The sequence below is a fragment of the Peromyscus californicus genome, unplaced genomic scaffold, assembly GCF_007827085.1.
Source record: "Peromyscus californicus insignis strain IS unplaced genomic scaffold, ASM782708v3 Scaffold_15__1_contigs__length_86483966, whole genome shotgun sequence".
Classification (NCBI taxonomy): Eukaryota; Metazoa; Chordata; class Mammalia; order Rodentia; family Cricetidae; genus Peromyscus; species Peromyscus californicus.
The window spans coordinates 10,856,460-12,009,892 of NW_026294447.1; the positions used below are offsets into that span (position 1 = coordinate 10,856,460).

General features: G+C 39.4%; 3 protein-coding genes and 1 pseudogene across 11 annotated transcripts; 1 reads left to right on the forward strand and 3 right to left on the reverse strand.

The window, feature by feature from the left end:
• The first annotated feature begins 75,705 nt into the window (after positions 1-75,705).
• Immp2l (inner mitochondrial membrane peptidase subunit 2) lies at positions 75,706-944,383 on the forward strand. Of its 8 annotated transcripts, none has more exons than XM_052738392.1 (7): positions 75,706-75,742; positions 76,159-76,231; positions 125,112-125,248; positions 156,280-156,383; positions 647,916-647,981; positions 722,980-723,082; positions 943,123-944,383. In XM_052738392.1, the coding sequence occupies exons 3-7, from the start codon at positions 125,114-125,116 to the stop codon at positions 943,240-943,242; spliced, it is 528 nt and encodes a 175-aa protein (XP_052594352.1). In that variant the 5' UTR covers positions 75,706-75,742; positions 76,159-76,231; positions 125,112-125,113; the 3' UTR covers positions 943,243-944,383. The 8 variants fall into 8 exon arrangements, with proteins under 8 accessions (XP_052594352.1, XP_052594351.1, XP_052594355.1 ...); XM_052738390.1 differs by lacking the exon at positions 75,706-75,742 and adding an exon at positions 75,932-76,061 and having other exon boundaries at positions 76,159-76,235; XM_052738394.1 differs by lacking the exon at positions 75,706-75,742 and adding an exon at positions 105,066-105,190 and having other exon boundaries at positions 75,947-76,231.
• On the reverse strand, positions 477,490-509,723 carry Lrrn3 (leucine rich repeat neuronal 3). 2 transcript variants are annotated; one of them, XM_052738389.1, is made up of 3 exons: positions 509,260-509,723; positions 506,834-506,939; positions 477,490-480,523 (listed from the first exon to the last, which is right to left on the reverse strand). In XM_052738389.1, the coding sequence occupies exon 3, from the start codon at positions 480,166-480,168 to the stop codon at positions 478,042-478,044; it is 2,127 nt and encodes a 708-aa protein (XP_052594349.1). In that variant the 5' UTR covers positions 480,169-480,523; positions 506,834-506,939; positions 509,260-509,723; the 3' UTR covers positions 477,490-478,041. The 2 variants fall into 2 exon arrangements, with proteins under 2 accessions (XP_052594349.1, XP_052594348.1); XM_052738388.1 differs by lacking the exon at positions 506,834-506,939.
• LOC128110702 (MORF4 family-associated protein 1) lies at positions 517,410-518,985 on the reverse strand. The gene has a single exon (XM_052738399.1). It carries the CDS (start codon positions 518,837-518,839, stop codon positions 518,462-518,464), a length of 378 nt encoding a protein of 125 aa, XP_052594359.1. The 5' UTR covers positions 518,840-518,985; the 3' UTR covers positions 517,410-518,461.
• LOC128110701 (ferritin light chain 1-like) lies at positions 841,784-842,340 on the reverse strand (annotated as a pseudogene).
• Positions 944,384-1,153,433: the final 209,050 nt, after the last annotated feature.

The following is a 1,153,433-nucleotide window of genomic DNA, read 5'->3' on the forward strand; positions in this document are numbered from 1 at the left end:
GAATGTCAGCAGAGGTGGCATTTAACTATTTAGATGTGATCAACCAAGAAGATGGGAAAATATTTTCTCAGGAATGATTCGTTTACAAAGTACCGTCTATTAGTTCCCTGGCCTCAAGGATGTCCTCATCAATGATTCACTCCAGGCAGATAAATATTTGTTGACAAAGTCCTGGGAGGCAGAATCTCTAGTAGCCTTTAGTGACCCATTCCAGTGTCCCCAGTCTCTGGCTTACATTCACAGGTTGAGTATATGTGCCGGGCCTAACCCTAAGCAATTCACAGGACAAAGCTGAGCACCACTGCTGCGGGAAGTGAGAACAACCTCCTGTGTGCTTTTGTTTCTGTTTTTTGTTGATGTTGTTGTTTGATCTGCAGTATACCTACTTCCACTTGCATTAGCTTTAGGCTAAATGGAAAGCTGCTGGAAATGAAGTGTATTAAACAGCAAATGAATTTGAAACTCAATAACTGCTATGTTTCTAGTCTATGTACACAATCTCAATGAGAGATTTTGTTAGGAACCAAATATTTGCATTTGCCCCAAAATTTAGATGCTGAAATCCCAACCCCATTTTATGTGAGGGTGTGAGGAGGTGGGACTTTGAGGAGGTCATGAGGGTGGGGTCCTTAGGAAAGAGACTGGTGTCCTCACAAAACAGACGTCCAGGCTGGAGAGATGGCTCAGCTTGTCCTGTTCCTTAAACCCATGTTATGGGACTCACAACAGTATATAACTCCAGCTCCAGGGGGATCTGAAGTCTCTGACCTCCGCATGTACCCACGCACATGCACATACCTCCCACACTCACACACGTACAAATAATTTTAAAAATCTTAAATTTAAGAAGACCAGAGGGAATTCGCCACAGAAGAAGGTACTACCTGACAACCAGGAGTCAGAAAAATAGGTGGGAATATTTTCCTGCTTCAGTCACAGCATATGGGATTTCAGCTGAACAGGTTAAGGTGAATGTGTAGATGGATTTACACATTTTGTTTCTGTAGGATTATTTTGAATTTATAAAAGTCTCCAAAGTATTGATTTTAAATCCTGAAAGTTTTGTGAAAATGTTCTCTAAGATACCAGTCTGCACACTGGCTGACCCCCTGGGTAAGCTGCAGTCAGCCACTCTCTCAGTGCTATAGACTACCCCTTCCTTAGACCCGGGCTGTCATTACCTACCTACCTCACTGGCTTGCTCTGGAAGCATGACTGACAGAATCAATTTTAGTGCACTAAGCCAGGGGTAGTGTAGATTGAGATCAAAGTTCTAAAAATACTCTGTGGTACATCTACCAAAACCTCTGCTGCAAATTATTCTGTTTTTAAAATGAAAGTCTATGTTGTTTGAAATCAGTTAACTCCATAATAATATATTAATTGATAAACTACACAAATTCCATTTGAATTGTTCATTCTACTTGAGTTATATGCACTTACAAGTTGGGGTAGTTTGAATAAGAGTGGCCCCCGTAGCCTCATATACTTGAATGCTTAGTCACTGGGGAGTGGAACTGTTTGGCAGGATTAGAAGGATTAGGAGATGTGGCTTTGTTGGAGGAAATATGCCACTGGAGGTAGGCTTTGAGGTTTCAAAAGCCCGTACCAGGCGCAGTCTCCCTCTGCCTACAGAGGTAGGAGGTAGCTCTCAACTACTTCTCCAGCACCATCCTGCCATCCCTGATGCTGTGCTTCCCTCCCATGATGATAGTGGACTAAGCCTCTTAAACTGTAAGCCAGTCCCAGTTAAATGCTTTCTTTTATAAGCGTTGCCTGGGTCATGGTGTCTCTTCACAGGAATAAATCAGTGACTAAGACATAAGTGACAATTTATGTACTATGCATTAATGTGTTTGGCATTAGTTCACCATCTAGTAGCTGCTCAGTGGCTACTTAATCAAAAGATATCTAGTCACTTCTAGAGAAATATGTGTTAGTAGTGACATACACCTGTAATCTCAGCTACTTGGAAGGCTGAGACAGGAATATGACCTCAGCCCAGAAGCTTGAGGCCAGCTCCGCAGCATAGCAAGACCCAAGATTCCACCTCAGAAAATAGGTTTATATCTTCTTAATGTCTTTCATTAAGGTTTTAGAATTTTGATTGCAGGGATCTTTCACCTCTTTATATTTATTTATAACTACTGTATTTTTATAACCATTGTTAGAGATTGGTTGTGTAAATAAGATTGGTTTCTTGATTTCTCTTTTAGATACCATGCTATTAACATATAGCAACGCTACTGAGCAAAGGGTAAAGCAGAAAACAAAACAATATACAAATGCACACCTGCACACCCACTGTCTCGCTGTTGTTTACCCAAAGATTTCCATTAGCTAGCTAGTTAGACAAATGGGCATAACTGACATTCTGTGTGTGTGTGTGTGTGTGTGTGTGTGTGTGTGTGTGTTATTAAATCCTTGTCTGGATATTGTCCATCCATAGAGAGTCTTTTTAAAAAATTATATACATATATAAAATCTTATATATATATATATTATATAAGTGTATTATTTAATTTTTAATACATATTTAATTTTATATGATACTACATAGGATATAATATATATTATCTTAGGTATATGGGTGTTTTACCTTGCATGTATGTCTGTGCCACATACATGTAATACCCACAGAGGCCAGAAGATGACATTGGATCCTCTGAAACTGTAGTTACAGACAGCTGTGAACCAGTATGTGTGTGCCTGCAGTCAAGCCCTGGTCCTCTGTAAGTACAGCCAGTGTTCTTAACCCCTGAACCATCTCTCTAGAAGAAACTCATAGAAAATCTTTTTAGTGATTAAGAAATAAAGAAAACTCTCCATCTTGCATAGGTCAAATTGAGATGCTGTTCCACATTTCCCACCTCCGTTGACCAGCTGCCTTTGTGCATTGAAAGCAAGAGTTCATCCACACAATTGTGGTCTAGTATAATATCTGGAAAGATACTGTGTCAAGTTAGGAATACTGGATTCTCTTATGGATATAATTAATTCTATTAATATATTTTGTATGTTACAGAATTAGCACAACAATGAAAGATAAAAATCTGGAGAAGAAGACTTCCATATTCTCACCTCTCTACCTATATACATTCATACCCACATATGTGTGTGATTGTGTGTGTGTAGGTATGTATGAATATATAGTGATTATATAGGTATGTGTGCATGTATAAGTATGTATACAAAGACTTTTTTTTAAAATGAATCATTTATATATACATACTATTTGTGGAAAAGCTCTGTACTGTTGGTAACGTTAGGCTGCCCTCAAGATTTCTGCTATAGAAATTCTGAAAATAAACATCCTGAAGCCTGCGTCTTCCAAATGTACAATTCACTCAATGAATGTCTAGAAGAAACACTGCGCAGTTAAAGGGTACCTGTATTTAAATCAAGCAGGGGTGTGCCTGCCTTCTGGCTTGTGCTGGACAGATAAGAAAAAAAAATCACCCTTGTTTGTTTGTTTTTTAAATTTAGTAGTCTGAAGCTATCAAAGATTAAACCTTTATTTGCTTGCTGGGGGGCATGTAAGTTCTGACTGTTGTCTTTTACATCACTTTATTTCAGTCCTGTCTCCTGCGCCTGTCACTTTGGACCAGTCAACCTCTGAGACTGTTCTGTAGTCTTTAGATAGTCAAAGGAAGCACATCTAAAACCCGTGCACTTTCAAGTCTCTCTCATCTGATGTGGTCTCCATTGTTTAGGATAATGTTTAGGGTGGGAGTAAAACATGACTTTCCTCTACATGGGAAAAAGGTTCAGTTTTCAGCATATTTTACATTCCAAATGTAAAATTTGTGCAAAGGAATGGACTTCTTTCTTACTCTTTTCTTTTCTTTTGTTATTTTGTTGGTTTTTGAGACAGGGTTTCTCTGTGTAGTCCTGGCTATCCTGGAATTTGCTCTGTAGACCAGGCTGGCCTTGAACTCACAGAGATCTGCCTACCTGTGCCTCCTGAGTGCTGGGATTAAAGGCACAGGCTACCACTGTCCAGCTAGGAATAGATTTCTTTATAAAAGATTTGTTTTCATTGTGGGGGGAGAGGGGGCCACGTGCCCATGTAGATCCAAAGAGGGGATCAGATGCTTTGGAACTGAACCGACAGCTGTGAGTTGCTCCACATAAGTGCTGAAAACTGAACTCAAGTCCTCTGCAGGAACAGCAAACACTAGTAACCTCTGAGTCATTTTCTAGCCTCAGGGATGGAATTTTTAACAGGATACAAAAATATTTTGTTTCTATAAGTGAGAAAGTAACTAAATTGAAATCAACCAGACAAGACAGAATGTGCTTGTCTAACTGTCCCTGTAGCTGTGAAATCCTGTAATACAGAGGTTCTGTGTGCACTGTGTAACTGTCCATTGAAGCATATTTTCTCTGTAATTTTTAGGTGTCTCCCCTTTTTATAATCAAGGTTATTCATGATCACCAAATAAAATTAGTATGAACAGATTTAGCATGATTATTTACAAAGGATATTGTAAATGGAGAATATTAATTTTCCATATAATGTTTCTGAAATCTGCATTGCTGGAGGGCTTTATGAAGTATACTAAAATGGATCTTTGAAGTCTGATTTGTTATCTCAAGGCTAGGCAACCAAAGAAGAAACTTATTACCATATTCACCTCCAATTCCTGTAAATGTGGGTAGCATTTTTCCTTTCTAGGTCCCCTAAATATTCTAAGATTTTGAGTCTGCCAGGAAATGACCTTCCATACTAATTTGAAAGTCTAGAAATCCCATAAGCCAGGTACCAGGCCAGTTTACCCAACAGGATTTTGTGAGCATTAGATGTGTGAAGCTTAAAACTTCACAAAGACGTGGTCATACTTGATAAAATGAACATTATTCTCAAATATAGCAACTATAGAACCACATGTAAGAGGATTAAAATCAGACGCCTTCCTCAGACCATATTAAAATAGCCAGTCAAAAAATAGATGAAAGAAGTCTTGAATATAGAAGTTGACAGTTACCAAGTCTCATGACAAAAAGTGAGCAGTGAATCTTTGTGAGCTTGGGTGAGGCCAAGCTTGCTTGGGTATGAAGCTCAAAATACAAGTAACAAAAGAAAACTTAAAGAGAATCTACTCCTTAAAGAGAATCTACTCCTCGTGGTGGTGCACGCCTTTAATCTCAGAGTTAGCGTTCAGACCCTCCCCTTGGGGACCGCCCAGCACCCTGACAATGTCATCTTACCTAAAGTCCTCTTTGAGAGAAAACTCCTCCCCCTTCTCTCTCTCTTTCTTCCTCTCTCTTGCCACTAGGGCATGCACACCTCCTCTCTCCCCCTCTCCCTCCTCCTTCCCCTCCCCTCCACTCCCCTCCCCCCTCGCTTCCCTTCATCCTTCCTCCCTTTAATAATAAAACTTTCTACATGGGTGCCGTCTTCATGGTGTGAGTGACTTTCCACTGTGCCTCTTGGCTCCACCCGCCAAGGCCACCATGGGCCCTTTCTAAAATACAATACCCAGCACTTGGGAGGCAGAGGTAGGCAGATCTGTGAGTTCCAGGCCAGCCTGATCTACAGCGTGTGTTCCAGGACAGCCAAGGCAATACAGGGAAACCCTGTCTTGAAAAACCAATAAATAAACAAATAAAAGTAAAAAGATACTCTTTCTCACAATGTGCTTCACAAGACACTATCAAGAAAAAGAGAACAAGGGTCTGTAGTGATGGCTCAGAAAAAGCACATATTGTTCTCATAGGGGACCCAGCCATTCGAACCCAATTCAATTCCCAGCACCACCCCCATCAGGCAGCTCCTAACTGCCCGTAAATCCGGCTCCAGGTGATCTGATACCCCTCTGACCTCCTCCTCCTCCTCCTCCTCCACACACACACACACACACACACACACACACACACACACACACACACACACACGATAATAATAACTTTTTAAAAATTTAAAGAAAATAGGGCTGGAAATGGTGGTGCATACCTTTAGTCCCAGCACTGTGGTGGTATTGTGTCCCCCAAAATATTGTGCACCCTAATAAATTTATCTGGGGTCACAGAACAACCACTAGATACAAAGGCTAGAAAATGGTGACACTCACGCCTTTAATCCTAGCATTCCAGAGACAGAAATCCCTCTGGATCTCTGTGAGTTCAAGGCCACATTGGAAACAGCCAGGCATGGTGACACATGCCTTTAATCCCAGAAAGCAAGCCTTTAATCCCAGGGAGTGGTGGTAGAAAGCAGAAAGGTATATAAGGCGTGAGGACCAGAAACTAGAAGTATTTGGCTGGTTAAGCTTTCAGGCTTCTAGCAGCAGTTCAGCTGAGAGCCATTCGGATATGAGGACACAGAGGCTTCCAGTCTGAGGAAACAAGACCAGCTGAGAAGTGGGCCGGGTGAGGTTAGCTGTGGCTTGTTCTGTCTCTCTGATCTTCCAGATTTTATTAATAAGAATTTTTTTTTTTTTGGTTTTTCGAGACAGGGTTTCTCTGTGTAGTTTTGCGCCTTTCCTGAGATTCATGCTACACAGCACTCAGGAGACAGAGAGAGGCAGATCTCTGAGTTCAAGGCCAGCCTGGTCTACTGGCTGAGTTCCAGGACAGCCAGGGCTAAAGAGAGAGACCCTGCCTTGAAAAAAAAAAAAAGAAAAGAAACAAAACAAAACAAATAAGCATGTGGTGCAGGCCTGGGAAGTGGAACAAAGACGGTTAGGGATTCCAAAGCAGCTGTGGCTCCTTCTCCAGTGTGAGGCCAGCCTGAGCCAGGAGGTCCGATCTCAGAATAGAGACTGATAGATAGATAGATAGATAGATAGATAGATAGATAGATGGATGGATGGATGGATGGATGGATGGATGGATGGATGGATGGATGGATGGGCAGGCGGATGGACGGATGGACAGACAGACAGACAGACAAACAGGCGAGAAAGATATCAGGCTTTGCCATTACTGTAAATACTCCACATTGTATAAACAGTTGTTTTTCAGTCTATGCCTTGCCCTGAGAGATTTCATTTTGAGGATGGAGGATGGCTGACTTTGGGTGGATGCATGAAGGGCATCCTGAAAAAATAAAGGGCAGGTTGATAAACAACTTAATCTCTAAAAGTAGAAAGTCGGCCACTCTATAAACTTGTCAAAGTAGATCTGGACTACATAGGAGGACATGGATGTATTAAAATAAACTTAGGAAAACCTGGCCCCAGAACTTACTGGACACATCAGACTGAGGAAAGAGTGCATCTCTCTCTCATCTGGACACATAAGGAGGAGGACACTTAACACTGTGACAGTGACAGTGCCACCAATTTGTCACCTGACCTCTTGGTTTGTTTATCAAGGAACTGACATGCTGAGATTTTCTAACTAGCCCAGGGACTTCAGCTCGGTTTGGTCCCTGATGTTGACACAGCCTCTTTGATTTGCCAAGCGTACATCTGCCTGTCTGCTCATCCAGACCTACCATGAATCCACCTGCTGTTCATTTGCCCCTGTAGCCCCCACCACACCTTGCTTCTCCGGCTCAGCTCTGACCCTCCACCCCACCTTGCTTCTCCAGCTCAGCTCTGACCCTCCACCACACCTTGCTTCTCCAGCTCAGCTCTGACCCTGCAGCCTAACTCCACAGCAGTAACAGCCATCTCCATCAAACCTCCAGCTTGAGCTCATTGTCTTCTTTCCAGACAATTTTCATCCCTAGCAGCTCCTGTCTTTCAGGTCTCTGAAACATCTTGGTCACTGCTGACCCTTCTGAACCCTTGGCAACCATTCTATAACCTACATCTGTACATGTTTAGACAGATGTACTTCTGATGTGTAATGTGTCATTTGAGTATTAATATTAGTAACTCTGATTAGAAAAAAAGAACCTGTGTTTTCACTGGCTAAGACTATCAAAGAAAGCGGAATTGCTTGATAAGGAAATGCTGCTAGTAAAATCATAACCCCTTGTGAATTTATTTTCAATAAGTTCTGACATTATGGAAAACCACAAAGTGCTCATCTGTGTTTCTGACACAGTATGCTCACAACACAGAGAAAAATATACACAATAAAGCAGAATGGGAAAAATATTTGTAATTCCTACATCTGATTAGAAACTTGTATCTAGAATATAGAAAATCTTACAATCCAATTATAAAGATAGCATATAGCTTTGAAAGTTATTCAAAAAAGATACAGAAACAGTCAATAGACACCCTGAAAAATATTTGACATCATTAGTTAGGATGATTTATAATAAAAAAACATGGAGCAATCGAAAACATCACACTCTGATGATGAGAATACAAAAACAGTGCAGCCCCTTCGGTAAGTAGTCTGCACAGAAATGTAGAATTGCTGTGAAAATATTAAGCAGAAATTTACCATATAACCTAGATTTTGTTTCTTAGGATGTACCTAAGAGAAATGAAAAAATACTCATGAAAACTTGTTAAACAGGCTTGGCAGTGGCAGCACATCTCTATAATCCCAGCACTCGGGAGGCAGAGGCAGGCAGATCTCTGTGAGTTCAAGGCCAGCCTGGGCTACAAAGTGAGATCCAAGACAGCCAGTGCTGTTACACAGAGAAACCCTGTCTCAAAAAACCAAAACAGATAGATAGATAGATAGATAGATAGATAGATAGATAGATAGATAGATAGGAAATTTGTAAATAAATTTATATCACAGCAGTATCCATAGTAGCTAAAAGGTGAAAACAAAATAAATATATATAACTGATAAAGAAATAAAATATGTTCTTTGCACACAACTGAGTAATAATTGACAATAACAAAGAATGAAGTACTGATATGTAGTACAACATGGAAGCCCCAAATGTTATGTGCTTAGGAAGAGAAGTCAATAACTAAAGATCACAAATGAAAACATTCCATTTATAGGAGATGGAATGTTGACAAATCTGACTTGAATGATTGCTAATGGATACAGTATTTCATTATCAGATGATAAGTATGTCCCCAAATCGAAGGCAGTGATAGCTATCCGTGTGAGTGTCCTATGACCCATACTTGGGGGCCAGCAAGATGGCTCAGTGGTTAAGAACACTTGTTATTGCCGAGGTTTGTTCCCATCACCCACTCCAGTCCCAGGGGATCCCACTTCCTCTTCTCACCTCCATATGCACTAGGCATACAATCAGTACACAGACATATGCAGGCAGAACACTCACACATATAAAATAAATGAAGCTAATTTTTTAAATTAAGAAACAAGAACCACTGACTGTATACCTTAAATGGCTAAGTTTCCCAGCGTGGTGTGTTAATTATATCTCAATAAATGACATAAAATGACTGAACTCATAACTGAGGACAGGATACTACTGTCTGATATCAGCCAGAGGAGAGCTACGCTGGATCACTAGGAATGAGTCATGAGCAAAGGAGAACTTCCTGCAGAGACTTCAGGCTCTCAAACACACCCCACACAGAGAAGACTCGGCACCTTTTCTGACTTGGCAACTCCTTCTCTCCAGCTCATCAACAATTGCATATCCAACAAACCCCTTTCTAGCAGCTTTCTTTTTACAAGAGGCAAGACCAGCTCTAACTTTGTAGGTGCCTCTGGGAAATCTCAATGGCAGTTCTAGTTTTTCAGGTCTCAGTAACCTTGAAGAGCACAAAGGGATTTGGAGACCGAAATTATTTCCAATTTTCCTCAAAAAACAGAAATACACAGCTGTATTTCTCTAAAACTATGGCTCCTAAATATAGTACAAGCACCGTATTCATTAGAACTTTTAAGCTAACTTGAATTTCACAGAGAAAACTGCAGTGAGCGTAACTGTGCCCTGGCACTCATTGCATTTTGCAGTGTGCTAGGAGAACTGGTAATTGTACGTACACAGCTTTCCTCAGCTGCCACATCACTCATCCACCCTTCTCAGAGAGGCAGAAAAGAGCATATTCATTGCAGACCCACAGTGCCTCGTAAAAATGAGGGCGTAAGAATCTGATGTAGTATGAAGATGAGTAATCGGGAAGGCTGGAAGGATGACTCAGCGGTTAAGAGTGCAGGCTGCTCGTACGGAGGACCTGGGTTTAGTTCCAAGCACCCACGTGGCAGCTCACAACCATCCGGAACTCCAGCTCCAGAGACAACAAATCAGACGGTGCACATACATTCACACAGGCAAAACACTCATATACATAAGGTTTTTTATTAAAAAGATTAGTAATCAGTATTTCTGCACTGTTTAGCTAATAAATGCCCATTAATTAAATCAATTTAGTACCAGTTCAAGGTTTTATTTTATTTTCTAAAATGATTGCTTGATTCAGAACCTTGTTTTATTTAAATGTGTTTTTCATTATACAATACAACCCTTTAGAGACAATTATGCACAGGATATCAATAAGCTTCCTCAAAACTTTTCAACTTAAAAACCAACAGCCAAAGATTCTAAATTCCAATACTATTAAAGGTTTCTTATTTGCTAAAATTTTAACTGAATTCTATGATTTTGATCATTTTAGTTTGAGACAGGTCTCACTAAGCAGCCCAGGCGAGTCTTGATTTCAAAGTCCTCTTTGCTTCCTGAGTTCTGAGATCACAGACATGTACCACCAGGACCAGCCTTGGTTCTTGCCAAGTTTTTCATTTATTTATTTTCCTATGTGGTGTGAGTACATGCATGTATATGGATACATATGTGTACACATGTATGTGGAGGCAGAAGATGATGTGTGGCATCTTCCTCAATCATTCTCCACTCCATTTGCTGAAGAAGGGTCTCTCACTAGACCTAGGGCTTGCTGAGTCAGCTAGTCTGGCAAGCTGGCTTCTCTGGGCGGAATCTGTGTGTCTGCTTCTCAGAGCATGGGATCACAGAAAGGCCACCATGCTTGCCTGGCTTTTGTGTTGGCACCAGGGATGTGAATTGCAGTCCTCATGCTCATGTGTGAGGACTTTATCCACTGAGCCATCTCCTGAACCTGATTCTTAAACACTTCTAAACTGGTTTTCGCAAAAGCTCAAAATGGAAAATAAGACAAATTTAAAGACTGGTGTACAAGATTCTCCACCATTTCTCACCTGGCTCTGTAAACAATTAATTCATTGACAGTGGGCATCAAATAATCAGGTTCTAAAACCAAATTACAAACCACTGTTTTCCAACAAGGAAAAATGGTTTAGCTGTAAATAAACCAGAATCCAAAACAAAACAAAACATGAAATTAGAATGGTGTGTGTGTGTGTGTGTGTGTGTGTGTGTGTGTGTGTGTGTGTGTGTAGTCAGAATGAAGAAAATAAAGAAGGAGCCAAGTTTAGTGGACACTTTGGCTTTGATTCTGTAAACTAAGAAAAAATTCCCTTGTGTTCAAATTGCCAATGCAATGCACTATCCGTCACTGAAGATTGCCTGGCTCTGCTGGGTGAATCTGTTGGGTATTTTCATGGGACCTTTGGTACATCAAGTGGATAAAACACAACTCTCATAAAAAAATAAAAGTGGTCTTGTGTCAAAATGTTTATTTTATGCATTCATATAATTGTATTAACAGAAAAGTCAAAAAGGCACAAATTTATCCATAAAAAAGGAACTGAACTACAAAGTTATGTTTTCCACAGCGGGTGAGAAGTCAGTTCAATCTGTTAGAGAAGAGACTTTACATGTTTATTGTCAACAAATACCAGAGCAGACAGTAGCTAAAGCACAAACAGCAATTTTTATTCAGGAGCTATTACCATAGAGGGGAAAAAAGACCTCAATATGGAACTTAATTCTATCCCAAATACAAGGAAAGATGGGGAGTTATACCCAATGGTCAGAGTGGGGTTCAGAGAAGGGAAAATTAGTTAGAGAAAACAGGAAGACCAGGGCATGCTCTTAAGACCCACTCGAAGAGTTCTCCGAGGGCAGACCAGGGTGACTGGCTCTGTGGGGCCAGAGGGAAGGAATTTGAAGAGCTATTGAAGATGATCAGATATACAGTGTTGGATTGTTGCTAAACTGACTTAGCAGAATTCTTACTAAAATGGCCTTATGGGGGCCAAGTATAGCAACTGAGAGTAGGGCCCTTTCAAAGAGCAGAATTAGGAGCCTGATTCATATCAATGTACACAAGGTGTAAAGGTTATGAAAGACTAGAACCTAACAGCCCATTGCACTCAAGAAAGTGCATGCAGGCATGGTGGAACACAGCTTTAATCCCATGGGAGGAAGAAGCAGGCGGACCTCTGTGAGTCCAAACTAGCCTAGTCTATCTACATAGTGAGTTCTAGGACAGCCAGGCCTGTGAAGGGAGACCCTGTATAAAAAAAGCAAGACAAAAGACTCAGTGCTACTGTGGATAAATGCACAAGATCGGCTCAAGACTGGCCCATCAACATTTCACCACAGATTCAGGGAAGCCCGTGAGGCCCATCCCACTTCCTGGGGCACCATTGGCAATGAACAATCGTTGGGGGATGGATGCCATTTTCTTCAGTGCTGTAGTCACTGATAAGTTGCCCTTGCTCTAGTAAATAACTTCCCACCCCTGCTAAGGCAAGAAACTCTAATTAAACTCAGTGGATCACACCAAAAGGAAGAGGAAAGCTTGACAAGAAGTAGAGTTCTGTCTGGAGAGAAAGGGAATAAGAGAAGGGAATGGAGACGGAAACAGCTAAAATTCATTATATAAATGCATGCAATGGTCAAACAATAAAGTACAGTATATGTGTGTGTGTGCGTGTGTATTTGGTTTTTAAAATATTTGTTTTTTTATGTATATGAGTGTTTTGTCTACATGTATATACATGTACAATGTGTATGTCTGGTTGCCCATAGAGGATAAAAGATGATGTCAGAACCCCTGGAACTGGAACAAGACTTGGCTATAAGCTGCCATGTGGGCCCTGGGAACTGAACCTCTGCAAGAGCAGCAAGTGCTCTTAGCTACTGAGCCATCTTTCTGGACCTTAGAGTATATCTTTGAGAGAGAGAGAGAGAGAGAGAGAGAGAGAGAGAGAGAGAGAGAGAGAGAGAGAGAGAGGAAGGGGCTATAGCTAAGGGGCAACTAAAGTTACAGGAAATAGTGGAAGGGACCAAAGGCCATTTTAATTCATTCTTTCAGTAACTAACTGGTTCACTTAACAATCACACATGGAATATTTTCACCATTCAGGAATTATGCTTTAAGTAAATGCAGTTTCAACTTTTAAGAATTTTCTACTTATCTTGAGCAGTAATCACTCATAGATATCAGGGAGAATGCTGGTATGTAGAAAGTGCCTTAAAGCCTTGATGTGGGAGAAGTCACATAAAACACCCAACTTCAGCCCTTGATTGTAGACAAATTGCTAAATGGTCTTATTAAATAAAAAACCCTGGAGCCAGATATCTGGGTTAAAACCTGAGAGATCAGAGGAATAGGAAAAGCCACAGGCCAACCTTACCTTACTGACCCTCAGCTTCTAAAGAGACCTACTTCCTGTATACCCACGCCTTATATGCCTCTCTGTTCTGCTATCTCATTTGCTCTCTCTGTCCAGCTACATCACTTCCTTTTCCTGCCCAGCTCTGTCACTTCCTGTCTGTCTGTACAGACCTCCAGATCTCTATGGTTAACTAGTGTTGGAATTTAAGGCATGTGCCACCATGCCTGGCTCTGTTCCCAGTGTGGCTTTGAACTCACAGAAATTCAGACGGATCCCTGCCTCCAGAATGCTAGGATTAAAGGCGTGTGCTACCGTTTCCTGACTTTCTGACGTCTATGTTTACTATAGTGGCTGGCTTTTTCCTCTGATCATCAGATAAACTTTATTAGGGGACACAGATAAAATATCACCACACTTTATTGCTAGCAAGGACAGGGATGCTTCTAGAAAGTATTTCAGGCACTGAGCAGTAAACAGATGGGTTGAAAGGTACGGGAATGAGTATTATTTTGGAAATGTCAAGTCTTCTCTGTGGTTGGGTCGTACAACATGAGAAGTGATGGCAAGAGATAAGGAGGGCTGTAGCACTGATGGGAATGCTGATTAGTCTTCCACTGTGGAAACCAGTATGGAAGTTCCCTGAAAACGGACCTATCTTATGATCTAACAATGCCAGTACTACACACATACTGGGAAGGAATCAAAGTCCTTGTAGAATAGAGACACTTGCAAACCCATGTTTATCACACTCCTAGTCATCATCACCAATACACAGAATTAATTTAAGTGCCAATCAGCAGATGAATGGATAAATAAAATATGGCGTGTGTGTGTGTGTGTGTGTGTGTGTGTGTGTGTATCAGAGTACTATTCAGCCATGGTGAACATGGATGTTAGCTGTAAAGGATAATCATGCTACAATCCACAGACTCAGAGAGGCTAAGTAAGAAGGAAAGCTCAAGGGGAACACATGAATCTCCCTGGCCTTCAGGGGAAATAGAATAGATATCACAAGTGGACTGGGGTCAGATGGGGATGGAAGCAGGAGGGATCAGGTGGGGGGAGGATGGAAGGAGAGAGTACTGAGAGAGATGATTGGAATTGGGGGTCATTTCAACTAACGTGAGCTCATAGAGACTCCCAAAGACTGAATCAACAACCAGGGAGTCTGAATGGGTCTGACCTAAGCCCGCTGCATATATGTTATGGTTGTGTAGCTTGGTCTTCTTGTGGGACTCCTAACAGTGGGAGCAGGGGCTGTCTCTGACTATGTTGCCTGCTTTGGGGACTGTTTTCCTCCTATTGGGTCACCTTGTCCAGCCTTAATATGATGGGAGGTGCCCATTGTCTTATTGCAGACTGATGTGCCATGTTTGGTTGATACCCCTGCGAGGCTTGCTCTTCTCTGAAGGGAAATGGAGGAAAAGTGAATCTGGGGAAGAGGGGAGGTCAGGGGGGAGGAACTGGGAAGAAATGGGGGGGAAGAGAAACTGAGGTTGGGATGTAATATATGAGAGAAGAATAACATAAAAAGAAAAAAATGAAATCATGTCTTTGCAGGAAAAGGCTGGAAGTGGAAATCATTGTTTTTGTTTTTTATTTAAATGTGTGTGTGTGTGTTCTTTTTTCCATTTTACAAACCAACCACAGTTCTCCCTCCCTCCCCTCCTCCTCCTACTCATCCTCCACCTTCTCCCCTCCCCATCCCCACCCCCCCACCCCATCCACTCCTCAGAGAGGGTAAGGCCTCCCATCGGAAGTCAACAAAGTCTGGCATATCAAGTTGAGGCAGGACCAAGCCCTGTATCAAGGCTGAGCAAGGTATCCCTCCACAGGGAATGGGCTCCAAAAAGCCAGTTCATGCACTAGGGATAAATCCTTGTCCCACTACTAGTGGCCCCACATACTGCCCAAGCCACACAACTGTCACCCACATTCAGATGGAAATCATTGTTAACTGAAATAAGCCAGATGCAAAAAAACCAAACCAAACCAAACAAACAAAAGTGGTGGGTAGCTGTTTGAGCCGTTCCCTGAAGCAACGTCCCTAGTGAGGCTGCTGTAGCTGTTTCATCTGCCTATGACCTCGAGGTACCTGGCCCTGGGGCGTGGCCACCAGGAACCCTTAAGACTTGGGATGTACTTACGCCCCCTCTCTTGGCTACCTCATGGTTTTGGATGCTGAGATCTTGGACCAAGCCATTCAGCATGGGACATAGCTCAGCTTTCCCGGATCCTACAATAAATCTCCTGTGGTTGTGAGTTTACCCCAAAATAAATTCCTTTTATCATTAAATAGACTCCGTGGATTAATCCCATTAAACAAACAAACAAAAAAACCCAAATGTCATATATTTTCTCTCACATCTAAAATCTTTTTTTAAAAATGTAAGAGGGGGATCCTAGGGAAGATGGGGTGTTAGAATTCTGCCCTCACTCCTGCTACATGACTGCACATGTGCAGTTCAGGAGTTAAGCAAAAGGTGTTGCGTCTTACGTCATCAGTGTGCACTGGCAACTATGTGCATGCATGCGGCTGCATGGTGTAGCTCCATAATGGGAGCCCTAAAAAGCCGGACACAGACCCCCCCTCTCTCTCTGCTCCCCCCATCTTTCTCTCTGCCCTCCGCACGGTGCTCCTTCCCAGGCCTGGTTCTCTTGTACCCCACCCCCCTCTTCCTCCTAATAACGCTGTCTGTAATGAGGTAGTCATGGCCATGGCTGGTAACTTTTCCACGTGGTAACCAGTGCCACCACCAGCACCATTTATCTTTCATGGGGACCAGGGGAAATGGTGATGGCAACTGGACAAATATGATCAAAATCTGCCACATGTGTATGTGAATTGTCACAACGAAACCCATTGTTTTATACTAACAAAAATAAAGAAGGTGAAGAAAGTGGGGTCAACCACAGATGAGCCCATGATGTCTGCCACCACTTCTGTGCTTAGCAGCAGAGTTCAGAAACTTGTGAGAAGAGTTTGTGGAACATGAAGTTCAACTTACCATCTGGCTCTCATCTTCTTTAAAATGTTAAAAACTTGCGTATTAGTCTGTTTTGTCTCTTTTTCTCTAATTATTTATTCTGCAAACTGTATTCATAAGAATTCATGCATATGTTTCTGGGCAGCCCAGTGCAAATTTTCAACATTTGACTAATTGTGAAGATGACTCAAGAACGCCACCCAAACAACTGATTAGATGGCAATTCTTAGCATCTCTCCAGGGCAGAGAGACCTCACAAGGGAATGGGACTGTTTGATTTACACAGGGAAAGCTGCTGCTAACCCCACTGTTTGAGAATAAGACTACTACCACATTTTTTTGAGCCAAATTTGAAGCAAACTTTAATTAAATACTGGCCAAGGTGATGAACTCTGGCCAGGGCCATTCTGGGATTCCCAGAAAATGGCGAGTTATATTTTGCAGAGGGTTTTAAAGATAAATCCATAAGAATATGTATTTCCCATTAGGTCCAATCAGGAGCAAGCCTATATCCTGACATAATTCCTGCCTGTATACCTCCTGCCTACATCCAATCAGGGGCAAGCATACATCCTGATGCATTTCCTGCCTGCATACCTCCCACTACATGTGATCAAGCATCTCTATTGCAATTTGGTCAAACAAACTTGTTTACAGGAGCAAAAACATGTGGCTTGTTACCTTACATGAAAAACAGCCTTCAGCATTTTGGGAACTATCTGTCTTTGGGCAAGGAGTTTACAGTATAGAGGTATTTTTGTTTTATGGCTCTCTTAGGCACAGTAGTTAAACTTAAAACATAACTTTAGCTCTCACAATGCCAGACCTGCATAACACAAAGACCTGAATAATCTGCATAACTTTTTAGGACCTTGAATTTGAAAAGCTCAGAGTAAGCAGAAGTTTGGGTGTTGAATTTAATGATAAGACTTAAGTTGGATTCCTGGTTTCCTATCTTTGAACACAGTGCAGTCCTTGCGGGGAAATGCACTGGGTATTTTTTATTTTTTTTCTAACTAATATTAGCAAATTTGTTGTTGTTGTTTGTTTGGGGTTTTTGAGACAGAGTCTCACAATACAGCCTCAGCTGGCCTGTAATTCATAGAGATCTGCCTTTTAGCAGGTTCTTAAGAGTCCCTATTCTTAAATGAGCTTGTTTTGAATTGTAGACTACAGGATTCAGTGGAGGTCAAATACCAACCCTGTAGTAGGTATTTCCTGCACTCCTCTTCAGTCTCACAAGCTGCCAATCAGTCCCCCTTACTGTAAACACTTCCAGACACTTGAAGACTATAGCAAAGAAGCAAATCGTGTTTCTGGCCATATTTTGGGTAGCATGTCCAGACTTCCTCAGCAGACACTGACCGGAATATAAACGTGGATAGCATTTCCATAAGAAGAATCTTCTCTGGCTCTTATTGCCAAACCTGGGTGGGGGACGGGGGGCGGGGCTGGTGGTGGCGGTGGAGGTGGCACGGCCTGAGAACATCATGTGAAAAAAAGTCAAAGCGCATCTCAGTTCTTGATGAAATTATCCAGCATTCTGGGAAAAGTCGGTTTGCATAACAGTTGGCGGCTCACCTCCCAGTGTTAAACCTGTCTTCCCTACCCTGGCTTTGTGGATCCGTTAATCAGGTTTTCTGTCTTTTCTAGGAGGCAGCCTAATTGCTGATGTCCTGCAGAAACCCCTCACCGAGAAAGGGATTTAATTTGTTACTTAATCCCATGTTTTTATGGAGTCTGGTCAAACATCATCACTCGCCTCAGCATTTTGTCAGCCTCATCACTGTTCCTTTTTAGAATTCCTCCTTTGATTTGATTTGACTTCTGTTTCTCTAATGCTGCTTTTATAACTTTGGTTTTATTTGTTTACTTTTCTGACCCAGAATGCCCTTTTCTGCCAGAGGAAAAAAAATCTCATCATCACTATAAGAAGTATTGATTACTAGCCCGCAGGGTACATGTCACTGTTCCTGGTGCTTTGGGAGTTGGCCAGGTTCCATTAACTTTCCTCCCTGATACAGTCAGAGTGCAGCCCAGTGACAGCGAAAAGCCCACTCTGTCATTCCTTGCATCTGGAGACCATGGAAACGGGTGTTCCGAAGGATAGACCACTAGAATGATTCTCCAAAACCAGGTGATTTAATCATGAGGGTATTCAAGCCTCCGTACAGCATCCTGACCTTCCACCTTGTTTCTCGCCAGCGTCGCTTTCTCTGCCATCTCTCCTTCCCCCCTTTTGCCCCCATCAGCCCTTTCCACAGTAGCAGAATGAGTGTAAGCAATGGACTATTATTTGACATCCTTCTTTTTATGAAATCGAATTTCTTTTGATAAATGTCAGAAGGGGACACACATTCTTCAGTCAAATGAGCTGAGCCTGGAGCAGATCTGTCACTGCTCCCGCACCAGCCAGCCTTTCTGGTTCTGACAAATACAGGATGTCCTGAGCTTGTCTGTCCTTGGCAACCTTAAGGAAACAGAAAGGTGATCCCATCCTCTCTGACTGCAGCACCGTGAACTGTCGCAGATGGCACGTTAGAAATGATTAAAATGGATGCATACTTTCCCTGGGATCCTGCCCTTTTGGGGCAAATATACAGAAGGATGGTAGGACAAAAGCAGGGTTGTATGTTGTGTTTATGCTACACACAGAGGTTTTCATTTTAGTTTTGAAACTTTTCTCACAAGATTTAATTTTCATTGTGTGTGTAAGTGTGGGTGCATGTGCCCAAGGAGTCCAGAAGGTATTGGACCTCTTGGAACCAGAGCTACAGGCAGTTTTGAACTGCCTGATGAGGTTCAATGAGTCAAACTCAGATCCTCGGTAACAGCAGTGCATACTTTTAAGCACTGAGCCATGTCTCCAGCCCTAGTTTGAAACATAATGCTATGAAACTCCATAAAGCTTTGTGGTATCCCAATACAGAGATTGATTTCAAATTAGTCAAGTCTTCAACATTGACTCTTCAGTGATACGAATTGTACACAAGAAAAATTCATCTGAAATAACCTTGTTCCATGATAAGTGGACCCATCTCTCCCTAAGGACATATTACTATTAGATATTCCCATGTCACAGTTGCCCTAAAAAGCAGGAAATACAGGAAATCAAAGTCAGAACAGAAGGTGAGCAGTTAGAATTGCTCCCTCGATACCATAGAAACAGAAGGCCCCAGGAGCAGAGGTGTTAGCTTATGCTCGAGTATTTAGCCCCAGGAATGACAGGGAGCCATTCTTTCCTGGGTTTGCCTGAAAATCTATTGTTACTACATCTTGGCTTTCTTTAACTTTGAACCTGAAATTTCAATGGTAGGTACATGAGAAAAACTTCAGCTGAACTTTAGCAAGTAAAATAGATCACTCATCAACTTATTCCTTTAACAGATTGTTACTAGTCTCTAGTGTATACTGTAGCTGAAGTTTTCCTGTGTCCTATGCAGTCCACAGCCACTTAAACCCAAGTAAATACACAGAGGCTTCTATTGATTAAAACTGCTCAGCCATTAGCTCAGGCTTACTACTGACTAGCTCTTACACTTAAACTCAGCCCATTTTTGTTAATCTGTATGTCACCACATTTTCTGTGGCTTTACCTGTGTGCCATCACATGCTGCTCCCTGGACAGTGGGCTGGCATCTCCTGACTCAGCCTTCCTCTTCCCAGAACTCTCCTTGTCTGCTTATCCCGCCTATACTTCCTGCCTGGCTACTGGCCAATCAGCGTTTTATTAAACCAACGTACAAAAGCATTATTCCAAAACAGTATACAGGTCTGTGTAAAGCACGGGGTGGAGGAGAACTCAATGGACACGACTCTTGCTCTAATATGATTCATTTGCCACAAACAAGTAATTTTTTTTTTTTTTTGAGACAGAGTCTTTCTATAGTCCTGGCTGTTTAGGAACTCATTATGAAGACCAGGAAGATCTCAAAATCACAGAGATCTACCTGCTTCTGACTTATGAGTGCTGGGATTAAAGGTGTGTGTTTTGAGGGTAGAACCCACATGAGTGAGAATAGTACCATTATAACAGGAGGCACCAAAGAGACAAAAATCCCTGCATGCAAAGATATAGCAAGAAGGAGGCTCCCTCAAATAAGCTGGATAACACTGCCTCTGCTGCCATTGTGACCTTGGATACTTTACAGTCTTCAGAGCTATGAGAAATAGATGTTTGTTGTCTTAGCCACCCATATAATATTATTCTGACTTGACTAAGATAAGAGGATTATTATATTCTACATTATGATAAGGGAACAGAGTCACGGTCACAGACAGGTTCACCAATTTGCCTATGGTCACAAAGCTCATAAAAAGTATAGCTGGGATTTCTCCAGGGCATCCTAGCACTAGAGTCTGTGCTCTTAACCACTATTGTTACTGCAATGCATCAGACAGCTGTCATATAAATTAATTAACTTCTGACTGTCATGCTAGATGGTTGATATGAAAATAACATTAAGGACCTCACAATTTGGAGGGGGAGACCAAAGGATAATGACAATGCAGTGGGATAAATGTGAGACCAAGATGAACAAATTACATTAGGAGCACCAAGAAAACAGCAACACTGTACTTTGGGCTTATTGTTTTCTTATTAAAAACAAACACTAATAGAGACAGTAATCCACAGTGCAGTTTAGAAAGTGTTACTAAATTTGCTACTGAGGCAAATGGGAAATCAAAGTGCTGCTAATGACTCTTTCCAAACTTAGTCTCTGGACATTCATTGGCCCTTGTAGACTAACTTCATTAGCCCTCAATGATGTTAACTTTTCTTCTATTATTTCCAAATGGGCATAGAACCTCGGTTTTGTAAAGGAAATGAATGTGTTGAATTCGTTGACTAAACCTATAATTAAACTCTGTTATTAGTTATTGATGAAATCTGCTTCCCCCTCCCTTTGATGTCTTTATTCTTCCTTCCATTTCTCAATTCTAAATTCTTTATCCACATTCCTGCTTAGCACCCCCAACCTCATGTCTCACGGTCAACACATTCAACCCATTGTGTCAATATCAAGGGAAGGTGTAATACCAACCAGAGAATGGCAGCTGACATCCCCATAATAAATGACAGGTTAACAAGAAAAAAGCGTAACAGGTGTATGGAACAGCACAGAAGCCTTATGAAGATATAAAGGCCCAGGGAAAGCTGGTTCAATGTTTAGGTTTATTGAAGAATGGTCAGCTGTGTAGAAATGTGTTTGGACAAATGTATGGTCAAATGGAAAGAGCCATTGGAGAATCCAGAATGCCTATCTTTTCAAAGTCTGTCTGTCTGGCCTCTCTGTGTAGCTCTAACACTTCCTCCTGGATATGGGAAGAACCATAAATTAGACCAGGCACACAGGGATTGTGATAGAAATAGAGGTAGTTATTAAATAATAGACAGGCATTCCCGCCAGGCAGTGGTGGCACATGCCTTTAATCCCAGCACTTGAGAGGCAGGTGGATCTCTGTGAGTTCGAGGCCAGCCTGATCTACAGAGACAGTTCCAGGACAGACTCCAAAGCTACACAGAAAAACCTTGTCTTGAAAAAAACAAAAAAACAAACAAAAAAAAGAAAAAAGAAAGAAAGGAAGGAAGGAAGAAAGAAAGAAAGAAAGAAAGAAAGAAAGAAAGAAAGAAAGAAAGAAAGAAAGAAAGAAAGAAAGAAAGAAGGAAGGAAGGAAGAAAGGAAGAAAGAAAAGAAAAGAAAAGGCATTCCCCAGAATGGTAACAGACCAGAGAACTGGGACAGGATTGCCTCTAAAGAGCCATTGTGTGTTGGGGGCAGAGGTAGGGGGGCAGCATCTTGACCTTTTAAGGTCATTTATGTAGCATTGACCTTCTCAGATGAAGCATCTACCTCTGGTGGTAGGGGTTGCCAGCCTTTCTCTGGCAAGCAGCTTCTTTCGTATGTTAATTGCTCTCTCCTGCCACACCAGCATGGAAAAAGGAAAAGTAAAGGAAGTCATGGGCCAGTGAGATGGCTCAGAGGGTAAAGGTGCCTATGCCAAGCCTGGTGAGCTGACTTCAATCCTCCAAACCCAACTGGTAGAAGGAGAGAACTGACTCCTACAAATTGTCCTTTGACTTCCATCTGCATGACACTTGAGAGCTTGTGTGCACACATACAAACACACAGTGAATAAAAATGTAGTGAAAAAAGAAAAAGAGAAATCTGCCTTAGAAGAGCCATGTTCATTCCCGTTCCCACGGGAGGCTCCTTCCTTGGGTTTTTAGCTAATTCCTTGGTTTGTGGTAAAATGTCCTCAATCTCTACCTCCATGTGGACATGGCCTTTTATCTCTATGTCTGTCTCTTACAGCAAAGACACTTTCCTTACCCAAACTCCAACTGGGCTTCTCTGAGCTTTCTTCAGAGCTAGGCTTCACACTTGGTCTATAAAGACACCAGGGGACTTTCAGTACAGATGACTTTATGCCCTCTTCCCTCTCCTCCACCCTTTTTAAAAGTCTGAATGAACACCAGCTGAGTCTCAGCAACTCCAGGTGTCATGACTACTTCAGTCTTGAGAGTAAACAACTGTTAAAAGAATACTGTTTGTTTCAGCTGACACCTGAGAACAGGGCCCTATAATCCCAGTCTGTGTTGGAGGGTAGGAGGCTACCTTTGACTAGGGCCAGTTAGAAAGCTCAGATGAACCAATCCCACCAACTCATTCTCTACTGTAGCTGGAAGTTTCTTGGTCCCATCTGACCCCACGGTCCCACAGCTGCTTATAAAATAATCACTCAGAGGCTTATATTAATTACAAACTATATGGTCTATGGTTCAAGCTTTTTGTTAGCTAGCTCTTTCATTTTAAATTAACCCATTCCTATCAATCTATATGTTGCCACATGGCCGTGGCATTACTGGTCTGCTGGCGTCTTGCTCCTTTGGCAGCGGGCTTTCATCTCTCCCGACTCCTCCCTTCTTCTCTCTGTATCTCTGCTTGGATTTCCCGTCTGGCTGTAAGCTTTCTTGCTATAGCCCCAAACAGCTTTTATTATTATTATCCAATGGGAGCTACACATATTCACAGCATACAGAAAAACATCCCACAGAAAACTAGTTCTGGGTTTGTTCATGTTTGACACTTGTAAGGACACCCCTTGGGTTAGGATTCATCCTAATTCAGTATGACTTCATCCTGTAGCCTGCATGTCTGGAAAGAATGAGGCTATCAAAAGAGACACTTGCATCCCTCACTCTGACAACCTGGACTATCAAAACGAGACACCTCAAGAATTAGAATTTCCCTTAAGAATTTCATGGTGGGATAAGAAAAAAAGCAGAAGCTTGGTACTAGCCAAAGGGGGAACTTGCCTCCCAGTAAGAAAGAGTAAATAATTTTCACACAGCACTGACAACTTGTCAGACCATCTTGCAGGAGACATTGGAGGTAGGCAATAGGAGTGGGGCCACAGCATGAACGGGGTTGCTGAACTCTGCATCTCTCACCTTCTCTTCCACATTACGCTCAGGTTAGGGCACTGAACATGGAGTTGGAGGGATTGCTAGATCTCTTTGTTCCTCTTTCTAATCTACTGTGGTCACAGTGAATCAATCTGCTTTTCAGTATAACTGGTTTATTTAATTGGCTTATTAAGGATGGGTGGCCAAACGTAGCTTATTGAAGATGTCACAGCCCAGGCTCTGATACTTAGTAACTGATAACAATCATAATCCTAATTTATCTAGATACAGTTTTCCTTTTCTAATAGATGAACTCAATCCATTTGTTCCATTTCAAAAGGGACACTACTTGCCAACGAAACAAGCTGAAACTTAATTGTGCCCCCGTCAAATCTTTCTTGTCAAAAACAGGCAGTAGGGCTAGAGAGTGTACCTCTGAGATAGAGCCTGCGTTTAGAATGCACAAGGTCCTGGATTTAACCACCAGCACTCAAAACAAAACACAAACAGGAGACACCTATTTAGGTGGAAATGTGTTTGTTTTTAGGATGTCAGTAGATATGTTTTTACCACAGCACTGTTGTCCACAACAATGCAATTGACTATCTGCATGTCAGAATATTTCCATTTTGCTGTTGACCTCAGTTCTTCCACCAAGGTACTGATGGACACTGTTATAGTGAGGGTGGGGGGCATGTACAAGTGTGTAGGAGCACTTGCCTGTGTGTGCACATGTGAGGCCAGAGGTCAATGATGAGTGCCTACTTTTTATCATTTTTCACCATGTGCTTTTTTTTTTCTTTTAGACAAGGTCTCTCATTGAACCTGGAGCTCACAGTTTTATCTAAACTTGCTAACCTGTAAGTCCCTAGGATCAGCCTGGATCAGCCTTCCCTCCCCACAATGCTTTGGTTACAGATGTGCCACTGTGCCCAGCTCTTACCTGTGTGTTGGGGATCCAAACCCAAGTCTCCATTCTTATTGGATGAGCACTTTACTCATGGAGCCATTGCCCCAGCCTGGACCCTATTTTAATATTCTGGACATCCAGTTTTAGATCACAGAGGCTGACCCACTAGAAGGGATCAACCACATCTTATATCTTATATCGCCAAATGTAGATGTCTTATTAAATAAGAAACACAGAGCCAATACAGAGATGAAAGCCAAGAGGTCAGAGCAATAGCTAAGAGCTAAAAACCTTACCCTTCACTGTTGTCCTACCTCTCTGAAAGAGAACTACTTCCTGTGTGTTTGTGCTTTTTATTGACTTTCTGTTCTGCCTTCTCATTGGTTGTAAACCCAACCACATGACCTCCTCGTCACTGCCGGTCTGTGCAAACCTCCAGGTCTTCTATGGTTGGTATTGAGATTAAAGGTGTGTGTCTCCATGCTGGCTGTATCCTTGAACACACAGAGATCCGCCTATCTCTGCCTCCCAAGAGCTGAGATTAAAGGCATGCGCCACAAACGCCAGGTTCTGCTATGGCTTGATATTAGCTCTGACCCCCAGGCAACTTTATTTATTAACATACAAATAAAATCACATTTCAGTACAAATAAAATATCACCATATTTCCCCTTTTCTATTTTAATAAAAAGAAAAAAGGAAAAAGGTTATAACTAACATGAGAAAAACTATATACAAAAGTACAATAACTATATATAATATATACAAGTAATAAATACCTAAACAATGTCTAGTCCATTTGTATTTGACAAATTCAGAAAAAATAATTCCATTATCTATCCTATTTTGGTAAGTCCAAAATGTACCTAATTCACTTTCTATCCTAATTAATCTTCAACTATAACTAATCTTCAACTATAACTAACTAACCTTCAACTATAATTAACTAATCTCCAACTCCCTCAGAGACCCAAGAAGGAAATAATATTACCTAATAAAAAATAAAAACAGGAAGTGCATGCAAGCAACTTCCAAAAAATTTGTGAGTTGACAGAAATAGCCAGCTGCCTGGACAGTCACCTGAGGTTTCTCCGCAGTGTTGGGGCATCATCTTCAGCCTATAGGCTTAGCGTATCTGACAGACTCATTTGTGAAGTAGGATGTACACAAGGTCAATAGTTCGACCTCACATTGGGTGAGAGCAGTCCATGTACCAGAAACACCTGAATTCCACTAGTGTCATGTCATGATTCAGGATTTTAAATTCTGGAAATTGTTGATGGTTTTTGAATTCAACTGTCCATTCTTTGTAGCTAGAGTTTTCCTGCCTGGCCCACAGTCAGGACAAATCTCTATCTTCTGCCAGTCCCACAGCCACTCAGACCCGACCAAGTAAACACAGAGACTTATACTGCTTACAAACTGTATGGCCGTGGCAGGCTTCTTGCTAACTGTTCTTACAGCTTAAATTAATCCATTTCCATTAATCTATACTTTGCCACATGGCTCGTGGCTTACCGGCATCTTCACATGCTGTTTCTCATCATGGTGACTGGCAGTGTCTCTCTGACTCAGCCTTCCACTTCCCAGCTTTATTCTCTTCCTTGTCCCGCCTACACTTCCTGCCTAGCCAATGGCCAATCAGTGTTTTATTTATTGACCAATCAGCAACACATTTGCCATACAGACCATCCCACAGCAATTCTTCTTGGCTATGTGTGTGTGTGGCTTCATCTCAACATCTCGTTCTTCTCCACATCCCTCTATTAAATGCCAGTCTACTATTGAGAGGTGTGAGTTTAGTTACTCTTCAAGAATAACTGTTTCAGCTGTCATTCCACTGCACATCAGAAGCCATCAGCCCATTGCCTGTTCAGCTGCCTTTGAAGAAAAGGGCACTGTACCTTTTCTGGATTGCGAGGGCCACTTTAGGGATGGTGCCATATTGTCCTGGCCTTAGAAGATGCCTTTTGATAAAGCCATAACCACACTTGTTTTGGCAAGAATCAGTAGTCCTTTGTTTTGTGTCCTGTCTGTCCATTTTGTCCTGTTGTCAGCAGTTGACTCGAGGATACTTTGTTGTCCAGTGGCTACCTTCTGCCACAATGAAAGTTAGCTCCATATGCAGTTTCTTCAATGCCCATATTTTCTCTGAAGTAGATTGATACTGCCAGTAGCCAACATGTCTCATAGTCATAACAAAAAGAAAAATTTTCTAAGTTATTAAAACATTTTAAATGCCATATTCTGTAGATCTCTGAAGGGTTTGAAGATGACCTATCTATCTAAAATATATCTGCTCAATCTTGAAAACATACCTAATATGACTACAAGTTCTATCATAATGTCTAACCACTAACTTTCATTTCTTGATATCCTAATAGTTGGTAATAATAACATTCAAGGATCAGAAAATCGCATTACATTGTTAAATGAACGGTATAAGTACAATTAGAATATACATACATCATTTTTTAACAATATCAATTTCAATATATATAATTTGTATATAATATAAAACAATCCAATCCAATGTAAAGTATTTAAAACTAATAATTGTCTTTTTCTTTTTCTTTCTTTCTTTTTTTTAAACAAGAATCTTAAATCTAATCTCATTTGCTTAGCCCTTTTCCTAACCCTTGACAACAACTTGTAACCAACCCCCCTAAACAATGAAAATTATCCCAGACCCAAAACCCATTAAAAGACCAAAAAAACCACCTGCCCCACACCACCTCTTTGGGAATGTGGGCGTCGTATTCTTAAAATTGCTTCCTGCTGGGTACGGGCAAAGGTATCTTTATCCTGAAAAGAAAAATTTTAGGTTAATTGTCAAATTCTAGGAAAGGTAACTATATCCTTCGTTTTCCAGTCTGTGTATAATACCAAAGTTCAGGGTTTATCTCAAGTCCTTATTCAAATAGTATTTGAGACTGGATCATCTCAGCTAGCCCTCTCAAAATTTCTCTGAGCACCTTGTAGTCCAAAGCTGATCTGTAGATGATGTTTGTCAGCTTAGTGATATTATTATTGTCCACGTCAGTTGATGTTAGGCCTGGCCATGATTTCCTGCAGAAAACTGATAAAAGACTCGAACACAAAGACATATATATGCAGCTAATTAAAGCCTTTTTTTTCTAGAATTAGTTAGTACTCTATATAACCATTCATATCTTAACAAATTTTAAAATGTATATATATCTGTATATATATATATTAATCTTGTAATTTTGATATAAAATTCATACTTTAAGAAAAGTTTAAAGAATCAGAATAGAATCAAAAAGTTGAGATTAGTAATAGAATAGTCCCTTAATTAATTTGGTTTTTCTCCTGTCCCATAGCAGAAGATGGCTCTTTTCTTCTGGCATGATACAGGGAGTTTGCGTTTTCCTTTTAACAACATGCTTGAGTTTAAAGAAGGAGAGAGCCATTCTCCAACTCCAAAGTCAGCTTTAAATTTTAATTGAACTGGGACTACAAGAAGACCAATAGTGTTAAATTTCTTTTGAGAAGAGCAGAAACAAACATTTAGGAAGACTGATGAAATTTTTTAGATGATATACTCATAGGCCATTTCACTCTGTTTCCTGGGATAGATGATTTGTCCCTTTTCTTCAGTTGTCCAGTGTTCTTCAGATTCCTTAGCCTTCATTCTCCTAAAGGACAAAAACAAAAACCTTTCCCCAAGACTAATTTTGGGGAGGTTCCTTTTTGGCAAGTTATTATCTGATTAAATGAAAAGGCATGTGTTACTGGTATAAGTTAGTTTAAATTGGATGTTCATGCTGGTTGATGAACTATCACCTCCTCTAATAAGAGGTCTCTCTTGTTCAAATTGAACCTTTGTCAATTTTGATGGTACCCACAGCTTATCTTCTCCTGTAGAAACAAAAGCAAAACCTCGCCCCCAACGTAACACATACCCTGGTTTCCATTCTGAGGTCAGCACATCCTTAAAGTATATAGGCTGATTTAATTCTGTAGTTTTTTCTGTTATCCAGTGTCTCTCTGCAGCTGTTGTTCCTTTCTCATTGGCATTGAGAAAATTCAAAGTTAATAGAGCATTATGCAGTCTATTTCTGGGGTTTTTTGTTACCCCTTTCTGTTTATTTAGCATATCCTTTAGAGTTCTGTTTGATCTTTCTATAATTGCTTGACCTGTAGGATTATGTGATATACCTGTAATATGCTTTATATTGTAATAAGCAAAAAACTGTTTCATTTTAACAGAGACATATGCTGGAGCATTGTCAGTTTTAATTTGTGCAGGTATACCCATGATGGCCATAACTTCTAGCAAATGAGTGATTACAGAATCAGCTTTTTCAGAACTCAAAGCAGTTGCCCATTGAAATCCTGAATAAGTATTGATGGTATGGTGTACATATTTCAATTTTCCAAATTCTGCAAAGTGAAACATGTCTATCTGCCAGATTTCATTCCTCTGAGTACCTTTTGGGTTACATCCTGCTGGTAATGGCATTTGATTGTAGAACAAGTAGGACATTTCTTTACTATTTCTTTGGCTTGTTGCCAGGTTATGGAAAAATCCCTTTTTAAACCTTTACTATTGACATGATAATTTTTATGAAATTCTGAGGCCTTCAGCACATTTCCTATCAATAATTTATCAATCTCATCATTGCCTTGTGCTAGAGGGCCTGGCAGACCAGTATGGGATCGAATGTGAGTTATATATAAAGGATGACTCCTTTTCCTGACTATATCTTATAATTGAATAAATAGTGAAGTTAATTCTGAAGCATCAGGGATAAATTCTGCAGTCTCAATATGTAATACCACTCTTTCAGCATACTGAGAGTCAGTTACAATGTTGAGAGGTTCTGAAAAATCCATTAATACCAACAGAATAGCATACAATTCTGATTTTTGAACTGAATTATAAGGACTTTGAACTACTTTACTTAAATTTTCTGATTTGTAACCTGCCTTTCCTTGTTTGTTGGCATCTGCATAAAATGTATGAACTCCAGATATGGGTTTTTCGAGGCAAGATCCAATCAGCTCTCTTTATAAGATCAATTCTATCGCTTTTGGGATATTTGCTGTTAATTTCTCCCAAAAAATTACTGCAAGCTCTTTGCCAAGGTTCACTTTCTGTCCATAATTTTTCAATGTCCTCTTTAGTTAAAGGTACTACAATTTCTGCTGGGTCTATTCCTGCTAATTGACAAAGTCTCAATTTTCCTTTCCAAATCAAGTCAGAGATTTTTTTCCACATAAGCTTTTAATTTTTTATTTGGTTTATTTGGTAAAAATATCCATTCCAATATAATATCTTCCCTCTGCATTATTATTCCTGTAGGAGAATGCCTAGAAGGTAAAATAACCAAAATGCAATCCAGCTTTGGATCAATACAATCCACATGCCCTTCATGTACTTTCTTTTCTACCAAGGCCAATTCTTTCTCAGCTTCAGGTGATAATTCTCTTGGACTATTTAAGTCCTTGTCACCTTCAAAGGTTTTGAACAAATTATGCAGTTCATCATTTTTTACCCCAACAATAGCTCGTAGATGAGAAATGTCTCCAAATAATCTTTGAAAGTCATTAAGAGTCTGTAGTCTATCTCTCCTAATTTGCACCTTTTGGGGTCTAATTTTTTGTAGCTCTATTTTATATCCTGAATAATTAATAGAGTCTCCTCTTTGTATCTTTTCAGGAGCAATTTGTAATCCCCAGCAAGGCAAAATTTTCTTTACTTCTTCAAACATTCTTTCTAAAGTATCTGCATTTGAGTCAGCTAGTAAAATATCATCCATATAATGATAAATTATAGATTTAGGGAATTTTTTATGTATCACTTCCAATGGCTGTTGTACAAAATATTGGCACAGAGTTGGGCTATTCAACATTCCCTGTGGGAGGACCCTCCATTGAAATCTTTTAACCGGTTGAGAATTATTATAAGTAGGCACTGTGAAAGCAAATCTTTCTCTGTCTTTTTCTTGTAAGGGTATTGAAAAGAAACAGTCTTTTAAATCAATAACTATGAGAGGCCATCCTTTTGGTAACAGAGTAGGCAAAGGAATTCCAGATTGTAGAGAGCCCATTGGCTGAATTACTTTGTTAATTGCTCTAAGGTCTGTTACCATTCTCCATTTACCAGATTTCTTTTTAATAACAAATACAGGAGAATTCCAAGGGCTGGTTGATTCTTCAATATGATGAGCATTTACCTGTTCTTCTACCAGCTCTTCTAAAGCCTGGAGTTTCTCTGTTGTTAAAGGCCATTGCTGAACCCATACAGGCTTGTCTGTTAACCATTTTAAAGGTAGAACTGTTGGTGTCTTTGGGAGATCATCAATTGTTGTGTCCTGTTCTTGTGTAATATGGATGGCTGGTGATCACTCATTAGAATAATATCTTCTAATATTTCTCTCAGAAACATGTGCTAGTTTATGATTTGTTTCTGAGATTGGAGGGATGTTAATCTGAGTATTCCATTATTGCAACATATAGTACCTTCTCTAAGTTGCTTAACTTCTAGCATGTACCAGCACCATGGTAGGACAGGATAATAGAATTAGCTTCCTACATTAAGGCCTTATATCTTATCTATTCCTTCCCCTAATACTGTAAACTCAGCGCTCCACTCTAAACTCAGAGACCTCTCCTGTTTAAGCTCAAAGATACTTCACCTCTAACATCTATAAAAGTAAGAAACTTCCTTTCTTCTTTGAGTTGCTGTTGGATCTCCAATTCCAGCTTCCCCAGCTCTGAGTGGCCAGAATTAATAAAGAAGTGGATTACCTGAAATATATCTCAGCTCCTCTCAATAGTGAACAAACACTTCCCTTCCTCATTTAACAGACAGGAGGTTTGGAAGAATGATTTTCAATCCATTGCAATCATTATCCAATTAGTTACTGCAGCAAGCTCTATTGATTACCCACTGAATGGCCAGTGTCTATGTATTACTTGATAATAATTGTTTTCCCAGGACAATGTGAATCACCTCCGGAGCTGTGGGGTCATGGTGAGTCTAAGATAACGGAAATGTTACTGGTCGTCAGAGCCGGGGCTGGGTGTCTCTAGGTTCAGTTCCAAAGAACTGAAGGTAAGGGCTCACACAGGTTTGCAAAGGTAACCAGGTAGCTTTAGTTGGGGACAGTGGTAGTACAAATCAGAGAGGGACACCCTGTTAAGGCTGTCAGAGGGTCACATGACTGTGAATACTCAAGGGCTTCAGTAATGGTTTGGGGCTCCTTTTATGGTGTTTGAAAGAAAGAGAAATTTGTAGTGTAGGAAATTGAGAAAAATAGGAAAATTCTCAATTTTAATGACTAGATTATACTATGTAGTTTTTTATACTGTGCATATCCTTTCCCATAATGCACTTGATTTTGTTCATATGCATGTCCAATTATACATTATCATAGAGGCAAATCTCTCTAAAAGTTTACTTGAGGATATGGTTTTGTCCTACTGCAACCCAAACCAGTTTAGGCCTGACCAACACTTCTATTCTTCACACCCAGGTACCCTTGGGTAGAAACTGTCTGCCTTTCATTGTTACTAAGGATGGAGAAATAATCTACACTATTTCTCAGAATTGGGAGTACAGTACATGTAGCAGCAGGTGGATGTGTGAGGGGGTTCTGAGGTTGCTAGGTGCATTATTTGATAAAGAGTTCATAGAACCTGCAGGTAAAGGTGTTAAGCTGCCAAATGCATATTATAAAAGGGAGGTGTGCATAACCCAATCCAAATGGATTCTCAACATTCCCCAAGCTTGCACATCTTAGAGACACTTCTTGTGCCCTCTTTATCAGCCTCTACTGCTGTAAAGGACTGCCATGTGACCCAGTTCTGGCCAATTATATCTAAAACAGGCTCTGGAGGAGGTCATTCATCTGTAAGAGAGAAAAGCCCAGAGAACTGAGAAATATTGCGGCTGATAAAGGTAAACTTTTGAGCAAACAGGCGCCCCGAGCATCTGTATGTTAAGGTCCTTTCAGCAGAAATTCTCCTTCATACATCCAAATGCTTCTCTGATCGATCCCCTCACCACGTTCCGTTACCTTTTCCTTCTTTGAAAAGCGTTTCCTATTTATGGCTTCTGTTCTGTTCGATCAAGTATCCATCATTTCTCACTAGACAATTAAAACATTCTAATTAGCCTCCCTGCTTCATTCTGGCCCCATCTATTCCCCGCGGGCCCACCGGAGTAATTGTTCTGAAACACAGTTCATGCCCTCTGCTCAACAGCTTTCCTCAGCTCCCAATTACTTCGAGAAGAAAGTCTAAACTTGTTAGTACTAATGAGCTGGCCTCAATCTATTTTTTCTGGTCTCATTTACTTTTATGTCCCTCATGTATTCTATACTTTGCACCGCAAAATTATGAAATGGGAGAAAAGAGAGTTCTTGGGTATGGTGGAGGCTTCCTAGACGCAGGTGCGCATGCTTTGCACAGCTAAGGTGCCGGGTAAATCAAGAGCCACAGCTACCCCAAGCTAGTACTGTAGTGTCCTTTGGCTCAAAACTTGAAGAATGAATTTCATAAACAGAAGAAGGGTAAATTTAGACTAGAGTTGGGCAAAGATAGCCATCATTGGAAGGATAAGTTTACAAAGCATTTTAATTATAGGATTATATATGAGCATGCAAAAGAAAGACAAAAGACAAGGCAGATCCCAGAAAATGGGATTTTCAGTTTGCTAGACTAGGGTCATTTTTATAGGATTTATGGAAAGACTGCAGTGAGATATGGTGCAATAAGCTGGTCATCCCATTAAGCCCATCCATGAAGTGCCCAGGGGCGTCTCAGTTTTGGTCAAATCCTCAGCTGTAGCTTCCAGGCAGTGGGGCTCATTTGGGTTGAGTAAGAGGAGAAGACAGATAATAAGAAATCAGAGCAGGAACCAAACTAACTTCTGACATTTCTGGCCTCCAGTCAGGACAGAACCAAGGCCACATCTCGCTTCTGGACAAGAACCAAGATGCACCCTTGACCTGCGGATGCAGATCCCATGCCCTCCCCTGTTTTCATCAACTACATCTCTGTTGACTGTTCCTCTGTACTTTCCCATCGCAGCATCTCTGATCAGTCTGAAATTTTGTGGTAACCCTGTTTATCTCCAGGAAGCTTGACCCTGTGTGACCTCTTGCATGAAGGCTTTTGCAAGTACCCAGGAGGCATTAATGGAATGGAAAAAAAGAAACAAAAAAGAAAGGAAAGGACATGACTGCCCCCAGGTATGGCAGAGGAGAAGGTTTTTTGTGGATATGTGGGGGATCATAGCCAGAGGCAGAGGCTTCTGGGATAGTCCAGGGTGGACCTGACCAGACTGAGCTGGGCCGTGTGGGGAAAAGGGGATCAGGTTCAGCAGCCAAGAGGGCAAAGGTGCAAAAAGGGCAGGTAACCAAAATGTCTGGATTATATGGGTGGAAGGGCAGCCCAGCCTCGGGGTGGAGAGTTCGGGGTAGAGGGCGGGGTATGCCAGCCAGCTGTAACTGGTAGAGACTGTGAGATGCTGGGAGAACCTGGAGGTCAGGTCCGCTTTGATATGTTAAATAGGCTCCTAAGCCGTTTGTCCTGGGTTTAAAACTTAACATTAACCTTGAACTTTCATATAAAGAAAAAAAGCTGACTAAAATATATGCATATATGTATATAGGACATTGAAATATTCGAATGCATTTTATTCTTGATATTTTACACATATGAATATTGTTTTCCTAATTAAAAAAAAACTTATACCAATATTAAAATTGTGCTCTGGATTGTTCTTGTACTTAATTGTGAAGAAGTTGTGCAAAAGGAGAGTGTGTAGAAAATACAGGAACATATTGTTGAAGGTCTAATACTGGTGGAAATGAGAGCTATTTAAAATTACATAATAGTTTCCGGCAGTGGTGCACAGGCCTTTAATCCCAGCACTCGGGAGGCAGAGGCAGGCGGATCTCTGTGAGCTCGAGGCCAGCCTGGGCTACAGAGTGAGTTCCAGGAAAGGCGCAAAGCTACACAGAGAAACCAAAACAACAACAACAACAACCAAAACAAAAATTACATAATAGGATTGGGAAAGCGGCTCAGCGGTTAAGAGCACTGGCTTCTCATCCAGGAGGCCTTCGTTGCATTCCCAGCACTCACGTGGTGGTTTAAGCCGTCTGTAACTTCATTCCAGGGGATCTGACACCCTCTTCTAGCTTCCACAGTCACCGGGCACACGTGTGGCACAGATACACATTTAGCCAAAACACTCATATGCATTAAAAAAAAAAAAAGAGAGAACAATAACAATCAGCTTCAAGGTGCTCGTGGTAGGATGTACCTGTGGCCTCAGCCTGAAGGCGGGCTTAAGGGAGGCGGGTAACGTGGGTCTGGGAGCGTCTCTGTTCCTTAACAGTGTCAGGGAAATGAAAAGGGGGAAAGAAAGAAAGCCAGCGGGGAGGGGGGGGATGGGGAGGGGGGGACGGGGAAAGCACAATTACCTGAATGAAAATGGGCACAGTAAAGAAACCAAAATTGCCACTCTGTGGGTGAAAAGGAAAAAGGTTATTCCAAACTGCCACGGCTGTCACTGGGAAAGCAAGGAGAAATGACAGAAAAGATGCGGGAGAAGGGGGCTTGGGAGTTGGGGTGGGGATCCTCTTGCCAGAGATAGGGAGAATGACCCCCCTCCTTTTTTTTAAGCAAATAGGAACTTCCTTCAAGCCCCCAAGGGAGTGATAGCTTTTGTCTAAAAGTCCGACCTTGGGAAAAGGAATTTCTTGAGGAACCAGACATTAACCAAAGACAAAAAAATATCATGGTCTTTAAAAGTACTGATTGGATACAATTTGATAAGAACTCTTTTATCAAGAAAACAAGAGAGCCTGGCAGAGGAGAGGCCAGCCAAGTCTCCTGAAGGAGTTCCAGGAATGCCAGGACCACACAAAGAAACCCTATCTCAAAAAACAACAACAAAAAAAGCAGAAAAAAAGAAAGAAAAAAAAAAAGAGTGCTAGGCAGTGGTGGCGCACGCCTTTAATCCCAGCACTTGGGAGGCAGAGCCAGGCGGATCTCTGTGAGTTCCAGGCCAGCCTGGGCTACAGAGTGAGTTCCAGGAAAGGAGCAAAACTACACAGAGAAACCCTGTCTTAAAATAATAAATAAATAAATAAATAAATAAATAAATAAATAAATAAATAAATAAATAAATAAATAAATAAATAAATAAATAAATAAATAAATAAATAAATAAAATTAGAAAAGAGTGTTTAGACATTGTGTATCACAAGGTCAACATCTCCATTAACAAGTGTTTTGTTACAGAATATTAAATGCTATCTAAGAAGACAAAGAACTGAAAATTGGGGCTGCAGAGATGGCTCAGAAGTTAAGAGCACTGCTTGTTCTTCCAGAGGTCCTGAGTTCAATTCCCAGCAACCCATGATGGCTCACAACCATCTGTAATGAGATCTGATGCCTTCTTCTGGAGTGCAGGCATGCAGAAAGAATACTGTATATGGAGCAAATGACTAAATATTTAAAAAAATGCCCTCACTGACTCTTCCTTATGATTCAAAAAAACAAAACTGTAAATTGAGGGGGAAAAACAAACTACTTTCAAAATTGCTTCTTTTGTCCTTATTTGCTTAATCTACATTACTTTAAATTTTAAAAATGTTTAAGAAGTCATGTACGTATTCTAGAACAGTCTGTGATAAAATAAACCATAATTACAGCTTACATAGTATGCTTAGCCTGTATAAAGAGAATCCCCCACATAGCTTGTAGGTCTGAGCACAACTTCTGTGGGCATAGTACAAAGGCAGATGTTAATTAACTGGGCTCCAGGAGAACAAAGAATTCTTGATCAAATAAGCTTAGGAATGTCACTTACTAAATCCTGTTGTGGAGATCCAAAATGTACATTAGCATATTACAAACCATGAAAAGTCCCACAGTTTAAAAAAAAATCCATTTATCTTTGTTCAAAGATAAAACATGCATTTCCTTGTAATGAGGAAGAATTTCTTTCCCCTGGCACACCTATTAACAACTTCTTCCCAACAAAAGAAAATAAAATCATATAAAAATTAAATGATTTTCCTTTTATCTCGCATTAGAAAGGACTAAATGAAGGATTTGGGGAAAGTTGCCTTATTATTTTGAATTTTCTGCCTTACTTGCTTTTGAGTTCAGTAGGAAATTTTTCAAAAATGCAATTAACTAATTGATCTAATGAGAGAATTTTATTTCATTATTCATTTATTTTGGATTTTTAGACAGGGTTTCTTTGTGTAGCCCTGGCTGTCCTGGAACTAGCTCTGTAGGCCAGGCTGGCCCCAAACTCACAGAGATCCACCTGCCTCTGCCTCCCAAGTGCTGGCAGGTAAGGAGATCATTTTAAGATGAGAGCCAACTTGAAGTCTCTATATCTGAGAAGGAACTTCACCTTCTATTGAACTCCCAACCAGTTTTAAAATTGTAGTAAAATACATGTGGCATTTTAAATTGTGTAAGTGTGGAAGGTAGAGACACCCATACATTCATATGGTTGTACAATATTCTTTTCCCACTTTTAAAGCTTTTCATTACCAAAACAAAACCACTAGGTCCACTCAGTATGTTGTACCCATTTTGAGAAACCCCCAGGGACCACCAAGGAGCCGGTTTCTGATGCAAACACACAAGGGTCCTTTTATTATCAGGTTCAACCTGGGCCACCTCACGGCAGATAGAGGGAAATGTGGTGGTGGCCAGGAGCCCAGGTGCAGAATTTTTATAGGGAAAAAACGGTAAGCCAGAAATTGCATACTTTTGCAATATGGGATTGGGTAGAAGGGATATGGGGCAAGGTGATTTTGTGAAACTATTGGTCTAGACTTTGGACGGGAAACTGCATTTGAAACCATAGGGTTATTTTTTTGGCGGGGAACCACAACTTGCTGAACAGGATTATCTGGACTGCTCAGCAGGATTATCTGGATATCTTCAAGGGCCATAAACCACAGACAGAATGTCTGTAGGAGCATACTGCCCTGTATCTGTTCGAGTTGTCACGGCACATTCCTGAGGTCCTTCCAGGAACTGAGGACAGCAGGTGGTCTAAGATGGTGGCCCTACCCTAAGGTGGGGTCTCTATTGCCTTCACAGTAACTCCCCTTGAAGCCTTTTCTTTTTGGCCTCTATGAACTTGGGGGTTTGATGTATCTTATATAAGTAGAAACATATGATGGTTATCATTTTTTCTGCCTTATTCCATTTTGCATACTGTTTTTAAAAGTTCTTTTCTTTGGTTAGCATATGTCAGAACTGTATGATTCTATTTTTCAAATTTATTTTTAGATGTATTCATTTTACCTTTACAAATATAAATGTCTAACTTGCCTGCATGTATGTACACAGTGTGCATGCCTGTTGGAGCCCCTGGAGCTAGAGCTATGGACGTCTGTGAGCCACCATATGTGTGCTGGTAATTGAACCTGGGTCCTCTGCAAGAGCAAGCGCTCCTAAGTGCTGAGACATCTCCCCAGCCCAGACTAAGACCTGTTTTTTATTTCTTTTCTTTCTTTCTTTCTTTCTTTCTTTCTTTCTTTCTTTCTTTCTTTCTTTCTTTCTTTATTTATTTATTTATTTATTTATTTTTTGAGACAGGGTCTCACAATGTAGCCTCTGCTGGCCTGGAACTCACAGAAACTCACTTGCCTCTGCTTCCCCAGTTCTGAGAATAAAGGCGTGTGCCACCACACTCAGAAGAATTACATTATTTTCAAAGGACTAAGAATGAAGCAAGCCAATAGCAGGAGGTCCTTGAGAATCATGGAAGTTTTCTCTTCCCAGTAGCTGGGCAGTTAGGGTGCAAGATGCTCTTGGTCACACAAACCTTCTACTGAATTAGTGGTTCCAGGTTCTTGTTTCTTGTGAATCTGAAGGACAAATTTCATGAACCACGGGCTGTGTGAGTTTTTATACAAGAAATTATTCTAGGTTCATAGGTGGGACCTTAAGTGATGCTACTGAACAGCCAGAGTAGGTCCCAAAGATGTGCTATCACCAAGGATTCCCATGAGTGGGTTAATAAGGTGTTTTTAAGTTGAAGTATGAAGGGGTGGACCAGTCAGGCTAGTTGGTCCATCCATGAGGTGTTCAGTTTCCATCACATCCTCCTGTAGGATGCAATGGTGCTCTTTTGAGCTATGTAAAAAGGAGAAGAAAGATAATCAGGAACCAGGGCAGGAGCCAGATCCTCTTTTCTAGCCTCCAGCCAGGGCAGGAGGTTTCTAGCCAGAGGAAAGAAACAAAGTACACGTCTCCAAACTGCCTGACTAGTCTCCATTCTCATCAATAATAGTGTTCTCACTGTGTACACACACACACACACATACACACACACACACACACACACACGTCACATTTTGTTTATTCCATTTTGTTTAGTTTGTTGCTATACATATAAGTTGTTTCTACTTTTTGGCTGTTATGAGAAGTAATTTTTCCTTACACATACCAGTGATAAAACAGCCTGACTCCATTTTAGGATTGAAAGCTGTTTTATAGTAAAGACAAACTAGATTAATTCCTGTCTATGATTAAATCTGTTTCTCAAGAATTGGGCTATCCCCCACCTGTAACCGAAACTACAAATGATTCTGTTCTGCCTGTTGCAGGAAACGGCCACCATGCCTTTGTTTCAAAAGGTCACTATGAACCTTTGTTGCTCTGACCATCTTGTTATACTGCCTTGCTATGTTTTGACCACCTCGCAGCCATGTCTTCATTTCAGGAGGTTGTTATGACCAGCTTGTCATGCTTCTCTAACCCTGCCTTTGCCTGCCAAATCCACCATTTTGAAACCCTCTACTCTGAGCTATAAAAACCCTTATCTTACCACGTCCCATTGAACATGAGTTTTCGAACCTCATCTTTAGGGAGAGACAGCCCTTGTATATGAATAAAAAATGCTTGCTCTAATTAATTGCTTGCTTTAATTAATTTGGCCCTGATGATTTGGGTCGGGGATCTTTCTCCTAGAAACTATGAGATTAATACCAGGTTCATGGCTGAGGCTATTATAACAAATGACAGATTAACAAGATTAACACGGTCAGTGGTATGTGCCTGTAGTTCCTGATATCCAAGTGAAACTCTCATGAATTCTGAGGTCAATTGAACTGCATAGTGAGGATCAGTCCAACCAGGGTTACATGATGAAGGAAAACAGATAAACAACAGAGTAAAGAAAGCACACACATAATACTGACAGAGCAGATAGTTCCCCTTAGGCAGTAAGGACAGCCCATGGTGGATCATGAGCTAGTCATGTAGCATGTGGCCCTCACAGCTTGGGTCCCTGAACCCTGGCTGGAAGTAGAAAGGATTGAGAAAGGACAGACACAGACAATGAAGCTGAGTTCGGGTGGGGTTCTATTAGCACTACTACCAACCTGGCCCCTCAGGGTGTTCATTAAGGACAGCACAGGAGGGGTTAGCTGGTCTCAGTAGGAGGTCTCTGCAGGCAGCAGTCTCAGGCTGTGACCATCTGGCAAGAGGAAGCATGTTTGCTGGTTTCCATCAATTGTTCACAAACACTCCATTTGGACTCCAGAGGAGAGTTTTACCATTTCTCTTGAGTCTGGCTCAACTAGGTAATGGCTTTGCCAATTTCCCATGTGTCCTCAAGATGGCCATTCCCATGTCAAAATACACATTTACTCAAGACTTCACTCACTCAAGGCTGCCTCCACTTCTTAACCACTCCTAAATGGGTTAGTAACTCTCTATTAGGACAAGGGAATGTGGTTAACATATGTGGAGTCTTGACTGGCTTGTGTTCAAAGATTATTGAGAAAATAATTAGACTAAGACCATAAAAAAGGGGGGCAGGGAGAGAGGAAAAATTGAACATCAGTTTCTATAGTAATGTGAATGAGTGCAATTATTATTTCTCTATTTCTTCATGTTGATGAGACTATCACAGTAAATAAAGTAGAAGAGGTAACAAGAAAGTTGATTAATTCCAAGAAAGACTGCCTCTACTTCTATCCAGTTCCTGCCATGAGATCCACAAAAGCCAACCGGGTCAAGACATCATGGTGGTATTCCTCCGCTGGAGCCTCTCTTACTCTAGGGAGTTCTTTTCTGACTTTTCCTCAACAAATCAGTGTTTTCTCTGCTTATTCATTTATCATGTTGTCTTTTTCTTCTTGGGCAAAAGTCAAAGAACTTGGAAACCATTAGCTTAGGGTGGTGTGGCTGGCTGTTGATTGTCCAGGAGGATCTTAGCACCCTGAGTTAAGCTAACCACAAATACAGAAAGACTCAGTTGCTCTCAGAAAACCCATATCAATGTCTATTTTGGGTGCAATCACAAGTAAATGAAGACTCCAAAGAAGGAGGTTAGCCGGGCGGTGGTGGCGCACGCCTTTAATCCCAGCACTCGGGAGGCAGAGCCAGGCGGATCTCTGTGAGTTCAAGGCCAGCCTGGGCTATCAAGTGAGTTCCAGGAGAGGCGCAAAGCTACACAGAGAAACCCTGTCTCGAAAAACCAAAAAAAAAAAAAAAAAAAAAACCAAAGAAGGAGGTTAAATTTGTGGGGTTTGATGTCAGATTTGGTCAAGAAGTGGATAGTAGCAGAGCAATGGGGTGAGATAAATGGGTCTAAGGATAGTTCTGTATACGCACCTCCCCCAACATTTATAATGAAATGGAAAAAAGACTTATTTGAAGTCATGTTTTCAGTTATTTCAGCTGATGGCACTTGCTTGACTCCATTGACTCTGGGCCTGTGGTAAGGCAAAACACATGACAACAGGAGTGTGTGGCAGAGCAATGGTGGAAGTATTAAGGCCAATCCACGTAGTTAAAAGGGAGGTTTACTTTGCAGGGTAACTTACAAGTAAAGGGATAGTTTACAGGGTCCAGGAAAGGTACAGCGCAGTCCAGGTGTGTTCTCTGGAGAACTGTGCTCAATCTACCTCCAGCATCCAGGATCCAGGAACCAAGAGAGCCAGCACATCTGGATCTTGGGTCTTAAGGGCTCCTGTCTCGGCCCCACCTTGTAGGCATGACAGTTACCGGAAGCCTGAATGGGGGTAGTACTTCCAGGTCAAAGCTGGAACAGCTACCCACTACAGCAGAGGCCATCTCATGACGGTTACATGGACTGGAATGAGGAGGAAGAAGATGAGGAGGAGGAACAAGAAGAAAGGGGGCCACTACAACTGTGAACCAAGCATAACCTTCAAAGACATAACCCCAGTGGCCCATTTCTTCCAGTTAGACCCCACCTTCATCATTACCAAAACAGCACCACCATCTGGGGAACCAAAGAGTGAATGCATGCACTTGTGAGTAGTACTCCATAGTAAAATCATAACATGTCCTGAATTTGGTTCACAGTAGCTGTGGTTATATATGCAAAACCTGCACAAGTTCAAACAGTCAAAATTCCAGTTTGGATGAAGGACAGGCTCCCAATGTTCCACCCCTACCAGAGGAACTATTTCCTGACACTTGATGTCTGCTAAAGGAAGAAGAGTCACTCTTCTTTAGGGATATTGCTGTTGATAGGACGTCCGTGGCCCTGTGGTTGGTCATACACCCATATGAATATGGGTAGCACTAATTAGACTTAGGGCTTATTGATAATAATTTTAAAACGACATAAAGAAGGGTGGAGGCACTCGAGAGACTATGAGGGATGGAGGTAGTAGTAGATGGATATGATAAATATACATTGTATAAATGAATGAAACTTTCAAAGAATAAAAATACTTAAAAATAGAAGGTTAAAAAAAGAGTTCATGGCTCTTTCTAATTTTCACATTGTGTTTTCTCAAAGAGGTACACAGGGCATTTATGAAAGACAAAATAATGAAATCTAAAGCACAGACAAGGATTCTTTGTCAATTATAAAGCAATCAGGACTAACCTATGCAAAAACAAGGTACATGTAAAGATTGACAGGTGTCCATTACAGACAGCAACCTAATCCTAACTGGATCTTTCTGCAGTCTGAATTTGGCTGTCCTAGATATGACTTCTCCTGATTATTGCTAATGTTTTCATCCAAATCAGTTCTTTAACATTTCTCATTCATTATCTAAGCAGTCTTGAATTTTTCCAATAGTTGTTTTTCTTAACTACACCAGAGTCCTTTAAGTTTCCAATTAGGGACTTGCATTCCCGTCAGCTACAGTTGGTCAGACCCATGTAGAACTCTGGTTTTCACCCGTCCACCCCAACAAACAGGGAGCGCAAGATGTCAGGCATCTCAATTACTGTGTTGGCACTGGTATACAGCATCTTTCCTGAGGCAGTATAGGTGATTTATTTCAGAATTATTTGTATCTAACAATAATTAGCATAATTAATGTACTGATGTGTTGTATAATAAGTATCAGAAATAGCTGTGTATTTTACCAATCATTGTTGGCTTATTATTTTGTTTCTAGAATTAATTTTAATTTGTGGATTAATAATTTATTTATTCATTTTGGTTTTTTTGAGACAAGGTCTCACTGTGTAGTTCTGGCTGTTCTGGAACTCACAATGTAGACCAGGTTGGGCTTGAACTCACAGACATCCTCCTCCCTCTGAATTCCAAGTGATGAGATGAATGGTATGCACCACCATGCCAGAATGTGGATTAATAATTCATGAAGTTAGCTTTGGTGACTCACACCTTTAATCCCAGCACTCAGGAGGCAGAGGCAGGTGGATCTCTATGAGTTCAAGGCCAAGCTGTTCTACAGAGTTAGTTCCAGTCCAGCTGTGGCTATGCAGAGAAACCCCACCTCAAAACAAATAATCAAACAAACAAAAAACCTGAAACATCCAATAATTTATGAGGAAGCCTAAAATTATGAATAATAAGACCCATATAAGTACATTATAACCTCAATAATTTGCTGTTCTATTAAATTTAAAAATCAATTTAGAAAAAGAGAAAGCAGAATTCAGTTAAGTATCCTGGTTCTTAGAAAATAATCAGCTACTCAACTCAATTTTACTACTTATTTAAAGTTTCTAAATATGTCCTAAACATATGCTACTATGATAACATCAGACCAAGGAATGAACTACTAATAAAATTCATAGTTAATTTAAAATTTGGGATATATTGATTAAGGGTTTTCATAACATAAAAAGAAATTGAGTGATTTGAGGTTTGTCTTTTTTGTTGCTCTGTTCTATTTCTGTAGAGGAGATAATCTTTGAGATTTAAAAAAAACATAAAGCTAAAACAAAATAATAATTTAGATCATCAACCCTAGATAAATAGGAATTATTCAGATTTTACTTGTATATAACACAGATTAAAAAATTCAAAGTAGAGGATGCAGAGATGGTCAGGTAACAGCACTCACAGGTCTAGGGACCCATGTTTGGTTGTCAGCACCATATCAGGCAGCTCACAATTATCTATAGCTCCAGCTCCAGGGAACCCAACACCTACTTTCCTCCATGGGCACCCCCACATATATAGCATCATCATACTGAGAAACACACACACACACACACACACACACACACACACACACACACACACACACACACACAGAAGTTGATTGGGCATGTACCTCATCATAAAGCACTAGCTCAGCATATGATTGGCTCTCGGTTCCATCCCTAGCCGTTATCCTCCCAAAAGAAATCACAAAATAAATAGCATGTGGTATGTCAATATAATCCCAAAGCATGAGCAACCAAAATGAAGTAAGATTTTAAATAGACCAGAAACTCCTTGACTCTTGAAGACAACTATAGTTCCACAAAGATTTTACCCAACTTCCATTATGATGGCATGGAACAAAGCATTAGGAGTTAATGTTTAAATTCTTAAGAATATTTGTTTCAGTGACATATAAAAACATCAAGCAGTTCTTTTTTTTTTTTTTTTTCCGAAGCTGAGGACCGAACCCAGGGCCTTGTGCTTGCTGGGCAAGCGCTCTACCACTGAGCTAAATCCCCAACCCCTAAGCAGTTCTTTTTAAGTTAATTGAAAACTCATTGCAGTGTAGTCTGTATTGTTTTGTTTTGTTTTTTCTTTTTCTTCCTGGTGATAAGCAAGACAATATCTATCCTTCTGAAACAGCCTGTGAACTGTAAAAGAACTACAAAATAATGAGAAAGATGATCGATAATCATGCTTGACTTCTTAAGACAGCATGTGTATGGTAAATGAACACTCAGCCAAGCAGCAGTGATGAGAATGGATATGTTTTGCTTTCTATTTCACGGTCGAGAAGAACCTGTGATTCCAAACAAGAGAAGAAACAGGTTCAGTATACATCATGGAATTAAAGTGTTAAGCTTCAAACCCAGGAGCCTATTTAACATCTCAAAGCAGACCTGGCCTCCAGGTTCTCCCAGAATCTCTCAGTCTCTACCTATGACTGGGTATGGCTGACACACCTGCCCTCTGTCCTAAACTCTCCACCCCCGGGACTAGACTGCCCTCCCCACAGAGGCTCTTCCCTGTATAATCAGGACATTTTGGTTGCCTGCCCTTTTTGTAGCTTTGCCCTCTTGGCTGGTGCACCTGGTCCTTTTCTCTCCTTTCTCCCCACCCCCTTCTACCCACATGACCTAGCCCAGTCTGGTCAGGTCCACTCTGGACTCTCAGATGTCTCTACCTCTGGCTATACTCCTCCACATGCCTGTAATGATCGTTCTCCTCCACCATACCTGGGAACAGTTATGGTCCTTTCTTTTTTATTTCTTTTTTCATTCATCTGGTGCCTAGTGGTGTAAATAAGTTCCACCCCAAAGAACTCCATCGCTCAGGAACAAGCTGTGCATCTGATTCTCCTAAGACTGTATGGATCATTCGATTCTGCTGGCTTTTGTCACCCACCGAATTTCATCCTAGAGTCCACTTCTTCAGCCACTTCTTCCCCCCACCTGATCGAACCATCCATCTCTTCTCACCTATTCAGTAAGTGTCCTCTCTCTATGCTATGTTCTTTGGGGGCACCCACCACATGGGCATCTCCCTGCTACAACCATGTGGGCAACTCTATTACTAAGACACTTGCACCCCTCTAGCTGTTTCTTGCCTCTCCCGTTCTGAGTAAGTATCACCAGGGAGCTCTCTGATTTGTTTACTTTTTCTGTTCCAAATGAGATCCTTGAATCAACAATCCAGGTAGAATCATCATTGTGGGAGCTCACCATCTTTTAGGAGACTTCAGAGATCACTGTTAGGAAAGCTTATCATTCATTGTAGAAAATTTAAACACATTAAATAACATACGTTGTAAATTTTAGGGAGGTTAAAGGATCATGATCTATTGAATACAAACAGGATATCCAGGCTTAATTCCTAAATATCTATTTAAACTCAATCCTGAAATCACATAGGAAGCTACATGGAACCTAAGGTTAGAATTGGTTAGTACTTATAATATGAATAGCAAAACAGAAAGTATAAATTTTGAGATAATACTTATACCTAATTTTTTTCAAAGAGTCACAGTAAATTCAAGGGGAATTGTGGTAATATATTGTGTACCCTAATAAACTTATCTGGGGATCAGAGGACAGAGCCAGTCACCAAATTAGACATAGAGGTCAGGCAGTGGTAGCACACGCTTTTAATCTTAGCGTTCAGGAGGCAGAGATCCATCAAGGCCACACTGGGAACAGAGCCAGGTGTGGTGGCACATGCTTTTAATTCCAGCACTTGAGATCTCATGTCTATGCTTGGGAAGGACACACACTTTTGATCCCAGGAAGTAACATGGCAGGGCACAGAAAGGTATATAAGGCATGAGGAAACAGGAAGTTGCTCTCTTGAGGCTGAGGATTTCATAGGGCTAAGAACTAGTGGCTGCTGCTCTGCCTCTCTGATCTTTTAGGTTTTACCCCAATATCTGGCTCTGCGTTTTTGTTTTTTGTTTTGTTTTTTATTAATAAGACCGTTTAGCAATTTGTGTTACAGGGAAGGAGATTAGTGACAATATAATATAATTTGGTTTTCTTCTGTCCCATACCAGGAGGCTCTTCTGATATGAGACAGAAACTTTGAATTTTCTTTTAAAAACATACTTGGGTTTAGAGAAGGAGAGAGCCACCCTCCAACTCCAAAGCTAACTTTCATTTTTAATTGAGTCAGGACTACATAAAAACCACTTGTTTAACATGACAAACATGATCAACAAAAACAAACATTTTGAAAGGTTTATGAAATTTTATCCTGTTGAAAGTATATTATACCATTAGGCCAGATTACTCCTTTTCTTGGTAAACTTTTTTCTGGATAGTTCTCCCTTCTTCTTTAGATGCTTATTTGCCCAAAGGTCTTTAAATTCCTCAAGATGGATGTTTTTATTTTCCTGGAAAGACAAAAACAGACCTTAATTTAGTGAGTTCTTCCTTTTGACAGGTTGAATCACCATATCAGTTAATGAACTATCACCTCTTCTCATCAAGAGGGCTCTCCTGTTGAAATTGAAGCTTTATTAATTTTGATGATATCCATAGCTTTTCTTCTGTAGAAACAAAAGCAAAACCCCTTCTCCAACATAACATATATTCCGGTTTCCATTCTAAGGTCAACACATCTTTAAAATGTACTGGCTGATTTAATTCAATGGATTTTTCTATTATCCAATGTCTCTCTGTAGCTGTTGTTGCCTTTTCATTAGCATTTAGAAAATTTAAAGTCAATAAAGCATTGTGTAATCTATCCCTAGGGGGTCATTATTACTCCTTTCGGTTTATTAAGCATTTCTCTTAAAGTGCAATTGGATCTTTCTATAACTGCTTGACCTGTTGGATTGTGTGCTATACCTGCAATAAGGTTTATGTCATAATATGCAAAAAACTGGGAAATTGCTTCATTTTACTAGAGACATATGCTGGAACATTGTCTGTCTTAATTTGTACAGGTATTCCCATGATGATCATAGCTTCTAATAGATGTATAATTACAGAATCAGTCTTTTCAGAATTCAAAGCAGTTGCCCATTCAAATCCTGAATAGGTATCTATGGTATGATGTACGTATTTTAATTTTCCAAACTATGCAAAATGAAACACATTCATTTGCCAAATTTCATTTCTTTAAATACCCTTTGGGTTAATCCCTGCAGGTAGTGGAGTTTGGTTAAACAAAGAACAAGTAGGACATTTCCTTATAATTTCCTCGGTTTGTTGCCAAGGGATAGAAAATTCCTTTTTCAAACCTTTGCTATTAATATGGTGTTTCTTATGATTTATTTGCATCAGTATAGAATGTAGGGGCTTCAGATATCAGTGTTCCCTGTACAATGTGAGTAAGGATACATGTGCATCCTGTAATTTTTTTTCTACTAGAGCCAATTCTTCTTTGGCTTCAGTTATTCTTCTTGGAATATTTAAGTCTTTGTTACCTTGTAAGGTTTGAAATAAATCACTTAGTTCTTGAGTTGTTAATCTAATTGTGGGCCATAGCCAGTTAATGTCTCCCAGTAATTTTTGAAAGACATTAAGAGTCTGCAATTGATCTCTGCTGATTTGTACCTTTTGTGATTGAATTTTTTGTAAACCAATTTTATATCCTAGATAGTTAATGGAATCTCCTCTTCATATTTATTCAGGAGCAATTAGTAATCTCTAGTAAGGCAATATTTTCTTTACTTCCTCAAACATTTCTTCTAAATTATCTATGTTTAGATGAGGTAGTAAGATATCATTCATATAATGATAAATTATGGATCGAGAAAATTGTTTATGAATTATTTCTAATGGCTGTTGTACAAAATGTTGGTGCAGAGTGGGGCTGTCTAACATCCCTTGTGGAAGACCTTTCCACTGATACCTCTTAATGGGCTGAGAATTATAAGTAGGCACCATGAAGGCAAAATTTTTTCTATCCTGTTCTTGTAAAGGTATAGTAACGAAATAGTTCTTTAAGTCAATCATTACAATAGACCATCCTTTAGGTAATAGACAGGGCAGGGGAATTCCAGGTTATAGAAGGCTCATCAGCTGAATTTATTTATTGCTCTTAAACCTGTTAACATTCTCCATTTTCCAGATTTCCTTTTAATGAAAAATACAGGAGAATTCCAAGGACTTGTCAATTCTTCAATATGTTGAGCATTTAGCTGCTCCTGTGCCAGCTGTTCTAATAACTGTAATTTTTCTGATGTCAAAGGCAGGATTATCAGTTATCCATTTTATAAAGGCATGGCTGTTGACACCTTTGAGAGATCACCAGCTGCTGGATCCTGTTTATGCATAACTTGAATAGTCTGTGATCACTCTAGATAATACTTTTTTTTTTTTTTTTTTTTGGTTTTTTCGAGACAGGGTTTCTCTGTGTAGCTTTGCGCCTTTCCTGGAACTAGCTTTGTAGACCAGGCTGGCCTTGAACTCACAGAGATCTGCCTTCCTTTGCCTCCCAAGTGCTGGGATTAAAGGCGTGCACCACCACCTCCCAGCCAATAATACCTTTTGATATTTCTCCCTGAAGCATTCTCTATTTTATGGTTTGTTTCTGAGATTGGAGGAATATTGATCCGTGTTTTCCACTGTTGTAATAAATCACATTTCCATAAGATAATTGCTATATTGGATACATATGGTTTTAAATTTCCTTTCTCTCTTTCAAGCTCTATACATTTGATCCATCTTGCACTTTGTTTTGTTTGAGATAAATTCTCAATCCCTAGAAGCTGAACATTTACCTTCTGAAGAGGCCAATTTAGATGCCAAGATTTTGGCACAATTATAGTTACATCTGCCCTTGTGTCTAGGAGACCCTCAACTTTGATGCCATTTATCTGTGTTGTTAACATTGGTCTTTGATCACTTGTTGAAGTTTGCCAAAATATTTGTTGTACAGCTTTTCCTGAAAATTTTGTTTTGTCTTCTAAAGTTGTCCTATCATCCAAAGTACTATTGGTTTTTACAATAGGTATTATGTTCTTTAATTGCTCTGTGGAGGAGTTCCCCCCATGGTGACAGGGAATGATTGAATCAAATTTGACATGGGGGCCTGTGAGAGGCCACCCAAGGTGTTTCTCAACGGTAAGGGTTACCTTGTCTATCCCTTGTTGATCTGTATTCATTGGTCCAATGGCAGCCTTTGCTACATCTTCCGCATAATCCAGAAGATTGGGGCCTTCTGTTCAGATTATCTTTAGAAAAAACATTGTTTCTAGGAACACTCTGCCTACACTAGTTGACCTTGTTTACCACAATTAAAACATTTGACATTTTTATTTTTCCTCAAGTCTTTGGAATTCATCTCTCCTATCCAAGCATTACCATGGTTATGAGATTCAATATTGATTATGTGTTAGATCCATTCTTCTATGGGTGCTGATCTTATCTTTAAAGGCTTGATTATCATTTTGAATTATGAATTAGTATTTTCAAAAGCCAAAGACTCAATTAATATTCATCTAACTTCTGGATCTGATATTGTTCTATTTACAGCTGAAGTCAATCTTTGCAAAATTCAGTCAAGGCTTCTTTTGGGCCTTATATAACTTTAGTAAATGGCACAGTCCTCTTTCTGATTTTTGAATCTTGTCCTAAGTGCTGCAAGCCTCAAGAAAATGTAATCGAGATTCAGCTGTATATAATAAAGTTATACCAAGGAAGATCAAGGAATCATTCTAAAGGGAAGCCACATATCAGGGAATATTTGGTGTTATTGGGCTTTTACTATTCAGCTGTTTCTTACTATGAATTTCTTGTGTTCATAATTTCCCCAAGAACAGTATATATGGACCATTCTTTGGGCATATATGCTCAAAGTACTTGGATAAGGTCACATAGTCAAGGCTTTCTGTCTCCAGGCTCCCTGCTCCCTTTTTAGAATTTGAATTGGATATCTGCATTCTGCAAATATCCCCTTTAGCTACATCCAAGGATAGGGCTAGCTCCAAAAAAAGCATCCAAGGACAAGCAACCTGACCGGACTGCCTGGTAAGCACCTAAGGCCTCTGATTTAAAGTAAAACAGCCTTTTAGAGACACAGCCTGTCTCCTAGGCCAAGCGCCTGTCTCCTAGATGCATAGCTTTGCTTCTTGTGCAAATCAAGCTCAGACCCTCTTTCTTCTGACAGGTGAAATGAGATCCCAGAGTGAAAAAAGGTTTTTTTGCATAACCAGGTACAGTAAAGTGTGAGACAGAATTCCTGACTCTGGGTTAGTGGCAAAGTCACGTGGCCAGAGAAGAAGGAACAAGGCAGAGCTTTTGTAGATAGTAGGGATTGGGTCAGGTCAGGAGAGGAGGAAAGAAAGAAATGAGCATGGATGGTGAAATGGAGGATGAAGAAGAGATTGATAGCAGAAGAGCTTAGTTAGGGCTATAAGAGGACAGGAAAAGGAGAGACAGAGAGGAACTGAGTGTCATAACAAAACTGAAGCTGGATACATAGAATTTTGTCTTAGAGAAAATGGATGAATGAAAGAGGATGGTGTACATAGATTCTTTTCCCTCAGATACCCCCCCCCACACACACATGGGCTGTAGCATCTTCCCCAGGACGCTGGGAGGAATCTTCTCAAGGCAGGCCCCTGGGAAATTTCTGATACCCAAGCATTCAAGGCTGCTGTATGGCATAGGACAAAGTGTAATAATCAAATGTAGCCTGACTTTCAACTAACTGTGCCACTGTAACTGAGGACCATATTCCAATAGTGCTGTAACTAAATCTTTCCAGTCTTTTGGAGTAATTTTTTTCCAAGGGGACAATGAATTCAACATCTGCCTCACAAAAGGTGAAAGCATACCATATAAAACTATTGCTTCCTCAAATCTTAAATCTAACATTTCTATAGACTCCCATTTAACTTCTGTATAGCCTTGGAGATACCTGTCATCTAGTGGTCTTTCTTGAATGGTAATTGGATAAATTAAGATTTTTTTTTAAATAACCTTGGGCCACTCCTCTATAATTTCATAAAGTAATGGTGAGGTTGGCTCTCCTCTGAATTCTTCTGCCTATGTCTGAATGCTTTTATTATCTGTTTTAATAAAATTTTCTAAGGCTTGTAATTTATCAGTAGTGATGTTTTCTAAGGCTTGTATATTTTGAATAGTAAGACTTTCTAAGGTTTGCATATTACCAATCACCTTTTTGCTTTCTTCATCAGTAAAATATTTCTAAAACCTTTATCTTGTCAGTTAAAATTATATTATTCTTCTTAGTAATTATTTGTAAGGCTTGCATATTATCAGTAATAGCCTTTTCTAAGGCTTGAATCTTTTGGATAGTAAGTTTTTCTAAATTTTATATATCATCAGTAGTAGACTTTCCTAAGGCTAGCATCTTATCAATCAATTTCTCACATTTGGCATAGTTATGAAACCATTTTTAAGATAAAATATGAATTATCAAACTGAAAATAATTTTGACTGACATTGTATTGATCCCAGCTAAGTTGTCTATCCCCTCAGTTGTTTTTTCTGGCATCCTGTCCATTGTAGCAATGAGCAGGGTCTGAATTCCCTGCATTGTGATGTTCCCAATCATTGACCTGGGAATATTGTGGAAAGTCCACAGATAACTGATAGAGGAATTATTTATTAAGGAATTATATTGTGGAGAACAACTCACTAACACAGAATAAGGCAAATCCATTGCAGAGTCCTGGAAGGCTAAGAGCCGGTCCCACGCTGCTTCTCACAACCTGAGTCAGTCTCTACCATCCAAGAACATGAGATAGAGAAAGGGGGCCCATGTACATGCTTCTCAGGTCTTAAGATAGCCAAAACACCATGCCCTAGAGGGTGGTACCCCAAGGCTTTTGTCTAAATAAGAAAGTTCTAAACCTAATACAAAACTATATATAATAAGAATGATTATCAAGTATTGTCCAGGAGAAGGAAAAGTTAATAACATAAACAAAAATGGAAATGCAACCAACAAGAATAACATCAAGTAAGAAACACATGCTAAATGTCCAGAAATGTCCAGACTATAGGTAAATGGCAAATTACAGAGATTATTCCAGTACCTGTCCTATCATGAGGAATCTAATTCTAGTAACTAATATGTTCTTAGCTAGGATATGAGAGGATTGTAACTATAACTATCTAGTCTTCAACCCCATCAAAGACCTGAGAAGGAAAATAAGATTGCCTGAGTAAACTAGAAGTGTAAGAGAGCAACTTCCAAAAATTGCAAGAAATGACAGAGACAGCCGGCAGCCTGGACAGTCACCCAAAGTTTTTCTGCAATGTTAGGGCATCTATTTTTTTGTCTATAGGCCTAGAATATCTGACAGACTATTTCCAGAAGCAGGAATTTTGAAAGACCGTCTTACCCTGTCTTGGCAAGTTTCAGCAGTCACTTATCCTTAGTCCTGCTCATCCAGATTGGACAGTGTGCTTACTGTCAGCAGTTCTTTGCCCAATAGGCCTTTTTTTTTCTTTTCTTTTCTTTTTTTTCTTTTTTTTTTGCCAAGAAGAAGACGAACTCCATACAGAGTGTCCTCAATGCCCAACATCCTCTTGGGAGTTGGTGCTAGCAGGGGCAATCATGTCTCTCATCAACAGAATTCTAAGTTATTAGAAGATTTAAATGTCATATTCTCTAGGTCTATGAAGTGTTTGAAGATTACTTATCCATCCAACATATATTTCTGTATATCTAGAAAACCTAACTAACATGACTATAGATACAACAAGCATGGAAAACTATTTACTTGAAAATCTTATCAACCTAAATACTTTAAAGATTAAGGCTTTACATTATAAGAATAAACAATCTGTGAACAGATGTACAGTATAAGGACAATGACCTCAAATTGGTGACAATATACAAAATATCTTAATCAGAGGTAGAAATGTATAGTGCAATATGATAACAATATCCTTAATATGTATCAATATAAAAATATCCTAAACAGAGGAAGAACATGCATACAGTATGACAAATATAATTTTATATTTTATCAATATACAAAATATTTCAAACAGGAGTAGGAACATATGTACAATATGACAAATACAGTTTTGTATTTGTATCAGTATACAAATTATCTTAAGCAGAAACAGAAAAATAATTTTACATTTGTCTCAATATACAAGAATTCATACCAATACAAATTATCTGAAGCTGATAGTTACTGATTTAGTTCACAAGTAGATACAATAATCTACCTTATTATCCTATCCTATCTATTTATCCTATTCCCTTTTTTCTTTTCCAAACGAGAATCCTGAGTCTAAACTTTATTGTTCTACCCCCAACCCTATTACAATTTGAAACTAACCCCTAACAGATGACAATTATCCAAAGCCCTGAGAAAACAAAACCTTTTGGAAGAGGGGACATTGTTTTCTTAAAATTGTTTCCTGCTGTCTAGGGGGTGATGGTATCTCTGTGGGATACTGTAAGAAAGCTAAAACAGTGGTTAGGTCTCATAAGGACTTGATGTAACATTAGTAGCCAGTCTCAGAGTAATGTTTATCTGAAGTTCTGTCTAGTAGTGTAATATGAGGAACTATTTCATCTTGGAACTATCCTGAAGAGTTAGCAGTCTAAAGGTGATCATTCAGTGGTGTTTATCAGCTCAATGGCATCATTATGGACTGGGTAGAGTTGTTGTGGGGCCCTACCTTCCTTCTGGAGACTTCAGCGATTGTTATTGGAAAGATTTATTTTTTCACTGTGGAAAACTTGAACATTATTAATACCAAAATGGAAAGTTTGTATTTTAAGATGATATGATACATAAAGAAGGGTTCTAAGAAATCAAGAATAAGCATGCAGAATATAGAATCTTGACAAAAATAGTCCCCAGATTATTGGCTTTCTTCTGTTCCACACCAGTTGACTCTTCATATATGAGACAGAGTCTCTAAATTTTTTCTTTTAGCAACATGCTTTGGTTTAGAGAACTAGAGCACTAAATCCCAACTCTAAAGCCAGCTTGATTTATGTTTGAGTTGAACCATAACTTTTCTGGAAGTAAAGAGATATTGATGTTAGGCAGTGAGATATTAACCTGTAGAGTATATTGATACCAATAGGTTCAATAGTCTTTGCTTGTAAATTTTTTCTATATAGCCTTTCTTTCTGCTTTAAACATCTAGGTATCCAAGGCCTTTTGACTTCTTGATGATGGGCATTTCTATTTTCCTATAAAGACAAAAACAGAACCCTGCTGCAACCCTTGTTTGTTGAGTTTTTCTTACACCTTGTAGAATTGTCACATCAGTTAATGAGCTATCACTTCTCCTCATCAAGGGGTTTCTCCTGTTCAAATTGAATTTTTATTAATTTTGTTGGTATCCATAGCTTTTTTCTCCTGCAGAAACAAAAGCAAAATCCCTTCACCAACATAGCACATATCCTGGTTTCCATTCTGAGGTCAACACATCTTTGAAGTGGACAGGTTGGTTTAGCTCAGGAGTTTTTTCTGTTATCCCATGTTTCTCTGTAGCTGTTGTTCCTTTCTCATCAGCATTAAGAAAGTTCAAGGTCAATAAAGCACTATGTAATCTATATCTAGGCATCATTATTACCCCTTTCTGTTTATTTAGCATATCCTTTAAAGTTTGATTAGATCTTTCTATAACCGCCTGTCCTGTAGGATTGTGTGGTATACCTGTAATATGCTTTATATTGTAATAAGCAAAAAACTGTTTCATTTTATTTGAGACATATGCTGGAGCATTTTCAGTCTTAATTTGTATAGGTAACCCCATGATGGCCGTAACTTCTAATAGATGTGTAATTACAGAATCAACCTTTTCAGAACTCAAAGCAGTTGCCCCTTGAAATCCTGAGTAGGTATCAATGGTATGATGTTCATATTTTAATTTTCCAAATTCTTCAAAATGAAACACATCCATTCTCAAATTTTATTTCTTTGTATGTCCATAGGATTACTTCCTGTAGGTAATGGAGTTTGGTTATGTAAGGAACAAATAGGACATCCTTTTACGATTTCCTTGGCTTGTTGCCAAGTGATGGGAAAGTCCTTTCTCAAATCTTTGCTGTTTACATGGTGCTTCCTATGAAATTCTGAGACCTCCAGCACATTTCCTATTAATAACTGATCAATCTCATCATTACCTGGTGCTAGAGGACCTGGCAGACCCGTATGGGATCTGATGTGCGTTATATATATAGGATGTTCCCTATTTCTGATGATTTCCTGTAATTGTATGAAGAGCAAAGTTAATTCTGTATTTTCAGGAATAAATTCAGCAGTTTCAATATGAAAAACAACTCTTTCTGCATATTGAGAGTCAGTAAATATATTGAAAGGTAACGTGAAGTCCATTAGTGCCATAAGAATGGCATACAATTCTGATTTTTGTACAGAATTGTAAGAGCTTTGAACCACTTTATATAAATCTCCTGATTAATATCCTGCCTTTCCTGATTTATTTGCATCAGTATAGAATGTGGGGACTCCAGAGATTTTTTTGTTTCGTACAATGTGAGGAAGTACTCATTCAGTTCTCTTTATGAATTCTATTCTCATGCTTTTGGGATAACAGTTGTTAATCTCTCCCAAAAAATTACTGCAAGCACTTTGTCAATATTCATTATCTTTCCATCAAGAGCAAATTTTCTCATTAGTTAAAGTTACTACAATTTCTGTTGGGTCCATTCCTGTCAATTGACAAGGTCTTAATTTTCCTTTTAAAATTTAATCAGAAATCATTTCCACATATGTCTTTAATTTCTTATTCAGTTTATATGGTGGAAATATTGATTCCAATATAATATCTTCCCTCTGCATCAAAATCCGTGTAGGAGATAGCCTAGAGGGTAATATGACCAGAATGCAATTAAGTTCCAGAGTCGCATGATCCACATGTGCCTCTCATATTTTCTTTTCTACTAAAAACTATTACTTCTAAGCTTCAGCTGATAATTTTCTTGGACTATTTAAGTCCTTGCCCCTTCTAGGGTACTGGTCAAATGTACTAGTTCATCTTTAGGATTCCTAATAGTGGTCTGTAAGTTGAAAATGTTTCAATGTAACTTTGAAATGTAACTTTGAAAATCATTAAGCAACCATTTCTCAATCATTTGCAACCAATCTCTCCTGATTTGAATCTTTTGGGGTCTCATTTTTTTGTAGAACTATCTTATATCCTAAGTAATTAATGGAATCTCCTCTTTGTATTTTTCAGGAGTAATTTGTAATCTCCAGCAAGGCCAAACATTTTTTACTTCTTTGAACATGCTTTCTAAAGTATCTATCTTTGAATCAGCTAATAAGATATCACCCATATAATGGTAAATTATAGATTTTAGAAATTATATACAAATTATTTCCAATTGTTTTTGCTTGAAATATTGGCACAGGGTGGGGCTACTTAATATTCCATGGGAAAACCTTCTATTGATATCTCTTGACCAGCTGAGAATTACTATAAGTAGGTTTTGTGAAGGCAAATTTTTCTCTAACATTTTCTTATAGAGGTATAGTAAAGTAACAGTCTTTTAAGACAATAACTATAATAGGTCATTCTTTAGGTAACAGAGAGGGCAAGGGCATCCCATTCTGTAGAGAGCCCATAGACTAAATTACCTTTTAACCAAAATAATTTTTGGGTCCCTGAGATTTAATTTTGACTCAAAGTCTATTGCCTTTTCTGCAATGTGGATTTTAGTACAGATTAAAAACAGCGGTAATGCTAAGAAATCTAAAACATTTTTGTGAACTTAAAGAAAAACAACAACAACAAAAAACCCCAACAACTTTAGATCCATCTCTCACAGGTCAAACAGACTCCAGGTAAGTACTGACAATCAACAGTCTGTTCTCCCACCTCCCTATTTCTGAGAATGGAATATCTCTCCCCCTTTTCCTGGTCTTGGGACTCCCCTCCTCCAACTATCAGGACCATGGGCATAAAAGTTTTAAATCTATCCCTAAGAAAAAATTTTGCCTAAATGCTTAACTTTACCTTCTGTCCCTAATATATATCTGTTCCAGCAGATATCCAATCAATGAGAGACTGCAACTGCTGCCTGCACGTCCCCAGCCCAGATGGTCTTGCAGAGCCTGGACAACAAGTGAAACAGCTTGATCTTCCCACACTTGGCCAACATTCTAGGTTTTTGACTCCCCAACAACAATGTCCCAATGTCAGAAGTAGTCACAGAAGATTATGTCGTCCCTTATCATTTATTTAATATCAACAAAAGGCCTGGGATGTTGATTTTAAAACCTGGGACAAATGGCTGATGTGCCTATTTAACATATTAAGGCAGACTTGGCTGCCAGGTTCTCCCAGCACCATCTCCCAGTCCCTACTTGTTACAGGGTATGGCTGGCATGCTCTGACCTCTATCCTGAACTCTCCAGTCTGGGGCTGCCCTTCCCCCAGGGGCTCTTCCTTATATACTCCAGATGTCTTTGCCTCTGGCTATGCTCCCCCACATATCTATAATAAACTTTCTCTTTTACCATACCTGGCACCAGTCATGTTTCATTCCTTTTTATTTCTCTTTTTACTCATAAAGAGTGTTAGAACTGAGAGGAACCTTGATGTATTGGTCAGCTATTGCTATATAACAAACCACTCCAAAACTCAGTGGCTTAAAACAAGTATTTATTTTCCCTCAAGTGTGTATATTAGCTGGGGATGGATTGGCAGATATCATTTGGACTGTGTTCGGGTGATTCTGATATGTGTGATCCTCATTGCTCCTGAGCAATAAGTAAAATAATAATGGTATTTTTAAGTTGCTGAAGACTTACTATATGCCAGACTATTCTGACTACAAGGCAGATACTATCACTATCTCTGATCTACAAAGGAAGAAACCAAGCTTTTCCCAGTTTATTAACTCACTGCATTATGAGCCTGCACACATAAACACAGGTCTGCACCGCACTGTTGCCTGAGAAGTCAGGGTTTCCTGTTGTGAATGTTTTGTTTAAGGTTTAGTTTCTATGGCTGTGAAGAAACACCATGACCATGGCAACTCTTATAAAGGAAAACATTTAATTGTGGCTGGCTTATACTTCCGAGGTTTAGTCCATTGTCATCATGGCATGGTATGGCATAGAGGCACACAGGCAGACACTGAGCTGGTGAAGGAGCGGAGAGTTCTATATCTTGACCTTGGGCAACAGGAAGTGGTCTGTCTCACTGGGCGTGGCTTGAACAAAGGAGACCTCAAAGCCCACCTCCACAGTGACACACTTCCTCCAACAAGGCCACAACTCATAATAGTTCCATTTCCTTTGTGGGCCATTTTCTTTCAAACTGCCACACTCCTCAAAAGATTGAAAGACTTAGATTCACAATTCAGAAACGGAAGTGCTGTAGAATGATTTTGGATAACAATCTCAAGCCACTTTCCTACTGTCTCCACTTTAAAATAATTGACAGAATCTCAAAAACCAGATCAAAGCTGGACATGGTGGTTCAGGTGTATGAGCTCAGCCCTTGTGGGCCAGAGGACTAGGGAAGGAAGATCACAAGTTCTAGGCCAGCTTGGGATACATGGCAAGATTCTACCCATTCTCCCAAAATAAATCAGGTCAGGATTCAAGGTTCAAATGTGGGTGAGAAAGAAGAGGGTAGGAGACTGTGGGGTTATGGGGATACGCTCAGTATACAAAATATGCTTCTATGAAAATTTCTTTGTGTAACACAATGCTATGTACAGTGACTATATACACTGAAAATTAATAATAAAAAACAAAAGCATTCGGAACTCCTAAAAGAGAAAGACCAACCATAGGATTTTTGGGGGGAGTTGGGGGATTGGAGGGAGAAATTCCCAAAACTAGACACATGCCAAATGCTCTACACCAGGCTACCATAGTCCCAGCACAAGAAATTTAATCAGAGGCCCTTTGTTTGTGCTCATGATTAGACATTATTCACACTGACTATCAAACATTAGGAAACCCCTAAAGTAAGACTCATCAAAGGGCAAGCATGTTGCTCTACTTCACTGTCATACACATGAGTGACCACTATCTTTGATACCTGGCATGATTTAAAATACTGTAGATTGATTACAATTTTGCCTTTTGTAGTTGGTATACCGAGTCAGGAATTCTGTTATTTCATAAGGGTATAATAAAGTGGCAGAGAGCCAACAGTGAATGGAAGCACCCTTGTTTCACAGCAACACTTCCAGAATTGAAGTAATGCCAAAGAGAGAGGGAGACAGTTGCTTCACAGCAATTGGTTGCAGCAATATTGGAATGGAGTTCAGCTCTCAGCTCTCTGCTGAGCCTCCTTGATATCAGGAGAGGGAGGTAACAGTGACTCTGGGTGCCAATTGACCTGGTTCATATCACCTCATTCTGTCTCACTGATGCTCAGTAGACATAGAGACCCAACTACCTAGTGAGTCCTGCCAATTCAGGGATGCGGGTAAGTAGAAGCTGACGAGACTTGATTGGCGTGCCTGCAATGGTTAATCTTGATTGTCATTTTGACATACCCGGGAAGATGGAACCTCTCCATCAGATTGGCCAGTCGGCACGTCTATGGGACACGTCTGGATCAGTGAATCACATGGAAGGCCCTGGCTCACCGTAGGAGATACCACCTGCGAAGGTGGGCCTGAGTTATGTAAGAAAGCAAGTTGAACAAATCGTAGAGAGTGAGCCAATAAGCAGCATCCTCCGTGTGTGCTTTAGTTCCTGCCTCCAGTGACTGCCTGGATCGCTTGCCCTGACTTTCCTCAGTGATAGATTACAACCTGGAGATGGAAGATGAACTTTTTCCTCCCTGAGCTGCTTTTAGCCATGCTGTTTATCACAGCACCAGAGAAGTGAGCTATGACAGTATCCTTGTAAGCTTGTTGATGGTTGGTGGGAGTGGAGACTAAGCTCCTACTGGGTTCCCCTGACCCTGGCTCAGATAAGAAGGTAAGAGAGTGAATAAGAATGGCCCCCATAGGCTCCTATATTCGAGTGCAATTACTTGAAAGAATTAAATGGATTAAAAGGATTGGCCTTGTGGAGGAAGTATGTCACTAAGGGTGGGCTTTGAGGTTTTAATAACCCATGCCAAGTGCAGAGTCTCTTTCTCCTGGCCTATGGATCAGGAGGAAGCTCTCAGCTACTGCTCCTGTGTCTGCCTGCCTGTCTCCATGAATCCTGCCAAGATGATAATAGACTAACTCTCTGAAAGTGTAAGCAACCCTCTAATTAAATGTTTTCTTTTATAAGAATTGCTTTGGTCGTGGTGTCTCTTCACAGCAATAGAGCTGTGGCCAAGATAGAGAGGAATTAAACCACACAAGGAATGAGTACTGCAATCCACCTACTTTTCTGTCTCTGCAGGGACAGCAGTGGGGGGTGATCAGAGCAAGAACTAAATCAGCTACTCCCTGGTGAGCCAATACACCTTTGCGGGAAATCAGAATGCCTTCTTTATGTGAGGCAGTAGAACGTTGGCCTCCTGCCCATCCTTGTTGAAACTTGGACAGTTACATGTCATTGTATTTAGCATTGTATAAATGTCTTTACAGAAAGACTTCTGAAATACTTAGTGTAACCTTAATCATCAAAAAAGTGCTCACCACTTATTATTACAGTCTCTCATCATTGCTGAAAAACAAGTAACTCCCACAAAAATACCAAACTCCCAAATCAAACAAATAAGCATATGATTTGGTAATTCCTATATTTTTTACCTGAAGGTATCTTATCTTGTTTTTATCTTATTCTGAAGATATCTTTCAGACATTTAAATACAGTATAAAATGTGAATACTGGAACTAATTTGTCTAGTAATGCTTTATCAATAGGGCCTTAAAAACTATTAGTAATAACTAACATTGCTAACTTGACATGACCCAGAATTACTTAGGAAACAAACATTTGGGCATTAGCTAACTGAAGTGGGAACACTGCCCTGACTATAGGGCAGGGGGGTCTTAGACTGAATAAAAATAAGAAAATGAGTTGAACACCCAAATTCATCTGTCTCAGTTTTCTAACTCTGGACAGATTGTGACCAGCTGTCCCCATGCCTCCTCCACCATAATTCACTATAACCTCAAACTGTGAGCCAGAGCAAACCCTTCCATAAGTTGTTGTTATCAGGTGTTTTTCAGAGCAAGAACAATGCAATTAATACAATGATTAATCCTTAGTCAAGTCCTTTCTAGCTTGTATGTCCAACTTTACTTGGTCATTCTAGATTCAGTAACACAAAGGAATCATGGGTTATGCTTAAACAGAGTGCTAATGTTCCATTTAGAGGAGAGAGGGCTTGGATGAGAATTGGATAGCTGTCTTGATAAACTTAAGAACTGCCTTGAGTAAGAGACTGTATTTTATTCTGTGTTACTCAAAAATCATCCAAGAAGGAATAAAAATATTCAAACTATTTAAGTCAGATGGAGCATACCTTTAGTCCAGTATTCAGGAGGCAATGGTGGGTGGTTCTCTGTAAGTTTGAAGCCATCCTGGTTTAAAAAGGATGGAGTTTCAGGGTGAAAATTTTGATTATGAAGTATATGTACACACACACACACACACACACACACACACACACACACACACACACTGAATGCAAGGCTGTAGGTGAGTCATCTATATCAACTATATCAACTGCCCTCCATCCGTGGTTCACTTCACAGAAGAGAGAGACAGAAAGAATGTAAGAAGAAGCAGATGGGGAGGAGAGCTGTGAAATGTTGATGTGCAGGTTTTGTGTTACAGTCTTTTTGGTATGTACCTAAAAATGGCATTGCTGGATCATGTAGTTAATCCTATCTTTAATAATTTGAATGACCATTATATTGCTTTACATCATTTCACAATGGTTCCAATTCCTCTACATCCTCATCAACAGTTATTATTTTTCTTTTGAAAACATTAATAGTCCTCCTGGTGTATATGAAGTGTTAGCTGTTGTGGTTTAGGTTTACCTTTTATGTGCTTATTATTCTTGGTTATATTTTCTTTGTTGATTTTAAAATATCACCATATTAGTCAGAGTTTTCTAGAGTCACAGAACTTATGGAATATATGTATATATTCCATAATACATATAATATATTATATAGTCCCTGTAGATAGAATTTATTGGAACAACTTACAGGCTGCAATCCAACCAATCCAACAATGGCTAGCTGTTGGAAGGTCCAAGAATCTAGCAGCTGCTCAGTCCACAAGGTTGAGTGACACCACTGGTCTTCAGTATGTGCTGGAATCCTAAGAAGTTAGCTCCAATGACAGGGAAGGAATGGACGTGCTAGCAAGGTGAGGGCAAGCAGGCAAAGAGCAAAAGTTTCCTTCTTCCATTGTCCTTATACAGGCTTCCAGCAGAAGGTGTAGCCCAGATTAAAGGTGAGCCTTCCCACCTCAAGATCTGGATTAAAGGTATGTGTCTTCTTACCTCAAAGGTCAGGACTAGAAGTGGATTCACCCACTTCAAACCAAGCAGAAAACCTCTCACAGGTGTGCCCTCCAGTTCTGGATTGTAGTTCATTACAGATATAGTGTAGTTGACAACCAAGAATAGGCAGTACACTTGCTAACACTGATCATGTGTGTATAAGCTTAGGAAAGTATTTTCTTTAGACTGTTAGCAAACATCTGAACATACAGAATGTCATTAGTTACACAATTCACTTTTTTTTTTTTTTTTTTTTTTTTTTGGTTTTTTGAGACAGGGTTTCTCTGTGTAGTTTTGGTGCCTGTCTTGGATCTCGCTCTGTAGACCAGGCTGGCCTTGAACTTGCAGAGATCTGCCTGGCTCCGCCTCCCGAGTGCTGGGATTAAAGTGTGTGCCTCTGCCGCCCGGCACACAATTCACTCTTACATACAATTTTTGGCAGATGAATGAAAAAAATGTGGAAAGAATTTGTGTATTCACACCTCCCTCCCTAGTTTCCGTTTGGTCTTGTGTAGATTGATTAATAGCCTTTGTTGAAGAATTTGACAATGAAGAATCTAAGAAAATAATTTGATGATTTTTTTCTGGATTTTTCTTTTTGGTAAAGCTTCTTATATAATGGAATCTGAGTTCTACTTTAGGACCTGGATGGACACACTCTGATCTGTCCCCCAAATTAGAACATTACATGCTATTGTCTCCTTCCTTAAGCATTAATCCAGCTGGGCCTATGGGGCTCCTGGCTGACAAAGCACCCCTTGGGAAAACTGACTTGTCTGAAGGCATGGTAAGGAGATGGGAGGAACAATTATTCCCTTAATATTAAATGACATTATGTGCTTCCACATCCTGGAAGCCCCTCCCTCTGAAGTGTTTTACAGATCTTTTTATTTTATTTTATTATTTATTGATCGGTTACATATACAGTATTCTGCCTGCATGTGTCCTTGCAGGCCAGAAGAGGGCAGCAGATCTCATTACAGATGGTTGTGAGCCACTATGTGGTTGCTGGGAACTGAACTCAGAACCTTTGGAAGAGCAGTCAGTGCTCTTAACCTCTGAGCCATCTCTCCAGTCCGGTTTTACAGATCTTTTCTGCTGAGCTTGTCACTTTTCTGAGTTTTAACACAAAAGGTTAACATTTCCTTTTCCTTCTCTTTACTCCTTTTCACATGATTTTATGTCTTCCGTGACAAACATTTATATTCAATTTATTAGACATATTTATTCGTGTTGGATGTTAGGACATAGCTATAGAACCTGTCTTAGTTAGGGTTTCCATTGCTGTGAAAAGACACCATGACCACAGCAACTCTTATAAAGACAACATTTAATTGAGGTGGCTCGATTACAGTTCGGAGGTTCAGTCCATCATCATCACGATGGGGAGCAGGTCGGCATGCAGGCAGACATGGTGCTGGTACATCTTGATCAGAAGGCAACAGGAAATGGTCTGAGACAGTGGGCAGTATCCTGCGCATAGGAAACCTCAAAGCCTGCCCTCACAGTGACACACTTCCTCTAACAAGGCCACACTCACTTCAGCAAAGCCGCACCTCCTAATAGTGCCACTTCCTTTGGGGGGCATTTTCTTTCAAGCCATCACAGAACCCAATCTGGTCAGTGTACCTGAATCTGGATATGGCCTTCTGCTTTGCTCTCATGCTTTCTCAGATATGGTCTATAGTTTGTGGCAGGCAATTATGTCTAAACTGGTCTATCCTGAGAAAGCTCTGGGAAAGGGCTGCTATGTCAATATTTAGTACGTGATTACTGACATTTATTTACATGTTTCTCTCTCTCTCTCTTTGTTTATTTTATTTTGTTGTTGTTGTTTCTCTGTCTAACAGTCCTGGCTGTCCTGGAACTAGCTTTGTTGACCAGGCTGGCCTCAAACTCACAGAGATCTGCCTGCCTCTGCCTCCCAAGTGCTGGGATTAAGGGTATGTGCCATCATCACCTGGATTTTTGCTTTGTTTTTTGTTAGTTATTGTTGTTGTTTGTTTGTTTGTTTTTTGTTATTTATGTGCTTTTCTGAACTCAAACAACCTTCCTTGGATCATTGCTTCCTTTGTTTCATTCGTGTATAAAAGCACACTGAAACAAAAGTAAGGTTGTCCACAGCATTAGACTATGGTCGGCCCCATTCTTTCAGGTCCTCAGATCCCAGGTCCAGCAGACAAGATCTGCACAGGTCGGTGAAAGTCAACAATTACCTGAGCTACATCCAATGCCTATTGTTTGTAATTTTTAATTAACATATTAATTGTGCATATTTATGGTATGTGGTATATTTTAATACCTACACAGATATAGTGTAATGACTGTGCATAAATTATTCTAGAGGAAATCATGATCAAGCATAGTGATTACTCCAGTCAAAGGAGATTAAATGAATAAATTAATAGATGTCTTCACTAAATCTGGAAGTCACTGACTGATTAAAATGTGATATATAACTAAGAAGTGCTGAGAGTGGGAAAAATAGTCTACTCCAGGGAAGAGCACACCAACTACTTACCTAATAACAAATGGTCAGCCCTGAAAACATACACATACAAGAAAGAGTATAGGGTCTGAGCAGGTTGCACACACATACACACATACATACACACACACACACACACACACACACACACGCACGCACGCACGCACGCACACACGCATGCACACACGCATGTGCACAATTAAAGAAAAATAAGGCCATGAACTTGAAAGAAAGCGAGGATCAAGAGGGATATGTGGGAGGGCTTGGAGGGTGGACAGGGAAGAGGGAAATGGTGACTTTATATATAATCTGAAAAATAAAAAGTATATTAAAATATGACATGGTAAGAATTAATAATTCCCTTTAGCAGGGCAGTGGTTGCCCACACTTTTAATCCCATCACTCAGGAGGCAGAGGCAAGCAGATCTCTGTAAATTCAAGGTCAGCCTTGTCTACAGAGTGAGCTCCAGGACAGCCAGAGCTACACTGAGAAACCTTGTCTCGAAAAACCAAAACAAATAAATCAATACATCTCAGTCGTTTTGTGAGACTCTCTTCCTCCCTGGCTGCTCCTGTGTTTTCTCCATGTTGTTTTTCATTATGGGGCGAATACTGACAAGTGTGACTCCAGAAGAAGGCAGGTCCACTCTGGCAGCATACATCGTGTTTCTCTTTTACTGATTGGTTCTTCTCTCCCTTTCCTCCACATTATTGTTTCCTGAGACTAGATGACTCTCCCTGAAATAAACATGTAGCCTGCACACCTGTCTCAGGCTCTGTTTTCTAGGAAATGGGGGCTAAAACAGACATATGTTTGGTAATGTTCATTAAACATTTCTAACATACAAATTCAGGGGAAGGACAAAGAATTCCTGTATCATAATTATCCACTGTCACAGTCTCGACACATTGTCCCTTTTCTTCTCTTTCCTTTTTTTCTTCCCCTTGAAGAATTTTCAAGAAATGCTAGAGAATATGTCCTTTAACCTCAACATATTTCAGAATTTCTCTCCAAAAATTTTATATATATATATATATATATATATATATATATATATATATATATATAAATGAAAAGTCATTTTTATAGCTAATGAAATTTCCCTAACTCTTGGGCACACTCTAACACTGTCCGTAGTCAAATATCCACGATTGTCACCTAAGTCTTTCTAAGTTGTGGTGTTTGAGCTCAGGTTTGAATGAGAAGCCTCTACTGACTCCTTCCTCCTTCTTGTCCTGGTGCTAACACTGAGCATTGAGGAGCTCAGGCCTCTGGTCATGCCTGTGTTCTAACTGGACTCATTTTCTCTTTGAAAGGTTATGCTACTTGGTCCTCTAGCCTCCTTGTTTCCCATAAGCCTGGGATGGGAAGTCAGTTTTAAGTCTTAATTAGATTCTGCTTTCATTCTCCTTTTTGTTTTGGCAAGAATACTCTATTGGTGTTTGGGATACTTCATATGGCATTAGATCAGGAAAGACAATCCTGGAATCCCACTTGTCCCAGTGCTTAGACTGTGACTGATGACTGCATATAAAGTCCCTCATCGACCATTCACCTGATACTTTTACACTTTCATGACAATTTCCTAAGCCGTTATTATGTTACATGAAGATTGCTAGATGGTGGCTTCCCAGTTGTATTATTCCTTTTATATTCACTGTAGTTGGGGCCCAGCATTGGGGTCCAGCCCTAACCTATCAAAGGGTCCCTTGAAGGGGGGAGTGAGGAATTGAGAAATGATAGATAGAAATATAGGCGTAGAAAAAGAGACACAGGATAGCTTCAGGAGGGCCCTGGGTCAATGCCCAGCAGCCCCAAATTTATTCATGAGGGAAATTTTATATATCAGCAAGGGGAGGAGCAAAATACCTCCCCCTTTCAAGGTTGTGTTATAAAGTACCAACAAGTGTAGACCCTTCAAAACACCTGGTAACCACACCTTTGGCCAAATCATCCTATTACACAGCCCTATTGGGCAAAGCAAGCTCAGACTTTCAGGTCTCTCTGGGGAGTCTCTCTGGCCCTCCACACTCTATAAGAACAACTTTCCCTGAACAACTAATGGTCTCCAGAAATTCAAGTCTGTTGTAAGTCCCAGCTCTTAGGCTCCAACCAAAGCTTGTAGGAGTTTGTACCCAGTAATCAATCCTTCCCCTCTCCTTCTTCCACACCCTATTCCTCTCCCTCCATCCAGTTCTGCCTTTCCTCTTTGGAGCATCATTTTAAAACCAATTTTACTATATTTGGTTTCAAATAACTGCATTCATTTCCCTTTTTTATGTTTAAATTTTTGTATCTTTGGCTGAAGGAACTAAGTTTCTGTGTTCTTTACACTTGCTCTTGTGAACAGAGCCTGTGTTTGTGATATGATGTCCCCTGCTTATACTGTATACATCTTGTGTTAGACTTGAAATGAGATGTTCCTTTTCCCAGCCATGGCTTCTATTATTTGAAACTAGCATTAAAAGATAAGTCTGAATGGATGTTTTATAAGATGTTATTCATAGTATAACAAAAGTTTATAAATCTATTTTTTCCAGAGTAATGTTAGAAACATTAGTAACATTAGAAAAAAGTTAATTTGGGTAATAAACAAAACTCTCATTTCTGATTTTAATTTTTTAATTAATTATTTTTTTCACTTTTTTTTACATCCTGCAGTTTCTTCTCCTTCCTCTTTCCTGTTCCCTCCCCCTTATGTATTTATTTTACATAAGTATTCTAGCTGCATGTATGCCTTTATGCCAGAAGAGGGCACCAGATCTCATTACAGATGGCTATGAGCCACCATGTGGTTGCTGGGAATTGAACTCAGGACCTCTGGAAGAGCAGCCAGTGTTCTTAAACGCTGAGCCATCTCTCCAGCCCCTGATTTTAATTTTAAGCTCATTTTTATATATTTATGGAAATGCACACCATTGATCTTATCTAAAGTTTGGTTAATAACTATATACCACTGTTTTGTTTTTTTAGATGATATAATTAAAATTAGAAAATTTCAAATTTTGAAATAAAGAATACAAATTAAAATCTTGAGTATTTTAATATTAGTTCACACAAGCATATCAATTTCATCAGAGCTGCTACAGTAAAAGCTCTGAGAAACTTATAGAAATGTGATTGGATATGAGCCTAGAAGTTTCTGCTGTATCTTGGAGTTGGTGAAGGACTATAATCTCAGATGTTAGCAAACTATTGTGTGTTTTCACAAGACATTCAAAAAATGGAATGCAATATGGTATTTGGAAAAATTCTCAATGGAGGTCTGAGGAACTAAGAGTAACTAATAAGACCACTGATGCCTTCACCTTCTCTCCCAACAAATATGTAGGGGTGTGTGTGTGTGTGTGTGTGTGTGTGTGTGTGTGTGTGTGTGTATGTCTGTGTGTGTGTGTATGTGTGAGAGAGAGACAGAGACAGAGAGAGGCACACGCATACACAGTTGGGGTTTGGCAGGAAAGGTATAGGCAACAGTGGTCTTATGGTGGCTGGCTCAGTGGCTAAGAGTATGCACTGCTTTTGGAGAAGAGCACCCATGTCTGGCAGTCCTTAACCACTTGTAACTGGGCCCACTGGTTCAATAATGATATGGCTGTTACATTTTGCCTGTCAGATTGGCATTGTTGGACACTGTGTGTGTGAGGGTGTTTCAGTGTTCATGAGAGCGGTGCCCATGGAGGTCAGTACAGAGAGTCAGATAACCCAGAACTAGAATTGCCCAAAGACAAAGGCTACTGCCAGCCTTAAACCAGGAAGGATCTCCTTGGAGCGAATGAAGGTGAATACAGAGACTCATGGCTGTACAAGAAGCAAATTAAGGGCAGTTAAGGGATGAGCCCTAAACAAACACACACTACACACTTAAGGCTGAGAGATCATCGCAGAAGAGGAGGCAGAAAGACTCTAAGATAGAGTGAAGGGCTGCAAAATGCCGTCTTCAAAGCCCAGCCTGGACATAACAACTGTGAACTCACAGCAGCTGTGCCTGCTGTGGCCCATGGAAGTTGGACACTCCTAATAGTCTGTCTGCTATGAAAGGGGAAGGGACTCGGAGGACCCTACCACTTCTCACTGAGCTATTGGCCCCATATTCCATATAACATATTCCAGGAGACAGAGATGCACAGTATTCAATTTCATAGTGGCTGGTGAGCCTACCAGTCTCTGAAAGTCTGTTCCAAAATGACCCCAGTTAAACTCGGTGAGACACTACACAAAACAAACACTAGCAAGTATAAGAAGATGTAAATAAGGGGGAGGGGAGTAACCAGAGTGCATTATATACATATATGAGTGTCAAGGAATAAAATTCATTAATTGAAAAAAAGATTTTGAGAACAAAACCTTTGAGAACAGTTATTCTATATTATTTTACAGTATTTGCTTACCAATGGCCAATGTGTATAGATAAGAATGTGCATTGTGTGTGTACATACATGTGGTGATATTTTATCTGTGTCCCCCAGTAAAGTTTGAGGATCAGAGGAAAAAGCCAGACACTATAGTAAACATAGAAGTCAGGCAATGGTAGCACATGCCTTTAATCCTGTCACTTGGGAGGCAAGGATCCATCTGGATCTCTGTGAGTTCAAGGCCACACTACGAACAGAGTCAGGCATGGTGGTACATAACTTTAATTCCAACACTAGTTAACCATAAAGGTCTAGAAGTCTGTACAGACAGACAGGAAGTGACAGAGCTGGACAGGAAGAGGAAATGGTATAGCTGGGCAGAGAGAGGAAATAAGATGGCAGAACAGAAAGGCATATAGGCATGGTATATAGGAAGTAGGTCTCTTTGGTGGAGGATCTCCAAGTGGTAAGAACATGGCCGGCTTCTTTCTGCTTTTCTGATCTCTCAGCTTTTCACTCCAATATCTGGCTTCAGTTTTTTATTAATAAGACCATTTAGCAATTCATCATCATCAATATATATATATATGTATATTTAGATATACATATAAGTTTATTATATTTGGGGTTTTTTAATATCTACAGAACTCAAAAGATTTTATACTAAGAATGATTAAATAGTACAAGTTTGCATATCCGGAGAATACTAAAAAGAATTTCTACTAAAAACTTAACTTGTCTTCTGAATGGCAAGTCCAACATTAGACAATTCAGGGTGAAGGAGGCTGGAGTGGTAAAAATCCAAAACAAGTTTCTCACAAAAGAAATGACTTAAAAATTTCACACTTCCTCTCCACACAGGACCCAAGTTCAGAGTGTGATTCCCAATTAATCTTTTTCAGCTGTGGTTTTCTTTGTTCTTTTGGTCTACATGTTCATTATCTTTTCATGGTGATTCATGTTCATCATTTCTTCCTTTTTTTTTTTTTTTGTTTTGTTTTTTTGAGACAGGATTTCTCTGTGTCACAGCCCTGGCTGTCCTGGAACTCACTCTGTAGACCAGGCTGGCCTCGAACTCACAGATGTCTGTTTGCCTCTGCCTCCCGCTGGGATTAAAGGCGTGCGCCACCACTGCCTAACCCATCATTTCTTTATGGTGACCGAAGTCTTCTGCTGTGTGCTGTTTCTTCAGCATCTTCTGGTTCCTCTTGCAGTTCTTCAGGCTCAGTGTTTAAATCATTCCTTCTGTTCTATCCCCATTTGCTTTGGTGTGTGAGAGAAGAGAGCCTGGCTGAATGATTGACATTTCAAACAAAACTCCACTACGATCCAAGGCTGTTACTCCATTTTCATTTTCCTTAATTTGTAGAAGCATGTCTCTGATCAGTGTGGAATTAATTTCAAATGCTTTCTCTGGCCGGCAAAATAATTGTACAGATGTCCTGGACTGTTTGGTGTATTTTGCTTTCATGTTCTGTCCATGTTGCTAGACCATCCCCCATGTTGGCCACAATAGCACAGGGACACCTCACAGCCTTTCAGTCTTGTCCTCAATTTAAGGGCCTTATCTCTCATCTACCTGAGCAGTGGCTCAAATTACTTCTCAGTGTCTTCATGACTTCCCTTGGTTTTCTCACTTTCCGCACACTTCACTCCTTCTTCTGCAATACTCTAGAACCTTTCATATCAAACCCAGAAAAAGCAATGTGAAACCATGTATCTATGTGAGGCAAATAATTTCATAGCCCGTTCCAGAAGCCACTCAACAAGCAGAGATTTGGCCTCTTTTCTTCTGAGCTAGGTCATGAAGTAGATATCATTTTCCTGTCATTCTTTCTCCATTTTGGTCTATATTTCTAATGCTAGCTGAATGATTTTTTAATTGAAACAAGAAGTTTACAAGCTGTAAGCTCTTTATTCATGCTAAACTGGATGTTGATGGCAAATTCTTTCCAAAAATGAACATGGTATGTCTTATTGGCAATCTCCTTGATCGTGTCCAGAATTTGATGGGCAAACTTCTTCCTAGCAACCTTAAACAGTTTATGTTGCTGAAGAGTCTTACAGAAAACATTCAAGAGGACATCATCCAAGTCCTCAGGCACATCATGGAAGCGGTCTGTGATGAATACTCGGTGATTATATAGCTTAATGCCATTGCTTTTCTTGGTTTTTTATTCCTCAAATAATCTATATGGTACAGGCATGGATACAAGTAAAATTGATTTAAAGGTTAACTGCTCCTTGGCAGTAAAGTAGATACAAGCCATGGGGTCATCACTTTCCTTTGAAAATGATTTGCAGCAAGCTTTGTGTTCATTTTCTTCTACTTCTTTCCATGGTCTCTGTCATATTGCTTGATACCATTCATAAATTCCAAATCTATAATTCATTGTCAACTTGATAGATTTTAGAATCACTAGGGAAATGCACCTTGGGGTGTGTGTATGTGGTTGTTTCCCAAAGGACTTAACTGGAAAGAACTACTTGGAATGTGGCTGGTGTCATTCCATGGGCTGGCGACACAATGTGACCATCCACTTCCTGTCCTGCTTCCATGCCATCCCCTCCATGGTGGATGATTCTCTCTAACCGTGGGTGAGAACAAACTCTCCCTTCTTCAGTAGCCTTTGAAGGTGTGTTTGATCACGGAAGGAAGGAGAGTAACTAATACACAACCCTACACAATGGTTTTCAGTTTTCTTAGTTCATTTCTTTTCTTCTGCCTCTAGTGCACTGGTTCTCAACCTGTGGGTCAAGACCCCTTGGGGGATTGAATGACCGTTTCTCAGGGGTCATCTAAGACCATTGGAAAACACAGATATTTACATTATGATTCATAACAGTAGCAAAATTAGAGTCATGAAGTTGCAATGGAAATAATTTTGTGCTCCGGGGTCACCACAACATGAGGTATTAAAGGGTCGCAGCATTAGGAAGGTTGAGAACCACTGTTCTAGTGCAGCTTCATCTTTATTTGAGACTTCTTTCACGGGCTTGTCAACAGTTTGAGTTTTGCTGTTGTATACATAAACACAAAGCTGATCTGCAGAGAATTCGGTCTAAAGTGATTTTTAACTGCATCCAGTTCAGGGTAACACAATGCTCCTCTTTTTTAAACCATGGCCAATTGTTTCCTGTCCTAGGGCATTTCATCTTGGGTCGGCAATTACAGAAAACTCTCCGAGTCCAGTTCTGGAAATGTGCTGGCTATTCTGTTTTATTTGTCATTTACTTTGGGTACTATTTGCCTTCTTGAGGTAGACAGACACAAAGTTGGCCAATCAATTTAGAAGATGACCCGTCATCTTCCTGAGTCACTGTCAATTTGTTTAAAAACTTGTGGATCTCAAATTTGAGACTGGATTTCTCTGTGTGATGTGTGTAGTTCTATCCTGGTCATACTAATGTTTTTAAACAATTCTTCTTTGGTCATTCTTATACCAGTGTCTGTAGGTTTTTCTTCTACTTTCACTTAATTTTGACTATTAGTGCTTCATTTCCAGAAAGTGAATTTTCATTATTTAATGATATTAGCCTTATCTTTGGTAAAGCGTCTTCTCTAAGCATTGGAAATCAGTCTTTGGGAAAAAAATCTATTTCATACCATGATTTGATGGTAACTTTCATCGTTGACTTCAGGCACACTTTAAATTTCTTTACTTTTTTTTTTTTTTTGACAGGGTTTCTTTGTGTATTTCTGGATGTCCCAGAACTTGCTTGGTAGCATGCTGGTCTTGAATTCAGAGATCTGCCTGCCTCCGCCTCTCTGGTGCTAGGATTAAAGGCATGCACCACCATGGCTCTACTTTCCAGATTTCTAAATTCTATTACTGTGATATATTTAATCCATACAAGTAGATGTCTTCTCTCTCTACTAGTTTTTAAAAATCTGTCCTTGAGCCTTTTTTGGATTTACTCAGGTCTCCTCTGTTGTACCATCAGGACATTAACTTCATGGTCTGTTCTGACCTACAAAGATCAGCATGGTTCAGCACAAGGTGAACCCTAATCCTAACCCTAACCCTTCATGGAACATGGACAATAAGTCCAGATCTTCTGGTCTCAGGAACCATCCCTGAGTCTCCATTTCCTGTCCTCATTCCTCATATGACTACCCACCATACCCTAAGCAGGTGAAACCTCTTTACCCCTGCTTCCACCCACAGAATATATAAGCCTAATTACTTCTGGCTCACTTTGATTCAATAGCCTGTTGAATATTAAATATGATGTGTAACCATAATGTAAATTTGTATCTTAGTTAGGAATGTATGATTTAGTTTTCTTGATGGCATTGATGTCAAATATTTGAGTTTCAAATGTAATTACTTTGAAGAATAAAAGATGTTCAGAGACTTTATCTTAGCTTCTTTTTAAAAATATAATTTTATTTTTAAAAAGCAGTTTTAGATAGAGAGCAAAACTGAACAGAATGGACAGAATCCCCACATATTGCAGGACACCCACATATTCCCTCATGCACGTTGCAGAGTACTGGTTAAAATTGATGAATGTATATTGCATATCATTATCACCCAAAGTCAGAGATTAGGGCTCACTATTTTTGTTGTACATCTGTGGATCTAACAAATGTATAATGACATATATTATAATATAGTATCATACAGAATAGTATCAATGTCCTAAAAGTATTCTTGGCTCTGACTTCAGATTTTTGTCATTTCCAGAATGACTTACAGTTGTGAAAAATAGGGGGTATAAGCTTTTTTCAGTTACTTTGACTTCTTAAATACCTTTGATGAATCTTAGTGACAACGTCACTTAGCAACTCTTTTTGTAGACGTATTTACCTTCCAGTACATCAAGCCCTCACCACTTGTCTTTGTTTATCTATGTTAATTCCATCCCATCCCATAGGGTCCTCACTGGACTAACCTTTTGTTTAATTTGGAGTTTCTCTACTATTAGGGCCTAATCCAATTTGTAAATAGGCTCTGTCATCAGAAGTGGCCCCCAAGATATGCTCTTGAAATTAAGTCATGACTGGCTGGATCAAACTTACCTTGCAGTAATTATTTCAGCTACTGTTAAGAATAACTGCACCTACATCCTATCCAGGACAGTAACCTTGTTCTCTTTGGTAGACTTCTGTAATTCTCAGTCAGCCCATTGAAGTCTCTCTCTCTCTCTCTTTTTGGTTTTTCCAGAACAGCTTTCTCGGTTTAGCCCTGGCTGTCCTGGAACTCGCCCTGTAAACCAGGCTGGCCTCGAACTCAGAGATCTGCCTACCTCTGCCTCCTGAGTGCTGGAATTAGAGACATGTGCCACCACCGCCTGGCTCTATTTAAGTCTCTTACATTCTCCCATCTTTAGAATTAATTTTGAATGCTGAGTGTCAGGGCACTATGCACTACATAAACCTAAGAATGATAGTTCAGCATTATCTAGAAGGATAAAGCTAGAAGATAAAGGTACAATTGGGGAGGAGTAAAAAAAGGGAACCAATTTTGTTGTCTGTTTAGTTTTCTGTTACACTGTTTTTGTAGGTTGTAATAACACAGTAAAGATTTTGTACAATTAGCGAGCAAAAGCTTAAGTATAAACAAACCCCGTAGTTTCTCAAAAAAAAAAAAAAGAAAAAATTGTTCTGGATTTCTCTTTTGGCTTGCTAGAGGAAGCAAAAATGGAAGTTTCCGGTGGTTTGCTGCTTTTTCTTGCCCTTTTAGCCATGAACACGACGCCGGGCTTAGACTTAAAGCTCCTAATGCTGTAACTGCCGGCCGGCTGGCTCAACACCGCCGCTGACCTGTTGTAAACCAACTCCTGGCTCCGGGTCAACAGCGAGCCGCGTTCCGGGGGCGGGATTTCCGTAGGGGGCGGAGCCTCCCGCTGCCGCCTAGCTGGGGGTGGGGGTCTGGGCGAGCCGCGGGGGTGGGCGGAGCGAGCCGCGCGGGCTGGGCGGGGCGTGCCGCGGCGGAGGGCGGGGCGTGCCGCAGGGACTTCCCCTGGGCTGAGCTGCGCAGCGGGTGCGCGGGGAATGGGGTGGCGGGTCGGGGCGGCGAGGCGTGCGGGTGGGCTTGGGTGGACCCCTCGGTGTTCCGGGCGGGGTTCTCTTATCCCGGGGTCGGCCTCGGACAGGGGGCGTTGCTGGGAGGCGGGGAGCCGCTCGGCCGCTACTCGTGCGACGGTGGCGAGCATGCGTGCGTGCGCGTGTTCCAGCGAGGCCGCGCGGCTGTCCTCCCCGTCTTCTGCCCTTCTTTCTCTCTCAGTTAGGGAACCCGAGCCCCGATCGGGGCAAGTAGGCGACCTCCTCCTGGTCAGGGGTGCCCGCAGAGCGGCCGGGAGGTAGCGCTGCTCCTGGAGTAGTGGGCAGCTGGTGGGAGCCGCTCAGGCTCGAGCCACAGGATTTTAAAGGACCTGTCTCTGTCGTTTTTACTTTTAGGATTTTGGCCAAATTGGGCGAGGGTACAATATTACCACTTACCCCTTCTCACCGAGGAAGAGCGGGAGAAAGGGTAAGTAAGTATCGCTTAGGGGCGGAAGGAGCCAAGACTATTCTTCGAGAGGGGGAACTCTGCCCCTGGGAACCTGGGTCCAAAATTCACTTGTTATCAGAAACTGGAGACCCACCTTCAAAGGTCACTGGCCCCAAGCCCAAGCCTTCCTTTAGGCTTCTGAAGTCTGTATAGTCTGCTGGAAGTTTAAACAGCTTTTTAAGTCACCTGACAGAAAACTCATTTCCTTTCAGAACCTCTTTAACCTGGCACAGTGATGCTCCAGTCCCTCTCTGGCCCCTTGTCTTGAGGTAGCATTCACCAGTAGGGTGTTAGTTAATCGAGTCTTTGCTTGGTAATTACCCCTCCAGGAATCTTTACATTTTAAAATCTGCCAACCGGGGGAAGAAGCACACAGGACCCCATAAAGGCAATAGCAATTTCATATACTTGAAATTCTTCTGTGATCTTTCAGAATTATGGAAGAAAGAATTCGTTCTCAAGCAGTCTGTGCTTTTCTGAAAAGTTATGGTGAAGTCCTAGGAAGTTTACTGAGATTTTCAGTGTCATCTCTTTCCATTGGTTCTTCCCTGAGACCTCTATTCTTTCTCCAATGCACTGCTTCCCTAGTCTCTATGTGGTGATATAGCTTCTCTCAGGTTGGGAACCTCCCAGCATTAAATATGTCACTGTTAACATTTACCTAAAATTCAGGTTAGCTATAAGCAAGGATAGTAAACCACATGTGTGTATACTTACGAAAGCTAGACTTACCCTTAGTGGCCATCCTGGCACAGGCCACATATGAACCTGGCTTCCTTGTGAAGTAGTGGAGGTTCACACAATTCATGAAAAACTAGGACATGGTTGTTTATTAATGAAGGGCTCTACTTATGATGTCCTTTCACCCTGTGTTGAATGAACGCTGATTAAAATGGGGTCTGGAGGGCTGGTGGTGATGGCTCTCATCTTTGGTCCCAACAGAGTCAGCCTGGTTTATGTAGGGAGTTCTAGGCCAGCCAGGGACACACAGTGAGACTTGGTCTCAAAGATAAAATAAACGAAATCCCATAAACAAACAAAACAGGATGTGGAGAATGAGACTGTGGGAGATGGCCTTTTCGGGGGGCTGGGCCTCAGGTTTCTGTGGAAGTTTTGAATAATTATGTGTAAATGTGCAAGAACTTCCCTCTGCTGCCGTCTCAGTGGCTTACGGCTCTTCAGTGTTGTATGAGAACAGTGCTATATCATTCCACTTCTCCGGTAGAGTCAGAAGTAAACTCTCAGGGGTGACTAGCCACGGAGATTTGTTTTCCATAATGCATAGTGTTCTAGTCATTTTCCGGTGCAGTGGATGCAGTGTTCGGGCACAATGACTGGATGAGAGTAACGCTTTGAGTTCTCCAAGAAGGCTTAATTTTAGGAACAGGGCGACAGCTAAGGGTGATGTACTTAGGAGAGTAGTACTGAAACACACCTGCCATGGGGTTCTGTACATTTAACCCATTTCTTTATTGGCCTGAGAATAGGTTAAGGTCAAAATTAAGTTACTTAAGGTTAACTCCTATAGGAGTATGAAAGAAAAACTGGAGTCTAATATAAATCTACCTCAGAATTTTTTTTTTAATATTTTGGTATTTACCTTTCCAAGGTTTTGTACCATGTATTAAGTTCACAGCTACATGTTAATTAGGCATACAGCTGAGGCATTTATCTGTATTAAACATATACAATGTCGTGTACATATTATATGTTACCATTACTTGGTGCACCTGTAAATTTTTTCCTTTTCTCCTATTCTTTTGGCTGTTTGCCACTAGTCCAGGCGCTCCCTAAAATCCTCGTGTAGAAGAGTCATCCATTATATAGTCTTTTGTTTTTCTGAGGTGATGGAGGTCAAACCCAGGCCCCTGCCCCTTCTCAGCCAGTTACTCTACCACACAGCCTCCGCCCAGCCTCCACACTTTCTCACTGTGTATCTCAGGCTGGTCTTGAACTGGTAATCTTCCTGTTTCAGGCTCCTGAGTGCTGGGATTCCAGGAGCGTGCCACCATGTCCGGCATTGTTTCTGTGATCTTCGATGCAGCCTTGACTCCGAGTCTTTGTTTTCTTTGCTCTGTCCTTGGGAGTGGTTACAGCTTCCCTGCTGCTGGATTTGATGCTCTCTAAATAGAACAGTGCAGACCTAGAAATGAAGACTGGACGAAGCAGAGTCTGGCACGCATGTGCTCACTGTCCCGTGTTGCCATCTGATCGACCAACATTTTCTTTCTTTTTTTTTAAAATTTATTTTTATTTTGTGTGCGTTGGTGTTTTGCCTGCATGTGTGGCTTATGCAGGTTTTGGATCCCCTGGAACTGGAATTACAGACAGATGTGAGCTGCAACCTGGGTGCTGGGAACTGAACCCAGGTCCTCTGGAAGAGCAGCCATTACTCTTAACTGCTGAGCCAACTTTACAGCCCTACCTATCATTTGCTTATGATCTTCCCTTGCACAGTGCCAGGCAGCCTAGAACCCGTTTTCCCACAAGTGCTAAGTCTGATTTATGCATTTTCATCATGCAGATGACATATATCTCCTGCACCCGATCCCAGAGTTTCTGAAACAGAGACCCTCATGTGGCTTGATTTTCCTTTATCGGATCATTCTACAGTCCTGCCTAAGGAGTGTCAGCTTGAGAACAAGAGAAAGGGTTTCTATCATGTGTGTAAAAGAGCTCTGACACCATTCCCAAAGTGAGACAGGCAGGCTACCACATTTATCTGAGTGCTCAAAGTTAGGATTTCTATTTCAGAAATATCTTTGGTTTATAAGCATTATAATAAAAATGCTGATGCTTCGTGTCCAAACTGTCATGATTTTGCCAAGTTGTGGGTCTGATATACAGCTAAGCTGTGCATTTAGTGTATCTAATACTGTGTCTGTAGCTGAGAAAGACAAGTCCACAGACATCTGACTTCACACCAGACATCTGGTTTCGCTTTGCTGAGGAGTACACTCTGTCAGTAGATTATAGGCATATCTGCTGTACTGCCGCAGTCTGTGGTATTTCTATTATGAGCACTGGTCTCCAGGGCCCAGTGTGATGTTTTATTTAAATGACAGCACCTGGTCACAGAAGCACATTTCCCACGGATGTTCTTACCAGTTAACAAGAGGAAGTAGTTCCTATTCTTGGCGAGTTTTTACACTAAGTTTTTGTAGAAGGAAATTGTCTTAAAAGCAAAACCTCAGTCTAGAACCTGCTGAGCTGAGAGTCCTGGTTCATGTCTGTTCAAGAACCTAAGCACTAAGGAGGCACAGACAGGCTAATTTTGAGTTCTAGGCTAGCCTTGTCTAAATAAGATCTTTTTTTTTAATTTAAAAAAAGGAACCTGATATGTTTTTAAAAGTGATTTTCCTCTCTCTCTCTCTCTCTCTCTCTCTCTCTCTCTCTCTCTCTCTCTCTCTGTTTCTTTCTTTTTTGAGATAGGGTTTCTTAGGTTTCCCTGGCTGTTCTGGAACTTGCTCTGTAGATCAGGCTGGCCTGGAACTCAGGAATCCACCAGCTTCTAGTTTCTGAATTAAAAAGTCCATTTTCAGGTCTGTTTTCTTTCATGTTAACAAACGAACTTACATAAAAAGAAGAACCAGTAGCATTTGGTTTTCCAGGTTACAATACTTTTAAAGCCTTTTAAACCATCACATGCTGTTAGAGATGTTGTGTGCTCCCACAGGTTTTAAACTTTTCCACTTACATTCCCTTTTCTCTAACAAATTTTTAAACAACTCTTGGCATATAGGGTATGTAAAGTAGGTATATAAATCAAACATCTACTTACAATAAGTCATGAAGCAATTCATTTAAAAATAGTTGTTTGATATATGAATGCCTTCACCATTTATTACAGAAGAGAAATTTGCATGGTAATGAAATAGATGTTCTCATTTATTTGCATACAGAATTAAATCTTGCCTGGAGACTAGATACTTCAGGACTTAGAACATCTTCAGCATTTTTCACAGAGGGTATATATTCTGATGTTATAATCATCAGTTCCAAGAATGTTGCTTCATATAAATATGTAGTAAAAAAATGACAGAAATGTGCTTAGGACCACCTCAGAAACTGTTGGACACCCTATTCCAACCCCAAGCCAACATTTTCTTTAAGTTTAATTACTTTGAATGGAATTCAAGTCAGCAACTCAAACAGTAATTTTTGAAATCAACTGTTCTAGAGCTGGGCATGGAGGATATCCTGGTCTCATGGAGCTCTAAGATAGTCAGGGCTAGGGATACACAGAGATACCCTGTCTTGAAAAACAACAACAACAACAACAACAACCACAAAACCCAACAACAAAAAAAGCTGTTATGTTTCTGTAAGAGCAGACCCCCTTGCATGTAAAGGAAAACCACTGGCGTTTCTAATGTACAGTTGTTTCAGATGGAAGCTGAGGTGTTTGAGCAGCATTCTGTGTCACATGGTGTGGCAGCATGTATGGTGTGAAGTGAAGTCTCATGGCACCGCATTCACTAGCTCTTCAAGAGACTCCCCCTTTGGTCATTCGGCACTCAGAAACCTTTTACTGCTGCCAAGGTTTTGTATTTGTTTTTATTTTTTTCTGTGAGCTGTCCTGTCCCAAGGTGTTTTATCCCTCAACTCTCTCTCTCTCTCTCTCTCTCTCTCTCTCTCTCTCTCTATATATATATATATATATATATATATATATATATATATATATATATATAAAACTCTGGGGTTGTAATTCCCATTTAAAAGGCTGGTCTAACTGAAATGCATAGTAGTATTTTGCAGAAGATTGTATTCTGATAATTCAGTGTGGCTGAAACACATCCTCTTTCACATGGATGTTGAGGGTCATTGATAAATGCTGGAGGCCTGTCCTTTTGGATTTGAGAGTGGGCTGTGTGATCTTGGGGACAGTTCCTCATCTGAAAGATGGGGTGTTACTCACGGTTGCTGTGAGATTCAGTGATTGTAAAGTAGAGTGACCGCTAGAAAATAGGTTGTTGGTCAATAGTAGCTTCATTTTTCTTCCGGGTCTTGATTCCTCTCCCTGCTTACATCCAGATTAACCTGAGAGCTGGGACTTGCAGCTCTAGTAAGAGGAGCTTCCCATAGGATCTGGATTTGGTAGTGGGAGCTGAGACAGGGTATGCAGAATATTGACAGAGGGGAGCAATGGAGAGCTGATAGAGGAAGGAACCAGTCTTTTGCTCAGTCCAAGAGCACAGCTTAATGAGATGGTTTGTTTTTTAGGGGGTGGGTGGGAGTCACATAAAGAGCCATGTTTTTGTGAGCCTCTTTTGTGATTGGTTTTATTGGGACCTTTTTTGGTGGGGGGGAGGGGTGTCTCACTATGTAGTTCTAGCTATCATAGAACTCACTCTGTAGACCAGACTGGCCTTGAACTCACAGAGATCTACCTGCCTCTTCCTCTTAAGTGCTGGGATAAAAGGCATGCGCCACCATGCCCAGCTATATTGGGAATTCTTAGATCCTTATTTCCTGTTTATTTAAATAATAAGTTTTTTTTGTTACATTGGTAATATTTGAATAACCATATTTTTATATTTCTTTATAATTAAATGGAATTAGAAATAGCTGCATATACTTAGGCTTTTAAGTTCAATTGATTTTCTTACAGCTTTGTTGACGTATTATCATTTATACCTTTCCCTACTTCTTTCCTTTAGCTCCATGCTATACATGTCAGATTAGTGCCTGCTAATGGAAAGATGAGAAATAGACACTTTATCCAAGGAGCTTATAGGATAGTAAGACCCTGGGTATCTATGTACAGTTCAGATAGTATGCTGTTTGTTATAATAGAGCTTGGGCATGTACAGAGGAACCCAACAGCTCTGTGTCCCTGACTAGAATGACAAGGAATGGTTTCAGTAGTGGCTGTCTTAGGGCTCAGACTTGAAAACTGAAACAAGTCTGGTGTGGTGGTGCATGCCTTTAATCCCAGCACTCTGGAGGCAGAGGCGGGTAGATCTCCGAGTCTGAGGCCAGCCTGGTCTATAGAATGAGTTCCAGGACAGTTAGGACTATATAGAGAGGCCTTGTCTCAAATAGATAGCTCCCCCTTTCCCCTCCCGCCTCAAAGGAAAGAAACCTGAGGCAGCGTGATAGGAACAAAGAGCATTCATTACCAGAAGCAACAGCTTGAGTGGTTATGTGGTCATAGAATGGCCTGAGAGCTCTGTGTTGGTCAGCTATCGTAGTAAATGAAGGGCAAGGGCAGATGTGAAGACAGATGAGACTAGTTAATTTCAGGTTTTGTGTCCACATCTACTGTTGAGTCACTGAAGAATTGTGAATTCCACACAAAGTCACCATGAAAGCAGCATGCTAAGAGTTGGAGGCTGGGGATTGGGAAGATGGGGCCAGTGGGAAATAGTAGTCTGGATAGAGAATCGAGAATGTTTACAACAATACTTGGGAAGCAGGAGAATTGCCTGGCATTTGTGGTTGAATGTAGAAGGAATGGGAAGGGGCATGAGATATAGAATCCTCCCTAGGTTTGTGGTTAGAGAGGGGAAGAGAAGAGGGGCAGGAATAAATGAAGAGTTAGACTTTTAGAGTGTGGTAGTTAAAGGGCTTGTGGGCATATCACCGGGGAGCTGATGATGCTTGGAAGGTAATATAGATAGAGGACCCTGGAGTATCACAGGAGACCAAGGAGGCCAGGGAAAGCTTTTTGAGTTCTTACCATGTGGAGAGTAGTTGGAGGCACAAGGAAAGGATAAAAGTGTTCAGAGGAAATATATAACTATAGAAGAAAAAAGTAGTTGAATATAATAAGCCTTAGAGAGTGCTGAAACTAAAGATAAGCCAATCAAGATGCAAAGATGCTAATAAGTGGCCAGAGAGGTCAGAAGACCTCTTACATTTTACTCATTGAGTAAAAGCCCCCAGTACAATACAATACAATACAGTTACTGACTGCAGCTCTTAGACTCAACATTGGATGTCTAGACTTGTTTATGTTAGTTATTTGCTGCATTTTACTCTTTGACATCCCCTCCCCATTTGTGTCCTGCTCCTCTGTTAACATTGCTTTGTTTCTCTCTGGATTTTGATGATTCCACATACAAATGAGATCATGCATTAAGGAATAATTCTTTCCTGTTTCTGGCTTATTTCACTTAACCCAGATTCAACCATATTATGACAAATGACAGGAGTTTCATTTTCTGTTTTTGAGACAGGGTCTTGCCATGTAGCCTAAGCTTTAAAGTCGTGACCTTTTGCCTCAGCCTCACAAGTGCTGGGGTTATAGGTGTATTCTATTTAGTATCCCTCTCTCTCCTTCTCTTCTAAAAAACACAGAATAGTATAATATTTCATTGTGTATTTATACCACACTTTCTTTATCCCTTTCCATGTTAGCAAATGTTTCTGTATGTTCGCACCTGTTAGATAAGGGACAGTGTTGGCCAACGTGTGGAAAAAGGGGAGCATTGGACAGCCATTTTTGAAACAACATGAGGTTCTAAAAAGTTAAAATAGAAGGGTGTGCAGCCAAAGAAAGGAAATCACCATCATGTAAGGATGCTGGCCGCACCACCCGAGAGTTCTCCAGGGCTTCTCAGGAATGAGACCCGATGCTTTGTTTTTAGAGAGAGAGTCAGTGTTATGCCAAGAGGAGGGAGCCCGTGGAGAGCAAGGGCTGAAGCACAGTAGCCCGCATGCATTCTGGGCATCATGCTTTCTTGTGAATGCAGACCAGCTTGTTGTGTCTTTGTTTGCCTTCTTCCCTGGCTTATAGAGAACACGTGATTCTTCATCTTTCTCCTCCTCCTCTTCTGTCTCTTTCTCTTTCTCCTCCTCCCTTCTTCCTTCTCTTCCCTCTTCCCTCTTCCTCCTCCTCTCTTCACCTTCTTTTTCCTCTTCCCTTCCTTCTCATCCTCTGCTTGTACCTCCATGATAGGAAGTTGGGCTTCCTGAGCTATGGCATATGTAAAAGTGGGATGCGCCGGTCGGTGGTGGCACACGCCTTTAATCCCAGCACTTAGGAGGCAGAGCCAGGCGTATCTCTGTGAGTTCGAGGCCAGCCTGGTCTACAAAACTATTTCCAGGAAAGGCACAAAGCTACACAGAGAAACCCTGTCTTGAAAAACCAAAGAAAAAAAAAAGAAAAAAGAAAAAAGAAAAAAAAAGTGGGATGCTTTAGTTTTCTTTTTTTGATTGAATATTATTCATTCATTATAACAAGTTAAAAGTAGTAATCAAAATTTTATGTCTTGTGTTATTTGAACTCCATAATTTGCTCATTAAGAACATTTTAAGAAATCTACCTTAAATACTGTTTTAGTTAGGGTTGCTATTGTTGTGATGAAACACCATCACAAAAGAAACCTGGGGATTAAAGGATTTATTCAGCTTACATAGCACTGTTCATCATTGAAGGAAGTCAGGACAGGAACTCAAATGGCAGGATCATGGAGGTAGGAGCCGGTGCAGAGGCCATGGAGGGGTGCTGCTCACTGGCTTGTTCCACATGGCTTGCTTAGTCTGCTTTCTTATAGAACCCAGGACTACTTGCCAGCAATGGTACTACCCACAATGAGCTGGACCCTCTCCCATCAATCACTAAGAAAATGCTTTATAGGCTGGTCCACAGCCTGATCTTATGAAGGCATTTTCTCAATCAGGGTTTCTTCCTCTCTGATGTCTGTATTTTGTATGGAGTTGTCATAAATTAGCCAGCACAAATACCAAACATTGTTTATCTTTCATGTAGACATTGTTGGTGAATTTATCCTTTTCATTTATGACTATTCCATACTAAGCATTCAGTACATTAAACTATTAGTTTATATTATATAAAAATATATAATATAGTTTATCAAATAACTTGATCCCCTCCATCTGACTCCCACTCCTGTTGTCCCCTCCTCTTCCCTACATGTCCCTTTCTCACATTCATATCTTTACTGATTTTAACACAGTCTACTGCATAGAGATGCTTCTCTGATTATGGATGAGAGTAGCAGCTAGGTGTTGGGTATCCAAGCAGCACTTGGGAATCAAAGTCATGTAGGCGGAAGTTTCTCTCCTGCCTGTCTGTTCCCAACTACCTGGCAGCTGCTACTTAAATAATTGACTCCAAGGCTTAATATTACTTATAAATGCTCAGCCAGTAGCTCAGGTTTATTACTGACTAGCTCTTACACTTAAATTAACCCATTATTCTTATCTATGTTTAATCACATGGCTTGGTACCTTTTCTTAATATGGCATTCTCATCTTGCTTCCTCTGCATCTGGCTGGTGACTCCTGACTCCACCCTTCTCCTTTCTAGCATTCTTAGTTTGGTCACCCCAACTACACTTCCAGCCTGGCTACTGGCCAATCAGTGTTTTATTAAACCAATTCGAGTGACAAATCTTTGCAGTGTACAAGAGAATTATTCCACAGCAGAGGTAGATGCATCTCTGAGTTTGATGCCAATCTGTTTTACAGAGTGAGTTCTAGGACAGTCAGGGCTACACAGAGAAACCATGTCTTGAAAAAGCAAACAAACAAACAAAGTGAGAATAGAATTTGTATATGGGTATAAATATAAGTATTTAGGAAGTAGTTTGGTTCCATCTCAATTTAACTAACAACAATAGTGAGTTTCCCTCTAGGCCTGTGACCTCCCCAGTCTTGGGTTTTGGACCAGGTTTATAGTATCAGGCATGTAGTACCCCCTGTGGATTGGGCTTCAGTGCTAGTCCAAGAATGGTTGGTTACCCTCATTGCAAATTGTGCCACTACTGCACCGATGTTACCTGTTGGTTGATATTGTACTTCATAGGCTCATAGCTGGGAAAGGCCATTGATGCGCTGTCTTTCCTAGCTGTCCGCACAGCACCTTCTGGTCCCGTGAAAGCTTGCTAGTAGGGAAGAAGGTTCTAGCTTAGTTCCAGTTTGTGTTCTCTGTAGATGATGCATTTGATTTCTATTGCTTTATAACATGTAAGAAACTAGCTGGAAACAGTAGTCATGTTTTTGTCATAGTTGTTGTAAGGCACTAATTTAGGGGGTTCTCTCTCAGTGTCTCATAGAATTTCTGTGTCTCATGGAATTGCTGTCAGATACCAGCTGGAGCTAAAATTATTGGAGTGTGGCTGAGCCTAAAACAGTCAATTCCATGGTGACCTGCTCATATGGGCTCATATGGCTGTCCAGTTAGTTTTGGCAAGTTCCATGGGGTTGTCCTCATATCATGGGAGCCAGCTTCCTCCAGAGCAAGAGCCAAGATACCACTATGGAAAGGGTAGCTCTTTTTTATTGCTGAGTCATCATTTTTAGATACTCTGTTGGTCTCATAGACTAGCTGTGCTTCAGCATGAAAGGGAAACTACACATGGGAATGAGACAGGCTTGTTGGAGATCATCTTGTGGGGTTCAGCTGTATGAGAGGTTATCAGCCTTAACCTGGCATAGGATTGCATTGAGGCTCAGGTAAGAATTTATGTGAGAGTCCTTTGTAAATCATTAAAATAGCATGTGAATGCGACAGAGTGATACTGATCCCTTGGACCACTAAAGTGTAGGCTGAATGGAAGTTACAGTATTTTGCTTTGTGTCATGTTCATTTTACAACTCCTTTGCCTGGTGGGACTTTTTCTTCCTTCCTCTTCTTCTGCCTCCTCTTGCTCCTCTTCCGACCCATTTCTCCTCCTCCAATTATTTTATATCCTATCATCTTCTATATTATTATCTTCTATATTATTTTATGGTCAAGAGATCCCTCCCTTTAATGATAAATTAAGAACAAAAAGTTTTTAAGCAATTTTTTCTTGTCTGTTGGGTGTGAAAATGACATATTGAATTGGAGAAAACCAGAAGTGACAGTGGTGGTAGCAGGGACCTATTGGTCACTGAGTTTTAACCTAAAGTTTATCCTATATAATATGTCTCCTTGAAGACTCTTGGTGTCTTACATTTTGTGCCTCCCATTTAGCACTTTTTCTCCCTCTCTCTCTTTTTTTAGATTATATTTGTTTTTAGATCAACAACATTTCTCAAAAACTAAATTTACAGACAAGGTTTCTTGTAGCTCTGGTGGCCTTGAATCTTCTTTTGATCCTGATGCCTCTACCTCTCTGTTGCTGGACTTCTATGGTGCTGGGGATTCAGGCTTTGAGGCAAACATTCTTCCATCTGAGCCACATCTCCAGTTCCATACACTGGAGACTCCTTAAGGTGGGGAGACCTTACTCTCTTTCAATGTTTAACCCAGTGCTTTGGACTTCCTTTATGTCTAAGCAATATTCACTGAACAACTGTAGAATTCTGCTCTATACAACTTCACTGAAATTTCAGATAAAGAGGGGTGTGTTTTGCTCACTGGAAGTGATGGTGGTTGTCTTAATTACGGTTTCTGTTGCCGTGAAGACACACCATGACCAAGGCAATTCTTACAAAGGAAACTATTTAATTGAGGTGGCAGATCACAGTTCTGAAGTTTAGTCCATTATGATCATGGTGGGAAGCATGGTGTCTGGGAGTATGGTAGCTTGCAGACAGACATGATGCCAGCTACATCTTGATAAGAAGGCAACAGGAAGTGAACTCAGACACTGGGTGGTATCTTGAGCATAGGAAACCTCAAAGTCTGCCCCTATTGTGACATACTTCCTTCAACAAGGCTATACCTATGCCAACAGAGCCACACCTCCTAATAGTTCCCTCCCTATGAGCTTATGGGGGCTGATTACATTCATATTACCACAGTGGTGGTGACTTCAGCCAGATTCACCATCAAGCTTGTCTTTCATAGGTCCCTGAATTTCCAATGGAGTCTTTACCTCTCTTGAGTAACTCAGAGGTTTAGACTGCATAGCCTAACCTCCTCACTGATCAAATCAAGTAAACAAACAAGCAAACCCACGTACAACAACAGTCAACAAGCAAATCCATGTACCCCAATAGTCATTCCTATGTGACTTTAAGAATCTCTGCTCCTGTGCTCATATTGAAATCATGGCATAGCTTGATGTTTTCAACATAGAATACCCAGATGATAAAAATATACAACTTTCTTCCATGGAATAAATCATAAAAAATTTAATTTTTGCAATTTTCTCCCAATTTTTTTTCTGAAATAGGTCTTTGCAGTGGCATTTTGACACCAATATCTTTCTTTTGAAAAATGTAACAGTTATGGTCACCTTCGGAAAAATAGTTTTATTTTGTAGCTTGAGGACACATTGTAAAGACAGTCACCCTTGAGATGCAGTTTGTCACTGTGTACAGCAAAGATGTCTTTCCAAAGATGGAAGTGTTTGTAATGCTATCACATTTATATTTTAGGATAATTTTACTCTGTGTTTTTTCTACCTTGTACAGCAACAAACAAATTCAAAGCCATTTGGGATTCTTTCTCTGTTCTACTCTGGCAGATTTTCTTGATTTCCTGCCCTAGGAATCCTTTTCTTCCTTGGCCATATCCAACCTGTCTTCAGCATCGCTATGCTCAGCCTCTTCCCTGTCTTTGGAGGGTGAGCAGGCTAGAGGCGCCACTTAGACATGAAGGAACACTGTGGGTATGCAGAGGGGTTCCTCTGAAGGGTAGAATAGGTGGCCAGGGTTGTCCATCCTTTACCAAATGGTAGTAGAGGGCCAGAGAAGGGAAAATAAGTTAAAAGAAAAAGAGTGCCACCGTTGCTTTTTTTTTTTAAAAAAAAATATGTTATTTTCCGTGTATGGGTATTTTGCCTACATGTATGTCTTTGGACCATGTGCATGCCTGGTACCCTTGGAACTGGAGTTATGGATGGTTGTGAGCCACCATGAGGTACTGGGAACTGAACGTTGGTCTTTTATGAGAGTGAGAAATATCCTTAACTGCTGAGCCATCTTTCCAGTTCATGCTTTAGTTTTTTAAGAAACATTTTATTTTTTTCAGAGTTGTCTCAGGTTCACAGACAAATTGATAGAAGGCGCAGAATTTCCCCTCTCTTCCATATACCCAGCCTACTCTACTATTAACAAGGCCCTCTGGAGTAGTGCGGGGGACAGCTGATGAACCCAATTACACTTTAGTATCACCCAGACTACATTGTTTAAGATGCATTCTGTAGGCTTAGACCAATATGACACTTATCTGTCGCCATAACACCCTGTGCTCTAAAACCTCTGGTCATTTGAGCGTCTTCATAGTTTTTCACTTTCAAGAACATCAGAGTTGGAATCCTACAATGGACAGCCTGTTCACTTTACTTTTGAGCTTGTTTGGTGTGGCAGATTGTTTATGGAACATCTTGATGTTTTCTAAGGAGCATATTTGTTTAATAGATGCTTTAATAGGAGTTTGATTACTGTCAAATTCAAATAGTGAATGATTATTTAGTTTTTTCTTTTAAATAATTTAGCATTGTTGTTCCATTAGGGCAATTTGAAGCACCTGACAATTTAAAACTTTTTTTTTTTTTTTTTTTTGGTTTTTCGAGACAGGGTTTCTCTGTGTAGCTTTGCGCCTTTCCTGGATCTCGCGCTGTAGACCAGGCTGGCCTCGAACTCACAGAGATCCGCCTGCCTCTGCCTCCCAAGTGCTGGGATTAAAGGCGTGCGCCACCACCGCCCGGCCAATTTAAAAGTTTTAAAACATTCATTTTGTGTGTGTTTGTGAGCGCCTGTGTGCACCCATGTACACATGCATTACCCATCTTACCCACTCTAAGTTTTAACTGACTGAAATTTAAATACAAGCTTTTGTGATCTCACTGAAGGAGGGGACCTCATCATATATTAACTTCTTTTCTGATTTCTAGGACACCCAGAGGTTTACATCTTTATTTTATCTAGTTTTGGTATTATTTTACACATTATATGTGTATCTCACATTGATATGTGGAAGATAAAGGATAATTTGTAGTAATCATTTTTTTCCTTCTACTGTGTGTGGGTCCTGGGGCTCAAACTGAAGTCATCAGGTGGCAGAAAGTACCTTTACTCAATAAACCATCTTGCTGGCCCAAATGTTTTCTTCTTAATAAGTCCATTCCTCTTGTGTACGAGAAGTCCTGTATCTCAACAGTACCGTGGGTTATTTGAGGTCTTTGATACACACACACACACATATGTGTGTGTATATATATATATATATATAAAAGTCTGATGTTAATACTGTAAACATTCTTTAAATAAAATTTTAAAATAAAACTTAAAAACAGGCATTAAATGTATTTTTGTTATTATTTTTATTGTAGTGCTCGGGACCCAGAATGTGGATTGGGTAACGAAATTTCCTCAGGCTCTGCCACCCGCAGTGCATACACGAACAAGACACTGTTTCTCTCTGAACTTCCCTTTCCTTCTGGGAACATGGAGACAGCACACACAGGGATTATGATAAAGAGCCACTGGAACTCTCGGGCTTTTAATTCTTTATAAGGAAATCTGAGGAGTTGGGGCTGGAGAGATGGCTCAGTGGTTAAGAGCAGAGCAGAGGACCTGTATCCAGCATCTGCATGGTGGCTTACAACTGTCACTCCATTTCCGGGGTACTGACACCCTCGTCTGGCCTCTGTGGGCCACAGGAATGCACATGGTGCTCATATGCACATCTAGGCAGAACACTCATATATATAAAATGAAAATAGATCTTTAAAGAAAAATGTGATGAGTTATTTGGTTAACGAGTCATAGTTGGTTATTTTAAGTTAACTTTAGAAATATTTTCTTGGGGCTGGAGAGATGGGTTAGTGTTTAAGAGCACTGGCTACTCTTCCAGAGGTCCTGGGTTAAATTCCCAGCATCCTCATGGTGGCTCAAAACCATCTATAACTGTAGTCCCATGGGATACGATGCCTTTTTCTGGTGTGTAGACATATATGTAGACAAAAGACCCATACACATAGAATAAATACATCCTTTTTTTTTTTTAAAGAAAATTTTTCTTTAGTTTTATAGATAACTGATAAAAAAAAATACCCCAAAAGATTTGGTTGGATGTGAGAAGAAAAAATGAATGTATTTATTCTTGGGTATGTCTCACTGATTAAACCTGCTTGTGTCTCCTTGTGAAAGGCTTTGGGATGTTTGCCTGTGTGCTTGACTCCTCATCAGATTTATTACTCACTTGTCAGCTTGAGATGTTAGCTTTCCTTTCACGAACATGAAATATATTGCTGCATTCTGTATGGACTCAGAGACACATCATTTTTCTGTTTATGGAAGGAAAAGGCTGCCTCCCAGAGTCCCTATGACCAGTCTCCATGTGGTTGAAGTCAGCAGGGCAGAGTCAAGCGAGAGAGGGTCTAGGGAAGGGAGGAAAAACAACCCTGTGAAGTTGAAATCCGCAGGCAGGAAACAGTAAGCACAGTTGTAGTTTCAATCCAAATGGTCCTCTGCTTTAAGATGTTTAGGTTGGTCAGTGACAGCATGTATTAAGTTAGATAAAACTTTATTCTTTCCGTCTGAGAAGGCGCCGCAGTTCCAGCTAAGTGCAAATACCGTCTCTTCTCAGTCTCGTTAGATTGACTCTCAGCTTGTGTATGTCTAGTAATTTGAAGTTATTTTTTTTTCTACTACTTTGAAAATACAGCATAGGTTCAAAGACAGTATGACGGAACTTCCTATGGTGAAAGGTGTCATAATGCTTCATTGATAACCCTTAGGCTAGGTATTGGCAATCCAGAAGGAAGCGTCACCAGCACGTAAGAAAGAATGCAAACAACTTCTAAAGGTGTTAACCTGGCATCATGCTGAGGATGGGGAGAAGTCAATTTGATGAGTGTCTAGAGAAGCGGATGGTTGAACAACTTTTCACTTTTTGGACACATTTATTTGATACATTTTCCTTTGTAGCAGCCAAAGAAAGTCACTGTAGAGAAAGGAAGTAGGAGCTGAAAGAAATAATATTCCATCCCTGCAGTTGGGCTCTCTGGCTAAGTTTGAAGAAAACTAGTGATGCTAATATTTTATGAAATCTTCATGGATGTTTAATACCAGAACTTAAGATAGTATAAAAAGGGATCTGATTCTTTTACATGAAATGGGGATGTCAGAGTAAAATTGTTAGGTGAATGATACCAGTTGAAGGCTTATATATCATCTTGGATTTTGTTTGTTCATTTGTTTGTTTTTACAATCTCACTGTGTAGCTCTGGCTGGCCAAGAACGTGATGTGCAAACCAGGCTGACCTCAGACTCATAGAGATCCATCTGCCTCTGTCTTTGTCTCATCTTGGATTTTACAAGAATAAAAAATGAGAATCAGCTATGATTTTATATTGTTAGTAGTCTTTAAGTCGATCTGTTTGTTTAAAGTTGAACAGAGGTCTTGAGAGGTGACTTGGCAGTTAAGAGCACTGGCTGCTTTCCCAGAGGATCGGGGTTCAAATCTCTGCACCCACATGGTGGTCATAACCATCTCTAACTCCAGTTCCAGGGGATCTATCCAGTGCCTTTTCCTGGCCTCTGTGGCCACCAGACATGCATGTGGTACACAGACATATATGCAGACAAAACACTCGTACACATAACATGAATAAAAAAATAAAAATATTAAGTTGAATGGAAACTTATTATTTCATGCCCTGAGCTAAAGAAGTAGAAAAAAACATTGCCCTCTTCTACTGGTGTGCAGCACCTTGTTCTGTAGTGGTCTAAAATGATTCATTAGATAGGCAAGAACAGATCTGATCCATGATTGGGTTTGAAGTCTGGACATTTGTATGCTGCTTAAGCTCAGGATTGTGGTCAGTGACTTTCCTGAGTCCTTCCAACCAGCTCACCCCCTGCTGGCCGTGGTTCTGCTGCTTCCATTGGGCTGACTGACCTCTTCCTCCTCCCTGTCTTGACCTCTGACCTTTTCTCTCACTTTAGTGTCCACATTCTGTACTTCAGCCAAACTAACTTAAAGGCAACATAATCTTGTTTACTCTGGTCTTTGTTTTATTTTTTAAACCAGAATCAAAAGGTCTCAATTTTCATATACAGTCTACGAGTTTAGAGATGTCTATCCATTCTCCTTGCCATGTGCTCCTGTAGCATAGAATATGTTGTATGTACTTAATTTTATAACTGGAATGTTGTATGGCCTCACTAGGTAGTGTTGAATCAGGGGTGATCTTGAGTGATGGGGAAGATGGCAGAGATACCAACTTAGCTTAACTTTTGGAAAAAAGAAGAAACATTCAAAATTGTTTGAACAAAGACACAGGGGAGTGCCTGATCAGGGAGTAAGCTTTCTGTTTGTGTTGAGAAGTTTTGAGAAATGGAGATAATGTAAATGTCAGCCAGTTGCTGGTAAATAATGCAGCCTTAGGAGACTATAAGCACTAGGGAAGGAGTAATTGAAGGACTTTTGGAGAATTTTTGACTAGAGACCCATGTGGCCAATAGTATTTTAGGATGATTAATCTGAAAAGTGTAAAGCATCAGGTGGAACATGGAGGGGCTGATGAAAGTGTACTATTTTAAGAAACTACTAGCAAAATAGGGATTATTTTCACTGTGGTGATTGGGTTAGAAAGTGATAGGTGTTCAGAAACCAGTTAAGGAAATTAAAACTTAACGGTATAAAGATGCTGCATTGAGAAAGTAAGAAAGCCCAATTTCATAACCATATGAAAGTAACAAGTTACTAGGAGAAATCTCAGTGATTATGTAATTATATAATTGTTCGAAGGTGGGACAAATATAACAGCTTAAAATAAGGGAGCTTCAAACCACAATGTCAGTTAGACTACTTTTGGAAAGCTAATTTGCAAAGAAACAGATGTTGAGAATATATAGTATTTTTTCAAGGGTGTAGGGATATAGGCTATGCCATCACTGCTAATGACGCACGTGAATTTGTGTTATTTTCTTAGTTGAAAAGTTAAGGAAACAAAACACATGTACTGTTTGGTTCCTGTACTAGAATATATCCTAACTATCTTCTACTTATGTGAAATAATATGTATTTGAGGATGTTCTTATTTAATTTTATTTGATGTGTGTGGGTGTTTGGCTAGCATGTTTGCCTTGCACCACATGCATGCAGTGCTGGTGTGGGCCAGAAGAGGGCAGCAAGTCCTTTGGAACTAGAGTTGCACATGGTTGTGAGCCACCATGAGGGTGCTGGGAACCAAACCTGGGTTCTCTGTAAGAGCACCCAGTGCACTTAACTGCTGAGTCATCTTTTCTGTCCTATTAGTCTTAATATCAATTGGAAACATCTCCATGTTTAGGAAAGTTGGTCAATAAGCTATAGTAGATACAGTGGCATACACAGTAATTGTTAAATGAAGGATTAGATGTTTTTTTTTTTTTTTTTTTTTTTTTTTTTTTTTTGGTTTTTCGAGACAGGGTTTCTCTGTGTAGCTTTGCGCCTTTCCTGGAACTCACTTGGTAGTCCAGGCTGGCCTCGAACTCACAGAGATCCGCCTGCCTCTGCCTCCCGAGTGCTGGGATTAAAGGCGTGCGCCACCACCGCCCGGCTAGATGTTTTTTTAAGTAAAAAAGATAATGTACATAATGGATACCAGGTTACTATTTTGGAGAAGACTAAATTAAGAGTATTTTCTTGTATATGTCTAAGATATTTCTTTTTCTTTCTTTCCTTGTTTCTTCCTTTTCTTCTTTTGGTTTTTTGAGACAGGATTTCTCTGTGTAGCCCTAGCTGTCCTGGAAGTTGCTCTGTAGACTAGCCTTGTCCTCAGAGACCCTCCTGCCTCAGCCTCCTGAGTACTAGGATTAAAGGCATGTGCTACCACACCTGTCATTCTAAAGGGAATTGTAAGAACATGGAAAACATCCGTGGGACCAAAAACTTGGTAACCAGAGAAGAGGGATGGGATGAAGAGTTTCTTTTCCGTCGTGCATCTCGATATTCTGAAGTTATCTCTGTGTTTGTGTAGCTAGAGTTTTCCTGCCTGACCCACAGTCAGGACAAATCTCTATCACCCGCCAGTCACACAGCCGTCAGACCCGACCAAGTAAACACAGAGACTTATATTGCTTACAAACTGTATGGCCGTGGCAGGCTTCTTGCTAACTGTTCTTGCAGCTTAAATTAATCCATTTTTATAAATCTATACCTTGCCACATGGCTCGTGGCTTACCGGCATCTTTACATGTTGTTTCTCATCATGGCGGCTGGCAGTGTCTCTCCCACTCAGCCTTCCACTTCCCAGTTTTTTCTCCTCCTTGTCCTGCCTATACTTCCTGCCTGGCCACTGACCAATCAGTGATTTATTTATTGACCAATCAGCAACACATTTGACATACAGACCATCCCACAGCATGTTTGTCTTTCTTCAGTGTAGCAGAATAACCAGAGAAAACTTTAAAATGATGAAAGGTCTGGGCTCACATTTTTAGAGGTTTTGGTTCGGATTCAATTGCTTTTAGGACTGAGGTGAGGCAGAATGTTGTGTAAGTGGGAGCCACATGGTAGAGGAAGATGCTTATGTGATACTTGGTAGGAGATAAAGCAGAGCCCAAAGTAGTGGTGCACACCTTTGATCTCAGCACTTGGGAGGCAGAGGCAGAGGCAGGTGAATCTTTGAGTTTAAGGGTAGCCTGGTCTACACAGAGAGTTCTAGGACAACCAGGGTTACATAATGAGACCTGTTTCCAACCAACCAACCAACCAACCAACCAGCCAGCCAGCAAGCCAACCAACCTACCAACCCACCCACCCCACAGAGAACAATGGTCTAGGGATACATATTCCCATAAAAGCATACCTACAGTGACCTACTTCCTCCAGTTGGGCCCCATCCTTTAAAGGTTGCAGTTTTCCTGAATAGCACCACATTTTGTGATCATTTGTTTAAAACGTGTGGGTGTGCATTGTGTGCTTTCTGGTGTCTGTACCTCTGGAGGACAGGGTTAACTCAGGTGTCTTCCTCTGTTACTTCACCTGGTTTTTTTTTTTTGAGCAGGATGTGGCTCTCGTCGTTGGTAGGCCTGGATCACAGCTGAGGATCCTCCTGGCTCTGACCCCCGGTACTGATTACTCATTTGCATCAACTTCCTTTTCTGTGGGTTCTGATCTTATGCTCTCATGCTTGCACAGCCACTGAACCATCTCACCAGCTTGGTGACCATGCTTTTGGCATCATGGTCCTTTGGAGGCAATTTTCAGACCCAAAGCATAACATTATTTAAAAAAAAAAAGAAAGAGACATTCAACTCTAAATGTCTATCTGTGCTACATATAGCCAACTCTGAGAAAATTGGGGTGTAGGAAAATAAATTATAAAAGAACCCAGGCTTACATATCTGATAAGATTAGTAGCCATAACGTATAAAAATTCAGTCAGCCTGGTTTATACATTGAGTTCCAGGCCAACTTTGAGACCCTGTCTCAAAGCAAAACAAACAAACAAAACAACCCAAAATATTTCTACAGTTCAACAACAAGAAAGCAACTAAAAAATAGGCAAGGGACTTGCATAGATGTTTTTACAAAGAACATATGCAATTGCTCAGGAACCTCATGAGATGATAATAGTATTATTGTCCTGGTTGGTTGTTTTGGTCAACTTGATACATGCTGCAGTCATCTGAGGAGGGAGAACCTCAGCTGAGAAAACGCCCCCATTAGATTGGTGTGTAGGCGAGCCTGTGGGGGCGTTTCATGATTGAAGATTGATGTGGAAGGGTCCAGTCCATTGTGAGCTGTGTCGTCCCCAGGCAGGAGGTCCTGGGCTGTATGACAGCCAGCTATTGAGAGCATGCTAGTAAGCACTGTCCCACCATGGCTTCTTCGGTTCCTGCCTCCAGGGTCCTGCTTTGGTTACCCTCTGTGGAATGTGACCTGGCATGCAGCAATCAAATTAACATTTTACTTTCCGAGTTGCTTTTTGGCTTGTAGTCTTAATCACATTAACAGAAACCAAACTAGGGCAGTTACTAATTGTTAGTGATTGAGATTATCTCTCATTCATGAGGATGACGACCCTGAGAGTTTGTTAGTGTTTGTTGACAGAGTTCCCAGTACTCATAGCTGTTTGTTTAGTTTTCTCTTAATATGGTAAAATATGCTGCCTACTTAGAGAGAGAGGGAGGGAGGGAGGAGAGAGAGGGAGGAAGCACTCTGAGGTCATTTGTGTTGTTCAGTTTTTGTCTCCTGCTCGGAAAGGTTGTCTTAGTTAGGGTTTCTGTTGCTGTGAAGAGACACCTTGACCACAGCAACTCTTATAAAGGAGAACGACAAATTGGGGTGTCTTACAGTTCAGTTTCAGTCCATTTTCATCATGGTGGGACATTACAGCATGTAGGCAGACATGGTGCTGGAGAAGTAGCTGAGAGTTTTACATCTTGCAGGCAACAGGAAGTAGTCTGAGACACTGGGTATGGCTAGTGCGTATATGAGACCTCAAAGCCATCCTCTACAGTGACATGCTTCCTCCAACAAAGCCACACTTCCTAATAGTGCCACTTTCTCTGGGGGCATTTTTTTTCAAACTACCACAAAGGGATAGTCTGATAAATCTTGCTTTGTTCATGGCTAATCAGCAGCTATTAGAAATACCTAATGCAGTCAAATGGGAAAGAAAGATACATTCTCAAGTATTGCTATCTGCTTATGCAACAGAAAACTTAGAAGTGTTGGTTTATTTGAAGTGGATTCAGTTTGACATCTATTAGCACTTTCTGCATTTATGAAATGTACGATTTAGATATGAAAATAAACTACACACACACACACACACACACACACACACACTTGTGCAAACTAAAGTCACCTGAGACAAGGGAATCTCAATAGAGGAATTGGGTCTGTGGGCATGTCTATGGAACATTTTCTTGATTAATGATTGATATTGTTGGGCCCAGCCCACTGTGTAGAATGTCACCCAAGTGGTCTGGGGCAGGTTGAGCAAGCCATTGAGAGCAAGCAAGGAGCAGCGTCCATCCTTGGTTTCTGCCTCTTCTGCTTGAATTCCTGCACTGCATTCCCTCAGTGTTGGAGTGATCAAGACATGTAAGCCAAATAAATTCTTCCCTCTCCAAGATGGTTTTCATCAATGTTTCATCACGGCAGTAGGAAGCAAACTAGGACACACGTTTATAAAAATTTAACTTCATGGCAACATCATTGACAACTTTTTATTATCGTTTGGAGTATTTTTAAAAACTTACATTTATTTCTGTGTGCACCCTATGTGTCATGGCATGCATGGCATGCTTACAGAGCTCAGAGGACAACTCAGTGGTTTATCCTCCCGCCATGTCAGTTTTGGGGATCCAACTTAGGTCATCAGGGTTGGTGAGAAGTGCACTTACCTGCTAAGCCTTCTCGTTAGCACATGTTTGGAGTGTTTTTGACTGAAGGTCTGACTGGTTAGAAAATTTGCTGTTTAGGGCTAGTGCCTTGAGATTAGGAGTGGTCTTAATTCCAGAGAGGGCAAGTTAGCACTTGGCTCAACATACCCCTAAATGGTTACTTTGTTTATTTGGTGTGTGTGTGTGTGTGTGTGTGTGTGTGTGTGTGTGTGTGTGTGTGTGTGGTGTTGTTGTTGTTATGTTTTTTGTTTCCTGCAGCCTAGGCAAGCAAGTACTCTATCACGCCTAGGCTAACAATACAGATTTTTGTTCTCAAATTAATGTGATCAAGTTGAACATCAGTTTAAGCAGGACCCGCCAGTTGCAGTAGATGCCAGGGTATTTGACATTGTACTTGAAAAGTAGAGCATATTAATGTAGTTTTGAATGCTTAGTAGGTAAAGTACTGCAGAAACAGAAGTAGTTTAAACTTAATTGCAGTTTGAATTTAAAAGGAGGGTTGATTTTCAAGTGCTTTGCTCTGTATTTGCTTTTATATTTGCTGAAAATATTGTACATGAAGATTATGCTTTGAACACTGTAAAATGTTTTTCCAGTATTAACGAAATGATTGCAGGAAATGTGGTACTTGAAAGGTCACGTTGATTTTCTGGCACTTATAATTTTATGTTTTGTACATATTGTTGAGTCTTTCAGGCTCTTACTTGAGTGCTTAAAGATCCAGGTAATAAATGGAAAGGGGAACTTGCAAAAGGGCACAGTGCTTTGGAGTGCACATGTCTTTTGGCCTTCTTTTGTTTCAGACTGAAATTTCAAATTCTAGAAGGTCATTGGGAAGATGGAAAGGAAGGACAGCATGGTTAGGGCCTTCTGCACGTCCCAAGTCCACAGACAACCCCAAGTCCATTCTTCTGTTAATTGATGTTACCTTTAGATTTCTGTGTTAATGCTCTCTCCCACCTGAGCACACTAGAACATTTATGTTTACAGAGTTGACTGTCTTTTCAGTTTCATCGATGACATGGAGGCATGTGGTGGCGAGAGTGGAGACTGACTGACAGACTGACTGACAGGGAGTGCAGACTGACTGACAGGGAGTGGAGGTGACCAATGGAGGTATCTAGCTTCGCAGTGCTTAAACAGGCCACAGGCTGTTCATGGGTCCTGCCTTGGGTCGGTGCAGCGTTTACATGAGACACTTAGAATGACATGTATTTTGTTTTACTATAATACAATGGTAGAATATTTTAGATATCACTAAATATTCTTTACTAATCTGAAATTTTTGTTACGATAAAGTAACAATAAAGTCGTTATTTACAACTTTCTCTTTTCTCAATTAATTCTTAGTTAACTTTCTTTAGAGTCTGGGGATTTAGCCATAACTTGTGGGAAACTGATGTTGACTGATTTTGTTCACAACGAATCACTATCTTTATTAAAAATGAAAACAACCCTCACTGTATCAATTGTCACAATTCATGTGACTATTTACTATTTGTACTGATAATTTTTGGCCAATGAAAGATAATATTTTAAGTATTTCCTGGAGGATTCTGTTAGCTTCATCTAACTCTTTTTGTTTGTTTGTTTGATTTTTGTTTTTTGGAGTCAGGGTTTCTCTGTGTAGCCCTGGCTATTCTGGAACTCGCCCTGTAGACCAGGTTAGCCTTGAACTCAGAGATCTCCCAGCCTCTGCCTCCCAAGTACTGGGATTAAAGGTGTGTGTCACCACCACAGGATACATTTATTTCTAGACTTATTTATTTATTCACATGTATGAGTGTTTTGTTTGCATATTGTGTGTGCATCCTTTGCATGCCTGGTACCTGCATCAGACCCTCTGGGACTGGAATTAACAGAAGATTATAGACCATCAGGTGAGTGCTGGGAGTTGAACCAGGGTTCAACTGCTCTTTACCACTGAGCCATCTCTCCAGCCCCTGGCTTCATCTACCTGTTATAACTGACTATCATCTGTGATTTTATTATGACTGTTTTTGCTTGCTATGGAGAAGCAAAATAACTATTTTGAAATTAATAACTTACTCAGCTAGGAGAGGTCATTGGATGATTTTTTTTCCCCTCAGAACAAAGCTACATTATGTTCTGAACAACTTCCTTATTCAAAGCTGATAGATATTAATTTAAAATTATTCAGATTTATATATGGCTCCCATATTTATTTAGCTCATATATTCACTAAAACCCATCAAATTATTACTGGATTTTCTTTTCTTTTCTTTTTTTTTTTTTGAGACAGCGTTTCTCTGTGTAGCTTTGCACCTTTCCTGGAACTCACTCTGTAGAACAGGCTGGCCTCGAACTCACAGAGATCCTCCTGCCTCTGCCTCTCGAGTGCTGGGATTAAAGGTGTGCGCCACCACCGACCGGCCATGGGTTTTCTTTCTAAGCCATTTATTGTAAGAGCCATTGTAAGAATAGTATCATTTGATGTGGATGAGACAATAAAAATAAGGTTCTTACAAAATGGGGGAAGTCAGAGAATTATTCTTAGGGGCTATCAGACTGTTAAGAGGAAAATAACCTTTTTGGTGACTAGTATGAAGTAAGTTAACAAATAAGTTTTATTTATTATTGGTGCTACTTTTTTGATAAATGGGATTGTATTTGTCTTTGTTACTGAAAGCAGGAATGTAGTAGAAGCTTTGCCAAATGTGTACCTGGCTCCCACGGTATCCAGTCAGACACTTGATGTGTGTTTTTACTAAATCATTATGGGTAATAAGTAAAGATCAGACCAAAAAATGTAGCAGTATCATCATTAGAAGTGTATGGAAATTTTGGGTATGTTGACCTTGCAGGAGACATCAGAAGTGATGATTCTGGGACATAGAAAGAGGCGACTTAGCCCTGGGGGAGGCCTCTTCTTAGCTGGGGGGTTACATCTGAGCAAAATAACGTTAATTGCCTACTCCTTGGCATAGCTGAGACTTATCTAAGTCTTGTTAGTTCTAATTCTGTGCTGATTGTGTGAAGAAGGAAAAGGCCCAACCTAGGAGTCCTTCTTTAGACGTGACACATGCAAGCCTTACCATTATCAGACAGGTTGTTGGCTTGCAACGTGACATAATCTGTTCATTCACTTTCTTCCATATTCTCCGGGCTGTCATTGAAAGGAATGTCTGCCATTTACGGCACAATCATACCAAGCTGGCTTTTTATCGATACTGTAAATGGGTAGTAATAAAAACCTTATCTACAATTAAATAAGCAGTCAAGATACATTTATAATTTTATTATAGAGCTTGAAAGTGCTTAGGAAAATTCTAAGAATGTTAGGATGTAGACAATGGAGTGAGTTGCGGGGGTATGAGGGAGTGGATATCCCTATAAAATGATAATTGACCACGCTGTTTGTCAGACATGGGTGTAGTTAGAGAGTGCCAGAGGAGCCGGAGAAGGAAGAGGGCAGTGCCAGTGAGAAGCCTCGTGAGATTTCTCAGAAGTGATGAAAATTAGGTTGGTGGCTCCTCGGCTCAGCAGATCTCATAATTATGTGTGTTCAGCTCCAGAGGTTTCAGATCCACCTAGCTTTCCCTTGCAGAGCTCCGGCTTGCTTGCAGGTGTTTGCATTCCCCAGCACTGCTGTGCACAGGGTGGCAAAGGCCGCTGTGGGAGGGAATTCCCTCTCTGTCATTACTCTTCAGTGTGTCCCCAGCACACTGATCCCCCCATGGTTTTCCGAAGGTTGAAAAATGAAGCACTCCTGGTTTCACTTGCCTGTTCCCTTGGTGTTCTTGATTGCCAAGTAGCTGAAACTTCCCATTGGATGTGAGTTTGGTGGACCTTTTTCCATGTAAGGTGATCTTTTTACTAAGTGAGATGGGCTGTTTGTCTGCAATATATAAAACATTTTGCAGCTGGCATTTACAGTGGGCTGTTCGGTTGCTCAATTAGATTATTTTGGCATTATATATTATGACTCATTAACTTGAAGATTTGTATATAAACAATGCCATTAAGTATAGTGAGATAAGTACATTTAGAAATAGCTGCATCAGAGCATAAATATATTCCTCAGAACCTAAGTTCTTTTCCCTTTGCTGGGATATTTCTACGTCCTAATGGTATTTCTCATTTTATCACAAATACAGACCCATAAACCTGACAGAGATGAATTTAGTGTAATGAAGAAATATGGAAGACATTAGGACCTGAATTACACTTACAAACCTCCATCCACCCCGATCCTTTGAAGGCAGAGGCTTTAACTTCCCTTTTTCCTTTTCCTAGTCTTATATATTGAATTTCTCACAAAGAAAATCCTTCTTAGGATTCCATTCTTTAAAAATAAAGAAGCTGACAGATAAAAGCAGAGTAGCTGTGTTGCAGGCAGGCAGTGGGCTCCTGTATCTGGCTGTATCTACCTTGTTGTGCCCGTTAGCTTCAGCCCTTGCATGTCAGGGACTCCTTGGATACCTCAGAGTTCGGGTTGCAAATCATTACCTTTTCTTCCCAGGTGTGGTGGTGTGTTCCCTTTATCCCAGCTTGCAGAAGGCCATGGCAGGAGAATCTTTGTGAATCCGAGACCAGCTTGGGTTTCATAGCGAGTTTAAGGCTAGCCTGTGCCACATAGTGGAAGCCCTTCTAAAAACAAAATCAACCAAGGAAGAAAAGCTCAAACCAGGGCTTGGAGAGCTGCCTCAGACGTTAAGTAAGAGAGCTTCCGGTTCTAGTAAGAGAGCTTCCGGTTCTAGTAAGAGAGCTTCCGGTTCTAGTAAGAGAGCTTCCGGTTCTAGTAAGAGAGCTTCCGGTTCTAGTAAGAGAGCTTCTGGCTCTAATGGAGGACCTGAGTCCTGTTCCCAGACCTTGTGTCGGGGTGGAGGGAGAGGACTCAACTGCCTGTAACTCCTGCCCCTCTTCTGGCCTCGGTGGGCACCCCCATAGTTGCACATATTCACAAAGGCAGACAGACAGAAACCATGAACACACAAACATAAAAATAAACATTTAAAAAATCAAACCAAAGTAAAAGGAAACATTAAGAAAAAACTTATGGAAAACTCAAGTAAGCTACATAACATGACCTCATCTCAAAAGGATACCCAAGCCAAAGCCCAAACAAAATGAAACCCCAAATACAAAAACAAAAACCTCCATCACTAAAGAAAATTAAACTAAGTACCTACTTGGGCAACGCTTTTTTCCACGATGTATATATAAGTCTATCGCATTCAAAATATGATTTTTGATAGTTTATATCGACAAGAAATTATGAAGTCAGCATAATAAAGTAATTAAAAAAGTAGTAGTAAATTAATTATAGGAAGTGTTTCTTTTCTTTTTTTTTTTTTTCTGAGACAGAGTTTCTCTGTGTAGCCCTGACTGTCTAGCAACTCATTCTGTAAACCAGACTGACCTTGAACTACTCAGAGAACCACCTGCCTCTGCCTTCCGAGTGCTGGGATTAAAGGCGTGCACCACACTGCCTGGCCATATAGGAAGTATTTCATTCCTTCAACAGAGTGCAGTAAACATCAGACATTTAAGGACAAAGAGTTGAAGTATCACAGTGAATGGAGTCTTTGCTCTCACAGAGTGTGTGATGGAAGATGAAGATGAGAAAATAAGATGTGACAAATACCATGCTGGAGGACTTACAGGCATTTGCAGGAGCACAGAGGAGGACATCTAACTCAGACTTACAGAATCAGACTGGAGTGAGTGCTGGGTCCACTGTCATCTGTGCTGACTTGCAGGATGCAGAAGAGCCAAGATGGAGAAAACAAAGTGTTGAGTCTACAATGTGGTACTGAAAGAGCAGATGAGATGAGACCAGATCTGATCACTGGTAGCTTGAGCAGTTGGTCTTCATTCTATAGGAATAGGGAGTTGAAGGACAGCAGTCAGGAGGTAGTCTGCAAGATCTGTGTCTTTTCAGGAGGCCACTGTGGCTCACTAGCATGTTGACAGCTGTTCGGATGATGTCACCATTCTGTGAGTGACAAAGGACATAGAAGAGCCCAGAATAGGTGGAGTTTGTTTTCTGAGGGCATTTGATTGACAGATTCCTTTATAAATTTGTTCTTCATTTTATTTTTATGGCCCTCTTACCTTATCACGAGGCTAGAATGTTTCAGAGGCACCGTGCCTAACATTGAGTATCTGTATGGCTAGCCAGACATGCCTTCTTCCAGCATGGTGTGATGGCTGGTGTCTGTCAGGCACCCATAGATGTTTATTGATGTGAAAGGAGGGGGTGCTGAGGAATGAGAGGCAGGTTGACTCATCTTCTACCAGTTTCCCCAACTTTTACAGTATGATAGTGTACATTTTCATACAGTTTTCAAATTTATGGGCTTTCTGTTTTATTACTGGCCTTCAGTTCATTCCAGTTGGTTATGGAGAGGTACAGAGCAATTAAAGACTAACTCAGCTCTACTGTTACTCTTTAGAAATTAGTGTAGAAGCAGGTGTTTCCGTCTTTTTCTCGGGACACTCATTTTGTTGGCTGCAGACTATGATATTCAAGACTTATATTATTCCTTCATGTCCCTGTGTTACATTCAATGGCTATTGAGACACACTCATTACCCCCCACCCACCCACCCATCATGCTTCTTTGACTTTCCCATGTCCTTTTTATTCACAGTGAGCACTCTGGCTCCCAACTAATACTGTACTCATTACTTCTACACTGCAATGTGTGTGAAAGATTTTCAGAAGGATTTTCTTCATTGTGTGCATTTCTCTGCTCTGGAATCCTGTCTGGAGAAGGTACTGTATTCCAAATTCAATTGGATCAGTCTTTCACTTCCACAGTTGCTAGCTGTTTATTCTCTTACTTGTTTAGGTTTGAAGTGTGTAAAGTGGCATTTCTTATATATGCATTGTGGATACTGAACGGTGTGATGGGAACTAATGTTAGTGAGAATGTTTTGCCCTGCATTTGGTAGCTTTTACTATAATTGCTCAATGAAGCTAAATGATGTGAAAGTCTCTTTTGTCTCTGGTCTCTCTCCCTTTCCATTATCCTTACTCAGAATAGTAGAAGAATATCTACTACTAATTCCTTAGGTGAATTCCTGAAAATCCCCAGTCCTTGAAAATCATGTTGTTCAAATTATAGGTCTCATAAGGAAAGTAGAGCTTGGACAGATAATTAGAAATTGGTAGAATTTTTATAAACAGACCTAACAAAGCAGCAATAGGTTAAAAAGGAAAAACTAAGCAAAAGACAGCCCTGTTCCATAGATATCTGTCCTTAACATCACCTAAGTCTTGGCTTTAAACCCTGGTTGTATTGAGTTGTAGGTTGTAAAGTCATCCACTTTTACTACAGACCAATTTCATCCAACTCAGAAATCAGCTCCAGATTGAGGTTGGAGAGGTGGCTCAGTGGTTAAGGGCACTCACTGCCTTGGTAGGCTCTTGCAAAGGGCCTGAATTGGGTTCCCCCAGTGGACCACTCACAACCACCTATAACTGTAGCTCCAGGGGGATTTGACTGATGCTTGTGTGAATTTACACACACACACACACACACACACACACACGCGCATACACACATGTGTGAGACGTCATACATCTAAAAAAAAAAATCTATCCCAGGCTGTCGCTGTATCAGTTTTACTTTATTTTGAGGACAGGGCTGCGTCTTTGCGTTTCTTTATTTGCATTGTCAGCTGTCTCAGTAAATGAATAGTAGAAAATTCTGGAGTCACTAAGAGACATTCCCTGTAATGAGAGGAAGCCTGTCCTGGATACTATTCAGACCTTCATGTGCTGGGAGATTGTATTGAAGCCAACTTGATTTCCATGTTGCTCCAACATTGTTTTCTTGAATATGAGTGAGTTTGCATGAAAGTAATATCTGTTGTAACAAAAAATGTAATGTCATTTGCTTTAGTATGTAAAATATTTATATACCCATTATTAGAAATCCAAGTAACATAGAAAAATCGAAGGTAAAATTCTTTGCCTGAAAATTAATACTGTTAATGTGAGTCATTGTCTTCATTGATTATCTTTTAAAAAGACTCTCTTGATGTGTGTGTGTGTGTGTGTATGTGTGTGTGTGTGTGTGTGTGTGTGTGTGTGTGTGTGTGCATGTTTGTCACATGTGCGGAAACTCGTAGGCCAGAAGAGGATGTCTGATCTCCTAGAGCTGGAGTTGTAGGTGGTTGTGAGCTGCCCTCTGGGAACTAAACCTGATCCTCTGAATGTGTAGCAAATGTTCTTAACTCCTGAGCCATCTCTCTAACCCCTCAGGAACTCTTTTGATGATGAATGTGTCTAAAATTTCTCATAGATGGGTTCATGGATGTCTTAGGTAAGATTTTATTGCTGTGAAGAGACACCATGACCACGGCAATTCTTATAAAGGAAACCATTTAATTGGGGCCAGCTTACAGTTCATAGGTTTAGTTAATTATCACCCATGTCAGGAAGCCTGGTGGCACACAGCCTGGAGAAGTAGCTGAGAGCTCTACATCCATATCTGCAGGCAGCAGGAAGAGAGAGATTCTGGGCTTGGAGTGTGCTTTTTGAAACCTCAAAGCCCAGTGACACACTTCCTCCAAAAAGACCACACCTACTTCAACAAGGCCACACCTTCTAATAGTGCCACTATCTAGGAGCCTTTGGGGACCATTTTCATTCAAACCACCACAGTAGACATGCATAGTTCCAACTCATTTTCAAAACAGCATGTTGAACATTTTAATACAACATCTTTTGGCATTATTTACTGCATACACACCATGACTTCTTTGTCATATTGTTGGATATCTAAACTTTAAGGTTTTTAGTGTTGTAAATAATAATCTTTGATCTTATTTTTGCACCTCTAAAATTTCTCAATGTGAATTCTGAGCAGAAGTTTTGTTCTTGTAAGATTTTGGTACAAATTGCCGTGTTTTGTTCAGTAACAGTTGTACCCTGTTACAGTACTAGGTAGGCCTGGGAGTCTAGTCCCCTTTACTGAGTAGTGACATTCTTTTATTTTTTATTTTTTGTTAGTATGATAGGCTATAAAAGGTGAGATTTTGTTTTTATTTGTCCTTATTTTATTATTAACACGGTTCAAAATCTTTTTATTTTTGCCAACTTCATATTTTGTCTCAGTGGAATGTTTTTTATATATGCTTCTCTTTAGTTGTGGGGGTTCCCACAAATGCCAGAGCTGGCAAAGTAATAATTCACATGAGTCATGTATTTATCACAGAAGGTCAATATCTACATTGAGTCTTTTTTCTTATTGTTTAGAAGAATTGTGTGATTTAAAAATCCTGATCTTCTGTTATTAATGTATGCTGTAGTTTCAGGCTGGAGAGACGACTCAGTGGATAAGAGCACACACATACTGTCCTTGAAGACCCCAGTTCAATTCCCAGAACCCGTGTGGGTGGCCCACAACTGTTTGTAACTGAAGCTGGTGGTGGTGGGGGGAATCTGACTCTTCTAGCCTTTACAGGTATCTGCACATGTGTGCAAATATTCACACACATACCCACCCCTACACATACTTACAATTACGAGCTGTCCATATTTTGAGACAGGGTCACTCATTGACCTGAAACTCACCCATTAGGCCAGGCTGGCTGGTCAGTAAGCCCCAGGAATCTGCCTGTCTCAGGTTACACAGTGGTGGATTTCAAGTGGGCCATGAGACCTTGTTTCTTCTACACCGGTGTTGGGAATGGAACTCAGGTCCTCATGCTTGCCTGATAAAACACTTTACTCGCTGAACCATCTTTTTATGACTGTGTGTTACAATATCTTTTCATCTTCTTGTTGTATTTAAAAAGTATTTTTTATGGTGCTGAGAACTGAACCCTGTGCCTTGCCCATGTTAAACAAGAACAATACCACAGAACCCTAGCCCCAGCTCATATTTTAAAGTTTTTCTTTTTCTTTTTATGTTTTCCAGTTTTTGTAAAATGTTCAGAAAGGACTCTTTTTACCCTTAAAGGGATTGTTTAATATTTTATTTATTAATGTTTCAGTTATCTGGAATTCATGTTCATATGTAGACTTAAATACCTACTTTTGATTCCTGCCCCTCCAAACTGTCATTAATCTGTAGATGAATTTCTAAATGGTCTTATTAAATAAAAAACATGGAGCCAAATATAGGGGTGAAACCCTTGATCAGGGGAATAGGGGAAGCCACCAGCCAACCTTACCTCACCAACTCTGCAGCTTCCAAATGTGAGTTACTTCCTGTCTACCCACGCCTTTATTGCCTTGCTGTTCTGCCCTCTCATTGGCTGTCTTAGCCCAGCTACCTCACTTCCTCTTCCTACACAGCTCTGTCACTTTCTGTCTGTCTGTACAGACCTCCAAGTCTCTGTGGTTGGTACTGGGATTAAAGGTGTGTGTCACCACACTTGGCTCTGTTCCCTAGTGTGGCCTTGAACACACAGAGATCCTGCCTGCTAGGAGATTAAGAGTATGTGCTGCCTGACTTCTTGTTTACTTAAAATGGCTGGCCTTTTCCTCTTGATCTCCAGGCAAGCTTTATTTATTAACATACAAATAAAATATCACCACATCAATCATTTGCTAACTTATTTTCTTAATTCTGGATTTGTTCTATATTAGTTAAATCTGCCAACACAAATTGCCCCGAGTTTACTGGGTGAGAGTGTTTATTACCTCCTATAGTTTCTGTGGATCAGAAAGTTAAGAGCAGCTGGGCTCCGCAGGTCTGGGTCAGGATCTCTTTTCAGCGTGAAGCTGTGGCCAAGGTATCATAGTCATCATGCCCACCTGGGGCATGGCTGCTCCCACAACCTCTTGCTTAGTAGGTGCTGGCTGTTGGTGGGATGGAGGGAGGTCTCCGTTCCTCTTCGAAGGAAGATGGCCTGTAATAGGGCTTGCATATGAGGAATGAGCCGAAAGCAGGAGTGCCTGGAAGAAGCTGTCCTTTTCATGACTGGTGTCAGAATGCAGATCGAATTTGCATTTTTTTTTTTTTTTTTTAGAAGAAAGCAGCGAAGTCTAATTCACTGTTAAGGGGAGGGGTATTAGGTTTCACCTTTTGAATAAGTTACCTGTTAAAGAACTCACAGACATTTAAAAACAACCACAGCTTCTCTCTGTTTGTTTCTCTGTCTCTCTCTCCCTCTCTCTGTCTGTCTCTCTCACATACACACACTGTATTAATCACAAGTTTTATAATAGTGACTTTAAAAAAATTATTTTATGTGTATGAGTGTTTTGCCTGCATGTGCTTGCCTGGTATCCATGGAGACAAGAAGTAGACATCAGATCCCCTGGAACTGGAGTTATGATGTTTATGAGCCACCATGTGGGTGCTGGGAATCAAACCTCGGTCCTCTGAAAGAACAGCCAGTGCTCTTAGAAGCTGAGCCATCCCTCCAGCCCCCGTACTCCAGCCCCTTGTGTTAAAAGTCTCATGTGACACTGGTAGACTGCCTCATGCTGTTATACTCTACTGTTTTGAAAGCCATTGTATCTCAGTGGTCAAGTATCTAAAAAATGTATGGAAAATAATATTGATAATCTGGTGATATGCTGTCTCCATCTGAGACTTTTTGGTATTACATAGTTGGGATGATTATGTTTCATCGTGGATGCTCTTTAAAGCATTCTTAAAAATTGTTTTACACTGTTTGATGCTTCAACAAGTAATTCTGAGTATTTTGATGGACAGATATATAGACATAATAGCTTAAGGGCATTTTGTGTTTAAAATTTTACAGGTTTTGAAAATAGTTTCTCAGGTATCTTGAACAGCATCTTCTACTGTATGAGCAAGTATGCAACAAATCAGAAAGCATTCATGTGAGGAGCATCCCAGCCTCATATGCCCGGTACCCGTCAGAGGTTCGGCATTCATGTGGGGAACAGTCTCACTAGCGTCCCAGTCCCGTATGCCCGGTATCCGTCAGAGGTTCAGCAATCATGTGGGGAGCAGTCTCACTAGCGTCCCAGCCCCATATGCCCCGGTATCCATCAGAGGCTCATAATCCTTGGCTTCTCTGTGCAGCAGACACTGGAGTCTGGGTAGTGCTGTGTTCCATCTGCCTGGATTTCCAGGCTTGACCGTGTGAGCGTCTTTGTACTGTGGTCTCTTGGCTGTATTTGTTTACCTGTTTATTTGACTTATTTTTCCACCTTGGCCTTTGTCTTTTCCTCACAGGTGCGAGCATCCAGCACTCACGCTTTTAAGTTCACAGCACCTCAGCCATCCCGCTCATATAACAGAGGAGGGTTTTTGTTTTCATCATCATTATTATTATTATTTTGCTTTTGCCTTAAATTGCATACATCTTTTCCTCTGGCTTGCATCCTTATCCAGTACTGAGCCTGGCCGCTGCTGGCTGAGCTCCCCGCAGACCTGCAGCTGCCGTAGATGGGCTGTGGGCACCTTTCCAATCTCCCCACTATGCTTTGGACAGGTTTTGTTTTTGACAGACTAATCAGAACCCTAATGGCCTTCCCTGCTGCAGGAGTTTGTGTTTCTAACTTTCTTATTTCTCATTTTATGAAAAGTCCTGTCAGGCCCTGGGCTGGCATAACTTTGCTGACTTCATGACAGTTTTTCAGTCCCTCTTTTTTTGGGAAGCACTTCTTCTCATGTGTGTCTGTGGTCTGGGATTTGAGAAACTTTCCTACTCCACTCAAAAACCCCGACCAAACCCCCATCTCATCTCTTCTAAGAACTCGGATGATACATTATATTCACTTGGGGCCGTTTTAGTCAATAAAACAAACAGCATTTTAGAAGCATCAAGAGTAGAGGTCAGTACAGGACTATGACGAGAACCTGGAGCCATGTTTTGTGTGTGTGGTGGCCATGTGCTCACTTGTGTATGCACAGGTGGGTGTGCAGTTGGACATGTGTGTACCTGGGTGTGTAGGCCCATGGTTGACAATGGATGTCTTACTCATTTTCTCTTTACCTCGTGTGGGGTCTTTTGATGACCCTGGGCTCATTGTCCCTGCCAATTTGGGGAAACAATTTGCTCCAGAGAGCCCTGCTCTGCTTCCTGCCCTTTGAGATCACGTAAAGGCTGCCATGCCCACTGGGCTTTTACATGGGGTCTTCGGATCTCAACTCTGATCTTGCTATTTGCATGGCAGGACTTGACTTGCCATCTCCCCAGCCCAAGAGACACGATCTTAAAAAACAAAACAAAACACAAACAAGAAAGAAAGGCTGTCCTCACTGTTGAGCCCTAATGAGCCCCTTGGACTATTGAGAAGTAGTATCCTAAGTGGACATTGACACATGTCCAAGAGGCCTGAATGAGAAGGAGTGTCAGAGTGTGGCCCTCCTGTGGCAAGCCCGGCAGGACAGGAGGAAAGGCTCCCTTCAGAGATGTCTTTCCTCGCCGCCGTGAGTCTCCTGTTTCTGCTGCTGTGTTCCCATTGGGCCCCTTCTGCCTGATCTTGTTATTCTGTGTCTAACCTCTAGGTTCGCACTATTTTAGGTTTGTCTTATTTCCCCCCTCACTTCTTTCATTTTCAAAATTACATTTCTCTACCCATTGATTTGTGTGTGTGGAGGGCCATGTACCATATAGCACAGGAGATGAGGTCAGAGTGCAATTTGTAGGGAGTGTAGTCTCTCCTTCCGTGTGTGGGCTCCTGGGGATTGAGCTCAGGTCATCAGGATTGGCAGCTAGCTCTTCTGTCCGTGGAGCCATCTTGCTGGCCTTCTTTCTTAGTGGTTTTTTTTTTTTTTTTTTTTAAAGTGGGATGAGGGAGTTTTTCCATTATAAACTTTATTTTCATAAAGCCCATTTTACATATGACCCAAATGATAAATAATGCAATCTTTTCTTAGGTTTTTTTATAAGTATTCCTAAACATCTAAAGTGATATTCTCTACTGATTAAAAAATATAGCTTTGTGACTAAATCTGTTTATAATGAAGTTAGTTCAAAATCCTCCAGTTGCTTTGTTCGGGCTGTGGGTAAATACCTGACTGGTCCCACTTACTGTATTTAGGTTGCCACATTGTTGGGTTAAAATCCACATTGCCTTTCGCTTCTGTTAGCGACAGTGGTTATACTTTCCGTACGAAATTAGAAAAAGATAGCACATTGTTGAAATTCAAGTTTGTGGGTTATTGAAATTTAAAGTTTACCAAGCTTCTCTTTGCTAATGGTTATCATTTAATTGGATTCTTTCATTCTCTGAAAAGCTACCCATAGCCCTGTTAATTTTTAAGATAAATTATTTTTTTTTCAGAATCTATAGCATTTTAGTTGCTGAAATTGGAGATGGAGCTTTTGTTATAAACATGTCAAATGATGTTTATAGGGAATCACAGGATAAGACTGGTTTGAGCCAGTTCTCAGAAGACCTAGTGAAGTCTTATAGATTTTGTTTTATATGGTTTCTAAAAGACCTGCCATCCCCTGTTCTCACTACCTCAATTTTTCTTTGATAAATATGTTTTCTTGTCCAAAAGATTTACCAAATGTAATTTATTTTTATGTTATTTCTAACATTTTAATGAAAGAGTTAAAGATATAGAAGAGTTATAAAAATTTTATAATGATCACTCTGACTTCTGTGTTTATGTGTGTGGTTTATGTGTGTGTTGGTGCGTGTGCATGTGTGTGGAGGCCAGAGATTGACCTTGGGTATCTTCCTTGACTGTGCTCCACCTTATTTCCTGAGACAAGGTTTTCACTGACCCTGCATTTCATTGTTTCAGCGATGCTGGCTGGCCAGGGACTCCAGGCATCTGCCAGTCCCTGCTGCCCCAGTCCTCGGGTTAGAGATACTCGCTGCTCTGGCCGGCTATGATAGGCATTCGTAAGCCAAGCACCTGTAGTCTAACTCCCTTATTCTTGTCAGCCTGCGCGTTATGTTTTTTACTTGGCACAGTTCTGGCCCTTATTTTCCCTTTCTTGCCTTTCTTTATGACAGTGATCTGATTTATTCTTATCTTATCTGGCACAGGCATGCATTTCCATCTATCTATCTATCTATCTATCTATCTATCTATCTATCTATCTATCTATCTATCTGTTGTTTTTGAGACAAGATCTTCCTTTTTAAGCCCACACTCTTGAACTTGTCATGTAGCTTAATTAGCTTTGAACTCATGGTAATCCTTCTGCTTCAGCCTCCCAGGTGCTAGGTTTGGAGGTATGTGCATCATTCTCAGTATCTGTTTTTTAAAAGATTTTCAAAACACAGCAGTACTAAACACGTATCTGGCACTTGCTAGTTCTTATCAGCTGACCAGTAATAATTGTTCTTAACCTGTCCTATTTTGGAATGGGGAAGGTTCCAAAGAGAAAGAAACTATCGCTATATTTGTCTCAGGTGGCTTTGACTGTCAATTTGATACAACCTAGGTCACTTGAAAAGGAAGTCTTAATAGAAGGCCTGGTCAGATCAGATTGGCCTGTGTACATGCCTGTGGTTCATTGCTTTGCTTCGTCACTGATGTAAGAAGGCCCGGACCAGTGTGTGAAGGGTTCCATTTCCTGGGCAGGTGCTCATAGCCCGTATAAGAAGCTAGCTAAGCATGAGTCTGGGAGTGAGTTAGCAAACGGTGTTCCTCCACTGTTTGGCTTCTGTTTCAAGTTCCCGCTTGAGTTCCTGCCCTGACTTCACTCAGTGATGGGACTGTAAATCGTAAGCTCGGAAGGTTTTATTGCAGCAACAGAATGAAGCTAGAATGGTCTTTATTAGGTCTTATAGCAACTAGAAGGTTTACTTCATGGTTTTTTTTTTTTTTGTGTGTGTGTGTGTTTTTACTTTTTACTTAAAAATGGATACGAATAGTTATTCCCCCTCTACCCTTCTTTGAGACAGAGTCTCTCTGTTGTAGCCCTGGCTGTCCCAGAACTTGCTACCTAGACCAGGCTGGCTTCAAACAGAGATCCTCTGCCTCTGGAGTACTGGGATTAAAGGCGTGTACCACCACACCTGGCATGAATGCTTTTAATCTCCCCAAATCCCATGGATTTTCATCAGTAAAGGTAGTTGGATCAGTGAGATGATTCGTCTGAAGTCATGATCTGTCTTCATTTTTGTTTCTTGTGTTGTTGAGGGAGAGATGCTGGGCCTCCTGCTTGCTAGGCAAGTGTTCTCACCATAAGACATGTTTCCTGTTACAAATGAGCCATGGTCTGAACACCAGCACTTCCCTGCCCTCTGCTGATGCTGCTTTCACAGACACAGGCCGGGCAGGGCCTGCACGCCCCTAGACCCACAGAGGCAGGGTGGGACTTGCATGGTCACTGGCACTGGGGGCGGTGTGGCCAAGTTGAGGCTGCCCTTAGCCCAGACTTGGGAAGCCTTTATGCATTTCTACAGTCTGGTTGCTTCCTGGCAGTATTTTCCTTCTTTGCCCGTTATTTTAAAGTATGACTTTGAAAATAGTTTGCTTTAAACACCCCTGACTCAAACTGAGTATATCACATGTCTTAGATACATGTCAGTTTAACAGTAAAGACTTACAATTTTCTGTATTAAAGATGCAATGTTAAGTCAAGATAAAGGACTCTTTACTCAGCCTCCCAAGGTTTTCTGTCATTGAGTCTCTTTGCTAGAATGCAGCATGTTTTATAGCTAACCTTTATCATACTTCTTTTTAATTTTTGACTGTTTTTCTTAACTGCTCATTTTTCTTGACACTTTTATGCATTTTGAGAATTTTCAAGTGAAAAATGCTATGCCAGAAAAGGAAGGTATGGAATTGATACTGGGTTTTAAGTTCTAAAGATTACCAAGTATCTGTTTTATTGACTTATGTATGTTAATAAGAACATTTTGCATGTAGTGCTGTGTAGTTAAGCCGGGGCCTTGTGTGTGCTAACACACTGTATCAGTGAGCTCTTTCCTAGGTCACTGTACCACAGGTTACCGCATGTTATTGTTTGAATATGGTGTAGGCATCCAAGCACATGCAGACAGACAGTGCCTGTTGTGAGTGTAAGTGGGTGCACTGTTGGTGTTTGGTGGTGAGGATAAGTTTCAGTAGTGTCATCTGTCACCTGTCACCCAGGATTGAATCCTGGTGGCTTTATGAGGAGAGGAAGACAGCTTTACACTCCCTGGTAGTTCTCAGTTGATGAGGTCTGCCCCTGGCTTCTGAGGATAGGACCTTTCTCTGTGAACTTCTGTGACTGATCTGAGCCTTGTGCAGCCAGCATCACTTGGTACGTCAGTGTCCAGCCTTCTTGCTCTCCACAGTTACCTTTCTGGACCTTCCCTCAGCCCTGGCCGGATTAAACTGAGGCCCCTTGACCCGAAATACTCCCTTATACGAGGTCCCTGGAGTAGCCCAGTTTTTAACCATGGAGTCTCTATTGCTGCTCTCCCAGCCATCTGGAGTGACAGAATGGGATTTCTTTCCACCACTGTCCCCTCTATTAGAGGACTGTTTTACCAGAACCCTCGCTGGGTTTAAGGCTTGGGGTGGGTGTAGGTTTACTCTGAGGGGGGGACTGCCTGGCTTGCACCTGGTTTACTTTCTGCTTCACTTCCCTGCTCCTGGGAACCAAGCAGCCGAGCCTGGCTTCCTTTCTGGTGTAGCCTGTCCTTTCCCTGTATCTTTTACTTCTTTTATGTGTTCCTGAAGCTCTCTAGCTCTTTGGGATATAGACTATTTTTTTCTTACTCTGTCTCTTTCATTGGCTTACACAAAGTGAGCCTTTAGTCATCTTTCTTATGCAAATGTGGTAACCAGTATATATGGTGTGTGTGTGTGTGTGTGTGTGTGTGTGTGTGTGTGTGTGTGTGTGTGTGTAGTGATTTGGGAATTGAATGACAGATATTTCTGTATCCCTCCTATTATATGTCTGATATTGATAGTTGGATATTTCTTCCCTCCTCTTGACTTATAACTACAATCAGATTGTCAGTTAGGTTGTGTATAAGGTGCTTATTGCTTTCAGACTTTCCACACAACTTTTATAGTGTTTATTATGGGGATGACTTCATAGCAATTTATTACCCTTGTTGCTATGGACAAGTGAATGGTGACTTTGTACAGGCCAAAATGTAAGTAGACTCAAGAATTGTTTTAGATGAATTTATGCATGATCAAACCATAACAAATTGGTATGGAGGAGGAACTGATAGAGTGGGTGCTTATGTGGCTGAGGTCAGCATCACCAAGAAGCCTTTACTTACAGGTGTTCTATACCAGCTGTAAATACAATTTCACCTCAATCTGAAAGCTTGTTTAAAATTATTCTCAGTTTAAGTACTTCAGCAATGAACCAGGTGTGCTTACTTCTTAAGCAATAATTTTCTCAGGAGCAAAGCTTTGAATTTCCGTCACTTGCATCCATTGCTAGTGGAATGAGATAGCTGAAAAACAATTTTCCTTTTTACGTGGCGTTATTTTAGTGCCATATTGTTATTGTTTAAAGGATGTATTTTGAGAGGAAGCTGGTACTAGGTACTCATTAATTTTGTAGTTTTCAGCATTTAAAATATGAACAAAAATCTAGAGATGTTATTGGAATGATTCTCTGGCAATGCATACAGATAAGGTAATGAAGGATAAATTTTGCCTAACTGTCAATGCTGTAGAACTTTAACTTTTGATTTGGAATGTATGGGAATGGATGGAGTTTGGAGTGAATGTGTTGTTGACAGGAGCATGGCCATGCCAGTGACCCCGGTGCCTGAGTTTCCGGTTGCTGCTGATGGTGTGTCTCTATCACAGTGTATTTCCTGCTGGACCCCAGCTTTTCTAAACAGGTGTCTGTCATTTCTTCATTCTCTGTGCCCCCGGTGAGGTCAGTCCCTGAGCAGTGCAGGTCATGACAAGTGGCACCAGCATAGGGAACTTGACTATTCACATCGGTCATGTGAAGGAATGCCCCTATGAGAAGTGATGAGATAAAGGTAAGGGAGCGTATTCTATGCCTCAGTTGTGAACCGTGGGGCAGGCAGAATCTAGAGCTAGGAGTGTGTGTTGGTGCTTTGGGACAGATTTTGAGGAGTCTTGGAGGTGGAGTGAGAACATTGCAGCTTCACTGGGTTTTAGACTCTGTTTTGGGGACATGCCCTTGGTTTCCAGAGGAAGGGGCAGTGAATTTGGCTGCTTAGGAAGAAATGGGAGAAGGATTGCAGATAGTTGAATTGGCCAAGTGACCCAAATGTCTTCCTGTTTTAGTTTGCAGGATCTTACTTGTGACTCCACAGATCCAAGGCTTTTCTTCACAAAAGGGCAGGCTCTGTCAGATCAGATCCAGGGGGAGTCCAGCCTCCAAGATCTTGTCTCTTAGGTTATGGAGGGACTGGCAGTCAATTCCACTATCCTTTGCAAACTTACCAGCACACTGACGTCATTTCTTATGGGAATGGAGAGAACTGCCCTCTAAAGTGGTGCGGGGAACCATTGCTGCTAATATATGCCAGGGCTCTGAAGAGTTATACCCAGACATCAGGGCCCAGCTCTTCCAAGCAGTCCTGAGAGAGGCACGTGCAGACGGAGGACCTTACTACTTTCCAGTTTTCCTTGTTTTTGAGTATGATGACCTGAGCAATGCTGTCCAGAAGTCCCGTGTTTCATTTCTTCTCTTTCTGCTGGTTTCTGTAGATTACGCAGAGCTTCCAGTGGACTAGAAGTCAAGCTGCATGGGAGCATTTAAGAAAAAAAAAGGGGGGGGGGGTTATGGAGAGCAGATGACGTGCACACTGCCATGTACAGGACCCCAGAGCTTCAGACTCTTGGGAACGACAAAGGCTTCCTGGGTCAGTCTCAGGGAGCAGTCAAGGCCTTCCTGTCCTTGGTCCTTGGGCAGATGGTGACAGTGTGTGCAGGAAGTGTCAGCCAGAGCTTTCTCTCCCCCGATGTTGACTGCCTGAGACTGCTCCCCCATAGAGAACTCCTAACAGCAAAGGTTAACTAAACCCGCCTCCCCTTTTGGCTGTAGACAATAAACCAGCCTCTTTCAGATTCAGTTGTATAAAATTACTGCTGAGTTCTGGGCGGCTGCTCATGTGTCTGCATCAGTATGCATGACCCGTCCAGACCCAGCTTTTCCGGATATCTGTGTCTGTGGGTCTGTCCTTTCTCATTCCTTTGTTGCTCCAATCTGGTCAATCCCAAAGCCGTGCAGGTAGCACCAGGCACGCCCTACCATGGAAACGCAGTGTTCTTTTCTTCATTTGTGTGTGGTTCCTTCGTAAGAGCTGTAGTCTTTTATCAGTCTTTTATCATCGTGAGGTATATGTAAATCAGAGACGGTAGGGCTGTACTGGGTCTTCCTTCTGAGCCTCTGAAAACACTGACCTCTCACTTTGTTCACAAGGTGGCATTTATTTTTTTTCCTTCCTCTTTGGCTTGGAGCGGCATTTGAAGGCCCTCAGGTTGTCTTGCCTGCCACATGCTCTGGATAACCCTTAGATGAACAATTCTTGCTCTGACTTTATTGTGCAGAGGATCGTGGCAGTCCTGTGAGCAGCACCGTGAGCCAAAGACAGCCCTTCTTCCTTAAAACTTCTTCGGGAGTATTCTTTCACAGCAATAGGAGACCAGCTAACACACGGTGCAAATCATGTAAACGAGCCTTTAAAACGAGTAAAGATCTGAAAGCAGCTCCAGCTAGAAGTGTTTTCAGAGAGATGGAGGTAATGGAATCTAAAATTCATCTCTTACATCTGAAGTTACCAATTCAATAAATATGCTAAGGCTGTCTGCCCAGCATTTGGGAGGCAGAGGCAGGTGGATCTCTGACTAGACTAGCCTGGTCTACATAGTGAATTCCAGGCTAGCTATGTGCTACATGGTGAAGCCCTGTCTTAAAACAAAAAGAGAAAAACCAAAAAAAAAAAAAAAAAAAAAAACCACAACAAAAATTGAAGGGGCTGGAGAGATGGCCCAGCAGTTTAGAACACTGACTGCTCTTTGAGAGGACCAGGGTTTGGTTCCCAGCACCCCCATGGTGGCTTACAACCATCTATAGCTCCAGTTCCTGGGGATTCAATGCTTTCTTCTGACCTCATTAGGTAGCAGGCATACAAGTGGTACATATGCATGTGGGGTCTCCCTTTTCCTCCTGGTCCATTGGCCGCTGGTCCAAGAGGGAGGAGGAGGCAGAAGCTGCAAGCAGGGTCCAGACAGCTGTGAATACAGCGGGAATAGCCTTCTGGGAGTGAGATTCAGTGAGACACTCAGCTTTATTTCAGGGTGAAGGGAATCTATAGGATGGGGACAGCGGCTGGGGCATCACCTAATTTGCATTAGGCAGCATGGTCCTACCATACAGCAGGAGCACGACACTTATCATATGGACAGCAGTGGAGCATTTGTAGGGAACTGTGTCAAAGCCCTGCTTAAGCTAAGTCAGGCATCTAGACTTAGGGACAGCTTCCAAATAAGGTCAGACAGAGAACAGGAAGCCCTGCTGGGGGAAGGGAGTCCTCCATTTGGTACCAAGCTCAAAGAGCTGTCCGGACATGGTGACTGCAACCTTAGACAGCAGAGCTCTCCAGCATATACATACATGCAGGCAAAAATATTTTTAACGTAAAATTGAATCTTAAAATGAAAATGCTAAAACTTATTCTCTTGTTAAATCATGTGTGCCATTGGTGAAAAAGTATGTTGAAAGTATATTACCTATGTTGTGGATGTGTATAAGGGAAGTTAGTAAATGTATTTGGATTATAGATGAAATATATCACAGAAAAGAAATTAATTTAATTAAGGGCTCACACTAAATGAATGAAATGTGCCAAATGGGCTTCCGATTTCATTGATGCAGCTGTCGAAGCTGCTCATGGAAACATTCAGCATCCTGGGCCAGACACCTGCTTTGGGTACCAGATGTAGGGACTCATACATAATTTTACTTAATATTACAGTTGGTGGATAAGTTAGAATGAAAATATGTTTTTTAAATTGCTTATTTTCTAAAGTTAGTCTGCAGTTACATTTATTTCCGTTTGATATAACGGATTACAGGTTGGGGTGAGTGTTAGGATTATGCAATATATATTGAAAGTCATAAAAACTTTACTGGTCTTCATTTTTTACCATGCACACATCCATATCTACCACTGTCAGTTCCAGTTATTACACAGGAACCAGTCCATGTAAGGTAGTTTCCCCTGAGTGGTATAGTGACGGTTCTCACAGGGAGTTCATTACTAAGAAGATATCCATCTATCAGTTAGATCCTTGAGTAGATGATAGAAAACACTTTCTTTATTTATACCTAACAGTTCATTTTTGTTCTGGAGCAGGCTTGCACTCTGTGACCCTGCCTAGGCTGGAACTCACCATGTAGACCAAATTGGCCTTGAACTCACAGAAATCCTGCCTCTGCCTCCCAAGTGCTGTGATTAGAGGTGTGCATTACCATGGCCAGCTAGTGTTCTTTTTCTTTTCTTTTTTTTTTTTAATTAAATATAACAGACTCTGGATAACGGCTGTTTTGTGTTTTTTTAGCTGCTGCTTTCTTTGGTGTGTGCATTTGTATAAATGTGCATGTGTGTGAGGAATGCTGGATTGGAAGCAGTGTTTCTTCATGTTGTATGTGGCCAGTGTTTGAAAGCTGTTTAGGTAGATAACTGGAGAATGTTTTGTTCTGTTACATTCTGAAAAACAATGGGCTGTCAATCCACACGTCTCTCTAGTAATCTCACAAAGGAGTAATTCCTTCAAGATGAAATGAGGCCGTCTCCTAGACTTAACAGGTAGATCCATGAGTACATCAGTTTTTGTCATTCTTTATTCACAAGCTCCTCTTTCTTGCCTCAAGGTCGTGGATAGATTACATGGTTCAGGGACTGGAGAGAGATGGCTCCCTGGAAGAGCACCCACTGCTCCTGCAGAGGACCTGAGTTCAGTTCCCAGCACTCATAGCAGGGGGCTCACACCCACTGTAACTCCAGCTTCAGTGGTTTGGAGGCCTCTGGTCTCACAGGCACTTGCGTGTGTGTGCACACCCTCTTCTCTCAATATACAATTAATTTAAAAGTTAAATTAAATCTTCAAGTTTTCCATTATATAGTTTACCAAAGAAAGTCCTGAGAAATAAGTATCCAGAAAGAGTTTGACTGTCACTTTTCTGGTTTTTAAATGTTCTTTATTAGTATATACTAATTAATATGTGATATTGGGCTTCATCGAGACATTTTCATGCGTGTGTATAATGCATTCACCCATTATCCTTTCTTGTCCCCATTTACTTTTTTGGTAATGCTAATTTCACCTTTTCCCTCTTTCCCTTCTTTTTTTGTCATCAAGAGTTCCTCAGGTTCTTTTTTCTTGTCATGTTAGTGTCATGGCCGATACCTGACATTAAACAGCTCAGGGGTGAAAGGTTTGCTCTGATTCCAGCTTCAGTGTGGGTCGACAGGTGGAGCTCTCGTCATGGGGCAGAGGAAGCAGAGTGGAGAGAGAGGACAGGCGTGAGACTGAACCTCAGCAGCTGACAGAGTGACTTCTTTCCTCTACAGCCTCCTCCAGACAGCTCCAGTCATCTAAAACACGGTCCTGTGGGGTACGGTTTACACATACACCAGGACACTCCCAGGGTCCTCACTGTGGGGTACGGTTTACACATACACCAGGACACTCCCAGGGTCCTCACTGTGGGGTACAGTTTACACATACACCAGGACATTCCCAAGGTTCTCACTGTGGGGTACAGTTTACACATACACCAGGACACTCCCAGGGTCCTCACTGTGGGGTACGGTTTACACATACACCAGGACACTCCCAGGGTCCTCACTGTGGGGTACAGTTTACACATACACCAGGACATTCCCAGGGTCCTCACTGTGGGGTACGGTTTTTATATATACACCAGGACATTCCCAGGGTCCTCACTGTGGGGTACGGTTTATATATACACCAGGACATTCCCAGGGTCCTCACTGTGGGGTACAGTTTACACATAAAGTTTATACATACACCAGGACATTCCCAGGGTCCTCACTGTGGGGTACGGTTTACACATACACCAGGACACTCCCAGGGTCCTCACTGTGGGGTACGGTTTATATATACACCAGGACATTCCCAGGGTCCTCACTGTGGGGTACAGTTTACACATACACCAGGACATTCCCAGGGTCCTCACTGTGGGGTACGGTTTATATATACACCAGGACATTCCCAGGGTCCTCACTGTGGGGTACAGTTTACAGATACACCAGGACATTCCCAGGGTTCTCACTGTGAGGTACAGTTTATACATACACCAGGACATTCTCAGAATTCTCACTGTGGGGTACAGTTTACACATCCACCAGGACACTCCCAGGGTTCTCACTGTGGGGTACAGTTTACACATACACCAGGACACTCCCAGGGTCCTCACTGTGGGGTACAGTTTACACATACACCAGGACACTCCCAAGGTCCTCACTGTGGGGTACAGTTTACACATACACCAGGACATTCCCAGGATTCTCACTGTGGGGTACGGTTTACACATACACCAGGACACTCCCAGGGTCCTCACTGTGGGGTACAGTTTACACATACACCAGGACACTCCCAGGGTCCTCACTGTGGGGTACAGTTTACACATACACCAGGACACTCCCAGGGTCCTCACTGTGGGGTACAGTTTATACATACACCAGGACACTCCCAGGGTCCTCACTGTGGGGTACGGTTTATACATACACCAGGACATTCCCAGGGTTCTCACTGTGGGGTACAGTTTATAAATACACCAGGACATTCCCAAGGTTCTCACTGTGGGGTACGGTTTATACATACACCAGGACACTCCCAGGGTCCTCACTGTGGGGTACAGCATACACCAGGACACTTCTAGGTCTCACTAGTGTTTGCTTCTTGCCACATCTATGACATGAATATTGTCATAGCATTGGTGTGTGTGTGGCTTTTGGCAGCTTAAAAAAAAGAAGAAGAAAAGAAGAAAAGTCCAAATTAAGTCTTGGCCTGGGCCTTTCTTGCAGACACTTGGTCTGACTGCATTTCTCACCCCTTCTGGACCCAGTCTCAGGAGAACCAGAAACCTTAACTTTCCTGGGAAGCAAGCTGATTTGTAGGTTTAGGGCTGAAGGGGCCTCACGATTTTATTAAAAAGAAAAACAATTCAAGAGTTCTCTGTGACGCTCCCATCTTCTTCCTTTGCCCGTGCCTTCTGGTGGTGAGTTGTATCTGGATCTTGTGTAAATGCAACAGTGAGCCGATGTGATACTCTTTCTTATGCAGGGGCGTTCTTTATTTGCACGGCTGGTTCCATTGGCCCAGCAGGATGGCATCTCTAGATCGTTCACTATTCCTTTTCATTGTATGAGACAGTGAGGGGGAATCTCCTGAACCCCAGGAAATCTGTTAATCACATGATTATAGGCCAGGGGAGGTATGTCTGTGTATTGAGTTCTCATGCAGCAATTTCCACCCTGATCTGTCATAGACTTCCTTGTGTTAGGACTGTTTTCCGGTTTTAAAATGATAGGCAGTGGTATATTTCCTGGGTGAAGATGGTGCAGGACAGGTAAGCCGCCGTCACGGGGTTGGGCGTAGGCCTTTTGAGTTTGGTACGTGGCAGACTGACAGTTTTCATTTGGAGCTGGAGATGGCTATTTTTGTCTCTACTACTAATCAACTTTTGCAGAGCCAAATCTTGCTTCTCCAGGCCTTAAGCTGAGCCAGGAACCACACAGGTTAAGTGAAGAGATAGGATTTTTTTTTTTTTTTTTCAGTGCCCAGTGAATAGCAGGATCTGGGGGACAGGTTCTGGGGTCCATTCCCCCACCTCTAAGTCCTAGCAGTGAAGGAAGTGAGGGGTTAGGTGTTCATGAAGGGGACAGAATGTTTATACCTTCTCCAGGAGGGTTCCACTCCGGGAGTTCTGTTCCCCTTCCACCTGACCTTTGTTTGGCGGTTCCCAGGATGTTGTGAAAATTGTAAACTGTCATGTGCTCTGGAAATGTATCATAATTAGAGCATGCCCGTATGAAGGTGAAGGGACAGCTAGCTAGAAAGATAGTAGGTAGCAGAGTCAGTTTGAACCGGCCTGGCTTTGCGGGGCCTGCCATCTTGTTTTTCACAGACAATCCCCACTGCCACGTGATGTGAACCAGTTATCCTTAGTACATGGACTATCACAGGGGTGTGCATGGGTAAAGGTGTAGGAAAGGGTGTAATAAATATATCAGGGAAGCATTGCCTGGTAGGGAGGGGTATACCACCATTACAATGTTGCCTTTGTGTTCAGAATGTGGGGAGAGAGGAAGGTGTACTGCTTTTGAGGGTACACTCTGGGAATTTGAAATACCCGCTGATGGCATTGACCACACCTAGTCACATGGTCACATCAGTAAGAGAGGCTCAGAAATTCCTTTTAGCTGGGTAACCACGTCTCTCTGAACTTCTGTTAGGGAAATAAGACTGTGTTTCTTTACTGTTAGAGCAGTAGAAAAGGATTTACTTTTGGAATGGTTATTTTTCTAACGTTTTCACTGACATTTCCAAGTAGACAAGCTGAAAAGATATAACCTGAGTTCATGCATTTCCCTTTGGGACCCAAGGCAGACTTCCCTAATAGTTCTAGGTATGGATCTGAAATATGCTAGGAAACAGGTTGCTTTGACATTGAGGATCCAGCCCAGGGCCTTGTGGCTGCTAAGCACACACTCTGCCGCCTAGTCCCAGTAAGGCCAGTTCTTATTGTTTTCCTGTGGGTTTGATGACTTTATCTGTTTTCTTCGGCTAATTTTCTGCCTGTTGTCCTTGTGTCCCTAGGCATGGCACAGTCACAAGGCTGGCTGAGAAGGTACTTGAAGGCCCTGTGTAAAGGCTTTTTTGTGGCCGTGCCCGTGGCAGTCACTTTCTTGGACCGGGTTGCCTGCGTGGCTCGAGTGGAAGGATCGTCGATGCAGGTGAACATGAACTCGGCTTTAGTCTGTGAAGCCCGCGCTCCACGGTTTCTCCCGCACTGGAAATGGGGCTCTCCCTGTGTGTCTGTGCTGGAGCCTGAGAGGGTTGCAAAGCTGTTGAAACTAAACGTTCCCCTTGCCAACTTTCCTTAAGAGGCTTCTAGTATACTAACTATTATAATCAGAGTCGAGGTGAATAGAGTTAACAACCAAGGAGGTCTCTGGGTCTGTGTACTTTGGTTTTTCTGTGATTTATAAATAAAGACTTAAAGAAAATTTACTAAATGACATCATTTTCTGTGACCGTGGCTATGTTTAAACATCTCTTTAAGACTAAGTTAGCCAGGCAGTAGTGGCTCACACCTTTAATCCCAGGCAGAGGCAGGTAGATCTCTGCGAGTTTGATGGTCTAGAATGAGAGTTTCAGGACAGCCAGTGCTACACAGAAAAATTCTGTCTTGCAAAACAAACCAAAACAAAACCCCCAAAAGCAAATTAAATTATAGTACAGTTGCAGGACTTGTTTAGGTTAGATTCAGTGACTCAGTTAACGTATAGTTTCAGTTTGTAGGAAAGTCTATCTATGTAACTGATTCCAGGCATTCTAGTATGCTACTTAAGAGAGTTGTTGATTAAAATGACATTTAAAAAATTTATATTAATTAGCCGGGCGATGGTGGCGCACGCCTTTAATCCCAGCACTCGGGAGGCAGAGGCAGGCGGATCTCTGTGAGTTCGAGGCCAGCCTGGGCTACCAAGTGAGTTCCAGGAAAGGCGCAAAACTACACAGAGAAACCCTGTCTCGTAAAACCAAAAAAAAAAAAAAAAATTTATATTAATTATTACTAGTGTGTGTGTGTGTGTGTGTGTGTGTGTGTGTGTGTGTGTGTGTGTTCAGGTGTGTGCATGCTATGGCTATAAAGCTGTAGTGCATATGTAGAGGTCAGAAGATAATTTTATGGAGTATGAGTTCATTTGTGTTCCAGGGATTGAATTCTTGGAGCCAGGCTAGCTCAGCAAGCTTTTTTATCTGCTGAGTCATCTTGTTAGCCCACATTGATTAAGAATATTAAATGCAGCCGGGCGGTGGTGGCGCACGCCTTTAATCCCAGCACTCGGGAGGGAGAGCCAGGTGGATCTCTGTGAGTTCGAGGCCAGCCTGGGCTACCACGTGAGTTCCAGAAAAGGCGCAAAGCTACACAGGGAAACCCTGTCTCGAAAAACAAAAACAAAAACAAAAAACAGCACCAACAAAAAAAATATTAAATGCAGTTTATAGTGGAAGAACTTTGGAGTGGAGACTTCCAAAAATCATGTACAGATAATTTTGTGGAATAACTCAGAAGGTTTTATCGAGGAACTGGTGTTTAGAAGCTCACTTCATGGCAAGTTTTATGTAGCTGAGCATTTTGTACCAGGATTTTCTTGGTTGTCATCAACATGTGTTAAGGTCATGCATTGTGCCAAATAGCTCTGTTTAATAAATATATAAAGTGAATATATAGACTTTCAAGAGATTATAACCATGCAGAGTAATCCAGTTAGTTTTTTCCTTTTGTTTTACTTAGAGCTAGTTAAAACTCTAGTTTTAAGGAATAAGGATGAATGTTCTTTATCATAATTATGGTGTTAAAAATCAGACCCCTTCATAAGTGTGGAAGTCAGTGAGATAAGGAAAACCAGCGGGCTGGTAGGTTGTGGCCTCTGTGGGAAGCTAATGTTCAAGCTAGGTTGTATTTACATTTGCCTCTGCTTCTATTGTTTGAGGGATCCTTAGACCCTCCTCTTGGTCAGATGATCTTGACCTCAAACCATCCATTTCTGGTTCCTTCCACAGCAGGACACCAGTCCAGTGTAAACTTGGTTATTAATTTGATGAAAGAAATATTTTAATGCATACAGCAACATACAAAGAATATGATTTATAGGTGTATATCTTTGTTTATAAATACAGTTTAAAACATTTAAGAAGGCTTGGTCTTTGTTTTTTTATCTCTTCAGTTTTCAATTCCTAGCAGCCATGTATTAGAGTTAATCCTCAGGGGGAAAGGTAGATTTGCTCTGTAGAGCTTTTGAGTCAGATTTATCATTTCAGATTAAAACTGGCTTCTCCACAGCCAACCAAATCCTTTTTGGAGCCCTAGGATCTTTTAGTAACAATCAGATTAATAATGATTTTCTCCAATATCTTAGTAGTACACAATTACCACTGTCTACAGAAGGATTTTTTTTTTTTTTTTTTTTTTGTAGAATACAAGACCTCTTTACTTTGGATCTAATGATATTTCAGGGAATTATGTGGCAATCACAGTATCCTAATCTTTACTCTTTTTGCTCAATATGTTCCTACTGAAAACATGTAGTCATGGCTATGGTGGGGGGCGCCAAAGGCATGCATTACAATATATGAAGTATGATTCTTGCTCACAAGACATTTTTTGGTGGAGAACAAAGTTTATACCTAGAGACAAGGGAGAAAATGTTAAGTCATGTCATTCCAGATGCAGTTCAGCCGACTGGTATTAGCCTTACATAGATACACTTGAGTCTGCAGGTGCATTAGTAATTCCTGCATTATTCCCAGCTCTACTCATAACAAGTCAAGTTTATCCCCTTGGATACAGGTTCTAGGAAAATAGCTTGAATTTTCCTAGGTCTACAAATACATTGGAAGGTTTAGTATGCAGCCACACTAGGAGCAGCAGCTTGGCAGCTGTCGTAGAGAACCAGGACCAGTGGCAAGCAGAGCTGTGTGCTCAGCCTTCTCTCTGATGCTGTGTTCTGCTTCTGGCTACATCTTTGCTTAGCTCTTTCACACTGACTTTTTCTACCATCCATAGCAAGTCACATGGGGTGCTGGTCACTCTCAGGCTTTAAAATGCTCCATCTGTCACCACCTGAGAAACATTACTCTTTGAAATTTCAGCTAGAAAAAGCTGGGGGGAAGGGGAGATTGTGATTGACTCAGGTTCCAACAAATGCTCTTACATATACGTAGACCAACTTTGGCCATCAGGGTGAGCGTTATGGTTGATCTAGCTTTGGATAAGTGTACAGTCTCACCTGTGGCTAGACTGAGTGATCTGTGAGAGATTAAGGATGTGTGTGTGTGTGTGTGTGTGTGTGTGTGTGTGTGTGTGTGTGTGTGTTTGACAGAATCTCTGTAGCCCTGGCTGGCCTGGAACTCACTATATAGCTCATGTCTGCCTTTGTGCCCCAGATGCTGATATTAAAGACATGTACCACCACAGCTGGTCAGAGCCCCTATTTAAGTCACATTATTTGTGAGGATTGAGAGTGAAGTACAGGTGACATTTCCTAGTGGACAGGATGCTGTTTTCAGGTAAAGTTAGAATGGATGTCTGTCTTGATAGCTTCTGAATTCCGGACTAACTCCAGTTAACAGATAATTTAATTTACAGGTGCATTAGATATCACTGAGTCAAACCTAAAATTGTTTAAGAGCAGAAATTTACATTGAATAAATTTGTTGACTGTATAGAAACTCTTTACTGTGTTTGAAGACATTATTGTTAGACACAGCTGTGATGGACTGAGCAGGTCTAGACCCTGGGGTTCAGCAGATTTGTCAAGATGGGAATAAACTTTACTTTTTTTTGCCTTTACTTTTCTCTAGTGGTGGGGATCTCTGGTTTCTCAGCACATCCTACAGGAAAGACTCTGGATTGTTTTGGTTGAGGTCTGAAGCTCTTATGTGGTATACGGCTTTGGTTGGATCCCTGAAGAAGGGCACTCTGGATTGGTGGGGAGGTGTTCTTGTGCTAAGACTGGAAACTATGAAAGGGGGACAGAGAAATAAGAGGCAGGAAAGAAAAACACAGCAAAGGAAGAGAAAGCAAATGACAAAGATGTGGAGGTCAGCTGGGTGAGAGGGAATGATGAGGAAATTAGAGCTGTAGGGCCGTGAGCATGGGTCAGGGCAGAGGATCTGTGACAGAGACTCAGGACAGAAATGTGCTACCTTTGAGTCGGGTGAGTCTAAATGTGACCTCCCTTGGGATTATTCCTTTGGGGCTTAGTGCATGACACATCTCTGCTGCATGTTTGTGTGCACTGGTTCTGGGGAGGCTCACCTAACCACTGATTCTGCGTTGAAATGTTCATTGACAAATCCATGCCATTTGGAATTCATATGGAGGATATCACTGGTTTTAGAAATCAGGTATAAGGTGCTGTGGTGGTATGAATGAAAATGACTCCCATAGGCCCATAGTCAGGGGTACTATTGGGAAGTAGGTGTGGCCTTGTTGGAGTAGGTGTGGCTTTGTTGGAGAAAGTGTGTCACTGGGGGGTGGGCTTTGAGGTCTCAGATGCTCAAGCCAGGCCCAGTGTCTCACTCTCTCCCTGCTGCCTGGGGATCTGGATGAAGAACTCTCAGCTGTCTCTCCAGGACCATGTCTGCTGGCATGCCTCCATTCTTCCTGCCATGATGAGAATGGACTAAATTTCTGAAGTGTAAGCCAGCCCCAGTTAAATGCTTTCTTTTATAAGAGTTACCACGGTCATGTTGCCTCTTCACAGCAATAGAAACCCTAAATAAGACAGGTACTTTGTTGTTTTGTTTTGAAGAGGGCTTATTAATTAATCTCCAAATTTCATTATTTTAATTTATGCTCTGAAATACTTTAAGTATGATTTAGTGATATCTAATGATATTATATATAAAAGTGAGAGAGTTATAATATTTAATCATTTCTATTTTTTCAAATATATGATTAATTTTGTCTCAGGAAGTAGTTTTGGATAGAGACAATATTGAAAAGCACTGGTAATGGTATTGGAATGCAGTCATTTGTCAAATAGCTGTTAAGTACAGAGCACTGCAATAGATACTATGTGTGATAATGAATCAGACACAGACTGCAATGGATACTATGTGTGATAATGAATCAGACACAGACTGCCATTGAGTTGCTTTTACCTTAATAGCGATAGTTCAAGACTTACTACTGCAGCATGATAGATACATCTACTGAAGAAGGTGTCCATCTGACAGACAGATATTTTGTTATTATTTAGTATATTCCGAAATTAAAAGTTGTTGGATTTAGCACATCAGTTTGGAAATTTTAATTTGGAACCGAGAGGTATCTGAAAATCATGCCTTCAGCCCTTTTATTTACTTACTTTTATTTATTTAAAATTAATTTATTTTCTGTATTTGTGTGTGTGTCTGTGTGTGCATATATGTGTGTGTAGGGGCACATGTGCTACAGTGTACTTGTAGAGGCCCAAGGACAACTTAGTAGAGTTGGCTCTCTCCTTTCACCATGTGTGTCCTTGGGCTCAGAGTTAGGCTGTGAGCCTTAGAAGCGAGTGCTTTACCCAGTGAGCCATCTTGCCGCCATGCTGGTTAGCTTTTAGTCAGCTTGATGTGTGCTACAGTCATCGGGGAAGAGGCAACCACAGATTGGCCTGTAGGCAAGTCTGTGGGGGCATTTTCTTGATTAATGATTGATGCGGAAGGCCCCAGCCTACTGTGGGTAGCACCACCCTGGACATGTGGTCCTGTGTTGTATAAGAAAGCAGGTTGAGTAAGCTAGTAAGCAGTCTCCCTCTATGTTCTCTGCTTTAGTTCCTGTCCCGATTTCCCTCCATGATGGAGTATGATTAGAAAGTATAAGGTAAAATAAGGCCTTTACCACTCAAGTTGCTTTTGGTCATAGGTTTTTATCACACAAACAAAGAAGTATAATAGGACACTGGCCTAAGCCATTTTATTTTTGGCTACTATATTTTAGTGTCAAGATGTCATTGACTTACCTAACATCCTTGACTCTCACTCATGGGTCTCTGAGTTAATGGTAGTCACTATAGGGTGTGGGTTTGGTTCTGTCTGCTCCATGGTGTAGTTGCTGTCTAGGTGATCTGCTCTTGTTATGGTTGTTAGCAAGACATGAAGGGATGGAGAAGAAATAATTTAGAAACCTTAAAAGCCATAGTACTTTGGTTTGTTTATCTATATTCTACTTCATATATATATATATATATATATATATATATATATATATATACTGTGTGCATGCCTTTGCTCACAGGAGCCAGAAGAGGGCAAGGGATGCCCTGGAACCGGAGTTACAGACAGCTGTGAGCCACCATGTGGGTGTTTGGAAATAAAGCTGGATCCTCTGGAAGATCAGCCAGTGCTCTTAACTGTTGATCCATCTCTCTACCCACCAGATCCTATTGTTTAAAGCCAGTCACACTGCCAAGCCCAAAGTCAACTAGTAGAAGCAAATTTCTACCTTTCAGGGAAGCTAAGGAAGAAGGGGAGATTGTGATTGTGATTTATGAAGTATCTGCTGTAGGCACTGGGACTCCACATGTGTACATGATGGGTCTTAGAAGTCACTTAAAAAGTTATTTTCCTTTGTGCTTACCAAGAAATGGTCCTCATGTTTTTTTGTTTTTGTTTTTGTTTGTTTTTATAGACCAAGATTGACAAATTTTTAAAAGAATGGAAGCTGAAATATCTGATCTTTTTTGGATATCTTTAGTTTTCAGATACCTCAAGACCAATTGTATTGCCACTTTAGTGTGGCATGTCTTTAAGTCACTTTGTAACTTGTAGATGTTATTTAAGAAAACCCAAAGGCTGGAACATGAAATCTAACTAAAGAGACTTGTATTCTTACTCTTTTGGCTTTCTGGGATTGTGTTCTGGCAATACCAGATATTCACCCTGAGAAGTAAATTTTGATATAAGAACTCTTTATATCTTTCACAAACATTTATTGGCTGCAGTATAGTAGGGAAACTTGTTTTTAGGATTTCATCTTTGGGAAATAATTATTTACTTTTAAAACATCCCTCAGGAGTTCTTTTCTTAACATAGGTTTTCTAGTATTAATTTGCAACTCATCAATCATCTGAATAGAAGGATAAGGATTATCAAATGGAGAGAGTCTGGTTAGATGAAAGTAAGTCATATATGAAACTAAAAAATTTTAATGAAACAATGATTAGTTCAATTGAAAACAGTGTTCAGCTTATGACTTTTTTTTTTTAAATATAGCTCTGTAGATACAGTCATTTGGATGAGACGTCCCCTTTGCAATGCTCAGCACATAATGATTGTGGGCACAAATGACTGGTTAATGATTATTCATGCTGACCTGTTATTCCCTGTAGTGCACATGAATCACTTCTGCGGCTTGTCGAAAGGTTACCTATGAAAGTAGATGCATTTTTTTTTTCCGTACAGAAGCACCATATTACACAACATTAATTTAATTCAGGAAATGAAGACTGATATTGCATACAGTTGAAACTACAGAGGGAATTTATGTAGGTGGAATGCAATTATTCAAATTAGAACTTCAATGACTTACCAAGGCTTTTAGAGCCAAAGGGTGCCCTAGGAATAGTTTAATGACCTCACACCAAAGTTTGAGATTTTATTTGAGTAAGAATGCCTGCAGCAGGGTCACTGGCTCTGGTAGAAGGTGCGCGCTTTCCACATTCAAAATGAAGATGTAAGGCTTGGTAAAGCAAGGGAGGGGAGTCATTTTGAGTAGTGTCATCTTATTTTTGGTGCAATTGCCACATAATTGTTAAGTAGCAACCATTCCCTTTTCCTGTTTTGCATTGCCAGAGGCAAAAACACTTGGAATTATCGTTGCATTCTGCCATTTTTTCCAACTCAGACTTCAGAGAGATATATCTGCAAACCAGATTTCAAAATTAGGCGGTGTGAGGGAAAATAGAGTTTACTCAGCACCTAGGTCTTTAATCATCAATAATACCTGTTCATTGGTTTGAAATTGTCTTGACTTTTAGCTACCTGTGTACAAGCCTGAAGAAACCGGCTTGTAGTAAACCCTTCGGCTCCCACCTAGCTCTGTAGTCATTATCTTCTTTCCTGCTGAGTTGAAAATTGAAAGTTCTGTCAGAAAAGCAAGCAAGGAGGACCTTCCTTTCTCTCAAATCCCTACTTAAAAAATTTTAAACATACAGAGGACTTGCTAAGACTCAGTAATCATTGTGGTTGTATTAATAACCGTGAATCTGATATTCGGAGAGGCTGGATACAGACTCTGAAGGAATGAGATACACTGTGATTTACACGCCAGCCTTTCTGGTGGAATTTGGGCTTTAGACTTCCTGCTGAATTCGCACTTCTGAGCTGCTGGGAAACACCTGGCACAGTTCCTTCTGTGCAAACTCCACTCCTCTGTGCTCTGACATCCCCTCCTCCCATGACTCCTCTGTGCTCTGACATCCCCTTTCCCATGACTCCTCTGTGCTCTGACATCCCCTCCCCCATGACTCCTCTGTGCTCTGACATCCCCTCCCCCATGACTCCTCTGTGCTCTGACATCCCCTCCCCCATGACTCCTCTGTGCTCTGACATCCCTTCCCCATGGCTCCTCTGTGCTCTGACATCCCCACCCCCAGGTCAGCTGAAGCTGATAGTCTAGGAAGCCAGGATTTAATGTTTGAATATTTTATGGAGTTGGCTTGTGTGCTTTCTTCCCAAATTACCTTTAGCACAGAAATCTCACCTGAAGGTTTTCTCTTAGGATGTTACAGGGTTCTTTTTTTGTAGTTCTGTAACCTGTCATTAACAGAGAATTCAAATAGTTTGTATTTATAGCAACAGATGTGTGATCCTAGAGAAGTTGGCTAATGATAACTCTGTAATGTTGCTTTGTGGATTTTCCCCCTCACTTTTTCCTACGAGAGAATAACAATGCTTCTGTGTTGTGCAGCTGGGGTTATGGCTTCTTAACACAAAGGTTATTACGCCTTTAGAAAACTTAACTAAACTGAGTATGATGGTACAAGGTTATAGTCCCAATACTAGGGAGGATAAGGCAGGAGGATTGAAACCCCTCCTATCTTGAAAAATGTATTGGAGTAATTAAAGATGCCACACAATTGTAGTGGAGAAACTGCCATGCGCTCTACTCAGACACACAGCCTTTACTCTTTTGTTATTTGTATGTGTATATGTGTTTGTGTGCATATGTATACATATATATATATATGCACAACCATTGCTATTGCTCACGTTATTGAACCTTTTGATAGGTTGCATAAGTAATGTCCCTTTCACACTTAGTTCTTCTGTGCCAGTAATAGAATGGCATGTTAATGCTCACTCTAAGAAACTGACAAGTACCAAGTGTGCCCTGGTGGACAGTCTCTCCCCCTTAGAAAGTGATCTGCTGACTAGTTGTCTTGCCTCCTTATCCTGCCTCCCTGCTGCATCAGGCTTCTTGAAGGACCAGCTTGGCCTACCTCATTGCTGAACTCCGTGGATCCTGTAGAGCTGGAATGGGCTTAGTTTCACTTGATTAGGTGATGACTATCCAAATGACATCAGTTCTGCTTGTCATTCTTTTTCTGGGCCTTTAATAGAGCATAGACTCTGGACACAGGCTTCTCCACTGCCTCATCTTACATATGTGTAAACAACAACAACAACAACACCCAGGGATGTCACTGTGGTTTTATTTCCCAGATCCCCAGACTCCAAGTCTCGAAGTCAGTCTGCTTCCCACCTGCATTCTTCCTGTATTTCTTTATTATATGATGCCTGGGCATTGTTTATTCTAGAGAGAGCACTGGTTGAGTATCAATACTCTGTTTTGGCCTAAGGCTATAAATACGTCTACCTTCCCTAGCAGTCCTATGTGACTGTCTCATATCAGACATAATAAAAATGGATATGCCTTGGTAGAGAACCCGTAGCTGTCATCTGACTGAACTCTGGTCAATGAAAATTGACCGGGAATCAGGCTATGGCCTGTGACAAATTTTGTGACCTTGTGCTCTCCGGTGCTCTTTCAGTTTTCTGGCTGGCTACAGATGTTTGTGTTCTATTAGGAACTAAATGGTTAGTTGTGACCAAAAAAGGTTGTGCTTACATATCTGGACAAGAGGCAAGGCCCACACCCAGGGCCTCAGTGGAAGGACACCAGAGTGGTCAGAAGGCTGAAGACAGGAGCAAGGGGAAGGCATCCAAGCATGTGCTCCTGTGGAAAGACCAGCAAGAGCAGGTGAACAGGTTTGCACCAGCTAATCTGCAGTTTCGGAGAAGTGGTCTCTAGTTGCCTGCAAGGCCTAGTAGCGGGCCTCAGAGTGATTACGGCACAGGGAACTGTCTTAAGCTCTACTGGCTTGGCAGAAGAGGAAATAGCTTTGGCTGAGCCTGCAGATCAAAGGCATGCTTTGGGCTTAGCTTTTGCTGTCTGTAGTGCAGTAGTCCTGATGGGGCAGTCTTTCTTGCATGGGAAAACCTGCAGATACCTTCTCCCTGCCCTTCTGATCCATTTGGTGACTGGAGCTGCAGCTCCCAGCGACCTTCCAGTTTGTAGAAAGTTTCATACCATGGATCACACCAGTTCAGGAACGGATAACACCAGTTCAGGAAAAGATCAACATTCGGGATCCAAAACAGAGTTTCTATGGAATGCTTTTAGTGTTTGTACTGTCACGGATAGAGAAATTTCGAATGGGGTGGTTTTAGTCTAAATATCTGTTTGAATATACACTGCAGCGGGCAAGCACATGCAGACTGTGGCCATAGGTGCTCCTGGATACATATGTTTCTGCAGGACTAGGGAATAAACTCACTGAGATTTGGGGGTTCTCTCCAAAAGCAGTTAGCCGAATTTGGCTATATAACAGGACTCAATACCTTCTTTGCTTTTTGTCACGGTCCTTTTAAAACTAACCTCAACTTACAGTTAGTTATCTGTCTTTCCCCCATGATTAGAAATTCTTTTCTGTTATCCTCTAGTTATTTTGTAGATTATTACTAACCGTACTTTGTAAGCTTCTCAAAGAAAGAGACTATTTTCTTCTCATCTACCCATTCACAGGGATACTGAATACATGCATATTAAATGTGTTCTTTGAAGCATTAAAGCGCTTGAATAATTAAACTACAGAAATATGCTAAATATTCATTAATCATTTTTTCTTAGACTTTGAGGATGTTTCTTCACTATTCTGAAAACTTTTTTGCTCCACGATGAACTTGTCATGTTTTTTATGGCAGAAGTGTTCAGCCCTTTTTGCCCATGACTCATACTGAGTTCCATCTGTACACACCTATGCATAAGTGAAACAAAAGCTTCGTGTAACAATACTTAGAAGATAATTATCGTCATTATGTGCGGTGCCCTCTGATATTTTCAGTTACGTTTGCAACCCACTGAATTGATTCTGTGACTCACTCATTGGGCATGACCTGTAGTTGAAAAATGCTGCTTTATGGCTGGAGGGAGGCCTGACAGGAGGAAGCAGCTCAAATTGAGCTGTAACTACAGGAGCGGATTATGTTTGCCTTTGATTATAACATTTTAAGTGTGGACTTGTCACAGGGATTTAGGCAATGTGAAGGATCTGGAGGCCCATCATCTGTTCTTGGTTTAAACAATTCCTTTTGTAGTCAATGTTATCCTTGGGCCTTTTTCTGTTAACGTTACCTGACATATTTATTAACTATGACTCATGAGCCCCATCCCAGACCTGTGAAATTAGAATCATTTTCTGAGTGCTTTGGGATATGTATTGTGACTATTTTTGTAAATCTTAACATTTGAGAATTGGTTCCTTATGGAGAGTTCCAAGTTTGGACGAATGCAGATTGTTAGAATTTTGCTGGACTCACCAGCTGCCTTTATATGACAGGTTCTAAGTATCATTGTTACATTTGACTTCTTACGCTTGGACCTTCAAGGAGATGTCTATTTTGACTTTCTTTCTCTTTAAAACAGTATTTTTAGATTTGTTTATTTTATTTTCTGTGTATGTATTTGCAGCAGAAGAGGGCACTGAATCACCTGGAACTGGACTGATGGTTACGAGCCACTGTGTGGATGCTGGGAACCGAACTTGAGTCCTCTGCATGAGCAACATTTGCTCTGAATCAATGAGCTCTTTCTCCAGCCCCGACACTATTCTCGTGTTTATTACATATCTGTGCCAATTTTTAGTGTGTTTTAATCTTTCATATGCTTATGTCAGTTTATAAATATGTCCTCTGAAATTTTTCTCACTAGTTTAAGAACTTCATTTTTTTCTTCTGTTTTGTTTTTCACTTTATTTCTGTTTTTTATTTCACTGTTATTTATTTCACTGTTCTGTTTGTTCTTTCACTTTGTTTCTTCAGTCCTGCTTTTCATTTTTCTATTCACTTTCTTTCAAAAGCGAACATTTTATACTTTATATCATAGTTTTTTAACAGATATCTTTTTTTTTTTTTTTTTTTTTTTTTTTTTTTGGTTTTTCGAGACAGGGTTTCTCTGTGTAGCTTTGCGCCTTTCCTGGTACTCGCTTTGGAGACCAGGCTGGCCTCGAACTCACAGAGATCCGCCTGGCTCTGCCTCCCGAGTGCTGGGATTAAAGGCGTGCGCCACCACCGCCCGGCTAACAGATATCTTTTATTTTTGACAGCAAATATTCTTTTCTTTGTTTAGAAAATAGACCATCTTTTCTGTAATGCCCTTCCTTTTTTGATGGTGCTAGATGGTCACAGAGCTTCCCATATGCTAGGCAAACGCTCCACCACTGAGCTGTATCTATAATAGTTGATGATGAGCAAGAAGCATGACCACAAGTGTCATTGAGCGCTTGGCCCGTTCCCTTAGCATGGGAGACATGTTGATTTTTATAGCAGTGGCTGATCCCATTGATTAGTATAGTGCTTCTCTCTTCAACCCCAGTATTTTTTACTGATGAGTGACTTGCTTTGACCAATGAGACATCAGCAGAGATTACTAAATGGAAGCCTGGTTACTGAGTATTCTGAACTGGAAACATGTAAGAACTCAAGCTGCCTTGCTGAAGGAGAAGTGGAGCATTGTTGAGATGCTGGCCAGCAAGCCTCAGTTGGAGCCTGATGTTTCCATGAGGCCAGTTTGGGCTGTCCACCTGTATTTGCCCTCAGATGGTCACATCCAAATGGGTGAGCTCAAGAGATTCCTGTAGAGGATCTCCCCACTAAGTGGGGCCCCAAATGCAGAATTGCCGACAGTGACTTTAACTATCCTTTTAGGACAGTTTTGCAGTGATCTGCTATAAAGCAATAGATCACTGAGCAAAATCCAGCTCTTTCTAGTGAGGTGCTGTTATAAGTAAATCCTCAGACAAGCAGCATTAGTTCTGGGACTCTGTGGCTTTTGGGGGTTGGAAAATGAAAGAATTTTGGGAAGAGTTTATCAAATGGCAGGCAACTGTTAATGGAACCCAGGAAAGTGTGGAAGGAGCTCTTATTAGAGACTGGAAGGCAGGTTCACCTTGTTAGTGTTACGGAAACAACTTACATTGTCATCTTCAGGGACTTTGAAAAAGAAGACGTGTACACCTAACAAACTTACATATCGGGCCAAGAGGGCTTCTGGGAGGAGAGCTGAAACTGTCAGCTGTTTTTCTGCATTTCTACCTAAGGTATGCAAAGGGAGAAATGGAATTAAAGGAAACGCAGGTGCCCAAGACTTTGTGGGTTAGGAGATTAAACTCGGGTTCATTTCTAGTTTCTAAGCAGGCAAAAGTGTCTCAGAGTAAGAAAAGTTTTGGGGTAGATAGAACATCCAGACTAGAAAATGCTTCAAGATCTCCAAAGGAGTGGAGTGTTGCTTCGTAAACTCTTTTTATTTGATGTGAGAGAGTCTAAGACTCCTAAGACATTTGGGCCACTGATTCCTAGCCCTTCCAAAAGAGAGGTAAGTCTATTTTGAAAAATTATTGATATCGTTTTGGGGTGATTGATACAAAACTCAGTTAATAGAAAATCTATGAAAGTTTTAAGGGATTTAAATTAACTTGTATTAAAAGGAATAATCAGTTTAAAAAGGGGCCTATGGATGTCCAACATAGTGTGACAGAAGCATTTCTTTTTAAAAAGGATCTGGTCTCCTAGCCAAAAGCCCAGGCATAGGCCAGGAGCGGTATACCATGGAGAGTCATCCAGGCAAGAGGAAAAGGCCCTCATGGAACATTCTTTGGATAGAAGGCCTATGTTTGTATAGTGCTGGATTTTTGTGAACAAATGACTTCTCTGGTTCTTGCATTGCCTTTGAAACCATTTGTGTTTTTATGTCTCAGTCTCAGTTTCTAGATTAATGGACCCCAGGCCATACCCTAGAATCCTCACCTTTACTTTACTTTGCCCTGGTGCCTATTGCAGATGAACAGACTTTGCTCTTCTGTCAAAGACTGAGACTTGGGGATTCCTTGGGACTGTTGCATGTGAGGGCAAGGATTCATCAGGGACAGAGAGCAGAGTGCTGTAGATTGTTAGGTTTCCATCCATCCCTTTTCCTTGGTTCCCAAGCTCTGTGTAGTCTCTGCCACACTTTTTCTTGGTTTGGCCCGTTGCTGTCCTTTATCAGGTAGATTAGCCAACGGGGCTTGTTGGCTGCCTGCACAGAGAAGCAGGTCCACCTGCAGCCATCTGAGTCACCCAGCCAGGCCAGCACAGATGAGATCGCGCAGTCGTGGGCCAATGATTTTCCTTTTGTGTTTTGGAGTGCTTTGTTTTGTAGCCATTAGATGAGTAATGCCAGGCCTGCAGTTCTTTTGTCCTTTTTCATCTGACGCAGTGCTTAACAATTTATTTTAATAAGCAGTTTGTTCCAGCACAGTTGAACCCCTTAGTTCTGATAGGTTGGCTCCATGTTGTTAGGGAACCACAACCCAAAATTTCTGTTGAAGGCTGGATTTAAAAAGGTTACTTTTATATAATGCAGCCTCAAATTCAACAAAAGGAAGTAAAGGGTTTAAAATCTGTTGTCTTCTCTTACATATTTCTTTCTTTTGACCCACACTTTCATTTTCTTTATTTTTCCATTGGTGCCTAGAGACACAAAGTTTCTAGAACGCTGTGAAATGTCTACCACTTTACAGGTAGCCTTATGAATAGATTGTCACACCATTGCACACATTGGGGACCTGGCCATTTTGGAGTGGTCGACTTCTGGCAGAGTCATCCAGAGAGCCTTCCCAGGGCTGGCGAGATAGATGGTTCAGTGGGTAAGAGCACCAGTTGCTCTTCCAGAAGGCCGGGGTTTGATTCCCAGTATCCACATGTCACCTCTCAACATCTATAACTCTACTTCCAGGCAGTTCGACTCATGGCTTCCACAATAAGTACCAGGCATGCACATGGTGCACAGATAACACATGCAGGCAAAACACCCATGCACATTTGAAAAAAAAAAAAAAAAGCCTTTCCAAAACTTTGTTATTTGAAATCATCCTTTTTTTGGTTACTACACACCTTACTGTGGACACTTATATTTTGTGTCAAGGAGTATGAATGATAGAGAAAGTAGTTTCTTCTTGGCAAGAAGAATTGTCCATGGAAGAAAAAGCCTTTGGTTGTGTTTGGATTTTATTACACACAAAATATATCTTGTATGTGTAAAATACTTATTTATATAAATTTTACATTTCACTTATTTCACATAATCTTTTACTTGTCACAAGTTGAACTATAAACCAGAATATTTACCGTGAATTCTGTGATATTAGCTATGAAATAACACACACATATTTTAAAAACTAATGGATTTTTTTTATTATTTTTAAATTATATATACTTGTATGCTGGGGTTATGTGCATGTGTGTGCAATTGCTCGAGGAGACTAAAGGCATTAGCTGTCCTTGGAACTGGAGTTACAGGCAGTTTTAAGTTGCCTGACCTGGGTGGGTGCTGGGTAACTTTCATCCCAACAAGAACACTGACTTCTCTTAACCACTGAGCCATTTCTCCAGCCCCATTCATAGAGTTTTATAGTTGTTAAATCATGTACCAAGCCATAGTTGAATGCTTGCAGTCAAGTTGCAGGGATGAGTATCAAGGAGATATCTAAACAGTAAAAGATTTTTAAAAAGGAAAACCACTCCCAAATAACCACTCAGAGACTTATTAATTATAAATACTTGTCCGATAGATTAGGCTTGTCTCCAGCCAGCTCTTACAACTTAAATTAACTCATTTCTATTCATCTATGTGCTGTTCTGAGTCTTGTATACCTTATCTATGAACTTCCCGTGTCTGGCTTGCAACTCCCCAGACTCTGCCCTGTTGTTTAAATTTTCCTGCCTGGCCCACAGTCAGGACAAATCTTTGTCACCTGTCAGTTCCACAGCCGCTCAAACCCGACCAAGTAAACACAGCGACTTATATTGGTTACAAACTGTATGGCCGTGGCAGGCTTCTTGCTAACTGTTCTTACAGCTTAAATTAATCCATTTCCATTAATCTATACCTCGCCACATGGCTCGTGGCTTACTGGCATCTTCACATGCGGCTTGTCATCATGGCGGCTGGCAGTGTCTCTCCCACCCAGCTTCCTGTTCTCACAATTTTCCTCTCTCTTAGTCTCGCCTATACTTCCTGCCTGGCCACTGACCAATCAGTGATTTATTCATTGACCAATCAGCAACACATTTGACATACAGACCATCCCACAGCACTGTCCTTCTTCCCAGCTTTCTGTCTGTCTTGAAAAGCCTGGTTAGCTATCAGCCAATCAGCTTTTTAGTAACAATGAGAGCAACACATTTTCACAGTGTACAGAAGGATTATTCCACAGTACATAAACTTTAGAAGTATATAACAAAAGAATATAAAATCCATTGGTTCACCCCTTAAAAACAATTCATTGTTGTTCTTCATAAAACATTGTGTATTGATTTGTGAAAACTCAGAAATGTAGGAAAACCACACACACCAAAAGTCTACCCTCCAGAAGTAGTTCTTTTGATTTGTTATTCTACCTAGTAACAGTTAAAAGCACTGATTGGTAACAGTATTTTGGCCATTTCAATATGGTGATAACTTATATATGTTAGCTTACTATCTTCAGCTCTATGATGAGGGTGTATCATTTTACAGATGGAGACACAGGAACAGGTTGAGGCTGATGCTTCAGATTTCAAAACTTGCCTTTCTGAACTGTTGTCAAGTTTCCACTTGTCCGCACAGTCCTCTCTCCACCCCTTTGCTCTCTTCCACTGCCATCTCTACCTTTCCTTCCTCTTCTCTTCTACCCTCCCCTCTGCTCCCCATCCTTCTTTTTTCTAAGTTGGATCATACCAATTTGTTTTTTCAATCACAGTTTTACTTTTTATCTGCTGAATACTCTACTTTTCTGCAATGTGATTGCTAATTAGTTTTTTTGTATCCATATGCCACATAATTTAATCACTGTTAAATTATAGTTTAATCAGCTGGCAGGCAGCAGCATGTCTGTCTCCATGCTCCTTCTTCTGATCTATTGCTACAATATTAACAGAGGCCTAATGCTACGGTGTAATGCTTCCTCTTGCTACTTACCTCATTCCTTGTCACATAGGCTTGTTCCATTTCATATCATCATGGCAAAAAGAGGAAGTGTAGTCATTGACACGTTTTGAGATACAGCCTTCATATAACTTTTATTACATTCTGCTATTATAATTGTTCTGTTTTATTATGGTTAACCTTCATCGTGCCTGGTTTATAAATCAGGCTGTCATAAAGATGCATGTGTAGAGAAGATCTTATTGTGTGTGTAGAGAGAGGTAGTTTGGTATTATCCAGAGTTCCAGTGTCTCTGAGAGTCTTGGGATGAATTCCTTGTGGATAATGTGTACTATAATACTGAAGTTGGTGTAGACTTTTACTCTAGTAAATAATGTATGATGAACACCTTTGATGCTTTTCTGGGGACAACTTGTTAAATATGACATTCCTAGGTCTAAGTATAAGATTAGGCTTTACACACATTTTCATATACTTTGCAAAAATTTTTATTCTTCTCTCTGTAATAGAATATACAATTAAGATCAGGAGAAGGAAAAATTAGCAACTCAGTATTTTTTTAAAGTAAAATAATGCAAAGTAGGTCTACCTTTACTATGCATATTTACTAGATTCTAATATTTTCTTTTAAAATAAATTTTTTACATTTATTTATTGGTGTGTGTGCATGTGCGTGCGTGTTTGTGTGTGTGTGTGTGTGTGTGTGTGTGTGTGTGTGTGTGTGTATGTACTTATGCCATGTAGGCTTGTGGAGGTCAGAGGAGAACTTGCCAGCATAGGTTCCCTCCTTCCACCGTGTGGACACCAGTGATCACACTCAGCTTGTCAGGCTTGGCGACAGGCGCCCTTATGCACTGAGCCATCCTGATGTTCCTCCAATCCTATTAAAAGAAAAATTAAGAAATAATGATTAAAAATTAGTTATTTTAATGTGAATGAGAATTCATGCACTGTTGAAAGGAGGAAAATCATCTGTCTTAGTGTTCTCTTGCTGTTAAGAGACACCATGACCACGCCAACTCTTACAAAGGACTCTTACCATTGGGGCTTGCTTATAGTTTCTGAGGTTTAGTCCATCATCATCATCATGTGACAGCACACAGAGAGGTCTATAGCTATATCCACAGGCAGCAGGAAGAGAGAGAGAGACTCTGGACTTGGAATGGCTTTTTGAAACCTCAAAGCCCACCCCCAGTGGCACACTTCCTCCAACAAGCCCACACCTCCTAATCCTTTCAAATGGTGCCATTCCATGGTGGCTAAGTATTCAAATCTGTGAGAGCCTAATAAGGGCCAATCTTACTGATACCACCATATCAACACTCTGGTTTTTAGTGGAGAATGTTGAAGAGCCACAGGTGAATAAGTTAATAAGTGAAAGTGATGATAACAAAGTTCTCCCACCCTCCACCTGGGATGGACTATCATTATGTAGCCCTAACTGGCCTAGAACTCACCATGTAGACCAGACTGGACTTGAAACTACAGAGATCTGCTTGCCTCCTCCTTCTGTTGTTGGGCTTAAAGACAAGTATCATTAAACCTAGCAGACAACAAATGTATTTTTATAAAAGACTCCTAGGCCTCTTTCTGATCAAAATGATATTAGATATATATTTGAATCATTTCCTGAGCACAGTACCTGGAAATGCCCGCAATGGCTCCGTCACTTCTCAGGTGACGGAGTGAGTGAAAGACCGCCTGAATTGATTCCTGTTGTTTCCCAGACTCCACAAAGGCAGCAGTTTTTCTGTAGCCCATTCACCTTGTGTGGGAGCAGGGAGAGGTCGGGAGGCCTGTCTGCTCAGTGGGGAGTGACGAGTCAGGCATGAAGGACTTGGGCGGGAGCTTGTCTTCCCACCAGATGCTTTATTGGTGGTGGCTTTCAGAAGCTGGAGGATGTGTGAAGAGCCAGGACTTAATAAGTATACATTCCTTGTGATTGTTATTTGGATTTCTTCCTTTTTGTATTTCAGTGGAATGTATGTGTGACTTGAAGTTTATTTTTATTTTTTTATCATTTTGCTGGGCTAAGAGCCATAACATAAAATGTTTGAATGTATTTGAAAAATATTTCTTTTAAGCATATGAATGTTTTACTTGCTGTCTGTGTGGATGTACCACCTGAGTGCAAGGCCCACAGAGGCTGGAAAGGGTGCCAGGTCTTCGGGAACTGGAGTTACAGGTAGTTGTGAGCTACCTCATGTGGATGCTGGGAACCGAACCCACATCCTTTGCAAGAGCAGTAAGTTCTCCTGACTACTGAGTCTTCTCTCCGACCCTGAATCTGCTTTTGAATTAGATGGCTAGTCACAGTAGGTGGTCAAGTGTTTAGGGGTATTAGTCATAAGTGTGTTTTATGTGAGAAGAATGCTTCATTTCTTTAAGTTTTGTTAAGATCTGGGTAAATTTATAGCTCATTTTCTTATATATACCCAGTCAGATGGATCTGAGAACTCTAAGAGCCATGTGAATGATAGAGACCTCTGAGGAACAAGGGAAGTTTTTCCAAAGGCTGCATCCAAACAAAATGATCCTATAAACAGAACATACATGTAACGTTTTTATTACCACACATTACTTTTAAAGACAGTAGATTGTTTTGTGACATTCTATGTATATACCATGTACTTTGACCATACTAACCCCCTTCTTACCTGTATTTGTTACTGTTCTGTTGCTGTGATAGGACACCCTGACTAAGGAAACTTACAGAAGGAAGAGTTTATTTGGGCCTAGGGTTCCAGAGGGGAGAGTCCATCATGGTGGGGAGGCATGGCAGCAAGTGGCGGGCATGATGTCAGGAACAGGAAGCTAAACACGCACATCTGTAAATGTCAACATGAAGAGAGAGCGAATGAGCTGCAAGTTGTGTGAGGCATTTCATCTGAAAGACCTACCCAGTGATAACTTCTGCTAGTAAGTCTGCACTGCCTAAACCTCCCAAAACATCGCCTACAGCTGGCAGCCGAGTGTTCAAATGTGTGAGCCTGTGATACATTCTCATTCAAACCACTATATTACCTTCCTTGCAGTGTCCTGCCTCCACCAGCTTCCTCTTTCTAAATACCAAATAGTATCTCTTCTAGAAGTTGGTCTTTTTAAAATTGTAGACCACCTAAGAGAGAAAGCTTGTGATATTTTCCTGAATTCTTTTACTAAACATGATACTCTCCATTCTCATCCATTTCCCTGCAAACAATTTCAGTCTTCCTTATTGTTATATAATGCTCAATTTTCTTCATCTGCTCATCTATTAACGGTTATTAGAAGATTACATATTTTGACTGTCTTGATTAGTGCTATGACTAATGAGAATGTGTAGGCATCTCTGTATGATGACTATGATTCTCTCAGGTATATAGCCAGGATTGATAGGGCTGGGTCATATAGGTGTGTGTGTGTGTGTGTGTGTGTGTGTGTGTGTGTGTGTGTGTGTTACTTCCTTGCTACTTTTCATAGTAGCTGGACCAATTTACATTCCAACTAAGTATATAAAGTTTCCTTTTTCCTTTCATCCTCACCATTGGTATTTGAAAATAACGGTTTGACTGGAATAAGATAAATCCAATTACAGTTTTGATAAGCATTTCTGTGATGGAGGAAGATGTCATTATTTACTTATTTATATGTTTGTTTATTTATTGGCCATTGTTCTTCATTTGAAGAACATTCAGTTCGTTTGCCCATTTATTGAATAGATTATTTATTACTTTTGTGTTTACTTTTTAGAATCATTTTTGTGTTCTGAATATTAATCTGCTGTTGTAAAAGAGCTGGCAAAATTTTTTTGTAAGCCATTTCTTTATACTGGTAATTATTTCACTTGCTGTACAGAGCTTTTTAATTTTTTGCAGTCCCCTTTGTCAATTCTTGCTATTATTTCCTGAGCTTCAAGAGTCCCATTTGGAACGTCAATTGTCTATCACTGAATCTTGAAGTGTATGTTACATGTAGCAACTAACGTTACAGGTTTTACACTAAGATGTTGATCAGTTTGCACTCATTTTTGCCCAGAGTGAGAGCTAGGGTTCTAGTTTCTGTCTTCCACTTGTGGCTGTCACTTCCCTCAACATTACTCATTAAAAAATCCCTTTATTTTAAAAACAGTTATTTTGTTTAAATTCTATGTGTGTCTCTCTGTATGTGGGTGTATGTGCATGTGGGTGCACAGTGGGAGGCTTCAGATCCCCTGGAGCTGTAGGTAGACAGTGGGATCTGAGGACGGACCTCTCGTTCTCTACAAGAAAGGCTGAGCCATCCTTTCAGTCTCTCAAAGTTCCGTTTCCCTAACCTGTGTTCACAGAACCTTTGCCCAAAGTGAGGTATTTATAGTCCTGTGAGTTTGTTTCTGTGTCTTCTGTGCTGTTTTATTGATGTGTGTGTGTGTGTGTGTGTGTGTGTGTGTGTGTGTGTGTGTGTGTGTGTGTGTATGTGTGTGTGTGTGTGTGTGTCAGGGCCATACTGCTTGTTACTGCGGATGGATAGTACACATTGAAGTGAGGCATGATTCCGAGATCACTGCTCTTTCTGACGAGGATTACTTTGGCTGTTTGAGGTTTTTTGTTTGTTTGCTAGGTTGCTTGCTTCTTTCCATTTTGGGGGAGAATATCATTGGACTTTTGGTGGGAATTGTGTTCAATTTGTGGGTTACTTTTGGTAATGGGGACATTTTCACAGTGTTAATCCTGCCAGTCTGTGAGCACAGGAGACATTTCTATCTAGTGTCATTTTAAATTTCTCTCTTTTGTGTTTTACAGTTTTCATTCTTGAAGTTTTTTAGTTCTTTGCTTATGTTATTCTTTTGCTTTTTTTGTTTTGTTTTGTTTTTGTTTATTTGTTTTGGTTTATTAAGGGTTTCTCTGTGTAGCCCTGGAAGTCCTGAAACCTCTTCTGTAGACCAGGCTGGCCTGGAACTCACAGAGATCTGTCTGCCTCTGCCTCCCAAATGCTGGGATTAAAGGTGTGTTCCATCACCACCTGGCATGGCTGTATTATTTTTTTGGTATTTATTTTAAATTTTACTTATATGATTGTGTGTACATATGTGTGTGTGCATGTACATATTGGTGTGTGTATGCCATAGCTTTCATGTAGAGGTCAGAGGACAACTCTGGGAGTTAATCGCTTCTTTCACTGTGGCTTTCTGGGTCAGACTTAGGTCACTAGGCCTCAAAGTAAGTGGCTTCACCTACAGAGCTCTTTCACCAGTCATACATGTACATGTGTGCTCACTTACCCTGAAGCTGCCTATACATTAACTTTAGCTGCACTTCTTACTTCCTGGTTAATATTGCAGCCTTAAAAGTTTTAAGCAAATAGTAGTGTTTTAGTTCCTTCATTGCTATATTTTTTACCTGATAGTTTTCCCTAATAATCTCCTTAAAATCATGATTCTCCAAGAATGTCTGAGGACTGCTGTTGGTTCCATACATGCTATTAGAAACTGTCTCCTTTAAATGTACAAAACCTTATATTTAAGCCTTGTGGACTGTAGACAGTTGGTGTTGGGGTAAGTTAATAGCTTCAGTGTCAAAGAAGTTGCAGCCAGACTTTGTTGGTAGACAGTAGGCAGTGGATTATAGCCTGGAATTTTTTTTTAAATATCAAAATATTATTAAAAAAAGTAGACTAGAATCAGTTACTGATGAATAGCTATTACAAGGCAGGAAATCTATCATGACTTAAATTCCATAGGGGAATTTTCATAAAATAAAACATATTTATACAAAGTAGTTATGACTTAAGCCTAGACACAAGCTGAGGATTTAAGTTACTCTACCAATAATATTCATTTGTTGGAGGAATAAATATCCTTCAACATAGTTTTTTTAATCAGAGATAAGCATGAAATTCTAATTATTGTATTGTACTTCCTTAAAAAAAAATAGGTTCTGTGTATGTTAGCCTCAGCCTTCCTGATGACAAGTGTGTACCACCATAACCACTGCCAACCAAACGTTAGATTTTTGGTGTATATACTTTTATGTGTGTAAAATTAAAAAATGAAAACTTAAAAACTTAATGATTAGAGTACTTTTTGACTAAGGAGTTTTGAGCTATTCATATTTCTTAATTTTCGTGTGTGTGTGTGTGTGTGTGTGTAAGTGTACTTGTATGTGTGTGCCTGTGTTTGTGTAGGACCAACCTTGATGTTGGGAATCTTCTTTAGTTGCTCTTCTGACTGATTTCTTGAGGCAGGATCTCTCAGGTGAACCCAGAGTTCTGGGGTAAGGCTGGTCTTCCTAGCTATCTTGCCCCAGTTCTTCCCTGCCCCTCCCTCCAGGGGTTGGAATTACAGGGGCTCAGCACCATTCAACCTGTGCTTGGGTTCCGAGCATCACTCTGCTCCTCTCGTTCGTGCTGCCAACCCTTTAGCTGCTGGTCCTTCTTCCTGAGCCTGTGGACATTTTCATACATATTTATCACTTCGTGCATCCTAAACATGTTTGGATTAATTCCAAATTGAACAAATAAGGTCCCAAATAAAAGGATGCTGATATTTTTCTGCTTAAACATAGTGAAGAGACATCCACCAACAGTTTAGAAATGAATTTTAAAATTATCTGCCATGAGACTTTGAATTTAGTCTTTAACATAAAAATGTGCAAAGCGATATGTAAGGCTTAGTTTTGTCTTGACTCTTGTGGAATGTGGTACTCGATTTTGCTTTATTCTGTTGTCAGCCCCGTTATCACGTGATCTGTTGGTTACTACACTGTATCATGTGCTGTGTTAAGAAGGTTTTGTGGATTGCCTCTTTGTCATGCATCCCTCATTTTATATATGAAGAAATGAGGCTGAAAACAGTTGAATGATTTACTGGATATGGCTAGTATGGAAATGGAGCCAACAGTTCAAAAACAGCTTTCTCTGTTTAGTGCAAGGCCTACTCAGAAGACTACTGCTGGTTATTCATTTCCTGGTGATATTAGATACTGACCTCAGGGTCTGAACGTGTCAGGCACGTGCTCTTTGACTGGGCTATATGGTCCTTGCCACACCAAGTGTGGTCTTTAACCTTAGTGTTCAGGGTAGGACAGTGGGATAAAGTGAAAGTGAGGATGCAGGTTTATGAAGAGAAGATAGACAGAGCAGGTCCTGGGGTCCTTCTGTAGTAATCCTAGTGATTACGTTACCTTTGCCCTGATTCCCGGGACTCTCCAGTGCTGGCAGGAATGTCGTAGACATACATATGAGATATGGATAGACACACCCATAATCTTGGAAGTTTTTTGCTGTTTTGTTTTGCTTTAAAAACTTTATTTGAAATTGTTAATAATTTTGAGATAGTTTCTAGAAATGTAGGATTTAAAATGTTATCAATATGACAAGAAAATGTAGATTGCCTTGTCAAATCAAATAATCAAAGTTTATGACTTCATTTAGATTTTCTTTTTATAACTTTTTTGATTAGGAATGATTGCTTGTTCTGTCTGAAGCACACAGCGCCATTCCCATGAGGAAAGCAAATGTAAAATTTCTAAGTAATAGCATGGTTTACTAATTTTTGTAAAATAGTGTCAACCAATTTAGATATTCTTAACTTCCCATGTAAAATCATCATTTTGAAGTTAGTGAATTATTATTTTTAAAAGTAGTTATTGAGAAGTCAGAAAGACTTTCCTGTGTAATTTTTTTTTTTCATTTGAGTATAAAGAACTTTATGTTGTTTTTTTTTTAACACAATAGGAACAACTTTTCAATTCAGGAAAGGTATTCTTTTTTTTTTTTTTTTGGTTTTTTTGAGACAGGGTTTCTCTGTGTAGCTTTGAGCCTTTCTTAATGGTATCCTCTTCATCTGTGTTTATAAGTGTTACTTCAGTTCCTAAGTGAACAGTATGGCTACTTTATTCTGTTATGGTTGCCATTATTCTACTGTGGGTAATAGCAAAGTGTGTTGAACTTTATTCCCAACGATGATATTGTCCAGCTTGATAAGACACAGAAATTTCTTACTCAGGCATCTAAAATGCTTTCGGTGAAAGAGATCTAGACATTGTTGTGTACATAATGGGCATTGTTTGGGAACCATTTTGCTTAACTATGTTTGAAGTTTTTTAATCTTTTAAACTTTCTATTACAGTTATAACATTTCTTCATTACTCTTTTAAGATTAAGTATATGAGGTTGCTAAGATATGAGAAACTTGTACCTGAGTCACACAATCATATCTGCATGAAGATAACTATTAAATGCTATCATTGAAGTTTACCTAAATTGCTATGGGAGTACAGATGGGAGAATAATTAATTTAACCTTGAGGAGGAGAGGAATAGTGGGAAAGAGTTCCGTTGCTTCCTTTATAAGCTCAGGCAACATTGTCCTGGTGGTAGCCACAGAGTCCACTGTTACACTGTGAGAGATTGAATCGTCACTGTCTTCTGGGATTTTCTTTGTCCTCTACATGTATTTGTTGTTTACACTGCCCTACTTTTTGTTTCTAACAATTAAGTTCAGAGAAATTGGGAAGGTGAGTGATTATGTAAAGGAAAGGAGGATTTAAATGTCCCCAAGCCTTAGAACATCAGGTTGTAATTTCTTAGGTTTTACAGGGAATTGTAGATATTTACTTTGTTGTTATCTTTTTTCCCCCCATTATACAGGAATGACTGACCCCAAGTTAGCCTTTCAAAGACATGTAGAATTTTACAAACGAGAAAAGGGATTCTGTGCAGAATGAAAGTCCAATGATGGGTTCTCAAAGAGAGAGTTAGAAGGATCTTGCAATGTGTGGAAATAACATGAATGGATTACTGTTAACCAGAGAGAGGAAAGAGAAGTATATTTGGGGGCTGGAGCTGGTGGCATAAGATCTTGCTTTGGGCATATTAATTTAGGGAGACTATGGGAATTTCACTAATTATTAGTTCTTTTTACTAAAATTATTAATCATGCTCAAACTCCCCAAGAATAGAGAAGGAAAAAAAATCTGTTCCAGGATGTTTGTAGGCTCTTTGGAAAAAAGATAAGGGAACACTTGTGCTATATGTTTAAGTATCCTGTGATAGAGATCCTCAAAGGGTGTCCAGGACAGCTTGGGATATTTGGTTACTCGTTAGTGAGGATGGGAATAAGGGCAGTGTTTGGAAAGAAGGCCTGGGAAATGGTTTTGTGGAATCCAAGTTCTTTACCATTAGCCATATGTGAATCATCTAGAGTGGCAGGATAGTTGGAGAGGGCAAAACATTTCAAGCAGCAATAGATGTTTATACAACCCCTTCTAGTTTTGAAAAATGGCCTCTTGTATGGTATTGTGTGAGAACTTTTAAGGGTATGAGAGACTATAGAAATCAGTAGACCTTGAATTTTATGCTGGAGTAAAGGAAGAGGGAGGCTGATAAAGATTTTCAGAAGGAAGAGGACATGGTGGGGGAGATGTTCAGCTACTAGTTGGAAAATAACATTTTTTTTTCTTGGTGTTCTATTGCTGTGAGGAGACCCATGACCACCACAACTGGTTTAAAGGCAATCATTTATTTGAGGCTGACTTACAGTTTAGAGGTTTAGTCCATTGTCATCATGGTGGGAAGCATGGTGGCACACAGCAGACATGGTGCTAGAGAAGGAGCAGGAGGAGAGAGAGGGCCATTGAGCCTGGCTTGGGCATCTGAAACATCAAAGCCCACCCCCAGTGACATGCTTCCTCCAACAAGGCCACACCTCCTAATCCTTTCATAATCCTTTCAAATAGTGCCGTTGCCTGGTGACCAAGCATTCAAATCTATGAACATATGGAGGTCATCCTTATTCAAACCACCACATGCTTAGAGCTCAAAAAAATGGTGCTGGTTTCGGGGTTTAAATTTAATTAGGGGCTTACAATAAAAGACAATGCTGTTTATTTGCAAAGACCAGCAAGGAAAACAAAAATTATGTTATAGTTAGTGTGCTGAGTGCTGTAGTATGATGCTCTTTGGATTCAGCACGGAGGAGGAGAAAGTGACTTCAGTCTGCATTCAGCTCTCACAGAGCATAGGTGGTATCTGTTGCTGAACATATCAGAGATGTTCCTGGCAAAGTCTCTCCCTGAACCCGGAGCTCACTGATTCTTGCTCTTCTAGCTAGGCTGTTTGCCTCAGAGCTCCCCTTCCTCTGGTTTTGAAATGCAGAGTTGTGGGTGGGTGCCACACCCACCCTGCTTTACCATCCCTTGTGGAGATCTGAATTCTTGTTTACAGAGCCAGTGCTTTATTCCCTGAGGCTTCTCCCTGGCTCTGAACTCTTAACCTATTGTAAGGACAAATGCTCTTTTCCTTATCTCAGTGGCTCAGTGGAGCTCTTGAGATTTTTCCTACTGTGTAGAGTCTGTTCTTGTTTAGGGGCTAGAGCAAAGAGGGAACTGGGAAAAGCATACATACAAACCCATAATTAAGATTGTCATGTAGAATATCAATAATAGAGGTTATTGAAATGATAACTATGGGCCAGGATCTGATACAAACACTTTATAGAATCACCTCAGCATGGTGATGCACACTTTTAATTCCTACACACCCAGGAGGCAGAGGCAGGCAGAGTTCCAGGCCAGCCAGGGCTGCATAGTGAGAATGAAGGAAAGAAGAGAGTGATCTCACTAGATAAGAGTCTTTTAAAGCTCATCACAATGACTGGCTGTCTTAGAGAACAATGCATGGTGAATGCTTAGCAGGTACTGATCACCATTGCTTATTAATTAGGGACTAGTTATTCATCACCATCATTTTACTAGCTTAGGAAGTCATGATGAAGTTTAGTAACTTGCTCACTATCTCATGGCTCAAAAGCAATGGCATCCTTTGGGGTTGGAGGTGAGATACTGGTTGGTGTAGTTTTTGTGAGTTAAATGGTGACTGTGCTTAAAATGTGAAGATGTATTATATGTGAAAACTGTATGAGGAGATGAAAGAGAAGCACCATATAGCTTGGTGATTAGAAATAAAGAAATCACCAAACTCACAAGCTGATTGACTGCAGAAGCAGTAAATAGTTCAGAATAACATAAGAAGAACATTGTGTTTGGTAGAGATGACAAGCTCTGTTTTAGTCACCTTGTGATTTGATGTCATATAGTCAAGTGAGGTGACTAGCAAAAAATTCAAACCTAAGGAGGGTGGTTAGGAGTTACTCAAATGCAAATGATTGGTAGAGTCTCTGCTTGGAAGTGTTTAAAGTTTCCAGTGGTACTAAAGTGTGGTTTCTTCCCTCTACACAAACCTGGAGAGTTAAAAATAAAGTCATGCTAAAATCTCTGCATAAAATTACTACATCTTTGCCCACACATGCTTTAAAGGAAACCTAGTAGCAATTTTAGGAATCTGTTTTATATCTTTTTTGCATCTGTGTGGTATTTGTATATGCATACACATATGCTTATGGCATACGTGTGTGTTTGTGTGTGTGTATGGAGACCAGAGATGGACACTGGTATCTTCTTCAATTATTCTCCACCACTTTTTTTTTGAAACCAGGTCTCACTGTATAGACCTGGCTGGCCTGAACTCATTATTTAGATTAGCTTTCAATACAGAGATCCATCCGCGGTTGCCTTTCAAATGCTGGGATTGAAGTTCTAAGGCACTGCACCTGGCCATTTATTTAAAGTGCCATTTTATTTTATTTCTAAACTTTCCCTCTGACTTCTAAAATTAGGTTTTTGAAAATGTTGTGTCATGGGGCCCTGCGAGCCTCAAGGCTGACAGGGAACCATTTGGCATAAGGTGAAGGATGAAACTTGGGTCAGCACCACTGTAGCAGGTGCTGGGTCGAAAGCTTTCGGAGTCTGACCTTGCGGTTTATTTTTCTTACAGAGTAAACACAGTAAAACTTTGTAAAAACTGTCTCCGTGCGACTGTTATCACAACAAAGCTTTAGGGATGGCTACATCTTAAACTCCCTTGCAAAACCCACTTCTAGAGCAAAGCACCGGTGACCTTCAGCCTTAAGAATGAGTTCTGTTGACTGCTAAACAGTCCTCAGGGCAAAAGCCTCAGGAGGAAGGATTTGTAATCAGTGTAAGAATAGATTCTATTGATGGAGGATGCAAGCTACCTGGGCCTTCTTTCATAAGGATGAGTCCTATTCACTGAGAGACAAAGCTCAGGATTAGGGCCTAAACAACACTCAGGGTTTAGGGGGATTCAGATGAGTGGTGACTCCATAGAGTAGCAAACAGATTACCAGGTTGTTAGACAACGTGCACTCCAGTCTTCCAGGTGAAAAGGCATCCTTTCCTTCCCTTGAAGGAGATAGGTATGCATGTTTAACAGTTCTGGTTCCTCTCATGCTTTCTTGAAGCTGTACCTCCTACAGTTTTAGACAATGCATTTTTATTATAGTAACCCCTACCACGACGTCTTCTAGATCCTTCCCTTCCTCTCCACCCTCTCAACTTTGTGTCCTTTAAAAAAATTATCTATCTATCAAGTCTAGTTTGGGCTGTTCACATACCTGCTCAAAGTAAAGCCAGACAACATTCCCTGGAGAGGGCAAATGGGCATTCAGTCTCATCCCTAGCTGAGGAACCCTTGGCAATTGATAGCTGTTAAAGAGGGAGAGTTTTCTTTCAGAATGTGGCCCCTGGTAGGACAACCACACTCCCATGGATGGCTCTATATCTTCCTCAGCTTTCTGAGGCTGGATCTCTCAGTAAACCTGGAGCTCACTGAATTGGCGGAGGTGGCTGGCCAGTGAGTCCCAGGGGTCTACTCCTTTACCTCCCAGGAGTTGGGGTTACAGCAGATGTAGCTGTGTCTTTTATGTGCGTGTTGGGGTTCTGAGTTCTGGTCCTTTGGCATATGCAGCAAGCACTTTACCCAGGAGCCGTCTCCACGGCCCTCGATTCCAAGGAGCCTTAAAGAATTTGTCACTGTTGTTTCTGGGCACGGCCGCCTGGCCCTTCCTCTGTTTCCTTGCCCATGTCTCAGGTGTGTTTCCTCTGGCTGGCATCATCAGTCTTGCAGAGAAACCAACAGCCTCAGCTCCTGGGAAGCTGTTCTGTCATCACAGCAGTGCCGCATCTCCTGTCAGTTCCCATCTTCAGTCAGAAACACTCTCTTTATCACCCTCATTCTTTGTTCCCCCATTCCATCTTGGACTTGTTATCCTTTGACTGTGTTGTTGCCCCATCCAAATAGCATAGCTCATGGATGAGACTTTTGTGGCTAGGTGAACTCAGTGCTTCTCAGTTATTGCTTCATCCATCCTCTGGCACAGCCAGTATTGTCTGAATTCTAGGAGGAAGACCATTTACTCACCTCAGAGTCAGACCAGGACCTTTGGTACATGCTCTTGGATAAAGAGGGATGGGAAGGGTGGAAATGTGTCTTTTAGTGATTTTTCCATCTTTGTCCCTTCTACTCTTGGTGGTTCTTCATATGGGTGTCTCGCTGGTTGATATTAGATTATTTCCTCCTTTTCCACAGGGAATGGTGATGTGGGAGTAGGTACCACCAGAATATTATCCTGGGAAACTTGAGTCCCTCTTTGCATGTGTTTTTATTCTTCATAAAACCTTTTTGTACCTCTTAGAGGTAGAAATAAGTATTGATAATTTATTATTTATGTATTTATTCTGTTTCTTTTCAGAAAAAAATCCTAGTTAGCCTGTCTGAAAACTCATTTGTTCTTACTTCAGGATTGCAATTGGTTTGAAAGGTACAATAGTAGGATTTTTTTTTAATTGAATTCTGCTCAAGTTATGAAGTACACTGCAGCATAAAGATTGCAAAAAAATTACAGGTGATAGATGTATCTCTTTTTATTTTGTAGCCTTCCTTGAATCCCGGGGGAAGCCAGTCTTCAGATGTGGTGCTTTTGAACCACTGGAAAGTGAGGAACTTTGAAGTGCAGCGTGGTGACATCGTGTCGTTGGTGTAAGTGATTCAGAAACTCACTGCATTTGTGTTTGTGTTTATCTGGATTCAACTGATAAGTCACTGCTGATGACATTCGGGCAACTATGAAATTAATGTGTGTGTTTTAAATATAATCCATATTGGCATATAGCAATGCTAGAAAGGTTTTTTTATTTGATATATATCAGTTGAATGACATAACTAGTAAATTTTGTGTAATGAAATATTACAATTTTGTATCTTGGTAAGCAAAGTTCTGCGCTTTGTTTTACTAGTTTTGGAAAGAAAACATTCTTAGGAAATGATAGTTATGTTGTGAAATTCAATGGCATTTGTGTATGTTGTGAAATTACCTGGAAAAAAAAGTTTGAAAAACTAGTATTATTGGCTTTTGTCTGCATCAAAAGATGGCGCTGTTTCTCTGTAAAATATTGTGACTGGGTGGGAATGAAAATTGTATCCCAAGTGTTGGTTGTAAAGAAGGAATGTTGAAGTCTACATAACCGACTCAGTGACATAGTGAACACCCTGCACGTGCTTGAGTGCTTCAGATTCTACATTTTTGTTTGTTTTACAAAATAAATCCACACCTAACAGACTGCAGCAGACCTTGCTTAATTTATTCTGGCTGCAGCTGTTTATAAAAACTGTTCTAGTTGATGCCCTGTTATGGAAGTCAGTGCATGGAGCAGCAGTTGGTGTAGGAAAATTATTCTTGCTTATTTTCGTGACAGTAAAACCTACTATTGAGTGAGAAGCTTTCTGTTTCCCAGTTACTCCTTTTCCATGAGCTAGAATGTGATTTTTCATGTTGCATGATAACGTTAATAGGTAGAATAATCTAGTATCAACTTGCTCATCTTTACCTGTAGATGATTTTGTTGCTGGACATAGATATTCTGTAAATGTGTCTCCTTCAAGGCTGCTCTTCCCAGGGTTCATTTGAAAACACGTTCCCTACGTCTGGTAAATGGCTAATGAAATACATTTGAGTGGAAGTTGATGGCAGGCAGCCAGGGGTGGGATTGAAATGCATCTGAGGTTTCGAGTATTTTCTTTACTGTTAGTCTACACTTTGGAGTGTACTTTTGCTCTGTCGTTCAGTACACTGTTTTTGCTACCTCCTGATAAGCCTCTCCATGTGGAATAAGCCTATCATGTACACATTGTTCTTTTGCCTTTGGTCTGACAAGTTTACATCCTCACTTAGTTCTTGATGAAGAAGATACCCACCCCAAGAGAAAGAAGTCATGTAACAAGTGGACAGCTGTGTGTTTTTCTCCCCCTAGGAAAACATACTGACTATCTCTAAGCAGGCAAATTTGAATTGGTAATTGAAAACCGTGAGATGGCTCCTTGGAATTCAGGGTTGTGAGTCCATAAAAATACTCTGACATATCATGATTTATTTCTAAAGGAAAACACAGCTCTTTTAGGTAATTGCTATAGTGATTGATAATTATTATACAAATTAATTTAAATGAACATTTATATTCAAATTGGGATTGTTAAATTAGCTACTGCAAGTGAAGTACTTTTTTTTTTTGAGACAAGCCCTGGCTGCACTGGAACTCGCTTGTGAACCAGGCTGGCCTTGAACTCACAGAGATCCACCTGCCTCCGCCTCCCAAGCGCAGGGATTAAAGGTGTGCGCCACCACGCCCAGCTGGTGAAGTGCATTTTTAATGAGTCAGTTATGTGCTGTATCTTTGTCATGTAGAAATGACATAACTTCATTTCATACGCTTCGTCACTAGCAGGCCTCATTTACATAAAAGAATGCTTAGTGTTGGAATTATGTTATTGAACAACAAATAATTATTAAGCAATGCTGTTGTCTGTGTTTGAGAAAGAAACTGAGTTTGATAGTCAGTTCTTCAGCTTGAGGTTGTACTGTGAAAGCTATATTATATTATGGCATTTTCTGTCCGGTTTTATGAGCAAAGTGCTTTCTAGACATATGTCCTTATATTTTCGTGCAATTTATAGACTGCTTCATTTGAAAAGGTTAGTGTTGGTGTGATAAACTTTCACCTATATGTTTAATCCATGCCAAGCACATTGAATATTTGCTTCCTTACAAAAAGCACCACTATGGTTTTTAACATAGGCAGTAATTTTCACTGCTACTTCAGAACTTGCTCTCTTTTCAAGAAATGTGTAATAAATATGGTAATGAATATTTACCTGTTTATTTTAAAAGGAACATAAAATGTACTTTGTCATTTTACTTATAAATTGTTGTTAACAGATTTCACTGATACAGAAATAATCTCTGGAGATAAAGAAGTATATTTTATTTTAAAAAATCCTGAGACAGTCTTTCATGTATTCAGAATGTGTGGTGTATAACATTGGAACGCTACTACATTTGCATTTCTGGAGATTTGTTTTGTCTGTATGGATATGTGTGTGCATGTTCATTTGTGTGTGGATGTGATTGTATGCATGTGTGTGCCCATGTATGTGGAGGCCAGAGGTCAATGTTGGGTGTCTTCCTTAATTTTTCTCTATTTCATTACCAAATATTTTAAAAATTATTATTGTTTTATATGTATAAGTGTTCTACTTGTATGTATGTGTGTTTACGGTGTGCAGTTTGTCAGAACTGCTGGAACTGGAATTACAGATAGTTATAAACCAGCATGTGAGTGCTGGCAACAACACTCAGGGCCTTTGCAAGAGCAATAAATTTTCTTAATCCAGAGCCATCTTTCTTCATTCGCCTTAGTTTTGAGACACTGACTTTCACTGAATCTCGGGATCTGTGATTCAGTGGCTAGGGGCTGCCTAGCAAGCCTCGGTGATCCTTGCGCCTCCATGTCTGCAGTCCTGGGATCATGTGCATTCATCCCCATGCTCAGCTTTTATGTCTGCACTGGCGATTGAACTCAGACCTTCATGCTTGTGTGATGGGCACTCTACCAACTGCACCCTCTCTCAGGCCCCGGAAAATAGTTAGCTGCCAACTCATGCTTAAACTGGCAGCGTTTATATAGCTTGAAAACTAGTGAGAACAATAACAATTCCTATACTATAACTTAAAAGATGTAGAATTTCTAATAAATATAGTACGGTGAATGTGGGTTTATGTTTAAAGGCCAAAAAGTAAAGGTATAGACTGCTGGTAGATAATAAAGGAAGGGACACAGTATGGAAGATGTTAACTATTAGACGTTGCAAGTAGAGAAAGTTTGTCAATTTTGTGCAAAATGTACCAATAGTATTCTTGTGTGTGTGTGTGTGTGTGTGTGCGTGTGTGTGTGTGTGTGTGTGTGAACAAAGAACAAGGTTAACTCTGTGATAACTGCTTCTCAGAGAAGGGTTGACTGTATGAACTTGACTCCTGAGCTTGCTTGTACTTGGCCTTCTGTTGCTGTTATTAATGAGGAAAACGTTAATGATGTGGGAACACAAATCACATGTGAATAAATGTACCGTCTGCATCAGAATGAAATACTTTCTCCATTTTCCATGTCTGAGAGCCAATTCACATCACAGAGATAAATGATTTAGTAGAACAGACTGCCTTCTATTGCGTGAGGTTTTATTGAGAACTTGTTGACCAATGCTGTTTCTTAAAGCTTCAAAGGCAGGTCTAAGGAGGGAGCAGGTATGCACTGGAGTATGTCTCCTTACATCTCTTTGTCTTTTGCTGTCTTTTTCTTTTTGAATAGTTGGTCCTAGTGGAGTTATTGTTTAAGCATATTATTCAGTTATGCTAATTCAAGAGAAATATTTACTCAGTCACATGAAAGGCTAGGCACAGTATCATTTGCTGTCATTAAGTCCTTAGTATTACTGAATGTGTGTAGGTGGCACTGTACTCTCTTAATGGATTTGCAGACTAATAGTAGTGCTTAAGGTGGATTTTCTATACCTTGGAATTGACTTTTTATTAACCTGTGTGATGGCCTTACTGCAATAGGCTTAACATAAGAATCACAGTTTCTCAGAAAGAATATAGTACCTAGCAAGTCCAATGAGATAGAGATGCTTTACAATAAATCTTGAATAATCACATTTATACTTAAATGTTTTATTCTGAAACAACATTAGACCTAAAGAAAGCTTGTAAAGTAGTATAGAGAGTTCTCTTCCACCTCTTCCACTTCATATAAAATCTTACAGTAGGGAATAACATTGATATTAATATTTTTATCTATATACCTTAGTCATTCACCAGCCTTTTAACTAATAATCTTTTAGATTTCCCTGGGCCAAAGTATCTTATATTTCATTTTATTTTTCATTTCTCTTTGGTCTTCTTCTCTAGTCTGTGACAGTTCTTTGGTGACTTTTGTCTTTTATGAACTTAACACCTTTGACTAGTTATTTTTTTGGAATACTACTCTACCATTAGAATTTTCAAGGCCGTTCTGCTTTTGAAAAGGGATGGGAGTTGCTGAGGAAGCCACAGCAGTGGTGACAGCTGAATGACATGGAGACTCAGGCAGAGGAGGCAGCATGGCCAGTGGGAAGAGGGTAAGAGGAGGGGAACTGATTACAGGATCAGTTTTCTTAACAAGTCCTTTTGATATTTTTGGTCCTACAAGCTTGGATAGTGACTAAAAAGGGTCCATGGCTTCTAGAAATAAGCTCGATCTACAGCTGCTAGGGAACAAGGTGGGGGAGCTATGCAGTTTGCGAAAACGGCTGAAGGGTGTAGCAGAGGTGGACAGGAAGGAAGAAGGGCTGCGTTTCAGATTATCTTAGTTGGGGTTTCTACTACTGTGAAGAGACATCATGACCATGGCAACTCTTATAAAGGAAAAAAAAATAGGGGATTGGCTTATATTTTCAGAGGTTTAGTTCATTATCATTATGGAGCAACATGATGGCATGCAGGCAGATATGGTGTTGCAGAAGGAGCTGAGAGTCCTACATCTTGACCTGCAGTCAATAGGAAGTGGTCTGAGACACTGGGTGTAGCTTGAGCATAGGAAACCTCAAAGTCTACCTCCACAGTGACACACTTCCTCCAACAATGCCACACCTTCTAATAGTGCCACTCCCTATGAGCTTATGGGGGCCAATTACCACACAGATGTTGTAAAATACTGTAGAAGGTTGGTGCGAGGGACTTCTCACATGCTACCGTCTGTCTTCTCATCACTTTAGACATTGTGCTAAGTGCTTTGACTTTCATTTTGTTCTCATACCACTATCTATAGGTAGTTGCTTTTAGCATTATGGAATTCAGAGCAAGCACATGGAAAATGAAGAACAAAGTGAGATTTGACTCTGGTTTCACATGATATGGACATGTACTGTTTGATGTCTAGGTCCTTGTAGCATGGAATGTTCAGTGGGACTGCTGTCATTTGTGTAAATGATAACAGTTTGGATACTTCTTGCCAAGTCAATGCATTTTTCATCCCATTTGTTTATTTTTCTTTTTAAATGTCGAGAATTTTAAATTTCCTCTGATATTTATTCTATTTCTATTTGGACAAAGCCAGGTTTAAACCTTTATCATACAAGGTGTTTTCCCTGGAGTGTATCTCAGGTGACTTCATATGGCACCTCGAAGTCTGAGGTGGAAGCCAGGAAGGTTAATGCTGTATAGCAAAGGCTGGCTCCACAATAGGTAAACCTCAGGCATTGGGGAGAATGTGGGGGTGATCAGGCCCAAAGGTAAGCCATACAGTTTTAGTATTGTCTGCTTATTATTTTCAGTCACTGAATTAAGCATTCTGTATTCATTCTATTGCATTAGTTTTGTTTCTCATTGCTGTGATAAAGGCCTGAAGAGGCAGGCTCCGGGAGGAAGGATTTAATGTGGCTCCGGATTTGTGAAGATCCCTTATGGAAGGGAAAATTGGCAGCTAGAAATTGGGATCAGACAGTATAAGCATTCTCATCTCTGATTTGAGTGGATCAGGAAGCAGAAAACAGACTAGAAATCAGGCTGGTCTGTACACCTCAAGGTCTGTCCCCTCCTTCTCAGGTCTTTGATGAGATCAAAGACTCAACAGTTAGTTACAATCTTCTATCTTATCTAGAACATATTAAGTATTAGATTCAGGTTCTTCAGGATAGGGCACCTTTTGGAATGATCTCTGTAACATGCCATCTACCCATGCTCCAAACTCCTCTGGATTTTAGCATGTGTCTCTTGTTTGATATTGTTCGTGTTGGTAGTAGTTCCATCTTATCTCGATCATTATCCCTTATTACTCCTGGACAATATTTGATAATCATTCCTATTGTATATAGTTTTGTATTAGGTTGGAACTTTCTTATTTAGGCAAAAGGGGGTGATGTAGTGGGTAGCTGTGCCAGCTTTGACCTGGAAGCACTACCCCCATTGAGGCTTCCGGTAACTGTCACGCCTATGAGACAGGGCCAAGACAGGAGCCCTTAAGACCTGAGACCCAGATGTGCTGGCTCTCTTGGTTCCTGGATCCTAGACACTGGATGTAGACAGAGCAAAGTTCTCCAGAGAACACAACTGGACTGCGCCACACCTTTCCCAGACCCTGTAACCTATCCCTTTACTTGTAAGTTACCCCACAAAATAAACCTCCCTTTTAACTACATAGAGTTGCCTTAATACTTCCACCAATACACACTTTCCTGCTAGGTGTCACTTTCTGAAGTTTCCCCCAACAGCAGCCGCAGCCGAGGACCAGGTGTTCCAAAACAAGCTTGAGAGGAGCTGTTTCACATTCAAACTATAACAGTCCTTGTTTGAAAAAAACACAAGAGGGTAATATTATTGTATTCAGTTTATAGACAAGAACACCGAGGTCTACAGGGCATAAGTTGTTTGCTTAAGGACAGAGTAAGTAAGTAGCAGGCCAACGGCTGGTGGTATGCTACACCAAATCCATCCACTTAAGTATCATATTTAAGCATCATGAGGCCCCTGTGTGTGTGTTGTAATGGTGTAGCTGAGCAACTTACCAATTCTTGGCAAGGTCAGTAACACTGTTGTGTATACATATCTTTCTTCATTCCTATTTCTGAAGCAAAATTCCTATATGATGATTCTTAAAATGTAGTCTCTTTATTAATAGTCCTGGGACTTTATTATGAGCTTAGAGTGTGGAAATAACCGCAGCAGCTGACTTGTGACGTGTTAAACATTGCCACTTTCTGACAGATGGCCAAGGTGGTGACGGCATCTCCTGTAGTACCTATCAGCAATGTTACAGAGATTTGAGCTGGAGAAACAAATGAAATAGAGTAGAGCCTGTGGGGGAAGGAAAAAAAAAGAGATAGGTTCTCATTTTCTTATATCTTAAGTTCTTGTAAATCTTTAAAGGTCCCTTGACCTACCAAGGGAAATTAATTGGAGCTTGCTAAAAAAGGAAAGTCGTACTTTTAAACAAATGCCCAGAGCAATGATAGGCCTGACTAATGACCTATAATTGTATTAAAAGCCAGTTGTTGGTTGAGCTTGGAAAATATAACTGCATACACTTATTAGTCTACCTGTTGGTGCTTGTTCTGAATTTATTTTTGTCTAAAACAAATATTTTTTTCTGAGTTTGAAGGTAATTCTGTACACGCTGAAAGGCTACAGCTTGTAGAGCAGGACAATTAGGGTGAAGAGCCCAAGTTTCTAGCTTTTTATTGGTAATTGACAGTAAAATGCTGTGGAATGGAATCCAGTATCTCACTTGATTTTGAAGAGATTCAGTTCATGGCACTTTACATTACCCATAGTCATTTATTTTCATTATTAAGTGTATTTGCAAATGATAATTTTCTGGAAAAATAAAGTGAGGTGCAGCATTGTTGCTGTTATTTGGCATAGATTTAACTGATTTTTAAAAAACTGTTCATGTGCATACAGAATTACTGTCTGTAAAGCAAGCCTTAATAGCAATTTGTTTCCTTGAGCAGGATAAACTGCCTACACAATGCTTGTACAGTTAATTATGCAATAAAACACTTTCATAGTTCAGAGACAAATTATAGCTTCAAAATGTTTCAATGATCATAAATTTCAATTTTGAATTATAGAGATTTTATGGTAATATAACTATAGGAGCTATCCATAGCCTTTGTTCATCCCATTCTTTTAAATACTACGTCTTAGGAGAGATGAATAGAAGTTGTCACAAAAGAAAGTTGTATAGGCAGCGTTCTAGGAGATACTGCATACTTAAAACTGTTTCTGTTTGCTTGACAGAGTAGTACAGTTTGCAAGAATACTGTTACTTGATTTAAAAAGGAAAACAAGGGCTATGTGCAAGACAGTATTATGGAGGGTCTCCAAGTACACATGCAATGTTACATGTAAGGGGATGTTGAGGAACAGCATATTCTAAGAGAGAGAGAGAGAGAGAGAGAGAGAGAGAGAGAGAGAGAGAGAGAGAGAGAGAGAGAGTGTGTGTGTGTGTGTTGAGGCCAGAAGAGGGTGTTGGGTTTTTTGGAACTAGAGTTACAGGAGATTGTGAGCTGCCTGGTTTTGGTGCTGGGGACTGAATTCAGGCCTTCTTTAGAGTAGCAAGTGTTCTTAACGGCTCAGCCATCTTTCCTGAATCTGGGGAGTAGTATTTTGAATTAATTTAAGTAATAATGGGAGCAGAATTAATTATGGTTTTCAAACAGTAAGTAGTGTAGGTATCAAGCAGAAAATATAGCAGAATCGGAATAAACTGTGGTATAGGTATGCGAACTTATCCTGTGTACTTTGGAAGGCACTAGCAGGATATGTAGCCATAGCTAAAGGTAGGCCACTAAGATCAGGAAAGAACTGATTCCCACTTCTGGCTGTATGATACTAGTATATTTCAAACTAAGTCCAGTTTTAGAAAAATGAGAAACCGCCTTGTAGGGTTGTTTAAAGGCATTTGAATATTCACAAAGCCCGGGTAAAGATCCAAGAGTGAAGGAGACACACGTCAAGGTGAGCCCCATATTTGGTATCATTTCCCTTTCGTTCCCTCAGTTGGTAAGTATCATAGGCTATCACGCTAGGAAGCTAAGAGTGATAGTCAAGTAGTTAGATGCTGGCAACACTTTTTAAAAAGTTTATTTATTCATTTTACATCCTGTACGCAGTTTCTCCTCCCTCCCCTCCTCCCAGTTCCTCCTCCCTGTCCCCCTCTGTTCTCACTTCCCAATCCACTCCTCCTCCGTTTCTGTTCAGGAAAGGGCAGGTCTCCCGTGAATATCAACAAAACATGGGATATCAAGTTACAGGAAGACTAAGCACCTCCCCATGTATTAAGACTGGGCAAGAGGACCCATTATGAGGAGTTGGGTCACAAAAGCCAGTAAAAGAGTCCGAGACAACCCTTTCCCACTGTTAGGATTCCCACAAGAGGACCAAGCCACACAACTGTAACATATATGCAGAGGGCCAAGATCAGTCCCATGCAGGCTCCCTGGTTGTTGGTTCAGTCTCCATGAGCCCCTGTGAACTCAGGTTAGTTGATTCTTATGGTGATATTTTATTTTTACTGAAAAGTGATTTTATTTGTATGTTAATAAATAAAGTTGCCTGGGGTCAGAGCTAATAGCAAGCCATAGCAGAAGCTGGGCGGTGGTGGTGCACGCCTTTAATCCCAGCTCTTGGGAGGCAGAGCTAGGCGCTAGGCGGATCTCTGTGTGTTCAAGGATATAGCCAGCATGGAGACACACGCCTTTAATCTCAATAATCCCAACCCTAGAAGACCTGGAGGTCTGTTCAGACAGGTAGTGACGAGGAGATCATGTGGTTGGGTTTACAGCCAATGAGAAGGCAGAACAGAAAGTCTATAAAAAAGACAAACAGACAGGAAGTAGCTCTCTTGCTGAAGAGGACAGCAGCAGCAGTGAAGGGTAAGGTTTTTAGCTCTTAGCTCTGATCTCTTGGGCTTTCGTCTCTGCATTGGCTCTGTGTTTCTTATTTAACAAGACCGTTCATCAAAAGATTCTGTGGGTTTTCTTGTGGTGTCCTTGACCCCTCTGGCTCCTACAATACTTTCTCTCCCTCTTCTGCTGGATTCCCCAAGTTCCACCTGATGTTTGGCTGTGGGTTTGCATCTGTTTCCATCAGTTGCTGGGTGAAGCCTCTCTGAAGACAACTGGGCTAGGCACCAATCTATGAGTATAGCAGAATATCATTAGGGATCATTACATTGACATTTTTTCCCCTCTGGCCTTTTTTGGTTCTCTCCTAGGTCTCTAGGTCATCCAGCCTCTGGGTTCTGACATTCCAGGCAGTGTCAGGGGTGGACTTACCCTCCTGGCATGGGGTTTAGGCTAGACCAATCATTGGTTGGCCATTCCCTTAATCTCTAGGCCACCCTTACCCAAGTACATCCCATAGGCAGGACAGATTGTAGGTTGAAGGTTATGTGACTGGGTTGGTTTCTGGGAACAAGTTTTTGACAGTTTTATTATGCCGAAAAATCATAAATTAGAGTTCAGAAAGAAGTTGGAGGGGGCAGACAAAATAAGTGAAATTTTTGGTTGAATTTTAACAGTTAGGGAAAACTAAAGAGACTTTTAAGTTATAAAAATTAAAATATAATCTCTGATGAATTTTAAGGTGATATGCCTTTATTTTAATTGTCATTGCCAGAAAAAGCAAATATTATGCAGCGTTTTTATATAGTTTTTTTTTCAGTGCAATACCTGGCATTTAATATATTGTATATCAGAGCAGGACCCAGAACAAAAAACAAAAACAAACCTGAACCAAAGATTAAGTGATGTAGATAACTGTGTAGCAGTCCATATAATTGTGATCAATACATTTAAAATGATGAAAGAATGAATTATTTTATAAGAAAATGCAAGGATTCTACAAATGGAAACGATTGCAAAGGCTTTTAGAATAATGGTTTGGTAGAAAGTTAGAGCCACGCGAGGTGAGACCTGGTGGAATGTGTACTAGGAAGTGTGTGTATCGTGTGTGGAGTGGTGAAGGAAAGGACGCACGGTGAGTGCGTTAGCTCCCGTGATAGTCAAGAAGCTGGCCTCTTCCTGGCTGGAGTCCCAGAGGAAGAAGAGAGGAGGGTGGAAACAGCAATGCGTGAATAGAGTAAAAAACTGAAGACAGACCCGACGCACAGATTACAGAAATTTTCATCAGGATACAGTAATTAACACCACATTTTTATGGTATATGTGAGTCACATGACTGAATAAAAAATATCTCAAAAGGTAAAAGTGGCATATATTACTGAAACAAGCAAACAAAATAGCAGATGCTTTACCTCATAGAAGGCAGGAAAGAATTTATGGCTGCTTGAAAGTAATAAAATAAAAAAGTCTTTCAAACAAAGTTTGAATATATTAGAAATATCCTTCACAGTGACAGAGAAGCCCTCAGTGCTGGCCGGGTTGTCCCTTTGGACTTCATTTACAAAGCAAGTCCAAGTGTTAGGAATTTCAAGATGATAGCCTCAGAGCATTAAGACTCAAGGATGGTGGGGAGGATTTTTCTAGCCCCCAGCCCTTTCCAACTCTGTCCCTTTTTAAAAAACCAAACCAAACCATTGAATCCATTTTGTGCTGCCTTGTATACACTCCTGGGTATGGGGCCATCCATTAGCGTGGGGTTGGCCCATTAGGGACCACACCATCAGAGTTTTTACAGTTTTTCTGTCTTGTGGTTATTATTATCTTTCTTGTCAACTTGAGATGCATTTCCCACCAGCAAATGCACTGTCCACTTGTTCTTACAAAAGAGTGGTGGCCCCCTACGTACTCTGTTCCAGGGGTCACACCTTGCGAATGTGGAGGGAATCTTAAATCTACATTTACACGTAGACTCATGTGATCCAAGGTCGGTAGTTACCCTCCTGTTTTCTTGTTCTAGGAAAAGGCTTTGTGTTTGCTGTGTGGAAGTGGCAGTTGCTAGAAAATGTGCTTGTGGCTGATAAGAAGCAGGGAGGGTTTAGAGCAAGAGACACCAAAGTTACAGGAGCTTTGGAGCTCAGGAGAAAATATCTCTTTCCAAAAGTGGAGGACTATACCTTTAAGAAATGTTTATTTCCATTAATGAGAGGCTTCAGTGACCTGCATTATGGACTGTTCTCTTTTGCATAATGTAGTGACAGATTTACTCAAATTCAGAGGCTGCATTAGTATTTACGGATGGCACAGCTGTAGATTTCACTTTATTAAAACACATATGGATGTTAAAATTGCTGATGGAGAAGCTGGCTCAGTTTGGTTTGGCTATGGATATGCTAATTATAATTCAGCTTTCTGTGCTTTTAGAGGTCGTAAGTTGCATGGCAAAGATTTGTGTACTTGGCAGGCTGAAAAGTCACAACCATTCAGTAGGAAACAATTTAGTGTGACTAGTCTGTCTCCCATACATCTCACCATATAGTTAAATAAGAATCATTGAAACATTCCAGGTTTATTAAAAATTCATTATTCTATGAGAGGATCTTTAAAGAGCAGTCAGAACGTGAAGTGATAGGGAAGCTGTGGTCACAGAGGCAGCATGCTAACTGAGTTAAGGAAGGAAAGGACTCTTATTCACAGAATGGATCCAAATTCGGCCAAAAGATTTGTAATAAATCAAGGAGAGAAATCAGTTAATGAAGAAAGAGGCCAATTATCAGCAGAGGAGGAGGGTGTTTTTAGTGCTTCTAAATGGAAGGTTAAACTGCTTGGGTGAGCTTCAGTTTAACAAAAAGGAGAAAAGCAATGTGGATAATTAGGAAATAATAAGATCGTACTGGAACAAAGTCAGAAAACTTGCCTTAGGTGTTAGTGGAACATTGGCTAATGAACTCACCCTCCTGAAATTCTCTCTGAATATTCACTTTTGCTCTAGAAATGTGAAAGGTGATATTTCTTGCTTTTGAGGTCTCATTCTCTGGCATAATTTATCATATTGTAGTTTAAACTGGCAACTAATACTGAAATGGAGGAAAAGAATTGCCTGTGCCTAGGATTTCTTTGCTGCCAATCAGCTCTTAAATGGGAGTTCATTTTCCTGTCCTGTTTGGGTGTAGCATCACTGCTCAGGGCTGTCAGCTTGATGAGTCCTTAAGGATTCGGCCCAGGAGACTGGAGCTCATCTACATGTATCAGTCATAATTAAAAACACTTAAGTTAAAAAAGTATGGCCAAAGAAAGATTTCATTCTTCCTTGTAGTTATTTGAATAATCCACATGTATATGGTTATTCCAATACTAAAATCATGCCAATAGATTTTTGGCCATTTTTGCAGTTTGAACCTTATGTTCCTGTGAACTTTGAATTATGAGAGGGTTTTGGAAATTGTTTCCAGAATCAATATCAGATACTATTTTATATGACCTGTCCTAATGATGAGTTAGAAAGAAAAGTATCACAATAATTGAATCCAGAGATGATTCCAGATTTAAAGATGGTGTGAGTAAGAATTTAGGCTTAGCTTATGCTATGTTAAGGAAAAGGTCATCTGATATATAAAGAAATATTTCCTCTAATTGTAACCTTTCCTCTGTCACTGATATTCTTATAATTAGCTTTACTTGTCTTTTGTTAGACATTATATCAAACGCAGCTCAGTGTTATACATTAACATCTAAGGAAACACGAAAGTCTTTTTCAGAATGTTATCAGCTTTGCCACAGATTGACAAATAGGTAATAACTCAAGGGGTGGTCATCATTGTGCAGTCAGAAAGATTGGTCCAGGTACCAAGAGATTAGGTTCTAGGCTCACTTGATTATGTGCTAATTAACTTGTCAATTAACATCGGCAGATCAATTTTCTTTTTATGGTACTGGGAGTTGAACCCAGGGCCTTGCTCATACTACATAAGCACTGTAGGGCTGAACTATATCCCCAGCCCCAATTTTCACTGTTAGTGAAATAAAAGGATTGTGTCTGCTCACTTCCATAGTATCTTTTAACTCGAAAATATTTTTTCTCTACATTGATTATTTTAAGTTGTCACAGACACAAGTTAAATTTATTTTATGTTCTATCCCAGTTTATATATTATACTATATATAATGGTTTATTGTGTTTAAAAATACTGACAGTTCTAGCAAGTATTTTCCATGTGCTTGTTTTATGCACAGAGTTGGCCACTGTAGAAACAACAGTAAAGAAAATGGACATAGTGTATCTGTTCCTGGAACTTACTATTCTGCTAGAGTATGTTGAATAAGATAAAATTTAAAATAGACATTTTTTTTGAACCTTGTCACAGATGTGGCCTGTAGGTATGTGAGTAGGGAAGTCTGATGTTCACTAGGTGAGATGTAGCACGAATTGTTAGAAGGGCTTATTAAATAAAAACAAACCCGGAGCCAGGTACTGGGGTGAACACTGAAAGATCAGAGAAACAGAACAAGCCACAGCCAACCTCACCTCGCCAAGCCTCTGAGTCCTCACCCGAATGGATCTCAGCTGAACTGCTGCTAAAAGATAAAAGCTTAAAAAGTCTCTATCTAGTTCCTGGTCCTCGTGCCTTATATACCTTTCTACTTCCTACTGTCACTTCCTGGGATTAAAGGAGTGTGTCAAGACATGAGATCTCAAGTGCTGGGATTAAAGGCCTGTGCCACCACACCTGGCTCTGTTCTCAGTGTGGCTTTGACTTAACAGAGATCCAGATGGATCTCTGCCTCCTGAATGCTAGGATTAAAGGTGTGTGCTACCACTGCCTAAACCTATGTTTAATATAGTGGCTGTTCTGTTCTCTGACCCCCAGATAAGTTTATTGGGGTGCACAATATATCAACCACATGCTGCAGTGTCTAGGGCTGGCTCCCAAGAGTGTGTCGTGCACCATTTCCCAATTCCACAGACAGTTGGATCACGGTTAATTTAAAATCAGCTGTGAAGGTAAAAGTTATATGATGCAGATTAATAATGTGCAATCACTACAGACAACTTTCCCCCAATGCTAGTCAAGCCCTCTGTCTCAGAACTATGCTCCAGCTTCCCACCTCTTCAAGCTAACCTGGTTAATGGTGTAAAGTGCCTAATGTCAGGTGTCAGCTGAGTACCTGGCCTTGTCTCTAATCATGTGTGTTATGTAGTCAAGGTGCAGCAGAGCCTCACATATGAACTTAACTGAAAAATTATTGATGTAATACTGCAGTAAGTGAGTTACTGGAAGTAGAGGAGCTGAAAGGAAAGCAGGTGTGAATTGAAACTGGATTTGAATGAGGGGTAGTCTATACTTCACCAGAGAAGAAGCAAGACAGACAGAGAAATGGCAAGTGTTCAAACTTGTGGCAAGAGTGAATAGTCGCATAGATAAAGTGGTGAATAGTTTTGTAGGTCTTGGACAGATATCGAAGCTTCTTGTCCTAAGCTTGTACCAGAGAAATCCAAACACAGTCAGAATTTTCACTGGTAGTAAAAATGAAATACTGTGATTGAATTCCTCAATTTCATCCCTTTGTGATGCAGAATTAATAATAACCCTTTCTAACAAATTATAGGCTTTATACCAAGTTAAAGGCCCATCAAATGTTACTTTTGGTAACTATGTCCTAGAACATTGGTATTGAATCTGCCATTCATGTGTGTGTATTTAATCACCGTTAACTGTCAGTTACCCTTAGCATGAAATAGACTGATGTGTCAACACCATGTCTCCCTCAGCCAGCACAGCAGGAACAGTGGTTGTCTTTAGCTTCCTGCCACATTATTCTGTATGGACACAGTGCTGAGCATCTGCTCTGTGGTAAGCTGTGAAGGACAAATCTAAGTAGGGAAAGAGAAAACCCATCCCAAGCCCCAAGTGAAACTCAGCTCTAAGACTTACCTGACTCTGTGTTTCAGGAAAGTACCAACGGGTAGGGGATAGGCTGCCCAGAGTCGCAGAGTGCAATGATTTTGGAATAGGTAAACACATTCCCTCAAATGATGTGAAGGACCACAGAGAGCAAGGCAAAGGAAAACGTACATCAAACCCTTTGAAAAGTGGTCACCCTGCACGTATGTGACCCCATTCCCTTCTTGCTCAACCTCTTATCCATGTGAAGATGTAGGTGTGGTGATAGATAGCTCAGAAGTGGAAAGCAGCATTACTATTTTTGCTATCAATACTGCCGTTTTGGAATACCAATAATAGTTTTATTTATTAGAGAAAATAAAAGATATATATGCAGAGCGAAACGAAGATATCTGATCAGAAAACCTTTATTCATATTATCAGCACTGTACTTGGGAACAGTAGCTCTAGAAAAGAAATAACTCTCATGATTAGCTTATTAATCCACCTCACAGACTTTGGTTTGTACAAGCTAAGACGGTGTTTGTTGTTCAACTTAATGTGGGAAATTAGCAAGAAAAGAATTTAGTTCCTCATTTATTATTAATGGATTGATTAATTGACTTTTGAGACAGTGTCTCTCTCTAGCCCAGAATGGCCATGAACTGAAATCCTGGATACTCTTGTCACAGCCTCCGGAAAGTTACACCACCACGCCTGACTTCCTTATTTGCTTACTTGTGTTTTAGATAGCTATGCTTTTTTTCTTGTTGTTTTTTGTTTTTGAGATAGGGTTTCTCTGTGTAGCCTTGACTCTCCTGGAATTTAATCTGTAGATCAGGCTGGCCTTGAACTCATAAAGATCTGCCTGCCTCTGCCTCTGCCTTCCAAGTGCTGGAATTAAAGGCATACATCACCACCACCCAACTAGTTGTACTCTTTTAAGTGGAGGGAATAAGTAGATTTTTAGTAAGTTACAGCAAGTAGAAATTTTGGTTGCTTGTTGTTATGGGTGGTCCTGATCTGTGGTTGATGTACATCATAATATTCCAGTGAGACTTTCAAAGCTTCTTTGGGTAGGGTAGGACTTTAAATCTTGCCAGAATTAGAAATACAGTATTTTATATATTGTAGCTTTACTTTCAACTTTGTAAATTTTATCTTTTCATGAATATCAATCTAATGAGCATTATTAGGTATTAGTTGTTACTGTCACATGGCAGATGGTAACAGAAGATGAGTAAATCATTTGAAGTTTTCCAGATAAAGTAGTCACAATTTTTTTTTTTCTGCAATGGTTTAATGTATAGACTAATCCAAAATGGGCATTGTTTGACCTTGCCATGTAGGAGATGAATATATGGGATTTCATTGGCCCATTCCCTTAAGTTTCTAAAATAAAATAAAATAAAATAAAATAAAATAAAATAAAATAAAATAAAATAAAATAAAAAAGATAGTAGGTTTCCTTAGCCACTTGCGTACATGTATACTATGTACTTCGATCACTATATTCATCAGTACTACTTGAGTTTTGTTGCTATCTGCATCCCAGTTGTCTTGGAGGGTTTGGCTACAGCATGTCTTTTCACTTTATTGTGGCATTGTAGTTTAGGTACCACAGTGATAGTTCTTTCATTTGGCCTCATTCCTTATCCAAATCCTGCTTGGGGTTTCCGTTGGCTTCTTTCATCTTCTTGCATTTAATTGAAATCCTAGAATAGTGTCACATTTTTAACTCTAAACACCCCTTTAGTATTTCTCTCTTCTGTAAAGACCCACAAGACCTAAAATATTTGCAATGGTGTGATTTTAGGCTCCTTGATGGATACCGGAGGGAGCTAGGTATCAAGTGTAGTTAGTACGGCCTGCAGAGTTCCTTCTACATAGTAGTAAATGGAGTGTTCACATGACACCTGTAACTAGGTTAGCAAGCATGTGTCTTGTTTTTCTGCAAGTATTCCTTGTGTGGATGTTTTAGTTCCTGGAAAGTCAGAGTTGATAACCTCCTACTAACAATGAATGGTGTACGTGGTACTTTCTGTACTTTGCTTTCTATACTTGGAAGCTAAGATAGAGAACCATCTCGGTTAAACTGTGCAGCGCAACTGACTTTAATAGGAGAACAGTAGATCCCTGATGGAGGCAAAGAGAGTCACCCCCGTAGCAGCTCTAGTTGAGCTGAGAAAGACTTACTCTGTTACCTGTGTCTTAATATTTTAATTTTCTCCTCTCTTAGTTTCTCTGGACCCGTATCATATTTCAACTGGATAGGATGTCCTTTCTCAAAAATACTTTATTTAATATATGGAGAAATGGGGTTTACCATGTCATTTTCATCCATATGCATCACTGTACATTGTTCTTATTCTTCCCCAAACAAGCCCCCATTTTTTCCTCCCCCATGCTTACTGTTTCCCCTTCTGCTCATGACCCATGTATACCATCAACCTGTCTCGTTTCCCCATTTCTGTCCTTTATGTTGCCTTTTCTTCCCTTTCATCCTTCCCTCTTTATTTTCATTATATATTTATAATTTATTATATATTATTGCACTTATGTATTTAAATCTAAATTTTACATAGAAGAGAAAACATGCACTTTCGTCTTTCTGAATCTGGTTAGCTCTCTCTCTGTTTCTCTGTTTCATGTAGTCCCAGCTGGCCTCAAACCCAGAATTTATGTAGGTGAGGTAGGGATGACCTTGAACTCCTGGTTTTCCTGCCTCCTCCAAGGAGATGATGCTGGGCATGTAGCACCACTTTGCCTGGTGCAAGCCTACCTAGTTCTTTACAATGCAGTGCTTTTCTCCAGCCATATCCTGCTGGTCATTTCACATACTTTACCTGGAAGCAGGCTTCCAATTGACACCATCAAAGCGGAGGAGGATAAGTATTATTTGGAGTTTGTTACTTCTTGGAGACTTCTAAAAAGTACTAACTATGCTGAGAAGATGATTCTTGATTATACTTCTTGAGTGTTTAAAATATAATTGCTTAGTTTGAATGAGAACTGTAGGTCATAGCAATGAGTAAACTATTCACAGAAATAATTTTGCATAAGTAATGTTTGACCTGATCTCCGAAAGAAAACAAGGTAGCAACCGATCATCATTGTTAGACTTACTACTGTCTCTGTGATTCCATTGTGAACTCTCATATACTTTTCTATGTAGGCATCAGATATCATGGAACATTTATTGTGCTTAAATATGAGCAACAAATCAGTAAAGTCGCAGAAAAAGTAAAAAAACAAAACAAAACAAAAAAAAGCCAAACCATTCAACCACAGCAAAATATCCCTTTTAAAATGAATGTCCTCTATTGTAGAGTTGTATATGTTTCTGAGACATGTATACATCTTAGAATGGAAAGTTTGGAGGCTTAGTGTGTGTGTCTGGGATTGTTCCAACCACTTTACATATATTACCTAGGTTAATCTTCCCAATTACCCTGTGAGGTAAGGCTTATTATACAGGGAGGAAATGGAAGGACCTAGAGATTTTCCCAGCGGTAACTCCAAAGAGCGAGGGTGGGAAGGGCACAAACACCTCCTCCTCTGGGCTCCTGTACTCCACAGTTTAATCTGCCTGTCAGTCTGTCTTGTCCGGTTTCATGCTAATACAATCCAAAGGCTTCTACTGCTTTTGTTGTTGTTTTGTCTCACTGTGTAACCCAGTCTGGGCTTGAACTTGCCACCCTCCTGACTCCAATACCAAAGTTCCACGTTTACAACCACCTTGTTTAGCGAGAACCTTCTATTGTTGTTCTACCCCTCTCCCTTTTTTAAACATTTGTTTGTTTATTGTGCGTGCGCGCACGTGTGTGTGTGTGTGTGTGTGTGTGTGTGTGTGTGTGTGTGTGTGTGCGCGTGTGTGTGTGTGTGTGTGTGTGTGTGTGTGTGTGTGTGCATGAGAGAGAGAGCTTGTGTCATATCATACATGTAGAGTTCTGAAGACAATGTATGGAAGCCTGTTCTCTTCTCCCAGGTGAGTTCTGGGGCTTGAATTCATGTCATTAGGCTTGGTAGCAAGTGCCCTTACCTGGTGAGCTGTCTTGCTGTTCTTTACACAGAGATACAAAGTCTCATCTCTAAGTTCTGCACTTTGTGGGATCCAGCATTTCTGATTTGTTAATTAATATTTGCTTATAGAATTATGTACATATAGTAAATACAGCTGTATCAGCAGTCTGAACATTTAGTAAATACAGCTCCCCTCAGCTCTTTGTCTTCTGCTATAAATCTTCTAAAGCTGAGGAGAGGTGAAGTAACTCTGTTGGGTTTGTGCAGTCTAAGAAGGTGGCGTTGGAAGCAGGGTCAGCACTGTCCCAAGGCCACACACTGTCCTTCCGGGACTTTTCTAAATGGGTTTACAAATGTGCAGGAGCGTGAGACAGCCAGGGAGAGGGGAGGACGAGGCCTTGACCAGCGCCATTGGCAGCCTCAGTCTGAAGTATCAGGCCTGAGAGTAAACTGCTTAATGTCATGATCAGCAAATCAAATAACATGCATTTTATTTTGAGATTTATCTTTGCATAAAAATTATGCATTTTGATGTTTATTTGAAAACTAGATTGTGTAAAATACATGTGTTTTAAAACATACATAAATGTGAAGATACCGTTAAGACTCACTTCCGACAGTATCAGACCTTACTCTGTGGTATGCATGCTCCCCAGCCTCAGCTTGCTTTCCGGCTCCTCCTCCCCACCTCACTCCCTCTTCTCTCCCTTTTCTGTGTATGTATTTATATGTGTGGTTTACATGAGTTATGGTGTGGTTTTCTTCCTCCTTTATCATTTTTATATATTTTGTATTTTCTATGTTAGTTAGCCATTAATTAGTTTTATAATGGAAAAAAGCACAATAAGATTGAATTTTGATAAATAATATAATATTTAGTATAATATCATGCTACCTGACTCTGACATTTATGATAAAGCATGGGGATTATGGACAAGGAGAAATGATATCAAAGAAAGGTTTTGAAAGGTATTTCCTCATTGAAAATTTTCAAATGGTCACACTTAATTTTTCTTCTCTTGCCACTTAAAGAGAGGGAAAAATACTTATTTTTAAATATCCCACAATTACTTTTATTTTTTAATAGAAACATAACAGTAATTAAAAAATACTGCTTTTCCCCCTTAGTTTTTAAAGTATTACTTAATTGGCTTTAAACTTGCTTCATGTTTCTTTATTGAATTAAAAAATTACTTTAAAATTGGTTTGTGTGTGTGTGTGTATATGTGTGTGTTTTCTTTTAAAAAATCTTTTGTTCAAATCTTTTTAAAGTAATTTTTTTATTGTTTGAAATTAAATTATATCATCCCCCTTCCTTTTCCTCCCTTATCCCCCTCCTTGCTCTCAAATTAATGACCATATCTATTTTATTTTCCTAAATATATAAACATGACCTGCTCAGTTCATATAATGTTACTTTGTTTTTCTTTTTCCAGACAGGGTTTCTCTGTGCAGCCCTGGTTGTCCTGGAAATAATGTTACTTGTGTATTTGAAGGTATATGACTTCAGGGCTGACCGCTTGGTATACCCAATTGGAAGGGCTCTTCTCTAGAGAAGTAAGAAGTAGCCTTCTTTAGTTGCCTGTAATTCTTTATATTTGTTTATTCTTAGAGCCTCAGATAAGTGAGGCTTTTACCCCTCAGCAAAGAAACTTGTGTTTGCAAGAGATGGAGATCATATAGAAAACCACAAGCCATCAAACTCCAGCGAACAGGAGACTGTGGTGCTGTCCCAACTGATGATACATCTGAACACGACTCCTCACGTAAAGCTCAGGAGACATCACTGAAGAGGAGGCCGGAATGAGAGCCAGGGGACAAGGAAGTCTGTGTAGACTGTGCTTCCTAGAAATGACAGGGACGCTATAACTGTGAAATCTCAGCACGTGGTTGCCCAAACAAGACCTGAACATGTCCTGTGTTCTGTAGCTAGAGTTTTCCTGCCTGGCCCACAGTCAGGACAAATCTCTCTCACCTACCAGTCCCCACAGCCACTCAGACCTGACCAAGTAAACACAGAGACTTATATTGGTTACAAACTGTATGGCCGTGGCAGGCTTCTTGCTAACAGTTCTTACAGCTTAAATTAATCCATTTCCATTAATCTATACCTTGCCACATGGCTCGTGGCTTACCAGCATCTTCACATGCTGTTTGTCATCATGGTGGCTGGCAGTGTCTCTCTGACTCAGCCTTCCACTTCCCAGCTTTATTCTCCTCCTTGTCCCGCCTATACTTCCTGCCTAGCCAATGGCCAATCAGTGTTTTATTTATTGACTAATCAGCAACACATTTGCCATACAGAACATCCCACAGCAGTGTTCCTTTTACAGGATATCCTGGTGATCTTTTTTTACTCAGTTGAAAAGGACATATTAAACAAAAGAGACATTTTAGTATAAGAAGTTGAACATACATAACAACATTAGCCATACTTGTTGCTCATTTTGGATGCTGTAACAGGGAAAGGGACATGATACAAGAATTTCGATGTTGGCTGAGCCGAGCCTCCTGTTCACATTGCAGCAGCGCGTTCCTGTGGAAGGAGAGTCACGTCAAGCAATAACAAGCTGGGTAAAGGAACATTTCACAGCTTCAGCGGGTTGATTGGGTCAGCTTCTTGATGAAGTAAGCACTCAGTGGCTCACCAGCGTCTACAACAGGCATGAAACAAGATCCTGTGCCACGGAGCCAGCGTTGTGACGGCGCTCTTTGGGGAACTACCTTGTCAGCTGTAATCGGGACCCTTAGCAATGCAGACCTCTAGTTCATAATTCCACTTATGGACTGATAGCCTCAGGACACATTAGTTAACTATGAAAAAAGTGTGTGTAATGAGTGCTGTTTTCATATGGTAAAAATCAGAAACCACTGTCCAGTAGAGAAGTAGTATTTACTGTAGTTACTTGTAAAATAACACAAACTCATCCGTTAAATGGTGTAAAATAGGAAGCATAATTCTGGCCTAATGGCTGTAAAATCATAAAGATTCCAGATAAGTTAGAATAATGTGGGGGAATTAGATGTTCCCAAAATATACATTTATGTACAAGGAGATTAGGAAGAAATTGAAGAGTTTAAGTTCTGAAAGGCTGTGTCATGAAAGTAGACATCTGCAGGCAGCTAGAAATGTAGGAGTGAACAGAGAGGAACGAGATAGAGGAAGCGTGTCCCAGAGGTGGCCGTGAGGGGAAGGAGGAGTGGATCTTGAAGACACTGGTGTGAACATTAGAGGTGGAAGAGCCAGGAAAATTGCTGTTTGGGAAAATTGCTGAGCAAATTGTTTCTTTGAGGGGAAATAGAGCAGAGAAGCAAAGAATAAGAGAGTGGAGGATAGTTTTATTGCTAATTTAGGATATTTTCCTTTATGATTTAGGATACCGTAGTATCAAGTGGAAAATAGAAAGTTTGGCATGGATATTACTGAAGGAATAATAATAATCTTAAAAACTGGTTCTGTGCGATGACTCTTTAGGTACTTGCCACCAAGTCTGATATCCTGAGTTTGATCCCTGGAACCCTGGAACACGGTGGAAGGAGAGAATGGGCTTCTGCAAGCTGTTCTCCGGCCTCCACATGTGCGCCATGGCACATGCATGTGCTCAAATACACACACAATACTTACATGTGAAGGTGGGCAGATTTTGATGATGGAAAAGTACTTTTAGTTAAAGATTTAAATTAAGTGGAAATAATTTGTGTATTTAATAGAAATGTATACAAATATTTGTTTTTATAAAGAAAGGATATATACTATGGAGTCAAAAGACCAATTTTATTTATTTACTTATTGACTAATTCATTTCTTGGAGATTGAAAAATGATAAGCAATCTAAATGCTTTACAGGGTAAAGTGGCAAATTCATGTTTAAATCTTTTAGAAAAAAGTATGTAGGCTGTATCATTCCTTTTAGAAACTCAGTGATGTATATTCTATATCTCGAAGCAAGTAAAGGACCTGGTGACCATTTCTTATGTGTCACACAGTAGTTTGTATGTTTGCTTTAAGGGACAGATTAGTGCCATTGGGAGATTTCACGGTAACTCTGTGGAGAGAAGTAGGGCATCTGTAATGAGAACAGTGTGGTTCGGTGGTATACAAAAGAAGTATGTCACAGGCCAGCGCAACATTCCAGTGCCTGCCTGCGTTCCCTCCAGGGCCTGTGGAGGAAGTGTGTCTGCACAGATCCTGTTATCCTCACAGCCTTGTAGCTTGAGATTGGTAGGGCCAGCGTCCTTCCTGAGACTGCCACTGGGGTGCACTTGTATTTCTCTAATGTACTGATGCTCCTGGTTGACTCTGTAATGTGAAGGCTTAGGTTTCTATCCACAGTTCCTTCTTTTTATTTCAATACGTTATGAAAATAATTAAGCCACAAAATTTAGTGGGCGATCTGACTGATGACCCTGCTAATTATTGAGAACAATAATGCGGAACAACAACAACGAAACCCCCAAACCTTAGAGATAAGGTATGCTTACGTTGCTTTTTACCTTTGTGAGAGAGGAAGATTAAGTTTCTTGCTCCCACTAGAAGCTGGCTCACCCGCTTTTTCAGTCATTTCTGCTGTGCTGAATCTTACAGAACTACTTGCTCAAATGTGAATGTTACCTTCCTTTCAACAACTCACTCACTGTTGCTATGATTTCAGCAACTCAGCAAGAAGTGTCCAGGAAAAATACCACTTGGTAGGTTAGGAAGAGACGGGGATAGAGGAGCGTGGTCATGGGTGTCCCCTGTAAGGATTGTTATGACTCAGACTCATAGGTGTGGGATTCAGTTTTGACAATGTAACGTATTAATGATGTGACTTTTGACAAAGCTCTAAATACTGCAGGTTCAGTTTCTTCATGTATATTATAAAAATAATGATTGTTGCTTTACTTACACCTCTTAGGCCACTTGTGAGAGTCCAGGCCAGTATGAGAGTCAAGTTCTAGTTCACCAGCATTTGCTGACAACATTGTATGCTTGATAGTATTGAAGAGATCAGTGCTAAACAATGAAAACTTATGCAGCATATTATGAAAGGCCCCCGAATTAAGAATTACTACTTAGCATTAAGTGTAATTTCTGTACTGATAAGATTTTTAGAATATTAGTTGTTTAATTTGAAAGGTCTCTAGTCCCCAAAGAGAGACTTCTGTGTCCTTTGAATTCTGAAGGCAAAAGGCCCTGTGGGAGCCTGGCTGAGATTGTTGTTCTAAAGAATCTAGGGTTGAGAAGAGGAAAGGAGTGCCAGCACCCCAGGAGCTGTGACCCCGCATGACCTTCGAGGTGCTGGATTCTCAGGTTCATTATTGTCCTTTAAGCCAGCACTATTATACTGGGTAGTCTTTCTTGTCCTAGAGACTAAGTTACCATTACTACTCTGTAGAGTACAGATCAGATAGCCTGGGTTCAGTTGTTGTTTGCTGTCTTGAAAGATTATTTAGCTTCACTAAAATTTCAGTGTTCTGTTTTAAGATTGATCACTTCCTATCAGTCTCCAGTGTTAATCCTAGCTCCAGTGTGTACGGAAATGATGATGGCCAGTGATCAGTTTCCGATTATAAGCAAATTGACATTGTAGTCATGTATATTTTTGTCATTTATAACAGTGTCGCCTTGTTAAGATTACAGATTGTTATTTTTCAACAAGTCTCTAGAAATAGAATACCTCTTCAATTTCTAAATTATTTGGCTCTGAGGATTGTATCCTGGGCTTTACATGGCCTAAAGTACTTACTGAGCTGCTGAAATGGACCTCCAGGCCTCATGCGCTGGGTGTGCTGTAGTTTGTTACTGTTTTGCATGAATACATATAATTATATGTTGTAGAATATTATTTTAAGGTGTGTTACTTTTGTTTACATTGCATTTGTTTGACTTTGTGAAGCTGTGTTACTGTGCCTGTCTAAAACACCTGATGGTCTAATAAAGAGCTGAATGGCCAATAGCAAGGCAGGAGAAAGGAGAGGCGTGGCTGGCAGGCAGAGAGAATAAATAGAGGGAGAAATCTGGGAGGAGGAAAAGGAAAGAGCGAGAGGAGGAGGAGGACTCCAGGGGCTAGCCACCCAGCCACCCAGCCACCCAGCCACCCAGCCACCCAGCCACCCAGCCACCCAACCACCCAGCCACCCAACCACCCAGCCACCCAGCCACCCAGCCACCCAGCCACCCAACCACCCAGCCACCCAGCCACCCAGCCACCCAGCCACCCAGCCACCCAGCCACCCAGCCACCTAGCCACCCAGCAGGCCATGGAGTGAGAGTAAGAGTAAGATTTACAGAAGTAAGAAAACCGGAAAAGCCCAGAGGTGAAAGGTAGATGAGATAAGTTAAGGAAAGCTGATGAGCAACAAGCCAAAATAAGGCTGGGCATTCATAATTAAGAATAAGCCTCCATGTGTGATTTATTTGGGAGCTGGGTAGCGGCCCCCCAAAGAAGAGCCAAAAAACAAAAACAAAAAACAAACAAAAAAAACAACCAACAGCAGTTATAAAGTCAACATTTTGAGTTATGTGCATTTTAGGAACAACAGTAATTGCTAAGTCCTGTGGTTTAACAACTGGTATAAGTTGCATATAAGCCGGGCAGTGGTGGTGCACACCTTTAATCCCAGCACTCGGGAGGCAGAGGCAGGCAGATCTTTGTGAGTTCGAGGCCAGCCTGGGCTACAGCCTGGGCTACAGAGTGAGTTTCAGGAAAGGCACAAAGCTATACAGAGAAACCCTGTCTCGAAAAAACCAAAAAAAAAGAAAGAAAGAAAAAAAAAAGAAGTTGCATATACCTAAAAGATATGTTTATACCAGTGTATATACTGGTATAAGAGACCAGTGGGATATGTGATGATGATATACAAAAGGCTCAAGAAATATAAGTGATAAGGAAACATGGTGTTACTGTTTGATTGGCTGTTTTTTTTTTGTTGTTTGTTTGTTTTCTTTTTGGTTTTCTGGTGGAATATGAACACCAGAAGTCTAGCACAGTGACAACCCTTTGGATTTGTTGAAGCATGCAGCATATTTTACTTTGAGTAATTGAAATGGAATGACATAACATAGTGGGAGTTTTAGAAAATGTGTTCATGAAAGATGGCCATTATCTCAGAAGTCATTTTAAATTAGTTTTTGTGAAGGAGAAGTTACAAAGAGAAGTTAATCTTGGCCTTTATTCAAATGTAAAATGAACTAGTTTCAAAGACTGTAGTTAGTTCATTAGTTAGCAAGGATGGCTAAGGCGGCATGATCTCTTCAGACTGGAATTGTGAGCACACGGAGATGAATACAGTCGTGCATGTTGTAATGCACTTGCAACAGATGCAGGGCCAATTAATAACACAATATCTACTCCATTCCACTCGGTAGACTTCTTTTGTATTTCTATAGGGATGCCTATTTGGTGTTTTTATATGTCTTAGAAATGAAGAATTGTAAAATAGCTGAAAGATGGTGAGAGGTTCAGGCCCCGGTGGAGTCCCATAATCTGCCAGGTAGAAGCAGTTAGGGCAAGATGTTCAAATCCTCTTTAAGTAACTATATGCAAGTGTTCTTACAGATTTTATTTTATCACATTTTTCCTGACAAATCTTAGAGTTTAGATTTGTCAACAAACTTTGAACAAACTTTATTTTCATTTTACCGGAAGAATTGCATTCGGAGAGCCCCTCTGCCTCCTTCCTTATCATTCCAATTAGCTGTGTGTGTGTGTGTGTGTGTGTGTGTGTGTGTGTGTGTGTGTGTGTGTGTGTGTGTCTGGACTGTGTGCCATGTACCCTTGTGGATGTCAGAGGACAACTTTGCAGAGTGGCTTCTCTGCTTGCACTTTTATGTGGGTTCAGGGAGCAAGCTCAGCTTGCCAGACTTTCACAGCAAGCACCCTGCATCCCTCAGCCGTCTCACCTGCCCCCTCTTAGCTGTTCTAGAGGGTTATTTGTTATGAGCCACACATGGCTAGTAAATTACATTAAACCCAGATTATGGTTTTTGTAGGAAATGAAAAATCAAGAGCCCAGAAACATTTATTGATCACATACTTTAGAAAATTGAAACTAACTAAAAGATTTATCTCAAGAGTTGCCCTTAAAGCCAAGCCCGGTGGCACGTTCCTTTAACCCCAGCACTGAGGAGGCAGAGGCAGGCAGGTGTATGAGTCCAGCCTGATCTACAGAGTGAGTTTTAGGATGGCCAGGGAAGAACTAATTCTTAGCCTAATAGTACAAATTGAAAAAATATCCTTCCTTCCCTTCCTTCCTTCCTTCTTTCCTTCCTTCCTTCTTTCCTTCCTTCCTTCCTTCCTTCCTTCCTTCCTTCCTTCCTTCCTTCCTTCCTTCCTTCCTTCCTTCCTTCCTTCCTTCCTGTCTATCAATCATCTTATCTACCTACCTACCTACCTACCCATCATCTATGTGATCTATTTGTGCATGGCATGGCATGTGTGTCGAGGTCAGAGAGCAATCTGTGTTAGTCAGTTCTCACCTTCTGTGATGGAGGTCCCAGGATTGAATTCAGGTCTTGAGGCTTGGAGTCAAGTGTCTTTACCTACTGAGCCTTCTCAGCTGGTCCCTGAAGTATAAAGCAGCATAAGTAACAGACCTCCTTGTGGTGTTAAGTATATTTGAATACAGGTCCTTGAATTTAGCACCTTTTATGCTTCCTTTAATTAGCTGGGAATGAAACATGTCCCTTTTAATATGGTTATGGGAGAGTGGAAAATAAACTGAATTTGAAGCATTTTCCCTAGGCTTTTTTTTTTTTTTTTTTTTTTTAAACTAGGACTTTAGTGCTTTGAGGCCTTTCATTGAAATCTTTGGTTTGTTTTGATTTTGGACAGTGAGAGGAAAGGATGTGTTTCCTTCTTTTTTTCTGCATGTAGACATAGTTTTCCCAGGGTCATTTATTAGAGACTTGTCATTTTTGCAGTGTGGGCTTGGCACCTTTGTGGAAATCAATTGTATAAATTATATTTGGGCTCCATATTCTTCCATTAGTCAGTTTGTACCAGCACCATACAGTTTTGGTTATGGTAGCTTTGTGATTCACTTGAGGTAGTTTGATGTTTCCAATTTTGTTCACTTTGCTCTAAATTGCTTTGAGTATTTGATAATACTTGCAATTCCATATGAATTTAGGTCAGTGGGAATGGGAATTTAGAATGCCATTATTGAAGAGAGTGTGGAGCCTATTTAAATGCTATAAATAGAACTGCCATATGATTGTTAGGTCTATATAAAAACATAAAGTCAGTAGTTTGAAGAGACGTCTGTACCATTCCCAGTAGTCATGGTGGAATCGGGTGAAGTGTTATTTCACAGATGAGTAGATGAAGTGTGGTGTTTATGATTCAATGTAGAGAGGACTATTCATTCTTAAAACAGTCCTGTCATTTGAACCAACGTGGGTGATTCTGGAGAGCATAAATGAAACAAATGGGGCACAGAGGTAAATGTCCTGCATCTCTTTCATATGAGTACTGAATAAATTCATCTCAAGGTGTACAAGGTAGGATGCAGGTCACCAGAGGGAAGAGGGGTGAATGGGGAGATGGCGGTCAAGGAACCTGTCATTATTGTTAGGGAATAAATATTAAAAAGGCAGAGGGACAGAGAGGAGGGAAGTGACTGTCACAGGTAAGAAATGGGGGAGGCAGGAGAGGAGTGAGGAAAGACTAGTAATGACTCTGGAGCTTGTGTTTCATGTGATGATATCTAAAATCGGCTGTGGTCACAGCCTTGTGATCATAGTAGTAGCGAATTACTGGAAGAGCTATTGGATTACACATGTCCAGTGTGTGCTTTGTATATGAGGATTGTTCTTCCATAAAGGGGTACAGAAAAGTAGAAAGCATACAGCCCTTGTCTTAGTCAGGGTTATTGTTGCTGTGATGAAACACCATGACTAAAGCGACTTGGTGGGAAAGGGTTTATTTGGCTCACACTTCCACATCACTGTTCATCACTGAAGGAAGTCAGGACAGGAACGCAAACACAGCAGGAACCTGGAGGCAGGAGCTGATGCAGAGGTCAGAAAGGGGTGCTGCATACTGGTTTGCTCCTCATGGCTATCTCAACTTGCTTTCTTATAGAACCCAGGACTGCTCAGAGATGACACCACCCACAATGGGCTGGGCCCTCTCAAATCAGTCACTGATTAAGAAAGTGTCCTCCAGGGTTGCCTACAGCTCTATCTTATGGAGGCATTTTCTTAATAGAGGTTTCCTCCTCTCAGATGACTTAGCTTGTGTCAAGTTGACATAAAGCTAAGTCATCATGACTCTAGAAATGGTACTATAATAAGATATCTACCAGTTAAAATATATTCCATAATTAACTGTAAAATTTAGTGTCAGGCTGCACAGCTTCTGATCCAAATGTCTATTAAACTATGTAGAAGTACATTTAGTTGTATAGGTTTTGGGTCTGATTAATTTTGGTGTGGATTGGTTTCATTTGTTTATAAGTTTTTAGTAATGAAATTATAAAATTATTAAAAACAAAACATTAAAATTGAGATTAAATGAATATTAATTTTCTTATTTCTGTGCTTTACTTATTTGAAAACAGAAACTTAGTTTTTCTTTAGATAGCTGAGAATAAAATGTCACTTGAGAATTTTATGATTCAAATCACCAGTGTTTATGCAGTTTCAATTCACTGTTATGAAACTGTCTCACAAGGTTTGGTGATGTGTGAAATACACAAATGTATGAAGTTCTTGCTATGCACTTAAATACATGGCTAGTACACTTCAGTAGATTCATAAATGTTTATGTGTTCTGTTTCTAGCATGCATTGTTGGAGGTGGCAGGGGAATCTTGTTGATCAGGAAAATCAGACATGATAATCTGTAGAAAACGAGAGACAGCCTCAGATGAACTCATGCACTAAACTGATAGGACTGGTGTTCATGTCAGGGGACTGTGTAGATGTGGTACAGTGGGAGAAGAAACACACTATACAAAGGGTTGTGTTGAGATTTTTGTGGCCAGAAAAGAAGATTAAAATATAGATGCATAAAGCCATGCATGTATATATGACATACAGACAAAGTGAAACTGTTTAAGGAATAAGGGGGACTAATGGGAGGAGGAGGGATGAAAAGAGGGGGAGCATGGTAGAGGAGGAGGGATGAGAGTGAGATGGGGAGCATGGTGGAGGAGGAGGGATAAGAGTGAGGTGGGGAGCATGGTAGAGGAGGAGGGATGAGAGTGAGGTGGGGAGCATGGTGGAGGAGGAGGGATGAGAGTGAGGTGGGGGACATGGAGGAGGAGGAGGGATGAGAGTGAAGTGGGGAGCATGGTGGAGGAGGAGGGATGAGAGTGAGGTGGGGGACATGGAGGAGGAGGAGGGATGAGAGTGAAGTGGGGAGCATGGTAGAGGAGGAGGGATGAGAGTGAGGTGGGGGACATGGAGGAGGAGGAGGGATGAGAGTGAGGTGGGGAGCATGGTAGAGGAGGAGGGATGAGAGTGAAGTGGGGAGCATGGTAGAGGAGGAGGGATGAGAGTGAAGTGGGGAGCATGGTAGAGGAGGAGGGATGAGTTGAGATGGGGGCATGGTAGACATAGTTGATGTAAATATAAATCTTTTATGAAAACTTTAAAAATTTCAATTCAATTAAAAGAAATCTAGCTAAGAGTAATACACCATTAATACTTTAGTAAATGCTAGATGGATGGTGCATATGGTGGGCCCCACTATCCATGAGGATATGTTTGAAGACACCCAGTAGTGTTGAAACCCAGGATAGAACAGAACTTTGAGTGGATGCTTTTCCCATTGTAGCTAAGTGTTTGCCACGTGCTGCACCTGGACGGTTTATATGCTGAGGCACATCAACAAAGCTAGTGTGCACCCTTCCTTTCATTACTCCACAAAGAGAAGCTTCATTAAAAAGAGTGCTATATGGCTTCCTTTTGGCAAATATGAAATGCCAGTGTCAGCATCTTGTGTAGTTTGGGCCCACACATAACAGTGTGGTACTGTGACACTTGACCTGATAGACCAGGTGGCTTCCAAGTGTGTGACAGGTATACAGCACGGGTGCCCTGGACAGGAAGGTAGCATATGCAGTGTGGCTACACCAGCCACTGCAGCTACCAAGGACAAGATGATTCCCAAGAATGGTACATGGTTTCAGTTTTTGTGGAATTTGAATGAGTAGTTTTCTGTGTGCTCCTCAGTTGACTGTAGGTAAGTGAAACTTTGGAAATGAAACTCAGATGGGGGAGGGGAACTGTAGCAGGGTCCTGTGCTGTTGTTCCCTTTGGGGGAAGGGGCCAAGTAGGCACAGAATCAATGACATAGACTCTGGGAGAATGTTGAAACAACAAGCTCAGTTTATTCAGGAAGAGACAAGCCTTATATACCCTCCACCCCACCCTGGGGGAAGGTCTGATGAATATACATCTGCTGGTATGACATGGCTGCCTCTCATTGGTCCAGGTCATCTCCAGATCATGTTTCAGCTACTGTTGCTATGGCCCCTAGACAGACCCAGGTTGGCTCTCAGAAAGTATCCTTTTACTGGTTTGGGCGGCTGGCCCTCAAGCCTGTTAGGGATGAGTCATCCCACAGGGAACTGCTTTATGTCATCTCTGATGTTATAGCAATGGACTCTTATTCATATTGATAACACAGAGCAGAGAAGAGTCTCATGCAAATGAAGTAAGAGACAGGAGAAGTTATTTGGATAGTGCTGCCTTGGTAGGGGAAATTGGGACAGGAAAGTGGGAACTGATCATCCAGTGGGCTACTGAGCATCTACCGTGTGTTCTAGTTCTTGTGATAGCCCATGAAGCTTACTTCTAGCAAGAAGAAACAGATATTAGTTAGATATGCAAGTTCCATAATATGAGGAGAAGGTAAGTGCTGGTACATGCATGTGAGGGGTCAGGATAGTGCTCAGGACCTGGTGAGGGATTGCTGTGTAAAATGGGGCAAAGATGGGGTGTTGAGTTGGAGCATCACAGCAACTTCCTGTTTAGGTTTCTTTCCTTTCTCTTAAAGTTTTGGAGAGCCTGAAGTTGGTTTTGTTGAGAGAGATCCTGGCAGAGGATTAGGAAGTGTGCAGACATGCTTTTTCAAGATTGAAATAAAATTCAGACATTTTCCTGTGATGTTCCTTTCTTGTCCTTTTCTGTTCAGCAATGGAAAACAATAAAGCATGTTGTCGGAAACTAGGCAGCAAGTTATCAGTGTTCCAAGCCAGAGAAGATAGATTAGAAATAAATTCTACTTACCAACGATTTGGGCTGCATTTGAGTCATATTCTCCTTAGGAATTTTATGGCAATTTTCCATAACCCTGTCTTGCTTTGGGAATTCCATGTTTTATCTATTTTTCAAAAGACTATATAAACAAAGCTACTTTGGCAAAAGTGTGCACATCTTGACAGCTTGTAAAATAATAGCTCCTGACTTTCAATTTCAAATATTCAGACTGTAATATAGATTACCTCACTAAACCTGACCTGTCTTATAGTTAGGTACATTTTACGGGTGGGTGCTGATAGGAACTTTAAAGACCTAAATCTTGATTTATGTATAAAGGTTGCCATCAACAGGTAAGATGAAAATGTTCCAGGTGTTGCTGAGTGCTAACAGGGTCCTCTGGAAGTAGTTCTCCCAGTAACCCTGCCCATTCGCAACTAGAGCTACTTAAATCTGTGTGAAGACACCATTAGCTTCTGTTATCTAGACTTGTGTATCTTGTCTTGCAGTCTGCTTATGCCTGCTTTATAATCATTCATTGTATTCATTTCTCTGCTTATGCTACTAGTGCCATGTGCATACAAAATGTTTCTGTATTGACTAATACATATTGGACATTTATTTTTATAGCATCTCAGTGATGGATTATGTAATGTCAGTTTGTGGTCCTTATTGGACAATGATTGAAAGGATTTCTTTTATTTTTAAGATTTATTTTTATTTATGTGTACATGTGTGTCAATGTGAGTGTAAGCTGTGTGTGTGAGTACCAATGGAGACCCAAAGAGAGCATCAGATCCCTTGGAGCTGGAGTTATAGGCAATTTAACAAAGAAGGGCAAATTGAAACTGATTTAAAGCTGGGTATGGTGTTGCATGCCTTTAATCCCAGGACTCCTGGAGGCAGAGGCAGGTGGATCTCTGTGAGTTCCAGGCAAGTGTGGTCTACATACTACATAGCAAGTTTCAGGATAGCCAGAGCTACATAAAAGAGAGACCCTGTCTCAAAACAAAACAAAACAGAAAAAACAAAAAACAAAAAACAAAACCTTAAAAAAAGATTTTAAAAATTAGCACTACTCAGAACAGCAATGCCAGACACTATCCTAATGACTTCCTAAGTGTTCAGTGTTCGTTTTGTCATAGTTAGACTCTTAGAGGTGGAAACTGTTGTCATCTCATTGAAAAGAACAGACAGATTAAGTAATATCCCATCTTCCTAATAGTATGCAATAGGATATTTTATAGGACTAGCAAGGTAACTTGATACTTTTAAGATAATCCAGGTAGATGATCTGCTGTCCCATCTTTCTGATTATGTGCATTTATTTATGTGTGTACAAACACATAACCAGGGACTGGGCGGTGGTGGCGCACACCTTTAATCCCAGCACTTGGGAGGGCCTTTAATCCCAGCACTTGGGAGGCAGAGGCAGGTGGATCTCTGTGAGTTCGAGGCCAACCTGGTCTCCAAATCGAGTTCCAGGAAAGGCGCAAAGCTACACAGAGAAACCCTGTTTTGAAAAACCAAAAAAAAAAAAACAAAACAAAAAAACCCCCACATAACCACACACATGTACATACTTACAGTGCATTAGCTGAGCTTCTACATAATGTATATCAACAGACTATTTTAAAACATAAGAGAATGTGTGCTATAATTAGTAAGCAAAAGCATAAATTTAAAATATTAGCCGGGCGGTGGTGGTGCACACCTTTAATCCCAGAACTCGGGAGGCAGAGCCAGGCGGATCTCTGTGAGTTCGAGGCCAGCCTGGGCTACAAGTGAGTCCCAGGAAAGGCGCAAAGCTACACAGAGAAACCCTGTCTCGAAAAACCAGAAAAAAAAATTAATGACAGTAGTAGCAATTATATTTCTCTGAAGCGATGAAGAGTATCAATTAGACATCCATTGGAACTTCTTTGTCTTTTAAAAAACGATACTACAAAATGTGCACACACTGCATTCTTACAGTTCAGCTTTCCTATCTACAATGCAGTGGAGTTTTCTTCTCTTTACACTACAGAGAAACCAGATACCAGCCCCCCCCCCCCCCCACCTCTTTCCATTGTGGCTGAATAGAGACAATTGAACACACTCTCAGAATATTTACATTGATACTCACATTTAAAAATAGAAGGCAGAGCAGGCTGTGGTGGTGCACACCTTTAATTCCAGCACTTGCGAGGCAGAGGCAGGTGAATCTCGGTGAGTTCGAGGCCAGCCTGGTCTGCAAAGCAAGTTCCAGGACAGCCAGTACTGTTTCACGGAGAAACCCTGTCTTGAAAAACAAAAAACCAAAAAAAAAAACCCCCAAAACAACAACAACAAAAGGCATAAGAATGGGAGTAGCCATATGCAGTTTAGTGGAGCATAATAACTTGACATTTTAGTAATTTTAACCTTTTCTAGGTTGTGTCAGAACATGTGTAAACCTGCCTGTATTTCCCTGGGATATTTTGAGCGGCATTCTGTTCCATGCAGCTTGGACTGGGAGAGAATATAAAACAGAACACTAATGTGTTCTCTGTCAAGATCTGTTCAAGAAGACTTGAGACATGTTTGTGCTCTGTGTGCCTGGCCATACTCGGCACTGCATGCTTGCCAGGTGTCTTGGGAACTCAGTTCCTTCTGAATCAGAGCGAGGTCATGGTTTGACCTCGCCTACTGAGGGTCTTCCCCTCCCTGGATTGTCCTAAAAGTATGCTCCAAGCCATGGTAGTCTGAAAGCATTTTAATCTAGCTGAAAAGGTGGGGCATCCAATGCTGGACAGTTTCCAGGCATCCTGTTTCCAGTCCATTGCTAGGGCCCACAAGAATCTCCTCTATGGGCTTCACTTTTCTTTTCTTTAAAATTAAGCGAGTGGATAAGAACACTTAAACCTTGTCTTTAAAGAAATAAAGCCAAACTGTCTCTTATGTATAGTTCACTAACTGATTTAAGAGGTTTGTACTATATGTGAAAAGTGTATGTATGTACATATGTATGACTCCTCAGTATAGCTAAAGCATACACGAAACCCAGGGTTTCTGGAAGGTTCTGAGGCCTACAATCCCCACCCCCCATCCCTTTCAACACAGGGGATTTTGTTCTGTTCTGTTTATGTGATAATTATGCTGATGTCTGAGCCAGATTGCTCTGCTTTTTAGTTCACAGGATTTAACTTGTACAGCATCAACTGACTGTATGGGAAATTTAAAGTTACAATCCTATCTACCTGTGATCTCAAGGACCTGATATAGGATCTTAGGAACTTATGTTAGTATTTATGTTTGTTACAGAAAGCACATGCTTTTTAAGCTGCCACCAGCCTTAGTTTCTACCAGATTGAATTTGTGTTGGTAGCTGGTGAGCATTTGAGATAGCACCACACAGATTTTTCAGGGAACATGTCCTCTCATTAGCAGGGACCATTACTGAGGTTAGAGATATACCTTGTAGCCACTCTTGATCTGATGGGTGGTTTCAGGGTTATTTTCTGCAATATCCCAGCACTGATGAAAGTTTATATTGGGAGCAGAGGGTCACAGAAGAAGTAAATCCAATAGTAGAAAGTCCAGAGAATCAGTCAACTGCAAATGATGAAGTGGCTGGAATCCTATCTCTAAGCTACCCTCAGTGACTGAAACCGGTTTTGAAAAGGCGGACATCTGATAATAATGTTGGCTATGATTGTCTGTAGAGAAATACACCAAGATTGTGGTTGCAGATGTGTGGAACATGGTCAGGGGGCTCCTAGGAAGGAATCCCCTTGCTGGGCCTGGTACACTTAATAGGCATTGATTCTGATGGTTCTGTGAAAAATAGTTGAGAGCCCATTACCTGCAGGGCACCAGGATTTCACACAGCATTATCACCGTCGGTTTCCAGTATTCCTGAGCTTTCTTCCATGAGCCATCAGGAGTGGGTGGGCATTTTTGAGATGTGAGAACCCTCATGGGGAAGAGAGTGCCTGAAACAAGTCATTTGTGAGCTGCAGTAGAACAAGAGGAAGGGAAAGCAGAAGGGAGGGATTAGTGATCCAGTACAGGGCAGACAATTAGCAAGGCATTAGGATTGGGGGGGGGGGGGGATACATTGCTAGTAGATGCAGCGATACTGAGGTACTGTGTGGGAACTTTGAACTTCTCTGTTCCTGGTCTAGGAACAGGAGGGCTGATTGCACTGCCTGGTGCTACTTTGTATCCCTTCTCTTCCTTTGGCAAGTGATAGACTCCTGAGCCAGCAGTTCCTCTGGGAGCAGGGAGTACTTCTGACTTCTGTTTGTTGTCTTAGTGTCTGGCACAGAGTAGAGAATTAATGTTTGTTGAATTCAGTACATATCTCTGGAGGCCGGTATGTTTAAATTGCGGATACCTAGGGAGATAGAGGGACTGCCATTTCTATTCTAAGGGTGTAGGGTTGGAAGGGAAAGGGGGACTGCTGTTCAGCAGCTGACAGGTTTTTTTTTTTTTTTTTACCAGACTTCCTAGAAGGAGAATGATTCATCTGAAGTTCCGTGCTTTGACCTCAGTACCCCTGCCTGACTTTCAGCTTTGTTGGATAGGAAATGACAGTCCAAGAGAGAGGCTTTGCCTTCCATTAGCATGTCTTGTAACAGTACAGCTTTCTGTGAATAGAACAGTCGCATGCAGAGGAGATTATTTATGTGAAATTAGATTTCCAAGGGAACACTTGCAGCTTTAACTGCTGTTGAAGCTGGACCTTTTGTTCTCTGGAGGACTGTCAGACCTGCTAGAGACAGGTCACGTTTGCAAACGAGGGAAGAGACTGCTCACTGCTGTGGCTGTTTCACCTCAGACCCCTTGTGTCTCCTCAGTCAGGGTTTCTGTTGCTGTGAAGAGACACCATGACCACAGAAACCCTTATACAGCGAAACATTTAACTGGGGCTAGCTTACAATTTCAGAGGTTTTTAGTCCATTGTCATCATGGTGGGAACATGGCAGCATGCAGGCAGACATGGTGCTGGAGAAGGAGCTGAGGGTTCTCCATCTTGATCTGCAGGCAACAGGAAGTGAACTGCCAACAGGAAGTGTAGCTTGAGCATATATGAGACGACAAAGCCTGCCTCCACAGTGACACACTTCCTCCAACAGGGCCACACCTACTCTAACAAGGCCACACCTCCTGATAGTGCCACTGCCTATGGGCCAAGCAGGAGACTATGGAGGCCATACCTGTTCAAACCACCATACCTTGTTTGTGCAAAAAGAAAATAGCAAGTTATTTAAAAAGTAACTATAATTTTTAATGTGTGGGAAACCCTTTTTCTATGGTGTCAGCTTGGCTGAAGAGTGAAGTGTGTGGCAAAGTGAGGAAGTTTTGTGAAGAGAATAATTTTACAAGCAATTAGTTTACTTCTTTTTAAGTTAGTAACAAAACGTAGCCTGAGAATTACAGATTTGTATAAACCCAGACTTTGAAAAGAGAGGTGGGGGTGGGGGGAGAGGGCATGTTGGATGATATAGTTTATTTTCATAAAAGTTTATAAATTAGGACTGTAGAGATAGCTCAGTGGTGAAGAGCATTTGGCTGTTCTTCCAGAGGGTCCGGGTTTGATGTCCAGTACCCACATGGAGGCTCACAGTCTAATTCCTTCTTCTGGCCCCCCTTGGCACCAGGCACACATGTGGTATACTGATGTACATGCAAATGAGACACCCATACATATGAATAAACAAATATTAAGGAAAGTTTATAAATTGCACTTTTATTTGTCCTAATACAGAGGAAAGAAAGAATAATGCTGTAGTCTTTTGTTATTTTAAATTTCATCCCCGTGAATTGTGGATGTAAACCATTTAGCTTGTCCATGGAACATATTGCAGCAGTAGAAGAAATATTAAGTGCTTTTCCTTACCTTATTGTTAGTTCCCAATATTCTTATTTTTCCTATTACTCAATGTTTTTGCTCCCCCCAAATTAAAAATTAGGGCTTCAAATAAGACTTTATAATTTATAATAAGGTGAAATTAGATGGGCAAGAAATGCAGTGTCTTCCCCAGACAGTTTGTGGAGGTGGCCCCTGAGCAGCAAGGACACTGTCACCACTGTCGCCCAGGTGTGCCCAGCTTTGTGCTTTGTTTCAGCTTCGACCTAAGCCTTTTTGATTCTGGTCTAACATATTCCTTCTGGTCCTGTGTTCACTCTTCTGCTCTGTATTGGTTTTTTTTTGAATCTGCATTCCTCAAAGCGCAAGCTGATGTGTACAATAAAGAAGCTCATGAAGTTATTTTGCCACCATGATAAATGCTTGTGAAGAGCTCTGAGGGATCCCCAGGAAGGTATCATCTCTGAAATTCCATCACCTTTTGAAAGCAACATTTAGCTGTTGGAGTCTCAATTTAAGAAACACCGACAGTTACAGCTGGGTTGGAGTTCAATTAGGTGTGAATCTTTAAATCCTTCACTTAATTCTTCTCGTATTGTGGAGGGATGCCCTTTCATTCTTTCATAAATATGAAATCAGGGATGACGCTTTTTTTTTTTTTCATTGCTTTTATTTCGTGGTGGGCAGGTATGATCCCGCTGCTCACATCAGGTGCCTTGACTGGCAAGTGCTGGGCTGTTCCCAGCCTCTAAGTGGGAAGTTTGCAGGGTCAGGTTGCTGCCAATCAACAGCCAGCCTCCTGCACTTCTCCCCGGCCTTGCTTTTCTGATGACAAGTGACAGACTGGTGATGGAGTTCATCAGAAGGAGTCAGTTCATCGTCTCAGGCGCCCAGAGGAGAGGATCGCGTTGTGTGTGCTCTTTAGTAGAGAGGTCACTCTAGGTTTCTGCATCTTATTTTAAGATTTCTTGTGTTAATTAAGTCGGGCTATGCTATGAAGAAATACATGCAGATAAAAACGCCCGTAAATAAATACATAAGTAAAGGCCGGGCAGTGGTGGCGCACGCCTTTAATCCCAGCACTTGGGAGGCAGAGCCAGGCGGATCTTTGTGAGTTCGAGGCCAGCCTGGTCTACAGAGCGAGATCCAGGAAAGGCGCAAAGCTACACAGAGAAACCCTGTCTCGAAAAACCAAAAAAAAAAAAAAAAAAAAAAAAATACATAAGTAAATAAATATTAAGAAAAGTTTATAAATTGTACTTTTATGTCCCCTAATCAGAAAGAAAGGAAGGATAACATTGTAGTCTTCGTTATTTTAAATTAAATCCCTGTGATTTGTAGACGTCAATCCAGGGGACATATTGCAGAAGTGGTGGAAATAGTAAGTGCTTTTCCTTACCATATTATAATTCCCAATATTCTTATTTTCCGTATTACTCAATTTTTGTCCCCCCCCCCCAGCTAATTAAAATCAGGGTCTCTAACAAGATTTTATGATTTTTAAGGTAAAATCAGAAGGTAAAACCACAGTTACTTGAGAACTTTTTTTGTGTCCCTAATTATAGTGTTATTAAAAGTAAACTTTGAGGCCTGGCAGTGCCCACTTAGGTTATCAATTTCATCTCAAGTTTGCATGAGTCTAGTTACACAGTGGGATTGTGAACCTATTTAGGGCAGAGCTAAAAGCTTTGTGGTGAATCCAGTATCCTGAGTTCAGGTTGATTGTCTACCTTCTTGATATTATTAGCGTGGCTCTCTTGCTTTGAGAAGGCTATTATTCCTCCACCATGGGAATTAAGCATGGAAAACACTTCATAAACACTTTATAGTCATTGCCTCCCTCATCCCTAGTTAGATGATAGCTAGAAGGTGTTTATCACCTCTTCGGAAATGAGTACATGAATAAACGTCTGCCTGCTCACACATACAGCCTCTCCTCAGCCCATACAACATGTTTCTACTTATGTTAACATGCATTCATTTCCCCGGAGTCCTTTGGGAGTTATGTATTCTCCCCATAAAGCTCAAGGAGGAAATAAAAAGGATTGTATACTTCCTGAAAATATTGTATTCATCCATTAATTTTTAAACATGTATTCATCACCTGCTATGTATACATGAAGACATGCATTTATCCATCTATTCATCTATGCTTAAAATTGTGTGTGTTTGTGTGTGCATGTATAATAATATATTTTAAAGCATTTACAGATTTGACAGAGTGGATAGTCATGTTGCTTGGTTTACAGCTTGCAATGTCTTTCTTTGTACTTTTTACACTATTTTACTTCTAAACCAATACTGATTCTCACAGGAAGGCAGAATGAGATTTTCTGGGGTGAAAATAAAATTGTTAGGCAAATGGCCATCTCTTTAGAAAGGTACTCTATCAAAATACTTTAAAAAAATTAAATGCAAATTGTATTCCTTTTACCAAAAGTTTTTCATTTCTTTTCATAGTGACAGATTTAGTTTACATAATAAACATCTTATAAAGGTGTTTTAGGACTGTAGATATTCACCCAGGTATTTTCAGGCATTCATATTTTTTATATCAAATTGTTTTTTCTTTGTCTTTCAGTATTTTTAAAAATTACGCTAGAAACCTCTATTTCTTTTGACATTTTCAGTATTCATTTTCTATGGCCTCTGTCTTTATCAGATATGAAACAGAAAACCTACTTTGTTTCTGACAAGTAAGGCAGAATGACTCACTTGTGAAATAAGGTTCTATTTGCCCTATCATTTTCTCCATGATTGAAATACGAGATAAGGGAACAATAAAGAAAATTACTCTTTTAGAATATTGCCAACAAATAAACAAAGGTGTCATGAAGGGTCAGATATGCACAGTATGCTGCAGGACTGAGCCTGTGGGGTATGTAGGTGTGCCTTGCTGCTGTACAGACTACCTTTGAAGGAAGAGCATGTCATGAAGACCAAAAGGCTAACGTCAGTATTAACAGCACTCAGATTTTTAAAAAGATGCCATTAGTATCTCTTTAAAACAAGGTATGTGTCTATATCTAACATGTAACATGTTTCCTGGCAAGAAATGCCAGTGCTCTGCTAGGTAATTATGAAACTGAGCCCTGTGCTTCGTGTTTGCTCTTAGTGCACACGAGAAGAGTTCCTTGTTTTTACTTCTTTTGAGATGTGGGGCTCCATTTATACTTAACAACAATGGTTAAGGTTTTGTGTGACGCCAGCACAGCATGGGGATTCATAAGGTGGTAACAGTGAATAACATGTATCAGATATCCTGAATTTACAGACCTTGCTAGCACTCAGCAGCAGTGTTCCCTCCTGCTTGTGATTTATTCAGTTGAATGACTTAACTACATGTCAAAGTCAACTTCGAATTCTCACTTCTTTGTATCTTGATACAGCAATAAAGCTTTCTGCGAAGCAGTATCAGTCATGTGCGCCGAGAAATGAAATCAGGCGGTCTCTATCTTTTAAACAAATTTTTATTTATGTGTATGTATGAGTGTCTGTGTGCCTGTATGCTGTGTGTGTGCATGCCTGTGGAGGCCAGTCCAGTAAAAGGTGTCAGGAATTGGAGTTACAGGAGAGTGTCAGCTGCTGGGTGTGGGAGCTGGGGCCAGATCTGGGGTCCCCAGAGATTACTCTTCTGTTGGGCCCTCTCTCCAACCCCAGTGTTGTGCTGTTTTCCACTCTCGGTGGTGGTGTGAACCTGGGAGAACGGGGCCTAAGAATGAGGTGGACTGAAGGAAAGTCTCATGGCGTAGCCAACTTTATTCGGAGTGTCAGACAGTTTATACCCTGACGGTTAAGGAAGGTCACCTGAGTAAAATTCTCGTGAGTTCAAGCTGTCTACAGTCAATCGCAAGGACAAACTGCATGTGGAAAAAGCCTGGTTTCCATAGAGGCATATGAGTAACGACAGTTGAAGTAAACTCACTCCTATCCACACACCTGGGAGAAGCACAAAAACACATTCCAAGAACAATTGTCTTTTCTGAAGAAACTGAGGTCACAAGAGTTGTGCTTTGTTTTCTTGGGGTTTTCTCATAAGCACTTAGAAATCTTCTTGCATGACTCCATTCTTGGACTGTGTTCTGACATCGTGTCTTAGTGAGGGTGTCTATTGCTGTGAAGAGACACCATGACCACGGCATCTTATAAAGAAAACATTTAATTGGATAGCTCGCTTATAGTTCAGAGGTTCAATCCATTATCATCTTGGTGGGACATGATGGCATGAAGGCAGATGTTGTGATGGAGAAGGAGCTGAGAGTCCTACATCTTGCAGGCAATAGGAAGTGGTCTCAGTGCCACATGGAGGGAAGCTTGAGCAAAAGAGACCTCAAAGCTTACCCTCACAGTGACACACTTCCTCCAACAAGGCCACACCTACTTCAACAAGGCCACACCTCCTAATAGTGCCACTCGCTTTGGGGGCCATTTTCTTTCAAACCATCACACAGTTGTATGGCTTTTTCCCCCCTGCTGGAAATCTTCAGTTACTTTTTGGTCAGATATTTGAGTACTATTTATGTTTTTAATATATTGCCAGTCTTGAGAAGTATCTTAATATTACCTTTCCTACCTCTCTGCCATCCCCGTGTCTCTAAGAACAAAATATCTCATTCAATTTAGGGATTATGTGAAATTACCAGCGGAAATGGTTTGAAACAAATTTAAAACCTTTTTGAGTCTGAACCTCTGACCCAACACAATCACTGGGTATTTTTTTTAAAGGATTATTTGAGGTGAAGGTCCAGTGATATTCCTATTCTTAGCTCCTAATAGAGAAGGATTCTGAGGTCTTTGCTAGTGAACTTGGTGAAGAGTGGCATTCTAGATGAACAGTGAAGTAGGATACTTGGATTTGAAAAGAAGGTCATGGAAAACTATCTGGTCACCCAAGTGATCCGTAATACAATGGGGCTGAGAAATAGGACTTCACGAATACTTTCAAAAGCTGAGATGAGTTCTCTCACCTCTGCTCCCAGTCCAGACCAAAAGCACCTCTATGTGATTACATGGATACGTAATCCATGGGCACCTATTCATATCATCATTACAGTTTTTGTTAAATGACAAACACTGAGCGCTGTTTGTCTTTGTTTAATCTCATTTAGTCTATACAGTAAGAGGAAGGAATATGTAGCAATACCCACTGTACCCTTACTGTTCTATAGTTGTGTAGAAAACAGCACAGCCAAGGCAGCTTAGAGAAGGAGGGCTATGCTTCCAGAACATTAGGAGGATCGTAGTGGAGAAGTGTGGCATTGAGCAGCAGGTTGGAGGCTGGAACAGGAAGCTGAGGGCTCACATTTTGAACTGTGGATACTGTTAGCAGAGAGAGCTAACACAAAATGGCACAAGTCTTTACACTCTCCAAGTCTGCCTCCAGTAACATACCTGTAACAAGACCACACCTCCTATACCTCACTAACAATACTGTCAATTGGGAACCAAGTATTCATATGCCTGATAATTACATTCCATTTAAACCAACACACCATGTTTTGCACATAATAAGAAAGTTATATTTCCATGAACTCACACACACTAGAAGTTTAAGTTGTTTAGAAAGAAAAACTATTCCAAGGCAAAGGACCACCCACACTCTGAAAAGAGATATAAAACATTTGAAAGGTCTAAGAACTCAGTCAAGTAATTTTGACAATTCTTTGATGTATTTTCTATTGAGCTAAGGTGCCATGTGAACCCCTCCATTTTAGTTTACTGACTAGCCTAGGTGACCTTCTAGTGCCTGAGGATTTACTCTTAGGTTGTTAAGACTTTGCAGTAAAGTTTCTCAAAGTACATTGGTCAAAACATATTACAAAATGAAAACAAACCCCAAGAAGTAATAAAATCAAAGACAGATATATTTTTATTTATTTACATGTACCCATGGTTCTGCGGCCAGTAAGAGATATTTCTATTATAGTAATGATAAAATTATGGCTGAATCTTCTAGCAGTATGTAATGTAACAAAAAGAGAGCTCTGATGAGCCAGACTTTCTATCCATAAAGTAACCACCATAGAAACATGATACTTTCTTAGCCATGAATTCAGTTTTACACACAACAGGCTTACTTACAGGATACCCACAACTTACCATTCACTTTCTATTCCCTTTATCTCAAGTCTTACCCACTCTTTATCATCCATAAAGCACTTTGTGCTGTGGGATGTCTTTCTATATGCTGTTCCCATTCATTGGTAAATAAAGCTATTTTGGCCTATGGCAAGAAAGCTTACAGCCAGGCAGGAAATCCAAGTAGAGAGACAGAGAGAAGAAGGGCGGAATGAGGGAGACGCACAGCCGCTGCCCAGGGAGCAGCAAGATGCCAGCTGACTGGTAACACCATGGCTACGTGGCAAAACATAGATTAATAGAAATGGGTTGTGGCAAAACATAGATTAATAGAAATGGGTTGTGGCAAAACATAGATTAATAGAAATGGGTTAATTTAAGATGGAAGAGCTAGCTAGCCAGCAAGAAGCCTGCCATAGGCCATACAGTTTGTAAATAATATTTAGCCTCTGAGTGATTATTTCATAAGCAGTTGTGGGACCGTGGGGCTTGGTGGGACCAGAGAAACTTATCACTGCAGCTTTGCTTGGCAGTTTTCTCTGGCACTTAATGTATAGAGCACAGTGCTACAGTTATTTTTTTTATAGCAGTTACATAGAAAGGTTTTGACAAGTTTTCCTGGAATGAAAGGGTAGATAAGTAAATTATATACATAATTAATTTTATAAGATTTTAACCAGTTTTAACTACTTGGATCAATATTTCTAAATATTTGCAATATTCAAGTAAGGAGTAGCCACAGTTATGATAAAAAGTCTTAGGGTTACTTCCGTGGGTGACTTCAAAGTTAAAGGAGTTTCTTATAACTCCTTTTGGGAAATGTCTTTTAAAATTTGAAAATATAATTTATTATCAAAGATAGTAAGTACAGAATTGAAGGAATTTCACAGTAAATATCAGTTATACTTGACCAAACATTTTTCAATTTTATGTGTGATCATTCCATCTGAGCCTGTTATTTCCTTATATTATATGATAAAGTAGGCATCGGGCATTTCATCCTGGATGCCTGAATTGTGTATGTTATTAATGAGAGTCCAGTAACGGCTCACAGATGTTTTCTAGACAACAGTTTTATACCGTGGTATGCAGAAACCATAATGTAGCATTCTCCAGACTTGGTAGATGTTCCTGCACACTATGAACTCTGTCTTCTCATGGAACAGTCCTGTTACTTCAGGAGTATTGTCCCATCCCCTCCTGATTGGCCTCTGCCTCCCACCGCCCGTGTGAAATCACTGTTTTGATTTTTTTCTTCTCTAGCTGTACTTTGCCATGCCATTTTAAAGGAATCAGTGTGGGAATGTTTAAGTGAAAAACCAAAAGGCAGAGGATTAGTGTAGTTGTTTGTTTTCGTGGTGGTAGGGTTTGAACCAAGGGCATCATGCATGGGAGGCAGTTCTCTGCCACCGTGTTATCGCCTGCCCAGGATTAGTGCTTCAGATAAACAGCTGAAGTGACAGTCGGGAGACCCGAGAGTGCAACTGCTAAACGAAAGTCAAAGGGACTTCATGAAATAACCCCTGACATGGGTTTGGAGGGATGTCACATGTTGATGATGTTCCATTAAGCCCAGTAATTGCCTATAATGGCATTAGGATATATAAACCTGGAAGACACTTGAAAAAAAATTTGCCTAGTTGTTAGCAAAAGTCACTAAATTCTGTCATCCAAATAAATACAAGATTTTCAGAGGTCATAAACTCAAAATAGGGTGACTGTTTCTGATGTTTTGCTTTATTGCTAGAATTGTCAAATATTTATTTTAAATGACTTATTATGAAATACTGAAAGTATGTAAGTAATTCTAACCATTGCAAATGAAGAAAAATGTTTTGGGATGTATGAAGTTATCATATATTCAGAGATTTTTAATGCTGTGGGTAAATGTCATGAGTACATGGTTATTGGACACAGGTATGCAGATACAGTGAATCCTACATGGTACTCATACCTTGTGATGCATCATGTAAGATTTACGTTTTATATTTTGCATGATAGAGAAAGAGATCCTCCTCATCTGAAATCTTGCCTGGGCTATAGTAGACACTGTCCCTTGCAACTTACTATATTAGCTCCTCTAGTCTCTGGCCTGTTCTCTCTGTACACTGCAGTGGGGTGCTAGGAGATGGGTGTAATAGTCCCCAGCACCCACCGGCCATTGTCCTCCAAGTGCTATTGTCTCCTTGTTCCTCTCTTCCCTGCCACGTAGAACAGGCGTATCTTCTTTGTAACGTGTGCTAAAGCCTAGGAATCCTGTGATGCATGGTAATTCAGCTTCTACTGATGCTGTGTGGTGTCTGAACATTAGCTTCTACTGAGTCAGTACTTGCTTTTACATATGAGCATCTTAGAGCTGGCAAGATGGCTCAGCAGGCAGAGGTGCTTGGTGCCCAGTATGATGACCTGAGTTCCATCCCTGCAACCCACATTGTGCAAGGCAAAGATCCCACACGTTGTCTCTGACCTCTACAGCATGCTGTGGCATGGACATCATGTGTTTGAACACACACACACACACACACACACACACACACACACACACACACACACACAAAAGTGAATCTATGTAGTAGAAAAAATTTAAAGATGCACCATAGAATATGAAAAGGAGTTGTATAAGTCAGGACACACTGGTATATCTCATATAACAGATTATTCAATGTTAACTAAGTATTAATCTATTGATTAATAACTAAACTGAAGTGCCTGAACTCATTGTTGTTTACTGCCCTAACCTATTAGAGGTCATTCCCTGTGTAGTTATGAGTACAGTTAACTATCCTTTAGTCTGAAGAATCTTTCACTTGTTCTGGATGTAGTAGCTCATGCCTACATTCCCAAAACTCAGGAAGGTGAGGTAGGAGGATTGCTATAATTTCAAGACTAGCCCATATTACATGGTGAGTTCATGGCCAGCCAGGCCTACTGAGTGAGACCTTGTATGGTAGTTTGAACATAATTGGCCCTCATAAGGTCATAGGGAGTGGATTTGTTGGAGTAGGTATGGCCTTGGTGGAGGAAGTGTGTCATTGTGTGGAGGTGGGCTTTGAGGTCTTATATATGCTCAGACCATGCCCAGTGCCGCAGACTATTTCCTGTTTCCTGCTGGTGAAAACGTACAACTCTCAGCTCTGTCTCCAACATGATTTCTGCCCATGTCACACCAAAATGATAATGGACTAAACCTCTGAAAATGTAAGCTACCCCAATTAAGTGTTTTTCCCTTGTAAGAATTTCTATGGTCATGATGTCTCTTCACAGCACGTGAAACCCTAACTAAGATACCCTCTCCTGGCCACCCCCCCAAAAAAAAAAATTCACTTGTCATTCAAATCCTGTAGGCCGTTTTAAATTTGTTCCATAAGAGCTGTTCCTGGCCCATGAGTTTTGGGAAATTTTATGTTTTCTCTCAATTTGCAAAGTAGTAGAGAAAAGTATACATGAGCCATGGATCTGGAAAGATTGTTTCTTCTCTGCATTTCATTAGCTGTGATTTTTGAAGGGCTATAAGTATTAGGTTTCCATTATTTATGAAGGCAGCCAAATTCCAGAAAGAATAAATGTAAATATACAAATGTGGTTATTCTAGGACAGCTTGCCTGGTGTGAATGGCACCTGAGTTCAGTCATCAGTACCACCACCACCACCACCAAAACAATCCACCCCAGCCGCAAACCATGGTACCATTCAGACCATCTCTAACTGTGCAGTTAGTTACATTATGTACATTCTTGTTGTGCAGCCATAATCGCTATTTACAAAACCTTTCATTTTCCTAAATGGAAATTTAGTGCCTGTTGAACAGTGACCATCAGCTGCCACTATTGCATTTTCTTTCCCCGTGAATTCTACAATGGTTTTTGAATGAAGGTGGTAAGATAGCTTAGCTCCCATAGAACACAGGACTATTTTTCCTTTTGTCTTTGTCTTTAGTAACTGTATTAGGACATAATCAAAGAAATGGAATATGCATATCCTAGGTCTAAAATTTGGTTCTTTAATTCATTTAGCATAATTTAATTTTGCATTAGTTGACTTTTTCCTTGACTGCCAGTGTATTGCTCATATATTGGGATAACATTCTTCTACGTTTGCAAGAGGCAGCAAGGGAAAGCATTTCAGAAGTGTGCCTAGGCAATTAAATAAATGTAATCCATTTGAAGTTTCAGCCATTTATGTGAAATTAGGCACTTCATTTGATTTCTACCTATGGCTTTCATAAATTTGATTTACAATTTATTTGACGTAATTTCAGGCTGAGACTATTCTTGCAATACAATAATGAGAAATTACGTTATTGAAGTGTGGTTTAATGAAGTGTAAAGGGTATGAAATGAAATATAAATAACAGGTAACTCAGAGAATATTTATATAAGTGACATTTAGCTACTGTATTTTTTTACATTTATGTTGTCTGTGAATTTTTATAACCCAGAAAGGTGGTTTTACAAAGGTTGATATCATTTAGAACATTCTCTACAATGTAACTAGATGACAGAATTTTTGGTTTATTTTCTCAAATAAATTAGTAGTGTCAAGCCAGCCCTTTGCTCAATATTTTTATTGAAGGGAAAGCCTTCACAGTCTGAATAACCATCACTGTAACTCTATTAAGAGCTTCACTGATGTCAGTAGTACAAAGCGGAAAAGGCTCTTGGTGTAATCCAGTTACCAGAGCGACGTTTGTGTTGCTGTTGGTGAGACAGGGCTGCCGGGTGCTGGAAGCTGCAGAGATCCCACATTTGCCCGGAGGAAGCAGAAGGCTTGTGTCTCACATCAGTCCTTTTGATGCTCCAACATTCAGTGCACATATAGTGCGAAGAAATGAAAATGCCAAGGTGACTAATTAAGACATGTATATTTTAACCAAGGCACAAGTTGCCAACCTGAGAAAAAAGATCACAGACTTGGAGCCTTGAAACTTAGACCATTTTAGGAGGAGTCTTGTGTAAGAAAACATTGCAAGGTCAAATTTAAGCATTAATGTGTATTTAGAGTGAAGAGTGGGCTCACAACTGCTTTTAAACTTGAGTGTGTGATTACAAGATCATCACAATATTTAGAACTTGTATATTAAAGCTGCTGATGACAGTTTTAAGCTACTGTCTCCATCTATGGGATGTCTAGAGCTTGATTACTTCTACATGGATCAGTGCTTTTGTAAGAAAATTTCTACACAGAGGCTTACTTGAATGGTAGTCTTTCTTGTAGGTAAGCTGATAAAATTTTGTTTTAATTGTTGATGACTCAAGGATGTGAAAGACACATCTTCACACAGGCATCCTCAGCACTGGTGAAACTGATTCAGATTTACGATCTATAAACACTGGGTTCTGAGAAGTTCTACATAAAAAAAAAGAAAAGGAAAAACTGAAACAATATTATGGTGCACCTGTAATTGAATATACATTTTCAACTATGGTCCTAACAAGTAAGGACTTGTGACTTGGCCAGGCGTTGATTCAAAAGGCATCATCTGCTTGTACTAGTTCACGTTCCTCGGCTGGATTCCAAGATTAGCTTTCAGCAGCGTATAGTTCAAACTTTGTTTCTCAGAACTCACTAGATACTTAGCTCTAGCTGTCCTTGGGAGGTATACATATGTCTGCAGGTGAGTTAGCACAACGGAAAGACAGTGATTCCAGAGGGCATTCCAGTGCTGGGGCTGACTGCACTTATTAACTATGCCTACAATGACCACCAACCTGTACTTGCATCTAGGAAACTCAGATTCAGCATACCATCATTACCTGTCCTCTTCGATCGCTGGCTCTCGCCACCTCACGTGGCTTCGCTCTGTCGTCCAGAAGGGTCTGGACCTTCACCAGCTGGGTGAGGGAATGTAGGTGTGCTCAACCATACTTGGCTCCGGATTAACTTTTAAAAATCAAGTTATTGGCACTCTCCACTTTTTTCAGCTGTCTCCATTTTCACGTTATCTCTTGTGCAGAGATGACTCACTCTCTAGAGTGTCCACCCTCAGGTTCTTGCTTAGATATCACCAAGTTCTCCATTCAGGACACTTAGGAAAAAATCTCTTTCCTGTAAGGAGGAAAAATAACTTAATTAGCCAAGAGTAATTTCAGTTATAACAAACTCAAAGTCTGGAACCTTAGAACCCTAATTAGGCCTGTAAAATCCTTTCACCCTTGTCAAATGCTGTAACTTGATTCTGTGAGTGAAGTCTACTTTATCACCCTATGTCCTTTGAACTCTCCCAGAATACGTGCAATAGCTAATATCATGTAAGGACTTGCTATGCTCTGTTATTTATGTGATAATCACAAGGGAAATAGTCCAAATGTATTCAGCTGAAATATTTAAAAACATTTTCAGTTTATGGGGTTTGAATTTATGGATTTAGAACCTATAGGTATGAGGAACCAACTGTAATTGAATATATTTAATATCTGTTACTGGGTATACTTCCTTTTTTTGGTATGTTGTTCCAGGGTTTACAATATATAACAATAACCCATCATAATGTGCTTCTAAATGATACTGGGACATTTCACATATCATAATTTTCTTGTAATAATGTATTTCCATTGTGTCACAACCATCCTTTGTACTCTACGGTCATACATTTTTTGTTTCTTAGCTTATTTGGTCCATGAACTACCTTCCTTCCTTCCTTCCTTCCTTCCTCCCTCCCTCCCTCCCTCCCTCCCTCCCTTCCTTCCTTCATTTCTTTTCATATCCTTTTCCTTATAAAAACTCAGGATGTAATACAGGCAGTCATGAGGATTGATAGATTTGTTACCTTCTCCTAACCACCAGGCTTCCCTGCCTTTTGTCTTGGATTTGAAAAGCCTGTGTATATTTTGCCCGCTTTTCTAGTATGGTATAGGATGGAAATGGCAATCCTTCAGAAGTTCAACATATTTATTTTTTTCTGATTAAATTCATTGTAATGAATGTAATCACTCTAATACTCTAATTCTGAATGTTGAATTTTCATAAATGCCTTGAAGCAGGTATATTGTATGTTTTTATTTTCAGAGATTTCAAGAATTCTTTATATAGAGGCAGTGAGAGTATTTATTGTTATACAAACTCTTAAAAAATACCAATAAAAGCAGCTGAAGTTTTTTGAAGAGTTAAGATACCATTTAGATAATTTAATCTTTTTGTCTGTATGTTGGTACAACACGCATAGTGTTGGAGAACGCAAACACACCATACATGCTGAAGTATGAGGATTATTTATAATTATATGCTACCTAGGGGGACCTATTTAGTGTGCTTAGTGTATAGATCAGCAGTTTTAGCTATGGGCTGACGTTCCTATTGAGCCATAAGTTTCAATACATTGCTCTCTAGGTGGGTCTGCCATACTCTAAGAGAGCTGAGAGCAGGGATCCAGTGTGTAACAAGGAATGGTTCTTCTACTCTGCATGAATGTCTTAAATATACACATTATTAACTCATTTAACCAACACACAAAGATGTTGTTTAATTATAATGTGGGACAAAAATGAATTACAGACTTTCCTGAGTGCTAGAGGAAATACTTAGGGAAAATGTTCCATACAAAAGCAATTTAACTGGCAGAAGCTCGTCAGCACTTAGAAACATTTATTCTCAGTTATAAATGGCATATTCTCTGCACCATTTTTATTCTAGCTTTGCATCGATATATCATTTAGACAGAAGGTGCTGATGCAGGCTTTTCAGTCCTGGGCTGCAAAGGTATTGAAGGTGAATGTGATTTCAGTTACACATCCTCTTTCTGTACTGTCTGTGCCTTGTGTTTTATTAGATGTGTTAAAATACACTGTTGTGAAAGAGCACAGACTTGCCAATCACTTATACCTTTCAAAAATATCAGCTACATTGTAGCTGGTTCATTTATCGGTTCCATTCTCTTGTCTAGACTTACCTCTAATTTGAGTGTTTTACTGGGAGATCCACAGAAGTTAGTGTCACCAAATTCCCTATTCATATCGGTTTATTGCCACGTGAAATTTATTACTGAAACATCACATGAAAAAGATGAAATATACTGTCACCTCACCCCGATCCATTTTGCTCTTCAGTTACTGGAAGATGCAGGAACAATGATGTGCCTGCAGTTTGGTGACATGATGCTCTGGAAAAGCCTTCCTTATAGACAGCATGTGGCTCAGTGTTTGTGTGTTATATGTTGATGTCTGCCTCTTGCAGAACACATAAAGTTGCAGATGCTGGAGTGATTTTCTCGTGTCTCCATGAACATCATCATTGGGTAGATCAGATCATGACCATTCTTTGCCTTTTTAAAGTAATCAACACAGGGTAGTTCCTGAATAGGACTTTTATAGCAAACATTGTATTTATTGCTATTTCAGTGGCCGATAGGTAAGCTCAGTGGTGTTGCAGGTTGGTGACTCATTGGCCAATGTTTATGTGCAACTTAGGGTGAACTTACTGTACTTGTATATATTTAACATAACCTCCTAATTTCTGGTAATGAAGGACAGATGGTGTCTCTACCCATCTCGCAGTAGGATGATTTACTTTGAGTAGAAGGTAAAGGTACATGGTATGTTTAGCTATGTGACTTGTGGGCATGCTATCTAACTTCCTGTGCTTCAATTCTTCCGGATCTGGCACAGGCGTAAAATAGCTTTTGTTCCATCAGATTAGGGTGAAGATTAAATATGAATGCATATAAACACAATAATTCTTGACCCTCATTGAACCCTTCATGGCTGCTGGCTATCATCATATCACATCACATCATATCACATCACATCACATCACAATGATTATTATGTGATAGCAAAGAGACACTTAGCTGATTACTTTTTCTTATTGGTGTGTTTTGTTTGTTTTTGTTTTTTGAGACAGGGTCTCTGTGTAGCTCAAGCTGTCTTGGAATTTGCTCTGTAGACCAGGATGGCCTAGAACTCAGAGATATGCCTGCCTGTGCCTCACAAATGCCAGGATTAAAGGCATGTGCCCCCCACCCCCATGCTCTCCATTTTTATTAATGTATAATTTACATTATAAAATACTCCAGCTGCCCCCCTAATCCAGTCTTAGAGTACTTCCATCATCTCCATGGCTACCTAGACTTTCCTCTTGGTTGACCTCAGTCCCAGGCAACTACTAACCTACTGCTTCAATACATTTGTCCTTTCTAGATATTTTATTTAGAGCATTGTTCTCAACCTGTGGGATGTGACCCTTTGAGGGGTGTCACATATCGGGGTCCCACATATCAGATAATTATACTAAGATTTATGTTTTTTTTTTTTTTTTTTGGTTTTTTGAGACAGGGTTTCTCTGTGTAGCTTTGCACCTTTCCTGGAACTCACTTGGTAGTCCAGGCTGGCCTCGAACTCACAGAGATCCGCCTGGCTCTGCCTCCCGAGTGCTGGGATTAAAGGCGTGCGCCACCACCGCCTGGCAAGATTTATAACAGTAGCAAATTACAGTTATTAAGTAGCAGTTCAAATAATTTTATTTTTGGGGGTCACTCCAACACTAGGAACTGTATTAAAGGGTACAGCATTAAGAAGGTTGAGAACCAGTGGTTTAGAGAAATAGTAAATAAATCTATAAGCATATAGTAAATAGTTTTTTGTGTTAGAATCATTTATTGAGACTGTTTTTTGAGGTTTAGCCAGTTTGTGTCTATGATTTGTTCCTTTTTATGGCTAGATAGTATTCCATCTTATAAAAGTACCTGCTTTTATTAATGCACATATTATTTGATACTTTTGTGTTTCAATGTATACATAATACATAATTTCTATGTATTATGAACAGTAGTGATACCAATACTCTTTTTACAAATTTTCCCTGAAGCATATATTTTTACTTCTCTTGGGTATATGTGCAAATGCTGAGTTTTGTGATAAATTTATGTTTAACTTATGAGAAAACTGCCAAACTGTTTTCCAAGGCATTTTACATTCCTCCCTCAGTGTCTGATGGTTCTATTTTCCTGCATAAGGCATTTTTCCTTTCATTCTAACTATTCTCCTGTGTGTATGAGGTGGGCTGGTATGTGTGCTCCGTCCCCCCTCCAATTTTCCCCCAAGCACACATTCTTTTTTTTTTTGGTTTTTTCGAGACAGGGTTTCTCTGTGTAGCTTTGCGCCTTTTCCTGGAACTCACTTGGTAGCCCAGGCTGGCCTCGACAAGCACACATTCTTACCCAAAGACTTACTGTTCTCTGGTGATACGCTGAGTCTAATATTTATTCAGACTTGGGTTCAGAGTCTTGGCCCCCTTTGCTCAGTCTAACATTTTTGAATGTTATTCCCCTCTGCAGTTTCTTATGTCTAATTCTCTTTCGTGTGCACTTGCTCCGGCTTCTCCTTCTCTTGGTCTCCTTCCCTCCTCCCCTTGGAGGTATTCTGAGAGCTCACCTCACGATGAATGCAACTCCAAATCTCAGAGTCTGTTTCCCTGGATCATACAGTAGCAGGATGTAGATTGGACATGAGTCGTCATGTGGAAAGAGTGAGTGAGGAAGACTTCTAATTTGAACTGATGCTTGGATAACATGAGCAAATGGACCAACTAGATAACTGAGGGAAGAGTCTTTCAGGCACGAAGGTGAATGAAGAGGTGGGTTTGTGAAGGACTGTTTTAGAGGACAGGGAGGCACATGTGGAGACAGCAGAGTTGGTAATCTGGAGACAGGAGCAGGGTGATATGGCAGAGAGCCAGCCCTGCCAATCTCCGTCCTCATGCTAGTCAGCCTGCAGCAAAGACAGCATGGACACAGCAGACAGAGGGGTCCATAGGAAGCTTCCACAGTGGTGTGAGTGAGAAGTGGTGGAGCCTGAGTTTGGGAGCAGCAACCAGGCAGTGGCCGGGCCTCAATATAGATTTTGAAGATTTTTTTTAATTGGTATAGAAACTGTGAATAAGGGATAAGTTGAGGAAGATTCTCAAGTTTTTGGCCAATGCAAATGAACAAAGGGAACTGTGTGTATTGAAACTCCAGAGGCATTATGGTGGGAGGGTGGGAGAAAATTAGATTTTTGTCCCTATTAGATCTTGAAGATTGGCTGTGGCTTGACAGGCTGGAACACAGTTAAGGGAGGGACTCAAGGAAAAAATTGGGGCATTGTTAGGCTGTGACTTGTCCTTGAAACCTTTGTTCTGAGAGAGCTCACCTAGGAGGTGGCATGCCCTTTCTGTGAAGGATCTGAAACACAATAGCCTTAAAATTGAGACTATGGTTTTGACCACCTGTTATGAATGGAGCTCTAGACAGTAATTAAGGGAACTGCGTTCCAGTAGAAGATTGTTTACAAAAGTGTCTAGATCCTGGGCTGGCTTCGACCTGCACGAATAGTCTAGTGACCCGTGACTTTGGCAGTGCCTACAGAGAGAGGAGACTCCAATCCTAGCTAGGTCATAAGGTACATTCATACCTGGAGGTCAGGAATAGTGGGAGAATCCAGCCAGGACTCTGAGAAGAAGCTGTCAAGGTTTAATGTTTCTTTTCTGATATTACTGTGACTAACAGATGCACAGCTGGGAGCTCAGGAGTGTGGACTGCTCCTCATTTGTGTTCTTCCTCACGTCGCCTGTGGTTTTTAGGGGCCTAATACTTAGTGTAAGGCTTCAGATGGGTAATATTCTAATCTTTTCCACACACAGAAATTCTCTGAAAATGTGGTAACCACTCTCTATACGGAGTGACACTGTGTAAAATGCTCCCAACTCATTGGACATTTAAATGTGAAGTTCTGGTCACAATCTTTAGGCGGTGTTTCGAATGTGCTTTGCTGAGGAGTAGCCTGATTTGTGTCCTTCTGTGTCTGAATAGTTATATCTTCTTTCTGTTGCTGGTGTCTACATTCTTGGCACAACGTAAAGGAAAGAGTTCAGAGAAAGCTTGATAGTGTCCATCTGTTGAGGCCTTTGAAATCCCTGTGAAGGAATAGCATTGCACATTTTCTCAGTCATCGGTGCAGGCGCCACACATGAAACCAACTCAGCCACTGTTGGTGAGAGGAATTGTACAGATTTCTACTGTCTTAGTGCAAACAGATGTCTGGGTAGGTATTCCCACGGATCTTGATTATGTGTATTTCATTTGTGGAGTTGTTCTGGCAACCTATGGCTGGTTTAATGTTTATTTCTTATATCATCATACCTAACAGATGTGAGGTGAAGTAGGAATTAAGAAACTCATACACACATATATGTATGTATGTATGTATATGTGTGTATATGTATATGTGTATGTGGTTGCTCTTTGGAGTTCAGACATCAGATTTGGTTCTGAAATTTTTGCATTGCCTACTGACAGACATTATGTATCAAGAACTCACATTATCATAGGTCACTGAATTAATTTAAGAAATACCAATTGACATCATTCCTTTAGGGAATTGTGGGCTGCTGTTTGAAATACCATCTTTGTCAAATGTGAAAATTTAGAATACATTTTATTTTTAGAGTATGGGGCTCTTCTGAATGAAGTGTTGTTCTTTTCCCAATTCCAGAGTTTTCAAATGGACCAAGGGTGGACTCTTTCCATCTCCTCAAAACAGCTAAGTGCTGTGTCTCCATTTACTATTGAGTGTGATTTCTAAATGGGAAGAGAGAGTTGAAAAAAGCATTTCAAACTTTGAAGAGGTGTGTTCAAAAGTCATTTGTTATTTGTGAAAGAAGGTAGCCATAATTAGTATTCCTTCTGTGCTATTGTATTTGAATGCATTTATAGTCTGTCAAATCTAATGTGTTTTAAATGAGATCATTAGGCAATAAAATTTTTCATTGTCACTACGGTAGTGGCTGTGCAAATCCTTTCTGCTACCAGGCTCTCAGTAATTCACCTGAACAGCCTTGGCATCCCACTTCTCAATGGTGGCCAGTCAATGTACTGCACTGAACTTGGCTCCTTGGTATCTTAGTTATCTTCGCAGAACATTATATCCTCTGTTCTCTAAAGTACTACAGCAAACACACTGAATCTAGAAGGCCGTTGATTTTCTAAGCAAGCAGATAAAGTGCTGTGAGCTAGGGCCGTGTAAGCATGTGGGTATAGGTCTTTGAGATCAACTCCTTATGTTAGGCTCTTAGGAAACTAATTAGCAGATGTATTTGGTGTTCTTTCAAGTTTGCATTATAATAGCATGTAGGGTGAAAGCTGTAAGCCCTTCAAAAAATTTCAAACTGCCCTAGCTGATTTTACACAAATACTTTACATTTAAATCTAATGGCAATTCTCAATGCAAAATTCAAGCTAAGTCTTTTCCTAAATAGTCTAATTATTATAGGATGTCCAAAATAAACAGGCAAACCATCTGGCTTTAAAATTTGTAATCTGGTATGAAAACAGTTTATATGCCCTAAATCGTGGTGGATATGTTAGAAGTATATTATTATATACATGTACGGATTTGACAAAGGAGAGAAGGAGGTTGACAGTCAGATGATGACTCAGTAAGGAAGGTAGGAGCGTGGACTTGGATGACCTGGAAGGACTTCTCAGAGGTCATGGTGCTTGGGTTAAGATGGAGAGGTTTGGATAGGAGCAGGAGGATTTGCTATTGGAGAACGGACATAAAAAGCACAGGTATGCTTGTGGAGCTGTGTGGTCATTGAGACTGAACTGGCTGTTCCTTCTGGAAAGGTAACAGGAAGTACGTTGGGTGTGTAGATGCAGAATGTTGTAACGGAAGCCATCTTGTGCACTTTTAATTTGACTCTAAGTGGGAACTTAAGGTTTCTAAGGGAAGGGGTGCTTCCATGTAGTCATGTGGATAAGCCTCAAGAGAGGAATAAGGGAACTTGGCCTCAGGGGCCACGTTGGTGTCTGAAGAGTTTCAGCACACTTTTCTTAGTCTCATTTTGAACATGGGTGGCATGGAAAGGTGAATGAATGCATTGCTTTCTGAACTTGCTATTCTTGTTAAACCCTGAATGTGTGATGTGGAAAAGCTCCCAGAGAACCTTTTTTCACTAAGGTATTTTTTGACATAATGGAATGATAGGGCCTCTATGTTGCTTCAGCTGTGACCTGTGATTTTCCTAATTCTACTGCTTGACATTGATTTGACCTTGTGATGAGCATCTAGTCCATGGTGTACCATGTGAGCAGCTTAACATGATGACTTTTTCTCAGTTGTCTTGACCAGTACTTGCTGAGTTTGGTGAAGAGCAAGCATTGACTCACCAACATGCACATACAGCCTGTGTTTCCGGGAGCATGATGTGAGTCATGTCTAATATATCACTGGGACAGGATTCGGTCATTTTTCACTAATTAGTATAAGAAGTATAGTGAAATTTAGAAGATTATTTGTTATAGCTTTAACCATTCTACTTATTTATATTTGAGTACAATAGTTTAATTCCTTTGTATAACAATAGAATTTGTTTTTTAAAAAAACATTTTATTCAGCTTTGTATTTTTAGTTGAGCACAGATCTCTCTCTTACTAAGGTGTATGCTCATTAGAGGTAGAAAAGAAAATTAGTTTTAATTGCTTTTGCTTCCCTCAGAACACTTATTATAGGTTGACAGTCAGAAAATATTTGTTGAATAAAAATACCACCCTTAGCATTCATGCATAAACATTCACCAGCAAATAATTGTATTTTATTTTACAGACTTAATTTTCACTCATAACAAGAGATTATATTTAGAATAGGCTAAGTCTTTTAAGATTTCTCAACAAGATAATCTTTCTATGACATTAAATCCTGAGAAAATAAAGGAAATGTTCATTCCAAAATGTTTTTTAAAATCATGTAAATATTTTGGGCTCAGGATATAGCTCAGTTTGTGATGTATGCATGAAGCCCTATGTTCAAAATAATCCTGCACCCCATAAATCCAGTGTGGTGTGAATTCATGAACTCCTAGCACTGAGGAGCTAGAGGCAGGAAGATCAGAAGTTCAAGGTCACTGGATGCATATAGTGATAGACCAATCTCAGGAAAAAAGAGAAAGAAAGAAAAAAAATTTATGCAAGCATTAAAAAAATAAGCTAAAGAAAACAGGTAAAATAAATAAAAATGAACCATTCTCTCCAGAATGTATGTGAGGAGGGTTTATCTATATAACCTCACCTCCCTTCTCTCTTTCAAATGTGATGGAGAAACTATATTATCTTTGTTGTTAATTATGGAAACTATATAAGTAAAATTTAAAAGTGACGCTAAGAAACGTTATTAAAGAGACCTTGCATTGTAGAGAAGAACTGCCGTCGTATCTAATGGTGTGTGTTGGGGAGCAGGGCAGGCTGGCAGCTCCTCCTCAGCCTTGTCTCCACACCCTACTCTACCCACGTCACTGCCGTCTTCCGGCTGACCCTGCAGGCCGTCTCAATGCAGGTTTGCCAATGTCTTAAGGATATTGTCGTTCAGACCAAAAAGACAGATGATTGGACACCCAGAAAGGCCCTAAGGAGAACAGCCAAGGACATTTTTAAGGGACAGTGGGTTGTGTTAGAAGTTCCAAGGATCTGAGAGAGCCACCACAGTGGTAGGAAAAGGATTATTATCAGGTAGAGGTACGGTGTCAAGGCTTGCTAGCTTGGGTTAGGGACAAAGGTTCTATCATATTAGAAGTCTGAGATTAAATGCTTTTAATAACTCATCCCCCTAAGAAACTACTCATTCTTAATTGGACACTGGACCTAAAAAGATAAATTGTTCACTATTGAAATCATTACTGATTGGCAGACTTGAAAGAGATTAGAAGTCTTTAGTTATAGGTTTTGGTGCATGCATGCAGGTAGAAGTTATATACAAATTCTCTGTCAGCCAAGTGATGGGGACAAAATGGTATTTCCCATAGAGAGTTCACTCTTGAGACTTGTGATTCAGCAGGGAGGTGTAGCCTGATTTTTTTTGTTGGCAACTGGAAACATGTTGGAGCAGTGGTTCTCAGCCTTCCTAGTGCTGCGACTCTTAATGCAGTTCCTCATGCTGTGGTGACCCCCAACCATAAAATTATTTTTGTTGCTACTTCATAACTGTAATTTTGCTATCATTATGAATTATAATGTAAATATCTGTGTTTTCCAATGGTCTCAGGCAAGCCCTGTGGAAGGGTAATTTGACCCCCAAAGGGGTCGTGACCAACAGGTTGAGAACCACTGAACTAGAGTCATCTGGGAAGAGGAATATCAATTGAGAAAATGCTTAAATTAGATTGCCTGTAGACAAATCTCAGGGGCATTTTCTTGATTATTATAAATGATGTGGTAGGGGTAGAGGGGACTTAGCCCACTGTGGCTGTGCCACCCCGGGCAGTTGGTCCTGGATGTTACAAGAAAGCAGGATGGACAAGCCATAGGGAGCAAGTCAGCAAACAACACTCCTACATGGTCTCAGCTTCAGTTTCTGCCTCAAGGTTCCTGCCTTGGCACCCTTCGTGATGGACTGTAACCTTTACACCAAATAAACCCCTTCTCTCATGTTGCTTTTGGTCATGGTGTTTATCACAGCCATAGAAATAAAACCCAGATAAGGGGTCTTACTGTCAAGTCAGAAAGTGAATATAAGATGATAAGGTTAGTGACCACATATGTGAAGATGGCTTGGAAAGTACATGGGTGTCTGTTCAGCTAACTGGGAGCCAGAGCCTTTGAGAGACTCCTGGGGTGAACTGACTTTAATGCTCAGCCTATGCTGTATTGGCAAACAGGACACAGCACAGATATTTTAATGATAGTTTAACATAGAACTTAGGCAACTTCACCTTATGCGTTTAATTTGGAATGCCTTTCAAAAGGTAGAGGAATTGAGTCTATTCTTAGGCCAAACTTTATGATGTAGGATATTCTATTGTTCTGTTTTCTTTAACATTTTAAAATTTTTATGTGTATTAGAGTTTGCCCCTATGCATGTATGTATATAACATGTGTGACCAGTACCCACAGAGGCCAAAAAAAAAAGTGTTGGATGCCTTGGAACTGGAGTTGCTGATGGCTGTGAGCCACCATGTGGGTGTTGGGCCTTGAATCTAGGTCCTTTCCAAGAGTACATAGTGCTCTTAACTGTTGGGCCATGTCTCTAATTCCTACTATTTTATAGTGCAAGAATGGAGGAGAATACTGATTCTGTATTCTGAAAGGCAGGTTAAAGGAACTGATGTTAGATGCTCATGTGCTAATACTTGATAATACTCTAGACTTAAAAATATAAACATGCTAAAATCATTAACAATATATTTAATCTGAATGTTTTTATTGTTTGAATTCGATGGATTAGAATCTTCTACTTGAAAAACATGAGTTTTCTATGTTTGCTCCCATATATTTATGATATCCATCTTGGATTTATATGCTATCCACCTTGGATTTAGTAAACATTAAATACAAAACATGGAATCCATAAATATGTAGAAGAAAATATAGATTTAAGTTGGTAGAAAAAGTACTTAGTGTCCATCTCTGCTGAGCTAACCAGATAAATGATGGTATAGGAAAATTATGAAATACTAGAGACAGGTGTGGTGGTGCATGCCTTTAATCTCAGCACTCCAGAGGCAGGGTTGGGCAGATCTCTGAGTTCAAGACCAGCCTGGTCTACAGAGTGAGTTCCAAGACTGCCAGGGATACACAGACAAACACTGTCTCAAAACAAAGCAAAACAAACAAACCAAAAAAAGGGAATACTTATATAGTCTTTCAAAAACCATTTCTTTGATGCCAACTTAAGGATATTAACAATTCTGTTATTAAATAAGCAATAATATCAGTAACTGAGATAGAAAAAAACAGTTAGAGGCATTCAGAGCAAAAGCAGAATAAGACCCTACCTTGAGTTACATTTATTTTTGAAAATTTGTTAGAGACATAATGATGGCATTATTGACAAGGGCACTAATGAAAAAACATTGCGTAGTCTCTGTGTGACACATTGGGTGCTAAATGTCAGCAGGGACAGCATTTTATCTGGGCACAGACTAACTTCCGATGGCCTTCTATAGGAAGTTACACAGTTACACTCTTGGCAGTGGGAATGGTGAAACTGAGGACGTTAAAACTACAAGTAAGGCAAATATGAGTAAATCTCAGCGGTGCCCAGAGGAGAGGAACTGGAGAGAGGCGAATCTGTGTTCCTCAGGGAGGTGCTTCCCTGAGTTGTTGAAGCTAAGTTTCTCTTCCTAGCCTCATTTTGCAGATGAAGCAGAGCAGAAGGAGGAAATACAACTGAGAATTCATAATGATTTAAATCCTGCCTGTTGCCCTGGGTAAAGTAGAGGAGGGAGGAGTAAAGGGAAGAAGGAATGGGAGACGTCGTTCACAAGAAGCAGCAGGAGGAGAGCCATCTCAGAGGCTGGGTCTCCAGTAACCAGTGATTACAGACAGATAAAGAAGCCATCGTAGAAAATAGGACAGAGATGGTAAAGCATTGGGTGTCACAGAAAGCCATTTAAGTCTTTGTGTTCAGAAAGTTCTTTGTATTCCTGGTGCAGAACTCCTAAGGCTCTTGGAATTTTCAGATAATGGACCTAGTTTCTTTGGTCCTGAGGCCACTCCCAGTGGGTGTTTAGAAAAGCTTCTGGATAGGGCTGATTGCCAGGACACTTCCTCTTGATTGACAGTTTGGAACTTTGAGCTCCATCCTTCAACCCTGGGGAAGGGTGCGGCGTAGGAGACTTGCCAATGATTTAATTAATTGTGTCTGTGTAAATGAAACCGCCACAAAACAGCCATAGGGTTTGTGGAGTGTCACAGTTGGGAGGACACACATGTGCTATTGTTACTGGAATCTGGGGGAGATCCTCTCCTGGGTTCTTAATCTCATTAATAAAATAATTTAAGAATGGACTCAAATGAATGATCAAGGACAATTTTATAACAGTTTAAAGAAAAAAAAACCTCTAGGGCAGGCAATCCCCAAATCTCACAGGTGCCCAGAGGAGGAGAATGGAAGGGAGAAGGGAAAAAGCCATACTATTTGAGTTTCCCACATGGCCTTTAGATGGGACCCTTTGACAAAGAGTATGAAAGACCAGAGTACCTGAAAAGCAGATTTAGGTTTTGGCCATCCTAGGGATGGTCTCATTTTCTTTAGGGTTGATCCCTTAGCCTTGTCATTGACCCTGTCCAACTGGAATGTTAGGACTCCACTCAGGCTAGAGATTCTATTTTCTTTACTGGAAAGAGTTTCCCTTAATGGCCATTTACTGAAAGCATCAGTTTCAGGATGGTGTGGTTAAAGCATACAGTTACAGTAACAGGGACATGGTGTGCTCTCTGTGGGCACAAAACACTGTAGGTGACCATAGAGCTTAGGGAGGTAGGGAAAAGAGCATATGTAGTAGAGATGGCCTATACAGGGTGATGCCCAGGGCCATCACCCTGAATCCGTCATTGTGTGGGAGACATTGTCAGAGTGGTACCCAGTGAGAGATCTTCCAGTATCTACAAAACCTTCAGTTCTTCCATTAATTTGCTTTCTAGAGATTCTTTATACCATTAAAATCTTTAATTTTTTGATGATTATATTGCTAACAAGAAAACAATGGGGTAAATTGATAATTAAAAAAGATTCTATAATAGATAATAGGTTCCAAATAAAAAGTGCAGGATTGGCAAGTTTATGAGGTCAGCTTGTTATGTTGGTTGAATATATTTTGGTAGCAAGAGTATGACAAGCTGGGTATTATTCTCTTTCTTTTAATTTGAGGCCAAAGTTAGTTTTACTCTTTATAGTTTTCGTCTGTGTGTCTGCATTTGTTTTTTTCCCTCATTTTAAAATGTTGTGCCAAAAACTATATACATAGAAATGGAAATCTAGCCCTGCTGTAGCCCTACAATCTCCTCTTGTTCTGTTGCTGAAGTCAGAAATGCACATTTACCAGATTATTATCTATTGCCATGGAGATTGTTTTGTTATATTTCAATTTCACTACAGGGACAAGCAGCAGGAACTAATGGACCATAAGAGGGAAATTTGTTGTTTAAATAATGATTATTCTTTATATTTGGCTACCATGCAAAGGGAAGAGTACAATCCCTCTGTCACACAGCATGAGAAGGTAAATGGATCAGAGTTAGAGGTAGACTTCACCTGAAAAAAACATGTGAGCATCCTGTGAGTCAGAAATAAAGTTACCTACTCAGGAGGGAAAACTGTGAACTGTGTTTGTATTGGGCTCCAGTTGCTGTGTGCCAGGTTGAGTTTCCAAGAAGCAGATGCTGAGTTGTAAATGTGGGTCACATATCACATGATCATGGGGAAAGGAAGGTCAGTGATAAGAGGCTGAGCAGAGGAGACACCTAAACTCCAATGTGTGTCTGACAGAAGCCTAGCCAAGCGTGAGGGGTGGCTCTGGGGACAATATGGCCTCCAGTGTTGTCTCAGATCAGCCTACTCTGTCACGGGAGGCAGGATGTACCATGCCTGGCAAGTGTGGCAGACATTGGGGACTCCTGATTTCATGAGACTGGGCACCATCACACTCTGCATGTGGGCAGTGAGATGCCATTCCTTTCACAGGGATCTGGGCGCCATGTTGCTTCGTTTATATCATGTCCTGGTTTGCTTTCCATTGATATGATAAAACGCTGACCAAAAACAATTTGGGGAAGAAAAGGTTTCTTTCCTCTTAAAGTCACTATCTATCATCAGGGGACGCCAGCACAGGAGTTTACGGCAGGAACCAGGGTGAGGAATTGAAGCAGAGACCGTGGAGGGATGCTGCTCAGTGCCTTTCTGCCATGGCCTGCTCAGCCATCTTTCTTATCCATCCCAGCCTGGGATGGGTTGGGCCCTCCTGCATCCATCAGCAATCAAGAAAATGCTCAATAGGTATGTCCACAGGCTAATCTGATGATGTAATTCCTTAATTGATTTTTCCTCTTCCCAGATGTGTCAAGGTGACTACCAGATGTTTTCTGCAGCATCATCCTTATGTATTTTTTGTTCCCACTATATCTCACCATTAATTAGCCAACTATTTTAAGTATAAATAGTTTAAATTTTAAGACATACTGATACCCTTCAATATCCTGATTTTATTGGAATGTTTTTGGAATTAAATAGGCTGTATTTTGCTTTGAGCCACAAATGTGTTTCAGGTTTTTTCCCCCCAAATCATATCAGACTATGGTTTTTCACAGGAAGTTAAGGATTTGCCAGCTGTGGTGGATCATGCCTATAATCTTAGCACATGTGAGGCTGAGGCAGGATTTCTGTGAGCTTACATACTGCATGGACTGACTGTACAGTGAATCCCAGCCTGGGCTGTAAAGTGAGAGACTTTTTCTTGAAGTCCAAAAAGAGAAATGAGAAGAAGAAATTAAGGTTCTACTTAACAGTATGTGGCCACTTATGGCCAAACCTTTCCTTCCTTGTAGAACTTTACTTTGCAATTATTTTAATTTGTTAAACACATTGCGTGAATAAGAAAAAACGGTCACTTCTTCAACTCAGCTTTCTATTATTATTTTATTATAGTTGCCTTATCATAGTCTCTCTTGATCCCCCCTTCCTTGTTCTCTTTCCACAGTTTGCTTACTCCCTAAAGGATTACTTTAAAGACTTTTTTCTCCAGAGTAAGTAGCAGACACAATGCCCTTAGATTTTCACTGACTGTTTCCTAAAAACAAGGACCTTGTCTCATATCACTTCAATATAACGACAGAACAGGAAGCCCATATGGATGCAGTACCCTCAGCTCCTCCTTAGATCCGATTCTTCACCCCACCGCTTTCACAGTGCTGTTCTTGGAAGGTCTAGAATCCAGGCATTGGATTCAGTTGCCCAGGCGCTTCAGTCTGCTTCAGTCCAGAGCAGTCTGGTCTCACCTTTAATGACTTAACAGTTATGAAGAGTACACCCCAGTTACTTCTCTAGTTTAGTTGATATGCTTTCCTCAAAAAACACTTTTCTGTCATATGTTTTTGGCAGGATGGTCAAGGCAGTGGTGTCATGTTGTCAGTTTGCCAGGGAAGAGGGTATCTGGACGTATCTTTTTCTTGCCCTGGTTTTGGAACCACCAACCTACATGGTCCTTTCTATGGAGAATGAATGATGCTTGGAAACTGTATCTGGACCCTAGGGATGCTCTGCTTTTCTCCTTGTCTTTACTTATAGATGTTTTTGGTCAACAAACCTGGGCAATACAAAAATCCACATTTTCATTTACCTATTGAAAATATGTTTCCACTGATATATCTAATTCTATTCAGAAACAACAGGGCTACACACACACACACACACACACACACACACACACACACACACACACACACACACACACACCCCGCCACTTTCTGACACAGTGTCTCACTATGTATCCCTGGCTGGCATGGAACTCTCTACATTATGTAGTGTGGACCGGATTGGCCTTGAACTCACGGAGATCAGCTTGCCTCTGCTAGGATTAAAGATGTGTGCCACCCTGTCCTGGCTCTTGTCCTTTTACTTCTCCAGCATGGAAATCTCTGGCTCCGTCACCCTCGGTTCATGTTTGTTGTTTTGTTGCTGTTGCTGTGTAGCTATGGGAGACCTGGAACTTCTGATCCTCCTGCTTCTACCTCCTGACTGGGAATATGGAGGCAGTTATGCAGTGCTGGGAAGTGAATCCAAGGCTTTGTATACCCTGCAAGTACTCTACCAACTGAGTTACAGTCCTAATCTTTTCCTTAAAAAAAAAAAGAATTGAAAGTATATTTTTTTCTCATACCATACATTCTGATTATGGTTTCCCCTACCCCAACTACTCCTAGATTCTCTCTACTTCCCCACCCACACAAATCTATACCATTTCTTTCTTTCTCTCTCTCATTAGAAAACACACAGGCAGCCGGGCGGTGGTGGCGCACGCCTTTAATCCCAGCACTCGGGAGGCAGAGCCAGGCGGTTCTCTGTGAGTTCGAGGCCAGCCTGGGCTACCGAGTGAGTCCCAGGAAAGGCGCAAAGCTACACAGAGAAACCCTGTCTCGAAAAACCAAAAAAAAAAAAAAAAAAAAAAGAAGAAGAAAACACACAGGCATCTAAAACTACTACTACTACTACTACTAATAAAATAAAATAAAACAAATCAGGATAGGTCAAAGCAAACAAATGGGGAAAAAAAACAAACAAGAAAGAAAGAAAGAGAAGAGACAGAGAAAGCACAAGAAACACATTCAGACGCCGAGACATGCACACTTGCACACACAGAAGTCCTATAAAAACAAAATCAGAAAGCGTAACGTACAAGCAAAATATCTGTAAGGAAAAAAATCCCAGACAAAGCATTTTGAGAAAAAAACAAACAAACAGAAAAGCAAACAAACCAAAAACTAAAACACAAAAACCTAAAACAAAACACAAAACCCTCCAAAAATACCATCACCTCCTTGGCAAGAAACATCATGCACAATATGGGCTGACTTAAGAAAAAAATCTTGTTGGGCAGTGGTGGCACACACCTTTAATCCTAGCACTCAGGAGGCAGAGGCAGGCAGATCTCTGAGTTCGAGGCCAACCTGGTCTACAGAGCAAGTTACAGGACAGCCAGAGCTACACAGAGGAACCCTGTCATAAAAAATCAGAAAACAAACAAAAAGAAAAAAAAATGAAAAAAAACCCTTCCTGTGTGTATATGTGTATACTTATGCTGCTGTGTATGTGTGTGCTTGGGTGCACACTTGCCACAGTGAACTTGTGATGGTCGGTGACAACCTTGCTGTTGGTCTTTGCTTCTTGCCTTGAGACAGGGTCTCTTGTTTATTGGTGAGCTGGCCCATGCCCTTCTGTGGATTCTCCTGTCTTTACTTCCCATCCTTCCATAGTAGCACCTTGGTGGCAGAAGTGAGCTGCCGAGCCCAACTTTTATGCGGGGGTGGGGGTGGAGATTGTCTAGGAATACAGGTCTTCACATAAGCATTTTATCCTCGGTGCCATCATCTCCCACCATCTGCTTTGCTAACCCCAGTCAACAGGCTGAATATTTGTCTTGCTCTTCCTGGAAACTCCAAATAACCCGTTAGTGCCAACCAATGAGAAGGACTGCAGGTATGCAATTAGTAAGTTTCACCTCCTTCATTATTGTCCTTCCAATGTTAAGTATGTATGAACCACTGAAGTGACTTGGCTTATCAGCTAATGTCTGGTATGGGATTTTTCAATAAAGAAAATCTCAAGTTAAAATTGGGATTGTTTGATTGTTATTTTTTTTAAAAATATTCCATATGCAAAAGGCAGAATTTTATTGTTTAGCATAAGATTCCTTTTGAAATATGATTACAACATCACAGTATGTCCTAGCAATTTCTGCCCTTAGCGATAGTGTCTGAATAATCATGTATATCATTAAAGCAATTTTTTTCCTTGCTTTCTTTTGTGTTTATTTCTTTGCAGCTTGCTAAGCAAGAGCTATTAGGATAAAACAATTTCTTTGCGGAGCCTTCTTTATTGGTTTGCAATAATGAGAACAGTTATTGTGTCCAATGGTTCTGTGCTTTGATTTTTGAGTAACAAAGTGTTCCTATTTTGTGATGATACCATGGGAAGCAGGTTTAAAAGCTGGCTTTAAAGGATCTGTGGCTCTGAGAGGTTATAATTTAGAATGGAGGCATGGTGGTCAGAGGAAATGAGCCGGAGTTAAAAGCCTTTCGATGCCGTTGCATCTGTAACCACCCTCAAAGCACTCTGCACTTTATGTCACAGGGAAGCCTCAAATCTCATGAGTAAATGCTGTCTGCAGGAGCCTCGTCATTTCTGAAAACAGTTCTTTTATTCTCTGAGTGTTTGAACAAGAAATATAAATACTAGTATTTTCTCTCTTTGCAGGACAACCTGTAGGTGTAGGGATTCATTGGCTATATTAGAATAAATTCTGTAACACTAAAGCCAAATCAAATTTACAGTTAATGGGGTTGAGACAGAAACTTCTTGTGTTGTTACGGTTAAACATTTCTCTTTTTGTCTTCTTTTTTTGTGAAAATGGTTGGTTGTCAATACTTCTCTTTCTTTGTGAGGGACACGTTGTTTTATACCTAAATTTCTTCTCCAGGATAAAATATACTTGTCAGCTACAAGTCTGTGGTATTCAGTGTTTGTCAATGGCTTTAAAGTAGAGGTTGGTTACACACAACCTCCAAAGGACTCAAGGAGCACACAGCATGTGGACAGAGTGATGCTGGCCTGGGCTGTGGTTAGTCAAGGGCAGGAAGTACCATTCATGGTGTTCTTTTTATTCAAGTTTTTACATTTCTCCTGAATCTTTTTGATTCTTTTTCATCTAATGCAATTTCATTTCCCCTTCTGCCATCTCTTTACCTTCCTGTTTGCCCTTTTCTTTCTTTTTTTAATTAATTAAAATTTTCACTTATTTTATATCCCAACCGCTGATCCCCCTCCCTCCTCTCCTCCTGCCCCCCCCCCCCCCCCAACCATCTGCTCCTCTTTTTCTGTTCAGAAAGAGGCAGGCCTCCTATGGATGTCAACAAAGGGTAGCATATCAAGTTGAGGTAGGACTAAGCTCCTCCCTTTGTATTAAGGCTGAGCCCAAGGCAACCCAGTATGGGGAACAGGTTCCCAAAAGCCAGCTCAAGTGTTAGGGACAGGCCCTGATCCCACTGCTAGGAGTCCCACACAGACGAAGCTACAGCTTTTTCTTATATACACATTCACTTGGAACACAAATACAAGAAATAAAATATTTAACAAGCTTAGACCTAGTACCTAAAGAGGATTAGAATGTATATAATTGATATATTTACATGTGTATATATGTACGTATACATTGATGCATACTTGCTCTATTTCAAATGGAAAATAACCAAAAGGAGGTGTTTGTCTTCAGTTAATGCTCAGATGAATGAATGAATAAATACTGACTACAGAAGAGGAATGACATCAAGGCTTGTGGTGCAGTGTGTACAGGATTACTCAGAGAAGTCATTTATCCAGCCAAAATATACCTGTTGTCTACATGTCTTACATCTAATGATGATATAGTCGTGTGGAGTGATTGGTCAGTCATCTGTTTGTTTGTTTGTTTTTTTTTCATGTGACCATTCTGAACCTAGTCTTGCCTCTCACTGGTTTTGTAATTAATTGAAACGTGTAGATATTTCACTAGAAAAGTCAAGTTTTAGATGAAAGTGATTTTGTTATGGAACCAGGAATTTCAGTTTTCCCTCCTCTTAATAAGCTCTCACTACAGATCATTTTCTTTCTCGTGATAGTGTAGGCTCAGTGGAGTGAAATACAATTGATATGATAGAAACCATAATGAGTCACTAGGACATTTTCCTTTAAAAACAAGAATAAAGACTCTGGGGAATTTGCTTAGTTCATAGTGTATTTGATTGCAAAGGGAGGAGGCACTGGGCTCCATCCTCAGCACCAGGGATGTGACCACAGGAGGGTCCTGGGGGATTGCTGGTCTGCCAGCCTGGCTTAATCAGCATGCCGTAGGTTCCAGTGACCTTGTCTAAAAAGACAAGGCAGGTGTTTGTCTAAAGCTACAATGCCTGAGTTTGACCTCTGGGCTTAATAACTCCTTTTGACATTTGACATTTTACTTACTATATTATTTATCTTACCTGAAAAAAAAAGAATAAAAGCTCCAGGAGTGATAGAAAGCCCTCTGCACTGCTGGTGAGTTTCACACAGTAGGTATTTGTTGAGTACTTGTTGATAAATGGAGGCTTTCAAAATTCACCTGACTTTCTGTGACTGTATTTCTTCCAGTGTGCAGTGGCAATATCCAGAAGTGCATTTTATCCTGTAAAGTACTTTATAATGTACTTTGTCATCATTAATGTAGTTATGCATTTGTTAGCTATAATTCATATATTTTATTTTTAAAGATTTATTTTTATTTTTTATTTTAAAAACTATAGGTAAATGTATGTGTCTGTGTGGTTATGTCCACCTACATGCCAGTACCTACAGAGGTTAGAGGTGACTAATCCCCCTGGGACTGGATTTCTAGGCACTTGTGATCCATCTGATATGGGTGTTGGGAATCAAACTTGGTTTATCTATAGGAACAGTGTGTGCTCTTAGCTGCTGAACCATCCTTCTAGCCCCACTGTCTGTATTTTTAAAGTTTATCCAGTTTTAAAGTACATGTGAAGTCATCTCTTTAGTATGAAGGGTACCCTCACCTGTTCAGCTTTGTCTCTAGCCTCAGTACCATATGTGCTTGATGGCTGCTTCTTACCTGCCCAGGATCTTCTCTGTTGTGTGCTTAGAAGAGATTCCCAGTTTCTGGCCACTTGCTACATTCAGGAAGTTGTTTCCTGGCTTCTGGTCTGGATAGTCAAGTCAGTTCCAATTGTTTATCCATTACACAAAGGCCACTTGACTTGTCTTCCTTTATTCTGAAAAAGGAGCAGTTCTGGTGAGTGCCACTTGGCTCCCTTGCTGTCCCAGAGAATATCATGGGAGTTTTGGAGAAGTAAAATTGTGACAAGGAGCAGGGAGCAACCTTGGCAGGACACTGAAGCCTGGAAGTGCAACCTTATCTGATTTGCTAGAGGAGTCACAATTAAACAAATACTTATAATGGAGTAGTTAATAGAGATATAAATACTTCATGAAAGCATAGATGAGGCAGTGGCATGGAAATGTAATTGTCAGGAAGACTTCTGTGAGAAGGTGACATAGAAACGCAGTCTTCACAGACTGGAGCATGTGAAAGTGGATGGAGGAGGACTTAGGAGCGTTAGATGGAGAAAAGTAAAATGAAGAAAGGCCGAAAACAGGGCATGTTGGTGTATGCTTGTAATCTTAGCACTCAGGAGACAGAAGGAGGAGCGTAGGTTCTAGGATAGCCTAGACTATACAGCATGACCCTGCGTCACCACACACACACACACACACACACACACACACACACACACACACACACACACACACACACACACAGAGGGAGAAGGCTGATCTCCAAAACCTGTTAATTTCAGATTGTTGTTATAGTTCTTTTTTTCTTTTTTGGTTTTTCGAGACAGGGTTTCTCTGTGTAGTTTTGTTGCCTGTCCTGGATCTTGCTCTGTAGACCATGCTGGCCTCGAACTCACAGAGATCCACCTGCCTCTGCATTGAAGGTGCATCCTACCTCTACTTCCCAAGTGCCAGGATTACAGGTGTGCAGCACCACACACAGCTGGGATATCTTAAAATAGGGTTTTGTGTTTGAGTTTCCCACTTATTCTTCCTGCCTCATAGGTATATGGTTCTGGACTGCAGCTACTTATGAAAAGGTGGGAACGCCAGCACAGCAGTGCGTTGGCCCTTCATGGCTGGGCAAGTGCTCCATGGCGCTCAGCATCTGGCGTTTACTGTGGGGGACATTGCTGGGGGACGTTGCACTAGCTGGTTGAGTTTAGTGACTTCACTGGGCTTCGAAGTTCAACAAGGCTCAGTGCCGCTCACTCCTGTAGGTTGTAGGGAGACAGTAGGATGACAGGGAACAGAGGAGGTGCTGATGGCCATTCTTCTGTGTGGTTGTTTTACCTTTAGTGGTGCTATTGGATCTTCCTCACACATGCTGGCGAGAGCCTTGGTGTGACTATAAATCTAGCCTCTCATTGACTCAAGTCTTTATAAGGATCTTCCCCTCATCCCCCCATCACACCCCCAGAGGTCCAGGTCTTGCCTAGGTGTGCTAAACTCTTTAGTAGCAGAAGTAGGAACTTCTTGGCTCCATGACAGCAGGGGCTCTTGCCAAGGCATGGGGCAATGTAGTGGTTGTGGAGCATGCAAGTGACTCTCATGTGCCCTCTACTCCACCGTGCATAGGCCGACACTGTAGAGGATACAGGTGATCCCTTTACCTCACTGAATCTATGATCTTAGCTTTTAGAAACTTTGGTATAAGAATCAATGAGATCATTGGAACTGTGTATCCATAGTGATCTGGGTCTTCACCCACTTCAGATCGTAGATGATCAGCCCCAGTCTTGACACTGTAGTTACAAATGTGAACCTAAGCTAATTCCTAGAATTAGGGAGAACACCATCCCTGTGCACACTGATCCTGAGTTGGGAGATGTCTGTCCTTTACTGGGCAAATCTCTTATAGCCCCAGCCTGAATGCCATCCCCAGAGACTTCCCTGACTTACTCAGCACATTTTCTCTGCTCCTGACTGTAAGTGACGGCACAGTTGAGACCACTGGACTGGACCTCTCCCCGAGACTCAGCTGCTCCACTGGACTGGACCACTCCCTTGGACTATACAGCTTCATGGTTGTTTAACAAACAGTTCTGTATTTCTTTAGTAAATTTTAGTGTTCTATCTTCTATACTAAATTTACATTAAAATGCTGACATGAGCTGTGCTGATTCTATGGATTACACAATTAGCCAACCACAGTTTGAGAAACACAGGTGTGGACGGGCAGCAGTCTGACACATAAGTCTGTTACTGCCCTGGTAAGGAGCTCTAATTCTTTTTCTGTACATACACGTTTAGTGCACAGCCCATCGTGGATGATCGGCATAACGTCTGTTGAATGACTGTGTCCAGAATAGCTAAGAGTTGAGCTCAGTGTTTTAATCCTCCCAGTTAACCAACTACGACAGTTTGTGCAGTGTTACTTCAGTGTTTACTGCCTAAATACGAGCCCCTCGATAAAAACATGGCTTTCTCTCATCTCAGATCCATTTACATCCGAACAAGGAGTTCAGATTTATTCTTTCATTCTGACAACATGGCAGACAAACAGCCATGTGAAATAATATCTGTTATTTTCCACATAAAATCTAGTAGTTGGAGAAATAGATTCTGCTACTTTTGTGAAGGGAGCTGAAATTAAGTTTATGCTATGAGGTTAGCAGTTTATGGTGATATGTTTGTTATTTTTTTCATAACATGGTGGATTCGCAGTGTATGTCAGAGATTAGCCAGATGGCTCATTTCTAGTCTACTTTATTGCTAATTAAAGAACTGATTTTTTTCTCTCTCAAACTCGAGTGTTTATATATTTATTGTCAAAATATTCAATAGCTGGACAAGCTAAGTTGGTTCAGGAAAGCCTAATTGGGCATTTTCCATCTTGCATAACTCTGATGCTTCTATTTAATCGAGCCTGGGGAATAGCCATTAGTAAAGGTATTGATTAGCAGTCTGCTGATTTTTAATAGCTATGTATTAACTCAAGAAGTTAAATTTTCAAGACAGTACAAATGTAAAAGACTAACTCCGAGCTGTGGCTCTAGCCTGTCCTTGGCACAGGGGTGTAGAGTTTTGCTTTGCTCTCCTCCGATTCTGCCGTCAGCCTGGCTGAGGACGACTTCAAAACTACATTGCTCCTATGTTGACAATTTGTTGTTATTTGGCTGGCTGGAGCATGCTGAAGGAGTCAACAGACACATATCTATTGTTGCAGCTTAAAGATTTTTAATATAATTTGATTCTCAGTATAGAAAGTGCTGCATACTGAATGTTTAAAACTCTTTTGGCAGGGCATTAATACAACAAATAATAAATATACTTTTGGGTCAGTGTTAACAAAAGACAGTACTTTAAAGTACCTTCAAATTAGTTAGATGCTATAGTAAGTTAGTAGTTTAATAACTATTAATTTATACTGAAAAATACATTTTTTCTTATTTTTATAACATATTAAGTTTAATCTTTAAGAATTTCATTTGAGTATGCAATACATTTATTCTACTCTCAGTCCCCACCACCTCTTGTCACCCTCCCTCACACTGATGACTTTGGAGACCCACTTAGTTTAGCCATGGCCATCCTTGTGACCTTGGGTTTGAAACTATCCTGTGGAGCCTGGTGGGCTCACCAATAGGTAGACGCCTGAAGAATGTGATTGTCTCTCCCCCAGAATCTAGCAGCAGCCAGTAGTTCAGTGGGAGAGGTAGGGTCCTGTAAACCTTTCCCTGATTCATAACTGGCTTTTGACAGGCCCAGTGCAGGTAGCAGCAGCTCTTAAAAGATCACAGTCACAAGGGCTGTGTCATACTCTATAGACAGCATTTTGCAGCCGTACAAAGAAGAACATTTGACGGTTCTGTTTTTATCTTCTTGATTTTATTTAGATAATTTATAATGCTAAATGGCTGTAGAGGAGTGTTGCCTTTTGCATTACATGCATTTTATCATCCTTAAAATATTTTAATACATGATTATGACTAGTGTGTGAGGTGTGTGTGTGGAATCTGTATGTGTGGGTGTGCACGCAACACACAGCGTGAATGGAGTTCAGAGAACAGCTTTGTGGGGTCAGTTTTCTCCTTCCATCTTTACGTCTAGCCCTTTACCTTTAAGTGGGTTGCAGTAATGGAACTAAGTTGCTTGGGTTTGAGGCAAGCACTTTATGTTATTAGTCATCTTGTCAGCGTGTGTGTGTGTGTGTGTGTGTGTGTGTGTGTGTGTGTGTGTGTGTGTGTATGTGCGCGCGCAGGCATGCACGTGTGTATGCCTACAAATTGTCACTGAGTATCCTAGTGGATTGCTCTCTTTCTGTATTAAGGTAGGGTTCTTACTGAAGCCCAGGCTCTCCAGTTCAGGCTGGTCTGGCCATCCAGCTTGAGTTGGGAATCCCTTATCTCCGGTTCTGAGTGCTGGGATCACCGGCATGCCACCTGGCTTTCAAGTCTTTACACTTGGGCATCAAGAGCTTTCCACATTGAGCCATCATCTCCCCTGCTTCACGGCGTGTTCATTTCCTAAATTTTCATTTGTACCTAAATTTATGCTGATGTCATTCATAATCGGAAACATCTAAATGAAGTCTCTGATTGAGAAAGTTGCTTACAAAAGCTATTTCATTTAAAAACTCTGTACTTGAACTGACTGGCTAGTTTTGTTAACCTAAAAACAAGTTCCTGTGTATTTGCTAAGCAAATGATTGGCATATATATTGAACTTTTTTAAAAATATAGAATTTGGAATTGTGTACCATTTGATATATCTGTAATTTTCTGATCTTGAGGTTGGCAATGTTGCAATTTTTAATATTGTCATCATGAGTTGTGAAAATGACTGACATTTCCTCTTTCCTTTCCACATGAGTCCTTTCTCTTTTATTCATGTGATAAGGGATTTTTTGTTTTGTCTCAGTGAAATACCACAAATGGTTTTCTGAGGTGTAGCAATCAAATATAAGATATAATGTTACAAAATGTTATTTTATGATGTAAACAGCCTGAACCTGGTTTGCAATTTAAAACTGGCTTGCATTTAAATACATCCCACATAACTATAATGTTTCGTAATGGATATATAATCTGTGCACTCAAGGAAGTTTCTTGAGTAGAGTGTACATTCTCACTGTCATTTGAAGCTCATACTCTCCATAGAAGTGGAGAACGGTGCTGGGTGTGGCTGCTGGTCTTTCTCGTCTGCAACAGGAACTTTTACTGTAGGAGGATTTGGAGGAGCTTGTGGTGATATTTTCTAGGCACTGATGGTCTTCTCTTACTGTGTACAGATGTTGCTTATCTTGTTCAGCTAATAAACAGACTGCATTCTACTGTCTCATTAGCATTTCAGTAAATGGATTTCAAAATGGTCTCATTAGCTTTCTGATAAATATCATTTTAATTAAATATCCATAAGTCTGGAAAGATCTATTGTAACAATGTAGTAATTATGACATAATTTATATTATTGTGGAATTGTGTACCTGTGTCTCACGCTGAATAACTACAAATGAGAGTGTTCACTAACTTGCATTTGTAGAGATCACAGTCAATTGCTGCCTTGAATAAATTTGCATTCACTTTTATCACAGGGCTGAAACTGTTGATATTATACCATTTCATGTGGCAAAAACTTAATAAACACTGGCTTGATAGTTTTTTGTGCTAATGAACAAAAATTTGATTTGTTACTTACAGGACTTTTGTAGATATCAATTTGTTAATGTGCTTGAATATTACTCAGTTTAGCTCTTCAATAAGGCATTAAAATAGGTATGAAATATAGAAACATTATTTAGGAGAGATACTTTAGAAACAGAAAGGGCTGACTTAAGAGGTCAGATTTACTGGTTATACCCATAACAGTGTGTTAGGTGACCATAATAAAAATACCTCATAGAATGGTTTTGAAGGTAAGTGTACTAATTAAGACTAAGTATTATTACTAATAAAATTCATTTTCTAAATAATACACACTTTTGGTTGAAGTCTTATTATTAACTTAATATTGTGACCATCATAAAATGTTTACTGAGTAGACTGAAAATCTACCAAGTTGTAAAATTTTTCATTGGCATGCCTTGAATGACAGTATGTAATTAGCAAACTGAAAAACATTAGAATTGATATTTAATAAATTAAATCTGCATGGATTCAAATGGTATACTTGTCATATATTTCTGCTTAGCTCTTGACATAAAATTATTTTATAATTGTTATCTGCTTTCTGATAAACTATATTATAAAGAAAAATTGATCACAGATATTTTCAGTTTCTTTACATCTGAAGCCGTGTAAAAAAAAATTCAGCTACCAATTCTCTTCATTAATTGCCCACTTTCTTTTAATGTTTTATTGCTGTTTTTGAGGCAGTGTCTTGATTTGTGGCCTAGACTGGTCTTACAGCACCGTTTCTCTTGTTTTAGTCTGTGGAGTGCTAGAATTACAGGTTTCTGCCAACATGCCCATATTTAACCTGATACATTTTTAGTGTATACTCCCTACTCCTCTCCTTTAAATTTCAAAGAAAAATGGGTAAATGAAGCTTGGTTAAGTATTGGCGTTATTAAGGGAAGATGGTAAGGTAAGTTATGGTATATTAGTATTGTGGATAGACTTATAAAACACATGTGTAAGAGCATGACTTCATGTGTTGGAACCAACTGCTGGCTTTGCAGCTTCTGGAGAAAGGGTCAGAACACCTTTCTAGAACGAATAGCAAATAGAGACTAAACAGACATAGGGGAGTGCAGATTATTTGATTATGTCACAGAGGCAGAGACAGAGCTGAGAAAGTGGAATTCAGAATATGAAAATACAAACATTCATCAGAACAACTTTACAAGTTTTTAATTACCCCAAAAGGAACAACAGGTTCTTTAGCAGTGGCAACCAAACTATTATCACTCCTTGTTCCTAGCAACCTTTAATCTGCCTTCTAGACTTTTCCTTTTAGGGCATTTCACACGAATGGAGTTATATCACATACACTCCTGTGCCTGGCTTATTTGGTCTAGCATAATGTTTTCAAGAGTCATTATGTTGTGCTGTGTATCAGTGCTTTGTTCATTTTTATGCCTTAATAATCCATTGTATAAATATTCCATATTTTATAGACATTTAGTGTGTTTCTGTCTTTTGAATAAAATGGGTAAATGTTGCTAAACAATCATATACAAGTTTTGTTTGAGTGCCTGTTTCTGAGATGGGGAGGTGGCTCACTGGGCAGGAGCACTTGCGTACTCATGAGCACCTGAGTTCACACCTCCACACATGGAAACTGTTGGGCATAGCTGCATGTGCCCATGGCATTGTGAGGTAGAAATGGGTGGATCCTAAGAGCTCACTGGCCATCCAGCCAACTGTAAACAGTGAACTTCCAGCTCAGGGAGCAACCTTGTCTTAAAGGCCTAAGTCAGAGAGCAACACAGGAAGGCACCCAACCTTGCACCTTTGGCCTCTACATGCATGTGTCTGTGTGTGTGTACTACACATACATGCACGCACCAATACATTTATGCACACACTCATTTAGAGAGCTGCCAATTTGATTTTCAAAGTGGCTGACCACTCCCCATGCTTGACAATAGTGGGTGGAGTTTCCGCTTCTCCACATTCTCATCAACACTATATTATCTAATTGTAGGCATCCTGATAGATGTGAAGTGGTGTCTCATATGTCATATAAGATTGGGAGGCTGTTTTACCTGCATAATCAGTCATAAAAAGTCATGCCAAGTTTGTCCACATATTCTTGCTGTTACTCTTCTTTTTTGAGTGTGTGTTCTCTAATACCAAGTTAGTTATTACTCATAGTTTCTCTGGGAGCTTATTATACTTACTGGAAAATTGAGACTTAGAGATGAGTGATTTGCTGATGGTCATTGAGTTTGTAAATGGTATGGGATTTGCATCCCAGTCGATTGGAATCTACCCCTGGGGCTGTGTGCATGTCAGGCAAGTGCTCTATTACTGAGCTCTGTCCCCAGTTCTCTTTGAAGTTTTTGAGTCAGGGTCTCAATAAGCTGCTTAGGCTGGTCTTGAACCCACTCTGTGGCTTTGAATGTCTGATTCTCTGCTTCAGGCTCCTGAGCAGGCAGGATACTGATGAGCCACACTGTAATGCATCCCAAGTCATACATGTGTTTTCCAGTGTGCTTATTAGCCTTATTGCCTCTGTGGCTCTTTTCTTTTTACCTGGTAATATAAGCTCATAGAAACAGGATGTTCACATTTCAAAGGGCCCTCATAATTCATTTACATATCAGTGTGAATTCATTTATATATTACCAAGTGTAGGAAATCTGTTTGCAAAGCTGTGGTTATGTTGTTGGGATTGTGTGTCATTTTCTACCTATAGGAGAACTGACTGGACTGTTTGAGTGAATGTATACTTTTAGGTTCATTCTAGATTTTCTGAAGAAACTTGCCAAGTACCTACCAGGCCTGGGAATCACAAGTTCCTGGGTGCAGACATCTCCCTGTCTCAAAGGACTGCTATTACTATTTTTGGGTGTATTTCTTTAATCTGTTCTTCACATTGATGTCAAAAATCACAGCTCTCATTCTAAATGGAATAAGAAATATTTTATTCTTGGAACCATTTTGAGTTACATGGCCCAGGAACACAGATTTAGGTTGCCCCAAATTCTATGTTCCAGTGTGCTTCAGAAAATTCTAATAGTTTTTCAGAACAAAGAAAGTCATAAATCAAGGCAAGTTTAAAAGACTTTGATGAGTCATCAGAGAGATACAGCAAGATAGGGGGAGCTTTTCTAGAGGCCTGAGATGCTATCTGATGACGTTCTTAGCTTTGGATTGGTGGAAGCAGGTAGTTGCTAAATTAATAGATTCCAAACGTTTTAATCTATACTTATAAGATGTTGGCACCATGAAACTGGGAGAATGGGGCCTAAAAATAAGGCCGACTAAAGTCTCATTAAATAGCCAACTTTATTTAAAGTATCAGGCAGCTTATACTCAGAGGGTTAAGAAGAGTCACCTGAGTAAAGTATACAATCACAAGGACAAGCCACATGTGGCAAAAACATGTTTTTCTATAGAGGCCTATAAATAACAACAGCTGAAGTAAACTCTCTCCTATCCACTTAAAACTGGGAGGAGCATGAAAACACATTCCAATAACAATCTGTATTTTGAAGACACTGAGGTCACAAGATTCATGTCTTATTTTCTTAGAGATTTCTCATAAGTACTCAGAATTCTCAACACAGCTCCGTTTTGGACTCTGTTCCAACACTGACACAAAGGTGGGCAAAGAATGGCTGTTCCAGAGCACTAGAATTAACCCAAGCTCAGGTAATTAGCTTCTAGGCCTGCAACATTAGTCTCTCCACAGCACTGAAATTCTAATAAGTTTCTGCAGACACAGCTTCTTTTCAGGAGTTTTTGTTCACACTCAGTACCCTGTGTTATTTGATGTGACTCGTTGATCTGTACAACGCTCAACAAGTCTATTTATTATGCTTGGCAAATATGGAACCAGTGTACAAATGGAGAGACCTCAGTCACCGTTTCTGTCTTGGGGGTTCTTTTGAGTTAGTTATCCAGTATGGTTCTCTTTCTGAGAAGCTCCTAAATAGACGGGAACCAGCGGTCTCAAAGTGCGTGATCTCTGCTTAGCAGTAGCCTGCATGCTGCTAGAAATTTTAAACATTCATTAGAAAGTGCTCAAGTCTTCTGGTTAGGTCAATATATCTGATGTGAAAGTGTCACCTAGTCTTAGTGGTAGTAGTTTTATCTGATTTCACTTAGGAAGCTTGTTGAGGTTTGTGATGACTGTGACTCATACTGGGTGAACAGTGGGTGTCTCTATGCAAGCAGTCACCCCAACACTTACGTTTCTCACTTGGGTACCAAGCTGGCAAGGAAGAGTACTGTTCTGGTGAGCTTCATGCATTCAGGGCCTATTACCTTTGATACATGACCAAAGCTACTGTCCTTATGTCTCTACTTGTTTAACTTCCAAGAGCTGACTGTCTTTTGGCCCTAACTTGATAAGATTCGTATAGATGGTTTTCTTGCTTGAAAATTTGTGAACTATGCAAAAAGCATGGTGGTAATGCTTCGCCAATGTGCTTGTCATAGGTAAGGGTCATAGCAGACAAGACTGGAAAAACTCCCTGGAGAACCCTTGAGTCCTGCCATTTCTTCTGATTTTGGATGTTTATGGCCCATAGTTTTTGGTCTTTCTAGAGTTATTTTTTTTCTCCTGTTTTTGTCGGTCTCCAGGGATATCACTTTCTCCTTTCAAAGTGTTTTCTGTCATCGGCTTAGCCCCTGACCTTAACAGCTACAGTATGATCAATACTAGGAAAGGTAAATGGGTCAGATGTGAATTTATTACTGGACTATTCACTTCATTTATGTAAATGCATTGTCAACAGGTTGCCTATTTGCATTGCTCAGTATTCATTCCTAGACACTTCGGACACTAAGTTGAGCATGTGAGCATTTTTAAAGCTCTGCCTTGTGCTTCCATAGGTCAGAGCAGCTTCTCATAAATAATTTGAAGTCTCTATGATGAAGATATGGCCTTTTTCATGACCCAATGGAGTCCTTACTGAAAACGAACATTGGAAGGGCCAGAGTAAGTCTAGTAATGACAGAATTCAGCATTTCCTTATCTGGCCCCAACCCATTTTTACCATTTTTTTTCCCATAAAGCAGAATTTGCTTATATTGATCAACTCCTAGAAGAGATTGACAATGTTAGTAACCACTGCAAAGCTCACAGCTAGTCTATGTCTTAATTTCTAATGAATAGTCCCCATTTTTTAGAGCAGTTTTAGAGAAATTGGTGTCGAAAACACTGTACATTCCCATAAATGTCTCTCCTAGTTTTTATTGGAAATCAAGGGGAAAAGTGCTTTGTAACTTTGATTGGATTCAAAAGACTCTCTTCTAAAGCACAGCTATTCTTGTCGTAAGTGAACTTCTTAACTTAAAAATGCATTTATTTAAATCCCTGCTCCACTTCCGAGTATTTGCCATTCATGCTCAGGGGGGCAGAGCAACTGGAATTTATGAGCTGCTCCACTCAACAGAGGAAGAATTAATTTGGCATAAACTCTGGAAGCAAATCTTCATGCTTGCCTGTGTAATATTAGAATTCCTCTACCTCTAGCACTCTGCCCTTAAAGGCATTTTTCTATAGGTTTTGATCCCCCAAAACAAGCATGTGTATGTCTCCAATCAGAATTTATAACCATCAGCAAAGCTTATAGCCACAACTGCTAAGATGAAGAGGCAAATTAAAATCTCACCTCTGGCAGCCTTATGAGCAGTAGCTCCAAGGGCTTGGAGTCACCAAGATGCAGGTGCCCTTTGCGTGGCCTCTACCCCACTTGCCTTAGTGGCAGTGATGGTTTGCTCTCTCTTACTAGTTGGACTCCCCATCTTACTGCTTGACATTTGCTGAGTGTGTTTAGGAACATTGCACCCAGTTCTCAAGACGACCAGAAAAGACACCTGCTCTCCTTCCAATGTGCCAGTCCAGCTGTCCACTGCCTTAACCTTCCCAACAGTCTCCAAGTCCTTTTTGTTCAGTGGTTTTCTAAGAACTCTGCTGTGATCAGCACGTGATCTTTCTCTTGCTCTACTGTTCTCTGCACTTTTGACACTTTGAAGTGTTTGGGGAAATTGCTTAACAGAAAGAAACCACAACAGAATCAATCAGTGCTTCTCACCTTCGTCTGGGTGTACTATTCATCTTAGGTATGTAGATTTATGGATACTTGAAAAGCTATGATCCATGATCTATAGCATCTGAAACAGGAAAATGAAGTTGATTAGGGATTTATTGCTCACATTTTTTCCATCTTGTTTTGGTTGTGATAAATCTAATGTTTGTAACCATCCTTCCGATCTTCACACCATGAGCAGATCAGGAGGGGATCAGATAGGTTTTACAGCTTAAATTTCCTTCTGTGCCCTCAGCCTGACTCTTAACCACTTCATTTTCTACATAGTAGAATTTGGTTAGTCTTTCCTTCTTTGCTCATTTGGTAAGTTCTGACAAATGCATGCTGACATGTCCCACTGTAGTATCATGCAGCACAGAGCCTTCTGTTAGTGATTGCTCATTTTCGCTATCTCTGTAGCCTTGCCCTTTCAAGAATATCACGTCACTGAGATTATGCAGAATATAGTCTTTTACTTAACATTTAAGATTCTTCCATGTCGTCTATGGTTTGGTTGATATTTATTTTTATTACTGGACAATATTCCATTATATAGATGTACCACAGTTTATTTACTTACTGAAGAATATCTTAATTTCCAAGTTTTGGCAGTTATCAATAAATTGTTATAAACTTTACTATGCATTATTATCATTTTTTTGGATACAGGTTCTCATGTAGCCCAGGCTGGCTTCAAGCTTGCTTATGTAGCCAAGGATGACCGGTCCTCCTGTCCCTGTCTCCTGAAAGCCAGGACTGCTGGGAAACATCATCATGCCTGACTTTGTGTTCATGCTGCTGTATGGAAACAGTCTTTCAACTCCTGTTATTAGAAGGGGAATTCACAAGTTTTTAACACTTCAGGAAATTAGAATGCATGAATGTTTTGGAGCTTAAAGATAGTCTATATTATAGAGAGAAAACATATGCTCATTAAGATGAGTGTGGGGTGTGTGTGATTCTAAAAAATGCATTGTGAACCATTAAAAGCATTTTGCTAGTAATTAGTAGGCAATTATATTTAGAGATTTATTGACTTGAGAATACATGTTTATATTTTATATGAAAAGTTTTTGTCATGTGTACAGAGGCCAAAATTGCTGTATTTAGAGCATGGTTCCAGAATTGATACACATATTTTTTGGTGATATCTGTATTTTTGAATAATTAATTTCACATGAGTCCAATGTGGGGTTACTGCCTCATCACAAAAGATGAGCACAAATCAGCCAATCAAGTACAGGAAAATTGTTTGCTCCCCTTCCCGCCCACCCCACCAACCAGATCTTGGATAAGTTTCCATTGAAGAAATACATCCTGGGTTCCCTTCCTGTACAGGAGCACTTAAACAAGTTCAATCACATTTAAACAAGACAAGAGTCTCTGCCCTTCGGAAGCATACATTTTAATGGAGGAAACAAATAAGTAGAATTACAGTATATTAGATATTTTAAAAAGTCATGGACAGAATTCAGTTTTCAAGGTTCGGGATTCCTGGTACGTATGCCACTCGATCTGGGTTCCTAGGTCTCTCTGAGGCTGATGAAAAGGGCATAGTGTTATATGATAATATCATTGTGTCAGTCTGATGGTCTCACAGAAGGTAGACACAGTAAGAGTGTGAGTGTTGCTGTGTGTGTTGGGGTAGGCTCTGTGTGTGTGTGTGTGTGTGTGTGTGTGTGTGTGTGTGTGTGTGTGTGTTGCGGAGGTAAGCTTTCAGTGATGTGTGTGTTGGGGAGGTTAGACTCTCAGTGGTGTGTATGGAGGCGTAGACTCTCAGTGGTTTGTGTGTGTATGGGGTAGACTCTCAGTGCTGTGTATTTGGGGGTAGGTTCTCAGTGATTGTGTGTGTGTGTGTGTGTGTGTGTGTGTGTGTGTGTGTGTGTGTGTGTATGTGGGGGTAGGCTCTTGGTGTGTGTGTGTGTGTGTGTGTGTGTGTGTAGGCTCTCAATGATGTATATGTGGGGGTAGGCTCTCAGTGATGTGTGGGTGTGGGTGTGTGTAATTAAGCTCTCAGTGCTGTGTATGTGGGGTAGTTTCTCAGTGATGTGTGTGTGTGTGTGTGGGGGGGGGGGCTCTCAGTGCTGTGTATGTAGGGGATGGGTAGGTTCTCAGTGGTGTGTATGTGGGGGTGGGTGGGTAGACTCTCAGTGATGTGTGTGGGGGTGTGTGGGGGTAAGCTCTCAGTGATGGGGGTGTGTGGGTGTGTGTGTGGGTGTGTGTGTGTGTGTAGGCTCCCAGTGGTGTGTATGTGGGGGTGGGTGGGTAGACTCTCAGTGATGTGTGTGTGGGGGTGTGTGGGGGTAAGCTTTCAGTGATGTGGGTGTGTGGATGTGTGTGGGTAGGCTCCCAGTGGGGTGTGTGTGTGTGTGTGTGTGTGTGTGTGTGTGTGTGTGTGGTGGGATTAAGCTCTCAGTGGTCGCTCTTGTCACTGGTTATATAGATCCTGGAAAGATTTGGTCCTCTCTGGAGCTCACTCCTTGATTTGTTCTGATAAAGGCCTTGAAGTTACAGGATGTAGTGTCTCACTGAAAATTAGAAAGGAACAAGATCTTTGCTAGCAGATGTATGGAAAAGACCAGAATCAGGCCAGGGGAGGGGAGCTTGCAGTACCTCCACCATGTCACTAGGGCACCACTTTCCTATCTCTCCTTATGCCTTCCCTGATGCATCTTCCTCCTACGGGCACTTGCTTTGTGGTTATGCAAGGACAGTGAGCAGCATCTGCAGGGTGGAGAGTAGAGGAACGTGTGCTCAGTACCCACAGGATGACAGGAAAAGAGAAGCCCTTTCAGGGGATTCCAGTGTTTCTGCTTTAAAGATAGACCTACTTAACACAAAACAGTTTTATTTCAAGGGTGTTGTTGTTGTTGTTGTGTCTTCTTTCTTGCTTAGTAGGTTGCCTGTACTTTTCACTGTGTAGCTTGGACAGAAAACTGCAGCACTGACTATGTTTCCGTGGCCAAACTGGAATGCGGGAACTTTGGGAACCATTGACCAGGGTGATTACTCTCTTGCCCTAAATTGTGGCCCTTTGTGCCTATATCATGTGTTTCACAGCTTGTAGAGTACCAGTTATGGCCGACTAGGGGAATTTAAGGATGCTGCTTGCTGTTCATACATGCCAGTTTAAAAACAACGTTTGTGGCACAGGTGAAATGGCCCAGCATGCAAAGGCATTTACCCCACAGGCCTGATGGTTGAGTTTGGTCCTTGGAACCCAAGTAAAAATACAAGGAGAGTACCGATTCCACAGAGTTGACTTCTGGCCTCCACGCATGTCATGGAACTCACATGTCCTCAAACACTGATGCACATGCACAGTAAATACATTTAAAAGGAAAGGTGTTTGTGCAGTGTGGTTTGTACCATTTCTAAGCTGAAGTTACATATTCTACAACAGGAAACACCTTCTTCACACCCTTCAGAATGATAAATTTCTGGTATATACCATATGAATTCACCAGTTATCACTTGGCTTCTCTGTCTTTGAAGACATGACTTAACTTTTGAATTCAGTCTTTGCTTGTGTTATTTCTATGGTGGTGCATGTTATAACATTCTTTTCACTTCACTGAATGTGCCTGCAGTTACTCGTGGCTTTTTTTTTTCATACCTTAATGATACATATCATGTTTAGTACTCTTTTGAATGATGCATTATGCAGATGTTTGCAAGGTTTTGTTTTTGTTTTGAACATTGCACTTAAAAAGTAGCCGCCAATAGCTTGAAAGAGACAATGTTTCATAATGCCAACTGAATAAAAAACCCACAGAGATCATAATTCTTAAATAGAGACTACTGTAAAATAGTCTAGCAAGGTTGAAAATGACCAGATATGGAAGTAGGCTATCTGAAAAAATATAAGAGATTATAGGTTTTTATGTTAATATTTTATGATCAGGGGTTTTATTCATCATTAAATAAAACTTACCTGGTTATGTCTAAGTTCTCAAGAAAGTTTGGGATTTTAAATTAGGAAGCAAAGATGACTATCTTCTAATTGGTTTTGAGGGAACCTCATTAATGTGCTGCCTTTTTATTAAGCTGCCAAGGCTCACTGATGAGTGTGGAGTTAGGGATTGGGATATTGAAAGCAACATTACCAATTCTGCGTCATCGTCTAGATTTCTCCCCATATGTCAGTAATCGTTTGGAAATTTACTAGTGTTACCCTAAAAGGAAAATGGTGTTTAAGCAAGCAGGCAATAGAATATTGGAAAGTTTTTAACATAATATTTCTTTTGTACTCTCCACACCGACAAGCCCCTTTTTTCTTTTTAAAATCTATTTTGTTCACTGATGTACGCCACATGCTTAGAGCAGCTCCTGAGCCTTGGCCTTTGCTTTATAAATACTGGCTAATCTAAATGTAAACAGCCAACAAATGCATGGACATTTATAATTGAGTGTCAAATAGAGACACACATGAGAACCAGAGTGGGAATTAAGGAGCATACAGCATAACTCCATAACTCCCTTCAAAGACTGGGAAGCTAAGAGCCAGAAAGTCCGACTGTTGCTTAAGGTTATGACTAGTAGTGCCAGAAGTAAGACTAGATTCCAGGCTTCCCAGCAACTTACCCAATTCCATGTGACCACCAGGGCATTTGCCTGGAACTCGCATCTGGCTAACTATGAAGTCTATTACCTATATGAACATTAGTCTCCATATTTAGCTGCCATTATAAAGGTTTAATGTATCATCTTTTCTCTGTAGCATCTCCTCTGCTTCTAAACAAAACCAATTGCTTCCTTACCAGCCAGAATTTTACACATTTTTTTGAAGCATGATTCACATTATATTGAGTCAGTTTTCATGGCTGTGAGTGCTTAAGACCAGGGACCAATTCATATTATTCTTTGCTGTCTAAGAATTTAGCATAATGACTTTTATGATAGATGGAGTTGACTGTGAATTTGAATTGGTTTGAGGGGGTAGTAACAAATAGTATATTCAAGCTTGGGTTTAGGAGATACAACTTTCATAAAAGGAGCAAAATCCCAGAGCCTTTCAAATATGGTTAGTGCTTGATAAATGCTAATATTAAATAATCACCATTCTTGGAGATGTATTTAATGATGTTAGTCTTCCTGCTTTAAGTCACTTTTTGAGAATGGCTCTACTTTTTAATTTTTGAGGAGGTAATAGTAACACTTTTCTCTAGCTGTCTTAGTTTCCATACTGAAATTCCTTTTGACCTATGCTGTGACCTCCTACTGCTTTTCCACTCTTACCAGTCCATGGATAATGCTAATTTAATATCCTCTGGCAGACACCGATACTAGTAATTTTAGATCTTGTAGGAAAGCTGAAACTCCAGTACTGTTATGAATGTATTTCTTAGTAAGTATACTAATCAATTTTATGCACATATAGCAAAACATGTCTATCAAATCACCAATAAATTTTTAGAAGGGATATTTTTACTCTTTTTAACTTGAAACTTTTACATAAAGCTAGCATTTTATGCATTTGAAAATGAGGGAAAATACATTTTGAAAGAATTTTGGGGTATTATAAAACATTAAAGCCTTTAGCAGGTGCATTGCTTTGCCTGTGGATCTTATAAATGAAATGATACTTACTGAGCAATAATATTTCAAACCAGTTTATCTCTTATGGCTAAATCTTGTGAGATGTACAGTGTCTGCTTTAGGGAAACAGAGGCTTTATTTCTGTTCACTTGTTCATATTAGAATCTGTATTTGTATGTAAACCAGTGTGCTTAAAAAATAAAGAACAGTGCTATTCCAACAGTCGGACATGTAATGAAGACTTGGGAAAGGTCTATATTATTGGTATTGTTCATTAAGGATCAATAGTGTCTCCTATAAAGCATAACCTTGAATAAATTAAAAAAACACTTTGCCGTTAAAATCATTTCATCTTTTATTATGGAGAGAGATGGGGAGGGAGAGGGGAGAAGGAAAGGAAAGAGGGAGGGAAGGAGAGAGAGAGAAAGAGAGAGAGAGAGAGAGAGAGAGAGAGAGAGAGAGAGAGAGAGTGAGAGACCAGAGTAAATCCATGCTTTAGATTTTGAAACCAGATGATGGGAAGGTTGGATAGGGCAAGATTCTAGGTCTTCACAATATTTCAGTTAGTATTTTTTCTAATATACCAAACCAAGTTAAAGAGTAGAAGGCACCACAATTGTGTAATCTTACTATCTTGCATCATTTTGTTTCTTTAAAAGACAGGTTTCTCTGTTCAGCCCTGACTGATCTGGAACTTGCTATGTAGAGCAGGCTGGCTTTGAATCCACAGAGATCCACTGGCCTCTGCCTTCTTGAGTGCCAGGGTTAAAGGTGCACACAACCTCATCCAGCCCATATCTTTATCTTTCACTCCACACACTTATTGTTGTTGCTGCTGTTTTCAGCAGAACAAAGACCAATTTAGAAGCAGGAAAGGGGTTTCTTGCACATACGTGGCATGAGAAATGTTCATAGGTTTGGAGAGAAACTACAGAGCTGTGCATAGTACAGGTGAGAACCAGCTAGCAGGAAGGTCTGGGTAGGCTGAACATGGGTGCGTGCACACACGCACAGGCACACACAGTCCCAGGCTGATCATGTCTCTGCCATGTGAAGACCCTCCCAGATACCGTGTCCTAAGGAAATGTGTCTGCTATGCCCAGCTTAGGTCACATGTTCACTTTTCACAACTATCAGAGTCAGCTCAGGGCTTTCTGGAGTTCTGGAGGCAGCCTTCAAACATCCTTGGTTCCCATAGTTGGAAACACGCGGTAGGTTCATATTTCCACCTAGAGAATGTAGTGAGAAAAACAATGAGAGTGGAACACTTGTGCAGGATGAGCTAGACAGTAAGGTGCTATGGTTATCGGTCCACTTAGTCAGGATCTTATCCTGGAGAAGTCCATTTTTATATGAAAATGATCTTGTTTTCTACAGAGTTGTCCTGGTTAGTTTTTATTGTCAGATGACACAACTCAGGATCACCTGGGAAGAGGAAAGCTCAGCTGAGGAATTGCCTAGATCAGATTGGCCAGTGAGCATGTCTGTGGGGCATTGTCTTGATTATTAATTGACACAGCAAGGATGAGTCCACTGTGGACAGTATCATTCCTCAGCCAGTGGTCCTGGGCTGTGTAAAAAAATGAAACAAAACAAAAGCTATGTATGAGCTGTGCAGCAAGCCAGAGTGCTGCGGGCCGCAGGAATGTATCATAAGAACTCAGCTGGTTATGACAAAGTCACTACCTGGAGGGATCAGGGAATTCCTCCAGAGGAAGCCAAATCCCAAGGAGTTTTTGGTGTTACTTGGCTTGTTATATATCAGCTGTATTCTGTTATGAAAATCATGTGTGCCTTCATAGTTTTTTCCAATTGACTTTTCCCTAAGAAGGACTAACAGTGTGGACTGATCACCCTCTGGACATACACATTCCAGGTATTTGGAGAACAGCCTCAGGAAAGGCTTTCTCTGGAATCAGATATCTCCCTCAGCCACTTTCTTCAAGGACTACAGGAAACACCACCCAGGTGGGCACCCAAGTTCCAAGGATAACAATGATAACAGCCCACTTGCAAATCTCCTGACTTAAATTCCACAAGGAGACACCGCCCAGGGGGGCGTCCAACTTCCAAGGACTAACAATGATAGCAGCCCACAGGCAAGTCCCCTGACCTAAGGTAAATTCCACAAGGAGACACCACCTAGGAGAGGTGGATGTTAAGTAATAGCTTTACACAATTTAGCTCGGACCCTCCCTTTATATACCGGGACTTCCAGGGCTCAGGGCAGAGAAGAGAAAAGAGAATGGAAGAACTAGATGGGTAAGAACTTGAGAGAACAAACTGAGATGGGGAAGAACTAGATTGAAGGGCTAGAAGAGAGTACTAGAGGAACGAGATGGAAGATGAGGAAGAGCCAGATGGGGAAGAACAAGCTAGGTAAGAACAAGGTGAAAAGGACCTAGATGAGGCAGAATTAAGATAGAACTTAAGAGGGAACAGTAGATAAACAGAGAGAAATCAGGCAAGAAAGGAGCTAGGCAAGAGAACAGAACTGAAGCTGTGTATATGTGGATGTTATGCCAGAGGAATTAAAGCAAGTGGACTACAGAGCTCGGTGTGCTGAGATTCTATTTCCTGAAAATTGTCCTCGCCGTTAGTAGTTCTCTCTCCTGAGCCCCTGGGATGTATAATATTAAGGCTGGTCCCTCTAATATTATACAAGACCAGAGAGTGATCCAGTGAACGATGTTCATCCATGGTTGATGGACTGTGACCTGGAAGAATTACCTGAAATAAACCCTTTCCTTCCTGAGGCTGCCTTTGTTCAGAATAGTTCATCACAGCAACAGGCTGGAACTAGGCAACAGTAAACCTGAGTTTTTAAAGTATGCATTATTTTGTATGTCTATCAGCTAGAAGACATTTTAACCTTTTCTCTCTATTCCCTTGTCTCTGGTAGCATTTTAATAACTCGACAATACTCCATTCTTCATGAATGGTCCAAGGAAAAAGGAACAAAGGAGCAGGTGACTTCCCTTTTTGGATGGCTCTTTCCCCTTGCGTTTTTACAGTGAATGGGAACCGTGCCTGTACTTGTTCCTCATCTAGTGCTCTAGAGGACTGGATTTCAAGCAGTGCCCGGGTTTCAAACTCCTTTTGACTGAAAGAAGCATTTTTGGTCAGATCTTCAGTTTAGAGGGCTATGGAAGCACAACAAAATATGGTGTTGACAAGCACAGAGTTGAGTAAGGTCTGGTGGTGTGAGCCCAGGGGCAAGTTCTTTAACCTGTGGGTAGTTTTTTCCCCATCTGAGAAGAGGGGTAATAGTGGGATTAATGTCGTAAGAGTGACTCTGAAGATTAAGACTGTTCGAATGATGCCTGAACTCCCACTGCATGCTTTTGTATTTCAAATAGAAGACTCTTCTGTTGAGAAAAATTAATATCCAATGGAGGAAAAAAGATGACAGATAAATGCTGAACAACCTGCTCGGAAAACAATATTGTGCATTTAGCTAGCAGAATTGAAGTACATTGACAATTATCATTCCAAAAATTCTTCCTGGGCTATGTTCTGTTGTGCTTGCATTGTGAGAGCTTTTGAAATTGTTATAGTTTTGACACAGTTATGATAGCAATTTACAGAGCATTGCTTTGTTATTCTCTTTCCTAATGTAGTGTTTTTATACACTTTCCATAATATACTCAACATATATGTCGTCACAGTGAAAACTGAAAGAGGAATGGCCATGAGGCAGAGAACCCTGTCAACAACTCATATCGTCTGGGTGTGCTTCCCTGTCTGGTCCTCTGCTTCCCTCACAGGAAAGAGATTCTGTGCTTATCATCCTATTTTTTTTTCTCTTAAATTTTCTACTTGGAAATAGTTTCAAATTGAGAGTTGTAAGGAACAATACCCTGAAAACCACGATTTATTTGGTGCTAACAATTTGTTCCATTTATCATGTGAGCTTTCTCTCGCCTTTCTTCCCCCCTCCATACCTATATATGTATGTATGTATGTATATATATATATATATATGTATGTATATGTATATGTAAACTGAGAGAATGGATATCTGATGAATAGACAGAATGGAGATACGTAGGGAAACTATGCATGCACACTTATGCTTTTCTCAGAATCTTTTGAGAGTAAGTTATAGATAATATTGCTTTCATGTCACTCTAAATATTCCAATGTAACTTCCTAAAACTGAGGAATATTTTTACATAACCAAAGTACAGTTTCCAACATCCGTAAATTCAGTGGTAATAAAATGCTGTTATCTAACTTAGCATTCTTGCTTGAATATTTTCAGCGCACTACTCAATATGTACTTTAGAAAGTTTGTTTTCTTTGTAGTGTGAGATCCTGTATAGCATTACGTGTTGTGTTTGGTCATGCTATATACCTCAGTCTCTCGTAGTCTTTAACCTTTAACAATTCTTAATCCTTCTTTTTCATCTTCTGCAATGTCAGTATATCTGAAAAATACAGTTTTTGCACGCGCTTTCTCTCCCTCCCTTTAAGTTAGTCCCCTGCAGTTACTGATCAATCTTGAGGAGACATTTGGAGATCACATGTTGCTCTAAGGAGAAGTTTCTCTGTTTTGTATTTATTAGTGATGCTGACCTGATGAGGCCTTTTTGTGAAGATGGTTGCACAAAGATGAAGAGCTGCCAATGCCTCCTCCACACTCACCAGTTTGCCCTCAGTGTTCCACGCCCTTGGATATTTTTTTTTCTTATTTCTGTCTTTGGTTTTTTTTTTTTTTTTTTTTTTTTTTTTTTGGTTTTTCGAGACAGGGTTTCTCTGTGTAGCTTTGCGCCTTTCCTGGAACTCACTTGGTAGCCCAGGCTGGCCTCGAACTCACAGAGATCCGCCTGCCTCTGCCTCCTGAGTGCTGGGATTAAAGGCATGCGCCACCACCGCCCGGCTTATTTCTGTCTTTGAAATTGTTTGTTGACCCCCCCCTTCCCAGTGGTTTATAATTTTGAATGCTTTGGACAAGTATTAGTCTTTGAAAATTTCCTTATTTTGTGGAATAATAAACTATGTTGGTGCAGGATGCTTGTGCACTTTATCTGCATAGGGATAGAATCAACCACTTTTCCAGAAGTCATGGTTCTTTTTCAGAAAGGAATGGCTTTGAGAGCTGTATTGTGGGCTCTAAGTACTCTGTCCCTCAAAGTTGGTGATATTTTTCTTCTTTAAGCAAGTTTTTTAAGCTTACATTACACACAACGATGGTTTCATATAACACATATAAATGTGTTTCAGTCATATTCACTTTCCCACTTCATCTCCTGTCCCCTCTTCCTGTTACCCTCCTTCTTCATAAGTAGTCCATACTCCACTTTCATCTCTTCTTTTGTTTGTGACCCTCTGAGTTTCCTTAGGGTTGTTTACAGGAACACATGGAGTTTGTTTACTGGACCATGCGTCTGTTACCAATGGCTATACCACTGAGGAAAATATCTCCTCCCCCCCCCCCCCCATACCAACCTTTATCTGCTTACATATCCTCAGGGAGGGATGGGGCCACATGAGCCCCTCCTACTGCTATGACAGGCCCAATCTTGTGGACATCTGAGGCAAGTAAATCACAGCTGCTGTGAGTTCAAGATTAAGTAGCCATATCATGACTAAGAGTCAGCAATCTATATCATTAATGGTCAACCCCCACCCTCATCTCTCCTATTCCCTAGCCCTTCAATTCTTTCTGCCTCTTCTTCCATATTGTTCCTGAGCCCTGGAGTAGGTGATATAGATAACTATCCCTTCTTTTCTTAGTGAGGATGCTGCCTTCATAACCTGTGGTGCCACAGTTCTCTTTGCTTGGCTTAGAGCCTTTTGTACAATGATCACAGTACTCCTTGTATGAATGGCAGGCTGGGGACTGTGTGGTAGAAAGGGCCACAACTGCTCTAGTGCAGCATGAAATGAGCAGTTGCAAAGGATGGGTAGCAATGTCTGTCACAGGAAGATGAAGTCACATTACAACATGGCATTGTTGAGACATGCAAGAGTAAAAATATTTTTCTAAAGATGAAATATTCAAGTTGGCAGATTGTGTGGCCGACCCGGAGCAGGTTCAGGTCATCACTTATGTATTCTGCATCCTTCCTGCAGTCCTTGGAAGTAAGAAAACAAAGGGCTGTGCAAAGGCCACTCTGACATCAATTTTATACTGTATTAAGTTTCAAAAGCTTAGCAGTGGAAAGGCCAAGACAGTCTCACTTAAAATTTGTCTTACGTCTTAAGATTGCTTACTGATGTTTTAGAGTTCTAATACAAGAAATTTTGTTATAGCAGATATGATTTTGATAAAAAAAAGTAATTACAACAAAAAGCAGTGCTGCTATTCTTGTATGTCACTACATGCCTAATTCAGTACCACTTACTGGCACAATCCAGTAATTATTATTATTCTATTAATAAAGAAAATACGACTGAGGCAAATTATGTAGCCTCACCAAAACTACAAAAACATGCACTACATATACATACATACATATACTGTCTAGTTGAAAAATAAATTGAAGGAACTCTTACAAAGGAAAAAATTTAATTGTGACTGGCTTCCAGTTTCAGAGGTTTAGTCCATTATTGTCATGGAGGAAAGCATGGCGGCGTGCAGGTAGATATGGTGTTTGGAGAAGCAGCTGAGAGTTCCGCATCTTGATCCACAGGAAGAGACTGTGAGCTGCTTGGCAGACTTGATCTTCTGAGACCTCAAAGCCTGCCCCCAGCCTGCCTCCTCAAACAAGGCCACACCTCCCAATAGTGCCAGTGCCTATGAGCCTAGGTGGCCATTTTTATTCAACTACCACAGCATTTAATAACTTTTTTAGGAGTTTGTGAGCAAGAAAAGGGCCATTGCTCCATGACACTTTTCCTCAAGCCTAATTGTCATGTACTGCTTTGGAAAGTTGAGAAATGAAATGGAGCTGAGATTGTGCTTGTTGAGAGCTTGTTAGTGATGAACGTGGACCTCTAGGCTTCGGATGCCTGATCAGCTATACCTAAGTGACTCTGCTTTTATCAACGATGAGTGGTCTAGACTATTGTCCCAGATGGACATGTCTCATTGATGGCAACTCTAGCATTCCATGACAAAGAAAGGCATTTTTGGATCCACACAGGCATTTGAATAAGGAATGTTTTCTTTTTTAGGAGGTGGTAATTTCTACATAGCTGGACAGCTATGATCTGAGTTACGAAATTTTCTTAAGGAATTCTGTGCTTGATTCAGCAATGCGCAGTTACATGGCAAGCGCAGTGAGAGAATGTGGTGTTCAGACTTCGCTGTACAATATCCTTCCCGATGATTGAATTAGCAAGTGTATATAATTACATAGAAATTACCCCACATAGTCCCAAGTAATTAAGTGGTGGGGAATGCTTGCAAAATACAACAGTTTCAGTTTGGATATGCTTGCTGTTGAGCTTGTCCCATTGGTAGTAGGGAGGATAATAGGGACCAGATGCCCACACAGTTAATAAGTTGTGAAAGTAGTATTTAAATCCATTTATTCAATACATTGTTCTTTCTACTACGGCAATTAGAAAGGCTGCCTAGTATTTTATGTGTATAGCAAACTGGTTCTGTTTAACTATAATTTATTATTTATTAAAGGAATTCTGACACTGTTATAAGACTTTGCTATTATATATGTTTTAAAATTTTTAGTGTATGTGTGTGTATATGTGTGTCACACACACACATCTGTGCCCATCTGTGAGTATGCATACAATAGTATGGAAATGGAGGTCAGAGGACAATGTGCTGAATTCATACAAATCAAAGACCTGGAAGAGCTTTTAGTGACTTTGCTTACCAATATTTACCAGGAGAAACATAAATTTAGTACATTTAAAATACTTCTATCATTTCAAATAACACTAATAGGTCATCTTATGTTAAGATTTTTTTAATGGAAAATGTTTCCCAAATAACTGTGTTAGTAATAAGGGAGGCACAGTTTTACATCTTTCTCAACTCTTTAAAGTCTGACGTAATAGCAACACCTGGATTCCCATGTCTGCCTTTGCCCTGTCAGTTGTTGTGTGGTGTTCTGCTTGGAGGATATGAAGACAATCTGTTCCTAAGGAGATGTGTGCCTGGGCCCTGGAGACACCCCTGGAGCTCACCGTGGCCTTACCACTACACTGTGAAGCCGATGCTCTGAAAGACTCATTGTCATTTTACCCATTTTTAGTCAGCTGAGGACACAAGAAGATGGGAGTGGAGCTTGTGGATGTGTTTTGTTTGACTATTTTGTACAGTTGATATTAGAATCATGTACTCTACAAGATACTTTATGGCTTTGGGGTATGTCATTACATTTCTTGAGAAGTTATAATTTGATTCCGAAAACATTAAAAGATGTTAATGGAGTATGTCAAAAGTTTCAACAGGAATGTGAGCAAATACATTATTTATATTTAAAATCAGTAGAACAGAAATTAAAATATTTTATTAATCTAGTAGGTTTAACAGCACCAAATAGTGCTAAGCCTCAAGGAAAGAACAGTTATTTTGTAAGTCCTTAAAACCGTCAACATCTCTATCTTTGTTTCTTTCCCTCTCTACTTCCTTCCATTTATGTTTTATTTGCTTGCTTTTCTTTAACAGTTACCCCAAAAGTATCTGTTGGGCTCTTTAAAGACGTATTTCTTTTAAATTTTTGTTGAAGTGTATAGATGTCTGCCAGTGCTCATGGAGATCAAAAGAGGGTTTCGGATCTCCAGGAGCTTGGCTTACAAGTGGCTACATGCTACCCAATGTGGGTGCTGAGTCCAGTAATCCTTCATAAGGACAGAAAGTGCTCTTTACCTCTGAGCCATGGCTGTAGCCCCTGGACCCGTATCAACTAAGGCAAGTACTAGCTTATGAAATGTAGCACAAATCTTAACAGGTCTTATTAATAAAAACAAACCCAGAGCCAGGTATTGGGGTGAATCCTGGAAGAGCAGAGAAGCAGAACAAGCCACAGCCACCTCACCTTGCCAATTCCTCATCTGATCCTGTTTCCTCAGACTGTCTGCCTCTCAGCTGAACTGTGCTGCTCAAAAGCCGAAAAGCTTAACCAGTCTCTAGTTCCTAGTCCTCACACCTTAAATACCTTTCTGCCTCCTGCCATCACTTCCTGGGATTAAAGGATCACTTCCTGGGATTAAAGGCATAGTCACCATGCCTGGCTGTTTCCAGTGTGGTTTTAAACTCACAGAGATCGGATTTCTGCCTCCCAAGTGATAGGATGAAAGGCATGAGTGCCAACATTTTCTGGCCTCTGTATCTAGTGGCTGTTCTGTTCTCTGACCCCAGATAAGTTTATTAGGGTGCACAATATTTTGGGGAACACAATATCACCACAATGAAACAAAGATTCCAAAATGAACAAGCATTCAAGTGTAATATTTATTTTTTACTGTATCTAATGGACACATTTCTGTTGGGGGAGGAGGCCAGCTTATTGCAGAGGAAGCCAGCCAAGAAATCTGCAACATTTAAGGAAGGCAGAGACTTCTTTCCTAGCTACCAGTCTACCACGGGTTACAATGATCTTATGGATCCTGTGGTCCTAGCTGTTGACACCCATGAGTGTTGGAATTGGCTGTTGGGACATGTGCAACAGAAAATCAAAATCCTCTTTGTTTGAAAGTTAGAACAGTCAGGGAAACTGCAGCTGACCTCTGCCCCATTGTGTTAACTCTGTTTCCAAAGTTCTGTTGGTGTATCTGCCTGGTAAGAGCAAGTTCTTGTGCTAAGCCTTGCTGTCAAGGAGGCCAGGAAATGAACTTCCTGGTGTAGATGTTTCTAGCTATCTATGTGAGTATTCATTGAAAATGCAGCTGACATGGACTTGAGGAAGCCAGTCTGCACACAGGATAAAAGGACCAAAATGAAATCTAATAAATTGCTGGCAGCCATTATCTTTTGGTAATTATATCATAGCACTGTCTTCTTTTACTCTCTTGAATTTTGATTTTGCCCTTATCAGTCTTTCTCATTATAGAAATCACTTTATCTTTTCATCAGTTCTGTACACCTCTGTTGGTTTTTGTAAGAACATAAACTTGATAGAACTGGTCATATTTCTGCAGCCACTAGAAGACTCTATTTTTAGTGTACACTCTATAGAAGTTTAATCTCTGTAGAGTTTTCTTGGGGATAAAGGTATCTAGTGACTTAGGTTAACTTTTCAGTATTAATACTATGGGTATGTTGAAGTATGTTCTCATTTTTGCTTTGCTGACAAGTGTGAGTGGTTTTGAGTTTCCAGCTTGTGATGAAGCTTGGTAGTTATAGAAACTGAAAGGTGCTTGTGTTATGAAGGAGACCAAAATAATTGGATGCTTCATGAGTGTTTCCCCGGGCAGATCAGAACTGGTTTCTTCTGTTCTATATATTGCTGCCTTTTGAAGACTGTGTGTAGTATGGGATGCAAAAAGATCTTTTCATTAGCTCTTGGGGGTTGACTTAGTAACTAGTGAAGTAAATAATTTATCTGCATCTGGTGGTTTCTGGGTTTTCAGGAGCAGGGATACAGGGCAGTAGTACACACAGCTGAAGCTGGTGTAGGTCATGAAACATGAGAGTTCAGGAAGGAAGCTGTATGCAAACATACTGGAAGCCCACAAGTGACAGTCTGCAGAGAGTGAGGACCCCAGAAGTATGGCAGCAGCAAGCTGTGTTTATGCACTCTGAAGCTAGAAGTGGAATAGTTGACAGCTAGTAAACACTGTATTCCACATCTGATGTAGCATGTTCAGAAATTTTAGGAGAGCCTGTTGTGAAAAGTGTGGGGTATTGTGGATTGCAGAAATCAATATATATGGAGTTGTTGAAGTGAGCATAGGGTAACAAGTGGTTACAGCAGTAATTCCAGAAGCTAGCTATTGCCTTTTGTTTTCTGTCGATGCCCTGTTTTGGGGAAGACAAGTGTGCTCCACAGGGCAAAATGTACCAGGAAGGGATAGACAATAGCATTTATATGTATGTATATTCATATGTATTAAGTATATGTATTTACATTCATCTTGATGACTTATGTTGCTTAAGGCTAAATATTTAGTCATTGCTTCTTATCTCATGAAATTGGTTTGATGGATTTAATTACGTTGTTTAATAAAAATATTTAGGCATAATTCCTAGAGCTTGTGAATGCTCCAGGAAGTGAATGAAGGAAATCCAAGAGCAACATTTGGGAAGGACAAGTTAATTCAGTTGACACTATTCTGCTTGTAAAAGGACAGACCAGCCATGAAAAGGAATGCATTTAGGACTTTTAATGTGACAATTAAACATGGTTAGGGGACTGTGTAAATTAGCATGTTTTTAACTGCATTTATGGTCATCTTAATCTGATATGGCTGACTTAATTTCATAGTCATTTGAGGATAGTTAATTCTGCTTTATAGTTGCTTACCAGGAAATTATGCCTCATGCTGTGTGGTGAGGTTTTGTAAATGAATTTAAAGAAAATTGTTATTGTTGGAAAAAAAATATCATTGTTTAAGCACCATCTAAAGTTGTTGCCTCTAAGGGATCATTGCTGTGTAGTATTTAAAAAAAGGTTTTAAAATGTCTTTTTTATCTTGACAGTGTGGCTAAGGAGACACAGTTGTGTATATTTAACCAACCAACCAACAAACAAAATTCCAAACCATTTCTTGAAGTGTTTAGTGATTAATCCCTTGTCTAGAAGGCTTCATAGTTATGAAGTTAAGTTCTGTACCAGCTGATAATATTCTTCTTGTATCTAAATAAATACTTTTAAAATCTTATCCATAAAATACCTACAGAAATGTCTATTTTCCTCCTTTTCATGTTTTTACCATATTTTATTCCAGCAAATCTAGAAAGTTTAATTTTTCTAATAAACAGCAGTGCTTTTTATTAGATATATGAAATAGATTTTTATTAGTTATATCTGATAACTTTTGAAAAATTCAACTCTATTCTAAAGAGGAGACATTCAGGTTTGATATCAAATAAGGTATTATTTGAATAGGTTGCTTGAATCAAGTTTACTGCACTGAAAAGAATCTGAATATTAGATACACTTTTTTTCTTCATTAAGATATTTTTGATCATTTTACATACCAACCACAGATCCCCCTCCCTTCCTTCCTCCTGCTCCCCCCAACCTTCCCCCCCAACCCACCCCCTGTTCCCTCCCTCCTCCAAAATGTAAGGCCTCCCATGGGGAGTCAGCAAAGCCTGGTATATTCAGTTGAGGCAGGTCCAAGCCCCTCCCCCTGCATCAAGGCTGTGCAAGGCGTCCAACCATAGGTAATGGGCTCCAAAAAGCCAGCTCATGCACCAGGGATACATCCTGATCTTACTGCCAGGGGGCCCCTTAAACAGACCAAGCTCCACAACTGTAGAGACACATTTTTTGTTTTATAGTTCTCTAAGTGTTCTGTACATGTTTAATTTCTTTAGCATATCTGATGAAGAACCTCATGAACCTAACGGTTTTCTTTTGGAATTTGATTTCTGGTGATCGTTATATACTCATGAAACCAAATATTTTCATACTATTTTCTAACAGAATTGACTTTTCATTCTCGTATGTATAATATATCATATATAGTTATATACATAATTTACATGTATATAATTTAAAAAATACCTGGGGAGAAAGTAAATTAAAGGCATCTAGTAGTAAAACTTAAGTATTAATCTTTGAAATATGAAGCAAAATTAAAACAGACAATTTTTGTATATTCTTTTAAATTAAAAATGCCTTTGCGTAGGCTCAGCTTATTCCTCAGGAGGAAAATGAAAATGGATTGTATTTAATATGTAGTTACAAGTTCAAACAAACCTATTGTGTGACTCTTCCTCATTCAGAACTGTCAGCTGCCAACAATAACTACCTCCCTCCCCTCCTTTCTGGAATTGATTTTGTTCAGATTTCATGTAGGCAACCACAGCTACTGTGAGTTCGTGAATACAGTGGCCCTGAAACATCCAGAAGACACTGATTCATGACAGCCTTCCAAACCTCTGTCTTTTCAAATCGTTCTGACCCTTTTACAGGTGTTGGGTGGAGGGTGGAGGAGCATGATACAGACATCATGGTAGCACATTTAGGGCCAGGTGGTCCACCAGCACTTACTCTCTGCATTCTGACCAGTTGTGACTCTCTGCATTTGCCACCGTCCACAGCAGAAAGAAACTTCTTTCTTGGGAAGAAGGGAGATGGGGTTGAGGGTGTGGGAGGAGATGGAGGAAGGGGAAATGGCAGTTTGGATGTACTATATGAGGGAAGAATAAATGAAAAAGAGAAAAAGTTTTTTTGTTTGTTTAAAGAAGCTTCTTTGATAAAGGCTTGGTGTTGCCCTGAAGATAAGTATTTAGAAACTAGTTTGATACAATGCCCATTTAGCAAAATTAGATTCTCCACTGGGGCCTATCACCTCTCCAGCTGCAGGTTCTTAGCCAGGTTGACAGTATAAGATGTGAGTTCCATCCTATGATGCAGGCCATAGGTCTCCCCAGAAAGCAGTTTTTACCCCCATAACACTTGTACCACTATTACACCTATGGGTGTATCTTCCCAGAGCCATCATTTTGTAGACTACAATATTCCCTGGTGGTGATGATGGACTATAAAGTGTAAGATGAGATGAGCCCTTTCCCCCAAGCTTGTTTTGGCCAAGACTGTATCACAGCAACTGTGGGAAAACAGTTGTTGCTGATCGTGACTGTGAACACATTTCCAAGTGTTCTTTATCCTTTCCAGGTCACTGTCTTCCTTCAGCAACATTTCTTTCCTTTGTAACCTTCCTCTTCTATTCTTTGTCCCTCAGCGAGTCAACCTGTATTCTGGTCTATTGAATTACATGGGAATATTATTTATCATTAAATACTCAAATAGAATTAAAGTTTTCTGATTTCAGAGTTAAGAGGTGTGTTGCTATTTGTTGTTGCTATTTATCTTAGGTGGAAATTATTTTTTAACTATTTTGGCCTTGGATAATAAATATTATTCAAGATAGTAATAGTTTTGTTATATTTTATCAAATAAGGCAACTCTGTTTTTTTGATATGTGTTTTCATATTTACCCTTTCATTCTGGAATACATTATTTTATCAGTAGGGACTATTTTAATTATTTGGCTTAGTGTATGTAGATTTTATTTGAGATTCTCATGTACATCTTTATAAATGATACATTAATTTTGGATATGAGGTAGTCTGCATTCTGTCCACACTAGCAGCTCTCAACACTGCAAGTCAGTGACTTCACCTGCACCGTCTTAACGTCTGTTACATTGCCCCAGGAACCATGTCAGGAGCAGTATCGGCTATTCAGATGTTTGCAGAAGGAGTAGAAATGAGGGAGAAATGTTCATATTTATAGGTGAAATCATTCTTCAAGGATAAATTCTGTAATTATATATGTTATGTATCATGTATAAATTATGTAATACATTTAACTTTATAGATGTGTATAGAATTGCAGGTGTTAAAATATAGCATTTTTATATGTTAAATTGTATCTTTTAAGGCCTCTTTTGATTTTGCTTATTTTTTTTTTTTATTTGTGTGTGACTTTAATGCCCAAGCCCCCTTTTCCAGGACACAAGGTTGAAGATTATAGGCGTTATAATATCCCTGAGGAGAACGATAACACAATAAGGAAGAGTCATAGTCTTGTGTGGTGAGTTTCACACAGGCTGCTGCAGTCCTTTACTGAAGCAAGAGTTTGAGTCAAGGCTGTGTGAGATAAAAAAGGATTCCAGATGTTAATGTGAAGTTTGGAGGATAACAGTGTATGAATTTATTTATTTATTTTAAACAATAGATTGGAAAGAAATTAGATACCAAATGAGTTGATATCTTCCTAACTGTAAGTATTACTTTGACTGAAGGCAATTAGAAGCAAGATTCAGTAGACATGATGGCCCCTTATCTGGTCTCCTTTTCCTCTGCAGACTGAGACCTGGTGGGTATGATGGTAATCATTGTTTTCAGGTATAGATTTGAGCAGAGACATGAGCTTCACCAGTGAAAGCCCAACAGTCTTAGAACCACTGATTTCATTTGCGGCCTGCATCTGCATCAGAGGATGGAGGGTGACTGGTAGAGACTGGAACGTAGTTGGCAGCTGAAGGATATTGTGTGTAGTTTTCAAATTTTATGAGTGGCGTTTTCTTCACTGATAAAATTAGGGTATTGTTGAATTTGTCAGAGTAGACATAATGTGCACATGTCTGTTGTGACTGACTTTCCATATGAAGTGCTTGGTAGAGGTGGAGGACTGCATAGAAGAACAAGGAAGTTTTCGTTTTGTTACAGATGACACAAGGACATCTGTGGGAAATGGCATGCAGCTTGTTTATTTTTCCCCCCTGTCTGAGGAAGCTCATGCAAAAATTATAAAACTGTTAAAAAAAATCATTAGTTTTCTTTGTAGAGATAAAAAAAATGGAATTTCTGTGTGTACTAGTTACCTTTTGTACTGTGACAAGAGACTGGAAGAAGGCAATGTAAGGAAGGAAGTGTTCATTTGGCTCACAGTGTAACAGTACAGTCGGTCGTGGGCAGTGTGGGACCTGCGGTCCCTCACCTGCACTGGCGTGAGTGGGAGGTAGCTGTGATACTGACCTTCAGGCAGGGCCAGAGATGGAAGCTGCTGGTCCACTAGCTTACTTCTTTTGGTCCAGGACTCTTGCTCTTGGGATGGTGCAGCTCACATTCAGGTTGGGTCTTCCATACCAGATAAGCATCTCTGGAAACACAGATTTTTCCATGGGTTTGTTTCTTAGGCGATTTTAAATGTAACACTTTGACAAGATTAACCATCACAGATAGAAAACATAATAAGCCTGCCTTTCCCCACCAGCTTTGAGCTAATCAAGTATTGTGTGTTTCCTGTGTGTCATGGCTTCTGAATTCTCTGTTTTACATACTTCTTTGTTAGTATGCCTGCCTACATCATTGCCATCTTTGTACTTTCTGCATAAGATTTTTAAAATAACAATTTACATCCCTATCCTGGCAAGCATTACTGTTCTTGTTGATTTTCTGCTTCTGGTGTTTGTACCATGAGTCTGAAGTGTGACTGATGGCCTGAATTCATGCTTTCACTGATGTATCTCAGCATTAAGGATATTCTTGTGGCCTTAATGGAACATAGGTTGATATCAAATGCTATTTTTAAAAAATGGTGCAGAAAAAGGAAATATAATATTCCCTGCCAAGTGCCATTGCGTTGAAGTAAAACTGATGTTTAAGTCAACAAATATTATTTCAATGAGAAGTTGTAATCCAATCAGATCCCATTTTATATTAATAAATCAACAAAGAAGTATTGAGGTTCTGTCTAGCAGCTGTCCTGACACATATAGGCAAAATATCTAAAGTGATAGACATTCAATACATAGTACAGCACATATGAAATTGAGATGGATGACGTGTCCGCTGTACTCATTTGGAATGCACAGCTTGAAGTTTAATGCAATAATGAGATAATTAGATCCAGTAGAAGAGGGGGTGGCTTTTCTCTTTGCAGTCTGTGCTACTCTATCCACAGCGTGCAGTTTTTCTCCTAACGCTCATTTGAATTATGCATGGATCAAAACGGCAAAGGTTTTTACCAAGATAAAAGTGGAACTTGGTGATTAATGGTTCCAGTTTCCACTTCTCTTCTTTAATCTGGAGTTGTCTACAGTGCAGTAAAGCCAGGGTGAGTGGCCACCTGTACTTGGCTTGGAACAGACCACAGATACCATTCCCCTGGTGTATCACAGCAGCCGCGGTGAATTGAGGAAACATGAATTAATTTCTTGTTTTACATCAGAATCAATGGCAGCTTGTGGCTAAAAGTTCTAGGATTGTGATTTCCTCATCAATTCTGGTTATACCTTCCTCCCTTACAATGTCAGAGTTGGCAGTCTAACCTAATATTAAATGTAATGATACACAATGAACAGTCCATTTTTCACATTACCCCAACAATTACAGTGTTCATTGTCCTCATCGAAGTAAATGGAAACTGTGTGAGGATACTAGGGTAGAGTGGACTCGGGCACACTTAAAAATAGATCAAAAGGATGACAACCCAAAGTCCTTGTGGTGACTGTGATCTCAGTATTTTGAATTATTTTGAGAAAAAAAATGTACTAGAGCCTGTTTTTGTGTTATGAAAATACTCCATTGAAAGGAAATAAAACTGTAAAATTTCAAACTGAGATTCAGCGAAAGCCTCTTTTTAATCAAGAAGACTCTTCTGATAAAATCTACTATTGTTACTGTGATTAGTTTGTGGAGGGTAATTGTGCAAGATTCACACAATTAGGAAACTCCTTTCACTCACTCTGTTACCCTATTGTTATACACTGAATGCCTCCGTGTGCCACTCACCTCTTAGTGCAGGAGGATGACCCTCGCCTTGAAGACATTCATAGCCTTGAAATTGTTAACATGATAAATGAATAATTACAAAAGACGAGTTAGATTAATATGGATATACATGCACATTTAATGATCTGTAGTTTATTATAACACTATAGTAATTGTATTGGCTTGCCTATTAAGTAGATTATGACATGGGATAAATGCTGTCTTGAGCTCATGTGGTGGAGATGGGACTTGTGGTTTTGATGGGTAAAACACAGGGATTCTGACTTTTCTGTGTTAGAAAAGAGATATTCTTTTTGGTTTACATATCAAGGAGGCTGTGGGAAAAGAGGAGAGAGGAGGTTGAGGCAGAAGGCTGCCTTCAGGATAGTAGAGAGCCAGTAGGCCTGTGTTTTCCTCCATTGGTTCCAGTAGCTATATGGAGTGGGCTCTCTTTCCTCAAGCCTATCACTCCATCCTGCTTTCCTTACAGACCACCCTCCTTCTGCAGTTAAATCCTGCTGCAGATGATAATATCTGATGTTTCAGCATCTACATAATTAGGGCTCTTAGGGTTCCATGAAAATCAAGAAATACTTGTGTACATGACTCAAGTTTAGAGGAACTCCTCCCTCAACATTAACAGCTGAACTTTAAAGAGAAAGTCATCTGAGTGTATTAATTAATAGCATTTGCAGATGTCTAGCTTGACACTCTAAACTACTGGGACATTCATGAAAAATCTATGAAGGGTGGAAATTACATTTCATTCATTTTGATTACCCTCTCAATACCTAAAAGCAGCTGCCTAACACCAGTGCTCATTTATGTCAGGTGATTTATTGTTTTTCATATTAGTGATCCATTTTATTTAATTTGTTGTTTCACCATCAATTGGGAGGAAAGTGGAATTGGAATCGTAATCCCGTGTTCTGATGCAGTGAATGCTCTGGAGGCACTTCTGCCCCCGTCATAGGCTGTCAGCTCACACATCCTTGTTTCCTCATGGAAAATGACTAAAATCTTCAGGAAACTGTGTGTGGAAGCAAACAGTCTCTGATATGTTGGACATGTATGCCTTAGTTTATAAAATATTAAGCAGTACACATGGACTCAGTCTACTAAGGAAAAAAAATACTTGAAAGAAGTTTTGATGAAGAAAATATTTTTTTGAAGTTCATTCTAGAAACTTCCTTAGGAGTTTGTGATATGCACACAGAAAGACAATAGAATACATTCTTTGCTTTTAGTTAACAAGATCCTTCAATGTCAATGTCAAGGAGGATGTAAATAGCAAAGATTCATTTTCTGTAAGTAGAACAGGGTAAGGCCTATAAGAAGTAGTTAGGTGTGTTACCTTGCCAGTTTCAGAAGACCGTCATACATGTCTAGATATATAAGCAATACCACTATTGTTACTGAGGATTATTTATCTTTCAAAACTCATGAAAGAAAAAGATCTTAACTCATGGATAGAGTCATATTATCATTTTGCTATTAGACATTTTTGTCATTTTCCTCTATTTAATATTGAAATGGAGATAGAAGAGCATTAGAGTACAGTTTAGCTGGATTAATAACTGGTTCATTCCTTTTAAGGAAGAAAAAAAAGAATCCTAACTCTGTTTAGCGAAAGGCTGAGAATTTAACATCGAGCAAAATGTGATCTAGTGGGAGAGATTAATATATACATAATTTATGAGAAATAGTTCGATGAAATCATTTAACTAAGTGTTGCCTGAAAGGTTAAAATTTTACATAACAGAGGAAAGCGGGAAGGGGTAATATGGGTGGTGACGTGCCGTGGGGCCTTGGATTGATTAGAACCTCATCGTAGAAACAGCTTTGCTCTTTCTCCCCCCACAATGGTACCCAATCGTTTGCCCTCATCTTAAGCCCTACATCCTACTCACCTCTCTCTGCTGGCTTCTTGACTTCGGATTAACAGGAGGAGAGACTTGGCAGAGGATTCACAGGAGGAGAGACTTGGCAGAGCATTAACAGGAGGAGAGACTTGGGAGAGCATCTGCTTGGTTTCCTAATGTACCTACCTCTGCGTCCATCCTCTCTTCTTTCCTGCCTCTGTAGGCCTGAGTAGCTTACTTCCTTGAGTCTGCTTGCGGAATTTTCTTCCTTCTGCTATTTGCTGTGGCCTCGGTCGTTCCCGCAGGGCCCCCCCCCCCCCCCCCCCCCCCCCCCCCACGCCCCCCCCCCTGTTTCTCATCTGCACTAGCTAGCTGTCCCTACATTTATCCTGGGCAGAGGTTAGGGCAGAAACTTTGAAATCAAACATGGGTTCAGTTTCTGATCCTGCAATGTGGAGATTGATTTTACCCAGGTAACACTTTAATCATTTGGACCCTTAACCCCCCCTCACTGTTACCACATTTTCTTCTTCTCCCAGCCTGTCAAATAAGTCCATTTGGCCCCCATTCTGCCTAATTTCCCTCATCGCCATTCTTTTCAAAGGCTAGACTGGCTGGGTGGTGGTGGCGCACGCCTTTAATCTCAGCACTTGGGAGGCAGAAGCAGTGGATCTCTGAGTTCAAGGCCAGTCGGGTCTACAAGCAAGTTCCAAGATGGCCAGGGAAGAGAAGATGAGAGAGAGGGAGGGAGAGAAGATGAGTATCTTAAAGCAAACCAGCCAGCACTGGAGAGTCAGCACCAGGAAGTCCTGTCAGAAACCCACTCTAAGATAACCTGCTCCCACGATCACAGTGTGAGTGCATACGGACGACAGAGCCCATGTGACCTAGACATTTCTTAAGGTTCCATTTCCCAACAGCTATGCCTTAGGGCTCCATTTTCCAACACAGGGACTTCCAGCTCATCACATTGAAAACCACTCATATCTCTTCCTTTGGAGTGTGGATTATTTTCATTGCTAATATTAGTATTTTGTATTTAGACCTTCTCTAACCCTGCATCTACACTTGACTTTGTCTACAGCTCCATGGACTAGGTACTTTTGTGCCAATGTGATGGTTGGAGGAACTAAATTACGGTTTCACATGCACATATTAAACTGGTAAAGCTGGAACACAAATCCTGGAATATGACCACAGCCACACTATGTTGTGGAGCCTGTTTTCCAGTGTCCTGTGACTGACACTGTTTCAAATTCCGAGTGTGTGATTATGAACACTCAGCAGATCCCCATGTGAAAGTCCAGCTTTTGGCTTCCTCCTGTCAGACCTCACCTCCTCCCAGCTGCATGTAGTTCTTGGAGATACTAGCGTATCCCTGAAGTTGAAGGTTTGAAGGCAGGTTCTTAAGAAGTGGTCATTTATGCCAAGGTGGAATGTTGGTGATGCAGTTGTTGGAGGTCATTCAGTAAGTAAACCCTTACAGATGCAGGCTCCCATGAATGAGCCAGTAAACTCACTGACCCGCCCGGCCAAGCTTGGATGGAATCCTTAACTTTGGTCTGTTGTTTGTGCCATATCTAGGATGAGCAGACATTTGTTCATGTCTCCTTAGGAAAAGTAACAAGCCTGCTACTGTCCTGCTGCTTGCACACCTGGACTGCACCACACCTCACAGCTCTGGATTTTAAACATTCCCTGTGTCTGTACCCTCTTCTGTCCCTCACCCTTAACCTGAGAAGACCCATTGCTCATTTTGCTGTGGTGAGCTATATCATGCTATCAGGCTTCAGCATGGCTTTCTGAATATTCACATCTATTTTTTTTCCATTTTCTTTCTTTTTTTTTTTTGGTTTTTCTTTTATTTATTTATTTATTTTTCTATTATCAGTTTGATACAGTATAAATTCTTATCCTAATAGTGAAATGTTTCATTGAGGCTTGCCCAGTAATTGAGTAAAACCAAAACTTATTATAAGCCACAGTCATCCTAGGGTCCCTCTTGCTATGTAGCCTCCCTGGTTCTGTGGGTTGCAGTCTGATTGTTCTTTGCTTTATATCTGGTATCCACTTATGAGTGAGTACATACCATGTTTGTCCTTCTGGATTTGGGTCACCTCACTCAGGATGATATTTTCTAGTTCCATCCATTTGCCTGCAAATTTCATGCTGTCATTGTTTTTCTCAGCTGAGTAGTACTCCATTGTGTATATGTACCACATTTTCTTAATCCATTCTTCGGTTGAAGGGCATCTAGGTTGTTTCCAGATTCTGGCTATTACAAATAGTGCTGCTATGAACATAGTTGAGCATGTATCTTTGTGGTATGATTGGGCATTCCTTGGGTATATGCCCAAGAGTGGTATGGCTGGGTCTTGAGGTAGATCGATTCCCAATTTTCTGAGAATATTCACATCTATTTATAGAGAGATCTTTAAAAAACTTGCCTTGGCTTAAGTATAATTCTACTATTTGATAAAGCATTGTCCTCAAAAATCTAAGTTATACTTTCTATAGCTTTGGAAGGAAGGCTTTATTCTCAATCTTGTCTTCCTTAGTCTGCTTTTTCAGTTAAAAATTGTAGTTTATATGTTGATCATATAGATAGAATATACAGGTTCAGTTTATGTATTAAATACAGAGGTATGTAACAGCTGTTCAGTATCAATGCTGGGATTCTATCTCACTGCAGGCAGGTTGCCCCTGAAATCCTCCAGGACAGAGGTTAGACCACAGGCTTCTGAGTCAACATGACTTTAGTTCTTCACCTTATTAGTACCAGTACAGCCTTCTGGTGATGATGTCTGCTCTGTCATCCTCAGGTCTGATTTAGCAGGTGGTGCTAGGCATTGTTCCTCCATAGGAAGACATGCAGCTGTCTTTTGCATACTTCCTTGTGTTTGGCTTTGTCCGAGTTAGTGAAGTGCAGCTATGTCTTTAGCAAAAGAAGAGCCGTAATTGAAATGACAGAAAATGCCTTACGGTACATAGTACAGGCAAATATGTTACAGGTATTTAATCTGGACAAGAAAACTGAGGCAGATATCTGTGAAGATCCAGAAGATGAATTTGATGTTTTCTGCTAGTTTGGGAGAATGCCGTCTAATTTGGTCTAATGAAAAGAGGTAAAATTGCCCTCAATTTGGAGAATCCTTCAAATGTGCTGTTTGCTGTAGGAGGCATTCTAGTGGAGACCTGCTGTGTACAGTCATGGTTTTCTGTTGGCATGTTAGTGCTTTTAATAGTTAGACCTGTGAACCACTAGCCCGAGCTACATCAGCTCATTTCCGCGGTGCCACCTCTGATGTTCTACAAGTCAACTTAATTTTTGCACGTTATTTTCTGTCACATTCCACCTGGGCCATTTACAGATCACAGTTTCTGTGGTAACTGATTCTGTGAATATGTTGCCATCCTGAAATAATCAGATACCATGCATTATTTCTCCCTCTGTAGTGCTTGCTGTCTTTTATTTTTCCCCGAAGTGTTAAATCTGGCCTTTAGGAATCAACGTCCTGTAAACCCCAGGGGACGCTGTCATGTGCCTGCAACACGGGGCTTGTTGCAAACAGCTGCTGTTGCGGAGTGCCGCCCCGGACCAGGTTGTGCCTCAGGTGACCAACATGAAAGGAGCCCAAGTGCACTGTGCTTCCTGAGGGAGCACATCTGGAACGCCTTGCCCCCAGAGCCCATCCACCGGGCCGTTTCCCTGACGTTAAATTAGTAACACTGTGCACCTCGAAATCTGAACCTTTGTTAACAGGACCTGATTGGATCCTTAAACTGTAAGAACTTCCTGTGTGATTAATTGTGAATGTTCTAATTTTTATGCTTGATGTTTTCCTTCAGGAAAATACTAGGGAAAAACCTATATGAAATATGAAATAATCAGGATTAGAATTTACAGCTGTCTCCTGTACTTGCCAGTTTTACTTCCGTTCCACCCCTGAGGTCATTTCCAAAGTCCCCCCCCCCCTTTTTTTTCTGGTGCTTTTGGATGGTACTTTATTTTCACAGCTTTGCAGATGTGTTCTCAGTTTTCAACATATTCAAGGACTTCCTTTTCTCTTCCTCTATGCTCTTTTTTCTTTCCCAAGATAATTGGCTGTTTATGAACAGTTGTATCCATTTCTGACTTAGCCTTTGATGTCTTTACCCATGAACAACTCTGTTGATGTTTCAGTTTGGTGAAGATAAACTGTAAGGAAATAAAGACCCTGCTAATGTCCAATTAGTGTACACCTGTCACACCTCGGTGCCCCTTCCCTGCTCTGCCTCTTTCCAGCGCTGGTGACTTTAGTCTGTTCACTGTATTGCAGCTTTGGAAAACACTGAAGAGCAAGAAGTAATGATCAGTGTGATACAGAGTTACAGGGATGCAGACTGAGGGGTCATTTTAGGGATGGCATTCAGGGGATGCCACTTGGAAACTGAAGGAAGCTGCCCTACCAAAAGCCCAGGCAGGAACTGGCTGGGCAGCGATGAGCCAGAGGGGAAGTTTTTGGACAGGCTGGGGGACCTGGGAGCTTCACTCTGGCAAAGCGGAAGCGGGGAGCTGGCAGAGGTTAGCAAGTCAGTGCTCATTAACAGGGTGGCTCTAAATAGAAGGACAGCCGAGTGGAACCTGTTGTCTGAGTCCTTGATGGAAAAAGGAATCGGATGAAGGCAGACATAGAAATTACACACTCCAGAAGCAGAGAGGAAGTGAGTTACTGTGCACGGAGAAAAGGAAAATCTGGAGAAGTAGTGGATTGAAATGTCTCTTTGGAGGGACCTGTGCAGACTTTTTAGCTGTGTTGGAGGTGGCAGTTGCGGGTGGGGATAAAGGCCATGCCTGGTGGTTTGATTTGATCACCAAGGGTATATAGTTGTCCCACCTGATGAGGTGGTAAGGATTCACTCCTATATAGAGTTGGAAGATGCACCTTAGAAAAGTTAAGTAACTTCTAGGCCTGATTCTCCTTTACTCTGCCCATTCAAGTAGCATGTATTGCATCAGACTCTAGTTGGATGTAGTTTGTTCCCAAGGATTCATGCCTTGGAAGCTTGGTCCTCGCTGTGTCAGTGCACTGGATGGTGAGACCTTCAAAGGGTAAAGCCTTGCAGGAGGTGCCGTGGGTTGTTGGGACTACAGATTAGTTCTTGTGAGAGGAAGTTGTTCTAAGATTGACTCCAAGCTGGGCGGTGGTGGTGCACGCCTTTAATCCCAGCACGCAGGAGGCAAAGGCAGGTGGATCTCTGTGAGTTCGAGGCCAGCCCGGGCTACAGAATGAGTTCCAGGAAAGACTCTAAAGCTACACAGAGAAACCCTGTCTCAAACAACAACAACAACAACAACAACAACAACAAAACAAACAAACAAACAAACAAACAAGAGTGACTCCAGCCACTGCATTATTGCTGCCATGCTTCCAGGCTTGTGTTGTGATGTACTTCTTCCATGCTCTCCCACCATTGCGATGACGTCACCGTAATGTGCTGCAGTCATGTGGTGCTGGTCCCATGCTGCTCAGACCGTGAGCTAAATAAGCCCCATTAGATATAGTTACTTTGGATGCTAGAGATAGAAGTATTTCTTTATGGTGGTGAATAACTTCCACGGCAACTGACTATTGAAATACCCATGTTGCAAATGCACCTTTATTCATTGTTATGTCTTAGGGGATTTAGCAGTAATCTGGCTTGGATATCATTCACTCATTTATCTGACCGTATTGGGTTCACTAGATGTCACTTATTACAGAACACTGAGAATGAGCTCCATTGCTGATGTGAAGCAGACAGGCCATTGCACAGTCCAGCCCAGCATGTGGTTGTAGTAGGGAAGGTACTGAGTGTTAGGGAGGTAGTGAGTGTTCTGAGCCAAGGTCCTGTGTTACCTGGATATGTAGGCCAAGAGGACTGAGAAGGGGCACGAATGGTGCTTCAGGAAGAGCTGTTTGTTTTTCAGTGGGTTTCTGGGGTTCAGGCAGTTTTTATTCTGGAAGAGTGATAAAATACACTATTAATAAATCATGTCATTCTGGAGGTTTTGCCATATTTTTCTATTTGAGAAAGTGAATATTTACTTACATAAAAATTCCAACATGCTTAAAAACACTGCAAAAATTGAAATAATTAAAGTGCAGACAGAATGCTTACTGGGGAGAAATCTAAAATTTTATCTGCTATAAACTTTATGTGTTTTGTCCTAGCACTGCAAAGCACTAGAAGATGGCATCGGAATTCAAAATTCAAATTTTTACTAGAGTAAGATGTCTATGACCTTTATCATCTTTCTGTATGTGTGAAACAACAAATACTTTAAAATACATCATTTTTAAATATATTTCAAAATCCTCAGTTTCTAATCCCAATTCATAAAATAAATTTCTAGAAGGATCTTGTAAATCAAAGTTAGCCTGTTTCCACGATTATTTTCCACTTTACAGTCCAACCTCAAATCTCTCTTCTAAGACTTCAAAAATGGTTCTGGTTACCTAAAGCTCTTTCTTAAATACCAGGCTAATCCTTTTCTTCAAGGAGTCTGCCTTTTTGGTTCCAGTTCTATCCTTTGTGGTTTCAGAATATGCTTAAATATTTTATATGTTATCAAGATTTACTTATGAAGATTTATGTAGAAGTGTTAATCTTGGAAATAGTTCTACTTCTGAGCATAATGAAATAGCTATTTCAAATTATTTCCCCTTCTGTATTTATGTGTGTTCAGGTAGGCATGTTCAGACTGGTTGAACGTCTCATTTGTGGTGTGTGTGTGTGTGTGTGTGTGTGTGTGTGTGTGTGTGTGTGTTTGTCTGTATGCACTACACACTAAAGTTACATTTTCCATTCATCCTTCCCTCCAGGATGTTTACTGTATATTATTTATCCTCCTCCATAACTTCAACAGTGTTCCTTACTTAGTAGACTCACAATAAATACTTGTTATTTGAGTAAAAATGAATTAATATCTTATTCTGGTGCTGGTCTTCAGGTGATAGCCTCCACTAGTAGGGTCTTTTAAAAAATGTCCTTAGAACATCTGAGATTTGTTGGCCACTACAGCTATCACTGGGACATTAGGTTATATAAGAGATCACATAACTAGTTGGAAGAGTCATCATCAGAAAGCAAGATGCTCGGAACTGTAATGTAGAATTCACTGTTCCAGGAAGCAATGTTAAAAATTTTCTTAGCAGCACTTCATGTTTTAGGTGAAATTTTAAAATTTAAATTAACTTTGCAAGTAGAAGCATATACAATCCCTGAGCTTACATACAGCTTGATAAACTTTTCCAGAACTGTGCACCTATAGCCATCTCATTGATCAGGATGAAGGACATGGCTCCTGTATGTTCTCTTCCTGTTACTACATCATCCAGACGCTCCATCTCTCCATAGATTAGTTTTGCCTGCTTTTAGAATGTGTATAAATTGAATTATATAGTAAGTACTCTGTTGTGTCTGGTTTCTTTCATTCTCTATTATGTACTTGAGATTTATTCCTGCTGTGGATAGCTAATGTTACTTTAATTGCTATGTATTGCTCTTTTCTATAGCTATTGCAGAATTTTTATTTCTCATTGTTGATAGACATTTGGATTGTTGCTAGTTTTCACCACTACAAACAACACCCAAAGTTCCCGATGCTTGTACGAACGTTTTCAGAGTTTTTCCTGTACAGGGCATTATAGGATCCAGGGCCTCTGTGTGTTTCTCTGTGGGAGATTCAGCTCAAGAGGTTTTTATGGGGTTGTGTCACACTGTATACTTTGGAATGTGCTTATTGTTGGGGATGTGATTTGGAGCAATTCATATGGGCCAAAATACACATTTAAAAACTAGAACCTAAGCAACATACTTTTAAAACAAACTAGAACATCTTTTATGTCTTTCTTTTCTTCCAGTTTTTTTCTTTTTGATATAAAAAGTTTGATGGAAATTATATGATCTTGCAGCTGTTATACCATGGAGGAAAAGCTCTGAAACAGAGGGAAAACATTTCAAATGTTCATGCAAATTTAAATTACTCTAGTCCACTCTCTGTCTTGTGTATTTTACAAAACAGTTCCTCTTTTTCTTTTTCTTTTATTTATTTTTAGTTTTTGAGACATGTTTTTATGTAACCAAGGATGACTTTAGAGTTCTGATCCTCCTGCCTCCCCGCCTGAGTTTTGGGACTGCAGTCCTTTTATGTGCTGTTGGGGATTGAAGCTAAACTTCTTTAGTGCATGCCAGGTAAGCATGTGACTATTTCAGCTACACTCCAGTCTAAAACATGTTACTCTTGAGTTCGGACAAAGAAAACTTTCAAATTTAAATTTGTTTGACATCCAGTATCTTTCTTTCTCTTGTTTTCCATTTCAAGAGTCTTTTGATTATGTCTAATATGTTACAGACAGTAGACTGTATCTATGGGATTCTGTGTACAGAATGGTAATTATTAATAATCTGGTAATATATCCGTATTCTGTATAGGATTGATACATCTTTGACAATCATAGTTGCCTGATAATCTCAACTGATCTTTTGAGGGTATATTCTGTCCTCCTCATGATGTTGTGGTTTTTTTTAAAAAACCAGTTTTTTAGACAGGGTCTCACTCCGTAGCTCTGGTTGGTCTTAAACTCTCTATGTAGACAGGTTGGCCTCTGAGCCATAGAGAGGCACCTGCCACTATCTCCCCAGTGCTTGGTTTAAGGGTGAATGCTACCATGATTTTTTTTTTATTTAAACATTTTTTCTTTCATTTTACATACTAATCCCTATTCCACCTCCCTCCCCTTCTCCTGCTCTCCCCTACCTCCCCCCATCCCACCCCCATCCTCTCCTCATATGGGGTAAGGCCTCCCTTGGGTAGTCAACACAGGCTGGCATACCAAGTTGGGGCAGGACCAAGCCCCTCCCGCTGCATCAAGGCTGAGTAAGGCATCACCCCATAGGCAATGGGCTCTAAAAAGCCAGTTTGTGTACCCAGGATAAGTCCTGGTCCCATTGCCAGGGGACCCACAAACACATCAAGCCACGCAACTGTCACCCACATTCAGAGAACCTAGTATGGTCCCATGCAGACTCCCCAGCTGTCAGTCCAGAGTCCATGAGCTCCCACTAGCTTGGGTCAGCTGTCTCTGTGGTTTTTCCCATCATGATTCTGACCTCCCTTGCTCTTATTATCCTTCTTCTTCTCTTCAACTGAACTCCAGGATCTTGGCCAAGTACTTGGCTGTGGGTCTCTGCATCTGCTTCCATCAGTCACTGGATGTAAGTTCTATGATGACAATTAGGGTAGTCATCAGTCTGAGTGCAGGGGAAGGCTAGTTCAAGTACCCTCTCCACCTTTGCTATGAGTCTTAGCTGGGGACATCCTTGTGAGTTCCTGGGGTTTTCCCTAGCTGCAGACTTTTCCCCATCCCCTTAATGGTACACTCTGACTACCATGACTTTTTAAAAACAACAAGTATGCTGATTTGATATATTTTGAATGTTTTGTATAGTTTGGAAAGTATTTTAGTGTATTGCAGAAGACCAATAATTCAGGTATTTCCCACAAACTTCTTGACCCTGCTTGTAAAGCAAGAGATTAGCTAAAGTGTGTGTTTAAGTGAGACCGAAGAATGACAGCCATTGGTTTCCATCCCTTGTTCTAGGCACAGTTCCACTGAAGAGCTTCTGTCTGACTGAGAACAGGTCAGAGTTGGTTCTCATCACTGTTTCTGCAGTGGTGATCGGGAAAGGCCTTCACTTGGGTTGTTTCTTAGTTTCTATGTCTCTCAGATGAGGTTGTGAGTCTAAGCTGCCCCCCTGCAGCTAACATCTGGGTGTATTTCTCTATATTAATGGAGGTGAGTGAATGAAGGCAGAGGCTTCATTTGCTAATAAGGGGAGACTCAGGTGGTCCTCTTTGTTTTTGTTTTTTTTCTTATTCTGTGCAAGAGGAAGGAGGTACCTCAGAAAGAGAATGCACCCCCATCTCCCCCCCCCCCCCCCCCCCCCCCCCGTTATGGACTGTATTATTGGAGCCGAATGAACCAAGGGAGACTTGCTGAGTCATGGTGTTGACTTGGTGTTCTAAGCACTGTAGTTCTGATGAATAGTGTCTCAGACACTTTTGTAAAATGATGCATTCTGACATCCAGTGACCCTTTAAACTAATATTTCTATTATATAATTCAGTTGCTTCTGTTTCCTGAAAGTAATCACATTAGTTTGTACTGAGGTAGATAATGATTTTGTTAGCAATTTCCTTTGTGGTAAGTGTTTTACAGTAATTTAGTTTGAAGGAAGAATCGTTTATACAAATAAAGCCCAGAGGAACTCACCTGTACTATGCTGGGATCAAAAATAAAAATGTAGCCATGACCTCTGGGATAATATTCTTGAGACTGATAGCAAATAGCCACATTGGCTGAATTTATTTTGGGGAAAGCTTGTTGCCAACTAAAAATCTTTAAAGCACGCACCCACCGACCCTCACACCCCAATGCTGGTCCTTTGTTTTCCATTAATAGATGCACAACAACATATCAAGCCTGAATTTCTTTGTTCATAAAATAAGAACAGTAATCCTTCATAGAATATATAGTATTGATGAAATTATAACAAAAAAAAATAGCTGTCGTGTTTAAGAGAATGATGCTAAATGCAGGTGAGTAGTTTTCCTCTTTTCCCATGTGGGCTGTGAGACCCTAAGATGATTTTTTAATTATTAAAGTAAATATAATTGATGAACTTTTACTGTTAAGTGCTTGTATCACAGATGATTGTTTGATTCATGATATATCCATTAATTCTTTTTACCCAGGTAATTGATGACTCATAATACCCAGCTCCAATTTATCTGTGGAACCAATTTACTGGACCCAGGAGGATGATGGTGTAGATGGATGGTTAAACTGTAGTCTTCTGTGAATTTTTATCTAAAAGTGCTGACAGTATGAAAAAAGGAGGGAGTAGATTTGACAAAAACTGTAGCATTTCTTCGTGCACCTTGCTTCTGGTCTTCTAGCAGACAGAATGTGCGGCCATCACCACTTTTGCCCTAGCCCCAGCCGCTTAGCTCATCCTGACCCCGAGGCACTCATCTTTGCCTCTGTCACCTGGTCACAGGACTTTCTCTTCTGTGTCACAGCTTGGGACTTGCCTGCTCTGTGAAGGTCTTCTGATGGCTTCTTCCTGTTGTTCACCTTTTGTGTTTCACCTACTTCACACAGCACACGCTGCCCTCTAGACTAATGCATCTTCCATAGGTCTTGAATCTCCAACTAGATTATGTAGCCATTGTGATCTTTGCTAGCCCTGCATGTCTCTTGTGACTCCCATAGTGTCCTTTCCATGGCAGGATTGTAGTGAGGGAGCGCTGCACAATTTCTGAAGAGACCCTTTACAGAAGGCCCGACTGTTACTATTTAATGAGTGGGATGACCAGCCTTGAGTGCAGATGGTGCTGGCGATCTGCATTTGTCAACACCTTCACTTATTTGCTTGCTTTTGCGCAGTCAAGACTTGCTTTGTTAGTCTACTGAAACTTAACACACTGTGAGAGGATGTTTATCCAGAATTCTGAGAAAAAAAATTGAAGAACTCACTTTCTGAGAAATTCACTAACTTGAATGATCAATAATGTGAACATAAATTCATTTTTGGTAACATTAATTGAATGGAATGGTATAATGATTAAAACAGGTGTGTTTGGTTTCATGGTGATGAAATAACTTTCCTTACACAAAATAAGAGGACATACATAAGAGGACAAACAAGGTCTGTCATGTATGTGCTGGTATGAAAAAGGCATATTAGGAGTGCAGAAATTTGAAAATGTTGTTGAAATTGAATTGCCACTATAGATAACTTCAGAAGATTCACTGTAAAAAGAATATTTGAATTGGGAGGTAGTATTGAAGGATTCTCCTCAAAATCAAGGGTATTTCAAAACTGAAAAATACAGAGAAGACTGATAAATGGATCTTATGTCCTTCTAAAAGTACCTAAAAGATTTCAATAACGTTTTATTGTCACTTACTTTAGAAATAAGTGGAAATTATACAAATATGTATGAATCCACTTATGATTGTGCAAATATATGAGTGTATTTATGATGTTAAAATTAAAACAAGAATTGTACATTTATTTTAAAACTGTATTGATCTTGGTTTTCTTTAAAACATTTACAGATCTTACTTTATAGTCATTTGGCATGTATCATTTTAATTATTAATTTGTATCTAGCATTTTTCATTTACCTATTTATTATGTTTCTGTCATCTGTCTACTACCTATCAATCATCTATGTCTATATTCCATTACTGATATATGTATATATGGATATACCCAACTATTTCTGACAGCTATGTGTTAATAGTAATATATAATTTCTGATTTATTAGGAGGGATCAAATTGTTCTTCCTTTTACACATACCTTTAATAAATGAACAATCCAGGTCACTATATCACAGGATATATTGGAGGACTCCTCATGTTGTTGATGTAGCTCTCCATTCTTTTCAGTCTCATTTAATCTCTTAAACCATTTTCTTTGTGATGCAAATTTATATTCTTTCCAGTTATTACTGATATAAGCAACATTTTAGTAAATATTCTTGAATGTATTTCTTTATAATCATGTATGAATAATCTTTAGATGTATGATATATGGGAAATCTTAATAGATAATGGTAATGTTCCTCTTTAATAAAGTATTAATTTATACTGATCAATATTATATGAGAATAGCACTGAGTATTATGAAGCTACTTAAATTTTGTGGGCTGGGGATATACAGCTCAGTAGTAGAGCACTTGCCTAGCATGTAAATCCATAGGCTTGGTCATCAATAACATATACACCGACACACACACACACACACACACACACACACAAACAAAGGGGCGGGGAGAGAAGAAGTGAATAGATTTTGAAAATTACTAGTAACAATATATTGATTTTTTTTATCTGTATTTAAAGGGTTTTTTTGTGATGTTGGACATCCCCTTCTGATTTTGTTTTTTGTTTCATCTATGACTTGCATATTGATCATTGTACTTTGTGTGTGTGTGTGTGTGTGTGTGTGTGTGTGCGCGCTCTGTTTTCATCTTTTGAGATAGGGTCTGGTTGTGCATCTATGGCCAAACTTGACCTTGCTTTGTGGACCAGGCTGGCCTTACACGTGTAGTGATGTGTCTGCTCATACCTCCAGAGTGCTCGGATTGTAGGCTCGTGCCACCTGCTCAGCTCATCTTTTCCTACTCCTACTGTGAAATGTCTGTGGATTATTAGCCTTTCATCTGTTATTTGTATTGTAAATATTTCTCTTGAGTTAACTATTGTAGGTTATTTTCCATAGTTCTTAGTGGACTCTTTTATTTTGTACTCTGGTTCCTCTCTCTTTTTGAATAGATTATTAGGTCAGGGTTACTAGTCTTGATGTCACTCCTTTTAATGTGTTTCCTGTGGGAAGCCTTTTTGTTTACTTTTAAAAACATCAGTTGTGCATCTTTGCCTCTCTCTCATTTGAACCATTCTTTTGCTGGCCCTTTTTCTCTATTTCATTTTATTCACTTGGCTTTTGGCTGTTGTTTTTTCTAGTATCCTTTTCTATATTTCCTTTAATGTCTATTTTTTTTCTTAGAAATCATGTCCTCCAGTTTCTGTTTTTAATGTGATTTTGTACTTCTGTTACTTTTTAAAATCAAGTCTTGTTTTATTTATTCCTTTTCAATTTTTTTTGTCATTTGGTTTATGGATATTTAGTTTAGTTTGGAATATTACTGTTTTGTTATAACTTCTATTTTTGGTGATTTAAAAATATTTATCAGCTCAATTTCTGGGCTTTCATTCTCATTTTACTGTTTACATTACTTTTTAATTTTAGTCTTTTTTTTTTCCCTAGCCAGAGTGGTTGTGACATTCCTAGTTCAAGGTGACCATATTCTTCTCGTTGTATAAGCACAGGATGATGTTGGCCTCCTTACTAGATGACACAGCTTTTGAATAGTCATGTTCTTATCACTTTTAAAGTTCTTTTTCTCCTACATGTTCTTAATGTCTTTCTTTCTTTACGTTTCTAATGTGTGGTTTCTAAAGAAATTTCTCCTCCCATCCAAGTACTAACCAGGCATAATACAGCCCAGCTTTGGAGGTGGGGGTGGGTAAAAAGGAGGGGTTGGAGGGAGGAAAAGAAAGAGGGAAAATGAGGAAATTATATTTTAATTAAAAAAAATAAAAAAATTAGAAAGAATTTCTCCTCTTATTCTAAATTGTTTCCTTCCAAAGTGATGCTTTCTGTCTAGGCCTTTCCAGGTTCCTTCTCCGCTGCCAGTCTTAAGATTTGACCTCCTAATGTGTAGGGTCATGTATAGGGTCAAGCTACTCTTTACTCTTTCCGGACTCTGTTGTGGCATGCTGGTACCTTCTTTCTTCAGAACTGCTTCTCTTCGGCTGCTCTTGGTCTCCTTGAAGGTGCTGATCGGTGTTTGTAAGGCGAGCGCTGGTTTGGATGGATACGGTTGGGGTTTGGAAGCTCCTGTCTTGTAGTCATGCTGAGTCGTTCTCTTCTGCTTTTATCTCCCAGATGTTGGAAAGGCTTTGGATCTATATATCAGCCATCGATTTGGAAGCCACAAGTCCACTCTATCAGTGTGTACTTGTCAAATAACATGCTGCAGGAACGGAAATGCCTCCTATTTTGCTTATTAATGAAATTCAAATTCTGATAAGTGTGACTGTACATGACAGCATCACGAAGAAGTTAGATGAGAAGATACCTCTCCACAGACTCGATAAGACACATTCTGAGCAGCTTGGAGAAGAAGGGCTTCTGAAATCTTACCAAGGCCTTAGTAATAGAAAATTCAAATAACTTTTGTTTCTCTGTTATTAACGGTTAGTGCCCTTGTGTGTGTTTTGGAGCTAAACAATAAAACAGTGTCTTCCTTTTAAGAATGGCGCATCCTTGGCCACTCTTATGCCTGGGACAGCTATGGGTGGCTAGGAAGTCAAAGGGCATGGTGAAGTTTCTTGGGGAGCTGTTGCATTCGGGTGTGCTGTGGCAGTTACTCTGCTGTTTAATGTCAAGTAATTATCTACATCACTTCCCAAGATACACAGATGCAAGCTAACCTCTCTCTCTTGCCCTTCTGCATTATGAACTTCCCAGTCCTGGGCATGCACATTTACTGTGCACGGTATCCAGTGGTTACCTTAAGATGCCCCACACCTGTCCTTTACAAAACTCAATCTGAATCCTGCTTCCTAGGGGATTATTAATACAAAGCATCTACAATTCTTTTAGAAACTGTGGTCCCTATAATAATTTCTGTACCAGTAAGGAGCCAAGAGGGACAGGTACTACTAGGGAAAACTGCATAATCACATACTTGCATTTCTAATTATTATTCTGAGAGTCCCACTCTAGCTGTTGTGGATTTCACAATAGCATGTCATAATTGCACTAATACTGTTTAAATTATGTTTCCTGAATTATATCCATTTTGAAGCATCTTTAATATTACTTTGTAACCTGCAGCTGAGTTGAAAAGAACTCCAGTTGCATTTACAGTTTTCAAAATATCTTGTAAGAGCTTGTGGAGGACTCCCTGAGAGATGGGTTTCAATGGCACTCTTACGTGAGCTACACAGATCCTGAGGGAAATTAGATTGTGGCACTTTCGTTTGTCTTTGTGACCTAGTGGCCGAGAGTGGCCTCTGGAGTTACCTTTTCTCTTTTGCAGCCCAATGATCAAAAGTCTGGAGAAATGTGGTTTATTAACCTGTGCCATATATTTGTTATTTTATCACCCTCCCAAACCAAGTGATGAGCTGTGTAGATAAACCTCTTTTTGACAATGAAACCAAAAATTCTTTGAAAAATTATGAACAACTTTTTCAAAGTCCAAAATTTCTAATGTTCTCCGTGTTTGGAATTCTCATTTGTTACCTCAAGCAAATAGTGGCTCTCTCTCCTCCTCTGCTCTCATTTGGCTGAACCATGCTGTGAGGATCCCATAAACATTCAAATTAATATGACACAGTGAGTTTGCTGTCTTGATTCTTACTTACCTCTGAAATCTGTTTAAAATATTTTTTCATCTTCATTCAGAAGCCGCATGTGTAGCTTGAGTTTTCCTGCCTGGCCCAGGGTCAGGGCAAATCTCTCTCACCTGCCAGTCCCACAGCCGCTCAGACCCGACCAAATAAACACAGAGACTTATATTGGTTACAAACTGTATGGCCATGGCAGGCTTCTTGCTAACTGTTCTTACATCTTAAATTAATCCATTTCTATAAGTCTGTACCTTGCCACATGCCTCGTGGCTTACCAGCATCTTCACATGCTGTTTGTCATCGTGGCGGCTGGCAGTGTCTCTCTGACTCAGCCTTCCACTTCCCAGCTTTATTCTCCTCCTTGTCCCGCCTACACTTCTTGCCTAGCCAATGGCCAATCAGTGTTTTATTTATTGACTAATTAGCAACACATTTGCCATACAGAACATCTCACAGCACGCATGTGTGGGGGTTAGATTTTCCTGTGTTTATCTTGTTTGTTTACTCTTACATTATATATATGTGAAGTGCCAAATGCTGCAGAGATGTCCTAGTTTTCTAGAGTGTAATGAAGTAGAGGGATGGATAGCCCAGTCAGCCACAGTACCATTCAGGTGCAGCTGTACTGGAGATGTGCAGCAAGTGTGTGAGGTATCCTAGTGAAGGCATGGAAGTGATTTCCTCACAATGACACATTCTCATGCATCTTGAACATCTGTGTTGAGTGAACACCCTTCCAAAGCCCTCAATTGGAGTAATATTGTATTTTTCATAAATTTTAAGAATTAATATTAGTCAGATTTCTTCTTTATATTAGTTGTGCTTGGATGATGACTCCTTAAAAACCATTCTCTATAAAATATTGAATGTACCAGCTCAGAATATGTTACACTGTATTTCATTGCACTGATGTCCATTTGTGCTGCATGCAGCAGATTGACCATATCTGTGACCAGTACTACAACTGAAGTGCCTGTGTGACAGCTCTAATTTTGCTAAATTATGAAGTGATACTTGGTGTATTACTGTGTAACTGTGGAGTGTTGAAAAAGAGCAAGTTTGCTGCTGATTTTCTCTTAAGACCCAGTTTTGGTATTTCTTAATTCCTATGCATCACAATGTAACTTCATATTGTTAAATACTACTTTATGATGTTTTTCATGAGTTATATAGTATTAATGTCTTCTGAATATTCATATTATTCCCTTTTATTTTCCAATAAGGAATTAAAGGAACTTTGGTAGCTGATGCAGCACTGCTTCTCTACCTCTGTTTCACTGTATTTGATGAATCATTGTTAGATGTTAGTTTACAGACATGGACCATTATTTTAAAATGTTGTGCAGCTGGTCATTGAATTCAGAGCCTATTGCTTGTTAGCTAGACACTTTCACACTGAGCCACTTCCTCAGCCCCATATGTGTCTGTCAACCTGCAACTCACCACAAGCCCACATGTACCTGTGAACAGATACGAATGTAGCCCAACACAGAATTGTCAATGTACACAAAACATTTTTGTGTTTTGGATTTTTTTTTTTGTATCTCTGTGTAGCCGTTAAGCATGAACTTTGTAGATGACCGCATTAAATCACAATGTCAAAAGGTTGGTCATGCCTGCCAGCAGGGAGGTACAGCATCTCCAATATTTTCAAAATGAATAAATTATTAAGAATAATGTTTTGAATGCTTGAAGCAAATTAAACTAGTATGTAATAGTTCAATACTATAGGCATTATTTGTCTTTCTCATGTAAATATGAGTTGCATTTATGGGAAAAGAATACTTTAAAACAAAGCAGAGGAATGTGTTCTAAAGAACAAAATAAAAATAGAAAATGGTGCTTTCAGCATTCACGGATCCCTTGACCCTTTCTGAAGTCTTCCTCAGGGCAAGTCAATGGTCTGTGAACCTGTGATTCCTCTTGTGCATTGCTACACTTACTCAGAAATGGCAACTATCCAAAAACCCAGAATGCCACGGGAGACAGTAGGTTTGGGAGACGTCATTTTCACAACATCTATAATAAGAACCCCAAAATTCCTTGTGTGGGGGGACACATCAGTATAAAAAGGTTGTTTCAAGTAACTAAAATCATTGTGAATTCGCCATCAGTGATGACCGTTTCGCCCATGAGAAAAGATGAAAGGAAAAGTGATGTTTTATCAGTTTTAGTGTGCAGGATAGCCTTTGTAAATCTTCCTAAATCATTTCATTTAGACAATGATATGCAGTTGTCTGTGTATAATTTAGTATTATCAGACATTGTATCACTGTTAATCTGTTACTTTAAATATTTATGCTACCCCTCCACAGTCTAGTCATTTTTCTTATTTTAAGTCTTACAAGTATTGTCATTTTGGTGTTATGTTTTAATGGTTAAGAAAACAGCATGAGACTAAACATTTAAAGATAAAGTAAACGTTCATAGTTACAGTAAAGTGCAGGAACATTCTCCCATATGCGTGTGACTGTGTTTTCACCATTAAGAAGATTAACAACAATTCTGTCTTATCATCTAACTATGTAGTCTTTAGTTTCCCCCCAAAATGTCATATCATTTTGGTTTCCCCCTCATTTGCCAGTATCAGGACCAAGGTTCACAAGGCACTAACAATATCTTAGAGGTCTTTAAATTAAAATCCAGTGCTGTCTGTCTGTGATGGAGAAGACGAGTCTCTTCTAGAGGATGGTCTATCTCAGGAAAGACAAAACAGTTGATTGTGGATGTTCTCACACGCACAGGTGCCACACCCTTGCTCTACCTTCTTTGTCGTCCTGCTGCTCTGTCCAGCCTCTCTCCTGTGGACTTTACCCCTTGGTTTATGCTACTTGTCTTAGTTAGGGTTCTATTGCTGTGAAGAGACACTATGGCCACGGCAACCCTTATATAGAAAACATCTAATAGGGCCTGGCTTACAGTTTCAGCACACTATACTCATACTTACACACTGTACACACACACCATACCACACACACACACACACACACACACACACACACACATACAGCTATCCTAACAAGTATGAGGTGGTACTTCATTTGATCACATTTCCTGATGACTTAGTAATTTGAGTACCTCCTCATATGCTGCTGGTCCACCTCTATGTCTTTTCCATGTATATAAAGTTAGAATCTTGGGCTGTGAAATGGCTCAGTGGGTGAAGACAGTTGCCATCAATTCTGGTGACCTGAGTTCAGTCTCTGGGACCCACATGGTGGATGGACAGAACCAACTCCTATAGGCTGTCTTCTGGCATCCTCATGCATGCGCTACATGCACACACATAGTAAATAAACACACATGTAAAGCATTACAAAAAAGTACAAGTCTCAATGGAGAATATATTGTCAGCCATTGATGAGGATTTCTAAGTTAGTTCTTTATGAGACAATGAGGATATAGCCACTTAGGACTTGCAATTACAGAGAGGTGGCATGTACAAATATTGTGACATTGATATTTGATATAGATCTACCTGAAATTTAATCTTTGTCTTCATAATTTTTCTGAGGTTTTAAGAAAAACATGTGTTTTATTAAATTTATTAAGTATTTTAGTTTTTTCCAGTTTCACTATTGCATATGGATGACATATTTTTATTGAAATAATGAGCTAATTGCTTTCAAGATGGTTAAAGTATATTAAAAACTATTAAGTTTAATTTTGTTATTCTTTATGGACTTTTAAATAATGACAAGTGAGGAGAGAAGAAATTGACTCTGATTTGGTTTATGTGATTTTAGGAAATGTAACTTAAAAAAACAGTACTGTGAATCATGTAAGTGATTTTTTTTTTGTTTTATTGTATATGACTTAAGTGATGAAAAATTATAAATTAAAAATTATAAAATATAAATTATATCACTCACAATTCAGTTACAGGCTAAACAAATTATAATTTAAATTAAAATTCCAGTAGATTATTGCTGTAGTAAAGTTTCATGAGGGTTGAACCTGTCCAGTATAGAAATGCAGATGAATCAACTGTGAGATGCCATTTTGATCTACTGCATGGACAGTGCTAGGAAATAATATGTAATATGATCCCAGGCTCAATGAGTAGCAGTCAGACTCATGCAGGCATATCAAATGCTTCATCGTTTGATGGAGGTACGTAGTTAATATTAAGGTATATATCCTTTGATTTAGTATTTCTCCTGTAAGAAAATTTTAAAGGAGATATCAGACATCTATTTACATGAAATCTTTTATTAGAGAATGGCTTAAAATGATAATCATTCAGTAAAACTCTGAACTGTAAGACACAATAGAATCTCTAATGTATGTTGGCAGGTACATCTGGTTATCCAGTGTACACCCAAATTTTCATGTGAAAAGCACATTCTGACATGGTAAAAAAAATTTGTGGTATAACACATACAGTAAATAGATTGGGTAATTATGTTTGGTCTTTCATTTTTTCAGATCTTTATGTAAGGAAATTGAATTAAAATATACTAAAATGTTAACAATTAATGCTCATAACTGTCAGATACCAGATTTTCCAGAAGTTTCCGCAATATATGGGGTTTTTTTTTGCATATTTTGAGATCTTCACTGTTAACCAACATAATTTGGAAAGTAAAAATTGAAAATTGTTTAAACACGCTATCATACTTAGCTAACAAATACAAGTCTATGGAAACTATTATAACCTTAGGTAAGTTCCTTTTTGTTGACTCGCCTCTTATAGGTTTTGTGCTAGTAAAACAATATACAGTAACCACTGTATTTGCTATCGTATGGCATGTGCAAAATCCATAAGCATAGCACAGTCATTTCAATGAACTAAAATTAATGAAGTAACTCCCACACAGGCACGATTTGTATATTAATCTTAGCTAATGTTTTTATGGATGTGACAGACTTATTCTAGTCATGTAGGATTTAAACAAATAACAGACCAAAACCAACCTAATGCCAAGCAGTTGCTGCAGCCCATTCTGGGTGTGGAAAACCACACAATGAGAAGTGACTAGTCTTTGGAGTTTTATTTCATCTTTTGTTGATAACACACACACACACGCACACACACACACACACACACACACACACGCATAAATTGAAGATAGTTGTAAAGTTTATTTTTTGGCTTCTGAAAATGATTGTTTCTTCTTTTTAAACAAATACATAATTACTGTTACATTTAAGGAAATCACATATAAATAAGAATACACCTAACATCAGATGAGTTCCATTATCCTGCTCTGCAAATGGTTTTACAAGTGCTTAGAGGCTTTTTCAGATGTGTCTGCAGGTTTTACCTTTCTGTCTTTTTAGGGGACTTGTTTTATTTTAAGGGAACACTTAGGAAGAATTGCCTGTCATTGTTGAATTGGTTGTTTGTTTTTAAAGGCATTTCCTCACTAGCTTTCTGGTTCACGCTGCTCAGTTTTGTTACATGAACTTGTATTTCATCTATATGTTGAATTTGTTTATAAACAGTTTAAGTTCTCCTTCTTCCTATGTTTTGTTTTCTCTTTTCCTCTTTTTCTCACTGTTTGGTTCCTTACTATTTTCCCTTGGAACTTCTCATCTGCTTTTGAGATTCACTCCCTTACATTGACATCGGTTAGTACTTTGTTTTGCTGAATGTTTTGCAGAACTGGGTTATTCATTTACTCTATTTTTTTCCATTGATTTCTTTCTGTTTTTGTAGCCCCACTCCCTTTTTTTTTTAAAAAAAAAATTGGATGTTTAAGGCCTTTTATTTCTTTTTTTATTTTTATTTTATTTCATTTTTGCAGTGTGTTTTTTTTTTTTTTTTGATACCTGTGTCTGTCCTGGAACATGAAGAGGTTTGTGGGACTACCTTTTATTTATTAATATTTGCAAAGATGTCAAGTGTGTGCACTCCTGGTGGCTAATCATGCAGGACTAAACATATAGGAAACTATTATCTTACATTAATTTCTATATGCTGTGGAAATTATGAAAATACAAAATTGAAGGAATGTGCTTTAATTACTGTGATAACAAAGATCACATTATAGTTCAGATTAAGATGCACTGGTAATTTAGGTTATAAGATTTATAACTTGGGTTATTTTAATGTACATGTCTTAGTCACAAAAGCAAGGATGGAAGTAAGCCAGCATTCCACACCGTTAAAAGGACATGTTGAATGTTTCTGTACTAATCACTCTATAGTTCTGCACCTTTTAATTAAATTAAGAAGTAATTACATAGTTTATCCTCATTTTAAGTTCTGGAAAGTGAGCCTGTTAAGGAAATACTTAAATTGAATCCCCATTTCAATGTCTACATTCAAGGATCTAGGGATACTGAGACTATGGACAGGTTACAGTGTAACTCCAAAGCTTTGTATTACTGAATACAATTTAAATTTTCCATTTTAAGGGCTCCTTTTAAAAAAAAAAATCACTCCTTGATGTATTATAGACATCCAAGAATCTCAGCTTCAATGATCACTAATGTAGAAAGAAGGGTTTTTGTAAATTTTTTTTGAGAATATCTGCATTTTACTTAGGAAAACAAATGCAGTATCTCACACGAAATTTCCCTTAGTATGCGTACACTTCTTAGAAAACCAAATGGATTGAAAATATTCCTTAAATTATTGTCCTTTATTTAATGAGCACAGCAGTGGCAACTGTTGTGTTTGAGAGCAGGCTTTGCATAAATCTTTTTCTGTTTCATGGAGGTGGTAATCTGCTGACACCTCACAATTGGGGGTTAGTGTAAACTCTCCTATGGTGATATTTTATTTGTGCTGAAATGTGATTTTATTTGTATGTTAATAAGGTTGCCTGGAGATCAGAGGTCATAGCCATTAAGTAGAAGTCTGGCAGTGGTAGCACACGCCCTTAATCCGATCACATGGCAGGCAGAGTCTCTGTGTGGTCAAAGACATATCCAAGCAAGGTGACCCGAACCTTTAATCCCAGTACCAACCATAGAGACCTGGAGGTCTGTATAGACAGGCAGTGATGAGGAAATCATGTGGTTGGGTTTAGAGCCAATGAGAAGGCAGAACAGAAAGGCAATAAAAAGACAGGTCACACAGGACTCTCTCAGGGAAGGACGGCAGTGAGTGGTAAGCTGAAGGCTATTCGCTAGTGCTCTGACCTCTTGGGCTTTTAACTCTGTATTTGGCTCTGTGTTTCTTATTTACTAAGACCATTTAGAATTCTGTCTACACTCTCCCAGCTCAATCTGTGACTCTTTTGCATCAAGTCAGGTAGAAAGGCCAGTGTGATTCTGCAGTAGATGTTGCTGCCGTCCAGCAGGTCCACAGACTTTCTGTACAAGTTCGTCGTAGTTACTGCTTCCTTGGGCTGACTTGGAAGGTACTTAGTTCATAGCTCATACACATTCTGTTGGCTTTTGTTGTCATCACGGAGCGTGGGTTTCTATACCCTTACACCTCCCTCTCTGTTCATCATTTGTTTATTCAGCAGACATTTGCTGGAGGTTGTATTTATTCAAACATCTGTGTTAAAAGATAAAAATATGAAAGGGATTGTTTCTAGATGTAAAGATTTTGTGGTCAGGGAGAGAGACAAAACCCCTCAACAACATGATGTGGTATAGTATCCATTAGCACAGAATGCCTTAGAGGTCAGAGATGGGCCACTGGCCACACTGGACGTCTGACAGTGTTCCTTTGAGATGACACCTGAATTCACCTCTGTAGGAGAAACAGTGATGGACCTGCCGCTGAGACTGTGGAAGGGAATAATTTCAAGTAAAAAAGGAAGGATACATTTTAGGACAATTGCTGTGTTCCAGAGCCTGACTGTATGACTCCTGGGATCATAGGATGATGGAAATAACTTAGGGCTTAGCAAATGCTCAGGTCATTAGTTGGAGAAAAATGAAGAATCTGCTGATGTGGCAAGAGTTTGGACTGACTGTGACTGTGAGGAAGCATGGCTGACTCCTTAGGTTCTGAGCCAGGAGACAAGGGCGTGCTGATGATACTTTGAAGGGAGAAGGCGCCATCACTCAGATTCACTTTACAGAACCAGTTTTTGTCCTGAAGGACAGCTTGGCCCGTTGTTCTTTGTCACTCATCAGGGAGAGTCCTGATGTGATTTCCTCATGTGATCTGTGGCTGGTGATCTGTGATTTGTCTTCTTCCTTTAAATAATTGGCTTTCTAGGGTGGATGGTCTGAAGATAAAGTCATGTGTTAGAATCCACTTTGCATTGAAAAGTACAATGGATAGTTAACAGTGAGGGAAGGAGTTCCAGTGAATTGTAGTGAAGTTAAAAATACAAGAGAAAAATAGAAATAACTTTGCATTATCAGCTCCTATAGAATATAGCACCTGAAATCTTAGCCATTAACTACCTTCTAATAAGCTTCAGGTATTGCATTAAAATATACTCTGGAGTCTATTTTAGAGAGCATCCTGGTCTTCCTTTGATCTATTTATTTTTTTCCTTATATGCTGTCTTAGCAGTCTAAGGAAATAAAATTTTTAAATTGCCAAATTGGAAATGAAACTTTCTCTTTCCTAGAATAGCACACATCCTTGTAGAATATATTCTTTCTTACTGAAATAGATTTTTCTGCCTTATTTTTTTGTGGGATGAACATTTAAGTCTATGGGTGGATGAGTGAAGAGAATTTGGGGGCTCCACATTTAATACCATTCTCTTCTGACTCAGCTTCTTTCACCTCCTACTCCACCCTGAGCCTTCGCGCCAGAAGGTGTGTTGCTTGGGTCTGCTCTGCTCTGAATTTCCCACAGCTCTGGAGTGAGCATTGCATCACATTTGGAGTAAATCACAGAAGTCTGCAGTGTGCAGCGCGTTAGTACCTGTCAGGGGTGAGAGTGCTTTTGAAGACTTTAGAGTCTTTAAGCTATAAAACATCAGTACTGCCCGATAGTCCTTTGGATGCTATGAGAGTGAGAAAAGAATGCATTCAGTGCTTTTTTGAGTATGACATGAATACGAAGGAGTCTTCAGAAAGTCTCCAAGTGTAAACAACCCTTTATTTTGTCTCACCACAGACACTGTTAACCCTTGCTTTGGTTATCATAGTCTAAACAGTCTTCTATTAAGCCGAATTGTGAATTTCTGATTATCATGATGATGGGAGATTCTTTCTTCTTTGGTTATCTGTGGAAACAGACTTTAAGGTAATTGCAGTGAAAAGCCAGTCTGGGAATGGATGCCTTCTGGCTACTTACTGGGCTGATCTTCAGGTTCCTGAAGACTGCTTTCTGTATGAATATGCAGTCCAAATGCTACCAGAGTAGACAACTTACCCCAGAGTCAAGTTGAACTGTCAGTGTGCTCAAGCCTTGTGGTAACCTTTGCAAATGGTCTGGGTGTCCTTTTAGTCCCCACCGCAAGAAGTCACTAGGCATTTTGGGGAACGGATGGCCTTTGTCTTGTAGATGGAATCAGGTATTTCAGGTACTTTGACATTTTAGCCTCCTTAAGAGGCTCTCTCCTGGCGTTTATGCTCTCTCTATACTCTAGCTCTTTGGATTTTGCCTGTTATGGAAAATATAATTGATATATGGTTTCTACTTTTCTAATCCCCATGACTTGGATGAGTATAAGATTGCATTATGAGTGAATGCTTTGTTCTCTTAATACTTACTTAACATAATTTGTGTTTATTAAAAAAAAGTGAAGATTTCAAAAATATAACTGCCCACTTAACTATTTTCCTTGAAAGTAAGAGCAAATTTTGGGAATATGTAGAATTTATAATGATTCATTCAACTTTTTCTGGCATTTTTCCATGCTTGATTAGATTTACATTGATTTGAGGGAGGTAATAAAATATTAAATTTGCAAACTTCAAAAATATGACTACTCATGTGTAGAGTTTATTTAAGCATTTAAAGTTTTTCTTATGCAATTGAAGAACAAAACAAACACTCTAACCTAGCGAAATCAGTGACTGATAGGCTCTCGGCTGTCCCCAGCATCTTTTTATCTATCTCCATACATTTTGATCATAATACAGAATTTTATTTTTTGAGTGTGGATCCGGTGAAATATATTCCTGACTTTAGAACATCTCTCTCAGAACTTTTTCATCCTATCATCCCTTTGTTGAGGAGTCTTTGATCAACCATCTAGGGATGACAGTGTGTGTTGGAACACATCCAACACTTTCTCTGTGTGTGTCCTGTGACTGTTAGTGTCACCTACCCACTTAAAATTCTGTTCCAACTTTCAGATGCTTTCCCATTCTTAAAGGATAGTGTGCGCCTCCACCCTTCCACTGTTTCCTGGGTACTGCTGATCATTGTACATTCCTGTGTTGTTATTACCTGTGATCCTCTTCCTTTTACTGGTTGAGAAAGAGGTCTTTGTTCTAGAGCCTTGCAGGCTAACGGAGAATTCAGGTAACTTTTCAGTAGTAACACCCTGCAAGTGATGGCATGAAAGTGTCAGTGAGAAGCTAAGGAATACCACCGACACCACTGCCTGTTGAGATCGTTATTTTATTTCTTGCCCTGTTCTTTCGACCTCTCTCTAGTTGCCCTATATTCTCTATCTCAATGCAAGAGTTTTTCTTTTTCAAACAGAATACTGATTATAGTTGAGGAGGGCCTCTTTCCTGTTTGACTGTGCACTGTGGTAGTGTCACAAGTGATTGACTTTATCATAACAAGGTCAGTGAGGTTCTAGGGAAGTCCACCTTAAAAGCAGTCCATTGATTCTTCATTTTGTACAGGTGGTATTTGCCTTACACAGTTAAGATATTTCTCTTAGTACATTTTAAGCAACTTCTAGCTTTTCTAGTCAGTATGTGTTAATTTGATGTATTATGTGCAGAATTGAAATGATGAAATCAATAGAATGTTAATAAGAAGGTAGACTTTTGTGAAAAACATATTTTGACAGAATAGGCAAATAGACACAAAAGATATTCCAGATCATAATTAAAAGTTGGTTTTTTTTTTTTTTTTTTTTTTTTTTGGTTTTTCGAGACAGGGTTTCTCTGTGTAGCTTTGCGCCTTTTTCCTGGATCTCGCTCTGTAGACCAGGCTGGCCTCGAACTTACAGAGATCCTCCTGCCTCTGCCTCCCGAGTGCTGGGATTAAAGGCGTGCGCCACCACCGCCCGGCTAAAAGTATTTTTATTAGCTACCTTTTTCATTTATGGTTCATAGATCTCTATATTTTCTTTAGAGTCTGTAGAATAATTTTATTTCTTTAATCTTCGTAGATGTATGGCTGTTAAAGTGGACACTAGGAATATTAGTCCCAAACTGGGCTTACCCAGCACACTTGTCAGAGTCTGAGTGCCTCACATGGGGAAGGAGAAAAGAAGCCTTTCCTTAGACTGTGACTTTGGGACATGTGGAGATTGCTTAACTGACTTTGCCTGGGGGTTGGGAGAGAAGACTTGGAGGTGGAAAGCACATAAAATCTTTTTTTGTTTGTTTGGGTTTTTTTTGTTTTTGTTTTTTTTGCTTTAAAATAATTTTTAAAGTTAACTAACAAAGTAGTGGACTTCACTGTTGTATTTTAGTACATATTTGTCACTTTTTTTTTTGTTTATTTGTTGTTACCAATCACCTTGTGATGGTTCCCTTCCTCCCCCAAATTAGTTTTTTCTGCTTTCAGGTCACATATATTCCATAACTCTCCCCAACATCTATTTTTTTTTTTCTTTCAAGCACATAAAATCTTGCAGAGGACCTTAGTTTGGTTCCCAGAATCCATATCAGGTGGCTCACACCCACCGTAACTCTAGCTGTGGGGAATCCAACCCCTTCTTTAGACCTCTGTGGACCACTGCACTCATGTACACACACGCGCGTGTGTGCGCGCGCGCGCACACACACACACACACACACACACACACACACACACACACACACACACACACACACACACAATTGAAAATAAAAAGAAAAAAAAATCCCTTAAGAAGTTGCTGCATTCACACTGACCTTCCTCTCCTCAGGAAGATCTGCTCTTTGTAAGCCTTCCTGTCAGTTATCTTCCTAAAAGACAGAGGCATTCCCATATGCAGCGTTTTATAGAAGCATTGCAGAATTGTGGTTATTACCTCCTACCTGATTATTAACCCACTGACTGTAGTCCAGGTGTATAAACTGTATATATTGTCACTGTCAAGCACCTCGCACGCTTTGTCATGTCTGATCCCTCTCTACATGCTCTTTTCTCACTGGCAGTACCTTTTCTTCCTGTACTCTGGACAGTCCTTAATATCCCTGTAAGAGCCACCTTTTCCTGGCATCGTCCCTGGCTCTTCAGTCACTGTATTGTCTGTGCATGGAATGATTGTTCTTATATTGTAGTTTGTTTTTTCCCCCTGGAATTTATTTTCAACTAGAGTAAATTGATTTTGTGTATGTGACTCCAGCATATGACTCAATACCTTCTACATGGGCACAATATTCAAAGAATATTAACAATGCTGTGATTAGGCAGACAGTAGCATTTTTAGAGTTTCTGTGGTACTTGGTTTCCTTTACAACTCTTATTACACAATAGAATAAGAGTTGTACTGCTTTAATAAGTGGTTAAGGGTAAGTTACTATTCATCTTAGTATAAGCACTCCATTCTGTGCCCACCTGTGCCATCACTCAGTACACTGCCTGTTCTTCTGTGTCCCCCATGGAGCTATAAACCATGATTCACTTATGTCAGATGCCAGGGCTAGTCAGTTCTGTAAGTAATGAGGAAAACATGACAGAATGAAGGGTTAAAGGTAAAGAAGCATTAATTTCCCATTATTGGATGGCATGCATGCCCAAGTAGAAGATAGATAAAGGTGACCATATGCAACCACATTCCAAGAGTATTGGTGATAGTTTCATGAAAGTCAGAAGCATTACTTCAGAGATTGGGCAGTGTTGGCTCTGTGACCAACAGTGATTGGTTGTGTGCCAGAGTAACATGGTAGTGCTCGGTCTTTGGTTGATTATCCAGTTTTTGTTCTCCTCCTAGCTTCCTTCATAAATGTATAACCAGTTTCCTATATTTAATTGTCTGTTAGAAATATCTAGAGTCATTTTTAGTTTCCTGAGTAGCAGTGCCCAAGTTCTGTGGAACAGAACGTCAAACTTGAGAACTTTGGATTGTTCATCTGATTTGATTGGAATTGAATACTGTAGGATCCCACTGCCAGTGGGAAATGTCAAGGTGTGAGGGTGCAGCAGAGTGACTTTAATATATCTGACTGAAAAACCAGACTATGGTGTCTTAGTTAAGGTTTCTATTGCTGTGAAGAGACACCATGACCAAATGGCAACTCTAATAAAGAAAACATTTAATTGGGGTGACTCGCTTACAGTTCAGAGATTTAGTCCATTGTCATCATGATGGGGAGCAGCAGTGTGCAGGCAGACATGGTACTGAAGTAGTAGCTTATAGCCACAAGTTTCTCCAGTCCTGCCCAGCCTGCAGTCGGGATGAATCTCCCCCACCTGCGTCCTGCAGCCGCTTGGTCCCAAGTAAACACACAGAGGCTTATATTACTTATAAACTGTATGGCCTATGGGTCAAGGTTCTTGCTAACTAGCTCTTGTAACTTAACTCAACCCATTTCTATTAATCTATATATTGCCACCTGGCCATGTTGTTACTGGTCTGCAGCCATTTTGTTGCAGTGGGCTGGTGTCTCTTAACTCTTCCTTTCTCTTTCCTGTATCTCTCCTTGGACTTCCTGCCTGTCTCTAAGCTGCCTTGCCATAGGCCAAAACAACTTATTTATCAACCAATGGGAACAACATACAGAAAGATATCCCACAGCAGTAGCTGAGAGTCCTACATCTTGCAGGCAACAGGAAGTCAACTGAGTGTCACACTGAGCGAAGCTTAAGCAAAAGGGACCCCAAAGCCCGCCCCCACAGGAACACACTTCCTCCAACAAGGCCATACCCACTCCAAAAAAGCCACACTTCCTAATAGTGCCATTCCCTATTGGGGATCAATTACATTCAAACTACTACATATGGAAATCAAATGGAAGTTGTAATTGACTGCTGTGGTGAATGGTGTAGGAGTCTGGGATGTTTCGATTGCTTTGGAGTTTATAAAGAAGAACAAGGAAGTAAGGGCTTTACTCTTGGTTCAAGGATGATCTGAGAAACACAAAGCTTCCTGATGTCTGTGAAAGCTTGGTGTGTTAGTGTTGTAGCATTGGCAGTGATGAACACAAGACCCAAAAGGAAAGTCTGAAAGTTACAGACTCAGAGTACAAGTTGAATTGACAGTCCTATAATGGTCTTATATGAAAGTCAATAATTGAAGACTTATGACCACAAGAAAGGAAATGATTATGATAACATTCTGTGAGGTTCCAGCCCTGCTTTTCTCATTTGCAATTCACCAAGTTCTTTATTACACAACTAGCCCTCCCCCTCTCTTTTTACCATCTTGAAGACTCTGTTATGGCTTACAATTTTTTAAACTTACAAAGAAAATATCTTAGGTCTTTGTGAGCTAGGAGTTATATAGTGGCCTCTCCTGTGTTGCCTCAAAATATTTCCCTCTGCATTGGTGAAGGAGCACCTATATTCTTAAAAAATTCTGGGCTAGCTTATTCTGATTACCCTGGGTCTGGTGTTAGGTGTCAGTGCTGCATGATACTCGGATTCCACAGGAATGATGTAATCCTGGCAGTTGAATTGGCTTCATGTCCTCATATAACTATTGCAGGCTTGGTGAGGAGTTACTGTGGAGGAGAGAAGAGCTGAGGGACAATTGGAGTGCTGTGATGTAGTATTGTAATCAGCCTAGTAGCTAGACAATCAATGAAGTGCAGCCCATGTAAGATTCAAAAACATTCTGTGAACAGAAGCTCAGCCCCTACCCACCCCCTGACTCTAACAGAATGCTCTAGCCTTGCACTCAATTTCAAGATCTCAGACCGTTTACAAACCTAGAACTCTTAGAAAAAGTGGGCGGGCTAAGAGCAGTTGGATCTGTTTGAGGATAAACCACCACTGTTTCTCCAAATACATATCAAATACTGTCCTTCAGGTTGTCTCCCTGGGAACTCTGCTTACTATGTACATTGGAGAAAGAAGTTCTCTGTGTCCGAGAGGATGATGAGGCATGGTCCTCAGTTGATACTAATGCCTGTAAGGATCCGAAACATTATTCTTGGTCAGAGGAAAACTTATGGTAAACAAATCTCTCCCCCCTCTCCTGCCTTCCTCTTAGGCTCTCTTCTCTGCCTTCTCTTCAGCCTTGCCTTTTAACTTGTTAGTCTGAATGTAGTTGTAGGGAGTCTGTGCATCCGATTTATTGCCGTTGCTTCAGCTCTTGAATGCTTTTTTTTTTTTTAATTGTGACTAGACATCTGTAGTTGGCAGGATTATGTAGGCTTTTTGAGCCACGTAATGAGAAGTATTATGATAGCAAATATCCAGTGGAAAGTTTTGGAAATGTTACAGGAGTTTAGAGATCCTTCTCTGAATCTTTGAGAAATTTGCCAGCAGATTTCTATCATTCATCTACTTGGATTATTGCAATAGATAAACAAACAAACAAACAAATAAATAAAGGACCTTGAAGGCAATTAAAAAACCAATCAGATTGTGATTGTAGGTGCAGCTCTTCATGCAAATGCAGTCTTTATTGTAGCCTGTTATCCTGCCTCTGCTGTTAACTACTCAGCTACTGATCTCATAAATCCCTTTCACCTCTGTAGCAGTGAGCCAAGATTGGAGGAGATGATTGCATTCATTGTCCAAGAAAGCAGGATTCTCTTAGTGCTGTGAAATCTACTCCCTATCATATCCACTCTGCACCACTAGAATTTAATTAAAATAGTGAAGGATAAGACAGTTCTTGTTTTTCCCACTGTCCCTAATAGGCTCTAGACCAAAGAAAGTTCCTAGAACTCTAATACCAGGTGGGCAAGGGAGGTCTTTAAAGCAATGCTTATTTGATAGGTTCATTGTATCAGTTACTTTCCAGGTTGTTATGGAAAATGACCTGGCAGAGGCATACTGAGGGAGAAAAGACTCAATTTGGCCCACAGTTCAAGGTATAATCTATCAAGGCAGGAAAGTCCTGGTGATGGGCAGGCTACATTGTGTCTGCAGTGAAGAAGAGAAAATGAGGGACGCTTAGGCTCAACCTGCTTCCTCCTTTTTATGGGATCCGGGACCCAAGCCTAGAAAATTGGGCTGCCATATTCAGGGGAGCCCACCCATGTAAGTTATCTCATCAAAATAATCACTCACAGGTATGACCAGAGGCTAACCTATCAAATAATCTCTCATTGGGATCCCTGGAGTCTTGTTTCCCAGGTGATTCCTGATCCTGTCAAGTTGACAGTCAACAAGAACCATCCCTTTCATAATTTTCTTCCAAAGTTAAAAACAAAAGTCAAACAAACCCAAAACAGACACAAAAATTGCTTTATGTGCCAGTTTCTTATTTCCCAACTCTTTCCTTTACCTTATTTACTAGTTTAAAACTAGAGCTTTTCATTTTTTTCTGTGCACTGCACCCCTTTTTCAACCCAGTAAAAGCCTTTGATATAGTCTCATATTGTTTTTATCCTTTTTTTTCTTATAGGTTTTTTTAATTTAAATTTTTTTCATTTTGCATACTATCCCAAGTTCCCCCTCTCTCCCCTTCTTGTGCCCCTCCACCTCCTCCCATTCCACCCCATCTACTCCTCAGAAGGGGTAAGGCCTTCCTTGGTTAGTCAACAAAGACGGGCATGCCAAGTTGAGGTAGGGCCTAGTTCTTCCCCTCTGCATAAAGGATGAGCAAGGTCTCATATTGTTTTTAGATGCACATAATAAATACACAAGGTTATAAAGGTGTTTAAATAGAAATGGAGCTGAATATAGCATATACATGCAATAAGATATAGCATTTTGTGTAACAGGTACTGTAATATGGAGATAGTGATAAATGTGTTAGTATTCATAACATTCACCATATCATTTGGTTATAGATCCTAATATTACTGTAATTTGCTACCTACCTTCTTATTAGAGGGAAATATAAAATTTTATTTAATGTTAGTGAAAATATACACATGGTCTTTTCCAGATCCAAATATGCAGTCCAAGTCTCTAAAAATCTTTTTGTTGAACTTTATGATATAGAAAGAATTCATAAACTCCATTATAGAACCTGTACTCTCCATGAATTTCTATAATAAAATGACTTAATAAATGAGTATTTGTCTTCTTTTGAATATATTTGCTTAGCTATATTTTAACCATAAGCTTTTACTTACTGTGTGAAAAAAATGGAAACCTCTTACATAGTGAAAAAAGAGCCTGAGTCTATACAAAGAAGCATTAACTCTCTGGTCAGTGAGATACTATATTGTAAATGAACTCTTCTACTCAGTAGGTGCCATGTGGATCTTTTTGAGCAAAAAATATTTTGCACATAAAATTTTCTTCCATTTTATCAATTGGCCCAACCTCATTTACTCAGAATGCTTAACTAGACAGGACAAATAATTTGAAATTTTGATTACTTCTGGAAGACTGAGTTTTTGTAGTAATCCTCATTAGCTGGTGGGTGTAAATTCTTACCGTGGTATTTACAAATGTATTATTTGTTGTACATTTTCCAGCTGACTCAGAACTACAAACAATGCAAATAACTGTTATTTGACCATGACAGCTGTGTAATAATTTCTGTAGGTTTTTCCTTTTTATCTACAATTTCAAACACAAATTATGGCAGTATTCTGAGCATTTGAACAATTACTGTGTTTATTGGATCATTTGCAGGTGGAGCTCTGTCCTTTAATCTACTAATCAGTAGTTAATTTAATGATGTTCTAGTTTATATTTAGCAGAATGAAACATAAGAAGTTCAGCTGAAAAATGATTCTTGTTCTAACCGGTATCTTCACACAGCTGTTTAAATACCATATTGTACTTGTTTTTCCCCCTTTCCCTATTTAGGATGACACATGGTACTTGTGTAATCTCTGCTTATTTTAAGCTGGCATAGAAGAATGCTTCTCAGCAAATGGGAGACAGTTTGCAGAGCTGAAGGATATTCTCATGAGTTAGGCCAAGTGAAATCATCATTAAAGAAGACATCTTTGCTCTGCAATCTTCTTCTGAGAATTTTCCCATCATAATGATGCATTTCAAAGTTTCTGAAGTGGTGTTTACTCCATGTGATTTATTCTGTACGGTGACATCATTAAAGTAAGATTGGTTGCGAAAGGTCTAGTATTTTATAGCCACTATCAAGGGGCTCACTCTCTGTATGTCTTAGTATTTGTCTTCCTAGAGCTTTGTTTTTTTACTTCTATTTCTCCTACTGATGCAGAGGCAGCTTCAAAACATGCTACCGAAAGACGAAGATTAAGTCATTTCTGGTAGCTCCTTTGCTTCTCTCCTGCCTACCACACTGACTGCTTTCGATGACTCTCAGCTTCTTCTAGCCAATATGGCTCTCTTCTTCTCTTTTTTTTGTATGAAATAGCATGCTGTCTTTATTTTAAGATTTTTTATTTGCCTTTATACATTGATTTAACTTTTATATGTTCATGAAATGTGGTTATCAGAGAGTAACATTGGTCACGGTTGATCCGTGATGTAGGGCACTATCATGTCTAGATAGTCACAGCTGCTTTTCAGTGTGAGTCTCCTTTTCTATTGGCTGATTCAACAAAACCACCCATGGAGAATGAATAAAAAGGAGTCTGGGAAGGTGAGTGTGGACACTCAGGAAGCGCAAGAGACTGGAGGCTCCAGGGTTCTACTCTTCTGAAACAACAGCTTGGGTGGTTTCTTCCAATGTCCAATTATACTCTGTGTTTATTCTGGGTGTCTTAGTCTCAGACCTGATTTGTACTGTGCAGGCAGGAATATTGAAGGACCATCTTACGCTGCCTTGGCAGAGTTCAATAGTCCAGAAAGGACAACATTCGTACTTTCAGCAGTCGAGGCAAGGGCAGTTCTTTGCCCAGTAGTACTCTTTATATTTGATAGTAACTTAAGGTTAACAACATGAAATAATGTCTCACAAACCAGTAAAAGTTATACTGATGGGTCTGTTTCCAAGGAAGTTACAGATGCAAATATCCATTTGTAAGAAGCAGTGACAAGTAAGGAAAGAAGGAAGACAGGTTGTATGAGGTTAGCAATCTAGTCATCTCAAGGAACTAGTGACCACAAAGTAATTGTCGTGAATTAATAAATAATATTGTATATGGGATTACTTTCCAATGATTGATTTAATTTTCATAGAAAGTTGAACTTGTTTATTGTTTCAAAACAAATGTTAAAAGTTAACATTCTTGAGTTGTGAAATATATTGATAATGTACTGCATCTATTTTCTGTATATATGTATTCTGTGCAATCCCAAAAAAATCGCTATTTCATTTTTCACAGAAATAGAAAAAAAACCTATCCTAAAATTCATATGGAATCACAAAAGACCCCAGATACTCAAAACAATCTGAACAAGAAAGACAGTGCTGGAGGGATTTCCATTCCATACCCCAAGATATATTACAGAGCCATAGTAATAAAAACAATAAGGTGCTGGCAGAAAAACAGGCATGTGGACCAAGGGAATAAAATAGAAGGCTCAAGCATGAGTACTCATAACTTGAGCCATTTAATATTTGACAAAGATAGGCCTTAGTCCTGAACAAAGAGTTCTCAAAAGGGAAAAAAATAGCTAAGAGATATAAAAAAAAATTGTTAATCTTCCCCGGGAAATAGGGAAATGTAAAGAAAAACAACTTCGAGATTTCATCTTACCCCAGTGAGAATGGCAAAGATCAAAAGAACAACCAAAAGCAAATGCTGTAGGGGATGCAGGGAAAAGAGAACCCTCATTCATTGTAAACTGGTACAGCCACTATGGGAACCAATTAGAGAATCTTCAAAAAGATAAAAATAAATCTACCACGTGACCCAGCTATACTATCCCTTGGTTGAACAATCCTACTTCACAGATGCTTGTTCAGCCAATAGCTACGAAGTGGAAACAACCTAATTGTCCTGATGAATGGATAATGAACATATGGTACACATACACTGTGGAATTATATATGGCTATAAAGAAAAATGAAATCATTACATTTACAGGTAAATGAATGAACCTAGAAAAGATCATACTGAGTGAGGTAACCCAGACCCAAAGACAGATGTCATGTGTTCTTTCTCATCTGGGGCGCCTGGCTCCACATCCTCAGATGTGAATAGATAACCTGGAGTGACTGCAGCAACCAGGAAGTTGAAAATGAACTGTTGTGGGTGGAGAGTGGGGAAACAGTGGAGGGCATAGCAGGTTACAGTTGATCTGAAGGGGAAATGGGAAAAAAGGGGACGGGACTCTAATTAGGGAGGATAAAAGGAAATAAATGTAGAAATTTTTGACTTAGTAAACACACACACACACACACACACACACACACACACACACACACACACACACAGAGTCAAATATGTCCTAGATTAAAAAAAAACAAACTACTTTGTTTTGAGTAATTTTAGGTTTACCAAAAAATATAGTAGAGGATGCAGAGATTTTGTACATTACCCCTATCCCTTAGAATCATACGTGGTGTCCCCTCAAAAGCATCATCTTCCACGGTGAAATACCAGAAATGATGAATCATACTGACATATCTTATTACACTGTGTTCATTGTTCATATCAGGGCTGACTCCTGGCCTTGTACATTCTGTATGTTTGGACAAGTTAAGAATGACAAGAATCAATGCTATCACAGATTATCTACCATACAAACAATTTCTTTGTTCTTAAAACCTTTGACTTTGAAACAAAATTTTGGTTAAAAATTGTGTGCATTTGGAAAATTTAGAAATATAGATGAGAATGAAAAAAGATGAAAGGATAATCCTTACATGTTTTCCATTTAAGTTTTTTAAAATTAAAAAAAATGATATCAAATTATCCCTACAAATTTGGGGTATCTTACTTGGTATGTAAAGATGTATCATATGTTTGAAATTTATAATGACTCTGGTAGGTGTCTGCTAGTATTTATCTTGTCACTTTTCTTCTGCCTCTTTTCTTGTAATGTTGTTTCACCTCGTTCTCTGTCAATTTTTGGATAAAACACATGAATGGAGAGGACATCACTAATCCTTTGTCCAGGACAGTGACTGGCTATTTTTTTTTTTTTTTTTTTTTTTAATGAAGGACCCATTGACTGGAGAACCAACCACGGACACCTGCCTCTTGACTTTGTTCTTGACTTTGGTTCTGAAAGCTGATGCTGGGACATTGTAACTTTTGTTGAGTCTTTCTTGCGTGGACTAGCTAAAGAAACCATAACAGTAGACCATGTCCCTGATGCATACGTCTGACTTCTAATTTCCTGATTTGACACTGCAGCACACCAATCAGCCCACTGTGTCCCCTGTTCCACGCATGCTCTTCTATGCTTCCTTTCTCCGTCTCCTTTCTCATTTTCTAATCTTTGTAACCCCCGAGACTCTTTCAGAGCAAACCCAGTGTCTTCCATTTACATGGGGAATAATCTCTTCATGTTTGTCCGTGTGTTCTTTGAACTGAAATAGACATCAGGATGTACTTTTCCCATGAAGTAGCTTTCAGACAGTCATGCTTTTAGAGTCTTAGTTTTTGAGTTTCCTTTGGAGGATATCAAGCAGACCATTCTTAAAGTCTATTTTTGCAAAAAACAAAAAGACATATTTAAACATTTTTGGTTCACACTTCTCCTCTAATTTACTTATAAAATTAATATAGAAGTTTTCTTGATTTTGGACATTTATAGACAGATAATTCCTTTTCTCAAGATTTTATCATTGTCCAGGTGTTACTTGCTTGTCATTTGAGACACAATATTTACATTTATTCTCTTGCTCCACTCCACCACCTTTAGCATAATTGTGCTTTGGAAGGAATCACTGCAAATACCATGGAGTTTACTCTCAGGAAAAGCCCTAGCTGCGTACTGTATTTGGACACTGATTTTTCCCCGCGTGGCATGAGAGGCAAGGCTAGTATTTTGGGAGAGCTTCTCCTTCTTCCTAATATCTTCATCCTCTCATTAGTTTAAGTCATGATAAGAATCTGCACACGCTTTGACTATTAAATCCTTTTAAGCAACCATGTTTCCCAAAGACCATTCTCTGTTTTTGAATAATTAGTTTCTTCAATTCATTTTAGTGTATGAAGTTAATGGTATGTGGGAATTCATGTTCTTCCCAGTGCAATAACCTTTCCCTTAATGTATGAGATAAGCTTTCATGTTTTTTCTTTGCCTATAGAACTGGCTGTGAGAGTATCTAGTATATTCTCCTCTGTTCAGACTCCAGCTCATTTGGGACTCGTGGTTTTAAATAATTATTCCCTCAACTCTGGTCCTTTCATCGTGCTTTTTCTTTACTTCACAGAACATGGTAAAGTCTCCCCAGAAAGCGTGATGAAATCCCTAGTGTTCCCAGGAAAGGTGCTGAAGGAGGTCTTCGTGTGTCCTTTTAAGAAGGTGCACAAAGAAGTTTACGAAGTTTGGTATTCATACACTTTCAAAACTAGGTTTGAAAAGTTACCTTTCTGTATTACCATTATTCCTGACCAATTGATCAGAATTATGCTCAGAGATCATTGGACTCTGCTTTATGAGACAGCCTCACAAATATGAAGGGTGTCTCGGGGAATACAGCACAGGATATCTTCATTCTGCATCAACATGGTCTTAGAAATCAAACCGAAATCACTTTATAAAGATAGTAGAATAAATTTGAAATTAAATACTTGTGATCAGAGGCTTCCAGACTATTGATTGTATGTGAGTCATGAATTGATTTCTGAGGTTGAGCTTCTTCATTGAAAACAGTGCACTCAAGAATGGGTTCTATGCTATCTATCAAGATATGAAGAGGCATTGCTCACGTTATTTGGTTTCCTCCCTAAAGGGAGGTTGAGAAGACAACCTACTTTGTGTTTTGTAATAGTTATTAGTTTATATGGATGAAACTACTTTTAGATGGCAAGTACTGTTCTTTGAGGATTTACAGATCAAAACAAAATGTTGGAGAGGGGAAATGTACACCTAGAACTGGCCTTTGAGTTTGAAACATTTATGATCTGGATATCTGTGAATCTTCAAAGCCCCAGATAAGTTTTATGTAAAGTTACTGCTTGCTTTTTAGTTTCAGTGATGGTGTAAATTAGACAGTGTAATGGTCTAGCTTGAGGCTAGTAAGGTATGCTTATGTTTGACCATATCATTTCTTGAATATTCTATTATGGAACTCAGGCCTTTGGAGACGAGTCTGAAGCTAGGGATGTTATAACCCCAGTAATTATCTTAGAAATGATTTGTATAAGAACACATCTTACGAGCTGTGTTGTGCCCTTCTGTCCTAGTAATATTTCCTTTTGAACAAGAACTTGAAGTATCCACATTGCATGCCATAAGAAATAAGATTTTTGCATAACTTCCATAACTAGAGATACAAAAACAGAATGAGAGAGGAAAGGGAAGAGGAAGGGAGGGAGGAGGGAGGGAAGGAGAAGGGAAGAGGGAGAGAGGAAGTGGGAGGAGAGAGAGAATAAATATTTAATCTAGATTAGTAGTTTTATGTTATTTAATGTTTATGTGCCTTAATTTCTTCACTTTAAAATGGGAATATAATAGCTCATTTTAGAGTTGTTGCAAAGACTGACTTTCTCTCTCTCTCTCTCTCTCTCTCTCTCTCTCTCTCTCTCTCTCACACACACACACACACACACACACACACGCACACACACGCACAGAGTCACATTTGGTGGGTGTATCTTAGAGGAGTTGTGTATTTATGTTGTAGATATTGATTATTTTTATTGTTGGCACAGTAGTTGCTACTCACAATAGACTTTATAAATAGGCCTTTAAAATTTATTTTGTGAATGTTGGTTCCACTTTGTGATGGGTACAGTTCTTGGTACTGAGTCTCTAGCAATTAACAAAATGGACAAGGAGCTTCTTCATATGGAACTTACATTTTTTTATTCTAGTGTTCCAGGATACAACCCAAGAACAAGTAAATAGATGAGAACATGCATCTGTGACATATCCATGTGCCCTCTGCCATCCAGAACGCTGATACGGGCTGATATGATAAATTGGGTAGTCAAGGCCTTTTTTAAGGAGGTAAATTTGAGTTGAGAGCTAATGACTAGGGTTGAAGCTTGTCAGAATCTTGAACAACAAATTCCAGTGACGTTTCTGACGTGCTGAGAGAGTAAAAGGACTGATGGTGCTGTAAGGAGCAGACAGGCAAGAACCGGTTGAGGTGCAGCCCAAGAGCCTGGCACAGGTCAGGTTCTTTGCACTTTATGGGTCTCCACAAGGATTTGTGAAATATAATTAAAATAAAGTTATACTTATTTTATTTTATTTCATCCAACACAATATTTTCCTTTTTGGGGGAATTTCATACAATGAAGCCTGACCACACTTGTTGCTCATTCCTCCCGTCCATCCACCTACTCTGTGCCCTCCCCGCCACCAACAAAAACAAAAGAGAAAGGAAAAAAACAAGCCACCAAGTCTAATTTGTGTTGCCCATATACTCAATGGAGCATGGTCAAACGCCCAGTGGCCAGCCCCTTAAAGAAAACAAAGCCCCCAAATTACCTCCCCACCCCCACCGCCCAGAAGCCATTAACTGTGAAGAGCTATACTTCAACATCTTTATCACAGTTTTTAAGGACTCTATTCAGTAACTTCATGTCTAGACTCTGTCTTTTTTGGTCGTGGTGGTAGGAGTTGGGAAAGGTTATCACAGAAGCCTTCAGTGTCTCTCATTCTAAGTTATGAGTCTGCAGTCATCAATACCACTGCAAAAGAAGCTTCCCTGTCCATGGCAGCTGTTGGTAGAATGAATCATGAAGATCGACATGGTTTTTGGTGGTAGCACAGATCACAGACATCAACATGGTTTCCTGTGGCAGCACAGTTTGTGGACATGAACTCAGTTTATGGTGACAGCAGGGATCCCGGAAGTCTTTCTAGGAGACTTAACCCAGAAAACAAACCATTGTTCACCTCGGTTGTCTTGGTGTTGTCTCCCAGCAGCCTGAGAGACTTGCTCCTTTGTCTGCCGAGGCCATGCTCCTATCTATACCTGTCACCACCTCAGCATCTAGTTCTGCTTCTCTCTTCTGCTTGTGCTGCCTTCTGCAGCTCTTTTGCCCTATGATATCATTTCCATGTGCCAGGGAGATCCTGGAGTGGTTTTAAACGGACTGGTGTGAGCTACACAAACAAACAAAACAAAACAAAAAACCCTTGTAAATTAAGGTATGTATTATAACTGCAACAATCTTAAAAAATGGTAGACAGAGCCGGGCGGTGGTGGCGCACGCCTTTAATCCCAGCACTCGGGAGGCAGAGCCAGGCGGATCTCTGTGAGTTCGAGGCCAGCCTGGGCTACCAAGTGAGTCCCAGGAAAGGCGCAAAGCTACACAGAGAAACCCTGTCTCGAAAAACCAAAAAAAAAAAAAAAAAAAAAAAAAAAAAAAGGTAGACAGAAAGATATATTGATCAGTGACAGACACCCAGAACTAGTCCTCATATTTATAGTCAACTTAATTTCTAACAAAGGTAGTAAAACAGTTCAGCACAGGATGCATAGCCATTTCAACAGATGGAGCTATTAGACTTTATGGGCTAAATAATAACTTTGACCAAAACCCCATAGCTTCTACAAATATCAGTTCAAATATACCATTGATTTAATTGCAACACACACACACACACACACACACACACACACACACACACACACACACACACACACATATTCCAGAAAACAACAGGATAAAGTCCGCAGGATGTAAACCTAGCAATGAGTTCTCAGGTTGGGACTAGTACTGGATCCACAGAAGGAATTCCTAACAATCTGGCTTAACTTGTGTGAGATAATCTTGTTTGGAGTTTGGAAAGAAAGCCTATGGATTGTGAGAGTGTCTTCAAAACACATGCAACAGCAAACTGACATCTAGAATATACAAACAACCTTCAAAACTGGAAAAATTGAAAAACCCAAACAACCCAGTTAAAGATGGGAAAAACTAAACTTTTCATGTAACGAGGATGCACAGCTGGCATCATCACATGAAAACATGTTCAGCCTCATGAGTCCTCACAAGAAACCCAACATGCAGCAAGTCGTTACTGGAGACCAGCAGAATGACTAAGAAAGTGACAATAAGTGCTGGTGATTTGTGAAGGAACTGGATTGTTCAGACTACGCTGATGGGGTTGTACAGCTTCTTCTTACAAGTGTGAACATGCACCATATAACCCAGCAGCTGGGCTCTTCAATAGTTATGCAGAGATGTGAAAACTTAATCTCACAGGTGAACTTGTTCATGAGTTACTTTTCTCATTCTTGTGCTAAATGCCCTCCAGGAGAAACTGAAAAGGAATGGTTTATTTTGGTTCCCAGTTCAGAGGTCAATTCATCATGGCAGGGGAGACATGATGGCAGCAAGGTCACAACCCTGCCTGGAAGATCAGGAAGCAGAACCTTTGGGTCTTGAAGATACATTGTATGTCTTCAAGGATCACTTCTAGCAACCCGTTTATGTTTATACTAGTGTGGCCTTATATCTTAAAGATTTCACAACTCCAAAATTGTGTCATCCTCTAGGGACCAAGTGTTCCAATCCCTGAGCCATGGGGGACAGTTCCCATCGAAACCATGGCAAAGGCAAATTAGCGGTATTTGTGATGTTATTCAGTGGTGGAAAGACAAACTAACAGGTGGGCACTTTGTGATTATCTAAGCAATGGAAGGAATAACACAAAATAAGTTGGCTGAGTCTCCAGGGAATGATCAAAATTGAAGAAAACCCCTCTTTAAGGTCACATACTGAATGATTGCATCCACATACCATTTTTGAAATGACTGAATTCTGAAATGCGCAATGGTGATTGACAGGCAAGTTGATCAGGAAGAATGCATTGGGATGGGACAAGAAGGAGATGGTTGTCTACAAAAGGACACCAGTAGAAGCCTTTAACTATGTCTGCTTGTTTAAGTTGTGAGTTCACATTATAGTTTTATAAGATATCGCCACAGTGAGAATTTGGATAGATGGAAGGCTCATAGAAGTCTATTATTTTCTACACTTCCATAGGAGAACTGCAGTTATGTCAAATTTTAAAACCTGAAAGGAAAACCCCTTTATGTTTTAGCTGATCCATGGAGACTGTGTGACCTTCAGCCCTAGCAATTGAATTTAACTGGTGGGCTCTCCGACTTGTTTTTAGAAATATAACACAATTGAGGATCTCTGCGAAGCTGCAAGTACATGCCTGTTGGTGTTCAGCTCAGGCTTTACTTACTCGTTTTCAGGTTGTGATACTTGTCACTGGCATTCTAGTTTGCACACTTCTGTAACCTGATCCTCAACTGAGAACCACTCAAGTGAGGGTGCCCTGAATCACTAGATGTCCTTAGGTTGGTTAGATTTTCTCCTTTAAAAGTCAACTTAATTCTTAACCTGAGTGGATCCATTCAGCTTTCATATCAGACACCAGTTGAATGTTTTTACTGTCCTTATTTGTAGTGCCTACAGTTTTATCAGCAAGCCTCCAGTTTGCCTGAGTTCACACACTGTTGTTAGTCCTTCTGTTCCCTTTTATTTGGTGTGAGCTGTAGCACAGCAATAAAAGACTGTGTGTAATCAGAACATATGGCTTTAGAAAAAAATTGGGGGTCCTGGCAGCTGTTGGATTCTCTTAAACACACACACCCCAATATCTGATTTATTTGTGAAATTCCTCTTTTAATGCATGTTGCTTATCATCAGAAGTCACAGTGAACTGTGATTTCGTAAGTGAGTTTAATACTTTCATTTCTACAAGACGTAATTTCTTTAGGTACAGAAGGTTACATGTCTTTTGCCTCTTTTTCAACTCTTTTGAGAAAACATTTTATGTCTATGTGATGTGTGCATGTGTGTATGTAGATGTACTCACCCCTGGATGTGTGTGTGTGTGAAGGTCCAAGGTCACTGTCAGGTGCCTCCACCTTTTTTTTTTTTTTTTGAGACAGGGTCATTTACTGAACCTGGGGCTCCTCATTTGGGTTAGAATGGCCAGCCCACTTGTCTTTTGAGCCAGCACAGGGCTTACAGATGTATGCTGCCGAGTTTGGCTTTGTACATGGGTGCTTTGGTCTGGACTTGCACAGAAACACTGTATCCACTGATCTATCCCCTCAGCACCCAGAGTTTTGGCTCTACTCTTAAAAGATTTCTTGTCCTTTTTATTTTATTTTTAATCATATGTATGTGTCTGTCTGTGAAAATGTTTGTATATGTGTGTCCACGTATGGTAATATGCATGTGAGTGTCAAGGCCCATGGAGGCCAGAAGAAGCCATTAGATCAGATCCCTAGGGACTGGAGTTATGGATGGCTACAAGCTACCTGATGTGGGGACTAGAAATCAAACTTAGGTCCTCTTCCAGAGCAGTGGTGTTCTTAACCATGTAGCAATCTCTCTAGTCCCCAGGCATGCTGATTTATTTATTTTTTAAAGAATTAAGTGGGTGTGCGTGTGAGTGAGTGTGTGTGTACATGTGTGTGTCTGAGTGTATGTATATCACTATGTGTGTGCAGGCATGTGTATGTGTGTATGAGTGTGAGTACATGTTTATTGCTATGTGTGTGTGCAGGTGCCTTCGGATGTCAGAATACAGGAGTTGTGAGTGGTTGTGAGCTGCCTTTGGGTGCTGGAAGCTGAACCCAAACCATCTGCAAGAGCAACACTTTTTCTTAACTGCTGAGCCACCTCTCCAGCCCTCCTCCCACCCTCACCATACTCTAAAAGGTAATCATTTTTTGGCATATTTTTACTAATAAGTTTGTATTTGACTACGAAAATTTGGAATTCTTACTTGACTTCCTACTGGCCATTTTAACTGGGTGTTTTCATTTTGAAGAATGTTTATTTTGTTTGCAGCCCACTAGCACCTCAGCATTCTGTGACAGTACAATTAGTAGCTTTTGAATGATCACTGCTTTGTAGCAGCCGTTTGCCTGGCATATATTCTTGTAGCCTTTACTTTTGTGATGAGATATCAACAAAATAACATCTTATTAATGAACATAATGGAAACTCTAATATGTATTTGGTGTGCTTACATGTAGGTAGGTATGCATTCGATAAGCAGTGGCCTGATAGCTTCCATCCCTGGTTCTCATTATTTCTTACAGCCAGTGCTCTGCACCTATGCTTAAGACTTTCGTAATTCAAGACGAACAGTATGTGTGTGTGTGCGCGCTGCTTCTTAAAGAGTGTGACCCAGATGGTTTTGCTTTGTGACTAATGTACCTAGAAGTCTTTTGCTTATGGGAGATGCTCATCATTGTTCATGATCATCCTCGTGCGTTCACTCCTCATCCTCATCCTGCCATGATTCTCTCCTCTGTTCTATACAAAGTGCTTCATTCGTGTTTCCACAGTATGGATCTTAGAAAAGGCATTCTCTTTGCTTGTTTTATTATATTTGCTTTCAAAACTTACAGGTATAATACTTTCCATTCTAGACACTATAAACAGCTTTTACCTTTTTGTGTGTGCTGGGAACTGATCTCATGGCCTTACCCACGTTCAATGTATGACTACTGAGTTATGGTCTCTACTCTAATTATGTCTTTTTGATAATGTTACACCAGTGGGAGCTTATAGAATATAGCCATGTGATATCCATGAATGGCATTGTTTGTTAACAGTTGTAGTTATTTTCTTTCTCATTGCTGAGTAGTATAGATGGAGGACACTTTAATAATAATAGTTTAATAATTCACCCATCGGAACACGTTTTACTTATCGTTGATTATTAAACAAAGAGCCCAGTTGATGGATATATATGTGAAGGATTTTGTCTGGAAGTAGGTTTCTGTTTTTTTATTAGAATAAATAACCACCCGTGAGTGCTGAGTCACAATTATGCATTACATTTTCTATTAAGAAATTTTAAACTATTTTTTACAGTACTGCTGTGTTTTATATTACATACTGAAGATGTATAAGTTATATTATTATTGCTATGTGTGTGTGCAGGTGCCTTTGGATGTCAGAATACAGGAGTTGTGTTATTTTTCCATGGTTACCACATTTGATATTGACATTAGTTCTTATATCAGCCATTCTAATAATTGTTTTAAATTATCGAGGTTTGGCTTTAATTTACATTTTCTTAATGATGTTGAGCATCTTTTAATGTGTTTATTTGACATATGTTTTCACTTTGGGTAAATGTATTTTGATGCCCAGTATTCCGCATTCTCAGTCTTAGCCATGCTAGTGATACATACTCATATCTTACTGTGGCTTTACTGTGTGTTTCCCTGGTGAATTAGGATGTTGACCATCTTTTCAAGTGTTTATTGATTTTCTTTTGTGAAGTGTCTGTTCAGATGTTTTTAAATATCCATTATTAAGTTGATTTATTGGTGTTCTTATAGAGTTCTGTGGCTTATTATTTTGCATGCTGTTCTTTTGTGAGATATATATATATATATTGCAGATATTTTCTCCCATCTTATGGTTGATCCTTTTCTTTTTAAATAGGTATTTTAAAAGAGTAAAATTTTGCATCTGAAATTTCAATTTGAATAGTTTTTCCTAGTATTGATAGTGTTTTTTGTTGTTTTTTTTTTTTAATTTAAATCTTTTCTAATAGATTCTTGCTTATTCATTGGTCCTGAGATCATCTTTCATTGGGTTTCAATGATGGAGGGTTTACACGTTTCTAAGATTGTTGGAGTTACTTTTTGCTCATATGGTCATATTTGACCATATGAGGTGATCACATGGACCTGGTGATTAGGAGGTCATTGCCCTGACAACGCTGATGAGATACTGCCTGAGCAAGAGTCTCAGGACGGCATGTGTGCATTAATCTCACAGCTTGCTCTCCATAATGATCATACACATTACATTCTTAGTCCTGCTGGCAGAAAAATTCTATTTCATTTAGTCTGTCTTCATATCTTAAGACTAACGATATGTTTTTTTCTTCTATCTAAGTGGCTGTTTCCTCTTATGTTGTTTTTAGCATTCATACCCATGGAAGTGTTATGGCACTTTTTGAATCATTTTAATCTTTCATAGGACAGGAAGCTCTTATTTTTAGTCTGTTTAAATTGTGTTCATTATGTGAGTACATGGGCTGAGCATGAAGGGTTTAGGGCTACACCATTATGTGATATGTGTTTCTATCTTGTTTAACTTTTTATTCCCTTCTTGATTCTTTTAGGCTTATTTTTCATGATCCTGAATTGATGATCTCTGAAAAGTGAGATATTAATACATGTGATTAAGTGCCTAATTGTGTGAAAATTATTATCTAATTTGGTTACAAATCTTGTGTAATACTCGCTGAAAATAAATTGGAAGAGATGATAGAGTTAAGTGGTAACTTCAGTATCTCATTACAGGTCACACCTTAAATGTTTCCTGTAAAGGACAAAGCTATCACATTATATATGTCCTATAAAATGCTGTAATATGCAGTTTGTAACTTCACATATTATTAAAAAAAGTGCATTGGACAGATGTTTCAAGTCATAAGGGCTTTGGAATATGCCTGTGAAATTTACATAAAGGATTCATAAGCAAAAATATTAGTCATTTACTCACTGGTTGAAAAGTCCATTGTGGGGTGTAATACTCATTTGGACTTACAAATACTAATCTAATCAGTGAAATACTGATCTGTAAAACAAAAGTTTTCTGGTTTTAGTTCCTTGCTAAAGTCTTTGACTATTGATATTAGTTATTCTTTTCATAGAAACCATGCAGTATATCTCACTGCCACCTGAAGAGCACTGTTTTGTGGTATCAGCAGTTTAGTTTGTATCTGTCCTTAACTAGTTTGGGTACAGGAAATACTGGGTAATCTTTGTGAACCATTAACAGGATCCTGCTGGTTTCTTTGCTGTGTTGCCTCCTGTTTCTCTGGTAGTTTAGCATTTAGAAGACATTATTATTTGTAAAGAAACAAATAGAGCATAGATATAAATGCTTATTTTAGCTTTATATTTAAGGGTAGATTGTTCTGCCTTACCTAAAAAATGTTCTGTATAACAAAGTAAATTCCCACAGTGTTTATTTGATAGACAGTACTTTGTCATTAAAAAAAAAAAAAAAAAAAAAGACTGCTCATCTTGGCTTGCCCAGCACAGTTCACATATATGTCTACAGTTCTGCTAATAGCTAATGATACAATCCCTTCATACCCAGAATGAACTAAACAGATAGTCCTGAGCTTTTGATCTGGCCCCGCCGTGAGTTCAGCTGTATGGCCATGGGGAAGGGAAGCCACTGGCCTTGCTTAGAGTTACTTCATGCAGAAAGGGAAATACACAGGTAAGGGAAAGCTATGCCATCTCTGACTATTCTTGAAGGCGTTAATGTCTTGTTCCTCAGTACTTAGTTACTTTAGTGTAGCAGTGGCTTAGAACAACGGCTTTAGAAGAGTTTATTCTCTTACACTGTTTATGGTCTTATTCTGTTCTGTCAGGTCCTAGATAAGGAGTCACTGGTTGGGACCTATTGACTGCAGGACCACAGTTGGGTTAGTTGGAGATTTCTCTCACAGTCTAAACATTCCAGGATATCCATTTTAGTTTGTCACTCAGAGCAGAACGTCCCTTCTCCCCTAAGTTTCAGTCTCTCCATCTTCTTCTAGCGAGCCTGTGTGAGGGTTTCAGGAACTCTTCCTGTGGCAAATGATGTGGGACAACTCAGCACTGCTCAGGGTTATGTACTCACACTGTAAACACAACTCCTCTCCGTGGTGTTACCTAGACTATACCGAACGGAAAGTTGCTGTGGTTTGTAAATCAAATCCTTTAAAATCGGGGATAGAATTATGCTATTGTCAATCAGCAATTTTGAAGCATATTTATTGGTTTCTGTTGAATAGAGATGTTTTTATAGTTCTTTGAATGGTTAGTTTTTTCTTTTTGTAGGAGAATTGATTTGCTCAACAAGAAGTCAAATGTTAAAGATGTCATTAGAGAAAATACACTTTTAATTTACTGCCTTGTTCAGCTTAGAATTCATTTAAATGCCTAAAATAGAAAAAAACCATTTTACTATCACTGAAGTGTGTGGTCTCTTTTGAGTCTTTTATACTTTTCTTTGAAATACTCGAATAAAATTATTTTCACAGGAAATGAAAAGCGTTTCTATTTTGATTGTATTTGAGTAAACATGCTATTCTTTGTGAACTGAAATGTTAACTCTGTGCTCAATAATAGTCTCTGTTGGTACAGTACTCAATCCATATCCATGGGGAAGCACTGGCCTCTAGCTTCCTTGGCTTCTGGCATGCTTGTCCTGCTGTGGCTTCACAGATGTCACTGCTCCCCTCTCAAGTGCAGCATCACGAGTCTTCTGTATGTTGCCGTGGTCCTGTCAGGAAAGCTGCAGCTCTGAAGGTGTATGCTACACGTCCAGTCTTGTGTTATATTGTTATTCCGGGAAGTCTCGTCCCCAGTCTTGAATTTATTCTATAGAGAATGTGCCTTCTCGGCCTTGTACCATACTGTCAAAGGCATTAAAAAATGACCAGAATGATTCTTTCATGAACACCCATCAAATTACGACAGAACATGCATGTGTCACTTTGCCTCAGTCTTTCTAATGTTAGCTGATTGAGAGTCCCATGACCACCCTGAGAAATAGGTATTATTTTCTCTGAATGTTCAGTATTTGCTAGAGTCCTGAAACTAGTCCATGGATGAATGAAAGTTAAATCCTCCAGTGTCTGACATGGTAATTTTGACTCATCCTGAGAAGTTTGTGGAAGTGAGTTCTGAGCACTGCTCTCGGGTTACAGTCCTTAGCTTGGTGTTTTACTTTTAAGTGTAATGCCAACTGTCCGTGTCTTCAAGCTAAGATATGGAGCTTTAACTCTGCTAATCATAAAAAGGTTACAGTTCAAAAGTGACCATGGACGAACCCTTTGATGTAAACTGAACATAATTCAGTGGTGACATGCACAGGGTAATACACAGAAGGAAAAACAAATGGCAAAAATGTAAGAGCATAATATTAAGAAACTGCTGGGCAATGCCTTTTTTCCCCTCAAGCCCAAGTCACAGCTTTATTGTATAGAGTTTGGAGAGGATCCAGAGGAATCCAGTAGAAATTATTAAAAGGTTTGAGAACTCTGTTCTGTGCTGGAAGTCTAAAGGACTGGGTTTATGTAGCCCAGAAAAGTGAAGTCTGAATAGGGACTTAATTACAGTTTTCAAATTCACTGAACTCAGGGAGACAGGCCTATGTGTAGTGCCCAAGAGAACATCTTTTGACAGCATTGAGGAATATGGCTGTTTTCCTGGTGGTTGGCGAAATCTTTGTGAGTGATGGACAGCTGTTCTTTCTTCATGGCATAGCAGCAAGCAGGAAAGGCTTGCCCAGCCACAGGGGTGATGGTGGGAGAGCTTTTCAGATAACATCGGAAGCTAGCAGGAGATTCCTTCGGTGGAGCTTTCTGTCAGCATTTCACTTTTCATTGACAGGTCATAAATGCATGTGTTTGTGGCATTCAGTCTGATGTTTTCATTGACAGGTCATAAATGCATGTGTTTGTGGCATTCAGTCTGATGTTTTGATATACGTTTGCAGTGTGGATTGATTAAACTTGGGCAACTAACAAATCCATTATGCTTGCATACATTTGTGTGTGTGTGTGTGTGTGTGTGTGTGTGTGTGTGTGTGTGTGTGTGTGTGTGTGTGTATGATAAGATTTTAAAAATCCAGTCTTTTAGTTGTTTTGACATACACAGTGCATTGTTTTCATGGTAACCATTGTGTACAATAGCTCACTCAGGCTTCTTCCTCTAATCTGTGTTTCTTCACCCTTTGATTAGCTCTTCTTTTTCCCTCCCCTACCTTCTTCTAGTCTCTGGTATCTATTATTCTGTTTCGTGTATGGACTTTCAAGCTTCGGACTGCATGCAGAATAGATATTAGACTGAACACAAGAAAACCATTAGTTTATTTTTCAGATTAAAGATAAACACCTTGTAGATACCTTCATTCTAAACTGAAAACACCCGTTAAAAGTGAGGCTGGAAGGCTGGGCGGTGGTGGCGCACGCCTTTAATCCCAGCACTCGGGAGGCAGATCCAAGCGGATCTCTGTGAGTTCGAGGCCAGCCTGGTCTACAGAGCGAGATCCAGGAAAGGCGCAAAGCTACACAGAGAAACCCTGTCTCCAAAAAAAAAAAAAAAAAAAGGTGAGGCTGGATTGTAAGAGGCAGAGGATCTGGGGGTCTGCTGTGAGGCTGTATCTCTGGTAACATCAAATCTCTACCCATGAAGTATCACCGACTGCCTGAACATAAACTGAACAAGGACAACACCAACAGATGAGTCAAAGTAGATGGGGAAGACCATGAGGCCTCACCCCTACACAAAGAACTAAAGCAACAATGGAATTCTGAGAGTGAGAAAAATAATCTCCCCCTGGAGGAGCATAGCACACTTTTTCCTGTATCAAATAGCCAGCCCTGAAAGCATACCTACAATTATCTTATGCAGACTGAGCAGAACCTTCTATTTTTAGGAATATATATATGTATATATATATATATATATATATATATATATCCATATGTTTATAGATATGTATCCATATGTTAATATATATGTGCATGTAATATCAGTTAATTAAAAAAGAGTCCACAAATTTGAAAGAGAGCAAAGGGTATATGGGAGGGTTTGGAGGGGAGAAAGGGATATAATTATATTGATCAAATTTTCCCAAAAGTGAGATGTAATTACCTCTCCCTTTGCCTCTTTTGAATCTACAGATAATATCCCTTTCTGCACTTGCAGGTCCTCTCTGTGTTTTGAGGGAGGGGTGCCTTCAAATTAAAGTGGCATTGGTATGAATGCAGATAAGCCACTCCTGGAGATGCTGATGGGGGCTGAGTTTCATCTTTCTTCCCACCAATGTTTGATGAAATTCTGAGAGATGCCAGGAAAGATTTCTTTCCCTTTAAAGCTTATATTCTCATTGGTGAGATGGTTAAGAAATTACTTAATAGTCATAAGTACAGTTGGGAAAAAGAAGCATAAAAAGCCGATTACATGGGGTTGCCAGTTCAACCAAAATAGATTTGCCAGAAAAGCCCCACATATCTGTGCCTCCTAGATATTTCTGAGTTGACCATTTGGGGATTCTACCTCCTTGCTCCTTTGCTTGTCAGAATCTGGGGTGAGCAGCTTGGCACACACCATTTCCATAAGGTTGCTGAACTTTTATGTCAACAGAGCATGGGAGATTCAATTATTCTATTCAGTCATGTTCTCATAATCAGGAATTGTGGCTAGCATCACCACTGAAGACATTTAAGACATGCCTATACCATAGAAGTTTGACTAGAATTTAGCAAGTACATAAGGTGGTCTACTAACTGCCCTCTGTATATTAAGAGGAATCTTTGTCATTATTTTTCATCAGGCTATATATTGAGTGTTGCATAATGAGTGAGTTTTGCAAAGGGCACTAGGCAATGGGGTGTAAATGATCAGCAGCCTCGTTCTCAGAAAGACCACTTAATACACTTGATCCCTGATGGCAGGTCAATAGCATGACCTTTGTAAAGAAAAGCTCATTTTAATTTTAAACAAAATTAAGAATGATGGGGAACTACTTGTCGGAGCATGAGTAGTGGTTGAACTGAGCCTTTGTTTCATTGTAGTGGCAGAGGAAAGGAAGACAGACATTTGAGTGTATAATATAGCTGAGCAGTTTATGTGACTTGAGTGGAGTGGGACTTTGGGGCATTATTCCTGAGTACAGGGGTATTTAGAGAGATTTAACTGCACTGACAGGTATTATGTTCATTAATTAAATTCTAATACAAAGACCCTTTACATTTGTATAAATCCTGTAGCTTTACTAATATCAAAATTCTCTTAAGAATTTAGAACAATTAAATGCTAGGCTGATGACAACCAAGGATAAGAGAAAGGTTTACTTTGAGTTTTACATGAAACCACTGGAAATTCCTTAGGTTCTTCCTGGGCCAACACAATATCTTGTAATTATTTCCTGAAATTTCCAGAATCAGTCTTAGAATTCCTATGTGCTTGAAACTATTGAAAGAATTTCTTGCACCTATCACTCTTGCCTTAAAGATTAATCTCTACAGCAGGGCAGATGGCTCATCAGTAAAGAAAGCTACATGTTATGCAAGCATGAGTAATCGAATTTGAATTCCAGCATCTACGTAAAAGCTAGACATGTCGCTTGAACCTGTAATCCCAGCATGGGAGGGCAAAGACTGGCAGATCCTGGACACTTGCTGACTAGCCAGCCTAGCTAGAATGACAAATGTCTGGTTCAGTGAGATGCCCCATCTCAAGGCATCTTGATGGCAGAAGATACCTGATATCTTCATGTGGCCTCTGTATGTGCAGGTACAGGTGCAGTGTACTGCCACTCATGCACATGCATCGTGCATGCATGCTTGCACACACACACACACACACACACACACACACACACATACACACAAGCTCCATCATCATCACCATCAACGTCTCATCATAATGTCAACAGTAATAAGCTTTGTACTTTACTCCATCATTGGAGACCTTTTAAGATTTGCTATCTACTTGCAATTCCTGACTTATCCTTAGTGTTAACAAATATTCATTCTCCCTTTTCCTCTTTGTTAATTTTTTTTCCTGCTTAAAGTAGTATGTCTTTATTTCTACTTCCTGGGAAGAGCTATTGTGGTTGTTTGAATGAAAACGACTTATGTAGGCTCAGATGTTTGAATCATTGATCCCCAGTTGGTAGAACTGTTCAGGAAGGATTAGGAGCTGTGGTCTTGTTGGAGGAGGGATGTCACTGGGGGTGGGCTTTGAGGTTTCTGAAGCCTAAGGCATTCCTAGTTAGCACTCCCTGCCTCCTGTTTGTGGATGATATATGAGGGTCATGCTTGTTTGCCTGCTGCCATGCTTCCTGCCATGATGATCTGGACTTACTCTCTGTAAACAATTCCCCAATAAACTTTCCTCTTTAAGTTGCCATAGTAACTAAGTAACTAAGACAGCTGTAGTTGCATGGCTTCCTACCTGTAGCCCTTTATTATTCACACCTCAGTGTCTTAGAAACAACAGGAACAGTCACCACAAAATCTATGGTAAATCATTACAAGAGAATTTTCATACATAGAAATGTGAGGTAAGTGCTTTGTAACATTTGCTCTGAAATTTAATTTATTCTTAATGTTATTAAAATGAAGATTCTATTTGATCAGAATTTGGATACATTTCACTGTCCATCTTTGAGGAGCAAGATAAATGCTCTGGACAGTGTAGGCCCCAAGTTTTGTTTTGTTTTGTTCACGAGCTTCTAGTAAGTGCTATCCTTCATGCAGACACCAGCTTCCTGAGGTTGTACTGTCTACAGAGCTAGCTACATGGTGGCCTTTTGAAGGGAGGTTCTGCATCCTTCTTTTGGGCTATTTATTGCTCGTTCTTTGTGATTAAGCTTACAGTCTGTACACTTGTAATAGTATGATCATCTAGTCCTATACCTGTACCTGCAAAGAAAAATATGTAGTTACTTTTTAAGTATGCACAAACAAAGTATATATAACACGTGAAAGCATACTTTTTTTTTTTTTTTTTTGGTTTTTTGAGACAGAGTTTCTCTGTGTAGCTTTGTGCCTTTCCTGGATCTTGCTCTGTAGACCAGGCTGGCCTCAAACTCACAGAGATCCACCTGTCTCTGCCTCCCAAGTGCTGGGATTAAAGGCGTGCGCCTAGAAAGCATTCTTTTGCAGTTTCCATGTAACAACACGAACAGCGTTCTTGTGCAGTTAGCTTTCAAAGTATGGCGTCCTCAATTAACAACAGAACATCTGCACTAGTGTTTTATCTGAAGACTACAATATCAAACTTTTAACCCTTTGTCCATAAAACATTTGGCTATGATAATTGATGTTTGCTCGTTCTTATTGCTAAAAGATACACAATCTAGTTATCCTTCCTTTTCGAAGTCAGGCATCTCATATAGCATGAATTGTTAGAAGGTCTTATTAATAATAAAAACAAACCCGGGGCCTTTTTCTTTGATTTTATTTTATGGTGACTTGTTTCCTTACTCTATAAGTGCAAAGTCTTTCAGGGGAGATTGTGTCTTTTGTTTCTTTAAATTTTTTTTAATTCGTTTTCATTTATGTGTTTGTGTGTATGCCTGCTTGTTTGTATGCATGTCATGTGTATACATGCCTATTGAGGCCAGTAGAGGGACTGGGTCTCCTGGAATTGCGGTTACAGGTGGTTGTGCATGCTAAGAACCAGTATATGCTTTTATCTGCTTAGTCACTTCTGTAGCCTCATGTCCCCTGGTTTTCATTGTGCTGAACTATTAGAGCATTTAATCCTCCTCATGAATATTTTGTGCTAAGTAAATTTGCATTTATAGAACCTTGATGTTCTGGATATGAAATGTGAGGAAAGTTAGTTCCCATTTTAGGAAACTGGTTTTCAGTTTGGAGGGATGCAGCCCTGATGTGCTTAGTTTATCAGTTAGTGTGAAAATCTTGGGCCGGAAAAGATGAACACTGGTTGGTGAGGTCTAGAGGTGACACAGGAGAATCTTCTCCAGAGGATGAATGGAGAAGGACCCTGCTTTGCTGAGATTGAGTCTTCAAATGGAAAGTTGAACTGCATAAACAATTAGATAATTCTTGGCTGACCCCAAGGAATTCTTCTCATTAATATTCAAGACTTCCTCTTTAAGTTAAAAAATTTAAGTTTTTTAAATTTTTTAGATTATAAAATAGTAATAATAGCTACATTTCTTCTTTCTTCCCTCCAAGCCCTCCTTTATATGCCTCCTTGCTCTGATTGCTACTGTAAGGGAAGTTTTAGTCCCCACTCCAAATTTTAGGTAAGTCTTCGTAGTTCATGTTGATGTATTAACCTCTTCTCTTTATCTTCTGATCATTTAAAAACTTTCCTCTGGACTGTCTCAAGTGTAGTTCCTGTTCTACCAAGGAAATTCCCCTAATAGTTTTGTAAATAATCATTTCCCATTGTTTGGTTTTTATTTTTATTTTCTTCACAGTTGCTCTATTTGGATGACCATGTGACCTGAGATCAATCATTGTGTGTCATTGTACTCCATCCTATGTCGTGATGACTTTCCCACCCTGTCTCTTTAGTTCTCCTTACAATCCACATTTCCTGTCATAGGCTAAGTTTTCTTTCCCTGAAAGTACCTTATTGCCTGACACTGATTATGCAAATTCCTTCTCAGCGGCTCCCCAACTCCCCCACTGTGACAGCTCAGCAGAATCCCTGTAGTTTGTGACTAGAAACTCAAGGCCTCATTTCGTGATGATTGCATGCATCAGTTTACATTTCTCTCTTTCCATTAAAACGGACTTCTAGAAGTCAAGGGACTGTAATTTATTAGACCCTTTCAGAGCCTGGTAGCCTTTATGTCTATATTTGTTTGTCCCACCGTAAAGATGTGTAGTTTTGCAATATATGAAAAGCCCCTTGGACTTTGAAAGTTCACGAGCACGTTGTCATGATGGAGCTAGAGATGTCCCCGGTATTCTTTACAAACACCTTAAATAAGCACTGTGCTTGAAAGGGTCTCTGAGGAACGTTCATTTAAACGCTTTTTATCACAGAATTTTCTATTTGTAATTGCCTTTATTCTTCCTAAATTAATTAGCCATCCGTGACCAATATAAAATTATGCAACAGTTGTTAGCAAGTATTTGTGGGTTTTTTTTTTTTTGGTGGATTATTTTTTCCTTTAACTTATTTTGTCTTACTGATTTTGGGTGACACAGTCTATATACTGGTCACCTTAAATAATGTTAAGCAGAGCCCTAATGGCTGTTTTTAAACACTTCCAGTCTTATATTGTTCTAATGAATCCTGTGTGAAACTTGAGCGGATTTTTCTCCACCCGTTCAAATGGGTTAGTCACATGATTTGTTCCTACAGAACCTATAGGTCTTTTTCTCTACTGCTTATGTCTATTTGACTTCAGTGGTTATAGAGTAAAAATAGATTTTTGATTACTTTTGCATTTTGTTATTTAGAACTTTGTCACATAAAATTGGGTATAAAATCACTTAATATCGTATCCCTTTTTTTTGTTACCCTATTATTTTGCAGGTCAGAAGAAATCCTCAGTACACCTGTGAGAATTTCCAGCAATCAAAAAAAAAAAAAAAAACCCAAAAACAAAAAAAACAAAAAACAAAAACCAGGGAGTCTTTGCAATTTCTTGCATTGCTTTGATTCATTTTTAAAAATGGTTCCTTGATTCATTGCTATTAGACTTTTAGTATTCTACTGATTTTCACAAAAATAGGCAATGCCTAGGAATCCCATCTTGAGATTATTTTATGGAAATGGTTTCCCAATGTACTTTATAATTAGGCAAAAAATTTACTTTTGTTATTATGTTCTTTGGAAAGTATTTTTTGCATTTTGAAAAAATGTAAGGAGAACCTCTTGAATCTGTATTTCTTTATCGTGTTGATTTTTGACTGTGGGAAACATGTTCAGGCAGCATGAACTGTGATAGCCTAGCCATGACTTAACTGCATGCTCTAGGATGTCTTATTCCAGTGAGCCTGCAGCCCTCACAGAGCTCGACTATTGACAAAAATGGAACATTAGGCACTACTTTCGACTTAATGAGCCTTAATCTAAATTTTTAAAAAATTCCATAGAGATTGATTTGCAGATTATAGTTTGGAAAACCTTCTTCTTAGGAGGACATGTGTGGTGCATTTTTGAAGGTCCTGGCACTCAGGTTCCAGTAGCTGGTCAGTGATTTGTGTACTGTCAGTGTCAGTGATCCTCAGAACTTCTTAAATATCCAGAAATATATGTCTAATCTCTGGCCTATTAAATATGAAGCTGCATTTTTCTTTTTTCTTTTTTGTTTTTCTTTTTTTGGTTTTTCAAGACAGGGTTTCTCTGTGTAGCTTTGTGCCTTTCCTGGAACTCACTTGGTAGCCCAGGCTGGCCTTGAACTCACAGAGATCCGCCTGCCTCTGCCTCCCGAGTGCTGGGATTAAAGGCATGCGCCACCACCGCCCGACTGAATCTGCATTTTAATAAGAACTCTAGGAAATTTTTATGAACTTCCAGTTTAAACAATCATCAGTGCAGAATACATATTATTCCTGAAGCTAGATCAATTTTTCTTTATTTTAGAGTAATATTTGGTATTGGTCTTCCATAATCCCTCTTTCATAATTGCAGCTAAGACATGACCAGTTCAGCAAATATATAGCTTGATCTCTAAATACATGCATGATCCATCTAGAGTACTGCCTCAGTGATTGTGCTCTACCTATCCACACTGGTCTTGACTACTGCTTAACGGTCACATTGGCAGAGACAGCTCTGTTCTTACTCATTCTCATGCAACAGGGCAAGGTTTTTTCCTCTTTGTGTCTCCTCACCCCCAGCTCTGCGATTTCTAGAGGATTTTGTTTTGCATATTGTTTAACCTTTTCTCCATTAGTACTTCTCCATCCATGCATGGCCATCCTTCCCTGCTTCATGATTGCCGTTTGCGGTCCTTGTGGCCACTCAATGGCTCTGTATCTGCTGCCCTTGCTGTTGCCCTCAGTGCTCAACACCTTTCTTGTCTCTGGACATTTTCATCTCCCAGGGTGTTAGCCTGAACTCTATGGACCTTTCATCTCTCATCATGCTTGCTGTTCTTAAAGTCATCCTTCTTGCTCCGAGTTTCTTCAAATTGTTACATTTCCAAGAATCTTGAATTTTTGTTTCTGTAGCAGGAGTCTTAAAAAGTTCTTATTAATAAAATCAAACCTGAGCCAGGTATTGGGGTAAACTGGAAGATCAGAGAACCAGAACAAGCCACAGCTACCTCACCTGGCCGGATCCTCAGCTGGTCTTGTTTCCTCAGACTGGAGGCCTCTGAGTCCTCATCCAGAATGGGTCTTAGCTGAACTGCTGCTCCAAAGCCTGAAAGCTTAACCAGCCAAATGCTTAACTAGCTAAAAGCTTCTAGTTTCTGGTCCTCACACCTTATATACCTTTCTGCCTTCTGCAATCACTCCCTGGGATTAAAGGCGTGAGTCACCATGCTTGGCTGTATCCTTGAACAGATGGATTTCTGCCTCTGGAGTGCTAGGATTAAAGGCGTGTGCTACCATTGCCTATCCTCTGTTTAATATTGTGGCTGTTCTCTTCTCTGACCCCAGATAAGTTTATTAGCATGCACAGTATTTTGGGGAACACAATATAACCACACGTTTCCTTTGCAGTCATCTTTTCATAGTACAGAGGGAGAACTTCACACTCCTATTCTCCCCCTCTCTTTATGCCTTTGATTCCTCAGCCTGTCCAGCACAGCACAGCTCCTGTAATAGCACCTTCCTAGGAATCCCAGGCTTCTTCCTGTTGGATTGCCCTGGACTTGACTTCCCTGACTATATCCTTGATCTCTTTTTGTTTGTACCCTATCCAACCTTGCTTCAGAAAATTATGAAGGCAGGATATTTTCATATAGGAATTCTATTTTAAAGACTTAATTGTGTGATCCTCTGCTCTACTGTGGTTTTATGGGTTTTTGGTTTTGTTTTTACTACTCTGTCTCACAATAGTTGTTATAGCTATTATGGACTGTTTATTATTGCAGAATAGACTTGATACCATCCTACTTTAGGAGGCTTTCTGTTTTTCATATAAGCAGGAAACACACAAAAGGACATGTGCCATTTAGTGTTTTAGAATACATGGTCTATGGTTTTCCCATAAGCAGTAGTAAGGTTTTCTGTTTCAGGTTAAATTTTCTTGTAGATGTCTACATAACTGGGTTTTTGAGTTATTGCAATGTTTCCTAGTACAGCTAAGATAAACTTTAATGTTCAGCACATTGTTTGTAGATTTGTAATGGTCTTAACATGAGGATGTGTTTTATTTTCCTATACACAACAAAGATTCTGGTGTCTTCTTTGGGCTTCTGTGCTTTTGGGCTTCATTGCCCAAAACAACTACTACAGTTGTAGAAAATGCTTGATGGAGGCAGAGAAGATGTTATTGTCTCCCTTGGTAGCATTTAAGGGCAAGGGAACAAGACTCCATTATACTTTGTTCAATTATGTTGACCATCTAGCAAGACTAACTGAATTTAAAGAATAAAAGAATAATTCTTTAGTTTATGGGCAAAATCTGTCTAGAGGTTCTGCATTGCTTGTGTAAAATAGGAGTCAATTTCTGAGATTGTGCACTATTCCCAGTGTTTGTGCCAATAACTGAGGCCGGACTGTGAGAATTATAGGGTAGTTTAGCTGATTGCAAGGCTCTAGTTAAGTACTTCAAGAAAAAATGATAAAATACTTGGCTGTTGCTAAGATAGAATGTGATATAACAGTGTAAGGCTTACTTCTTGTCTTTTCATAACTTTAATAGTGCATGTGTCCTAGATAATATTCTTCCCATCATAACTTATATCCTAGCCCCAACATCTCTTTCTGGTGTCACATTCCTCTGCCACCATCCTACTACTGCGTGACGTTTGCTGTATCCATGAGAACTTGCTTGTTGTTCCAGAATGTGACATTCAGCTTAACAGTATCCAGGATCAGTGGGCTTCATCTTTATGTATTTCAATCTCCTTTCCCCTGACCATGATGTATAAATGCATATTCGTATTTTTGTGTGTATGCATGTCTGTATGTTTGTATGCCCTGTGTTTGTGTGCACAAAGATGCCATAGGTCGATCTTTTGTCTTTCTCTATCACTTTCCACTTTTTTGTTGTTTTTTGAGACAGGGTTTCTCTGGCTGTCCTGGAACTAGCTCTGTAGACCAGGCTGGCCTTGAACTCACAGAGGTCATCCTGTCTCTGCCTTCCAAGTGCTGGGATTAAAAGCGTGCGCCATCACCGCTGGGCTTCCACCTTATTTTTTTGAGCTAGAGTCTCAAACTGAATTTGGAGCTAACTAATTCAGCATGACTAAGCTGGTCAATGAGTCTGGGTACAGACATGTACCACTACACTTTGGTTTTATAGAGGTTCAAGGAATATAAACTTAGGTTCTCATGGCAAGTGCTTTATTAACTGAGCCATCTTACCAACATATATTTATAGAGTAGAGTCATTAAGTCTCACTGTATGTGGCGCTTTCACTGCTCTAGAGAGTATTCTTGTGTTTCTAGATTTGGTGATTGTCTCTGTGCTCATTCAACTGCTGGATGCTTATGTTCTCACACTAATCACAATGTTTTAATCACAGTATTCTATAATGTCTTTCTAACCCATTGGTTATTTGGAAATGTGTTCATTTCTGCTATTTGTGAATTTCCCAAATCTTTCCTGTTATTGATGTTTAATTTCATTCCATTGTGGCAAGAGAACACGTGTTATATTACCTTTGTCTTGAATTTATTGAGGTTTGTTTTATAGCTCTACATATGGTCTTTCCTGGAGGATGTTCATCATGTGCTGGGAAAATACTGTGTTTAGTTATTGCTGGATCAGTATTTTCCAGGCATCTTTAGGTTAGTTGTTGGGTAGACTTGATCAAACCTGTTTCCCTGCTGGTCCCCTGTCTGGTTGTTTCCTCTTTCGTGGGAAATGAAGGATTGAAATCACCGGTTTTTATTGTTGAATTTTAGCGATTTCTCCCTTTTACAGTGTTTGTTTAATATTTTCAGTGCTTCATTATTGACTTCACCTGTGCTTCTGATTGTTACATTTTCTTGATGCTTTGGTCCTTGTATTTTTAAAGAAGTCTCTGTTTACCTTTGGGAGGTGGAAGTGGAGAGGAAAGGAAAGACTTTGTTAAAATACTGCAGACTGTTGCCTTTTATACAGGTTTTCATTGATTCTTTTGAATAGGTATATCTACATTTTACTTTTGCCCACAGGGGTGTTTCTTTTATATATTCTTCTTAATAACATTTTCCATGGAGACCATAGCAGTCGGGGGAGTGGGGGTCCCTCATGACGTCATGCAGAAGTTAACCTGCCATGCTCTTTCTGTGTAGTCTTTGTGAGTAAGTTCCTTTTCCCTGCTAGCCAATGACTCATAAATGTTCTGCGGCTGTGCTTTATTCATGGTGGTCTGCCCAATGTGTAACACGATGCTTGAATTACTGAAGGTCAGCAACTGTCACAGTTTCTATTTCAGACACAACTCTGAATACAATAATTCTTGGTGGTACACTTGAGGGACTGGAAGTTCAAAACAACATTAAATACTGTATTACAGCTCATGGGCCTGGGAGATGTCTCAGGGGGTAAAGTGCTTGTTGTGTAAGCATGGGGACCTGATTTGCGATCCTCTCGTACTCCCATATGAAAGTCAGATGTGGTGGTGGATGTTTGTGACCCCAGCACTGGGTTGGAAGAGATGACAGCTTGTGGAGGTTTTCTGCCCCCACCCCCAGCCTAGCCACTTGGCCAGCTCTAAGTTCAGTGAGACATCTGTGTAAGGTGTTTACATCTGGCCTCCATATGTGCAGACAAAGCTGAGTATACCTGTACACACAGGCATAATACACACACACACACACACACACACACACACACACACACACACACACACACAAACGAGAGAGAGAGAGAGAGAGAGAGAGAGAGAGAGAGAGAGAGAGAGAGAGAAAGAGAAGCAGACAGACATAGACACACACACACACACACACACACACACACACTGAGAAACATAGTACTATAAAACATATATTGTTCGAGTTTAATTCATTACATGGCCACCTGTAACACAACCAGTTGTCCTCTTGTCCCTACGGTCTCTTTGCAAGTCCTTGTTATTTTTAGAGGAGAGCTATTGACTGCTATTTAGAAAACCACATGTGATTGAGTTTTGTTTGTTCCCCAATCAATGGGATTTTCTTTCGGTGCCTTGAAGCACAGTGCCACCATTTATGTAATTAATTTTGATATACAGTCTGCCTGTGCACCTACTGAGTCCAGATTTCTTTTGGATGAACATGGCCACAATAATATATTTGCTTAGTTTTGGAAGAGCGAGCATTGGCTGTCATTTGGGTTCCATCGAGTATCACTTCTGTGAGGTTTACCAGCCTCCTGAGTGTCTGTGCTGGTTACCTAAGGAGTGTTTCTTGATGAATGGTTGCAACAAGAACTGTGTTATGAGAAGTATGATGTCTGAGCACCAAATGCCATGGCAGTTCTTCATGTAGCCAGAGCTGTAAGGCTCTTTTGTCTTTATATATTTAAAAATAGTCTTGTGACGTGGTTGTTTTGTCTTCTTCAGGTTTTGAAACTTCCTTCCCTCCCTGCTGTTCTTCCTCTGTCCGTTCTCCTCCAGCCACAGACACTCATGGCTAGTTTGTATTCAAGCCTCCTCATTTGCCTTTTGCCTTTTTTAAATAAAACTGTTTCTCAAATTTCTCAAAACACAATTCATCTTGCTGTTTCCTTCATGGCTAGACCTGAGACTTCCTGAGTGTCTGCTGTGGGCCGATCCCTGTGTTGAGTGCCATGGTTCAGTGGAGGTTAGATTAGACAACGCCTTTGTCCTCTTGGACTGTCCGTTCTGTGTTGGACAGGTAGGCGAGAGGTCCATAAAGGGGAGCGCCGTGAAGATCGTGAGCAGAAATGAGAGAGCATCGTGGAAAGTGCTATGGCAGGAATAAATGGTTGACCCTGAGGTAGGTGATGAGTGGAATCCTGTCTCCGCAGATGTCCTTTAGCAGAGATCTCAAAGATCGCTATAAGCTAAACCTGGAGGCTGTGGAACATGAGGAACACATGCAGAGGTAACACCAATGAAAAGGCCCAGAGGCACAAGGCAGAGCTCAGAATGAGAAACAGAAGATAGGCCAGCAGATCGAGGGGGCAGTGAAGGATGAGTCTATAATAAGAGAGGACGTTGGAAAGGAAGCCAGATAGAAAAAGTTTTGGTAACTATAACAACAAAGTTTCATTCTATCCCAAGATCATGGGATGTCATTAAACATGTGAAGGAGTGTGAAAGGTAACTTGACAAGTCTGTGTAGAGAGATGTCAGTTTGAATAAGCGAGAGTAGATGTAGCAGGCTGCTAGGAATGGGGAATATATTGTCTGGCAGCTTTTTATAAGGATAGGGACACTAAAAGTGGACAAAAGTGGGTGGATTTGAGACATAATGTAGGTAGAGTCAACCAATTTGGTAAAATACTAAAATTGGAAATATTTGTTGATTTGATGCTTTATTATGGACACTGTCCTTCTTTTTATTATATATATTGCCTGTCCCCTTTATGTACATAATTATTTCCCCATGCAGTCCATAGGATACTTTGCTCTTAGGCGAGAGACAGTGTAATGTAAGAGATCCTTTTCTTGAGATCAGATCCTGGGTCGGTTTTTACTATGTGATCTTAGCTCAGGTCCTTCTTGTGCCAGTTCCTTCAACTGCAAATGGAGATGATATTTCTAACTCCGAGGGTTGTTAGTTATGACCTAGGATTAAGTGAACAAGTCAGGTAAAATGACAGGAGAATGAGCATCCCATCCCGACTGTTCAGTAGCTGATGGGCTTCTTCGTTTCTGCTGGTTACTAATGCAGAGGACCCCAGACAAGGTGTCCTCAAGTGATAGAAACTGAGTTCTTCCAAGTGTTGGATGCTGGACGCACAGCATCAGAGGATGCAATGACGGTTGGCAGCTGGTGCCATTTGGCTTCCTGCTGTAGCTTTTCATGTCAACTCCATCTTTGTAGGTCCGTGTTCTTTGTCTTTGTGATAATTTCTCTTCCTCCTGTAAGGGTTTGTCTTTGGATTTAGGGGCTATCTTGATTCAGAGGCTCTGATTTCAATATCTTAACTTAATAACAAATGAAGTCATGCATAAATTTCCAGGAGTTGGGAGCTGGATCAATCTTTGTATGTGGTTCTGGGACCAGAACTGGGCACTTAACTATAGTGCCTACTACGTTTTCATGTGCCTAAGATGATGTTAACTAGTTCTAACTTTGTTTCTAACCTCCATTCTGAGGTTTTTAAATTCTATCCAGTTTCAAAGTCTGGTTTACACATTAACATCTCTGGCCTCTGCTGTAATACAATTTATCGTCTATAAGTAAAATCAGAGTCAACCCTCGTTTTGAGTGGCTGTGATTCTAAAAGCAGCACAGGGCTTTGCCCCCGACAGACTGCTTCTTGGCTTCAACTTCCATTGATTACTCAGGTAGTTCAAGTGCTTTTTCCTGTGTTTGATTTCTTAAGGATTAGGAAAAATATTTCATCCTCATAGAAATTTGTTTCAATGACTTGGAAACTGTTAGCAATGACTTTCTAAATCTCATAAGAACAGAAGTTATCTTGAAAGTTGGATGGGAGATAGACTTTTAGATCTGACTTCTGGGTTCAATTTAAACTTAGGTTTCGAGGAAATAGTTGTGACCACAAAAATAGCTTATTGGTATACCAAATCAGGAACAATGCATATGTATTGGAAAATGATAAGATGTTATGAATAAAAGATGACTTTATTAAGTTTTCTTTTTTCATCTTCAGATTTCCACCTTAAAGATTACAGAGGCTTCTGTTGGAGATTTAATGCAAACATATAAATCATGTGTTATTAGCAAACACCTACCTGAGGTGCATATATGTGAGCCTAGGGAGGTAGCTGTAACAATGTTTCCTGAAGCATTTACAAGTGGCATTCTCTGAATGGTGGCATTTCAAGTAGGTTTTTATTTGTAAAATAAGTTTCGGTTGAAACTTTTGTGATACAAATGTGTTAATTATAAAAACCAATGTCTGGGGCTGAGGAGAAATGACTTGTTAAGTGTGGCTAGAGCCTCCAGACTCATGGCAGCTGGCTGCACAGGCAATCTTATCTGTTTATCTATAGTTTCTCTGTGCCAAAAAGTATGAATGGAGAGAAGCACTGTAAAATGTGTGTGCAATTATGTGTTTGCATGTTTACTCATGTTCCATATTTGGTACACAGTGTGAGTAGGCAGGTGCAATGTGTACTATATATGTTAACCATGTTACTTTGTATATAATTCATGATATCATATAAACATAATCCACGCACATACTCTTGATGAAGGAAGATCTCTCTGTTTTATTAAAATCAGAAGTTTATTCCATTTTTAAATATAGTTACTTGTTTCCATTTATCAATCTCTCACAGCTGTTTTTGGAATATAAAGTAATTAAAGAAAGTAACGTCATGATAAAAATGCCAGTAGGGAACAATAATTGTAGCCCAAGCCCACCAGGAATCCTGTATAGGACAGAAACATCCTTGTAAAAAAATTTACTCCTGTTGGAAATGTTTGTGTTTGTTGGTAGAACTGTTTGCATGAGTGCTTTTAGTGCTGCCATTGGTAGAGAAAGAAGCAGTTGGGCCAAGTCCTGTGTCAGCGTCCCCTCCCGCTCCATTAGTGCCTAGCATTGTTACTCCTGGGCCCTGTGTCTCGGAGCCTCCATGGGACTCCCATGAGCATGCGAAGTGCAACTGTATATTTTATAAACACGAACAGCTTTAGATAGGTTTGAAACTTACCAGCTTCATTTTGACGCATCTCAAGATTAGAGGGTTAGTGGAAGTGGAGAGGCAGTTGGTCCTCCTCTTTGGGAATGCCAAGCAGAGCTGTAAATGATCAAGTGTGAATGCTTTATATCCTGATGGAATGCTGGTATCTTTTCATGTGGCACTCTGTTAATTCTCAGAACGCTTAGAGCAGTGGTCTCAACCTTCCTAATGCTGCGACCCTTTAATATAGTTCCTCATAGTATGGTGGCCCCCAACATAAAATTATTTTCATTTTGCTACTTCACAACTGTAAGTTTGCTACTGTTATGAATTGTATTGTAAATATCTGTGTTTTCTGATGGTCTTAGGTGACCCTGTGAAAGGATTGTTCAAATCCCCAAAGGGGTCGTGACCCCCAGGTTGAGAGCTGCTGACTTAGCATATTACTCTTTCTGTTGGGAGTAACAAGGAAAGCCTTTCTGTGTTCCCTACTCTTGGGACATGCACCTGTTTGCTTAAAGACTTGGTGTTGACTTCAGGGTTGCGACAGTTGTGCAGAAAACAACCATAGCAGAATACTTGAGAAACCTTCTCTATTTTGAGAAATAACTGGTTTGGTGATTCCTGTCTGTTAATTGCAATAAAGTTGCTGTTGTAATTTAGAATGCTTGTTAAGAACAATCCACCAGTCCTCTGAGGGACAATAGATAACCTGCTATGTGTCTTGCTTAGGGAGCTGGTAATTATTTTACTGTAAATGAATCTAACAATAGCCTATTGGAAAAACCACAAGAGGGACAAGGCATTGAGGGAGGAGTGTTAAAGTCGAGGCTGTTCTTTATTGACTACATTCATCAGCCTAAATTACTGGCAATAAGGTTTTTAGAGAGGTTCAAGCAAAGTAAGATAATTAAAATTCTCTTCAGTTACTGTAAAAAATTCTTAGTATGAGTGCATCTTATTTAAGACTCATTTTAACCTTCCTTCTAATGAAAGTTTTAATGTTTTCTATTATGCAATGATGACTTTTTATTTTAAAAAAGCATCCTTATTAGAACAGAGGCTTGTATATTTCTCCTGTAGGAATTGCTGAATATTGTCACCGATTTTACATTTAAAGATAGCTACTATATTGCATTTTGACTTGCACTGAGTTTTTTTTTATTTCTGAGGAAAATAGATGTAAGTATGTCCCGGGTGTGAATAATAATTTGGGAGTGGTATTGGCAGAGTAAATAAAGGAAAAGGTAAAGAAATACATTTTCTTGCTGGGAAGAAACTTTCAAGATTATGTGTTGGTTGGGCAAACTAACTCTAAGCATGTTGCTACTTTTCCAAAAAAATTCAGCACACTAGATAGCTCACTGGAAAATATACTTTGTTATAAACCAACCTACAACTCGCCCCTTGTCATCTTCCTGGCATACTGTCCCTTTAGGCCACTTCACCTTAAGCCACATATGTTCACTAGTGCTGAGAGCGTGCCACACAGCTTTGCGGTTTTGCTAATGTCTTCCCATCAGTACCAAATGCTCTTAACCCCAGCCTCTGCTGTCTGAAGCTCACCACCCTTTCACATCCGCTTCCTCACAAAGTACCCCGTCTTCAGCCTCAGAGCCCCCACAGCAGTGGACCTGCCCCTCCCAGTAGCTTCCAGACAAAACTTATAATGCTCTGTTAATGATGATCTGGCCCACATAGCATAATGGGATTTTTCTGACCCTCTATCACTTCCTTTAGGCTTGTCTATCTGTATTACATGTAATTTTCTATATCTTCTCCCTGAAGCTGTGAGCTCATATTTAGACCCTTAGTATATAAAATAATGTTTCTCTTGTTTTGACGTGTGTCTCTCTCCCCTAGCCCAAATTTCTACTACATGGATCGTCATAGCTTGTGTTCTAACATTGCTGAGATATTTTGTCTTCACTGCAAAGCCTCTGCTTTTCTGTGGTTGTAGATTTTATTCAAGGTGTTCCTTTTGCTTGTTCTTTCTATTCCAATTTAAGATATAATCTCTCAAGATTCCATTAGTGCCTCATCTAGCATCTCTATCAGTTAAATTATCTCCTATAGCATCTCAGGATCTACTTCTGTATTAACTTTTGAGGTGCTCCTTTAAAAGGACAACAGCAATTCTTACTTATTGGTGCATTCTCAAAATCTAGCATTTTGTTGTCACACAGTAGATTTTCTTGAATGAATGGATAGAAGAACAGAAACTAAGAATATTGATAAGCTCTATGAAGAACAATAAGAAGACTCTTGAAGCACAATCAACACATACATTTTAGAGATTAGACTTTTCCCCTTCTTACCAGAGGAGTCTTTATGAGTGAGGGATGGCACAACAAGTCCTGTTGGAGGATATAATATATAATATGACATATCACAATACATTATATGAGCTATATCCTGTGTAAGTAACATTTCGGGATAGGACAGATGGTTGAGTAGAGTACGGCTGAGATTCAGATAGGAAGTTATTATTAGGAATGATATTAAAGGGCTTTTATCTTTGTTCAACTTTCATTCTTATTTAGTTGGAACTCAGAAATCTTGGGTTTTGTGGTAGGGAATAAGTCTTCCTCTCCATCTCCTCCTCCGCTCCCCTCTTCTCGCCTTTCCTTGTCTCTTCTTTCTTTCTTCCTCTCTCTTCCCCCCTCCCTCATGTAAAAATTGATTACCACAGAAATTCTGGCTTTAAGAGATTTTTAAAACTAAAATGGCATACAGACACTTCAGCTGAGGTGCCTGGCGGATGTCATGGGGGGTTTATAAGGCTGAAATATAAGTGAAATTATCACAAGGCAACTGCATAGGAACATGACTACTACAAACAGTTAGTTCCTGACTGCTGTGGGATGGTCTGTATGTCAAGTGTGTTGCTGATTGGTCAGTAAATAAATCACTGATTGGCCCGTGGCCAGGCAGGAAGTATAGGCGGGACAAGGAGGAGAATAGAGAGGGGAAGTGGAAGGCTGAGAGAGAGAGATACTGCCAGCTGCCACGATGAGAAACAGCATGTGAAGATGCCGGTAAGCCACGAGCCACGTGGCAAGGTATAGATTAATAGAAATGGATTAATTTAAGCTGTAAGAACAGTTAGCAAGAAGCCTGCCACGGCCATACAGTTTGTAACCAATATAAGTCTCTGTGTTTACTTGGTCGGGTCTGAGCGTCTGTGGGACTGGCAGGTGAGAGAGTTTGTCCTGACTGTGGGCCAGGCAGGAAAACTCCAGCTACAAATGGCGCCCAACGTGGTGGCAAGAGTTTCCACCTAAAAACCTGAGAAAAGATTCTAAAACGGAGCTAAAAACAGTTCCTAATTGTCTCTCTCAAATGAGCGGCAGCTGCTGGTTTGAGCTACTGGTGGGTTCCTAGAGTGCGTGCTCAACCTGCAGTATGGCGGGAATGAGGCCTCTGCAAGTGGCACATTAAGCTACATGGTGGATTTAGCCTTTGCTAGTACAAAACAAAAAAGGGTTTCTGGGCTACTTGCTGCTTGGATAAAAGCATAGACCCACGATAGCTCCCAGAGCTGGCGGTAAACCACAGCCATGTTGGGAAGCTGAGGTGGGCGGAGCCAGCAGCCACAGCTGCTGCAGCTTAAAGCAATAGATTCACAATAAGACAGATTCAGATGTAATAGTTTACAATGTGTGTAAAATATACGTAGGCTTGAAAGAGACAAAAAAAGGTGATATATACAGTATAGAAACAAATACATGGTTTTAAAAAATAAAGTCTTTAAAGAGACAGTAAAATTAATATAAAAAATAAGCCACGTAGGATGACTATTACACAGAGAGTCTGGATTGTGTTGTCTTTGGGATTCTTAACTACAGAGAGATATTTGATTGTAAAGGAAGCTGAGTTAAACCAGTATGTATATTTTAAAGATACTTTGACTTCAAAATTTGGATGTAAGGATATGTTGCTTTGGAAAAGAGTCTCTTTTGTTTCCACAGAAAGCAAGAGGCTATGGATTTGTTCCAGAGTAAGATACATCAGGTTTGACCAGCCAAGACCCCCTGAAAGGTCTCCGATGACACCATGGCCCAGATGATCCAACATCCAGAACCGTTTCAAGACAACTAGCTCAGATGATACAGCCTCACGGACTACTCCATGATCCTAAAATTTTCTTTGTTTCCCCAGAAGATACAGCGCCCCCCTCCAGCAGGAAGTAGTAAGAGAAGCTACGCCCAAATTCCCAAATATACCAAGCTGACTTTAGAGATGTGTAAAGGTTAAAACCTTCCTTTTTAAGAAAAGAAAAGGGGAGGTGCTGTGGGATGGTCTGTATGTCAAGTGTGTTGCTGATTGGTCAGTAAATAAATCACTGATTGGCCCGTGGCCAGGCAGGAAGTATAGGCGGGACAAGGAGGAGAATAGAGCGGGGAAGTGGAAGGCTGAGAGAGAGAGATACTGCCAGCTGCCACGATGAGAAACAGCATGTGAAGATGCCGGTAAGCCACGAGCCACGTGGCAAGGTATAGATTAATAGAAATGGATTAATTTAAGCTGTAAGAACAGTTAGCAAGAAGCCTGCCACGGCCATACAGTTTGTAACCAATATAAGTCTCTGTGTTTACTTGGTCGGGTCTGAGCGTCTGTGGGACTGGCAGGTGAGAGAGTTTGTCCTGACTGTGGGCCAGGCAGGAAAACTCCAGCTACACCTGACAATTGCCGAGTGAATTACAAGCTTACCTATTTAATTTTTTCTGCCAGGGGGCAGTATTGGTTGTGGTATGGGTGGTGTGGGTCCAAAGAGAAGGGCCATGTGACCTTATCAGAAGAGGTTCTTGTTGTCCTGTAGGACAAACCCAAGATGGACAATATGCTGATCTTGGCCAGTCTGTTTTCACTTTTATTCATTTCCAATCTCCAGTAATGCCCTGCATTTAAAAATAATTATTACTCAGTAGTATATATGTCAGCCAATCAGTGTTAGCTTGGTCTAACTGTATGTTCAGCACTGTGTAAGACCTTGTTGTTGAAATATGGTGAGCAAAACACATTGATCCTGTGAAACTGAGCTGATAAGGTAGATTCGTAATAATCAGATAATTCTAAATGCTTTTCACTTTATTCATGGGGGCCATGGAGATCATCTTATGAAAATATAGAATCAGAGATTGAATTTATTCTGGGAAATTGCCACAACTTGCATGGGGTTAGGATTGATCTGACTCCCCTTAGGGGAATTAAGAAAGGACACACAGCAGAGCTGAGATCAGGTGAGCCATGTTCTCTGACTGTGACTTGGCAGCAGCAAACCCAGAAGTCACCCCAACAAGGAGTTAGCTAATCTGAGTAGCAGATGTCAGGAGGAGGGTCTCAGGTTGCAGTCATTTGGGAGGAGGAAGAGGCAGCTGATAGTTTTCCCCTACAATGGCCAGTCCTTCTTAACTCCCATACATAGTCAGAAGAACCCTCTGCCATTTCCATGGATCTGAGCCACTGTGGTCATGGCAATAACACATATTCCCTCAGGACTTCATCTGCTTCCCAGAGAGAATACAGAAAATTTTGCTTTACTCATAATATCAAAGCCATGAACCAAGGAATGGAGTTTATAGTGTAGGCAGAGAGTATATCAATATACCAACAGGAAAAATACTTGAATTGAGATTCCGTGAGATGTTGTAGAAGGCTAATATGGCCAGGTAGCAGAGAATACATACCCAAGATGACCCTACAGAGATTTTGTAGTAGCTTTACCTTGGAAGGAGTGAGAAGCAATGTTTAGGATTTTAGATCTTGTTCTCAAAGATACAGGAAGCAATTAGAAAGTTTAACATCACCATTTAAAAAAAAACAGTTGATTGGTTTGCATTGTGGAAAACAAAGTCAGCAGTGTCAGAATTAGAAATGGGATATTAATCTGGAAGGAGGCTGTTGCTCTGGGCTCATCTTGAAATAACTGCCTGCAACAATATGTGTTGGGGAGGAAGTGATTTTGATAGATTGGGAACATTTATAGGATAAAATAGACAAGTTTCGGCCAATTAGCTAGATATAGCCATAGAGAAGAGTCTTTCATTGAAACCCCCATTTTTTCCCAGTCTGTGCCGTGACATAATGAAATCATGATTGGGCACGTGATCTCAAAGTTTTGAACGTAGGAGTGGCATAGTCGGAGCCTGAGGTCCTCGCTTATTGTATGGTCCCTCTCTTTGTCCCCCTTGAAGTCACTGGGCCTTGCTCTATCTGCTTTAGAAGCAATAAGAAGATGAGCAGGTGAGCGGAATGCCTCCAAGGCACCAGGTCTAGAAAAAGGTAATAGTGTGTGGAAATGGGAAGTTTCCTCTTATCTTTTCCCTGGAGGTACAGTTTTCATTTCTGTTTTTTGTTGAAGTTGAAAATTTGAAAGCAGTAAGTTTTCCATTTTTCTTTTGTGCCTTCCCATTACTCCCGTCCTAACACGAAAACTTGGTACTGGAGACCTGCCCCTGGCAAAGCTGCAGAACGGGTTTTTCTTAGACATCTGCTCCCTTGGTTTCGCAATTCCTCAGCGCCCAAACACCCGATGCTCTTGAGTTCTCCTGGTTATTGACTCACTGTATCCTAACACCTTGCTTCTTTCAGAGATAATAGCTTTGTAAAAGTGAATGTCTGTGGGGGTGGGGGTGAAAGATTGGGTAGAATTTGACACATCATGGTGACAGGGAGTTGTTGATTCTGAAAAAAACCCAGAGTTCTTGTCTAAATCAAAATTCAATACCAGAAAGCCCTGAAAACATGTACATACAAGTAATATTATACAGATTGAGCAGATTGTACTTATGTGTTTAAAAATACGCGCGCGCGTGCACACACACACACACACACACACACACACACACACACACACACACACACCAATTAAGGAAAAAGAGGCCATGAATTTGAGAAAGAGTGGGAGATACATGGAGGATTTGGAGTGAGGAAAAGGAAAGAGGAAATGATGGAATATTATAATTTCAAAAAAGTTAAAAAGAGCAAATGTTTAAATGACCATTTCCTGCTCTTTTTATAATGATGGGTTATTGCTAATTTATGCCAATCCATATTCTTACATAAAGGCCCTTAAATACATAGGAATGAATGGGCCAATATTTACTTAACTCTTCTTTGAGAAAGATTCTTAATGTTTTAAAGAATGCACTGACACTTTTTATAGAATGGCTCATGAACTCATAGACATGTGGGAATGATCGTGTTTTAGTGTTTTCAATTTGTGGTCTATCTTGGAATCATATTTTAATTAACCTAGTTACCAACGTTGTGGATGATAAGGAATATTATCCCTGGAGAGCAGACTAAAGAAAAAATGTAATCTAAAAGCTTAAGAGAGAAAAAAATGCAGCTGATATGAAATCTGTTAAAGATTGGGTTAAAAAGGCAGACAAGGTTCAGAGTCTCCTGCTAAGAAGACGCCTAGTAAATCAGTGAGGGAATTGGGGCTTCTGGCCTCACAGGGCACAGAGTCACTGTTTCCTTTGAGGCCATGTTTATAATCACAGTAAGTGACCTCTGGAGACCAGTGCTTCTAGCGATGTAGCAGATGGCCAGATTCCTCCATGGCCCCGCAGTTCAGAAGCCATAATGCTGCCCAACTGGAGTGTTCATGTTAAATAATAACAAAGTACTCTTTGTTCAAATAATGACATTGAATATATCTCAGTAATTTTGTGTTTTATTTTATACCTGATAATTGTTTTTCTGTTGCCCTTTCAAAGTATCTAAATTTTTGCAGTTCAAAATCACTGTTTTTTTTTTTCTTTCTTGCTTGCTTTCTTTTGTTCAGTACTTACAGAGCATTTAGTGGAACCTTCCATATTATGATGGAGAATTTTTACTTAGAAGGATGATATGTTATCAGCTGAATATAGGCCCAATTTATATAGGCCCAACTGGAGTAAAGGCCTATCTATATAAATATAGCATATTAACACTAAAATGAGTCTTGGAGATGGGCAGAAAATGAATCTGTAATTGAGACCCTTAGACCAAACTCATTATCAAAAGCATCCAGATAACATGGTATTAAATCAGTTAAGGGTGGCTGGTGGGGGAACCGGCTCCTTGGATCATCGCCAAGCTAGGGCAGAGAGATTGATCAAGGACGTCTGAGCCTTGCTTCATCCTTTTCTTGATGAGGCTGTAACCTTGCTCATGCTGTTTGATTCCACAAATAAGAGAGCTGATGTTTGCAAATATTGCAACAAATGGTAGTTGTTCTTTCTAGGTACATGTTTCTGCTGCGTGGATATGAAGGGCAGAGTGTCATGATAGAAACTTGCTCAGTTTATAGACCTGAAAGAAAAACTCTATATTCTTGGCTAATTAAATTGGGGATTTAGTCTAATCCTGCAGTGATCATATGTAAGTTCAATTAAATGATGGCTTTCCAGATGAGCAGAATGCAGTCTATAGAAGAAAAATGGCTTGCCTCCACCAATAAAAGTCATTAAGGACAGACCTGGAGAGAGAGCTTTGACCCGCTAACCCTGCCTGTTGCTCATTTATAATAAATCTCCCTCTTCATGACTCAGAAAATGGATCCTTAACGTTGTGATTTCTGATACCTCGCTAAGATTTTGATCATTTTGCTCACATTGGTGTATTGATGTACTTAAGAGATATTTAATGGCCAGCAATTAAAGAGGAAAACAAAACAGACTCAATTCTCTATCCTCAAGAACCTTGTTACAGTGAAGGAAGACTTTAAACAAGTCCAATTTTATGTATGTACGCATGTGTTTAAGAGGGTGTGATGGTAGCCAGGAAACGAAAAAAAAAAAAAAAAAAAAGCACCGTGAAAAGAGGCATAGCTATGCGTTTGAGAGAGAGCTGTTACAATTGTAAAGGAAAGGTCTCCCCATTGGCTAATGAGCCGCTTGCCTACTGAGAAAGGTTTTACCCTGTAATGCCACAAAACCTGTATCTCCATTTCTGTTTCTTAGGCTGCACTGTCTCTCATTCTGACCGCAGATACTCATGTCACACCAGTGTCCCCATGTTTTCATAGTTGGAGGTCATCTACAGGTTTAACATCTGCCTGCCTCATCCCACACCACTATGGACTCTTCAGTGCGTGCAGAGGTAGCCATCTCTGGGCCATTAAAATTGCTCCTTTCTTTTTCCTCTTGGCCTTCACTCACTGTTTCCTGCTTTGGGGACTTTCTCTTAGGTCACATTCCTTCCATGAAGTTTCTTTGGTTTCGTCTTTTCCCACCACTCCAACTAATCCTGTTAGCTCTTTCAAGATAGGAAGTAGCCTTTTAATTCAACTTTCTTTACAAAAGATTTCTTTTAGATTAAAAAAAAATGTGTATAAACATTTTTCTTCTGTGTATATATATGTGTACCAGATGCCTTTCTGGTCCCTCTGGAAGTTAGAAGAGGGCATTGGACAAACTGGAACTGGAGTTTCAGATAGTTGTGAGCTGCCATGTGGGTGCTGGGAATTGAACACAGGACCTCTGCAAGAGCAACCACCATCAAGGCATCTCAGCAAGCCCCTTATTCCTCTTTTCACTGGACAGCTTTCAGGCACAGTGCAGCTGTTCCAGAAGGGTTTTCGGAATCAAACTGAAGGATATTTATCAGATTCCACTGAGAATCAAAGGTCTGAACCAAGAGTTGGGGTTTCAATTTGGGTTCAATAAACTACTCAGTGAAATGCAGCCAAGACATAGGGAGAAAAGTACTTAATAGAGCGTATTTCAAGCAGGAAGAGGCTTTCAGTAATACAGCCTATTCTGTGTTCAGAGACAGGTGGAGAGGGAATACACTTGTTTAAATTTATATGTGGAGCCGGCTTCAGCTGAGCCATGTGGAAATGAATCTGCTTTAGAGCTTTCCTGCTTAATATAAGCAGCATTTACGAGCCTTGTCTGTCTCTTTAGGTTAGTTCAAAATTAGCCCAGCTCTCTGAACCTCACCCGCTTGATAATTGTTTCTAGTGATCTGTAAACAAGCTCGCCTCTAAACACTTAACCCTTCTGACTACACAGAAGGGTTGGGTAAAAGGGATTTGAGAGTAGCATCATCACTCTTTGGCTAATGCCTAACCATCCCACAGTGCTGCCAATACCAAATCTCTGGGAGCCGTGGCCTTTTCTTGACCACATAGCCACATTTACCAACCTCATGAGCTGCTTCATTAAGAGTGCCCATGGTCTAGAGTCCAGCTGCTTCCACACCAGAGACCCCGATAGTAGGGTGGTGAGTACCCTCCTCGCTTACCAGTTGAATTTGCCTGTGGTAAGTTCATCATCTGCTCATCTCTGCAGCCAGCACCCTGCTCCGGGGCTGTCTGATTAAGAATTCCATAATCAATTCAGAGCTACTGTTGGAACCAGCCCTGACTTCCTGGACTTCAGGTTGGGCTCCTAGTGGCCAGAAAGCTTCCTGACCAGAAGGTGGTTTCTCCTGGGCAAGGTTTCTAAGGCCTGTGTCCGTTCATCCCTGGTACAGCTGCAGGGTGTGGAGGAGCTCTGGCTGTGAGTACCCTTTTCACACCAAAGCCGATAACGCTCCTTGCACGAGTCCTCCTCCGTTTTCTCCTGCTCCCTTCCTTTGATGCTCTGTGGCTCCCTGTTGTTTCGGCCCCTGACTTGCCTGCAGCATCCCTGGCCTAGCAGGCTGTCCAGACACTGACACCCTAAACGACTGGACCTGGAAGGAAAACTTGCCCTGCCGTTCTTTTCCCTTGAGTATGCTACAGCCCTTGGCTTCATACGCTGTTACCCCTACCTCACCCGTCAGAGTTCTTCCACATTTAACTTTTCAAATTGAAATATCTGTTATTATAATCTGTAATTCCCCTTCTCCCCTTACCATCATCCTTCTGTGGACTCCACTCCTCCCCCTCGCCCTTGGCCTTCTGGGAAAATCTCTCAGTTTCACGGTGTAGCCACATCATCCCTTTTTCAGTCTTCTAACAATTGTTTTCCAAAAGTTTCTCCAGGAGTGCGTGACAGCGAACACAATCTACAGCAGCCATCAAGTTAAAACCTCCTGCTGTATGAAGTCACCTAAGCAGGCCCCCTCAGATCCTGAGGACAGCACTTAGCACCCCTCCACCATCCCTCTAGCTAGAGAACATCACCAGAGAGACACTCTGCACCTCCTCTTTTGTTGTCTTCAGGGTTTGGAATAAAGAGTGAAAATATCAAATCCTTGCCTGAAAACTAACCCCGTGCTCAAGAAAAACTTCCAATACAGACAGTCCGTATATGAAACCGCAGAGGCAGGACTGAGGCCAGGAAATTGTCCTCTGAACCCCCAATGCCCTTTCCCCTTCAAGCCCCACAAAACCTCAAACCCACTTCCTCAAAGAGACCATGGCCCTTCAGTTCTAATTAAAGGAACAATTCTGCTTCTGGATATACCTGTCTTTATCTTCTATATCCATGTTGACTCCACTAGTCTGGATCTAACCACTGACTCCTCCTTTTTCCATACCCAATATGAGTGTTCATTTTTATCAGCAATTACTACCAGTTTGGTATTAAATGTATCTGTAGACTATAGTTATTTATCATTGCCTCCAGTCTTCAAACCTCTCATTATCATATGTCACTTATTGTTTTTATTAATACCCTGTTAACTAGTTTTTCTGCTTCAGTTCTTGGTACCCTGCAGTATTTACTCAAGTTTGCAGTGACAGTTACCAAGGTCCTAAGTACCAAACCCTTCAGTAGTTAACATTTCTTTCAGACTGGAAATCAGTCCCATGATGATGGCTTGATAGGTAGTGCCTTATCTGACCCACACTTGCTTCTCTGAACTCATTTTACAGTGCTCCACCCACAGTGGGCTCTCCCTCTCTGAGCAAACACAGAGAACCAGACTGTCAAGTGGGAACCATAGGAAATCGAGATCTTGTTCAGTATCAAGTTTTATTCAATAATGTCAAGGACACAATCAAAAGGCTTAAAGAAACGAGAGATTCAGGATTTCAAGGGTATCTCTCAAGTATTTTCCACACTGGACAGGATCCTTTTGTCTCCGAATAAATGAAGTCTCTGAGAATCTTGTGATTATGTCACATCCCAGGAAGATTTCAGTTATTGGGAGTCCTCCATTTTACCTGTGTGTGATATTCTCTAGGAAGGTACACCACATGAATCTAGTGTTCAGTTTATTATGGGTAGTCTTGAGTTAAGGGCGTCTGTCTCGGATATTTGAGAGATGATTTCTTCTTCTTGGGTGAATAGCATTAGTGTTCTTATTGAGAAGCTCTGATGATAAGGGCTGTAGTTAGAGTTCACTGCTGTCTTTCCTGACCTCCCGCCTGCAGCTGCTTCTCGGTCATGCAGACGGCCTTGCTAGAGCACATTTGTATTCATTCTTGCCTATTCCAGAAATGCTGAGGACTCAGGTCTTCTCCTCCCACTCCCTTCAGTGTTTTCTTTCTTTCTTTCTTTCTTTTTCTTTCTTTCTTTCTTTCTTTCTTTCTTTCTTTCTTTCTTTCTTTCTTTCTTTCTTTCCTTCTTTCTTTCTTTCTTTAATGGATGAGTACTCTATCTGCATGTATACCTTTATTTCAGAAGAGGGCATCAGATCCCACTCTAGATGGCTGTGAGCCACCATGTGGTTGCTGGGAGTTGAACTCAGGACCTCTGGAAGAGCAGCCAGTGCTCTTAACCTCTGAGCCATCTCTCCAGTCCCACCTTCAGTCTTTATTAGCCTCGGCCTCCTGCCTTTCTTTGTAAACTTTCTTCTGTATGTAGCTTTTAGCGTACTTATTTATCTTGTGAATAGTTTATGCTATTACATCGTCAATTCCATATTGGTGGAGATCTTTTGTGCAGTGCTTAAAGCCTATTGCCTACAGTGGAAATTGGCTAGACTAGGTTCTACTTTGAATTTGTTGAATGAATTCCTTTTTCTTCCTCCATACACAGCCGCAATGATTGAGAGTCACAACAGTTAGTAGATACTGTCGTTATTTTCTAGCAGTCCTAGCAGTCTGTCTCTAATGCTCTTCCTAAAGGTCCCATCTAGTCATGTTTCTCTCTGCTTGAACATGTTCAGAGACTTTCCAGAGCCTTCAGAATCAAGTCCATATTTCTTTGTCAGGCACTCAGAGCCCTCCCTTCCTGTCTGTCCTCTTTGTATTCTCTCTCACTTGGAGTTTATTTTTTTCCTTCCCTTTCAAAGTCTTAATGGATTTTCTTCTTGAATATTTGTGACTGAATTGACCTGTCTGAATCATCTAGGTAAGTAGTTTCTTAGTGATTTAGCCTAAAGTTAACAGATGATGTCTTACTCCTCCCCACCCTCTTAGTCTAGATTAATGTTTGCCCATAGCAACCAGAAAATACCTCTGCTACATCATTTACATGTTATAAATAATTATACCTGAGTAAGGATGCTTTATTCGGTACACTCAAAGGTTCTGTTTTTTAAATTTTTCCCATTATTTTTTATTTTAAGTGTGTGGGTGTTTTGCTTGAATGTCTGTGCCGTATCTGGGGAGATTACAGGTCCCAGGTTTTGGATCACCTGGGAATGGAGCTACAGGTAGTATTGAGCCACCATTTAGATTCGGGGAATCAAGCCTAGGTTTTCTTCAAGAGCAGCTAGTGCTCTTAACCACTGAGCCATCTATCTAGCCCTGGCCCTTTTTGGAGTTTTGGGGACAGGGTCTCACTAAGTAGCCTTGTCTGGCTTGGAGCTTACTATGTAGAACTGGCAGGTGTCAAACTTCTAGAGATCTCCTTGCTCTGCCTCTTCAGTTCTGGGATTAAATGTGTGTACTTCACTTCTGGCATACAGTCTAAGCTTCCTGAGACTTATTCATTTTGCTTTTCTAATACAGTTGGTAATTAGGTTCATTGTTACTCTCAAAATCTCTGAATGACTCCCTAAACTGAAGAATACATATAGATGGGTGGTAGCTTTAAGACAATTAGCTTGAATTCAGTTTTACAGGGCAAGGGTATCTCCTTAATCAGGTCTTATATTGCTATAGAAAAAGTGGAACAATTAGGTCAGTGTTCCCGTGGGATCCAGCCTGGGAGGAGGCTGTGTGAAGGATGTGGGTAAATACTAAGGGATGTTCTGAAGTACATGACCCTTGAAGGGCTAGACTTGGAGGAGGGGAAGCTTGTTAGTCTCTGGCCCATTCTTAAAGGCTCTGGAGAAACTGGCCATAATTACATCCTTGCTATGGCATTAACTAGGTCAACTTTAAGAAATGAATGGAAATTTTCTGGACCACGAATTTGTTACATTATACCAAGAGTTGCATGTTAACTGGGGGAGAAAGCATTTGCCACTGAGATTCACTACTTTTACCTTCCTGGAATTTTTATTATTGAGTCCAAATATCATGGTTTATAACTTTAAATGCCATAGTTCTTACTCTCTTGTATGGTTAATTGATGATCAGGATTAGATTAACATGAGTAACATTTAGAAAGATCTACTGATATATTAATTTAAGTGATATGTTCCTTTGTTAAACCTGAGACCCTTGACATGGCAAAATAAAAAAAACCACTGTGTTCTCATACAATTTTCCCTTTGTGACTACAACATTATATTCAGTTACATGTTCCTTACATGTTTCATTTCTGTAATTTATTGCATCTGTTTCAGTTGCATATTCTTTTAGAGAGAATAATCCTTTCCTTGTGTATTTATTTTATAGGGAAATAGCTAATTCTTTTACATTTTTAAAGTCACATTGTCTTTTATGTTTAAATATTTTGGGATGTACTTTTCAAAAATATTTCTTCACAATGCCTTATAGGTGCTACACAAGAATTTCAATTGTTTGTGTTATTCAGTTAATGTGATATCTGTAGAACAGATTCATAAATAAATGATTTACATTCTACCTGATTTTTCATTGGTCTAGCAAAGGGCCAGGATAGCTTTTTTTCCAGTATTATAGAATTCAGATTACAGTTCAGCTAATTATTTTTCTAATTTAATTACCTGTTAATGACCACAAACTAAACATTGAAAAATTGAATTTTAACATACTAAATTTTAAAATACAGACTTTGGCTAATTATTATTTTAATTTGATTATCTGTGAGTGACCATAAACGTAGACATTGAAAAAATGAATTTTATGTATTGAATTTTAAAATAGAGATTTTGAAACATGCTTTTCTTGCTGAAGTCCATTTGGAGTGAAAACTAACAAACACAAACCATTGTATATGCCTGTGTGAACATAACTGAACAGAATGGGAGGTAACTAATGACTAGAGGCCTTCCTCCTGCCCTCTTAACATGTTACACTACACCACGGATCTACTCCTTTGCGCTATATCATCTTTGTCTTCTTAATATGTCTGTTGGACTGTGTGGCCAGCCACCTTTGAAGGATGGCATGTTGGTTGATTTGTAATGTACTTCTATTATCTCTTCATTCAGAGTTGTGATGGAAACATAAAGTGCAACTCTTATTTATTATTATTTTATTTATGTTTGAAGGATTTTTTTACTACCTTGCATAGTTGTGGGCTTCAGTAATTACATGCCATCGTGCTAGGAAAACATGCGCTGCTTAATTATCAAACCACTCATTCTTGGGAAAAATGATTTTAAAGATGTATAGGCCACATATTCTGTGCCAATGTAATCATTCACTGCATTGTTTAAGCAAATAAGCTAGTTTAAATAAGCTCCTAATGAGTTTTTAATTTATTGTGAAATGAATCAGTAGGGCAAAGAGAGGTTCAAAATATTAGAAGAATTTTCCTTGTATAATAATTGAAGAATCACTCGAGTAAAATCCCCACAGACTGGCTGTTGTTGGACGAAAGAATGCAATTATATTAAAAATTAATACTTCGTTGTAATATGAAACTAATGCTGCCCGCATTATCATGTGCCAAATTAGGTTGCTGTAAACAACAACAAAATGGGTGAGTGTGCAAGGGAAAGCAGTGAGTTATTCAAACTTGCAGCAGCGTGTTTAATGAGATGCAGCGACAGCAGAAATGTTTAATTTAGTAACGGGCGACCTGAATCAATCTGTCCTGTGGAGTGATGGCTTTGGGCTGAGTTTCAGTTAATATGAAGTAACTGAGGAATCACACATGTTCACATGTGATATGGGCTGTTCATCATTTTCTCTTTTAGTAAGACAGCTTCTCTCTCTCTCTCTCTCTCTCTCTCTCTCTCTCTCTCTCTCTCTCTCTCTCTCTCTCTCTCTCTGGTGTGACTGCTTTCAGTGAGAGTCTTTGTGAGTACTCTATGGAACGCTGCCAACCAAATTAAATCTTGGTGGGCCTTTTCCCTTACAGAAACAAGGATGTGAGCTCTGTTTGCTTCTAGGTGGGTTGTGCTGAGATCTTACTGTAACAAACAAACATTTTAATTGATCGCGCGTTGGTAGGTATCTGGGATACAGTTGCGGGTTGTGTTTACTGTAGTAGCAGCTGATGATTCTCACCTGCGAGCTGCTGGGTTCCCCTCATCTGCAGACTGAATCCTGCACTGAAGATGTACTAGGACAATTTTACCCATGATACAGGAACTGCTGTTTGCTGTCGTGTGTGCGCCTTCTAGAGAAGGCACACAGACTGTCTTGAGAGTTCATAGATTTTGAAAATCTCTTTCTCAGGCTGTGAATTTATGTACATGATATTGTGATGTGACAATTCCAGATAAAGAGTTGAATTATTGAAGAGACACCTGGAATTCCTTTAGGGACACTCTGTTTTATGTTTACTGGATGTTTAAAAGCAAAGCAAAACAACACAACACAAAACTCCTGAACTCTATTTTAAATAAGTTTTTACTCTAAGGAGTATGGCGCTATGGGAACAGTGGACACGTTGCAAATGTCTCTGGTGAAAATGAGAAGTTACAGATATCTTTTTCAAAATGATATTGGTTATCTATAATGGTGGAATACAGTTCACTGCTTAATACTCCTTCAATGGGATGTTTCCTTGATATAATCATTTGAAATTGATTTCCAGGCTAAAATAGGGAAAGATAACATGGGATATACTACAGTGAAGTGAAAATGTGTCTCTAGAGTCCCACTGAATGTTAGGATGTTCTTTTTTCACATAAAAATTTTACATATTATGAAAAATATGTGGTTTTTGAATATTAGACTCAGACATTTTCACATTGAGACTGGGGAGTTCACATATGCATCACTTACCAATATGGATGCTTACTCTGCTTGGATTAAAAGCAAATTGGGGTTTTCATCTACATATGTCATTTTATAACTGTGTATAGCCTGTTAAGTAAATATTTCTATATGAATAAACTTAATTAACATAGTACTTTAAAAGAAGGAGAAAGAGTAGATGGTTTTTGATGGGCTTGTTAGAGTAGTGTCTAAATAAAGCCATTAATTCTTCTGTTTCAGAAGAATTAAAAATAACCTCACATACCAGAGAGACCACATGTAGTGCTTGGTAGAAATCTCTCTGCTCCATTCTCATTCTGGACAGGCAAATCTTTCATAATAATTGTTTGAAGTGGGAGGCTGTAGAATGTGCTGTTTGTTGGAGATTTCTAAAATGTTGAAGAAAGCATCGACAGTGTTTCCAGAGGTACCCCTGGGTAACTGTGGCTTCAAGCGGTAGGGTACAGATCAAGCCACTTTACAGGAGTTGTCACATGGTGAGGAGCACCCTGCTTTGAAGGGTGTTCCCATGCTTCCTTAAGGCCTTTGGTTTGAGTAGTAATTCTGAAGGACACCCTGTACTCCAGCCACTCCAGAAGTGGCCGTGTTCCCCACAGCTCACGGAAGGGTTTGCAGCATCTGGTTCCAGTTCTTCCACACCTGTATCTGCATTCTTTATCTTCTAGGTCTTGGGTAGATCACTATTTTCCTGGCCTTTATTTCCCTCACTTGAAAATTTTTACATAAAACTATTCACATGATTTTATTAGGGCAAAATGGCATGTATTTATCAATTCTGTGGATTATATGCAATAATAAATTTGAATATGTAATATAATAGTGATTATATAATCAACAGAACTTTCATGTATTATTATTATCATTGATGTTGTTGTTGGATGTTTCTCTGGAAAGAACCCCTTTGTGAATCATTTGAGGTTGTGAAGTGTGGAGTCACAGCCCCTGTTTATCTCCTGGGCTCTCTCTGCCTCCATCTTCTTTGTATTATGATGTTTTCAAGTACCCTGTGTCAAGTTGAGCCTCAGTGGTGCCTGTGGCACATTTCAGAATGCACTGTGGCTTCATGTAAATGGTGGCATTTAATTTGTGGTTGAGTTTTATTATTTTGGTTTAGTTGTGGTATTTTCAGAGCTTTTTACAGAAGAGACATTAGTCCTCAGGCTTGGTGCCTCCTTTGAATGCTATGGAAAGGGACCCTGTAAAGCATGTGTTGCCAAAGGCAGTTCTTTGGGTTGTCAAAGTGCTGGAATTGCTGGAAGAGCTGATGCTTCACTAGTCTAGAAGAACTTGATATGTTAAACATAGACTGCTGATTTAGAATGGAGATTGGCGATCTGATGATCTGATGAAAAATGTATAAATTTCTGTATTCTAGTATTTTGTCTCAGTTTTCATGTATATTTGCTTTGCAAACTTTAGCTTTGATAATTTTTTTTGTTCAGAAGAAATACGTATATACACACATATACATGTATTTATATATTCTGCTTATAAATATATAGATAATTATACGTATTTGATAGGCAGTTTTTTATTTATTTGTTTGTTTTGGTTTTTCGAGACAGGGTTTCTTTTTGTAGTGTTGGTGCCTGTCCTGGATCTCACTCTGTAGACCAGGCTGGCCTCGAACTCATAGAGATCCACTTGCCTCTGCCTCCCACATGCTAGGATTAAAGGCGTGCGCCACCACCACCCGGCGATAGGCAGTTTTGTGTAGCTTGTTTTTTTATATTTTGCCTTTAGAATTTTAACATATAGAGAATGAACTGGGTCTTAGAGATTGTAACAGTCTGCTGTAATTTTGAAAATAATTATTTTACACATTATTAATTAGTGAAATGTCCTATTTCAGAGGCATATCTCACCTATGTAACAACTTTTTATTGTCCTTTCCTATGTACCACAGGGGAAGTTGATCGCTGAAAGTGAACATTATTTTGTTAGCATACAGATTTGCAAAGTTTTTCCTGTGCAGAATTGCATACATTAAGAGTGTTAGGGTTGTTTTAGAACCCTTAGCACCATCCACTTAAAAGAAACAAAAACAGAAACAGAAACAGAGTAATGCATAACAGAACTAGTTTAACATACTGCCGAGGTAAGATTTTTGAGGCTTTGTCATTTCTGAACCCCTTAGATGATAAGATTCGGTGGCATTGGGGTGGTGAGGATGTGGGAGAAGATGGGTGTGTGGGTGTTGAGTAGCTCAAATCCGAGGCAACGTGTTACAATTTAAATGTCTCAATTAACTGCTCCTGCTGTGTGGGGTTAGATACTGTCAGCAGTTATTTGGTGAAACACTGAAGTGATTGCTTTCACTATAAAACATCCATGGATTTCACCCAAGACATGTGAATTGTGCTGTTTTACAATGTTAGCTCAGGCTTGCTGCACAGATACCTTTGCTGTGGCGCCATGCTAACGGGCTGAGCGATCATCCATGGCCTGCTCAGCTCATGACCACCCCATTGGGTCTTCACTTAATTACACAGACAGCCTGGCTTTTGTAAGCATTTCTCTTCATGAAATTCTCTCATTACAAAGTTGTTTGTAACAGGTTTTTAGAACCTTGGCACACACTTAGAAGTATTTTGTAATCCTTTGAGAACAAACTTTGACCCCAATTTGTTTCTAAAGTCTTTCTGAAACATAATTTAGAATCCCGTGCCTAAAGCTCTTCTAAGGGATTCCTTACTCAGATGTTGGCTGTCTTCATGACCTTGGCCTGTCTGTCTCTCCTCATGGCAGTCTTTGTAGCCAACCGGAATCACACCCAGCTTCTATTTTAGCCCATTTTCCCATGTTCTCTTGCCTGGAGAACCCACCCTGTTCATTTGAGTTATAGGAATAATAGTTCTTTTTATTTTCATAAAAACTCTGAAACCTTTGTTAATATTCTTTATTACAACATGCCTCTTCTTTTCCCTGAAAATTTTGTACCTGTGATAAATTTGGGAACATTTATAGAAACAATTTTAGTAAAATCCATGAAAATTTAAAGAAAAATCTCATTACACCCTTTTGACTTTCAGATCAGTCATTGCATACACACAGTAACTGAGTATTACTGTTATGAATATTGACGTTGTCAGTCTTGGAGCCTAGTAATCTCTAAAATGTAGTTTCCAACAAAACTTGTACATTTGTGGTAGGGTAAGAACACCATTTTCTAATGCTTGGATCCTAAAGGAAAAAAAAAATAAGTGCAAGCATCTAAAACGACAGCAAAAGATATCTCTGAATAATTATCTGCATATTGTGCCAGTTTTACTAATCATAAATAGACTTTTCTTTTCACAGGTTCTCAAAAATAGAATTGAAATTTAAATCCTTGAAGCCCCACTTTAGTGCTGGCTTTGAGCCTAATAGAAGATGGGAGTTGCATGTTCACAGGAGACTTCTGGTCCTTTCCTCCCTTGTCTTCATTCCTACTTATTCCTAGTTCCTTTTCCTTCTCTGTAGCCAGGTCCAGTAAAATTTCCCTTCTGAAATCATGAGTTACTTCAAATACGTACCTGATGCTGCTGAGGGTGTTGATTATCTTCCATTATCATTTATGTTTGTGAAAATTATACTGCCCAGTTTCATTTCTTTTCATTGGTACATTTCTAATAACTAACCTTAACCTACACAGAGTCATTTGCTTGGGTGTGCACAGTATACGCTCATACCCACTGACGTACATATGGCCTGGTTTCCACTTGGAGGTTGCTGATGCCTTCCTTTCAAACATAACACTGGTCTGCACTTGTATAATTCATATTGACAGTTTTTTTAAAGTATTTATTTATTTGTTTGTTAGTTTGTTTATGAGTGCTCTGTCTGCATGTATGCCTGCATTACAGAAGATCCCTTTAGAGATGGCTGTGAGACACCATGTGGTTTCTGAGAATTGAACTCAGGACCTCAGGAAGAACAGCTAGTGCTCTTAACCACTGAGCCATCTGATTGGTTTTAAGAAGTAATGATTTGGAAGGTTCTGGGAAACCTTTTCTTCCCCCTGGGTTTTCACAGATAGACGAGTATTTTAAGAGAGAGTTTACTAGGTAGCCCTTCAGACAGGTTCTCTCTATTTGGGAATAAAATTCGCGGAGGAAGAGCTGATATAACAGTGTTGTATTTTTAGATGTAAGAAAGGAATATAGTAGAAATATGTCTTCTCTCCATTGGGTAGCTTCACATTCATACAAGCATTTTGTAAATACTCCATGAAAGCAATAAGAAATCGGAACATGGAATCAAATCTTTCATTTCTTGAATGTGTGTTAGCTTTCCTGTCATGTAGATATGTAGCCCAGTACATAATGACTGTAAGGGTGTTGTGGAGATACCTAATCCAGGCAAAACTACAACTCCAGCAGCCTATGCATTTACAGGACAGTGCATTCCTTATAGAATGGGCAATTATACTCATGGCTTTTTATTCCACAGGTGTTGTAGAGAAGTAATTGCTAGTGATATAGAACATTTTTAGCCCAATAAATAATTCATAATTTGAAATATAATAAGTGCATGCTTAACGTTCAGATCAGTAACTGGTCATGGATGATCAAATGACCAATATACAGAACACAGTTCTACATTTTAAAAAGTTTTGTGGTATCTTCAAACGACAATCACTGTTTTCTGGTTGAAAAGAATAAAGCATGTATTTGGGCCCCAAGAAAGTGTAGAAGAGGGATCTTTTTGTGACAAACAAATGTGTTAAGGTCTACTTTTTGTTGCTAGAGACTACTTAGGAAATGTAACAAGTCAAGACATACTATTAACAGAGCACCAGGCAGTAACAATACTGTCAAAAGTTCTTGAAGTAGTAGAGGAATATTTATCAATTTATTCTAGTACTTTCTGGCTGTTAGAACATGTTCCCAGTTTTGGCTTCCCAAATTTTGTTCCATTTAGTAACGACATGGTGTGCAATTCATGTGGGCTTTGGTTGAGTTGGAGGACGACTTAGAGTAGCCATACAGGTTCCCAGAACTCTGTGGTGCAGGAGAAAAGCTCCTGGCGGGCTCATTTGTGTGGTGTGAATGACTCACTGGGAGAAATACAGCTGGTGACAGAAGTCCAGGGGTGTCTCAGGTTAATGAATTGTGCTTTGTTATCCTGGGGGGGATTTCCCCCCGCAGGGAAAGCCGCCTCCCCACTGTTCCCCTAACTGCAGCCCTGGGTGCTTGAAATATTGTTCCTTTTGTTTTCTCTCGTGCTCTGGAGTTGGAGTGAGGAAAAGCAGATTCATTTATTGTTTAGTTGAATCAGAACGACTGCAATTCCACAAACAAATTGGACTTCAGTTAGGAGTGCTTTGTCATAAATAAACTTGGAAGGGATCGCTTCCTGCTCCTAGCTGATGTGCTCCACTGTGTTCAAATCAGCATCTAAAGGGGCTGATTTATTGCTGCGCTCACTGATGACTGAGCACACACACACACCTGGCCTTGCTCTGCTCTCTTGTTTCTGTCTCTGTTCCCCTAAAGCACGTTCAGCAAAAGTTTATGGCACAGGAAACCAATATTCTATTTTCTGAATTATTCTTTTCATTTTCTCCTCCATTAAAAAAAATCAGCTCTATGATAGAAGCCTTTCAGTGAATAATTCTTCATGATCTGGAAAGAAAACCTATTTCATAGATTGGTTAAGGGCATTTTCCATGGTGGGGTCAGGTGAATCATCTTTTTCACATATAATGTTTGGGACGTTTTAAAATTTAACAACATGTTTTTGCTAGCGGCTGCAACTGTCTTAGCAATACCTGCAAATACTGCTTTTCAGTGACTGTAAAATGCATTTTTCCTTTAAAGTGTATTTACTTCATTTTGTTTCATATGATTCAGTTTCATAAATCATCTAAAGACGTAGAAAATCTGGTATTTCCCTCTGTTGTAGGAAAGTATGTGCTTTTTACTTTATGAGTATTAACTGCATAGTTGACACTCATGGTGCAGAAATAAAAATTAAACCACAAAGTACCTCTGGGTTGACCCTTGCCGCTTAACTGCAGGTTTCATAAGGAAGAACACTTTGTGTGGTCGGTTATTTAGTATCAATAAAAATATTTTGAGGCTTAAGTTATTTCTTGCCAAGTAGGTTAGATTGGTTTTATTTTTATTTTTATTTAAACAAGACAAAACAAAACAACAACAACAGTCATTCTCTCTCCGTAGCCCTGGCTGTCCTGGAACTTGCTCCACAGAACAGGCTCTCTGCAAACTCACAGAGATCCGCCTGCTTCTGCTCCCGAGTGCTGGGAGCAAAGGCGTGTGCCACCACACCCAGTCTTGGTTTTCTTTTTTAAAGATTTTAATTTCTTTTTGGCAGAAATTTTGACCATGATCTGTATGTTTAAATTGAGGTAAGTTTGTACCCCATTTTAGCTGTGAGATCTTAAAACTTTGAACTGTTAAAGGTACCTCCGACACACACAGCTTTACACGTGTAGCTATGTGTAGTGGCGAAGCAAAGTATGAAAAAAAAAAATTAGTGCAACCCAGATGTAAAAACATGATTCCTGAGAGTGTGTCAAGGAACAACAGTCCTGGCACTCTATCTGTGTCCAACATGATCATTTATTTTTACTGCGTCACATTTTGAAGGCTTGTGGTGTTTGTAATACCTCTGTCTTTTTAAGAAATGTAGCCTGATTAGGTCTGTTGTCAAAGGTGATGTTAATAAACAGGACATCGTGGCAGAGACTCAAGTGTTGGGGATGAGAATGATATTGTTTAATTTTTCTAACGTTAGACTGTTATGCTTCAGGGAGAAATTTAGCAAAGGTAATTGGACAGATTACCAGTAAAAATTAGGTCAATAGCCCAGACCCATGAATACTTGCCTTTATAATAGACTTGACAGTAATACAAATCTGTTCAGAGAAAATGGAACTATCCCTGACATGAAATAATGGGTTGTCATATATAAAACACATGCTCCACGCTTTCCTTTTAATTACCATATGAGGACAAAATCAGTTCTTGCAGCTGGTCCGCTTTCAGTTTATTTGCCTTGACTAAATCTCACACCTAGGGGCTTTGAAGCATTACAGACAGCAGGTGTGAATATGTCACTAATAATTGACGGGTGTGTTTGTCCCTTAAAACCTAACTGTGCTGTGTACATCCGTAACCTAGTAGCTACCTTCTTTTTCTTATGTGCAAATGCTTTCCGATCCATACTTAGAGTACACATTCGCACCCATTCACAAGCTTAGCAAGTCCAGTTATTTAATTACTTTTCTAGAGTAGGTTTGGAAGGAATGATGAGGTTCAGTCACTTTAAGTGTAGTTGGCAAGCAGCCATTCATTAAGGCCCAGTGTGACATTGATTTTTGACAGGAAGAAATGGAAACATGGCAGTAACTCTGTATCCTGAAGGAAACATTCTATAGTATGGATGAGCTGTGTTTCCCTAAAGCCTCTACCAAAACTTTATTTGAATTGTATTTTATTGTATTAATCTCTGTATACTATATACTCCTTGCTAAAACATGGATTATTGTTAAAAACAAAAGGTGGTAATTGCAAATTATTACTTAGTAACTCTCTCTCCCACTCATCCTTAAGACAAAGGTGTAATTTATTTCAGACATGGCCCTTCCTTTAAAAAAAAAAAAAGCAGAAATGACAAACCATTACTTAATTACATTTTGTAAGAACACTTATGCTTACTCACTATGCAGATTAAATCGACTATCAAGACGAAATCAGTGGACTTGGCTCATTTCCCCCCCCCCCCCCCCATTTTCTCTAGTGATTAAAGCTCTCATCTAACTTGCCAGATTGATAGGACTTGGCAGTAAACACGAGCTGTTAAGAAAATCTGGGGGAAGACTACATTTTCTGGACTTTAAAGATTGCCATCAGAGATAGAGAAATGACAGAAAGAGCTGGCCTTGGTGACACTGTGCACTCTTCTTTTCTCTGTTCTACCATCAGCAAGTGGACCACACCCCAAGCCTGCTCTAACAAAGAGGATTAGCTTTGCATTCTGTATTTTTGTAAATATGACGAATTTGATTGAGGAAGTGTTTATAAATTTAGCATGCTTTATCTTGTCATCAAGAGTGAAAGGATCAGATTAAAAGGTATTGACTGTGGAAATCACCCTGAAAAGTGGTCTGGTTTTTAGTTAACTCATCATACTTTGTTGAAATGAGTGTCTAGCTGGTTGAATTCCAGCTTTTAGAGTTGATCATTTTTACTCTTGCATGTAACATTTATGTAATGAAAATGAGCGAGAGATGTGAGTTCAGGCAGAATGTGTAGAATTTACTGACAGCTGTAGCTTGGAGAACAAATTGACCTGTCGATAATGTTGACCACAGTTGTAATTTGAACCAGTCATTAAGCAGTCTCATGGTACTAACTGGAAATTAGTCCACATTTATGCGCAAGAAAGGTGATGTTACAATAGAAATAGCAGCGCCATCAGACCGGGACAGAAACATTGGCAGGGCTGGTACTTCGAGTATAGCAACAGCAGTGTGATTCATCATCTTCAGGTAGCTTGATCTCCTTTGCAATTTGACACCCCAGGAATGACGTCTACAATCATGGCAATCATGGGTAGCAAAAATGTTGTATTCTCTTTAATTTTCAGAATAACATTGAAATATAATTTGTCATGTTATTTTGTTATTGTTGTTGTTTTGTTTTGTTTTTGTTTTTGTTTTTTCCCTAGCTGTGGAAATTACTATTCAGGACCTTTTTAAGGCCATGGGTGATTTCAACACTTGGCTTTCCCTTACCCTATTAAAATTATTTAAAATATTAAAAGTGTTTTACCTTTCTAAATTGGGTCGGCCTTGAGTTTGGTTCATGCTTTAGAAGCCATTTCCACACATGGATATTTGACCTTCTCAGAGATCTTTGTCACTCTAATGTCATTTGGGCAGGAGGAATAATAAAATAGATTCTTATAATTCCTTCTCTTGACTCACCTGAAACCTGTCCCTCTTGTTTTATTTCTCTAGCCTCTCCTTCATGCTTTCTCTGTTTTCAGTCTGTTCCCTGCACTGTCTTGGCAGTTACTGAGTGCACGCCACAGGGAAGGCTTTGATATTTAACATTAAATCAGTGAGTCTTAACAACATATGTAGTGAGTATTGCCTTCATTTACAGGCGGAATTAAACAATTGGCCTGATGCCAACAGAAGGAAGCTAGTGGGGCTAGACATGGTAACACTCACCTGAGGTCCCATCTAGCACTTGGGAGACTAGACATGGTAACACTCACCTGAGGTCCCATCTAGCACTTGGGAGACTAGACATGGTAACACTCACCTGAGGTCCCATCTAGCACTTGGGAGACTAGACATGGTAACACTCACCTGAGGTCCCATCTAGCACTTGGGATGCTAGACAAGAGAATGGTGCTTTCGCTGCTGTCTTGAGCTACACAGTGAGTTACCATCTCAAAATGAAGAGAGAGAGAGAGAGAGAGAGAGAGAGAGAGAGAGAGAGAGAGAGAGAGAGAGAGAGAGAGAGAGGTGGAGTGAGAAAGCAAAAAGGAATAACATAACGGGATAAGAAGAGCAACGGAGATAAAGCTGGTGGAGTAGGGGGTCCAGCCCTATTGGTTTTGTAGCCTGAAGCCTCCTGGGCCCCGCCAGCTGGGATTGGTTCTGCTTCTACGGTATCTCTATGGAAAAAGGCTATTTTCTGACTCCTCGGAAAGTCAGCCACCCTCTCCCTCAGCCATATCACCCCGTCAGTGATGTTAGGGCAGCCTGGAGGTTGTGGCCTGGCAGTGTTGAAGACAGGCCTTCATGTTAGATAATAGAGACTAGTCCGGCTTGGGAGTCTGTCATCTCCACAAGAGTTCTTTCTCTAGATGAATAACATCAACCTTAATCGGGTGAAAACCTCAGCGCCAGGTACTATGCTAGCTGCCTTGCATGTATTCTCTCATTAATCTTTACTACACCTCCTTTGATAGGTATGGTTATCACTATGTGAGGATTAGGAAGCAGAAGTTTGGGAAGATGAATAATGGCTAGAGCTGTGATATAATTTCAAGGTTATTTTAGTTCAGAATTCATGAGGCAAGATGACTGCTTATATTTTATTATTGTCAGAGTAAGGCCTGTGAATCTTAACTAGAAAATTGGAGTAAGTGAACCTGCTGAATCATGAGGGAAATAATTCTGAATAGAAAAAAAATGTTAGTTCAAGCATGTTAGTATATACCTACATTCTTAGCACTTTCCAAGTTAGGCAAGAGGGAGCAACCTGGGCTATGGATTAAAACCTCATCTCAAAACAATTAAAGACATAAAAGCCTTATGACTTTATAATTTATAATTTCTGACCAAAATTTTAAAATAAGACACAATTCATGAAATATAAGATCTTGTTAATGGTTTATATATCTTACATTTTGAAAAATTATCTAATTTTGTAACTCTTTCAGCTTCCCTAAGTAGCTATTCAACCTGTGAAAACAAAGGTGGTCACAAAAAGGAGCTTTTTAAAGGAAACCAGTTATGTATTCCCATGTCTCATTTAGTGGAAGTTAGGATCCGGAGTAAAGGTGCTGTGTCAGTGAGTCACGGCATGCAGCAGGGGCAAAGTCTTCTTGGGAGCTGGAATGAGAAATGAGAAACATATGTGCTGTTATGAAATAGTTCTATAGTATACCAAATGGAATTAATTATTCAGCTTAGAAGGTTCATGGTTGCAGTATTTCCTAGTTCTGTTGATAAAGTATCCTTTCCAATTTCATTACCAACAAGATAAGAAATTGTGAGCTACCTGTAAGGTTTATTTACTCATCATTTAACGTTTATTATGTGGGTACTATGTGGCTGACATTTATTCTTACAGGCAAAAATATTCATTCCGTAAGTTGGATATTTAGTTTCATTTGGTGAATTATCTCCTCTTCCCCTTGGTCTGTTTTAAATTATTATTCGTTCTCAGTTGCAGTTACTCAGTTCTTGTTTCTGTGCCTTAAAAGGGGCGTTTAATAGTATTAGAATAATTCTTCTCTTCCTGGTTGAGTCAACTGGAAATTAAGTAATGTGATACATTGATGAAGGGTGAGTGTCAGACCCTGGGTGCCAGGTGGTACACAAAAGTGACCCGTTAAGAGTAGAAACACATCATCAGCTTGACCATCATGCTATCTCATTTCCCTGAAAGATTTTACAGATTTCAGACAGGTAGGAGAATGCAGGTAAATCTGCCGGTCCCCCAGGATCAACAGGAATGATTTGGGAATCTCAGGATTCTGGATAGTTAGGGGTGTAGGGCAGAATGCTGGAGGGCCAGATGTAAAGCTCTACAGAGATCTGAAGATGGTCCCGAAAAGCCTTCAACTGAGTACTAATTTACGTGTAAGAAAAAGGCAGGAGACTGGGGACAAATCATGCAAAACTACCTCAGAGAAAACCCCTCAGTTTTCACAGACTCAGCAGTGCTCCACGTGAAGCCCGAGTGTGCTCAGAGCAGCACAAGAATATCCAGGTCCCAAGGAGGTGAGCAATGTAAGGTTGAGAATCCAATGAAAATGACTTGGTATAAAAAGACACAGCTAGCCGGGCGGCGGCGGCGGCGGCGGCGGCGGCGGCGGCGGCGGCGGCGGCGCACGCCTTTAATCCCAGCACTCTGGAGGCAGAGCCAGGCAGATCTCTGTGAGTTCGAGGCCAGCCTGGGCTACAGAGTGAGTTCCAGGAGAGGCACAAAGCTACACAGAGAAACTCTGTCTCGAAAAACAAAACAAAACAACAACAACAGCAACAACAAAAAGACATAGCAAAGCACTTCTCAAAACAAGGAGAAAATAATCAACAAAATACTTAAAAATGAAATATTAAATGATATCTCATCTGTGAATCCATTTCAAGTGCCTCAAAAGATGTGTCATTAGAGTCTCTGAAGAGAGGAGGCGAAAGGGAGGAGTGAAGATAAAAATATTTTGATTAGGAGCGGGCAGGGGTTGGTTTGTTTGTTTTGTTTTTTGTCATGGTACTACTGTATAATGCTCCTATAATGCCATCAATTCCACATTATTTCTTATTACTTGTGGTGTGGACAGTTAAATAATATGATGGCTAATCTTGATTGCCAGCTTTATGGGCTGGAGAAGTACCCAGCAGAGTAGTGTAGTAAACCTCTGGGTATGTCTGCAAGAATGTTCTCAGAGAGAATTCAACTGAAGGGTAACAAATGCTCTGAATGTGGGTATACCAGCCTGTGGGATAGGAGCCCGGATGGGATAAAGAGGGGGAAAATTTTTAATTTATACTCAATAAATACAAAGTGGCCAAAGCCCAGGAAGGTTGTATTATTTGTTAAAGTTAAAGCATATTCAGAATTTTAGTAGCTATTATTTGAGCAATTTCATCTAATACTGATTTCAGGAGAATTGTCTCCTGTTACCAAGCTCATGATATAAATGCTGATACTCAGAAAGATTAAAATGCTATTCTGACATTAATCAAAGAAATATAACCTGTAAATCTCAAGTTTTCAATCTCATGTTTCATAATGCAGTGCTTTCTAATCTCCAAATAAATTTTTTTGGTGAATTTTTTCTCTTTTTTTAATCTGGATAAGCTGTTTAGGTTATGATTATCTTTTAAATTTTTTTTTTTTTTTTTTTTTTTTTTTGGTTTTTCGAGACAGGGTTTCTCTGTGTAGCTTTGCGCCTTTCCTGGAACTCACTTGGTAGTCCAGGCTGGCCTCGAACTCACAGAGATCCGCCTGGCTCTGCCTCCCGAGTGCTGGGATTAAAGGCGTGCGCCACCACCGCCCGGCCTATCTTTTAAATTTTATATAACTCTCAAGATTGCCTCTGTAAAGGGATTTCTATAGAACTGGTCAAATACCATTGACTGAACAGAGCTACTTCCTCAAGTTAAGATTTTAAGTATCAGACACTGTTTTGAATCTAATGTTGCCTGAAAGGATTTTGTAGGTTATCTGATTCATAAAACAAAACAAAACAAAAAAATGATGTTTTAAGAAGAAAAATATCAGACTAACAAACTAACTTTGTAAAGGTTATATTGTCATTATATGTCATGTTATTCTGTCGAGGAATTACTTATCTTTAAAAGTGTAGTCTACATTTGTTGGATAAATGTCTGTTCATTTGGGGTCAATGTTTTCAAAGGAAACAGAGAAATGAAAGGAGAAATATTGTTGTCAGGCAGTCTGCTGTGTGATGCAGCCATCGGGCAGTCTAAAAAGGCGGGATTGCCGTGTGTCCTGTGATGGTATCTGAGCACCAAGACGTTAGCCTGAGAAGCCGTGGTTGTCAGGAATTCCAGGCCCAGCCCACACTGAGTACTCAACTGTGAGCCCACTTACAGAGTATATGAATTAGAACCAGCAGGCAGGTGGGTACATCCTAGCAGACCTATTGTATGGAGTTTTTAATTTTTTTTCTGTAAGAAATGTACTTTTTCATTTTTGAGTGTCATTCTGAAATCTTGTTCAGAACGGAAGAGGCTTTGAAGACAATGAGTAGGAGAAATAGCTAATAGAGTCTCTTACTATTTACTATTTTTTTTCTTTGTGTTCCAAAATTTGAAACTTATAGCTCGAAAAGGGATCACAAAATGAAAGAACTGTGTTGTTTTGGGCTGGTGTATATTTCAGAGTCAGAACTGCTGGGTTCAGGACCAGCCTTTCTAGTCCTTCTCTGTGTCACACTACTTCCACATGTGGGCTGTAGTGAGTAGCTGTTCCGGCTTTGACCTGGAAGTACTACCCCCAGTGAGGCTTCCATTAACTTTTTTTTTTCCTCTCCTCCTTCAGCAAATCCCAGGCGACCCCCCCCCCCCCCCCCGCAAAAAAAAAGAAAAAAGAAAAAAAAAAGAGAGAGATCCACCTGGCTCTGTCTACCGAGTGCTGGGATTAAAGGCGTGTGCCACCTCTGATCCCGAGACTCCGGTAGAATTTACTGAAGGGGGCAGAGGCAGTTAGTTGCTGGAAGCCTCACTGGGGTTAGTACTTCCAGGTCAAAGTTGGAGCAACTACCCACTACAGTGAGCTCATTGTGGACTTTAACTCCTGAGGTCACAAATAACTAGTTTTCTTTTTATAATTCCTCTCCTAAATAATCAACGCAGTGAACTATTCCTTAGCAACATGTAAGTTTCTGTGGAATTCAGTGGCTGCTTTGTTGGTTCTTGCTGAGAATTACTTATAATGATAAATTTTGATTACACACACATTTTTCATTTCTCCTAGGTATGTGCTGGTAAAAATTTTATATGCTGACTTTTCTCTAAAGTTCCTGAGAACATAATTTATGTCAAATTGTCATTTGTTATTGGTGTTGCCTGTACTTAAAATAGTGAACAAAATACTTGAAGTATTGAATGTCTTCATCCATTCTGTATTTATTGATATTCTTTCCATTATGTGTGATATTGAGTCTTTGTATCTATGAAAGTAATTTTGTTTAGTATGGTTTTTATTTTTGAGGCTCTTGCTTTGCGTTTTTTGTTTGAAATTGTCCTGAGATTTCGATTGACTTTCCTGGGTAGATTTAGACTGACTTCTCAGCACACCGAAATTTGGCCATATTCCTTATTGAAAAAAGCATCGTGCTTGGCAGTTGTATGGTATCCCTTTAGAAACCTTAAAAAGGGTCTTTGGTTATTTTTGAAGGACCGACACTTACAGACCATTTTTATGATGAACACAATGCATGTTTATTCCTGCTCTCCATCCCACCTTATTTTGCAATAGCTACTGTGCAACCATTCATTCATTCACTCATTCACTCATTTATTCATTCATTCATTCTTTCATTCAGTAGTCAATGAACATTTACTAAGTTTGGCATCTGTGTGTTGCTCTGGGCAGTTAAATGGGCATGGAAGTTTCCTCATGGGACTTTCACTATGTTGAGAAAGACGGATTAGACACATAAACACAGTGAATTGACTAGTGGAATGAGAGAAAGGAGAAATGTGTGACCAGGGAGGCTGTTGCCTACTTTCAAATGAATAAGCAGAGCCCTTGCTGGGGAAGAAACATTCAGCCAGCTCAGGAGGATAATTAGGTTGCATTTTTCTTCATAGATGTTTGCTAGACAACCTGTATAAATACTCACATGAGGGAAAGATCTGAGATTTTTACAGGAATCAAAAAAGACCAATAATTAAGAGTAAAGGCTACCTTTGAGCACATGCCCCACCTGGTAACTTCTGTGCCACAGAAAGAATGAGTTGGTGTTCAGTGATGACTCTGAATTAATGATAGTAGTAGGAAAAAACTTATGTAGAGTGTTAAAATAGTGTACCTTAGCCATTTGGGAAGTGGAGACAGACAGACAGACCAAGAAATCTTACTGGCAATGGGACATTCGAACAGTTCTTGATTTCAGTATTAGGAATATCCTCCTTTATACATACATACATATGCACACATAATTAGCTGTTGTTCTTTAAATAAAGCTCATCCTGTTGATTAAAGTGTTTGAGAAAATCACTATCAAAGCCAATATTTCTTTACCAAAGTCTCTGAAGCAGAACAGGGTAGAGGGTCATTGTCCACTGTTCCTTTATTGACCCATCTTGGGCAATAGGAAACCCAGTCAATTTGATATTAGACTTGCTAAAGTGAAAGTAAATTTTTGCATATTGATTGTTATTTGTGCACAAATATTATTGCCTCAGGTGGTGGGATTATGGTGATCCTTGAACTAATAATATGACCTAAACATTTAATCTAATTTATCTTCTGGGAACACACATGCATTAACACACTTGTGATTTGAACTAATAATGTGACCTAAACATTTAATCTAGTTTATCTTCTGGGAACACACATGCATTGACACACTTGTGATTTGCTCAAGTCCTATTGTATGTCAACATCTCAAACTTTAGCCAATGTTACTATAACAAATTCTAACCATAGTTCTTTCTTAATCTAACTTCTGTGAAATTCTGCATTGTGGCCTGACCATTGTCTTGAGAATGTTTTAGCTCCCAAGTGTCTTTCTTTCCTCATTTCTGTGATAACATACTCCAACAAAAGTAACTTAAGGAAGAAAGCACCTGTTTGAGAAGACATGGCACACAAGAAAGGCATCATGCCAGGAACCAGAAGCTGGGTGGTCCCACTTTGTATACACTCCAAGTCCACGATGTACAAAGGTGTGGTCACAAGAAAGGCATCATGCCAGGAACCAGAAGCTGGGTGGTCCCACTTTGTATATACTCCAAGTCCACGATGGACAGAGGTATGGTCATGTTATAAAACTTCAAAGTCGCCCCCTGGTTTCTCACGTCTGCCAGTCTCCCCCTCCCCCCACTAAGGTTGTATAAACCCTCCAAACAGTGCTGCCAGAAGCATATCAAGTGTTCTGGTACAGGGGCCGGTGGGAGACATTTCATATTCAAATTACGGCATCAAGACATCTTGAAGTTTGCACCAGCATGCTATCTTTCCGCCAGTTTTATCCACTTGTTTGTTAAATAACGTGGCCAGGGAGCCTCCTTCTGTCATATTTATTTTGTGTGTCCCAGGGCCCAGTGACAGCAAGTGGACCCTCGGGAGTGTAACTGTTACTCTTGGTTCTCAGTGTGTGATTTGACTATAGCTGAAGGCCTAATTGTGCCCTCCTCTCTCTAGTCACCTTCCTCAAATAGATATCTGATTTATTTACACAGAAGTTTCTCTTCAACAGTAAGGCTGTGTTAATGCTGCATCTATCAGAGGACCTCATATTCTTCCCTGTGCAGAGTCCTCTGGAACTATTGCCCACTTACTGTTGACAGTTTGGTTTATTATCCTTTTCCTGTATGTTGATCATTTCTTCTCTCTCCTCCTGTCCTTCTGCTGCCTTACCTTTGTGTTAGCTTCTTGTCACCCTGGCAGACTATCTGAATAATTAGCATACATGGAAGCAATGTTTACTTTGGCTCATGGTTGTTTCTTATTTCTGTTGGGCCTGGGACAACATGGTACATAATGATGGGAACATGTGGTAAAGGAAGCTGCTAATCTCATGATGAACAGGCATCAAGAGAGGAGAATGCTGGGGTGTCAATAATCCCTTCATGGACAAACCCCAACATCCTAACATCCTTTCTCTAGACCTCACTTTATAATGCATCGTAATTCCAATGGTGGCATAGGCTGAGGACTAATCCTTGAGCATGTGAGCCTTCCAGGGACTTGAAAGATCTAAACTACAGTACTAATCTCCCTCTGTCCTGGGGCTTAGCTATTTCATTATCTTCAATAAAGCAGATCTTATGCCCTCTGCTTACTTTACATGTACTCCATAGTTCTTAGCCCAAGTATTTAATTTTCACAGATTTTTTTTTCTTGATCTTCCTTTTTTAGTTACCTTAGACAGTTTCCTTTGCTAGTGCTGCCTTTATTTAGATGGTATCTCAGTTTGTCACGGCACATTTGTTAGTTTTAGTGTTTAATTATGGTTTCTTAGTCTTGTGCCAATTCGGTGACACCGGAAGTTCTAAGATACCAGCTATCAGAGCATCGCAGTGTCTACAGAGCAGGGTGCAAGGCCTGGCCCCTGCATGGCAGGCAGTCAACACGTGCCGAAACACCCTGTTGAGTGGGTGTGATGCCACTTCAGCCTAAACTTCCTGCAAGACACAGCTTGCCTTTTCCTCTATTTGTTTTCAAGATACAATCTACTCTCTGTACAATATATACTATGTATAGTCTGTAAATATTTAAAGCATGCTGGGTTTATGCAACTCCTTCATGATTTTATTAGCACAGTTATCAGAAGTTCGATAAAATAAAGGTAAAAAGGTATTTAATGTTACTGCTTGTCCTTCTTTGTTTCTTCCTACTTAGCTCTCCTTAGTCCTCACATTCCTGTGTGGTGTAGCTATGGAAGACCCGACAGCAGTAGATCTGATACCAGATTTCAACAGGTACTTGAGAAGTGAAGACGTGAATTATTCAAAGGACAGAGTGTTGTCCTTCACTTTAATGAAGTAGACTGAGGAGATGGTCCAGTGATAAAGGATGCTGAGCACCAGTGGCCCCTTTTCATGATGATCACAAAGTCCCTAGGCAGACATTTTCTGTTCTATGTTATCATAACAAATAAAGACTCTGTCACCTCAGCAGCTCATTATTGTTTGTTTCCTATTTGGTGAGTTCCAAAGAGATCTTGTGGGTATACCTGGAAATTTATTAAAGCTTACAAATCCCCATTGTTCCATAAATCTGAAAACAAACCATATATAAGCCTATACTGCACTATGCAGGGCCTATTTGGGGTTATATCAAAAGCTGAGAGAATGTAGCACGGAGAGTTTTACCAAAGCTTATACAACCTTCAGTTCTTTACACTGGAGCTTTTACCAAGTAGGACTCCAAGGTAATTTTTCCCACCTATGTAGGAAAAGTTTAAACTATTTTTCATGAGTAAAAAAATACTTTGAATTGAATTTCATCACAATTTACATTTCTCATAACTTCTATTTTACTCAGAAAGCAAAAAATCTTTACTATATTCAGTTTTGGGGGTCAACTCCCAATAAAATGGGCAGATGAACCACCCATTGACTGGAAGGTGGGAGATGATGATGATGATGTATGTAGGGGGTGGGGAGAGGCACAGAGTGAGTTATTGGAATTGATGAAGCAATCCAGTATTTATTTCTCTGTCTGAAGCCATGGCAGATGTTGACCAAAAGAAAAACGGCTACCTTGACAATTAGATTGTGATTTTTATCCACAGATCTAATAAAATTATAACTCCTTTGTATTATTACTTATTATTGTATATGTCTGTCTTGTGGTGTAGAAGATTTTTCTTTTCACTAATCACAATAGGAGCTGGAGAGATGGCTGAACAACTAAGAGTACTTATTGTTCCTGCAGGGGACCTAGGCTGCATTCCAATAGGAGTCAACTAGGTCACAATTGCCTCTAACCTCAGTTCCAGGGAAGCATCCTCTTCTGACTTCTGTTGGCACTGTACACACGTGGTGATAGACAAGCAGGCAGGCACCTACACACACGCACATATAATAAATATAAATCATAATAGTTCCTTTCAAAAGGAAATTTAGTGTTTTTTCACTTATTGCATTTTCCCCTTAATTATTTTAACTTGATTATTAAAATACTTGAAAATAAATAAAACATAACACACCAAACTTAATCAAATCCAGTCTATATAACTCAGTGAACATCTATACTGTTAGAATGGGAATTCAGAACAAAAGCTTTGAAGATTCACATTGAATATTGCATTTTTGGGATCAAATGTTTCATCTACTTATCCACCACCCAACAAACAAAATTCCATGAAGAATTAGAACTAGAAAAGCAGGTAGCCTTATATTCTGTCATAACTCATATTCATTACCACGTCTGACCTTCCTCATCCCATTGCATTAGACTTCCTTGTTCTCTTTATTGATGTTGTACTGTACCCACATGTGCATTTGTTTACATGTATGCATGTGCTGTTGTCTAGATTCTATGCGTGAGAGAGAACTTGCCATTATTTCTTTCTGCTTGCCCAGATTTCCTTTTGTATTATACATCCTAGGTTCATCCTGCTAATTTTAATCTTAGTTTTCTTTACCCATTGTGGAAATTAGTTTGTAGCTTTCTCAAAAACTTGAAGGTAGAACTACCACAAGACCCAACTGTTTCATTCCTGCTCATGGACTCAGAGGACTCCATACCCCGTCATAGATAGATACATCTGCAGCCACATATTCATTTCTGCTTTATTCACTCTAGCAAGGAATTGGAATCAATGTAGTTGTCCATGAGCAGATGAACCAATAATAGCAATTTGATATACGTATAAAATGTAATACTACTCGCTCTAAGGGAAATTTAGTATTTTTCATCAATAGATATAGGAAAATATGATAGGAAGTGCTTAAGAATTACTATTACAATTAAAGTATGTTTGCTATCAATATTAAGAAAAATTGCCTTGTAATAAAGGTTACTGAATAGAACTAAAATTTTTTAGTGTTTGTGTGTTTCCAGTAAGTCAAATATATTTTATAAAACTGAATACTGTTAGCATTTGGTGATTTCTGTTTATGTGTGGTTTTGTGTATATGAGTTCATGGGTGTAAAAATGTGAACGTGTGTGTGTGTGTGTGTGTGTGTGTGCACGCACATGCATGTGCTCAGGCACTGAGGCCATGGGTCAACCTCAGTTCTTTTTTTTTTTTTTTTTTTTGGGGTTTTCGAGACAGGGTTTCTCTGTGTAGCTTTGCGCCTTTCCTGGAACTCACTTGGTAGCCCAAGCCGGCCTCGAACTCACAGAGATCCGCCTGGCTCTGCCTCTCGAGTGCTGGGATTAAAGGCGTGCGCCACCACCGCCCGGCCAACCTCAGTTCTTGCTCCTTAGGATCATCAATCATGTTTTTTGAGATCTCTCACTGGGATCTTGAACTTGCCATTTGAACTGTTGCACCTGGGCCCGGGCACTGGTTGCTGCCTTTCTCTGCTCCACACCATTAATGGGATCATAGATAATGAGCACTTGCCACAGTGCCTGCTTTCTTTACCGGGATGCTGGGGATCACATTCAGGTCCTCATTACTGCATGGAAACATGCAATTGACTGGCAATCTACCCATCCCTGGCTTGCTTTTTCTGCAGTATGATTTTTTAGTTCATTTTGAAAGACATAAATTATCTTATTATTTACTTTTACATATACTCTTTTTTTTATAACATTGTCATTTGCTGAGCTGGCTGATGTTTGTTTTCTCAGAAGAACAGATACTATATTTAATTGCTACACTTCTTTTGTAAGTAATTATAAAACACTTAAGAATTTTAGGTAACTTCGGGAGTATAAATGTCTTTTTTAACAGAGGAAAAACCCCAAATGCAGCCAATTCCTCCAATATGGGCTCAGATGTTAGGGGTAGATAACTAAGAACTTCAGATTGCTCCACATCCTCTTACCGTATGCATGTGAAGGATCTGACATGAGGGACTCTGGGTTTTGGCCACCTGAGCCCAAGGACTACCATGTCCTTATCTGGGTTCTTGCTGAGATCCGAGTATTTTCTACCTTGCAAGAGTAATTTCAAATTTGAATAACTTCTGAATTTTAGCCCTTTTGGGAGTAAACCATTTTTTTTGTGTGTGTTTGGCTTGTTTTCATAACCTACCTTTTTCCCAGAATAAATGGCTATAAGTGGCCTTGTCACATTAGCCACTCCTGCTACGTGTGTGTATCCAAGTACACATGCTAAGTACATTCAACTTCACATAAACAGTCTTTCATGTCTGTGGCTTTTATTTTTAGGTTGGTGTTGTGGAAGATAGGAATTTCTCATGAATTTAAAGGAGGAGAATTATTGTGTGTTCCAGAAAGGTTTTTCCCCAACGTAAAGATAAAAATATTTCAACAGCAGACACTCTTAATGAGGGGATTCCTGCCTTGTCTTATTGAAGGTTGTTCTGACATCATTTTTGATAGATTTCTTTGGCCTTGGGGTAAGTTTGAGTGGAAATAGTTCAGAAATCTCTGTATCTTGTTGAAATCAAAGCATGTCATGTTGGCTCTCCAAAAAAATACAACTAATGAGGCAACATATTAATAATAGAAAATGTTCAGCTACCATCCCAAAGTGTTGATTTATTTGAGATGTTATAAATACCACTTTTGATTAAAGTTAAATGTGTAACATTTTTGGTAGATGGTAGAATTCTCTTTTCAAAAATATTTTATTGACACATCTTTAAATACAAAAAGAATGTTGTATTTGGTAAGCATGCCTTTGACACGTGTGATGCACATTAACTTCTTATTGCTTGCCTAAGCTGTTGGAAGTGGTGTGCCGCTGATCTTATAGAGAATACAAGAGCAGTTTTATTAAGTGTTTCTACTTCAGTTTTCTTTATAGGCAAGGACTTTTTGTAGGCACATCTATGCCTTGAGATTTTGTTTTAGCCTCACCCTCTGGGACTGGCAAAGGCAGTTTGAGGGGGACATGGTTTCCTATAGAACTGGTTTCTGTGGCTCCTGTTTTCCTCTTGAGTTCTATAAAAGTAACTGGCACTTACAATCTCAGCCTAATGGGAAACAGGAACACTGTAATGTACTCTTGCTTCTTTGCTTAGTGAGGTTTTCTTTGTGGGGGAGGATCATCTGTTGAGTGGAGACAGAAGTTTGTTGTCTCTTAAAGTAGTGATTTGGGGGAGCCAAAGAAACTTAGCGTGAAAGGAGATGAAGTGTGTGGTGGGTGACTGGGATGGCTGCTGCTGAAACAAGCGGAAGTATGTGGCCTTACCTATGCTTGGGATGGGGTCTGCGGCCACTGAGTGACAGTTGTTCATCTCTTTCCATTCCTTCCTCTCACACAAATCTTTTCCTCTATCTAATTCCCTTGTGTTTCCACCAGGCATAGCAATCCCTCCAACACCACCATTCTCTGCCAACATTCTAGTCTTTTCTTCTCTGCTGATTCTTTTCTTGAACCGTGCATTCCCTACATTGCTCTCTTTATTCTGTCCCATCGTGCTGTTCCCCTATTATTTCCATTTCCTTCTAGCTTGTTTTCCAGAAGAATGTTACAGTTGTTGAGAACTGAACTATGTACTCCTGGATAATGACTTCCTTGAAAAATGAACCAAAGTTCAAAATTCACAACCCAAATTTTGCTGTTTATGTTGATACTGACACAGTTTCTGGCCTAATAACTTCCTAACTAGTTCTAACTATGTTATTAGAAGATAAAATTGTGTATCATGCTCCCCTTATGATGGTCAAATAGATCCTCCTTTACCAGTCAAAGAGCACAGTGGGGACACAGTTGAGTGATCTTTTGTGAGCTGTTGTGCTTAGACGAGGATCTCTTTACAAATTAACTTCTTAAGCAGGGGAGATTGCTGTCAGGTTCCCTTAGAGCAAGAAAGCACTGGGAAAGAGGACAGTGTATGTTTATGCAAAATCCTTTCATGGATAGCCCTTGTCGAAATGGGAACTGTGGAGTGTGAAGAATATATAGTTACCAGAATTAACTGAGTTATTAATTGATGTGAAGTTTATATTGTCCTTTCTCTGCCTCCACTCTGTTCTCTGTTTTGATTGTCAAACTACATTGGTCAAAAAGTAAAAAAAAATTGAATAATGAATATATTAATTTTGTTATCATAAGTCAAAATAGTGCTTGTTAAAGATCACATGCCATGTAGGTCTGACATCACACTGATGGCCTTTTTAAAAAAAAAATCAATTTTGTTGCTTTAAAATTCTTTGGTGTGTCATGGACTTTGAATTTTTCCTGATATATAATATAATATAATATAATATAATATAATATAATATAATATAATATAATATAATATCAGCTACAGGTCATTTAGAAAATATTGATCTATTGAGTTATATGGATTGTGAAAACCTTAACACCATTACCATTTGTGTATGTATGCATATGATGGGTCCAGTTAAAAGTACATATGCTGAAGGCTTAGTTCTCATCTGTTGGCACTAAGGAGAGGTGACTATATCATGAGCACAGTACTGTCATGAGTGGATTAGTAACTAAATGTACTGTTACGGGGGTCATTAGCTATGTGACGTTGAAGGTTATATTGTTCCGTATCATCCCTCCCCCTTCCTGCATGACCATCATGAGCTATGTAATATTGCTTCGCCACATGCTTTCTGCCATGATATTTTGCAGATATGGGGCCCTAAAACTATAGAGTTAATCCAGCCACACATAGGCTGAAACCTCAGAAACCGTGTGTCAAATCATGCCTTGTTTATCACAGATGGTTTGTGATAGTGATGCAAAGCTCAGTTTCCCCCTTGATCTCTTCATCAGCAAGCATTAGCAAGTCCCGTTTTCAACATGCTCATTGACCTGGTGAGGAATCATTGCGTTAGGAAGCTTTTATAGTGTTATACGTAAGTTTTCCTTACGGTTGTCCTGGTGACAGATGCCTGTCAAATTTCTAATTTTTGTGACAAACATTAGTGCCATTGTGATGAGGAATGGCTTCCTTTAAGCAAAAGTCTCATTTTGTTCATCTTTGCAGAAGTATCTGCCTCAAACCCAGCTGGAACCAATCATTTGCTGGTGTCCCTTCAACTGAACAATGTTTTCTGAGAAATGTATCTGCTTATCATGAAAGTAGGCACACAGTTGCCTTTCCCTAAAACAAGGAGGCTTCCTGAGCATCTGATGCTCTAGGTAAGAGCTCCACTTGTCCTGTAGCGAGACCCTGAGGAGGTGAAAGCAGTATTTTTGTTTGTGTGTATTCCCCTGCTTTAATGAAGTCCATAGCATGAAGAGCACGGTGACTTCCATTCGGTGCTGAGGTCTTAGGTGCTGAGACCCTAACGGCTCTTCGTTACAGCAGGTCTTCAGCACCTGTGCAAATACTAACAGAAAAAAAGCAGACAGTGGATGTCTCGGTGTCACTGTAAAGGTAACCTGCCCTCACGGGTTCCTCCAAGTCCTCAGGTGCCCTAGGGTCCACTGAGCATGCTGTTAGCCCCAAAGGAAAGCAGTAACCCCCTACTTGGCCCCACCTTGCCGCCCTTTCAGCTAGTGCCATGGTAATTTTTCTGCATAAAACTGCAGTCACCCTTCTCTTTAGTTCATGAGCAGTTTTGGAAGAGAATACTCCAAATACCTTGCTTCAACTTTCTCAGCTCCCGTGTTTAGTAGAATTCTCTTCTGAAGTGTCCTTATCTGTTGTTTAGTTTTCCATGGAAAGCCTTCCGTGATAGATACACTAAGTTGTACACACAGTCTTCCAAGCCTACTAAATTAATTTTCCCTAATCAAACTTTTTTTTTTTTTTAGAGAATTTTGAGTTCCTTATTTTACTAGTATGTTTTTCAGTTTACAAGATCAGAATCTTGCCTGCTAGTTATCTGTGCATGCCCACGTGTGCCCTCTGAGGCCACACCAGTCCTCTCAGGTGGCAGGCCAGTGCCATTATCTCTACATGAGTAAATGCAGGTTGAGAGGGGAAGCTGGTTACAGGCCATAGCGGGTGAGTGAGTGACAGACGATGGAGCTGACGTGCTCTGTTACCCCTTCCAGGATCCTCCACCGGCGGCACTCTTCCTTTCTACCAACTTAAAAGGAAGTCCATACTTTCCTCCACCTTCTATGGAGCAGGTTTCTGTTATGATTACCCTACACAGCTGTACTGAGCAGCGATGAAGGAGCAGCCACTCAGTAGAGGTGGGACCTCGGCAAAGGCCTGACATTGCCTGGGATCCTGTTATGACCATGAAGGTTAATACATTTTTTTTTTAACCTAAGTTAATATCAGCCAACCCAGGTATGAAATTTTAGCTGCAAGGAGAATTTCAGGAAACAATTTAAATAAGCCTTACAGCCAATATAAGGCAAAACAGTGCAGGGAAGGCAGATTTGCTGGGTAATTAAGCATGTGAGGATGGAGAGTTGACTGACTAATCTATAATCATATGCTGGGATTAATAACACAAGAGGCCAAAACACATGGAGTCAATTAATGAAAAGGGGTTTTAGAGGGTTGACAATAACAAGGAATGTTTGCATATTGTGAAAATTAATTAAACATTGATATTTTCTGTCATCATAGTCCTTTATGCTCAAGAGGGTTAAGCTGAGTTTCCCAGTGTTCATTTAATTAGACTTTAAAAAATATTTTCTTCAAATTTTAGAAATATTTTAAACTCTGAAAGCTGTATTGAAAAATCACAAATATGCATGCAGCCATTTAGCTTCGTCATATTTGAACATCTTGCTGCCTGCTTCTTTTTGTAAAGTAATGAAATAAGACAAAGATAATTAAAGTTCCCTGCAAACCCTTTCCTAAGGCTGTGCCTGTCATGTGAGGAGTTAATTATTACTCTTAATTTACTGTCCAGTAGTGCACAATGCGTGCTTTTATATTTTGAACATCAACTTGTATTGATATATAGCACACTTACATTTTATTACATTATAAAATTCAGTATTATTTTATGAGTGATTTCAGCATTGCATTTTCAGTTTTCCATGTTAACACAACTCTGATCTTGATGTACTGTGTATATTGTGCATTGATAAGTGCGCTATGATTCATGTATGCATCCTATTACTGATGGCTGTGAGGTTTCTTCCAGTTATTGCTGTAAGGAATGATGTCTCCCCGGTCCATGTGCCTGTACTTTCTAGTCCACATGAGCAGCAGTTTCTCTAGGATGTGCACAACAGGTGGCTTCCTTTACTAAGTAGCACCAACACGTTTTTGAAAGTGCTTTCATTGTTTGATGCACATTACAAACTATGTGTCAACTTCACACCACCTCAGCAAACTTGGTGGTGTTGGGTTGTCAGTTTTCATCCACCCAAGTATCTTCTCCAGGATCTGTCTTGGTTTTCTTAGCTCTCTGAATCTATAGAGGCAGAAGAGCTTTTTATGTACTTAGTACTGTTTTTACTCTGTGAAATTTCTGTCTTCCATTTTTCTGTTTGGTTGTTAAGCTTAAAAATTTTTTGACTTGTATGTGACATTTGGATAATGATCATCTGATAGCTGTTGTTTGGAATCTAACTTATCTGTGACTTATCTTACTTTTGCTCATGTGATTTATCCTAAGAAAGTCATTTCAGTATAGCAGTGTCTTGCTTGTTTAGGCTCATTAGATATGCAATAGTTTTTATTGATACAGAGATTTTTCAATTGGAAAAAGCTATATTTTTCTACTTTTAGCTTTGATATTTAAGTCTAATGAATCTGATTTGCATGGCATAAAGGGAAAAGTTGGAGGTGCTAAGCTGTGGAGCAGTGTGAAGAGCACGCTTTCCACTAATGTTAAATAGGAATTTAGTTCCACTCCCGTTTACCCACCTCTGTTTCATTTGTGTCCATGTTAATGCAGATCATTTTCTCTTGGGTCTGACTCGTTAGTCTAGCTGTCAGCCTCTGCTCTAATGCCATATTGCTTTAATAATGATAGTTTCAGTGATGAATAGGACAAGATTTCATGTGCTGCACATAGTGCTGTAAAAACTAGCTGGGCCATTCTACGATTCTTGCCCTTCATATCAGTTTCAGAGTTAGATTTTCAACTTATGTAAAAACCTCCTTTTTTTTTTCACAGTTTTTTTATGTTGCGGGAATTTTGATTGCACTGTGACACTCCGAGACTGTGAAGTAAAGTTTACCTGGAATCAGGGGGTGGAGCTAGTGACTAGCTGACTGGAATTGGCCATAGAGAAGCCAGCAATTTGGATCAAGAAGACCCACAGGAAGGAAAGGGTGGGGACTTAAGTTTGAAGCTTTTGCTTTTGGGATGAGTTAAGAGACATGTCTCTTGCTGGGTCCTGCACCAAAAAGCAAGGTCAGCTGGTTGTTTCTTGGCTTCTCTGATCTAGCAGGTTTCTACTCCACATCTGACTTCTGAGTCTTTCTTGGTAAGTAGAATATTAGAGACTTAGTTTAAACTGACATATTGTTGCCACTGGGACCACAGTGGCCAGAAGGGGCACTGACCTCAGGCCATTAATAATCAGATGTTAATTAAAATATCAGTAGATTCATGTCCAACCACTAAGCTGACAGGAAAACAACAATTTTATATTAATATAGTCCCTCAAATTTGCTATCTTTATAATCTGTTTTTCTATTTGTGAACATAGCATAACTGTATAGCTGATGTTTTATAATTTTTCTCATAAAGTTATTACATACATATTCTTCAGCACCATATTTTTTGTTGCATCTGTTGTATAGAGATTCTTTAAAAAAATTGAATTGTTTCTTGCAAAAATTATTTGTGATTGTCATTGACTGATCTTTTTTTTTTTTTTTTTTGGTTTTTCGAGACAGGGTTTCTCTGTGTAGCTTTGCGCCTTTTCCTGGAACTCACTTGGTAGTCCAGGCTGGCCTCGAACTCACAGAGATCCGCCTGGCTCTGCCTCCCAAGTGCTGGGATTAAAAGCGTGTGCCACCACCGCCCGGTGACATTGACTGATCTTGAAACCTGTTACCTTTCGAAGTCTTTCCCCTAACATTTTGCTATAGATTAGAATTTTCCTGTTGGTCTGTCGTAACATCTGCAGATAAGAGTAATCCTTTCAAAGTCATACCTTTGATGTTATTTAATAGCCTTATGGTATTTGACCATAATCTTCAGTGTAATGTGGCTTGAAGCAGTGGAATAGATTTATTTCTTTATCTCCAGGGGCACCATGACTAAAGTTTTAGTCTCTTTTGTTATTTGCTTCGGTTCTGGACAAATATTCTATGATGTATTGGTGTTGGTTAAACTTTGGGTCCACTTGATTGGCCCAGATACCTGATCAAACATTCTTTTTATGTGTGTCAATGAGGCTGTTCCTGGATGAGGTGCACATTCAGGATGATGAGTTTAGTAATGAAATAGCCCATCCCAATGTGAGTAGACACGAACCAGTCTGTGAAGGCCTGAAAACAGGCAAAAGTAGAGGAAGACTCATGTCCTATGCCATGGAACTGGAGTAGAACCATCAGCCTTCTCCTCTCAGGACCCTCCTAGACCTCAGGCTTCAGAGTCAGACTGGCATCCCCACCACAGCCTCATTCCCTCTTCTTCAGCTGGCTTATAGACATTGTAGAATTTACCCTCAAATTTGTTCTAAATCCCTACTCCAGTGTTTTTAATCGAAACAATAACCAAAGCAAGGTTTTATTTTCATTTTGTATAAGTTGTAATACATATAAAATAAATTATAAATAGAAGCTTACTTACTTAAAACATTAAAAGGAATTTCCTTTGTAGGTCTGTTTTGTTTTAGCATGATAGATAGACATGTGGTGGTAGGACTAATTGGGAGGCCATAATAGATAAGTACAAAGATTCTTTAGTAGAAGCCAAAGACCCATCATATTCTGGAAACCATAGTCTAATAGTTGGATTTCAGATTTACTTTATGGAACAACTTCTTTTAGGCATTTATTGGCTTGTGAGAAGATACTTGAAAGTGGTATTTCCACCAGTTATCAGCCTCTCATTCCTGTAGGATAACTTAGTTACTTAATATTTACACTTTGTTTAGCTCCATGAAAGATTTGATAGAGCTTTTCAAATTACATGCACATCATATAAATAAGTTAAAATTTTAAAATATAATTAAGTTTTTGTTATAAGCAGCAAAATTATTGGTGATACTTAATTATTACAGTTGAGCATAATTCAAGTGAACACTGGCTGGTTTTTAATCATAGAATATTGATAGCTAAGCTAAAATATAAACATGTTATATTACAACTGATTTCATTATTTTATAAGACAAGACAGCTTATTAAATCTTAATAGAATATATAAGACTAAAGTGACTCCCATAATTTACAGTCTATAATAATTAATGATAACACCTTGGTTAATTTTAGTGTTGACTCTATCTAAAATCCATGGAGTGGCAAAAATAATAGCTCAAACAACTTATGGTATGTAGGGCATTTATATAAAATTTAGAGAGGGTCCTGGGCCCTGCTTCCAGGCATTCTAGTTTATTAGCAATTAGATACTGTAGGTGGTCTTGGGAATGGACCCTTAAGAAAGAACTTGTGATTTTACTGTGTTTAGGACAGTATTTCAGGTTAAAGTTGTTCATTTGTCTGACATTTCAATGTAGAGGAAATTAGAAAATTCCATATAAAATAGTTTGTGATGATTCATAGCTGAGCAACTTAGTTCCGTCATACTATACATCAGTAGTTGATTTAGGAAGTCAGCAACGTGACCTTTTCCTCTCTTGCCGAATACCCCTTATTTCCTGAAGTATCCTCATGCCCTCCCCCCACCCCCACCACTAGTTTTAGTAGCTCAAAATCAATGATGTTAATTTGTATAGATAGTTTAGGTTGTAGAAGCATTCTTGTTTAATTTTTTAAGCAGAACTCTGGGATTTAAAACATTATTATTATTTTTTATTAGAAGAGACAGAGTTTCAGTTTCCAAGATATATTATACTTTAACAATAATTGATTTTAGCTGGTGCCCAGATTTCAGAATCATTCACAGCAAAGCAATTTTCACTGTGGTCGTTGCTACCTCAGTGAGCAACTTTGACATACATAACATTGGCTTAGCAACTAGTCAGTCTGAAATAGTTCATCAGAAACAACTGTTATTCAGATCTCCTAAGTCTTACACGAGGTTAATAGAAGATCTTCAGGAAGTAGAGATCATGTTGGGTTAATGAAAATATCATGGCTCTAGATTGAGTTGATCACTTAGTACATTACTATGATTTCTTTTATGATCATACAGTGAACATAAAAAAATTCTCTGTAGTCTGTTGGTTTAGTTCTTTTTAACATTGTAGTGAAAAGAACTGATGAAACTTATAAAAATATGTTGCAAGTTTGTACCTCCATCTTAATTAAGTACAGTAAATCAATAATCTGGTCACACAGGTGCAGGCATTTTTGATTTGCACCCCATTCTGGAGGGAGATGTTTATTTTCATAGGAAACATGGCATTCATAAGGACTGAAAAGCTTGTAAACATGTGCCCCGAAGCTGGCTGGACCTGTAAAGCACTGTGTTCCCAGCCTGGCTGCTCTCTCTTGCAGGAAAACTAGAGGGAACAATGTCGAGTGCTCAGCTTGGAACAGGTGTTGCTATTGCGGCACTGTTTATGAGGATCAGAGTTGCTGGATTCAGCATTACACATGGAGAGCAAGGCATAAAGAGAAAATTTCTTACAATTACACTTAGGATTCAAATTCAATGCCCCATAAAGTTCTTTGAGGTATGTTATGTGTTAAAGCACACAGATAACATTCTGTAGCTCATTATTTCAAACAGAAAGTGAAGAACCACTAACTCCTGCTGCTGTTAAACATTCTAAGGCCCTCTGCCAGAAAGATACTGACGACCTCCATTCAGTTCAAAGCAGACCTAACTTTGCAAAACCATTGTATTCAATTTTCCATTAAAACTAGAATTTCAAAGACATATAGGGAAGGCCATCGCTAATAGCTTTTCTTCCCGATGTTAGACTTTCATTTGTAGAGATTATTCTTTAGCTTTGCAGTGTGAGTATACTGAGATCCATTTTTTGTTGCTGTTGTTAATAACAGGAGAAACCACTAACGGGATAGGCTGATGTGGTGGTGACTGATGGCAGGGTCCTGAAGATGGCTAGTTGTAGGCCCCACTGCTACCTCTCCACCCCTCTCCTCACTCTGCACTCGCCCTCAAGAGTTGTGTGGCTGGTGCCTCTTGGATGGAAGGTCTTGCTGTGTTCTACCTGGAGAGCTTCCTGAATTCTAACATCAAAGATTTAGAATAAAGGCTTACTGTAGGCTACAGAAAATAACATTCCTGACTGTGATGGGTATGACTCCCCCGCTACGCCCCCTGGGCCCGACCATCTGGGTACCCACACAGGAGTGTGTGTGTGTGTGTGTGTGTGTGTGTGTGTGTGTGTGTGTGTGCCTATGTGGGGGGGGAGGAGAAAGAAAGAAAGGAAAGAAAGAGGGGGAGGGAGGGAGAAAGGAATAGAGAAAGAGAAGAGAGAGGGAGGAGAGAGAGAAGAGAAGAAAAGAAGAGAGATAGAGAGCACTAGAACATGAGAGAATATTCTGGATAATGTATATTATGTTTTTCAGAAATTTACAAGGAAAAATTATTATTGAAACAGGGTCTCATTCTATAGTGCTCGCTGACCTGAGCCCACGGAGATCCACCTGCCTCTGCCTCCCAATTGCTGGGATTAAAAGTGTAAGCCACCGTGCCCGGCCTACAAAGAGGAAACCAGACTGCCACTTGAGGTTTTATTTTAAATAGTTTTACAAAATGTATCATCTGCATATATGGGACAAAATGGCTTTTCATCTGTTCTGCACTGGTCAGACATGCTTGCTTTTCCTGTGAAAAGTTTTCAGAATGGTGATGTGAAGTCAGAAAAGCAAGCCTTCTAAGTTGAAGGGTTTATTGCTTGAAAGGGTCCTCCTTTGATTACATAGTTTCTAAAATTTGCATTTTTATTGCCTTAGATGTTAGAATTGAACATCTCATCGTTTGCCCAAAGTTGTTAGATTCTGAGAAACCATTTTCTTACAAATTTCAGTTTATTAGAAATTATGTCCCAAAGATTAAAATTCAAAGCAAGTATGGACCGTAGGCTGGTCAGGGAGAAGAGAGGATGTATGCATACAGGGTCCCTGTTATTCCACCTCTACAGGAAGAATCTGAAACGGCATCCTCAGTGAGAGAGCATCTCCAGGGATACGCCCGGGACTCCTGGGAGGAAGGTGAGGCGACAGAATTGGTGGTATGTGTCTCTGTAGTGTCACTACAGAGAACATAATTACAACACAGCACCCACAGTGCTATGACGGTGACTGGGAATTTTTTCAGACTGACTCCAAATGTGTTTGTGAGAGAGTGAGGGACATTTGGAAGGACATGTGATTTTAGCTACATACTCTGTCCACTCCTGACTTAACTGGTATGAATTCCAAGAGGACAATAAAAGAGAAATTACAGTAATCAAGATAGGAAATGATTAAGGCATGAGAGAAAATTTGAGCTGAGAGGGAATGTGAAGATGAAGTAGAGACTGTAACAAGCTGCCTGACAAGCTGATGAGCGAGCGCATTTACAGAAGAGAAATGCAGAGGAACAAAAGCCCTGTGCAATGGTTCTGTGTCAGAGCCGGCATTAGGCTTCTATCAGGAAGGGTGAAAGCAGAATTGGAGCAGAGAAGTTCCAAAGGAAGGTGAAAGGTAGTGTTTTGCCACTGTTTCCCTCTGAGGCATCACTGAGTACTGACAGATGTTTCTCCTTTGGGTATCTATTGGGAAGGGCCCGATGCTTTGTGTGTGTAATCCTTCAGTATTGTTGAAGGAAATTAGAAGGAAATGCATGGAGGGGAGAATGCATGTTATTTGGAAGTTACACTACATTAGTGGTTTCAGTGTTTGGTCTACTGTGTGCAATAAATGTGCCCTATAAGGAAAGAAATGGGCTATGTTTGAATAGGCTAGACTGCTTCATAATTTATATGTGAGAGAAGTAAGAATTACCTCTTTGGTAGGCATGCTGACTGTTTGCCAAAGCAGCAGAAACATTAGAGTTTGGGTTTGAAGACTGAGACCCGAGTCTAGCTCAGTGATGTAGCATCTTGCTGATATTGAATAAGACACTGAGCTTTGGGTAGAGGGATGTAGCTATAAGAACACACATGAGTCACTCCAGGAAGTGTGACAGTGTTGTAGAATAGTAAGATGTGTTACATTTGTTTATGCTGTGCAGCATTTGTTTAATGATGCAAAGATGTGTTGCATTCTTTTATGTTGCATTTGTTTAACTCTGTGAAGCTGTGTTACTGTGCCTGTTTAAAACACCTGATTGGTCTAACGCAGAACTGAATGGCCAATAGCAAGGCAGGAGAAAGGATAAGTAGGGCTGGCAAGCAGAAAGAATATATAGAAGGAGAAACCTGGGACGAAAAGAAGAAAGATCAAGGAGCCAGAGAATGAGGAGGACTCCAGGGGCCAGCCACCCAGCTACATAGCAAGCCATGGAGTAGGAGTGAAAATAAGATTACAGAAGTAAGAAAAGGAAAAAATCCAGAGGCAAAAGATAGATGGACTAATTTAAGTTAAGAAAAGCTGTTTAGAAATAAGCCAAGCTAAGGCTGGGCATTTATACGTAAGAATAAGCCTCTCTCTGTGTATTTATTTGGTAGTGGGTAGTGGGTCCCCCAAAGAATCAGAGTTAAAAAAAAAAAACAACTAACAATAACACAGGAAATGTACTTTTTTTTTTCCCTGATAGATACACATGTTCTGAGTGGAGATAACTACAGCTATTTTCTACTAGACCACAAAGGTTGTCCAGGACTGCAGCGAAGTGGTCCCCAAATGTCCAAGCAAGTAGTTAATACTCAGCTCACAGGTGCTTGGCATGAGGGGATGCAAGAAGAAAACTGGTTTTTAACAAAACTTCTATTTGTTTTTCCTTTTGTTTCTGCTTCTAAGGAGAAGAATGAAATCTATATTTTTCAGTGATGTCTCCCATGTACATATATTCAACAAACAATTCATCATCCCCTCACCCCCATGCTGGTGTGACCCCAAAGTGTGTTTCTGAGCCTGTGGACATGAGTGGGAAGCGTTGCTGCAGTCACCCCCCTTAGATGTGTCCCGAGCAAATGACGGTATTTATTTTAGTGAGATTCAAAACCTTACTATAGATTTGGGGAAATTGCCCTCATTGACTAAGTCAACATTCTAACCCTGTAAGTAAAGCACAGGAAGCGTGAAAAGGGAAGTACTACTGATTTCATTTTAGTTTTAGTGAGTTCTTACACAATGCGCCGATTTCCATGTTTCCTACAGAGTTTTCTCAATAAGCAACCAAAGCAAACACCTTGGGAATAGATTGTGGATATTCAATAGAGAAAGGTGATGGCATTGTACAAAATCATTTCTTCAAAATAAAATTATTCCCCGCCACATGAGGCATAAGATGTGCTTAATAAGCAGTATTTCCATGGGCCGTGAAGCTGATCAGCACTGTCCTGTAATCAGAGCTTCTGTATAAAGAGGGAGGAAGATGTGGGCAGAAAGGACTCCAGCAGCCATGGCATATTTAACCAAGTAAAGCCTCAGAGACTTAGTAAAGCAAGGAGTTCCACCTTGTTCGTCCTAGATATTAAGTCAATCCAGACAGAATGACTTCCAGTTCATGCTCACTAGTTTTCACTAGGGTTTTAGTGGATCCTTGAAAAAATATCTGTAAGAGCAGAACTGTTTTGCCTGAGCACTGAATTTTTCAGGCTGCTGCAAGTAAAGGTAAGGTCTGTATTTATTTTTATTTGTCTTTGGGTTAGAGCACTGACCTATGGGATAGTTGCCCTTCTTGCAGAGGACTCATGGATTCCCCGCACCCACGTCCTGCAGCTCACAAAGTTGCCTGTATCTCCAGCTGCAGGGGATATGATGGCCTTTTCTCACACATACTTACACATGATAAAAACCTTAAAATTTATGTATAAAAACCTTTTGATGTCTTTTCTCCTATCATGACAATGGTCCCTGTCCCCCTTCGATGCTAGGACTTGTCCCCCAGAACCCTACACCTGCTAAACACACCCCCCACCACTGACTGCCACCCCAATCCCTTGACAATGCCTTTCACATTTGGACTTAGTCTGTGTGTTTGCGTTTCTTAGTATGTTCTATTTCAATCGTGCTTGCCTGAAAGCCCAGGTGAAAAATCTAAAGATGAGAACAAGTTGAAAATGTGGTTTCTAGTTTCCCTTCAGAAATGTGTGTCCGTCCATAAGGTGTTTGGCGCCAAACATTTGAGGGATTTGGGGGACTTGGGGAGGGGTCCAGGTGCCTCAGTTGCAGCACCAATGTCGCTTTGCCCTGAAACCCTCTTTGTCTCTCAGCCCTGCTTCCCTAGGTATTTTTCCCCCTCCTACATGTGGCAAGCGCATTTCTGAATAAAGACAATGACCTTTTTCCAGTGAATATTTATAAAATCTCCAAGGAGATAAATTTCATTGACTTTCACCCTCTGGCCCACATTTGGAGCAGCCACTGTGGACAGAGGCTCACGGATCTTTATTTGACTCTGTCCTTGGCAGATTTGAGTGTAGAGGCAGAAAATCCTTCAGTACACATGGAGGTGGAGGGTAGTGCCCCCAAGAATACTGCAGGAGGGATGAAGGACATTGGGCAGTGACTGAGGCCCAAGGGATGAAGGATGACCGTGACTGTGGGACCATCCTGCTCAGCCTCACCTGGGGTCACCCTTCGCCTTTAGCCTGGCTCTTGTCTTTTAAACTAGTCTCCACAGGGAGTACTAGTTCTGCTTCCTTACAGCTGAGCCATTAGCATGGTTTTGTTCACCAGTGTGTCTATTGAAGCCTTTGTACTTTGGAGATGGTAGAAACAACACATGATACAGACTGAGTGAGAACAACGTTCACCAGGATTGCAGTTTTCTTAATCTAGTGTTTGGAACATTCCTCTTCCTTTTTTGTTTGCTTGTTTGTTTTTTGTTGTTTGAACATTCCACATCTATTTGTACAAATTTTTATAACATTTTTATGCCTTCTACTAATGAAACATGGCTTTAAGGCCCTCTCTTTATAGGACTGATCATTCATATGAAGTTCTGGGGTTTTCTGTTTGTGTTAAAAGTTACCATTTTTAGTCATTTTTTTTCCCTTGGCTGCCTGAGATCTGCCACCATCATGGATGATGTAATAACCGTGTGGACCAGAAAATCATGGCTAACTACTTCAGAGGCAACAAATGTTCAATGATGGTCTTCACTTTTCCAGGTGACAACAGTACCTGAAACAGAAATTTGGTAAACAAACAAACAAACAAACAAAAACAAAAACAAAAACAAAAAACTAGCTAAGGTATACTAGATCACTCTGAACGCCACCTTTGAATCTGGACACAGCATTGGTTTTTTTTTTTTGTTTTTTTTTTGTTTTTTTTTTTTTGTAAAGGGCCCATTGGCTGAATATTTTATTTATGGCTCTTAAATCTGTTAACAGTCTCCATTTTCCAGATTTCTTTTTTTTTTCCTCTCTGTCTTTTTTTTTTTAATTTATTTTAATTTATTTTGCAATACAATTCAGTTCTACATATCAGCCACGGATTCCCTTGTTCTCCCCCCTCCCGTCCCCCTCACCTTCCCCCCAACCCCCCCCCCCATTCCCATCTCCTCCAGGGCAAAGCCTTCCCCACAGACTGAGGTCAACCTGGTAGACTCAGTCCAGGTAGGTCTAGTCCCCTCCTCCCAGGCCGAGCCAAACAATCCTGCATAGGCCCCAGGTTTCAAACAGCCAACTCATGCAATGAGCACAAGATCTGGTCCCACTGCCTGGATGCCTCCCAAACAGATCAAACCAATCAACTGTCTCACCCATTCGGAGGGCCTGATCCAGTGGGGACCCCTCAGCCATTGGTTCATAGTTCATGTGTTTCCATTCATTTGGCTATTTGTCCCTGTGCTTTATCCAACCTTGGTCTCAACAATTCTCGCTCATATAAACCCTCCTCATTCTCGCTAATTGGACTCCCAGAGATCCACCCGGGGCCTAGTCATGGATCTCTGCATCCAGATCCCTCAGTAGTTGGATGAGGTTTCTAGCACAACAATTAGGGTGTTTGGCCATCCCATCACCAGAGTAGGTCAGTTCGGGCTGTCTCTCGACCATTGCCAGCAGTCTGTTGTGTGGGTATCTTTGTGGATTTCTGTGGGCCTCTCTAGCACTTTGCTTCTTCCTATTCTCATGTGGTCTTCATTTACCATGGTCTCCTATTCCTTATTCTCCCTCTCTGTTGTTGATCCAGCTGGGATCTCCCGCTCCCCCAAGCTCTCTTTCCCTCAACCCTCGCCTTTCATTACCCCCACTCATGACCAGGCTGTTCATGTAGATCTCATTCCATTTCTCTGTCATTGGGCGATCCCTGTGTCTTTCTTGGGGTCCTGTTTTCCAGGTAGCCTCCCTGGTGATGTGAGTAGCAGACAAGTCATCCTTGTTTCATGTCTAGTATCCTGCTATGAGTGAGTACATACCATGTTTGTCTTTCTGAGTCTGGGTTACCTCACTCAGGATGATTTTTTCTAGCACAGCATTGGTTTTATTATTGGAATGACAACTGTTCTTTTGAAGGATCGTTAATCTTGTGTTTGGTAAAGGTGAATGCCCTCCTCTCCCATACAAACTTGTAAGACATGGCCTGCATCAGAAGGAAAGACCTCGAGCAGACAGAGAAAGGAGAGCAAAGGACAGGGTTAAGGGACTACAGAGACTGGTGTGGTGGACTCTGGCAAAAGGAAAGGGAGCAGCCTCCAGCAAGCTGCAGAGTGTGTGCCCACGGGAGAAAAGATCTGCAGTGAGTTGATAGTGGGCATTTTGCAAGGTTCTCAGAAGACTATTGAACTATAAACAAACAAACACACAAAAATAACCCAGCTCTCTGGTACTCCTCTGAATAACTTGAAGAAAATCTATGAAATAGTCTGAAGACAAGCAACTTCCAAAACCACAAGTTTGTTTCTGCCTTTCTTAATTACAAATTATGTGTCTTTCTGTGCTATACAGCAAAATTTCTTGACATCTGTACAGACTGTGAAGTGATTAGTAAGTCAAGCTTGTGAATGTATCAAATCATGTATTTTTGTTTTAATTGAATTTTGTGCTATAAACTTTTTAGACCCACTGTGTTGGCAAATATCGAATGTTCTAACTGTAGTCACTATGGTGGATGTTAGAACTCTAGAAGTAGGTTATCTCCATAACAGTAAGCTTATATACTTTGGCCATTATCTCCCAATTTCCTCCTCTCTGTAGCCCTCTATGGCACCATTCACAATGCTCCCTAGACTTTTTACCTTTTTTATTTCACACCCTCCCTTTTAATTATCTTAAGAAGTGATTTAAGCTTTTTCCTATATCTTCCATTATTTTATATTCCAGACTAAACCACATGCAGAGTTCCTCCTCCTCTTTGTGATATGTCCTCCTCAAGCTCCCATAGCCTAACCTTGACATTTACCATCAGCATTTTTGCAAAGTCAGGGAGGGACCTATTAGTGTTGGGGATTATTATTTTAAAGTGTTGCATTTTTTTCCTACTGCTTTTGTTAACAATACAAAGATGTGTTTGAGTAAATAAAATTAACCTGCGAGCAGGAGGCTGAGTCAGCAAGTAGTTGACAGGAAGTGGTAAGGATGAACCACATGTAGCAAGGGTTTTTAAGTGGTGACTAAGAGAAGGACTCTTTTTTTTTTTTTGGAAGATGCCAGCAAAGGGAGAAGGTTGGCTACTTGCTATTCAGCCTCTCTGAGGGAGCAAAATTCCACCCTCAACCTTGAATCATGAGTTCTTTCGATTTAGATGGCCTTTCCTGGTCGATTTGAAAGAGTCGGTGCCTGAGGGAACAGAATCCCCTGAGGCTGCAGCCCTCTGGGCTGACCCACTGCTGGTTGCCACAGAGATGCAGTCTCTGAAGGGGCAGCCACTGGAGATAATAGAAAACAGGTAACAACCTATTAGAGCCCTGGATTTCTACACTCAACTTATGTGTTGCTTGGCCTCTGTGCTGACCAGTCTACTGAAGCGGCTGCTTCTGCAGGTCATCAGTATTGTGTTCATTTGCTTTACCTCCTCCTCGCCCGTCAGTCTTATGTAATATTTACACTATTGACTAGCACTGTCTTCGTAAGCCCTCTGACTTGGGCGCGCGTGCGTGCCTCTTTCTCTCTACCACTCTGTTTTTACTTCTGTTCTCGTGTGCTCTATTTCTGTTTTCTCTTTCAAGCTTCTTTTTCTCTGTTTTTCATCTCATTTTCTCCATTCACTGCACCATCGATTGTACTACTAACAATCCTCGCTAAAAAATTTTAAATCTGTATTTGCATCCTTACTCCTTGTTCTGATCTCATCATCTTCAATTTCAGCTGTCTATTTCTAGTGTCTTCTGTGGTTTTGTTTTGGTTTTGCTGTGAATGCTTTAGACTGCACTTACTCTGTTTCACGGATGCCTCATGTAACTTCTGTCTGGTCTCACTTGATGTGATTTGATCTCATAGACCCAAGAGTAAAGCTTCTCAGTCATCATCCTTCCATTTCTGTTCCTCTTTTATAATCTTGTGTACACCTGGATGGCAGGATGGGGCCTAGAGATTCAGAGCCTTGAGCCCTTGGATTTTCCTGATCCAAACCCTCAGGTTCATCTGCACATACCCTTCTCACTTGCTAATTGGTCAGCTTTTGATGTTGAACCAGGTCACACCATAAAATGTACTGAAGAGATTATTTTATAGTTAAAATACTGCTGCCTGTTGTTCATCAGGTAGATATACTCTTTAGAGAGTCATTTAACCAACCATGTGTTTGAAGAAGACATTTACTCTTGCAGGCTGATTTAACCGTGTTCTAACAGGGGAGGGGAGTATCTTCTCTTGAGAAAAATGGTAATTATTTACCTAGCTAAGCAATCTTGTTGATGGAATATATCTAAATGATTGGCATTAAGACTAAGAAATAGTTTAGGCTTTGTTTGTAGGTGAATAAATTGAAAATTATTATGAGTTTTGGCACTTTTATTAGCTGAAAGCACCCATTCAATTTTGAATATAAATTTAATTAATGAAAATTACTTTCAGATTTCTGAAGAGATAAATAAATTGTACTTTTTTGGTTTCATTGCTATATTGTCATAAATGGTCTTAAACTATAAACCTGGAGCCAGCCCCCACGGAAGTAATGTAGTGAATGTTTCAAGCATTTGTGCATGAGCTGCCTCCAAGGATAATTAGATGATTATAATGGTGCTTGCTTTGAGATAGCTAATTAAAAAAATCTATTGCTTCTAATTATTTGAGTAATGATAACATATTAGCAACTGTGAAGCTTCAGTTATAGCCAGCCCCATTGAAGAAAAAGGAGTAAATATGTTAATGACATTTTCTGCAAAGACCCAAAGGATAGCATTAGACCATCTTTCTGTTTTTTCTGTGTTCTGTGCTCACTCCCCTTTTGTGTGAACTGTGAACCCCTCACTTATGTATCATTCATCCAATTCCACTCTTTCTTGTTTTCAGACCTTTCCCTTTGGTAGGAGGGAGCTAATTTTCTAGCTCTTCTCCACCCTTTGTGAGCCTCTGAAAGAAGGCTGATGTAATTAGACTTCATAGCTTTAACAAACATTTCATAACCTGCCAGTAAAATGTCAGTTCTCTGGGCCAAGGCACAATCAACTGAGTCAGTATCATTGTGCTTATTAATTAAGGGCTAGCTTTGATTTTGGAATTCTCACCAATAACAAGCTCTACTTGCTAGAGACAAAAATCTTTCTTACTTTCATCATTTCCATTACTTATCCTATTAAAATATCAACTAAGATGTTATCAGTGAAATTTTTACTTTATCTCTCCTTTTCTGAGAGATTCTTGTTGTGGTCCCAGCACATTCGATGAGGCTACAGTAGTTGTTTGCAGTGAGTCTTTGGGTAATACAAATGATGTGAAACCTTACAATGGGTTCTAAAGCCATTGCTTCCTCATAAAGAAGGGGAAATGCAAGGATTGAGTCTTAGAGGCTGGTACTGGTAGTTTGTTAAGGAGCCTTCTGACTTGGGAGCAATAGGTAGAAGATAAATGGTTGTTTTTATATCTTACAAGACATATTTGAATTATGGGAGTGACATTGGCCGACTTAGAAGTCAGTATAACAATGTCAAGCATTAACTGAGCTCTTACTTTGTTATGGGAACAGCACTGAGTGCCTTGTATCTGTTGCTTCAATTCTTAGGAGCCCATGAAATTCGTTGTAAACTGAGTCCCATAGACTACCTTGTTATAGGCTGCGCTGAGCTGTTTAACTGTGGCAGGCCAGCACCACAGGCCATGTTGCTTTGCTTACAGTCAACATCCCCTCTAAGTATTGGTAATGATTCTTAAAGTTCACTTCAACCCAGGGCAGGGATGCATCCTAATGGTGATTTTCAGTGGGCTCATCCTAAGTAAGGAGACTGAATGGGAGGGGCGAGAGGGTGCTCTGTAGAGATAGTCACATTATGTAACATCTCCCAAAGAAGACAGAGGTAGCCCCAATGTTAAATCATTGGATCTTAAAAACAATTACAGTTTTTTTTTTTAAAAAAAAAAACGACTTTTTATTCAGCCACAACTAAGTGGTTGAGTGGTAATTGCTGGTATTCTTTTATGTACTCATTTACAGCGTTTGCTTGGTGCGCTCATCAGGAGCCTGAGGGTAACAACACCTAAGGAAAAATCATCTCTCTTAGTCAGTCTCATTGTTTGTCATGCTTTTATTCTGTTCAGTGTTATTGTTCTCTTGCTTAGGAGATGAGAGTGAGCTCTATTCTCACTCTCAAAACATCAGATCAGAGTCAACTTACTGGGTCAGAATACCCCAAAAGGGGCATAAATGCACTTTGGATGTGGATTTTGTGGAACTAATAGCAAGGCTATAAAATTGCCTAGCAAGCCTGGACTTCGGTGGCTTTGATCTGGAAAGCTAAGGGAGATATTAAAAGAAGCATTCTTTGTTTTCCCTGGGTGGATGGGGATGAGACAGGCTTAATTTAAAGCAAGCAGCGTCTGGTGTTCTGAGATGGATACACCAAGAAAACTAAGATGGAAGAATGTGTGGACTTATGTTTCCCCAACCCCACCATTGTCTAAGAATAAGATGGTGTTTGATGTAGATTTTCAGCAAGTGGATGTATCTTTGGGAAGGTGTATTTAGTGTGGCTGGGCTGTCTTTGGAGCTTGAAATACTGTATACTGTAGCAAATTGGGCTGTACATGCAGCCCTGACACAGAGTGATTAGACTAACGGGGGAGCTGAGGCCCCCTGCCACTTTGACTGTGTTGCTTAAGTAATAGCACTTAATGCAAGTAAGGAACAAATGACCTTGTTCCCAGCCAGTCTCCTTCCCAGTGTGAATCAAATAAGGCCCCCTCAATTCACAACTTCAGCTAGTTTCTGAGGCTCCTCTCCTACACTCAGCCCCAGAGCAACTGTAGCAGAGACCAGAAATGAAATTGCCTACCGTCTCTGATTTGATTTTCTGTTGTGTGTAAAGCTTCTGTGCTTTTTGTTACTTACTATTTAATGGTGTGTGCATGTTTGTGTGTGTGTGGGGTGTGTGTGTGTGTGTTTGTGTGTGTGTGTGTGTATACTGAAATGGCTATCTTGTGAGTTTTGTTGTAAGTTAAATGAAAAATGGTAAAAATGAAAGAGACGAAAGTAATAGACTGCCAGGTTAGGTCTTTGCCTGTAATATCCCATAGTATTCAGTGGGACTCGTTTCCCCAGGAGTTGTGACAGCCTTGTAGAGAAATTGTGACTATGGCTACGGCAAACGCAGCATTCTTGCAAGAAGTAGTAGCCACACAAGTGAACACTTTTGGAAGGGCTGCACTCATGTGACGCGTGCCATGGTCTGCATGCTGAAACCTGAGTGCTGGTGAATACTGTCAAGAGGAGACTAACATGTCAGGCTGGTCTACATGAATGGAATTAGTGACCTTCAAAGCAGAGCTGCCTGGGCGTTGTTGAGACTTTATGCTTTTTGCCATGTGAGGATACAGGTTTTTCCTTTTCTTATTTTTCCTTTTCTCCTATCTCTTCTCCTAAGTCAGGACTGAGCAGGATGGTTCTTGCCAGGTGTCAAGTGATGGCGCCTCAGTGTTAGACCTACAGCCTCTACAACTGTGAGGTACTTTTGTAGTTAATTTCCCAGCTACTGGTATTTTTAATTGTAGAAGTAGGAATAAGATAAGACAATGTATAAGATTTGATTTACTTATAAAAATATTCCATTCTTCCTACAATAGTCAGGAAGGTCTCCAAATCTGCCTGCAACAAGGTGAAAATTATAACCAAGACAATGAAAGGATTTTTTTTAGCAAGGGTGGAGACACTTGGTTATTTTAGTTTGGAACGTTTGAATTTGTCATTATCTCTCTCTCTTTTTTTTTCTCTCTGTGTGTATTGTATGTTGAGGGTGTATATATGTATGTCTGTATATGTGTGCATGTGTGTACATGTAGTAGGAGGCCAGAGCACAGGCGGAGGTGTCTGCCATTCTTCAGGTACTGTCCTTACACATTTTTCTCTTTTATTTTATGCATATGGGTGCGAAGTGTCTACTGAGGCAAGAAGAAGGCATAGTATAACCTGAGTTACAGATATTTTGCAGGGTAAGTGGGTGCTGGGAATTGGACATGTACCCTCTGGAGGAACAGCCACATGGGCTCTTTTCCATGTAGGTTTTGAGGTCAAACTCAGGTCCTCATGTTTCAAGGCAAGTACTTTACTGACTGAGTGATGTCCCTAGCCTCAGACATTACCATTTTTTAATTTTTTCTCTCTCTCTCCTTCCTTCCTTCCTTCCTTCCTTCCTTCCTTCCTTCCTTCCTTCCTTCCTCCCTCCCTCCCTCCCTCCCTCCCTCCCTCCCTCCCTCCCTTCCATCCTTCCTTCCTTCCTTCCTTCCTTCCTTCCTTCCTTCCTTCCTTCCTTCCTTCCTTCCTTCCTTCCTTCCTTCTTTCCTTCCTCCCTCCCTCCCTCCCTCCCTTTCTCTCTTCCTTCCTTCCGTGGTAAGGATGTGAAGATATTGTATAATGAGTGAACACCATGCACCGAAAATGTGATGCTATAGTTCATGCTTACAGTTTTGCATGTCAGCAAACTGCCAGTACAAATGTGGGCAATGCTCACACAGCCATGCTAAGATTTGGAGGACCCTCGGTATTCATCCACAGAGACTCAGAGAAAACTAGAGTGGTCTAACAGGCTTTTTAAAAATTAAAACTGTTTTCTCAACAAGCCATTAGGGCTTTTACTCAGAAGCTCCACTGAAGACTTCTGTCCTTATGTACTCATATTTTATAGGTACCACTTAATAGCTTGCTGTAGCTATTTGTTTTTATGGCCCCTCTCCCGTGTCTCTAGGACTTCCTCAAAGATAAGAACTTTGCTTTAATCTTTTTGCTTTTCCTCCTTGCCTGTTCCTGGCTTACAGAGGTGCTCAGAATTTTTCTGTTTAATAAATATCTGACTCAAAAATCTCCTTTCATATACCCTTCCCTTTCTTCTTAGGGGCTTTTTTTTTGCTTGGTTTCTTTTTTATTTTTTCTTTATGTTTTATTCTTTCTCTTTTCAGAACTAAGTCAGTTGTCTTTTTGGAAGGCGGTGGTAGTCACATAGTTATTTAGAATGAAAAAAGAATAGAAGGCTTTTCACATCCATTTTTAGTTTTTACTTTTTAATTACATTTTTATTGTACCAAAATATGCAACATGTAGATTTTTATTATTTGTTCAATTAAATTACAAATGTCACTGAATTTTTGGATACATACTCCATAAAACAGTTAAACATGGTGTGCTATTTTTCCAGATTATTTTAGCTATCAGGTCTATGGAAGGAATTAAAATCATACAATGTAATTTTATTTTTATGGAAAAGGACATGACTTTCTGTGATTCTGACCAGTTTTTCCCCTGAAGTAGTCCTCAGTGATCCTGGGGTTATGGAGATCTAAATGTGGCCTCTTCTGCTGTGATCTTGTTAGTTAAATTTTCCCCATGCTGTAGTCTTATCCTTAAGACAAGGAAAGTGAAACATGCAGTCCATGCTGAGGACTAAATGACTTCTGTGAAAGGATCAATGTTAGGTTAACTGGGAGAATCTCTCAGCTGTGGAGCTGTTTGCTAAAATTCACTACTTATAATCTAAACAGGAAAAATGGTGCAGTTGTTTGCAATAATATAGATGCATAGAATGTTCATCATTCAAATATTATTTTGTAATATATCATATAAAGTATTTTAGGTATTAATAGACACTACATCAGTAAGTAAGGATAATTGAATATATGGCACGCATAAAACTTGTACAGAATTCCTATCTCACTCAGAGATGGTTTTTCGGGTATGTGGTAGTGCAGAGGTGACTATATGCTCTGGGGTTTATTATAAACTAAAAAAATGGGATAATTGTTTTATGCCTTACAGTTCATATTGTAATTTATTTTTATCAGAAGAGAATTGCAAATTGCATTTTAAAGGTAGATGCCTCTCATGAGACATCTGCATCAGTGAGCACTGTGGGCTTTGAAATTATTTTCAAAGCTACTCACAGCAGGATTTGTCTCAAGTCATTGAAAAATTCTTGGACAGGACATGATAATTTCTCATCCACTAGAGAAATGGTATTATTTTAGAACAGTATTTTAAAGTGCAGATCCTGTAAAAGGTGACAGATGATCTTTCTCAAGTGAGAGTTATTCTCTTTCTGAATGTAGTTTGTGCTGCTGTGAGAAAAGAGCATGGCTGCTCTGAGTTGGGTCTGCTCAGAGTTCCACAGTGAGTTCTTTTGTACTGTGAAAGCCGCTATTTTAATTTCCTCCTGACAAAGGTCTTCTGAGGGTACCCATCATGATGGTCTCAAGACATGGAGACCATTCCCAGGAGTGTACTTGGTTTCAGTGTTTTTTCTTAAATATTTTGAGCTATCTTTTCTTATGTTTCTCTACAGTTTATACTGCATACTAATTTTAAAATTGTTTCTCATATCACACTTATATCCCTCATTCCAGAGAATGTAAGAGAGGGAACTGGAGTAAAATGATTTACCAAATATCTGGGTGAGACAGGCAGGATAAAATGGCATTATGAGTTTAATTCCGTGAGTTTATTTGTTCCACTAGATTTCATTAAAATGATTTTTAAAAATATAATCCAATGTACTCTTTCCCAAACACTTAAAAAAAATAAAAGCAAAGCATTTACCTTGTATTTTGTAGCTCTTATTTAAATAACCATTTCTCCACTAATTGTATCCTTCTTGCCGTTTTTATTTTCTTCAAAGCACCTCTGGCCTTTCTAATGCATTGTGTACTTTTCTTGTTTATTTCTTCTCATCTTTTCTATTATAATGAAGCCCCCACCAGAGCAGTGTTCACATCTGTTTTGTTTATGGTTGGTTCCCAGTGCCCCAAACAGCGGCTGGGACATAGTTTGTGTTTTGTAAATATTCATTGGATGAATATGGTGAAGTAAAACAAAATGCCTTGTTTAGTAATATGATTCTTTCTGTGCAATCATTTCTTTCAAGAACCGAATTAATCTCAGATGAAATACCATGCTCTTTTGCACACCAGTTCTTTCCTATTTTCTGATATTAGCATTTGGATGGCTAGTCCTAACTCAGAAGGTTTTAACTTTCACTTTTGCTTTCCCAGGTGGCAAATGGCCTGCTTGTAGAGGCTGGATTCCATCTGTATTTAGAGTTGAGCTGAGAGAACAGTGCTCTGCACTGCCCTTGCCTTTCCAATATGGCGGACACCTGTGGATTTCTTTCTTTTCTTGCTTGGTTTTATCCTCCATGTTCCAAAATGGATTTCAGGAAGCTGTCTTTCTACAGATTCACAACATCCCATGCGTACTTACTTATCTCAGTGTCTACTCTACTAACCAATCAGTATTGGGTCAACCCGAGTTCATAGAGTAAAATCGCTTATTATCCCTTTATCCCATTCCTAATGAGAAGTAGTCCATTTCCCCAAACTCCCTTCTTGCTCAGGTAATGTTTCCTTTTGATGTTATATTTTAGCACTGTTTCAGCTGGCCTCTGTGAAGAGTCAATTCTACATATCCTCTTTACTGTAGATCATTAGAGGACAGCAACCTAGAACAAAGTGGAGGCACTTGAATCACTGGCTGGGTACCCGAGTGAAGCTGACAGTGAGGACACTCATCTTTGCCCCGTTGAGCTTGTATGGAGTAGATCAGCTTAAATGATAGGCCTCCATGGGAGAAAGGAAGACACTTCTGTAGTGGGGAGTTCTACCGAATGGAAAGCTGTGAGCGCAGGGCAAGGGCAGTTATTTTCGATTCTTGAAACTTGCCGTAGACTTTGTTAAGGTGGACTCTGGGTTCAGCACTTCAGTTAAAGTCCCCTTCAGTACACGTTGGATATCTATCGATGGGCTTTACATACACCTACTTTTTCTGCCAAGAGTGGTGATCACAGGAATTAATAACTGAATATCAAAGAAAATGTGAGTACTTCCTTTGGCTCATAATTGCTTCTTGATTGTGAATCTTATTTTAGACTAGAAACTGTGTGTTTACCACAACTCTAGTAACATGTAATTGAAATGAAAATTTTACTTCTTGAGATTTGAATCTGCTTGTCTTTGTGCTACCATAACGAAATTCCTTAGGGTGGGCTTCTTCAAAAACAACAGAAATGTTTTTTCACAGTGAGAAAGCAGTGAAATCCAAGACCAAGACACTAGCAGAGTGGATGCCTGGTGAAGGCCCTTTCCTGACTCTTGACTTCTCACTGTGTCTCTACTTAGGGGAAGGGGCACCACGCTCCCTGAGGTACACTTTGAAATACAGCAATCCCATTTCAGAAAGGGAAGCTCTCAGTGTCCCGACATATCCTGAAAGTCCCACTTCCGAATAATATTGGATTGAGGGGTTTCAACATAGAAAGTTTAGAGGGACATATTTGAGCTATGCCAAATATATAATAATTCTCCCAAAATGAAATAAGTTGTTTTCTTTAAATTGAAGCAATTGCATAAGGTTCTGATATGGAATATCAGTTGGTGATAATACAATGATTTTTATTATAGTTACAGGATATATGAAAGCTTTGAATATCTATGTGAAGCATTGTGTGTAGTTTGCCTTCTTAGCGTATGATTATAATACTAGAGTTTCTTTCTGTGTTTTTAGAAGAGTAGATAAGATGTGTTCCTCAAATCCTGTGTTGTGTGAATGTGTTTGTCTCTGTGTGTTTGTGTTTCCTGTGCTTTTTCTTTGGCTCTTCTTTTTCTTTTTGTCTTATTCTGCTTGTTTGCTTTTGTTTTATCTTATTGTTATTTATTAGGTGTTTGTTTTCTGCTGGGGATGTCTTTCTGTATGCGGTGAATGTGTGTTGTTCTGATTTGGTTGATAAATAAAACACTGATTTGCAGTAGCCAGGCAGGAAGTAGGTATAGGCGGGATAAGCAGAGAGGAGAATTCTGGGAACAGGAAAGCTGAGTCAGGAGTCACCAGCCAGACACAGAGGAAGCAAGATGTGAAGGCAGAACTGAGAAAAGGTACCAAGCCATGTGGCTAAACATAAATAAGAATTATGGGTTAATTTAAGTGTAAGAGCTAGTCAATAGTTAGCCTGAGCTAATGGTCGAACAATTTTAATTAATATAAGCTTCTGAGTGATTATTTTATAAGTGGGCTGTGGGACTGTAGGGGCTTGGAGGGACCTGGAGAACCATTCCAGCTACAGTTTTCTAAGGAGACAGAAAGGATGTGGATTGAGATGGGAGGGGAGGTGGAGGGGATCTTAGAGCAGCTGGGGGAGGGGAAGCCGTAATCAGAATATATTATTATTTTTTAAATCTACTTTTAATAAAAGAAAAAAGGGCCAGGTTGTGGTGGTCCAGCACTCAGGAGGCAGGGACAGGCAGACCTCTGTGAGTTTGAGGCCAGCCAAAGCTACACAAAGAAACCCTGTCTTGAAGAACAAAACAAAACAAACAAATAATGAAAATAAAATAAAAAAGAGGTAATAAAAAATCTTAAAGAAAAGAAAAAGAGTTGTTCTGAAACCTGGGAAGAACAGGATCTGATTTGTCTTATTGGAAGATGATACACAGACACCAGACACATACGCTTTCTCTGTAACACATTTATCAGTTTGGAGAACCCTGGTTCGCTTTGACTTCTCGATGAAATGTCTTCTTTCTTCTAATAAGAACAATTTGTTGTTCTTCTTCCTTGGCTCCTAGATAAAGACAGAGACTGGCTAAACATCCAGTTAAATAACAATATCACTTCTTTATCATGCCAGTAAGACATTTAAAATATTTTATTCCACAAAAACACAATATTATGGATCCCACTTTATAAATACCTAAACATGTATATATCTTGATATCACCATTGTTAGCTTTGTATGATGGAAAGATATAGAAATGACCACCCTAGGAAGAGATTTTAATCATCTTTACTTTCCCCTATAATTTGTAAATTCATATCCCACACATGTCAGTAAAAATAACTCTATACCTTTATTAAAACTTCAGTATCTCCATTTATATTTAGAGTGGTAGCAATGTAAAATTGAAACCTGAGAGTTGTGGAGGATATAAAGTCATGTTTTAATAGAGAAACTAAATTGCTCCTTCAAAGAGCCTATAAAACTGAAAAGCATTCATTATAAATGTAATAAAAACTTATGAGTCCCATTTTATTAAAACTACACCCAGTTTCCTGAAGGGACTGGCTCACTTAGAGGTAAACCAGTGCTACTTTATGTCAGATAAGACACCTACCAAAATGAAGTTGATGGTTTGAATGTGATCCCTAAAGGACATCTATTCATGTTATAAGATAAGAGTTTTTACTTTAGCAGACTTTGCAACTTCTGAAAATGATACAGCCCAGTCAGGTTAATGACAGTAGTAAATTATTCACTAGTCTCAGTTCCTTTATAACGGTGAAAGATACAGCCTGTGCTGCTTGTAATTGCTGGGGTGCGTCCTGGATCCCTCTGTAAACTTACCCCATCAGTTTTACAGCTTAGCAGTGTTACGGGTGGTCGCCACAGGCTTTCTCCTTCAGCTATAGTTTTGAGTTTTCCATAACAGCACCTTCGGCCTGACATCTGTGTGAGGTGGCATGAGTACTGAATGAGAATCCTGCCACTGTCATAAGTATTAGGTACTTTGAGTTCATTTTCTCAGTTAGTGTTCACATTTGCTACTATGAGGTTAAAATATCAAGACAGGGAGAGGAAGGAAGGGAGGGAGGGAGGGAGAGAGAGAGAGAGAGAGAGAGAGAGAGAGAGAGAGAGAGAGAGAACACACTACTAAAATTGTTCATTAATGAGTGCTTGCATCCAGGAACGTGAAACAAGGTGGCTGACCAGCCGTCAGACTTACATGTTACCTTTGTGTGTAGTACTTTGATGGTGAGTCTGTAACAAGATTTAGGGGAAACCTGCCAAGTCTGACCTCCAGCTATGTTATGTACACTAGAAGGGATGTTTTCTTCTTAAATTGGAAAGAAGAAAAACCTTCTTCATTTTCCCATAGTAATTACCTTCTCATGTCAACATGTCATGGAAACATCATCCTTGGAATGCTTGGGGAAAGGTGATAATTAAAATCTAAGTATCCTCACTTTTAGTTTGTTCACGTAGTCTGCATTCCTTCAGGCAATGTCGTCTGTCTGCTAGACCCTTGCTGTAAGGTAGAACTTTGCTTTTGAATCCTTATTAATATTTAATAATTTCAAAGTATGAAAAACTTATTTATTTGAAAACATTGCTTGGCATCAAGATGAACTTTTAGAGAAATGAAATTATTTGAAATATTTTAAATTGATATTTAGCCTTTAGAAATCAACTAATTTGACATTTGAAAGAGTAACAGCACAGAATAAACATTGCGTTTTGCTGGATTTCAAAAGCATGATTATTTTTCAAATTCTTGTAGTTAATCCCACTTTTATGGTTTCCTGGAATTGGTGTTCACATTTAATAATTTTTGTTTTCATTTTAAACTAGTGGCAGGTTTTGTTCTTGTTTGTTAAAGTTGATTTATGTTATTTTCTCTTTGATTACCCCTTAAAATATATAGAAACATTTTTATAGCATAATTAGCTCTCTATTTCTTGGAAAATTTTTACCTATGAATACCTGATTCTTTTCTAAGCAAGTGGTTGGTTTATGTGAGAGTTGTCTCACAGTCTCAGCATTTTCAGTAACTTCTGGGAAACCAGTCATGTCAAATAATACGTCACTACTTCAAGATGTCATCATGAATTCCAGAGAACTTAAGAACATTTATGGAAATTATTACTGTTGTATTTATTTATAGTTGACATAATAATTGAATATAGTTATGGGGTATAGTGATATTATTAGATATAGGTTGAAAAATATATAATGGTCTCAAATAGATCAGTAGCCTCTTATATACAAATGACAAATGGACTGAGAAGGAAATCATAGAAACAACTCCCTTCACAATAACTTCAAATAACATAAAATATCTTGGGGTAACTCTAACCCAGCAAGTGAAAGACCTGAATGATAAAAACTTTATGTATTTGAAGTAAGAAATTGAAGAAGATATCAGAATATGGAATGATCTCCCTTGCTCAGTGATCAGTAGGATTAACAGTAAAAATTCCCATCCTACCAAAAGCAATCTAGAGACTCAGCACGATCCCCATCAAAATTTCAACACAATTCTTTACAGGCCTTGAAAGGGCAATTCTCAACTTCAAATGGAAACACAAAAAACCTGTGAAAGCTAAAACAATCTTGAACAATAAAAGAACTGCTGCAAGTATCACTGTCCCCGATTTCAAGTTGTACTACAAAGTTATAATAATAAAACTCATATGTTTTGGCATAAAAATAGACATGTTTATCAATGAAATAAAATTGAAGACATAGTCATAAATCCATGCACATATGGACAACTGATTTTTAATAAAGAAGTCAAATAAACATACTGGAAAAAAGAAAACATCTTCAAAAAATGGTGCTGGTCAAACATCATGTCGACATGTAGGAGAATGGAATGCAAGTAGATCCCTATTTATCACTCTGCCCAAAACTCAAGTCCAAATCAATCAAAGACCTCAACATAAATCCAGAACACTGTACCTGGTAGGAGAAAATGTAAGGAATAGCCTTGAACACATTGTCACAGGCGATAACTTTCTGAACAGAACATCCAAACAGACACTAAAATCAACAATGAATAAATGGGACATCATGAAACTGAAAAGCTTCTGTAAGCAAAGGACACCATCAATAGGACAAAATGGCAGCCTACAGAATGAGAAAAAAATCTTCACCAAACCCACATCCAGTAGAGGTGTAATATCTATACTATATAACAAACTCAAGAAACTAGATATTAACCAAATAATTCAGTTGAAAAATGGCGTACAGATCTAAACAGAGAAATCTCAACAGAACACTGTCAAATGGCTGAGAAATACTTAAGGAGATGTTCAACATCCTTAGCCCTGAGGGAAATGCAAATCAAAACAACTCTGAGATTCCATCTTACACCTGTCAGAATGACAAAGATCAAAACTACAAGTGACAGCTCATGCTGGAGAGGTTGTGGAGCAAGGGGAACACTCCTCCATTCCTGGTGGGAGTGCAAACTTGTTCAGCCTTTGGAAATCAGTGAGGCAGTTTCACAGAAAACTGGTAATCAATCTACCACAAGACCCAGCTATACTGCTCTTGGACATATACCCAAGGGATGATCAATCATGCTACAAGGACACTTAGTCAACTGTATTCATAGCAGCTTTATTTGTAATACCCAGAATCTGGAAACAACCAAGATGTTCCTCAAAGAAAATATAGTATATTTACATAATGGAGTATTACTTAATCTGTTAAAAAACAAGGATACCAGGAAATTTGAAGGTAAATGGAACTAGAAAAAAATCATCCTAAGAGAAGTAACCCAGACTGAGAAAGACAAACATGGTATGTACTTACTTATAGCTGGATATTAGCTGTGAAATAAAAGATAACAATGCTATAATCCACAGACCAGAGAGACTAGGTAACAAGGAGACTTTATGGCAGGACACCCTCATATCCTTGGGAAGGGGAAATAGAAGAGATTTTGTGAGCGGACTGAGGGGTAGGTGAAGATGGGAACATGAGCCATCAAGTTGGGAGTAGGGGACAGAGGTAGAGAGTACTGAAAGAGACTAGTGGAAAAGGGAGGGGGCCTTTCATGGTCAGGTAAAAACCTGGGGCAAGGGAATCTCTCAAGAATCTATAAGGAAGACTCCAGGTTAGATTCCTAGCAATAGCATATATGTAGCCTGAACTGGCCATCTCCTGTGACCAGACTGGTGCCTGGCCCGATTGTCATCAGAGAGGCTTCACCCAGCAATTGATTGAAACAGATGCAGACTCCACAGCCAAACATTAGGCAGAACTCAGGGAATCCTGTAGAAGAAGGGAAGAAAGGATTTTAGGAGGCAGAGGGGTCAAGGACACCACAAGAAAACTGTGGTGACAGAATCAACTAACCTGGGCTCACAGAGACTGGACTGACAACTAGGGAGCCTGCATGGGACTGACCGAGGCACAATGCATATATGTTACAGTTATGTGGCTTGGTCCTCTTATGGGACTCCTGATGGTGGGAACAGGGGCTGTCTCCAACTCTTTTACGGGCTTTTGGGACCCTACTTTTCATGCTGGTTTGTCTTGCTCAGCCTTGGTGCGTGAGGAAGTGACTGATCTCCATGCAACATGGTATGCCATGTTTTGTGGATGCTCATAGGAGACCTGCCCTTTCCTGGGCAGAGGAAGATGTGGAGTTGATTGGGGGTGGGAACAGAAGGGGACATGGGGGAGGGAGGACTGGGAGGTGGGGAGTCTGTCGTTTGAATGTAAAGTAAATACGTTTACTTTATAACATAATAAAAACGTCAAAAAAGACAACAGTAAACCACTCTGAGCTATGTTATGCAGTTGTGCTGTTGACGACTAGAACTCTTTCACCCCATTCTCCACCCCTGTCTGTGTAGCCTCCTCTCCTTTACCCTCTAGTGGCCCCCATTCTATGCAAATCTTTGTTGGGAAAATAAAGTACTTTAAACCAAGTAAGTCACAAAATACCACTGAATGATGAAAACTAATGGGCGAATTTTGTTTTTACTGTGAGATATGTCCAAAATATATTTTAAGTCAGAAAATTATTGTGTAAAGCAGCTATTTACATATAAAACAACATAGTACAGAAAAATTTAAAAATATTCCCGGGGAATTAACAATGGTTCTTCCCCAGAGGAACAAAGTATGGAAAATGAGGAAGGTTTCCATTTCATGTTTTCTTTTTCTCTTTCTCTGGACCACCTAATTTTTGTTCTTTTTCCTTTATTTCATTTCTTTTGCAAAAGCATATATTACTTTTGTAGCTAAAAAAGCTTTGTAAATATATCCCTTGTACTTAGGAAGCAAAGGGGAGGAGACCTGTTGGGATATCACTATAGCCTCTTTGGAATGAAAATCCGCAATCTCATTTACAATGATTGTGAGAGATCTCGAGAGAAAACATCACTTAGTTTTAGCTTAAACCTCGTGGTTCTTCATGGACCACCTTCTTGACTCTCTTCTCCCCAGCTGACTTTACAGTTTTACTGTGGTCTGATGGCTGTGCCTGTGCGTGCTTCTGTGGGGCAAAAGCCATCCCAATGCAGCTTGTTCCTCTGTGGGAACTATGCAGCCTTGGACTTCTTTTAAATGATTATCTTCACCTTTTAGTTGTTGGGAGTCTAGTAATCAACTTGGTTTAAACAATCAGATTATACATTATATAACTTTATCCAGAGTAATTTACAGGTTTGGGGAGACCCAGGAAACCATTTTATGTTTGTTTTAATGAATTTCTAATTTCCATGATAATTTCTTTATGTTATTTGTACAATATTATGGAAATAATGTAGATTTTGGAGTAATTATCCATACTTGTGAAAACATTCTCATAGAATAGTTACAAAGAAAACCAGAATGAGAACATACATAGACTTCCCTGAAGAAGAATTTAGCCCACAATAACTTCATAAAAATGTTTATTTTTAAAAATAAAAATCATATGGCAAAAAGATGTGATAAAAATCTTACTGAATTTTGACTGTGTTTTGCATGTGCTGACTCCGCCTGAAAGAGTCTCTACATTTTTTCAACCTGTCTCGTTTTCATTCCTTGTAACATTATGCTTTTATAAAATTAGTCTTCAGAAGAAATGGATAATGTCAGTCCAGTGTGTACTGAGATCATAGAAGCTGACATCAGTTGAAACAGAACTGATAAGCTTTGGGAGATTAATTATTTCTTGCCTCTCATCTATCTTCCAAAGATGGAATTGAGCATCCCACTATCTTTATTATTTTAAATTTAGATTACTCTAAATTTAAATAGCATTAATCCAACAGATGCAGTAAAATGTCATAATTCTTTGTAAGTATAAATGCAAGTAAAAAAAAAATCCATGGCCTTATACCTCTATAATATGTTTGTCATGTAAGATTTATGGAATATTACTGCTTTAAGAACTTGTATGTTAAGTAATATACCAAGCATGACAGTTTTAGTTGTTATTTTGAAATAATTAAGCTTTTTCCAATAATTTACTAGGACATATCATTTTAAGTTTGTTATACCTAAACAGATAATTGATATATTTCTGCACATGAAAAATAATCCATGAAAATGATAATAAGTAAAATTTGTTTTGCTTCAAGGTATTTCCATATTTAAGTATATGGAAAAGCAAGCTGGCAATTTAGTGTCTCATATTAAATATAATTAAGACTGTGATTCTGGGTAGAGGTAGGTAGATATGTTCTTTGTAATTGATTTTTTAAAGGTCTGTAAGCTTGAATATTGTAGTAAATCTGCTCTTTTCACAGTTGGTATTTATTAAAAATTTATTAAAGAAACATAGCATTTTGAATGCTGTACTTTCATTTAGAAACAAATACTGATTAACATTTCTATCAGCTGAATGTGTACTTGTGTGATTGTGGCAAGGTAAATACTATGCATTGACTAGCATGCATTGAGTACTTGTATAGTAGACCTTGTGCCAGGCAGGGGCTACATTGGTAAGTAACATGAGATTCTTACCTTGATGGCGATTATAGTTACTGAAAGGAAGGAAAACGTTAAAACAAATAAGTATGGCACATGTTGTCAGAAACAGATGTAGTGGTATAAAGCAAGGGCTGACTCTACTACGGCTCTGTGGAGTCCTTCCCAGAGGCTGCCCTTGAAGCAGAATTAAAAAGTGTCCTGATACTGATGGCTACAATTGGCGAACAGAGTGTTAGATAAACATTTATTATAACATTAAAAATTACAAAATGTGCAAAGAGAATAAAACTTTATAGTGTTCATTAAAGAGTCAGTGGGTACAATTGTGCCAACCCCTCTACTGAGCACTTGGTGTTTGAACAGTGTAGCAACTGATACCCAATCTTAATAAAAACTAGTTCTATTTGGTGGTAGGTACAAGTTAACAGCAGTTTGGAACCTACCAGCTTGATCACCCCCATGGTAGTAGTGCCTCTACAGCACTATTGGTGGTATCTGGTCATTGTTGGGGCTCACAGGCTTCCCAGTTGGGGAGGACTACAGATTGCTTTCTCCCGTGGCAGCTTGTGCAACAGCTCCTGATTCTATAGAATTCCAGGTCAGTTACAGCTTGACTGTACTAAGTCCTGTGTCCGACCCGAAGTGTGTGGTGTCTTCAGCAATCCAGTCTTACTTTCAAGTTCTGGGAGGCAGCCAAGGGCAACAGTAAAATGGCCTGTGTTATTCTTGAGAGTCTCCTGGACTGCATGAGCAACAGCTTGAGTGGAGGGGAGAATCCTATGACCTTGTCTGCTCTTCATGGGCCTCTGCATGCGTGTGCACACATGCAGAGAGAGACACATGTGCATGCACATTAATTAAAAAGTCAAAACTGTGGTCATTCTCCTGAATTCTACCCCTGGTCTTAGCTGTGTACACTCTGCATGCTCTTGATATTTGTATGTTCTCCTTGATTAAATGCCCAACCTGGAGCTCCTGTCACAGTTTCCCAGGACCTCTGGACTAACAGCTCTGGATGGTGGACAGGCACTCTGAACTTAGAACTTGGTAGATTCCAAATCTCCTGCTAATTTATACCTACTACCGAATAGAATTAGCTTTATTAAGATTAGATGTCGTATATTAGGTTTTGTTGGGAAAAGTAAAAATAAAAGGACTGGTGGTACCTAATCACTTAGGGATTTTAAAATTACGTTTATTATTTTTATGTGTGTTTATTGTGTGCACACACATATGTGGCAGTCAGAAGACAACTTATGGGAGTAGCTTCTCTCCTACCATGCGGGACTCAGACTGAACTCAGGTTGTCATTCTTGGCAGTCTATACCTTCCCCCACTGAACTCTCTCGCCAGCTCTGAGATTCTTAGGTGGCAGACTAAAATATACTCAGGGAACTAGTAACCTGAAATAATACTAAAAAATTGAAAGACATTGACATATGTTTTTAAAAGTGAGCAGAGGAAACAACTTTATTGAAGTGCCTGGTGCATAATATTTTTATTTTAGAATAATATTTTAAAATAATTTGGCTTTGTTGTTGAACAGTATAAGGATGCATGGAACTTCATCGTCTTAATAAGTCAGAGTTGATTGTAGTTGATGAAAGTTAGAAAAATTCTTTATTTTATCCTGTCTTGGTTGACATCTGTGGAAGTCTAAGGAAAGTTACTTTGTCACTTGTACACATAGTTGATCAGCCAAACTGAGGTGGTATCAACCACAAGGTTACTATAAATCCTATTTGCTCCAGTGACCTGTGGCCAGTTCCCTCTTCTGCTTCTGTGAACGGCCTCGCTCACCTGCCTGTGCTGCCTGGTTACTGATTGTAGAGACAGAAGCAAATAGCCTTCCATTGCAGAAATGGATTATGATTAAGGTGGGGTGGTTTCTATATAGAATATGAAATCCCTTTCAAGAGCATTTTCTGACTTTGCTTCACAGATGGACTTTTTTTTGTCACTGCCTAATTTTTATAGGCACTAACTATTCCTGAGATACACTCAAGTGTAAGAAATATTAGAATCACCTTATCTCTCAAGTGGATCATATTACTGACCTAACTTCTTCCAAGTCAGCAGGAAGGAATATACAAGTGCTTGCCTTTGGGGTTTTGCTTTTAAGAGTGCATTAAATGTCAGTCCCAGACACAGCAGTTTGTTCAGAGGTAGAAGCACGCTGGCAGTGACTGTGTGTGTGTGTGTGTGTGTGTGTGTGTGTGTGTGTGTGTGTGTGTGTGCGTACATCTGGAAAGCAGCACTTCACCTTCCCACAGACGTTCCTTATGCTCAGGAAGCCCTCTGTTAGCAAATGTGACTGGTGTAACGAATGCATTTTGCCTGCTATAATGGAATTGAAATTATGCTGTGAGGCAAGCAAAACAATTCATCTATATTTGCCTTAGCTTTCTTATCTGTCATCTGAAGGAGAAATACTGTACAGAGTAGCTTTTTAAAAAGAGCGTCATTCAAAATATAAAATAATGTACTGTAAGTTGTGTGAGCCTTACAACCATGTTGGACATAACACTGTTAGTTTGTCCCTCAGTCACATTGAGAGCTGGGCAGCATGCTTCTAGGCCTCTCACTGTTTGCTGCCTTTGTGATGCTTCCATATCTGTCATTTTAAATATGCAGCGACAGGTTCATTTCTCCTTTTAGACTTTGTTCAAAGGGACAGGAAATGGCATGTAGCAGTAGGTCTCTACCATATGTTCTCATTTAAGTGAAAAAACATGTGAGGCCAGCTCTCCTTCCCTAGGTCCAAGCATTGTTAAGTCAAACTGTTGATCATGGTGGTTATGGAACTTTTGGACATGACATGATAATATGTAGTTACCCTTTAATGCCTGCCTTTTCATGCACTCTTGTTGATCTTGTTTAATATAGAAAAGCAGGAAGCTCATTCTGATGAAGACTGTGGATTTTGAAGTCAGGCTTCTTGAGAAAACTAAGGCTCTAGAAACCGTTAGTTGTACAAGGTTACTCAGTATCAGTAACGTGCAGAAGATATTATTAGGAAGTAGAATGAGGATGTTTAGCAAGTAGGAAGAAACTGGCCACTGGAGGGCAGGGTACACGGGAGGGGACAATTGAAAACAAAACAGAATGACACACATGTATGAAAATGCTGTAACAAAACTCATTATTTCGTGTGGTACCCTAAAAATTAATGAAACTCAAACAAGCTTAATAGGAACTATTTGAACCTAAGTGTGACAGAGATAGCCCCCCACTTAAGCCCTTTTAATCATTTTCTACTGTATTTTTCTATTTGTTCTACCATCACAGAGAGGGAGAGATTTAACCAAATCATCATAAATTTGCTGTATTTTAGGCAAAATAAAATTTTCACCGTTGAAAACCATTAGAAGCATATTTGTGATAGGTGAAGAAGCTATATAATACAATTTTTGTGTTTTGGTTACACTAGGTTTAATTTTAAATTGAAGCCTAGAGGACTTGTAGAATCAGAAAGACAAAAAGAAAGCTTGCTTTTGCTAAGATGTCATTGTTTATCATCGAGTATAAGAACTAGAAGAAGCAGCTAGAAAGCTTAGAGGAATAAAAATAATAACTGTTCCGCTGCCCTGGAAATAGAAGGGAATGATGAAGTGCACACCTGCCAGCTCAGCCATCAGGGGTTTCAGTAACTGACCAGACGTTTAATTCAATGAAAAAAAAAGGAGGGGGGGAATGAGACAATGCTTTGCGTGTATCTGTGGACAGCTTCCACCATTGACTTGATGCAATGACAACTGGCCATGCTAATTTCCACTGATAATTGATCTGAAATTATTTCATTAGCATACACATCATCACTCCACCTGAATACACTTAAGACTGTTCTCCAAATGCAAGCCTACCGTACCCACACAGAATTTCATTTATTGGTTTAGGAAAACAGTTTGTATGTACACACATTTAAACCAGTAGAGGTAAAGGTTATTGATATATAAATCCATGGGATACTGTTTGCCCTGCATCTGTGAGGCCTTGGGTTTAAATGCTCAAAATATTAAAAAACACATAAATTATTAGAGACAAGCTTTTCACTCAAAAGAACAAAGTCAGTATTCTTTCCACCTCGAAGCCTTCCGATTCCTCATCCCGGGGTAGACTGGAGATAGAAATACTGGTAAGTGAAGTCAGCACAAGCTCCTAAGCTATGAAGAACGGCAGTTCCCAGAGACTCTTCTGTATTGTAAATACACCTTGTTCTTTTAGCTTTATCTTGTCCTTGTTCTTTGCAGAAGGATGCCATAATTCCTCAATATCTGTCACATTTTGGACCAATTGTCAGGACTGTAGACCAATATGTCTTTATTCCTTTGATGACTTTCTGTGATGGGTTCTCCTGACAGGGAAGTCAGATTCAAGTCTACGAGTAGAGTCTAAAAGTATTGGAGGAAAACTTGAGGAAACAGCTCCGTCGTATTTCTTCAGTATTAGTGCTGTTTTTCTGCTCATTAGTGTCGAGCTGATTTCATTTCCGGTCAACCCCACAGGTACTGTTCCTCACTCCCTTTCTTTCTTTTTTTAAGATGGCTTACACAGAAGCACTGGTGGTTTCCCCATGGTTGTAACTGCCAGCAAGGCCTCTCAGGCCTCAAAGAGTGCAGAAGCAAATGTTCTTGTTATTTTACCTGAAACCTCTGGCTGTAAGAACCAGGGTTCTTCAGAGCCTTGATGAAGAATGGCCACAATAACAAGAGCACACAAGCCTTCCCATTGCTTCTGAGTAGCACACTTCAGTGGTTGGGGCATCTAGACCGTTCTCTTTTGCTTGCTTCTATTTGCTACTTGAGAGAAGTTTGGTCTCAGCAGGGCTCCTGGTCAGCATGATTAATGGAGCTGGCTGATGCCCTGGGAATGGAGCTTTACTATAAAGCTGTTTTTATAGGTCTGGCTGGCTCTTTTCATGAAGACAGCTAGTTGGAACAAGGTCCCTTGCCTCAAAGTATCTTGCTAAGTAGGTAATCTTACTGTAGATAAAGGAGAGATTATTTCGCAGGGTTTATAGTGAAATAACAAGTTAATGTGTTTTAATGATGTCAGTTTCTCCCTTTGGGGGAGTATCAATCACCAGGTGTGTCAAGTGGCTACTCTTCCAGTCCCTTTCCATGGTACATTGGTACCAGAAAATCAGTTTCACACAGACACACTCAGCTTCTTCAAGGAAAAATAGTTCCCTCTATGAATTGCAGGATTTAGCTAGTAGAGGCAGAGTCCTCTTGCAAACTATTATTGTCTAGACATTTGTGTTTTTTCTAAATTCATGTACTGACATACTTACCATGTGTATGAAGGTTCAGAGTTTGCATCTTTGAGGGGAAATTAAGTCATGAGTGTTGGGTCTTCAGAGATGGAATTAATGCCCTTATGAAAGGTCTCTAGAGAAACATCTCACTGTCTCTGAGCATACAAGGAGAGGAGAGTCCTCACCAGAGTGCCACCACACTAGCACTATCTCAGACTTCCAGTCCCAGGACCATGAAAAATAAATTACCCTTGTATATAAGCTTCCCAGTGTGTGGTGGTTTTTAAATAGTAACCTGAGCTAAGATCATAACATTAGGAATTGCCCTGAAATATATGGAATGCAACCTTATTTCAAGTCCTTATTAAAACAGTGAAAGAGAAGTACGGATACTTTGGTGAGTTACCAGAAGCCATGGAGAGCCCTGAAGGCTGGCAACGGGAAGGAGATAAACCCTGAGGCACCTTTAATCCTTTGGAGTGAGAGCGAGTGTCTGCTGGCAGACCCTCTCTGCTGTAGCTTCTTTTTTGACAGGTGTTTAATTAACTTGGCCTCTGCTTTCATCCTCCTCCTTAAAAAAATACGTTCACTTTCCCATTTAGAGGCTGTAACATCAATATAATGGCAAACCTTTGTCCTGGTGTACAGGAAGTGGTTACAGCTCCAGCCAGATTGCCTGGATCTGATTCCGAGATTGCCAGTTGTTGCCTAAGTAATTTGGGGGCCGTTGTTTCAAGATTTGTGTGCTCCAGGAGCTAACTCTGATGATAGCCCATGTGGGTCTTGTGGAGAGAACAATTTGATGCGTGTAAAACACTTAAAATAACACCTGGTATACAATAAACTCTTCTAAAAGTGCTTGCTATGGTGATGATTAGAAAATACAAAACTGTATAATCTTGTCTGAAGCATTCATCTATTCATCCAACAGATTTTTAGTGAGAGCACGCAGGGTTCTAAGCAGAGAGTATGTCTCACTCCCAACAGGCTACTTATGTGGAGTGAGCCTATAACTTTGCAATGAGAAGGAGGTTAAATTCCTGCTCTAATACTATTTAAAATACAGAATTTGAATGTATGTTTAAACTTGCACTTGGGTGATACTGTCTTGAATATGTGGACACTTTTGCTAAGAGGCAGGATTAGATTTCACTATTCCAAATAGGGCTAGCCTGGTGGACATGTTCCCAGGTCTTAGGACTTACCAGTTGTCTGAGTCCCCTTGCTTCCTGAGATGGGATGTTAAGTTCCTTGGCCATTAAAGGAAGGAAGCGACTTCCTAGGGACTCGGGTTGCTAGAAGACCACCACCTGTGTATTTCCTTTCATCTTCTTTGTGTCACACTGGGTGTGGATTGCAGTTACATCAATGCTAATGTCTGTGTTTGTTAAACTCGAGTCTCTTTTTCTCTATGCTAAGATGTATTCACTTAAGCAGCAAAAACTGAGTCCAGTGCTAATTCTCTCCAAGCCAAATAGAGTACTTTGTATGGTACTGGGAAGATAAGGAGGTATAAAACTGGAAAAAGGGAAATTTTTATATTTGGCGAGGCCAAAATTTTAAAAATATGAGTTGGGTCTCGTTTCAGTGCTTCTTGTGTCTGAGCCTTGGCCCGACACATGGATGCCACATGTTCTTGAAGAGCTGAGTCATGAATCATCCTGAATGATCAGAGTTGAACTATGGTCCTAGGCACTTCCAGAGACTGCCAGGAATGAGGGAGTCTGCTTTATTGGGCAACAGAGAGAAGTCAAGACCAAAGTAGGTGGGAGGACATGGCCAATCCCGCGGCGGCAGCTGTGCTGGCTGAGAAGACGTCCTCTGGGAAGCATGTGCGTGCTCCCTTTTCTGCTTTATTTACAAAAGCCAAGTGCATTCTTTCTTTGCCACATGGACTCACCTGGAAGAATCAGCTACAGACTCTAGACCTGTCCTCAGAATATTTTTTAATACACCACATAAAAATGTATAAGGTTAAAAATTATGCCAGTTAAAGAGAATGTTTAGCAAAATATTTAAGCTTGTACATGTATATATTTCCTAATAATGCATTTAAATACATTAATTAACCTAAAAAACCATTCTTTTGATGCAGTTTTGAAAGTAAACATATCTCATAGAAAATAATGGGACTGTATATGGAAGTTAGGCTGGTATTGGTTCCTAATCATAGGATTTAGAATGAAGTCTGTTCCTATATCTCAAAAAACACAAGTTGCTCATTCATTTCTGTTAGTATTTCACATGTTATTTAATTTTGGAATGATTAGATACATTGTAATGAAGATTGGAACACATAATGGATGTGGCCAGTGGCCTGCTTTACCTGGCTAGTCTATTCTGTGTTTTAGGGAATTTTCTGTTATTGCTCTAATTTCTTAAGAATATCCTTAAAGTAAGTTTTAAGTTTTGGTAATTTCTGTTTACATATCTATGCTGATATTAAATGTATCTTTTCACTCAATTCTCGGCTCATTTATAAGTAACCTGTTGGAGGTAATAGGCCTCAAACCTGTAGTGGTTTGTTTGTCCTTCTTCCTCATGGCTCTTGATATCCAGCCTCATTTCTCTTGGTTTATTTTATTTCCAGTTGCTAAATGCCATGATCCCTGTCAGACACAGAAGGAGAAGGCCTGTGGGTTAAGGGTGATTGCTTTTATGTATTAAGGTGCTTATGGAGGGTCTCATTAGCACACACAGCATGGGGAACTTTTGCAGTTATCACACAAAGTTCAAAAAGACCCACTGCAAAACTGACTTACTATATATGTCTCAGTATTTTTATTTGGAGCTTTAAAGGATGTTAACAAAAATTCTTGGGACAGGTTAAGTGCCTTATAGCACATGGACTGGGTCACCACCACAGCCTTTGAGATTTACTCAAGCTTCTTCTTCTACTGGGAATGATACCAGTGTCTTGGACTATTTCCATTCTGTGGCATTCATACACTGACCAGCAATAATGCTATTTAAAAAGCAAAGCAATGCTCTAGCCATTTGGAAGAGACTTATTGCTTTAATATATATTTGTTGTAGGGCGTTTTTATTAACACTGTCTTTATTGGGTTCAAACCTTATTATATTTACTGGCTACAAATTTCATACAAATACTCTTGTGGGTAAACTAAGGGTGTGTGGGGATTTGAAATTAGGAGTTTCTTTACACTGAATAATACTCCTCAGTTCAGGTTTCCTGTACTCCACATGAACATGCATTTTTCTTACCTGCATGAATAGTTCTGAGTAGCCTTTAAGTGGCGGTGTCTCGGGTGTGGCTCAGGTTAAGACCAGATGCCAGGCCTTGTTAGCACAGCAACCTCCTTGTTGATGTGTTGGTGCCTCAGGAGGCATGGGAGGAACTGCCTCCATGATCCTGCCTGTGAGGATCTCCAGCAGGCATGAGACCAGGAGCTCCAGACAGGAAGAGGCAACTGTAGTTTTCAGGGACTGAGAGAGTAAATGGATCAGGTCCTTGTTTAATAGAATATGGAGAAATAGAGCATTTGTAATCATGCTATTAATTTCACATTGTCAATATATGTGGAATTTGGAAGCCTGGACACATTCCACCGTGTTCAATATAACTATTATAAACAATGGCATCTATTAGGGTTCATCTTATATAAAAACAGACACTGCAAGTATATTTGGGGCATTCTAAAGAACAGAGATTATCATTAACTCTCTGATTCACTTCCATTACCTTCTTCTCTATTTTCCTTTGATTCTTAGCACAAATTATAATCTGCCTCTGGAAGACCCTAGTGTGAGCTTTCATTTTTCATGGCTATCTCTAAAGCCAGAATATGAAAAAGATTATCTTTCACTGAATGTAAGGCATATTTTTGGGTACTTTCTATTTCCACCAATAAGTAGACATCTGCATTTTTCCTGTTATTGTGGCAACATGCAAACTAGGTGCTGTTTCTACTTTATAAATGCTAAAAATGAGATCAAGAGAACTGGAGTAACTTCCAAGTTCTTTCAGCAGACTCACATAGTGAGCGGCAGGTCTATCTCCTAAGAATCCACTATGAGTTAAACTCTGAAGTCCATGTTCCTTTTTTCGATGATTGAACTTTTGTCTTTTATTTTATGGCAAATATTTCACAGGCACTTACAGTTTCTTAAGTGAGGATTTTGTGCCCTTGAGTTAAAGGCCCAGGAAAAGCTGTAAATAGACCTTGTGAAAGGAATTGCTCTTTTAGCAACAACAACAAAAATCTTAGGAGAGAAGTCATGCTAATGAGAAACAGCGTACAGTGTAGCTGCCTAGGAAAGTGCCAACCCAACTTCTGGCAGCGAGTCTGAGAATATGGCTTCTGCTTGTCCCCCTTAAGCTCTGGATGCATATGTCGTCATTTCTCTCTGTAACTCTCCATGGACAAAGCTCGCAGTATCAGTTCTGAAACGAGACAAGTGACTCCCAGTGGAATGGAGCTGAGGAAGCTACTGCCTAAAATACAAACTCTTCTTAAAAAGCCTGTTTCCTTGCTGAGCCTGCCAATTTCCATAATTAGTCAGAGGCAATTAAGTATCTTAATTAGTTTGATCTTTATGGAATTTCCAGCATATTTCTATTTTGTAATCAGCACTGAATTTGAGTATATGACTAATATCTCTTATAAGAGCCTACATTAGCATATATCAAAATAGTTTCCTGGAGCTGTTTTAGGGACATAATCTCCACATACATTTCAAGGAATCTCAGTGTTATGCATTATTACTTACTTGCAATAAATGTCTTTTGTCTGCATACAGCATGGAATTAAGCAAAATATAATGGTTTTTCTGTACTTTTTGGTTCATACTCAGTCACATGCATCTAGGATAGATACATTTAGAAACACTTCATGCCATGAGCATTTATGTGATACTTTATATTTTTATATAGAATAATTGCTAACATAAATGTATGTGTAATATAGCAAGACACCAATTTAAATGAACATTGCCAATCTATGTATGATTCAGTAGTCAAGCCACAGTTCAGATTAAGGTTGATTTGATTAGTGAATTGCTGGCTTACAGATTTCCATTTATATAAGTACTTGAAGGAATCCAAACTGTTTGAACAGCCCAAGATTTCCTGTTTTCTTTTGCATTTCTCTCTCTGCTTCTAAATTCATTGGCTATGTCTGTAATACCAGCTTTTTTATTTTCTTATTTGTAAGTCATTTCTTGAAATCTTACCTGTACTAGATTCAAATGAGACCACCATCTGTACCTCCCACTCCCAGAGATGCCTTCTCTGAGGAACACCTACCCCAGTGATGCCTTCTCTGAGGAACATGCTTGATTTTATTTATTTTCTTAATCCAATTTTGTTTGTCTCATGTTCTCCTTTCTAATACTCTCTCACTTCCCCCACAAAACTGTTGCCTCCCACACCTCTTTTCAATTGATAAGCAAATGGGTGTGTTCTTAACTCCAAACTGTCTGCATCAGACGTGTTTCCCAACTTCCTTGAGTTTGAGACATGTCAGAGGGTTGGGGATCTGGCTTAGCGGCAGCCTGGCTTCTCAAATTGAATCCTGTTCCAGACTTTGGAGCAGAATCTGACTTCCTTTATTCTAACAGGACAAAGAAAATAGTGATGGGGGATGTGTACATGGGAGAATTTGGAGGGAGCAGGTGATGTAAGTATATTATAACCTCAAAAAACAAACAAACAAACAAACAAAAAACAGTGATAAATGCCTGCCTGGTAGTGGCAGAAACCAAAGCCAAGCACTGGTTTCAGTTCCTTGGTGATGGTACTGTTTTTATTATGTCAGGGTTTGTTCCGGGGGTCCACTGCACACACAGAATTGGTATGACTGAGGATGGGGGAGGAAGGAAGATTTTTAAGTTTTATGTATGAATTCCATACTCATCCCATTTTCTGGAAAGGGAGAGAAATTTTAAGATTTTCTTTTTTTATGCTCTTTTAAAAATATTCTATGCCTATTTCTGTTTATTGAAGTAAGATATGACTGTATGCCGAAATGTTTATTCTTAAGGTTTTTTTCAAGCCCAAATTTTTGTTCAATACTTGTTTTATATGTAAGCAACATTTGAGCATATCTAAAGTGACAGATTAACTAGCTACAAAATGTATAGCTATTGGTTTTAGCTATGAGAGGTCATCAGAAGTGTGAAAGCAATGATAAGAAGCCCTTAGGGCACTTTTTCTTCTGTTAGCTTTTATCGTGCTGTTGAAAAGAGTTAGGTGCAGATACTTGTTATCGTTTGTGGCATAAGACTAGTTTAAGTAATGAGGGTATTGGTTTAGGATTATATAAAACTCCTGCGTTTGTTTCAGTGTCTCCTTCCAAAACTGGAAAGTTCAGTTGGATGTTTCCGGGCATGTTTCCGGGCAGCCCAGTGTTCTGTTCTGTCTATAGATCGTCTGACTTTGGATTCGATGCTATGCTTGCGGAGCCTGTGCATCAAGCCATGACCAAATGTAACAGTGGAGCGTTAGCGTCTCCACATCTTCTTTGTAAGCCATCCCATAGTTGGATATTTACCCATTTATAAAATGTTTACTGAGAAGTTATGATGTGTCAGCCATTAGAGCCATGAGAAACGTAATAATGAGTAAGACGGATGAAATGTCCATTCACAGATCTTGTATCCTATGAAACAAACATAAATAAAAAAGGAGAGTAGTGAAAAATGTAGCATACACATGAAATCTGGTTCAGAGAATGCATATAAAAAAGATGCCTTTACACTCTGGAAATCCTCATCAAGATGATGTTTTATCTATGTTCGGTTGTGAACCTAGCCTTTAACGGCTGAGCCATCTCTCCAGCCTGGTGGTGCTCTATCTAAATCTAACTGTTAAGGGGAAATTGGGCTTAGTGATCTTAAGACATCATATTATGAGGATTTAAATGTATATGCAAATTGTCTACTAGCTGCAAGTATAGTATGATAATAAGGACATCAGGTAATGTATACTTCCAATTATGCATAAATAGGTCTATATATAGTGATAATACACAAGATAATATGGCAAAATGGAATAACAGCATCACAACACAGAAATAATGGTATAATATGTGGTGTTTATAGAAACTACCCCTTTTCCTTTTTACTGTAGCATCAATTAAGCATCATAGTATTCCCTATTTTAACATAATCAATTTATTTTGTAGAATCCCATTTTTGCAATGATGGAAAATTATACAAACTTTAATATACATTAGCCTAAAACCTTAATGTTGTAGAATATTATTTTAAAGTGTTTTGTTTATGCTCTGGAACGTTTGTTTAATGATGCAAAGATGCGTTTGATTAAATAAAATTCACCTGTAGTCGGGAGACTATGTTGGCAACTAGCTGACAGGAAGTGGTAGGGAGGAGCCAGGTGGAGAAGGGTTTTTAAGTAGGGTTAAGGAGAAGCATGAGGGCTTTTTGGAGGACTCAAGCAAGGAGAGGAGGTCAGCTACTTGCTAGTCAGCCTCTCTGAGGAGTAGAATTCCACCTTAACCTTTGGATCTTGAGTTCTTTAGAGGGACAGAGATTTTGTTAAGTTCCCTTTGTAGCTTTAAAAGAATTGCCTCAGGCGTTGGCTCTTGCAGCCTAGTGGTAGTTGCAGTTGCTGATTCGGATAGCCATGGCTTAAAAGGAGGTAACAATTAAAAAAAAAGGACAACACTCTAATAAATAAATGAAACATGTATTCCACATCTAGCTCTGGGGTGTTCTTCCTGGTGAGCCTTTTCACTTCCGGGTTTGTAAAAGTTATTGTGGTTATATTATAAGTTAAAGGTTGCATGACGTTAGCAGTTTATGCACTTTTTATTGGTTTCCCACACTTTGGGGATGTAAGTTTTCACAGTCTCCTCAGGGATCCTCTGGATTTCATTGGAATCTGTTGGAAGAACTTAACTATCAGCTCTCATTTTATTAACTGGGTTTTCATTGTCGTTTATTTTGGGTCTTTCTCAAGTCCCAAGCCTCTGACTTGAATCTGCGCAGGCAGTTTTCTCTTAATGAGCTAATTCCACCCCTGTCTTGATTAGTTCTCATCGTGTATGGCTTTGAGAAGCTGTTGCTTCTCTGAAGCCCTGTGGTGCATCCATGCCACTTCGCAGGCATCTCACCCATGTTTTAACGTGAGCTTTGGATCCAGCCTCTCCTCTCAGGACTGCCTTGCCTGGGTCCCTGAAGTTCTGGGAAGTTATGCTCTCATTGGCAGTTGACTGAAGAAGTTTTAGTTTTCTCCTCTGCCCCTTGTTAGTGCACTCTTCCCTCTTCATCTCTCCTGACCAGGAGAGCTGTCGTGCCAAGGTTTGAAAAGCTGCCCTTTGCAGGACAGTTTGATTTTCAACCTTGGCCTTTCAGTTTTTAGATGGCGTTACTACCTTAGTGTGTTTCTTGAAAACAACCGATAATTGGATCTTGTTTTCTCCTTTTTCTTCAATCATCTAGTCATTTCATCCATGACTTTTAATTGATGAGTTAATGGCATTTCATCTAGAGTTATTAGTGAGAAGGCTTTGGTGTTTCTTAGGGTTTTATTTGTTGTTGCTCTAGTTGATTACAATTTGGATACATTTTTTCCTCCTCTCCTCTTAGTACTGGGGGTTGCTGGCTTGCTGCGACATGTGACTGAGAACTTCCTAGTTCTCCTCTGTTTAGTCCCCTTATGAAATCACCTTTGGTCATGATGTACGTTTACATGTACATTTAAAACACACTTTGCTTCTTATTACATGACACTGTTTGGGGAGTTTTGCTTGTACATTTCTTGATCTGTTTTCTATGTTTATGGCACAATACCTCAAATTTGGTAGTTATAATGAAAAGACGCTCATACGGATTACAACTCTGATGTCTGGAAAGTCTAAGGGCCTGATACTAGTGTCTGACTGAGGCTTCTTGCCATGTCATTTAATGGTGGAAGGTTCGAGTACAGGAGAGTGCAGGTGTGGGCAGTGAGCAAGTGGGGGCTACCATGCTCTAAGTTCACTCTTACTGTACCTAATCCATGCTTCTGACAAGACTTTGTCTACTCAGGTGGACCAGTGTCACGATCTACTCTTACTGTCTTAGTTACCAGTCCTCCATTTTCCTGTGTACTTTAATACTATATGCAAACTTCGGACTGACCGGCCTAAGATGGCTTCCTTCCTCTTCTACTTTGCAAGATTTTGGAAAGACTTAGTGCTTATTCTTACTGTGTTTGGGTAAAATTCCAGGGGAAAGCCATTTGGATCTAGACTTTCCTTTGTGGGGAGGTTTAATTGCTGTTCCAGTCTCTTTATTTATTATAGCTTTTATTCAGATTGTTGGGTTTTTTTCTTTTGATGGTCTCAATAATCCATGTATTTTTTATGGGTTTTCTATTTTATCCAAGTAATGTATTATAGTTTAACTTTTTGTTCGCTTGTTTGTTTGTTTCCATGGCCAGATTTTCCTGGACCATGTGCCTTCTACAATAGTTACTTTACTAGAGTTAACAGGGTTTGGTTAGTAGCTGTGCATATGTTAATCTCATGTAATCTTAAAACCTCAAAGTCTCACTGTGTATTCCAGGCTGAACTAAAACTCAATGTGTAGGCCAGGTTGACACTGAATTAGTGCAATCTTCCTGTCTTGACTTCTCAAGTGCTGGGATTATAAACATGATATACCAGAGCTGGTTTAGTATATTTTTTTTAAATTCTAAATTAAGGAAGTTTTCTTTCTACTGCTTAATAAAATAAGATGTTAAATATAGTAGCATTTTCAAACAAGTTCTATGTTGGTTCTCAGTCATGTCTGTGTTATTCAGTTTACCCTGAACTGACACAAAGCTGTTCAGGACAGGTGGAGTAGGTAACTACTTCATAAGGGGATAGAGGGGTCTTTTCTTCCTTTGTTTACAACAGTCCTAGGAGATAGAACCTAAGCCATCATCATGCCCATTAAGTGCCCCGGCCAGCGGGGTCTTCAACGGGGACCTAAAGGGGGGGCCGGTGAATGAGAGGGACAAGAGACACAAAGAATGAGAGCAAGACAGGACGTCTGATCAAGCTCCAAAATTTTATTTTACTCTCAAGGCATATATAGGTAGGCAAACGGGGTTGAGAGCAGGAAGGGACTTAATTATGGGGGTTGCAAGCAGGAAGGGACTTAGTAATGGGGGTTGCAAGCAGGAAGGGGACTTTAATCATGGGTTGTTCAGCCAGCAGGGAATGTCTACTCTTGCCTAAATGGCCTAATTGCCTAACTGCAGCGTGGTCACCTGATTTTTGAGAAGAGGTTCTGGTATATGTGAGAAGAGGTTCTGGTGCTATGGAGACTTAAGCAAGGCCTAGATCTAAGAAAAGAGGAGAAACGCCCAAATATGGCAGCATGTGTGTCAAGGGTCGCTTAGGCTTATGGCTCCCGCAATTAAGTACTCAGCCTACCGTGGAAGTAGATCACAGGACAAGATCTTTGGTTGAATGTAGCCCAGGCAGGTTGAGGAGTGCTGGCTTCGGCTAGAGTTAATCCTTTTTCTTGACTGTGTTGATCCACATGCTGGAGGAGTCAGAAGGTAAAGTATGACAGCAGCGGTGTACTCTGTAGTCAATCCTAAACCCGCTGACCATGGCTTGAACTGCATGTCCTGAGGACTCTCAGATCAGTGTTGTTTTCTTCTGATTTTCCACTTCATGTCTCATACATATGAAAGTACTTTTAATTTAGTAGCATTCTGTATTTACTTTACTATAATGTAAAGGTTCTTTATGATAAAAAAAAATTATTAAGTACCTAGTATATGCTTCATATTCCAGCAAGAACTCATTTATGGCTGGTTTGTTGGCTTTTTCTTCTTTATTACAATGTCTACGGCTCTGAAAGAAACTCCTTTAATGGATGCGTACCTCCCCAGCCTTTAATATTTCTCTGTGACCATTTATTGCACAAGTATCGATTTCAAAATATCTTTCTGATTCTCCCTTGGCAATTTGAGTTTGTGTACCTGTGCCAAGAAAGGATTTTATTTGTTTCCATGCACATACTTTATGGGGCTGTGTGCTTTTTCCAATAATTGTTTTACTAGAGTCAATAGGAGGCTGGTTAATAGTTTTTCATACAGTAATAGAATTTTTTGAAGCAGGAAGAATGTAATCATGAAATTTAAAAATAAGCAAACAAGGGCCAAAAGACTTAAGCTGTGTATTTCCTGTAAGTACTCTGAATTTTGAAATTCAGAGGACATTTCTGCATCTGGTGAAGGAGTAGTTGCAAAGATAAAACAAACAATAATGACTGTAGGCTTTGGTTCTAAGTGATAGACCAGTATATGTGTGTGTGTGTCTGGGTGTGTGTGTGTGTGTGTGCGCGCGCGCGCCTGTCTGTCTGTCTGTGTGTAGTGGGAGTGACATACATTGAAATGGGAGCCAGAAGATTAGCTTGACCACACCAGCTAAAGGAAGTAATTAACCATTTGTCTGCCTTGGCTGTTTGATTTGTAATGCCTTCATTACTTCTCTTGTTTTGAAGCATGCAGTGAGATTAACTGGAATGATTCAATCTTTCTTCAGTTGTGAATATTATCCATCTGTATGGTTTTAACCAGTCAACCTTGATTATAGTATCACTTTCATGAAGCTGAGGACAAAGCTCATGCTTTGTTTAAACATCTCTGTTATTACACACACACACACACACACACACACACACACACACACACACACACACACACAAACACATACTGAAGGATGTGCTTCCATATACATTTGTGCCTTTGGGGAGTTCATATTTATCAGAAGTTTACATTTAAAGATCAATTTTCAGAGGGCTTACATGGTTTCAAGAGAGTTTTAATATATTTAACCCACTTTAAGGTTAAATTGTACTTGGAAATCCTTCATTTCTTTCTTTGGTGGCAGTAAGATTATGAAATGATAGAGGGTGAGATTCTTGTTATAAATGTAGTAGCAATACTACCTCTTTATTCAAATATTTTATGGACATTTTCTATATACCCCCCATTAGTGATTATTCTTGAAGTAATTTTCTTCCCATTTAATCCCACAGATGGCTTACATTTCACTCATGCCTTGATCAGATAATGTGCTAAACATTTTAGGAAGAAGATCGGTTTGAGAGGTCAAACCATAGCTCAGCCCTTAGCAAACATGAGGAAGAGGATTTTCTCATGAGCTCTCAAAGCACCACCATCATCACCACTAACCCCAGCCATATGTACATAGCACATATGTTCTCAACAGTGACCTTTGCCCTCCGAGTTCACATTCTCACTGCTGTTGCTCATATGTGGTTTGTAACACAATGGAAGGAGGAAGCAACGAGATTAATTCATTTGTAGGTATGTGTAATCTGTTTTTCAATTCATTGTTCTATGAAATTATTCTGAGTATTCATATGTAAATGGTTAAAATAGTGAGGCTAAGTTGTCACAGATGTGCATGTCATAGAATTCGATTAACAAGTACATTTAATGTTTGTGTCATGCAAACATTAATCCACTTAGTCTCATAATAGCCATGTGATTCATATACCACCAATTTATAGATGAGAAAACTAAGGTAAGGAGTTTAGACAACTCGTTTATAGGTAGCACATTATAAACCTGTGAATTGAACCCTGAGGTCACACACTTTTTGCTGTGACATTTAATCAAGCTTCTGGTTAAGTTAAATGATGCTTCCCCTGGAAAATCATGTGTGTAACTAATGGGAACTTATACATGAGTTAATAAGTTCATTTTCTGAACCACTATAGTTGTTTTAGAAAATAGTGTGTTAAGTAATTTGGGAGTGGGGACAAGCACACCTTACAGATTTTTGTTTAAATTTCAGTTTACAGTAAAAAAAAAAAAAAGTCTGGACTATAGTCAGATTATTTTGTATGAGCTGACAGAAAAGATCATGCTGTCAATATTTTTATGGTTAAAATGACTTTCAGAATGGCATATTTTGGTCAGATTATTCACTGATTTTATTAGTTACTAGGCACTATTTGGAATGCTGGATATTTGGAGAAGAGGAAGCTAATGCCAGTGTCTCTGGGCACTTTCAACCCTGCTGAATGTCTCTCTGGGCCTTTGGCAAGTTAATTACTTGTGTAGGTATGAAAATCTCCTATTGAGAAACGGAGGGATTATTTGTCTGTGGCATTTTGTAATGTCTGATGTGTCTTAATTTTACTGAAGTATAAGCATGAATAAATACAATTGGGAAAAAGCAAACTAAAAAACTAAGCAGTCATCCTCTAGCCTCATGTAATCCTGATGCTTCTCAGTTAAATAACAGTCTTTTTCCTGTTTTGCATCAGTGATTAATTTGGGATAGCTGAATAAGCATGTTTTTAATTCCCGTTATAATGTTGTTTTAGGTCTGTGTGTTTTAAAGATCACTTTCTAAAAATTGATCAGTAAAATGCAACATCTGGCAAATGGTCTCATGTTGTCTGGAGACTCCGTTCTGATCATGTGACGGCAGGAGATAGAGAATTGAAGTTTTTTAAGACCTTTATAGGACTGTAGCTCGGTGGTAGTGATGTTAATACTTTGAGGGAAAGTCCTATTTCTAGGCAGCTGGAAGCTGCTAGCACATTTATAGCGGAAACTCTATTTGCTAGGATTCTTGACTTCACTTCATTTGTCTGGAACAGCTGTGACAATAAAGGTCCCCAGCCAGGGTCCAGCACCTCTTTGCTGCATAGATTATTAACACAGTGGATTTTCTAATGCTTTTTTATGTTCTCTACCAGTTTGTCAATTTCCAGTTGATTTTCATTAATTTAATAGTACGTCCTTCCCTCAGGAACTCACAGCAAATAGAGTTGCCTACACAGGGCCGGCTCAAAATCAAGGTCGTCAGTTTTCCAGCGTGAATGGGGGAGAGGAGCTCACCAGCAGCTACTGACCGTTGGTGGCTTCTGTGTGAGGGAGAGTAAGTTTTCCCCAGGGGTATTGCTCCTCACAGGTTACCATGCTTTGTTCCTAACCCATGAACAAAGGGACAGTGACGGTTGCACTCTGTGGATTATTTAAACAGAAGTAGTTGAAGATGTAAAATGAGAGCAGGATCCGGAGGAGGAACTGGAGAGAGCGGAGTAGGGGTGGATATTATAATAGTGTACTTTGAATGCATATGAAATTCTCAAAGAATAAATAAAAACATATAAAATTGTATGCCTCTTTCAATGCTTTTATAGCATGATGTATACAATTCAACACTGAAGAACCAGCAACAGATAAATTCTATCACAGCAGTTCAACTACCAGAGCAAATTCACTGTTAGTGCAATATGTAATTTGACAATGTAATAAGTTGATAGATTTCCTTCTATCTACAAAGAACTTGAAAGTGAGTGGCATCTGCTTAGGAGGCAGCACCATACCACATAATTTTATTATGAAACACTCCTTCTATTTCAGAGTATTTTCCAAACCGGATTGAGATTAATAACATTTTCTGCTAAAGCAGAGAAGAAATGGCCAGTGTCTGTGCCTTAGTTTGCACCAAGTCTGCAACATCCCCCTCTTTTTCATCTGCTATTTTTTTAAATTGTGGTGGTGTTTCTTTTTCCAGCCCTGTCTTCCTAATTACTTAAGCATTGTATTTGAATTGTTCTTTTACATCTGTGTTAGCATCTGTCATTGTAACAAAGTACTCGAGAAAAATCTACTTAAAGGAATCAAGATTTATTTTTATTTAGGGTTTCAGTGCTTTTAATCCATTCTCAGCTGATTCCCCTGCTCCTGAGCCTGTAGTGGCAGAGAGCATTCTGGGGCAGGGAGGTGTGGAAGGGCAAAGCTGCTTACCTCAGGGAAGCTGGAGGGAGAAAGAGGAAGGAGAGGGCTGGCTTCCCAAGAAGGTGCAGCAGTGACTTAACTTCCCCTGGGCCCTGACCCCTCGCTTCCCTGTAACGCTCTCAGCTGGGGTCCAAGTTTTCACACTGTGTCTTTGGGATATAGTCTCCTTCCAGGTTTTACTAATGTTCAGTTACACGTTTGCTTGCCTTCGGTGTTTCAATAGTTTTCACACTGTGTCTTTGGGATTTAGTCTCCTTCCAGGTCTTACTGATGTTCAGTTACACGTTTGCTTGCCTTCGGTGTTTGAGATCTGAAAGTTCTTTCCCCATCGGCATCAGAAGGGTTATACTTTAAAGGAAATAATCACGTTTCCTCTGGAGCATTCTGAAGACTGTCCTGAGCACGTCCCAGTCTGACTAGGAAGTTAGTAAATTTCTGTCAGGACTTTAGGTTCCCTTTCTCTTCAGATACTTTTGCTTTCAACAATGTAAGTCTTTAAATATCCAACTTTATAAAATATAGTTTCATCAATATTTAACTGACCATGTTCTCTTTTGAGTTTGTGTCTTCCTGCTTCTGCCTATCTCTCCACCCTGTCGAAGCAAATCTTTAGAATGGTTGTTGTAGTATTTATAAAATTAGGAGGCTCAAATATAATTTCCCTCAAGAAAAGTGGTTAAAAACATTGGTTTTCTGCCACCCTTGTGAGTTCCTAATAGTCTAAGGTAGTAGAATATTTAGAAGTCCACATGAGACAGTTTAATTCATGGTAATTTTAAGAATAAATGTACACCATATGGTGTGTCTGCATGTGTTTGTATGCCTGTGTGCCCTGCATGCATACTTTTCTCCTTAGGATAGTAGTGTAGAGGTGCCTGTGAATAAAATCAAATTGGATTAATTGTTTTATACTTAGAAAAATTTTGTACTTTTTTACACTGATTCCTCAGAGATGACAAAAATGGATCCATTAAATATAGTTGAGAACATTTAACTTGTTTTCTGAGCAATCAGAAGTGTCTACTATCACCTGAGTATAAAGTCAAAATCACTGGCCTGATGTGTCGGTGCACATCTATAACTCCTGTGCTAGGGAAGCTGAGGCAGAAAGATTTATAAATTTGAGGTTAGCCCTGCTAGGTTGCATGTTGAGATGTATCACACCGTGGTGGTTTGAATAGGAATGGCTCCCATAGACGCATATATTTGAATGCTTGGTCATTAGGAAGTGGTGCTACTTGATAGGGATTAGGAGGTGTGGCTTTGTTTGGAATAGGTGTTGCCTTGTTGATGGAGGAAGTATGTCACAGCAGGGGGGAGGGGGTTTAGGTTTCAAAGGCCCAAGCTAGCCCCATTGTCTTTCTCTTTGTGTTGCATGTGGATCTGGATGTAGAATTCCTAGCTCCTTCTCCAGCACCATGTCTGCCTGTGTGCTGCCATGCTTCTCTGCCTTTTGGATAATGGACTAAATCTCTGCCATGTAAGCAAGCCCTAATTAAATGCTTTCCTTTATAAGAATTGCCATGGTCATGGTGTCTCTTCACTGCAATAGAACATTGACTAAAACAGAAGTTGGTACCAGGAGTGGGGTATTGCTGTGATAGGCCTAACCCATGTTGCTTGTGGGCAGAATGTGAACTTTGGGAGTTTGGATTAGGCAAGGGAAATGCTTTAAGCAGGGCTTAATGAGCCATACTAGTAGCAGCATGGAAGACAGTTGTGCAGAGAGCAACCTAGATTATGATGGCTCACCTCAAGAGGTTTTAGAGGAGAAGAATGTTAATCAATGGCCTAGAGACTGTTTTTGTGATATTTTGGTGAAGAATGTGACTGCTTTTTGCCTGAGGCTAAATTAAAGAATTTGGATTAATGGCCTTGGCAGAGGAAATTTTAAACCAGTATAGTATTGACTGTGTCTTGTAAGTATTAGTGAATACTCTTGAGTCGATCTATAATGACAAGGGGAAAGCTGATGAAGAGGTGTGCAAAAGGTACAGTCTGAGGAGAAAAGGAATACCAGGAAGTGTCATGGAGCTAAGTCCAGTGCTCAAATAAAAGACTTAAAAATCCTGATGCTATAAGAAATAAAGAGAGTAGTGACTTTAGGGAAAGACTCCACTCAGCTAAGCTTCCAACATGTGAAAAGAAATTAAAGAAAAGCTTAAGCAGTGAAGGCAACCATCGAAAACAGAAAGGTGACACAGATGTAATTGAATGAGGAGATCAAGTTCCAGCCCCAGAAAGCAGAAGAACTTGGCAGCTGTGGCCATAGGCTTTTGGCGTTAGAATCCCTCTGTGGCTGAGGAAAACCACCAAGGCCAGGCCTGTGTCAGGTGTGTCTCTACATGAAGGCCTAGAAGCCTTTGTTTGAAGCTGTGAAGGTGAAGTGTGGATTGTGTTGGAGACCCGAAGATGTTGGAGATGCCAGAGTCATGGGATAAAACATCTCAAGCTTTTTTGTTTCTCTATTAAGACTTCTTAGTACAGGAAAACAGGACAAACTTCAGGGGAAGAACACAGGGAACTTTAGACCTTCTTTATATACACCAGTGTATGTTGGGTTGATTGCCTCATAGAGATGGCATATCCATTCATCACTGTTCTACCTCTCTGTGTGTCCATGTTTTGTGCTAGTCATTCCTTCTGGAAATAAGTACCATGTACCTTACTTCTTAAGGGTCTTGACCTGAACTGTTTCCACTGTGGCCTTGAGTTTTGATCCAAGCCTTTTTTCAGCTTCTTGTTTGGGCCCTCCATGTTCCTACTCATTGTCCAGTCATTCTGTTCTTGCCACGATGCTCTGGAGTAACTGGAGAAGCAGAGTTCTCTTTCTAGATTATCCTTAGCTTCTTGCCAATCTGTCTGCTGCACATCCATGTTTTCTGATTCAAAGTATTCCTTGATTTCTTGGATTAGTTATTGGGTCTTCTGATGGAGTAAAACTTACATAGACTAACAAGCAAAGAAGCCTATTTTCTTTTTTTAAAGACTTTTTTTTTTGCTTCCAACTACTAATCTGTAATATGTTACAGAATACAAAATAGCTTATAAATATGTTTTATCAACAATATTTGAGCCACTATAAGTCATTCCAAAACATATGTATTTACATTTCTTTTATGAACCCAGACAAGCTCAGTTGTTTTTCAAGGCTAATATATAGAATAACAGCAGGAAAAACTATCACAAATATAATGAGGTCACAGAAGAGTAGAGCCACTAGACCTGATGATCATAGGGAAGTGTCACTGTGCCCATGTAACCTTGGCAGTGCTCTGAGAGAGTGTTTTCTTATAGTTGAATTATATTGTTGAAAAGCACGCTGGTATATGAACCCTTAGTACCTTGAATGAGCCTTTGTTTGCGAAGTTTTCAAGGTGGGACCTAATCTAGTATGACTATATCCTTATAAAAATGGAAATCTAAACACTGGGATACGGACACAGGGAGAATGTCAACTTGAAGATTAGGGTTATGCTACTTCAATCAAAAGAATATCAAAAATTGCCAAAAAGCTGCAAAATGAAGAAAAGTGAGTGCCAAATTCCCTTTTACCATCCTCAGAAGAAAGCAGCCTCAGAGGCACTTTGGTTTCAGATTCCTAGCTGCCAGAGAGGGACAACGATCTGTTTATCTGCTTTTAAGCCCCCTTGTTTGTAATTGAATGTTGGGTTAGTCCTAATAAATCAGTGCAGATTTAATTCAGTAGCTGATGATTTAGTACTCAGTTAAAAAGCCATAGTAACTTTGCTTTGACTGCCAGTTTTAGAGACCATGCTATTCAGTCATGACAAATTCCTTCCCGTAGTAAGAAGGCACGGAAAGGCTAGAAAACACTTGGCGGCCATGCTTGAGCAGTCTGCACATAGATCTTAAGATCATCTTTAGGGTTGGCTTTCAAGTTAAGGAAGTGCTTAAATAGAATCTGTGTAGCAACGTGGAAGATGCATCAGAGGCAAGGGAAAACAAGCAAAATAAATTTGGCATAGGTCAATACACGAACGAGTATGTTTGCCCAAAAAGAAATGTGAACTGGCATGGCAACAGACACCTTTCCTCTTAATGACTTGCTGGTTTAGCATGCACTGACCTCCTCTCAGTTTAGAAGACTGGCCCACAGCCAAAGCTCCTATTTATAGATACTACTAGACGGTTTGCTTAGCAACATACTTAATAGGACCACGGGGAGTTTGGTTTTCCAGCTAAATGAGTTGAGAATGCTCAAATAAAACTAAGGTACAGGCTTTTCAAGAACTTAATGTCCACAAGTATAAACCAATCATATATCATTAAATCATTTTTGTAAATCATCCTTTCTGCATTCAAATAGTTTCACCAAAATCAAGTCCATTTTTACCAAAATAATACTCAACATAAAATTGGGTTTTAAATTTCTCTAGAAACATCTATACTTCCAAGGTTATTTAAATATACCTATGGGAACTTTCAAGAATGAAAAATTTCGATGCAGAAGCAAGTAGAAATTTATCATCTTTCCACTGCAAAGAGAACATCAAACATTAAGTAACCTTGACTGTAAGCACAGGTCGTCAAAATACTAAGAAAACAGCTGACTGTGGTGACTCATGCCTGTGTTCCAAGCACTTGGGAGGCTGAGTCAGGAGGATTACCATGAGTTCCTGACCAGCATGCACTAAAAAATGAGACCCCATACCACAAAAAAAGGATGTAGGTTAGTTGGTGAAGAAATCATTCCAATTTATAAAAGAATTTTTTTTGGCATGTACCCTGTGGCTCAGGAGGCAGATCTTGGATATTAACTCAAATATTCATGGCCAGTTCCAGTGGGTACTTGATGGGTACTGTGAGTAAGAGATAAATACCTTTGTGTGCATATGTTGTTACATTATTTGAGGAACATTACAGAATGAAGCCTAAGACAGGCATTGGAGATATACATTCCTTGATAAGATAAGGTGAGGTGCAAGATCCTTCTTGGTGATGGTTTTGGAGTTATATGATTCTAGTTACTGGTCTTCTGATACTGTATGTTGATCCAAGGTTCACCAGTGTTCATATGTTCATGTAATTTTCAGCATGAAGACTTAGCAATATTAGGTTGAAACATCAGCAAGCCACCAAGGTCTTGGGAACAGTGTGATGTTTGATCATCATTATTAGCACAGACCAATAATTTGTCCTGAAAACAGTTACATTTGGATATGTGGTTCATGAGCCAATAAGATATGTCTGAGGCACAGAAGGCTGGCAATAATGAAGAGAGCTTGAGTTGCTGACTTAGTCTATGTAAAAAAAGACAGGAAGACATGCTGTGCGGAGTATAGATATAGTTTATGATGTGACTGGATTGAGCCCCGGCGATGGGAAACAGTAAAGTAGTAAGTTAGAGGTAAGACTGAATGGTAAGATATTATCTACTGACATTTAGCTTTGAATGGGCCTGCTGCAATCATCTATCTATCTGTCTGTCTATCTATCTATCTATCTATCTATCTATCTATCTATCTATCTATCTATCTATCTATCTATCTACCTACCTACCTACCTACCTACCTACCTACCTACCTATCTACCTACCTATCTGGTTTTTCCCATAGTAGAATGAGTTGAATGGTGGTCCATCACAAAACATGCCTTCCTCTCAACCAGCAACTGTAGTCTTATTTGAAAAAAGACAGCATGCAGAAATATTTAAAAGGTCTCATGAGAAAAATAGTTACCTGCTAGTAAATGCCTGGGGCCACCCTAAACTGGAAGAGAGAAGGAATGATTTTTCGTAAGGGTCTTTGGAAGAAGTACAGCCATGTTTCTACACTGGGTTTTTGTCTCTAGCCTGAGGCTGAGAATGAATTTCTTTGGACATTGACCCTGGTTGTTACAGCAACCTTAAGGAATTAACATACATGGAACATGACAGAAACAGCTCGAATGTTGCAGCACCTCAGGGTTGTGGAATCACTTCTGGGCAGTTTAAACCCCTAGCTGTTTAAAGAGAATTGCCTCATGAGGTTGGACAGATGGTTCAGGAGTTAAGAGCATGCATTGCTCTTGGAGAGGAATGGAGTTTGATTCCTAGCACCTGGGACAGGAGGTTGCGAGTCCCTCAGGAACCTGTGCTCATATGCCCTTATGTACATATACATAATAATCATAAACAAATAAAAAATTCCAAGATAATTGTCTTTTTTCCTCTGTAATTTAGTAGTGTGTAATTTACTGTATTTGCAGGTAGTAAAAAATAAAGTTTATTTTCAAGCAGACCAGGGTGGAAAGAATTCTAGTCCCTTAGAAAAATTTCATAAGAAATTCGATGATTGTTTAAGGACTGGATTTTATTCTAAAGAAATCAGTATGTCCCCCCTTTTTTCTCTTAAGTGTACCCTGGCCGTCTTGTGCCCTCTCACCATGTATCAGTCCAAAAGCCTCACCAGATATGGCCCTCTGAATTTAAATTTCCACTGTTCTAGAACCTAAGAACTAAATAAACCTAAATTAAAATTTATCCACTTTGTGGTGCTCTGTTATGATAGCATGAAATGGGCTAAGACACTGTGTAGCTTTCAGTTTCTTAATCTATAAAATGGAGACAATTATTCTTCCATTTTTAATCACCTTACTCATAGGGCTTAAGTGAGATAATAAAAGATATTAATTGCTATTTTTCTTGTCATTTTGAAATTATAACCAAGAGACCAAGTACTCTTAGATATGATTAATAATTGTCACCGCTAAGATTGTGTGATCTCTTTAGGGATGAATATATTACCAGCTTATGAGCAAAGATTTTCCTTCATATCATATATTGACTGATTGGATGAGAGCAATTATTTTTATAATGACAACGTGCTGGGACTTTAGTCCTGAACCTTTCTATGGGCTTTCCTTTTAATGGTAGAAAATTAAAAAAATAAAGCAGCCATTTGACCTGAGGATGCTGCTGTTGTTCTTTTAGACAGTGAAGAAGATGGCGTTAGTCTGGAGAGAAATGGATGGTCAGTTTGGTTGCTAAAAAAAAACTATTTATAGAATTAGTCAGGAGAAAAACACACCTTCCTCAGCAGAGTCCAAGAGTTTGTCCTCACTTTGTTGATGATTCTTCCTTGCTAAGAGTTGAAACCATTACATCTATATTAATTAGTCAAAAGCACTAATACAATTTCTAGAATAACTTGAGTGCATTGATAGATAAACAGGGTCTGTGAACAACGGATGTCAGTTTCTCAAGAACGCCCAAATAAACTTATAGGACGAAGCTATTGAGAATGTGCCAGAAAGGACTGCAAGCAGGCTCTGCTGTATTTATAGCATCACTAATTACCATGTTCAAACTGTGAATTATGCGAGTGTCCGCTGACAGATGAGAGGACAAAGTGTGGCATGTATACATGTCAAGTAGCCTTCGGTTTTTGAGAAGGAAAGAAATTCAGACACACGATACAATGAAGTTGAGCTGTGAAGATATAAGTCCTAAATTGACAGTTGATTTATTAACAATACAGAGCAGGATTATACAGTTCTGCTGGATGAGGTACACAGAGCCAAGATAGTAAACACAAGAAGTGGAATGTTGGTGGTTGCTGGGCTTGGCGGGAATGGAGAATGTGGAGTTAATGTATTAAGGATACAATTTCTTGGTTTTCTAAGTAAAACGTGTTCAAGAGATGGATGGTGGTGTCATGTTGCACAGGAATATGAATGTCATTGGTTAGGAGCACTGGCTCCTCTTCCAGAGGGCCAAGGTTCGATTCCCAGCACCCACATGGAGGCTCAGAGCCATCTGTAACCCCCGTCCTAGGGGGTCTGTCTGTCTCTCTTTTGGCCTCTGGGGCACTGCATGTACATGATGCACATTCAATCACTCATACACACAAAATGAAAAATTCAAAGAAAAGAATATGAATACCCTTGATATGAGTTAACTGTATATATAAAATGCCTTATGATAGTAATTATTATGTGATACATATTTTATCTCAATAAAAGTAGAAAAAATGAAGACTATAAAACCACACAAATATAAATTGCCTTTGTAAAAGATATTTTGAGCACATGCTAAATGAACAAAAGTGATTTTCTTTCTCAAATCTATTTGAATTATATCTGCTTTAAAACTGAACAGGTGCTGTTCCTGTGAGCTCCTAGATTGTGCCTTTTCTTCACCCCCCGTCCTGTCTGACAGTGAAGTTTATCAATTTGAACTGGCCCTCAGCATAGATGGCTGGTCCTGGTACAGCAGAACCATAGTAACTGGCTTTGTGATGGCTTCTGAAGAGGCCCACAGCTTTCATCCCAATTCTTAGAACTCCATCTGACTTCCGTCTTTGATCCATCGCTTCACTAGGTGAAGTAGTGCCCAGCACTGAGCACCTCTCTGTGTTGTGGACTTGGCTTTCTGAGTATTTATATCACCTTCAGAGTTCTTGGAGCTCAGCCATTCCTGGCTTCTATGACGGAAGTCTCCCTTCTTCCCACCCCTGCCTTATCTACTGTCAAGGCGGTGTCTGTTTCTAAGCCTTCCCATGTTGGGCTCTGTTTGCAACACAGTTCCTCACTCTCACAGCCTTCTCAGATTCTCTGTTCTGCAGTTTCCCAGTCTGGTAGGTAGTTACTTCCTGCTCTCCTCCCTGCCATTCCCCGTTCCTCTGTGTTTAAGGCCATTATATTTTAATCTCTTCTGTGGAATGGCAGATCTGTCTTCCTCTGAGCTAAGAACATGTGTAGGAGGAAGGATCAGATTATTGGATTAGAGAGTGGTTCTCTTATAGGATGATCCTTAGGTGAGAGCCTGCATCTGATGTTAACTTAGAGCTGAGTCCCAGGCCTGCCTGGTTGTCCATCACACAAAGCCTAGAGAAAACGTTATTCCTCTCTCATGGCCGACAACACGACTCAAACAAAGAAACAAGCAGATCTCATCAATACTAGCTGTCTTTCCCACTGATATCGATTTATACAGGCCACTTAGGTATTCTTGTTCTAGGATCAGGCATTGCCATAGAGATGACAAGATCAAAACTAGATTTTGAAATATTGAAAGTTAGAAAGTTGGGAGTCTTTTCTAGAGTGCCAAAGTATAAGCCAGATACTTGCTGAAGTATTTGAGATTTTATTCAGTAATGAACTGTTGCAATAAGTATAAGCTACACACTTGCTGAAGTATTAGAGATTTTATTCAGTAATGAACTGTTGCAATAGGAAAATGAGCCCAGGTCCAGTCCCACGTGAATCAAACTCAATTTTCCTGTCACGAAAGTCAATTCTTTTTAGAGGCTGAGGTATACTAAGGAAAAGGCCTCTGCTTCTGTTGATGGCCCATGTGGCCAGGATGATCTGGCTTGTTAAGTGGTATTTATCATGGGAAACACGCCTCTCTTGTCCTCTTAACAGAGGCATTGGTACACCTTAGAGCAAGGTGCCCACTGGAAGTTAGGCCCGCCCTTCTCACAGGGCCTGGGAGAGAGAAGGAGCAGTGATTTCACTGAAGGTCAGTGCTCATGAATAACTAGCTCTCAGAAGCTTGAGCAAATGGTTTGTAGTGGTGGATTTGCATCTCAAAAAGGCAAAGTGGGGTTTTATAAAGGCAAACTGTGTAAAGTAGCTCTAAGGTTTAGCATCTAGCTGCCTGTCTTAAGTTCTGAGCTAGAGCAAAGAATTGGGTGATTTCAGACTGGCACATTAAGTGAGAGGAGGTGGCATGTAGTAGAGGGTGTGTCATGTTGGGAATGTGTCTTTAGGATAACAGAAAGAATGTTGGTATTTGCTCTAGTCTCCGTGCATTCGCAGGGTGAGGGTGTGAGAGAGAAATAGTGTGTGCTGAGGGCTTTTCCGTTTTTTAAAGGCCAAAATGAAGATTAGTCATGAGGAGAGCTCAGAGGAGCCTGAATAGGCATGGGAATACCAGCCTAGCTGGGGTTTTTTATAACCCTGAGCTCAGAGAGTATGTAGTCAGTGAGAAACACTGAGCTCAAGAGCTGGCATTATCTGTGATCTTCAAAAGTGGTAAAATCAACTTAACAAGACAGATAGTAGGCAAGCCCCCATTATGTGATGCTCTCTCTCAGCTAAACAAGTGACATTTGGTGACTCCAGTGCACACATGTATCCACATGCACACACACAAGTATCAGCTTATTTATTTGTACTGACTGCATTTTAAGAGGCCAATTTCCCCTCCTTTAATTACACCAAACCTCTTTATGGCATGGGTCTGAGAGACTGTTCATTTGAACTCACTGTTTCCTGAGATGATCTTATAAACAGAGTTGAATGCAGTTCTAGGAAAATCCTGGAAAGATGTGCATGTATTCATTTAGGAAAAAACAAACTTGTGTACTGATAAACATAATAGCTCCTGAGGTTCCTTTACTTTGAATTTAAAGTCAACTGATTTTATTGGTTTGATACAAGTAATTTTGCTATCCTAACCAGGGCACTAGACCAATCGTTAAATTTGTTTGGAATTTAGAATTGTTGAACATTTATATTATCTGCTCACCCTCACTCTTTCATGGCTTTACACATGCCAGGGAGGTGTTCTACCACTGAACTACACCACCAGGCTCACTCTCTGTATGTATTTGTTTATACATTGTTCTCCCCCATGGAACCCCACTTTTCTTTTAATTTGTCCACACACTCTGGACATTTATCTGAATCATTAATTTTATTACATTGTTAACTTCATTCTTTGCAATCCTCCTTTAATCTTTGCTATTTAATTTTGTTGTTTTTATTTTGTTTCTTTTTCTTTATCTGTCCTTATTGTCTTATCAGTAGTGTATTAAACTCTTAAAGTCCTGGGCACTCAGGATATCAGAGATAGTAAAGACCTAGTTGGGGTGTATATGTTAAAGAGTTCATTCATCTCTCTTCAGAACAGTTCAGTCATCGTGACAGGCCAAAACACACGAGTCAAACCTAAGTGTCAGCACAAAATGCTTAGAAACTATAACCCAGGACTACAGACACTGCAGTAGAAAAAAATCCACAGAAAATACCACTTTTAGATTTTTTTAGTGTGATTTGTCATTTTCCTATATGTGGCAATACTACTGAACACTTTGATTGATAATACTTTTTTAAAAAATTTATCCAATGTGTAATGTAAAAATAATTATGGCATGACTTCAAAATTGTAAATGAGATTTTCCCTTAGTGTGCTGTTCTATTCAATTGGAGATACTTAGCCCTGATTTATTCTAGTCACTCGTATTTGTGAGATGAGGAAGTATTTAGCATCATAGCATCACTGATTAGTTTTAATCACAATTAAAATTTTGCTAACAGAGCCCTAAAATGCCCTTTACAAATCCTGTTATTTATCAGCGAAGAGACAGAGGTCCAAGCTGCACTCTGTGTTACACTCAAAATAAAGCTAGTGTAAATTGAGATGTGCTGAGTATGAAAAAATTATAAAACATAAAATACATCATTAATTGTTTATATATTGATTACTTCCTAAAGTCATAGTATTTAACTTGTTGTCATACTTACATTTTACAAAACATTAATGTTGCTACTAAACAACTTGAAATTACGTGTATGACTCTCCTTTTATTTCTGTTTGAAAGCACTAGCTTAAAAGTCTGTTTTTTCATATGCATTCATAACAGAGCAGTGAAAATGTAGCCATGTAACAGAGCTTCTGATTGTCTACCTCTGGTGTGCTGCCTCTTTCAGAAGTGATCTTTTTCTTTTGTTTAACATGTTTATTTTTGCTGGCTGTGCCTTTTCTTAATTTGGAGAAGTTAAAAAAGGAAGCCTAGAAAGGGCTTTTGCTTCTTCTGGGGGAGCATATGAGCAGATAAAGTTTTAACTTGCTCCCTTTCTTTCCACAGTGCGGCCCATGCCATTAGAACCTTGAAACCCTGCTCATTTTCTGCCACCGTGCAGTTACTTTTTATTGCTGTGATAAAATACCCTGGCAGAAGCAGTTTAAGAGAGGAAGGGTTTATTTAGGTTCATGGTTCCAGAAAGATAACAGTCTGTCATAGCAGGGTGGACATGGTGGCGGGAGGCAGAGGCCAGCTGGTCACTTTATACACTGAGGAAGCATAGAAAGAACCAGAAGTGGACTAGTCTACACAGCCTCAAGGCTTGCCTCTTGTGACTCACTTCCTGAAGATTTGTCAACCTTTCCAGACAGCCAACTAGGGGCTACGTGTTCAAGTATGTGAGCCAAGTGTGTACATTTCACATTCAAAACTCAACCATCTGCTTTAGAAGTTCTAGGGAGGAGATGGCATCCCATATAATAAGTATTTAAATACTAAAAATCTGCTTACAAAAGGTGACTTTCCATTTCATTTTGACAATGCTTATTTCAGTGATGGTCTAACTTTAGATGAACCCACCAATTCACTGTTAGAAAAAAGTTGGGCCTGCCCCTCACTTTCCAATTTGACTTTGTCTTGTGAATGAACTGCATAGTCTGGAATAGGGCCTAGAATGTTACGGGAAAGAACGATTTCTTTGTTCTTCTCTTTGCTAATTCAAGAAAGTTGGAATGAGTAACTCTGCTCTCCATCCAGATGGTCATCAGGGAGCTTGTGGATTTGGGGGAAATGTGAGCACAGTGCAACTTCTCACCTGGTTAGAAACTGTCTGTCACAGAATTGTGTGGCACCCATGGATATGGCAATGTCCTGAAATAACTGAGAAGATGTGTGATTTGAAAAACTAGAATTTCGAGTGGTGGTTAAATTTGCATTTCATAGCAGTTTTGCATTCTAAAATTACTCAGTAATTGTAAAAGCACATAATTAGCTGGAGACTTAATTGCTGTTACTTTCCATGCACAGTGTTAAGCTTCAAGTGTTACGATGGATTATGTTATACAGTTTTAAAGCCACCTTTATGTGTTTTGGTTGATTGTCTTTGGGGTTAGATTTGTCGTATATGCAGTGTCATTTGGAAATTATTTATATGTATATCTCTGTTTACTTTGGGCTATAAACAGAAATCTTTGAAAAGTTAGAAACGCTGGAATAAATTTACTTGTTAATAATATTCTGATTCTATACAGCATAATTTTACCTCACATGTAGTAAAGAGATGTTACAGGATATTCATCTTATAAATACACTATAAGAACAGAGTTCAGTTTTATGTTAGAAAACGGAAATAAAAATTTGACAAGTAGTGATGACAGTAATGATATCATCATTAAGGCTGTATTTGTCCCTGCCTGTGTTTCCACAAGCAGAATAAGTTTATACTACTATATGTAATATACTACTATATGTAATATATATATATATATATATATATATATATATATATATATGTTACAATTTCATAATATAGCACTATTTTGAAACTGGAATGTTATGAGCATGCCCACCTCATCTTTGAAACTGGAATGTTATAAGCATACCCATCCTATCTACAGGATGTTCTGCCATGTGACAAACTATCTCTTAATAAGTTCTTAAAGTGTCTGATAATACACTTGAAGTTTTCAACAGGATAGTTGTAGAAAATTTTAGATTCACACAGCAGAATTTAGTGACACGGTGCTTTGAATTAATTGTTTTCTAGGCACAGTCTGCTCTTCCCTCCAGGGCAGATATTTCACATTGAAGACAGACAGTGATCTCTCCATTACTAATATGTGTAGAAATGGCATTGGTGTAGTTCTTACCAGGAAGTTTGAGTGTTCAAAACCCCTAGGAATTTTCTGCAGGATCATTTTGAATGGAAGGTAGATTTGGCCAAGGAAGAAATTCTGATCTTAAGAATGGTGTTTAGTGATGCATGAAGAGAAGAGAGTGTTTGTTTCATTGCTTATAATGAAAAACAAATGGTGTTTATATTTTTATGATAGACTGTTATATAAGTACTTATGAAATATTAATTTTATGTGGGAGTTTCTTATGTTTTTAGAACTTTTGGGCTATTTCAGTTTTGATAGTTTGTTTGTAATATACTTAGGATCCATGAAGTCAGACTCTTCCAAGGGGAAGACTGTATTTTGTGATTAGATTATCCTGCATGTGAAATAATATGTGATATTTTTATATTATCTTCTGTATTTAAAACAAATCTGTTTGATTTTACATATAGTTCTCTTTGTATATGGGATGTATCTAGCTTGGAGTAATGAAGTGGTTTAGTTGTTCTGAATCGGACTTCAGTGATATATATGGAGAATAGGCATCACTTTTAGAAACTTGTTGTATGCAATAATCAAAGATATATGCTAATATTACTGTGTAAATAATAGTTGCTAGTGGTAAAATTTGGGAAATGGTGTAACTTCCAAAAATGTGGTGATTAATATTTTTTAAAAATTACAAAACACCTAATATAATTATATGTAACTGTTAAATATTTGCTTTAGTTTAATGACTTTTTTTAAAGATAAAATATAATGTTAAATATATAAGCTATAACCATAACCATAAATAGATTTATAGTGTCATTTTGTTTTTTTTGTAACAAGGTTTTATTTTTATTTTATTTATTTATTTATTTATTTTTACTAAGAGAATTTCTATTTGTTTTACATATTAACCATGGATTCCCCTGTCCTCCCTCCTCCCACCCCCCAGCCTTCTCCCCCAACACACCCCCCATTCCCACTTCTACCAGCCTGGTAGATTCAGTTGAGGCAGGTCTAGTCCCCTCCTCCCTACACCAAGGCTGAGCAAGATGTCTCAGCATAGGCCCTAGGTTCCAAAAAGCCAGCTCATGCACCAAAGACAGGTCCCAGTCCCACTGCCTGGGGGCCTCCTAAACAGTTCAAGCTAATCAACTGTCTCACTTATCCAGAGGGCCTGGTCCAGTTCCATGGGGGCCTCTCAGCTACTGGTTCACAGTTCATGCATTGCCACTAGTTTGGCTAGTTGTCTCTGTACTTTTTCCAATCATGGTCTCGATATCTCTTGGTCATATAATCCCTCCCCTCTCTCATTGATTGGACTCCTGGAGCTCTGCCTGGGACTTAGTCATGGATCTCTGCATCTGCTTCCATCAGTCACTGGATGAGGGTTCTATCATGACAGGGTGTTCGGCCATCCGATCACCAGAGTAGGTCAGCTCAGGCACCCTTTCGACCACTGCCAGTAGTCTATAGTGGAGTCATCTTTGTGGATTCTTGGGGACCTCTCTAGCACTCTGCTTCTTCCTATTCCTATGGTGTCTTCATTTATCATGGTATCTCTTTCCTTGTTCTCTCACTCTGTTCCTGATCCAGCTAGGACTTTCTGCTCCCCTAAGCTCTCTTTCCCCCAACCCTTGCCCTCTATTACCCCCTCCCCCACCCCCAGTTTGCTCATGTAGATCTCATCCATTTCTCCGTCCATAACCATAAATAGATTTATAGTGTCATTTTGTATGGGAAAGATTGCATCAAAACACTAATCTTAATATTAGATGAATTATCTTTAGATGAAAGGAATATGTTTAATAGCTTTCTTGTTTGGACACAAGTATTTTCCAAATTTTGCTTGAAATGATTATGAATTAATCCCATGGTTAGAATAAATCACAGTCAATCTGTCTGAAAAGCCTACGCCTGGATTAGAGTGCATTTCTTCTGCAGTTGAGCATTCGTCAGGAGACAGCGGAAAGGCCTTACTGTTGGTGCTATGGGTGTGGGTCCTGTCCATGCTGATGTGTTATGAATTTCTTCGAGGTCAGAGTCGTGAATTGTAAATTTCTGTTTCCTTTTCATTTTTCATATAACATATTCTGTCTTTTGTGACTTTAGGAGTTATTATTTTCTTACTACCTGTCATGCCCTGGGAAGGCACAAAGATGGGTAAAGTAGATCCCTTAGGCCACAGATTTTCTTTTGATCCTGAGGGAGAAATTAACCTTCAAAAAAGTCCAGTGAAGAACATGCAATTTCATATGACCAATATTAATTATAACTGTACCACAGCATTACTATTGCAACATTTTATTTTTGTATTTATTTTTGCTTGGAGACAATGAAGAAGAAAACCCATCATGTGTATATTGTATGTTTTGATATGCAGTGAATAGATATAGTTAAGTTTAATCATTAATGGGGGGGTTGTAAAGGAGAGGATCCTGGCTAATCATTTTCTTGCCTAAGTTTACAAAACACATGAAGAAATATGCAACTAACCTACTTTATGGGCAAGTAGCCTCCCCTCCAAAGGTAGAAAGCATCTTGAGTAAAATCACACAGTAAATCCTGGTTGTGCTAGACATTGAGACACAGACCACCTAATATTCTCCTGAGCTTACATCACCAAACATTTCTGGGTACAAAAGAAAGAGAAGCTGTGGAGGAATTGATTGCTTATGCTCACAGGTTGAGGAGTTTTAGGCTCTCGTGGCAGGAAGGGCCACAATCAGAGATATGCTTAAATAATCTCTCCAGGTGCTTCTCAATCAAAGTGACAGTCAGCATTACTCATTCCAGAAGATCATGTGACTCAAATAGGCACCAGTTTCTTTGTGTCTAAGATACACTGGAAGCCTTCTGTTCATGCTCAGAAATGCCCAAATAATTGTAAAGCAAAAGCAAAAGACTTTCTAGATATTGACAATGCCAGACACATACTTTCAAGTAATGATGATTTATACCCTCAAGAAAAGAGATTAAAATATTGGCTTATCAATACAAATTAAACATCTAGAAAGAGTCTTTACTGGAAATCCCCATGCCAAAATGATACGATGGTGATGGTGACCAAGTACACCAAACTGCATGCAAGAAAATTCGATGGGAGGAAATAATGAAGGGTTCAAAAGAATCAGATAAGGGCTGAATAGAGGCCTCAGGGCTTAAAAGTGTATATTGCTTTCCCAGAAGACCTGAGTTCAATTCCCAGCACCTACTTCATGTGGCTTACAATCACTTCTCTCCAACTCACAGGACCTCTCACTACTGGCCTCTGCAAGCATCCCCATGACATGTGACATATACTCATATAAACATACCCACATGTAATTAAAAATAAAATAAATATTAAAAAACCAAATTTACACATTAATAAATACTGAGAAAGCAAAGTAAAAGGATTTTAAGACAAAATGGATGAACTCTTAGCATGATAGATTAGGAAGGTCAGAGGTACATAGTACCAGCACAAGATGTTTTCTGAAAGGATAATACTCAGGATCATATGAAGGAAAATACAATTTTTAAATTTCAGATTTATTGAAAAACTCTATCTCTGACACTTGACACAAGGAGAAGCAGTAAATCTGAATATTCACATATGTTGAATAAAATTCATTAGTAAAATCTTCTTACCGAGATAAATCTCAAAATGCAGAAGACTTCACTGTGTTCTTCCAGATACATAAGAAATATTATTAATAGACGCAAGGGTAGCATCCAAAGCTACAAAAATAAATTTTGATCGCATTATAATAGCTCGAGGAATTAGAAAAGTTAGGAAGACAGCAACAGTACCATCAAAACCATCACAAAGCCAGGAAAAAATAGCGACCAAAAGGGTTGGCCAAAGTGTGAAACTAAAGGAAACAAATGGTGTAACATACCCTGTAATACTGGTTGTCTTTGTGTTAAAGGTGTAAACTATAGATTGAGTATAGGCTCAAAATTAATTGAAGAGGTATTTGTGGGGTCATTTGACCTGGTGAATCTAGCCTCCATAGGGAGATGCAATGGCTGGAGACTGACCAGGTTAATCTATAAAGAGTAAAACTGGACCACTGACACTATCATATATAACTGTCTACAGTGCAGCATTAATAGTACGTGGTGGTTTATGCAAATGTGTCCATGGACCAGAATACAATCTATAGAAATAGACTCTTCAATTGATTGACATTTGGAAACGCGTGCTGCAGTAAGCAGAGCCTGAGAAGAGTTCAAGTTTTGAATGAGGAACTACTAATCCAGGGCTGCTGATGTAATTAACTTGGAGGGTGCTGTCTCACATACACTGGTTCCTGGATTTGACCTTAGCACTTCATAAACTGTGCATGATGGCCCATACTTGTAATCCCAGCACCTTGCAGAGGGAGGCAGAAGTATATCCAAAGTTGAAAGACATCTTTGGCTCCAACAGGGTACATGAGATTCTTTGTCAGAAAACAACTAAAAGAATTGCTAACCCTTAAGGACAAGATAATGTGTTAGACAATTAGCATGGAATAGACACAAGCAGTTGACTCATCTGGGAAGGATAAATGGCAGCTTTGCTACTCATGGCAAAGTTGAATACAAGCTCAGAAGGTTCCATACTCCCTACCACACCATGTGGTTAAAGTAATACTACTAATAAAGTCATTTAAACTACTTTGAGAAGAACACATGGAGTAGAGTAGCTGGACTTTGTAGATGCTGGTGTATCCACTTTGGAAAACTTGTCTAAAGTTTTAAAACAGTTCTAAAGTCAACCTTAAGTATCTCTTCTGATCCAGGATCCCAGTTGAAGGTATGTGCACAGCAAAACAGTGTGTGTAGGTGTATCACCAAGAACATGGTTTTCAATAATGTCAAATGAGGAACTCTTATAATGTTGGTCAAGTGCAGAATAAACTAGTGCTATAAATTAAAATCTGCAGAGCAAGACAAAATTAAATAAACATAAACTCATTACTCAAACAGTTGAATAAATCTCAGAAGCATATTTTGGAACACAGGAGTCAGATACAAGAGTATGGCTTGTATATATTTCCACTGCCATAAGTTAGTTCAGAGACAGGCAAAGTTCATCTGGAGTGTGCTTTTGGTTAAACATGTTAACCCAGAAGAGGAGCAATGACTTGGGATGGTGCTTGAGGGAGCAGTATCCTGTATTGACGTTTGTGTGTTCTCTGTGGTTAAACTTTTCATATACTTCAGGTTATGCCAAATAATATTGGAAAGTCTAAAACCGTATAGACTGTCTTAGTTCAACATCCAGCATGTATGGATAGTGATATGTGCAAATTTTTCAGAGGAGGAAGAGGTAAATATATGGGTTGGAGACAGGATAGCTTTTCAGGCTATCTATTATTTCTAGTGAAAGAATCCTTCCTGACCAGGATGGTGTTTCAGGTGGGTTAGCAGAAGGCTGGAAGACACCGCAGTTTTTACCTACTGTGAGGTTCCATTTTCCTTGGCCAAACTTATGGAACCATATAGAAGAAAAAGATCAACCAATAACAGAGTAAATTAACTTCTTTTTACAGTGTATATGCCTTAGCTCCTTGGTCTCCTAGTGATCTACCAGTGATGCCTTCCCCATGATGGCATCCAAGCAGACTAATGCTTGAGCTGATATTGAACTGCACTGTCATGCTCAGGGCTTGTATCCCCATCTCACTGAAAGGCCACACAGTAATGATACCTGCATTCTGCTCAGGGAAGTACTACAAACTTAGAAACAGAAAAAAGCACATTCACCCAGATTCTGGCGAAGAAGACAGATTACCGCCTCCATTTCTCCAAGTCTTTCTCTTTCAAGGTAGAATGTTAGTAATAACAAATCCCTGGCGACTCTCATGTTACTGTAGTCTCCAGTGTGTAACGATAAATCTCCAGCGATTTCCTTTAGTCTCCAGTGTGTAAAATAATCTGAAAGTGCTGCTAAGGATATCTTTGCCTCTCCCTAGTACAAAGCGACTAAGATTCTAGCACAAAAGTTCTATATTCTGGTTAAAATTCTTCCTTGGAGGTAACAAAACTGATGCCTGTATTGATCTATCATCACCATTTTATTTGCTTTCTGAAATTAATATTCAGATATAACAATCTTAATGATAAATGATTTTTCATGCAGAAATTTGTGCTTTCTGCTATTACCTTTGTTGTTATTTTTTAAAAATAAAGTTCTGTCTTTCAAGTGATGCTTGCATTTCTCATTGGTGAAAGTGCAAAATGTGTGTAGAACATAATAAATTTAATTCTTCGGTGTTTGCCCCCATTTGTGTTTCTAGTGGATCCTTAAAAGAAATGAGCTGCCAATCAGCCAACCGGTGCAAGATGAGTCAAAAGATAAGGGAGCAGGGCTTGAGAAATACCTATTACAGGTATTTTGGAATAGTTTTATTTTCATTTTAAACATTTTTGAGCCAACAATTAAATATAACAGCATGGTACAACAGGGCATATGCATCTTTGATTTTAATAGACTGGGAAACAAGATTGAGTCATGAATGAATCATCGCACTGTGAAATTAGTGGGGATTCTTTTCTTTCTTCATAAGAAGAAAAAGCAGTGATACATGAGGCCCTTGTTAGCATGAACCTGACTGCGAGGATAATTTGATGAAATGGGAAGATGATCTGCAGTGTAGTTTCTAGTCCAAAGCGCTCGAATAAGTGTTAGGAAATATGAATTTGTTTCTGCTTCATCTAACCTGGTTTGGTACAGTGGAGTGTACAGTTAGGGAGACAACTCTCCAGAACCTAATGAGGTAATCATTCATGCTGAATGCCTGTGAGCAGTCACTCAATGAAAAATTGATTTTTATAGTGTCCTAGACTTGGTAACTTTCACAGATTTGTGTGGTTATTGTGTAAGTACCATAAAGAAAATATATAGTTCTCATGAAAAGGTAAGCAGTCTTTCATTTACTTGACAAATACTTTTTAGGAGTTCAGTCCTTTTTCATTTGCAATTTTAAATGTTCTAGGTTTCACAGATAAGCATTAGTAAAGTGAAATCTCATGGCTCCAGAGAACACTGATGTTTGCTAGTCCGGAGTGAGTTTGTATATAAATGGACTTAATTCCATTCTTAGGAAGAACACTTAGGCATAGTTAATATATGTTGTAGATCAAAACGTCATTTAGCAGTTCGGAAGGTTAGTGAGTCAAGATTGCTTTGAAAATACTGGGCTGTTCACTGGCTGTCGTAAATCAGACCACAGTGCTGTATTAATTCTGTCTGTAGCAGTGTCGATTATTAGAGTGTGTACCACACGTGTAAAATAAAACACCACCTGGAGAAGAGGCTAGCCTTCCAGTATTTTTATGGCAGAGAAGATGGAGAACCTGTAAATTCATCTGCTTCAAAACTCCCAAAGTCATGATGACTTTTTTACATTGCTTTGTTAAGAACATTCCTTACAAGTCGGACAATGAGCTAAATGCTACGAGTCATAATTTCCAAACATACATTGTGCTGTTTTAAAGAGAGGTACTTTCTTTGTGCACATGGTATTATTTTCTTTTGCTACCCAAAGACCTCAGGAAGAACTGTCACTTTGGAGCTTCCTATCCAGCGTCCTCCCGTCTGTCTGCCCAGCTACCCATGCAAACTAATTTTTCTGCTCTGATTTTGCTCTCCACTATCTTCCTGGCGATGTGATAAGTCCTAGAATACTAAGACTAAAATTCTTTCCTCACTTGTTGATTCACTATCCAGAATTGATAGCTAATAATTTAAGGAAAGGGTTTGCAGAGAGGGATTATAGGAAGGTAAATTAGGGATAGGCATCTTTCCTAGCTCTGGAGTTGGAGATGAACTAATAGCTTCTGTATATTAATAAGAATGCGCCAACTTGTGCGCACAGCGAGCAGAATGTCTGTTGGGATCTGTGCTTTTCATGAGGAGTTTTATGGGCTGAGATGAAGTAATTTTATTTATTAATCTTGTTTATTAGGGAGCATGACAAAGAAATTATCCGGGATCTTTGTAGCTATTGTTTTTGTTGTATTGTACTGGCAAAGTAAATAAGGATTTACTGCTCCCACATACTTTCTCTGAAGAAGTTGCCATTATAAGAAACAAACACAGCACTAAATTATAATGTGTGCAGTAATGGAGATGCCCAGAGGAGCGGGAGGAGAGAGCATCAGGCTCTGCTGAGCTGGGAGGAACCCGAGGAGAGGTTAGTCCTAAAAGACAAGGTGGTAAAAATGGAGACAACAGGTTGGTAAGGGTCAGAGCTCAATCAGAAGGGAACGGATAGACTTCAACATTCTGAAAATGTTTTTAATTTCCTAACATATCTCCCACATATCATGGAGGACTTCTGTAATTCATACCAGATACTATTACATATTACATATTTGTTTCTGTTATCCCAATAGATTTAAAATCTATAGGCCAGTTCCTGTTTCTGTCTCTCTTTTTTCCTAGGTCTCTTTACAGTTTCTTATTAAGGGAATCTGGTTAGTTAGGCAGAAGAGTTTCTCAGGTGTTGTATTTTTGCTGATTAAGCCCCTGTATTGTCGCTGAGCCTATTTCTCTGTCTTGTATTTCAGATAAGCTGGTTGATGGATTTTTCGAGCCATTGTAAAGACTTGGAATGAAAAACAAAATGGATTACCCCAAATGGGTGTCAGTAAAACTGAGGCCCTCCTTCAGTAAATGTTCATTTAAGCTCAGAAAATGTTCACTGGCCGTTTTGTGCATATAGATACTCTGGCAGGAGGCCTAGGTGTTATACAGACTGATAAAATTCAGTTTTATTTTCAGCAGTTTATAATTGTTCTGTGTTTCTGAGGAACCACACTGCAGCTTTCTCAAGAATCTGGGCAACGTTTTTTTCTCTAGCATCCGGGCCCTAACATAGACAGGCACAGAAGCACTCTGGTGGGTAACAGCTTTTCCTGAAGAGTAGAAGTCATTAGTACTGACAGTCTCTCCAGGAGTCTGGAATGGACTGCATCTAATGAAATGGCACAGTTGGTCATATTTTCATGCCATGCAGAAGAGCAGGTAGCCAGAAGTAATCTGCCCCGAGATCAGAGGGAAGAAGATTAGCATGGTGACATAAAAAAGTATGCTCCCTTTTCTGAGGAAAATACAGCGAGCTTATATTTTCTTCTGTAAAATAGATCTATACACATGCATGTCTGTAGATAACTATACATATTTAGGTAGGTATTGTTTTTACTTTAAGAATGCAAAATGATGTAGCAGTGAGGACTGTGAATGTTTGGTGGTCAAACAAAACACAGAGAATACCCAAATCTGGCCTTTTCTCAACTGGCTTTGCTGCATGTTTAAAATGCAAACAAACATGCATTTTAAACATGCAGCACAGTTACTGCATGAATCAGATGGAGGCATGCCAGACATAGTCCCAGGACTAACTTGGAGACTTGATTCAGATTTCTACTAATAAGGTGAGTGGTTTGTTACATGATTGCTGACATACTATCAGGCAGCACCCATTCTAGCACTGAGCAGATACTGTCCTGTGACAGAGCAGGAGCCTTTCCAGGGAGGCCAAAGGAGGGCCCTGAACTGACTGACTACAGTGAGAAAATACATATATATATATATATCATGGGTCTTGGAGACGGTTGGGAAAATACCCAATTATTTGGATGTGTACTAAGAGGGGTGATTTGGGATCACAAAACAGTTTGTATCTCCAGTGGATTTCTTTCAACTTTGTATCAAGATGATTGTAAGGAAATCTCCAACATTTCATTTTATTAGCTTTAATATACAAATATATGTATTATAAATCTCATGCGTTTATATTTAAATATATTAACTTTTTCTGTCCTTATATTTCAAGAAAAAGTTTAATTTATGGATTTTTCAGTGTTGAGGATCAAACAAATCAAGACCTTCTGCATGTTAGACACACACTCTTCCATTGAGCTCTAAGGCCAAACTCTGGCCTTCTGCATGTTAGACACACACTCTTCCCCTGAGCTCTGAGGCCTAACTCTGACACTTTCAAGTTTTTCTGTGTGTCTCCAACAGTGACTCTTTGCATCCCCTGGCAGCATTTCAAAGCACATCTTTTCTGTGTATGCTGACATCTGGCAAAAGGTAGTGACTAGAAACTGTATTCTAAGCTGGAAGATGTCTTTAGAATGTGAAGGACTTGGTGTTGGTGATATATTTGTGATATCTTCAACATAGCCACTTCTTGGATTTCTCATAATATGCTCTTTTAAAATTTTCATTATTGTAATTGTGTAGTAGGTAGTTAAAAGCATGGGCCCTGGAGATAGCCTGTCTAGATCCAAATTGCATTTCCATGGCTTTTCACCGTCAGTGACCTTGGCCTAGATAAGTTACCTTTAGTTTTCCTCTGGGGTTAGCAAAGTCCTAATCTGATAGGGCTAGTTTGGGGAATTCAGTGAGTTATCCATACTAAGCATCTAGAACACCTATGCCTTTGCTAAGTAAAATATTTGATTATAAATTAACATAAGCATTTGGCAATAAACACATTGCATGCCCTCCTTAGAAGTAATTTCTAGAATTAGCAAATATGAAAGGAAATAAATATGCAAAGTGGCTTCTGTAAAGCTTAAAACACATTATTACAATTGTTTCAGGTTAATATGTCTTCAGCATTTTGTCTCAGATAAAAAACGTCATCAGGTATTTTAAAATCAACTTTATTGAGATATAATTCATAAATTATGTCTTTAATAAAGTCTACAATTCATTCATAAAGAAACCCCATACCTTTAGCCTTCAACACATTTTAATGTCCTTTATTGAGTTTCTATGTCCTGCCTGTTTTCACTATTTAACTATAAATAAGGAATTATGCAGTATTTATTTAACCACTGGTGAGTTGCCTCTTCCATTTAGCATGATGTTTTCAGAGTCTTGAATATTAAAGTATGTCAGAACTTCATTTATTATGTTCAGAAAAATGGTGAGACTAGGAGAAAGAAACCGGGTACACAGGGCAGGAACCCCCGGGCAGTAGTTTGAGTGGGGACACTCAGGAGGCAGGGACACCAGAGCTCTAGTCAGTTCTGGCTCCTGGTTCCAAGGACACCAGAGGTCAGTTCTGGTCACACTCCTTGTCATCTCTTCCTCCTACCTGGAAAGTGTACATGAGGATGTGACTGAGGCTGATGGGGGCCCTGAGCACCTCAACCTTCTCTTCTGTCTCTCTCCAGTTTCTGCCCGAAGTCCTTTAAAAAGCCCCGAGGTGAGCAGCTTGATGGTATTCCAGTTCCCCTTGTCTGTCTGACTGTCTTTCACCTATAAAGCTATAATAACCTTCTCTCTGAAATTTCCCCTTTGTGGTCCTTCAATTTCATTCTGTAAATTCGGGAGACAAACCCCAAAGTTAATGATTGGGCCCAGCTTTGGTGCCTTTGAGTTTTCTAGAACCCTAGCCTCCCCCTGGCTAAGCCTGTGTGATGCAAAAAAGGCTCCAGGGAACCCGAGGACAGCCGAGAATTTTCCATGTCAAAAATAAAATTTCATATCCAACTTTTCTTGTTCTCATTCACACAAAAAGTTTTAACAATGCAGAACTACCTGTTTGAACTGCTAATACCTAGTTACTTAAAAATGCTTTTGTTATTATACTTACCTATGGGTATAACATATAACTTTCCCACTGATTTTCAGTATTTCTCTGAATTTTTTCTTCATAAAAATATTAGTTTTGCTGGCATTCATTTGCAATCTCCTAAATCGTGCTATTTGGAGCTTACATGTTTAAATTATCTACTCAAAATGGACTTTGAATGGTGAATGAGGCCATATGTCCCCTGAACACCTTTCATTTGCCTTGAAACCACACTTTTCCAAGTGATCCTTTAGAATAGTATCTTTTACTTATTAATATTAATGTATCTTTGATTGCCCTTGTGTTTTATAGATCGGTTTTCCACCTACTCCAGATTTTGCTTTGCAGTATTGTGCTCTTTAATGAGAAGTGGCTCATGATTCTAACACCCTCTTTAATATTGCTTAAGTGTTTGTTATTACCAGACTCAGCCTCCAGACCATGCTCACTTTATATCCCGAGAGCAAGCATGACAATTCACCTAATGATTCATGTACAGGACACACCATTCCTATAGTACCTTATTTGGTAATCACTAGTTTTAATGGTTCAAACGATCCATAGATGCATCCAGTGGGACTTCTTTATTGTTCAGACAATGGGTATTTGCCATCTGTGACATGTTTATAATTAGAATCAGTCATACAGGGCTTGTATCAAGCTAACACAGTTCAGCGTTCCGTTTTATGTTCCTCAGGAACTATGCCAGACCTGTTTTTCTTTTCCCTGTTGCTTTTGATGAGACTTTTCCAATGTGAATGTTATTAGAATTAAATTATTTGAGCAAAGAAATGATCATTTCAATGTAATGCTAGTACATAAAAACAAACTGTAGTAAAGGTTGCTTTCGATGATCCCATCTATACCCATGGCTTAATTGTACTTTCATGTTGTTGCATCTCACAGATACTCATTTTGTCCCTGTCCCTCCTCTGAGCTAATGGCATCATACTAGACATCTTTCAGATGCCTCGAAGGCATCACAAATGCAACCACGTGAAAGGTGATTTTCAGACTATTCTCCTCTTTCAGTATTTCTTCCCAGTAAATGAAATAACTAGTTATAAGTCAAAGATCTAGGATCCATTTCTGGCACATTCTCTTTCTGTTATGAGGTACAAAAAGAAAGAAAAGTATTGATTTTACTGTTTAGCAGTCATCATTCTAAATGCCTTTCTCTCTCACTTGCTACTTGGGGCTACCTAGACTTCAACAGTTGCCTTCTACACTTAGCATCCTCTCCCTGGCAACAAGGTCTTCCTGCTGGAGTCAGTGATCACAATACTGCTTTCTCTCATAGGCATAATCCTCCAGTGTACACTGCCAAAGGCACACCAGCTTTAGTGTGGGAAGTGTGCTACCTCTTTTCATCAGTTCCTCAGTTGCTTGCCTCAAGGTCACTGTGTGGTCAAGTAGATAAAGTGTACCTGTCTTCCACAGTCTCTTCTCACTGAGTGAAGAAACAAGTCCTTAGGTTGGCCCGAGTGTGTCGTCTGTCCTGTTTTTCAGTATTTTCTCATCTTCCAGCACACTGTGCCTTAATTCCTTCTTTCTGTTTTTGACTTTTTTTGCACCTTTCTGCCCCGAAGCCTCTCTTATTCTTTTCTGTTAGAGACAGCTTCTTTCTGTTTTTTTTTTTCAGGGAAATCCTCACTGAACTCACAGTTCAAATCAGGTCCACTGTGATTGGTTGTCATCATGGCTGCATTGGTGCTAATGCAGACATACTGTAGGAAGAAGAATGAGTACTTATTTGGGGAGATTGTGGGACATCCTGGTACTGCTGGCAAAAGTACAAAAGCACACAGAGTGTGACCGGTGCTCAGAGTCTTGGTTCTTCGTCACTCCAGCAAATGTAGATGTCATCGTATGTGTGAGGGTGTGCATCTTACTTGACAGCATTGCGGTATATTACTTGTGCCACTAGAGTCAAAAAAAGCTTTACTGGGACAACAGTTTGTGCTCCCAAGCAGCTTTGATACACTGTGTCTGGGGAGGTTGCATTTGGGGGCAGACATATTGCTTCGGTCACTGTGTGAAATGAGAGTGTGCTTCTTCACCATGGACTGCACTGTTTGGTGGCTGGCCACATAGTGGTCCAGACGAAAGCCTCGGTCGCTGGCAGAGGATTAACTTCACTTCCTGTGCCCTTCCAGTGTGAGAGCCATTTTCATACTTTCATTTGAAATCAGCATAACAGAAAATTATACTGGAAGCAAAGGAAAAATAAATTGCTAAAAAAAAAATAGCAATTTGTCTTTTTTCTTTTTCATGTGAAGTAGGTAGGGTATTATTTCAATTTTTTAAAATTAAAATGATCTAGGGACTTTTACCATTTGAGAGGGAACATCTCCATAGTACATAGATCTCTCACAAAATACATAATGTAACACTTTGGCTGCTTTGTAAAAGTAAATATTAGGTATCTGAAACTTAAAAAAAACCACAATTTTTCAGTGTAGGTGATAGTGCATGATAAGTTATGTTCATAAGCTCCCTGTGCAGCGAAACACAGATATCAGAATGTAAAAATACAATCTCAGTGATGAATTTCAGAGGCAACAATAAAAGTTCGGGGCCAGGAGTGTTGTTCATCTAATTGAGGGCACTGCCACCTTCTTCTGTCCTCAGGTAGAGAACATTGTCCCATTTTAAACCACTGAGAGAGAAGGGCTTTAGATTTTAAATTGAAAGCTAATAAATACTCTTTTTCTCATTAACACACATGACCTCTATGGTTTATGTCCTCATGTACACTGGCCCAGTTTCTCAGTCTCTGTTAATGATGTTGAGAACCTCTGTGTACCATGAATTATTTTCTAGCAGAATCCTTGTAAATTCACAATAGATGCTAATTGCTGTGGTCTGCTCGGGAAAGAAAAATATGAAAATTAACTCAGCTTCTTGCACTTTTTCTATTTTTTTCCCAGACATGTATATCAGTTGATTGAATTTGTGGCGTTTATGCAGGCATTTGCTAGGACTCTGCTGGTATGAAATGGCCAGAAACTTTTTTCTTTCCCCCCCTTTTTTTTTCCTTTTAAATAAGCTGTTTGCTGTTAAGCAACAATCGCTAGATCTGTAAGGAGAAAGACAGGCAAAGGGTAACTGAAAATTAGGTTTATAGGACTCTCTTGTAGTTTATATTCTTTGGAACTCGTGGTAGATTTGATTTCTTTTTCATATTTTGCTTTCTCTGAGACAGTTTAATAGGAAAGTCTGAATTCTAATTTGGGTTTAACATGAAACTCATAGCCAAGTCCTAGGAGATAGTAACAAATGTGCTCAGAGGTCTGTATTTTCAGTGGCTGAGCTGGTACTTCCTTGTTAAAATTTATGAAGAAAAGAATTTAGGCAAAAAAAGTAACAAAGTATAAATTTTAGAACCAAGTGATGGTAGAGATATAAAAAACATCACTTGACATAAGTAATGAGTATTAGATTTTAACATAAATGTGGTAAACACAAGAACCTTTGTCCCTGCCTTTATTTTAACTTATGAAGTGGCAAAAACTTAAATTTGTATTAAATGTAATAAGTTTATTACATTTTATACACATATGCATATATATCTCTATATACAGAGTATATGTATATATGTATATAATATGTATATATAATATAAATTTATTACATTTTACACACATAAACATTATATCTATATATGCTCTCTCTATATGTATGTGTATGGAGTGCCTATGTCATGGTGCACAAAGGTGTCAGAGAACAACTTTGGGCAGTTGATTATCTTATTTTACATTGTTGGTCCCAGGAGTTGAACTTTGGATTTCAAGCTTGGCAGCAATTACCTATGGATCCATCTTCCTGAAGTAATAATAATTTTAGCAACTAACCAGATGACTTTGATAAATGAAGAAGGTAAACTCATATAATTCTATATATTAGAATCAATCAATAGATCACCTCCTTCAATCCTTTACTAATAGAGTAAACTAGCCCAGGCTAGACACTGGGGTTTACTGTATGTCCTTGCCAGTTTTCTTAAGAACAAGACCACATTTCATGGTCTTTGATGGCCTCATTTTTCTTTCTAGATTGTTCCTAATAAGACCTTTTCCTCCATCTTGGGTACAAGGCAAAGCTTTGAATTCACCAAACAGTAAATTCAAACTTTTGGATAATAATTTGTTTGGTCTTTGTCTTGTCCTTTTTTTTTTCCTGGAGCTGAGGACCGAACCCAGGACTAAATCCCCAACCTCTGGTCTTTGTCTTATCTTCCAGGCAGAAATGGGAGTGCTGATAATGAGTGCTCAGTCCCTCCTGAGGTTTTACTGACTAGGTTCCTCGATACGGTGGAATGAGGACTGATCGTGTTGGAAAATGCCAGCCAAGTGTCTAGAGACTTTTCATTTTAGTTATTATGATATCTGTCCAACTTTCAGACCTCCAGTCTTTATTTTTTACAATAAAAGCCCAGTCCCAAGTAAAGGACATTTCTGTGTTTAGTGTCACTCTAGTGAAATATCTAAACAGAGATTGGTCATTAGAAGGTGGTCAGAAGTGAGAGTTGCCTGAGATGCCACTTGAGGCCATCTTTCAAATAGAGGGCAGTTTGTGGAAGACTGGATACTTGGCTTGTGCAGATTACATGGTGAAGAGCTGGTTTGGGCATGGAAATGTGCCATAGATGAGGAGCACTGAAACAGACATGAAGGCACTCAGTGCGAGCTTATCTGACGGATAAAACCGGTCAAGTGTGTGTCCGGGCAGCAGTGAGTTGTTTCTTGAGATTTATCTTGAAATGCCTGTTTCCCTTGTGAGTGACATTTTACTTTTCTATTAAGGAACATTTGTTCCAAAACATGTGCTAGATGAACACTTTCCATGTTTGAGGAGGTCCCCTCTACATTCTGCACTTTTAATAGCAAGGGTGAGTGATACAGTCTAAAGTGATCAAACTGTGTTTTTTTTTTTTTTCTAGACCAAATCACTCATGTCACCTGGGGGCTTGTTAAAATACAGACCTACTTAAAACTTGTAGTTTCACAGCAGATCCCACGTGCTTCTGAAACTGAAAAACTTTCCCCTAAATTTTGGAGATAATAAAAGTTGTTTATATTAAACTAAGTCCATATCCTTCACTTGGAAAACTGAAAAGAAAATCCCGGCTTATTTCTGTTCTGTCATTTTCCATGACAGTCAGGACTTATCTGATATTCATAAATATTTACATTTACTCCCTGTGACGGTCTTCTGTGTGCTGTGGCTTTTGATATTTGCTTCTATCTGATATTTCAGTAGTGTACACAGGTGTTGAAAATTATATGTGGGTCCTGGTCCACTTTCCTCAATTGAGTACATGTATAAGTTGATCTTCTGGAAGTGTCATTAAAGTGTTTTAGAGCCTCATGGGCCTGTAATAATAAAGAGAGGGGGTTGGAGATTGTAGTAGACTTAGAGAGATGTTTTGTAACTTGTTCTGTAGAGTTGGGGCATGAATTATAAGGAAGTGAATCAGAGAAACAGCAGTGACCTATTGGGAATAAAAAATGACATAAAAAATAAATGTACTTATAAAATGTGAATCAATTCTAATAATTTTGTACAAATACTTATTTAACAAAAATATGATAGCATTATCTATTGAATGACTAGAAGAAAAACTTATATATGCAGTTATGTAATGAACAAAATTCTTTATTTCTGAGAAGTACGAATTCCTAGTATATAGTATTTCTGAGTAGATAAATTACATCTTTAAAGTCAATTATTTGAAATTCAGGTATCAAATATGATGATGATATTAGGGGAGAGGAAGCGTTAATTCGTCTCTCTTTTACTCTCCCATATCCCATATATGCCATGACTGTGGATAGTGATGTGTAGGTAAAGATCATTGCACTTACAAGTGACAGTTCTGATACAGCCACTAACTAGCAATGATGTTCCCAGCTAGCAAAGGTATTTGAGTGTTTGGTATACTAGCAGTACCTAAGTTCTGTAGTATGACTCATAGGTACTTTTAAGCAGAGTATGCGTGGGGAGACTGTTTCCAGCATCTCTCTCAGAGGTAAACATTTTTTATTTGATTTGCACCCAAGTGGTTATATAATTGCCATTTTAGGAGATAAGATTTTCCTTCTTAAGAGACCAAACAATCATAGTTATCTTATCTGAGAGAACAGTATGGACTTATTGTCAGCACGAATGCAGAACAATCGCTTTGTTGTTAGCCAGATGGAAATGTTCTGAGTTCTTACACCCTGTGACATTTATGAGTTTTGATATTTCCAAAATTGCAAAAAGCCATCTGGCCAAAATGGCTTGGCCTTGCAAATTTATTTAATTCTAACCAGTTATCTTTCTTAGGTTTCTTATAGTTTGCATTCCACATTTTTATTGTTTGTGGAATAGCAGCTATAATAGTAAGTGAAACCTAGTGTTTTGAAAGATATGTATCTAATTTGAATTTCATTTAGATTTCAGAACCTGGAGGTGGATACCTAGCATTCTCTCACCTGGGCACTGAACTCTATGATTCTCGCCAAAAGGTTCCTATTAGCCAGGAGGCCATTGCTATTTCATGCCTCAGCTGTCTGCCAGCCTCTCTTCCTGCCTTCCTCCCGTTGTCCATCCCTGTCTTTCTCTCTCTTCCCTCCCCTCTTTTTCTCTTGTGTTCTTTCACCTTGAGGAGTAGTCTGTCCCCTCAAATGACAGAAAGCCGTCTCCTCCTGTATCCACCTGAGTTTTCTGTTTCTTCCCCTGTTGCGACAGCAGCATCTTTTCTCTGGCTCCTCTTTCTTATCCGTCATTTTCAGGCCCTTTCTCACTGTTCGGGGTTGGGCTTCTCTTCTCTTTTCTCCTCTCCCCTCTGCTTCTTTCCGCTCCCTTTACCTCTTCTTCCCTTTCCTCCACTTCCTCTTCTGTGGTCAGAAGGTTTCTCAGGGCCCACCTAGCCCCCCACCCATGGTCCCGCAGCCCGATTATATAATAATCACTCAGAAGCTTATATTAATTATAACTGCTCGGCCATTAGCTCAGGCTTATTACTGACTAGCTCTTACACTTAAATTAACCCATAATTCTTATCTATGTTTAGCCAGGTGGCTTGGTACCTTTTCTCAGTTCTGCCTTGTCGTCTTGCTTCCTCTGTGTCTGGCTGGCGACTCCTGACTCTGCCCTTCCTCTCCCCAGAATTCTCCTCATCTGCTCACCTCCCTATATTTCCTGCCTGGCTAATGGCCAATCAGCATTTTATTAAACCAGTGTACAAGAGCATTATCCCACAGCACACTTCCCATCCTCTCCCCTCCACTTCTTCTTCTTCAATACTTTTTCTTTTTTTTTTTTTTTTTTAATTTTCTTTAATTCCTATTTATTAGTGCAAAGAAGCAGCACAAGCAGGATACTGAACTGTAATTGTACCTGGCTTGGTAGAGGAGACAATAAAAAGCTCTTGGAAAACTGTAGGCATAAATTTTGAGTTTCCATTTTTGTTGATGCTCATAGCTTAGACCATATTATCAAAGAAAGAATAATCTTTATTTTACCTTTTGTTAGGGAATTACAAGGTGAACCAAATTTCCAATAGGCAAAATACTTCTTCATAAATTATTTTGTTTTCTCAGGTCAAAATAGGATCTTTAATTCACAATATGATATATTGTTCTACTTGAGAACATGAAGATTTATTGATTTTTTTTTTATAAAGTTGATAGGTACTGTGTGTGTTACCTTTTAGAAAAACAAACAAACAAATGCAACTTTCTGAAGGAAGTAAGCATTGCACTTGCAAATCAAGCTTAGGTTAGTTACCACTAGCTGGACTTTTCTCAAAAACAATCTGGACACTGACTCATTGCTATTCTTATGTCTTCTTGACAGTCCCTACAACACACCCATAGAGAATTCTCTGAATTCATTCAGGCAAAGTACATACTCTGTCTTTTTTGCATCTTCCCAAATGTCCAGCATTTCATTCCTTAATAAATTCCTATAGAACAAAGAAATACCAACCTTCTCCACTCTTTGGCCATTGTTGTAGCTTACTCTCCATTCATAGAAAGACTGATTTTTCATCTCTGAGGGACAAAATCATTGCCATTTGGGTTCTCAAGACTGTCAAATTGTACTTTAATTCAGTTTTGTTTTTAAAAATTTTATTAGCTCTGTTCAGACTTTTTTCTTAGTTGTAAAATATGAATAAGACAAAGATAAAAGTTTTATTCTTATCCTTTGTATTGATGACATATTGGTTATCAAGTGTACAGCATTATTAATTCTCAAAGTAGCCAGAAGGGTTTTAAGTATAGAGGTAAATTGAGAATATTTGAAAAGTCTTATGAACTAGATAACATTCAGTAGTGTAGTACCTTTTCTGTAACTGTGGTCTTTTTTTGTTGTTATTTTTCCTTTCAGGAATAAAAATGCAGGCAGTTTCCATTGCCTTAAACATTTTTTTTTTGCAAATAAGTTGCATTTCACAAGGCTTACAAATCCCACACTATTTATTTCAGGCTAACAACCAAATAATTTGAGGTATTTTTCTCTGCCAAAACAACCAGCTATACTTTTAGGTTCACAAAAAACAAATATTATTTAGGCAGAATGGAAATGTAAAAAGTGAGAGCATGTGTTTATAAAAACGTTATCTCTAATCTTCTATGTGCTTGCTTTTCCTGCAAACCAGCTTTAATTCAGTTGCCATTTTATAGGATTTTGCATGTAAGTTACACGTCCTTTACAACAAGTGATATGTTGCTTCTTGGTAGACGGCTATTAAAATTTAGATTGGATTGAGAAACAAAGACTTATACTACTGTGTAATAAAACGCAGCAGCGCCATCTACACAGACCACTGTCCCCTCCCTTCTCACTCTGATCCTGTGGCCCTAAGTTCATACCCTGCAGAGACTGTCAGCACTGGAGGGTTGCCAAACCCCGGGGAGGGAGCACTTGCTTATTTCTTTATGAGACTGTCACCCTGGTGGTGCTAGCGCTGAACAGACAGAAGCAGCAGAAAACCTTTAGCTGAAAGGGCTCTGGTTTCTTCCAGTAGAACAAAAGCATCCGGATTACCCTAGGCAATGTGACAGTATCCACGTTCTCTAAATACATGGACAGGAATGAAAAGAATGATAGTGTTTTGTATTTTAAAGGAGGATTACACAAAAGTGTAGTAAGTCCATCTGTATTCCAGCAGAGTTCTGGGGATTCCTTTTCAGAAGTGAAATTCCTCAACTCTTTCATGCTGTGGGATGTTCTGTATGGCAAATGTGTTGCTAATTAGTCAATAAATAAAACACTGATTGGCCATTGGCTAGGCAGGAAGTGTAGGCGGGACAAGGAGGAGAATAAAGCTGGGAAGTAGAAGGCTGAGTCAGAGAGACACTGCCAGCCGCCATGATGACAAACAGAATGTGAAGATACCGGTAAGCCACGAGCCATGTGGCAAGGTATAGATTAATGGAAATGGATTAATTTAAGCTGTAAGAACAGTTAGCAAGAAGCCTGCCACGGCCATACAGTTTGTAACCAGTATAAGTCTCTGTGTTTACTTGGTCGGGTCTGAGTGGCTGTGGGACTGGCGGGTGACAGAGATTTGTCCTGACTGTGGGCCAGGCAGGAAAACTCCAACTACAAATGGCGCCCAACGTGGTGGCAAGAGTTTCCACCTAAAACCTGAGAAAAGATTCTAAAACGGAGCTAAAAACAGTTCCTAATTGTCTCTCTCAAATGAGCGGCAGCTGCTGGTTTGAGCTACTGGTGGGTTCCTAGTGTGCGTGCTCGACCTGCCTATGGCGGGAATGAGGCCTTTGCAAGTGGCACTTTGAGCTGCATGGTGGATTTAGCCTTTGCTGGTGCAGAGCAAAAGGGGAGGTTTCTGGGCTACACGCTGCTTGGCTAAAAGCATAGACCCCCGATAGCTCCCAGAGCTGGCGGTAAACCATGGCCATGTTGGGAAGCTGAGGTGGGTGGATCCAGCAGCCACAGCTGCTGCAGTTTAAGGCAATAGATTCACAATAAGACAGATTCAGATGTAATAGTTTACAATGTGTGTAAAAGATATGTAGGCTTGAAAGAGACAAAAAAGATGATATATAGAGTTATAGAAATAAATACATAGTTTTAAAAAATAAAGTCTTTAAAGAGACAGTAAAATTAATATAAAAAATAAGCCACGTAAAAATGGATATTACACAGAGAATCTGCATTGTGTTGTCTTTGGGACTTTTAACTGCAGAAAAATATTTGATTGTAAAAGCTGTTGAGTTATGCCAAAATGTATTTTAAAGGTACCTTGACTTCAAAATTTGGATATAAGGATATGTTACTTTGGAAAGGAGACTCTGCTTTTGTTTCCACAGAAAGCCAGAGGCTATGAATTTGTTCCAGATTAAGACACATCAGGTTTGACCAGCCAAGACCCCCTGAAAGGTCTCTGATGACACCATGGCCCAGATGATCCAACATCCAGAATGGTTTGAAGGCAACTGGCTCAGACGATACACCCTCATGGACTATTCCATAATCCTAAAATTTTCTTTGTTTCCCCATAAGATACAGTGCCCCCCTCCAGCAGGAAGTAGTAAGAGAAGCTACGCCCAAATTCCCAAATTGTATGTAATTTTACTTTGTTAAGGTTAAAACCTTCCTTTTGGAAAAAAAAAAAAAAAGGGAAGTGCTGTGGGATGTTCTGTATGGCAAATGTGTTGCTAATTAGTCAATAAATAAAACACTGATTGGCCATTGGCTAGGCAGGAAGTGTAGGCGGGACAAGGAGGAGAATAAAGCTGGGAAGTGGAAGGCTGAGTCAGAGAGATGCTGCCAGCCGCCACGATGAGAAACAGAATGTGAAGATACCGGTAAGCCACGAGCCATGTGGCAAGGTATAGATTAATGGAAATGGATTAATTTAAGCTGTAAGAACAGTTAGCAAGAAGCCTGCCACGGCCATACAGTTTGTAACCAGTATAAGTCTCTGTGTTTACTTGGTCGGGTCTGAGTGGCTGTGGGACTGGCGGGTAGATTTGTCCTGACTGTGGGCCAGGCAGGAAAACTCCAACTACACTTTCATATTCAAGCCTCACAAAAATAAAACCTGTTTCTGTTGCTCCTTGGTAAAGCCACTGGAACCTGCCCCCCGCCCCATGGTTTTCAGAAACCAAATTGCTTTCAAGTGTGTGACCTCATCGTTCAGAGGCCTGAAGTTATGATTGACTTTCTTTACCTCTCAAGCCAAATTATTTTTTCGTATTATTTGTGCCACTTCTTGGCTTATCAGGCTTGATTACATTTGCCTTTTCTTACTTTGAGCAATGTAGTCTGAAAGTGTGAAATAGAAAAATTATTGATCTAAGTACATGAAACTTAGTTGTGTGTAAGCTTTGTTCTGTGTGATGGAGAATCACGATGCTGGTTGACTGTGATTGGGCAGTTGGTGGCGAATAGTCAACTAGTAAAGAACTTCTTCGGTTCATGTTGTGCCCAGATCATGACCCCCAGAGAGACCACCAAAGACGAGCATGCCGGAATGCAAAAGCAAGGTTTAATTCTGGGTATCCAAAAGCAACACAAGCCTAGGCAGGGACTTCGTCCAATATATCCAGCACAGTGGAGGCTGGAGGAAGTGCCCACCTGTCTGCAAGCTCAGTTTTTAAAGGAAAAAATCGCAAGGTTACATCATTTAGGGGTGCTAGTACGGGTACAATTCTGATTGACTCACTTCTAGGGGCTTTCTAGAAATCATGGCTTAATCTTACTTCTAAGGGAGTGGTTGCCCACCACCATTTCTCATTGACTGCCCTCAGGTGGGGGCATTTCTGTGGTCAGTTACCCTGAAAACCAGGGAGAGGACATTCCATAGTCTGGCAGGCATTACCTCATGACTACCTTGTGACTCTGTACTTTTACACTTCCTGGCTTCTGGAATATGGACTGACTGGTTTCAGTAACTATTGGCCTATTCCTAGAAGGAGAAATCTTAGGCCTTAATTTTTGGGTAAAAGCATTCTGGTCTTATTTCTAAGATGGCTCATTTTTTTGGATACCCAGAATTAAACCTTGCTTTTGCATTCCGGCATGCTCATCTTTGGTGGTCTCTCTGGGGGTCACGATCTGGGCACAACAAATGTTTTTATTATTATTGATTATTATTGTTAATGTTTTACTGTTCCTAATGTATAAGCTAAACTTCGGTATAGGTGTGTATGTACATGAATCCCTTCTCATCCATGGGTTTACTTAACAAGTCTTCTTCATTCATGGTCAGCTGTTTTCTAAAAGTATTCAAGTCCAGAAAAATCATTATTTCTAAGTTTCAGATTATGTGCTGTTCCCAGGAGTACAGTGAAACCTAGTCATACTGCTTCCTGTCAGCAGGGATGTGAATCAGCCCTTTGTCTAGTGTAGCTATGCTATGTACTATACTGACTGTGTAAGCACTGGACTTACATCCAGTTAATTCACTTGGAATGGCCCAACATTAAGTCACAGAGCCTATGTCATTCATCTTGTTTTTTTCTCAGACATTGTATCTTTTTGTGAATTTCAAGAACAGAACTAGTGTATAATATCTGTGACAGACTGAGAGAGAACATTTACATGTAGTTAATACTGTACATTTAAAAATCATTTTGTTGTGTATTATTGTTAATCTCATAGTGTATCTGTGTATCAACTAACTTTGTCATCAGTATGAAGTAAACATAGAATGTACAAATAGGGATTGGTATGTCTGAGATGCAGGTATCATTGGTGAATCATCCTTGATTTTCATTTACTGCAAGAAGAAACTTCTTTGATGAGTGTTGAGCAATACAATGGTCTATGGAATAGCAATATGTCATCAGGGGTCATTTTGTTGCCATATTCTTTTAGTGAAATGAGAATAGTAAGTTTTCCCCTACAGCCCATGACCTATCTAATCTCGGGTTCTTGACTTCATTAACAGTTTCAGGTATGGATTCCATTTCATGGAGTCGGCCTTCCCAAAAGGTGGTTGTTTACTCCTATGACATCTGTGCCACTAATGTACCAGTATATCTTACATGCAGGCTGCTATCATAGTTTACAGTGTTCATATTGGGGCAAGAATGACGATTACTTTTCTCCTCCAGTACATGTATAGTACCTTTCAGCACTATGAACATTTATCAGTAGGGTGAAACTTCTAGTTGGGCACCATCTTAATTTGTCCATATTCTGTGATGTAAGTATGTGGTGTCTTCAGCAATAGAGTCTTATTATCAGGTTGTAGAGGGTAGCCAGTAACATTGGTTACAGCTTGTAATGTTTCAGAGGACCTATGGGAACTATTTGGCCAATGACTTAAAAAGATGTAACTCATTCCTAGTACTGGAGGTTTTCCTTGGTGACATAAGATGTCTGATTAGAACATTGTCTCCCCCATTATAAGGTAACTCCATTTATATTCCTTTTATATATGTCTGTATTTTAGAAAGCTTCTGTAGTAGTTGATTACCATATGACTTTTTAAAAGGCCTTTAGTGTTATTATTTAGTGAGGTTAGGATAACCAAGCTCCAGGGATAACTTTGTTTCTGCTTCCCAGACATTCCTTTTTCACTTTTTACATGTGCAACAGGCCCAAAGACCTTAGCACAATTGACACCATGATGGAAATACCATACTGGCCTTGGAACCTAGTACATAGGCAGCAAAACCTTCAAAAACAAGAACAAAGACCTAATCCATCAAAGTCCATAGTTCTAGGAAAGTCTTTGAATGTACTAACCTTGCTTTTTGACTTCTATAGTTCCCCTTCTCATTAATTGTTGTTACTAACTGAGGTGTGTCAACTCAGGATGTGATTTTTCTACTTAGATGCTCACCCTAAGAAAGGCTTGCAACTGTACTTGGGTCCTGAAGTCACTGACTGGCTAATAATGACATTCTATTGGCTTAAACCTGTGCCCGATTGTATTCTCTAGTGGACACCTCACGAAAATGAATGCTAGATTAAACTCAAGTCATGCTGGTGCATCAAGTGTATTATTGACTGAGCCATTTCCCTAACTCATGAGGGCTTTATGTAACGAGCTCACTTTTCCCTTTCCTTTCCTACAACACCTCTTCGCATTGCTGTACCATGGTTTCTTTTATTTTCCCTGCAGTTAATAGAAACAGTATTAAGCTTTGAATTAACTGCCATAAAAATAGCTAAATGACAGTTCCACCATTGATTTCTGGCTTTGGGTCTATTTCTTACCATAATTGTAACAGTAGATGCTGTGTTCTATTTGCTGTTATGACTTCTTAAGGGTTAATGAAACCTATTGTTCTGACATGATGGTTGGGGAGAGAGAGACAGAGACAGAGACAGAGTGACAGATAAATAGATAGAGAGACACACACACACAGAGACAGAGAGAACCATATTTGGGGAGAATAAGAGTATGAATCATTAGCATTCCTTGTGTAGAATAAGGATAAATTATTTTCATGAAATGTATGTGGGTTGCAATGTGCTATGTTTATTTAATGTGAGACATAGATTAAAACATTTGCAAGTCAAATGTCAAAACAAATTCAAGCTTTAATTATTCTAATTTATATTCTCCTTCCCAGAAGTCCTCATATGTCATTGTGGATTTGGCTGGTCAGCAGGTTGAATAATGAAATGCCCAGGATGTGTGGTGACCAGGCCTGCTTTTGACTAGTTTGCTTCTCTAGTGGCAATGGCATGCACGAGGCGGAATTGTCCACTTCTGTTTGCAGGTGTTAGATGGTGCCAGGCTTCACTTGGGGAAGTATGCCATCAATCAAAGAGGTTTCTAGCTGGAATTGTGCACTTTCTACTAATAAGTTCAGTATTAGAGTATAATATTCTCAGTGCCATGTCTTAATCCTCAGCAAAGCCCCAAACCAAACAGAGTACTAGTTGATTGGTGGTGCTGGTTGAGTCACCACACTGCCATTCCCTGTTCTCTCCTGAGTGGCTTTGTCTGGGCAAATCTGTATTAATTTGTCATTACTACACATGAGAAAACTTCTCACATTTATTTTATTTTTAATTAAAATATAATGACCTCATTTTCTCCTCTTTTTCTTCCCTCCATCCTCTCCTGTGCCTCACCCCTGCCTCCATACAGGTTTTATGAAGGGAAAAATGGGAAAGGGGGAGCCTTTAATTAGGTGAAGGGAGCTGTAAGTGACAGATTTTAAGGATTGCAGTAGGTGTTAACAAGTCAACACCTGTTAATTTGCTTTTGTGTGAAGAACAAATTTGTTGTCAATAAGAACTTGTTTCTACTGTTCTGATAAGCTACTTTAACTTCCTTCACGGAGTTACTCACCTATAATATAAGACTTGGTCCTTGAGAACATCTTCCTCATAGCGTTTAAGTGCATTTTCCTCGTACCAAAGTCTATCCTGATGCTTAGCATTTACTGGATTCTAGTGCTAGTGAAGCTGATATTAGTCTTGTGGCAAGCCACAAGAATATATTATAGAGATTCAGCTGTATATTAAAGCTATACTTTGACCTGCCAAGGGTCTGTCAAAAGGCAAGCCATTTATTATTAATATTTGGTGTTAGCCAGCTTTTAATATTTCAGCTGTCTTCTGCTATGAAATTCTTGCATGCCCAAATATTCCCAGACCATTTGGCTAACAGTTCAGCACCTCAGACCTGCCTAACTTTTAGGTAATTAACTCCCCTGCTGAGCCTAGGAGACAAGCTGACTGGAGACACATAACTTTGTTTCTTGTGCTAATGAAGCTCCAACTCTCCTCTTGCCTTGAGGCCTAGTGACTCTCTGAAGCAATTGACTGAGAACTAAACAGGTTTTACATATCAAGGTGGAGCAACTTTCCTGAGGAGGCAGAGAACCACATGGCCAGGGGAAGAAAAAACGGGATTTCTGTAGAGATCAGACAGAAAGGCATGGCCAGGGAGAAGAGAAGAACACAGAGGTCTAGTAGATGGTAAGGAATTACATACTCTTGTAGGGTTCATCAGAGCCCGGAGTAGAGAGCAAGTAGAGATGGAGGGTAAAGAAACAGAAGACAAAGATGAGGCTTGAAGCATAAGAGCTTAGTTGTTAGCAGGACTATGAGAGGGCAGTAAAAGAGGGGACAAAGAGGACGGAACTGAAGCTATGTAGACACGATTTCATCCCAGAGAAATAAAGTAGACGGACAAAGAGCTTGGTGTTTCTAGATTTATTCCTGCCCTGAATGCCTGACGGTGCTAATTTTGTCTTAGAGAAATAAAGGTAACAGACATAAGAGCATAGTGTACAGATGTCCTATGCTGGACGTAGCATCTTCCCTGGACTCTGGGCAATCCTTAAGTCTCCTTATGTGGCATCAGGTAGAATTAAATATCCTTGACTGTCCAGAGTTGTCTTGCTTCCCTTTCACAATAGTGCAGGACTGTAGCTCAGGGGAGTTCCTTCAGTTTCTGACTCATTTTAAGATAGGGTTGTATCTTGGATCACATCCACAAATCATGAGTTGTTTTAAGGCTGTGGAGTAAAGAGAAGTTAGGGACAGGACAGCATAGTCAGCGCTTTGTAGGGCAGCCCGTGGGTAGAGGTTAGATTTGTTCTCTGTTTGCTCTAGAAAGAACAAATTCAGATTAGAGAAAACAAATAGCTCGGAATGAGAGGGCAAAACCCGTTTATTCATAGAATTCCGTACTAGACTGATGTCGGCGGCCTGACCAGCTAGGGAGGGTGACAGCTGCTGCTCACAAGACCAGGGCATTGGGGGCTAGACTGGAGCACTCCGGTCTCCATTCATTTGGAAGTTGGATGCTTTTATGCCTCTTGGAAAGTGTGGGCAGCTTTAATTTGTATTGAATGAAAATAGTGGAGAGAGAGTAGTATAAATTCTGACAGAGGCAGAGTAGCAGACTTTTAAAAACTGAAATTGCTGCATTTTGATTGCACCTGCCAGTGGGCTTCTCGTGGATATTTCCACACATACATATATCATACTTGGATCCTTTCCACCATCCCAACTACCTCTTCTTACCCTCGCGTTGTACCCCTCCTCTGGCCACCTGAACCTTTCTTAGTAGTCCCTCTGCTACTATTTTTATAACACCTCTAAAAAAAAAAATCCTACTTTCCACATCTGAAAGAAAACACATGAAACTGGTGTGTCTCCCTCATTTCACATAACTTTGTAACTTCTAGTTCTGTCCATTTTCCTGCAAAGGACACAATCCCATTTTTCTTTGTAGGAGAACAATTCTCTTCGTGTGTGTGTGTGTGTGTGTGTGTGTGTGTGTGTGTGTGTGTGTGTGTGTGTGATGTTTTCCTGACGTGTGTGTGTGTGTGTGTGTGTGTGTGTGTGATGTTTTCCTGACGTGTGTGTGTGTGTGTGTGTGTGTGTGATGTTTTCCTGATCCATCTGTGGTAGTGATAAGCACCTCAGTTGACCGGCTTGTCTCTGGTGGATGGTGCTGCAGTTAAGCAGAGGTATGTCTGCATCTTCTTAAAGATTTTCTTGGTTTCCTTTCAGTAGGAACCAGGCACAGCTGGATCCTATGGTGGTTGTAGAAGTGACTATTTCTGGACACTCCATACTATTTTCCATAAATGTACTGATTTATATTTCCACCAGCGATCTTCCTCTGACAAATTATTGCCAGTTTAAAAAAAAACAGAATAGCTAGAATGACAAGCTTTTATAAGCTGACATTGGGCTTCAGTTTTCCTTTTTGTGGTTAGTTTGTGTATTAATCACCTGTTTCTTTTGCAGTAACATATTAAGGTACAGTAATGCCAAACTTGTTTTGTATTTTAAAATTTTTTTTGAGACAGAGTCTTATTGTATATCTATGGCTTAACTGGAATTTGCTATATAGTTCAGCTGGCCTAGAACTCAAAGAGATCTTCTTGCCTCTGCCTCCTAAGTACTGGGCTTAAAGAACTATTTTATCATGCCTGGTCCTTAAGTAATATATTTGAAAAGAATAATGTGACATTATGTTAATAGACTTGGGACTCCTAGTTCAAGAGAGCCCACTGCAGCCCAGGTGTTTAAGTGGCATATATCTGTAGTTCCAAAACATTAGTGGCGGAGGCAGGAGGTTGACACATTCTAGTACAGCCTGGATCTCAGAAGATCCTCCCCACCCCACTCATAGACTACTGGTATCACAAGTATTTTATATGGTCTGATTTCAGTGTAGCTAAAACTAGACTTTTTTAAAAAAAATTTTTTTATAATGAGATGACATTTTCTGACAAGTGACTTGCACATGTTTTGGTTGGTGTCCTGAGTAGTGTGATGAGAAACTGTCGGCTTGAACAATATGGCCTCATGTTGGGTAGGTTTTCTCTTATAAATAAAACAGCCTGGTCTGTTGTTGCATTGAGATGTTGTTGATGCTGTGTGACTCTTTTCTGTCACCTCTGCCTTAGTGAGTGGAACAGCTCCTCGAGCCGTGACAACTTAACGTATTCTCAATAAACTCGGGATCTGGCTCCAGGTACCAGATACTAAGCTGCCAGGATTCAAATATGGAGGAAAATGTATCGGATTTACCAAATTTATTTTTCTGTTGGGAATTTTGTCCTTCAGGTGAAAATTCTCAGGAATGTTTCCAAAAGAAATATTATTAAAGAACTGAAATTACTATGTTAATATATTAATATCACAGTTTCCTAAAACACTTTTGAGAAAAATGAACAGCAAAATGATCTTCAGTATTTTGCTTTCCAGAATATAAGAAATAACCCAATAGTTTAAATTGTGTCTTTAGCACTAAGAATTAAATTGCTGTGATGTAATAAACTTCTTTAACAATCTCCTTATATTTTAGACCCCAGATTCTTTTTTTAAATTTTTCTTTTTTATATTTATTTGCTTTTGTTTCATGTATATAGATGTTTTGACTGCATATATGTCCTGTACACAATGTCCATGTAGAGTACCTCTGGAAGCCAGAGTGGAGGTTGGATCTTCTGAAATGAGTTAGAGATGGTGCTGGGGCATTGAACCCAGGTCCTCTGGAAGAAAAGCCAGTGCTCTTAACTTCTAAGCCATCTTTCCAGCCCTGACCTGCAGCTTCTTGAACTTTTGGTCAGAACCTCATGTGGAAATTGGATAAATGAATGTGGGGGTCACAAAACTTTGTGAGGAGTACAACTTTTATGAATGAGCAATGATCACAAATGAATTCAAGTGAGTTCAGGGTGTTCTGGCAGTCATCACCTTTGGTGCTTCTTTTAGCTTTATTTCCAGTACACAGAATGCTCTGTGGAATCCAGTTCACATTGCCTGAAGCACCTTAGCTCAGATTAAAATTATTATATGCTATACACTGTATAAAAGCATAATGGTTTCATTATAAAAACAAATAATTTCAGTATCACTCTACCATCATCCTTCAGTATATAAATATTAAATTGATATATCTTTGGACTATATTGCATTGGAATGCTTGATTATAAAAATTCCCATCTGAATTGTTGACTTAAGTTACATAAAATGTAATTAAATGAGTTTTATTTTAGGATTAGGGCTGAATTTGCACAATCTCTAACTTGGCCATAGGCATACTTCTGCCTTTTTGTGCTATGTGTTTATGTGAAGTAGAATTCTCAATATTGACAATTACAAAATCAAAATATTGATGACTGTTGAAAAATATTGAAGATGCTGTGTCTTACAGTTTTAGTCATTTTAAAGTATGTGTTGTGTAAGTTATATAAAAGTGAACAATCATACCCATCTCATTAGTATGCAAATATTTTATCTTTCCTAAATGGAAAAGATGTATACATACCAAGGAATTGTTTAAGATAAATTCCTTATGCTTATCAGTAAATATTTTATTTGTATGCTTGTTTGGTTTTTTTTATAGACCCATGTTCTCTGGGTTAGGCAAAAATATCTCAGGTGGAAGGGGCTGCAAGATGAGAGTTTAGGAAACTCTGCATTCAGTAACTGAATATTAGATGAGATGCTTCTTAACCAAGAACAGTGTCCAACAAGCCTAGAAGATGTGGGTGTCCAATTACATGTCTAGCTACATACATTCTGTGCATGTTAAGATAGTGTGAGTTAAGTGCACTAACTAGACACAATAGAATCTGAAGAGAATGATACCTATTTTTACTCAGGTAGTTATAACTGATACATCACAAAATATAGTGCAAAGAATTGAAATGCTGCATGAATCTTTGCCTGTGTCTGTTTTTAGATTCACATACTTACTAAGCCCCATGTAACATATTTGTGAAAATTTAAAAGAGAAATCCAATTGGTAGTGGAAATAGAATTATGTCAGGCTTACATTCAAAGCCATATGCCACAAATTTACATTATATTTGAGTTTTTATGTACAAAATTACCCAGAATTTCTGGGTCCTATTTCACCTATTTGCCTTTGCAGAGGCAATGGAGAGCCACAGGGACATTTGGCCCTTGTATAATTTTAAGGAGGATGTACTTTGAAAACAAATTGAAATCAGTTTATACTGAAATTCTGGTCTGTCCTAACACAGAAGATTGCAGCTAGCACCTGAGGATGTGCATGTGGGCATGTGTTTATGTGGTATCAGATTAGGAAAAACCTAAGAAGGTTGTGTGTCTTTATAAAGTAGTCATGATGTTTTGAACTTGGCATCCTTTTCCTCTGGGATGGCAGTTTCACTCTGGCTCCTTGTGCCTCTGTTACTTGTCTCCATTGGTTCTTGCTATTTCCTCCTTTAGAACTTTGTCCCAATCACTCAATATTCTGATGCTTTTTAAATATTTTGGTTTGTTTCTACTTCCAAGCCATGTCTAATCTACTTGTTCCTCTAGGTGAGTTTTTATATAAAGCAATATGTATTTGAAGCCTTTGAGACTCCTTTAGAATGCTTTGTGCTCCTAAATATGTATTAGCTGTTCCTATGACTTTAGTAATTATTATGATACTATTTTTTATGTATGGAACCTTACAGATTAATTTGTTAGTATCTATTTTTTTATTAGAAGTTTTTCTATGCCAAAGGATTTGCCATGGCATTACTCTGAATGCCTAGTAGTTGATATCATTTCTAGTACATATATCCCAGTAAATAGTGAACGGATATGCAGGTGACATCGACCGTGATTTGTGTTTCAGCCTAAAATATTTGCTTAATAGGTGTGGGGGAGATCAAGCAAAACTAAGCATGTATGAAAATCCCATCATGAAACGCATGTTTCTATATGATACTTTACAAATGAAGTTTTACATCACACTGCCGCTACCAGTTTCCAAATCAGCTTACTTAGGAGGAGCTCCACAATATCCACAGGTCACGGGAAAGGCAAGGACAGTGACATAAACCCAGGGGGAAAGAAGTCATTGAGAGTGAGCAAAGTTCTGAGCATAGTCACTTTCAAGCATTTGTAGTGAATAATTACTGAATGCTGAGAACCTTTGTAGAAGTAAAATTATCCTCTAATTCCAGCTTAATGTAATGGGATGTCTTTATTTAGGAAAACATTTGTTTGACTGGCAAATTTGGATGACTAACTTTCTATTAAATGGTTACCTGCAGGTTGTAATCACATGGATATGTTTGTTTTTATTTAAGTTTGTGCTGTTCCATTTATCACTAAATAATCTGTGTCATCTGAAGTGCATTAAATAATAGTGTCTCTCGAACTAAAGCATGGAGTTCATAAATGTGCTCTCCTGAGAGCCGGGAGGTTACTGTGGACTACAAGTCGCTAGCAATACCAGAGGCCTGAGCAGTGATTTCCAGCCCTAAGCTGTAGGTGTTACTGTGTTCCTTGACTGGTAGTCAAAGATCTGCCTGCAGGTAAAAAACTGGAAGGACTTTCTTTTTCTTTTCTCAGCATTTTTTGATTGATGGTTTGTTTTTTCAAGATAGGATTTCTTTGTGTAACCTTGGCTGACCTAGACCTAGCTCTGTAGCCTAGGCCGATCTCAAGCTCCCAGAGATCCCCCTGCTTCTGCCTCAGAAGTGCTGGGATTAAAGGCATGCGCACCACCACCACATTTTTTTTTATTTAAAAACTTTTTTTTAGTTATTTTACATACCAACCACAGATCCCCTCTCTTCCCTCCTCCCACCCCCCCCAACCACCTCCATTCCCTAGCCCATTCCACATCCCCTCCTCCAAAATAGTAAGGCCTCCCATGAGGAGTCAGCAAAGCCTGGTACATTCAGTTGGGGCAGGACCATCAGGATCCATCCCTGGTGCATGAGCTGGCTTTCTGGAGCCCACTACCTATGTTTAGATGTGTTGCTCACCCTTGATGCAGGGGGAAGGGGCTTGGTCCTCACACCACATTTTTTTTTTAACCGAGAAGCTGCCTTCCAAGAGAGATTGTTTTGGAGGTGATTGTAATCTGAGAATTGGAAAGCACATTTAGCTGGTGACTTATCATCCTGCACTCACAGCTAGTAGAATTGTATTTGAGAGATGAGTACTATTAGGTGGACATGGGACTAATTACAGAAAGAAAAGTATTCTAATAGGCCCTGACTGTGTACCTACTGAGTACTTGGCAAATAATCCTATTTAAATTTAACAATATGCATAGAATTTTTTTTCACAAAGAATTTTGTCTTTGGGAAGTAGTAAAGAAATCCAGTGAACTTTGTCCCTAAATTCTGATGCAAAATTGAGATTGGAATATTTTAAAGAACCTATTGATGGAGTTAGTTAGATGTTAATAATAATTAAGAGTTCTAATTATTCCAGTTTTTATGGTACGGATTGGGACCTACTTCATGCTAGGCAAGTGCTGTACCATTGAGCTACATCCCCATGGCTCTTGATGTTATGTCTCCTTCCACCAGATCACCCATTTTCTGGACAATAGCATGCTTAGGTGGACCTTTTTGTTTTTATGTTTCCCATTCTATTGAGGAGGACAAAAAACTACATAACTTCTTTGACACTATATTCATAGTTATATGGTAACCTGGAATACAAAGTGGGAATATTAATGCTGCTTTTCTGGGCATTCCATGAGTGTATTAGTAATCTGTACAAGTATACAAAAGATTGATTTTATATAAATGAATTCAAATGGTCTCTCTCTCGAGAGAGAGAGAACAAGTCAGAGAGGAAGGGAGAAGTAGAAAGAAGTGTCTATCATATTCTTGGCTCCTACTTATGTTCATTTTTCTCATGTTCTTTTTTTTTAAGCCTGGAGAAACTTCCTAAAAGCCATTGTCCATTTTGAGCCTGACATTCAGTGTTGATAAATGTTTCCTTGTTTTTTTCCTTCTTCCCACATTGATATAAATGTGTATTGTTGCAAGTGCTAGTAACATTTTTGAAATGATATTTTATTACTTACAGGAAAATATCTGAACTATTAACTAGTTACTCAGGAACAATTCTGGATTGAGGCTTATATGATCCATTGGAAGGAAATCTAATCTCGTCTGCCCCACATAGTTTTTTAATATAGCTCTTTTTACACTCTAATTACTTAATTTTTATTGATTATATGGATAAATGTTACTATCAGAAAGAAGTGAGGCTTTTGTTTCTTACGGTTTATGCTTTTTGAGAGACTGGGAGGCTGTGCTGTACTGTACACACTAACCTCAATTGTTTTGCTGATACTATAGAATTAAAACAGGTTTTGGAATCCTCATAAAATAAGTGTTCTTCTTTCAAACATTAGGTACTAAAATGCTAGTTTATTGATCAACTGAGCAGCAAACAGGCATGCGAAGGCTAATGCCTCTGTGCTTTATAGATAGCAACTTTTGCTTATTGCCTGTATTTTGTTCTTTATAGCTATTAAGGATACATTTATTATAAGTTTCTGACCTTAATTCGGTCCTGATAATAAATGTTAATATCGTTTCATATACTTTTGAAGAATTGTTTTGGTATTTTTAGTTGCATTATTTTAACAATGTCACTTCTGATAGTTTAAGAACCAGTTTTGTATCTCCCAGCTTGGAGACTGATAACCCAAATACCATTGAGGTATTTATACTACACTCTGATTCTCTCAATGTGAGGATTACGAAGGTCAAGTTATGTCCCTCGCTTACTCCATTATTTGTATCAGAGATTATTAAATGCTATACATGAGCAGTTTGACTGGATTTTTGAATTGATAATCTCAGAACTATACTGTATGTTTTAATGAGAAATTGATTGTTCTTTACCATGGTCACATAATGCTATGATACAGCAGTGAGAAAAGATATCTAACTAACTCAATCAATAGGTTCTTTAAAATATTCCAATCTCAGTTTTGCATCAGAACAGTGAGAAAAGATATTGTGACATCTACAAATACCATTATCTTAGGAAATGAAAAATATGTTGTTATGTCATGGAAATTCTAGTACAGAAATTAGTTCCTATTAATTATTCTATATTTTCTAGAAAATCCAGCATTGGAATGAAGAGCAAGATGTCTCTAACGGTGATAAATACAATTAGAGGTTTTTGCTGCTTTTTATAACAGTTGCAGGGAAGTTTTATTGAAATCTCTCCCTTTTATAGCAAACTTATACCTTTAAACTTTGGTGTTTTATTGTTCATTTTGTAATTTCCAGATATTAAAGTTCTGAATATTTTATCTGACATGTTAATAGAAGGAATTTGATTTTTTTCTCTGGATCATTCATTGAAAGATCTTTTAAGAACCAGATGTCTCTCCTTGTAAGAGATATAAGCATTTGGTCAGTGCTAAATTACTTTCTTGAATTTAATTTCTCATTTGCCAGGATGACCAAACTCCTCCAGTTTATCAAAAAAAAAAAAAATCCATGTTTCTGTAGTTAGAAAGAATCTATGGTAAATAGATAGGATTTTCTATTTAATCACTCTAAAGATAGTATTAGGATAGTTTTAATAATAAAGGGAATAAAATCAGTAATATAATTTTAAAAGTTTCTATGTTAACATATTTCTATAAGTAAGATGTTTTGAGCTTAAAAGTTTGATGATTTCTGAGTAGTGTGGGTATGAAAAGTTACAAACCAATGCTGTGGTGCCGCTAAGTATCACAGTTGATAAATATTTGTGGAAACTTGATAGACAAAATGTAGAATATAAATCTCTCTCTTCAGGGGAATTATTCCTGTTCAGTGTTTTTCCTGAGATTAATAGCCATGCAGTAAGTATTTCCTGAGAATACACAAAATGTAGATAAATGAACATTCTGAACAATTATCATTTTAAGTTTATTCTGATTCATTGTTTGAATAAAATTTTGCTGTGTGAATAGAATAAAATCTCCATTTATATAGTTATAATACATATATATCTCTATATATCCATCCATCTATCTGTCTGTCTGTCTGACTACCTCAAAACTCCATTTCATTCTTTCTGGGAACTAGTAACATATCAAAACTTCAATATGCATTATAGGTTCTTGACTTTGTTAGTAGTGTTTATCTTTATATTGCTTTTCCATACAGTCATGCGTTTCTTGATGATAGTTTACATTGTGAAACTGCATGCTGAGTTGATGTCATCACGGTGTGGGCATCATAGAGTGCCCTTCCATAAACTAACAGTGCACATCAATTGCTTATAGTTAGGAGACACAATAAATGGGGTGTAAGTGACTGTCACCATCATAACATGCCATACCATTTATAGTTAACTTTTTAATAGATAGAGGATTGCACTCTGAGATAATGATAAAAAGCATAGTGTAATAGTCCACTAGTAATATTTATTATCCCTTCAAAATCATAGACTATCTGGAGTTGTATGTGTCACACATAGATTCAACTGAAAGCACATGGAGTTCATTTGCATCAGCATCTTGGCATATATGAGGCATGGTACTCTGATATCAGGACAGCTAGAATATCATTAGTTCCTGGGAAATCTTCATCTTTATGTCATAGTGCCAGTTTTGTATATGCAGTGTAATCAAAAATTCATTACACAATCATAACTGTAGTTTTTATTGTTCTAGCATGCTTCTTTTTAAAAAAATCTTGAGTTTGGTTTGTAGTAAAAACTGGGAGATTATGTCATTCTTTTCAAATAATGTTTGTGAGAGATTGCTTTTCTCCATATAGGTAGGTACATCAAGTGGTATTTGTAGAGGTATGAGCTTCAGAATTTCCTTTTTTTTAGGTAAACTTCATTACAACAGGTGATTGTATATGGTTCAGTTCACCTGTAAATTATATGTGAGTCATTTGACTAATACTCATATAATTTTGTGATTGTTTGGGAAGTTGTATAGGGAATATTAAATACTGTTCTCATTACTGAAGGAAAATTATTTTCTTCCTTGCTGATACATTGGATTAAGACTTAAATAAAATCATAGCATGCTTTAAGTACCTTCCTTGATTTGTTGGTGACAAAAAGTTCATTTTTTTTGCCTGTACTATTTATTAATTGGGTTTATTTCATAACAAATTTCAAAGAAATCTGTAGATTGAAATGCATTGTAAGCTTTAGATACAGCTGTGATGGTTCCTCATGAAGGTAAATATAAAAGAAACAGAAAATACATGCTTAATTTCTTGCTGACCTATATAGTAACTGCATCCTAATAGGTCATATCTCAGCTCCTAAGTTTTTGATAAATAGCTGAGCCTCACGGAGCTCTATCCGTGGTGCTGAAGCCTCTCATGATCTATGAGCATGTCTTACTGATGAATTCTAATGTCAGCTTCTGTGTGATAGCGATTCATCAGGTTGTAAATTTGTGCTTGGGAAACACATTGAATTAACAAGTTCCATATTTTCGTTTTGTTGAAATTAACACAGCTTGTCCTTTCATTTCAAAGAGTTCATAGCAATTACCTTCCACATTGTCAAAACCAGCTAGGATTTAATTAGAAACTGTCAATGCTAACACAAAGGAAATGTCTAATATCAACAAATAAATTGATATGGCTGCCATGCTGGGAATGCTTACAGGCTGGTGACGTGCTGATAATATGCACTCAGTTACTGCAAAATGCTAAATATTTGATTAAGAACAGCACAACAGTTATTAATATAGGAACTCCTAATTGGAGAGAAAAGCAATTTGCCTTTTAAAACTATGACTTATTATTTAAGATCAGTGTTTATATTTTAGAATATTTTCTTTGCCCAAAAATTCACTTGTTTTTGCAGGAACTGTTTTTATTTGTAAAATGACTAAAACTCTCAATCTCACTAATTTTCTGTTAATTTTTCAAGTAAAATTCTTTTACTTCATATAAAGGATATTAAAATAGTATTTTCATTTTGTAATCTGAAATCATTTTAACCTGTGTTTTTAGACACGTTATATATATAACTGGATTATACTTTATTGCTGTATTTTACCCTAAGTCACTTTCAGAAACTGTTCTCTGACTTTTTTTATTGCTATTTTACACCTGTAATCTCTGCCTTTGGGGTTTCTGGCAGGGGAATCATGAGTTCAGTGGCACCCTGTGCTACACAGCGAGTCTGAAGTTAGTTTGGTTTGCATAGTTAGATACTGTTTCTAAACGTAAACTGCATTTTATGTTAGTGAATACCGGAATCATTTGGATTATATTGTTTTGAAACTGGAATAGAGTTTCCAAAAGTTGAGCCCTGCAAAGTTTTGTTACCTACTTATATTGTATAGTGAAATCCTACAACCCTGCTCTTAAAATGGAACGTGTGATTTTCTTACTGTGTCTGGGGTGTAGGAGGTTATTAAATTATCTGTTACATCACTGAAGCTCGGTATTTAAAATCTCAAAGAGATATGAAAATACACGTAGATAAATAAGTCCTACTGAAATGGGGCAAACGTTTTTGCAAAGCAGCAGATTCCAGCTGATCCATTCATTATTGAAGTTAGGCCTTGACTTACTCCAGTATTGGATTTACATCATTTGAACCTAATAATTAAATGCTTTTCCAAAAGCTCCTTGTTTGAAAAAAAAAATCTTTAAATGAATTCATCATTTCCTGGAGGATTTATTTTAATTAATAATTCAAGTGTTAAGTATAATGTTATAACCTTTTAATATTGATAAAATGCTGTCTACACTCCATTTTGCATATCAGAAAAATGTAGATACGAAACCCAAGAAAAGTCTCATTCCTAACATTGCAAATGTGACTGTAGAAGACAGCATCAACAACACTGGCATTTAAATGACTTGTAATCAAATGATAGTTCCCAGAAATTATTCTTTATTTAGAAACAAAAACAAGACAAAAGCAATTGATTTGAATCCAAAATGTATTTTTCCTTATAAAAGAGGTCCACATACTCACTGTGTCTACTCTATAGAATTTGTCCTTTTCCTTACACCACGTGTCAATTCAAGTTTATCTGGTCACTGCAAAAACTCGTGGCTAACATGTGTAATACAACACAGGAGGAGGTATTGCTCAGTTCAACTACTCTTCTACACTTAAAAAAAATACAGAAATGTTTTTGTTCACATTAACTGTAGTCCTGACATAAAAGTTACATGAAAGTTCTAGAAAATGGAATTGTTTTATTTGGTTGCCACAGTACCCTTTGAAGCCAGTCAATTAAAATGCTGAACTTTCACGTTTCCATTGGCCGGGAGCAGCATTGGTGAAGCTGATTCTTCCTTCCAGAAAGTAACATTCCTCTGCCTGTTTTTGTTGTTGTTTGTTTTTCTGTGCCTTTTTTTCCCTTCAGCACTACTGCAGTCTTGAGCTTTTCTTTGAAGTAGGTTTGGTTGGTTGGTTTTAGGACACGTTTGTTGGCACCCCTATAATGGTCGTTTTTACTTCCAAGGGTGCACTTTTTTCTTTGCCTGATTCCCAGAGGTTGATCAGAGGGGGGTAAAGCTCACTCAGTGCCAAAGTCGGTTTGTGAAAGTAATTCCTCGGATAACTGTGTTGTTCACCCTCACAGTTCATTTCTTGTGAGATGCAGCTGAGAAGACACATGACGCCAATAATCCCCAAAAGCCCTCCAAGGCAGGCCATAAACGCTGTGTGACTCTTTCCATATTCTTTTCCATCACGGTCCAAACTTTTTGTGGTGACATTCACACATTGTTTTCTGCTTTTCTGGTAGATGGTGGGAATATCAATACAAATTCTATACTCAGTAGATGGTTTCAGATGAGTAAGATTGTATACCTTGACATCAGATGGTATTCGAGCACTTTGGGCAGCATGAGAATCTTCAGTCTTGACAAAGACTGTCCACTTAACACTGGATTTGAGAATTTTAGAGCTTGCTTTCCAAGATAACAGAATGGAATTGGCCTGAATATCTCTTATTTTAATATTCAGTGAACCATTATTATCCTGAGGAACAGAACCTCCCACTTTGATCATAATAGACTTCAAGTCAGCACCAACTAGGTTAGTTGCTATACAAGTGTATAACCCCCCTTCCTTTGGGGTTATGCCCCTTATGTCTAGTGTGCCTTCAGAATGAACATAGAACTTCTCTCTCAGAGTATTTGGCAATAGTTTTTTACCAGAAGGTGTGATCCAGTAGATTTCAGGCTGGGGTTCTGCAGTAGCTCTGCAGTGAAGGGACACATAGCTGTCAGCCTCTACATCCAAGCTAGAAGGAAAGCTCTCGGGAGCTATAAGAGGGAGACAAATTTCCATCATATCCCGGAAATGCACTTGCCGAACATTCTGGCCTTGGAATTCAGGTGGGTCCACACAGAACAGAGAATCCGGTTCCATAAATCGAATGTTGGTTTTGTTCATGTTAATCCAGCGGATGACACAGTCACACCGGATGGGATTGCTGTGTATGCTGATTTCCTTGAGGTTTGGCAAAGATTCCACGGTACCATGGTAGAGGGCACTGAGGGCGTTGCTGTTCAGCATGAGGGATTCTAGCTTGGGGAGTCTGAAAAATGCATTGGGGTGAATGTAAGACAATCTGGGGTTGTTAGTAGCTTCTATTTTTCTTAAATCTGGCAAGTTATCCACAGCTAGACTGTCAATGGAGACAAGTTCAGGCATGTTGTTTATCCCCAACTCCTTCAAATGTAGCATATTGCTAAAATCACCCCTTCGTATTCTGTTAATAGGATTTTTATTTAGATCCAAAAATTTGAGGTTTACAGCTTTTTGAAGAGCAACTTGGGGTACCTTAATAAGTCTGTTATCGTAAAAAGAGATGCTTTCCAAGTTTTCCAGCCCAACCAAGGCATTATCCGGTATGTCCGTGAGGTTTATGCCAGCTATAACCAGGCTGCGAAGATTGAGAAGTGGCTGGAAGTTCATGTCTTTGATTCTGATGATGGGGTTGTCCCCGATCATCAGAATCTCTAGATTGGGAAGAGCATCAAACCACTTACTGTTGATCATCTGCAGTCTGTTTGAATTGAGATGAAGTCGAAGAAGGTTATGTAAGCCAATAAAGGCTCCGGGTGAAATGGTCGAAAGCAAATTGTGGTTAATGTAGAGTTCTTGTAAATTGCCCAGCCCATAGAGACATTTTTCAGGCAGCTCAGTTAGTTTGTTTTCCTCTAAGTACACAGAAAGAAGCTGAGGCATCTTTTGTATGTTAATATTTGTGACTGAAGATAGATTGTTTTGAGATAAGTCCAGGCCAGTAAGGTTCACTGGAAAGTCTATGGAATGTTCGATTCTTGCAATGTTGTTAGTCTGTAGAAGCAGAATCTGTGTGTCCGCAGGCAATCTGGCTGGGAAGTTTAAAAGCCCTAAATCATTGCAGTCTACTGTAGATGCTTCCATATAGATAGATCTGGGTGTAAACCAAGGCCTGATTTCACATGTACATAATTGTGGGCAATCCACTTTTTTATCTACAGCTTGTACTAGAGTAGTGATAGCTAGGCCAAGCAGCACATGAATTTGGAGTGGCATGTCCTTCATCTTAGCTTTTGTCTCCAGAAATTTAATAGGCCCTTAAGGATTCCAGTCACCGCCAATAAGTTCAGCACAGGCTGACTGATGAGGGAGGTCCTTGCATTTGTCAAATGATGAATGCTGTAGAACTATAGGTGTTTTCTTCGTAGAAATAATTATGAGTGCCACAGATGTAGTTTCCAAAAATGGCATGCATAGTGGAGAAAAGATGGTTGCTGTCTCCTCAGTGATAGAGTACTGATGGACGCTTTGAAGATGATGTATGTATAGATGGTCATAGGATATGGAGCAATTCATTTATTTTGAAATCTGGAATTCAAATCCCATGCTGTCCAGTACTTGCAGTTGTAGAGGCATTATTCTAAATGCAATCAAAGGGAGAGAAAAAATTAGTTCAAGAGGGAATTCCATAATTAATGTTTGACTAACTATAATTATTTCACATATATAATATTATTAGAGTTTACAATTATTTCAGTACATTTTGAAGACTTTGTCCTTATTATTGGCCCCAACATGAGGTGAATTAAGAAATTTGATCTTCAGAAGACTAAAGTTTCATTAAGTATAATAGATATGCTTCCAGAATTTTTCACTTGTTTCAATTCTATGTTTATACCTCCAATTTTAGTAATATTTTGCTTTGTCTTTAAGAATTAACTAGAGGGAAAAAATAAAATAGCTTTCCAGGGCTGATGGGTTGTGTTGTGTGATGTATAGAGACAATACTGTTCTATTGTAATCAAATAGTGAGCCTGTGGTTCCTCCACCCCTCAGAGTTAGCACTTGGGAGCAACATTGTTCCTGATTGTCAATGAGCTCAGCAGTGATATTTAGCACTTTCTTTCCTACCTCTCTATAGAGTCTGCTTTGCATAAAGTGACTTGAGAGTTGCAGGATTTGGAAGCAATCTGATCTACCTCACTGTAGATATATTTGTATAAAATTAACTTCAGATTAAAATTTGATTGTTTATCATTGAGAATAATTTACACCCCATCAGCCACTAACATTAAAAAGCAACTGTTTTACATCAGTAAAGTGGGTATTCCTCCTTTAAATGAACACTGGTATTATTGTCACAGAAAAATAAGGAGTTCCAAAAGCAGGTTACAGTTTGACGTACAGTTTACTTAACAGGACACGATAGTTAGGTCTACAGTCCATCCTGGTGGATTGCTGGTGAGCCCGCTCCGCTCTCTTCATATATTTTAGATAGTCAGGCATGTCTAGACGCTTCATTCTGGGTTTGCTGCCTCCCAGTGTTGATGGTTACCGTGGAATAACTGGGTGAGGATAAGGTCGATGCTTCATTGACACACATAAACGTCCAAAGACGTGTTCTCTATGGAGACCTAGAAATACTCCTATTTTACATAAAGAAGTCCTTGTTTCAAAAACTATAAATCACTTACAGTTCAAATTCACAGATAATTTGTCTTTTCCCCTTAACACTCAGAGATGTGACTTTATCAAAATTGAATTGTGATTTTTCTACAGTTAACTACTAGCTTGCCGTGAGTCAAAGGCAGCGGACTTGTTTTCTTCACACTTGAAGCCCGTGTCCTCTGGGAAGCCTGTCTTTCTTTTTTTTTTTTTTTTTTTTTTTTGGTTTTTTTTTCGAGACAGGGTTTCTCTGTGTAGCTTTGCGCCTTTCCTGGAACTTGCTTTGGAGACCAGGCTGGCCTCGAACTCACAGAGATCCGCCTGCCTCTGCCTCCCAAGTGCTGGGATTAAAAGCGTGTGCCACCACCGCCCGGCTGAAGCCTGTCTTTCTTATAACTTGTCTGACTTGCCTCTCAGCATTTCATGGTTCCAGTCACACCTTCTCAAGAACATGCAATTTGCTTGGCTTTTTGTCTTCAGTTCCTGACCATAGTAATTGGAATGTAGCACATGCTCAAGAAAAATTTTGGATTCCAGTGAATGGATTCTATGAACAAATGTACATTTCCATCATTTTACATATCATTTAAGCAATCCAATTTGTTTATTTTTAAACTTCAATAAATTTAACTGCTCTTATCTGTATTCATTTTAATACTTGCACAAACTGTATATTAACTATATTTTTTATGTAAGATTGAAGTATTAATTTTGAGGATAACACAAAGGAATGTTAGACTTTAAAAGTCAATCTACTGCAGTGGTTCTCGACTTTCCCCAGTGTTGTGATCCTTTAATACAGTTCCTCATGTTGTGGGGACCCTCAACCATAAAATTGTTTCATTGCTACTCCATAACTGTAATATTGCTACTGTTATGGATCGTAATGTAGTATCTGATATATGACCCCAAGGGGTCATCACCCACAGGTTTATATACTGCATCTGTGTTCTATTCATTGATAATTTCGTGGCATTTATTGGTTAATAGCCAGTAGAGAAAAACATCACTTGACTCTTATAACTTCCTACAGTGAACTTTCAGTCAGGAGGCCAAAGCACGGGTAAACTATAGAGTACATGCAGGGGTGAGGCCAGGGATTTGGGAGTCTACAGGAACGGCAGCTGAACAGTATAGAAGTATAGAACTGAACAGTATAGAAGCCCAGAACCTTCTGTGTCCAAGACAAAGGAAAAGCCTAAATGGAGACTACAAAATACATTTCTGTGTCTTTTCATGAATCACTCAACTGAGAACGAAGGAGCCGTGACTTCTGACAGTTAATTGTTTGGATCTGATTCCTCCTGTGTGAAGGGGAGCCTGTATCCTGCAAGTTAACCGGAAGGTGAATTATTAAATGACGTAAGAATGTAACTTTTTGTTTTGAAATGATTTTAGTAGGTATTTTTGGACTTTTTTAAATTTATGTTTAATTGGAATTTTTTTTATTCTGTTCTGTCAGTTGCTTAGCTGTAATGTAGAGACAGCAGAGTTGAACTAGGTTTTTCCAGAAGACTTTTAAAAATAAGTGTTCCTATAGTGGTGCACAAACTCAAAATTTGTTTGAGCTGGTCTTTGGGAAGAGTCTGTCTGGTGGGAAGCACTATAGACTATAGATGTTTAACCTTTATTAGAATATTGACTTTTTCTTATGTCTGCAGAAATTACTGTGATGCTTATACTAGCAGCTTTTAGCATGGGTTATCCGCAGAGTCCTGAGGCAGAAGCAGTATCATCTTACTTCTTAGCGCTTCATGGCTTTCAGGTCTCTTTGCCATCGTCGATGTTAACAGTGGCTTTGAGAGATACATTAGTGCGATGCTTGTAGAACCGGGCGCTTTGGATGGACAGACACCGAAACCTTACATATTATCATCTCTCCTGCTTGGGGTCTCACATGCCGCAGACCATTTGGCTAATAAACAATAGGGTATGATTAAACACAGTTTTCTCCCTTACGTGCTCAGCTCTTTCTAGAAGGTCACACTGCCCACATGAGTAGAAATGAGATAATTTTAACAAACATTTACTACAGTGGGTTTTTTTTTCTTAGATTTGTTAAAACCCTCTTATTCAGATTTTCAAGTTTAGAAAATTCTCTTTGCCAAAACTGATCATGATGAAGGTGTGACTCATGCAAATTAAACTCACAAGGAACTAATACACAAAACAGAAGTGTCATTTTATTATGAGAAATGTGACTGAAGGATGGCAATTCCTGGGTCTTCTGGACAGCACCGTTTCTCCATTAGAAAAATAGATGTGGAAGTTTGCAGTGCTCCAGGGAATGGATTCCATGAGTAAATGTACACTTGTACATGTCCATCATTATACATACTATTTAAACAATCTAATTTGTTCATTTTTAAAAATTTCAATCAGTTTAACTGTTCTTACTTGTATATATTTCACAGCTTACGAAAGCTGCAAATTAGCTAAATTTTACATAAGATTGAAGTTATACCTAGGATATCCATCTTATAAATAGGTAAGTCATACATGTGCAGCTTCATTGGGAATACAGGCTCAGAGGCAGCAAAGTCAGACGAAAGCTCTTGATTGTCATGAGAATCACAGCTTCCTGCTCTGCTACAGAAAACAGTACTCATACAGAGACGGGACCCAAGTAACCTGGTTCTTGATTGGTCCTGAACCCAGGCCCCCTGGCTGGAACCTTTTTCTTTGTTACTTCTCATCTATTTTCTTAATATTTGTTTACATTTTTAAAGAATGTAAAAAATGTAAAAAAATCTACTCAAAATGAGATTATTAGTAGTAGATAGCATATAGTTAGGTTATTAGATTATGACTAGCTGTGTACTGACTGATTATTCTTTTGCTAGACATTGAATGATTTGATTATTATTCTTCCCAGAGCATAAGATTATTATGATTAGTGTTATTGTTCAACTCAATTTATTTGATTATATTAATATATTTAATTGGCTGATCAAAACTTAGTTAATACTTTGCTGATTAATAACTTACAAGTGTGTCTTTCCACAGTTTGTATTGAATAATAGCAAATCAACCAATAATTATCATAATTTAAAAATGATTCAAGTATCTAACAATAACCAGGATTCAGGAAGGAACAGAGAAAAGAAGTTATCATCAGACTTCTACAGCAATTTTCCTCTCTTGTATTGATATTTTAAAAGTAGAAATTTCACCTTTGTTTATGAAGAGTCTTTAGAGAATGAGAAAATGATGACTGTTACAGCCATTTGAAAATGTAGCTTCCATTTCACTACTGAGAAAATGTTTCCAGTATCGGTCATTTGAGGATTTAAGCTATATAGTTGATTTTAAAAGAATTTTCTTCCTTTTCCTGTACATTGCTGTAAACAGTTTAAAAATAACCAGTTAAGCAATTAGAAATAAGTTGAGCAGCTTAACTGCACTGTACATACATTTCTCAGAATTTCTAAGAACATTTTAATTCTTCTCTTCCAGGCTCTCCTTCCTAGCTGCTGGTCATTGGTTTTGATTACATAAAGACCTTTTGAAAGGCATTTCAAATTTTGGAAAATGTGAACTAGATCACAACTGATATAGTTAAATAGTTTCCTACATGCCATCATTTATCAAGGATTTTATGCTTCAGAGTAAAATCTATATTCTGACTTGAGTCTTAAAGATTTTAGGAGTAGTTATTATGAATGACTGATTAATGTATAAAAAATACTTAATGTGCAGACAAAATTTCTTGCTCTTTTCCCTAAAATGTGGTAATTAAGCACTCTGCAAATACATGTTACAAAGAGCAGAGTACATTTTTCAAAGTGATTGAGTTTTTTGTATGATTGGACATTAGGAGCGCAAATGAGTTCTCTTTGTTCTTTCCAGCTGCTTCTGTTTGCTTGTTTGCTTGCATAGAGAAGTGTTTTAAAACACCATTGTTATCTTTTAGTCTTAAGGACAGTATACTCATATGTTAAAGCAAAGTAAATTAAAATGGAATGTTTTAAAAGTTTAAATGATACTGAAGTGTCATTAGAAATGGAAAAGTTGATCTTAACACATTGTGCTTTTACATGATTAGAATGACTCCTACAAGTTCAAAGTCAGCCTTTTAGTGGAGCTTATCATGTATTCTCCCTTTCATTTATTTATCTACCCAGTCCTTCGGTAAATGTTTTTGGGTGCATATTGTGCCAGTTAATGTGTTTGCATTTCCCTCTATAATTACTTTATTTTTAAAACTGCAATTAAAAAAAAGATGTTTATTCGAGTTTTCTAGCTACACTAAGTCTTTTCTGTGGCCTGATTCAAATCCCCCCCCCTTTTTGTTTAATTTGAGAAGCACTTGGAAATGTGGGTATTTTTCCCCTAATGAGTGCTTCCTGAACTTTTCTCACAGCTTATTTAGTTCCTCCTGTTGCCTTCTCATGAAGATTTGGCCTGTAGAAGAGCAACAGGCTTAAACTATTTTATAGGAACACTGATAGCATGAAGCCTCCCAATTTAATTCACTAAAATAAATTAATTTTAAGAATTCTCATATCTTATTTTTTTAATGCCTGTGGACACGCACCATAGCTGAGATTTCCTATTAGTGTAGTTTTAGATCTGAATCTAAAAAAATTAAAATTATTTCTAGATAGGATTCCGTAAGGAATCTTTTTGTGGAGAACAGGCTTGTGATCTCCTTACTGAAGAGAATCTTGTCCTGTTCCTTGTTTGTCTGTGTCTCGTCAATGGCCAGTTACTGAGTGATCACACATTTGGGGCAGACCGTCCCGTAGACATGAAGAGTTGGCCATAAGTAAAATAAAGCATCTGCTTGCAAGGTTCTCAGTGGATTAACTCAATAAGGAGGATGCTGCACAGGAAATGTTATTTAAAATAAATGGCATGCGTGGTGGTCTGTGGGTGTACCTAAGAAAGAATACCTAATTCTCTCTGTCCAACAGGAGTAACTGAAATGTTATCTGGTCTTTTGTGAGGTTTATAATAAAATGCTCCCTTAGTATAGTGGAGAAACAGGTGGACAAGAAAAAATTCTAACCTACTGTCTTTCCAGGGAAGTTTTGTAATTCAAAAGCTTAGGAAGAAAGTGGGCCTTTGCTTGTACCTCATTACGTGTGCGTGCGTTGTAAAGGCTGCACCATGTGGAAGAGAAACATTTCGATACTTGATTCAAGGGGAAAAATTGGTGAAGATAGAAAGTTGCCATGGAGACATTAAAACCCAGCTTCTCTCTTTCTTCTATAGCAAATTGCTAGCTGAAGTTCATTTGTATAAAGATCTTTAAATCTGCCCTCTTATCTGACTTTAGAGTCCCTTTCTCTAGTTCTAATTGAAGGTTTCATAACCCCCAAAGGACTATTGAGTTTTACTAAACACACCCCTACAAAAACAACTGTTCTTTTTTACTTGGAAAACATTTATTTTCTAGTCTCTCAAACCCAGTTGTCTGAACTTGTCACCTTTTCAAGAAGTGGATATTTAAAATATTAAACTGTTCATTAAATCAGGTAAATAACTTCTGTAGATAAAGAAGCATTTCACTGGTTTACAAGACACTTTTGTAACTATGGACAGAATGGTCACCCTTTCTCCTATAGAACTGGGATTGCATAAATATTTGAGATCTCTTCACATTCTAAGTTTATATGACACATGATACTATTCTGTGAATAAAAATGTTTTTAAGGTGTTTGATAATTGTCTAGGTGCTAACTCATTTATTTAAGTTTAACCTTTGAATTCTCTATTTGGTGATATTTGTATTCAGTACTCTTCTCCTGCACCATTAACAAATTAGGATCAGTGAATTTTACTCATAATGGGCTTTAGAGGCTATTAGATTAGTTGTCTGTCATTATTCCAAATTAATTGTCTACCATTATTAGTACTTCATCTCATGCTTTTATCTAAACAGTAGCAAATGAAAGTGAGCGTCATTTAAGTCATCAAATGAAGGCTGACTAGCCTCAGAGGAGTCAAGCAGCCAGAGTTCAGGGGCCTTGATCTGAACACAGTCATGGATTCAAGTCTCGTCATTTTGCTTCCACATGTTTCTGAACCACTGAGATCCACTCCATTGCAAACTGTTACTGAAAATAGCACCATTCACCTGCCTGTTTTCTCAGAAGGATGTGTGGTCCAACTCAACAGGCCCATTGACTGGGTGGTGGTTGCGGATTTTGGCTGTTTTTCCTCTGCTTATAACACTATTCCAGTGAAAGCAGGTGGGCTTTCTGGCTAGAGGGACAGCAGTAAGAAATCTGGTTGCTCCCTAGGGCTAGTTTTACTGTGCATTTCTGACCAATCAGATTGCCCTCTGAGCTTTAGCTTTATAAAAAAAGAAAAGTGTATTTCCGGCTATACTTCCATCTTTCCGCAGCCATTGCTAATGTTGTGTAGGCTCGAGTACCTTCTTGAATGAAGAGTTGCCACTCTGAAGAAGACTGCTTGTTCAAGCTAGCTCTGGAGAGTGAGGGATGCAGTCCAAACCCCAGGAGTATTTTTACTGGTCACAAATGATAAGTGTTCTCATTCTGAAAAGAATTCAGTGTATATTTATTTTTAATTATAGTATTTGCTCAACCAAGCACTTAATGTATATTATATGTGAAAATGATTTTTCAACATAATTAGCAGAACACACGACATTCTTTTTCCACTTGGCTTTCTTCTCTGGGCATCTCTCCATGCACTGGGAAAATGATTTACATTAGAAGTATACTTTGTTAGGTGCTATTTGAGAATCTGTGAATATTGGTTTTTTCATATCCCTTTTTAACTTCTCCTTTATCCTCCCTGTGTTTAGCATTTTTATAGTCCCAAGTGTGCTCCTCTTTAGGGGAAAATGCTCACTTATGGGTTCACCTTGACACTGACTAATCATAGACTGAAGTGCTGTGATCCTACCTTAAACTGGGAGACAGAGAAAATCCTGCTTGAGGTTTTAATTAAATTATAGATACCTGTGTGGAAGGTGTTCTTTAGTACAAGATACTAGTCACAGAATATTATGAAAATATACAAATTTAGGAAGGAAGAGACCTTGTGACCTTTAGTGATTTCATTTGCATAATGAATTTACCTTCAGGCTCTATAATTATGTGGTTTTTCTAATAACCTTAAATCCATTCAAAGCCATTTCAGAACCATTCAAAATCATTGTGAAGGCAGGATATAAGGTGTTTGAAAAGATTCTGAAGGGGTGCATGCTGAAATTTCACGACCCTTATAGATTCTCATCACATTTACTTACATGTTTAATATGGTTATCAAGCTGTACCATAGAAATAGTTTCACTGGACTCACAAGTAATCTTTAAAATGATTCTTAGGAACTAACCAAATACAGATTTGTACAAATTTTGAGATTTGTGTGTGTGTGTGGGGGGGCATATGAGGATTGAACTTCTGCCCCTGTGTGTACTAGGCAAGTGCTCCCTTAATTGCATTCTCAACCCTGGAGATTATTTTTAACGATGACAAGAATAAATTACATAATACATATACATGTGTACACACACACACACACACACACACACACACACACACACGCACACACACACACATATCAAATGTTTTCTTGTGAAAATGTGTGCATATGCATATGTGCTGGGATACTTTGTTTCTGCTCAGAAAATCCTAAAAGTTGTTTATTAAAGTTATGCACTAGTTTCTAACTTTTTCCAGTTTTTATTCTTATCTAAAGATGTTTTGGTTAGATAGATACCAATTTATATTTTAATACTCAAACGAGTCACAAAAAGATCTCCCCAAATATGCTTCCTTGACATTTAACTTTTAGACCTCCTCTTTCATTCACTCCACGTTTATTTGAGAAATCATAGTATAGGTTGATCTGTGAAGGATGCCACATGTCTTTCCTATCTCATCTGACGTTCGAGGATTGGATGTGACTTTTTTGGCACACTCTGTTGATTAACAGGAAGAATGCTCATATCCTACCTTGTAGCATCATGATTTGGAAATGCATGGCTGATGTAAATCTACTTTCAATCACCTTTCATTTATGGTTTTGAAAGAATTGGGGGTAATTATCTCAATCATACAAGCCATTTTAAAATCTTTTTTTTTTTCTTCATTGGAAGACAGTCAAAATGTCCCATCTTTGTAGTTACTAGCCTTGGAATTATTTGAAGATGGGGCATTTGTCAGGTAAGTTTAAAATAATAATAATAAAATAGAAAAATTCTAGCTTTATTTTATTCTATAGCCACATGCACAGGCATTGCCTTATACAAGGATGGGTGTAACAGGTATGTGTACATTTCCCCCAAAGTTCTAGTTTATGTTGATTTCCATGTGAAAGGCCTCTGTTTTATCAGCTATACCATACTAGGGGACAGCTAAAAGATGTCCTCAGATTTTTTTTCTCTTTGATAAATTCAGTTGGAAAAAATAGAAAGGCACTAGCCTGTGAAGATGGATAGGAAGGCTCTGGATAAGAGGCCAATCACATACCATGGTCAGAGGTGGTGGCATGGTTTAGTTCTGATGCTATCACAGAGGTCACAAGATCAGTTTTTAGAGGAACCATAACAGTGGCTCAGAGTTTATGGGCCCTGGGGCATTTCAGATTTTGTCCCAAATATAATAAAATTTTGATGTTTTTAATTGGTCCTTCTATAAAGCATGGCCTCTCTGTCTTTAGTAGTTATTGTTCACACAAGCATGCAGAAAATGTACGTGTGTGCATGCACACATAGACACACACAGCCTGCTTAGGTCATTTAGTGTTGCTTATGAACACGATGACATGAAAGGGGAAGTTTCATGGGAGCCCCATCCATGCACAAGGAATTACAGGCAACTAAAGAATGTGAGAGCAGGAGAAATGTCTTCTTTCTTTAGGGATGAGCCCTCTAATGGTTAGCCAAAGCCAAGTGATCATCCCTGAAATCAATACTCATTGCTTTAAAAAAAAAAAAAGAAAGAAAAACAGTGTTATTGCTGAAACTTGAGTCAATAAAATATGTTTTAAAAGGAAGTTAAATAATAATCATATCCCATGGTCAAATCCTTTCCTCAAATGCTGTAAGAAAATTGCAGGACGACATTTTCAGTTGGGATCAGGGTTAGCCCTTGGCTGATGTGAGATCAGTGATGGATGGTGCTTTTCTATTTCTCTCGTTAAGGGAGTAGGCCACACAGATGTGGTCTGTGTTCTTTATAATGAGCACGGAACAGTTTGTATTTTAATTTCAAAATTGTGCCAGATTTCCCTCCTCATGCTCTGTGCTTTTCCCATTATACTCTTGACAATTTGCTTAAAGCAGCTTTGCTATATTTTTGTCCAGGGACTACAAGAAGGATTTAAAATAGAATAACAAAAATGGAATTGAAGGCCTGAGAAAAGCTTCCTGAATTACAGCTTTGAGTTTCAAAAGTAATCTTTTCAGCAAGGTATGGATGAAATGCTCATGTCTGTCGCATGTTAGCACATCTTACGGTGACTAGACATTCCTTTCTGCACCCAAATATAAATACATAAAAAATTAAAATTTTTTTATCATTTCTGATGCTTGGATTTTCTTGGGGGGTATAATATTGTTTTGGTCTGAACTGCCTCATCTTCTGTGATGGAGAGATTATAAATGGAATGCCGTTTTCTGCAGTGTAGATTAATTCCAGTGTCCATGGACAGATAGGATTTTGAGAGTCTACTCATCCTTTTAGCTTTTACTGTAGCTTTAGTTTTAAGGTTCTTTTAAAGGCCTTATCATTCCCATTTACAACAACAAACAACAAAAATAACAGCAGTGGTCAAACTAATAACGAGCTACTTCATAGGCCTTCAGTTCGGCTTCCATCCAGGGCTTTGTCCTGTCATAATCCCAACAGCAGGTATGGTTATGCCCATTTCTCAGGTGACAGAGGAGGTTTAGACGGATTTAATGAGTTGGTCCAAGTAGAAGGGACTGTTAAATAATGCTATCTTAGCTTTATTCCAGATCCTGTCTCCATTATTAGCCATCTTTAGCTTAGCTCATGTTCCACAAAGCTGTGTTAGCCACATAGAGGTTCTTAGTTGACCAACCTAGTGAGTTGAGTCTGTTACCTCACCTGCCACTAAAATACTTTCATGCTAGCCCAGTGTCTTTCTCTGTTCATGAGCATGAACGATGCTTTTCTGGTTTACACAATGACATTAAACATTACTCCTTTTTAAACTTACATGTGAAAGAAAAAAAATAATGGTTTATCACACTGCAGTGGACACATTAAATGTTGTTGAATATCATTTATAAAATTTTGATTTAATTCTTCTATTCATTAATGTTTTGTTTATGTTTTCCTTCATTGAGATCTCCATTTATGACTGTTGCCATTGTTTCCATAGAAGTCAAACTTTGAGAAACAACGTGCTTGCTCTTGTTTTCTTGCTTTCTTCCCAATATTACCTCTGCAGTAGCTTCCTTGTTTATCTATGTTTCATTTTATAAATACCATTAAATATTCATTTATTTACTGTGGGGTTCGTGCGTGTGTGTGTGTGTGTGTGTGTGTGTGTGTGTGTGTGTGTGTGCGCGCGCGTGCGCGTGCACATGTGGAAGTAAGAGGAAAATTTCTGAGAATTAGCTCTCCTTTTCCATTATGTAGGTCCCAGGGATTGAACTCAGTCTTGGCAAAAATTGCCTTTACCAACAGAGTCATTTTGCTTCTTGCTGCCCTTTGTTCTGTGTGCCTAATGCTTAACTAAAATAGCAGCTGGCATTGTGGCTCAATAAATACCTGCTAAGTGAGTAAATGAAAAGATGAATGAGTGAATGGATACCATTTTTCTCTTAGTTATAAATTATGATGATACCCATTTTTTAAAACTGCTTTGCAAGGCAGTCGTTTTACCTTGCTGATCTCACTCACATAGCGTGGATGAGTGGGCTGCCAAGTGCGGATACAAAGTTAGCAGATGAGATATCAGTATGCATGCATTTTATTTCCGGACACTACAAAACTAGAAAAAAGCCCACATGAAAATACTATCACACAAGGATATACAGTCAAATCAAACTGTTGAAAAACCCTGTCTGTCCTGTGTAAGATCTTTGGTGAGATACACTGTGTGGAAACCAAAGGAAATATTTATATTTATATCTTTTCCAATGAAGGTGTGACTTTCAGTTGACTTTAAGCTTTATGTATGGTAATAGCATAGTGATGGAGACATAAGGCATACGGTTTCATAATTTTTGGCCTTTCTACAACACAGGGAACCATGTAAATTGGGGCATAATATGCTCCTAATGTCTGGAAGTGCTAAAAGATTTTAAAAGAATAATGGAAAGTGTTGTAGTAGCAACAAAAGTATTAACAGATAGAGAGCTAATGGAGTGTAAGTGGTAAGAAAGGCACTGTAGAAGACTGGCGTGGTGTGGCTGGAGGCCAGACCCTGCTTGTTCCAGCTGATAGTGATCAAATGGGAAATAATGGCTACACTGACAACCTGTGAAGTTGCATCTTTAGTGAAGCATGGCTTAGAGTAGAGAATAATTGCCAGAAAGTGACACTTAAGACAGTGAACTTCAGAGAAGAAAAACACCCTGGTAATGAAATGTATGTATATATACTCTGAAAGAAAAGCTTCGATGCAAATTCAAATGCTATCTCCTGTGAGTAGAATTGGGCAAATGTTGGTGTTAAATTTCAGCAGACACTGCACATAGGAAATGAATAAAGCATGCTTCGAAGTGTAAGCATTGTATCCTAGATGCTGTAATACTACCAGCAGAGTTGAAATGATTGTAATGAATCAGAGCTTTGTAACGGGCAGCTGAGTGTTTCAAATAAATCTTTAGGAGTTCATTATTATTCAATGAAATTATTGCTCACCAGATCTGAAATAACAAATCTGTGGCCTTGACATTTAATCAAAGCATGAAAACACATTTATTGAATCTCATATTTGAGATTATTACTGTAGCAGTGCCCCAATTAATGCATGTGGATTTAAAAAATTCCATTCAGACAGTAAAATTCAAAACGCTTGTTATCCACACACAGATTCTTTTATTCATAGTTTTGTTTAGTTGCCTTTATTGAAAATGCTTATTTTGAGTTTTTAATGAAGAGAAAAGGGTTTAATGTAAATTTATATAATATATAAAACAACTGCCCAATTTCTCTTCAAGAGCTAAAGGAACAAAAATGTTGAAGGGATGCTGGGCAGTAGTGGTGCACCCCTTTAATCCCAGCACTTGGAAGGCAGAGACAGGCGGATCTCTGTGAGTTCAAGGCCAGCCTGGGCTACAGAGCAAGATCCAGGACAGGCTCCAAAGCTATACGGAGAAACCCTGTCTCGAAAAACCAAAAAAAAAAAAAAAAAAAAAAAAAAAAGCTGAAAGGCTAATATTCCCCTCACTGACCAGTTGAACCTAAATTCTTTGTACTTGTTACAGGACTGATATATAGCTTTAAGACGTTTTACATAGTTGCATAATTTGATTATTAGACATCAGATAAAAACACCCCTCCAAACTCTGGCCTATAGATAGATAGAACAAGGAGAGGAAGGAGAAAAGGAAGAGAGGAGGAAGGAAGGAAAGGCATTTGTGTTTCTAGTTACCCTCTTTTCACATCCTAGAGAGAATTCCAAGGATTGTCTATTCATGAGCATCTGCAAATCACATTGCAGCTTAACTGTCTCTTCTCTGATTTAATAGAAACTTGATTGTTTTCTAGGATTTACATCCAGAGTAATTGTTTTTTCATTTTAATATTGAAGGAAGTAGATTGGATAAATGCATAACATATTAGAAATGCTATTAAGCAAACGATTCTGTGTGGTACTGTTGAATGAATGTTTCCTTTTACTCATCTGAGCAAAACACAAATTTCTCCAATTATTTTTAAATTGATTGTTCTTTATTGTTGCCGAAGGAAAAGTGGGAGAATTCTATTTATGTGTTGAGTCCATTTCTTTTGTCTTACATAATGACCTAGCCCACAACAGTTATCACACAGTCCAGGTATCCATCTCTGCAGGTCTATAAGGGCTATTTACAACGGCACCCAGCATGCCAATTATTTTCTCACACCCACTTTAATTCCTGTTATTATAGTGTTATTTATAATACTCTAGTCTCGTCTAGCAGATGTATTTTCTAATCTTTGCCCTGTTGCATCTGTAACTGAGAATGTGATCTCTAACCGCTAGGGAGTCACTGACAAACTCCCATGAAGCTGTGCTGGAGGAGGGAGACGACACAGCTGTGCCTGTCAGAGCAGCATCTAAAGACGTCAAAAAAGTTGTCATACTTGTCACTGAGTTGGAAGAACAGGGCCACATGTGGTGGTGGAGGCCTGCAAACCCAGCATTTGGAGGCCAAGTCAAGAGGATCTTCCTGGGGCATTATAACAAGTTCTTGCATCAGACAGACAGACAGACAGACAGGATAATGGAAAACAAAACAAACAGAAACAAGCAGGAAAACTAATACTGATGTCTGAATTGATTCTCGATACTTTGCCTCCTAGTTCGTGGGGGGGGCGAGGAGGGAGTTCTGTGTGAGAAGTCAGGAATGAGTATTCTGTTTTACTTAGCATGAAGATAGTAAGCTGCTTGCTTTGGGGGGTGCTGACACTGATGTGACATGTCCGAAGGTCCCTTGTAGTGTGCTTGTGAACAAAAGTGTGTTATTGTGGGATTAAAGATGTTTCCCGGAATGTTGATGGTGTCTGTTCTGACCTAGGATAATACACTTGCCTTTGCTGGTATGTTAAGAACTGGGACATAGTCTCTTGTTGGGAGTGTTGTACAGGGATTCAATACATGTATTAGTGTAATTAATGCAGCTAACAGAGCTGTGTTGGTAAAAGTAGGGAAACTGTAGGCAGCATCTCTACCATGTTCTAGACACACAGACAAGTAGTATTTTCATAGACTTTTCTTTTTCTCTTTTTCCATAAATATGTGTTACAGATAATATAAATGGCAAAGACAGGAAGCAGCCCCATTCTTAAAGCTATGAAAAAAAATAGGCCTCCTGCTGGGAGGTTTGTTTCCCTAGGGTGGGAGGAACAGTAAAAAGCACGCTGTATTTGTTTCTTAAAAGGTACTCCAAGAGACGTTTCCCAACAGCAAGCTAAATAGCATGTGGCAGTTGCCACAGCAACCCATTTCTGTGATTTGCAGAAGAAGCAAGCAAACTTGATGCAAATTGTCAGTCAATGAATTTTGTTCTCCTGGAAGCTGGTAGCATATGTAGCCTTGTTTGGTCAATGTATGTACATTTGTGATGCTTCATTCTCATCCGCTTTCAATGTGCTGTCAGGTATTAATATTTCATTCTCCGGCTGTATAATTTCTGAGTTGTATATATGATGTTAACCAGAATAACTAGATGTCAGATTTGAAGGAAGGTTGTTATTGCAAAATGAAGGTTATTTAGCATCTGTTTGGCAATTCTTCAGCATATTGATATATCAATTCTTAAGTCTATGAAGAAGATTCAAGTTAATTTTCAGGGGCATTTTAAGTGAATGTTTCTTTTATAATCTACATGGATAGAAACCTACTTTTCTCTCAGTAAGACCTATGCTGCAGAAATGGGCTTAGCTCTGGACTGGAAATTCCTAAAATGTCATAGGTTCTCCTTGGCACTATGCATTTTAGCAAGTGGGCGTCCATATTGGACACAACTCTGTATTCAGATTCTCCTTCTGTCCTCCTCCCTTCATTTCACATGTACAGGCCACTCCTCTCTCTTCCTTGTTTTCCTAGTCACTGGAATATTTAAGAAGTTATGATCTTCACAGTTTGAATCAAGTTTGTTCATGCTCCATGGAGTAAGAACCTGGTTGTTTCTATACATACTGAAAGTTGGGATAAATGAGCACAGCTTACCAGGAATCCCCAAACGTCTCATCTCTCATGGTCCCTAAGCAGGTCTCCCCATTTGCCATCCCTTCCTACAACCCTGCCCGTCCCTTCAAGTCTGCCTTTAGCACTTTCTCCTCAAGCCAACAGCAGAATAGACTAAGTAAAGGAGTAATGGTGAGTCTTGTGTTGTTGATCATGATTTCTCATGACTGTTGACAACTGTACTTGGTAATTTCATTTGAACTCTCCCATCCTTTCTTATAATTCATAGGATGATAGCATAAGCATATAAATAGAAAACGTGTAGACTGGAATCAAGCAACAGAAGTGAGGACATTGTTTAACAAAAAAAAAATCAAAATATAATTGGTCAGTCTCTAAGATAATATTAATTTATGGATTACTTAGCTATAGTAATAGAAACAGGACATAAAGGGAACTGGAGAAATAAAATTATATAACTTTTGTCTCTTCTCGGCTTGAGGTTTCATAATTGCCAATTCTGGGAAAAAAATAAAGGCTCAAAATGTGACTCTTCGGGACATATATATCCATGCACGTAGGAAGGAGGTAATCGTTCAAGAGAGGGTTGTTTCTCTAGCACACTGGGCCTTGAGAAAGATCTCATGGATAGAAATCTGACCCAAGATAGAAATGGTGTACACTGGGGGGGTGGGTTGAGAATGAAATGTAGCTTTTGTCTCAAACTTGTCTGCCGTGGGTATTGCTTTTCTGTGCCCCACTTTGCTCTATACTCACTCCTGAAATTTCTAAAGTAGTAAATGCAGATCTTTTCTTTTTCGCTTTTGCTCTCCTGTGCTCTCAGAACAATATTCGATAGAAGTAGCCTAGTAGTTCAGGAGTCAAACCCAGACTCTGGTTCTCCTGCCATCACATGTCCCTGTCTCCTTAACTGATACAGGATGAGTAACAGTGATACTCTTCTCACAGGAATATTGCAGAAATTAAATATCTAAAGTTTTCAGTACAAATTCATTCCAAAGCATGAAGTCATCATGAATGCCAATCATTATCCAATTAACAAACATCATTTCGCTACTTTATTGGAATTAGTTGTACCTTACATTTAGTTTTGTGGTAGAGACATAGTAACAGAGTTGACAGAGCAAAGAGAGTGCTTGGATGGCATTTGCCTCTGATTTCCAGAAAAGGTTGCATAATTTACTTGCCTAGTGGACTTTTTTCCTCATTATTTCTATGTAAGTAACTCTTACAGTCTGGTGCAGTCTGATGACACATGTTAAAAGAAGATACTGATTGGATACCAGTTACAATTCAGCATGGCAAGATTTTATAACCCTTAATGGCCAACAGATTTTTTTTAAAAATCTAGTGTTTAGATACATTGGAAAGTATACATGTGTGCATGCATGCTCACTTGTAGAGCGGTAGGCCTATAAAATTCAGTTGTTGACTATAAATATCCAAAAATTTATTTCAGGGCTTTTTGAGATGTTGGATATGGGCAGATATTGTTTTTTGAGCTGGAGAAAACCAGCTCTTATAGAAGTTGTTAATATTGATGTGAATGGTGTTCTTTAGTATTTGCAAGAATTGCCAATGAGAGGACATATGGGAGAGAAGTGAAACCCATCTCTGTGAAGTTCCGGTGATGAATGGACTCTGTGTGGTCTTACAGACCATGTTAGCATCAGCAATTTAGAAAACGTTTTAGCCACCTAGGGTCTTAAATGCTCAATATTCCGAAGTGTGCTTTCTTTTGAGAGGAAACTTAACAAGAATGTTTTTACAAAAGTTTGACAATTGCTATGATAGTTATCATCCCAAACACTGTCATTACAGGACATGTGCTTCAAAGCCTTCTATCACACAAAGAGGTACTTTTATTCTAGTTTTTCTTTATATAAATAGGAGATCTGTTTTGTTTCTATGGTTGCGGTCTTTACTTGTGAACTTTCATTTTGTAATTTCTCACTCATATTTTTTCTTTTCCTGGTTTAAAAAAATGAAACTTCTGGAAGTCAAAGACACTCACATAGCTCTTTCCCCACCACTTCTGTTACCACATCTCCACCCCTGAAATCATGTTGAGAACACCCAACTCAGTACTTTGACATCCTTGATGGAGAGTAATATGTCACTGTCAAGAAAATGCCAATCTAAAGAGGCGTTGGAGAAAGTGCCTGTGTGCCAGCGAATAAGCTTCTGCCAGACCACAGCTCAGAGTGTGTGTATGGGATCTTCCTGGAGAATGTCCTGCTGAGTTTTTCTGTAGGGTTGAGTAAAGAAAGAATATAGTCTATATTTTGTGAAATTTTTATCTGCACGTCGGGTGAAATATGTGCTAGGCAAAGGTTGAATCACCTTGTTTTGGTTCCAGTTGTTTTTTTAAATACTGGGGTTACTTTCAGCAAGTAGTATAATGCCTATCTAGCCCTCCCAGTTTGAGGAATCTGCTATACTAATTCTGACTCTGTATTCAAATGACATTGAAAATCAAATCTCCAGACAGTGTAGAAGTCACTCGTTGGTTTGGTGGCCCTTCCTTGGTAGCCCTCAGTAGAATCTCAGCTGGAATGTGATAGGATGTATGAAATGAGGGATGCATAAACACACAGGCAAACTTGATTTTTTCCCCATTTTCACGTTCCTTTTAAGGACATGAAATCCTGCAGACCTCATCTGAAAGGCCAAGAGAGATAAGTGGCATCTTCCCTAGACTGGGGAGAGTAGAACTGGACCGTGGCTACCACAGTCTTGTCTTGTTCCCAGTTGATTCAGTTCACCCGCTGGAATGGCTAGGCCAGGTCTCTGAGAATCAAACCTGTAATTATTTAGTCACACTCTCTTCTCAGTCAGTATTTGGGAGAGAAATACAGTATGGTATGCCTATTATATGCATAATTTGTATAAATTCAAGCAGTTCTCACAGATTAAATCTTTACTTGACAGACAATATACCAGAAAAGGCCTTCAATCTCAATCTTCTACCATTTACTACTTATGCCTTTTTTTTATATTTTTTTATTTTTATTTTTGCAGAGATTCCCTAGAGCGTCTGAGGTGTTTCTCTCAGAGTTTCTGAAATTCTGCATTTAAATAAAACTATCAAGGGAGTTTGATACAGATCAGCATGGATAAAAATATTTGAGTCTATTTGCTGTGATACATGTACTACTTATTATCAACCTTCACCAACTGTGAATGTATCCCTGCTTGTTAACTGAAATGAAATGTCACTTTGGAATGAATGGCCAAGTAGTGTATTGTCTTAGAATATTTCTGCATATTGCTATATAATTAGGTGTGGCTGTGTGAAATGGAGAGCCCCATGCTTCATTGAAGTTTATAGCTGAGTGCCTTACTACCTCTAGTGTAGTGTGGGAACAGATGGAGGAAATTTGTGCTGACCCAGGAGAGGGGTCACTATTCTTGATGAGGAAAATTATTTAAGGGACATATTTAAACTTAGAAATGCTCCTCATCTCTTCCAGATATTCAAAGTATAGAAAATAATAGGAAATTGGCAGTGTTTTCCAAACCGATTCATTTTTTTTAGGAGCAAAATGATAAATTCAGAACATTGTTCTCTTAGATTGTAAGATAACTTTAAGAAAACTTTAGTTATTTTAAACTCAGCTCCTGTCCTCAAAAATGTGATAGAAATCTTGTAAGTTTATTAAGTCCCTCTGCATTTCAACCATGGTCATTTTAGTATATATTACACTGTCTGATTATACAGATTAATAAATGTATTTAATGGATATTATTAGTTGAATCATACTGTGTTCATCATTTATGAAATAAGATTGTGCCGATCAAGTTATACCATGTGGAAAAACGATAAAGGGTGTCTGACTGGTATATCAGATCTTTGCTGAGGAGGTGAAAACTGTGAGCCTGTTGTTGGAAATGTTGGTGAGAAGGTGCTTCCCAAAGGATAAACATTAGCCTTTTCTAAAATTATGTCACTGGCATGGGACAATAGCATTCTTCTGGATAGTGTGGGTTTTGCAGTCAGATAGAAAACATGGAAATCAGGCCCTTGCCACTGAATAAATTTGGAAAATTGTTTATCCATGTGGAGCCTCAGCTCCCTCATGGAGAGGTGAGGTCTATATAGCGCTTAACCAGGCTTCAGAATATGCTGTGTGTTGAATTAGTGCTGGCCAGCATCGCTCTTTCTTAGCCCCGCTTCATCCATTGTTATAAATAAAGAAGTAGCAGGGAATATGCTATTAAAAGTTTTTAATTAAACTGCTCATGTTGAGTAAGCAAGATGGCTTGGGGTGGGGGTAAGGAAGCTTGCTGCCAGACCTGGACCCATATGATGGAAGGAGAGAACTGACTCCAACAAGTTTCTCTTTGACGTCCATGTGTGTACATTTACGCTGCCCCCCCACAACATGTACACACAGACAGAAAGAAAAGAATAAGGATAATAATTTTAATATATACATGTCCTTTATGTATTCTTAGTTAGGTGATAATGGTATGTTAGACTGGTTGTTATTGCTTCACAATTGAACGTTTTTGATTTTTGAATTTCTTTTTTCATTTGTCTAACTCATTATGATTTAAAATACATTTCTGTCTTCATAAGACATCGTGTGTGGATATACATTCTCTTCCTAGTCACTGGAGGAAACCTCAGTTTTAAAAAGAAAACAAAACAAAATTTTGAGACTCAGTTTTCTTCTACCAAGTGGTTTCTAGGGATTGAATTCCGGTTGTTGGGCTTGGTGGCAGGTGCCTTCGCTTACCGGACAAACTCCTGAGAAACATTTTTACATTAGTTTCTTATTTAGTTTTTTTCTGTGTAGGATGGAGAAGTTGAAGGATTCCCCAGCTAGCCTCCTTTGGGTGGTGGGGAGTCACCGTGAGAAACTCAGAAGTTTCACCAAGAGCCCGTGGAGATGATTGCTGATGAAGTTTTAGGTTTGGCTTGGAGTTCACTTTGAACACCGAATGACCGCTTCCATCAATTAACTCCACAGAGCTAGGCGGTTATTGATACTGGGGAGGATCAATGAGTTTCATTGAAAATTGGTGCTCGGTGCCAGCACTGATGTAGTATTCCGACTTTTCTCACCTTGCTTTGTTTAAAAAAGAACACACCAGGACAAGTGTCAACAGACTGAGATGAGTTCTGTGGTGGGATTATTATCAATCTATATTGAAATCTGAGACACATGAGCTAAGATTTGCATTTTTCCTTTGTGCCATTGTTATACTGTGTGACCTGAGTTTATGAAGCATTTTGAATTCTACTTAAAAATATGAAAGCAGATAGTGTGTAAGCTGAAGTTCACCTGTCCCTGTGAACTAAATTATAAAACCCAGGCCAGTCTATCTAATGTATATCAACAGTTAACTATAAGTAAGTAAAACAACCCTCTTCTCTGGAAAACAGAAAGAGAGCATCTGAATGAGCGCAGCCAAGAGCTTTCTCGCCTGAGTGTGGTATGAACTGATAATAATGGTGGTGTCGTTGGGTGAGGAACCTGAATCCAGGGGGGCAGTTTAGACAAGTGGAATCATTGGGAGGCAGGGTTGACCTGGATGACACAGATGAATGTTTTGTAGAGGCAAGTTGACTTAGGCTTTTTTTCCTGTTCTGTCTTTAAGTGGTTGTTAGATTACTTTTCTTTCCTCAGCCTGTTTTACTCCTCTATAAATGGAATTAATAATAATTCTCCATGTGGCTCTCGTGAGCATTGAGTAAGGACTTGGCTGCGAAGTTGTTCACACGGAGGCTGGTGTCACCACCATTGCCTGAGTCAATGGAGTGTTGTCTAAGAGAACTAATGTGGTTTTGAACTTACAGGTTTTCTGCTGATGTAATTTATGCCACAATGTTTAATTCTTCATTTCTTCGACCATTTTGTTCAATAACATCAGAGTGTAAATGAAAAATGGGACTCTGAAAGGAAAGTGGAATTTGCTTGCTCCTTAAAAACAAAGCAACCCATTATGGAATGTTATTTTGGCAACAGGCTGATTTTAAAGAGGTGGCTGAACATTACCTGTGAAAGTCTTTGAGCAACTGTAGTGTGTATAAAAAAAATGTATGGATGATAAAGTACAGTCAGAGGAACAGATACAAATGATATATTTGGAAAGAGAATACATGCAGCTATTCACAGCAAATTGACTTGTTGCATGAAGAAAGTCTAAGCTCCTATCTTATAAAGATATTTTATATATTTTTCATGCGCGGTTTGCGTGTGCTTTGAATGTATCTCTGTTCCATGTGTGTGGTGCTCACATGGCTTTGCTCTTCCATCCCACCCCTTTCTCTTTGGTGATGGAGTGCTGCCAGCTGGACCCTTCCCTTACTCTGGGCCTTAAGCACCTGCAGTGTGATGTCGTCAACCCCTTACCCTTTGTGAGAATTAGAATGCCATCTTCCTAGCTACATATTGAAGTGATTCCCTGCGACTACTGAAATTTTAGCAAAGGTCACTGTGCTCCCCTGTGTCCTGCAGGTGTTGAATACTCTGCAGAACATTTTTAGTACTCAGTGTTTCTGAGACTGACTTTTGGTAAAAATAGAATGAAGCTGAGCCCATAAACACTGCAAGCAAGCTCTGGTAAACTGGGATTTCTTAGGCATATAAATGTGATGATAAGGAGAATATTCTAAATGTATAAAGATAAAGATGAGTCATATGGTGACAAGATATGTCTGGTTTTATTATCTTTTTTTGATATTTTCCCTTTTGTTTCTTTTTTTCCTTTTTTTTTTTTTTTTTTTTTTAAACAGGGCTTCTCAGTGTAGCTTTGGAGCTCAAACTCACTCAGTAGACCAGGCTTTCCTTGAACTCTCAGCGATCCACCTGCCTCTGCCTCCTGAGTGCTGGGATTAAGGGTGTGTGCCACCGCTACCTGGTCCTTTTTTATTTTCTTAACCAAAGTGAACTTACAATTTTGTTGACAGGGTGATTTAAATGCCCCATTTTTTGTCATGAGACTGTAGTGTATTATAAAAAAATTATTCCAGAAAATGAATCTACTAAGACAATTTATTTGGCTTTCTTTATAATCTTTGTATTAATTTAGTAGTTTTAGAAAAAAAACATATAAGCCTAAATTCATCTTACTACCATAGTGAAAAATGAAGCTTCTACATTTTCTGTGGTCAAAACAGCCTGCAGCTTCACGCTGTTCACAGCTGCCGTAAAGCTGAGCCTTTCTGACGGATCTCGCCCAGCTCTGGCACACTTCTGAGCATGCTTTGAGGAGCATTTCTGTGCCTGGTCCTGAGGCCCCTGCTTTGTACAAGCAGAAAGCTCTGTTTCCTTTCCTGGTTCTGCAGGGATATAGGTCCCAATGGTTTCTGCCTCTGGAAAAAGAGAACTGTTACTGACTTAAAACTCATTGCCTGGGTCTGCCTGTGAGGGCAGGAAGGCAGAAGCCCATGAAGACTGACCCTCCCTGAGTGCGCTGCTGGGAGCCAAGGGTGCTCTGCTTCTTAGAAGTCCATCCTGACAGCACACACATCAGGTCTTTGCTGATTTGTTTTTGTTGTTTTGGTTTGGTTTTTGCTTTTGAAAATTTAGGATATTTTCATTCATTTCAAAGACTATATTAATTTTAAAAGTAAAATGTATTTTTCACTTAGGTTCTCAGACTAAGAAATATTTTGTCAGTGAAGTTTGTTGGCGTTTTTACATTATTATTTTGCAAATTTAGCAGTTAACATCTTTAAGTTAGTGACTTCCGTGGATGGTTGAATAACCAGGAAGGAGATGCCCAAGGAGGGCTTCTCAGTTTACCTTCACTGGTGTGCTCATGGGCGGGCGGATCCTCTAGTCACCCAAGAACTTGCATCATAATTTTTGATAACCTAGAAAAGCTCCTGAGGGACTTACTATTTCCCATTACAGTCAGTTTCTGAGACCTGTGCCCCTCATCTGACTATCAGAATGCTGATGTTGTCAGACGGACATGTGGAAGAGTAGGCAGAGCACCTTAGATCTAAAGATTGATGATTTTTTTTTAATTATGTAAGACATGTAATGTGTTTTGATCAAGTCCTCCTCACTACCTCCCTCCTGATCCACTTCCTACCATATGGGGAAAGTGGCAGTTTTCTTGAAGCGATGTGACCCTTAATAGGCTGTCAGAGCCCCACTGGGTTGTCCTCCATCCATGCATACATTGTCAGTCCTCAGTGGTTATTTTTCTCATTTAGCATAGGCATGGCATTTTTAAACTGTAATTTAAATTAAGAAATGTAGGTCTTTAGTTTGCGGAAATCCGTGGAGATCTATTTTGATGTCATGTAGAAAACAAAAGACTGGGAAGGTCAGTCTTGAAAGCGAGTTAGTGGAGGACAAAGGTGGCTTCTGTTGCTTCAGATGTGGCAAAAAGTACTGCTCTGCTACCTGCTACTCATGCAAGACCATGGCTCCTCTCCTGTCAGCATGTCCCTAATGTAACAGGACCTCACTGTCCTGTGTTAGAAGAATGACCATTGTCGTTCCCATCCTGGCCTTCTAGGTTGGGCAGAGGGACATGGGAAAAAGTGCTCTGTGAACAATAGAGCTTTAAACAAATATCCATGTTCTTATCCATTTTTAATATCCTTCTTTATTTCCCTAAAGTTCTGGGTTATTAATTATTATTGTATTCATCAAATTGGGAGAATATTTTAGAAACAGAGAGAAATTTTACAAAAAGAAAAGAAATTGAGCTGTAAAAGTAGTAGTATAAGCATTGCTTATAAAGGCTGCCAGTCTGAAAATGAAAAGCAGCGAGGGATTAGAAAGGAGGGTTAGATTGTTTTCTTTTGTCTCATACAGGCAAGGCATGGGTATGAAAAAGGAATAGAGAGAGGAAAATATTAAGTACCTTGAGATATTTGAAACAAACATAATGTGGATTCGCGGGGAAATGTACAACTTATAATTAACAACTGCATCTCTAGGCAAAGGATAGCGGTATTCTTACTAAGATTTTGAACAGCAGGGGAACACTAAACTGTATGACTCATCTTAGAGTATAATGGACTGTGTATAAATGGGAACCGGGGGTTTGAAATGTCTATGTGTTATGCACTTGAAATATAACTGTTAATGGATGGTAACTTCTGTTTCTACAATACTTTATATGGATAAACATTTTTTTTAAATGGTGTATACTTTGCATCTTTCTATGAGGCAGAGAAGGCCAACTTTGAATAATGGAATGAACATTAAAAGGGTTTCTGCTCTAGAACTCTCCAGGAAATAGCTGAGCAAATTCAAAATCTAATGATGTTTTTATTTCATTATAATTATAACAATGTTAAACTCTCTGGGTCTTTTCACCTGTCAAATGAACATATTGAATGAATTGCTTTCCATTCAAATATGCTATTAGTGTATGAAGATACCATGTTTCATTCTCCCGAGTTGAAGCTGTGTGATTCTGTAAAATACTTAGTGGTGTTTTAGAAAAATTAGGCCTTCCTTATGGTCTAAAGATGGATGAATGTGATAGCAAACAGGTGTGTATAAACTTCACAGTTATGCAAATATAGTAAGTGACCAGGTAGTTACTGTACTTGACAAAGGTTTGAGATGAATGTTAAGTTTTCCTCACTAATCTTGGACTGGTTGACTTCCAAACAGTAGTTTTGGTGATCTGCTTCTCCCATCAGGTAAAGGGAAACATTTCTCTTCTCCACGTCACTTTGTCTCATCCGTTGGTAACATCTACTTTTGCATGCTGGAATCTGATTTCCTTTGACATTGTGACCAAAGGATGAAATGCCGTTAGGGTCCCCTTCCTGGACATCGCTGTGTGACAAGGGATGGGCTGCTGTGCTCTCCTATGCACAGATGTCACCCAGGGAAGTTTTCCTAAGTGTTCCTTGTAGAGCCAGGGTGAGAGCTCTGTGTTGACAATGTGGACATGTTACACTGATGTGTTCCGTGGCCAATGGTGTATCTACTTTCATATATCAAAGAAGCAGTTCATAAATGGCTCAGCACTCAAAACCAGAGCTATGTAGACTATTTCAGTGGTCTGCAGCCATTGTTTCTTAAGATTGATTAGAGCCATGTACTTTTACATAAATTACTCTTTTGGGGCACCCTTACTTAGCCTAGAAGGAAGAGCACATTTTTGACAAAGCTTCCTTTTAAAGACCTTCAGATCCACCAGCTTAGCAATAATATTTACCTTAAAAAATTCCTTAGGTTGCAAACCCTTCTGATCAACTGCATCAGCTTGCACTGAGCACCAATGTCATGTTAAACAGTAATTTTACACCAGAGCCAGGGACCCAAAAGAGTTAGGGAAAATTGCAACTTCCACCTGCTCTGGGGGCAGAAGCAGGAAGTGTAATAAATAGGAACAAAGACTGAGTGAGTGCACCAGTGATCCGTACACCGGTCACCTCTCCTCAGTCCGAAACTGCCGCCTTAGAAAGCAGCTAGTACACTTTATTAAACCATTAACAGCAGCAACAACTACAGCCACCAAAGAAAAAATTCCACCTACTCACCAGCATCCTAGCTTAGCACTTTGTCAGTGACAAGCAGCACCCTGAAAAGGTGGCCCTCTTCGGCTTGCCTGGTCACAAAGCCGTCATTTCCAATACTGCTACATGGCTGGGAAGAATATGAGTGGTTAAGTCTTCCAGATATGCCTGTGTGCCCATCGCCTCACATGGGTTACCATATCACCAAACTCACATACATAGTGACACCACCCAGGGCCTGGAGTGCCAGTATTTCTCAGATCCAAGTGGGGACATTGCTGACATACAAAATAAATGTAAGAGCTTTGCTAAGGTTAAAGGGTGAATCTGCTGTTCTTAGCTGTTACTGGTTGTGATCTAAAATTAGACCGGATAGGATTTAAGGATGGATATGTTTGCTATGAAAGTTTCCCTGGAAAGGGTCTGGGCGAAAGCTGAAATCCATACTGCAGTGCTACATTCTCAAGGCTTTTGAGATGGGAGGTTGTGCGTCTGCTCCCAGCCTTCGCTCTTGCTCAGGAAGTTAGGTGCTACCTCACAATAACAGGGTCAGTCTGTCTCAACAGCAGCACTTCTAATGAACAGAAGTGAAGCAAAGGCAACAGCTTTCCTCCCAGTAATACATCATTGTGTTTTTTGTATAGATTGCATGTGGCGTCGGAGGCAGTGCAAGCCAGGCTGCCAATATTGCTAGCTAATGCTTCAGCTCCTTTCATTTTTCACTTGGAGCAAGAACCCTTTCCTGAAACTTGTTCATTTCACAGAGGGGAAATCGAAGGCACCGGCAGACTGTCAAGCCGCTTTATTGTCATCGTTCACAAAGGTCGCCGGAATTAATTGACTTCTTACGTTACATATTGTAAACCGACTCATTTTTTGACACATTTATGGGAAGGTGGCAGGATCTAAGTGGCTGCTTATTGTCTTTCAGCTCTGGCATCTGTTTGTTATAAACTGGGAAGCCAATGGGTCTGAAATCCCAGTTTGGGAAAAGACGAGCACCCAGTTTCACAGCAGCAGACTCCATTAACTGTGAGTTGAACTAAGAAGAAACGAAAGCGCTCCAGCAGAAGAGATAGAAATGCTGGGTTTGTTTTACTGTCTCCCCAGCACCCTTTAGAGGGGCAGTGAAGCTTTCCATAGCCATCCTCACTGCTGGTGTCTCTTTGAAAGCATATTCTAAGTAGCTGGCTGCTGCTTACAAGATTGGAAGTGAAAATCAGTCCACAGAGTATTCCATGAATCATCACTACATGGATGCTAGAGAGTTGACTGACAGCGATTCTGGCTCAAAGGCGTCGCTTTTGGAGCTGGAGATGAGGAGCTCAGGGCACAAGTAATATTTGCTGTACCAGGGCACACTGTTTTCCTGATAGGCATTTGCAGTTTTTACTTCTCTCTTTATTTCTCACACTGTCTCCTTTTCCCTAAACTAGGAAGATTCTCACTCGTGTTCATAGCCTGCTTTCACTAAAATTAGTGGCGCTGAAACAAGGACATATTGTTAAAAATGAATAAATTAGAGCTGAAGTAAGCCATCCAGCTCAGTGCAAGCAAAGGGAATATTACAGTTAGTCTGAACAAACCATCTTCGTAAATAGGAGATGGACTTTGAAGCCATCCTTCCGTGGTCCTGTTAATTACCAAGGAAGATTAGAACTCTTCTGGCTCCTAGGATCCCTTTACCTAGCATGGTCGTTCCTTCTGCTGCATTAGCAGTCAGACATTTGCACTGTCCCTTCAGACCGGCGACGAGATGGGATGTTATTAAAGGGAAGTCATTTACCACAATCGGTAAGATGTAGCCTGGCAGAAATTCAATAACTGTTTGTGATATGCTCAGTCTGCTACTCTACCTGGTGCCTTTCACTCCTGACACACAACAGCATTCACCTTAATCTCCATCCACTGGGGCAGGGGGTAAAACTGCCGCCTCATTGGCTTCCCAACAGAGAACATGAGTGATCCGCTTTTCATTACAAGAACTGTGAAGAAAAGGACCCGATCTTACCATCTCCCTCTCACACATCTGTTTCTCTCTCCTTCTCCCCTCTCTTTCCTGGCCTCTTCTCCCCCAGCCTCTCTGTCTCCCTCTCTCCCGCTCGCTCGCTCGCTCACTCGCTCTCTTTCTCCCTGTTCCCCCTGGGTCCCCTTCTCTTCTCTCTCCCTCCTCTTTCTCCTCCCCCGACACTGCTTTTTCTCTCCCACTCACATCCTCTGATGGGCATTCAAGCTAGTAAAATGCCTGGTTGAGAATCCCACGAACACAGCTAGGCACACACAGAGCCGGAGGGGTTTGCATGTTCACTCAAAAGTGAAATGCAAAGGAAAATGCCCTTAGAATTCAGGCAGGGAGGAAACATCAAAGGAGAATTGAGGTGTAAAAACACAAGCATCAACAGAAGACGAAATAGAGAACACTGAAATAGATAGGTATATTTTAAACTTACCTTGCATTAGCAGATGCAGGGATAGCCCTCCTCCGGTGTCCCTGCTTGCTCGGTCCCTTGACTGAGATAATCACATGGCTGTCTTCTTACCCAGTATAAATAGGTGCATATGAATGTGTAATAAAGTATACACAATTATATACTATAGATATGCACACATGCAAGCAATGGTATCTCTTTTTTTCTAAAATCTAAAGGAAGGCAGGAGCCGGCAGCTGGGATCCCTTCCTCCTTTTGACTGGAACTCTCTCCGGCAGCAGGCTGAGGCTCTGGATCCGGTGAGGCGCGATCCTGCTAGCTGGCTTTATTTCTCCTCGTTTCCATGGTGGTTAGTGGTGCATCGTTCACCAGATCAGTTGTCACACTGACATGGTGCTGCCCGCTCAGCGGTCATTAATAACTGAACACCCTCCGCTCCCCAGAGAGGAGCCAATCGCTTCAGACTGCCAAGATGTAGCACTGGCAGCTGCTCCAGCCTGGTTGGCTGAAGCCGCCTGTCTGTCCTATGACAGCGTTTGCTGCTGCTTAGGGTACAAATAAATGAAGCAGGCTTGCATATTTTTCCTTGGGACCGCTGTCTTTCCTCCTTTTTTCTTTTTTTCCTTTTGGAGGAATGCGCAGGGATTTTCAACAAGTTTTCCCATTTGGGCTGTTATCAGTCATTTGGAGAAACTGTGGGTCTTTTTTTTTTTTCCGTCCTCTCTCTTTCTCTCTGAGAACAGAGAGGAAACACTATGAATAAGGATTTCCTGAATATTAACACTCGGTAGCGACTCCACTCCCGGTCTGTGAAGTTTAGCTGTGGCTTTACGTTGAAGGAGGGCAGCCTGCAGCTCTTCTGACTGCCTTGGCTCCCCTGCAGCCCTGCTTTAGCCTGTGTGCAGGCAGTGAATAGCCTTCTTTCTCTGTCTCTTTCTTGCCTCCTTCCTCCCTTCCTTTTTTGTTGTTGTTGTTTGTTCAGGTTTTACAATGAAATTTCTTATCTTCACTGACTGGATTTTTAAATTACAGCAAATATTTGCTTCTCCCAACCTCATAACATTGGTACATAAGGGGGAACATTTAAAAAATAAACTTTTTCAATTATAACTACTTCTGTATATGTGATACAGTAAATCTGATACCACACAATGAATATGGATGTTGCATTGTTTGTGTGTGTACTCATATGTGTTTCCCATGTATGATTTTTCTACTCAAGGATGTTTTCCAGTACCATAAATTGAGCACTTAAAATGATTCTTTTCATTCTTAAGGTTATCAACTCCATTGACTATTTAACCAGGACCATATTCTAGAGAAGCATTCTATGTGAAAACATTTTGAATATTTAGGCTGGAAACTACAGCAGCATAGGAAAGTGTTCAGCTCAAGAACACCTATGACGAGGAGAAGAATGTAAAAGGTATGTTTTCCAAACAGTGTGCTGGAGAAACCTCTTGAGAGAAGTGCAACGTGGGGATCAGTTTTCAACAGGTTAAAGCTGCTTTAGCTGAGACTCTAGCCCTTGCTTTGAAAGGCTGCCCTCTAGTGGAAGAAAAGGAAATGGCATTTTATTAGATTTACTGGGCGGCGGAGGGGGGAGGGGGGGCAACAAAAAGCGTTAGCATCAAGTTGTTCCTTAAGTGATATAGACCAGTGTTTTACATCATAGCCACATGCCAGAAGCTTAACATCACCAGCATTGTCTTTGACTACCAAATGTTTTCAACTTGTGTTCTCTTTACCAAAAACTAAAACTAAAAAATAAAATAAATGCTTTGGTTATTTGTTTTATTGATTAATTGGTCAATGGAGACAGGGCCTTGAACTTCTGCCTAGGCACTTTGAATGCTGGTATTGCAGGTGTTCCTCAGAATTATTTTTATTTTAGTAAATAATTCATAGCCCTAACCTTTTTGATAAGAATGAGTTCAAAACAAAAGTAACTTCTTCATTGGCCAAATGACACCTACTTCTGAATGTTATCCTCTTACCAGACACTCACCAGGGACTTGAGTGTCCACTCTGGAGGCACATATGGATGTGGCGGGTGAGGGAGGACAGTGGATGTTAGTGGAGTGCATCTCATAGAACTTAATAGCCCCTAATTTTACTTTCCCATTGGAAACATAGCACATTTTTGTAGTCATTTCAATATTTGCAGGGTTTACTTACACACATAGAAGACTTGTCCTATAATTGTAGCAACTATTTGAAACAAAATCCTTTCATATTTTCCTGATTCTTTAACCATTTTATATTGATTGATTGGTACTGATTATATAATTGATAAAACCAGTAATCTGTTGCTTGTTATAATCCATTGATTGTAATATGCTCCTCATAATGAAGGTAAGTTGTGAGGCCTAAGCAGATATGTGATAAAATAACTTTTTTAAATGAAACGAATAATCACATGTAAACTTAAATTCAAACTTATAAGTTAATGAAAATGTTTTTATAATTTAGTTAGAATTGAATACTATTTTAAAACCTGTCTAATATGTAATAATTTCCTCGAAAATTGTTTTTACTAAATGACTACTGTATTTTCAAATATAAGGAATGAGATTACTCTTTTAATGTAGGTACATGACAAATCGAAAGTATATTGTACTTGTCTTTAAGTGTAATATCATAGGGCATTGCCAATGAGATTTCACTGGGTGGGGGAGAACTCTGGCCATGAATGAAGAAAACTAGAGCTCCTTGTCTGGGGTTTTCCTCCTGCTAGAAATATCAGCAGTTTGGAATTGAAGTGTGTTTGGGGATGCCATGGAAGTCATTCATTCAATGAAATATCATTAGGTATCCCCTCTATGATGAAGCGCCGTATGAGGATATCCAGGTGTGGATGGTTAAGGGTTTTAGGCATTAATTATCCTAAAATGGCTTGTGGTCATCAGAAAAGAACTATAGTATCATGGAACCCCAATATGATTCTTAACCTATAGGTCATGACCCTCTTAAGGGTCAAAAAACCCTTTCACAGCGGTCTCATATCAGATATCCTGCATATCAGATATTTGCATTATGATTTACAACAGTAGCAAAACTACAGTTATGAAGTAGCAGCAAAAATAATTTTATTGTCGGGACTCTCCCCAACATGGGGAACTGTATTAAAGTGTCGCAGCATTAGGAAGGTTGAGAACCACTGTTCTAGAAGCTTTAAATATTACACATAGCTGCTATAAGAGAGCCAGAGATAGAATGCCCCAACTCCCGAACGTTTCTCAGCTCCACCACCCTGTCATCTAGAGGATGACTGACAGATCTGCTGTTTCCGTTCACTGCTTCTTCCTTTCTCTCTCTGCTTTCTTCTTTTTCTCCCCTTCTTTCTTCCTGCATTTCTTCATTTACAGGTTGTTCCTAGGAATTAATAGAAATTGTACACTACAAACTCCCTATATAATGAGTATACATTTTATCTGTATTGTATGTCTGTATTAGAGCAGTTATCAAATGAATATTCAATATAATTAAAATGACCTGCCAGAAACTTAAATGTGTGAATGAATAATTAATCCGTAAATTGTGCTGAAAGGTTTCTGCTTTCATCATCAAATAAAAATATCTTGGGATGTACTTTTGATGGACTCAGTAGCTGGAATTATTCATGTGAGACGTGGTGGCAGCCCTTCCACCCTAGGATTCATTCTCTGTGTGTCTTCCTTTGAGAAGCAGTCAGGGCAGTGAGCAGCCTGTAGGGGCAGGGTCGAGGGGTTGGCTGTGAGTCCTTACCCGCTTCCTGATCTGTGACCAGAGCTTTGGGTTAAGTGTTGTCTCTGTGAAGTGTCATCCATGGAGCGAAGCTTAAGTAGCATCTTGGCATATCATTTTCCTCCTAGGACTCTTCTGAGGATTAAAGTAGCTGATACCTACACAGAGCCTAGAAAAAGTCATAAACTGGGGATTGGGGATTAGCTCAGTGGTAGAGCGCTTGCCTAGCAAGCACAAGGCCCTGGGTTCGGTCCTCTGCTCCAGGAAAAAAAAAAAAAAAAAAAAAAAGAAAAGAAAAAAGAAAAAAAGAAGAAGTCATAAACTGTAGTAAAACTGAAGGCTAAGCTTCCTATTGGCGTTCGTCTAACATTGTGGCCATGGCCAGGCATCTTAGATGCTCTTTCATTCTTCTCATCATCCTCATTCCTCATCAGCACCATTGTTAATTTTGTTGCAGATTCTCCCCTGTTCAGAATGCCCTTTCTGCTGTCTGCTCCATTCCTTGCCTTTTTTTTGCCCGCCTGTCCTTCAGCAAGTTACTCTAGCCGTGATTTACTAGTAGACAAGACCTCTTCTTGGTCCACAGAAGCATACTTATTTCTTAACAACTTAGCATGCATAATTATTTCTATAATTTTGCCTTCCTCCCATTTTAGTTTCTAAAGGAGGGGTGGCATATGCCTTATTATGTCTATAAGTCCCCCTCCATAAGACAGTAAAGCAGAGAAAACCTTTGTTGAATGCTAGTATATACCTGGGTTTGTTTTACAAGTTGTTAAACCTTATGACATCTTCATAACAGACAGCTATTTTCATTCCTATCAGACAATATGGAAACATGGCTTATTTGCCCAACGTCCCCAAACTATTAAGTAAGGGGGCCAAAATGTAAACTAAGTTCTGTCTGCTTATACAGCCAGTGCTCTGGCCACTGCACAGGGCACTCAATATTCATTTGTAAAATAAATGAATATTTGATTGATAGCTTTGCCAACCAATTCAACGTAGTCAGCAACAAGGGATACCAAAAATAAATGACTATTTTAAAAAAGGAATGAATTTTATACATAAGATAGTAGATGCTTTTGTATTTATGTTGTTCAGTGTTGGTGACAGAATTTTATTGCTGTCATGATTTGAGAAATAAAGCTAAAAGAAATACTGGTGCTCGTCAGAAATATGTACTGATATATCCAGAGGGCTAAATACTCATGAATAAGCCGCCGATGATAGCGGACAGCCACTATGAAGGTCTCCAGTGATTATAGCAAGTAAGTTCTCAACTCAGAAACATGACTCAAGGTGAGCAACATGGGTTGATTGTTTCTGTGTTGAACTAAATCACGTTGGATCACAGTTTCCATTTTCCTTCTCAAAGGAGATTTAGCTTGTAGAACTGCACGTAAAACCTGAGGTCTTTTTTCCCTTCCCCATGTGACCATTTCTGGTTTGTTCAAAAAAACAGCAAAACCTTTTGTTAGGGACACAGTCACAGGGAGAGACAACACGCGAGAGCATTCAGCAGCAAAGATTCAGATTCATCCAACAGACAGATAGGAGACAGACAAAAACATGAGGTCTTTACTTGGCTATTATTTTCAGTGAAGGTTTTGAGTTCATTTGAAGAAAAGAAGCAAATTTATAACTCAGATTTATAACCAAGACCAGGAAAGTTGTGAGACGTCAGGGGGATAAATCCTGGATTCTTGTTTTGTTCTCAAATTCTTCTAGTGTCTTTCTTCTTCTATCTCTGCCTGTCTTAGTTATTTTCTTTCAGAAGATTGACTTTTTCACTATCTATGCTTAAAATAAACAACAAAACACCGAGCCACTGTCGTTTAGAGGGCAGGAAGCATGTACCTTCTGCATGTAGGCTTTAATCCAGAGTTGTATAAAAGCATTTAAGGACAACAGGTAGCTGTGCATCACGACATACAGCTAAAATGTCAGCTTTCTGGAGATTGACACAGGAGATTTGCTGAAACCCAGGAGTTGTCCCAGCCTGTGCAATATGCTAGGACCTTTGTCTTCAAATTAAATAAAATAATAAAATAGAATAAAAATATGACAGGTAGATAATGTGAATAATATAGACCCATAGTTTATAAGTTGTACAGAAATAACTCAAAATGTGCATACTAAAAAACTCAAATGGGATAAATGAGTGGTATTTTTTTTATCTTTTTAAAAATATCTTCAGCTTTTATGTAGTAAATAAATATTGTTCTTCTATGTATAAATAATAGCTATTACTTAGAAAACAATATGTGACTTCTCTGGAGCTGTCTTGTTTCATACAACATCTAACTTTCGTAACAGAATTCAATTGTATCCACATGTAATTAAATCACATTAACAGCAAAAAAACAATAATAAAGGCAACTTTTGAACATATGTACCTTGGTAAAGGTAACCTGTTTTTCATGAACCTGTACCATTCATTCTTCCCTGTTAGAACATGAGATAGCCGGGAGATGGCTGGCTTGATTAAGTGCTGTGGTACATGAATGAGGATCTGTGTTATTCCCCCAAGTCCACATTAAACAATAACAATATCAACAAAAACCTGACATGCTTTTATAATTCTAGTACCGGGGAGGCAGAAAGAGACCGATTTCTGCAGTTTCTGAGTTTTAAGCCAATAAAAGGCCCTATCACACATTTTAAAAAAAATATATAAATAGTACCTAATGACTAAATATGACACTGAAGGTTGTCTTTTGATCTCCACATATATGTGCATTATACATACACATACCTACTCACCTCATACACACATATGTACACATGATCATACATGTGCTTGTATACACACAGTAGAATACTAGATAGTTAACCTCATTTACAGATCAAGCAACTGCAAACTTGGTTGAATATGTGTAATGTCTCATTGCTGCTCACGGGTGCAATCAGCAATCCAGCAGTAGTAGATGTGATCCGAGGCAGACACTCAGCCTCTGTGTCACCTCAGCTGAGTTCTTCTCTTTACTGCTGCTGCTCTCTGATCCTGGTCTTTGTTCCTAACACATCCATCTCTCAGAGAACTCAAACATCTTATTCTTCATCACTTCTTGAACTTTGCATTCTTTAGTTTTTAATTATTTAATTAGATTTATCCATTTTATTTTATGTGTGATTGTTTTACCTGCATGTATATTATTCACATGCATGCTTGGTTATGGATGGATATGAACCACCATGTGAGTGCTGGGAATAGCACCCAGATCCTCGGTAAGAGTAACAAGTGTTTTTAAACCTATGAGCCATCTCTTCAGCACCACTTTGGCATTCTTAGGGGTTTATTTCTGTAATGAAACAAATAAAATTTTTGTTCTTCAAAATTTCTGCTAAAAATGTTCATACTGGAACATGCTGGGTGGTGGTCACAGTCATGCATGCCTTTAATTCTAGCCTCTGGGAGGCAGTCAGGCAGATCTCTGTGTTCGAGGCCAGCCTGGTCTACAGAACAAGTTCCAGGACAGCCAGGACTACACAGAGAAACCCTGTATTGAGAAAAAAAAGGTTTTATTTTATCACACTCAAGAATTTTAATTGCTGTTTGTCTTGCTTCAGCATATATTTCAATTCATATAAGATCTGTGCTCAGACAGCGAGCAACTTGAGGGGAAAAGTAGATTCCATGCACTGTTTATGTTCAGTAGCACAGTTTATATATTAAAGATTGTTGGCTACAATAGTAGCAGCCATTGTGTAATCATTGTCTTCCATTCATGTGAATGAACATCTAAATCAAGAGTCCCTGGGGGACACATCTTGTCACCTTGGTGGCGTAAGCACATGAGATTATTCACAGCAGAGCATCCTATGATGAAAGAGCAGTGTGTAGTTCCTGGACCTGGCCTTTTTCTTTGCTGACCACTTTTCTTTTCTATCCTTTTATTTATAACTCTGTAAATACAATTGGGTTCATTTAACTCTATTGATTCATGTAATTTCTAGACAAAAATTAAAAACCTAATCATCAAGATGACATGTAAGTTCATATAAGTTCTAGGCAAAAACCAAGGTAACCTAAGATAACTTTTTTCATAATTTGATTTTCTTATGCAGTTTTGTTGGGATTTTCTTTGCTTCCATATGGATTATTTTGTAAAGGTAGAGTATTAAAAATTATTATTATCCAAGTAAGAGATCAGTGCAGTGATTTCTAGAAAATGTAAGCAAACATTTTTGTGCATAAGATACTTAGGCATGTAGTCATACTTCACCACCTAGAAATTAAAAGTTTCTTTGAATTTTCGTTAATATTTTATGCCGTCCTTATTTGAGTTCCACTAGGCAAGAGATAGAAGGTGACTGTAGCTTGAGTTTTCTCCAGTCCCGCCCAGGCTCGCAGCCACTCAGACCCAAATAAACACACAGATGCTTATTTTTTTTTTTTTTTTTTTTTTTACTGTTTCTTAATAATTTTCTGGATTTATATCTTTTCAAGCAAACGAATACTTTTATTAACATGTAAGATTTTGTTTTTCAAACATGGTAGGGGTTTTGACCTCAAATGCTTCTCAGGTCTGCTTCTCAATACACTTATAGCTTGACTACATATGAACCTTGAAGACGCCTCTTCTCCAAGTTTAGGGTCCACTGCAGACAGTTCCAAGTTTTCCTTCCCAGCCCACAAAGGGCTTTGCAGGGATCTTCATTTTATTCCCAGGATCTCCTCAAATATATGGGGATAAAATACCAACTTGTACAGACTAACAAGACCTCATCTCCCATTCTGGGTTCCATTTCATTTAGAAATGAGTTAGGCTGTCCAAACTCACCAGACAGGTTACAATAGATAGTGGAGCACATAAAATTTAAATTTTGCACAAAATACATCTCTCCTCCTTTGGTCTCACACAGAAATTAAAGCCCCCCAATAGAAACAATACTATCCTCCGACCCTTCTCCCAGGTCATCAGTCCTAGCCATGGAAGGCCCATCCGCAGTCCCAGATGAAGTCTGGTCCCTTCTTCTGCCATTGCTGCATGGAGTGGTCTTCTAGAATTAATGCAGCTCCTTCAGAACTTCCAGAGCCGGTGAGCTCCAACTCGAGTCTCAAAGTGTCACAGGGACCCAAAGTTCCAGGGAGCTATCAGGCCACCCAAGAAAGAGCAAACCACCTCAAAATGCATGAACAACAACCAAAGCCCAGGAACGATCGTCATTCGACTGCCACAAGGGCTTACAATCTAGGCCCTAATTCCCGTATGTGAGCGCATTTTCCAAATTAAAGTTATTTCCCCCAAACAAACATTAAAAAAAGAACCACTGAATAATCAAAAACTCATATCGAGGTCGTCAACCGCAGACCGTAGCAGAAACGTAGTGTCAGTGAGAACAGAGTGAAGACAGAGGGTGGGGGGAAAGAAAAAAGAAAAGAAAAAAGGGAAAACAAAAGGCTCTCTGGTTTCAGCTTCTCCAGGGTGTCATGTCAGCCAATCGCCATCACTCGACCAGAATCCATTGGCTGGAAACCGCCGCGGCCCGCTCACGACGACTCGCTCTTCTCTATCCGCCGCACCAGCTGCACCAGCATCTCGGCCATCTTCGCCATCTCCTGCGCCTTCTCCTCGGCCTTCTCGGCCCTGGGGCCGCGGGGCTCGGCGCCTCCCGCGCCCTGCAGGTGGTTGAGCGCGCTCTCCTCGGAGGCCTCCACCTGCGTCTTGATCTGGATCAGCATATTGTCCATCTCCCACAGCTTGCCCCGGTTGCGCACGGGCGCGCGCCCGCGCTCGCGCGTCAGCGACGCGATGTCCTCGCGCATCTCGTGGATGACGGGCAGCAGAAACTGCTCGAAGTCCTCCTCGGGCTCCAGCACCTCCACCTCCTCGGGCTCCGCCAGCTCCACCGCGTCCAGGGGCCGCATCTCCGCCGCTCTGCTCGTCTGCGGGACACTCAGGAACCGAGCTCCGGCCGAGTCCTCAAAACTTCCGCCGCTGCCCAACTTTCCGCCCAGGAGACGCCACGGAGACTGGCGACTGCCGAGCAGACGAGCGGCGAACAAAATCACAGATGCTTATTTTAATTAAAACTGTTTGGCCTAGTGGCTCAGGCTTCTTGCTAGCTAGATCTTATACTTAAATTAACCCATAATTCTTATTTATATCTAGCCATGTGGCTTGGTACCTTTTCTCAGTTCTGCCTTCACATCTTGCTTCCTCTGTGTCTGGCTAGCAACTCCTCACTCAGCCTTCCTCTTCCCAGAATTCTCTTCTCTGCTTGTCCCGCCTATACTTCCTGCCTGGCTACTGGCCAATCAGTATTTTGTTTATTAACCAATCAGAGCAACACATTCACAGCATACAGAGTGATATCCACAGCAGGTGACTCTTGTCCTTGTTACCTGCTTCTCTCTCTTCTAAAATGGAGAGCAGGAACTCTAGAGTTAAAGCTCTATGTGTACTTTGTTGTCCTTATGCAAAGCAAGTCCTTTTATGGAGGGCATGTGTTTTCCAAGGAGACGGCCACCCACTCAAGGTAGATAACGAGACATCCCTGCTATACTGATGCCATTGTTGAACTTAGCCTTCATTTATAAAATTATATACATCTTAAATTCATAATATATTCTGCTAAAACTGCGGGGAGACTCCTCATTATTTGCATCTTTTCCATTACTCAATTACAGATTTCACCTATTTTCTATACACACCCTTGTTTCTATGCCTTAACCCGAATGTAGTCTTCTAAGAGTGGTTGGTTTTGGAGACTCCTCATTCTGTCATCTCTTAAGGCTGGCATGCCTTGTGTTTGCTAGTACACACATGTGGTAGTGACTGCCATGTTCTGGCATTTCCTCTGGCTTTCCTGTCCTAGTAGTTTTTCCTTAAATATTTCACTGCTCTGTATGGCACAATCACTTTCCACCTTGCCACTTTGTTCCTGGTTCCCAGTTGACTTCACACGAGTTCTGATAAACAAGATTATTTTGCACCTAAGTTATTACTGAAAGTTTGAGAGATGGCAATATTTAAGTTTGAAGCCCAGTAATTACTAATCTCCTTAAATGAAAGGAAGCCCCCTTCATTTTTTTCCTTTCCCCTTGTCTTCTGTGAACACCTGACTTCCTGGACATGGCTTTTGTCCTACAGGTAAATGGGATATTTGAGCTCAGAAGTGTTCTTTTAACCATAACTCCCATCCAGCTGGCTGATTTAGAACTCTTCCTCTGTGCCTACTTTTTGGACAGTACAAATACTCACATCTTCTAAAGCCAGTTCTTCAGCTGCACCTGGATGTCCTCTGCTCCATCTTTCCTGCCCACCGGAGTTGATCTTCTAAGCTCACTAGTCACTTTGATTCTCCTGGCCGAGTTCTCTGCTGTGTGTGTCCACAGAGAACTTCTGAGTAGCAGCACTGTGATCTTCGGTCTCTGTTCCTGGGGCTGTGAGGTGGTGCTCGTGGAGAAAAAGCACACGGTGGTGCCTGCGCTGTCTGCTGCAGAGTGGACCTGAATCAGCGCTGTTGTGGTCTTGTGTTTTCCTCAGTCATCATTGTCCTCTTTTCCTTGATGATTCTTGACTTTAGCATCCCTTCTCAGTCACTGACGGTCATAACTAACGCTGTTAGAGTTAGACCACTGTAGATGAAGTCACTTTATTTCACCATCCCAACTCACTAATTCACGGTTACGCAGACTCACCACTAACTCTTCTTTTTAGTATCAAAGCATGAGTTTCTCACTTTAAGTCTCTGGATTCTTCAAGACCATCCACTTTGGTGTTGTTAGAAATTTGTAACTGTCAGTTTTGTTTTCCACACCACCCTACGATTTATATATTTTCATAAAATCCACACACATGCTTAATTTTCACTCACAGTAAAATGATAATAGCTCTCACTTAAGTCTTTAATCCTGCCCTGTCTTTCCAGCTCCATCTTCCTTAAATAAGTTTCTTAAAAGAGCTGTCATTTGCTGCCATCCCATCGTCATTTGTTATTTATGTTTTCAGGTTTTTGTTTGTTTGTTTTAAATCTGGTTTCCGCACTACTTATTGATCCTGAACTTCTACTCTGGAATATCACAGTGCCCTAGGATTTGGTCCTTGTACTCCATGTCCTCATTATTACACTCACCTATGTAGTTTTACTCCTCTGTTTGCCTTTTACAAACACATCCTAAATTGTTCCTTTGCTACCGCTCTTTACTTGTTGACTGAGACACTATGATCTTTCCTTCTTATGTCCTTGTCACTTTCACATCACTGACACTGCAGACAGAATTCTGCCTGTCTGACTACCCATACTTCTATCTGTCCTGTATCATTTTTCTAACTCTCTGATAAATATCTCTGTTTACATGACCTCCAGGTACCGTGCATTCAGTGAGTATAAGGCTGACCTTTTAGCTTTCTTTTGAATTGTCTTTTCTTCCTTTGTTTAGTGATTCTCTTGTCATATCTTGGCCCAGTTACCTAAAGAAGTCCAGATTGCTTGGCCCTCCTCCTAAGTCCTGCATTCAGTCTGTTGGTGAATCGTGTTCATTTTGCTCCCAAGTGCTCCTGATTCATGCAGGTCCTCTGCTGGACCGTTACCTGCTGCTGCACTCATCCTTCTCACTGTCCTTCTGGTGGAGCATGCTCAGGCATGCATCATCACTGTAGCATGGCTGTCTGTCACTGGTTTTAGTCTCCAGTTGATTTCTTCTTCTGGGAATTTCATGAGAGACTGAGTTTGGTGTTTTGCCTCTGGCCTTGTATCAGAGAGTAATTATCTCAATGTACTGCTTAATAAACAGGTGCAAAAATGTTAAGTAGAAGTTTGATGGAGAAGAGAGGAATTATTCTTAAGCATAGCAGAATTAGTCCTTAAACCCTTAATTGCAAAGTGTTGATGAACATACATGTGAGTAGGGGTGTATTTCCATACATGTGCGAGACAGCCATAATCCATGGGCTACTGGGTTCGGAGATTAATTACAGAAAGAACTGATGTGGTGAACCTGAGCCATGAGGAAAATCATTATAGGTTTTGTTTTTGTTTTTGTTTTTGTTTTTAGAAGAAAACTTTATAGCTTCAAAAATGGTAATGTACAATTGTGTGTGATGGCAAATATGGTATTGTTATTCTTTTTATTACATTTATTATTTCTATTGTTCAGGGAAATATAAATGAGTTTTCTTCAGCTATCCACAAAACACAGTGGGATAGATCATAATTTGAAACATGTATTGGTATGCAAATGCAGAAATTATGCGTGCTGAAATAATAAAAATACCTAGAATAATAATACATAGTGATTGCTGAGTTCAATTGTGTGCAAGACACTGACACATGGCCAGCGATGCGCATGTTCAGTTTTGTTCAGTGATGCTGCAGGCATTCAGGAACCTGCTTTTTCACAAAGAGGAAACTGAGGTGTTTGCCTTTTGCCATCAGGGAGCTAGTGTGGTGCAGAGGCTGGACTATCAGCCAAACTCCAAATCAGTGCCCTGACCAGTGGCATCTCAGCCCCTGGTCTACTCCTCTTCACGTGCTCTTTGGCTTTCTTTTCTCTTGTTCTTATTTGTAACCAGGTGAAGCCACAAATTCATAGTACAATGCTAACATAATTTGTCTGTACCACACATTTCTTACCTCAAAATATCATCCATATTCCTAGTCTCCAAATTAGAAGATTGACATCATGATATCTATAAACTATTATCCTCAAAGGCAAGCATTATTTTAAATCAGATATTTTTAAAGTTATTTTCATAATTTTTTAAATTCAAGACAGTTGTCTGTGTTTGACCACCTTTGATGACCTGTATTTATTTCATTTTTCATTATTTGTTGTGTGTGGTGTGTGCATATATACTTGTTCATGTGTATGTACCTGTGTGGGTGGGTGCATACGTACTTGTGGAAGCTGGAAGGGACATCAAATGTCTTTATCACTTTCCACATGGTGTGTGTGTGTGTGTGTGTGTGTGTGTGTGTGTGTGTGGCAGGAGGTCCCCCACTTGGCTAGATTGGCTAGCCAATGAGCTCTGGGCATCTTCCTGTGTCTACGCCACCCCTACTTCGTCATTACGATTACTGACACACCACCATCATGTCCAGCTTTTCCATGGCTTCTAAAGACCCAAATTCAGGTCGTCATGCTTACCAGGCCAGCGCTTTACCCAATGAGCCACCTCTCCAGCCTCATTATTTAAGACAAAGGTTAGTTATTTTATTTATGAGAGAAAACGGCTCTTTTTGTAAGTCTTACATTGTCCTGAAACACATGTATAAATACAAATGTATACATACATAAATAAAACTTTAGTATTGGTGTACACTTGCTGTACATAAATCTACTTCACATATATATTTGCATGAATGAGACTATACACAGGCAAAACGCATACCCTGTTTAACAACAGAATTCAAGGCTTTCTTCCATAAGACAGTTGTTATGCAGAAAACTACAAAATCAGAAGCAGCCTTTAAGCATAGACAGAAAAAGAATAAAACAAGCTTTATTTCTTGAGGTAAGGAAATGTTTTAAATATAATCAAACAAAAGAACAACATATGTCTCTTGAGAAATCACTTAGCTTTCTTTCCATTCCATAGACATGATGTGGAAAATGAGCAGATTAACCCTCACAGATAAGAGTACTTCTTACATCCTTAACCTTTCATAAAGGTTATTTTTATCCATGTTTCAGTAAAGATGTCTTGGATGTTCAGTGCTTTGGATGAGTGAGACTTTGGGGTGCTGTCCAGCTAGCTGTATTGTGACCACCAAGAGCTTCTGTATGATTCCTAAGCTCAGGCAGAAGCCTGGCTGGCTGAGGTTTTCACATAGTTCCCATTACTAAGGAAACCAGTCGTTTTGTCTGAACATGCTCTGAATGGGTGTCTCATTTGAAGTCTGGTGCTCAAACCATGAGGATTGCATTATGGAGCCAAGAAAGAAATGAGGGGAACAAAAACTATTTGGAAATGCCAGCAAGCATTTACAAAACGTCGCACTGTAATAACGTTCCACGAGACAGAAGGTGCATTTATTTTTTGCCGCATTCCAGGTTATTTGAGTGTTATAAAAGCACATTCCTTTGCCTGCCCACGTAATCAAAACAAGCAAAGCAGATTCTCTCCTGACTTGTTCTTAATTCCCACCCTTGTTAGGGTCTCACTGAGAACTGTGCCATATAGCATGGGATGGTCAGAATATGGATTCTCATATTAGTGGAGACTTGTTCTGTTGTCTTCGTAAGTAAATGGTGTGGTACTATCTCTGCCAGTAAACAAACACATGTTCAAAGTCAGACTGCAGCGTGCAGTCTCCAAATTGTCACTGTTAAATTCAGAATGGCTTCTGCAAACCAATGCCTGGTGCTTGATAATGCGCAGTGATTGGATGTGGAGTGAGAGAACAATGCTCCCGGGAGGGTCCTCTGTCTTGGAGCTCCCACCAACACACAGATGCTAACTGTGTGTGCGTGTGTGTGTGTGTGTGTGTGTGTGTGTGTGTGTGTGTGTGTGTGTATTCGGCCTCAAAGGAGGGATTTATGGAACTCTGCATTCAGCTTTCTCCTTATATCTTTTCCCTACCGGTATTTTGACCTGGCCACTTAACATCCCATTAAAGATGTTTCAAGTGCTATAGTGAAACCCATTCCAAGGAGAAATAGGACTACAGACTCGGAGAAGAGGCCTCAGTACGTTGAGCTACTTCCTTGCTTTCAGATTCATCCAGATGGAGAAATTAATAAGCTTTGTACATGATTTGCTGTTTTGCTACTTAATCAACAGCCATCGCAGTTGGGTGACCTCTTGGCACTGGAGTTTATGATTGAATGAGATCTTTGAACCCTGAGCGTTAGCCCTGTGCTGCAGACAGTCGCCATGTGCCTATGCCGTTCTGGTCTCTGGAGCATCCGTGTCATACAAAGGTGCTAAGGGAGTGAAAACCTGGAAACATCGGAGTGCAAGCAGTTTCTTCCTTTCATGGATCCTTACAGATCAATAGAAGAAGCTTAATAAATGTGAAAAGCCAACGGCTGTGTTGGAGAGCCTTATTTTTTAATCCCCATGTGTGGCACTTATCTGTAATCCCAGAGCTCTGAAGCAGAAGAAAGAGAAACGTGAGTTCGAAGCAGCCTGAGGTGAAAATGAAAGTTGGGGGATTTTCTTGTTGGTTTTCAGATTCTTTTTTCTTTTAGTCATTTAAAATACATTGCCATTTACACACTTTTACTAAATATGTATTTTAAATATATACCTTTTTAAAATCTGGATTTTTTTTATTACACTCAATTTATGTATTTGTGTGTGTGTGTGTGTGTGTGTGTGTGTGTATGCACCATTTCTCAAAGCATGTTTGACAGTCAAAGGAGACCTTGAATGAATGAGTTTTCTCCTTCTACCATGCAGGCCCTGGGAATTGAACTCACGACTGTCAGGGTTAGCCATAGACTCCTTTACCTGCTGAGCCCTATACTTTTTTCATATTTCTATCAGATCAATTTAAAAATCCCAAACAGTAGGATTGACTAAGTATGCCAGTTAGTGTTTGTTGACTTAAACTAGAGTCACCTAGGAGGAGGGGCCTTCAACTGAGAGATCGCCTCCATCAGATTGGCCTGTAGGCATTTCTGTGGGAGTATTTTCTTGATTAGTGATGAATGTAGGGGTGCCAGTCCAAATGCTGGTGGTGACGCCCTGGGCAGCTGGTCTTAGGTTAGATAAAAAAACAAACAAACAAAAAAAACCAAGTGGAGCAAGCCATGAAGAGTAAGCCAGTAAGCAGTGTCCTTCTGTGGTTTTTCCTTCAGTTCCTTCTTCCATTTTCCTGCCTTGAGTTCCTGCTTTGGCTTCATTTGATGGGAGACTATAACCTGTAAAATAAATCCTGTTCTCCCCAAGTTGCTTTTGTCAGTGTTTTATCACAATCACAAGTAAACTAAGGCAGTAAGGGTAAATTAAGTTCTTTTCTAGGCAGTAAATGAGGAATGCCTAGCATCACTCAAAGCCGCTCGATTTGAATCCATGAACAAAAGGAAGTTTATTCGCAGGAAAGTACACAAATACTTATCCTATCACTAATACCCTCAGTAGTTCTGATTACGAGTCTTCAATTCATTTAGCAGTGAGCAGCCTGGGGCTGCCAGCTGTTTCTCATCTGCTCTGCCTACAGAGTGTTTACTCAGACTGTGTGTTTAGCAGTTTACATACTATGGTTGCTGACAAAATTTTTCTAATGCTGAGACTTCTTGTGAAGTTTCTGTTCTCAAAATGAATATGCATTGGATTCCTTGTGGGTAATACTGTCAAGCTTTGACAGGGACCAGGATGTCTTCATTTTTTTTTTTTTTTTTTTTTTTATATTTGGTACTTAATACCCTATACCTGGGACATCTATTTTCATTGAGAAAGACGAAATTAAACTGAATTAATTTGAAAAATATATAGACAACTCACAGTTCATAGATGATCGACCATCATGATGGTTATGATAAACGGCGCTGGTGGCGGCAGAAAACTCGTGGGCCACGGCCATGACTATCAGAGTTACAAAAAGCTTTATTAGAAACAAAAAAGGGATAGAAGGGAGGAGAGCCAGGCCTGGAGAGAAAGAAATACGGTGGGAGCAGAGCAGAGAGCAGAGAGGAAACAGAGAGAGAACACAGAGAGCAGAGAGAGAGAGAGAGAGGGTGGGGGTCCGCGTCCAGCTTTTTAAGGTAGGTATGTAGTCACCCGTGCCCGCTGATGATGTAAGATGCAAGACACAAGACCCCCCAAGCTGCACATATGCCAGAGTGAGAACAGGATCCTAACACTTTAACCTGTCTTAATTGAATGTTAAATAATGGAAACAGCAAATGCTTTATGTCTTTTTGTTTTTGTTTTTGTTTTTCGAGACAGGGTTTCTCTGTGTAGCTTTGCGCCTTTCCTGGTACTCACTTGGTAGTCCAGGCTGGCCTTGAACTCACAGAGATCCGCCTGGCTCTGCCTCCCAAGTGCTGGGATTAAAGGCGTGCGCCACCAGCTTTATGTTTTTTAAAACATTCAATTAGCAAATTCTAAGTTTCCGTTGTCATTTAAATCATCTGCAACTCCTTTGGAAATTGTGTGTGTGTGTGTGTGTGTGTGTGTGTGTGTGTGTGTGTGTGTGTGTGTGTGTTGTGCATATGTGGAAAATTGTTTTTAAAGTACTGAGTCAGATCTGTTTCTCCATCTTGGCTTTGTTTGAAACTTACCACAGTTAAATTTGTGTTTCACTGTCATAATGGGAGAGCTCTCAAAATGTGTCTGAATGCCAGAAAGCATCAGATAGTCTCTATTTAATTCTATTTCTGCTAGAAGCAATAAGGTCTCTAGTCCACTGCAATAATCACACATTCTGGGTAATATTAGGCTTGCTATTATTTGCAGGAATAAATATGAAGAACTTAAATGTGTTAGTAAACCAAAATGATAATTAAAATAAGAACAGAAATTAGGTATTACAAAATTGGTTTTACATATCTATATTTGTGAAGTTAGATGCTTAGTTAGAATTGTTGGAAATAGTTATATTAGTTAGTAAGCATGTGCTTTTGATATACTGTCACATGGGATTTGCAGCATCACATTAAGGCCCCAAGTCAAAATTTACTTTCCCAGGGTAGATAAAATTATGAGAACAATTAAAACATGCTCAATTTAAGTAAGAATAAATGTCCATTTTGAAGTGTTAGATTTATAAAGAAGTCTTATTTAACTAAATGAAAATTGGTTTTGCTTCTATTTATTTTAAGTAAATAAAGGTAACTTCTAAGGCATCATAGGGATGGAACTCAGGACATCAGGCAGGGTGGCAGGTGCTTTTACAGGCCAGGCCATCTCATGAGCCCCAGTGTTAACATTCTTGGTTCACATTCAAGATTGCTTTCTTGAAAGTTATTCCAAGTTTACATGTGTCTGTTTTCTTTCATGTTCTTTCCAGCATTCATTCATTCACACATCCATTCTTGGATTAATTCAGTCATATAAGAAATGCATTTAAGCTGGGCATGGTGGCACACACCTTTAATCCAAGCACTTGGGATGCAGTGGCAGGTGGATCTCTGAGTTGAAACCAGGCAGGTCTATAATCTAGTTCTAGGACAGCCAGGGCTACACAGGGAAACCCTGCCCTGAAAAACAAATATAAATAAACAAATAAATAAATAAATAAATAAATAAATAAATAAATAAATAAATAATTCGAATACCTGTCCAATTGTTGCTCTAGGTGTTTTAAATATACAGGCTGACAGAAAACATGTTGACTGATCTGCAATTTGCTGGGAGAGATGTGGACAAATTAGTCAATTATAAACTTGCAGATAAATGAGTCCAACACCAGTATGCATTGTTTTAGAAATTATAATAGTGTAATATCAAGTGAATCATAAAGAGACAAATAGTGATCAGAACAGTGTTAAAGAGTTAACTCTTAGCAAATGAAGTTTTAATTCAGATCTGTATACTGAAAGAGGATAAGTCATGTCAAGACACCACTGAGAACATTCCAGGGAGAGGAAAAGTGTGTGCAAAAGTCAGAGGCAAAAGTGAGCTTGGCATATGCTGAGGATAGCAAAGGCTGCTGTGGATGACAGTCAACACACAGGAAGTGAGAAAACCTGAGAGATGACTAATACAGAGCTCTCCTTTGGTCCTGCAGATCATGGGAAAGAAACAGTTTTTAACTATAAATGGGCAGCCAGTAAATATTCTTAAGTAGGGCACAGATACTTTTCTTTGTCGTGTTTTTTTTTTTTTTAATTATGTGTGTGACTATGTGTCTCTCTGTGTGTTTTTTTTCCATGTGAATGAAGGTTCCTGAGGAAACCTTAAGAGGGTATCACATGAGGCCCTTGGGATCGGGAGTTATAGGAGGTTGTGACCATGGGTCACAACATGGGTGCTGGGCACTGAACTTGGGTCCTTAAGAAGGACAGACCTACTTTTAACCTATGAGCCAAGTCCCCAGCCCAATATTTATCATTTTGTTGTTATTTTTGATTCATGATTTCGATCACTGGTAGTGTACCATGAGGAGAACTGGTAGACGATGGGTAGGAGTTGGGGAGAGGTACACGATGAGGATGAGTGACCATTGTAGCTGAAGAAATGGTAAGAATCACTAGGATTTCAAAGGCATGTTTATTTGTTTATTTGTCTATCTATCATCTATCTGTCTGTCTATCTGCCTGTCTATCTATCTATCTATCTATCTATCTATCTATCTATCTATCTGTACTGGGGGTGGTGCTTACATACCACAGAGGATGTGTTGAAGTCAGTAGAAAACTTCATTGAATCAGTTTTCTGTCCACTTTTATCTGAGTTCTGGAGATCAAATTCAGGTTATCAGGTCTGAGCAGCAAGTACCTTTATCCACTGAGCCATCTTGTCAACCTTCTAAAGTTACTTCACATTCAGACCTGAAAGGACTACTGATGAATTTTAAGGAATATACAAAATAGATGGTTTGGACAAGAAGCCCGCCTTGTGGTGCATGGTGTGGGTACCTAGGTGGTGAGGCTGTGCAGGTGGGTGGGTAGTGGTATTGTTCAGAGAGAGAGAGAGAGAGAGAAATGTTTAAATACTTTGATGTTTTCCTCAACTGTGATATGTGTGATATGAGCATATCTTTGTCCCCATTAGATCTGTTCATCTATTTCCCTAAAGGCACACTCAAATTTGCAACAAAAGGGATTTCAAGAAGTAGATAGTATAATTTTGAGCTTTTTAAAAAAAATTCAGCTGTTTTTCAGACATAAAATTATACAGCATGCAGAGGAAACACATAGTAAAAAAGCCCTGTGTTGTAAGTTCCTGGACCAAATACAGTAAGCTAGGCATTTGTCTTGAGATAAGATTTTCTAGATTCTGTCTGAGCCACAGTGACTCAGCTCATGCAGTTTTCCCTAGCTGGAGGAGGGACCCATTCAAGTGTTAAGGCCTAGCTGGATCAGAAAGAAAAACAGGACATGGTGGAAAGCAAAGAAAAGCCTTTGCCTTTTGTATTTTGTGGGAGAGGAAAGAGAGGAGCTGAGCCTGAAGCATCTGGAGAGGCTTCCTGTAAAGTCACCTTCCAGGACTTTGTAGCAGCTGAGCAGACGCGATGAACAGTACTGTTCTTTAGGTCTCTCATGAAGCATCTCTTTGCTCTTCTGTTGGTTTTATGCCACAGTGGAGCAATCTGAGCACACCACAGAGTCAGCCCAACTACTGCAAAGGTAATGTCAGGATTTAGCTTTCCTGAGCCATGAAAGGCGAGTGGCAGTGACAGGGAGAAGAGTCCCCGACCAAGAGGTTGGACTGGTTTCTGAACTCCAGGCTGAGAAGACATGTTCTTCTTTCCGGAGGGTGTTGTCGGTGGAAGCCGAGCTGAGGCTAGCAGTGCTGAAAAAGAATGAGCAGGCTCTGAGCAAACCAACGGAGGTCCAAATTCCAAGCGCAATCCGACAAAACAAACCCTACAAAAGTGGTTTCACTACAGACTATAGCTGCTGCGAATGTCAGCAGGGCAAGCAGTACCCAAGTACCCACTCAGGAGATGGCAGCTCTCCAGTGCTCTTCAGAGGTGTGAAGAGCATGCAGGTTATAGTTCAGGAGATGGCAGCTGTCCCGTGCCCTTCAGAGGTGTGAAGAGCATGTAGGTTATAGTTCAGCAGAGCTGGAGGTCAACTGGATACTCTGGATCTCTAACAGCATCCAGGAGATGTTGACACTATTCACCCACACTTTGAATTTTGAGGAGCTGGCCCATACAAAAAAATTCTTCACATCAGTGGACCCCTTTTCTCCAGTACTGAAGCAGGTGGTATTTGAAGAATTAACCTCTTTTATCTAAGAGACAATTAAATATTATTGGAATGATCCCTTAAACTATCAGATTAGATCAAAGTGCAATTGCGTAAGACTGTTCCTTTTACTAATTTTCCTGACAGTTACCCTGTAAGATGAGAAGAACAATGAACTTGTAAACAAAAGTGAGACTTTCTTTTTCACCTTTATCTATTTTTAAATAGCATGTTAAGTTCTAGGTTACCTTCAGCTCAAATCCATACATTCCACATTTTAGATCTAGAACCATGGAGCCCAGAGTTGGCATAAGTTTAGAAGTCATTTATACATCTTTAGATGAATAATCTGAAGAAAGAATATACATATTAACATGACCACAGTGGAAAGATAGCCCAGGAGAGGAGAATAAAACCACCACCAGCCAAAAACAGCAAAAAAAAAAAAAAAACCCCGGAGGTGCTTAGTGTTAGGGAAGTCTAGTCAAATATCGTTTTCAAAAGGAGAGGAGCAACTGAATATTTTAAATATTCCTACAATTTTGAGCATTAAATCAGTGTGTTGGCCATCAAATTCAGCAAGTACTAATGTAGTTTATGGCACACATGAATAGAACTTTGAAGAGTCTGGAAACAAACTATATCTTAGGTGACCCTGGAATTTCTCTGCTCTGTGATCCTGACAGTGAGCTCCATGGCTGTGTTTCAAGATGGTCAGTCTGCTCCCACTCCTCTTTGCTCTCTGTATTTCTGTGGTTCTCATTAGTCACCTCTATATGGCCAAATTGCCCCAGATTTCTTTATTCTTAAATATTCTATAGAAACAGATTTTGTCTGGTGATTTTTGGCATTTCTGTTTTTGATCATAGCCCAAATCTCTGCAAATCTACCCTTATTGCTAAAATCTGATATATGATTACAGTCTTGGCTAGAACCAGGAGTGAAGGAAAAAAAAATAGTGTTCAAATGTTTCCAGAAGTTAAAAACACACTTTAAGAAAAATCGGGATTCTGTCACCCTCTTTGCTGAATCTAGCCCCATTAACAAGAACATTAGAACAGCGCCCAGCAGGTCTGTGCTGATGAGAGAGCTCTGGGAGCCAACTTCCGTTTCCCAAAGAAATCTAAATATTGTTCAGAGAATTCTTAGTTGGCAGAGGAACAAACATCTAAGCAGAAATATGTCCAAAAATGAGAAGGCTAAAGTTAGTCCTCGTGTGCCCATCTATTTTATACTTTACATGGGCCAAGATTAACTGGAGTTTCTTCTGAATCTCAAGAATTAAAGTCATCCCAGCATGTCTGGAAATATATCTTGCTTTGAAATATATTGTGAATATAATGCTTATGAGAAGCAAATTAGTGGTCTGTATGTTCTTTCAAGTATTTAAAAGTGATACTCAGCCAAGGAGAAACTCAGGTATTTGATGCAGTGTTCTGCTGGGTGGAAAGTCTATAGTTCATGAGATAAATAGCTGAGTGATTCTATTTCTACTCTCAAGTCATGCATTTGTGTGGGTGGACCATTAACCTTTCTGGGCCTTCCTTATTTACAAAATAAGGGAATGAACGCTGGGTATCTCTCAAATTCTTTCTAGCTCTTGTTTTATGAGTCTGTGGTCCAACAATTAAGATCACTGAATAAAGATAGGGCATCCAGAAAGTGTTTCTTACAGAAATGTAATTACCATTTGAATAGTTGACTATACAAGCTTTAACAATTAACAGAGGGCTTGCCATTAAATATACAACACACACACACACACACACACACACACACACACACGCATGCACGCGTGCGCGCACACATACACACACACACACACAAACACAAACACCGACACACACTTATCCCAAATAGACCATTTCTCACATTTCACTTAGAGAAACCAGAGGTTAATTGCTCCAGGAGGTTAGTGTACAGACCATTAGAAATAAGCATTATCTTGCTGAGTGGCAGAGTTCTGCTGCTTAATTGGTAACACAGCTAAGAAAACATGGAAAAGTCACCTCTATTTTAACAAATGACAAATAATGGAAGATAGCTCTCAAGTGGCATGGTAGACTCCCACACAACATAGATTCCTAAAAGAAATGGTCTCAGAATAGCACTAATGATGCTGCTGTACGGAACACTCTTGTATGGAAGGCAGAGCAACTTCCAAAGAGGACAGGATGGTTCCTTTCATTTGTTAGGAGAAGTACAATCATTGATGGATGAAAGCACATCACAGATGTGTATAATAATGGAGGCTGAATGGGAAAAAAAAAACTCATCTCAGATAATCTTTTAATTAGTGTTTAGTTTTGAAAAAATCCAACCATGTAGAAAAGTCCAAAGACAGGAAAAAGAATTTCAGTTAGAGTACTCTCAGCAGGTGGTGTAACACTGTGATACATCTGAGTCCCCCCATCCTCTATATTTGTGTATTTGCTTAAAAATGTATTTGCCCATGTGTTTACCCTATTGCTATTTCAATGCCTGTCATTGCTGATTTATCTAAAAGTCAGTTACAGATATGATGCCTCCTAATGCTAATTCATTTCTAAGACATTCTTTTAAACAGTCTAGGTACAATGATCAAACTCAGTGTTTAACATTGGTATAATACTCTCATCTAAAATGTATTTTATATTCAAATTTTACCAGCTGTTTTCATATTGTTCCTCATAGCCATCCCTTTGTCCCAGTGGAGCACAGGCTATGTTCTCAAGGCTCTTGAAAATCCTTTAAACTAAAAATATTTATCCTTTAGCCATGAAGATGGCATTGACTTTAAAAATTTTTTAGAATGTCTCATTGTAGGTTTCTTTAGTGAATGATTTTTCTCTTTTCATTTTTTTCTTCATTTATTTGTATATTTAGTGGAGAGTGGGGGGCACATGCCACGTGGGCATGAAGAGATCCGAAGACAACTTGGGACAGTGAGTTCTGTCTTCCACCAGGAAATTTCTGGAATCAAACTCAGTTTGTTGAGTTTGGCAGTCAGCACCTTTACCTGCAATCTGTTCCCGTGTCCAACTGAATGGGTTTTTGTTTTGTTTTGTTTTTTTCTGATGAATGTGTTTCCTCTGAATTGAACATGTATATCTTAATATCAACACAAATGTATTGTATCAGTGAGACACCATTACTGCTCCAAAGACAATTATGTAAGTAATAGTGTTGTCTTCCAGGTTTCTCCAGGGTACAGCTAATGATTTTTTAAATGTTATCTTTGTATAAATATTCTACTAATCAACTTTTGTTATTCAATTTTGATCAGCATACAGTAATGTTAACCCATGTGGTAATTTTATATCTGCTCACGATTCTTCCCTGAATCATCTCTATTATGGTTGTAAAAATAGTTGTGTAATTCCTTTTGTTACTGACATCTTACACTCAGGAATAGCTTTTTCTGTCTCTTTTTGTTTATTATAAGTAAAGACTCATGGATTATTTACCTCCCACAATGAGTGGAAGTTATTGACATTGTTCATTGTTGTTCTTACATTGGCCCAGATTTGGCCAGTGCAAAGGATTTCCTTTTAAGATTCTCTTCCACTTACACTTGACCTTACATGGTTTTTGTTATGAATAGTTATCTGCCATAACAGAGTTTTCAGAAGTCTGTTATAAATTTTAAATCTTACTATAATTTTTTTTTTTTTTTTTTTTTTTTTTTTTTGGTTTTTCGAGACAGGGTTTCTCTGTGTAGCTTTGTGCCTTTCCTGGAACTCACTTGGTAGTCCAGGCTGGCCTCGAACTCACAGAGATCCGCCTGGCTCTGCCTCCCGAGTGCTGGGATTAAAGGCGTGCGCCACCACCGCCCGGCTAGTCTTACTATAATTTTTTTTAACAAACAGTTGTTTTAAAGTGTACTTTGTTCAAATTCAATAGCATTTAGTACTGTCATGGTTTTGTGTACTCACCACATACAATAAGTCTCAAAATAATTTTTGCCACACCAAAATGAAAACCTGGACTTATTAGCTGCCCTTCCCCAGTGTCCTTTCCTTCTGGCTGTTGGCTCCCACTGATTGTCCTCTACTCCTATGAATTTACCTGTTCTGGAAATTACATATAGATAAAATCATACGATAAGTACTCCTTTGTATCTGGGTCTTTTTGCTAAGGATAGTGTTAGCCTCATTCAGATGGCTGCATAGATCAGTATTTCACGCCTTTGGTACCTGAATTGATTTCTCTTGTTTCATATTTTATTTATCATTCATCGCTGATAGAATCTGGGCTTGCTTTCATCTTCTGGCTTCTGTGAACAGTGCTACTTATCATATTATACAAGCCGCTTACGTGACTAGTTTTTGTTTTGATAGGGGTATGCTTAGGGATGGAATTAATGGTGAAAAGGTGTTTAACTTCATTTATTATCTCCTGTGACAGATAGCTGAGAAAAACTTCTGGAGGAAAGAGTTACTTTTGCTCAGCTTACAGACATTTCCTTTCCTGGTTAGCTGACTCTGTGTTTCTGTACTGTGTTGAGAAAAAAGCTTGTGGCAGGAGCTGGCTGTAGAGGAGAAGCTCCTTAACTCAGGGCAGCAGGAAACAGAGACAAGAGAAGCTGAGGAACAAGTGTGTTCTGGAAAGACGTTCTCCAATGACCTAATTCTTCCAATGACACCATATCTCCTAAGTTTCTGCCACCACCCAGCAATGTTGTCACATTACTACTATATCAGTGGATTATACACTGATGAAATAGAGCCCTCATGATCCAGTTCTTTCCTAAAAGTCATTTGCTATTAGCTGGCAATCTAACCTTTTACACTCTAGCCTTTGGGGGACATGTTAGACTTAAGCCATAGCATATGGTAATTCTATAGTTAACTTGTTGATAAACTACCAAACTGTTCTCCACGCTGCCTCCAACACTCTGCATCAACACCCCTCCCCAACTATATATGAGTGTGGCATCCTTTTATTGTTGTTGTTTTTAAAATTCTAATTATTCTAGTGGATGTGAAGTGGCATCTCATCATTTTCATTTGCATTTCTCTAATGACTAATTATGTTGAGAATCTTTTCATGTGCTTATTGGCTATTTATCTTTGGAGAAATGTTTGTTCAATTCCATTGCCCATTTTTCAAAGTGTCTTGTTTTCTGTTCAGTTGGAAGAGGCTTTATATACTAAAAACTCTGAGTAATATGAAGCTTAATTTTCTTTAAAAGTAAATATATATATATATATATATATATATATATATATATAAACTTATATTTTGCTTTTGTAATTTAAAGAAGAAATTTGATTTAACAATAGTGTCAAAATATCAAAAAGGTAGCCGGGCGGTGGTGGCGCATGCCTTTAATCCCAGCACTCGGGAGGCAGAGCCAGGCGGATCTCTGTGAGTTCGAGGCCAGCCTGGGCTACCACGTGAGTTCCAGGAGAGGCGCAAAGCTACACAGAGAAACCCTGTCTCGAAAAACCAAAAAAAAAAAAAAAAAAAAAATCAAAAAGGTAATACTTTCAAATTATCTAACTGCAATGTGAATATATATCTGCTTTTACATACAACAAATAGCAATAGGGCTAGATGTCCACATGCCTACAAGGCAATGCAAATATCATACTGCATACTTGGTATCAAAGACACTGCTAACACAGCCCGCATGCTGTAGTACAACATTTTGGGGTTTCCCAGTGTTTAGCAATCAACGCTCACCAGGAAAAATCATTTTAAGGCATTAGCATTTACTTGTGAAGGCACATTTGCAGTTTTTCTTGTATAGTCTAGTTTGCAAAAACAACTTCTTTAGTTCTTATTAATCATTCTTGGTTTCTGAATCGAACATTTACAACTACGCATCCCTTTCTTGATAGACTGAACTGAATGGATAGCTTTCTTTCATTAATGAAAGCTTCTTTGGACTTTGCACAGTAATAGACATTTCCCACTATTATTTTATACTTAGCCCTATATTTCTGACAAAAATGTGAACTACACTAAGAGCTGTGTTATGACCAATGTCTAGATCTGAGTTGTGAGGTTCTGGGTGATATGCATGACACATCTTATCTGTGGACTGTCTTTGAAGAAGGGCATCCTGGATGAGCAGCTTGGGGGTGATTGTCGCCAAGTCTGAAATTTCGTTTGTTTTGTGAGGTACTGGCAGAGAGAAGAGGAGCTTTTTAGTGAGATGTTGTTCTGCCTTTGTTTCTAACAAATGATTCCATAGTACAGTCTGGAACAAGCTGACAAGAACCCATCCTCTGTAATTCGAAAACTGGTCCTTCCATTTTACAAGTCTTTCTTGGTAGGAGACCAGTTTCTCATCTCTCCTCTGCAACTATCCCCTAAATAATAGTTGGCTGGGATCATTGCTGGAGAGTCCCAGGGCATCGTGGCTTTGTGGATATACATGAGTACATATGTTTTGGCCTCCAAATGCTGTTTAATGTTTGTCTACATACTCATATGTTTTCTCCACTGTAGCTGGAGTTTTCTCCAGTCCTCCCCAGCACCATGGACCCTGCAACCACTTATAAAATAATCACTCAGAAACTTATTAATTAAACTGCTGGGGCATTAGCTCAGGCCTACCACTGACTAGCTCTTACACTTAACTCAGCCCATTTCTGTTAGTCTATATGTTGCCACGTGTTCCGTGGCTTTACCTGTTGCCTTTACATGTTGCTCCCTGGATGGCAGGCTGGCGTCTCTCCCTAGACTTCCACTTCCCAGCCTCTCTTCTCTGTTTGTCCCGCCTATCCCATACTTCCTGCCTGGCTACTGGCCAATTAGCGCTTTATTTATTCACAACATACAGGACAACCCACAGCACACCACAATCATCAATCTCTAAGTAGCAATGGTCAACATATGAAACCAGATTCTGCTTTTAACCATAGAATATTGTAGTTCTAAGACACACTAGATATTATATACTGTAACTTTTAAATTTTGTATATACAGAAATCTCATTGCTCTGTGTTGCATACTGTTTTGTATTAGTTCATTATTCCCCATTTTGCCAATTTTTTTTTTTTCCCGAAACAGGGTTTCTCTGTGTAGCTTTGCGCCTTTCCTGGAACTCACTCTGTAGCCCAGGCTGGCCTCAAACTCACAGAGATCCACCTGGCTCTGCCTCCCAAGTGCTGGGATTAAAGGCGTGCGCCACCACCGCCCAGCTCATTTTGCCAAACTTTAAAGGACACCCAGCAATCATCTGATGACAATTCACTGAAAAAGCAGCACTTCTAGGGCAGATTGTCCAGAGCAGACATTGCTAATTGATCAAAGCCCTTCATCCAACTGTACACAAAACAAGCACACTTCTACATGCCCAGCAGCTATCTCCAATAACAAGGAGTTGGTGCAAAGGAAGGAATCTTTTTGATTAATCAGAGCTACCTGAGTTAGCTCGACTTAAGGATGACAAAATTTAAAAACAAAATGATGAACTCCTTTAGATTGCAAAAGGAATAAAAATAAAGGAGAACACTTAACTGGTGCTGAAGCCCCTCCACCTTTACCACGGCATGTTCATGTACCCAGCCTTCCCTCATGGCTGAGAACCAGACCCAGGCTTGAATAAAAGGTTGTTCTCTCAAGGAATTGCTCTTTTGTTATTACTGGCATCGACTTCAATGACTTTACCTCCTCATTGGACCATTAGTTTGATGGACAAGATGACTAAGGGGACTTGAATTGGAGACCAGAAATACCTTTTCCAAAACTAGAATGACCTCATGGCTTCTCCTGGGAAGTTTAAAGTTCAGATAACGGACAGGATCTTTCACCATTATTATTTCAAGTATTTAAATTGTACTTAGAAGTGAGAGGGAGCTTTCCAAGTACGGAGTGGTGGCTCACACCTGCCATCCCTGCTCTGGGGAACTGAGACAGGAGGATTGCCATGAGTTTGATCACAGCCTGGGCTCTGTAGTAAGTTCTAGACAAGCCAGAATTATAGAATAAATCCATATCTCAAAAATCAAAACAAAACAAAAAAATCCAAAAAAGGGGAGCCTTCAGATTTGTGTGTACTGATCCTAAGAGGTTTGCTTAATTTGCCTAACTTTACATATGTGATCTTACAGTTATTTTTAAAAGTGAATTGAGATTATCATAATTTATTGGTTGATGTCTTTTGCTGAAAGACATATTTTCACTTGATTAAAGAATCTTTGCCAACTTTTAAACCATTGTTGTGCATTTTGTTATTTTAGCCATATAACTGGGAAGTAGTGCTCTCTTGAAAAATACACAGAAATTTGACAAACTTAAGTGACATACAGATTTCATGGAAATACTAAAATCAATATTTTTTCCTTGGTAGTTTTTACATATTAATTTACATCATCTTGAAAATGTGAGAAATTATTTCATACAGAATCCATTTTCTTTTTCTGCCAGGGTTTATTGTGAAATGTTTGTTTTCAACAATGAAAAATGCTGCCCACCAGTCACAAGGTTTTTTTGTGTGTGTGAAATTATTTGTGATACATGAAATAAGTTTAGCCATATTTCCTCATACATCTTTTCCTCTCTCATTCTTTATTGTCTGTGGTCTCTGTATATAATGATGCTTACATTTAGGTTAGCATATATGCAAGAGATGATGATACACACATACTTTCCCTCAGCGGTGTTAATTAACTTTTAGTGCATAGTTTGTATTTTTATGTATTAATTCTTTTATGTGTTTGATGCTTTGTATTTCAAATATCCTGATATCACATGGATATAATTCAAGGATTTCCATGTATCAGACCAGCATTTTCATTATCTTTGATATTCCCACATTTTTCTTTAAAAAATGATTTTATGTTTATTTTATGTGAATTAGTGTTTTGACTGTATATATGTCTGCATGAGGGTGTCAGATCCCCTGGAACTAGAGTTACAGAAAGTTGTGAGCTTCCATGTTGGTTCTTGGAATTGAACCCAAATCTGGAAGGGCAGCGAGTGCTCTTAACTGCTGAGCTATCTCTTCAACCAGGGCCCGTTTTTTAAAATTTAATTCTCTTATCTATTAGAACATAGCCATGCTTTTTTATGTGTTTGTTTGTTTTGATTTTTCAAGACAGGGTTTCTCTATGTAGCCCTGGCTGTCCTGGAACTCACTCTATAGAGCAGGTTGGCCTTGAATTCAGAGATCTGTCTACCTCTGCCACCCAAGTACTGGAGTTAAAGGTATGTGCCACTGCATCTGGCACCATGCATTTTTAAATATTCTTTACCTATTTCTTTGTTTTTCTTTATTCCTTTCACTGACTTTTTCCTACCTATTATAACAGAAAGAAAATATGCTCTATTATTTGACAGATTCAAATATCACTTTAATTATTTAATATATAATGTTAGACAACTTTTATCCTTTTAGGTTTTTTATGTCTTTTCACTGTTCTGGAACTCTCTCTGTAGACCAGGCTGTCCTCAGACTTGGAGATTCCCCCTACTCTTTTCTCCTGGCTACAGGGATTAAAGGTATGGGCCACCACTGCCTGGCCTTCTAGTTTTTTAAATGATGAAATATTATTCTCCTCTATCAGAAAGACTTCCAACATAAAGAAAATAGGCCATTCAAAGTAGGAGTAATTAAAACATTTATTTATGCAGGTACTGATCTAATTACAAAGTTAACTACCTGAGGGCAGAAGGCAATGGGCAGTGGCCTGCCTGTAGAGAAGGATACTGCCTCTGAGTGGACATCCTGCTGGGGAGAGCCATGTTCTCTCTAGCTTTCATGTGGGCTTCTCATTGTCTGCATTGAATCTTAAGCCAAAAGTTGGCCTCTTTATGCAATCCATATGGGTCTGCTTCCCATGTCGGAAAAGATTATTGTAGGTGCTGAGAATTTAAGCCCATGGCAAGTTTAGAGAGAACAGGGAAGGGCCCCTTAACCTGTTTTTGCCTATCATACCAATAACTTTTGTGTGGAGGTTTCCAAAACCATTCTAGTCCAATAATTTTTTTAAGGGAATACTAATCATATCACATTGAAAACTATTATATTCAGAGATAGGGGAACTATGAAAATAAAATTTGACCACTAGAAGAAGCACTCAGAACAGGTCTGGAGTGAGCCTTGTGTGAAGCTTGCATTGGCCTTTTCTGCTGAGGACAGGACAGCTTGGTCCCCTAGCCTAAATACTGAACATGTAAACATGAAGTTTGTCAGCCAGAGGAGCTCCCTCAGCCTTTGTGTCTGTAGCTTGTTTTGTGCTTTCATACACAAGCACAGATGCGATTGGTTGATTGTCCATGTACTTGATCTTGGTCACTAGATTGACTGATACTATATGGCTCAAGGCCCCAATCTAAGTCAAACTGAGTCTGATGTGGTATACACTAACCCTACATAGTATTGTTAGACTCTCTAGTAAGACTTTAGGACTCCAGATGATCAGCAGCATTTCAGGAGCCCAGGCATCTCTCAGAAGCCAAAGGCAAAGGGTCATACTTAATGGTGATGAGCTTAAATTCTTTAATGCATCATAGAGAATAATCAGGCTGGAGAGATTCAAAGTGCTTGCTATATAATCATGAGAACTTGAGTTTGGATTCCTGTATGTGAGTAAAAAATCCAGGCCGTGTGCTACCTACCTGTAATATCTGCACGAGGAAGCAGAAAGAGGAGACTCCATCCGATGAACTCACTGGCTGGCCGCTCTGTCTACTCAATGATCTCCATGTTCAGTAGAGACTCTGTTTCTAAAAATAAGATGTTAAGCAATAGATGATGACATTTGACACCAACTTCAGGCCTCCATGTATACACAAACACAATTACACATGTGTATGTGTCCTACATAAACATATTTATTAAGAGAGAAAAGAAAAAGGAGAGTGGATATGAAGGGATATAAATTTGCTACCCGATCCATTACTTTTAAGAATCACTCCTGGGTCAGCAAGATGTCTTAATGGTTAAGGGTACTTGTCACCAAGAATGATGACATGAACTACATCCCCAGGACCCACATGATAGAAGAAGAGAACTGACTACTGCAATTTGTCTTTTGATTTTCATATGTATGCTGTGACACATGTGTACCCATACATGCATACACGCACATGTTGTCGGGGGTTTTTGGTCTTTTGCTCTTTTTGGGGGCCTGCCACCCAGCTCCTAAATAAACTCACACGTGGAGGCTTATTGTTACTTATGAATGCCCAGCCTTAGCTTGTCTTAGTTTCTTGCCAGCTTTTCTTAACTTTAAATTATCCCATCTGTCTGTTGTCTCTGGGCTTTTCCTTTTCTATTCCTGTATACCTTTCTTTGTTTCTTATTCAATGGCTTGCTGTGTAGCTGGGTGCCTGGCCCCCGGAGTCCTCCTCCTTCTTCTGGCTCCTTCTTTGGCTACTTCTTTTTTCCCCAGATTTCTCCTCCTATATAGTCTTTCCGCCTGCCAGCGCTGCCTATTCTTTTTCCTGTCTTGCTATTGGCCCTTCAGTTCTTTATTAGACCATCAGTTTTAAACAGGCAAAGTAACTCAACTTCACAGAGTTAAACAAATGCAACATAAACAAAAGTAACACCCCTTAAAATATAGCATTTTACAACACACACACACACACACACACACACACACACACACACACACACACACACCCATACACAATACTCCACATATACATCCACACTAGAATGGTTCCAGGCTGTAGAAAATAGTTCCCGAGAAAGAAAGGAGGTTGAGTCGGAGAGTAACATAGGGATCTATTGAATCCGAAAGCGATAACTTTAAAACTGAGATGTTGAGTGGAGAAGGACACAGCTGGACATGATTCTGTATCAGCAGGAGAGCATTCCATAAAGAAGGACTAGTGTTTCCTGAGTCAGGAAGGAGCTTGGTGTGAAGACTCAGCCCAAGAATATTCCTGTAGCTAGAGCATTGCAAGTGAAAGGAACTTTAGAAGAAAATAGATTTTAATGGGAGTGTCAGTAAAGTAGTAAAATGAGTTCGTGCAACTAAGTGAAAATTTCAGTTTATACTTTTAAATAGTACTTTGTGGTGGAAACATGGAGTACTTTGGGAACTAGGTAGGAACCAGTTAGCGTGGCACCCAGAACACCTCTGAGAAGTCTGTCAGAGCATGCTGGCCTAGATAATGCAATGACTTTGCATACACAGAAGAGCCTGAGGATGTGCGGTACCTCTGGAGGCAGATTTGATAGGAGATGCTTATGAGGAAATTGAGGGACCGAGAGGAATGGAGCATCACCCTTAGGTCTCCCTACAACCCTCTGCTCTGAGAAGTTGCTGGCATCTCTGATCTCGTGACTCTGTAGCCTTCTAGCTTTACCATTTCTGGCCCTCCCTCCTATCCTGGTTTTCTGCATACTATCTGCTTAGATAGTGAAGACTCCATTATTCACTCTGTGGTTTGTTCAAAGGTTGTACCTTTGCTGACTCATTGACCATCTTTTCAGTAGCCCACATGGCTCACTAGATAGTCACCTTAGTTTTTATGCTCTGAATCGGATCTCTCCTCTTCAGACTCTGAAGAGGATTTAACTTGATTTAACCCAGGGTGTATGCCATGTTCCCCACTGAAATCATATTTGGTTTTAGAAGCTATCCAACAGGCCAGTTATTGCATCAAACTCCCCCCACCTGGGAGATTACAGGGCTAGGCTTAACACCTATCGTGCGTTTTAGGAATACAGCCAGAACCATGAGAGCAGATTCCAGGTCTCCTTTTTCTTCTAGCATTTATTAAATATTACTAAGTGCTGGCATGTTTTGATTATGAAGTGGGCCCTTGCTTGGTCAATATCAAGTGGAGAGAATAAGTCTGTAGCTAGAGTTTTCCTGCCTGGCCCACAGTCAGTACAAATCTCTTGTCACCCGCCAGTCCCACAGCCGCTCAGACCCAACCAAGTAAACACAGAGACTTATGTTGCTTACAAACTGTATGGCCGTGGCAGGCTTCTTGCTAACTGTTCTTATAGCTTAAATTAATCCATTTCCATAAATCTATACCTTGCCACGTGGCTCATGGCTTATCGGCATCTTCACATGCTTCTTGTCATGGCGGCGGCTGGCAGTGTCTCTCTCCACCTTCCTGTTTTCTCTATTCTCCTCTGTTAGTCCCACCTATACTTCCTGCCTGGCCACTGGCCAATCAGTGTTTTATTTATTGACCAATCAGAGCAATTTGACATACAGACCATCCCACAATATAAGTCTGCCTCAGTGGGGTACCTAAACTTTTAAGACAGTATCTGCAAAATGATACAAACAAGGAGAGAAACTTGAAAAAATAGAACCACTTTCCCAAACAACACTGTTTAAATAAGTATCCATACACATGCATAATAATAGCTTTTATTAATTTCTATTGAGTTCTCAGTTTCTCTAGTGCTGTATGTGAATTTATTTAGTTGTCTTTAAAGAATCATGAGTAAGTACTGTTACTTCCCCATACAGGTTTGACACAGAGGTTTGGAAAGTCAAGACAACTTAGCCAGATTCCTACAAGTACTAAGTGTTGGAGTCAGGGCTCAAAGAAACGCCCAGTGAGGATCCCCACAAGGCTGCTTCAGCATTCAACACTATAAAAAAGAGTGAACTTCAAACTGAAGGTTATGTTCATGCACGCTGAGGAAGAAAAGTGGAATTCTTGAGTATTACTTTTGTCTCATAGATTTATATTATCAGATTTCCCTAAAAGGTCAGAGAATAATAAGGTACATGGGTAAGATGATGTGACTTGTGTGAAAGCCACATAATCAACACTGAGGGGGTTTTAAAGCTTGAATCGCGGTACTGACTGTAAATGCAGTCACAGTAAATGAATGACTAGTTCACATCGTCTTTCTGAATTGTCAGTAAGAGGCTTGGGTAAGGAGGTCGTATCCATCTTGATAGCAAATGAATATTTATTTTTTTTTAATTTTCTTTCTTGGCTTTCTTGGGTTTATTACACTGCTGTTTACAGAAATAAATCAGTGAAGTCTTGGCACATTGCAGGCTCTGTTTTCTAGACACTGAAAGAAGCACTGGCAGCATTTCCATTAGCTCACTGACTAATGAGACGACGTTGGCCACTTTCACAGGATTTGGATGAAATTTGCCCCCTCTCCCTATTTCCCTCTCTCCTCCTCTTCCTCCTGCCCTTCATCTCATCTTAAAGAACTAATACTTGAGCCATGTGGAATAGCATCATGGAGGAACACTTAATTGTGGTGACATTGTGTACCCTAATAAGCTTTGCCTGAAGATCTAAGAAGCAGAGCAAGCCACAGCCACCACCTCTTACCTCACCAACGCTCCAGATGAAAGGGACGCTTCTGTCAAAAAGCCTTTAGTTCCTGTCTCCTCATGCCTTATAGACCTTTCTCCGCCCTGCCATATTACTTCCTGGGATTAAAGGCATGCGTGCTTCCCAAGCAAAGACATGAGATCTCAAGTGCTGGAATTAAAGGTATGTGCCACCACTGTCTGGTTCTGTTTCTCTCCTAGACTGAGTCAATCTCATGTAGTCCAGGGTGGCTTTGAACTCGCACAGATCCAGATGGATCTCTGCCTCATGAGTGCTAAGATTAAAGGTGTGTGCCACCACTGCCTGACCTCTAGGTTTAATCTAGTGGCTTGTTCTGTTCTCTGATCTTCAGGCAAGTTTTATTAGGGTACACAACATATCACCACACATTTCACCATGGGTAATCCTCTGAGACTGCAGAGAAAGTTACAACACCCTAGATAACTGTTCTTAGGTTTCTATGTGCTAAAATGATTGTGGCTTCTTAAGGCTTCATAGTTGAGAAAGGTGGGCTAGAACGTTGTGTGACAAACTGAATCATACACATTTAATTTTTTTCTTACTTTTCCCGTTTTCATAACGTTAGAGTCTATTTTTTAAAAGCTTATACTATGAAGATCTCTCATCTTTTTAAATTGTAATTTCATCTCCTATTTACATTTAAGAACACCTTGTGCTGGTCCATCTTCTTTTGCCGTAGCCTAATTTTGCTGTAGCCTAATAGCCCGAGGTTTATTTTAGCGGCTTTGTTTGGAGATCATCAAGTTCAAGAGTGTGTTATTCATGTCCTTGTGTCTTCTGGTGAGGGCTCCATGTTGCCTCAGAGCAGGGTGGAAAGCAGGCAACAAGGGCAGGAGCACCGGAACTAAATGCGTGTGCTAGGTAAATCATTTCTTCAGGAATAACAATGCATTCCTGAGGTGCTGCTCTCGGGGCTCACACACCTTCCACTGTGCCCCACAGCATCACACCACCACATGAGAAATTGAGATTCCACTCCACACACATTTGGGGGCATACTCAACTATAGCCTCCTGTGTCCTCTAAATACCAAGGGCTCTTCTTATTTGACTCTGCTTTATTCCCCCATAAATATTATTGGATGTTTTAAATGTGAACTTTGAATTATTTCAGAAAGACTGCCCATGACATTTCAGAAATAAGCTTAAACATATCTTATAATTTTATTGTAAAAATATATCATCATCATCATCTTATAATGGCTTTAGTATAGTCCTGGTGTGAAGTTTTGGAGGATGTAGTTTACTGTCCTTCATTTGAACTCATGATAGCGAGGTGGTCTGACTGGAGTGGCAGTCTGAGTTAGGAGGGACTTAGCTTCATCCTTTCATTGAGCCTGTGTCTTTATTAACTCTGCATTGGAACAGAAAAGAAGACTAAGTCAAGTGTTTTGAAAATTGAGGGCAGACCATGTTTTACTTGAGAATTAGACTCTGCCTCTTGTCAAACAGAAATGCTAGTTACCTTGGATTTTGTAATTTTGAGAAATCTGCTGAGGAGCCTATACAGCAAAATTGGAGTTATCTTTCATTTTGAATTCGTACTATAGTGACTTATACATGTGGAAATAGCTATATATATGTATATGTATACATACCTACACATAAAATTGAAAACATTCTTCATGGATAAGAACACTTTATAATATCTATGTGTCCATGTGATGGCAGGAAATTTTCAGCAGTTGATTAGTTTCTGTCTCTTGGTGGGTAGAGGTGACATTTCATCAGATCCAAAAGAGCAAATGGGCATTTCATTGGGTAGTCTTTGACCTGAAGTTTCAGCCTGATATCCAGGATTACAAAGGTTACATTCACTAAATGTAGTAACGCTGGCAGTGGCTATTTTATGGAAAATTGTGATCAAAGTCCTTGTTTATTCAGTTTCATTCATATGTATACTAGCTTCCTATGAATATTAAATGCTAAAACTTTTTACAAGACATCTCCATGTTACACTAACCAAGAAACAGCTTTCATCCGATTATTTCCTCTTGTTTGTTTACATTTTGAGACACAGTCTCATGTAGCCCCAGCTGACACCAAGCTTAGTAGCATAGTTGATGCTGGCATTGGACTCCGGATCCTCCCAAGTGCTGGACTTACAGACACACACCACCACACCTGGCTTTGTGTATTAGCTATTTCATATTTCTGTTCTGGGTGTCAAGTAAGAGAGTTTTGCTCCGGTGTTAGATTCCAATGAATTAGAATTGTAATTCAGAAAACTGTTATTGTGCTCAGTGTCAACTTCCAGAGAATGAGGAGCTTAAAGACACTCCTGTCTTCTGCAGAAACAGAAAGGTTAGATGGCTGTGTCCACGTCAGGGAAGGTGTGACCTTCAGTGAGGGGGAAAGTACTACGTTACTGGGTCACATGTCAGGAAAAGGAGGAAACATGGGGAGAAGGTAACAGAGATTCAGGAGAGTATTTTAATTAGTCACAACTGAGAGCCAAAGTGCTGTGGCCTTTACAAACACAAAAACCAATGTTACTAAAATGCAGGAACTTATCTCTTAAAGCACAGACTAAAGAATTCCAGGTAATTAATCTGGAGTTGATGTCTAGCTTACCATCTATTGAGTAGATTTAGGGGTTCAGTATATTTGGGGCTTCAGAGACTATGAAATGGCTCCCATCAGAAGTTTTAAGTATCTGAAATTTATATCTACTGGGAACTATGGCAATGACGCTGATACGTTACTATTTTAGAAGGATGTAACCCTATACATTTCCTTTCAGTAAACACAGAAAACAACTACGGAGGCTTCAGTTTCCTCTGCTTAGATGTCTCTGGCTTCATCTCAGCCCCAGGCCTCAGGCCAGAAGGAGAGATCACTGAGCAAACTTACTGATGCCAGTGCCCAGCTTTACGTGAATGTCACGTGTGCAGCACTTCATCTAATTTTGTATGGGTAACATATTTGCTTTGTTTTTATTGGAGCATTTTTATTAATAATATTCTGTCAAATGATATGCCATGCTAAACAGGTATAACTGGAATATATGTTAGTTGTTTAAATAAAGTGGCTTACTGTAGCTGGAGATTTCTCCAGTCCTGCCTGGCCCATGGTCAGGACAGATCTCTCTCACCTGCCAGTCCCACAGCCGCTTAGACCCAACTGAGTAAACACACACAGACTTATATTGGTTACAAACTGTATGGCCACAGCAGGCTTCTTGTTATCTAGTTCTTATATCTTAAATTAACCCATTTCTATTAGTCTATAAGTTGCCATGTGGCTTGTGGCTTACTGGTACCTTACATCTCACTTGTCATGGTGGCGGCTGGCAGTGTCTCTCTCAGCCTTCCACTTCCCAGAATTCTCTTCTCTGCTTGTCCCACCTATACTTCCTGCCTGGCTACTGGCCAATCAGCATTTTATTTATACAGAGCGATATCCACAGCAGCTTACTTTAAAATAGAGTGCTTCTTTCTTTTTTGAGATAGGAATTCACTAAGAAGCTCCAGCTGGCCTGTAACTCATTATGTAGTCCAGGCTCCTTTTGACTCACAGAGATGCACCTGACTCTGCCCCACCCCCACCCCTGGTAAACAGATTAAAGGTGTACAACATTATGCTATGCTCCTTTAAAAATATATTTTAAGTATAAACTATGCATTTGCAATGACATATATTATTGATGATTCTCTTCAATAAAATGGTATAGAAGTAGTCAAACAATTCAGTTTCTGAAGTTTTTATTAAATATGCTCATTTCAAGTATGCTTATTCTAAAATTAGTAGCCTAAATTCATTATTGCTACATAGTCATCAGTATAATGAATTTCTGGTATTAGCATATGCTAGCCACTAGAATTTACTCTATCATTGTCACAGTTACAGAAGATGTGTTTCAATACACTGATTTTTAGGCTCCTGTTTATATTCTTCTCCATTCCCTTGATTCCCTCATCCCTCTGCCCACTCTGTCTTTTGAAGACTAAAACAGCCATCCTTTGTATTTTTTTAGTCATCCCTTATGCACATTTTAAACCATGAGCTGCATTAATTTCATATAGTGTGACAAAGAAATACAGTGGAAGGGGCCAGTCTAAGAAAGCAGGTGATGGGGCTCAGCAGTTAAAGGTACTGACTGCTCTTCCGGAGGACCTGGGTTCAATTCCCAGCACCCACATTGCAGCTAACAACCGTCTGTAACTCTAAGATCTGACACCTCACACAGACATACATGGATATAAAACACCGATGCACATAAAATAAACATAAACAAATTATTTTTTAAAAAAAGAAGAAAGAAAACAGACAAGACATTTGTAAAATCAGGCAATGGTCAAAACCCACTTGAAATTACTAGCCAACACAGAGGGACCCCAAAACAACCCAGGCAAGGGAAGGTCTGGTGAACAAGTCAGGGAAGGGATCCTTGACAAGTATCTTAGCAACAGGGACAACTTCCAAAGATAAGGGCATCCACAGCTGGGGAGATCATGCCTTCTCGCCTTAGGAGGTACAGTCATCTTGCACATAAGTAATCAAGCCCTAACACCCCTTTCCAGGACATCCTGAGTCCATGACTAAAGAGACAGAGCTGGGATGGGACCTTTGCTGATTGTCTCATTTTTGAGCTACCATAAGTTGGCTGCCCATTGATTTTTTGCCCAATTTATTCTTGTGGGGAAGCTATAGCTTGCTGAATCTGTTACATTACTAACAATTCTATCTCAAACCATGTTGTTCTTCAGATTTCTCACAGTGAGAAGGCTTCCTATGAACTGTGCTTTGGCGGGAGGAAAAGCTTGGAGGTTTCCTCCTGTGGTTCATTTTAGAGGCTGGTGTGGGGAATCACATTTCACACGTGGGACTGGGGGTAGAGGGTCAGAGTCACTTACATTTTCCCGGAGATTCCGCTGGTGTGAGTTCAGCTAGCCAAGGCCCTCCACTTCTGAGGTTGAGTATAAGCCTCCAGTGTGTGTCTGACACAAATGGGATTTCTACAGGGATTTATGTGCTCAGTTCCTAAGGCATAGCTCATTGGGAAAGATAATTTTGCATGAGAAGCCAGTTGACATTTCTCGGGTACATTTAAATTGTGTCTTGCAAAGACTGCAAATGGTTTAATTGGGCCATTTGGTGTGCCCTGATGCCAAGCATATGTGCCAGTTGATGTCCCTTTGATAGTTTCTTCAAAATGAAGTATTTTTAAATGTCTTCAAGACAAGAAAGCTCTTATCCTGGTTAAAAAATAGCTGAAAGAGAGAAAAGGACATTCAAAAAGTCAAAACAACAGAAATGATTCAAAAATCTTCATCTCTAAGGCATGCTCTTTGAAGAGTGATGTATAGATGAATTTTGAAATTCCTCCATAGTAAACTCTATCCAATAGGATTTGTTTTAAATTCAGTCTTTAAAGATGTGCGTTCACAAGATGATGGTGGTTTAAAAGAATTTAGTACACCGAGTGGCTGTGCTCCCTGGTGACCATTCCCCCTACTTTATTGCAAATTACCACATCACTGATTCTTCTCTTACAGATGATTCATGTAAATCTAATTTCTCCCTGAAAATGGGTTGCTTTTTCTAGGTTGCTATACCTTACTAGCATAAGGACCTTGATTAATATTCATTAAAATATAAAATGATTAATTTGTTTGGCAATTTAAGAGTCTTATTATTCTGTAATCTGATATTGTTCCCTCTTATTGAGACTTACAGAATTAACACTGTACAGCTAAACTTATTTATTAAAATGCTATTGGTACTGAATTGAGTTTCTGCCTGTGATTTGGTTCTTACCATGCTTTCTGATTGTGTTTGATGGTCTATGCTGCGATAGAGGTGGATCTGAGGTTCTGTGATGTTCATGTTGGTAGAAGAGAACAGAGCCTGTTAGGAGATGAAAAGTGTGGAATGAGCCAACACAGAAGCTGATTGACTTTAGGTTCTAGAACTGGAGACACACCTGAATGGTACAGAGGGAAGGGGAGAGACTAGACAATCCCTGGGGCCCTCCTCTGAAGGCCATGATGATGATGCTGATACTCACTGCTGCTCTTAGTGGCTCTCCTAAAACATAGGCAAATATGATGCAATCAATCATGATTTTCCTCTAAATAGTATAGCCTAATACTTTAAATAAGATACTGCAGTACCTAAACGCTTGGGAAGGTTTTTATTGTGTCTACCTACTGCTAAAGTGAATCCACTCGTCTCGTTTCAGCCAACTTACATCCTACAAGACAGACATGGCCAAATATTTTTCCCCAGGAGATTTTCAAGTTTGAAAGTTATAGCTACACTGATTCTCTGAGGATTTTTATTCTGATATAAACAGCCTGGTATTTATAAAGCATTTTTATTAGAGAACTTCAGAACCCTTTGGAAGCATTTTCTGATGGTAAAAAGAATAGATGTGGTCAGCTCGGCGTCTTTGTCCTGTGTTCTATTCACTAGCCGCATTGACTGGATTCCCTGGAGACTTTCCCAGGCTCTCAAGGGTAAATACCCAGTGGCTTCAGAAATAAAACAAGTTTTTTGTTTTTTGTTTTTTTACATAAAAGGAAAACAAAGTGTAGTTTTAGGGGAAATGCTGACAATGTAGAACTAAACAGTCCCATGTGAGCTTGTTTTGTAAGCAGGGGGATGTATAAAAGACAGTTTTAAAGGCCTATTCCATGCCCTCCCATGGTAGGATGTGGTGGGGTGGATGTTTCTTTCCTCTTCCGTTGCTCTGAGGTCAGCTTTTCATTTATTAATCTCTTCGGGTCATCAGCTCACTCAGTTTTCACCGAAGTTGTTCTCTGACAAGAGCCTGGTGATCAAAATGACTGCCGTGTTTCTTGTGTTCTCCAAATGGCCCAGTTATAACTTCTTTTAGACTTAGCCCCTGGAAAGCATAGATATATCTTGTGGACATAAAAAAAATACTTTTGAAAAGATAGCATACATCTCCAACACAAAATGGGACTGAACCCGAAAGGGACTGTTTTCTAGGCTGGCATCAGTAGTTAGTAATTAGGACCAGCACTGAGTCACCCACAAAACTTAAACTTAAGTTACTAAAATAGTCTGAAGGTCTGTACAAAATAGATAATTCACATCTCTTTTAAAATTTCTTTAAAAAGACTGGCAATCTGCCAGGTAAGGCTGAAAAAGGTTCCTGCTCTAAACTAGACTATATAAAATCACTGTGCCGGGGCAAGCTGTATGGATCTGTGCATCTATGTGGCTCTCTCTCTCTCTCTCTCTCTCTCTCTCTCTCTCTCTCTCTCTCTCTCTCTCTCTGTGTGTGTGAGTGTGTGTGTGTGTGTGTGTGTGTGTGTGTGTGGTGTGTTTTTCTCCTTCAGTGTTACTCAGACTCTTCATCTTGTTGGTTTTCTTCACTCTTCAAAGCCCTAGGAATATGTTTATTCACCCCATTTTAGAGTTAGACTTGAGCTCAGAGGTTTAACACTGGTCCCCTAAAGTTTCAAGCAGAGTAGAGTTACAACTTGAGGACTGGTGAATTAGCTATCAAGTTCTTTCTCTGAGCGCGTCGTAGTGCTATTGAGTGACAACATGGGGTGGAGACAGGAGAGGTTTTGTAGGGCAGGTGAGGAGGCTCAGGCATTAAAGTGCTGGCTGAGTAGGCGTGAGGGCCTGAGTTCAGTCCCCCAGAACCCTCAGGAAGAAACAGTTGTATAGCCAAGAGCTCCTGTAATCCCAGTGTCGGGACAGGAGGATCCCAGGGACATGCTGGCCAGCTAATCCAGCTGAATCAGTGAGCAGCATGTGAGTTCCAGGCTTGGTGAGACAGAACCTGTCTCGAAAAATAAAACAGAGATGCCAGGCAGTGGTGGCGCACACCTTTAGTCCAGACACTCTGGAGGCAGAGGCAGCTGGATCTCTGAGTCTGAGGATAGACTTGTCTACAGAGTGAGTTCCAGGATAGCCAGGGCTGCATAGAGAAACCCTATCTCAAAAAATCCAAAATAATAAAAACAATTAATAATAATAATTAATAAAATATAGATGCAGATGTCACATTTAGGCCTGAGCATCCTGCAGTCACTTAGTCTCTGCACTTTGGCCAGTTGTGGGTATCTGTATTTACCGGTATCCATTACAAAATGAAACCTCGCGAGGGCTGAGATCTGCAATACTTATGAGTACATAGAGAAGAATTTTTAAGACGTAGGAAGACTGTAAGAGTCCTAGAGGTTGGAGGGAATTGCTGCTCACTAGTGTCTTCCGTACTTGTCAGAGCTGTCACACTCACGAGCTCACAGCACCCACACAGTCAGCATTTTTGTGGATGGGAAGAGGAGTTCACCAAGCCCCAGTCCTGTCTGAGGAGCTGTGGTGGTGGAGGAAGGCAGCTGGGGCAGGAAGAATCAGTTTTCTTCAGGGATGTCAGCAAGCCGTATGTCAGTGGATGGCCTTATACTCCCATGCATATGGGCAGCATTGTTTAGACTCGGTGGGCTATTCATTTTTAAAAAGTAAGGACATAAAATTTAGAAGTATATAGGAGGTACTGGAGGAGTTGGAGTGTGGAGCTACAGGTGGATATGATCAAAATACATTGTACTCACGTATGGAATTTTCAAAGAATAAATTTGAAATATATTTTTAAAAACTAAAAAATAGAAAACAAATTAGAGAATGGTTGAAGATGATGCACAGTGTCACTTTTTGGCCTACACACGCATGTATCCACACATGCACGCGTGCATTGTGTGTATGTATGTGTGGGTGTTCTGAGGAAGCCATCTAGAGTTATCCAATATGCTCTATTCGAATTCTTATTATATGCTTCATTCCAAGAAAGGAAACTGTTGAAGAACAGTGGCCTTACTTCAGTAGTTCTACTGGAATTACATGAAGATTAGAAGTTTTTATTTTGTGTTCTCTTCTTTCTGCCATCCCTACCCACATGTGTGTGCAGTTAAGTGATCTTCTTCACACTAGTCCAGAGAGAAGAAAGTTCCTTGGAAATCATCTTCAGGTCCCCTCACTTGTATTTCTTGAACAAACTGCTTGCTTGCTGAGCTCTCCCCAACCGTGTTTCTTGGTCCCATCCTTCCCATGGAAGGGGCACTTCCACCAGGACAGCGTCCCTAAGTGCCCAGCTCTCCAGCCTCTGTTTCAGTCCCTTTATGTGCTCCGACTATGCACCAAACTGCAGCACTGCTTCTTGACTACTTCCTTTAAGATCCTACAACAGTGCTCCAACCTTGAGCTTTTTCCTTCCGTTTTTCTTTTAGTTCTTGACAAACGGTTTGTTGTTGTTGTTCACAGACTTGGGGACTTTAGATGACCCAGACAAATGAGACCTTAATGATCTGTTGTCACATTCTTTTTCATAAAGAGAGAAAAATCACTAAGTAATAACTGGTTTATCTAAGAGAATAAATGTTTCAAAGGGATGAACACCCTCCTTAAAAAGAGTGATTTGTTATCAAGACTTTTAAAGGGATCAAAATGTCACTTAACTATGGGCTGAAGTCTTAATATCCATTCAAACTTTAAAATAATCATATAATTCAGTATCCTAAGTTTAAACGGAGTTGACTCTTTAGTTTGATAGTTGTGAAACATGCCTTGGAGGATTTGGCTGCCAGGCACAACAGTGTGTATTTAAAGTCAGAACATGATAGTTTAACACCTCTGGAGCCACATAAAAGACTTATTTCTTGAATTTCATCCTGGAAGTAGTATTTTTATATGTCAGCCTTTCTTCTGGGGACACTACTTTGTAGAGGAGAGATGTTTGGGAAATATGGATTGTTTTACTTTATCTGTTGGTACATAACCTCTTCCTGCTGTCTCTATTACTGTCTTCATGGAGCAGACTTTTCTGTTCCTTAGATGTTTTTCGTTAGTGATCACACACACATCTAGACCATGTGTAGCATTATAGCATAGGCTTTAAATTGTTACTTTGTTGTCAACACTAATTCACCGTTGTAATTGAAATCAGCAGACACCCTGTAAAGTCAATTAAGCTTGTGTTTCGGTCTCTTTCCTTCTTTTAACCTCTCTGCTATTGGCTAGCTTATCCTTGGTTCCTTTATCTTTCCTTGCGTGAACACTGACTTTGAAAAATCAGAAACAAAACAAAACAAAACAACAACAAAATAATACCACATAGAAACAATGTTACTTATATGTAAGATATCTTATAATAAAATGCTAAATGTATCTATCTTACCCAAACTATGACTTCTCATAATAACTCTTCATACAAAGGCTATTTTCCGTCTCTTTTTTTGAAAGTTCATAAAGATACTTCTCAGTTCCATTGTGCTCCAATTGTTAACATTATCATTTCTCAGGTTGGAGGGATCTTTCTCAGGTTGGAGGGATCTTTGATAAGTGAACACTTTGGTAGTTAGATATGTGGAAAGTTCACTGGGACTTAAGTTCTTAATGGAGAAGCTTCCAAATTTGTCTGCACACAGGAATCTCTCATGAGGGTTCAAGAAATGTTGATTCCTGAGCTTCAGTCCCAGAGAAGTGGTTTGGTTGTCTGGAGGCTAAAGCCTGGAATTTTTCACAGGATTCATGGTAATTCAGTATATAGAGTTGGAAGAATCAATACTTTAAAATCAACTGGGAATCTCTTGAAAATACCTGTGTCCCAGCACATACCAGTCAAATTCAAGCTGTTAGGATGGTCTCAGGTACCATTCCTAGATAATGTTACTATACATCTAAGATTGCTAAACAGTGACTCAGAGAGATTCAAATGCTGGGACCATTCTTTTAAAATAAATGCTTTAATAAAACTGGCCATACCCTTAGTTTGCCATTGGTCAATTACCGAGTAGTTTCAAAACATGTGGGTTTCTGACTCAGTTTACTTAGCAACTGCTTAAACATGCCATTAAACAAGTATTATATCTTATCTCAGTAGATTGAAGAAAATGAGTGTGTGTTGGCTTGTCAGTATTTCTTCTTATGGCCAGTTAGCAGGAGACAGTTGATTGGAGTCATCTTCACAGTCTCTCTTATGTCTATACCATTTCTTTAAGTACCACCGTTTTGTGTCTATAGACATTTCAAGCATTTATAGGTCCTCCATAGAATTAGCCTAGGAAACATCTGCTTGATATAGATGCAGTCATCAGTTGGATATACTGTAATCAGCAATCATCCCCTTTTCCGTCCTATGCGAAGATTCCTAACCTTTATTATTTCCACATGTCGCTAACACTGTGCTGTGGTGTGTTTGGGGAATATAATTTATGAGTAAGACATCATCTCTGGCCTCAAGGAACTCACAGGCTGTTCCAGTTTATTATGACAAATGCTAAGGTGGTAGTAGGGGCATGGTGCCTGATATCTATTTTATTTTCATTTGATGACGCTACTTGGAAAAGTAACTCACTCAGCAGTGAACGCTTGCTCTCTTGCTATCCAATTTGAAATTGCATTCAGTGGGTTTCTTTCTTGTCCTGGGGCTGAGCTGTGTACTACCCTCATAACCCTACCCCAATCTCAGCAGCACTCATATGAGGAGAGATAATTAGAGTCACAACACTTGTAACATATAGCTATTTTTTCTTGGTTCGTATATGTGTTCTGGGTATTCTTTAAGTGGCAAATAAAATAAGTTTCCTGAAGAATTAGGCTGACTTCAGTGTGGCTTCCATTCGCAGAGTGGGCTCCTGTGCAGTAATGTCATACTCTATAGTTCCTGTTGTCTAGCTAGTCCAAGCACTGAAGCATCATGCCTTGCTTTGTGCAGAGCACTCCCAGCATCGGATGCTGAGCCTGGCTCCAAAGCTCTCTGTCACTAAGTCTAAGAGGGAGTGTGCAGAGCCAAGAATCTTAGTATAAAAGGAACGGTTCTCTGTTACTGTTGAATTACAAAAGATTCAATTAATAGCCACCCATCTAAGTATGGATCAGGATTTTGCCAGAACTATTAACAGGTTTTTCAGTGATTTTTCTACATCCGATATCTTCTTACTGATGAAACTGTTAGTGTTCCTTAAGACTTTGTGTTAATATCAACACACATTCATACAATACTTAGTTATTTTTATACACTTTATACTAAGATAAGCTTCACCTAACATTTGCCAGTTTCTATAGTTAATATTATATCTTCCCACTCCCTTTACTGGATTCACTTGTCCTTTTACTAAAGTGAAAACTATCCAAACTCCAAAGCCTGCAGCTTAAACAATTTTAATAACTTCTTTTAGGAAAGGGTTAGAGTTGTATATTACTCTAGAATTGGAGAAAAGATCTGATCCTTATGGGAGCCTTAGAGATGTGGGTTCTTTCATTTTGAAATCTCTGTAGGCAGATGACTAGAAATGTCTGTTGGCTGTGCCTGGACTACGGTGGCCTTTAGCTACTCCTAGCATTGTGAGAATGAAAGGCCCTGCTGACTAAGCTTCATTAGGTTACAGTGATTGTATTTATCCTTTATCCGTCTCACTCTTCTGTCATAGAATTTTGTACTTTACAGTTTGAAGAAAATATTTAACAACATTCTTCCATAGTCTGTTTCTGGTGAGAAATCTACATCCAGTCCACTTGTCCTTCTACTAGACTTTCTGGTCGTTCACACTGAACTAACTTTCTTTCTCTCCCTCCCTCCCTCCTTCCCTCCCTCCCTCCCTCCCTCCCTCCCTCCCTCCCTTCCTCCCTCCCTCCCTTCCTGCGTCCTTCCCTCCTTTCCTTCCTTTCTTCCCTTTCCTTAATATATTTCTATTGCCTTGTGGTGACTCTACAGAGGCATTTGCTGTTTTACTGCCTGGTCCTCAAGTGTATACTTTCCCACAGATCTTTCTTCGGTTCAGGAATTATGTTGGTGCCTCTTAGTTTCTCTTTTGTGTTCCTTGGCCACGCCTCCATACTTTTTCTTGACTTTATCTTTCTGGTGTCATACTACTTGCAATTTTCTAGAGAGATAGAATCAGTAGGTATAGATATATGTTTACATGATATATATGAAGATATAGTCAGGCATATGAAAGAGAATCATTTGGGATAATTGACCCCATGATTCATAGAGAATAAGAACTCTTGTGATAGGTATCTGAAAGCTGAAGGCTGAGGATGCTGATTCGCCCGGTTCAGTCCATTGAAATCCTCACAGTCAAAGAAGCCAATGGTATAGTTTTCATTATGATACCTCAGGCTTGAAAATTTTGCTAATGCAAGTCTGTGTTGAATGCTTGGGCAGCCTGAGCTTCTGATGTCTGAGGATGAGAGAGAAGGAAGCAAACAGCCGAGGAAGAGGAGGAACAACCACCACCACAGCAGTAACAGCAACAACAACATCTTGCCCCATTTTTCAACCTATTTGTTCCTTCTGGGATTCCAGCTCTTTGAACAGCACCTGTCACATTGAGTGTGACCTTTCCCATATTGTCCACGTATTCCCATGCTGGTCTGCTCTCCAAACACTCAGGCATACCCCAAAGCAATCTTCACATGATCTCTGCTGTCTAGGAATTCTTTAGTTCAGTCAAGTGGACAAATTAACCATCACAGAGTAATTCTAATTCATATTCTATCCTTCCCTCCCTCCTTCCCCCCTCTCTGACTTTCTCCCTCCCCCCTGCCCTCTCCCTCCCTCCTTCCCCCCCTCTGACTCTCTCCCTCCCCCCTGCCCTCTCCCTCCCTCCCTCCCTCCCTCCCTCTCTCTCTCTCTCTCTCTCTCTCTCTCTCTCTCTCTCTCTCTCTCTCTCTCTCACACACACACACACACACACACACACACACACACACACACACATTTTTAGATTCTTGACAGAGTCTTGATATATACACTGTCTTGATAGGGAATTAACTTAATTGTCTTGTCTTTACCTCTTGTGCACTAGATGGTAGATACCTGTCTTGAGTCTCCTTTTAATAGAAATTGGTCAATTCTTTCTTCTAGTAAAGTAAGTTTGACATTTATTCATTCAACCCATTAGGTTTTATTTCATTGACAATTTATATTTAATTTCCATAATTCAAATTGACTCTTTGTGATTAGCACATGATGTCATTTACTCTCTGCCTGTTTTGCCTTGTGGTGGTGGTGGTGGCGGCGGCGGCGGTGGTGGCACACGCCTTTAACTCCAGCACTCAGGAGGCAGAGCCAGGCGGATCTCTGTGAGTTCGAGGCCAGCCTGGTCTACAGAATGAGATCCAGGACAGGCTCCAAAACTACACAGAGAAACCCTGTCTCGAAAAACCAGAAAAAAAAATAAATTTCTTATCTTTTAGTCTATGTACTTATTTCTTTAATCTTTTTAAGTTTTCCAAATATCTTTATTTTAAAATCATATGTAATCATATAAATCTTCTATGGTTTTTCTCTAGTACTTCCCTCAATTTTTATTTTATTGGTCTTCCTACTTATCATTAGTCTGTAAAAAATGTATCTTGAGACTTCAATTTATGTTCCTATCTATGTGAGAGGTTTTTATTCCAATTAATATTGTTTCTCATTGCTGTTATAACTTCCTATCACAGACTTGGTAGTCACCAGAGGTTTACCACAAGTTTCTGAGAGCTACAGTGCTGTGGGCTCTGGAAGCTCTTGCCCCCTAGGACCCTCATTGGCTACCTGTGTCCCTGTCCCAGGACTCCCTTCCACCCTAGGCCCTCATGCGTTTCTGACCCATCATTGCTCTGGCCTTGAACCACGGTCTCCCTTTCTTTCGAGTACTCTAGAGAGAGTTCAGGGAGACGAAGTGCAGATCATAAATGGCAGGAGAAAGGTCTGGAAAAAAAAGATTTGCTTTGCTTTACCACAAGTGATCTTTTGTACTTGAAATCTTACAATGAACTCGGGAGGTTGTTTGAGCATTTTTTTTCTCCTAGTAGAACTCTATTGACTGATTTATATAGAAATCTTATTATGATCTCGTTGATTTCCACCTTTTCCTCCTTTCTACTTCACCTTTCTCACTTTAACGTATTTGTATTTTCTTTTTCATACCTTTGTAAGTTGACTTATATATGGCTGTATATAAAAAAGCATAAATTAATTATAATCAAGTACTGTCCTAAGTTATCAATTACCCTCCAGTTATATATGCAACCTTTAAAATGATTTCTGTTTAGTATTTCACTTAGCACAAATACATGCTCTTAGCTTGTTGATAGAATGAGAAATCATCAAATTTGATCCATTGAGTCATACCTTTTTGATTACCTTTTTCAGAGACCATTTTCTATGGTTGTTCCATCACTCAATCAGTTGTTAAAAGCTGATTTGTTCAGAAAGATTATCCACAATTATAGAGTGTGCTCGATCTTAGGTTTTATGTCTGTAGAGATTAAACGGCAATGCTACCTTCATTCTCTGGATACAATTCTGTGTGAAGATGAAGCTCCACTGTTGTCCAACAATGATGCTAGAGAGACGCCCTTTAGCTTGGAAAATACCTAGGGCAACCGTAAGATCACTCGAGTAAAATTAGTCCAAAGAATGCAATTGCTTGGCAAAATAGCTGCTGATTGATGCTGAGGTGACAAGGATTAAGTTAGATAATAAGTAATAAAAAATGGCTGTTTTATTGTGAAAAATCAAAACCACTTGGAATATAGACAGCCTGTCTTCCTTTCTTTTTTTTTTTTTTTTAAATGATGCTCAAGCCCATGGCCATGCACAAGTATGCAAATGCTACTATACCACTCAGTTTCATCCCAGCCCAGGAGTATGAATGTGCCCAGTACCTTCTATCCAGCCATTTCCCTGACAACGAGTGTGGCAGAATTATTACTTATTCTCTCATGTTTCAAGCTCAACTGATGACTTCTGTTTAACATCTCTGTCCCCTCTGAGATTTATCTCATATTTAGTAATTAAAAGCATTGTCTTCTGTGGTTCCTTCTTGACTTATTCAAATCAACTCAGACTTCTTCATTATGTCTTTGTAGAAACAGCAGATGGAAAACCACAGAGGATTTCTGCTTCTAGACCCCAAACAAACAATAACAAAAAGGACCGACTTATACACAACCACTCTAAACAAGACAAAATAAAAACACATATCTGGGTTCAACACAGTAACACTGGCTTTTCCCGGTATCCAAACACACCTTTTTACCATTCTGTTTATGCTTTTTCAAAAAAGTTAAGTTTTAAGCTCCCAGTATTTAGCGGGGAATGAATTCACAACTGAAGAACAGTCTCAAATTCAACCTAGATATAGAAGATAAAACTGTGAGCTTGAACTGACAGATATGTCACATTTACATCTCATTTAATGTATATGTGTTTTCCTATAGGCATTTTAGGGCACTGTATAAATAAACTGTTAAGAAGTCAATGTTGGGAGGAGGGGGCAAGAAGGTAAGATATTAAAAATCCTGTAATTCTTGCTAAAAGCTGTTCATTCTAAAAACCATGGGCTACTTAATTATACTGTTTTATCATCCCATTATATTAATGGCTTTTCATTATTTTCATGTCAATATTAAAAATCAAATTGCAGGGTGTGTATAATTCCAAAGAGACCTTAAATAGTGTTCTTATATGATTGGTTTATTGGATTTTTGTTTTTTAAAAATTTAAGTACAGTATAATAGATTGTTCTTGACACTCCTGGCTGTTGGGAAATCAGCAAGTAGTGGTAGGAATTTCAGGAATGTGTGATTGGGTTGGGGTATGGTAAAGCCATCCCTTAGTAGCTTTCTTGGTTAAGGTTTCTATTGTCCTGATAAAGACCTTGACCAAAGCAACTTGGGGAAAAGAGGCTTCATTTTCATCTTACAGTTTGTAGTCCATCATCCAGGGAAGTCAGGGAAGGAACCCAGAAGCACTCTGATGCAGAGGCCATGGAAGAGTGCTGCTAACTTGCTTGCTCCCTTTTGCTTGTTCAGCTTGCTTTTCTGTAGCACCTAGGATGACCAGCCCAGGGGTAGCACCACTCAGAGTTGGCTGGGATTCCCCACATCAGTCATCAGTTAAGAAAATGCACAACAGGTTTGCATCAGGACAATCTGATGGGGGCATTCTTTTCCATTGAGATTCCATATTCCAAAATGACTGTACCCAGTGTCAGGTTGACATAAAACAAGCCAGCACAATAACCATGGGGATTGCTTCCACCACTAGTGGTGAATATTAAAAGCCATGGTTGTTCAGACCCTTTATGTAACAGTGTTGGGGCAAAATCTGTACAGGCTGTCTCACATACTTTACCACATTTACATCACTTATAATATGTAATACAGTACAAATAGAGTTGTAGTTATGTTATGTGGGGAGTTCTGTATTTTTTAGAGAATGGTGACAAAAAAAAGTCTATATGTGTTCATTTATAGGGTTTTCTTTTTGAATAGCTAGACATCTGACTACAGAGGGTTATTTCTAATGCAAATAAAGTCAAAAGAATCTACAATAGAAACATGAGTTTGAATTCTTTTGTTCCATTAACTTTCACATGTATTTTTTCATTTGGGAAATAGCTATTAAGTTCAGAAACACTGGAGGTGTGGGGTCATAATGAATGAAGCATGATCTTTGCCCTTTCCAGTCAACTAACCATCTTCACAGCTTCATTATTTTTCCTAGTCTTGGAACACTAGAGGATAGGTCACGAAAAGATCACCATGGATTGGAAGGAATAGAGGACTTGATAGACTTGTTTCTTTGAAATACTGAAATCCCAATTGAGTTGTGGGCCATCCATGTGCCAGGATAGACTATTATTTGCAGGGAATGGGCATTATGGAGGCCCTAGTGATCACCATTCAAATCTTCCACAGAGTGGGAAATGGATCGACCTCTCACCTGAGTTACCCTTACTCCTTTCTCCTTGCCTGACTAGAGCCTGCCAACATCATCTAGCTTCATCTGGATTAATTCTCTGTACAAGTGCCTTTTAGATCACTTGTAGGTTAACCCTTAGAGAGGAGGAATCATTAAATGCTGTATTTGATTTTCACTTTAACACCACAATATATGACATCACAAATCCATGTATCCATAGAGGATTAATAGCAGCAGTTTTGTTTAATTTTCTTGGTGTTAGGGGCTGAACCAGGACACAGAGCATGCTTAGTGTGTGTGCTACCACTGAGGGACATCTCCAAGTTGGAAAGATGTTTTAACAATCTTTCGTTCTATCGCTTACTTCATTGAATCATGCTTTATTTAGCACTTGTTATATGTCAGCACCCACTCTAAGTTCATTGCCCTCAGAGCAGCCTCAAAATCAATATTTTACTATGTCCCTCTGTTCTAGGGAAAAGGAAACTGAAGCACAGAGGGCTTAACGGGAAGGCTTGCTCAGTGTCACATGGCTAGTGGACTTGAGGCTCAAATCGTGGTCATCCTGGTTCCAGACAGTTCTTTTAACACTGACTACGCAGGAGTACTTTTTTCTCTGGAACGCTGCATGTGGAGAACCTGGGGTCTTTGCCCTTGTTCCCTCAGCAGCCTGCAATATACAGGCAAATCCTGTGCTGTAAGTGGATCAGAGCTGATGTACATATAGGTATCTGTGTGAGCCTTCATTGTACAAATACATTGTACAAATACAATGGGGATGGGAGATTCTCAGGGTTGGACCCTGGGCTCTTAGAGCACTTGAATGACTGTTGAGAGGAACACACTCCAAACTATAGACTGAAAGTGAGCGATCACAGAGGATGAGCACTGGGAATCTAAGGGAGAGGTAAAGTGTCAACAAGAGCTCTGTGTTGTCAAGTGATGCTGGCCACATTCTTGTCACTGCAGTGTGTCAAGAGCATGGATTAGAAAAAGCCACTGTGCCTGGCATTTATGAGATCATCACTACCTAATACTATAATTGGAGAAGATAGAGTGGGATCTCATGAGATATCGTTTAAGGAGGCATGAGTACATGCTTAGTCTTTTTCTTTGCACATACTTCTTATATACTCTGTGAACAAATTCAGTGGATTTTAGTGCTACCTTTTCCCTGTAAGCTTACTCTTTGGCCACAACTCAGCTAATTTTAGTTTAGTATGTTTTACCTTGCAGGCACTTAGAGATATTTTTCAATAGAGGGAAGTCAAAAAATTATAAGCCCTAGGAAAACAATAATTTGAATTTCCTTAGGAGGTACGTGGACATAAGAATTAGACACTAATCCCTGAGCAGGATTGTCTTCTAGGCTTATCATACCAAATTCCAGCTGTGAATCATAATTCCCAGCAGTTACGCATACATAGTGACAGGGTACATTTGTAGTTGAAAGCCTCTGAAGAAATGGACTTGAATATTTTCCTTCAGGGCAGGATCAAGGGAATTAATGACATCAACATTACTTTTTGCTAATTAAAACCTGATATAATATATATACTCTATTCTTGTGAATCTCATATGGTTGTTTTGAAGAATGTATCCTATGAGTGAGATCCCACAAAGATAATTTAATTATAGAATTTTAATGTAAGAAGTATTTTAGGATAATAATCGAATATTAGGTAAATTTTATTGACTATCCCCTTTGCAATAATTGTTTGATAGAATGCGTTTTATTAGTCTCAGAGGAAAACATAATTCAAACTGAATGTTTCATTAAGAACAAAATCTCTAATTGTGTGGATTAAATTTTCATTTTCATGGGTTTTTGTTTTGTTTTTTGCTATTCTATGTATTTTTACAGTTCTCAATCTTTAAATCATATTCTGTTAACTCACAACTATTTAAGAAATGCAGTCATTTAATAGCAACGTCAGATGCTTTTCAAATAAATAATTTTAAGTAGCATGGTTTATTTTCTCATTAATGGGAAATGACCCTCTATTTTGATAACTCTACCTTTTCATTAAGGTCTACACATGTAGAATTGGGCAGATATACTGTGTGGATGCCATTGTAACCAACAATGTATATACAGAGATGGGAAAATATTCCATAGATAAAATCTGCACATAAGTGAAGAATAAGATGTTCAATGTACTTCATAAATTCTGTAAGGTAGTGGCACACACCTTTAATACCAGCACTTGGGAGGCAGAGGCAAGCAGATCTCTGTGAGTTTGAGGCCAGCCTGGTCTACAGAGCTAGTTCCAAGACAGGGCTACACAGAGAAAACCTGTCTTGAAAAGCAAAAACAAACAAACAAACACGAATAGTTTTTTTTTTTTTTTTTTTTTTTTGGTTTTTCGAGACAGGGTTTCTCTGTGTAGCTTTGCGCCTTTTCTGGGACTCACTTGGTAGCCCAGGCTGGCCTCGAACTCACAGCGATCCGCCTGGCTCTGCCTCCCGAGTGCTGGGATTAGTATTTTTTAATCATTGCCATGTATCTTGTTATAATGCCTAATGTGTTAAAAGGTATGTTACCCCTCTAGTGGGTGGTGTGAGCCTAGGGGTGGAGCCTAAAATTGAGACATGTCAGGGCATCAGACAATTTATATTCTGAGGGTGTTCTGAGGGTTAAGCAAGGTCATGAACAAAGTTCACATGAGTTTAAGCTGTATACAGTCACAAAGGCAACCTGTGCTTGGAAACATTTTTGAGGAATAAAAATAAGCTGCAATGTATAATCTGAAGTAAATCTACTTCTATTTCCCACACCTGGGTGGGGCACAAAAGCACATCCCAGAACAAACTGTGTTATGGAGGAACACGTTACAGAGTCTTGCCTTATTTACTTGGAATTTTCTTACAAGCTCTCAGAAATCTCACACAGCTCTGTTCATGGACTGTGTTCTGCCAAAGGTGTATAAACGAGAGAGCTTGCTGACCTCATTAATGTGATCTTATTTGATTAAGGCTATCTATATTTTATTTACAAATAGTACCCATCTATTAAAGCATCATCAAACTGTATCAGAACATTTTTTAAGGTTGCATAGGTAATATATTTAGAAAAATGTTTCCTATTTTATTTTTTTAATTAATGATTTTTTTATCCCAATTGTTACTAGATTAAGTGAATCCTAAGTAAATTCTGAAACTTAACTTTTACAATTCAGGATTTCCTATTTTTCACAACTGAAATGGAATTCCTGATCTGCTTTGGTGGCTGGAACAAATGTGGTGACCCCACATAAGAAAGTTATGATGAATCTGTAAAACTGCTCTTGCACCTATGGCTCCGAGAACATTGTGGAATAATCAGGCAGAAAATCTGTAAGAGCCAGAGGACTGGGAAGTCCGCTGTGAGACTGCATCCTAGGCATGTCAGAAGCTTCACCCATCAAGTCTCACCAATATGACAGCCTAAACATGAGCTGAACAAGCATGATGATGGACATGCCAAAGTGGATGGGGGAGAGATCACAAGGCCTCGGTCCTACAAAAAGAACTACAGGCAACTACAGAATGCTACAGTATGAGCAATAGTCCTCCCCAGGGAAGAGCCCCCCAATTGGCTGTCCAGTACCAAATGGTCAGCCCTGAAAACTTACATATGAGTGACACTATACAGACTGAGCAGGCTGTATTTAGGAATAATACATGCATATACATATATGTAAGAACACTTAATGAAAAAAAGAGGCCATGAATTTGAAAGACAGCCAGGAGTATATAGGAAGGTTTAGAGGACAGAAAGGGGAAGTCGAAATGATAGTATTATAATCTCAAAAATCAAAGAAATAATAAAAAGGAAAACTAAGGAGAGATTCAAGGTCAAGACTGTCTTCATGATGGGAAAGCAAAGTATCAGTGTGAGAAACAAATCACATCCAGAAGGAAAGGGAACCTTGTGAGATATAAAATGGAATGAAAACATTCTGTATTTGAATTCCAGAGCTCTGGGCTCTTTGCTTTCTAGTTTGTGATAGGTCACAAGTAAAAACCTTCATTTTGGTTAAAGAACTACCCCAGCCGGGCGTGGTGGGGAAGCAAGGAAAGTAGAACCACCATGACCCTTTACTTCTTCACAAAACAGTATCTTCCAAGTGCCATCCGGAAATAGATATGTAAACCCCTCTGTCCCATCATCTACATTTTCTTCATCTGATTTGCTTCAAGCTTTTTATTATCCCTTTATTAGATGATTTAAAATTCCATTTAATTAATTACCTTAAATTGTTTTAGTTTAGATGGCCTTCTTGTCTGATATTTGAAAAGGCCAATATTCTATTATGTAAATCTCAATAGAGGAACAAACCCAGAAAGTAAATACTTGAATAATAACTCCAGGCCCCGAAGCAAAGACAACTGGGTTTGTTTGTATTGTAAATGTTATTTCCCTGTTCAATAGTTACCTCGCTAGCTAATAAAAGTCCCAGATGTTAAAATGGTCTCTTTTCACAAGATAAGCTGTGGTTAGGATTTAGGGACTACAGAGCAGGCTTGGCTTGGTATTGTTTGACCCAGTACAGAAAATGGTATCTTATAATGTTGCAGAAGTGGGCTTTAAAGCCTTCCATGCCCTTCTCATGAAATCAGGGACTTCCACTTTGGGCCTCACTTACATCTCGTGAGTCTCTTGTGCTGGGCTCCTCTTCCTCTTTCTTCTCTAACTTTATCATCAGTCTTGTTGGCTGGAGTTTAGATCTTTTGAAACCTCCACTTCAGAAAGAGTACGTCTTTACAGCTGCCTTGAAAACCGTTAGACCTCTGTAAACTTGAAAACGTGAATCTCCAGATTAATGTTCCCTACTGTGTATGCTAGTTTAAGGACATGTTAAGCATTTAAATATTGAAGCACCTAACAGCTTGATGGAGAAAACCAGCTTATAGCAGAACAGGGTAATGATGACAAAATGTTAATTAAGTTTTCCTTGTAAAATTTTTATTTTCAATCTGAATGATCCAATACAGCGGTGTTGCTAGCTATAAGCAAGATATCTGTTCAGCTATGCTGGCTTCTCATTATTGATCCTTGACATTTAGTTCATGTACATACTTACGCTGTTGCAAAACAAATCACTTGAAAACATTCATAAATAAAAATCATTCCTGTTAATTGCAAAGCTCTCTCATGGTGATATCTACCGATGTCATGGTTAGGTTTAGAATCTGAATGAGTTCATTAGGAACACAAGTAATACCAATTCTAAGTCTGTAAAGCCTCTTATTCACTCATCTGAAGCTATAGAAATTAAAGTCATTGGGTTTGTAAAAATACCCCTTTACAAGGAGACATAATGAAATTGGATAGCTTTTTATTCAAGTAGCAGTGTTTTAAAAATGTTGACATCAATAAAATCCCTGATTTCTTCTGGGAGCTGTATGGCTTTATTAACGCTTTACGATTAACTTCCTGAGTTTTTACCCCAATCATGAAGTTTCTCATGAGCAAAGGAGAGAGGGAAGAGCCTGCCCTTGTGGATCCTAGTGCCTATTATTTAGCTTAGTGTCTAGAGATGGAGTTTGAAAGATCGTTTTAACATTTTATTTACTGTGTGCGTAAGTGTTTGTGCATGTGCCTAGTGGCACATAGGTGGACGCCAGAGAACAACGTGTGGGAGTCAGTTCTCTCCTCCACCACGTGGGGCCTGGAGATAGAATTTAGGTCGTCAGGCTTAGAGGCAAGTCTCTTCCCCACTAAGGAGTCTCTTAATTAAGCCTGAGACAAAGTTAGTTTAATGGCAAAAACTCCAAATGCATCATGCCTATAAATACATTAAATATCAGAAAAACATTTGTTAAGTTAGCATATTAGAAGCTTTAAAAGTGTTTGTAGTCCTGAAATGCAAACTCATTAGATTAGGGGTAAGTATGCTGAAGCCCCAGAAGAGAGGAGCTCATCTAGACTCATTGATTGTCTCTTGTAGAGCTGGACCAGAAGGCAGCTCATGGCAGGTCCCAGGTCAGTCAGCCTATTTCATTCCGAGGAAGGACTCTGGGAAAAAAAAAAAAATCAACTTTGACCCTAAAGAAATCGCATTATAAAGAGCAATCAGCTGTGTCTAGAAATTTGTGTTTCTTGTGTTTGTTCTAGGATTTTTTTCTTCTGAAATTCCTTATTTCTCGATTTAGATTGATAGAACGGAGGGAGTGGTCAAAATGAAACACAGTCATAATAGTGAATTGAAAGTTCCCAAAATTCTGTGTGCTAAGCTTTTTTAAAAGCACTTTATGATTATTAACTCATTGACCTTCACAATAATCTTAAATGGTGAACTGTTATCATTCTCCTTTCCTTGTTGGGAAACTGAGGCCCGAAAGAGTTTGCTGGAATGAGCAGCTCCTTGAAAATCAAATGATTGCATATAGGAATGGGGCTAAGAGCTATGTTGATGGATGCAAAGAGTTACAGGCTTTTCTTATGAAAATGTGTTATGTATTTATGTGTGTATATATATTTTGTGTGTATGTAATATGTAGTGTTTATATATAATAGATACAATTATTTTATATATTAAATATAAAATTCTGTGACTTCCCTTTTGCTGGTAGGAGAGAAAAATAGTAATTTTCAAGTGCCTGGTCATAATGTACACCCAATATTCTCAAAATTCTTACTGCTATCAGTAGTGATCTTACTGTGTATACATGAGGCAAGAACTTTGGTTGTATGGTCACCTGTGTGTCTGCCTACTTTCACATCATAAAAGCAGTCACAGTTTATTGTTTTATTCTGTCCTCCAAGGCCTCATTCTAACTACATAGCCTCACCTGTGAAGCCATGTATGATTAGCTACTAGCTCATATTTCTATACTTTTAGAGTTATGTGTTGTGTCTGTTTCTTGCTAGCTTTAGAAATGTGTATTTACCTTTTCACTTTAGTTTCCTGAATGTAAATTTGTGTAGAAGGACATGTCTAGGTTAATTGGTAGCATATTTTCCCTGTCCCTTGTCTGTATGTTGGGGAATCCACATTTCATCTTTAACTGGTCAAAGTCATGTACAAGATATAGTATGAAGAATTTATAGTAGTTATAAGTAAAACTTAACATTTTTCTAGACTTGAGGAAATTGACCTTTTCGAATGGAGTTTCCTTTGATCCTTTATCAATGTCCTCTGACTATTTTTAATATTTTTATTGACATTGCTAATAAAATGGTTGTAGAATCACTCCAAGTGCACAGGATCTGCAGTGAAGTATACATTGCATACATGAATAGCTTTTCTTTGTGTTACTCAATAAACTTGAACTAATAATCTGTCACCTTTGTTTTCCTAATACATTATTTACTGGTCCCCTATTAAAAGTATGAGGTTTTAGGTACTGGGATGTGGTTTGCTACTATAGTTTTAGCTTGTTATTCTAGAAGTAGCTAAGTTTCTCAGAGGATCAGATATAATTTGCTACTACTCAGATAAAATAAATGTCCAGTACTGCACACCCCATGTTCATTCTAACTGTTGCATAGAAATTACTGTGCTTAAACCTCAGAACAGTAAATTCTTGTGGCACAGATTTAAATCTTGAACATTACTGGTTCACAGTACAGTCTCTGCAATTGGTTTCTTCCTCGCCTGTCCGCTCTCTCTCCCTCCTTCTCTTTGTGTTCTTTCCCCTTTTGTTTCCTTCTTGTTTGGTTACAGAATAGAGAAATGAATGAAGCTTGTGATAGTTTGATCTAATATTATTTCTATCTAGAGAATATATTGAAGGATTGCTAGTGCCTGCTACAATGAAAGTAAATATTTGCTAATATCAATAAAATAGCTAAATACCCAGTTTGTAGTTGATGTGCTTATAAGATCACATCTACCCTTATACTTACTGTCTTGACATGTTGTTCCTGGAGTGACTTGCTTTTCTTCATTTTCCTGAACTTACATATGTTTTTAGCACTGAAAGTCTCATATTAAGAACCCATTAGACCTGGGTAACAGGATGAATGATGAGTTATATCTAAATCAGAAGGTGGGGTTGTATCAAGTTCATAGATGGAGTAAGTAATGAACTAATGTTGTACTTAAGCATATTTAGCTGTTGAGTTCAAACAATGTTAGATCAAAAGCTGGTCTAGGTATGTGGGTGAATGGATGCATAGATGTACGTATAGGAAGAGGGTTATGAAATATACCTTCAGCTCAGCTAGGAAGCATCACTTGCTTGAGTGCTAATCACCTTTAGGCTTCAATACATCATTGTACTTTAGATAGCATGTATTATGTGTGCTGCACAAAACCAAATATGAAATAGCTAACTCAAACATTAGTTCCCCAGACACCATTTTCACCCTATGTATTTTCATTCATGAAATACAATATACTCATGCCAAAATTTGACTATTTGAAATGTGCAGTTCTGCAAATTGTTACAAAGTCACCATGAAAAGCCCATTCTTACCCTTACACCCTCGCTGTTTAAGACAGAGTTTCTTCACCATTACCCCTTCTCATTTCTGCCACCACAGATATGTTTGCTGTCACTGTGTTCTGCACTTTGTAGCAATACATATGAACTCCATGTGCCTCCCTTCTTTGATCTGCTCTGTTTCTGATTTGGGCTGGCTGACCCCTCCTGAGGCAATCTGTTCATCCATAGTCCAGGAGATGATGCTGAATTTAGTGTGGATATCTAATAGGGATACACTGCACACCAGAACTCCTGACCCAAGCCATTCTCCTGCTTCAGCATCCCGAGGAGCTGGGATTACAGTTACATACCACCATGCCAGGCTGCCTACCTTCTTTGAATCAATGCCTTTTGGGATTATCCATTTTATTGCATTGACTATAATTTTCTTTATCTTATTTCTAGTAGTAGTCTATAATAGAGATATGCAGCCTTTTTATTTCTTAAGCTATCAATGGACCTATGATTGTTTCTAGTTTGGGGCTATTATAAATAATATTGCTATATAAATATTAGCATATGGTTTCTATATTTCCAATGTATAGTATTTAGGAATACAACTGCTAAGTTTTATATGAATTGACAAGGAATTGCAAGTCCTAAGTAGTTGTATTGTTTTCCAACTTCATCAATTATGCACAAGAATTCGAGTTGTTATTCAAACCTTCCAAGTGTAAGCACTGGTCTGTCTCAGTTATTTTAGTGCTTGTATGTGTGTAGTGACATTTTAATGTGACTTAATTTTGCCTTTCCTTAAGAAATTTTTCTTTTGCTGTGCTTACTGTCTCTTGTGTAGATTCTTTGCAAAATTTCTATCTAAAAGTTTTGCTCATTTAATACATATTTCTCTTTTAGTCTTGTTATAAAATTGTTCCTTTGTATGTTCTAATTACAGATCTTTATCAGCTATGTGTCTCCTAATTATTTTCAACTTCTTAACTTTTAATTTTCTTAACTAGTTTTCAAAGAAACCAGTTTTTACATTTGGATGAAGTATAGTGCACCAATTGCTTATTTTCCAGGTAGTTAGACTTTTGATGTCCTATCTAAGAAATATTTAGCTAACATGGACTAACAAAAATTTTTCTCCAACAATTCTATTTTTTATTTATTTATTTTTCATTTTACATAACAACCACTGCTCCTCCTCCATTCCCTTCTGCCATTCCCCTCACCTCCCCACATCCCAGCTCCCATTCACTCCTCATGGGGGGGTAAGGCCTCCCTTGGGTAGTCAACACAGGCTGGCTTACAAAGTTGGGGCAAGACTAAGCCCCTCCCCCCTGCATCAAGGCTAACTAAGGCATCACACCATAGGGAATGGGCTCCAAAAAGCCAGTTCATGTACCCAGGGTAGGTCCTGGTCTCATTGCCAGGGATCCCACAAACAGATCAAGCCGCACAACTGTCACCCACATGCAGAGGGCCTAGTGCGGTCCCATGCGGGCTCCCCAGCTGTCAGTCCAGAGTCTGTGGGCTCCCAATAGCTTGGATCAGTGGTCTGTGGTTTTTCTTATCATGATCTTGACCCATTGATCCTATAGTTCCTCCTCCTTCTCTTCAACTGAACTCCAGGAGCTTGGCCAAGTGCTTGGCTGTGGGTCTCTGCATCTGCTTCCATCAGTCACTGGATATAGGTTCTTTGATGACAATTAGGGTAGTCACCAATCTGAGTACAGGAGAGAGGCTAGTTCAGGCACCCTCTCCACCATTGCTAGGAGTCTTAGCTGGGGACATCCTTATGGGTTCCTGGGGATTTCCCTAGCACCAGATTTTTCCCCAACACCCCAGTGAAGTGTTGAAGTCTTCCACTAGTAGTATGTGGGGTCTGATATGTGATTTAAGCTTTAGTAATGTTTCTTTTACAAATGTAGGTGTCCTTGTATTGGGGCATGAATGTTCAGAATTGATACTTCATCTTGATGGATTTTTCCTGTGATGAATATGTAATGTCCTTCTTCATCTCTTTTGATTAATTTTAGTTTGAAGTCTATTTTGTTGGATATTAGGATAGCTACACCAGCTTGTTTCTTAGGTCCATTTGATTGGAAAGTCTTTTCCCAAGCATTTTCTCTGTGGTAATGTCTGTCCTTGAGGTTGAGGTGTGTTTCTTGTATGCAGCAGAAGGATGGATCCTATTTTTGTATCCATTCTGTTAGTCTGTGTCTTTTTTTATAGGAGAATTGAGTCCATAGATATTAATGGATATTAATGACCAGTGATTGTTAATTCTTATTATTTTTGGTTTTATTGTTGGTGGTTGTAGTGTGTGTGTGTGTGTGTTTCCCTTTTTTGGGATTTGCTAGTTTGAGGTTATCTATTGCCTGTGTTTTGGTGGGTACAGCTAACTTGCTTGGGTTGGAGTTTTCCTGCTAGTACTTCCTGTAGGGCTGGATTTGTGGATCTGTATTGTTTAAATCTGCTTTTGTCATAGAATATCTTGTTTTCTCTGTTTATTGATTGAGAGCTTTGCTGGGTTTAATAGTCTGGGCTGGCATCGTGGTCTCTTGGTGTCTGCAGAATGTCTGTTCGGGACATTCTGGCTTTTAGAGTTTCCATTGAGAAGTTGGGTATAATTCTGATAGGTCTGCCTTTGTATGTTACTTGGCCTTTTTCCTTTGCTACTCTTAATATTCTTTCTTTATTCTGTATGTTTAGTGTTTTGATTATTATGTGACAAGGGGACTTTTTTTTTTTTTTTGAGCAGTCTATTTGGTGTTCTGTATGCTTCTTGTCCCTTCATAGACATGTCTTTGTTTAGGTTGGAAACATTTTTTTTCTATGATTCTGTTGAATATATTTTCTGTGCTTTTGAGCTGGAATTCTTCTCCTTCTATCCCTGTTATTCTTAGGTTTGGTCTTTTAATGGTGTCCTAGATATTCTGGATGTTTTGTTTTATAAAATTTGCTGGATTTAACACTTACTTTGACCAATGAATCGATTTCCTGTATAGTATCCTCAATGCCTGATATTCTGTCTTCCATCTCTTGTATTCTCTTGGTTATGTTTGCTTCTGGGAGTTCCTGTTAATTTACTCAGATTTTCCTTTTCCAGAATTCCCTCAGTTTGTGTTTTCTTTATTGCCTCTATTTCAATTTTCAAGTCTCGAACTGTTTCCTTCACCTGTTTTGTTTCTTAGCCTTTTTGGCATTCTTTAAGGAAGTTCTTGATTTCTTTCAATATTTTGGTTGTCTTTTCCTCCATTTCTTTAAGGGAATCTTTCATTTCCTTTTTAAGGACCTCTATCATCTTCATAAAGTTATTTTTAAGGTCATTTTCTTCTGATTCATCTGCGTTGGGATGTTCAGGTCTTGCTGTTGTAAAACTAGTAGTTTCTGGTGATGCCATATTGCTCTTCGGATTGTTGAATGTGTTCATACACTGCTCTCTACTCATTCCTTCTTCCAATCTGTACAGGTGGAGCCTGTGTCTCCGGGAGTCCCTCTTCCTCCAATGGCTACTGGTGGGTCCTGTGGCTCTGGTGGTTGTTCTTCTTCCCAATCGCTACAGGAAAGGCGTTTGGGTTCATTTGATTTGATGGTGCTGCAGGGGATGGTTGGCGAATGGGTAGGAGAGAATGCTGCTGGAGGAATCTGGGGCTGCGATGGGTGGGAGGAGGGGCTTGGTATGTGACCCTACCCTCTGGGCCTAGGGGCTAGCGATCTGGGCTGTCCAGCTGGGAGCTCAGGGCCTCACCTCTTCTTTCTAATTGGTGCAGGAGGGGTGTATTGGTTCTGATGAACGCTGGTGCCTCAGAGGATCCAATTCTATTTCATAGTTGTAGATTTTACATTTACATCTGTGATCATTTTAAGTTAAATTTTATACCATTTAAAAAAAGTGTCAAAGTTCTTTGTCTGCACATATAATCATTTTTCTAGCCTTCAATACTATGAAGATTATCATTTCTTTAGACAGCTTGAAAACTTTATAAAGTGTAAATTAATGCATATGTGTATTTATATCTGGGTTATATTTTGTTTCATTAATCTTTATATTGCTCTCACATTACCTCTTTTAATTTATTTTTAAATTTCATAGATGTGTACCGTACTTAAGTCAATTACTCCTCCTCCTCCTCCCTCCAACCTCTTCCATGATATACACACCCTGCTCCCTTCATATCCGTGGCCTCTTTTTAATATATAATATTTTATTATATAATATACATAAATAAATATTTAAATGTAACTTGCTAAGTCCATATTGTGTTGGGCATATGCATGTGTATGTTTTAGGGCTGACCACTTAGCATTAGATAATCAATTAGGAGTTTTATCCCTTGGGAAGACTAATTCCCCATCTCTCATTAATTGTTAATTGCCTTCTCCTAGGGGTGTGAACCATGAGATTGCCCCAATCCACATTAGTATGCCAGCTGATATTACCTTTGTTTAGGTCTCCTTTAGACATCTTTATTTTGAGATTTCATGGGTTTAGTTTCACTATCATATACAGAAGACAGAGTATCACAGCAGACGTCCTGTTCCTCTGGCTTTTAAAATCTTTCCACTCTCCTTCTTCCTTGAGTTCCGAGTCTCATGTGTAAGGGTGTGTTGTCAATGTACCGGCTGCAGCTGGGCGTCCCTAACAGTTGCTTTAAAGCACTTTTTGAACTCTGATAGTACAAATTGGTCAGCTGTGTGTTTTCCAATTTTTTTTTTAGTATTCTACACCCTTCTTCACCAGTGTCAGTGTGAAATACAACCTGTAAATTTCAAGTAGAATTTTACTTGTAATCGTTTTCTTTCTTTTCTTGTTGATCCAGATTTACATATATCGCCAGTTTTTTTTCTATGTCCATGGGACTTTCAGGGGGAAAAAACCTTCATTATAGTGTTGATCTTTTGAGTAAAACGTTGAAACAAGAGTAAAAAAAGGATCAGTTTTACCCTTCTCCATAAACATAAATGGAAAATTCTTAATGAAATATTAGCAAGTCAATCCACTAATACATAAAAATAATTATTTATCTTGACTGAATATCGTTTACTTCAGGACTGCACGGTTGGTTAAGTGTCAAAATACTCAACAGTTTACTAAAGTTAGTGAATGGCAGCTGAAGAAGCATGACCATCTTAACGAGGTCAGAACCAGCACTTAACCAAAGTTAACACTCTTCCTGATTAAAATGCATTAGCAAACTGGAAATAGAAGGGATTTTTCGTAAGGAGAATCTCAGAAAAATAAGCAGTCAACATGATACTCAGTGTCAACAAGCTGAACACTTTCCTTTTTAAAATTTGGATAAAGAACAATAACTTTCTTCAACATTATTCTGTGCAATTTCTGCTAACTACTGCTCAACATTATACTGGAGGTCCCACCCAATGACCAGTTATCAAACTTCTAGGGTATGTGTGCCCTACATTTTTATTCACACATTTATAAGGAATATTATTTCTGGTGTACATGGCCAAGCTGTGTGGCAAGTCATACTCCACTGATGAATATCCTCCTTATTTTCCACTGCTGTCTTTTCCTTGGAAATTTGACTGGTCAGATATCAACATGTCTTATGATCCTTGACAGATATTCTACAAGTAATGTAATGAAATAGGACATATGATTTAGAACATATAAAATAGACAAATTACTTCATGTAGATTGTATGGTTTTTATATAATACAGAAAAACATAACTGCTCCCAAACTAAATGTGTACATCTGCATAGTCTTATGCTTAATAACATGAGTGACTTTATGAAAACTGACCTTTTTATTAAAAGTAATTGTGATACAGTGCCATAAAATGAGTCATAGCTATCAAAATAACATCCCATATATTGAAGTCATATTGAAAGGAAAGTGGGGGTGGTAGTTTAATACAGTGGTGGGGCATTCCCTTGTATGTGCAAGGCCCTGGGATCAGCCTCTAGCAACACAAAGAAAGAAAAGTAATTTAATTTTGTTTCAAGCAGATTTCATATTATTGTTAGTGATTCTTTTTTTCCTTCTAAATAACACATCCCAAGATCCCACTCAAATTTTTACTCTTTGAAGTTCTTTCAAAATAAACCCATTAGAAATGATCTCTATGTCTTGAGATATTTTCCTAACATTTCTTATTTGTATCATTCCATCAAATAGATTTTGCATTTTATTGTCCTTTATATTTAGCACAGATGCAAGAACTTTTGAAATGTATAGGCTTATTTTTAGAGCAGTATTATATTTAAAGAAAAATTGAGTGGAACTTACAGTTTCCATTCATATGATACTTACCTTCTCCACCCATTCAATATTTCCCTTATTATTAAGTTATATTAGCATAGTACATTCCTTAATTTGATAATACATTTGTCTGAATTGGTGATTCAACAATAACCATTATTATTAGCTATAATTCATAATTTTCTCTAAATTTTCATGTGTTATAAATTCTCTGCATTTTCAAAAATCTATGTGCACATCTCCCATTACAATGTCATAAAGAATTGGCTCCCTGTACTACAAACGCCCCGTGTTCTCTCAGCATATAGACTGATACTGACTGGTCCTTCTTTCTCATCTTCTAACCATTGATAACTAATATAATATTTTTCCTTCCTCATTGTTTTGCCTTTTTTCACAATATCGTATCATTAGAATCATGTGGTATGGCCTTTTCTAGCTGCCATGCTTCACCTGGCAATATGCATTAATGGCCCCTCTCTATATTTTCATAACTCAATAGTTCATTTGTACTTATTCATTTATGTTTGTATTTGTTTCTGAGAAATTGTTCTTAGGAATGTGCCACAATTTGTCTGTTACCTATTGAAAGGAAGTCATCTGAAGAAACCTGCTTTAAATATTCCTGTGCAGGTTTTTATCTGGATGTAAATTGAGTAAATACCAAGGATCGTGGCTGATGGTAAGAGTATGCCTGGTTTTGTAATTGACTGTGGAAGTGTTTCAGAGTGGCTGTACCACATTGCAGTGCCACTAACGAGGATGGACAATTCCCATTGCTCCCTGTCTTCATCATTTGCTGTTGATATTTGGATTTTAGTCACTCTGAGAGGTGTATGTGTGTGAGAGAGATAGAGATAGAGAGACAGTTCATTGCTTAAATCTACAATTATATAATGACATATGATGTTGATTATTTTATGTGTTTTTAGCCATCTGTGCATTTTCTTTGATGTGGAGGCTCTTCGAATTCTCTTATTCATCTGTTCACAATTTTTTTATTGTTGAGTTTTAACAATTTTTCATATTTGTAGATAGGTATTACATAAATATTTTATCCCAAACCATGATTTGTCTTTTCTTGTCCTTAAAGTGTTTTTTATAAAGCAAATTTTTAAAATTATAATCAAGTCCATCTCACTGGGGCAGGTGGTGGTGGTTAGAAATTGGTCTTGCTATAAGTGTTTTATGTAAAGCCTTACCATCTGACCCACCCTCACCCAGCTGTTCTTCTTTATTATCTTCTTGGAATTTTATAGTTTTTGTTTTAGTTAGTGTTTCTATTGTTGCAAGGAAGAAACACCGTGACCAAAGCAACTTGGGGAAGAAAGGGTTTATTTGGCTTACACTTCCACAGCACTGTTTACCATCACAGGATGACCAGACAGGAACTCAAACAGGGCAGAACCTGTAGGCAGGAGCTGAGGGAGAGGACACCGAGGGGTGTTGCTTATTTATTGGCTTGCTCCTCATGTCTTGCTCAGCCTGCTTTCTTATAGAACCCAGAACTACCAGCCCAGGTATGGCACCATCTACAATGGGCCCTATACCATCAATCATTAATTAAGAAAATACCATGCAGGATCACCTATAGACAAATGTTATGGAGGCATTTTCAATTTTCTTAATTGAGGTTTCCTCATCTCAGATGACTTTAGCTTGTGTCAAGTTGACATAAAACTAGCCAAGACAGTATGTAAACTTTCTTTTACTAGAATTGTTTTAAATTAAGTGGACATCTACCAGCTCATGTGTTGTTGAAAAGACTTTGTTGAAAAGACTACTCTTTCTCCATTGAGTTGCCCTTGCTGTCTTGCCATTGAGTAGTGATTTATTATCCATGTGTATTTCTGGACTCTTCATTCTGTTCTTCTAGCTAATTGTCCCTCTGTAAGTACCAAAGTTTCTCTAGCTTCACAGCAACAGCTGAATTGAGGTAGTACTGGTCTGTAGACTCTGTTCTTCTTCAACATTATGTTGCCTGTGTTTGATCCTCTTTTCTTGCCATGTGAACTTTAGAATCAGCCTGTTGCCATCTATAGAACAGGTTTCTGTGTTAAAGACTGCACTTAGTCAACAGATCAAATTTAAAAAAAAAAAAAAAAAAAAAAACTTAGCCGGGCGGTGGTGGTACATGCCTTTAATCCCAGCACTCGGGAGGCAGAGGCAGGCGGATCTCTGTGAGTTCGAGGCCAGCCTGGACTACCAAGTGAGTTCCAGGAAAGGCGCAAAGCTACACAGAGAGACCCTGTCTCGAAAAACCAAAAAAAAAAAACTTACTCCTTGGCAGTCATGAGTCTGTCTATCTATGAACAAGGAATATATTCCAACCCATGTAGATCTTCAATTTCTTTCATCTGAACTTTTCAGTTATTCTCATATAAACCTTACAGATATTTTGAAGCTTTATGTATCCTTCCTGTTGTTGGTTGTTTTTACTCTTTTGGGGGGCCTGCCACCCAACTCCCAAATAAAGACACACAGAGGCTTATTCTTACTTTTGAATGCCCAGCTTTAGCTTGACTTGTTTCTTGCCAGCTTTCTTAACTTAAATTAACCCATCTACCTTTTGCCTCTGGACTTTTTCCTTTTCCTACTACTGTATATCTTACTTTCACTCTTACTCTGTGGCTGGCTGTGTGGTTGGGTGGCTGGGTGGCTGGCTCCTAGCATCCTCCTCTCCTCTTGCTATTTCTTCTTTTTTTGCTTTTTGGACCTCCTTCTTCCCAGATTTCTCCTCCCATTTATTCTCTCTGCCTACCAGTCCCATCTATCCTTTCTCTGCCCAGCTGTTGGCATTCAACTCTTTATTAGACCAACCAGGTATTTTAGACAGGCACAGTAACACAGCTTGACAGAGTTAAACAAATGCAACATAAAAGAATGCAACGCATCTTTGCATCATTAAACAAATGTTCCACAGCATAAACAAATGTAACACATCTTAAAATAATATTCTACAACACCTTCCCCCATCCCTTCCTTTCTTCCTACCTCTCTTCCACATTTTTGTTTTTGTTTGTTTCATGGTTTCCTGTTGTTTTGTTTTTCCCCTTTTGCTCTCCAGAAAAACAGAGTCAGTAGGATGTGTCTGCTTGTGTACATGGACTTTGTAGAATGATAGTGTGTTGAATTTTTTCTTGTGTTTAGCTTATGGTTAGAGTGGAGTTAGTATTTTTTGTCTGTTTTGTTTCGTATTTAGTTTGAGGAAGTCCATAGAGGTTGTCTTTTTACAAGTGCCGAGTATCAACAGGGTTTCTCACTGTTAGCGCTAATGTGGTTCCCCTGGCTGAGATGACGTTTGCCAGACTTTGGGTGGTCACTGTACTGTTGTCTCCTTTCTGTGCCATGTTCCTTGGTGCTACTCATAACGGACAGTTCTCCTTCTTTCAGAGGGCAGAATATCAACATAACTTAAATTCTGCTTGGGAAGTTTGCATGTTCTTTCCCATTACTTTATATGCTACATTAATGTTTAGACATGTGAGTACTTATTTTATGGTCCAATAGTGATTAATTTTGCTGCTCAAAATCTTTTCAATTTAGTGGCTAAGAGCACTTTCAGGTTGATTTGATGTTCTTTTGACATTCACATTACTGTAGGATTTCTTCCCCACACCTGCTACTTCCTTGCCATAGCATTTTCATAGCATTTGATACTCAAAAAATGTTCCTTTCTTGTCCTTCCTGTGTCCTTACTTTGGCCTCACATCAACCAATTTTGCAGACACTGGGCTCTTTTCACATGGTTTTAGTATTTAACACCTGGTACTGGGTACTGTCACTGCTACTGAGACATGACTTCTTAAGGACCTCTCCATTTAATAACAAAGAAAAATATGTATTGATTACTATTTGAGTGTGTATGTTTGTGAATGTTATACCATCTCCTACTCAATCCTGTCACCATGTGAATGGTTCTGGGCATCTTTCCTTGGTTACTTCTAACCTCTCCAGCAATGTTAAACCTGGCTCCCTCCACATCACCCATGCACCTGATGATATAGTGTGTGTGTGTGTGTGTGTGTGTGTGTGTGTGTGTGTGTGTGTGTGTGTGATAGAGAGAGACAGAGACAGAGACAGAGAGAAGCTTTATTTTTTCTCACCATATACATTTTTGTCTGACAAGGTAGTAAATAAAGTTAAAATAAGTGGAAGCAAACACTTTTCACTAATACTAGAAAGCCAATGCATTTCTGTCATCCTGCAGTATTTCAGCAGGTCAGCCCCACTCCCTGGGATTCTTGGCTTGAACAGCAGCAACAGCAACTCAATGAGATTTCCTTAGAAACTGCAAAAGCTGTTTCAGTAGATTTAGAATTGGTATTGCCTGTAATTTCTTCAGAGAAATCCTTTCACTGTACCATTTTCTCATGAAGGAAAGAAAACTTTAAAAAGATTTTTAATACAGTAAGTGTTATGGGAAAAATATAAAAAATGTAATGAAAGAAAAAAACAATAGTAGTTCAATTTTGAGCACATTTTGTGTCTCCTTCCCAGTTTTTATTTTTTTTCTTTCTTTAGAAGGTTGAGAGAGCATAAAAAGAGACTGATAAAAGCTAATTACCTCCATGATCTAATTTTCTCTTGGTGATTAGATGCAGTAAATCCAGTCCTGAACCCTGCTCTGAGCCATTTGGCTCCTGAGGTTGAGTCTCCCCATGGGGCAGGATCCTGGCTTCCTTCTGAGTAATTAGCTGGAGTCTAGCTTTTGTGCAAGGAGTGTGGATTGGATGAAGAAGGTGTGGTGCTAGCAGCCTGGGTGTTGGGACTTCTGTGGCTTGTGATTCTGTCACAGTGTCCTTGGAGAACCGCCTTCTTCCCTCTTTACAGTGTCTGTGTGACACAGCCTGAAATCTGGCCAGAAACGGCGTATGCTGTCAATCATTTTTAAAGTTCTTTCTCTTTGACTAACGGTGAGGTTTTCTTTCTTTCCTTTTTCTTTTTTTAAATCAAGAATATCATGTTCTTTCCTTCAGTTGCTTCAGAAATGTGACACTAATTGGTAGTGGCTAAAATTATAATTATAACTGGAGTGGAAAACGATGGGCTGGAAGTTCAAAGATCCCGAATATGCATTTTCTGAGTGTAACTGACATTTTATCTTCTTCCAGTGTTGTAGACTACAATTTACATGTGGTTTTCGTTTCCTGGGAAAAAAGTAAAAATGGTCTTTGGTCACTAGTATGGGACTAGGCATCGATGATAGAGCCACTCAGGCTGCTTGGGTATTTGCTGAGTTTAGATAACTTCAGACACATCTGCGGTTCCTAAGGTGAAACACATCTCAGAAAGGAATTCATCCCTGCCTGGCAAAGCCACCTGGAACGGGAGAGGTGTCTGTAGTCTGTCTGTAGCTCACTATTAGCCTGAGGTAAATGTGTCCCCTGAACTTTTCCTTTTTCATTGGAGAGACTTTCTCCTTCAGGACTCTACTGCTCTGGAGAGCAGGTGGAGATTGTAGACACCCTCCTCTCATCCCCCAGTAAGCAGGGAGCAGGTGCCAGATCCTCCTCGGCTGTTACACTCTGCCTGACCTTCCTGGCACCCCATCTCCTCAAGACTGTGATGTTGCTACCTTCCTAGGTAATACTACTGGCCTAAATCGACATCATGGGTATAAGTCTCCTGAGAAATCAGGAAATGTATGGCTATCAGATCACAGTAGCTGGGCAACTTCAACAATTGAGGAAAAGCATGTTTGTGTACTTTAAAATACTTGGACCTGAATATATTTCCCTGTATCTTTTAAATAGTGATTTTCCCCAGTGGCTGGGTGGTATTGAATGTAGGGATTGTATCATTTTAATCAAGGTATTATATCACAATTAACTGGGCCCATTGCAGGTTTCTGTAAGATGAATCTTTAGTTTCCAGTGACATCTAAAGAAAAATCTTTTACAGCTTTGTTTTTACAGCCGTGCTCATGTTTTCCCTATCCTAAACTCGATCATTTAAAATTTGGATACATGCCATTTATTCCTTTTTAATATATAAGCTTCCTTAACAAAACGAATCATAGACTACCAAATAGAAGCTTAGTATTTTTGGCAACATCCAGTGCTTATTAGGGAGTCTGCTTCTCAAATAAGGAAGCCCATACTGAGATACAACATAGGTGGTGGTCTTTCCTCAGTCTCTTTTTGCGCTTTTATTTAATAAGTGGTTTCACAGACAATCATATCACTCCATTGCAGTCAAAGGTTATTTTTAATACTGCATAAAAATCTCATCAGGGAGTGGAGAAATGGCTCCCTGGGTAAGAATGCTTGCTTTGGAAACATGAAGACCTCAGTTCAGATCTTCAGCGGTCGTGGCTGTATGTATCTATGACCCAGCATTTTGGGCCAGAGACAGGCAAATCCCAAGAGCTAATTTAGCCAAAACAGCAAGCTTCTTCTGGTTCAGTAGGACCCTGGTCAAGACTGTAAGATGGAGATGATAGAGGAAGACACCAGTGTCTGGGTTTGACCTTCATGCACTGCATACATAAGCATTATCATGCACATACACCACATACATGCACAAAAACAGAACCCATTGTCGGCTTTGCAGTTCCTTTTTCTAAGAACGGGAGTTACTAAGTACATTAAAATGTAATTGCCAACATGGAGACTTTTCTTTGTTGCCTGTAAAATCTGATTTTTTTAGTTTATAGACCAATGAGAAACACAGAGAGAGAGAGAGAGAGAGAGAGAGAGAGAGAGAGAGAGAGAGAGAGAGAGAGAGAGAGAGCAAGCGCAATGTGGTAGAGTTCAAGGAAGAGGCACAGGATAAGTAAATATTTGAGGTTTATTGCTGACATCGTGTTTGGCATAAATGTTCTTAATCGACTTAAAACAGGACGATGTGAGCTCACTTCATAAATAAAGCTTTGACTAAGGCTCAAGATTCAAATACCCATGGCTGAATTTGTGGCTCCACTTCAAATATTAATAAAAATTAATTATACTGTAATTCTTTTTTTCCCCAAAAATTGTCTGCCATTTGTTTTCAAATGTCTTAAACTTTATACTAAAAGAAAATATATCATGTAAACTATCTGATGTACTTTTACCCAGTGTATTTGGACCTCATTACTGAATATTTTATGTTGTTTTTGTCTTTTGTTTTTAGGACATCATTTCCCCCAGTCTATTTTCTAAGTTATTAAGCTTGTTTGTTGAAAATAATATGTCTTTGCTCTGTGGCTTAAGATCATTTCCTACTTGGAGACTGTTCTGCAGCATAAAGCACAAACTTAGGGTTCTTTTGTCCTCTGAGATCATCATGGCTTATATGTGAATACCACATGACACAGGGAAGGAGTGTGAGACTCCCTCTCATCGCAAAGTTTAAGAACTGGATATCAGCCTTGACCTGATCACCCCTTTTGCTGGTCCTTCTGGGATGTCTGTGGCCCAGGTAGGTTTCTACAGAGGCCTGATCTAGAATCTCCCCCAGGCCTGAGGACTTGCTACTAGATTCTTCACTGTGCCGGCCACAGAAGCTTCATTCACAGAATAGCCTCCATCCATTTCTTATCTCCCGCTTCCCTCTCCTCCTTCCTCCTCTTTCCTTCTCCTCTTTCTCCCTCTCCCCTTCTTTCCTCTTTTCTTCTTCCTTCCCTTTCCCCCCATTCCACAAAACTCCAGTTTTTAAGAATCTTAACTGTGGGGTTTTGTTTTAATCTGGGAAATACCGCCAATGTTATTTTCATGCACTGGCAGGGAACAAAATTAGCCCTCTTGCTCGGTGTTTGGATTGCTAGCTTCAGGTGAAGCAGAAGTCATAGTCCTTGGTAGTGGCCACCAGTGTTGTTTTCCTTTGTGTGTGTGTGTGTGTGTGTGTGTGTGTGTGTGTGTGTGTGTGTGTGTGTGTGTTGACAGTCAGATCAAGCTGGGGAACACCAGTGGAAGTTGAAATGGCTCCTTAAGAGCCATAGAACAGTGTGTGTGTGTGTGTGTGTGTGTGTGTGTGTGTGTGTGTGTGTGTGTGTATGTGTATGTGCGTATGACTGTGTGTATGTGTGTGTAGGGGGTGCAAGAGCAGGAGGTTAGTGGGATCGGGATGCATGCTGTGAAATCCACAAAGAATCAATGAAAATGTTTTAAAAACTGGAGCATATCAGAAGCCATTGAATTATGTACTTTAAATGGGTGAATTATGTAGTATGTCAATTATATATTAACAGTGCTGCTTTAGGAAAGTGTATATGAAACCTTAGAAACTAGCCCCAAGCACCATTTTATAGCTGAGGAAATCAAGACCCAGATGGGATGGGACTCTACAAGGTTGTATATATTTTTCCTGTCAAAAAATACTTCATTGTAATTTGATGTCATGCATATATTTTGCCACAAGAAGAAAAAATATTTCACTTTGTATTTTGCCACAGAGACTGGTGGAAACTCATTGCATCTTTATAAATCTGAGTGAATAAAGTTATGAAATGTGTGTGTGTTGGGGGGAGAGCTATAGAACAGCAGAGGAAGTGGTTAACCTGTGGTGACTTCAGCTGTTAGAGATTGCTAATGATACACTCACCGCAAAATGACCTTGAGTGGGAGACAAAGTAAGACAGGATTTCAAGTGTATTATAGTGAAAGGTAAGAGTCAGTGATGCTTCAAGACTATTCCTTGTTTTATTTATGGCTTTAGAGAGTCCTAGCTAGGTCAAAAGTCATTTCTCTCTCTCTCTCTCTCTCTCTCTCTCTCTCTCACACACACACACACACACACACACACACAGAGTATATCTACATATAGTATATATATATATATATATACATATACATATATACATGTGTGTGTATTCCAAACATCATACCACAACTCTATGCAAAGCTTTTCTTTCCTTTTTTTTTGACAAAAAAAGCTTTTTCTGACAAAAGACTAGCAGAATGTTAAAAGAAACCATGACTAAATCTTTAGGAGCAGAATGGGGACAATTTCAGTAATTTAAATAGGTGTTGCTTTCTATAATAAAAATTGACTCCTTTTCTTTTATTTACTTGAATAAATGGTTGTTGCAAAAACCTTAAAATTAAATTGAAATGCATCTAATCCATGTTTTTCTGAAGGACTTGATTACCTGTTTTCCAGCACATTTGTGTTGGAATTCTGAGCTATTTCTATGTAAATGAAAGTCTCTTGTAATTGGCAGAGTGAGGGCCTGTGAGAAGGCCCAGCGACTCATCTGAACTGCAGGCATTTTACTCTGTTATACATTCATGGTGGCAAGTGAGGGCAAACAGCTTGATCTTCATGTCAACATCGCTCTCCTGGTAATAAAAGAAAGAGAAGGGAAACTTTGTGTTCAGGATTAAATGGTGAACTTTTTTGTGTGACATATCATCTTAGACAGAGCTGCCAGCTTTGATAGGAAGCAAAAAGCAATCATTAATTTCTAACTGCTTGGGACAGGAACTTTAGTTATTTGCTTCAGGTGGTTGAGTTAAGGTAAAATTGTGCAATGGTTTTGGTTGTAAAAGACTAAGTTTTGTTAAATTTTACTTAAGGAAAAAAAAATGCTCCTTGAGACCTTGGTGACAATTGTAGCAAAGGAGTTTTTCTGCTTTTCCAACTTTCCTAATTTTTATAGGTAGAAGGGGAGAATATTGCTGAATGACCTTCTAGGGAAATGAGAACATCTAACAGTGCTCAGTACCTAGGGAACTTCTTCCATGCTGATCAGCACTTAGGGAATGTTTCAACTCTAAGGAGAAAAAGGAATTTGAATAATAAAGTCAGTTCTGGTGCAAAGAATGTTTTAAAAAAGAAAGAAAGAAAGGAATAAAAAAGACAAGAAAAACTCCAGACCCCAGATGGCTCAGGCTCAGGTTGGCACTTGCAACCAAGCCTCATGACCCAAGTTCAATCCCAGGGACCCACACGGTGGGATGAAAGAACTGATTGCTGCGAGTTGTCCCCTGATCTCCAAACGTGTGCCATGACCTATACAAACCCCTGGCCCCACAAGCACACTAGATAGATGTTTTGAATATACTGTGAGTACCAAATTAGTTACAAAGGAATAGTTTTAAATTCATAAAGCTGTCTAGCCATTTATTCATATAGATGTCTGTTTACTGACCTTTCTAGTAAATTCTTTGCTGGTCTTGGAGTGGCGTGGCTGTGGTGGCACAGCAGAAAACAGGGCCCTCAGGTGGCCCTGTGGATGTTGCTGTCAATCTGTAAGCCAGAGTGGACAGTAGGATGACAGCCACATCCTGATTTCGTCTTGTTTGTTATCTGCAGCAACTTCACGACTTTTCCTTCTCTAGATCATGATTTCTTAAAATTTTCCCACTTGCCAGTAACTCCAGGTAAGAGAAGCATACAAGTGAGACATTCACTGATAGTAAGTCACAAAGATACTTATTTTAAAACAGTTCTTCAGAATGCATGTAATTTTACCGTTTATAAAAGATGAAAGCAAACTTGCATCACAATGAGATGGATAAGCCTATTTAATTTTACATAAAAATTGAAAACTTGGCTGACAAGTGCCGCCTCACATACCCACACAGCAGAAACGGGAGCAGTGTGTCGACTGCTATCGCAGCAATGGCTGGAATCCCGTCTTAATCTTAACCCAGATTTCATTTCATGATGTTTTATGAACCTCAAGTCACCAACTCAAATGGCTGTTTATAAAATCAAACTTAATCTTTGCATAATCTTAATATAATCCTAACGTATTCTAATTTGATACTTAAATGGTGAATAATGGTGGTATGAAATATTGTTTCTGTTCTTTACAATTTAACCATTATATTTCTGTAAGAAGAGAATTGCTGGTATGTACAGTAAAAATGCTGTAGTTCATAGCAGCTGGCCCTGCGTATGTGCCGGCATTCAGAGGGTGAAGTAAAGACTCGTATTCAATACCAAGGCTGTAGTCATGTAAGACAGTAGAGCCTGTCCCGAGGGACACCCCAGGCTCACTGTAGCAGTTGGGTTTTGCATTCATTTTTTAAACCGGCAACATCGCTACTGGGAATGAAAAAGCGTTTGGAAGTTCCTTGGCTGAACATGGCCCTACTTTATGAGTCGGCCATTTTACAGCCAGGTATCTCCACAGGGAGATGCAAGCATGTTGTAGTCATAACTACCTGATTTGTAAAGCCTCAACTAGCATGAATTCAAGTGTTCATCAACAGTAGGTGAAGAGAGAAACAGACTCTAATGTAGCTACCTATTGAAATACTACTACTCACCAGGAATACCCGAAGATAAGCCTTTATGATATTGCAATGCTAAAGCAAGCAACAGAGCTTGCCTTCATGGCGCTGTGGAGGGAGATGTTGTGGGTAGTGGGGGGTGTGATGGGAGGTGTAGAAGGAAGTGTACAGGGAGATGTGGAAGCACCCCAGACCCTCCTTTACACATCAAATCCCCATGCCCACAGTGGCATCCTCACAGGCTCTTTTGTGCCAACCTGGCCCCATCAGTAGTGTATGTGGCTCTGCTGTGGAGGGCATGAGCCGTTGGTACAGAGCTTCGAGGATGACTTTGTGTAGTGCCTAACTCACAGTTCAGAAGAGAGTTCATTTAGCTTTCTGTATTTGCTGTCTTCTTCGATTTTGTAACATCATTCCATTAATGGAAAGAAAGGTCAGCATTAAAAATGAATGAAGTTTATTTCTGATCAGAGATCTAGAATTGTTGCTGGAGAGCTTCTCTCCAGGTCCCACCAAGCCCCGCAGTCCCACAACCCACGTATAAAATAATCACTCAGACGCTTATATTGCTTACAAACTGTATGGCTGTGGCAGGCTTCTAGCTAACTGTTCTTATATCTTAAATTAACCCATTTTTATAAATCTATACCTTGCCACGTGGCTCATGGCTTACCGGCATCTTTACATGCTGCTTGTCCTGGCCGTGGCTGGCAGTGTCTCTCCCTCCTTCTTCCTGTCCCCTCAATTCTCCTCTCTCCTTGTCCCGCCTATACTTCCTGCCTGGTCACTGGCCAATCAGTGTTTTATTTATATAGAGCGATATCCACAGCATAGAATGTTTTTTTTAATAGGATGTGTAAGGTCTGTTGTCTGGGAGTTAGGGAAAGCATCTACAGTGACTTGGGCAGTGGGTGTTACAGCATGTTACAGTGCCCCTGTAAAGTAGAGAGAATCTTTGAAGAAGGCTAGGACTGTTAGCGAGGCCAGGTCCGGGTATCCTCAGTATTTTTTATTCCAGTCCAGTGCTTGCAGTGGGTGTTCCATGTTACCTTCAGTAACAACATCTCTTCACAGAGGTTCTTGCAGGGGCCCAGTGTCTTACAGTGCCTGAGGAGTAAAGTCTAAGAAGCCCTGCCCCTTCCCAGTATTTCTGGAGAGACTCCTACTCTCTTTCTTGCTCCCAGATTAAAAAAAACAAACAAGAAGACATTTGTCCGGCTTGCTTCACTGGACCAGTGAGGACTCTCCTGATGTTTTGAGTCTAGAGAGCTGCATTCTGTTGTTCTGTCTTGTCTTGTCTCTAAGCACACCACCCTTGTCGGCTTAGGGATTCTCACGTCTAAGCTCATGACCCAAACTAGAGAGACATGAAACGGGGGTGGGGGGTGGGGTGGGGGTGGGGTGGTGTTAGAAATGGCCTCAGCTTCAGGCTGGATTGATGGCTGATCCTAGCCAGTTTTGGATTTCTTGGAAAGGACACCAGCGTGGTGCTCACCACAGGACCGCTTTACATAAGAAATGTTGTCAGTTGATTATGGTGACGATGGCATCAAATTATAAAGAGTATTTATTATTTATACCTTGCCTCCTTTTAGATGCAATTTTCTGAGGCTTATAAAAAATAAATATTTGCTAAATAAAAGGGGAACTAAAAAGCAGGAAAAGAGAAAGGAATGGTAGGCTGGTTCACAGAAATGACTTCATCTCTTCTGAGGAAGTTGCTGACCTATAATTGAAATAATTTTGTGATTGTTTCCTGATTTCAATGATAGTACATTATTGGTACACTGGAATGAGCATTAGCATTCAGAATTGTACAGTTACAGATAAACTGATTAATGGTGGCAGCCTGGTTTTCGTCGAGATACTTGAGCATTTGTGAAGTTAAAGCCACACTAGGAATTACTTCATCAATTGATGTTATTACAAATCGATATTTGATTTAAAAATGAGCAGAAGCATAGGAATCACTTTGTGCCACTTCCTTAGTTTTCCCAAGAAAAAAATTGAACTATTCCAGTTACTGATTTCAGAATGCTCTCTACCTCTTCCCTCCCTAGACTTCTTTTATAAACATCTTTATGTGAAATGGAAGATTTATAATATTTACCATTCTTATTGTGTCATGTTTACTACATTAGAAACAGACACTGAATTCTCTCCTGTGCCCCAGTTATATATGTTCCCACATCTTCATGCTTAGAATATATTTATTTAAATATGAGGCCAAATACAAAGGTGAAATAATTTTCTGAAACTCCTGAAAAAAGGCAGTATATTTTAGTTCTCTCTCTCTCTTTCTCTCTCTCTCTCTCTCTCTCTCTCTCTCTCTCTCTCTGTATGTGTTTTAAAAATAATATTCAGTGTGCAAAATGTACTGCTTAGGCAAGATGGGAATTCAAGGATGCAAGCAACATGATGCCTATTTATTACAAAGTTCATAGTCCAATAAGAGGCTTATAAAATATGCATCTGCAGTATAGCAATTATAATTTGATATGTAATATGCTGTAATAGAATGGAAGCTTCATTCCTACAGAAACTTGTATCTATGTTTTCATCCCCGTATTCCAGTCTGGCCCATGATGAGCATGTAATAAATGTCTGTTGAGTACGTGTGCAGAGTGTGCAGAGTGTTATCTGAGGGCACAGCATTCCAGTGCTCAGGAAATGCTGGACGCGAAGGCTGGCGTTGTGGTCGAGATGGGACAAATGGCAGTATTCCAGAAAGAAAGTGCAAGTATGAATCAGGCATGCAGGAAGAAGAAGGATCATTAAATTTCCTTTCAGTGCTGTCCTGGGGACAATTAGCAGTGTCAGCAGGCCAGCTTCCAGAGGCCCCTTAGGAGTCGGCCTTGCACATGCACTGACTGATTCACACCACTTCTGCCAACATGCTTTAAGTCTCTAGGCATGCCTCTGACTTTCTTTTGTGTTCCCTTTCAACCTTGCCTTTTCTTTTCTAAAGTCATGTTCAAAGGAAGACAGAAGACCCGTGGAAGCGAAGGCTAAATCCTTTCTTCTTTCCGTTTGACTTCTGGGTTCTTTGAAAAGTAGGTGGAGACCCCCTTGCTGTCTGTCCCCTCCTCTGTGCCCTTCCTGGATGCCTCACTCCTGCCTGAGCTCCCCTGAGGATAGGGGTGTGACTTAGCCACTGCAGCTTCCCTGCTGAGGCCAGCCCTGGTTCTGACTTCTTTCTAGTCTTTCTGCTCCTTGCCCTGCCAACTGAACTTAGTTCAAGCAAGGAGAGGAACCCTGTGCCTGCAGCTTTGCGGATCAGGATGCGCTGGAGCCAACACAAGGGAGAGCTAGCAGCATGTCCCCGCTCTCCTCCCTTCTTAGCAGTATCCTGCTCTCATCCAGTTAATGTTGATTTATTTACCTTCTATCTTCACTTAGCACTTTTACTGAGTGTTTATATTAGGCTAGGACCTAGATGCTAGGTGCTCAGAATGCCAAGACATTGGTCTCAGCTTCCAAAAAGCAGAAATGTCTACCCAGCGCCAAGCACTGTGTGAACATGTTCATCACATATAGCTAGCGAACCCAGATCACAATTTGTCATAATTAACTGGCAAATTTGTTAGAAAGACTAAACCATTACATATGTAAGTAGGCATAACATCAAACAAAATGTCATTGTGAGATGGTATTGATTTAAAATTTTTGATGCATTAAAAAAACCATAATGTTTATTTGCAAGAGGCTATAGACTACTTATAGTAGCCAAATGTGTGGTTTAAATTTTGGTTTTTCCCTTTACTAGCTGTGTGCTATGAGACAGATTATTATACTTGAACATTAGGTTGTTTATATACAAATTTGGAACCATCATATTAACCATCTTTGGGGCCTGTTCAAGTTTGAGGAATAAATGAATACAGATGTTCATCAACACATGATGGTTTGAATGAAGACCTGGACTTTATGATGCTTTGAATATGATACACATTCAGTAGCAACTGTTCTGAGTTTTTATCTTACCCAGGCTCAACTATACATGGTGCTCAGTGTTCTCAGCAGCAGCAACAGTCATGGTTCACGTCAGTCACAGTCAAGGGTGGGGACACAATACCCTGGTGCTTCTAAACTGTGAGCTTAGGTTGGTTCCATGTGCTAGATGCAGTTTTAGCTTGTAAGATTAACTTAGAATGGATTTATTGGGAGATGACTCCATGCTAAAGAGAGGAATATCTGTATATATACAGTACTCACAACCGTGGCACATACACAGAGTGTTATTCAATAATTGCTTGAAAGTTTTCAGTAATATTTTCAGATGTGTTGAATTTTATGTGTATGAGTATGCTGTTTGCTTATCCTGTAGCCTCACGGGTCAGAAAAGGGCTTCAGATGTTCTAGGACTGGAGTTATAGGTGGTTGTGAGCTGTGAAGCCTCTGTGTGAATGCTGGGACTTGAACCCAGGTCTTCTGGAAGAGCAACCCATGCTTAGACTTAACAGCTGAGTCATCGTCTCTCTAGTTCCCAAGGTTTTAACCTTATATTTAGTGTGTGTGTGTGTGTGTGTGTGTGTGTGTGTGTGTGTGTGTGTGTGTGATGTGTGTGTAATGTGTGGTATGTCAGCACATGGGAATCAGAAGACAACTTGCAATGATTGGTCTACTTTGACCATGTGGGTGTTGGAGTTGAACACGGGTCATCAGGCTTGGCAGTAAGCTCTTGTGCCCACTGTGTCATCTCACAGACCCTTAGCAGTTACTTTTGGCAGAGTTTCTACTTCTTGAGTTTTGAACACTGAATAATCCTAGCATTGAATTTCCAGTTCAAACAAGAGAAGTTTCTTTCCTTTGGAACCTATACTGTGTTTCAGGAGCTCTCTTTTATAAACCATTTCCTGCTACATCAGTAAAGTGTCCAGAATTTTCTATGTGTTTTATCATGCACAATTTGCAATCAGTATCAACACTTGCTTTATAGAGCTGCTGACACCGAGTCCCATTAATATCAGGACACACCATGCTGCCTGATGACTTTAATGAACACCCAGGGTGGCTCGGCTGCACTGAAAATTGTCTTGCTACCTTTCAGGATAATGTAATACTTGTAGGAAATTATTAGATTTTTCCTATTGCTGAGAAACATCCAGACTCCAATAATAGTAGAATAACGATGCTGCCTTGGAATTGAAAAGAGACAAGCAAACAAAGGCAGTTTAAGAAGAGCTGTGACTTGCATGTGACTGATATTTTGTATTAGAGCCCAAGGGCACTAAACATACCCATCACTTTCATTTTCCATGATGACTAACATTTCTTTTTTTCTCCAAAAGTATGGTTAAATAGGCATGTTGCTTTGAAAAAAAAAAACCCAAAAAAACAAAAAAACCTAAGCCATTATATAATTCAGAAGGCACATTTTGTGTCTTTCTTTCTGCTCAATGAATGTTTCCTCTGAGGCTCTGTCTGTTGGTTCTCTTTGCCTGGATGGTCCCACTATGTTTACCCTCCCTCACCACTCTTACTTAGCTCGAGGGTTGGAGCCACATGGCTCTAGGTTTCCTGGGGGAGAGAACGAAACTGACCATAGCATAAAGGGTTAAAGGCGGGGGAAACCTCTTCCTGTGTGGCCAGTGAAGGAGGAAATGTAACAAAGATAAAGGCAAGTGGAAAACAAACTGGATAAGAGGTGCTAACGAGGCGATAAAGGGACAAGGATCTAAGCTAAGTTCTGCACCTGGACTGCCATGTGTAAGGTCAGGTTCTCCCTTCATTGATCCTATGAGGACTGTACACAGGGAAGTCTGATATAGTATGCATAAATCCCTTTTGTGCTCACACTCACAAACACCTTCAGACAATAAGAAGCCTACCAACATTGACTTCTCATATTAATAGAAAATATATGTTGTGAATAGACTCATACATCAGACAATAGATTCAGAAACTACAATTTGATATTGTCTCAAGTGTGATCATTATAAAATATCTGTTGAACGGTCATGCTTGCCATCATCCTATTGAAATTTCTAGTTTCCTTTTTCTGATCAAAATACCATTAAAGTGTATCTATACCTTGAAAATGGTTATCATTTTCCTGGAAGATATATACAAATTATTCAACATTTTTTTCAAGTTTGAGGAGGGAGGAATCAACCGTGAAATAAGTGTTCTTGTAGCTAATTGCCTTCCTACTGCCTTCTTATCTGAGTTTAACCTGGATGAAACACTAAGTTTTTAATGCAAATTGAAAATGTAGTTTTAATTTTAGATGTTGAGATAAGGTGTCAAAACATCTTATTCTTGCCGAAAGATCCACAGAGTTGTTTTGTAATGCATACGAAGTCTCCAGGAAGGGAATTTCATATTTTTATCATTGAAATTTTCTGGCATTATGCCAGTGTTCTCAACATAACATTATTAATGCTGCATCTGTTGTCTGTGACTTCCTAGGGAGTCAAATGAAGTTACTTGAAGAAAATAATTAAGATATCTTTAGGAGAGACTTTGTAATGTTTCCCGTTGTTTGAAGGGTTTGGAATTGCTTTGGACTCTGACGTGCATTAGAGGGTGTATAAATGGCAGCATTATGCCAATCATTAGGTATCTAAAGCCCCTTAAAGAAATTGCTATAGATTTCTGAGGTTCTTAATATATTCACTATACCTATGAGTTGCAAAACTGTTTTCAATATATATCTCTGGAATTGCTCCTTCCCCAAAAAACCCTGTTACCCTTAACCATTCTCCAAATACACACACTCCCCTTTCTCCAGAAATACCTAGTCTTCTTTCATCACTATAGCTTTCCTTAGTCTGGAATTTTATATAAGTAGATTTATACAGTACTTGATCCACTTTGCTGCTTTGTTAAATACCATGAAACATGAAATTTGCTCTCTTAATAATGCAAAGTGTGATTTTCAGTGGCATTGCCGGTATTTACGTTATTATGAAACCAATCCCAAGAGCTTCATTTGTACATCTGAGACTCTGTAACCTTCAAGTAAAAAGCCCCTTCACCCCACACCTCATCCCTTCCTGACCTCTCTGATGCTTGCTCTTTGTGTGATTTTGACTAACTTTAGGTGCCGTGCTTGTAGGAAGTACAGAGTGTTTCTTTTGAGATTTACTTCACATATTTATGTCCTCATGGTTCATTTATACTATAGCATGTGGTGGAATATACTTTTTCTAAGCCTGTCATGTACTGTACGCACCTGTCACAGCTCTCCAGTCTGCTGCTGATGGAAACTTGGATTGGTTCTACCTTTGACTACTATGAATAAAGCACTAAGAATATCTCCTTGAGACCCTGTTGACAGTGTTTTAAAGTGTTGCTGAATCAACTGATAATTCTATTTTAAACATCTGAATAGCCTCCATCCTGCTTTATACAGAGGACATACCATTTATAGTCCTAACAGTGTTCCAGGGTTCCACTCTCTGAAAATTCTACCAACACAATATTTTCATTTTGTTTGATAGGAGCCATCACAATGATGTGTGGGTGACATCTCCCTGAGGTTTTGATCCTCACCTCTCAGATGTTTAATGGCATTGAGTATCTTTATAAATGCTTCTTGGACTTTTGTTTATCATTTCTGAAGAAATGACCTCTTCAGTCTTTTATCTGCTCTTTTATTTTATTTTTTAAATTTTTAATCATTTTTGTTTTGTTTTATTTTTTGAGACAGGGTCTCATTTTATAGCTATGGCTGGTCTCAGACTTTCTGTATAGACCAGAAGAGCCTTGAACTCAAAGAGCTCCTCCTTCCTTTGCCTCCTTGCTGATGGGGTTAAAGGTGTGCATACATACCTGGCTAGGATAGTTGAATTTTTGTATTTGTGTTGTAGGGTATGCACGTATACATATCTATATTTATATTATTGATGCTATAACCACCTCTCTATATATACACATACATGTCTGTATTTGCACATAGTATCTATAACTCTCCCTTTCTTCACACACACACACAAACACTTTCTGAATACAATTATCTTATTAAATATAGATTTGTAATTATTTTCTACTATCCTGAAGTATGTCTCTCATTCTCTTGATGGTTTTCTTTTAGTTTTCTGAGACAAGGTAGCCCTGGCTGTCCTGGATCTCACTCTGTATACCTGGCTAGCCTCAAACTCACAGATATCCCCCTGCCTCTGCCTTCTGAGTGCTGGGATTAAAGGTGTGCACTACCACGCCCAGTTTCCATTGTATCCTTTAATGTATAAAAATCTTAAATTTTGATACAGTCCTGTCTTCTCTATTTTCACTTTGTGCTTTTGGCATCATATCAGAGAAATCATTCAAAAGCCTGTTACACACACACACACACACACACACACACACACACACACACACACACACAGTCAACGTTTGATGGCAAACACAGAGGGTAGTCATTAGAGCAAGGATTAAGTCAAGAGTCATGTGTATTTGCGTTTAATGTGCAGTTTGTGCTTATGACTGTTCTATTGTTGTCAAAGGTAATTTTCAGCAAAATAAAGAAGTGTTCTCATAAAATGATGACAGGAGAAAAACTGGAAATGCCTGTCAGGAGTTTTCCTGGCTTACCCACCCTGTGTTCAGAACCTCCTTGATATGAGCGAATTTTTGCCACTCTACATTTTAAAGAATACTCTGGTGGGATGCAGGCTGTAGAAAGAAGTTTAGTTTGTAAAAAAAATAAATAAAATGACCAAAAAATATAATCAAGTGAGTTTATGTTTACTATGTTGAGATATGTCACAGATAGCCTAAATATATACATGGTTAAAATACAAACCTGTAAAATTACAGGTGTCACAAGTGACAGGGACTGATAGTATGTCAGTATGAACTGGGTTTTCCTGTGGGTTCATGCATTTGAACAAGGGAGGGGTTTGCGTTGAAATGGAAGACTTACCCACATGGAGTCATAGTCTCCATTTCCCCTCTATCCCTTTCCCTGTGTGAATGGCTTCCTGCTCACATAGGAATGACAATTCTTTAAGTCTTCTGTCCCCAACACATCCCATTCACGCAGTCACTTAATTCTCTCTGTTTTCCCTCTCTCCTTGTTATGACTTACTTTCCCACCCAGGTTAACCTGCTTTTCATTGACGCATTTGTTTTGACTTGCCCTCTTCCATTGAAAGTCAGGTTTCTAACACACAGTTCACTCTTGTCTTAGGTAAAACTTTACAAGATTCTCATTTGTTCTTAGGACTAATCCAGTATTGACCATCTTATCCCACAGAGCCCTTTTCTGTCACGTGCTTACTGCATCAAGCTCATCTGTCCTCTGCTGGCATCCTTTTAGCCTTTCTCTGGGGTCTTCCTGATGTAGTCTGAGAAACAGAGTATGCAATACAGTACTTATAAAATCAGACTGTGTTGAGTGATTGAAAACTGAATTTCACTTAGATATATGAAATCCCCTTTTCTTTACAATTCCAAGTTTCTCATAACAACCTAGCACGCTCACCCTTTTAGCTTTTGGGGGAAGCTTGAATGAGTTCTGAAGCCTTGCGATGCGGTGAGTCTGTGGATTTCTGTTGCCTCATCTGCAAGGTAAAGCTAAAGTCTTAACAAATAAGTTTATACGTTTAGGAAATGATACTAGGACATCTCTGAAGGCACACTAACTCATCTGAAACTTCAGAGTAGCCACCACGTAGGGCATACATACCATTGTTTTCTTTAAATCTAAATTTACCTGCCTTCTAAAATTTTATCTCTAGTAAAATTTCTTTGAACTTTTAAAAATCAAGAATGGATCTTTTTCAGTTTACATTTGATTTTCCTGTATGTTAGAATCATATAAGCATTTTATATATGTAAACCGTTCAGTGTGAGCATGAACACCATGAAAGTAGAGAGAATGAATGCATTTGTGTTTATTTGCCTACATGAAATTTCTATTGCTTCTTATTTTATTAACCACATTATGAAATACTGTTAGCACTGTAATGAGGTGTTTTCGATGATAATTGTCATTTGATGTGAAATGATGAAGCATCTTAAAGAAATAACTTAATAGAAATTTAGACTCATAATGGAAGTAAACTGCACTCTTTGCTCTAAAAACTTGTGCTTGGACATCTCATCATAAATGGTACATGTGGCAATTAGCAAGATCAAATTTTGTTGTATTTTTTAGACATATTTTTATTTGCCTACCTTTGATATATATGACATTTCAGCATCTTGACTAATATAGTTCTCATTCCCTGAACCTCTTTTTGCTTCAACATATTCATTATCTCTGTTACTTACCATAGACAGGGTTGAAAATGCACATATTGATCTTTTCTAGATACCTATACAACTGTAAAAATAACTTTGGAAAAGCAAGCTCAGGTCAGAAGCTTCTCACTGTGGAGTCTCGGAGAGAAACACAGCATGGCAGAGAGTGGAAATATCATGCGAATTTTGAGCTAATTCTTCCACCAGGGACAAAGCATTTCTAAGCTTATATGTCATATTCCCCCACTCAACATATTGCCTCCCCCTGGAGAGAACTGATCTATCACTATCAAAAACCACACTGGTAAATGAAACTGGGTTTTTTTTGTTTGTTTGTTTGTTTGTTAACTATTTCTTCTTTTGTGGAGAAATAATCACTTTGTTCTCTCTCAGTTGTGGAAGTCTTCAGTACCACATGATGCCAAAACTTATTCCTTGCCTAGTGGCAACATTTCATACTGTCACATATTACTAAAGGATGTCTTGACTGTGAGTCTTATTACTCAGCTATAGGGAGTGTTTCTGAGCTAGTAAAGGTTTTGGTATCCCACAGGTTCCCCACATACCTTTCTCTTCCCTAAGGCCTTACTTCAGAGGGAAAACACAGTAAGGGGCTTTTTTCGTTCAGCAACCAGTTTTTCAAATGTATTACATCACTGAGGAAAAATATCTTGTATGCATGCATTTTTATGAATGATTCATTCTTTAATCATAGCACGAGTCCCTGTCAATTTCAGATAGCCAGAGGAAAAAGAGGAAGAGCAGTGTTTCCCCAGGTAAACAGTCACCAACATTTAGTTCTACAGTTACTGAATCACATATTAATGAACACTGAAATTTAGTCTCAATAACTCAACATAATTAAGGTAACACATTCTTTTTTCTCTTTCTACTGACACCCAAACTGTGTCTTTGAAGATACTATTGGGTGAACATGTTTGTCTGTTTGTGGTGTTTTGAATGAGAATGGCCCCATGGGCTCATATATCTGAATACTTGTTTCCCAGTTGGTGGAACTGTTTGGGAAGGATTAGGAGGCAAGGTCTTGTTGGAGGTTTGTCACTGGTTGTGAGCTTTGAGGTTGCAAAAGCCCATGCTGGGCTCAATCTTCCTCCCTCTCTCTCTACCTGTAACTTGTGGATCAGATGTAAGCTCTCAGCTACTGCTCCAGCACCATACCTGCCTACCTGATACCGCATTCCCTGCCATGATGGTCATGGACTAACCCTTTGAAACTGTAAGCAAGCCCCCAGTTAAATGCTTCCTTTTATAAGGTGCTTTTGTAATGGTGTTTCCTCATAGCAATAGAACAGTAATGAAGCCACTCTCTCTGTACCCATTGTAAACACATCTACCTACACATAGCACCGCTCACCTCTGCAGCCCTTTCCTGATTAACACTTTCACCTCTGGACATTTGGAACATACTTTTCTGCTGTGATGTCATACCTGACTCAACTCATGCTAGGGAATCTTTCAGTGCCTGCTGGGTCTATATCTTGACTCTTCTGGTTCAGGTGGTCACCTTAAACAGTAAACTTTGGGACCTAACTCAAGCATACATTCAAGTGAAACTGCTGATTATAACCATGAGGCCTCAACTCTAATTCTCTGGATAAAATGGAGCAATGTCTGCTGCTCTTTTATATGCGCTGACTGAACATAATGTTCTACACTAGCCTGAGCTTTCGTTGTCAAATTTCTGACAGTATACCTGAGTTGAAGACCCAGCCTATTTGGAGACCTTCCTAAATTCTTGCAGTATCCACAAACCTATTTCCATGTATGTAAAGTATTTTCCTGATTGGATCTGAATGTTCCCTTCTACTTCTAAAATTTTATAATTGAGAATCAGTAGTAATGCATGCTGATCAGTCAGATGATACAATCTCTATAGTTTTAATATAAGCTATCCATTTTCACTATTGTGAAGGTGTGTTCTTTGGTTATTGTTTTGACTCAGTCTGAAGGAATCCAAATATATACTACCATATGAAGGAACTCATTAAAATGATCAACATTATACTAAGACCTATCTCCATATAAGTAATTTTAAACTAAAATCTTAGTCATAGTACCAAAGACATGTGGCTGTATGTCTGTCCTACAACCTCTTAGTGGCAATGAAAATTTTTATTTTTCATAGCCAGTTACTGAAAATGTATATCAGAAGTGAAATAAGTCGAAGAAAAATAAGCAGAAAAATATGGCATAGTCTGTCTGTAGAATTCTGTCTTTCCTGAGCCTACCTTTACCCTTTACGTCATTGGTAAAATCTTTAGAGAATCCCTGGACTATTTCTCTTAAGGAGCCAGCAGATACGCTGGTGTGTTAAAACCATAACTATTCAATTAGGACTCAGTTGTAAATCAGCCGAAGGCTAAGTTGTTTCAGCAGGGACACCACCACGGAGAGTTCATTTCTTAATTTCCAAAGTAAATGAGAGCATACATTTGAAAATAAAAACATTGCCCTGAAGCGGCGGTAAGGAGCAGAAGTAAGGCTTAGAGTCTTTGTTTCATCTCTCCTCAGTGCTTTTTGGTCCTCTTCAAACTGCAGCTTTTAATTTTCTGCTTCTACACAAGAACCTCAAAACACTCCAGATCTGTGTTCCAGGGTGGGATGTGTAGGTCAGTCGGAGCAGCTTTGGAGCCTTTGGGCTTATAGTGTCGTCCAGGGTCGTCTTTCCTTCAGAGACAGACTGAAAGCAGACATTGAGAATGACTATGATTAAAGTCACATAGAGTATGTAAATAAGTCAAAAATTGGAAGGATGCTCTAATATATCTGAGCCTCATCCCATGGTTTATAATTGTTTTTGTTGAATATGTCTGCTGTCCAACTGGAGCAATATATGTGTCTACCCTCATGTTATTTGTAGTCCCAGGAAACTTGTTACAATCATGGCTAAAATGAAAATTAACTGGGTTGAGATTTATACTTATATACATTACATAAATATACATTAAATTTGTAATAAATTTGAATTGCAAATATCATGTTAATAAAATCATTGCAATTTTAGCTCATTATACATAGGACACAGTTTGCCTAAACTAAAGAAACAGCTAGATACAGTGAAGCCATCCGTGAGTATAATCTTCTTACCTAGAACACTATAATACAGCCTGATGCTAAGTTTTTAAGTTGTTTACAGAGAAGATTGCTATGGTAAGCACATGGTAGATAAATTTAAAATTGTCTATCAATTATATTAAAAGAACATCTAGAAAATGTTAAATATAATTGAAGCAAATGCTCGAATTTTATTATGGATTATATACCAAAGAAATTTAGATGTTCGGTCAACCACTGCTAGTTGGGGCATGTTAGGGAATGTCTAATGAGTGTATGTCCACTGGGATAACCTGAAGTGAGAGATACCAGTGTGTATTCCTACTTTCCCTGAAAATGTCCTGCTCAATTTTTCAGAAACTTAGACTCATCTCATATAACTCAAGACTGGCCTATCTTGTACCTTTCCATTTTAACTTTGCCAAGTCTTCTCAGAGAATAATTTTCCCTTCATTACTCACATAGCACATAGTTTTGAGTGCTGTGTACCCACGCCATTCTGTACTCTGAGAATACAGAAATAAACCCATTTGACAAACGCCTCTCTCAATATAACCCTAATACAATGTTCTGGGTGTAGTAGACAAAACAAAATAAGAAAGCAAGCAAACAAAGTGTGTGTGTGTGTGTGTGTGTGTGTGTGTGTGTGTGTGTGTGTGTGTGTAGACAGATAAGGTATATAAGGGTTAGGAAGTGTCAGTTTAAAGCCTAGCAGGTGTTCTTATTATTTGATAGTGAAATACAATTTTATTCAACTAGAGACTTGGAAAAAATGAAGAGAGGAAGCCATGCAGATACTTGGGGGGGTGCAATATTAGATAGAGGATATCATAAAGCATAGAGTCCCTGAAAAAACAGTATTCTTAGTATAAGTTAGATAGAAAAAAAATGACCTCAGAGGACACGGAACATCCATGGTGGTTCATAGGAGCCAGTGAATAGTCCAGTCCAGCATGGTAAAAGGCTCGCACTGATCTCTTGCAGAATGAGGAAGAAAAGGGAAAGAGATAAAATGGGAAAACCGCTTACAAGGCCATGCAGTGGTGCAAAAGGGATGCGCTTGTAGTTCAAATCAGTGATGGCGGCCATGGTGACAAGTAGTCGGATTGTGTATAAACTTAGAAGGAAGAGCTAACAGTGTTTGTCAATGAATTTTATGTGACTAAGTAGTAAAGAGGAGTCAATATTGCTTTACTGCTGTCAGCCTGGAAAGGTTAATGTAATACAAACTGCAGTATGAGAACACATACAGAACACTAAAAAAGATGGCATAATGGATAGAAAGTAGAGAATCAGATCTTTGCTCTGTGTGCGTAGTGACTATGCATGTGGTGAAACAAGAATGGGCTGGGTGTAGGTGCTTGACATTCAGAAGTTTGGAAAACACGTAACACAGACATGCAAGCTTACATACATACATATATATGCATATACATTTATGAATATATAGATACTCATGAACATTAATGAAATTTATATACATGAGAATGGAGGAAAAGGCTAAGGAGTGAGTCTGGATTAAGAGAAGTGTAAGGTTTGGGTTCAACATTTAGAGATCAAGGATGAGGAAATCTCTGCAAGAGAAACTGAGCACAGTCAACAGAAAACTCAGGAAAGAATGAATGTGTTCTATTTCATAAACCAGCAATATGCATACTTTTCAAGGAGAGACTGATCAGCTGTGCTGTATGTGCTGACTCTATCTAACAGGGTCAGTTCTGACTGGGAAAACAGCAAGCAAATGGAGTGCATGCAAGGGGAAAATTAACAGGAGAAGAACAAAAGACAGTAAAAAGTATGGCAGAAGTATGGGGTCAAACTTGTGCAGGTTTTATTGATATGATTGAGCCAGCAAAGGGAGAGAAGCGGGCAGTGGGACAGGAATCCCTAGAGTGCTTCCCTGACCATTGAGGGTTTAGAAAGAGAAAAGTCAGACTCACAAGGGGAGGGTGTGAGGGCAGAGGCTCCAGTGCAGGGGCAGCTGAGGCAGTCAGATGCTGAGGATCTGGAAGCCGCTGCCAAGTTGCTTAATGGCCGCAAGAGTCTGGGGACACGGGATGTTAGATGAAATGTGTCTTCCAATTGAAAAAACCAGGGAGCTATGCATCTCTCGGAACAGCATCTGCCACATACCTGTACTTAATAGATACTGAGTGAGTGGGTGAGAATTAAGATGAATAGCTGTTGTGGGAATGTGCCTGTTTCAGGCGACTAAAGTAGATATTTGTTAGAATCATTTTTAGTGTTGGGAGTCTATGAATTAATAAAAAGTCCAATAACTCAAAAATATAATGCTGAAATATTATGATAAAATGTCATCAATTTTCCTCATCTGCACCTTTACTCGTCACTGTACTATTTTTTACACTGATCTCATCACAATCTCCCTTAAATTGATCAGCCATTGCCTTTTAATTGGTTTTGGCACTGAAAAATCTTACTTGTGAGTTATTACTAATATATATTATTTACAATACATCAATGATAATTGAGTCATGAGAGGTATAGACAGAACTGGTCCTAACACTTGAGAATTCTTTCTAGGCTTTAAATCAACTAAACCTCTTACCACCTATGCAGTGGGAGGAGGTCTCTACAAAGACAGGCCCAGTTTGACTCTTCATCTGTTGTTTTTGACCAGAGGGCCTTTGGTTTAAACCAAAACCAAAATGAAAACCAACCAGAGTAAAGCAAAGGCAAAGGAAAACAAATTCCTAGCTTTGCTGAGCTTAGTTTCTCTTAAATGCTTCATATCGCTCTGTTGACCCTTAGCACAGCCACTAACACCATTCAGTGTTCCAGGATCCTGAAGCTCCGATGATGCCTGGCAGAAAGTAGTACTCTTCAACATTTATTGACTAGCTCCTTTTTCAAAGCATGGATTTGCATTTCTTCATTCTCCTAAATGGGGATCTGTCCTCAAAATCAAAATCAAATGATGGAATCAGAGTCCTTCTATAAGTAGACAATTGCAGGAGACTAGACTTATCTAGAACACAGTCAAACCTGTTCATACACAGATATGACTCCCTGCATAGGGACAATGCCAAGTGACAAACGGTGTAGATTAATTATCTTCTGAACTGAAGCAGTGAGTCAGCACCTTGATGGTATGTGAGCAACAGATGCTGGAGAGATCATTAAAACGAATAGCAATGCAACGGCCAGAGTTAAGTGGCTTCCGCAAACTGTATTGTTATAAAGTATGAATGCATTTGTTCTGGGTAATTTTGACCTTAGCTTTATATATAGGCCAGAACAAGCTCCTTATTAGTATCCAAGACCTGCTTTTTGTAACCCTAGTAGAGGTATTATACTAATAAGAAGCATCCTTTTCTTTGTTCTTCCTTAGTCTCTGTAAGGGTGAGTATAATGATGAAACAGTCTTAACTGATATGTGCCAGGGAGCTTCTCTGGGTAGACGATTTACAGACCTGTAATTAAGACAGCTGGGATTCTAAATGTAACAAACATCTTGGAGAGCAGCAGAATGATAGCCATGCAAATAGAAACACTGGAACAAAGTCTCTGAATGTGGAATATTAAATTTGCTTATTCTAACACCTCTGATGATAAAGTAGTTGCCTGATGGCTAGACGCTACGTTGTTCTTGACCTATTAACTGAGCCTGGTGTGGACCTAGTTGTCACCTGGGACAGTTTAAATTAGCTTTAGCTACACACACATACACACACACACACACACACATATATATATGCTACATATATATGCTATGTGTGTGTGTGTGTGTGTGTGTGTGTGTGTGTGTGTGTGTGTGTGTGTGTATGTGTTTGCTCTGTATGTCTACCTGAAAATTTCAAAATCAACTTTGTATTTGCATTCCTAAATTCCTAGTTCTTTTGCTGACGGATTGATTTCTAGGCATTAAGGAAACAAACTAGCAATGTAGCTTACTCTGAGGGAAGAGCTTTGCCCCGCTATAGTGGGTCACTGTGTACATACCAGAAATGCATGCCTGACGCAGGACCCTCCTCCTCCTCCACTTCCTCCTCCTCCACTTCCTCCACCTCCATCTCCTCCTTCTCCCTTCTCCCATCCTCCTCCTCCTCCTCCTCCTCCTCCTCCTCCTCCTCCTCCTCCTCCTCCTCCTTCTCTTTCTCTCTCCTCCTCTTCTGTGGGAGTTAAGGTAATTTGAACAAGGTCACTTAGATAATGTGATAAAACCAACCTTTTTTGTGGACTGTCCTCTCCCCTGGGCCCTATTGGGGTTTACCTTTTTCCTTAATGACTGCCTTCCATTCAGAATTTATGATTGTTACATTGATTTATTATTTTCCTAATAATATTTATCAGTAAATCTACTACTTGAAGATATACAAAATGACATTTCAAAATTTGTTCAATGTGTATCATATTCTTTTAGGTGAAATTTCCCATTTCAAATGAGACATTCAGTGAAGAATGGCCCCTGGATTAGAACTAATAACACGAAATCACTCAGTTCTTTCTCCTACTTTAATATGTATTGTCCCTTTTAATAATTTGTACTCAACTATAATCTAGTTAAAGTTTATAAAATTAAAAATCAACAATTTAAGGCTAGGCAGTGGTGGCACATGCCTTTAATCCCAGCACTTGGGAGGAAGAGCCAGGTGGATCTCTGTGAGTTCGAGGCCAGCCTGGTCTACAAATGGAGATCCAGGACAGGCACCAAAACTACACAGAGAAACCCTGTCTTGAAAAAAAACCAAAAAAAAAAAAATCAACAATTTAATGGCAGTAGCAGTTTTTACTTATATAGTACTTTGAGTACTTTGTAATTTATGAAATCTACAGATTTTTGTGTGACTTCTGGTTTTATTTAATAGGTAAGCTTTGATTGCATGGAAAAGTGAATATGTAAATCACAAGTAAGTAATTTTGCCTCCATGTACAATTTGATTAAAAAGCCCCACAATATTGGCAAGTGTATAATACGTGTTTATAAAGTGAGTGCATATGTGTCTGTTACCTTTGCTCACAGTTAATAACAGTCAATACAGATTATAAGTAATCAAAAGTTTGAGATTTAAAATCATGCTGTTTTGATCTAGTATACAAAAAGTATGTAAATTGTGAGTAGTGACATTAGTAGCAATCATCACCTGCTCCTGGGAAATAAATCTCCCAGAGGTGCTGATGTTTGGGGATTTCAGCAGTGGTTTCTCCTCATGTATACTTTGCACACCATACTCCATGTCAAGAGAATGTTCTCCATTGTGAGAAAAGAACATGGAATGAGGCATTGCCTGCGTAGTATTGTTATTATGGTCCAGGGCTGAGCAGCTTGGGGAACAGTTTTGTTCAGGTCTCTCAGGATGACCCCCTACTGTCTGTCCACTCATTGCTTGTCATCCCCAGACTTTCAAGAGCCCATGAGACCAAGTGATAATGGGGCATTTTCAGAAGACATCTTCCTCTTTAGTGATTTCAGAGCTTAAGACAGCTCCTCAGGATCATATGCGAATCAAATTTCTGGACAGTGAAATAGTGTCTAGAACACTGTGGGGTAAAGTAGCAATCAGAATTGTGGACACAATTACAACTAAGCCAGATGACTTTCCCTTCTGTGAGACAAGGCCTTCTGTGTCAAGCATGGAGGAGATGCAGTCAAACCAGCCCCATCCTCATACCCACCCTCCCTGTTCCCCTTCCCACTGCTGCCTCTGAAGGCCCTAGATACCCAGGAATTAAGATGAGAATTAACTCTTCTAAGCCATAAGTCATTCTAAAGAAATCTTTTGCCTTAAGACAGACATCATAGTTTCTGAAAGGTGACAGGTGGCCTGACTCTTCCGAATGCACAGTCTCTTTATTTTGCTTGATAAAACTGGCAGATTTGCTCCGTCTTGTCTTCCTTGTTCTTTTTTTTCTGGCCATCCTCATCAGGGAGCACATTTATTCTATTTGAATGTTCATACCTTTTGCTGAGTTAAATTGACAGGCTTCATCTTCCTTCTTTGGGTCTCTGAGTCTTCTGTCATCCTAAGGTGACTTTTGCTTGTGATTTTTGCCTGCTACTCTGTGTTCATTTTGTTGAAGTTATTTTTGGAGTGCTATGGGTACATCACAGAGTCAGCCTCTTCCTTCCTTTGTTTTCTTTCTCTTGACTCTGTTCTAGAAACTCCTGATAGCCGGGAGTTCAGTTGATTTTATACCACAAAGAAAATGCTGTGATTATTATAATATTTTTTGTTATAATATGTGATGTTCCATATGTCACTTATAGGGCATGGGCACTCTATTTTAGCTTGTTAGCTCTCATAATTCCTTGTCTGTATAGACTAACTTGCATAGTGGAGGGGTTTGGATAAGATCCATGATGTAGACTTTGTCTGCTTGGCTGTGGAGACCTTTCCATATCTAAATGTATCTTCAGCTCACACACATCATGATGGATTGCATCTTCTCAGTGCCTGGGTTTCTGAAGGTGCTACCTACAGAAATGCTTTGGTAGAAAGAAGTCCTTGTCCATTGCAAACAGGGAGCTGCAGCTTGACCTTGGTGTGTCACTAAATGCTCTCTGTTAACTGTTTGCATTTAAACTTTGACATTAAAATTTACCATCAAGGAAGGACTTTTGAAAGATTACTGTAGTGAGATCCTAGTAACTATTTCTTTAATGGATTCAAGTGGGGTATAATGAACTGCCTTGGAAACTTTCACAATAATTGTTTTCAATAGAATAAAATCAAATCTCTTTCGCTATGAATAAAATAGGTGATACCTGATGACACTACCAGGTCTTCTTTACTATCTCTAAAGAATTTAAGAATATTGTGTATTCATTTAATAGTTTTTTATTTTTATTTCTTTCATACATGGTTAAACATAATAATATACAGTATTAAAATGTCAGAGTTATACTTCCATAGATTTTAATTATATTGAAATCTTCATAAAAAGTTTACTTTACAAAAGAAATTTGAAATAATTAAGTATTATATTTTTCATAGTAGCAAAAATATTTTAAGTAATAACAGGTTTTTGACACCTCTGTGGAAGAGTAAAATTGATTTTTTTAAATTCACTATAACTAGTCCTTACACTGGGACTGCAGAGGATGGGTTACTAGATTCTAGTCATAATGCTGTGTCTACCCATTACCTTCAAATGGTGATGGACTGATAAATTCCTCACCGATAGAATTGCCTATGCGTAATATCTGTAAGAGTTTTCTGTTAATCTAGTGCTCTGATGACCAACTTTGAACTGTCTGGCTTTTTTATTGTTATTTTGGTCCATTTTCAAATATGAAGAAGAGGATGAGAAAGTATTGGTCAGAATTCCTGTTTCTACAGTCTACTTTAGGGAAATCACCTGTCTTTTTTTAATTATTACTATTCCTTTTTTAAAAAGATTTATCTTACTTTATGTTTATGGGTGTGTTTTTGCCTGCATATATAATATGCACCATATTTGTGTCTGATGCCCATGGAGGCCAGAAAGGGTTATCTGATCCACTGGAACTGCACTTGTGAGCTACCATGTAGGTGCTGGTAAGCAAACTTGGATACTCTTGGAGAACATAAAGTGTTTGTGGTGATATTGTGTCCCCCCAATATATTGTGCACCCTAATAAACTTATCTGGGGTCAGAGAACAGAACAGCCACTATATTAAATATAAGTTTAGGCAGTGGTAGCACACATCTTTAATCCTAGCATTCCAGAGGCAGAGATCCATCTGGATCTCTGTGAGTTCAAAGCCACACTGGAAACAACCAGTCATGGTGACACATGGCTTTAATCCCAGGAAGTGATGGCTGGAAGCAGAAAGGTATATAAGGCATGAGGACCAGGAATTAGAGCCTTTTTAAGCTTTTAGCTTTTAGCAGCAGTTCAGCTGAGATCCATTCAGATGAGGACTCAGAGGTTTCCAGTTTGAGGAAACAAGATCAGCTAAGAGATTGGCAAGACATTTTAAGATTCATGCTACAATTATTTTTAACCACTGAGCCACCTCTCTAACCCCAAAATACCTGACAAATACTATTGTGAATAGTTAAAAAAAAATTGGAAATGTTATATAATAAAATGTGGGGTTTTTCCCAAAATGAAGCCCCATGATCCAAATATATGAACAGCTTGCTTTATTTCTTTTATAGTATATCACTTTCTCAGGATCTGTTGAAATTTATGAAATTAACAACATTGTTGAGAATTAATATAAAAGGTTATTATAAACTTTACTTAGAGAATGGACCAGGAGGATGTCTCTCATGAGGCGTTTTAAAGGCATAAACAGGAGAGAAATTCTGGGCTGAGAGTCAGCAATGCCCATAGGGGATTAAGTAAGATGTACAGCTATAAACAAGGATTGATCGAGTACGCCTATCCCTTTTCTAGGTTTCTGTTCCCAGAACAGTATTATCTGTCAGGTGTTGCCTGACAAAAACAAAAACAAAACAGATGGCTCCTCAGCACAAAAACTGAGGAGACCAAGAAGGGCGCACTCAGGCCTCTAGTGTGCACACTAACACCCTGCAGAGAGGGCAGCAATGCCACTGCGGAGTTTCTGGAAACAGCAGCACTCTCCCCACACTTTCGCCTAACCCTTCAAAGTGGCGAGTTTTATCTGTAATTTACCTTTGACTCCTTCCTTCTAGCTGCATTATGCTTCCCAGATGTCACCTGAGGAATAATTTGGCAAGGAAAATATTCCCGTTGCACCAGTACAGAATCCACATCAGCGGTGCCCTCTTCCTTTGGTAACTGAATGGACTAGATTACTAGACCAGTGAGAACACCCGAGAACACGAAAGCCCAGAAGGGGAGTGACAATTCATAGAATATCAGTAACTGTTTTAGGATAATCTAATACATTCAGAAATATTTGAGAACATATTGTAGCAATAAAACAAGACACAGAGATACTCAAATAAAGGAGCCATTAGACCATCCTCTAAGGAATGCAGATATGATTATTGAAACTAAATCAATGATATCTGAGAGAAACATCGAGAGATCCTTGCAAAAAAAAAAATAGAGCCCAAAGAGAAAAAGAAACAATATATGTGAGAAAAAATATATAGAAATGCTATTGATCAAGATAAAATCTATGAATATCATAAAAAAATAAAGACAAATAATCAAAGACCATAAGTAAAATAACAAGATTTGTAAACACATGTTTTCATTTTCATCTAGATACATGCTGAGGTGTGTGAATACCAAGGATAAACACAATCTCACTAACACCCTGGGAAAAGAGAAAACAGTTTGACTTTCAAGCCCCATAATAAATGAAGACACAAATTAGCAAACAAAATCTCAAAATAAAAGTCTTTTATCTAACTGCTCAAGAACACATATCATTATTTTCAAAGTTATAAGGAGAAAACTTTCCCCTTGAAATGGTGGGTGCCTTAGTTTTGCAAAGGCAGATTGAGACATGTTTAGATGCTGAGGAATTCAGAACATGTCATTCCTAAAATGCACAGTGGTTGAATAGTGCTGTAAATTTTTAACATATGTTGGGATATGATCCTGAGTCCTCTTAGAACAGTCCAATACAGTTGTCCTGTCTGGTTTTTATGTCAGGGTGACACAAGCTAGAGTTATCTGAGAGGAGGGAACTTCGATTGAGAAAATACCTCTATAAGAGCTGACTGTCGGAAAGCCTAGTGGGCATTTTCTTAATTAGTGACTGATGTGTGAGGGCCCAGCCCATTGTGGGTGGTGCCATCCCTAGACTGGTGGTCTTGGGTGCTATAACAAAGCTGACTGAGCAAGCCTTAGGGAGCAAGCCAGTAAGGAGCCCTAATCAGTGACCTTTGCATCAGCTTCTGCTTCTAGATTTTTCCTTGTTTGAATTCCTGCCCTGGCTGCTTTCAGTGTTTAACTGTTATATGAAAGTGTGAGTGAAATAAATCCTTTGTTCCCCAATTTCTTTTAGTCCTGATGCTTCATCACAGCAATAGACACCCTAACCCACATGACAGTGGAGCGACATGGTGCCACTTCCTCCACAGGCTTTGAGAAAGTGTGCGTCAGTCATTCCTCTCCCTGAGAACACTCTTTCTTTGGATGTCTCCACATGTCACACAGGTGGACAGTCCCAGTGAACTCAGCCTTCCAGTTATGTATCCACCAAGATGTGGATAATATGAATTAACGAAATTTTCATAAAAATGGCATAACCATATGAAATGTAAGTAGCAGGGTACATATTGCCTACCTTAGCCCTTCTGTTATTTACACAAGATGTTTACTTGTTTGCAGCAAGTAGCTGATAGAGACTAGAAAAATGTAGATATAGAGTAAGCATTCCTTCTCATGCTAAGAATGTCACATGGCAGATCTATAGATCTCCACATGCTCTTTATTCTGACAGTTGCCCTAACCTAAGGAAGCAACCATCACATCTTTAAAGGGTGTTTTGTCTGTGTGCGTGTGTGTTTTTGGAGACAGGATGAAGGGCTGAATGGCTATGATGGAACTTTACAACAGAAGAGGGAGAGAATGAACAAGTTCCTGGGTTATACTTTCATTATCCTTTGTTACTATATTATAATATTCCTATTTTTTTTGAAGGAAGTAAGAAAAACTAACCAATTGTGGGCTGGAAAGAAGGAAGATGGCCTCTTCCAGGCCGTGTTTGGAATGTGAGAAAGTATGATGATCTGAGATCGTCAGACAAGCTAGCCTGAGAAAGTGCAGTTGTTGGCAAGAAGATGTGCGGCCACCTGTACTCACTTCCTGCAGGGAGAGGGTGTGCGCTCTAGATGAGAAGAGCCTTCATGAACAGTGGACAGGTGAAGGAGTGAGGCGGAGGGTGAAGGACAGCAGAGACCTCAGGCGTGTCAGAGCTAGTTTTTTTAAAGAGCGCAATATTAAAAGGACTTCCTGAATTTATTCCCACAAATCTACAACTGCCTGAATTCCTTGCCCCTTTATATATGTTATTATTTCTAATTCTTAATAAGAAAAACTACAGACTGTAGTAAAGGATTTGCAAATCACATATGTGACGAAGAATTTGTGTCTAGAAAGTAAAGAATTTTCAACTCCAACTAGAAAGTGTGTGAAGACACCAGCAACAGCAGTAAAAAATTATTAAAAGGAACATATAGACAACAAGTAAACACATGAACAGATCCTAAACACCATCAATCATCGGAAAACACTAATTAAACCCATGATATGATGCCACTACATGACTGTTAGAATAGCTAAAACAAAATGACAACAGTAAGTGCTGGCAAGCATGTAGACACTTTGCATCCTTCAGATGCTGCTGCTGTGGCTGTAAATAGCATTGCTGCTCTGGAAAAGAGTATAGCATACTCTTAAAAAAACTAAACTTTTAACTAAAATATCACACTGTACTTGTCACTTAGGTATTCATTAAAACTTATATTCACATAAACAACCAGACATGAATGTCTATAATATCTTTATCTGTAAAAAGCTCCAAATTGGAAACTATCCAAAGATGCTTCTGTGGGTGAATTTTTACATTCTGGTATGTCCTTACCAAGGAACACTACTCAGAAATAAGAAAGAATGAAATCCTGCTACACGAAACTACTTGGATGACTCTTAAGAGGATGATCCAGTAGAATGTACATTGTAGGTGATTGCACTATATCCCATTCTTCTTTCCTCCTCTTCTTGTTCCTCCCCCTGCTCTTCTCTCTTTCGAACAGGGTCTCATTATGTAGCTTTGACTGGCCTGAAACCTCCTATGTAGATCAAGGTGGCCTTGACCAAACAAACAAGCCTATAAGGCATTTTCTTAATTAGTGATTCATGAGGGAGGGTCCAGCCCATTGTGGGTGATGTCATCCCTGGGCAGGTGGTCCTGGGTTCTATAAGAAACCAGACTGAGTAAGCCATGTGGAGCAAGCCAGCAAGCAGCACCCCTCCATGGCCTCCGCATCAGCTTATGCCTCCAAGTTCCTGCCCTGCTTGAGTTTCTGTCCTGACTTCCTTCAGTGATGGACTATGATCTGAAAGTGTAAGCCAAATCATCTCTTTCTTCCCCAACTTGGCTAAATCAGCCCTTTCCTCCTTAACTTGTTTTGGTCATGGTGTTTCATCACAGTCCTAAGACAAGGCCTATGTGGTTTCTCATGCCTGCTGAGCACAAAGAGGCTTTTAAATAGAACACTCCATGAAGGACTGCTTAACTGGTTCTCTTATCTTCTGATGCCTTCATCACTGGTCACAGCAGAATTTGCCTACTTTTCACAATAGTGATGCTAATGCTAACATTTCTGGACTTGTTCGTTGGTCTCTTGCAACTTTGATGAATGATGGCTTTGCAGTCTTCTGTCATCTGACATGCATCCACCTACAGCTACATTTTACACCAAGCTCTTCCTGTGTATTCAGGCTCTACACTTCCTCTTTCAGCTTCCTCAAAGAGTTTCCCATGGTGTTTGCTGTGCCTTGGACATTGTTGACCCTCAGGCATAATACCACTTCTTCAGATAAAGCTTCTTTGATTTTCTGAGTTCTATTAGTTGTCAGCTAAGAAATTTCTGTAGTAGTTTGACTTAGCAAAGCATTTATAGATGCAATTATGTGATTATCTGGATTGTTATTTGGTCTTCATTTTGAAGGATAATCAACAAAAGCATGAATGTATTTACTAAGCTGACCTAAGTTTATATATAATATTTATAGTGAAAATTGATTTGACCTCAGGTCTGCCTGGCACTAAATCACATGCATTTACCTGTATTTGTGTTTACTTTATATGAATTACATCTTTAAAAGAAAAACCATGTCAGCATACTTTGAGTTCTATCAAATGAGTTCTTGAAGATAGTCTCACCTGTAGAATTGTGAATAGGTAGCAAGTACCCACACCCAGTTTGTTATTGATTTGGCAAAGCTTAAAGAGCTTAGAAGAGACTCGGAGCTATGTGACATGTCTTAGCCTGGCTTCCTTTTTTCTAGGGTCTTGAATGGGGTTGTGATTACTAATGATACTATTTGCATATGTAGGCTTCTTCGAGATCAGGGAAAAACATAATTAGAAGTTCAAACCCGAAAGAACTAAAACACAAAATTTATATACCAAATATTTCATGGATTGTTTCTACATCTTGAAATGTCCTTGTAACTGAACAAGCTCAGAAAAAAAAACATCTCTTTCTTCCAAAGGAGGAGGAGATAATTCTCTAGTGCTCTGATCACTCTCTTGGCCTTTTAGCTGACCCACATCTGGAGGAAAGTTTTTAAATAACCAAATAATTGCAGTGTGTTCTAGCAAGTTTCTTGTGTTGACCCAAAGTTTTCCTTATTGAAGAAACCATCGTAACTTCGTGTCTTTCCATGTCGTTTATGTTTTCCTTAGTGTGATTGTCCAATTCTGTTTGTCCTCTTCACTGGGCCCCAGTGTTTCCTTCCTCCACTGGGGCACTGCTGATACAGCTGCTGATTTTCCTGGCCCTTATTTCTGAGTCCTTCATACTGTGTGAGCAGATGACTGACTTTTGTGTTAGTTCTGACCCCTCTGTTGTGCCTCTTTGATTTCTCCCTTTCTTTCTAATAGTTCTAGTAGAAATGGGATGGCTGCAGGTCTCTGATTTTCTATTTTTCTTGAATGTTTTGTAGCTGTGGGCTTTCTTCTTTTTCTGGGGAGACTTTTTTTTGCCCATTAGGGCCTAAACAAAGTATTTTCTTTGTTTTCTTATCGTTATGTTTTTTCTGTATAGTACTAATTAAGCCTTTGTCCTAGGCTAAGACTCAGAAGCATTGCTGCTTAACTCCTTTGCCATACAATATATTATGAGCCCTGTCCCTCTTGACAAGCAGAGGGGTGCTGCAGAGTTTGTCTATTTACTAGATTATTGTGCAGGTTATTTTAACTGAAACCAAAGTAACAAAGACATAGACAGGAGAGGTGTTTATTCCCCACTCCAGCATCCAGATTATAGATTATAGCAGGAGGGATGGTAGGAATGAGTTCACGAGGTTGCTCAAGAACCATGCCCCTTCTGTTTCACTATCCTCTAGGAGGCTTTCACATCATATGTGTCAAAGATGAAAAGCAGGAAAGGAAGGCATCCTTGATCCTTTTATAGGCATCATCTAAAAGCAATACATGCACTATATCCCATTGGCCAAATGTAGACATGTAGTCACGTTTAGCAGTGAGGGAGCCTAGAGAATATGGTGTTTATCTGGATGCCTTTTTTTTTCTTTTCCGTTGCTAAAAAGAACATGAGGGTGGACTCTCAGGAACAATTTATCTCACTTTGTATCCAGGCATAGAGAAGAAAAAATACAAACTAAAAATATAGTTATAAGTGGGCTGAGTTCCTATGACTTATGGAAAAATGAAGAGAATATGGGAAATTGACTTGAGAACATAGTCATCGACAAAGATAGACTGTGGTTGTCAGTAGAAAGTCAGATATGTGCTTTTTCTACAAGAAAATGACACATTATTGGGGGGTCAACAATGAATATTAGGAATGATTGATTAATCAGGGTGATACCCTAGCATGTGACTTGGGAGAGGCAGAGTTCTCTCATATAGTATAGAGGGACCGAAGTCATTCCTGGCCTGAAGATTATGCACAGGATAAATCAGAGGAATAATATGAGTGTGTTTTCCCCTAGGCCCATGACCTACCTAGTCTCTAGTTCTTGGCTTCATTAACAGTGTCAAGTATGGATTCCAGCTTATGGAGTGGGCGTTAAATCCAATCATGTAGTGGTTGGCTACTCCCATAACATTTGTCTCACTCTTGCACCAATATGTCTTGCAATTGGGTTTTATTGGTTTAGCGCTCAGGATTCATAGATGGTTGACATTGATACCTTCCTTCTTCAGTGGCCTGTGTAGTGCCTTCCAGCACTATGAACACTAATTAGTGGGTGAAAACTTCCAGTTCAGCACCAGCTCTGTTTCTCCATACTGGATAACAAAAATATGTGGTGTGTTCAACAATAGGCTTTTACTCTCAGGTTGTGCAGGGTAACCAATAGCAGTGGCAATTGCCTATTTAGGGACCTTTTGGCTAATGACTCAAAACATTATAACTCATTTCTGGTACTGGGGATTTTACATGGTAGCATGAGGTATCTGCTCTCATTATTTGGATACTCCATTTAAATTCATTTTATATAAGCATATATTTCATGAACATTTTTGCAGTAGCTGCTTTACATATTGTTTATCAAAAGCTCCTTACTATCAGTTATCCCTCTGCGAATTCCCTCCTTTACCCTGCTTGGCTATACCCCTCCCCATTTAGTCCTACTATTCTGATTTCCCCTTTATCCCTTTATAACACTATAATCTAAGTTTATAACACTACACTCTATTTTCCCTTCCTTAGAAGATCCCGTTTTTCTCCTGGTCCCTTCTTTACTAGCTTCCTAACCTGAATAAAGCACATGTACCTAAAATTTAAATTCTAACATCCATATAAAAGAGAAGACATTCAATGTTTGTCTTTATGGGTCTGCATTATGTCACTCAGGATGATTGTAGCTCTGCCAACTTACCTGCATATTTCATTTTTCTTAACAGCTGAATAATATTCCGTTGTATAAATGTACAACATTTTCATTTTTGATAGATCAGTTGATGGATATCTAATCTGTTTCTGATTTCTGCATGTTATGAATAGAGCAGCAATGAACGTGGATGAACATGAATCTCTACAGTGAGATGTAGATTTCTTTGGGTATATGCACAAGAATGCTATACTTGTGTCCTCTGGCAGACCTATTTTCAGCTTTGGAGGAACCTCCACACCGATTTCCATACTGGCTGTATCAATTTGTACTCCCAATATTAATGAATAAGTCTTCCCCCTTCTTACATTTTTTTTTTGCCAGCATCTGCTGTCACTTTTTAAAATATTAATCTTGGCCATTCAGATTGGGGTAAGATGAAATCTCAAGTAGCTTTAATTTGCATTTCTTGTAATAGTTTTTAAGGATGCAGAAACTCTCTAGGTCCCAGCTTCTTGAACTAAATGTCAGAGCTGTTTGAAGATTGGCAATAGCAGAAAGTCTCTGTGCAAAGACCAAAAATTAGTTGAGAATAAAAGGCATCATGAAGCTGAAGTGTGGCTTGCAGTACGTGCTCAGGTTGCAGTCATGACTTCGCTGTAGCCTTGGTTCTGAACTGAGGGCACATGGGTTTGGCACTGGGCATGCCATCATGCTAAGAAATACCAAGTAACGCTGCCTGACAAACCTCTGCCCAGACAATATGTTATGAATGTCAGTGTTTCTCTTGAAGGAATAAAATGCTGTGTTCTTACAGAAACGTAATAGTTAAATTATGAAAACAAAGGCTTTTACAATTTCCCTATCATTCTCCAACATGTATGAAACTAGTATATTCTTGGATTGTATTGTGTTAGAATGTTTAATTTTGTAAATTGCCCCTTGAATTTCTAATTTGAGTTTCCTAAGAAATTATTAAAGACTTTGGCTTGTAATTAGAACAGAATTTACAGCAATTTTTAAAATCTCCTTAAATATACTTCTACCAATTTGTACTAGATTTGATGAGATATAGCATTCTCAGCATTGACAATTATAAAATAGAAATATTCAAGTGTGATAAACATTGAATTGTGTGCTATGCACCAAACAGTCAATCAAGATTTAATTATTTATATAAAAGTAAATAAGTATATTCATCTAGTTAATATACAGATTTCCTTTTTCTTTAGTAAATAATAAAATTCAGTGCAGACTACATACCATTTTAATATAAGTCACTTAATAATTTATTATCAGCAAGTGTTTAATTTGTACTACTATTTTATATTCCTATGTACCTGGGGTCAAGTGAAAAATTTTCAAGTGATAAGAGATCGTGAGTGGAAAATGTCTAAGAGACCCTGGTCTAGGTAAGAGTAAAGAGAGGAAGAGCATGGCTTACATTTGTAATTAAGTTGGTGGGTTAGCTACAGATGGGAAGCCTGGGGTAATGTGGAGAACGGGGATGATTGAGGAACGTCCCCTAGCTGGAAAAGGTGATGACAAGGTTTTGGTAGCTACTGGGAAGCTGCTGTAGTGACAGAAGTTATGAGAACCGTTGTTGGAGCACGTATTTCCTATGCAGTTAGGAGAGTCTAATGATATGTCTGTCAGAAATTAGGCGGAGACTCTTCAGTTGGTGAATATTTGCATGGGCCATAACTATCAAAAGGAGGGCTAGTGTGGCCCTGCGGATGGATGCGGCGCTCATCGAGAAAAGGCTTGAGTGAAGGTGTTGATGGAAGCCTCACTGACAAAGACACAACAGTGAATGACTCCACTTTCTATCCTCACTCTAAGGCTTACCTTCTGCACTGGCCCACCGGCTTGACTCCAAAATTAGCAATGATAGGAGTAATAAAAAAAAAAAAGTGGTCATTAAAAATAAACTTGTAAACTTTGCTTAGGTTCCTGAGTCACACGGTCAGACTTTTAGTAAATCATGAAATGCAGTTACAACGGTCAATTCTGATTGTTCTGTGAATGGCAAGCTTGTATTGCACTGCATTTTAAAAGGCTGAACATGTTAATCTCTTCAGTGTAAACATGAGAACAAGCTACCCTTGATCTAGTCATGTTTAAACCTCCCTTGTTTTTAATATTTTGGGGTGATCATAAAGTGGAAGTGGCCTGGGCTTTTCTTGACCTCCAAGAGTCTTTGTCAGGGATATAATATTTTCTTATATGTACAGAATATTATCATTTATTAATCTTCTGTGGACTTTACACTGATCATCCTAAGTGATGTAGTTTGAAATATCAGCACTGTGTAAACAGCTCATAGGATTTGTGTTAATCCAGTGTAACTTGTGGAATTTACTTTTCATTATGAAACAGACATTTTCACCTTATTGCATGAAAATCAGAAAATTTTCGTTTTCAAGGGAAGATAAAGAAGATTAATATGTGATATTAATAAAAGGTTCCACATATCAATTTGAGCTTGCTATGACCAGCAGCACGTCACAATTTACCCCCATTAGGAGTGGAATCCAGGACAGTAGGATCAGGTATGTTGGTTTATTTTTCTATATATAACACAATTGGAAAATCAACACAGATTTTTTAAAGGAAAAGTCATATCCCCAGGCTTGCGTTTTCAAAGGCAATCCTGGTGTAAAGTAGTGTAAAGCAGAGTTAGAGCAGTGCTGGCCTCGGGGAGGCTGGCTGGGAGGTTAGGAAGCCCAGGTACAAGATAATAAAAGCCTAGATTTCAAAGAGGTACAGCAAAGGAGAACTTGAATAGGGAAAAAAAATATCAGAACCAGTTAGTTTGATTCCAGTGCCTGAGATTTTTTTGTCTGTTCTAGATTGCTCTCATAGAAGGAATAAGGCTGCCCTCTTCATATTTATCAATTAGGATACAACAAAATTAATCAAATCTGAAAATGTAGAAGAATGGTGCTAACAGGAGATGGAGCAGATGTAATCCATGTAGGTACAAAGGTAGTTCTGTTATTTTAAACATAGCCTATTAAAGTTCTTACAAATGTATTTTAGCTGAATATTTAAATTTGAATTTTTGGCTATGATTATTTATGGAGTATTTGAGCACACATTTCATTCAACTCCTTTTATAATTGCATTTGTCTTAAGTACTACAATATGACATTTTTATGGAGCAAATTTCTTTTAATATATTATTCATTTGTGTGTATGTTTGTGTCTATGTGAGGAGAGTATGTACATGTGCATTTGGGTGCCCGTGGGGGCCAAAAGAGGGTGTCCGATTCCCTGGAACTAGAGTTCCAGGCAATTGTAAGCCATCTGACATGAATGCTGGGACTTGAGTTCCAGTTCCCTGAAAAAACAGCAGGCACTCTTAACCACTGAGCCATCTCTCCAGATCCTCAACTATATTCTTGATTTTTGATTTTGTGACATGAATCTTTTTTTGTTTGTTTGTTTGTTTGTTTTTCGAGACAGGGTTTCTCTGTGTACCTTTGAGCCTTTCCTGGAACTCCCTTTGTAGACCAGGCTAGCCTTGAACTCACAGAGACCTGCCTGGCTCTGCCTCCTGAGTGCTGGGATTAAAGGCGTGTGCCACCACTGCCCGGTGTGACATGAATCTTAAAAGGTCTAATTATAAAAAAAGAAAAAAAACAATCCAGAGCCAGATATTGGGGTGAAAGCTGAAAGATCAGAGAAGCAGAACAGCCAGCCACTAGCTTACCTCTATGAAATCCTCAACCTCAGCTGGGCGGTGGTGGCGTATGCCTTTAATCCCAGCACTCGGGAGGCAGAGCCAGGCAGATCTCTGTGAGTTCGAGGCCAGCCTGGGCTAACAAGTGAGTTCCAGGAAAGGCGCAAAGCTACATAGAGAAACCCTGTCTCGAAAAATAAAAAAAAAAAAAATCCTCATCCTCAAGGGAGCGAGCTCCTGTTTCCTCACACCTTACATACCTTTCTGTGTCCTGCTGTATTGCTTCCTGGGATTAAAGGTGTGTGTCACCACTGCCTGGTTCTGTTTCTCTCATGTAGCCCAGTGTGGCCTTGAACTCACAGAGATCCAGATGGATCTCTGCCTCCCAAATAATAGGATTAAAGGTGTGTGCCACCAGTGCCTGACCTCTATGTCTAATTTAGTGGCTAGCTCTGTCCTCTGATCCCCAGGTAAGCTTTATTGGGGTACACAATATATCATCACATGATATCCACTTGTACCTCATGAATTTTCCCTTACTTATGGCATGGCCGCTCTTTGTACCCCTTTTTCCTCAGTGCATAGAACAGAACTTGATATCCAGTCACTAAAGTCTCCCCTGTCCTCTTCTCCATGGGAACCGGCTGTGCCCACATCTCATATTTTCCTTTGGAGTTTCTGCGGTCACATGAACTAAGGGAATGTTAGTAGAAATCATGAGTGCTAATTATATACCTGTTCCCCCAATGTCTCCCATGATTGCATCTTTATTGTGTTCCTTTGTCACTGATGGGGAAGAGGGTGGCCTCTCCTCTGCCCTTGGAATCCATATGTTGATGACAGAAGACATTATTTCCATTCACTTAGCAGTTAGATTACACTTCCCTGTGGACCCTCCCAAACTTACTGGGTGCGGTTATAGAGTTTTGTGCCTGCTGCCTATGTACTGCTACACAGACGTGAGCTCAAGCTGTTAAGACAGAAACTGAGATGATATGCATTTTATTTCTAGTTTACCAGAGGGAGGTTCGGGGCACTGAACTGACAGGAATAAATACAATGTTTAATTAATATATTTAAATAAGTATTTTGCTTCTTAACTAAATCAAAACATTGTCCGTACCATCTGTGAGATGCTAAGTTTGAGACAAAGAAGGGATTGTATTCTAGAGACACAGGGACACATGCACATCTGTTGGCTGTGCATGGTTCGGATGAGCATGTAAAAGGCTCCTTTTAAGCCCATGTTTTGCTTTGTTTTTTATCTAGTTAGGGTTCCAAAGTTTCATTTTTCATAGACCCTTCATTTTGAGGCTTTACTGACAATATCAGATAAATTAACTTTACTAGAATGAGTGTTCCATGGAACAGTTTGGGTAATGTGACCTGGGACACTACTGTTAGATGAAGGTTGAACAGTTGTCTTCGAAAAGAGAATGGGAGAGGATTGTTTTCACCTTTGCATGCAGTTTTGTTTTTTTTTAATAGTTGTCTGGATCAAATAGGGATGATGTGTGGTTTCAAAGCCAGGTTTCCTGAGTGAAATGCAGTGTGTTATGATACTTGTTCACTCTGATTATCTTTTCCTCTGTCAAGAGTTTTAAAATAATGCAACCACATGTGTCTGTGAAAATTCAACTATTATTTCCTTATTTGACATCTCTACAAATACTATAGATTATTTAATGCAGTTAAATAACTTGTGCAACCTTTTTCTTGAATTTTAACTTGTTCCCCGTGCATACCTACACATAAATATTGAGTGACGAAATAATTTAGAAAAGTAACATTTATGTCATCTTAAATTTTCGTCTTCCCCACTCACTATTTCTACAGATATCTTTATATGTGTGTAGTTATAGGCATATGTACAGTTCTGTGTTTAAGTTTATATGCAAACTCTACTGTTTTAACTTAAAGTGTTTTTAAATCTTTCAGTGAGAATTAATTGGGATTACTAAACATGACAAAACATATTTTAATCTCTCTTTGGACAAATAGGTGGTCTGAGAAGGGAGGAACGAAAAAGATAAAGATGGAGCACTCTAATAACCATTGGAATCTCTTCTTGGAGGGGAAAATGCCACATGCAGTGTTGACCAACTATGACAATGTGTTTCAACTCACTTGGCCATGAGTGTCACAGCACTGGAGGGGTATTGAGGATGGTGTATTATATATTAATCAGCTGAGGCTCACAGAGAGGATGGAATTTGGCTGGAATAAAGACTCCATATTCCATTTCTGAAGCTAATGTTCTCTTCTCTGTTGTTTCTCATTTACCCTCTAAAACTCCTGTTGGCTGGGCCAGGCTTCTCACCCGAGGATAGAAGTTACAGTCTCTTGTGCAAGATCGGCAGGATACCCAGGAAGCCTGGAAACAGACTGTTTTCCCACACAACCTGCTCTGACATGGTAGAGATAGATGCCTTCCTGTCTTAAAGGTTTTTCAGTCTCATAAAAATGCCTGGAGGAATCTCTCCTAAACTCATACTGGGCTAACATTTATCCCAGAGATTAGATAATCCCCATGATTTCTGAAAGCAGTACCTCGGGGTGAAGGAGGGGCTCCCAGACAGGATGAGGGCTGATGGAAGAAAGCTGTTGAACCTGGCCTACTTTCCAAGTCCAGGAGAGCTTCGCTCTTTTGTTTTCCTTTTTTTTTCTTTTCTTTCATTTTTGTATCTTTTCAAAAACGTAATTAATTTTAACTAAAATAAATAGCTAGTAAAATTGATTCTGGGTGAGTATTTGTAATCAACTGATATTGTAAAACAGAAGTTTGGACCAGTTGGGAGCAACTTGTATTTGTCAACTTCCCTCCTCTGGGAAAACAAGTTTCCCTCAAATAATTTGCAAATCATTTTAGATGATATTTTAAGATTTTTATAAAGTTCTGTCTTCCATCAAGTATGATAGCTAGTTATACTTACAATAATTTGCTTTTATTATTAAGTGAATTATTTGAAGTGTATCCTTGCCCTTCATCCAAGTTTATAAGCTGGCTGTTAATGATTCACAGTCTAGTAATATGACTAATTGTTTTATGTTCTTCATTTAAAAAAAAAAACCCTGAATTCTAAAACTCCTTATCTTTTAGTGATAGTGTAATTTCCAGTTTCATTCATTGATGATACTCAATTTTTGACTGTGGACATCCAATAAAATGCAGATTTGATGGCTTTGAGAGAATCTGCTAATTTTAGATTATTATGTTCTACCTCGTGTAAAAGGAGGGAAAAACCTTTTAACATCTGTTATGTTATGAATATTTTTTTATTTCCTAAGAAGTATGAAATTTACATTCTAAAAAAGTAAAACATTAAAAACAATCTAGAAGTATTTTTTAACATGTATAACTTTTTAAATTCATCTAAACTTGCCTAACTTCAAGGTGCCATGATGAAAATTTCCTTCTTTCTGTATTTGATTTGTAACACAAAACCATTATCCTATTTATTAGTCACTTTAAGGAATGGTGTTTAAATAATCTCCACATTCTGCCATAATACAGTCTCTTGAGCCTTAAAGATCTTGCAAAGGTCCAAATCTATATAGTTTTAAACACGTGAGCCCCAGGAGATGTGATTAGCTGGGTATAACTGTTGCTGTTGCTTGTTTTCTTTTCTTTGGTCGTGTGTATATGTGTTTGTGTGTATGTGTGTGTCTTTGTGTATGTGTGTTTGTCTTTGTGTATGTGTACATGTGTGTGTTTGTCTTTGTATGTGTGCCTGTGTATGTGTTTGTGTGTGTGAACATGTTTTTGTGTGGACGTGTGTGTGGACATGTTTGTGTGTGTGGACATGTTTTTGTGTGTGGACATGTTTGTGTGTGTGGACGTGTGTGTGGACATGTTTGTGTGTGTGCAGGCAGGTGGAAGGCAAACACTGTCTGCCTCCATTGCTCTCCACCTTACTTTCTTCAGATCAGGTCTCTCTGAACTTGGAACTCACTGATTCACCTAGGCTGGCTCAGCAGCGAGCCTTCGGGATCCTCCTTGGCCTCTTCTTCCTCAGTGCTGGGATGGTAGGCATAAACGTCCCGCCATGCTTCCCTTTTCATGTCACACGGGGGATCCAAACTAGGACCCTCACACCTGCACAACAGCATTTTATTGAATCAGATTTCTACTACTATTAATGTAAATGGCCATAGAGTTAATGACCCAAAATAACAACAAAAATGATTATTTTATGTTATTGCGGTTCAGAAGTCATAACCAGATTTCAGGGTTAAATACGGATGTCAGCAGAGCCTGGCTTCCTGGAATTATCCTCTGGAAGATGTGTTGGCCTCGCTTTGCAGCTTCCGGAGGCTGTTGGTTGCTTACTTGCTTCGTTCCTCATCCCTTGCCCCATCTTCACAACAGGCCACGTGTTGTCTCCTCAACTCGGCTTTTGCCAACATTTCCTTCCCCTCACATATTTTTTCCACCTCCTTCTTTCCAATTTATAAACCCTTGGGATGCCATATAGGTCCATACATCTCAGCCAGAGTAATCTGTACAATAAGTTAGGGGCCTTCTGCTCAGGCAACAGTTTAGAAGCCTTAAGTCCACTTGAAATATAAAAATCCAAGTAAAACTACTGCTAAATTTTTCAAATTCATTCATTCTCACAACTCAGATTTTCAAAGGGCACAAAGTATTCATTTTACCCCTTATGCAACCAAAATAGATATATTTTTTGATGAAGAAGAGCTAAAACTTAAAAACAAAAATCTAGTGTTTTGATAGTGATTTAAAAGTGCTGTGTTGAAATAATAATTCAACTAATTTATAACCTTAAAACTTTTCTTGAATTTAGTAAAAGAACTTTTACTGGTTTATTTTCTTTTTAAAGAATTTGGACTTTTTTGGTAGCAAATAGCGTAACCTCCCTAGAGTACAGTCTTAGTTAGGGTTTTTATTGCTGGGTAGAGACCATGACAATGGCAGTTCTTATAAAGGAAAACATTTGATTAGGACTGGCTTACAGTTCAGATGTTTAGTCCATTATCTTCATGGTGGGAAGCATGGCAGCAGCTTACAGGCAGACAAGGTGCTGGAGAAGGAGCTGAGAGTTCTACATCGTGATCTGCAGGCAGCAAAGGAGATTATATACTACACTGGGCGTAGCTGGAACCTCTGAGACCCCAAAGCCTACTCCCACAGTGACACACTTCCTCCAACAAGGCCGCACCTATTCCAACAAGGCCACACCTATTCTAACAAGACCACACCTATTCCAACAAGGCCACACCTCCTAATAGTGTGGACCAAGCTTTCAAACACATGAGTCTATGGGGCCATTTCTATTCAAACCTCCACAAGTACCATGAGTACCATGAATGTTTGAAATTACTCTGGTATTTCATCTTCCTCCTTCCTCCTTTTTTCCTCAAACACTTGGTTCATTATGACCATAGATGTTGAACCTGTGAGTCTCTGTATGTGTACCTGTTAAATAATCTAAAAGATGGCGTTCTTTGGGGAGAGAATCTACTTGGCTGGGTGTTATATCAGTTTTGAAACTTTACTCTGTCATAAGTAATTTGCAAAGATGAGATAATATATAAACATGACCTTTGAAGCTCATCCTGTACTGATTCCTAAATTAGAAAGTTGAGCCGAGCAATGGCAGTGGCATGGGCCTTATTTCCAGCACTTGGGAGGCAGAGGCAGGTGGATCTTTGTGAGTTCGAGGCCAGCCTGGTCTACAGAGTGAGTTCCAGGACAGCCAGGGCTATACAGAGAAACCCTGTCTCAAAAAAAACTAAAAAGAAAGAAAGGAAGGAAGGGAAGGAGGGAGGAAGAAAGGAAGGAAGGAAGGAAGAAGAAATAAATTAGAAAATTGATGTCTGCAGCTCAAATTCTGAAATTTTAGTAATGAAGTAACCAGCAGCTGAGGAGCAGCCTTTTCCATGTTTTTCTTCCTTTGGTACTGCCAATATGTGAGAAGACAGATGGTCCTTACAAGGCCTGGCATTCAACCAAAGTGCACTAGTGAGACCTGAATACTCATTTTCAGCCTGCTCTTCTTATAATAGGTTAGTACCTATCATGACATACGTTAAAGTTGATCTCTAGTCCGTAGTATGGTCTTAGAGAAAGAGGTGGAATTCAATAAGTATTTAAGTATAAGACAAAAACTAAGTAGTTCTTGCAGTAGTACATATTAGAAGCATTTATGTGACTTAACTATGGTGTAGCACTTCTGGATTCTGGTAACTGAATTTCTAAATAATGAGTAGAACAGGAATGTGTAGATGCAGTGATTTCTTAAATGGACTCCAAGAAAAGATCTCAATCTAAAAGAAATTACAGTATAGAAACAGCCTGTCAGATGATCTGAAGATAGTCATGAGTTACAGTTTTCTGTGCAAGCATGAGGACCTGAATTCAGACCCCTTGTATCCACAGAGAAAGGCTAGGTGTGGCTGTGCATCCCCATAAACCCAACATCATGGGAGGTGGAAAAACACAGGTAGATCCCAGAGGTTATTTCTGGTCATTGTAGCTGACCTGGTGAGCTCTATATTCATTGAGACCCTGTCACAAAAAAATGACTCCCAAAGCTGGGTGTGGTAGTACATGCCTTTAATCCCAGTGCTTGGGAGACGGAAGCAGGCAGATCTGTGTGTTAGAGGACAGCCTAGTTCGCACAGTGAGTTCCAGGCCAGTCAGGGAAACATAGTGGGACCCTGACTGATAGACAGACAGACAGACAGACAGACAGACAGATGATAGATAGACAGATGATAGACAGACAGATAGATAGATAGATAGATAGATAGATAGATAGATAGATAGATAGATAGATAGATAAGGAAGGGTGATAGAGAGAGATGCCTGAGAGTAATCTCTGACTTCTGTATGTGCACACATGGACATATACACATACTTGTGCACACACACAAATACACATAAAAAGACTGCATCAAAATTTATTTCGAGGAAAATAGACAGTTTTTGTTTGATTTCAATCTACATTGCTCAATGGACTTTTAGACTAACTTGAATCATGGGCTCAGATAATCTGCATTTTCTGCTTCTGAGTACTTAGGGTTTCTTAATTTGTTTCGTATATGAAATAACTACCAATAGCTGCTGTTTAGTTACAAAACTCACCATTAGAATTTTTAACCAAGTATTTAATATGTACTTCATCAGATTTTTCTGAGATTGTTGGTATGACTATAGAAATGATCAAATTATGCAGGCTTGTGTGATATTTAATAATTATAAGAATTATTTTTAAAATATGTTCCTATATTGCTACTAGGAGAACTAAGAGAGAGTTACTGATTTTTAGCTATAGTTTTATACTTAGGGAAATTAAGAGCTCCTTGTTAATGGTTCTCTTATTTGATTTTCATTTGAATGATTAACATTATATGAGAAAAGGAAGTTTTTTGACTCATTTCTACAAAAGGTTTCAACTGCATAGACTTTCTAAAAAGCACTTTTATCCATGTCATGTGATTGATGTTGACTTTTTGATATTTGCTGTTAAGTGAACCTTGGATTATAAGACAGCTGGTTGTTTTCCTAGAACGTTTGTGTCTTTGAGATATGTATTTCTAACTTCATTGCACTACATTGGACAACTGGCGGACCCTTTGTTTCAGTGCGTTTGTACCATCCCAGTTGCTCAGTTCCTCTCTCTCTAGTGAGTTCATGCAGCCTGTTGTGTCAACTCCTTCGTGACATCTACTCATTCGCTTCCTCTTTGATACAGTGGTACCACCTCCAGGGATCAGAGAGTTGGTAGGTCTTCATACCCAGTCAGTGGAGCATTTTCTACTGAGACCAATGACAAAGGCACAAATTTTGATGTTCTATGTATCTTTTTCCTCCTAATATGAGTGCTCATACTATAAGGACTCAACTAAAACTACTTGACTCTGAGTCATCAGTGAGCTAGCTAGGGTCATGGTACTGTTCTGAATAGGGAGTTCTGGCTTCTTCATGGAGATGTGTATGTGGATATGTGACCTGTTTCAACTTTATGCCTCTGGTTCAATGACACAGCAGGGTCTAGCTTTGGAAGACCGTAGCTCAAACGTATCTTTATTATTTTTGAAAAACGTGAGAATTGCACAGGGAAAATCAGTCAGGTTTTCTAATGGAATCTGAAATCTGATGCTGGTAGATATAAATTTGCTGTTAATATATAATTATCCATCCTTGGGAAAAAATATATATATAGCCCCCCTCCCTGGAATATATACATGTATTTATGTACACACATGCATATATATATATATATATATATATATATATATAAATAAATAAATAAATAAATAAATAAATACAGACTTTGGAAAGAACTTCCAATGACTGTTTCTCTACAAAAGTCCTTCTAGAGGCTTTTTCTCCCTTTATATTGAGTCCTTATTCCCTTTTCTGAGAAAAGGAAGCACTAAGGTTAGTATAAGTACAGATGTTCAGTTCAGTTGTTTTGACTGTCCAAATTGAGAAAATGGTGGTTGTAGCTTTTGGGGTACTGTCTTCTCATGGAGCCAAAATAAACAAGGCTGAAGTGTAAAGGACCAAGGTCAGGGAAAGAGGGTTTGTTTTCATTGCAAAACATGGGTAACTTAGAAAAATAGGCTCCTACTTGAAGGGACAGAAGAAACAACACTTCCCTTGGCCCTGCAAATGAATTGTTTTAGTATTCTAATAAATATTTTTTTCATCATTTTATAAAAGAGTACATTCATCTCTCAAATACTACTTATCATTTAATTGTTTTATCCAAAATACTAGTGTATTTTCAAAGCAAAGTTAGTGATAGCCACCAAATACCTATATTTTATTTTAAATATTTTATTCTGTTCTAAGAGTACAGGTGTTGTTGATTTTCTTGTAAGGCCTGGTCTTACTTCAACTTAGCAAAGTTTTCTTAAATGCTGTGTAAGGCATGACCCATGAGTTTGATTTGCTAAATATAGACTTAACTGTAGGCAAGAATTGTTAATTACCCACATAATTTTAACAGAGTGGCTTTGCCAAGTCCAATAATTCAATTCTTTCCAAGCTTTAATGTTTGTTAGTAACTCAATGACCATGAGGATTGATAGAACTCATTAGTTGTTTATATTTCTCACTTTTAACTTGTCTTTGTCCCACTTTGAAGTTTCTATTCTGTTGAACCTTAAGAATCGAAAAAAAAAGAAAAAAACTTGTATTGACCGACTGTTAATTATTTAAAAGGCAGATAATAAAAAAGTCATGCATACTTCCCCAAAGAAAGAACGTATTAAGACAGGAAGAAGTAAAAACAGTAAACAATGAAATCTTATCAGTAGTTATTTTGGATAATGGTTTAAAGGATGATTGGGAGGATGAGATAAAGGAATAAATCAAAACTAAACGTGCTAGAATGTCCTTGGGCTAATGTTCAACAGGAGAAGAATACCATGGTACACTTCCTTGTAGGCTCCAGCGTCAGTTCCTGTGGCTGATCCTGTTGTGTACAAACTCTGAAGCCATCTGACTTCTCTGCCCTCATCAGTCCAGGCATTAGCCAATACAAGATAATCTCTAATGTAAAACAAGTTACACCGTAACCCCAAACCTCCTTAATAATGTTATGTATCTTCCCATTAATTAGTATGACTATATTATAAAAACTGTCACTTAAAGTTATTCACATAGTTCAAATTATATTAAGCCATGCATTTTAAAACAAAATGTTTGGAATTCAATGTAATGGATTTTTATAAGACATTGGCCTTTTTCCTTTGATCATATAACTCATGAGGTACTACAAAAGATGTTTAGAGACCCAAGAGTCTAAAATATATACTGCTTATCATTTGTATGAGTCAGTAACATATTCAAAGTGGGATTAAGCATTTTTTTCTGTCTCACTGGAAAACAGGACATTTTGGATAGATGATAATCTAATTTAAAAAGAATTTGTTCCTTTGAATATGTTTCTCATATAAAAAGGTTTGTACTTATATGGCATTTTAGAAAAGATGATAACAATGTAATCTGTTGCCACCAATGTCTCCACTGTAACTTAAACATTTCTCCATCCTGACTTTTGTTTCCACTTTGAAACCACATTTTGGTTAGCAGTGGCCTCTGTGTGAAATGATAGTGCAGTGTCCTGATTGACAGATGGACGGATTCACACCCCTTACCCTGGCATGGAGCTACCACTGTGATTGGCACCTTTTGGAAAAATACTCATTTTCCTATTTTGCATGTATTTGTTACTGTAAAACAGAGGTGATATTGTTTCACTGTTTTCAAACATTACCACAGTTAAGTCTGTTAGAGGAAATTAAAATACAGCTAAAGTTTAAATATGCTCAAAAACGGCACAATTCCTTGTCCTTTAGCGAAAACACTAAAGTAGAAAGAGACTAAAATGCCCAGCACTGTCTACTGTTTGCAGGCTCTCTAGTAGCTTATTCTGTATACCTTCGGCCTAGGACTTTTCCAACTGTCCATATTTGCAAGGATGCCCGATTAACTCTTTGCTGTGTTCCCTAGACTATTAAACACTAAACAAAATGCCATTGTTTTCTTTGTTACTGAGATTAATTAAAATATACAATAGATTAAAGCAGTGAGATTATCCTCACTTTTCACACAATCCGTTGAAGTTTTATATTTCATCAGAGACAGTAAATTAACCAATAAGAATAAATTTATCAACAAATTTAATAGTTCATGAATTAATGTTTAAAAGAATACTAACAAATTACTAGTTCTAAAAAAGGCGTATTAAGCCGTGTCTTCTTTAGTTATTACAAATAACATATGTCGAATATTCTAAGGAGAAAAGTAGAAAGGAGAGAGAGAAGAATGAAAAGAATGAAAGCAAGAGAGAAAGTGCCAGGGGAGGGGTTGGGGGAGGGGAGAGTGGGGAGAGGGAGAGATTGAGACCAAGGGAGAGGGAGAGAGACCAAGACACAATCTGGCACTTTCTGGAAGTATAGTGAGTGTGGTGTGTTGGCAAAGTCACTATCTGTCTTTAATAGATACTGCAGAATGTTCTGAAGTGATTGTTCTAGACGTTCATTCTCTAGTCTTACCTTCAGAGATTGCAGGTTTTCCTATGTTAAGAACAAAATGAACCCATGAAGCTGTCCATTCTAACGTTTGTCACTCTGAGACTGGTTCTTCACAAAGCAGATGCTCAGTAGTTGAATTTAGTAGTTTCTATGATGTCTTTGGCAGCACACGTAGTTAGTATAGTGCTCATCCATTTTTATTCATGAAAAATAGGATGCTAAGACATGTAAATGAATTTCTCAAAATGATGTAACTGGCCATCGGACCTGAGCCCTGAAAGGACACGCTTACCATGATTATAGTAGTATACCATATATTACACAGTAGTATGCCATAGATTTCAGTAGTATGGATTATTGTAATCTAGTGACCCAGAGGACCCAGCACCTGGATACCAGCCAGCAAACATCTATGGGATGAATAAACACTATAGGAAAAATATTCCGTATCAACCAGAGTCCTCCTGTTAAAGCAGAATTTATCATTTTTTGTCATCTGAGAGTGACTTTTTATAGTGTGTGTGTGTGTGTGTGTGTGTGTGTGTGTGTGTGTGTGTGTGTATCTGAAAATAGGATGCCTTTTCTTTTTCTTACTTGAATTATACTACTCTGGGCTAGTTATGCATACAATCCAGTTTGTAGCTCAGTATGAAATTGGTAGAATGTTTTTCTCTAGTATGAAAGTTTGTTTTCCTACTTGCTTGGAATTTTGTATATGGCTTAAAATTGGTATTATGTGCCAGGTTCATTTTGAAAGTCTGTTATGATTTACATATTCATTGAACGTATAAGGAACCAGTATGCTGCATGCATAGAGTAGTCACGCGATGGTTCGCAAGTGTGTTCATCAGGATTGACTAAGACCACCCACTCCAACCTAGGTGCTTGTTAAAATGTAGCCTCTTTGTTGCCAGGGTTCAACCACCTAGTCCTTAACATTTCAGAACCACTGATCTACATACTATCTACAAAGTCTGGAGTTGTTGATTTTCATGTCAGTATAAATTCTCTTGGAAAGAGTAGAGGAGTTATAATTTTGTTTCAAAATCTCAGTAGCTGTTTTTTATTAGATTGGGAAAGTATATTGGGATATTGCTCCAAGGTTTATAAATCAGTAACCTGTATTAGTCATGAGACGAGAAATTGCAGAGTGGCATGGTGATACATGCCACACCATAAATGTGCCCTAAAGACATAGTCAATGAAATAAGCCAGATACAAAATGACAGATGTCTTCAGATTTCACTTACCTGGCATAGGTAGTGGCAATATCTGATTTTATTGATTGCAATCTAGCCACCTTGGCAAGTGCTATTTACTTCTCTTCTCTTATATAATTTTTAAATTATTTCTTTCTTTTGAGATCATAATATACTTACATCATTCCATCCTTCCCTTTCCACCCTCCAAATTCTCACATGTGCCTTTCTTTGCTCTTTCAAATTCATAGCCTCTTTTTTGCTATATGTATATTTATGTGCATAAAAATTCCTAAATATAGAAGTGCAATCTGTTCAGTCTGTATAACGTTTCTTGTATGTATGTTTTTAGAGCTGACCATTTGATATTGGATAACCAACGGGTATGCTCTTTCCCAGGGGGACTAGTTCTCATACTCTCAGCATTCGTTTGCCTGTAGTATGAGATTTCCGGAGACTGTGTCTCCTAGAAATGTCAGAAGATACTCCTATGAAGTCTCAGCAGCGGGACCTCCTAAGCATGAGCTGAACAAGGGCAGCACAATGGATGTGCTAAATTATTCTTCTTTTAAATGCATGTGGCTAACTTAGTGTTGGATATAAAGAGGTTAAAACTTTGTTGCTATAATTGTATGGTCTACTTATGCAGACAAGGATCATAGGTAGGTAGGTAGCTAGATGGAAAACCGATAAAATAGATAGATGGGAGGGGGAGAGATGGTTCCAGAAGCAAATAGACAGTGGGTAGAAATTGTGAAGTTGTAGCATCAGGGCTGATGAAATATAGACACAAGGGTCTCCATGAATTCTGTGCTCTCCTCTGGCTTCCTGCTTAGTGTTCCAGATTTAAATCATCAGGGACCAGTGCTGTTGCACCCATACATTGCAAAATTGGTTTTCCCACTTACTTCAAAGCTGTTTCTTTGCTCTTATTTGGTTTTCTTGAGGGTTGGAATGGGCGATTACATTACTGAGCTTAGTGTGGTCAAAAACATGGAGAAAACTAAAAGATTATTAGAAAAACTGTTGCAATGTTAATTTCCAGATGTTCAGTGTTCAAAGTATAAATATCCTATGTTTTGCATGTGTGAAGGTTTCCAAACAAAACCTATGTGTTCAGCTGTGACTGTTACAATAAAGCCGGTGGAGATGCTATTGTGTCCTTTTCTCATCAAGTACTAGCTTAAAAACCATTGCTGCTATCAAAATGAAGAGAATCTTTTACAAGTTGGTGGCACCAGGTCACTATCTTCCTTGAGCTGACTGACTCTGGCACAAGACATCTAGGAGCTATGGTCTTGAGAATTAGCTTTCTGGATCAAGGTAGTTTATTAGTTGGCAGTGGAGAAATTCGGTGTGCATTTTCCAAAGCTAAGGTTAAGGTGATAAAACAATTGAGCCTTTTAACACTTACACAAAGGTGGAGGTGAAATGAAATAGCCATTCAAAACAGCAAATAATTAATTGAGTCTCTTTGTTAACAGGCAGGAGGTCAAATCCACACAGCCACAACAGTAACACGGTCTGCATTGTAAACAGCTGAGTCTTTGACTTGAAAGTGATTAGACTGGGTTGTTGGAAGCTAATTAAAATAAGACTTTAACTTAGAAAGGTAGTGACGCAGTATGAAAGATAGTATAAAATATTTAAATGTGGTCACTTTATTTTTGGTCTTCTCATGAGTTCTATAGAGTTATAACTTTGAATTTCACTTTTACTTGTTTTTAAACTAAATCATGTTATATACTTGTTGAAAAGCTGTAACTAAATAATTCTACAGTAAGATATTGACGATATGAGTGCATCAACGTGAAAAGGAAGTAGGTTTTTAAGTAGTAAAAGCTAATAATAATAGAATATACTATTTCCTACAGAAACATTTGAATTAGCTGCTGTTTCTGCATAGACTTGTTGAAATATTGTCTTTGAATCATTATAGCTTGCCACTCTCATGTCTTAGGGGATTGTAATTGTAAAAGAAGTTCTAAAAGAAAATTCTGCCTATATATAGCTCAAAACACTATCATAAAATAATTTTGTTTAAAATAGAGGGCAAAAATCAAATTTGTGTATTATCTGACATACAATGATGGAGAATGAAACATATCTGAAATGTGTGGTGAGGTGAGGCTGAGGGAAATCTCTGGGAAGAATTGGAAAAGACCTGGACCGTGCATGTCTCTAGTTGTCCCATAAAGAACTGGAGGGAGGCATCTCAGTGCCAGTGAACAGCCTGGGGGGATGAGCACTGTGCTGGAAAAAGCTGAGCAGACAGATGGCAGCCGTGAGAAGGAGCTGATACAGGGTGGGAGAGACACAGTAAGCGTCAGCAGGCTTTGGGGCGCTAGGTTTTCAAATGAAGCCGAATCAAAGAATTTTTGTGAGAAACGTTTGTTTGACTTCATGATGTCTTTCCCAGACAGCCATTGCATTTCAGGAATAAGGTTACATTTTCAAGTGTTAAGTGGAGTTTAATCATCCTAAATCTTTTAATGAATCAAAACATCTGTCTATATGGTCATTTTAAAACATGCCTAGAAATTCACTCCACTGCAGCTTAGACTGCATTATATATATATATATATATATATATATATATATATATATATATATTATACTGGAGATTATTCTTAATCACTTTTGTGTGTGCTAGTGTCTCTTGGCAAAGCTCCCATGTTACAGCAAATGGAAACTCCTAAGTTTCAACCATTCTGATGCAGAATGGTGGGAGTTGAGCATATGTTTCGGAGAATCTGCTTTTATTTAAATTAAGGCCTCCTTCCTATATTTAATCCACAGACATGTAAAAACAGTTGGAAATTATTTCCCTCAATTCTATTTTGCCTTGGTTTGCTCTGTTGTAGAGGCATTTGAGTATTAGAATGGTTCTTATCCCTATGTCTGAGAGATACTCATTAAGCTTCAGCTGTGAGAGCCATATGGAAATCAGGCCCCTATGAATATCTCCACACATGGAGTAGAAGTTTTCCTCCCATCTGAACTTAATAATTTCCTGCTGTTGTTCCCCTTTGGAGACGCCGTTGTTGGTCATGTTTGAGTGGTAGAGTGGTCTCCGAGCCCGTAAAGTGTACAATGGGAGGGGAGCATCAACATGACAGCTGCCCAGATTAGAGTCTGTTCTCCGTGTGCACAGAATCCAAAGGCTGGAGCTCAGGACGGCAGGCAAGCCTCACACATTAATCAGTGTCTCCCAACACTGTATCAGAACAGCTTTCCGTAAGGGATAGCTTGTGGTGGCAAAATTCTGTGTTCACCTTTAAGAAGATAAGCAAATATGAGGAATAAAATTTCATAAATGACAGCAAAAGTAGCCACAGTATGGGAGAAAGAAAAATCTTTTGACCAATTGTAGTCTCAATATACTGGATCTTTAACATAATAAAAGACATACCTGAGCACATTTTATAATTGTTACCGACTGTCTACTCTAGTTGACTAAATAGCATGACAGATCTAGCCCATGAAAGATTTTCTCCCAAGTTGAAGTATGGTCATGAATTGGGGAAAAGGGTTTCTTTTGTAGTTATATAAAATACAAGCAACTAGGAATATTCCAAGCTCTATTTAAGTATAATTGGACTGAGCATATATAAGCTTCTGGTGTAGAGTATAATGATTTTCATGCATGTAGTAGAATGATTAAATCAACCTGATTAACATATCAGTCCATCACGTGCATAATTTTAGTTGTAAAAGCATTTAAGCTATCTTCTAGCAATTTTCAAGTACTCTTTATTATTTACTGGTGTTGCTATGCCAAAGAAGACATTTACGGAAATTTCTGTGTTGATGAAACTGTGTGCCCTTCACCAACATCTGCCCATTTCTACCTCCAGGACAAGTGCCATTCTACAATCCATAACTAAGAATAGGTTGCCCTACTAATTTTCTGTTAAAGAATAAAACTTTCCCAAGCTAGCCTAGCAGGGGAAAACATGGTTGTGAGATAGTGAGCAACTGTGTCGTAAGCAAACTTTCTCTGGTTCTGAGACTCTGTTTAATGTTGAGAACCTGAATGTGGCCACTCACAGCTGTGTGTGCCTTCCAGTGGGGAATCAGAGCCGTTGCTCCATTTCCCATGAACACATGGGCACCAGGCTCCTCCTTACTCACCTGACCCTTTCTCCCCTCAGCACTGCATTATCTCTCTTGGTTTAACAAAATGAGTCAACTTAGAAATTATTGTGCCACATTTCCCCTAAATTGTCCCAGAATTCCTTTAGTCTGTTAAAATTACATGTAATGCTTCACTTAAAATGCTGCCATTCTCTACTTGTCTTGTTTACAAAATGGTTCTTAGAATTAGTTGGCTTGAAATATCAATAAGTAAATTATCATAGTAGCTTTTATCATAGTAAGATCAGGAGAAATCCCTGTAAGTTTCTGATAACTTAGCAACTAGAGCTATATCTATGGCTGTCAAGCTGAGCAAGTAAATGATAATGCTGTTTTCAGAGGTGACCAGTTGAAATTGATTTTGTAAAACCCCAAACCCCATGCATTTTTTTCTCAACACAGCTGCTGATGCTATTCAGCTTGATATTGGGGGCATAAAGTTGACATTTTTTTTTTTTAGGTAGCAAATTGTGTGTAGTTATTGGACTCTGAGAATTTGTCTGCAAAACAATAGTACTATATTTTAAAAATAAATAAGTTCAAAAGGTTTAGAAATGGAATGAACCAAAATATCTGATATTTTACTTAAAATCCGATCTCCACAGAGTTAGTATTCTTCCTGAGAGTGAGCATTTAGAGAAATTAGTATCAGTGATTTTGCAGTCCCATGTCTTCCCGTATGTATACCTAATGTGATTTTAGGAAATTCTGAATCTAGTAGCGCAGTTGAAACATTAATAATACACGTGACAAAAGTCACTAGAGAGTATATTAATCCATAAGTATACATTGGAAAAAATAAAATGGGATCAGTATAAATTATCACATCAAAAAATATGTAAAAATGTATGATTTTATTGTCACTACTGAATTTAAGTTTCCTGCTGAAAAATAAAATCTTATTCTTTTTAATTCAGAATAAAGTTAAAAGATGTATAAGGCAATTCAAGTCATATTAAGCCTGTATAGTGGTTTGAATGAGGATGGCCCCCACAGGCTCACATGTTTGAATGCTTGGTTCCCAGTTAGAAGAACTGTTTGCTAAGGATTAGAGGTGTGGCCTGGCTGGAGTGGATGTGTCACTGGGAGTGGGCTTTGAGGTTTCAAAAGTCCACTCCAGACCCAGTCTCTCTCTCTTTCATATCTGCATAATGCAGATCAGATGTGAGCGCTCAGCTTCTTCTCCAGTACCATGCCTGCCCACATGATGCCATGCTCCCACCATGATGATAATGAGCTAACCCTCGAAAACTATAAGCCAGCCCCCAACTAAATGCTTTCTTTTAAATGTTGCCTTGGTAGTGGTGTTTTGTCACAGCAATAGACCAGTCACTAAGACAGCCTACTTAAAGTTCTTCATCTTGTCAACACAGACTCTAAGCTCCATTGGAGTTATATTCTTCAGTCAACAATCTTTATTGGCATCAGTGGAGGGACACTGGCCTGTGTGGTTCTCAGCCTTGGCTGGCAACCCTTGAAATGTCCCCCATCTGACATTTGCTTTCTACACCTAATCCTGAAAGGTTTCATTTTGTTAATCCCAGTCATGGGGCATAATGGTAGGGGGTGGGATCATCAGTATACACTTCCTGTTTCCTATGACCATAAAGAATTATACTGAAGACCCCTGACCATGTTGTTTTTAATGCCATGCACAATTACCACAACAGCCTCTGTCCCTTTCAAGCACTTGCTGGACACAATTAGGCATTCTTCAGGCACGTTGTTCATCATGTACAAGTTGTTGTCTTTACGTTCTTAAAGCTAAAAATTATGGTTCTTTTTCTGGTTTATGACTGGTTAGAAAATAGATATGACTGAAGAGGCAGGTGAAGATCAAATACTGTCTCTGAGTAAAAAGGTCCTCTATCACTTCACTCTTGCTCTCCTGAGTTTATCATGTGCTTCCTGCCTTGAGTTTGGCATCTCACACCCCATAGTATAATCACCATCATGGAAAATTGGCATGTGAGCAGTGTTCATGACTTGCTGGCCCTTATTCCAGTAGCATTTTTCAGGTGACCCCCACCCCCACAGCTCTAACCTCTTGCATGTATATCAGCTTAAAGGTACAGAGTTAGCGCTTACATACTGGAATCTACTTTACACTTTAATTGAGCTACCCTTTATGTGCTATTTTATATAGATGTGGTGTGATGTTGAAAACAGATACCTTACCTTTCTAGGTGATTCGTGGCATGAATATTCTTCAATCTTAACAAAAATGTATGGCAGAATTTTCCAGCCTGACTGATGTAGAAGTCAAATAGTTTAGTCAAAGTATTAGATAGACTGATGGTTTACTCCTTCAAAGATATTACTTTATCCCACAGTCGTAAATGATGCTTTATTGTGTAGTCAATTAGGCATAATATAGGTATAGACAATTAGATAGTGTAGCCAAAGGCCTAAAAGCTAGCTTGACTAGACGAAAAATACTCCAAAGTACATGTCCAGCTTTGGGGCTACAACAGGGGTGTAAAAGGTCTCCACTTTGAGTATAGTATAGTTGATTTTTAATTTGAGAATTCTTCCTTTCCACATGTATGCTCTATTGAAAGCATATTCCATGTATAAAAGCAACAGATTTGCAAAGTAAGTCAACCAAGGAATCTCATTTTCTTGAGCAGATGTTTCTTTATGGCTGGAAGTACATTTCTTCAAATATGATTTCATATTGTACAGTAGAACAAAGCACATATTATGCATGTGATATATGTATTTATGTTCATACACTCCTTCTAGATGTTGATATACAGCTATAATTGTATTTAACAGCTGAACATTGTATTGCCCTATACTTTAAAATGCTTCAGTTAATAAACATCTGTGGGTTGATCTCATTGTTATTATTATACTAAATTCCTGAGATATTTTTAGAAATATGAATACACTTGTTCTTAAGTATCAAAAGAGTCAACTACAAACTATTGTAGCTCTTTATAATTAAAGAAATTATAGTCATAATACATGTTAATTGATTTTACACAATCAAGGGTGATTTACTAATAAGGACAGTTGTCACTACTTGCTTATTAAATTTCTTCTAATTGTAAAATTAGTAAATGTGAAATATTTTACATTGTAGCAGGAGCCTTTGTAAGCCACAGTACACACTTATATGCTTTGTGAGTGCTATTGTTATACATTTACTTGATTAAGATCTGAAACACAAAATTGCTCCTGCCACTGGGAACCTCCCTGGAATTTCTCTGTTATCATGTAAAATATTGTGTTTTCACTCCAGCTTGATTCAGGTAGGGCATGCATTGTAAAAATGGCCAGAGTAGATGATTCAGTCCTTCCATGCTCCCACACCCTACAAAATGACAGGACATGTGCCCCAGTGCTAAGATCTCTACTTCTCAGTAAAGTTTTCTGTCCATATGACAACCCCCTGTTGCTGTCTGGGTGCTTTTCACAGGACCACCCCTTCCCCTTCTAGAACATAAACATAGAAGACATGGTTGGACCATTAACATGGATTCTAGTCACCTTATGCATGTCACGTTGTAAATGCTGCAGCCTTTTGACTGATGCGTTTTCTGAGATGTGATGGTGCTAGTGGTTGCTATCTTACAGTAGCAGCAAGAACATCTGAACTATACTTGTGAGGTTATGAATGTACCCAGAGCATAGGAAGAGTCTGCAATTTCATTCATACCATTCAGATGACACAAAGAGAAGTTAACAAGGGGCAAGGTAGTTCAAGTTCTGAGTAAAAGTTGTAAGTGTACTCATACAAATGTGCTAAGTACTACCAGTGGACTTTAAAAATGTGTGTGTGTGCACACAACCATGCCCATGCATCCATGCCCATGCAGAAAGTGCACACAACCAATAATGAAGCAAGAATATAGAATTGGATGCTGAAAAGTATCATTTGGATTCTTGTTGTCACAGATAGTAAAGCTAAACTGACTTTTCAATATGAGTACTATTATTATTTATTTTGTATTTAGTTAATTGTGTAATAAAAGGGAACTAAGTTTTTAAGATGTTTGGCTTTGCCCTTTATTATAACAGAATATGACAAGTTCTTTTTGTTAGAGAATTTGCAAAAGAACTTATCTATGTCTCAGAGAAGTGGACTGTAATAATGACCTTAGGCTCTGTGGATTCTGCTCCTTTTTAAAGTTATTTTAGAATAAGTTCTCAAGCTATAGCATTTATACATGTTCTCTTGTGGTTATGTGATGTCACAATCAGAAGTCAAGCTAGGATTTATAGAAATCCCCCAAACTCAACCTCAGCCACTGAACATTTGTGGGTCAGGCTTGTGGGACTCTGGCAAATTCGTAGTATTGGCGTCTCAGCTCCACTGGAATTTTTCATGCAAGAATAAGGGCTCAGAGTTTGTGGCTGTCTTTATATTTTGAAGAGAAAAAAGAAGTTAGAATTTATATGTAAAGTCTCCTCTGTGCTTGTCTGTCTTACTATTTATTTGGAAAAGTTCAACGACAGTGTTGAAACGTTGCTACAATTCCAATTTAGTGTCGTGTGACTTCTGGCTTCTGACCTGGTCTGACCTTCTGTCCACCGTAACTAGAGCCCACTCAGCATTAGCTTCCTCCAGTCAGAATCCTCCTCACAAATGAGGTTGAAGAGGAACAGCAGACACGCCCCTCTTGACTGCGGGCGAGATGGGCGCTCTGCTGCAGTCAGCAAGCTGTAGAAATTAGTAAGGTTGAAAGTAGTAAAGAAGAATCAAGAATTAGAAACCTGGAATGGAGGTGTTACTCAATGGTAGAACAAAGACTTAGTTTAGACAAGACTCTGGATTGGATCCCAAGCACCACAAACAAGCAAGCAAGCAAAACGTTAAAAAAAAAAAAAAAATTGTGAGACCTCACTCTGATATACGTATCATAATAACCCTTAATGTACATTGACTATGACCAATGTGATTTCCTGCCTCCCTCTCTCCCTCCCTCACTCCCTCCCTCCCACCTTCCTTCCTTCCTTCTTTATTCCTCCCCCACACACTTTTTTTCTTTCTTTCCTTTTTTTTTTTTTTGGAGACAGGGTCCCACTGTGTACCTCTGGCTGTCCTGGAACTCACTCTGTAGACCAGGCTGGTGTTGAACTCACAGAGATCCACCTGCCTCTGCTTCCCAAGTGCTGACATTAAAGGCACGTGTCACTATACCTGGACCCAATGTGATTTCTAATCCAGAGGCTAAATCTATAATAATCTTGGTTAATCCAAACCCCCAATCCACCCAACTCACTAAAATGAGGTTTTATAATTTCAACACAAATCAAAGGCTAGGTATGCCTAGTTCCAGGATGAAGGTATCTCTGTCACATCAAGAAGCAGTAGGGCCAGGAAGTGAGAGATTGAGACACATACTCCTTACTCGGTTTCCATAAAACATGACTTTCCAGTAGCCCAACCAGGGGAAAGTGAAAGAACCTAAACCAGTTACACAGAATTTTGTGACCAAAGACATACATGTGTTTGGCCTGCCACCACTTGAAAATGGTAACACTGTAATCACAATAGAAAGTGAAATTCCACAGAAGCTCATGGGACATCCTGTAATGGCTATGTTAGACCTTGTTTCTTCTGATTGGAGCTTCATTATGTCATACCCAACACAACCACTGAGATCCAGGAAGTTCAGGAAAAATGTTTCTCTACTCTTCCAGACCTCATGCCTGATTAAATCATGAGCATAAGATGGAATGTTTATAACTCAGGTCCCAGAAATTAAAACTATAAAATATTGCATATTGTGAAAAAAATTAAAATTGCAAATTTAAATGCAAATTTGAGTATTTATTGGGCAGCATGCATTGTACTCCTGAAATAAGAACCAATCCTTCACTTGTTATTTTCACATTGTCTAGGAGACAGGCAAGTGGCCAAGAAAATTCGAACAAAGGGAAGTTTAATAACTTTTATGATGCAAATCTGTAATAACTCTCTTACCACCTCTACTTACTTCCAAGTAATGCATTCAACAGCCTAATGATTAAAATATAGGTATAGATTTTAAGCAGTAATGAAATTGATGTTAGTAATAGCTTGTTTCATTTTGAATTATTTGATTAGATTCATGAGTTTAATATTACATTAAAATTTATAGGTATGTTTAAAGTAGTAATTCATAAGACTTTAATTATATAGATAGCTCACTTTATATATTCTCTTTTGCATCATGATCTTAAAATACAAATTATTGTAAAATATGGAATACTTCTTGAGTATGTCAGAAGCCTAGAGATTGTTGGCACAACTTTTTTAAAAAAGCAAATAGGGGTTCTTTTTATATTTTTTCGTTAGCATTGGTTCTACCTTAATTTAGGTGAGAAATTTTATAATTAATTCAGGTGTTACTTCAGCATTGGAGCATTTCTTCTTTGGTAACATCATATGGTGCAAAAAAAAATTGCCATTTACTAAATCACATTCCCAGTAAGGTAAAAATCTGGCCATTAAAAGTTTTAATAATACAACTTGTTGCTATTGATTTAGATTCTTCCTGATCCTCCCCATTAAATTTGGATACACATTTTTTTTTCTTCCTGCATTTAGAGACTAATGCTATAGTCCAGGTAATAACAGCCATACTTTCTGGTTTCCATTTCTAAATCACACATTCAGTTGAAATTTTAGCTGAGATGGTGTTTCTTTTATGAGCTTGGGCTTCCTATGTTTGGTGCATAAATGTTTACAATTGTAGTATCTTCTTGCTGAATCTTTCCTTTAATGAGTATGTAGTACCTTTCCCTACCTTTTCTGATTAATTTTAGTTTTGAGTTTATTTTGTCAGGTAGCTATACCTGCTTGCCTCGTGGGTCCATTCACTTGGAGTGTCTTTTTCCATTCTTTCCTGTGGAGTGATGTCTTACCCTTGATGGTGAGCTGTATTTCTTAGATACAGCAGAAAAGTGGATCCTATTTTCTAATCCAGGGTTAGTCTGTGTCTTTTTATTGGGGAATTGATACCACTAATGTTGAGTTACTAATTGGCAGTGTGTATTTACTCCTGTTATATTGTGGGTATAGTGTGGGTGGCTTTTTAATCATTCTTTTGATCTTTTTATTTACTTTTCTGGGATTATGTATTCCTTGTGTGTTCTTGGGTGTAGCTAATCTTTTCACACAGAAGTTTTTCTTCTGGTGCCGTCTGTAGGGCTAGAATGGTAGAGAGAAATTTCTCAAATTTGGTTCATCATGAAATGTTTTTTCTTTCTCCTTTGATTGTGATTGATGATTTGCTGGCTGTAGGAGTCTGGGCTGGCATTTATGGTCTTTCAGAATCTGCAGCACCTTTGTCCAGGCCCTTCCGGCTTTAGAGTCTCCATTGAGAAGCCGGGTACAATTCTAATAAGATCTTCATTTCTATGTCACGCTATCTTTTTCGCTGACAGCTTTATATATTCTTTTTTCCTGTAGTTTAGTATTTTGATTATTATGTGTCACTGTGCAATTTCTTCTCTGGTCCTGTATCTTTCATGTTCTGTACGCTTTCAAACCTTTATGAGAACCTCCTTCTTTTGATTGGGGAAATTTACTTCTATGATTTCGTTAAAAATGTTTTATTTATCTTTAATCTGGGTTTCTTCTTCTTCCTCTATACCTATTATTTGTAGGTTTGGTCTTTTCATAGTGTCCTAGATTTCCTGGATGTTTTGATCTTAGATTTTTAGATCTAACATTTTCTTTGATTGAGTTACCCATTTCTTCTACCTTATCTTCAAAACTTAGATTCTCTCTTCTGTGCCTTTTAATCTGTTGGTAAGGTTTAATCACTAAAGTTTTTGTTTATATCCTAAGTAGGTTAATTTCCATTTTTATTTCAGTTTGGGTTTTCTTTGTTTGTTTTGTTTTGTTTTGTTTTTTCGAGACAGGGTTTCTCTGTGTTGTTTGGTGCCTGTCCTGAATCTCGCTCTGTAGACCAGGCTGGCCTTAAACTCCCAGAGATCCTCCTGGCTCTGCCTCCTGAGTGCTGGGATTAAAGGCATGCGCCACCACCGCCAGACTCAGTTTGGGTTTTCTTTAGTGATTTTATTTCTTTGTTAAATTTTACTTTTATGTCTTGAAATGTTTTTATTATTCCATTCAACTGTTAGTGTTTTCACAGTCTGCATTAAGGCATTTATTCATATACTTTTGAAGGTCCTTGAACATAGTCATAATTGTTATTTTGAAGTCTTTGTCTTGTACATCAGCTACACTGCTTTTCCCAGAGATTATTGGGTAGGGTTGCTGGCTTCCTGACTAGGCATATTGTCTTGATTATACATGTTTGTGTTTTTTTTCCCCAGAGATCCAGGTATCTAGAGTTGTAATATGTATGTGTTATATAGTATAACAGAATATTATATAATAGTATATTAATATGTATGTAGCTACCTAGTCCTGTCTTTGTTTGATGTATGGATGTTCTTTGGTTGCTCTTGACCACTCTTGATGCTAGGCAAGTGTGGTGGCTCTAGGGTCCCTGGCAGAGTGTTGTGAGTCAGGGGTTACACAAAGGATTAGAGATTGGTAGAAGGAGAAGCAGAGATTGACAGGAGGAAAGAGTTAGGGGGATCCTGGCTCACCACCAAGAGATGGGGTCCCTAGGGAATGGAGGTGGGAGGGAGGAGGGGCTTCTTCAGGCAAGCTTTAGCAAGACTAAGAGAAGGTCTCGAAAGACTGGAATGTAAGAGCTGGAAAAGCATTTTCTAGTAGTCTTAAGGTGCCTTGTACAGAAAACTCAGTTTCTATAGCTTGAAGGTAACAGAAGCCCTCAAGTCAGATTTAGAATTGTCAGTTAATGACACTAAACTTATCAAATAATAGTTACTCAATTTGTCAAAAAAGGCTAGTCAAAACTCTAATCCAATTTCCCTTCAAAATAAAGAATATTCATAATCATGTAAAAGTAATTGCAGCTATTTTACATAATTTTATTTTCTATGTAAGGTGTATTATGAGATATAAGTTGTATTATAATTCTTTTAATTCAGAACACACTTAGAGTTTCTCTAACTTTATTTCTGTTTTTATACCTTTACATTCCTTTTAAAAAGCATTTTAATTCAAAATGTGAATTGGCATGAAAATATTTTATCTCTAGTTGATTTTCAAGTACACATTAAATGATCATTTATATGACATATGATCTGGTCCTTGAAACAAGTCTGTTAAATCAGAGGCTTAAAATTTTGCCAGCAGGAAATTGTCCATATTAAGATGGAGTTATCTGTCCGTTGCTGCAGAACAAATTCCTCCAATACCTAGCATCTGAAGTCAACAGATATTGATGATGCACATTTCCTAAGGGCAGCCGAGGTGGGGACACTACTCAGGGTTTCTCTAGGATGCAGTCAAGCTGATGCTCAGGGCTGTACAGCTTCTCCAGCCTTGACTGGCACTGAGGGACATGCCTCTCAGCTCACTGCTGGGACCTTAGCAAATGGAGTTCTTCCCCATGTGAATGTTTCTATAGGGTTGTTCAGGACAGATGTGGCTTGCTGAAGAGGAGGAATAGAAAAGCTCAAGGTGAATAAGAGACTCTTTTATAACGAAAGCTGAGAAGTGCTATCCCCATTCCGTTCCCATACTCTCTTGACCTCACAGATCAATCCTAGTCTAATGTAGGAAAGAATCATTTGAGGTGCAAATTCCAGGAGGGGGGGATTTATTTAAGTAGTGTGTCTTTGAATAAAAATTTCTCACCACAATGGAGATTAAAATAGAAAATATCTTTTTAACTATTTCAAAATCTGTCAATTTCTTTTAACTGTTAGGAGCACTGTTTATCTCTCTGAATTCTATAATTATCAGATCGCTGAACTTCAATATGATGTAAAGGAATTCTCTACTTTCTTCTTAAAAAATATTTCATTTTTTTTTTCTGGAAGATCCTCTTTTAATTTTAAAGTGTCATAAACTTTACAGAATGTTATTAGTTAAAAGAAATGTCTGCTTTCTTACATATAAATCCTTTTCTTATAAGTACTTGTGTTGCTGGAGTTTTTCTGCCTGGCCCACAGTCAGGACAAATCTCTCTCACCTCCCAGTCCTACAGCCGCTCAGACCCGACCAAGTAAACACAGAGACTTACATTGGTTACAAACTGTATGGCCGTGGCAGGCTTCTTGCTAACTTTTCTTACAGCTTAAATTAATCCATTTCCATTAATCTATACCTTGCCACATGGCTCGTGGCTTACCGGCATCTTCACATGCTGTTTGTCATCGTGGCGGCTGGCAGTGTCTCTCTGACTCAGCCTTCCACTTCCCAGCTTTATTCTCCTCCTTGTCCCGCCTACACTTCCTGCCTAGCCAATGGCCAATCAGTGTTTTATTTATTGACTAATCAGCAACACATTTGCCATACAGAACATCCCACAGCATAATTGTCTTTAATAGCAACATACTAATAATCTTTATCCCTTAATATCTAAGTTATATATCCCTCTTGGTTTCTGTTACACTTTATACAGGGTCTTATGTAGCCCAGGCTGGCCTGGACCTTGCTGTATATGGAAGACTCCTGTTCCTGCTGCCTCCACCTCTATGTACTGGGATTGCCAGACTGGACCAATTTTATCTGTATTTCCTCTGTGTTTTCAGTTTTGTTAAGTTTTACTATGGCTTCTTTATTCTCAGAGATTTAAAAAAATTAATTATCTCATAATTATCTCAGGTCACTTGAAACCCAAGTAAGGTTGATGTCGTACCATGGGTGTAAAGAATTCTGCAATGATTTTATTATAGCCAATTTTGTTGAACAATTTATTTTTTTCCCTAAAATAACAGCAACAGCATTGATTATATAACCTTTTTTTTTTAATCCCAGGTCTCCTAAAAACCCAGAACAGAAGATCATTAAGAGAGTGATTGCTCTTGAAGGGGATATTATAAGGTAGGTCCCCAGGCTACTGTTTTTAACCTACAATCTAGTGGTTTTTGGTTCATTTGTTTGTTTGTTTGTTGTTTTTTATTTATTAGAGACAGGGTTTCTCTGTGTAACAGTTCTGGCTGTTCTGGAACCCTGTAGACCAGGCTGCCTTCAAACTCACAGCAATCCTCTGGAAGAATCAAAGGCATGTACCACCACCTCGTGGCTCACAATCTAGTGTTTTAACTTGATTTTGAGTCATCATTTGAAATTAAAGCAGAAAGTGGCTTGGGGTCTAGAACTCTGGACAAACTTCACTTGGGCATCTACTTCAGTGCATATCACTGTTTCCATAACCATTTCAGGATGGAAGGTGTGTATGAAGTTACTGAGCATACCATTGTCCTTAAATTATAAAACAGGATAATTATTAAGGCAAGATCAACCACATACTCTGACCATTAAATCACTGCTTTCAGGTATCAACACTGGCACAATTATTTTAATATTATGACACTAATATCCATTTTAGAAAATTTCACAAACATTTCAGTATTTTAAAATCTGAACACAGAGTCATAGGACTCTTTTATAACCATAGAGACAGAGACAAGTTGGATAGAAAGTGAAACTTGCATTTCTGGGTTCATAATGAGTGTTAAAACTGCATACAGCACTAGAATAATCAAGAATTTGATTAACAGATAGAAAAATCTTATATATTGCACTTGATGATATAAACAATATTTGAGAATAGACAAGAAAAACATTAGTGCGTGATGCATCTGATTTTGATTGCCTGCTTTCAAAATATAGCCAAGTGTAAACAATATAGTAAACAAATGCTTGAAAACTATATTCAAGAAGTTTTCTGATCTTGTTTCCACCAAAAAGTCCCTCCTAAAAATACCTGTGTTGATGATTATATAAGCAAAACAAACTAACTGAAAAAAGCCCCTGTCAGTTTTAGAGCAGAATTGAGATCAGCAGTTGTGAAAAGCTGGCCTGAGATCCCTAGAGTCCCCAAGATCCATTTTAGGGTTCTATGAGATCAAAACTACTTTTTTCATAGCAAAAGAGGTCTTTTATCTCTCTTTTTTTAAACTGTTAGCCTATTATGAATATAGGATGGAAATTTCCAGATGTGTTAAATGTGATAGATGGAATAATGAAGCAGAGAGAGCAGCCCAGCTGTCCTCTAGTGCACCAGACATTAACAACATTTACAAAACATTTACCATGGCCTGTCCTTACTCTTTTATCGGTTAAAAACATTGTGATTTTTATTATTGATAGTATATGGTTTACTATTTATTGAATTTAACAATACTTTTAAAAGCTATTCAGTATTTATGCATGTATACAATGTGTCTTAATCAAATCCACCTCTATTCCCTGTCTTATCTCTTGAACCACTTTTCCCTCCCAAAGTCATATCATATGTTCTCTCTTTTTTTCTATACTTTTCTTTTTAGTAAAATAAGGTAGGAAAACCATAGTCAACAATAAGTGGGTTAGTAGAAAAGTGTTTTGTTTTCACTTCCTATAGAAAATGGATTACTTTCAAAGAACCTGTTGACTTTCTTCTCCTTTTATCAAGAATCATTCCAGGATTTTTATTTCCTAAAGAAACAGAGACAGGTATATACTCCGAAAACGACACACTCCACAGGTAGAAATATCCAAGCACACCTTTAGTGTCTGGAAAACTGTGTGAGTGTGATGCAGTCTCACTATAGAACGAACTGGCAACCCTGAAAACATCACTGAGTGAGTGAAATGAGTCACAGAAGACTACAAATTATGTGACTCTGTTTCTGTGAAGCGTCCAGAATAGCTAAATGTGCAAAACCAGAAACACATTAGTGACTTCCCACAGGCGTGAAAGAGGGGAACAGAGGGCCTACTAATGGGTACAGGGTCGTTTGCTTGTTTTTAAGGGGTACAGAAATGTCCTAAAATGTGTTGTGTGACAGTTGTATAGTTGAATATGCAAAAATTACTGATCTGTACATCTTAAGTGGGTAGATTATATGTTATATGAACTGCATCTCAATGAAGCCAGTCTTAGGCAACAAAAATAGTCACCAAAACAAATGCCCATTTTATTCATGTACTCTAACACAATTAAGAATGTCAGTGAATCAGTATTTTTTATTTCATTATAATCCAAAGTGAACTTGGCCATTTCTCATCATTGATCACTGGCTGAACAGTCAGCACTGTGAGATTACAGAAGTCTGCACAAGATGAAACTCCACAGCAGACCTCTGAGAGGACATTAAGCATTGTTCCCCTCACTCAGTACGCTTACATTGGGTTCAAACAGCAGAGGCAGACCCACAGCCAGAAGCAAGCTGATGAGCCAGGGTTGGACTCACCTTCTTGGTGGATACTGTTGAAGCCCATGCAGACGAAGCCTGCAAATGGATGCCAGGGTCCGTGTCCCTGTTATCGCCTTCTCTGGACCTCAGTCATGGGGAATGAGTGGCAGAAAGAAGAACGGATTTACAGTCAGGATTTATTTCCAGTGTAAAGTCTTTTTGAGAAATGTTTTTGTTGATTAATTAGAAAAGTAAATCATTCGATATTGCTTCATGTCTCTAAGGGGAAAAACATCATTTCTTTTCTTTGAAACCATGGCACCTGATTGTCCTAGGCTTCCGAGTTAGTAGGTGAGGGTGTACCCTTAATGGTTTCTCACACTACTGAAAAGTGTTAAGGGGACAGACAATTATATAATAAAACATTTACCGATGAATTTATTTTAGTTTGTGATCCCTTTCTTGCAATTGCGTGTTAGAAAAATTTTAGGAAGATGATCCCTATCAACCACAGGGGTCATTAGCCTAACAGTGCCCTCCCTTGTGACAAGCAAGGAGTTCTATTGGGATGTGGCTTTTCCAGTCTATTTTCCCTTGGGTATTACTGAATTTTCTAGGAGGCAAGCTTAAACCAAATGTGAATTTTCAATATCTGCTTTCTTGGAAAAAAAATTGATATTTCTTAGAGAGAGAGAAAAAGACCTCACTAGATCTGAGGTACAGATCTAGGATGTATCCATTCGATGGACTGCTGGTCAACCAGCTCATCAGTGGAGTTTGGGGTAGGTGGCCTTCCCTGGTGTGGCTCCCATGGATAGAGAGACCAAGTGACCTGGAAAGCACCCTGTAGTTAAAAGGAACCTGTTGTAAGGAGTTCATAGGAATGACAGGTACCAAAAAGGCTCCCAGGGCACAGCATTGCAGTTAGCAGTCATTTAACTTAGCATTACCTTTTCAAGTCTCAGTTCAATGAAACTGTAATCTGTTCTCTTCAGTAGTGGCTTTCACTCTACTCCTTAAGGAAGATTAACTTTTTAAAGTTTTGTTTTTAATTACAGAAATAGTTTGGCTTTCTTTAATTGAACATGCTATGAAGAACATCCTTGCTCACAAATACTGCTTAATTTTATAGACTAAATAGACTAAAATGGAAATACTAGTTATAAAAGTTTGGGGTTGGGGTTATTATTGCTTTTAGTTATAGCTAACCTCCCAGAAAGCTTTTTTTGAATTTTTATTTTAAAAGATGTTACAAATATAAATAAATTACACACCAAAATTAATTAGTCCCAAAGACTATACAGAAAGTTTTTATATATTTGTATTTGTCAACACTACTCAAAATATATTTCTCAGAGGGAATTTATTTAAAAGTCAAAGAAATGTGGACTTTAGTTTCAGAAGTTTAGACACTTCAATACAAATTTTTGAAACCAGTTCTTGTATAGGCTATATTAAATAATGCAGCTCAAAACAAAATTCTGTACTTAAAACATGAGTTTTTGTGTGTGATTTGAAGCATGAATTTTGTCAATGTGTTGGAGCTCACCAAGGTTTCCCAGTGGCTTTATCCAGCAGGTCTGCATAAGAAGCTGATTGGATCATGGACCTGAGTACCAGGTGTTTGTAAGGGTCTACACTCGGCTTTATCTAGCAAGAGGGAAGTCCTTTGCCCCTCCCCTTGGCATTGTTATAAAAAGCCCCTTGGAATAAAGTCCTGGGCAGGTGGATAAAGATCCAGGCCCATGCGAGGCTATCCTGCATTTCTCTCTGTTTCTCTCCTCTCTTTATTTCTCTTATCTCTCATTCCTCAAGAGTCCCTGGGGTAAATAAATGTGGGAGCTGGTCTCCTACATCAATGACAACAATAGTACCTCAATTATGAAAGGTTGGACACCCCAATAGACCTTAATTCCATCCATTTAATGATCACTGGCCTGAGTACTGGAGAGACAAGGTGAACAAAAGAGACATTTAACCTTCATTTGCATACATGCCTGTTGCTGGGAATGGAGAGTGAGTCTACAGATGCATGCATGAACATACATGGGTAGGAAGGATTGAGAAGTGGGAGTGAAGAGAGGTGAGTTTAGGTGAGGCATTTGCTGAAAACTTCTCTAAGCTTTGGAAATGTAGGTAAGGAAACAGTGAACCATACTATGTGGAAGAAAGATAATCAAACCAAAGAAATAGCCAATGCAAACCTCAGATACAGACTAGAAAAGAGTTCAAGCTCTTGTAAGAAGCCAGCACACAAAGAACAAAGTTGAAAGATAAGTTCATAGAAGTTTGCAGAGCTTTGTGGGTCCAGGCAAGGACTTCAGATTCATTTTAGTAGATGACCAGCCAAATATTTTTAAAGGATTGTTGTCTGCTCTATGCAAAAAGAGTAAACACCAACAGTGTGACTCTGAAAACTCTGAGTATTCTCTCCTGACAAAGTGCAGTCAAGCTTCTCGTGAAAACAGTTAAGTGCCTCTGTTCATGGCATGCATGATAACCACTTTGATTTATTTCCAGTGACCCAGAAAAAAGCAGTCACATTATTTATAATCCACTGATTATGATTTATATTGACAAAGTAAAATATAGAGTTCGAAGTATTTGTTCAGTGAGTTCGGCCAATACTTGAGATTGGAAATGAGGAGACTTTGACGGATCTAGATTTTGTAACTTAATGCCACTATTGGTTAAAATCATAAGGTGATTTATTTTGATTCTCTGATACTCTTAGGAAAGAACTTAATTTCTTAATGTTGACCCCACTGTGTATGCTTATATATTAACAGTAACAACGAGAAGCTAATGAAAGTAATATTTAGTCATATGCATTAATTCTACCATAGCTATTTGCTTTTTCATGTTAATTTGTTATGACTCTCGCAGAAACACTGTTTTAGAAAGCATAAAATGAGGACAAATACCCCCACTGAACTATAGGGCATTAACATGAGTCAGCCACAATTGAAATGTCTGAAGCATCAACTCTGTGTATAAGGACAAGTATTTCTGTTTCACAGATCTGGGGCCAGTCAGCAGTGAGGCCTTGTATCATGCCCCCTCTTTTAGAATCTGGGGCTCCATATAGTTAACAATGCCAAGGAAGTAATCATATGGAGTCTTCTTGGTCCCCATGGACAGGATAACCATATAGTTTATCACCTAAACCATGACACTCTGCAGAGGGAAATTAGTATTAGTTATGCATTGGGATCATCATCAGAATCCAGAACTGCCAAGATAAACTGTAACAAACATACGTGAAATGTAATCTACTTTATCATCTACTTCATATGCTTTGATTTTATGTTGTTCCTGGCCTTCCTTGTTCAGATGAATCCTATTATTGTTGTTTCTTAGTTCTTTTTTTTTGGGGGGGGGGGTCTGCCACCCAGATCCTAAATATATCACACATAGAGGCTTATTCTTACTTATGAATGCCTGGCCTTAGCTTGGCTTAGTTTCTTGCCAGCTTTTCTTAACTTATTCCGACTACTTTTTGTCTCTGGGTTTTTCCCCTTCTCTAACTTCTGTAAATCTTACTCTTACTCTTGCTGTGTAACTGCATGGCTGACACCTGGAGTCCTCCTTCTTCTCTGGCTCCTCTCCTCCCAGATTTCACCCTCTATACATTCTCTCTGCCTGCCAGCCCCACCCATCCTTTCTCCTGCCTTGCTATTGGCCATTCAGTTCTTTATTAGACCATCAGGTGTTTTAGACAGGCACAGTAACACAGCTTCACAGAGTTAAACGTTCCACAACAGAATCCTAAAAAGTGTCGTCAGAAACAAAGTAACTTCTAGGCTCCAAGAAGGAACCAGGTGAAGCGGGCTGGGTCCTGCCCGTACCACAGCCACTTTCTGCCAGAGGACCCAGTGCTAGACTGTCTGAAAACTGAATTGCCAGTGCAGAGCAGTTGGAGGCAGGCAATCATGGGCTTTTTTTCACTGAAAAACATTTACATAATAATTGCTTTCCAAGTTGAAAGACTATATTAGAAAACATCAAAACACCCTCATTTATTAAAAATAACTCTGGTATTAGCAAAATAAAAATCCATTGAATCACTCGAAATTAAACATTTTAAAGCTGTTGATTTTAAATGGACTGTTGAAGATCTGGAAATCAATGTTGGCCTAGCACAGACTGTTGAGTCACACTGTATTCCAGCAAATGGTTAAGCAGTATTAGAAGAAAATAGAACTGAATTGAATTTTCCTCAGTAAAACTACATGAGGCTGTTTAAATAACATCTTTGTAGTTGGTGTACCAGCTCAGACTTATAGAGCCCCAATACGTCTGTATGGCTGTCCATGAGGAGCAAACATTCTGTCCTGAAAAGAAGGATATATGGAAAAAAAAAAAAAAGCCTATGTTCAGGATTCTGATAAAGACTGGTGGATGAAATATTTTGGAGTATGCAAGCTAATAGATTTATAGCTCTCAAATGGGATCAGGGTGGGTGGTTCCTGAAAGAACAGAGGATGTTTATACGCTGGCTTTAGTTGTTGGTAACCTGAGCAGGTTTTCAGAAAACACCACGGTCCTTTCGCCTAGTTGACTTTGATCCACAAGTTATTCTGCAACTGCATTGGCATTGTACTTCTAATTTCATACTGGGTGCTGACCAGTGATGCTGCTTAATAGATAAGGTCTTGAGCACTTACATTAAGTATCTTGGCATTAGTTAACCGAGTGTTGAAATTATCCCTGCGGTGCAGAAGTTTTTATGTTTCCTCACTAAAGAATTACAAGTTTGTTGACACTCCTTGCCTTTGTGGAGTGAAAGATGTAGGGGATTATTTATATTGATATTGTTGAGCCAGAACATAAAAATGAAGTTGCTAATAAAAAGATAAATGCTTTAGCAATTGGCACTTCTTTCTAATCATGAAAGAGAGAGATAGATAAAGGGTGCTTTTACAATGTTGGTCTTAATTTTTAATCAAAATAAATAACTGCTATTTATGCCTATTTTTTAATCTCAAAATCATTCCTGCAATCAATTTAGCAATATAAGGGTTGTTTTAGATATTTGAATGTTGATCTGAGAGGATGTGACCCTTGCTGAAAATCCACTAATGATGGCACTTATTACTGTGGTGGTACTCTACCAGCCCTGACGGTGTTTCCCTAAAAGGTTTTGTATTCTAACATCTCCTGTCTCTTGAGCAGAGTTCTTCCTTAGGTACAAAAATCTTCATTTTTATTCATTCTTGCAGAGCTGCCCGCTTATTCATTCAGTGTGGCAGAGAGGCTGTGGGCATATACAATGGATTCCGACTGTCTTGATTTAAATTCCAGAAGTGCCTCTTCCTATGTTTCCTTGACAAATTACCCAGTTCTACAAAACTAATTTTTCTCATCTGTAAACTTGACATTATCATAGCACATACTCCATAGAGCCTTCTTGAAAAATCACATGAACCAACTGATATAAAGTGATTAGTGCAAAGCCCAGGACATAGTATGTGTTTTCACGTGCTAGGTTGTAGCTGTAGTTGTGGTTCAATTGTTCTTTAATGAGTGCCTTGTATTTACTGTATTCCAGATGCTATTGAGTTCCAGGGTTAGAAATGCTAAAGGTCATAGGTAATTCTTACCCTTTATTAAGTTCATAGCAAGACAACAATGGCAACAGAAGAGATACAGTATAACGAGATAATTGTTACTGGAGAGATGTGCTAAAGCTTCTGGAGATTGTTTGTGGTGGGGGGAGGGCATATGGTGGGACTGAGGAAATGGACTATGTTGATGAAAACTGGTGGAAGTAGGAGGTGAGGAAAGGTCTGTTTCCTTCTTAATTAAAGAGTATTGCTTGCTTGTTATGGAATGTTCAGATACTCCTGTATCATATGAGACAAAGAGAACTTCCTCATTTTGCCTATCCCTAATCATACTCCTAGACATATATATGTTATCTGTCTTTCTAATCCACATCTCATAGAAGGAACTTGAAATGATAAGGAAGGTAGTTGCAATGTAGCTTCTTTTTCTCAAACATTCTCCAGACACTTGGGATTCTTTAAGGACTTATATTTTCTATGTGTCTGTCACACTAGCACATCTGTGTTGCTGTAATACACTAGTGTATCTCACATGATACATTCAGTAATTATTTATTATAATAAATAATGATCCTAGCAGTAACATACATAAAGTATCTATGGATATACTGTGGGGTCACAGTGGTATGAAATCTAGATAAACTACTCATAGAAACCAAAGTGAAAATGAATATTGAATATTCCTCATACTCTCCATTGCTTCCATTAAGCTCACAGTCTTGCCTTTCAGGCATTGTGTCCTTTTTAGGCTGCCCATGAGAGAATGTGTCTGAAGTGTTTCAGAGAGGAACCACAGTGGCTCAGCTTACTTAAGAAACACTTCTCCATCATGGAGCCTGAATCGATGTGATCTGGTGGGGCCCTCAGTCACATCTCCATGGTGCACTTTAAGACCTAGTGATCAGCTTCTGACTTTGATGCTTTTCCTGGGCCTTCTTTTACATCTCTCACGTTGGTTCTGGGGTATCACTCCTCATCCGCAAATATGGACAGATAATGTCAAGGGCTCTTTGGAGTACGGTGTTCACTAGCAGACAGCACATCACACCCAGGGATGGTTACTGTTAATATTTGAGCTCCTTTACTGCTGACTCAATTACACTTCTTAGTAGTAGACCTTTCTAAAGATGTGAACTCCAAGTCAAATAGAAATACTGTCTTGAAACAGAGAATACTAACTTTTTGTGTGCTCCTTTGAACTAAATATTGATTTTTATTTTTCTTCTACCCACAGTAATGCAAGCTGTCAAATATTTTGAAAAGACATATAAGTGTAATTATCACCGAAGGATGCTCAAAAGATTGGCTTTTAAAACACTTTCTTGAAACAGAACTTAAGAAAAATATTTCAGCCTGAATAACACGTAAGGAACAGCCAGCACTTCTGACCTGAGCAACTCCTGTTAATCTTGTTTAAGTTTACCATTGACTGGTTCTTCTTTTGAAATGTTTAGAGGGAAAATTGAGAAGAGGGAACTGACACCATTCAAGATATTGATTGCATTAATTATGAATGCTTTTAAATTTTTACAATTTTTTTTTTTTGGAAAAAAACACTTTTCAGTGACCCAGGACAATGAAAAGTAGTATGAGATGGTGTATGAGTGTTACATGTGGAGTAAGGACGTGAAGAGGTTGTTCCAGCTCTCTGTTTTTGCAAGCCATGTGACATCAGCAGCTCTTGACCTCTAAAGTCTGGCTTATTTATCTGTCCCTTTTCAGGGCTGTTTTGAAGACCAAATAAGATAATGTACCTACGTCTCGTTAACTTGAACACATTATCATAAACTAAATTCTAGTTGGCTTCTTCAGAGCTTAGTAGAATGCATTCCTTGCCCACTTTAGAATATCAAATATTTTGCTGTTACTGTTGAAAGAATTCTATAGTACTACCATGTTAATATATAGCTGCCACACATGTTATGAACCCTAGCACTGTTCTGAAAAATTAAAGATAAATTGATCTTTTTATTATGGTGAGACTTTTGTGTGATCTCCCCTCTTAAATTACTGAGGATGCAAGGTAGTAATGTTGACTGAGTGCACTCATCTCTCCCAGCTGAAATTTTAGAGTTGTCGGTTAGCAGCTCATTTCTCCCTCCCCCAGCTCTGGGTAATCACCATCCTACTCTCTGCTTCTGAGAGTATGATAATTTTAGATGACTCACGTAGGTGCAGTCATTCAATATTCATGTTTCTGTGATGAGCTTAATGTACTTGGCATGAAATCCTCAAGGTTTTTCCATGATTTTGCCAATGTTGGATTTTCATCTCCTCTAAAGCTGAACAAAAGCCACATTTTTTTATCTGCTCATCTGTTGATGGATATTTAAATTTGTTTACATTTCAGAATATTACATGGTCATGTTATATAACCCTGACTGGCCTGGAACTTCCTACATTGTGATGGTTCCTCCAGGTTGTCAAGCTGACTGCATCTTAAATTAAAGAAAACCCAATTGGCTGGGCACATCTGTGAGGGATTTTTCTTAACTAAATCATTTGAAGAGGGAAGACCCATCTTTATTTTTTTAATGCTTTCTTTTAATTACATACCTTTATTTCTTTGTCAATCAATATAAATAAATAATTTTGGCAAGTACAGCAGTCTTAATGGAGAAATATTTACTCTTTTTTTTTTTTGAGGTGGGAAGATCTGCCTTTAATCTGGGCCACACCTCCTAGTGGCAGCCTATATAAAGGGCATGGAAGAAGGAAGCTTTGGCTCTTTGTCTGCTTGCCCTTCCTCTTGATTCACTGATATTAGAGCCTACATCTTGGGGATTCAGATTCCAATGTATATTGAAGACCTGCTGAGACATCCAGGCTCACAGACTGAACAACTAGTGGGTTTATCACCACTAGATCATAAGTATAATTATCACCAAAGAATGCTCAAAAGATTGGCTTTTAAAATACTTTCTTGAAACACTTTCCATTGGGAGACAGCCATTGTTGGACTAGCTAGACCATAGTCTGTAAGCCACTCTAATAAATCCTGTATGTGTATTTACTCTGTTGGTTCTTTTCCTCTAGAGAACCCTGAGTAACACAACTTATACATATGTAGACCAGGCTGGACTTAAATTCACAGAGATTTCAATGCCTCTACCTTTCAATGCTACATTTGAAGGTTTAGCCATCATGCCCAGCATGGAGGCTATTTAATGAACATAAATAAATACTTTATCTCTAAGTTCTTACTGTGAATTCTTTTAGAAAAATAATGAAAAGTTCTACTCACTGCTAGATCATAGAGAACAGTAGTTCCTCCCCTCCCCCTCCCACCCACTAAGCTTTAGATAGACTCCCAATGGTTTCAATTAGAGTCATCATCAATCTGAAAATATTACATAGGCAAGTCTGGACATAGTTCTGCCCTGTTCCAGCATGATAGACTATCATAGCACCCTGCTCCCTCATACATAAGCCATCAGCCATCCCTTAGTCAACATCCTTACTCTGTATACACGACCACCCTTCAGCTATTGAACTGCCTTGCCAGTTATCAGATCAACTATTTCAGCATCAACTGTGTTCAGATAATCCATATTTTACCTTAAAAAGATCACAAAATACAGCAGTAATGGTAGCAGCAGTTTAGATATGTCAAAGAGAAGCCATAAAGTGTTTCCTGAAGGAAAAATGTAAAAAACATATATATGTATATATATATATATATATATATATATATATATATATATATATATTCTAGAAGACCAAACACCCATGTAATTAACATTCATAATATTCATTATAAAATTTGTAATATTGACCAAACACCAAAGGAAAAGGCATTAGGTAGGAGGATAAACTTAGCTTGCAGCCTAGAGGGAGAGGTACCACAACACCGTAACATAGTGTGGCTTTTTTTACTGTCTCAGAGACAGCTGCATGCAGACAGGATGGACTGACTTCTGAAACAGGGAGGGGGCAGTTTGAGGGCCTGTGCTCTAACAGCTCAGAGACAGGTGTAGAGTAATGGACGAAAGTAGAAGGTCTATGCATAAACCCATGCCTAGACAGTCAACTGATCTCCGCGGACACTGCCAAGAAGACCCAGTAGTAAAGGACAGTGTCATTAACAAGTGATAAATCTGCATAGCCACCTGAAGAACACTGCAACTGGGTCTTTATCTCACACTACGCACGAAGGTCGACTGATGATGGTTTAGAATCAGCACTACAGCTTGCAGATGTGAAAGCACAGTGGGAAAGCTTTATGACAGTAGTGTTGGCAGTGATGTCATGAGCATGATGATGAAAATCCTGAAAAAGAAATAGAAAATCCCTGAAAACTTTCTCTACGAGTGCTCTAATGCAGCCTCTGCCTAAGTGGGGCTCTTGCCTCTTGTCTTCCTGCATATAGTTTCTCTTTGTAAAGAACTGCACTTCCTGTTCTTTCTTATCTATGCAACAGTGATCAGCATACTCCCTATGAAAGGCCTGTTATTAAGTATTCTTAGCCCCATAAGCCATGCTATCTAGAAAACATATTGAACTCTGGTACTATAACAAGAAAGGTTATATGAAAAGAAATTTCCCATAAAATACTATTTCTGGAAACAGATGTAGGTCTACATTTTGCCTATGAGCTACAGTTTGCTGGCCCTTAGTGTATATTTTTGATTTTTGTTTCTTTAACTAAATTAATAGGAAGTGCAAAACATGGATCTAATTTTGGCCAATAGTTTAGAGGAAAAATCATGCATCTATTGGTGTTACATTGGCTGAGGCAGAGGGAGTGCGTTGATTGTGGAAATGTTAGCAGCCATGTGAGCACACCTGGACAAAATAGTTCTTTGATTTGAGTTGGGCAAGTAGAGTCATGCTTCAAGAACTCCACAAGGGTGCTTCAAGTGGGAAGTAGTCACATGCTCAAAAAAGAGACTACTCAACTTCACTGCCCAGCAAGCTTATGTTTAATACAAAAGCAGTAGACCTGCAGCTAGGCATATGCTATCACTAGTGTCTTTCCTCCTAAACTCAGCATCATTAGAATGACAGATATCTTTTGGCTATTGTTTTAGCTCAATCTGTCTGCGCTGGGCCACGCCAGCAGTACACAAAGAGTTGTTTCTTTAAAGTAACATAACTCCTCAGATTATTTACTGTTACGGAAAACATCCTGATGTTGTCTGGCTTCCTGGGAGAGAATGCCTATGTACGTAACAATGTCTTAATCTTGGGTATTAGTGATCCCTGTGTTCTAACTTCATTCTGAAACCAAGAATATATTTGCTGTTTTGCAAAAGCAGAAAGTATCTGTTGATGGAACTATTAATTATAAAGTATCCATTAAGCCAAGAGTGCCCCTAGTTTTCTCCTCTAGAGTGATGTTATATGAGTCTCAGTATTTCTTACTGGAAAATCTAATGTCAGATTTTGATATTGAGTATCCTGGTGCTTGTGATTCAAATGAGAATTTGAGTGAAAAGGATTGATTTTTTTTTTCATTATTAGGAGACTGACAGTTGTTAGTATTTTATTTCAGAAGAGTAAATTGTATATTTGAGGTTTGCTAACCAGCAAGCCATTAACTTTGTGCTCCACTGCAGGACACCTGAGAACCAGGGAGCTTTTCTACTCTGTTTATTACACAAATAAATTCTCCTCCCTGAACCCGCTGCAATACCCTGATTTTAATATGCAGCTGGGGCTGCCAGTAGTAAATGCTCAGACCTAGACCGCTTCACCTCTAGGCGCTCGGAGACTTCCAAAGAGCATTTCTGGAGTCTCGATTTCAATTTTACACACATCAAAAAGTAAATGACTATTTAATCTTTTACTATAACATGAAGAGGAGAAGTAATACATACTGGAATGGAGTTTAGTAGGACGGAAAGCCAAAACTGAAAGATTTTCTATTTGAGATGAAAGTATAATGAGCAGCAAGCTTTACCAAAGCATGGGGTATGACAATAGGAGAGGAAGAATGAGCAGATTAGAAACTGGGATATGCATGGGAAAGTAAGGTGACCTTTAATGGAATTCTGGGGCTGTCTTTGGGGGATTATGTAAATTAAGCTTCCATTCCGAATCGGATAGAATGCAACTATCATTAAAATCAAGAGAATGCTTGCTACATGATGGAAATTGAAATGAACCCTAAATTGATGTTTCAGCCCCAGTATCCTCTCACGGCTTTCAAAAAATAATGCTTTTCTTTCTTATTAGAACCTGCAATGTTTTTTAGCAATAAAGTAGGATGAATCAAGAAGGAAGTTGGTGCAACTTGTACCCACAGTGTGTAAAGTGTCGCTGTGCACTGCTTCTAAGTCTGCTAATAGAAAGCTTACCGCTCTCTTACTGCGATTTCCATTGGGATGTCCTCATTACTAGTAAGAATGAATAGCACATGTGCTTACTAACCTGGCATTTCCTTTTCTGAGACCCGCTGTAGAGTTGTGCATCTTCAAAGATGCCATTTTAGTGTTTTCTTGTCAGTCTTAACATTATTTGAATTCTTTGTCATATTTAGAGCAAATATATTTCTAGTTTGTGATTTGCTTGTGGTTTTATTAATTCTTAGGATTATTTAAAGGAGTGAGGTATATAAACATCTTTAAAGTTATCCAATCTCACTTCCCCCTGTTTTAGATCCATAGAGCTTTCGATCATAGAGAGATTTTATAAATTTTGAAAAATTTGGTATAAATTTTGTACCTCCACCTATTGGCTTTATATTTATGTGTGAGTTGATGCTGATCTGTTGACCTTTACAATCACAGAGAAGTGGGAGTACCCTATAAGTTTTGTACCTTTGTTTTCTCAATATTTTACATTTAGAAAAGTACTAGAAAAAATATTGGAGAAGATCGGACATCTTCTATTGTATGTGCTGATTCTCAGGTAGAGGCTGCTGTTCTTGTAAACTGTTTCTCAAAGTGTGGTCCTGGCCTAAGTGCCAGTGTGCCCTGGAAACTTGTTGGAAATGTAAATATGTGATTCTCACTGCCTCCATATGCAATGAGACATTCTGGGCAGGCAGTCCAGCAAGCCCTCTCTGTTTTTAGACACAGTGGAATCTGCTAAGTTTCGTTGGTGTTGCCTCTCATTGACTGACTGAATTTGAGCTGAGTATGCAGCCTCTCTTGACTCTGGTGTGGTCAGCAGAGATGGTGATATCTTCTAAAGGGTAAATGTGATGAATGTCTTAGATCACAAGTCTCAGGTTGTCTCCAGATTCACTGCCACACTGCCTGCCTTTCTCAACCTTAAAGTCCCAGTGCTGGTTTTGGGGTGAGAGGTCTGGTGGGGAAATACACACAATGTACCCCCTTAATGGAGAGTGTTAGATCTTAACCACCGCTCCCACCTCCACTCCTTAGGGTTTTTGGTGATGGCTCTAGGTCACTTTGTAATTTCTGCATTCTCTGGGATCTCAGAGTTCTAGAAGATAGAAAGAGTTCACAAACATTTGATGATTTGGGGACTGAAGGATTGTAAATGTGCCTCTCAGCTCTTTACGCTCAGTTAACTATTGTGCCGACAAAGGGGGACTGGCTCATACCCACGTCAGGTGGGACTGACACTAGCCAGGGTGTTTCTGCGCTCCAGAGTGGAGGAGTGTGATGTCCCCTGTTGCAGAGTTTTTGCTATGAGGCTTCTTAGAGATGTCTGGGAGTGCTCCCTCAGAGCACAGTGCAGCAGGTAGCTGAGGAGAATCAGCAGCGTGGTGGGTTACTAGCCTACTTCTTCCCCAACTACTGTGGCTGCATCCTAATTGTTTCCCTCTTACCCTTGCCAAGGCATCACTCATTCTTCCACAAGAACGGCTGTTTCAGTATGAGTCTTATTATGGCATCTAAATTCTTTAGCATAACTGAGTGCAGTTTAGCCCAAATGAATGCCTTTTCAGCCCTGTTCTTCTCACCATGCCTACAGCCATTCCAGTAGTTTGTGGCTTCCTGGCAGCTGCCTGCCTTTTTTGGGTACCACTGTTTTTTGCAGGAAACAACCTTCCTTTTGTCTTGCTCTTTTTGTTTTTGTTTTGTCTGGCCAGCTCCTACTCAGCAATTCTATTTCTAGGAATATATCCAGCAGATGTACCAGCACGTGACTTCAAAGAAGTGTGTGAGGGAGCTGATCACTGCATGATTTATAACAGCAGAAGACTGAGAGCCTTCTAAATGAATGGTGCCACAACTAAGGACACTGTTTGGAGTTCTTGGAAGAATGCATAGCATTACAAGAAAATCACTGTAGGAACCAGCTAATATACATACAAAAGCTAAAATATCACTAAGACTTCTTAAGCCATGGTTTGACCTTTGGAGAAGTCCTGGACTTCTTTTGTGATAGTAGCTGAATTCCATACGTTTTCCTGCGGCTTGCTGCAAGGCTCTTCTCCAATCTTGGCTGAGGAAGTCGGTCTTGTTTTCTGCTAGGTTAGTTGGCCCTTGAGCTGTGCATGGTTCTCTTGTCTTTACCTACCGTCTCACCAGAAGAGTGTTGGGGTGACAGGTACCTCTGTGTAGGTTTGGGGGGTGGAAACTCAAGTCCTCAGGGCTGCACAGTGCCTTAACCCACAGAGCCGGCTCCTCATCCCAGGCATCGCTGCTCAAAACCTTCTGCCGTTAGATTTTGGTCCTTCTGTGAACTATAGCATACTGTGTTTGCCCTGTCATGGCCTTTACCACCGAGGGTAAGCAGTTTTCTATTTTACGCACATTAAAAAGGTTTTACTATTGTTTAATTTGAAATATTTCCACGGCTAATAAGAGTAAGTTCTGTATATATTCATTAACCTTTTTTCTTCCTGTGAATTGTCTGTTCCATAATTACTCATTTTTTAAAATTGTATTCAATGTTTTCTTGTTAGTTTTTTTATAGTATGTTTGTTGATTCTTTATAATTTGGATAACGTTCAATTATTGTGTGCTACAGCTCTATTGTTAAAGGTTATTCATATTTCATGGGCTAGAGAAATGGCTCAGTGGTTAATAGCTTGTACAGCTCTTACAGAAGACCTGAGTGATTCCCAACACTCATAAAGTGGCTAACAACCAACCACTTGTAACTCCTGCCCCAGGAGAATCTGATGCCTCTGTCCTCCGTACTTGCACTTATATGCACATACTAACACACACACACACACACACACACACACACACACACACACACACACACAAATAACAGTTATAAATAAGTCTTAAAATAGACTTTCACACTTTCTATTTATGCCCATATTTTAGTTGTGTATAGCAGATCCTTTTCCATCCCTTCCATCTAACAAGATAATGTATCTTCACCCTTACTGAAGTAACCCTCATCTACACTGTTTCCAGAGTAATTTATTGAACATATTGTATGCGATGCATGTAATTGGATCAAAGCCAGCTATACAACCCTCTTGCTACCTGTGAGCTCTCTGGAGTGAGGGAGTACAATGCAGTTTTTGAGCCAAATATAATCCTGCCGAAGAAATCTAGCATGTTGAGAAATTTAGCATATTTGTCCAATTTAATGACTGCAGATAGCTCTGTGCAATATTTATAAAACTTTAATCCTGAATATCACTCTGTGAAATGACTCTACTTATTTTGGAAATATTTCAACTTAGTCCAATTAGTATCAATCCCAAGTCCTTATCTTTAAAAATGTAAACTCTCTAATTTGCTGAGCATTAGTTCTTCCCGTAGCTGAAGGTTAAGGAAACCAAGTGGTAGAGAACAGAGTCTCCGCCATCTGTTTCCCTTCTCTCTCCAGCAGTTCAAATGCTGCAGGGATTGTCCCTGTGTGACAAAGGGAAGCAGATACACTTGTTTAGTGTTGAAGCGGCCCCTGTCAGCCAGATTCGGCTCACTTTCTCTACGATAGCACACAGCCAGTGCCTGTGGCTTGCAGTGCATGGGGGCTGTTTCCCACTGTGTTATGATAGCACACAGCCAGTGCCCGTGGCTTGCAGTGAATGGGGGCTGTTTCCCACTGCATTATGATAGCACACAGCCAGTGCCTGTGGCTTGCAGTGCATAGGGGGTGTTTCCCACTGCATTCTTGTACACCACGAGTTACTTGGGCTGTGTTTTTTTCCCTCAGGGTCTCAGCTGTCAGAGTTTAATCATATCCAGGGAGATGGAATAAAAGCATGATGAAACTATGGGATATATCTTAAGACCGACCTTTCAGGGTGACATGTATTATTTCCCAGTCATATGTTCTTGTCCTAAACAAGTCACACGGTTGAGCTTGCTGTCAGTTTGGATGGCATGTGCAGCCTTCCCCCTAAGATGGAAGGCAAACATGTGAATAGTGTGCTCTAGCTTTCCCTTAAAGCTGTCTTGAGAAGGAATTGGTTTTACTCCTTCATAAATGTGCACACACAATAGATAACGAATGAGCATCTGCCACGCCAGCATAGGAATGCCTTGCTTTTCAACTGTGAGACCCTTAGGGGTCGCTGAGTGTGAACACTGCAAATGTTTAATTACAAAAGGTTTCTGAACATACAAAACCAGAAATTAAGTCACAACCAAACACAAAACGAATCTGAGATGTTCTGGCAGGGTACACCGTGCCAAGTGTCGTTCAGCTTTGCTGCAGCCTTGTTCTGAACACACATGTGCATTTTGCACTATGCATGCTGTTATGCTGTGCAACACCAAAGAACACCATCTTGAACACCTTGCTTTGCATTCCATACTCCTGTGTTGATGTGGGTTTTTTGAGTGGGGTGGAGCATTTCTTAGCTTTTGGTAGTCTTAACTTGGGGAGGTGAGGTCAGAGCACCCCCCCACCCCCGCCCAGCCAATGGCTTGTCTCATATCTTAGAAGAATAAGGAGACATGAACAAGGAAGGAGCAGAGTGAAGAACTCTTGAGAATGGGGTGGGCTCCAGATGAGGAATACCACCACTCTCCCTGCTTGGGATGCTTTCTTTTCTTTAATTATTGACTTAGTTGTTGACTTAAATTTAATAAAAAGAAAATCATTAGGTCAAGTTTGGCTTTAGATTAGGAAAATTTCTAACAATTCCTGAAATGCCATAAAATAATGCTTCTGCCAATTTATACTATGTATATATGTGAAGCTGTGTCCACAGAATTTATGGTTATAAAACCAAAATACTGATGCACCCGGAAAACATCAGGGCAGTTCTGTCTCCTGCAGTATCAAATGTTCAGTTGAGATTTAATTCCTTATGCAGAAATACTTGTGTAAAAAATATAAAAGCATATAAGTGGCAAACATATATGTGTACTAAAAATTGTTTTAAAATAAATTTTCTTATTGTTATCAATAAATATTTGAACTTTTATACTCCTATATACCCAGTGTTGAATGAAAGAGGTCTCAAGGGGTAAAGTTCTAGAAGCTTCTAAGTAAGGAAAGTAAGCCTAGGTCAAAGAACTCACTGTTACAAGTTCCTAAAAAGTACTGTTTCCCGCCGGGCGGTGGTGGCACACGCCTTTAATCCCACCACTCGGGAGGCAGAGGCAGGCAGATCTCTGTGAGTTCGAGGCCAGCCTGGTCTACAGAATGAGTTCCAGGAAAGGCGCAAAGCTACACAGGGAAACCCTGTCTTGAAAAACCAAAAAAAAAAAAAAAAAAAAATTACTGTTTCCTGTGGTATTGTATTCCCCCAAATATTGTGCATTCTAATAAACTTATCTGGGGTCAGAGACAGAGCAGCCACAATATTAAACATAAAGGCTAGGCAGTGGTAGCACACGCCTTTAATCCTAGCATTCCAGAGGCAGAAATCGATGTGTTCAAGTCCAGCCAGGCATGGTGACTCATCACGCCTTTAATCCCAGAAAGCAAGCCTTTAATCCCAGGGAGTGGTGGTAGAAAGCGGAAAGGTATATAAGGCATGAGGACCAGACACTAGAAGCATTTGGATGGTTAAGCATTTGGCTGGTTAAGCTTTCAGGCTTTGGAGCAACACAGTTCAGCTGAGATTCATTCTGGATGAGGACTCAGAGGCTTACAGTCTGAGGAAAGAGGACCAGCTGAGGAATTGGCAAGGTGAGATAGCTGTGGCTTGTTCTGTCTCTCTGATCTACCAGCATTGACCCCAATAACTGGCCTCAGGTTTGATTTTATTAATAAGACCTTCTAAGATTCCTGCTACAGTTTCCCATTACAATGGTCAAGTTGACAACTGCAGAGAGACCCTAAAAGAGAGACTCTTAGAATTGGGACAGTGTGAAACTGAACAGGTTAGCTGCTGAGCCTGTATTTATTTTGTTGTATTTTTAACCACCAGGGTATATTGTTTTGAGTATTTATCATATCCATCTGCTTTTGATTGTTGTCATGATTTCAGATTTTTTAGCACAGATACATATCATTGTTCCATCAGTATATGTTTCCATGTGTAATAATAGGGGGGTAAGAGTGGCTTTACAGATGCTGATCATCGTGGGCACCTAAGTTACCATATTTGTCACAGTCCTTGGATGCTGACTATATGTTAGTATCCAGAAAGCTCTGGCAAACATTACTGTTGTATTCTATAGCCTTCTGTCTATGTAGTTTCTGTTTACTATTTTTTTCTGTCTATGGGATTATTTGTTTTTGAAGAACAGAGACTGCTCATACCCCATGTGGGCCTTGACTTTCCTGGTGGCTTGGGAATCAATAAACTGTCTACCCTCTGAATACATAGTTCTGATGTTTGAAGCTCTCAGTGTTTCTCTGTTAGAAGATTTTCTTTGTCCAATGCTTTTTAAATACATATATGTAGCAAGCTTGGACCACCAACCAGCTCCCAAATCCAGACATGGAGACTTATTATCAATTATGAATGCTCAACCTTATCTTATGCTTGCCCCACTCGCTCTTATAACTTTATTTAATCTGTTTCTTTTCATCTACGTTTTGCCTCAGAGCTTTTTGCCCTTCTTTCATTCTGTATGTCCTTCTCCATGTCTGGCTGTGGCTGCCTGACTGGTTGGCCCTGGGCGTCTCCCTCTCTTTCTCCCTTGTTCTTTCTCCGTTTGTTCTCCCCTCTCTTGAGCCTAGATTCCTCCTCCTACTTATTCCTATCTACTCCACCTATCCTTCTACTGCCTAGTTCTTGGCTGTTCAGCTTTTTATTAGACCAATCAGGTGCCTTAGGCAGGCAAAGCAATGCAAATTTACATCATTAAACAAATGCTGCATAAACAAAAGTAACACACCTTTACACAGTTAAAATGATATTCTACAGCATAAACAAAAGTAACACATCTTTACCCCGTTAAAGTAATATCCAACAATGATTCAAAAGGATCACATTTTAAGGAAAGGTAAGTATTTGAAGGGAGAAAAATCTTTCTGGTTCAGAAGTGTACACAGCTGTTAACTAGTCAGGTTGAAGCCCAAGTTCATGAAAACCTGACAGATAGGCTTTGTAAATAAAGAAGAGGGTTAGCATAGTAGCTTCATATTAATTTTCACAACACTTTCAGTGTACTTGTTGAAAATCTTGTTGTAAATGCTATTATGTATTTTCTGCTGAGTTATTCTACAGCGTAAGGTTAACTTTTGGCTGTCAAGGGTTGCTAGTATTTTGTAAAATTATAAAATCTTGCCACATTATGTTAATGTTTACTATAAGAATCTTAACTCTTGAATGAAATACAATTTGTAGATGAAAACAGTAAAGTTATACTTTGAAAACAGAATTTGTTAGTTAAGCCACAAATATAAGCCACAACAACCAAACAAGTTAAAAAGGAAAGGGAGATTAACAGCAGATTCTATATCAAATCAAGGCCAATAAATCAGTTTTCATATTCATTTGTAGCATTTTTTAACTTAGCTTTAAGTCTTTTTAACCAATTCTTTACATTTTATTTTAACTGACTAAAGAACAGCGATGCCATTTTAACAGAAATTGAGCTCAACAATATACCCATAATTCAGTGAAGGAGGAAGAGCCAGAAAGCCTAATGAATTAGAATTTGTTGTGTCACTGTCAGAACCTGATTCTGTCTTTGAATTGAATTCATGATTTTCCTTTGTGCCTCTTGTGTGTGGATTCTGAAGGAACATTATTAAGCATTAGATTTCACCTTCTCAGTAGGAAAAGCGCACACGTAAAACTGTGAAAAGCATGAAGGTGTTTAAATTAGGCCTGCTGGGATTGAATGCAATAAATAACACCAAATTGTGACTTATTTAAATTACTCACAATTTCAAACCCTTTGTCTCTCATTCAACAACAAATGTCAGCTTTTGTTCTATGGGTAGAATTATGAGGCAGTAAGTAAGCATTGACTGCATGCTTAAATGTAGTAATGGAATTAGAAGACTTTCAAACCACAACTTAACAATCCCTGAAAAGATGTCTTTTGTGTGCATGTTAAGGAAAAGGATCACAGTAGGATTCCTTCAAAACCCACTGGAGAATAAGAACACATCTGAGCTCATCAGTGGTTTTCTCAGTCACAATAGCTGCAAATAATTGAAGATTTAGAAACAAATTATACTGAGCTGCATAAATGCTATGGTATGTTGGCTTGTAGCACTTTAATTGATATATTGTGTAGCCAAAATCCTGTCATCAACAGAATATCCCTGAAAATGGGATGCTGGTCCCAGTAGGTTCTTGGGAGAAATGCCGTGTTTTACACATGCTGGAACAGAGACAGGCATGAAGCTTTCTTCTGATACACTGAACCTGGAAGGGTATTGTTTCTCTAGACTCTTTCCATTCAAAAACTGTGTTATCATTGATTATGCTGAACATAACAACAGTGGCTTGCTCTATTCCTCTGGAGAGCCAACAGCAGTGAGGATCGGTCCCCTAAGTACATCACCAGGCTAGCTTTCTTGTCAGCCACCAATGTGGTCGTGATTAAAAGACCCCTTGTAAGCATATTCGTCCTGAAGACTTCCTAAATTAGTTCACTTTTGTCTCAAGGCAGATAGTATCCAATCTAAAGATTTAGGATTTTTCTTTCTCATAACAATTAGGTAGTCTCTGATCATCCCAAGTTTACATTTATGTATTTTAGTATCTATTTCCTTAAAAAGGGACAGATCTTTGTTAAACTCGACTGATAGAACATTAAAGTTGGATTCAGTTGACTTATGTTTGAGGTGATTAAGGTCTGAAGAGTTATGTGCCTTGCTGTAGTTATCTGACTAGGTGTGAACTAGCACTCAACTTCCTTAAACTTCAGGCTAGTGGACCAGCTGATATGCTGTGGGACTCTATTAACTTCAAGGGCAGCTATCTTTTATTCTGCTAGATAGCTAAATGGTTGAGTGGGATTTCTAGAGACCCTTTGTTCTCAATGTTTAATGAGATTGTCGTTTCTAGTGGATAACTACCAAATTTTTCAAGTTATCTATGTGTTTATGCAAATATTTAGCCACTTTAACTTTTTAAATTGTTACTCCACTGTAATCTCTCTGAATTCAGATCTTTCTTACTTCCAAAGAAGTGGGCTTGGGCTTCTGGTAGTGTTATTTGTAGTACTATTTTGTGAGTGAATTTATAATGTCAAGATCTATTTTCCTTGTACCAATATATACATAGATCTTTCTACTGCGTGTGTGTGTTAAAGCTTTTGGGCATCTTATGTGAAATCTCCTTTGTGGTTCTTAAACTCTGAGGATCATGTGGAAGTCTTTCAATGACCTTCTATTGAGTTTTAGTTTCCTTTTGTGTTTTTATTTTGTGTATGTGTGCATAAGTATGAAGACCAGAGGACAACATCAGATGTGAATCCTCAGATGCTGTAACCCAGTTTTGGGGTCTCTCATTAACCTGGAGCTCACCTAGCCGAGGCTGGCCAGCCAATGAGCCCCAGAAATCTCTCTCTGTTTTCCCAGCACTAGATGTGTTCTACCAGGGGAATGAATGCTTTTTACCCGCTGAACTATCTCCCCAGCCCATAGTTTTATTTAATTTTGAATTAAAAATAATTGTATGTATTTATAAGGTACAAATTGACATTTTCATACATGCTCAAAAAATTAGAATATTCATCACCTCAAATAGTAATAGTTTCTTTGTGGATAGAACATTTAGAATTAGAATCCTTCTAACTATTTGAAACATAGAACATACTATTATTAATTATAATCACTTTACTGTTCTGCAGTACATAAGAACTTATCCATCCTATCTAGCTATCACCTTGGACTTGAGGGCTGATGTTCTCCCTCCATCTCCTAACCCTCTGGTAATTACCATTCCATGTTGTACTTCCATGAATTAAGTTTTCTAGATTCCACATATAAGTTAGATGAACCTAGAGGACATTGTTATGTGAAGGAGATCTTTCCAATGCTGGTAGAATGAGGGCAGGGGGATTCTTACATTTTATTTAAAATGAACCACTGAGCTCTAGCCTAGTGTTTCCTTACCTGGCTCCTTAGTCATGGATATACTTCTAGGGGAAATGTAGTTGTCATCTTCCCTTATATGAGGACAAAGGGAAAATCATTTGGCTTACCTTTCTGGAAATGAGAGTTCAAAGGATGCTTCATTCACTATTTTATAGTGTGGCCAACAGGCATGTAGCAGGAATCTTAAAAGTTCTTATTAATAAAATCAAACCTGAGGCCAGTTATTGGGGTCAATGCTGGTAGATCAGAGAGACAGAACAAGCCACAGCTACCTCACCTCGCCAGTTTCTCAGCTGGTCTTGTCTCCTCAGACTGGAAGCTTCTGTGTCCTCATCCCAATGGCTCTCAGCTGAACTGCTGCTCAAAAGCCTGAACGCTTAACCAGTCAAAAGCTTCTAGTTTCTGGTCCTCACACCTTATATATCTTTCTGCCTTCTACCACCACTCCCTGGGATTAAAGGCTCGCTTTCTGGGATTAAAGGCGTGAGTCACCATGCTTGGCTGTATCCTTGAACACATGGATTTCTGCCTCTGGAATGCTAGGATTAAAGGCGTGTGCTACCACTGCCTATCCTCATGTTTAACATTGTGGCTGCTCTGTCTCTGACCCCAGATAAGTTTATTAGCATGCACAGTATTTGGGGGAATACAATACCACACAGGCACTTTGCAGGAGGCCTGGGGAATTATATTTTAGAGTCACTGGGCAGTCTTAGACCTGCAACACAAGATACTGCATTATATTTTGAACTTCTGTGCTCTATGATCATGAAACCAAATGAGCATGTATTTTTACAATTTTGTAATAGATTAGTAATATTATTTTATTTATTTATTTATTGGTTTTCGAGACAGGCTTTCTCTGTGCAGCTTTGTGCCTTTCCTGGAACTTACTCTGTAGCCCTGGCTGTCCTTGAACTCACAGAGATCCGCCTGCCTCTGCCTCCAGAGTGTTGGGATTAAAGGCGTGTGCCACCACCGCCCGACAATTAGTAATTTTAAAATTCTGGCTAAATATGGAAATTCTTAAGATACTTTTAAAAACATTTTCTTAGAAGTCACTTCAGTTTTAAAAAAACTGCTTTTATTTATTTATCTGTGCCAAGCTCAGGACAAATGTGTATGCCATGATGCTTGTGTAGAGGTCAGGGGACAACTCACAAGAATCTGTTCTCTCCTTTCACCATGTGGACCCTATGAATCAGACTTAGATTGTCAGGCTTGGCAGCAAATGTCTTTATAGACCGAGCCATCTCACTAACCCTGGAAGTCACTTCATATCCACTAAATTTGAAACACACAGGAATGGGGCCCCTGAATCTGTAATCTGTAGAGGCTTACCTGAGCCATCTAGAGAAAAAACCATTATTGTCTCCCATTAAATCAGAAAGATTGCATATGATGCCCAACCATTTAAGACTCCCCAGGTGACTCTCGTGTTCAGCCCTTATTGAAAATCACTTCTTTAAACTTTCCTCCATCTCCAGGAGACCCTGGTAAGAACCTCACAGTTCTGTGCTGAGAGAATTTGTCTATGTACACTGAGCTTTTCAGAAACAAATAAAGGAATCCATGCCTGTCATTATATGTCCCTGAGTGAAGTGGTCTGGAGATCTGTCATTTGCGAAATCCATGCTATCAGAAACTTGAGTATGTGAAGTTCTCAGACAATGCTAGATTCCAGAAAAGTGATTTGCATATAAAATGATCTCATATTCAGATTTTCATTTTGTCTCTCTGTTTTCAACACATCTCTGGGTAATAATTGCATATTATATTTAAGAATATTCTTCCTTTTAGATAACCATTAAGAAAAAAATCAATTTTATTTTTAATCAAAAATTTCATCAATGATTACCATATTCAAATCTACAAGTAGTTATTGCCATACATAGATGAATTAATTTCGATTTTGTGGGGTTTTCATTTCATCTAAAGAAAAGTGTTTGAAACATATTTTTAAGAATGTAATGTGCTCCATTCTGTTTCAGAATCCACTGTGACACAACACTCACCCTCACCCCCACCCCATCCCTCACCTCAGCTGCCATAGCTGTCTTCTCTAGCTTCACAGCTGTTATTCGAATACCTGCCTCCTCAACTATACTGAATTCCACAGGAGAGAGACATTTGAGGTCATCGTTTGACACTCTTCCCCAGTTTTGGCAGCTGGCGTAATGTTTCCCACAGATATTGTTTCATACATGTGTGTTCAGTCACACAGTGATGGCTTGGACTGCTTTTTAAGGATGGTTGATCTGATAAGGGTTTTGCGATGTACCTGGGAAATGGATATCATGAAATCAGTAGATCTTAAACCAAAAAGATGTGAACTCGTGTATGGTGGGAGGAGACGGTGAAGCCCAGAAGGGACAGAATGAACAGCAGGAATCAGAGAGGAAAAGGGTCTGCACAGGGAGCAGGATAAAGGGTTCTATTCAGGTGACAGAGGGCCACTCCGTATCGCTCTTCAGTGTTCCAGTAAGTGTTTCAAATCCAGGCCTTTGTCATATGTGATTTACTGTGGGAGTTCTGTGTGCATCCTTGTGGCAGGATTAAAACTAAGCCAAGACTCACCAGAGTGGGTGGGGATGGGGGTCCATCAGGGAACAAAGAACCAGGAGAATGCAAAGGTCTCTTCTGTAAGACAGAGTGTAGAATACGCCATGGGATTTCATTTCCACAACTGAGAACCTAGTGGTGTGAGCCAAGCTGAGCTAACCTTCACATGTGCGGCAGTCTGAAAGAGAACTCCTTCCCACCCTGTTCTTAGCACTGGTTGTATGAGGTTGAACCATATAACATCACCATCATGTAACAGAAAGATGGTGAGCTACCAGCAATTCCACAGTATCTGCCTTAGAATGAGTGCAGACATTCAGCTGAGACTCTTTGACTTTAAATGTTGAGCTATGAATCCTTCCCGGAGTTCAGAATACTCTGACTGTCTTAAAACATGGAAATGGTTTCAGCTGAAGTCCCCTAGTCTGTAAGCCTCTTCACTCATTAGTGAGACAGTCTGGGGGCCCATGAGCCCAGGATATCCCTCTTACCACATTCTCAGTCTCAGAAAACCTCAGTCTATCATGCTCTACTTTGATGTGTTCACACATCATGGATGAGATACTTTAACTGTCTTGGCCTTTTATGTTTGTTTCTAGTATTCATTAGGAAAAATGCAAAAGGGAAAAAATTATAGTTTCCATTAATTGAAAAAGAGTTTCTATGGTCAAGACTTTTAAGAAGTCAGGCCCCACGGGCCTTAATATGGTGTAGGATTTCAGGGAAGACTGAGGTCTCCTGAGCCAACGGCCTGAAATTATAATATAAAACTATATAAAAGATGAAAAGCAGAGACTTTGAGATCCTTTTCTTTTTTCAAGTCTTCACGATTCCTGTTTTAAGAGCACATGCTTTTTCTAAAAGGCCATGTTCTCTGTTCAAGTACTTATGTGGCTCTAATTCAGCAAGTTCTTTAACTGTGTACCTGTGGTGCTCTGACAAGTGCCTAGGCGTAGAGAGGAGAAGAGATGGAAGGTGGGTATAGTTTCCTTAAAGGAGACAGGCGCTCTGGAAAGTCAACCCTCACAGTTTTTACCATCCTTGCCGTGTGTCTGTCTGGGCTCCTTCCAGATCATCATCGCTGGTCTGCACGGTATGAGCTCCTGAACCCGGTGTTCAATCAGCACCTCATCACCTCCAATCCATGAGCATGTGGTTATGCTGTTTAAGGTCACTGGAGCTTGGTCCCCACTGACTTCTTTCTCTGTGTCTAAGGCTGTGCAGAGCACTGTGGAAATGAAGGAATGGTGCTTTCAACGGTGTTGAACACTTAAACTGTACACAGTAAAGCTAATGTAGCTGCCGTTTCCACACGTTATGTTTTTGTGATTATGTTTCAAGCAAGCACTGTAACAGCAATCTAAACAACCCTGTGGCAAAACTGAGGAGTGAGAGCTCTTCACTGAAGTAATATTCTGAAATAACCTCTTTGCAGGGTTGCCTTCTTACTGAGGGCATTTGTAGTTATCCGTCGTGCTAGAAAGCCCCATTGCATTCTCCAGAAAGGCAACACGGACTCTTCTACACCAGTCTTTCAATTATCGCTCTCACCGTCACATTATAATTCGGAGGTTAGAGTCCCATATGGGGGACCACAGGTTTAAAACCATGTGCATGAGAATAGCGTAGGTGGCATGTCTTCCTTTTCTGCTAAGGTAAAAATGTCAAATATTTTCTCAAATATCATCTGAACATTTGAAGCTATTCAGCATACTCAGAAGGGATATTCTAAGCAGCAAGTTCAGAAAAGACTTAGGCACAGAAAAGTTCTTCTGTAGCTCATTTTTATGTTTATTTGCTTTAGAAATAGTTATTCCTTCCTATGGAGCTGGCAGTGTTCTAGTCAATGTGAATAAAATGATAAGAACCCATCTCTTAGGAGCTTGTGTGCAGTGGCCCACATAAGCCGCTGGGGGCCAGAAAGGAGGCATAAAGACAGACCCTACACACGCAGCAAATGACAGTGGTCCATTCCATGAAGAATATAGAGCATGTAGTTACAACCATTGACTCCCCTGTGGGACAGCATGGCGTGAAGGTGTCAGTAGCCAGGAAGAGAGCCTAGATCTGGTTAAGAGGAAGGAGTTTTGCTGTGACTGTGTTGTATCTTTGTATTTAAGTCAGAGGGAACAAGATTTTATGGCACAAATGAAGTTGGTATGTAGGAGGAGGGGAAAGAAGGCTGTGAGGTGGAAGGTGGTTAGAGATGAGGCCCCCGACTGAGGTAAGGTCAGACTGTGGAAAAACTGAGCGAAGTCAGAGCTTAGAGGTTGGTGAGATGGCTCAGTCCACACAGGACTTGAGTTCAGTACCCAGAACCAGTGTCAAAAGCCAAGTGTGTCACGTGCTTAGAATTCTAGCACTGGGGTGATAAAGGCAAGAGGATTCCCGTGACTCACTAGCTAGCCACACTAGCCTAGTCGATGAGTTCCAGGCCAGTCTGAATCTCTGTCTCAAAAATAAAATAAAATGGAATAAATGAAAAGGTGGACAGTACCTGAGGAGTAACACCCGAGGTTGTCCTCTGACCCACATGTATACACACACACAAGTGCATGTGTACTCACAGAAAAAAAAGTGTACTTGCACAAATAGTCTCCCTCCCTCCCTCCCTCCCTCCCTCCCTCCCTCCCTTCCTCCCTCCCTCCCTCCCTCTCTCCTTCCCTTCCTCCCCCTCTCTCTCCCTCCCTCCCTCCATCCCTCCTCCTCCTCCTCTTCTTCTCTCTCTGTCTCTCTGTCTCTGTCTCTGTCTCTGTCTCTCTCTCTCTCTCTCTCTCTCTCTCACACACACACACACACACACACACACACACACAGAGGTTATATTTTACTTCACATAAGATACTAGAGGATTTGCAGCAAGTGACATTGTTTGATTAATATGTTAACTAGTATTGAGGATGGCATGTACACAAAGGGCAGGGACCAGAATGCAAGCAGGATGCCAAGCAGCTATAATAATCAGGGTGATGATGGCAACTCAGACCAGAGTTAGAGAGCAGATGTGGAAAGAAGCTTTAGCAGATGGAAGGGAAATGTATTTTGAAGAACAAATTAAAAATAAAAAATAAAAACTTGCCAAGGATCAAATATTGGGGTTGAGGGGAAAGGAAGGATTAAAGTGACTCTGAGTTTGGGTCTAAACAATAAGGGCATGTTGAGGTGAGAACATTTAGAGATGGGGAATGATGCGTGTCGTGAGGCACACAGGATTGGTAGGAATGACATCAGTGAGGACGGAGTAACATTAAGGACTGCTTTGGATGCTTTCAGTAGCATCCCTTCCTTTCTCAGGCCTTGGGGATATCCCTTGATTTTCAGGACAGATTGCTTTTAACCCCACGTTTATCTGTCTGTCTTCTCCCAAAGACCCTCACCATTTCATCCCCCACCTCAGTCTTTGCCTGGAACGCTGCAATCCTCATTCCTCTCTCCATTCCCTACAGAAACTGTGTTTTACATTTGATTGATTTGAAAGGCTTATGAAGGTTCTGCGAAGTTGCTTTAAGTTCATACAATGTGTAAGTGATTTAACAATTTTGTATTAATAACTTTCTGTGAATAGCACTGCATTTAGTACAAAGATATTTTAAGTTTGTATAAACAAAGCTGTTGGTCTTCATGCGCTTAGAGCATAATTGAAGCTATAAAACATATTCATGTGAAAAAATACAAGTAATCATAGTAGATAATTAAGGTTTGTGGAAACTACAAGACTAAGTTTATCTTGAAGCATGGTATGAAGGTCTCCATATGATTACAGTGAGCTGATGGTACTTTTATTTATTATTTTTATTTAAAATATGATGCATGCATGTAATGTGTTTTGATCTATTTCTATCCTCCAGTTCACTATTTTCCTCTCAACTTCATGTAGTATGTCTGTTTTTTTTTAAAGATCCACATACGGCTAACTATATATACATGGTGATAGGAGAAGCATGGGTAGCCTTTCAGGGGCTTCATCTATCAAGAAAACTGAATTGCCAATAGCTTCTCTGCTACGGGTGGAATTTCATGATACCATCCCTTGTCCATGGTGGGCTTTTTGGCTGACTTGAACTTGCACTGTTTTGTGCATGCAGTCCACAGATACTCTGAGTCCTGTCCAACAAGTAATATTTCACTGCTGATTTCCACTACTTCTTGCTCGTGGTAGCTAATATACAGTCCCATAACGGCTCAATATGCTGAGACTAAGAGACTGGGTAGTACTCACTTCTAATGTGGCATGTATATCATATCCCCACTTCCCAAGACTCAGGGGTCACTGTGTAAGAGGAAGCTGAAAGATTACAAGAGCTAGAAGTAATAGGCATATTCAGGGAGACATTATTTGTGATGATAATTTAATCTTGTTTTGTGATTTCAAAGTTCACTAGGAATGTGTATTGTTAGTGTGGTGATTAAATATTTTATATCATATTTTCATATTTTCAAGGTTTAACAGTGACAGTTCGTAATTCTGGGCTAATTCTTAACTATGCCCAACCTTGCTGATCTCAGTACAATGGGAATACTGCCATGTGGAGGCCCACAGATGCTATCTAGTGAGAAATTACTCAGGATCAGAGAATCTGAGCTTGCTTTACCCAGCAGGGCCACATAATGGGATGATTTGACCATGTGCATGTTTACCATGTGTGGAAGGGTCTACACTTGGCTGTATGGTGTGCTTTGATCTTGCAAGGGGAAGGTCTTTTTCCTTTCCCCTTGGCATATTATAAAAAGCCCTTTTGAATAAATGAAGGGGCTGATGAGTATTGACTCAGGCCCTCCCAAAGCTATCCTGTGTCTCTGTCTTTCTCCTCATCATCTAGGTCTGTCTATCTTTCTACCTAATATTTCCTAATTCCTCTCTCTTCCACCTATGAACCTTTGGATAGGTGGAAGCAGGTTGGAGCTGGTCCCCCCCAGACTCCCACACTGCCATATCTTACCTGCATGGCTGTTGTGAAAAATGCACATGCTAGTTGTCTTTTGCTCAGTAAGAACTCAGTGAGATAGCCTTTCTCTCTCCTTTACCTGCCTGCTATTATTTTCATTGCTGGTATGAATGACATGGTGAGTTTCAGGTATAGGATGCCTGCTCCTTGGAGCTGTTCATGTCGGGAGGGTGGGGGGAGAAGGTGTTAACAAAAGGTTTGCTGCTGCTCATAACCATCATGCATGGGGGATGGGAGAAGATGATTTGCATAGAATGAGTAGAAGAACCAGGAGACAATGAAGACACCTATTGATGGAGGAACTGGTCACTCCCTACACCGCCCCACCCCCCAAAAAAATCCCACAAATGAAAAGAAGGTTGCAGTGAAGTGATTTTGCTGCTGCACCATTTTGAGGCATCTTGTCCATGTGGGTCGACTTTTATGTGATGGAAATGATTGGGGCACTATGCCCGTAACTGTAGGAATGATTACTTCTGAGCTAAGACAAATTCTCCAACTGAGAGGCTGATAACTCTGGCTTTTGATAGACTAGTATTTAACAGTAGTTATCTTTACACCCCTCCTTCTATGGTCATCTTCTCATCACTGAGAACTAAAAGAAATTCACATCTCAATCATTTCATGACATTTCTCTTTGTTAATGGCACCTTTGCTGTCACTTCTTGATCAGAGAAGAATCAGACAGTAAGTGACTCATTCCTGATTTGTTAATGCAAGCCCTTTTTGTTATTTCATCATTTTGAGACATCCATGGGTAGTTATTTAGCTTTGCACATTCTTATAAGCCTTGAGCCTGCTTAGGCAGAAGAAGTTGAGTAACGGGTTGAATTATGCAAAGTGAAGTTCAAAAAGTCAATCTTGATTTACAGCTGTTGCATGAAGAATTCAGTGCAGGCTCAGTGAAGCACATTATCTGCAAATAATACTCTGTACTTGCACGGAAAGAACCAGAGCAGAAGGAGGCTTCCTTCTCTGTGATTAATGCCCGAGTGCTTTATAAACTCTGAGGGTTCTACTGAGGTCAGTTGCGATTCACACACAGCATTCTTGTGTCCATGGGTGACTCTGTCCCAAGGATCACCAGGAGCTCCTATGGCTAGGCAATAGGGGACCTTCCTTCTTCTAGGAGGAGCCATCAATAGTAGTTGTAATCAGCCACTCAGTTTTACACATCCTGTTGATTGTGATGGTGAAAGCAGCTTCGTTGACCATTCAATTCCACATGCACTAAGTTGCAAGCATTTTAGAGGAACAGAAAGTGTTTCAGAAGTTTTTAAGATGCCTTTCCACTTTTACATTCCTCCCCAGCAGACAAATAGATTTGCTATGTCAAGGCACTGTGAACAGGTGGGGCTGTATACACATTTACACCCCAGTTCCATTCCTCTAGCTATAGCTTATGATCCACAGATAGAAGAGCTTTATTTCTGCCCCTATTTTGGGATAATCCTCTGCCTCACCCCCGAACAAAATGATAATGAGCAAAATAAAGCTGAGCTCTTTCTCCTTAAAAGGTGTCCAAAACAACAGCCCACCATGTCAAAAGGGAGCAGAAGGCTGTGACTCGGTGGAGAATGACAGAAATATTTTCGTTTTTCAGGTCATTGTATATTGTGGCTTTCCTTTATAAATGAATAGGTTGGAAAACAGTGTGCAGCCAGGGTCATTTATTATGGAGGAGAAACTGATGTGAACAGTTGAAGGGTTGTGCATCTGACAAGTTGGTTAGAGGTTTAGGGCTCATTTCTGTGCTCACTCGGGAATTGAGGCAGAAGGTTGGCTCCAAAGATGTGGTCCACACAGACATGGATGCGCCTGAGTAGCAGTTAGAGTTGCATGCAAGTTCAGAAGTCACCTGAAACTGCAGGCAGGTTTCCAGGTGCCAGGTGCCAGCCTCTCTGTCTGTACCACAGTGGCTGCTTCTGTATCAGGAATTTGAGAGGCTGAACTGACTTTACGGAGGTCTTGGGTCTAGATGCTGACAATGCCTGAGGAAGACAGGCTTCACCATGTTTAGAAAGCAGCTGCTGAGAGATGGGCAGTATCATTGCTAATGACTAGAATATTAATCAAATGTCATTTGAGAAATCCTCACTCAAAATGGCACCAACCCCTTCTCTCCTGTGTCTGTGTGTTTTCCCGCCAATTGCTGGTTTTTGTTTATTCTCTTATAGTTCTCTATTTGTTAACTCTAGCGTACATAGTACAAAATTGAAAGAGAAAGGGTATATTAATACATACACACATGCTTGCATGTGCTCACTCACATGCAATTTATTATACTTGTGCACTTAAGTTGGACACGAAGAGATACATTATTCATGACTTTAAGAAAATATTAAATGGATTTTGTTTCTTTCTAGTTGGTGTCTTTCATACCTATAGCTCTGCATTTTAAGTTTGTTTTGTTTTCAATAGAGACCAGAGAAAGAAACTCATGATTCTTTCTACATCATTTCTGGTCCTTCATGGCACAGTCAATGAAATATTGCTTAATAGACCTGAATTCTGAGAAAAGCACCATTTGTTGATCTTGTTGTTGAATATGTGCTGTAAGACTGCCCCACTACAAGCCTAGATAGCATAGTGCACCGCACACCTTGCTCCTGTGTGTGGTCCCTCATTGATGAATAGTCATTAGGCAGTTCATAACTATATATTGTTTTCACCAATTTTATTTAGGTACTTCTGGCATAAAAGGATTTATGGTAGCATACAAAAATACACACAATTTAGGAAGAGCCATGTCAAGAAAATGGGATGACCAGGGTGGAGATCAGAACTCAAGAGCGGCCAGAGGATGGTCACTGGTTTGCTGTGTCCCATAGACCCAAACTGAGAATTAGGCCAGCTCATTGTTCCAGATAAAGAACACATTGACAGCCTTCTTAAACTTAGAGATTTAAAATAGGGTATAATATTTTCTATTGACACTATAAGCAACACAGTTTTCTCTCGTAATGTTCTCCAGGTTAGACAATATCACTCTAGATCCAGGTTTTTCTAAGATCTGGACACAGTCTGTTCCCTTTTTTCCAGTGTCTAGAGGCCGCCTGCATTTCTTGATAGTGGTTTCTTTCCTGTCTTCAACTCTAGTGCTGCTGCATTTCTCTGTCCTTTCTTCTGTACTCATATTGCTATCACTCTCCTGGTTCTTCAGTTTTCCCTTTTAAAAAGTATCCACTGATTATATCGGCCCTACCTGGATACCTCTCTTTTTCTAAGGTCAGTTAATTAGGAAACTTACTCAGCATGGAACCCAATACATTCACGGACTCTGTTGGGTGGTGTCTGTGGAGTGTCTGTGGAGGTGGGGCATTATTATATCTTTCACAAAATAGTGTAGCTTAAGTTTTCCTGCCTGGCCCACAGTCAGGATAAATCTCTCTCACCTGCCAGTCCCACAGCCCCTCAGACCCAACCAAGTAAATACAGAGACTTGTATTGGTTACAAACTGTATGGCCGTGGCAGGCTTCTTGCTAACTGTTCTTACAGCTTAAATTAATCCATTTCCATTAATCTATACCTTGCCACATAGCTCGTGGCTTACCAGCATCTTCACATGCTATTTCTCATCGTGGCGGCTGGCAGTGTCTCTCTGACTCAGCCTTCCACTTCCCAGCTTTATTCTCCTCCTTGTCCTGCCTACACTTCCTGCCTAGCCAATGGCCAATCAGTGTTTTATTTATTGACTAATCAGCAACACATTTGCCATACAGAACATCCCACGGCAAAATAGTAATCAGTCACCTGACTATCTGAAGGCATCTCTCTGTGAACACACATTGTTTCAGGCAGGAACACTGCATATGTGTTAGACTCCAAGGCACAGTGAGAGAAATTATAGGACACAAGAGGAGGCGGAGAAGGAAAGAGACCGGCAGGCAGAAAGGACACAAGTTTTGTTGTTTTTATGTTGTAGGTTCCAAATTGTGTATTATTTTCTTTTTTAAAGTTAATTAACTCGGCCGGGCGGTGGTGGCGCACGCCTTTAATCCCAGCACTTGGGAGGCAGAGCCAGGTGGATCTCTGTGAGTTCGAGGCCAGCCTGGGCTACCAAGCGAGTCCCAGGAAAGGCGCAAAGCTACACAGAGAAACCCTGTCTCGAAAAACGGAAAAAAAAAAGTTAATTAACTCTATTTATTTATTTGTATATTATTATTCTTATGTTCTGTTCACTAGAACTCAATTACTATAGTAGACCATACTCAGAGGGAGGATTGATTAAAGAGGTATCAAAGAATTGTTTTTAAATTACCATAGTCACTAAAAATATTTACAGTATCCCTTAAACATCTTTTCTTGAGGATAAAAAATAAAGTTTTTTCCATGGGTCTCATAAAAAGACACTGTATGTAATGCAAAAAATGATGGTCTCACTAATATATGTACAAAAAAATTAATGATAAAATTTACAGAAGTGTTTATTACAGCATTTCTGGGTGTTAGCACCAAAGTACACTTCAGGAAGAAAATGACTTCACAAACTGCTGAAGGTTTTACTCCAAGAATACAGACTTAAGAGAACTCCAGGGAAAATCCTAAAGATTATAGGAAAATTAATGTGCCGCTTATACCATCATCTGGTCTCATGAGGGTTTTATGAAGAAGATGTAAAGTTTTAAGCCTCAAGGATATGGAGTGTATATTTCTTGACAAAATAAAACCATGAATAATAATAATTTGCATGGCTATTTAGGGACAGATCTTTGGGCTTTTGAACTATGTTAGTGTCTAGTCCTTTCATGAAATGCATAAACTGAGTTCTTCTCTACAGAGTTACCACTTCTGACACAAATAAACACAGAACATTATATAAATGGAGCCTTGAAACACATTAACTCAAAAATTGTTATTTTCCATTTTTACTGTCAGAGTGAGTACTTAGAAAATGTATAGTTGCTACTCTGTGGTCCCCATCCTTGCTGGTAAAATTATTATGGAAATTGACTTTTCATCATTAATATTTTTGTCAATTTTTAAATCTGGTGTGATAGGTTTTCTAAAAATTTCAAATGAGAATGAAGTGAATAAGACCAAGTGTGGGAGTTATCTGAATTAGTTTCTGTCCAGTCTTTTCTGAACTGGTGTTATACTAAGTGATTAGCAATTATTTTTTGTTGATTATATCCTCCTATTTTTGCTTTCTTTGTATTGTCTGCAATAACATTTTTTTGTTCTCTGTCTTAAGAACCAGGATATTTAATCACATATATTGGCAATTAGTGCACACATGAGCAGTCTACTCTTGCCTTTGCAATTAAGTAGTGCATTATGCAGACTGTGAAACTAAAAGATAATTACAAGGCATATTTAATAGAAAGCCAAGTTCACTAGCTTTTTAATGTTCTTTTATTTAAGTATCCATATTTGATTATTGTATTGTTTGTCAACTGCTCCCTAATAAGATGAGAGGTTGCAAAGGACTTTTGAATTCTCTGCCAGATTACCTTTATCTTTTTGCCTCACACATGTCAATGGAATACATGCCAAATGAATGTGATGTGTGTCTGAAAATGTATGGCTTAGTGAAGACATGAGAACACAGGGTTGGAGGGAGACTCTTTGAAAGGGCTGTTCATCACTGATTTGTGATGGACATTGAAACTAGGGCTTTGGACGTGCTAGGTGCCAGTTCTATACTGAGTCTCATCCACAGCCTCTCATCTTTAAAGTTAGCTGCTCCTCCTACTTTATGTCTAGGTGAGAAGTCAGACTTCTTAATGTCATTGTGAGAAGCCACACTTTTGCAGTTGAAGGTAACTTACTAAGACATAACCAAAATGCACAGAGCTTTTTATTTTCTGTTCACTTAATCTACTAAAATGGTAACTAGTTTACATGTTTAGTTTATCTTTGTATAGAAAATACCTTCTGTTATTTGTTTGCTATGCCAAGAATTGAATCCAGAGCCTCACAAATGCTAGGCCGGTGTTTCAACACTTGAGCATATCGTAGCCCTCCATATGAAAAATGAAGTTGGTCTTCCTGTGTTTTCTCCTTTGTTCTCATGTCTTTGTTTCTTTAACATTTTAAAATTACATTTTCATTTATTTGTTTGTATTTGAGTGTGTGTCTGCCATGGTGCACATAATGAAATCACAGGACAACTTAGAAAAATCCATTCTCTTCTACCATGTGGGGCCCCTGGGTCAAACTCAGGTTGTCAGGATTGAAAATAAACCTTTACCCACCGAGCCATTTGGCCAGCCCTCTTCCTTACAACCTTCTAGTCTACAGATCTTGCACACTGTTTTGATTTTTTTATCTCCTAGCAATACAAATTTTGAAAGATCACCTTTCTCCTTTATGCTCCCCTTCCCCCTTTTATGATCATGTGTAGCTATGAATAATTAAACACTATTGAAAATGTTCAATAGCTTTTTGTTAGCTTTTATTACAACGTGTCTGTTACCTTTTCTTGAGTTATATGTACAAGAGGCAGAGGAGGTGCAATCAGAAAAATTCGTCCCAATTAATCAGCTGCATCCTGTTACACTTAGATAATTATAGCATATGAGGAGATGAAAAGTAAAAATTCATTGGGCATTTACATATTCTCTAATGTGACAGTCCTGTTCTCCAAGTGAGGAAATTATTGTCTATTATTTATTTAGATTATTACAATATTAAATATTTAGAGTGAACCTCTCTGTACTAGTAGGAGCATGGGCAGAAACCTGCAGTCCAGAGGACACTAGAATACCCTGGAAGGACCTGTGTGTCATTTCTAACATTTCTTTGACATGGGGCCTTCTAAATTGGATCCTCCAAAGACCTGCTTATGGAGAAATGAAAATAAATAAAACCTGATCTCTGCTCACATCATTTTGCCTTCCTCCAGCAACATATTTTCATCAGAAATTGTCTAGTGTTTGCTTAAAAGGGAGCTGAAGAAACCCTGGGGAGAGAAACAGCGATGTCGTGATGTTTATTAGCTGAACTCCAGTTTTGTGCAGATGAAGGCGGGCAATTCCGATACAGCAATGGCTGCCTGTGGAATTACAGAGCGGGGGTTGGAAATGGTTTCAAGGGAGGACAGACATCTAGATAACTCTCATTATCGGTTCTGTTTTTTGATATTTGGCTCTATTAGATAAACTTGTAACCTAAAGATGAGGGGAGTGGAGTACTATTTTCAAAGTCATTGAAGAGGAGAAGACTTGATTTCTGTGTACAGACTTGAGGACTGCTCCTGGGCAAGTGTTGAGTCTGAGAGTCAATTGTTAATTAAAAGTATAGCCAGTTTATGAAAACACATGATAAAGTTTTGGGACAACAGCACTTTCTTTCAAGTTCCAAGAAAACACTTCCAATCTAGGGTTACATAAAGATGCAGTGAGGAGGAAATGATGTTCTGATTTTGGAAATCAGATGATTTCGTTTTTGTTTTTTTAGACCAAGTGTCATCACATAGTGTATCCCTGGCTAGCTTGTCATTCATTATGTAGAACAGGCTGGCTTTGAACTCATAGAAATCAGCCTGCCTTTGCCTTCTAAGTACTGAGATTAAAGACATGCCCAGCCTTTAGATATTGGAATTTTAGTCACAATTTATATCAAATTAATAATGTGTAGATGGTATCTTTAGGTACTAACCAATCGTGATAGAGAACAAAATATTTATAAAGTGCATCTTTTATATTTTCTTTTCTTTACCAAGAATGCTGAAGTGGCCTGGTGTGGTGGCACATGCCTTTAATCCCAGCACTTGGGAGGCAGAGGCAGGCAAATCTCCGTAAGTCTGAAGCCAGCCTGGTCTACAGAGTGAGTTCTAGGACAGCCAGGGCTGTTACACAGAGAAATCCTGTCTTGAAAAACCAAAGGGGGGAAAAAGAATGCTGGAGTGCAGAATTAGTGAGTTCTTTTATAATGTCATAAAAATAAAATAATAGTCTCCATTAAAAGTAAAATGAGTATGTGTCTATTAATAGGACATTTTCAGGGAAAATGTGCTATATTCAACAGTTTGGCTTTTATTTTTTTTAAGAATTCATTGCCTTTTGTTGTTGTTCTTTTTAGATATCAATGGCACCAAACAAAGGTGTACTTTGTCTTCTTATAGAAAGTTAATTTTTTGTTTTTAACAGCAAATTTGATGTTTTCCCCATTTTTATGGTTAAATAACATTGTCTCTAAATTACAGGAATTACTTATTCTTATTGGCTTGTATGTAAGGGAATCCTGTGTACATTGCCTGTGAAGGCCAGAAAAGGCTGTGGGACTCTCTGGAACTTGAGTTACACACAGTTGTAAGTCACCATTAGAGTGCTGGGAACTGAATGTAGATCTTCTGCAAAAGCAGAAAATGTTCTTAACCACCGAGCCATCTTTCCAGCCCCAAGTATTTTTCTTGAGAATAAAATCAATAGTCATAGAGTATCTTAGTTAAGGTTACCATTGCTGTGAAGAAACACCATGACCCAAAGCCACTTGTGGAGGAAAGGGTTTATTCAGCTTACACTTCCATATGGCTGTTCATCATAGAAGGAAGTCAGGATAGGAACTCAAGCAGAGTAGGAATCGGAAGGCAGGAGCTGATGCAGAGGCCATGGAGGGGAACGGCTTACTGGCTTGTCCCCATGGCTTGATCAGCCTGCTTTCTTATAGAACAACTAGCCCAGGGATGACCCCACCTACAATGGGATAGACTCTTCCCCATCAATCACTAATTAAGAAAATGCCTCAGCAGCTTAACTACAGCCCAGTTTTATGGAGGCAGTTTCTCAATTGAGGTTCCCTCCGTTCAGATGACTCTAGCCTGTGTCAAGTTGAAATAAAACTAGCCAGCACTTATATACTATTTCTTTATCACTAAAAATTGGCCCAGGATTTATAAATAACATTGTTTATGTTCTTTTTCACTGCAGCCAAGAAACTGAAATTAAGGAGATAGTTACTGGTGGGAGGTAAAGGATGTGATACGATGTTACATGCTTGGGGGCCTAACCTATGGCCATGATCACCATAGCAACTGCCCCAAGCATGTCTCTTTATGGTAGAAATTTGTAATGGTGAAATCCCTTGAAACAGCTAATCTAATTGTTGACTGTGCCATGCAGTAAGACAAACAAGAAAATCAATCAGATCCCTCCAGTTTCTAACTTTCGTCTTGTTACACATAAAATAAAGGTCTTGACAGTTAGCTTGATTGTCTGAAAAGCAGTGTACTTAGAACTGAGGCAGAAACCCAGCAGCTTTTTCCCACTAGACCTCCTAAGCAACAGGGAAGTTTCATTTTCCTCAAAGGAGTGATAGAAGGGATTTTCATACTCTGACTCGTATGTAGAATAGCACCATAGCACTGGAATAGTCTTTCTTGTTGACTGTTTCTGTGGTGTCCCCAAGTTAACAACAACAATGAAACACAAACAAGCAGTATTTTAAATATTTCAACATTGACCACTGGTTTTCTATAATTTAAATTTTAAAGTTTCGTCCTGGGGAAGTAGTTATGCCAAGTAGATTTCGATGTTAAAAAACAAAACGAAACAAAAACAACTCATCTACAGTGTTATCCAAAAGTATATATATCAAGGTCCAAATTATTTGAGATTTTATATCTTTTATATGTGGTTCTACTGGGACTATGCAAATATAATTAATAATAATTTGGTCACCTACTTTTATTACCAAGGTCCTTCAAGCTAAATATGTCAGACAGTTGGCAACCATTTTAGGGTTTTCATATACAAGAACTGAAGATACAGAGACATATATATTTAAGCCTGGGTAGCATACTTGCTTACAATTGACAAGATTTTCTCTTTGCATTCTCTCTTCAGCTCTAGGCTTTACATCAACATCGTGAGTAGAATTACAATTATTTCTACAGTTACATAAATGCTTCTATTTCAAGGCAAGGTGCAATTATTTTTTCCCAGTATCTAGACCCCAAATGCTGTATGGGCATGATGGAAAACATTCATGGACTGAGGCTTATTCTTATTTAACTGAAAGAAACTGTAGCTGTTGATGTTTTTTTTTTTTTTGTAGCTAATGAACCAAATCTACAGCAAGGCTACAAATTCCTGCAGCCACACAAGTGCTTCTCAAAAGTACATTGACATTAGACATGGCAAAACAGGAAAAGATAATTTCTCACTAATGCCAAGGACCTGGGGCAATGTTAAAAGCATTTCCCTAGCTGGTTATGTTGGAATGCTCTACTGTTAACTTCTAGTAGAGATGTAGTATCCGCCTCGTGCCAGAGTAATCTATGCTTCCAGTTCTCACATATATGTCAAAATAATGGTCCTTGTGGTGTGCCACGGGTAGTGTAGCACATTTGTTATTCCAAGGGCCACGATTTCACTTTACTGAACAGATAACTATAATGTGATCCCAGTCTGTGTTACTAATCAGAATAAGGCAAAGGACAAAATAAGCAAGGGAGCATCCATTCATGTACTTCTCCCTACCCCCTAGTTTGGCTTTCAAGCATTCTTACATGTAATTTTCAATGAAAGCTTTCAAAAGGAGAGTGAGTTGAAGTAAAGTGCTTTCACATCTAATGGCTAGTTAGATACTAAATGCATCAGGAGAATCCTGAAGGACATGCTTAGCTCTTGATAACATCTGGCTTTGATATTGAGTGGCAGAAGAATCCAAGTCTCCAGATGCAGGTACTATGCTGTCACAAGAGCAAGGCACTTGGAGATGATGCTGCCTTAGTTTCCCATCACCAAAGTAAAGAACCACCTCCAGTTCTGAGTAACAGTGAAGTGTAGACAAGGGAATTATAAAACTCATGGTTTTGTGCTTCTACAAGACTGCATGTCAAAGTTCACATGAGGCTCATGTTCACAGAGTGTAAAACAGCATTAAACTAAGGCTGTCTCCTGTGGAGACTTCAAAATTCAGGATGAAAACTATTAAACATTCATTAAGTTGTCAAGAACTTAAAAAAATGCTACCATGTCCTTAAAAATATTCATGATAGTCTTATTTACAAAGTTGCCAGTTCTAATTCCCATTGCATTTGCTTTTTCAAATAACTAGCTACCTAGTTTGTTATTTCAAAGCAGAGTCAAGAGCTAAGAAGAAAACAAAAGAACAATCCATGGGAAACTGGTAAAATATGAATGCAATCTACAGTTTAGTTAATGAAGTTTTGATAATAATGCTAAAGTTCCATAAGTTGTAAACATTAGGGAAAGGTGTATGGGAGCTTTATTATTTTTATAACTCCTCAGTAAACATAAAATTATCTCATAATAATTTGTTTTTAAAATTCCACACCAGTTAGTGAGGGAAAGAGGAATAATATAAGATCTACAGCACTGAGTAGGGCACATCCCATAATGATCTTTGCTTTTGTAAAACCTTTAAGCATAATAAGAGTCAGAAGCTGAAGGAAGAATATTACATATAAACATGTTATTTAAAAATATAGAGCCCTTAAGATCAATTCCCAGCGTCAAGACATGCATAATTACCTCGGGCCTCATACTTATCTTGTAATATCAAACATGTTAAAGGGTACACTGAAAGAAAGAAAACAATCATTCCTTCAAACTGTAAGTGTTCAACTTTTCAGTTACCTTTTTTGTCTCGCGGACATCCATACTATTCATCTCCGAAAGTAACCCAGTGGCCCTGTCCTTCCCAGACATCTGGTGGTCATGGTCACCCATGGCAAAACCAAGCAGATTCTGGTGTCCCTAACTAGGCAGCACAGAGTTTGAGTGTTAAAACTCGCCTCTTTCTCTTCTCTAATGCCTAGAATTGGGTGAGGGAATGTGTGGGAACCCTTGGAATTTAATTTTTGAGGAATCAGTGAACTGATTGTAGAAGATTGTGCATTGTGAAGTGTTTCCTGTAGAAGATCACCTTTGACTTATCTTTCATTCTGGAATGCAAGTGAAGGCAAACCATGAGAAACGCACTTCCATGTGGCCTTAGCCATTTCTAGGACACTTGAAACTATATCCTCTGTGCTCCCAAGAATGAGATATAAATGATCCAGATCACAAGTAGTATCTCTTTGACCAAGGCCTCTAATGGAGTAGGTCTAGCATATTTACTGATTTTGCTATTTCCGACCTCTAGCAATGAATGGTATCAATACTAAATACTGGTTATCTGAAGGACTGAGTTACTTAGATGTATCTTAATTGCAATTTTATACATGATAGTTTTTTAATGTTTTTTTTTACTTAAAAAAGTATTTATTTTATATATCAACCACAGATTACCCCTCTCATCCCTCCTTCCACTCCCCGCTCTGCCTCCCCTTCTCCCTGCCCACCCCCCATTCCCTCCTCCAAAATGGTAGTTTTTCATAACTTCCAGCTCATTTTAGTACCTCATAACAAGACAAATCACTTAAAAATTAATTATCGGTAATCAATTTGCCTTTACAAACACTATTTAAAGTAGTTAAAATAAATTATGCTTAAAAGTAACCATGTTGCTAAAGGAGACTCATGTAGCAGTCACCACATGGAAACGGGCGTCCCTCGAAAGGCCTTGAACTGGTTGGACTACATCAAAGCATCTTGTTGGGGTTGGTGTGGTTAGTATGCACTGTGGCTGCTGCTATTTGAGGGTTATTGAATTTGACCTAGATTTCATTGCTGTTCATGCTAATCTACTCATTTACCTTTAGAGCTTTCTGTGTGTCTCTGAGAAGGATGAACCACCAACTTCTCTTGGCATCTTGAGTAGTTGTAAAGATTTGATAACATGTTAATTAATAATAATAAAAATCAATCACTGTTCTATCAATACATTGAAACTATAGGGGAATTTTTTTTTAATAAAAAGAAGGGTGGTTTATAGGAAAAGCTATCTATCTGTGGATAACCTGCTTGGGATTTTTGTAGCTCAGGCAAATTATGAGTGGAAGGCACTAAAATTTGGATTTATAGGTTCAGAAATAACTATCAGATGTCCTGAGTATTTTCTTCCTTTAGCTGTATGTCTGAGTCCAAGTTCCCATGAAAGATAATCTGCATGTCGTTAAGAAGCATCAGCAGAAGAAGCATGTTAACTCCCTTGGTGGTAATTTTATAATCTATGCTTTGAGACGTGTGTCGTCTATACAGCCCGAATCTGCATTATCAAGCCTGAGCCCTCTGTGACTTCACCAAAGGAAAATGTGCTAATGCTGGGCGCTTTGGCTGCGTGTGGCCCCTGGTCTATCAGGAAAATATCTTGCGGGGAGTGGGGGGTGGGGTGGGGGGGCGGGGAGCAGAGCCAGAGCATCTTGGAGCAGTGTGCTGACTTATGGGATCACACATTAGTATTCTCCTAATAATTTCTTGACATGTTTTCTTATATATTTTAGATTTATACTCAAAATTATTGCTTCTGCCATAAATTTTCATTAATTTATTATTTTTAGGGGAGTTTTAGACTTTTTAACCTGGCAGGTGATGCTTCATTTTTCATATCTATTTTTGAACAGACAATACATCAGCATGGTTTAGAAATTTGGAAGATTCTTATGTAAAAGAAGACAACATTATCCCTTGAGTGTTTCTCAGAGTTTGTCTCCTTCCATAGACTTAGATGAACATTCAGGCAAGGAAAGGTTTACTTCATTCCTGCTTTCCATTCTTCTCTGTTTTTCATGGAGGATCCTAAAGTAGCTTCAGATCGATTGGCAATTGGATCCTGGTTTTCAGTTTCTTCATTAGTGATACAAGTTCACAATACAGTCATTTTCACAGCATCATTAGAAAGGTTAAAAAGGAGAAGACTGAGACATGGTAACACTCTCTCTAACGTGAGTATGGTTCCTGCCATCAATTACACCCTTTGAATGAAACGGAGCTTTCCCCTAGGGCTGCCATGACAGGTTAGACGACTTTGGCAGTTCCAGGTAACAGAAATGTGTTCCCTCTAGTTTTGTGGGCTGGAAGTCTGAATCCCCATGTGCAAAGATCCATGCTCCTCCTCAGGTTCCTTTCCTGCCTCCTGAAGGTTTGGTAGTTTTCTGCACGCACAGCCTGAGGAGACACAGGTCACTCTGCCTCCACCTTCCTCTTGCCTCCTCCTCTTTCCTATTGCCATCTCTTCCGTGTGTCTCTTGTCACATTGGTACTTAGAATTAGGGTCACCCCACATAACCCAGGGCAATCAGCTTTGGCTACTTCTATAAATACCCCCTTTCTGAGTCACATCAATTCCACACATTCTGGAGTGTAAAGTATTGGCTAATCTTTTAGTAGGCCTCTATTCAACTTAGTATAACTATTTTGTGGGATATATTTTATGAAAATTGATCCGACAGTAAATTTATTTTCTGAGAATTATTAGTGTATTACCAAGTATATGTTATAAATGCAAAAGCATTGATTGGCATTTTGTTTATGGCAACCTCACATGTAGTAAATTCAGTGGTGGTCTACAAGACACAAAATTATCAGTTTGATAGTAGAAGCAAGGTAGGTGAACTTTTACTCATATGGTAATCTGGCTTTCCTGCAATCCTCTGAACATGTATTGTGGGGTCTGGGTCAGGGATTGGGGCCTTAATCCCATTTGATAACAGACTTTTTGATTTCTCGCTGTATCATCAAGGATAAATTTGAACTCTGTTGTAAATTTCCGTTCCTGTGATGTCCCATTTCCTTTCTATAATAGTAGCACGGCTTAGCCATTCTGTCACAGCACAAAAGACTTGGAAGATAGAGATGCACCAGATGCATTTTCTATATATCTTTTGGAAGAGAAAAAGTAGAGAAAATGTTAACTTTTTGTTGAATGCCATATGATCCTTCAAAGAATCATCATCTCAAGACTGGAAATTCCTTAATCACACTACAGGCATTTAAATAGACACCGTATGCCATTAAAATTAAAGTTCATCTGTCAGTCCCCTGACAGGGTCCCACAATTTGAGTATGAGTAAATCATACAACTAAAGAAATGATTTTAAATCTACTTTTGGTATTTCTTCTACAAAGTAGCCTATGGCAACTGTATAGCCCCTTCAGGGTAGCAGAATACTATAGCCATTCAGATATGGCATTAGATTTTTTAATAAACTTTTTTTTAGTTTGCAAACTTAAGTGTTAAATATGTTAAACAATTAATCTACATCAGCTAAAAACTTCCTTATTCTTCCTATTTCTCTCTTTACATATTCTCATAGGATGGTTTTTGATCAGCATGATTTTCATAAATAATATAGCCTCCAATATATTATTAAATTTTCATCCTTAAAACACTTATTTCTAAATCCTGTTCAGGACTGTGCTTTTTTCTCCTCCCTGCTCTTTTGTAGAACAGCTTTTCATCTCACTTAAAAAATATTTAATTGACAAATAAAAATGTGTGTCTTCAAAATATTGCTATATGTACACCCTGGATGCTGATTCCACAGTCAGCCTAATCAACATCTATTGCCCTTTGCAGTCACTGTAAGTAGAGGAGGTTTGAAATTTAAAATCTAATTTGTAAAACTTTTTTATTTATTATTTATTATTTATTATTTATTTATTTATTATGTATACAGCATGTATGACTGTAGGCCAGAAGAGAGCACCAGATCTCATTACAAATGGTTGTGAGTCACCATGTGGGTGCTGGGAATTGAACTCAGGACCTCTGGAAGAGCAGTCAGTGCTCTTAACCTCTGAGCCATCTCTCCAGCCCCTACTTTTTGTTTTTAAGAAAAGTACATGCTCTTTTCTTACTAAACAAGTGATCACAGTCACTGTGTTGTACATTAGATCTGCAGAATTGTATATATAGATATCTATAGCTATGTATAATCAGTTATTTATATATATACATATATGATATATAATGCACACATGTATATATGTATATGTATACACACACACACACACACACACATATGGTCTTTACCAGTTCTTTCATACCCTCAGCACTGATGCAACGATTATTTTACACTCTTCTTATTTGTTCGTTACTTTTGGAACAAGTCTCTTGTATCCCTTGCTAGCCTAGAACTGACAATGTAACTGAGGATGTCTTTCCAGAGTCCCAAGATTCCATGCATGCTCCAGCGCACCTAATATATGCAGTGCTGGAGAATTTCTATAATTTTATTTCCTTTGTTGTTGTTGCTTTGTTTTTTGCTTTTTGAGACACAGTTTCTCGGTGTAGCCCTGGCTATCCTGGAACTGACTCTATAGATCAGGCTGGCCCCAAACTCACAGAGATCTCCTTGTCTCTGCCTCCCCCATGCTGGGTTAAAGGAGTGCTCCACCACTGCCAGGAAAAGCTCTATAATTTTTTCTTGTGAAAATTTTTCTGCTCGTTGAAACACATATATACTTATATAATTGGTTAAAATGCATGGCTTAGATTGTCTTCCGCTTATTTTCAGCCTGAGAACCATCTCAAGCACTACATACTCACAAATATAACTCATCATTTGCAGCCTCTTTTCAGCATTTTGAATGTATTCTAATTTTGAAGTCATTTACTTATTGTTGAACACATGTTGGAATGCTTTTTGTTGTCACAAATAATGCTGCAGGTATCACTCTCATCCACATACTGAGAAGTAGCTTTGTGGTGGTTTCTGTTGGATAATAGCCTTCTCGACTGGCTAGACTTTCAGATTCATGTGGGTATAGACAAATTGCCGCTTGACAAACAGTAGGAGGGAGATAGATGACTCACCCTTCTTTCAATTTCAGTGTGCTGAGAAGTTTTTGTCTTTGGTTTGTTTGTTGATTTTCTTTGGCATTTTCACTATGTTCCAGAAGGAATGTGTCAGTGAAGGCTAGATGGATGCCTTTGGAAGGTGGGTGATGACCCATATTTTTAGCAGTGTGTGTACTATAGAAAGTCATCATCTAGGAACTCCTTTTATGCTCCCAGAAAAGAAATTTTGTAATGCATTTACTGTGATTTCCATGGAGGAAATTATTTTGATACGTATTTGCTATCCTATCAAATGCCTGAGAGGTACACACATTTCCAGGAATTGTTAAATAGAAAGTGAAGGACTAGATAGTACATACCTAGCTTTTTTTTTTTCTGTCTTGATAAATACTAGAACAGCTAGGAAAACTTGTTTATTTGTATTGCCAGAAAAAGAGAACAGGGATGCTGTTAGGATGCAGAAGTCAAACTGTGCAGTTCTGTATGGTGGCATCAGTCTAGCACCTGACCTTTGGAGGACTTGTGAAAAGTCCCTTTCAAACACTGTGGGCCAACTCTATTAGAACCCTTAGCATTTATACATATGAATTTGAATTCCTGTATTTGCACAGTATCTGTTGTACTGTTTAAACAGGAACGTGTCATTTATTCTTTGTTCTCTTTCTATGTCCTTGAAGTCTGAATAATTTTCACATAATTGAAATTAAAGCATGACTGCTAAAATAAAGTTTACTGAGTGCTTAAAAAACATGGGAGGGAAAGGCAATTTTAACATAAATTAATGCTTTTTGATTTACATTTTGTAATGTATTTTTAATTCCATGTTTACAGCTGAATTTGAATTTGTGCATTTTTTATAACTTTGTTCAGATTAAAATTCTTTACTATGCAAGACAGCTTAGGGTAAATGGTTGTAGGAAAGCATATCGTTCCTGACTGAGTGATTTACTTGTGTAGGGATGTCTATATGGCCACATTTTAATGTCTAATTGTTAATAAACATCTGTGCTTATGGATTGTCTTATATAAGATTAAAGTAATTAAAATTACCTTTAAATTTATATATGGAATTATTAATGGTTTGTTTAGACACTTTCTTAAAATTTTTTCATCTGTCTTTTACTCTGGGATTCTGAAAAAGTTAATCAATAGCTCTATAGGGGGAAATTCTACATACATGTTGTGTATATATCCATCCATATATGCCTTTGCGTGTACATATAGAATATATATGTATGTGATTATGTATATTCATAAACACATGCATACACTTAAATATATTTAAGAATAAATTAAAATGGTTCACTCCTGAATATTTTTGGTTTTTACATATTTTATAATCTTCCCATAAAGCACTTTTTATGTTAAATCTCATTAACATGAACCTGAAGATAGATTATTGATACAAAGTTTTCTCCAGAAACATTCTTTTTTCAAGGAGTAGGCCTACTATTATGTGTCCCAATGACTAAGGTTTCAGAACTATGCATTGGCAACTAAGGAGATTGAGTGAAAAGAAAGTTATTAACGCTTTTAATGAACTCTGTCAGTGATCTTCATCTGCTTGACAAAATCACTTTTGAAACCGAACTCAAAATTTCAAAGACGTGTCATCTTTTTCTCAAATATGACCCACTTCTCCTTGGCACCAATAGTCAGCTCCATGAAGGCTTTAAACTATGGTCAGCTTTGATGCCTCTCTTTTAACTCCATGATTAATCAGTGGTCAAATTTTTACTTCTCTCTCTGTCTCTGTCTCTGTCTCTGTCTCTCTGTCTCTCTCTCTCTTGTGTGTGTGTGTGTGTGTGTGTGTGTGTGTGTGTGTTTATCTATCATCAGACTTCAACAGATACATAATGAATATTCCCTTACATCCCTCACATTTGGTGCTATGTTTATGGGGCATTGTAGAAATCAAATGAGTTTTTGTTGACTTAGTGGATAATCATTTCAGGAATCATTTATGTAATGTTGTTGAAATGCAATTCTCATTAAGTTACCTTGCTGTATCCCAATTCCCAGTTAATCTCAGATATTGAGAGTGGAACGGGAAACACTTCCCCCTGTTGTTTCTGGTTCTTGAATATCTTGCTCTCCTAACGGTATCACTGTTCACTAAAAACACTCAGGAGACGATGCTTCCTTCTGGAAAACTGGCCTTACATAACCTGGTGTTTCTGAGCAATGGAAGCAGGAAGATTTGAAGGTACTGCTTTCTATCTTCCATGCATTTGGAGTTTTCTCAGGTTCCTTTTGGTAAATATCATATAGCTTCATTTCTCTGTACCAGGCACACAGCCTTGCTCATAAGGAACTTCCTTTAGGGCTCTCAGTAACTGAATTTCTATGTGCAGTCAGTGTGTGTCTCTTGTGACTAACAAAAGAATTACTCCATCTGTCTTGACTAAACTTTCTTCAAGCACCATCGGCTTAATAAATAAAATTGTGGGACCACATCAGCCCTTGGGTCTCCTGTCCCACCCCACCCGGCCCCCGCTTATTGCTTCCCGCTCTCGGTCCTTGCTGCTACGTGACCACCTTTCATGTTCTCATAAGCCCTGAGTCTCCTCTAGACATTGGACTTTGGCCTATGCCTCCAAAGTTACTGAAATGCTCCTTCATTCTCTATTTTTCTCACACTCCATGACTACATCATATCCCCCTTATTTGAATAATTTGTGAGCCGGAGTGGTGGTGCACACTTGTAACAGCTACACTCATGAGGTACTAGTGAGAACATTACAAGTGTCAGGCTAGCCTGGGTTACATGGTAGAACCTTGTCTCAAAAAAAATAAATAAATAAAAATAAAAAACAAAACAAAACTGGAGGAACAGGACAGGAAGAGGAGGAAAGAAGAGAACACTGACAAGGAGGAGGAAATAAATAAATTTCTTGTTTGTGTGAAGTTAGGGAGAAGGCTTAGTGGGTAATGTGAGTAATGGCTTACTGCACAGGCAGGAGGACCTATGTTTGGATCTCCAGAACTGCCCCATAAAAGCCCAGTTAGTAATGGATGTCTGTATCCCCAGACTGGCCAGCTGCTGCCACCCAAATGGCAGATCTCAGGTTCTGTAAGAAACGGTCTCCAAAAATGAGGTTGTAAGTAATAGAGAACATTTGATGTTGATCCTTGGTGACCATTGGGTTTATACACACACACACACACACACACACACACACACACACACACACACACAGAGAGAGAGAGAGACAGAGACAGAGAGAATTATGATTTGTGGCTGCAGGCACTCCTTTTTCACAGTCCTTAGCATCATTATAGTATATTTTACATTGATTTTATTGGTCAGTGTTCACCTTCCCCACTAAGCTGGAAGTTCCTGAAGAGGATTAACCTTCTGTTTTCTCTCAGTCTGTGTCCTGTGTATCCCTGGCACCGACAGGGACGTCAATGAATGTTTATTCTCCTAAGTGAACTGAAGCATACCTTTGGATTCGCTCCCTGTCTTATTCTATAACCTTGTTATCTTTACCCTAAAAGGAGCCAAACCTGCATTATGGCTCTGGAGACTAAGTGGTCATATATTGGTGAAATTATTATGGCCATTCCACGTAGTTAAAAGGGAGGTTTATTTTGTGGGGTAACTTACAAGTGAAGGGATAGTTTACAGGGTCTGGGAAAGGTGCAGTGCAGTCCGGCGGTGTTCTCTGGAGAACTCTGCTCGGTCTACCTCCAGCATCCAGGGTACAGGAACCAAGAGCGCCCGTGCATTCCGATCTCGGGTCTTCAGCATCCTCTCTTGACCCCGCCTTGTAGGCGTGATCTTTACTGAAGCCTCAATGGGGGTTGGAACTTCCAGATCAAAGCTGGAATGGCTACCCACTACAGTCATATGAATATCTGTCTAGTAAAAACTTAACTTTAGTTTTTCATCAGGGAATGGGGCTGTTCTCTAGTAGCTTACTACCTTTCTCACTTTGTGTGGTTTCTGAAAATGTTAAGTACATTTTTAGTATCAGTATATACCCACTTCCAGAAAAGATTATACACAGGAAAAAAATCTGAAATAGCCTCAAAGTCTTTCCCGTTTCAATAGCAGGAACATAATGACTTTACTAGCTGACTTTGTTGTAGAGTTTTCTCGGTAGAGTGAACACTAAATCAGTTATCAGGCAAGTTCATAATAGAGGAAAGATGTTCAAAGAATTATTCCGTGTGGTTTCTCATGCCTGGATCTTCAAAGAACACTTGTAGGGTCTAGTGATACCAAACTATAAATAAGTTTGAAGGAGAAAGAAGTTTGATGGCTTCACAAGAAAGGGGTCAGTTTTTTCTGGACATTGAGCTTGCTGGGTACAGGGGTAACAAAGATAAGCTTTTTCTCTCTTCTTGTAGCTAATTTTGTGAATTTCTTAGAAATGTGAGCTTTGACTTTATCACTACTTCCCTGAGTTTACCCACAGCCCAACAGCTACGTGATATCTGAGGGGCAGCCATAGAGATGAAACAATCCACAGGAACATGTCTTCAGCTTCCCCCTCTTACTGCTGAGACTCAGCAGATCAAGAAGCATATGCTATCACCTCTACCCACTACCTGGTCTTTCCCTACCCTGCCTGGGATGTTCCAGATCAGCAGCAATAACTTTGTTAGGCATCTCCACCACCACCCCTGCCTTGGCTCCTGCTCGCTTGTCCAATGCCATGTGAGAGGATCTCTCCCCCTGCCTTTGAGCTTCTGCCTTCACCATCGAAGAGTGGCCCTGTCCTGATTTCTCAACCTAGTTAGGCTGAAGTATCACTGAAAGCTGCTTTAAATTGAATTTCTGTCAGGTACTTGGGGTACAGATGCAAAGCTAACTAACACAGGTGACATGCCAGGCAGCCTCACTGCAGCTTCCATATTTTTAAAAATTTATTCTTCTCTCATACAATACATCCTGACTGTAGCCTCCCCCTCCTATCTTCCTCCTAGGCCCCTCTTCATTTCCCCTTCCCCCAGATCTACTGCTCTTCCATCTCCCCACAGAAAAGAGCATGCCTCCCAGGGATATCAACCAAATATGGCATAACAAGATGTAATGAGAGTAGGCTGGTTGAGGCAACCCAGTAGGAGAAAAGGGCCCCAAGAGCAGGCAAAAGAGTCAGAGACAGCCCCCTTCCCATTGTTAGGGGCCCAACAAAAACCCTAAGCTAAACAACTATAGCACATATGCAGAGGGCCTAGTGCAGACCCATGCAGGCTTCATGGTTGCTGCTTCTGTCTCTTTGAGCCCCTATGAGCCCTGCTTAGTTGATTCTATGGACCATGTTATCTGGTATCTTCAACCCTCTGGTTCCCACAATCCTTCCTCCCCATCTTCTGAGGGGTTTCTAAGCTCTACCTAATGTTTGGCTGTGGGTGTCTGCATCTGCTCCCATTAGCCTCTTTGATAATGATTGGGCATTGATAGTGATAATGAGTATAGCAGAATATCATTAGAATCATTTCGTTGACTTTTTTCCTTTTTTTTTTTTTTTTTTTTTTTTTGTCAGTTCTGTTTGGTTTTACCCTAGGTCTTTGAGCCATCCAGCTTTTGGATCCTGGCCATTTAGGGAGTGCCTGGCATGGGCTTCCTCTTGTCTGGGCCTCAAGTTAGACCAGTCATTGGGTGGCCAGTCCCACAAGCTCTGAGCCACCATTGCCCCAGGTGTAGGCAGGCAGACAGGTTGTAGGCCAAAGATTTGTGGCTGTGTTGGTGTGCCAGTCCCACCACTGGGAGCCTAGCCTGGTTATAGTAGATGGCTGGTTCAGGCTCCATATCCTTCATTACTAGGAGTCCTCATTGTGGTCAGTCTCATAGGTTCCAGGAAGTTTCCAATGTACTAGGTTCCATACTGACCCCTAAATGCCCTCCAATGGCAGTCATCTCTCCCCATATTCTCTCCCTCTTTCTCTCCCTCCCTGACCTGATCCCACCTGTTCCCATCTCCACTAGCCCCTAGTCAATCCACAAAATCTATTCTATTTCCTTTACCCAGGGAGATCCATGTGTCTACCCTAGATCTCTCCTCTATCTAAATTCCCTGGGTCTGTGGATTATAGTGTGATTATCCTTTACTTAACAGCTAACATCACTTATTAGTATACATCATGTTTGTTTTTCTGGATCTGAATTGCCTCACTTAATTGGATGTCTGCATCTAGAAGAATGTAAATAGTTCCAAATTTATCATGCTGCACAAACTCAAGTCCACATGGATCACAGGCCATGCAGATTGAACCTGATAGAAGAGAAAGTAGTGAATATCTTTGCACTCATTGGCACAGGAGACAATTTCCTAACACCAATTGCACAAGCACCAAGATTGACAATTAGTAAATGGGATCTCATGAAACTGAAAAGCTTCTGTAAGACAAAGGACATTGTCAATAGGACAGAATGGCAGCCTACAAAATGGGAAAAGATTTTCACCAATACCACATCTGATAGAGGGCTAATATACAAAATATATAAAGAACTCAAGAAACTGAAACGTCAGCAAGTCAAATAATCCAATTAAAAAATGGGGTACAAACCTAAACAGAGAATTCTCATAAGAGGAATGTCAAATGGCCGAGAAACACTTAAAGAAATGTTTAACATCCTTAGCCATCAGGGAAATGCAAATGAAAACTACCTTGAGATTCCATCTTATACCTGTCATAATGGCTAAGATCAATAATACAAGTGACAGCTTGTGCTAGTTAGGATGTAGTGCAAGGGGAACACTCCTGCATTGCTGATCAAAGTGCAAACTCATACAGCCCCTATGGAAATCAATGCGGTGGTTCCTCAGAAAATTGGGAATTGATCTACTTCAAGATCTAGCTATACTACCCTTAGGCATATACCTAAAAGATGCCCCATCCTACTTCCAGGACACTTGGTCAACTATGTTTATAGTGGCTTTATTTATAATAGTGAAAACCTGGAAAAAAAAAACTTAGATGTCCCTCAACCGAAGAATGGATAAAGAAAATGTGGTATATTTATACAGGTGTGTATTACTCAGATGTTAGGAAAAAAAAATGATACCGTGAAATTTGCAGGCAAATGAATGGAACCAGCTTCCATTTTATGAAGCTGCACTTCTAGGAACTTTTCATTAAGCTTCCTAATGGTGTAGCCTAGTTCAACATGCACTTTCAGTTCTTCTTCCAATCTTACCTTAGATTGAATATGAAAGTTGAGTATGACCATCATGCATTTTAGTCTGCCACACTGAATTAAACAAATGATGTAAGATGGGCCCTTCACATGAACTGCTTTCATATAACTTAAGTTTGGTACTCCTCTAAAACATTGCTTTGAGGTTTGAGGTTTATGACCTAGAATGCTCAGGCTAAGAGGTCACTTCCTCATAATACTTTGGTTCTTAACAGTTAAAATTCATGCTTCAAAAAATCAGTTGTGATTATTTCCAGACATGTTTATGCTAGCTGTGCTTTTATCATACCATCTAATTTAATTACACATTACACACCTTGATGGAATTCAATTAAGCGAAAAACAAATCAAATATTTAGAAAGACTAAATTAGAATGAGTTTCCTTTCTTAAATGCCTGTTAAATGGGCTAAAACAACTGAAAAAGCCTGAGAAAAATATGTAAAAATCATGAAGGATTTTGTATCCAGATTTTGGTTCAAAAATCTTTAAGTTTTGCTCCAATATAAGGAAATTAAAAGTAGGGATTGTAGCAAGAATAGTACAGATATGCTTTGTAAAATAAAGACTTGCCAGGACTTCAGCTCAAGACTTTTATACCTAAAGAAAATGACTTCTTAAAGATGGAAATGAATTATGCATTGCACATTTTGTGATATATGATGATGCATTGTGTGAATGCATTTTTGTGTAATCCTTTGCCAACTTAAAAAAAAAAAAAAACCTGACAATTATCGGTCTGAGTTGTATTAAATAAGGTAATTTCTTTCCTATTCATTTGTCTTTGAATATGCTTTCCCTTCCACTTGAAACATCGTAATCCTCTTTCCTTCAAGTTATGTTTATCCTTTTTTTCAATATCAACAAAGGCACCTCAAGACTGTTTACCTGCTCCCACAAATACTTATTAGAAAGAACTACCCATAAAAGGCTTATTGCAGTTTTAAATGGGGGCATATATCTATCCTTTTTCACTAATAGAGTATGAATAAATCTTATTTTAATTATAAGGACCACATTAAACCCTTCTAATCTGGATGTCTTAACCTGTTGGTCTCTAGGGTAATCGTAAGTTGACAATGATGTAGACATTGATAACATTATGTGGATAGAACACATATCACAATGGAGTCATGTGTTAATTTGAGACCTGGCAGGTCCAAAAACTTGTTACCTTTTTATGCATAAAAGCCAAGCTGATCATTTGTAGCAGAGAAAGCCTATTAGTATAGACATATGACTACAAGGCATGTCTCTAAATGAGTAACACAGAGGAGTGAGATAGTAATTGGCAACATAGGGTTTTAGTGAATATAGAGGTTTCCATGGCAAGCCTGTTTCATCTCATCAACATGGTATTTTGCAATCATGGAGAGAATATAATTATAAGCCTTTATTATCTAAGTGGAATGCTTTTTGATAAGGGTGAAAGAGAACTGCTTTTGTTAGAATGGGATAGGTTTCAAATCAGAAGAGTCAGAGATTATGGTAATTATGTGTTTCTGGTGCTTCAGAAGGAATACAGGCCTCTCTTAGTCTTGCTTTTCTATGACCAATAGCTGTTTGACCAAAGCTGTTCTGGAGATTTAGAGATGAATATTTACATGCCCTTCATTGCTGACTGGCATATAGCCCACTGCTAACTGAGGGGTAACTTGATTTGTACCCATGTAATGTTAAACTGCAGTAATAAAAGGAGCATGGCAGGGGTATAATGATAGACATAGAGGGACTGAACCAAAAAGAACATCCCCTGGAGGCAAATCCAAGCATGGAACTATCCTTTGACTCTTTGGGGGTCTTGGCGCCAAGATGACCAAGAAGAAACCGTGGTCACACCAAAAGGACCTCATCATGTTCGTCATGTTCACTCAATTTGCTGTATGAACTGTGCCCCGTGTATGCCCAAAGACAAGGCCATTAAGAATTTCATCACACAGAACATCATAGAGGCCAGTGCCATCAGGGACTTTTCTGAAGCAAGTGTCTTCCACACTTAGTGTTCCCCAGCTCTATGTCAAGCTGCGTTACTGTGGGATCTGTGCCCTTCGTAGCCAGGTGGTCAGGAATCTATCCTGGGAAGCCTGGGAAGACCGAACACCTTCCTTGTGATTTAGAGCTGCTGGTGCCACCCTACAGCCTCGACCAAAGCCCATGTAAAGAACTGACTTCCCAACAACAGCAGAAAGACCATCTGGGGAAAAACGGAAATTACACTTTAAGAAAAGAAAGGAAGCAAAACCAAACCAAACCAAACAAAAACCCGACCTTTGAAAAGATGGCTCAGAACAGTCAGTTAGGAAAGGACAGTTTCTTCAGAGCATGGTTATTAGGAAAATCGGGATATGTACATGTCTAGAATAAAAGAATGAGTTCAGATCCTCGTACCATGTATAAGAATTAACTAAAAGAATATTAAAGTCTTCTGCGTAAAGTCCCCATGGTCCTAACAGAGAAGAAAACCAAGGGGAAGTAAGGAGGAAGTCTTGTGACACTGCTTTGCTAGTGATGTGGACATGATATTAAAATCTCAGTCTTGAAAACCAAAAACGTACAACTGGAGCCTCGTTAGACTAAATGGTTTCTTCACAACGAAGGAAACAATCATAGAGAAAAGACAGTCTGTGGAAGGGGAGTAAATGCATGCCAACTGTGTGTGTGGCCTACACACACACACACACACACACACACAGGCGCACTCACGAAGGTGCACACTCACATAAACATGCACAGATGTCCCATACATACACATACACACACACACACACACACACACACACACACACACACACACACACACACAAGCGCACTCACGAAGGTGCATACCATGCACAGATGTCACATACATACACACGCACACACCATTTTCTGCTTTAGCACTTCTGCACTTAGTTTCCCCTCCTGTTGCTGACGAAAAATAGTCTGTCAAAAGCAAAAAGGGCTTTTATGGGACTCCTTCGACCAATAACTCAAAGAGATATGACCCATTCCTGATATTTGGGTTTCATTTGGTAGCATATGATGCCTAGTTGGAATATTTTCTTCCCTGTTATATTATGACTCCATTTAAATTCCTTCCATGTATGGATATATTTTAGGGAGCTTCAGAGAAGGGGATGTGGACACCGAGTCCCACCCCTAGCCAAGAAGGTGTTCACAGATTACAGCCGCTGGGAGAGGGAGACTCACTGTCCTTCAGTGGAGTGCCGCTGGGTCTATCGCCCACACTCCAGGGAGGGCCCCTGTGCTCAGAAGTAGTTAGCCAGCACAAGCTGGGCCCTAGGCTTTCTAGTGCCATCTTTCTTCTCTTTTGTTTGTTGTTGTTGTTTTGCCTTTTTTTTTTTTAAGAGAGAGAAGGAACATGAAGTTGGGTGGATAGGGTGAGAGGAAGGATCTGGAAGGAGTTGGGGCATAGGAAAGAATATGATAAAAATATACTGTGTGAAATTCTCAAAAGAATGAACTAAAAGTAAATTAAAATAAGAAAGAGAACAGTTTCAATTTAGCTCAAGTTCAAGGTACAGCATGCCATGGCATGGCAGCAAAGTCAAGGCCTAAGGAGCTTACAGTAGCTGGCCACCTCAGGCCTGCAGTTAGGAGAGGGCAATGACTATACGCATGCATGTGTTCTTTATCCACCTTACAAACAACCCAGAATTCCCTGCACGGGGAATCATCCCACCAACAGTTAAGATGAGTCTTCCCACTTCAGTTAAAGTAACCATGAGAATTCCTCACAGGCATAGGCCTGGGCATGCGCAGAAGCCCATCTCTCAGGTGATTCTAGATTCCGTCAACCATCACACTGCCTGACACTTCCTACCCCAAAATTAAGACACCATCTTAGTTTTCTTCAATAATTTTGGTACTTATACCCAGTGCATGAACCTAAGTCTACCTCAAAATTTGCTGAACTTTAATTGCAAATAAATATTGCATTGCTATGCTAAAACACCTACAAAAAAGAATTTGTGTCTCATCATTTCAGCTTTAAAAGCTCGATTTTCACAGACTAAGACTATCACTGTTGGCGGTCTGCTTAGCTTCACCAATTCTCACATTTCTTATCTGCAAAATGATTGTGTTATCTGAAGATTTCTTAAATCCTTTTCAATTTAAGATATTGTGCTATAATAAAATGAGAGAAATAGCAAGCTCAAATTGCTTATCGTATTTTAAAGAGAACTACTATGAGAATCCATACTCATTCATCCTCAATATGTATTTATTGAGTGTCCACAGATAATACCAACAGGCACAGCTTTAGAAATTAGGAAGACAGTGCTGCACAAAATGTTTAAATGTATGCCCTGGTGGAATTTGTATTTAGACAAGGGAAACAGAAATAAAATAAATCAAGAGATTATAGAGCTAACTAAGAGTAGTTTAGAGCTATGGAGGAAAGCATGTGAAGCGATCGAGTGTGAGCAGAGTAGCTGTTTGAAATAGACAAGAGACATGTAAACAGAAACCCAGAACACAGATCAGGCCACAAGATGATCCTACTGGAGGCTCATTGCGGGGAGAAAATGTGCTAAGAGTCAGAGTGGCCTTTGGAGGCCAGTGAGATTGAAAGGAATGGGGGTGTGTGAGGCTGACTGAGTAACTGGTACCCAGGTCCTATGGAACAGAGATGTCCAAATGGGATGGTTTGACACACCAGAGTGTTATTGGGGAAACTGAGCTCCCCCTTTGGGGTTCTTAGTCTTATTAATTAAAGGATTTAGAAATGGATTTAAAAGAAAATGCCTGTTAGATAGGATTGATCCAGGTGATAGGAAAATAAATGAAGGAAGACCAGCCTCTCCAGTATCAGAGTTTCTCTTTTATCAGAACAGTTGAAGGACACTAGTCTCACCAAGCGAGTAGAGACTGTTCCCACATGACACATGCGGTGTAGGGGTTTTATAGGGTGGAAAGGGGGAACCTTTGGGACAGAAGATCCCATCTACACTTCGGTTCCTCTGCAGCTTCAAAGTGGTGGCTGCCCGTGGGGTTGGTGTGTTGATCTGATCGGAATTTTCCACAGTGTTTTCAGTCGAGTCCACTTGCCTGTCTGGAGGCTTCTTGGTCCATCTGAGGCTTTAATCCTTCTGTGCTGGACCGATTTTGTTAAAGTTTAAGAGAAAAACAAATGGCAGACAAGGGGCAAATCTCATCCACTGGGACAAGGTGTGCAGTAAAGTTTGCACTGCAAGTTGACAAGCAGCCACACGGAAAAGGGAGTTCCAGAGAAAGAGTGCAAAAGTACAGCATTGCAGGAAAGCCTGTGTGCCTTTGGCACTGGCCAGAGTACCTGAAAAGGATAAAGAAGAGTAAATGTCACATTTTTCTGATTGCTAATGTAGAAAAAGCAGGCAGGCCACATGGCAGAGGTTCCACGGTGATACCTGCTGGAAGCCATGGCAGCCGCTGAGTGTCTGCACTGAGAAGCGTTGTCTGAGTAAAGCACATTGTCTAGTTAAATGAATAATAATCCCTCCCATCTACTTTTGAGTAACTTGGAATGCCATGTCCCTACCCAGGGCTAGAGATAGAATTTAGAAAAAAGTCCTAAAACTTTCAACGTTTTAAATGATCATTTAACTTTCAAGGAATGATTAAGCTGACATTTATAATCTAACGCTATCAGTAAAAGAAACAGGGGGTAGGGTGCAGAGTAGCCTGAGCTTACTGTAGCAAGGGGACATGTCACAGTATGTAGAGACCATTTTGGTGAGAACTGCAGTATGGATGCTCCTGGCATTGATTCACAAAAGCCAAAGGTACTGCTCAGTCTTTAGCCCCCCCCCCCCCCCCAAATCCACATCTACATATTATTTGGCCAACAATTTCCATAGTGTCTGAAAGGGTTTTGCAGCGAAAGAGTATCTCAGCAATCAGGGGCCAAGAAATGCCACAAAATCACAACCACACAACAGACCTCACTTGAGATTTATTGAGGGGTGGGGGAACTGGACACAAAATGGCTGCCCCTGAGCCGGGATGTATGCCAGATCATGATGGTGGGCTTTATGGGGGGTGGGGGTGGAGCATACACACAGGGAAAGTAAGGCCATGGTGCTGATGGTGGAAGTACGTCACACTGACTGTTAGTGATGCTGAGGTTGGTGCTTAGTCACTGGAGGCAGGGAGGAGCTTGGTTCCAGGATATGGGTGGTTCTTGGTTGACTAACAGCGTCAAAGCCAGCCTCAAGCCCAGTCTTGTAGACCAAAGTAAGAGTTTTATGCCGTAATCCCAGCACTCAGGAAACTAAGACAGGAGGGCTGCCATGAGTTTGAGTCCAGCATGGGGTCCAAAGTGTGTTTCAAGCTAGTGTGGGGCTCAGTATGAAATCCTGACTCAAAAATTAAAAGGAAAAAGAAAAAAAGAAAGAGAAGAAAAAAAAGTAAGTTGTGAATGTGTATGCCAGAAACACAGACAAATACATTTGTACCTTTCCATGATGCTGGAATTTACTTAATAGTAATAAATTCACCAAGTTTAGCTGTTTCGATGACAACAGTATGTCATACAATCTACTACTTATACCTTGCTAGCCTGACTATAGCAAATGCCAGTTCTTACATTCCAATCTCAACATCACATAGTTATTTATGCCTATGTGCATATGTACTCAAGAACACCTTTTTTGACAGTGGAGAAAATTGCTCAGCAATTACTTGTGGCTTAGATAATTGGTAGAAGTATTTGAAGATATGTGAGGCATAAAATATAAAATCTGCTGGGAAGCTTTAAGGAAACTCAGTTTCTAGCAAATCACTTGGTATGCAGATGCTCTGATCTTCAATCCCATTCATGTTTGATGGTCCAGAGAATTCATAGGGAGCCCCACCACCATGGAATAGTATTATCCTCAGAAAAGGAAGAAAGTCTTCAGACTGACAATGTACTCTTGTCCTTACATAGGGACACGTTACCTGTACACTGGAATATGGCTTTACAATGTAGATCCCTATTGGCTGAAACAATCTAGGCTGGAATTAACACTATTCCCCTATTTGTTTCTTCATAAAATAATTTTGTATTTTATTAGTGTTTGTATTTTATGAAGAACAAGCTATATGTGTCAAATATAAAATTGAGTGTGCTCATTTTTCTAAGATGTCATTAAGTTTTGTCCCTCCAAATTGTTTGAACCTATTGTTTGAGTGAATGTGTTAAATAAATTCCCATTATTTCCAAAGGAATACTTTGTTGGAAAAATGCTTGATAACTGATAAATAAGTCTCTCCTGACTCATTAAGTAGTTCTGCTCTTCTTGGATATTGCTCAAGTGAAAGAAAGATCTGAATTCAAACATGACCAAGTTGCAGTTGTTTCTTGGAATACAGTCCTAGAAATGGGAATTGATAGGCATCATTAAAGAACCCAATAAAAAAATATATTTCCAAAAATACTGCATCACCTTAAATTTCAAAGTTCAGATAGTTTTATAGCCCTTACAGGCAATAATTATGGAGTCATGCCAACAGAGCACATTATCAACAAAATGCAACTGTATACTGCCAAAGGACAGATAAGAAAGTCAGTCACTTTTTGAACCTTGATTGGAGAGTCATCTTAAGCCATAGGAGAATTCACCACATTGCATCATTAACACAGGAATTCAAGTGCAAAAGCTTCCTGAGTGTCCCCCTCCAGAAGAGAAGCACTTTGTCCATGTGACTAGGAAGAATGGTGCTTAAATTCCTTACCTGGGAACAAAGTGTTAATTTTGGAGCTGGAGTGTGACCTCTGATTCTTTGTGAATTGTGGGACAAGAAAAGCCAAGTGAGAAATGTCCCATCAGCAAGTAATCCTGATCTCTTGCACGAGTGTGTGTGTGAGTGTGTGTGTGTGTGTGTGTACTATTGCCATATGTGTACTATTGCCATGGCTACAGAGGCCAGAGGAGGGCAATGGATCCCATGGAACTGGAGTTAGGCGTGATTATGTTACCTGATGTACGTGTTGGGAATTCAGGTCCTCTGAGAGAGCACCATGTGCTCTTACCCATTAAGCTGTCTCTCTAGTTCCTGTGTTCTTATATTGCTATGTTTGTGGCACTTGATTCCAGGAGTAGAATTACTAAATTGTAAGGCAAAGGAGTTTTTTAATTGTATAGATACTGCCAGATTGCTTTCAAAAAAGATTATTAGTTTCCATGTATACTCATCAACAATATGAGATGATGCACTTTTCCTCCAACCCATTGCCGCAATAGAGCCAATTACGCACCATAAAGGATTACCTATATTGGCTGTAATTCCTGTCTCCCTGACTACTGGTAAATTTGAGTACCACTTTACATATACATATGTATATATATGTATATATATACATATATAATGTAAATTTCTCTATTTGTTTCTGCCCATAGCTACTGTTAATCTATTACTTCTAATTTTTAAATCCTTGAATATCTCTGTATTTTTTTTCAAACAAAATGCCTTTTCTTCTCTCTTAAAAGGATTTCTTCTACCCTAGTTGATATTGCAGCCCCTAGCTACTTTATTATTTTTTAAAAACACTGGCTTCTTAAAGTGATTGCAAAATTGTATGTATTTTCCTTGATGATTTGTGGATATGGGTATTTTATACTATTGCATAGTACATTGGAGCTTCAGACTTTCAGAAATATGAATACAACGTACTGAATGTTTTCCTTTTCTTTCAAGCCATCTTTATAGTGGTGAGTGGATATCTCTTGTTGATCCTCTACCTTTCCTATCTGCACCTCTAAGACTGTTCTTACTATTGCCAATGACATCTGTTTAATTATCTCCTACCTTTCCTATCTGCACCTCTAAGACTGTTCTTACTATTGCCAATGACATCTGTTTAATTATCTCCTTAATCTATGAATTGTGCCTGGACCAGGCTTTTGTTATGTTTACATTTGCATCTTTGGAACCTAACAGTTCCTGTTGCTAATGGTCACTTAATATGTATTTGTTAAATTCATTTAATTTAGAGAATAATTTTCCAGTTGTTCTAGTTAGTATGTGATAAAATATACCTGGACTTATTCCCTAATTGATAATAAGATATAAACTATTATCTTTCGTGTATTGGCATATCCTCGGACCAGCACTAGTTTGAAAGGGTTGTGTGCATTATCTCATTATCTGTGGAGTAGGCACTGATTCGCCCTATTATGCTTCTTCACAAATGAGGAAGCTGAAGGCCTGAGATCCCTGGTCCTCCACTGAGAATGTGCCAGAACTGTCCTTCAATTGTGGTCTGCCTGGCTTGGAGACTTCCTTTTTCTTTCCTGTCTCACATTCTTTTCCTGATTCAAAGTCAGATTCCTGAAGAGAGCTTTTGAATCTCTGTGCAATGAGATCTAAAGCTGTGAGGAACTCCTTTTTCCCGATTAATTAAGTAACCCAAAGCTTGTTAAATTTATAGGAAATAAAACAGCATGCATTCCTTTTATTATAAAAAAAAACCTTACAGTTGTTTAATATAGATGAAGCAAAAGATGAAATACTGTTCATAGCTCCTCAAATATTTAAACGTTGTTGGGTCTTACAACAAAAGCTTTGAAATGTGTCTTTCCCACATTTATAACTACCATATTGAAATGATCAACAAATGGAGTAATAAACAGCATGAAGACCTCTGGGAGATGACTTCTAGAGAGGATGCTGGGAACAAATGCAACAATCCAGTTTTTAACAAATGTTAACTTTATTTTGAAAAATAAAACTGTGTGTTACATGCTTACTGTTTATTTAAGTTGCTTTCTGGGAAGCTGCGCGTGGAATAGCAAGATGAGTCACTGTTTCTATTTCCCATTAAGCTCAGTTGACCAGTAAGTAAACTGATTGTGCTATTTGCACCTATGACATTTCATAGCTCCAGTCATCATTTTAGCAGAAACAAAATTTGAATATATAAAAGTTAGATGCAATTTTGAATATGTAGTATGATCTTTTCTATATTCTGCCAGCTTATGTGATGCCTGAAATTTTAATCATAATACTTTGACCTCTGTAAAAATTTAACTCAGTACGCTTCTAGATAAGTTAATATTGGACATAATAACATGTAAAATATTTAAGAGGAAAAAAATCAATAATGATGTCTTCAAAATTAGCTTTAAATTTATTTAAGTTTTTCTACATTGTTTCCACTGGAAAGTGATTTACAAAACACTTTAATTTTTTATGTCATTCCTTGAAATACTTCCTAATAAAAAACTTTTCACAAATAAGATTTGAATTTATACTACCTTTTTATTTGTTCACATGAATCAGCTATTCATATCTTGATTCAAATATCCATAATGTACTTCCTTTTTATGATAGCCTGAAACAATATCATCCTTTAAACATTTGTTCAGTTACCATTGTTTAATCATCATTTATTGATTTATTCCTCTATAAATCGATTTTGTAAACATTTCCAATTTATTGAATTTTGCTATGGTACTTTAGTCTGTCTCTGTGCATATTTCACTGATCATTTTCTATCTTTTGCTTTATTCTTTTAAGATGTATTTATTTTATAATATGTGTACATATGTGTACCACTTGCATCTAGTGCTTACAGAGGCCAGAGAGAGCACTGGGTTCACTGGAACTTGAGCTACAGATGGTTGTGAACTCCGTGTGGGTACCGGGAATCGGACCCTGACACTGCTTTTGACCACTGAGCCATCTCTCCAGCCCTTTGCTCAGATTTTTTGATGTGGTTTATAGTCAGTAAGAAGGACTAGGTTATCATTACTTACATTGTCTATGTAATTTCACATAGTAAATTTTGACTCATACCTTTAAAAAAATGAACACACCCGAGTATTTCACTAAAGTCCAAGTTCCGGTTTTATCAGTGACCTAATAGGCCTGTATGGAATCTGGTACTAATAATTTGCAATCATTTTCATGGACAGCCACAGATACCTCTTAAATGTGTGATCAACATGAGAAAACATTCTCTATATTAAAGAAAATTATCATGTTTGTTCTTTAATTGTCCTATTTATGTTTCAACAATCTAAGTTTAGAAAAAAATGTATCAATGATCTTCATTATTAAAATAGTTTTTAGCTACACTAAAGCATCCCTGTTACATTTGAAAAATTAATTCTGCAACTTTGTGGTAAAGATATATGAGTTTACTCTAATCACTTAGCAACAGCTTAGAGTCTGTGAAGAAAATAATGTTTCTCTTTTCTTCTAGTGAATAGATGTTAAGACCTCATCTTTAAGTCTTGAATAGTCATGAGCCACACTGCAGTGGATGGGAAATCATGTAATATACTTTCTGTAGTCTGTGCCTGGCTACTAACGATCTATGATACCACCTAAAGTCTCTGACCTCCACATCTTTATTTGTATAAAAGGGAATTATTAGATCATTTCTAAGGTATTTAGAGCTGTGATCCAAACAAATGATATCACCTTTAGCCATATGCAGTCGAGCTTCCTAGGACTGTCATTGCCTTATTTACCTAAATTCACAATCTATTCATTTGTGTGTCACTTCTAATTTGATGCATGTGGCAAGGGAAGGCATGTGCATCTTATGCATCAGCATTTTTTTTTTTTTTTACAAAATAGACAATAGGCAGAATTTAGGGTTAGGGTTGAGAATGAGTATTCAGAGTGTTAAAATAATTTCCCTTGTTGTGATAGCCAACATGTTCTTGGGAATTTTAGAACCTTCTGATCATGTATCTTAAGAATCAAAATTTAACCAGATCCATCAAAGGCTTTTAGGCTCCTTTCCCTCCTTCAGACACCTTTGTAGGATAAAATCGACACTCATACGCTTTTGTGCTTATAGCCAATTGAAACTAAGGTCCCATCTTGGAGACGTGATCTCATTTGGTCTGATATTAATATAGCTACTATTTCCTGACTTAATGTTATACTATTGTTATTATTATCATCACAATTTCTCTCCTTTTTAGTTATTTCTCTCATAAGCAACATGTACATAAAACAACATGCAATTGTTTATTCTTTTTGTAAATTTTTATTTATTATTCTGTCACACAATGCATCCTGACCACAGCTTCTCCTCACTCCACTCCTCCCAGTCTCCCTTCTCTCCTAGATCCACTCCCCCACTGTAGTTGGAGTTTTCCTGCCTGGCCCACAGTCAGGACAAATCTCTGTCACCCGCCAGTCCCACAGCCACTCAGACCCGACCAAGTAAACACAGAGACTTATACTGGTTACAGACTGTATGGCCGTGGCAGGCTTCTTGCTAACTGTTCTTACAGCTTAAATTAATCCATTTCCATTAATCTATACCTTGCCACATGGCTCGTGGCTTACCGGTATCTTCACATTCTGTTTCTCATCATGGCAGCTGGCAGCGTCTCTCTGACTCAGCCTTCCACTTCCCAGCTTTATTCTCCTCCTTGTCCCGCCTACACTTCCTGCCTAGCCAATGGCCAATCAGTGTTTTATTTATTAACTAATTAGCAACACATTTGCCATACAGAACATTCCACAGCACCCCACCCCCACATCACTCTTCCATCTCCCCTAGAAAAGAGCAGGCCTCTCAGGGATATCAACCAAACATGGGCACAACAAGATACAATAAGACTGGACCCAAACCCTCACATGTAGGCTGGACAAGGCAACCCAGTAGGAGGAAAAGGGTCCCAAGAGCAGGTAAGAGAGTCAGAGACACCCCTCTCCCACTGTCAGGAGTTCCCCCAAAACACCTAGCCAACAACCATAACATCTATGCAAAGGACCTAGTACTGACCCATGCAGGTCTCTATGAGCCCCTATGAGCCCTGCTTAGTTGATTCCCTGGACCATGCTCTCCAGGTGTCTTCATCCCCTCTGGCTCCCACAATTTCTACTCTCCCTCTTCTGCAGGGTTCCAGAGCTTGGAGGGGAGGTACCGATGGGGGCCTCCAACCTGGGCAATCTTTCTCTGCCAAATGTTTGGCTGTGGGTCTCTGTATCTGCTCTCATCAGCTGCCAGAGGAAGCATCTCTCGTGACGACTGACCTAGGCATCTATTTGGTTCTACCTTAGGTCTCTGGGCTATCCAGCCTATGGTTTCTGGTCATCCAGGCAGTGTCAGGCATGGGATCCCTCTCTTGGCATGGGCCTCAAATTAGACCAGTCAATGGTTGGCCACTCCAAAAATTCTGTGTATCATTGCCCCAGCACATCTTAGAGGCAGGACAAATTATAGGTTGAAGGTTTTATGGCTGGGTTGGTATCCCAGTTCCACTACCGGAAGTTACCTGATTACAGAAGATGGCTGGTTCAGGCTTCATATCCTTTGTTACTAGGAGTCCTCAGTAGGGTCACTCTCATAAAATCCTGGGAGTTTCTACTGTACTAGGTTTCCACATCACCCCCCAAAGGCCCTCCAGTTCCAGTTGTTTCTCCCCATACTCTCTCCCTACACCCCTCACCTCACACCTGATTCCCCTTATTCCCATCCCCACCCGCCCCAGTCCACTCACAAAATCTATTCTATTTCCCCTTCCCAAGGAGATCCATGTGTTCCCCTAGTGCCTCCCTTGTTATTTACCCTCCCTGGGTCTGTAGGTTGTAGCATGATTATTATTTATTTAACAGCTAATATCCACTTTAAGTACGTACCATGTTTGTCTTTCTAGATCAGGGTTACCTCAATCAGGATGATTTTTTTTTTTACTAGTTCTATTCATTTGTTGACAAATTTCATGATGTCATTTTTTTTAAATTGCTGAGTAATACTCCACTGTATAAATGTACCACATTTTCTTCATCTATTCTTCAGTTGAGGGACATCTAGGTTGATTCCAATTTCTGGCTTTTATGAATAAAGCCATTATGAATATAGTTGAGTAAATGTCCTTGTGGTAGGATGGAGCATTCTTTGGGTATATGCCCAAGAATGGGATAGGTGGATCTTGTGGTAGATCAATTACCAATTTTCTAAGGAATCACCATATTGATTTCCATGGTGGTTGTACAAGTTATACAAATTCTATATTCTATAAGCTAGATTTTTTCAATAAAATATTTCTCTTTTGATTACATTAGCTCACTTTATTATGACTACAGATAATAGCTAGATTGTGTCTTATTTTTGTTAATTCCTATATGCTTTTTAATTTGATAAATATATAATTAAATAAAGATAAATATCTCTATTTTCCATTTAGTACATTAAAAAAAAAATCTTACCAAAATTTTATGGAAACCACTCATTTCCTTTTACATGTCAGTAGTATAAACTAACATATTCTTTTTTTGAAATCAAACATTATTTTTTATTTATGCAAAGTTCACTCCTAGATTCTTTACCTAGAAAAGTCAAAATATATTTCCATATGAATACATTCCTGTTCCTACTTGCTCTATTGGTCTGCTTTTCTGTTGTTGTTACACCAGTGATGAAAAACAACCTGGGGAGGAAAGGATAATTTCCTGTTACACTTCCAGCTGACAGCCCATAATTGAAGAAAGCTGGGGTGGGGAGAGAATGGGGGACAGGAGTAGAGGCAGAGTTGGTAGTGGGGTTCAAGGAAGGAACTGCAGCAGAGGCCATGGGGGATTGCTGATTACTGGCTTCCCTTAAGAAAACAGAAACTCAGGGATCTGGGATTCAGTGAGCAGTCAGCCTCACAGGTCATCACTGCTTTGTACATGTAGAAAATTCAATAGAATGGCTTTAAAATGATATCCCTAATGAATCATGAATTATTAATACAAATTACTGAGAGATGGAGAGAGAGCACATATGTATGAGAGAAAGACACAGAGAAACATTTAATAAGCACTTATCTTCTTCTAAGAATTGCATGGACAGTACTTTTGTATTCAACTGATGATACTTAAAAGATCTAGAGAATTAAACACATTGTTTCCAAGGTCAAATCCAATGGCAGGCCATCATTCTTTATTCCATTTATAAGGCCTAGGTAACTTGTCTTGGTAAAGCTAGTACTAAAAATGTCTGCTTTTAGACAGGTAGTTAAAGTACCATACAGAACTCATTTTTGACCGTCAAAACCTGAATTATTTGCAAGCTATAGATACATGCAACCTTGTAGGCTGACACCTCACTTACCTGCTAAATCAGCTAAAGGAGTATCTTGTCTTTTATATGAGTTCAGGAGCAAAAAGCTATTTAAAATTCCTTCTCTAGAGAAATTCTATTAGCAGTATTGTATTTCCTTGGCAGCCCTAAAAGGAGGAAGGCTAGTAATTTACCATCATATTTTTAAGCCACTTTGGGTTACTATTTTAAAATTTGGATGCCCTCTAAGAGATTAAGATACAGAATATATCCCATCCATACAGCAGGGTGTTTATCAGAGTTCTCTACTTATAATATTTCCCCCAACCCTGAGCATTATCAGCATAAGCCACTATGGTAATAGAAACATTGAAATATGCAAGAGACTGGTAGATGAAGCCACAAATAGATAGATCCCTTTATCTGTTACTCTTTGCATATTTGAATATGTACAAACAGATAGATTATCCCTTCCCATATGAGTTTTTTTTTTTTTTTTTCTTTTTTCTTTTTTGGTGGCTGGAGAGACAGCCGTGGGTGCTGGGAACCGAACTCTTATATTTTTGGTTGTGAGCCTAGCCTTTAACGGCTGAGCCATCTCTCCAGCCCCCATATGAGTTTTAATGTGTCCCAGAAGGGAAAAGGAAAAAAGAAAAAAGAGTCACTGTACCATTAAAAATAGTCTAAGGCACAGCACAACGGCAAGAAAAAAATTATTGAGGCACATCCCCGGTAATTTGAAGACTGATATTAACTCATAGTGAGCCTCAACACGTTCTGAATTATAAAAGAGAAGGTAAATAAAGGGCAAAAGAAGACTGGTAATAGTCACTACCACTTACTGGATTCTAAATTTACATCAGAACCGTATCCAGTGCTTTACTTAAGAAGAGCCTCAAGTCTAAGATGATATATTTATATAGTGTTCAGTATATGCTACACTTATCTGTTGAGTAACCTTAGAGTTAGGTTCTCTCTGTCTTTCTCTCCACTTTTGCCAAATGTTGTAAATGATAAACTGCCCCTTTGAGTTTTATCAAGTTCTTCAAAATCATATGCACTTGATAGCGACAAATAAATAAACCAAACCAAGATAAGCTAACTCCAGAGATTAAACTGGAGAGCAAATTCCCCTCCCAGTGTTTACAGTTCATTTCTAATCTTCAGCTGAACCTAGTTAAGGTGGATGCTACTCATCCTGTGGTAAAGGTGACAAGTAATTGTAATTTACAAGCTTACTTGTGCATCATAAAATTAAGGTTGAAATTTCTTTAGCCTATGTTAGAATCAGTGTGCTTTCCACAGTATTATTCTGCCTTCGTGGTATCATTTTTCATCAGTTCTAAATTCATTTGTCATGTATTTAACAAATATTTGTTGAATATTTTGTGCTCTAGGGACATTCTATAGTAGAGGCATATTTCCATAAGTTACATTCTAACAGGGATAGATAGACAGTAAATAAATGACTTTGTGAACCCAAGTCCAATGTTAGTGTGCATAAAAAAGAAAAATAAAGCATTGTAAATGGCTAGGAAATAAGGGAGTAAAGCAAGTGTTTAAGTTCCGTATATAAGATGGTCGCCACAAGGAAACCTGTTGCCTTCACTGGTACTTTGATGGTACTGTAATTTTCTGTCCCTAGTATCTTGATTCTTATAGCATCTAAACTTCAATCTGACTTTTATATCATTCTAGCTTCTAGAAGTATATGTTTGCCCTACTATTTCATTGTTGATATAATTTTGTGTTGGACTTAATATATATATATATATATATATATATATATATATATATATATATTTAACACAACTAATAGTCTATGTGTTCGGGTCTCAAAGCCCCTTCACACCCATGGCTCTTCTTTATATGATGAATGTCAGAAGGCTTTATGATAATTACTATGATAAGACCATTCCCTTCCAAAACTTGACAAATTGTGTCCTAGCTTACCAAGCCTCTGGGTATCCTTAGAATCCTTTTCTACAAATAGGTAGTCACAACCAAGCAACTGAAGGTCCTGCAAGATTTGAGACTCATTTTGGTTCCTTCCCTAGGAACTTTCCTAACACCAAAAAAAAACGTGAGTTAGGTTGTGTAGATGGAACAGGAAGGTGTAATCTAGGCCATTCATACATCAGTTATAAGGTTATTTAATTCAGAGGATCCTTCAATTCTTTGCTCCAGTGAGATAACTCAGAATGTTATGAGTATATACACACACCACTCATCCTTGGGTAATATACCCCAAGACCTATAGTGAATGTCTGAAACCTTGGGTAATTATTAACCCAATGTACTATATAGTACGTTTTCTCATATACATACACTCTTGTGATTGTTAAATGATTATTTGAAGAAAAAGCAAATTTCAGCTGTTATTTATTCAAAATGCTCAGCTTAATAAGGTGAACAAATGCTTGCATATATTAGGAGATAATACCTTTATAGCAGTTAACTATAAGTTCTTCTCATCATCACTAACATTCGACGTGGGTATTGGTTATTATATTAGCTCATGCAGTAGAGATGTCAAGAACTAATGGAATGACTTTAATTGAAGAACACTTCTTTTTCTTTTTTTTTTTTCTTTTTTTTTTTTTTTGGTTTTTCGAGACAAGGTTTCTCTGTGTAGCTTTGCGCCTTTCCTGGAACTCACTTGGTAGCCCAGGCTGGCCTCGAACTCACAGAGATCCGCCTGGCTCTGCCTCCCGAGTGCTGGGATTAAAGGCGTGCGCCACCACCGCCCGGCGAAGAACACTTCTATTGCAAAGTGTATGAGGGTATGATGTGTTAAATTTGTTTTTTGTTTTCTGAAAACCTCCTTCCCTATAGTAATTAAAAACAAACAGCAACCATTAACTTACTGTGGGGTTCTAATGGCCATACTACTGCTTCCTTGCATGGATGACTTACCGATCTAAAGAAAGCAATTCACCACTGAAATTATCTTGAAAATTAAAAACCATCCAAGATAATGAATAGTTTCAATTTCTAGAGTACCAATTTGTGTGGACTTTCCCTTTTTAAAGCATTCTTCTGTGCACACACAGCTTGCTAACTAACAGTCTAGACACAGAGAGACTCCATATCAAAGAGCAGTCTGCCGACCTTGGTTTCTGAATGCTTTGGTTTTCAGGGTGGTCTTCATTCACTAATTTACTCATTCATTCAGCAAACCTTTATTGAGAAGCTTGTTTAAGTTAGTGTTTTCCAGGGTGCTTTAGGAAGTAAAGGAAATATAAAGTTATCTGCTCCCCAAAGATTTGTTTTTATGAGGTTTGAATCAAATTTTATTTTAATTCTGTCTTTTATTTAATTAGTTGTTTCATACTTTATTTACCAACACTGTGTTACTAGTTATTTGGGTAACTTACATTTTGGGAGTGGGAGCTATAAAAAGTGTGGGTTGAGCATCCCTTAAAACAAACATTTGTCCATATTTCTAATGTTTCTTTGCAATTGAGTTTTACAAGTAGAAGGCCAACAGGCATGAACATAAAACATTGTCAAAGTAGATCCAAAAGAGAAATGGAAACAAAGTTTGAATCATTTCCCACAGCCGCTGACAATGTGAGAGAGCGTGTCCCAGCCTCCTTCCTTTCCTGTCTTAAGAATGTGAATATCTTCTGTATGTCATCTATCACTGACTTCCTCTTCAGAATTGTTCAAAGTTTCTTTTTAAGAAAAAGTGTAGTTCAGATCAAAAGTTTTCCACTAATACTGAGTCTAATGATGCCAAGAAATCATCAAGATTCCTTCCTTTCCTACTAATGCTGAGTTTCTGAGTCCTCAATTTTCTTTATGTGTACACATGTTTTGTCTTCATGTATGCCTGTACACCAACATGTGTGCCTGGTGCACCTGGAGATCAGAGTAAGTGTCAGATCCTCTGGAACTGAAGTTAGAGTTTTGTGCCACCATGTGGGTATTGGGAATTGAACTTCTGTCATCTGGAAGAGCAGCCAGTGCTCCTAAGCCTCTGAGCCATCCCTCCAGCCCCCAGTTTTGAATCTTAGTTTCCGTGAGTAAATGGAAGCAGTGAAACATTAGCATAAATGCAAATGTAAGAAGACAAATAGATCTTAATTTCATTGAGGTATGTTAAAATTAAGTATGTATGATAGGTATTTTGAATTAAATTAAGTAATATAATAAACTATATTTGCTGTTTGTGCTTTTTCTTTTAGCAGGATTTTTTCTTATACAAAAGAACTGTACTTATCTATAGAATATGTGACTATAGTTGTTTTATTGATCTTCTTCACTTTGAGTACATATGGAATTATCTATTTGTGAATCTATACAGTAACTCATTATTTAAGTGAAGAATACCGTAGTTAATGGAATGAATCTACAGCTGATTTCTCGATTGTCTGCTCTGTTTAAAACCTTAACTTTGCCCATGTCGTTTTCCCAAAGCTACACTTGTTATGCATGGTTCCCATGGATGGTTTAGAGACTGAACCAAAGCTTACTTTGGGGGACCTGTGGTGTAATTTCTGGGTTAGCCCCTCTCATTATTCTAAGGTGTTCTGTCCTTCCTGATTCTGTGTCTAAGTTGTAAAGTCCTCTTCCTACTCTATGTCATTGGTCTCACTCTTTGTTTTCAGAACCATTGGACACAAAAACCGGTTGGTCAAAGTCCCCCGTGGTCACATATGGGTTGAAGGCGATCATCATGGACACAGTTTTGATAGTAATTCTTTTGGACCGGTGAGTCAACTTGTACCTTGTTTCTGAGAAAGTTGTATTTCAAAGGTGGAAAGCAAGTGTAACCTGATCGTTTGCTCTGGTCTTTCAGCCAGGTGTGATGGGAAACTTTGTAATGGAACACTTTATGTTGGGAAAATTCCTTTAGGCTATCTAAGTGTGTGTGTGTGTGTTTCACAACTGTCTGACTTTCCAATTGGAAGATCTTCATTCCCTCACAAAAATACCGTCTGCCTATGTTTTCAGTTAATGTTTAACCAATAAAATATGTAAGAAGACATACAGGCAACAATATTTCTAAATCTTTTATTCAGTCCAACAATGGTAGAAATCATAATAGTTAATGTGGGAGCAGTGGGTTTCCTTGCTTCTCTTTTGTGGTCCCATCTCAGTCTCACAATGAAATGGATGTAAAACAGATTATCAGGAGAATGGTATGTACAAACCTAATATGTTTTAGATGTCACAAACAGCCTCATAAAGAATCAAAGGCCTTTAAATGGTGAAACTCACCTACCTTTGTATTAGGTTGAACAAAGACAGGTAATTTTCAACAAGTAACTAAATTATGTGGAGAGGCTAAAGGAAGATAGAATGTATTTGAACAAGTCAAACTTTCTCAGCTATGACTCTTCATTGAAGAATGTTTTTTGTCTTCAACAAGAGGGAGGACAGCTTTTGCCTGGGAGTTTTAATCTCCTATTTTCCAGAAGAAAGGAGGAGATTCATGTGCCCACCTCATGTCTGTTGTTTTTCAAGTACCCTTAGCTCAAAGTAATCCTTGTGTCAGAGTGGCATGTTTGGGGGTGGCACATTCTGGTACTGTTCATAAGTGACATTTTGTTAGCATTTAACTTATAGTGGAGCACAGACATACTCTCTTCCAAGCTTATCCATAGAATGTGACTACACTGATATTTTATGGATTTTTCTTTAGTTTGAGTGCGTATAGAAACTCTCTCTTTATGAGTCTTCGCAGTAACTCGTTATGAACATGGAGAATTTCTTGCTCAATGGAAACTGCAGCTGTTTTCTCCATTGTCTGGTCTGTTTCAAAGCTTAACTTTGCCCATTTTGTTTTCCCAAAGCTATATTTGTTATGCATGTATAGGACAAAGCAATTATTTAGCATCCTTACACATGTTTGGATAAAAAAATATGTCTTCATATTTTGTCAAAAATTTAAAGTTGAGCCTCGCAGTGGTGGTGCATGCCTATAATCCCAGCACTCAGGAGGCAGAGCTAGGCGGATCTCTGTGAGTTCGAGGTCAGCCTGGTTTACAGAGTGAGATCCAGGACAGGCACCAACAACTACACAGAAAAATCCTGTCTTGAAAAACCAAAAAAAAAAAAAAAATTAAAGGTTGTGGCCTCTAATAAAAAAGTTTCCTCTATACTGTGAGGACTGGTGTTATTGTCACTAACTACCCAGCCACAAGGACTTAACTTTGGTGACAAGTGCAAGAGTTGGCTTTAATAAATATGTGGAATTGTGGGAGAAATTTTAACACAGTATTCCTTGTTTTTTCTGTAGTCATACTAAAGATGATTTAAAAAAAGAAAATCCTGAGGCCTATACTTGCCTTTGAATAGTAATTACATAAAAATATTACTTAATCTAAGTTCTATCAAAGATGAAAGAAAATGAGAAATGTTGGGATGTTTTGTGCTGCTTGCAATGCAGGGCAATTGTCTGTAGTGAAGAACTCAAGTAGCAACTTGAGAGAAAATAAATCCCTTGAATATAGCTCTATTTCTTTGGCCAATAAGAGTACATGTACCATGTGATTGGCCAAGTCCATAATAAATGTGATTTAACTTTAGTGAGTTTTAATTCATTCTTGTAGTGATTTTGAAATGAAGCATTAATTGTGTTGTTTTCTATGAGCTGTATGTATGTTAAGGTACTGATAGTAAAGTCCTCAAGTTTGGGGGGTTTTTGGTATTTTGTTCATTATTAGACGACTGAAGCTGGTGAAATGCTGTTAATGTAATTATTATGACTACCAATCAGTTGATTTCTCTTTGCTTTCTTTTTTTTTTTTTTTTTTTTTTTTTTTTTTTGGTTTTTTGAGACAGGGTTCCTCTGTGTAGTTTTGCGCCTTTCCTGGATCTTGCTCTGTAGACCAGGCTGGCCTCAAACTCACAGAGATCCACCTGCCTCTGCCTCCCAAGTGCTGGGATTAAAGGCGTGTGCCACCACCGCCCGGCCTCTCTTTGCTTTCTTACTGGAGAAAGAAGAGAGGGCCTGGAAGGATGGCTCATGAGCAAAGGCTTGTTTTGTATGCACAAGGACCTGAATTTGATCCCCAGAACTCATGAAAAGCAAGACATGGCGGAATGTCCTGTAGTCCCAGCACTGAGGAAGAGGACTCAAGGGGATAAGACTCATTGGCCAGCCAGTCTATGCTAACTGCTGAGCTCCAAGTTCAGTAAGGGACTCTGGCTCAAAAATATAAGTTGTACAGGGCTTGAAGAAGACACTAGACACATATACACACGCACAGACCAAGGCATACATATATTAACAGGTATGCATACATGACTATGCACACACACACACATTTTTGAAATGGAAAAGACAATAATAAAATTGTGAGTTGGGTGCTGGAAATTCCGTAGTGTCTGCAGTGTGTCCTGTGGATTATGCAGCTCTTGTGGCTCCTTTTTCTGCCTTACACTTAATAATGGTGCTTTGAATCACTGAACTGTGACTAGAAAGACACCCCCAAAAGAATATCAGATGTGGATGTGTCCTCTTTTTACAATGGAAGAGAATAAGAACTGCATGTGAAGGATAATCTCACTGGGTTTATTACAATAAGAAACCACATCACATAAAACTAACAAACATGTATGTGTCTCTCAATGCCATTTGGTTTACACCAATATTTTAGGTCAAATCTATTTGTTAATTATAATAGAATTAATAATTTGAGTAAAAACAAAATTATTTTGAAATCTAGTTATTCCACCCTATTTATGGATAGAACATATTTATGCAAACCTACTTTTGATTTATGGATTTTAAAAAGCTGTTAATTTCCATTCAGGGAACTAATACTATATCTATTTTCCAAAATGAAGTGAAATACCTCTTCTAGAATTAAAAAAAAATTCCTCACATCATACACTAATCTATTTGTGGTTTCGTGAGTTTTAATATCTGTGTTTTTGCTTTTAGAATGTGTTCTTTGATTCTGCTCCAATAGCATCCTCCATTGGGAAAACTTCTTAGTGAGTTCCCAAAACAAAGCAAAACAAGAAAGCACAAAACAGTTAAATAAATTCCATATAATCCTTATATGTGTAAGCTATGATGCTTGAGTATAGGAATTTGTTTTATTTGATTATTTGGCTGGTCTGTTCAGACTGAGTATTTCTATGTATCCCAGGCTGGCCGTGACCTCGCAATCTTCCTGCTTTGTCTTCCAAAGGGCTGGAATTCCAGGTGCACACACCACATCTACCCTGAGTGTAGAGATTCCTGAATGCCTTTTCTACTAACCATTGACTATATGATTCATCTGTTAATCATTTTAACCTTTTTTATTCTAAACATTAAATGCTGGTCTTAAATCATAACACTGTGCTTTTAAAAAGATAGTCTTGAGAATTACATTTTCTGTTAAAATTCTCACTGGAGAGGTTTGCTTACCTATCAGTGTATTTAAAGATTATACAGAGAGGGTGAGTGAGCTTCATGTTTCCATATGCATTCTTTATTCATTTCTCTCATTGAATTAGGTAATGTGCTTTCCCTGACATTAACAGCTTACCTGACGGAGTCAGGGTTGCCTGGGATGCTTCCCTTGTGTGTAGAATGAACCAAAACTTTCCATCTGTTATTTGGCTCCCTCTCAACTTTACAGTACCTCTCACTGCTTCTCACATACTTCATGTCTTTGGATAGTAATCAGCCTTGTTATAGATTGTGCTTGGTTTGATTCCTTTTTAGCCAATGGGTAATCAATTACAGGAGGTACAGTTAGCTGACTATAACTAGATCCTGGTTATACCAATTTAAAGTTCCCCCTGTGTTCCTATGCTCAAGGAAACATTCAGCTATAATCTACCAAAGAAGAATCAAGAAAACAAAAGTCTCATCCTGATATTTTTGGGTTTTGCTGTTTTAATATTTCCTGTGTACTTCTTATCACTGTCATTTGCCTGTTTGATTGGTTTTGCTGAAACTGTGTAGGATAGAAGTAGAACTGACTGATATTATGAATGAAAGGTTAATAGTGGCTTATTAATATAAATATATTAACAATAAGCTGCAGCAATAAAGAAAGTCACAACAGGAAGAGAAATCATAATAACATCTGGTCAAACATCCTCCTTCAGTTTCTTGAGGAAGACGTCATTGAAAGAAACTGGGGCACTGGTCACAAAATCAAGCAAGAGGAGGCAGTGTGGGTTATGAACTCTCAGTTCCCCAACTGGACAAATTTCTATTTCCACATGATTAAAAAGAGGAGACCTCTTCTCTAAACCAGTTGTAAATAAGTGATTGATAAAATGAGCATATTCACACAAAATTAAAATGTTAATAAGCAACTTGAGCAAATTAACATAGAACTATAATTAAATGACATGATTTAGCCACAGGGTAAATTTTATGTTCATGAAAGTATTCTTATAAACTGTTTTAATGATACAATCAGTATTGATAATGTTGAGTGGGTATATAAACACAAGGAAGTAATTATACAGCATTATATTGTCTCCAGTGGTAGGCCAATGTCTGATTCTTTTCATACCATTGTAATTGCCCACATTTTAATGCTGTTGAAAAAATTTTTACGACCTCTATAATTATAAACATGTATTTGTTTCAAAGCTCATTTAAAGATGATTGAATGTAAATAACATGTAAGATGTAATCTATTGCTTTGTTCTATAAAAATGCTTTACAATGCTGTGACCAGATGGAAAAATATCAGATGTGCTTGGGTGTGAAAACTTTTGATTATGGTTAACAGTATCACTATGAAGTACCTTTATGCTAAACCTCTGGGATAATTTACTCAATAATAGAAAATATCTTCTTACATATGGACTCCAATTTATTGCTGCAGCTTGGATTCCTAGTGTGAGACATAACTTTCATAAGTTTCTTTTAAAATTATAATTGGAAAAATTCAGAGTATATTTGACAAATATACTTGATTTTATTGAATTGTTTAAAAAAGATATCAGATGTAGGTTTATGATTACTTGGAATATTTCCTAAGCATTTCTCATAGTATCTCTAGCAGTGAAATTAGGATCTTCCCTTGGCCACCCCTACTGTTAGATGGCATTAATACATTTTCTAAAACAGAAGCTGATGTCCTTCTATCAGCACCCAGAAGTAACTGTTCACTACAAGTGTTGATTTACACTCTGTTGACTAATAGTGGGGCATGAAAGGCAATGTGCCATTACAATGTGGACATGTGCTTCACAGCTGTGAACTTTCAAGGAGTAATTTTTAACTACTTCAGGATAGCGAACTCTTCCATCAATTAAGATACATGCTGGACTTCTCTCTTCTATTTATTATAAATGTGCATTTCAGTGCTCACGTTTGAACGGTTCTCATCAGTATTCATTCCTTTTGGTGAAAACATAACTCTGACTCTTTTCATGGCCTCCATTTAGCTTATGCATTTTCTATCTTTGAAGTTTTTCTAACATTTTTATCTTGCTGTAAGTCATGAGCCTCTGAGATATTTTCATTTTGTGCTGCATGGTGATTTTTTTCATAAGGAAATATGTCATAATAGAAATTCCAGCATCTACAGAGAAATCAAAACTGAGTAGTTTAGTATCTAAAATAAATAATTTGTTTGAACTATATTGATCAAAAGATGTTAGAAAAAAAAAACTTTAAACATTTCAAAGCCAAGGCGTTCTTTCTAATATGTATAAATGCAGTTTAATTTTTAGGTTTGTGATCACAGTGTCACCTTGTGAACAATTTCTGTGTAGAGACCATGAAGCAGAATGGAACAATTTCGATACAGAAATTATTATGATAGAGTGTCTCTACCTGAGAAAGGAAACTGCAACTTATGTGGAATATGAATTCTTTTCTGTTCCAAGTCATTTGGAAAAGAGCCAATCAAAACTCTTATTTCATCGATACATAATTAAACAAAGCATTGGTTCCCCTAGAACATTTTGAAGAAACTATGCCTAATAGGTGACGATAATTTTAGCAGTAAGTGAACACCAGAAATACTAATGATTAAAAAATTCCTGATAGTACAAGAGAGATGATATATAATAAAATAAGGCAAACCACAATTGAAATTCCATAGGATTCCTTGTAAAGTCAATGAAATTCAAAGAAGTTTTACACTTTAGAAAGTGGAAGAAGGGGCTGGAGAGATGGCTCAGAGGTTAAGAGCACTGCTTGCTCTTCCAAAGGTCCTGAGTTCAATTCCCAGCAACCGCATGGTGGCTTACAACCATCTGTAATGAAATCTGGTGCCCTCTTCTGGCCTGCAGGGATATGTGCAGACGGAACAGTGTATACATAATAAATAAATAAATCTTTAAAAAAATATAAAAAAAAATAAAAAAAAAAAGAAAGTGGAAGAAAAATAAAGTTTATGTTCCTGTATTATGTAAAGCCCTTCCCTTAAGCTATGGGGACACATTGTTTAGCATCTTCTGCTTGTAACTGTTCTTTTTAACCTGTGGATTCTCTCAGTAGAATAGATGAAGAGAAGCAAGTTTTATACAGTAGGGAGAGGCTGTAGGTAACATGTGGGAAGTGGACATTCTTGCGAGTTAGCAGGTTATACCTGTTTTAAAATTTCCCCATATTATGTAATTTTTATTTCTAAAAAGTAGACTGTGTGAGCAAGGCAGCCGGAACAACATCTAGGAGTTGGAGTAAGGATAGAGGGAAGGCAGTTTTGTTGTTGTAGAGACAGCATGTCAAAAAAGGAATTGGGATGCAGTTTGGAAAAATGTTTAAAACATTCAGAGATTTTTACGAGCAGAGATTCAAATCATGGCCAGCAGGGAACATGCTGAGTTTGTCTTTCGTCACTGTCACCGAGTCTAAGGAGAACTCAGATGCAAAGGAGCAGGGAAAAGGGCGGCAGATACCTCAGCTGCCAAGACATAGCCTGCCTTTGAGGAAAGATGGGATCACAGGCACAATCAGACAGTAACCGTTGTGACAAGTAGTCCAAGTTGGGGCCAGGACATGCATCTCAGGAAAGCAGAGCATTTATTTACAATAACCCCGTAACAACCTGTGAAATCTCTTCCAAGAATTTGATTGGATACAATATTCTGAAATCTGTACAAATGTTAACTCTTTGGTAGAATCTTGCATTACATAAGGCACTGAGGGTGTTCTATGTTTTGTGAATAAAGTGGTTTATGCCTAGAGTGGTTAATATTTTGTTTATACAATACAGAATAGTTTTGTGGACTTACTTAGAAGAATGATTCAACATTTTATTATCACTGAAGTGTCACATTTTCCTTATGTAACTTCTCTGAAGCTCTTAGAGTAGCTTTTATTTACAATCAACCATTTTTAAATAAAGAAAAGATCATTAGAATGTGTAGACAGGATCCATGTAAAATGTTCTGTTCACACATCTGAAGAATGTTGCTTACGCTTTAGTTGGCTGTAGTTTGTTCTTGTTTTATAATACATGCTTGTTCAGTAAAAACGTCTTGTTTGCAATAAAAATATATTCTGTATTTGTAGAATAAATAGTGATAATTGGACATCATAGGGCCCCACCCTGGTGATTTCCATGTCATTCTTCCCATAATCCCCTTTCAAGGATTGGAAGCTAGCAACCCCATGTATTTTTTAGAGGTATTTTTTACTGGACTGATGTACTCACAGGCATGCATTTCATAAAAACATAAAAATCAATTAAAGGAGATGTCATTATAATGGAAATATCTGTATGAACAAAGATAGCTAAGTCTCAGAAGATAGGCCACCTCTGGGGTTGTGTTCAAAATCAAGTAATCCCAATGTCGCAACAAGAAACAGAGCATCCCTCAGGATTTGCTTCAGTATTGGTTAGATATTTTTGTCTATATAATTACAACATTAAAAAATGGCTTTTAATGAGAGCATAAATGCACAATATAGAACTGAAATAGTATCCCTCCCCCAAGAATAAGAGCAATCTAGGCTTCTGTTTCTAATGAATCAAATTTTATGATTTATCTTAATTATCCTGCTATCATAGAAATAATTTTCCACATGATTTCATTTTCAGATAGGAGAATGTCTGCAGAATTGTTATTAGACTTCACCACTCTGGCAGACAGTGCTCCTTCGGACTGTTTTGTTACAGGATTAAGCATGTTTCTTTTTATGAGGACTGTCTATTTAAAGACAGTGGGTCAAAAGTCAAGATTTGGTGAAAAAGATGCAGAGTTATTAATTTAGTAATTTTATAAGTGCTCAGAATTTTGTGAAAATGTGGGGTTTGTGCCTTTGTCAGATTTCTAAGATATAATTGGTGTCCGTATAACTGAGTCGACATAGAGAACGGAGAGGAGAGGCAGCTGCTGAATGTCCTGGGATTTAAGATTTGAGACTGAAGAGTCTCATTTAACTGGGTATTTAGTTAGTTTCTGCTAAACTGTGTGACTGCTTTCATAAAGACCAAACTATGTAAATATTTCTCTTTTGATTCAGATTCTGAGAGATAGTTGTACTACATGGAGAATGAGTTGTGGTAGTCATGTATTAAACATGGAATTAAGCCATTTATTAAGCAAGCAAAAAAGAACAAATTGCAAGTAGCAGTTAAACAGTAAAACATCACCAAATCTGAAGCTCACAACATCCTGTAGAAACTGACCAGGGAAACCTTGCAAGAGACTTTTGGGCGGAATGGAGAAGAGCTTTTCTCTCCAAGGTGAGCTTCTGGCTTCTCATTCCCACTGTAAGTATTTTTATGCCTTAGGATAGAGAACTAGTAGTAACACATAATGGAAATAGTTTACATTTTACTGTTATGTTTTTAATACCCTTGGCTGTTTATTATTTTTGTTTTTCCTTGTCCCAGTATGAGGGGTCCAGCCTGCCACCAGACAGGGAGTTTTGGAAGAGACTTGAAATAAACATGCTCAAGTCTGGCCCATCTTTTTTCTCAGAGTCACTCTGAACACGCACAAACAACACATGACAATTTTCTCATACAATTTATATTAAAATACCTTTCTCTAGACATTTTTAGTTTTTCCAAACTTATTAGGTAGTCTTTTAGAAAGAGCATTCTGTGTCCCAATCTCAGTGATTATATGTGCAAAGATGACTTAAAAGAGAAATACAGGGTCAAGTCTGACTTTAAGTAATTTTGGTGATTCTCTTCTGTACAATGGAGACTTGTGTGCAGCCTACCATGAATCAAAGTAACCATCCTTTTAGACATTACTCATAAGCAGACCCATGGGAATGTGTAGCTTAATAAAGATTGTCTGGCTTAGTGAGTCAACACGTGAAATGCAGCTTGTTACTATGGTGGTCAGTCAGCACCGTGAGGTGCCTTTCTTGATGGAGCAGCACAGGCCCATGTCTTCTTCACCAAACACATGTGATTCTTCTAATGTGACCCTTGTATGATTTTGCTCTCATTCACCATCCTATCTCTACAATACTCCTGTCTGAAAAATACTCTGCTTATATCATTTGGTTTCTTAAGACAGTGTCATCAACATATGTCTTTATTGTTGGAAGCGTCCCCTTTTAAGTCAAAACAAGGTAGGAAAGCCTATGCCGGCCTCTCCTGCTTGACTTTATGCTAAATGTCATTGCTGGTACAAACAAAATAAGAAAGAAGACAAGATGTAGGGATAGAAAAGAGAATTCCAAACTGTTATTTTTCATTAATACTTAAAGCGAAAAAGAAATTTGCAAAACTCTTGACAGTTACATGAGTTTATTACTATAATAGCTATTATATATGATCAAGCTTGTCCAGAAACCATTAACAAGTAGGAGCATATTTTAAGGTGTTCTCATTTAAAATGGCAATCAAAAGAGGACATTCAGCTGAGGGCTAAGGGCAGAACAAACGGTTCAAAGGAACTAGCCTGAACTATTTAGTATTGTGTTAAAAATAGTTTTAAGTTCATCTTTCTTCTTATCTATGCTTGTCTGGACCAGTTCGCCATTAGGTTTTGACTCTCTGTATTCTAGCTTATGCTGCCATTGCCTCTTCTGGCATTGACTTCTTCCTGTTCCCTCTCCCTAGAAAATCATTTCCCAACTCCTCCTACATGAACTTTGCTTGTGCCAAGATCTGCTACCTTTCATGGAATATGTAATGTAATCAGAGAGTGATTTCATGTGTGTAGAGAAGACTGTGAGCTTTGTCAAAGTAGGGACAGAGATCCTGTATCCCTCCTGGGAAACACCACTGAACAGCTGTTTTAGCACCCAATGAATGACCAGTATGTAAGAAATAAATGTTCTACAGCAGATTTTGGCTAACCGTGACCCTTTTGCTAGCCCATGCCTATGTCTATAAAAGTGGTGGTGATAATAATTGTGAATAAATAAAGTCCTAGTGAAAGGCAGTTCCACTCTGCTCTCCATTAGAAATGCCGAGTTAAACACATGTATCAAAGACATATGGCCCACAACTGTGAGAAAAACTTCGCCAGTCCCCAGTTGTGCAAAGAGAGAACTTTAGAAAGATGAGTTAAAGACTGGTTGATTATGTTTGCCCCAGAATTTGAGGGTTAGAAATTCGAGCATGTGTAGAAGGCTTTGAGAAGCCATTTACATTTTTGAACAGGGCAATAATGAGTTAGAAGAGGCATCCTTAGCAAGACTGATTTGGGAAAATTATGAATGAAAGATTAGATTGGAAGTAGGCTCTAGGTAGAGAGTGCAATTACTTGATGATAGTATTAGTTCAAGTGGGAGATGATTAGGCCCTAGACGAAGGTGGCAGTCATATGAAAAAGTACATTGGTGTACTTTTGATTGACTGTGTGTTAGATTCTGCTGCCTGGAATTAAACTCACTGCCTCTGTTAGAGAAGTTCACCAGCTTCAACACTGGATTCCCATACCTCATGGGCCAAATGTTAAAGTTCAACACAATAAGAAATCATTATATTTCTGTTGTCATTTTTGTGGGAAAGACCAAAAGTCAAATTGACAAGAGTAAGGTGTCCAGGGCTTTGTAGTTTGCTGATTGATTCAACTCCTATACAGTTATTTTACATTAGAGTTTCTTTCCTCCTTACACTGGTGTCCATGTCAGTAGATGATGACCCTCCCATTTTACAGTCTCCTTACACTGTGTCCATGTCAGTAGATGATGACCCACATTTTACAGTCTCCTTACACTGTGTCCATGTCAGTAGATGATGACCCACATGTTACAGTCTCCTTACACTGTGTCCATGTCAGTAGATGATAACCCACATGTTACAGTCTCCTTATACTGGTATCCATGTCAGTAGATGATGACCCACATGTTACAGTCTCCTTACACTGGTGTCCATGTCAGTAGATGATGACCCACATGTTACAGTCTCCTTACACTGGTGTCCATGTCAGCAGATGTTGACCCACATTTTACAGTCTCTTTACACTGGTGTCCATGTCAGTAGGTGATGACCCTCCCATTTTACAGTCTCCTTACACTGTGTCCATGTCAGTAGATGATGACCCACATGTTACAGTCTCCTTACACTGGTGTCCATGTCAGTAGATGATGACCCACATTTTACAGTCTCCTTACACTGTGTCCATGTCAGTAGATGATGACCCACATTTTACAGTCTCCTTACACTGTGTCCATGTCAGTAGATGATGACCCACATGTTACAGTCTCCTTTCACTGGTGTCCATGTCAGCAGATGTTGACCCACATTTTACAGTCTCCTTACACTGGTGTCCATGTCAGTAGGTGATGACTCTGCCATTTTACAGTCTGCTTCTGCTCTTTCTCTCAAATTCTTGAGTTTTTGAAAAGAGGTACGTGCTCTCTAGAATGTAAGGGATCATGACAAGGAAAGTATTACAGAAAAGTAAGTATTTCAATAGTTTAAACTGGCCATTCGAAAACTTGCTTCTAAATTGTCTTTCCTATTATTGTTCTTTTAAAGTTAATATTTAAAATTCTTGTGCCAGATATGGTGGCAGCTTTAGGGAGGCTGAGGCAGGAGGATCAGACTTTAGAAGGCTGTTCTGTATGATCTACATGAGACCCTAACTTACAGAAAAGCAAGTAACCAAATATATAAGTAAATAAATTTCTTACATGTATTTTATAATTAAAATATTTTAAAAAAAGAAATAAATTAGTCTTGCTGAAGGAATAATGTGAAATGTTTATATTAATCTCAGTTAACTCAAGTCTCCTTTTTATATACAATTACTATATGAAAGTAAGTATACAATTGATTGAAATTAACATGTAATCAGTGAGGAAAAGGGGACTTTTTAAGGCTTTATCAAGTTATAGCATATTGGAGTTAGTTTTGATAGCTAGATCTGATTTGCATAAGACTAATATTGATTTACTAGAATCTACCTTATACTAACACCTCTATTAGGCTAAAGTATTCCTTTTGCCTCCAGTGATTTTATTTATAAAGAACAGTTTTGACCAAAGCATCTTCAAGGCCGCTAACATCCTCTCATGGTGAAATGCACCTGTCTGTCCATCTGCCTAATGTTTGCTGGGACTTGCAGGCAAATGAAACATTCCTCTCCAATTATCCAGGATCATATTTAGGTTGTTCATACAAATTACATTTCACTTAACAAATGACTAATGAGATCCTAAATTATGTCATCTTTCACATCATTGTGGAATTATGGAGACACAGGTTAAATAGAACTTCTAATTATAAAATATTTTCTTCCAGAGACTTTGAAAACAAACTTGATTGTTTGTTTGATTGATACCCCAAACCAGGTATTTTCTCAGTTCTTCAAACAAAGAAAACTTATTACAAAATAGGGGATGGGAGTTAATAACAAGTTAATAATGTATAACTAAAGGCTGGTTTCATTGATATTATGTGTCTAGATTTAATGCATTACCTAGCCCTGACTAGCAACTAATAGAGCACAATGAGCAAGGCTCAACTAGAGGTTGCTTGTTAGTGTAGGTGGTACGTAACGAGCTTTTGTCCACATGAACTATGCTGTTCACTTGTCGGTTTTCTTCATGTACTCTACGTTAAGCGCTGTGTATTTTATGAAGAACTTTAGGCACATTTTTAAAAATAAGTTCTGATTGATTTTATTGTTGTCACATAGCACTTCTCTGTGGTTTGGTTAATAAGATACACCTTGCTTTTAATGGAAGTAATTTTCCCTTGGATGAAAGAACATTATGCTGTTAATTATTTGATTGCAGGAAGGCCTTCCTACATATTTTATGCATTTTATATTGGAACTTTGTATTAGTGTGTTATGCTTCTCCCCCATTAGAACCCTATCAACTCCTCAATCTTTTGTGGTCCATTATGCATAGTATTTGTTGTTCCTTTCCTTAAATTTAGCACTTGGCTGTGTATAAGACTCTGAACAAGATGTTTCTGTCTTCTGATGAGAATTTAAATAGGACATTGCTGTTTGTGAAAACATTACCCTAAATTTATAGGTCATTGCTTATGTTTAGGGTGACCAACCTCTTTAAAAAGTTACTTTCTAAATTCTCTGTTTTAAATCCTGGAAGCCTCACAAATAGTCACAGTGATGAGTAGCATGATGGCTTGTATTACTGTATCTGCTCAAACATGGCAACCCCACTTAAAAGTAAATCAACTAAAAACATCACGAATTCTGCAGAAAAGAACCATTTGCAGATGCACAAAAAATATTCTATGTGTGTGTATATATATATGTATATATTATCCTATACATTTTTCATAGTCAATAGTATGTAAAAAGAGCCTAGAGTAAATTACAGTGCCTTCAAAGATAATCATATGTTCTATGTCTCTAGTCCTTGATTTATTTTACCTCACAGAATTAGCCATTATCCACCATTCAAAATTGGGGGCGTGAGTGGAAGAAAGGGAGCTTCTGTCTTGTAAGTGTTAGGGTACTGTGGCCCTCTATCTCCTGCTCAGCATCACCACACATGTGAAGGTAACAAGGCAGGAAACATAATAAGCAGGTAAGCGGACTGGAGAGATGGCTCAGCCGTTAAAGGCTAGGCTCACAACCAAAAATAAGCAGGTAAGGGGACCACTATGTCCTGTCAGCTCCTCTAGGTGATTCTCAGAGACATTAAACAGTGCTCTAAGTGTGTTTTTGAGGAGCTGGAGAAATGATGGCTCAGCAGTTCAGAGCACTTGTTGCTCTTGTAGAGGAGCTGGGGTTGGTTGCCAGCACCCACATGGTGGCTCACAATCATCCATAACTCCAGGTCCAGGGGACCCTATGCTCTCTTCCGGCCTCCTCAGGCACTAGACATACATGTGTACATACATACATATAGGAAAAATACTCATACAATTAAAATAAATCTTTTAAAAAGGTGTATTGAACTCTGAGAGCTATTGCAGTAACACCAAAATTCACCTCTACCAGATGCCCATCTCTTCAGTCACAGGTCTGCTCAAGCTTCAAAGTGGGACAGTCTAATCCTGTTTTCAAGGCCATGGACAACTTCTCAGTGTTATATACCACAGATTGAGTCACAGGAAAGAGAATGATCAGAACAATCCAGAAAGTTTGTCTACGTCAGTGGATAGTCCTAGACTGATTAACTGTGACCAATGGGACAGGGTCTGATTGGCAATTGACTAAAATTGACCTACTTCGAATCAGTTGTCTCTGCTTGAATAAGCAGTTATCAAAGGATTGTGTCCCATGTTTACCATGGTTTGAACAGCTAGCTTCCTTTAAAACGTCCAAGTATGTCCTGAGGAAAATGTTGTACAAAAGTTATTGCAGCTCCCTTGAAACTTGCTGGTAGCTGTTGTTCACAACCACCATTGATTCCTGTGTGAGAAAATAAATATATAACACTATGATATAGTCAAAGTTCAAAAGTATATATGACATGACATAAGTAGCTGGAACACTGACATTCATAGTAGTGGTCACCTTCAGGAAAAGCATTAGGCTTCGGTGACTGAAAAAAAAGATAAGATTGAGAACGTTGACAAGTAGAAAGGTAGAGAAAAGGCAGGAGAGGAAGACAGAGACAATTTTGGGGGGACATGAATCTGGTTGTCAGCAGAGAAGTAGAAATTCAAACACAAGTAACAATTACGAAGGCTTTTCTCTCTCCCCCTCCTCCCGATAAACCTTCCGTTTTCTAGGAATCACACCAGAAACCTCATCTATTGGCAAAGAAATGCACTAAACACCTTGTACAAACCTAGAGGCCATGGTTTCACCTTTCAGATTATAGTTCCACCCACAGCATTTCCAGATGTGCCTCACTTATCTTTCTCATCAAAAGAAATAAAAAAGGGGAACAAGGCTTCTTAGCAACAGTTTCAGATGGAACTTGAGAGCCACTAAAATATGGTATATATGGCTTGTGCTATGACAATTGCAGCTTTGTTTTGAACTTGTGCCCACACTTCAGTCTGTCTAACTTTCTGTGTGACTGACTCCTTCTTGGAAAAGCCCATACTCATGCTCTTTAGTGAGTCTTTCTTTTCCTGAGAGTCTCTCTTTCCCCTAACTCTTATGCTATAAGTCTAAAATATTTTTAACAAAATCTCCACCTCTGCTGTATCATACCAACTAGGCCTGAAATTCTGTTTAGCATCAAAGCTATGAGTTCAGGTTTAGCCTGAGTTGAGGTTCTTAGAAGCCCCTAGAACTCCTCAGGCTACTGAGGGTGGCAGTGTGGATCTGACAGAGCCCTGTCCCTTCATCCCTGACAGAAGTATAAGTCTATCAGATGTGGAGGCCTGGGAGTATTAGTAACATGCACTGAATGGCCTCCACAGACAACTGCTCTCCCTTGGTGGTGTCTCAGTCATTGTTTTATTGTTGTGAAGAGACATCACGACCAAGGCAACTCAAATTTTTTAAAAGCCATTTAATTTGGGGCTTGCTTTCAGTTTCAGAGGGTTAGTCCATTTAATCCATTATCTTAGTCCATTATGGTCATGACAGAGTATGAGAGACCATGGGCAGGCATGGTGTTGCAGCAGTAGCTGAGAGCTTTACATCCTGAAACATAGGCAGCAGGCAGAGGGGTGGGGGTGGAGATGGGGAAGACTGGGTCTGGCGTGGGTTTTTGAAACCACAAAGCCCATCCCTAATGAGATACTTCCTCTAACAAGGCCACACCTACTCCAGCAAGACTGCAGCCTCCTAATCCTTCCCTGACAGTCCATCCACTGGGGACTAAATGTGGGACCAGTCTGTCCTGTAAGGCTTTCTGTTCCTGGAATCCAGGGTGACAGCTTAGGGAGAACAGTGCCTGGAGACTTTTAGGTGTCTGCCACAGGACATGAGAAAAAATTGATGGCAAGATTCCTCAGTTACTCATGTTTATTTCAAGGGGGACTTAGAAGGGGTTAGAAGAAGAAAAGAGGAAGTAACTCAATTATGTACATATATATACATATAAATATGTATATATATATATGTATATATATATATGAACTTTAAATATGATAGCATCATTTCCCCTCATCTGTTTCCTTTCTCCAATGTCTTCCATGTACCCAGTGCAATGATATGGCGCGCAGGAGGCTTTGGCGGGTAGAGGCAAGGTGCCCGAGGGGGGTGAGCCAGACACGCCTGCCAGCGGCTGGGATGGCACGATGGACGTTACTCATAACCAGGCACATGTCCACCTGGAAAAGAGTTTATTTGGGGATTTGAGGGGAATGGGAGGAGAACAGAGAAAGGGGGTGGGCACTACCTCTGGCGAGAACGAGGGGGGGGGGAGCGGAAGGGGGAGGAGTTTTTTCCTCTTAAGGGGGCTTTAATGTAGGATGACATAGGGATGCTGGGTACATCTCCAAGGGGCATGTCAGAATACTAACACCCAGCCCCCTTGCTCTCTCTCAAATTAGTGGCCTATTTTCCTTTCATTGTAAATATGTATAACTCTCTGTGTCTGAATGTGAGTGAGTGTGTGTGTGTATCCCGTTCAGTCCATATACTTGTATGTATATGATTCAGGACTGACTACTTGGTACTGGATAACTAATTAAAGGGCTTTTCCCTGGGGGAGACTATTCCTTCCTCTCCCAGCATTCCTTAGTTACCGGTAGTTCTTTGTCTAGGATAGTGGCCTCATGAGCTTTGCCCCTTCCACATTAGCATGTCTGTTGGTGTTTTCCTTGTTCAGGTCATCTTTAGGCAGCCATGTTGGTGAGACTTCTGGGCTTATCTTCTCTGACATTTTTAGATGGAATCTCACAGAAAGTATCCTGTTCTTCTGCCTCAGTTACTCTTATCTTGTGCCTTCAGCCTTGAAGGGGATTGGGATAGGTTAAGTGTCCTGGGTTTTTAGGAAGACACTCCCTCGATAATTAACATGCCTAGGTACAGGGTTAAGCAGGTGACATACAGAGTAAAGAGGGCAGATGTGAAATGAAGGTGAAGATGCCAGCTTTATCCTGGGTCTGTTGTCTATTGGCCCTGAGTAGGGATCCAAGACTTTTCAGCAAACCAGAGCAGTTTCTAAGTGCCTGCTGGAGTAGCAGAGGAGATCCTAGCCTTTGTGTGTGTAAAGGAACCTACTCTCTTCTGGGGCTTTAAGAGCTGCTTTTTTTTTAAATCACCAGTAACTAGGTAGATGTGTCTGAGGGCCTGCCGTTGGTGAAAAGCTGATCTTGTGAAGTAGTTGGTGAAAAGCTGATCTTGTGAAGTAATTTAAAGAGCCAGTTAAGAATTATGGAGTGTGAAAGAGTCCCTGTTCACCCTTATGAATTGCTGAGCTTTCAGAGCCCTGGAAGTTGGCCTTGGTCTTGGTGTAATATATCTGAAGTCAAAGCCAAGCATAAGGTTGAAAGCATGAGACCTCACCTTCCTCCAGAGTTTATGTGGGCCTTGTTTCATGTGGTGCCATCTCTGTGGAGAAATCAGCTGGAAATCTCACGGTGTGACTCACCCAAAGAACAGCACTGAGTTGTGTAGTTTCAGTTGGGAGCTGCGCCAGCAAAGATTAATGTATTCTGTTTTAAGACCAAGTGTGCCTTCCAGATTTTGCTCTCCACTTGCAACCTATGCACATTCAAATTCAGGGCAATTTAAATGACAAAGGGTGATTTGCGCTGTTTAACAAATGGGCGATGGGTATTAATCATCAGACTTTTGGCAGTTTTGCTGCAGGAGGACTGATAAGTTCCTCCAGGAGCTGCCTGTAAAAGCGGTGTTTTTGTAGACTTGGCTTGGGCTAGTCTTTGTTGAATAATTAATTATAACTCTTTACAGAAATTCCCTTTTGTCTCCAGAGTCAGTAATAAAATGGCTATCATGTAATGACACATTCTAAGATCTATGTACAGATGGATGCAATGTGAGTGCCAGACAGTATCTCCTGTATCTTTACCATTCTCTTGTGTGTCTTGTACCTGTGCATATGTCCCTCACTGAGGGCTGTCTCAGAGTAAGACCTGTGACTCTTCTGAAGCTGTGGTGAGGTGCTCTTCACATCTTCTTCTTTTTTTTTTTCCTTTTCATGTTTCTCAGGAGAGAGGAGTTAGTTATTTGGTTCAGGCTTTGTCAGGGTTATGTTCATGTCGCCCAAGATGGTGATGTTTTCTGAGTGTTTGCCTTACTCTGCCTCCTAGCAATGTGTGATGCGTGTGGTTGACCACTTCCTTTAAAAAATAATTTGAGAACTTTCATTTCTCAGCTTCCTGGAACCCATATAACCACTCATTTCTCCTAAGCTTGTTCCACATGTCCATCCTCCCCTGAAAACACCTGCCTCTCAATACTGCCATGCCCCCAGATCTGTCCTGGCCTTCCATTGAAAGCCCTCATTGAGAAAATTGACTCTGTTTCTCTCAATGCTATTTTTGTGCATTTAGTGTTCAGATGTACAGCTTCAAAACTGATCATAGATAGATGTTTACTAGGTACCTCCTATTTAATACTCTGTTCCTTCAAACACCTATTGTCTTGCCTCAAATTTCCTCATTTTAGTAAATGAGGCTAGTCACCCAGTTACTAAGAATTTAGTAGGTCTCTTGAGGTCTCATTTTGCATCACTACCAAATGGAGCCCACTACAAAGGCTAAAAAGAACTTCTAGCCGGGCGGTGGTGGCGCATGCCTTTAATCCCAGCACTCCGGAGGCAGAGCCAGGCGGATCTCTGTGAGTTCGAGGCCAGCCTGGGCTACCAAGTGAGTTCCAGGAAAGGCGCAAAGCTACACAGAGAAAACCTGATTCGAAAAACCAAAAAAAAAAAAAAAGAACTTCTACCATGAGTACTCTAACCTCTCTGTCTGTCTACTCATCCCAAATTCAACTCACCTTGTATCAGTATCATAACTGCCTGTAACCTCCCTGTCCATAGACCCAACTTGAGCAGCTTCTGTTGGGTCTCTTTCTTGCAAGAAACAGTTCTGTGGTTTCCTGTTACTATCAGAATTCAAAACACCCTCAGCGTTTTCTCAGATTCACCTGATCTTGGCCTTCAGTCTTCAGAGCCCTCCCACCTTGGGACCCCTGAAGTGTTCTACTTCTCTGCCTATACCCCTTTGGTACTGTTGTTGACTGAATATAGCACAAGGTCTTTCATCTAGTGCTTCCTCCTGCTGGATTTCTCATCTTCAGATTCTCTCCTTATTAGAAATTATTGCTTTTTAATTTTGTTTTATATGTATGGGTGCTTTCCCTGCATGCACATCTGTGTACCAGTGTGTGCCTGATGCTCCATGGAGACCAGAAGGGGAGACTGTATCTCCTGGAGCTGGATTTACAGATGGTTGTTAGTCACAAGTGAGTGCTGGGAATTGAACCTGTTGTGCCCAGATCACAAGACCCCCAAGCAAGACCACCACAGAGCTGATATCTGATACAAGAACACAGAGGTATTTTAATAAAGCAAGTCCAGGGTTTGGTCCATGTTCCAAACACTGGACATAGCGGGTGGAGGAAGATGGCCCCTAGCACTCACTTTAAGGGGTTTATATAGGAAAGGTTTACATCCAGACAGTTACATATCTTGGGATTTGATGAGGGGGCTAGGGATGAGGTAGTTCTTTGAAGTTACTGGCTGAACTATAAGCATGAGGTTACTGATAGCTAACAGGATGCAGGGTATCTACAGAGACATAATTTTTTACTCCCTATATCCTGCTTTTGCTGAGCCCAGGATATATACATTCAGATTTATTGTTCCAGTCCTATTTTCCCATGAGTTCAATTTCTGGTCAGTTGAGTCCATTACTCCCCATATCCTGTTTTACCAAGTCCAGGATATATTGATTTATTGTTTCAGTCTTATCTTCCCATGAGTTCAACTTCTGGTCAGTTCTAAAACTACTGGTCAGTAAATACCTTTGGGGGGGCGTGGAGGAAGGAAGCATCTCTCAAGATGGCTACTGATGTTTCCCTTTGAAACCCTGGTCACCTGGCAGAGCAGCCAATACTCTTAACCACTGAGCCATCTCTCCAGCCTCATCTTCCTCACATCTTTGCACATCTCTCCTTATTTACTTCAAAGTTTTTTTCTTTGCTTTCAGTCTAAAAAAAAAAAAAAAAAACAAAAAACATACACACCACTAATGTATCCACCAATACTACCATTACCATTTTGTTTTCTTCATTGGTGTTACCACTATATTATTTCATTTTAAAGTTTCTTATTTTCCAGCAGAAAATTAATTAATCATCATTGTATAAACTAACAACATGACTATTGAATGGCATGGGAAGGTTTTATTGTAGACATGAGAGAACAGCCAGACGCGGCTGGAAGAGTCCAGAGCAGAGAGAGAAAGAAGTAGACTGATTATGGCCAGCAAACTGGACATGGCCAGTGCTGTCTGCAAAAAAGGGGAGAACAGCAGGGAATGGAGACTAGAGAGAGCACGCTGAGATGAGCAGGAGCTGGAGCAGGGGCATAGAGAAAGCATAGAGATAGTGGCCAGGTTATAAGAAGGGTAAGTACCTGGGTGGAGGGAAGGGCCTGGAGGCTGGTGTGGGGACATTGAAATGCATAACAGCTCCTGGTGAGTAGGGACTCAGTGAGCCTGGAGGCTATCCTGGACCTTGACTATGTGGAAAGGTGCCACAGTTATATGTTAATTGTAGAGCTATATATCCTTTTTGCTGGAGATAAGGAAAATGACTCATTTTGGTAGCTGCAGAAGTGGCTTCACAAGTTCCTGAGGAATGCTGGCTTTTATCTAACTGCTAGAAATCCTCCTGTGGTCCAGGTTGAGCTCATTTCTGGATATTCGGACTGCCTTTTGGAGTTTGGGGAATTGGAGTTACCTCCTTTTGATTCACTGCTGTAGAACACAGCCCCTGGTTCACAATAGACATTTAATACATCTTTGTTAAATTCTTCATCTGTGAGTTAGCTTAATACCACTAATTTTTCTTGTTTCAGAAATAAGAAGTCAGTAGCAAATGAAAAAAAAAAGTGAAATTTGTTTACCATGGACATTATATTTTCCAGGAAGAACTGGAGATGGATCCACTCTAAAAACAACTGGGGGTTCAAATAGGACAAAAAGAAACAGAGAGGGCTTTTAGATGGAAGACAGGGCTTTTCCAATGGCCAGGAGAGCAGGGCAGGCTAAAACCTGACAGAGAGGCAGAATGGAGATAAAAGTGGTAGGGATTTGGGGGGTCACTCAGAGTAATGGCTTTTTCATGTAGGTGACAATTGGACACAGGGACTGTCAGGATATCCACCGGATAGAAAAAGGCAGGGTCTCATCTCACAAAGGCTAACATGGAATCCAAGGGTTAAAACAGTGACAGGAGAAGAGCAAAGCTCTGGGTAAATAGGAGGAAAGCTCCTTCTTCTGTTCTCAAGCTCTCAACAGAATCCGTGTGATCCACAGCCGAAAGGGCGTGGCCACGCCTCACAAGCTGCTGTTAGGACCCTGGGTGCTGGCTGAAAGACTTCCCGGCTCCCTTGGAACACTGGGTTAGTGGAACCCTGTAGCTTGCGTACCTCAGTAAGTCTTCCCCAAACAAAAACAATACGGTTCTCAGACAGAGGCAAGTCATGACTTGGGGAACACAGACCCATGGAACACTGTAATTTTATAAACCCATGGTACTTACACAGAGTTCAGTTATGCTAACTGCTTGAAAATGGGGGTGGGGCTGTTTAAGCGCATGAACATGCATGATTTTTTTTTTTTTTTAGACAGAGTAGAATTTCAAAGACATTTTTTTCTATAATTTAGATACTCTCAATTTGGTTGACTTTATTTGTAAGTCATGCACTTATGAGTGTTATGATTTTCTTTTTTAGGTATGTGAGGATGTATCAACCTAAAATATATATATTTATGTGTTTGCCAGTGGTAGGAATCTACAGAACCAGTTTTTTATTAGTTAAATTTGTTCTTTGAAAATTTCATACATATACATAATGTATTCTAATGATCTCATCCCCACCTCCATTATATCTCTCCCTCCTCTGTACACTCTTCCTATTTCCTGCTATTCTCCTTCTCACATTCACTTCCTTTAGTGTGTGTGTGTGTGTGTGTGTGTGTGTGTGTGTGTGTGTGTGTGTGTGTATGTCCTTCTGGATTTAACCAAGACCATCTATGTGGCTTGGGGAGTGAAACTATCCATTGGCTCATGATGGGTACCCACAACTGGAAGACAATGGCTCCCCTTCTCTCAAAGTCCATCAGTAGACCCAAAGCTCAGCCTTAAGTGGCGGGGTTCCGTGCTCCCATCCCCATCCATCTTCTGTTGAGAGGAACTTCTTGTACAGACCCAGTGTGAATAATCATAGCTACTGTGCAGTGGTGATCGTGTTAGCTGTGCCATGCCTGCAGGATGAACTTCCACCTCCCTTCTCTCTGTCTTCATCCCCTCTTCCGAAATGCTTCCAGAGCTTTAGAGAGGGTAGTATAAATGACTGTTTAGGGCTGAGAGCCCTCTTCCCTCACTTTTTCTGAACATCTTGGGCAACCATGAATCTGACATTGTTGTTCACTACAAAGAGAAGCTTCTCTGATTGAGGTTGAGAGTAGCCTTTGTCTAAATATATAAACATAGATATTTAGATGGCAGTCTGACAGTATATCTATTTGGCTAAACAGAAGTATTAATTTCGCTCATATGGCCTATAACCACCCAGTGTGTATGTTTCTGACCAGACTTGTAGCAGCAGAAAGGGAATCCTTCTGTGGAGTGGTCCAAAGCCGTTAGCGGGTTGGCTACTCTCCTGGCAGTCATGCTGATACTGCACACGTAAGTAAGTATATCTTGCCTGGCAGCTTGGTGGTGTAGGTCTTAGAGTTCACTGCTAAGTTTCTTGATGCCTTTTCTCCCTCAGCCGCCTGCATAGCACCTTCTAACACTTCGAAAGATAGCCAGCAGGGAACTTTTTAGCTCAACGTCAGCTGGAAAATCCAATGCTTTTCTTTCTTCATGCCTGTGTGTGTGGCGTCCATGCAGACATGTTAGTATATATGTTGGCACACATGAGTGTTTTTGTGTATGCATGTGAATATGAATGTGTAGAGGCATAGACTTGATGTCTTCTTCCATCATTTCCATCAATGTGTTTTTCCATTGCTCTCCACTGTGTTTTTTGAGGCGGGGATTCTCACTGATCCCAGAACTTACCCATTCAGCAGGTCCCTATAGCCACCTTGTTTGCTTCAGGAGTTCTGCAATCACCTGAGGTCTCCACCCTGCCCTGCCTTTACATGGGTTTTGAGAATCTAAACTCTTGTCCTCATTCTGTGTGGCAAACATTTTATCCACTGAGCTTTCTTCTCAGCCCTAGAATCAGATTTTTAGTTAGGATAATGGAAGGGAGAAAAGAAAGATTTTGGTAGTTTTGTATTACTCTCAGTAGAAAATTTCAGTAGCTTTATCTTCTGCCATTTCTGACCATATGCTTTTCCTGAAACCTGAGAACAGAAATTCTGCTCTATGTCACTTTTAGATATGACCAAGTCAAAGCTGAAGGACTATTTAGAAAGATGGCCAGCATAGTGAAAATGATAGCATCCCTAGAGGGAAACATTCTTGCCTTAGGAAAGTTTACAGCTTTGTTTTCTAACAGAATATTGAAAAGTCTTCCCTCTTTTCTTTCTTTCTTTTTTTTTTTTTTTTGCCATTTTTATTTCAGAAAAGTTCTCCTCTTTTTCCAAAGCCTTATCTTTGCATTCAGTTCAGGAGCTGCTAAACTTGGCTATTTTCCAGAACAAGAAATTGATTAGAAGGAAGAAAGAATAATGGAGACAAGCTAGGTGATTCGAGGGAAATTCTGTGTATAAAGGCACCAAATACAATGGTTAGTGGAGTGTTCTGCACATTGCAATTACTCATTTAAACACAGTGCCCGGAGGACGCTGTGTAAACAGAGCAGGCTGGCCAGATGCTGGTCTTTTTTTCTGTATTTGGGGTTTTCTGAAGATGGAAATTGTCTTCGAATCTTTGCATCTGTTTCTTTTGCCTAGCCAGAGGGTTGATAGTCGTCAAAGGCTTAATGAATATCTAGATGAAATTGGAACAGTTTGAAATATTTATGTATTAGACATCCTGGGGTATTGTATTCCCCCAAATATTGTGCATTCGAATAAACTTATCTGTGGTCAGAGATAGAGCAGCCACAATATTAAACATAAAGGATAGGCAGTAGTAGCACACGCCTTTAATCCTAGCATTCCAGAGGCAGAAATCCATGTGTTCAAGGATACAGACAGGCAGGGTGACTCATCATGCCTTTAATCCCAGAAAGCAAGCCTTTAATCCCAGGGAGTGGTGATAGAAAGCAGAAAGGTATATAAGGCGTGAGGACCAGAAACTAGAAGCATTTGGCTGGTTAAGCATTTGGCCTGGTTAAGCATTCAGGTTTTTGATCAGCAGTTCAGCTGAGACCCATTCTGGGTGAGGACTCAGAGGCCTCCAGTCTGAGGAAACAAGACCAGCTGAGGATCTGGCAAGGTGAGGTAGCTGTGGCTTGTTCTGTATCTGACCTTCCAGCATTCACCCCAATAACTGGCTCAGGTTTGATTTTATTAATAAGAACTTTTAAGATTCATGCTACAACATCCTGTGAATTTAACTCATCCCAGGTTGTAGTGATTCACATGTAGACTGCTCTGTGGTTTATTTGACATGGTAAGTGTTGACTATTTGGGCTAAACTCCCTCATAACTGCTATTACTATAATTAATGAATCTTTAAATTTTGTGGCTCTCTTGTTGCAAACAGAAAAATGGGATAAGAGAGTAAGAAAAGTGAACAAAAAAAAGTTAGCCACAATAATATCCTTTAGGTGATCGTTTTCTCAGCTTGATTTGCTTAATCTTCCTCATCCAATGCCTCAAGCTTGTCTCTTCCTGTCACTGGACTTCAAAGTCAGTGTCACATTCAAACAAACAAACAAACAAACAAACAAAAACTTGCAAGAGGTTCACATTCAAAATAAAACAAATTCCAAATAAAAACTTTCTGAAGTTTTACTTTGTGCCTCTTTGATTCCTGTGCTGTCAGTTAATTATCCTGTTTGACTGCTCTGGAGTTCCATAGATCCCTAGGGAGCTCCTGGGGATGACAGTGCCTGTGATGGAGCAGCTCATGTGTGGGGCCAGAAACACCAGTGTGGGATCCTGACGTGGTGGTAATGAGTGCTGGCATCTCAGGACCAACACGCTTCAGAGAATGGCCCTTGAATGTCGTTAGGCTTAGTTTTGAAATGGAAGGGCTTGAGGCTCACCGACTGAAATAGCCAGTTTCCCCTAGTGGCCCGGAGGGGCCTTTGTGAATGGCTGTTTGCACGTGGGAGCCAGCAGCAATGTCATTCAGCTTGATCAGGAGTGAAACCTAGAGATGAGGGCAGAGAAGAGAGATGCTCAGAGAGTGGCTGAAAATGCCGAAACTTCCTAGGGAGAAAATACACGAGTCTGTTTTGAATCATCTTTTCACTCCACATAAATAAAGATATTATTTTATGGCTGATACACTGCGCATTTTAAGTTCTTACGTATTTGTCTCAAACATTTATTTCATTGTGGAAATGCTTTAGGAATTGGCCCAGCATGTCTGGTTGCTGTGGACTGTGTTGTGTCCTTCCCAAACTCATGTGTGGAAACCGTGAACCCCAGTGATAGGATACTTATAAACAGAATGTTTGGGGGAATAACTGGGTTTGGGTGAGATTATGGGGTAGCACTCTTGGTGAGAGGTAGAAGAGTAAGAGACGCTAGCTCTCTTGCTGCTGTATCATACAGCAGCTCTCTTCAAGGTGGAAGAGAGCCATCATCTGAACCAATCGTGCTGGCAGTCACTTCCACTTTTCAGAAGCAAGGGGGAAATCTCATTGTTTAAACCTACCAAGATCCTGGTATCTTACTATGGCAGTGTGTTCTAGTCAGCTATCCTTTACTACAAGAAAGCACCAAAGGCAATTAACCTATTTTGGCTCATGGTCTTAGATATTCTGCTACAAGTTCCGTTGTCTCCATTATTGTGGACCTTTGATGAGGACCATACATAATGGCAGGAGTGCCCAATAGAGCAAACCATTCATATCCATAATAGGAAACAGAGAAAGAGAAAGGAATGAGGATCATACAGTCCCCGATGAGGGCATACCCACAGGGATTTCCCATTAGGCCCATCCTCTTGAAGGTTCCATCACCTCTTAGTCATGTCCCCAAAGGACTCAGCCTTGGACACATTTACTTTTGAGGGACGTTTATCCACACCTTAGCACAGCTCAAGCCAACTTACATACTTCCACAATAATAATAAGGTAGTAGGTGAGGATTGAATGAATAAATGTGATATTCCCTTTAATCATAACTATACAAAAAATGTAAAGAAGTATCAATTTTTTTCTGCTACTATGTTCACAATTGATAATTATAGCTCGAGGTTTATTTTTGGGGTTTTTTTTTTTTTTTGGACATGTCAAACATTCCCAAGTCTGGTGTAGAGCATAGCAGGCAGGTAAGTACCTGTTGTTTTAGAGAACACTCAAATCTCCTACACTAGGTTTGACATATTCCTGTCAGCAGGTCCAAAGCTTTGTGTCTCTGGGAAGCAGTTGTGCAAATGTAAGTCCCCTAAGAGAGTAACACATTGAAACATTACCATTACTCACCTCGCAAAGACTGATTTGGAAATTTGCAAATTACAATCTTAGGAAAAAGTTAAGCTTCGGAGCCACAAGAGCCTCACCAGGGCAGTTTATGGTGAAGTGCATACTCCCTAACAGGCACCTGAGCCCCAGGAAGCTCCGGTAGCTGGGAGATGCCAACTGGTCCTGGGTACCTGGCATAGGCCAGCAGAAGATTCTCTTTCCTTCCCTCATCTCTACATCCTAAAGTCTCCATTCTCCCGCCTTTCTCTCTGTTCTGAATGTTCTCAAACCACTGCCTTCCTGCTATTTTAAAACTTGCTCCAGCCGGGCGGTGGTGGCGCACGCCTTTAATCCCAGCATTCGGGAGGCAGAGCCAGGCGGATCTCTGTGAGTTCGAGGCCAGCCTGGTCTCCAAAGCGAGTTCCAGGAAAGGCGCAAAGCTACACAGAGAAACCCTGTCTCGAAAAACCAAAAAAAAAAAAAAAAAAAAAAAAAAGGAAAAAAAACTTGCTCCATCTGTATAATGAACTAGTTGCCAGGTAGTTACAGTACATTTTGCCTTGTTCCTTTCCCAGTTCTTAGCTGCACCTTACCACACCTAGATGATTTTTTTTTCAAATTAATTCTGCTTTATATCACTTTCTTGCCAATTCTCAAGTACACCAAAGTTCATGATCTCCTTGAAAATAAAAATAGTTTGGAGAACAAATGGAGAGTTCTCACTTGATTCCCCTCATTAAAAATGGAGCTAAAATCATGTAAAATACTATAAATGGAAAATTGCTTTAATCCTGGTTACTTAATGACTAGGAAAAAAAAAAAAGAAATGCCAAGTCTAAGATGACTCTTTTCCTTGGGTTCATCAGTGCAGCCTTGCTGACTGGTTTTGAGAGAGGGTGTCTTTTGTGCTGTAGTCCCTTGTCAGAGCTGCATTGATATGCAGAGAAGCCCCACCATCTGTTGTTCACGTCTTCCAGTAGGAAGTTCAAGGGAATAGCATTTGTAGGGTAAAAATACATCAGCATAGACAGAGCTTCAGACAACTGCTCATCATTAAGAAACAGGACTGAGGGCAATGGCTGACTGTGTGGAGCTGACAAGAATGCAGTAAAAGATAACCTGGAGGCTAGAGGGTAGATTAGAAAAGATGAAGGACTGAGAGAATATTGCAATTTCCTCAGGAACATAATATTGATTTTAAGAGTAGGGTTAAGTCTGGCCTGGCGGCAGAGACCTGTAATTCCAAGTACTCAGAGACAAAAGGATAGCTAACAGGAGAAATCCTATACACTGAGAGTGTTACATATGAGTTCAAGGTCAACCTGGGCAACACAGGAAGACCCACTTTCAAAATATAGTGAAAACAGCCTGGGGTATAGCTGACTGGTGGCTTGCACACCTAGTGCTTCCCTCCCCTGTGCAACATCCTGCATTCAGTTGCCCATCGTGAAAGAGTAAAAAGTGGATAATTCAAATTTAGTGTTTTTCTGAACTCACTTTTTCATCTCCTCATACTTACTGAACCCAACAGTGAATGAACAGGAGTAACGTGTGTGTGTGTGTGTGTGTGTGTGTGTGTGTGTGTGTGTGTGTGTGAAAATGTGTGCACTGCTTCTCCCTCCTAACCTTCATAATACAGAGAATATTCACAACTTACTATTTTGAAATATAAACAATAAATGTAAGGAATTTATGTTAAAATAGGTAAGAATAAATATTGGAATGTCCTAAATAGTATCTGGTACATATCCTGACAATAGAGGAGTACTTAGATAAACTCTGTGAAACAGCCAATTAGAAAGAAAGGGTGAGGTTGGCAAGAACAGATCAGAGCATGTGGAAATTGTTAAAATAAAGAGAAAAGGGAGTCAAAGGCTTTTTGGAATGAAGTTGATTGCCATAATTCCTATAATCTGAAAATTATGATTTCTGATTTGAAATTAGGTTTTAAGAGTAAGTAGCATTTTAGCTGTCTCATTGGTTTCAAAGTAAAGCATGCTTCTTTCACACTGTGCCAAAGGCTGCTATGTGTCATGCACAGCTAACAGTTCAAAGAGATTCTTGTTGAAAAGACTGCTTAGAGGATGATTATCTCTGCAACAATGCAGAGGCAAAGTCATGAAAAACCCTGTACGTACCCCTGTTTCTCATGATGATTTTGAAAAACGCAACAGAAAAATTCAAGGATCAAAGAAATGGTAGATAATGTTGCTTATTAAAGGCTTCTAAGAACCTGAGTTGTGATTATAAAATGAAGGTTTTTCACAACTTTGCATTAATTGTACATTAATTGCTACTAAGCAGCAATGTCATGTCTCTTTATTCATCTTTAAAGATACTCTTTTCAAGTTTGTGATCCTTTGTATGGTGGTTTGAATGAGAATGGCCTCTGTAGGCTCATATGTTTGAATGCTTGCTCCCCGATGTTGGAACTGTTTGGGAAGGATTAGGAGGTGTGGCTTTGTTGGAGGAGGTGTGTCCCTGAGGGTGGGCTTTGAGGTTTCAAAAGCTCAAGCCAACCCAATCATGCTCTCTCTGCTTTCTGCTTGTTGGTTCAAATGTGTACTTTCAGTTACTAATCCAGGGCCATGCCTACCACTGACATGCTCCTCACCCTGATGGTCACAAACTCACCCTCTGAAACTGTAAGCAAGCCCCCAATTAAAGTCTTTATTTTACAAATTGCCTTGGTCATGATGCCTCTGCACAGCAATATAAAGTAATTAAAAAACTTTTTATACTTACATGTATCCATACATAGCAACAGGATACAACTTATGTTACAATTTTACAACTTTAATGAGCCTGCTTCTGTTGAAGTAAGTATATCTTCTTCATAACCAGAACAGGAAAATAATGTAGAAAGCATTATGTAACGTGGAGAGAGTATTTTATTGTTTTTAAAATATGTTTTTAATTGAAATAGGTTTACATCATGTTCCCCCCCACATACCCCTTTTCCCTCTAGCCTCTCCTAGCTATCCTCCCTCAATCCTCTCCCACGTCCCTTCTCTCAAGTTGATAACAGCCTCTTTTTCTTTGATTATTATTACTACATATATATGTCTCTGTATGTATATGTCTATATACACATGTATAATGTGTATTTGCTGAGTCTGTTTTTATTATTTGTGTGCATATGGCTTCAGGGCTCACTACTCTGCATTGGACAACCTGGATGGGCTCATCCCTGGAAGAGATTAATTGTCCTCTCAGCAGTCTTCAGTTGCCTGTGGTTCTTTGTCTAGGTGTGGGACCCTACAAAATTTCTCTTCTTCCATCATAACAAATCCATTGCTATTATCATTGTCTGGCCTTGTTTATGCAGCTGTTTCTAGGAGAGACTGACTCACAGAAAACTTCCTGATACTTTAGCTCTTACAGTCTTTCTACCTTCTCTTCCAAGATGTTCCCTTAGCCATAGATGCTGGCGCTGTGATATGGATGTATCCATTGGGGCTGGACTCCCTATGATCAGTTGATCTCCGCATTGTTCTTTAGTTGTGGTTCTCTGCGATGGTCTCCATTTGCTGTAGAGAGTGCCTTCTTTGACGAGGGGTATTAGCTACACTTGTCTGTGGGTTTGAGATTTAGAATGTAGTAAGGAATTATTTCAGTCTAGCAAAGTGGTGGCAGTAGAGTATTTTCTCAGGTCCATGTCCTCACTAGCCCCAGGAAACTGGCTAGGTTTCCAGTACCAGGCATGATTTCCCTCTTGTTGAGTGGGCCTTGAGTCCAATTAGACAGCTGTTGGTTGCAATGACATGAGAATGCCACTGATTGCACCTTCATGCAGATTTTTGCCATGCTGGTAATTGGTACTTCACAGGTTTCGCAGCTGGATAGGACTATTTAATTGCTTCCTTCCCTTCAGTCTTACAATTTTTTTCTGTTTTATCCTGATATAACTAGTTATGTTAGGTATGACTAACATAACTAGTCATACCTAACATAACTAGTCTTAACAAAACTTTTATTTACTAAGTATATGCAATATAGTGGGATGTGTGTGTGAGTATATGTGTATGTATTCATTTCCCTTCTAAGTAGGTTATACTTTTCTCTACCTTTCCATTTGGTGTAATTGCACTTCCGTTCTTCCTTGGAGGAGATCATTCTTCCCATCCCTTGAAACCTTGTAAATGGAAGTGCTGGATGCCGAGTGGCTTTTTCTTTTTTCCTTTTTTCTTTCTTTCTTTCTTTTTGGTTTTATTTTGTTTTGTTTGTTTTTGTTTTTTGAGACAGAGTTTATCTGTGTAGTTTTGGTGCCTGTCTTGGATCTTACTCTGTAGATCAGGCTGGCCTTGAACTCACAGAGATCCGCCTGGCTCTGCCTCCCAAGTGCTGGGATTAAAGGCGTGCGCCACCACTGCCCGGCAACCCCTGACTAGTTAAAGAGTCTCTGTAAGTGGACCCAGCCATCACTATGTCTAGAAAAGTTTCTAAATGTTTTCATTAAAGGCGTGTGCCACCACCGCCCGGCTGCCCAGTGGCTTTTTCATTCTTCCTTTTCCTGTGCTATGACAACATCCATGGGTTAGAAGGAATCTGCTTTTTAAACCTGGATCCCAGAAAGGAGAAAATTTGTGGAGCCAAGCCAAATTCACCTCTAAAACCCACGGCCAATGTGGGAGAAACATCCACACTGAAATGTGTGGATAGAATGGAATGTGAATGAAACATCCTAGAGAACCTAAGGAAAACTGAGAAAATAGTGAAGTGGACATGGTGTTATATAAACCCCTGAGATCCATAGATTGTTCAGTTCAGGAAGCATCTGAAATGTTACCATATCTACCAGCTAATTAGTAAAGTATGCCCTAAGATCACAGATACCATAGCGCTCAAGACTATTAAAAAAAAAAAAAGGAAGAGAACACATTATTGTTCCCTTCAATATGAATAACAAGAGTAGAAAATCTGTGCTGCTTCCATGGCAATATAGATGGCCAGGTAAAATCTAGACATGCAGCAGATACCCCAAGCTGTCAGGAATCTGAGTCCTCTCTAAGGCCATAAAAGTGTGGCAGCCTTACATTCTGAGAGACACCTCTATCCTCTAAGGCTGAAAGTGAGCCAAGCTTTTGCTCTAGAGAGAGATACATCTTTGTTGTCCCAGAGTTCTCACTGTATAAATGTCTTTGAAAGAGAACCCAGAAGAAAGATGGTGTGTCCGGGGCTTGAGGAGTTAATTGGCAGTTGAAGGCTGCTAGGGGAGGGAGAGTCATTTGGGGATACTGCTGCTGGTAGGTTGCTCAGAGCCCAGTAGACAGCCACATACTTATGTGCATATGAAGAACATTAATTGAATTCAGGGTTATTAATAACAAAGAGAACAGTAAAAAGGAGGGTGTGAAATTGCAGGGGATGAGATGAGGGACCCTAGAATGACTTAGAGGGAGGTAGCAGTGGATGGATAAGGTCAGTATACATTGTTTAGATGTATAGCACTTTAAAAATTGTTTCAAATACATAAAATGAAGCTATATGCAAAAATATGCAACAGTATGAGGAAACTGTGGAGAAGCATTTCTGCATTTTTTTTTTCACATCAAGAGCTTAGGAAAACACCAATGAATCATTCACCACACTGGAAACTTACCTTTTACTATTTCTCATCTGTCAAGATTTATGGTTATTGTAAGAGTAACAGTAATTATTCAATTACTGTAAAAGTAACAGTAATTTATTAAGCCATTTTATGAATGCACTAAATGGTACTATGAATTTATCCCTTCTCAAACATGCAACTTTGGCATTCCAATTCATAATTATATTTGTATATTATATAAAAGAAGACTAAATTTCAAAGGGACTAAACAAAAAAAATTTGTATAGGGCCACGATAGTATTAATCTTAAGAGCTATGATTTTAATTCAGGTCTCTAGGACTTCAGAGCATGGGTCTCTTAAGCATCTCCTTCCCAGTGTTGTTTAAAGTTAGACAAGCTTATTGCTAAGTCTTTAATGATGATCCCATCAAAGCATGGATACTGTCATAGCTGGTAACTTTCTTTATTCATCAATAAATACTCTCTAGGTGTTGAGGTTTAATCACATAGGAATCAGATAAACTGGATTTTTCCAGCCCTCACATTTAGATTTGCTCTATAGGCTACTGTCAGGGATTTTAACCATCTTACCTAACCTTGCCATAGAGAGACGCCACCATACAGTAGGATGTCTGTTCAATGGCAGACCTTTTGTAATTAAGCATAAACTGACTCTACTGTCTTCCTTCTGAATGGCTGCAATTGCTCTCACGGTTTCTGGGGTCTGTTCTTTCACACCTGTTACATGCTTTGTTGAGTTAAAGGTGGAACTTGAAAATTGTTTATGGTTTAAATCTGTTTGAGCAAGTATCAGTGATTAGTATTGAGTGCAGAGCAGACAAAGTGAAGGCATAGGTGTTTATCACAGCACTGTAGCAATCTTGAATCTATTTTGAGAAGAAAATAAACTTCTAGGTCTGTAAAACAAGCATAAGGACAGAATAAACCATATATACATGGAGATGGTACATAAATTATAAAAGACACTGGGAGTATATGGTCAAAATTAGTGATAGGGAGTAGTCTCTCCTGGCCTTTCTAAGGGGAACACCATGACTGTTTCTTTGCTCTCCAGGGGTCTTTCTATCCTTAACATTTTTCTTTTATGGCCTGAAATGTGTTTTGCCTTCATTCTGACTTCTTGCTGAATTCAGATGAACATTGATGCAGAACAGACTTTGCTGTTAGACACTTTAGGAAGAACATGTTCAAGAGCGCCACACTCTCATGAAAACAATGGGTGTATGTCATTACTTACCCTTGTGTTCACTGTGTCTATAAAGCTGAATCTCTGCCCTTTCTGGAAAACCAGACTATTTATCTAAAGTAAATTAATGTGTTCAGAAAGCAGGGCTTTTTTTTTTTTATAGGCTTTTGAATAATGGGAAAGGTTTTGTTACTTTGAGAATCCAAAAGTCAAGTGTTTTGTTTTCTATTGAATTTCACTTCAAACAGTGAGCCTCCTAAAAGAAATTTCTAATCCCCCAGAGGAAGTACAGGGGTGCAGCAGGGCACATGTAGGCACATCAGTGTGAGCATTACATTCTCTTTATATGTATTGCGTGCAGTTGCAGTTTGTTTTAAGAAGACACGTATCACACTAGGTATGCCAAAATTGTCTGTTATGAAAATTAATGTACATTCATAACTTAAATGTATGCTTTAGATATAGGTCATGCTGGTCATGTGAACTTAATTTATATTTAATGTAGGATAAGCAGTGTCACCTGAAGTTCAGTTTTCTGTAGCTTCTGAATTGTCTAGATATTAAGATGCTATAAATACTTACATTTGCACATTTATTCAACCTTATGTAGCTAGAGTTTTTCTGCCTGGCCCGCAGTCAGGACAAATCTCTGTCACCTGCCAGTCCCACAGCCGCTCAGACCCAACCAAGTAAACACAGAGACTTATATTGCTTACAAACTGTATGGCCGTGGCAGGCTTCTTGCTAACTTTTCTTATATCTTAAATTAATCCATTTCTATAAATCTATACCTTGCCACGTGGCTCATGGCTTACCGGCATCTTCACATGCTGCTTGTCATGGCGGCGGTTGGCAGTGTCTCCCTCCGTCTTCCTGTTCTCCTCTTTGTTTGTCCTGCCTATACTTCCTGCCTGGCTACTGGCCAATCAGTGTTTTATTTATTGACCAATCAGAGCAACACATCTGACATACAGACCATCCCACAGCAACCTTATATTCATTATATTTGCTAAACATATCAGATTAATTGTATACCATCTGATTTATCATTAAAATATTTTAAATATTTTAAAACTAGAAATATATAAGTGAATGTATTTCTACATTCATAGTTAGGATTCTGTACTTTTAGAATGATTTGAAAATTTTATATTTATCATTGTCTTTTCTTGTGTATGTTAATAAACATGGTTTGGGTAACTTTGTATATTGTGTTTCCAAAAGAAATATAAAAATGAAAGTCTTAATAATTAGAAAAAGAGAACCAGAGATAAAATACTGTTGCAGTCTGTTTTATCTTATAAATACTGGAGACAAAGCAATTTATGCAATGTGAATTCTTTTTTACAGTTTAGGAATCAAGAGTCCATTAGCATGGTATTAGCATATGGTGAGGGCCTCCTTGCCATGTCTCACCATGATGGATAGGCATCTTTTGACAAGACACAGCAATCACATTAACATGATCTTTTTCTTCTTAAAAAGCTACTAATACTACCATGGAGTCATGTCTTCATGACTTCATTTATTCCTAATCACCTCCCAAAGGCCCTTTTCCAAACACCGTAAACATACATAGGGATCGTATTTCCAATACATGGTTTGGAGGGATGTTTTCAAACCACAGCAGTTTTCTGTGCACTTGCCAAAGTCCAAAGTTTTGATTTCCAAACCCTCTCTTAAATTTTTAAACAAATGATTTACTAATGAAAATATGTGTCATATTCTTATGTTGATAAAAATTAATTAGCAATAGTGATTTTAGCTCATTTTTCCTCTATACATCAGATCTGACAATGACGTACTTTGCATCAGGGTCTGACGGTAGTAATGCCTTTTTACCTTTTGCTGTGAGCGAAACAAATCTCTTCAAATAATTACAATCTTTTTGTTACCAGAATCTACTGACATCTGTGGTTTTGCATATTTGGATTCACTCCACCCTTATCTATTGGTATCAGTTGACCAATTCTTTTTGTGATTATTCATACATTCAAAATTTAAAACATTTCTCTGAGTTTAGTGAACAAAATATTGATCAAATTTCTATTTTAGTTTTGTTTTGTTTTCAAAATGTTTTGGAGAAATACAGAGAGAGGAGGTGAGTTCACTTACAAACCATGTTGGAAGGGAACTGCTGATAACAGATGCAGAGTCCCTGTAAATGTAATCTCCACAGTGGTGAGCTGTCTGCACAGTTATAGTGTTAATGGAAGATACATTATTTTACTTCAGTCTTATGTAAAATGACACCAACACTAATCTAGTTCAGTGAATTTCCAAGGCAAGCTTTTGGTAACACCTTAATTTTACTAACTCAGTAGTGACAGATATGCTTTCAGGGAATAAGAAAAATTTCCCTTCAGCTTCCAGAAAGTACATTTTTAAAATTCTATAAATGTATCTGTCATTGTTCAACTTGCCAATAAAAAGTATTATCTTCAAGTTGGCATTGCTTTTTACCTAGTCTTGGGGACTCAAAAAGCATGGTATGAATACATATACCTCTTTGTGAGAGGTAATATTTTTTATGAAATTTCTAGTTCTAGTCTTATTGTATTTAAATGACTTTTAAAAGTAAGGGTAAATGGAAGAATTTTGTCTGCAAGTGAGATGCTTGAGCTTTACTGCATTCCCCTCTCCCTCCCCTCAGTCCAATTCGATGATTTGCGCACTCATTAAAACAGAATGCAGTTCTTTCTTTTTACTCTGACCATCCAGACTCTTATGTCCATCTGGACTTAATCAATTCAGAATGAACCTGTTGATTTTAACAATGGCAAAACTGAGTAGTAATGCGTGGTGCAGATTGATTCTTGAATTCCTGCTGTTAATGTTTCTAGGTTAAACATAAAACATGATTTCAGTTCATAGCAAATAACCTCAAATTCTAAATATACAGCTCATAATTTTGATTAGTTTGATTATAAATTAATGACTTTAATTGGTTAGATACTTTTCCTATTCTAAATTTTGAGTTAAAGATCTACACTTTGGAATTGGAGAGATGGCTCAGCAGTGAACAGATCATGTTGTTCTTCTAAAGGATCCAAGTGTGGTTCCCAGCACCCAAGTTGAGTGACTCACAACCATCTCTAACTCTAACTCTGGGGATCTGATCCTCTCACTCAGCCTCTACAGGCCCTAGCACACATGTGCCATGAACAAAATATAAAAATAAGTGCTTTTTAAAACCTTGTACTTTATCCCTGACAAAATAAACAGATTTAAAAATTATATTATATGGCTTTACTCCTAAAAGGCCTAATGAGTTATATTTGATAAAAGTTAGTATTTGAACCAAACTTTTTAATCCCCAAATTTTCTCAGAGATATTACCTAAAAACTGTCTATCTGAATTTCAAATACTTTTTGCATTCAGGTTTTCCTACACTGCCAAAGATACCAGTTTGCCACAGTCAGAGTCCAGGAATGTTCTAAGAGCTCTAGTAATACCATTTTTGAGTACAATGCATTCAGAGAATGAAGGAATCCTCAGATTTTCAGATGTGAACTCTGTTTTACTCAGTAATTGCCACTTGAACCTACAGGATCCATACACTCGATCTTAGCCCTACAGGATTCTGTAGCTCCCTTATTATATATGAATCAAAACAGGTAACTGTCCTAGTTAGCCTTGGATGCTGTGATAAACTCCATAACCAAAAGCTACCATGGAGGAAAGGGTTTCTTTCATCTTACTTCTTAGAGCCAATCATGAGGAGAAGTCAGGGCAGGAACTTTAGGGCAGGAACGGAAGCCGAGACCATAGAGGAACAAAGCTTACTGGCTTGGGCAGCTTGTTTTCTTAAACCACTCAGGATCACACATCCCAGGTGTGACACATTCCATAGTGGGCTGGGCCCTTCCACATCAACAATTAATCAAGAAAATGCCCCCACAGACCTGCCTGCACACTGTCTAGTGGACACCATTCCTGAATTAATGTCCCCTCTTCCCAGATAACTGTAGTTGTGAGGTTGGCAAAAAACTGACCAGCACACTGATCAGTCTGTTATTTGCACCGAGAGGAAGAGGAAATAATAAAGTCTTCCACTGGCTGGTCTGCTTAGTTACAAACTAGATGGCTGAATTTAGGACGATGTGAGCAGTTAACAGAAAGGGTGTGCAAGAGTTCTTTCACCTCCTAGTCAGCTTTCAGCATAGCTGCTCCAGCCGGAGCTGGAGCTTCTAGATACTTTGAGCTGTAATGTAGACATCTGTGTCATTACTCAGATTGGCAGTGCACTATAGGTGTCTTGCTGGTCCATGGTTGATTTTAATTCACCCTCATCTCTCTGTATGAGGAATTTAATCAATGTTCTAGATATTTTAGTCTTGAACTAAAGTCTCTGATGTTCTTGGGGCTTCACTATGTCTCATAGAAGCCTTGGGATACTTCTGTCTGGACAAGTGTATGTAGGAACACAACCTCATCACCAGACGAGTATGCATTACTGTCTAAATACAGGTACCTGGATATTATAAAACTCTTAGGATTTTTAGAGATGTTTTCCTATCTTACTTTTTCCTGAGAGAACTTTGATAATTTATTTTCTCTTTTAATTTACAAAAAGTGGAAAGAACGGCAGAAAGAAATATGCTTACTGTGAGGATTAAAGTAATTGCTGCATTTAGGTACCAGTTTGGTTTTGATTTTCCTGACAGCTTAACAGAAAGTGAAGAAATGATGAACACCAGATTTCACAATAAGAAAACATTGGGCTCTTTCTTGAAAGGAGATAAAGTTAATGTGAAGAGTATCTTAGCCGTATCCTTCCTAATAACTCCATGGCAAAGACTGACACAGTCATCAAAATAAAAGCTGATGTTTTAACATTGAAGTACACGTGTTAATGAAGTTGATCCTTCAAGTGGTGACCTTGTACTGAATATCTGCCAGGCTAAATGCATCACAAAGTCAGAAGTGCCTCCAGCACCACAGGACTACGTGGATTCTTTCTTAGTCCCTTAGTCTGGGGCTTCCAATTTGAGTCCTCATAAAAGCTAGATAGAGTCCTCATTAAAAATACCAACTGTTGGGCTCTATTCTTGGAATTTTCAATGTAGGTAGTTTGAGATGAGAGCTTGGAGTCTCTGTTTTAACCAGCACCTGATATGATGTTAATGCAACTAATCGCAGCAGCATTTGACCACTCTCTCGAGTTCTATTGGACAAATTTCTTTCATGTTAGTCATATTTGTGATAGGAATCAGTCAAGTTCAGTTCTGAAGACATTCTGGAAGGCAGACATTCCATGGTGCTAATTAGGTCTCCATACATATAGGACCACATAAATGGTAAGATTTTTTTTTTTGTCCGATTTTATGAAAATTTTAAAGCCCAGACCCCAGTATTCTAGGATAGAGGAAGATCTCCCGTGGACATCCTCTCATCAAGTCAGATATTCTTCAAAATATAGTTTGGAGTTTGCCTCAGTATTTAGGTCACTGATGATTTCAAACAAGTTGGAGCAAGTCAGAGGTAGTTTTGAGTTTGAAATCTTTAGAGAAATGTTCTTTATGGCACAAAAATGCTCTCTGGAAAGCCTTAATGATGACCTTGTACAGGTCTCCAGATGTCTGCTGGGTAAGTGAATGGCTAGATGTTACCCCAGACAATTGAACACGGTGACCTGTTACATGGTGCTATTTAATATCGATCAGAGGAATGTCAGGGATTGTCTGCCAGAGGTAGTGTTTTGTTTTGTTTTGTTTTGTTTTGTTTTTCCATCTGTGTTACTGATGACTCATTCTTCCAAGCAGCTGGATGATCCCAGGACACCTTGTCCATTTAGACCACTCCTGAGTAATGAACATCAAACTATTTCATCCACATTTAAGAGTCCTGAAGTTTTTATTTCTTATTAAAGTAGGTCACTGATTCCAGCCTTGGCTGGTTAATTGGCAACATCCCAAAGTCTATCTTGATGTTCATTCACCATAACTACAGGTATTTTTGTAGCAGGAAAAAAGACGAAGTGGACATCATTCCTTTTCCAAGTCAGTTTCCCTAAAGAGGCAGATTGATTTGACATGTCAGATCTTCTCAGCTTCTCAAGACACTTCTCTAATTTTTGAGCTTTTGTAAGATAAGAGTTTGGTTTTTCTCTTTCATGAATTTGTATCTAATAAAGTAATGCCACCTCCTTTCTACATCACCAGGCACAGCAAAGGCTGCTTTTGTCTTGCTTCAGTTTCTAGGTGGTATGGTTGGCTTACCTGCAAGAAATTAAAAACCATTTCTTTCAACAGATCTTGAAATAATTCTTCCTTTAACTAAGTATGCTTGTAACAACTCAAAATCTGAACATGCGTTGTAAATGGATATTTTAACTCTGATACAAAAATGACTTCTTGCCTCAACAGAAATAAGACTTTGGAACTACATTTTCCCACAATCTCATTTTAACAGATTGAGGATGGGTCTACTTACCTGTTAGTTTTGATATAGTTGCTGCTGGTTTTTATTTTACTTCCTTTTTTTTAAATCTGAAAGGTCTGCAATTTGGGTTGCTTTGAAAGACTCAGGGGAGGGTGCTTTTGTGAGGAAACAGTTCAAATCTTATAGTAGATATTAGTAAATTGAGACTGTATGTATTTTCAAAAGTTGCCATTAAATGTTTTTATACAAGCGTACAGTTTGTTATTGTTGACCCATCACATTATTTTACGAGGTGTGGATTGATTAGTATTGTTCCCATATTAAGTATATTTTATACAGAGATTACCAGATAGGTACACAAATATAAATGAAGTTATAGACTGAAAAGTACATATCTAACTTTTACTTTAAAAAGTGACCTAGCTAGTTGAAGTATTGTGGGACTTATTATAGTGATCAGATAATGGTGAGATATGTTTAGCAAGGAATCTTAGAGAAGATAAATCTTGTCAGGGCTTTTGCAAGAAAGAGGAGTGATGAGTTTGGATTAGGAGAATAGATGTGTCATTCCTATTGAATAAACTGTTAAATATCCCTTGGAGAATTGGCTCCATTCTTATGTTGGGTATGCTTCTCCTAGAATGGTTCTGTCTTTCCTTTTAAGGTTTCTATTCCTGTGATGAAACACCATGACCAAAAGCAACTTGGGGAGGAAATTATTTATTTCATCTTACAACTTGTAGTCCATCATCCAAGAAAGTAAGCCAGGAACCTGGAGGCAGGTACTGCTTACTGCTGACTCCCAGTGTTGCTTGCTCAGCCTACTGTCTTATACAGTTTAGGACTACTTGCCCAGGGCTAGCGCCATCCACAATGAGCAGGACCCTCCCACATCAATCATCAATCAAGAAAGTGACCCCATACACTTTCTCCCACAGGCTAGTCTGGTGGGGGCACCTTCTCAATTATGACTTCCTCTTCCCAAATAATTCTTAACTAGTGTCAAATTGACAAAAACACTAGCCAGCACAGGCTTGTAACTGAAACAGGAAAAAAAATGCAACATTTTCCCATTCTTCCTGGCTATTACACTATATGAGAAGTAAGCTTACTTCTGTTGGGTCAAGCAATTGATATTGGAGAGGAGGCCAAAATGTCCAGTTTCCAATACAGAGTTCATGCCATATCACACTACCTTACAGTACTGTCTAAGTTAGGTTTCTGTCGCTGTGATAAATACTGTGACCAAAAGCAGGTTGAGGAGGAAAGGGTTTATTTAGTTCAACTTACAGTCCTTCATCAAGGAAAGTCAGGGCAAGAACTCAACACAGGAACAGAGGCCATGGAAGAATGCTACTTACTACCATGCTCCCCAAAGGCTTGCTTAGCCTGCTTACTTATTCAGCCCAAGACCCTCCTGCACAGGGGTGGCACTGTCCTCAGTGAGCTGAGCCCTTCACATCAATGGCTAATCAAGAAAGTGCCCTATAGACTTGCCTACAAGCATTCTGATGGGGGCGTTTTCTCAAATGAGACTCCTTCCTAGGCCTGAGCAAGTTGAAAAACAACCACCAGCACAATTACTGTATCACTCCTTAGGCACATGATCTCTAGTATCCTAAACATTTTAGTCCTACAGAGCAGAAGATCGTTTAATGTACAGGACTTTAGGTCATATAACTTGGATTAGCCATTACTTCTTCATTTTCTAGTAGAAGCTGTTTTTTCCCCCTTGGGTTGAAATTTTAGTAATCATTTAAGGTAAGATTTATTTTTACATTTTGGGAAAAGATTCTTGATTCTCTGCTACACACTGGGTCTGTTATCATTTTAGTACATATTTTCTTAGTTGACTTAATAGTTTTGTTTTAGCTTCTTAAGTTGTATTGATGGAACTGGCCATTAATCATGTGTATAATAACTATAGCTGCATGGTCTTCACTGCTAACATGAGTTTAGGAAAATAGCCTGTGGGTTTCTTAGAAGCACAAAGCTCTAGAAACCTCCTTCTCTCTCCCTAACTAGGGCAGTATTTATTCTACACTGGCTCTATCTTTAGGTACGTTGTAGTCTGTTCTAGTAGGCAGTAGGGCTCCAAAGCAGCCTGTAGTTAGTCACTGACTTCCAGACCGGTGAGCAAGCAGAAGCACGCAGGGCAACAGCCCAACCATCTGATTTCAAGGTGCTGAGATGTGAAGCATCCTGATCACGATGAACACTTCTTGCCGACTTCTGTATCTGTTTTCTAATGGTGGGAATTGGATATGTTTTTAAATGTTTATTAATTTTGAAATCTTAGCATACTTGCTTATCAATCATCACTTACAAAATTATTTTAATGTTATTTAAATCAAGTAGACTATCTGGATTTTTTTAACCATCAACTATCATTTATTGACATGTTTAGATAGCTTTCAGAGTCTGCAGTTCAAACTGCCCAATTCAAAGTTATATTGATGGTGAAATCATAATAAGCATTATTTATTATTTAACCTTTTTCTTTTCTAAGCATATATATTCATTGTACAGTTGTGTGGCTCATAAAGCCATTTTCATTTGAGGATATCTTGTACTTTGATCATATCCATCTTCCAAAGTTGGCTTTTCTTGGCCTTCCTACTGCATGCCCCCAGATTCCATTTTGAATTTTGTTTGTTTAGTTTTTGAGATTTTAATTTGATTACACCATTTCTCCCTCCTTACCCTCCAGTATGCACCTCCGCCACTCTCCTTCAAATTCATGATGTCTGTTTGTATCACTTGTTATTGAATACATACATGCATTTCTAAACACATATGTGTTCCTAAATATAAACTGTTGAGTCCCTATAGTGTTACCTGTATGTACATTTTCAGGTCTTACCGTTTGGTAGCTGGCAAGCAATTGGTGCTCTCCAGCCTGGAGGGGACACATCTCCCACTTACCCCCCACGTTACTCATCTGCCTGTAATTCTTTGTGGAAGGTTGGCTTTTTTTTTTTTAGATATGAGGTTCAGTAATCCCAAATTATTCAGTAAAGCCTTAAGTATATGTTTAAAGTTACAACATTATGAAGGCATAGAGGCAAAACTACATTTATATCCACATTTTTTCACAGACTTATTCTTAGTGAAGAAAACTTTAATAGACAAGTATTTAAATTGAAAAAATTATTCAATGGCATAACTTTCTCCTGTGGGTTTTTCAGTATTATTCATAGTATGTTCATGGCACTATTCCACAAACTTCTTTACGGAAGGATTGGTAAAAACTAGCATACATAATATTCAGATTTATTCCTTATGTTGGTTTCCAACTGACACATAACAGTAGTTACTTTTTTATTACATTTTATTTACTTTGTATACATGTTGGGGTGGGGTTATGCATGTCAAGGTGTACATGAAGAGGTCAGAGGACAACTTGAAGATGTAAGTTTTGTCCACCTTCCATGTGGATTCTAGAAACACAACTCAGTTAATCAGGCCTGGAAGCAGGTGCCTCTAACCACTGAGAAATCTTGCTGGCCCTAGTCAAAAAAGTTTAAAGGAAAATATCAGCAAGCCAAGTGGACAAGTAGGCAGTATTTTTCCTTAAAATGCCTATATTTAATGCATATAGGGAGCTGACAATGTAGTTCAATGCTAGATTATGTGCCAATCATGTATCCTGAACTCAATGCCAAATATCACAAAACATACTAAAGTACGTATGCATCCAGATGAGTATCACTGATTAGTTTTAAGAATTTGAGACTGTTTATTTGAGATTATAAGAATTATTTCTCCCATGTGGTTCATAATAGACAATATTTTAAAGGATAAAAACAGTTCTGCCAATTATAACATGTATATGTTATATTCCATAGTTTATGGTTATTTAACATACAAACTATAGTTTCTTTGGGTATTAAACATTAAAATATATAGTCCAATGAACTACAGGTTTACCATATGCTCTCTGTAAGTGGACATTATTGATTATGAAATTTTTTTATTCAATTATTTGATTTCATGAAGAATCCTCAGTAAATTTTGTGTGCTATTTAATTTTTAATAGTAATTTATGCATTTTAAGAATTTCCTTAAATCAGTTTTTACCAGCAACTTTTAGAAAGCACACCACACACACACACACACACACACACACACACACACACACTCACACACACACACACACTAAATCTTCATAAGTCACTATCAAGTTTCCAATGAACTATAACTGCAGTTGGTATAGGACAGTACTTCTCCAGTGCTCTGAAGACCCCAGCATCTCACATAGTAGCAAAGATTGTAAGGGAGTTGGTTGACACTTGTAAGATGAATTGCTAAACAGTCTTATTAATAAAAAACTTGGAGCCAAATATTAGGGTGAAAACTGAGAGATCAGGGGAATAGGACAAGCCACAGCCAATCTTCCCATATCAACTCCTCAGCCTCCAGAGAGAGCTGCTTCCTGTATAATCACAACTATATTTTTTCTGTGCCCTGCTATCTCACTTCCTCTCTCTGCCCAGCTACATCACTTCCTCTTTCTGCCCGGCTCTATCACTTCCTGTCTGTCTGTACAGACCTCCAGACCTCTATGGTTAACTAGTGCTGGCTGGCTCTGTTCCCAGTGTGGCCTTGAACTCACAGAGATGTGGATGAATCTCTGCCTCCCGAATGCTAGGATTAAAGGTGTGTACTATCATTGTCTGACTCCTATGTTTAATATAGTGGCTGGATTTTCCCTCTGATCTCCAGATAAGTTTTATTGGGGTGCACAAATAGAATATCACCACAGATACTTCTACTGTAAAGGAAACCACATTCCAATACCTGAAAGCATCCTCACTCTTACCTGTATCATCACCACATATCTGCTCAGTACTTACTCTAGAGAACACTGATTGGAAGAGAAAAGTAGAAGAAAAAAACACACTATATACTCCAGAGATTAAGGTTTTCAAAATTCTGCAAGAGAAACACCGGTTTTATTTCCAGATTAAAGAAATAATGATAATTTAAGAAATATATCTGTATATACAAATATAAAGAAGAAATTTGAAATCCTACCAGAACAAACATATTTCTATAATGTAATCTGTGTGTATGTGTGTGTATGTGTGTATACTATCTCTGAAAACTGAATGAAATTAAACATTTCAGTCTCAAACTGCTTGTTTAATATATCAAAGACATTTTCTCACATTGTTTTAATGATCTATTGATCATAAATTATACTGATTGAGGATCTCAGCTTCTTCAGTCTTAGGCAAGGATCTCCAAGGATTGAGCATTAAATGTTTCACTTTAGCATCAGCTCTGTGGCTCAAAGTCTAGGGCTTGGAATCCTGCAGACTTGTTCACTCATGTATCTGATGATTGATGCTGGATTTGGCTTAGATCTTAGCTTGGCTTGTTAGTTGGACAGTCTCCATTTGGGCTCTCTGTATGGCTGGGGTTTCTGTTGGGAGATAATTCCCCATGAATATTTCATGCTTCTGTATGGTCCAGGATCTCTGAACAAAGGAATTTACAGCCAGTTTAAGAACAGTGTTACAAGCAGACATTCCAGGACAGTCAAGCTCAGGGACTGACTATCTTTTTCTAGATATGATCTAGAATACCAAAAGATAAAAATCAGGTCCTTTTCTTCTCCATATTTGCATATATTCCAAAGAAAGATGTTTCTCTGTTTCCTGAGGGAGGACTGGCTTATTGTTGAGAGCCCCAAACGTGGTCAGGATTTCCTAATATTGGGGTTCCTCACCTCTAATGTGCCGCCTCAGCGTCTGTTCAGGTACCATTAGGATATTGGCCTGCAGACACTGGTACTGGAAGAACAATGAGATAAATGGTTCTGATGTTGCTGTAACAGCCTATCTCGTGTCTGACCCTGAGGCCTCATCTTTTCAGGCAATATTCACATCATACATGGATGGATATGTGTAAGTGTTTGCCTATCCATCGTCTATCCATCCGCCATCTGTTTATTGGCCATATAACGGTTTTCTTGCAAATGAGACAAAATTTCAGAGTCTTCAGAGTTTCTGATACAATAGTTTGCTCACGAAATGGTGGCTATATTTATAGGCAAGTATCTTGAAAGAGAGAGAACCACCTGGAAGCCTCATCTCCTTTTATATCATCCTCAGAAGTCCTGTTGACAGTCTTTCTAGATTTCATGAACCCATCACTTTCAAAGCGCTGCCCATGTTCAAGGGTAGAAGAGGTAAACTTTAACTTGATTAGAGGGGTAACAAGAGTCTGGAAAAGAATGTGAGGTCAGAATTATTTTAGACAATTAAAACAAATCCAAATTGCTAAGCAAAGCAATATAAATAATTCTATCTCAACCTTTTTGCCTTCTCCATTGTTTAGATCCCCCCAGTAGACACAGCATTCTCCCCTTTGTTTTAGGCTGACATAGAAGCAAATGCTAAGGTGAAGAAATGCCTCTGTGTCATAACTTTATGTGTTAGTGCAGTCACATGGAGCTAATGCCAGTGAACAGCAAAGAGAGGATGAGAGGAGGGCTCAAAAGAGAGTGATTTAGACCTGACCAACTGCTGCTCAATAGTCATCGGGATTGATTGCTCTGCCTTGCAGAGGAGTGTTCTAAATGGCAACATAAACATTGTCTCAGAACAACAAAGGAAGGGAGGGAGAGTCATTTATCTGCTGACGCCTGTCACACATTGGCTAAAGTGTGCTCACGGGGTATTAATTCCTCTATGTCTAGCGCTGCCTGGATGGGGCCGCCTCTGCTGAATGCAGTAAATGTGAAGTCGCATATTAGATGTGTCTAATACATTTTTTTCGCTATCATGAATTTTGATGTAAAGATCATCTCACTACATAAATCATGTGCACTTGCCAAATTATATTCTTTAAGTTATTGAATTGAAACCTCAAGAATTTGAACATGCTCATTCAAAATCTGTAGTCTACTACAAATATTTCTGGTTTTTTTTTTTTTGTGTGTGTGTGTGTGTGTGTATGTGAGGAGAAACACATTTTCCCATATTTATCATAATTTTCAGTTTTCCTTTAGTAAAGTATTTTTCTGTCTTGGTTTCTCTACTGGCGAATTTTCCCTTTTTTATTAATTTTAAACTTGCCATATATTTTATGGATAGCAAGTGTTTGTTTGCAAATATGCTTTCTCAGTGCTATTTATCATTTATGTTAATTTTGTTAGCTCTTTTGTCAAGTAAATATTCATCAGTCTTCTGTCTTATACTTTCTGACTATTGATCATAAATGCTTGTGTTTTATATTTCTTATAATTGCCAATTTGCTATAGCAGATACATATTTTTCCTGAATCTGTTTATAAGCATTATAATACCCGACTCTATGAGTTTCCCTACTTACTCTCCTTTAATTTCTAGATAGATCAGTATTTAGTCTTTGCATATCCCTGTATTCTGTAGGTCTGTCTCTATGTCTCCCAGACCAAGTATTATATTTTCACTTATACTTTGAGTTTTCTTTACCATAAAATATTCTTGCGAATATTGTCCTTTGACCATTTTAAGACTGGCCATTAGAGACTATTAAACTGTTTGTGCCTGTATTATAACTGTGTTTTGCTAATATTGATAAATACTGATGTCATGTAATTATAAGTCTTATGTGTATATAAGTATTTAATTCTAACATGGACCAGATTTCTAGAGATAGAAATGGTGGGTTAACTATGAGAAAACTTCTAAGACTCATCATCCATCTTGTTCTGTCATGAAATGTCTTTTCTGCAAATGTTTATTGCTGTATAATCCCAAAGGCAGTGTGTGGGGCCACCCATTCACTCATTTCTATCCCTTATTTCAGTTATTTATTAATTTAATAAGTGACATTATTTCAATTTACATTTATGCTTGACTACAATTAGAGCATGTCCTCACATATTTATTATCTTTCATCTATCACTTTTTCTTTCCTGAATTTTTAAAAATGGAAACTCATTTCTTTTCAGTTATATAGAGTATTTTTAACAGATTGTAAGAGACATTTGTATAAAAATTTTTTCTATATTGTAGTTTGATTTTTAATATCAGCTACATATATTTTTAGCATAGTCAAATCCCTTGGTAGTTTTACTGTTGAGATTTCTTTTTCATTGATGACTAAATTAATTCCCACCAAGAGGTCAGATAAACATTAAGATATTCTTCAGTTACTAACCTTCATTAAACTCACAGCGTTAAACAGTTAAGTTCAGAGTTTTCATATACTACCTGTCCCCATGTGTTTATAGCCTCCCACTCTTCATATCCTATACCAGAATGAGACTGATGGACATGCAGCCATACATCATCTAGTCAAAGTCACAGTTCACATTAGGATTTACTCTCAGTGCTGTGCATTCTACGGGTCTGAAAAGTGCCTGCCATGTATCCCCCACTGAACTATCACACAGAGTAGCTTCACTGACCTAAAATTCCTCTGGGCTTTTCTTATTTAACCCTCTGCCTCCCCTAAAACCTGGAATCTGCCAGTCTTTTATGCATCTCAATATATTTTCCTTTTCCAGAAGGTCATATAGCTATAATCATATGCTATACAGCCTTATCAGATGGATACTTGATAGAACACATTTGATGTTTTTATATGCATTTTCATGGCTTGGTAGCTCATTTCTTTGAATGATGAATAGTATTCATCATCTGGATATCCCATGATTTATCTACTCCTATTGATGGACATCTTGGGTACTCTCAAATTTTAATAATTGTGAACAAAGCCTCAAAATGTTGCATGCAGACTTGATGTGGACTTACGTTTTTCATTCAGTTAGTAAATACCAGGGAACACATCTTTGAGATGATATAATGTAAGCGGTGTGTTTAGTGTTGTAGGAAAATGACAAGCTTTCTTTTAAAATGGATATGCTGTGTTAGGTTCCCAGATACATGTTAGGCACCCCCACTAGAGTTTGACACCGCCAGTATTTTGAACTGTGGCCATTCTAATAGGCGTGCAGTGGGAGCTCATTGGTTATATTTGACACTTCCTTAATGGCATGCAATGTTGAGTCCTGTCTTGGTATTACAATTGCTGTGATGGAACACTGGGTTTATTTTGCTTATACTTATATAATTAATTCATCATTGAAGGAAGTCAGGGCAGGAACTCAAAAAGAACAGGAACCTGGGGGCAGGAGCTGATGCAGAGGCCATGAAGGAGTGTGCTTACTGGCTTTCTTAGCCAAGCCTCAGCTACTTTCCATGATGCCTTCAAAACCAGTACCACCTGGGAGACTCTTACACATTACTATATTCAGCTGCTAGCATGAGGTTCAACCCTGGCAACCTCTAGAACAGCTTCTATGTGTTCCTGGAGGAAACAATTCCAAAAAGATTGTGCCTCAGTGATGCTGGCTTCTTCTTAACTGTCACTAATTTCTGATCTCCAGCTAACCAGCATCACTTGTCCCAGTAAAGCAAAGGTTTCACTTCAGTGATGCTATTTTCTTATTAATCACAGATGGTTCTTCAGCCCCAGCTGACCAGACCCTCCAATTCTTCATTCAAAAACAACAAATGGCCCCCAAAGAGTCTTCAAACTTTCCTCTGAAATTCACAAGATAGACTTCTACCATCTGTCTGTTCTCAGTATTGTTTTCCAAGTTCCTACAAAACAGGCCACTTGAGCTCACAAACCTCAATGACTTTTCTAGCCCAAAGTTCCGAAGTCCTTCCGCAATCCTCCCCAAAACAACAGTCAACTCTATCAAGTAAATACCCCCAAGATCCTGGTACCACTTTCTGTACTAGTTAAAGTTACTGTGACTGAGACGAAACCAAGAGGAAAGGGTTTATTTTCCTTATACTTCCATAGTTCCTCATTAGAGGAAGTCGGGACAAGAACTCAAGCAGGGCAGGAATTTGGAGGCAGGAGCTGATGCAGAGGCCATGGAGGGGTGCTGCTTACTAGCTTGCGCTTCATGGCTTGCTCAACCTGTTTTCTTATAGAACTCAGGACCACCAGCCTAGGGTTGGCACTGCACACCATAGGCTGCCCCCACCCCCAGCAGTCACTCATTAAGAAAATGCCCTCTAGGCTTGCTTACAACCTGACCTTGTGGAGGCGATTTCTCAGTTGAGGCTCCTCTTGTCAGATGACACTAGCTTGTGTTGACATAAGACTTGTCTGCAGAGACACCATTGCAGATGCTGGCTCATCATTTAGTTTTCTTTATCAATGGGGTTTCTGTTCACTTTTTTTTTTTTTTTTGCTTATTTTTAAGCAGGTAATTTGTTTTCTATATAGAATTTTAGTAGTTTCTTTGTATTTTCTGGGAAAAATATTTATTAGAGATTTATTTTGCAAATACTTTTTCCCAGTGTGTGATTCATGTCTTCCTTCCCTTCACATTAACTTGCAAAGCAGTAGTTTTAAATTTTAATGAAGTCCAAGTTATCGATTATTTCTTTCGGTGGAAATTTTGATTTCTTTTTTCTAAAAGCCATCACCATTTCCAAGGTCATTTACATTTTCTTCGATTACCTTTTAGGGTTCTATAACATTGAGTTACTTTTTGAGACGGGCTTATCAAATGGGTCTCAGTTCATTTTTTTCAAGAGGGTGCCTCATTGTTCTAGAACCATCTTTACTTATTGTCTTTGTCCCCCCTCTGCACCGCCACTTTAAAGAAAATTTTCCTTTCACCGCTGAATTAATTTCCTCTGTCAAAGATCAGTTGACTGTTTATGTGTGGGTCTGTTTATGGTTTGGTCTGTCTGTCCTGCCCTGTTAGATTTGTCTGGTTGGTTTTTTGTTGTTGTTTTGGTTTGGTTTTGGTTGTTGTTGTTTTTGTTTTTTTTTCCCCCCAATATCATGGCATTTTGATTGCTGTCATCCTGTAATGAGTCTCGAAGTAAGGAAGTACTTGACTTCCTTCTCCTTCATTGTTGAGTAGCTCTGGTTGTTTTGCTTCCCCAGAACAACTTCAGAATCGCTTTGTCAGGGGCCACCAAACAGCTTGCTGTGTTTTGTCTGGGAGTGTGTGGAATTGTCACATCAGATTATAACCAGTGATTAGCTGGAGAAAGGTATGGTGTAGATGTATCCAACCTTCTTATTAAATAAGAAACAGAGAACCAATGCAAAGAAGAAAGCCAAGAGGTCAGAGCTAAGAGCTAAAACCTTACCCTTCCTCCTGCGGTGGTCCTACCTCTCCGAACCAGAGCTACCCCTGTGTTAAAGTCTTTATATAGAGTTCCTGTCCTGCCTTCTCATTGGTTGTAAACCCAACCACATGACCGCCTCCTCACAGCCTGTCTGTATAGGCCTCCAGGTTTTCCATGATTGGTATTAAGATTAAAAGCATGTGTATCCAATAATGGCTGTATCCCTGAACACACAGAGACTTACCCAGCTCTGCCTACCAAGTGCTGGAATTACAAGCATACGCTACCACTGCCCTGCTTTCCTATGGCTTGCTAATAGCTCTGACCCCCGGGCAACTTCATTTATTAACATACAAATAATATTTTAATACAAATAAAATATCACCATAGTATGGCATTTCATCTTTCTTTTCATGCCTTTTATATTATCTTTTTTTTTTCAAATAAGTACATATATTGCACTCAGGCTAAGATAAGTGTATTTAAAACAGAACATAAAATGGCAGTATAAAAATAAAAGAGAAAGCTGGTCTCTCTGTATGAATAATCCCACAGCTTTTCTCTATTCATTTTGTGTATTTTAAGGAGTTTTTTTTTTTTTAATAAATCTTTCTATTATGTGAGTCTAAGATTTCCTAAATTTTAATGAAACTGCCCTGAAAAAATGTAGTTTATCAGACTGGGTCTAGTTTATTTAAAAATAATTATAATTCGACAAACATTTCTTGAATGTTGATGACACATGGACTGTTTGGGTACCCACGTTGTAAATGATCGAGTAATGCCATGTTTGAGGATATGATGCATATAAGAGTCTTTTAGCTGTGATAAAGATGAAGGATTGAATAAAGGGGACATCAGAAAGATACTGAATGAACTTCAGTTCTAGACATTAGGCTGAAGAGGCCTTCAGCTCCAGTAGTAACAGTGGTGCCACCGAAGACATCAATGTCAAAGACCAGCAGGATTGGTGACTCAGCAATTTCAATCGTCTGATTTGGTTATTTCAGATGGTAACTAGAGATACTGGGTTAGTAACAGAAATGGTAATTTTGGTCACGGGGATTTGAACAACAGCTAATGTATTACGAACACCTGTGTGCTTGCTTACTTCCAAGTTAAAAGAAGATATGAGTAAAATTTTCTAACAATAGAAGGAAATATTCCTACCAAAGGGATAAAATCAGAGTTTGAGAGAAGCTGTGAACCAAAGCAGGAAGGATCCTGGTGTTAGTTTCAGACACATAATGTTTAAGAAATAACTACCTACATTATCTAGGACAAATCCCTTTGCTATTTGGGTGCTCAGATTTCTTGAAGTTAAATGATTAGGATGGAAGATTGTATATTTTTTAACATCAGGACTATATTACTAGCAGGTGAAGCTATGATCACAAATCTCTTTGTTATGGTATTAATTTATAGAAAGTTTACCCAGGACAATGTGTACCTGTTCTGGCCACAATGATAGAATACTATAATCTGTGTGGTTTATAAACAACAAAAGGTATTCCTCTCAGTTACAGAGGCAGGGGAGTCATAAATTAAGCTGCCAGCAGACACAGTTAGTGGTTTCTGATTGCTGTTCCTAGGTAGTACTGCTTCCCATGGCGGAAAGAGGATAAGGCAGATCACTGAGCTCTCTGTTATGAAGATCATGACCCTTATGTGATAGTAGAGCCTGTCCCAGCCACCTCCTAAGTGTTCCAGGTGCTAACATTACTATATTGGTGATTCTGTTTCAACATAAGAATTTCAGAGGGACATCCCCACAGAATCAAGAAGGGAGACAGCAGTTTGGGATGAAGTATTTGACAATTGTGTCAAGCTCCAGTGTACCGCATAGAGACAGGGCCTGTGAGGAAGAAATTACATGAAACTAAAAGAAAAACCTCATCATCATCAACAACAACAAAATGCACATGGACAGAGAAAAACAAGTAGAAATTATCTAATAAAATATGGTAATTTGAAAGAGTTAAGAAGTTATATTTTGACAGGTCTCTAAGGCATTAACAGTTGGGTAGTAGTTCCCTGCAATAGAACCACCCAGGGATTTTTAGAAATACCTGTGATTATACCAGCCTAAATTTAAGTCAGAAACTGAAAAGTGGGGGATGCTGCTGGTACTTTTCAAAATTCTCTCCAAAGGTAACAAAAACAAATAACTGACATGATTTTCAGTCACCCATTATCTTTCTCAGGATTGAATATTAAATTAATTCAGCATGGACTTCATTCTATGCACTGTGCTAGGTGCTGAGGGGACAGGGAATGAAGGAGGGCAGGGAGGAGAAAGGGTGGGCCAGATGGTAGCCTCCTGCATCAAACTCCTGGCTCTAGGATCGAGGGACTGTAGTTAAGGTGCACGTTTCCAATCGTTTCCAGATGATGGGGACTGAGACAGACAAAATGAGGAAATAGAAAAAATAGTACCTGTGGCTCCATGTCTTCTTTTTCTGGGGCTCTTGTTCCAATTGTCTAAGCACACGGACTCTTACATTTTCCTCGGTCAGTATGTAATGGAGCTCTGTGACTTCGCAGTAAACTTCTTGCCTGTATGACTAAGTTTAAGGACTTGGCACGTAGCGTGTTCCCAGCCATTTGTCACAACCTACCTCCTTCCACTCTGGTGTTAGAATCACCAGGCTTCCTTTGTTTCTCTCCCATTCTGTATTATTTTGGTCCTGCAATATTTTTTAATTGCTGCTGCCTGGATTATTTTTCTTTTTATGTCTTTGCAAGGCCACTTTTAGTGTTTAACTTGTGACGTTTCCCCCTCATCTCCTTTAGCATGTTGCACACACCTATAAACAAACATTTGTCTCTGATAAATCATATTTATTTACTAATGTGTTACATTTCTTGAAAGCAAACTCTAAGCCTTATTGATCATTGCATTTCTTTGTTGCTCAGTGAAAATGGCAAACAAGAGATGCTGAAAAAATGTTTCCCAATATGAATACTCAATGAGTACAGGACCCAGCAAGCACTGGGAAGCCAAAGGCTTCTCTTTCCGCAGCTGACTCCGTAGTGAGAGTGATCTTTTGTAAAATGTCAGTCTAGGGCTGGCGAGATGGCTTCACAGGCAACCATGTTTGCTCTGCAAGCCTGGCTACCGCGCGTTACCCCTGGAGACCCAGTGGAAGGACAGAACTGACCTCTGACAGCTTTCCACTCACCTCCCCCAGCATGCCATGGCATATATTTGCTTTTCCCTTCTCTTCTCCTCCCTCCATCTCTTCCCCTCATGTACATACATGCAAACATTTGAATCCAATGTGGAACCAACAGTCTTTGCTGGTCCACATGAACTAGTCCCTCTCTCTTACTCCAGGCATCTCTCTTCACCTCCTCCTGTCCCCTGACTGACTACATCTTTGACTGCTTCCTCAGCCTGAGCTATTCTTTCCTCGTCACGGATTGGCTGCTCCTCCTTCCAGCTTCAGATCTCATTTTAGATACCACTTCCTCAGTGACCGCCCCGCCCCACCCCCCATCCCATGTCCCTGCAGTCATCTCTAGTGGCTCTAGACTTTTTACAGTGCTTGTCTTGTCGCAATGTACAATTTACCTTTTGAGCCTTTGTTTTTGTTTCCTATTCACTTATCTTGATGCTATTAGACAATTTATGGAGAGCTTATGCATGGTATTCTAAGATACCCCCTCAGCACTGTGGCAGAGCCATCATGCCCAATACTTGTGACTGACAGGAGGCGAGCTTTAGGATTGTACTTCCCTACAAGGCTGGATGCTGTCTTTCCGCTGCTTCCCCCCTTCATTCTTAGCTCTAACCCTCACACTTACCTTGTAAACACAACAGTGTGCGGACTGCTTGACTGACTTTTCTCCTTAACAGTGTTATCATCGCTTGGAACACATCACAACCATCTCATGTAAATTTCTAACTCTCAGATGAAAAATAAATGGGAGTCTTTGTTTTCTTCTTTCCAACAAAACTGAAATGAATCTCCTCTTTGCTTATCTCTTTTTGCATTTCTTTAAGACACTTGGCAGGAGAGCAGCCGTTAAAACGTTTTACTGTAAAGATAGAAATAAAAGCCATGCTGTTAAAAGGTCATGCTAGCTACCTCCTTTGTTGTTTTGCTGGAACTCCTCACAAAGGCCGGGTTTAGAACCATCAGGACAAAACCATTCCGACTACCTTGAGTAATCCAATAATAACTATGCATTTTATCTAAGATTTTTTCTTAATCTGATTCGATAGAGCTAATTTAGTTTCTCTAAGCTCTGGTTTTAAATCTAATTAAGACAACTTAAATGGCTCAATTTCCATTTGGGTATCCTGCTTTGCCTATAATTTTTGGGTTTCAAGCCTTCTCTAATGAATTTCTTCCCTTGCTTTTTTGCAATTAAGCTTTTCTTCCATTAAGCTCCGTCAGGCATAGTCATAAGGCAGATTGTGAACCAATCACTCTCATTAATTAAGAGCAAAAGAAGATTTTCTGTGAAGAGTCCTTGGTGTACAAGGTATTTTAGGGGACAGGCCTATCTTTTTGCGCAGCCAAATACAGATCCTTTGGAGACAGCTTTCTACCCTTCCTCACGTGTTTTGTCTTCATGACCTCTTATAGTCACTTCTCTTCAGGTCCTCACAGGTAAAAAGCAGAGTCAGCAGCCGTATACTTAGCTAGAGCCTCAGGCTTCAGGAAGATGGCTTTGGTTTGCCCCTTGGCAGAGAGTAGTGCATCCATTGCCAGCCCTGGCCTTAGAGTTGAATGTATCACTTTCACTGTGCATTCTGCCCTGGCGTCCTGTGGCCTCAGACCTGAACTCCAGCCTCTATTTAGATGCATTATGATACACTGCACCATCTGGTCAACGGGTCCTGAGTCCAAGAGATTTGCAATCCTCGTGTAGAGGAGCTAATTAGGTTCAGTGAAGGTTTCATGATTTGCTATTCTAGCCAAACAAACAAAAGTAAATTATTGAAATATTTTCTTTCTCATTTCTCCCCATTTAACATATTCAAAAATATAAGGATAAACTATTCCCCAAAGAGTTCGAAATTATTGGAGAAATTGTTGTGTCCATTTTGCATAACTGATTGTGCATATGTTCTAAATTGTAATCCATTTGGACTTGAGGTTGATAAGAGTGTTTAATGTGTTCCTGACCCATTTTACACTGGGCAGTTTTCATGCTAAGTGCTTTACTGTATGTCTGTATTGCTAATCTATCACTTGAGGCCATACAGTTCAAAGCTTTGTGTGTACTTTATGAATTCAGATTTATCGACACAATGCATAGTTTTTACTGAGACTTATTTATATTTGTTCCCTTTTGAAAGTCATGCCACTGAGACAGGCAAAATTCAGATCTTACATCTGTTCTTAGACAATTAGACAATCTACTTATTGATTTTTCAGAACAACTAATGCAAATGATAAGCCCCCGTTCTTTGCCAAGTTCACATACTGTCCAGCTTGATCTGAGGAAGCCTTGCCTGAGACTGAGCTTTCCCCTAAAGCCTCAATCCTGAAAACAAAGAAGACTTCCAGTAATACAATTTAAATATTTGATAATTCACAATGTATCTTTACTAATCACATCAGTTTACACTGAAATGTAGTGGGAATTACAAATCTGTTATGGTAAAAGAAAGCTAGGATGTTCTGAAGCAAGCATGAAGATATTTATGTAGAAATATCTGTTAAATTTGAATTAAACTAAACAGTTCTAGATAGCTTCACTAGTTATCTAAAAATATATATATCTATAGAGAAACAATCTTACTTTGTAACCTGTCTATAATTTCCACACATAGATTTCCTAAAGGGTAAGTGCTATCTCCTTTTATTATCTTGCGTGTTGTTTATATATTCACAAGATTCATTTGTTTTTATTTCATATGTACGGGTGTGCTTCTGTGCACTACATGCATGCATTGCCTGAGGGGCCAGAAAAAGGCATTAGAACCCCCTAGAACTGGAGTTACAATGGCTGTTACCTGCTGTATAGCTTCTGGGAACTGAACTTGGGTCCTCTGCAGGAACATAAAGTGTTCTTAAATACAGAGCCATTTGTCTTAACGAGATCTAAGTGTTGGTTTGCATTTTTAACATTTTGAAAGTCTCCATCAAGAACAGGTGCCCCTGAGATGATGGGCATGTTGAGTCATTTACTCATAATATTTTTTTTCTTTCTAAATGGGCATAAAATTTGTATTCTACACTGTTTATAAATAAAAAGAAAGAAAACAATAAAAGTGTGCTTTGTACACTTGCTAATACATCTGATGTTTGAAAATCAAAATAAACTCTTTGTGTGAAAATATTACCATATCCAGTTTATTGAGCAGAACTTGAAATTAAATAAGCAACGTTATGTAGTATCCATCCTACATTAAGGCCTACTGCTAAAACCTAGCTATTGTTATAATTAAGTTGTTTCTCAAATCTGATTTATCCCCATCAAATAATTAAAAATGTGTGTTCCATTAACACTAGCTTTAAATTCCATGGGAGAATGTTTTAGTCTTTGTAGGATTTATATGTAGAAATTTAACAAATAAATATAGAAGAAAATCAAGAATTTTTCCTACAACCTGCATGTCTGTGAAATAATTATGTTTATGGGTACATAATCTTTAATTATTATTTCAGATAATCACACTTTATATACATAAATTTCAGAAAGGTAGATGTTTTAGAAATTGTGTTAAAAATGTTTCTGAATACAGTTGAATTTCACCATATGCTGTGGGATGTTCTATATTGCAAATGTTTTGCTCTGATTGGTTAGTAAATAAAACACTGATTGGCCAGTAGTCAGGCAGGAGGAAGTATAGGCGGGAAAAGGAGGAGAAGAATTCTGGGAAGTAGAAGGCTGAGTCAGGGAGACACTGCCAGCCACCGCCATGACAAGGAGCATGTGAAGACGCCTGTAAGCCACAAGCCACATGGCAAGATATAGATTTATGGAAATGGATTAATTTAAGATATAAGAACAGTTAGCAAGAAGCCTGCCACGGCCATACAGTTTGTAAGCAATATAAGTCTCTGTGTTTACTTGGTTGGGTCTGAGCGGCTATGGGACTGGCATGTGACAGAGACTTGTCCTGACTGTGGGCAAGGCAGGAAAACTCTAGCTACAACCATATATAAACAAATTACTTCAAAGCAGTATATAGAAAACAAGTCATCTATTGGAATTTTCTACCTCTGCTTAACGAAGCCTTTCTGTGACAATACTACTCCTTCTCAATTATATCTAAGCAGACATTAGTCAACCTATGATGTCTGATGAGCCACAGTTATCGCCTTCACCAGATTGTAAGTTGTTTTGAGAACACAATCAATTTCTAATTTATTTTTACATGTTCTCTGGCCCTTAATAGATCCTCTGAAAATGAATGTGTAGGTCAGGATTCCAGAAAGAAATTGATGATACCCAACTGGCATACTTGTAAAGAGTGTAACAAAGGAATGGTTTCTAATAGTGTGAGCAGGGATAAGGAGAGCAGAAAGAGTGACGCTGTCTTGGCTGGCAACAGCAAGGGCTTTCACCACCCAGAGGTCTGAGGGGTAAACGTGCCGAGAAGGGGCTCTAACTAAGGCTTTTGCTATAGAGAACTGAGTGCTAGCAGGAGAAAGGATTTGTTTTCTGGTATTCTTCCAGTGCCTTGACAAACTCGAATAAAAGCCAAAGAAAGAGAAGACTCCCGGTATGCTCTGCCAAGGACGATTTCAAATTACAAGGAGGAAAGATGGCAAGTCTAGACAGACCACAGGAAGAACTATGCATGTGTGCTAGCAGATTCTCCAGCTTGGGGGGTTCCACTGAGTGAGTGAGAATGAGAAACTCTCCTAATGCTTTAACTCACTAAAATATGGTTGCCTAATTATAGCTGGCAATGCATGGATGTGCTGTGTTACTTTTCCCAGGAGGACATGAACCAATGTTAATTCACTGAAGATAGGACACCAACCGTAGACTAAAGGAACAATGCCATCCAAGTTCAGCTTGGTGAACCAATAGGTTTACTTACTAGACTATGGCTCAGAGTTACTTATATGAGTTTGAATGGTCCTCAAACATCTGCATCATCCAAAAGTTCTGAGCAATCATTAGTGATACCCTTCCCAAAGTGCATCCATCTATGGATGGAGTCCTGGCCTTCACTTAGCCTCTTTCTCTTATCCACTCTAGCTCTTCCTCAGGTCATGTACAACTGAGGCAGAACTTCATATCACCGTGGGGAGGAGGAGCACATAAAAGGCTTTGGCGAGCCTGTGCATGCGTGTGTGCGTGCGCGTGTGCATGTGTGTGTGCGTGTGTGTGTGTGTGTGTGTGTGTGTGTATTGACGAGCATGTGCATGCGTGTGTGCACGTGTGCATGTGCACGTGTGCATGTGCATGTGTGCGTGTGTGTGTGTGCGTGTGTGTGTGTGTGTGTGTGTGTGTGTGTGTGTGTGTGTGTTTGTGCGTATGTGTGTGTACAAGTGGGAGGGAGGCATTGTGTTTTAGAAGGGATTTGGAACAGCACTGAGGTGAGTGCCAGGTGACTGCTGTGGCAAGAGGCAGTTCTCCAGGGACAACTTGAACATTGGCTTCTAGGACAAGGACAATATAGTATTCTCTGATAGGAACTCTTGGTTCTGAACATGACTTCCTGTAAGTCTGTACTCAGATAACAAAAATGCCATTTGTATTGACTTAAGTTGAAAATGAATTAGCCTATCACTATAGCTTAAGTGAGTCTAGTAAGCCTCGCTTCCTTTATTTTTCTGATTTTAATTACTTATTTATTTGAATTTTTGTGATTTTAATTGATATCTAATGACTATACATGTTTATGGGGTACAGTGTTGTTGTTTATTTTTTGGTCTTTTGGGGAGTCTGCCTCCCAGCTCCCAAATAAATCAGACATGGAGGCTTATTCTTACTTACAAATGCCTGGCCTTAGCTTGGCTTAGTTTCTAGGCAGCTTTTCTTAACTTAAATTAACCTGTCTACCTTTTGCCTCTGGGCTTTAACTTTTTTCTGTTTCTGTATATCTTTCTTTCTTACTCTGTTGCTGGTTGTGTAGCTGGGTGGCTGGCCCCTGGAGTCCTCTTCCTTCTCTGGCTTGTCCCTTCTCTCAGATTTCTCCTTCTATACATTCTCTCTGCCTGCCAGCCCCACCTATCCTTTCTCCTGCCTCGCTATTGGCCATTCAATTATTTATTAGACCATCAGGTGTTTTAGACAGGCACAGTAACACAGCTTCACAGAGGTAAACTAAAGTAATACACCTTAAAATAATATTCTACAACAGGACAGTGTGATATTTTAAGATTTGTATATATTATATCATAATCATAGTATTTAGCTTATTCATCCTCTAATGCATTTCTCATTTATTTGGGATGAAAATATTCAAAATCCTTTTTTTTTCAAGCTATTTTATGGTTTTTTTTTGTTTTTTGTTTTTTGTTTGTGTGTGTGTGTGTGTGTGTGTGTGTGTGTGTGTGTGTGTGTGTGTAGCACTGGGGGTATAATCCAGGGCCTCCTACATGCTAAGCACATGCTCTACCATGGAGCTGTACCACAGCCTTTTACTGTTTTTCTTTATCTTCAGTATTCTAAGCACCATATATATTTATAGTATATATCATTTCTCCATTTGATTTTTCTGCTGATGTCTATCCAGCAGTACTATATACAGGTATACCACTATATGCTTATATATAGAATAATATTATAGATAACTTGTTAGCTAACTATTTAAAATTGTCCTAATGTGTCCTTCATTTAACCAAAGAATCTTATCATTCTATGAATCATCTTGTCTCACTTTATTTTTCATTTGAGTCTGGATGGCTTTAACAAATAGATTTAAGTTCTCAAGGGGGCAGCAAAATGGGCTTGGACCTAAAGATGCTAGGCCTCTGAAAAATGCAGAACACCCATTAGAAGTGACGTGTTCAACATTCACAAGAAAGAGAAGACATCAAGTCTTAAATCATTCAAGACCAAAAAGTTTCAATTGTGTAACAGTCATCTGAGTGTTAAATTTTATTTGGGTTCTTCAGAAAAAGAAAATTAGACACCTATAATCTAAGTCCACAATGGTATGTTATTTCTTTGTCTTCTGACCTCTTAGTACAAGTCCGACTCAAGTATAAATTTCATTTTGTAGATGGAAATTGTACAGTCCATGCTCAGGCATTCTGGGCCTCCTGATATATATACAATTCTACATTTCTGCAAGGCAGGGAAGGACCTCTTCATGTCCACCACACCCAGGAATGTACTCTCAGCATAAATGACTCCCTAATGTCACCTCCAGGTCACATCTTTATGGAACTAGATCATTTTTTCTCAAGTAGTGAGGGGTAGTGAGGGGGTTGTCATCTTCAGATTGGGTTATTGGTTCTTAAGCTAAAGTGGGCAATAATATCCATTCTCTGCATATTAAATCCTAAAGAATACGACAGTATAAAGCCAGGAATGGAGGTGCATGCTTGTAATTTGAGCACTTGGGAAACTGAAGCAGGAGGATTATTGCAAGCTTAAGGCTAGCCTGGGCCACATGGTGAGTTCCAGGCCAGCCTGGATGCAGAGTGAGATCCAGTCTCAGAAAACTATACTATAAATCAAATTTAAACAAAAGCTTACTTTCCCTTTTTCTGCTTCGTGTCCCTCTGTAACTACTTTTCAAATAATCGTCTTCAATATCATGCTTCTCCTTGTCTCTAAAAATCTCAGTGCATGCATGGGTTTTTCATGTTCTTACTCCCCTCTCTCTCTTTTTCTTTCTTGTTACATCTCTCCTTTCACTCCCTCCTTTTCTTTTTCTTCTGTTTTCTTCTCCCTCCCTCCTTTTCTTTCTTCTTCTCTAAACTAGGTGTCTACACATAGTCTATAACTTGCTTTGCAGGAATTCAGACAAGTATGGATGACTCTTTTTGTCCTTTTCTATTCTTCTCTCATATGATACATCCAGACCTCAGCCTCCCTCCCCTCTCCCCCAGATCCACTTCTCCTCTGTTTCCCTTCAGAAAAGAGCAGACCTCCCAGGGATGTGAACTTAACAGAGCATAATAAAATGCAAAAAGACCAAACACAAACCTTCATATCAAGGCTGGAGGCAGACCCGTAGGAGGATGCAGACTCCCTGAGCCCCAAGGAGCCCTGCTTAGTTGATTCTGTGCGCCATGTTCTTCTGGTGTCCTTGACCCCACTGGCTCCTACAATTCTTCCTCCCTATCATCTGAGGGGTTCCCCAAGCTCCTTAACATTTGACTGTGGGTCTCTGTGTCTGCTTCCATCAGCTGTCAGAGGAAGCCTCTTTGTTGATGGTTGGGCTAGGCACTGATCTATGAGTATAGCAGAATAGCATTAGGAATAATTTCCTTGACTTTTTTTTTTTTTAACCAGTTGTGTTTGGTTTTACCCTAAGACTCTGGGCCATGCAGCTTCTGGTTCCTGGCCATTCATCCAGATAGTGACGGGCATGAGCTCTTTCTGTTGACGTGGGTCTCAGGTTAGACCAGTCATTGGTTGGGCAGTCCCACAAGCTCTGAGCCACCATTGCCTCAGTATGTCTTGCAGGCAAGATAGGTTGTAGGTCGAAGGTTTTGACTGGGTTTGTGTCCCAGTCCCACCACTGGAAGCTTTACCTGGTTACAGAAGATGGCCCGTTCAGGCTTCGTATCTTCCATTACTAGGAGTCTTCGCTAGGGTCACCTGCATAGGTTCCAGGAAGCTTCCACTACATTAGGTCATTCTCTCTCTCTCTCTCTCTCTCTCTCTCTCTCTCTCTCTCTCTCTCTCCTTTTTTTTGAGTATGAATACCTTTTTATATGATACATTGCTGGTATTCACCTGATATTAGTATCCATAGATCAAATTCATTTATTTGAGTAGCTGACTGAAATTCCATGTACTGTATTTTATTTAACCATTATTCTATTAATGAATAGTGAAGTCATTCTCAGTTTTGTGCCACTGCTGTCAGTAACAACTTTGTACATATAACCTTAGTATTTATATTAAATTTATATGAAAAAAATCTCAAAACCTGTGTTTGTTGCTATCACTTTATGATGAAGTGAACATTGTCACATTCCTTTTTAGAAAGGTAATGACAGCAATGGTTTTCCTGTACTTTGAGCATCTCTCTAGTGCTGGGTGATCAATGACTTACATTTTTTTCCAGGAAATGGGAAATATAATAGAATTACTGCTTTATGTTTCATTATTCCATGCCAGTCACCTGAAGTACAAGGGCAGTAAACGGAAGGTCTTGCGCTGAGGTTTTGAGGGAATTCTTCAATAATTTACAGTGCATGAGAGGATTTGCCTTGTGTGTTCCTGAATATATCCTTTCTCCCTGAATTACAGTGTAAATCTAGGTTTTACTCTCAGAAGTTTTGGAAAACCACCCTCAGAAATGTGTGAATTGAGTAGGTTGAGAAAACAATGAGAATACAGGGGCCAATGAACTCGTTCTTACTCTTTCTAAACAGCTTTTGCAGAAATTCCCTCTCACTAGATCACATGTTTACAAAGAGCTCAACTCCACTCCTCCTTCAGTGTATCAATACTGCCCAAGATTTGTTATCCTATTAACTCCCCATGGCAAGTATAAATCATTAATATGTGTCATTTTTGGATGCTTTCAGACACAAATGAGTGTGAGTGATTGGGTATCACCCTGGGTCTCCACGTAATTACAATGATCATGTCAGTGTATGCCATGCTCTACCAAGCCAAGGACTCATTCGGGTAAAAAGTAGCTCCCCAAGTGAGCTGCGTTCCAAGAAAAATATTTTAAATGTGAAGGATGCAAAAAAAAAAGAAACATTTTAAACATGGTTATTACAAGTTTTCTAATCCTCTGTTATTTCTCATTTATTGAAGACAGTCTCATGTGTACAGCAGCAATAGATCTCATTTCTACTCAGTGAATTTGAAAAAAAAAGGCAAATGATTTAGGGGGAAAATGCAGCTACTTGGCTTACAAAGAATCCCTTAAGGGAATAATTTCAGGTATGTCAGTTTGAGGAAATAATCTGAAATTTACAGTCAAGCTGTAATTCCCCTTGCTTTGCTGTTCATGAGTGTTTCCTCTGCTCTGTGGTTGACCTTGGTCGGGTGCTCTCAGCTTGTTGAGAAGAGCAAGTGATGATCCAGACACTTCTGAACATCTTTCTGTGAATCCCCAGTACCCTGAGATTTAAGGACCAGGGTTTCAGAGCTTAGAAAAAGCCTCATCATACCTCATGTTAGGCAGGTATGGACTACCCCTGTCCGACTGATCATTCCTGTCTACTGAAATCCATTTTTCTAAATGCTTCTTTGAAAATTTGTCTTAGACTTTTCATACACAACCCTAAAATGAACCCCTAGGTAGCTCTCGCTTGAGGCTGTACAGCAAGGTTTGCTGTTGTTTTGACTCTGTCATGGTTTTGACAAATCACATCTTTTCCTGCTGTGGGTGATGACATCCTCTGGAGCTACCTCTTTTACATGTGAGAAGTGTTCAGCATTGACATTATGACCCAGATGACGTAATTGACATGCCCATCTTCTGGAACTGACATTGTGACCCAGATGGCACAGTTAACATGCCCGTCTCCTGGAACAAAGTTTTGGGTGAGTTCTACCTGACACTGTTCCTGCTAATGGTTCTTTACGGCCTTCTGACATGTGTTCAAGGCACTTATGTCATAGGAACCCACATTTGCTCTGCTTCATCAGGCTCAGCCTCCGTATATCGTAGCTGTTAGCAGTGATCCATTCTACTGGTGTTTTCTTTAAGACCTTTTCATTTTTCTTTGCATCAGAGGACAAGTGTCAGTCTTGGTCCACTTTCATATTCTGTACTTTAAAGAACCTTTAAAAAATTATGAACAGATGTTTATTGCTTTCCTGTCTTATGCATGTGTACATAAACACACACACACACATGCATATACATGCACACATATACACACACATGCACACACATTGAAATTTTTAGCTTACAAAGAATTAGGTTTTGCTATGGATAGTTTTCAGACAGAATCTGTTTTTGTTTCTCTCTCTACTTTCCCTCTACACCCTCCCGTTGTGCCCTTCCACCCTGAGTGGCCTCCTTTCTACCTCATGTCACTACTTTTCTCATAACCTCATATTCCCCTCTCATGGTCTTTTAAATCTGGTTTTATATTCTGTGCCCACTCTCACAACCTTAAAAAGTCTCTGATACTAAGTTTGTGGAAAGGCTGAAGGGTTAAAATTATTATTTTACTTTGGTGAATATGCGGGTTCTACATCTTCACATTCAACCAACTGTGGAGTGAAAACTTGGGGGAAAGTGAGATCTGCACCACACATGTGTAGATTTCTTGTTACTACTACACAAATGCGGTCTAATTTATGAAGCATTTACATTGTACTTGGTATTGCGAATGGTCTAGTGATGATTTAAATGAGTTAAAGTGTTCAGAAGGTTATGTGTTGATTATATGCAACTATTATAGCATTTTATATAAAGGAGTTGCCTATCCATGGATTTTGCTAGTCAAGAGAGGTCTTAGAATCAGTCACTCACTAATACAGATAGATGTATGAAGCCTCTAGATATCTCCTGTGCCCCAAATGTTTTAGCAATACTCCTATGTGGCAGAGCACAAGAACCATTCACTTTAGTGGCTGACTGGAGCCCTTTGACAAGCCTCCTTTATTCTGGAGTAACCATCTACTGCGATTGCTAGTCAGCGTTGCGGTGCATTTCCTGTGGTCCTTCCGTGATAGGTGGTACCACTGAGGGTGTGGTGATATCTTCAGTGGAAGGCAGGAACAGCAGAGCATCATCAATCACCTGCTCAGTTCCCCAAAGAAACAAGTCTGGAGACCTACTGCAAGGAACAGTGTAGCCTCCCCTGATCCTTTGCCTACCTTAGGTCAGTTCTCAGTCATTCAGGGTCATCATCCCTGCTTCTGTACCTTTGTCATGGATAGATTGATAATTTGAAAGGTCCAAGATAGCCTTCCTCCTGTGCTTTCACCTTGGAATAATCTCTGGAGTCTGTAAGATTCTGAATTTTCTTGGTGATTTTTGGGATACAAGCAAACTTCTCATGATTATGAATGTCAAGTATCTGCTAAATACTTGTCTGGAGTTGAGTACCCCTCCCTATAATCAAAAATCAGTTCTTAGGAGGTATCGTGGTGGTATATAGTGTAGTCCTGGGGCTTCACAATGTTCTTAGTTGACCAGAGACCACCACACCAAATAAAGCTACAAGAAAATCAAGGAAGCTCATCCTGTGCAAGCCTCCTTTGGACTGTGAACAGTTGAGAAAGGTGGGCTTACCAACTGAAGAGGAAGGTCTCTGATCACAGGCTAGAAAGGAAGAAACATGTCACCTACTGGTGATTCCTGAACTGTCGCCTGACTTCCCTTGCTCAGATGTTAGTTAGCAGAGCCGTGACTATTCCGGTATAAAGACCGTCCATTGCAAATGCTGGCGGAAAGCAGAAAGACAGAGCAGTTTTGAAGTCAAATCAGTTCCGAAGTCTGTTTCTTCAAGCCCAGCAGGGATCTTTAGATTCAATTAGGGACTTTCACCTGGGCCTTGGATGTTCCTCAGAGCAGTTTGTTTCTAAGCACTTCAGACTTTGCCAGGCAAAAAGTAACTCATGGCACTTCTAAATAAACCAGTGATGCCAAATGTCTGGAGAACAAAACAAAGCAAAACAAAACCAAAAAAAAAAAAACCCAATGTGGGCGGGCTCTTTCTCTTGAGTGTGGAGGCAGGCCAGGGCATTCTTGGCTTGCACACTTATTCTCCTGTGTGCTCTCACTCCTCTCCGTGGTTTTACTCAAACATTTGTACTCTCTCCTCACGGTCTTCCTTGATCAGCTTCCATGTGGTTCTTTGTTTTACAGATAAGACCCTGTTGGCGAATTTGACTGCTTGTTTCTTTTGACTATATATGCAAGATCTTTTAGGATCTGTAAGAAATATGCTTGGTACTTTAAGAATTTATTACCATAGGTAGGAAGAATGTTAAGACATGTGATGGGGTTGAAAAGATGGCTCAGGGGTTAAAATCTTGTGTCACTTTTCCAGTGGACCCAGGCTAACAATGACCTGCAACTCCAACTCCCGGGCATCCAAAGCCCTCTGTGGCCTCTACACTCACTTGTACATACCCATACACAGACTCACATGTGTGCATATAATTATAAAAATAAACAAAAAATAAAGGTGTGGTCTTTCGAAGATAATCTAACTTCAAGCTCCTCTGTCTAGCACTGGTCTAGAAACTGCTGCAAAAGGACTTTGTTAATAAAATTAAGGTTAATAATCAACTGGCTTGAGAATATGGTAAGGGACTTGAGTTCTTGTGGGTGGGTTCAGTATAATCACAAGATCCCTTAAAAGCAAAAAGAAGACAGAAGTGTTATAGAGACAGCTGAATAAGGAGGGAGAAGGAAGATGAGACACAGAGGGAGATGGAGAACTTAGAAATATGAAAATCAAAACCGTCAAACAGGACCCGTTGGAGAGTTTATAAATGCTTGACATGGTTGAAATAGCAAGTATAAAAATAAGCATGAAAGAAAAGAATGCCCTGTTCTGGCCAAAATGCCCTTGGAAAATGCCTGCAGGAGCATCACCCCACCGTCATCAAACCTCTGGGAATGCACTGTAAAAGGGGTCAGGAACTGAAGACAGTGGGTGCCTGGAGCACCTGAGGACAACTCCTGGCAGCGGAGAAAGAGGACCTTACTCTCTGCGGGACACGGAACAGAATCTGATGAAACTGAGTAAGTTAGGAAGTCAGTTCTCGTGCTGAGTTCAGTCAGCTAGCACTAATTTTGGCCTTGGAAAAGCCAGCGTGGCAAATCTTGACTTCTGCCCTCTGCAGTGGTGATGTAATCCTCTGCTGTTTGAAGCCTGTTGTGTTTCATTAAAGTTGCTTAAGTTTGTGATACTTGGCTGTGGCAGCAGTAGAAAACTAGTCCATGTGATTAGGCTGAGAATAGTGTGTCTGCACGACCAGGATTAATTGACATTTTTGTGGTTTTGTGATAATTTCTTGCCATGGAACCCGGGTTTGTCTTACCTCCTGCCTCAGCCCTCCCTCCCCCGAGTCCTACGATTACAGACGTGTGTTACTTAGCTTGGACAGCATTTTACTGTATCTGGTCAGGAAGAGAGATGGGTGAAGGGCGGAGGGATAATGAGCAGCAAATAAAGAGAAAGGGTCTGTCATCAAAGACAGTGGGGGAAGAAGGGCTGGAGAGATGCTTCAGTAGTTAAAGCACTTGTCGCTTTAGCAGAAGACTCGAGTTTTATTCCCAACACCACAGATGATTCATAACCATCCATAACTCCAGTTCCAGGGGATCTGACATTCTCCTCTGACCTATGACGTCATCCGGGATGCATATCAGACACATTTATACACGTAGACAAAACACACACAGAAAAAAATAAAAACAATGTGGACATATTAAGCTCCATTTCTCTTAATATAGTGTCTAGAAATGTTACTTATGTATGTTTTAGTACAAGCATCTCATTGTGCCATTTCAATAGCTTTTGGCCCATTTTTGTTTTGAATTGTGTACTATTGACTATATTATGCTTCTGTGGAGTTGTTGGGTTGTTGTATATGGAAAACCATACCTGCTGTACTGTTAGAAGAACACAAGTAGTCTTTAAATGTTTTAAATTTGAGGTCACTTCCACCTTTCAGACTGTGTTTATAGAAACTAACCCCCATGTTCATCAGTACCCATGTGTGGTAGACGGCTTCTCCCAGTGAGCCTATAAGGAACTTGAACTTCTAGAAGGAAGTAGTCTGTGGAGGTGAAGGAGCCTCACTTGCTGCTGAAAAGGCACAGGATACACCACCAGTGTTCTTAGGGCCCATAAATGCCCTCAGCTTCTCCACAGGAAAACGGAGTGTTCCTTTCTCCTTTCCAAGGACACCACAGTTGCTACCCACTGCCTTCTTTTATACAAGGAAACTTGTATGGGATTAATGTGATTCAATCAATGAAAATTTGGAGGGTGGGGGAAGGGAAGACCACTACTTGCCTATTGGAATCAGGAGTCCATTAGGAGGATCTCCCTCAAGAAGTGGAAAGATTATAAGAGCCAGAGGTCATGAATGACTCCAGGGAAGCAGCATCCTTGGACACATCAGGACCTGCACAGCTTCAAGTCAGATGATGTCCCAACACTAAGAGGGGGAAATGGACAGAGGTTCCCCCCCCCAAGCAAGAAGTTATTTGCAATTGATACTTTCTGGCAAAGGGGGAATCGGTTTTCTCTAATAGGCGTATCACTGAGTATATCAACCACTCTCCCAGGCAGGCCTCATGCCCAGGAGTAGTTGGCCAACTACTATTTTTGTGGGTTTTTTTTTATTTGTTTGTTTGTTCATTTGGGATGTGTGTGTGTGTGTGTGTGTGTGTGTGTGTGTGTGTGTGTGTGTGTGTTTTTAAAGAGAGATTGAGATCATGAAGTTGGGTGGGTAGGAAATAGGGAAGATCTGGGAATTGTTGGGGGAGGGGAAGCATGATCAAAATAGATTCTATGAAAAAAAATGAAAACACAAAAGAGGACTTTGCCATCCGTAGTAGTAATCTGACTTAGGTACTGATGATTGCTGAAATCTCTGTGAAGTATTTTGTAAAGGCAATAGTGAAGGCTTCTCACAGATTCAGCCATTTCAATAGAATGCATATCCTCTGTCCTCTACAACCTTCAGGAGCCTTCAAAGATTAAGTTAATTACACACATTAAAAATATGAAAACCTCTGAATCTTGAGGACTTCCATCCTGAGCCACATTTATTATGTTCAAAGTTCTGTCTGGATAAAAGGCATGTATAACATTAAAATATTAATCTATTTGTGCCATTTAGTGATTTAAATTATTCACAAATGCTTGGGGATTTTTAAGTTTTCTGATTTTGATTTTTTTTCCTTAGTAAGAAAAGGTGTTTATAATGAGAAGAATCAAGTTGGAAAAAGTATCTTAAGCTCTCCAAATCCTTCCCAGTTGGGCTTGTCTTTCCTGTAGAACACCCTGCCCTTAGGACACTGTATGATCTATATTTATAAAGCATTCACATTTGACTGGAGCAGTCAACAGAACAACCACATAAATGTGTACTAGCAACTAATGGAAAATGCTAAGCAACTGCTTTCCAAGTGGAAAGTACTTTAAACTGTCAGTCCTGCTCCCTGGGTCTTCTTTCCTCTTAGAATTAGGAAGGAGACACTGTTGTAGAAAATAACGTGGGGATGGTTGTTCAGTGTTCAGTCTGCATTCTTGGCTCATTTGAGAGTTTAGCTTCGGCCCCACCCATATTAAGTTATTTAGTCAAGGATATTGTAGGTACAGAAGAATTGCTATTAATTTCTTCTCCTAGATAGATAGAAAGGCAACAGTAACTCATCTTTGCCAATCTCATAGGGCTAAGGAAATTGGCCAATACAATACTAATAATCATAGCTAGAATTATAAAAACATAACGTATCAGCAATGGTGGTGTTTCTGGCAATTGTTACTAGTCTCAACTTTACAGATGCAAAATACTGTGAAGACCAAAAGGACACAGAACTTACACTCTATTAGGGTCTAAAACTTAAAAATATACCGTAAGCCCCAGAATATTTTATTTAAGTTCAGTGTGTGTTTCATTCCTTTTCATTGGCCAAAATCTCTCTCTCTCTCTCTTTTTAGGTTTTTGACAGTATTATTCTTCAAAGTTTATTGATATCTTCCTTAGAATTGAGTGTTATTTGTCTTATAACCGATGAAGGATAGACCAAGCCTACTCTATCTATATGAAATGCAATTTTCTTTTAGTATCACTAACAGTTAACATTTATTCTTTTTCTGTCTCTCATACTATTTTCTCTGTGATGGAATAATTTAAGAACGTTAATGAAGACAGTTATTTTTCACTGTTTTTTTAAGAGTTGTTATTGACATTAATTTAAATGTCCTCGATTTGACAGAACTAGAGTGATAGAGTAGTGGAGCTATTTGCCTAAAATCCTGTAGCTGTGCTTAGCAAAGGGAGAACTGAGAGGTAGGAATGGTTTTGGGGAGATTGTTTTCTGGTTAAAGATGCAAATATGAGCATCAGAATTCGGGGTTCAGGACCCCCTTAAAGACCTGGTGAGAGTGGCAGCCAAGTGTAATTCTAGCATCAGAAGGCAGCAACAGGCAACTCCCCAAGCAAGCTGACTAGCAGAAGTAGCCATATTGATGAGCTCTGGGTTTGACAGAGAAACCCTCACTCAAAGAATAAGGTAAGAGTGTAATTGATGATAATTCCAGGCCTCAATGTAATTCCAGGCCTCAATGTCAGACCTCCACATGTGTACACACACACACACACACACACACACACACACACACACACACACACACACATATGTACGCCCATACCTGCACTTATAGATGCAAATACATGTACATGCATACACACCACAATCGGAATATGTTGCAGGGGGTTGAGGACAGTCATGCTGATTGCAGATCTAATGCTCCTTCCATTTTGTGCTGGAAGTGGGGAAGGCTCAAGGAGACAGGTAACTTAGGACCTAAAGACCTAAACCGTCTTTAGGCTGTGAGCCCTATCAGCCTGCTGCCTGCTTTTGTAAGTAAAGTTGTTGGGTCATTTTTAATACTCCCGTTAATTTAGATATTGTCTTTAACTATTTGCATGATACAGGGGCCAGATTGGAGTAGTTGTTAGAGGCCATCTGGCCTCCAAAGCTTGAAATATTTAGTCTTTGCTCCTATACAGAAAAACATTGCTGACCTCTGGCTTAGAGGAAAGATGAAAGAAAAATATGGAGGAGGCACTTCTAAAGTTTCATTGGTTTTATGTTTGTTTCTGGTCATTTGGAATAAGCAGTTTGAATATTAAGCAAAGCTTTTCAGCACACTGAAGATTAATTGCAGGTTGTTGGTAACAAATGTGCATATATATTTGGAGACGATCAATACTTATTTTCTGAAAGCATTTTCTATAATGTGGGATTTGTTTTCTAGATTCATCTTCATAACATATTCTTGAGGGCACAGGGATAGTTAATTCAAAGTCCTAGGAATGTATGCAGTATAAGATACACATTACCTATCTCCAAGAATATAAAGGATGAACCTGTAAAGAAAGGGATTAGACGTGTGTGTCCTTAGAATCCAACTAATGTGCACTTCTGCTGTTAAGTCGCTAGACCTTTCCTCCTCTCTTCTCTGTGTACAGTTAGTCACTCTCTACTATGCTTCTGAAAGACTTGGTGCAAAATGCTGTTACAGCATTTATCGCAGGGCATTGAAGTAGTGGTTTACACATTTGTCTCCCACATCAACTGTGACAACCTTGAAAATGAGGACAATACCTTCTTCCTGGCACCCCCAACCTGGGGCTCAGACCCTGGCTCACAGTAGAAGCAATCTAAATGCTTGATGAATGAATGTATATTGCTGTCCTAGAGGGCAAAGCAAGGGCCCCTATGAAATCTAAGTAACAAGAGCATTGTGAAAGTATTAGTAATCGATAGAGAGGTCTTCTAAGCATTGTGCATGCTCATAAAACACAGAAAGTTATTATTAAGATGCCTGGGCTATTTGATCACCACCTTTGGGGAAGTTACCTAAATCTTGATTTCCTTAGCTTTGAAATGGAAATAATAAAGGGCAGCGGCTTCTATGTGTGATTTTCCCTAAAATACCTTCAAGGAGTTTATGAGGTCAAAGTGCTTTCTTAGAATTCTAAGACACCATTTGCCTTTATCACTGTTGATTTGGGCAGCGCTGGTGCAAAAGCAACAGCTGGAAGGGAAGACTGCTGGTGCCCTGGTGCCCTGGTGCCCTGGTGCAAACCTGGCGCACAAGCCAAAGCAGTCACAACAAGCACCAGGTTGAGCTTGTTCTCAGAGTCTTCACCTTTCCTTTTTTCTTTCTTTCTTTTTTTTTTTTTTTTTGTATTTATTTATGCTTATCTATTTGTGCATCAAGTGTGTGCCCATGGAGGCCAGAAGAGGGCTTCAGATCCTCTGGAACTGGGTCTGCAGTTGTGAGCTCTCCTCTGTGAGTGCTGCGAATTGAACACTGGTCCTCTACTCAAATGCCCCAAATGAGAATATGAAACAATGAATTGTATTAAATCTTTATCTTTGAGTATGATGTCCTTTTCAGTATTTTGTGTGAAGAAATCAGAAGTTTTCATAAATTGCTTCTGATCCATTTTGAAGGACAGTGGCTATCTTAAAGTACTTATGCGGTTGAGTTACCTGGTGGATCTTCTAGCCACATTTGTCACAAACCACCACCTTCATTAGAAATACAAACCCAGCCGGGCGGTGGTGGCGCACGCCTTTAATCCCAACACTCGGGAGGCAGAGCCAGGCGGATCTCTGTGAGTTCGAGGCCAGCCTGGGGCTACCAAGTGAGTTCCAGGCAAGGCGCAAAGCTACACAGAGAAACCCTGTCTTGAAAAACCAAAAAAAAAAAAAAAAAAAAAAGAAAAAGAAAAAAGAAATACAAACCCAACAAAACAATTATAATGGCTCAGACTTTGATTATGTAGAAAATGTCTTATTGGCATTAAAGAATAGAGCCTGTAGGGTGAGGAGATAGTGTATTCTATAAAGTACATTCCAGGAGAACATGAAGATCATGTTTGACACTCAGAACCCATGTAAAACAACCTAGGAATGGTAGTACACATGGAGTCCCAGCACTGTGCAGGCAGAGACAGGACAGTCCCAGGAATTTAGTGGCCCACCAGCCAACCCTAATTGGAAACTCCCAGGTCCGAGTAAGAGACCTTGTCTCCCAAAACACGGTGGACAGCTGTCCTGAGGAACACCTGAGAGTAAGCTCTGACCTTCATATACACATTAAGTCTCATCCACCCTCACACAAGACAGTGCCCACACAAGTACACATAAACACTGTGCTGGTTTGAATAAGAATGGCTCCCATAGGCTCATATATTTGAATGCTTAGTTATCAGAGTATGGTGATATTTAAGAAGAGGAAGACTGATTAGGAAGTGTGGCCTTGTTGGAAGGAGTGTGTCATTGAAGGTGGGTGGGTTTCGAGGTTCTAAAGCCTATGACAGGTCTAGTTGCCCCCCCACACACCCTTACAGATTTATAGATCAAGATGTAGCTCTCAGCTACTGTTCAAAATCATGCTTGCCATCGTGCTCCCCGTTGTGATGATAATGGATTGACTCTGACACTCTAAGCAAGCCCCCAATTAAATGTCTTCTTTTTATAAGAGTTACTGTAGTTACATTTTTTTTTCCTCACAGCAATAGAACAGTGACCAAGACAGAGAAAGACCAAAAATGGTGTGTGTGTGTGTGTGTGTGTGTGTGTGTGTGTGTGTGTCAGGAGTGGGGTGGGGTGGGGTGGGGTGGTGGTATGCAGGCAAGCCTTCAGTAAAGTCAGTGCCAAAGATGGAATTAAGCTTAAAGCAATATTTTGAGTTTGGGAAAAATTGTGTGCCCCATAATTTGCTTGAGGGCTCTCACCTGAAGGCTTGTGAGGGGTTTAGTAGTGATTGAAATGTAACCTTTAAGTATCTTAGGACCCATGACTTAGTGAATTGATAATTTCACAGTGAACAATGCATGCATGATATTACAAAATTCTTCATAGGCAGAAGTACATCAGAGTACAATGTGGGTTTGCCTCAGGATAGAAAGACTTTACTGTAATAGTAATAATGATAATTCCATCAATAAAGCTTAAAACCCATCATTTATAACTATTTTTTAAAGAAACTATCACTGTCAAATTTTGGTGTGATATCAAAGAATATCTGTGTTTTGGGGAAAGGACTACTAAAATGTAGCTTGAGTTTTCCTGCCTGGCCCACAGTCAGGACAAATCTCTCTCACCTGCCAGTCCCACAGCAGCTCAGACCCGACCAAGTAAACACAGAGACTTGTATTGGTTACAAACTGTATGGCCGTGGCAGGCTTCTTGTTAACTGTTCTTACAGCTTAAATTAATCCATTTCTATTAATCTATACCTTGCCACATGGCTCCAGCTACACTAAAATATATCTCTTTTTTCCAACTATCTGCTGTTAAGTCATAGTTTTTCACACATCAACACAGCACAGCAAATACAGAAATCCACTGTCCTCTCTTAATGCAGACATGAAAACAATAGACAAAAATTATAAATTTAACCATCTGTAAAAACTGTAAGACACAGCTGCCATCTCTATCCATTTTTTAAATTTGAAAACCGAAGTTATGAAAAATCTTCGAGCAACTTCAAATGTTTTCGAATTTCTTTCCCACCCCCTCGTTTTTGTGGGACTTCATATCCGCACTTCAGTTTTTTGGTGAAGGTGCTACCAAAACAAATAGAAAAATACTAAGTTTTCTGCTATGCCGTGGTAAGAGTCAATGTGTGTTTTTAAGATGTTGATATGATACGAAGTTAGCACTTATTTGTTTGTTTGTGTGTGTGTGTGTGTGTGTGTGTGTGTATACATTCATGTACATTTGTGCCATGGAGTGAGTTTCAAGGGCAGAAGACAGCTTCCAGAATTCAGTTCTCTCCACCATATGCGTCTCAGGTATTGAACTTAGGTGATCAGGACAAAATAAACATTTTCAATTTGGCCCATCTTGCCATCTCCAGTACACTTTTTGAGGAACCAAGAAATGCAATTGTGTGAACTTACGCAAACACATGTCAACTGTATATACAAATGCATTTTATAAAATAGACTTAGGTCACTGTGTGAAAAATAGATGGGCCTTCCTGGAAGAAAAGAAATTAGTAATTTACTCCAAGAATCGTATTGAAAGGAAAAAGCCAATTCAATTTGAATAATGTTGGGAGATAAAGTATGCCAGTATTATTTCTTTTATTAATGAGTAAGGATACAAAAAACTCAATAAAAATTACATTAAAAACTCATAAACATGGTTCAAATCTTCTTTTCCAATCAGTCATATTCATAAAGCTGACATTTCTATTTAAATAGTAGTTAATAAAATAGAATTTTATTTAGTAAGTCAAACAATGCAGGGGCTGGTTCCCTTTCTAAGCATTTGTTGGAGGCTTGGGCAGGGCTAGACTGGGTGCCAGGCCCTGGGGCTGAATTAAACATTGAATTAAACATTCTCCTTGCATTCCCAAGTCTGAATAGTAACAGACAGGCTGTTATGTAAGTAAGCACCATGAAAAGACAATCATGTGAAGAGTTTAGGTCAGAAAATTATTAATTCTGGTTTCTTCTTTTCTGAGGTATGTATTCTAATCTTTATAGGCATCAGGGACTTCTGTTGAATAAGGATATATTTATCAGGAGGCCTTTTTAAGGATTAGAGAAACTGTTTAAAGCACAAAGACCGGAACTAAACATCATCAGATAAAATGTATTCATTACCATTAAACTATACAAAAGCAGGAGAAAGGGTGGGCCTTGAAGACTGGTAAATCAACATTCCTTAGAGAAGGAAATGCTTATGGGGGAATTCCTCAGCAGAAGGGAGAGCCCTCCTTGGAGACTCCAAGGACATGAACTGTAGGCAGAGAAATCCTCACACCAAGAGGCTCTATGTGTAGTTTGTTTATTAGTTAATTTTCTCATTGCTATGACAATATGTGACAAAAACAACCCAAAGAAGTGTTTCCTGTGGCTCATGCTTTGAGAATGCTGTGTCATGCCAAGAAGGTGGTATGACAGGATCATGATGCTTCAGGACACATGGAATCTTCATTCAGGAAGCAGAGACCTGTACATGCTAGTCTCAGCTGGATTTCTCTCTTTTTAGAGTCTGGGATTCTATTTGGGGGTAGATCTTCCCACTGCAATCCGCACAAGCTAGAAACTCCACCACAGCCCACGGGATTCTAGATCATGTCAAGTTTACAGTCAGTATTAATCATCACATTTGGCAAGACTGTGGCCTCAGGTTAAAAAAAAAAGTTGAAGATAATTAATAGTCCTCAATCATGTAAGACTTTCTGTATACTTCAAATGATTGAAAACTTGAAGCATCAATTATATGAGTGAAAATAAATAGATCTGAGCTTGGTTTTGGAGGTAGAACATAGGAGTCATGTGAACATCTGGAACTGAGGGAAGAGAGAGGAAGAGCTGTCCAGATTTCTGATTCAGAGGAGTGATTATGCATATTGTCAGTGAGGGAAGTTAGGAAAAACATTTCATAGACTAGTGATGAATTTCATTTGGATATTTTAAATCTCATGTATCACAACCTGAGAAAGGAAGGAGATGTGGCCTTGAGGAAAGATTTGAGGGTGCTAAACTTTCAGACAAGAGTAGGAATTTCGTGTCCTCTGCTTCTGTTCCAGCCGCATTAACTGACTTCAGCCTCGATTGTTCTGATAAGGCACTCAAGGCAGAGCACCTTTGTAGTGAGGAATGTCTGGACCATAGTCTAAGTTGTTCATAGAAGAAACACAAACATAAAAATGAAATGTCCTTCACAGTTGTTTTGAGGGTCGTAGGTTTTTATATGTGTGAACTCCCTTTAGTATGTTGTATATATAAACAGAGAAGTATAGATTGGGGAATTCAATATTTAAATTAGATAAATGCCAGCAAACACAGTGCTGTGAGTAAATTCATTGGTAAGGATTTTGCTTACAGTTATATCAAAGTGCACTATCATCTATTCTGATTTAGCATGAAGCTTAGGAGTATGTGGTCTGAATCAAACTGCCTGAGTCTAGATATCACCCCCTTACTGTTGCTTTGACTTTTGAAAGTTCTTTGTAAAACGGAACTAGCGTCTTCCTTACAGGTGGTTGTGAAAATGAAATGCACACAGGATGCGTTGCTGACACATAATTAAGGTCTCAGTGTCCACTAGGTCGTTTTACTCTCACTGGCAGCCGTAGCAGCATCATAATCATTTATGATCATCAAATGGCAAAATTTTAGTGCAGAATGGATGCTGGAGATAATCATATTGGTTTTATAGATGGGCAAGGGGAGCCAAGGAAGGCCGGAAATAAAATGATGAAGGCTACACAGTTGGTGGAAGAGAGCAGTGAGGGCCCAGCACCTGTCAGTTCGGGCTGCCTCCTGCTGTTCTACGGTAAAGTAGCTCTGTGATTTCCTGAGTACATTAAATAAAACAGTTTTCAGTTGACAATCACCATGTCTTAGAGACAAATGATAATGGTAAATCTGTCCTTCATGAATTTGACAATGGTCATAAGACCCCTCTTTAGAGATTTTAATTTAAGTGTAGCATGAGCTGTTTTACACATGTATCATAATATTTCTAATTTGTATGTATATTCAGATAACAGCCATTCAGTAGTCACTCAGTAATAGATTGCAGATGGCCCAGTATTCATAGAAACAAAACAGTAAGATGCTACAATTTTCTCTGTTCTTTCAACTTAATAATTTTTATTAAGTACATTAAACTTAGTAGATTTTCTTATTTTGTAATTTTAGAGTAAGTGTTTTACCTTAGGCTAAAATTATTGAATTTAGCACATATCCCCAAACATAGTGATAACATCACAGAGTATTTAATAATACTGGAGCTTCATATAAAATATCCTCACCTGAAAAGCCCATACCAGTTCATAAATACAGACACTATTAATCAAGGACTTGAATAAACAAATGGAACTTATATTCTGCCCTTAAGTAGATTTGAATTCCTGCTGCATTTGTGTGGTCTGCTGTGGGAGTTAGGGTGGAGGTGAGAGACCTGGGCACAGGTTTTTATTATCTACTCATAATAAGGCATATCAAATACAACGTTTGCGAATATGACCAGAAAGCAACAACTGGTGGGTTTTCAGGCCCTAAATATGAAAAGCCAGGGAGAGAGGATGGATTAAATAAACAAAGAAGAGAGAACTGAACAGCAGCTCCTCTGGAGGACAGCCTGGAACAGTCTGTGTGACACACACACACACACACACACACACACACACGTTGTCTTAATGTCCTCTTGGCATCATTTGTGAGGGTAATTCGGCCAGTTCTGTCACCTGTTCTTCCTTTCACCTTGCGTTATCACCCACTGTCTCCAGGCTGGGCTTCTTTCCCTCAAAATGTTTATTTATTTTCTGCAATGAGACATTTTGTTTAGGAAAACCCCTGGGGCCTTTTTTTTATTTTGGTTTTTCTCTGTGTAGTTTTGGTGCCTGTCCTGGATCTCGCTCTGTAGACCAGGCTGGCCTCGAACTCACAGAGATCCGCCTGCCTCTGCCTCCCCAGTGCTGGAATTAAAAGTGTGTGCCACTAACGCCCAACTCAGGGCCCTTTTTTTATAATTCATGCATTGTATGTGATTTCTGTGGCCATTGGTGTCCTGTGACTTGCCTGTGGGCAGATACTTCAACCACACTCATATGTTCTCCCTGCCAACTTCCTTCCTAAGGGGTCCTCACCACTGTCAAATGGAGACATGCCTGCCAAATCTGCATCTCTACTCAGTATCTGTGCACAAAATCTGCATGTAAGCTAATGACCACACCACACACTATCAGAGTACGTCCTGTCTCAACCTCCTTTCCTACGTGTAGGGTAAGTGTCCCTGAAGACTAAGCTGCTTCTTCTGCTCTCACAAACTGTACCAGAGATCCAATCAAGGTCCCACTAAAGTCCCTTCAAAGCACTTCTTTGAATCTCTCTCTCTCTTCACATATATATATGTAAACTTGACATCTTTAGTTCTAAAATCTACAATTATGAAATTTCACCTTCTGGAAATATAAACCTGGAATAATGATGCTAAATAGTAATGATTTTCCTTATGGAAGAACAAAAGCAAAAAATAAAATATGCTTGATCTTATTTTTTGCTCAAATGAATTTGATGAATAGAGTTCCAGTTTAAATGGAAATTAGTTATTGAACAAAGTGTAACAATATTATTATTTACAAACTTAGAAAAAACTCTTTTTGCATGTTGTCCACTCAGTAACCTCTGATTCCATAACACCCTTTCCACTACGCACTTCGTTTTTTCAAGGGAGATGTGCTGAAACGCAGGCCCAGACTCTTACTATGGTGATTTCATATTGCTCATGGTCTTGGAGAGGTATCTGTGAAGCAAGTTGCTGTGTAAGAAACATGCAGTAGCATCTGAAAATGCCAGTTATATGAGTATGTATACATTTTGATAAAAGTAGATTTGGCATTTGCTTAACTTGCTTTTTTTTTTTAAGGGAAATGAGCAAAGTATAAGAAAGTATAATCTATATATAGAATTTTAGGTAAGGAGAGAAGAAAAACAAAACAATGCTATTTTAATCCCATTTCTTTCAGGGTGGGCTCTAGTCTTAGAAACTTTGCAAAAAGTCAAATCTCATCTTCATGAACTATTATTATGAGTTAATATAAACAATCTGAAACATTTTCTTCTCTTTACTGAGCTTTCTCTCCACCACTTCTTTCATTTCTTTACCCAGACTTCCCCCTCCCTCCCCCACCCTTCGTAGCCCGTAACTGATCATAGATACATAGATACACGAAATCAATTTGCTTATCCAGCCACATGTTGGTACAAGTGTTGCATCCATGCTACAGATCTAGGCAGCCATGATCCTCATTCCTGAGAAACTTAAAATTCAATAACCCAGAGATTTTAATCACACAGCCACATGGCTAATTAGAATTTCAACAAATATCAACTATCAAGGGAAGAGTTAAGGGTGAGAAATATCAGTCTCCTACATTTTAATTTGGATTGTGTGTGTGTGTGTGTGTGTGTGTGTGTGTGTGTGTGTGTGTGTGTGTGTGTATAGTGTATGCACATGTTTGTGTGAGTGCATGTGTACATGTGGGTGCATGTCCATGTGTGAGCCCCTGTGTGTGGAGCCTGGAAGTCACCATTGGGTGGCTTCCTCTGTTGCTCACCACCTTAGCTCTTGAGACAGGGCCTCCCACTGGACCTGGAGCTAATGGATTCAGCCATGGCCAGCACGCCAAGGCTGCTACCACAGACTTCCCGCTGTGCTCAGCCTTCTCTGTGGGGGCTGGAGATCAAACACGGGTCCTCAGGCTCGCTGGGCAAGCACTTTACTGACTGAGCCGTCTATCCCACGCCGTTCCCCTCTCCTGAGTTACCGTGCATTTCTCTTCCCAGTTTTCTTCCATTTCACTCCTGTGTGTCTTTAGGAGTGTCCTCCGCCCCACAGGACGTTCCCGAGAGGTGCACGGTAATTATGAGGGGATATGACCCCCAATAAGGCTGTAGCTTCTAGCCAGTGTTTTTCTCCTGCTATGCTGCAGCCTCCGCTAATTCAGGATGTACTGTTTGATGTGTGACCTATTATTTTCTCTATTGGAGAGAATACTACACAGCGATTAATCAAAAGGTACAGAAATTGCTCTGAAGTAGAAAGATGTAAAAAAAAAAAAAAACCTGAGTAAAAGTGAAAATAGGTTTAACATGTGTCACTGTTTAGAAAATTTTATGTATAAATGCACACTTGTATATCAGTACATATAAGTGCAGATGCAGGCTTATTTTGTCACTAAACATGTATGACGCTGAAGTCTGGAAGGATATGTATCAATCAGGGTATCAGATATTATCCCAGGTGAATGAGAACAGAAGTATCAACAAATTTCTACATGAATCATAGTGGAGCACTGATGTCATTAGCTTAGTATGTGAACTATGCACTATCACCAAAGCAGGATGCTGTTACATGGGCCTCCCCTCAAGCCAAGACATAGAGTCAGCTCTGCCTAAACCACAGGGGACTCCCCCAAACTGGGTACAGGTGATTGCCTAAGGGAAGATGGGAGGAACCAGTGCTGGGCAGCCGATACAACAGATGCCAGTGGTCAGTACTGTCCTCGGGTTCTCCATCTGTTCACTGTGTTTGTGTATTACTGTATTCGTCATCAAAATGCTATGTATAGTAAAGCTCAAAAATTAAATGTAAGAACTGTCTAGAATTTTATTCTTAATTAACTTGCTCTGCACTGAAACAAGGTGTGCCAAAAAATGTGAGTAGAAATAAACAACAAGAATAAAACACCAGAAAGGTGTTTGCCACCACCCTTTACCTGTACAGATACTTTGATGAGTAAGGCCAGTTGCTACTTACAGTCAATTGCTAACCCTTATATTTGTTTATGAATATATTACCCTTTATCACATTTCTCACCAGACTAATGCTTGGCATTAAGGTGTAGTAGATTTGACCTTTAGGATCATCTGTGACATCTTCTTTATTAGTTGTTAAGGTCATTTGAGAATTGGCAAATTGAAAATTTTTGTTCATTAAACCTTACGGTGGTTTTGGAATTCTTGAGAAAAATTAAAGCACTTTACAGTGCTGTAGAAGCAGAGAAAATTGCTACAATGTAATAATGTTTGTTCCTTTCCTTAAGAAAAATGACTATCAAGTCAACGAATGACCAATAAATTTTATTGGACTCATTACCCAACGATAATTACTTGGGAAACAAATAAAAAGCAGCTGAGGGTGTAAGGTCTGGCTGGCGTCATCAGAAACTGCAGTCTGGGGACCTTCCAGTCATCTTGATTCTTTTCCTGCCACCTCAGGGAAGGTGTGGGTGTGTCACATTGCATTGTGGGTGTGTTTCTGTGATGGCAGTGTGGGTGGCCGCAGCCCCCAAGCAATCAGATTCCCGTGGGTGTTGAGTCATGGCTCTCGTAATTGGCGTTTTAGAGATGGTCTCACATTTTTCAGAAAAGCACATATTTCAGGCTCACACAGTGTCTGATTACCTGCTTCTTAATAAATCAAGGAGTCTCTCAATCAGCTCTGGGCTATCAGCTCTTCTCTCAGAGCTCCAAACTCCTGCCACTGTTGAGCAGTGACATGCAAAGACCATTGGAAGCCCATTAAAGTCATTATCCCGGCTAGAGTACTAACAGACATCTTAGACATCCATTCCCATGGTCAACTCTGCTCTCTTCACAGGTTATGCAATAGCTGACATAATGAGAAAGAGGTCCTGTGCTTCCCGTGTATTAAGATTTCCTAATGGGTTAAAGCAAGTTCCATTAGAAACACATGCTACCAAAATTTAACCAATCATCCTCTCATTATGTTGCAGCTGAATTTTCCGACTGAGAAATTTCAAATGTTAAGAAGTTTTATTCATTGGGCCAGATACCTTGTCAGGAACCATATGTGAATCTTCTTGTAGTTTCTTTTAGCAGAACAGTGATACATAAATTAAATGCAACCACGTCAGTGTTTAATCAAGTAAAGTAAGAGGCAAGTGAGGAGAAATGGAGTAAGAGAATCTTGATGCAGTGGAGCATACCTGTAATTCCAGCACATCTAGGAGGCTGAGACTGCAAGGCCACAAGTTCAGGACCAGCCTGCACTACACATAGAGACCCTGTCTCAAAAGAGAGAGATCTAGACTAAGGACAGCAAACAGTTTTCAGCTCGGAGCAGGAATGCAAGAGACACTGCTGAGTGAGGCAGAGCTGTGCAGTCACCCCTAGGTAGCAGGCATCAGGAAGAGTGTTAGCAACCAACTCCTGAGAGCTGGTGGCCTGTCTCTTCGTTTCTTCAAAATGCAAAGCTGTTCATGTTTTTTTGAAGTACACAGAAACAGAAGGTGGACCACGGTGTACAGAGGAAAGAGAAAGAGAGTTTATATCATTTGCCTTAGTTTGAGCTTCTCACCTGATAAAAGGGCTTCAGAATATATTTTACCTGGTGAATCATTTTGCTTCTTGAAACTCATGAACTATCCAGCTGATGAAACATAAATTCACCTCTTAGGAGAAACACAGTGATTGTTCATTTCTATTTTGAAGATCTTCATTTTAGCACTTAAGTATTTAGAAAGTTTAGAATATAGAAATAAATTGTTATGTTTACCTAAATGATCACTTGCAAATACTGCCTTTCAGTTGGACCTACCTGTATTAATACCATCTGCAATCTTGTCTTTTGAAGGGATTGTTTGGGTTTGTTAAATTTTATTTACTATCAAGGGATAGGGAAAGAGGCTTTGAATATCATGGCACACATGTGGAGGTCAGAAGACAACTTTGTAGAATCAGTTCTTGCCTTCTACTTTTATGTGGGTTCCCAATATTGAACTCCAGTTGCCAAGCTTTTTCAGCAAGTAGCTTTACCCACTGAGCCATCCCACAGACCTTTGTTTTGTGTTTTGAGGGTCTCATGTAGCCCAGGCTGCCCTCCAACTCCCTGTGTAACTCAGGCTGGCTAATCCCCCGACCTCCATCTCCTGACTGCTGAGATTACAGGCATGCACCACCACACTGAGTTATAATTCAGTCTTTTCGATAATTTCTCATTATAAAAGTATTTCAGAAAATCCAGATTAACACTTGATCAGAAGTAGCTAAGAAAACAATATTGATCCTATTTACTGCCTTACCTATAATGAGAAACAACAAAGTACTTGGCATTTGGTCTTCTCTCTGGCTGTATGTTAGATGGGCATATGACTATGTATCTGTAGTCACAACAGGCATCTTACTGTTTTTCTGTAATCTAGTATCTAGAAGAGTGCTGAATACACATTCATAGAACCTGATGGGGTTTTAGAATTAAAATCCTGTCTTCTTCCGTGAAGTGAGTACGGTGTTGTGACCTGCCGGATATTAACGAGTCAAGCCCACTCACTGGTGGATATGACTTTGCTCTTTCTCTGCTATCCTGTTTCCTTTCTACCAAGGCAAGAGTAAGTGATGAGAGGCTGAAGTAGTAACTGGGCTTCACTGTGCCTTCTTATTGGACTGGATGACAGTGTGTTAAGTTGCCACATGAAAGAGGGGGAATGGAGGTTAACAGTGATTTCCAAGAACTCCTTTGGGTGAGGGTGGCCTCTGCTTTATCCATCTCTCTGTAGTTTTCAGAGACACTGAAACTTTTGATGATCTCGAGGAGGATTATGAATCATGACACCCATAATTGAAGTTTCGGGGAGATTTAATTATATTGTTGCTTTGGAGAAATCCGCACAGAACCATATTTAGGCACAATTTCCCGAAACATTTCATTCGGTTTTCACGTCTCTGTGTTTCTTTGAAACTCTCTGGTAAACATCCAGAGCCTCTGAATGTTTCTTCCTGATAGCTTCAGAGAGCATTTAAGCTAACACTCAGCTGTTTGTTTCTCGTGTTTTCAAACTTTTTCCAGTTTCTGTTTAGTATTCAGTGAGATGGTGTGAAGGCACCATCTGCACTCCAGCTGCAAAGGGATTACCTTCCCTTCTCCTTTTCAGAAGGCGCCAAATGCCCCCTGTGCACAGCCTCAGCCAGTTGCTTGGGTCTTACGCCGTATGTTTTCGAGGGTATCCTGGAGCTAAGGCAATTAATGGCTCAGAAGATGCGTTTAGCCTTTTAGTGAGTGGCTGCGTTCGTTCATACAGGGCTGCTCAAAACAAAGACACTCCTAGTTCCTTCTTCATATTGTCATTGCAGGCTGAGGACTTGAAATGTGGGGTGGCAGCAGGTATGCTGGGGTCCGCCCTTGTGCTGCACTAGTTTACATGGCCTTATGTAACCACACATTCTTAAGTGGAATGAGAGTACCAACACATACATGTACACATTACTGTCCAAGAAATGTATTTAGTTAAATTTCATAGTCTGTAGCAGACAGAGAGTGGAAGCATGAAGCAAATTTGACTATTAAAGTGAAAAATTCATTGTGTACCTTGCTGGGCTTACCTTGGCTGTCTCTTTTTGTTTTGTTTTATTGTTGTTGTTGTTGTTGTTTAAGGTAAAATTAAAACCCTTTTTGAAAAGCCTCCAGGAAAGTCACAACTCTTCCTTATATACAACACCCCAGGCCTTGTGTGGTTCAAGAAATCATGGTAACTGTAATAGAGACATTAAGCCAGCTCTTGTCACCAACTAGAGCAGCAGTTACACTGATTTTCTCTGACTCTGATCTGGCTTGAGGGAAGGTTTTGAATGAGTCAGTGGCTTAGCTTTGGTTTGATTTTTGTGAGGATGACAGAAACTGCACATGGAATTAAAAATCTGCTGGGCCTGGTGGTGTAGGTGAGGGAGAGCCGACCCTGAGAGTGTGAAAGCAGGAGAACTGGGCCCGCCCATTGCTCATCTCTGCAAGGGGTGAGCTAGCCAGGGCAATGCTGGAGAGCTCACCCTGGTGGTGAAGACAGGGGAGAGCTGGTCTACTGACCAATCCTGCAACTATCCAGGCCCAGAACCAGGGTTATGAGTTGATCCATCCCCACATCCATCCCATCAATGATCTGCTAGAGCATGTGAAGGGACTACAGACCCAAAACTGCATGATCTTCAAGACACAGAGCAATAACAGGATATCCAAGAGAAGACCCAGAGAGAGCCCCTTATCCGGTAGTGTAGCAGAAGCCAAAGACTTCAAACCAGACCAATGACTCATAGCAATGAACACTTACAAGTAAAAATGAATAGTCTAAGGGGTGCATTATGACTCAGTGGGCCATACCACAGCTTCCACAAGGAGACTCTTCTCCTTTTTCTTTTTTCTTCCATGTTGCTGCTATTGTTTGGTTAATTGGTTTGTTTGCTTTTTGGCTTCTCTTTTAAATTTTGTTTTGATTTGGGGGCCTTGCATGGGCAGACAGCTTAAACAGAGGGATGGAGAATTAAGTGGCAGTGGAATGCATGATGTGAAATCTACAAAGAATCAATACAAGTTAAAAAAATCTCGTTATGGAAGCTGTAGTTTGACTTAGGGAATCACACAGTATATTCTTTATTCCATATATCTTTACTTGCAAGTGTTCATTGCAAAGAGTCATTGGTCTGGCTCGAGACCTCTGGCTTCTGCTACACCTTCAATACTGGGTCCTTGAGATTTTTCTTTTTTTAATTTTCTCTTAAATTTTATTTTTTTGGGGGGGGTGGCAAAGGGCAGAGGGCAGACACAAAGGAATGGGGAGATGAATGGGATCAAGATGCATGATGTGAAAGACACAAAGAATAAATAAAAAGAAAATAAAAAAAAAACTAAACTAACGACCCACAACAGTCTTCCTAAAACTGACCAAATGATGGGTAGGTGGCATCTGACCTCTTGATCATAGGAAATAATTAACTTTCCCTGAGTGCTTTTCTATGATTCCTTTGTACTTTCTGGCCTGTAGAGATTTTCTCATCTTTCACATCACTAATTTCTAAAGATGTTGAAAAATTTCAGAAGGGGGTAAAAAAAGAAAGCAGTTGAATTGGGTCATATTTTTATATTGGGAAGCTAACTAGGAATTCAGCAGTTGTAGATGTGAGCCCAGAAATATTTCATTATCTTAATTGCTGTTTTAGAGTTCAGTTTCCCTTTAATTGGATACTTTTTTTTTTTGAGGCCAGCCACTTCTTAGAATTTTGTTTTAAGATTGTTAAATATTCTACATGCTTAACATAGAATGAAGAGGATTGTATAACCATCAGGCTCTAGACATGGACTACCTTTGAAAGCATGGATAAAGCCTCTCAAGTGGCCATCTTAATGCTGTCCTGGGTCTATGCCATACCACCCTTCTCTAACCTTTACTCTTTTTTAATGGATTTTGTCATGTTAATCTGTAGAAGTTTCTTTCCGTAAGTTAAATAGATGAAAATCATCTCTGCCTTGGACAAAGTAAAAGAGTATAGTATATTGAAGCCTCAAGTGAATCACTCAGACTGGTTACTAATGAATTTGGAGCCAGAAATAAACCACCTCCTCTTGACTTCAACTCACATGTTGGCCTATTGCCTTAAACACAGTATAGGCCTTACAGTGCTTTGTATGGTGGTTTTATGGGCTTGTATCACTCACCCGGTAACTCCTGTGATCCATCGCAAGCATTCCTAATTAAGGATATAGTCTTTTTTACCTTAAAGTGAAACAAGGTGACTGGTCCAGTCAGCTTACTGAGTTGATGGCTTTTGCCCTACTGGCGAGGGTTAAGGTAAAAAGAGTTGACTGGCTGTTGATAGTAGCCTAGATATTGCCAAATACAGAACCCTTTTGGGTCCTTTTTTTTTTTTAAATCTGGTATAGTGTTTAACTGGATTTAACTATGTGTCACTTAATAGATTTTGGAAAAGTTTTGAAAACCATGTAAAATAAGACTAATAAAGCGAGGCTGGAACTATAACTCAGTGTATAGACAGTTTCTCTGGTATGTGCAAGGTCCCGAGTTCAGTCTTCACAACTGGAGAAAGAGAGCAAAGTTGAGCAAGAGGAGGGGGTGCTAACTGTTGACTGATGTGGGAAGCTCCAGCCCGCTATGGATCTCACTCTTCTCTAGGTGCATAGATGGTCCTGGGCTATATAAATGAGGAACGATAGCCTAGCTTACATAAAGTAGCAAGCAGGCAACATGGGAGCCCTTACTTTTCAATTCTCTCAGCTGTGGGTATGGTATAACCAGCCCTCTCACTCTCCCTCCCTGTGGCTTCCCTGAAGTTCTAAACTATAATCTAGAATTGTAAACTAAAGAAAATCTTCTTCTCCTAAGTTGCTTTGGTCACGATCTTTTATCACAGCAACAGAAATTCAAGAGAACAACCTGCGTCCTTTCCGTCTATGTATGTATAACGGATCGCAGGACACAGCCATCCATCTACGAAAGTGAAGATGCTGCACACTGGGTTAGAAATGCACTTTGGGCCAGGCGGAGGTGGCACACTCCTTTAATCCCAGCACTAGGGAGGCAGAGCCAAGCGGATCTCTGTGAGTTCGAGGCCAGCCTGGTCTACGGAGTGAGATCCAGGACAGGTACCAAAACTACACAGAGAAACCCTGTCTCGAAAAACCAAAAAAGAAAGAAAGAAAGAAAGAAATGCACTTTGGTATGTTGGATTTCATTAGGACTTTGTGGTTGTAATGCTTGATTCCGTTCCTGAAGAAAGTACCAGTTATGACCAGCAAGCCCCACTGACAGTTGTGTTTAACCAGAGCAGAAGAGCCTCATCTCGCAAGTCACAGAGCTTCTGTCACTGGCAGTCTGTCCAGCCAACTGCACTGTGTCAAAACAGTTGGAGCTGACTGTTGTGGACCAAGGCAACACAGGTGGAGTGTCATGATGCTACCCTGTATTTGTTTCCAAAAGTGTGTGCACTACTCATTGCTAAAATGAGTAAAAAGGCTGTGTTATCTTTTCAAAGTCACTACCATAGGGAAAACTTAGCACAAGGAAATACTAATTACCTGAGTAAATAAACATTTTCATTAAGCTCAGCGCATAAGCTTTCTGAGAAGAAACCTTGCTCTTTCAAAAAAAAAAAAAAAATTTTCCCCAGAGTTGGTAACTATAGGTTACACATTGTAACTTTCTATTGGTTTGCTTTTCTTTTTTTTTTCATTTTCCACATTATAATTTTATTTGAATTTCATATTGTAATTGTTGTCAAAGTATAGCCTTATTTTGTTGTTGTTGTTGTTTTGCTTTTCTTATAGGTTAATATATACCTGCACATTTTCCAGTTTTGGTCTCATCCCCTCTTAACTAAAAAGATTTCTCATGATCCATTGAAAACTACAAATTATCTTACACAAGAGACACATGTCACTTGATGAGATGGAACCCATTGAGCACTGGGAGGGGGCCTTGATTACTTGCTCTGTGAAATGTTCTATTCACTCAAAACACCCTTTTTCCAGCTCCCTCTGCTTTCCCTCTTTCTCTCTGAAACTTTGTGTTTCCTAACGATCTTCTCCATTGGTTACATGGACTGTTCATGGAAAGTGCTGGCACACTGAACTGTGAGCTTATACATGACAGGAAGATAAGGATGATACAAAAACAATCAGCTTCCTCTTTCGGGTGCTAACATGCCACTTCCAAGTACGGAAGGAAATATCAATAAATACTTTCTTAAAGCATTTATTATTTTAGCAACCTTTAAGGTCAGTTTTACATTAAACTGTGTAGCACAGCTTCAGGGAACTCTTAGGAAAGGATGGAAATGAATTTCCCACCCATCGTCACTGTCATAGGGTGATGTGCAGTAGAGCTGGATCCGCCTCCATCGCTGCATACTGGCTGTGGTTGAGACCCTTGAGGGAGCTGAAGCAGAACCTCAGTGGGTGGAATTAGTGATTTAGATGAAACCTCCAGTTACCAGTTAACAACCCAGCCTTTGGCCTCAGGTGTCTTTGACTTTTCTTAAAGATGCTGCACCTGAACAGCTTCTGCCTAGAGTTTGGAGAAATAAAATGAGTGATGGCAAATTATCTCCTTTGACCTTTCTTCCCAGAAATTATATACCCTTGTACCACAGGTAAGTCCAGCTTGAGTGCATTATCCTTTACTAAAGTATTTGAGCAATTAGTGTATTAGTGCCCAAGAAGTGATATGCTTCCTAAATTTAACTAAACAAGTTAAATGATAAAAAGTAAGTTATTTTATCCTCTCTATTTTAAAAATAACTTTGCAGTATAAAAAGATTTTAAGGAATGCTCAATAAATTAGTTTTAAGAATAAGTCCTGGCTTCAGTCTCAGAACAAAAAGCAAGTTATTCATGGAATTTTTCTTGAATAGTATTTCTTTTCATTTTTTAGTAGTTGAGAATTCCATACAGTGTGTTTTGATAATATTCCCCCACTCCTTTTATATTGAGTAGCCATTGAAGTTCTCTTGTACTTGCTTTTCTGTAGTGATTACTGTTATTTTTAATAATGTTTTTACTTATTCTTTGAGAATTTCATACACTATATTTTTAGCATATTCATCTCCATTTCCTAAATCTTTCCAGATCCTCCCCCATCTCTCTACCTACCCAATTTTATGTTCTCTCTCCATAATAACAATGATGATGAGGAAGATGTTGATAAACCACTTTGGGTTGTCTGATGATTCCTGTTCATTTAGGGGTCTGTCCTAGAATGTGCTCAGTATTCTAATTGTCACACCACTGAAGACAACTGACTTTCCCTTACCCAACAGCAATGAAATACCAATAGCTCCTTGACTATGGGTGGGACTTCTTGCCCACCTCCTTTCTTCCATACTGGGTTTTTTTGGATTTAGTTTGCAAAGGTCTTGTGCATGCCATCAGAGTCTGTGTGAGTTCTTATGTGCCTCTTCATGGTTGTATCTGTAAAACATTGTTTCCTTGAAGACATCTACCAGCTCTGGCTGTTAATATCTTTCTGTCCCCTCAACCACATAGATCCTTGATCCTTAAGAGGAGGGGAGTGATATAGGTACCCCATTTAAGACTGAGTATTCCAAAATCTCTTATTCTCTGCATGTTCATCAATTGTAGGTTTTTGTATTAATGCAAGAAGAAGCTTCCCTGATGAGTTTCAGTGATGCCCTGATCTATGAGTATGGCAATATGTGATTATGTTCATTTAGCAGAATAATAGAATTAGATTTTCTTCTAGGGCCTACGATCTATCTTATATATAAGTGTGTGTGTGTGTGTGTGTGTGTGTGTGTGTGTGTGTGTGTGTGTATAATATATAGTCTTACATTCTTGACTCATTGATAGTATCAGATACGGGTTCTATTTCATGGAACCAGACTGAAATCCAGTCAAAACATGGTTGGTTGCTCCTATAACATTTGTGTCACTATTTTACTAGAGAGCGTGCCTTGGCCAGGCAGGGTATTTATATATCTGTCAGGATTCAAAGCTGGGTGGTATTGATGATTTCTTTTCTCCTCCTATACAGAGAGTACTTTCCTGTGCCAATGGGTTTAAGCATGAGTTCCCTGTTTTCTCTTCTATTAGTTTCAGGGTATCAGGTCTTACATCGAGGCCTTGGATCCATTTGGAGGCGAGCTTATGCAGGGTGGGTGATATGTAGATAGTCTCATTCTTCTATATGTAACCATCCCGTTTTACCCATGCCATTTGTTGAAGATGGCATCTTTTCTCCAGTGTGTACTTTTTGGTTTCTTTGTCAAAAACCAGGTGTCCATAGGGAAACTGTAACAGGAAAGTTTACATGGGGTGGGTGGGTGGTCAGGCAAGGTAGAGGAAATATAAGGAAAAATAACTAACACCAACAGACTTTTGAAAAAGCTATGTGGAAACCCAATACTGTAGAAACTTCCTAAAATATATACATAAATAAAAAGAGTTTAAATGGATTTATTGTACAGAGGTGGGGTGAGGTGTGTGTGTGTGTGTGTGTGTGTGTGTGTGTGAAAAATAGCCCAACTAAACGTCATACACTACAAAATAAAATCTCCACTACCAGGAATGGGTTATTTCTTTTTGAGTTGTTTCTTAGTAAGGTCCCCAGACTCTCCCCAAACATTACAGGCTATTTCCAATACTGTTGGTTACTCTTCAAAATTTGATGGTAAGACCCTGTTGCTGAAGACACCACATACTTATGCCATAGAACATGGATAAATCTAGTTTGTATTCAACTATACATGATATCTCTACTGGTTAGCATTCATAGTAATGGAAGATGCTGTTCAGTTGGTTTTAATATGGGTGATCTCTTCTAAAAAGATTCTATTCTAGCACAGTGGCTCATACCTATAATCTCAGCCTCTTCCAGGCAGGGAGACAGGAAGATCAGATGTTGGAAGCCAGCCTGAAACAGTGAGACCTTACTTCAAAAACTAAAACAAAACAAATCAAAACAAAAAAATAAGCCAAGCAACAACTCCTTTTAACATCTTCAAATTCAAACTTATTTCCTGATTATGAGCTTCAAAATGTGTGTATACTTAAGTGCCAACTAACCAACACAGGAGTCTGTACTCTGAGCATTCTTGGCAGATACTTCAACCTTGAATTGAGTATTATCCAACTTCTGCTGATAACATCCAAAGAAAACAACTGATGTCTGAAATTAACAGTATTCACCACTTACATTTCTCCCAATCTTCTTTTTATAATTCAATGAATCCTCAGAAAGCTACAAACTTAATTTCCAATGAAATGATTTATTTAAGTTAGTTCATTCACTATTCTTTTAATTCTTATAGAAAGTTAGTGAAACAGGGACCCATAGAAAGCCTGTTTTTATCATCTGCCAGAGATTACTGATGCATTGTCTGTTGATCTACTCAGAGGTCCTTATATTCAAACCCCTGAGATGGATGTTTATTCATGAAAAGGTTTTCTTATGATAAAAGTTCTATGAAAATATCTTTTTTTTTCCAAAGTGTGTTTTCTTTTAGTTGTTCTGAAGAATAAAATAAGTATTTGTTTTTCTTGACTGCTGGCACACTAAGAAATAAGTATGGTGTCCAGTTGAAATTTCTATTTTTCTACAACTTTGTCTCCCTCCTTTTTATATGATTTTGAGTCTCTTATAGCATTAATCCTAGCTCTATTCTGTTATAAATTGTCATCCTTCTTTTACTAAAAATAGAGTGTATGTGGTTTACTAATATGTGAATGCTGGAAGTTCATTTATTCATTCCTTTTTCTACATTCTTTTCATTACATTGTGTGATCTCCTCTGGGCTAGGCTACAGGAGAGCTCTATGCAAATGAAGTACATTCTGGGCATTACTGGAGCTTCTTCCTGTTTGATTCTTTTTTTGTTCTTTCTCTTGGCAGCTACAGAAAGTGTTCAGAGAAATAGGCTATCAACTAGCTGCCTCTTGTTTTCATTATTATTCAGGTATCATTTATTTGCATATTTCAGAAATAAGATGACTCTTACCTATCTGACCTAGTTAATTACAGCACCAAAGTTTTTAAATGTCCACCTAGCTCCCCTTACCATTTTGTCCTGGTGTGGTCACAATGATAAATTCTACATTATTTTGACTGATATGAATTTGGCATAAACTCTATAAATTCTGACCTCCAGTCCAGAAAAGGAGAAAGGTCTTGAGAGACTGGAAGTTTGAAGAGAGTGCAAGGAGTCCAGAGCAGATGTGGCATACTTTATTTAACAGCACACAAGCCACTATTCAGGCAGACCCTAGCAGACACCCAGACACACACAGGTGCATACCCAGGCAGGCTGGCATGGGCACAGGTGGAGGCACTGACCTCTGACTCGACGGACATGTCCACAAAGAATCACACAAAAGTGCCATCTTGCCACAAATGATTATATAACATGTTGAATCACTGATTACGCCTGACTCATGAAGATCTAGTCAGCCACCTTGAGCTTATTCACCAGCCCCTGGGTGTCCATTGTCAGATGTGTTTTTAGCTGACTCACACAGGAGCTCCACATCAGTTCCCCGTTGCCTAATCCTCAAGTGGCCCCAACAACTCTCTGTTCTCGTCAAATGCTGGAACTTTCAAAGGTGTCTTATGTCTTTGACTAAACTGCAAAGCACACACCTTTTCTTTCACTGAGCTTGCTTTCCTGATAATAACTATTATCATTCGAATTTGCCCTCTGCCGTCCTGGGCATGGTGTTTTTTCTTTAACTTCTTCTCCTCATTCTTTAATTTTTCGTAGGTAAATATAGTGAGTCACTTCAGAAGGGTTTGAAGTGCTTTGGCACTTCGTGCTGACATGACATTTTTAGACATGCTGACCCGACAGACACTTAGACTGTCATGACTGAAACCATCCATGTGTTTTACTTCGGTCACTAGACTTCAGCTCCTACTAGATCATGGCTTATTTTACAACATCTTGATGAACAGAATGTTTTCCATAGTAGAGAACCTATAAATATCACCCAAATGAAGGAGCTAGCTTGCTCATACCTATGAGTGTGAGTTTGCAGCTCCACAGAGATGTTTTGTCTAGCTTATTACTTAATCTCTTAACTATTTTTCAGGTTTTATTTATTTGAATTTTTGAAAAGAAGATGAATTTTATCTGTTTGAATTGGTTAATTACATCCAGAAGAAGGGAAAGTTCATATTAATAGCATACTTTCATTCACCCTAGAAATTATTTTTTCATTAATGTTTTATCATTGGAAAAAGGCAAAAACCAATATCATTTCCCCCCCAAGCTGTCTCCGGCATTTAACATTAAAGCCTACCATGTGGCTTTAGTGAGATTTCAAATTTGGTAAAATGTTTTATTCAGGAATTTTTTTTCTCAGTTTTTTTCTTTTTTCTTCCTTTCTTTTTTTTTTTTTCAGTTTGTTGAAATAAGGTAGTAATAAGGCCATGATAATTTAAGAGGCACTGCAGACATTTGATATGTGCTGAGACAGAAATGGTATCCCTTGAGTGAAAGGGCCGTGCAAGCTAACCTTGCTCTTACCCTTTAGGTTGAGAAGCAAGCCTCTCCAGAACCCTGCACTTTAGTACTTACATGAGAATTGTTTGTTCACTGGGAGCAAGGAAATGAACCTAGCATGTACTGCTTCAGAGAGGAGGAAGAGCCGAGTCCTTTTTGTGGTCTTTCCCTTTTCCTGCTTCAGTTCTGACACTTATAATGCTTCTATAGAGCAACAAGAAGCTGACTAATATGGGTTAAAGTATTTCAGCACAGGATGTCTGCACTGCAAATGTGATGTTTTCTGGTAACACTTTGTACATAGTCTTGGTTAATTAACTACAATTGAAAATGGGAAGCCTGTCTTTTCATGTCCAATCTTGTAATATTAGCTTCTGAGGTAACTAGAGCTGTGAGTTATAGAAATGTAGTTCCTGTTGGCATGCAGCATCTGCTCATATGCTTTGTTACTTAAGCTTAAACTGCTTCCTCTTCCTGCTTAATATAGTCTGTGATATAATATAATGTATATTTTTAGTATTAGGGGGAAATCAAAATAGGATAAGAACTTAGTCCAATGGTGTTTCATGAAAAGTTTTGGCTAGAGGTCATAGAAGTGGATGCAGAGACCCACAGACAAACATTAGGCTGAGAGAGAACCCAAGTTGGAAGTCTCCACTGGGTCCCTCTCCTCAGAGCCCAGAGAGCTCAGCAGAAGAGGGGAAAGAGGAACTGAGCAAGCCAGAAGGGTCAAAGTCACGGAGAGCATGGTTCTAGGAACCAACTAAGCTGGGTTCATGAGGACTCATACAGACTTGGATGGGTCTGCACTAGGTCCTCTGCATATATGTTATGGTCGTTGACTAGGTGGTTTGGGGGGACTCCTGACAGTGGGAAAGGAGTCTCTGGCTGTTAGAATTCCTAGCCACTCCCCCAGCTACATGATGGCACATGTGCTGTCCAGTAGCCAGGCAAAATGCTTAGTCATCCCAGGGCCTTATGTCCTATGTAATCCATGTGCTGCGTGATCACGTAATCTATGCACATTTGTGGCGTAGCTACGTAAGCCCATATGCGCATGTATGGGGGAATCTATAAAAGCGGGTCCCACTTATCCTGACGCCCTTTTTTCTGTACCATCTTTCCCTAGGCCTAAGTACCTCTTTCTATTTCCTCCCCTTAATAAACTCTTCGAGTGGGCTTTGTTGTACCTCGTGGCTTTTCTTGCACAGTAAACAGTGCCATTTTTTAATGAATAACATTGAGCTACTTAATAAATAACACTAATTCTTTTGCTTGCTCTTTTCCACCTACTAGGTTGCCTTACCCAAACATGATGTGAGGGTTTGTGCCTGCTCTTTTGTGGGTGTAAGAGGCATGGATCTGGGAGAGAGGGTGTTATGGAATGTTATTTTCACTGTGTAAAGGTGTGTTACATTGGTTTCTGCTGCCTTTGTTAACGATGCAAAGATGTGTTATATTTGTTTGATTAAATAGTATTAACCTGGGGTTAGGAGGCTGCATCAGCAACTAACTGACAGAAAGTGGTGGGGAAGAATTAAATGTAGTGAGTGTTCTTTAGTGGGGGCTGAGCAGAAGGAGGCCCCTTTTTTCGGGAGAGTGAGCAAGGAGAGACTGTTAGCTACTTGTTATGCAGCCTCTCTGTGGTAGCAGGATTTCACCTTAACCTTTGAATCCTGAGTTCTAGAGAAGGATAGAGATTTAGATAAAGTTTCCTTTAGGGGCTGTGATAGACCTGTGCCTGAGGGAACAGAATTCCCGCCTGGCTGTGGCCTGTGCCTTGGAACTGCTGCTGGTAGCTGTGGAGTTGCAATGCTGGTTGGGATGGCAGTTGCTTAAGGGGCAGCCACTTTATTGGGCATAAAACAAGAGGAAAGGTGGTTGGGTGAGGGACTGGGAGGAGCAGAGGAGGGGAAGCGTCAGTTCGGGGTGTACTGTATAAGAGAAAAGTAAATAAAAATTAAAAATAAAATTGCTGGCTAGAAATCACTTCTGAAAAGCGGAAGTGAAGGTGTTCAAAATGAAGAGATAAGGAAGTGGTGAAGTGTGTTTTACCAGTTTGAACCGATACCTGGAAAGAGCGCCGTAACAGGAGTCAGGGAGCAGGCCCTGTTCCCGCCTCTACCTTGAACGCACTACTCCATCTCTCTGCCTTTGGGCATGCCAGGCAGGGAAACCTAGGTGAGTTCCAAGTCTGCTCCCTGTTGCTGTCTCCTAAGAGTCAACTGCCTGTGCTGCTCTCTTCCAGGGCTAAGAAAAACTCTGCTCTTGTGTACCACAGACCTTGTTTGGATTTATAGCTACTTTTTAATTGTTGATTGATTCCTTTTCAATCCCCAGATACATGAACAAAATCGTAATTCCCAGATTCACTGTTCAGGGCACCAACGCCAGTGTGAAAAGAGCACGCTGTGGACTTGAATTCCCGGAGTGCCTCACATCAAGTGCCATCTTGTCTTTGGGTCACGGATTTCACGTGCCTCCAAATTTCTGGTTCAGCAGATGTTTCTGTATGGCTGCTATGCTTATGCTTGAGTTGGTTGTCAGGGCTGTTAAGTGAAAAGCGCTGTCAGCACACTGTCGTGCCCTCCAGAGAGAATGTCATTTGAATTTTATGACAGTGTTCGTCATTACTGATATAGGCAAGAGAGTCCCTTGCCTGTTTCTGGCCAACTTGTTCCACGCCTCATATTTAAACCATGATGGGTTGCCAACTCTTAATGGTATGCTCGCTTTATTTAGGTTTTTAATCAGTAACTAAGTGTAAAATGCGCCACATGCTGAATCAACATCCAGGTACTGAACATGTTTACTTCTGTGATCCTTGGAATGGGGGTCAGAAGAGCACTGGGGTATAAATAGCAAACTCAAGAACCAAAGACAACCACAAAGCATATTGCATCAGAGGCCCATTAGAAAGTTAGCAGCATTGTTTTTCAGAGTGTTGCAATTACTTTCTCCATTCTGTTCCTCCTTTTCCATTTGGAATGTACCTGTAATCTAATTGCTGTGGGTTCAGGATATCCGGGGCATCCCTGGAGCTATCTGGGTTTCCCTCCATGTATCTAAACCAGAGAGAGGGAGAGCTTTGAGCCAGGGCTGCTTCCAGTGTTCATAGCTACAGAATTAACCAGTTCGTTAGGTAGCATAGCATCTCTTCACTGTGAGCTTTTGACTGTACCACTAGCACCGGAAATGTATTCCCTAAGCAAACTCCAAGCACATCCAGACTGAACCATAGTCATCCTGCTGTACATTAGACCTTTGAACTAAGTCAATATGCAAACGTGAACAAGTCATTTAAAGTTGATCTTGTCCACATGTGTGTTTTACTGTGAGGTGGAACTGTAATGAAGTGACTTGTCACTCCTTAGGATCACGTAGTAAACAAAGCATTCTTGTGCTTTCTTCAGTCACCGTTGACCACACCTGGAACGGACTTTCTGTAGATCATGGCAATAACTGGTATATATGGACTGCAGTCGCACAGGCAGGGCTGCTGCTAGTTGTTTACTGATGGCATTTGGTTTTGTTGGTTTATTTACAGCTTCTCATCTTAAATGAAACAGAAATATCTGAGGATAGAATTGAAACATTAGAGAAAATGATTGGAGATATAGGTCTTTTTTAAAAGGAATCTTTCACCAGCACCAACAGTCAGGCCATGTGCTGTGTCTACTCTTTGCATAGTGTTCCTTTCCTTGTGTTAGATAATTAGAATAATACGCCCATGGCCTTGTAACGTTGGTGTCTTTCATTTCGTAATTCCCACATAACATTATTACGTGTCTTTTCATTGCCTAATAACCCATTTCTTTTTTTTCCTGCTAATATTCCATTGTATAACATTACTAGTTTATTAATCCTACCTACATAGGGTGTCTTGGGTGCTTCCTTAGTCAGTTATGATAAAGCTGCCATAAATATTACTGAGCAGGTTTTGTGTGTCTGTGAGTTTTGGATTATTTTAATTAACTAAGGAGAGCAGTTTCTAAATAACGTAGAAAGAGTGTACATGTTTCCTTTTGTGAGAGCCCACAAGACTGTCCCTAAGATGCCGTCACCACTGTTTCCTCACCAGCAATGAGTGTGGCCTCACTTTGCTGCACACCCTTTCTGGCATTTGTAATGTCACCGTTTTGTTTGGTTTGATCTCATAACAGATGTTCAGTAGTATCTTACAGGTGTTTCACTTTGCAATTTTTTTTTACTTTTTTTGTTTATTCTTTGTGTCTTTCACATCATGCATCTTGATCCCATTCATTTCCCTATCCCTTCGTATCTGCCCTCTGCCCTTGCAGCACCCCACCACCCGGATAAAATTTAAGAGAAAAAAGGAAAAAGAAAAGAAAAAAAGGGGGAATCTCATCATGGAAAGTATAGTGTGATATAGCGAGTCATGCAGTAACCCCTTTTATCCATATATCCTTACTTGCAAATGTTCGCGGCAGAGAATCGTTGATCTAGTTTAGGGCCTCTGGTATCTGCTACACTATCTATGCTGGGTCCTCACTGGAACTCCTCTTGGTTATCCTGCTGTTACCCTGTGTTGTGGAAATCCTACAGCTTTGGGTCTGCAGGACCAGTCCCTTCTTGTGCTCCAGCAGATGACAGATGGGGTGGATATTGGGGTGGGCCAAACCATAACCCTCGTTCTGGGCCTGAGTAGTTGAAGGGTTGGTCAGCCCACCAGCTTTCCCTTGTCTTCACCACCAGGGTGAGCTCCCCTGCATTGCCTTGGCAAGTTCACCCTTTGCAGTGATGAGCAAGGGGTGGGGCCAGTTCTCCTGCTTGTATGTCCTCAGGGTCTGATGTCCCATCTAAATCTTCAGGGACAGCTCTACTCTGTTACCCAGGCATGGAATAGGGGCCATTCTCCCCAGTGCAGCAGCAGATGAGGGGCAGGGCTAGCTCTCCTGCTCCTGTTTTTTGTTTGTTTGTTTGTTTTTTGTTGTTGTTTTGTTTGTTTTTGTTTTTGTTTTGTTTTTAATCAAGAGCTCTCCTGCTCTTATTTTATTTATTTATTTATTTATTTATTTATTTATTTATTTATTTATATTAAGAGCTCTCCTGCTCTTCTTTCTTTCTTTCTCTCTCTCTTTCTTTCTTTCTTTCTTTCTTTCTTTCTTTCTTTCTTTCTTTCTTTCTTTATATTAAGAGCTCTCCTGCTCTTATTTATTTATTTATTTATTTATTTATTTATTTAAAGAGCTCTCCTGCTCTTACGACATCCGGGCCAGCTCTCTAACCTGTCTCAGGCATTGATGGAGGTGACATCTTTCCCTTGCCCTTGCTGCCACATGACAGATGAGTAATGGGGACAGTTCTCCCATGCTCACAATGTCAGGGCTGGTTCATCCACACCTCCACCAACAGGATTGGCTCTATTGTGCTGCCCAGGCAAGTGCAGGGCCTGCTTTACAAATTTTGCAGCTGGTGGCAGGCAAGGCCTGCTCTCCTGCCCTTATGTCCTCAGGGCCAGTTCTCCCACCTGCCTAAGGCATTGAGAGTCAGAGATGGGGGTATCCTTTCGCCCCACCCATGCTGCCACATGACAGATGGGTAACAGAGACAGTTCTCCCATGCTTACAACTCAGGGCCTGCTCACCCACACCTCTGACAGTGGAGGTGACTCTACTGTGCTGCCCTCATGAGGTACAGAGCCTGCTCTCCTGAGTGTCAATTTGCAATTCTTTGATGACATTTTATGTGAAGCATCTTTTCTTATACTTATTTATATAAGTTACATGATATTTTGATTAATATATTCATAGTGATAGGATTGCCACTAGTAAGTTCATTCATGTAACTATCTACTCAGTGGATTTTTAACTGTCGTGAGAGTGCCTGTAATAATTTTTAAAAGCAAATTCCAAGTCTCTTACTTAGACATAACCATGGCCATCATAGGCACATTAGGTCTCTGTACTTACTAACTACAAGTTAGTACCTCTGAGCAGCATCTCTCCATTTCACCTGCCCAGCCTGGTAGCTCCCTTTTTCTCATCTCTCTGCCTCTATATATTCATCTTTCTTAGATTCCACACACGTATCAGACTGTGTGTCTGGCTTATTTTGCTTGCCTTAAAGTCCTCCAGATACATCTATGTTATTGCAAATGGCGGAACATTTTTCTCCTGAGGCTGAATAATATTCTGTTGTGTAGTTTCCAGGAATTAAGAGAGAAGAGATAAGCTGATGATGTATAGAGAACTTTTTTTTCTCTTTTAAGGCAACAGAGCTATTATATGTAGTAGTATATTAGTTTTTAATAAGTCATTATGTCCTTGTAGACAAATTTCTAAACAGTCTTATTAAATAAGAAACACAGAGCCAAATACAGAGGTGCAAACCATAGAGATCAGAGCAATAGCCGCCAACTAACCGTAGCCTACCACCTCGCCATAGCTTCCCGAGAGAGCTTCTTCCTGTCTATCCTGTGCCTTTATTGCCTTCCTGTTCTGCCTTCTCATTGGCCCTAAGCCCAGCCACATCACTTCTTCATCACTGTCTGTCTATACAGACCTCTAGGTCTCTATGGTTGGTACTGGGATTAAAGGCGTGTGTCACCATGCTTGGCTGTGTCCTTGAACAAACAGAGACTCTGCCTGCCATGTGATGGGATTAAGGGCGTGTGCCACCACCACCTGGCTTCTGTTTATGGCTATGACCTCTGATCTCCAGGCAAACTTTATTTATTAACATACAAATAAAATATCACATTTCAGCACAAAAAAAATTTCACCACATGTCCTTTACCCCATGCAACAGCAAGAATCAACCCTAATGTCAAATGTGGACACTGAGAAATGTCACTGTAAATTTGTCAGTTGTAAGGTGGGCCAGCCCTGTGTGGGTTGTGGACAGTGGGAGAAGCTCTAGTGGGCAAGACATGGGGGAATACTGGCTTCTTCCTACCTTCTGCTCAAGTTTGCTATAAACCTGAAACTGTTAAAAAGTATCATAAAAACTATAAAAGAATAGAATAAAATAATGTAACATACCAATGACTGTCAAGAAATCAAACAATTGGAAGGGACTAGCATAAAATTATAGATCTGTGTTCAACACATATATTTTAATCTATCAATGAGTTTTGAGTTCGAGAAGGGAAGAAAATGGTATTAATTTGGCATTAAATATCAGCTCTTTACTCTTCATCCTATTATTTGTAACAAAATCTTAGCAAGTAAGGACAATCCTTTTAGAGATCTGAAAATGAAGTTCTGAGAAGGAGGGATATTTGCTGTATTCCACAAGCTAGAAACAGAGGGGAAGACTGCAACTGTCTGCCTCTCACTGTGCCCAGTAGCCACAAGCAATCTCAATTACGAGTATGAGAAAATGGTACTATGTAGAAATGGTTGGTGAAAATCCAGGTGTGTGATAGGTGAAATTCAGTTCCTGTTTCCAACTTTGAAGGGCAAATGGAGAAGCAGCCATTCCTAGCCTTTCACAGAACGAGGCTATTTCTCATCCCCTCTCCAAAAGGGCAGCACATGCAGGGGAAGTATCTGTATCTCTCCGTCTCCTCCTTTGCTCCTTCCAGCTCAGGAGGCTCCACTTCTCTGATAGTTGAGCTTGGAGAAAGAAAGGACTGTTCCCTAGTCAGCTTTGTGGCTTATGTTTGGAATACAAGCTGTTTGTCTGCTTAGTGAGCTTTCAAGCTAATGTCTCCTCTGAGACAGTGGCTGGTAGCTACCTGGCTCAGGGCTGCCAGATGCCATCAGAAGGCTCATTGTGTTCATACTTATAAGCCTAATTCTCCAGTCAGTTTTATTAGTAATCAGCCTGACATTTTGATCTTCAGTTTTCTCCATATCTCAGTTGGTATCAGACCAGAAGAATGTAATTTTGTTTTCTGGACTCTGCAAACCTCAGAAGCTGGTAGGATAAAGTCTGGGGCATCAATATGGTAAAATATGTATACCAGGATAATTATCATTAAAGACAATATGATAATAGCCCTTCCCCAACCCCAATGGCGAAGTTACTGCGAAAATATTTTAGGGAAAGTGAATGGAGAATATTTTTGAAGGGTTATTAGCCTATAAAAAAAAAAAAAGGAAGGCATTCAGGTATGGTTGCTTTTTCTGCTTGGATAGCACCAAGCCCGTGGAGTCAGTCTTAATGTCTGCTCCCTACAGAGCTGTACTTAGGAAGTTCCATTACTTTCTATTCCTTTTTGGTCCAGGTCAGCAGCTGTCTTACAGGTTTGTTTTCTGTTATGTGCAAGTTGGGAAAAAGGCGTGTAACTACTTAATTCTTTACGTGACTTGTAGCATTTGGCCTTTCACTGGGGGTTTTAGTGTTTTGATTTTTTTTCCCCCACTAATAATATATAAGTGTTGTGATGAGCTGTATCTCCCTGAGCAAAACACTGTGGCTGTTTCGTTTTCTTGTTGGCACATCTGCCAGATACCGTGTCTGCCAGCCTCCGAGGTGCCCAGGTAGGCTGCTTACCTGTTCAGCATCAGGAGTCCTGGGAGCTCCCAGGTGGAGTGCTGCAGTTCATCTCTGAATATTCTTATTCAAGTTCAGGTGTCATGCCCATTTCCTGGGCATAATCAACACCAAAGCATTTAGCATTTCTTCATTGGGTTTGTTGTTGTTGTTTGTTTATTTGTCTGTTTTGCTTCACTTCAAATAAACAATCGTACAGTTGAACAATGCTTTAGGACTTGCTTGTCAGCTCTGAATGCACTGTATGAAAATAGAACCCTTAATTAAAGTAAAGCAACTACTAAAAATAATACCGCCGTGCTGTGAAAATTATTTAACCATTTGCCAAGACCAAACATTTAGAAGCCATTCTAGATTGCTCACATTATCTTTTATCAGAACTATACGTCTGTGCAACTGTCCCTTCAAAAGGCATGCTGCATCTGACCACCTTGGACGTTTCTGTGAGTATACTGCTTAAACCCGAATTACTGCAAATTACAAGCACTTCACTGATCTCCTTATCATTTCTTCTCTTGTGTTCCATTCAAACTGCTCTCTGTAGATGGAGAAGGATCTTTTAAAATGTCAATTTGATCACATTTGAATCACATCAGCGTTCTTGAACTTTCTCTTATTGGGATTTGTCATATCCCTTAACAACTCACTGGCCCTGCCTTTCGCTACCTCTGTGACCTTGGGTTCTGCCTGCTCCCCCCAATCCCCACTCTATTTTAGCTACATTTCTTCTCAAGCAAGTGAGGGTAATCCATATTTCATGGCCTTTGAACTTGCTCTTCCTTCTGCTTGGAGTAATCTAACAACAAATGTTTACTGATTCTCTGCTGTGCACCAGGGACTTGAGCTTTCAACAAGACGAAGTTTCTGTCCTCAGGAAACTTTCATGTACAGGAAGGACTCAAAAAGCAAAGCAGTGTCTGTCTTGTTGAGCCAGGACAAGAACAGAGAATAGTGAGTATCAAGTGTGCTGTTTCAAGGAAACTATTCACAGAAGGCCTGACAAAGGAGCTGTCAAAGAAGCTTCTAGAAAAAGTTTCCAGGGCCATGCGAGGGAAACATATTCCAAGACTGTGGGAACGGCAAGTACAACAGCAGAGAGGCCTTATCACATAGGGGTTTTTAAGGGGAAGCAAGAGCAATGTGTCTGGAATGTGTAAGGAAGGTAAGGAGGTGGGATGCAGTGGTGCAGGGCCAGCCTATGAGGATGCTGTAGAACATTAATGGTTTCAGCTTTTAAGCCCACAACGAAAACCCCTGCAGGCTTGAGGCCTGAGATGGCATGTTCTGACTTCTACTTGTAGAGAACATTCCTTGCTCTTGCTTTGAGATAGCTTCTACTGGACAGAAGGTGGAAGCAGGAAAGCAAAGATGTATCTTCATGATACAGACAAGAGAGAGAATGGTGCAAAGCTGTAAAGGCCCAGACCCCTTTCAAAAGGAAAGCTGGACTGTATAGGGCTTGCTGATGGAATAATGTGGTTGTGAGAGAAAGGAAGCCATTGGTGATGGCTCTAAGCAGTCTCACCCCGAGTGACAGGTAACTCTGTTACGGTCATTATTACAGGCACAAACTGTTTTGGTGTGAAGCATACGTACTACTTTTTATATTCACAGAATTTTCCAAGATAGAAATTTAAATCTGATGAGGAAGGTATGACTTGTCTCTGTGACATAGTTTTCATAGCTTCAGTTGGGAAGGCTTGAAGCCTGGACTTGACTCATTGCTGAAAGACTGGAATAACCCAGTGCTCTAGAATTCATCCACAAGACGAGCAGCTGAGTTTTACATGGCTCCTTGGCTGTCACTCTTCCACAGGGGTTTTCCAGGAGATCATTCTGTATAGGCAAATTTGGGATCTCACACAGCACTACACATAATAGATTCCCAGAGTGACTCCAAAGAGGCTTGCGGTGCAGCATCATGATCTAATGTTATACATTGCATAACACCATTTCCATAATTATCTTTTGTTGAATGAATTAGTCATAGAATTCCATCCAGGTTCAAGTGAGAGAAGACAGCCATACTATCACTTGATGAGAGACGTGTCAAGTTCATACAGTAAGAAGAGCACACAGAGTGGGAAATATTGTGGCATTCCTCCTTGGAATCTGTAATAGAAGGGAAGGCTGTGGGAGTAGCAGGTGTGTATGTGTGTGGGGTGTGAAATTAAGGATTCAATGATGGAGATGTTTCTTTTCTGATATCTGTTATACCACTGAGTGGAGATGTCAGATTTGTAGTTGGACATGTGAGTTTTAGGAGAAATGTGTGATAGAGATATATATTTTTTTGTCAGGCATTGGTCAACTTAAGTGTTTGACCCTGGATGAGACAGTGAGTTGAGGGAGAGAAGGGAAGGTCCAAAGGAGGAGCCCTGGGACACTTTGCTCATATTGAGAACGAGAGGAAGGAACTAGCCATTAAGACTGAGATAAATTGGAAAAGTCAGAGAATGAGTCTAGAAATCACAAGGAGAAAGGCCTTGCTATGGAAACACTGTCCTGGATAAAATGCTGTTGAATGGTGTACTGAAAATTAAATCTGGTGTTGTGGAGGTTGTTAATGAACTTCACTAGATATTTCTTTGAGTGGTGATGTCAAAACTAGCTTTTTGTGAGTTCGAAAACAAATGGGAGAAAAAGAATACTTTCAGAGTAGACACGTGAGATGACTTTTAGAAGATACATTTATTTGTTTGTTTATATACTAAGAGTTTAGGTCAAGTTTATCTACCAGGGAAGGAAAAACAGAGTAAAATTAGTGATAGTGGGGACTTTTCCAGGAATAAAGCCACAAGCAATCAAAAAGAAAAGGCAGGACTGAGGCCATAAAGTGGTAAAGTGCTTACCATGCAAGCATAAGAACCCAGATTGGATCCCCAGAACCCACATAAAAGGGCCAGTTGTCATGCCCTGTGCTTGTAATCCTGGTGTTTGGAAGGAGAAAACATGCCAATCCATGGGGCTTGCTGGTCAGCCAGTGTAGCCTACGCATTGAATTGCAGGTTCAAAACAAGGGTGGGTGATACTTGAGGAGTGTCACCTCAGGTTGAGCAAATAAAAACCTGCACCCACACACATGAGCATATAAACACATGCTCACCACACACACACACACACACACACACACACACACACACACACACACACACACACACACGTAACTGAAAAATTTCTCTCTGGGTTCTGCCAAGCCCCCGCAGTTCCGAAGCCCACTTATAAAATAATCACCCAGAAGCTTATATTACTTATAAACTGTGTGGCCATGGCAGGCTTCTTGCTATTTAATTCTTACATCTCAAATTAATCCATTTCTATAAATCTATACCTTGCTACGTGGCTCGTGACTTACTGGTGTCTTACATCTTGCTACTCATGGCAGCAGAGGCTGACAGTGTCTACTGACTCAGCCTTCCACCTTCCAGAATTCTCCTCTCTCCTTATCCCGCCTACACTATACTTCCTGCCTGGCTACTGGCCAATCAGTGATTTATTTATCAATCAATCAGAGCAACACATTCACAGCATCCCCAGCACACACACACACACACACACACACACACACACAACCATGAATGCCTGCACAAAGGCATATGTTACTATGTTATAAATTTATTTGCCTGGTTATCTTCCTTCTCTTATCCAAATTTGTATTCACGTACTTATTATTTAAAAAACCTTCCCTAATTACTCATGGGAAAGCTCCTAACCTCTTAATCAGTTACTGTTCTTCCTGCCAGTCGACCATTATTACATATTCATTTATTGGTTTTCTCTCATCCCATCAGAATGTGAGTAGAATGAAAGCAGGAATTTTTATCTTCTGTCTTGGCACCTGGAACTTGGTGTATGCACGATAAGCAGAGACTCCCCTCTAGTAAATAAATAGGAGAGTGCATAGTTGAGTAGGAATCTTTCTGTTTTGCTTTAGCTCTTGTTCTGGTTTGAATACAAAAATGTTCCTAAATGGTCATGTGTAAAAGGTATGGTCTCCAGCCTATGACACTATTTGGAGGTGGTGGGACCTTTGAAGAACTGGGGCCTCAAAGAATTAAGTTAGGAATCTACCAGGCTGAGCTGAATCCCCAGGAGAGTCCTTGCCTTAGAGGAGGTGGAAATGGGGGGTTGATTGGGGGGAGGGTTGGGGGTGGTGGTGGAAGAGGGAGGACAGCTGAATCCGTGTCTAATATGTAAAATTAAATTAATTATAAAATTTAAAAAAGTATTCTGAAGAAAAAAAAGAATTAAGTTAGAACATTGGAGACATTCCCTTGAATGAAATGTTGGGATCCTGGTCCCTTGCTGTCTCTGCTTGCTTCCTGGCCACCGTGAAGGAAGCAGGCCAACCTCCCCCACCATGTGCTGACTACCATGCTGCATCGCTGTGCCACAGGCGCCAGGTAATAACAGGAAGTGACGGTGGACTGAAGGTCCTGAAGCAGGGAGTCAAAACAACTGTCCGTCCTTCTTGCTGCTTACGTTACATACCTTTCCTTCACTTTGGAAAGCTGACTAAGGTCGCACATTTTAAATTGTTTCCGAAATCCAAGCCAAACAAATGTGACTTCAACATCACATTTAAATCAAGGCATCACCTTGAAAATTCTGGTGATTAGATGAGAACTCAATGGGAAAATAATTGGGGTAATGGTCCACTCTTTATTACTAACTTCATTGTTGACAACTTGGTGATTTATGAAAATGGGTCCTCATCTGACTTCCGAGATAAAGCATTGGTTTAAACCAGATGTGTGCTCTTGCCCATACTCCACTGTTCACAGTGGATAGCAGTCTAGTTTTGCTCAGGAAAGAGAGCTGACAATCAAAACATGAAAACTATAAAAGAAAAATGTGAGGTTCTTATGAAAGTACCTCTTCATACACTATCTCATCTTATTAAGAGAATGTTCCCAATGCCACGTTGACACTTCACTGGGAGCATCTTGAAGCATGAATTAAGGTCTGCAAAGCACCGTGGAGTCCTCAGATGAAAGGCACACTGTCGTTATGCATGCTAACTATGACAGATGGAAACATTCACTCCACTTCCCACTTACTGATTTGTCATGACAGATAATTTCATCTCGTCTTATGAATCTATTGTTTTCTTTTTTCTTGTCTTAGGGTAAGAACATAGTTTAACAGCAGAAAAATATTATTGTGTACTTATTTATACTCTGTATCCTAAGATCTTTTATTTTATGGGCATGCCAGGTTCAACTATTGACTTACAAAAGGCGGCATTATTTTTCATTATGTTATGATTTGGGCTCTCAGGGTTATAGAGAAATGCCTGATTAAAAGGAAGGCTGCAAGTTAATTCCCAACATGCCCTTTGGCAGCTTTTTCATTTCACTTAGAGGTGGGAGCAGGTGGTGTCATTTAGAATTAAATACATCATGTCTCAGTTGGCAGGAAAACAGCGTTCGGTGGTGAAATATCCCTGCAATGAATCTCATTAATTGTTCACCAATTTGTGGTAACTTTATTGGTATTTGCATACTATTATACAATACAACAAGGCATCATATATGTAGATTGTGCTTAGTATTAAGTTCGGCTGTATGAAGCAAAAGTCCTTTGGTATAACACTCCAAAGGGCTGCTTTGTGAGTGCCAATCCATCTTCTCCATCAGTTCCCAAACAGTCATTTTATTCCTTCCATTTCCCCGTGAAGTGATAGCAATTTCACAAAACCATGGCCTAGCTTAAGCCCACACTATTTTTAGCCTCTTTACTCTGTGAAAAGATAGAACAGATCCTGTTTGAACTCTCATGTGTATTCAGAGGATTAATACCCCTGCAAATTATAGTGTTTTGCTACCATTTAAATGTCTTTAAATGTCAAAGAGCAACTGAAAAAAAAAACCCATCTGATGTTTTCTATGGAAAGATATATATTTAGATTCAAGCAATCATGTATTATATTTGACACCATTTATTAATCATAATTCTAAGAATGTTAGACTAAAGTTACTTTCCTTTTATGAAGCGATTTTATGGCATGTTTGAGAAAATAAATTCTGTTAGTTAAAAACACTTAGTTACATTTAAAGTAAGATATGGTGATGAGGTAAGTATCCTTTTCTTAAATTCATCTTTTTTATTTATTAAAGGACTTGTCTTCATCTATTAGAGTCCATGTTCTAATTGGCTTATGGAAACTGTGAAAATATTATACTAATCCATTTTGGGGCTGTGAATAAATGAATGCCAGAGACTGCATAGCTTTATAAAAAAGGACATTGCTTTGGCTCGAAGTTCTGGAGGGTCAAGAGCCACATCTGGTGGTGATGGTCTTCCTGTTGACAGAGTCCCTGGACAGAAAAGGACACCACATGACAAGAGTTGTGGAGCACGCATCTATATGCTCTATGCCTCTTCAGCTCTGTGTCTCCTAGGATAAAGATACCTGGATGCAGTCATCCTGCTAAATCCCATCTACTTCACTTAACATTAGTGGCTTCCCAGAAACCCTCCCTCCAAACACAGTTTGATCAAATTTCCAACCTCCTAATAATTAAAAATGGGGATTAAATTTCAAACACTTTAACGAAGCTTTGAATCCTTGGGAAATACATAAGCCACATCCAACCACAGAGCACAGTGTAGGCAGTAGCCTTTCTCCTTCAGAGAAGCCGATGTCTCTTCAAAGCACCGAATTCAAACATAAGAAGAAAGGAAAAACAAATATCAAAGAACAGGGACAAATTATATGAACAGGAAATAAATGTTATGGATTTGAGTTCCTCAGAAGTTTTATTGCAGTATTTTCATATTTTCGAGTACTTTTTACTTACAGTCAGTACACAACCTACAAAGCATTCAATATCCCCATAATATGATAAAGCCTCTATTTGATATCTGTTGTACGGGCAAATACATCGTGGATGTTGCAAGGTGATGTCTTTAAGAAGACTCCTAAAATAGAAGATGGAAAAATAGTGATCCTTTCTTACAGTCCTTCCTTACTGTGTAATCTTAAATAAGTCACTTACCTTGACTAGTTAATAATAAAATGATAAGCTATATGGAAAAATCTAATGCCTTAGAGCCCATTTCCATGTCTAATGCTAATACTTCAATAGATCCCTGGGATTCAGCCACACCAAAGGCAAAACTAATGTCACAAGTTCACTGGAATCGTTTGTAAGACCAGCCCCGTGGATGCTAAATCACTACCAACAGAGTTGTAAGTATTTACCAAGAAGATACATTATTTAGAAGAAGAAGTAGCAGATAAGTGTGGTGGTTCCTGCCTGTGATCCCATCACTCGAGCAACTGAAGCAGAACTGTTATGAGTTCAAGGCCACTTAGGACTACTTAGTGAATTCTGGGCTAAAGTGGGAGACAGAGTGAGACCCTGCCTAAAAATATAAAATCAATCAAATGATTAAAAACAAATTGGTGCTATATGAAAGATTATATGCATTCAAACTATTAACCAGGCAATTTGCCTAGTTCCCATGTTGGTTTTCAGTCAGAACTCATCCTCATGACTCCTACCACCATTTACAATAATTTAAACATCAAACTTACGTGAATCTGTTTCCTAAAAAGAATGTCACAAATCTAATAATAAGTTACCTTATTTTTACTTAAAAGTAATCTCTAATATCATGTTTTAGAAAACATTTTATAAATGTGTTTAGCATTTTTTTAAACTAGGTAAAGTTATCTTCTTAGTCCTCTTTAATAAAAAGAAAAAAAATCAATGTAGTGTGGAGACAAACCCAGTTAAATAGAAGTTAGTTAGCAAAGCAAAGCATACATTCCAGAGAGAGATTGTTGTGGGTCTGACTGTACAACCCATTGGCTTTTGCATTGTGGAGTCTTAAGAGATTTTAATGAATATTTATGAGATGAGTGGAATATTCAAGAGGCAAGGTGCCCATTTTCTCCACCCAAATCATGGTAGACCCAATCAGTCTTTTAGGCTATTCCTTCCTATGGTCCTCTTGAAAAGCCCACAAAGAGGAAGCCAGAAGCCACAATGGAAAGACTGTAATGAACTATATTCTTTTGAATGTCCAAGTATGGCAATATGCCCTGTCACTCTAGTTTTTACTATAGTGTGGCCTAACTGCAACTTCATGAATATTTAACAACAAAGGGATATTTAGTCATGCAAATAGCCACCAAGACACAGCTTTAGTTTCCCTTATACCTAATTTCTCATATACATAATCCAAATTTTAAAGTGTTGTTACTGATACATTTTGAATGTATTCTTAAAATCGTGTGTTAGAAACCTAATTACTAGCTGAAGAAGTGGTTAAGAGCACAAACTGCTCTTTCAGAGGAATAGAGTTTAGTTCTCAGCCCGCTCATTGGAAAAAGAGCTCACAACTGCCTGTGATCCACATCCAGGGGATATGATGCCCTCCTGTGGCATCAGTGTGCACCTGCACTCACATGCAATGCATATACCCACGCATAGACACACAGACATGAATAGTTTAAAAATAAATACAATCTTTATGAGAGAGAAAGCGAGGCAGATGGTGGTGGTGCATGACTTTAATCCCAGCACTTGGGAGGCAGAGGCAGGCAGATAGAGCTCTGAGTTCAATTCTACAGAGTGAATTCCAGGACAGCCAGAGCTATACAGAGAAACCCTATGAACCCCCCCCCCCACCACCACCAAAAAAAAGTTAAATCTTCATTATAGCTGTGTTAAGAGGGAGCTCTGAACAAAGTGAACTGTTGCTTAGTAAGGAGCGATGCACAGCTGACAGAAAGATGGATATCTGTGGGAAGACCATCACCCTCAAATGGAGCCCAATGACACCATTAACCCAAAGCCAAACTCCAAGACAAGGAAGGCATCCCACTGACTAGCAGCAACTGCTATTGGAAGGCAGACATCTAGAGGATTGCTATACTCTTCAATATCCAAGTGTATCTTCTGAATTTGGAGCCTTGCCTATGAGATGGCATCATAGAACCTTCCCTCCATCAGTTCACCCGAATTACAGTGTGGTCAGATGATCTGCTACATGCGTACGGGGTGCTATCAACTGTACCACGAATTATAGTAACGGCAATAACCTATTACCCCAAGAAGGTAAAATAAGGTCTATTCACAACTGAGAGGAAAGGGACACATAGACATGAAACTCTTCGAGGTGATCAGACCCTAAGTGTGTTGTCTTCTTGAACAAATCAATGTCATTATTGTTGGAATAGGCTCATTATCTTGAGATAATGGATTCATCATAAAAGAGTGAGTTTGATTCCCGCTTTTGCTCATCTACAGTGGGATGCCACACCAACAAAGCCTTTGAGAGATATCAGCTCTGTGGCCTCTGTCTTGCTAGTCTTGATCAATAAATGTATGTTCATTACAAATTATCTCATCTGTAATATTGATATGGCATCATAGAAGGGACTAAGTCAGTGACTCTATTTAACATGAAATTTACTTTTGAAAGTTACATCTGCAGGAAGCTCTGGAGCTGCCGTGGTCAACAGTGCCACTCTAGAGCACCGGTTCTCAGTGCCAGTTTTTTTTTTTTTTTTTTTTTTTTTTTTTAGGTTTTTCGAGACAGGGTTTCTCTGTGCAGCTTTGCGCCTTTCCTGGATCTCGCTCTGTAGACCAGGCTGGCCTTGAACTCACAAAGATCCGCCTGCCTCTGCCTCCCAAGTGCTGGGATTAAAGGCGTGCGCCACCACCGCCCGGCAACCCCTGACTAGTTAAAGAGTCTCTGTGAGTGGACCCAGCCATCACTATGTCTAGAAAAGTTTCTAAATGTTTTCATTTAAGACCACAGTGACTGGAGACCTTATGGAAGGATTTTCTTATATTCTAGAACAATAATAAACTTTTAAAGAGTTTCAAACTAGGATAAGAAGCGATCAGATTTCCATTTTGAAAAGATCATTCCGGTGAAAGCCCCGGAAACAGATTAGAGAGAGAGAAAGTCGATGTGAATGCTGGCAGACCTTTTAAGTGCCTTGGGCTGCAGCCCAGTTCAGAGCTGATGGCTCCATGCAGATGGAGGTGGAATCAAGAGTTATTTAGAATATGAAGGGGTTTGATTACAGATTGAATGTGGAGAGGAGGAGAAAGGAAGTGCTTGCTGTTCAGTGTGATGGAGGATAATGCCAGAGGAGGCAAGGATTAAAAAAATGTTCAAAAAGTTGAACACAGGCAAGAAGGCATTCCATGGTATGTGTTTGAGGCCAAAGCATCCAGAATTTCCATTTTTGACAGAACCCATAGGTTTAACTGTCAAGTACGTTACTCTTTACCAGTACCTCTGAAGCAGCTCAAGAACTGCACCACTGAAAGGGAATGTGACTTGAATTCTAGTTTCCCAGAAGATAAGTCTCTCAAAGGCAAGGCAAACTGGAGAGTCATTCTTTCATTGTTGCATTTGTGACTCACTGTAATGAAGAACATATTTGCTAGCAAAAGCTTACAGAATGAGTAGTGCGTCTGAGTGGCGAGTAGTGTTTCTGAGTGGTGAGTAGTGTGTCTGCATGGTGAGTAGTGTTTCTGAATGGTGAGAAGTGTGTCTGCATGGTGAGTTGTGTGTCTGAGTGGTGAGAAGTGTGTCTGCATGGTGAGTAGTGTTTCTGAGTGGTGAGTAGTGTTTCTGAATGGTGAGAAGTGTGTCTGCATGGTGAGTAGTGTGCTGAGTGGTGAGAAGTGTGTCTGCATGGTGAGAAGTGTTTCTGAGTGGTGAGTAGTGTGTCTGAGTGGTGAGAAGTGTGTCTGCATGGTGAGTAGTGTGTCTGAGTGGTGAGTAGTGTGTCTGAGTGGTGAGAAGTGTGTCTGCATGGTGAGTAGTGTGTCTGAGTGGTGAGAAGTGTGTCTTAGTGGTGAGTAGTGTTTCTGAATGTAAATAGTATAAGGAACTTAGTGGCATGCTAGGCCAATACCTCTTTTCTGTGGTGACAGTGGAAGTCCAGGGGAGTGGAGGACTAGTCTCAGTGTGACTCCGTAAGCTTGTGTGAGTGTATGGAGACCCCAGCTCACCAAAGAGCATACTGCTCCCTGTTTGTACCCAGTTGTGTCATTACTTAAACTTCTATATTTTCATCCTCTTGTTCGGTTGAAAATACAAGTTCACATGGTCTCTTGCCTCTTTTAATTATTTGATTTTTCCCATTTCATAGCACACTAATATAGTAAAATGCTGTGAAAACCCTTCCCTGTAGCTGGAGGATTTCTATCCAGCTCCCACCAAGTCCCGCCAGTCCCAGAGCCCACTTATAAAATAAACACACAGACTCTTACATTATTTAAACTGCTTGGCCATTAGCTCAGGCCTATCATTGTCTAGCTCTTACTCTTATATTCAGCCCATTTCTATTTCTATTAATCTATACTTTGCCACGTGGCTTGTGGCTTACTGGTACCTTATATCTTGCTTGTCCTGGCAGCGGCTCCAGCCTGTCTCTCCCTCTGCCTTCCTGTTCCCTCAGTTCTCCTCTCTGTTAGTCCTGCCTATACTTCCTGTCTGGCTACCAGCCAATCAGTGTTTATTTATACAGAGCGATATCCACAGCACTTCCCTCAAATGCCATGCGTTCTGTGGAAGAGGAATGTCTATATACAACAGTACTAATTCTTTTACAAATTTGTTCCATTTATCTTACTCTTGAACTTGCAACATGTGACCATTCACTGCCATTTACTGATATGATATGTTCGTATTGTAATAGAGGAAACATCTGACCAAGCTGCTAAGAAATGATTGCTGAAGTTGTGATTTAAGCACCAGGCTGGTAACTTCAGGCAAGACAATTATTTTGCTGACCTCTGTTTCTCCCTGTAATTGAGGGCAATGGTATGTCTCTGACAAAGCTACTATAAATTGAAGAGAGGCATTGTTGTTACTGGACTTTAATCTCTAGCAGAAGGGTAGAGGACTCTAAAACCATAAAACCTAGCTTATTAGCATGTTATATCTTTCCCTGTTTGGTGGCTCCTGATAGCAAAGTTTAAACTAGTTAGATTCAAAGAAATCACAAAGCGCCTTATCACAGACCCCTCTGGATTTATTGTTCCAGCTTCCAAACTCAGTGTACTCAAGACCTCTTATGTGTGGCCCATATCACTTCAGAAAAAAAAAAATCACAATTACCCCTTATTTCTTCTGCTTCTTTTATCTCAGCCTACACACTGAAATGTTTCGCTGAATTATTTCTTAGGGCTTTAGGTTTGGTGCCCTTTCTAAACCTACATTTTTAGATCTCTCCTTACCTTCCTGCGATTCTTTTCCTTTGCACCTCTTCATTGTTATTTCAAGGAGTCAGAGACTCTCCATCCTCTTGAAAATGTTGCCTATCCATGTCTTCTATTCAAGACAAGCTATAGTTTTATTCATAGCAGTAGATGCCATTAAACTCCAAGCAAAGCTTAGCCAAAGGACCTATGGTGTAAGGTGACTTGTGTGGTGACCCCTGGCTGAGCAGTGTGTAGTGTGTATGTATTAAGTGTTGACCTAAACTTTTAGTTAGTGTTGGTGTAAACATAAACTATCATAGTTCCAGGCACTGATGTATGCAAGTAAACAGGCCCCAAAGAGAATCTGTGTCCAATGATCTTATAGACTATCCAGAACATTTTTTTAAAGTTTGAAAAGGACGAATGTGTTCATGCAGGTAGCTGCCTCCCCATCCTCCCCTGCCTACCACCACCAATGATGTAACACTATCACATTTGAGGATAGTCCATATTGTCAGGAAAAAGGCCATCAAACCGGCACCACTAAGGTAAGGCCTCCTAAAGCTTTCAGAATTGTGTGGCGATGACTCATGGCCAGTTTGTCAACACTCTAGAGCAAACCTGTGTTGTTTCCCTTGGACAGTCTTCCTGAGGTTGGGACTCACCTACTAATTTCTTTTTAAAGTTGTAAGTGAAATGAATATTTCAGAATCTTGTGGCATACAGAAGGGAGAAGTCAGGTTAAAACAAGGTAGAAAGAAACACAGAGTTCCTCCTCTGGCTGGCAAACCCAAGCATGCGTTCTGCTGACTCAGCTACTGGCTGAATTAATTCCTGGGTCTCATCGCTTACTCCCACCATTGGGTTGGGAAAGATTTAGGATAACAAGCTAATCTCCTGTTTCATATTCAAGAGAAGACTTTAAGGTAACTGAATGAAGTGATCATTTTTATCTCCTGGAAAGGAGAATTTGATGTCTGTTGCCTATTAATTTTTCAAAGAATTTTAAGGACTCTATAGCATATCACCTTAGGTACATAATTATAATGAAACTTTATATGTACTTTTTGTTATTAAAATAGGTATAATTAGGTAGGCTGACTTCCCTTATAATTATATCTTTAAATTTTTATTTCCAGCACAGACTATTGTTAATATTTCATGTGAATCTGTTTTATTTTGGATGAAGATTTTTGACAATTCATAACATGTTGTCAGATACGTTCCATTTATAGCTTGCCTAAATTATATTTGAATGTAGGAAAATGAATATTTTAGTCCATTTTGGGAATGTATTCTGTGCCATTGTCTTGGATGAAATATAAAATATCTGTATTTTAGAAATGCTATAGTAGATCCATATTAAGTATATATTGATATTATTGACAACCAAATAATTCTATGATATAAAATATGAATATTAAAATAAATTTTTAGCCATTTTGAAAACAAAGTATGTTTGCATGTCTAAAAGATAAACAGCATATTTTATGCCCTTTAAAATTATATGAAAAATCTAAAACTGCAGAATTTATATTTTTAATGTGTAGAATGAAGCATATCTTGTTATATTAAAGGTTTTTGTTCAGTATGTAAAGTATAGATATTTTCTACATTATTAGAGAAAATATAGGAGCAGGCTCCACTGCCAACTTAATAAGTAGATGAAGCTTAAAAGACCAGAGAAATAAATGTCCATTGAAAGTATATCTATATTTTTCTTTGGTTGTATTAATGTCAAGCATGTGATATAAACTACCTACTCAGGGATCTGTGAGTTCTTACGAAATCACTATTACTAATTACTTATGGGTAAGTTTTTCAGGGTTGACAAAGGCTGCACCCATTTAAATCTTAACTTCCATCAAGTTGCCCACTTCTTGAAGGATTCTAGACACATCCGATTATTCCTTAATGAAAACCTCTATTACCAGCTACCCAGCCCACAGCAGAGGAGAACCTACTCTCCTGTGGCCTATGCCCCAGGACAGAGAGAAAATAGATGATGGGGGAGGCAGGGGGCTCTGAGGGAGAGGCCCTGTGCTGTGAGGAAACAGGGTTAGGGAAGGGCTGGCCTTCACTAGAGGTGATGTGCAATCTGGAAGTGAGGTAACAGCTCTTTTAATACAGATTAGTTTGGAAGGTAATACTATTAGTTGTTGTTGTTGTTGTTTATTTAACGACCCAGTATTTTCTCAGGAATTGATTCCTTGTTGAGGACAAGCCAGAGCTGGTGTCTGGGAAATAAGAGAAGGCAATGGAGAGAGGTAGAGTAGATGGGGGCAGGCAGGGTTGCATGCACGAAGGCTTCTGAAATTAATGGGAGGGAACAAAAAAAATAGAGTTAATAAGGATCTAAAAATGTATCTCTGAATATGCTCTTGCTTTTTTTTTTTTTTTTTTTCCTGTTTGAAAAGGCTTTAGTTTTACTTGGTCCAAGACTTGAGGGACTCCAGAGTGATTACAAAGCTGCCTAGTGGTTTGAGAGGTTTAGGTAGAGGTCCTGAGGCTGGCTGGGGTAGAGCAGCCCCCCTGGAAGGTGAGGAGACCTAGTCGTGCTTAAGAGTGAGCTGCTCAAAGAGATACTCGCCCAGAGATGGCTGGGGCACTTCAGTCCGCCTTGGCTGCTGCCCAGCCAGCCTATGGAGGTTGGTCGGGTGGATGTCCGTGTTCTTGATGAGCTTTACCTCCTCATCCAGGAAGTGGTTTTCCAAGAAATCACAGAGATGAGGGGCTGTGCGAGCAGAACCCAGGGAATGAAGACCCGAGAGCCTGGTGCGGGTTCTTCTCCATGGCCAAGGCAGCTTCCGTGGCCGCCTGGGTTTTGCCCCCCTCATCCTGAGATGGCCACTGCGCACATTCTGGAAGAGTGCGCCGCCCTGGATGGTTCTGCAACTTGAGGAGGCACTTGCCACCCTCGCCCTTCTCCTGGACCAATTACTAGAAGAATTACTGGCCAGCGTACACTCTCCAGAGCCAGGTCATCCTGATCAAAATAGTAACCCAGAAAGAGGTAGGTGTAGGAGGCCCGTGGGTGCAAGATGACCAGACAGTTCACAGCAGCTTCTACTTCAGTGGAATAATTCTGAGGAACCTGAGAGGACATGAGAACCTGAGAGGAAACTGATCTGCAGTATGGAGCTAACTGAAAAGAGATGGTACTGGCTGGCCTGAGGAGCTAAAGTGCAGGCAGATTTTTCTCTCCCATCTGCCACTCCCCAAACAACCGACAGAGAGACTTCATATTAATTATAAATGCCCAGCTGTTGAGGCTTGGTATTTTTAGCTAGCTCTTATAATTTAAATTAACCCATTTCTATTTATCTATGTGCTGCCTGGAAGCTCATTTTACCTCATGTAGGTACTTGCGAAGCTGCTTCTATGCGTCTCACGGTATCTCCTAGCAACTCCTCCAACTCCACCCTCCTTCTTCCCAGCATTCTCTTTGCCCCCAAAATCCTGCCTAGCCATTGGCCAGTCAGCTTTTTTTTTTTTTTTTATTAACAATGACAGCAACACTATTTACAGTGTACAAAGATTTTCCCACAGCACTAAAGGCCACACAAGGAGATGGTCCCGGAGGCTGGGACTGGAGAGAGCCTGAAAGGTGGCTGGAAGCTAACAAGAGCAAGTCCTATCTAGGTCTGTTCCTTCCAACCACTGCTGAAGCAAGACAGATCCATGGGGCCTCCAAGACACTGCTCTATACTCTTGCCTTTTAATAAGGAATTTATTCTTGAACATTAGCAGAGATGTGGAGACACTGGGAAGCTGTTTTTCTTAAGTGGTTCTTAGCTCTTGCCGGTGGTGAATTCTCAACCCTTTTTAACACTAGTGTAAACCTGAGTGTTTGATTTAAAATAAAATAAAAACAAAATGCCCTTTCTTTCTGGTATATAGAGAAATAATCCAGAGAGTAAGCTTCTAATTCAATTAAAGAAATTGAACAGTACACTTAATTTCCTGACTACCAATTTCCATTGACCTTGTTTTTGAAGCTTTGATGCAAGGCCCTCAAATTACAATGATCTAGAGAAAAAGGAACAAGGAGATCTCATCACTTCTTCAAAGGGTCCTTACACAGGCAGCAACATTGATAACCCATGGGTTAAAGACAAATTTGACAAGAGCATACAAGATCAAAAACTAAAATTAATTACCTGTCTTTGTGAAGCAAAATTGGAGTTTTGAGGAGTATTAAGAGTTTATTAAGGCAAGGTCTTAACAGATTTAAACCCGTGAATTGAGAGAGAAAGACAGGACAGCAGTATGTGCCTTGAAACAGGCACAGGCTTCTCAAAGAAACCGGCTGCCACTGGGACTAGAAGATACGTTAAACAGCTTGTAAGAAACGGTCACTTTGTGGATTTTTTGTTTTCTTTCTTTCTTTCTTTCTTTCTTTCTTTCTTTCTTTCTTTCTTTCTTTCTTTCTTTCTTTCTTTCTTTCCTTCCTTCCTTCCTTCCTTTCTTTCTTTCTTTCTTTCTTTCTTTCTTTCTTTCTTTCTTTCTTTCTTTTTTGATAGCCAATCTATGTCTTTTTTAAAAAAATCAACTTTAAGGTCTAAATCTGTATCTAATTTCTGGGTTAGACAGTTCCCTGGAACTTTTCCTCCCAATTTCCCTGACCATGGGCAGAGTGGTGGTTACTATCACCTTGCCTAATGAGTAAGATCCCTGTAAGAAAGAAATTCTGACACTTTTGACCACTCAATTAATATTTAGTCTCCAGTAGAATATTCTGTGGTATCCCAAGCTCTGCAAGGTGATAATACATCTCCTGGACAGTTTTTCCTTTGTTCTTTGGGGGAAGTGGAAACTACTAGGAAAGCTATCTGGCTATTCCTGAAATTAACGATATGGATATGTCATGGACTGTTTTGTGGCAGATACCACTTAGAGTTTAAGAACTAGCTACTACTACCTTTGGCTTATCACCATAAAGGCTCATGAGTCAAAGATACCATGCTTCCTTTGAAACTGTGCTCTTCTCGGTCACTAATCCTGCACTGTCCATCTAAGAACAATCTGCATTAACACAAAGTTTCTTTCCCTCTACCGTGGTGTATTTGTGATGGCTACTGTATCTTTGAGGTAGAGAAGAAATTGGAGTACAAGATAATCCCTCAGAATCACTGCATCAAAAAGTAACTTTCCGTTTCATTTACTTAAAAAAGACAAACAAAAAACAGTGTGTGGATTTAGCACATCTCTGATGAACTCTGAGTCACCCATAATGCATGAGTTTTGAATTAAGGAAAGAAATAAAAGCACTTAGCCTTGGAAGAACAAGACTAGATTTGAACTCTCTGCTTCATGCTGCCTGTCTTCTCTGTTCCATCCATCTGTTGTGTGATTCTGAATCAGTGTTTAACTAAAGGCTGTCTTCTGAATCTATCTCTCTGTATGTATATCTGTCTCTCTGTGTGTCTATCCATAACAAAGGGCTCTGTTTTGTCTTTATTAAATAGCACAGAAAACAGCACATGGGATGGAAAGAAGGGGACTACAAATCTTTAACAGTTTTTACAAGAGGTTAAGTCACTGACTTCAATTGACCCCAACTAACCCAGAACTACAAACATCACTGTTTGTCAACCAACATCCAAATATGTGTTTAGCATTTATGGTGGATATTTATTTTAAAATATTGCTTTGAACCTCTGTATCTGCTGCTTTCAGCAAATGATACACATGCATTATCTGGGTCAAGTGCATAGAAGAATATATAACTTAAGATTTCAGCTATGCATTAGCTTAGGTGGTCACAGTTGATTTAACGGGAAATCAAGGCAAGTAAGGTTGATTGCTACATTGTTCTCTTCAAAGTAGGCTAAACAAATGGGCTGAGTACACAGTAAGATAGCAGTCTAAAGTGACTCCAAAGATGTGTTATTAACTCTTGCTGTGAGGTCCAGCAAAAGTTCCAGTCTCTTAGAATATAAGGGATATTTTTACAATATCGAACTACCATACAACAGTGATAAGACTATCCAGTAAGAGTTGCTCCTTTGTTACTTCTGTATCAAATTGATGCAAATTAGGCAACTTGAAATGAATGTTGTGGCTAGTGTATGTGAGAGCTGGCAGGTCCTGGCTTGTGGGTGGAGATTGTTAGATTTTCAGAGATTGTTTTGAGTCGTTGTTAAGCAGAGCTATTATTACATGATAACATGTTAAATTTCATAAATATACAAATAAAGTGTAATTAAAATGTAAGAGATAAGCCCTTAAGACACCTTCCTAATTATCTGGCTGCATATCACTCTTTTACAGGGTGGGCTTTACTGGTACACTGTGGGGTGCCTCCTCCACAATCTGATTTCATACTGTGGCTTCAAGTTGTCCATGGTAGGAGACTGGATACCCCAGAAATAGGTAGACACAACAGATTACCACACCTCTACCCTGCCCAGAGCCACTTGCCAGACATCTACTTGTACCTAAGCTTAGTTAGAGATTGATGGATACTCCCACAGCATATTTTGACCAGTATATCTCAAATGATGGTTCTCACAGGCCTGAGTAACTTTCTGAGCTTTGCTGGATGAGCTGTACTATCTGTGGTCCTACCTATGGCCCTCTTTTACAAAATAATTGTTTCATATGTAAAAATTCCAGATCCAGTTCCCTAGTTCACTGTAAGGTATGGAAGAAATAAACACATTTTTTTTCTTTGCTATTGTAGTTTATTTTCACATTGAAAAAAAAGGTGAACACTTACAATATTAATGCCAAAGCAGCAAAAATAAAGTCCTTCACTGAAATAAGAAAAAAATGAAAGGTGATAAAAAAAAATGTACTCTGAGAGGCCATGTTCATTCTCATATTCCCAACACTACTTCTAATATAGGCTATAGATATGTAATAGATGATTCTGAGGCAATATTCTAAATTGCACGATGGCTCCTATTCCCTATAACTTCTTTAAAGCACTGTTTTCTGTAAGGCTCATATTATTTACTCCCACACTTAAAAACACCCACCAATTTTCAACTCTGCTTTTCTTATTAAATAGAATCATTTAAATATCTTAACATGTCTAGTCTCTATTAGAGTTCCCCACTGAAAAACTTTGAGATGTCAAATTATTTTGAACACCTTTTCCTTCCTTGGATAGCTCTAGAAGCCAGGTGTTCTTTTTCATAAAGTCATCATATTTTCATTGTCCCCCTGACCCAGCTCTGCCTCCAAAACCACCAAGAGGCTTTGAGAGTGGGAATTCACTGCTGTCCATCAGGTAGAAACGTTAGCTTTCCTTTTGCAGACTAGTAGAAAAATAACTGAAAAACAGGTCAATGTCTTTCACCAGGAAACCTTTCAGCATCTTAAAATTAAAATAGTTTATTAGTTTTTAAATAAGACAGCATATGTAACTGTCAAAGCACGTGGAGTCTTTTTTGACGGTGTGCTTGGTATTAAGATTGTTTTCTCTTGTAACTGTCAATTTGTAAGTTTTAATATAGTGAACCTGCAGGCCATACTATAATAGATCCTCAGAATAACACACATTATAGCAAAATAATGCAGAATGACATTCCTGCCAAGCATATTTATAGAATGGAGTTTATATAATACAAGACATCTTATTCCGGAAGTAGTGTTCCTTCTGCAGCTCTGCAGCTTTCTCGGCAGTGTTCCTTAATAATATTTAGGAGAAAATGGTCATAACAAGTTAATAGGCCTAAGAAACTATTCAATTTGGGGAGGGGAGTCTTATTGGAGCAGTAAATTTAAAAACTAGGTTCTAGGGAAGTGTAGCATAGGAAATGTGTGTGAATGACAGGTGTGAGTACTTCCAAGTTATCCCAAATAATTGAATTTCACTTGTTAATATTGCTGCCAGCCTACTTTTTCCCATGGTGAAAACGGCTTGTGGGGTTGCAGCTCAGAGGAGTTGGACTGACATACTTAGTTATGTGTTTTCCTGCTGGACTGATCAAGGGATTGTCAGGCATATCTACAAGTGTACAGGGATGCCAGGTTCGACCTAAGCAGTCCATGGCACTGAATGGTGTACTGATGAGATGACAGCCCATAGGAGACACTCAGACCTTACCACCTTTATGATCTTCACTCTTCAATTTACCGTGAAACCAAAGTCAAAGCCATTGCTGCACAGTGACAGGCATAGTCCTGTGAAGTTACAAAGATGAAGCTAAAGAAATGCACGACCAGTGAGGAAAACACACAGTCAAAAGAACCAACTCTTTGTAGTGTGGTGCAGTCTGTATCATACCAGTTATGGTAGGAAACAGAAAGAAAGAAACAACTTGTTTTTCAACCTGAGGCAAAAAAGAGAATGCTCCACTGAGAAGGTAATTCTTGAGCTGAGTTTTATAGTTGTCAAGCTTTCTTGTGAAATATCAGAAGCTTCCAGAAATAAAGGTCTTTTCCCCTATTCCACAGTTCCCCTACTCCTGTTCCCAGTCCATTTAGGAGCTCTGATAATAATCTGTAATGAAGCCTTACTCAAGATCACAGTAGTAATGCAGAGGCCAAGCCTGGAGACATCCTTCTAGATGCAGGGGCTCTTAGGCTGCTGGGCTCCTGGGTTCTTGTTCATGGGAGGCAGACAGATGTGAATTGTCTTCCTGGAAATCTATACCTTATAAGCACTATTGATTTTATTGAAGGAAAATTGACTAGTTGGCTAGTTGACTGACGCCATGGTGGAGATAGTGTGGTAATATTTTTAATTTCCTTTTTTTTAAATTTATTTATTTTATTTCATGTGCATTGGTGTTTTGCCTGCACTGGAGTTACAGACAGTTGTGAGCTGCCATGTGGGTGCTGGGAATTGAACCCAGGTCCCCTGGAAGAACAATCAGTGTTCTTAACCACTGAGCCATCTCTCCAGCCTCCTAATTTCCTTTTTATAATATAATTAATTGTATCATTTCCCCCTTCCCTTTCTTATCTTCAAACCATTCCATATACCCCTCACTGCACTCTTTCAGATTCAAGGCCTCTATTTTTCATTGTTTTACATATATATACATACATATATATATATATATATATATGAATAGATATATGTTCATAAATAGATAAATACAACTTCTCAGTCTGTGTGAGGTTGCAATTATGCATGTATTGTATGTATGTATATTTTGGGGGCTAACCATTTGATACTGGATAACCAATTGGTGTCTTATTCCCTGGGGAAGACTTATCTTGAAGGATATGACCTGATCATGTGTGGACTATTGACTCCTGACTGATTGTTGATTCTGGCTACAGTTGGAGAATGGGCTACTGATGCCTGTGGTACCCATTTTAGTATGCACAGGGAAGAGATTTAAGATAACTTACCCAGAGATGTCATCATTCATTATGTAGTGTTTCATATCAACACAGATGATTAGTTATTGGCCAGACAATGGTGTTGTGACTGTTTTGAGCTTTATGCATTCATTATTAGATAAGTTTTATTTCCCTGAGTGTTTTTGTTGTCTGTATCCTGTTTTGTTACAGTTTTGTTAGCCTGGAATTCTGAGAGTATACTAACAAAGAGAAGTTGTGTTCTAGTTCATCATCAGCTCTGGTATCTTCCGGGAAGCTCTGGGAACCTCTGTCTCCATGGAGGCATAGCTTTAATGCTACACTCTGCATTTGGTGCTTTCTGTTCCAAGTAAAGAAGAGAAACAGAAGGGTAAAGAAAGCATTGTATTTTTATTCTTCAGAGCTTCCAGTTAGGAAAGAACAGTATTTGAGCAAGCATTGAACAATATTTTATATAATGGTTCTTTTAAGAGCAGCCTTGAACTAAAACCAAATACCCATGTTTAAAGTTTAAAACATTCAAGGTTTAGTTACTCTTTCAGCAAAACTGCTTTTGGTAACTGGGGCTTTGCCAGTCAGTGGTCCCAAAGTCCTAGCCCTTGTAAAATACTTGTTTCCTATTATGTGCACTAGTGGGTTTTAGGCCAGGTGAAATTATAGAACATCATGAAGTAAGTATTTTCCTATGGCACACATAACACTTTCTAGCCTGAAATCCCCACAATATGCCATTAGGTGCAAACAACCTTAAGCATCAACACACACACACACACACACACACACACACACAAAGCAGAAGTAATTCAGATTCTAAAGGCACAGAAGGAAATAACCTATTTCCAGCATGATCCTCATTCTAAGTAGCTATTTATACATGTTTTGGGGTCATTTTTCATAATGTCATGTTTAAAGGACTCAAGAATAGTGTAGAAATTAAAAAAGAGAGAGGTAGTACTACTGAGTGCTTGCATCATGTCCCCTTGGTGGCTAATCTGCTTTGTCCTGGGTGACTCACCTTGGAGGGCCATGTTTCCAGGCCTGTTCTAAAGCACAGGTCAGGTGGTGTGGGGATGCTCAGAGTGGCTTTAATATTCGTGTCTTATTTTGTTTATAGCTCTTGGGAGGATCCTAAGGAAGGTTGTCCTTAACAGCTTTCGGTAGCCAAGCGGTGTCAGGCCAGAGTTCCTCATTTAACCTGTGTCTGAAGCTGGCACTCAGGGCCTGGTGCTGTGTAGAGTTGGCACAGGACCTTCCGTGTGGCGCACTCCTTGACATCAGGCTGTGGTGCTGTGTAGAGCTGGCACAGGACCTTCCGTGTGGCACACTCCTTGACATCAGGCTGTGGTGCTGTGTGGAGTTGGCACAGGACCTTCCGTGTGGCACACTCCTTGACATCAGGCTGTGGTGCTGTGTAGAGTTGGCACAGGACCTTCCGTGTGGCGCACTCCTTGACATCAGGCTGTGGTGCTGTGTGGAGCTGGCACAGGACCTTCCGTGTGGCGCACTCCTTGACATCAGGCTCTGGTGCTGCTTCAGGTGATTTCAGGTTCAGAGCGCTCTGAGGGATCCTTGCCACCATTTTCTGGAAACCTGAATTCCTCTGGTTGTTTTGCAGCCAATTACAGGGTCAACTTAATGCTTTTTACTTATAGGAGTTGTAAAATTATATTCCCAGGCAGGTGTGGACATTTTTTTCAGTACACAGTCCTTACAACAGTGAAAGGTTCAACATTTCATTTGTTCGCTTCTCTAGCATACATCTACCAAACTAGTCATACCACTTTTTCTGCTGGCAGTCTCCAAGAAATCTTGCCCTAAGAAGACCAGAAACCTTTTTAGGTCTTGTTAAATGGAAAATATATATTGCCTTGGGAATACATAAATCAATAAACTTCTAGATCTATCTGTTCCTACTTTTTTGAGGTTAAATTTGAGTAGCTTTAAGAAGCTCTGTATTTGTACTTAAGATTGGTGCACATTTGAATGGAAAAAGGAAATGAATATGGCACACTCAGCTCCTAGGTTTAGTTGGGGTGTTGTCTGCACACTTGTGAGCACCATAAGTCCGCATTTGGTCCCCAGGATATAGAGCCTGGTGCTTTTTTGAGGAGTACTAACCACCCTGAGCTTGGTATTTTCCACCCAGTGCTCTATGCTCAGGGAGTCTTAGGTGCCTCCAGAGAACTTGACTGGGGAAGACTCACTCACTCACCATGCTGCAATCAGGGGGTCTGAACGGAGAAGAGAAACTACAGTAGTGAGCCTTCACAAAGACAAGAAGGCTGAAAGAGAAGAGCCACCTCACACCCCACCCACCTAGTGACTTTGTCATTTGTTAGCAGTAGCAATCTTCTCAAGAGGCAATTAACCCACACCCAGAATCCCATTCACTGCAGGTGCTCCAGCAGAACTGGCCATGGTCATGTAGGGATGGAGTAGGGAATTGTGGATTGGAACACTATTCTCGAAGCCACTGTGGCTGCAGGATGGCTGACTATGTTAGGTGTTATTCTCAATGGGTCAGCACACAGAAACTGAGTCTTCCAACCAGACACCAGAGCAAAGCCTTAAGGACAAGTAGGCTATTGTTGCAAGATTCTTGCTGTTGAGACATAAAGAAATATGTTTACCTCAGATATGGAGAGCATCAACCAAGCAAAGAAAAGATTCCATGAATGTAGCTGGGTGCACCAGTGAGTTTATTGGGCTCACTTACCAGAGCATGGGCAATCAAAGGCAGCTGTATCATCCACAAGTCTCTGGACAACTTAGGGGACCTGCACCACCTAAGAAGCACGGATGACTCATTAAAAATTGCACCACTGAAGAGTCCATTGGGAAGACGACTGACAGGCACACTGCTGGGCTTTGTCAAGACCACTCTTGTGGGACTGTCAGCCTGGAGAATCTCACCTAGCTGAGGCAAACCTTTGCAAAGAGTCCCACACTGACAGCTATTTCCCTCATATATCAACTTAGAGAAGGGAAGGTAAACCTTACAAGGATGGTTTTCAGGCTCTTGATCATATGAGCCTGTGAATGCCCCTACACTCTGCATGAGGGGGTATTACTATGCCAGATCTCCTAGGGATCACCAGGCAATGACCACAGCCCCTCTGATGAATGACAACAATGGTCACATCCAACCAAGAGGTTAACTACTCTATAGCAGCTATGTACTACTGTAATATAACATCTCACACACTTGCAGTGTTTAGTACCCTATAGACACTGCCCAAGCTGCTGCAGCTAGATGCGAAGAGGGGACACTCCTAATTATAGGCACATGAGTCTGAAGGCAGAGGGATACCTTGGGACCACTGGAAAGCTTTGTCCCATCATCAGCCCCTTGGCGATCCAGAGCCACTCTGTCTCTCCTTTGGCATTCATCTGAGGGGAATCAGGCAGCCAGGAAAGGGTTTCATTACTGACAAATGTGCTGATGGTTTAAAAGTTAGAGCCCATGGACTCCTACCCCCAATTTACAGAAAGATCATGAATGAGAGGTCTCCTGTGTTTAAAGGCTCTGGTTGGCGTTGTAAACCTGGGAGAGTGGGGCATAGAAATGAGGCAGACTAAAGTCTCTTTTGATAGACAACTTTATTCAGGGCATCAGGCAGTTTATATTCTGAGGGTTAAGAAGAATCACACGAATAAAGTATACGATCACAAGGACAAGCCATATGTAGCAAAAATCATGTTTTTCCATAGAGGTGAAGTTGCATTCGAATCCACTGGGAGAAATCAAAGACTTAGACTCAATTCAAATTTAGATTAAATGAATTTATTCTTACTGATAGTAGGGCAGCAGCCTTAGAGCCTACGCAGCATGCCCCATGGAAGAGGAATTAAGGTGAGGGTTCTTAAGGCATCCATCAGAAAGGTGTGTATTCCAACCATCCATGGAATCCACAGTTGGGCAGGAAACTTGTTTTACTTCCCTCAGATTCTTACTTTCCTACTATACAGTAATAAAAAGACCATTTCATTGTTTGCCCATAGTGGTGGTGAGCTTTACAGAAGCAGTGGCAGCTGTTAATACCTCACAGCCCATTATGTCACCTGCAGGCCACCAGGATCTCCCAGGCATGCCGGAGTAAAAGGTCAATGGCCCTTAAGGGATGCCAGGCTCCATTAAGTTCCTTTGGTCATCACAGGGGACTTGTGCAAACTATTACTCGGGTCTGAGCACTCTAATGACTGGGATAGAGTAGTTCATTTCTCTGGGTAGGCAAACACAATGCCACCAGGTTAGGGCTGGCTGTCATGTTCTCACAGAGGCACGTGAATAACAGCAGCTGAAGTAAACTCACTCCTATCCACTCTACCTGGGAGGAGCATGAAAATGTTCCCGGTTCACTAAATCCCCAGAGACCACCAAGGAGCCAATTTCCGATGCAAGAACATACGGGTCCTTTATTGTCAGGTTCAAACCTGCTCCACCACCAAGCAGATGGAGGGAAATGGAGCAGTGGTGGCGGGCCCAGGGGTAGAGAGTTTTTATAGGGCACAACCACAAGCTGGGAATTACATGCTTTGGCAACTTGGGATTGGGTAGAAGGGATATGGGGCAAGGTGATTTTTTTTTTGAAACTATTGGTCTAGATTTTCAACGCGAAACCACATTTTAAACTATTGGGTTGGACTTTTTGGCAGGGAACCACAACTTGCTGGGCAGGATTATCAGGGCTGCTCAGCAGAATTATCTAGATATCTTCAAGGGCCATAAACCACAGACAGAATGTCTGTAGGAGCATACTGCCCTGTATGTTTGAGTTGTCATGGCACATTCCTGAGGTCCTTCCTGGAACTGAGTACAGCAGGTGGTCTAAGATGGTGGCCCTACCTTAAGATGGAGTCTGTATTGCCTTCACAAAAACACATTCCAAGAACAGTTCTGTGTTTTGAAGAACCTGAGGTCACCAGACCCTTGTCGTGTTTTGAGTTTTCTCACAAGCACTCGCCTTGCATGACTTCATTTTTGGAGTGTGTTTTGACACTCTGCATACAAGAGAGCAAGTGTAGGCTAGTTGTTGAGAACACAGAGTCTGCAAGCAGGCACCGAGTCCGGGTCCTGGCTGGTAAGATGGTTGTGTGTCAAAAGCTCCATGTGTAAAATGGCGGCAACAAGAGCAGCTGCCTCAGAGTGTTCTAAGATTGCATTTGGTGGGGTATGGGGAGCTACTAGAATAACTGCTAACTTGTGGAACCCACCCTCGTGATCCTGGAACTCGATTTTACAGACCAGGCTGGCCTCAAACTCACAGAGGTCCACCTGCCTCTGCCTCCCAAGTGCTGGGATTGAAGACATGCGCCACCACCACCCGGCCCTGTTATACTTTTTAATAAGTCCTTTGGACTACATCTATTCTCATGTTTTTATAGTGCTAAATAAATGTGAAACACTTTCCTAAGTGAGGAAGCATTTAAAGTTCATGACAAAGCTGATAGGTACTTTTAATATTCATGTTTTCTGATGAAAAAACAAAACAAAACAAACAAAACAAATGCACAACAACCATAGCAACAAAAACCCTGGACTGAGTTAAGTCACTTTCCCCAAGGTCACACAACTGAAGGTGGCAGAGCCGGGTGTCCCAGGATTGTACACCTGTTCTGAGCTAAACTGCTGGGTGGTGGTTGTTGTTTTCCATTTCTGAGTTCTTTCCACTTACCCATCACCCCTGCTTTGCCCCGTGAGGCTTAAGTCTTCATTGTCTCTCATCACCCCTCAAAGGCCTGGCCTTCTTGGTGGGAAGCATTGCCCTGTAGCAAGAAGAGCCTGGATCCCTCCCACACCCGTTCTTCTGAAGGGCTGAGCCTAAGTCTGCTGAGGAGGAGAGGTTCCTTGGGGGCGGGGGCAGGGTGGGGGGTACTCCAGGGCATGTCTTCTGAGAATTCTACAAAAACCACCGGGGTAGCACCTTCTCCTCCCAGGAGAGAGGCTGACTGCTTACATTAGCATCTCTGAAAGATTCACTTCCCCATCCTATTACAGTTTTCTCCCCCTTCTCTCCATCAGCATTGCAGTCTCCTGCCTGGGAGTGTTAACAAGTACATGCCTGATAGACCTTTGGTGTATAAGGCCACATGCAGTAAGTGCCCTCTGAATCCTAAAAGGGACGAAGAGGCCCTGGGCAAACCTTAGTGATGTTAAATATGCAGTGATTTTTGCCACACGGTCATTCTTTCTGCCATAAAGTAGCATGTGCTTCACAGGGAACCAGAGCTTTCTTAGAATGTCTTTCTAAGGCTCAGTTATTCCAGAAATGCTATTATCCACCCAGTAACCTGGTGCATTCAGGAAGACCCCTTTCATGGACCAGTTACCTTTGTCTGTCTGTATGCCCTTAGTGTAATAATTACCCATTAAAATACTAATACAGCCTCCAGTGCCTTCCTGTATTGCTCAAAGGGAACATTTGCCATATTGTATGTATAAAAATAACTCTAGAAACATATACTGCCACAAAATACATCAAAGGGATTTTGACAAGGACAAGACAGTGCATGAAATATAAAGATTTTGAACTTTTATGAGGCAGTTTAACTAGGAGTGGGGGAAGTACTTTATTTTTAATTTTCATGTATTCAGAAAAGCAAATGAAATAAAATACATTTTCAATGGTATCTTCTAATTATAAACAAAGGCTAATTTCTCTTGAACCTTTTAATATATTCACAGAAGTGTTTGTACATTTGCTAATGAGTGCTATTGTATTGAGGGGCACATTGCACATGAAGGAATTGTGTCTATGCAGGAATGACCCTGCATAAATGCAGATGGCTTCATATTAGCTACAAGGGAATTAAGGATGAAATTCGCTGCTCCCGGAGTTCTTCACAGGAAATAACTAGCTATTGCTTTACTTAAGTGCCTGAGAGTTTATAGCACCATTAGGTCTATCCTGTAGATTTCCTTAAGAAACAATTCAGCTCTCCATGTCCCTCTGGGAACAGGGAAACACTAACTGTATGCCCTACACTGTGTGTGTGTGGAAGTGGGTCTTTGAATGAGTGTATAGAGACTGGAAACTCTTCAGAGATTTCTAGCTATTTGAACAAGCAGCTATTACAGAACCAAGCAGTCTGGCTGATCTATCTGTTGTGTTTTGTCCACAGCATGCTAGATAACAAGTTGGAAAGAGGGGAGTTTCTTTGTCCCAGGTCTGTTTTCCCATCAAGAGGCTGTCAATAGAAACTGCTCGGAGTCCAGGGCAGACTCCACTTCCTCATTGGTTCCTCTGCCTTGTCTAACCTGGTTTTGCTTTCAGCTCTCTCTCTCTCTCTCTCTCTCTCTCTCTCTCTCTCTCTCTCTCTCTCTCTCTCTCTCTGTCTGTCTCATGACTACCTTTTGGTTTTTCATCTTTGTACCAATTTCTCTTCAATTAATCTAAGTTAAATTTGGATTGGAAATAGGATGAATAAATGACACATATGGACAATTTATAAATCTCGTTTGAGCCAATAATTTTAACCTTGCCTTCCATCCATTCTTTTTATGACAGATGCTCACTGTGATGACAACTGATTAATTTGCATTTCACTTCCTCTCTTTGCTTTGGTGTATCATTCAGTGAAACTACTGTCCAAAAGATAGACAGTAGGCAAATGAAGGAGGAGACTGGAGTCACCTATCAATTGGATGTCCAGCCATTTATAAAGGTAGATGCCCTTCGGTGGTGGGATGGGGCAGCATGTGCATTCTTTGTCAAGAAGTCATTGTTCCTATGCTTGGTGAATGCAGATTAGCATAAAGGTGAATATTCAGTGGATAGTTATAGGGGCGGGACCTGGAATGGAAGCAGCACCAGAAATAAGCACATACTGGCCCAGACAGGCAAAGAATATAATGAGCAAAGGGCACCTACCATCAAGAGAATAATTTAGAAAACTGGAGGAATAGAACAGGAGAGTAGTCACACCCTAGAAATGTGATACCCATGGGATAATGCACTCAGAAGATGGGAATAAAAAGACAGAGGTGTTTGTACAGTTGTGTTATCAGAGAGGTACCAGACCAGCACAAAGGTTTTAGAAACACACAGTGTTTATTTTCTTTAAAAAATAACAATAATCAGCACATCTTCATCTTGCCTGCCTGCTGGTTCACATGTATTTGGCACTTATATTATTCAAAACTCGGCCTATCCCTTCATAGGCCTCCGACCACTCCAGTTAAAACATTATTTTATGTCATTATCTTTAGCAGTTTCATGGGGCTATTTATGAATAAACATATTATTCCTATCCCCCTATCATCCTGAAATTCTCTTTTGTCCTATTTTCTTAAATTTAAGCTAATTTTAGCCAATATCTAAAGACTATAAAAATATATACATTTGGGGCTACCATGTGATAGATATCTCTGCGCATGCATGCAGTCCACAATGTTTAAATCAGGAAAAACATATCTCTTTCTCCAATGTTTATCATTTCTTTTTGGTGGAAAGATTTACTTGCTTTCATCAGGCTTTGTAGAAATCTATAGTGCATTTTTGGTACCAACAAGCATCTGACTGCAGTAATGCACCAAACTTCCATTCCTATCAAGCTGTAGCTAGCCATTGATATATCTTTCCCTATCTCTTCCATCCTGAGCTTCTGAACACCCCATCTACTGAATGTAGGAATGGGATTGTTGGACATAAAATGTTTTCTTTAAGACATTTTGAGAAACTTCAGTACTGTTTTGCATAATGACTATACTAATTTACATTCCCAGCAACAGCCTGCAAAGGGTTCCTTTCCCAATGCCCTCACAAGCATATGTTTTCTTTTGTCTTTCCAGTAGCTGTTCCCACTGGAGTGAGGTGGTCTCATTGTCGCTTTGCTTTGAGGTTAAGCACATTTTACAGACCCGTTGACCTTTTTATGTCTTCTACTGTAAAATGCTTATTTGGGTTAAGTATACATGTTCATCTTTCCATTTTATTTCTCAGTACTGGGGATTGGACTTGGGACCTTACATATGTCCCCTGCCATTGACAATATCCCCAACCTTCCATCTGGCCTTGTTTCTTCAATTTGGAAATAGGATCATGCTTATTTGCACAGGTAGGCCTTGAACTTGACACCCTTCTGCCTCCCTGCTGAGTAACTGGGGATAAAGGCCTACACCAGCAGACTGAGGTTCATTGGTTGTTTTCTACCTTCTTCTACTAACAGTAAAATCTTGTAGGCCAGGACTTTGCATCCTAGTTCACTGCTACAGTTCCAGCATCTGGAATAAGCTTGACACATAATATATAATCAATTATGTTTTCCTCCAGCACTGATAGAAAAATAAGCACAAACTAATTTGATTAAATGACTTCAAGTCTGTGCTGGTAGCTTTATGCTGTTGACAGCAGTAGATTTTACAGTCAGGTCATTTCCAGGAATCTGTACTTTCGAAAAGCCATCCTGGCTGTAGAATGAAGCTAGCTATGGAAGCAAAGAGGCTACGAGATAATTGAGACTGTCCTTCCTGCCTTCCCCGCAATCCACATGCTGACTTCAACCAGGGAAACAGCTGAGAGAATGGCACTGGAAATTGCATGAGGCAGAGAGAAAGAGCACAAGGTACTTGACTAAGGGAATGATTAATTGATGGAGAAAGAGCATTAGATGATACCCAGCTGTCTTTCCTGTAGAACTCTGAAGAGAGGGGTATGCAAGATCTGCATGGGCAAATCTTCTGTGATAGATAGTAAAGGGCCTTGTCCAAACAGATAAACTCAGTGTAGGGAGAGTGGCGAAAAAATGAAACCAGAAGAGGCATAGCATCTTAGGGTAGACAGATAAATGCATAGTCAGTTTTATAAAACTGAGCCAGTTTAATCCAATACTGAAATTGAAAGAATTAACAAAGTTAGGTTTTAGAATATAACTTTTCCTATGTGTGAATTTATTTTTTTTTTTCCTGTTTCTCACTGCTTTTATTAACACTGGGCATCTTAGTTTGGTTTCTCTTGCTGGGATAAAGACCATGACCAAAAGCAACTTGGGGGTTTGTTTGGCATATATGTCCTGGTCACAGTCCTTCACACTTCCTAAAGGGAAGTCAGGGCAGGAACTCGAGGCAGGAACCTGGAGGCAGGAACTGATGCAGAGGCCATGGAGGAGTGCTGCTTACTGGCTTGCTCCTCAAAGCTTGCTCAGCTTGCTCTTACTATATAACTCGTGACAACCTGCCCAGGGGTGGCACTACCCCTGTAAGCTAGGCCTTCTCACATCAGTCATTAATCAAAATAGTGCTTACAGACTTGCCTGTAGAAAATCTGCTGGAAACATTTTTTCAATGGAGATTCTTCTTCCCAGATAACTCTTAACTTGTATCAAGTTGACTAAAGAACCAACAAGAACAGGTCTATAGTAAGAACGTTTATATTTAAGCAATTCTATCTTGCTGACAAGCAACAAAAATATGTCCTCATGGAATAAATAAGTTATCTTGCAAATCCAAGGGTCAGTTTTGTGTCTTGCAAAATAAATATAATAGAAAATATTGACAGCATTATAATGACTTTTAATGCTTCCAGGTATCATTAATGAAGTTATTTTAAAGATCAACCACACAAACAGAACCTCATTTTTCTCCCCTGTCACTGACAGCATCCTGTAGCCCAATTAAGCATGAAAATTGCCACAAGTTTCATCAAAAGTTCCAGAAACTCAAACACCAGGTCATACCCCCTGAATTCATATTGCCTGAAGTTTCTGCTTCCAACTGCTCTGAGTTCACGAGAACCTCTAATTAGTGATGATTCTGTCCTCTTGATAGAGACATGGCAAAGCAAGATATTAAGTGTATTCTTTTGAAGAAATAAAAAGTTAAGATTGTAAATTCTCAGTTTTCTAAAAGGAAACATAGTTCACAAAAGGGATTAAAAATGATGTATTAATGTGATTCCATTTTCTGCCCCTATTCCCACTGTGAAACTCTCCTATTCCCAATAAGAGATGTAAAACCATTCTTTCTAGGTCACATACAGTTATACTGTTTTCCTCATGTTTGACAAGGTAAAGCCATTCAGGGTTAGACTCAAATACAAGTTTTTTTTAAGAGACAAAAAAAGAGAGAGAGAGAGAGAGAGAGAGAGAGAGAGAGAGAGAGAGAGAGAGAGAGAGAGAGAGAGAGAGAAGCAGCCCTTGTTCGGGCTCTGTTTCAGCATTTAAGCTAGCTCAATGATGTCTCCTATGTGACTTGGAAATGTGTAATATGTAGATAACTCAATAACCAATAGTCACAACAAATTCTGTTAAGTGAAGTCATTAAGACCAAGAATTACATGACAAATCACATGTGCTACAGGTTTTTTTTTTCCTGTAACATGTTACATGTGGTCCTGAAGGTCCCCAGATCTAGAAAACAACACACTAAAAATAACTGAGTTCATGTAGGAAAACAGGCTTCAGGCACTCAAACTCATACTGCCTTGCAAACTTGTCTAACAAAAACAAACAAACAACTAGTTTTAAAAAACCTAGTAAAAGTACCAATCCATTTTTTAAAGCCGACTTTCTATTAGATCTGTAACAAGTGTGACATGAAAGGAAAGCTAGGAGTGGCTTAATGGTCACAAGAAGGAAGAGTTGAAGCTGCTCCCTTATGTCCTGACCGGAAGTGTGGACAGATATCCACGAATGAAATGACTGGCCACCATGGACCGTACTGTGATTACACAGTTTTAGGTGTGTGACTGTATACTGTATGCAGCTGCTACTTCTTTCTGGGGAAAGCATTGGCAAGTGGAGTGCCAAAAGATATGGCATGTGTTTTCTGGCATCATTCTTCTGATTACTAATTGTAGGCCAATTCGTGCTATGAAACCACAGGGTTGCAAGAGGCCATAGTACATATATAACTACCTTCAGTAACTTATTTTAACTTTGTGTGTGAATGTCAGGGAAATGCCTTGAGCCCTTTTACTGGTTTATTCTGGATCTGGCAGCTAGGTCTCTAAGTTTCGTCTGCCTTTGCCTACCCCCCTTCTCTATATAATTTTTGGTCTTGATACCATATATCATCTTTATTAAATTGGATCTCCTCTTACCCAGTTGAATACATCACATAAGCCTGAAATTTACAGTGTATTTGCCCTGATGATCCGAGGTCTGTGATTTCTGACTTCTTGTCAATGAATGACACTCCCATTGTAAACAAATGCCTGACTGGAAGTGTGGGCTCTTCTGTTTGTAAAGTTGGGTTTTTTTGGGTAAATTGTTTGGCTTCAGTAAGCCTCTGATGCTTGTTCATAAAGTGAGCCTAATAGTATGAGATGCCCTGGAGTTTAAGAGGTTAGAGGAGAGAGTGTAGAAATGCTTACCCTGGAGATGACTTACGACATGCTCTGTGATAACTGTTGACAGCCAACCGCCCTCATGTATACAGGTACAGGAGATCTTTCTTCATAGAAATCCCTTCTTCTCCCCAGAAAACGTTATCCTGGCCAAACCTGTATTCAAATACCTTCCCAAAGGAGCAGGTTAGAGCTATGAAGACTGCCAGATGGGTCCCAGTTCATCGTCAAATGATGGATCCTCTCTGAGGCATTTCTTCATAGTGAGTTAGAGCCGTGAGGATACAAACTCAGGACTTAATTGATTAATTCTCTGTTTAGTTGTTTTGAGATCAGTATAAAAGAAGCCCCAAATAAATGATTGGGAGTCTCTTCTGTTTCTAAACCCCAAATAATTGATTGGGAGCCAGATATCTTTATTTTATTTTATATTTTTAACCAAATAATCATCATAGACCTTACTTTTATCTCATGATCTTTTTTCTTTGTTTCTCTCGGTACAGAGGATCGAACCCAGAGCTTCATGCTTGCTGTGTAAGAGCTACTACTGCTCTAACTCCCTAGCCCCTTCCCTTGTAGTCTTAGCTTGACTATACTTGTTTATCATAAAATTACTTTAATTATAGTAATAAAATTACTATAATTGTTTATAGTAGGAGCAGAGGAAACATAAAAACTCTAACGCCTTTTGTGCCTGGAAATGGAGGTAAATGCATATACTGAGGAATATCTTACATTTCTATTTATCACTAAAATGAAAAGATATAGCCAGAGATAGTGTATGGGGATTCACCATTCTCCGAGGCCTCCCCAGCACTTGTTATCTTTCATTTTCTTAATACTAGCCACTCTGACTAGGGTACGATGAAATGTCTAGGTAGTTGAAATGTAAGCTTTCTTCCTACTGGCTGGTTTTCATAGTACCTGAAAGTACTGTGTCAGTGACTGGAGGAGGGGAAGTCATGAATAGTCTTACCCAGCTGTGAACACTGTAAGATATAATAATTATCAGCATGGCAAGATATGCCCACAGGTGCAGTAGAGGCATTAAAAAAAAAAAAAGCCTGCTGTGGATATCACTCTGTATAAATAAAACACTGATTGGCCAGTAGCCAGACAGGAAGTATAGGTGGGACTAACAGAGAGGAGAACTGAGGAAACAGGAAGGCAGGGGGAGAGACCTGCGAGCTGCCATAACAAGCAAGATGTAAGGTACTGGTAAGCTACAAGCCACGTGGCAACTTACAGATTAATAGAAATGGGTTAATTTAAGATATAAAAACAGTTAACAAGAAGCCTGCTACGGCCATACAGTTTGAAAGCAATATAAGCGTCTGTGTGTTTATTTTATAAGTGGGCTGTCGGTCTGCCGGGGTTGGCGGAACCCAGAGAGAAAACTCCAGCTACAAACAACCACTTTCTAGTTGGAGTTAAGGCCCGTGTCGTAGAAGGAAACTCATGCCTAGTACTGTAAATCTATTTAAGATCCCATGGTTGTGGAGCTCATAGGCCCCAGGTGTGAACCTACTACTATTATTTTTCTAAATGAATTATCTCAGAAGAGGAGGGAGAATGATTCTAAGAGCCACAGTTCAGGGAGGACCAGACTAAAACTGTCTTCTCTATGTGAAAGGACCACCGTACTCATGCACTCACAGTAGCCATAGTTGCTTGCACGCAAAACCTGCACAGATCAATCTACTCAACATCCCATCATCGAACAGGGAGGAACTCATGAGCCCCCATCCCTAGATGAGGGTCTGTTGACTCTTGATGACTTCTGCCAGAGGGAGTCAGTTTTCTTTAAGGGTAGGACCCTTGTCAACCATCCCCCAGTGGACGGTCCCACACTCATGATTAGATAAGCAGCACAGATTGGGTTCAGTGGGCTATCAGGAAGAAAAAGGAAGAAGGAAGGAAGGAAGTAGGAGGAGGAAGAGGAGGAGGAGGAGGAGAAGAAAACACAAAGTTGGGAAGGGTGGGTGGGAGGTAGATCTGGGAGGCATTAAGTGGTGGAGTGGGGGTTTATATGATAAAAATATGTTATATGCATATATGAACATTTCAAAATTTAATAAACTATTAAGAAACACTGGAAAGGAGAAAATGTGAAAATTGTTGAGGAAGGTTAATACTTAAAATCATAACAGCTTAAAATTCTCAATAATGAATTGATTAACGGATTAGGAGAAAATGATGCTATCATCCCATTACATGATGAAAATATGTTTGAGAATATTTAATCTATATTTGATATTTTAATTTTCCACACCCACTAAGAATAGGATGGTTCTGTTCTAATTAAATGAATCATCTATCTAAAGCCTATATTAAATATCATTTTAAGGTTTAAAAATCAGGAATATTTCCTCTAAAATAAGGAAGAAAACAAAGTTATTTTATGTTACCACATTGATTCATCACCCAGCATTAAATATTTTAGTTGAGGAAAATAAATAAAATATGATAATTGGAAAAGAAGAAAATTTAAAAATATACATATTCTCCAGAAATATAACTAGAGTATATGCATGCAATATATAAAATACACACTTTAACTATTACAAAATACAGTATTATTTTAAGCTATCAAAGAAGCCTTCAAGTGTGAACTAAGCCCATGCTTTTATATAAATTTAATAATTTCAGCTGTGCCAGAATTTTGTGGATAAAATAGAAAGTACTTAAAAGAAATTACAGCCTCAACTTATTTTTCATGTCTCGATTGAGAGAAATCAAGTGTAGAAAGGGCCATATAAGCAACATACCAAGTACTGACTTTGTAATATTAAATACAAAGTGATGGTAGTAGCATTCTATTGAGAAAAAATTAAAGATGATAAAAATGGTTTTAAAAATAAATGCTGGTCATTTCTTTGACCCATACCTTTATCACACTATCATTTTTACTGGACACGTATTGAGAAGCATAACAATTACTTCCCCCACCACCCCTTTTCTCATACACAACTTTTGCAAATTTAGAACTGCATTAGTAATCTTGTTTGCTTTTCTGTTCCTTTCCACTGTATTTAGTTTATTATTCCCATGATAATGCTTATGATTAGAAACCTGTATTCGCCATTAACTTTAGCTACTTGAATCATTATAGGCATATAATATTTTATTCAAGGAAATAACTGCTAACTTTTATACAGTAGTTTTTCTCTTCAAATATATAAAATATTATGTACTATAATGTTACACTATATTCTCCATAGAAGGCCTTTCAGATTGCTGAGAATGTGGTGCCTAGATCAAAAGAATTTGCTCATTTTTTAGATTGAAAACTGGAGGCTTAGTGTGAGAGCTCAAGCTTCAAGTGGTGCTGTTTTCCGTATCTCTTCTTTTGTCATCCTGGATCAATACAAGAAACCCCAATGACATTAAGTGGTTCTTAATATTTTTAATGACATTTTGGTTGGCTGGGAGATTAGGAGTAAAAGGAGAGTTTATTTTGAGCTTGATGGATTCATGAGGAGTGCCTTCAAAAGTAATGATGTTACATTCAGATATAGCATTGTCTCCCTAATTAATTTAGTAAAACAAAGATAAAGTAGATGCTTCTGACCTCCCTTTGAAGTTGTGTCTTTCATTGACATACTCATGTCTCCTACACTTGACTTTGCTATTATTGTATTTAAGAGCTGCCTTGTCAGTAATCATTCCAAAATAAATGTTTGTTGATCTGGAAGGTTCCCAGGATTTTTTTTTTTTTTTTTTGTGTGTGTGTGTGTGTGTGTGTGTGTGTGTGTGTGTGTGTGTGTGTTTTGTTTGTTTGTTTTTCAAGACAGGGTTTCTCTGTGTAGCTTTGGAGCCTGTCCTGGAGCTCACTTTGTAGACCAGGCCGGCCTTGAACTCATAGAGATTAACCTGTCTGTGCCTCCCGAGTGCTGGGATTAAAGGCATGTGCCACCACACCTGGCTTTTTTAAAATACAATTTTGTAGAGATGAAATTAATTGTTTCTTATACAGAACATTCCAGCACCAATTTGCATGCTCAAACATCATGTCCTGATGTGGAAAATATTTTGTGTAATTATAATACCTCATTTATGTATTTTTGATGAAAGAATCCACATAGACATTTGTAACATTTGGAGGAGAATTATACATATACAATTACAATTATAACAGTTATCAGTTATTGTATAACAGTTACATTTCTTCTGCTGTAATAAGACACCATTACCAATGTAGCTTAGAAAAGAATTTATTTTTGGCTTGAGTTTTAGAGTCCACGATGGCAGAGCAAAGGCATGGCAGCAGGAATAACAGTTGTGAGCAGAAGGAAGCACAAAGGGCGTGGCCAGGTGTTCTGAAACCTCAAAGCTTACCATAGTGACACACCTCCTCCAGCAAGGCCACACCTCTTAATTTCTCCCAAACATTTCCACCTACTGGGAGCTAAGTATTCAAACATATGGGTCCGTGGGGGCCGTTCTTATTCAAACCATCACAAGGATCTTATGTTCTTAGACTGTCATTAATGAATGAAAAATCTGAAAGTGAGAAGTCCTCTTTATCAACTGTTAATGTAAAGTAAGAGTGTATTTATATAATACTATAAGACTTGGTGTAGCTAAGAAGGGGATGTAAGTTAGATGACTTCTTGATCTTCCATAAGTGGTTGCAAATCATATTGTCAGTGGGGGAGGATAGGTCTCATATGCAGAGAGATGCACTTAGAAAATGATTTCAGTGTTCCTAGGTATGGATGCAGTTCTATTGTCCTGCTTTAAAGTCCAATTTACATTTCATGATTGTTATTTTCATTAAATGGAAACAAGGATGTATCACCTCATTTAAAGCCCCGTGACTCCAGAACTCTGAGTAAAACCTCATTAATCTGCACCCCATTTGTTCAGAAGATGTAATAATTTAGAAAAGTGCTAGGCTGAAGTTTACTTTTCTGCTATCTATAAAGAAAGGATTACTAACCCATTAACCAAATTAATAGTGCAAACAAGATTGGAAGAACAAATGGCATTAAGCATCCTTCAGCACTTTAGAAGCACCCATATTCCTAAAGGCTGTCTAAACTTGAAATGCACTGTATTTTTAAAGTTTCGTTGCAGCAAGACCTCCCTCTTTCTAGTAGAAATGATGAGAGTTTAAAATGGTACTTCAAACAAACACTTCTGTGAGTCACTACTGAATTGTTTTCTGTCCAGTTAGCATCTAGTCCATGAGATTTGGCTGAATTTGTCAGGAAAGTAATAGGAGGGTTTTTTTTTTAAGACTAGGGGATTTGTCTGCATTAACAGTGATGGATAGAAAGTAGTGAGAGGACTGGTCTGATTAGTAGTCTTCAGACGGAACTTTGGTGCCCAGCATCTATATGGCACAGGCCTTTATTAAAGATGGGAACACTTACTTCATTTTATCCATAATGTACTTCCACCAAAACGTATCCTATAAAACCATGTGTACGTGGACTGTGGCACTGTGCCCACCACAGGACTGTTTGCATAGAGTGGGTCTCAATGACTGTTGAGTAGGCACATAAGTGGCTCTATTTCCATATATTCTGGAAAGTGTGGCATCAGAAAAGAGACCTCTTTTCAGCTCTATTGAATTAAAAAAATGTATTTTCCATCTCTTTAGGGAACTAAAATTAAGGATTTATTTTAGGCCTTGAAATTCCATAACTATTTATTAACATCTTAAGATTGTTCTGTCACTTGACTCCGTTTTCGCTCCCTGTTCTCAGTAACCTCATGAGGTTGCCGATTCCTTTTTCTCAGGATGTAATCCCAAGGAAGGAAAGAAACCCTACATGGGTTTCATCGTTTTCCTCCTCCTCCTTCCCTGAGCTGTGATCACACACTGAAAGCTCCATCCTGTGCTGATGTTTGAGAATCTGTTACCATGGAGCTATTCCCCAGCTCAAAGGATGGTTCTATTACATACAGTGCTACAGGAAAAGAGAATGGTTAAAATTAAACTTAAAAACCCTTGATTAATAATAGAAAATGAGAAAAATGTTTTCAAAATCGAACACAGGGTTGAGTGCAGTGCATTGTTATGGTTACCCTTGTTCTCCAAGGAGCTCCTTTTAGTTTATGCTTTCTGTTTGGGGGGAGGGGGGAATTGTAGCACATATAAAAGATTCTGTTGTCTCCTAGCTTCTGGGCATATGTCCAAAATCCAAGTGGACATTAACTCAATTCAGCAGATAAGATTTCCTTAGAGACTTCTGGAGGACTTTACTAGTCCATTTCTACCGGCCTGCCTCTGACCTGCGTGTGTCCTCTCAGACAAAGCTACTTAAAGAAAAATTAATAAGATTTGGAATGTGTGTGTGTATGTGTGTGTGTGTGTGTGTGTGTGTGTGTGTGTGTGTGTGTGTATGCGTGCACACACATACACACAATCATCAAGAAAGATTAAAAAAGAATGAAAGATAAACACAGAATTTGAGGCACTGGTGACTTTGGGAATGTAGATAACCTTCTTGCATCAAGGGAGGTCTGAGAGAAGCTGATGTTGAGGAAATATAATAATCTCTATGATGAAAGTCTGCATCACACACAAAATCTGCTACTTTTCAGCCAGTAGCAAAGCCCACTTTAAAGGCTATCTTCTTGATTCCTTACCTAGAGTGGGCGATCAGGGTTTGTAGTTGCACATTTTCAGAAAATTACAAGTCTTCAATTGTACCGCAGCTTAAGCACTTTGCATATTTTAGAGTATTTTCAAGTGCATTAATGATCTAAAAAAGTATGTTTCCTAAACAAAAGGTATTTTCTCTGGGTGAAAACTCTAAAAAGTTATTTTTTTAATACCATTTAAGAGAAATAAAATTTAGAAGATTATTAAGGTGCAAATATAATGAGTGACAAACATTTTAAGTGTCTTTAAATAGCCTTTAAAGACTATGTAAAGGTTCCCTCACTCTTTGGGAGGTTCATGACCACAACTGCTAGTGAAGATCTCAAAGCATCCTCTGCTGTAAGCCTCTGCCTAGACAGATGCACAGAAGTTACCTGTTAAGCCCCAGTGTCCAAGGCAGTTCTGTTGACAATGCTTGGCTTTGGCACTAACACAACTTTGGAGATGTGTTGTACACACCTGACAATTGTCATAACAGCAGGGTCTGGAAATGAGAGAAATGAGTTAGTTGTGACTTATTGTCAGTATGGCACAGCGGTTAAGAACTTGGGATTCCAATTAACAGCTGGGTGTTTGTTTAAGCTCTTATGCCTCAGGTTTCTCATCTGTGAAATTGGATCCATAATCATATTTACCTCATAAGATAGCTATAAGGATTAAATTAGACAATATATGTAAATTAGGTTAGACATCTGTACACAGTAAGTTCCCAACTTTTAATAACCATCCAATATGTATGACTACTGCTGTAATAATTTACAATCTCCTAAGAGGTACTTAATTGATACATATCTACATTAGTCTTTTGGCTTTGTGGAGCCTTCTGGTAGAATATATTAAAGTATATTACTAAGAAGTCCTCTCGTGATTCATTCTTGGGTCCTTATAGTCAGTCTAGGTGGGAATGTGTCTAATTCGGTCCCAGCGTGTATCTCCATCTAGATGAAGAATTCATAGTGCTGCCATTGAAGTGAAATCATTGCTCATTTGACAGCTCCAGTCTCCTGATTGTCAGGGGCTTGTACGAAGTGCACAAAGAGGAGAGGCTATTCTTTCTAGCTTCCCTGTAACCATCTCCTCCTCAAGAAGTCATCATGTCTATCAAGCTGCCCATTGTTTCCTTGGTAGAGTACTCATTCTCAACTCACCAAGAAGCCACTTCGTTTTCCTAGGTAGAGTTTGGCAGTGTTAGATGGTTGCAGATGCCAAATATTTAAAATTTGATTGGATGCATTCTGTACTAGCTTACAATCTCACCTGTCCATAGGAGAACTGAGCAGATGACCCCTCCTCTGCCAGCAAGCCCGGCATGTGGCGGCTAACGATCTTCATTCACCCATTTTCCTGAGCATGATTGCGCTGCAGGACTTGCTTGACTTTTCTCTCCCCACCCAGTGGCCATATTAACGTAACTTACAAATCCAGTTTGAGTTTTACGAGCGGCTTTTGTTAGGCCCTGTGTTCCTGTTGGGTCTGCATGGTCCTAGTAATGGCCTGCTGGGATTAGCTGACTGGTGTTCTAGCATCTTCTAAGAGGTGGGTGTTAGGCAGAGCTGTGGCCATAGCCACCGGTGTCTGAAATGTCCTGGGTATTGTTCTCAAACTTAGTGCCGAACCAAAAAAGCCCAGACAAACCCCACCTACCAATTATGTGTGTTGTTTAGAGGAAAACAAAGCCAGCCTGTCTTTTCTCCATTTCAGTGTGGCCTGGTGGTTTTTTGTTTTGTTTTCCTTCAGTATTTCATTTCTCCCTAGTAGTTTCCCTTCTGGGAATGGAGACAACAGGACTCTTGCTTTCTATGTGGAAAGCTGCGAGAAATATGAGAAGCTCTGTTGTGTTTGTTGTTGGTGTGGCATTTGTTATCTGAACTTTAACGTTTACTTACACAAGCAACTGATAATGGGAAAGGGGGCTTCAAAGCGCTTCACAGTCCAACACATTTCCATCTACTGCTGAATTATTATAGTTTCTCCTAGAGAAGTGGAGTCCAGATTATCTTCATTTGAAAAGAGGCTTCCAATTTAAAGTTAATGTGAAGGGTGGTCCAACATTGAATGTAAGCAACTTCTCAGAGGCAGATGTAGATAAAAACCTAATGGAGAATGATTCTATCTTGGGCCTGCATCTGGGGAATTAAGACAGAATTCTCAAGGTGACACAAAGGCAAGTGTGTTCTCAACCCACGGCGACACAGAGATAATAATTAGAAAAATTCCACTGTTTCCTTTTTGATGACAAAGCACAGATGTCCCCACTTGATTTCATATTAAATGGAAGGTTTAACTGCCATTGCTAGAGAAAGGAAGTACTTTTTCTTTTCTCTCTGAAAGTGCTGAAGCAGATTGTCTATTAAAAAGCTTAACAGAAAATTCAAAGATGAGACCTCACAGCAGGGAAAAAGAATAACTGGGCTGGGATCAGGTGAATCTGATAGTAAGAAGCAACTCACCTCTGCCAGGAAGTACAAGCCCCAAAATTCACTTAGGGAAAGCTCAACTCACTTATGGCTGTTCTTACATTAGAGTCTAAAAGCTGTGATCTCATTGATGGCAACGTTCTCCTCGAGATTGAGGGTTGAGCTAGATCGTTTGTATGCTTTTTCAAGGAAGTATAGAAGGCACGAATTCTGTCTGTGGAACAGACATATGTGTAAGAAGAGCTCTGTACTTTGTTTTATGTTAAAGCTGCATGAAAAACATTTTCGTCACTTTCTTTATCTAATCAGTCCTTGGAAACGAGGGTCTCTTTTTAAAGTAGTCAGAAATGGTGAGTATGTGGAACATGGGCCTTCCTTCCTTCTGCACACTTACACCGTCTCAGTTCCTAGTTACTCCACTGCTTTCCTGTGTATCATGCCATTTGATTCGACCAACCTCGACTTCGAAATTTATATTTAAATTTGGCAAATATTTAGTTCATATCTACTCTGTGCATGTGTCTGAGGAGGATAGATAAGGTGCTCACAATCTGTGGAGGAGGCAGAAATGCAAACAGATCATCACAAGGTAGGCTGCTCAGTGTTTTAACACGGGTATCAATATCACTCAGTAGAGACAGGGAGAGGGTATTCCCAGAGGGATCCAGTGATATCTCCAAGTGGCAGTGACATTTGAGCTATGTCTCTAAGGATAAGGACCAGGCAGCCAAGCTTTGCATGTACAGTTCTCATGGAAACAATGGCAACTAAGATACTGAACTTATACTGTTTATATGAACGTCTCCTCAGCAATGAAATTTAATTTATACAGAATGTTCAGGCATAGTGACTGGATGTCTTTTATTTGAAAGTTTAGAAGATAGGCCATGGAAAGGTCTCTGCATGGCTAGGTAGATATTTGGTCTACAAGACTTTTTTGTATTTTTTTCCCCTCTATAATGTTCTGCAGCCGTACACATCAAAGAGATGCAGTGCCCAGGATAGTTGCCTTTTATCACTCATTTATTTTCCAGGCACTGTGATGACTAGGAAGTGGTCCATTTCATAATCAGAAACAAACCAAATCTTAGAAAGATTGGGTATTTTGTGTGGGGTTTGGGAGAACACCAGTGACAAAATAGATAATTGATCTTCAAGACTGTGATGAGATTCAAATACCCTAACTATTCACAGTGTATTAGGAGGTTTTATTGTAGGAAGACTGGAAGTCGATATTGATTGATTATTATTTACTGAGCAGCTCAGTGTCACATGCCCTGAGAACTCTGCTTGTCCATAGCAAAGGCTGGCACTCCATTGCTTAACCAAGTCCATCGCTTTCACAAAGAAGGATGTAGAGCTTGCAGTTCTTACCCTGTCTCCTGCATCATCAATATTTTTCTATCTTTAAAATCTCCTAAGCAGCATGGTACCATGCTGGGAGGTTTTATTACATCTTAAGAGAGACTCTCTCCTCTCTGCTTATGCCTTTAGCAGTTTCCTGTTACTCTTTGTTGATAAATTCCTCCAAAAGCACTTGACTGTACTCACTGTCTGCCATGCCTTTCCTCCTAAAACCTCACTTCCACATCAGACAGGCCTTCACACTGCCCACTCCACAGACAACATAAAGGTTGTCAGAAAACTCCACGAGATCCGTTCTTCTTCATCCTCTTCATTGACTGCTTCCTTGACTTGCTGGATCCATCTTTCCTTTCTCCTTGAACATCTTCCCTAATCCAACTGGCAAAGTGTCTTCTTTATTTTTCCCCAACCTGTGTCTACTTAGATGTCTAATAAAGCCAGTAGTGTCTGAAACTGAAGCCACATGCTCCATCCCTCCTGTCCAGGCAGCCCTGGTCTCACTTTTTTTCACATCATACTGAACTCACTGAGTGGCGACTCCACATTGCAGGTCTTAGAAAGCTTTGCTTCGGTTTGTCATTGTGTCACACAGTTCGGGCAAAGCAAACAGTCATTATGGGGCATGCCGTCACCATCTACGTGAACACTTTTCACTCTTTCCACTACTGCCACCATGCTGCAAATTATATCTGGAACACTCCTTACATGGCACGGGCATCGCATGTAACAATTACATGAATAAACCATCCCTGGGAACAGGAAGAAGAAAGGCTACAGGAAGGGATCAGCTCCTCGGAGAGCTTATATTGTCAACAGAGAAGCTCTGAGCTCGGAGTTCTATCTCTGTGGATATCTGGGAGAGTTTCCAGATTACATTAATTGGAGTGAGAGGATACACCCTAGCTATCTGACTGAATAAAAAAGGACAAAGTAACCTACGAGCAGAGACTTAGACTCTCTGCTTCCTGACTATAGACAGTAAGTCTCAAGCTTTTGTCACATGACTCCCCAGCTCTGATGGACTGCATCTTTAACTATGAGCCAAAAGGCCTTTCTTTCCTGTCATTGTTAAACAAGACAGGTAACTAATGCAGCCTCTTATTGAGTTAACCTGGTTCCCTTTCCACATTCCTGACCATTCCTTTCATAGCTAAGTGCAATCCGGTGTGTCCCATTGAAAAGCAGATTTAAAATTATCTGTCTTAACAATTTTCTCTATAAAAGGCAGTGATCAAAACAAGGCCTTTAAATTTAAATTAAGAGTTGGCATGTAGAATAAAGATATGAGCATGAACATAATTTTTAAAGTTTCCCAAGGCTTAATTCCCTGATAGAAACTTAGATAATGCTCTTTGTAGATGATTGACGGAGAATCATACTTCCTCCATGTTTGGTCCTTGGTGTGGTTCCCTCCTGACTATACAAGCTCTATAGAATACTCTACAGCCATGGCTTCAGAATAATGCACGTAGTGAGTGAGGCATAAACATAGTGTCCAGCCTGTATCTTTCACCTTGCTTTCAAAATATATCTGATACACCAAGTACTTAATACATATCATTCCTTAAAAGCCTCACAGGGATCCAGAGCTCACCCAGATGCATTCGCATCTGCCTCCTTCCTACTCTAAACCCCAGCCATTCCTACTTTGTCTGTAGAGACAGTATCCTCATCCTCTCTGATCTACTGAAGCTTCCTATGTAAAATGGCTTCCATTGTAGCCATTTTTAAATCTTCCTTCCTCAAGTACTGTAGTGTAGTTAATGTTTCCCATGCCTGCACCTTCTTTCTTATGTCTACATTTATTGCTTTAACTCATGTGTTCCTCATTTTCAGCCTAAATATTAACAGTGGCCCCTAGGCAGTCTTCTTGACTTTAATAGGACTGTCCGATCTGCCACCACAGTGGCTCTACTATAGACTTTGCACATGTGTATTTTATCCTGTTTCTTTTGTGTAAAGCTTGTTCAGTGGGCCCTCTTCACTTATATAGCACAAAACCTAACATCCTTTCAACTTCTTATAAATCTTCCAAAGTAATACTTCCCCTTAAGTCCATTCAATACCAAACTACCAGTGTTTGTTCAATCACATCTTTTTCATGATCTCTTACACCCTCTGTTTAACACTTAACATGGGTTCTCTCTCCTGCAGGGAACATTTTTCCTAGGCTTATCAACATAGCAAACTTGCTCCTCTGAGATTCACCTTCATTACCTCTGTTACCACTACACTTTATGACAACTCCCCTTATCTTCATGTGGAACATGCCAATGGTCTGTTTAGAAGTCCTTCCCATTAGCAGATTTGAAGCTTCTTTGGAGAAGAGATCTATTTATCTATCTCTCTGCCTAACACAGTGTCCAACAAACAAGATGCTAAGTATTTATGCAATAAGCAAATTTGTCTAAAACAGTTTTGACAATCATACAATATACATATCTAGGTATCAATTTAAACTACACATTTAGAACCTCACAATCAAGATTTTTTATTTTATGTGTATGGGTATTTTGCCTATATTATATATATGTACACCATATATACACATATATACACATACACATATATACATACATATATATACATACACACACACACACACACACACACACACACACACACACACACACACATATATATATATATATATATATATATCTGTGCCCCACCTGTGTACTTGATACCCAAAGAGACCAAAATGCTTTTGAGCCCCCATGTGTGTGCTTGGTGAAGAGCAAGTGTTCTTCATTAATGAGCTATCTCTCCTGTGCTGACAATCAAGTTTTTTTTGTTTTTTGGTTTTTGGTTTTTGGGTTTTTTTTTTTTTTTTGAGACACAGTTTCTATGTGTAGCCTTAGCTCTCCTGAAACTAGCTTTGTAGAACAGGCTGACCTCGAACTCACAGAGGTCCGCCTGCCTCAGCTTCCCCAGTGCTGGGATTAAAAGTGTGCGTCACCACCACCTGGCTAACAATCAAGATTTTAAACAAGTATTTCAGTGTCTTAACATTTACCACTATTTATAGCACAGAAAATACTAAAGTATTCTTGTTTAGAAAGAATATTTTATTTTTTTCCTAGTGATTTTGTAAAAGGTTATTCTCTAGAGTTAAAGGGAGTAGCTTACAGTTTATTTTAAAGCTTTGCAAAGAAAACTACAGCTGTATAAGTCAGTGGTTCTCAACCTTCCTGATGCTGCCACCCTTTAATACAGTCTCTCATGTTGTGGTGACCCCCCCAACCATAAAATTATTTTGTTGCTCCTTCATAACTGTAATTTTGCTGCTGTTATGAATCTTATTGTAAATATTTTTGGAGACAGATTTTGTTACGAATCTTACTGTAAATGTTTTTGGAGATAGAGGTTTTGCAGAAGGGATCAGGACCCACAGGTTGAGAATTGATGCTGTAACTAATTGTACACCAATAAGAACACTTCCTAGTGAAATTATTATTATTATTATTATTATTATTATTATTATTATTATTATTACATCCTGACTGTAGTTTCCCCTCCCAACTCTCCTCCTAGTTTCTCTCCCCTACACACACCTCCCCTCTGCTCCTCCCATCCACTCCTCCTCCATTTCTGTTCAGAAAGGGGCCAGTCTTCCATGCATATCAACCAAACATAGCATATCAAGTTGCACTAAAACTCGGTACCTCCCCTTGTGTTAAGGCTGGAGCAACTGACGGGAGTAGATCCACACCCCAACATTCAGTGGACCTTGAGAAATTCTGCAGAAGAGAAGGAGGAAGGATTGTAGGAGCCAGAGGGGTCAAGGACACCACAAGAAAACCCACAGAATCAACTAACATGGGTTCACAGGGGCTCACAGGGACTGAACCAACAACCAGGGAGCCTGAATGGGACTGCCTTAGGCCCTCTACATATATGTGACAGTTGTGTAGCTTGGTCTTCTTGTGGGACTCCTAACAGTGAGATCGGTGGCTGTCTCTGACTCTTTTGTCAGCTTTTGGGACCCTATTCCTCAATAAGAACATTTAAACATAACAAATGTTTCAAGAGCTTCATTAAAAAATTCAACTTATGTAGTCTAAATTGAGAAACATATTTTAAAAAGTCAACATTTTTAATGGATATTTTATGTTGCAAATATTATTGGTGTCTAAATCCCTTGACTTGGGTCATTCTACTTTGAATAATAAGCCCATTCAATAAAGTATGATAGCTGTTAGTACATATTTCCAGAGCCTGATGGTCAGATTAAAATTTGGCAATGTTATTTGAAAGAATGGAATGTATCATTAGCACACCATGTTGCCTGGTTTTCTGAGGGGCACATTAAAAGGATGATGTTCTTGTTGGAGGAATATATAGACCAATAAGCAGTTTTGTGGGTGATTAAACAGAGAAGTGAGACTGAATCTTTCAATTAACACCAGAATACTCTTATTGCAAATATGTTACAGTACCATGAAAAGTTCCCTTTGTATATTAGTTTTTATAACATTGTTTTATGAGTTTAATTATAGTTCACTTTATACTAAGCAGTAAACAGATGTGTATCTATTAACTTAAAAACCAAAATTAAATTTCCAGAATCCATATTCTAGGTTAATACCACCAAATCCAAAAATAACTTTTCACTTTCTATGAACTATTTCTGTACTCGTAGGAAATCAGGAAGAGGAGAAGCAATGGCTGACATTTAATCCACAACAGATATGCCTTTGGGTAGAGAGAGCTGCTGGGTAAAGCTGATAGAGTTCTACCAAAAAAAAAAAAAAAGGAATTCATGGGTAGAAAATCCACATCTATCAGCTCTTAAGTCTGGATTTTCTGAACAATGACTATTAACTAACCTGTTATCTGTAAATAAGAATTATTCATCTTGTGAGAGCATCAATATTCACTGATTGTGCTAACTAGAACATCATTATTGTTATAGTAGCAGAAAACATAAAAAAATTCTGGTGATGTATGATGTGAGATTTTCCTCCTCTACCACAAACCTCTTACCCTTTATCTCATTTTTAATAGCATCCTTTTAAAATAGGTAGAATCATGGAGGGAAATATATAAGCTTGAAGAAAGGAATGAAAAAAGACAAACCAGATGAAATTGTGAGATGCTAAAATCATCAATAGTGCCTTCATACCCTATTTCAGATGTTATAGACTCTCATGACATGTTTACCAGGAAGCGTGGATGGCAACCCCAAATCCTTACAGTAAAGAGATAAAGACAGTCAGCTGCCATTCTTCTTTCTGTACCATTGTTACATAACTCAAGATTTCCTAAATAAGGAATCAGTGAGTTACAATGATACTTACAGTACAATTTCTCTCCATTGCTTATATTCATATTTCATCATTCCTATTTCTACACACACACACACACACACACACATACACACACACACACGCACGCACGCACGCACGCACACACACACACTCACTTTCAAATGAGTAACTATTTGGTCATTTCCTATTTGGCTGTTTTTCTTTGAACAATCATTACAAAATACCATTACATGCTCATGATATCAACCAGTATGAATGTCCATTCAAGGGCCATGTGTAGTGAATAAATTTGTAATTCCTATGTCTTATTGTTTAAAAAATTATGATATTTTGGTATTGCTCTAAAAATTTAGAACCTAGCATCCCACTGGAAAGTGAGCTACTGTATATATAGGTCTACTATAACACTGCATGGTATTTGTCTTGAGAGTTAAGTGTCAGATGGTGTGTGTCAATTTGTAGGATCTCAGCTTTTAGAATTATCAAATGGAAAGAAATGCACTGTTTAAAGGAAGCCTCTATGGGGAATTCATCACCTTATTTATTCCCCTTTCTAGTATCTAAGATCTTTTGAGTAGATATTTTGAAAACAAACCCTTTAACTAGACTACATGAGTTCGAAAGATTCCAAAGTTTAAACATCATTGATTTACAAAAAATGCCAGAGGTAGTGAATGTTCATGGTTTTCCTTCCAGTCTCCCGAATTCTCCCTAACATCAGTTAAGCATTTAGCATAGTGCATGCCTACTATTGGATAAAAGGCTTCACATATTCTGTTGTAGACTAAAGCAATGTTGTTGAAATAGCAATTAACAAGGGTGTTACTGTTATGATCATGAGCTCTATTCTTTTGAAGAACCTAGCAATTTAGTAAGCTTCTTAGTGCATTTATCTCATCAATAAAATGAAGGTCCTTATTTCTTATTTATTAGTTCCCTTAAATCCTTTCTGGCCTTACTATGCAATAACATCTGATGTTTGATTTGCTGCATTCTTCTTCTGTTTTCCCCTAAGGTGGAAGGCTGTATTATCAGCTCCGCCTCTTATTCCAGGCAAGTTGTTTTCTCTTTCCTACACCCCTTCCTAATGTGGATTTATGTTTGTTTGGGTTTTTGTTTGTTGATTTTTTTTTATTACCTGAATGTCGGCATGCTTAGCTTCTCTACTTCCTCTTTGAAGTGGTGGGGAAATGTACAACAGAGGATTTTCAAGATCTCAGAACTCCCATGCTGCCATGTTGATACAAAGCCAGAGACCCTGGAATACGAGCCTTGAAAATAAGAGTGTGGGCCTCCTAAGAACTTTATTTTGTTTAACAGAATTGAAAGCAAGACTTTAAAATACAGTAGGTGAAACCAATAGATACATAAGCATACTTACAGAGAAGTTGGTAATCATAGAGTCTTGTAATCTTGTATACTCACATCAAAAAGACAAAAAGATATTGTGCAACAGTTATCTCTCCAAATGCAATCTACAGGTTCAGTGTAATCACATCAATATCCCAATGTCATTCTTCACAGAAATAGGAAAACACAAAGCAAAACAAAACATCTTAACATTATTTGGAAGTACAAAAGGCCTTGGGTAGACAAAGCAATCCTGAGCAGAAAAAATAATACTGTAGATATTATCATACCCAATTTCAGCTAATATTACAAAGCCCCAGTGACTAAAATTATGTATAGATCAATGGGATAGAATAGGTGATACAGCTGTAAACATATACAATCTGATGTTTGACAAAGAGAAAGCACACACACATTGGGGGAAGGGAGAAGACACCCTATTTAACACATGGTGATGGATTCATATGCAAAAGAATGACATTAAATCCCTACCTCTCTCACTGCACAAACATCAACTCCAAATGGCTCAAAGACATTAATATAACCCTGAAAATTTTAGAGAAAAAGTGGAGAATAGACTTCAAGATATTATCATAGAGAGGGACTTTTTGTATAGTATCATTATTATTATTAAGGAAATAAGGCCATTAATTAACACATGGAGCCTCATGAAATTATAAACTTTCTGCACAGCAACTAATGCAATTAATCAGATAAAGAGAAAGTCTTCAGAATCAGAGAAAATCCTCTACATAAGACATAGGATGAATAACTAGTATACACAAAGAATTTTAAAAAGCTAAGAAAAAACCCACTCAGTAAAAGGGGTAATGAAATGGACAGTCTCAAAAGAGGAAATACAAAAGCCCATTAAATATGAAAATACGTCCAGCCACACTAACCACCTGATAAATGCAAATCAAAACTACATTAAAATTCTGTTTTACTCTAGCTAGAATGTCAGTCATTAAAAAACAAAGAGCAGCAGATGCTGACATGGATTGGACAAAAGGGTACACTCTTCTTGAAATTGAAACTAGACTAATGTCTATGGAAATCATTGTGGAAATTATTTAAAGTAATTTAAAAAATAACATTAAAAATAGATCTACCTCCGGGTGGTGGTGGCGCATGCCTTTAATCCCAACACTTGGGAGACAGAGCCAGGTGGATCTCTGTGGGTTCGAGGCCAGCCTGGTCTGCAGAGTGAGATCCAGGACAGACATCAAAATTACACAGAGAAACCCTGTCTTGAAAAAACAAACAAACAAAATACATCAACCATATGACTGACTTATACCATTCCTAGGTATTTACTGAATGGTTAGTCAGCATATCAAAGAGATCCATGCATTCTTTGCATCTACAGTGTTTCCTGTAGCACTGTTTTACAGTACTTAACTTCTATATCCAATCTAGCTGCCTAGATGAATGGATATGGAAAATACTGTACATATATTCATATATGTGGAATATTTTTAGTAATAAAGAAGAATGACTGAACATCATTTGTGGGGGAAAAATGGGTAAACTGGAGTGAGCTGATCATATGAAACAGTTTCAGCCAGTCTCAGAAAAACAGATATTATGTTTTCTTTCCTTTCGGACTCCTAGATTTCATCATGTAGTTATATAAAGTCATGTGAGCGTATGTTAAATGAAATTTTCTAGATGAACAAAGGGGATGTATGTGGAGACGGGTGACAAAAGGGTACCTAGGGAAAATGGAATGAAGGGCTGAATATGCTCAAGACACAATATATGCCTGTAGAAAGAATTTTAGATGAAAAAAGAAAGGACAAAAAGACACTTAAGTACTTTGGTTTTGCCTTATAAAGCCAAAATACTGAGATAATTATACATATGCCCCTCCCCATGGCCAATCATTGATTCACCCTACAGAACTATTATAATTACTATCAGATCACCATGCTTAGACTAAGAAGATCAAAGCAAGGTTAGTTGTAGATAGAAGGGTTTATTTGGGCTTACTGTTCCAGAGGCGAATAGTCTGTCGTCATTATGGGGAAGCCTGGTAGCTAGAGCAGCAAACTAAGGTTTCATATCTTAAAACAGAATGCAGGAAGCAGGGAGAACAAGCAAGGAATGGTAAGAGACTCTGAAGCCTTGAAGCCACTGCTCTCAAGTACTTCCTCCAGCTAGATCACACCTCCTTAAGTCTCCCCAAACAGGGGTACCTCCTGGAGATCAAGAGTTTAAATACCAGAGCCTGTGGAGGACATTACATTCCACTACACCTTTACACTTACACTTGAACACATAGGCATCATTGGAATCCCAAGAAGTCTATTTCTGGCATCTTAACCATGGAGATACAGATTTAGGAATCGTAATATAGAATTTAGAAATGAGCAATTTCAATAATTATCTCCCCATTCCACCCACAAAGTAGGATGAGAAATTTTAAGGAGAAAGTCTAGAGTGAAATAGAATCAATCACTTAGGTTAATGGAAGGTTTGGGATGCATTTAATTATCTAACATTACAGTCCATATATCCTTTCATTTTATTTAAAAACAGTACTAATTTATTTTATAACTCAAAACATTTCACATGAATACACACAAAATGTTTTAATGTGATAGATAATCATCAAATTATTAATTTGGAAATAACTATTTTCTTTCACAGTATGCAGTCTTGGTTTAAGCCAAGCAGTGTCTAGTCCATTAACTATCAGTGCTTGCTAGTTATTAATTTGCTGTGTAACAGCGATGAGGCTGCTGTCTTCTCCGCCGCCACCTTTATTATATTATGCTCAGAGTCTGTTTGAAGAAGACTTCCGGGCGCTGTGGCTGGTCATCAGGCCATCCTTTCTCTCTTGGGTGCTTTTGCTTTTGTTTCTTAGAGTGTTTCATCCTATTTCCACAAGGTCTCTTAGAGTTGGCATTATGAAAGACTGTTTGCTAAGGTTTGAGGAAATCAGTTGAGATGTTTAGACAATGAAAAACGGGAGTTTATCTAAATATCAAATATGTTTCTAAAGGAGTAGTGTAATGATATTTTTCTCCTTTTGAATTTTCTGTCCAAGTCATCCATCATCCACAATGAGATTTGCCTTGTAAATAGTAATGTGTTGTTTCTATAATGGCTTTTGTCTAAGGATGTCTGTGCCTTATACCTAATTTCCTTTTAGTCTCTCAGTAAAGAATGAATGTGGAAATATTCAGGGTGGTGTTTTGTCATCATAATCTCAAGACAGAATTGGTTTTTAAATGTTAAAGATTGGGTAAGACATTCTACTAAAAGGATTATCTTCTGTTTTCTCAAAAACATGTTAATATGATTCTTTTAAAATTATTTCCACTTAATCAAAACAAATTTTGTATATGCCTCCTGATATATCTGTATTAAGTGTTTATTTGTTCATCACGGATTATTAGAATTAATTTTTATTTAAAACATGTTCCTTTAAAATATTATTGATTTCAATTACTAAGGGCTGTTTTGTATGCATGCCTCTTCAGTTTAATTCCCCAAGTACATACCTCACACATCTTTGTCTCTATTCCTTGTTATTAACCTGATGTGTGAAAGGAAGTATAGTATTCAATAAGCATTAACAAAAGCTCTTAGCAGCCAACACAGTGTCCAACATAGGGCAGGCCCTCATTAAGGCAGATTAAAAGGTGTTAGCATTTGGTTGTTCAAAGTTTTTCTTGAGGGAAGCACTGCAGTTCCTGTCAACTTATTTTCTTGTAATGTGTATTCCATTTTATTGTTTTAAAAGTTGGAGAAAAGATATTCAAAAAACAACATACCAAGACAAATGCAAACAACTTTTACAAATAGACTTTTTTTGCTTCTGTTTACTACATTATCCAGAAGTATCCCATTAGCTATTCAGAATTTTCCCCAAAGTCGTCTATTTTTCAAGGGTTTCAAAGATTCTTAGAGTCCTTCTCTGAGAATTTGCCCTTGAACAATCCCCTTTAAGGAAGTGAAGTAAACAAGAGTCTTCCTGTAATGCAGTGACCTTGCTTTGTATCGACAAAAACAATCTCTTGCAGCAGGTTCTTCTGTGCTCGTGTATTGATGTGTTTGTAGAGGCCCACATCAGTCAGGGGAAGCTAACTGTATACTCTCTTTGTAGATGTTTAAACAAAACCCTTTAGACCAGAGATTTTTGGCAATATCATTTCATATTGAATTTACACTTGGAAACTGAAACCAGGTAATCCTTTTAGTGCTTATTGGAAAGTTATTATTTTAGTGACATATTTTTGTTATTAGAGTTGAGTCCTGGTAGCTTTTCTAAGTGAAATCATTACTTTCTGAGAATTGAATGTTAGTTACCAAAGGTTTGCTATAATCTGAAGTTTAACCTAGTGGCAGTTGTTTGACTAACAACTTGAATAAATAGCACACTGTATTTTATTAAACCAACTTAACATTCTGAAATTTATCTTTAAGTAATACAGATATGTACTTTTAAATTCAAGTGCATAACTTAATATTTGTTGTTCTAATGGGAATATGAAGATATGTTATAATTTGGGCGTTTTCTGTCACATAAAGATTAGTTACCCATCTGAATGTCCTTCAAAGTGCCTTTATCAAGCCTACAGTTATATTTTTCTATTGCACAAAATTAGCTTTATATGGTTTCAGTTGTATTTATTAATATAAAACCTGTATAATCATATTTTCTAAGGACTTTATACATCTTTGTAAGATGGATACGCAATAACCTTCAGGTCTGACTGTATTAATGTAGTATTCACATTAGGAAATTTGGAGAATAAAGAAAGTTGCCAAGAGGATTGGTAAAGGCGTCACTAATGGAACCTCAGACAAGAAATTGTAGTGTGCTTCCTATTGGTCAGCAGAAGCACATATGAGGACCTACATATGTAGAAGAGGAAGAAAGTAGTCATGTTCTATCTCACTGGCTACCCTGCTTCCCACACCAGTGTAGTGTCAGGGAATTTTTCCATATCCTCAAATAGGCCTTTGAAATTAAACTTGTTAGCTAACTGTGATAGCATATGACCACAATCCCAGCATTCAGGAAGGTGAGGCAAGAGGATTGCCAAAAATCTGTGGGAGACCTGTAGTAGACAATGAGTTCCAGGCTAGCCTATACTACAGAATGAGATTCAGTTTCAAAAAAAAAAAAAAAGCTCCAAATAAATATTCTGGTATTTACATAGCATGGCAGTGTTATAATTCATTATCTAATCATTTTGTTCAATTTTAATATTTTTCTGATTATTAATTTGTATTTTTTGTAACATTCATAATTAGCATTTGGGTTCATATTTTTGTCCCATCTCAGATTCTTTTTTTAGGATTAATTCTGACAAATTTACTCATAAATTATTTATAGACTTCATAAGGCTTTTGTGTAGATCCTCCCATTGTTCTTCCTAGAAACATTGCTATAAGTACATTTTTATTCAAGTCTTGATATTACTAAACAACCAAAGAAGCAAAACAGAGCCCAACAGGTTTCCTCAGCTCCTTTCCCAAGGGCACGAGTCCCATTCGTGGTGATGGCGTCCTCACAACCTAATCATCACTCAAGGTGCTATCTCCTAGCACAGTGCCATTGGGGGTTGCATCTCAGTATGAGTTTGGGAGACCCACAGGCGTTCAGTCAGAAGCACATGCTCACAGTTTTAAGTTCAGATGAGCATGCACCTCTGGCGTATTTTGGGGATTGCCTCCTACGATCTTTCCTTCAATCCTTGTCTTAGAAACACACACTTTTCAACCTGACACTTTACTGCCTGTCAAAAACATTGTACTCCATAGAGTTTTGCCACCAAATTTTGACCCATAAAATGTAAGCAGATTTATGTGCTATTCTCAGAGGAGAGGGCGTCCTTCCCTTGTGTCCCCTTCCATCCCTCTGCATAAGCCCCAGGTGTGAGAAGTGATATCTAGACAGCCAGCTTGGGCGTAGCAGCCATGGGCATGGAAAGCAGAGCTCTCAGGTACCCTGCAGCCTGTTTAACCCAGTTACTCCTCTTGTTTCTTGAAGCCCAATCCACTGTTATCCGAGGCTCCAAAGTCATCGAAGTTCATTCCCGGTGTTTGCGTTTCATCTTTGCCATTTGGCAATCTGAACAGGTGCCCAGGTAGAGGCATTTCCTAGCGTGTACCCAACATAAGGAATCACTCTCCATAAAGTGAAATTGTTGATGTTTTCCTAAAAGTCAGTTACTTAATTCAAGGAACATTAATGTTCCCTCAAGTTTCTGATGCTCATGGGCAGAGCAGAAAATGCTTATGAAAGCAAAGTGCTATGTGCCCAAATGAAAATTCTTGTTATCTGCGTGCATTCTTTCTCAGCACAAGCGAGTTCAGTGCCATAGTCCATGTCCTCTAGTCATAATGCATGGTGCCAGAAGTTGGAAGAAGCAGCTCAAGAAATCTCTTTATTTTGTACTTAGAAAAGATTTTTTAGTGGTTTGTTTTAGGTATTTGCACTTTTCATTTTTTATTAGATTTAGAAACTTCTTCAAAAGCAGGTAGCTATTAATAACAGTCACGGGAAGAAATGCATATATTGAAGGCACAGGGAACTATTTTATTGAGTGTTATTTGAGGAGCTTGATTTCATAAGCCCTTTATGAACTTTCTGTGTTTCTGCCCAACTCTCACCCCCACAGGATGTTGCATGCCCCCCATCTGTCTGGCTGCAGCTGTCATATATATTCCCTCAGTGCGGCACTCTTCCCTCCCCATCTCGGTTGTGACATCACTGTGAAACCACCCTCTGTGGGAAGCTCTTAGGCCTTTAGTACTTCCCTGTTCTAGCAAGTTCCAGGCCCCTTCCTACTGCTAGCCTTTTGCGTCTCGAGCTAGTCCAAAAGTTCCAAAAAATGAAATGTATTTTTTTTTTTTAAACCCAGCACCTGGTTTAGCACAGAGCAAAGCACTAAGTATCTAGTAGCTGTGGGATGATAAACGTAGATGGTTGGGAGATTTTTGCTGGCTGGTAGAGGTGGCAGCCTCCCCATGAACAGGAGGCTTGGCAAAGCGGAGCTCCCTCCCTCCAGCAGAACTTCCTGCCCCTATTGGATCTTATCTGGAGATAAGATCCCTGGGCCTGGAGGACTAACTTTAACTAAAAGCTGTCTCTAAACCAGATGCCTTATTCATCTTTAGCTTGACCCTTGGCACAGATCTCTCTCTGCTGAGAAGATTTGTGCTAGGAGCTCCCTATAGGACCCTACTGCCACCTTCTAAGCTTTGTGATAGGAGGGTGCCACTTAATGCCAATTAGGGTTTGTCCCCAGGCTGCTCAATCCTATGTACTCTGGAATAAAGTTGAGCTGGTTCACTGAGGTCTGTCTCCCAGAGGCCTCCCTCTGTCTTTGGTCGTGGGCCATGTACAAAGGTTCTGTCGCCCGTTCTGCCTCTTTCCCCTCTCTGACTGATGGCCGGCAAGCAGAGAAGGAAAAAAGACCCCCCACAGATCTGTGTACACATGTGTGCATGCATGTACATTAATGTATGAGTTTTTTATTCTTATTTAATGTATGTCACTTTTTTTATTCTGAAGTCAACAGAGAAAGGAGATTCCATGACTTCTGCTCCCAAATACCACAGTATTGAGCATGTCAAGAATTCTTCACCTAATCATTCCAAGGTATTAGCTTAGTGTCCCCTTCCATGCTCATATTCGTATATCTGTCTATGCACCTAGTGAAGAACTAATGTACGAGCAGTGGCCTGGGCTTGGACTGTTTCATACGTAGTACATGTTTGCAGTCTCCTCTTGTGGATGGCAAAGGCTGCTGGCCGAGGTCAGTTTTGCATTGACATACACATGAGATGACTGTTCGCTCATTTCTAAATGCTAGGTACGTGACTTGCTGTTCGGAAAGAGCTCAGAGCACTTGTATTTAACACTGTGCATCTTTTGTCAGTCGGGGCTGTCGCCCTCTCGGCAGCTAACTGTGTAAGTTTTGTTACTCTTGTATATTAAAATGCACAGGAAGACCTGGCATAGCAAATATAACACAGGGTAACTAACATTTTACGGCTTTTCATAGATGAAAAGTGATACTTTCCTGTGTATACATAATTCTCATTTAAATATGTCAACAAATTCCCATTTTAGACGTTAAGTACTGAAGGCTAAAGGAAAAGTTGAGTGAAGATAGGACATGAAAGTCAACTGTTTATAAGCGCTCACCTGATTGGCTATTGTACTTTAAAGTTATTTAAATCGCAGCCTCTTTCTTCACAGCCATTAAGTCATGAAACTGACAGCTACATTATGCGTTTAATTAGGTTCTTGTTTAGTATGTGCTGTAACACAAAGATCTTTCACTTGAAGTTAAAAAGCAGAACTATTTGATTTTACTCATTATATTCAAATATAACCTTGAAACATCTATGAGACATGCTGAATGTAGGACTGTTTCATTAGAAAAGATACAGGCTTTAATCTAGGTTTCCAGTATCCTTTAATTAATTCCCCACGGCACGTACCATATTAGGTGTTTGACCTCAAAATGAATAACTCTGGTAATCATGAGATGACAAAAATATTGGTAACATTGGTCTGTGCATTCTGGTTCTGCAGTATGGTGCTTGTATAGTACCTGTTACCATGGGCGAAGACCTTCCCCTTCATCTGTCCTAGTTTCTTACCAGTAAACTGAGAATAGTGGTAGTAACCACATCATAGGTGAGGGGAAAGTGAGCTAACAAGCTCAGGATTCAGAGGGGAGGGTAGAACCATGGACTTTTTGCCCCAAGCACTGTTTGCAGCTAAGATAGGTTAAAAACAAGACAGTTCGATATAAATATTTGATAACTGTGGTGCCAGGCTTATGAGGTGTCGTTTCTAGGCCCTTTTCAACTTGATTCTCTCACATGTTAACGTTATTCCGTATTCACAGTACCACAAAATACCTTGCCTCGGTTCCCCTGCTTTCCAGATGTAGCTGCTGAGGAGCTCAGGCAATTTCACTTTCAAGTCCATGTTCTGAGGTCCCTATGCGGCCTTTTCTAGGCAGAAGAGCCATGAGCAGGATTCCGTGTGTGCATGTCCTCAGTACAGAACCCTTTATGCCACTGTTACCTTGACCAGACGCAGCTTGTTAGGTGAAATCACAAATTTACTGTAAATCTTTGTAAGTACACACTCTGTGAAGCACCTTCTAGTCTTTCCTTGCTCTTTTCTGTGTGCTAATGCAGCTTTTCCAACATTTTGGGCTCTCTTGTAAAGTAGTGAGTGCTAGAGTACTTTCCAAAGGCACATGACCCCAGCAAGTTATCGGGGTTGATTTTTGGGGGGTGGTTCAGAATAATCCTGGGGATTGAACCACATCTAAATAAAAAAATGTATTTATGTTCCAGGTACTCCTAATCTCCTGTAACCTTGTATAGTTTTACACTATATTGTTAATGTGTCTGCATATTGATTGATATCTGTCACATGAGGGCAAATGTGGAATTTTCCATGTGTGTTACTTTGACACCTAAGGAATTTAGAATTTTGTATCATTTAAAAGTTTGTGCATTCTTCGTAGATACACTGAATATATTTAGTCTACAATAACCTTTTGTATGACTACTGACTCAGTCTCATAATTTCAACATGTTTACCCTTTGTATTATTTAACAGTTTGAAGTTTCTTCCCTCAAACACAGGCCTTCTGGAGACAAGTGAACTTCACTGGGGTAAGGAGTAGTTAGGTGGTCTCCTCATCCTTTCTGCAGCCAGGCTTCTGAGTTAGCAAGCATCACCTTCTCACTGGGTTCGGAGCACAGGAAGGAGAAGAGAGAGGGGACAGGAAAGCTCTTTCTGTGGTGTTAGGCTAGTGCTGCTGTTCTCGGATAAGCTTGATGGTACAGCTGACTTTCTTGTGTTTTATTGCTCTGATTCATTTGGTTTTGTTTTGGATGTTTTGTTGTGGTGGTAGTGGTTAGTTCAGTGTAAACTCGCCCCCAACCCTACAGTTGTTTTAATGGGCTCGACCATCTGTATTATAAAAAAGAGCTAGTGGCCTCTTCAAGGTACTCTGTGAGATCTCTTTATCCTTTCCACGCAGGATTCTTGGGTATGACCACAGGTGATACCATTCTGATTCCTACTTATGAAGTACCTGTATCTGGTCCATAGAAAACCTTTTCTATGAACTCCATCATATTCAGGCTCCCAGCTCAGAAATCCTGCTTCCACTCTACTGTTGGTGGTACTAACCAGTTACTTGGCCTTTATACCTGAGATGACCATCAATCCATATATACGTCAAACTGCAAGGGGTCCTTACTAGAGTTTTCAGCAGGTCCCACTGAAGTTTCCCCAGGCTGAGGTGAGGGCAAGAATTCCCATTATTCACAGTGGAATTCAGCAGTTATCAGTAACTTCTCCTAGCTAAGTTCTGCTCCTTAATTTCTAATGCTAGAACTTTGATGTGGTGTGGCATTTTAAAAATGAGTAACTGGTTCTCAGAATCCTCCTTTGGGAATCCAACATATGGTCTAACACCTCCCTTGCAATGTGCTAATTATTGTCTTGGTACTTCAGCCAAAACTTCCATTTTAATATTCCATTATGTCTGCAGTATTTGCTTATAAGTAAAATGGATTTTCATGCTTTGGTATGCTTTCATTTCTTCATCCATTTTCTTGATTTCCTCTCTGGAAAGCTGAGTAAGAGGCACACAGTGAGAAGAGCAAGGAAATTCTGTGCCCCTCATATGTATTCAGATTAAAGGATCCACTCAACAGGCCCACCAATTAGAGGAAGCTTCTAACCTTGCAACTCCTGATATGTTCACTTCCCTCTGCTGGAGTTGGCCTGTAACATTCCTCCTTGGTTGATTTCTCTGTGCAGCAGTTTCATATGGTGGTTGTGCACACAGTATCTGAAGCTAGACAAGCTGGATCAAATCATATTGCCACAGAGAGCAGCTGGGGAACCTTTGTTTTCTTATCTGTAGAATGGGGTAATAGCTCTCACAGAATTATGAGATAAATATGCAGATCGGTAGGTAGGTATGTAGGTAGATAGATAGAGAGATGTATAAATGTATGTATGCATGTATGTATGGATGCATGCATGCATGGATGGGTGGACGGACAGACAGAGTGAGCTGTAGCATAGCAAATGTATATATAAATGATAGGTTCAGTAGCCAGAGTTGTAATGATCACTACTGCTGCCATTATTCTCTTTGCAAGGTCTAATTATACACTGGCTACTTAGTGAAATATTTTAGTAATGTGACAATCCACAAAGGTCTATTATTAATTTGTTAAGGGGGTGCAGTGGGGATACAGACTCACTAACACAGAACAAAGAAGACACCACTGCTGACCCTACTGCTCCAGCTACCACTGTCCTGTCCTTCTGCCCCAGGGGTAATGGGGACCAACTTCAAGCTGCTCCATGCCACTTGATCAGGTCCTGGCCACCAAGAGAGCAAATGACTCCTCTCTCTCAGCTCTTAAGGGGTCATGTATGCAGACAAAGCCATGTCCTAGGGCTTATACTCCAAAGCCATTGGCTGAACAGAACAAATTCTCACAACATTTTAGGGTCATCATAATCATGATAAGATAACATCCAAATGATAGTCTTCAAAACAGATGAATGCTCTACCATCACCCTTGTAATAGGATATCCTGCTTAGTGACACCATATCTATTAATATTTCTACCAGCCAATTGTTTTAGAGTTATTTCTTGTTAGGCACAGGGCCAGAACCATAGTATACATGTTCAGAGATATGGGTGTTTTGCCCTCATTTTTGTTTAATGGCCAGATAAATTTTTAAACCTAAGACTGAATTTGTAATATTTAAGTAATATCATAAATGAATATTTTTAAATACTTGGATATAGAAGCAAGTACCATGTAAATTAAAGGAGGTTTATAGTTATTAACAATGTCTGCTTTATATTTGCCATGAATATGAGACCAAAAAAGCATATTCTATCTTGTATTGTTAATCACAGAAGCCAAATTTTACCAAAATACAAACCAGTAATGGAAAAGCAGAATATAGAAACTTTCTTTGGGAACTGAATGAACAGGGGTGAAAGTTTGAACCTGAACTTAGTTTTTCCTGTACGACCGCATTTCTGGTTTCCCCTGTGTACACTGAAGCTTGGCAAGCCTGACGCATGTGTGAAATGCCTCTGTAGCACCCAAACTGGTACAATCAGTACAGTTTCCAGAGTAAAGCCTCGGAAAGGACCATGACTATTTAGAACAAATGTGCTGTTTAGACAGGTTCTGCCTCGTTTTATCTGTCTACCCCAAGGGACGTAGAACTTGACTATTTTCGGGCTCCCTCAGGATCTGTCCTGTCATGCAGCAGAATCGTGCAGTTAAAGGCACTGGGCTTGGAATTGCTTTTACATCAGTCAAGGTCATGGAGGTTTTAATGTCTCATAGCCAGTTCGTTAGAAGCCGTGCACAGATGTAGTGGTATTGACGCTTCGGTGAAGAGGAAGAGGCAGCTGATTATCGATGGGGCAAGGCTTAGCTTAGTGCTTGTGAACATTGTCATTGAAAAGAGAACCTAAAGGCTGAGAATGCTGTTTTTGAAATCATAAAACAATTCACAATGCACACCTATGAAAACACTTATAAAACAGTGACATCTAGAATGATTGGACCACAATTTTAAAAGTTTCTGAATCTGATTTTTAAACTATGGCTTACCTTCAAACAAAAATGGCAGAGGACACTTCCCTTATCCCTATGTAGTGTGGCAAAGTCTCCTTTAACACTCATTTGCAAACCTATGAAATTATTCCAGTGAAAGTCGTAGAGGACAGACAGCCGTTGCTTTCCACAGTACAATAAACAGGAGCTTTGGTTCCAGAACAGTCCTTAGTGCAACACATTCGGACTTCTTAAGAAGAATGCCGTACAAAATATGTTGTTAAAGGAATCCAGCTTGGAAGTGAGACATCGATCCTGACATCCATTAATTTTCTGCATCTAACCTTAGTTTGGAAAAGTTGTGTATGGGGCAGATCCAGTTAGTCATTCTCCCTCACTTAAAACATCATTTCACTCTTTGAAGTGAAAAAAAAAAAACCACAGTTTAATCTCACAAACCAAGTAGATGCTGGTCACCTGCAATCTTCTGCACAAATTGTAAAATTTACTTAAAATATGAAATGAGACTTTGACATGTAGTTGTAACTGAGTTCTAATGTTGCGAGTAGTATGAAGGAAGGATTGTTCGTAAGAATTCCATAAGGACAGAGAAGAACTGGAAATGCTCTTATTAGAAAAAGTATCAAAATTTAGTATAAACACTTCAGCTACTACTATGATTCATATATATATATATATATATATATATATATATGAATGATTTATAAGTTTTTTTCTACTGAGCATTTGCTGGTGATTCTGCTAGGTATTTCCTGAGCAACGTTTCCTTCCTAAACCCCTTATAGTAACTGTTCTAAAATGTCCAATCTTAAGGAGGGAATCACTTCAGATTACAGCTGGGTGCTACATGGCATAGCTACATAATTGTCTGTTTTATAATTCACTCATTTCCAGGACTGTAACTAGAGGGTATAAAATAAAGCCTCAAAAATGTTTCTTAACACTTGCTGTTATTATTTTCAATTTTTTTTTTACAAAAGCATTTAATTTAGACATATTGCCACACATGTGGACTGTGTCTTTTTCTCCATCAGAAAAACAATTGCTAATCAGTGAAGATTTATTAAGATGACAAAATATGTACAAATTGTAAAAGAATAAAAAGGAACTGGATCAAGCTAACTACTTTTTATATTTCTTTTGGTCAGTGGAAATTGTGTTGACCTTAAAAAATGAAAACCAAACATTCACTTGGGCTTAAGTTGGCTTGTGAGCAATATTGCCCTGAGGTAGCTGTGTCCCAACAGCAGGACCCACAGCTTTGGGCAGGATTTTACATTAGGCTGGTGGTAGTTTATTCCATTAGTTGGAGTGACAGTGACTTGCAGCCATCTTCCTTGCTGGGAGGGGAATGATTACACACAGACATGACTTCTGTCCCAGAGGGAGAATACCTCAAAACCCTCAACATAATTCAACCTGGCATCCCTAACCATGCTCCAAAGACCAGAGTTTTAGATGGTATAGCTTATTTGCCATCTCTTACTAGTTATGAAAGAGATTTTTCAATTTGTGGTTGGTATGCTTTTGTTGTAGAAAGTGCACTGGCATATACTACTTATAGCAGCCTGGAGTAATTACTCAGTGGTTAAGAGTATTGCTGGTCTTGCAGGAGACCTGAGTTTAGTCTTCAGCACCCACATTTGTAACTCACAACAATTTGTAAATCCAGCTCCAGGGGATTGGATACACTCTTCTGACCAACACACACATTGTGCACACAGATAGACACATGCATGCATGAACACACATATATACATACTCATAAATAAATATAAATTAAAAACATATTCTGGATGTGCCAGTCTAGACATATTCCAATCAAGGTAGACTTGATGTTTGAGACACAACTCTAAAAGGAGTTTTGGTAAGTTTACATAGTTGCCTGCTCTCTAGTTCATGGTTTTTCCTTTCTAAGTTATACCAAGTTCTCCATTCCTGTGATTTAAGAAGCATGACAGTAAACAATGACCCCAAACTCAACTTATTTTCCTGGATGTTCCTCTGGCCCATTCTTTTTACCCTAGTAGCATCCATTCCTTCTAAATATCTTCGATGGTAGTTATGGGGAAATGGAGCCGAGCCATAATCTATTTCCCCTTCATTGTAGGAAGGACCTAGTAAATAGGCCTGTGCTTCCTCACCAGAAATTATAACATATATTGTATTTTAGGTATACCTTTTAAGTGCTTAATTGCATGTACTATATAAACTAAAATTGGAATATATTATAGTATCTATCTGCCAAAAATGATGGGAAAAAGAAAATAATGGGTCAAACATTTGTGGAAAAGATGAATTGTATGATTTCATAGTAGTTTTCATATAAATGGGAGCATATCCATACAGACTAAGCATGGGGAATCTTTGGAGTTAAATCCATTGAAATTCTAATTTTGTACTTTATTTAACAATGTGAGCACTGGCGATTTTCCTAACATCTCTAAAAAAAACAGATGACACTTATTTTGAAGAGTGTTTTTTTATATCAAATACTGAAGAGTGCAGGAAGTGCATGGTGGGTGCCTGGCTCTTGGTGAGTCAGTGTTAGCCGTGTCGTTTATGTGTAGTATAACTCCCAATAGCTCACTGTTGTTATTCTACATATTACTCAGAACCCTTCAGGCTTTCACCACTCCTTTGCCGCGCTACTCAGTTTCCTTGACTGTTGCCCACACCTGCTTCCCAGTTATTCCAAAGAGTTTTTATCCTGTCCTTCATTCTGGCATCTTTCACACCTCTTGGAATCCTATTTATTTTGTCAGTGCCCATAGAAGTGAGCTTTCTTACTAAATCCTCATCCCTCTACCCAGTTAAGAAGACCAGCCCTTCACATCTGGCCTCTCACCCTCTTGACCCCGTTTTTGTTCCAGCACTTGAATTCCTGCTAACCTCCCACTTGTTCAGACATCCTTACCCCTGACTGTGAGGAGAGCTGCTTGTTGTGCTTCCCTCCCTATCTTTGTCCTCTCTCCCGACTTCCAGTCGCCACCATTGAGCCCAAAGCTTTCCCACATGGTCCCAGTCCAATCAATACTGTTGGAATTAAATTGTTACTCAGGCGTCTTTAACAGCAGGGCTTCCATTCTTTGCTCGTAAAATGAAAATGGATGGTCATCCTGATAACTCCGGGCACAATAAAAGACTCCACTGCTCTCTGTGTAATCAGGTCACGGTCAACATGTTCAAGTTTCACGTCTGGATAAAAATTACATCTTTCTAAAAATAGAAGTTAGTGTTCTGTGATTCCTCAGATCAAATCTCCATAGTTAATGACAGAATGTATACAACATGTAGGGTTTGCTCAGAGGACAGAAAAGGCTAGTTCTTATCTTTCTTTCTTTTTTTTTCTTCTTTACTTTTTGTGGTTGTTATTGATGATTCTCATTAACCTCTGCTCTCTACTCAAAGAAAAATTTTTCAGTTTTTCTATTAATTACAAAAAAATCTAACAGTTTCAGGAGGTAAGGTGATTATGAATGCATCTAGATGGACTTGTAGGTGCTTTAGAGCAGTGTAAATTTTCATATCGTTTAATCACAGGTTCATGACTCCTTATTTATGGGCGTCTGCCTTGTAATCAAGTGATATCTAATATTTGATATTTATATTTTTTAATTTCATGATGCTAACTTCCTTTTTCTATCTTTTTTTTGAATTTTTAAAAGTTAAAACACAATTACATTATTTCCCCTTTTCTTTTCCTCTCTCCATTCCCTGGTACCTACCGCCCTTTGCTTTTCTCTCAAAATCATTGCCTCTTTTTATTTTATTGTTATTATTGCACCAACACACATGTGTGCACGAACACACACACACACACACACACACACACACATGGCTAAATATATAAATACAATCTGTTCAGTCCATTTAGTGCTACTTGGATGCATATAATTTCATGGCTGACCACTTAGTATTGGGTAACCAATTAAAGAGTTCATTCCCAGGGAAGAATATTTTCTCTTGTCCTCAACATTACCTACTTGTCCATAGTTCTTTCTCTAGGGTTTAGACCCTGTGAGATATCCCCGTCCCCTGTTAGCAGTCTATTGGTGGTGTACTTCTTCAGGTCTTCCTGCTACCTCATTTTGTTAAGGTATCATAGGTGAAGCTACCTTGTCATGTCTAGAAGACAGTTCTCACAGTAGATGTCCTGGTCTGCTGGCTCTTACAGTCTTTCTACACCATCTTCTGAGATGGTTCCTGAACTTTAGGCGTAAGAGCTGTGTTTTGGGTTTATCATTCAGGACTGTGCACCCTACAATCACTTGTTCTCTGCATTTTGACCAGTTATGGTGTTCTGTGATGGTCTCCATCCAACTGGGCCCTGGCTCCAATAGTTCATCATGTTTTAAAAATAAAATTCAATGGTTATAAGTTTATATTGTTTCATTGAATAAGTATTTGCATAGAGAAAATGTGATATTAAAATGACCAACTTTAACTGAGTACTTAGCTTTGCCTAGAGATTACCAAGCACTGTTTCATTTATTCACTGAGAAGTACTCTGAGACATCTGGAGGCTTAAAAGTGTTTAGAAATTTCCCATGTGTCTGTCTGCAGCCAAGTCCATACATTTCATCAGTATGCTGAGCTAGTCCTTAGTGATGACGTAAGATACAGGGAAGGTAAAGGATAGTGACTCCATTGGACAAAAAGCAAGAGAGCACATCATGTGGCTGATTTTGTGAAAAATGGAAAAAAAAATACATTTTGTGTGTTGACGTTGATGGAGACCAAGCAGAGCTGAGAGGAAGAGGAAGGGCCACACCTTCCAAAGCACTGTCGTGTTAGAATAGTAGCTGTCACTCCAGAGTCATGAAGGACAAAGGTGCATTGTCAGTATCCGTGAATGAACGGTCACATTTGAATTCCGTCTATTCTGGAAGAACAGTTTGGCAAGAGTTAAGATGGTTTCTTTCCTGTTTTCAGGTGTATCCACAACTGCTAAGAGAAATTCTCTTAAGCCTGCAGCAATAGTTAACTTGAGTACGGCCTGTCCATATGTTATAGTACCATGGATGCAGCTGATGCCAGAACAGAAGAGACACACTCAGCATCACATTCCTGGGCAATAATAGTGGAATGAAGACTAGATTGTGTCTTATTCTCCAAGTGTTAAATTGTTTCATTGTATGTTTATGAACTATCCTGTGGCTGAATTAAATTATTTCCTGATAAGACTGAAGTAGCTATTTTTACTTATGAATCTCAGACAATTATGACATTTATTCCCCCGTGGGGGTGAACAGTTCCGTTATTGTTTCCATCCGTGTTTTAGCTCATCCCCTTAGTCTTCCTCTGTCTCCCTCTGTTTTCCTTAGTAATTGTTACAACAGCCTTGAAGAAAAGCAATTGCTTTCTACATGAGTGTTTTGTTAGAATAATTACCAGGCTCAACTGGGGGCTCAACTCTTTATCCTTTAACTGACTTTGTGCAGTACAGCACAATGCATCTTTATATTTCAACTCGTGTTAGCAGTCAGGCTCAGACTCCTCTTTGAGAATCTTTTATACATTTTCACCATTCACGATCTCTTGCTTTGGCTTCTAGTTAATGTGCCTTACGGTGATTCTCCTGCCATTTTACCCAGGAACAGTAGCTGCTCCCCTCTGCCTAACCCCTACTTCTGCTAATTTCCCAACCATCCTGAGATTTCCAGGATTCTGGTTGTAGTGCACAGGGTCATCCAAAATTGTGATTTTTTGGACTTCAGACATGGAGATGTAAAATAACTCTTGAGTTTTCCAGCTGCCAGGAGCAAGAACATATTGGATTGGTTTAAGCCAAAAATATTTCATCTCCAATTTGATTTACTTGATATTTTGGCTAGAAGCTCCGAAATGCCATAAATAGTGGGTGGTGATTTACAGCGTAACTACATAAAAGAGTGCTATAATTCAGATCTGCAGGATAGTGTGGGATGAGTTCTCAATTGTTTGTGACATGGCCAGATTGGCTGCTTCTTCTCACTTAAAGCTGTTTGTTCTACAAAGATCACAGACCAAGGTCATCTGATGATGCAAGTGACATTCTCCTCTGATTGTCCCTTTAATGGTATGCAAGCTGAAGAACGCATCTTCTACTCTACTAAAACACAGAACTGTTATTATATTAGCATCCTAAACTCAAAGGACTTTTGTCTTATGCTGTGCAATTAGCAAATAGGAAAACACCACTATGTGTATTGAAGCATAAGTTTTTGCATTTCAAGAATAAGGTATTTAGAATCAGAGCCCAGTTACTTCATTGGTAAAAATATTAGCAACTTTTAAAATGCACATTTTAAAAGCATTCCCTATCAATTATCTGTAGTGCAGTTGGTTGTATATTGTGTAAGTAACTACATTTCAAATTAATAAAAGAAACCCTTTTTATCATGCTGAACTGCTTTCTGCTGAAGCTGTAGACTTGAGATTTTGCCTTCCTTTCTGCTTTTGTGGGGACTCATCCTCATATCTTGAGGCACATAAGGTGATGTTCAATGCCACATGAGACCAGTCTATAAGAAATCATGGACCCTCTTTATCACCTTTGCTGTGCTCCCCAGATCTAGTCCAGTATTCCTTGTATTCTGTTTTGAACCTTTCATTTTAACTTCTGAGCTACATCTTGAATCATTCAATTTCCCCTAGTTTGACCTTCAGTAATTCCTAAATGTGTCTTGCTACAGCAGGAAGTGGTTCTTTAGAAGGAGTGGTAGATATGTCTGAGATGTGGCCTCACACAATCAGTTCCCTTGATTCAATCACCTACAGCTTTAGGCTGTCCTGTTTGTGTTAGGTCTCAAACTCAGACAAAAAGAGCTAAGAAGGCGGCTATTTAACATATCAAAGCTGGTCTCCCTCAGTCACTACCTTTTACAGACCTTCTGGCTGCGATACCCCATACCCTACCCTAAACTCTCTGACCTAGCCTGGGCCCCTTCCCCCAGCTTCACTTCCCTATATAACCCGGCCATTTGGGCTGTGCCAGTCTCTTTGTCTTTTGGTCTCCTGGCCTCTTGGCTCCTGTTCCCTCTCTCTTTCTTTCTTCCCCTCCTCCTTCTCTCATGGCCTGGTTCAGTCTGGACACTTCCGGAAGCCTCTGGCTCTGCTCGCCTGCCCTCACACCTCTGGTAAACCTTCTTCTCCAACATATCTAAGAGTATTAAGTTTCAAACCCAGGACAAGTGGTGCCTATTTAACATATCAAAGTGGACCTGACCTCAAGGTTCTCCCAGCATCCCTCAGTCTCTACCTGTTACAGAGTATGGCTGGCATACCCTGCCCTCTACCCTGAACTCTCCAGCCCAGAGGCTGGGCTACCCTTCCCAGAGGCTCTTCCCTATATAATCCAGACATTTTGGTTACCTGCCCCTTCCCTTTTTTTTCTTTTGGCCTCTTGGCTGCTGCACCTGGGTCCCTCTCTCTTCTCTCCTTTCCCCTCCCCGCTCTCCACTTAGACCAGCTCCTCCTGGTCATGTCCACTCTGGACTCTCCCAGATGTCTCTACCTCTACCTATGCTCTCCTTTTATCTACAATAAAATTTCTCCTCCACCATACCTAGGAGCAGTTGTGCCCTTTCCTTTCCTTTTTATTTCTTTTTTTTTAAAATTAAGTTCTCGAGGCTCTCATATTCCTTAACTATTGCTGCCCCCCACTCTCTGTCTACACAGCCTCACTCCCAAGTGTGTGGATTCCAGCACTCTCAACTCCTTGGTTCTGGTCTACGCTATCTGCCAACTTCTTGTCTTGATTTAAGCCCATCATTCACCCTCTGGTTTCTATATTAAGATCTCTGAATGCCACTGGAGAAAACCCAACCACTGAGCAGATGCCATAATCAACTGAAATTTATCACCTCCCCTTCAGCAAAAGTCCTTTCCACATATCCATGTTAAACTCCTGAATCTGGTTCCACAGTTTTCTCCAAATCCCTACCAGTGTCCTGAGAACTCCTGTCTTGTCTGGAACCTTCTAAGAAGAGGCATCATGCCTTCTTCGCTACAGACTTTGAATCAGAGTACCCTTAAAGCTTCCTCTCTGTGCCGAAAGTGGAAGCAGTTTTGTACTCTTTTCTTCCCTGACTTTCCACATTTAATTGCTCTACAGGAAGAGGGTTGCTTCCTGGTCTTCGACTGTTTCTCCGTCTCTGCTTTCAATCCCATCTTCTCCGTGTTCCAGAGATCAAACTATGTCACCTAAGGTTTTTTCTCTCCAGTTCTTCTTTCCTTTGAATTCTGTCCCAACATATAAATCTGACATCTCTCCCAACTTAAAAAACAAAACAAAACAAAAAACAACAACAAAAAAAACCCAAGCTTTTCATAATGTTTCCTCCCCTGTTTTAACTACTGACAATTTCTGCTCTTGTCTGGAAGACTTTTTAATTAGAAATCAGTTTCTTTAGTATCTGTGCTGCTTCATTATCTATTTACTTTCAGTGTATTCCAATCTCGATTCTGCTACCACCGGAAAACAAAAAACAACAACAAAACCTCTTTCTTACTAGGGCCTCAATGACTTTATAGTAGCCCAATCCAGTAACCAGACCTTGAGTAGTCCATGGTTCTTTTACTTGAAGCCATCTATGTCTTGGGTTTTCACATGACTGTTTTGGATTTGTTTGTTCATTTATTGAACAAATAGCTAGCTTCTGTGTCCCTAGAGTGTTCCAGGTGCTGTGGATGTGCACAGTGACCAGCCCAGCAAGTGTTCCCTTGGGAGACTCTGCTCATGGGTTCCCTGTGTTTTTTATTGTCTTTGTAGTTCACTTCAGTGCCTCCCAGTAGGATTGCATCTCTGCTTGCTTTCTTATTCTAAACAGTCGGAGAGATTGGCTTACCCCAGTCTTACAATTCTTTTATTCCTTATATTCTTATAACTGCCAAATATTTCTGCATTGCAAACATTTACCTTTACCATGAGCTTTAATTTCGTATTTCTAAACACTTTATCTCCTAGGTTTCTGGTTTCACTGGGAAGCACCAACATGCTAAAAACTTAGGCATTATCTTTGATTCTCATCTCCTCTCCTCTCTTTTATTCACATGTATCAGTTTATATTTAATTAGTCAAATGAATTCTGTATATATTCTATTCTTTTTGTTCTTCACATTTCCAACAGCCATTTACTCTTTCCAGAATGGATCCACTTCCTTTTCATGCCAGAACTATTGGCAATAAAAATGTCTGCATGAATATACAAGTGAAACCTTACAAAAAAAATACTTGGACTTCTGCATCCTTTTTGTATTTGTTTTAAAGTGTTTTGTAACTCGTGGTCAGGTTGGTAATTTTAATTACCCAAGGAATGCTCCATCAAGACTTGGACAAGTCAGTTCATAACAAGTAGATATGTGGTTTCTTAGTAGGTAACAAAAGTGCTATGGGCCGGGCGGTGGTGGCGCACGCCTTTAATCCCAGCACTCGGGAGGCAGAGCCAGGCGGATCTCTGTGAGTTCGAGGCCAGCCTGGGCTACCAAGTGAGTTCCAGGAAAGGCGCAAAGCTACACAGAGAAACCCTGTCTCGAAAAACCAAAAAAAAAAAAAAAGTGCTATGGAATGAATTTAAGATTTTACCTATTTTTGAGTCTGAGATATAATCGTGATTACTTTTTGTTTACCAAAACATTCTTCCAGTAACCACTTATCCATTTTTGTCTTCTGATGTGACTAGTAGGGTGTTGAGGTGTTACAGGATCGCAAGCCAACTCATGATTATCTTTGCTAATGGAGTTATATGAATAAAAGACATTTAGATCATTTTAAACTATCCTTTTGGCTATTATCTATAAATCCTTCCACCACTAAATGTCTTATGATTTTTGCCTATAAAGAGCTATATTTCTACGTTAATCTCTTAGTTCTCTATGGTTATTTCTGGTAGAAATAATAATAAATGGATCATATGTAAAAATAATTACTGATTTCTATTCCTTAATTATAAAATATTAACTGACTTTTTGCCAAACAGAAGTGATTTTGTCTGGGCTAAGCAACTTATTTTGGATTTGGTTTATGCTCTGGCATCAGAATGAACAATAAGAAGTGCCCAAGTATAAAATGAGGGGCGTGTTAGAACAAAGGATGACCAGTCTCACCTCCTCCCATACTGGTTAATTACTTTAAAGGTGACTCATCCTAGTATTTCATCCCCCCTCCCCTGGGAGATCCTGAGTTTTCTTTTCTAGATTGTCTTAGTTTCTTTCTTTGAAAAAGGCAATTTCTTCTCAATTCACCAAAACTAAGTGAAAAGAAGCCATGTGGATAGAAATTGACACTTGGAACACAGAATCTTTTCAGACTGGGTCAGACGAGTTAATAGTCTAATGAACAGCTCACTCTGCAGCATGATGTTTTATGTTGTCGCCTCACTTTCATAGGGACAATTTGAGGTGGTCCTGCCAAAGACCAGTTCTCCCTGATGCTGAATTTACCACATACCAGCATAGTTAGGATAGTCTCTTAACAATTAGGATGAGAGAGCTGTGACTATTAGAGGATAGTTTACAGTTATACCTTGCAATGAAAACTTACACTGGCTAATAGGTGTGATAATAACGAAAGAAAAATTTGGAACTGTTAGGAAGGTGTGAGAATTCTACGTGAAATTCTCCAACCTGAAGTAACTTTGGCTTGTTCTTTCTTATTCAGCAACCTGCAGGTTGTTATTAACACATTAAATTGCTGATTTTCCCAGTACATGTATTTAACAAATGTAGTTACACTGAAATATTCTTTAGAAATGATAAAATCAATTGAGAGCATTAGTAATTTGGGTGGTAGTTCTTAAAGCAGTGAATTACTCCCTCCTAAGAGTGATTACAGCACTATCTTTTTTACATTATTACAACTCAATATGATTTTGAACATATTCCATATTGTATTTTGAAACCTAGTCATTATATAACCAGCATTCATAATTTTACAGAGATCTCTTTGACAACATCAGTTTCAATTTCTGATTATAATATTCTGTTTCTGATGATAATCTGATTTATTTATTCTCTATTGCCTTTCATAATTCACATTTCTACAACATTTCTACAAGGCAACTGACTCTGTATCTTGATCTAACTTAAAATATGAATGAGCTACTCACTGAGATTTGGGGACTATTAAGTAAAATGTTTATCTCCAGGGATGGATATGTGAGCAGGTAAAAGTTATGAAATATTTTCTAATTTATATGATAAGGTAAATACTTAGTATCAAAACTATCCACAGATACTATGAATAATGAAAACCATAGTCTAGTGAACATAGACACGAATGCTTATCAAGACAGTAATGGATTGAAACCAAATGCACACACACATTTATACATATTGATAATGTATCATTATTTACTGGGGAATTATCAAAGACGTGCAAAGATATTAATTTCAAAAGTTAATGTCTGTTGGTTTTTTGCAGCGCTCTTGCCCCAAAGGAAAAGTCACGACACACAACAGAATCCACTAACAAGAGTTTTATCAAGACAAAGAGAAAGGGATAGATGTGATCAGGCCTGTGGAAAGATACATGAGAAAGAGAGGGGGGGAGGGGAATATGGCGCTGCCTTATAAAGACCAGGATGCACCTGCACACACAGGCCCACGTGCAGAGATCACACGGATGTGACCACTTAACCATGGGGCATGGGGCATGCAGGACGTATGACCCAGAAATGACTAGGCGGAGATGACTAAGTGTCCCGCTGGGCATGCACAACCATGCCCGACCATGGGGGCATGGTGGGAATTTCTATCAATGTCAGCTTTGAAAACATATATACAGGTAGCATTATAGGACTGAATAGGTTATATTTAGGAATGTGTATATTTATGTAGGAATGTATATATGTATTTAGGAGAATATACATGTACATATATGAATGCATTAAAAATTCATGTATAAAGAAGTCATGAATTTGAAAGAAGGCCTAGAGGGGCATATGGTAGGGATTGGAGGGAGGAAACGGAAGGAAGAAATGTTGTAATTAAATTGTAATCTAAAAAATTAAAATGAATTCAACTTTTAAAAAAAATGAATACATTGATTGGGCAGAAAAATAAAGTCTGCTGTAAAGAAGAATAAAGTGACATCTGTAAGAAAATTGATAAAACTAGAGATCATTTTGTAAAGTGAAATAAATAGGACTCAGGATGACAAATATGGAATATTTTCTCATATGCATAACCTAGGTTTAAATTTATCTATAAATATGTATGTAGAGCATGGAAGTATACCAGAGACTATGCAAGGTTGGAAGAGGTCTCCAGGAAGAGGGCGGGGAAATAGAGGTTAATAGAATACACACGACATAAACACAGACGGAAGCATTATTTTGGGGGATGGGGAGAAAAAGAAGACCAGGACATGGAAGGAGAACCAGAGAGAGTAATTGATGGAAGAGGGGGCAAGCAACAATAAAATGTAATGATCTATGTGTATGAAAATGTCATAGTGAAACCCAATACTAACCTTAAAAACCAGTTAAATATCTATGCAATTATCATAATAACACGGTAAAGAGCCAAGCCAAATGCTAGTATTATTTCAACTGATATGCAAGAACAACTTAGCAAACTCAACATGCATTCCTAGTTAAAAAATTCTCAGAAAACTAGGAATTTAAGGTAATTTCTTCATCTTGGTAAAATGGAATGATAAAAATTTACAACAATATTACATGTAATCATAATGCTTTCATAAATCATAAAATACTTCAGGCTTTTAGGACATTGTTAATACCTTCCGAGATAGGCGATAAACAAGGTTATCTAATTTCGGTATTATTCAATGAGGAGGTGAATGTCCTGGATGATGTATTGCAACAAGAAAATGAAATGAGAGGAGTAAAAATTAAGAAGTGAACAAACAAACTACAGTATATATATTAGGTTCGTTGTGGGGGCTAATCATTTTTCTGTATGTGTTTTGTAAAAATGACCATTGCAGGCATCTTCAAATGGTTTCTAATGCAAAATAGTATCAAAATAACAAGCAAATCCTTTAGCTACAATCCTCTCTTATTTAGGTCTATTCAATAGTTTTTTTGTTTGTTTTTTCACAAAGCAGATAAACAGATGTAAATATATACACAAAGTCTATAAAATGGTTATGCAAATATCCTAAAGGTTTTTGTTTGATGTCACCCTTATCCTAGTTTTCCAAATGCTAGACTTATAAACAATTAAGTCATTCACAGTATAATAGTATACAGGGACCATAATAGGTGACCAGAGCAAGTAAATATTTAATACTGAATTTGCTTTGCTTTTTTAGAAATAATGGATAGGCTTTAATTTTGTTTTGAGATATATAGACAGAGGAAAAATTTAAATAATAAGCCAGGCTGGAAAATCTAATATCCAAAAGGTAATCTTAAATTCAGGTTCATGTAACCCATAAACTCTGGAGAATTGATGGTTATATCAAAGGTATCTTAAGAAATAGTGGTGTAGGGCACAGATGCCAGGGTGTTGGCACAATATTTCTAGAAACCCAGGCTTGGGGCTAGAATGATGACTTAGTGGTTAAGATTTTCAGCACCAACATGCTGGCTCACAACTGTCTTTAACTCCAGTCCTAGGGAATCTGACAACTTCTTCTGGCCTCTATGGGCACTGCATGCATGTGGTGCATGGACATACACATGAGCAAAACACACACGTATATAAAAGTAATGAAAGAAAGAAAGGAGAAATTTTCTGTGGCAAATGATGTTGGCTAGGAAACATACACAGAGGTGGTGTCTGAATAAGCCAGTCTTGAGTGAATCTTCATGAGTACTACAGAATTGCAATAGTTAAGGACTTTGTTAGTTACTTTTCTTGTTGCTATGAAAAAAGCAATTTCAGAAAAGAAGGATTGATTTGGCTCACAGTTTGAGAGCACAGTCAGGTGGGGAAGCTGTAGCTGAAGAGCAGCTCGAGCTGTACCAACAGGAACATGTCGTGAGAAGAATGCTGGTGGTGCTCGGTTAGTCTTCTTTTCCTCTGATTCAGTCACACCATAGGACAGAGTGGCTCCTCACATTCAGAGTGGTTCTTGTAGGTGGATTGTTCTGTCTCTCTTGCAAGATCTCAAATCACAACACAGAGACTTCTTATTAGTTATAAAAGTTCAGCCAAAGCTTGGGCTTGTTACTAACTTGTTCTTACAACTTAAATTAACCCGTATCTTTTAATCTACATTTTGTGTGTGTGTGGCTCAGTTACCTTTACTCTGTACTCCCCATGTTGCTTCCTCTCCATCTGGCTGTTGACTCCGCCTTTCTCCTTTCCAGCCTCCTCTGTGTCTAGCTGTCTTGCCTATACCTCCTGCCTAGCTAATGGCCATTTAGCTTTTTATTAAACCAATAAGAAGGTGCCTTGGCAAAGACACATCTTCACAGTGTACAAAAAGATTATTCCACAACAGGCCTTCCTTCTCCAGTTTAATCTCTCAGGAGACGTTTTCACAGACACACCCAGGGGCTTGCTTTGAAATCCCATCAATTTGACCCTAAAGGTTAACTATCATAAGAACCAATTCATAGATCCAAGCAAAGCAAGATAGAGTCTACTAGAAAGTATGTGAGGTGCAGAATGTTGTATGGGAAGCAGATGTGCTTAGAACAAGGAGTGACCTGTGCCAGTGCTTCAGTGCAGTGGACTAGAGCTCCTAGGATTCAGCGGGGCATTGATGGAGAGGTCGGTGAGAAAAAAAAAAACATTGCTGAGCAATGGCTCCCAGATTATTTGGAAGACACAGCAGTGCATTAAATCCCATGAGGAATAACACATTTCCTTAGAGAAACTGGCCTAAAACAACTATATTCATTATCTGACAATATTATGGGTTAGGAATCTTAGCTGATTTAGTGGCATCACCTGCTTAAGGTCTCACAAGGTTATCATCACTATTTAACTGCACAGGGGTGTTATCAGGAAGTTTGTAAGAAAATGAGATTTAGAAGCTCATTAGCATTGTTAGAGAAAGCTTTTTTTCCCCCCAACAAATAAGGATCCTAGCTTTTCACAAGCATCAACTGGAAGCCACCATCAGGTCCCATAGCCTGTCCTCAGGTTCTCAACGTGCAACCCTTTTGATAGGCAGTTTATAATATGGCTCTTTTCATTCTCAAGACCAGAAATAGCATTCTTTACATACATCCTAGTCTACAAAGACATGCAGATACAGTAGAGCAAGCTGCAATCATGGGAGTACAGTTTTCTATTGTATTAGAATCAAGTCACAGGTGCTACCTCAAAGGATGGGTGTCTGTATTTGGTGGGTAGATTTCATGAACACATCTCACAATTCCTGCTGCCACAGAGAACAAGCCCAATATAACAGTCAGTGTTCTTTAAGGAGCAGAACTGATAGAATGAATATAGATAGGTAGATGATAGACAGACAGATATATAGACAGATAGATAGATAACTAGATATAGGATATACAGGATGTATTAAGTTGCCTTGCATAGTGTGGTCCCAATGATCAAACAAAGACTGTCTTGCACTAGAGAGGCCAAGAATCAGGAGTTACTTAATCTATGAGGCAAGATAGCTCAGCAGTTCCAATTTGACACTGAAGGCTTATAGAATTCCTAGAGAGCTGATGGTCTTTAGTCTATGTTGGAAGCCCAAAGAAGCTGGTACTACTGTTAGTGAAAGAATGTGATAGCCATAGGATAGATGGACTTGTCAGCAAAGGTGAAGGCAGATAGGCAAAAAGCAAAGGTTCCTTCTTCTGTTTTCCTTTTACATTGAATGCCACCAGAGGTGGGCAGGTTCTTTTTGACAAATAACTTAGGGTGGATCTTCTTTATTAAAATAATCTGATCAAGAAAATCTCTCACAAAAGTACCCATCAGCATGTATTTTTAGTTGATTCCAGATCCACTAACGTTGACAACCTTAATTAGTTATCTTCCAAATGTACCAAGTCAGTGTCATCCTACATGACAATAACTGGACCCATTAAGCAGGATATTGAAAAGGATGGATAAATTAAACTGAGATTGACACAGTGTCCAGGGCAGAACTGTTTTTGAAAGGGGAACCATTTCTTGATACCACTGAAAAAAGATTGAGTCGACTGTGACAAGAAGTACTAGGCTTCAGAGATGTTATAAGAAAGCATAGACACTACCTCCTCATTTGATGCTTATTTTTAGCAACTGTGTATATCAGTAGGCCAAATTAAGCCTCCTGACTTAATAAGAGCTTTTAAATCCCCCACCTTTCATTGCCAGTGTGTTTGACACTTTGCCGACAGCTGTCAAAGCACCTCACTCTTCATTGGAAATCTATGGAAACAATTACCATGCCATTAGCATTTACTAAAAAAAAAATAGGAACTAAAAATATTTGTGAAGTATATCAGATGGTCATAGGCCATAGACTACGAAAGGACATACTGGTACCCTTCTCTGCTCTCTTAGATGGTCACAAGGCCGTAGATTCTGAAAGGACATGCTAATACCCTTCTCTGCTCTCTCAGATGGTCACAAGGCCGTAGACTATGAGAGGACCTGCTGGTACCCTGCTGTGCCCTGGTGTCTGTGAAGAGTTTTGAAGAAATTATCAACGTTAGAATTATCAACATATTGCGCTAACATAGTCAACATTTTAGGATTAGAATAACATAGTGGGATGACAAGGAAGCAAAACAGGACATGAAATGTATTTTATTGTGTAAATTTTACTGTGCATGGCAGGAAATCCATCTTAACTCCTGCTGAGTAAACCCGGAACTGCCTGCCTTCCAACCTTACTATCCTCAGAGCATGACTTTTGGACCAAAGGGAATCTAAGGTTTCTCTGCTGGTTTATAAGGCCACTGAGGTCCACCGATCACCCTTGAGTTTGATGAAGTCAGAAGGAGGAAGTAGGGGGTTGGGTAATGAAGTAAGTATCTTAGTCCCCAAAGATCCATTCATGCTTGATTTCATCACATTAGCCACCTCAGGTAGCAAGCTCGTCTAGGAAAACAATTTTTGCAGATAGATTGACACCAGAAAGCAGGATTATCTTAAGAAAGAAAATAAGAAAGTGTTTACTGTCTGAGGAACAATCTCTGTCATATATTACATACTCTAGATAATAGTTGTATCTAAACTAAGGAAAGGATTTCTTAGCTTTCCATCCATGCATCCCTCTATCCATGCATTCATCCATCCATCCATGTAACCATCTATGCATCCATCCATCCATGCATCCATCTATCTATCTGTCCATGTAACCATCCACCCATGCATCCATTCATCCATGTGTTCATTCATTCATGCATCTACTTTTCTTTCTTCGCATCCAATTTGCAATTCTTCATTCTGAATGCTAGTTACATGAAACTGTAAAATACACATATTCATAGGTAACTATTTTTTAAATATTAGAATGAGATAATATTGAGACACTATTAATATCCAGATGTGACTACACATCATTACATAGTCATTTTAAAGGGAGAATTTTTTTTTGTTTTTGTTTTTGTTTTTTTTTTGCTTGAGAGAACATACCATTTTCAGGCACTTTAAAACACCTTATTTTCAGTGTCTTCTACAGTCACACATTGGCTTCTTATTCCTATGTTGTTATTAAGTTTAGTGAAGCACTTGGGTCAGAACCTAGATTCTGACATTTGCCCATGTTTGATGGTCCAGACCTGATGCTTCCCCCTGGAATTGTGATGATAAATTCTTCAAATGAAAATTGCTGATGATTTAAAACATTAAAAGGCATTTTCTTTAATAATAAATTCTCTGACAAAGATTAGAATACAGTGACATGTGTGGTCAGCCATGGGTTTGTTTTCAGTAAAAGACTTCAATCTCCTGTTTACCATACAGGAAGCCTTACTTATAGATATACAGACTCATCTGCCATGATTATCAATTTTGTAACAAATAGTATCTATGAGCAGTTCTTTCTTATTCTTGCTACAATTTCTTAAGAATTCACCTGCCAGCTTTAGTTAAAATTCTAACCCATGAGATAGCACTTTAAACAAACAAAATATTTTGTTGTAGTTGTATCAAAGGTTCTTCCCAATGGCTCAGTTGGATAAATAAGCTGTTCCTTCGAGGCACTGGATATTTTATGTACAAAGTTAGCATTTCTTCACCATGATTCAGAGATGATCACTCAATGAACAATAAATCATGCATGCCTTCATAGTCAGCATGTTTCCTTTTTAGTTAAAGATATGGAATACTTTCAAGTGTATAGCAGAAAACAAGATATGCCCTATCTAAAACAGGTTGGTTTGACTTATATCTAGATACCTTGCACAAGGGAATTGAGGTTAATTTGGCACAGCTAGTGGGCAGGCAGTTTTGTGTTCACCTCTGGTTGGCTTCTTTTACTCTGAGCCTGTCTGTCTATCAAGCTTCAGTTGCATTTCGTCCCTCACAGAGTTTGGGAGGTCTCCTTAACTTTAAATGCCTCCCTGAGCTTCAGTTCTATCTCTGAGCATCTCCACTGGCCATTCCTCCAGCATTTCAAATGTAATGCTTGTAAAATGGAATTCACATCTGTACCATGTCCATCTTCTCCATAATCTCTTCTGGTACATTCTTTTAAATACTGACACACCTGCTTTCTGGTTCCCAATCACAGTTTTCTGATATTCTCTTTGTCTACTGCACTTATTTTTCTAATCATCTGTGTGATCTGTCCTTTCTCCTGGACCTAACAGTCATTATCTCGTTCTGGCTCTAATATCCTCTTGTCTAGACATTAGAATCAGGTTCCAACTGCTCTCTCTGGCCCATGATCCTACCTAACTTCTAGTTAATCATCTTACATGTATCTGCCAGATAAATTCCCCTGTAGCAAAGCTCATGTTGCTCAGTACTTAAAAACATCTATGCTTATCCGTTAGAGGTTAGATAAAACTGAGACTCTCTGGCCCAGCACTGGGCTATACAATCATTGAGGCCAACCTTCCCACTTACCCGTTCCTCTCCAATTTCTTACAGTGCCTCTTGGGGCATGTCGCATGTCCCCCATCTGCTTGTGCACCGCCCCCCCCCCCCACAACACACATATTAGTCCTTAATTTCTGATCGTTCAGAAAGGGAGAGTTGAAATGTTTGTGAAGCTTGTGTGATTTCCAGTTTTGAAAATGGATTCCTCTTTCTGCTGGGAGCTTCTGACACTAACATGTACCTCTGCTGTGGCCTAGGCCTTCCTCAGAAAGCCGTGGCTCTATCAGCAGAAGCTTTAAGAGACAAAGATCTGGCCTTTCAATCCTTTATGTCCCCACTGTTAGGGCATCTGTGGAATTCATCTTTATCTCTATGTTTTACACCTACAATTAGAACTGTGGTTCATAATGTTCTATCTTGTGGTTTGTTTCTATCTTCTTTGGTAATTCTGTTTTTCCATGTTACTTCATGTTTCTTTCCATGGTTGGTGTCATGTTATCCCTTACATCGAGATCTGGGCTGTTCAGATAAGCATGGCCTTTTCCATCATGGACCACAGCTCCTTCATCTCCTTTCCCTTCCTCTTCTCCATTCTCTCTACCTTTTAAAAATTTATGTATGACATTGTTTTCAGCCTATATTTGTTTTTACTATTGAGGTGGACTTCGTGGAACAAAAATAATCACTTTACGGTGAACAGTTTCTTTGTCATTTAATACTCTAGAATGTTGTGCAACCACTATTATTACTCAACCCCAAAATGTTTTCATCAGCCCCAAAGAAAAAACAAAGCCTAATAGGAAGTTATTTTCCATCTCTCCCTTACCAGTCCTAGAAAGCAACGAGTCAGCTTTCTTTCAGTATAGATTTCCCAATTCTGAGTATTTTGTATAACTGAGATGATGTAATGTATGGCTTTTATGACTGACTTCTTTCACTTAAGACCCTTCTGAGATCTGTGTCTGTTGGTATGTTAGTACTTTATCACTCTTTCCAGGTAAATGATATTTCATTCCAAGTCTGTGTCATGAATGGAACCATCTATTGTGGACATTGTGGCTCATTTGCACTTTTAATTGTTGGGAGTGGTTCTGCTTTTTCATGCATCCTCAAGGGCATCACGTTTCTGTTTATCCCAGTTCTTTGGGATAAATAATTTTTAAGAGTAGAACTGGTAGGTCATGTGGTAATTCCATTTAGTGTTTTGAAAAATAGCTAAACTCTCTTCTTTCCTTCTCTCTCTCCTTCCCTCTCCCTCCTTCCCTTTCTTCTTTCTTTCCCACAGTTAAGCAAATGATCAGTCCCAAGTAACATCTTACAAAGCCCTAATAATAACCAAGAATTCACATTTATTCTTCTATGCCAGAACTTATTTTACCATGGGTAATTTTGCGACCTAAATTCCAGACTTAATTGTTCTTCCTTTGAATTCTCCCTGAGATTGACTGGACTCTTCTCTATTGTGGTTCTTTTCCCAAATAATGTCTATTGTTCTCTTTTGTACCTTATTTTATCTGACTTTACAGTTCCGCTCAATGGACAAGGCTGCCAAGCACTTTCTTTCTCATTTCCTTGAGATTGTGCTGTTTCTGCCAGATACTGATCATTCCCAGGGTATTAGTTACCACCTAGGAAGGGAATCCTAGTCCATTTTTAGACATCTACTCACTCGTTAATGATCTTGCCTTTTTACCTAGCAGCAAAAAAAGTATTGACAAAACTAAAGTCTTAATATTTATATATTCTACAGCTTCACAAGTCTGTCAGGAAATAGCTTTATTTTCTATGACTATCGTTCTTCAGAACAAGTCTACAGAAATGGTAGATCTTCAGGTCTTTTTTTTTTGTTTGTTTTTTTTGTTTTTTTGTTTTTTTGTTTTTCGAGACAGGGTTTCTCTGTGTAGCTTTGCGCCTTTCCTGGAACTCACTTGGTAGCCCAGGCTGGCCTCGAACTCACAGAGATCCACCTGGCTCTGCCTCCCGAGTGCTGGGATTAAAGGCGTGCGCCACCACCGCCCGGCCCGATCTTCAGGTCTTTATGAAGGTCGGCAACATAGCACCCAATTGAGACAACCGTCCTTCTGATGGGTCCTTCTGATGGGAAGCAGCCATCGCCATCGCCCCCCATCCCCTGCTGGGGTCTCTGTAACTTCGTGGGCATGTGTGTCACTGCAACAGCATGAAGACTGGCACACATTCTGTCCCAAGAAACTGCCAACAGTTCCAGTGTTTTTCATTTTGCAGTGAAGTTCTTTTCTACATCAAACTCCCAACACCAGTTACTCATAAGGCTTCATCTCTTCTGATCCCTCAGGTTCTCCTACCGACTCCTTGTAGAATTCCTCCATAACCTGTAGTAAGCCTGAAGGAAGAGAGGCTTTTAGTTATCATTCAGTGATTGCTGAGCCTTACTGGATGTCACACAGTCTTCTAGGCCCCTGGGATACAGAAATCGATGAAGTCCTTGACCTCATGGTTCCCAACCATGTAAATCAACAATAAATCAGTAAATAGGAACAAACCTTGAGATTTGACAGGATGCCATAAATGGAAAAAATTCACACCATGAGACTACTTCTTTTCATGTACAAATTATTTAAAATTTTATAGCAAATTGCCTTTAAGCTATATGAGTTAGGTGCATATGAAGCATAAATAAATTTCATGTTTTGACTGCGGCTTCCTTCCTAACATCTCTCCCCACCCTGCTATGTGCATCTGAAATTTTTAAAATTCAGAACAATTCTGGTCAGCTAAAGGATTCTCAACTCTACATCAGTTACACACAAGAAAGTAGTACAGAGTGACCAGATGGGACAGTAGGAAATCTTAAAGATGTACATAGGACGTAGTTCTTCTAAGGTGACCTTGAAGCCAGTAGTTGAAAACTGATGATAAATAATCTTGATGAAATGTGATAGTGTCTCAGATGAAAGTGGATGGGACATAATGTGATTTTTCTGTGTATATATTCATTGCTGGGAAGTCACTTAGCATCAGTATGCAGTAAGTCTCTCACCCCTCTTTTTAGTTTTTTTTTTTCCTTGGTTTTTGGAGACAAGGTTTCTCTGTGTAGCTTTGTGCCTTTCCTGGAACTCACTCTGTAGCCCAGGCTGGCCTCGAACTCACAGAGATCCGCCTGCACAGAGATCCACCTGCCTCTGCCTCCTGAGTCCTGGGATTAAAAGCATGTGCCCCCACCACCCGGCTCCCTCCCCCTCCTTTATTTATTTTTAAACATATTCTTTAAGAATTTCATACATGGATACAATGCAATATGGTAATATCCATCCCCCATCTGCCCCACAATTCTCACCAATTACCCAAATACACCCCACTCCCAATTTCATGTCTTTTTTTTTTTTTAAATGACCCAGTAAGTCAAATTAGTGCTGCCCGTGTGTGCATGGATGGCAAGCCACATCTACTGGAGCACTGGCAACCTTCAGTGGCCACATCCTCAAAGAAGGATGAGTCTCCCTCCCTCTGCAGCGATCTCCTCAGGAAAGGGTGGGGCCTCCACAGCTTCTTCGTCATCTGTGATGGAATTTTGATTGGCTTGATCTTGTGCAGTAACCACAGCTTCAGAGGCATCACAAGTACAGTAGCAACATCACGTGGAGGGTTGCTAACGCTTCCCATTTAGGGCTGAGTACTTGTAGCCTCTTATTCTTAGCACTTTGGCCCATTCTGAGACTTTGAATTGAATAATGCCCACTGCAGATAAAGCTTCCCTGACAAAAGTTGACAGAAGCCCCAGGATATGAGCGTGAACAAATATTTAGAAGGCAGTATGACTTTATGACCACTTAGAAAGATTAAAAACAGCGTGTTTTACCCTAGGGTCTACGACCTTCGCAGCCACTGGCTTTGACCAGGTTTCAAGTGTCAGGAATGAAATTTCTCCCTGAGAAACAGGCCTTAAATTTAATCATAATTAGTCTTGCCACTGTTGCAGCAGAGGGAGCAGCATGCCTGCAGGTTGGTACCGTGGCATGTTCTGGATACGAGCATTTGTTCCTTTCCTTCTCCAGAAAGCCTTCAGAGCAACTTTGAACACTACTAAATCTAGCCAGCAAGGAAGATGTTCTGAGCCATTTTGAGATTGATTTTTCTATGTCTTACAGCTGAAGTGCTTGGTGTCTTCAGCAATTGGGTCTGACCATGAACTTAGGGTGGGTAACCAAGGGCAACTATAGTAGCCTATGTTGTTTTAGAGATGCCTGAGATCTCCCTGATCAATACCTTGAAGGGTGGTATCCCATGCCTGGCACTGAGATTTTCATTTAATAACCCGTGGCTTCTGGGAGTGGCACTGTCCACCTACACAGGGTTCCCTCAGTTCAAACTCTTTATTTTTCAAAATTACATTTTAAAATTATTTTCCTAAGTATTTGGTTTCTAAGGCTTTTACATCCATCCTTTAGTTTTGGTTAATCCACCTATTAGCCCCTTTCTCTCCCCTATCTCCTGCTCCATCCCTGTTTAATCCTTTAACTCCCAACATTCCTGTTTTCTTTCTTATCATATGTATTCTATCCCTCCAATTATGTTTCCAATTGGGTTTAGAGACTGTAGGTTTCCATATATATATATATCATATATATATATGTATGTCTCCTTCCTTAGGTCCCCCCCTCTCAACCTCCTGGACTCCCCATCCTCCTGCACCCCTCCCTAACCATGCCTTCTCTACTTTGATTTTGCCGATAGTCCAGTATACCCTTCCATGAATGCATTTCCTGCAATGGCCCCTTTCTAGACCCTGCCCCTCTTAAGAAGCAGAGAACTCAATGGCTATCCTCTGGTTTGTAGAAGGTGTTTTTGGTTTTCATTCTGCCTTGTCTGCACTGGAACTTCAGTTCCTTTTGGTATGACATGTTTGTTTTTCCACACCTGTGCACTTAATCTCAAACTTGAATGTGAAGAAGCATCATCAATAGAAACTATTTAAAGTAGAGCTTCAAGTAAGCCCCTTAGGAGGTAAAGATGCAGATGAGTGGAGCTGTGGACTGAAAACACTGGTCTGAGGACTGTACTTAAGCTGCGCTGGTTCCTATGCACCAGACTGCTAAACTTTTAAAGATTATTAGCAACTAATAAAGTGGTCACTAATGCCCTTCTTGTTAGCAGTCACACTGGCATTGACTATATCTTCTAGAATCCCCCGCCTTTCATGGAAATAAACAATACTTGAATTTCTTACTTCAGGATGCTTTACTGTTTCAAAGTCAAACTTTACTGCTCGTAGTTGTTTCTTCCCCTACAAAGATCTGCTTATATTCCTAGATACAAAAAAATTAATTAATTATCCTAAATTATCAGCAAGATTTGAGACATTTTTCTTTAATTAGCCCCTTCTTCCATTTCAGCTTCTAAAATAACACGCAGTTACTCAGTTTAACAATCCATGGACTTGAAGCTGACATTCTCAATTTAACAGAGCCCATTTTTAATAAGTGAAGTTGTTCCATTAGTTGCAAAAGCAATATAATAAAAACACTAATGAAAACATAAAGGTTCCATCAATACAGTAGACTGAGTTAATATGAAAATCCCCCTTCTACAAACAATTAAAAATAATCAATAAAATACAAAGATGAACTTGAGAAAAACATATAAATAGAGAAAAGATATGCAGATAAGAACTGAGCTCAGAATGATGTTGCCCCAGTCTGAGCCATTATCACGGTGGATTCAGGCTCCTAAACCTAGGGCAGATGCTATGAGCTTGTTTGAGTTGAGGGTGGATGCTGGACCGAAGCCAGGCCTAGATCCGAAAGGCCTGGTCTTTAGCGTAAAGTCAGCCAACAAGTCTGACCCGTGTTAGAGGAAAACTATTGAATAACCACTAACTAGTTTGCTTTGTCCTGGGGCACAATGACAGTCATAATAAGTCTTTTCATAAGGAAAAGGTGAAGAGTGTGAGTTTATATCCCATGCGTACTCCATGGCTTACTCCAGAGAAAATCCTCAGGTACCTGGAAAGAGACTGGCTAGGGGAACACCTAATACAATGATCCTGCTAACAGGAAATAGTAGAAAACTGCCCCTAAATTCTTATATCTATATTCATGGATTAGCCATCTCTCAGCTCTCAGCAGAGAAGCATCTTCTTACAGTAGACAGCAGTTAATACAGACCCACAACTGTCAATATGGAGACAATAAGAGACCGTGGAATGCTCAGCTTATATTTGTCTTCCACACATCCCCCCAGGTTTAGGGAATATTGTGAAAGAGGGAACAGAAAGGTGACCAGAGCCAGAGTTAGAGGATGTCTGAGAAAACAAAACCCAGGAATTATAGGACATGACAAGGCCATTGCACACATGAACCCAGAAGCTATGACTGCATGCACAGCACCTGCACAAGATCAAGCCGGCCAAAGTACCAGCAGCATGGGCAGGAAGGAGCTAATGAAGTCACTGCCCTAGCTGAGGAGCTATGGGCAATTGATGGCTATATGAGGAGAAAGAATTTGTTTTCTTCAGTGATGTGGCCTCTGAGAGGCTGCCTGGTAGATAGTCCTACACCTGTGCTTCTGTAGACAGTCCTACACCTGTGCCCTAGTAGATAGTCCTACACCTGTGCTCCTGTAGACAGTCCTACACCTGTGCTCCTGTAGACAGTCCTACACCTGTGCTCCTGTAGACAGTCCTACACCTATGCTCCAGTAGACAGTCCTACACCTGTGCTCCTGTAGACAGTCCTACACCTATGCTCCAGTAGACAGTCCTACACCTGTGCTCCTGTAGACAGTCCTACACCTGTGCTCCTGTAGACAGTCCTACACCTGTGCTCCAGTAGACAGTCCTACACCTGTGCTCCTGTAGACAGTCCTACACCTGTGCTCCTGTAGACAGTCCTACACCTGTGCTCCAGTAGACAGTCCTACACCTGTGCTCCTGCAGACAGTCCTACACCTGTGCTCCTGTAGACAGTCCTACACCTGTGCTCCTGTAGACAGTCCTACACCTGTGCTCCTGTAGACAGTCCTACACCTGTGTGCTCCTGTAGACAGTCCTACACCTGTGCTCCAGTAGACAGTCCTACACCTGTGCTCCTGTAGACAGTCCTACACCTGTGCTCCTGTAGACAGTCCTACACCTGTGCTCCAGTAGACAGTCCTACAGTCCTACACCTGTGCTCCTGTAGACAGTCCTATACCTGTGCTCCTGTAGACAGTCCTACACCTGTGCTCCTGTAGACAGTCCTACACCTGTGCTCCAGTAGACAGTCCTACACCTGTGCTCCTGTAGACAGTCCTACACCTGTGCTCCTGTAGACAGTCCTACACCTGTGCTCCTGTGGATAGTCCTACACCTGTGCCCTAGTAGATAGTCCTACACCTGTGCTCCTGTAGACAGTCCTACACCTGTGCTCCAGTAGACAGTCCTACACCTGTGCTCCTGTAGACAGTCCTACACCTGTGCTCCTGCAGACAGTCCTACACCTGTGCTCCTGTAGACAGTCCTATACCTGTGCTCCTGTAGACAGTCCTACACCTGTGCTCCTGTAGACAGTCCTACACCTGTGCTCCAGTAGACAGTCCTACACCTGTGCTCCTGTAGACAGTCCTACACCTGTGCTCCTGTAGACAGTCCTACACCTGTGCTCCTGTGGATAGTCCTACACCTGTGCCCTAGTAGACAGTCCTACACCTGTGCTCCAGTAGACAGTCCTACACCTGTGCTCCTGTGGATAGTCCTACACCTGTGCCCTAGTAGATAGTCCTACACCTGTGCTCCTGTAGACAGTCCTACACCTGTGCTCCTGTAGACAGTCCTACACCTGTGTTCCTGTAGGTAGTCCTACACCTGTGCTCCTGTAGACAGTCCTACACCTGTGTTCCTGTAGACAGTCCTACACCTGTGCTCCAGTAGACAGTCCTACACCTGTGCTCCTGTAGACAGTCCTACACCTGTACTTCTGTAGATAGTCCTACACCTGTGCTCCTGCAGACAGTCCTACACCTGTGCTCCTGTAGACAGTCCTACACCTGTGCTCCTGCAGACAGTCCTACACCTGTGCTCCTGCAGACAGTCCTATACCTGTGCTCCTGCAGACAGTCCTACACCTGTGCTCCTGTAGACAGTCCTACACCTGTGCTCCTGCAGACAGTCCTACACCTGTGCTCCTGCAGACAGTCCTACACCTGTGCTCCTGCAGACAGTCCTACACCTGTGCTCCTGTAGACAGTCCTACACCTGTGCTCCTGTAGACAGTCCTACACCTGTGCTCCTGTAGATAGTCCTACACCTGTGCTTCTGTAGATAGTCCTACACCTGTGCTCCTGTAGACAGTCCTACACCTGTGCTCCAGTAGACAGTCCTACACCTGTGCTCCTGTAGACAGTCCTACACCTGTGCTCCTGTAGACAGTCCTACACCTGTGCTCCTGTAGACAGTCCTACACCTGTGCTCCTGTAGACAGTCCTACACCTGTGCTCCAGTAGACAGTCCTACACCTGTGCTCCAGTAGACAGTCCTACACCTGTGCTCCTGCAGACAGTCCTACACCTGTGCTCCTGTAGACAGTCCTACACCTGTGCTCCTGTAGACAGTCCTACACCTGTGCTCCTGTGGAGTCCTACAGTGCCCTAGATAGTCCTACACCTGTGCTGTGCTCCTGTGGATAGTCCTACACCTGTGCCCTAGTAGATAGTCCTACACCTGTGCTCCTGTAGACAGTCCTACACCTGTGCTCCTGTAGACAGTCCTACACCTATGCTCCTGTAGACAGTCCTACACCTGTGCTCCTGTAGACAGTCCTACACCTGTGCTCCTGCAGACAGTCCTACACCTGTGCTCCTGTAGACAGTCCTATACCTGTGCTCCTGTAGACAGTCCTACACCTGTGCTCCTGTAGACAGTCCTACACCTGTGCTCCAGTAGACAGTCCTACACCTGTGCTCCTGTAGACAGTCCTACACCTGTGCTCCTGCAGACAGTCCTACACCTGTGCTCCTGTAGACAGTCCTACACCTGTGCTCCTGTAGACAGTCCTACACCTGTGCTCCTGTAGACAGTCCTACACCTGTGCTCCTGTAGACAGTCCTACACCTGTGCTCCTGTAGACAGTCCTACACCTGTGCTCCTGTGGATAGTCCTACACCTGTGCCCTAGTAGATAGTCCTACACCTGTGCTCCTGTAGACAGTCCTACACCTGTGCTCCTGTAGACAGTCCTACACCTGTGCTCCAGTATATAGTCCTACACCTGTGCTCCTGTAGACAGTCCTACACCTGTGCTCCTGTAGACAGTCCTACACCTGTGCTCCTGTAGACAGTCCTACACCTGTGCTCCAGTAGATAGTCCTACACCTGTGCTCCTGTAGACAGTCCTACACCTGTGCTTCTGTAGATAGTCCTACACCTGTGCTCCTGTAGACAGTCCTACACCTGTGCTCCTGTAGACAGTCCTACACCTGTGCTCCAGTAAGATCGTCTTACACCCCTGCATATACTGGTAACACTAAGAGGATATAATGGATTTAAATAAAAGTGCAGGACTGGAGAGATGGATCAGCACTTAAAAATCACTTGTTACTCTTGCAGAGGACTTGGTTTTGGTTCCCAGGACCCACATAATGGTTCACAACCATTTCTAACTCCAGTTCCAGAGGATCCAAGGCTTTTTTTCTGACCTCCAGAGGCACGAAGCACACCAGATGTATGTACATCTGTCAAGGCAAATCACTCCTATACATAAAATAAACAGAAATAGTGAAAAACAGACAGTAAGTTGGGAAGGAAAAGTAGGAGGAATAAGGAAAAGAATTAGAGGGGGAGGGAATGAAGGAAGGATTTGAGCAAAACATATTATATGCACACATAAATTATCAAATAAAAATGTTAGTGCTGAAAAATAAAAGCAGATAAGCACCTTCTCAAAATACTTTTACAATTTCTCTCTCTGTCTCCTTCCCTCGCTCCCCCACCCCCCTCTCTCTCTCTGGGACTATGTGCGGGTTAGAAAGTGTGATGATATTTTATTTGTGCTGAAATGTGATATTTTATTTGTATATTAAAAAATAAAGTTTGCCTGGAGATCAGAGGTCATAGTGAGCCATAAACAGAAGTCAGGTGGTGGTGGCACACGCCCTTAATCCCATCACATGGCAGGCAGAGTCTCTGTGTGTTCAAGGACACAGCCAAGTGTGGTGACACACGCCTTTAATCCCAGTACCAACCATAGAGACCTGGAGGTCTGTGTAGACAGGCAGTGACAAGGAAGTGATGTGGCTGGGCTTAGAGCCAATGAGAAGGCAGAACAGGAAGGCAATAAAGGTGCAGGTTAGACAGGAAGAGGTTCTCTTGGGAAGCTACGGCGAGGTGGTGAGCTAAGGTTAGTTGGTGGCTATTGCTCTGATCTCTTAGGCTTACACCTCTGTATTTGGCTCTGTGTTTCTTATTTAATAAGACTGTTTAGAAATTCGTCTACAATTAAGTTCTCTGATGATAATCTTGAAATGAAAAATACAAACTCTGTGTTGAAAACACCCAGCACAAAAATGTATCCATATGCAAAACACACACAGTGACTAGCATAGACAAGCTTGAGACACAAGTATGAAATACAGACGGTATGTTTATTATGACTGAAGCAATGAGACAAGGACTATATCCAACGAGGAAGAATGAATAACTATGAAAAATATAGAGTTGAAATGAAAATGTAGATTTGACAAAGAACAAGCTGGAATCCTTAGAAAGGAAAAATACAACCATTTGAAAATAGAGCTCAGTGGATGGGTTAAACCAGCAATTAAAATGGAGCTAAAAAGAGAATCAGTGAACTTGGAACTAAATACAGAGAGTTAAAAGATGTCCAAAAAAAAAGTTAAAATGTTTGGGAAATGGAGAAAAAGAAATAGAAAACAGAGGGAAAAAGATAGTTTGTGTGTGAACTTCCCTAAAGAAGGAAGTATAACCACTGTTGAATTACATTATGTATATGCTCTGAATAAAGGAACTTAAAGGGTCTAATCATATACACAGAGAAGACAAATAAATGTTTTAATAATGCAAAAGGAGCTTATGCTATTCACAGTTTTATAATTGATCTTTTACATTAATTGTAGACATTCTGGCTAGTATAACTATATCATCATTTCAAATGGTTATATAGAACTTTAGTACTAGGGAATATCATAATTTAAGTAAACTAATAACAAACATTGCCAGAATCCATTTTTGAAAACTTATTATTTTTTTAAACTATGGGTTTTTTCTTGTTTGTTTCCATAATTTTTAGCTTATTTTGTAATTTTCTCTTTTTAAAAATTAATTTCCTTTTTATTTATTTATTTATTTATTTATTTATTTATTTATTTAGTGTGTGTGTGTGTGTGTGTGTGTGTGTGTGTGTGCGCGCGCGCGCGCGTGTGTGTCAGGAGTTGGTTCTCTCTTTCTATCATTTTGGGCCGAGGTAGTAAACTCGGGTCATAGGGTGTGATGGACTTAGTGCCTTTAGCTGCTGAACCATTTTGCCGTACTTTGTTTTGTAACTTACCATTCAATGTACTTTTGGTAATAGAAGTTTGATTTTGACCAAGAAAATATTAAAGACACTTAATCCATTTTATATTAGTTATCATTTTAATAAGGAGAGAATTAAAAAGGAGATAGTAAACTAGTCACTGTTGAGTTTTCTTCAAGGCATTTAGATGCAAGCATAGAGTTTATCATGTGTAAAATCAGTCAACTGGTTTGTAATCATACCATCTTCTTTGTTTTCATTTGTGTACAGTGCTGCATATTCAAGATGGTAAGAAGCAGTGTTTCTGTGTTCTATTTCTGCTTAGAAGATTATTTTAAAACTTAGTAGTATGTCTATTTCATATTGGCGAATTTGGGCGTGGCTCAGCTTGGTAGCTTGTGTCTCGTTTGCACAGCATAGACCAGAGTGGCTGAGGTTGGAGGACCCACCTCTATGTGGATTCTTCATTCAGAAGTTGGGGGCCTCTGTAGCTTTGTGCTTTTCCTTTCTTTTCCCATGTGGTATATCTCATGCACAGGCTCATTGTGGTTTAGGTTTTTCACAGTATATGATCTCACAACTTTTTATATGAGGGCTCATTTCCAAGTGGGAAAAAGCAAAAGCTTCTAGACCATTAAGTGCTATGACCAGAGTCATTGGTCAAACCAGTCTCTGTACCATGCCCCACCAGATTCAGAAATACAGTAAATCACCTCCATTTCCTGTTAGGAGGAAAGGTGATTACAGTGTAGAGGACCCTGTGGGTCAGGGGTGCTTACTGCTGCCATCTTTGAGAAATAGAGTCTACTACAAGTCGTTTATTTACAAAAAGAAGTAAAATTGTTTATGCATACTTTGAATATTTCATCAGAAAATGTACTTTTATTTAACTTTTGAAATTTATTGAGAATTTCATACATTAGTACTGTAATTACATGACTTCCATCCTTCCTTCTCCCCACTCCAACTTTTTCCATGCCTCTCCACTCCCTCCCAAATCCATGATGCCTTCTTAATTATTATTATTACATATAGAAAATATAATTTTTAAAAACTTATTTTATTTATTCTTTGTGTCTTTCACATTATGTATCTCAATCCTATTCATTTCCCTGTACCTTCATATCTGCCCTCTACCCTTGCAACAACCCTACCAAAATAAAATAAAATTTAAGAGAAAAAAAAGAAAAGAAAAAAAGGAAAACTCTTGTCGTGGAAGCTGTAGTGTGACACAGTGAGCCACACAGTACACACTTTTGTCCACACACCTTTACTTGTAAGTGTTCATTGCAGAGTCATTGGTCTGGTTTGAGGCCTCTGGTTTCTGCTACTCTATCAATGCTGGTCCCTCACTGGGACTCCTCTTGGATATCCTGCTGTTACCCTGTGTCGTGAAGATCCTGCAGCTTTGGGTCTTCATGATCTGACCCTTCACGTGCTCCTGCACATCACGGATGGTGTGTATGTTGGGGTGGGCTAACTCATAACTGGTTCTGGGCCTGGGTAGTTGCAGGTTCGTCAGTCTGCCAGCTTTCCCTGTCCTCACCACCAGAGCATTAGCATTACTTCAGCTTGTTCACCACTTGCATCAGTGAGCAAGGAGTGAGGCCAGTGCCCCTGCTTTCACACCCTGAGGGCCAGCTCACCCACACCTACACCATCAGGGCTCTACTGTGTTGCCCAGGCAAGGTGCTGGGGCCACTCTCCCAAGTGCTACAGCTGGTGAGGGGCTGGGACAGCTCTCACACTCTCAGGACTTCAGGGCCAGTTCTCCTACCCACCACAGGTGGCTGCTGTGGGATGTTCTATATGGCAAATGTATTGCTGATTGGTCAATAAATAAAACACTGATTGGCCATTGGCTAGGCAGGAAGTATAGGTGGGACAAGGAGGAGAATAAAGCTGGGAAGTGGAAGGCTGAGTCAGAGAGACACTGCCAGCCACCACGATGAGAAACAGCATGTGAAGATACCAGTAAGCCACGAGCCATGTGGCAAGGTATAGATTTATAGAAATGGATTAATTTAAGCTGTAAGAACAGTTAGCAAGATGCCTGCCACGGCCATACAGTTTGTAACCAATATAAGTCTCTGTGTTTACTTGGTCGGGTCTGAGTGGCTGTGGGACTGGCAGGTGATAGAGATTTGTCCTGACTGTGGGCCAGGCAGGAAAACTCAAGCTACAGGTGGCGAGGGGGAAGGTCGGCTCCTTCACAAACCAACTAACTAATTAATTAGTTTTTATGTGTATAGGTGTTTTGCCTGCATGTGTGTCAGTGTGCCATGTGTGTGTGTGTGTGTGTGTGTGTGTGTGTGTGTGTGTGTGTGTGTGTGTGTGTGTGAAGTGCCTATAGAAGCTGGAAGAAACAAAAAGAAGCTGGAAGAAGGCACCAGAGTTCCTGAAACTAGAGTTACAGACACCTAAAAGCCACCATGTAGGTGCTGGATATTGAACCCAATTCTCAAAACTTAAAAGAGTAATTAAAAAAATCTTTAAAATATATTCCTATGATCATTAATAGCTAAATTTTAATTTGTGTTATGAAGTATTCCAAAATGAATGTATAATCCATTTTGTTGGCCATGAACATTTTATTGATTCCTTCAGCAATCCATCAGATATAAGGGAATGTCATGACAATTCATTAATGAAAGAAAAGAAATTGTTGGTTGCCTATATGCTGGGTAGAGTGTTATATTGAGTATCTTGTGTAAGGTATAAAAACATTAATGGGTGGCTATCTAGCAAAGAAGACATACCTGGATATGCAGAGAGACAATAAGGAGACATTGAATTATGGGTAGAAAGTGTTGATGTAAAGCAGATTCATGGGAAAATATTGCTGACTATTGAGGGATGGATATTTTGAGGATGTGTAAGTTGTGGTGACGAATGCTTAGAGGGAAAACCATACTAAAGGCAGGGTGCCGGATGTGGTAGCACATGCCTTTAATCCTAGCACTTGGGAGGCAGAGGATGGTGATCTCTGAATTCAAGGTCAGCCTGTTCTACACAGCAAGATTCAGGACAGCCAGGGCTATGTGAAGAGACCTCGTCTTAAAAAAAAAAAGGCAGGAATACAGAATAAACAAACAAGAAGTGACTTCGAGCACTTTAGGTTTTGAGTTTGGTTGTGGTTTAGGACAGTATTTGTCTAGCGTACATGGGCACTGAAGTGACCATAGAGAAACTTGTGAAGCTTCTGTGGGTGTGTGGTAGAAGAGTAGTGAGGAGAGAAGGAAAAGGTGGGCGCAGTGGTTGGTTCGGTGGTTCTTGAGTGTAGACTGTGTATCTTTCGTTATGAGCAAGTAAAGAACTTTCAAATGTGTTAGTCGCTGCAGTGATGTGATGGAAGCCACGTTTTAGAAAATCAACCTAATGCCAATCCCAACAGCATTTGGAGAAAGATGAGATTAAACCTGAAAAACTGTGTCTAACGTTCTCTTTGAAAGTGGGGGAACCAGATCCTGACCTTCTTTGAGAATGGTGAGAATGGGAATGTGCTGAGGGATTCACACAAAGAAGTATCTCACAGCTGATAAGATTAGGGGGGCAAAGTCTAATTACTCTTCAGAGGCCACTATTAAAGCTAGGCAATGGAGAAATCACAAATCAAAAGCCAGGGCATGATGATCAGCTGGTGTGTTGGATGCATCAAGATTGTATGGTAAGGGTCCACCTTGCTGTATGAGACATCCTTCTGGCCACTGAGAATCAGGCCTGGATTTCAGGAGAAAGGCCAGGGGTAGAAATTAGGAGTTTAGGATTACAAACAAGATATTGGAAGTCTCTGACAGATGATGACTTCACCAAGAGAGAGCGCATGAAGACAGCAGAAAATGGAGGCTAGAAGCACAGGAAATAGCTATATCCAAGATACAGAATCATGATGATACGTTAGCATAAATAACGAGAGTGTGTTCAAGTACTAAGAAGAACATTAAAGAGAGGCCTCTACCAGGAAGTAATCAACAAGATCGACTCTTTCAGAGGAAGATTGAGACTGATGAGGAACTGTTGGTGATTTTTAAGAATACAATTTTGTAGAGTAGTGGCTACTGAAGCCAGCAGGGGCTAAGGAATGAGCCAGTGGTCAGGAACTGACACCATTTATAATGCAGTATTACTTCGCTAAGAAAATTCATATATCCAGTGGACCTTTTAGCTGGTATTGACAGGCTGGGAGAAAATCAAGAAAACATTGCTCATTTAACCAAAAGCCATTTCTTTGTACTGTCATGTGTGTAACGTAACGTAATAGTAGAGCTCCCCATCCATCTCTTCTCCATTGCTGTAAATGCATGTGCCACAGGCAAAGCCCTTCTAGGGATGTTTCCTTAATCCTGTGGATTTCATTTTTATTGAGCTCATCTCAGTATACAGAAAAACCCCTTTAATGTCCAGTTCTGTTTCAACAAATGAAGCATAGTGGCTAGATTTTTCTATGGTCATTTATTGGGACAAGGCTTCTTGTAAACATTTCTTATATTTATTATAGAATAGTATCAGAAGGTAATAAACTGCCATTTTTCTCAAAGGCATAACTCTTCCTTCAATAAATATCATTAACAGTTAACAGTGAATGCAATACAACTTAGCTTTTTTCAATGTCTTATTTTTTTGTTATTGTTCTTATTGTGTGGTACCTCAGGTTCAGACCTGGCCTTCCATGGGACTGTTGTATGACAGTTAATGCATGGCAGTGCATGTGATTCGGTCCTACAAACTCCACTAATTTAACTTTTGTATCAACTTTGAAGCTTGATATTATTATTCCCAATTGAAAGAGATATAAAAATAAGACCAAGGAAGTGCAGCTACCAAAGAGACAGCTATACATTTTCAGACTCAAGATCCCAACATGATCAACTTGATTTTCTCACCCCAAATTTGGGCCCTCTGACCTTGGAAACTGATGTTCACTGTATTCCTCTTCCCCAGACAATCTCTCCATCACAGTATCCCAGGAATAAGCGCTGAAAGAACAGGGTCTTTGGTCATTAGAAAGGATGCTGCACCTTTGACTCATGAATTAGACATAGCCTAGCCCCAAGTTAAAATTTCTTTAAAATAATGAAGCAGCTGCCTTTTTGAGTTTCAGAAGACACTTAAGAACTAACCAGAAAGTGATTAGATTACTTGAAGGAAAAGGCAACCCATTGGAACTGTAGCTTCAATAGCAGTCAGTAGTGGATGCTGCAGTGAGCTAGACACAGCCAGGAATTTTCATGGAAAGACTTCACTCAGAGACGGTATTTCATCCTGGAATCTGTGAGTGCCTTGTCCCTGTCCACTTTGTAAGAAAAATGAATGATATCTTAACACCAGGAAGATGGCACAGACCTTGAATGGAGATGATGGTACCAGATATGGTAGGACATATCGCCTGGCCAAGTCTGCTCCCACCAGACTGTGTAGTAGAGAGATAGACACATACACAGATGATAGATAGATAGATAGATAGATAGATAGATAGATAGATAGATAGATAGATAGATGGATGGATGAATGGATGGATGGATGGATGGATGGATGGATAGGTAGGTAGGTAGGTAGATAGATAGATAGATAGATAGATAGATAGATAGATAGATAGATAGATAGATAGATAGATAGATAGATATAGATAACCAGCTGGAGGATCAAGCATGTTAGTCACCCCTCATTCTTCAGGCTAACATACCCAAGGGCTTCATCAAGTACCAAAAGCTGTTATTGTCAGTCTCAGCCTTCTTTGCCGATCAATCTAAATATATCATACAGGATAATTGTTTTGTAAACATGAGAGAATCCATATGTCAGAGCTAATACAAATTATGTAAGCCATAGAATTACAGTCATGCATCTCTAGGGAATTTTAAACTTTTCTGGAAAATTTAATTTCCCCTTATCATATCTTCCTTAGGCTATGATTAAAATGATCAGCCATCTCCACAACATATATAAATGACCAATATAGAGAAAGAGTATATGATTTTAAATTATTCAGTCTACTATCAACATGTAATGTAACATCTATCTATACATAAACCCCATAGACAGTCCATAGCTGGAGGATTTGTTCTGATTCACCAATATTAATCGTTTTTACTAGGATGCTATCTTTACAGGGATTACCATCAGTATATGAATTTCAACTTTATTCTGGAATCATTAATTTTTACATGATAACTATGCATGCTGAGAACCAGAAAGCTAATTATCATTTATCCTTAGCAACTTCAGTATATTGAAATTTGTCTGTCTCACACAGACAAGCAGTCCATGGCTTTGTGCCAATATGCTTACTGACTGAATGTTGAATAACCCCCTGTAGATTTCTCTGAATTAACTTCTGTAATAAAAGCACAGAATCCAGATAACTAAAATTGTGAGAACTAAAAATTCCAAAACCAAAAACATCCTGGAAGCAAAAGAAAGCATGCAACACTTAAATTAACCTCATCTTCCCTAACACATCAGCATTGGGGTCTGTCTGGTCAGTACCAGCATGCCTTTAGCTGGGTCATAGTCACATTTCCTTATTGGTCATTCAAATTGTACATTATGATGGTGGCTCTCAATGGCTCAGCTAGATTCCCAACAAATAATAGAAGTCACACACACACACACACACACACACACACACACACACACACACACTTGAATTTCTCCTTTGACCTTAAGTCAGTAGTTAAATAGAGAAAAGATGAAAAGAATTACCCTAACATGTAAGCTGATCTCTTCTCTAGAATGCTTGTTTCATCACACAAACACCTTTCTGACCACAGTGACACATAAAGCTCATGAAATTCATTTAAAGTTCAGCTAAAGATGACAAGGAACATTTCATTTCCCTTTCTGAAAGAAAACCATTTCTGTGGAGGTTTGTTTTACAGTCTGCATTAATCCAAGTCACACGAACAAATGAATGAAGCTCCCCGAGCTTTCAGAGCTTTCACGACGGTCCTTGAGCTTTCCCTAAACTCACTTGAATGAATGAGTGGCAACAGTGATAGAGGTGACTGATAGCCATCTTCAGGCAGCATTCTGTTGTGCCTTATCTCAGTGTTCTCAGTTAAACAAGGTGAGAAGCAGAGCTCTCCTTACGCTTAGATCTCCTAAGCCCTAGCCTAGGGTGCATGCATTACAGTCCATTCAAGACTGTTGATTCCTGCCCATGGTTCCATAAACCTCACCAGCTAGCTTTACTTCCAAACTAGTACCCTTCTACTTCCTAGGCCTTCACTATGTGAGCCGTTACAATTCTCACAGCTGCAAAGCCAACTCCTTAACTTCTGAGTAGGACTTCACTGGCTCAACTGTGAAATTTGTGCTCTTCCCGTGACCTGCAATAGGAATCTGACTGAAAAACCTACAGCTTCATTCATTGCCTCCCAAATCTGCTGCTTGTTCCGTGATCCCTCTATCATTAAAGGCTGCTGCTGACTTTGCAGGCAGGTGAGAAATAACATTCATATCTACTCATTGTTCTTTCCTCTGTCCCCATGTCCAGTAGTTGCCTGATGACATTTATCTGCATCCATGTAGTCTCTGGTGTCATTCATGTAGTCAGAAATCACTTGAGTTTCTTTCTATTCTTGTACCATGTGTTCAGAACACGAAAAGGTATCCACTTCAAGACATTCATACCTAGTAAGAGAGAAAATGCCTAAATAAACTGTCATTTCACCACGATACGTGTTAACCGTATATCTGTGTGGGCTGTTGAGGAGTGGGCAAGGCCATGGAAGCCTTCTAGGAGAAGGAGGCAAATAAACTCTCTGTGAGGATGAAGATGAGTTATCCTGGAACAAGCAGGAGACAACTTTCCTTCAGGCAGAAGTAGAACATGCCAATGCCCAGAGGTGTTACCAAGCAATTCCTTTTCAAGGGGCGTACAACAAACTGAGGAGGGTTGAGAAAAGAACAAAACGGACACACTCATGGCGGGCCTTTGATAGCATGCCAGGACTGCTGCACTTCATTGGCAGAGCACTGTCTTTACTTTCCTTCCATACGCAGCTGTGCTCTTGCTGATGCTACTGTGAGAAATCTCGTGACTATACTCTTGCTTTGCCATGTCTCTGTCTTCTTTTCTTTCCTTGGGTTGTGGTCAATGAAAGCTTCCCCAGCCAGTTTTGAACCTGTCTTTCTCATCCTAATTCTTTCTGTGCAGAGGACTCATTTTCTACAGCCTTCTCTTCTCCACTTCTGTCATACGGAGGGTGTCGCCTATGAATTATAAACCCCGTCAAAGAAGCCCGCCAATGGACCATACACCCGAGGAGATTACACACATGCCCTTCTCAGCAAGCCCTTGCATAACTGTTGTGTGGAGTCCAAGGGGGCACAGTTTAGAGTCTTACCACATTTCCTCTCTGCTTTTATGTACATTGACATAACCATACTGCTGTAATAGGCACTGGCTTTCCTGTCACTACCAGAGAATGTTCCTTACAGCCCAGTGGCTTGTAACATCCTCTGCTGCTACAAATCAGCAGTGGTTCCCAAACAGAATAGCATAGCTGTGTACAAACCTTAATGTGCAATGTTGGTGTTTTCTGTAGAAAATGAAAGGCCTCACTCTTCCCTGGGGAGAGAGCAAGCCTAGCAAGTGCTGGCACAGGGCCCCTTGCCAACCATTCCGATTTCCAGGGCTCTGCACCTCATTTCACTGGCAGGTATAGCAAGCAGGGATTGAAACTAAGAAACAGTGCTAGGTTTTGAGTCCCAATTCCGCTACCTGGTGATTATGAGCAGCATTTCTGAGCTTGTTTTGGCTTTTGTGGAGCTGGTAATAATCTGAGGTATGAGATCCTTAAGGATGCTCTTGTCTCACTGGAATTTGCAGTACAGCATAACAGTCAGGTAGCTCAGTGGCACATGGCACAAATTCATTCTGATATATTTTTCCTCCTAATAGGCAAATAAGGTGTCATAGGAAGCATATTTCATAGTGCTCAGAATGGGTGGGATGAAAGCTAGGCTTAGGAAATAGAATCTTGGCCACACAGGACACTGTCTACCACTCCAAAGCTATAGCACAAAGGTTATTGGTAGCTTTGCCAGTAAATCTTGATGCACTCAAATCTCTGCCAGTAAGTTTGTGGCTTTGTCTTGCTCCCTCCACATTCATAATCACACACATGGCAGTCAAATTGTTGAACCCAAGTCAGGGACTATTCTGTGCTGGATGTATTCAGTGGAAGAGGGCATGGACTCTCATGGAGACTTGGTCAGAAATGCAGACATTGTTGTGGGTAGTGATGCCTGTCTTGATCTCAGTGAGTTGCACCTTGCCACACTGAATGCATATTTAAAGCCTGCAATGCCTAGAAGATCTTCCTTTCAGAAAAAATGATTTGCTGGGGTTAAAACCAGGCTTTCAATTATGCTTTATTTTATTTTCTTTCTATATATGTATTTCTTTGGATTGGTAGGCTTCTGTTGCAAGCTAAGAGCTGCAGATTTAGTTCTGATCACTCAGGGCATCATTCTAGATGATCAGAAAAGCAGCATGAATGGGTTCTAGTTCTGACTCACTCTGCTCTTATAGACGTAACAAACAAAAAGATGAAAGGCTCTGTACCCAAGCCTGATGGAAGCTAACTTCTTATTACTGGAACAAGTGAGATATCCAGAAAGTCCCATACATAACCATGTCACATTAGCCTCCTGCAGAACAGTACGCATCAGATTGTCAGCAACTGAACCGACTCTACTTCTGTCTTTTTGGGGGACACTTGCTAGTATGTGATGTTGTCCCCCACGATCCATAAAGTATCCCACATAAGACCTTATCTCAGAATATTTCTTTTTCAAGTTTAACTTTTAATTGATTCTTTGTGGGTTTCACATCATACATCTTGATCTCATTTATCTCCCTGTCCCTTCCCATCCACCCTCTACCCTTGCAACTCCCTCCCCAGATAAAGCAAGATAAAATTTAAAGGAAAAGGAAAAAAAGAAAAACCTCACTATGGAAGCTGTAGTGTGACACAGTGAGTCACACAGTCCTTTAGACCATATCTTGTTACTTGCAAGTGTTCATTGTTGAGTCCTTGGTCTGGTTTGAGGTCTCTGGCTTTTGCTCCATCATCTACAGTAGGCCCTCACTGGGGCTCTCTTGGACAACCTGTTGTTTTCCTGTGTCATTGTCAGAAATATTTTATAGAAAACCCACATCATAGAAAAACTTCCCTTCCCTTATGGGTTGAAAGTTTTTCCAAAAGTAAAAAGAAAGTTCCCTGATCCCAAAGGGAGCTATGTTAAGTTCCCATGTTTCTCTCTTCACTTGGTTCTCAGATAGCTGAGTTTTGGGCATGGTGCTATTCACAGGAACTCTCTTGGGCTCTGTAGCTGTCACTTTTATTTATCTTCTTTTGTTCCTGGTTATTTATTTTTGTAACCTTCCTCCGTTTCATTTGGAGAGAAAAGATAAGAGGGAGTGGAAGCCGAGAGATATGTTAGATAAAGGTGGGTACCATATGACCACCAGAATGAATAGTGGTACACCCTCAGCAGAGGAACAACGGCATCCACCATCACAGCAGGACGAGCTGTGGGTAGGCTCTTACTAATGGCTAGCTCGTTTCTCTCAGTGGCTGCCGGCCCAATGCTTCTAAATATGGCTTAAGACAATTTCAACAAGAATAAAGACTTCTATACATTTCTCCTCGTGTGTTTATGTGGGCTTTTATTTCATACATAAAAATGGCATGTGGGACATCAGCTACTAGAGGCACACAGGCAAGCAATAAGGCATCAGCCAGTACCGTCATCATCCAGTGGATTAATGTGGGTGCTGTGAGTTGCTCACTGTCCAAATTATACTCAAGTATTTCATCACCTGCTTAATCAAGCTGCAAAATAAGGAGTTAGACCACTTCACCTCCAGTGATTTGATTTGTGGTAAGGAGACTGGTACATAAACATTAATCCGGGGAAATTAATTCATGAAAATTAGCTGAAGACATCCCTAGAGGCCCGTTTTGTATCTATTTTTTTGCATAAAATGTTGAACTAACTACTTACGGAAGGTGTCTTGGGGGGCCTAGGATGATTATGCATGATTCTGTAGTTGTCTAGTGAGAATCCTGAAGAGGCCATGAAGTGACCTGGAAATGCATTCTGATTAAAGTGAAGTCTTGAGCAGGAAAATTGCTTTGAAATGATTAAAGTTAAAATTGGTGGTAATGAAGGAAAACGCTTGTCCTGTAGTGAGAGGCCTTTGAAAGAGTCTCATTTGGAGTGTTCCATGAAGCAGGTGGCTCTTCCTTTTCAGTGTCAAAATATTAAATTGTATCAACCTGTCACATTACCCGAACTGGAGTTCACTGGAATAAGAGAATGTCCTAGATGTGAAAGTTTGGCAGAGGAAGTGCTGAGTGAAGGTCTGCCCTGAAGAGAAGGAAATCATCCAGTGCTCACATGAGCTATCTTAGATGAATCTGACCAGTGGACCGGGGTAAGCAATAGTCTCTGTGGCTCCTTTGAATGGACAGTGTGGCAGGTTTGTGTTTCACTGTGTTAATTAAACATCGGTCTTTCCTCCCAGATTATGATGTCCTAGAGAACTTGGATTATGTTTGGCATTTTCTCTGTGATTCTAGTTCTAGACTGTTGTCGTCCTACCTAGGATTAAGCCCCTCACCCTGAAGACATTAGTTCTCTATGGTGAAATATTCACTTTTGCATATAATTTAAATGTAAATACTATATTTAAAACCTTGGAAATATGTATTTCTGAACCCAGACTTCTCAGTGGTGGTGTCAACATCTGTCTATAACAATGCCTATACCATGTGTAAGTGATAACCCTGCCAGGGTCTAATACAGCACCTATAATCAAACACATTAATGTTTATGCAGTAAAATTATGAATTGGCACACTGCATGAGATGAATAAACACTTTCATTACATATTATAATACCTCATAGCTCACATCTGGTCAGGTGTTGCTACCAGAGGGTTATAAAAATAAAGTAGATGGGGGTTTGATAAAGCTGGGAGTTGAGCTGAGAGGGCCAGAGTAGAGAGTAATTAGAATACATTATATATATGTATGAAATTATTGAAGAACAAATAAAGCAATAACATTTTTTAAATTACATAAGTTTCTCATACTTTCCCGCCCTGTAATCATACATACACTATATTTTTCATGATTTAAACAAAGTGTTCCATGACACATATAAATAGACATTGTACCTACATTATATTTTCATTATTAAAATGCATTGCTCAGAAATTAATGAATTATTTCCTTTCCCACTGAACCTTGCTTTTCCTTCTCACCCCTGTTCCATTTTTTCTCCAGTTTCCCCCCTTCTCTCCTCCATTCCTGCCCAGCTGTCTGGTTTTCTTCTTATCAAAACCAAGATCTCAGTGCAGGGGGAGGTTGCTGCGTTTCTCCTTTACCTTCTGTAAAACCCACTATACTAAGGAAGGAGGCTGTGATCATGTTGGTGTCCTTGTGTAAATGGGAGTCAGTTTACTGAGGAAGGCGGCACTCTTCGTGTGTCTGTTTATCACGAACTGGGTTCATCTGCTCAGTTTTGTGGACAACCACCTTGGGACCATGGAAATGGGTAGTAGTCTAATTCTGTACTCTCTAGGAACCTTGTCTGCTATACCAAAAATAATGATGAGAAACTTGAATGCTTGGGTTAATCCATGTTTGAAATGAAGTGGGTGGTATTGTTTCTGTTCTCCAGTCTATTGTCAAAATGTCTCTTGGAGAACACTTTTGGTCAGTTCAATTGCTCATTTTATGATGTGACATTGATTTGTTACCTTTATTTCTAATTCCAGTTGATTTACATATGCTGTGCTTCTGGTTCTGCCTGTATCTTCAAGAAAGCTCCCCTTGATGCAAGCTGTTAAAAGAATTCCCTTCTCTCTTAGTCTCATAGGATGCTTTGAAAGATAACCTTCAGCATTGTTGGTGTTGTAAAATAATGAAACAAGCAAACATAAATGATGAAAAAAACAGAAGAGAGAGGTGAGCTGAGGGAGGCAGGATCAGCTCTATCCAGGCCTCCTCCTTCACACTCACTGAATGCTATGATCAAAGCAGAGGCTACAGTGGCATCTCTGCTTTCTCTACACCACCCTCAGCAATGGTTATAAGGAGGACAACACCCCCCTTTGGCGTTCCCCAATCTAGAACAAGTTGGAGCACATTGTCAGTATAGCACCCAGAAATGCTCCCTAGCTAACACTGAACAAAATGATGTTGATGGTGTATTCTGGAAATTTTTAGATAAGCAGAGGATAGAGGTCACCGGACCAGTGACCAAATAACCACCAGGACCCATCGAGGCATAAGCTGTTCTTCTCTTATTATTGATTATTTGTCAATAATCAATGGTAGCCATTGGAGTCAAGGAACATCAACTTTCCTTCCATTTATAACTTTCTTAGATGAATTTTTAGGAAAGAATAAAAATAGATGTGTAACATGGGTAAAAACATTTTGAGACGGTAGTGTAGTTATTGTAGGAACTCTGTGTTTCCCTTTGTTGCAGCATATTATAAGTAATTACAGAAGCATCCTGGCTCCAGATAATGTCTTCTAAATAATAGTGAATGTTTTTCTTAAAAGAGATTGCAGAATCAAGATGTTTCAAGGGCCCGTGGGAAGGCTTCATGGGTAAGGGCACTTACCACTGAGGCTGATGACTTGAGTTCAGTTCCCAGACACACATGGTAAAATGAGAAGACAGAGCCCTGAAATTTGTCCCCTGACCTTCATATGTGCAGAATGTGACCTTCGTACACATAGAAACACAAAAGGAGTAAATAAATAACCAAAAAATAATTGTTTGGAAAGATGTATCTATGAAGGACCTTGGTTGTCAGATTACAACGTTGTATAAAGGCTTGATAAATCAGTTCTTGTTTTAAACAAGTGTCCTTCAAAGTGTGTATTTCTTCAGTTTGATTTGGCTTCCAAACATAGTTATGAGTGATTTAATATTGTAGAATAAATATCATTGGACCTTGTTCATGTGGAAACCTCCGTCTTCTTGTGATACTAAGTAGACTCAGCAAAGACAGATTTTATTTGTTAATACTATGGATATAACTGTGTTTATTTTTTCTATTTTAAAAACATTTAAATCAAATGAGCCTCCAGTTTTGTGCTTTGTCACATTTTCCACATTGATCCTCTCTTGTCCTCACCTCAGGTCTGAGCATTTTCTTAAAAGAACCCTTGGTGCTACTAGCAACCTCCTTTATTTCCCGTGTTTTCTCCTCTATCCAACCTCAGAAGTCTCGCTTTTACCTCCTTACTTTGCCCTTGTTAGGCCTTCCTTCAAGACAAGGCTCCCGAAGCTGAGAAATAGAGGTGTGTTCTGTACACTGCAGGCCCACGGAGAGGGAGGAGGGAGCGTGGCTACACACACCTGTGCCCCTTGGCACCTGGAGGGAAGCTGGGCTGGTGATGCGTATGTCTGCCTACCAGAAGCCAAAATAACTTCTCAGTGGAGCCAATTCGATCAAAGACAAGCAATTCGGTGGGAATTTAGCTCATGCAGTTCCTTGGCATTTTGTAGACACAATAAACTAGGTGACTGATAGCGAGAACCACTTTCCAGCTGGTACTAATGGTGTTTCCTAAAGCTGTGCTCTCTAAGGTCAGGAGCATCAACCTTCAGGCTGATGTGTACAGTGCTATGCTAGGTAAAAGAACAACCCTACACTTGTGTATAGCTAAAAATTGAGAATTTGGACTTTGCTAATGTTTAGTTTTATGGATTTTTGGTGACTTCTAAAACTGTTTGCTGATCAAATAGTACACAATCACAACAAGGTAGTGACTATTATTCTAGATGATTGATTCCTAATCCATGTGCTCAGTGCTCCCTAAGGATAAGGGATTAATTGTAAAGTACTCATTATTACATGCAGATGAACCTATTTACCTCATTCAGTAGACACTAAAAATACAGAGACCTGTTAGGATTTTTCAATCGCCCATTAATGTGCTTTCTTAAATGTGCTGTAAATGTTCATTTTCAATATCTAAACAACGTTGTAAACCCATTAAAGGAAGCATAGTCCTATGTGGGACACACATTAGTAAAGGAGCGAGGATGATCAACTCCTCCTGTGACACTGTATGGCTGGTACTTTAATCAGCTTTGTTATTATAACATATATGCACGACAAGCCAGACATCACAGCCAACGTCTTTAATCCCTGCGCTGGGGAGACTGAAGTAGGTGGATCTCTGTGAGTTCCAGACTAGCCAGGGATGCATAGTGATACTCTGTCTGGCAGCAGTGATTAAAAACCAACGCAAAGTACAAGATGATAAGCTTCTAAAAAGGGGAGGCATTTCTCTTGGCCCCAGTTTGGTAGGTTTTAGCCCATGATTGGTTTGCCTGTTCCTTTGGGGCTAGAGGCACAGCAGTTCACCATGGCGGCAGCATGCAGAAAAGCTGTGCTTTTGACTGGGATGCCAGAGAGTGGGGTGGGTGGGGGGATGGAGGTGGGGAGTGGGGAAGAGGGAGAGAGTGAGAGAGCACCCAGGGTGAGTAGAAGACCTCCAACTAGTCCCTATCCTTCAAAGGACCAAAAGAGCTAGGGGAAGAGCCTATAACAGAGAGAGGCCTTTAAGGGACAATAAGGCCAAGCTGTAACAGTTGGTCAAGTACTTAACCTAATGGAAACCTTTTATAGACTAAATATATCCTCTTCCCCTCTTTAATAATATTTTTCCCTTTTCCCCTCAGTATGTTCTTTGTTCTGTGTTTGGAGTACTTGGCTACATCATGGACCTGACTTCCATATTTCTTGTAACTTGCATGCGTAGTCATCTTCTGGGGCTGTGATAACAAAATACAACAGTGGTAGCTTAAACAAGAGGCATTTCTTTTCTCCTAGTTCTGGAGAAAATAGTACAAGATCAAGGGGCCAGCCGGCTTGGTGTGTTGTAAGCCCTCTTTTCATGGATCGGAGACAGAGCCCTCATTCAGCGTTCTTAGGTTGTTCTTTCCACTGTGTGTGTGTATGCATGCCTGGGCTTCATCTGTGTTTTGATCTCCTCCTATAAGAACACAAATGAGACTGCATCTGGGTCTCATTTTAACTTCATGACTTCCTTAAAGGCAGACCTGGGCAAATTCTGAAACATACTGGGTACTTAGATTTCATCATGCAAATTTGGAGGGATACAGTTCAGCCCATTTGCTTTTGATGAGTCTGGTATTCTCAGCAAGATACATGGCCTGACAGAGTCAGGAGTGTGGTGAGTAGGGTGGCCATGCTCTGCTTTGTCTGGGACACTACCATTTTACTCTGATTGTCCTGACTTAAGTCTGTGCCTCTTTGTCTATCAGAAATGTCATATTGGGATATTGGGATAATAACTATGATGTAGAAATTCACTTGTTTTAGTGTTAACTGGAAAATATTTTGCTTTTACTGGTTTCCTTGCTTATAAAGGAGACGGCGTCTACCTCATGAGTCATTGTGAGAACTGAGTCATATGTGTACGTCATTCAAAACCCTGCCTTCTGGTGTCAAACAGTGAGTGGGACATGGAACAAAGCAAAGGGTGAGGGGGATGATTATGTTTGTCAGGTGCTGATTTTATGTGTCACTGTGACTGGGTCACGATGCCCAGATACGTTGGCAAATACTATTTTGTTTTTCGATGAGACAGTCTGTCTTCCATAAGGAGGGTGGGCCTCCTCTAGTCTGCTGAAGGCCTGAGTACTGCAGTAGACTGAGGTACGCAATGCAAGAAGAGAATGAGCAGGCAAATTGCCCTGTGCTTTCTCTACCACATCAGCTGTCCCACCCTCCCACTGACCACCTTCGGGTTGAACTGCAGCCTTTCCCTGGTTCTCCATTCTGCTAGCCTCTCTGGTCAGATTTTGGACTTGCCAAACCTCTCTAATCACATGTGCTACTTATTAAGATAAATTTCCTTATATGTCTGAATCCTGTTCCATTATTCTAAAGACTGTCTCTAATATAGCTATGTCCAATACCTAACTTTTAATTTTAAAAAGTTCATATGATTTTTAACTTCAGGCATTTCTATAGTCACTGTATTCTCCCCTTGTCTGTAGACAGACACATCAATAAAAAAAATTAAAAAACCATTGCAAGATAGTTCAGTAAGCGATTTTCTGTACATATTAATCTCAGTATTTTTTAAAGCTTGAATTTCACATTCCTGTATCACCATTTTAAATAATATTGATATTATCCTGCAGAATGTTCACCATTGGTATTCATAATTTTTAAGATTAACTCTTTCAGGAAGTGAGACTGGTACTTTTAATATATTTTCAGAATTTAAAAAAAAGATTAGTTTCAGTAAAATGAGTATGGAGTATAAAATCGAATTAAATCACTGTGTCTAAAACTGAGCTCCAAACTAAGCAAGCAAGCAAATGTACTGGCAACAGCTCAGCCAAGTTAAAACACTGGCAAATCGCCCCTATGATCAACGTTAAACAGCTTGGAAAAGCAACTCAGTGTTTGAGATACAACCGAGTCACTTCTCTCAAACCTAAAATGGGTTCTGATGGAGGAAACGGGGACCACTGTTCTCTAACTCAGCTGAACGTAGACTTGAGCAAAGCTAGACAGAAATTGTAATCTGATGTGAGATCATCCACATCCAGTGAAGTATTTCCTAGCTGGTAACACTGTTGGCATGGTTGTGTGTGTGTGTGTGTGTGTGTGTGTGTGTGTGTGTGTGTGTGTGTGTGTGTGTATGGGGTTGTGCATCACATGAGTGAGCCTGTTTATAGGAGCTAAATATTGATACTAATTGTCTTTCTCAGTTGCTTTCTACCTTATTTTTGGGGACGGGGTCTCTCAGTGTTCCTAGAGCTTGTGCCTTGTACATTCAGCTACATTCACTCAGCTAGCCTGGCTGGCCAGTGAGCTCCAGGGATCCTCCTGTCTACACCCCAGAGCAGGTATTACAGGTGCATACTATCACACCTCTATTTTTTCTTATGTGGATGCTGGGAATCATATTTAGGTCCTCGTGCTGATGTGGCAAGCACTTACCTAATTGAGCCATTTTCCCACTCCTATATTGCCATGACTTTTTAGGGTGTTCTAGAATGTTTCTGCCTACCCACTTTTCACACTTAAGTAAGTGTGGTGACATCTCAACCTATGATAGAATTCATATTACTCCCATGCTTCTGAGGCCAACTGATTAGCAGCCTAAATTCTGTTGGCTCTATGCTGTAACAGATTATAAACTTCTAGCTAGTGATTAGGATGTGAGCATCATTAAGAAGGAGGACATATTTTCCTCATTTAAAAGAAATTTTGACTTTTGGACATTCTCAAATTGAATAAAAATGAATTAAAAACAAACATTAGTACTGAATGTAAGTAGAAACAAATGTGCCTGCTTATAAATTGAAAACATAACTCACTTGGGAGGAAGGGAAGATTTAAACCAACTGAGAACATAGCCAACATCCTTCCAATAAGATGTACTGGAGCTGCTATGGATAGAAATGGTCTGCCCCACGAATTTAGTTTCCTCCCATTGTAAAGTATTAGAAGAATGGGAGCCTAGGTGTTGGAAGCTGGGGCGTTCGGAAGGTGATCAACATTACATAAAGGCTTTCAAGTGCAGCCTCTAGGACAAAATCCTAGTAGATTTATCAGAGGGAACCAGATAGACGTGTGTACACATGCATGCTCCCTGCTTCACATCTGGGGACACCAGGATAAAGGCTGTCGCCATTTGTGTATCCTCAACCTCACACTTTCAGAAACATGAGCCACCATGAGCCTTCTTTCTGTATAACTCACCCAAACTGGAGGAGGCTGTGGTGGTATTGTGTTCCCCAAAATATTGTGTACCTTAATAAACTTATCTGGGGTCAGAGAACAGACAGCCACTAGATACAGAGGCTAGAAAATGGTGGCACTCATACCTTTAATCCTAGCATTCCAGAGACAGAAATCTCTCTGGATCTCTGTGAGTTCAAGGCCGCATTGGAAACAGCCAGGCTTGGTGACTCATGCCTTTAATCCCAGAAAGCAGCCTTTAATCCCAGGGAGTGGCGGTAGAAATCAGAAAGGTTTATAAGGCGTGAGGACCAGAAACTAGAAGCATTTGCCTGGTTAAGCATTTGGCTGGTTAAGTGTTCAGGATTTCGAGCAGCAGTTCAGCTGAGAGCCATTGGGATGAGGACATAGAAGCTTCCAGTCTGAGGAAACAAGACCAGCTGAGAAGTTGGCCAGGTGAGGTTAGCTGTGGCTTGTTCTGTCTCTCTGATCTTCCAGGGTACATCCCAATAACTGGCCTCAGGTTTGATTTTATTAATAAGAACTTTTAAGACTCTTGCTACAGGAGGCAAACATTGACAACAGAAAATGTACTAATTCAAGAACCAAAATGATTGCCAGGAAAACTCGGTTTTTACTAAGAAAATTCATTGTAGGTAGAAATTATGATATAATTACGTTCAAAATTTTTATCTGTTTTAGAATCACATAAATGAGTATTTAAATGTAAACCACCCAGTCACTATGGAAGAAGTGAAATAAAATATAAAGGTGAGAAGTGAAGGGTACCTTTTGGGTACTGGTCATCTTATCTATCAATATATTCCCTGAATTGACACCCAAGACCATCGGCACGACAATACCAGATGTTGCTTATCAATGACTCTCCTTGCTAAAAGGAACCCAAGCACCTGAGGGAAATATCTGATTACACATGAAACAGGCATGAGGTCCAGGCTGAGCCCGAAGTACCCTGTGGTACCTAAAACTAAGTAAGTGCTTAAAGACTGAAGGTGACATGTCTAAAGGACATACAGAATCCCACTGACCAAACCTGAGATATCCAAGCATCCTACAAACAAGCAGAAGATAAGTTTTGACTTAAAACACAAACAAACAAAAACAACAAAAATAAGGAAGCCTTGCCAGCACACAGGAGGTTGTGGCAGGAGGATTTCTCTGAATACCAGTACAGTCTGAGTCTGAGCCAGACAGTGAGTTACAGGCTAACCTGGACTACAAAGTGAGACCCTATCTCAAAAACCACACACGTATACATACTATGATATAACATAACTTATGTGTATAACAAATAAACAAAAGAAATACAAGCAGTTGGTGCTAAGAGAGAAGGAGATACTGTTATAAAGAAATTGCCAACTAAAATTATAAAAGAATTAGTAGATAAATAAGGCACAATAGTGAAGTGCACTAAAACAATTAGATAAATTGTACTCGACATTCACGGTATTTATACTGTTTTAAAATATCCTCATATATATATATATATATATATATATTATCTGAAAATGAAAATGTGTGTTAACTGATAGAAATATTGGGTCACCCTCACCTTGAGCTATTGAACTTCGTATTTCAGTAGTTGGGGCAACTGATATATCATGTTTCCTGATCAAGCAGAACTGGAAAAATAAAGTATCAACTGCATTTTTTTCCTTGCCAAAACTTTTGTCTTCATGAGTGAAAAACCCAGGCAAGTTGAGCTATAAGACATGGTACAAGTCAGTGTCCTGGACCCTGGGTAAAGTAAATTAGCTGGGGATGGAAGCAATCTCACACAGCAGGTATATTCTGAGATCCTTGATGAGACACTATATTTTGAAAATAAGTGACTCAAAAAGACTTTCACTAGGGCAACTGGAATATGTTGAATATGGGCTGTATCTGACCTGTATTACTGTATTACTACTGAGGTAGTTGGCATGTGGCAATATGCTCATGTGGGAAAGGGTTCTAGTTCTTATATACATTTTGAAGTATTTAGGTATAAATTCCACAGGATATTACTAACTTTCAAAAGGCTCAGAAAATAAGTATAATGTGTATGTTGATGTGTGTACAGAGAAGTATAATGTATAAGCTGATGTGTGTGCAGACAAGTATAATATATACATCAATGTGTGTGCAGACAAGGATAATGTATATATTTTGATGGTGTATAGACAGTTGTATATGCTGATTTGTGTGCAGAAAATTATAATGTATATGCTGAGTGTGTGCAGGCAAGTATAATGTATACATTAATTCTGTGCAGACAAATACAATGCATATGTTGATGTGGGTACAGACAAGTATAATGTATATATTATTGTGTGTGCAGACAAGTATAATGCATATGTTGATGTGCATGTAGACAATAATAATGTATATGTTGATATGTGTGCAGACAAGTATAATGTATATGCTGATGTGTGTGTAGACAAGTATAGTGTATATGTTATTGTGTGTGCAGACAAGTATAATGTATATGTTGATGTGTGTGCAGACAAGTATAATGTATATGTTGATATGTATGAAGACAAGTATAATGTATTTGTTGATGTGTGTGCAGACAAGGATAATGTATATGTTAATGCGTGTGCAGACAAGTATAATGTATATGTTGATGTGTGTGCAGATAAGTATAATGTATATGTTGATATGTGTGCAGACATGTACTGAGAGGGAGTTACTGTAGCAAAGCATGAGTGACTGGTGATGTTTGCTGGGTAGAGTCAATTTTGTGCTTATTTTTAAGTTTTATTTTCAGAATGATTAGAAGGAAAGAAACCATTCCCAAGTCCCCAGGGCTTCTTGCTGTCCTTTGAGCTGATCCCATTTATATTTAAGTGACAGCATGTTTCTGGTTTCTTCTCTCCCAGCAGAGCACTGCTCAGCTTTACAAATGCTGTTGTTTTCAGTCTGCCATGATCTTGGTGCTTTCTCTCTATTGGTCTTCCACTTCCTTTGCGTGAGCTCCCCTCCTTTCTCTGGGTACTTGTTAATGTTACTCAGTGACTCTCCCTGGAAGCACTCTCCACCCGGAATCACATCAGAAGTCTGATTGCTCATCCAGTAAATGGAACAATGTTTTTGAGACATAAATATGTATTTGGGTCTCTATGACTATTTTATGAAGGTCTCTCTTGGGCAATAGCTCTAGAGGACATCTGAGACTACTGTAGACTGGATTTGTGTTTCCCAGGTCTGTGCAAACAGACTGTTGAGGGTGAAGGTTAATGTTGGAGGCAGTCCCGTACTAAATCCAGATTCCAATGCATTTTATGTATATGACTTTCTAAACTCAGTTTACTGTTCTAGAAAATTAAAACTATAATTCCCTCAAATGACTGTTATGAAGGTTCAGGTTCTGACACCTGTCAAGCCCTTGGGAAAATGCCCCTAAGTGTTTTCTGTTTTTAATCTTGGTCTTTCCATGGCACGTCAGATCTGAATCAAATGTGGTTTTCAAGCTATTTATAATGGTCAATATGAAGTGATTTATTTGTCGCTGTCTCTCTGTCCCCCTGGATTCAGGTTTCTCTGGGACTTCTGCATGCCCATGCCACACATATCTTGTGGCCTCCAGAGCGCTGGCAGAGACTGGAATCTGTGCTTCCTCCAGAGCGCTTCCCAATCCATAGTCGTGAGGAGTGACCGCATGAGAGGCTCATCACAGGAGGAGCTGCAGACACCAGATGCCTCCTACCAAAGAGAGATGCTCCAGTGATGCTGGGCAAGAGACCTCTGTATGTCTTTAAGGTGGTCTGGAATTTCAAAGAAAGACTTTCAATATTAAACAGTATTCAATGACAACTGATTGTGTGTTGTATTTAATTCTATATTGTTTATCATCAAAAATATGCAGGCCTTGGAAAACATGAAAGCATTCTACCTGTGCATATTAAAGGTAGTAAATTGGAGAATATTGTGCATAGTTATTGATGAGATTTTTCCTTGAAGTCTACTGCTGAAAGATTTTTAAAATTAATGTGCAGTGAAGATGATTTGTCTTTCAATGTTCAGACAGAACAGGGAAAACTATATATTCTGCATATAAGGATAGTGATTGCATTGTAATTGATGGTATCCACAGAACAGTGACTCCCAGTTAGGAAGGACCAGGAACTGTGTGTGATGTCAAATAAAACAGTGATTTGTACAGATCTTGTTTGGGGTGTTTAATTATCAGTTAACCAAACATCCACTAATGAAAAACGTTTTATCTCTTATCCAAGGCAGAAATTAAAGTAATGGCAAAAAAGTTCTGTCTATACTTGATATAACCGAACGTTTTTTATTGGCCCTTTTAAATATAAAACTTCTGAGCAATCCCATGCCTGTTCACAATGATGAATAAGTTCATTGGTCAGCATTTTATCACATTTGGTGAAAAGTTCTAAGTGAGATGGAAAATAGTCAAATCCAGAGCAACAAAGTTTGATTTTTTTCCCCCAAGTGATTTCTCAGCACGTAACTCTCTAATACTGAAATCGGGTTTAATAGTGGAAAGATGGTGTCTGTAACTCAGTAACTTGTCTAAATAAGGACACACTCTCTGCAGAGGTGGCAATAGCCTTAATAAAACACCTTGACTTGCCATTGGTGAAGGGTTTGCTGTGATAAGAACAAGACTTAAGGTCACTTCTTTCTGTTCATCAGGTCACTTTTTCTTCTATTGCATCTTGCAAATGTAGGTTCTAGTTCACTATGACAGGCAGGTGTAGAATGATAACAAAACACACATAGAAGAATACGAGTTTCTACTAATAATTTATTTAGCGATCTGAGAACTGATTCAGCAAACACCGAGCACTTATGTACTCAAGTTGGTCAGAATTATTTTTTACCTTTTACATTTAAATGTATTTTAGGAATTGTTGTTCTTCAATAGTTTCATACGTGTTTGTTACATATTCTGATTACTTTTTCTCCCACACCCTTTCTTGTCTCCCTCATTGCTACCAGTTGCTTTGTGGATTCAAGACTTTTGTCTTTGGTGACCATTCAGTTAAACAGAGCCATCTGTGTGAGCATTGAGTCAGAACTACCCATTGGCTGCAGGTGGGCCGAATAGTGGGTCTACAACTTAAGGCAATGGCTCCCCTCTTTCTGACATTTCCAGCAGTGAGGGGTACCACAAGCCCCTCCTCCATCCATGCCTGACTATCAACAGACCCATGGCATTGTTCTTATCTGCAGAACTGCCAAACATCTTTCAGTGAATCACCACTAATCCCTCAATTCCACTGATTCTCTTCCTCAGTCTGAATTTTTTACTCTCACTTTGATTTGCAGTTTATCAAATATTGCTCTTATGAATTTTAAGCCCCACTCCCTTGACAAAATAGAGCTCTTGGGATTAAATGTAAAATATTTAATATATATTGTATTGAAACTTCAGTTCCTAGCAAATACGAAATCTGAAGACTGAAGATTATAGAATTGACATTTGAAGAGTACTGAGGTGAGGGGTAGGATAAGAAGTAAGTGGAGGGGGCACTGTAGAAGCTGCTGCTTATCACTGGTATGGAAGAAATCAACATTTTAACAGTTTAAACAGTTGGGGATCAGCCTTGTTACTTGTACCAATGATCTGTGCTATTCTTCAAACGATTAACTCAAGGTAGAAAATCATCAGAGAAGAGGTAAAGTCTCTTTGTGTTCAATTTTGCATTCTCCAGCTGCAAGGCCCATCACCAGTGGTTAATACCTAGTACTCATCAAACAACTTGGCTCAAGGCTGACTTTTTCTGGAAGGTAGAGTTAATTGCTGCACCACCAAATATATATATTACCTGAGCTTACCACTCACTTGGTATGCTAATACTAATGAAGCAAATACCCATTTCCTCTCCTTCTGCCTGGGAAGCAATATAGTTTAAAGAAGGCTGTATCTTGCCCATTTTGGTGATGTGGTTATATAGAATAAACAGTAAAATCCTGTCTGATCAATATGTCTGTGTTCAATAAGGCAACTCAAGATGGATAAAACAGAAGTTCTCTGAGTCTACTGGTGGGAGGGAGAGGAATTTATAATAAACAAATACGTACCGTGCAGCTTAGCAAAGGTGTGGAACACTGAATAGGTGTAGTGGTGGGGTGGGGATAGGGCTGGTAGAAAGGACTCCCAAGCAAGTGTTTCTGCTTGAGCGTAGGCGGGCAGATGGGTGACCTTTACAGGAGTGGTACCTTGGATTTAGCCTTTCTGAGATGAAGAGCTGCCCTCCTAGGAATTATAAATGCAACTGATAGAGCATTATTTCAGCTGCTCAAATTGTTTCCAGCAATGTATAATTAACTGTCTGGGGGATGTACATTGAGTTTTACAAATTTAATTTCCAACATAGAAAATTGTGGTTGTGCTACAAGAAAAATTTAGACCAGCAATTGTTCTTTCCAGTTTTTTTCAAGTCATGGCAGAATTTTACCAAATATTCTCTAAAAATGTACTGGATATAGAGATAATTTTAAATTTTGATCTATATTAAACTATCAGATTAGTATGTTCCCATTTACCTTACATATACTTTTAAACTTATATGTTCATCAAAAATAGTAAGTAGAGAAAAATTTTAAATGGAACTAAAGAGTTAGAACTTCACTGGTATACTGTTTTAGTAGGGCAAGGTAAAAGGAGATTGGCCTTTTCAAGAGGAACCTGAAAATATTTTAATATTACCATTAAGTATATGACAGTGTCTAATCCCTAGACCTTTCATTATCTGCTCTACTATAATCACAAATAGAATCATCCTGGTGCACAGGTGGTAGTTCCATCTTGGCATCAATCAGGTCTCTTTCTGAAGGAACGACCACCCCTTCATGGCTTTCTATCCTTGAAGCACTCACATGGCCATGGTGAACCACCATTCCTTCCTTGTCAGTTAGTGTTCTAATCTTCTCACTCACATGGGGATTAATCCTAGGGCCGTGCTCATGTTAGGCAAGCACTCTATTAGTTAACAGCCCCCCCTTACTGTTTATGAACATGTATTATATATCAAAATACAGGGTCTCACTTAAGTTGCCTTGACCTTTCCATTCTCCTGCCTCAGCATTTCCAGTAGTTAAGATTAAAACCTCAGTATTTGTTTTTCAAACATGTTTTAGGGCTGCTTGCTGGTTTGTTGAGCAAAGATATTTTCTGCCAAGCCCGGGGACCTGAACAATCCCTGGATCTTCATGGTATACGAGAACCAGCCCTTCTAAGCTGTCCTTTGGTTTTTTGGTAATGCACCATGGCAGGAGCATGCCAACACACCACACACACAATAAATAGATAAATTTGGTTTTTAAAAATTTAAGATATTTTAGCCGGGTGGTGGTGGCGCACGCCTTTAATCCCAGCGCTCGGGAGGCAGAGACAGGTGGATCTTTGTGAGTTCGAGGCCAGCCTGGTCTACAGAGTGAGCTCCAGGAAAGGCGCAAAGCTACACAGAGAAACCCTGTCTCAAAAAAACAAAAATTTAAAAAAAAAAAATTTAAGATATTTTCAACTAAAGTCAGAATTCTAACTTAGCAGTTATTTTTCAGAAGATAGAGGTCCTGCCTTCTGGGTTTGTTTCTTTGAAAATCACTCTTCTTCCTTCATTGATGATGACAACTATATTCTAGGTATGATTTCCTTTCTATCCTATTAGTTGTTTGTTGACTTTCTTGAGCTTCTAAATTGATGTTTTATACTTTGTGAATTTTTTCAGCAATCTTTTTTTTTTTTTCAAAATTTTCTTATCCTTTTTTTCCTCTCAGAGTTTTCTAGGCATTTGTTAACTGCCTGATGTATTCCATGGGTTGCAGAGGGTCAATTTTTTTTTTTTTTAATATTTTGGTACTTTGGGTCAGATGATTAATATTGTTATTTCAAGTTAATTGATCACTGATTCGCCATTTCTTATATCACTATCCAGTGAATTTATCATTTCAGATCTAGAATTTTGGTTCTGTTTTGTTTTTAGCCATTTTCATGTCTAACTTCAGGTATTTGCTTATCTATTTATTTTTAGAAAGGGTTTCATTATATAGCCCTGGCTGGCCTGGCTGTTACTACAGAGATAAGCTGGCCTTAAACTCACAGAGATCTACATGCCTCCGCCACCTGAGTATTGGAGCTCTCTCTTCATTTTGAATAACCATCATTCTCCCAAAGTCTTTGGTCACATAGATAATAGTTACTTTAAAATCTACTCTGTTAATTCTAATATCTAAGCCTTTTCAAGATAAATTTCTATTGAAAATTATTTCTCTCGCTTGTGATCATAATGTGTATATTCCCTTTCAGATATGTTGGTTTTAAAGCAATGCTGTTACCATGTGAGAAAAATCATGAGGCACCACAAAACCTATTATCAGAGCAGAGTTTTATTAGAAGGGAGGAGGGAACAGAAGAGAGTGTGGCCAGGCCTGTTGAAAAGACATGAGGAGAGGGGAGAGATGGGGGAGGAAGAGAGAGCCGAAGATACAGGAGGAGTCTGTGACTGGATTTCTAATGATTCCCCTGCACATGTGCATGTGGGCTTCTGGAGCTACACCACACATGTGAAGATTGCGCGACCATTGCATTGCACAATCACACAGCGCACGGATTTTACATAGGACATAAAACCCCTTACTTGGCTACTGAAATGCGCATGTGCGGTCATATAGTTGGAGGAGTGGCTGGAATCCTAATAATATACAGTGGTTTTTAAAAATTATACATACTAGAAATTTGGAGTGGCTTCAAGATTTTTAGAGGCTACTTATTGTTTTCATGTGAAGAGCATTAGATTTTCTTCCCTTAGACAAATAACTAAAAACAGAACAAAATGTTACTCTGAACTTGTAGAATTATAGTTTGACACTCCTTAGTTTTGGGACAAAGCCTCTTTCTGGGAGTTTCCATGGAAAACTCAGGTTGTAAACAAGCCTTTCTACCATGGCAGGCTTCCAACTCTAAAGTCTTCCTCTACACTGTGTACAGCAACTGAAATTCCTCTTGGACATTCACCACTTGGAAAGCTCTTGTTTTCTACTGGTCTTCTGGTCTATCTCGTGAAGAGCATCCAGGGAAGCATTAGTCTTGAAACTCGAGGGGAAATTGTGCACAGGTTTGAGAGGTCTCCTTTTGGGAGTCCTTTCCCCTCAGTTTCTGTCACTCTGGCAGTCTAACTGTACCTTCTGACCCCTCACACAATATGACTGCCTTTCTTCTGAACCTGTCTTATGACCTGGAGAGGGCTTCCAGGGGAAAAGCCCATCAGTAGAGCACTCACCAGGGATAGGTGTCTTCCAAGAGCAGCCCATTGCAGACACAACCCATTTTAAGTCATTTCTCAATGATTTAAAATACTTTGAAACTAGGTTGGCCAGTGTTTATAATTGTACCCACAAAAGGGTGGAGACAATAAACACTTAGATGCTGTTAATGAAAGGGAGCTGGACGCCAGGAGTGGTTTCCTTTTAACTTGCTACTTGGAATACTCAGTGATCTTTAAAGTAGAAACCATTCCTTAATCTTGGAAAGATTTTCAGTTATTATCTCTTCAGATTGTTTTTGTTTTTTCAGTTTTCTCTCTGCTTCAGCCCGTGTATTTTTTCCTGGTATATTTTCTAATTCATTAATTATCTGTTACTCGTGTTTAAATTTCTACTAAGTCATTCATTAAGTTTCTAATTTCAATCACTGTTATCTGCCTGTCTTAGAATTTTCAAATGATTTTTATAACTATTTGCATGATAATAGCAATATTTGAAATTCGCATGTCTGTTTTAATGTCCTGTTTTTAAATTTGGGGATTTGTGCATTTCTTACATTTTTATATACTCATGTATTTTAATTCAAATTTTCAAAATACCTATTTAAAATTTTCAGACACAATTTGAGGGTACTTGAAATAAAATTAGAAATAATTCTGTAAGTGTCTATTTTGATCACTCTTGGAATGCAACTTGTTGAGGGTCTTGAGCTATACTATTTACTATGGGTCCTTTCATTTTAAAGATTTATTTCATGCTATGTGCATGAGTGTTTTCCTACATTTATGTCATGCATTCTTAGTACCCACAGAGGCCGGAAGATGGTGTTGGATCCTCAGGAACTAGAGATACAGATTATTGTGAGCCACCACATGGGTGCTGGGAACTGAAACCAGGTCCTCAGCAAGGACATCAAGTTCCCTTCACTGCTAAGCCTCAGACCTTCCTTTTTGTTTGATTTAAATTACTAATTTTTTTTTTGAGCCTGCCAGATTTCTTCTCAGCTTTGTGACCTTCACCTTATGTACTCACATTGGCAAATATTTGAAGGATGAAGCATGCCAAATACTATGTAAATACTTTGATTTCTCTTGTTTCTAGAATCTTGATTTTACAAGTGCTCACCTTAAGAAATTGTCCACATTCTAGTTCTAGCTTATAGGAAAGTTATTCTAAAGAAAGTTCTTTGCTGTTGTAAGATCTAGAATATTCATGTGAGCAGTTAAGGCAAATATGTTGGCATGACATCTTAGCAACTCCTTTTAGAATTTTAAAATTCAGAACAATATTTTAGAATCTTATCTTTATCATATGTTATTTACATTTATTAGATTATGAGAACAAGTTTAGATATAATTTAATGTCAAAGTACTAGACATTCCCATATATTAAATCTTGTCATATAACAAGAAATATTATGATTTTTTTTAAAGATTTATTTATTCATTATGTATACAGTATTCTGCCTACATGTAGGCTTGCAGGCCAGAAGAGGGCACCAGATCTCATTACGGATGATTGTGAGCCACCATGTGGTTGCTGGGAATTGAACTCAGGACCTCTGGAAGAACAGCCAGTGCTCTTAACCTCTGAGCCATCTCTCCAGCCTTATGATTTTGTTTTATGTAAAGTCAGATCAAATAGTCATTCACCTAATACACATGCGATTGCCACTTAAGCATCAGAAATGTACTAGGAGAGAGTTAGAATCACTGGTACAAATATCAAGAAACATAAAAGGAGGCTAAAGCTGAAATGTAACCATCTGAATTTATGTGGTAAATAGTAATTCATACATGATACTCCTTCTATGAGAACTCCTTCTGTAGTTACTAAATATGGAGTGGACATGAAGAGACAGTTCAGAGAATGGAGTGGAATTTACTTTGCGCCTATTCATTTTCATGTTCTGACTATGATGTTCCTTTTCCTAATCCACTAGTTATTTTCTATAGGTGAGGATGGGAATGAAACAGTTATACGTTGGAAATTTAAGCCCCAAACTCACATGTTCACAGTAATTGGAGGTAATAAATCCACCAGTGAATAAATAGGTAGTGGACTAATGGGTTAATGAGTTACTGTAGCAGTGGCTTTCTCTAAAAGGTAAGCACTCTGCCAGGCTTGCTCTGCCTCGCCATGATGTATTCTCTCCCATGTCACATGCAGCAAAAAGGCCCTTAGCACAGCCTGCACCATATGCTCAGACTCCTGGGATGTTAAGGAAGAGAAATATTTTTATAGATTACCTAGTCCCAGGTATGCATTAATAACAGTACAAAATGTACTCAAACAAATGCCATTTACTAGTAACAGTTTCACCATAGAATTTCCTGGTTCATTCTTTTGTCTTTCTTTCTTTCTTTCTTTCTTTCTTTCTTTCTTTCTTTCAAGAAAAAGAAATTTATGCTTTTATATTATATCCAAATGAAAAGTATTATTATGAGACAATAGTTTGTACATGTTAATATCTATTAATAGATGCCAACAAAGTCTTTTCTTGTTTTTATATATATTCAACATCAACATCTAACAATTTAGATAAGGGAATGTATATAAATTGAGAGAAGTCACAATCTATTAATGGATTGTACAATCTATTGATTTTTTGAAAATAAATGCTAACTTTAAGAGGTGTTGGATTACATTCCTGGCACTTTTACGACAGTATCTTCCCAGAAGTCCTTGCAAATGTAATTTATCTCAATGCATATATATTCACGGGGACTTTCAAAGAGAAGCAGGTTTCTCTTCCTGATTGCTTTACACAATGAGCCATTGTACTTGTCTTGTCCCGCCTCCTCCCTCTCTCTCACGTCTTCCTGGTTATTCCCCTAGTCAGAGTCTATTTCTTTTCAGAGATCGCAAGTTATAAGCTCCATTTCACCATGCTGTGCTGACTTCATGCCACTAGATAGCCTTGTCTTCCTTCCTTTTCATTTTTTTTTTCAAACAACTCTCAATGTCAATAGGTTGAAACCTGAAGAGGAAATGATTTTTTTTGTAAAGCTTTAATAGATCTGAGTGGTCGTGGAACATGCCTTTAATTCCAGTGCTTGGGAGGCAGAGGCAGGCAGATCTCCGAACTCAGGGTTAGCCTGGTCTACAGAGTGAGTTCCAGGACAGCCAGGACTACTCAGAGAAACCCTGTCTCAAGGGGGGAAAAGGTAAAGTTTTAATATTAATAAAATATTAAAATCAGTTTTCATAATAGCATCTATCCTAACACTTGCATTATAGCCTAATATGTATACTATTGTATATAGTCTTAGTATTTCTGAGAATATTATTTTGACTAAATCATGAAAGAAAGCTTTTAAAAAGTTTTTCAAGTTGCCGGGCGGTGGTGGCGCACGCCTTTAATCCCAGCACTTCGGAGGCAGAGGCAGGTGGATCTTTGTGAGTTCGAGGCCAGCCTGGACTACAGAGTGAGATCCAGGAAAGGCGCAAAGCTACACAGAGAGAAACCCTGTCTCGAAAAACCAAAAAAAAAAAAAGTTTTTCAAGTTTAGAGAAACTTCTCTCTCTCTCTCTCTCTCTCTCTCTCTCTCTCTCTCTCTCTCTCTCTCTCTCTCTCTCTCTCTCTCTGTTTCTGCCTAGTAAGTTTATCTTCCTTAAAGGTATATTTGAAAAATAACTGAAATGCTCAGGGGTATGAACCATGGGCATAAACTCCCACGACTCCACATTAATGGTGTATGTTACAATAAGCATTCTGAAGCTAATGGGTTGTGTTTGTTCATACATTGTCACATATGTCCACCATCACATTGCTTCAGGAAATTCCCTTCAAATCTCAAGTGTAAGCTCTGGATATACTGTGCTGTGGATATGACCTCTTCTGAAGACACCAGTATTGTGTTACTTTGAGGTTTCTTTTTAAGCCTCTGGCTGCCTAGTTTTAGATGGGGTGATAGTTCAGCATTTCTGAACAAATTGAAATTTACATTCTAGTGAATTGGTTTTCCATTATTGTAGAGGTATTCAATAATCTCTATTAATAACAGATGAAACAAATGACAGATGGATTTTACTTTTAGCTACTGGATGGTCACAAGGGGTATCATATTCCATAAATTGTTACTGAACAATCTTGTGGTCCTACACACTAGCCCTTTGTTTGTTTGTTTTTATTTATTTAGTATGCATTTTAAGTTCTAAAATCTTTCATGAACTGAAATCCATGGAGAAACTTTTGTTGGGGTTATAATTAAAAGAACAGATTTCTCCCCAGACTCACTGAGTTTCTAAATTTCAATATCTCCTTCCAAAGATCAGAGATATTTTTACATCTTCTCTATTTTCATGTGGGAGTCACTCATACTTCAAATAATATTTGGAGACCTGTAGCTAAACCCATGTCTTATCATTGTGTTATGTAGATGAGAGTGTGCATCAATTTTTACTGAATTTAATAATTTTCATGTGATTTTTTAAAAGTAAGATCATTTAAATCTCACTTTAAAATCTTCTAAATGACACCAAATTGCTGAAATTATATGCTGACTTTGCATATGTTTAATGGGCAAAATAATTTCAATATTTTGGCCTTCTTAATTTGAAGTTTTTACTTGTCAATACATTTTTTCCCTTTGAGAGAACAGTGCTGGAATATGCAGGAGTGCTGCTTTCTCTAACATAGAATTCTCTTCTGCTCATCCAATCACTGTAATTTCCCTCAAAATTATCTTTGTAGTGGAAAACAGTGGGGATTGGGTCCCTAATGCCTGCTTATTCTCCAGGATAGAATGTTGCTGGGTAGTGGCATTGACTGTGGAGCAGCTCTGGTCAATATAGTTCTGAAGATGATAAGGATAATATAATGACCACAGACAATATAGATTATTTATCACATATCAAACATTGTGCTTTGGCACACACACACACACACACACACACACACACACACACACACACACACACACGACAAGGCTGAAGCTCTGAGGTAAATTATTTGACCAGAGTCACACAGTAAGTGTGATAGTGTGAATCAGTAGATAGGAGTCAGGTGTCTAGTTCTAGATGCTCCAACTAGCACCACTCATAATCTTCTGGGAGTCATTTCTTAATAACCTCAGTTTTTATTTAACTCAAAGGATGCTTGACACAGAAACAAGAGTTCTGTCTCTCCTGAGGATTTTAGGAACTGCATTCTTCATTCTTTGGAATGGGTCCTCCTAGGACACAAGATTTTTCTAGAAAATATTTGACATATGCAGTTTTAGGGAATCATTTTTTAAAAATTCTATATCTATATCTAAAAATCATTTTCCTATTAATTCCCTCAAGAAAAACGTGGTTTACCAGTCTCCAACACTGGTATGATACATTTCCCCACACTATAAAATTCATGGGCTACATAAATTGTAAATGGAAATTGTTGTGTCGAGAAAGGAAATGACACTAATAACTAGGTGCAAATCTTTTGCAAGCGTAGGTATTTCTAATTTTGTGCCTTCAACAGAATTGAAAGAACTTAATTGGGTTGTCAGTTGTTTCTAATGATAAATCATAATATATTTTACCTATAACTTGGATATTCAAAGACTTGAACTTCTTTCTCTTTAAAAATCAATCCGGTTTTTTTATTTACATGAAGTTTCTTAGTCCTTACACACATGAAAATTAATAAAATAAAAATAAAAATGTTTCATTTGACAACAAATACTATTTGGCTATAAATCTATGAAAATAAAACCATCCATAGCTCATTAAAAGATGCATTTCCAACAGCAATTTACTTTTGAAATGTAATGTTTAGTTCTTAAAATTTATAAGCCATTGTTTGGTTCGAACATTTTCTTAGAGTAAATAAGCTGATTAAGATAAATAGTTGGTTACTATCCTGAGTCCATGGTTATGGGAACACACACACACACACACACACACACACACACACACACACACACACAACAACTTTTCTATGTAAACAATTATTAAGTGTATTTATTAAAACTTACTGACAGGGAAATAATTCCATGGACTCTTCAGAATCTAGCTGCTTATGTACTTTAATTAGAAGAAAGGTCAATTGAAGAGCGTTTCAGAAGCTTAGTGAAAAGAAGATGTGGAATTTGGTTATCATTTAGACATTGCTGCATTTTTACCATATTAGCCCCATAGCTGCCGGGAGATCACTAACACTGTCTTGGTCAGTCACCATCATTTCCACATGGATGTTATTGAAAAGCCAAGTATAGTAATGAGAATAGTGTGTGTGTTCTTTTATCTGTCCATGACCTACCACCTTTGTGGCTTCAGCCTGAAACTCCTAAATTATTCTTGACATTACCAGTATCATTAATGAACAGATATTACAAATTGTACCATTGGAAAATTTCACACATCAGGTTCCTCTCCAAAACTGACATCACTCTTGTTAGAATCACCTCAAAAGCATATCACTGACACTGTGACATTAAGGGGTGGAGAGATTCCACAAAAAGATTTGGAAACTAAAATTAAAAGGCTTGAGATCAAATTAACTTTTCCAAAATTAGCTACTGTGCTTCAGAAATAGCTATTACTTAAAGGCATTTTCTCTTTTATTATTGAAGATTCTATCTGAATCTCAGTACACTGAAAATATGTCCTTAGTAAGACTAAGAATAAAGCATTTCCATAAAAATTAAATTCAGAAGAATAATATTTTATTTTACATCACAAATGTGTTTCTAGAAATCTCATGCTTATTGTTTATGGTTAAACTCATGTTGTTGTTTAGTTAGATTGTCCAGACAGCAAAATTGGACCAGATGGCATTAATGAGACATGAGAAAATTATTCAAGGTTATTCGGTGTTAGTTAAGTCTGTTACATTAAGGAAAAGCTGAACTCTGCTCTGCTCTGTTAATGTGAGGGAAAGGGGTGCTGTGGAGGTCTGTGGCCTTGATTAAGCCATCTGTGTTTGCTAACTGGTGCTTAGGGATGCTCGATCCCACCATCCCAAAGAAGATGGGAGATGGGGCTTTACCTTTACTGAGGATTACATTTCAAAGGAATGGTTACTAGAAAGATATTCCTGGGTTCTAAAGTTAGCCAGAGGCTAGGGAAAGATTAACAGCCCAAAGGGGCAGAGAAAACATTGATGACTGCAAGTTTTCTACAATAAATAACCCAAGAAAAGGGAGGTCAGGGTCCTCACTTTATAACCAAAATGAAACCTGTCTGAAGTTTATTCCAGCTAAAGTTTAACTTTAAGACTGCCAGTCATAATGTCATAATGAAGGTATGCTGAAAAAAAATCTGATGTGTGTGTGTGTGTGTGTGTGTGTGTGTGTGTGTGTGTGCTTTTTATTGAGAATTAAAGTTGAAATTACATTAATGTTACATGGCCTTTAATAATCTCAGCTGTATATGTCCTTATCATTGAGTACTGTAGAACATAAGGGTACCCTTTGGCCCAAGCTGCATACACTTTTAATTTAAAAATGTTTTGCAACCATAAGTCTTTGAATTGTTAGGAAACATGTCACCTAGATATTTGGCACCAGGTTTCAGCAGTACCTGGGGCCCTTATAAATTAAGAATGGTCATGAAGCTGGAAAGGACTTATGTGACCAGCTCACTATAAGATATGCCCATGAAAAAATATTTTGAGCTTCCTGATAGATACATGCTTCACATGCTGTCATATGATTCCACACCTGAGGTAAAATGGTGCTTGCTCAGTGAGTCAGAGATGAGATGCTGAGTCCAAGCCTGAGGTTGCCAGGGCCCACATAGTGCCCTTATTTTTTGTTAGTACCACATTGAAATTTTGCTCTCAATAAAGCTGGTCTATGATGTTAAACTTTTCAATCTTGTGATTCTTCTAGTAAGTAAATACTTTTTTAGTTAAGTTTCATGTAATCAACATGTAATATACCCTTCCATTTTGATTTACTTCTGATAACTTACCTCATGCCAGTCAAACAAGGATTATTCATTTGACTTACTAAAATTTATCTTTCAATGGAAAACCCAGGTAGGTGCCTACAGACCTTTTCTCTCTGTTCCCCCCAGATCTAATCCCTTGATCTCTTCCCCCATCCTCCCACCCCCACCCCTGGCTCTGCAGCAGGACACCCATTGGCAAGCCCTCCCTGCCTCTCTGCTCCCATCCCCTGTGGATCCCACAAATCTTCCCCTTCTAAGCTCCCTTCGCCAACTCCTTGCTTTTTCCTAGTTCCCAACTCCAGCAGGCAGGCCCTGCTAACCCTTGGGCCACGCCTGCCAGCAAACCAGGTAGGATGCCTACAGACCCCAGTCTTATCCTCAGTTCTGAAGCAGAATGCCCTTGGCAGCCCTGCCCTGCCCTCCCCCAACCTCATCGGCTATAGATCCAATGGATCTTCCCCTTGTAATGCCCCCATTCATTGCTTTGTCCCAGACCCAAACCTAGCAGGCACCCCCTGCTAATCCAAAGTCCACTACTCCCAGGGTAACACATTAGCTGAATGAAGACTTCTTCGCTTTCCAGTTCTATTCCCCCAGTCTCATCCCCAGCTCTGTAGCAGGAGACCTGCTGTCCTGTCCCCTTCTTCTTTGATCCCATCCCAAATGGATCACAAAGACCTTCTCCTCCACCCTTCCTTCCCCCAACTCATCTCAGTATCCAAGTATCTCATACCAGCAGTCATTTCTTGCTCAGTCCAGGAAACCAGGTGACACAGAGACATCACGCTTTCTGAAAATCAAGAGAGGAAAAAGAAACCAATGAACAAAACACCCACCAACAAAGACAAATCCAGAAATCAGCACCTAGGTCTATAGTCATCCCAATCCCAGATGTCTAGATGCCAGCATAAAAATGCAATCAATAGCAGCTAGGGCAATATGTCTCCACTAGAGCCCAGCCATCCTACCATAACAGACTTTGAATATTCCACCATAGCTGAAGCACAAGAAAAAGACATTAAAATACCTGTATGAAGATGATAGACGTCCTTAAAGAGGAAATTAATAAATCCCTCAAAAAATGCAGGAAGTACAAGCAGTTGGAGGGAATGAATAAATTCCTTAAAGGAATTCCAAAAAACACAAATAGATGAAGGAAATGAATAAAACTGCTCAAGACCTGAAAATGGAAACAGAATCAATAAAGAAAACACAAACTGAGGAAATTCTGGAAATGAAAAATTTAGAAAAGCAAAGAGGAAGAACAGAGGCAAGCTTCACCAACAGAATACAAAAGATGAAAGAGAATCTCAGGCATTGAAGATGCAGTAGAAGAAATGGATACATCACTCAAAGAAAATGTTAAATCTAAAAAATTCTAACACAAAACATCCAGAAAATCTGGGACACTATGAAAAAAACCAAACCTAAGAATAATAGGAATAGAGGAAGGAGAAGAATCAAGCCCAGCTCAAAGGACCAGACAATATTTTCAACAAAACTATAGAAGAAAATGTTCCTAACCTAAAGAAAGCCATGCCTATAAAGGCCCAAAAAGCTTACAGAACACCAAATAGGTGGGACCAGAAAAGAAAGTCCCCTCACCACATAATAATCTAAACATTAAGTATATAGAATAAAGAAATAATAATAAAAGCTGCAAGGAAGAAAGACCTTGTTATAGGCAAGACATGTTAGAATTACACCTGACTTCTCAACCAAGACCCTAAGAGCCAGAAGGGCTTGGGCAGATGCCCTGCAGACTCTAAGAGACCACAGATGCCAGCCCAGATTACTATACCCAGCAAAACTTTCAATAACCATACATGGAAAAAATAAAATATTCCATAATATAGTCCAATTTAAAAAATATCTATCTATAAAGCCAACCCTAAAAGGAAAACTTCACCTGAGAAATTTAACTATACCTATGAAAACACAGGAAGAAAATAATCACATACCAGCAAAAGCAAAAGAAGGGAAACCCATGCATGCACACATACACACACACACACATACCACCACCACCACCAACAACAACAACAGAATAACAGGAGTCAACAATCATTGGTCATTGATATCTCTTCATATCAATGATCTCAATCCCCCTATAAAAAGACACAGACTAACAGAATGGATGTGAAAACAGGATCCATCCTTCTGCTGTATCTAAGATACACATCTCAGCATCAAGGACAGACATTACCTCAGGGTAAAGGCTTGGGAAGATATCCCAAGCAAATGGACCTAACAAGCAAACTTGTGTAGCCATTTTAATGTGTAATGAAATATTACTATTAGCATATTATTTTTATGGGACTCCTGACTGTGAGAACAAATAGGTCTCTGACTCTTGTGCCTGCTCTTGGGGTGCTTTTCGTCCTGGTGGCTTGCTGCTTTCAACTTCGATATGATCATCTTTGCTTCACCTTATATTTTATCTTGTTATGGGTTGTTGTCTCCTAGAAGCCTGTTCTTTACTAAAAAGAGACAGAAAGGTAGTGGATCTGGAGGGGAGGGGAGTTGGGGGGGAACTGGGAGGAGGATAATCAGGATATATTGTACAAGAAAAGAACCTGTTTGTTTTCACTTTGAAAAGAAATTATCTTTCAATGAACTTGATTATGTTCTCAGTTGGAAAACCATTTAAAAAAATCTTCTAAGCTACTTGTGTTTATTTCTTCATCAAGTCTCTGTAATATTATGTATCAAAAAAAAAAACTAAGACAGGTTTGATAACCAGAGGTCTCCTTTTGAATGAGAAAACATAAATTATCAAATGGGTGAAGAGAAGCCCACAGAATGTGAGAGTCTTTGCCAGGTATACATCTGACAGAGTATTAAAACACAGAATATATAAATAACTTAAACAATGAGTAAGAAAAAGCAAATAACCCATTCTTAATGGAATTGTCTAGGTACTGGAACAGAGTGTTCAAAAAACAAAACAAAACAAAAAACAAACAAAACTAAGAAATATCTCAAAAAATGTTCATGGTCCATAGCATTAAGAGAAATAAAGATCAAAACAACTCTTGAGATTTCATCTTGCTCTAGTCAGAATGGCAAAAATGAACAAAACAACCACCAGCAAACACTGGAGGAAATAGGGGGTGGGATAAGGATTGTTGGTATAATTAAAATCTGGTGAGACCATTCTGGAAATCAGTGTGAAGAATCCTCAAAAAGCTAAAAGTAAATCTACCATATGATCTAGCCCTACCACTCCTTGGCATATGCCCAAAGAGCTAGAAATCCTACTCTGCTGATACTTGCTCAGCCATGTTCATTGTTGCTCTATTCACAATAGCTATGATATGGAAATAACTAAATGCCCTTCAACTGATTAATGGATTATGAGAATGTGGTACATATATGGAATACTATTCAGCTGCAAAGAAAAAACAAAATCATGAACTTTGTAGGTAAACTAGAAACGATCATACTGAATGAGGTATCCTAACCCCCAAAAGACAAAGATCATATGTTCTCTTATTGGAGTCTCTTAACTCCAAATCTTCAGATGTGAGGGCATATCCTGGAGAAACCACAGAAAGTAAAACAGGACTATGGCCACAGTAGTGGGGTGAGGGAGCAATAGAACTGGGAAAATAGGGTAAAAACAATCTGACTGGGAAAATGGGAAAATGGGGTCTCTAGGAAGGGAAGGGAGATAAATACAGAAGAAATAAGAAGGAGGGTAAAATAACAATAAAGATGTCTTTAAAAGTCATAAGGAATCTTTCCATTGTCCACTTTAAAAACTATAGTGCACCTTATACGTCTGTGTATAAATATATATACATAGTTTAAATGCAATGTTCTAGTCTGGGCTGACAATGCTCCCTCTAAGAGCCAAAACCAAACAAACAAAACCACCAGCACCAAGAACAAGAAACTCTTTTCATTTGTTTGTCAGGGTTGTCTAAAAGATCCCCAAAGCATCACAGGCCATTGCTATTGCCCTTGGTTGCCACAGAGATGGAAGGTCATTCCCTATTGCTGAAGACACGGTGCACTTCAGACACAGGCTCCAGAGGCCCCAGAGCTGGAAGTGACTTGAATGCCTCCTCCCTGAAGACTAGCTTTCATGGAGGGAAGCAACCAGCAGTCCTGCCCACCTATGATGCCTATATGTAGAAGTAACCGTTTTATTCAATAAGAAGCACAGAGCCAATACAGAGATGAAAGGCAAGAGGTCAGAGCAATAGCTAAGAGCTAAAAACCTTACCCTTCACTGTTGCTGTTGCACTACCTCTCCAAAAGAGACCTACTTCCTGTGTCTGTCTTTTTTATAGAGTTTCTGTTCTGCCTTCTCATTGGTTGTAAACCCAACCACATGACCTCCTAGTCACTGCCTGTCTGTACAGACCTCCAGACCTTCTATGGTTGGTATTGAGATTAAAGGCGTGTGTCTCCAATGCTGGCTGTATCCTTGAACATACAGAGAGCTACCTAGCTCTGCCTCCCAAAAGCTGGGATTAAAGGCGTGCACTACCACCGCCAGGCTTTCGCTATGGCTTGCTAATAGCTCTGACCCCCGGGCAACTTTATTTATTAACATACAAATCACATTTCAGGACAAATAAAATATCACTATACCTATAGAACACAACAGTGACACCATAAGCATAGGGGTACAATATTGACACCCATATGCTGTGGGATGTTCTGTATGGCAAATGTGTTGCTCTGATTGGTCAATAAATAAAACACTGATTGGCCAGTGGCTAGGCAGGAAGTATAGGCGGGACTAACAGAGACGAGAAAAGAAAGAACAGGAAGGCAGAAATAGACACTGCCAGCTGCCACGATGACAAACAGCATGTGAAGATGCTGGTAAGCCACGAGCCACGTGGCAAGTTATAGATTTATGGAAATGGATTACTTTAAGCTATAAGAACAGTTAGCAAGAAGCCTGCCACGGCCATACAGTTTGTAAGCAATGTAAGTCTCTGTGTTTACTTGGTTGGGTCTGAGCGGCTGTGGGACTGGCGGGTGACAGAGATTTGTCCTGACTGTGGGCAAGGCAGGAAAACTCTAGCTACACCCATACCTTGGTGTTAACCAACAGCTCTCTAATGGAGCTTAAAACCTGCTCAGCAAGAAGAAACCATGTCTGGTATTGGAAACCTAGTCAACTACCCTGGGATAATGAAGTCATGAGTCTTGGAAGAGAACCAAAAACTACTACTTTACTAAATCAACAATCCTTAACTGTAGTCTAAATATTTGTTCTTATACCCACAGATAAGTGTAGTCTTCATCCCTCATCACAGAAACTTCTCTTTGCAACAGATAGAGGCCACTACAAAATGTACAACCAATGAAAACGCAGAGTTGAGGAGTCCAGTTCTAGTGGATTCATCCACAAAACAACTCCCATACATAAGGTTCAGGGAATATTGCAGGAGAGGGGGTGGAAAGATTGTGAGAGCCAGAGAATCACAAAGTTTGCTGTGAGACTGTTTTTCCTAGGGATCTCAGGAGCTACGCCTATAGAGTCTCACCAATATGATGTCTTCAACATGATCTGAATAAGGATGACACCAGTGGACATGCCAAAGTGGACAGGACAAAGATCGTGAGACCTCCACCCTACACAAAAACCTGCAGGCAACTGTGGAATGTTGAAAGTGGGAGAAACAGTCTTCCTCAGAGAAGAGCACACCAATTGGTTATCTGTTACCAAATGTTTGTCTCTGAAAACATACATACAAGTAACATTATATATATACGTTTTATATATAAAGTAAAGTATTATAGGAATATACATGTACATACATATGTGCATGTGGTAACAACTAGTGAAAAAAGAGGCCATGAATTTGAAAAAGAGCAAGGAGAGGTATATGCAAGGATGTGGAGGGAGGAAAGGGAAGGAGATAAATAATGTAATTCTATTATAATGTCAAAAATAAAAGAAATAATTTTAAAAGATGGTAAAACTTCATAACTAAACCTTGGTTCCTTCCTTCATTTAAAAAATTTGAAGATATTCAATCCTAAAACTATTTTCAATAATATGCTTCAGATATTTACAAACTATAGGATGACCAAAGTGAAATATCTACTTCATTTACTCTCAAAAATGTATGATATTCTACACAGATTAAAATAAATTACACGCATACCTCATGCTTTCCACGCAGTGAATAACTCACTCATCTAGCCAAAGAAAGCAGTGCTGAGGACCACTAAATTAACTTTAGTTATTCTTATAGATACACCTCTAAATATTAACCTCCAAACACAATAGAGTTTTTTTTTTTCTCTTTCATATAAGATCTAGAATGGAGCTCTGAATGGTGATGGCCTTACATTATCAGTGATTCAGAGACTCAGAAGCCATCTCTTTGTGAATTTCCATCATCAATGAGAGTCCAAACCGTGTCTGGTGACCGTCCCCTTTCCTACCAACAAAAGGTGAAAGCAACAAAATATTACACTGAGAGTTCTCAGGCTACATCTGAAAATGGTGTTCAGCATTCCTGCCTATACCCCACTGGTCAGGAACCCAACTACATAACACCCCTAAAAGCAGGAGGGTGGCTTCTGTGGTCCAACTGTTTACACAGGGGGAGGAAGAAACTCAGCAACTATTTCATCAGTGTTCAGGTTTATTTTAGGAAAGGCCTGGATTAGTAACCTATGAAAACCTACAATCAGAATAGCTCACTTTCTTATAACATTATATGTGCTTGTCAACATGAATTTGTTATTTAATTTTGTAGATAATCCTCTCAATCATCCTTTGTGAGAACTGGTTTCCTGCTCTTTTCTGGGCTCTGATGTCAATTTGAAATTGAGATATCTATAATCAGAAATACTTGGATCCGGATGCAGGTCAATTGCTAACAACATAATCATGAGCATATTATGCCACACCACTAAAGCTATTATTTCATCTATAAAATGACTATAATAGAAAAACTAGATGATATCAAACACTTAGTGTCAGATAATTATGTTAATGCCATCAACAAATCAATCAGGAGTTTATTTCACTGTCCAAGTCTACAGATGAGAAATCCAAGTGACCTTAACAGTGTAGCAGAATCTTGGTTTTGACCCAGACCTCTATGATTTTACTTTCTGAGAGACCATGCTTTAATCTCTTGGCTATTCTATTTCAAGGAAAGCACATACTTATTAGGCTTATTGTGAAAATCAAATGAAAGCTAAATGAAGATGTTAGTGAATAAATTCTGATGTGTCTTCTAATGTAAAGAAATAAGTCTATATAGATTAGTATATCTAAGCCCTGCCTCTAGGCTCAATTCTTCACTATCCCCAAAGGTAAACTGACCCACTGGAATAGAAACATTCACAGGTATTTAAAACATATACAAGACTATTTTACTGTTAAAAGTGATCAAAGTTGTAGTTGCCCCACCTCTCTCTCATTCTTACTATTCCATCTCCAAGGTACATGGTGACAGTTTTTCACAGCACTTAAAACATATGCACTAGCATTAAATATGCTTTAAAGAAATCACTCAGCTACATTCCAATTTGTTTCAGGAACATCCGTGCAGAGCAAAATGTGGCAGACGGAGCTATGGCAGGAGTGATTAGAAATGATTCATCTATAAAAGGTGACTCTGCAACCTTGAAATGGTGCCACTGGGGGTATTGTGCATGTGGCACTCATGCCAATGCAAAGATTTGTAATTACTAAGCACATGCTATAGAGTATAATTTCTTGCTATGGGAGAAATCAAAACTTTTGTGTCTCTTAGCTCAAGCATGGCTCACATCACTTTAATGTGCAACAGAAGTACCATATACTCAATTTTACATGTTACCTTTGAATGTCAAACAATGCCCTGGAAATGTCCAACAGAATCTGTGTGCCAGCCACAAACAGAAGGTATATCACCCAGGACAAATGTGTCTAGGTTTCATTCCCAGAGAAAAAGCCATTGCATTTCCTTAGGGAATGAACAAAACTTTTTAGTGGCAAGAAGCAAAGCTAAAAATAAAAATCCTCCTGGAGAATACATCAGGAACAGGCAGCACTTAAGGGCTTTGGGTTTGGTTAAAGATGGAGCCCTGTTTCAAGAGATAATGAGATTTCCTTATCCTTGGTAGTGTAAGGGCAAATGGAAAAGACAAGCAGAGATCTTGATAATCTGGGGCTCTAGAACCAGTATCTGAAGAGAATCTGTCATTGTCTTCTGATACCCATTGAATATGTGGCTCTCATTCCTTAGCACCTGCCACATGAAAGTGCCCTGACGGGCTGAAAATGTTAAGCCTTTTAAATGCCTCCTCTCCCTTTTTAGAAGCAGAGGCTGTAGTTAAGCCTCCCAATTAAAGCGAGACTAACTTCTATCTTCAAACAGATCATTATGCACAAATAATCTTCTCTTTTAGCCTAGAAATTTCTTCTTCAATCCATTTCTACGTACTCCTAGGTACAGAAGGTCAACCAGAGTTCTCATCAACTTGAATTAAACAGATCAAAGACAGAACTACACGTTTCTCTTCCATTTACCAACCTCCCCCTTCAGTTTGCCTTTCTCAGTTGTCATTTTAAAATGCAAGAAGAGAAAGAGAAAATGTCAACCTTAAAACATAAAATGGGGAAATTAATATGATAAGAAATTAATTACCCACTTTTACAAATTTATGCCATAAATATCTGGTATGTGCTTGCCACAGACTGAATATTGATCTTCTTGTTTGCAGTAACATTGGCCCAAGGCTAGTCCCTGCTTCTGCAACTCACATCCCCAGATAAGACAGAACAGCACATAAAAACAGGGTGTGTTAAAGGCTTTGGAGGGAAATAGTTCAGGCACAGGAGACTGCCACAGTGAGAAGATCTCCCTGAAGGTGTGAGCTTTCACAAGGAAAACAAAAGGAGAAAGCACTCCAGGGTGAAGGAGAACCATTTTTGAAGATTGACTGGAACGAACTTGGCATGCCCAGTAAGCAGCCAGGTCAATGTGACTAAGGCCAAATGAGGGATGTGGGTGGGAGGAGGCGCAGGTGAGGAGAGACGCCTGGAAGGGAGGCTTGAGGATGTTTGGATTTGTGGTTTTGTTATTTAGAAGAGAATGAACTGTAGTAGATTTAAAGGATAATTAGGAGACTGGGATGAGTTAGAAGAGTAGTAAATAAGTTCTTTCCCGCAAAACTAAGTTCTAGTGCTGAGATGACGCAGCACTTAGGAGCATTGGCTGCTCTTTCAGAGGATCTGGATTAAATCCCTAGCACCCACAATGAGGCTCACAACTGTCTGTAACTCCAGTTCCAGGGGATCCAGCAGCGCCCTCTCTGATAGGGCTTAACATCAGTGACACCATTTTATCAACAAGGTCTTTCCAAGATGGTCATGGTTCTTGATTCTTCTGAAAGACACACTTTGCAGTAGGTTGTATCAGGCAGCATGCTTCTGTGTCCTCATTTCCATCTGCAGTCAATGAAAGCCTGACCAACCAACTAACCTCAAGCGTCTCCCCATCCTACACCCTAAAACAGCTCACTTCTGCAGCTCTCCCCAGAGCTGCAGTCCATTCCCACCCTGAATGCTGCTCAGCAGACTTAAGAAAAGCCCCTGTGGACACCAGGCATGTACTTGTACAGGTGTACAGGCAGGCAGAACACACATATACATAGAATAAATAAATAATTAGGAAAAAAGTTTTATAGCAGGTAAGTTTCTCCAGAGAAACAGTATACACATGCATTTTGCACACACACACACACACACACACACACACACACACACACACACACACACGATATATAGAAAGCTGATATATAGTCTATATGGTACTGGTTCACTCTTATTATTCAGTGATTACAAAAGGTAAGACACCTCACCATCTGCCATCTTCAAGCTGAAGACGCAGGAATACCAGCAGTGCAGGTGAAGGCCGGAGAGGCAGAGAGCTAAACATACACATTCCAAACTGGGTCTAAAGGTATGAGAACCAGAAGTGCTGATGTCCTGGCCTGCACAGTCAGGCAGAGTTAGGTAAGACTTCCTCTTCATTTTTATTCAACTTAGGTCATCAATACTTTGGACTCATTGGGTACATCTGTAGGCATGTAGGCCTGAAACATCTAATTAGCCACCCTGGTTCTGGAGCTCATGTGGGATGGTATTTACCTAGTCATGGAGAGAACTTACCTATGTATTTCACATAACCTGTTTGTTCCCTATTAAATTTGTGTCAGGATACTGGTTGTGTGTAGCCATGATGATAACTGGTAAGGCTTCTGAGTGATGGGACACAGATTCTCTTGCTTAACTGGGTTGTCACATGACAATTGACTGGGACACAGGAAGGGGACTGGTTTGATTCAAATGTAGGCAAGGTAACCATGCTTTTACTTTGTAACTAGTGGAAAAGAAGAGAGTTAGAGGGATGTAGGCAGACAAAGAAAGAGAAAATGAGGAGGTGGGTGGTGGTAGTGCGCGGCTTTAATCCCAGCACTCCGGAGGCAGAGCCAGGCGGATCTCTGTGAGTTCGAGGCCAGCCTGGACCACCAAGTGAGTCCCAGGAAAGGCGCAAAGCTACACAGAGAAACCCTGTCTCAAAAAACCAAAAAAAAAAAAAAAAAAAAAAGAAAAGAAAAGAAAAGAAAGAAAGAAAAAGAAAAGAGAAAATGAGGTCCCTGAGGTGGTGGCATCTTGTTTTAGGAAGACACCATGAGGAAACATGATTAAAGGCATGGGGTGGGTATCTAAACAGGACCAGGAATAAAAAGGGGAGGACTTGGGACCCCTAAAAAAAAAACAAGCCAGGGCAGACTCCCACACTTAGAATGCTCCTATCCCAAAGAGATAAAGTTATTACTTATACTTTTTCCAAAAGTCAATCTGTCTTTCCTGGATATTCAATTCTTTGTTTTTCACTAGGAAAAAGCTTGGCAATTCCTTAGGTGATCATCAGTGCCCGGTTGCAGAAGAGCTTTGAGTCTATCTGTAAACAGTCTATGCCAAGGAATGAACCCACGTGTCACAGCGTGGAGGCCGTTTTCTTTGGAGTAGGAGCTGCTGACTTTTGATGGCAGAGACTCCAACTTCGTACTCTGTGATCCCCGGTTCTCTATGTCTATATTGCAGAAAAGCTGATGGCTGCATATTCTCACTTCTATTACCTTATGTTCTAGTTACTTTTTTTCTGTTGCTGTGCTAAGTACCACAACGAAAAGAGATTCAAAGAAGGAAGGTTTATTTAAGCTTATAGGTTATGGTCCATCCCGTAAGTAAGGAACTCAAGGCAGGAGAACGAAGCAGAATCTTAGGAAACCACTGCTTGCTGGCTTTCTTCCCTTGGCTTGCTCAGTCAAATTTCTTATTCAGCCCATCCCACTTGCCTACGAATGGTACTGCCCACACTGGCCTGGACCCTCCTGCATCTTATTTCTGAAGCAAATAAGAAAATGTCCCCTCAGATATTTGCTGCAACCCACTACATGTCTGGGTCTTGGAAACTTGATTAGGGCAAGGAGGGAATGCAGAAAGATGGGCACACATACAAACGTTCAGAAAAGCTGGGATAGGGTGGGTCATGCACTATGGTGGGGATGCATTTGTCTTATGCATGTGAATCAAGGATGCAGAATGAAGAATGAAGAGGAAGGTTTAGCTGACCTCAGTAGAAGGTCTCTATAAGAGAGCAGTCTCAGGTTGTAAACATCAGAGAGGAAGAAGCTGTGGTTGATAGTTTTTGCAAACACTAGTTTTAGCCACAGACCACTCATTCCTAACATCCATACTTGAACCAGAGAAGGGTTTTGCTATTCCTCTGAGCTTCACTCGGAGACAGCTTTTCCATTTCCATGGGTCCAAGGTAGCTATGTTTATGTCAACAATACACATTCACTCAGTAATTCATCCTGTTCTCCCAGACCTATTAGAAATAGGTCTAAATTGGAGAAATAGAACTGAAAAAAAAAAAAGATGGTTTGTGCTGTGATGTTCAAGAGCTCCAGTTAAAGCAGTCAGCCTTGAGAAGACAGAAAGTGAGCCTCTTTCTGTGACTGCCTGTAGTGTTAAGGCCAGCACATGGCCAAAGACAAATACTGAGGCTGCAGCCCTTTCCTCACCATTCAGGCCCAAAGGAAGTACAAAGCTCCCTTTGGGATAATTCCTTGAAGTCACACAAGCCACATTCATGCCAATGTGCTGGTTAGTGCTCAGTGCTTCTTTACCTGGCTACACCTCAGTGTAGGGGTGGCTGGGAAATGGTTTCTTTATTCTGTGTGGCCCTGCATGTAACTGAAGTTAGGTGGTTTTTTATTTTGCTTATTTTGGGTCTTTTGAGTTTTGTTATTAAGAGGAATGTGGGGCTGGAGAGATGGCTCAGTCAGCTGTTAAGAGTACTTGTTGCTCTTGCAGAGGACCTCACTTTAGTTCCTAGCACTCATGTGGCAGCTAATAACTGCCTGTAATTCCAGTTTCCAGAGGATCTGACCACCTTCTTTTAGACTCCAACGCTACAGCATACACAATGTGCACAAACATACACCCAGGCAAACCACCAATATACAAAAAAAAATGAAAAAATATTTTTAAAAATTCAAAAGGAAGAATATGACTGAGATTGTGAAATTTGCTACCTGTGTTCCAGGAAGCCATTAAGAGCAATGCCATTGAAGGGTTTGACTAATCTTGGTTGTCCGCTTGACATATCTGGGAAAGGAGACCTCAGTTGAGGACTTGCCTCCATCAGATTGGTCTGTGGACATATCTGTGAGAACAGGATGAAGTACTGAGTGAATGTATATTGTTGACATGAGCACAGCTACGTCAAGGACTCCAATACCTTGGACCCATGGAGACGGAAAAGCTGTCTCTGAGTGAAGCTCAGAGGAATAGCAAAAACCTTCTCTGGTTCAAGTATGGATGTTAGGAATGAGTGATCTGTGGCTCAAACTAATACATTTCCTTAAAAAGAAATACTTTTGGGGAATACCCCATTTTTTATTGTCTTCCAAAGTAGGACGTATCTACTTTACAATCCAACTCTGTTGTGATTTTTGCTTCACAAAATTTACCCCTGTTTTCTTTTCTCTGTGTATTTATATTCTCATATAAAAAGCTTTGCCATGGAGATAGTGCAGTTTAAACTGTAGAGCCGCTTCCTTACTGCCACAGTAAGGAAGACTGTGTTAATGGGGATACCAAGGTGTGCTCAGGGTGACTCAAAAAGAAGACACTTTGATATTAATCAGTATAGAGCCTGTACTGTAGGTTGTGATTTCTGGCACTTCTGTGTTTCTTCTTTCACACCATACCTTGTGTTTTCTGCACTTGAAAATGCAGACATTTGGAAAGAGCTAGAGATGAGGATGACTTTGGTTTATATAATCCCATGTAGGGAAAGCACTGACTACCATCTTGGTGTAGAAACAGCTCTCCGAGTTTCTATCCACTGCACCACTGGGTATTGGGAGAGCTATGAGCTGCCGTGACTGACAGAACTCAGTACAGGGGGAGTGTGAGCAGTGAAGGAGAACCAGGATGAGGACTGTGTGCATCCACAAACTGGTCTATGGGCAATAGTTCTAGTTACCACCGGATATGTAAAAACCATTAACTGTTCATCAGCTTATGGAATTTATCAACACTTAACAGTGCATTGTCTGCTTCATAATTGAATTTCATGTTCTAAATAAACATCTACCTTGTACTAAATTTTATTTGGAAATGTGTATATATGTCTGAATGTGTGCTTCCCACCTTACTCTACACAAGCTTCAAGTTTCACAAAACTGCAATTGTCAATGCTCTTGCTGAATCCTCAGCCTTAGCATTAATGGGTCTTGTCTGGAATAAATAGCTTAGGAAGTAGGCTGTTGCGGATGGGGAAATGGCTTGTTTAATGAACTTGATGCACAGGCACGAGGACCTGAGTTTGAGCCTCAGCATCACCATAGAAGTTGGATGTGCTGATGCAGACTTGTAATTCTAGTTCTGGGGAGATGGAGATACAAAGATCTCTGGGCTTTACTAAGCAGTGAGTCTAGCCTAATTGATGAGTGCTAGGTCCCACTGAGAGACCCTGTCTCAAAATAATAGGGTGGATAACTATTGTGGAATGACACCTGACATCACCTCTGTCTCCATACATGCATATATGCACACACAAGAACACACACACACACACACACACACACACACACACACACACACACCAAAAATAACTACTAAATAAAACAAGTAAGTTAAAAACATAGAAGTTGGCTTCTTCCCCAAAGTTTAGCCAATGTAGACAAAATGGTTTGTCCTTAGGGATTTGACAAAATGATCCGTTATATCAATTATTTTCTGTGCTGCCTTTTGGTTGCTTGTTTTAAGGTCCTGTTCTTGCTTCTTGTCAGCCTGATTGATAGCACATATTTAGTAAGGGTGGTGGTTATATTGATCGTCAGCTTGACAGGATCTAGAAGCATGTGGGAGACAAGTCTCCAGGCATGCCTGTGAGAGACTGTCTAAATTAGATTAGTCTCTGGGCACGCCTATGAGAGATTATCTAGATTAGATTGATTGAAGTGGTGAGATCCGATTAAACTCTGGGCTGGGATTCTGGACTGCAGAACAAGGAGACCTGAGCTGAGCGCTGTCGCTCATCCTTCTCTGCTTCTTGACTGGACAAAATATGACAAGCTGCCTCAAGGGCCTGTAGTTGTGACTTCCCCTGTGCTGGCCTGTCCCCAGGAGCTGTGAGGAAAAAGAACTGTTTCTTAAGCTGCCTTTGTCAAAGTATCTTATCAGAGCAACAGGGAAAGTAACCAATACAGTAGGCATAAGGAATCTTCTCTCCAATTAACCCTGTGAAGGATCTTAAAGAGGGTTGCATTTTCTGTCTTTAAGGAGTTAATAGATGACTTGGAAAAACAAGACAAATGGACATGGAAAAAAATAGAGAAGTCTAGTGTACTTATTTTACTGACTAGGACCATACATCATACTTTTCTTTGACACATACCCCACCCAGTTATCTTCTTCCAGCCTCAGCGGCTGACATAGCCTTCCGATTCTACAAGATCAGCTCTGCAGCTCAGGTTTTCTCCTAATCCTGCAGTGTCTGTCAAGCAGTCCCCAAATATGGTGGTCAGAGCAACAACATCTTTTTATTAATCTTCTTTTAGTAAGGGTTATCTTTGCTGTAGCGAAACCCCATGACCAAATGCAACTTGGAAAGGAAAGGATTTATTTGGCTTATACTTCTACACCACAGTTCATCATGGAAAGAAGTCAGCACAGAACCTGAAGCAGGGCAGGAACCTAAAGGCAGGAGCTGATGCAAAGGCTTTGGAGGATGTTGCTTACCGACTTGCTCTCGTGGCTTGCTCAACATGCTTTCTTATAAAACCCAGGACCACTGGACTGGGGTGGCCCCTCCTACAATGGGCTGGACATTGCCATCACTAATTAATCACTAATTAAGAAAATTTCCTGCAAGTTTCCCTACAGCCTGATCTTATGGAAGCATTTTCTCAAACGAGGATCCCTCCTCTCTGATGATTCTAGCTTGTGTCAAGTTGCCAAAAAACTAACCAGTACAACTAACCCCTGGTCAACTTGACACACAAATACTTCACTGTTAAGCTACAAACTTTCCTTTCTTGCTTATCTCCTAGATCACACATTAATATTAACATTACCGTATAAAATATTATACTAATTTAAAAAGTCCCACAGTCCTCAGAAATTGAAACACTTAAAAAAAATATAGTCTCTTTAAAATACCCAGTCTCTGAAAATCCAATGTTTCTCAACTGTAGGCTCCTATAAAATAAAAAATAAGTTAAATACTTTTATACTCTAAGAGAGAAAAACCAAGGCACAGTCACATTCTGAACAAAGCAAAAACAAACTCTGGTTGTAAATAACTCAGTACTCAATGTCTTTTGTGTTTTATTCTATCTCAGTATTTCTCACATACTGCAGTACATGTCACTGTGTCCTGTCCCAGGACTACTTCACCCTATGATCCAAAACTTAGAAATATACTTCTCTACAACAATAGAATGTTTCTATATTGTCTTTCAAACTGAATACATGTGTTTTAATGATCATTAAAATAATAATAAAAACAACAACAACAGAAAGCATCTTTGAAACAAATTATATATTGCAGCCTTTTGACTCCTTGGACCTGATGCTTACATGACTGTCCAACATAGTCAGTCCTCCTTCTATTTTTGCCTTTGCATCCTGAGGGTTGAATGTAGAAAGGATGGGAAGAAGAAGAACATAATTACACATGCTAAAAGAATCCTCACTCCAAACATGAATGATGCTGGTACTCACACTGGTAAATGTTAATTGCCCCCCTGTCTTCCATTGACCAGAGATTTTTGTTTTCTCTTTCTCCTCTTTGTAAAGATCTATGGTTTCTTTGTGAAGTCAATTCTAAAGCGAATGTTTTCTACTGTGTACCCGAAGCAGGGAAATATCTCAGCCTTGAGGGACAAGATAAAGCATGGGGGTAAAGACACCCTGAAGCTGTAACAAGAAGTGCTACAGAGTGCTCACTGGAAAACCAACTGAAGAATCTGTTATGGGGAACAAAGTCATTGTGGGTTTGCACCACAGTGCCAGGTATTTGGATAATGAAGCCTTATTCTGCTTCTTTACTTTGTCTTCAAACATTTAATGTTTTAAAATTACTTTAACCTTTAAGATAGAAATAGCCCAATGCCCTTCAGAAAAAATTATATTACCACAAATATGCATTTCCAAAGTCTGTTTTCTTCTCACATTCTCTATCAGATTAAGTAGAGACATTAAATGGCAGCATCATCAGGAGCCTTATAAAAATGTACATGGTGATGTCCTTTACGACTAGAAGGGCAAGGTAGCAAGCCATGTGATGAGCAGGGCACTGTCTCCAAATGATGATACTTCTAAACCTGTTCCCACTTCTCTATGAGGACTGAAAAGAAAGAGCATACTGTAAGCCTTCTAGGTTCTTATTTTGGAACGTTTGCAGTACTAGTCCATCACTATCCCTTATTTTCTAGCTGTGTTGTCTATAGAAGTATCACAAATACTTTTGGAAATGATATTTTTCCTTAAACATTTAGAATTCATGGAAAATTTAGATTAGAACATAATCACTTATGGTATGCCTTCAAATGATACCCTAATTAAAACTTTCTCGATGAAAAAGTAGTCTATCAAGCTCATGTTTTTCTAAATTATCTCTAATGTTCTTTTGAGAACTTTGAGCTGATTGTCAAAACCTAAAACTTCTAGTTATAAAAATGCAGCATACATAGTAGACGTGATACTGCGCTTCCTAGTTTCTTGTCAATTTGACCCAAGGTAGAGTCATCTGAGAGGAAGGGATTTCAATTGAGAAAATGCCTCCATAAGTTTGGACTATAGACAAGCCTGTAAGGCATTTTCTTAAAATTATTGATTGATGGTGGAGGGCATAGCCCATTTTGAGTGGTGCCATCCCTAGGATGGTGGTCCTGGGTTCTATTTAAAGAAAAAAAGCAGGCCGAGCAAACCATGGGGAGTAAGCCAGTAAGCCATGGCCTCTATATCAGCTCCTGCTTCCAGGTTCCTGTCTTGTTAGTTCCTGCCCTGACTTCCTTCATTGATGAACCATAATGTAGAAGTATAAGCCAAATAAATCCTTTCCTCCCTCAATTGCTTTTGCTCATGATATTTTATCATAATGGTAGAAACCCTAAGGTACCCCAATCAAAACACTACTGTAATCCTGGCACAACCATTGTTGACTGGGAAGACACTGGCTATATCCTATAATACTGTAAGATATTTCTTGGGCCTCCTCACTGAGATTGTTGTGGAAATATAAATAGATAACTGAATACTTTAGTATTTTGAGATATCTCCAAGAAACATGGCACAAAGGTTGAAGTTCATTCTCCCTGATATTTTGCTTGTGGCTGAAATGATCTAAACCTCATTGTTCATACACATGACTTATTGACAACCAGTTCTTCATGTCATCTATCCTGATAAAAAAAAGCAAAGCACTTGACAGCATTCATCCTATGACATGCAACAGCTATTTAATAAAAAATTGAATCTAAACACATGAACAATTCTAGAATTTGGAGTATAGTATTCACTAATCAGAACTTTGAGTATAGCATTCACTAATCAGAACAAAGATGGTACATTGCTACAAATTAGTAACTCAACTGTCCTGATCACCATTGTTTTCCATAGTCAGTGTATACCCAGAGAACTCTCTGCAGTGGTGGAATTCTTCTATAGTTGAATGGTCTAACCCAGCAATCACTGTAGTCATAACCTCGTATAGTTACTGTGTATTTAGCCTTTGTCTGGTACAACTGAGAAACTCAACTTTTCATTTTATGTCATCTCAAATAATTAAAGTTTAAGTGGCTGTATAAGTAGTTGTTCTTATATAGTGTAGATGGGTACCCAAGACACAGATACTGTCTATGAGCAAGAGAAGTGCTCATGGCCACTTGAAGTCTTAAAACACTTTACAAAGAGAATCTGTTGGGCTATATATGTTATGATATTGCCTTCAGGTTAAACTCTGTATTCATAGCCATCAATTGCCTTTAAATAGTTTACCCAGAACAGAGTAGCAACCTGCTTATTGGTTCTATCTGCTTTCCCATCAGGGGTTAGCAAAGGCAATGTCCCAGAAATGGGTTATCCTTGTATGATTCAAGCATCCATTTTCAGGGGAGACATTTTGAGCATCTTAAGTAATTCCCAGACATGATTTCAAAGAATACTTTGAGATGATTTCTTAGATAGACCCAAAGAAAAGTTAAATGATTTTGATACTCAGAGGTCAATGTTCTTACAGGAACTGAGGGATAACTATTTGAGCCCAGGAGTCAAACCATGTTTTCAAGAAAAATTCCATTTTTATCTGTCTTGGGAGAAAGTCACATGGAAGACATTTAGGTATAGATCTTTACGAAGTAACTCTGTCAAAAAAGAGTCAAAAGCTGTAGTCCTTTAGCTAAGTCTGCTTCAGAATACAAAACAAAAATCCATGGTTAAAAACAAGTAAACAAAGGCAGATCAAATACCGGGAGGCCCAGCAAGGAACTGCAAAACAGACAAAGATAAAAGAGTTTGATTTGACAAGAGCAAACACAATAACTTCAGGATTAGCTGTATAAAGTGTGGTGATAAAATAGATTCTCCAGGTCAGGACATTTTGATATGAAAAGAAACTCAACGAATTATCCTGAAAATTGCAACTATTTTGTGTAAACAGATGTATCCTCCCCTTAACTTTGGGAGGAGCATGTTCTGGGCCAACAGAAGTGGTTTGTAAGCAGTAAATAGGTCAATAATGGTAGGTACCACACGTGCTGGCTTCTTTCAAAGACATGTTTAGAATTACCAAGTGCTATTAAACATCAGCAATCATTAAAAGTCTGTGCAGCTGTCTTTTGAGAAATGCTCCTCTTGATCTCAAACTTCCATCTGCACATTTAGGGAAGTCTTCCATTGTTACAAATCATGCTTCCTTTAGGACACATCAGAGCTATAGAGAAGATTTAGCCAAGAGTTTGACAAGTGTACGTATAGGGCAATAGATGATGAGTGTTTGTAAATTGGTTTAACATGTGCATGATCTCCGTGGTGATTAATATTGTTAATCTGACAGGTTCTAGAGTCACTTAGGAGATAAGTCTGTGGGCGGGACTGTAAGAGATGATCTAGACGGGGTGACTTCATTACTCTCTGCTTTCAGACTACGGGGCAGTGTGACTGTCTGCCTCAAGCTCCTCCTCCCAGGAGTTCCCTGCTATTATAACCATACTCTGTGAGAGAAACCCAACCTGCCCTCATCTGGCATTTTGTCCCAAAGAAGAGGAGAACAGCCAATACCATCTCTTTTGCAGATAAACAACTAGAATTCTGGACAATATGTAATGTGTATACATTTAAGAAACCCACAATTCCCTAAGATATGCTATTCATTCAGATAGAGCCTAAGATTACAGACATAGGAGTTAAATCAACCTAAAGCCTTCCTATAGCCCCAAAGGAAGTTTCTTCACACAGATACTGTCTCCCTTTCCTTCCTCTTCTCCTTCCTCACTCTTTCTTTTTCTTCCCCCACCCCCACTTTCCTGTCCATTAATCAAATACATTTCAGGATTCTTTACAACTGAGGTTCAAAAGATTAATAAGTTATGATTACTCCTAACTTTTCTCTGGATAACTACTACTGTGTGAGCCATCATATGGTAGGATTGGAACAATAGAAACCGAGGCCCTGGTCATAGCATGGTTGAAGGAGAGACCACACTGACCCTTCCTGGCTTGACAGTCCATTGCATTCTCCCTCATGACTACAGCCTGGTGAATTTATGTAAATCAGCACCAATGCAGCGTTAAAAGCCTCTTTTATAACTTAGTTTCTGTGTATAGTAGTATTTAGTTAATCTCCCAAAGAAGACTTTTATTTTTAATAACTGAAACATAAAATGAATAATAAATATGTTTTCCCACATCACATTGTATTTTCATCAGAAACCACTGGAAATATGTAAAACAATGTAATGACAAAGCAATTAGCACCTCTGATATTTTTATTAGACTCAATTGAGTATTCTACTATGTGATAAGTGTACACTAACTGGTAGGAATGTCAATGGGGATGTGCTTTGTCTTTCTGCCTTTCTGTATTATTTTCTTCCTACATATTTATCTTAGAGTTGCATATTCTCTTAGATCTAATTACTGCAAATAAAACATACTGTATTTAAATATATGATCAGGATTCATCTTAACTGAAAAAGACACAATTTCTTACTTTTCAGCAGTATAAAGCACTGTCAGCCCCCTGTGATTTACCTAATATAGTAATGAAGTATAATCATGGCAGCATCCATTTATTAGGGATGAGATATCTTTAACTCAATTTCTTTCATGAAATTATTTGTAAGTTCTTAAGGAAACAGTGTGTAGCACCTAGGGAGGGTACCATCATCTGTGTTTTCAAGCTAACCTTCAAAATGTTCCACCATTTTCCGGGCATTCCTAGGGACATCCATTATGAAATACAGAAAATATTTATTCAACTCATCCTCACCACAAGAAAATTAGGATATAAGGTAGAACAAAATGCACCTGACTTTTTTGTTAATGCTTTCCATGGTTCTCATTTATTGCTCATTAAAACCATGCTAGTAAGTGTGTACATCTCCAGCTTCTCTAAGTTTCTTATGTCCTTCTACAAAGCCTTTGCTTCCCGAGCTTTCTTTGCCTTTATGAAAGAGAAAAAGCCTTTGTCCTTCATCTATGCATACCTAAGGATTTGTTGGGTGATTAACCTCATTGCGGGACTCCAGGGAACGGTGCTAAGACAAAAGGGGGTGATGCCCTTATCATTACTTTCAGGTAATAAGGATTCCGTACTGGACCCAGAATACCTGGGGTGCGTTTGGGATAAGCTTACTAAAGATGAATAAAGAGGAGCCTGATCATGAGGTAAATCCTTCCTACTGATAAGAAGACGGAGTTTACCAGCATACAAGAAAGCGTAAGTGCACAGATCAGTACAGAAGCAGTTCTTCAACCACCACGTTCTGTTTTTTAAACGTCCCTTTCTCTGCTTGTTGGGATGGTGGGAGCTTCTAGCCCAGCTACCTTAGGTTCTGTGGCCTGTCGTTGAGACTTGAGTGCACCAACCCACCCCAAACTTCTTTCCTTTCTCCTCCTGTCCTTTGTTGCCTCTACTGCTCTTCAGTTCATCCTTCTGCATCCTTGCAGAGTTTCTGACACACATATGTTCTTAGGGGTGTGATACAGTCCCACTGCACGTGCTCTCTTCTCTTCCCATAGTCACAGGCCTGTGCTGTCACTCATTGCTCATATAACACTCCTGTGTGCTAGTCTGATTCTGGCCTGCGTCCCTTTCTCTTTAAACAGCCTCCACCTGCCTCTCTCCCTATTAACCCCTTTATGGCGCCGACCCTAAAGACTTACAATTCTGAAATCCAGAAAAGTCTCCCAAACCGAGGTTCTCATAAGTCAGTTTTGAACTACCTGCCAGCAGCCCTCTTCTGTCCTAATATGACTAGGAGCAAAAACCTGGCCCGAGTCGGCAAAGGGTTCTTCAAAAATCGGTTCCTCCTACAAGGCCTGGTTTCTTGGTAACACCTGGAGTGCTGGCTATCTGAATGCTACCTCTAAGCCAACGAGGTGGGAGGGCACTCTAATCTATGCTGTAAGTTCATATTTCTATCCTAAATTCTAAGACAGATTTTTGATTGCTGAACATACCCGGCAGCAGGGTTCAGGAGGTGGTCCTGCCTGATCCTCTGGAGCTAACAGCATGTCTGGTGATGAGCTATCTCAAAACCATTTCCTATATGTCCTGCCACTCACCCATGCAGGCATTATGGGCATTAGGTTTTCTTACCCTTCTGTGAGTTCGAGGCCAGCCTGGGCTACCAAGTGAGTTCCAGGAAAGGAGCAAAGCTACACAGAGAAACCCTATCTTGAAACAAAACAAAACAAAAAATAAAAGGTTCGTTTTTCTGCTCATCTTATGAGAGGTTTTGAAATAAGAACAACTTCTAAACACTTGACACAGCACTCTCCATCACAGGTGGGCTACGGAGCACTTTCCAACTCTGGACACAGGTGACAGCTGAGGCTTCAGATTTGGGGTGTGGGTGTGGCTCCTGATACATTTGGTGATTGTGTCGTGGTGGATCTGGGGGCAAGGAGTGGTGCTGAACTCTAGGCAATTTGAAAGAGGGACCCAGAAATAAGAATTTCAGGCACTAGCTTCACATAGGGCAGGGGCTCAGATTAGGCCTTGTTTTCCCCATGGGGTTGGGGCTGGAAGAGGCGGACTGAGGACAGGTATCTGTGGTGATATTGTGTATCCCAATATATTGTGTATCCTAATAAACTTATTTGGGGTCAGAGAACAGAACAGCCACTATATTAAACATAGGTTTAGGCAGTGGTAGCACGCACTCCTTTAATCCTAGCTTTCAGGAGGTAGAGATCCATCTCGATCTTTGTGAGTCCAAAGCCACACTGGAAACAGCCAAGCATGGTGACACACGCCTCTAATCCCAGGAAGTTATGTCAGGAAGCAGAAAGGTATATAAGGCGTGAGGACCAGGAACTAGAAGCTTTATAAGCTTTTAGGCTTTTAGCAGCAGTTCAGCTGAGATCCATTCTCAGGTGGGGACTCAGAGGCTTCCAGTCTGAGGATTTGTGGAAACAGGATTGGCTGAGAAGTTGGCGAGGTTAGCTCTGGCTTGTTCTGCTTCTCTGATCTTTCAGCATTCACCCCAATACCTGGCTCCCATGGTTTTTTTTTTATTTAATAAGACCTCTTAAGATTTGTGCTACAGGTATCTGTAGAGAAAGTGGAGATTGCCGTCAGCAGAGCACGGTCCTGGGAGAAGGACTTCATTGGAAGGGAAACCTGAGTGAAGCTAACTTAACAAAACATATGGAGTGGGGATTCTAGGCTTGAGTCATGGCAGGAGGAGCCGCAAGGAAGTGGAACAGCTAATGTGTGTGTGGGGTGGTGGCAGGGGGGGGATTGCCCTCTCAGGGGAACCAGAGAATCAGCCAGATGCTCTACAGAATGGAGAAATTCAACTAACACCTTGAATGTCTGACGTTGATAGGCTTCCAAGAAACCGGGGAGAAATGCTACCCATAAAGACATGCAAACCCAGTGAAAATCCCAAGGCCATTAGAATGCCAAATTGGTCACCTGAGCCATTGCTCTCTGAGCCTGCTTACCTGGATTCCAGGTGGAGGCTGAGAATTGTAAGAATCATCTTTTATTTCCCTTTCACGTCACATCCAGATGTTGAGCTCGTGTTTTTATGGTAGCTATCCTTTCTTTCATTGAGTCGGCGGTCATGTGTTCTTAGATGTGCAATCGATTCTTTCTATTGCCGACTACAGACTGAACTGAACAAATACAAAATCTTTGCATGGTTGATATTCTTTAATACATATTAATTATAATATTATAGCACCTCCCAGAAATGGGTCTTTGTGCATGCCCATCTTGATTACACTGAAAAATGCCTTAAACATCCCCAGATACCAGTAAATTTGGCCACTTAATGGCTGCTTGAACACTGATGTTTCATGGGAATTATCTAACTTCTGCCAGCACATGGGCAAATGAAAAAAGTTACCTTATCCCCATGCTTTTACCTAAGCTCTGAACCCTCCCTTTCTGAGCCTTTCCTGACCACTTGCATTCCTGACTGAGGAATCTCTGACTCTAAAGAACCTTCACCTACTGACCTCAGCTCTGTTCTCCAGTACTGGGTGGGCCACTAAGCACGGACAGGTCTGTAAGCAGGCTAGGACGCATGCAAATAACTTCATGATCAGGACCCACATTGGGATCATAATAATCCAGATGGCACTCTAGCCAGAGATCAGTTTACAATCTGCCTCCTGGCGGGTCTTCCTAAAGCTGTCCTCACACCACCAAACTATCAAAAAAAAAAAAAATTCAAGATACAGAATAAAATTTGTCTGTTGTTTCCCAACATCAGGGTTAAGCTTAAGCATATGGAGAGAGGGCTTTTAACCCCACAGGTGGAAGTTTCAGCTGTGGCATTTAAGGTACCATGGGAGAGATGAGAAAGCCCATGAAAAGAATTGTCAAATGTTGGCACACTCTATCCAAGCTGCTGCACAAGGGCTTCCAGGTCCCTGTTTTAGAAGGTCACGTGGACTAGTGCATGCCCTGCTGGGCCATCAATTGAGCCTTGTTCAAAGTGCCACCTAGAGAGATGCTAGTCAGCTGACTGCCCTGGTGTACCTTGTGGCATGGGGACATCAAACAAAGACCTCCAGCAGACCTCCTAGGCCTGGCCATGGGATCACAGGGAACCCAGGATACAGCATGGGGCGATCTGTTTCCTTCCTGTTGGACACTGAGTCACTTAGTCCTGAGGGAGTTTTGGGGTACCACCTCTCCTTCTCGTTTCCCTATGGTTGGGGTAGGGGGATAGCCTTACCCACCTCACCAGACTTAATTGTACTTCCAGGGTTACTTAATGGGAAGAGATTTTCCAGCTAAGGTGGGAGCTTTCATTTCATTTGCTCTCTCCATGTGCCTCACTCCAGACAGGTCAGCAGTGCTTCTCATGCACAGTGACACAGACAGGGCCCTGCTCTCTCTCAAGTTCCAGAGGACACCAGGATCCACTGCCTTGTCCCGAATTCCAGAAGAATAAGGTCTTACCCCACAAGCTTCCTCTTCTAATTAACTAATCAGCTAATTGTTACAGGATCACCATAGAGCTAGAGTCCAAGGACCATCAAGTATATACCCAGGTGGTAAGGAAATGTAACAATCAAAAGGTATTTACACCCCCAACAAAAAAGGGTCTGGGCTCTGCAAAAACAGATTTTAATATCACAATCTATTACTGTTAAATGCTCTCAGCAATTGATTACCTGTGTCTCCTGGATGCTAAACTAATAAAGGAAACAGGTACCTTAAAATAATCTGTCTCTGATAACGCTTATCTCAGGTAAAAATTAAGAACATCTTCCAATCTCTCTCTCTGTCTCTCTGTCTCTTTCTCTGTCTCTCTCTGTCTCTCTGTCTCTGTCTCTGTCTCTCTCTCACTAACACTAACCAATATAAGCAGAGTACTAAACACTACAATGGTCACCAGCCAAAGACTTTAATTTTCTCATGGATGCTTCTTAATATGTTCAAAATGTCTCCAAGCTCCAGAGAATCCACCTGGAACAGCACCTTGTCAGATGATTTCCAAGGCAGCAGGTGACAGCCCACCATCCCAGGATGCCTGCCTGCCTCAGAAACCCCCTTCCTTATCCCCCCCCAAGAGTCAACCGACACCCACAAAGTCAGCTGGAAGCAGTTTTTCTGGGTGAAAGAACGCCCCTATTCCTGTTCACCCACTTTTTTTAAATAATAAGCAAAAAGTCTGAAATGTTAGGATTCTGCCACTCCAGCAATATGACTGCACATGTGCAGTTCAGTAATTAAGCAAGGGATCTTCTTATGTCATCAGTGCACTTCATGACTGCGCAAATGCACACAGCATGGTCATGTAATCAGCGCACGTGTGGTGTAGCTCCATAAGCCCACCTGCACATGTGCAGGGGAATCCTTAAAAAGATAGACACAGACTCCTCCCCTCTCTCTTTGGCTTTCTCCTCCCCCCTTCTCTCTCTCCTCCACACGTGTCTCTGCTCCAGGCCTGGCCACACTCTTTTCTGTCCCCTACTTCCTCCTAATAAAGCTCTGATACTGGGTTTTGTCATGCCTCTGACCTTTCTTGCATGGTAACCAGTGCTACTTTTTATGTAAATCTGACATATATCATGTCATATTTCCAGGCCAGAACCTCCTACTTACATGTGATCAAGCACATTCAGTGTAGTTGGGTCAAACAAACTTGTTTAGGGGAGTGAAACACGTGGCTTGTTATCTCCCATAATCAATAGCCTCCAGCATTTCAGGAACTATCTGTCCTTGGGAAAAGGGCTTGGAGATCAGAGGCATTTTTATTTCAGGGATCTCTTAGGCATAGTGATTAAAACTTAAAATGTAACTCTGGTTCTCACACACAAGCAATCTAAAGAGTATTTGACATATACAGGAAAATTTCTTTAAATTACATGCAAATATTTACTCTTTTATATAAAAGACTTGATGCCCACAGACTTTGGTATGTACAGGGTATTCAGGCATTATTTCCCCATAGATACTGTGCTAGTTCATTGTTGTCAACTTGACATAAACTAAAGAAAGAACTTAAGTTACTACCATCAGATTGGCCTGTGGTCATGTGGGAGGGCCCAGTCCACTGTGGGTGGTACCATCCATGATCAGGTAGTCTTGGATGGTATAAGTAAGCAAGCTGAGAAAGCAATGGAAAGCAAGCCAGTGTTCCTCTGTGATCTTGGCTTCAGTTGCTGCCTCCAAGTTTTCCCTTGAGTTCCTGTCTTGGCTTCCCCAGCTGAGGGACAGTAACCAATTGCTAAAGACCTGTTTTGGTGGGGGTGGGGCGGTGGGCAGGTGGGGGTGTGGGTTCAAGTCCCAAAGAGGATGTGTGGAGTTGGGGGTAGGGAGGAGGAAGAATTGAGGTTGAATCAGGATGGCTGCCAACAACCTTTAACTGAAAAAAGACAACACCTTTTATACTCTACAGTTGCACATAGGATTAAACTGGAGACAAGGGGCAAGGCACATGTGAGCTTGGGTGTGGTTTGAGATCAGGGGCTGAGGAATGTAGCACTGACTTTGACAATAGACACAAGTCATATGTTAGTGAAAGGGCCATTCTTGCTAGACATAAGAATGTCTCCCTTTTTCCAAGCAGGGATTTTCTTCAAGCCCCCAAGGGAATAGACACCTTTATCCAAATGCCTGACCTTGGGAAAAAGACTTTTTCTGGGGACCAGACAATATACTACAATTTCTTAGTCTTATTATATGGACCTGTTTTCTTCATAATGCTTCCAAAAGGGAGGGTCCTGATGTCTTACTCTTTTCCCATTATACTGTACCATTCTGACTTCTCTACATTTATTAACTGAACTGTTGCCCTTAATGGCCTTAGAGTCTGCATCTGAATTGTAGGTGTTTCATCTTTGGAATCAGGTGTGTCTACTAAATCCCTAACTTTCCTATTCTTGGTGTAATTAGGAGGGCACAATGGAATTCCTGATTCCATGGTAGTGGGGATTTTTTTTCCAAAGAATTATTTTGTTTAGAGAGGCTACCATTATATACATTTACATTGTTTATGAAAGCCCACACAAAATTTCCCAAAGTGAAAGGCATTAATATTGAGAATCATTAAAAATGAAAGTAGAAAAGTGCTGGAGAAGTGTGGTCTGCAATGTCAAAATGCTGGGACTTTGTCAAGCATCAGCAGTCACCATGCCATCCATGTCAATCAGAAAGAAAGATTAAGCCTTTCTGTCCAAGTTTTGTTTTGGTAAGTGTTTAATCACAACAACAGAAAGTAAGTGTCTTAGGGTTTCTGTTGCTATGAAGAAACACCATGACCATGGAAACTCTCATGAAGGAAAACATTTAATTGAGGTGGCAGCTTACAGTTACAGAGGTTTAGTCCATTCTCATCATGGTGGGGAGCATGGTGGCATGCTGGAGAAGAAGCTGCTACATGTTGATATGCAGGCAACAGGAAGTAGTCTGAGACAATGGGTGGTATCTTGAGCATATATGAGACCGCAAAGCCTGCCTCCACAGTGACACACTTCCTCCAACAAGACCACACCCACTCCAACAAGACCACACTTCCTAATAGTGCCACTCCCTTTGGGGACCATTTTCTTTCAAACCACCACAGCAAGCTTAGCCAGACACTAAGGGACAATTGTATACCATTTCTTCTTTCACAATGCTGCTTCTTCATTCCTTTGTTCTCTTTATTCTTGCAGAATTCTCCTACCTGGCATACTTCCCTTTGTTCTTTGTGTCTCCCTTTCTTTCCCTAGCTGTTTGTACATCCTTACACTGCAAATAATAAATGCACTATTGTTTATTATAAACTGGTGTTTATCGCACCAGTCTGAATGTACTGTTTATAATGACACTTGAACTCAAGGATTTCTTTTCCTCAAAAGCCCGCCCTCCTTTACCCTTCTACCTGCATTGCAGGCGAGCTTTGAACTTGGACATGTCTCCTGCACATGTGTGTTTTACTCTTCTGAATCAATACATAGAAATAACTTTCAACTAATACTAACGCTTCTTAAATAAGGAGCGACTTTACTCTTAATAATATGCAGTGAGCGTCTAAAAAAAGACACGTAATAAATAAGGCCCATAATTGGAACATGCCTCTTTTGGGAAAGTATGTATATGGGTTTTTTTTCTACCATGAATTTCCCTGAAGTACATAATTCTATAAAAGTCAGACTTACTTTTCTATCTTTATTCAGTAATCTAGAGAGTTTTATTCAGAGAACAAGCAAATATTGATTGCCCACCATGCTATATAATTAGAGAAAGGGGGTATTGGGATTTGGAAGAAAGAAAGTGGGAATTAAATCTGTGGCCACGCAGGAGTAGAGGCTTCATATAGTAATTTACAGAGAAGAACTGGGTCTCAGACTATGCTTTCTGCTTGGAGAAAGCAAAAATCAGGAGTCCTACTTTACTGGAGATGCTGGTAGTGCTGTGCTCAAGAATTCTACATCATTCTGGAAATTATTAAAAGCCCTGTGATCAGGGGTTTGACAAAACACTTTCACTTAATGACAGAGCCAGTGTTCAAAATGAGTAACCCAAAAATGTTGTTTGAAATGATAAAGTTATTCTGCAGCCCGAAGCAGAGTGGGACTTGGGGGATGAAGCTAATAACTCTGACTTCTACAATCAGAAGGGCATTGGCCTCTTGCTGGAAGGAGACTGCAGGAGAGGAGCTTGTGGACGAAAACGCCACTCACAATGTGACGCCTTTCTCCAGCAAGGTCCATAGAGTTCAAGCATTTCTCTGACAATGAATAAAAGGGAAAACCCTGAGCTAAAGACAGTCTGAAATTTTTAAATCAGAGCCAACTGGATTTCTTTTAGTTATGCAAAAATAATTTTAAGAGATTTTCAGAAATTTGACTTTTATTTCTGATAGTTTCACATGTGTATATTAGTTTGAGTTCCTCTCCACTCCCTTTACCCTGTTTCATCTCTTTTTCTCCCACTAAACCCATTATTCTTTGCCAAAAGCCTCCTTCCTCCTTTCATATGTTTTTGCATGCACAATGCATTGTGTTTTAGTATGGCTGCTGCATGGGCATGTGTGGGAGGTTATTTGCTAGAGTATGGGCAACATATCAGTACTTGCACCGTTGAAGAAAGTGACACCTCTTCCCCCAGCTACCATTAACTGTCAGTCTTCCTCAGGGAGGAGCAGGTCTTCATGTGCCCTCTCCCATGATGAAATGTTGACAGGTGATTCTTGAGTGGGTCTTGTGCAGGTAGACACAGCTACAGTAAGTTCATGATTGCATTATGAACTTCAGTTCTAATAGTCATAAAATGTCCAGAAGAGACTGCTTTGTTAATAATCCTTCCCGACCACCTTTAGAATCTTGCTGCCCCTCTTCTGCCGAGTTCCCTGAGTCTGGGGACAAAGGGGGGTTGGATGATAAAGGTGTCCTTGAGCAGTCTGTCTGTCGTCACATATGCACCGCACTTTGACCACCTGTGAATCTCTGCATTAACCGGCATCCACTCCGAGAAGAAGCTTCTCTGATGAGGGCTGACAGCTTCACTAATATATTGATATAAAGATAATTATTTTGAAGACAATTTGATAGTATGCCAACTTAGCAAAATAACAGTTTGTTCTCTCCTTGAACCTCGAACCTCCCCAGCCACAAGTTCTTTGCTAGGCTTAAAATGCCAGACAAGAGCTCCCTCCTGTGGAACAGATCTGAAATCCAATCAAAAAGTGGCTGGTTACCCCCATAACAGCTGTGCCGTTATTGCACCATTAGACCTGTCTTATTGGTCCAGTTATTAATGCAGCGCACAGGGTTCACAGCTGGGTAAGACTGCTGATGACTTTCCTTCCCCATCAGCCTGCATAACACCTGATAGGTGGCCAGCAGGGAGGAAGCTTCTAGGTCAGTATAGCTTCATTTCTACATGTCATGTTACCATAATTAGTATGATGCCTTCAGCAACAAGATGTTACCATTAAATTCTGGTGGGCAACCAAGAGCAATGGCAACAGACCCTATTGATTGGGGGTAGTCTCTCAGACCCCTCTGCCCGACAGCTTAAAGGAAAACATCCTACAACTGGCACTGGGATTTTTAATAGCCCGTGGCTTCTGGTAGAAGCATTAAAGATAGAGTGTTTACTTGCTGTGTGTGGGTTTTCATTGTTATAGTTTTTGCGAATGTGTATAATCTTTTAAGATTCTTTTTCATGAATTAATGTTTTTGAACATTATTTATCTCACAAAGATTTTTTCATTGTCAACTCAAAATTACCTTCCTGTAGGGCATTTCAGAAACGTAATCTTTATAGTTGTTGAAGTTATAGAAGGTGGGCTGTTCAATCTGAAGGACTTAGGAGACATTTATCAGGACTCCCTGGCAGCCTGTCAACTTTCAGACAGTGATATTTGGGGAAAAAAAAGTCTTATACTACTCTAAAGTTTTCCTTTGTCTTATGAGATAACAAAATAAAATCTATTTCCCTTTTAAAGCGGTGATGGGAATATTTGCATGTATAGACCAAATTCTCCTTTTTTATCAAAAATTTGTTATATTACATGCACACATAATACATGTTATTTTTCATTACCAGTGCTTACCGTATTGCTCTCATTCCACTAAACTTGACCAAGATCACTAGCTTTGTTTAATCTTGTATAGCTCTTCCTCCCTGGCTCATGTTCTCACCATCCACCTTCCCACCACTCCTACCTTCTCTGGAGAGTCAGGGATGGGATGCCATCTCCAGGTGAGGGACAGAAAATAAACTACTGTGATACAGTGACCAGCTGTGGCCTGAGACAGGAGCTTTCAGGGCAGTCCCCAGAGAGGTTTCTTTTGGGAGAGTTGAGTAGTATGGAAGGTACTAGACTCCCACAGGATAGGCCATATTAGAACCTATGGGTCTGAAGCCCTCAGGACTTCAGTATGGAATCCAGCAGTGGAGGCCAGAGGGATGTCTGACAGCATCTCCACACTGCATGTTAGAAATGCTTAAGAACATGAATCTCTGACTTTTCAAAACCAAATTTTGACACTTAAAAATAATACGTCAGTGGTTATGTTTGTAGTTCAGTCTGAAGGGAAATCACACTGAAGCACAGTAATGTTATTTTGTTGGATATTGAGCCACTGTACTGTCTAGTAGCCTCGCTGCCTGTGAGAGTCACTCATCCGTCACTTCCTTCCTCTATAACCAAGTGAAAGGGTTCCAGCCCCATTTCCTGAATGCTTTCTTATTTTGATGCATGGTAGGTTTATGTGTCTTACGTGGGCCTTCATCTGATAAGAACAGCCACCAGGTCCTTATTCAACAAAGTATTAGGGAAAACTGACTGTCCGACACTGACTAAGGACTTGGGGGTCAGCCGTACGTAAAGAATAAGGTGGAGCTCTGGGGCCACTAGCTTCCCCCTGCTTCAGCCCCGCTACTCTGAGCAACTCTAACTAGCACTTACTACACTTCAGTGTCCACATCTATCAAGTTCGTATGCTGCTACTAATTATTAATTAATAAATTACTACTGGAATTTTACTCCATTTCTAGTAAGATTAAATGCTTCTACATGAATAGAGCTCTTAAAATGGCATAAGGTAGTTACTGAACATTGAAAAATTTGCATATATTATTGTATACTATGCATTTCTCAGATTTTAGCAAACAGTAAGGGAGAGTATCAGGGAGGATGGATATGTTCAAAGCAATACACACACACACACACACACACACACACACACACACACACACACACATTTGTGCATGAAAAGTTGCAGTGATGCCCACTATCATTCAGACCCTGCCAGGAAGAATTTTAATCAACCTTAGCTACAGTTTGTTTGTTTTTTAAGATTTTGTTTAATTTTATGTGGATGCTAGGAGCCAAATCTTGATCCTCTGCAAGAGCAGCAAATGATCCTAACCTCAGAGCAATCTACTCAGATTTTATTTTTCTAGTTTTAGGAAATACTTAGTTCTAAAACATTCAGATAGACTCCTTGTGTCTATTAGGAGTCAAGAAAATATTCTCAGACCATTGGACTTGTCTTATGGCTTCTACATGGAATCTAGGATTTCCACAGCGTTGGAAGAAAGTCTTTATAGAGGCAGATGACTTGTCCGTATAAGGTAAAGTCTTAGTTATGGGGCTGACATCCATGCAGCACTCCTGCCTTTACTTGTTGAGAACAGGAAAAGGTTGGCTATGAACTGCTGGCAGAGAATGAACAACATTCAGATGCATGGCATGCCTCGAATGAACATGTGTTTGGCCTTTGTTGAAATATTGGCCTGTGAAAAACAAGCTTGCTTTAACATTCTGGCCTTTATACGTCCATCATGAAGACATTTATCTGGATGAAAATTGGCATATGAGAGAATGTCAGCCTCGAGTCAGCAGCCTTGTGTTTTCAGCTTCTTGGCAACCAAGAGGTATCATTTTGAGCAAGTTCCTCAGTTTCCTGGTATATTAAATAGAGCTTGGAGGGCAACTGGGAAAATAGGAAGTGAACATAAACCTGGGAGTCTGGACCACTGCAGGTGTTCTAAATATGTCCCTTTAACTCACACTGCAAGGATGGACACACCACTATTTCTGTTCTGTTGAAATTTAATTTGTCATTTTTGAAAGTGAAAGCCTTTTTATATATTAGGGAGCTTTAGGCTGCAAGCAATAGAAACCCTAACTAAAAGTGTTTTAAATAATAAGCAGTATATTATTTTACTTAATAAATACAGAGGTGTTTCAAGGATCATTCTGCCAATGCAATGATGTCAAAGGCTTGCTTCCTTTCAGTTTTTCTGCTCTGACCACTAGCGTGTCACATTTGAAGCGTTTCCCCTCACATAATTGCACCAAAGGCAAAAGGACAGGTTTAATATCTGAGTCTCCTGTAGTTAACCTACCATGAAAATCTAGCCCAGCATTCCCACTGAAAAACACCTTTTTATGTTTCATTAGTGAGACCTGTGTCATGCCATATCCACACGAGCCATTAGCAAGGGACCTAGAAGATCCATGATGGCCACTATAGTGAGCATTCATCTTTTGCAGCTGAGGACCAGTCTAGTGCATTCATAAACAGTTGTGTAACATTGGTAACAAAAGAAGTCAATTGCCTTGGAGTAAGCAGTAAACCATGGTTGGATAAGCAGCCAATAGTGTATGGAAGGCTTGATTTACATTTCAGAATTTGAGTTAAAATAGTTGATGAGAAAGGAGGCATACTCTTTCTGAGAGCTTTTGCAGAGAAAGGCCTTAAGAAAACCAGCCTCTACTGGCCATGAACATGATGGATGTGTGCATTGGTAACAGCCATAAAGACCAGAGAGTTAGTTGATGGACCATTTGGAAAGCACTTCATTTCTCTCTCCTTTAGAAAAAAGTATTCTTCTGGCTGTGAAAAATAAAATTACCTAGAGTGCACGTCTACCTCCCTGAAAATATTCTGTGTGCTCTTTCCTATACATTTCAGCTCCAATTCTGTGAGATGAGGTGCAAGAAAGTTGAAGAAGGAGACTATCATCTCCATGCCCTTCTCAAATGCCTTCACAAGGAGACACAAAGGATCACCAGACATCAGTGAGGTGAGAAGTAATCTGTAGCAACCATGTCCAACCTGCAGCCTATGAGTCACATGGAGCTATGAATGTGGCCCAACACAAAATTATAACTTTACTTAAAGTATTATCAGGTGGGGATTTTTTGATGATTTTTTTTTCCCTTCAGCTTATTTGAGTAGTTCTTGAGTGTGAACTTTGTAGATGGCAGCATTGTGTCACAATGTCAAAGGGTTGGAACCACCCACAGAGAGTCTTAACTCCAAGAAAATCCCAACAATTGGGAAGAAAGATCCAGTGTCAAGTTTTGACAGATATGAGCTTTTGTGCCAATGCTTCCGGTATTTTTAGCACTGCCTGGAAAATGAAAATCTTTTTCTCCACCTCAGAACTAAAAGGAACCATTTACTATTTACAGGTGAAAAATCATTGGCCAAAAAAGTCATTGGCATAAACTCTGTTAGTATTCGGGATATAGATGAGAGGGTGAGGTTGAATTAATTATTATCTTCAGGTACTATTAAGTGCTGTTTTGCAAAAGGAAACACCAGATTTTTATTCTATACTTTGAAAGACCTAAAATGAATTTGAGTTTATATTAATGTATAAGGTTTTCAAAAAAAAAATTCAACATTTGTGGTATTGCAAATAAGAATTAGTTGCAGGTATACCCCATGTTCTACTTCCTTGGCAGTTTTTCTCAAATCAGCACTTCCTGCTGCACTGAAGCGTGATTTCCTGAGGTCTCGTGATCGACCCTTCGAGCTTTCTGTCAGGCCTTTAGAGCAATTCTTAGCTATTTAAGAACTGGGGGAACTCAAGGTTTCAAGGGTTGGTTTTCAAGTTTTTCTTAGTGAAAAATATTGGCATTCAAATAGTGGTCCTGGCAAAAAATTTGAACCAAATCCACTTTTAATAATCTACTCAACTCTTAAATCAATAGAAGAGTGCATATAAATATACATTTACACAATACACAAACATATACACACATGTATGCATGTATGTGTAAACATGTATACATATATGTGTATATATATATAGTCTAGATACCCATATATATTATTATTATTTTGAAAGAAAGATGAATTAATGCTTGGTATAAAAGACCAGCAGAAGGGAAGATTCAACAATATTCCACATTGGAATGAACACAAGAGATACTAAAAATGATATTCTTAAAAATTGAGAATATAAATTGATGAATAAAAATAGAGTGGAAGTCAGATAATCTATTTCATGTCAGATTTTATATTCAAAATATTTGTAACAAGCTGTAGGAAATATACTTTCAGTGGGATTTATTTCTAATACTTCATCTAATATTCCATTAAAAGAGCCAAGAAAAGAATGTATTTACAGGAAGCTCTCTCCCTGCCCTTACCTGTGTTCAAACACATTTCTTTTCTTTTTTAAGTTTCGTGGACTAAAGGTGGCTATATGAATAACACTAATTAGCTACCAGGGGGAAACCACAGCCTCTCATTAGAATCAGGGTTGATGGGGGCTCATCCGAAAGTTTAATATACTGCATGCCTTGTCAATGCTTTAAAAAGGAATTGGATAATTCCTGTAATTAATATAGAAACTAGAGTTGATTTTCTGCTTTGAAATTACGTATTTAAATTTAAAAAGTGAGACTGGCACAGTAATGAAAAACTAGACACATCCAAGAGATAAACAAATTCTCACGAACATTCAGGAGAATGCTACTTAACTATTACAGTCTAGCATGTCATGATGTGGAGGGATGGTATATAAATGAGAGTGTCATCATTTCCAATAACTCATTGTTTAAATCTGAAAATCAAATGATCCAATAATCTCAGTTTCTCTGGCCTCTGAACTTCATTATTACAATGACTCTAATTATAATTCTGACTCTTCTCTCAGTCGTTAATCTAGTCCTGACACCATTGATTCATTATGTGCACTAGGATGCTTTCCTGAATAGTATATTCTAAAAAATTAATTTTGCTAGGAGAAGATGATCATGCTTCAAAACAGTAGGCCAACTTTAGATCTTTAACACTGAATCGCTTGTGTTTTATTTTTTTCATCAAGTTGAGTCAGTTTTTAGATACCCCCAAAACCACAGACCAAGTCCTCTGAAATCTGAATATAGGAAACCTATATGATTCTGTCCCCACAAACCTAGTTTATTCAAAAGTTGTTCAGAGGACTCCACATCTTTTTTTAAAATATTTTTTTATTAAATTTTTAAAATTTATTTTACATACCAACTACAGTTTCCCCTCCCTCCTCTCTTCCTATTCCCCTCCCCCACCTCTTTCCTACCTCCCCCATCTACCATCCACTCCTCAGAAAGGGGCAGGCCTCCTATGGGAGTCAACAAAGCATGGCATATCTAGTTGAGGCAGTACTAAGCTCCTCCCCCCTGCATCAAGGCTGAGCGAGGCATCCCACCATAAGGAGTAGGTTCCAAAAAGCCAGCTCCTGCGCCAGGCACAGATCCTATCCCCACTGCTACGGTCCCCACAAACAGACCAAACTACTCAACTGTCACCCACATGCAGAGGGCCTAGGTCGGTCCCATGCAGGCTCCCTAGCTGGTCGTCTAGAATCTGTGAGCTCCCTCAAGCTTGAGTCAGCTGTCTCTGTGGGTTCCCCATCATGATCTTGACCATCCCCCCACCTCCCCACCCCCCACCCCTGCTTGCTCATATAATCCCTCCTCCCTCTCTTCAACTGGACTCCTAGAGCTTGGCCCAGCGCTTGGCTGTGGAGGGACTCCACATCTTACCTCAGAGAATTTTGCACATTTGTTTTCTGTTCACAGTAGCAAGGCAATGCAAACAGCCTAGATGTCCATTGACAAGTGAATGAATCATGAAAATATAATACATATGCACAATGATATCTTACTCAGCCGTAAATAAATGAAATTATGAAATTTCACAGGAAAATGGATGCAACTGGAAAATAGATTACCCAGCTTAGGGAAACAATGTCATTTCCCATATATGGATGTTAGCTTCTAGTTTTTACATATGTGTTTTTATGTGGGAGTGAGTGTGGGTACAGTTCAGGAAACAGGAAAGGGACTCATAAGGGAAAAGATACTTGAAAGAACAGAGGTGGGAATAGTAATAGAATACATGTGTTATGAAAGGGAATGCTGAGAGATACAGGTACAAGCAGGAAGAGGGTAGGCAGATGGTGGAGAGAGCATACACACGTGTGTGTGTGTGTGTGTGTGTGTGTGTGTGTGTGTGTGTGTGTGTGTGTGTGAAAGGATATGGCTCAGTGGTAGAATGCTTGCCTAGAATGAATAAGGCCCTAGATTTGATTCTCAGCAATAAAACAACAATCAAAACAAACAAAACAATCTCCAAAATATAAAGATATCTGTTACATTGAATGCTAATGAAAACAATAAATTGAATGTTTAAGATTGAAGTATTTCTATTTTAACATCCTTTTTCTTTTAGAGATAAATTAGCTCATGATACAAAATAACTGTTCAGATTTATATGTGTAATCTTTCAGATATATTTTCCTTTAAATATGTTCTTGTCACCTGTGGATATCAGAAAGATGGGAAAGGAAGGGAGAAGAGAGGATCGGGGTTGTGGTATGGTGGGGTGTGGGGGGTTGGGGGGGTGGGAAGGCGTCAAGATTGCCTTTGTATGTACCTCCTTATTATCAGGCCACACCTTCCGTAACCCATTCTTGCTGGTGTCATTGATGACATCATCTGAAGCTGCTGCCTCATTTGAGTCCATCCTGCCTGAGGCAGAATGGAAGCTGCAGGTGGATTTGGTAGCTTCCCTTCTTGATAGCAAACACACATTATAGGCCTATGGTCTTCCCTTACTGGTACTTCTCTGCCTGACTAGCTCTGAAGTTCACTGGTTCCTTCTTCTTTTGGACTTTCATACGTACTGTTGGCTTTGCCAGAAGCTGTCTATGTTCATTCTGCCAGCCCCATAGTCAGCCATTCTTCACAGTTCACCTAAGTGTGACTTTCTAATCGAGGGCTACCTCATATCTCTACTTTACATTACTGTTTTTTCCCTCACCTTTGTTCTCTCTGGCCTGGATCCCTTGAAACAGTCTAGGTTTGAATATCATCCAGTGTGATAGCCTCTAGCCACAGGAAATCTTGAGACATGCCTAGTCTGAATTGATATATACTAGAGGGGTAAAAAAGCATAAAATATTACAGTAATTTTAATATCGATTATATGTCAAAATGATATTATTTTGGATATACTAGATTATACAACATATATTACTGAATTGATTTCCATGCATTTTATTATGGTTATGTAAGATAATTAAATTCCATGTGTTATTTTTAAAAATTAATTAATTAATTACTCCCCAGCCCAATCATAGTCCCCCCACCTTCCTATCCTCATAGTCTCTCCTCCCAACCTCTACTACCCCCCATCCACTCTTCCTCCTTTCTCTTCAGAAAAGGGAGGGCCTCCCATGTATATCAGCCAGCCATAGCATATCAAAGTCCAGAAGGACTATGCACTTCCTCTTCTGTTAAGGCTGGAATAGCAAACCAGTAGGAGGAAATGGTCCCAAAAGCAGGTAACAGAGTCAGAGACAGCCCTTCCTCCCACTATTAGAAGCCCACAAGAAGACCAAGCTGCAAAACTGTGACCTATGTGCAGAGAGAGGGCCTAGGTCAGTTTCGTGCAAGCTTTCTCGTTGGCAGTTCAGTCTCTGGAAGCCCCCTATAAACCCTAGTTAGTTGGATCTCTGGGTTTTCTTGTGGAGTACTTGGCCCCTCTGGCTTCCATAATCCTCCCCGCTTTTCACAGAATTTCCTGAGGTCGGCCTAATGCCTGACTGTGGGTTTGCATCTGTTTCCATCAGTTGCTGGATGAAGCCTCTCTGATGACAACTGGGATGGTCAACAATCTATAAGTATAGCAGGATGTCTTTAGGAATCATTTCATTTACTTTTTTTTTTATTTGTCAGTCATGTTTGGTTCTTTCCTAGGTCTCTGGGCTGTCCAGCCTCTGGATCATGGCCCTCCATGCGTTGTCAGGGTTGGGGTCCCTCTCATGGTAAGGGTCTCATAGACCAGTCATTGGTTGGCCACTCCCATAATTTCTGTGCCACCTTTACCTCCAGAAGATCTGGTAGGCAGGGCAAATTGTAGGTCAAAGGACTTGAGGCTGGGTTAGGGTCCCAATCCTACCACTGGAAGTCTTTTCTGGTTACAGGAGATGGCCATTTCAGGTTCCATATCTCCCATTGCTAGGAGTCTTAGGGTCACCCTCATAGATTCCTTGGAATTTCTATTGCACTAGGTTTCTAGTGCATCCCAGAGATGTCCCTGATTTTATTTATCTTTCCCAGTACTCTCTTGCTCCATTCTCCCCACACCTGATCCCTTCTATTCCCATGCTTGACCCTCCAGGACCCCCACCCACCTATAATGTCTATTTTACTTCTCCTTTAGTGGGATTTACATGTTCCCCCTCTAGCCTTCCTTGTTACATAGCTTCTTTGGGTCAGTGGACTGTAGCATGGTTATCCTTTTATGTTATTACTAATATCCACCTATAAGTGAGTACATACCATGTTTGTCTTTCTGGGTCTGGGTTACCTCACATAGGATAATCTTTCTTAGTTCCATCCATTTGCTTCCATGTCATTGTTTTTAACAGCTGAGTAATATTCTATTGTGTAAATGTACCACATTTTCTTTATCCATTCTTTGGTTGATGGACATCTAGGTTGTTTCCAGGTTCTGGCTATTACAAATAAAGCTGCTATGAATATAGTTGACCAGGTATCCTTGTGGTATGGTAGAGCATCCTTTGGGTATATGCCCAGGAGTGGTATAGCTGGGTATTGAGGTAGGTCAACTCCCAATTTTCTGATAAACTACCATTTTGATTTCCAAAGTGGCTGTACAAGTTTTCACTCCCACCAGCAGTGGAGCAGTGTTCCCCTTACTCCATATCCTTGCCAATGTGAGCTGTCACTTGTGTTATTGATCTTAGCCATTCTGGTAGGTATAAGATGGAATCTCAGAGTCATTTTGATTTGTATTTTGTAGATGGAAGTTTCTGTTCCACCAACAATTCCCAAATACCCAGCAGCTGCTTCAAAATTACCACACAGAAGCTTATATTAATTATAACTGCTCGGCCATTAGCTCAGGCTTATTACTAACTAGCTCTTACACTTAAATTAACCCCTAATTCTTATCTATGTTTAGCCACATGACTTGGTACCTTTTCTCAGTTTGGCATTCTTATCTTGCTTCCTCTGCATCTGGCTGGCAACTCCTGACTCCGCCCTTACTCTTCCCAGCATTCTCTTAGTCTTCTTGTCCCACCTACACTTCCTGCCTGGCTACTGGCCAATCAGCATTTTATTAAACAAATCTTTACTGTGTGCAAGAGCATTATCCCACAACATTTCCCCCTTTTTGTTTAATTAAAAAGGAAAGTTTTAACCTTAATATAGTAAAACAAAAAGTTATTGAGTAAGAATTACAGCAACAATATCCAATCTATTTGCATTTGTCTTAGAACTGGGGAGAAATTGCTGTTTTCTTATGTTAGCCTGAGCTAATAATATAAAACAGATTTCTACGTTTCTCATAGTTTTTGTGGAATAAAGGCCTGGCTATGAAAGTATGTTTTATTCACCAAAATTGCACAGTATGAGAAGAAATTATCTTCCTGTCATTCCACAGAATTAAATGTCCCCAATAAGTGAAAAACACACTACCAATAGGCTGTGGGAAGAATCTCATTGCTGTTTTTAGGGAAGAATTGTAGTAGGGCATGCTAAAATTACAGACAGAAGCAAACAGGATTCATTGTCTGTGAACCCATGGTTCATGCCTAGTTGGGGTTCCCATTAGAGAATTATTTATCTGGTAGGTTGATCTGTTGAATATTAGTTGTCATCTGCCATATATTGCCATTGCTTCTAGCAATTTTCATTGAATTCTAGGAATTCTTTAATTTCTTTCTTTCTTTCTTTCTTTCTTTCTTTCTTTCTTTCTTTCTTTCTTTCTTTCTTTATTCAATGGTGATTCAGTAGAGAGTTGTTCGGTTTCCATGAATTTGTAGGCTTTCTGATATTTCTGTTGTTGAAATACAGCTTTAATTTATGATAATATGATAAGGTACAGGGGGTTATTTCAATTTTCTTATATCTGTGGAGATTTGCTTTGTGACCCAGTATATGGTCAATTTTGGAGAATATTTCTTGAGGTTCTCAGAAGATATATTCTTTTGTGTTTGAGTGAAACATTCTGTACATATCTGGTATGTCCATTTGTGTCAAAATGTCTATTAGCACCACTATTATTTTGTTTAGTTTTTGTCTGGATGACCTGTCCATTGGTGAAAGTGGGGTATTGAAGTCTCCCACAATGAATGTGTGAAGTTCGATGTGTGATCTAAGTTTTATTAATGTTTCTTTTACAAATGTAGGTACCCTTGCATTTGGGGCATAAATGTTAAGAATTGCAATGTCCTCTTGGTGGGTTTTTCCTTTGATGGGTATGAAATGTCCTTTTCCAACTCTTTTGGTTAATTTTGGTTGGAAGTCTGTTTTGTTAGATATTAAAATAGCTACACCGGCTTGCTTCTTGGGTCCATTTGCTTGGAAAATCTTTTTCTAACCCTTTATTCTGAGGTAATGTCTAACTTTGGTGTTGAAGTGTATTTCTTTCATGCAGCAGATGGATGGATCCTATTTTCATATCCATTCTGTTAGCCTGTATCTTTTTATGGGGGAGTTGAGTCCATTGATACTGAGAGATATTAATGACCAATGATTGTTAATTTCTGTTATTTTTTGGTGGTTGTGGTGATGGTAGTGTGTGTGTGTGTGTGTGTGTGTGTGTGTGTGTGTGTGTGTGTGTATGTGTGTGTGTGTGTTTCCCTTCTTTGGATTTTACTGGTGTGATATTATTTATTACCTGTGTTTTTATGGGTGTAGTTAACCTTCCTGGATTGGAGTTCTCCCTCTAGTTCATTTTGTAGGGCTGGATTTGTGGGTAGATATTATTTAAATTTGACTTTGTCATGAAATATCTTATCTCTGTCTATGGTAAATGAAAGTTTTGCTGGGTATAGTAGTCTGGGCTGGTATCCATGGTCTCTTAGAGTCTGCAAGACATCTGTCCAGGCCCTCCTTGATTTTAAAGTCTCCACTGAGAAGTCAGGTGTGATTCTAATAAGTCTGCCTTTATATGTCATTTGGCCTTTTTCCTTTGTAGATTTTAATATTCTTTCTTTTTTTTAAGAAAAAAGATTTATTTATTTATTATGTATGCAATGTTCTGCCTGCACATCAGAAGACGGCACCAGATCTCATTATAGATGGTTGCGAGCCACCATGTGGGTGCTGGGAATTGAACTCAGGTTCTCTGAAATAGCACCCAGTGCTCTTAACCTCTGAGCCATCTCTCCAGCTTAATATTCTTTCTTTGTTCTGTATATTTGGTCTTTTTTTTTCTGGTCCAATCTATTTGGTGTTCTGCAAGCTTCTTGTACCTTTATAGGAATGTGCATCTTTAGGTTAGGAAAATTTTCTTTTATGAGTTTTCTTTTTTTTAATATGTTTTCTGGGCCTTTGAGCCCAGGGATTCTTCTCTTTCTTCTATTCCTATTATTCTTAGGTTTGCTCTTTTCATAGTGTTCCAGATTTCCTGGATGTTTTGTATTAGAATTTTTTATATTTAACATTTTCTTTGATCAGTGAATCTATTTCTTCTATCATATCATCCCACTTCTATCTCTTGTATTCTGTTGGTGATGCATCTGTAGTTCCTGTTCACTTACCCAGGTTTTCCATTTCTAGAACACTCTTCATTTGTGTTTTTTGTGTTGTTTCTATTTCCATTTTCAGATCTTGAACAGTTTCCTTCACCTGTTTGATTTTTCTGGGCTTTCCTGGCATTCTTTAAGGGATTTGTTGATTTCCTCCAATTTTTGTTAGTCTTTTCCTCAATTTCTTTAAGGAATTTTGTTTTATTTCCTCTTTAAGCATCCGTATCATCTTCATGAAATTGGTTTTAAAGTCATTTTCTTGTAGTTCAGCTGTACTGGAATATTCATTTCTTGCTCTTGAAGGATAACTGGGTTCTGGTGGTGCCATATTGCCCTTTTCGTTGTTGATTTTGTTCTTACATTGGCATTTAGGCATCTGGGTCTGTGATGATTATAGGTCTAGGTATTTATTCCTAAGTTTGTCTTTGTTGGGTGGATGTTTTGTTCCTTGGTTTCTGTTTCCTCCCTGATCCTCTTGCCTAAGTCGACAGACATTTTGGTGACTAGTGAGTCTTCAGTTCCAGTCTCCATTGGGGTTTTTGCAGCCTGCAAGACCTCTGGGGCTTTGGGTACCAAAGTTGTCTCTGAGGTTCCAAGTACCTGTGTGACCTCTGGGGTTCTGGGTACCTGCTTGGTCTCTGGGATTCCTATGACAGTGTGGCATCCAGGACAGAAGAAGTTTTCTATTGAGGTTGTGGGATAATCTATAGATCTTAGGGGAATGTGTGCAGTTGGTGGCTGTTGGGCCAGCTTTTTGGGGTCCCTAGAATTGGCCTGGCCTCAGATAAAAGAGAAGTGTTCTGCCAAAGTTGTGAACTGGAATATGGAGCCCAGGGAAAGGTGTATAGTCTGGAGTTGTTAGGCAGGCTTCAGGAAATGTTAGTGGGTGGTTGGTGATGTCTTACCTGGGGTGCCTAGGACCAGCCTGGTCTCCAATAAGGCAGCTGGAGTTGTGGGCTGGGATATGGAGCCCAGGAGAGGGGTGCTCCCATGTGTGATTTTTATTTATGCTTCACATAGCATTTTTGATATAGCACTCTGATCTAGATTTTATGTGAGAGGAGGAGCTAGTCTACTCTGAGCACAGTGTAGTCACTCCCCACACATGAAACACTAACTGCTGGCTCTATAAATGACTACATAACTTGAATGGAGTCATGAAGTCCACACAGCAGATAGTGACGTGAGGGTGTGATAGGCTTTCCATATGTGCATGAGGTTGGGGCACAGGCACCCACACCTATAACTCTTGAAATCAATGACTGCCCTGTCCTTGGGTTAGATGTGTCAGGAGATAGAAAAACAAGTGAGTAACACTAAGAAAAAGCATGAGGTTTTAAAGGAACTGGTATATCTCAGGAGAGTAAACACAGAGAGGATCCCCATGGAGAAGGACTGTAAGGATTTTGCACTGTGCCGAAAGCAGTGAGAAACTTGACCCAGTCTGTATAATGAATCATCAATGCTGTCAGGAGAGATGGGACGAAGGGCAGAATGTGGTTTGGAGACAAGAAGTAATGAGGGGTTCAGTGGATGTGGACTGCAGTGGACTGATATTTAGTGATGTAGACACATTAAAGGTCTTGGATTCCATTCCTCACACTGTTTGTGTTGCTGTAACTGAATATCCCAGACTTTGTAATTTATAAATAATAAAGACCCATTCAACTTCTGGCTATGGAGACTAAGAAGTCCAAGGCTTAGGTGTTGTGAACAGGCAAAAGCACCTTGTCCTAAGCACTGCCATTTTGACTTCAGACTCCATTGTACTTGTAGGGTAAAACAAAGTTCAGGTTCTCAAGCCCTAGGGAAGCTGAGAACTTTCCAATAGTGGACCAACTCATGCCTAAACCATAGAAATAGTCATTATGCATCCTCAGTTCTCTAGCAACATTATGGCTGTTCCTAACAACAAAAAGAATGAATGGGGTAAAAAAGGACAAATGAATCTGACTGGTTGGACTGAAAATCTTGCACTGTAAGTCAGTTGACAATGATGGAACACTTAAGGAAAGTCCCTAATCTTTGATTTCTGATTGGTGAAAATTGTAATTGTAACTTGGCAAAAAAAAAAGTTTGTGATTTCTGTGTTTAAATACTTGCTTCAACTGAAATTTGTGGTCACAGTTCAGCTCTCGAATCTATTCTATGGTCCTGGTTGATCAGGCACCCCCCTACCCATCTTCTCCTTACCTTGTGCTTCCCTGTATAAAAATCTTGCTTTGTGGGAACCTCTTGTGTCTGCTTGGGTTGATTTGGAGCCTCAGACCACAACATTTTGGTGCACTGGCCAGGAATTCAAATACCTACCCACTATGACCTCCAAAACAGATTTGACAGTACCCGGGACTGATTTTCAGTCTTCTGGACCTCCAGAGGTAAGTCAAGTTTTTGGTTTCTGGTTCACACCAATCTGGGACCCAAAGTATTAAACTTCCTGGGGTCAGAGGGCGAGGGACATCCCGATTCCTCTCTGATTCCTCTTGGGGTAACATCCGGTTCTGGTTTGTTTCTCCCCTAGGTGTTTCTGTGCTGTCTTGTCGATCTGACCCTTTCTGTCAGCTTTGTTTTTCGGGTTTGCTTTTATATGTCAGTCTCTGTCTTATTTCATATGTTGAGATCATGAGACAAACTTCTTCAGCTTTCCCTACACCCCTAGACCTTGTACTGGAACATTTCAAGGATATCTAAGAGAAGGCCAACATTTCAGGAGATACAGTCTTCCCAGGCCTGCTGCCTCATCTGCCTCTTGGGCCGGATTGATAGAGCAGTGGGATGTCTGGGTCCTGCTGTCGAGACATCTGGTTCTCTCCCTTCTACTCTCCCACTCTATTGGTTGTCCTGGGCATTCCAGTCTGTCCATGTCTGTAAGTTTGTGTCTGTAGTTTTGTTTAGTTGCTTGCTTGCTTATTGCTTTTTTTTTTTTTTTTTTTTTTAAAGAAAGTAGCTTTTTTACAAAAACTGATAAGTGCTGCACGGAAGCTCCTTTAAGCCAAGCACCACCACCTAGAGCCACAACCTGAAATAATTCAATGGCAGTGTATGGTTGCAGAATTGGTACTTCGGCTTGTAGGCAGCTTTCTCTGGTGCCCATGTTAAATGGATCCAATAGGTAGCAAGGTGCCCCTCCTTGAAATTATGGCTAGGGGAAATAAGAACAGTTTTGTCTTGTTTTTTTTTTTTAATATTTGAGTGCGTGAATGTGGCCACTGCATGTTTGTGTCTGACTAGTCTTGAATGTATGAGTTTACTGGGGTCTATGTATTTTGGTTACAGCTCAGCTGTTATTGTTGCAGCTAGTCACTTGGGCTCAAATTTTATCTCTGGACGTTCTGGCCATTGGATCTAATGTAATAGGGATTCAAATGTCAATTGGGTATGGATACTATTAAAGTTGTTCTGTTTCACTGAAGGGCTGCCTGTGGAATTGGGTTATGGCCCACCCCCTTTTAGACCCAGATTTGCTTTTAAAGTCTCTGTGTCCGGGGTCAAAACAATTGATGGGCAGAAGGAGCAAGGGCACAACAGCTAAGGAATTATTGGCTTATAAATTTATTGGGCACGGTTAAAAATCTATAATATTTGTAACAAAAATGTTAACTCAAAACTTTGACACAGGGTTAATAATCAGAAGGTTACATAGGTAATCTTAAGAACAAAGGTCTAATCCATCAATGTCTATAGTTCTGGGCAAATATTCAAATGTGTTGACTTTGCTTTTTAACCCCTTTATTTCTGCTTCTGACTGTTTTTGCTACCTGAAATATGCCAACCCAAAATATGATTTTTATGCTTAAAGCCTCACTCCAAGAAAGGCTCAAGACTGCACTGGAATATAAAAAAATGTAGTCACTGGTCAACTAAATAAAGTTAGGGCTGCAACTGCTAAGCAACAGAAACTGGGATATTTCTATTTTATGATACAGTTATACAGTGACCTAAGCAGTCTGGCAAAGAACTTAAAACCACTGGTTTAAAGAATGTCTCTCCTACTTAAGGTTTATTCAGTCTTATAAAAACTGGTTTAATGATATGTGTCTAACCTCCTTGTTTTTACTAGCATGGTTAAGTTATAGCTATTTTGGTAAACTGAGTCATAGAAGAAACTATTATGTTCTATAATGGTACACTATATAAGGATCAGGAAAATTCCCAGTCTTCTTGTAGACTATGTTTATGTGTTAAAAGCCTTAGCTTGATGTTTGAAAGAATTTCAATTCAGAAATTATGAGTTGTTTTAAAGCTAACATTGTAACCTGTTAAAGGAGATTAAGCCTTGACATGTTAAGCAAGTACTAATGTAATCAAGTACAGGAAAAATTGATCTAGCCTCCTATATGTTTTCAAGGTATATTCTAAAACAAATAACTAACTAAACAAATAACAGCCAAAGGTTGTTTAGTTCAAGTCCTCAAACTGTCAGAGATTTGCTGAATATGGCATTTAAGGTATTTAAACTTATATGATAGACAGAGACTCTCAGATCCTTGCAGCGACTCTCAAGGTTTCCAAGAAGATAATGGACCCTCATCACCATGGAGACCAGAGGAGACTGGGATACCTGTATAGGTATGGACCACAGACTAGTTTCTGTCATTTTGGTTAGTTCTTCTCAAGTCTCTGATCACATTGATGGGTAGACTAACTGTAGCTTTGTCCGATGGGCAACAACAGACAATTAGCTCCTTCCTTCGAGGCTGCCACCACCTTGTTGTTCAGTAGTCAGTTCATTAGTTGGTTAAAGCTATTAGGTCTCTTGTTAAGAAAAGTCAAACAGGTTTGCCTTGCTCACAAGCTTCCCATTAAAGAATAAACAGGTTTCAGCTGTAACTTTTCACTAAAGGAACATAATAACTACTTCTGTCTCTGATAAATGATTAGACAGAAAGAAAAGAGTTCAAAAACATTTGTTCTTTGGCATAAGAGTTTTGTTTTTTCTCATAAATATTACTTCCTAATGATATTGGAAGAGAAGATAATAATAATCAAATTGGTTCACATATAAAATGTCAAATGCTGATAAGTATAATACAGAAAAAATAGGAAATAGAAAATAAATTTCAGAGAACCATGGAATTGGCTTGGTCTAGCTGCCTTGAGAGGCATGCATCATAGATTTTTCTGGTTATGTTTTCAGTATGTTCCCTTAGTAGTCAGAGAAACATAAAAACTTGACAGGACAAGTGGTCTTAGACATTAATCTTATACACCTTGTATGACTTGAAAACTTCACTGAAAGTATATTGTTAAACTGAGATTTCAGAAGTTCAGAGTTTTAACCTTAATAAATGGAGTTCAGATAAACTGATAGAGCACTGACTACTCACTATTCAGTCTTCCTTTGTTTGTCTTTTAAGTAAAGACTTAAAGGTATTTTTTTCTCTTCTTTCTTCCTTCCTTCCTTTCTTTTTTGAGACAGGGTTTCTCTGTATGACTACTCTGGCTGTCCTGGAACTAGAGTTGTAGCCTTGAACTCTCAGAAATCCACTTGCCTCTGCCTCCTGAGTGCTGGGATTGAAGGTGTGTGCCACCACCACTCAGCTTTAAAGGTAACTTTTTCATCAAGCTAACCCAAAGCCACAGCTTTTGCTATGTTCCCAAGGTGTAAATCTGTTCCATATGTTTTTACAGACACCTGTTAACTGCTTTTTCTACAATACGGATTTCAGTATACTGAAAATGCTAACATATCTAGAATTATTACCTCCTTTGGTAGACTAAAAATTTTTGTGAGCTTCAGGAAATCAAAGAAGTTATAAGACTTGGATCCACCTGCCACAGGTCAAACAGACTTCAGATAAGTAAAAGTTTAAAACATAAGGTTTTCTTTTAAGCTCCTAAATCTTAACTTCTGCTCCTAGTCTATATTTGTCTCAGCAGATTTAACAGATACCACCCAGGGAGCACCTGTGGACTGCAAACTGCTGAGCTCTGGACTTGCTGAAAGCTGATGTGAACCAGTCCAGCTGATGTGATTGCTCCCTGTCCCTTCACCTGGATCAGCTCATCAGATGCTTCTGATAAATGCCCTATTGCCCACCCAGCCTTTTGACTAGCCTTTCAGCCTCCCTGGGTCCTGACAATCAATGCCCCAATTTCAGCTGGAAGTAGTTACAGAAAAAATTACATTGTCCCTGGCCCCATAACAGGCTAAAAAATGTTAGGTCAAAGGCAAATTCCCTTTGGTGGAAATCTGTTGCTTATATGTCAATCATTCTGGTATAGTCCAGGAAAAGAAAAACAAAACTTGTTGGATAGGAAAAGACAAAGGAGACCTTAACTAATTAACCCTAGAAACTGGTGAGGACTGGACAGCACTCCTTCCCTTTGCTTCCTTCTGGTCAGAAATCCCCCTTACATGGAGGATCTAGCTCCCATGAGATGGTGTTTGGGAGGCCCCTTCCATTATTTCCAAAACTCAGGTCTGATTTAATTGGTAAAGAAAATCTCCTCAATAGGGGGGAGGAAAGAAGGTAGAGTTCCAACTGGTATGAATCATTTTTTCAACTGGTCCCCCTGGTGGACAACCCTTGTCATAAGTCTAATAGGTCTCCTAACTCCCCTGTTCCTTGTTCTGCTGTTTGCCCCCCATGTTATCAATGCCATTGCATGCTTGTTCAAGATCAAGTAGGTACTGTCAAGCTCATGATTGTATGGGCACAGTACAACCTCTTATTATACAAACCCATAGACAACGAATCATCTCATGAGTCACAAGACAAGGTGGGAAATGTTGTGACCAGGCAAAAGCACCTTGTCCTAAGCACTGCCATTTTGACTTCAGACTCCATTGTACTTGTAGGGTAAAACAAAGTTCAGGTTCTCAAGCCCTAGGGAAGCTGAGAACTTTCCAATAGCAGACCAACTCATGCCTAAACCATAGAAATAGTCATTATGCATCCTCAGTTTTTGTGGAGTTCTTGTGGTTAGTTACTAGAAGAAGGAAAACTGAGATATAGTTTGATGCTTTTGTGGTCACTTTATGTGCTGGCAAGTTTTATGTCAATTTGACACAGCTAGAGTCATCACAGAGGAGGGAGCCTCAATTGAGAAAATGTCTTCATAAGATAAGGCTGGAGGCAAGATTATTTTGGGGGGCATTTTCTTAATTAGTGACTAACATGGGACCCAACCCATTGTGGATGGTATCATCCCTGGGCTGGGAATCTTGAGTTCTAAAAGAAAGCAGGATAAGCAAGCCATGGGGAGCAAGCCAGTAAGAAACACTCCTTCACGGCCTCTAAATCAGCTGGTGCCTCCAGGTTCCTGATCTTGTCCTCACTGCTTTTGATGAGGAACTCTTGTATGGAATGGTGAATGGTGAATGGTGAATGGTGAATGAAATAAACCCTTTCCTCCCCCAAACTGTTTTTGGTCATAGTGTTTCATTATAGCAAGAAAAACCCTAACTAAGACAAATTGGTAGCAAGATTGTGCAGTATTGCTGTTACAGACCTGGCCATGTTGTTTGTTTTGGGGAGGATTATTGAAGGATTTAGAAACTTCAGGCTAGAAAAGCCATTGAATGTTCAAAGCTTGGTGAGCTCTTCTGTGGGAAGGTAAAAATGCTGAAACAATGCAGACAATGGAGGCCTGGCTTGTGAAGCTCCAGAGGGAAATTTAAGAGTTACTTACAGACTCTATCGTGGCTGTTTGTTATTTTGAATTGAGAATCTGTGATTCTGGTTAGCTGGGGCTGAAGAATCAGCTGTAATTAACATGAGACCAGAACCATTGAAGCAAAGCCTTTGCTTTACTGGTACAATTGATGATGGTTAGTTAGAGCTGAGAAATTAGTGGTGATTAAGAAGAGACTAACATCACTGAGATGAAATCTAGGAAGTGTTTTCTCAGAGTCAGCACAGGAACTATGTTCCACAGGCTGCCAAGGTTTGTTCCTTATACTGGCAGCCAAACATAGTAATATGTAATTGTCACACAGATGGTACTGGTTTTGAAGGCATAAAGAGTTTGTGAAAAGCAGCTGAGGCTTGACTCTGTGAGAAGCATGGAGATGCCATTGGAGAAGGTGCAGACTCAGTAGCAGTTGAAGCCCCAATATCGAAGCGGTCATGCAGAGAAGTTGAGGCTTGGCATCATGAAGAGGGCCCAGGAGAGACTATTTGTGAAAATGCATCCCAGTTGCAACAGAGATCCCCGGATTTTGGAGATGCTGGTATCATGGGACCACCACCAAGAACAGCAGCAGCAGGGAAGTGGAGACCAAGCCCTTTGGAGGAGCCCAGAAGATTGTGAGTGAATCCCATACATGGGACATTAAGCTATTTAAACTATGAATGTGGTTTCAGACTGTGATTGTGCCCTCATCCTTCCCTCTTGAAGTAAGAAAGAATTTCATTTGATTTTGCTTTTTATATGAGCCTACAGTCAAGAGACTTTGACTATTTTTTCTTTCATTGTAAATAGATTTTTTTATATAATATATCCTGATTACATTTCCCCTCCCACTACTCCTCCCAGTTCCTCCCCCCTCTCCCCTCTCATCCCCTTTCTGTCTCTCATTGGAAATCAAACATGCTTCAAAGTGATAATAGTAAAACAAAACAAAACAAAACAAAAACACACACTTCAGAATAGGAAAAAATGAACAGAAGGAAAAGAGCCCCCAAAGGCACAAGAAACAGATACAAATGCAGAGACCCACTCATCTGCATGCTCAGGATGAAGTCTCTATGTAAGCATCAGTTGGACTTCTCCACATTCAGTGAGTTGTGTAGGTGTTATCTTCAGCAAAAGGGACTTTTCATTAGCTTATCAAGAGCCACCTATAACAACAGCCTGGGGTGCTCAGGGGTTCCCATGGAAGACCTTTGGCCAACAACCCATTCCCACAACTGGAAACTTCCTTTGGTGACAAAAGATGCCAGTTGGGGCTATCTCCCCCCGTTATTTGGTGATGTAATTTATAAGCCCTTAATATATGACTATATTTTATGAAGTTTCTATGTATTCAGTTTCCATACTACCTCTCAAGTGGACCTTAAGCTTTGCTGTCTCCCCCTGTATTTTCTCCCTCATTCCCCTCTTTACTTCACCTCCCCACTTGATCCTCCAGTTTCAGAATCTCCCCATCCATTGATAACTGTTCTTCTTGGAATGTGGTCCAGGAATGGAGTCATGTGAGGAGAAATCCGAGTGCTTGTGAGAATATGCCAGGAAACGATGAGAGTTTTGAGACCTCAATTTCTTCAAAAACATGGAATTGTTCTTGGAATATGTTTTCATGCTTCTTCCAGGTGCAGCAGAGAGGAGTGAGTGTACTTCAGATTACGCATTGTTGCTTTGCTGATGTTGTTTAATTAAATGTTTAAACTATCCTTTATATGCCTTGATGGAACTCATGAGAACTTTACTCACTTTTTAACCCTCAGAGTATAAATTATCCAAGGCTCTGAATAAAGTTGGCTATTGCATGAGACTTCAGTCTGCTTTGTTTATTGACTCCATTCTCCAAGGTCACACAGCCTCTAGAGCAGTGACATATTCGATTTCCCTTTCACAGGGAGTTCTATCTGTCCCTACTCCTAGTCCATTACTCTATACCTGACCTAGATGGTTCTCCATAAGTCTGTGGTTGTCATTGACTTAACAGCTAATATCTACATACAAATGAATATATGACATATGTGGCTTTCTCTGTTACCTCATTTAGGATGATTTCCTTCTAGTTCCATGCATTTACCTGTGAATTTCATGACTCCATTTTTCAATGGCTGAGTAATATTCCAGTATGTAAATGTACATTTTCCTTATCTATTCATCTGTTGAGGAACATTTAGATTATTTCCAATTTATGAGTATATGAATAGAGCAGCAATGACCATGGTTGAGCTAGTGTCTATATGATAGAATAAAGTGTCCTTTGGGTCCAAGAGTGGTATAGTTGGATCTTGAGGTAGATTGATACTCATCTTCCTGAGGAACTGTCATACTGATTTCCATAGTGGCTGTACAAGTTTGCATTCCCACCAGAAATGGATGAATGTTCACTTTACTCCATATCCTTGCCAGCATGATCTTAGTCATTCTGACAGGTGTAATATGGAATCTCAAAGTAGTTTCGATATGCATTTCCCTGATGAATAAAAATGTTGAATATTTTTAAAGGTATTTCTCAGCCATTTGAGTTTCCTCTTTCAAGAATTCTTTGTTAAGATCTGTACTCCATTTTTAAATTAGGTCATTTATTTTCTTGGTATCTAGTTTTTTTTGAGTTTGTTATATATTTTAGATATTATTTCTCTATCAGATGTGAAGTTGGTAAAAATCTTTTCCCATTCTGTAGGGTGCTGCTTTGTCATAATGATGGTATCCTCGGTTTCCCAAAAGCTTTTCAGTTTCATGAGGTCCTAGTTATTAATTGTTGAACTTATTACCTGGGTGTCTTAGAGTTTCTATTGCTATGAAAAGATACCATAACCATGGCAATTCTTGTAAAGGAAAAACATTTCATTGGAGTGGTTTATATTTTTGGAGGTTTATTCCATTATTATCGTGGTGTGACATGGTGATGTGCAGCAGATTTCATGCTGGAGAAGTAGCTAAGAGTCCTACATCATGACTTGCAGACAACAGGAAGTGGTCTAAGACACTGGGTGTATTTTGAGCATAGGGGACCTTAAAGCCCACCACCACAGTGACACACACTTTTTCCTACAATGCCACAATTACTTCAACAAGGCCACACCTAATAGTGTCACTCTTTATGAGATTATGGTGCTCAATTACATTCAAACCACACTGTGCTAATGGTGTTTTGTTCAAACAGGTTTTGTTTGTTTGTTTGTTGTTGTTGTTGTTGGTGGTGGTGGTGGTGGTGGGGTGTGTGTGTGTGTGTGTGTGTGTGTATGTGTGCCAATGACTTCAAGGCTATTCCCCACTTTCTCTTCTATTAGGTTTGGTGTATCTCATTTTATGTTGAGGTCTTTGATGGACTTATGGAAGGTGGAAGTAGAGGTCTATTTGCCTTCTTTCTACATGCAGTTATCCCAGTTTGACCAGATAAATTTGCTGAGGATGTTGTCTTTTTTTTCCAGTGTGTATTTCTTGCTTCTTTATAAAAAATCAGATGTTCATGCATGTATGGTTTTTTTTTGTCTGAGTCTTCAATTTGATTCTGTTAATTAACATATTTGTTTTTGTGTCAATAGCATGCTGTTTTTATTAATTTAACTCTGAGTACAATTTGAGGTCAGGGATGGTGATAACTCAAGCAATTCTTTTATTGTTAAGGATTGTTTTGTATATATTGTGTTTTTTTGTGTTTCCATATGATGCTGAAAATTGTCCTTACAAGATCTGTGAAGAATTATGTTGGGATTTTGATGGGGATTGCATTGGATATGTAGATTGCTTTTGATAGGATGGCCATTTTTACTATATTAATCTTAATGATCCGTGAGCATGGATGATCTTTGCATCTTCTGTTATCTTCTTCAATTACATTTTTTTATACAAGTCTTTCATTTGCTTGGCCTGTGGAATTTTTAGGGTCACTTTATGTATTCACATATCATCTTATGTAATCACATGTCATCTGCAAATATATTTTGAATTCTTCCTTTCTAATTTGTGTCTCCTTTATCTCCTTCAGTTATCTTACAACTCTAGCTAAGACTTTATGTGCTACATAGACTAGTTATGGAGAAAGTAGAAACCCTTGTCTTGTTCCTGATTTTAGTGGAATTGCTTTGACTTTCTATCATTGAAGTTGATATTGGCTATGGGCTTGCTGTGAACTGCCTTTATTAAGTTGTGTTAAGGCAGGTAGGTCCCTTTTATCTCTAACCTCTTCAGGACTTTTATCATGAAGAGGTATTGGATTTTGTTAAAGACATTTTCTGGATCTAATGGGATGATCATATAGTATCTTAGTTAGGGTTTCTATTGCTATGAAGAGACACCAAGATCATAGCCACTCTTAATAAGGGAAAAACATTTAATTGGAGTAGCTTATATTTTCACAGGTTTAGTCCATTATCATCATGGTGTGACAAGGTGGCATATAGGCAGACATGGTGCTAGAGAAGTGCCCGAATGTCCTACATCTTTCAGGCACTGAGACACTGAGTGATATCTTGAGCAAAAATGAGACCTCAAAGCCTGCCGCCACAGTGACACACTTTCTCCAACAAAACTACACTTAAGAGTGCCCCTCACTATGGGGCATTTTCTTTCAAACTAGCATGTGGTTTTTGTCTTTCAGTTTGTTTATACGGTGGATTAAATTTGAACCATCCCCCCTGCATCTGTGAGATAAAACCTGCTTGCTCATGGTGGATGATCTTTTTGATGTGTTCTTGGATTTAGTTTCCAAGTATTTTATTGGAAAATTTTGCATCTATGTTCATATGGGATATCGGTCTATAATTGTTTTTGCTGTTGTTGGGTCTCTAAGTGGTTTGGGCATCAGGGTAAATGTGGCCTTGTAAAACAGGTTGAAAATTTTCCTTCTGTTTGTATTTTATATTTTGTGGGGTAATTTGAGGATTATTGGCCCTGGGCATTTTTTTTTTTTTTTTTTTTTTTTTGTGGAAGACTTAATGACTACTTCTATTTCACTAGGGGTTATATAGGTCTATTTAAATTGTTTATCTTATATTGATTTAACTTTGGTACCTATCAAGAAAAAATCCATTTCTTTTATATTTTCCAATTTGGTGGAGTACAGGTTTTTATTCTTTTTTTTTCCTCAAAACTTTTTATTAATTCTTTGTGGGTTTCACATTATGCATCCCAGTCCCACTCATCTCCCTCTCTCCTTGCATCTGCCCTCTGCCCTTGCAATGTCCTCCTGAAACAAAACAAAATTTAAAAGAACAACTGAAAACAAAAAAAAAAGAAAAAAATACCCAAAACAAAAAACATACCAAACCAAACCAAACGAAACAAACAAAACCCAAACCAAATCAGCCAAACAAGCAAAATTCTTGGTGTGGAAGCTGTAATGTATCCCATTGAGTCACACAGTTTACCCCTTAGTCCATTCATCTTTACTTGTCAGTGTTCAGTGCTATGAGTCATCGGTCTGACTTGAGGCATCTGGCTTCTGCTGTGCTATTAATAATGGGCCCTAACTGGTGCTCCTCCTGGATATCTTCTTGTTGTCCTGTGTCACGGGGATCTTGTAGTTTTGGATTTGTAGGTCTGGACCCTTCACATGCTCCTGCAGTTCATAGATTAGGTAGATTTTGGGTGGGCTAACTCATAGCCCTGGTTCTTGGTCTGTGGTGGTAGCTGGGCTGGTCAGCTTGCTAGCTTTCCCTCATTGTCACCACCCAGGCAAGCTCTCCAGCCCTGCCACAGCTAGCTCACCCAGTGCCTCAGGCAGCAAGGAGTGGGGCCATTTCTCCTGCTCTCATGACCTTGGGTTTGGCTCACCCGAACTAGAGGTTTTTAGAGTATGTCCTTATGATTCTGTGGGTTTCCTACGTGTCTGTTGTTACATCCCCCTTTTTGTTTCTGATTACATTTTGTTAATTTGGATATTCTCTCTCCACCTTTTAGTTAGTTTGGATAAGAGTTTGCCAATCTTATTAGTTTTATCGAGGAATCAATTCTTTGTTTCATTGATTCTTTGTATTTTTTGTTGTTGTTGTTTCTATTTATTGATGTCAGTTCTGAATTTGATTGATTATTACTTGCCATCTATTCCTTTTGGGTGTGTTTTCTTTTTGTTTAGAACTTTCAGTTGTGCAGTGATATTACTAGTATGAGATCACTCCAATTTATGTAGGCACTTAGTGCTATGAACTTTTTAGAACTGCTTTCACTATATTTAGACAAATTGCTAAATGGTCTTATTAAATAAAAAACCCAGAACTATATATCGGGGTTAAAACCTGAGAGATCAGAGGAATAGGAAAAGCCACAGGCCAACGTTACCTTACTGACCCTCAGCTTCCAAAGAGACCTGCTTCCTGTATACCCACACCTATATGCCTTTCTGTTCTGCCATCTCATTTCCTCTTTCTGTCAAGCTACATCACTTCCTCTTCCTGTCCAGCTCTGTCACTTCCTGTCTGTCTCTACAGACCTCCAGACCTTTATGGTTAACTAGTGATGGAATTTAAGGCGTGTGCCACCACACCTGGCTCTGTTCCCAGTGTGGCCTTGAACTCACAGAGATCCAGACGTATCCCTGCCTCCCAAGTGATAGGATTAAAGGTCTGTGCTACCATTGACTGACTTCTATGTTTACTATAGTGGCTGGCTTTTTCCTCTGATCTCCAGGCAAGCTTTATTTATTAGAGCACAAATAAAATATCACCACAACTATGTTCCATATTTTTTTTAAAATTTCAATCAGTTCTAGAGAGTGTTTAATTCCTTTCTTAATTTCTGTCTGGACCCATTTTTCATTGAATAGAGAATTGTTCAGCTTTCATGAGTTTTTAAGCTTTCTGTTGCTTCTGCTATTGTTGATATCCAGCTTTAATCCATGGTGGTTAAGTAGGATGCAGGGAGTTATTTAAATTTTTTTTATATCTGTTGAGACATGCTTCTGTTGGATTATGTTTTCAATTTTGGAGAAAGTCCCATGAGGTGTTGAGAAGAAGGTAATATTCTTTTTTGTTTGTCCTGTAAATATCTTTTTGTTTTGTAAAGTCTGTTAGCTCCAGCACTTCTGTTTAGTTTTTGTCTGGATGACCTGTCTATTAGTAAGAATTGGGTACTGAAGTCTTCCACTCTCAGGGTGTGAGGGTCAATATGTGATTTAAGCTGTAGTAGTATTTCTTTTACAAACTCAGGTGCCCTTGTACTTGGTGCATAAATGTTAAGAAATGCAGCATCCTCTTTGTGGATTTCTTCTTTGAGTATGTAGTGTCCATCCCTTTTCTTCTGTTTAGTTTTGATTTGAAGTCTACTTTGCCAGATATTAAAATGGCAATACCAGCTTGCTTCTTAAGTCCATTGCTTGGAATATCTTTTTCATCCTTTTACCCTGAGGTGATGTTTACCTTAATGTTAAGGCATATTACTTGTATACAGCAGAAGGATGGATCCTGTTTTTGCATACATTCTGTTAGTCTGTGTCTTTTTATTGGGGAATTGATACCACTAATGTTAAGAGTTATCAATGAGCAGTGTTTGTTGATTCATGTTATTTTGTAGTTGTGTTTCCTGCTCTTTTGATTTGCTGTTCTGGGATTATTTCTTCCTTGTATTTTCCTTATATTGGGATTTTCCTTCTAGTGCCTTCTGTAGGGATGGATTTGAAGATAGATACTGCTTTAATTTGGTTTTTATCATGAAATGTCTTTCTTTCTCCTATTGTGATTGGAAATTTTGCTGGTATAGTAGTCTTGGCTGGCACCTGTGGTCTCTTAGAGTTTATGGAACATCTATTAATGCCTTCCTGGTTTTAAGAGTCTTCATTGAGGAGTCAGGTGTCTTTCTAATTGGCCTGCCTTTATGTATTATTTGGTCTTTTGTCTCTTGCAGATTTTAATACTATTTCTTTGTTCTGTACATTTAGTGTCTTGATTATTACATGTTGAGGGGAATTTCTTTTCTGGTCCAGTCTATTTGATGTTCTGTATTCTTTGTGTACATTGATATACATCTCTTTCTTTAGGTTAGGGACATTTTCTTCAATGATTTTTTTTTTGAAAATATTTTCTATGTCTTTTATCTGGATTTCTTTTCCTTTCTCTATTCCTTTTATTCTTAGTTTTGTTTTTTTTCGATAATGTTTCAATTTTCCTGAATGCTTTATGTCAGAAATTTTTTAGATTTAACATTTTCTTTCCCTAAGGTATCCATTTCTTCAACCTTGTCTTTAGTACCTGGAATTTTCTCTTCCATCTCTTATGTAATCTCTTGGTGAGGTATGCCTCTGAGGTTCCTGTTCAAATTCCTAAATTTCCAGATTTCCCCCAGTTTGGGTTTATTGATTCTGTTTCCAATTTTAGGTCTTGAACTGTTTTCTTCATTTGATACCTTGTTTGTTTGTGTTTTCATAGATTTCGTTAAGAGGTTTATTCATTTCCTCCTTCATGACCTCTGTCATATTCATAAAGGCTATATATTCATAGGGCTTCAGCTATGTTGGAACATTCAGAGACTGCTGTAGTAGGATAGCGGGATTCTAGTGGAGACCTATTGTTCTGGCTGTTATTGTGTTTTTATGCTGGCATCTAGACATCTGGGTTTGGGAAGACTATAATTCTAGGTGCTAATATCTGGTCTTAGTTTGGTGGGTGTTTTCTTCCTTGGTTTCTGTTGCCCTCTTTGGTTCATAGGAGAGTGGAATGGCTTGTGTTGCATGATAGAAAATTCTTCTGGGATCATTACAGGTATGATCCCTGGTGATTCTGAATAGAGAATGCTTCCAAGTATTGGCAACTGATACTTAGGAATGGGGATGGGCCAGGAGGGTAGATCTGAGAGGTCACAGAAGGGAGGAAAGCAAGGTTTTCCACCAGGATCTGCTTAGTCCCCTGGGAATGGGGGCAGAGATTGAAGAGAGGTCACAACAGATAATCTGCTACAAAATCTGAGGATGGGATTGGATATGGAGGAGAGTAGCAAGAGTGAAGATCTCAAGCTCACCTACCTGCTTTGCTGGCCTTCTTGCTTCTTTGGCAGGCTTGGCTGGAAGGTTCCCAGGGAATGCCTGATAGAGTATCAGGCTGGGATAACAGTATGTGTCTGGAGGAAGATTGAAGGAAAAGATCTAAGTCATTTGGAAATGGGATCAGTGACTAGTGAGAGTCCACAGCAGGTGGGTGTGCTATAGAGTTGGGGATGAGACTGGGGGATTGGATTTAGAGGAGAGGAAGGAGAGGTTAATATTTGCAGTTAGCCTATCTGCTTCTCTGTGACTTTGAACTTTTAAAAGATATTTTAAAGACACTGAACTTTTAATGTGTTTGAATTTGTGAAGGCAAGGGCTGTATATTTTTACTTTTATGTATCCTTTTATGGAAGTATAATACACATTTACAAAGAACACATTGAACATATTGTACAATCCAATAGTTCCCACAGTAATTATCTAGTAGGTCACAACCACAGCTGATAGATAACACACAAACACAAGCTTCTCCACAGTCATTACTAATCTTTCTCTATTCTTTTCCTACCTCTTCCATTTCTTAATACCTGACAGTCACTTCCCTACTCTCTGACTCTATTACCTGTTCTAGATGTCTTTTTAATATTTATCCCCTAACAGCAGTGATAAGTTCCTTGACTGTCATCTTCCTATTCACTCTCCCTCTTTCCTTTGATAACCAGCATCCTACTTCCCATAAGATCGGCTGTAGGCAAGCCTGTAGGGCATTTTCATAATCAGTGATTGATGGGGAGGGCCCAGCACACCACAGGTGGGGTTACCTCTGGGCTGGTGGATCTAGGTTCTACAAGAAAGCAGCTGAGCAAGCTTTGATGAGCAAACCAGTAAGCAGCACCCCCTCCATGGCCTCTGCATCAGCTCCTGCCTCCAAGTTCTTGCCCTGCTTGAGCTTCTGCCCTCATTGATTTTCATGATGAATTGTTATGTGGAACTGTGAGTGGAAGAAACCCTTTCTTCCCCAGGTTGTTTTTGCGCATGGTGTTTTATCAAAGCAATAGTAACCCTAAGACACATGGTGAAATATGATAGAAAACCAGATCTGCAATTTGATGGGTGACAAGACTTTTCATCCAAAAGATAATTTAAAAATGTGCAACTCTTTATGGGATGTGAGGAAGAGGAGTTAGCGTCACGGCAGAAGAAAGTTGAAGAGGATGAGCACAATGCTACTCTCTTGTGGCTGAGGTAGCAAGTATAACACCAGCAATTTCAAGTATATTTAAACAGAGTCAGTTCCAGCTCACCCTCACAAGAATAGGGAATGTTGCACTCAATCAAGCTAATACTACTTCATTCAAGCCCATAAGTCAATGCTACCTCAACCCATTGTCAAAGTGTCTTGCTAGTAAATTTTTCTCTTGAATTTTAGCTCTGTTCTTGTTCAGCCATTTTCTAAATCTGTATTTTGGAAGCCAATAGTTAGCAGAAAGTATATCATCAACCCTTAATTAAAATTCTAGATTGTCAACAGGTAGTCATCTGGTAGCAGCATGTTGGGCATCAGAAAAGGTCACCATTTCAGGACAGCTTCACTAGTACCCAAAGTAGTAATTGTAGGATATTAATATCCAGCCTTGTAGTAAGTCAAGGAATACTCTTAAATTGATCAGGTATAGTTTTGAAAACTAGAATATTGTATTAGTCAGGGTTCTCTAGAGTAACAGAATTTATAGAATGAATTTCTCTCTCTCTCTCTCTATATATATATATAATATATATATTATATATATATATATATGAAATTGTTAAGGCCACTCCATTTAGTTAAAAGGGAGGTTTATTTAGTGGCATAACTTACAAATGAAGGGATAGGTAGGTTACAGGGTCTAGGAAAGGCATGGCGCAGTCCGGCGGTGTTCTCTGGAGAACTCTGCTTGGTCTACCTCCAGCATCCAGGGTCCAGGAACCAAGTGAGGCCCTGCATCCGGAGCTTGGGTCTTCAGCGTCCTCTCTCAGCCCTGCCTTGTAGGCGTGACCATTACCGAAGCCTCAATGGGGGTTGGAACTTGCAGGTCGAAGCTGGAATGGCTACTCACTACATATATATGTATATTTGTATGTGTGTATGTATGTATGTATGTATGTGTGTATGATTTACTAGAATGACTTACAGGATGTGGTCCTTCTAATCAAACTATAGCTGGTTGTAAACAGAAAGTCCAAGAATCTGGTAGTTGCTCAGTCCACAGGCTGGATGTATCTGTAGATATTCAGTATATGTTGGAATTCTGAAGAAGCAAGCTCTAATGTCCATGAAGGAATGAACTTGCCAGCAAATTAAAGACAAGCAGAGCAGGCAAAGAGCAAAAGCTTCCTCCTTCCTTGTTCTTATATAGGGTTCTAGCAGAAGGTGTGTCCCAGATGTGTGTCTTCTAGAAATGGATCTACCTACCTCAAATTAATAAAAAAAGAAAATCCTTCCCAGATGTGTCCTCCACTTTTAGATTATTGTTAATTCCAGATGTGGTCAAGTTGACAACAAAGAATAGCCATCATGGATGCCAAAACACAAATCATAGTATTATAATGAATATTGCATAATAGAAAAATATTTAAGATTGCCTGGGCAAGATATTCTTGATTTGAAATTATTGAGAAAACTTCATAGCTTATTATTCTCAGAAATGTACCTTCATGCTTTAGTTTAAAATCTTTAGTAAAAACTAATAGATAATGGTAATAATTATCATTTGTAGCGCTAGTAATAGATATTCAGACACTAAATCCTATACATGAATCAATCTCATTTAATTTTTAAATATATGAAGTAGACATTGTTTGTATGCCTACTTTATGGTTCAGGGAGCTCTAGGGCTTACAGCAGTTAAATGATTCACCAAGGATCCCATGGATAGATCTTGGGTCTCAATCTAAGCTAATCCATACAGTTTATATGTATATTCACATATATCTGTATATATGTTATATATGAGTGTATATTATTAAAGATGAATGTTTTGCCTTAGTCCAGCAGTCCTCAGAGGATGGTATATAATTCCCAAGGGTTGTGTTTGGGCCTCCAGCTGTTGTGATGATAACTGAAGATACTTCCCTCTTCACTGTGTTGAAATTTGCCTTGATGACACAGAAGTGATTCTTAGAAGGCTGCTGAGGGCTTAGTGTGAGTCAAGCCCGAGCACTGAGAGTTATTGCAGTTTTCATGTTATCCACCCACCATGTGCACTCCCAATAAACACTCCAGTTACAGTCAGCTCCTTGATGAAATGTTACAATGTATCAAACATCAATTTAAGTATTAAAATCCCATTGTTATTTTGTTGAAAAAATATAAAGAGGTGATGTAACAGGTTTGGCAAAGAACGAAATGGTATTTGGGCACCTTTCCATTTTGCAGGCTTTTGCTTTTCGTTTTCACCTAATTCCACAAACTGATGTTAGTAAATTCAAGAATCAATGTAAAATCCAACCCTACTCAGGAAGTTCCCATCAGGAGAAAATGGTCACTGGGAAGGCTGGAATACGGAAATAGAGTAAAGGTAGACTCCTTTTAAAATCATGGATAGCTTATGCAGTTTTACTAAGTATTCAGGGAAGTCTAACTCTTCAAGCTGACTCTTAGATGAGCGTATTATTTCATTTCAAGCTCCGTAGTGTTTATTTTGGTTAACTTGGTCCTTAAGTATTAAGTAGTTGGTTTTGAAAGCTGAATGTAACACTCAGCAACAGACTGAAGAGGGGACTGCTGTTTGCTATGCATAAGGCATCTCACTCAACTATATATCTTGCTTTAAATTTTAATGTGACACTTCATAAATAAATACGGAAACCAGTATAATTATCTCAAACATGCATACTTGCCTGAGCAATAGTTTAACACATGCAACCCGGCTGGAATCTATATAAAGACTATGTTTAAAATATTAATGTGGTACCCCATAAGCGGAAAAGTAACCATTATCAAGTTAAGTCTGTAGTCCTTCCTCCATTGGATAGAAAATAATTCAAAATTAAGTCAGTGGGAATCTTTGATACATACTCTTAAAAAAAAAAAAAAGAATCCAAATGATCAAATCTATATTCTGTTAGCTTACTCTTCCAGCAAGGTGGGCAAAAGTGAACTAACAGATCATCCGATTCAGTTCATTATGGCACATTTGTTCAAATAAAAATCTATCAACATTATGTTGTAAGCAATTAAAAACTAAGATGGTAAACTTTTTGGTTTGTTTTTTTGTACACTACCCAAATCATCTTTGTTCTCTTGCTCCTTGTTTTCCTCTATGTTGACGTGCCCTCTGACAACCGAAATAAATTGCTTAGCAATTGCAGTGGGAACTGATGGAGAGAGAGAGTTGTGTATCCTGTTTGTCCTTGACTGTGTTAAATGGCCTAGGGGATGGGCAGGTGAACCAAGCTGTGACTGAACAACTCCTATGTGGAGTTTTCAGATTCAAGTTGTGAAAAGAGACCATTTTTCCTCTTTAGGAGTGTGAGTGGAGATAAGCCCAGAGCTGTGCCATTTGCCATACAGAGATGAGGCTGGAGGGTTGGAAGCCAATGAAAGGGCTGAATTCAGACTATGCACACAAAAGGCTTTGAGGCTTGGGTTCAGCCCCAGAGGTCAGGTCCACTTCTGCCTCTTCAGAAGATAGATTATATGAGTCAATAAATTTCCCAGTGTCCACTTTCATTGATTCTGTTGAGTCACTTGAAACAGGAAATGATGACTGATACATTCCATTCATAAGGCAACAGTTAAAAATGAATAAGAAGCAGCCACCTACTTATATCCATATATGCACTACATATGTCTTACTCTTTTTCTACTTCTTTTAAGGAAGTTTACTTTTCTTGGGGTGGGGGGGAACATAAGGAATTTTCCATAAGACTTAGATGTTCAGTTAACTGTTGTCATTCCTGATTGTGAATTTTTCAATGTAAAAGGCAGCATTTTATTCAACTTAATCTCTGAAAAGGACCTCCCTCGTAGGCAATCAGGGCTGTCAAAGATAAATATTGCTCTGCTGATGTAAAAGGGAATTTACATCTGAATATTCTGCTTCTAGCGGCCAGAAGCATTTGTCAGGATGTTTTTAAAATCCTATCGCCCTAAAGCAGCAATGTCATCTGTCTTTGCTTGTAGCCATGCCTGTGCTGCGACATTAAGAACAAACTTAATTGACAGTCAGTAGGAACCCAAGGGTGGTGCACATGATCAATTATCTAAATATGCTGGCGGTTACCAAAGAGAATGAATCTCGAATAACAAGATTCTAATGTAAAAAAAGATTTTTGTTCAGGGGTGGCATCGAGCTACCACCTGAACCAGAGTTATTTTTATCTCCAATATATATTAAATGAAAGTTCAATAAGCTTTCTGTGGCTTGAAGTCTTGAGAACTTTATGGTGCAAACTAATCCTAAATAGAATTGCTAATATTGAGTGATAGTTCTTATCTGGCAGCTCTTTTCCGAGTATCACTTTTCTGATAGAAGAGTCTCAAAGGCCCCATCCTTCAACCTTTTTCGTAGGCTGGGTTTCTACTGTCACAGTTATATTTTTGGAAAGGGAATAGACTTGATTGTGGAGATCTGGATTTCAGCATTTTTTCCCCCAGACTTCAAAGATGAGTGAATATCAAGTCTGCTTAATGAAGTAATTTATACTACAGATAATTAATTTGGTTTATCTTATTAAATCATTTTCAGAAAAAAATTGACTACATTTTCTGAGCAGAGCTTGTATTTTACATGAAGAATGGTAAATAGTCAGGGACATATCCTGCTTTCCCCCCAGTACTGAGACTGAATCAAGGGCCTCTCATAAACTGAGCAAATCCTCTACACTGAGCTATCCCAGCCCTTCGTTACTAATGAGACAGGGTCTCTGTAAGTTAGCCAGGCTGGCCTTAACCTCGTGATCTTCCTGCCTCAGCCACTCCAGCAGCACACTGGTACAGAAGACAGGCTTTGGGGTGTACACCCAGTCAGCTGGGATTGAATCCTGACCCTGCTCTTTGCCAGTTGTGTTACTCTTAGGGAGTTGCTTGTCAACATGGGTCTGGAAGATTCCCCAAAGGTTTAGCCTTCAGCTTGACACTGATGATCAATAATTTACAAGGTAGGGAACAGTTGAAAGCTTCTGCCATTGGGGCTCTACCCTTGAAGGGGGTTGTGGGACAGTCTTCTCATCCTGTCCTAATTTGCATTCCATTGCTATAATAAGCACTATGTGCAGAGGAAATGATTGATTTAATCTTACAGTTTATAGTCCATCACTGAAGGACGGCACTTATGGCAGACTCTTGGAGCAGAAACCACAGGGGAATGCTCCTTACTGGGTTGTTTCCTCTGGCTTTCTTAGCTCCCTTTTTCCTATGGCCCAGGTCCATGTGCTTAGGGATGGTGTGTCCAGTTGACAATGAAGATTAGTTACCACAGGCCTTTTTCCTTTTCTTCCAGACTCACAGTCATCATGGTGCTCTACCATGCACTACCTTGCTACAGATCTCAAACCAAGGGATGACTGATCAGAGACTGGAGCCTCAAAACCATGAGTCAAATTAACCCTTTTCTCTTTATAAGCTGATTATCACAGGCATTTACCATTCTAACAGAAAGCTGATTAGCAACCCCTTCATAGGCTTGTTCTCAGAATGACATGAGATAAAGTTTCAGAAGGACTTGGAGTAAACACTTACCACTTTGTGTTAAAGAACACTTTCAATTATAAACATTAAGTCTAGATTGATGTATATATACTGATGAGACTTCGTTCTTATGGTTTGAAATTAAAATGGTTTGAGGCCTACAAACTCTATAAAATATGATGACAGTTTAACAACGCTTATTTGAAAAAAAAAGCAAAGCTCTCTCTATCATTATCTTTATTTCTGGGTCTCAGAGGTGCTGATAAACTAGAATTTTGGATAGTTTAATGAAACTATTACTTGGTACAAAAGGTATGTATTTATTTTTTGAAAAATACTTTATGCCAAACCATTTTTAATCATTTTGTAGTCATATTATCTTTTGTCAATATTTATATTTAGTGTGTGTGTGTGTGTGTGTGTGTGTGTGTGTGTGTGTGTGTGTGTGTGTGTACAGGTGTCTACAGAGGCAAGGAGGCTTCCAGTGTCCCTGGAGCTGAAGTTAGAGGTAGTTGTGAGCAGCTTGACATAGGTGCTTGGAAACAAACTCAGGTTCGCTGCAAGAACAGTGTATGTTCTTAACAGCTGAGCCGTCTCTGCGGCCCCTGTACTTAGAGTCTCATGAACTAATTGTCATCACCTGTCATATGCTAGGCCTGTGATAGGTACTGTGGACCAAGATGGCATGAGCCTTGTCCTTAAGGAGTTCAGAGTTTTGAGGAGCTGTTACATCAAGAATACATAAAACTATACAAGTTAGTGAGAGAATGAAGTGTGCCAAGTTTCAGAACAGGACAGTCATCTCCACTCCTTGTTCCAAAGAACAGTTCTTCCCCTCTGGTGCAGAAGTCCTCAGTTCTTGCTAACATCTGAATCACCTAGAAAAGTTTAAAAAAAAATAATCAGAACTTACCCCTCCCCAAATTAAGACTACCACAAAAACAAACCACAGCGCTGTGACTTCCCCTAGATCGATTGAGTCAGAAGCTCTCAATCCAGGCATGAGTGATTTATGAACCCCCATCCCAGTCCAGCTGTACTGTCTTACCCCTATAAAGAACCACTGTCCTAGGAGTATAAATGTTAGTTTTGCTGATAAACATGGAACTGAGTGGCAATTCCAGGTGGAAAGGGTAGTATATGCAAAGGCAAGACCTACAATGTCAAGAACACAAGAACAGAGCACACCTGTGCAGACACTGACTGCTGACGACTATGTCTGAAACTACATCCGGCCTTGTCTTCTTTTTTTTTTTTTTTTTAGAGAAATATAACTGTGTCTTGGTCTCCAGGGCCCATAGCTTGGGGGAATATGACTCCTCTGCTTTTTCTTCCTGGGACAAGACTTATTAATTTAAGTAAGAAAATATATAGTGGAAAGTGTATTAAATGTACATGGAATTTTACAAGCAAAAAATTACCTGGTTGTGTATAAGTAAAGACCTTATAATCCATGTTAAACAAGTAACATTACATGGACTCAACAGCTGATCCTTAGGGATATATATATATATATATATATATATATATATGCACGCAATAACAATAAAAAATGAGGTGATGAATTTGAATATATGGGAGGGTCTACAGAGAGTAACATGGTAATTAAATTGTAATCTAAAAAACAAATAAAAATAAAAAAAGAACAGAGAAGAAAACAGGATAAAGAATTTATAACCTGCTGGGCAGTGGTGGCACAGGCCTTTAATCCCAGCCCTCAGGAGGCAGAGCCAACTTACAGACTTGTTACAACTTACAGATCTCTGTAAGTTCGAGGCTAGCCTGGTCTACAGAGCGAGATCCAGGACAGGCACCAAAACTACATAGAGATACCCTGTCTCGAAAAACAAAACAAAACAAAACAAAAAAAGAATTTATAACCTAACGGATTAAGGTTTCATTCTTCTGCTAGGACAAAGTGTATCATCTTTAATGTCACTTTTCAGCATCCTGTGCCAATGAAGAGAACTGGTTTGAAAAGGAGAGCGCAAAGTCTGAAGGTATCTGAGTTTTTGTTTATGATGCTGAACCACTGCTTCGATTCTCCTCTACTTTCTTTTGCTTGATTGCTTCTGAATATGCAGTTAGATAAGTATTTCTTGTGCTTTAAGTCAATTTGAGACAATTTCTCTTCCTAATATAACAGGATCATGCTCACTGAGACAAAGTTGGAACAGAAAGGTAGTAATAACAGGCTAAGTTTAAAACTGTCTAATAGAATGATAGTTCCATTAAGAATCATAGAAATGTGAAGATGAACAAATACTGATTCTAGTAATGTGTTTGAGGGATTCCAGAGCAGTAGACATAAATGCATAATAGGACTTTCACTATAATGTTCTGAGTGAAATGAAAGATACATACTGGTTAGTCTTCACTATGGACATATTATCTTGCTTTAAATGAAAACAAGAACAGAAATTAGAATTCCAAAATAGATACTGGGATCCTGATCTCACTTACCCAAGTCTTCAAAATTGGTTCACCTTTGCCCCTATGTTTTTGTTCCAGTGACCAATCTCTTCTTCTGCCTAAGCAGCAACATCATTGAAATGGCTGTAGTGGGATTTCTTAGTCCCCAAAGGGAAAATCATACAGAGTGCTGAGAGTTTGAAGGCATTGGGATTACAGCTGTCTAGATCTCACAGACATGACTGAGGCATTTCTCCAACCCTTACACACTTTGACTTCTGCATAGCTTCTCAAAGATGCTAGGAGTTCTTTAGCTTGCAGCCTTCACCTTTATGCAAAATTGCACAAAAAGTTTTTCTTAAAAATGTATCATTTTTGTTGTTGTTTATCATGTGCCCACTCACAGTAGTGATATACACTCAGTCTAGACATCTAGATCAACCAGAGAGGTCAAACCATTTCTTCAGGATTTTCTACTCCCCCTTTGTCCACTGCTCCATCATAATCTACCACTTTCTGTTGCAGAACAAAGGTCTATTCAGTTTATGCACATGAAATCTGAGAGTCAGGAATGAGGTATATGGAAAAAACGGTTCTGGGTTACCAGACTACCATTCCAGAAGAGCTGTTCTGCAAAATCAGTTCCCAGTCATTAGAGTCAATGTGTATGTCTAACAGCAAAAGGTAAAAGTGTTGGCATGAAGCCAGGTATAGTGCTTCACATCTGTAATCCCAGCACAGGGGAGGCTGAGAATGCTGGATAATTACCAAGAGTCTAGGTCAACTCTGACCCAGAGAACAAAATGTAACAAACAGCAGCAAGAAAAAGAAGTGATGAGGTGATACTTCTGAATTTAGACGGGGAAACACTGTGGCTTCAGTTTTGAGTTCTAGGAGTCAACACATGCTTTGGGAACAAAGACATCTGCAATTTGTCTGAATAGTTTGTCAGAATTTGGAAGAGAAGTGAGGAGGAAAGCATATGCTAGGGTAGAATAAAAGCACATGCCTAACATTGTTTTCATTTTTAAATACATTTTATTTCTGATGGGTTGGCTTGAACTACATGTGAGACTTTATTTTGGTTCTGAAACCAAAAGCAATGAAGTTTTCCCTGTGGTGATTTTTATGAGCTGTCCACTATAGGCTGGAGGCTTAGGAGCTGAGTGTTGCTGGAGGAAGCAAGTTACTGGGGGCAGAGTTTGAGGTTTTGAAGCCTCCTGCCATTCTTTTTTAAATTTATTCTTCTCTCATATATTACATCCTGACCAAAGTTTCCCACCCCATCCTCTCCTCCCAGTCCCTTCCCCACCTCTCTCCCCCAGATCCACTCTTCCTCTATTTCCTTCAGAAAAGGGCAGTAAGACTAGGCACCTCTCCCCATATTAAAGCTGGACAAGACAACCCAGTAGGAGGAAAGGGGTCCCAAAAACTGGCAAAAGTGTTAGAGACAGCCACCCCTCCCACTGTTAGGAGTCCCACAAGAAGACCAAGCTACCCAACCATATCATATATGCAGAGGGCCTAGGTCAAAACCTGCAGGCTCCCTGATCATTAGTTCAGTCTCTATGAGCCCCTATGAACCCAGTTTGTTGATTCGGTAGGTTTTCTTGTGGTGCCCTTGACCCCTTTGGCTCCAACAATCCTTCCTCACCTTCTTCTGCAGGATTCCCCGAGCTCAGTCTGATGTTGGGCTGTGGGTCTCTGCATCTGTTCCCATCAGTTGCTTGAGGAAGCTCTCTGATGATGATTATGCTAGGCTCCTGTCCAAGAGCACAGCAGAGTATTATTAGAAATCATTTCACTGACTTTTTTTTTTTTGGCTGCTGAGCTTGTTTGGGTCTATCCTAGGTCTCTGGGCTATCCTGCCTCTGGTTCCTGGCCCTCCAAGCAGTGTCAGGGATGGGCTCCTTCTTGTGGCATGGTTCTCAAGTTGGAACAGTCTTGGCCACTCCCTCAAGTTCTGTGCCATCTTTACCCCAGCACATCTTGCAGGCAGGACAGATTGTAGGATGAAGGTTTGGGGCCTGGATGCTTCTTGCCTGTCGTTTAAGACGTGGATTCTCAGACCTGGCTGTGAGGTTCCACACTGCCATTAGTGAGGCTCACAGCTGGAAAACAGACCTTCTAAGGCATGGTGGACAGAGAAGACTGGAGCTCACTTGGCTTCTGACCCTGGCGGCCCTGCTCAGCTGCAGGATCATCCTCACCCTGGGCAACAACATGATATCTGAGATGAGTCTTAGTGATAGTCCAGGATTTATCAGAAACCTTGAACCAGACCAATGACTCATTGCAATAACAATGGAGTATGTCATGGCTGACTAGGGCCAGCAGGGTGGTATGCAACCACCTGGAGCTCATGGAGGCTCTGTTCTTGAACATGGAGCCCAGCTACAAATTCATCCTCACTCTAAGCAGCAAGAAAATATCTGAGATGAAGAGCTGTTCTGGATTAAGCCTCCTCAAAACACCTTCATGGTCCATGCTGCCACGGCAGGCCATGTTAATGCCCGTGGTCTGTGTTGCTGCTGGAGACCATGTGGATGTCTGTAATCCATGCTACCACCGGAAGCCATGTGGAAATCCATGAGCCATGCTTCAGCTGGCTTTTATGGTCAAAGAAGCTTCTATTGCAGTGGTATCTATGACTGCAGACTCATAATTGAGCATGAGAAACACTGAAGGCTTCTGTGACAGGCCCCCCTTTTCTCCCCCCACTGCCCCCCAGGCCACCCAAAGAAACAGTTCAGACAGGAAGCCACTGAAAAGAGTCCTTTGGGGTTGGGGATTTAGCTCAATGGTAGAGCTCTTGCCTAGCAAGCTCAAGGCCCTGGGTTCGGTCCTCAGCTCCAGAAAAAACAAAACAAAACAAAACAAACAAACAACAAAAAAACTAGTAAATCTTTTGCCGGGCGGTGGTGGCACACTCGGGAGGCAGAGGCAGGCAGATCTCTGTGAGTTCGAGGCCAGCCTGGTCTACAAATCAAGTTCCAGGTAAAGCTACACAGAAAAACCCTATCTCGACACCCCCCATAAAAAGAGTCCTTTAAAATTGTGGCAGAGGTGCTGCAGTATGGCTCTTGACAGTTGATGGCTTCTGCTGGGGGTGGGGTGGGGAAAAGGACTCAGTTATCTCTGAGGGGCTGGCCACTGGAAGTCTAACCATGATCCAGTGGTATGTGCAGCACAAACAGGACTTGGTGTGTTTTTTATTTTTTTCTAATTTGGGGGGAGGGCACAAGGGTGGGAAGGTGGACCTGAGAGGAATGGGAGGCAAATGTGATCAGGGTCTATTGTATGAAATTCCCAAATAATCAATAAGGATATTATATTGGGGAAAAAATAAAATAAAGAAAAAAAAAAAGGATGTGCATGCTCAGCTTGGTGGTGTAGTCATCATAATTACCTGCTGCCATACTTCCCCGCCATGATGGTGGTGGATTCTTATCTCTCTGGAACTATAAGCTCCAAGTAAATCCTTCCTTCTATAAGTTGCCTTGGTCATGGTGTTTTCTCACAACAATAGAAAAGTGACTAATACATACCCCACCACAAACACATACAATGTTATATGTAGTAAGAGTTAAGGTTAATTTATGAATATATGAGCTAGTGAAGTCTCAGTAAATGATTTTGAAGTATTAACTACAGTATACTTAAACTAACCTCCAGTGTTTATTAAAACTCAATCTTTATAAGATAGTCCAATTATTTTAAGGGATAATATAGTTATTATTTCAAACTAGCTGGTAGAGAAACTTTGATTTTCTTAAAAGTGCTGCTTAGATGTTTTGTAGAATACCTGCCACTTGGAATTTGTGTGATATTTAGCTCATGAACTTGAAAATTTAGTTGAAGAAATTCATGAGAGCAAAATGCATTTTCAACATACTATATCAGGAGAAGGTGCCATTAATACACCATAGCTAATGATGATATCTATCAGCATTCATATTTAAGAGATTTTTGTTGGTTTAAACTTCAGAGCCATTTACTTATTTTATCAGTGTGGAATCTGGGGCAATCTAGAAGGCTGCACTCATTGATGAGGACCGTGTGGAAGGTGCTGAATTATGCAGAAAGGAAGAAGCCCTTAATAATGCTAAGGATGAAATTCAGCTGTGGTGGGACTGATCCCTTCCCCAAGACAGGCTCATGGAGCAATGGGAACGCTGGCCTGCCCCTCCTCCTGTTATCTAGCCAATCACCAGTGTCTCTCACTGCTTAAGCCCACTTTGAGGCCAGATTGCAAGAGAGTATAAAAGATATAGTGGTCTGCCAGACAGGACAAAGCAAAGGATAGAAAGACTGCAAGTCTGCTAATCAAAGAGGCTAAAGCTGGTACTGCTCATAAAGGAATATTGCAGTTGAAGACAGAAGTGGCTGGAATGGGTCAGAAGTCATTGTGACCCTTGGCATAACTAATATCATTCTCTGCTCCCTATGCCTTTCACATCATTCTGCATGCATGATTTCTTAGTAAGTCATTCTGAAATTAATCAAAATGTTAAAAGTTATGTTATGCTATAGTATATTAAGTATATTATATTATATGGAGATGGCCTTTTATTTAAAAATCAGTTCACATGATACAGTGAGCTTGAAGTGTCACAGAAATCCAATATTATTGTCATTTGCAAATGAGGCAAATTCCAAAGAGGCCAAGTAGTCACTCCTAATAAGACAGTTTAGCAAAGGTTGAAGTTGGTTTCTTTTAAGCAGCTTTACAGATTGACTGACATACAGTGAACTGAAGATATTAAAGCATATGATTTGATAACATTTGACATGTGTATAGATTAGTGGAACAATCACCTTGATAAAGATGAAACATCCCTGTCATCCCCTGAACTTCCCTTCTTTTCATTATCTCTTCCACTTGAGCCCTACCCTGGCCCCTGACACCTTGTTGTTATGGTATTGTAATTTTTTTTGTATATTCTTACATATGAATCCTTTGAACAAATATTTAAAAAATATTCTCTCCAGTCTTTGGCCTCTACATTCTCTTTCTTAATAGAAATTTTTGATACATAAATTTTGCTGTCAAGTCCAATTAACCAGTATAATTCTTTATGGCTCATGCTTTTCATATTGTACATAGGAAAGAATTACCCACAGCAACAATATACTTCCTTATGGGAAGTCATTTTACATATTATATCTTGTTTTGTTTATTTTTATTATGTGTTTATCTACCTGGTGTGCTTACAGGCTTGGGGTGGGGGATGGAAATGCCACAGCAAGTAGGTGGGAGTCAGAGGATGACGTGTGAGAATTGGTTTTGCCCATGACAAGTGGTTTCTGGGGATTGAACTTAAGATGTCAGGCCCGTTGGAGGCAGGAGCCTTTATCTTCTGAGCGATCTCAAGGACCCAACTGCTTTATTTTTTTAGTTAATTTTTAGATGGCTTGAGGTATAAAGTGATTTATTGTTTTTCATTTTTTGCATATGGATGGCCAGTAGTATATATCACTTCTTGAAAAACTATTATTTCTCTACTAAACTGACTTTGCTGTTCCTTGATGGTTTAATGGCTCTCAAGCTCAGGGTCAGAAATAGAAGCTTCAAAATCTATGATTTATGATGTTTTGATTGAAGGACATGTGACTTCTAAATGATTTACCCATTTCAAATAAGAGCCCCGGCAGCTCCAAGAGTCTTTTTAGACAAAGACCAGAAATCTCTTGTCAACATGTGTTATAGTCATCAACTCTAGGTCACAGTATCTAAGACACTCATAAGTAACTGTGTTAATTAAAGTGTCTTTTTCCTCTTAAGCACATGGTAGACTTTCATCTGTCAGTCAGAGAGATGCAGGAAGTACTGTGCCCTCAGCTGAAGAGGCCCCATTATTATATATGGCAAGGAGTCACTGAGCTCATCACTGTCAAAGAAGGCAAAGAAGAAACTAGAAATGTGAGTCTGATGCTTGATCTGATCCAAAATAATTAATGTAATTTTCTATTTAAGTTAAATTTGCTGCTATGATAGTGGGCAGCATTTGGTGCATAAGGCATTGGTCTTGTAATATGGTGATTATTAATATGCTGAGGATCTTTGGCTCTATCATATTAACTTTTTATTAGAATTGAGTCATTAACTGAGTCCTTAGTTATTGGTAATTTATTATATCTCTCTCCTAGTCTATCTACTTGGTTTATTTGTCTGCTTACTTGGTCGAATTTCTGAGACAGGGTCCAGGATACTCTCAAGCTTGAAGTTTGGGTGAGATGGCCTTAAAGTCTCATCCCTCCTCCCTTTATCTCTCAAGCACTGGGTGTGATTACAGGCATGCACTGCCATTTGCAATCAAGGAAAAGGCCATTTTAATCTAACCCATACAACCAGAAAATCTTGTTTTAGTGCTTTCAACATGAACAAGGAGTGATGTGTTCTCAGTGTTCTACCTCGCTGCTGTTCCTCTGTTTCTAAGACTATTCTCTTTTTAAAACCAGAGATATATCCTGTCTGGATTGCCTAGGAAACTTCTTCATTGTGAAGTCTACAGGGAGCATGAAGAGTCAAAGCTATCAATTACATAGATGTGTCTTCTCCTTTATTCCGTGAAGCATCTGTAGCTGTATTTTCTACAGGGAATAACAATTTTATAATCACAGATGAGGGTTGATTGAAATTTTTATTGAAAAATACCTAACTATTCTTCATTTGGGGAGTAGTTACATCTCCCTTACGGTCAGAAGCCAAGTCTAATTTATCTTTATGTCTCCAGTGCTGAATCTGCTGCCTGACAGACAAGGTTCTTACTCAACATTTATTGGGAAAACAGCACAGGAGTGTTTACATCTCAGCAGATCTGTGAGTTTGGTTCTCTTGATGTCTTAGCCTCCACCGCCTTCTCTCTTTCCCTTCTTTGAATTTTGGTTCATTTTTTGGTGATACCGTCAGTTTGGTGTTACTAAAATTGCCATCCTCTTCCTCCTGTCCTACATGTCTTCCCAACCTCTGAGATTATTAGTAAGTGTTCTCTAAAATGTTATCACTTCAAAATTAATACATAAGTACGGCCACAGAGGATAGAACTTCCTGGTTTCTACTTTTCATTCAGGGAATATAATCATGTGGAGTGCCTCCCAGGTTGCTGCAGATATTACTGCTCCATTCGCTTTTATTGTTTAGTAAAATGCCATCATCCACAGAAGGGAGCTCAAGTCACTTGTTGGTTCTTAGTTTTCTTGGGTCTTGCACATCACTGATTCTCTGTCTACATTCTTTCCAGTACCCAGAATGCTGTTCTTCATATTTCTCCTCTTCTACTTTATGTCTTTGTAGTACCATTTATATAAAAAGCCTTTTTACTACAATTTAATACTTTACGAAAATAGTACAACAAATATGTGTTTTCAATCTATCACGGCTATTTTTTTTAAACTGGAAATGCCTATAGATTCAGTATCATTATGCAATATTGGAACTTCTTTCAATCTGATTAAATTATTATATATAATTTTAACATCTGTATCATGTTTTATACTAAAGCTATATGATCATTTAATAATTTAAAATAGTTTCTAGGGTTTTAGACCTAAAAAAATGCTGTGATGAACAGTCCTGTAGGATATTTCTGTTTCTATAATCATTGCCCCAGAATAAATCCCTAGAACTGGTCCTGTTTAATCAAATTGTGCATACCTACATCAACACTATTGAAGTTCCTGAAGTATAGCCTCCTGATAGCATATCTACTAACTGTTCCAGAAAGTGTTCTTTACCTCATATACTCAACAAGTATTGGGTATTATGGATTTGAAAAGGTAAATTGGGGATTGGAGCTGTGGCTGCTCTTCAGCAGACCTGGATTCAATTCCTAGCACCTCCATGGCAGCTCTCAACTGTTTATAACATCTGTCTCAGGGGATCTGATGTCCTTTTCTGACCCCTTCTGGCATCAGGTACACAGACATGCATGCCAGCAAAACACCTGTACATATTAAACATATATAAATAAATAAATAAATAAGTTGTTAATAAGTAAATCGAATAAATGTATACTTTCATTTACTTTTTAAAGCCAAAATTAGTTCAACACAATTAGTTTCACTATAACATAATTTTAAGGAAGAACTGCCAAAGATGCATTACTCTAAACAGGGTATATTGCACTTGAGAAAAGTCTCTACATTTTAATTACTTTTAAGATATGTTAGGTGACAGATAATATTCTTTGGTTGTATACATGTACTCTTATTAATTCATTCTAAAATTTTGATACAGAATTTGTTTTCTCAAGTAGATATTTACTGATTTCCAGGACCAGCCAACAATTCATAATTCTGATTGGATCCTTTTCCTGGCCCATTCATTGTAGAGCAGAATTTCGAAGTTGTTCAGTTGTTCTTGGTAGGAGGTCATCTGACTGAATTCTCTTGATCAGATCAGTGGAACAATCAGAAAACTGTGTTCAAGGAGGAGGCTGTTAGCTGTCCTTGTTTTCATCTAGCAACATCATCAGAGTTAGTTACTATTCCTTTGATGTTAAAAAGTATGGTGATATCCTTCTTAGTGTCTGAAAAATGCTTATACACAGAGCCAGCTTTTTCCTGCTTCTCACATATTAGAATCCTAAAGACAGCTACTAACTGTGAAAGATTATTGACTATCAGGCAGTACGTCCATCATGAGTTATCAACTTTGAGCCTTTGCTCTCCATGAAATTTTAAGTCTTGTTTGCTTCACTTCCTTTTTTTCCCGATAAAGTGAGCAATTTCCATCATATAAAGATGTTAGGAGCACTCTGCTGGCTCAGTGGAAGTCTGTAGTTGATTGCTTCCTGTTTATGATTGCTGAAATACTTGGAGCCAAATGCCCTAATTATGTGTCCTGTTCCTAAATTTTCTTTTAGTTTAATTCATTTATTTTATTTTTTCTGTAGTGATGATTAATTTATATTCTTATTTTTTCTTTCATTAAATATATTTATTACCATCTAATTTATTGTAAAAAGGTAAAAAAAGCAAACTTTAAAGTGCCAGTGCAGTAGAGAGTCATTTGAAGATTACCAAGAAGAATGATAAATTGTATTTTAGAAAAAATAGCACAGGTAGCTCTTTGAGAATGATGACAAGGGGGTCAGATCAAGTGCAGAATGGCAGAACAAGGACACTAGTAAAGCCCTGCCTGACTGAGTTCACAGTCATGAAGTTGAAATAACACAGCATCTAAAAGAGAACAGAGGAAAACAGAAGCCATTCTAGGTTTCTTAAACAAGGAATTTAATGCAGAATATTGTTTACTTGCATATTAGAAGGCATGACAAAGCAAACCAGAAACTGTTAAGTAATAAGAGGAAGCATGGACACTAGGAAGAGAGAGAGCTGAAGGGAGGAGCGAGGGGCAGAATTCACAAGTTGCAGCAGCTAGCTGCGTGTAGACCCTTGGTAGGTAAGGGCTGCCTGGAGGGGATTAAACATGAAGGGCAATCGGAGCTGTCTGAATGACTGATGATGCCATCACAGAGAAGATGCAGGTGGCACCGTGAAGCCACTACCCTCCTACCAGGACAGCCCAGGGGAAAGAGGCCCTGGAGTTTCTTCACTCTTCCCACCCCTCGGTTATGCCCCAGTGTTTCCCGCACCATAAACCCACCTGGAAGCTAGTTGATAAGAGACTGTAGGCAGTGTGGTGGGGCAGCTGGCCAGGTGAGGGCAGAACAGGATGTAACCCAGTAACACACATACACACACACACACACACACACACACACACACACACACACACACACACACACCATACACCATACTCCTGGAACTAGATGTAAAAATGTTGCACAAAACAAATTAAGACAGACAATTCACAGTGGAGTTAGAGGGAAAACTTGTTTCTGGAAGGCAGTAAAAAACCCATTGAGGGCAACCTCAGCTGACTAAGAAGGGCTGATTTGGGTACAAAGAGAGAGAAGTTAATTATAAATATAACTGCCATGAAATGGTGAGGAAGTTTGATTTCAGAATTTTAAAGGGGACAGGGAATTTAAACTCTTAGGTTTTGAGAGAGATTTTAAGTCTGTAATCAATTTATGCATGAAGATACTAGAAAATGATTTTTTAAGAAACATTAAAAATGCATAAATATGCAAAACAAAATTACACACACACACACACACACACACACACACACACACTCACACATCATGTAACCTAGGAAGGTTTCAAACTTGGAATTTGGCTGAGGATGACCTTGAACTCTGGCTCCTCTTCCCCCTACTTCCCCAGGGCAGGGCTTAAAGTCGTGTGCATCTTGCCCGACTTGCAAGTGATTTTCAAGTGATCTGTATGAGGTCCTTTGTCTAGAGAACTGCCAAGAGCACCTCTATTTCAGTACTGAGCTCTTCTGGCTTCCACACTGATGTGCAGCCATTGCATGATTAGGGGTTCATTTTTAATATCTGTGTCACTGGAAAAATGCAAACTCACACAGACAATTAATTCCAGCTGTCAAATTTCAGAACATGATTCCGACTCCCAACCTGTCATGTTGTCAGTAGAACAACACCTGAGGTTGCCCTACGGCCTGCACATGCATGCACATACACACTTGTGCACCTCCCCACATAAACACAACACAAAAGAGGTTTATGACTCCCTAGCAAGTTCCAAGTCTATAGTTGAAGGGAGAGAGAGAGTGGAGGTGGGGGGCTCGGGGTGAGGCAATACACTATGAATACACTATCTCTCATGTAACCGTCTTGATCTCTCCTGTCTACCCTACTCCGTCTCTTGCTATGCTTGCCTGCTTGCCATCGTCGCTAACTTGTTAACAAGAACTGTGGCCAGTAGATGGTCTTTCTCATTCTTTAGGACTCCAAGAGATTCACATTTCTCAACGTTTCTGCTTTCTCATTGTCTTCTAGCACAGTGTGATGGGAGGAGTCCTTTCATACTAAGTTTGTTTTGATTTTCCACCTTTCTTTCCCACATCTTCTGTGGTTTAAACTCTTCCCATGAGTACCTTCTTGGGATTTTAACATCTCACTAGAAAGAAGAGTGTACATGATTCTTGGATGAAGACGAATGCTCATTCATTCATAAGTGAGTGTCTTTCTTTATTTACTTTAGTGGAGGGAGGCTGTGTGGCATCTCCTCAAAATTTTATCGCATTTACAAAATGAAAAAAAGAGTGTCATAGCAGTAGGCATGCAGGATTTAAGATCAACAGTGTTCTGTTTCTGACATCGCTTAACAGAGGAAGAGTATGGGACTAAGAAACCCAGACAGGCATTGTTTATGCAGGGTCTGTCTTTCTCTCAGGTCTCCAGCTGTCTTACTTACATCAGCATATTTTTTGTTTTTCTAGCCCTTTGATTTTTCTTTTTTTTTTATTACATTTATTTATTTATTTTGCGATACAATTCAGTTCTATATATCAGCCACGGATTCCCTTGTTCTCCCCCCTCCCGTCCCCCTCACCTTCCCCCCAGCTCCCCCCCCCCATTCCCATCTCCTCCAGGGCAAAGCCTTCCCCACAGACTGAGACCAACCTGGTAGATTCAGTCCAGGTAGGTCCAGTCCCCTCCTCCCAGGCCAAGCCAAGAAATCCTGCATAGGCCCCAGGTTTCAAACAGCCAACTCATGCAATGATTTTTCTTAAGAGTAGCGGTATCTTGGTTTTAAAATCCAGAATGCTCAAGGGTCACGGTAAAAGTGATCCGTCTCTCACACCATTTCAGCCCCCTCACTTTCAGCTTTTTCTTGGTGGTTGTGGCTATGTCTCCACATGCTGCCGTTTCTTGATTAGTAAGTTTGAAGTCCATTGACATCCTGCTGTAATAATAGTGACCACAATAAAATTAGAGTAAGTTGGAAATTGTTTGAAAAGTTGTTTGTCATGTAGAAAGAGAAAGTACCGCTCACAACATAGAAGATTTCAGGTCCCAAAAAAGAGGGTCTCCTTAAAGAAGCTGCAGTGCCCAGATTAAAAAGCACAAAGAAGCATTTGGGGATCTCTGTGATTGGCTACTATTCACCATTTCTTTTTAAAGGAAGCAGAACCGTTAGTGCTGACTTTTCTATAACTGATTGGCTTCATTTCACCAAATCATGCTGACAAGGAATAAAGCTTAAGTTTTGTTTTTCATTCATGATTAGAGCTAGAGTTTTAGAGGAAATCAGGAAACAAGTCTTGGTTTAATGGCTGTGGGCGGTTACTCTTGGGGGTAGGTCTAAACTGTGGCTTCCATTTTTATTTTCCTTTAACAATAGAGAAAATGCAGATTTCTTACATCATGTTCTATCTTTGCAATAATAAAGTCATCTGTAGTTACGTCAGCTATATTTACAATAGCGGAAAGATGCATATTCATTAAACAGCCCAATCCTCGACATGAGAACATTTCCCTATTGAGAGAACACTCTACTCTTTCAGGGCCTTGCTCTATTTTGCACTCTCTCATCTTTAGAATGTTTTAGTCCTTAAGCACTTGGTGGCCTCAGGTTTTTATAGGCTAACTTTCTTAATGCCTCTGGTCATTATCCTTTACCACCTCAGTGCCCTGTTTCCATCGTTTACAAAACTCAAACATTCCTCATCTGCCTGACCTCTCTTATTGTTTTTATTTGTTTATCATGTTGTGTTGACTGGTCTGCAAAAGAAACAGAAGAAGTTCATTTCAGGTTAGAATGAGAGGAGTAAAATTTTCAGAGTTGGCCGTAAGTCAGAACTCTGCTGTGCAGCAAGGATCTTAGAGAGATGAACCTGGATAGGGAGGGAAGAAAGACTGAGTTTGGTGACTGACTGTCATGGCATGATGGCTTGGATTGGCCAATAGGAAGCTGCTCAGAAGGAGCAGCTTCCTCCTAGTTTCTTCATCTAAAATGGTATAGTTCCATAATTCATTTTGTGATATATATATATATATATATATATATATATATATATATATATATAAAATTAGAGAACTCATGCTTAAAACATGAGCCTAAGGGCAGAAAAGAGTCAAAGTTTATTTTTTCCAGTTTTTATTCGTTGACAGTTTCATATTTTTATGTGATGAATTTCCATTGTTGAAACTCCTTCTTTCCCTTTCATCATTCTCTTTCTCTCTCCTTAAAATGTTTCTTACTTCCAGCAAATTTTCCTGGTGTGTGTGTGTGTGTGTGTGTGTGTGTGTGTGTGTGTGTGTGTGTGTATGTGTGTGAATGCATGTGACTTAGTTTAATTACAGTTGCTTACATGATTGTGAATAGAAGGTTATTTATGGGAACACTGGCAGATTATGATTGGCTATACCTCTGGAGAAAATGATGACCTTCCTTGAGCGACCATTAGTTTCATGTGTGATGAATGGTTGGCAAGCCCAATCCTGTGCTGATAACCACAGTTGCAGTACATGCATGAATGCAACATCTATGTCATTTCTAGATGATGTCTCTTTTCAACACACTTCCCCATTCTCTGAGTCTTATGGCTAACTTTCTTAACTTTTTATTTGTTTATCATATCACTTAGTCTTGTTTATCATATCACTTAGTCTTGTTTATCATATCACTTAGTCTTGGTCAGATGTGGATTTCCACTTTAATCACCATCTGCTATATTTGTGATGCTTTCTTGATGAAATCCTAGGACAGCATTAATCTTTGAGCATAAACTTGAATATTTGGAAGGCAGTTTGATAACATAGCCTTTCAGTGAAAGTATATTGATAGGTTTCGCTGCCCCTCTAGGGCCTATGACCTCTTCAGCCAAGGTCACTTGGCAAGGTTTACAGAAACAGGCATGACTTCCTTCTCATGGAGCTGTTACTGGAGAAACCAAGGCAAAAGATTGCACCAGGGACACACAGTTAGTGATAGAAACAGAGACAGCTTATGAAGAAAGTAAATACATCCCTAAAACTGGAGTAAATAGTGAGCTGAGGAAAGAGTCCAGAAATCTCTAGGTCATGATGCCTGTGAACCTTTATAGAACACTGATATAACACCTGCTCCTCTCATTTGTAGTGAAGGGTTTTCCTGGTACGTAATGTATTCTTCAGATGAAACTAACACAGGGAAGGGCTTCCATCTTCCTCTGAAAATGTCTTCTTTCATGTGTTTTTTGCTGCTATTTTAAAGTTTTATTTTTTATTTTATATGTATGAGTACTTTGTCTATATGTATGTATGTGTGCCATGTATGTGTACTATGCCTGTGGAGGCCAGAAGAGAGCATCAAATTATTCTGGAACTGGAATTACAGATGGTTGTGAACAACCATGTGGGTGCTGGGAACTGAACCTGGGTCCTCTGCAAGAGAAACAAGTCCTGGTAATCATTGAGCAATCTCTCAAGTCCCACAAATGTTAATCTTGGTGTTTCTGTCTCCAATTCTGTCTTAGTTAGGGTTTCTACTGCTATGAAAAGATACTATGACCAAGGCAACTCTTGCAAAGGAAAACATTTAAGTGGGCTAGCCTATAGTTCAGAGGTTTAGTTGATTATCTTTATGGCATGTGGCACACAGACAGGCATGGTGTTGGAGAAGGAACTGAGAACTCTACATCTTGATCCAGAGGCAAGAAGAAGTGTATCTCAAAGCCCACCCCTACAGTGACACACTTCCTCTAACAAGGCCATACCTATTCCAATGAAGCCACACCTCCTAATAGTACCATTCCCTATGAACTTGTGGGGGCCAATTACATTCAAACTACCACACATTCCTATTATCTTGCCAAAGAATGGGCTTCAGGTCCAATCATGGTTGGTTACCCCTATAATTGTCATGCCACTGTTGTACCAGGGGCACATCTTGTCTTGTATGCTGTTATAGTTCTCAGGATTCACAGCTGGCTAAGACTGTTGATGATCCGTTTCTTACCTAACAGCCTTATAGCACCTTCTTCTGTCACTATGAAAGATAGCCAGTAAGGAGAAAGCTTACAGCTTAGTTCCAGCTTGATTTTTCTGTTGTGTAATAAACTGTGTGTTGTCTTCAGCAATAGGAGCTTCAAGTTCTAGTGGGCGATAAAGACTAGCTGTTTTTGTTGATGTTGTTTTTGTTGTTTGTTTTATTACTTTATTTTTCCAGCCATTTCAAGAATATTTTCTTAGAGTAATATTTTCTTAGTATAACCTTTCTTAAGTACCTCTCTTTCACTCAGAATACCCATAGAATCTGTCTTCTAAAACTGAACTTTTGGTATTGTGTGGTGATGTTTTATTTGTGCAGAAATGTGATATTTTATTTGTATGTTAATAAATAAAGTTTGCCTGGAGATCAGAGGTCATAGTTAGCCATAAACAGAAGTCAGGCAGGGGTAGCACACATCCTTAATCCCAATCTCATGACAGGCAGAGTCTCTCAAGGACACAGCCAAGCATGGTGACACATGCCTTTAATCCCGGTACCAACCATAGAGACCTGGAGGTCTGTATAGACAATCAGTGACAAGGAAGTGATGTGCCTGGGCATAGAGCCAATGAGAAGGCAGAACAGCAAGGCAATAAAGGCACAGGCTAGACAGGAAGAAGCTGGTTCTCTTGGGAAGCTACAGCAGCATGGTAAGCTAAGGTTAGTTGGTGGCTATCACTATTGGTCTGATCTCTATGGCTTGCACCCCTGTATTTAGTTCTGTGTTTCTTATTTAATAAGACTGTTTAGAAATTTGTCTATAATATTGTTCTTTAAGTATGGTGATTGCTTTGGCAGTTAAGACCTGTATTAGACAATTTTCTAAAATTTCTGAAAATGCTCCCTTGTTAGAGTTGTGCTCCCTTCCTAGGGTTGAGATGTTGTTCACTAGGAGTATAAACTTCCAATACTACTACTAATTTTTGCCTTTAAAGGGCATTGCAGTATTGTATCCCAAGGGTAGGAAAAGTAAGGCAGAAGACTCTGAAAAAAATGTCCAAATTAAACTTTAGAATGCATTCTATGACTAAAAAGCACTTTAATCTTGGACATAATATGAACTTTCAAAATTTAAGCTCAGTGAGCCATAATAGGACTAATCATAAAAGTCTTAACTGTAGCAGCCTTTAATTATTGCAAGCTGTGGCAACACTTAGCAATGCTAACAGAGATATGATGTTACAACATATCTTTTGAAATGCTAAAACCATTTCAAGTATCTTACAAAATAATTGCACTTGAGTGCTCCCTAGACTTGGAACCAAAACTGGGGTGGCGGTGGGGGGGAGAAAGCAAAATCCCACCTCAATAGAATTTTATCCCTATTTACTGACATGATATGACAATTGTAGTTGAAATTGTAACTGAATTGCATTACTTTATATCTGAGGACAGAAACTCACAGACTTATTCATGTTAAAACTGAGAGTAATTTGTTCAAAATATCCTGGTGAGAGGAAAATTGCCTTGTGTCTTTGAGGGGTCATAATAGTTTTCAGAGTGTCTACAACAAACCCATTGCAGGACATAACAGATAATTGAAAACAAAAGCAGAATACATTAAATCTGCTGATATAGAGGTTAAAGTGCTGGTATAAAAATATTCGGATAAGTGGCTCCATCAACATAGGGTCATCACGTGTGGTCCACCTGACACATTAATACTTAATACGGCATTTTCTTGTACTTTTCACATAAAGTGTCTACTCTCATAATTTGAATGTATCTTTAGTAAATAGATTTTTTTTCTACAATAACCGGTTTTCTGTTAAGGCCATAACTGTTGGTTAAATAAGCAATTGTATTATGAACAAAGTATACCCAAACTAACCTGAGGAATAAATCATTATCACTGTGTGACCTATGTACGTATGTCTTCTCCTATAAAATTAAAATAGTATCAATGGCAGCAATTACATAGGCTAATGAAACAACTATCAAATTCATGAATGGTATTAACATTTTATTTTTCCAAAATCTTAAGAGAAACAAATTTATTTTTCAGCCATTTAAAAAATTCCCCATTTCCATTATTTTTCCTTTTTCTCATTTGTGATCCCTGTTTGGCCACTGGGTTTCATTCATTTTCTACCCTCCTGTTGTTTTTCTGTGTATTTGCTCCTTCCCTTTTTACTTCAGAAGCTTATTCTCAGCAACAGAAAGGGGGAAACACTTCTAGGGTTATTCCAAGTGGTTCAATCTTAGGACATTCAGTACTAAATAAAAACCAGTGGGAAGATGCCCCTCCTGCTCAAGTAAACTCACCCATACTCTGAGTTTCCCTTCCTTGCTGTCCATAAGGATTCACGAGTCAGTTAGTGTCATTTGAGAAAGAAAATTTGACTTCCCAAGTAGAGTCCCTCACCCTGGGTTTTTTTTTTTTTTTATTATTTATTTTTGCTGTTTGTTTGTCTTTCTTGTTGATACAAATTGAATGTCATCATTGTGATGTTGTGAGAAGACAGACAGGATACTTTCTGTCCAGAAATCTCCGTAATGTCCCATCTATCACAGGAATTTTGCCCCCTTGGCATGGTAGACCCGTCATTCCATGGCACCTACCTATGGTTCCTGTTTCCCATTAGTCCTTCCCACATCCTAGAATTTTCCTCCCAGATGTCACTATTACTATTTTTCTTGACAGTTTCATTCTTTGTATCCTTAAATGGGGGGGTAAATCATCATCATTGGGAGACCTACATATTTATTGCCTTATCAGATAAAATAGAAATATTTATAATATTAATATTAGTAATACAGGGACTCATAAGAACAACTGTATCAAATTATTATACTAGTATTGAGGCTTCCCCCTATCCACATATACAATTTCTTAGTAATATCCAAATTTCAATCCAAGTTCTGTCTTATGATACTAAGTTCCTCACCTCTCCTCAGCTGACTAAAGGACAGTTTTTCCTGAATTTCTGCTTTTTCATAAATACCTTCTTATTATGACTTACCGTAATTCCATGCATGCTTGCTCCTGCTTTTCACACACACACACATGTGCGTGCGACTGGATTTCAAACACCTCGAGGGCAAGTCTATATTCAAATTCAGACCTTTTTCACTTCAAGGCTGCTGTGTTTGGTGTCATATTAATGACGGAAAAAGTGCTACCAAATCGGAGAATTCAAATATATGGGCAGATATGTTGTTCGAAAGTTAAATGGTCTTTAAATAAAAAACCTTGGAGGCAGATATTGCAGTAAATGCTGAAAGATCAGAGAGACAAAAGAACAAGCCAGTCACCACCTCTTACCTCACCAACTCCTCAGCCTAAAAACACTCAGCTGATAGGCCTTTACCCGAATGAGCTTCCTCAGCTGAAAAGGCTTTATTTCCTGTCTCCTTATGCTTATATACCTTTCTCTGCCCGGTCATCAATCCCTGCCCGGCCATCACTCCCTTGGATTAAAAGTGTGTGTGCTTCCCAAGTGCTGAGAATAAAGGCATGATGACTCCCAAGTATTGGGATTAAAGGTGTGTGTCACCACTGCCTGGCTCTGTTTCTCTCCTAAACTGAATCAATCTTGTGTAGTCCATGATGGCTTTGAACTCACAGAGATCCAGACAGATTTCTGCCTCCCAAGTGCTAAGATTAAAGGTGTGTGCCACCACTGCACCCTTTGGGTTATCTTGCAAGTTGGTCATTGATGAGGTAGGCCTGAAAACACATACAAGTAACACTCTATTGACTCAGCACGTTATATTTGGGGATATATGTATATACAAATATATATGCATACACACACACACACACACACACACACACACACACACACACATGAATGCATGCAATAACAATGAACAAAGAGTCTGTGAATTTGAAGGAGAGCAGGGAGGGGCATATGCGAGGATTTGGAAGGAGACAAGTGAAGGAAGAAATATAATTAATATGCAGTCTCAAAAATAAACAAACTAAAAGAAGTAGGTAGAAAGAAGGGGAAAGACAAAGACAGAACCAAGTTAAGCAACTTTTTAAAGGAGGAAAAAATAATATTGTAAAAATTTTACAATAAAGTTTCTGATTTCACCATTGACTTTTATGAGGAAGAGATCATTTTTTAAAATTTCATGTCTGAGCTGGGGTAAACATTTTTTATTTATTTTATTTTTCTGAGATTGAAGTAATTTCTTCCTTCTCTTTTTTCCTTCCATATATCACTCCTTACTCTTTTTCAAAATCATGACCTTAAAAAGCACCTAATTGTTGTTATATATGTATATATACTCCTTAATAACATTTTAATAAAGCTGAGAGTAACATGAACTTGAGAAAGTATAAACATGTAGTTTACCAACTTAGACTTGAAAGTAGGTCAAGACTACTGTGTGATGTAGGCCCTGTGGGATCTTACCTTGAAGTGAAAAATAAACATATGGGTAAGTATATTTAATATACTAATTAAATTGAGGACCAGAAGCTGGTAGAGATGAACATTTTGAATATATAGAAGAAGTCTATGGGATGGAGCTAGTAAATAGTGGGATGAAGAGATAGAATACAGAGCTCAGATGGACTTCTAGATTGGGGCTGGAAAGACTTTTCTCAGGGTCTGGGCTGAGGGAAGAGATACTGGCTGATGTTGTGTAAAGGGTAGACAGACAGAGTGACTTTACAACTCACACTTGTGATTTTTCTTCTGTTGACTGGTTGCAAACCCTTGGAAACAAAAAGCTGCAGGTGATTGCTGTCTGTCCCATTTGCCTTTTGGACTTTGAGACGTCAGGGCTGCGCACCATCCTTCCTGAGTGCAACATATGAATCTATCAATTGAGATTCCTATCAGTGTCAGGCAAGCAATTATGTTTTGCAGCTCATTATACAAAAGCAATTAAGGAGTACTAATGGACTGTGCAGACATTATCCTTTAATTTTGATAGCTCATGGTTTTCTAAAATTTTTTATCTAGGAAATGAAATTTTTTCTTGTTGGCTAGAATGTTTGGTTTGAGAAGGGAAAGCACTTAAAAGCAAGCAAGCTTTGTATTTGGTGGCTTTTCTTAGTGGGAAACAGCTATACAGAATGAAGTTGGAGATACACATATAACGTCAGAGTCTTAAAAGATCAGCTTTAGTTAGTAGAAATCACATGGTGCACAGATTAGGAACAACATCTTCCACTCAGTGTAGGGCCATTCAGGAGGGAGGGAATGAGTACCTTCACATCCTCATGGCAGCTCTAATCTGCTTAGGTACTATATAACTCTGGGACAGTTATATTTCAGTTTATCCATGTTTGAAGGATATAATTCTGTATGATTACATGAGCTGTATCCCTCCCTAGTCTTTACTATGTTTAATTCATGAAATCCTTGTCTTCACAATCTCAAATGTCTTTAACTATTAAATATACCCTACTTTAAATATTTGACAGCTGAATGAAAACATTTGGAATATTTAATTTTTAAACCCATGATTGATGTGTGTGAGTGTGTTTGTGTGTACATGACTCGCTTGATAGTGCTTGCATGTGATCCTGTGTACTTGGGAGCTACTTTAGGGGGAATCACAAGATCAAGATCTGCCTGGACTACAGAGTGAGTTCAAGGCCAACCAGGGCTACAGAGTGAGTTTCAGACCAGCCTGGGAAAATTATCAAAACTATGTCTCAAAATATTTTATTTGAAAGGACTGTGGATTTCGAGCAGGCACAAGTCTCCAGTTTCAATGCTAGCACTGAAAAATAAGTAATAAATAAAAATTAACAAAGCAAATACTTTTCCCAACATGTGCTATGTAACACTCATCAAAAGTATGCCTTTGAGATCTTATTTTTAGCAAAATATAAATAGCTACTGATTTCATCATTTCTACTACACACTGAATGTCTTTTATACATCATCTTGTTTGTTTGAACAGGCGCCATCTAATCCCACTTTTTTGTCAGTTTAGACTTCTGTGTGTTGACTCTTCTATCCTTTTTTAATGAGGGAATTAGCATAGTTTCTTTTTTTTAAAATCACAGCCTATCACATGGCTGAGCCAAACTGAGAAACTAAATAATTGCTATCTAAATAAAGCATCGATTGAAATGGAACAATAATATTTTTCTTCATAGAACTAGTTTAGAATGTGATTAATTCAATGTTGTTTAAAAGTGCTAAATGGTCATTAATAAAATGTCTGTTGAATAAATTAACTCAATGTTGTGAATGCTACACTTACGAGTTTTGAATGTTGCACATAGCTCAGAATTATTTACCTAATTTTTCATCATGCTTTTGGTTTTGGGATCCTGGAGTTAGACGAGAGTATAGATTCATGGATTTGGGTTCCTTTTTCTTCCTGGGCAGGATGCTTTTGCATTTGCAAGGTTCTCTGCTAGGCCCACTGCGAGGAAAAGGGTGGCATCAGGAGCGGGGGAACTATTAGGATCAATCTACGTGAGTCTATTTAATGGGTAATAGGGATTTATTAAGATATCAATTGAGGACATACACTCACGAATACAGAAAGGAATAGACAGCTGAAGTCGTCCTTTGATCTGACCAGGAGCGAATCCGCCACAAAGGCAGGAGCAGGGAGAAGGGGCATGAGACCCATCTCCAAATCCTTTTAAGAGGTCACATACAATGGCAGGAAGCACCACCTCCTTCAGTCCCTATAGCCCAAGGTCATGGGTGGAGCAAATACCACTACAGGAAATAGCGAGATCACATCTTCAACAGCAAGCACAAAGCAGAGCAAAAACTAGAACACTAAGGTTAAGTGTTCGGATGCTTGATTGAGCCTATAAATGGCATTTCTCATTCAAATCACCACAAGCAAAAAAGAAGAGTCATTAGTGTGTAACTGCTAATTGGATCACTGTTTGGTTTGTGAAATACTTTGCAAATTGCAGGTGTAATGGAAAATGGCGAAGTATGTTTGGACGGGATTCCTTCCTTCCTTTCTTTTTCTTCCCACAAAAACACTAAACTGAAAGCTATAACATATACCTAGAGAGGACCTGATGTAGACCCATGCAAGGTCCTGTGCAAGTTGCTACTGTTTTCTTTTGCTAATTTCCAGGCCCAATTCCCATGGGGTAATGTGACGAGGACCATCTGCACACTTGATGGATGGTGTGCGAGAATACTCTGTGCTTAGGAAACCCAAATATTTAAAACAAAACAAAAAACCAAAAAAAAAAAAAAAAAAAAAAAACCCTCCAGAAAAGCTGCTGGAACTTCTCTTTGTGACACAGTGTGGTAAACTGTGACATTCTCTTTGTGACACAGTGTGGTAAACACACCCATTCTCATACTGGAGAGCATAAACCATCTAAGTTTTCCAAGTTAGTCACCATATAAACACTCTTGCCAACAGTCCCTGTCAGAAGGGCGGTTTTGGAGTATCTATGGAAGACACGCAGCAATGCACCACACACGTGGAAAACTGTCCCTAGCATTCTGTACTAAGAGTGCTCCTCAACAAGTATTTTTTGCTAAGAATCTTTATAATATTGCAATAGTTTGTGAGCTTTAGAGCAGAGTCTTAAAAAGGTTTTCCAATTACAGCCCCTTTCTGCCTGAGAAATTTTCAAACAACTTTGTATATTTCAGTATATAAAAAACATTAATCATTCATTGAAAGTCAATTGTAAATTTATTTTAAAACAATGATTTGGCATACATATTATTTTATTATTTGTTAAAGATAAAAGAACATGAGAATTAATGATATCTGCTTGTTAATTTTTATGTAAGGTATCATATCTTGGCTGATATTAATACTAAAGGATGTGGAGCATCCTCAAGGTGGTTCAGAGTTCACAGACATTTTGATTTTATAATTATCACTACTAATAATACCACCTTGCATAAATATATAGTATAAAATGCCAGAATTGCGTTTAAGGCCATTTAAGAAATTGTAGGAAAATTGACCTCATTCGAGAGCCCAATTTCATGTAATAATTTCTTAGGAACCTTCAGGCAGCATCATCAACATAGACATTTATAATCGGACACCCTAATGCGTTACAACCTAACGGAACACTAGGTGGATGTCTGCGTGCTGAGGGATGATGGTAGGAAAATGTCTGTGTTTTCTGTAACCACCGTGTTCTGTTTCTTTCTGAACAGAAAACATCGCATGTGGGGTGAAGCCACTGCAGTCCCAGGCAGGCAGTAGTGTGGACTCCGGGCTGAGGCATTTCAGGCAGGGCTCATTGCGACTGAGCCACGACAGGCTCTGCAGAGTACAAAGCGAGCGCGTGGCATGCTCAGAAGCAAGGCTGCACTGAAGTTACAGGCAGCCAGAGCGAGTGCTAGCAGCAACACCTCAGATTCATTTTGTGTTTGGTTTTGAATTAATTGTTGTCATTGCTCTTTCAGAAACTTTTTACTGTTGCCCCGTTTCTCAGGCCCCTCCATGCAGTTGCTAATGGGGTCACCACACACATTTAAGAAGCTGGCTTGGGAGCATATTTATCAACTTTCTCACTTATACCTTAGCTGACTCCACGAAGGAGGTCTTTCTTTTCCTGTTTTACAGATGAGAGGCTTGTGACAGCAAAGTAAGGTTACCTGCACAGACACAAACAATGTGCACTGTTCTGGGGACATCACCCCCACTCCCGTAATTCTAATCCCTGTGCATTTCGTTACGGGACTCCTCTACACCACACGTTAACACATTTGACTATTGTTTGTCAGACTGACTTGACGACAACTAAGACCCCATGAAAGCATAAATCTAACTTAAAGATTGGCATGCAGAAGTTGAGTATACACAGTAATTCATTCAACTAGTAAATCACACATATACATCCACTCCATTGATTAAGTTTATCTTAATGTACATTAGTAAGTGATAAACAAAGGAAAAAGACCTCATGTTAAGAACTCAAGCCTCCAGTATCTTTCAGGGTTTTGTCAGTTTCATTGCTAGATATGTTACGTGAATGAATTTGATAATTTTTCAGACCAAAACTTGAGTAGAATTTAATACTAAGATGACATAAGAATGCTGATCCTCGGCAGAATTCTTGGAAAGAAAGGCAGCTCTTCTACAAATATTTTTGCTTAGTTCTGAGTCATTACTTTGTCTCCTAGAGACATTCAATACAGTGACGAAGTTGGTAGTGTGAATGATTCTGACTTACCTGTTATTAAAATATGATCTCTATCCTGACCATCCTGTCTCTAGTTCCACTTTTTATCCCTCTGTCCCTGGGCCTGTGAAGTGCTTCTCCACCTCCTGAGTGCCTAGGCTGCACCCCCTGCTTCCAGCATCTTCCTCTCACAGTGTTTCATGGTCTTCAGGTTTGTGCCCCTGAATATGTGCCTGTTTCCATACAGAAACTGTTATCATTTCCTCAGGGAAGGTGCATTCACCTGTACTTTTCCTTTTCAGGGAGTTATCTTGTTTGCCTATCTGATTCATCCACATAGATATAATGTAAACATCTCTTGATGGTTATGGTGTCTCATTTTTGCATATTGCATAAGGGGACCCAAGAATACTGTAGAGGAAAGTGGTGAAGGGACATAAGGGATTAGATATGAGGAGGCAATGCCAAACATTTCTCCTTAGTCCTAAAGTCCTTTAACATGCTAAACACATGCGTGTCTTTCTCCCAGCCTCGGCAGTCCAAGGTGATCTCTCTCATGTCCTGCATGAGGGATTTACTCTCTCGTGTCCTGCATGAGGGATTTACTGCTTGTTCCTAATGGAAGCAGCTTCTGATGTTTGACTTATTTAAGTCATTCTAGCCGTGCCCTGGCATTGTTTATTCTGAAGACTCAAACTAGCAGAGTTTTGAGTGTGCAGGGGGCGGGAAACAAAACAGAACAAAAACAATGATATTCTCTTGGTAGTAGCTAGGAGTAATTAGAGCTGTGAGCAGGTAACTTTCCATTTGCTTTCTACTCAAAGTATAGTTCAGGTTAAATCTGTTCCCAGATGGCATGGTGCATATATTCTATCAAAAGTGTGAAAAATAACTAGAATGTGTATGTGTTCATTGGCATGTTTGCAAAGTTTCTATGACCATTCCTTTACTTTCTGTGGGCTTTTCATGAATATGTGTGTGTGTGTGTGTGTGTGTGTGTGTGTGTGTGTGTGTGTGTGTGTGTACACATACATGTATGGCATAAATATAAGCTTGTAGATTGTGACACTATATATATATACATACATACACAAATATAGATAATATATAGACATATAAAATATTCTTAAATTCAAAAGCACTTTTTGTGCAAATTTCTAAGAATATTTATTTTCAAGTGTGTGTGTGTGTGTGTGCATATCTGTGTGGGGTTAGGTACACCTGAGTACAGGTGCCCACAGAGGCTAGAGCCATTGGCTCCCCTGGAGCTGGCATTACTGATGGTTGTGAGCTGTCTGATGTAGGTGCAGGGAATTGAACTGGGGTCCTCTGCAAAAGCAGTGCATGTGTTTGAATGTTGAGCCATCTCTCCAGCCCCTGTTTGTTTTTTGGAGAACAGGTCTCACTCTAGTCCTGGCTGGCTGGGTCCTTACTATGTGGCTTAGGCTGACCTCAAACTGAAAGCAAGCCTCCTGACTCAGCCTGCCAAAGACTGTGATTATAGATATAGTCAACCATGCCCAGATTTAGGATTCATTTTTTTGTACATTAAAGTATATTCTGGTACTAGCACGGTTCTAACAATGACTCGTATATTCATATTTGCATAGTGTTTCTTCCTCTGAAAATCGAAATACATTTAAAAAGCTGATGGCACATTTTTCTGTTGATAGTGCCTGAGGAACAACTGAACACTTGGAGGAGGGAGAGGCCAGTTGAAAAGAAACTACCCTAGTTTATCGTGGGAACCCAGCAGTAAGCGCACAAACATTGCCGCACCCCTTTTCTCAGCGGAATGCGGAAGCTCCAGTGTTCGACTTCAGTCTGGCGTTAACGTGAGATGGCAAGTGTTCCTGGGGCTGCTGTAATTCCAATAACACAATCTTCTCCAGTCTAACATCACAGTAATCTCTGTTGGCATTAGAGCTATTTCATCTCTGGCAGAGCAACATTCAGTGGATGGATTAGGAGTCTTATCTTGCTAAAACCAGCAACATCAGGAATCGATAGATGAGTGACTTCTGCAGATAGACCTGAGAGAGGAGCACACTGTTTCTTTTTTTTTTTTTAACATGGAATTTTCAGGTATGATCCTCCCATAGCAGATAGCACCAATCATGAGGTAGAGAAATCCCCCCCCACCTCCAGAATATTGTTTTTTAAGCACTGATAATAACCTAGCAGTTGAACAATCTAGTTTAGGTTTAACAATGTTGGTAGTGGTGATGATTGCTTTTTTGTTTGTTTGTTTGTTTCTTTCTTTCTTTCTTAAAACAAAAAAACAAACAATACAAGGATTTTGTTCCTTTTCCTGACAACAGAAATTGATGCAACATGTACACTTTGCTAGAAATATTTGCAAAGACTCTGCTGAACTGCTTAGAATCGCCAACTTTTTTTTTTTTAAACAGTATCACTCCTCTGAAACCTTGCCTATATTTCATTCATATAAATGGGAATGGGGATGTTTTCTTCTAGAATTACATTCTTTCTTAAAAAAAAAAGATTACTTGGCATGGAAGGACTTCCTCATCTTGACCCCAATCCCCAGATCAACTTGTCCCCACTGAGAAATTTGGAAAATAATGGTTCCTACTGCAAAGTGCTGTTTGAGTGAATTACATAATGCAAATAAACCTTTTGCTTGGAGCCTGATCTTACTGGGATTTCAGTAAGTAATAAATAATAAGTAGATAAGGAGTGATTAGAAGTAAATAATACATGGAAAGTGATAACTAAGATAAGACTGGTTACAGAGTCAAGCACTGTGACCTGTATTCTAGGTTGTACGCCAGTCAGTAGACTGTTCACTCTGTATTTCTAGTCCGTGTACCCCATTCTTGGCAGAAATCTTTGCTGTTGATAGAGATCTTATTTTCTAGTTTGCAGAGATCACAGACATGTCCATGTCAGGTTCTGTGGAGGGTGGAGTTCCATCTGCACTCTCAGAGCAAGCCAATCTCCCTGCTCAGAGCCTGGCTCCCAAAGCCACTTTGACTTCATCAGCCTGCTGTTCCCCACCTCGTGATGGGTGTTACCTGCCATGGCTGCCTTCTCTGCCAGTTATTCTCCATCTCCAAACCCAGTGAGGCTTTTCTCTTCTCTGATCTTCCTACATTAAAGAAAATTATTCTTACTCTTGCTGCCAGTGAAACGTGAACTAAATTGATGTCTGGAGTCCAGCTGCCTGACTCAGTTTTGTGGGTTGTTGTTGTTGTTGTTATTATTATTATTATTACTATTACTATTAATTATTTTGCTAGTGATGTCATCTCCCTGCAGCTAAGATTTTTCTTCTTGGCTTGGTTTATTTGTAAGTTGCCTATACATGGCATTAAAGTAGCCTCCATGGTGGGGGGGGGGTCAGGGGGAGTCATGCAGAAGCTGACAATACAAAATAATATATTATTGGTGTCCTTACTGTAAACTTTTTGCATAACTCTGTGTGTCTGTAAATGGAGTATGAGCTCAGTTGGACACTAGCACATCGTTCATACTTGGCCAAGTATTGTTTGTTGAGAAGCCAGCCTCTAGACAGCCATGTAAGGTATGCACAGGGGTTTCTGTAAAGTGCAGTGTTTGTAGGACACGTGTTTCTCTTCACTCATAGATGAGATTGGTATGGATGGAGCATAGGAGCCTTGGACACGAGATGTCCTGTGACGTATGTTTCAGGAGCTTCCCTAAAGGATTGCATTCTTTAACATAACAAAGGGTAAGGGAACTGATTAGGAACAGTGGTCTCACACTTTCAGAATAGCCCTGGTGTCAGGCAAAGGAGAGACACCGCCCTGAAAATTAGAAGCCTGTCACTAATGCAGGTGCAAGCCAGTAAGGACTTTAAGATGGTGCAGAGTGTCCCTTCCCACAGTGCCTTTGGTTTGTACAATGAAAGGGATGAGTATGTTGACTCTATAATGAAGACCACAGAGCAGACAGGTAAGACCTGAGCATGCTCTTCAGTAACTATCATGTTCTCCTTCTTGGTGATTTAAGTTTTGATCAGCCAGTTGCCAGGTCTGAGGCTCTGAGCCTTCCTAGCACTCACTGATACTCAAATCCAAGGCTGGGAAATTATCAGTGCAGGAACTGAAGTCCACCGAGCTCCTCATTCACAATTCAGACCAAGAGACTGCTGGGAAGAAGGCTGGAACACGTTGTTTACACAGGAATTTGGGAATTTCGTTGAGGTTTGATGAGTTTGTGGATTTAGTTTTCATTTATTTTGTATGCCTTATTGCAACCAGTGGACAGATAATGGCTATTGTGTTTTAAACAAATACAAGGAAACCAAGTAGTTGGAATTCTAGGATGTATGATTCTTCCATATTCATCAGCTTGCCATATGTAACCCTGACTTCCATATGTATTTGGTGCAGGACTCAAAAGTAGTGAGCACTTATGAGATTCCAGTCTGATGCAGTGTAGTAGGTGGAGTATTCTATGTACTTACAAAGTGTGGTTTTTCCTTCTGGTCAGGCTAAGCTTTTCCCGTAATTAAAGAACCATTGTCATCATGCAATCCTAATTGACTGTGCTGTATACTTATAGAGAGAATACACAAACATCCCTTTGGGAAAGGCAAAGGTCCACTCATTGGTACTATGTCCCTGGCACTCTGCCAAAGCCATGGTGTACTTTATTTCATTTACTTCTCAAAATAGATAAATAAATAAATAAAAAGAAGAAGAAAAGCAGTAAGGCCTCCAGTGCCCACACTGTGAATGCCTGGGGGACCACCATTGTTTCCCACCATATTTACTTATTTTTTTTTCTTCCATTCATTTACTCTTACGTCTCTCTCTCTGTGTGTCTCTGTCCCTTTCTTCACTCTCATTTACTGGATTTACTGGCCCAGTGGTTTTCTTCTCTCCCCATCTCTGGGCTTGCTGCTCTGTAGTCTCGGGTCTGCCAAAGGCTCCTCGGGGTGTCCTTTTACGCCGCTGGCAACTTTTACTGTTAAAACTGTTGCGGACGGCTGGCGTAATTCAAATTACATTTGGCAAAATGTGTGTTATGTATCTGGAAACTGGGTTATACTCATTTTAGAACAATTAACTAGATAATTACTCTGGCATAAGGACAGCCCTGTGCTATTCTTGTAACAAAACAGATAATTTTAACTGTAGCTCTACCTAATACTTCCAGGGAGTGCTAAAAAAGCCTGGCCCATTCTTATTTTCCATCAATTAAATGTCTCTGAAGATTCCTTGTGTTCTCTTTTATGGGGATTCTGCTGGTCATAATTGCTATGTTGTTTTGGAAATGGGAGTTCTTGATCTCTTATGGAGTAAAAAATAAGTGCTCTCTAAATTAAGCAAAGTGTCCATGCAAAGAGCAAAGAGTCCATCACTGGCTCTCTCGATGACGTTCCTTGGATAGGACATTTCTCCTGGACTATACAGAATTTCAAATCAGTGAACAGGAAAAGGGTGAGATTTTTTTTCATTTTCCAACTCTTTTATATTTTTCAGAACAATGTCAGTATGAATCTCAGTCTGGAGCCAGAGATGGATTTAAAAATATTATGGGATGCCCATGTCACCCACTATTGCCAGTCCTTATGCTGCTCTGGCTGTTTTGAAAGTTCTTCTTACATTTCTCTTCTGGGCTCTCTGGTCAGCTTGTTGGAATTCAACCTGTGCATTCCAATTCTCCTCTAAGTACTCTTGCTTCCAACTGGTTCTAATTGATGCTTAACAGACCGATAAATCTACTACTACTTCAGGGCCTCTCAGCAGGCAGTTGTTTTCTGCTCTTAGGGGTAGACCTCAGCACTGTAGGATATGATTTCCCAACGCCCTCCCCCATCTATATTTTAAGGACCTTGTAAATATGGGTAGCATATTTCTTTCTTCTGATAAGTAAGTGCCTATTAGTTAGGCACTTAATTTGTTACCAGCACACCTTTGAGTTAGATGAGGAAATCATGGCTTTATGTTAAAAGAATTTAGACCAAATTTGTCTGCTCTGTATCATAGGGTATCAGAACATCAAATTAACTTTGCTGGAATACTTGTTCATTGCAATTGGTTAGCCATTCACTATTAAATAAATATTCTGTCTTCTTTTCCTTAAGTTTGAAGGGGATACGAAGAGAAAATACTCAAGAATATGTAGAATGTAGTTATGACAAGTATACAAAATACCATAATGTAAAACAAAGGCATTTGGTTCATGGACTGGAGTAAAATGCAGTTACTGTTCTTACTACTCAGTAAGATACTCAGTATCTTCTCCTTCAAACTCATACTGAACATGATTGTCCAACTCATTTCTCGGAAATATGCCATGTTCTCATTTAAAAAATTTCAATGTTTAATATTTCTTTTCATTCAGTGCTTACTTTTTGTCTTCATTTCTTATCATCTTTTAAATAAATATTGTACATTAACATTAATTTTATTTTAGTTGATTTGCAAAAACTTGATTGTATATGATAATGAGGTACCATACGATGTTCCTATTAGTATATACATTGTGAAATGTGGTCAAGCTAGACATCTGAATTTCCTCAAACACACATCATCTCCTTACAGTCCTTAAAGAGTATTCAAACCCCCTTTCTCTAGCTTTTTTCATAAGGATTATTTTATATTTATGTGGATGTGTCTGGGCATACAGGTGTCCACATAAACCAGAAGACAATGTCAGATTCTATGGATCCAGAGTTGCAGGCAGTTCTCAGCCACCTTATGTGGGCACTGGGGACTGAACTCCCATCTTCTGAAGTAGGAATATTTGCTCTTAACTGTTGAGCCATCATCCCAGACCCTCCTCTAGCTTTTTGTTGTTGTTGTTGTTGTTCATCAAAATACTGTTATTTTACTAACTAGGGGTTAATACGGGCATTCAGTATATGCAGTGAATTGCCTTAGCAAAATAGGAAAACAATGACACGAACAAAAGAAACAACAGAAAATTAAAACAATCTCAAACAAAAACAAAGAAAACCAAAACCGCAAAGCTTTTTAAAGTGTACCGTACATGAGTGTTATGTATGGTCACCCAACTCTGTGACAGCACATCTGAACTTCCTGCCTATTTGTAATGATAACTTTGTACCCATTGGTCAGGCTTCCCCCATCCATTCCTGCTCTCAAGTCAGTGGCTTCTGGTACCTACCATTCTACTCTTAGCTTCTGTGAGAGCAATTGTCTTAGAGTTCATATACAAGTGACATCACACCATGCTCAACTATCTATAAGTGGCTTGGTTTCACGGATCAGAATGAATACCCCTTCTATCCATGTTGTCTTGCACAACAGGATTTCATTCTTTTTCATCAGTGGAAAGTATTCTGTTACCTACAGTTTCTTTATCCACTCATTCACTGGGCAACAGGCAGTTGGGTGTTAGTGGTTTAGGCTATCCTGTATAGTACTACCTTAAATATTGGAATCATTGGTAGACCACTCCTACAAACTGTGCCACCATTACTCCAGCACATTTTGGAGGCAGGACAGATTGGTTGGAGGTTTTGTGGCTGGATTAGTGTCCTAGTCCCACTGCTAGAAGCCTTGCCTGATTAGAGAAGGTGGTCGGTTCAGGCTCTGTATCCCTCATTACTAGGAGTCTTTGCTAGGGTCACTCTTGAAGATTCCAGACAGCTTCCACTGTACTAGGGAGGCTCACACCACAAGAAGGAGGTCACACCTGACATAATCTGGATGGCCAGAAACCAGAGGCTGGACAGTCTAGAGACCCAGGATAGAATCAAACACGATTGGCAGAAAAACCAATAAAATGGTTACTAATGATATTCGGCTATACTCATAGATCTGAGCCTAACTCAATAGTCATCAGAGAAACCATGACCATGGCAACTCTTATAAAGAAAACATTTAATTGAGGGTGATTTGCTTACAGTTTCAGAGATTCAGTCCGTTATCATCATGATGGGGATCATGGCAGTGTGCAGGCAGATGTGGTGCTGGAATTGAGAGTGCTACATCTTTCAGGCCACAGGAAATCAACTGATTGTCACACTGAGGGAAACTTGAGAACAAGAGACCTCAAAGCCTGTCCCCACAGTGACACACTTCCTCCAAGAAGGCTACATCTCCTAATAGTGCCACTCCCTTTGGGGGCTACTTTCTTTCAAACCAACCCTGGTGATATCTCACTAGTTTTGACATTTATTTCCCTGGTGGTTAGTGATGGGCAGTGCTTTTTCAACATGCCTATTGGCCATTTGTCTTTTGAGAAATGCCTACTTAGCTCTATTGCCCATTTCAACTTGAATTCTCCCCTCCTCTTTTTAAAAAAATTCTTCTTCCATATATTACATCCTGGCTGCAGTTTTCCCTCCCTTCCCTCCCCTGAGTCTCTCCCCCCTGACCACCCACCTGACCACCCCTCTTCCTCAAGTCCCTTTCCCTCCTCTGTCTCCCTTCAGAAACAACAGGCCTCCCAGGGATATCCACCAAGTATGACATAATACGCTACAACAAGACCAGGTACATACCCTCATATCAAGGCTGAATGAGGCCACCCAGTAGGAGGAAAAGGGTTCCTTAAGCAGGCAAGAGAGGGGCAGACAGTCCCTGCTCCCATTGATGGGAATCCCACAAGAACATCAAGCTTCTAAGTCATAACATATACGCTGAGGACCTAGGTCAGACCCCTCCAGGCTCCCTGATTTCTGCAAGCCCCACTGAGTCCTGGTCAGTTGGTTATGTGGGTCATGTTATCATGGTGTCCCTGACGCTGCTGGTTCCTCCAATCCTTCCTCCCCCTCCTCTGCAGGACACTCTGGGTTCCACCTAATGTTTACCTGTGGGACTCTGCTTCTACTTTTATCAGTTGCTGGATGAAGTCTCTCTGGTCTTTTTGGTGACAATTCTGCTAGGCTCTGGTCCCAGAATGTTCTGCAGGCTGGACACACTGTAGTTTGAAGGTTTTGTGGCTGAGCCTCCATTTGAGGCCTTTCCTGGTTACAGAAGATGGCTGACCAGACTCCGTGTTCCCTATTACTAGAAGCTTTTCCTAGAATTATTCTTGTAGATTCTATGGAGTTTCCATTGCATTAGGTTTCCACCTCATCCTCAAAATGTCCCCACCCCCCAATTCCAGTCATTTCTCCCAGTATTTCCTCCCCTCCCCACTTGATCCCTCCTGTTCCCAACCCCACTTGCCCTGAGTCCACTGATGAAATCTATTCTATTTCCCCTTCCCAGGAAGATCCTTGAGTCACCCCACCCATAAGCCCTCCTCAGTACTTACCTTCTTCTCTGTGTCTGTGGATTGTAGCATGATTATTCTTTACTTAATAGCTCATGTCAAATTATAAGTTAATACATACCTTGTTTGTCTTTCTGGGTCTGGTTTACCTCACTCAGGATGATTTTTTTTCAAGTTACATTTATTTGCCTGCAAATTTCATGATATCTTTGTTTTTAACAGCTGAGTAGTACTCCATTGTGTAAATGTACCACGTTTTCTTTATCCATTCTTTGGTTGATGGACATCTAGGTTGTTTCCAGTTTCTGGCTATTATGAGAACATAGGTGAGCAAATATCCTTGTGTTTGGATGGGGCATCCTTTGGATCCCAGGAATGGTATTAGCTGGGTGTTAAGGTGTGGTCAATTTCCAATTTTCAAAGAAACTATCATATTGATTTCCAAAGTGGCTGTACAAATTTACACTCCCACCAGACATGAAGGAGTGTTCCCTTTGCTCCACATCCTCACCAGCATGAGCTGTCACTTGTGTTATTGATCTTAGCCATTCTGACAGATGTTAGATGGAATCTCAGAGTAGTTTTGCTTTGTATTTCTCTGATGGCTAAGAATCTTGAAAATTTCTGTACATGTTTCTTAACCATTTGAATTCCTCTGTGGAGATCTGTACCACATTTTTAAATGGGATTATTAAGTTTGCTGATATCTAGTTTCTTGAGTTCTTTATATATTTTGGATATTAGCCCTCTGTCAGATATGGAATTGGTGAAAATCTTTTCCCATTCTGTGGGCTGCTGTTTTGTCCCATTGATGGTGTCCTTTGCATTACAGAAACTTTTCAGTTTCGTGAGGTCCCATGTATTAGTTGTCATTCGTGGTGCCTGCACCATTGGTGTTTGGTTCAGGAAGTTGTCTCCTGGGCCCTCAAATTCAAGGCTTTTCCCCACTTTGTCTTCTGTCAAGTTCAATGTATCTGGTTTTATGTTGAGGTCTTTGATCTACTTGGACTCAAGTTTTATTCAGGTTAATAGAAATGGATCTATTTGCCAGGCGGTGGTGGCACATGCATGCCTTTAATCCCAGCACTCGGAAGGCAGAGCCAGGCGGATCTCTGTGAGTTTGAGGCCAGCCTGCTCTACAGAACGAGATCCAGGACAGGCACCAAAACTACACAGAGAAACCCTGTCTCGAAAAACCAAAAAAAAAAAGGAAAAGAAATGGATCTATTTGCCTTCTTCTCATGCTGCCATCCAATTAGACCAGTATCATTTGTTGAAGATGCCTTCTTCCTATTGTACATTTTTGGCTTCTTTATCAAAAATTAGGTGTCCATAGGTGTGTGGATTTACAGCTGGGTCTTCAATTTGTTTCCATTGATCAGCGTATCTGTTTTCATGCCAATGCCATGTTTTTTTTTTGTTTTTGTTTTTTTTTTTTATCCCTACAGATCTGCAGTACAGCTTGAAATCAGGGGTGGTGACTTCTGGAAATTCTTTTATTGTTCAGGATTGTTTTAGCTGTCCTGGGTTTTTTGTTTTTCCATATGAAGTTGAATATTGTTCTTTCAAGCTCTATAAAGAACTGTGTTGGAATTTTGATGGGGCTTGAGTTGAATATGTAGATTTCTTTTGGTAGGATGGCCATTCTTACCATGTTAATTCTACCAATCCATGAGCATGGGAGATCTTTCCATCTTCTGATACCTTCTTTAATTTCCTTCTTGAAAGATTTGAAGTTTTGATTATTCAGGTCTTTCACTTGCTTGGTTAGAGTTATCCTAAGATAGTTTAGATTATTGGTGGCTGTTGTGAAGCATATTGTTTCTGTGATTTACTTTCCAACCTGTTTGTCACTTGCATATAGCAGTGCTACTGATATTTTTGAGTTAATCTTGTATCAAGCCATTTTGCTGAAGATGTCAGCTATAGGAGCAGAATTTTGGGGGTCACTTATGTACACTATCATATCATCTGCAAATAGAGATACTTTGACTTCTTCCTTTTTAATTTGTATCCCCTTGATCTCCTTTAGTGGTCTTACTGCTGTAGCTAGAACTTCAAGTACTATATTGAGTAGATATGGAGAGGACAGTTTGTCTTGGTCCTGACTTTAGTGGAATTACTTTGAATTGCTCTTTTTAATTTGGTATTCGCTATAAGCTTTCTGTAAATTGCCTTTATTATGCTTAGGCAAGTCCCTTGGATCCCTACTCTCTCCAAGACTTTTATCATAAAGGGTGTTGAATTTATCAAAGGCATCTTTAGCATCTAATGAGATGACCTAGTAATTATTTTCTTTAAGTTTGTTTAAATTATGGATAGTTTTTCCTATGTTGAACCATCCCTGTATCTCTGGGATGAAGCCTACTTGATCACGGTGGATGATCTTTTTGATGTATTCTTGGATTCAGTTTGCGAGTATTTTATTGAGGTTTTTTTTTTCAGTAATATTCATGAGAGAAACTGGTCTGTAATTCTCTTAATTTGTCAAGTCTGTGTGTGGTTTGTGTATCAGGTTAATTGTAGCCTCATAAAATGAATCTGGCAATGTTTCTTCTGTTTCTATTTTTTGGAATAATTTGAGGAGTATTTCAAAGAAGAGTTAATATTCTTCTGGTAGAATTCTGAAATAAATAAAACTATCTTGCCATGGGCTGTTTTTTTTGGGGGGGGTTGGTGGTGGTGGGAGACTTTTAATGACTGCTTCTATTTCCTTGGGGTTTATAGGTCTATTTAAATTGTTTATCTGATCTTGATTTAATTATAGTAAGTTGAATGTATCAAGAAAAGTTTCCATTTCTTTTAGATTTTCCAATTTTGTGGAGTACAGGTTTTTGAAGTGTGACTTAATGATTCTTTGGATTTCCTTGGTGTTTGTTATTATGTCCCCCTTTCCACTGCTGATTTTGTTAATTTGGATATTCTCTCTGTGTTTTTTAATTAGTTTCAATAAAGGTTTGTTGTCTTGTTAATTTTCTCAAAGAACCAACTCTTTGTCTCATTGATTCTTTGTATTGTTCTCTTTGTTTTTATTTTATTGGCTTCAGCCCTCAGTTTGAGTCTTTCCTGCCATTACTCCTCTTGGGTGTGTTTGCTTCTTTTTGTTCTAGAGCTTTCAGGTGTGCTGTTAAGTTGCTACTATGAGATCTCTGCAATTTCATTATGTAGACACTTAGTGCTATGAGCTTTCCTCTTAGAACTGCTTTCACTGGGCCCCATAAGTTTGGGGATGCTGTGCATTCATTTTCATTGAATTCTAGTAAGTTTTTAATATCCTTCTTTATTTCTGCTTTGACAAAGTCATCATTCAGTGTGGAGTTGTTCAGACTCCATGAGTTTGTAGGCGTTCTGTTGTTCTTTTATTGTTGATATCCATTTTTAATCTGTGATATTCTGATAGGATACAGGGGGTTGTTTCTGTTTTCTTGTATTTGTTGAGACTTGTTTTGTGACCTAATATGTGGTCAATTTTGGTGAATGTTGTGTGAGTTGCTGTGAAGAAGATATATTCTTTGGTGGTTGGGTGAAAGGTTTTACAGATCTCTGTTAGGTCTTTGATTCATAATGTCTATTAGCTCCATTATTTCTCTGTTTAGTTTTTGGCTGGATAACCTATCCATTGGTGAGAGTGGGGTATTATAGTCCTCACTATTAATGTGTGATGTTCAATGTGTGGTTTAAGCTTCAGTAATATTTCTTTTACAAATATGGTTGCCCTTGCATTTTGGGTACAGATGTTAAGAATTGAAATGTCATCTTGGTGGACTTTTCCTTTGATGAGTATGAAATGTCTATCTCATCTCTTTTGATTAATTTTGGTTTGAAGTCTATTTTGTTAGATATTAGAATAGCTACACAAGCTTGCTTCTTGGGTCCATTTGCTTGGAAAAATCTTTTCTCAAACGTTTTACTCTGAGGTATTATCTGTCTTTGATGTTGGGGTTGTATTTATTGTATGAAACAGAAGGATGGAATCTGTGTAAGAATACAATCAACAATAGTTAGGGTAATATGGCACTATCAGATCACAGCTGTCTTACAACAGCAAGAAATGAATATTTAAACACAGCTGAACCACAAGAAAACAACCTCATTAAGGTAATAAAGGATTTTAAAAAGGAATTGGAAAAATTCCCTTAAAGAAATCAAGGAAATGACAAATAAAAATTGGAGGAAATCAATAAATCCCTTAAAGAATGCCAATAAAGCCAAGAAAAGACAAACAAACAAACAGGTGAAGGAAATTGTTTGAGATCTGAAAATTGAAATAGAAACAAGAAACAAAACACAAACTGGGGGGATTCTGAAAATGGAAAATCTGGGTAAATGAACAGGAACTACAGATGCAAACATCATCAACAGAATACAAGAGATGGAAGAGAGAATCTCAGGCATTAAAGATACCATAAAAAAAATAGATTCATCAGTCAAAGCAAATGTTAAATCTATAAAATACCTAACATAAAATATCCAGGAAATCTGGGACACCATGAAAAGACCAAACCTAAGAATTATAGGAATAGAAGAAGCAGAAGAATCCCAGTTCAAAACCCAGCAAATATGTTTAACAAAATCATAGAAGAAAATTTTCCCAACCTAAAGAAGGATATGCCTATAATGGTACAATGAGCTTACAGATCACCAAATAGATTGGAAAAGAAAAGCAAGTCCCCTGTTGCATAATATCAAAACACTAAATGTACAGAACAAAGAAAGAATATTAAGAACTACAAGGGGAAAAGGCCAAGTAACCTATAAAGGCAGACTATTATAATTACACCTGACTTCTCAATAAAGACTCTAAACGCAGAAGGGCCTGGACAGATGTCTTGCAGACATTGAGGGACCATGGATACCAACCCAGACTATTATACCTAATAAAACTTTCAATCACCAAAAATAGGGAAAACAATATATTTCATGACAAAGTCAAATTTAAACAATATCTGTCCAGAAACCCAACCCTACAGAAGGTACTAGAAGGAAAACTCCAACCCAAGGAAGTTAAGTACATCCACGAAAACTGTCAGATCCGCCAATGAGTCAGCTGGGGTACCTGAATAGGGCTGTGAGGATTGAGAAAAAAGAACAAAGACAGAAGAATACATAAGACAGAAAAATAGAGTCAGGAGGGCTCTTGGTCAATACTGAACAGCCCTGAATTTATTTCTCAGCCTGCTTGTATACAAACAACAAAATGCTTACAGTCACACAGCATAGGCAAACACTGTCTCAAGAAAACCATATCCCCATTCTGTCCTTGAGTCAAGGAACAGAGTTTCATTATCTCCCACAATGTACCTCCCGTATGAATTGTGCGTCTGACCAGATAATATGTTCTTTCTCACAGGCTAATCAGAACATTCTTACAAGTCCCAAAGAGACTGGAGCAAACAAACTTGAACTCTCTTGACTTGGAAGTCAGGATGGGTTCCAGATTCAAAATGGAGTCACTTGTGGGCTCCCACAGAAAACACAGGCCATAAATAATCTCATACCAACAAAACCCAAAGAAGTAAAGAAGGGAAACACACACACACACACACACACACACATGTTGCCACCACCACCACCACCAAAATAATAGGAATTAACAATCATTGGTCATTGATGTCTCTCAATATCAATGGAATCAATTCTCCAATAAAAAAACACAGGCTAACAAAATGGATACAAAAACAGGTTCCATCCATCTGCTACATACAAGAATATACCTCAACATCAAATAATAAAGTTGTCCTGGATATTTCTTCTGAGTTCATTTTAAAATTCTTTTACTATTAAGACCAAGAACCCTGACAGGGAACCCCAGCATTTCTGGTAACATGTAGCACCTCAGGTGGGTCTCTCCTAAATTTAATGTCACAGAATTCTGAGAAGCAGAACTGAATTTGGAGACTGGGATAGAGGAAATGTGTTAGTTCTTGGGCATCATAGCCCCCAATGAAGGAAAAGATAGAATGTGGCAAGGTGTGAAGATGTCAGACTGGTAATAGTCCTCCCTGGAATTCTCAGCCCGTAGATAGTTCTGAAGGACCATTGTTTGTCCAAGGCTCTAGACTGTGGCCCTAGACCTATATGTCTCTGGACTGCTCAGAAGCTGGAGAAGGTCATCCCAGAGATAGGTCATAATCTTGAGTGAGGTATTTCTCTTCAGTGAGGGAGATTAACTGTGAAGGCTGGCAGCAGAGAGAGCAATGTCAGCAGCTGAGACAAGCCTGTTAATCTTGAGAAGGGATCTATCTGCTCCTTCTGTGTAACATCTGTTCCTTACACTCTTCTTCAGAAGTTAGTTTAGGGTAGAGCACAAAGTAGTCTGTTTAAAGCTGACATATGCTACCACATAGGCACATATGCATATATATATATATATATATATATATATATATATATATATATATATATATATATATGATTTTGAAATTGGTATTCAGTGCTCTTAGGCTCTCTGAAAACTTCCATAACAGGAGAAACTCCACCAGGCGGTGTGACTTACATTGCCCGTGCTCTATAATACTTTGGATTAGAGACTGGTCATAATACATAAGGTTCTCCTTTCACTACAAACACTCCTTTTCTCTCACATTTAGTTGCATGTAATATGGCTGAAAACTTTTTTTCTCTAATGGGCTGTTCCTTATTTTTTTCTCTCATGTGTGTACTACATGTATGTGTTTGAGTGTGTGTTTGTGTGTGCATGCAAAGGCAGACATCAACATTCAATGTCTTTTTTTTTAAATCACTCTACACCTTATTGCTTTGAGACAGGGTCTCTCACTGAACCCAGAGCTCACTGATAGACTAGGAAGGCTGGGTAGTGGGCTCTAGGTAGCCTTCTCTCTCCACTCCTCTCCCAACTGGTGCTAGACTTCAGTTTTTAATGGGTGCTAGGGATCTGAACTCAAGTTCTCATGCTTATGTAGAGAACTGTATCCACTGAGCCATTATTCCAGACTTCATCTTACGTGTTGTTTATTGGGCGTCTAGTCAGTGTTCTATCATGAAAATGCCATAGTTAAAATTATGTAGTTGCCTGTCTTCATTGCTTTCCCTGTTACATGTGTATTCTCCTTAATCTTGTTTCCATTACAGTACTAAATGGCTCCTGGAGAGCATAATGATACTTTTATTTCCACTGAGCCCTGCTTTCTGCTCCAGTCATCTCCTAACACATTGCTGTACAGTGCTAACGTAATGCCTCCTCAAAACGGTGAAATAAACTCACAAATGAGTGTTTATTCAATCTGGAGTAATTGTGGAGTAAATCTCCCGGGAAGGAATAAGAAAAAGCTCTCTCAGTGTATGATTTCTTTTCTTGCTTTTAAGTTAATTCAATTTGTTGTTATATATATCTAATATATTTTAATCCCAGTTCAAAATGGCTGAAATTTTGAACTGTTTACAAACTTATTCTTTAATGTTTTTATGTTTTTTAAAAGTAAAAGAACTACAAAGCAATATGATGAGGAGGTAAAATTAAATTACACATAAAATTTACTTACATGTTAATGAAGTATGTAATATGAACCTATACCTTCAGAAAGAAATAGATGATTCTTGAGAAATGTATTATCTTGGATAAAAGTATTTATTAGGATTATAAACCGGGGGCTTTCTAGTTAACTGTGTTTCTCTATTAGTGTCTTAAGAAAGTGGTTTGTTTTCCCTAAGCCTGAAAAAATACCCTGAATAAATAATACAGGCTGACGAATGTTGTTGTAGATCTAATAATCTCTTTTTCTTACATGCTGTAGTTAAATTTAGAGCCGCTGCCCTTTAGCTTTTTAAAGATCTAACTGTTTTTACTCTAATATTATATAATACCTATCAAAAAATTAAAAAAAGTCTTATTTTAATTTGATTTAATTTAATCCTAACCTTCTTCAAGGGAGTTGGTTATAAAAAACTGACAAATACATCAACATGTACATGATATTGTGTAAACCCATGCATTTCCATTTACACCTCCATTAACTATCATCTCACATCCAGTCCTGGTTTAGGTTAGCCCTACCCACTGCCTAGCCCCACACAAACTATTTGAATGAATAGCACTCACCTTCACATATCTCAACAAGGATTATTTAAAGTAGAGATCATAGACCTATAATTATAATTAATAATTTCCTAAGAGCACAAGATGCCCGGTAGTGTCGAATATCATTGAATATGTCAAGATTTGAAACAAGTACTTTTTTTTTTCCACCTGAAGCATGTACATTGGCATCCATTGCTAGAATTCCAGTAGTATTTCCCCCCTCTTCTCAGGCTTCACTTTAGAGCATGCTCTCCTGGCAGCTGGTATTAATTGATTTGGCTATACTGTTCACACATTTTTCCACTTTTAACCTTTTTTGGTAACTATTAGAATATACAGCTATGACATTATGTTTTCTCTTTCATATCATGTAGCTATAATCAGAAGCTCATTTTTAGTAAATTCCTGAGGAAGTTTATGGTTCCAGTATTTCCCAAATTCCTGAACCTTTATAGCATTTTATCATGACTTTTCTACTTGATGACATTTATGTTAAATATAAAATCACTGACTCAAGCTTCTCAGCTGATTTTCTTAAACACATTTCCCCTTATATTTATTTTGAGACAGGATCTCACTACGATGGCCAGCCTGACCTTGAACTTGCTATGCATAGAGATTTGTTCTCAAACTTTTGATCTTCTTGTGTCTGCCTCAAATGCTAACTTTATAGACACATGCTTGCCTATCCGTCACTATGTGGTCTCCAGCCACGAAGTGTTGCTGTAGAACTGTTAACAGCCAATGTTTCTTTTTTAGTGGCTTGTTTGTTTTGTTTTGTTTTTGCCTGGCTGCTCAGTGGAATTTTTCTTCTTTCATTACATCATTAGTTTGAGTCTCTGTGCTGTGTATACTGGTCATAATTTCAAGGTATATACTCTAAAGTTTTCTCTGTTTCAAAATGTGTGGAATAAAATTTAAAACTGTTCAAGTTTCCTTTTGTGTACTTGCATACATTGAATCTTTTAAAATTTTGCTTTTTTTAGGGTATTATCTTTTAAATTTTTGTCTTTTTTTGTTGTCATACAAAATAATGGGATCCCTTATGACATTTTCATATCTGTATATCCTTGAACTTTGCCATCTGCCCCTCAAACTTTATTTCTTATATCACTATTGCTTAATTTATATATATATATCTTCATTATTTTAATTTTAAAAATTTGATTCCTTTCTATATCTTATTAACTGATATAATATGCTTAGGTTTTGTTCCAGTTCATCCCTTACATCTTAAATATTTTAAAAATATTTTATTATATTTATTTATTTAGAGTGTGTGTATATAAATGCAGGTGCATGCATGGTATGTATACGCAGGTGCATGAATGGTGTGTCACAGACCAGGTGTGGGGGTCAGAGGTCAACTTGTTTGAGTCTGTTATCTTCCTCCACCATGTGGGACCTATGATGATTGGCTGGGCAGCAAGTAGTTTACCTTCTGGGATATCTTGCTGTCCCTTTAAATATTTTTATTTATAAATATTTCATATATTTTCATGTGTCTTTGCAGGTCTATTTTACTCCAGTAATTGAAATATTAATATTTTCTACATCAGATTTATAGTATTTTTTCATGATTTTAAAATTTGTATTAGTGTAATGTGGAATATTAGATTGTTATTATTATCTCTTCTGTATATGTCCTAAAGTTTATTTGTTTATAAAGTCATTATTCTATAGCTTATTCAATATTTAAATGATAATTTTGAGTGTTGCATCACAACCTTTTTCCTGTACCCATGGTGAAGTCTAATAATTTCTCTCACATAATGGGCATAAACTTTAGGATTTCTTACCTCACAACATCAGGTTTCCTTTCTCTTCAGTGTGTTTAGAAACATCACCTTGTACTCTCTGACATGTGGAGGACTGATATATCCTGTCCACTTTCATTTGGATCTTTCTTTTGTCTCTGCTGTCCTTTACCCACTGTGGTTTCTCCACAGTGCAGAACTCTGTCCTATCAGAAGCCAGTGGATCAGGTTCCAGAGTTCCTAGAATGCTCTCCAATCACCCCACATGTCCTGTCCTATACACTGGAGTCCACAGAGTCTTGTTCTGTGTTTGGCTGCTTTTCATGTTTTGGTCTCTTGAATATTCTGATTTGTGTGCGAGCCTTCCAGATCCTTTTGTTTTTGCCCTTATAAATTCTAATTCCACTTGGGTTTTGTTGCCAGTGGTGGTTTTATTTCCCACTTAACATTTTCTGGTTTTAGGGACACCTTGCAGCTACATTTTTATAGGGTGTGTGTGTGTGTGTGATTCTATTTTTATGACTCCAGTTATTCTGTAATTTCTCTTGGAAATTGGTAAGATTCAGATGTATACTCAGAAACTTTGCCATCATTATTATTTTTCCAAGCTTGTTTCTTACCTATGTGATTTATTTAAAATTTCTAATGTGGAAAAATCACAAGAAAAATTTCCTCTGACAAAATTTCCAGTTAAGTTTTATTATATTACATCTTCTTTGAATTGGTAGTCAAAGTTCCTGTGAGAATAATTTTCTAGGAGAAAAATAACATAAATTAATAAGTCTTATATTTTAGACTGGGTAGTAGATGATACTTGAGTAGCATAGCTGGACTTTGTTATAGTTAGGGTTTCTATTGCTGTGAAGAGTCACCATGATGACCACGACTCTTATTAAAAAAAAAAAAACATTTAATTGTGGCTGGCTTACAGTTTCAGAGGTTTAGTCCATCATCGTCCTGGCAGGGAGCATGGAGACATGCGGAGAAGGTACTGGAGAAGGAGTTGAGAGTTCTACATCTGGATCAGCAAGCAGCCAGTTCACACTGGCCGGCCTTGAACATTTGAGACGTCAAAGGCTGCTCTCAGTGACACATTTCTTCTAACAATGCCACACCTACTCTAACAAGGCCATATCTCCTCATAGTGCCACTTCCTATGGGGACCATTTTTATTCAACCATCACAGGCTTGAATTTGACACTAATTAGTATCACAAGTAATATATTATTCAGAATGTGAAGTTCAGGCCTTGGCACATAGTATGTGGATAACTAAGCTCATTTTCACTTTGATACCTTCCTTGCTAAATTATTCTGAAGATGACAGTGAACATGTATTAAGTGCCTAACTTAGCATTCTCCTGACCACAAATACCTATTTGATGTCAACAACACCAGCAACACAGCAAGGACACTTACCTGAAGCTTCTGGTGCAGGCTTAGCTGAGGCAATGATAAGACTGGTGATTAAGGACAAGCACAGGAATAAAATGCCAAATTTTAGAAAAGATCAACAGTCAGAACATTGCCCAGAATGAGGGCCGACAAGCTATAGATTGCTTCTTTTCTCTTTCCCTAACCATACTGGCAATGGAACCACAGAGAAAAACAATGGATGGGTGCCCAGACTTTGCCTGATGAAGAGAGCAATCCTTCACTTCCTGGCTGCCAAGGATAGACGTTCTTTACTCTCATTATCAGCTTCTAGATTCATAGGCTGGGCTAACATCAAAAAAAGAACTGGACAAACTGCTGTTGATGGCAGAGATGCTGTTTTTTAAAAGATAACTAGGACACTTTTCTCCATTGAATAAATGCATATACCATACGTCCACTTGGAAATTAACTTCAGTAAGTGACAGGATGAAAAGAGAGAAGAGTAATACCTTAAGCCTATGGCAGCTGTTAAACATCTCAAATAGCTGCAGATGCTGAAATAATGAGAGTTTTTGCTGTCCTGTGTGCTAGAGATGCAACTTTTAATGTACTATATGATCAGGATTTTAGTATTGTTTGTTTTTTACTCTTGCCACCCAGCTCCCAAATAAATCACCCATGGAAGCTTATTCTTACTTACAAGTGTCTGGCCTTAGTTTGGCTTGTTGCTAGTCAGCTTTATTTAACTTTAACCATCTGTATTTTGCCTCTGGGCTTTTCCTGTTTTGTTACTTCTGTAAATCTTACTCTTACTCCATGGCTTGCTGTGTATCTGTGTGGCTGTGTGGCTGGCCCCTGGAGTCCTCCTCCTTCCTCTCTCATTCCTCTTCCTCTCCTCCCAGATTTTTCCTTCTATTTATTCTCTCTGCCTGCCAGCCCTGCCTATCCTTTCTTCTGCCTTGTACTGGCCATTCAGCTTTTTATTAGACCATCAGGTGATTTAGACAGGCACTGTAACACAGCTTCACATATTTAACAAATGCAACATAAACAAAAGTAACACACCTTAAAATAATATTCTCCAACATTTCTCCCTTATTTTCTAAACAAAAATGAAAGGTTTTAAATTTAACATAGTAAGACTGTATACAATAAGAACAATTATCAAGTAAATGTTACATTCACAATGTACTGAATTCCATTTCATTTGTATCTGGTAAATTTAAAGAAAACATTCCATAATCTATCCTATCTTAGTAAATCCAAAATTTTGTATCTAATTTACTTTATATCATATCTAAGGAAAACTGAAACTATTACTGTCTAGTCTTCAACTCCATCAAAGGCCCCAGAAGGTTGTAATATTTAAGTAAATAAAAAGTGCATTGCAAACAAATTGCAAAAACTCTAGAAATGACAGAGATATCTGACTGCCTGGACAGTCACCCAAAGTTCCTTCTGCAACATTGGGGCACCCATCTTCAGCCTACAGGCCTACAGTATTAGGCAGACTTCTTAGTGAAACAGGAAATTTGAAGGACTGTCCTGCCCTGTATTGGAAAAATTCATCAGTCATTTTTCTCTGTGTCCTGCAGAATATCTGGCACTTTCTTCTGTGAAACAAGAACCCTGAAGGACCATCCCATCTTATTGTGGCAAAATTCAGAGTAGTCACTTTTCTGTGGGTCCTGAATGTCCAGTTTATAAAATATACCATCAAGTAGCCCAGGCAAGAGCAGATTCTTGTCTGAATGGCTAGCCTTGCCACATTGAAAGCAAATTCCATAAGGAATTTTTTCGATGCCCATCATCTCTGAAGTAAATTGGTGCTGCCAGAAACATATGTGTCTCATTGTTGTGAAAATCCCTAAGTTAACAGAACATTTAAAATGCCATATTCTGTAGGTCTTTGAAAGGTTTGAAGACCATCTATCTAACTAAAATATACCTCTATATTATCTGGAACACATATCTAAGGTATCTACAGCTTTGATTGTTATAAATGACTAACCACTAAGATATGTTTCCTGATTATCTTATATAGTTTATAATAATAGCTTTCAAAAACTAGAACTTCACTCTACATTTCCAAATGAACTATATAGGTACAATACCTTAAACACAAATAGCAACATACATATACTATATTGTAACAAAAATTACCTTAAATTTTATCAATATACAAAAGTTCTTACAAATACAAAATATCTGAAATTGATAGTTATCTTTTTATCCTATATTCTTATATTCCTATATTCCCCTAAATGATAACAAACATCCATAACCTACCAAACAACCAAAAACCACCCACACTCCCCAATGTGGGCATAGTTTTCTCTAGACTGCTTTCTGCTGTGTGTGGGCAAATGCATTTTTCATTTGAGAAATTTTTGAGAAAATGGTCAAGACCTGGGAAGACCAGCAGTAACCTTTAATGATAGATATCACCTGTCAACATTCAAGAGGTCTCCCTTGTTCACACCTGATCCATATTATTCTTGAAGAAATCTACAACCTCTCATCTTCTGTGGGAACAAAACTCCAGTGTTTTGATTTCCATTTGAAAAATACATATTTTGACAAGATAGCCCTAAAGTATCTGGTTGGTTCAATTTTGCAGTCCTGTTCAAAAGCTCATGTCTCTTAGCAGCTGTCTTTTGCTTCTCAACAATCAAAAAATTGAAAATTAACACAATAACACTGTATCCAGACTCCCTATGTATTTCTCATCTCTACATGGCTTATTCTTTTTTATTATTTTACTTCTGTCTTTAAAGACTTTATTAATTAACTATTCATTTTTTCTATACTTATACCTTTTTCCTTTCCTTCCTTCCTTCCTTCCTTCCTTCTTTCTTTCTTTCTTTCTTTCTTCCTTTCTTTCCTTCTCTCTTTCTTTCTTTTTATTGTTTTTTTGGTTTTTTGGTGCCTGTCCTGGATCTTGCTCTGTAGACTAGGCTGTCCTCAAACTCACAGAGATCCGTCTGGCTCTGCCTCCTAAGTGCTGGGATTAAAGGTGAGCACCACTGCCGCCTGGCTTTTCTTTCTTTCTTGAGCCTACGTACATTGTAAAACACACTGGAAACTGTTAAGAGACATGGATTTTGAACTGGACTGCAAAATTGAACCAACCTAGACACTCTAGGGCTATCTTAACTTAAAAAAAAAAGAAACAAAAAATGTATTTTTCAAATGGAAATCAAAAGCTCCAATCTCATAAATTTCATAACTGGCTGGTTTTAAAAGAATTGGTATAAAGGATATGAAGGGAAGAGGTAAGGGATGGTCTACTTTAGTTACTTAAATTCCAAGGGTAGAGCAGGGCCTTTGTGTTAAAAAAGTTTTACGAAGTTGCAGGTGGGGTTGAAATATTTCATAAGAGTCTTACAAGGTAGGGGAGATTGAAGGATTTGAATCCTTTGTTACAAACACATATTTTACAATATTTGACAGGAAAGACAAATATTTAATGTTTATAATAGGTCTAAGAGTTTTCTGGTGGAGTCTGAACTTTAAAGCATAGAATCATGTCATCTACAGTGATACTTTTTTCTAGCTTAATTTTGTATCCTTTTTATTTCTTTATGCTATTTTATTTTTCTAGCATATACCTTGAGCACTTTTCTGAATAGCAGTAGTGGGAGTGGTCACCCCTACTTTAGTTTTCCCATTCAATATAGTATTTACTATAGGTTTGTTGTATTTTGTTTTTGTCATGTTGAGGTATATTCCTTTTGTTCTTAGTTTCTTCAAGACTTTTGTTATGGAGAAAGACTGAACTTTATCAAAGGCCTCTTCTGTGAGCTGGTCATGCAACTTCTGTTCTTTAATCTCACTATATGTTGCACTACAATTTGATTTGCATATGCTAATCCAATCTTGTATCCCTGTGCTGAATACAACTTGGTCATGGTATATAAACTTCTTAATGTATTCTTGTTTTTAATTTGAATATATATACATACATATATGTATATATATATTGGTTTTTCCAGACATAGTTTCTCTGTGTAGTCTTGGCAGTTTTGGAACTCACTCTGTAGACCAGGCTGGCCTCAAACTAACAGAGATCCACCTGTCTCTGCCTCCCAAGTGCTTAGATTAAAGGCATGAGCCACCACTGCCCACTTAATAATTAAGAATTTATTTATTTTTCTTCTTTTAATTGAAAAAAGTTTTCAAACTATATTTTGATTATGTTTTTGCCTCCCCTAATTCCTCTCAGATTTTCCCCACCCAACTTTGTCTTCTTTTTTCTCTCTCTAGGACAAAAAAAATTAAGCAAATACACAAACAAAAACAACACTTGAAACACACACACAAACCCACAAAAACCAAAACAGAAATCAAAATAAATAAGCAAAAGGCCAATAAGACAAACAAAAATGCCAACACAAAGCAAAGTGAGACAAAAAGTCTACAAAAATATCATTAAGTTGATTTTGTATTGGCCAGCTACTACTGGGCATAGGGCCTGCCCTAAAATGTGGCTAATATACCCAGTGAGACTCTGTTAGAGAAAACTAATTTTTCCTTTTCAATGGGTATCAATTGCATATAGCTTCTTGTTAGGAGTGGGGACACATGTCCACTCCTCATTTCAGTGCTGTGACCCCATCTGGTTTGAACTTGTTGTGTCTGGAAGACACTGGTTCCTTGCAGTCATCTACCACCTCTAGCTCTTAAAAATCTTTCTTCCACTCTTCTGCATAGATCTCTGAATCTTAAGGGGACAGCTTTGATGAAGACGTTCATTTAAGACTGAATGTTCCAAAGTCTCTCATTCTCTGCCCATTGTCCACTTGTGGGTCTCTGCGTTAGTTCCCATGTATTGCAAGAAAAAATTTATTGGAAAAGGGCATAGCAAGACACTGATCTATGGCTATAACAGTATGCCATTAGAACTAATTTTATTACTATGTTCCTTTAGTAGAATTTTATTGATAAATTTTGAGTATATGCTTATCAAGATAATTGGTCTATTCTCTCTCTCTCTCCCCGCCCCGTGTGTGTGTGTTTGTGTGTGTGTGTGTGTGTGTGTGTGTGTGTGTGTGTGTGTGTGTGTGTGTGTGTGAATGAGTTTGATAGTGTGCCTTTCCTTTTAGTTTTCTGGAGTAGTTTGAAAATTATTAGTTAGGCCTTCCTTAAAGCCTTAAAGATTTGATAGAGCTCAGCCGTGAATCTATTTCTGAACTTTTTCTTTTTGTTGGGAGAAGACTTTTTACTATTGTCTCAATCTTGCTGTTGCTATAGATCTATTTAAGTTAGGCATATATCCTTTTGACTTATATTTGGCAAGACGAATGTGGCTAAGAATTTACCCATTTCTTCTAGATTTTTTTTAGGCTTTTTCTTGGGGGAAGGGTATACGTTTTCAAAGCTGTCTCTAAGGATCCTCTAGATCTCACTGGAGTCTGTCATCACCTCCTTTTTAATCGGACTGTGTTCTCTTCTTTCATCATTTTGGCTAGGGTCTTGTCAATTTTCTTTATCTTTTCAGAGAACCACTTCTGTGTTTGATCTTACGGATTGCTCTTATACTTTCTTTCTTGAGCTCTGTTGTTTCTTTCTGCCTTCTGCTATGCCGTATGGCTTCTTCCTATTTTCTAAGTCTGGAAAGTATATCATTAGGTCGTTTAGTTGAAATGTCTCTGTTTTTGCTTTTAAACACTTGTAGTAAAAACTTCCCTCTTAGGCCCGATTGAAACCTAATGTTTCAGTTTGTTTGGGTCAATGTCCTACACTACAGGCTTGTTCATATGCCAATAAAGTGGGGGCAGGCATTTTTTCAGTTGAGGTTTCTTCTTCCAAAACAATTCTAGCCTGTGTCAAGCTGCCATAAAACTAGGCAGCACAGATCCTACTGCTTCGTTCAAAATGGTTTAGGTTTCACAAACTTAATAAGCTGCACAGAATGTTGAGTATACTGTGCATGGATGAAGATAACTTTCCATTAGAATACCATTCACCTTGGGTAGAAGAAAACCTTCTTTAAAAAAATAATGTTTCCACTTGACATTTTATGCAACTTGACTCTGCATAATATATTTAACAGTTGGTAGGCAATGTATAGTATAATTAAATGTAGGCTTTAGATTTAGACAACTGTTAACTTTGTGAACATTTCCTAAATTCTCTGAATCTAATTGCTTGAATGTTCTAAAAGGTTACTAATAATGACCATATTTTTAGGTAAAATGTCATGAAGTAGAAATTATGTGTCATAGTCCCTTGCTCAGAACCATTTTGGAAACAGAAAACATGATAAATAGCTAATGTTACTATTTCTACTACTACATTTGAATGATAAAAGTCACTATGTTGAATACATTACTTACACATGCTTTTGTGTAGATCCAACTATCCAATTAGCAAGTCAAATATGTGTGAAATGTTACAAACTGATATTATGTGAAGATTCTTTCATGCTTCCAAAATTTGTAAATATTCTCTATGAACTTTGTTTTGCAGGAGGCATTTACACATTTCAGTTCGTTAGAAACACAACTGATCCTCTTTGAAGTTATGTCATAATTCTTTTTTAAAAGTCTTTCTAGAGGGAGGAAGTAGCTCAGTGCTAGAATGCTTGACTAGATCCTAGGTTCAATTCTCAATGCTAGAAGAAAATCAAACCACACCAAGCAACAAGAACCCTGTAGAGAAACACACACTCAGGCTGTTTGGGGCTTCTTTCCCAAACATGCTGTATGCTTTTTCCGACTTCACATCTCATGGCAGTCTCTTCTGCTTCTTGACAGTCCCCACAAGGTCTCCTCCTCTGACCTGTCTATTTATCTTTTTCCTTTCGACTTAGACATACAGATTTCCTTTGTTTCTTTCTTCCACAACTCAGTGCTCACGATTTTCTCTAGCTCTTCTTTTTTTAATCTACAGAAATTTCCTCTTGCCAGGCTGTGTATACTGCCTTCTGAGGAGTTAACAAAGAGGCCATGTGGCAGCTCAAGGAAGCTTGCCTTTTGGTCCATTTCATCTTTACCACAAATTATCCTATCCTACTGCACAGAGTTCTTGGACTATTTGATCCAGCTGAAGTGGCCATTGCTTTCTGAAGCTCTTTCCTATGTTGCTATTCTTATGGCTTTTTCCTTACTTTGAACTGGGGCAGCATATTTTATAACAAATTGTGTATGAAGCCACAGAATTTTTAATGATACCTGTTATGGGAAGGTTTGCTGTGAAAGACCTGAGAGGTAGTAGTTATAAAAACCCTTTTGAAATTAAGCTTCAAGATATGAATATTTCAAAAAAAAATCTTTGCCACCTCTTTCCTATGAAGTAGTTATGGACATAGAAAAATCTTCAGACTATGATATCAATGGAAAATCAGCACCACATGATTGTCCTTCAAATCAATAAATAGTGATAAGTAAGAAGAGGGTCCTGAGAAAAGTTAGCATGCATTTTGCCTCATTTTTCTTTTCTCTTTATGTAGATTGTCTTCTGTGGAACTCTGATTCCATGAGTAGAATATAGAAAAAAAGGAAAACATTCTGGTTGCTTGCATTGATGGCAGGGAAACATCCCTTACTCTATGAAATTTGCTCTCACAGTTTTGGTTGAAGGGCTGGGGCTCAGCATTAAGGGTACTTGCTGCTTTTGCAGAGGACCCATTCTGGCATCTACATGGTAGATTATGGCTGTCTGAAACTAGAGTTCCAGGGAATCAAATACCTTCTACTGTTATGCACATGTTACATATATATACATGCAAGCAAACGCTCATATAAAACAAAAATTTTAAAAATCCTAGTTTGCAAAATGTTTTTAACTCTGATATGAAAACCCTTCTGACTTCTTTTCCCTTTATCCTCTCTCTCATGTGCATATATATGAACTAGCCTCTATAAACTTCAGAACTTATAGTCCGTACACTCTTTAAAATTCATATTTGTTGAGCGTAAACAAGGTCAGGTTGGCCTCACCTTTTGCCATCTGCTCTATAGACGTAAGGTAAGGCTGCCTGTGGATGGATAGGCATGGATAAAATATAGGTCATACAGAGAACGATTTTAAATTTGTCTCAGTGTAAGGAAACAAGTTATACTAAAATAAACAATGTGGTTTGTATATGTGGAAACTTTTCTATTCATTTGTCCTTATGGTATTAAGGTTTATTTATTTTTCCTTTCTGTAATAGGTCTCAAAAAGTCACCTACATGGCTTTTCACTTATTTCCAGTAGAGGTCTATCTAGCTTTCTTCAGGCCATGATTTTGTTTCAGGTTTTCATGGTGAAAATGGTTCAAAAGCACACCAGGCATGGAACACAGGGAGCACGCTCATGGTCAGAAGTGGGCAATAATCTTTCTTAGACTTTTCAACTTCCTTAATTTGAGCTCTAGCAAAAGTGGAAGAGGAAGGGGGAATAGATGAGTGTAACGGTGACCCTGTTACCAGGGAGCAGGTGGGTGCTCAGACAGGCATAGCTTGGTGGTGGTGTTTATCCCGGCCTGCATATACTGGATCCTGTAGTACTCTAGCAGATCCTGTAGCTTGGGAGTCTGATGAAAGTCTAGGATATGGTAAATGCCTTCCTCCCATCTAGCCTCTGTGCTCAGCTATTTGATTTGATCATTGCCTCCTCCTTCCTGAATTAGCAGCCCCCCTTTTGCTACTCTTTCAGCCAGTTTTCCAGCATGATTTACTTGTTTCTATGGTTTCAAGATTTCCTTCTCTTGTCATCCATTCTGTGGATCCCAGATCAATTTATGCTTATGGCAACAGTTGGGACAGAAACATATTCACTTAAGGCTTTTTCCTGGCTGTTCACATTGAAAAGGACACTGGTGGCGTTCGTAATGCTTGCTCTAGGAGGCTTAGATACTGCAAGAGAGATAAAGAGGGAAAGGAGAGAGAGGAGGAGGAGAGAAGGAAAGTGTCCAAGAATATAAAAGACAGCCCTACTGTTTCTCATGCTGAAATAAATGCAGTCCAAATACAGTTGGGGATGCTTGTGTGAGAGTTGATTGTTTACCTCAGTGGTGTTTCAATGTACTTCGTGTGTTTTCCCAGGCCACAGAAATGAAACATTATGTTTTTGGTCCACCCAGAAACAGGACCAGTTTTCATGCACTGTCTCCAGATACATCAGTATTCAGCTTCGAGAAAATGATCAGCATTAATGGGAAGTTAGCAGTGCAAGTCGATCTGTAAGAAAACCAAAGACAGACACACATCTAGCCCAGGTTACCTACAAATTCCAGATTCAAAGGAATAATTTTGTTGTGAATTTATGACAAGCTCTTTTGTAACAAATCCTCACTCAAACTTATAAAAAAACCATTTCAAGTCTTCATAGCACTAAAAGTACATATGTTTTCCTAGAAAAATGTTTACAGTTTTAGCCAACAGAAGAAGGCTTCTCTAGCTCCTGGCCCAAGCTCCACACTCTAGAGTGCTTTGAAGGGTTGAAAAGGATGGCTTCTTGCATTCTAGGCTGGGTTTGAAGAGTTGTGTGTTAGCCCAGAGTTCGGTTATGTTACTAAACTCAAAATATGTCCCACTTTTTATTTCTTTTATTACTTATTATACAAGTAACATGTGTTAAGGTGAGAGGAAAATGTTTCCTTTTCAGGAAATAAAAACATCTAAGTTTCTCCCTCCAGTCTGTGTGAAGCAAGTGATTTTTTTAGTCAGTGACAGACAGGGCTGTGGAAGAGATTGTACCGGCTAAGAGGGAAGTGTAGAGCATGACGTGAGCAAATGTAGACAGTCATAGAGAGGCTCCTACAGTCTTAATGGTTTTCCAAATGATTGACAAGTGGTGACAAGTTTTGTGGGCTGATCCACATTGAACTGGCTGCCACTAATTACCAGGTACTTTTTTTGTTGTGTCCGGCTGGCTTTCATACAACTCCGCTTGCTAATATGCCTGTATTTGGTCAACTACCTACTCCCACTTAACATTTACCAGCCAAGGCAAATGTTCATTACCTCTGACTATCATTTCATGGCAGTTGAATTCTTATTTATCTGGAGGGGCTACATGAGCTTTGTTCCAGTCTCCACTGAGGGATATTTATGTCCTAGGGCACTGCCACTGCAGTTGGTCAATCCCATACTTATGATTCTTGCTTTTGAGGGTTCAGGATTGATTGCTTGATGGCTGGTAGATTGTTTGACATCTGGTACTATTAAAAGCAGTGTTAGTTTCAAGCCAAAAGCAATATGTTGTTGGGGCTTCTTATTTTCTTTCCTATACCTGGTTCTTTATTTACTTTTTTTTTTTCTGCCGTTCTGTAATCTGTCTCTAATGGACCTGCGTGAACTTACAAAATAAAAGTTAAAAATAGAAGCTTTCAAGGACAAAGGAAAAGAACTCTAGCTTGGTAAATATTACCTGTCCTAAGGAAGTCAGAGTAAAGTGCTTGATGTATCACTTGTAAATAGAATCTATACATTCTTAGGGTATTCAAGATGACCGTGTCCTAAGTGGAAAATAAAAAACGCTTCCTGAATGAAACTGCAAAAACAACTGACGGCTTCCTTCTTCCTACTATCAGATCATTTACAAGGACAAAAAGGATTTCTGCCACTAATTATTACCAGTGTTTTTCATGTAAACTCTCTATATAATGCACACATCTGAAACCAGCCCTTTTCTGAGCTTTGGTAAATATCTATAATCCATATGACTCACACCCTTATCAAGATGCAAAACACAGGGTCTAGAAGATAGCCTTGTGACAAGAGGTGCTTGCACACAGACCTGAAGACAGGGTTTGATCCCATAAGGTGTGGTAGGAGAGAACCAACTCCTCCTGGGAGTTATCCTTTGGTCTCTGTCTCCATGTCATGGTATAGCCCATATACCCACACATATCTTACCCCGTTTGCCACTGGATATATATCAATGCAAAGTGACCCTGCCTTTCTAATGAATCTCCTACCTTCAAATACTTCTCAGATTTCTATCATCACAGATTTATTTTTCTAGGTTTGGACTTTGTGTGACTGGAGTCCCTAGATATACGGTGCTTTGGTCTCGATTTCTTTTCTCAATTTATGTTATTGAGATTCATTTGTTTTGTATACTTATATTGTGTTTGTTTTTATTGCTATAGGAATTTTATTGTTAGAATATATACAGATTATTTTATTTTGGGTCTATTTTCCTGTTCATGTACTTGGGAGATATTTGGGATTAAAAAAATGTATGGATCTCCAACTTTCCTGATTCACTGGCTATGGGGCCAGATCTGGGATTGTAAGATTTAAATCAAGCAGCACAGATAATTATGGGGAAGATGAGTTGCAGAACACACTGTATGTAAAGTCATCATTGATAATGAAGACTTTGCTCTCTGGTTTTCTCACATTAATTTTTCCTGTACTGATAATGTGAAAGCAGGTCTTGGAGGATTCCGTATTGTTCTCCTATTTGTGCACAGTTCTGAGTTTGAGCCATTCATCTTTCCTCTAATGTTGTACTCCTATGGTTTCCAACCTGTGGGCTGTGACCCCTTTTGGCATGGACCAACCCTTTCACAGGGGTTGCAATTAGATATCCTGCATAACAGATATTTGTATTATGATTCATAACAGTCTCAAAATTAACAGTTATGAAGTAGCAACAAAATTATTTTATGGTTGGGGGTCACCACCACGTGAGGAGCTGTATTAAAGGGCCCCTGGAAGGTTGAGAACCACTGTTATCTTTAGTAATAAGATAAATGCACAGGCATCCCTCTATTATCGGGCTCATCTGAAAGCACTCTATTTGAGCCTTGGAAACCAGTTTCATTTTTTGAGTGTTTGTCATCTAGGCTGCCATTCTGTGGCTTGGCGAAGGGCTCGGTCCCTTTTGAATTGTACACAGGTTTTCAGGTAAGATGTATCCAGGATATTCTCCCTTCTATCGACTCAAAGTCAATCGCTTTGTAATTGTAATAACGTCTTCAAAATTCTTCCTTTGTCATGTATCCTGATGACAGGACTGAATGTCATTATAGTCACACGGCCATACACTCTTAGGAAATCCCACCATGTGCCATAACAAGAGGCAGTAACCCTGGGAGTCCTTTACAGTTCTCCCTAGCAAGTGGTCCTGATGCCTGGATGACAGCCTTTTCTTTTTTAATGGTTGCAGCTTGTTGATTGTTGCTAGGTAACGAGTGTTCAATAGCTAGGTGAGTAACTCTTAGAATTTATCCCGTAGTATAGATACACTGTATTTCTCAACAAATAAAAACATGACTTGAATCTACTTTTTCATTTTGAAGAAACATCGATTGCTTTTACCTTCTCCCATATAAACCAAACAGCCTCCAAATTATTTGTTTCAAAGCAATGGAAACTTAATACTAGGAAAATGAAGAGGTATTTGGTGTGTCTTATGTTCCTATTTGTAGGAAACTGTTTTTTTATGTAACCAATTCCTTCTGTAATTCTTGCCATCAGCTAGATAAAGTCTACATTTCTTCTCACTGAGAAAACATCCTTCTTTAGAAATAGGGAACAACCCTCACCATAGATACAAATTAAACATGTTAAGGAAGACTATATGCATAAATTGTTGATCTAGGAGAAAATAATTTTAGTATTTTTTATAGGAGACAAATTGTTAGATTCTTTCTATTTGCTTTTCAAATGTTCAAGCATTTTACAAATTGCTTATAAGTAATTATACAGAAGTGAATGTATCTTAAATCAAAGAGCAACCCAGAAACAAAAGAAACAAACAAATATTTTATCCTTTCCACTAAATAGTTACATCATGCTGGTTATGTATCTTTCAAATCTGACCTTTTTCATAAGCAATTGAGCAGACTGATGCAAATATTAACATTTGTAAGAACAGTAACTTTTAGGACTTTTACAGCTTTACAGGCTTTATGCATAGAGGCAGCCCTCATGCAATTTACCATTTGAGGCAAAAATCTTCATTAGAAGAAAGCAACAAAGATCACTAATAAACATAAAATCAGCAGATCGTACAAATGTAAAAGTCTCGTATCTAAAAGTCCAGTAGGTGCAGGGAAGGAAATAAAGGCACCTGAAGCTGCATCTTTTTTCTCTTTAGTAACACAAAGTATCTGTAGAGATTGATTGGTCCATACTGTGCCATTTGGGGCCAGGAAAAGATGGTTAAAAGGTTGAAGTAAGAAACACCACCAGGGAGTGTGTCATGGTGTTTGCTGGTGGTTTCCATTAACAATAGAAGTTGCCTTATTTGTAATGTCTTTTCCTGGGGTGGGGGGAGTCGGGGAGGACAACCTGGAAACACTGAATTTCTGAAATGTAATACCACCTTCCTTTACTAAATGGCAGATGCTTTGTGGAATTCAGTTCCTGGAGGACAGTAACCCATAGTAGGCACCTAGTTACTAGAGGATAGTAGCCTATAGTTGGCCCTAACAAGTGTGGTCTTGGGACTGGAAGCTAGTCATGCAAACAAAAAGCCAGGAAATGCTTGGAGAGGCAGAGCCAGGGTAGGACCACATCTCCAGGCTCTGCAAAATGCCCAGAGCAACTTTCTCCCCTTGCTCTGAATGTAGATAGTGAAGTAAGGGTTTATAGCTTTTGAATTTGATATTTTCATGATGGATACAGTTATATATATATATATATATATATATATATATATATATATATATATATAGTCAGCAATTTTCTTAGAGTGCAGAAGGAGAAATGATGAGAATATGGAGGGTCTGAGATTCCTAACTCTCATGAATAGGCTAAGAGACTTGGCTTTTTCTTGGCATATGGCAGCATGGTGATTCTCCTAAGCTGGTTTTGAAGTCTTTGTAACAAATTAATATTTTATTAATAAAGCAGAAATGTGGAGTTGGTTTCTTTCATTGTTTTAGTTATTGGAGAATTAAAATATACTTGTAATAAATGTAATTCAATAATTTCTCCTGTAGAAAATTCACCATCTAGTAAAAACTTACTGGTGTGTTCTTTCTGAATAATTAAAAGTTATGACTTCTGTGTCCCCATGGAGTCTGTGGAATAAAGAACTACAAAGACAGAAACATAGAGCACAGTAATTCCTAATACTGTATAGAGATTCCACACTCCAGTCACAGTCTAGATAATTCAGTGGGTGCTGTCCTTAGTGTTGCTCTGCAATGCACGATGGCAGGATCTCTTGGGATCTGAAACACAAGCATTATTACCTCATATATCTCAGGGTCGGGTGCAATTGGGTCATCAGACCTGAGCCACCTAGGCTGCTCTGCCTGTGAGTCACATCTTTTGGGGAAGCAGCACTCTGTTGTTCTTTGGATGCTGGAGACTGCATACTAACTGTCATACCGTTTCTTGTTCTGTTGGCTAAAGCAGGTTGCATGCTCCAACCTGAGCATGGGAGTAATTTACTCTTTTAGAAAAGGTAATTGAAAATTGAACTTGGTGACAGGGAAGGGTGAATAACTTGTCTCTAGTCATGTGACTTAGCACTTACCCTTTGGTGTCTTAAGTTTCCTCAGATGAAAAGTAGAGCTAGTAATTGCAATTCCTCTATAGAGTGTCATGAGAAATTAGCGTATTTGTAAATGCTTAGTACAACATTAAACATATAATACATGCTCACTAAATTTTACCTGATTCTCCAAGTTGATAGCTAACATTTCTGGAAAATTAAACTTCTCTCTTAGAGCTGTAGAACTCAGTTACCAACCAGTACAGTAGTGAGGTGAACAGCTCGTGAAATCATGCACTGTTTCTTATATTAAAATCTTTTGTGTGGCTTTCTATCTGCTCATCACAAGTGGCTATTTTAATTAAACCTTATTTTAAAAATATTCTTATTGGTACAATTGCATTGTACTATAAAATGATATAATACCCTGGTTAGTGAAGGCTATATATGAGTTTAATAGTAATTCTTAGAGACAAATCTCAATTACTATCAGAAACAACTTTAGGGTTATGTCATTTTCTTTGAAAATTTCTGTTATAAAAGTATTTCTTCATCCATTTTTTAGATTTTTGTTTTATTTTATCTCTCTAACTTGATTTCATTATTCATATCCAAAAATTTTGGAATTTTCAAAATCAAAAAACAATAATGGTTTAAATTTAAGCATTCCAGAAGTTTGCATTAAGGATTTAGTATTTGAGGAGGGTTTGATCTCGTGCAAAATCATGAAGTAATTATTCAGTCAGAAAATGCAATTTATAGATCAGATATAGATAAAACTTGAAGTGAGGCACAGGGAACATGGATACCCAAGATGTTGGTTTTGTCTTTAAAGATGGAGAAAACTTTAAGCCACTGGCTACAGGATAGGATCTGCTAGTCATCTGCATGGTGTCTGGGCGTCTCATCTAAATAAACAGCAAACGGGAAATTAAGGAAAACAAGGACTAAGCCAAGTAGAATATGCCGAATGGAAATGGCAGGGACCTCCAGGCAAGCAAAGCACTGAGTACAAATTTCAGGGCAACTGGCAGTATGGAGTGGTAGAGAATTGGCTCATGGAAGCAGGAATCACTCTGAAGAAATAAGCATACACCCACCTTAATGATACTGGATTTCACTTGAAGGATTTTGATTTCATTTGGAAGCATGCAGCCACTGGAGGAGTTTAACATAGCGTTATTTACATATGCTTATGAGCCTTTTGGTAGCTTCATGCATACCAAAGAGGACAGGAGGAGGGCAAGCCTAAGGTACCAGGTAAGACACAGGCAGGAGGAACTGGGAATAGGCCTGTGTTTTGGAGATACTAAGTGTCTGGACATGGAACATTCAGCATCCGTGTACATGATATGTCATTGTACGGCTGTTTATAAACACAAAGGAAATGGCGCTTTCACTTTTCCCACATCCTAACCTTGGAGCATGAATGAGTATGTCCATTTATCAAATTGCAGCTGCTCACATCTCCAGTTGATTTTCTATCTACATAGGGATTTAGCAATAAGCTGTGCTACCAATAGCCAAGATGCTACAAAGACCATTTGAATTGATGACTGAAGAGTCACCTCAAGCAATAAACACGAGCAAAAGTGTTTCACAGTCCATTAGAATCTTAGAATTTAATGATAACCCATTGTACAGCATGGAGGTAAAAAAAATATGAATGCATGTTTGAATCAAAAGTGGTATTAAAATCCAGGTAACCAAATTGAAATTGGAATAAATTAAATTTATTAGAATTAAAAGAAATCTAGGCAATCTAACATAATCTGTGACACTTTTATCATAGTACTGCTGTTACTCCAATTTGCTGAAAACATTTTTGCTTGGGTTATAATCCTCCAATGGGCATTTAATGAGCTGTTTTTATTTAGTCTCAACACTTTATCTGTACTCACTTTTTTTTAACTTTGTATTTTTAGTTCCATTTGATGACTTTAGTTTTACCTCATTCTACAAAAAAGAATAAAAATTAAAATTCTTAAAAGAATAATTTAAGATTCAAATGAACCCACAGTAATTTGATATTAAAGTGCTTTTAAATACATTACAGTTAATTAAGCATGCAAATACACTAACTACTTTAAGTACTCAATTACCTACCTTAACTGAAATAATTGTCCCAAACAGCACATTTTAAAAGGTATTTTTCAAGGTGCTACATAAATCTTTGTCTCAGGTGTGGTGTGAAAATGTAATTAGTCTTGGAGAAAAGAATATGGTAGCAGTTGACTGTTGCAGAACAATCAACTAAGGTCAGGCATGAATTAGTATCCTCTCTAGACCCTGTGTGTTCATCTGGTGGATACACACTGAATGAAGTCCTGAGAGCACGCATCAGTGAACTCTACTCTGTAACTCACGCTGTATCCAGGTGCTTCCACATTCTCCTAATTCTGACTTCTTTTGCAGCAGAATTTTCAGCCCATGCCCTTGTTCCAGCCACTTCTAACAATTGTGCAAATTCCATGGCAGCATGATTCCTTTGGCGATTCTACCTCATTGTCTTTAAAAAAAAAAATCTCTCTAATAGACTTAGCTTCAAGTGGTTACATAACATGTATTTTAATTCATTTAAGTGACTTTTAATAAAACTATCTGGATCATCTGGGTGACCACCCCCCAAAACCCTTGGCCAGACATTGCTGCATGATTTCTGTTCTTATGTTCTAAAGTCATGCCAAAAGGGAAAGATGAAGGACACACCTTTCCCTTATGTCCCTGAGGATTATACTGTATCCCTTCTTGTTATATTATCTTTAAATGCTCAGTGTCTTTGTTCTTCCGTACTATCTGAGATCAGTGATAGTTCCTACCCTTTGCCCCATAATATAAATATTTGGAAGCACCTTAAAGGAATCAGAGCCTTTTATCTAACTTGTTATTACACAGCATTTAAGTTCTGATTGCTTTTAAAAATCAACTTGTATGCTATATTTTACATAAAATGAAATACACATGGCTAAATGTACAGTTGCATGACATTTTACCAAGGTATGTGCCCATGATTGCCTCTAACGCCTGTAGTTGGTCATGATAGCCAGGTCAAATCACACACTGACCAACAGGTTCACTCTAAGTTTTAACACACCCAGGTTTCCTTGCATGCCCCCATTTCCTTTGTGCCTTGCCCCTGTTTTCAGCCTGCTCTTCTGTTTTGTGATTACTGACTGGCATCCTTCCTGGGTAGAAATCTTTCTGCTTTTAAGCGTAGAACTGGAGTTGACAGGTGATCTGTTTTGCAGCACATAACGTGAGCTTTTCTCCACTGTCCCTCCACTGCTGGTACTGTCAGCCAACCCTTATCTGTTACCGCTTTTCAAGTCATTTCTCTTTCTCTTTCCATGCTTTCATATTTCCTGCAGCTTCGACATAATTATGCTGCTATGAGTTTACCTTTATTTACTCTATCTGGGATCTGTTGTTGTTTAGTAAACTCCGGGACAGGCATTTTCTCTCAAATCCGAGAAAGGCTTGTTTATTTTTGCTTCAAATACTGTGCTTCGTTTTCCATATTTCCCCAAGATCTCTTATTTGGCTAGGAGTTGATACACAGTTTTAAAGTTGGAGATCTTTGTGTCTTTTAGTCTTTGTTTCAAATTTTAATTATTTATATAACTGTGCTACAACCATTTGACACACTATTTAGAGACATTTACTTGGTGATGTCTATTTTTTCCCCATAGAACTTCAATTATTTCATGTCTTTATTTCTTCTTATATTTTATTTATCTCCTCTCATCTCTACTGATTTTAAGTATATATTTTGGTCTTTTAGTTTTTGAGGGTACTTACCATATCACAGTTTGGGGAGCTGAAGCATGAGATGAAGCTATCAACAGGCTTGCTTTCTGGGGCCAGTAGAGGGAAAAACCTGTTTGAGGGTTTTTTTTTTTTCCCTAGGCTGGTTGTAGCTTCTAGAATCGCTGGAATTCCTTCTTTTGTAGCAGTATTGCCTGGCTCTCTGCCTCCATTTTATCAGGTGATTTTCCTGTGCGTGTCCATCCTCACCTATGTTTTCCCTTCTTAACAAAACACACTCTATTGGATTAGTAACCCACCCTTCCCAGTGTGAACATCATTTTACCTAACTGTTAGACCCATGTTAATAGTCCTAGTTCCACACAAAGTGACATTCTGAGATCCTGGAGTGAGGATTGCAATGTGTGAGTTTTGAAGGGGACACATCATATTCATGATATTTTCTTTTACAAATTACATAGCTAAGATTTGAGATCTTAGTATTGATTGTCTGTTTCCATATCTTCTAAGCACTTTGTTGAAGATGAATTCCTTTGACATTTTAAAATATGAATTTAGCTTTTTCAAGGAGGAGAAAGTTTTCCATGTGGGGGTGCTCCAGGGCTTAAGAAGTGAAGGCCCTCCCACAACAGATTTCCAAATTTTCTTGCTATAGAAAGGCCAGAGATAACTCCACTTCAGGGATAGATTATTTTAAATTTTTTTTTATTAACCTTAAGAAAATTATTGATATTTAATATAATTGCACATTTCTCCCCACTTTCCTTTATGACTTCTTCTTTCATTAACTGTTACTGCATTTATATATGTATATACATATATATATTCGTAATTATGTAAATAAATATACATGAGCATGCTCAGTCTATATAATGTTACTTGTATGTAGGTTTTCAGGGTTGACTATTTGGCACTGGGCAGCCAGTTGGTGTGCTCTTCTCTGGGGAAGATGATCTTTTCTGTTCACATCATTCCTCATTTGCCTGTAGCCCTTTGTATAGGATTGAGGCTTCACAGTCTTTTCCCTCTCCACACTGGCATGCCCATTGTCAGCTCATTATTCATTGCCAGGCTTGGAATTCCCTGCACTAGATGTCTAAAGAAATTTGTACCACAAACCTATAAGAAACAGAGATAGAATTTAAAATTTTCTCTTAAGTCCTTTTTTTTTTCTTTTCTTTGTAGATTCAGGACAGAGAGCCTCCTTTCCTGGGGCTGTGGTACAGGGCATGCTGTAGTCCCCTCCTTAATAAGATGGTGACCCGGAAAGGGGCATGGACTTATGTAAGTCTCATATGTCCACGTCCCCTCAAGTGTCCAAGGTCTCACAGTGTATCCCCTCAGAGCAGAAGTCAGCTTCCAGAACTCCCAGTCAGCTCTGTCTTCCTGTCTCTGCTGCCTCCATCTGGGGACTCTCCTTTCTCATTCCTATTGTTTTGAAAAACCTGATACAAAACTTGAAAGTTATAGATATGAAAGGTAACTGTGTCTCCACCCACCAGCAGGCAGAGGCCCTTTTCAAAGGCTGCTCTACTTGTCTGGAACTCCCAGTCCAGTTTTCTTCTTTGAAGCATTCAAGGTCAATGTCCCCCACACCATCATTTAGAATTTTAACTGTTGACTTCCCATTTGACAACCCTTTACCTTCTATATGTCAGGTGATTTTCTTTTTTATTTTATTTTGGGGACAGAGTCTTTCTGTATAGTTTAGGTTGGTCTCAAATTCACAGTCTTCTTGCCTGTCTCTCTCCACTGCTGGGATTACAGGCCTGGCTTTCTTATCTTAGTAACAGCAATTCAAGCCTTTTTGGTATGTTGCCATTTTTCTTCAGATTCTAGGCACCTCTCAAGTCTTTTTCATCGCCAAACTTCAGCAGCACTATTGACTATTCTAGCAATCTAAAGAAAAATAAAGAGTCTCTTTTATTTCCTGGTTGACCAAATGCCAAGTGACATTGTGATTTGGCATTATCTAACTTTGGTAAGGACCTTTAAAGCTTTCAACATTAAATATTCCCATCCTATTTTAGGGTATGTATTTGATGTTTCCTTGACTGCAAGTGAATGTTATTTGATTTCATGGCTAGTTTAAGTGGTTCCATAATCAGAAGCACACTTAACTGTCCTTTGGAATATCACTAGGAATGGCTTCTCCCATGAGCCAGGAGGAGTAGAATTTTGTAGAAAAAAACATTTATGGAGACGGATGTGTAGCTGGAGAGTTTCTCTCCAGCTCCCACCAGGCCCCGGCAGTCCTGCAGCCCACTTATAAAATAAACAGACACTTATATTATTTAAACTGTTTGGCCTAATGGATCAGGCTTCTTGCTATCTAGTTCCTATATCTCAAATTAATGCATAATATCTATTAGTCTGTAAGTTGCCACGTGGCTCATGTCATACTGGTACCTTACATCTCGCTTTTTATGGTGGCGGCTAGCAGCGTCTCTCTGCCTCAGCCTTCCACCTCCCAGAATTCTCCTCCTTGTCCCGCCTACACTACCCTTCCTGCCTGGCTACTGGCCAATCAGCGTTTTATTTTTCAATCAATCATAGCAACATATATTTACAGCATACAGGACATCCCACAGCAAGGATGTGATTGAGAGTTAAATATATTGGAGATTGTGCTTTATTCTATATTCTCTGTGTAAAGTAATATATGCTTAACTTCTATTTCCCCTTAGGCAAGCTGACACTCATTATATACCAAGTTTGCTATAAGTCTTCCAGAAATGTTTCACATGTAAGATTCTTAGACCAAAGTTCATGCAGTTCACATATTAACCAATGAAAAATTAGAATTGATATGTAAGTTTAATATTTATATACTTTGTAATAGATCCTTTGCTGTGGAATGTCATGCTGTATGCTGGGAATGTATGTTGCTCTGATTAGTTGATAAATAAAAGGCTGATTGGCCAGTAGTCAAGCAGGAAGTATAGGTGGAATAAGCAGACAAGGAGAATTCTGGGAAGAGGAAGGGCTGATGCAGGAGTCGCCAGCCAGACACAGAGAAGACAAGATGACAAGGCAGAACTGAGAAAAGGTACCAAGCCATGTGGCTAAACATAAATAAGAATTATGGGTTAATTTAAGTGTAAGAGCTAGTCAGTAATAAGCCTTGAGCTAATGGCCAAGCAGTTATAATTAATATAAGCTTCTGTGTGTTTACTTGGGGGACATGAGTGGGAAAGATTCGTCCTGACCACAGGGCCCAGGCAGGACTGGAGAAACCTCTGCCTACAACCCTTTCCTTTTTTTCATTTATTTCCAGATATATTCTTAATAGGAGATTTTAGTTCTGTGTGTGTGTGTGTGTGTGTGTGTGTGTGTGTGTGTGTGTGTGTGTGTATGTGTGTGTGTATATGAGCTAAATTTTACTCTGTGAGCATAGAGTTTTGAAATACTGCAAGTGGGATGAATAATTTCACACCACATAGAAGGTCACTATTCATTAACTTTTAGAACCATTACAATGTGTGTCATTTCAGTCTGTATGTACTCATGAATTCCCTTGTCATTTGTAATCACTAATGCTCTTTTGACACAGTGAACAGAAGACAAGTCTTCTTTAGAAAGATCTGAAAGTCCTTATATTTCCCAGCCAATCATGAATCATGAGAATTTTTTTTTTATTTTTAGCTTCAAATATTAGTGCACTGAAATAAGAGTCATAGGAATTCATATTTATACTATTTGTTACAAAGGCAATGTTATTCTATACTTAGGTAAAGAAAAGGTAGCACAAGACATAATAAAATGAGGCTCACATCAGACAGGAAAAAAAATCTACTGAAACATGAAATCTCACCAGATTTTACACTGCATAAACTAAGTAGGGATCGAGGAATACCTAGAAATTGCTCCCTTTTCAAAAAGAAAATTAAAAGATTTACTTTATTTTATATGTATGAGTATTTTGCATGTATGCATGTGTGTGCACCAACATATATATAGCACTCATAGAAGCCAGAAAAGTGCATCAGATCTCATGGATCTGCAGTTCCAGGTGACTGTGAGCTGCCATGTGGGTGCTGGACTCAAACTAGGGTCTCAGATACTCTGTACCATCTCTCCAGTTCTTCACGTTTTACTTTTTCTATTTTAATTAGTTATGAGCTGCATACATGAGTGCATGTACACAAACACACACACAGACACACACATGCGCACACACAAACACACACACACACACACACACACACACACACACACACACACACACACACACCTGACTTTGAAGTGTCAACTCTTCTGATAAGCAAGCCCTTTAATCTACATTCTTACTAGATATGAAAAGAATCTTGCTGTGCTGTGAAGGCAGGCACTGATTCAAATGATGTGGTAGGTAGACTAAGCTCCCAGAGTTTTATTCTTGTTTGTAAACAATTTTTTCTTTTCAGTAAAGTACCAGCCATTTCACTTCCTTTTAAGGTTTGTTATTCCTTACAAACCTTCCAGATAAACAAAAGTAGTATCTAAAACAAGCTACCTTCCATTACACTATGAAATAATAATTTAAAAAAGGTGAGAAAATTTACTCTTATGTTGTAATACTAAGTATAGAATAACATTGCCTTTGTAACAAATAGTATAAATATGGAATATATATATATATATATTCCTATTTTTGTTTAAGGCATTATGTTTATGCAACTCATTTAAAATTGTAATATATAATTAAAATGCCCAATAATTCATCATTTATGATAACAAACTTATAGTCATGTTAGTTAAGTTATTTAAGTATGCAAAGGTATATTTCAATTAGGTAGGTAATCTTTAAACACTAAGAAGACCTACAGAGTATGGGATTTAAAATGTCTTAAAAACTTAGACTTTTCTGGGCAATGAGACATGTCTGCTCCTGGCAGCACCAATTACTTCAAAGAGGATTATGGTCATTTAAGAAACTCCATATGGAGTTTGCTTTCTTTATTGCAAAAATATCCATTTGGGCAAGAAACTGCTCTTGCCTGGAATGTTTGATAACATGTTGTATAAACTGGACATACAGGACTCATAGGATTTGGCCACTGAATTTTGCCAAAACAAGGTGAAATGGTCCTTTAGGTTCCTACTTTGCAGAGGAGACTGCCAGACATTCTACAGGACACAGAGAGAAGTGACTGAGAGATTCTAGGCCTGCAGGCTGAAGATGGATGCCCCAATGTTGCAGAGGAACTTTGGATAACTGTCCAGGCAGCCAGCCAGCTGTCTCTGTATTTCTAGAATTATGGCAGTTGCTTGCAATGCACTTCCTGTTTACTCAGGTAACATTATATTCGTCTGGGGTCTTTGATGTAGTTGAAGACTAGATAGTAATAATTTTCATTGCTTATGATAAAAGATAAATTAGATACGAAACTTTCAAAAATATAGGATAGATGATAGAATATTTTCTTTAAATTTGCCAAATACAAATAGACTAGATATTATAATTGTAATTCTTGCTTGATAACTGTTCTATTATGTGTTAAGTTTATTATGTTAAAGTTAAAACCTTTCTTTATGATTAGACAGAAAAGGGGAAGTGCTGTGGGATGTCTTTCTGTACACTGTGAATATGTGTTGCTCTGATTGGTTGATAAATAAAGCTTTATTGGCCTATGGCAGGACAGGATAAGGTTAGGAGGTACATGCAAACTGAAGATGAGAGGAAGAAGGGTGGAGTTGTATTAAGCCTCTGAGTGATTATTTTATAAGTGACTGCAGGACTGTGATGCCGGGTGGGATTGGAGAAACTTATGGCTACAGTTGTTGGTTGTTTTTGCTCTTTGTCTCTTTTGGGGGGCCTACCACCAAGCTCCCAAATAAATTCCACATGGAGGCTTATTTTTAATTATAAATGCCTGGCCTTAGCTTGGTTTGTTTCTAGCCAGCTTTTCTTAACTTCAAATTATCTCTTCTGTAGAATGAATCTTAAAAGGCCTTATTAATAAAAACAAACCTGGAGCCAGGTATTGGGGTAGATGCAGAAAGATCAGAGAAGCGGAACAGGCCACAGCTACCTCACCAATTTCTCAGCTGATCCTGTTTCCTCAGACTGGAAGCCTCTGAGTCCTTATTCAAAATGGATCTCAGCTGAACTGTGCTGCTCAAAAGCCTAAAAGCTTAACCAGGCTATAGTTCCTGGTTTTCATGCCTTATATACCTTTCTGCTTTCTGCCATCACTTCCTGGGATTAAAGGTATGAGTCACCATGCCTGGCTGTTTCCAGTGTGACTTTGAACTGACAGAGATCCAGATGGATCTCTGCCTTCGGAATGCTAGGATTAAAGGTGTGTGTGCCACCATTTTCTGGCCTCTGTATCTAGTGGCTGTTCTGTTCTCTGATCCCAGATAAGTTTATTAGGTTGCACAATATTTTGGGGAACACAATATCACCACACCCTGCCTGCCTCTTATATTTCTCTGTCCTGCCTTGTTATTGGCCATTCAGCTTTTTATTAGACCATCAGGTGTTTTAGACAGGCAAAGAATCACAGATTCAGAGTTAAACAAATGCAACTTTAACAAAAGTAACACACCTTAAAATAATATTCTACAACATTTCCCCCATTTTGTCTAAATAAAAAGAAAAATTTTAACTTTAACATAGTAAAACTATAAACAACAAAACCAGTTATCAAATAAGAATTACATTTGCAATATTCTGTCCATTTGTAGTTAGCATATTCAGAGAAAGTAATACATCATCTACCCTATCTTAATGAATCCGAAGTTTTACCCCTAGTTTACTTTCTATCATAACTAAGGAAAATTGCAATTACAACTATTTAGCCCTCAACTCCATCAAAGACTCTAGAAGAATATAATATTTTTTAACAACAGAGACATTTGGCTGCCTGGAAAATCACCCAAAGTTCCTCTGCAATGCTGGGGCTTCCATCTTCAGCCTACAGGCCCACAGTATCTGGCAAACTTTTCAATGAAGCAGAAAATTCTAAAGGCTGTCCTGCTTATATTGGCAAAGTTCATCAGTCACTTTCCTCTGTGCCCTGCAGAATGTCTTGCAGTTTCTTCTATGAATCAGGAATCCTGAAGGACCATCTTACCTTGTTTTGGCATAGTTCAGCAGTCACTTTCCTGTGGGTCATGTTTGTCCAGTCTGTATATCACACTGTAAACAATCAAGGCAAAAGCAGTTTCTTTGCCCAGTGACTAACCTTGCCACAATGAAAACAAACTCTATAAGGAGTTTCTTTAATGCCCATCATCTCTGAAGTAAATTGGTGCTGCCAGGAGCAGTTGTGCCTCATGGTCATGAAAAACCTTAGGTTAACAAAACATTTTAAATACCATATTCTATAGGTCTTTGAAGTGTTTGAAGACCATTTATCTATCTAAAATATACTTATTTAACCTAGAGACATATATAATATGACTGTAAGTTTGAATATTAAACATTAACTACTAACTTCATTTCTTATTTATCATTGAATTTTGACCTGCATAAGCACAATATCCAAAACAAGAGTAGAAACACAAATACAGTATAACAAAATTAACTTTAAATTTGTATCAATGTACCAAAATCCATGCCAATGCAAAAATATCTGAGACTAATAGTTGTTATTTTTAGCCTATATTCCTATATTCTCCTAAATGATAACAAACTTCCATAACCCACTATATAACTAAAAGCTTCCCACATCCATCTTGGGAATGTGGACATAGTATTCTCCAGACTGCTTCCTGTTGTCTATGAATGAAGTATCTTTACAGTCCCAGAGAGAAAATTTGAGAAAATGACCAAGTCCTGGGAAGACCAGTGGTAACCTTTGTTGATAGATATTACCTGGCAAGGTTCAGAAGGTCTCCCTTGAGCACACCTGATGAATATCTTTCCTGAAGGAATCCACAACCTCTCATCTCCTGTGGCAACAATACTCTAAAGCATTTTTTTTATTTCCATTTGAAAAATATATATTTTGACTTCTTTTTTAAAGTTAAGACAGCCCTAAAGTATCTAGGATGGTTCAATTTTCATTCCTGTTCACAATTCCATGTCTCCCAGCAGCTGTCTCTTGTTCTTCAACCATCAATTCAAATCAAGACAATACTATATAGTACCCAGACTCCCTGTGTATTTCCCATTGTAAATGGCTTTTTTCTTTCATATTATTTTTACGTTCTCTTTGAAGACTCTACTATTATTTTTAAACTATTTGTTTTTTCATAACTGTCCATACCCTTTTTCTTTCCTTCTTAAGCCTACATGCATTGTAAAACACACTGTAACCTGTTTTGAGGTTTTTCTGTCTTGACCTCTTTTATTGTGTATCTTTTAGCCTTTTTGTCTGCATGAGCAAAAAACTGCTAAGTGATGAGGCTAGGACCTCCTCACAGCTTTGTTAGCTGGCCTCACTTGCTTCTTAGGTTGAGAAATCCAGGCTTAAAGCTCATGGCCTGGCCAGGAGTTCATGACCAAGAACTGCATTCAACCTTCCTAGATCTCTAGAATGCCAACCCTTGCACTATGGTAGGCATTTTAGTTTTTTTTGTTTCTATTTAATGTACTAGCAGATCGAGGGCTTACCACCTGGCAGAAACTCTTAAAGGAGCCATATATATCCTTTTTTTTAAAAAACTTTCTCAGGCATTGTGGAAATTTGAATGCTATGTTAGTTGGTTGTTTTTGCTCTTTTGAGGGACCCACCACCCAGCTCCCAAATAAATCACATATGGGGGCTTATTCTTAATTACAAATGTCTAGCCTTAGCTTGGCTTATTTCTAGCTAGCTTTTCTTAACTTAAAATAACCCATCTACCTTTTGCCTCTGGACTTTACCTTTTTCTATTTTGGTATATCTTTCTTTCTTACTCCATTGCTGGTTGTATAGCTGGGTGGCTGGCCCCTGGAGTCCTCCTCTTTCTCTGGCTACTTCTTCCTTCTGCTTCTCAGATTTCTTTTTCTATTTATTCTCTCTGCTTGCTAGCCCTGCCTATTTCTCTTTCCTGCCTTGCTATTGACCATTCAGCTCTTTATTAAACCATCAGGTATTTTAGACAGGCACAGTAACACAGCTTCACAGAGTTAAACAAATGTAATGCAAACAAAAGTAACACACCGTAAAATAATATTGTACTACAGGAAGCTGAAGAAGAAGTAAGGATCTAAGCTAAGGCTGCAGCAGCAGGAAGATGGCACAGGAGAAATTAAAAGAGGATCTTCTGGTCTAGGAAACTGACCAAGTTGGTATTGGGGTGAGTGAGTTGGTAGAGTCAAGACTGTTTCCCTAAACAATTTTGGCAAGAAAGATTGTAGAAACAAAGACAGAGTAAATGATTAAATACAGTTTGTTGTTGCTGTTAAAGTAATACAGTAGGTTGGTTTTTAGCTTATAGTTTGAGGTAACTACAGCACATCAAAATAGGCATGGTCTTTAACTGCCAGATAACTGTCTGGAGTTCTGCAGAGTTTTTGGACATAGATAGCTGCTATATCTGTTGGAGTTATCAGATATTTTCTCTGACCTATGTATTTGCTTTTAATAACTTTTTAAAGGTATTTTTAAAAGACATCTATTGACTTACTTTATGTATATGAGGGATCTATCTGCATTTACACCTTTAATCCAGAAGAGGGTATCAAATCCAACCACACATGGTTGTGGGAATTGAACTCAGGACCACTGGAAGAACAGCCAGTGCTCTGACTTACTGAGCGATCTCTACAGCTCTTGGCCTATGTCTTTTATAGAGGTGTTTTAAGAAGCAAAAAAAAGTATTTCTTTTTATAAAACTAGCTACATTCTATTATATGTACTGGTTTCAGCACTCTATAGGATTCCTTGCTAGAATCCTGTGAAATAAGTATTTACTAAGACTTCAGTCTTTAAGTAACTTGGCTAATGTTACATTATTTGTATGTTCTAGAGAAAGAATTTGAACTTGAGTCTTTATGACTCAAAAGTCTCTGTTGTGGACCACTGTATTTTCTGATTTTGATTTACACAAGATGCTATAGAGCATAAATTATATCTACTTTACATGTTGCTGTCTCTATTTGATAGAATCAGTCCTTCACAAAATTTAAATATTCAACATGCCAATTAAGTAAATACTAGATAAAGATTGATGAAAAATCATGTATTTCTTTATTTCATTCAATCAAATGGATAGATGAAGATTTCTTTGGAAGCAGCAATTAAAAGAAACAACTGGTGCTTATAAATGTAAGTATATGGACATTCATTTTTATAGAATGGATGGCTAAAAGGGTGTCATTTCTGTTTTATAGAGCTCTATAGATGGCAGACTTTCTACCACATCATTCAGGAGTCCCATAATAAACCTATAAAACAGGTCTTCTCACTTCATTGATGGGTGATATTACTCTGTATACTGTGAATATGTGTTGCTCTGACTGGTTGATAAATAAAGCTGTTTGGCCAATGGTGAGGTAGAATAAGGTTAAGTTATCTCTCTAGAGAGAGATAAAGGAGGAAGATAGAGTAGAGGAGACACTGCTAGCTGTCACCAGGAGAAGCAAGATGTAAAAGTACTGGTAAGCCACAAGCCATGTGGCAAAGTATAGACATATAGAAATGGGTTAATTTAAGATGTAAGAACTATTTGTTTGGCTATTTGTCCCTGTGCTTTATCCAACCTTGGTCTCAACAATTGTCGCTCATATAAACCCTCCTCATTCTCGCTAATTGAACTCCCAGAGATCCACCCGGGGCCTAGCCATGGATCTCTACATCCAGATACCTCAGTAGTTGGATGGGGTTTCTAGCATGAACTATGAACCAATGGCTGAGGGATCACCAACTGGATCAGACCCTCTGAATGGGTGAGACAGTTGATTGGCTTGATCTGTTTGGGAGGCATCCAGGCAGTGGGACCAGGTCCTGTGCTCATTGCATAAGTTGACTGTTTGAAACCTGGGGCCTATGCAGGATCGCTTGGCTCAACCTGGGAGGAGGGGACTGGACCTACCTGGACTGAGTCTACCAGGTTGATCTCAGTACTCGGGGGAGGCTTTGCCCTGGAGGAAGTGGGAATGGGGGGTTGGCTCGGGGGAAGGTGAGGGGGGCCATAGAGGGGAGAACAAGGGAATCTGTAGCTGATATGTAGAACTGAATTGTATTGCAAAATAAAAATAAAAATTAAAAAAAAAGATGTAAGAACTAGCTAGTGAGAAGCCTGACATGGCCATAGTTTAAAAATAATATAAGCCTCTGTATGTCTTCCAGGTGATCAGTTTTTCTTTTTCCTTTATACGAATGATGTCTTCCTTCCCAGAGACTGAAGCTTTAAACTATAGTTGCTGTTTAGCCAAAGAGCAACATGATTTTATTGATTAGAAATGATGAGTCACATGCATAAATTCAGCAGCATTAGGAGATGAAAACATAGGGCACAATACTTTAAGGATAAAGTCACTTTCATAGAAGGAAAAAATTCTTCAGAGAAGGTGATACATGAACAGAAAGAAAAAAGTAAGTGAAATATTTATGCTTTAATCATTTTATTTATAGTTCAGTGCCCTCCTACTAACTCATTTACTAGTAGATACTAGCAATAGGAAAGACTAACCAAATGCTCCATCCATCCATCCATCCATCCATCCATCCATCCATCCATCCACCTATCCATCCATCCATCCCTCCATCCATCCATTCATCCATCCACTCATCTAAGCAGTTAGATCCTGAAAGTGGGGTTAGATTTTTAACCCTTGGTCTGGTTTCAATTACAGTAGGCTTCCAAACAATTCTACTAGTGATGCTATGTTACTGCTTATACAAATACCAAGTCATTCTGAAGATTTCACATAGGAGAATCTTTTGACTCCTTGTTTATATTTAGGCAAAACATTGTTGTAGGAAAAAATTCATCACACTTGCTTAGAAAACCTTTTCACATTATGCAAGAGAAAGAAGTGTTTTTAGTGTACTTTGCAAACTTAATTCAGAAAATTTGATAGAGATTGTAAATGATGTCAGGTGGCAAAGAGATGTAACAATTGTGTTCAGGAGGATTCAGCAGGAGCTCTGGATTACAATGAAAATATGATGGGTAGAAGAAGAGTCCATGGTGTCTTATCATCATCAAAGGGAGGACAACTTGAAAGGTATTGCATGTTAAAAGTGATTTCTCTTTGATTCCCTAATTGTGTTGGAAAGAAGCTTGACATGAAATGGAAGATTGAGAGTTTAAGGCTATTTGGGGCTTTATACAGGGAGACATCAATGCTTTGGGATAAAAGTGACTGTCTTTTATCTGTGACTAGAATGATATTGAGGTAGGGTCTTGATGGAATAAAGGAAGTGCTGGAAATTATAATATTAGAATTGATATTTTAAGGTGATCAGAGAATTGATTTATGAAAAAAATTATAACAAAATCAGGGGCAGTTTCATTGCATATTGCTTCATAATCCTGGTACCACATGACTTAATTAAGTTGAAAAGAACTCACATTTGTTGTCTAGTGTTAAATTCTGGAGGCCCTAAGACAGGGACACAGGGACACCAGGTAGGTCAGGTTCAATTCATGACTCATGAAAGTTATTATCTGAGTGAAGAACAAAAATGAAGATAGCATAAACCTGAAAAAAAAAATGTGTTGAGTTGTAAGCATATTATACACAAGAAAGAGAGGAAGATTTCACTTACCCTGTCGAGACAGGAAGGGCTTAGAGAAGAGGGGCTTCAGAGGTTGTTCTCCAGGGAGAATTAAGATCTGGAGGGGAGAACAGGACTACAAGAGGCTCAGTAGAGCTTATAGATAGTAAGGAATTAGAAGAACCAGAAATCTGAGCTAGAAGTGACTTGACTGAATAATGAAAGACCAGACTGGGAACATCTACTGGAACAATGAAGTACCAGGGGAGGAAAGCAAGCAGGGGACTCCACGGTGACTTTTGACAGGCACCTGGTTCAGAAACCAGACAAAGGTGTCTGATAGAACTTGGTGGAAATCTGTAATCGGTTCTTTTTTTTTTTTTTTTTTTTTTTTTGGTTTTTCGAGACAGGGTTTCTCTGTGTAGCTTTGCGCCTTTCCTGGAACTTGCTTTGGAGACCAGGCTGGCCTCGAACTCACAGAGATCCGCCTGGCTCTGCCTCCCGAGTGCTGGGATTAAAGGCGTGCGCCACCACCGCCCGGCTTGTAATCGGTTCTTTATGTATTGCACTTCTTGATCTTTGTCCCAACAAACACACACACAAAGCACTTAGTACAAAACTCCATGAGTTATAGAAACTTGATAAGATAATGATATTCACTCTTCCAAATAGTAGATGATTAAATGTTGATAATTGGTGTTGTTGTTGCTGAATGATTAAAAAAAAAGTTATCTAAGCACAGTTTGTCTGCAGATGGAAAGACCAGCATGGAAGTTATAAAGACAAAAATGATGACAAAATATAAATGAAAGAATTTAGGAAACAGGTTTTCATAGGAAATTGTGAAATAGGAAGAGCTAAGGGTGGTTCAAGATTTGGGAAAAATAGAAGCTCATGCTACCTTTTTCTAATGAAGAAAAGAAATCCTACTTATGCAGTGTTGAATTTGCAGTATGGAAAAATCATTTTGATACGTTCAACAGGCAGATATGCTTTAACCAATGTCATAATTTTAGTATTAATGCCTATTATATTTTTTCCTGGTCATTAAGTTAGTTAATCACTCACTGAAGTAAATGTCAGTCTGAGGCTTAGAAGATATTGAGATTAGGAACAAGCCATTTGCTGCTGGGTTCTAGTTAATGATCTGGTAGAAGATAATGTTGCCATTGGTGACTATTTAGGCTCAGAGGAAGGGTGAGGAAATAATCCTGGGTATTATCTATGTGCAGGGTCTAGGAGGAAGGAGAATGTAGCAGGGCATCTTACTAACACAATCTCATCAGAATCAATGGACTTAGATGACTAGGGGGCCATAGATGATAAAGAAATTCCAAAAACAGGATTCTGAGAAATTTTCTTTAAATTTGTTGAAAAAGCAATATTTGAAACAGCAGTATGAAAAAATAGTAGAAGGGAAGTTAAATTATAAATGATAATCTAAAATGGATGTAAGTAAAATGGAATTTAAGAAACAAAGCTTGGGATTGAGATGCTTACAAGAAAGTGGATATGGGGTGGGTGGTACTGGCACATGTAGGATTTGTATATCTTAGTAAGTAGAGAGATCAGAGAGGATGAAGCCCAAAGAGGAAAGAACCATTTTGTTTATGGAATTCTTGGAATGAAATTATGAGTAAAGGCAGGAGGTTCTGTAGACGATCTTAAAAAACATCTTATCCCTTTTGTAGGACATTTTGGGGGCGGGCAGTCAGGGGCTTATGTACTTACAGAACCCAAGTATACCATGGCCAAGTGACCTCATCTGAAGAGTGTGATGCTAACATTCTGTTGTCACATCAGGGATCAGATTCAGATAGGCTGGGCTGACCTCTGTTTCTACTTGTACCGTCTTTATGAGCTTCAACAAAGTGTCTTCATCTTTAAAGCTTTGAATTTCCTCATCTATTAAAACAATGTACAAGGCCCTTTCCAAGTATGTTTGGACACATAGAAGGTATTCAATTTAGTATAGTTACAATTAGAATAATTACACAGGCTGTTTATATTTTAGTACATGTTTAATTTCATCATTAATAATCAATTATTAGATTTTGTCCTGTCTACTAAGTTATTCTATCATCCCCTGAAGTGATAGTAAATGTAGTTTACTAGTGACAGGAGAAAAACCTCTGTGTGTTCATAAAACAGGTATTGGTTAATTGTGGTCCTTACTATAATCAGGAACTAATCTACCACATGACTTGGCACTTTTATATTATGAACAAAGAAAACATCATATAATGACCTCAGAGGGAACAACACCTCCCTTCTTTTTAGTGAAGTCCCATGTACAATGGCTTGTTCTATCATCTTAATTCATTCATGTGTACTAACAGTGACCCTAGTAGAACCAAGATGGTCCTCATGTGAGCCTGATGACAGAGGTGGTTTCCCCTGCCCTACATTCTTTTCTGAGGGGCCTAGGGGGCTTTGAGGATGGCCATTTAATGATCATATGTCATGTCCGGAGGTAGTGTTATGTAAATCTCCGTCTTGATTAGTAAAATGCACCCAAGAGCCTTTTTCAGATATCCAGGTCATCAATGTCCTAGCCCTGCCCCCTTCCTCATTGCACCTCTAAATGCAGAATTTCAAACAAACACCCCCATAGTAAAGTAGGTCATAATTTTACAGAGGGATGTGAACTAGAGACATCTAAAAATAATTGATTCCTAAGAATGAGGGCAACCGACAAGTTCTACCTGGGGCCAGTGAAAAGCTACATTGGGCTGATGAAAATAGATTTTATTTTCTGATAATTCTAAGCATCTTTATGGCTCCAATCTTTGACGCATTCAAGGATTCTATGTAGAGTCCCGTGGTGGGCATTAACAAGCTTTTCTATCATGGTCAAATTTAGAGAAAATATTCACTTAGGTGATTTAAAAAAGATTTTTGTGAGACTTGGAAATCCTCATAATATTATAAAGCACTTTTTCTCCTCTAAGTTTTTAAATGGGCAGACTCTGTACTGTAAATGAAAGCTTAACCCAGAAATGTAAGGTATAAATCCGATTAAAGTGGTAGTGCTCTAAGTTTGGGGTCGCTGTGCCTGCCTTCTGGACTTTCAATTCTTTGAAGTTAAGGATTGTGTTTGGGAAGCCATTAAAGCCATTTACTCTGTGTTCTTTTTACTATAAAAAGATCACTCACTAGCATTGAAGTAATCGGTGTTTTCATAGGTTATGAATCAAGTGGAAGTTTTGGAATCTGAAGGTTTATGTGATAAACAGGAAAGTGACAGGGGGTGAATCTTTGGGTAGAAAACCCTGAGCACCAGAGGCCAGTAGGAAGGGCTCTGGTACTTGAGGGTTAGGTAGGATCAGAGAGCAAGGAAGGACCTATCAATGCATTTCCTACTATCCTACAAGTTGCCAAATACACTAGTAACATCAGTGCTCACTTTGCTCTGACATAGCTAATATCCATTTTATAGATTGAGAAATTGAGGTTCAGTGAGTTAAACAACAGATTCGTTTTTGTAAAGTGGCAGAGCTTGGATTTAAACCCAAGCCTATTTAACTACCAGCCTAAGATGCTTCTAATATATTGTACTATGGGGAGAAACAGGAGAGAAACGTTGGCATAGAAAGTAGTTTTGTTTGGGAGATATCTCTAAATGTTGTGTTTCCTGGTCAAAGAAAGAAGTTGTTTGCTACCTAGCTGGAACCAGGCTAGTTCCCAGTGGTTGCCTTCTTATTTCATCTGACAATACTGGGCCTCAACCAACTCACTTTTTGTCTGGCTCTGTGGCGGTAGCAGAACATAATAGAGAAGGCCTTCCCTGTTGTTCTCAGTGATCAACAGTGCTTTCAGTTCTGTGACAACACAGCACGGCCCCTGGCTGTCAGATGTTTCTCTTCTTTCCGTTCTTTCCCCTCCTTTCTTCCATAGAAAAATCTGAGTATAAGAATGTTCAGGATTCCAGAGTGAGCTCTCAGAGATGGAGGTCCCTGCACAGGTCCCATGGCACCTTGACGAGAGCTTCCAGAGTCATCTGCTGTGTTACTGGGGCATCTGGAGGTGGAGAAGGCAGCACAACATTCTTTACTCCTGGGAGGTACACACAGCAACAAACACACAGAACTCCCTTCAATGTCCACAAACATGATGCTGAGATTTGAAATGAGTCATGGGAGAATCTAGCCTGAAGAAGGTAAGGCCTGGGGTGCAGACTTTAGAGACAATATAGATGACATATGAGAAAATTTATCAAAAGACTCAAGCCTGAAGATGAGCAGAGATCTGGGTACCTGTTCTAAATTATGAAAGAGGCTAAAGTATGGTGATATTTTATTTGTGGACCCTAGTAAAGCTTTTCTGGGGATCAGAGAAAAAAGCCAGCCACTATATTAAACATAGAGGTCAGCAATGGTAGCACATGTTTTTAATCTTAGCATTAGGGAGGCAGAGATCCATTAGGATTTCTGTGAATTCAAGGCTACACTGGGAACAGAGCCAGGCTTGGTGGCACTTGTCTTACACTAAAGGTTCTAGAAATACAGTGTTCTAGCTGAGAATTTCACAACCAAGTGAACCCAGGCTGTAACTCCATGGTAGAGAACTTGACTTACAGGGGCGTATTGCAAACCAAAGCTTAACATCCAGTGTGGCTCAGGGCTGAGTGTAGGGTTTGTTCCCCAAATTCATGGTCACAGTTTTTCCATAAAGTGGGACAAGAAGTTGTTTAGCTTGGTTTTATATCTTTTTCTATCTTGAACCTGGAAGTCCAGAAGGATAGTCTTTGTGTGCTATTGAGCATGGCTTTGTTTCTAGGAAGATTGATGTCCAATTTGCACATCACATTCTATTCCTTTTAGTACGCACTTTGGGAGTTAGTCTACATTTCTATTCCCCAGTTTCCTCTGTGCACAGAAGAGGGACATCTTAGTTACTGTTCTATTGCTGTTATAAGACATCATGACCAATGAAAACATTTAATTGGGGGCTTGCTTGCCATTTCAGGGATGAGTCCATGACCATCATGACAGGAGGCAGGACAGTCATGGTGCCAGAGCAGTCGTGGAGAGCTCACTTCTGATCTACATGTAGGTGGTACAGAAAGAGGGTGGGGGGATTGGGCCTGGCATGAGCTTTTGAAACTTCAGAGTTTACCCAGTGAGACGCCTCTTTCAACAAGGCCACACCTCCTCCAACAAGCCCACCCCTCCTAATCCTTCCTAAACAGTACACCAACTGGGAACCAAACATTCAAGTATAAGAGCCTATGGGTGCATTCTCATTCAAATCACCACAGTGGGTCACATTTCAGAAGGCTGCTTAGATTAATCAGGTTAGTACACTTAAACTTCTATGTGTTTAGTTATGTGCGTTTTTGTCCATGGCATTTTTGAGTATTCGTTATTGTTACTTAGATCACCTACTAAACAGGAGTGGTGAAAAAATGATCATGTTCTCTTTCCCTGTGACTTGGGCATACTTTGCTAAGAGAACATGGTGTTCTTCTCCAGTAAGCCTAGATACAACTTTAGAATTAATTCTCCCTAAAGAGCTGTAGGCAGTCCCTATTATTTAAGTAGAGCTGGGAATCTATTTGCTATTTCCATTCCAATCTAACACATGAAGTCTCCTCACAATCCTACACCAGAGAAGCATCCAGGCTTTTGCAAGCATTCTCAGTGAACTTACTAGTCAAACTCATCAGTTTTGTTTTAGCCACACATAATTATTATATAGCTTGAACAAAAAATTAAAGATCCATAGTTTCCCTCAGAATCCAAAAATAGTATTTGCTTTTATTATCTTATTATATAAGCAAATATGTATTAGGTATATGAAAATCTGTCAATCTTTAAAGTTATTTTCAAAGAAATTGTCAATTATTCTTTGTAGGTGTTAATTCTCACCTGTTAAGGTCTCTTTATTGACCTTCAATAAGAAGTTCAATGTTCTTATAACTATGATTTTGACTTCTTATTAAAATAAATGCTTTATGCTCAATTATTTTATAATATCATGTACATATAAAATCAGTAACAGCAGGCAAAGGAATGACCTGAATTTTCCATGAAATATTCTTGAATTGGTATACTCTCTTATGAATCTAAATATAAGATTCTAAGGTAATTGCGAGTTTAAATTAAATGTAAAAGAAGAAAAGAAAAGCTGAAGTTCAAAACTCAAAGCATTAATAATAACTATAGACAAGTCTGTGCATTTTAATAGTAAACTTCAGGGGAAGTATTTTTATTTTCAATTTCATTAGGTAACATTATTATTTTAGAATAATGAAAAAACAATAGACCCCCTACAGACTTCTATTTTGCTACTGGTAGATCTTTGATCTGATATTCACTTTTTTTTAAAAAAATGTGTATGAGTGTTGTGTGTTGGCTGCAGGTATTTCTATGTACCACGTGTGTACCTAGTTCCTGTGAAGTTAAAAGCAGTCATTGGATCTCCTGGTCCTGGAATTATAAACAGTTGTAACCTGCTATGTGGGTGCTGAGAATCAAACCCAGGTCCTCTGGAAGAGCAGCCAATGCTCTTAACTGGTGATTCATCTCTCTAGCTGTTTGTCTTCTTTCTTTTAAAAAGAGAATATAGATAAAGTTTGCCTCCATTTTACTTATATATATTTTTGTTATCTCTCATGCTCAGTGTGGTGGTTTGAACAAAAATGGCTCCCACAGGCTCATATATTTTAGCACTTGGTTCCCAAACAGTGGAACTGTTTGGGAGGGATTAGGAGGTGTGTTACTGTGGGTGGCCTTTGAGAATTCAAAAGTTAGTCCTCAACTTGTAGATTGAGATTTAAGTTTTCAGTAGTGCTCCATTGCCATGCTGGCCTGTAGTGGGTAGCTGTTCCAGCTTTGACCTGGAAGTACTACCCCCAGGGAGGCTTCTGGTAATTGTCACGCCCATCTATGGCCTGCCCCTGAGGCTGGGCCGAGATGGGAGCTCTTAAGACCCGAGATTCGGATGTGCCAGCTCTCTTGGTTCCTGGTAATCCTGGATGTTGGATGGTAGACCGAGCAGAGTTCTCCAGAGAACACTGCTGGACTGCACTTCACCTCTCCCAGATCCTGTAACCAATCCCTTTACTTGTAAGCAAAACCCCTAAGTAAACCTCCTTTTTAACTACGTGGAGTTGCCTTAATACTTCCACCAATACTTACCATCATAATGGTCATGGACTCATCCTCAGAAACACTGAGCTCCAATAAACTCTTCTATAAGTCGCCTTTGTCATGATGTCTCTTCACAGCAACAGAAAGGTAAGTCTTTACTATTAACATTTTCAACATTCCAAGCTGAAACCTTGTCTTTTTTTTCCTTTGACTGTTCTTCAGGATATCTGCGAATATATGATGATAAATGTACCTGCTGATTTGATATTTTCAACAGAAAGATAATTAAATTGGTTAAATTGACATATAGGTGTAATAATTTTGAGATATGGTAGAGACATCTTTTGAAACAAATAGATGAAATGATCAACAAGAATTAAAAACCTCTCATCTTTCATCACCTCTATGAGGTATATTCACAGAAAGGAAAATGGAAATTCAAGGAGTTTCACTTTCTATAGAACAGTTGAGGTGGGATTTAAACACAGGGTCTGTGTAGTATGGCCAGACTTTTCAACTTTCCATTGAACTATCTTGACTCCTACCAAGGCTTGAAAGACTGGTTCTTGATAAACTCAAGGGAGGGAAAGGTGGATCAGGTCCTCAGAGTTCATTTTATCAGGGAATTGAAGCTGCTACACATCTGTTTGCATATATCTTAGACTCCAGGGAAGCAAACTGAAAAGAATGGAAATGTAGCTTTGTCTCCATATCCGTGGGAAACTGATTCAGGATCCTTACTAGATACCAAAATTCATGGATGCTTAAACCCTTTCCATACAATAGGGTAGTATTTTCTTATAAACAGTATATATATATTCCAACCCATTTCTATGTTGATAATACTCAATCCATTGTAATGCAGTGTCAACAGTCAGGATATGGTATAGAGTGCAATGATAATGAACAAATCAATACGTAGTATAGACACAGCTTTCCTTTTGAATATTTTTCATTTGCAATTGACTGAAGTCGGAGGTGTAGAACCCATATAGCACGAAGGGTCAATTGTACTCTAAAGTGTAAGAAATCTGTCTGAAATCATGGAAGCTCTAGGACTCAATATGTTCCAAAATGTAAGTTCTAAGACAAAGAGCCACAAGCAAACTTTAGTTTCCAGGAGTGCTGTTGCTTTTTGTCTATTCATTTTATAGCTAGCTGTCTGTGCTTTGTTACAGCTTTAATTGGCTAAAGCCTTTAATTATGGTTAGGTGAATCCATTTGCATGAAATGACAAGCATAAACTTTTTTTCCATTTTCTAAAGTGAGCATTTGTGTAAATTAAAGACTTTTTTCCTGTTGTAGATCCTTCACTCTAGTCTCCTTTTCTACGTAATTTGTGTCTTTCAGACTTTACAGTAATAGCTGTGGGAGGTGACAGGTAGAGAGAAGGCACAAGGTCATTTCATTATTCTTTGAAACTGTTTCAGGCACATCACTTTCTTGGTTTAAAAAAAATCCATCTAACTTGGAATTGATTCTTCTGTTTTAAATGTCTTCTTTCTTGATGACATTCTTTCAGTTGCTTGATTCTGGATAAATGCTAACACAGATATCAAGCATCTCATTGACTGTTCTACCTTTTGCTTCAAAAATGTATGTTTGAAACAATGAAATTATAACTTAACTTACTAGGGAAGGGGGAATCAATGTCAGAATATGTTTTTGGGTATGCTTGAACACCAGGACCCAAACAGAGAGGTGAGAGAGAAAGAAGAAGAAGCCATGTTCAGCATCCTCTCCAGTTCTAGAAGGCACTGCAGTCACTAAGGCCCAGTTACAGGCAGGTGAGCACTCACTTTCAGAAGCTGCAGAAGGTGAGAAATTAGCATCTGGGAAGGGGAAGTGGGGAGTAGCTATGGGGACCAACAAGGAGAACTGTCACTGAGCCTCTGTAAGGAAGGACTTCTTGTCAGGATGGAGGCATGTAGATTATACTGCCAGCAACTAACTTTCTTCAGCTAATATTGCAAGTTAAACCTTCTTGAAAGGCTGTAGTTATATTGGAGTGTGGTGAAGAGCCTATTTACATTAATGAAGACAGACAGAGAAAGAAAGAAAGAAAGAAAGAAAGAAAGAAAGAGAGAGAGAGAGAAAGAAAGAAAGGAAGGAAGGAAGGAAGGAAGGAAGGAAGGAAGGAAGAAAGAAAGAAAGAAAGAAAGAAAGAAAGAAAGAAAGAAAGAAAGAAAGAAAGAAAGAAATCAGACTACACACCTATGATGTGATTTGGTGGCTCTTTTTGTCCAATTTGACTCCCTTCCCTTCCCTCCTTCCCTTCCCTTCCCTTCCCTTCCCTTCCCTTCCCTTCCCTTCCCTTCCCTCCCCTCCCCTCCCCTCCCCTCCCCTCCCCTCCCCTCTCCTCCCCTCTCCTCCCCTCCCCTCCCCTCCCCTCTCCTCCCCTCTCCTCCCCTCCCCTCCCCTCTCCTCCCTCCCCTCCCCTCCCTTCCCTCCCCTCCCTCCCTTCCCTCCCCTTCCCTTTCCTTTCCTTCCCCTTCCCTTTCTCTTCCCCTTCCCTCCCCTTCCCCTTCCTTCTACTCCCTTCCCTTCCCTCCACTTCCCTTCCCTCCCTTTCCCTTCCCCTTCCCATCTCCTTCCTTCTCTCCTTTCTCCTCTCCTCTCCTCCCCTTCCCTTCCCTTCCCCATTTCTTCCCTTAACCCTTTCCTTCCCTTCCACTTCCCCTTTCCTTCTAAATATATGAATGCTCAATGAACCATTGTGACTATGACCCCAGAAGGTGGTGCAAAGTCATTTTTAGTTTGGCTAACTTGGAAACTTTGAGATTTGCAATAGAAATATCTGAATTGCTGCAGTAAAAGGGGACAAGAGGCTTAAAATGTTCATGGACATCCTAGAGTAGCCAAAACAGGTGAAGCCAGAAAATCCTGGAAGACATACTCCTCACCAAGGTCATCAGGAATGTGATATCAAGAAGGGAGCCAGCATCACTAAGCAACTCTGTGGTAGCTCTCCTCTGGGAAGCATTGTCAATGGCAGGACATTCTGTTAGAGAGGTTGGCTTGTTAATAGCAATGGGAATCATAAGGTCCCAAAGTCATAGAGACCAGGTGGTGGAATTTAATGTCCAGATGTTGTAAAGGGGCAGCCAAATGACCTGCAGAGAATTTCAGAAATGGTAATAGAAATAGCATTCTCAGGACAAAATAAGATAGCCTCAAAGGGTACTGACGAATATGGATAATGGCAAGGAAATATATGGTAAGAATAGATGGGCAGGAAACAGAGAAAATTCTCCAGGAAAAACATTGACATCTGTATTCAGTTTCTAGACCTGAATCTTTTTTTTTAAATAAAAAACTTTAACTTAAAATTTTTTATGTATATGGCTGTTTTGCTTACATGTATTTCTGTGTACCAGGAACATACAAGCTGTCTGTGAGGCTAAGAGGGGGCATCAAATTCCTTGGAACTAGAGTTATAGATGGTTGTGAACTGCCATGTAGATTCTAGGAATAGAACCCTGATCCTTTGGAAGAGCATCAAATGCTCTTAACTACTGAGCCATCTCCCCCATCCAAATCTCAATCCTTTTTCAGACAGAATTTAATGAATGGAGTGGTTGCTTAGTCACTGATGGAGCACCTTGGCAGGCCATGACAAGAGTGTGCTATAATGAATCTCCCAGGCTTTCACCACAGGACCTATATGCCAGTCATTTCAGAAACTACAGAAAGAATTTGCTCTGAGGCTAAAAATAACAGCCAACCAAACACTCACCATTGTTTCTAAAGCCATATGCCCAACATATGTGAGATCCAAACCTCATGTATATTTTTTCATTTTGGTGTCAAAGCAGTTGGATTTTTGACAAAAATGATCAGGTTCATCAGATTGAATGGACTGCCATATGACTTAGGTCTCTACTATTTAAAAAAACGTCACTTTTAGTGTACTACCTTTTTAAACTAGATATAATTCTTCATGGATGGCAGTTTCCATTTCAGATGCTGTTGCTTTGTCTCAGCCTTTACCTTTATATTGATTCTACAGACAGCTCCAGCAGCAGATCCAGCCCTGCTCATTTGCTCGGACAGGCCAGGATGGGTATGGGCAGCTTTAATCTGGAGCCAGTACCTGCTGTACCACTGATGGACCTGAGGTCTATGCAGCTGAGTTGACATTCTCATGACTCCATATGTGTCTTCCACAGTCCCACAATGCAACTCTAATTCTTACTCTACTGTCTAGCCAGTTTTCTGTGCTTTCCAGTCTCTTTCATGTGCTAGAATCTTAGCTTAAATTTTTTGCTCTAACATTATCTGGTTTTTGCTAGTACCTGTCCATCTTCTATTCATCTTGTGAGTGAGAGACTGAATCATGCATCTTGAACCCAAACCTGTACCATATGGTGACGCACTTATTGCCTTACCAGAAAACACCTTGTCTTCTACTCTTCTGATCGCATAGATCCTTCCAGCTTTTTTGACTCTGTGCCAAACACAGCTCACCAACTTACTGCCTCAGTTTCCCATGACTTCAATTATAAGAACTGGCTTTTCTGAGACCAGTCCAGTCATTCTTTTTTTTTGGGGGGGGGGGGTTCAAGACAGGGTTTCTCTATGTAGCTTTGTGCCTTTCCTGGAACTCACTCTGTAGTCCAGGCTGGCCTTGAACTCACAGAGATCTGGCTCTGCTTCCCAAGTGCTGGGATTAAAGGCGTGTACCACCACAGCCCAACCATTCATTTTTTTCTTTACATTTTAGCCTGGGTCTAGCATGTCTTATTCAGTAGTCTGGTATTTTTGTGACATAGTACTAGAAAAAAAGATCATTATTTGTCTATGTTAATGTTGTTTGCTAGTATTTTCACAAAAGGGTAACTTGCAATTGTATTATGAATTTGATAGTTGCTCCAATACCAGATGCTGTGCAGGTTTTGAAATTTTATCTCACCTGTAAGGCAGCATGCTTGTGGCTATAGTTCCACTGCCAATGGCAGGACGCCTGGGTCAGAGACAGGGGACTCTGGAAGGACAAGGATGTCCATGTCAGTTCCCTCCCTCCCCGTCTCCAGTTCCCTGTAGGTGATGTGGAGCAACCTGGATTAACCCATTGCACAGAAGAGCCAGCACCACAGCTAAGGAGCTCTGAGTTAAGAAAGTTGATATTTTTATATCATAAGGCTATCATTATCTTTAAAGTTCTTTCTACAAAAACCCTTGAAATGACGCAAAGGGAGTCAGTGTTTTCCACAACACTAGCTATCTGTGGAGAACTGTCTCCCAAAAGTCCATACTTCTGAATTAGACACACTATACCAAGTCAAATCTGCCAGCCCATTCGGCTTATATAAAGACTTCATTTTGAGATTCCTCTTCTTTAATTTATTTGTTAATCCGTTTTCCTTTTTATTATTCCCTATAATATTCTAAGCTATTTCTGATTTTTGATATTTCTTAAAGATAACACCAAAGACTAAGTCCTGAAGCAGTCATTTCTCTTGGTATTGTGATGTTTTTTTCTCTCTAACTAAATGCCTTGGCTACCTTGCTTCCATCCCTACATCTCTTGACATGATACAGTTTTCTGCCATGGACTTAAATTTACTGCTCCCAGTAACTTCAGGTCAACTATGGAAGTCTGTGAGGTAAAATCTCCCGGGATAGAGCTGATGTAATATTTGTTGTTGATGAGTTGTCTCTAATTATAACTGCTTCTGTGTGGCTGGTATTTTTGTGACATAGTGCTAGAAAAAAAAAAAAAAAGAACATTACTTGTCCATGTAGCATTGTTTGTATTTTCACAAAAAGGTAACTTGTCATTGTGTCATGAATTTGATACTTTCTCTGATGCCAGATATTACCGAGGTGTTGAGATTTTATTTGACTCTTAAAGCAGTGGTCTCTGTATTCACTACAGCAATGAATCTGAGAATTTGTGAATAGTAGTTACCTAATCTCACTGCTTTGCTTATATCTAGTTCACATTAAAAGGAGGAATTGTCTATCATGATAAAGATAGTATGGTGGTGGGACCAGCTCTTGACCATGAAAACAGGAGTGTGGGGCTGATTGCTTACATCTCAGTGAATCAGGAAGCAGAGACTTTAGATACTGAACAGGGCTAAAACTCCATTGTTTTCTTTTCCACTAAGCCCTATGTGGTAAAGATTTTGTGACCTCTCAAAAAATTGGCAACAAATAGGGATCAAGTCTTTAAACACATGAGCCTATGGGGGGACATGTTACATTCGAATTATAGCATAAGGATATGGAGAATTGTCTTAAAAAGAAAAGTATTGCTGCACAAATTGGATATGCAAGCAAGCTTTGTTTGGGTGCACATAACAACTGTGTTCCCAGCACTTGGGAGGCTGAGAAAAGAGGATTACGAATTTGAAGCCAGCCTGGTGTACAGAGAAAACTTTTTTAATGTATCCAAACTTTAAGTACTTTTATGCCCAAACCAAGTGATTACTACCACCTTCCTCCGAGCCACAGGCAGGCATGGCATGATAATAACAGCACTTATTTGCCCAACCTCCTTGTGATCTTTGAATCCCTCTAAAGACTAATTCTTGGCAATACTGTCCATTGCCCAAAAGTTTTACAAATAATTGCTATTTGTGGTATGGTGAGGGAAGCGTGGGAGGAGAAAGGTGAAGAAAGTGTTCTTACCTTGGATAGGTTCACCCCTCTCAGTAGGCTTCTTGTTTCATGTATGAGGAGAGAAGGTGGCTTTCTCTTTCATTGACTCATTGCTAGCATGTGGCTGTTTCTCCTAATGATATGTTGTTGCCCAGCACTTTTTAAAAACACAAGCTAACTCATTTCATACCTGCTTTTACTTTTTTGTGTTAACAAGAAATGTTTTCTAATCTAAGATCTATTTCAAGTTTTAAAGGATTAAAATCGATGACCTCATATATTGAATGTTATTGTGATTTTATAGCTTATTATCTCTTGTGGAAAATAAACTTGATGACTAGAAATCAACTTATATGAAACCCAGAACTGGTTATTTGAAACAGATACTTCTTGAAAGAATAAATTATTACACCCTAATCTCCCTGGAGACCATTTCAGTGGTCCCAAATCTAGAATACTAAATGTCTTGCATTTTGACTCATTGCATTCAGCCATTAAAATGTTGCCCAATTTCCAAAGAGAAGCTTCCAAAATTGAGAGCTGACAAGTGAATAGGAGGTCAACCTTGGCCATCACCTCATCTAGAAACTCCTTCTACCATTGCCTTGACCCCAGAACTTTTCACTCTGCAGTGGTACAGGCTATTCCCAGAGCTTTGAATGATGCACTCTGCTGAGAGCCTCTGTGCAGGGAGTTAGTTCCTGTGGGGATGATTCATGGGCTGTAGATCTGTTTGGGGAATTTAGAGTAGATGTAAAGTATTTACAGGCAGAACAATACCTTTTCCTCCTCTTTTCCTGAAATGATCAGTTTGACAGCAAACCCAAACCCATCTGTAGTAAAGCTCAGGTCTCACCTTCCACTGTGGGTGAGGACACTGAGCTCAAACACCAAAACTTTCAAGTTCTCACTTTAAATGGAAAGGAGTATGAATAATCTTTTTTTTTTTTTTTGAGAGAGAGGGATGTAGTGCTTGAATAAGGTGCTGTGCTCTTTGAGGGTGTTATTCAAAATACAAAAGGTGTTATTCACAATGCCTCTTTTACTGTAGAAAATGCATGCTTGCTAACTTGGGCTTTAGTGCTTGTTAAAAGAAAATCTGCAGATAGAGCAAAAGGGCAAAGGGGTGACATCTGGCACAACAGACGTTCTAAGATGGTTTTGGCATAAAGCCTGCATTAAACAGCAGAGGCAGAAAAAACTCTATTGAAATAAAAAAAGAAAAAAAAATGAGGGCAATACAACTCTGACTTCCAATCTTCAGAAAGCATGCTTAAAATCAGCCTACTGGGTTTGATGTTGTTATGACCTAAAATGGGCCATCACCTCGAATACGGCTCTGAAAGACAGGAGACGATGTCTCTGTGATATTTCCTCAAGTGGAGGAGTTTTAATGTTTTCATAAATTCCCATCCACTGTACACTTGACTTCACCTTTTCACCTGAGTGAGCAGTGCACAGAAATGTCTACGTTATAACAGGATCTCCTCCACTTGACTTGTGTGAACAGTGGCTGAATGTGATGCATCAAGTGCTGTTTGAGATAATAAAGACCATATTTCATCTTCAAAACAGCAGTGGCATGGAAATTATGAACCCTGTAGCTTGAGAAGAAAATAATATACTGCTAGATACAAACAAGGGACAAACTGGGATAAAGTTTCTAAATTGTGTAATTATTCAAGGCCCTGAAAGATAAGAGTTACTGTACAGAATTACCTTTGCAGGAGGCAGGTTTAAAGCTAGCCATTTTAAGGACACCAATTTTTCTTAAAGTATATTATTTTGACTGCAACAGCTCTGCTTGAAGCTGAGTGGGTAAGTGAGGGGGAGGGAGGAAGACAGCACCTGATTCTGGAAGACCAATAGCTCCTGGCTGGAGAGCTTCAAGGCAGTGACTGCTGGATTCTGACGGAGAGATCTCAGGATCTGAGCAGTTTCAGTCAATTGGTGCCTGTTGCTTTGATATACACATGCACATCTGTGAGGTGACCAAGCCATGGCAAGAGCTCTTTAAAAAATAAGCCTTTGTATTTGACCTTGGACCCTAATAAGTTGCACAGGAGCTTGGACTTTACTAACGTAAGACTTATACCTTTGCCCCAGTTTCTCACATGAAGATGAAAGTGAGAATATTAGCTATGGCATGACCTTGGTCTGCACATGACTCCGTCTCAGTGGGACTTTGGCAAGTGAACTGGGGACACAATATGGCCTTTGAAAGTTGTTTATAAATAGAATCTGTGTTGCTTTACATGATTGATGAAGCCAGGATTCCAGAGATTGAATAATATTTGTTGCTGGAGAGTAAACTGCTATGACAAATAACTGAGTGCCCCCCTTTTCTAAACCAACTGAACAAAAGCCTTCACAGGGTTGAGTTCTGTTCGCTCAGACATTGAATTATGTGATTTTTTTGTTCCTAATTTCTCATTAATTCTAGCAACAACAACAACAAAAAATGCAGTGCTTGCTATTTGTCTACTTTAAGAAGAATCATAAATATAAGGCAAAAGTTTGATGTATAAAGGAAATGAGATGTGAGACTTCATTTATAGATCTATCTTGAGCAAGAATGAGAACTACAGTCTATTCTGGTGGAAGATCTACCTCAACTCCTCTCCCCCATCTCTTTCCCCAAGCCCGTCCCTTCAAAGCCCACCAAACACAGCTCCTCACCCAGAGGCTCAAGACCACTCCCACAGGGTATTTAAGCTGCACCCCAGAAAATAGACACATGGCTTTCCAATCTCTCATGCCCATCTCCTCTCTGGGGCCCGGAGAATCACCCAGGAATGCTTTACCAATTAAACCAGGGCGTTTTTCTAATTTGGAAAATTAGATTTGGATTGTTGTGGCTGCAGAGAGGCCTATCGGGGTGCAAAAAACTTATCATCTGGAGGTCCCACCCAGAGCTGCATGGTGGGAAAACACCCCTCTCCCCTACACCTGCTCTCCACCAAACTAAGATGGGCTTTTGTCTGGGTCAGTTGCCCTTTCCAAGTCATTGCCTAAGAGACCCAGGGCCTCTTTGATTTTTGAGGTGTCCTGCCAAAGATTTGGCTACACCAGGCTCCTGACCCATTCCAGAGCAAAGGGCTGCCTTTGTTCTGTGGGACCCCTTCTCCAGAAGACATTCTGTTGAAGGGAATTTCCCACATACCCCTGTTTTTTTACTTAAGACCTACCATAGTGGATACATTGCCCTAGGCTTTGGGTCCCCAGCATATACTTGTGAAATGGGCACTTGCAATTTGAAGCTGGATCCCCAAACATCCCTGGTCTGTCTTTTACAAAAATCTATCCAAATTGGGGTTATCTGATACCATCTGTCCTGAACGCTTGATTTCTCTGAGCACTAAGGTCTGGCCATAGTAAGCCCTTGGTAACCAAACAAGATGGCCTCTGGAGGGAACCTTAGAATTTTCCATCCTCTGAGATCTTAAAAATTTTTGTCAGTGTGGAGATAAATGGACAGAATCACCCTATGTCCACGGTTTTTGGGTTCTGCATTCCTGCCCTCCCTACAGCAGCCAAGGTCTCCCAGCACTGGTCTTGTTGGCTAGGGTCATGGCTCCTACAGATTCCCACCTATCTGGGAACTGGGACCCTGAAAATTCCACCCTGACCATGCTGCAGGGGACACTGGCCCCTCCCCCACTTCCCTGATCTCTACTTACCCAACCTCCTATGGGGCCACATGTTCCATTCACTGGCCAAATTCCTCCTCCTTACCTACCTTCCTGTCCACCCTTCCCCCATCCCTTCCCCTCTGGAACAAAGGTCAAGAACCAAATTCCTCCTCCTTACCTGCCTTCCATCCCTCTCCTCCCTGCCACTACTCCTCCCTATCCCCCAATGCCTCAACCTACATCCTGGTTCCCTTCTACACACTGACCTAACGCCCCCCAAATTTCCCCAGTTTCTTCTCATACTCTGTCTTGCCAGACTCCTGCCCTCCTCTGCCCTCTCTGAGAGGTAGCTGGAGCTGATGGAATTGTCTGAGTCCATGCACGCTTCTCCCTTCAAGACTTCTCACAAATAGAAAAGTGATTGGGTTCCTTCTCTGCTGATCCTTCTGTTTATATCAAGGAGTCCCTGTTGTCTGTCCCAGGCCTACGATCTGACCTGGCCTAACCTTTATGTGATCCAGGTCTCCACCCTCACTCCTGAGGACTGAACTCAAGTTCAGGCAGCAGCTAGGCAGTATGCAGACCAAATCCACCTAGTGGACAATACAGTCCCTGTGGGTGACCTGGTGGTGCCAGCTACAGAGCCCTACTGGGGTTACCAACCAGGTCAAAACAGTTACCAGAAAAGAGACTTCATGATTCATTGCCTCCTCCAAGGTGTGGAAATGGTCTTGAACAAAGTTGTTAATTTTGATAAGCTCCGAGAAATTACACAGCTAGATGACAAAAAGTAGGCCATTTTTCTGAACCATGGTTCAATATACTTGCCTTGACCCAGCCTCCCAAGCGGGAGCCACAGTTCTGGTCACCCATTTCATTTCTCAGTCAGCTCCAGATATTAGAAAAAAAATTAAAAAGCCTGAGGAGGGTTCCCAAACTCCCCTACAGGAATTGGTGAAAATGGCTTTTAAAAATTTTAATGCTCAAGAAGAGACAGCAGAGTCTTCCTGACAGACAAGTTTCCAACAGAATATGCTCCAAGCCCAAGCCTTAGCAGCTGCCCTTAGGCCACCAGGGCCCCCACAAGGGGGACAAGGGAAGCTGGCCATGAGGCTCCATCCCAATGGAGCCTGGCCCAAGTCAACTCCGCCAGAAGCCTGCTTCAAATGTGGCAAGCAGGGCCACTGGTCACAGTATTGCCCTAACCTCTAGCCATCCAGGAGGCCATGCCCTGTCTGCCGACAGCCTGGGCACTGGAGATTGGAATGGCCCCATGTGGCTCATCCTCTATGCCATTCCATGGAGATCTCACCAACTCTGGCAACTGAGACCTTTCCAGCTTTTGAACTCCTAAGCCTGGCGGAGAACTGACACAGCCTAGACTTGGCAACTCCCATTCCCCTCTCTGAGCCTAGGTGATGCTGCGAGTAGCAGGTAAGTCCTTTGACTTTCTTTGGACATAGGAGCTACCTATTCTGTTTTGACATCTCATTCAGGTCCCAACAGTTCCCTCACCAATTTCTGTCATGGGGGTGGACGGGATCCCTTCCTTCCCACTTAAGACCCTGACACTTCCCTGTATTCTTGCAGGGAGATTTTCCTCGCACTCTTTTCTGGTCATACCTGCTTGCCCAGCACCTCTGCTAGGTCATGATATTCTCAACTGCTTTGGGGCCACACTCATCTTGGCCACCACACTCTCCTGAGTATTTCACAGGTCCATTCACAGGGGCCCTCCAGATACATCGGCCTCTACAGCAGCTTTGAGGACACCAACCCGGTGAGGATTGGCAATGTCATGAAGCTCCTATTGGAAACTCTCAACATCTCTTGGAAACTCCACATTCCCTATCGCCCACATTCCTCAGGAAAGGTTGAAAAGGCCTTTTACAACTCATCAAACAACAGCTCACAAAGCTCCCCATTGAACTCAGGTTATCTTGGCCCTCCCTTCTCCCCAAGGCCCTTACCCACCTCTGGGCCACCCCATGTTCCCCTACAGGCCTGAGCCCTTTTGAGCTCCTTTACAGAAGGGCCTTCCTCCTCAATCACCACCTCCTGGCCCAAACTCTCCCACTGGCTGGGAACCTCCCCTATCTCTCCCTTCTGAGGTCACTTCTTCCTTCTTTGTTTTCATGCTGACAGCTATCTCCCTTCCCCCTACCAATGGACCCAACTGCCTCTGAGCCTGCCCCACTCTCCCTAGGAGACTGAGTACTCAAACAGCTAGCTCCCAAGTCTCTCAAGCCCTGATGGACAGGACCTTATACTGTGATCCTCACCACCCCCTCAGCTGCCAAGTTCTTGGGACCTCCAGAGTGGTACCATCTCTCCAGGCTCAAGCAGGCACCTATTCAGGATACATGGTCTGTCAAGAAACTGGGACGGCCCACCCTCCAGTTTTCCAAAATGTCCTAATTAGGGGCCTATCTGCTCTTCTGCCCTATGCACTCATCTTTTCAGTACAACTAAGCTAGATGTTAATATAACATTTTCCTCTAGCAACTTGCCTTCTTCAAGAAACAGATGCCTGAGGTATCCAGGATGACAATTAACTGGATGCTCATCCACTCACACCTCCTGCTGAATGTGAGCCCACCAACTACCGACTTCTCCCTTCCCCACATCACTCCATGCCTACAGGATGTAGCCAGACTTGAAACAGCGCCTCTATACCCAAAGAGTCTGGAATGTTCTGGTAGAAGATCCACCTCAACTCCCCTCCCCCATCTCTTTCCCCAGACCCACCCCTTCAAAGCCTGCCAAACACAGCTCCTCTTCCAGAGAGGCTCAAGATCATTCCCACAGGATATTTAAGCTGCATTCCAGAAAACAAGACATGTGGTTTTCCGGTCTCTCATCCCAGTCTCCTCTATGGAGGGCCAGAGAATCACCCAGGAATGCTTCACAAATTAAACCGGTGCTTTTTCTAATTTGGTCTGATTGGTTTGATTTGGATTGCTGCATTGGCAGAGAGGCTTATGGGGTGCAAAAAACTTATCACAGTCAAATTCTCAGACTGACCTGAAGGTAAATGTCCATAGATTCAGTTTTTTAAATTCTTGTTTTTCTGTCACAATGGTGACTTTTTAATGCAATGTCTAGTATCCTAGGGTCTTCTCTCTGTCTGGTTGGGTTGGTAGGGTTTGAATGTACTAATATGCTAATGGTAAATCCAAAGTAGATGAGAGTCAGACAAGGGTAGGCATGAGCGGTTGATTAAGAGGAAGTAGAGAAGAGGAGCCGGCTGTAGGGGCTTGTGTTTTTAACTTTAATTCTACCACTTACTATCTCTCTGCTATTTTCCCAAGTATTCTTCTTTGAAGCATCAGCTAATGCAATCAGATATGGTGATATTCTATCTTCCTCTGCTTAATGCAATGTTGACAATGAAAATGGTACTTCCGGCTTTCTCCACTTCAGCCCACGAGCTCTTAACATTTGTAAGGACTGCTCTTTTGACATATCCTCAACAACAAGGATAGACAGCATTTGGACAACAAGCTCTCTTGGAGTATGATGCCCGAGAGAAGGGAAACAAATGAGGCGGTCCCTGGAGCTCCCCAGTTACTGCCAGAGGCACATGTCCTTACACTGTAGCCTTAGAGACCCATGCTGAATTGAGACGGCAGTGCAGGGAGGTCAACATAACTGTGATTTGAATGGTCAAATCTAGAAATAAGAAAACCTTAAGTTTGCAAAGAGAGCAGCAGAGAGAATCCTTTGAATCAGGGTACTAGTTTATATAAACAAGAGTGCAATGCTTCCTAATACAGGCGTCCTTTTACAGAACCATCAGGAATGTTGGACTTTCTTGGTGAAAGAAATTATCCTCAGAGGAAGACTGCTCTGTCCATGCCAAACCAACAAAAAACACAGTAAAACAGAAAGACTAGACACAAGCATCATTCAAAGAGGTTGAACCCATGACAGGCAGAAACTGAAATGAAATTCATTTTGCCACAGGCCAGAAAATATTTGGACACTTATGGAAAGAATATAACAAAATCTAGCACTTATTATCTTTAAACTAACAATGTCTGTCATCCAATGGAAAATATGCCTGGCATACAAAGTGGTAGGGAAATGTTACTCCTGACAAAGACAAGAAACAGATTTGAAGTTATAGAAATAACAGACTTGACAACAAAGCCCCCAAAGCAGCTGTTTTGAATACTATACATTTACAGAAAATTAAAAAATATTATGGATAGAGAAATGGAAAATGTGAAAACGATTTAGAGTAAGCTTAATATAATAAAAAAACAGAATTAAAATTTAAAACACCTTAGAGAAGAAGAAATGAACAGCAGCTTTGAAGATATAACTGAAAAGCACAAGCACAGCTGGGACTAAGCATGGGGAACTAAACAACTGGACAAAATTTCGAAGGATATTAGCACCCATGGGACAATATCAAGTTGAACATATATTTGAATCCAAGAAAGAAAGGCTGGTGGTGGCTGAGTGTAAACAGAGAACATTAATAATATTTAAAGAGAAAGTTGGCCCAATTTTGTCCAAACTGATGAAAACTTGAAGCCATTGATCCCCCAAACTCAACTCACATCAGATCAAATGAAAACACACAGTCTATATGGGAGAAACAAAACAGTTAAATTGTTGAGACGTATGGTCAGAAAAATCTTAAAATCAAAACAAAGAGTAAAATCTTAAAACATGAAATAAAAACAAAAGTATTTTTTAACAGCTGGAGGCTCAGCGTCCTGTAACTCCACAGACCTTTCGCTGCTACAAAAGTTACAAGAAGCTTTCAGGTAGAAAAAAGTGGAACTAGTTGAAACTTGAATGAGCAGAGGCTGAGGAGGTGGTTCAGTGGGTTAAATGCTTGGCACATAAGTGGGAACTGAGTGTGATCCCTAGTACACACATATAAATGCTGGATGTTGTGGCAAAGGCCTAGAATCCCAGAACTAGGGAGGCAGAGACAAGAGGAACTCTGGGGCTAGCTGGCCACACAGTCTAGCTGAATCAGTGAGCTTCACGTTCAGTGAGAGGACTTGTCTCAAAAAATGTGACAAGGAACAACTGAGGATGGCCCCTGATGCCAACTCATGACCCCCATATCCACAGGCACTCGTGTGCAAGTGACTCTTCTCCACAAAGCTGTGCATGCATGATCATATGCACACACATACATATGCACACACAATAAATAATGACTTCTAGGAATAGTAAATACATGCATAAATATAAAACATTTTGAAACATCATTTGAACAATTTGTTAAAGAAGAAAAGAAAATTTAAAAGCAGGAGCACTCCTTGTATGGATTAAAATTCATGTGAAAAAATGTGTAAAAGAAGTCGCACAAAGTGTGTGAGGAGGCAATAGTTTGCTACCATGGTGATATCATCTTCAAGAAGGCTATATTTTGTAGATTAATGAGATATAGTTCTATATTTTTCCTGGCAAAGAAAATCTTGAAAAAAATAAGTAATATAGGCAGAAATTAATGGAAATGGACAGAATCATAAGTATTCTAAAGGAAGCAGGATGTGGTATTAAGATGCATCAGTGAAATTATCCAATTGCTGAAATAAGAGGTCTCAGGGATCAGTTACCAGCTGGGGACTCAGAATTCAAACCATGAGCCTTTCAGGGATATTTCATACTTAATACATAACACAGGAAAAGAGAGAAAAGAGAGCAGAGGGATGGAAGGAAAAACAAATGAAAAAGGAGTATGTGAACTGTCTAATTCATAATCAGAGTAAAAGCAAATGGCGTAGTGGGTAGCCGTTCCAGCTTTGATCTGGAAGTTCCAACACCCATTGAGGCTTCGGTAACTGTCATGCCTACAAGGCGGGTCCAAGAGAGGGCCCTGAAGACCCGAGATCCAGATGCGCCACCTTCTCTTGGTTCCTGGACCCTGGATGCTAGAGGTAGACTGAGCAGAGTTCTCCAGAGAACACCGCTGGACTGCGCTACATCTTCCCCAGACCCTGTAACCTACCTATCCCTTCATTTGTAAGTTATGCCACTAAATAAACCTTCCTTTTAACTATGCAATCTAAGTTCAGGAAGACAGATTATTCAAGGAGAAGATAAAAAACACCACAGAGCATTCTGTCTAAATAAATCCACTTTAAATTCTAAAGAGAAAAGTGGATAAAAAGAAAAAGAATACAGAAGGATAGACCACATTTGCCAAACAAAACTCAAAGAAACCTGGAAGGCTATGTGAAAACAAAACTGACCTAGTAACCAGGGATTTTCCCACAGGGCAAATGGACGATGATAGCAATTCTGAGTCTGAAATAAACCAAGCTTCAAAGTAAATGACTCACAGACTGATAAAATGGAAAGGTTACAGAGACCTGTCCACAGAGTTGAAGATGTCAATCCTTCCCTCTCAGAAATTTATATATGATGGTAGCAAAAATAAATGATGAGGTAGAGCTTTAAAACAAGGGGAGCACCCTTGTCACAGCTGACCCCTTCACGGCACAGCAAGCATGATAATAGAGCGCATGAAGAACATTTCCTAAGGTGTGCCACATACTGGACCACGAAAGAGTCATGAAAACTGAAAACATTTTAATTAATTAAAGTTAATTTTAATAAAAATTCATTAAATTTTAATTTAATGAATTTTTAACTAATTAATTTTTATGTGTATGGGTGCTTTGCCTGCATGTATGTCTGTGGACCACACGAGGGCCTCTTGTCCACAGAGGCCAGAAGAGGGCATGAGATTTCCTGGAACTGGAGTTGCAAATAGTCATGAACCATCTTGTGAGTGCTGGGCATCAAATTTGGGTCCTCTAGGAGAGTATCCAGTACTCTTCACTGATGTGTTATTTCTCCAGGCCCGTAAAAACTTTTTTTTTAAAAAAAATTGAAATCAGGGGCTAGAAATATGGGTCAGCATTTAAGAGCACTTGCTGCTCTTTTAGAGAACCCAAGTTTGCTTCCCAGCACCTACGTGGTGGCTTACAACCACACACAGTTCCAGTCCTAGGCAGTAGGATGCTCTCTTCTGGCCTTTTTGAATACCAAGCATGTATGTAGTAAAATCAAAACATTCATACATGAGAAAATAAGATAAATAAGTCTAAAAAAAGAAATCAAACAAAATATATTCTGAATACATGTGAATTAAATTGAAAAGTATAAAATTGTTTGGAAATTATATTTATAAAATAAACTTCAAAGATGTACATAATCTATATGTCAGCAAATGAATTAAAAATAAGTTGGCATTTTATGCTGAGTGAAAATTAAAACAATTCTTCAAACTTATAATGAACAGCTAAAATGATATCTAACAAAATATAGGATTATATGCTTATGTGTGATGAGAAAAAAGCCTAAACTAATGACTTCAGCTTTGATCTATAGGAAGTAGAAACTGAAGAGCAAATGAACAACAAATATAAAATAAAATAGGAAGAAGAAAATAAGAAAGGGAAGGAGTCAATAGTGTGGAAAACAAAAAAGGTAGAGAAAGCCAAGAGAGTTGGTTTCCTGAGAAAAAATCAATAAAATGATAAGCATATACTAAAGTTCCCAAAATAAAGGAAAGAAGATAAAGTGTTGGTATCCATAATAAAAGGATATCATTAAAGGTCCAATAAACAGTAGGAGATTTTTTAGGAACTATTATCAGTATTTTGTGTCAACGAAGTTGATGACTTCACTGGAACTAATACACCAGATGATACTTTACTGAATAGTCATGAATTTATTTCATAATCCTAAACGTGTACCTAAAGCATGTGAGAAAAAAAAAGCTTCAAATGACCTTTTTAAAATATTTAAGAAAAACAAACAAAGCAATTCTATACAAAGTCTTACAAAAATGATGTAGTAATGCTTCACAAATAACTTCAACAGATTATCAATAAATTGAATCCAGGGGTTTGTAAATGTGACCATAAAGATGGTACATGTCCACTCTGGGTTGATCTGAACCATATGATTAGTTTAAATAAATCAAAGTAAACCACCACAATCCCTGACGGAAAAAGAAAATGAATGTGCACACATGCAGGAGTAGAAAAACATTTTACAAATTCAACATTTATTCATGATAAGAAACTTAGAAAACTAGGATCTAAGAGCATAGTTTTCAACCTGATAATAAAAGTTAAGAAAAGCCTATTTTTGACACCGTTTCATGGTGAAACTGGGTGTTTTCCGCCCACAGTGCTAAGTTATGCTGTAAGGCACAACGCCACCTTGATCATTTCTCTTCAGCACTTCACCGGAGTGGGGAAAGGCAGTGAGCCAAGGAGAAGCTGGGAAGGAAGAAATAGAGTGGGTGACGACAGAAGATGAGCCATTAACTAAAACCCAATGAACAAACAAACTGCCAGTACTAACAACTGAGTTAGTAAAAACCACAGGTTTAATGTACAAAAATAAAAGGTATTTCTATGGACAACTTAGCAGTGAATAATTTAGAATAACACTTGTAATATCCAAGTATTAAATACTTTGAGAAGATCTGACAGATTTGTGCAAACCTGCATATATTTTACACTGGAAACAATAAACCACTGATAGAGAAGGAAGACTTTAAAAGCAGGCTCTGCTCTGTTCATAGAGAGGGACCCCACGGTGTTGTAAGTTAATTCATCCCAGGTTGACCTGTAAATTCAGCATAGTCACAATAAAGAAGCCAAGCAGCTTTACAAAACTCCTTTTATTTTTGAGGCTTACAAACTAATGGGTTTCATGGCAACATTTTCACACATAACTGCTTTTCCCTTTGCCTACTATCCTTTTCCTCGCCCCCCTGACCCCTTCATACTGGCTTCCACCCTCCACCTTCTTTCCGCTTTAATGTCATATGCATTCCACCATAGAGACTTAAGAAGCTGATTCTAAATTTCACGTTGAAACACAAAGGATTTAGAATACAAAATCAATCATGGTAGTCTGTGTCAATCATGCTTCACTCACTATTTTAGACAAAATTCCATTCCTAATCCTTTGAAACTGTGAATACATTATCTTACAAGAGCAAAATGACTATCCAAAAATGATTAAAAATTGCACCCTGAGATGGTGAGAATATCTTTGATGGTCCAGGTGAGCCCTATCTAATCTCATGAGATCTTAACCATTTGCATTTCCTCTGTAGGGCATATGGATGAAACAGAATAGGGAGGAGAGATTTGGAGTAGATGATGAACTCTTGCTGTTTTTGAAGATGGAGGTAGGGGTGACAGGTCAACAGAGAGGCGGAGAGCAGCTGCAGCTGAATGCCTGCTAGGAAATGGGTCTTCAGTTTTGCAGCCTTAAGAAATTGAGTTCTGCCAGCAGCTTGTCCGTAGGAATGATTTCTCACCTAGAGCTTCCGCACAAGAATACAATGCAGCTGTGAGAGAAACTTAATTTTCATCCAGGAAAACCCAGTCAGACTTAGGACCAACAGAATTGTAACTTACTAAATTTGCATAGTTTTAAGCTATTCAAAAGGTACAATAGGCCGGGTAGCAGTGGCTCATGCCTTTAATCCCAGCAATTGGGAGGCAGAGCCAGGCAGATCTCTGAGAGTTCGAGGCCAACCTGGTGAGATCCAGAGTGAGATCCAGGACAGGCACCAAAACAACACAGAGAAACCCTGTCTCAAAAAAAAACAAAAAACAAAAAAACAAAAAAACAAAAAAGGTACAATAGATATCTAATACGATGTTATAAGAGAAACCACATTGGAAAGATTAACAATATCTGATTTTAAGATTTACTTTTAGTCTCTGTATTAACCACCACCCTTTGCATAAATGAACCTCTCTGGCCCAGGCTGAGCCATACTAGTCTATGGGTATAAATGTAAACATGTAGAGGGCTACTTGGTAACATTCATTTAGGAAAAAAAAGAATAGTGTGTTCTGCCTCTTAGGTTCATGGCCTCCATAACCATTAGCTTTTGACCATGTTTATAGTATCAGATGTGTATTTCTTCTAGTGGAGAGGGCCTAAGACCCAATCAAAAAGTAGTTGGTTGTCCTCCAAGCTGAGACTCCCATCTGCTTGAAGTGCTGAGAATAAGTGACTGATAATTATTCAGCCATAGATGAGATAACCATGTCACTGTTCCCTATCTCCAGGCCCAGGAACATCAGAGAGAAGAGAGTAGAAAGAATTGAAGAGCCAGAGGATGGGGAAGAGTGTCATAAAATGCTGTTATCCAGGTATGCCCTTCAACTTTACATCATGGATAAAGGTGTTCATGATGCCTCAATCTGTCCTGAAGAGCTAATGACTGTTAATGGTTCTTATAGGAGAGAAAGCCATTTTGACTAAAAGATGAAGCCACTAGGAGAAGAGGTGGGAACAAGAGGCTCAGTGGGAAAGGAAGGGTGACACCAGGGGGTGATATAGGATGGTGAGTATAATTATAGTACATTATATCTGTATATGTGTATATGACTATATATGTATATATGTATATGTATGTATGTAACTGTCAAAAAATATATAAACTAATAAAAGGGGTTAACTCTTAAAATAGATGCATTGATATAAAATAATATTGGTCACAGAATTCTATTATAGTCATTAAATAATTGAATATCCTGGCATCAACAGGATGGCTCACAGGTCAAAGTGCCAGCTGCCAAGCATGGTGAGCAGAATTTGATCCCCAGGTCCTACCTGAGAGAGGGAGAAAACTGACTCCTGAAAGTTGTCTTTTGATCTCCACATGCGTGTGTACGTGCTTGGTGTACAAACACATGTACACATACAAAATTTACTTTAAAAGTGAAAAAGTGAAAGATCCTAAAGTGCTGCTTATGTGAGCTATATGGATAGCTACATCTTTAATTATCTTAATTGTTACAGTTTAGCTAAGATAAAAATTGAAGAATTTTACTAGTATTTGACCTATTTATTTTACATAATCAAATAATTATAATGGTTTCATTTTTGAACAGTTCATTTTTGATGAAAAATAATCATTTTCTCATATCCAGCATTTCAAAAAATTAGTGGGAAAAGTGGTATTATCATTGTACATTTTTCAAATATTCTTGTATTTGGTGTTTTAACAGATTTTTTTTATTTCTGTTTCAATTTGTTGCACTGTTACATCTGTCCTCTAAAAATACCACCAAGTGTGTATGAGAAAATGATAATTAAAATCTTGAATGATATCTTAATATTATGACAAAGTGATTTTGACCTCAGTGGCCCCTAGGCATACTTCAGGGATTCAGCCCACACTAACACGTAAGTAGGACAGAGTGTAGAAATAGATCCATTAATATATAGTCAACTGATTTTGGATAGAAGCACAAAGCCCATTAAGTGGAAAATGGATGATCGTTTCAACAAATGATGTACAATAATTAGGTAGCCTATTTGGAAAAATGAACCTTCAGGCACTTATACCAACCTTGAAATCTTATACAAAACATGAGACAAAACTGGAAACGTAGATAAAAACACAGACTAAACTTTGTGCTCTTAGATTTGATTAATATCATTTAGACAGGAATTAGATAAAACATGAATAATAAAAGGAAATAAAAACAAGCCAGGAATCATTAAAATGTTTATGTGTGGTGATATACTGTATGCTCCAATAAAGCTTACCTGGGGATCAGAGGACAGAGCCAGCCACTAAATTAGACAAAGAGGTCAGGCAGTGGGGGCACACACATTTAATCCTATCACTCAGGAGGCAGAGATCCATCTGGATCTCTGTGAGTTCAAGGCCACACTGGGCTACATGAGAGAAACAGAACCAGGCAGTGGTGACACACACCTTTAATCCCAGGAAGTAATATGGCAGGACACAGAAAGGTATGTAAGGTGTGAGGAAACAGAAACTCGTCCTCTTGAGGCTGAGGATTTCCTAGAGGTCAGCTAGTGGCTAGCTCTTCTGCTTCTCTGATCTTTCAGCTTTCACTCCAATACCTGGCTCTGGATTTTTTATTATAAGACCTTTTAAGATTTGCAGTTATGTTTTATTCATGTTTGGAAGTTCATGCCTGTAATTACAGAGGTCAAGAGGCTGAGGCAGAAGGATGGCCATGAGTTTGAGACCAGCAGTGAGTTCTAGGCCAGTGTAACAGACAGAGAGTGTAACAGACAGAGAATGTCTTAAAACAATATGTCCATGCCCCCTAAAACATTACACAAAAATAATGCCTTTTACTCTTTGAAGAATACAAGGGCTGGAGAGATGTATCACTGGGTACAGTGCTTGCTATGCACCTATGAGGGACCTGAGTTTGGATTCCCAAAACCCATGTGAAAACAGGGTCCACTAGCTCCCTACTCTACTTCCATTTTTGTTGCTATGATAAAACATTAAGACCAAAAGCATTTTAGGGGAGAAAAGGGTTTATTCAGCTTGCAATTTCAGGTCACAGTTTGCCACTGAGGGAAATCAAGGTAGGAACATGAAGGCAGGCCTATTTGCTATTTCATACAGCATTGTCTCTGATCAAGGGACTTTCTAGTCAAAGAAGTACAGCAAGGACAATGGAGGATTCTTCTAGCTAGCTAGCTAGCTCATGGTTGTTATAAACAACTGGCTTTCTTAGACAGTGCAGAACCTCTAGACTGTGGATGATAACTCTTGTAATAGTGGGGCCCTCCTACATCAATTAATAAACAAAACAGTCTCCTACAGAGATGTGTGAACTAGGTAATTTCTCAGTTGAGGCTCTTGGATGACTATAGGCTGTGTCTAGTTTCTAGTGAAGGCTCACCAGGATATGCCCCCATCCAGGTGCTGAAGCTCATGTATCTGTAATCCCCACATTCCCATGGGAATAATGGAGTGAAAATCAAGAATATATATCTATATATATATATATATCTGCCAGCCTGGCTTACACAGTACTAAAGAGTGAGACACCCCCCCTTTTTGATATTTTGAGACAAGGTTTCTCTGTGTAGCTATTATGAACTTACTTTATAGACCAGGTTGGCCATGAACTCACAGAGATCTAACTGCTTCTGCCTCCTGAGGGCTGGGATTAAAGGCATATGCCACCATGGCCCAGCTAAAAGACATTGTCTTAAAGAAGGTGGAATCTGAGGACTCATACCAGAGGTGGTCCCCTGACATCCATATGCATTGCTTTGACGTGAGTGTGCTTACACTCTCACACACCTCACACATACACAGCACAGCATAGAAATACACACATACTCATAAACATTTTCAAAAACGAACTGAGAACTAGGCATTGTTGGTGCATACCTATAACTCAATATTGGAGAAGCTGGGGCTGGAGGATAGCAAGTTCAAGGCCACCATGGTCTGGAAAATGAGTCATAAGCCAACCTCAGCTAGAAAGTGCAACTCTTTAAAAAAATGAACAGAACATTTGAACAGACACTTCACATAGAAAGTTATGCAAATGGCATGAAATATGTTCATCATGAGTGAGCAGGAAATGAGTCTTGGAGAGATCAGGGATACAAGGAACATACCTAAACATAATAAATGCAATATACAGCAAGCCAACAGCCAACGTCAAATTAAATGGAGAGAATCTTGAAGCGATTCCACTAAAATCAGGAACAAGACAAGGCTGCCCTCTATCTCCATATCTATTCAACATAGTACTCAAAGTTCTAGCTAGAGCAATAAGACAATAAAAGGAGATAAAGGGGATACAATTTGGAAAGGAAGAGGTCAAAGTTTTGCTATTTGCAGATGATATGATAGTATATATAACTGACCCCAAAAATTCTACCAGGGAACTCCTACAGCTGATAAACATTTTCAGGAATGTGGTAGGATACAAGACTAACTAAAAAAATTCAGTAGCCCTCCTATATACAAATGATAAATGGGCTGAGAAAGAAATCAGAGAAATATCACCTTTCACAATAGCCATAAACAACATAGAATACCTTGGGATAACTCTAACTGAACAAGTGAAAGACCTGTATGACAAGAACTTTGAGTCTTTAAAGAGAGAAATTGAAGAGGATATCAGAAAACAGAAAGATCTTCCATGCCCTTGGATAGGTAGGATCAACATAGTAAAAATGGCAATCTTACTAAAAGCAATCTACAGATTCAATGCAATCCCCATCAAAATCCCAACACAATTCTTCACAGATCTCAAAAGAAAAAATACTCAACTTCATATGGAAAAACAAAAAACCCAGGATACCCAAAACAATCCTGTATAATAAAGGCATCACCATCCCTGACCCCAAACTCTACTATAGAGCTATAGTAATAAAAACAGCTTGGTATTGGCATAAAACCAGACACATAGATCATTGGAATCAAATCGAAGACCCTGACATTAATCTGAATACCCATGAATACCTGATTTTTGACAAAGAAGCTAAAATTATACAATGGAAAAAAGAAAGCATCTTCAACAAATATAGTGCTGGCATCAATTGGATGTTGACATGTAGAAGAATGCAAATAAATACATATCTATCCCCATGCACAAAGCTCAAGTCCAAATGGATCAAAGACCTCTACATAAATCCAGCTCCACTGAATGTGATAGAAGAGAAAGTGGGAAATAGTCTTGAACACATTGGCACAAGAGACCACTTCTTAAACATAATACCAGTAGCACAGATGCTGAGAGAAACAATTAATAAATGGGACCTCCTGAAACTGAGAAGCTTCTCTATGGCAAAGGACATAGCCAACAAGACAAAACAGCAGCCTGCAGAATGGAAAAAGATCTTCACCAACCTCACATCTCACAGAAGGCTGATCTCCAAAAATATATAAAGAACTCAAGAAACTAGACTTCAATAACCAAATAATCCAATTGAAAAATGGGATACAGAGCTAAACAGAGAATTCTCAACAGAAGAATCTCAAATGGCCAAAAGACATTTAAGGAATTGCTCAATATCCTTAGCCATCAGGGAAATGCAAATCAAAACAACTCTGAAATACTATCTTACACCCATCAAAATGGCTAAGATCAAAAATGTTAACAGCCTATGTTGGAGAGGATATGGAGTAAGGGGAACACTCCTTTACTGCTGGTGGGAGTACAACCTTGTACAGCCACTTTGGAAATCAGTATGGTGGTTTATCAGAAAATTGGGACACAACCTACCTCAAGATCCAGTAATACCACTATTGGGCATATACCCAAAAGATACTCAATCATACCACAAGGTCACTTGCTCAACCATGTTCATAGCAGCATTATTCGTAATAGACAGAACCTGGAAATAACCTAGATGGCTCTCAGCTGAAGAATGGATAAGGAAAATGTGGTACATTTGTACAATGGAGTATTACTCAGAGGTATAAAATACAATGACATCATGAATTTTTTAGGCAAATGGTTGAAACTAGAAAGAATCATCCTGATTGAGGTAACCCAGACTCAGAAATACAAACATGGTATGTACTCACTTTTAAAATGGTATTAGATGCAAAGCAAAAGATAACCAGGCTGCAATCCACAAGTACAGATAAACTAGGTAAAAAGGATGACCCTATGAGGGACACACATGGATGGCCCCAGGAAGGGAAAATGGTTAAGATCTCCTGGGTAAACTGGGGGTGGGAGGTGTAGAAGTGAAGGGATAGGGGATGGGAACAGGAGGGACTGAGATGGCCAAGTGGAGGGAGGCAGAGAAGAAGAGCAATGAAAGAAATCTCTTGGTAGAGGGAACCATTAATGAGTTAGGGAGAAACCTGATGCTAGGGAAATCCCCAGGAATCCACAAGGAGACACCAACAAAGACTCTTAGCAATAATGGAGAGGGTGCCTGAACTTACCTTCCCCTATAATCAGATTTGTGACTACCCTAATTGTCATCATAGAACCTACATCCAGTAACTGATGGAAGCAGATGCAGTGATCCACAACCAAGCACTGGGCTGAGCTCCTCGACTTCAATTAAAGAGAGGGAGGAAGGATCTCAGCAGCAAGTGAGGTCAAGATCATGATGGGGAAAACCACAGAGACAGCTGACCCAAGCTGGTGGAAGCTCATGAACTCTGGCCTGTCAGGTGGGGAACATACATGGGACTAAACTAAACCCTCTGAATATGGATGACAATTATGTTGCTAGATCAGTTGGGGGAGCCCGTGGCAGTAGGACCAGGACTTATCCTGGGTACATGAAGCGGCTTTTTGGAACGCATTCCCTGGGGTGGAATACCTTGCTCAGCCTTGACACAGGGGAGAGGGGCTTGGTCCTGCCTTAACTTAGTATGGCAGGCTTTGTTGATTCCCCAAGGGAGGCATTACCCTTTCTGAGGAGTGGTTAGGGGGTGGGATTGGGAGAGGTGGGGGGGGGATAGGAGAAGAGAAGGGAGGGGAAACTGGGATTGGTATGTAAAATAAAAAAAAACTTTTTAAAAAATAAACAAACAAACAAAAACCCCTGAAACATAACCCCATGCACTCACTGGAATGGATAGAATAATAGCAAGTATGGGTAAGGATGCAGAGTCGTCATGATTATATATTATATTATCGCTGGTAGGAATGCAAATTGTTATACCACTTTGAAATGGCTGATGGATTCTCACAAAGTTAAGCAGGCAAACACATATTCTTTGTGACCTGATGATTTCATTTTTAGCATTGATTCCAGAAAAATAAATGTATATGCCCACAGGCTTGTAAGTAAATGTTCATAACACTAATCATAGTAGCTTAAATTAGGCACCACCTGACTGTTCGTTTAGATTAATAGGTATTTAATTATGTAACACCCATGTGGTTAAATGTTACAATTATAAAAGAAACAAGCTCCTATGAATGTATATAATATCATGTAAAGTAAAATACCTCATGGGAGGTGAAGAGCTAGATGCAAGTAGCTAGAGAGATGGCTAAGCATTTAAGGACACTTCTGCTTGGTTCTCAGCATCCATGTTGGCTGTTCACAACGACTATAACTCTAGCTCCAGGGGAATCTCATGTTCCCTTCCGGCCTCTAAAGGTACTTGCACCCATATGCACATTCTCACGCACATACGTGCATACAGACACAAACACATGAATGAAAACTTAAAAGAATTAAAAACACCAACCTTTGAAGACTTTATAAGGTGTGATTCCATTTATATGAAATGGTTGAAATGCAAAATTACAATGAGAGGAAGCTGACCATAGTGGTCTAGCGCCTGCAGCAGCTGCAAGGGTAACTGGGGAGGGAATATTTTGGAATTGTGAGAAGGTTCTATAGTCTGATTTTAATAACAGTAACTTACATAACTAAGTCCTAAAAACTCTTTGAACTCCACATTTATAATTGAAGAATTTTATTTTCAGTAGTTGCCTACCAATAAATCGAGTGAGAAATAAACCTCCCAGCCTTGCAGCTATGACTTGGGGTAAATTACCATGAACTGTGAGATTTGAATGACTGAAGTGAGACAGATGATGTGCTTATTATGCAACTTTATTATTTTTTTTCTTGGAACAGAGGTAGTAGAGGCATCCAGTTTTTTCTGTGGCAGCACTGAGCAGCATTCGGTGTGTCCAGTCATTTACTCTGTTGGTGCCAAGGGGAAGATATGGAGCATCCATTCTGCTCTGGCAGATTGCACTGGTATGGAACTATTCCTAAGCTGGCAGCTGCCATGGCTTCTGATTTATAGAAGTTTTGTATCTGTGGCAGCCACTTGGCTGGGTAACTTCCCAGTCAGCATTAATTTGGGGGCCAGTGGCTTCCCATTTTTTAAGAACAGCTCTGGTTCTGAGGTACCTTTGGAATGATTCCCACTAAACTCAGCCCAGAATTTGTTTCTTCAGGTCTTTCAATGATTCTTTAAGATAAATGGCACCCTGTAGTACAACAAATTCTGCACTTGCGCCAGTTAGAATAGAAGTGATTATATAACTGGATGCTAGTAGACTGACTTTTAGGCACAGTATGAGAAATAAGCAATGCAAATAATTTAGCACCTAAGACTTAAAGAATTAACCATTTATTATTGTTACCATTGTTATTATCTCATGCTAAGTACAAACTTAATGAACAGAATAGAATGGGAATAGAAAGTAGAGAGTTGACTTAATTTGCTCAGTTTGGAGAAAACTGTAATCATGTAATGATGTGATGGTTCCCAAGATATTCCTGGATTTTCAGTTTATGCTAATTTGCCTACATGATCTGGCCTTTCTTTACCTTCTTAATCTCATCATTGACTGCTCTCCAGCATGCCTATTGGACTGCACACAAGCTAGCCTTTTAATGGCCTGTTTTTAATAAGTTAAATTTCTATCTGCCTCCAGGAGTGAGAGCAGAATATTAAGAGTCCTGGGGACCTCGCTTTTGCATTCTAAGTATATTCAAGATGCAGATGCCTCACATCCAGTAATCCTCTAAAATCCTGGAGTCATTGCTGGTACTTGATAAATCACAAGAATAAGAAATGTTCCAGAAGGTGGAAGATAGGCAAGTGCTGGTTTAAATTTTAAAATGAGAGCTGGGAAAATTTAGATTTAGAAAGTGTGGAGTAAGAACTTAAATATGATCATCTACCAGTACTATTTAATAGATGTGTTAAATGTGCTTTGAATGTGAGAAGATGTGAGAAGAAAGGCTGTGTTAATAAGAGGCAGTACTAGTGTAAGGCAAACAAATTCAGCCAAGTAAGACATGCCATTCCTTTTGACAAAGGGTTATGTGGCTGCCAGGTAAGAGGGTGTCTAGACACATACTAGCAATGAGTTTGCCCAAGTTCTATTATCTTTAGGAATAAAATGGCAAGGTGTAAGCTGTTCATAACACGATTCAATGATCTATTTGATTCAGCACATCTATATGGGACCAGTTAGGGAGTTCCCACTGGCAGTATACATTCTGCCTATGGCTCTGAGGTGGTTTTAGATGCAGGGCAAGATTTGGGTCAGGAGCTCACTGTCTTAGCATGAGTCAGTTGGTACCCCATTTTTTCAGACATATGACCAGAAATCTTGTTTAGGGTTTTGGAGTCTTCCTTGGCATCACTTTCATTTCTTATATTGATAATATAATCTGTTGATTATTGTTCAGCTTGTCTTGGGCGAACATCCTTATTGTCTCGTCTTCCAGTGCCCATCCTCACGTTCTTTCACCTGATGTGACAACCTTCTAACTAGTTTCTGCTGCAGCTGCCCTGTTTCTGTGATTTCATTCTCCACATCATCATCAGACATTGTCCTCAAGTCAAAACTGATTGTGTCACCCTGTTGATCACACATCTCAAAGTAAAGTTAAAATCCCCTCATGAGCTGACCCAGATCTACACTGATAGATTGTTTCCAGTGGCTGCCTGCCTGGATCCAACACTCACATTCAAAGAGACTTCATGTTCTCTCATAATCTATTTTGGATCTAATAAAATTATGCCACCTGTTGGCTTTTATGTACAAGCTGTCGAATAAAACTTTTTTAAAAAATCCAATGAAATTTACTAAGAGCAAATTGTTAAGCTAACCATAGCAAAGCTTCAGAATTCTCATTATGCTAAGTATGCTGAGAGTTATGTGAAAGACCACATTGTTCACTCAAAACAAAACTCACCTTTTTTTACTCATGACTCCCTTTTTCCCCAGAAACTTCTCTCTGTCTCTGTCTCTGTCTCTGTCTCTGTCTCTCTCTCTCTCTCTCTCTCTCTCTGTGTGTATGTATGCTTAAGGAGTAAGTTATTCTATGTGTGTGTTTGACTGCATGTACGTATGTGTGCCACATGTGTGCCTGGTGCTCAGGAAGGACAGAACATGGTGCTGGATACTCTGAAACTGGAGTTACAGGTTGTGAGTTGCCACCTGGGAGCTAGATAATCTGCAAAAGTATCAAGTGTTCTTATCCACTGAGCAATCTCTCCATCCCCTCTGGCTTTTGTGTACTGTGTGTGTACAAGAGCTACAGAGGCTTGAGGAGGGTGTCAACTACCTTGGGGTTACAGGTGGTTATGAACTACCCAAAGTGGGTGTTGAGCTATCTCTCCAGCCACCAATTGAGAACTGTTTTATGTAACCTGGGTATAAAGGTGTATAAAATAGATGTACAAGTCATATATTTATTGATAATAAATCATAAAGGGATTTATTATAAAACAATTCTTTGGCATAATATAATTGTACCATTGATTTAATACGAATAAATTTGCATCTTAAAGAGGTAGATGTGCTTGTTTGTTTTTATATAAAGAATTAAATCTTGGCTGAGTACTTGGTACTACAGGATGTAGAGCATCTTCAGAGTTGACTGATACTTTAATTTTATAATCATCAATGCTGAGAATTCCATTTGCATAATTACATAGTAGAAAATGGCCAAAGTATATTTAAAACCATTTCAGAAATTGTAAATTCTATCTCAATCACAAGCCAAAATTCATTTAAAAATTTCTTGTGAAACTCAAGTCAGCAACGTAAACAGCAATTTTTAAAATGAAGCATTTTTATATAATACAATCCAAAGGTTTGCTAATTTGACACTTACCTACTGAGGAATGACAGCAGAAAATATTGAATTGTTGTTTTATGTAATTAAACTATTATCTTTCTTTAAGAAGAGAAACCTTTGTATGTTCAGCCAAACACTGCAATCTGTAACATATAATCATCGTGAATCTGAGCTGAGGTGGTTTAGTCAGCATTGATTGGCATTGCCTGACATGAGAACTTAAACAGCATACAGTAAGGGTGTTCCGTGTTCAGACCAATGGTGCGGTGACGGGGTTCATTGCATCACAGGCAAGTCCTGTCAGACACACCCCATTTATTATAGGTTTGATTTTGAATGAATTGTTTTTGTTTCACTTCACATGTAGAAATCTCTGACCATTGCCAAAATTTTATAACCCTTCCATTCAGTTACATGTTCCCACTTAGGGTTCAACCTAAAGTTTAAGAAGCTGGGTGAGCACCATGCAGTTAAGTTTCCCACTCACTGCAGTGCAAATGATAATCCCTGGAATTATAATGCTCAGTGAGCATAAGCAAGAGTGTGAAGACATATGATGCAAAAAATCCACACTTTGTGAATATAGGAATCTAGAAATATCTTGCATTATTCTCCCTGTTCCTCCTTTTTTATTTTAGAGAATAAACCACTATTGTACTTTGGGCATGTTATCTTAGATCATGGGATTTATATAAATCTATAGGTATGTATAGAGTGTGGTGTTTTTCTTATATAACTGAGATACTAATGAAGATTTTGCTTGGCAACTTGATATTCTTTCTTTTTCAGTGTGACTTGGAAAGTAGTGCTGGCCAATATATCTAGATCCACCTTGTTTCTTCTTGAGTGGGACTCAGTTATTAGTTCCCAGATCAAATAAAAATCTCTGTTTTTGTCAAATGTCTCTTAGCAAAACTGTTACCACTTTTGTGTGATTTTTTTAGCTGTGAGTATTCCTATGTGTCATATCATAATAAAATATGTTTTGTAAGCCTTTCCATTCTATTGCTAAATAAACTCTAGGATCCTTAGCCAGAGACTGGATCTTGGAATATTTTAATGGCTCAATAATATTTTCATTTAATTGATTCAGTTTTATTGACAGTTTCCTCATAAACTTACTAAATAGATAAAGTAATAAAAGCAGAAACACTTAGACATGTCTTTGTATTGAAATAAATATCTTCTTGTCTCTGAACTATCTAAGGAGTGGTGTTTGTGTTTGGTTTTGGGCAGTTTGCAGGCCCTCTATGGCAATATTAGTGAGGCATTACATTTGTTAATGTAAAATTCACAGTAAAATATAGAAATTGAGAGAAGTTCGTACAGGCTTAAACTTGTACTGTAAACCTCAGTGGAGCAACCGTCTTTTCCTAGCTCTTCTTCTGTTGCAAATGGTAACTTAAACTCATTTCCAGACCTTGCTTCTCTATTACTTACTTTTCTTTCTCTGGACTTCTGGGATTTCTTTTATTTATTCAATTCCCATTCAGTTCTGAATAGAAAGTTTAATAAAGAAATGCTTCAAAAACTGCCTTTGTTCAGCAAAACCCTTTAGAGTTCCAGCCTGCCTTTTCTGATTCAAATTCATTTTCTCTCTGTCTCTCTGTTTCTCTCTCTCTTTCTGTTTCTGTCTCAGTCTTTTTCTCTTTCTCTATCACCTGTTTGTCTTTATTTTCATTTTTTTCTCCAATTATTTTAATAATTATTGTAAAGATTCAAAGGAATGATGACCCCCTAAATATGCAGGACATTCTGTCTAATATTAATCTTTAGAAAGAAACCAATACTTAATGTACTTAATAAATGTAAAGCATAGAGCAGAGGATGTAGAGCCCTGGTAGAGCACTTGCCTAGCATATACTAAGGCCTGGGTTTGATATACAGCATTTCAAAGCACAGGAACACAGACACACAGACATACATGTACACACACACACACACACACACACACACACACACACACACACACCTTTTTGGTATCTAGTGAGTATATTCAAAGTCATACTGACATTGGTATCAGTTTTATGGTTTGTTTTCTCCACCTCTAGCAAAAGATCTTCCCCCACTGTCATGTATATAGTTTTCTAGAATATACAACCTACCACATTTTACATATCCCCGGAAATTAGTACGTCCTTGGTGTCACTTCTATGTATGTCAACAATACCAAAGTTACAGGGAAATTCATGGTAAAAGATGTAATATCATAGTGTAGACCACTAGGAATGTCTGTATTTTATAGAATAGTTGTTTTATTTAGGATGTAAAACTGGAGTCATTAGTCAGGATGGACTAGTGGCCAGAGAATCTATACATAGAACTATTTCTTCCATTTTAAATGCCATATAAATACATGTTTTTATTATGGAATGCCTAGTTTTTTCTTTTCTTGTCATGGTAAACTTGTATTTACCATAAATGACCATAATAATATATCCAGTCGCGTGGAACTTACAGACCTTTGTTATTTTTTATTACTGGGTAAAATCTGTGCTTCTTGCTCTTAAAGCTGGGAAAACTGACCCAGCCAGTAGTGGAATCAATGCTATAAACTTGGATTTTGGAGTATCAGTCATAAAAAGATGATAGAACCTTCATTTGACTAGAACTTGACCCTTACAATGTGATAATTCCAAGCCATGTGGAAAGACCACATTCTTAACAGTAACCACACCAAGAATTCAGATGACAACTGGTGGTACTTCCTAGACAATTGAGCTAGTAAGTCTCTGAGATGACTCCAGATCCAGGAAGTGATGGACTGCAATTATGTGACAGATCCTGGACACGATTCACCTAGTTAAACCCTTCCAATGGCCAGAAAAAGGAGACAATGAAAATGAGTAATTGCTGTCATTTCATACAAGTGAGTTTGAGTTCATTTTATGCAACAAGAGAAAGGAGGCTTTTGTGCCCAAGAGATGGATGTCATTATAAGAAAACAAAATATGTGACACTGTCAGTGGGACCAGTTGGTGGGTGGAATTTGTGAGGGACTTGAAAATGCTTTTGGCAGAGGAAATTTTAGAGGCTGCTGGTGAATAACAGGTTATTGAAAGCCAAAGGCACAGGCACCCTTGTTATGTTGTACTTCTATTTGTTACCTGCTGTTACATGGCAAATATAAAATTTATCTAATAAGTTGATGTATTTGGCCATGGAGATTTCAGGCAGAATGCTGAAAGGACCAGATGGCTTAAGTTTAAAAAGGGCCTGTTTGACTTTCAAGCAAAAATTAAAGGAAGTAAAAGAAGTAGGTCTTGGTGGGAGACTGAATGATAGTTCACATCTATGTGAAGAAGTAAAGGTAACAGCAGTGGTAACTACACAGGTAAATATAGTGAGAGTGTAAGTTTTCTTCTGTGTAAATCAAAGGACGATCCCATAAAGCAGTGATTGTAAAATATTTTAATGGACTTACAATGCACTTAGGTATAATATGTATGTTAATAATATAAAATGAGAGTATAGATAATAAAGATACATTAAAAAGCTATTTGTATACAGCTTTGCCTCGGCCTTTATGGGAAACTGATGCTAGTACTCTCCAAGGAGAGCAAAACATTTGTAAAAAAAAAATCCATAAATACCCAAGAACCTTATATAACACGCCATAGCATTTACATAAAATATATGCGCATCTTCTCATATGCTCTATGTTATCTATTGATTATTTGCAATAATGAATACAATGGGAATGGCGTCTAATCATATTGTTTGGAGCGTAGTGCCAAAGGGAAAAACCATGCATATTCAATTCAGTACAAATATAATTTTCTTTTTCCAGAATATTTGATTAAAATCTGATTGAAATCTTGAATGTGGAACTTGTATATGGAGGATTGACTTGTTTTTTTAATTAAAATTACTGTCAGCTTCAATTAGGTTAAATTAACATGCTAATTATAGATTTTAATAAAACCACCAACCAAATAACTAATGAAGCAACAAAAGAAACAAGAGAATAAAAATAGAAAGTAAAAAATTATCAGTGGAATGTTGGTTAAAAACATTGAGAAACTTTTAACTCAACAGACTAAGAAAAAATAGAGGCAATTTACATACTAAAATACAAAATAAAAGTGAGGTGCCAGCAAGTTTGAGTTTGACCCCGGGACCCTATACAAGGCAGAAGGAGAGAGTCATGTTTATGAATTTTGCATTGACAGTAGGTGTGTGCACACACTCACACAAATAAAAGTAAAATAAATAAATCAACAAATAAAAGTGAGGTCATTACTAATGAGTCTACAAAATGAAAACATAAGTATTGTGAACAGTTGCATGCCAACCATTTACAGAACCTCATTCCTAGAACCTCAAACTAACTAAACTATGACTACATCACTAAGAAATGAAGACTTTAAATAGTCTTAACTAGTATGGACTTTGAATTAATAACCAAAAATCTCTTAAGAGAATAACTGGGCCTGGTGACTTTAGTCATGAACTGTACAAAATATTTAAAGAGAAACTCGTGACTTTCTCAAAAATTTCCAAATTATTAAAGGACAGTTAACAACTTGTTATCCCATTTTATAGAACTGGGCTTACCCTAACCTAACTGAATTCACCAGTTTATTAAAATGACTGTATACCATAGCCATGTGACATTTGTTCCTAAAATAAATTATTTTATCATGTGCATATTGATCACTATAACATACAACGTTAAAGGAATAGTGGGTTTGTGGCTTGGATATAAAGTATACACCAAAAGGCCCATGTGTTGAATGAAGGCCTATTCCCTATCCTATGAATGTAATCACTGAATAATGTTTGGACAGGAGGTCTCTGATATACTTAATGGATGAATAGGTGAATTTGGCACTGAATGGTCTAGTAAGAGGTGGGATCTGTTTATCAAGTGAGAACAAGAAAGAAATCACTGAAGTAGTGTAATGTGCCACTGGCCTCTTCCCTGTCTCTCCTGTTCCCTGGACACCCTGAGCTGAGTTCTTCCGCTACATCTTATGTCTCTGCCATGTGTTCTACAATGATTCAGACCATACCTGACCATGGATTGAAATCTCTGAAATTATGAAACCAAAAAATAGGCCATGAATCTCAGGTATTTGACACAGGAATGACAATATGACCAACACTAAAGGGTGATGATTGTCTCATAAAGTTTGACAGAATGTAGAACACTTCACAATAAAACCACTCAACAAACTAGGATGATTAGGTTTAATCTAATAAATTAAAACCTCATGGCAAACACCCGTATAGCAAGCATTACAACAATGTTGACTAATTTTTTTCTAAAATCATAAACAAAGCAAAGATCTCCTTGTTTACATCTACTATTTAACATAGTATCCAAATACTAACAAAGAATGATTTTGAAAGGGAAATTATGAAGACTTTTCCATTTGAAAGAGCATCAAAAGTAACCAAATACCAAGGAAACAACTTGGATAATAAAAACTACAAAAGACCATTGAAAGAGATTAAAAAGACATAAATACATATACCATATACATAAATACGTATACTGAAAAACTTCCAACTATTAAGGTGTCAATATAATCTAAATGATCTTCATAACCCATGTAGGCTATATCAAAATCTTACCTAGAAAAAAAATTTCTGAAAATTCAGATAACACCTCAAGAAATCCAAACAGGTAATAAAAATTATTTAAACAGTAATTCAATCTAGATGACTTATGTGATCTTATTTCAAAACATATCACATGGTCTCCTTAATCAAAAGTGTTTTAGTGGAATAAGGCAGCCATATAGATAAATAGAATAGAAATATCAGGAATAAATCTTTAGGCCAACTGATTTTTTGATGAAGGTACTGTTCAGTGTAGGAAAGGACAATGTTTTGAAAAGTGGTGCTGGAGGAACTGACGATCCACAGAGAAGAATAACTTGTGCTTGTTAGTTTTTGTTAATTTGACACAAACTGTAGTCACTTGGGAAGAAGGAATCTTAACTGAGCATTTATCTCATGTGGATTAGATTATGGGAATATCTGTAGGGCATTATCTTCATTTATGTTAATGATTATTGATGTTAGAGGGCCCAGTCTACTGTTGGCTATATCATACCTGGGCAGGTGGTACTGGGCTGTAGAAGAAAACAAGCTGAGCAAGCCATGGAAGCAAGTCAATAAGCAGCATTCTTCCATGATCTCTGCTTCAGTTCATGCCTCCAGATCTGAGGTCTTGCTTTGACTTATGTTGATGTAAGCCAAATAAAACATTTCTCCCGAAGTTGCTTTTGGTCGTGATATTTTATCATAGCAAATGAAGCAAACTAGAATATACACTATATGAAAAGTAGATCATAATAGACCAAAGATCTAAATTTAACTCTTAAAACTAACTCTGATAAAATGCAGCATACAATTTTTACAGAATTGGATTTGACAGTCAAATTGAAAACGGGCATGTTGGAAGAGGAAACCAAGAAAAATTATATTCCCCACCTCCCAAAAGAATAAATATTTCACAAAATTAAAAAGCTTTGTGCATCAATATCTACCAAAGTATAACCCACAGAATGGGAGTGAGTGTATATTTGTAAATTACATAAATAATAAAGGATTAATAACAAGACTATCCACATAATTCATAAAATTCAGCAAAAACATCACAATTTAAAAAATAACAAAAGACTTGAATTGGTCAATTCTTTTTTTCCTAAAGAATATGTACACGTGGTAAAGAAACAAGTGAACATTGCCCACTGTCACTTATCTTTAGAAGAATTCAAATCAAAACTGCTATAACATAGCACATCACACTCATTAAAATGACTGTTGTCAACAAAGGAGAAAGTAGCAGTTATTGTCACAGATATGGAAAAATCAAAACCCTGAGGTAATGTTGGAGAAATGGAAAATACTTCAACCACTATACTAAGCAGTGTGACAGTTCCTCAGAAATTAAGAATAGAATTACTTTATAATTCAGTGATTTTAAATCTCAGTATATACCCAAAACAGTTGAAAGCAGCGGCACAAAAAATTATTTGTAAGTTGAGTGTGGTGGCATCTGCTTATAGTCTGGGGTAGGAAGATTTCAAATTTGAGGCAAGACTTGGAAGTATAGCTAGTTCCTGTCTTTAAAATGTATATTCATATATTCATATTCATAATGACATTATTTACAATAAGTAAAACATAGAAAGAACTCAAGTAACCATGGATACATGAATGTGAAAGACAAATGTAACATACACTTACTCTGAGCCATTATCTAACATTTGAAAAAAAATGGAATTCTGACATGTGCTACACACAGATGAACTCTGAGGATAATGTACTAAGTGAAACAAGTTGGTCAATGAGAGACTCTTCTGCTCTGGAACAATCCTTTTGTACCATATGAATGTGTATTACTCTCATTGGTTAATAAAAAGCTGACAGGCCAGTAGCTGGGCAGGAAGTTAGTCAGGAAAGCCAAACTGAGACTGCTGGAAATAAGAAAGGAGGAGTCAAGAGTCATCAGACAGATGCAAAGGGAGCAGGAGATGAATGCGCCCTGCTAATAAAGGTACCGTTACACGGTAGAGCAAAAATAAGGAGTATGGGTTAATTTAAAATGTAAAAGCTAGTTAGTAATAAGTCTGACTTATGGGCTGAGCATTTATAAATAATATTAAATCTCTGTGTGGTAATTTAGAAGCAGCTACCAGGATGGGGAGTGGGTGGTTGGGACAGGGAACATCCATTTACATACAACACCCAAACATTTGGCAAGAATTTCCACATAAAGCAAAGGCTTTAAAAAGGATTCTAAAAACACAAAAATGGAGTCAAACTGCGCTTCTTGGTAACCACTTTTTCTTGCATAGGCTCTGTTTGCTAGCAGTAAGCAGAGGCATGGCTCCTTTAAGAGATGGCCTCCTGACTCAGTCCTAGTGGCAAAAAATACACAGCTCTTTTAGGAGGCCCTGCTAGAAACACTTAAATGAGGTTTATGAGCAGTGGGTGATGCACGACTCAGTGGCAGTGTGTACTCAGAAACTTCCCAGAGTTGGGGTGGAAAACATGGTTCCAGTCGGTACCTCCACCATGAAGCTAGGCACTCGGAACAAAGGAGTGGGGCAGAGCAAGCTGCTAAAGCCACTGCTTTGGTCATAGTCACACCACTTAGAGATTTAAAGACACATGCGGTCAGCAAAAGAGAGAGGTATGCAGTAAGAACAGATTCAGACCAGAAAAACAAAACCTCTGAATGGGTTACAGTGTGTTTAAAATGTATGTAAGCTTGGGAAAGAAGAAAAATAATATATACAGCCTTAGATTAAAAATATAGTTCAAAAAATAATAAAGTCCTTAAAAAAGAAATAGAGTAATAAAAAATATAATAAGCCATGTAAAGAAGGAAAATATACAGAGAGTCTGGATATTGTAGGTTACTGTGTTGTCTTTGAATTGTTTGACTGCTGAGGAAGGAGCAGCAGCTGCTATGTGACATTTAATTATAAATGTTGCTGGATTAATCCAACTTAAACATTTTAAAAATGTCTTGACTTAAAAATTTAAGTGAAAAGAGATGTTAATTTGTAAGAGAAATTCTGCTTTTATTTCCACAGGAAACGAGAGGTTCTGGATTCCTTCTGGGTTAAGAAAAATCAGGTTTGATCAAGGAAGAACCCCTGAAATTCTAACTACAGACATGGGAAAATAAACCTAAAGTAACTGTAAGACATGTAATTTATATTTTATCTGCCCAAACATAAAACAAAAAAAATTATCTTTGGTTGTCTTGTATACAATGCATAGTTTATATTTGTATTAACACAGATATATATGTTACCTTTAAAAGTTCATGTACTTAGAAAATTGGGAATCAATCTCCCCCAAGATCCAGCTATACCACTCTTGGGCATATACCCAAGAAATGCTCAACCACACCATAAGAGCACTTGTTCAGCTATGTTCATATCAGCATTGTTTGTAATAGCCAGAACATGGAAACAACCCAGATGCCCTTCAACTGAAGAATGGATAAACAAAAGGTGGTACATATACACAATGGAATACTACTCAGCAGAGAAAAACAATGGCATCATGAGGTTTGCAGACAAATGGATGGATCTAGAAAAAATCATCCTGAGTGAGGTAACCCAGACTCAGAAAGACAAACATGGTATGTACTCACTCATAGCAGGATACTAGACATGAAACAAGGATGACTTGTCTGCTACTCACATCACCAGGGAGGCTACCTGGAAAACAGGACCCCAAGAAAGACACAGGGATCGCCCAATCACAGAGAAATGGAATGAGATCTACATGAACAGCCTGGACATGAGTGGGGGTAATGAAAGGCGAGGGTTGAGGGAAAGAGAGCTTGGGGGAGCGGGAGATCCCAGCTGGATCAAAAACAGAGAGGGAGAACAAGGAATAGGAGACCATGGTAAATGAAGACCACATGAGAATAGGAAGAAGCAAAGTGCTAGAGAGGCCCACAGAAATCCACAAAGATACCCACACAACAGACTGCTGGCAATGGTCGAGAGACAGCCCGAACTGACCTACTCTGGCGATGGGATGGCCAAACACCCTAATTGTTGTGCTAGAAACCTCATCCAACTACTGAGGGATCTGGATGCAGAGATCCATGACTATGCCCCGGGTGGATCTCTGGGAGTCCAATTAGCGAGAATGAGGAGGGTTTATATGAGCGAGAATTGTTGAGACCAAGGTTGGATAAAGCACAGGGACAAATAGCCAAATGAATGGAAACACATGAACTATGAACCAATGGCTGAGGGGTCCCCACTGGATCAGGCCCTCCGAATGGGTGAGACAGTTGATTGGCTTGATCTGTTTGGGAGGCATCCAGGCAGTGGGACCAGATCCTGTGCTCATTGCATGAGTTGGCTGTTTGAAACCTGGGGCCTATGCAGGATTGTTTGGCTCGGCCTGGGAGGAGGGGACTAGACCTACCTGGACTGAGTCTACCAGGTTGACCTCAGTCTGTGGGGAAGGCTTTGCCCTGGAGGAGATGGGAATGGGGGTGGGCTGGGGGGAAGGTGAGGGGGACGGGAGGGGGGAGAACAAGGGAATCCGTGGCTGATATGTAGAACTGAATTGTATTGCAAAATAAATTAAAATAAATTAAAAAAAAAAAGTTCATGTATTTTCAGAACAAGGAGATGAGACACCAATAAGAACAGCCCAGATGATCCAACATCCAAACAGCTTCAAGGATGTTGGCTGAGATTATTTAACCTCACAGAATACTCCAGTCAGGACTTGACCATAATGCTAATTTTTTTTCAGTGTCCCCCAAAGATTACCAGTGCCCCCAATCAACAGGAAGTCATCTAGAGAACTACACCCACTTTCCCAAAAATAAATTATGGATGTTTGTTATCATTTAGGGGGGTTGGTTACAAGTTGTTATTGGTAATAGTCAGGAAAAAAACTGAACAAAAGAGATTAGATTCAGGGATCTCTTTCTAAGAAGAAAAAGAGGGAATATAATAAGAGGATAAAATGGTAGATTATTAAATCTACTTTTCAACAAAAAAGTAACTACTAGTCTTAATATTTTGCAGGTATGGATTTTGGTTTATTGATACAAATTTAAAGTTAAGTTTGTTATACTATATATATATATATATATATATATATATATATATATATATATATATATATATATATATATATTTCTACTCTTGTTTGGGATATTGTGCTTGTGCAGCTCATTTAAAATGTAATGTATAATTAAGAAACACAGATTAATAGTCATCTATAATAGTCAAACTTATAGTCATGTTAGGTGTGTTTTCAAGATCAGACGTAGATATATTTAAGTAGATAGATGGTCCTCAAACACTTCAAAGACCCACAGAATATGGCATTTAAATATTTTAATAGCAGGCTTTTTATGATAGTGAGACACATCTGCTCTTGACAGCACTAATCTACTTGTAAAGAGAATGATGAACACTGAAGAAACTCCTTATGGAGTTTGCTTCATTTGTGGAAGAAGCTATCCATTAGGGCAAGAAACTGCCCTTGCCTCTACTGTTGACAGCATGCTGTCCAAACAGGGCAAACAGGACACAAGAAAAGCAACTGCCAAACTTTGCCAAGACAAGGTAGGACAAGACTTTTCCTGCCACAGGAAAGTCTGCCAGATATTCTAGGCCTGTAGGCCAAAGATGGGTGCCCTAATGCTGCAGAAGAACTTTGGGTGACTGTCCAAGCAGCCTGATGTCTCTGTCCTTTGGTAACATTTCATCCTTCTGGGATCTTTGCTGAAGTTGAAGTCTAAATAGTTGTAATTGTAGTTTCCCTTACTTATAATTAAAAGTAAATTAGATATAAAACTTTAGACTCACTAAGATAAGATAGGTAATTAAGATATTAAGATAGATAATTAGTATTTTCTCTAATTTTGCCAAGTGCAAATGGTTTGGATGTTGTTACTGTAGTTCTTACTTAACTATTTTTGTTGTATAGTTTTGCTATATTAAGATTAAGACCTTTTTTAATTAGACAGAAAGGAAGAAATGCTGTGGAACAATCCTTTCCTACACTATGAATATGTATTACTCTCATTTGCTAATAAGAAGCTAATTGGTCAATAGCTGGACAGAAAGAGATTGAGCACAAGAGCCAGACTAGAAGAATTCTGAGGAGAGGAAGGACAGAGTTGGAGAGTCACTGGCAAACAGAGAGAAGCAAGATGAGAATGTCATACCAAGAAAAGGCAACAAGCCACATGGCTAAACATAGATAAGGTTAATTATGGGTTAATTTAAGTGTTAGTTATTAATAACTAACTAGTTAGTAATAAGCCTGAGCTATTGACTGGGAATTTATAATTAAGCCTCTGTGTGGTAATTTGGGAAGTGGCTGGCAGGTATTTGGGAGCAGGCAGTTGGGACAATAAAGGTCTGACTACACTCTTCATCATTCTACTTGTGTATTTAAGAGAAGTCAAAATTGGAGAGACAGAAAGGAGAATGCTTACTTCCAAGAGATTAGGTGCATGGAGATATGTAGATGAATTTCTAAGTGGTCTTATTAAATAAAGAAAAAAGGAGCAAATTATAGGGATGAAAGCCTTAGAGATCAGGGAAATAGTGATAGCCACCAACCTTACCTCTCCAGCTCTGCAGCTACCAAAAGGTGAGTTACTTCCTGTCTACCCACGTCTTTATTGTCTTGCTGTTCTGCCCTCTCATTGGCTCTTAGCCCAGCTACCTCACTTCCTTGACACTGCCTGTCTGTATAGACCTCCAGGTCTCTATGGTTGGTACTGGGATTAAAGGCATGTGTCACCATGGTTGGCTGTTGCTGGTGTGTCCTTGAACAACAGAGACCCTGGCTTCCAAGTGATCAGATTAAGGGCATGTGCTAAATACTGCCTGATTTTTGTGTTAATGGCTTGCTATTTCCTCTGATCTTCAGGCAAACTTTATTTATTAATATACAAATAAAGTATCACCACAGAGATACATTGGTGCAATAGAATGAAAATCAGTAAGATTCTCATTCAAGGTAAAATATTGATGATTAATGAAAGCTAGGTAAAAATGTCAGTCATAATTGGCCATGTGTTGGGGGGGAGCTGGTGATGTAGCTCAATTGATAGAGTGCTTGTCTAGAATGTACCAAATTGTGGATCCAATCTCAGCACTTCATGAATGGTGCATGATGATGCATGCTGGTAATCTCAGCACTTGAGAGGTGATAGTAGGAAGATCAGAAGTCTAAGGTCATCTACAGCTACATAGAAAGTTCAAGGCCAACCTGAAATACACAAGGCTCTGATCTCAAAACAATGGCCACATACTGTTTGACTCATCTATATTTGATGTCCAGAATAGGTAATGGTACAAAGACTATAAGGTTGATAACCATCTGGGCATTTGTGGGAAGGAGAGTGATAATGAGAAGAGGGTTCCTTTGTGAAGTTATAAAAATATTCTAAAATTATATTAAGTTCATATAACTCTGTGAATATAATAAAATACAATAGATAATGAATTTTATCGATGAATTTTTGATATAATATATTTTATAAAGCTATTAAAATTTTTTCTAAAGTGGTTAAAAATTTGGAGGTAAAAGCAGAGGAAGGAAAAAAATCTTTAAAATAGTGTTCTTACTATGTGTGTTAGGATGAGGAAATACAAGGGGCCATTTAAACATAGTTTAATAAGCTCATGGTAGTCGTTGTTACACTAATTATCCACACATCTCTTTGAGGTAGAGATGTAAGCTATCTTTAGTAATGAATAAGGGAGAAAGAACAGAAAAGCTTTAGCAAATTATCTAATTTCCTGCAGAAGCACACTGTTCCCTGTGTTGCCACAGTAAACTCCATGGCTCAGAGACTCTCCTTCGGGCAACTTTATGCATTCTAATTCTCAAAATTTACTGAATTCTTTAGATTTTTCTAGTTAGACATTATTTGAGAAATTCAAACTAAGATTCTCTTGTTGTGTATTTAATGTCATTCACTGCATCACTGTTTGCCAAAGCAGAAACAACCCAAATATCCATCAGCAGAGGACTGGTTGATTGAACTGGCCACATACACACAGTGTCCTATTAAGATCTCTAAAATAGAAAGAGAAATGCCCACATCGAGGTATCACTGGGGTGTATATTTTTATATGAGTGTGTGTGTGTGTGTGTGTGTGTGTGTGTGTGTGTGTGTGTGTGCGCGCGTGCATTTATGTAGTGTTTTGTGTGTATTTGTGATATGTGTGTGTGTGTTTGTGTGGATATGAGTGTGCTGGTGGATGTACACATGTTTGCATATGTATGTGAAGGTCAGAGGTTGACATCAAGCCCCCTCCTCCATTACTGTCCATCTTAATTTTTAATACAGGGTCTCTCACTGAACCTGGAATTTACCAATTTAGCCTGGCTGATAGGCAATGAAGTGTGGGTAGTCAGCTATCACTAGCTTCTCAGTGCTGGAATTAAAAGTACTTAGTGTCACACTAGATTTTTAGAGATGGGTACTAGAGACCCAAACTAAGGATCTCCATACTTGCATAGCAAGCACATTACAGCCATTTCTCTCTCTGACCCTCCCCTCTTATCAAAGTGGTGTGTGTGTGTGTGTGTGTGTGTGTGTGTGTGTGTGTGTGTGTGTATGTGTGTGTAATACATATAGTACTGAGGATAGAGCCTAGAACCTCATATGTGACAGGCAAGAGTTCTACTACTGAGCTATAGCCACAATCCTACAGGGTATATTTTAAAGAAGGTATATTTTTAAGAGGGTATATTTTCCCCAAGGTGTCCTGATATAAGCTGAATGTTTTTGCGTTGCTTTTAGCCCTGTGGAATCAATTGTTGCTGCTTGGATCTGACAAGGTGCTGGTGAGGCAGATGAAGAAGTTTAGAAAAAAAATTATTTTGAGGGGAAAGGGAACATGAGATGAGAGGGAGCCACTGAGGGGTCACAAGGTGAATGAGGGGAGTCCTGGGACCATGAAAGTTTGAATGATACTTATCTGAAGTGGATCTGACCTTTCTGGGTGGGTCCAAGTGGACTCTGGAGCTCAGAAAAAATTTTAAGTTTACAAAGGAGACAAATTTTAAACATATTAAGAAGCAACCAAAGGGAATGTAAAATCCTGAGCTGGTAGCCATGATATTATAGTGTTTAGTACTCTGCTATCACAGTTTTATTGGTTGGTGTTAAAAGTTATAGAGTCATATAGCAAGAGAGAGACAGAGAGAGAGAGAGAGAGAGAGAGAGAAAGAGAGAGAGAGAGAGAGAGATCTGGAACATGCTTTTTTATTATTACCAATTAAACTTTTTATCTCCACCCAAGAGAAAACTTAAGGCACATGTTTCCTTTCATTATCTTGGTATAATTTCAGCATCCACGAGACACAAGTGATTGATTGCTGAGGGCATTTAACAGTAGTAAGTTGTTATATTAAAGTCTATTTTTTTCAGAGTCCAGACCCTTTTGAGTGAGTCTGAATACCTTTGGAGTGTTACTGTTTCTTACCACCTGGATATATTCGTTGGTCCTTGCGCCTCCAGCTCTAGGCTGATGGTGGTCCTGTAATGGTCAGCTGAGTAGTTAATTAGAAATTTGAATATGTTATTAGAGACAGGGAGGGGAAATGGATGAAGCAGAATGTGATTGGTAAGGATAGGAGAATATGGAGGGAGAATTGGGAAGAAAAAAACATATGGGGTTCCTGATCCAGTGGGACTGAGTGCGGTTGTGGGATGAAGCTTCATTCTTCTGGAATTGTGACAAGGCAGTTGATCCTGGTGTCCTCTGGAACTTAAGAGAGCAGGACCCTATTTGCATCACTGTGTATGAGGAGGAATTGCCCTGGGCTTGGGGTAGGGTAAAAGGCTTTAGGTAAGATAGATGAATCCAGTGAAGGAAGCCCTTGAACTTAGCATCTGTGGGGGTTACAAGAATTACCTTGA

What these genes read in the sequence shown, in the direction of transcription:
- Immp2l (XM_052738391.1), top strand. Translation starts at nt 75,913, where the DNA reads ATGCGTGCGTGCGCGTGTTCCAGCGAGGCCGCGCGGCTGTCCTCCCCG. An exon ending in AAGAGCGGGAGAAAGGGTAA is followed by an intron (nt 76,236 to 125,111) that starts GTAAGTATCGCT and finishes TTGTGTCCCTAG; the next exon opens with GCATGGCACAGTCACAAGGC. An exon ending in TGGAAGGATCGTCGATGCAG is followed by an intron (nt 125,249 to 156,279) that starts GTGAACATGAAC and finishes TTTATTTTGTAG; the next exon opens with CCTTCCTTGAATCCCGGGGG.
- LOC128110702 (XM_052738399.1), bottom strand. Translation starts at nt 518,839, where the DNA reads ATGCGGCCCCTGGACGCGGTGGAGCTGGCGGAGCCCGAGGAGGTGGAG.
- Lrrn3 (XM_052738388.1), bottom strand. Translation starts at nt 480,168, where the DNA reads ATGAAGGACATGCCACTCCAAATTCATGTGCTGCTTGGCCTAGCTATC.